Source organism: Schistocerca gregaria, chromosome X (genome assembly GCF_023897955.1).
Source record: "Schistocerca gregaria isolate iqSchGreg1 chromosome X, iqSchGreg1.2, whole genome shotgun sequence".
Taxonomy (NCBI): Eukaryota; Metazoa; Arthropoda; class Insecta; order Orthoptera; family Acrididae; genus Schistocerca; species Schistocerca gregaria.
Genome location: NC_064931.1, coordinates 692,934,617 through 694,088,049, shown reverse-complemented (window position 1 = coordinate 694,088,049; position 1,153,433 = coordinate 692,934,617). Strand labels below are relative to the sequence as shown.

The 1,153,433-nt window shown below is 42.6% G+C and overlaps 2 protein-coding genes across 8 annotated transcripts; one reads left to right on the top strand and one right to left on the bottom strand.

Moving 5' to 3' along the window:
* Window positions 1-21,117: 21,117 nt before the first annotated feature.
* On the bottom strand, window positions 21,118-217,296 carry LOC126297694 (DNA mismatch repair protein Msh2). Its single transcript, XM_049988816.1, has 18 exons — window positions 217,114-217,296; window positions 198,187-198,236; window positions 163,710-163,827; window positions 152,659-152,801; window positions 122,957-123,064; window positions 92,308-92,469; window positions 88,627-88,815; window positions 85,215-85,387; window positions 66,810-67,007; window positions 54,144-54,355; window positions 45,257-45,402; window positions 42,962-43,133; window positions 35,651-35,872; window positions 28,456-28,688; window positions 28,201-28,292; window positions 22,957-23,179; window positions 22,608-22,703; window positions 21,118-22,225 (listed from the first exon to the last, which is right to left on the bottom strand). The coding sequence occupies exons 1-18, from the start codon at window positions 217,145-217,147 to the stop codon at window positions 22,088-22,090; spliced, it is 2,709 nt and encodes a 902-aa protein (XP_049844773.1). The 5' UTR covers window positions 217,148-217,296; the 3' UTR covers window positions 21,118-22,087.
* Window positions 217,297-369,422: 152,126 nt separating this feature from the next.
* On the top strand, window positions 369,423-1,126,473 carry LOC126297692 (ras-related protein Rab-3). Of its 7 annotated transcripts, none has more exons than XM_049988810.1 (6): window positions 369,429-369,500; window positions 569,655-569,699; window positions 921,898-922,122; window positions 1,084,049-1,084,167; window positions 1,086,944-1,087,115; window positions 1,124,716-1,126,473. In XM_049988810.1, exons 1-6 carry the CDS (start codon window positions 369,468-369,470, stop codon window positions 1,124,860-1,124,862), a joined length of 741 nt encoding a protein of 246 aa, XP_049844767.1. In that variant the 5' UTR covers window positions 369,429-369,467; the 3' UTR covers window positions 1,124,863-1,126,473. The 7 variants fall into 7 exon arrangements, with proteins under 7 accessions (XP_049844769.1, XP_049844767.1, XP_049844771.1 ...); XM_049988814.1 differs by lacking the exon at window positions 569,655-569,699 and adding an exon at window positions 717,238-717,264 and having other exon boundaries at window positions 369,451-369,500; XM_049988809.1 differs by lacking the exon at window positions 369,429-369,500 and adding an exon at window positions 429,531-429,575.
* Window positions 1,126,474-1,153,433: the final 26,960 nt, after the last annotated feature.

Below are 1,153,433 nucleotides of genomic sequence, written 5' to 3'. Positions count from 1 at the left end.
TAAATTTTCTAACCTACCTACCTGATTAAGGGATCTGACATACCACGCTCTGATCTGGAGAACGTGTTTTCTTTCTCCTGATAACGACGTCTTCCTGAGTAGTCCCCACCCGGAGATCTAAATGGGAGACTTTTTTACCTCCCGAACATTTTACCCAAGAGGTTGCCATCATCATCTTACCATACAGTAAAGCTGCATGCCCTCAGGAAAAATTATGGCTGTAGTTTCTCCTTGCTTTCAGCCGTTCGCAGTACTAGCACAGGAAGGTCATTTTGGTTAGTGTTCCATGGCCAGATCAGTCAATCATCCAGGCTGTTGCCCCTACAACTACTGAAAAGGCTGCTGCCCCTCTTCAGGAACCACACTTTTGTCTGGCCTCTCAACAGATACCCCTCCATTGTCATTGCACCTATGGTACGGCTATCTGTATCACTGAGGCACGCAAGCCTCCCCACCAATGGCAAGGTCCATGGTTCACGGAAGGGGGGGAGGGGGTCTCAGAGCAGGCAAAGCAATCTAAGTACTGTTCATACCATGTAAGAGTTCTGCCAATAACAACTAGAGTCTAAAATACAAACACTGCAATCCATTTCAATATGTCAATCGGCACATACTTCACTGATTGCATAACAGTAGAGAAACGGGAAGCTGCTGACCGGGATTTTGATCTGGTGTCACAGAAATCCATGGGTAGAGACCATGGTATATTTCAGGGACCCATGGTGGTTGGAGACAGTCGCACGAATCCAGGTCGGTAGTGTCCAAAGTCATTGGCATCCACCCAGAAATGAGAGGCCTCAGCACCAACATGTGCTGGTGGTGGGTACGACATGTCTGAGTGGGAGGGGTGAGGGCAGTGGAGAAGCCACTCTGGGAGGCTTCGGGCTTTGACTGGGCTGGCCTGTAACAGAGAGTGTTACGTACTGCACTGGATATCATTTCCTTGCAGGTGTTGGTAACAACAAAATCTTCTGTTTGTTCAAGTCCATGAGCTGTGAGGTTGAACTCTAAATATGTCAAGGATGATTGCAGAATAGGACTCTGGTGCAGGCTGCATTTTAGTTCTTTTGATGCCAGCCTCTATGACAAGAGCTATAGGTTATGGAGATGGTCTTCTGGAGGCAATGCAGTTGGCAACACTTTTTGGTAATTGATCCATAAAATGTTGGAATAAGACAGGGGCTGATGTACTAGCTATGTTAACTAACACTATCACTGCCTGATATATTCATGTCATTAGTTAATGATAAATCTGCATGGTTTGCATTAGTAGCTACTGTTGTTTCTCCATGGTTGAAAAAATATGCTTTCACTTAATTACAAACATGTTCCAAGTGTGATCTGCACACATCACAGGTACTGAGTCATCACCACTTTTTTTAAGGCATATGATACTAACTGGGACTAACATTGTTTATTATGCAATTTGAGATCCATTACAAAACACTTCCAGAGTAGCAAAAGCTGTCTTAGAGTAAGCAATTCAATCCGAGCTGAGTTCAAGCAGTATCACTTCCAACAATAACAACCAGACTTTGAAATGCAAACACCATACAACAAATCAATATTCCAATTGGTGTGAACTGTACTGATCATGTTACAACTGACTCAGACTGGCCCTGGGATGACTTATATGCAGGAGTCTCATCAGAAGGTACTCCTGGTGACAAGTGCCAGCTGGGTAGTGGCACCATGATGGTTGACTTTAATGTTGTGCCAGCTACTCAGTTTCCATAATGACTTGGATGGCGTTACTATACACAGATTTATCAACCAAAAACTTAAAAACACTATTTTCTGCCAATTCCTCCAGTCCCTTGATTTTTAGTTACCATGATCATATGGTTATAGGAACCTGAAGAAAGAGCAACAAATTGGAAAAGTAATTAAAAACAGTACCACACTTAGTATGTTGCCTTGAGAGATACTTACATATCTACCTTGATGTCATCCAAATCACTGTGAAGTGTGTTGCAGAGGGTACTACTCATTGCACCATGAAGTGTCTCTCTTCTCATTCCAGTCACATATGGAACATAGGAATTGAATGCCTCTATGGACGTTATAATTAGTCTAATCTTGTCTTCACAGTCCCTACAGGAGTGATAAGTAGAGGGTTTCAGTATGGTCCTACATTACTTACTTGGTACACATTCTTGGAACTTTATAAGGCTTTCACAGGATAGCTGTTATCCACTTTTAAGTGGCTGACAGTTCAGATTTTTGCAGTGAACACACAGTGCATATTGGGGCAATCACACTGTTGTGAAAATAATCAAAAAGCCAAGTTTGCTTAAATACTGTTCACTGGATAATCGGTTTCAACACACTAAAGGTGCCATCATTGGACCTACATTCAGATCCGATGATGGCACCTTCAGTGTGTTGAAACTGGTTATCCAGTACACAGTATTTAAGCGATCTTGGCTTTTGGATTATTTCTAGTTCAGATTTTTCGGAATTTCCATGATGCTTTCCCATGAATAACCATTCATGCTGCTCTTGTTGTATACATTCAGTATCCTCTATTAGTCCTATAGACAATATTCCGAAATGTGTCACATGACTGTTTTAAGAACAATCTCCTTTGTAGACAGACTGCATTTTCCCAGTATCCTACAAAAGAATGTCACATGCTTTACACACAATTCAGCTTATATGATCATTCCATTTCATTTATCTTCAATTTCTTATGACCAGATATTTTTATGAGTTGTGTTATTCCAACTAAAACTCAGTGGTATTGTAGCCATAGGATACTACATTTTCTTCATTTTGTGGAGGGCACAGTTTTACATGTCTGAACATTTAAAGGAAGTTCTCAGTATTTTCACGACTTTGAAACCTTATCAAGATCTGACTGAATATTTGTGCAGCTTTTGCCACATAATGTTACACTATAGATAACTGCATCAACTGCAGAACGTCTGAGCTTATTATTAATATTGTCTGACAGGTTATTAATGTACAGGGTAGGTAAAAGAAAACTGACCAGAAAATAATTACAACAAAACTGATGTGAAATTGACCCTCTTTAACAAGCATCACAGAAGATGCTGGAAATTATCACCACTGACACCGATGCAGCACTGTGCTCAACTTATCAAACTGTGAGACATCAGTAGCAGCTCTGCTTGAGGGATAGCAGCAACAGTGTTTTCAACATTCTTCTGTAGCTGTTCCAGTATGTGAGGGTTTTGTGAGGACACCTGACCCTTCAGTTTGCCCCCCCCCCCCCCCCCCCCCCCTTAGGTGAAACTCGCACGGAGAGAAATCAGTAATCAAAGTGGCCAGGAGACTGCATTGCCTCTGCTGATTGACCTCTTCTGACCTACCACTTCATGCACTCGTGACAAGGTTGTCGAGGTGGTGTGTGCTGTTGCTCTGCCTTGCTGAAAATATCCATACAGTCGTTCATCTTCTGTGACATGATACACCTGTGGATTAATCAGTTTCTGAAATTACCAGACAACATTAACAATTTGATGAAAAAATTGATGTGGACACCAGACATTGCGCACAAAATTGCAATCTTGGGATTATGTGAGAGCTCTTCAAAGTAGTAATTCATAATGGAATGTTTTCTTCTAAGTTCACATACCCTAACAGGCTGAACCAGCCTTCATCTGAAGAAATGAAAAACTGATGATCCAGAAGTCCTAATTCCACTTCACCCAGAAACCAATGACAGAACTCAATGTGGGAATGTTCGTCTAGGTACTTCAGCTCATGCACAATAGTAAATTTGTAAGGATACAAATGTAGGTCCTTTTTGATAACATTTGGCATGATAATCTCTTAATTCCTATTGCACAGATAAACAGTGTTGAGATTTTATTGGACTTTGTTCCAGGATTTCTTTCACTTGCGCAATGTTTCTGGTGTTCGAACTCTTTTTTTGGATAATTACAGTTTTTATTAACTACAGAGCCTGTTTTGTGCCAGTTTGCCACTAAATTTTATTTATTTATTTATTTATGCATTTATTTTACCTGGCACGATTAGGGCCTTCAGGCCCTCTGTTACACCTAACCAGGCATACTCATCAATCAAATCAAATCAAATCAAATTTTATTATCACGTAACATGCCTTATAGAATCAAGGATTGCGACATAGGTGACTTGTCAGTTTTTATACTACATACAGACTAATAAACTTAATTTTAGGTTATAATACATGTGTTGCTATACAGGTATTTTACACATTTATCATAATAAAGTATTTTACACATTTGTCATAATACATATTGTGGTGATCTATACAATTATTTTTACATGGTTATCATTCAAGAATTCTTCTACCGTATAGTAGCATTTATTTTTTAGATATGTTTCCAAGTCTCCTTCAGTATATTTTAGAGGTGGGTCACATTTCCCCTTCCAGATAGTATTTGTAAATTTCATGCCCATATAATGTGGAGTTTTTTCATATAGTGTTAGTCTATGGGTAGGTAACATGTAACTTGCTCTATGCCTGGTCTCATACTGATGCAAGAAGCAGTTGCCTTCAAAAAGTTGTGGGTTTCTTTTTGTGAATATGAGAAGCTCATATATATATAAGCTAGGTATGGACATTAGATCTAGTTTCTCAAATATAGGTTTGCAGTGTTGTCTCCTTTTTGCTCCTACCATGGCTCGGATTATCTTTTTTTGTAGCCTAAAGGCTTTGAGCAGATTTGTTTTCTCAGACCCCCAAAAAATTATACTATACCTTATGACTGATACAAAATATGCATAATATACAGTTTTCTTTACAGCTAAATCAGTAATGCTATATAGGACATTCATGGCATATACGAGACTGTTCAGTCGACTTAGTATGCTGTCTACATGGTAACCCCACAACATATTCTTATTCACTAGTACCCCAAGGAATTTGACACAGTTTGCAGTGTCCAATTTTTTGTCTTTGTATGTTATTTCATTTATACATTGAGCCGATTGTTTTGTGGTGAAATGAACAATTTCTGTTTTTGTAAGATTTAATTTCAAGCTGTTATTTTTGACCCATTTCTCCACTTCCCCAAGTGTTTGCTCAATACGATGGATTAAGTCTTTATCAGTTTTGCAGCATACTATTGCTGTTGAGTCATCTGCGTAGAGGATGGTATCGGACTGAACCTGGCATGGCATATCATTAATATAATACAAAAATAGTAGAGGCCCTAATATAGAACCTTGCGGTACGCCTAACTGAGTGTGTTTCCAGCCAGAGACTAATTTTTTGTTACTGTTGTTTACAAGTACTCTTTGTTTCCTGTTTGCCAAGTATGACGACATCCAATTAAGAGATTTTCCTTGAAAACCATAGTTTGTCAGTTTTTGGAGAAGCAGGTCATGATTTACCGTATCAAAAGCTTTGGTAAGATCACAGAAGATGCCCGATACACACAGTCTATCGTCAAGACATCTGCTAACTTTTGTGACCAGTTCGTTTATTGCCCGAGTTGTGCTGCAGCCTTTCCTGAAACCATACTGATTGCGTAAAATAATGCTGTGGGATGAATTGTAATTTTGCATCTGATCACATGCTGCTCTTTCAAATATTTTTGAAAAAATTGGTAATAGTGAGATAGGCCTATAGTTTCCCATTTCATCTTGTTTGCCTTTTTTATGAATTGGCCTTACTTCTGCATATTTTAATCGGTCTGGGAAACATCCTTCATCAAAAGACTGGTTGATTAAGAGGGAGAGTGGATGCGCAATACTATGACAGGCTATTTTTATTATTTTAGTGGGGACCTCATCCCAACCCACAGAGTTTAAATTTTTTAGGGACATTATGATTTTTATAACATCAGAGCTGGAAACATGGGAAAATTTAAAACCCGTGCAATTTTGTTCTGCAGCACTACCCTTTGTACTTGGTGGTGGATAATCACTAGTTTTATTACAATTTATGAAGAAGTCATTGAAGGATTCACAAATGGTACTGGGATCTGTAACAGCTCTACCATTTATCATTAGTTTTGAGGGGCATTTTTTCTCCATTTCATTGCCGACCTCACTTCTTATAACAGACCAAACAGCTTTTGATTTGTTTTTAGCATTTGAGATATAGCTATTATTTGCAATACGCTTTGCTAATTTAACTACTTTGTCAAATATTTTTTTGTATGTGCTTACGTATTTAAGAAATTCAGGACTTCGATTTACTTTTGCCTCCATATGCAGTTTCCTCTTTGTAGCACTAGACACTTTTATTCCTTTTGTTATCCATGATCTATTTTTAAGAGTCCTAGTCTGTACTGTTATAACAGGGAAACATTCATTGAATACACTCATGAATTCAGTTAAAAAGTTATTGTAGTTTTCATTTGTGGAAGTGTCTTTGCTGACTGACCACACAGTGGAGTTTAGTTTTTTAATAAATTCCTCTACATTTCCTTCACTAAAGCTCCTACATCTTTTTGTTGGGCAGGCTGGGTTTAGTTTTGATAGTGATACAAATAGTGCTGAATGGTCTGAGACTCCTAGATCTAGAATAAATTTTTCTTTTACACTGTAATTATAACTGCTAACAACATTATCTATACAAGTTGAAGAGGTTGCTGTAATTCTTGTGCATTGATCAAAATTTAGATTTAGCCCATATGTAGCTACCAGGTTCTTTAAATGTAAAGAAAATTTGTCATCAGTTCTTACATCAATGTTGAAATCAGCACATATAACTATTTTCTTATGCATTTTTCCTGCTTTTAATTTATATAACAATGTCTCAAATTTTTCTAGGAATACAGAACTTATGTGGTACCCAGGGGTGCGATATATACTGATGATTAGCATGTTATACTCTCTAAGTTCAATGCAACAACTCTCAAATGTATGTTCTTCATTTAAATAGCTAAAATTCTGTCTTATTTCATAGCCTATTGTGGAATGCACTAGTATGCAAGAGCCACCATACCCATCAGTCCTACAGAAGTAGGTAGCTAGTTTGTAACCTGTAAGTATATTGAGGAGTTTGATATTTTCAGGTTCAAGCCAATGCTCATTTAGACATATTACCTTTACAGATTGTTTCATACTTTCTAACAAAATTTCTATATCATAAAGCTTGCTGATCATTCCTTCAGATAGACCTCTAATGTTCAAATGCATAATGAAATTACTACTGCAAACATTACCAGCTAAAGCATCTTTAAAACTAACTTTTTTACTACGTAATGGCACTTCCACATGCGTTTTCAGTACATGCACTGAGTTTTTAATGTTGGGCCAAAGTCGGTTGGAATTGGCCCAGATTGAACGAATTTCAGTTTCTATAGAACATTAAGGACATATAACGTGTTATACAGTATTAATGTTAAAGAAAAAAATAGAGATTATAACAGTAGTACAATGATAATTATAACAATCAAAAATAATTATAACAATCAATAATAATAATAATAATAGTAATGACTTTGTATATGAAAGTAAACATATTTTTCTTTTATGAATGTCAGTCCTATTGCTAGTTGGGAATTTTCTCGTTATATTCTTGCAACTTGTGAGTTATTCTCATCAAGCAGAGACATAAGATGACAGAATGGGGTGAAAGAGATTTAGAAGAGGTAGATAGGTTAGAGGAAGAGAAATAGAATGGTAAAATTCGAAGCTATGATGGAGAGGAGAAAGAAAGAGATGAGAGGGGCACAAAAATGGTGGCTATACCGTCCCTAATATGTAAGTTTTGAGTTCCCTCTTGAATGTTGAGTGGTTCTGGATAAGACGCAGATCACAGGGGAGCACGTTCCATAGTCGTATGGTTGAGATGGAGAATGACACAGAGAAAGATTTTGTGTTATGTAAAGGTACAGCCAAGATGCTAGACATATCTGATCTGGTATTGCGGATGTGGAATGATGATAGGTGTTTAATGTGAGAAGATAAGTACTGGGGGCACCAGTGGCTAAGAAATTGGTGAAGTAAGCACATTGTGTGGAGATCGTGTGCCTTGTGTGGGCATATCCAACCTAGCTGGGAGTATGGACTGATATGATCATACAACCGTATATTGCACACGTATCTAACGCAAGCGTTCATTACTAGCTCGAGGCATCTCAAATTTTCAATATTTGTGCCGTGTTGAACTACATCACAGTAGTAAAGATTAGGCAAGACTAGTGTTTGGACTAATTTTTGTTTAACATGGGTTGGAAATATTTTTCTAAATTTTTGAATTGCATGTAGGGAGGAGAGCGATTTCCGGCAAGCTGTGACTGTTTGTTCTTCCCAGTTTAGGTGTTCATCCAAGATTATTCCAAGGTCTTTTACTGTTTTTGGTATGGTAGTTGGGTACCATTGAGGAGTATTTGAGGGACTGTTTCGCAAAAGTACCAGCAGATTAACTTTGGATGAGATATAAGTATGACCTGGGATTTCTTGGGCTTTAGTTTCAGACCTAGGTTCTGTGGCCATCGAGAAACAGAGCAAAGATCTGCGTTCATACTCGCTACTGCGTCAGCAATGTTCTTGGGGCTTACACTTATGTACAGTTGGATGTCGTCGGCATATAGATGGCAGTTGCAGGAGTGAATCACTGAAGAAATATTATTAATGTACAGTGAGAAGAGTAATGGACCAAGGACGGAGCCTTGGGGAACTCCAGAGTGCACGTTTTTCCATGATGACTTTTCTGACCCTCAAATGACTTGTTTACTTCTATTTTTGAGGTAGCTGTCGAACCAGTGTATTGCGCTGTTTGAGAAATTCAGCTGTTTCATTTTAATTGGTAATATATCAAAGTCAACTGTATCAAAAGCCTTGCTAAAGTCAAGCAGTGTTATTAGGATGGTAGCTTCACGTCTGTCCATAGCATGTTTAATGTCATCAGTTACATTGATTAATGCAGTTGCTGTACTATGGTGCTTTCGAAAGCCTGGCTGATATTTGTAATGGATGTTATGAGTTTTGAGGTAATCCGTCAGCTCGGAAGAGATTCTCATAATTAACTTGTGTACTGTGCTGGTAGTGACATGTTTTAGGAAAAATTTGTCTCTCGAGAGATTGATATCTTGGAGCTGGTAATTTGTTGCTGCGTGGCAGTTTACAGCTGTTGTGAAGAAATTGTTTAATTCTTCTACAGATGCTTGATAAACAGCATCAGATCTTCGCTTCCCTATACCGAAACTGTGCAGCTTTTTCCATAGCGCAGCAGGTTTTGATATGCCGCATACGACAGAGCGGTCATGTCTGATTTTGGCATTCCTCACGCTTTGCTTGGTTCTGTTTTGGAGTTTCCTATAAGCTTTGTGCGCCTCGCGAGTTGGGTTACGCTTGAAGGCCTTATGTGCAGCATCACGTTTATTCATTAACTGGCGTAATGCAGTGGTGAGCCACGGAGCAGGAGCTCTCTTTACCTTGACAGTGCGTTGAGGAGAATGTTTATCATACAGCGCAATAATTTTGCGACGTAATTCCCGAATTTTTCTGTCTAAAGTAGGTTCATTGTTTATATCAAGCCAAGGGATGTCTGAGCAATCCTTTTGAAGAGCGTCATGGTTAACATTTTTTACGTTTCTATAGGTTACCAGGTGAGATTTTTCTTTGGTAGTATGAATTGAGTAATTTAAGAATATCACGTCATGAGCAGAGAGTCCCGGAGCGGATGTCTGATTGGCGCGATTTATTTTATCTGGCCGCTTTGTTGCTATTATATCTATGAGTGTATGGCTGTATGGCATGTGATGAGTTGGGTCCAGTGGTGTTAAACTCATGTCACTGGAGTGGAAGAGTCTCCTTAGTTTTTTTGCAGAGGGAGATTTTAACTGTAAGTCAGTTGCATCGCAGAGATTGGTGGAGGTTTTGCAAAACACTTGCAAGCTTTATCTCTTCCATAAACAGTTCCACAGATGTTTTACACAATCTGTGTTTCACAAAGTAATTGGCAAAGAACTCACACTGTTTTATCGTCAGTACCAATGAATTCAACTCTTCACTAAACACAGCTCCGCATTTCACCCACTAACATGTAATGACATGCCATAGTACTCAGGACAGAACATGTGGGAGGTGTGCATGTGCAGATAGGTGAAAGCAACCAGCTGGTCCACCAAAATCATGGATTCAAGCATTAAAGAGGCTCAGTTCCACATCTGTCTGATAAATATTTTCTAGGCTGGTTTTATTTTGCTCACCATGCAGAACCTTAATAGAAATGTTCCATCATATTTCCCTATGGCACACTTGAAATTAATTCTACATCTGTTTTTGAGTCACCATTTTGAGATAATATACTGCAACCTCCCAATCAAGAAATCATCAGTTCAGACACAAATTTCTTTGGCATTTCATGAGACTGTACTTTAATAATAAGCACTTATGTGATACAGTGTCAAATGCTTTTCAGATGTCAAGAAGAACTGCAACTACCTCATTTTATTTGTCCGTGGTTTTCACAATCTCATGTTAGAAAAGCGAGAGTAGTGTTCCACATACATGAATTTTTGGAGTCCATATTGGCTGCTTTTGAGCAGCTCATTCTGTTCAATATATTTCATTAAATCTGAATTCAGAATATGTTCTAAGATTCCACAACAAATGGACGACAGTGGTTTATCAATTTGTGACCCAAAAGGTTGCAAGGTTCTGAACAGCAAACTGTGTCCGTATTCAAACACAGCCAGTAGTTAATACGATGTACAGTTTGTCTTGCTGACCACCCATCTGAGTAGCGTTCTTCCAGGCAGTACTCTGTCTTGCAGTCGTATCCAGATTAGAAGTGATCATTCTATCAACAAGAGGCACTCAACAACTTGGTACCAAAGGTAGGTGGTAGTAGAGTGACATAGTACAGTCAGCATTAAGGTATCCATATACAGGGTATGAGTAAGAGCACTGTAATGTCAGAGCCTGTTAGTCAATTTACTCAGGAAGGGGCAAATAGAGGAAATATATAGTTGTCTTCTAATGCACTCGTACTGTTAAAGTGACTGCTTGTAGCATTTTGGCCCTAGAGACTACCTGACCCTCGCAACTCTAAAATAGCATCTTTGCATGTAGAGTTCATGTGAAGGTTGGCCATATTTTCTGAATGTTGCACATCCGCTTCATGCCATATGGGTGTGTCCATAATGCTGGACTGCTAAAGCAGGATTACAGCAATTGAGAACAAGTTGTGATAACAAGTCCTTCAGGTCAGAAAACGCAGATGCACAACTGGTCAAGTTCCCTGAGGTGCTTATCGAACTGCAACTACCTCATTTTATTTGTCCGTGGTTTTCACAATCTCATGTTAGAAAAGCGAGAGTAGTGTTCCACATACATGAATTTTTGGAGTCCATATTGGCTGCTTTTGAGCAGCTCATTCTGTTCAATATATTTCATTAAATCTGAATTCAGAATATGTTCTAAGATTCCACAACAAATGGACGACAGTGGTTTATCAATTTGTGACCCAAAAGGTTGCAAGGTTCTGAACAGCAAACTGTGTCCGTATTCAAACACAGCCAGTAGTTAATACGATGTACAGTTTGTCTTGCTGACCACCCATCTGAGTAGTGTTCTTCCAGGCAGTACACTGTCTTGCAGTCATATCCAGATTAGAAGTGATCATTCTATCAACAAGAGGCACTCAACAACTTGGTACCAAAGGTAGGTGGTAGTAGAGTGACATAGTACAGTCAGCATTAAGGTATCCATATACAGGGTATGAGTAAGAGCACTGTGATGTGAGAGCCTGTTAGTCAATTTACTCAGGAAGGGGCAAATAGAGGAAATATATAGTTGTCTTCTAATGCACTCGTACTGTTAAAGTGACTGCTTGTAGCATTTTGGCCCTAGAGACTACCTGACCCTCGCAACTCTAAAATAGCATCTTTGCATGTAGAGTTCATGTGAAGGTTGGCCATATTTTCTGAATGTTGCACATCCGCTTCATGCCATATGGGTGTGTCCATAATGCTGGACTGCTAAAGCAGGATTACAGCAATTGAGAACAAGTTGTGATAACAAGTCCTTCAGGTCAGAAAACGCAGATGCACAACTGGTCAAGTTCCCTGAGGTGCTTATCGAACTGCAACTACCTCATTTTATTTGTCTGTGGTTTTCACAATCTCATGTTAGAAAAGCGAGAGTAGTGTTCCACATACATGAATTTTTGGAGTCCATATTGGCTGCTTTTGAGCAGCTCATTCTGTTCAATATATTTCATTAAATCTGAATTCAGAATATGTTCTAAGATTCCACAACAAATGGACGACAGTGGTTTATCAATTTGTGACCCAAAAGGTTGCAAGGTTCTGAACAGCAAACTGTGTCCGTATTCAAACACAGCCAGTAGTTAATACGATGTACAGTTTGTCTTGCTGACCACCCATCTGAGTAGCGTTCTTCCAGGCAGTACACTGTCTTGCAGTCATATCCAGATTAGAAGTGATCATTCTATCAACAAGAGGCACTCAACAACTTGGTACCAAAGGTAGGTGGTAGTAGAGTGACATAGTACAGTCAGCATTAAGGTATCCATATACAGGGTATGAGTAAGAGCACTGTAATGTGAGAGCCTGTTAGTCAATTTACTCAGGAAGGGGCAAATAGAGGAAATATATAGTTGTCTTCTAATGCACTCGTATTGTTAAAGTGACTGCTTGTAGCATTTTGGCCCTAGAGACTACCTGACCCTCGCAACTCTAAAATAGCATGTTTGCATGTAGAGTTCATGTGAAGGTTGGCCATATTTTCTGAATGTTGCACATCCGCTTCATGCCATATGGGTGTGTCCATAATGCTGGACTGCTAAAGCAGGATTACAGCAATTGAGAACAAGTTGTGATAACAAGTCCTTCAGGTCAGAAAACGCAGATGCACAACTGGTCAAGTTCCCTGAGGTGCTTATCGAACTGCAACTACCTCATTTTATTTGTCCGTGGTTTTCACAATCTCATGTTAGAAAAGCGAGAGTAGTGTTCCACATACATGAATTTTTGGAGTACATATTGGCTGCTTTTGAGCAGCTCATTCTGTTCAATATATTTCATTAAATCTGAATTCAGAATATGTTCTAAGATTCCACAACAAATGGACGACAGTGGTTTATCAATTTGTGAGCCAAAAGGTTGCAAGGTTCTGAACAGCAAACTGTGTCCGTATTCAAACACAGCCAGTAGTTAATACGATGTACAGTTTGTCTTGCTGACCACCCATCTGAGTAGCGTTCTTCCAGGCAGTACACTGTCTTGCAGTCATATCCAGATTAGAAGTGATCATTCTATCAACAAGAGGCACTCAACAACTTGGTACCAAAGGTAGGTGGTAGTAGAGTGACATAGTACAGTCAGCATTAAGGTATCCATATACAGGGTATGAGTAAGAGCACTGTGATGTGAGAGCCTGTTAGTCAATTTACTCAGGAAGGGGCAAATAGAGGAAATATATAGTTGTCTTCTAATGCACTCGTACTGTTAAAGTGACTGCTTGTAGCATTTTGGCCCTAGAGACTACCTGACCCTCGCAACTCTAAAATAGCATGTTTGCATGTAGAGTTCATGTGAAGGTTGGCCATATTTTCTGAATGTTGCACATCCACTTCATGCCATATGGGTGTGTCCATAATGCTGGACTGCTAAAGCAGGATTACAGCAATTGAGAACAAGTTGTGATAACAAGTCCCTCAGGTCAGAAAACGCAGATGCACAACTGGTCAAGTTCCCTGAGGTGCTTATCATTTGGTATAACCCAGGAGGCACACAAAGTTATACAATATGGTACTACAAACATGTCAGGATTGGCCCCTGAGACTGAATGAGTTACCAGATTTGGAGCAATTTTTGTAGTTTTTTTGTCTGTCTGTTTGCTCTGGTCTTCACTTAACCTGCAGAGATAACAATGGAGATTTAAAAATCACAGAAATACTAGAAGATCTACCCTTAATTCCATGTAGAGTGAGTATTGTTTGCTGTGTACTACCAAAAATGAGTAGTTTCATTGTCTGCTTGGAGATGAACAACTTTGCAGCAGATGGGCTATTATAACAGCATTTGTAGGTGTGTTGCTGACCTGGCTAGGGCAGCATGTTAACTTTTTGTGAAGGTTTCTTCATAGTATTCATAAATGATGGGCAGTCATTGTGCACTGTGGAACTATTTCACTATATCCATACTGTTGGCTCCTGGTCACTTGTGTTTCCTGGGTCTTTTCCTACAAGCACACAGGAAAATCCGACTAAGTGTGGCTGTGACCAAAGACAACACACAACTATAGGAAGACACATGTGAAGAGGCAAGGGCTGATTGGCTGTTGTTTTTGCATATGACATCACCATTATGTGTCAATGTACTGTGTCTAAAATGGCAGTGCTTAATATAACTCACAGCACAGTTTCCCAAACTGTGTTCTGCAGGAGGTGAATAAGCGCTCCATGAAAAAACTATTAATAAACATGGCATTTACTTTTAATACCTTTTTTTTTACTTTTTAAATATTTATTACGATTTTTGTGTAATTAGTTATGACTTAAAATTGAAGCAAACACTGAATGACACAAGTTTTTATCATTTTTTAAATATTTTATTACCTTTATTAACCTTCAAAATAAACAAGGTGTTCTACCAAAGTGCCAGGATTCTCAAAGTGTTCCATCAGAGGAAAACTTTGGGAACCCCTGTCTTACTGGACCTGGTGCAGGACAAAACTTTCAAGTAATTTATTTGGGAAAAAAATGTTGAGGAAAGTCAACATGAAAGCCACCAGTTTCTGCAGTTCAGTATCATCATTTACCATATTATCTTGGATGTTTGTCATCCTTTCTTATTCCCTAGTGCCTAAGTTCACTAAATCTCTGTTTGTCATAATTCTTACACTAATATTAGGTATATTATGCAACTCTACAAAAACACAGCCACATCTGATATTTCACATAGTGAAAGAATGTAGCCTGATTTAATGTTGATGTTTCTACCAACAAAGTCACATCTTGTCAATTATTTCATAGACTTCACACTTCCTACAGTCACATATAATGTTTTCTTTGTATGGAGAAGGAACACTTTATCCCATATTTTTTCCTACAGCGCAAACCTCTTACCAAACAGAAGCTCAAATGGCTCTGAGCACTATGGGACTTAACATCTATGGTCATCAGTCCCCTAACAGAAGCTCAGTTTGCCAACTGATAAGTATTCTATCACTCAAGATTTGCAATATTTTTGGTACTGGGTGTTCACGGAGACTCAACTTACGAATGTCCTCATTGGCTTCAATGTTAGGACTATTCTGTGGCTCGCCCGAAATATCAGATCGGTGTTTGCAAGAAACAATAGTTTCCACTGAGGCCTTGCAAGGAGTTAGGAAATAAAAGGCCACTAAGACTGAACCTCACTGACCTGAATAAACTAAATACAACCCTCTATTTCATGTTATTACGATCCACACTGGAATGGGAAGCACACCTTGATGTTCTCATCTTCCTTCGTAATTCGATTGGTTTTGTCAGGATCCCCATTTGCTACAATACACAATATTCTATTGCCCCAGAAAAGGGTGGTGGGTGAAGCATGACCAAAGGTTAATATAAAGGAAGACTGTTACAGAGCAAGGGGAAACATCCTATTTCCTCTTGAATCACTACTGACATCAATATATTTTTTACCTTTATTTGATCCCATTTTGTGAATAGCACATAAAAGACACATACACAAAAAATAGCTGTTTTGTTATTCGAGCAGAAATCCATAAAATGTTGTTATTAAAAGAGTAATTTCCTGAGCACTGATGACAATAGTACAGTTGATTTAACTGGAAATAATTTTCATAGTGAAATACTCATAATTTAAAATAAAGAGCTGAATCCGTGTTGGCTGTCTGTCAATACACTGTTTTCTTTAAAATAATTCATAATGTTCGAACACAGTATGTTGGAAAATCTTATTGCAAGTCAACAGTACCTGTATTGGTCTGTAATTCAGTGGACTACTCCTATTTCCTTTCTTGGATATTGGTGTAACTTGTGCAAATTTCCAGTCTTTAGGTACAGATCTTTCAAAATGTGAGTTGTTATATATGAATGTATCAACATACTCTGAAAGGAACCTGACTGTTATACTATTTGGACCACAGGCCTTGTCCAAGTGATTTTTAAGCTGTTTCCTACAATGAGGATGTCTACTTCTGAGTTACTAATGTTGGAAATTGTTCTTGATTCATATTCTGGAATATTTATTCGATGTTTTTCGGTGAAGGAATTTAGGAAAGTTGTGTTTTGTAACTCTGCTTTAGTGGCACTGTCATCAGTAACATCAGCATTGTTATTGCACAATGATGGTATTGATCGCATCTTGGTGCTGGTGTACTATATATACAACCAAAATCTCTTTGCATTTTCCGCCAGATACCAATACAGTGTTTCGTTGAGTTCCAGTTACAATTTCGAGTTTCTGTAAAACATCGCCCATTTTGGGGGCTCTGTGTTCTTTTACCTTTGGCAGGCTTATTTCGTTGCTTCTGCAAGTGTTCGCACTTGTTTTGTGTACCATGGAGGATCAGTACCACCTCTTATTAATTTATTTGATATACGTCTCTCAATTGCAGTTAATTCTATTTCTTTGAACTTAAACCACATCTGGTCTACACTTACATAGTTTCAAAGGAGTTGAGACTGCATCTTCAGAGGGCATGAAGTGAATTTTATCTGCTTTTTAAATAGGTGTATTTTGTGTTTATTTTTCATGGGGTTGGACATTGTGGTATCCAGTCTTGCTACAACAACCTTGTGGTCTCTAAACCCTGTATCCCTCATGATGCTCTCTATTCCCTCAGCATTATTTGTTGCTAAGAGATCAAGTATGTTTTTGCAACCATTTACACTTTGAGTGGCCTCATGAACACTTGTTCAAAATAATTTTCTGACAATGCTTGCAGTACAATTTTGGCAGACATTTTATGCCTACCACTGACTTTAAAAATATACTTTTCGTCAACATATTGAGGATAGATTGAAGCCACCACCAAATGTATGAATGAGATACCTATTTGATATGAGACTCAAGTTGTCTTTGAAATGTTCAGCAACTGTATCATCAGAGAACTTTTCCAAACCAGAACTTCTCCAATCAATCTCACAACTGGAACTGTCGTTGTACGTGCCAAACAATAACCTACATTGTGGCTCACAAGTGACACCACAGAAAGTTTGTAACAACTCATCACATAACCTTGTTAGTCTACTAGCAATGTCTGTAGGCATTCACTCACCTGCAGTATTCTAAAGCTGTTATCCTTCCTGAACTGGGTTGGTCACCAACTTAACAACATTGGTGTTTTGGATGGAGTACTGGGATGGTATTGTCAAAATAATTACTGTTGTTAGTGTGCCAGGTATTTCTTAGTATGCCAAATTAAGAAGAAGAAAAAAAGGAAGTTAAACATGATATTACTGTAAACATTGTTCTGAACAAGAAAATATCGTATAGAAGACTTTGTCTAAAATATTTAATATAATTAGTGACAATATAAGTGAAGTAGCCTATAGCTCTGAGCACTGATTGTAGACTGATCGAAAGGTACTTTTTAAGTGCACCAAGGTAGGGTTGATTGTAATTTTTCAGTCAATGTTGGGGAATTTTTGTACAAACGTTTTTCCTCGGTGATTTCATATAACAAGCACTAATTGCCGAAAAATGATATACACTGAGGTGACAAAATTCATGGGTACCTCCTAATGTCCTGTCAGACAGTCTGTTGCCTGGCATAGTGCAGCAAATCCATGTGGCATGGAAGGTCCCTGTAGAAATACTGAGCCTCACTGTCGCTATAACCATCCGTAATTGTGGAAGTGTTGCCAGTTCAGGATTTTGTCCATGAAGTGACCTCTCAGTTATGTCCCATAAATGTTTGATGGGCAATCTGGGTGGTCAAATCATTCAGTTGAATTGTCCAGAATGTTCTTCAAACCAATCGCTAACAACAGTGGCTCGGTGACATGGAGCACTGTCAACCATAAAATTTCCACTGTTTTGGAATACAAAGACCATGAATGGCTGCAAATGGTCTCCAAGGAGCCAAACATAACCATTTACAATCAATACTTGGTTCAGTTGAACCAGAGGACCCAGTCCACAACATGTAAACACAGCCCACATCAGCTTGCACAGTGCCTTGTTGACAACTTTGGGTCCACAGATTCTTGGCATCTGGACCATACATGAATGCTACTATCAGCTGTTACCAGCTGAAATTGTGACTCACCTGACCAGGCCATGGATTTCCAGTCGTGTAGTGTCCAACCAATGTGTTCACGAGCCCAGGAGATGTGCTGGAGACGATGTTGTGCTGTTAACAAAGTCACTCGCATCTGTCCTTTGCTGCCATACCTTGCTGATGTCAAATTTTGCCATTGTCCTAATGGATACATTCATTGTATGTCTCACATTGATTCCTGCAGTTCCTTTATCCAGTGTTGCTTGTCTGTCTGCACTGACCGCTCTATGTAAACACTGCTGTTCTTGGTCATTAAGTGAAGGCCGTTGGCCACTGCACTGACCGTGGTGAGAGGTAATACCTGAAATTTGGTATTCTTGGCATACTCTTCACTATGGATTCCAGAATAATGAATTCCCTAACGATTTCCAGAAAGGGATGTCCCATGTGTCTAGCTCCACCTACCATCCTGCATTCAAAGTCAGTTGATTCCTGTTGTATCACATGATTCACCTGAGCACAAATGACAGCTCCACCAATGCACTGTCCTTTTATACCTTGTGTATGTGATACTACTGCTCTCTGCGTGAGTATCACTATACAATGACTTTTGTCACCTTAGTGTAAAATGACAGTTATACTTTATTGGAAGCTGTCTATTTAGCTTTCCTGCTAGTGACTGCTTACATAACAAGATAAATAACTTAAGTTATAAATATGCTTGGCCTATGAGTATGCAGCACTTCCAAACTATCCAGCTCAGCATAATTCTCAAGCTAACTGGACACCCGCCTGAATCATACCATATGGTGTCTATCTTCCACTTACATGGTTGGCTAGTTACATGTCCCATGGATCATCTTGCACAATACATCGCAATGATGTGGAAAAAGTTATTTTAGATTTACATTGAAAATTAATTTGTACATATGGCTACATTATGAACATTTGTATGTTGTTTTTTCTGTAAAAAGAAAAAAAAAACAAGATATACAGATGTGTGTTAGTAATTCCTACCCACCACCTTTTTACACATTACAGTAATAGAAACTCTACTATGGAATAGAAGGTGAGTTACCCTAGAACATTATTGACTGAAAATATGTCAACTTATTGATTTGTCTCTCCAGAAGATTTGCAATAATTCTAAGTGCAAATGTGGCTGAACTAAGTTGTTTTAGGAGTTCAAAATGTGCCTCCCCCCCCCCTCCTCCCCCCAATGTAAATTCTCATCAATATGGACTCCTCAGAATTATAAAGTTTCCACCCTATTTATTATTTACTCACTATGCTTTACACTTATTTGTATAGTACCTCTCGATATGCAGAACTGAGTATGTTGTGTCTTTTTAAAACTGAGGGCGAGACCATTTGCAGAAAACCAGTCAATGATACTTTTAAGAATTTTGTTTGCCATTTCAACTGTTTCTGCAGTATGCTTGGACTGATTTCAATACTAGTGCCTCCTGCAAAAAGAACTAATTCTGCTTGTTGTATACAAGATGGAACATCATTTACATATATGATGAACAGTAGTGTATCTAATATTGGACATAGTGGGACCCCACACATGATTTCTCCCCAGTCAGAATTATGTTCCTGCATTCTTTTGATAAGATATAATGTTACCCATTGGTTGGGTATATTATCAATCCCATACAATGCCAGTTTATGTAGGAGAATACTGGGATTCACACAGTGAAACACCTTAGAGAGGTCACAGAGAATACAAACTGGCACTATTTTATTATTTAATGCTTGTAAAACCTGGTGAGTGAAAGTGTAAATGGCATTCTCAGTAGAGCAACCCTTCTGAAACCCAACTGTGATCTGCTAAGAATAACACTGTTGCTAAGGTGAGATACTATTCTACAATACATCATATTCTTAAAAATTATGGAAATGATGTCAGCACTGCCAGCTGCATATTTCATCTAACACTAAATATGGTGTTTAAGTAAAAAAAAAACCGAAAAATTTGGAAACATACCTAATTAACCTCTCATGTTAGATGGAGAACTATGTGAGGTCACAAAGCAAGCATAACACATTTAGTAGCCCCACCAGATATTGATACAGAAAAAAACATCATCGATCTGTGAAACTGCTAATATGTCTGCTGCGAGCCGTTAGTATGTCTGTGGTAGCATGTAAGATCAGCCAGCCTCCTGGGCTGATAGAAGGCCCACCTCAGCCTGGTATATGTCACTTCAATGTTTACCTAGGCCCACATTCTACAGTGACCTCCATGTGCCTTGTATCACAAAATGTGTAAAACATTTGCTTTTCTTCAGTATATCTTCCAAGTTGTAGGATCAGTATTGCCTCTCATATTCTTAAATTTCTCTAGAACCTAAGCTGATCTTCCCCAAGGTTGGCTTCTCTCAGTCTTTCCATTCTTCAGTAGATAATGCCTGTCAGTACTATGTGCGAATTCTTAGCACTGCTTTTTGTCTGTAGTTCCGTTATCAGTCTTCTGTCCTTCAAGAACTACAGTAACACTTTTCAATGTCTTCAGTATAACACTCTAGTCCTCTCTGTCAAATACGGTATCCCAGTCAACAAAATAGATTTTCACATCATTTTAAACTTTTAGTATTCTTTGTCCTATCATCATAAAACATCCAATAGATTCCTTTTCCTTTCCTGAATCAAAACTGATCCTCCCCACATTTTCCTCAGTTATTTTTCTATTTTTCTTAGAACAAAGCTACACACAACATTTATAATGTTGCACATGGAAAGGGGGGGAGGGGGGGGAGAATCGATCGTCATGTAATCTTTGCATTCCTTGGTATTGTATTTCTTTACGTGATGTGATTAGAACACTTTTCACCAAATCTTCAGGTCAAATGCTCTTATTATAATTATATCCTTCTGATAGGTTTATTAAAGAAAGAGGTGTAAGTATAGGACAAAACTTCATCCTATGTTTGATCTGGGAATGCAACACCACAAATAAATGAGGTGTCAGGGGTTTGAGAAATTTATGTAGCGAAAAAAGTATGAAAAGAGTTTATTTTTAGTAATTAAATACAAAAATTAATGTACATGTTTAAGTGCACTATGTTACACAATTAAATCAAATTATAAAATGACACTCTAGCAAATAAAAGCAGAACATAAAACAATACTGTCAACATCATTAGAAACTGCCTTCACAAAGAGCTTGAATGTAATGTGTGGTTGAATGGCTGATGTAAAAGACACAATTAACAGCAATGAGTAACGGAGAGGTAGGTTGGCTGAAAATTACAAACACAGGCCTAAACAACATGTGATTTACTTACAAAATACACATTTCAACGGTTAATACTGAACTATAGAGTGACTATAAAACGGTACGGCCTCATTTTATTTCAGTCTTAAAGTCAATATTTAAAAAAAGAAAGGGACAAAAATGGGATAATGAAACATAAATAAGGGCAAAGAGTCTCTCTCTCTCTCTCTCTCTCTCTCTCTCTCTCCTGCCTTGCATGACCTCACATAATTATGCAAGTGACACTTGTGATTCAGCACAATTCAATTCTTGTGGTTTTTCAGTATTGAGCATCTTATGGTCTGATGCATAACACAATAATTATTTTGTAACCTTTTCTTTTATACCTGAACCTAATACTAATAATCTCATCACATATCATGCAATAAAAATTATCACAACACGCCAGAAGATTTCCATCTCTGATCAAAATTTTGTCAAAGCAGTTAAATGAAAAACTTTAAATTAAATTGTGTTAAAAAACTGCATGTCTTGATGAAATGCAATCACAGCTGTCTAAGAATGGAGCACAGTGATGCCTTGTTGAATGAAGTGCCATAACTGCTTGTAAGCATTTAAACTGTGTTGCAGCTTCAGTTTGTTAGAGCAGGCTGGTGCCTTTCCAGTTATATTACAGCTTTGTAACACATTTTATAGAAGTCAGGTACTTATCTACAGGAACTTTCAAAGAAAAAAAAAAAAGTGTTAAATTCATTCAAAATCATATAATAAAGACACAGCCCTTTCCCTTTCTTCTATGACCTTCCGAAATTTTGCATTTGGTGACAGATCTTCTTTTGCAATAGTTTTCAATTTGTTCAGAAGTTTCTCCAACACATCTGGGTGTTCCTGTGAACATAACAAGGCTTTTTACAGAATACTCAAACATGTGGAGGCAAATATCACCTGACATAACACTATTGACATTTTAAAAAGACCTCTGTTTCATGGGCACAAATGAAATTTATTAGACAAAAAGGGAGAGAAAATACTGCTCAGATTGCATGTATCTCTTTAGAACAGAAAACACATGCAGTCATAGAAAGAGCAGCAATTGGATCACAGGTTGGTCTCAATGCACAACTTACTCTTGTGTAAATTACCAAGTCATTTTAGTAGAATAATATACATAGATACTTCTTATTAATAAAACTGTTTCCTGGAGCAAAGAAAACGATACGTGGAAAGACCAGGTCACTTTCAGATACGAATACACTGAACACAATCTTACCATTAGCTTTTCAAAAGAAACAATGCTCTCCTTTTCATTAATATCACCTCTGTCTAGATATTCATTCTCATAACTCTTGAGTCTAGCAGTGGCATCCTGAAACATGAATTAAATGTAACAACTTGTCAAAACACTAAACACGTTATATGAAATATTTACATGATCTCAATGATGGCAGGAGACACAGGTGTTAAACTGCATCACACAATGACTTGTCAAGATGAGCTGTCAAATTCACTAGTAATACTGCAAGTGCAGTAAGTCACATACCACTTTCAGCATTACAATATTTTCTAATTTTATGAAATATTTACGAACTATCAATCACTGCCAACAATACTGCACTTACCTCTATCACATCATCTGGTAATTTGGCAACCTTAGCAACTTCAACTCCAAAGCTCCTGTTGCAAAATCCTGGCTCAATTTTGTAAAGCATTGTAAGTTTACCATCCACAATCATTGCAGTTGCATGTAGATTGTGAACATTTGGTAGCTCATTTGCCAGCTCAGTTATTTCATCAAAATGAGTAGCAAATAATGTGAAACACTTTGTTTTCTCTGCTAAGTACCTAGAAAATATTGCTTTATTATTCTCAGCAGTATTTACTGTGTTGTATACATAATTGTGGTACTACAACAGAGTAATTGCAACAGAAAATACAAAAAAAAGCAGTCAAAAGTGGAATGAGTACTGATGACCACTCAGTGCATAGTGCATGTGCTGAGCAGTAGATTTGCAAATAAACAAGCTCTGGAACATGGCAACTAAAGTAAAAAACTTGCATTCTGCTTCGGACAACATGCATACACACATGGCTACCTCTGGCTAAGCTAGGCTGAGGGACTGTATTGGGCAGAGCAGGTGAAATGGCCACAGTAGTAAGGAAAAGGATGGAAAGATAAGCAGAAAGATGAAGAGAAGAGAGAAGAGGAGCAAGTGTTTTGATGTGAAGGGTAGCAGGGTTAACAACAGGAATATGACACCAAAGAAAGCTCACTCTGATTTATGCTGAGATAAAACATTATGATGTAGGGTGTATGGAGGGGGAGATGGAGGAATAGAAGGGAAGGCAGAAAGGAATGAGGAAGAAAGAGTGATCACATTTTAACAATGTGTAAATGATGAGGTAATTAGGGACAGTGCACAAGTTTGGATGGGGGGAGAATGGGGTAGGTAATCGATAGGGTCATTTTCAAATGAACTATCTAAGCATTGGCCTTAAGCAATTTCGGAGAACCACAGAAAATGAAAATCCTGACGACCAGATGGGGATCACAGCTGACCAGATGGGGATCAGAGCCACTGTCGTGCTGAATGTGAGCCAAATGTCTTGCAAATGGGAAACCTTGCTGTCCTAGAATGTAAAGGGGAAACTAGTTAGAGAACAAAGCGAATAATGATTTATAGAACAAAAACTATAAATAAAACTAAAGTGACAAAGCCAGAGGGAGTAATGGGAAGCAGCTGTAGTACTGAGGGAGTGAAGGGACAAGAACATAGTGGAAATTGAGACTAGACAGATTGGGGGGCCAAAGGGTCTGATAGAGAAAAGGTTCTCAGTTACCAATTTGGAGAAGACAGCGTTCAGGGTGGGGCACAGGATGTAAATTCGATCACCATGAGTGTGCTGCAGAGGTGCTTGGTGAAGAAAGATGATGTTAACAATTATAGAAAAACAATATCTGAGGCAGACTGTAAGATGGTTCTATTACCTCTATCATATATCTTCATCAAAAAAACACAAGTAAAAGATAGGGGAGGTAATTATGTGTTTGGAGGCATACTGCCAGTCATTTTCAATGGTTTGTGTGTAGTCATCTTCAGAAACCCATACATTAAGCTCCACACGGGGGCAGGGACTAAGTATGTGTTGATGTGCAACTTTCTAAGCATGTTATGCATGCAAACAATTTTGTTAGTAATTTTCACTTATCTGGAACAGTCTCATCACTTTAAAGACACACAAAATTCAGTACAGAAGTTACAAATTTTAGTTTCCCTGAAACTAATTTTCACTTGAAGCACTCTCTAAATTTTTCATTTATAATATGGTTTTCTGCAGACTATCACATACATAAATGGATCTGGTTGATCACCATATGGTTCCATACAGCAGCTTAGGATTTCTACATCTACATCTACATTTATACTCCGCAAGCCACACAACTGTGTGTGGCGGAGGGCACTTTACGTGCCACTGTCATTACCTCCCTTTCCTGTTCCAGTCGCGTATGGTTCGCGGGAAGAACGACTGTCTGAAAGCCTCCGTGCGCGCTCTAATCTCTCTAATTTTACATTCGTGATTTCCTCAGGAGGTATAAGTAGGGGGAAGCAATATATTCTATACCTCATCCAGAAACACACCCTCTCGAAACCTAGCGAGCAAGCTACACTGTGATGCAGAGCGCCTCTCTTGCAGAGTCTGCCACTTGAGTTTGTTAAACATCTCCGTAACGCTATCATGGTTACCAAATAACCCTGGGACGAAACGTGCCGCTCTTCTTTGGATCCTCTCTACCTCCTCTGTCAACCCGATCTGGTACGGATCCCACACTGATGAGCAATACTCAAGTATAGGTCGAACTTTAGGAAACACTTCAAATTTTCATATTACGAAAGTATAAATTTGCATTACACAAAACACCGCATGCTACTCTCCGAAGCATTGAAATCGAGTTCGCGAAGCACTTTTGTAAGCCAGTCATAGCTCATGTCATGTGATCTCGCGAGTGGATATTCAGAGCATAGGACACGTGATGTAGTCAGCCAATAGCAACATCATTGTTAAGTAGCACGAACACACAAATAGGAAAAGTTTGTATACATAGTGCTGTTACAAGAAAAAACCTTTTAGATATAGTATTGGTCTCCATGATTTGCAAGCCGCAAGAGGTTGATCTTTTTTGTGCATTTTACACTTTAAGATACATCACACAAATGTGCCAGTAAAATGTTTAATACCGTCATTAATCTCCGATCTTCTGGGCTGGAAATTCTTGCAAATGGATTGTCATCAAACAGTTTATTTTCAAATGAGAGTCAAACACTCTGTGACTTAAGAAATTCATCGTACATTCTCGCACATAGTTCATCTTGCATAAAAGGAAATTTACTCTGAAAATAACGCTTTTCAAACCACAATTTGCAATATTTTTCCCATGGTCTGTTAGAAACATATTTGTTCCAGCAGTTGCTAGAGAGTGGCAGATAAGAGGCATCAACGCGATTGCGCAGTTGCGATGACGAGATCTTATATGATGTCATAAAAGAAACAAGACATCAGAGGATACTCCAAGAGTGTCGGAATTTCGTGAACCATACTTCAATAAATGATTCATCTTTAAGTGCACATTCGTATGTCCAGATTGCCAACGAAGTAGGCCTTGACCTGATATTAAGCTCTTCAGTGTGGTGTTTGGGATGTCAGTTTTCTTGGAGCACCAGTACTGTATTATCTAATGTTGAGTTCTTTATTATGGGATAATGCCATATGTGCCAGAAGATGAAAACATGCATTTGAAATGCAGCGAACAGTTGAAACTAGCCAATAGTGTGGTAAGACTTCGTTTCAAATTAATTGGCTGTCTCAGCGGAAAAGATAGATCAAAAGCCGGATTTCTGTAGCAAAGTGACAAAAGTAACTTCATTATTCTGCAAGGCAATTAATGCTTGACTGTCAGGAAGGTGGAAATAAAATCTGAAACAAACAACACATTTTAGCCTTCCGTAATTACGTGAATGTATTTTAATTCACTTCATAGCTCCCAGCCACAGAAATCAGTTTGTTTTCATTTGACATGAGAGCAGTAAATGAAGAGCAAACAGCAGAATCACTAAATGTAAACAAGGATCAAATGTGATCCAAAGGATGAGCAGTCTTGTGTGCTACACTACGAGAACAACCGACAGTAACTGTATATGGAGGGCTGCTCAAATTTGCATGCACAGTGGCCTGATGGCTAACCGCTATGCTTGGCTCAATGTATCGAATTTGTTTCTTAACAATTATTTTTCAGCGCAATCTATCTTGCAACAACCTTGCAAGCTTTTCACACTGTTTCTGACCACCCTATAATATACCAAGAGCAATGTAATACTTCCTGGTAGTGTGACCAAAAGTACTTTAACTTTTGATTATTTCTTTCCATACATACCTACCTAGGCCTTTAAGAAAACTAATAATGTCAGAGAGCAAAGCTGAGTTTCCTTTGTATAAATGGCAGCTATTGAAAATGAAAAGTAATTGAAGTAAACAACATTTCCAACTACAAACGTTCGAAGGATAACAGTTAATACCCTACATTAAGATTAAAATTAATGTGATATTCATATTCACAGTACAATTTTAAAATGCAAAACAAACTGTAGCGTTATGTGTATTTTCAAAGTGCAAATTTCGTAAGGTAGCACAGACTCTTCATAAAATTCACAAGTGTGAAAAATGTTTTTGAATAACCTGTTGATATGTCATTTGGTCAGCACACAAATACCTTTACTGTGAAAGGATCTTGTATATTCCCACCTCCTGTATGTGTAAGATATCTGTAATTTTCTTCAACAATGCTAAGAGATAGATGATTACTCACCACATAGAGGTGGTGTTGAGTCGCAGACACAATGAAAAGACAGCTAAGCTTTTAGCTTCAGAAACGTGTGCACCCCGCCCCCTTCCCCCATCACTCACTCACACACACACACACACACACACACACACACACACACACGGCGTGCGCGTTTACCATTTGTGGCTGCTCGGTAACGACCCATCTGTGAATCATACTTCTGTGAGTATGTGTGTTTTCTGCTCTGTTGAAGGGGACCATTTTTGTCAGGAAGCTAAACGCTAGCAGTCTTTTCAGTGTGTGTGTGTGTGTGTGTGTGTGTGTGTGTGTGTGTGTGTGTGTGTGTGTGTGTGTGTGCGTGTGCGTGTGTGCGTGTGTGTGTGTGTGTGTGTGTGTGTGTGTGGGGGGGGGGGGGGGGGGGGGGCGCTGTCGCGCCTCTCAACACGTCTATGTGGTGAGAAGCAGTCTATCCTTTTCATATTGTTGTTATTCTAGCCTGGACTTCCCATGGTTTAATTTTTCTTCACTTTTTTCTAGGCAGATGGAACCTGTATCTATTACACTATTGTGTCAAACCCTCCGATAAAAGATAAGACATGGCCCTTCTGCAACTCCATTTTAAACTGAATTGTTTTATTGCTATTTTGCTTCAAAAGTGTCTTATATCATACGATTTAAATGCAAGAAGTCTACAAAATTAAATAAGTATTCTTTGCATAACAGCAGGAATAATAACTGTAATTCCATATACTAACTATGCATGTTATCAAAATTTTAGTACAACTACTATTTTGAACGATATAGCGGGGCACAAATTTTTTTATTGGTCTGTGGCATCACTTATGTTTAACACCCCCAAATTCAAAATGGGGGCCAAACAGTTCTAAAAATGATCTGTTACTCTCTGACACTATTTTATCAGTAATGGTAAAATTACATCAAGAATTAGTTTACACACTTAAATATTGAGCTGAGCAACAATAAAAACTTATATTTTTCCTGATGAAAGTTTTTCTGAGACACTCACTTTGAAATTGCCCACGCGATGCCACAACCTTCGTAAGTAGATGTACCCCTTCCAAGTTCATCAATGAGAACAAGAGATTTTCTTGTGGCACTCTGCAATGAAAACAATTTCAAAAATTTAATTATACTTACTTTCCTGAATTAGCAGCTTAGGACCAAATAATTATAAATTTAAGTGTCATTTATTTGTCTCTGAAACATAAATCTTGCAGTGGTGGGAGTGGAGAGGTCATTAAAAGCTCAGAGAAGATCTTACTCTAATGATGCTCGATGTTTCCATCATCTCCTTCATAAATGTTGACATTCCTTTACTCAGATCGTCGCTTGCACCTACTCTTGCAAATATTTCATCCACAACTGATATTTCAGCCTTGCTGCATGGTACAAAGCATCCAATCTGAGCCATGAAAACACAGATACCAACAGAGCGTGCGTATGTGCTTTTTCCACCCATATTAGGTCCAGTAATGACGTAAAAGGTCTTCTCATCTATTAGAAATAAATCACCATAAAATATTATTAAGCTAAAAGATAATTATTATTTATTTATATAGTGTATGTTTTTTAAAACACAATATTAAATAAAATACATACAGTAAGCACATGCAGTTTACAGACACTTAAATTTTTAACGTGAACAACTGGATTGTTCGGTGCCTGCAGGAAATCATTGGAAGTTCCATGATATGCCTTGCATTCTGTAACAATGTGGCAAACTGTTTGTCTGGCTGCTTCACAGTCATATTTTGGCGATGGAGCTTTACCTCATCTATAAAAAAAAGAGTCTGTGCTACTGCCATGATTGGTGAGTATTCTATTAATGGTTGCCATATTCTATGCAATTGCTCCCGAAGGTAGAGGGTTTCTTTCTTATGCAAGGCAAGTTCTAGCAATGTGGAGAGCAAGCCTCAGTCCAGTGTCACTCCCATGGCTGCTTTCGTGGATGGTTTCCTTGATCGAAGCTTGTAGTTTTCTAGGATAGCTGCATCTTGATAGATAGGAAGTTGCATGTGGGCTTGTATGTGTTTAAACTCACTGAGCGGGGCTGCTTTTCATCGAAGGCCATGGTGTGGAAGTGTATGTGTGACTGATATGTACAAGAGCACCATATTCCACAGCAGAGTAGGCTAGTCGAAGTGCTGAAGTACAGTACACAGCGTTTCAGTAACAAAGCCCCAGGTTGTGCTGTACAGCTTATGGAGGATGATGTTCCTAGTTCGTATCTTTGCTGCTGTGTTTACCAGGTGTTTCTTGTATGACAGTGCCTGGTCCACTGTAACCATTGATTATCTTGGGTGTTAGTGGTAGTGACATATTCTGTCACCAAAATGGACTTGGACCTGTCTAGTCACTGCTCTATTATACAAATGACAGCAAGCTACCTCTGAAAGTATTTTCCCATTATCGTCAGGTCAGATGTTGAGATGTCTTCTGTTTCTTCAACATTTCGGCATTCCACTGCCAGCACTCAGTCATAAGCATATCAGAACTTAGGGGATACTGTTTGGAGCACATCAGAGATGTACAGATCAAGCAGCACTGGGGTGAGGACAGATTTGAGGCAGTCGATCATTTAGCATCTTTGAAGAGCTTACCCTATTGTCTGGTGTCTACATCTACATACATACTTCGCAAGCCACCGTATCGTGCATGGTGATAGGTAACTTGTACCAAAACTAGTCAATTACCTGTCTAGATATTTAATTGACAAGACTGTGTCAAGGCGGGCACTAATAATGTTGTATTTGAACATAATGGTATTGTTTTTTCTACTTATCTGAATTAACTTACACTTTTCTACATTTAGAGCAAGCTGCAAATTCATCACACCAACTACGAATTTTGTCTGTCACCTTGTATCCTCCTACAGTCACTCAATTATGACATCTTCCCATACACCACAGCATCATAAGCAAACCACTGCAGACTGCTGCTCACCCTGCCTGTCAGACTGTTTACTATATAGAGAACAAGAGCAGTACTGTCACACTTCCCTTGGGCACTATAGATGATATCCTTGTCTCTGATGAACACTCACTCACCATTAAGGACAACGCATTGGGTTCTCTTACTCAAAAGTTTTCGAGCCACTCCCATAGCTGGGAACCTATTCCATATGATTATACCTTTATCAACAGTTCGCAGAGAGGCACCATGTAGAAAAGTTTCCTGAAATCTAGGTATACGGAATCTCCAAGTTGCCCTTCATCCATGGTTTGCAGAATAACATATGAGAAAAGAGCAAGCTGACTTTTGCACGAGCAATGTTTTCTAAAACTGTGTTGATTCATGGACATCAGCTTTTCTTTCTCACAAAAACTTATTATGAAGGATGATCAAAAAAATTTCCATTTAAAGGCTGCATAGTCCAGAATTGGCATGCAAATCAGGCAAAATTGCCACGAGTATTGAGGCGATTGTGTTTTACTGTACAGTGCATCAGTGAGACAGTGTCCTGCTGTATGAAGAAGTCCGTATCTCCCTGCTGTACACTCCTACATGAATCTTTGACTCTTCAAGGCCTTTTCTAAGGGATCAAAGGCATTAAAATCACATGGGGAGAGAACAGGACTTCAGGGCGGTTGCTCAAATATATCTCAATTGTCTGCAATAGCTGAGGCTGGCCTCCCAGGTCGACTGGCATCTTGCTCTCTTCCACTGCCACACCAGACTGGTAAATGAGTTACTTGATAGAGGTCTTCAACCCACTTCGCAATTTTGTGTAGGGTCAGAATTTCCTTGGGTTCTCCGCAAGATCTTTTGCTAAGGTATGATATTGGTAGTAGTTGCATGCTTTACACATTGATCTTTTTATAGGTGCATGAATCTTTTGCCAATCATTTGCAATTTCTTTTTCTAAGCAACAGTAGCCTCTGATTCCTCTAAAGTTTCTGAATCTTGTTCTTCATCCATTTGCTTGGCACATAAAAACTCCAGAGCATGATTTACAATCCGTTTATATTCTGTCCATAATTCCCCTATGTTCATCATAATAGAATGAAATTATGTCCATTCATTGCCTAAGAGCATAGCTAACAACTGCTTATCTGCTCTTTCTAGCAAAAGTACTCTTCTAGCTGTCTTGATGGATTTATTATCTTTAGTAACCATCCTTACTATGATGACATCATGATCACAAATCCCTGTCTCTATACTGACAGGCCTGTTTGTAACTACATGATCTAAAATATTTCTATTATTTGTGCGCTACTGAACTAGCTGCTTAAGATAGTTTTTGAAAATGCGTTCCAAAGTACTCCCCGAGACTGACCATCACTGCCAACTGCAAAGAATCCATACATGTCCCAGTCGGTGCGTTAAAGTCGCCCCCAATAACATTGCATCATTTGGCTATTTCTGCACTACTGAGCTTAGACTTACTTTGAATGATTTCAGAATTGTCATTTGGGTGGCCAGTAAATACATCCAACAATTAACATGATTTCACCTAGACCTGTTATATGTGTACAGGTAACTCCACAGTCAGACTCGTTTTCAACCTCGATCAAGACAATATTTTTGTTAACTGCAATGGACACTCTCCCACCTATGGTGCCTAATCTGTATTTTCGGTACACATTCCATGCCATGATAAATATTTAGAGCTTTCTACTTCAGGTTTTAGCCAGCTTTCGGTTCCAAGAATAATTTGATTGAGACAGCTTACCTGGAAGGTACTAAATTCAGAAACTTTACTACAAATACTTCAACAATTTACTGATAATATTTTGACAGCTGAAGTGTCCTTACTCTGAGCATAGTATGATTTCACCACCTGCAGTACTCAAAGTACTGCCTAGTCCACAGTCACAAACAATCTGTTACCTGAGTAGACACTTTGTGTATGGTGCCACTCACCTATCAACAGAAGTACTACAATTTTCCACCCATAATGCAGGTCCAGAAATCTACAGCCAAAACCATCACAGAGTCAGTAAAGCATTTGGTTGAGTCCCTCCACTCAGCTCCAAACCAAGCATGCTGTTCAATAAGTTGGGCTGTTTTTCTACATGTGATTTTTTGAACAAGTTTGTGTAGAAGCCCTTGTCTCCAGGCTGCATTGTAAGCTGCTGACAGATCTATAATGCAGCTGATGTTTTTAAATTCTTATGAAAGCCTTCTTCTATGGAGGTCTTTAGTGATGTTATCTGGTTGGTACGGCTCCTTTCTGAGTGGAAGCCAGCTTGTTCAATTGAGTTTTCTCAAGTATTCCATCCGAGATTCTTTTGTAGATGGCTCTGTGAAGAAGATTGTCCATTATGTTTAGAAGGGTTGCAGGATGATATTTTTTCACTTGTTGCTTGGTTTTCCTAGCATAAGGATGGCGATGGTCTTTTCCATTCCATTCAGGATCAGGGTTCCACAAGTTTCCCTAAGTGAACTTTCCTGGTAATTCTCTGATTTCCAGACAAGTTTTAGCATTTTTCCCTGATCTCAAGGGTAAGTAAAGACATAAGTAGACAAAAAATGTAAATATTTCTGTATTTATCCTCCATCTGAGCAAAAATGTTAAGTACTAACTTCAACATCTTTAGTAATTAACTGTTTTTAGATGGAATAAGCAAGCCAAATGGTATGTGGGTTTCATTAAGACCACTGTTGTTATTTTATTTCAATAAAATGAAACATTTGGTGACAAAAGTACACATTTCCTTGGAGTTGCAAAACATATTTAAAATACCTTCACTGATTTCAGAAATAATCTTAGAAAAAAGTACGCCTCTTGAAAGAAGAGGATAAGGCAGGGAAGAGCTGTGTAAATCAACACTACAGGGGACGGCCGATAAAATGTTGGTTCTACTATGCTCGTTATTGTCGGTTATTATTTACTGTGTTATGTCTATTATTTTACAGGTACTGTGTGATTGTTCTTTTGAGAATTGTATGAGTACATTGCGTACAAACCACCAGAGACTGCAACAATTTTCTTCTTGTTATCATCTATACTTTCTGATACATAAATTACTTTCGAAATGCCTAAACGGACTACAGTAAATAAAATGTTTACAAAATGCCGCACTGTACAATGTACTTGCAGCGAGACAGTCGCAATTACTGAAATCTGCCACCCGAGCCGTTGATTGCAGAGGAGCACCGCAGTCCTGTGTACTTGGATAAACCATGAAAATTCGCTGCATTATGCCGCACACAAACAGACCCAGTCTGTGGTAGATTGGTGAGATTAGATCTGACAGGCAGGGCTTGCACATTATTGGGAAATGATGGGCTTCAGATCAGAAGGCCATATCTGTTAGAGATACCAACAGAAATGGCCTGTAGTGGAAGTCCACTTGTATGCCAGCTACTCACATGTCAGACAGCCTCTTGATGAAATGAGACTGCAGTGATCAATCCATGCAACAGATACATTGAAGAGCGAAAGAAAATGGTACAAATGCCTAATATCATGTAGGGCTCCTGTGAGCACGCAGAAGTGCCGCAGCATGATGTGGCAGGGATTTGACTAATGTCTGAAGTAGTGCTGGAGGGAACTAGCACCACGAATCCTGCACGGCTGTCCATAAATCCATAAGAGTACGAGGGGGTGGAGTTCTCTTCTGAACAGCACGTTGCAAGGCATCTCAGATGTGCTAAATAATGTTCATGGCTGGTGAGTTTGGTGGCCAGCAACTAGGAAGTGTGTTCCTGGAACCATCGTGTAGCAATTCTGGACATGTGGGGAGTCGCATTGTCCTGCTGGAATTGCTCAAGTCCGTCAGAATGCACAATGGACTTTAAAGGATGCAGGTTATCAGACAGGAAGCTTACAAATGTGTCACCTGTCAGAGGCATATCTAGACATATCAGGGGTCCCATATCACTCCAACTGCACACGCCCCACACCACTAAAGAAGCTCCACCAGCTTGAACAGCCCCCACTGACATGCAGGGTACATGGGTTCATGAGGTTGTCTCCATACCCAAATATGTCCATCCACTCAATACAATTTGAAACAAGACTCGTCCGACCATGCAACATGTTTCCAGTCAACAGTCCAATGTCAGTGGTGATAGGCCCAGGTGAGATGTAAAGCTTTGTGTTATGCAGCAATCCAGGATAAATGAGTGGGCCTTCAGCTCTGAAAGCCTGTATCAATGTTGTTTCACCAAATGGTTTGCACGCTGCCATTTATTGATGGCCCAGCATTGAAAATCTGCAGCAATTTGTGGAAGGGTTGCACTTCTCTCATGTTGAAGGATTCTCCTGTTCTTGCAGGATCTCTCTCTGGCTGCAACGATATCAGAGATTTCATGTTTTACCAGATTCCTGATATTCACAGTACACTCGTGAAATGGTTCTATGGGAAAACTCCACTTATCGCTACCTCAGACATGTTCTGCCCCTTCACTAGCACGCCGACTATAACACCATGTTCAAACTTACTTAAATCTCGATAACCTGCCATTGTAACAACTGTTCCGGACACTTGTTATCTTATATACGCCTGTTTGCATATCTCTGTATTTGAATACGCATGCCTATACCAGTTTCTTTGGTGCTTCAGTGTTCTTGCGCAAATACTCTTAGAGTCAATACTAATGAGGATAGGTAGACTCACTGTAGAGATAACCACTGAGCCACAGAAAGGCACATAGGAAAGACAATCACACTCTATCAACTAAATGTTCAGCCATAGGTTTTGTCAGAAAATGATTTCCAGAACTTGTGACAACCCCGACAACTCGCCCTCTCATTATGATACCAGCAAGGAACTTCGTTAGCCATTTTTTGGTATGTTTACCGTAGTTCAGGAGGAATTCGGGATTAATTCCATTAGGCCCTGGTGTCTTTCTCACTTTAACATCTTCATGAGTCACTGTCATTCCCTTGACACTAAAGGGCCATGAAAATAGAATATGGTTGGGGCTACATATCTTCAAAGCTGTGAGTTCATGTTTGATATAGGTGGTGAATGCTTAGTACCGTGGGGTCCTTGAAGTAGTCACAAAGTCACTCACAATCCCATGTGATTGCAGGGCCATTTCGCCTCTTGTATCCTTAGGCTTTCCACCTAATTTCTTTAGAAGTGACCAGACATCTTTGCTAGAATTTTTGAAGTCCAGGTTGATGACTGTTTCTGTCCATTTCTTGCATCAATGCACTTCCAATTTGCACAGCAGATCATCAGCTATCTCTCTGTCTCCTCCTTGGAGGAGCTTCTTGTATAGTTTTACACACTAAGCGTTCCATCTGGGTATGTACTACTTATACTCTGAGTAATGCTAAAGAGCTGATAAAGATTGCCACACAATTTTCATAACTCCTGACTAAAGCACATGAAAGTACAAAATAATTACCGTTTTTGTGTTGATGCACAATATAGCTATTGGAAAATTTTGAATTTAAGGGTTGGATTGATGCTTACCATTCACTCATCCTAAAACTAAAATCTCTCAAATGAAACAACAACAAAATTTTAAACGATCTACTATTCTTACATGTTACTAACCTTTGATAAACTCAACATCATTTGGAACATATGAAAGTCCATCACAAATTTCCACGCATGGGTGTCTAACTTCCTCCAACTTCAGTATGCCAACATTTGACTCATGAAGAATGGGGCGGACATACTGCCTTGAAGCAGTAGCAGATACTTCTGCAAAACTGGCTAGAACATCTAGCCGAGCAAGCACAGCATTCAACCCATAAACCACATCATAGTAAGCACCTGCAAATGAGGAACATCAAACCATAATAATTGGTAACAAAGAGAATGGCTGAAGGATAAATCAATTTAGTGTAAAATTCATATTTTGCAAACCTGGAAACTCTACAAAATGAGCCTTTTTTTTGGTTAGAGCTGATCACTTGAATTATATTTAAAAACATAGTTCACAAACAATAATGGAATCACGAAACAACAAAATTTTGCTGCAGAGAGTCTATGTACAATAAACAACCTAAAATATAAGGGCTATTCCACTCTTAATAGCGATTCAACTCATACCACAAATAACAGATACAGTAAACCCCTTTTTACTCTTTTCAACTGATTTATTCACAAGAGTGTAAAATACAGGAAAGCATAGGAGAAACAACCAGTGAAAATGAATTAAGTACTCTTACTGCCATTCTCTTTATATTGTTCAAAATATGAAATTAAAATAATTTAAATTTTGCCTATTTAAAAAATCTGAAATAATTCATTGTTTCTGTTTCTTTTTAACAGTAGTTGGCTCTACTTATCTCTACACAGTATACACAGCATCAATTACAGAGGCAGTGGCTGGGAGCTGACATACAAATGTGTGCGTGGGTTTCCTTCTTTGTTCTGATCATGTCCAATGGTGTGCAAATAAAACATGGAAGCATGTCTTTCATGAAACCACATTAGAAAGATATTCATGTTCTAGTGTGAGACTTCTTATTGATAATCATTATAAAATTATGGCAAATAAAACAAAAACAATATAAATAAAACAATATTTGTTAAAACATTGAACTTGGCAGTCTTCGTAAAAAGACAATATAGGTATAATGTATGCATATTGTGCCAATTAAGGGAATACAAATTTTAAGCTTAAAAAAAAAAAACCTTGATTCATGTGTGCATTTATTATGCACTTGACACGTTCCACATCAACAGTTTGCATGAGATTGATCAATGGAAGGCCTAACTAATTAACTGCTGCTATTGGTTGTGAAGATATACCATGAATACCTATTTGTCCCAAATCAGGGTGCACAGTGTGGAGCAGACGGGAGGGGCAGGGGGGGGGGGGGGGGATAATTCAGGGCCATAGGGATGACCAAGAACACTGCCTTGTGTACAGATGTGGAACACATTGGGTCTGTCCGCAGAGGGCTGCCAGAATCTCCCCCTTTTTGGAAGACTATTTCTTGTTCTTACACAATTTAGACTTCTGGGAGGGCTTGTCAGACCCAGATACAGGGACAGAGAATGAATGCGAAACCTACGAGCTGCACCCGTGGCTCCTTCTGCCAGCTCCAGGTCATCAGAATCTTGGGAAGGAAGCATTCCAAGGGACCCCTTGCTGGTAAGCGGTGCCAAAGGAGGGCCTCACTTCTCTGGCTAGAGACTGGGGACTGGCATCCTCGATGGATGGGGACTCGATGCTCACAAAGGGGGTGTGGGGGAAGCAGTAGGAAGAGGGGCCAAGAGAGTGGTTCTAGTAGAGTGGCCCTGAGGGTGAGAGGTAGAAGAAACTGAGGGCAATGGCACACTCACTAAAATGGACGAAGTTACAGTAGCAGTAGATACGTTGTCATAATACATGTAGGATGTAGGCGATTTTATTTCTCCTCGGCCTCTTGATAAGTGAGGTGCTCAAGGTTCTTTTATTTCTGGATTTTCCTTTCTAGTTTGAAAATGATGCAGTTTGGTGAATGGGGGGAATGGTGGTTCCTGCAGTTGACACAGATTGGGGAAGGGATACAACCCTCACAGACAGAGCTGGTCTTGCAACATGAAGACATGTCCAAACCCCATGTATTTTTATCATTGCACAGGAGGAATATACAGCTTGACATCACAGTGATACACCATCACCTTGACCTCAGTCAATGAGTCAATTTCAAAGGCCAAGATGAAGGCTCCAGTATCCACTCTGCAGCCTTTCTGTCCCCATGAGACATTATGGACAAAATGCACACCTCATTGCGCCAAATTAGCGTGCAACTCATCATCAATCTGTAAAAGGAGATCACAGTGGAAAATTATAAGCTGTACCATATGCAGACTTTTATGGGGGTTATAGTGACAGGAATGTAATCAGCTCGTCACAGGTGAGCAGAGCTGGTGGCCAAGAAAGGGAGGCCATTTTGAGCAGAATGGAGCCACTTTTCCAAACCTGTCCTCGAGGGGTTCAAAGAAGAACTATTGGCTTTGTAGTAAAAACAGAATCCCTGTCCATCCTTGAACAAACCAAGTATTGAGGGGAATATTTCTCACCTTGTCTCTGAGCCCTACGTTCCTCCCATGGTGTAGCCATGCACGGAAACATTTTGCAGTCATACTTCTCCACATTTTAATATATGTTAGCTTTAGGAGACACTGCAGGACTGTGTGGCCAACAGCAGGAGGAAGTGCGAATCTTCTGCCATGGTACCACCTACTCCAAACAGGGTCTCTGCCCACAAGCACCACCTACCGACGACGATGGTTACCTGGCCAGTAAACCATTGCCCCAAGTCCCACGCACCAGCAACGATGGACACATACTGCTCGGCTCATGTGAGGAATTTCCAACTCGGGCACTGACAGTGCAATCCCTGTGAGATCAGGGGGCTACCACAATGTAGGTACTTGACGACCCCCTTCCACAACGGAATGGCTACCATGCTGGGTTTGGGTGTAGTACTGTCTCAAGAAAGAAGGGTGCAAAGGGAGTAAGGCACAAAAGGTCGAACACACACTATGCTGGGTGGCCTCACCTGCACAATTTGCACTTCTGTGAAGTTTAGAAAAGAAGCAGCAAGTCAAACCCAACAAAGGGGCCATGTAATTAATAATGCAAAGTGGTAGAAGACCAGAAAGTAAGAAAATGAGTGTCCCAAAACACAAACCAGATCAAAGCAAAATCGGTACGAAGAAGACCATCCAATGGAAAAGTGAAAGGGGGGAAAAAAGAATACGAGAATGAGAGACTTGCAGCAAAGAAAGGGAAGAAGCAAGCAAGGGCTAGGGCCCGATAGTGGCCAAGCATGTACTAACAAAAGGGATGTCTGGAAGAACCAGCATTTTGGCTCACATTACAAGTGAAACAGTGACAAATCAAACACTGAAAATCCGGGACAGAATAATGACAATATTATGAAAAGGACTGACTACTACTCACAGTATCACATAGATGCTGAACCGCAGATAGGCGAACTGGGAAGACGGTCAAACAAGCAAGCTTTTGGCCTTCATATGAATTAGACAAAACACACACACACACACACACACACACACACACACACACACACACACACACACACACACACGGCACACAAACTTAGTTCATACCTGCGTGACCATTGTCTCTGTCTGCAGAGTGTGGCCAAAAGCGCTCTCTCTCTCTCTCTCTCTCTCTCTCTCTCTCTCTCTCTCTCTCTCTGTGTGTGTGTGTGTGTGTGTGTGTGTGTGTGTGTGTGTGTGTGTGTGTGTGTGTCGGTATCTATTTTGGATGAAGTCCTTTCCGGCTTAAAGCTTACTTGTTTGACTAGCAGTGCCTATCTGTGGGCTAACATCTCTACTATATGGTGAGTAACAATCCATCCTTTTCATATTATCAAGTGAAATAGCAAGCTATTTTCAGCAGTTCATAAAAAGTCTGAAGATACATGTCACAATTACATATTTATATTCTATTTGCATTTGTTAGGATGAAGACACTAAAATTTATGGTCTCTAGTGCTGAAATTACAGGAATTAGACATGGCAAGAGAAAGGAAAGTCTGAATTTCAGCAGAACATATTATAAAAAAAGCTATAAAAAGAATAAGACAGCTGTTACCTGGTAACAGAGGTAAAGAAGATGACTCACAATATGAAGCAGGATATTTTTAATTAATAGCATGCAACAACAAAGGTAAGATGTTTCATTTGATAATTTGAACGCTCTTTTCTCATTCTGAAAATGGAGTCCTTGGTGGAGTACAGATGATAATAATAATAATAATAATAATAATAATAATAATAATAATAAAAAACACCTAAGGGTGGTAAGTAACAACATAAACAAGGCTGATTTTACAGCAAGCTGCCATTCTCATCACACTGACTAGCAGTTTTGCCGAAGTCATCTCGTATCTTTCTTCTGTCACTCAGTGAAGAGACCACAGCATCATCAGCACACAGCCGCAGATGATTGCCATCCCGTTTGTCAGATTATTTATGCATAAAGAGATAAGAGTGGTCATATCGTACATACTTCCCTGAACACTCCTGACGATACCTTTTTTCCTCGATCGGAGGACTGGAAAAGGGCGCATTCAGCTTTGTGATGCCAATTGATGATATACACAAGTGAATAGTAGTGGCTCCAAGTGCTAAGAAATTGACAATGGCCAGTAGAGTGGGCTGCAGACTTTAAGGTCCTCTATTTTGCATCCAAACGATGCCAGTGGCTGAGGATGACACCAGAGGCCAAGTCGGTGTTGAATGACCTGTCACAGCCAGTACACAGATACTACTTCATCCCCATTTTTAGCCAAAATACCTTCGGATCGAAAGAACTTCAGTCTTTGACTACTTATTGTACCCAAAAATGCAGCACACCTTACTCAGAATCCTTCCCATTCCATCACACATCATCTACAAAATACCCTGATCCATTGTTATATACAAACTCTTCCCACACAGGTCATATCCATGTGAAAGGGCCAGGCACAAGAGCTGCCCTTTGCAGTCATCCAGTACATTCTACTCCAGACCCATCACATGAATATCCTATTCTATCAGAGCTAGGGCCACCTGTCGAACCAGTCATATTATGTACGAGCTTGTTGCCTGCACAGCCTCGTATATGTGGGCATGACCACCATCTTTCCACTCTAATGAATAGCCATCACAAAACTATGGCCAAGATTAAAGTTGATCATCCAGTGGCAGAAAACACTGATGAGTACATGCTCAAAATCAATTCCTGCTTCACAACCCGGGCCATCTGGAGCTTGTGGTGTTTCAAATGTCTAATCAGGAAACATAGCGTTTCTTTACCACTTGAGCGATGCCAGGTAAGAAACGTTTGTAGTATGTTAAGTGGAGACTTGTTATTTAAAAACATTTTATTTCTTTTCTTTCACGTCGAGCGTGGCAGCAATATGTTCCAGTGGGGACTCCAGACGTGGCGGACAACGACAGCTAACCACTATTGCATCGTGGTCAACGGCCGGCGGCTGAGAGTTCGGTGTTGAACGTGGAAGAATAAAGTTTGTAATTGGATGTCAATTAGTTATCGACTGTTAAATAAACTTCGAGCTGGAAGTTGGAACAATCAGTTGACTCTGTTGTTACGACATGCATCGTAAATATTACTTATGTGTGAGATTTGCAGGTTTTATTAAAATTCAGACTTCTTGAAGAGGTTCTGGCAGAGTTTTGTCGAGAGTGTGGACAATCTTTATTGGTTGACTCGTTTGAAGTTTTATTGGTGAGAGGTCGACACGTATTGATATTTTGAAAATAATCGATGCAGTGAAGTGTGTTAGGATACTGTTTTGAAACTTTATCGGCGATTGTGGTCGGGAGGATCAGTTTTAAAGTGGAATATTTAGTTGAATGAGAACAGGATTGATTCTTTAGTGACATTAATTAATTATTTAAGGAAAAATCTGGAGAATTTCAATTTATTCTGGCAAAGATATCAAGGACTGTCAGACCGCACAACAAATATATAGAAACTCTGTGACTTTGTTGAACTGTCAAAATTATTTTGTTTACGATACAACTTGTCTACAACAGGGACTAGTGAATTTTGCTGTGTCTACCCTTATCTTCTAGGTTGAATCTGCTACAGCTTAAAGTTTTTCTGTATGGATTTTTCAAGTAACTGGGAAAAGAACTTATAATTTGATCTGCGGCGGACTGTCAATATTGGATACATGGTTAGGCTGTTGTGAAGCCTGTTGGTTTGCAGATTGTCTTTCTTTCCCCTGCTGCAGACATCATTGCAGAGTTGCTGCGACAGGATCGGCGGTTCAGCGCAAGCTCTCCCTCCCCAACAGCAACACACCTGTGTGCTTGTTGCCTCTCCCCTGCAGCCATCAGCCACCCTTCCTCAACCTCGACAAATCCTTTCTCAACCCTGAGCTGCAGCACTGGTACAATGAAGTCGAGCAGTTGTACGTATGTGAACTTGTATTCTGTACTTGTTAGCTTCCTCAGTTTGTTTATATGAATGCCTCATATTCTTAGAAGTTACTCAACCTGTTGCTCTGCAGTTTTCACAAGTTTATCCATAAACATATGCCAAGTCATGCAACACACATTCATGACTATTTATTCAGCTGGGTTTATTTTATTTTATGTTGTCAAAATTATAATTAAAATATAACAATTGAGTAAAAAAATAGTACATTCCACATTACAGAATACCCTTTGTTGTGGAGCAATAGATTGACCCTGCAATTAATATACAGCAGAAATTTCAATCCCTTATCTCTTATTGGAAATTAACATGGGCAAGATAGGACCACAGGCCTCAATGTAGTCCAATAAAAGAATATTTTGGATGAAATATATGACATGAGATAAGGTAAGCTACTTCACTTCATATAATACTTATTGGCAGAGGATAGATTTATTAACAAGACATTGAAATGAAAGAAAGAGAAGAGAAGAGTAAATAAACATAAGTTAGAAATGATTTTCTCCTCAGCATGGCACTATGCAGCACTGTGTTTAGGATCAGGACTATCTTAGCCCAATCTACGCATCAAGATATGCAAGAAAAATTGGATTTTTTTAAAAAAAACAATGTAATACAATCAAATGATGATAGGAAAAAAGTTTTTTGCTTCCCCAGGACCACAGATATGCACACAAGACATAGAAAAATGGTCACTTTCAAAATTAGAAAATAGTCATCTGGTAAAAGAAATGAGAGAACTGGAACTGGAGGAAATGAGACTATTCCAGAATCAAGCAGAAAGTCATCAAAGGCTCCAAGTTAAGGAAGAGACAGCATGCTACAACTTGCGAGAATTGTACAATGAACTGTCAGTCTCAGGTAAATTTAGAAAGAATTTTGTGCTTCAAATAATGTAACATCCACTGATGTTACTATTGCTGTGCCTGCTGTTGCGTTTTTACCTGCTACATTTATAATTGCTTTCACACTTTCCTCTTGTTTCTCTTCATACTGTCGTCGGAGTTCTAAGAAGTCTTGATTTATTGACACCATTGGATTAGTGATAAAAAGCACTCCACTTTTTGAAGTAGATATCGTAACATATCTAGACTTGTTTCTAAGACATTTCTCCTCCTGTAATGAATGGAAAATGGTAATAACTTCTTGTGTCTAACCTATCATTATTACAATACTTTATGCAACATTTCTACAGAGCAGCCTTTAGGCATATAATGATGCACTTATACTCATTTCTATAGTCTCTTATGTGGGAAGTTAAAATTTTATTGGTATTTGCAGAACTTTTACAAGCAAGAAAAAGATGGAACTAATTTTTAAATTAAAAAAAGAGTAAAGATACATGTAGGCATGTGGTCAACCATCTATTAACATCACTGCTATACTCAATAACCTGTGCAAACAAGTCTTTCCCCAATAGAACATGTGTGGGACCAGCTCGAATGCCAGTATACTGAGGCCTAGTTACAAACAAACAGTTGTGAGCTGGCTTGTCTCAGGAGAGGATACAACGGCTTTTTGACATCCTTTCCACCTGAATCAGTGCATGCACATGGGCCACAGGGAGTACAGAATCATACTAACAAATTGGTTCATACTGTGAAATTCTTGATTTAGTAATATCAAAAATAACAGCAAACATACTCTCAATCCATGAAGTTTAATTTCAGTTCCTTCTCCCCCTCTGTGTGCTTCACTTTTTTTTGTCCAGTGTATATCACTTCTGTCGAGGATGGAATTTTGTATTCCTCGGGTGGGTCCCTGTCAGCCTGGGGTCTGTACGACTTTTCCTCTTTTTTAACCTTTCCCCACTTATCACGTTTTCCACTCTGAGGGAATTACCGACAGTTTAGTAAATTAGGATTTTTCTCCTTCTTATGTATGTCCATCAACAATAACTATATTTTCATCTCATTTCCTTTAATGTTATAAATACAAAACCTCATCTGCTTTGCTTCTTTTCACTTCATTACAATGTCATCATACTTTGAGGCACTTTTGTGCATTCACAAAGACCATTCCTTGACCACAACAGTCCGTGATAGCTACTGTCTAACTGTCATCTCTGTACATGTATTACCTCATGATATTAGTGGTTAGTAATATGGACGCGTTTTAAAGTAAATTTAGCTTCTAGGAGGTAGAGGTAAAATTTGAATACTATAGTCTATAGTAAGCAAATTGAAAACTATGTCTGCTGCAGTAGTTATGCAGAATGGAATGGTTTGTACAGGTTAGACTAGCATGGAACACTGTATCAAAGCAGTCTTCAGGCTGGAGACAAGTAGTCTTCAGTCTCAAGATAACATTCACCTTTAAGATGAAACGAAATAACAAATAGACTGGGGTGAAGGGTTGCATCAAGTATGGTGGGAGAGGGGGAAAAATGAGGACAAGGGTGGGGAGGGAGGGTTGGAGAAGAATGGCTGATGGCACAGAGGGAGACAGCACATGTACGCACAGGAATGTGTCAAACTGGCACTGGAGAGACTGTGCAAAGCACAATGACAAAGTCGAGGAGTCAACTGGCAAACCCCTATGCCACATCCACCCCCAATCCCTTGCCACATGGGTCATAGCCCTGAGGAAGACCTGGTACAGAGACCAGTCCTATTCAGCCACACAGCATATCCTATTCTGGCCCATCCTATGCCATCAAAGGCAGGGACACCTGTGATAGTAGCCATGCCCACTGACCAGCTGCCCACCTGAATGAATGGCCACTGTCAAACTGTGGCCGAGGACAGTGTTGACCACCCATTTGTTGAACACGTGGCTCAGAACAACATTATCGATTTCAATGGCTGCTTGATGATCTGTGCCATCTGGATCCCCCCCAACCAGCTTTTCTGAATTATGTAGAAAATGTGCTGACAACTCATCCTTTGTTCCCGTTATTCTCCCTGCCCCAATCTTTGCTAGCCATCTGACCCATACTCACTTCCAACTTGGCCCAGAACATTAATGCATTCACAACTTTTTCTCCACAAATGTCACCTTCCAATGTTCTATCACCCACCTCCACCTCCACATCATCATCATGACCCACCAATGATACACAGATAACCTGCTTTTGCACATAATGAGTTTTTTTAATTACATACATTTACCACATATGAACAACAAATTAGCACATGCGCCAATTATTAAGACCTAAAAGATACATGTTCTAGAATGTCTAGAAATACACGATTAGGCTGATAACACTGTAAATAGTTGTGCACGGCAAATGCTATTACCTTCAGTGTCACTCTAAAACTGTATCCAGAATTAGCATTGAAATCTAGTTTGATGCTCTTCTGTACTACTAGATTGAGATCAGCAGCAACCTTTTTCATTTCTCTGTTTATCATTTCTTCCTTCTCATCCATATCTTGTCTTAATTCTGTAAATCAAAAAATACAAGGTTGTTAAGAAGTTGCAGTGAGTGGTAACGCTGTGCCGTCTGAAATGAACAATTCCAGTTAGAAAGCAATAGTTACAGAAATTACTACACTCACAGAAGTGAGATGAAAATATAAAAAATATCAGATAATGTACAAGACTATAGTTAAACAACACATATGGTACATTTATTCAACGATGAATTAACACTCAACACTTGATCCAATCCTCTTCAGCTGGAACAAAACAGATTACTGTGTAGCTGTGTCTACTCTAAGCTCATTTCTTTGGTAATAATGAATACAAAAGAAGGCATACATAGTAGACACAAAAGTTCACTTTGTTCCCAGCAAGTATGAAGGGTGTGACTCTCAAAAAACTGAACATTAATTCACAGTGGATAGAGTCTTAAAACAGATATTATTTAATCCATAAGGATACTGTTACATAAGACTATGTGCCTACAAAGTTAGATTCAGGCACCTGAACTTCCCAAATAAAAGTATATTTTCAGGATATTCATAAAAGAATTGCTTAAAGTAACTGCCAGGTTTTCAAAGACTAGCTCCTTCCAAATTTTTCTTAGTTAACAGACTACAAGTGACAGATAAAATATGCATTCACACAAGACAGCTAAGTAAGTGATCTGCTTCTAAGGATACAAAATTAGTAAAATATCAAACTTTGCCCATACTGGTTGTGAAATGGCAACTGCTTATTTGATGACAACAAGAGATTTTTAAATGTATTTCCCTCATACAGTATAGCAGGCATGAAGTCAGGCACTGGCAATCTATCATGCTTATAGCCGGATCTATTGTTATCTTGGAGTAATGTTATGACAAATCTCATGCTCCAAGTCTCAAGTGACAAGAAAAAAGATGCAGGTGAGCCCCATATAACGAGGTCACAAGAATGAATTACAAATTACACACAAATATTTCTAACATCAGTCTGCTGCAAAATTCTAGAGCATATTCTAAGTTTGAATATAATAAATTTCCTTGATAGAGAAAAGCTTATACCCACAAATCACCACGGATTTAGAAAGCACTGTTCACGTGTAACTTAGTTTTCCCCTTTCCCACATGATATATAGTGAACCATGATTGAAAGGCAAAAAGGCAGATTTCATATTCCTAGATTTCTGGAAAGCATTTTACACAATGCCGCAAAGAACATTGTTAATAAAGGTTCAAGTATATGGGCACGCTTTCAGATGCGTGAGTGGTTCGAAGACTTTTTAAGTAATTGAATCCAATACATTTTCCTGATCGCTTGTGTTCATCAAAAGACACGGTATTGCTAGCAGCACCCCAGGACTGCTCTTGTTCTCTATATAAAGAAACTATCTGATGGACAGGATGAGAAGCAATCTGCGACCATTTGCTGTTGAAGTTGTAGCGTATGGAAATGTGACTATTGGATGATACAGGATGACTTGGCTAGAATTTCTATTTGGTGTGATGAATGGCAGCGTGTTCTGACACAGTGACATCTATTAAGTACCTGGTTGCAACATTGCAAAACAATATGGAACATGATCACACCAGACTGAGCTGACAGTCATTTCATGGGTGCTGCTCTGGCATAATTGCTGGACCCACATTAACAACGGTTATTCGTTGATGGAAAAACAATGGAGGTATTGTTTTACATTCTTTGTTACAAATTACTAGGGGCCATAGTGCACGATGATGTTAGGACTGGCTGTCTGATAGTTTCTGCCCACTGGTTCTGCCAAGAATTTGAATGGTGGCAAGTGATTGGCATGGTGAGTCACTGGTGGTTTTCTTGGGAGTGAAGATTTCATTCAAATTGTTGTATGCTATGGTTTTAACACTTTTGCTTCACACTGCTGCAAAAATATTAATAAAATTTAGCAAGGACTAGCTGTGTTACCACTGGTGACATCTTCCTCTATAGGTACGTTAATATAATAAGCTGCCAGGTTCCACGGACCGATGTAAAACTAATAGTTATAATGATTCTCAAATAAAATATATCATTGTGTTGCACCCATGGCACCAAGTTTTGCTAAATGATTAGCTTATTTATTAAGTCTGATCAGCGGCCAGGCATAAAAGCAGTGATGTGTAAAACGAGGTCCTGGAATCGACTCATCTTGCAGCAGGCATTTTTCTGTTTATACTCATTTGTATAAGGAGTAAAAAAACTTGCAATTCGCATATTTGATATTCAAAATACACAAGTTAAGTGCCCAATAATGACTCTGTAATAGAATATAGTATCTGAAATTTTGAACTGTCATCCATCGCTGACCAGGGTGGCCAAGCGGTTCTAGGCACTACAGTCTGTGACCGCGCGACTGCTACGGTCGCAGGTTCAAATCCTGCGTTGGGCATGTGTATGTGTGTCTTCCTTAGGTTAGTTAGGTTTAAGTAGTTCTAAGTTCTAGGGGACTGATGACCTCAGCAATTAAGTCCCATAGTGCTCAGAACCATTTGAACCATTTGTCATCCATCCTGTTTATTATACAGTACCACTTCTTACACACAAAAATGTGAACTGGGTAAAATACTTGATTCAGCTCAACATTTCAAATTCTCTGTCCATGTTCCCACAAGAAAACACATCTGTCATGCTACGAAATTTATTCTACACCACAAATTAACTAACATTTTATCATTTTTCTATAATTTTACCACATCTAATTAGAAACTTGAAAACTAATACTATCCTGTGCAGAAATCATCTATTCAACCTCCATTTTCAGTTCTGACGATAACTGCAATCTGCATTCATCAGTATCCTATTTGCATGAATAAAACACTTATCCCTAGAATTAGCCTCTTAAACATATTATAAAGTTGTCCCCAAAATTTCACATATGTAAATCTATTCAAAAACTATTCCAAAGTAATGTGTGTTACAGAGTTACTCAACACAACATACCCCCAAAAACTTAGCTCATACTTTGCATGTAAATACATTTTTACTCCCACAAGCAAGATTTTAATGAGGTCTGACGACCTCCAAGCACCAAATTTTGTGCGAACAATAATTCAAATAAACTACACATATTACAAGAGAAACCCATGCAAAATATTACAAGTAACACATATAAATAACCCCTTGAAATTGCTCCCAAATCTTACATGCAGTACAATAGTATTCTTCTCCTTTGCACATAATGAAATTAATTATGTACTGCCAACTGCCACGCACCATGAGTCATGCAATCAATGTCAACACTCTCCTTGCACTAAGTTGTGACTCCATACATCTTACATACATATTAAATTCATTTTTACTCTTTATACAAGAAATACAACCCTCCAAATTTTTTACATGCTACATATGAAATTACACTTAAATAAACACATTAAGACACGCCGCAGTTTTTATTCGCAAGGTGCAACTCTGCAGCTGTTGCCTCTTATACCATATATCTTGCCAGTATGAATATGTTCTGAATCTCACTTCCCCCCCTCCCCCACTTGCTCAAATCCATGCCCTCTTTCACCAATGGACTCTTACATTTACAGACAAAATGTATGACTACAGCTGGAACACCATTTTTAGATTCAAGAAACACACACTTACTTTGTTCATCAACATCTTTTATTTCACTTACGGGTTGCACATTTTTAATTTCACCCCTCTCTAAACAGTGCACCCTCAAATGATCAGTTTCAACGTCCCTTCTTTTTTCCTCCACATTGATGGTGCACATTATAATATAACAACAGCCCTCAATTTCTATATACATTCCTAAAATTCTCCTGATCAATTTCTAACTCATCTGTAGGATTTCACCCAAACTAAAAACCTGTCATTTCATCATCACTGTAAGCATCAAATTTACTTTTCCTTTCCTCCGAAGTAATGATATTAGTAGTTGTAACGTTTTCACAATTAACCACACAATTTAAAACTTTGACTCTTTTAAACAAATTCTCACTGATCTCCATCAAAACACTACAAATTCTATCACAATTGACTAACATCCAACGATAGTCTACTACTTAACACATTACTTTCACATTCATCCTTCGACATCCACTCGCGGTTCATGGTTTCATCAAGAACAAGTAAGCTTTCGGCCAAAAGACCTCCTCCTGAATTAGATCACACTCACTCACAAACACAAAACAGTGTCTTTGTCAGCTGAGGTCAGACTCTGGCACCAAGAGACAGTGGTCATGTGTTAGAGCTGTGTTTGTGTGAATGTGTATGTGTACATGATTTAGTTCAGAAGAAGGCCTTTCAGCCAAGAGCTTACTCTTTTAGTAGTTTTACTGTTGTGCCTGTCTGGGAATCAGCATCTCCACTACTTAGTGGGTAGCAATCTATCCTTCTCTAATACTGGCATTATTTCATCCTGGATTTTCCTTTGGCTGAAAATTACATATGCATTTGTTTTTGTGATGAGAGAAACATTACAAGTACACAGAAATGAAAGAAAAATGTGAAAAATGCAGTGATTGTGTCATCATTTGTTGACTGATGGAAGTCAGGTGGTCAGACTTAATAAATAATTAACCATTTATCAAAATTTGGAGCTCTACCTTCTCACTTCATATAATAATAGGTGTTAGTATTAGACCTCAATATCCTTTTCACTGAGTTTTTAAAATAAGATACCAACTTCAGATATCTCAATTATAAACAAGAAGTGGGCTTAAGTTGGATATTGTTTGGAAAGTTACATAATTCATTTTTTTATTATGTGCACTATTAATAAAAATAATAACCACTGTACCCTGAAATGCAAAGATTCATTTTTTGTTTTGACATTGATTCCTGACATCCGGCAGCTTACTACGAGGCGTGTTTTTTAAGTAATTACCATTTTGAAATTAAAAAAAAGAGATGCTAAGACACCTCAATTTTATTTTTGTATGAAAGACTGTACCTTAATCTACTTTTCTACTAATTTCCGTCAATATTGAGGCACTTGTCATAACATTGTATCAGTTTTTGAATACCCTCCTCACGGAAGTCTGCCGCCTGACCTGTTGATCATTGCATCCCCACTGTTTTGACTTTGTCATCGTCGTGAAGATGCTGACCGCCCAAGCATTTCTTCAAGTGCAGGAGCAGATGGTAGTCACTGGGCGCAAGATCGGGGCTGTATGGAGGATGATCTAGAGTTTCCTATCGAAAAGATGTGATGAGATCTTTGGTCTGATTCGCCACATGTGGACGGGTATTGTCTTGCAGCAAAACGATGTCCTTGCTCAACTTCCATGGACTGTTGCTATGATTCTGGTGTGACGTAGGCCAACCATGTTTCATCCCCCCTAACAATTTGGATTAAGAAATCGTCACCGTCGTCGTGGTACCACTCAAGGAAAGTCAATGTACTGTCTAAACGTTTGGTTTTGTGCACATCCGTCAACATTTTCGGTACCCAACGTATGCACAATTTTTGGTAATTCTAGTGCTCGGTCACAATGCCATACAAAACACTACGAGAAACGTTAGGAAAGTCATCTCGCAAGGAGGAAATCGTAAAGCTTCTGTTTTTTCTCACCTTATTGTCCACTTCCTGCACCAAACTTTCATTGACGACCGAAGAACACCCACTCCATTGTTCATCATGTACATTTGTACGGCCATCTTTAAATGCTCTCACCCACTTTCTTACCATTCCATCACTCATAATGTTTTCTCCATAAACTGCACAGATATCACGATAAATATCAACTGCTTTTAGGCCTTTAGCACTGAGGAATCTTTTAACAGCTTCACAGTCTGTGGGACTCTCAATTATCGGAGGCATCTTAAACACTCAGTACACAACGTAAGCAAGGAAGAATGAGACTGTGATGGTGTCAGTGCGTAGATCAAGGTACAAGCTTTCATGTAAAAATAAAATTATTGAGATATCTTAGCATGTCTTTTTTTTTTTTTTTTAACACATCTATAGATGGAAGTGTCACCAGTGGTAACACATCTAGTTTATATTTGTCAGATTTTATTAATATTTTAGTTGTAATGTCAACCAATTGTGTTAAAACCAGTGGATACAAAAATTATTAGGTTATTTTGTCTAAAACTGACATGGTGAGACCGTGGCTGTATACAATTAATGTAAGTTGATTCTAACAAAGAAAAAGACAGCAAACAGCCACTATTAATAATGCTATTTTATTTAAGTAAATAGCGCAGTAACCGGTTTTGAACTGACAAGTTCATCATCAGACAGCTGTTCACAGGATTCACAAGACGCACTTTACATAATCGTCAGTTTACAATTTTTATCCTACCACTGTAGTGAAATATTCTTGGTGTGTTTGTGCCTTTGAAAATTCTGCAAAATTTTGTTGCGAAGTTGCTATGCATATAACACATTGTGCAAAGCAACACACACACACACACACACACACACACACACACACACACACACACACACACACACTCACACACACACACAAGAAAAAGTATTTGCCACATGTGAAATTGATACAAAGATGGCACTCTTTATCAAACAACCTTCAAGGAATTTCCTTTCCGGATGAAAATGCACTCTGAACATGGGTCAACAAGTTCTTCACTTCGAAACTGCAAAAAACTGCGGAATCAAAAAGTTACCCCAGCATTGGCAAGCTGTTGTAAATAGTGAAAGAGACTATATTACTGACAACTTAAGTCTCTGTCATTGGTATCTGTTGTGTTTATTAAACTTGGGGAAAACACTACACACCAACCCAATAGAATTAAATCTTCACTATTGAGAAAACTGTCAGCAATCCACTATGTCAAGCAGTTGTTGCCCTTCAAGTACCTAATAGAGACTGGCAGGCAGAAACCGCCTCATTGCCAGTCCGAACTCTGTGGTGCACTATGACCCCTAGCAATTTGTAACAAAGAGTGTAAAAAAGGATCTCTGTTGTTTGTCCCATCAACGAGTAAGTGTTGTTAGCATCGGTCAAGCGATTATGTCAGCGTAGCATCCATCAAATGACTGTTGACTTGATCTGGTATAATAAGTACTAGCTACTGTTGATTATGAGCTTCCCTTCAATTAATTCACAGAATCCCGTGTGATGTAAGCACTTCTACCATTCTATTGTGTGAGAAATGTCTGAGTAATTTGCTTATACTGAAGATTCTCAATTCTTATCAGTGTCTTTATACAATGAATATATGATAAAGCAGATGATGAAAAAGAGGGTCAATTGTGAAGCGCTTAGAACACCATTGGAAAAATAAATTGCAAAGCAGTCTGAAAAAAGATTTCTGAAATCCACTTCATGCCATAGAAAAAAGCGAGCTGCGGATAGATAGCTGTTACTACTGGCTGTAATGCTAGTAGGTAACTATTTTCCTCTATGACAACAACACAGCAGCCACCAACAATTAATGCATATTAAATGAATATTTCCACATCAGTTATGGAAAGAACAATGCACTGTAAAAACATATTTCCAAAAACACCACCACAATAAAATTAATCATTTCCAATTGGCAATTACAGAAAGAAAGTGTATACTAAAATAATAATAAATACTAGCAATAAATAGTAGCTAAACTTTATTGCAAATTCTTAAAACACACACACAAAAAAGAGGTACTAACAACAGGTAATATAAGAACATCAACATATACACCTCTTTGGTAATGTTAAAAAAAAAAGTGCACTTGACTGTAAATGTGGTGTTGTTATACTCTGGAACAATAGAATGAACAGTTCCTGCAATAGACAAACATATATGAATTTGCCAAGCATATGTGGGAGTTCGTGGAAAAATGACAAACAACAAAAAGTTTCACATTAGTTAACAAGATAGGTAAATGGTTTTAATTCTAAATGTCTTAGCAATTGTATGCTATATATTACAAAAAATAATTATATAAAATTATTTACTAATATATCACACAATTGACAAAGCTTTCAGAAATAAGAAGCAAAACATGTAGGGTACAACTATAATTGCAGATTCAATTGCATAGGAAATGATATGACAAACTTGATGCACTATTAAACACACAATTGAGGACCAAACACATCATTAGATATGGAAAAAGTTGTCAGCGAATAACTGCTTGGGTCTATGAGTATATACTATAAAGCAATCCTGTATTAGATTATAAAAGTCCATTTTAAAAACATACAATGCAGTAGAAGTGTGTCTATATTCTCTGCTTGTGAAATTTTACAGAACACTTTAAAAAGTTCAGACAGAAGTGGGGGGGATTTGTACCAATGACATCTGAGGACCTTCATTTGTGTCACTTGATTAGTGGGGTTGAACTTCACAGGAATCTAAACTGGTCTCTAGGCATTCCAAAACAAAACATTCCAGCAATGATGGGTCATGACACAGAATGCTACTGACTGAGGGAAAGAGACATAATTAAAATATGTTGCACCAAGAGTGGCCTTCCAATCTCTGCACACAATCCCAAAAAGGGGACTGCATTACTGACTACCTTTTAGGATTCAAAAGGAGCCACCTCAGTCAAAGCCAGTGGTTCGATATTATAGTTACAATGAAAGAATTGCTCCAAACATACTGATAGACATGATATGTCTGCTGTTTTTATTTCTCCTATAAAACAAAATGCAACAGCAGATTAAGAATCAGCCACACTGTGAAGAAAGTAGCTGTCAACAAACATGCAGAAATGCATCACGACTTATTTAAAAAAAAACAACAACACAGAGATCAAACTGAGGAGAGTAAATGAAAGGAACAGTACCAGTAATTTGAACAGCTTTCATACTTCTGAAAACATGTTTCAGATTTACAAATTCATTTTGTAACTTACCTTGCAACACTTTATCTGTGGATGGCTTCACATAAAATTCTCCCTTATCTGCAGATTCTAAGTCTACCGTGTATTCAATCAAACCTTTAAATTTTTCCATGTCAAAAATATATCTCTTCAGTGGCTGTACCAGCATTGTTCTGACAACAGGGTGGTTAACTGACTGCAGTCGATGTAACAAGCCCGGCAATTTTATTAACGCCTGATAAATCCTGAGGGAGAGAAAACAATATTAATTCAATTAACTAAGAAAAATAAAATTTTTGAACAGCATTTTCTGAGGATCATTTAGTAGAAAATAACACTGCATAAGTAACAACATATTTTATAAGAAACAAAATGTAGAAAACTGAAGTCATCAGAAATCTTTATTTAATACAATATGTATTAACATACATAAACATTTACTTACATATGTCCAAGTCACAGTTCCAAATTCTGAAATCTTTAGGATGCAACATTTGTCAAACTAAGGATGATAGTTTTATTATTCCAATTTTCCCCCCGATCTCTGTAGTGTAATTGATGTAGATGAAAATTATGTTTACAGAAATAACGAAACTTAATCTTCAACACATGACAGAAAGGAGGTTTGAGATTGAGAGCCCAGTGACAATTACAATTAAAAAAGTGATTCATTTTGATTTCACTGAAAGTATACAGTCCATACTCTGTTTGCCAATTTTGTAAAGCATCTTCCACTAACAAAGTCGGACATTCTCCACTTATGTGCAACTCACAGTTCTGAATATTATTTAACATTTTCTAAATTATTTTATTTATAATGAGACAACAGAAGGTCCAGGATGGAAAACTATAATATTATGAAAAGGAAAGATTGATATTCAGCATACACAGGAGATGTTGGGCTGCAGAAAGGCACAACATAAAGACTGCTACATATTTAAGTTTTACACACACACACACACACACACACACACACACACACACACACACACACACACACACACGGCAACTGTGTCTCTCCGCTGTGGCCAGATTGTTGGTTGCCATCTGCAGTCCAACCCCAGCAGCCAGGCACAGTGGTCATGTGTGTATGAGTTGTGCTTTTGTGAATATGTGTGTGCGGGTTTCTACTTCAGAAGAAGGTATTCGGCTGACAGCTCAACTGTATAGCAACCTTTATATTCATAATGAAGTATTTTAAAGCATTCTGGAGATTAAAGCAAGCTGAAAATTTCCTGGAATTGCACTGCGGTAGGGCTAGTAGCGTAGGGCAACACCTACATCATAATTAGCATCAACATTGATCTAAGAAAGATTTATGTAAAAAAAAAAGAGGAGTGTGTTCCAATGGGAAGGTATTCTGTGTTCTTCTCACTGTCAATGTTTTGCTTAGCGTGGGATGAATATGCCGATACAAATAGTTTGTGTAGTACCAAAATGTGGAATTGTGCTATTTCAGAATTAATGGCTTCAATTAGTAAGCCAAAGTGGTCCTTTATCACCTACAAAGTTTATGATAGTTGCTTAGATGTATATTTCTTTCGTGAGCGTGAGTAGCTTTTTGCAACAGACATATGCTTCATAGTTTAACTGAGCATTTAGATTAATGACTGGCTCTCTTCTTGATGATGACAATGGGATAATGTCTCCCCAAGAGACAAGTGCTGGTTCCTGATGAATGGTACGACGCAGACATAAACATATGACACACATCTTCACGGTGGAAAACTGGAAGCCATGGACTAGAGCCCATGATTGCGCATTGTGGATGGCTCCTTGTAGGCAATGCTCAGCAACATCAGTACTGGAGCTCAAGTAAGAAATGCAGAAGTCGTCTGCATACTGAGAAGGTGAGATGGAGGGCCCGACAGATGCTGCTAGACCGTTAATGGATAGAGAGACACTTATACAGAGCCCTACGGGACTCCATTCTCCTGGATATGGGTGGAATTATGGGAGGCACCAACTTGGAAACTGAAAGTAGGGAGTGACAGGAAGTTTTGGACAAAAATTGGGAGCGAGCCCTGGAGACACCACTCATACAATGTTGCAAGGATATGATGTTGCCAGGTCATGTCTTATGCTTTATGTAAGTCAAAAAAGACGCCAACTAGGTGTCGGCATCTGGAAAAGGCTGTTCGGATGGCAGACTTGAGGGACACAAGATTATCAGTGGTAGAGCGACACTGGCAGAAGCCGCCCTGATATGAAGCCAGTAGGTAACATAACTCCAGGACAGGATCCCCAACTGCCGACACACCATACGTTCCAGCAGCTTACAAAGTACGTTAGTGAGGTTGATGGGCTGATAGCTATCCACATCAAGCAGGTTTTTACCGGGTTCGAGCACTGGAATGAATGTGCTCTCCCGCCACTGTGATGGAAACATGCCATCGCACCTAAACCAGTTGAAGATGACAAGGATATGTTGCTTGTAGTCAGATGAAAGATGTTTAATCATCTGACTGTAGATCCGATCAGGCCCAGGAGCTGTGTTGAAGCAATATGCAAGTGTACTGAGGAGCTCCCACTCTGTAAATGGGGCATTATAGGATTCACTGTGGCATGTAGTGAATGAGAGGACTTTCTCTTCCAGCAGCCATTTGAGAGTGCGAAAGGCTGGGGGATAATTCTCCAGCGCAGATGCTCGAGCAAAGCACTCAGCAATTACATTTGCGTCAGTAGATAACACACCGTTTATGGTAACACTGGGAACACCTGTTAGGGTGTGGTACCCGAAAAGACATTTGATCTTTGCCCAGACTTGGGAAGGCGACGTATGGTACCCAATGGTCGAGACGTATCTCTCCCAACACTCCTGCTTCAGTTGTTTGATAAGTTGGCGAACGTGGGCACGGATCCGTTTAAAGGCTGAGGTGCTCCAGGGGAGGGTGCCGCTTATGCTGCTGTAGAGCTCACTGACGCTCCCTAATTGCTTCAGTGACTTCCGGCGACCACTGAAGGGCTGCCTTATGCCGAGGGCACCCTAAAGAGTAAGGGATCGCGTTTTCTGCCACAGAAACAAGTGTTGTAGTCACCTGCTCAACCATAACATCGATGTTACCATGTGGGGGAAATTCAACTGTGACAGCGGAGGTGAAAGGTTCCCAGTCCGCCTTGTTTAAACCCCATATGGACAGGCGTCCATGGGCCTGACGCCAGGGGAGTGACAGCAAGATGGGGACTTGGTCACTACCACATAGGTCGTTATGTGCTCTCCAGTGGATAGATGGGAGAAGTCCTGGGCTGCAAATGGATGAATCAATGGCTGAGTACATACCATGAGCCAGACTGAAATATGTGGTGGCCCAGTATTTAAGAGGCAGAGGTCAAGTTGTGACAGTAAATTTTCAACATCTCTGCCTCAGCCAGTAAGCACGGTGCCACCCCACAAGGGGTTATGGGTGTTAAATCTTCTCAAAGCAGGAAAGATTTAGAGAGTTGATCACTGACTGCAGCTATTACATTCAGGGATACTGCATCTGGAGGAAGATAGACATTGCAGACAGTTATTTCCTGTGCCATCCTTATTCTGACAGCCACAGCCTCAAGAGAGGTTTGAAGGGGCACAGGTTCACTGCATACAAACTACACCTGACACACTATTATAGTGGCTTCGGCACCTATAATATCACTTACAGCCACAGAGGGCAGGGGTTCACATTGCTGGGAACCAGGTTTCCTGTAGGGCAATGCAGATAGCAGGTATAAAGCTTACCAGGTGCCGTAGCTCAGCCAGGCGGTGGAAAAAACCGCCACAATTCCACTCGAGGATGACATTGTGAGACTGGAAAGGCATAGAACATTCAAAGAGGCTGTTTACGCCTCTGAGTTACCTGCTGCCACTGACTTTTTGCCTGAGCAGTCTATATCCATTGTGTCTGAGGGTTGGTTGGTTGGTTGGTTTGTGGGATTGAAGGGCCCAGGCTGCTACGGTCATCGGTCCCTTTTTCCAAAATTTCAAACATCCACACAGAATAAAAACTAACAATGGAAAAGACGGCAGACGACACAGGACAAGACAGACTCAGACAGAGACCAGACAAAAGGAATTAAAATCTCTCAGAGTGTGACAGTGGTTGGCTGACCATAGATACAAAAAAGGAAAAGCCAACCACCGAGAAACACATTAAAAACTCAGTCTAAAATCGTAGGCCAAAGGCCAGACTCAACACAAAAAAGACAAACACTTAGATTAAGTGATACAAGCCCCCTGCCTGGAAAAAAATGCAAAACTAAACCTGCCATGGCAGTGTCACCTGTTATAAGGGCAGGGAGCTTATCAGGCAGTGCAAATGTCTGCCTGAGCACAGCTAAAAGGGGACAGGCCAACAAAATGTGGACCACCATCAAAGCTGCCCCGCAGCGACATAGAGGCGGGTCCTCACGGCGCAGTAAATATCTGTGGGTCAGCCGGGTGTGGCCAATGCAGAGCTGACAAAGGACAGCTGAGTCCCTGTGAGTGGCTCACATGGATGACCGCCACACAGTCGTCCTTTCCTTGATAGCACGGAGTTTATTGGGTGTGGTCAGATCGTGCCATTCAGCACCCCAAAGCGTGAATACTTTGCGGCATAAGACTGCTCGCAAATCAGTCTCCGGGAAGCCAATGTCCAGAGTTGGTTCACTGGTGGCCTGTTTGGCCAGGCAGTCAACATGTTCATTGGCCGGGGTGCCGACATGACCAGAGGTCCACACAAAGACCACAGAGGGGATGCAAGAGGCAAGAGTATGGAGGGACTCCTGGACAGCCACCACCAGACGAGAGTGAGTGAAGCATTGGTCAATAGCTCATAAACTGCTCAGGGAGTCACTACAGATAACGAAGGACTCACCTGAGCAGGAGCAGATATACTCTAGGGCATGAAAGATGGTAACAAGCTCAGCAGTGAAAACGCTGCAGCCAACCAACAATGAACGTTGTTCGTAATGGTTCCCTAGAGTGAGAGCATAACCAATAATCAGTGTAAACAACGCCAGAGCCCTGATATATGGCAAGGATGGAAAGAAAACGGTGGTGGAAGGCCTCCGGTGGGACTGAGTCCTTCGGGCCCTGTGCCAATTCGAGCCGGAGGCAAGGGTGGGGCACACATCACAGGGCTGTACGCAGGGGGGCCCAGGAAGGAGGCGGAAGAGGGAAAACCCCAAGCCTGGAGATAAGCTCTCTGACACGGACCGTGATCGTACAACCCGACCGGGGCTGACATTCTGGGAGATGGATGACTGACTGAGGGAACAGGGGACGATAATTAGGATGCCCGGGCAAGCTACAAACATGTGCAGCATAAGCAGCCAGTAAACATTGGCGCCGTAACTGCAATGGAGGGACACCTGCCTCCACAAGTATTCTGATCACAGGGTTGGTCCAGAAAGAACCAGTAGCAAGTCATATCCCGCTGTGAAGGATTGGATCCAGCACCCGCAACACAGAAGGGGATGCTGAACCATAAGCCAGGCTACCGTAATCCAGACGGGAATGGATTAACGCCTGGTAGAGCATTAAGAGGATAGATCGGTCGGCGCCCCAGCTGGTGTGGCTCAAGCATCGCAGAGAATTACGATGGCACCAACACATCTGTTTAAGCTGCCGAATATGTGGGAGGCAAGTCAACCGGGCATCAAAAACCACACCCAGAAACTGATGTGTCTCCACCACAGCAAGAAGTTCACCGGCAAGATAAAGCTGCGGGTCAGGGTGAACAGTGCGTCACCAGCAGAAATGCATAACGCAGGTCTTGGCAGCCAAAAACTGGAAGCCATGCGCTACAGCCCAAGACTGCGCCTTGCATATAGCGCCCTGCAGCTGACGTTTAGCAGTGGCAATGCCAATGGAGCTATAGTAGAGGCAGAAGTCGTCAACCTACAAGGAAGCTGAGACAGACATTCCCACCGTCACAGCGAGCCCGTTAATTGCAATTACGAACAGGCAGACACTTAAGACAGATCCCTGTGGTACCCCGTTCTCCTGAACTACATAGCGGCTCCACCACAACGGACTAGATACCGTGCTGGATATTAGGTGCAATAAAGTCCATGGTCGTCGCCTAAGCAACACTGCATAGTGCATAGTGGAAATTGCACCCAGGAACGCATCCTCACCCAAGAGATGGAGAACGAGCGGGACGGCAATGCGACGATGGTAAAGCTGGATAGATGTCTCAATGCACGATGGATAAAATGCACCATGTAAGGGGCCCTTCCCCAACTGACTCGCTTTAGTCGCCTCTTACGACAGGAAGGAATACCGCGGGCCTAATCTAACCCCCGAACCCGTAGAGGGAAACTTTCTGAGGGTCTGGTGAGATCTAGGTCCTCAGCGGACGCCAGAATCTCCACCCCATCCTCTCCCAGAGCTTGTAGGTAGCAATGATGTGGGTACCACCGCAATTTCCTTGGTCTTAGGGGTCTTCTTTCAGGACTTCTCTCGCTGCTCCTTTGGTTTCCCTAGCTTTTAGGACATCACTGGCTCACTCTCCGGGACTGTGGATGAGCGTGAAACACTACGACCAGCTACTTTTGAGATCTTCAGCCACTGGTAGGTGTCATCTTTTTCCACTAGCAGAAACCTGGGAAGGGAGTGACCCAAGGGGCCCCTTCTTAGCGAGAGAAACCAAAGACGACTTATGCTTCTCTGAATTAGAAGTGGGGACAGACGTCCCCAATGGTTGGGAGGGTGTTGCTCCTGAAGTAGGTGGTGCGGGAGCAACAGGGAGGGAAATGCCCCTTCCATCAAGGGGGCAGGTGTAGTCTTCTGGCTCGGAGAGGTGACTGGGTTGGTGGAGCTGATGGTGCCAGAACTGTTGTAGCAACTGCGTAAGACGATATCATACGTACAGGATGCAGGCATTCAAATTTGCTCTTAGCCTCGGTGTAGGTCAGTTGGTCCAGGGTCTTGTACTCCACGATTTTAATTTCTTTCTGGAGACCCCTGCAGTCTGGTGAGCAAGGCAAATGGTGTTCTCCGCAGATGACACAGATGGGAGGCGAGGCACATGGAGTATTGGGATGTGATGGGAGTCCGCAATCTCAACATGTGCCGCTGAAAGTACAGTGGGAAAGCATATTGCTGAACTTGCAGCACTTCTAGTACCACATCGGGGGAGGGATATAGGGTTTTACATCACAGTATTAGGCCATCACCTTGACCTTCTCGGGCAATATATCATCCTCAAATGCCAAGATAAATGCACCGGTGGCAACCTTATTATCCCTCGGACCCCGGTGGACACGCTGCACGAAATGTACACCTTGCCACTCTCAGCGCTCTCAGTTGGCGTGCAGCTCATCGTCAGACTGCAAAAGATGGAACCAGTGAAATATGATACCCTGGACCATATTTAAGCTCTTATGAGGCACGTTGGTTACAGAAACATCTCCCATCTTGTCACAACTGAGTAACGCTTGTGACTAGGCAGCGGATGCTGTTTTGATCAAGACTGACCCAGATCTCATTCTGGACAAGCCCTCCATCTCCCCAAAATTGTCCTCTAAATGCTCAACAAAAACTGTAGCTTCAATGTCATGAAAGATTCCCCATCAGCTCTCTAACGTATAAGGTACTGGGGCGAATAAGATCTGCTGCTATTCTCAGCCTGACATTCCTCCCATGGTGTGGCCAGGGATGGGAATGATTTGGTGTCATACTCCTGTGCATTGAATTGAGCTTGTGAATGCTTGAGATTGCTGGCGTTTCACCATCAGCAAGAGATGACAGACTACAATTCAGTGTGTGTCATCCGCCCTGATGCCACCCACTCCGACCAGGTGCCACCCAGCCGCAGCATAGGCCACTTGGCAGGATGGCCATTGCCGGAAGTCCCAATGCCCCAGGAGGATGGGCATCTACCCCTTGGCATACATGGGGAGTTAACAGCGCAGGCATCAGCAGAGCAATCCCTGTGTGGTCAGAAGGCTACAACCAACAGGGTAAATGGTGGCCCCACCACAACGGACTGGCTACTGTCATGGATATTAGGGGCAAAGAAGTCCATGGTCATCTTCGACGCAGAAAGCTACACTGCATAGTGCATGGTGGAAAATGCACCCAGGAAGGTGTCCTCACACAAAAGATGGAGAATAAGCGGGACTGAAATGCGACGACGAGAAAGTGGGCTAAACATCTCAATGCACGATGGACACAATGCACCATGTAAGGCACTCTTCCACAACTGGCTCACTCTTCGCGAAAATTTTGAAGAATGGAGGTCAAACCCTACAGGGGACCATAACAAAGGCGGAAACGTGTGGAACTCCTTTTAGTCGCCACTGACAACAGGCATGAATACCTCGGGCCTATTCTTGCCCCTGGACCCACAGGAGGGGTACTCTTTAACAATAAAATGAGCTTATAACCCGAACCTAGGTTGTGCAGTAACATTAATAATAACATTAGTGAAACAAAGAAAGGAAGTGTTTGTTTAGCTAATTTACAATGTTTCACTAAGAACCCACAGTTGATTCAATTAATTTAACTTACTTTTTGATTTGCTCTACTATGTCCTCCAAATGTTTGTTGTTCTGTGGGGCATTATACTTGGCAGAGGAGCTGGTTGCACTTGTATCAATTGGATGCAGATATATCATTTGACAGCTGCTGTGTAAGTTCGAGTTCATTCTTCGTGGCACTGTTAACTGGGTACGGAGACTGGTGCTAAATATCAATACACCTCTTCTTCAACATTCTATTACCACCAGACATATGAGGTTGGCACACTTTTGTATGCTCGGTCAAGATTTCTGGCTTCCATTAACTGCTGTACCTCCCCTCTTACTACCTGGCATATTGGAGAGGTGAGGTCATGGAGGTCTTCCACAACTGCCTTAGTGACCCATGCAGGAGGTGACTATAATTCTTTCATCTAACACTTTTTCTGATGAATTCCTCTGGTGTTGTGACATCCTTTACCATAAGAGCTCAGTACATGTCTTCTGTGACACCTTTCATCAAATGTGATACCATTTTTCGACTTCTGCTATATTCGGATTCACGATGAAGCAAAGGCCTAAAATATTCTGTACATCAGACTGTTGGCTTCTCTTCATTGTTTTCAAACCACTGCTAGCTTGTTTGGTCCATGTAAAAGTACACATTTATCAAATACAAGTATATCATGTCACCCCATTTGTTGCATTATGCAACTCAGTTTGAATCCTTTCCGGCTTTTGTCACACCCTGACTAGTGTCTCTGGAAAATGCTGATGGATACCTGATGTATAGCTGAGTTTATTCCCACTCCTGAATCTATGGATATCGCTAGAAATTATAACAACGCTCATCATTCGCAAACCCAATCAACCACACAATCAGACAGCGATTGGCATTCATCCGTCGGCCTTACTCCGCTCAGCTTGTTTAGTCCCTTTTGTCTGTAGGAAAGTTTGTTTCTACAAGTGATGAAGAATCCCCTGACCGAGACATCATGTACACTATGCACACATTCACAAATCAACTTACGATTCATTCAGAAATCATTTTATAATGTGTCAAAAATGTTCAAACACCAACAGGGATGCGTTTCAAAGTCATATAAATAATCGGTAGACTAATGTGCCCTGGATGCTAGTCACTTTGTGAAACAAGGTCCCTCCTCCCCCTACATCTGGGTCTGCTGCGCATGCATGAATCTGGCAATTTGGGCACTCCAGTAAAATATTTCCCGGAAGCATCTAGCTGCTTGCTGCGACTGCTTACACAGCCAACAACCACATTTCTGTAGCCAAAAGCTGGAGAAGGTACTACTCAACTGCGTATGCGCATGATCCTGCTCGTAATTGCTAAAATGAATCTAATGCAAACAGTTGTGACGTCACGCTCAATGGAGACAATTTGTTGTTACGGAGCATTGCATAGTCTTCCTAAAGCCTTTGACACATTTTTGCTGTTGGCAGACGCCTGTATGAGCACTGTGTTTTGTTGCTGTATATGGCGAATATCCTTTGCAATTTTAAGTTTTATTTTCATTTTTTTTCTCGTTCATGTTTTATTGCTGTAGTATTATTCTGCAGTAGCGGGATACAGTAATATCCTTTGTTAGAGTATTGGTTCTTACCAGTCAAAATTACAAAAATTTAACTGAAAACATAAACAATGAAAAATTCCCACAATTCTAAAAAATTTCTGGGTTTTTCCCAGTTTTCTCCCAGATGAAAATATTCTTGGGGTTTTCCCAGATCTCCCGGGTCATATACACCCTGACCTTGCGCAGAATAAGAAAGCAATTGACACAAGAACAGTGAGGGGCACAATGTCACAGGTTTCTCATACGTTGTGGTTGTAACAAGAAAATAGCTGTTCAGTTCCTTACTGAATGCATTCAGATGCTCCTTGTTAACATGTGCTATTGAGTTTGCTTATGATTGAAATAGCCATATCAATTTAAGGAACACCTTCATTTAGATACCACAAAATCACTTTACAGCTATCCACAATCGCAACAAAATGAACATGGCGTTCACTGTTTGTTACAGCAATCCGTGTGCTCCACTGAAAATTGCATAGTCCACACAGAAGACGCACCAAATAAATTTGAATCATTCATGTGAATGCAACAACTAAACACATTTATATAAAAAGTAAGGTGCTTCAAGTACTTGCCACTCTCAGTAGCGAACACAGTAAATTGTACTTTTATAGACAACAAAATTAAGAGTTAACTGTGGAAATAGAGTCAGTCACTCAAACCGTTTAGTGCAGCTTGTCACAAAAAATGCATGAATTTATGGCAGAGGGTAACCACCACTCAGGTCAGACTCACTCACAACACTGATGATGCCATTATCTGTGCTGTATGGAAGAATAACTGGAATTGCCTATGGATGAATTAACTTCTTCCATATTACTTTCTATACTCGCTTCAATTTACCAAGCACTTTTAACAACTTTTCTGTGTGATTTACATTACTCCACTTTTCTCAGATTATTTGTGTCACTGCTCCCACAAACAACTTCAGAATTTCTGTTGCAGTAAAATTTGGAAGTGACTTGGTGGAAGCTGGACAACATTATGACTGTATTCTTTTTCCAAATCAACAACATACTATGGAAATGTGGCTTTTAATGTCTCAAAAGTTAAGAGTTCTGCCTTCCACATATCACCCTGAACATGCATATGGTAGCATTAATCACTCAATGATTCAACCTTTTTTCACTGTCATTGTTGGACCTTTTATAACAGAGTGATATGGAGTATTACAATTGTAGTCAGCCTATTTGAGTTTTCCATTGCCTGTCAAACCACTTAAGGAAGCTCTTGTGATTCACCTCTTTGTAGTGGCCACCTCATTTTTGTTGACACAAAAATGTAGAACGAGTGCAGTACAAAACTGGAAGATGTCCTAACAATGTATGACAATTTTCACAGCCTTTCCAACAGAAACAGTAATATTTCCACACATACTGTCTAGAATTCTATTCTGGCAGGATGATCTGCATTAATCCGTATTTCGACCAAGTACACAATGACCTCACATGGTTCCTTCGTAATTCTCAAAAGCACCAGTAATTCATTCCGTAACAGGTCTGTGCTTACACTTTTCTTGAAATTGAAACCAACAGACTTCATTACTGTACATAAAGGTCTTTCTCCCCCTGTCAAATCTACAGCAATGAACTGCATATGGCTGCAGTGTGCATTAAGTTCTTTACACTTTCTGTCTTCTTCTTTTTACCAAGTGCATTAAGTTATACAAGCCAGCCTCTTTTGGTTTACAGGGTATTTTTCTTTGCAAACCATCATTACTGCAATTTTTTGTATCTTCAGGGCATCTACAGTTATTTCCATCTCCCCCCCCCCCCCCCCCACCTCTCAAAATATTCCAGTAAGGAGCTCACAAACTCTCACGTTGCACAATTTGAAATCACTGAATGCTCCAAAGCAAGCACATTTTTCTGCATATGTTAACTACTAGCTTAATACATCCTGTCATATAAAATTAACAGACACCACTATAAGATGAGTTGTTACCTTAGCTACCAATTCCATAATTTACGTGTCATTCAGGACTCTCCATTATTATATATAGGGGCAAGAACACATTATCTCATCCAGATTAGAGAAGGTTTTGGGAGAGAAAAAAAAAAAAAAAAAAAAAAAAACAGGTTGAGGTGATTGGTATGCAAACACCCACCGACATAGGGGTCAGTAATAGTGAGTATTGTACGAGCAAAATACTCAGCTGCAACATTTTTACATGAACTACCCCAGCATTCAGCCTAACTGATTTTGAGAGCTGCGGAAAACCCAAACCTGAATGGCACGACTGTTCCACCATTGTGTGAGTGCAGTGTCTGAAGCAGTGCACCAGCTTGCCCATTGATTTCAAGTTGTTGGTATCACTAGTCGAACCTGAATTATTGGAGTTGCTTAATACTTCCCTCTCTTTTTTAAAATTTTAGATTCATCAACAGTATGTGTGAAACACTGTACTTTTTTAATTATATTTGGTCTATATTTTAACCAATTATACAGACAATTTAGTTTATTTTTCAGAAGCTGTATTCTTTCATTATATCAGTATTCAAATTAGGATTGATGGTTACTCTTGTATATTTCATTTCAGTTTCCTGAAAACTGACAGACTTTGGAGCATTGAAAGATTTTTGAATACAATATTTTAAAAAGACACTGGCCAACAGAAGCACAAAAGTTTGTCTCAAAGAAAGAACACAAAAGAAAAAAAAACCAGAAAAAATTTGCTTACTTGTAACAGTCTTGCAAGGTTGCTTTCTGCTGATGAAGGCGTTTTGCTAGGACCTGGAAATCTGGGATTCTGCGCAGATTTTCATCCAACAAGGACCTCCTTATTTCAGGTGAGTTGACAAGCACCTCTACAACATCAAGTCTCTCATTTATTAGGTTAATATCACGCAAAGGTTGCTTCAACCATTGTGACAGTAATCTGTAATTGAAAATATAAAAAATACCTCTTTCAGAGAATGCTACTACAGCTACATTCATTCAAAAGTACACTGTGTATTAAAAATGTAAGTATGATTGAAAGTTACAGCATTACTTTAAAATAAATAAATAAATAAATAAATTTTAGCTGCAGGAGAAGGTCACATTGCTCACTCCACAGCCATGTCTCAAAGTTACCCATTTCTTGATACTTCTTCTCATAATGGCTCATTATCCTCTCCATTTAAATGAGGCAACAGCTCTGTGGTGAAAATACCACAGTGTTGACCTGCAGGCTTCTTTCACTATTCTGTCAAGTAGCTCATTTACATTGATAAAAATTATGCCCCGGCATCCTGCTGCAATGAGAGCCGTAAAATGATCTGGCTAGTCTTCAATAATTTATTTGCAGGACATATGCGCTACTAGGCTTGTAAATGCCACAGGAAATTAAGACGACTAAAACATTTACCATCATTATGACATATCTTCTAGCTGCTTCTGGACTGTTCACAGTTCTGTACAATACGCAAACATGACAATACAAAAGCAAGGATGACAGAAGAAAATAAGGCAATAAATGTCACTTGTTAGTACCCAGTGGTAAACGTATAGTAATACCCTTTAAGATGGTGACCAGTGATAAAGTGTGTAAAAGATCTCCCAAAAAAATGTAAACAGAACAGGTAAATACAAAATATGTAAAAAACCTAAGAGCAAAATTTTGAAATTGAGTAAACACATATCTAGTCTGCAGTTTTTAATAAGTGTGCTAAAAGCAGATATAAATACGCTTACCGCAATGAAAAGTGAGTTGATCTTATCACAAAACACGTAGAATCTCTCTGAAGACATTTTGGCCTCTTCAGATTTAAAGTGGTCAAAAGTGCCGTACAAAAGCATTGCTGGTACTCAGAATATGAATGTAAAAAATCTGTGATGACAATTTAAACTTAGTAGACAAAAACTGCATCTGACAGTGTTTGCGAAACACGCAAAGAATAAAGGTGTGTGTGAACAGAGTGCAACTAAAAAGTTCATCACTACAAGAAAATAAATCAAAGACAGCAACTGAGAGCACAGCTGATCTACTGACCCCAAAATATACTGTAAAGCCAATATTGGCTGCAGAAGACGTAAAAAATTTCCATTAATAATAGAAAAAGAAATCAGTAAAGCCTTAAACCTTCTTTTCAAAATATGAAAAAGTGTATCGTTTCTATGCTGACCCTAAAATCAGAAATGAAAGTATTACAGTTTTGTGAAATCAGGTGTCAGTTTGTCTGAACTAAGAAATATGGTTGGGTCAAATGAAGTGAAATGATTAAACAGTCATGACATTTTGTTCTGATTGGTGGTTCAAAAGACATCAACAAAAAGTAAGACAAACAAGGCATTCTATGAACTAAAATTATGTCTAAGTCACACACACGAATATCAACAATGTAGGAAAAGATAGGGTGCTACCTACTGTAAAGGTGACATGTTAAGATGCAGACTGGCACATTTAAAGGACAATTACACACAAGATTTCAGATACTGCCTTCATCAAAAAAAGAAAACAAAAACATAAAATAAAGAGAAAAAAGGTTCGCAGGAGACCTTCTGTGAAGTTTGGAAGGTAGGAGACGAGGTAGTGGCGGAATTAAAGCTGTGAGGACGGGGCGTGAGTCGTGCTTGGGTAGCTCAGTCGGTAGAGAGCTTGCCCGCGAAAGGCAAAGGTCCCGAGTTCGAGTCTCAGTCCGGCACACAGTTTTAATCTGCCAGGAAGTTTCAAGAAAAATCTACATAATGACCTAAAATCAATCACCTTGGTCCAAAAAGAGGTCCAATACTCAGAAACACCACAGTTTCAATATATTGCCAGCAACCATTAAAAACTTGGTTTCAGATAAAGCACAGTTTAAACAGAGTGTGAAAGTTTTTATAGGTAACTCCTCCTACTCTAGAGATGAATATCTTTACAGGGTCTATTAGACCAAATTAAGTAAACATTTCTATTAGATTTCAGTTTTGACAGCACATGGTCACAACAGTCAAGATTAGATATTTTGTATGTGATGAAGTTATTAAAACTGCATAACTATGTTTCATTCTGACAGCGTATTAATTCTGAAAACATTAGCAGTTCCATCGTATTTTAATGTATTTACCTATTTTGACAATCTTCAGACAAATGATCAGTGAGTATTATATTCAAATGTTTTTATCTTATGTTGTACTTTCTGACTTATTCCACACACCCACGAGAAACATCTCATTTTTGGGTCCACGGAACAAAAACTGAATCTAACCTACAAAGTGCAAATACTTATCTCTCTAAAATCTGCAAATGATTAAAAATGTTAAGTGTTGTAGAATCAAATGGGAATGGAAGAAGATTTCACACACACTACGGACTTCATCTCAATGGCCTTGGAAAGACTGATTTACACGACACAATTACAGCTGCAATGCAGGGAAAATTAAGCAATCCAAGATCAGGTGTGGTAATGCTAAGTTGAGCTTCAGATTGAGCAGCTTGAGATTTGTATGTAATGCAGAAAAACATACAAAAAAGCAGAGTACAAATGATCAAAACTGCACTGTGACTGTCCCCAGTATGCTATTAAACAAACAGGTAGCATCTGTAGTCATTTATTCACAAAACAGTAATAGCAACAAAAATATAATTGAAACAGTAAACACTCCAGAGCCCACAGGCACTGAAGTGAATACGAACACAGTGCTCTGTATTTTGTATCAGAACATTCACTCAATAAGAAATAAGCTCTTGGAAATCCAGATTTAGTGTCTTCGTGAGCTCAAAAATGAACCGTATTTACCGGAGTATAAGGCACACTGGCATTAAAGATGCACCCCTTTTTTAATACTTTTCTAAGTGCAAAATTTATCACTTGATGGATCTACTGCAAAACAATTGTGACACACTTGTGCATGTGCATCTAATCTCTAGGAGTTGAAAGAAGAAATACTTGAAGCTGCCATGAATCTGAATTCTCATACAATAAATTACCCTCTGTACCATTCAGTGCATTTCTTAAATAATTTAATCACTGATTCAACTTTTATAGAATTCTGGGAAGCATTGACCCACTCACAAAACTTGAGAAATGCTAGGTCTCTTCCTTCTTCCAAGTGTTGAATTTTCAAAATCTGTAGATTGTATCCATCTGTTTCACTCCTACTAAAGAACTTGCTGAAATGGTCTGTTGATACACATGGTTGATGATTGAAGTAGACAATTTAACCCTCCTGAAATACAAATAGGGCAGACGTTTTTAGTAGTGGCCTCCAGGTCACCTAGAACAAATTTTATCTACACACACCCTCCTTTCTCCTACATCAATCCAGCCTTTATTATGTACATGGACAAATACATCAAAAGTGACAGTAATTTTGTCCCATCATCACAGCATGACAAAATAAATGTGTAATGACTTTTTTCGTGCCATTAAGTTTTAACAATACCACTTTCTTTTTGTGCCTTTTAAAATCAAACTTCTGTTAAAAGGCACATCAAAGGTTACCAGAGTCTCGTCCCTGTTTCCCATTTGCAAAAGCTAGAACTTTCCTCTTTTTGTTTGTGATGACTAAATTCAACAATTAGTTCTTCATACTTGTCTGGCATCACCTGTGATATTTTTACCTTGGTCCACATACCTTTTCATAAACCTTGAACATCATGATGTTGATCTAGTAAATTCAGCAATCCCTTTGTTAGTGGATATTGCTTTCACTTGATGAATGACCATTTCTGTAGATATTAAAATTCCCACAGTTCTGCTTCAAGTTTCGGCCATTTAACAGTTAAACTTCTCAGATTATGTTTAATGCGAGGAGCTTTTTTGAAAACATTTTCCTAAATCCGGAAAGTTATCATTTTTTCAGTTGGAGGTGGCCCTAATTGCCTTTCTGCACCCATGTTTCCATGTTCTTTACTAAATGCAATTTTTCAGCCATAGTTTGCAAATGAAACCACAATACAGATACAACAAGTGGATCATGAACACTAAACACAACAATAACTGACACTTGAACGAACAATACAAAAACTGCTTCATTGGTTCATGGGTGTCGCTTCATATAATGTTGTAGAAGCTGTACAATATTTTGACGAGACAGTTGCTCATCATTTTCAGGTGCTTACTGATGTGTTGCTACAATGGCTCGCCAATATATACACTGACTTGCTAAAAAAGTGCGAAACCCTTGGCACTTGTGCTTTTCTAGCGAGTCAGTGTATATATTGGCAAGCCATTGCAGTAACACGTCAGTAAGCACCTGAAAATGATGAGCAGCTGTCTTGTCAAAATATCGTGCAGCTTCCACGATATTACCTGACGTGATGCCCATGAACCAATGAAGCAAGAAATTGGACAAGTCATGAATGTCTAACGTGACAAAAAGCAAAAAAAGTATATCATTTGGAGATTAAATAAACTTTGCCATTGAGTCACATGAATAAACTGACAAATGACCAACTGCATACATTTTCTATGTCTAAAATAGTAAAGTTACCTACAAGAATAACACCCACATCCTGCACCTCAATAGATACCATATTCATGAACACTAATTCTACACCTGTACTCAGTTTGCAAAATTTACCCGATGGCCTCTCTGAACATGAAGGCTTCTTATTTAAGGTAAAGAAAAGGATGCAAGCAAACCCTCATTACTAATGATCATATACATAAGAGATATTAATGATGCCAACAGCTAAATGCTAAGGAGCACCTGCTAAAGCAAAAGACGTGAGAAAAGTGTTTACAGGGTTGCCACAAGTTTTTCCAAGTGAAATTCGCTGGTATTTCCCTGATTTCCAGTTTTGCGATCTCAAGGATAAGTAAGGACATAAGTTGAAGAAGAAGAAAAAAAGGAGGAAGACAACAAAGGCGAAGAAATAGCAAGGACTTCCGTAACTCTTCCCACTCTGTTTTGTTTTAGGGCACAAAAACAATTAGGGTCATACGCGCCCATTTCGAAACTGTGAAACACGAAGACAAAGAGAGGAGTTAAGAATGACTTCATGTCAATCCCAACGATGGAAGAGAAGACACGTAAAAACACAGATGTGGAGAAAGGTCTATAAAATACGCAATAGAGAAATGGAGGTCCAGTACTAAATATTAAATCGTGTTCTCCATATTGCTGCAATGGATAAAAAGTAAAATGCGGTCAACAGCGTGAGCACCATTCTCTACAACAGCCGATAACTTAGATGGCAAACTTAAACGGGAATGTAAATGGTCAAAAAAAGAGCATTCCATCCGTAAATGGTGGACAGTTAAAATTGGGCGCAATGTGCATGAAATGGTGGGCGAGCGCCACTTTACAAATGGAAATGGCTAAAAAGGCAGAGCCCAATATGCAACCTAGTTAAAATGACCACCTCATGGCTGGAGGGCCGACAGGAGGTCGTCCAAGCCACTGGAAGAGGCTTAATAACCAAGAGCTTATTCCCATGAAAGGAGCGACGCCAAAGTGATACCACCTACTGACAGGCGGCAACACAGAGATGATCAGAGAGACTGTAAGAACCAGTGGGGCTTGGCAGCAGCATCAACAGCCTCTTTTTCCTGTCAAATCAACATGACCAGGAACCCACATAAACATCACAGTGGCTCTGTCAAGAGTGAGCAATTTAAAGCTTTCTTGGACCGATTGCACTAAGGGATGGACCATGTACAGTGCATAGATGCTCTGAAGGGGACAGAGAATCTGAGCAGATGACAATTGAAAATATTGTGTTGCTGGATGTACTTCGTGAGTGACTTGATAAGGGCGAAGAACTCTTGCTGTAAATACAGAGCACTGTGCCGGAAGCCGATACCGAAAAACGTTGGCACAGACAACGAAGGCGCACCCAACACCACAAAGGTACTATCGTGCAATTCCATGTGAAGGTCATGAAACTGAAGGTAGTAAAGCAAGGCTGGTGTTGCATCAAAGCGAATAAAGGCAAAGGTGAAAATGGGCTGCCCCACAAAGCCAAGGAGATGAGGAGTTTGTACCCATCGGAAAAGCTGCCAGGAGCATGAAGTGAATCTGTCAGAACAAAAGCCAAAATCGAACTCCAAGAGGTAACAGAGAAGAGGAATGTGCCCCATACTGGCAATCAATGGAGTCATCAATGAAGGAGCCATAGGATTGGTGGCCACGCATGGCAAACAAATGGCATGCATATCTGCTGAAAAGAAAGTCACAGCGGTAGTTGGGCAGCTTCTGCATACTGACTCTCCATTGGGCTTGTGTAAAGGTGCCAGTGGCCAAACAGATGCCATAATGGTGGATAGTATTGAGACGGCGTAAGAGGGACGGACATGCACATACATAAACAAAGCACCCATAGTCTAGTTTCAAGCGGACAAAGGACCAGTACAAACGAAGGAAAGCAGTTCGATCTGCACCCCAGGAAGTACCACTGAGGACACACCGGACATTGAGGGACGGTGTACAGCAGGCTGCCAGATAAGATATGTGGGAGGACCAAGAAAATTTCCTATCAAGCAAGAGCCCCAGGAATTTCATAGTTTCAATGAATGGAAGAGCAACAGGCCCAAGATGTAAAGAAGGTGGGAGAAACCAACTGCACCACCAAAAATTCATACAAACAGTTTCGCCAATGGAAAAACTAAAGCCACTATTGATGCTCCATGAGTAAAGACAATCGAAACATTGCTGCTGAAGACACCACTCAATGAGACAAGTCCATGAAGAACTGCAATAGTTAGCAAAAATCAGCAACAAAAAGGGAGTAGAAGATGCCATGTGGGAGACAGGCCATTATCGGGTTATTAGTGGCTATAGCAAAAAGGATGACGCTCAGGATAGAACACTGAGGTACACCGTTTTCCAGGATAAAAGTGTCCAACAAGACAGAACACACAAGTACCTTTTTAAAATTCCTCAAGGAAACAGAGCAGGCAGCCATGGAAGCCACACATGAAGAGAGTGTGGAGGATATCAGTCTTCCAGCAGATATTGTTGGCTTTCTCCAAATCGAAAAACAAGGTCACAGTCTGGGATTTCTGCAGAAAACCATTCGTGACATGGGTGGACAAAGTGACAAGATGTGAATTGCACAACGGTGCACTCGAAATAAACTCTGTGCAGTGATTAGTAAATTGTGATACTAGATCCACCAGACCAGCCAGGCATGAATTATATGTTTCACCACCTTGCAAACACAGCTGGTGAGAGACATGGGGCGGTAGCCAGAAGGAAGGTTTTTGTCCTTACCGGACTTAGGTTTCTGAAAGTATTTGTATGGAGTGTAGCCATGTATGGAAGTGAAACGTGGACGATAAATAGTTTGGACAAGAAGAGAATAGAAGCTTTCGAAATGGGGTGCTACAGAAGAATGCTGAAGATTAGATGGGTAGATCACATAACTAATGAGGAGGTATTGAATAGAATTGGGGAGAAGAGAAGCTTGTGGCACAACTTGACTAGAAGAAGGGATCGGTTGGTAGGACATGTTCTGAGACATCAAGGGATCACCATTTTAGTATTGGAGGGCAGTGTAGAGGGTAAAAATCGAGGGAGACCAAGAGATGAATACACTAAGCAGATTCAGAAGAATGTAGGCTGCAGTAGGTACTGGGAGATGAAGAACCTTGCACAGGATAGAGTAGCATGGAGAGCTGCATCAAACCAGTCTCAGGACTGAAGACCACCACCACCACCACCACCACCACCACCACAACAACAACAACAACAACAACAAGACAGTAGCTTCACGCCAGCATCTGGGAAACATGCCCTCTGCCCAGATGCAGTTGAACATATGAAGGGGAAAGTGCTTGTCCACAAGAGGAAGGTGCTGCAACATCTGAATGTGAACATCGTCTGGCCCTGGGTCAGAGGATCGGGATGAAGTGAGTGCACGATCTAGTTCCCTTGTAGTAAAGGCGGCATTATAACATTCAAGATTCCGAGAAGGGAAGTGTAGCGCCCGAGCCTCCTCCATTTGTTTCCAGGGGAGGAAGGCAGGGTGGTATTGGGAGGAGCTCAACATTTCCGCAAAATGGTGGCCGAAGGTGTTGGAGATAGCAACAGGGTCCACGGTAACATTTTCTGCTACTGTCAGGTCGGAAATTGGGTAATGGATCTTGGTCTCAGAGAGCCTTAGGAGGTTGGCCCACACAATGGAAGAGAGGGTGGAACTGTTACAAGAACAACTGAATGAACTTCAGCTGGCTTTTTTGTTGTTCCGAAGAATGTGATGACAGTGTGCAAGCATTTTTTTTAATAATTAATGCAGTTTACAATTGTAGGATTATTGTTAAAAATGCAGAGAGCACATTTCTGTGCGCAAATTGCGTCGCTGCACATCTCAGTCCAACATGGGACCAGGACACGACATTGTGAAGTGGAAGTACGAGGAATGGAACGTTCTGTAGCAGTAAGGTAATGTTTGTAAGATACTGCACCTGGTCATTACAACTGGGAAAATCGTGTTTGTCAAAGGTCGTCAGGGAAGAGTAAAGCCTTCAGTCGGGCTTAGTAAGCTGCCATTTGGGTGCACACCTAGGTGAGGTAGGATTCAGCAAACGGATAGCACATGGGAAATGGTCACTCGAGTAGGTGTCAGAAAGAACAAACCACTCAAGACAATGGGCAAGATGGGCGGAACGATAGGTCCACACGGGAATAGGTGTGTGAGCAGTCTGAAAGGAACACGAGTGCTCCTGTGTTAAGGTAGAAAAGGTTAAGTTGATTAAGGTGGTCAGCCAAGAGGGCATCTCTTGGACTGGTTCTGGGAGAACCACAAATGGGATGGTGCGCATTAAAGTCACCAAGCAGCAGAAATTGGTGAGGTATCTGCCCAATAAGCTGGAGGAAGTCAGCTATGGTGAGGTAGAATGATGGAGGGAAATAAATGGTACAAAGGGAAAAGGTCAAGTGAGGAAGGAAAAGGCAAATTGCAACAGCTTGAAGATGGGAAGTCAGGGAGATGGGTTGACTATGAACGTCATCCCATACGAGCAGCATGACTCATCCACGAGACGGAATGCCAACCTCTGCGAAAGCTCAAAGTGGTCATGAGAATGCAATTTTGTTTCCAGAAAGCAGAGTCCAAGTGGACACACAGACTCCATAAGCAGCTGTAAATCCTCTTTGTTGGATCCAAGGCCACAACCATCCCATTGGAGTCGAGTCATGAGGAGGAAAAAATGAAGGGGGTGTCACCTCTACAGAGCACAGAGGCAGGAAGAGCCTGCTTCATGAGGTCCACAGAAGCACTGCCTTTCTTCTGCTGTCTGCCTGCAGAGTCCAACGCAGAAAAACGTTTGGGGTGCACACCAGCAACATGGAGGCTGGTCGGGCAAAGGTATCACACGGTGACACCGTCGAAGAGGATCATCGAGTCGGCAAAGACTCAAGTGTTGGTTGGCTCGAGGAACATAGGAAGTCTTAATGGGAGTATTCCTTCTGTCTCTTCCGGCCTACCGGTTGTGAAGCTGTTGACTTCACCCCATGAAGCAAGAGTTTGATATCTTGTTGCACAGCTGAACAAGGGGACTGCAATGCTACCATGACACTTGGCTCTTTCACAACCTCAGAGGTGAATTTGAGGTCATATGTCTGCAGGCCATGTCCTTCATGGAGCAAGATTAGTAAGGACACTACTATAAGTGACAGACGGTAGAATGCAGGGTTTGTGCCTAGCTAATAACTTGAGAGTGACCAGATAAGGAACCTTTTCCTTCACCTGCATCTCCTGGACAGCCCACTCATCGAGATACATGGGACAATCTTGAGAGGAAGCAGCATGGTCACCATTGCAGTTGATACTACAGGTAGGAGGAAGCAGACAAACGCCCTTGTGCGCATCCCTACCACAGGTTACACATTTGGCCAGGTGCCGACAACACATTCTAGTGCGGTTGAAACAATGACACTGCTAGCAGTGCATTGGGTTCGGAATGTACGGTCAGACTGTGAGACCCTCATAGCCTGCTTTGATGTGGGCTGAAAGCACCACTCTATCAAAGGTGAGAAAAAGAGTGCGTGAAGGCACTAACAAGGCATATATCTTTTTCATCACCCAATGGATGGCAATGACACCGTGATCAGAGACGTATGCTTGGATTTTGGCCTTGGTCAGACAGTCATGAAGCATAATGTAAATAACATTACAGGAAGAATTCAGAGTTCTATGGGCTCCAACACAAGCAGGATAGCCACGGAGAAGCAAAGCAGCGAGCAGTTCTTGTCCTTGAAAATTGGAAGTAGTCTGAAAAAGCAAAGTGCCATTATGTAAAAGAGAGCAGGAGTTCACAGGGCCTGTAATTTCAACAACAACTTTCTGAATAATAAACAGATTTACTGTTGCCAAGGACTGATTGTCTTCAGTTTGTGAAACTATGAGGAACAGTGGTGCATTCTTTGAATAATGAGCCTCATTTTGTTAATGTTCCGTAAACGTTGATTGTGAAGATGATTGGCTCATTGTGAGAAAATCCCCCCCATGATTCTCAGTGTCATTGATGGCATGCTCCTTCCAACTGGGGTGCCACTTCACAAGAGTGCACACCCACCTTAGGTGTTTGTTCACACCTCAGGTCATGCGTCCACAGGTCCCAAACACTTGACAAAGGGACCAATTGGCAATTTGGGAAGGTAGCAGCTCAGTAAATCACCCCACCCTGGGCCTGGCTTGCACCAGGGGGTACATGCAAATCTTACCTGTAGACCCAGGGCTGGGAATTATGTGTTACCCAGTCACCTGTTTTGCATTGGCCAGCCTCATACAGGGAGGAAGAAGGAAAAAAGAGGAGCCCCAAACACCGAAGTGGAGGGAGGATAGAAGAAGGTGAGCGAAGAAAGGAACGAAAAACAGTGGTGACACTGTTCTTATGTCAGCTTTAGACAGTGCGGAACATTCACAAAAACACCCCAGCCATTTTCCCCAAAGGAGGGCAAAAAGAATAGCAAGAGGATAGACATGCAGCACAGAAGGGAAAAGATGCTGTGAAGGCTGAGGCCCCATGGTAGATTTCTCCCCCATGTGATCAAAAATCTTAATTACTAACATCAACAAGTTTTGGAATGAAGTGCTTACAGATGGAGAAAGCAAGGCAGATGGTATGTGTGTTTCATCAAGACCACTGTTGGTTTTTTATTTCAATAAAGCGAAACACATTTGTGACAAATCTACATTTACTTTGAGTTGCAAGACAGATTTAAAACACCTCCATCGATTTAAAAAAAGAGGGTAGGCCTCTTGGGAAGAAGAGTATAAGGCAGGGAAGAGTTGTGTAAACCAAGACTATAGGTGACCACTAATGAAATGTTGGTTCCACTATTTTCTTATTTTCGGTTATTAGTCACTGTGTTATGTCTTATTTTACAGGTACTGTGTGGTTTTTATTTTGAGAAATATATGATTACATAGCATAGAAACCACCTGTGACTGCCACAATGTTCTTCTTATCATCTATACTTTCCAATATGAAAATTATTTTTAAGTGCCAAAATGTGTTAGAATAAATAAAATGTCTATAAAATGCTGCACTGCACAATGTACTTGCAGTGAGACAGTCACAATTCATGAAATCCATCGCCCATGGCCTCTGGTCTGCCGAGGAGCACTGCAGTCCTTGGCCCTTGGATAACTATGAAAATCTGCTGCATTATGCCACACACAAAGAGATCCGGACTGCAGGCAGATTGGTGAGACTAGATCTGATGGACAGGGCTTGCACAATTGTGGGAAATGATGGGCTTCAGATCAGCAGGCCTGACCTGTTAGAGATGCTGAAATGGTCTGCAGTTTTGGCCTGTCATGGAAGTCCACTTGTGTGGCCAGCTATTTACATATGAAAAATGTTCAAATGTATGTGAAATCTTATGGGACTTAACTGCTAAGGTTATCAGTCCCTAAAAACACACACACACACACACACACACACACACACACACACACACACACACACACACACACACACACAGTCCCTGAGGCTCAACTCATGCATACATGACCGCCATCTCTGAGAATCAAATCCAAACAAACCACTACTCCTGTCACCTCCCTGCCTCTCATCGGCAGCTGCTACACTAGTGGCAAGAAGTGGTGGCAGCACTGATGAGAGTGCTAGGGAGTGAAGAAGCAGTAAGATTGAGGGAATAGAGAAGTGGCGCAAGTACTCAGCTACGCCCAGCCAGTGATGGCAAGACTATTTCACCTACTGAGACAAAAATGAGATTTTTCTAGTGTTTTTCTTTTCTTTCAAATTTCCCCGATTTCCCTGACATATTTGAAATTCCCTGATTTCACTGATTCACAAAACTTGTGGCAACCCTGGTTTATCTTGAGGATGACAGAAAATAAACCAAATATTTGTTCATAATCTGAGCCATTATTTTAACAGTGCCTTTCCCTCAATAACGCATACAGAAAAAACAATGAGGAGCGACGGATACAAAAGGATGGATCACCACGGGTGTAATTACCTCTTGTGCAATCTATAAAAAAATTAACTTTACACAGGGAAAAAAGACAAACAATGACCTAAATTTCCAACGATGCTTTAAAAAGTATAAAAAATCTCCAGAAAGTAACAACTAATGTGAAACAGATCTCCAACCACTAACTTATCATAAACTCAGGTAACATGAGTAAAGTACTTTTGGAAGTAGTTGATGGTAGTGCAAGAACCAAAGCCAACTGCGTATCACATGAATACCTCCAGCTAAATGAAACAAAAATCTCTAATGCAAAACAGGTTAGTCAACATTTTAACTTTAATTTTTCAGAGATTGCCAATAATCTACAGCTAGTGACAGGAATCACTACGCACGCAGTATCGCACAAACCTATACTCCCACGTCAGACAGGTCAATTTTTCTGAGCCCAGTAACTGAACAAACGGCATTAAAAATTATGAGCCACAAAAATCACCATTTTCACGAGGAGTTGATGATATCCGAGATTACCTATTAAATAACATACCTGTTGAAATTTTCATACCTCTATGTAATTTTGATCAATAGCATAGAATGTTTCCCAGAAGCACTGAAGACCTCGAAGGTAATTTCAATCTTTGAAAAGGAAGACTGATGATATAAACGATTATCATCCCGTTTCCATACTCCAAACTATATCCAATATATACTTAAGAAAGCCATAAACAGGGTGCTCCATTTATCTTGACCACACTAAATAACTGTTTGTCCAGATGCAAATTACAAAATGTTTCAAACAAATGTTCTTTAGCCATCAGGGGGGACATCAGCGAGCATGATTGCCTTCGTTGTAGCTTTTATTTTTAACAAAGATATGAGCAGCAGTATGACTTTTTTAAATGGCACCCTGTAATTTTTATTTGGTAATTCATTCCCTCTCATTAAGACCTATTCAAAAATGTATCACAGTGTACCATTCACTGAAACACAATGTTATTAATTACATAACACAACATTAACTTTGAGCCCGGGATCACGAACTCTTCCACTTGCTTGAGTTGCCAGAAAACAAATGAAACGAAAGTAAAAATGTAACACAAAACTAACTGACTCTCCTGTACCATTTTCCACGAGTAGAACATTCAAAGGTGTTCAAAGTGGTGACCCTGGACACCGATACACTGGTGCACTTGTTGAATGAAAGACTTACTTATTGCTTCCAGTGTTGCCCGCTGAAGAGAATTACAAGCAAGCACAATACGATCTTGCATGTCTTCTGTAGTTGTTGGAATATCACGATAGACAACATCTTTAACACATCCCCAAAGAAAAAAGTCTAGAGGATTAAAATCAGGAGACCTAGCAGGCCAAGTAACTGTTCCTCCTCGACCAATCCATCTGGCAGGATACCTTTGGTTCAGAACACGATGTGCAGACAAGGCATTATATGCTGCACATCCATCATGTGGATACCAACAAGCATTCAGGTTCTTAGCGGCACTTCATCCAGAAGAGGAGGAAGAATTCATCTGAGGAAGTTGGCATACGCTATGCCTTTAGACTACCATTGATGGAATAAGGGCCAATAATTGTAGTACCAAGCAACCCACACCAGATGTTTACCCTCCATTAACGCTGATGTTCCACCTATCTAAGCCATCGTGGGTTGTCGCTGGACCAATAATGCCTGTTCCTTGTATTTACCTGTCCTTTGTTTGAGAAAGAACATTCATCAGTAAATAGAACATTGGAGAAGTAGTTCAAGTTGGCGAAGATTTGCTGCTGTGACCACTGACAGAACTACACACGATTCTGGAAATCATTCCAATGCAATTCTTGGTGTAAGTGTACGTGGTAAGGATAGAATCGGTGATGTGTAAGAATACAATGTACACTGGTTTTAGGAACGCAAATCTCATGTTTAAGCTGTTGTGCTCACACATGTGGATTCATAGCAACGGAAATGAGAACAGTAACTTCGGCAGCTCCGTCTGTGCGAGTTCTACAATCACTGCGTTGTCATGGGTTGAAACTTCTCGTTTCCTAAAGAATCGCAACAAGATGGCAAAACATCCATTGTGAAAGTGGGTTCTTGTCAGGATATCACTCTCTATATAGTTAAACTGCCTGTGTAGCATTTCGCCTACATTCAACAACAATAAAAGAAATGTTAAGTCGAAGCAGTTTTTAATAAGGACAGCCTTTACTGTTGTATTCCTACTCTACACAACAGTATTTAAAAGGAGCAAACTACTGTACTAAATGTACCCGTACGTAAGAAAACAGTATTGCAATTACTGTTCTGCTAACTTATGTTCCCCATAGATGAATAGTATTTCTACCTTCTCTTCGTTGGTGTACATTCTACTCACACAACTCTTCAACTGACGATGGTTGATGTAATGACTAGTGTGCATTCTACTTATGTTTACATTTTTCCTCTGTCAATGTCAGCACATAGATGTGTTCCATTATCCCAAGTACCTACACTAAGCACTGGGAGCATCAACGTCAATGTTGTGTAATGTAATTAATAACATTGTGTTTCAGTGAATGGTACACTGTGATACATTTTTGAATAGGTCTTTAGGAGAGGAAATGAATTACCAAATAAAAATTACAGGGTGCCATTTAAAAGAGTCATATCGCTGTTCATATCTTTGTAAAAGATGGCAGTCATGCTGATTGATGTGCCCCCGACGAGTAATAAACATTTACTTGAAAACTGGGAAACAGTTATTTAGGATGGTCAAGATAAATCGGACGGGGGGAGGGGGGATGAGGGGGGGGGGGCGGGGGGAGGGGGGACGGGGGAGTCATAGAGAAAGCATCGGCAGATGACTCTAAATTGTGAGACGAGCAAAAGTTTGAGAATACGACTGAATCATTATTACAATCTTTTATTTATGTATTAGTAACAGTTGTTACTTATGACCTGCACCCTAGAAGATATTGCAGTCTGTGTTTCACAGTTGCTCAAGCACAGCACTACGGAAGCAAACAGATATCAGCCTGGTTGAGAACAAGAATATGCGTGGGGTGGGGAGTGGTGAGCGGACAGCAAATTTCGCTGTACTGGAAACAAAGGGAATCTATACCACATGCTTTGGCGTTTCATGACCATATACCATGTTTAAACTGCAGTTTGGGTGAAACAATGTGAACTGGCTTTAGAATCACACACATACACAATAGTAGTATACATTTCTGCAGGAGACAGTAGAAGTCTAGATATGGAGGAGTGGCATACTTAATGTGCTGCTTCCTACAGGCAATGTTGTTAATGCTCACTGTGAAGCGTGATGTGAACGAAAGGGAGTGTGTCTATGCAGCCAATGATAAAGTGGTGGGCAGACAATATGTTTGGAAAGAAGAAATCTCTTAATATTCTCATGTCAGTATATAAGCAAAATCCGATATGTATTTGTCAAAAGCAACCACATTCTCAGGTCACTCCATAACCACAAAACTCGCAACATATTCCAAAGGAACAGGCAAATATCTGTGACAATGAAGATACAAATTTCACGACTGTGCTATTACAATGATGGTGATTAAAAATAGTGATACTGCAAGACGACAGACGTAGTAAGCAAAAAGATAGCAATCTAATTGCAGTTTTCGATTTAGAAAGTAATAACGACAAACTTGACAAACACCATCACCAATTTTTTCTGTAATTCCTTTCACTCAGAATGTTTTCCAAAATATGGCACAGAAACTGATAACCATTTATTTGGCATAGTATGTAGCTTCCAAATATAATTTTTTGGCATAAGCACAAGAACTGTGTCTCACTACAGTTTGAAAACAATTTAATTATTCCCTCCTGGACATTCACTCAAATACTTTTTCTTAAAATTACGTGTTTTAATAATGAGGACTTCAAGCAACAGATGTAGGTATTACTTGTTAATGAAGAACAAAAATTTAAATTTACAAGGAAAGGTCACATTTTAATGTCGGATGGTTGTGAGAAAACTGTGTTACGCCCCATTTCACAAAAAGAAACGTCTACTCACTAGTGTCGGATTTTGACAGTGGCAGGAATGTGGACTATAGAGAATGCGGTTTATGGTTTTAGAAATATTGCTACTAACATTGGCTGGGATCCCAAAAAGACACGTGAATACGCAATTATCAATGAGGGCCACATTCAAGACCTTGTGAAATCTCGACAGCCTCACTCTGATTCTACAGAAGCGTACACATGGTCATTTTTCCACTGTGCCATTCATAAATGGAGCAGAAAGTGAATAATTAGCAGTGGTATGATGTAACCTCTATTGTGCACCATACAGTGGCTAGTGGAGTATCTACACAGATGCCAATGTAATGCCTGAGAGGGCAGTCCATCGGTGTCCATAGCACGACAGACTGCCAGCAAGGTGACCATTGTCATGTCATCCCTCAATACGGCAGCAGAGACTGGTGCACCTGATAACAATACTGGAAACGAGTGGCACGTGTTTTTCTGATGAACCACAGTTTCACGTACAGTAATATGATGGACTTATCCACATATGGCTATTCTGAGGAGAACAAATGTTGCCAGACTGCATTTGTCAGCACTGTACACGCTCAGTACTAAGTGTGATTGTACAGAATGCCATCGAGCACACTATATTATGACCTTCACTTCATATAGCTGGTAATTTGGACAGCACTTATTATATTTCTGACCCATTAAGGACAGTGCCAATGACACCTACCATGATACAGAAGGCTTGACTATTGCCCCAGCCAGCACATTTTGCATATCTCTCACCCAACGAAAACATCTGGGCACTGGACGCCAAGGGTCTGCCACACTGATGGTCATCTGTTACTACAATTTATTAATTCTGGCATAAAATTGAAGCAGTACAGAACAATGTAGTCAGATATGCGATCTGAGTTCAGTTCGGCTTCATACCCAGTTGAATTAGAGTGACTATTACTGCCAAAGGTTGCAGCCCTATCTACTTGATTTCACACTTTGTATACCCTCAAATCAAAAACCATCAGCAAATTAAATCATTTATTCTGTATATTCACAATATGTAGAACTTTCAAAATTACTGTCCTCCTTGCTGTAGCAATTTTAATTGCCAACAGTGTATGTTCCTACCTCAAAGTGGAATTTAACAATTCTTATTCTTTAACAGTGCAGATATTACTGCAAGTTTTATAAAACTCTACAATTTTAGCATAAAGTCACCTGTTAGTTTTCACACAAAACCTTGGGACATGAACTGCACTAAAAATATTGTAAGTGTGACAAGAATGGTTAATATAAATTTATATCAAAGATACCAAGACCTTAATATTGTACCACATTAGAATTTTAACTTCAATTCTCGTCTTATCCTGGAAACACCTTTACTGAATGAAGTGTCCAAGAACCCTTCCACACTCGTCTCAAAGTTCAAAACTGTCAATGACACACTCCTATTTTTTTAAAATTTCCTAGGTATCTCACTCTGCTAGCAACCCTGTCACAGACACAAAGACAGTCTTTCTTTTATTTAGTTTCTGTGGTTATCTTACCTCACTGAAATGACTGCATTAAATCAATTAAACATATTTTCTTAACAAATAAATAAAAGTTGTAAACAAAAAAAAGTTTTCTGGAGGGAAATCTTCATTATTTCAGTTGTGAGTGAAAAATTAATCAAAAAGCTGGAGCTCAGATTGTCTTTTAAGTGAATAACATTGTTCATTAGTGTTCAAGATTAGCATATTTTAAGTGAAATAGACAACTCCATGACAGGGGAAGGAAAAAAAGGAAGAAGAAGAAATTCAACCAAACCTTTGACCCTGGGGTGTACGGCAGCGGTTTAGTAATGAGAACAGACACATTCCATTAGAGTCTGGTGTGGCTAGGATGCTTAACGCCTGCACAGCTGCTGCATCAAGTTTCATGTAACGTTTCAGATCAAGAGTATCCAGTAAAAACTGTCCAGCACCAGGTGTTGACATCAGCTGAGGGAAAGGAAAAATTTCGTTACCATGTGGTAATAATGTTAATTATAGTATGGAATGAACATACAGAACAAAATGACTTTATCCAAAGTCTACCAACATTTATTTAGGCTTGAAAGGAAAGTAGTTATTATTACATTTCACTTACACTGCATACATCAGTAACATGAAATTAGCACCAACATGTTAAATTATCAACACTTTGATCAAAATTTTGCTTTGCTAACAATAATTCTAAAAATAACATGATATCTATAAGGTAGTAAACTAAGAATGCAATACAGGTTAGAGTTTTCCCTTTCTGCTTATACCAAAATCCTTACAAAAAACTCAGTTGGATAAGGATTAATTCTTTAGTGATCAGTGGGAACTATTGTTCCACTTTCTTGTTTTCGCTGTAAGTTCAGTGGTAATCAGTGTTCCCACTTCCAGCTACCATCATTGTTAACTGTGTGTACTTTGTCAACTGGCGTGTAGAAGCTGTTTTATGTCTACATCTTTAGTCAATCTATGCAGAAGTGATGCTTCTGCGTGAACTGGAGCCATTATTTTGACCGCGACAGCTGTCTGTGCTTTTCTTTTGTGTGTGAAGTGACTAGTATTATACTCTCCTACTTTTGTATTTACCAAGGAGATAGTATACGCCTGTATTTGGCAGCTGTAACTGAAAATCACAGAAATATTGCAAGATAAGGTACTGGGAACTATTTATCCCACTGAACTGCGTGTGGTGCGCAAGTCGTGTGGCTGTGAAATTCGCATAATGTTTATTGTATGTTTTTCATTATTTAGAATTCCTGGACTAACATCAAAAGAGATTCTAAGAATTCTGCACTCATTACCAGAGGATGTACAAGATCCAAAGTTCAATGCTGACTCCGATTCTGATGAAGACAACCATTCACCCGATGCTGACTCAGATTCTGATGAAGAAATCCATTCACTGAATACTTTATAGATTTTGAACGAAATTAGTGATAACATTATTGTACCAAGTGGTGATGATTTCGATTTGACAACAGAAGCAGGTGAAATTGGAAAAACCTTTCCTTGTGATGCCAGTGTATTTAACTCAACTCCAGTAAGAGCTGCTTCAACATTTTTGCCCAATGCTAATATGTGCAGTGAGGATGTTTCCTATTTTGAAAATCTTCCACTGAAATTAGAATAAAACCCAGACATTCAGGCTAATTTCTCAAAGTCTTATAATGAAATAATATATTTCTGGTCTTTATTTACAGAAGACCTGCTGTTACACATTTGCAATCAAACTTATATGCGAAACAGGAAATAAAATAAGTGAAGTGATTTCCAACTGGCAGAACATAAACATTCCTGAGTTAAAATCTTTTATGGGAATGCTTATTTCGATGTGTATACATCAACTTTCACACCTCGGGAAAATATTGGAGTAGTGATCCTATTCTTGGTAAGCCTGCTATCTCATCAATGAGGAAAAGCATCAGTACAAAAATGTTGTTGAGGATCTGCACTGCAATGACAACAGCACATGTGTAAAAAAGGGACAAGCTGCACAAAATCTGACATGTCATCAGTGCTGTAACAAAGAAGCTGTGTGAAGTATAAAAACCACCACCTGTTTTGGCAGTTGATGAATGTATGGTGTCATTCAAAGGATGTTTGACACAAACAATATAATATGTCAATGTAACCAGTCAAGCATGGTGCTTAGTTGATGCAAGGACAGGGTCCATTAGAAACTTTGACATCAATACTGGAAAAAAGACAAAGATGATAGGTCTGACTTTTCATTGGGTGAAGATGATGTGCGTACCCTAACAAATTCAATGGTTGAAAGTAAAAGGCTGGTGGCATTTGATAATTGCAGAGGAGAATTTGCATTTGCTGTCAGGTTAAGTGTTGCAGCAGTCAAGTGGCAGGATAGTACATCTGTGTGTATACAATCAAATTATCACAATCCCTAAAACAACTGTTTTGAGAGCAAATAATAATGGTAGCAGAAGTGAAGTATTCTGCCCTTTGGCTTTAGCAGAGTACAATAAAATAACAGGAGTAGTTGACAGATTTGATCAACTGCAAGAATGGTATGCTGTAGTCTTCATTCATTGCAGTGGCAGTACAAACTTACTTTCTAGTAGATTTGGCAGTTGTCAATTCCTAAATTTTATAGAAGGTTCAAAAGACAGAAACAGACCAACTAACTTTTCAGTTGCACTGGCAAGGCAGCTCATCTGTGGCTTCTTAAGTCACAAGTGAAGAGGAAGGCCTGTGCATCCAAACACTGAAAAGAGGTGTGCCTGGAGTTCCAGATGAAGTTCATCTGCAGAAAGTTTGGTCTCATTTGCCCACAAAATGTGAAACAAAAGACAGCACAAATGTAGTGCAAAGAAAAGAGAACGAAAGTAATGTGGAGCAGCTGTTGTGTGCCTTTGTGTATAGCACCCTACTTTTGTAAGTTCCATGGCACATAACCTTAATGAACTCGAAGGACATCAGAACGTAATACATGAAAATGTGTCTAGTATTTAAGATGTTTTTTGTACTTATAAACAAACATTTTTTTTTTCAAATTCTCAGGGGTAGTCATTCCAGAGGTCAGTGGGAACAATAATCCCCAGCCCCCCCCCTCTTTTAATAATAATAATTATACACTAATCTCCGACTTTCAAGACTCCAGCTATGATTTTGAGTGTGGTTTCTTTGCCCTATAAAGTGCTGATATAAAGTCCACAACTTCGGTAAATAATTTAGTCACAAAAGAGGTAAGCAGGAATTTCACCACTATTTTTTTGAAGGAGCTGTTACAGTATTTGCTGGAAATGATTCTACATCTACATCTAAATCATACTCGGCAAGCGATCTAAGGTGTGTGGTAGAGGATACTTTCGGGACCACGAACTAATCCCCCCTTCCCTGTTCCATTCACAAATGACATGTGGGACAAATGATTGTCAGAAAGTCTCAGTATTAGCTCTAATTTCTTGAATTTTCATCGTGGTCATTTCATGGGAGATATGTGGAAGGAAGTAATATGTTTCCTGTCACTTTCGCTTACAGTATATAACAGCAGTACTGAACATTTCATCTCCTGAAAGTAAGTAATGGAGAGTAGCTGTCTCACGATTTATTAGTATTCTTGACTGAATTTTCCTGTGATGCAATTAATTGTGGGTTTTTACTTTTGTATCGTGATTAGAAGACTAACTTTTAAAAGTAAATTTATTCTCTCAAATGTTGAACAACTGGTTTAGTCTTACCTCAAGATATTTGACAAGTGCACCTAGACATGTTATAGCAACAGACAGTTCCATTTCTCGCAGCTGAATAGCATCTTTGATGTGGGTTCCCTCGAAATTAAGCAGCGAGTTCAGCTCATGGACCAGGCCATCTGATGTGAATTCTGTTTTTTTACGATTTGTAACCAATATACCCATTCTTTCAAATATCTAGAAATGGATAAAACTGAATTAAACAAATTTTACAAAGCAAAAACATTTTTTTTTACAGAGTGCACAGAGCCAAAAAATTTACTTATTTTATGGGCCAAGCTTTCAGTCAATACCAAAGTCCTTCAGTTTCAATATAAAGTGGATGCAGAAAGCAACAATCCATAGCTCTCCTAAAACTTAACTCTCATGTACCTAAACTGATACAGATAAACTGACCCACTACAAAAAGTTAAAAACCATGGAAAAAACACTGACATGGTAAAATTACAACAGAATTGCAACAGACAGAATGTGGAAGTCTCAGAATAGGACCAACATGTCGGAATTCTAGCAAATGAGACTTAAGACTAACATGAAGGATTACTTTGCAAGCATGATTCTGCATGTGTTCCAAGCACTAATACCAATGGAATGGCTATATTCGGAAACACATGAATTCCTTATTTGTTTAATCTGAATTATTTAAAAAATCAAAAGTTTATCATCAGATTACATGACTCATCCTATCATCAGGGCCGTGAAAGAGAGAACTTATCAGTTGTAATACTGTATACTTACTAACAAAATTAAAGTTATTACAATAATTGAAATTCCTGGCTGGAACAGTACACAAAATAAAGGAAAGGAAACCACTCATCTTTAGCACATTGCAGGCAGGTCACAGAGACTGCTGCAATCCCTTATAAGTCTTACACTTTTGCACCTTCTTGGCATGGCTCTTGACCAAAAGCTAATGAAGAAAAGCAAAACCTTTTAACTGATGTTTGTTATCATCCTATATCTCAACATCTGTTTAAAGTTTTTTGAAAGGTATCACATATTTACTGAATCATTACATTTTGAAAATTAGAAGATTCAGAGGTAGAAAAAAAGTTTTTAATTGTAATAAATCAGAATTTACTATAAAAAATGTACAAAACGATTTCATTGAATTTATACAACTCTTTTTCATTGAACAAAATTTGTCTTTGTGTGATATTGCTTGAAACAGTCAGGTAGACACAATCCTACATTACATTCTTCAAACCACCATCTGGTCTCCCTTCTCACTCATTTGCCAGTACTGTGAGTGTCATTTTCAGAGCAAACAATGCAGTATCTTGATGCACACTTTTTGCTTGTTGTCAATGGGACATGAGTGGGGAAATTCCTTGCTGTCAGCCTGTTTGCTGCTGAACCCCGCTTTTCATCTTCGTTGAAAGCTTCACCTGATTTCTCGAGTATTTGTTTTCCCACGTTCACCATACATGTAAACAAGCTGGTTCGTTTTTTTTTTTTTTTTTAAAAAAAAAGATACACTTGAGGTCTATTTTAGTATTTTTTATATGGGAGGTGCTCGCACTTTTAGGTTTTTCCACAAATTTCATAAACTTCTAATGTAACATGTAACCTGATCTGTGTCTTGTCTCATACTGATGAGGAGAAAAGTGATTCTCTCCAAACGTTGCAGGTTTCTATTTGTGAAAATGCATGCTTTGAATGACCACTAGTTTCAGCTTTTTAAATCAAGATTTGCAACATTGTTTTTAGTTCTCACAATGGCACGGATTAAGTCAAAATTCAGGATGCAGAGGGTGCATAGACATGCAACTTTTCTGCACTGATCACTAATTCTTAAACTGAGTGAAAAACTGTCATACCAAATTTAAATTGCTCATAAGATACAACCAATTGCACATAGGGTAAATATTTGACAATATGAGATTTGACATATCAAAATTACACATTTCAATCACTCTAGAGATATGAGGTGTGTGTCAAACAAATTTTTTCTTCCTATTTACTCAACTTTCATATCAAGTAATTTTTACTTTCTTTAGTTTCTTTCAGCCATCTCTGGTAAATAATACAGAAGAAGTATTTATTCTTAGTACCTCAATTTTCAAGCATACTTTTAGCAAAAGTATGAGGCAATTCCTGTACAATGCATTATATGGTTAAAATATGTTTATGTGAAGAGTGGGAGATTGTTGTTACTTACAATGAAATTTCTTATAACTATTCATGTTAGGGCAAAGTTCTCATTTTCATCAAATCTTTGAATTCTCTCATTACTCTACGGTAGCCAGTAGTCAACTTCTTCCAGGCATGTACAAGTCTGTGGCATGCATTGTTTGGAGACTGTTCCTTGATTTCAAACTCATCTTCCATAAGATACAAACAATTCCACACAGGGTAAACATTTGGCTACTACATCATCTTCAGGCCCATGACCGACATGCGAGAAGATTCTACCTCAGTTGTGATCAAAACGGGGGCCAGCAATACTGACACTATTTCATTTTTGCAATAGCGATCACTTCAACCATCATCTGCCAGCAACAGCCGGGTCCCACAATCATCTCTAAAAAGATGAACATACAGAGACAAAAATTGGGGTGTTCGAACAGAGATCTGCATCACTGTACTCCAAACTAGAGACATGATTCTTACCACTGTACAATCTCGCTCGCCAACACTTACTCAGATAAATGATGACTGACTGAGACCCTCTGCTGCCGACAGGTGTTGTTGATATATCTTGATGTGGACAGCTGAAAATGTGTGCCCCGGCCACATCGAGGTATATCAACACCACCTGTCGGCAGCTGATGGTTTCAGTTAGTCATCATTTATTCCAGGGAAAAGCTGCACTGTCGTCAACAGTATTCTGTTGTTTCGAGAACAGTTACTGTCTTCATATATGTAGTTAAAGGCTACCCAGCCATTGACCTTCGCCTGTGCGAATGCACACAGGTTGCCCGAACTCTTACGGGAATTGCCAAAGCGTGCACGAGTAATGAGTGGATGGGCAAATGTCTATAAGGTACATTACATATGTAGAATTGTGGACAGTTGGGAATGTCAGTCTCACAGGAAGCGTGGAAGGGATAAGTCCCTGCAGTCGCGCTATTCATCTGTGTCCTCGGTGGCTCAGATGGATAGAGCGTCTTCCATGTAAGCAGGAGATCCCGGGTTTGAGTCCTGGTCGGGGCACACATTTTCAGCTGTCCACATCGAGGTATATCAACAACACCTGTCGGCAGCTGAGGGTTTCAGTTAGTCATCATTTATTCCAAGGAAAAGCTGCACGGTCATCAACAGTATTCTGTTCTTTCGAGAACAGTTACTGTCTTCATATATGTACTTACTCAGATACCTGCATATGCACAAATGGTTGCTATAGGCACACACGAGTAAGAAAATTAACGAATTTGTAACACAAAAACTGTGAGTCTTTGACTTTTTTTTTCTTTTCTTTCTTTAACAAAAGTTAGTGGAGGGAGGACTAGTTTGAACTTCACAGATGCTCTGCCAAGCAGTCATAATTGAAATTATCATACAGTGGATAAAAGTTAGAAACAATGTGCTACTTTTGACATTAAAATCTATTTAAATGTACTTTAAATATAGAAATTATAATTCATAGTTACCCACACTGACAACTACTAGTTAATCTTACACCAAAGCCACAAAATAACTATTATTTACAACTATCACAACATTTACCTGCAGTGCTCCTTTCAACTCTGTATCTGATGGTGGTACAATACACTCCTTGGGACCTAACTGGACTATTAATGTCTCCAAATTAGAAAAGTATTCATCATCTGGAAATTCGGTGACAGACATTCTGCGTTCCCCAACATCTACATATGCAAGACCAATAACCTGCAACACAAACATACAGCAATGATGGCATAAACATTTTGACACTGCTAATGTGAGTAATTTTTTTTACACTGTCAAACACTGGCATTATAGATGTAGCAGGACACAGATTCGAAAGCTACTTCTGGATTAATAGCTGAACATATGACAATATCAGTATGTGCAACATACATGTTTTGCTATTGTTACTGGAAACCTACATCAATTTTGTGAGTCAATGATGTACATAATTACAATACCAGAAGAAAAAATGACATTCATTACACCACATTAAAGTTACCTTCAGCACAGAAAGGAGTGTACAATGCTGCAACTAAAACTTCTGATTACTTTCCCAGCCATATAAAATGTCTGACAGACAATGAAGTAAAAGTTCAAAACAAACTGAGAAAGTCTCTCCTTGAAAACTACCCCTGTTCCACTGAAGAATCTCTATTATTGTAATGAGTAAAAGATGGTGGGTAATATTTATTAACTCACAGCTGCATATTTGCTGAAAAGAAGTTCAGCATTTAATCATATTTACAAAGTAATTTGCAATGTGAATATAAAATGACACATTCCACATCATTATGATTTAGCGTGCAACTTGATGAAGGCTGCCCAGAACAGTAACAACAACAATAGTGAGACCATTATTTTCCATTATGCATTTGATGCAGTAAAATGTTCAGAATAAATTTACTGCACTTCCAATGCATTTAAAAAGAATTACACATAAGAGCTGCGAAAGAACAACAGAATAAATTCCATACAGTTTTGTCATCATTTTCATCTCTCCTTTATCTCTAGTTGGGACATTCATGGTACTTCTTGACCTTCCCTCAATCTTTCCAATATTCTACTTTTATAACTATTTTGTTTCAGCCCATATTCCTCCACCTTACACTAGTCTTTATCGAGTCAATCCGTCTTGCTCTAGGCCTCCATCTTGTCCTCAAACTTGGCTTTCATTATTTGTTTTGGTATTTTTCCACATTATATTCTCTTTACATGTCCAAACTATTTTCTTCTCAATTCTATCAATCAACTTTTTTACTCCCATTCCCTTCCTAATATCTTCATTCCTTAATCTCTCTCTCCCTGTCTTCACTAACATGCTTCTTAGAAATTTTATTTCACTGACTTGGACTCTAGTCTACTTTCTTCTTGTCATTGTCCATGTCTCTGATGCAAATGCCAGTATGGGTGAAAAGTACTTTTTGTACAGCACTTCCTAAAATTTCATTGGCACCTTCCTTCCCAGACTAAACCCCTAACGCACTGGTAAAAGCATTGTTCTTTTGTACCCTTTGCTGATTTCTGTCTCCATCCACGCATTCTGCATTGACACACTTCCTATACATGTAAAGTTTTCTTTTGTCCTTTCCTTTCACTGTCTCATCTGGTCACCACCATAGCCTCAGTTCTCTCCACACCGTATTTCATGCCATACTTCTCTGAAATTTTTCCATTCAAAACGTCTAATGGTTCTTGTACATCCTTACTGTTAGTTCTCCACAACAAAATAGCATCAGTAAATACCAATAATTTCAATCTGCTTCCTCCGTGAGCTACTTACAGGGTGTTTAAACAATGACCGGTATATTTGAAACGGCAATAAAAACTAAATGAGCAGCGATAGAAATACACCGTTTGTTGCAATATGCTTGGGACAACAGTACATTTTCAGGCGGACAAACTTTCGAAATTAAAGTAGTTACAATTTTCAACAACAGATGGCGCTGCAAGTGATGTGAAAGATATAGAAGACAACACAGTCTGTTTGTGCGCCATTCTGTACGTCGTCTTTCTGCTGTAAGCATGTGCTGTCCACAAGGTGCAAGTGTGCTGTGGACAACATGGTTTATTCCTTAGAACAGAGGATTTTTCTGGTGTTGGAATTCCACCGCCTAGAACACAGTGTTGTTGCAACAAGACGAAGTTTTCAACGGAGGTTTAATGTAAACAAAGGACCGAAAAGTGATACAATAAAGGATCTGTTTGAAAAATTTCAACGGACTGGGAACGTGACGGATGAACGTGCTGGAAAGGTAGGGCGACCGTGTACGGCAACCACAGAGGGCAACGCGCAGCTAGTGCAGCAGGTGATCCAACAGTGGCCTCGGGTTTCCGTTCGCCGTGTTGCAGCTGCGGTCCAAATGACGCCAATGTCCACGTATCGTCTCATGCGCCAGAGTTTACACCTCTATCCATACAAAATTCAAATGCGGCAACCCCTCAGCGCCACTACCATTGCTACACGAGAGACATTCGCTAACAATATAGTGCACAGGATTGATGACGGCGATATGCATGTGTGCAGCATTTGGTTTACTGACGAAGCTTATTTTTACCTGGACGGCTTCGTCAATAAACAGAACTGGCGCATATGGGGAACCGAAAAGCCCCATGTTACAGTCCCATCATCCCTGCATCCTCAAAAAGTACTGGTCTGGGCCGCCATTTCTTCCAAAGGAATCATTGGCCCATTTTTCAGATCCGAAACGATTACTGCATCACGCTATCTGGACATTCTTCGTGAATTTGTGGCGGTACAAACTGCCTTACACGACACTGCGAACACCTCGTAGTTTATGCAAGATGGTGCCCGGCCACATCGCACGGCCAACGTCTTTAATTTCCTGAATGAATATTTCAATGATCGTGTGATTGCTTTGGGCTATCCGAAACATACAGGAGGCGGCGTGGATTGGCCTCCCTATTCGTCAGACGTGAACCCCTGTGACTTCTTTCTGTGGGGACACTAAAGACCAGGTGTACCGCCAGAATCCAGAAACAATTGAACAGCTGAAGCAGTACATCTCATCTGCATGTGAAGCCATTCCGCCAGAGACGTTGTCAAAGGTTTCGGGTAATTTCATTCAGAGACTACGCCATATTATTGCTACGCATGGTGGATATGTGGAAAATATCGTACTATAGAGTTTCCCAGACCGCAGCGCCATCTGTTGTTGACAATTGTAACTACTGTAATTTCGAAAGTTTGTCTGCCTGAAAATGTACTGTTGTCCCAAGCATATTGCTCGTTTAGTTTTTATTGCCGTTTCAAATATACTGGTCATTTTTGAAACACCCTGTATGTCTCATACACAATTTTAAATAATAATTGTGACATCACATTTTCCTGTTTGAACCTCATAATATTCCTAAACCAATCAGTTCTTTCAACATAGGAAGCTTTTGTCATACAGTGTTTGAAGAACTTAAATTGTTTCTTTTCCAACTCCCTTTCTCTCCAAGGTTTCCCATATCTTTTCTCTGGGGACACTACCACTAAGTCAAGAATTGTCATTATCAGATCTTTTTCATACTCCCAGTTTTTTATCTGCATCAACATACACTGATAAGCAGAAAGATTTTGATCACTGCCCTCAGCAAATTGGAATGCTACCTGGTGGCATTGAGAAATCCACTGACATAAGTGACTTTCGAAAAGGACAGATTGTTATAGTCTGGCACCCACTGAAAGTGGCTGAAGGGTAGTGAAACCACAGGTGACATGACTAACATCCACACCTCATCACACAACATGGAGGTAAAAGGCTTGTACGCTCTGTAAAGCAAGATAGGCGGTGATCTGTGACAGATCTGATGGTTGTTTTGGAGCACACTAGTCATGGCACATTGTTAAACATCATACTCTGCAGCTGATGACCACATGTGTTCCCATGTTGAATCAACACCATCATTGGTTGGAATTGCAATGGGCAAGGGATCAAAGAGACTGGATAAAAATGTGACACCTGGCCAGATTAAACATGTTTCTTGTTGCACTGGTTCAATGGTTGTGTCCACATAGGTCATCAACGAGGCACGTGGCTACCTGAAAAATCACTGCACCATGGACACATGCTGATGGGGACAGTAATATTCTATGGGGAGCATTCAATGATGTAACACTTCTGGGATGCAATTGGCAACATGCTCCGCAACCACAAACCACTGACCCATAACTTATGGGACTTACAGGACCTGTGAGTAGATAGCTGGTGTCACATACTTCAGGAAACCTGCCAAGGGCTTATCAAATCCATGGCATGCAGAATTATTGCTGCATTGAATTATAAATGGTGACCACCACACTACTAAGAAAGTGGTTATAATGTTTTGGCTCACCAGTCTACATTGTTAAACATTGGTAAACTAATGCCCTTATTTGGTAGAATACTATCTTTCCATTTTCTATCAGAGCAAAAACATTGCAACTATATTCCAAAATTTATGAAAAATAATGGTGGATAGCATGCCAATCAAATACTCGCTTGAACTGTAAGAGAAAGAACAGAGTCCTAAACAACTACACAACATACAGTTAGCTGTCAACAGAAATTAATTAGAATCATTTGTAAACTGTATTTCCAAACAGGTTTCCATGTCTTTTTATTTCAAGTACAGTACATAGTAGTATAGTGACATACATATTTGGAAGAAAGATCTAAGGGTACTACATCAGAACTACATATTACCACATATTTTATGCAATTTTTCACACACTGAATCTTAATGTCTATCACTAAATATTTTAGGATAAATCTCCACATAAGCCCTTTGAGGTGTGTTGAACAAATAATTTTTAATACAATACATACACTGTTTAAATATCTGTTGAGTGCCAGTAACCAAAATAATGCTCAAAACTATAAAAAAATCATATTTTATCCCCAGACATGCTGGTCTGGTTCAAGCAAACATGTATTGGCTGTGGCTTCCTTATTAGATACGTTCCATAGGTAAATTCAGGCTCATTTAGTTTTTGCGTAACGAAGACTGATCAATCTATTCACAATGACAAGTTGGCTTCTGTCTGGCCATTCACTAGTTGTTAGCATTTGTGAACTTTCTCTTGTAGTAGATGTTACAAGGTAGTAGCCATAATCTAGAACACAGCTTTACAGAAAATACTGAAAAGTTCTGACTATAAAATTGCATACAGATTAACCAGTGTCACATACAAATTACGTGTAGAAAATGAAATGATGCTATCTTGTGTAGTAATCGTAATAAATGAGACTGAAATTTTGTATAAAAGTTTATATTTCATTCCAGGCATTAAGTAAGGAAAATCGCAATACAACAGCAGACGAAAAATTGTCAGCAATATGCTTACCAGCATAAACTTAAGAGTTTACAGCATAGCCACTACTGGCTTCAGCAACAGCATAAACCTTCAGTCCATACTTATGAGGCTTATTTTGCATGTAAACACAGAAGCTCACACGACCTCAAAATGGGCATATGCCTTCATCAATTGTCAGTTTCTCTGAGGGATGATATGCCTGGATATATCGCTCCTTCAAATTCTAATAATAAGGTAAAACTTTATTAAGTGGGTGAAATCATTCTTCACCTGGTTTTTTCTGTTTGGAATTGTCAACAAGATGCAAGCACGACAGTATCTGAGTAAAACCCAAAACAATTCATAACAACTAAGAACAGGATTAGTGCTCCAGTGGTCCACAATGTTTGGCTTTCTTGAAATACACATGTGGCAGAGCATACTCAAGTAACGCCTCATCTCACTTATAGTCACTGGCTTCCAGGAACTCAAAACTGAATTAGGCTTCATGTTATTTCCTCCTCTTTTCTTCTGGATTGTCTGTGATGCATACAAATTTGTCTGTATATTGAGTTCTTTCATGTCACTGTCAGTAAGAAACACTTTACTGCAATCCAGTACAGAAATTGAGTCATCAATATTCACTAGAATCTGCCCGGGTGTAGTGCTGACAGACAGAGGTCGGTAGGTGTCAAATTCAGTCCAGGCAACATCTTTTGGATGTGGCGCAGCCACTGGGTTTGAAGTGACACCTTCAACATCATTCTCGTCTGCCTCTGAAGAAAAGCTGTTGTCGATCTCACTCTCTAAAAGGAATATCACATTATATGTAACTACCTATATCTCTTACAGAAGACATGTTCAGTAGAAATGTGTGTACTGCACAATTACGAGCAGTGATATGCCATTGAAAATTCGGGAACACGTACCGTCAAACACACCATTGTATTAACAATCATCAGAATCACTCTCTACATTATCCAGATTGCTGCTATCATTAATCAAATCCGCAATTTCTGCGTCTGATAAACCCCGCCAAGACACGATTGCAAACATGCAATAACAATGACAAAAGGAAGACTGAGAACACAAAGATAAGTTTTAACATGAATTACGGTGCTGTAGACAACACTGCCGTGATATCTATGGACGCATTTTGTTACTAAACATCTTTAAAACGTATAACGCTGGCCAAACCTGTAGAAACATTGCAGTGTTTTGCATTAAATTGAATGTAGCAGCCCGTAAATTTTACGGGTTTGGCGCTTAGAGTGTTAAAGATGAGGTACCCCAGAACATCATTCCACATGATGAAATTGAATGAAAATTCGCAAAATATGTTAATTCACTGATTTCTCTTTCACCAAGATCTGCAATGATTTATATTGGTTAAATTACTAAGTACCACTTGCTGGATTCTTTTGGTTATACATTATATTACCCATTGAGTAGCTATACTATCAATTCCACAAAACTTCAATTTATCTAGGAGAACACTATGAGTGGCACAGTCAAATGCCTTAGATAGGTTGGAGAAAACGCCAGTCGGTACTATTTTATTACATGACGTTTGCAAAATTTGTTGACTGAACACGTAAATGGCATTCTCAGTAGAGTGACTTTTCTGACACGCAAACTGCTATTTGCTGAGGATATTATAATTGGCTAAGATGAAGTGCTATTCTAGAATACATCACCTTCTCAAAAGTGTTGGAAAATAATCTCAGCAGGGCGAAACAGGTCAGCAGTTATTAACATCTTTTCTATCACCTTCCTTATATAGAGGTCTGACAATTGCATATTTCAGTCTCTCTGAAAAACTGCCTCGAGTTTGTGATGCATTACATATTTCAGATAAGACCTCACTTATTTTATGGAAACAAATCTATCAGAAACACCATCACAACCAGTTGAGCTTTGATCTATGAAAGAACGTATAATTTTTTTAATTTCAGTAGGAGAAGTTGGTGATGAAAAAGTAACTCAATCTAAATGCAGTCATTTGCAACATATTGCTGTGATTATTCTCTCGTACTGTTTGCCCCTATACTTTCTACTGTAAGTAAGACATCATTATTAAATGCATTTGCTATCTGTGATTCATCATTTATAGCCCTTCCATTCGGTTCAATAGTGATGTTATCCCATTCTGTGACTGGTTGTCCTGTCTCTTATTCTACTACATTTCTTATAGCCTTAGGTCTATTGACAGTATTACTGATTTCTGACATTATGTGCATGTACCTCAATTTTTTAATAACCTTTCTTAGTAATTTTGAGTAGTTTTTGTAGTGTGCAATTACTGCTGGATCTCTTCTTGTTCTTGCTGACACATACATTTCCTTTTTCCTTGCACAAGACATTTTACTCCTCTTAGTGATCAACGGTTTTTTACGTTGCTGTTTAACGTCTCTTCTGATTAGCTTATATGGAAAGCTGTTTTTCAAATAATGATATAAATTAATCATGCGATAGATTAAACCTTACGTTAGCATTTAATTAATTATAAGTTTTATCCCAGGTTTTCTCTTGTTAACTATTCTTGAAAACATTTGTCCTTGAGTCATTAATTATTCTAACTGTTTTCCGCTGAGGAGTATCCATACTGGGATGTTCCAAGTTTATTGGGTAAATAGCTATTTTCTTGCTTTGAGCTTCATCAAAGGAAACATTATCAATTAAATTCATCTCTCTTACTCCAAATTGAGCCAGGTATTCACCGCAGTCAGATGGTGACAGATTACAAGATGCAAACTGTTCAACTCAGTGACGCAACCCAATCCACTTTACCAGACGGCATTCTTGACCAATTGCAAATCTGTGTTAACAAAAGCGTAAGTAAACCAGAAGTTTTAGGAAAGATGTTTAGAGTACCAGCTTGTGTTGACAATTTCAGTCAACAAGATATCAAGATTCCATATGGAAAGATATTGGTAGGGGAAGAAAAGGTTATAGAAACCAAAGTTCTACGTGAAGAACAATTTAAGCCAAGTAAGATTGGTTGGTTGGTTTAAAAGAGGGGGAAAGGGACCAAACTACGAGGTAATCGGTCCCTTGTTCCTAATAAAACAATGCCACAAATGTGAGAATAAAATAGACAAGACATATAACACAAAATGGAAAGACAGGAAAGACTACAAGAACAAAGGAGAGGCAATGAACACTAAAAGGAATGAAAGAGGAGAAGAGAACAACAGAGAGCTACAAGAAACAGTTAGAAGAGAGTAAAACAAGGAAGCAGATTACAGTGGCTGGCCGACCACGAAAATAAAAAGGAAAAGCCAGCCATCCTGCAACACATTAAAACCTTCACCCTAAAAGCACTAAGGTGGAGGACACAGAGGGACAGAGGACACACGCTAAAATTCAGATCGAATGATAAAACCCACCCTTATGGACGAAATGTAAAACCAAATCAGTCGATGAGGCGTTGTCTGCTAAAATCAATGATAACGAGTCCGGCAACCAAAGATGAAGTTGCAGGGCAGCCAAAGGAGGACGTAAGAGAAGAATATGGGCCACTGTCAACTGGGCACAGCACCGAGAATGAGGCGGGTCTTCACGGTGCAGGAGGTAGCCACGGGTCGCCCACGCACGGCCAATGCGGAGCCTGCAGAGCACCACAGAGTCCCTGCGAGACGCCCTCATCGAGGACTTCCACATATTCGTGGTCCCCTTAATGGCTCGTAGATTGTTGTGCGTACTGAGATTTTGCCATTCCATCTCTCAAAGCTGAAAAACCTTGAGGTGTAATAACGAACGCAGGCCACTTGCGGGGATGCCCATCTCCAGAAGTGGTTTCCGTGTAGCCTGTTTGGCCAGCCTATCGGCAAGTTCATTTCCTGGGATTCCGACGTGACCAGGAGTCCAGACAAACACCACTGAACGACTGGACCGTTCCAGGGCACAGATGGACTCCTGGATGGAAACTACCAAAGGATGACAAGTGTAGCGCTGGTCGATAGTTTTCAGGCTGCTCAAGGAGTCAGTGCATAAAAGAAAAGACTTCCCAGGGCATGAACTGAGGTACTGAAGTGTACAAGAAATGGCCACCAGCCCTGCAGTGAATACACTGCAGCCATCGGGTAACGGGTAACGAATGCTGTTCAATATGGCTACCGTGCACATAGGTGAAGCCAAAACGACCATCAGTCATCGAGCTGTCGTGTAAACCACTTCAGAGCCCCAGAACACATCAAGCCGCAGGGTTAACAGAGTCTTTAGGGCCACGTGAAAGGTCCAGACAAAGCTGTGGCCGAGGCGTACACCATGGAGGCACACGTAAATGGACCGCAAGTAGAGGTGGTCAAGGGAAAGACTCCAGTTTGGGAGAAGGGACAGCACGAGAACCGCAATCGTTAGCCCCAAGCTGGGCCGCTGATGCAGGAGATGGATTGCCGCAGGCGGGGAAAAGGAGACAGTAATTCGGATGCTCAGGGGAACTACAAATGTGTGCTGCATAACTGGCGAGCAGTTGCACATGTCAGATCTGCAATTGTGGGACACCAGACTCCACCTGTACACTGGTCACCAGACTCGTCCTAAAAGCTCCTGTCGCTAGTTGAACCCCACAGCGGTGCATAGGGTCTAGTAAATGCAATGCTGAAGGCACTGCCGAACCATAAACCACACTCCCGTAGTCAATACGGGATTGGACAAGGGCTCTGTAGAGCTATAGCAGTGTAGAGCAAGCTGCACCTCAACTGGTGTCACTCAGGCAACACAGGGCATTGACGTGCTGCCAGCACTTCTGCTTAAGCTGTCGAAGATGAGGGAGCCAAGTTAATCGAGTGTCGAAAACCAGTCCTAGGAATCGATATGTCTCCACTACAGTGAGTGGATCATAATTAAGGTAAAGTGCTGGTTCCGGATGAACAGTACAACACTGACAGAAGTGCATGACACATGACTTTGCAGCTGAAAACTCAAAGACATGGGCTACAGCCCATGACTGCACCTTGTGGGTGCTGCTCAGCAACACCAGTACAGGAGCAGCAGTAGGAAATGCAGAAGTTGTCTGTGTACAGAGAAGGTGAGGCGGAGTGCCCGACAGCTGCTGCTAGACCGTTAATGGCACTAAAAATAGACACACTTAATACAGAGCTCGGCAGGACTCCATTCTCCTGGATATGGATGGAACTATGGGAGGCACTAACGTAAACACAGAAAGTACGGAGCAACAGAAAGTTTTGGACAAAAATCTGCAGCGGGCTCCGGAGACCCCACTCATACAATGTGGCAAGGATGTGATGTCACCAGACCGTCTCGTATGCTTTACGTAAGTCAAAAAATACGGCAACCAGGTGTTGGCATCTGGAAAAACGTTGTTCGGATGGCAGACTCGATGGACACAAGATTATCAGTGGTAGAGCGACCCTGGCGGAAGCCGTCCTGACATGGAGCCAGCAGGCCACATGACTCCAGGACCCAACTCAACTGCTGACATATCATAAGTTCCAGCAGGTTACAAAGAACGTTGGTGAGGCTAATGGGCCACTAGCTATCCACACCAAGGTTTTTTTTTACCAGGTTTGAGCACCAGAATGACAGTGCTCTCCCGCCATTGTGATGGAAAGACACCATCGCACCAGATCCGGTTGAAGAAGAAGAAGAAGAAGATGATGATGTGTCATTTGTAGACAGATGAGAGATGTTTCATCATCCGGCTGTATATCCTATCAGACCCAGAAGCTATGAGGCGCTCAAGGTAAGGGTTCCGCTTATGCCACTGTAGAGCTCGCCAAAACTCCTTAATTGCTTCAGTGACTTCCAGCGACCACCATGGGACTGCCTTATGCCGAGGACACTCTAAAGAGCGAAGGATTATGTTTTCTGCCACAGAAACAATTGTTGTAGTCACCTTCTCAACCATCAGAGATTCAACGGTGACAGCAGAGGTGAAAGTGTCCAAGTCCACCTTGTTTAAAGCCCAGCTGGGGACGCATCCGAGGGCTCACACTGGACCAGTTACAGGAGGATGGGGAACTGGTCACTACCACACAGGTCTTCATATGCCCTCCAGTGGATAAGTGGGAGACGTCCTGGGCTGCGAATGGATAAATCAATGGCCGAGTAACTACAATGAGCCACACTGAAATGTGTGGTGACCCAGTATTTAAGAAACAGAGGCCAAACTAAGACAGTAAGGTTTCGACATCTCTGCCTCAGCCAGTAAGCATGGTACCACCTCACAAGGGGTTATGGGCATTTAAATCTCCCAAAACTAGGAAAGGGTTCTGGAGTTGATCAATCAGTGCAGCTAATACATTCAGGGGTACTGCACCATCTGGAGGAAGATACACATTGCAGACAGTTATTTCCTGCAACATCCTTATTCTGACAGCCACAGTCTTAAGAGGCGTTTGAAGGAGAATATGTCCACTACAAACTGAGTTTAGGACACGAACACAAACTGCACCTGACACACTATTATAGTCACTACAGTTCCTGTAATATCCCTTATAGCCGCTAAGGGGAGGGGTCCACATTACTCGGAACCAGGGTTCCTGGAGGGCAATGCAGATAGCAGGTATAAAGCTTAACAGTTGTCGTAGCTCAGCCATGTGGTGGAAAAAACCGCCGCAATTCCACTGGAGGATGACTTCCTGAGACTGGGAAGGCATGGAACATTCAAAGAGGCAGTTTACACCTCTGAGTTACCTGCTGCCACTGACTTTTTGCCAGAGTCGTCTATATCAATTGTGTCTGAGGGTCTGGTGAGATCTAGGTCCTCAGAGGACGTCGAAATCTCCACTCCATCCTCAGACGCAAAGGTTGTAGGTAGCGGTGGTGTGAGTGCCACCACAATTTCATTGGACTTAGGGGTTTTCTTTTTTGATTTCTCTCGCTGCTCCTTGGGGTTCCCTGGCTGGAAGGACTTCACTGGCTCAGCCTCAGGGACTGAGGATGACCATGAAGTTCTACGACCAGCAGCTTCGGGCTCTTCAGCCACTGGCGGGTGTCGTCTTTCCCACTAGCAGAAACCTGGGAACGGAGTGACCCAAGGGACCTCTCTGTTGTGAGAGAAGCCGACGAAGGCTTACATTTCTCTCATAGTGTGGCCAGGGAGGGTAATGATTTGGGGTCTTACTTCTGTGCATTGAATCGAGCTTGCGATCGCTTTGAGACTGCTGGCGTTTTACCACTAGCAAGAGATGATGGACTATGCTTCATCGCGTGTCATCCGCCCTGATGCTACCCACTCCGACCAGGGGCCCTCCCCATGGGTGCCACAGCAAAGGCCCCCTGGTAGGATGACCATTGCTGGGAGTCCCGATGCCCCAGGGAGATGGACATCTACCCCTTGGCATACGTGGGGAGTTAACGGCACAGGTATCAGCAGAGTGATCCCTGTGTAGTCAGGGAGCTACAACCAACAGTGTATATGGCAGCCTCACCACAACGAACTGGCTACCATGCTGGATATCAGGTGCAAAGAGGTCCATTGTCATCGTCAACGCAGAAAGCTACACTGCATAGTGCATGGTGGAAAATGCACCCAGGAAGGTGTCCTTGCCCAAGAGATGGAGAATGGGTGGGACTGCAATGCGACGACAAGAAAGTGGCCTAAAGATCTCAGTGCATGATGGTCATGATGCACCATGTGAAGCGCCCTTTCCCAATTGGTTCGCTGTTCGGGAAAATGTTGAAGAATGGAGGTCAAACCCTACAGGGGTCCATCACATAAAGGCCAAAACGTGTTGAACTCCTTTTAGTCGCCTCTTACGACAGGCAGGAATACCTCAGGCCTATTCTAACGCCGGACCTGAAGGGGGAGCCAAGTAAGACGAAGAATTTGCCAATGAGAAAGGTTTGTGCAATTATGTCTGTGGAAGGAACCAGGTGCGAGAGAAGTTCGCACATGTGCCCGATTCAAATCAGAATGTTTTGTATCCAATTCTGGAGAAATACACATGACTATTCAAGGAACGGCAGCATCTGCCAGAAATTAACCTCTTACAGCATGAAATTCTGAAGGGGGATGCTAGACAGATCGCTCAGAAACCATATGGTGAGCCAAAACATTATGACCACATGCTTAATTAATAGCTTGTTTGTCTGTCTTTGGAATGAAACACACAATTGATTCTGTCTCTCAGGGATCCAACAGTTTGTTGGTAGGTTTGTGACATTAGATGTCTACACACAGGTAATGTAATTCACATAAATAACAGGCCGCTGATTTGCCTACATGGTGATAGCACCCGATATTGACCCAAATGAGTTCCACAGGCTTTACATCAGGTGAATTTGGTTGCTGAGAAATCAACGTGAGTTCACTATAATGCTCCTCAAACCACTGTAGCACAGTTCTGGCTGCAAGACACAGACAATTATAAAAAGATGGTAGTGCTGATCGGACAGACATCAAGCATGAAGGGAAGCAGGTGGTTCGCAGCTGTCAAAGTGTCTTTGATTACTACCACAGGCGTTGTGCTAGCACAGGAGAATGTCGCACACAGCATAATACTGCTCCAACCAGCCTGTGTCCATGGCGCACTGCATGTTTTGAGCACTGTTCACCTAGATGATGGTGCTTGTTGAGATGACTATTGACCTAGTCTAGTAAAAATGTGATTCACCTGAAGAGGCAACATGTTTCCATTGATTGACAGTCAAATCCCATAATCCAATGCCCACTGCAATCTTAACTGGTGATAGGTCAACATGCGAACACATAGGGGTGGTCTGCGGTGGAGCTCTATGTGCAACAACGTACAATGAACAATGTGCCCCGAAACACTTGTGTGCGCCCCGGCATTGTGTTCTTTTGGCAGAGATACCACAGGTCACCATCTATTCTACTTCACAGAGCAGACAGTCTTCCGAACACCACGTTCTGTGAAGAGTTGTGGATGTCCAACCATTTATTGCCTAGTGGTAGTTTCATTGTCCTTCTACCTCCATCCTTAGATGCTCACAACAGCAGCACATTAACACTTGACCAGCTTCACCATTTTCGAGATACTCATTCACAGGCTCTTCATGGTAATAACCTGCCCTTCGACAAAGATGAATGTATCAATGGATTCCCCATTTGCAGCCCATATCTTCGCTACGGTGATCTACCGTCCATGTCCATTCCGTTAACATACTTTTGTTACCGCATCACGTGCCCACAACACCACCAGTCAGCATTCAACATCGCAGTGAGGAGTGGCCGTAATGTTTTGGCTCATCAGTGTAGATAACCATACCATTTACAATCTATTGTTGAAGAAACTATTCAGTAGAAGCTGGCTGCAGGGATAATGCAACACTCTGCAAAGCGCATGGTCTTCACCTTTAGTCGTGGTCCCAAAAAACAAAAGCAGTAAACAAAGTCACTACCCGAGACACTTGCCCTCTATCCCATATCAAAGAAACACTGGACTGATTGGGGGATTACCACCCCTGACCTGTGTTCTGGGTACCACCAAATTCTGAATGCACCACAAGTTTGTCCCAAAACTGCTTTTGTGGTTCCTATTGGATTATATCAGTTTCTCCATATGCAGTTTGGTCTAAGGAATGGGTCTGCCACTTTTCAAGGATTTGCTGACTTACTATTGAGAGGTTTGAAGGCTATTATGTGTCTTGTGTATCTGAACGACACAATTTTTTCAAGAGCAGTTGATGAACATGCAGAGAGATTAAGGAGCGTGTTGTCTAGGTTGCAAATTGCACACCTTAGTTTGAAAATAAAGAAGTGCTCATCTCCTAAGTCACTGTCCAGTACCTGGGACATATTATTAGTGCAGATGGAGTTAAGCCAGACCCCACATTGACAGAAGCTGTAGAAAATTTACAGTGTCTACAAATGTTGAAGAGCTGTAATCATTTCTGGGACTAGCAAATTATCATCACTGTTTTGTGGGGGATTATACTGTGATAGCCAAGTCATTGATGAAGTTGTCAAAGAAGGCTGCTGAATTTGAATGGACAGATGAATGTGACATAGCTTTGTTAATATACCCACATTTTGAAAAACGATTTATTCTTTCCACAGATGCATTTGATTACACTGTGGGCACAATTCTTTCTCAGGAGTACAATGGTTAGGAGAAGCCTATAGGTTATGCCCCTATTCAGGTGAATTCAACTGAGATTTATTATTGCACTACCAAGGAACAGCGTTTAGCACTTATGCCTTGAGTCAATTATTTTAAATGCTACTGATATGGGCACAAGTTCGTTGTTTTCACCCTTGTATGGATGTTAAGTTCAAAGGGCCCCAGTAGGTTAAGTCTATCTGCACTGAAAATAACATAGTATGATTACACAGTACGTTACAAACCTGGCCATCCCCATCAAAATGTAGGCTCATTAAGCTACAAAGTCAGAATTGTTCACAAGAATGATGCTTCAATAGAGGAGTTAAAGGAAGCACAAGATTGAGAAGTAGAATGTCACTAGTACACATCTCACCTAGAGTTTGTCACTGAAGATGGCATTCTATTTCACAAGGCCTCCTTGGGTAATAGAGTGGTAATACCTAAATAATTATGGCAGTGTGTTATGGCACAATGCCATGACAGTTTGCAGGCCTGCCATAATGGGCGATGTGCCACAAATGCTAGGATAGCCTCTCACTTTTGGTGGGAAGGCAGACAAGCAAAGTACAGAAATACCGGGTGATCAAAAAGTCAGTATAAATTTGAAAACTTAATAAATCACGGAATAATGTAGATAGAGGGGTAAAAATTGACACACATGCTTGGAATGACATGGGGTTTTATTAGAACAAAAAAAAAGTGTTACTAGAAGTGTGAAAGATCTGTAGTGCACGTCGTTTGGTGATGATCGTGTGCTCAGCCGCCACTTTCGTCATGCTTGGCCTCCCAGGTCCCCAGACCTCAGCCCGTGCCATTATTGGCTTTGGGGTTACCTGAAGTCGCAAGTGTATCGTGATCGACCGATATCTCTAGGGATGTTTGAAGGCAACATCCGATGCCAATGCCTCACCATAACTCCGGACATGCTTTACAGTGCTGTTCACAACATGATTCCTCGACTACAGCTATTGTTGAGGAGTGATGGTGGACATATTGAGCATTTCCTGTAAAGCGCATCATCTTTGCTTTGTCTTACTTTATTATGCTAATTATTGCTATTCTGATCAGATGAAGCACCATCTGTCGGCCATGTTCTGAACTTTTTTTGTTCTAATAAAACCCCATGTCATTCCAAGCATGTGTGTCAATTTGTACCTCTCTATCTACATTATTCCACGATTTATTCAGTTTTCAAATTTATACTGACTTTTTGATCACCCTGTATATTCAAAATCTAAGGAACAAAATCCCTTTACATACCCTCACAGAAGCTACGAGACCATTTCAAACCGCCATGTTCGACAATGTTGGCCCCTTTCCATGAAATACCCAATACAATAAGTACATCTCTTCTATTCTTGATCACTTTTCCCAGTACTTAATTCTAGTACCACTCACATTTATGGGCACTGGAACAGTCGCTTGCGCCTGTGTGAATTACTTGCTTCGGAAGCCCCAATGCTATATTAACTGACTAAGATTCCAACTTTATGTCTGCCCTACTTGTACAAGTATGTAAACTGTTAAGAATCAAGAGATGGTGCACAACACCTTTTCATCCACAGGCAAACAGCCGCCTCAAACGTGTCCATATGACAATTCTTCAAATTGTGTCTTATTACGTGGAGAAGACTCGTGTAGATTGGGATAAATATGTCACTTATGTTGCTTTGGCATATAACAGCTGTGTGATGAATCAACTGCATGTATGCCCTACAAAGCAGTCTATGGAAGGCCAACGAACTCCCCGTTTGCATTTGGTAACTTCCCAACTGGAGTAATTATGAGCAAAGTGAAAGTATTGGCCCGCCATCTTAAGTCAATTTGAAAATAGCTTAAGCAGAACAGCACCAAAACCACTCAACGTCAGTTGTAATGTAGTAACAAATGCACTATGCTACCATAATATAAACCAAGTGATCTTTTACTACTCCGAAATCCAGTAGATCGATAGGGAAGAACTAAAAAGTTCACTCTTTAGTATGAGGGACCTTACTCTGTTTTACAGGTGATATTCCCGGTAAACGCAATGATTCAGTTGTCTGATCATACTGTGGTAGTGCATTATGATCAGCTTAAGCTGTACCATGGCCCAGCTGTGCTGTTGCCAGATGTACCAACTAGCCCTGTTCCAAGCAAAGGTAAAAGAAAAGAAGGGCAAGCCACAGCCCACATGCTGTCACTACACCTCAAGAAATGGGAACCCCTACGCCCTAAGCTACAGATACTAAGTGTGTTTTGTAAACAGAAAAGAAAATACATTGTCAGACTTGTAGTAGTGTATAAAATCTGAGGAAAAAATTATGTAAAGGTATGAGGAGCTCTAGAGCACCAGTATGCTTTGGTATTTGAATATAAACATGTATCAGATGGACATATTTAATTGCGATAGACAAACTAGTAGAAGCCGACCTCGGGGAAGATCAGTTTGGATTTCGTAGAAATATTGGAACACGTGAGACAATACTGACCCTTCGACTTATCTTAGAAGCTCGATTACGGAAAGGCAAACCTACATTTCTAGCATTTATAGACTTAGAGAAAGCTTTTGACAATGTTGACTGGAACACTCTCTTTCAAATTCTAAAAGGGGCAGGGGTAAAATACAGGGAGTGAAAGGCTATTTACAATTTGTACAGAAACCAGATGGCAATTATAAGAATCGAGGGAGACGAAAGGGAAGCAGTGGTTGGGAAGGGAGTGAGACAGGGTTGTAGCCTTTCCCCAATGTTATTCAATCTGTATATTGAGCAAGCAGTGAAGGAAACAAAAGAAAAATTCGGAGTAGGAATTAAAATCCATGGAGAAGAAATAAAAACTTTGAGGTTTGCGGATGACATTGTCATTCCGTCAGAGACAGCAAAGGACTTGGAAGAGCAGTTGAACGGAATGGATAGTGTCTTTGAAAGGAGGATATAAGATGAACATCAACAAAAGCAAAATGAGGATAATGGAATGTAGTCAAATTAAGTCGGGTGATGCTGAAGGAATTAGATTAGGAAATGAGAGACTTAAAGTAATTAAGGAGTTTTGCTATTTGGGGAGCAAAATAACTGATGATGGTCGAAGTAAAGAGGATATAAAATGTGGACGGGCAGTGGCAAGAAAAGCATTTCTGAAGAAGAGAAATTAGTTAACATCGAGTATAGATATAAGTGTCAGGAAGTAATTTCTGAAAGTATTTGTATGGACTGTAGCCATGTATGACAGTGAAACATGGATGATAAATAGTTTGGACAAGAAGAGAACAGAAGCTTTCGAAATGTGGTGCTACAGAAGAATGCTGAAGATTAGATGGGTATATCACATAACTAATGAGGAGGTATTGAACAGAATTGGGGAGAAGAGGAGTTTGTGGCACAACTTGACTAGAAGAAGGGATCAGTTGGTAGGACATGTTATGAGGCATCAAGGGATCACCGATTTAGTATAAGAGGGCAGTGTGGAGGGTAAAAATCGTAGAGGGAGACCAAGAGATGAATACACTAAGCAGATTCAGAAGGATGTAGGCTGCAGTAGGTACTGGGAGATGATGAAGCTTGTACAGGATAGAGTAGCATGGAGAGCTGTATCAAACCAGTCTCAGGACTGAAGACCACAACAACAACAGAGATGCATGCCCCCCCCCCCCCCCCCTCAAAATGATAGAAGAAGATGCCTGAGCCACTTTATTACATTTAAGTGTCTTAAGGCATAGGATAAGTTTTAGTGTTAAGGATTAGTGACTAGAGCAGTGGAAAATGAACTATGTTGTTTTAAAGGAGAAAATGAGTAAAGTTATGATCTACTGAACATTAGAATCGGATAAAATCATGGCAATCTGTGCAAAGTAGATGAGGAAAAACTATCAAGGTACTATTGGGCCTATGAGAACAAAAGCTATCAGACGAAGAGATGACAACTTCTAAAATTATAAACGATCTATATTGTATGGAGCAGAGCTCAGAACTAAGGAAGATAGGTTTTTACAAGTTTTACATTGGAGCTAAATGACTGAATTGGACATGACAATTTTGTGACAAATATTAGGTAAATTTTATCAGTACAAGTGAACTAGATTAGCTGCTCAAATATTATGGAGTGCCTCTTATATGCTTACCAGTAACTAATTTCACAAGAATACTTAAGTTCTATAGGAGCCTAACTTAAGTGTCTATGTACAGGCAAAGGATATTAATTATTTTCTGGTACTAAAGCTACCAATTGCTTTTCATGCAATTCTCAGTGACACTCATTGGCTATTGCAACAATTCTAATTGAACAGAAGTTAGTGTACATTATTTCCATAAGAACTGGCAGTAGTTAGCAGTGAAAGGAAAGTTTATGGTGGAGGATTCCATTAATAACACTGCTGTGCTACAGGTGTCATTTGGGACGTATGAACTAACAGTAACATCACTGAGTCACAATAACGCATGATATGGAGGGAACAATCAACTTTGGTGGACATGCAAGGGAACGTTTGTTTCTGTGGTGAACTGGAATAAACTTTTCATAACATGGTTCCTTACACTACTGAAGGGGCATGGTGTGCTTGTATTGACTCTGCTGCCGAAAACCTGGTGGGTACAAATAACCGCATGCTGCCACACAGATTTCTTACGCTACTGCCACATTACCAACGTTATTCCGTACTTACTTCCAAGGAGCGGCCAGCTCAGGATAATCTGGACTGAGACACACTGACAGCACAGAATCTATATCATTTTTTTTTCCTTCCAAAAACAATGAGGTATTTCACCCTCCCTTGATGCAGTATTCCATACTTAGTTTTAACCTATTTTACCCTGAGGCATGGGTGACACCTTGTTCTGTCAAACAAGCAGGCAATCAAAACTTTGAAGGGTGAAACAACATATTGATAATCAATCAGTAAGCAGTTGGGCAGTTCTAAGGCGAAAACCCTTTAATTGTGGTCTCCGACACACATGTTGTGTCCCATATCTATGCGTGGAATATGCTAGGTGCTGCAGCATTTGATGTATCTGCACATGCTCAAAGTCTTGCCCCTCGGACTTCTCTATTGTTTTACTGGTATACATTTCCATTTTTATGCTTTCCGTATGTCCGGACACTTATTTGATAATATAATTTGAGGCATTTTCCCCCTTGAGTAACTTCGATGCTGTGAATGGTAAAAGGCACATTACTGCCATACAATAAAGCACACACATGCGAGATCCTCTGCAAAACCAACTGCAGTCTTGAGCAGAAGTGCCATTTGGATCTGCTCTAATATGCTGTGTAGTGCCATTCAGTCACACTCGACAATTATCTGCTGTCTTATTACTGCACACTTCATTAGTACACTGCCAAATACACTTCGGACACACCACGACACTCTGCACTAACAAGTCATTTCACCTTGCTAAGAGAAAATAATTACGCTTTATTGCTATAATTCTACCACCAAGGGTACAGAAAACAATTTCTGGCTCCTCAGGGTTAGAACACGGCTACTAATGGGTTTCCATGTTACATCTGGTAACCATTTTGCTAAATTACTTTATCAGCATCCAGCTTCCTTCTAGCCGCTGTCAGGAAATATACAATGTTGTCTAACCATACACCCATTCTTGCAGATGAGCCTGCTTGGATTTTTTTTTTTTTTTTTTTTTTTTTTTTTTTTTTTTTTTTTTTTACCTGCAACTCCGTATTACTGTAAGCATTTGGACTGGTATAAGACGGCTGCCACAAAAGCCTCATAAGCAAATGAAAACCACATTCACCCAGACATTTCAGTACCATCACACTCTCCTCAGCTAATGCTTATCCTTACCATGATGTGCTGTACTATGTTTGCTCTACTTACTAGCGTTGTGAGTTCCCCATCTTTCCAAAATCATTCATTGGCATAGGCTTTAATATTTGAGCAGTTGGATAATGTGCTGTACACCCCTCACGAAGCCAGTATAGTGGCTGACTTGAACTTGACTGTTTTAAAAGAAGAAGTAGCACCACAACAAATTACCAGTCAATCAATGGCATGTGAAACATTGTTGCAAAGGTCAGGCCAAAGCTGAATGCTTCGTACCTTATGGGACATTAAGCAATTGCCTATTACCACCCAGGAACAACTGTGAAGCATTTCAGAGGCCATGCCACTGAAACACAGTGAGCGAGCTGTGGTCAACGCGGGCGGCACTGTGCCGAAAACAATATCTGGAAATCCTTATAGAGCTGATGCTGGTCGTTGGGATAAACCACTTAGACAAGTCACTTTTTTTTACTGCCCAAAACCACGAAACCCTCGTATACCAGCATGTGCGACTCACACATATAGAGGGCAATCTTCTGCTACTACCAGACAAATTTGTATTGTACCTATGAACTAATACAACAATATGAGAAGGTGAGGAATTCAATCCAGCATGAACTGGTTACTACGCACCAGGGGCTGTCAAACGTAACTGCTACCCTGGGAGTAGCTAAGGGTGACACCCACGCAATCCAATTCATGTTACTACATTGCATGCTATTACTCAGCTCAGTTTACAACAAAAACTTAAGTCCTATCTTATTACTCGCTGGACTGTTCTAGTAATCACTTACAAATATCCCTTTTTCAGTTATCATCACCAATGCGTATGTTTTAGCCTATAAGGGGAATCAACTCTGTCAAATTATTATTCTGTTGCCAAGGTGTACTTATTGTGATTGGTAGACATTTTATAGGCACTAGTACCTGTCACTTGGGCCACTTGTGAAATCTAGTGTTACCATCTACACTCTTTTCTGGTTGCCTGACCAGTCACCCAAAAACAAATCCTCTGGAAAACCTAGTATGTCCTAATCACTAGTAAAGATCGAATGTGAAACATGTGTGGTGATATCTCTCAATGCCTTTCAGTCTTTTTATGCACACAATTATTACATGTGTTCTCGCTATCACTTAATACTGGGGTAAAGAACTGTGAAATTATACCATTCCTAGACAAGACTAAAACACCTCCTTACCCTCGTACTGTCCTTCACATATTAAAACCTTGGTTTGTCTCTGTTAAATACAGCTTCTTGTACTCTGTGCCACATCATACCTCACATTAGTTTTGATCTGTTACCAGTCTACACTCCTGTCTCAAATCTACCGAGTCATCACATCAAACGGTGGATTATTGTTTAACATTTCTTCTTATGACACAATTATGCCCACTGTTACGCCTCCTGCTTATTTAACCTACTCCCTTGACACTAGTCTTAAGCCTTTTATGTCATACCTGCCTGAAGACAGTAGTGTCTTACCACACCCAGACAGCTTGCCAGTGTTCTCCAAAAACTGTAAGTCTCGATGCTTAGATTCAGTTAACAAATTATTTAAAGCTTAAGAATATGGACAAACCGCTCGATCATGCAATTGTGCATATCATTCAATGGAATGGCAAAGATTATGTGCACCGAGAGATTATTCCCAGTGCTCACGATTATCCCTGTAACTCTAATCTCTGTTTGACCTGTTGTATGGGCGCTATGTATCGTGGCCATTGTGAATGTTTGAAGCCATGACCTCAACAAATACCCAAGCAGCAGCCCTCCGATGAATATCGTGGTTAATACTTACGCACACTTCAAGTATGGCCCTACCTTATGTTACTATGTAAAGGTTATGTTCCTTTTAAATGGTCAAATTTTGTGTCTTGGCAAGGGGATCACACACTGTCACTATAGTGGATAACTGTGTATCAAAGAATTTCGTTTTTGAACATTAAATGTCCTGTATATCGGGCAAAAGGATTATTGTGCAATTTTTATTAAGAAACATAGGTGATTATGCAGGTTTTGTAAACCACAGTCACACAAATTGCCTTACTCTTTATTTGTTGAACAAAGCCCCTTCTGTAACATTTATGTTAATAATAACTGTGCTACTGTTACTTTTTAAATGGCTCCACACCCTCAATTCTTGTGTGGGCCTGATGTGAGCCCTGTCCTCTAGTGTTCCAGTCACTAGTAATCCCCGAGGCCTACTTACTGAGCCTGCTAACACCCCTACAGCAGCACCAATCCTGTTGGCTTTCACTGCAGCCCTACACTGTGCTGCCCAAGCCTACCGCGTACTGCTCAACTGCTGTCTAGCTGACCGCTTTGACCGTGCCCTCGTGCTGTCCACAGGCTTTGACAGCAGTTGTTCTCCTCACATGGCCCTTACACCTATTGCATTACATATCAAGACAACTCACAGAGCCACTTCTCTGTAATTTTGCTCAATTTTGAAACAAAGCATACTTGGACATTCCACACATGACTTTCAGGAATGTCATAACCAAATCAGTTTAAAAAAAAAAAAGTATGATGTATACAATGCCCCTTTTAAGTGATTCTATATTCAATCACCCCACCCCCAAATATTTCTAAGGTCCCAATTACCACAAATGTCAGGAGAACTTTCAGCCGGAGCCATTTAAATTAGCATTCAATTTAACAATTTGTAACTCATTTTTAGGATCCATTTAACAGCTCTCGTGGAAGAGGGAGGAAATTTCATTGGTGGGCAGTTTTATTGAGAGAAAAATGGGTTTCCACATTTTTTTCCAATTTGCAATTTGAAGTGTCTTTCATATGACACATGGTACTGTCACTTTGGCAAGACAGTGACTGAGTCTGGGTTGGCATAGTACCGGATGTTTCACGTAACATTCGTGCTCAGTCCACACAAACATTGTCCCACAGTAGCACCGCTAACTGGGGATGCTATATTGAGTATTCCTGACAAAGGGATGCCCACTGCAGCACCCTCTGCCTGCCAAAAGGACTGGAGGGCAGTTACATGGGGCATGCAGGACAGTTTGGTGAGAATGCGTTGATATTGGGAACGCAATATGGCCTGCCAGCCTGGTCTGCAACTGGATGTGTCCACTAGTTCCTAAGTTTGAGTCTAGTGTACCCCTTAGGAGTAGGTTTTTGAAGAAACAAAACCTCCACTGGTGACTGGAAACAGTCTTTTCTTTGAAAGTTTTCTCTCACCACCACTTGATGCCCTGCTTCCTGTTCATTTTCTCATCCTGACCAAGTTCAACAAGTATAGTACACATGTACTGAAAGATACTACAGCTTTTATTCACACTTCGAGAACAGAAAGGCAATGCTTCTGCACCTATGCAAATTTCTGAACCTTGTAGCATGTGTCTGGGGAAAAAATGTCACAAGAATGGAACACGATATAATGGGGTCCAAATGTTTAGTTTTTAGGTGTTCAGAAATGTAAGATCCGAGGAAAAAGAGAAGTCTGGGATACATCCTATTGCAGTACCACAATTGAAAAGTGGATGCATCATTATGAAGACTTGCTGGTCAGCCATGAAGACCCCAACACAATAGATACAGTTAACACAAATCACTGGAAGGAAACTTCTAAGGCTGTGTTAGAACTAGTATTACAAAATAAATAAATAAATAAATAAATAAAAATAAGAAAAAAAGGAGGGCCTCAGGACGAAAAGTTTTTTACCAATGTTGAGTGAGGTATGACACACATGGAAGACTCCAGAGGAATGGGAAGTGTGCGATATAATTAGATTCCGTAAGACGAGTGAGCCCCCAATGAACCGTGGATCTTACTGTTGATTGTAAGACATTTCCAGTTGCAGATGTGGGCTCTGACCAAGATCTATTGGCTACTAACTGTAGATTAAAATTCAAAAAATTGTAGAAAGGTAGGAAATTATGGAGTTGAAAGAATCAGATGTTATAGAGTGTTTCAGAGGGAGCATTAGCCAACAATTGACAAGAACAGGGGAAAGGAATACCGTAGAAGATGAATGGGTAGTTTTTAGAGATTAAATAGTGAAAGTAGCACAGGATCAAATAGGTGAAAAGACAAGGCCTAGTAAAAATCCTTGGACAACAAAGGAGGTACTAAATTTAATTGATGAAAGAAGGAAATATAAAAATGCAGTAAAAGAAGCAGTTGAAAGGGAATAGAAACATTTAAAAAGTTAGACTGATAGGAAGTTCAAAATGTCTAAGCACGAAGGGATAGAGGACAAAGGTATGGATTTAGAAACATATTTCACTAGAGGAAAGATAGATACTGCCTACAGGAAAATTAAAGGCCTCTGAAGAATAGAGAAGCAGCTGTATGGATATCATGAGCTTAGATGGAAAACCAGTTCCAAGCAATAAAGGAGGAGTTTAAAAGTGGAAAGTCTATACATGGGAGCTACTCTTGAGAGCAGTATTATAGAAATGGAAGAGGACATAGAAGAAAATGAGATGGGAGATATGATACTGTGAGAAGAATTTGACATAGCAGTGAAAGACCTACGGTGAAACTAGGCCCCAGGTAGAGGACATTCCACCTGAACTACTTATATCCTCGGGAGAGACAGCCACGATAAAACTCTTCCATCCTGTGTGCAAAATGCAAGAGACAGGAGAAATACCCCCAGACTTCAAGGAGAATATAATAATTCCAATTCCAAAGAAAGCTAGGGAAAATAGGTGTGAATATTAGTGAACTATTAGCTTGATAAGTCATGCTTTCAAAACGCTAACATGATTTCTTTACAGAAGAAGAATGGAGAAACTGGTAGAAGCCAACTTTGGAAAAGGTTGGTTTGATTCTGAAGAAATGTAGGAACACATAAGACACTACTGGCCCTACAACTTCTCTTAGAAGATGGATTAAGGAAAGGCAAGCTTATATTTACAGCATTTGTAGACTTACAGGAAGCTTCTGACAAAGCTGGCTGGAAAATTATTTGAAATTCTGAAGGTAGCAGGGACAAAATACAGAGACCAAAAGGCTGTTTAAAACTTGTTCAGAAACCAGACAGCAGTTGTAAGGGTCAATGGGCATTAAAGGGAAGCAGTGGTTGAGAAAGGAGTGCGACAGAGTTGTAACCTATCTCTGATATTATTCAATCAGTACACTGAGCAAGCATTAAAGGAAACCAAAGAAAAAACTGGAGTAGGAATTGAATTCAAGAGAGAAGAAATAAAAGCTGGAGGTTTGCTGATGACACTGTAATGCAGCCAGAGACAGCAATGGACCTCTAAGAGCAGTTAACAGAATGGACAGTGTCTCTAAAGGAGGATATAAGATGAACATCAACAAAAGGAAAATCAGGATAATAGAATGTAGTAGATTAACTCAGGAGATGCTGTGGGAATTAGATTAGGGAAAGAGACATTTGAAGTAGCACATGAATTTTGCTGTTTGAGCAGCAACATAACTGATGGTAGCCAAAGTAGAGAGCATATGAAATGTAGACTGGCAAGGCTACAAAAGTATTTCTGGAGGAGAGAAATTTGTTAGCACTGAATATAGATTTAAGTGCTAGGAAGTCTTTTTTAAAAAGTATTTGTGTTGAGTGTAGCCATGTATGGAAGTGAAACATTTATGATAAGCAGCTTAGACAGGAAGAGAATAGAGGCTTTTAAAATGTTGTGCTACACAAGAATGCTGAAGATTAGATGAGCAAATCATGTAACTAATGAGGTGTCACTGAACAGAACTGGAGAGAAAATAAATTTGTGGCACAACCAGACTAGAAGAAGGGATCAGTCAACAGGACATTCTGAGGCATCAAGAGATCAGCAATTCAGTACTGGAGCAAAGTATTAGGGGTAAAATAATTAGATGGAGATGAAAAACAAATACAGTAAGGAGATTCACAAGGATGTAGATTGCAGTACTTATTTGGAGATGAAGAGGCTTGCACAAAATACGAGTAGCATGGAGTGTGGTATCAAACAAGTTTCCAGACTGAAGACCACCACCATCACCACCACCACCACCACCACCACCACAGCAACAACAACAACAAGAAGATGGGTGAGGAAACCACCTATGATAATTACAGAGGAGTCACATAAATGAATGTCACGCAAAATTTAAACATCAACAGTTACGAATAAATTGCAGCATTAAGCTGAACAGGTACTGTTGAAATGCCAGCGTCCTTACAATTTTACAGATATGAGATATATAAGAGAAAAACAGAATAACACCCACCAGGCCAACAGCCTATCCAGAATCTAAGCTGGGGAAGGGAAATCCCATTAGTTTTGTGGTGTACCGCAAAATGGATTTCTCAAGAAATGGTTCTGGGACTAGTCAATATCCATTGCATGTTCTAGTTTTCTCAAAGTAATACTGAACTGATACATCAGTCTGTTTGATGGGGCATGATGAGAGTTGGGTTTGTGGTGATTGATATATTTTTTTGGCGGTTGGCGGAGGGTTGGGGATTAATGACAGCTGCCTTCTCTGCCCTTTGCAGGGTTAGCACTTGTTGCACGCACCAGATTATATGCTAGTTTTTGATTATGCTTCCTAGATTGTGGAATATACTAGAACATTATAGAATATAACCCTTGAACTCAATATTTTCTGTGTTCACACCTAGCCTAGCAGCATTGTTTATGTGGCTAATTACTACAAGAATGCGAAACTTTATTAAAATTAGTCTAAAGCAGAATTATGTGTCTAAAATTAATTAACCCTGAGGTGCTGTTGTCCACTGCAGTGGACAGCTGTTAATGTCACTTCTTTGACATATTTAATCAGACTGATTAAAAACATCAAAGAAGTCACATTAACAGTGTACAATTGCACCATAGGATTAAATTCCCAGAATTTGTTAACTATGAACCTTTATTATATTTAAAATACCAGGATCAACTAAAAGCAACTTTCAGTGTGGCACAATGAAAGCAATCTTAAAAACAAAGTCTCTTTCCAAGAATTTCCAGGAATTCTGCCAATAGACAGAACCTAAAATTTATATGTGCATCTGTCTTTGTCTCTGTGATGACCTGATAAAATAAATATAATGCACACTGAAATATTTAGTATCCTTCTAAATATTTTCATGCACCACTTTAAAGTTTTTCCTTTCCACAAAAACAATTTGTAGAACCTGATTTCTTCAGACTTTTTCACCTCCCAACTAATATCTAAATGGTGTGTTACAGCAGACATGTGCACACTAAGCTGACAAAGTACTATTGCCCATCTCCTATGGACGGTAGAGCAATACAGTTCTACTTGCAAAATTGCAACTGGTGAGTAGACAGATTGTTGGCAGTGCAGACACTCTCGGCACAGAAGTGCATACTTGAGTCTACAGTTTAGATGACTAATTTAACCAATGTTATTGACTCCTTTATGATCAGGCATAATATTAAAAGGCACAATAGGAAAGCCATTAATAGTAAATCAAAGATAAAAGCAAGGCCGAGGCCTTTCACCTATGTTGTTTGACATGTACATAAACAAGACTCACCAAGAGCAGCAGTAGAGGAACTGAAAAGGAATACACATGGGGGAATAAGGGAAATAATGATGGTGTTATGACAATCTTGCAAAGAAATTCAAGAAAACTAATAACATACTATGTCGAGGCGGAAAGATCCACGACAGCTCCCAGTGCTGTTGCCAGCTTTCAACTGCAAACCACTAACAGCTGTAGGCACGAATTGTAGCCATCTACGGGAGCTGTCACAACACGGAAGTGTCACAACGAAGACATTTACGTTATCGGTTGAGGTAGGCCCGTGAATCTGGTGTGCCCAACCCACTGCAACTTACAGGGATCAACTTACAACGATTCAACTACACAATTGTATAACATGAAAATATTGACCAGGAAACTGAAAACAAAGGTTATGTAAGGAAAACATGTACAGAGGGCTAAGAAGCTGATTAATGAGAAATAACACAACTGATGCTTTCACTTAAATCTATTAATAGCAATATATCTTAACAATGTGGTAAGAACTGTCAGCCTCCATAGCTAAGTGGTCAGCGTGGCTGACTTTCCAGAACAGCCAGAGATTTTCCTCAGTGGAGGACTGGAACAATGTCCACTCATACTTGTTTTGCCAACTGAGGAGCATATCAATTGAGAAGCAGTGGCTCTAATGTTTGGGAAGTTGACAAGAGTCGGGAGGGCACTGTGCTTGACCCAGTGGCCCTCATACTGCATCCACATGAAGGAATTACAATAGAGGACAATACAGTGGCTGATCGCCATCCCGTGGTCCTCTGAGCCTGAATGTGGAGCTACTTTTTACTTAATGTGGTAAGAACTAGTGAGACTATGAAAAAATAGAAAAGTACCACAACAACTGGAATGAACACAAAGGATGGACAGCTCTAAACTTGCTACATTAGCTCTAGATCATAAAACATATGGGAGGAGAAACAATAGAAGACCTAAGAAGAGAAACTGAATCGATGCAGAATTAAATGGCACTTTGGGAAACATGTGAGGGAATGTATAAAATAACCTCAAAACATTCTTTGTTCTATGAGAAGTGAGACATGGGGATTAAGGTAACAATTAAGAGAAGGATAAAAACATTAGAAATTGTGTTTTTATTACAGACCAAGGGGATTACTTTATGAGATAAAACTGGAAGTTGTGCTACCTATAGGATAACATTAATATTAATAAAATGACCAATGAAGTACCCATGGCAATGACTAACATTTCCAACAAATGACTCAGTCGCATACATACGTCTATTCGAAACCTAAAAGAAGAAAGGATACCAGTCAACTGTAAGGAAAACGGAATCAGCTCTTACATAAGTTTTCGAATGGGATTTTTACAAATACTTGTTTACAAGATGAAGAGGATACCTACAGTGCATGGCTAGCAGATGTACTTGTAAGAGACAGCTGCATTTGTACCCAACAATGAAAATATAGTCTTGGTTGAAAAAGTTGCTCAATGTTTTTGCTATCCAAGAAGGAATTGGCGAGGGACCCACTTCATTGTCAGTTACCGATTTACCTGTTGTCATGATCTGAGGCAGCTGACAAGAACGCCTGTCATGCACACTCTTTCTTATTACTGTCACACTCAGTACCCAAAGGTTACTTGAATTGGGGTAATAGCAAAAGATAATTTACATGATGACCTCTGGAAACCAGCGTATGCTTGATATTAGGGATATAGAAAAGCTCTACTCTGGCAGCAATAAAACACAAGAAATCCTGCCTCCACAGTACTTTGTCCATGGAGTAACTGTTACACAGACAGCCAGTATATCACGTGAAAATATCTGTCATAATCAACACTAAATTATTCCCTTCATCAAGAACACACAAATGCTTACTCTCCAATATATCACTTATAGCAAAGTCAATTTCTCACCAGTGTCTGTCCAGGAAAAATAATACTAGTTGTGACTGAAGTTAGTAATAGGAAAAGAAATGTTGCATTACCCCTGTTACAATAAACACTGTTCTGATACAAATTATTTAGTTTCTCAGAAATAAATGAATGATCTTCATAGAAAACAGGAAAGCACAACAAAATTGTCCCCAGTAATCTATCCATTTGCAACAGCAACAGGTGGACTTCACATCTGTTTATAACATCCTGAGGAGCAAAAAGTTTATTTTATTAACAATACTAGAACTAAGATACATGGCATTTCTTACCTTGGACTTTGTACCACTGGCTGCTCGTATTGCTACCACAGAAGAGCTGAGCATAATGTCTGTATTGAACAAAATCTTCTCAAACTGATACAGATTCCCAGGAGAACCCTACAGCAAAGAAAAATAAATGTTAGTCATCTGCTATTATTTATAAACACAAACTCAAAATCAGTGAAATCACAGATCATATTACTATCAAAGGTAAGGAAGACTGTTACAGGCAAGTCATATCTTGTGCAATATCGAATACAGGAGAAGATAAACTGAATTTGCATTATATTTATACATACAAATATAATGAACACTACACTTTTGAATCTTTAAATTTGCAGTAAGTTAACAATTTGGTTCCACAAAAAGCAAACAATAGTGTACTTCACTTGCCAACAAACATTATGAAGAACAGTTAGTTAGTTAGTTTCATGTTCCATGGATCATTTGTATGGTTGATTGTGATTATGCAGAACTAGTCATTTTACAATCAAATTACACATTCATATATAAATATGACAAAACTGATCACCTACAATTTTTTTGCATTGTTGTAGGTTGATTCCTACACATCACTTTTTACACAATGCAAAATTAGATATTCTAATTCATCTTCAAGGTTTTATAGGACTACAGAGGAAACTACATTGTTATTTTTATGAGATGGAACTATATTACTCTGCTTTGTATACACCGTTTACAAGGATGACAATATAAATAAGAAGAAACTGCACGGTGCATTCACTTCATCACAGATCAGATTACAAGACAAAATACAACTTTTCTGGAATAACTTTTATGAACGGTATACGACAAATGACTTATTACATTTATACATTTAAACAAAATTTTTGCACACATCTCTGTTTAAATTTGTTCTAACTTAAGACAAGAACCAAATATTGCAACTGAAGACACTCTACTGTCATTTGAACATGAAGCTTGTGCTTTAAAAGATAAATTTGGACTTCAAAAGGGTCTCTCCACAGAACATGATTTAGATTATACAAAATTTAAATGACAAAATATTGCCAACTGGTATTTTCTATGAATTGTCAAAAGCATTGTACAGGAGGTCAAATATTATGGAATCGCAGGCCTTGATGATAAATGGTTTTCATCCTACTTAGCTGTAAGGATGCTGATAGTTCCACCAAGAAACTTCGGGGGGGGAGTGTACACAAAGAAACGGGTCCTTCAGAATGGGGAATAATCAATTGGGGTGTATCATAACGACTGATACTGGATCTGCTCTAGTTCTTATCAAATATTTATAATCTTTGATCATATAATGAAGATGCAGACATATTTCTCTTCACTGACGATGCAAGTATTACACTCAATCCTAATGGAGTACCTTCAACACTTGAAAATGTAAATGACACATTTCTTCAGTTAATCAATGTATGGGTACAATTAGGATACCACATTAGCGAGTTAAAATTTCTTAGCTTTTTGCAGTAAATCTGTCTGACATCTGCCCAAATGATTGGTGCTCATAGAAACCATGCAGGACTTTCTCTGCCTAGAAAAAGTGAACAAACATGACGACAAAACATGTTTCCTAATTTGACAACAAACTGATGACAGCTCTATAGACCTACAGTTTAGACATCTGTACTCTTAACCCTTCTTAAAATTGGAACAATCTGTGCCATTTTCCACTCTGCTCTGCTCTGTTGTTGCAATAACCTACAATAAACTGTTTTTGGTAGAGGGGCCAGTTTTCACTTATCCAGTATATGTATGAGTACCTTGGCAGATACAGTACCCTTCACTTTAAGGACTGACTTCTGCAATTTTTCATTTCACACTCATTTATTTCCAATGGGTAGTTTGTGATCATTTTCTTATTGTAATTGTTAACCAGAAACAGCATCCTACTTTTCTTTTAACACTAGTGATCAGTGAAGTGACAATACCCTTGTGTGTTCATACATAATGACTCTGAGAAGCTAATCTGCAGAAACCAGCACAGTTTTAGGAAACAGCGGTCATGCGAGAGACAGCTGGCCCTCTTTGTGCATGATATACAACAGGCTCTAGATACCGGCTCCCAGGTTGATGTCGTATTTCTCAACTATCGAAAGACTTTAGACTCAGTTCCGCACTGTCACTTGCTCCAAGAAGTGCGCGCTTACGGTTTATCTGATGTATCTGATGACATATGCAGTTCGATAGAAAGTTTTCAAACAGACAGAGAGCAGTATGTCATCTTGAATGGGATGACTTCAACAGAAACAAGCATAACATGAGGTGTGCCCCAGAGCAGCATGATAGGTCCACTGCTTTTTATGATTTACATAAGCGATCTGGTTGATGGTATTGATAGCGGCATTAGACAGTTTGCCAATGATGCTGTAGTCTACAGGAAAGTAGTATCACATGAAAGTTGTGAACAAGTCTATGAGGATTTGCAGAAAATAAATGCGTGTTGTAATGACTGGCACTTATCTATCAATATTAGTAAGTGTAACCTACTGCGTATAAGAAGGTGAAAATCCCCATTAATGTATGAGTACAAAATAAATGCCCAGTCTTTGGAAGTGGTAACATCTGTCAAGCATCTGAGTGTGACTGTTCGAAATAATCTCAAATGGAATGATCAGATTACACAAGTAACAGGCAAGGCAAATTATAGATTGCAGTTTTCTGGTAGAATCCTGAAGTGATGCACTAGTTCAACAAAGGACATTGCTTACAATCTACCTACATCTACATCTATAGTCCGCAAGCCACCAAACGGTGAATGGCGGAGGGCAATTTACATGCCACTCTGATTACCTCCCTTTCCTGTTCCAGTCGCATACGGTTCGCAGGAAGAACGACTGCCAGATAGCCTCCGTGCACACTCGAACCTCTCTAATTTTACATTCGTGATCTCCTTGGGAAGTATAAGCAGGGGGAAGCAATATATTCGATACCTCATCCAGAAACGCACCCTCTCAAAGCCTTGACAGCAAGCTACACCGTGATGCAGAGTGCCTCTCTTGCAGAGTCTGCCACTTGAGTTTGCTAAACATCTCTAATGCTATCACACTTACCAAATAACCCTGTGACGAAATGCACTGCTCTTCTTTGGATCTTCTCTATCTCCTCTGTCAACCCGACCTGGTACGGATCCCACACTGATGAGCAATACTCAAGAATAGGTCGAAAGAGTTTTGTAGATGTACTCCCAGATATTTTACAGAAGTAACTGCTACCAGTGTTTGTTCCGCTATCACATAATCATACAATAAAGGATCCTTCTTTCTATGTATTTGCAATACATTACGTTAGTCTATGTTAATGGTCAGTTGCCACTCCATGCACCAAGTGCCTATCCGCTGCAGATCTTCCTGCCTTTCGCTGCAATTTTCTAATGCTGCAACTTCTCTGTATACTACAGCATCATCCGTGAAAAGCCGCATGGAACTTCTGACACAATATGTTAGTTCGTCCAGTGTTTGAGTATTGTGCATCTGTATGGTACCATTACTAGTTGGGTCTGATTCAAGAGATTGAGAAGCTTCAAAGAAGAGCGGCAAGATTTGTGACTGGTACATTTAGCCATCGCAAGAGCGTTACAAATCTCATAGAAAGTTTGAAGTGGGACACACTTGCAGATAGATGTCGTGCTAAACAGAAGGGGCTGCTCACTAAATTCTGAAATCAGATCTTCGCCGAAGATGTAGAGCATATATTATTACCACGAACTTTCAAATCGCGCAGTGATCACCATTCAAAGATAAGGGAAATTAGAGCTCGTACAGAGGCGTTCAGACAGTCATTTTTCCCTCGCACGATGGGGGGAATATGACTTTGGCGCGAATTGTGCCCTCCACCACACACCGCTTGGTGGCTAGCGGAGTATAAATGTAGATGTAGATTCCTTACTTCAATATATTGTCAAATTATGGTCAGTTTGTTGCCAGCAAATCTACCAATTTTGTCTCAGGACAGTTCAAAATAATTTTCAGTAAAGTTTTTGGTACAATGTTACAAGAATCTTTGTCACCCAATCTAAATCTGTGAGTCTCCCAGACTACAAATGGTCAATTGAAACCTCCATCTATTATTATAAAATTATCAATGAGGAAATTTCTGATATATTGCAGGCTTTCTCTGAAGCATTCCATCACTTTAATACACAATGTGAATGGGGACAGAAATAGCAGATGATTGTTTTTTATCTTCTTTCGATGATTATATTTGCTCAGATAATTTTGTATTCTGGCTTTGCATATACATCTTTATACATTAATGACTGCTTTGGCAACAAATTGTCATCAGCAGTACATACAACAGCATAAACCCAAATTAGGTTTTTTTTATATGAGATCTTATGGGCATTAAGGATAGAGATGGAAAATGTGTAACACAGAAAAAAGAAAAAAAAATCATTGGCATGTAGCCAAGAAGTCTGCAGAGATGTCCACACAACAAAAATTGATCACTGGATCCAAAATAGTCTACATGTTGAACCATAAAAAAAGTTACTTTATGTGATTTTTCATGATGACTGCTCAGTTAATTTAAATGTGTGTCTTAATGTCTGATATGCCTTTTTTCAAAATAATGGAACAAAATAATCCGTTCCTTTGTGAAGCACCCATACAAAGCCAAATATTTATTTATTTATTCCCATCCTTGGAAATGGGCGGAGCCCTCCACTTATATTTGTGCCAGTGCTTACAGAAGAACTTCAGACCATGGTAAGTAATTGACATACAGAGCCTGTAATTCTGATCATCATTCATATATTTTGGGCCTTATTCAAACTAGTGGTGCACTTCAGCAGTGGTTGGATGTGACACTGTATCTGCTCCTTATAACCTATAATTTTATGACTCATCAAAATGTGAGACTTAACATCACAATACCAATGTTTTTAACACAGTTGTATGACACACTGACACACAATGGAATGATCAAAGGTAACTACCAATCACATAGTGGAAAAGTTAAGCGCTTGCTATGAACATAAACATGAAGCTAAATATTACAGCTCACAAATCTCCCCCCCCCCCCATCTCTCTCTCTCTCTCTCTCTCTCTCTCTCTCTCTCTCTCTCTCTCTCTCTCTCTCCCCCCCCCCCCCCCACCTCCCAAAAAAAAGAAAGGGTGCACTCAGAAGCAAAGAGGCGAACGCAAGCGCATGCGCATGCACATGCACATGCACAGGTGGCCAAACAATGGTGTGCAGTCTTGCAGTCAGGCTCTAGCATACATAATTGTGCTCCACTGGTTAAGTGGCGACAGCCAAGGGTGGGCAACCAGGTCACTTGGTTGGCCTTACTCATACCATTTTATGAATTCTACATCTACATCAACATGGCTACTCTACAAATCACACTTAAGTGGCTGGCAGAGGGTTCATCAAACCACCTTCACAACTGTTTTCTGTTCCAGACACTAACAGTGCACGGAAAAAACGAACACTTCTATCTTTCTGTGCAAGCTCTGATTTCTCCTATTTTATTATGATGATCATTTCTGCTATGTACATCACCATCAACTAAATATTTTCATATTTCCAGGAGAAAGTTGGTGATTGAAATTTCTTGAGAAGATCCCACAGCCCACCCCAAATCCTGCATCACGTCCATAACACTTTCTTACCCATTTCTTGATGATGCAAAATGAGATGCCCTCCTTTGAACTTTCTCGATGTACTCCATTAATCTTATCTGGTAAGGATCACACACCGCACAGCAGTGCTACAAAAGAGGATGGACTAGTGTAGTGTAGGGAGTCTCTGTAGCAGATCTGTTGCAGCTTCTAGATGTTCTGCCAACAAAACACAGTCTTCGGTTCAGCTGAATTTACAGCCATTAGATTTGATTGATTTATCATGTAACAGAAGTTAAACAGATTCATTTTAGCACTCATGTGGATGACTTCACACTTTTCATTATTTAGGGTTAACTGCTAATTTTTGCACCATACAGAGATTTTTTCTAAATTGTTTTGCAATCTATTTTGATAGTCTGATGACTACTAAGTGATAAACGACAGCATCATCTGCAAACAATTTAAAGACAGCTGCTTAGATTGTCTCCTAAATCTTTATCTGTGTAAGGAACAGCAGATGACCTGTAACACTACCTTGGGGAATGCCAGAAATCACCTCTGTTTTACTCGGTAACTTTCCATCAGTTACTACAAACTGTGACCTCTTTGACAGAAAATCACGAATACAGTTGCATAACTAAGATGATTTTCCATACGCAGACAATTTGATTACAAGCTGCTTGTGAGGCACAGTGTCAAACAAAGCCTTCTGGAACTTGACATATGGAATCAATTTTAATCCCTTGTCAATATTACTCAACACCTTGTGCAAGTAAAGGGCTAATTGTGTTTCATAAGAACAATGTTTTCTAAATCAGTGTTGACGGTGTGTCAACAGACCATTTTCTTCGAGGTAATTCGTAATGTTCAAACACAACATATGTTACAGGTGTGGCGAATGTGTAGCCAGCAGAGAACAACTGAGTCCTTGCTAGAGGCTTGCATGGAGGAGCGCCACACACCAGTAGTCTCCTTGATGACCCAAAGTTTGTTGGGGGAAGGCTGGGAGCCTCATTCATCACCCCCAATTACCAAGGACTTTTTGTCGCAATAATGACTGGAGATCACATTCTGGAAGGCCAATCTCCAGGGTTAACTGGCAACTGCACAATACGGCCCAAGACTGCACCTTGCAGCTGCCGTTCAGCAACTGCAATTCCAGTGGAGCTGTAGTACAGGCAAAAGTCATCAGCATACAAAGAAACTGATACGGATGTTCCCACAGCTGCATCTAGCCCATTGATAGCAACTAAAAAGAGGCAGACACTCAAGACAGAGCCTTGTGAGATCCCATTCTCCTGGACTCAGGAGGAACTACGGGAGGGGCCAACTTGCATGCGGAAGGAACGAAGCGACAGAAAATTTGGAAAAAATCTAGAGTGGACCCCTAAGACCCCACCCATGAAGCGTAGTGAGGATGTGATGTCGCCATGTTGTATTATATGGCTTCCACATTTCATAAAAGATGGCAACCACATGCTGATGGCAGGCAAAGGCAGTAGGAATGGCAGACTCCAGGCAGACCAGATTATCACTGGCACAGCAGGCCTTACAGAACTCACCCTGAGACAGAGCCAGAATACCCCAAGACTCAAGTAGACAACTCAACCTCCGGCTCACCATGCGTTCGAGCAACTTGCACTGAATGTTGGTAAGACTAATGGGGAGGTAGCTGTCCACCTCCAGTGGGTTCTTGCCAGGTTTCAACACTGGTATGATAATGCTTTCCCACCATTGTGATGGGAACTCAGATACGGTTTAAATGGTCTAGGAGGTGTTGCTGGCAGTCCACAGAGAGGTGTTTGAGCATCTGACAGTGGATGCGATCCGGTCCAGGAGCCTTATCAGGGCAAGTGGCTAGGGCACTTTGGAATTCCCACATTCTGAATGGAGCATTGTATGATTCAGAGTGGCGTGTATGGAATGAAAGGCTCTGATGTTCCAACTGCTCTTTCAGAGAGCGGAAAGCCAGCGCGTAATTTGTAGAAGCGGAAGTCTGAGCTTAATGCTGTGCTAAGAGTTCTGCAATTTTGTCTGATTCAGTACAGACTGCTCCATTCAGGGAAAGCCCTGGTATGCTGACAGGGGTCTGATATCCATGGAGTCACCTAATCTTGGTCCAAACCTGCGAAGGAGAGGTACGGATGCCAATGGTGGAGACATACCTTTCCCAGCACTCCTGCTTCCGTCGGCGAATAAGGCATTGGGCTCGGGCGCCGAGTCACTTAAAGGTAAGTAGGTGTTCCAGTGGTGGGTGCCGCTTATAACATTGGGAGGCCCACCTATGATCACTAATCACCTCAGCGATCTCCAGTGACCACCAAGGCACAGTCCTCTGAACAGGGAGAACAGGGAATTACAGATTCCACTGCAGAAACGGTGTCTGTGGTTATTGTGTGAACGACTACATCAATGGTGTCATGAGAAAGGGGCTCAATAGTGGCAATGGAGGTGAATGAGTCCTAGTCAGCCTTATTCAAAGCCCATCTGGGAAGGCACCCAGAAGGGTGACCCTGTGGCAGTGACAGACAGATCGGAAAGTGGTCACAACCGCACAAGTCGTCATGCACATTCCATTGGGAGTACGTGCTATGTGCCACTCAAATGTGTGGAGGCACCATTATTTACGAGAGAAAGGGCGAGCTGTGCCAACACTTGCTCAACGACAGTGCCTCGGCCTGTTGCCACCAATCTGCCCCCACAAAGGGTTATGGGCATTCAAGTCGCCCAATAACAGAAAAGATGGCGATAGTTAGGCAATCAGCGTAGCCAATACATGCTGTGGAACATCACCATCCAGTGGAAGATAGACACTGCAGACAGTAACAGCCTGTGGCGTCCACACCCTAACAGCGGCAGCCTCTAAAGGTGTTTGAAGAGGTACACACTCGCTGTAAAGAGAGCGAAGGATGTAGATGCAGACTCCACCAGATATCCTTGAATAAGCTGCCCGATTCTTATAATAACCCTGATACATCTGAGGGCAGGTGTTCACATCACTGGAGACCAAGTTTCCTGGAGAGCAATGCAGAAGTAGGGTGAAGGGTGAGAAGTTGTCGGAGCTCATCAAGGCGGTGGAAAAAACCGCCGCAATTCCACTGGAGGATGACATCATGAGACTGGGAAGTCATGGAACACTCAATGAGGCAGTTTAAGCCTCAGAGTCAACTGCTGCCACTGACTTATTGACTGAGGAGTCTATATCCATTGTGTCTGAGGGTCCAGCGAGATCCAGGTCATCAGCAGACACCAGAATCTCCACCTCATCCTCAAACGTGGAGCTTGTAGGTAGGGGTGAGGTGGGTGCCACCACAAGTTCCTTGGGCTTAGGGGTCTTCTTCTTGGACTTTTCTCGTGGCTCCTTGGGTTCCCTGGCTGGGAGGGTTTCACTGAGTCAGTCTCCAGAACTGAGGAGGATCAGGAATCCCTACGACCAGCTGCTTGTGGGCACTTCAGCCATGAGCAGGCATCATCTTTCCCACTGGTGGAAACCTGGGAAGGGAAGGACCCAAGGGACCCCTTCCAAGTGAGAGGAGCTGAAGAAGTTGGACACTTCTTCATCTTAGAAGTGGGGACGGATGTCCCCGATGGTTGGTTGGGGGGGGGGGGGGGGGGGGTTGCTCCCAAAGTAGGTGGTGCAGGAGCAACAGGGAGGGAATTGCCCCCACCATCAAGGGGGCAGGTGTATTCTCCCAGCTCTGACATGTGACTGAGGTAGGTGGAGCTGATGGGGCTAGAACAGTTGCAGCCGCGGCGTAAGAGGAGGTCATACGAACAGGGTGGAGGTGTTCAAACTTCCGTTTGGCCTCAGTGTAGGTCAGTCGGTCCAGGGTCTTATATTCCATGATTTTCCTCTCTTTCTGTAAAATCCTGCAGTCTGGCAAGCAAGGTGAATGATGCTCTCCACAGTTGACACAGATGGGAAGCGGAGCACACGGAGTATTGGGATGTGATGGGTGTCCGCAATCTCGCCATGTGAGGGTGGAAGTACAACGAGGAGACAGTTGGCTGAACTTCCAGCACCTAAAGCATCACATCAGGGGAGGGATACAGGGCTTGATGTCACAGTGGTAGACAATCACCTCGACCTTCTCAGGCAATGTGTCACCCTTGAAGGCCAAGATGAAGGCACCAGTGGCAACCTGATTATCCGTTGGACCCCAATGAACACGCTGAACGAACTGAACACCTCGCTGCTCTAAATTGGTGCACAGTTCATCAGACTGCAAAAGAAGGTCCCTGTGGAATATAATACCCTGGACCATATTTAAACACTTATGGGGTGTGATGGTAACAGAAACATCCCCTAAATTGTCACATGCGAGTAATGCCCATAAATGGGCAGAGGATGGTGTTTTCATCAAAACCGACCCAGAGTGCATTTTGGACAAGACCTCTACCTCCCCAAACTTGTCCTCTAAATGCTCTACAAAGAACTGAGGCTTCATTGTCACGAAAGACTCCCCATCAGCTCTCATACATACTAGGTACTGGGGTGAATAAGCTTCACTGCCAACCTTAGCCTTTCGTTCCTCCAGGGTGTGGCCAGGAAGGGGAATGATTTGGAGTCATACTTGTGTGCATTGAAATGAGCCCTTGAATGCTTAGAGACTGCTAGTGGTTGGCCAATGGCAAGAGAAGATATGTCACTCTTCACTGTGTGTCATCCGCCCTGATGCCACCCACTACAACCAAGGGCCCTCCCCAAGAGTGCCACCCAGCCACAGCAAGGGCCACCTGGCAAGATGGTCATTGCCAGGAGTCCCGATGTCCCAGGGAGATAGCCATCTACTCCTTGGCATACATGGGGAGTTAATGGCACAGGCATCAGCAGAGCGATCCCTGTGTTGTCAGGGGGCTACAACCAACTGGGTACCTGGTGGCCCCACCACAACGGACTGGCTACTGTGCTGGATATAAGGCGCAACGAAGTCCATGGTCATCATCGGCGAAGAAAGCAACACCGCATAGTGCATGGCAGAAACCACAACCAGGACTGTGTCCTTGCCCAAGAGATGGAGAATGAGCAGGACTGCAATGCGACGATGATAAAGGGGGCTAAAGACCTCAACGCACTACGGACACAATGCACCATGTAAGGTGCCCTTCCCCAATTGGCCCTCTCTTCAGGAAAATTTGGAAATATGGAGGTCAAACCCTACAGCGGATCATCACATAAAGGGCGAAATGTGCACGACTTCTTTTAGTCGCCTCTTACGACAGGCAGGAATGCCACGGGCCTATTCTAACCCTAGGACCCACACGGTGGGAAAATGCAGGACAGTAATGTCCGTTGGCTTAAATTTTGAGGTGGGCAGTAGCAAACAGTTGTATATGGAGTCTGAAATTGAGACAAGGGGTACAGCAGCATCTTCACAGTCTAGGAGTCATTTGTGGGTGTTTTAGATTGTGCGGCAGTGAAGAGCACTTAACACTTATGTTCAATATCGACTGCACTGTTTCATGTACTTTCTGTGTCTTCTTATGCTTCATATGACATTTGTGTTACTACAGTATAACCCACATTTTGTGCGACCCCAATTTAGCGTAAACCCGCATTTAACGGAAGAAATTTCAAGTCCCAAAAATTATTCCATAACTGCAATGCAATTTTATATTCAATTTAATGTAATTCGCATTACGGCAAAACCCACATTTAGCGTTACGAATATTAAACATTGAAAACAATACATTAGTGGCTTTTACGGCCCAGATGCAAGCTGCACTTTTTATCTGGTTTTATGAATCCAAAAAACCGTCTGCAGTTTACATTCAGGTGCAAAGCCTAAGAAGTTCTGAAAAATGCTGCTAGTTACCGCCATAAGTGCTTACGACCTTTATTGCTGCTTTTTGCCACTAGAAGCCGCCCCAGAAGCCGTTGTGTTAGCCTCGAGAAATGAATGTTAAGGTATTTTTTATCATGAGCGAATTTAGCAATTTTTCAAATATTCATAGCAATTAAAAAAACTCTTTACATATACACCATCAAAACAGACGTTTTGAAGAAACTTGACAAGTGTGGCTTTACATTTGGACAACTCCAGTTAATGAGAGCAGTCCTCGCAAAAACGTTTCTTTCAGTCTGATTTTTAACTTCAGTACGACATGGAGACAGCAGAATTAACAACTTTCAGCTTGTCCCAGCAACAGAAAAGTATTTTCTGGACCAAAACGTGGCCGCCACTGTGAGTTGGAAGTCTTAGTGAATGATTTTGTGAGGAAGCAGCCACAGTGCTTACCTGTAACTGCAGAAATATTTCAAGCAAAAGCAAGTTAGAAAATCCAGGATTTTCAAGGGAGCCGCAATTGGGCCTGAAAAATACAGGGAAAAACTTGTCACATTTCAGTGCTACATCATCAAACTGCGCACCAGAAATTCATGCTGGCTTGTACAGCCGATGGCCATAAACTGCCACCATTCATTTCATACGGAAGACTTTACCAAAGTCCGAAGTGTTTCCTAAAGATGTTATTGTATGTGTTAACAAAATTGGCTGGGCCACGGAGGACATGGTTTTAGAGTGGATCAGACCTGTCTGGCAACGTCATCCTGGTACCTTGCTAGGATTGCTGCGTATGCTTGTGTTACATTTGTACACAGATCACTATACACCAGCCGTTGGGGTGTGGGGTGGGGTAAAACTGACTTAGTTGTAAATCCAGAATGGATGACGTCCATTCTGCATCTGTTAGATGTTTGTTTAAACAAACCTTTTATGGACAAGTAGAAAAATATGTATACACAGTGTGTAACAAAAGACATGTTAACAGTGCAAGCTTGTATCAAGTGTGCATGTGCATTAGTCAATCTTGGAAATGTCTCCCAAGTGAAACTGATTGTTGCACATTCAAAAAGTACTGTATTTCTAAAGCGCTTGATGGCACAGAGGATGATGCTTTGTATAAAAGTAGTGACAAGGAGTCGCTAGTGTTAATAATAAAACATGAAATATCATGACTGTGTTCCGGTACGCAGTGCAGCGAGCTCACCTGCGACATCACTGCTCACAGCTCATGTACGTGTAGATCCGGAATACTGTATTTCGATAGATATTGTGAATTTTCACTGTTGTCAGTGTTTTGCAATATAACTGTAATTTTAAGTGTCCCAAACCCCTGAGAGCTAGGGCCAGTTAATACTCTATCCATCATATGATGAGCCATATCTTTCACTTTTAAGTGCGGCTTGAAATCGAGGTAAAATTTATTTATTTTTCCGAGTCTCATTTCTGAGGCGTGGCTTGCATTCGAGGGTGGCTTGCAATCAGGTAAATACTGTAGTTATACAGAACTTGCGGCAGTTTCTAGCGGGATTTTTTGAAACTTCTGTAGGCTTTGCTTCCAAATGCAAGCATTGTGTACTATGGGCTTTAAGAGCCTATGAACTCCAGCATTTATATTGGATACGATCGAAATCTTCCATATCGATTCCTCGATACATGCACGAGCAAATTCGAACTTAGCCGACTGCGGCCGAAGACTAACAATGTACAGCATGCTAACACTCATGCCACTTTGCATGCTTGCATGCAGCCAAGCTCTATCCGAGTCTGTATGTTCGTAGCAGCATTACAGTATGGTGTCAGTTTACATACGTTTGCATCAGTTCGTGTATTATTGTGTATTGCGTGGTGAATCCAGCTGTATATCAGTTTGCTCACTCACATTCATTGCTGTAGTTAAGTTGACTATGGTAGCAAAAAGAAAAACTATTTGCCTAGGAGAAAGTGAACTTTATTCGGGAAGTGGACAGAAACACAAATGTACCCGTAAGTGAAATGGCTTGACACCTGGGATTTGCACAGTCTTCATAGTCAGAAATATTGAAGAACAAGGAGAAGATTCTGTATAAAGAAACACAGTGAGGTTCAAAAGCAAAGCAGAGGAAAAAATGTTAAATAGTCGCTGTACGAAGAAACAGAATCTAAGCTAACGGAGTGGTTCAATGGAGCACATGCTGAAAATTTACCAATCAATGGGGCATTGATAAAAATTAAAGCATCTACAATATTAGGGAAACTTGGGCTAACAAAATTCAAAGCTTCGAATGGTTGGCTGGATAGGTTCAAAAAACACTATGGGATAACTTGCAGGGCAGTATATGGGGAGGGTGCTGCAGTTAGTGATGAAAGTATTGAACACTGGAAAGAAGAGGTACCCCTCTTGGAAGGTTTTGAATCTTTGGATACGTACAATGTGGATGAAGCAGGCCTGTTTTACCAACTCATGCCCTGTAAAACCTTAAGTGTTAAAGGAGAAGCATGCCATGGAGGAAGAATGAGCAAGCTGAGGATTACTGTTCCCTTGTGCAGCAAAGCAGATGGCAGAGGCCAGCTGGATCCCATAGTAATTGGAAAGTTCCACACACCACGTTGCTTTACAAACATTGCTACGCTGCCATGTAAGTATTATAGCAACAAAAGTGCTTGGATGACTGTGGACTTGTTCAAAAAGTTCTTGCAAGCTTTTGATGCAGGAATGGGTGCTAGAAACAGGAAGGTTGTTCTCTTTATGGACAAGTGTCCTGCTCATCCAGCAGACTGAGGATTTCTGCAGAATGTGAAAGTGCATTTCTTTCCTGCACACTCCAGCCCTTGGATCTAGGGATTATTCACAGCCTGAAAAGCGAGTATCAGAAAGTTCTTATCCTTAAGGCACTTGCCTTTATTGATAGGAATGAAGTTCTTAAATTGAACCTCCTGCAAGCAATGCACACGCTCACAGAAGCTTGGAAAATGGTAACTAAGGAAACCATTTCTAATTGCATTCATAAGGCTGGATTTAATTAAATGAGCACTCGCAACAAAGACAGTGATGAAGCAGTAGTGGACATGCATGATTGGGTGCAGGTATCTAACAATTTACTCATCATTTTTGATGAATTTGTGGCTTGTGACGACGATTTCATCACTACATGCATCAGAGATGTTGAGGAAATCTGCGAAGATGAAGTAAAGTAGCATGATGAAGATATCGAAGAAGACGATGATGTTAAGGATGAACAACTGCAAATACAGTCAGTCAGTGAAGCTATTGCCAGCATAGACATTGTCCGGAGATTTGTCGCAGCATTTTAAGTGGACAACCCTGTTATAGACAGAGTAAGTTAATTGGAGATGGACATTTTGAACCTAAAATCCAACAGTGTTAAAAAGCAGACTACCATTTTTGATTACAAGTATTTCAAAAAATGAGGCACTGTGAAAGTTGTGTAAATGTGTGTTGTATATAGGAAAAGTAACACTATTTATTATATTACTGTAATTGTGAAAGTATTTTGTGGACGTTTTAATTTTGTAGTGTGCTGGGAAACTATGATCTTTGATTACTGTATTAGTGATACAAAAGTTATAATTACAGTATGGTGTGTAGGGTAGGTATTACCTTGTTTTATTATTGTTATTCTGTAAATTGTGTGTGTGTGTGTGTGTGTGTGTGTGTGTGGGCGCGCGCGCGCAATTCATGTCAATACAGGCAAAGAGTTCTGGAAAAGCTCTGATTTCTATCGAAACCTTGATTTAAGGTAAACCCCCATTTAAAGTTAAAAAATTCTGGTCCCTAGAAAAATGTTAAATAAGGGTTCTACTGTATGTTGGTTGGTTTGTTTGTTTGTTTAAAAGATGTGGGAAGGGACCAAACTGCTAGGTCATTAGTCCCTTGTTCCGAATAAAACAATGCCACAAGAGTGAGAATAAAACAAGCGAGACTGACAACAAACACTTAAATGGAGAAAAGAGGAGAAGAAAACCACAGAAATGCAAGAAACAGGTAGAAGAGATTAAGACAACAAAACGGATTACTATGATTGGCTGACCATGAGAATAAAAAGGAGAAGCCAGCCACTCTGCAACACATTATAACCTCCACCCTAAAAGCACTAGGGTGGAGGACACAGAGACAAAGAACATGCGTTAAATTTAGAACAAATGATAAAACCCAACCTCACGAATAAAACATAAAACTAAATAAGCCGATGAGGCATTGTCAGATAAAATTAGCGGCAACATGTCCAGTAACCAAAGATTTCATTGCACGGCAGTCAAAGTGGGACAGTGCACCAGAATATGGACCACTGTCCACCAGGCGCCACATCAACACTGAGGCGGGTCTTCACGGCGCAGGAGGTAGGCATGGGTCGCCCAAGCGTGGCCAATGTGGAGGCGACCGAGAACCACAGAGTCCCTGTGAGAGGCACACATGGAGGACTGCCACACATTCGTAGTCTCCTTAATGGCACGCAGTATGTTGTGCGTACTGAGACTATGCCATTCCGTCTCCCAAAGCCGAAAAAGCATATAAATGAATGCAAGTCATTTATTGGAATGTCGATCTCCATAAGCGGTTTCCATGCAGCCTGTTTGGCTAGCCTGTCAGCTAGTTTGTTGCCTGGGATTCCGATGTGTCCTGGGGTGCACACAAACACCACTGAACGACCGGAAAGTTTCAGGGCACAGACGGACTCCTGGATGGTCGCTACCGAAGAATGAAGAGGGTGGCACTGGTTGATAACTTGTAGGCTGCTCAAGGAGTCAGCACACAGAAGAAACGACTCCCCATGGCATGAATGGATGTGTTCAAGAGCATAAGATATAGCTACCAGCTCTGCAGTGAAAACATTGCAGCCATTGGGCAAAGAATGCCGTTCAATATGTCCTCCACGGACATACGCGAAGCCAATGTGACCATCAGCCATCGAGGCGTCAGTGTAAAGCAGGGGGGGGGGGGGGGGGGCGGGCAGGAATCCTGCACGTGTGCAGTGCACTTGCACGTGTGCCGTTAACAGGTTTTCTGCGTGCACACAGAGCAAGCTGGCCGCCCGCTTCTCTCCCCTCCCCACCATACCGTCTCTCCACTCCTTTCTCTGTAATGTGTTTTGTTTCCTAACTAGCTTTACTGAATGAAGGAATAAGGTTAGTAGGAGTGCTTGAAAGAAATTATGGTTTGAAAGATGACCTATTACCTACGATACATTTTATGTAACTATCACTGGTGGGGTTTACAATACGTTTCATGTCTGAAACAAAATTTATACATACAGACAAACGCAAACAGTTGCATAAATTTTCATCACTGATGTTTGCTCTTAACCGAGACTTATTAATTTTCATAACAGAAAAAAATCTGTCACAAACATATGTCGAGCCAAACATTGACATTATCTTCGCGGCTTCACGATGGAGACGAGGAAATGCTTGCTGCGGAAAGTCGGGGTAAAAGTCTGTTACATGTCTTGCCAAAAGGAACTTGTCTCTCACATGAGAATTACACTGTAGATACTATTAATTCCATTTGGAAATTGGGATGAATACCATCTGCAGAAACAGCAAATGGTCTCGAGAACCATTCAAAAGCTTCAGATAAATATGATATATCCCCAAATTGGTTGAGAAATTCCTCTTTTATTGCACTAAGTACGGAAACATATTCTTTGCAATTCTGTTCTCCCACAATAGACAGAGTAGGGAAATGCACTGCGTTCCCTGACGAGAGTTGTCGTTCCCACAGCTCAAGCTTGCTAGTGAAAGCTTGCACCTTTTCAGCCATTTCACAAATTAGCTGATTTTCTCCTTGCAAACGTGTGTTCAATGCATTCATGTGTCCGGTTAACGTCCACTAAAACTGCAAGGTCGGCTACCCACTCTGGATCTTCTGACTTGGGGTCGTACCTTCCTTTGTCCTTTAAAAACTGTGTTATTGGTATTCTCAGCTCAAAAACTCTTTTGAGTACATTACCGCAGCTAAGCCAGCGGACTTCACTATTGTACGGTATGTCACTGTATAATTTCAGCTAAATACGTGTGAAACTGTCTATTATGTGCAAGCCCGTGGGATCTCAAATAATTAACTGCACAAATAACCACTTGCGTGACGTCCTCCAGATTTGCTGCTTTTGCACAGAGTGCTTCTTGGTGCAAAATGCAGTGGATGCTGTACGATTCTTCCGTACGCTGTAGCTTTTTTCTTAGTAATCCAACAAATGACATTTGTTCCCATTTCAATGCAGGTGCTCCATCTGTTGTCACTGACACCAAACGTTCCCAGTTTAAGCCAGCTGAATCGACAGCTTCTTCAACAGCTTTTAGGATGCCCGCGTCAGTGGTCGTACTTTTTAAAGATATCATATCTAAAAAACCCTCTTATGTGCACAGCAGTGTCCATGCCGCAGACATAAATCACTAATTGCGCAGTGTCTGAAATATCTGCGGACTGATCAAGTGCGATGGAAAATGCAATAAATTCCTGCACTGCATTCCTTAATTAATGGTAAACATCCCTGCCATGGCACTTGTACGACGACTTACAGTCCGCCAAGAAAGAGTGATAGCTCGAAACTAATATGCTTCCAGTGGGCAAAGTAATTCAGCAGCGTCACTGATGCACTCCTTCATAAACCCACCTTCAGCAAATGGTTTTCCAGCTCTTGCTATATTAAGCGCAATCTCATAACATGCACGTACAGCTTGGTTATAGTAGTTGTCGCCCTGAAAAATGGAAAACAGTGCTCCATAAAATGTTAAATCAGTTAGATGAGAGACATGACAGAAGAAAGTCACAGATCTCTCGTGACAACAGCAACTTACGTCAGATTTATCTAGTATTGTCAGATCGCTCTTCTTAAGCTCAGTCAATTTTGCCATCTACTCAGAGACCGACAATAAATTGTACTCATTCTTGTAAAAATTTATAATAATGGCGTTCAATACTAAACTTCCGCTGACCAGTGAGAATACTGCCACATATTAAACATTTCGAATTTTCACATTTTTGTACAAAGAAAAAGCAATTCTCCCATTTCTTTTTAAAATATAGCAAATCTACACTTCTCCGTTTCCTTGATTCACTCTGCATTTTCCGGTTCTTGAAATACAACTTTCACTACGTAGTGGTGGCTTCACATCAACGTCCGCAGCTTAGCCCAATACTACGCTGCCACAATTTGCCGGCTGTCGCCACTGCCCCTGTCGACGATTGCACGCGAGGAGCACACGTGCAGCGTTGCACACTCACGAGCCGCGTGCAACGTTTGCCTGCCCCTGGTGTAAACCATTTCATGACCCAGGTACATGTCAAGAATCGGGAGGAAGTGACAGCAGAGAACCGCGGGTTGAACAGAGTCCTTTGGGCCATTTGAAAGGTCCAGGCAAGGCCTCGGACCAGGTGTACACCATGCATGTGTACGCGAATGGACCTTGACTACAGGTGGTAAAGGCAAGGACTCCAGTTCAGATAGAAGGGATTGGCTATGAACTGCAATTTTAAGCCCTGACTTGGGCAGTCGATGAGGGAGATGAACTGCCGTGGCTGGGAAAAGGAGACGGTAATTTGGATGCGCAGGAGAACTATGAATGTGTGCAATGTAACTGGCGAGCAGTTTCACGCGCCTGACCTGCAATGGAGAGACTCCAGACTCTGCCAGGACTCCTGGTCACATGACTCATCCTAAAAGCTCCCATAGCTAGTCTAATGCCATAGTGGTGCACTGGGACGAGTAAACGCAACGCTGATGGTGACACCGAACCATAAATCAGACTCTCATAGACAAGGCGGGATTGAACAAGGGCTCTGTAGAGGTGCAGCAGCGTAGAGCGATCTGCACCCCAGTTGGTGTTGTTGAGGCAGCGGAGGGCATTGAGGTGCTGCCAGCACTTCCCCTTAAGCTGACAAAGGTGAGTAAGTCAAGTCAGTCAGGAAGTGAAAACGAGTCCTAAAAATCAATGTTTCTACTACAGTGAGGGGATTGTCAGTAAGGTAAAGGTCTGGTTCCGGATGAACGATATGACGCTGCCAGAACTGCGTAACACACGATTTTGCTGCCAAAATTGGGAAGCCATGAGATAGAGCCCTTGACTGCGCCTTGCAGATGGCTCCCTGTAGGCGCCGCTCAGCAACTCCAGTACTGGTGGAGCAGTACAAAATGCAGACGTCATCTGCATACAGAGAGGGTGAGACAGACGGTCCTACACCTGCTACTAGACCATTAATGGCCACTAAAAACAAAGATACACTTAATACAGAGCCCTGCGGGACCCAATTCTACTGGGTTGGGAGGCACCAACTTGAACATGGAAAGTACGAAGTGACAGGAAATTCTGGATAAAAGTTGGGAGCGGGCCTCAGAGATCCCACTCGTATAATATGGCAAGGATATGATGTCCCCAGGTGGTGTCATATGTTTTCCGTAAATCAAAAAAGACGGCAAGATGTTGGCGTCTGGAAAATGCTGTTCGGATGGCAGACTCGAGGGACACAAGATTATCAGTGGTAGAGAGACCCAGGCGGAAACCAGTGGCACGGAGCCAGTATGCCACATGACTCGAGGACCCAACCCAACCACTGACACACCATACGTTCCAACAGCTTACAAGGAATGTTGGTGAGGCTGCTGGGTCGATAGCTATCCACATCAAGAGGGTTTTTGCCGGGTTTGAACACTGGTATGACGGTGCTCTCCTGCCAGTGCAATGGAAAGATGCTATTGCAACAGATCTGGTTGAAGTTCACGCTTGTAGTCAGGAGATGTTTAAACATCTGTCTGTGGATCCGATCTGGCCCAGGAGCTGTGTCGGGGCAGTGTGCAAGGGCACTGAGGAGCTCTCACTCTGTAAATGGGGCATTATAGGGTTCACTCTGGCATGTAGTGAACGGGAGGACTTTCCCTTCCAGCAGCAGTTTGAGAATGCAAAAGGCTGGAGGGGGGGGGCATAATTCTCCGACACTGAGGTGCCAGCAAAGTGTTTGACAATCATGTTTGCATTGGCAGAGAACACGCCATTTATGCTAACACCAGGAATACCTGTTGGGGTCTGGTACCCAAAAAGACATCTGATCTTTGCCCAGACTTGGGAAGGTGACGTATGGCATCCAATGGTCAAGACGTGTCCCTCCCAACACTCCTGCTTCCGTTGTTAGATAAATTGGTGACCACGAGCATGGAGTCGTTTAAAGACTATGAGGTGCTCTATGAGGTGCTCCAGGGAAGGGTACCGTTTATGCTGCTATAGAGCTCGCTGATGGTCCGTAATTGCTTCAACGACTTCTGGCAACCACCAAGGGACTGTCTTTCATCGGGGGCACCGTAAAGAGCGAGAGATCATGTTTTCTCCTGCAGAAACGATTGTTGTAGTCATCTGCTCAACCATCACATTGATGTTACCATGTGAGGGAGATTAATCAGTGACAGCAGAGGTTAAAGTTCCCCAGTCTGCCTTGTTTAATGCCCATCTGGGCAGGCGTCTGTGGACCTGATGCCAGGGCAGTGACAAGATGGGGAACTGGTCACTACCTCACAGGTTGTCGTGTGCTCTTCAGTGGATAGATGGGAGAAGTACTGGACTGCAAACTAAGAGATCAATGGCTGAATATGTGCGATGTGCCACACTGAAACGTGTGGGGGCACCTATATTTAAGAGGCAGATGTCGAGTTGTGACAGTAAATTTCCGACATCTCTGCCTCGGCCAGTAAGCATGGTGCCACCCCACAAGGGGTTACGAGCATTAAAATCTCCCAAAAATAGGAAAGGTTTAGGGAGTTGATCAATCAGTGCAGCCAATGTGTTCAAGGGTACTGCATCATCTGGAAGAAGATTGTACACAGTTATCTCCTGCTTCGTCCTTATCCTGACAGCCTCAGCTTCAAGAGAGGTTTGATGGAGCACAGGTTCACTGCATACCGAGTTCAGGACATACACACAAACTCCACCTGACACTCGATTATAGTCACTATGGTTCTTGTAATATCCCTTATAGCCGCGGGGTCTCCATTTCTGGGAAACCAGGTTTCCTGAAGGGCAAGGCAGAAGGCAAGTGTAAAGCTTAAGAGTTGCCATAGCTCAGCCAGGTGGTGGAAAAAACCACTGCAATTCCACTGGAAGAGGACATTATCATGAGGCTGGGAAGGCATGAAGCACGCAAGGAGGCAGGTCATGCCTCAGGGTCACCTGCTGCCACCAACTGAGTATTTGTAGCCGTTTCTATGGTGGATGAGGCATCAGTGAGATCCAGGTCCGCAGGGAACACTAAGATCACAACTCCCTATCAATTCTGCATATGAGGATGTGGTGGTGTTGGGGACACCAGAGGGTCCTTATCCTTAGTAGACTGCTTTGTTTGCTTACCCTCTCGCTTCTCTTTAGGAGGTTGCTGGGAAGTTTTCTCCGAAGCAGCTTTAGGCACGGAGGAAGGCCTTGAAGCTCCTCGTCCAGCAGCTTTCGGCTCCTTCAGCCACTGGCAAGTGTCTGCCATGGCATTAGTAGAGACCTTGGGAGAGAGGGCCCCAAGGGACCCATTCCACATGAGAGGAGCCAGAGGAGGCTGTTGCTTCTACAGCAAGGGGGACACGATCGATGTGCCCTGCATTTGGGGCAGGGGGGAGGGGGCAAGGGCGGCCTTGCTCTCGAAGTTAGTGCTTTGGGAGCAATGGACAAAGATTTACACCCCCCCCCCCCCTCCTATCACGGGGGGCAGATGTGTTATGGTGGCCTGGAGGGCCCACTGTTTGCTGCACAGAGTGAGGAATCACTGGCACATGGGACAGCGATGGTGGCGTAGCCGTAGCATATGTCAACGTCAACCGAATGGGGTGTAATCTTTCAAATTTACATGTAGCCTCTGTGTCAACCAGTCTAGGGTCCTGTACTCCATGATGTTCCGCTCCTTTTGGAGTACTGGACAGTCTGGCGAGCAGGGGGAAGGGTGCTCTCCACAGCTGATGCAAGTGGGAGCAGGCGCACATGGAGTACCTGGGTGGAGTGGGCATCCGCAGTCTCGACATGTAGAGCTGACAGTGCAACGGGAAGACATGTACCCAAACTTCCAGCACTTAAAGCACTGCATAGGGGGAGGGACGTATGGTCACAGTGGTAAACCATCACCATTACCTTTTCAAGCAATGAATCACCCACAAAGGCGAAGATGAAGGCACCGATAGCTACCCATTTGTCTTTGGGTCCCCTGTATACGTGCCGGATGAAAAGAACACCACACAGTTCTAAATTGGCGTGGAGCCCTTAATCAGATTGCAAGAGGAGATTGCGATGCTAAATTATCCCCTGGACCATGTTGAGGCTTTTATGGGAAGTGACAGAAGCAGGAATACCACCCCGCTTGTCACAGGCCAGTAACCCACAGGATGAGGCTGGAGGTGATTTAGTCTGCTTCATTATGGGATATCTGCTCTGATATCACCCACTCCGATCACAGGCTCTCCCCACAGGCGTCACCCAGCCACAGCAAAGGCCAACTGGCAAGATGGCCGTTGCCAGGAGTCCTGATGCCCCAAGAAGACAAGCGTCTACTCTTTGGCGTACGAGGGAGTTTACAGCTCAGGCATCAGCAGTGCGATCCCATGTTGTCAGGGGGCTACCACCAAATGGGTACATGACGGCCCCTCCAAAACGGACTGGCTACCATGCTGGATTTTGGGTGCAGAGAAATCCAATATTGTCATAGGGGGGAATAAGGACAGGAGACAATGGAAGAAGATGACATACCCCGGATAATTTCCTCGCCTAAATAGTTGAATCACAGATGGAGATGAAAAGCCATGATAAGAGATTCAGGAGATTGAATCTAAGGGCACTATAGATAAATTGTGCACCACGTTAGGTGTCCTTCCCCATATGGCCCACACTTCTGTAGAATTTTGGGGGAGAGAGTGGGACAGGGGAGAGAGTAGGGGGGAGAGAGGGGTGGAGAGAGAGTAGGGGGAGAGAGGGGAGGGGAGGGGTGCGAGAGAGGGAGAGGAAAAGAGGGGAGGGGGGTAACGGGGGAGGGGGAAGTGGGGGAAACAAACAGGCGAGGGGGGAGGGTTAAAGAGGGGAGGGGGAAACAAACAGGCGATGGGGGGAGGGGGAAAGAAACAGGGGAGGGGGAAGGAAACGGGGGAGGGGGAAGGAAACGGGGGAGGGGGAAGGAAACGGGGGAGGGGGAACGAAATGGGGGAGGGGGAACGAAACGGGGGAGGGGGAACGAAACGGGGGAGGGGGAACGAAACGGGGGAGGGGGAACGAAACGGGGGAGGGGGAACGAAACGGGGGAGGGGGAACGAAACGGGGGAGGGGGAACGAAACGGGGGAGGGGGAACGAAACGGGGGAGGGGGAACGAAACAGGGGAGGGGGAACGAAACAGGGGAGGGGGAACGAAACAGGGGAGGGGGAACGAAACAGGGGAGGGGGAACGAAACAGGGGAGGGGGAACGAAACAGGGGAGGGGGAACGAAACAGGGGAGGGGGAACGAAACAGGGGAGGGGGAACGAAACAGGGGAGGGGGAACGAAACAGGGGAGGGGGAACGAAACAGGGGAGGGGGAAGGAAACAGGGGAGGGGGAAGGAAACAGGGGAGGGGGAAGGAAACAGGGGAGGGGGAAGGAAACAGGGGAGGGGGAAGGAAACAGGGGAGGGGGAAGGAAACAGGGGAGGGGGAGACTTGTAGGCTTTGAATTTAAGCCACTTCTGGTCTGCACTTACATTATTAATTTGGAATGAGTGGATATTGTCTCCCAGGAAGGCGTCAAGTGACTGATAGTGACAATAGTTTAACTTTCAGTTACTACCCATGGACTGGAGTTGTGGCCTTTGCATGGTAGGTATTTAGTTGGATTTTCATCAACGCTGCTTTTGTCAGCTAAACCAGTATCTACTATCACAGAGTGAAGGGGCAGATAACCTGAAGCCTATCCGGGTAGGTGGACAGATCATTTGAAGGACAGTGAGAGAGCAACCCACCATACCCCTGGCAGTTCGAGGTACTCTGACGAACACATGACAGTTGATATGCAGCAAAGGAAGTGAGATCGCATTCAGAGTAAAGTCACTTTGACTGTCAAAATTTTATCAGTAAATAGTTGTAGCAAAGTTCCCTAATTTACTGCCCTCCAGGAAAGTTCTCACGCTCAAATTATTCTGAGGACCTAGAGCTGGCTAAAACCTGAAGTAGAAAAGCTCTGAGATATTTAGCGAGTCATGAAACATATATTGGAAAGACAGATCAGAGGCTATAGAAGGGGAAGTTCTCATTGCAGTTGGCAAAAATATTGTCTCTACTGAGGTCAAAGTGACAGTGAACTCATCCAGTTGTGTATAATAGTCTAGGTGAAATCAAGTTAATTGTTGGATGTTTTTAGTGGCCACTCAGTTGCACTGTAACAGTTCTAGAATCATTCAAAGGAAGTCTCTAATCAGTAATGCGTAAATGCCGGGAACATGCAATACTACTTCGAGGCGAACTTAACCTACTGAGTGTAGAATGGGATATCTATGGATTCGCTGCAGAGGGTACTGACGGATAGTTGGATGAAATACTTCTCAACACACTTCCCGAAAACTTTCTTTAGCAGCTACTTTGGCAGCTCACATGCAATGGAAATGTTTTAGACTTTGTAGCTAGAAACAGGTTGGACCTTATTAACAACGTCATTACAGACTCGGGGATTAGCGATTATGATGTCATTAAAGCAACTATGGTTAAAAAGTCAATAACCAGTCAAGAAGGCTAGGAGAATGTTTCTGCTAGGAAGAGCAGATCAGAAGTTGTTAGCATCTCACTTTAACAGTGAACTGGCATCACTTAATTCCAGTAGGATGGATGTAGAGGGGCAAAGTTTAAGCAGATTGTAAATTGTTGCCTGAATAGTTGTGTGCCTCATAAGTGGATTAAGGACGGGAAAGACCCACCACAGCAATGGTTAGCAGAGATTCGTGGTCTGTGAAAAGATGTATGCACAAAGCATACAACTATCCCCACCATACCATAGCAAAAGATCTGGCACAGAAATGAGAAAAATCAGGTCCTATGTAAAATCTCTAAGTGGGTCTAATGCTTCCATCCAGCCACTTGTTGACCGGTCCAGTGTGGCACTTGAAAATAACAAAACAAAAGGCACAGTATTAAATTTCATGGTTAACCCATTAGTGCCAATTGTCATTGATTGAGGAGTCAATTTTTCTGTCACTATTGCAATGTATGCTACTCCAAACCAACAATGGGCTCTTTTTGTTGTGTAGTAAGTCTTCCGTCAACAATAGGTATCATTAATATCCCTCTGCTACAGTTATTTAGTTGAAGACTTAACAGAAGTGGACCGTTTTGGCAGAGCCTGAGGGTTAATTCTACCTAAGGTCAGCATCACTGTCATTTTCTGGCTGCTGTGTAATTTTATACTGTGATACTGTTTAGTACTTACGAAAGTGAAAATAGTTTATTCCATTTTGTGTCCCTGTGCATCAAAGCTTGCTATCCTTGTTTGAGGACATTGGGCGTTTCTGTGGCAAATGTTGTGTGTTTCAGTCTTTTCAGATTTCTTTGCCATGGCTCACCATGTTTTTAAAAGTGTTGAAGAGGCAGTAGAATACTTATTTTCTGAAGAAATAGACACATAGTAGATCTACCTCCAGATGTAGATGGGCAGACTGATGAGGAAAATACTGAAGATGACTTGTTAGGAAATATATACATGAGCAATATTGCAGGTACTACTGAAATTTTACACGAGAGTGACAACGAAGACACTCCTCATGCTTCTTATAAAAGCCCATAAAGAGGAAGATAAATGGTGTGATCAGGTTCTGAAATATTCATTTCCTGACTTAGGGTAGAAAGCTTCTAGTCTGTTGGATGAACTGAAAGAAAAGTTGTATGGTCTAGCTTGCACGCAGGTTTTTGAAGAACTCTTTTCAAAAGAGATTCTAAGCATGATTGTAGAGGAAACTGAAAAATATGCTAAGGAGTGTAAAAATAAAATAAATTTTTCAATTTTACCTGAACAAATTATTGTATTTGTTGCATTCTCAATCTCTACCAGCTATCACAAATTGTCCAATGAAAGACATTATTTGTCTGAGGAGGATGATTTCTTGAGTCCAAACAGAGAAAGATGTGATGAGTCATAACAGGCATCTTGAACAGAAATCTCTAATACATTTCAATGATAACAGAAAAGCCAATGAAACAAGAGTGAGAAATCTTTCAAAATAAAACCATTTGCAGAGGCTCTGGTAAAAAGTTATCGGAAATGGAGAGGCTTTCAGGAAACTCTGGCAGCTGATGAAATGATTGAGGGATACTATGGACATCACCATATAAAGTAGTTTATCAGACTGAAGCATACACTTTGCATACAAAGTTTGGGCCTTATTGGCTACTGTTACAATTTGTTACTGTATTGTGGGAAAGACCAGAATAATGATAAAACAAATCTACCACTGGTTTCCAAAGTAGCTTGGAGAATGTTGTCCATTATTGATGGGTCGAATAGTTATGAATTATTTTATGATTATTACTTTACTAGACATGACCTGCCTGTCCAACTGAAGGAACTGGGATTCTGTGCAAGTGGAACTATAAGAGAAAGCAGAACAAGGAAGTGTCCTGTATCAGCAGATAATGTTATGAAAAAGAAAGAAAGGGGATATTTTCAGTTCAGATGAGACAGAGAGAAATAAGATTTGACCATAAAATGGCATGACAACAAGTGTTTCACACTAGCAACTAATTTTAACACCGTCGAAATCCAAGGTTAGAATTCATTCCAAAAATAAAAGGTCAGTGTTCCATTACCACATGCATTGAATATATAAAAGAAGATCCTCACAAATGGCTAATACAGATACTTACCATTGCAGTAGGTGGTAAAGCCTGGTACTGGTACCTTTTTACACAGAGGGTGAACATGACTGTTGTGAACGTGTACTTGGCTTTCGGGAGGTGCACTGAAGGAACTTCTCTTTCAGTGAAAAAATTCAGAACACAGATTGCAAGAGCATACATGAAGAAACGTCTTTAAATGAAGTCAGCTAAGGGAAGACCAACAAAACTTATCTCACCTTCCAGCGGTAATTTATCAGTACATGGTATGACCAAAAGCTGCACATCATCCGGAAGTGTGAAAAGCAAAGACAGTGCCCATTGAGAACTTCAAAGTAAAGCTGAGAATATATTGTGGGAAGTGTAATGTTATGCTCTATATAGAACGCTTTCCCAAATATCATATCATGCCGCAACGAAATGTCAGGTTTCAAGAATTTTTGGGTTAAAACTCTTGTAAATATTACTTACTGTAAAATAAATAATAGTTTTGAAATGTTATTTTGAGTTTATTATTGCCAGTTTCTTTATCCCTTGTCATTTTTCCTAGTCAGTAGTGTAATGACAAAATGACTACGAAGCATCCAGTGTCCTCAAATGACGATGGACAAAAAATTTAGATTTAGGCAACAAGTGAACAAAATTTCTTCACATTTCCATAAATTGGGTTGCCAGGACACAGTTTTCAAAAACAATACAGAATATGTTAACCAAAAATGAATTGGATGTTAATGGTTTAAGAATTGTTCACAGAGGGCAACTGTACAAACATACCATCATTTGACCATCGAAAAAATTCCCGTATGGACGGCATAGTAATAAGCATCCCTGGCACAGAGAAACACCTCAAAAACTCAAAAGAGTTCGGACCAAGTAAGTCACCAGGTGTGGATGGAATCCAAGTTTGGTTTTTCAAAGAGTACTCTACAGCATTGGCCCCTGACCTAGTCTGCATGTATCGTGGATCTCTCACCCAGCGCAACATCCCAAGCAACTGGAAGAAAGCAAGGTGACTCCACCACATAAGAAGGGCAGAATGATGTACTCATAAAATCACAAATCAATATCCCCAACAGAGGTTTTCTGCAGAATCCTTGAACACATTCTCAGCTCTAATACAATAAATTTTCTTAGACCGAGAATGTCGACAAATCAGCATGGTTTTAGAAAACATCACTTATGTGAAACTCAGCCTGCTCTTTTCTCGCACGATACACTGCAAACTATGGATGAAGGGCAACAGGCAGATTCCATATGTCTAGATTTCCAGAAAGCATTTGACACAGTGCCCCTCGGCAAACTCTTAACAAAGGTACGAGCGTATGCAATAGGGTGACAGATATGCGAGTGGCTCTAAGACTTCTTAAGCTAATGAACCCTACGTGTTGTCCTCGACAGCGGGTGTTCATCAGAGACAAGGTTACTGTCAGCAGCAGCCCAGGGGATTGATAGGACTGCTGCTGTTATCTATATACATAAATGATTTGCCTGACTGGGTGTGCAGCAATTTGGTGTTTGGTTATGATGCTGTGGTGTACGGTAAGGTGTCAAAACTGAGTGAAAGTAGAGGGGTACAAGGTGACGTAGACAAAATTTCTAGTTGGTGGGATGAATAGCAGCTAGCTCTAAATGTAGAAAACTGCAAGTTAATGCTGATGAGTAGGAAAACAAACTTGTAAAGTTTGGATACAGCATTAAAGTGTCCTGTTTGACACAGTCCCGTCATTTAAATATCTGGGGATAGTGTTGGAAAGTGATATGAAATTTATTGGGAGAATTCTAGGAAGGTGTGGTTCATCTGTAAAGGAGACTACATATAGGGTGCTTGTGCAACCTATTCTCGAACACTGCTCGAGAGTCTGGGGTCTGTACCAGGTCGGATTAAATGAAGACATCAAAGCAATTCAGATGCAGGCTGCTAAATTTGCTACTGGTAGGTTCAAACAACACCAAAGAGTTACACATATGCTTCAGGAACTCAAATAGGAGTCCCTGGAGGGGGGGGGGGGGGGGGCGACATTCTTTTCGAGGAACACTTGAGAACCAGCATTTGGAGTTTACTACAGTAGGATTCTACTGCCTACAGCATACATGTAAGGACCACAAAGATAAAATATGAGAAATATGTACAGAGGTATATAACAATCATTTTTCGCTCACTCTGCTTGTGAGTGGAACAGAAAAAGAAATGACTGGTAGTGGAACAGGGCACCGTCTGTCACATGGCGTATGGTAAATTGCGGAGTATTTATGTAGGATGTTGTTGTAGGGGAGGGGGATGGTAGAGAAATAGCTTGAAGGTGGTTCAATTAACCCTCCGCCAGGAACTTAATTGTCAACTGCAGAGTAATTAAGGCTAATCACATAAATTTCACTTTAAACAGTGTTAGCAAAGCAGATGCTGGGTTTGCTCTTGGCACCCCAAAACCCAATCTCTTTTATTACAGACAGAATTAAATAAACATCTTGGTAGGATTAACAAGCAAATTGTACAACCACATAGGCAGAAATCTGATATTTACACTCAAATTCCATAATGAAACCAAATTAAATAAAGAGAAGCTAATACACTAACCTTGTATGTTGCTGTCCACGTAGAGTCGTCATCGGCAGAACAAGTAAAAACTTCTACACGATACTGTCTTTCGATCAACAAATGTTTCACAAAGCGATCAAATGCTGCCTTCTTCAAACAGGTATACTCGAGTTTACCTCCACCTGTAAATGAAAAAAAAGGGGTCAAAACAGAAAGAAACACACTGTTAACACAACAAGAATGTCAAATTACAAAACACCTGCTCTCCTCTCATCCTACCACCACTGGATTGTACTGCTTTTCATACATATAATTCCCACCCATCATTTGTATCATTCAGTCTAGTAGTCAAAATCGAAGACCTAATTTTAACACCAGTCTTTATGAAACATAGTTTGTTTCCGTGTATATGCACATCTACGTAAATACTCCACAAATGAATGTGAAATGGAGGCTATTTCATGTTGTATGAGTGTCTCATCCTGGGATCTGAGTTACCTGCTTTTTCTTTTAACCTGCCATGAACTCTCTCTCTCATTACTCTCCAAGAAACGAATTATTAGTTTCAAAAGCTAGGATAAAGTTGTCAATTTTATGTGTGTGCATCGGCAGATTTGTGTGTAAGAAATAACCTCTCTACAAAGAACACTTTTTTCATCATAGCCAGTCCTCTGCAATAACTGTCAGTAACTAAGATTGTTCAGTTTCGGGTGCAGCAGTTGCACCACCTCACAGAAATGATGGCAGACTGCTCGATCATCAACCAGCAATGCAGTCTCTAGCATTGCCACAGCAAGGGGCATCTGTTGCCACACTGCCATTCTACGCATTCGATTCCAAACAAGAAGACTGGTTCGAATACTACGTGCAATTGGCTCACACGCTTCGCAGTGCATCACAATGAAGGTAGTTAGAGCCGACCACATTTTCTCGCAACAGTTGGAGTGTCCCTCTTCCAGTTCACCTGCCAACTTTTTCCCACTGCTTGCCCTGAAAGTGTTCCTTATGAAGGACTAATTGGTGCTGCAGTGAACGAGTATGGCGACCACCAGGTTAATGCGGCAACTGTGCATTACAAATTCTTTTTCTCACAGAGGCAACCCAGTCAGACAAATATGCAGCAGGTGGCCAACTTAAGATGACTTACATGGCATAGCAAGTTCTAGTGTGAGTGCAGACATTATTATAGTGATGCCACGATTAGGGATGCCATTACTCAAAATCTTTCAAGGGCCTCAAGTTTCCTGAACCTAGCTTGCTCCTGGTTTTGGAATTAGTGAACAATCAGGACTCGTGTGATAGTACAGTGATAGACTGATTCCACAGTTCAGAGTAACGGTAAGCAGGTCATGGACGTACTTTGTGCATCGAAGAAGGCAAAGTCTCGGCCAGGGTGGCGACGTAAAGAAAACCGGTGTAATCGGCAACAGACTAGTGGAGTTAAAACTTGCCCTCAGTTTTTTGTGATGCACAAGTGCAAGCACGCCCTGTCATGATGACAAGTGTTATCACTGTGATAAGCATGGTTGGATTCAATCTGACTGCCTGCAGAAATGCTCGATAAGCTCTTTGCACATTCTCCAATGCAATTGGAGACTGGTATGTCTGTGACACTTTTGAATAGAAGCACATGCGAACTTTTGAGGAAGACCAAGTTATAAAAATCTCGGGCAACTCTTTCTGGGTATGGTGGACATGACATTCCTGTACTAGGTATTCAGTCTCCCTGGTACATTTCCTAACATTACTAAAACAATTTCATTCACAGTTTAGTGCTCATGTGACAGTGGAAATATTTTTGGTACGTACTCTTGATGTGTTTGGTTTGCACATTGAAGACGATGTACACTCTACGAACTTCTTTGTGCCTACAGACAGGGTAACTGAATTTTGTTATGAATTTAGTGTCTTATCGAGATGGCCTAAGCAAAGCTAATAATTCCGAGTCTCATATTAACATGAAAGACAATGTGCAATCACTCTTTTGCTGAGTACAGTCCATCCCTCACATAATCAGAGATTAAATGGCCTAGGAACACTTACCTTAGTATGATAATGGTGTGATTTCCCTTTTAGCAGCCGGTCAGTTGGCATCACTTTTAATTATTGTAAAGAAACCTTCAGTCAAAATATGGTAAATCCACAGACAGTGATTGACTATCTTCCTTTGCCACAGCCTGAGAAACCCATAGGCAAACTTGGTGCAGGTTGCTTCTTTTCTAAGACTGATCACTGCAATGCTCATTTGCAGCTACCCATGGATGACCAGGCTTGGTAAGTTTTTGTGATCAAAACCCACATTGGGTTATCTAAGTTTTTGCAATTGCCCTTTGGCATTGTGTTCGCACATGCAAATTTTCAAAACTACTTGTCACAGTTGACTGCTACAGTTCCTTCTTGTTTGAATTATTTGGATGACAGTCGGTTTGGGTTGTATTCCTGCTGAACTTTTGTCAATCTCAGGATATTGTTTCAAGTGCTCTAAGATGCTGGGCTGAAGCATAATGAAGACAATTGCTCCTCCTGAATATTTGGGACATGTTATCAACAGCCAAGGTATCCACCCTCTCCAGTCACACTTAACTGCCATATAGGACTTACAAATTCCTGGTAATGTCAGTGAACTCCATGTTGTGCAGGGTACACTAACTCATTACATCTGGTTCATTCCAAATAATGCACAGACTGCAACTCCATTGCATAATCTTTGATGAAAGAATGTTCAGTTTGAGTGGACTAAGGAGAGTCAAGTTGCATTTCAGAAACTGAAAGAAGCTTTACTGAGCAATCATTGTTTGGTACATTTTGATCCTGCTAAACCAGTCATGCCTGACACATGCTCTTATGGGATTGGACCTTTGGACAGGCCAACTGCCTTCACATCCTAACTCCTCAACAAAGCACAGAGCAATTATTCGCAGCTGAGAAGGAAGCTCTTCCTGTCCTATGCGGGGTGGCCAAATTCCATCAATGCCTGTATAGCACAGAATTCTACTTAGTTACAGATCATAAGCCTTTCACCTTATTCTTCAGCCCTTGAAAGCCAATCCCTCTGCACAGCACAAAAGTTGCAGTATTGGTCTCTGCTCCTCTGGAATTATTGGTATGAAACTGGCACCAGCTAAGCATTTGAATGCAGACACACCTTCTCACCTACCAGCTGCCACTGATTCAACATTTGACACCTCAGAAGATTCTTGCTTCCACACTGAAACACTTGATAGTTTTCCCATCAACCACAGACGAATTGCTCAAGCAGCTTGCCCGACGCCATTGCACATGGGTCACCGAGGGTGCTTGAACAGCACAACTTACTTCACAATGTCCAGCATGTGCTGAACACAAGGCTGCTCGGCCACAAAAATTTTTCGATTTGCCCAAGCCCAGTGCCCCTTGGTAACATCTGCGTATTGACTGCCAGTCCCTACTGGAATTACCGTTGGCCTATTGTTATTGACACCTTTAGCAAGTGTTTAAGGAAAATGACTAAGATTAAAGAATGGAGACTAAAGAAAGTGGAAAAGAACAACACCAATAAAGTCTGATAACTTCAAAGTTACCAACAAATGAAACAGGTACTGCAAATGAAGAGTGGGAAAAATGTAAGACAACATCAGTTAACTGCAATGTACACATATGTGGTAAAACAAGTGAGTGGTACAGTAAAACAAAAGGAAACCAACTGGTGGAACGGCAGGAAGCTACCACAGAAAAAATTGGTGAAACGAAGATGTGCACAAACAAGAGAAACCCAAGGGATCAAACCAGCAGATGCTCAAAAACTGAAAACATTGGAACAGGCACATAGAGACAAGAAACTTAAGGTTAAAAATGTTGTGAAAGAGAAATGGAGAGTAGACGGAAAATATTCACTGAAAGACTAGAGGAGGACAGTAATGGTAGCAAGAAAATGCTACACAGTTAGGTATGAAGCAAAAGATCATACAGTGAAGGCATGATAGTGACGGAAAGAGAAAATGCGAGTATACGACATGACGCAGAAGGGATCAGAGAAGAGCAGAAAACATACAACACACTACTGAATGAAGAACATACAATAGAGGAGGAATATTTTTATTTACTCTTACAAACAATGAAAAACCCAGGTTGGGATATCAATAATTATGGAAAAAATAGATTGCTCCTCACTGTAAAGACGATGCACTGACTTGCAAATACGCACACTAAGGTTTTGGCCACAGCCTTCAACAGAAAAGAAAAAACACATGCATTAACATAAGCAAGTACAGCTCACACACAAGTGGTTGCTAACTCTGGCTGCTCAGACCCTGATCTGATTATGGCCATTGGGTCCTCTCTCAACCTTAGTATGCATATCCTGAGTACAACAAACCCAGAGAGAATTAACTTTTCATTGCGGTGCCAAAGTCTTGAAATTAAGCCCTCACTCATCATGTATGATCACTTGCAATATTCAGTAACATGAGAGATTCTATAAGAAATCTGTGTCATTAAAAAGTGTCACTTATATTATCTTCTTTATACTACACATTTACATAACCTAGATCCAATGGACACAGCAGTTTATACTGTAGTGCCATTATATTATATTAGATTGAGTTGGAATTCTGTCAATGCATCATTAGCACACGTATGTATTGTTCTGATTGTGGGAAATGCATTGTTACAACTTGCAACCTTGTTCATCTGTCAGATAGCATACACTTGCGTAGTGTAAGAGGTCGAAATATTGCAATAGATGGTTATGAGTGTATGAAGCAGTATAGAAATGTTGTTGGGGTTTGCTACACAGTGAATAAAATTTGGGCCTTACCACAGTGAAGACCCTTGTAGGCAAATGCTGCTGGTACACCTAGAAATGTTACAGTATATGATTATTTTACAAGTATGCCACTGGCACTCAATCTCTTGAGTAAAAACCTAACTCTTGTGGGAACAATGAGGATGAATAGAAGAGAAATTCCAGAAGAGATGAAGACAATGGTAGAAGACATGTCAATTAACCCTTTCAGGGGCAAAATAATAAAAAATAATAATAATTTTTAATTTTATTAATTTTCATACAGTGAGACAGAAAAATGTAAAAATTAAGTGAAATATACATCAACTGAACACATACAGGGAGGTTTCAAATGGAGCCACTGCCCATAAATGTCATCACCTTTGATGATACAGTAAAAAGCAATTCCTTTCTGCAGATAAGCATAAGGCTACCTGGCAGTGACTACATGTCCATCTGCTTCTGTGGGGTTCTTTCTTTGTGCTGCAGTTCACACAGTGCCTTGAGTTCCCATATTTTGGAAGATGTTTTGCTTCCAATATACGTTTCTCATGGGGAACAACAGTTTTGAATTTTTTGGAAATGGTTCTGACGGTGTACTGGGATGGCCAGGACTATCTTTGAATATATTACTGCCTACCAGGCCTGTGGCAAAACGTCTTCAAAAATCCTGTAGCACTTGCTTCGCTGTTGGATTACATAAACGAAACAGAATAAATGCATTTCCAATAGAAATATCAACTATATACCGAAATAATCTTAGACACCACCTTCGTGATTTCCAGTCTATTACATAAAAACTGTTCATCATATCTGCCTTATCGACACATCCCATATTTGCATTATATGATTTCACTATTTTTGGGCAAGGTACCTTTGTGATTTTTCTATCCTTTTCTTTACAGCTGACTTCTTCAACACATACAAGCGAATCAATTGTAGACAGCAACATGACTACACGTTTGTCTTTCCATTTGATGCAGGCAATGTCATCAGAACAAACTGACCAGTCAAACTCTTCTCTTTGCAACTCTTTGTCTGTTTTTAGTGTAGAAAGTCCTTTTCTGTGTGATCTAATTGTTCCACAGGCAAAAAGTCAGTCATCTTTGAGCTTCTGTAAAAGTGAGACACTGGCAAAAAAAATTGTCAAAGTATATGTGGTATCCCTTTCCTTCCAAGCCTTTATATATATCTCTCACAATTCTCTCTCCTAAGGAATTTTCCACTATACCTTCAACTTTTCCAGTATATATCTGGAAATCACAAATATATCCAAGCTTATCAGCTCTGACCCAGATTTTGTATCCCCTCTTGATTGGCTTTTGGGGCATATATTCTTTGAATGCAATTTGTCCTTTGAACTTCACCATGCATTCATCTATAGCTTGCTCCTTAGTAGGTGGATAGAATTCTTTGAAGTTTATCAGTATCCAATTGATTAGTGGATGGATTTTACATAATTTGTCATAATTTCTGCTCTCCTTTGAAGGCATAACAGTGTTGTCATTGATGTGAATATGTGTTAAAATCCAGCTGAACCTTTTTACCGACATTAGTGAGGAAATGTACCCATCTCAAAGTTCTTTATGGGATGATCAGTGATCACGATAATAACAAGGTTTCTTGACTCCCATCAGAATGTTTATAGCCAAAAATACTTTTAGTTCTGCTTTAGAAAGAGGTCTGTAATTGCCACCTTTCTGTGTTGCGTACACGTTAGACTGGAAAACTGTGTGTTCTAACATAGTGTCACAAAACACACACAAAAAAATCTACTGGTTGCATACCTTCACTGTCATTTTTAAGTTTTCCTCGTACACCAGCTTCCTCTGAAAAATTGGCGGCAAACTTCATTGTACTGATGTCCTTTCTCCATGAAAAAATTCGCAATGGAAGACAGTGGCAAATCATCATTAGTGTTGAAACTATCATCACTTTCATTGTCAAAATGGTCCTCACACTCGCTTTCCGAAATAATTTGAGATAAAACAGGTGTTTTCATTCGCAAATCTGGATCACTAGCACATCATTTTCACTGTCACTGCTGGTGCCAATCTGTGAGTCGGGATCTAAAGGAATATTTGCGAAAAGGCACTCCTGAATTTCCTCATCCTTTAGTCTGTGAGAATACATCATGTGAAACTGGAAAAAAGAAAACTGTCACACCTACTAATGCTGCCGTTACAGGAGTAGTGGTTTGAAATGGAACTACAACAACATTCACGGAAATAAATGCATTATTTTTGTTATTATTGCAGTACATTAGTATTAATGTAAACAGAACAGTATTCTGCATTTAATACATGCATAAAAATTACCTAATACAGAAGAATACAGTCACAATTTGAGAACAAAGACGTTCGCACACAGTGTACAAAAATGGAAATCCAACTCTCCTCATTACTTGCTAATAATTACAGATTTTGAAGCGGTTCTAGTGACAGCCGCTAGAGGGCAGCAGCAACTAGCCTGCTGAATGGTGTCCCCAAATGTAGCCACTGCCCTTTTGCCACAAAATGAGGAAATTGTAGGTGGTTTCAAATGGAACCACTTCCCTTGAAAGGGATAAAGTCTATTTTCATTTATGAAAGAAGCAACAGTAATTAGTTTGTATTTCACAAAAGAAAAGCAAGTTTGCTATGTTCCTATATTACGAAATTTTATAACCAAACGAAGGATGGTGTGGATCAGCTAGCATGCAATTATGCAAGCAAAGCAAAAACTAAACGCTGATCCATGTCTCTCTGGTGGAACGTAATGGATGCATACAGTATTTTTTTTTCTCCCCGTTGTTCTTTACTCAACACAACATCCCACATATCACCAAGGGCTTTGGCAGAAGAGGAGACTTTTCAACATGGAAATGTCAATCAAGTTGATCCAGCCATTAACCAGAGGCTCTTTTAATTCCTTTCAACAGAAATCCATACACCCCGATGTTGAATAGTTCATTACTAACCCTCAAACACAAAACAGCAGTAGTAACAGCAACAGCACAGTGGGTCATTGAAAGGGGAGATGTTCATTGTGCCTTGCTTCAAAGAATAGAAAAACAAAGTGCACTGTTAGTACACAAAACACGCATGCCAGGACCATAGCAGTGCGGTGTGCAATAATTGTAATAATTTGTGTGATGCTTTTTGTTCAATGATTTGTTCTTTGTCAATAACATACTCAGCAATTTGTAAACAGCTTGTGATAAATAATATTGATAGCTTATGTTTCAATTTTCATGACTTGATTTATTCAAGATAATTATTCAGGATTGAAAAATACTCTTTTTATGTTAACAACACTGCTAAAATGACCTCAGCTGTCTTATTTATACTGATAAATCTTAAAAACAAAATATTCATGCATAACATCCACAAAGTACTTTTTTTAATTCAAAATATCTTATTAGACAATTGATCCATTGGAACCGTGGTATGTAATTAGACAACAGATAAAAGTCATGCATAGAACAGCTAATCAAACCAGGGTTTCACACAAACAGTACCTGTATTACATCATAGTTATGCAAAAATTAAGACTTTTACCATGAGAAAGTGTTTAAATGATAGTTCTTTAAGAAATGACTATTTTAATATGACAAGGGTTTGAGAGTATATAGTGGCAATGTGAGTAAATACTGACTATGAACTAATGAAGTTAATAATTGCAGTACTTCTACTACGACAGCAGCAACCATATATAAACTTTCAATAAATGATGTATACAGCCAACCAGCTACAGAAAGTTTATTGTAGTAAGCATTGACCAAGTTTCAGTACCACTAAGTATCTTCTTCAGAAGGCATAAAAAGTCCCTTATAATGTTTTAAGCATATTACACAATAAATATCTAAAAGAACCAAAACATTACAACATTACGCCACGAACAACAGCAAGAGTTACTCCACAGATACAGCTTCTTATAAGAACAGACATTGAACCAAATGTGTGGCAAATGGTTACACTGCCACATGAACATAGCTCAGCACATGCCGAGTGCTAGTGGTATGATAAATGCTCAGTTGTATGAAATACATACTTGAAGCAGTAATACATCAGTATAGTATACATTTAAGTGTTTCAAATAAAAGAAATTGTTCACAGTGTACGGGCAATGACATTGTAAAAGAAAATATAGAACAAATAAAATAACATTTCTTTAAACAAAATGAATAAAATGACTGATTACAAGAATATATGCTCAAGTGTGACAAAGAACACATTATAGCAGGACTCCCATAAGATATTACAAATGCCAAAAAACAAAAATATAAGATAGTGTACAAAAAAGAAAGTTTTTATACAATACTTGCACAACCAGAATACAGTGCCACCTGGCATGTTATCAGTAATGAAATATGGAGTCCTCTAAGTAAAGTGAGGCCAACATTTCCTAAATGGAAGTGAAAAGAACGTGAGCCAAAACATCATACAGTTGTGAGCAGTGGCTTAAAAGAATTATAGAAACTTTTGTTTCTCAACTGTAGTTGTTCATTTAATATGAGGCCATTATTGTTGATCATATGTCTCAAGAACTCAAGTTCTTCAAAGACATCAAGCTCCCACCCTTTCTTCTCTTCATATAGAAACATCATTTCATCTACTTCTCTTGGATTGTGTCCTAATATTAATAAATGCTCTGCTAAAGTGGAATTAATAACATTACTACACTTCTTCCCTAACAGGTGTGCTTTGTATCTTACGTTAAAGACCCTACTGGCCTGTCAGACATAAAACACAGGACACATACCGTAAACAAGCTTTCGAACACCTGAGCTACTTGATGGTTCATTTGAAATTTTTAAATTATAGGTTACATGTTTTTGTTGCCTGTTATTTGTGGAGCTTAGCATCCATATTTCTTAACCAACAGATGCTGAATGCTATGCGATATGTTACCTAAGTAAGGTATTGAAATAAGTTTTCTTTTATTGTCACCAGTATTTTGACAGTTACCTGGAGTACTGAACTATTAGCTTTTGCTTCAAAAATTTCTTCTGCTATTCAGGATTCATAACCATTATTACAAGCTACTGTTTTAATTAAATTAATTTATTTTTCTTAAGGTTAGCTGGTGATAAAGCCATCACTACAGTGCGATAAATACCTGAATCGAAGAAAGCTGTCTTGTGGGACTGAGAATGTGCTGAATCAGCAGGTACAATTTGGTTGGTGCTTGTTGCTTTATAAAAAATATTGGAAATTATTCTGTCATCTATTGTGGTTGAAATGAAATTCAAAATATCTAGCTCACAAATTTTCATTTTGCAACTGAGAAATGAAAATAAATTTTCTGATTATGATCATTAAAAATTTTCAAGAGTTGGTATATTCCATCATAAGTTCTATATAATCAAAATATCACTCACATACCTTAAAAGTAGGACTGAATGCCTAATTCTGTAGAAGCACAATTTCTAAAAAAAAATTCTCTTAGTGGATTTATAAAACATCTGTTAGAATGCGCATTGACGAATAACCCATTGTGAGGCCATCTGGCTGTTGAAACAGTTTTCCATTAAATTCAAAATAATTGAACTGTGTAATATATTTAATTTGTTTATCTATTACATGTTTTTCCGTAAGCGAGCAGGTATTTCTCTACAATTTCTACAGTTATTTGTAAAAATTAGTAACGTCAAAAGCTATTAATTTTGTTTCTTGGTTACATTCCAGATTTTTAATTTAATTTACCAAGATTTTACTACTACCCACTGAATATTTTTTGAAAAGTATCATTTTTTACTCTTTTCATCAAGAAATCTGGCTGTTAACAGTACCCACAGCTAATAATGTTCACAACTGGATGAATTAGATTATGTATTTTATGGAACTTTAACTGAGAATGCAGCTTAGGAGCCAATGGAGTCATATTATGTTTCCTTTGAAAAGGCTTCAACAGGTGGTGGAACATCTCTTAATTAACTGTTTAAGACATTCTCCTGAATGTTTTGAAGATGATGTAACTGTGTACAAAGTTTGTCCTGTATACCTTGACTCTTAAACGACACGTGGACATCTGGTGCGACTTGACTGAAATACAAAATGCAGACGATTCTGTTCTGGAAAAACTCATCATGGGGGATGAGACTGACTTAATTCATTATTGTCACACAATATGATTTTCGTCACACAATGATTTTCACTCAACTTTCTGCGAACTCACAAACCTGCCTTTTGTACCATCTTACAAAGTTATGATAACATAGCATGCAACAATATATATATATATCTCCTGAAGTATTAAATGATCCACGTACATTGACTTGGGCACAAATTGTATTGTACTTTTTTTTTTTAATTTTCATCATTATAAACTTAGCCTCAACACATACCTGATTGTAGGTATCTCACATCTGACTTGTAGATCTCTTTTGCAGCAAATACAGCATCCTTTCCATGTAGCACATACAATCCATTTCTATCAAAAAATTGTATTGTACTTGATGGTTTCTGAAAAATACATCACAAAAATAACATGTTAAATAACCATACTAAAACATTAGTAATGACAGATGCTAGAGGAACCACCATGTAAATGTCATGTGATACATCACACTAACAAAACAACAAAAATAATTTTTGACAATATAATGTCATTGGATAGGTAAAAAAATCTATTCTCCAAGTGGCAGCAGGAGAAGCAGAAAAACGGATATAGTTTGGAAAAGTCTCCCAGGACTCTGGGTCAGAAGAGATTTACTATACAGGATGTGGCAGAAAGACTGATTGTTGAGGACTGCACTGGACAAGATTTGAAAACCTGAGAGCTTAAAAGTAGAAGACAGGGTAATATGCAAGACAGATATTACGTCTAAAACATTGTGCATAAGTTAATAAGAGTAAAAAACCTGTGTATGTAATGAAGGTGGAAGGGGGACAGCAAAAAATAGATACATCTGAAAATAAAAGATGTAGATAACTAAAATGGAGTGAAGAAAGGAGAAATGCTAAGTTAGAAGAAATTAACGTAAATTAAGTCTGGGTGGGTGGCAATAACCAAGAACATGTTGTAGTGCTAGTTCTGCTAGTTCCCACATGTGGAGTTCTGAGAAACTAGTGTCTGAGGGAAGAATCTATATGGCGAGTGTAGTGAAACAGGCACCGAGGTCACGTTGCTGAGCATTCTCTGCAACAGAATATTGTGTGCTGCCGGTACATACTCCCTGCCTATGCCCAGTCATCCTAATTACTTGGTGCTAGTCACACAGATTTAAAAGGCCGGACAGTGTTTACTTACCAGTTGGCATATGACATCTGTCGTTTCACAAATGGCTCTCCCTTTTGCTAGTTACAGGGCTGATATAGGTGGTGGTAGGAGGGGGAACAGGGCAAGTCTTGCAGCAGGGATGGTCACAGGGGTTGGACGAGTAGGGTAGGGAGATGGGAGCAAAAGGAGCATAGGGTCTAACATGGGTATTGCCAAGATTGGGAGAGCGACAAAAAGCCTTTCCAGGTGAGGTGGACAAAATCTCAGACAGAATGTACATTATTTCACGGCATGATTTTAGAAAGTCATAGCTTTGTTGAAATAGCTGATTAACACAGTCAGTACCAGAATAATACTCAGGGAGAAATGGTGTGCTCCCCGGATATCTGCTTTTGCACTAGGCTGGTGGGATAATTACACCCAGTGAAGGTGAGGTGAGAATGGTGGCGTATTGCTGTAAAGGGTCTGCATGGAAAGGATCATCTGAAATGGACAATATGGCAACTGTCAAAATCTAAGTACTGTTGTTTGCTAGTAGGTTTAATGTGGACAGAAGTGTGTAGCTGGCCTTTGAAGAGGATGAGATCAAAATCAAGGAAAACGACAGAAAATTTGGAATAGGGCCATGTGAAATTTAATTGTATTTAGGAATGCCAGTAATTTTAACAGGCCAGCTTCACCATGAGTCCATATGGCAAAGACGTCATCAATGTATCTAAACCAAACCAGGGGCTGAAGGCTTATGGATCCCAGGAAAGCCCCTTCCAAGTGACCCATGAAAAGGATGGCTTGGAAAGGAGTCGTCCTCAGTCCCATGGATGCAGCCCTGATCTGTTTGTATGTCTCCTCCTCAAAGGTGAAACAGTTGTTGCAAAGTATAAAGTTGATTAAGGTGAGCACGAAGGATGTCATATGTTCAGAATCAGGTGGGCACTGACTGAGGAAATGTTCAGCAGCAAACAGACCACCTACGTGAGAGACATTGGTAGAGTGGTAAGTGACATCAATGGCGGCAAGCAAAATGTTTGGTGGGAGTGGAATGGGCACAGATTTCAGACAATCCACGAAATTGTTGGTGTCTTTAATAAAGGAGCAAAATCTTTGTACTATGGGTTGCAGGTGTTTATCAGCTAAGGCAGTAAGGCAGGTATACATTTGGTGGGTGCTTTGAAGCCAGCAACTATAGTATGGACAGGGTGATAGAATTTGTGAATCTGAGGAAGAAGGTAAAAGGTGAAGCTGTGTAGTATGAGTCGGTTAAGAATTTCTATGGATTGAGGTGTTAGTCCATGTTCGGAGCCTGAGGTTTTAATGAGGGACTGGAGGCCAGTTTGTTTTGTTTTGTTTTAGGACGCAAAAACAACTAAAGTCATATGCACCCATATCAGAACCTTAGAACACTAAAACGAAAAAGGAGTTAAGAGCGACTACATGTTAAGCCCAATCAACACAAGGAAAGGCAGTGAAAAACAAGGGCTTCCTCTTGGATAAAGGTCCTGAAAATACTTTGTAGAGACAGCGGAGGTCCTGAACTAGAGATTAAATGTTCTTTGCTATATTGCTATGATGGATAAAACATAAAATGTGGTCAACAGCCCCCCACGTCATTCGCTGTAAGGGTAGATAACTCAAATGGTAAACATAAATTAGAATGTAAGTGGTTAAAAAAAGGGCATTCAGTCATGAAATGGTAAACTGCCATAGGTTCATGACAATGAGCACAATGTGGTGGGGGATGGGGTATCACCACTTAGCAAATGGCAATGGCTAAAATGACAGTTCCCAATATGCAACCTAGTTAAAACAATCTCCTTGGGCCGAGAGGAGGTCAGCCAAACAGCTGGGAGAGGTTTAGTTCCTCAGAGCTTGTTCCCATGAAGGGAAAACCAGTGGTTACGCCAAAGTGACATCACTGGCTGACAGATGGCAACACAGAGATAATCAGAAGGAATGGAAGTAGTAGCTGGCCCAGAAAGGAGAACTGCAGCCTTGGCAACAGCGTCAGCATCCTCGTTTCCTGTCAGTGTGACGTGGCCAGAGAGCCACATAAACATCACAGTGGCTCTCTCAAGAGTGAGCAAGTGGAAGCTTTCTTGTACCCATTGCACTAAGGGATGGACTGTGTACGGCACACACAGGCTCTGAAGGCACCAAGAGGATCGAAGCAGATGGCAATTGAAAAGCCTGTGTCGTCAGATGTACTGCGTGGCCTGATACAGGGCGAAGAGCTCTGCTGCAAATACTGAGCAGTGTTCTGGAAGCAGATACTGAAAATGGTTGGTGCCAATGATGAAGGCACACCTGAGACCAGTCAGTCAGTCCAAGACACACAGGTAATATCACTAAGTTCTATGTGAAGGTCAAGAAACTTACAGCAATAGACTGAATTTGGAGTAATGTCCGTAGGAAGCAAATTAAGTCCAAGGGAACACAGGCCACTGCACGAAACCAAGGTGGTGAAGGATTCACACCCATTGGGAAAGTAGCAGGTACCATGAAGCCGGAGCAATAGCTGAACACTAACTCCAAGAGGCAACACAGAAGAGGAATGTGCCCCATACTGGCACTCAAAGGAGCCATCGAAGGAGGCATAGGATGGGTGGCCAGGCATGGCAGACAAACGGTACGTGTATCCGCTGAGGAGGCCATCACATCGGTATGACAGCGGTAGTTCAGCAGTTTCTGCACAGAGACTCTCATCCAGGTTATTGTAAAAGGTGCCAGTGGCCAAACGGATGGCACAATGGTGGACAGATATGCAGATGCATAAACAAAACACACAGTCTAGTTTCAAACAGACAAGGGATTGGTATGAAGGGAGGAAGGTGGTCCGATCCGCTCCCCGGGAAGTACCGCTGAGGACATGTAGAACACTGGGGACTGGGTACAGCTAGCGACCAGGGAAGATATGTGGGAGGACCAAGAAAGTTGCCTATCAAGCATAATCCCCAGGACATTTGTAGTTTCAGCAAACTGAAGAGCAACAGGCCCGAGACAGTGGTAGAAACCCATTGCACTACTAGAAATTCATACGAACAGTTTAGTCAGTGGAAGAACAAAAGCCATTGTCGATGCTCCACGAGTGACGATGATCGATAAATCGCTGAAGATGCCGCTCAATGAGACAAGTCCATGGAGAACTGCAATAAATGGCAAAATTGTTAACCAAAAGGAAGCTGGAGATGCCCAGCCTTTATGGGGTTAATGGCGATATCAAAGAGGATGATGCTGAGGACAATGGCCTGAGGCACACTGTTTCCCTGGATAAACTTTTCCGACAAGGTGGAACCCACATGTACCTTAGAAACTACCTTTTAAAAATTCCTGAAGGAAACAGAGCAGACAGCATCGGAAGCTCCATGTGCAGAGTATAGAGGATACCAGCCCTCCAGCAGGTGTCACAGGCGTCCCCCAAACCAGAAAACATGGCCACAGTCTGGTAGTTCCACAGAAAACTGTTCATGACATGGGTTGACAAAGTGACGAGATGGTCAATTGCAAACAGCACACATTGAGCAGTAGTTAGTTGATTGTGACACTTGAGCCACCATTCCAGCCAAGCATGAATCATATGTTCCATTAACTTACAAACACAGCAGAGAGAAATGGTGTGGTATTTAGAAGGAAGGTGTTTGTCTTGACCAAGATTAGGTATTGGTATGACAGTGGCTTCATGCCAGCATCTGGGTAATGCGCCATCCTCCAAGATGCAATTGTACATACGAATAAGAACATGCTTACCTGCAAGAGAACTGTGCTGCAACATCTAAATGTGAACATTGCCTAGCCCTGGGGGGGGGGGGGAAGATCAGGACGACATGACAGCACGATCTAACTATGGCATAGCAGAGGCGGTATTGTAGCTTCCACAATTCTGAGAGGAGAAGGGTATCATCCGAGCCGCCTCCACTCATTTCCAATGGAGAAAAGCAGGATGATAGTGGGTGGATCTTGAAATCTCCACAAAATAGCAGGCCAAGGTGTTGAAGATAGCAGTAGGGTCCACAACAATATCATCTGCTATGGTCAGGCTGGAAAGTGGGGATGGGACCTTGGTCCCAGAGAGCCGTCAGAGGTTGGCCAACATGACAGAAGATGGAGTGCAACTGTTGAAAGAACTAGTAAATGAAATCCAGCTGGTTTTTCTGCTATCCCAAAGAATGTGAGGACATGGCGCACACAACTGTTTATAACAATTGCAGTTCACAACCACAGGAAGACAGTGAAAATGTGAAGAGCACATCTGTGCATGCGAATTGCATCACAGCATGCCTCACTGCACCAAGGGACCAGGGCACAGCATGGTAAAGGTGAAGTGCAAGGAATGGAACGTTCAGCGTTGGAAAAGATAACGCTTGTGAGGTACTCTGGCCATCACAACTGGGGAAATGTTCATGGAACGTCGCCAAGCAGTAGTAAAGCCTCCAGTTGACTTTAGAAAGCTGCCAACTGGGTTTACACATAGGTGGGGTAGGAGTCAGCTAATGGATAGCACATGGGAAATTGTCGCTGAAGTACATGTCAGAGAGAACAGGCCACTCAAGATGATGGGCAAGATGGGAAGTAGACAACGAAAGGTCTAAATGGTAATAGGTGTGTGTGAAGTCTGAAAGTGACATGGGTGCTCCAGTGTTAAGGCAGATGAGGTTGAGTTGATTGAGATGGTCAGCAAAGAAGGCTCCTGTTTGACAGGTTCTAGGAAAGCCCCAAAGGGGATAGTGCACATTTAAGTCACTGAGCAGCAAAAAGGGATAAGGGAGTTGCATACCAAGCTGGAGAAAGTCTGCTTTGGTAATACCAAGTGACGGAGGGATGTAGATGGTACAAAGAGAAAGGGTGAAGCGAGGAAGAAAAATGCGGACCGCAACAGCTTGCAGCCGTGTGTTCAGCAAGATGGTTTGAGTATGAATCTCATTCTGGATGAGCAACATGACTCCCCTGTGAGATGGAATGCTGTCCTCAGGGAAAGGTCAAAGTAGACTGGAAAGAAATGCAAGAGATTGAAGTGGTCATGAGGAGACAATTTGTTTCCTGGAGGCAGAAAAGTTGACACTGCGATTCCAAGATCAGCCGTAATTCCTCCTTGTGGACTCTAATGCCCTGAACGTTCCACAGGATGGGAATCATGACGGGGAAAGGAGAGGAGGGGAAAAAAATAAGGGCTTTCATCTCAACAGCTGCCAAGTGCCAACTTTCCAAGACTCACTGCTACAGGGTGCGCAGACTAGGGATTCTGCTCCATAATATCTACAAAGGTGTTGGCATTCTCCCTCGATAGGTCTGTGGATTCCAGAACAGAAAAATGATTAGCGGTGCGCACTGGCAAAAATTGAGCTTAGTCAGGTGACAGTATCACATGCACACACCATTGAAGAGGATCTCAGAATCAGCGAAGGTGAAGACCTTTATCCTTTGTTTGATTTCTTGGAGCCTTTGCGGTTGGCAGATGAAGACTCAGATGTTTGTTGGCTGGAGGTGCATAAAAAGTCTTCGGGGGAGTATTCCTTCTGTCTTTTCCTGCTTGCAGGTGTGTAACAGGTGATTTCACTGCCATAGGCAAAAATTTGATGGCTTGTTGTTCAGCTGGAGGTGAAGGAGATGAGGATACTACCTTAACACGGGTGATTTTACAAGAGTGGTGCTGAATTTGAGGTCACAAGTCTGCATGGCCGTGTCCTTTGTGGAGCAAAGTGTGGCAAGAACAGTACTATGAGTGTCAGATGATAAAATGCAGGGCTTTTGACCAACCAACAACTTGCGAGTGACAGGGTAAGGCACTTTTTCCTTCACTCAGCTCTCCTGACCAGACCACTTGTCGAGATACAAGGGACATTCTCGGGATGAGGCTGCATGGTTACCCATGAAACTGATACAGCAAAAAGGAGGAGGCAAACAATCGCCCTTGAGAGCATCCCTACCACAAGTAACACATTTGGCCAAGTTTCGACACAACATTCAAGTGTGAGTGTAACTCTGACACTGGCAGCAGCCCATCAGGTTCAGAATGTACGGTCAGACCGTGATGACTTTTTGGCGTGCTTTGATCTTTGCTGGAAGCACTACTTCATCAAACGTGAGAAAAAGAGTGTGTGTAGGCACTGATGCACTGCAGTGATGCCCTGATCAGAGAAGTAAGTTTTGATTTCTCCTTCAGTTAGACCATCTAGCAGCCAAGTGTAAATAACACCACACAAAGAATTTAGCATTCGATGGGTCCTGACAAACAGGACAACTGTGGAGGAATGAAGTTGCTAGCAATTGTTGGTTTTTAAAATCACAAGCAAAGCAACTCCTGACAGAGGGACCAACTGGCAATTTGCTAGTAGTTGCTATTACTGAGGTCCCTGGCTTGCATGCAAGAACTGTACAGACTTGTCACAGGGCCAATGTCCATTATAACATAATACAAGTGCCTGAGGAGAAATTCTCTGCACTTAATATCTCCATGGTTGTGAGCATTCCTCAAGGTTGTGAATATTCGTAAGACATATGACTTGATCCCATAGTCCTGTGTAAATGAAGCCATCTCAACAATGACCAAAAATTAGCAAAGACTTGTAAACTCTTACTATACTTTTACATATAAGTAGTTTTATTAGGGATTTGTTTACAAATGAGAGCAAGCTCGTCAACGCACCGGAGGGGGGGGGGGGGAAGATGGCACCATTTTAAGTGCAGTAATAGTGAAAGAACTCAACTCTATGAAAAAAAGTTCATTTGTTGTCCCCGGTGTCAACGTACTGCATCAATACACTGGCTGAAAAATGGGGTTAGTAATTTGGACACTGAATACGGTAAATAATGTAGCCGACAGGTGCACAGTCGCTTTTTCACAGATGTTTACTTTCACTTTTCACAACTCCCCGTATACACATTTAATATGGCCAGTCCAGTATTTTTTAACTTTCCACAAGCCTGATTAATAGTTTGTAGGCAAACATCCACATACTGCTACAATACTCTACTGTTGTACATCTACGAGCAGTAAAAATCTCACCACAAAGTTCACAGTCTTTCAAATAAATTGAACAGTCACTGTCATTGCTTTGACACATGGCCTATTGGTGTAACACTTATTTCACTGATTAGTTGATGCATTATTGTCGTTCTAACCAACACAGGTTCCCCGTTTGAAAGGAGGCCATGGACTGACTGTTTCGTGACCAAAAATCAGGCCCTTATATATCATCACAATAATAGGTGCTGAAACTACACATTGTTCGAAGTTTTATTTACAGAAATCACAATTAAAACTTCACTCATTAAATTAAATGAGTACATCAAAAAATTGATTCTTTTTAATAGTTACTTCTACTACAAGAGTTAAACCAAATTATTTGTTTAAATCATGAAATTAATAAATATAGTTATGTAAACAATACTTTTGACAAAACTGTTAATTACTTTGGAATTAATTAATGGTTGGCTTTACTAACATGTTTTCGAATAGAGCCAAATAGATACTTTAAGATTACTAGCATTTTGTCTTCCAAAGGTTTACAATTACTACAAAATTTATATTTGCTTATACATCAACAACAGAATTCCAGTTACGAAACAATCACTGATCTCACCCTTTAATGAAACACACTAACTAGGAATAGTTGAAATAAATTATAAAATCAATTACATACATCAAACTAAGCATAAAATTAGATCTGGTGTTACATTCTTTAAAACTGAGGGCCAATCTTTCTCTTTTATGGAAATTAAGATTATATTCATGTATGTTAATGGTAATTAGTTTTTTTAAAAAAAGAAGAATTTAAAGAGGCAGATATCAAAACAAGGGCAGAAATAAAAATATCTCGGCTTGCTTCCTCACAGACGGAGCATCACATCTGCTCAGGGGTGGAAAGACTTAATGCCTGACTGCAATCTGAAGACTTCATCTTGCAGGAAACAAAGATAAAGATGAGGGGTTGTTATTTTTGTTCTGAACTGTCAAGTGCAGGTCAACTTAAATACCTGATTCTTGTTTGAAGCAACGTTACGAAATGTTTGCCATTGAACTTTATGTAATTAATTCTACTCTTTCAATTGTAGCAATATATAGGGCACCTTTAGGGAATGTTGGCCCCTCTAAGAAGCAGTTCAGTTCACTTTTACTGCACCTATTTAGCTGTGAAAGAGAAGCTGTAGTTTTTCCCAGAGTAACTTCAAATTCAAGTGCCCTAACTGAAAAAAATTTTATAGACCAAGGGAAATTGAGCAGTAACATCATTAGTTATATTACTGAATGGTCTCTCTGTTCATGATGGTCAATTAATAATAGGAAAATTTACCAGAATAAACCTGAGCCCCCCAGGAAAGATAATAGCACCTATAAGTGATTAAACAATTAAGATCTTTAAATCATGTATCCAAAATGTAAATAAATAATAATGAGCAAATAGGGAGAATCATGATGGATACAGGGATTAGTGACCATAAGGTGGTTGTAGCAAGGGTTAATTCCGCAACATCCAAACCTACTAAAAATAATTGCAAAATGCATCTAAAAAAAAGGAGAGTAGGTAAAAATTCACTTGATGCCTTCCTAAGAGGCAGCCTAAAGTTCTTCCAATTTGACAATGTAAGTGTAGACCAGATGTGGTTTAAATTCAAAGGAATAGTATTAATGGCAATTGAGAAATACATATCAAATAAGAAACTTCCTGGCAGATTAAAACTGTGTGCCCGACCGAGACTCGAACTTGGGACCTTTGCCTTTCGCGGGCAAGTGCTCTACCAGTTTTAATCTGCCAGGAAGTTTCATATCAGCGCACACTCCGCTGCAGAGTGAAAATCTCATTCTGGAAACATCCCCCAGGCTGTGGCTAAGCCATGTCTCCACAGTATCCTTTCTTTCAGGAGTGCTAGTTCTGCATGTTTCGCAGAAGAGCTTCTGTAAAGTTTGGAAGGTAGGAGACGGATACTGGCAGAAGTAAAGCTGTGAGTACCGGGCGTGAGTCGTGCTTGGGTAGCTCAGTTGGTAGAGCACTTGCCCGCGAAAGGCAAAGGTCCCGAGTTCGAGTCTCGGTCGGGCACACAGTTTTAATCTGCCAGGAAGTTTCATATCAGCGCACACTCCGCTGCAGAGTGAAAATCTCATTCTGGAAACATATCAAATAAATTGCCAAGAGGTGGTACTGATCTGCCACGGTACACAAAACAGGTCAGAACACTGTTGCAGAAGCAACAAAACAACATGTCAAATTTAAAAGAACACAAAACCTCCAAGACTTGCAAAGTTTTACAGAAGCTCGAAATTTAGTGCAAACTTCGATGCAACCTGCTTCAACTACTTTCCACAATGAAACCTTGCTTCAAAATCTGGCAGAAAATCCAAAGAGAGCCTGGTCACATGTAAAGTACACCAGTGGAAAGACACAATCAATACTTTCGCTGCATGATAACAATTATGATGTTATAGGTGACAGTGCCACTAAAACAGTTACTAAACACATTTTTCTGTAATTCCTTCACAAAAAAACACAAAGTAAATATTTCAAAATTTGAATCGAGAATAACTGCTACCGTGAATAACATAGAAGTAGGTATCCTCATTGCAGTGAAGCAGATTAAATAACTTGGGCAAGGTCTCCAGTACAGATTGTATACCAGTCAGGTTCCTTTCAGAATATGTTGATACAATAGCTCCATATTTAGCAATCATATACAACAGCTAGCTGGTCAAAAGATCCATACCCAAAAATTGGAAAGTCAAACCAATACCCAAGAAAGGAAATAGGAGTAATCTGCTGAATTACAGACCAATATCGCTACTCACAATTTGTGGTGAGATTTTGGAACATATAATGTTTTCGAACTGTGTGAGTTCCCTCAAAGAAAACAATTTATTGACAAACCAGCGACACGGATTCAGAAAATATCATTCTTGTGTAACATGGCTAGCTCTTCTTTCTCTCAAAGTAATGAATGCTACCAATAGGTGATGTCAAACTACTTAAATATTTATAGATTTCCAGAGTGCTTTTGATACCATTCCTCACAAGCAACTTCTGATCAGATTGTCTGCCTATGGATTATCACCTGAGTTGTGTGACTGGATTCATGATTTCCTTTCAGAAAGGTCACAGTTCAAATTTCCGACCAAAAGTCATTGAGAAAAACAGAAGTAATATCCGACGTTCCCAAGCGAGTGCTATAGGTCCTCTGTATTCCTGATCTACATAAAGAAATTAGGAGAAACTGAGCAGCCTTCTTAGATTGCTTGCAGATGATGCTGTCATCTACTATCTTAATGTCATCAGATGACCAAAACAAATTGCAGAACTATTTAGACACGATATCTGTATGGTTCAAAAAGTGGTAGTTGACTCTAAATCATGAAAATGGGAAGTCATCTACATGAGCATTAAAAATCATCCACTAAATTTGAGTTACATGATAAATCACACAAATTTAAAGGCTATAAACTCAACTAAATACTTAGGGATTACAACTACGAATCATTCAAACTTGAATGATCACACAGATAATGTTGTGGGGACAGCAAATCAAAGACTAATTTATTGACATAACACTTAGAAAATTTAGTGTTGAACAACTTCACTCTTCATGGTCTGTAGTTCATAACTTAAGTCCCACAGTTACACGAAGTATATTAATTTAACCCACAGAATAGTTCTTACATCCAGCCACCCCACAATAAATACACCTTCCAAAATATACGTCACCACAGCATAATTCCCCTCCAAATATCTTAAACTAAACATAATATATAAAAGTGACCCCAAAAGCCTTAACCTAAAATACACCCATGACAATATTACCCCCAAAATTTTAAACATAAGCAAATTTTTCACTTCACATATATCACTTTAGTTCACCACCAAACTCACTAACAGCAGTTGCTGTTTGCATGCTCCACACCTTCACTATGCCAGCAAAACCTTTAAATATACTTATCACTTCCATTCAACAACTCATTAAGTTACTGCTACCCACAAGCATCTGTTGCCACCATTAATTAATCATAAAAACATCTATCTCATTATTCTCATTACCATCTGCAATATTATTAGTATCGTCAACCTCACTTACATTACTCTCTTCACTATCCAAGTAAAAAGTTCTCTTAGCATACACATCTGTTTTTTGCCCTGCAAATATTTCATTATTGTAACTCAATTACTGATCACCATCAATAAATAAATTTGCCTGCACAGCTTCTTCACTCATAACTAGCAATATAATTTCTCTTCATTGACATTCAATGTGTCATTCCCAGCTTCCACCCATAAAGCAGTATCTGCACAGCAGAAACACCTTCACTTAAAATACCGAACACAGGAACCATTGCTTGCTCACAATACCTTTCAACCATATTAACCATAGGCCACATTGCTTGCTTTCAAGTAACTTCAATAATTGCAGCATATACCTCCATGTATATCTCTGCCCATGAACATCTACCACAGGCCGGATTGCCGACACACAAATAATCGCATCCTTGTAACTATAGTAAATACCCACATCTACAAAATAACTTCAGACATATTTCACCTAAATCTGTTTACTAATGTTGCATTCACACAACTTTTATATCATAGCCCACATTCTTCTCTCAAGTACCACAGATGAAGTCTGATTCTGACCTACCACTGCAATCTAATGATACCAAATCCACATTTTCTCTTCAACAATTACACTTAGAATTTAAATATTATCTTCATCAAATAACCCCCAACACAAAATTCTTATCCATCGTTATCTCCCTGCAAAATATTCCATAACCATCTTCTAACCAAACTGCATGCCTATGGAATATCGCCTCAGTTGTGCGACTGGATTCCTGATTTCTTGTCGGAAAGGTCATAGTTCATATTAATAAACGGAAAGCCATCAAGTAAAACAGAAGTAAAATCTAGAGTTCCCCAACAAAGTGTTATGGGCCCTCTATTGTTCCTTATCTATATTAATGACATAGGAGGCAATCTGAGTAGCTCTATTAGATTGTTTGCAGATGATGCTGTCATTTACCATCTTGTAGTAAAGTTGTCTGATGACCAAAACTAATTGAAAAATGATTTAGATAAAATATCTGTATGGTGTGCAAAGTGGAAATTGACCCTGAATAAAGAAAAGTGTGAAATTATTCACACGAGTACTAAAAGAAATACGCTAAATTTTGATTACGCGATAAGTCACACAAATCTTAAGGCTATAAATTCAACTAAATACTTAAGGATTACAATGACAAAGAACACATAGATAATGTTGTGGGTAGAGCAAACCAAGACTGTGATTGATTGGCAGAACACTTGGGGAAGGTGGAAAAGGTCTACTAAAGAGACTGCGTACACCATGCTTGTCTGCCCTGTTCTGGAGTACTGCTGTGCAGTGTGGAATCCACATCAGGTGGGACTGACAGATGACACCGAAAAAGTTCAAAGAAGGTCGGCTCACTTTGTACTATTGTGAAACAGGGGAGATAGTGCCACACACATAATTGCATTGGAGTGGCAATCATTAAAACAAAGGCGTTTTTGTTGCGACCGGATCTTCTCATGAAATTTCAATCACCAGTTTTCTCCTTCGATTGCGAAAACATTCTGTTGGCACCCACCTGCAGAGGGAGGAATGATTCTCATGATAAAATAAGAGAAATCAGGGCTCTCTCGGAAAAATTTAAGTGCTTTTTTTTTTCCACGCACTATTCGAGAGTGGAATGGTAGAGAGACAGCTTGAAGGTGGTTCACTGAACCCTCTGCCAAGCACTTTATTGAGAATAGCAGAGGAATCATCTAGGCATAAATGTACGTGTGTACTTCTTCCTATCATCAGGCTGCCTATAACTATTCCATCTCTTGGTCCTATTTCTTTCCTTACTCAGTGTCCAATTCCAGTTGCAACAAAGTTCAGTTTTCCAAATTCTGTCCCAGCTGTTCCCCTTTACTCATTTCAAACTTACATGACCTTTTCATTTGTGTAAACTTTCTCAATTATTCCTTCCAAAGGCCCCTTATTGTGAATCTTTCTGCCCCATCAACAGGTAATTTTTAAATCAGATTTCTTTAGGTTGCCTCCACATCCTGTTCACAAAAATTTGCCTAAACATTATGTAAGACAAAAATTTGTGTGAATTTTTATTGTTCCAGGTATGATCATAACCAGTGTTAGGATTTTTAGATGCAAATTTCAGATGAAACAAGGATGGGAAAGGTGCTTGTTTATTCAACTAATTAAACAATTTCTCTTTCTTCTCTTCTAGTTAACTGAATTACAAACAAGTACATCAAATTATCACTCATCAAAAGAAGGAAAAAAAGCATTGTACTTAAGACATTAAGCATCTCTACATTTTTAAAGGTAAGTCTGTTTCTATTATTAGATTGAATGTCTTTGTAGATATTAAAGATTCTTTCAACATCCATGAAAACGAATGAGGCAAACCTTGCATTCAGTAGGAATAGCAACTCCTCAGATGTAGTGAATTCCTAAATGTCTAGATTTTTCTGAAGGCTAGGCTCAAGTTTGTCTTTGGCAAAGGCATCTAAATGCTCCCTCATGGAATTAAAAAAATCCCTTGTTTTTCCTTTTCCAGACATTGTTCTTGTAATAGTTTAATAACTGCAGTCATGTACTTCTAACTATGGAAACAATGTACTTCTCTCTGCAAATTATGTATTTTCTCCAGTAAAAGAAGTTGCTGTGCCTTCGAAATTGCACCTGCATAGGCTGGATCCAAAGAAAACAAACATTAATTTTGTCAAAATTCTCACACAACATAGCAGCACTCATCCAATATCCCTTGTGAGTAATGACCAGGAAATTTGGAAGGGGCAGGCCAGTGGTTTCCCTGTAGGCAACAACACAACTCAGTTTTCAGTAGAATCTTGTTCAGGGCAGAGATGAACTGCTTCGCAATGTCATAGTCATTATGGATTCACAAATCCTGTGAAGGGCATGAACCAAGCATGTCACATGCTTCAACTTAGGAATTAAAGGTTTCAATTGGTTACCAGCTGAAACCATGTGGGGAGCCTGGTCTATAAACACAAGAAGTAGTTTTTCGAACTCGATACCAGAAGGCCAGCGTTTCTGGCAGAAGTCCATAACTGATTGCATTACTGTACTGGAATTGGCTTTCTGCAGCTAAATTTTTTACAATATGGGCTTAACCTTCTCCCCTGCTAAAGGAAAAACTAAAATGTTAAAACATATTGTCCCACTGTATTATGGTTTCACCCAAAATAATTCCCACATTGCAATCAGACATTTTCTCCTTGATTTTTTGTATGTTTCTTCATAAACAGGCTCCATGTAGTTTTTCTCAAAGTACTCTCATGGGGCACTGACATCTTTGTGTATTTTTCAAGAAAGCCCTTAAAGGCTGGATGGTTCACTTTATTGAGTGGAATTCCTGCTTGTGTATGAGCTACACACAAATCAATGTTCAATTCCTTCAAATTTTGACTTTTAGAGGAACTCTGTTGAAACAGATTTTGTAATAGAAGTTGCCTCAATTTGTTTGCTTTAAGTATTATTCATTTGATGCTTATAGCTGGAAATATATTGTTTGATGCGATCTCACTAGTGTTTTTCACCTAACAAAATTCCTGAATCCAAATAGTACATTGCATATCAGTTCCATCACGATTTAAGATATCTTGTTTGAATTCCTCAGCCAGAACAATAAATCGGGCACTGGACATCTCTCTGGAAAAATGCCTTGAGTTAGAGATGCATTTCATATTGCAGGTAAGATTGGCTTACAACGTAGGAACAAATTTATAGCACTATATTGGAAACACCATCAAAACCAGATAAGCTTTTCTTTTTGAGAGAATGTAAAATTTTCTTAATTTCAGGAGGAGAGCTTTGTGACACATTCAACTGACTGAATTTTATGAAAGTGACGTTTTCAACATATTGCTGTTATTTTGCTCTTGGACTGTTTGCTCCTATACTTTCCACTGTATTTAAGAAATGATTCTTAAATGCATTTGCTACCTGTGACTCACCATTTATAGCCTTTCCAGTCAGTTCAAGTGATGATGTCTTCGTCTGTCGCTGGTTATCCCGGTTCTCTCTTCACTACATTCCATATAGCCTAAGTCTGTTGCTGGATTCAATGATTTTTGAGAAGTTTTTTTTTTTTTTAGTAACCTTCCTAGTAATTTTCAATAGATTTTGTAGTGTGCAACTAATGCAGGATCTCTGCTTGTTCTTGCCTACAGATACATTTCCCCTTTACGTTTCACAAGAGTCTTTAATCCCCTAGTGGTCCATGGTTTTTTTACATGGCTATTTAGTGTCCTTTCTGATTAGCTTATGGAGAAAGCTATTTTCAATTAATGATAAATTCACTTCATGGACTAGATTACATTTTATGTTAGAATTTGTTTCACTATAAATTTCATCTCAAGTTATCTCTTGTAAATACTTTCTTGCTTCAAGCTTCACCAAGGAAAATATTATCAATTTTGAGTCCTTTCGTAACTGGAAAGTTAATTACTGAGACCAAATTGTAGCATGCAAATAAGGTTCCCAGATAATTTTTCCTATCAGAGTCATTTAAAAAAGCTACAATGTAGTCACCACATTATTAACAGCTTGCTGCTAACAGATAGCACTGTAAGAAATCCATATTCCTCACAAACCTTCCAAAATTTCCCAGTGGGGATCTACATACTGCCACAATTAAAAGTGCACTATTTTTCAGTATTAATTCAAAAGCACACACTTCTATGTGCTGATCTCTACAAAATCTACTTGTATGAATATTCTGGAACATGTGTTCTGGGTTAATGAATGTAGTAGCTCCTCCTTTTCCATATTAGTTCTGCATCAGTAAGCTGCTTTTCTATGTAAGTTATGGAAAAGGGGCAGTTGTACTCTTTATCAGTGGTGGATCATAAGTTCCAATTGCCCTTCCCAGCAGCGACTCTGTGGTGCTGGAAAGCTGGATCCTGACTGGCGGGGGCAGTAACAGTTGCAAAATAAGCTGCCACATCCTAGGAAAAGTCTCATGGGCTGGTTTGGAGAGTGCCATTCCTCAGTACAGTGGCCACTGGACACCTCCATCCTGTCCCAGAAATCATCCTGATACCTCCCACACAATGGTACTCTTTGTGGAATGGTTAAGAGTGGTAGAGAACTGTTGCCAAGATCTCTTCTTGCTCTCACAAATAATATGGTGACATTAAGCCCTCAGCACTGGAAAGGTGGGGAGGCTCTCTGCAGTTGTCTGGCACTGGAACCTTCGCAGAGCCGTCCATGCAGTCCCAATTACAGAATGGCAGTCATCCTCCATTGGGGGACAGGAGACCTTTTCAGTTGTCTGCAAAACTGTGGAACGGATGTAGTGGATCATTTGGGTAATTTTGATCAACCCATTCCTGGACACTGACACAGAGTTCAAACTCGGCAAGGCAGCTGTTAAGTTTCCAGTCCGCTCTACTGAGTGCCCAACATGGCAGTTTTATATTGGGCAATAATATGCATGGCAGGTTAATCCAGACAGGTAAGGATTACTGCTGTGCAAGTCACTGACCACTCCCCACTGAGCAGTGTCGGAAAGAGCTGAAGAGCATGAAGAAAATGGCTACTCCTCCATTAGCTCTCTCTTCACTAAGGTTGTCCTTTTTGTGGAGAACATATCCACATAGCACAAGGGTGTCAGAAGATTTGAAGAGACTCTCCTGAAGACATATACACAGTGGCTGAACCTGAGTCGGTACACAACCATACAAGTCCTGAACCCCAGTAAGTTCCACTTAAGCGGAGCCGGAACGATGCATCTCCTCCATGTTGAAATGAAATGATCGTATGGCACCGTTAGCCGGGAGGCCCCATGTGGAGCAGTTCGGCCGCCGTATCACAAATTCTTTTTAGTTGATGCCACTTTGGTGACTTGCTTTTGTCAATAATGATGAAATGGTGATGAAGGACACACAACACCTAGTCATCACGAGGCAGAGAAAATCCCTGACCCCACCGAGAATGGAACCCGGGACCACGCGCGCAAGGAAGCGTGAACGCTACTGCAAGACCACGAGCGGCAGACTCCTCCATGTTAATTTTAGCAAATAGAAGGAACATTTTTTCTAAAACCATTAAACATATTACTCTGAAATTTGGACTACATTTCCAGTGAATATTTCTTTACAAATTTATAATGCCATGTTATGAAATATTTATTGGTTTTTGTTTTACAATTTTTTTTAAACAGATGCTTTTTTCTCTAAAATTCTGCACTTTTCTTCTATAACTCTTGAATTATATAATATTTTTTTATGATTTGTAATAAAAACAAAGGAAAACAAGTACACAATATTGTGTATAAATTTCATTGTTATACTGTTAGTAGTTTTTGAGAAAATGTTCCTCAAAGATGAAATTTTTAAAGTTAAGGGAAATGGCTTCCAAAGTTTTTTAATACATTCCTGCCCCATATGATGGATTATCAGCATCCTCTTCTTTTTCCAGTGTTAGTTTCCTTCTAACGGGTCTTTTCTTCCCTTTTGCTGCATGTTGTAGGCTTTTGTCTCTTCTTCTTGCGCCTCTTAGTCTTTCTTCATCAATTAGGCGCACTGTGGAAATGGTGTTGTGTCCTAGTTGGCAACCTAAACGTTTCAGCACATCACATTTGATAATGTTTCCTTCACTGTATGTTGCCATTGCATCATACACTCCAAAATGCAATGTTTTTATCTGTACAAACACTCTTTTGGGAATCCTAATCCAAATTAAATAATTTACACTTTAATTTGGATTTTGTATTTTGTCATGTAAACACTTTTCCAATAAACTTGGCTGTGATAAATCTCTGAATATGGGCTTGATTACATCAATTACAGCATTTGACAAACTGCTTTTATGGGCATATTCCTTTCCTGATTGGTACTTACACCATGAGTCAACACCTGTAAGGCACAGTGGATGTTGTGGGTGCTCATTTGTTGATGCAGTATGAAAAAATAAAGCCCATACTGCTCTCCTCATATGCTCAATGCTTCTTATATTTTCCCTAACTGCACACCCATAATACCTCTGCAATCTATCAATTGCTTCACCTGTCAATCTTCCTCTACCTCCAAGGGTCTTACCATAACTAAGCTTCTGGGATCCTAATGTCTGCTTTAGTTTGCGCAAGCGTGCCCCCATGCGCTTCTGCGTATGTCCAATGCGCTCCTGTTTTTTAATGTGAATTTCATTGCCATAAGGTTTGAGTTCCTCTACAACTTTATATCCCTTAGAATCAGCATCTCCTAGATAGATAGTGTATCTGGAAAAAAAATTAGAGACTTATGACCTCTACATTGCCATGATCCATCTAAAGCAACAGTCGAATCTCTACAATTCCCATTATCTGTCACAGCTTCTTCAGCTGCTCTCTTCATTGTTGCTTGAACAATGTCTTCAGCAGAAGATCCCACCAATTCATTATAAAATCCAAACTTGGTTGCCAATGCAACACAAGCCATACACTAGTCTAACATTTATATCATACACCTTCTTTCCACTATTACCACTATGAGGAATACTGCCAGAATTAGAAAACTAAACTCCTGCAGCACATTTGTTACACTTCAATAACATTTTACATGCCAAACCAATGTGTGAAGTTATTTTCAATTCCAGTCCTCTTTCTTTGCAAACCAGGCACAATACATTATGTTTCAAAAGGTCAGAGAGCCAGGATATGTTAATTATTTCAGTCACATAATTACTGTCACTCTCATAGTTTTCAAATTTTTCTTTGCTCTCACTAAGTTTCTTGCTGCAAGAAGTTCTATCACAATCATTTGGAGTAGTCGGTGAAGCAGTCTGAGAAGCATCTCCCTTCGAAACAACAAAAGATTTCTTCCATTCATTGTTCCTTTTCTTAAACATTCAATTGTTGAAACGGGGCACACTGATATTCACAAACCAAATACGTAAAACAGGTATGAGCAAAATTTATCAAATATGAAAAATTGAACAGCTAAACAACACAGAGAAAATTCCACAAGTCAACACACACGGCATAGCGTTTATGTTTACTGTTATGAACAGTCACTTGGCACAGATACAAAGCCATACAATGCTGTAAAACAAAACACTGTCTAATTCTGCAAAGATACCCTGCTTGCAGCCAGCGAGCGGCACCGTCAGAGGTGACACACCAATTCGCTGCAACCGTGCGGCGCGTTAATTTTGCAGTGATAAAAAACACACTCAAAATTCACTTGTTTATTGTTGTGGTCTTCAGTCCTGAGACTGGTTTGATGCAGCTCTCCATGCTACTCTATCCTGTGCAAGCTTCTTCATCTCCCAGTACTTAATGCAACCTACATCCTTCTGAATCTGCTTAGTGTATTCATCTCTTGGTCTCCCTCTACGATTTTTAAACTCCAATGCTAAATTTGTCATCCCTTGATGCCTCAGAACACGCCCTACCAACTGGTTTCTTCTTCTCGTCAAGTTGTGCCACAAACTCCTCTTCTCCCCAATTCTGTACAATACCTCCTCATTAGTTATGTGATCTACCCATCTAATCTTCAGCATTCTTCTGTAGCACTACATTTTGAAAGCTTCTATTCTCTTCTTGTCCAAACTATTTATCGTCCATGTTTCACTTCCATACATGGCTACACTCCACACAAATACTTTCAGAAACGACTTCCTGACATTTAAACCTATACTCAATGTTAACAAATGTCTCATCTTAAGAAACACTTTCCTTGCCATTGCCAGTCTACATTTTATATCTTCTCTACTTCAACCATCATCAGTTATTTTGCTCCCCAAATAGCAAAATTCATTTACTACTTTAAGTGCCTCATTTCCTAATCTAATTCCCTCAGCATCACCCGACTTAATTTGACTACATTCGATTATCCTTGTTGATGTTCATCTTATATCCTCCTTTCAAGACACTGTCCATTCCGTTCAACTGCTCTTCCAAGTCCTTTGCTGTCTCTGACAGAATTACAATGTCATCCGCAAACCTCAAAGTTTTTATTTCTTCTCCATGGATTTTAATACCTACTCCGAATTTTTCTTTTGTTTCCTTTACTGGTTGCTCAATATACAGATTGAATAACATCGGAAGAGCCTACAACCCTGTCTCACTCCCTTCCCAACCACTGCTTCCCTTTCATGTCTATCGACTCTTTATAACTGTCATCTGGTTTCTGTACAAATTGTAAATAGCCTTTTGCTCCCTGTATTTTACCCCTGCCACCTTTAGAATTTGAAAGAGAGTATTACAGTCAACATTGTCAAAAGTTTTCTCTAAGTCTACAAATGCTAGAAATGTAGGTTTGTCTTTCCTTAATCTTTCCTCTAAGATAAGTCGTAAGGTCAGTATTGCCTCACGTGTTCCAATATTTCTACAGAATCCAAACTGATCTTCCCTGAGGTAGGCTTCTACCACTTTTTCCATTCGTCTGTAAAGAATTTGTGTTAGTATTTTGCAGCTGTGACTTATGAAACCGATAGTTCGATAATATTCACATCTGTCGACACCTGCTTTCTTTGGGATTGGAATAATTATATTCTTCTTGAAGTTTGAGGGTATTTCGCCTGTCTCATACATCTTGCTCACCAGATGGCAGAGTTTTGTCAGGACTGGCTCTCCCAAGGCCGTCAGTAGTTCTAATGGAATGTTGTCTACTCTGGGGGCCATTTTTCGGCTCAGGGTTTTCAGTGCTCTGTCAAACTTTTCACGCAGTGTCGTATCTCCCATTTCATCATCATCTACATTCTCTTCCATTTCTATAATATTGTACTCAAGTACATCGCCCTTGTATAGGGCCTCTATATACTCCTTCCATCTTTCTGCTTTCCCTTCTTTGCTTAGAACTGGGTTTCCATTTGAGCTCTTGATATTCATACAAGTGGTTCTCTTTTCTCCAAAAGGTCTATTTAATTTTTCTGTAGGCAGTATCTATCTTACCCCTAGTGAGATATGCCTCTACATCCTTACATTTGTCCTCTAGCCATCCCTGCTTAGTCATTTTGCACTTCCTGTCGGTCTCATTTTTGAGACGTTTGTATTCCTTTTTGCCTGCTTCATTTACTGCATTTTTATATTTTCTCCTTTCATCAATTAAATTCAATATTTCTTCTGTTACCCAAGGATTTCTACTAGCCCTCGTCTTTTTACCTACTTGATCCTCTGCTGCCTTCACTACTTCATCCCTCAAAGCTACCTATTCTTCTTCTACTGTACGTCCTTCTCCCACTGCTGTCAATTGTTCCCTTATGCTCTCCCTGAAACTCTGTACAACCTCTGGTTCTTTCAGTTTATCCAGGTCCCATCTCCTTAAATTCCCACCTTTTTGCAGTTTCTTCAGTTTTAATCTACAGTTCATAACCAATAGATTGTGGTCAGAGGCCACATCTGCCCCTGGAAATGTCTTACAGTTTAAAACTTGGTTCCTAAATCTCTGTCTGACCATTATATAATGTATCTGATACCTTTTAGTATCTCCAGGATTCTTCCATGTATTCAACCTTCATTTATGATTCTTGAACTAAGTGTTAGCTATGATTAAGTTATGCTCTGTGCAAAATTCTACCAGACGGCTTCCTCTTTCATTTCTTACCCCCAATCCATATTCACCTACTGTGTTTCCTTTTCTCCCTTTTCCTACACTCGAATTCCAGTCACCCATGACTATTAAATTTTCGTCTCCCTTCACTATCTGAATAATTTCTTTTATCTCATCATACATTTCATCAATTTCTTCATCATCTGCAGAGCTAGTTGGCATATAAACTTGTACTACTGTAGTAGGTGTGGGCTTCGTATCTATCTTGGCCACAATAATGCGTTCACTATGCTGTTTGTAGTAGCTTACCCGCATTCCTATTTTCTTATTCATTATTAAACCTACTCCTGCATTACCCCTATTTGATTTTGTATTTATAACCCTGTATTCGCCTGATCAAAAGTCTTGTTCCTCCTGCCACCAAACTTCACTAATTCCTACTATGTCTAACTTTAACCTATCCATTTTCCTTTTCTAATTTTCTAACCTACCAGCCCGATTAAGGGATCTGACATTCCTCGCTCCGATCCATAGAACGCCAGTTTTCTTTCTCCTGATAACAACATCCTCTTGAGTAGTCCCCGCCCGGAAATCCGAATGGGGGACTATTTTACCTCCGGAATATTTTGCCCAAGAGGATGCCATCATCATTTAACCATACAGTAAAGCTGCATGCCCTCGGGAAAAATTACGGCTGTAGTTTCCCCTTGCTTTCAGCTGTTCGCAATACCAGCACAGGAAGGCAGTTTTGGTTAGTGTTAGAAGGCCAGATCAGTCAACCATCCAGACTGTTGCTCCTGCAACTACTGCAAAGGCCAAGGTCCCCAGTCCCTATGACGCACTATGTTCCACTGTTACCCAGATGTTGGGGTCACAGAGGACCAATGGCACTTACCAGTCCCCACTCAGGAAACCTACAGTGACCAAGCCCATACTCAGCAAACTTACGCTGAGCCCCTGATGCCACAATGCTGTAGCTGTGCCATTGGGTATACAACACAACCGCCTCTGGTTCACATAGCTGGTTATTTGGGCAGTAGTCATGACATTTGTAACATATTAAGGTTGGTGACCAACGCATGTCTTCAAGGTTTGCATGAAATTATCTTTCAACATGATAACACAAGACTGCGCATTGTTCATGTTGTCTGGCCACACCTCAATACAGAGGGTGTTTGACAGTAGGCCTAATGAGCCATGTTGTTCATATCCCTCACCTACTGAACACATTCAGTCATTGCCTGCCCAGAGACCAGTGTGTTGCAACTTACTAACCTCTATAATTAATAGTAATAGTAACAGTAGTAGTAGTAGTAGTAGTAGTAATAACAATTTCATGTGACTCAATGGTATGGTGCCCACTTTTCAATTGACACAATTTTGGCAACTTGCATGTTTCTAACTTACCACAGTAAACTTCCTGGGGAAAGGGGACCTAAACATGGAATCTGAACTATTTGACTTTCCTAGTAAATCTTCATATCACTGAGATGAAGGCTAGGTAAAGGCCAGACAAATATTCCATGACCCAATTGAGATACGATCCTGTGAACTTTCACTTTCCAGGCAGTACTTTACCATTAGACCACAATGGCCCAGCAATATTACTGATGAAGTTAGGCACAGAGCTGAAGCAGCATGGAATGACAGTCATGTCTGACTTCCAAGATTCGTTCAATATGAAGCCCAACTGGGTTAGAGCAGCAGCAGCAGCAGCAGCAGCAGCCAGCCGCCGCTGCCAGAGATGACAGCTCTCTACGCTACATTTCACACTCTGCATACCCTTGTATCACTATAAATTTAACCACATATTATTCCTACCACACTGTATACACCAAATAAATGAAATTTGGTCATTTCCTGTAGGTGTTGCAATTTAAATGGCTAACAGTCTGATTCAACATTGACCATGTTGAACCTAACGTGTTTCCTGTAATAAGTACACTCAAACTTTTAAGTACAATCTATGACTACTTTTCTGATACAATAAGACTCATTCAAAGACATTAAAATGTTTTACCTTGTGTCTCATCCATATCTTAGCTGACAGTGTATAGCACTTAACTAATAAGCCAGGTCACATACCAAACGAGGTACGAGTGTTGGAACTTTAATAGTTGCAACTATTTATTTACAACTCGTACAAAATAGATACATATTTCAAAGTTTTACTGACCTTCAAAGTAGTCACCAGCATTGTTTATAACCCGTTGCCAGTGATGTGGAAGTGGTAGGATACTCTTAGCAGTGCCAGTTGTGGTGACAGTTTGAGTGGCGTGGCCTACTGCCTGACGAATTTGTAGCAGTTCTGAAGCAAATGCCATGAAGAGTTTCCTTCAGTTTAGAAATAGAGTTGAAATTACAGTGGCTCAATTAGGGGAGTGCAGTAGGTGGTATAGCACTTAGCTGCCCCATCAGTCAAACAAATCAGTAACAGCTTGCACTGTACTGGCTTGAGCATTGTCCTGCAAAATGATGGTCAGGTCATCTAGAAAGTGTCATCACTTCTGTATCTAAGCTGGTCGTAGGTTGTGTTCCACAAATGAACAGCATAGATACAGAAGTAATGACACTTTCTACAGGACCTGACCATCATTTTGCAGGACAATGCTCAAGCCAGTACAGTGCAAGCTGTTACTGATTTGTTTGACTGATGGGGCAGCTAAGTGCTATACCACCTACTGCACTCCCCTAATTGAGCCACTGTAATTTCAACTCTATTTCTAAACTGAAGGAAACACTTCATGGCATTCTCTTCAGAACTACTGCAAATTCGTCGGGCAATAGACCGCGCCGCTCGAACTGTCAACACAATTGGCACTGCTAAGAGTATCATATGACTTCCACATTGCTGGCAACGGGTTATACACAATGCTGGTGACTACTTTGAAACACATATCTATTTTGTATGAGCTGTAAATAAATAGTCGCCACTATTAAATTTACAACCCTCGTACATACATTTTATGCTTTTTTTCCTTAGGGTGCTGCAAATTTTCATAAGCTGGATACTATAAACACAACCCTACTTCAACAAACACACAAAATGCCATCCTGTGCCTCATTAATAATGTTATCCTGTAATATTCTTAGTTGTAGGAGGGAGCAACAGCTAGTTAAAAGCAATTTGCACCAGTTGTGGCATTACATAAAGCAATGTTAACAAATGTGTGTAACAAAGTTCCAGCTTGGTCACAAGCAAGAACACCTCTGATAAAACTCTTAGATCATTATATATTATACACTACACAGCATACTTCAAATTATTATTTTTAAGACATGAAAGAAAACCTCAAAACATTTTTGTGTCAATACATCAAACTTTTGTCCACCATACGATGCATACAAATTAGTCAAGTTTATAAGAATGATTAGCATTGTTAAATTGTGGTCAAGTAACGATAAGAGGGCACAGATAAAGTTAAAACAAGAAAACACGGATTGAAAACTGAAGCACAGGTGAGACAAAATATAGTGATCAGCAACAAACGAAAGGGTATTATGATATAACTGAAGAGAAAGTTCCAGACAATGAACAGAAAAACAGAAAGAGAAAACGCAACACACAACATGATAAAAATGGAAAATACATAAATAAACGTGAAGGGTCGAAATGCAATGGCAGAAGTGAAGTAAAGAGCAAAGAGGGAAAGGTGTAAGGTGGGGCCACTTGGGAGAGAGGAAACAAGCACATTTGGTGGAGTAACTTCTCAAGTGCAAACTTCAGAAGTACTCATACTTTAAGTAGATTGTGACTCTTCAAGGCACCAAAGTCATGACTGTCCTGTTGCACAAAGTGCTTTAGTGTGCTTCTGGTTTCAGTCCCCTCTGCCTTTCCTAATTTCTCAAGTTTTCAAATCCCATTCATTAGCAAAATTATAGTCATCAGTTTCCATTATGCTCTGCTGAGTCACCTTCCCTGATCTGGACTCCTGGAATACTCCCTCACTTAACTTGACTTATCTTTGTTTCAATTTACACTAGAGAGCACAGACTTCACATTAAAACTCCGAGTCCATTGTCGTCTACCTATTAAATATGGTTCTGTTAAACATATTATTTTTATGTTGACTCCCACTTTTTGTAAGTAACAGTGAAACTTAATGGCATACTCCAGCAATAACTTCGGATAGATCTAAGAATACTCTTGTTTCTTTATGCTTGTCATATCTTCACAAATGCATGTGGACAGAACTGCACTACTACTAGCACAGAACTCCAAGCATTTCTGAAACCAAACTTGGAATTAGCTCACATGTAAAACTGTTATAGTACCCCAAAAGACTTCCCAGCACCATTTTCTTAACTAATTTACTAAAAGTTGAAAGTTATGCTGCACAGAGGGTTGATTACAGGCAGGTTTATCTTATAGTTAGTTTTACCTAACAGGGAATTATTCAACTTATTAGTTGAATAAGTGGTTTAGGTTCCTACTTAACTACTATCAATATTGCACATTACAGAAATCAGTTTCAACAGCATCCACAACATAATCATTAAAAAGATTGTCAACAAGAGAGCAATCAGAAATGCCGTAATTATTGAGAGCATATCTGTATTATTACTTTTAGTTACAGTTGTACTTTCTCTGATAATTGTTTACAGACTGCAAGATTATGATACATTGCCTGAGCTTTTGCACAAGAGGTAAAAAGACACATTTGCATACCGTTTTGTAATGAGTAACAAGACACAATGGTAAAATGACATGACAGAGATCCTATTTTTCTCACATAATGATAAAGACAGATAACTACTCGATCATATCTGACTGATGTGCAATGCATAAATGCACATAATAGCACGAAGATTTAACTAACTTTCAAACTACTGCACTCTTTCTAATACGAGTACATGCTATCTCGCATATGACTGAGCAGACTCAAAAACACAACCACCCACAACTACACTGGTTGGTTTCTCAGATGACAAGAGTTGGATGAGGGAGATGCGGGCTACGGTGAGAAGAAACAGGAGCAGAAACAGGGAAAAGGTAAGATGAACTGGGTAAGGAGGAGATGGTGAAGTCTGTAGCTGTAGTTGAACACAGTTGATGAATATGCTGCACACTACAACACCAATGACGTCAATAGCTGCCCATGGCATTTTGATTTCACCCTCTAAAGAACCAGTTCCTCTTAACTACACAGACAGTAACAGTGAGATCTTTCGTAACTCTCTTTAAAATAATGAAATGGATCACGGCAAGTTGTAAGGTTTATCTATTATTGTACTATTAGAATCTCTTCAGTAATTTTAAAATTCAGGCATGTTTCTCTAATAAGAGTAAGTAGTTCTACAGTATCTACATCTGTAACTGTACTTCGCTAGCGAACATATAATGTTTGGCAATGGATACGTAGTACAACACCATCAATTTCCTCCAATTTGTTCCATTTGTGGATGGGACAGGGGAAAAGAAGTTTTCACTTATCTCTTTTTACAAGCTCAATTTTCTCCTATTTAAACATAATGGTTAATGCATGTAAGTTACCTGCCCAGATAGCCACATGGGTTAGCACTCCACTTTTGGGATTTGGGAAGACATGCTGGCCCCAGATCAAATCTGTTTAGTGGATTAATAATTAACGTCAGTGTGTCGGCCAGGCTGTATGTGGGTTTTGGGCAGTTTCCCCACATCCGACTATGTGAATACTGGGTTGATACCAATATCTGTATCAGTTACACAATTGAAAAACCATTTAGAAATAATGTTCACACAGCTTCACAAGGACTAACACTAGATGCAGACAGTTGGAGTAAACAAATTCTATCACTGGGGAAAAGGGGGAAGGTGGGGGAGGGAAGAGGGACATGTAGCAGTGGCAGCAACAGGATGGACATATAAACAGGCTACCACTAATATTGCCAAATCCAATAATTATCATGTCAAACTCTTGAAGATACAGTACGAAGGCCAGGAAAAAGAAGAAGAAATGAGATTTACGTAAGCAGAAATTCAATCTTGACTTTAACTGGAATATGATCTCTTGAAATTTTGAGTGTAACGCTCTCTGCAATACTCATTGTCTCTAACAGTAGTTTGTTAAGCATTCTGTTTGTTTACCTCTCCAGCAGACTAAACAATCATGCAGAGTCTCTTTAAACTTGTCAAATGACCCTTTTGTAAGTGATTTCCTTTGTGGGACAATTAACACTTCCTTAAGATTCTCCAATAAAATCTCAGTCTTGCCTCTACCATCCTGCACAGCCAGATTCGTGCTCCACCTTAAATCATTCTGGACATATGCTCCACTACAGAGTGTAAGACTCATCCAGAAAACAATTGCCTGATAGCAGCTACGCCATCTCTCAAATTATTTAACCTACAAGTGTTATTCCAGCAATGTGTGCAGGAGATAATTACCCAGCCAAAGAACTTTCATTCTACCCACAAACCTTTCTACTTCTCTCCAAGCAGTTTTCCGGCACTGACGTAGATGGCAGTTATGGCACTGTGCATCTTTCCAGTCCAGTTTTCTATTAATAACTACTTCTCACAATACTTGTGCCCCGAATCATATACAGACGTGTCCTTTGAAAACAACGTCGCAGTTGAGCTAGGCTCAAGCACATGTGCCACAGTGTCATTTAAATAATGTAAGAATTCCTGAATAAAGCTCTCACTTTGTAGCAGAGTGGGGGCAAAGTATAGGCTGAGCTGAAGCTGTTAAGATAGCTTGTGTGTCACGCTCCGTTATCTCGGTCAGCAAGAGGAACTGTCTGGCATGCACCCGAACCCACATCAGAGTCACTGCCTGACAGAGTTTAAATCGTTCAGAAGGCTTTCGAGGAATGTAAAAATTGTTTCCGGCACACAATCTTGATATAGTAACAAAAAGTCACTGAATGAACTGCACATACAAGAAAACAACGTCATTTTATAACTAGTATATAAGCGAACTACTGCTAGTTGCTTAATTAAAAACTTTCTGCAACTGTTGATCAGAACTCTCATCTGGGGGGTATTCTTCAATTTATTACACAATATACAATTATTCACTCCACAAATTGTAGACATCAATTACATGGTTAGTAGCGCAAAATCAAATCATTAACATTCACACAACGTCCTTTAAGCCAGCTACATTTTGTGTGTGTTTCTCAGTAAGTTTTCTTTCCACATGCATCTGCTGACAACTTGACACTTCTATTTTGCAGTGAGTGGTCTCCTTTAATCTGAAGGTTTTTACATTTCATAAAATGAAATGTTCGTATGGTCAGTTTAACTATAATATACTGTATACGAAACCTACAAAACAAGAGATGATCTTTAATGGCCTCGAGGTCACAGTGGTTTATATCCTCGAGTTCATTTCAGAGCTGGACAATGCAAAATTTCTGCTCCATATATGTATCTACAGTAAATGCAGAAGATGCTATGGTCCCAGTATTGAATATCCATATAAAATGTGTACCATAATCAGGAAGTGATAAAACAAACATATATAAAGATAACATTTTTCTTAATTACTAGACCACTGTTACAATGTCTCTACCATACAAAAATAACTTCCACCAAAAAAACTTGAATCAAAGTTTTAACCATTTCATGTGGTTTTCCTTGATCTTACACATTCTGAATAAATAGTGAAAAGACTGTGCACAGTTCACAGCGGCACATAATGTAAAACAACTTCTAATTCATATAATGATCGCAGATGTGTTTTAAAGCTGATGAAATGCTTCTTTTGAAATGAATAATTTTTATAAACTGCAAAGCCCGAACAGTGTATTAAAACTGCACCTTTATAGTTTTATCAATCTTTTGAAAATATTCTAATTAATGCTACAGGACTGTATATCAAAGAGAGAAATGGTAGAATTGACATTTTATTAACAGAATTTCTTGGAACATTTCAAAAAGGATAAAAATTCAAGCAGTTTGATACATGCCAGATCCACGAAGTAAAATTACTTTGTGATTGACAGACGGCAGTGGTGGGGAGCAGAGTTTCTGGCTCATATGAAGCACACCATATGCTCATGCGATCGACAGTTGCACGTGCACCAAAAAAGAAACAAGTCGTCTACTTACCGACTGTTGCCAAAATCTTTATAGGTAATGGGGAGGGCAGTGTTGGGGGCTGCTGCTGCTGAAGTGCAGCGAAGTGAAAGATACCGTAATCACACGTTATAGATGAATAACAGCTATGAGATGAATGTTCTGTCATACATATATCACAAGGTAATGAATTATCTAAATAGGTAGATAAAGTTTTAATAGGTAGGCACAATCATATTTTTGATAATACAGTACACCACTAACAGATGCATACCACTTACATCTGAATCACTTTCACTATCATCCTTGTGGTCACTACAACTGTTGTCAGTTTTCAATGAAATAACAACCTCTTCTGTGTCATTTTACATTACGCATGCATTCTCCCATGCTTTCCTTATTCCTGATTGTGTGTCATACAGCATTATACCATGATAATTAAGTTTGGCTTACAGCATCATCTGTCAACCTTTTCACTTCTGCAAAGTGTATACTTTTTGTTGTTCTTTGCCACATAACCTTTAACTTGACTCTGTACAAGTACAATGGAATTGAAATGGCAGTGATATGTTGGCAGTCTGAGGACAGTTGGGCTATATTTTTGGCCAATTCATCAAAAACATACACGTAAAGCTAGTTTATTGTGGGCCACAAGATCCAGTAATTCACCCTTGGCACAATCATTTGGTATGTGAATGCTTTTGTTCTTGTTCTAACCAATTGATGATGTCTTTTTTCCTGGAAGTTACAGTAGGTGCCTTATCGAGATTAGTCAAATGGTATGAGGCATTGCCCGTAACTATTACTGAGGGTGAAGATGGTTCTTTGATATAGACAACAGCTGCAGGACAATTCACTGATTCCAACTATGTGTTCCTTTGGCCGATATAAATCTCAATTACATTTTAATACATCAATCAACAACAATAGGGAATAACAATTGTAATGAGCTACAGCTCACCTTCCACCCTTAAAAACAATTTCAGTACAATGGCCAAATTTTGTACAAAGTAGCCAGTCGAGCCCAAGAGACAGCAGCGATTAGCTGACACCCGGACCCTAATGCTTGGCTCACTGACACACAATAACTGGTAAATTACAACGGACTTCAAAGCCTTAACTCTTGTCTGCATCCTTCCCTCAAGCTATCCACTCTTTCAACAATTTTCCTCTCTTTTTGTCATTCACACATGCATCAGTACACCCTTTTCCTTCGTGAGATGAAAGTTAATGACAATCCCTGTTGTATCCGTACAGTGGTGTAGAAAAATCACCTAAACAAACTTACATCATATACACATCCAGCAAACAACAAATTTTACAGCTCAGTTGGCTGAGCTTCTTGCAGATAATAAGGGAGGGTGGGGTGGGTGGTGGTGGTGGGGGGTGATACCATCACACATAGCAAGATCCCTGCAGTTACTGGTGTCATAGGGGCACCTTTTTATGTTAGAATCAGGATTCTGGCACCTGTTTTGGAAGAAGTGAAAATAACAGAAGAGCCCCACAAAATGTTTAATAATGCACAGAAAAGTAAGGTTAACTTATTTCATCAAAATACAAAAGGACTGAGTAGTAAAATAGAAGAGCTTCTTATCTGTTTGTTAAATTTAGAGAGCTCTGAAAAGACAGACATCCTGTGCCTGTCTGAGCACCACATAACCACGGGGTTAGATAAGTTACATATAACAGATTACACTACTGCAGTTTACTCATGCAGAAATAACATAGAAAAGGGGGGAGTTATTACATATATTAAGACCGAACACACGATAAAAAATATTGAGAGAAGTAGATTTTGTAGCGATCAGCACATAGAAGTGTGTGCATGTTAATTAAAGCAGAAAAATAGTTCACTTTGAATTGTAATTATATATACATCGCCACTGGGAAATTTTGAACAGATTCCTAACTCTGCTGTCAGACAGTAGCAAGCAGTTAGTAGTCTTTTGTAACTTCAATGTACATTTTGTAAAGGATTCGGACATGAAAAATGATCTGCAAACCTTATTTACATCCTACAATTTGGTCTCAGTAATTAACTTTCCAACATGGGTGGATAAAGACAGTAGGACCCTATTTAATTATGTTTTCTTTGATGAAGCTCAAAGTAAGAAAATAACTGTTTACCCAGTAACAAATGTTCCCTCTGATCATGATGCATAGTTAGGATAAATAACATAGGACCTTACAGTGTAGACACTCCTCAGTGGAAATCAGATAGATTAATTAATGACTCGAGGACAAACGTTTTTAAGAATAGTTTACAGGAGATTACATGGGATGCAATTTATAATCAACCAAATGCTACCACAAAACTTAACCTCTTCTATGATAAATTTATTGATAGATTTCTGCATAAGATAATCATAGGACACTGAACAGCCATGTACAAAACCATGGACCACTAGAGGGATTAAAGTGTCTTTTAAAAAGGAAAAGGGAAATGTATCTGTTGGCAAGAACAAGTAGGGAACCTGAAGTAGTTGCACATTACAAAGACTACTCAAAATTGCTAAAAGAGATTATTAAAAATGAAAGAACTTGCACATAATGTCAGAAATCAGTACTTCCGACAACAGACTTAAGGCTATATGGAATTTTGTGAAACAAGAGACAGGATAACCAGCCACAGAACAAGACAACATTACTACTGAACTTAATGGAAGGGCTGTAAATGATAAGTCACAGGTAGCAAATACATTTCATAATTATTTCTTAAACATGTAAAAAGCTTAGGGACAAACAGTCCAAGAGCAAAATCACAGCAGTATGTTAAAAATATAACTTCCATACAATTCAAGCATTTGAATGAATCACAAAGTTCTCCTTCATAATTAAGAAAATTATACATTTTCTCAAAATTAAAAGCTCATCTGGTTTTGATGGTGTTTCCAATATTTGTTCCCATGTAATAAGCCCAGTCTTGTCTAATGCATCACTAACTCAAGGCATTTTTTATGAGATACTGAAATATGTTGTCATTAAACCCCTCTTCAAGAAAGGTGATAAGAGAGTTGTCAATAAGTACTGATCTGTTTAACTGTTGACATCATTTTCCAAAATTTCTGAGAATGTAATGTATTCTAGAGTAGTATCTCACCTTAGGAACAATATCATCATTAACAAATCACGGTTCAAGTTTCAGAAGGATCGCTCTACAGAGGATGCCATTCACATATTTACTCACCAGATTTTTCAAGAATTAAATAATAAAATAGTGCCAGTTGGTATTTTCTGCAATCTCTAAGTCATTGACTGTATGAATCAACAGTATTATTATAGATAAATTGACGTTTTAGGGGATTGATGGTATAGGCAACCTATGGTTAATGTCATATCTAACAAAAAGAATGCAGGAAGTTGTACTTAGTAATTCTTAGTATCCAGGATCATAATTATGACTGGGGAGAAATCACGTATATGGTTCCCCATGGTTCAATGTTAGGTCCACTACTGTTCCTCATATGTGTAAATGATGTTCCGTCTAGTATAAAACAAGCAGAATTAGTTCTTTATGCAAATGACACTAGTATTGTAATCAAGCCAAGTATACATACAGAAGCAGAAGAAATGGCAAACAATATTCTTAAAAGTATCATTGACAGGTTTTCTGCAAATGGTTTCACCCTCAATTTTTAAAAGACACAGGGATACTACATCAATGATAAGTGTACCACATGGAGAGGAAATAATAAGTATGGTGGAAACTTCAAAATTCTTAGATGTCCATATTGACGAGAATTGGGGGAGGGGGGGGGGGGGGGGGGGAGGAACTCTCTAAAGCATCTTAGTTCAGGAACATTTGCTCTTAGAATCACTGCAAATCTTAGGAATAGAGAAATCAATAAGTTGATATTCTGCATATTGTCACTCAATAACGCCATATAATTACTGAGTTGTTTCTGAACTTAGAATATGTATGACAAATGAAGTGACACAAGCTAGAAAGTTTCTTATATGGTCACAATTACAATAACAGTACGAAAAACACTTATTAAATTCCAGTAGACAAATTTCAAGTAGTTATCAAATTTTTAGAAGTATTTGATCAGCAAAAAAGTGTGTCATTATTGGATGACAAGTACATACATAAACTTGCTTACCTCAGGTAAAGAAGTATAAAATTGAATGAACTTCTCCGTTTCATTGTCACCTGAAACCAAACAGCAATGAAAAATTTTAAAAGAAATAAAACACACACACACACACACACACAGAACAGTGCAGGCCAATAAATTAAAAGAAAAGAATATGTATACCAAGAAAGCCTTACATAATATTCTAACATAATAGGGTTAGAGTAGATTTAACACAACAGAAAACAATTGCTTATCTCACAATCAAAGTGTGATCCGAACATTCTCACAAAATTAAAGCATTAAAATGCAGAATAGTGTAAACAATGTACCACACACACAACCTGGCAAGTCCTAGGATACGAAGGAAGGAAGGAAGAAAGGAAGGAAGGAAGGAAGGAAGAAAGGAAGGAAGGAAGGAAGGAAGGAAGGAATGAACGCCACACATCACAAAGCATTGCCCTACCATGAAGAGATGTGTAACACAGTCTCAGCTTACATGATATTTAAAAATTCTTCTGGTTTATTGTGTTACCAATGTAAGTATGTGTTCATTTGCACGACAGTGATCGAGTGTGAGTGGGGGAAGGGGGGGGAGACGATGAAAACGTGAAGTTTTCATCTCATGTGGAATCATTAACAGACTGAAATAAACTAACCACTCGTTCTTTGAACCTACACGTAATAAAATGTGATGTTGTGGTCTACACAATCTAAAGACTGCTCTCTGTGCTGCACTAGCCACTTCATATCTGCAGCCTACAGCCATCTGAAGCTCCTTACTGTAGTGATCCTAGTAATCCCTTGGTCTCCCTCTACTACTTCTACACCCTAACATCCCTCCATTAGCAAAATGGTAATTTGTTCATGCCTCAGGATGTGTCCCACTAACCAGACATTTAGTCACATTGTCCCATAAATTTATTATTCCATCAATGAGATTCAATAGCTCCTCAATTATTACCTCTAGCTAACAAATCTACAATACTTTTCTGCAGCACCGCAGCAGCATCTATCCTCATCTTGTCATCCATGTTTCCCTTCCATCATATAGGACAACATTCCATACAAATACCACAACAAAATCCTTCTGAGTACTTAAATTTATATTAGATGTTAGCAAATTTCTCTTTCTCAGAAATATTTTTGTGCTACAGACAGTCTGCATTTTATATTCTCCATACTTCAACCAGCACCAGTTACTTTTGCTATGTAAGCAACAAAACTTTTCTATTATCTTCAGTGTCTCATTTCTTAATATAATTTTTTCAGCATCACCCAATTTAATACGACTAAGTTCCATTATGATTGTTTACTTTTGCAATGTCAATCTTATGACCTCTTTCAAGACACTTGCAGGAGGGCTAGTATGTAAAGTTTGGAAGGTAGGAGATGAGGTACTGGCAGAAGTGAAGCTGTAAGAACAGGCCACGCGTCATACATGGGTAGCTCTGTCTGTAAAGCATTTGCCCACAAAAGATAAATGTCCTAGGTTCAAGTCCTGGTCTGGCACACAGTTTTAAATGGCAAGGAAGTTTCATATTGGCACAAAATCTGTTACAGAGTGAAAGTTCATTCTGGAAACTACTCACTCCATTCAGCTGTTATTCCAAGTCCTTCGCTGTCTCTGACAGAACTATGTCACTGGCAAACTTCAAAGTTTTCATTTCTTCTCCCTCTCCAAATTCTCCTTGCTCAGTGTACAGATTGAACAACATTTGGGATAAGCTACAACCCTGTCTCACTCTCTTCTTGATAACTGCTTCCCTTTCATGTCCTTTGAATCATTGTAACTGTAGTCTGGTTTTGCAGAACTGGAAAAAAAACTGCTGCTCCTTGTATTTTATAATGCTGCCTTTAAAATTTCAAAGAGAGTACTACAGTGAATATTGGCAAAAGCTATCTCTAAATCTACAAATGCTATAGATGGAGGTCTGCCTCTCTTTAACCTATATGCTAGGGTAAAATGTTAAGGTCAGTACTGTCAGGCATGTTCCTTGCTTCTCTGGAACCCAAACTTATCTTCCCCGAGGTTGGTTTCCACCAGTTTTTCCATTCTTCTGTAAATAACCCATATCAATATTTTGCAACCATATCTTACTAGGCCGATACCGTGGTAATGTTCACACTTTTCAACACCCGTCTTCCTTCAAATTACAGCATTATTCTTGAAGAAGTTTGATGGTATTTTGCCTGTATCATGAATACAAAGTGGAATAGTTTTGTCATGGTATGTTCTTTCAAGGATTTCAATAGTTTTGCTGGAATATTGTCTACTCCAGTTTTTGTTTTGAACTAGGTCTTTCAGTGTTCTATCAGTTCTTCTCATTTGTTTTGAACTAGGTCTTTCAGTGTTCTATCAGTTCTTCTCACAATATCAATCTCCCAAATCATCTTCATCTACTTCCTCTTCCCTTTCTGCAATATTACCTTCAAATTCTTTTCCCTTGTACAGTCCTATGTATTTCCTTCCACCTTTCAACTTGATGTTCTTTGTTCAGTACTGGTTTGCCATCTGAACTCTTGATATTCATACAGTTGCTTCTCTTTTCTCCAAAGGTCTCTGTAATTTTCCTATAGACGGCATCTAGTTACAAATGTTTCTAGATCCTTGCATTTCTCATCTAGCCATTCCTGCTTTGTCATACTTCACTGTGTCAATCTCATCTCTGTATTCCGTTTTGCCTGCTTAATTTTTATATGTTCTCCTTTCATCAATCAAATTCAACATCTTAAGCAGTTATTGCTAGCTATTGGTTACCCTACCGACAGAAAAACTGCCTATAGCAAGACATGTACATGTAAAATTTCAGAGAAGATAATGACAGTAGAATACAGCAAGACCTCTGGGCTCAATGATTGTTACAGCCTGGGAATTATCTTAATATTATTCCAGAAATTTGAATGTTAGCTGTAAATTGGGGCACTATTGACTCAGGAATCACAGGCAAAAAATCTGCTGTTTGTCAGCTATCACTGACAATCTAGATCTCAACCTGTGTGTCAGCTATCATGGACAATCTAGCTCTCAAATTTGGTGCACGATTCTGACCACAATGAGACACAGCCTGGTGGTGAAACAAGGTACACTCCAGAAAATTGCCATGCCCACAGCTCCAACTATGGTATAAAAAAATAGTGATGCAGAACAAATAATAAAAACTATCCATTGCTATTAAAGATCACATACTGAGGTGACTGTTGGATACAAAGTGCGTGTAAACCAGTTTTACGTCAAACAACCATCAGCATTTTCAGAAGACACTGATCGAGTTACAGTTCCATCCATCCATCCATCCATCCATCCATCCATCCAGGTGCCCTGTATTCAGCCAATGCCCAGTCGGGACTGGTCTCCAACTACGTGAAGAACCAGCCATACCTTTACATGGACTAATACACAGTTTCGATGTCAACATGCAATAACCTCTCAAATGGCAGGTGGCAGCACAAGCAGTGGAGAGTATGTAAAGTGTCAGGGGTGCAGAAAACAGTGCAGTCATTGTCAGATTGTGAAAACTAAATGATTTATCTGATGTCCAAAATGACATCAGTGGCTTTCGAGCCAAGGGTGGAAGCATTTACGAAACAACTAAGTTTGAGCAATCTTTTTACGCCCCCATGGTTAAAATACACCATGGATGGAAAAATGGTGCTATCTAAAACCGGCACCAAGGCTATTGTGGGCCATATGACACGAATGAACAATGGCTGCAGAGATGTTTACAGGCAAATAGATAAGCAACTGTTGAACAACTTACCACCCACATGAACCAAGGGGTTACCAACAGTCTCTCCTCAACAACCAATCAGTGAACCTTTTTATGTGTGTGCCTCCACAGCAGACACCTGATTCATGTACCCATGCTAATTGCTGTTCATTGGCGATGAAGGATGGATTTTTCAAGCCAGTCTTACAACAGTGTGTCTACCAAGTAATGACATGTGGCCTTTGAGATGAATCACATTTTATGCTGCATCGGACAGATGATCTTAGGTGGGTGTAGAATGAAATGGCTGAAAGCAAACATCCTGCAACAACTGTTGAAAAGGTCCAAGCTAGAGGAGGAAGCGTTATGGTCTGGGGAATGTTGTGCCATTTCGTGGGTGATCTCGTCATTCTGGAGGACACAAAGGATCAACAAAAGTACACATCTATCCATGGAGGCCATGTCCACCCCTACGTGCAGTTTGTTTTTCCTCAGCATGATGGCATTTACCAGCAGGACAATGCAACATGTTACACATCTCACAATGTGTGTGTGTGTGAGGTTCGAAGAACACCAGTATGAGTTTACCATACTTCTCTGGCCACCAAACTCACTGGATTTAAACCCAATCAAGAATCTATGGGATCACCTTGATTAGGCTGTTCATGCCATGGACCCTTACGCAGCTGGCCACAGCACTAGATTTGGCATGGCTGTCGGGTTGCCACTCACAAGGTCTTGCCCAGGATACCATTAAATATTTGAATGATCTAACCCAGTCATCAAATGCAAAAAAATGAGATGATATGGAGATTCTTATTGATGTCCGCTTTTATCTCAATGAAAAAGTCCAGCAGAGAACCACAACAAAGACAAGCTCAACAACAGTGAGAAATTTTGGGTAAACATAAACATTAAGAAAACATGTAGCTTGGAGGAAGACCAAGTGAAGCACAGATCCAAGCAATGTAGAGAAGACACTCATATAGAAAGAACATTTTTTTGCTGTGCCACACAATTACTGTGTTGAGAGGATCATGTGTGGCAGTTTGTAGGTGCACAGGGAATGGTTTGGGTTGCACCAGATTGCGTTCAGAAAGGGTACATCTACTGATAATACAATACATAGGGTTACAAGTGTCGAGGACAGTACCCTGAAGAAATATGGAGTAGTTACAATAGTGGACATCAAAGGTGCCTCTGATAATCTCGTATGCTCTGTGATGTTCACATGATTAATATCTCTAAACCCCATAATTCCTCTACAATAGTCTGGAGGACTACTGTTACGAAAGAGCGGCAGGCTGCACAGCTAAAGCTAATCAATGACATTACCAAGAGCTGATCTCAAGGCTCCATCTGTGGCTCATTTTTTTGGGATCCAACCATTAAGCCTTTGCTAGCTGTGCTGGCTGAGGAGTACAACGTAGACTGTGTCATCACTTAAGAGGATAACATTCTGATAATTGTCTCAGAAGACTTGAGGACAAAGCTGTTTTATCACTGAAGCAGCAATGGTGCAATAAAAACAAATTCACAGCAGTTGCCCACAAAAATAACCTTTCTAGTGCTAAAATATACATTTCCTCTACCAAGAAATCCTACTCTCAAATTTTGAGAAAGTTCAATTCATAAAAGTCAGGTGTGTAGATACTGAGGATTGTACATCGATGAAAAAAGAAATTTCTCAATCGTGCTCATTAAAGTCACTGAGAAAGCTTGCAAAACCATGGACAAGCTGGCCTGCTTTGTCAGTAGTGGAGACTGCACCATAGTGTCTTCATTATTGCTATTATTGCATTTGCAGCAAGGATGTGGGTCTGGTAGTTGTGCTGGCAATGTGCAAGATCACACCCAGATGTATGGAATGACGTGCTTCTAAGATTAATGGGTGTTTCTGGTACACTCAAATAGAAGCATTTTTAGCAATTCTGAGAATATATCCTAACAATAGTCACGTACAGAATTGTGTGGTACTGGTTGCGACAAGAGACCATTGAGATAGTGAGGCATATCACTGAAGAACAAACACAAAGTGTAACTTTAGTTCTGGAGAACCAGTATGTTACAGAGGATACTTCACAAAAATTATAGTGATGGCTGTCCTGTTTACCAATTGTTTCCTGACATTCAAGAATGGCATGGTGCAATATCATAATGGAACATGAGATGTACACTGTATATCTACATAAAATCAGCAAAAGTCAGTCAGACAGATGTGAATGTGGAGAGAGAGAGAGAGAGAGAGAGAGAGAGAGAGAGAGAGAGAGAGAGAGAGAGAGAGAGAGAGAGATAGAGATAGAGATAGAGATAGAGATAGAGATAGAGATAGAGATAGAGATAGAGAGAGAGAGAGAGAGAGAGAGAGAGACTGGTACACCTGACCATACATTACCGTGTCCTCCAAACCAAGATATTAAGGGGGGAAAAAAGCTCGATTCCTGGGTAACTACAGATAACATTTGCAACCAAATACTCAACAGGGGGTTTCTAAGGTTCAGGGCATCAAGGATTGCAAACAACTGAAGTGTGAAGCACATCAACGGCTATTGTAGTTACATTTTCAGATATCAGTTAAGAATAATTATTAGTGCCTAATATATTAAACATACTTTATGAACAGGGTTCTTAATATTATGTACTGCAGTTTGTAATTGTAACAAATATGTTACTTGTTGTTGCTGTAGACAGACTCAATTGGTATGCAGTAAGTCATTTGTAAAAATGCAGTAACAGTGTTCATGGCTTTTATGTTGCATGCTGCTGTTGGTAAGAGTTCGCGTGGCAAATCACGGGAGGTCAACACGACAATTCACAAGTCAGAAGTATGTAGTCAATGAGATTATTATTCTTAATTTTCTATGGTTCTTACATAAAGTTAGATGGAATTTTCTTCTATTAGGTTAGAATTTATCCATGTCATCGAAATTTTTGGAAAAATTGGAAACAAAAGATAAAAGTAGGTTATTGCAATTATTAATGTATATCTGTGACTAAGCAACACACCAATCTATTATGACAATTGTATTTTTGTGTCAAGATTCACAGGCTTCACCAACTCACAAGCAAATCATCGCATTCCCACCTGACCTAGGGCTTTGGCTTCACTACAGGTCAGTCTGTCAGCACATCTAGTTTTTTCAAGTCGTCAAAGAAATACAAAACTCAGTAAGTGACCTTAAAATTCATAATAACCAGATCAGTAAAAGTTATTCTAGTGCTGTTGATAAAAAAAAAATTAATGTAATCAAATTGTATCTTCTGTCAAAAGATATCATTAGGTATAGAGATCCCCATTGGCTACCACGTACTATCACCTTATTGGCTACAACCAACGTCAATAATTGGCATCAGCACACAACACAAAAACTGCCAGCAATGCAAGTGCACTTTAACCCAAGTCATGTGTAATTCATAATTTTTGTTCATGCTGTGGACCATGTAACTAAATCTCTGGCAACACTACATGCAGCAACTCAAGTTCTACAGAGTCCTACAAAAGCAAAGGGCTTTATCTACACAATTGAAATTGTGAACAGGCAGAACAGAAGGTGCTGTGACTTTAGTTTCACAAACACTGGCAAGGATGCAGTGTACAACAGGGTTTAAGCTCAGCTGGTGATGGTTTATACACACTATATCTGGGGTGTAATTGTAGGATTATATCTTATCTTTTTTTCCAATCACTAATGTTTTTTATTAGATTTCACAAAGATGATAATATAATGAATTTATAAATAAAATACCATATATCTATAATACTATATAAAGGCAAGTCTTACTTTAACACTGTTTTTTTTTTCAAATTTTTTACACATTACTATAAAAAATGTTTGGACAGAATGGACTACATATTTTTTAACTACGTGCCCCCCCCCCCCCCCCCCCCCCCCCCTCCCCCACCCTCACACACACACAGGGTGTCTCTTCTACGAGTCATTAGGTGCATTTTCTCTGGCAATTCAGCAGATATTTGCAACGGTTGTCTGCAAGTTGTGGCTCATGTTGGCACCAATTATATCTGTTTCTTGTGTTCCGAGGTCATCTTCAGGTCATACAGGCGGCTGGCGGAGCTCGTGAAGACTGCTAGACTCATACATGGGGTGCAAGCAGAGCTTGCAATTTGCCAGTTGTTCCCGCAGTTAATAAGGGTCCTTTGGTTTGGAGCCAAGTGGAGAGTCTCAACCAAAGGTTCTGTTAACTCTGTGATGGTCTTGGCTGCAGATTTCTGGATTTGCATTATGGAATGGAGAATTGCAGGACTTTGATAGGTCAGGGTACACAATACAAAGGAAACAGCTCCTCAGGTAGCAGAGTTCATGTGGCGTGCACAAGGGAGGGGTGGGGGTGGTTTAGGCTAGACTCAGACAGTTGCCAATCGATACGCAGATAGTAAATTCAGACCACAATTAGAGTAAAGCCATTCTGACTATAAAAATTTTATCAGTAAATTGTCAAAGTGTTTGTAACAAAGTTCCTGAATTTACTGCCCTCCAGAAAGGTTCTCACACTCAAATTATTCTTGGGGCCAAGAGTTTTAGATATTATAGGACCAGGGTGGTGGTGGGGGGGGGGGGGGGGGGGTGTTCATTGCAGTTGACTAAAATATTGCCTCCATTGAGGTCGAAATTGAGTGTGACTGAAGTTATCTGGTTGCATATAAAAAGTCTAAGTGAAACCAAGTATGGTTTCACCAGCCACCCAATTCTGCTGTGACAGTTCTCAAGTCATTTAAAGAAAGTCTGCGATCAGTAGTGTATAAATACCCAGCTCATGGAGTACCAGTTAAAGGTGACTTCAACTTACTGATTATGGACTGTGACATATGCTGATTCATTGCGGAGGGTTACAGACTGTCAGCCCTGTGAAGTACATTTCATCACGTTTCTGAAAATGTGTCTTGAGCAGCCCCTTCACCAGCAAACATGCAATGGAAATTCCTTAGACCCTGAAGCTACATACAGGCCGGACCTAACTAACAGTGTTGGCACAGAGAGCAACTATGTTTACAAAAGTTAATAAGTAAGTCAAGAAGGCTAGGAGAGTGGGCAAAGTTTAAGCATACCATGGTTCTTGGTCTGAAGAACTGTGCACCTAGTAAGTGGATTAATGACTGAAAAGACCCACCAACGTCTAATAATGAAATACAGAATGTGGTGATGAAGCAAATGCGGTTGCACTCCTAGTTCAAAAGAGAATGCACCAATGACGACAGGCAAAGGTTTGTAGAGATTTGTGCATCTGGAAAGAACTATGCGCAATGCATAGAACTACCATGTCATACCTTAGCAAAAGATCTGACAGAAAACCAGAGAAAATTCTGGTCCTATGTAAACTCATTAAGCGGGTCCAAGGCTTCCATCCACTCACTCACTGACGAGTCTGATGAAAGCAAAACAAAAGCCGAAGTATTAAATTTCGGCAGTTTGGTAATCGTTAAAGCAGCAGAACCGGATAAATATACTGTCATTTGACCATTGAACAGACTTCCATATGGATGACTTGTAATAAGTATTCCTGGCATAGCAAAACAACTGAAAGGGTTGAAAACAAGTCAGTCACCAGGTCCAGAAGGTATCCGAATTCAGTTATACAAAGAGTACCCTATGGCATTGGCCCCTTACATGGGTTGCATTCATCACAAATCTGTTGCCCAGAGCAAAGTCCGGAGTGCAGTGACATGGGCTGGGCAAACGCCCACTGGGTAGAGCATTTGGCCGGAAATTGGTTCTTAGCAGTTTTAAATGCCCAAAATCTGGGCATTTATAAAGTAGTATTTTTTAATTTTTTGTTGCTAGAATGTATAATTTACCAATTAAAATATAGAATGGGATGATATTCCTAATATCAAAAGTTGGTTTCTTACTAACAAGGGAAACTCTCCATCACATCCACCCCCCCCCCCCCCACCCCACCCGACCAATATTTAGTGGTAAGATGGCCCTGATCATAGATCAAGCATGAAAACTGGAAGGAGGTGTACTGAATTGTGGTAAAAGAAGCAAAATACAAACACTAAATGGTCCAAGCTGAAGGTGTGCAACATCGAGCAAATTTGAAGAGCTAAGGCATCCTAGTTATGCGGCCATGGTGTTGGACAGTGAAGATCCATGTTCAAATCTCTCTCATGCACGAATAATTTTTTTTCCACAAAATTATAAACTGTCCATCCAGTCACTGATGTGTCTAATCCCCTTCTGTGGGCTTGGCATTTATACTATGCACTGGTTATAGAATATGGATCATGTGGTAAGAATATGTTAACATCACAAGTAAATGTGATGAATAGTGAGAACAGGCGAGAAGCCACATAGACCTCTCACAGAAATGAAAACAACAAAGAAATGGATGTGAACTATGTTACAACAAAGGATTTCAAGAGCCAAAACTTCCAAAACAGAACTAAAGAGTCACAACATGTGGTACTTGTGTAGAACAAATAGGAGATACATAAGTCTTGATGTCTCTTCCTTACACTTTGCTGCTGCGAACGGACATTACATCACAACACGACACAGAGACATCTATTCCCAGATGCACAGTTCACGAGTTTGTGAGGAAAAAGAAAGTGGGACACAAGAGAGATTTGAACACTGATATCCCCTGTTGCAGTCCAACACTGTGACCACTTAACGACAACACCGTGGCTTTTTAAATATGCTCGATGTTTGACTGATCACTGTTTCTATTTTTCTTTTTTTCTTCACAGTTCAATACACCTCCTTCCTGTTTTCATGCTTGGTCTGTGTTCAGTTTTCGAGAGGCTATCCACTGGGCCATCTTACGACTAGATCTGAGAGGCTGGAGTGCGATGAGGAGTTGTCCTTCCTTGTAAGAACGAAAGGAAAGACTCACTCACTCACTCACTCACTCACTCACTCACTCACTCACTCACTCTCTCTCATCTGTGCCAAATCTCTGAATATTATTGAAGAACAATTATTGATAAAAAAATTATTACTGAATGTATTAAACAGCTGGCATGTGTTTCTTGATGACAAATTTATTCTTAAATGTTAAACTGTTTTCAGTGGAAAAAAAAAGAGATTTATTGTCTGATGTAGGGCCTGTTTGGACCTTTTTCAATTTAAAAGGGAAAGGAGTAGCCTGTAAATATTGCTTTAAGGAATACAAAGAGTCACCTTCCAACAAAATGGAACAGCGTATCAAAAAGTGTTGCAAGTGCTCTCAGAATCTCAAAAACGTGTGAGTTAGGAACAGTGACAGAACAACTTTCCAATTTTTTGCAGTAGTACAGAAAAGTCAAAATACTACCTACAGGCTAGCTACTTTACATAAACCATACTTTACTTCAAAAATACTTTTAAACTTGTGTCATTTTCATTTTTTATTATGTCTAGTACAAGAATTGACTACATTAAAGTTGTAAAAAGTTCCGTTTACAGTCTTATTTATTTCCCCTAATAACTCTCCACTACCTCTTGAGCAGCTTTTTCAACTTGGTTACCCAATCAGTGAAGAAGCAGTGTCGTAAAACACCTTTTCCAATACCAAATATCAGCTTAAAATTTTTTTATTAGTGCCGCTTATCAATTAATTTTTAAAACGCACAAATACCTGGGCATTTATGAATTTTGTACACTTGCCCAGGCATTTATCCGGAAAGCATTTGACACAGTTCCCCTCTGCAAACTGTCACCAAAGGTACGAGAATATGTAATAGGTTCCTAGATATGTTAGTGGCTTGATGACTTCTTAAGCAACAGGACACGAATTGTGAAAGGACCCCTATTGTTCTCTATACAAAGTTGAGTCACTGTAGGACAATAGAAGATGACTTACACAAAATTTCTAGTTGGTGGAATGAATGGCAAATAACTCTAAATGTAGAAAATCTAAATTAGTGCATATGAGTAAGGAAAAAAATCCATACTATTTGGATACAGTGTGTAAGTAGTGTCTTGCTTGACACAGCCACATCAAAAAATATTGAGGCATAATATTGTAAAGCTATATGAAATTGATCAAGCATGAGAGGATTGCGGTAGGGAAGGTGAATGGTCAAATTTTGGTTCACTGGGGGAGCTTTGGGAAAGGGTAGTTCATCTGGAAAGTAGACAGCATGTAGGACACTAGTGTAACAGCAGAATGTAGTTTGCATCCAGTGACTTCTTGGGTTAGTGTTACATATGTGTGGTGTAGAAAGAAACTGATTATAGATAGACTGAGACTGCACATGTTGGGTACGGATATGAGGGGAATTGACCACTGTCCATAAACAGCTAGAAGGTGTGTTGCCAGGGCTGATCGGCTTCAGGCTGCTGCCCTGGGCTGTGAAGGTGCTGGGGCACCTGAAGCAAATGCTTTGGCATCTCTGGAGCCTATAGTGCTGGCTAAGATCCGTGAGAACGCTGTGCCTTCCAATTCGCACATCCCAGGTGACTGACAATTACCCGATGGTAACTGGTGAACAATGGCGGAGTTGTGAACCTCTGAGCAGAAGGTGAAAGTGGGTGCAAGCAACACGGCTCTACCATTATGCCTCAAAAACTGGTTTGTGGTATTGCTCACTGATGGAAGTATGTCTGAGCCAGCCCCAAATGCCCTTTCTGTTGGGACTGAGTCCAATCTTCCTTAGGGGTCCGGACAAGTGCAGAGGATGGGACTGCTTGTCACTGGGAGCTCTAGGTTAGGCAGGTAATGGAGCCCCTCAGGAAAATAGCAGGCAGATTGTGAAAGAAGGCCAATGTCCACTGTGCTTGCTAGAAGGTCTTGTCCCATACATGGAAAAGGCTCTGCCTGCAGTGATTGAGCACACTAGGTGCGACGTGCTGTGAATTGTGGCTCATGTTAGCATGAATGATGCTTGTTGCTCCGGTTCAGAGGCCATCTTTGGCTCCTATAGGTGCCGATTGATTTGGTAAACACAGCTAGCCTCACTCATGGGCTGGAACAGCTATAATTTTGTAGTATCATTCTCAGAACTCATCATGGTCCTCTAGTTTGGAACTAAGTGGAAGACTTAACAACTGTCTCAGATGATTCTGTGACGATGTTGGATGCAGATTTCTTGACATCTGCTATTTGGGGGAGAAATGTAAGAAAACCCCCTTAACAGGTCAGGTATGCATTACACGCACAAAGTGTCTGAAACAGTAGCAGAGTATGTGTGGCGTACACATGTGGGATTTTTAGGACAGAGAAATCCCTCCACAGATCCAATTTGGTGCGTTCAGAGTCCAGACAGGGTAGCATTTGTCATATCAGATTGGAGAAAGAAAACATGAACATAATATCAGTCAGCAACAGGAACGTCTACAGAAGTGCTCCGGAACCAGTCTTGCTTATAAATTTTAACTCTACCCACATATTACTAGGGGTAGAAACTAACGGAAATCAAATGTCACTAGGAACAAAATTCTTAACTCCAACTCGAATGTATATTGCAAAAATAGCTGAATGCTGGTAGTGCACAATGTTTAAAGCAATAAAGGATAAAAGCACAAATGTGATGTCAGCAGCTTTTCTGTTGCATGCTGCAGTTGGTGACTGTATGTGTGGCGAATTATGAATAGTGAACACAACGGGTGATGAGTCAGATCATTAGACAATATGGCAGGACTAATGAGACAATTGTGTTCAAAATAACACAGTGACATAAAAGAATATGCTGTGCAGAATGATGTCGCATAAAGCAGAATATGTCGTAAAATTTAAACTGTACTCTCAGGTTTTTGCGTAACCATAGAAATGATGTTTCAAAAATATCTCACAAAGTTTTCAAAATGATCACCGGGCTATGCTACAGACCAATCTATTGCAACAGCAAGTTTTACTCTGGTCTCATTCATTAGCTTCATTAAGTCTCAACCAAACTAAGATTCCAGCCTAAGCTCTACGTTGGACTACACTGCAGATCACTGGCACCACAACCTGTTTTGGTTTTAAGTTTAAAAAATGTGGTATTGTGGGTTGTGGAAGTGTTTTCAGTGAGTTATTAAGGGATTTTTTGTTTATGTATTTGATGGTTTTGTTATGTCTTATTAGTTTGGTGTTTGTTGTGTGGAAAGAAGTCTAATTTTTTAATTGCTTTTTTGTTATGTAAGGATATAACTGTGAAGTTCACGAGTGTATCATTACATTCTGAGGTGGCGATATGTTGTCTGTCATACAGTTTCTGCGTATGTTTGGCCTTATTTGCTGAATGTGTTAGGTGTCATGTTTCTGGCAACAACATGATGATGAGAGTTCTGACCGCTTGGACCAGTGATGCATATATTGTCGGTATGACAATATCTGGTACCTGGTTTGAGAAATCTAGATTGCCAACGACAGAGATTGTCTTGCTTACTTATTATTTTTGTTATCGGGTCTGTATAATTTTTTATGCGCACAAGGCTGGTGTGAGTGAAACAGTTTTGGACTGGTTTTCTTTCTGTCGAGAGGTTTCTCCGCAGTACATGGAGTATATAGGGCAGTTGGATGTGCTGGGGATTGATGAAGAAATTGATGAATCACAGTTTGGTAAGAGGAAGCATGGGAGGGTCAGTTCTCGGGTTGGTTTGTTGGTGTGGGGGTTGTTACTTTGGGAGGGGGGAGGTTGAGGTTATGCTACTCATGTTTTTAGTGTTCTGCACTTTCATAGTAAGAGGGAACTAGTGGGTCCAATTGAGGAATATATTGAAGAGGGTATTACTATAATTTCTTATGCACTTTTGTCTTATACGGGGATGGGGAAGAGGGGGTATAATCATTCAGCAGTTAACCACACTTGAGTTTAAGGATTATGAAACTGGGGCTTGTACTAACATGACAGAGTGATTTTGTGGGGCAATTAAATCAGTCATAGGGAAGAGAGAGGAGCTCTTCCAACATACAATCTCATTTAGATGAGTACTGCTGGCGGAAGTGTGCCTTGCTAAGTTTAGTATTTTTTGTTTTATTTTGAGGGCTGTGGGGAGGATGTACAGGGCGGGGTAGGTTGGTTGTGTTTTAACTGTTGTAGGGAATACAGGGTTTAGTGTGCGAGTTGTTGGGGTTTTGGTTCCACTTTTTGGAATTATAGGTGTTGGCTTTTTTGTATTGATAGCTGTGGTTGAGCTACGTAGGTAAAGGGAAATGTCAGATTCCTGTGGTTTTGTTGGTATAGCGGAATGCTGTAAGTCAATTTTTTTAATATTTTTTGGGGTGGAGCAGTGATTTATTTTTATTATTGTATATTTAGCTTGTCCCTGCCCTGAACCCCCAATTTCCTGCATTTGTACCATTAGTTTCATTTTAATTTTGGAATGAGGCATTATCATGTCATTTTTATTTTCATTTACTGGTGTACATACGTAGTGACGTCACTGGTCACTGTCGACATTTTGTATACACTGGAAACTGTGGTTTTCGCCATACTGATGACATTATAGGTCAAAGCAGAAGGGTGAAATCAGACACTTCTGTAATGTCCTATCACTCAATTGGCTATGGCCAATGGAAACAAATTCCCAACGCCAACATGCAGAGGAAGAGCCACTGCCACCGGAACTGCACTTTAACCCAATTAAGAACACAATAATATCTAGTGAGAATAGTACATAATCAGAAACCAAAATAAATTGGGCAAAGGTAAGTGCCAAAGGTGGAATAAACATGGTCACTGGATGCTTTTATAAATTCCCTGCCTCAGCAACAGTGGTGGTGGAACACTGGAGGGGAAAACTGCTGAATATTTCGCAAAAAAATCATTGTCATGCTATAGTTTTAGGTAGAGACTTCAACTTATCATATATAGACTCAGAGATTCAAGTGATTAGGTTGAGTACTAGGACAGGGAATATTGCGGAACTGTTCTAAGTGCCTTATCTGAAAATAACCTTGAACAGTTAATCAGAGAACTGACTCATGTAGGTAACATCTTTGGCCTGCTGGTGACAAACAGAGTAATTTTTCGAATTGCCACAGAACAAGAAATCAGTGATCATAAGGCCATTATAGCATCACTGAATACAGCAGTAAATAAAGAATACATAGAAAGGTAGAAAGATCTTTCTTCTTAGCGAGAGTGACAAGAAACAAATTTAGGATTAGTGGACAGGTAAACATGAAAATTTCAGCTCCAGCATTGACAATATTAAGTATCAATGGACAAATTTCAAGAGCACTGGAAATTTGTTTTAGCCAGGTATGTGCCGTGCAAAATATGAGGGAGAAAAAAGACCTGCCATGGTACAACAACCGCATTAGAAAGTGCTATAAAAGAAGAGAGAGCTTCATTGCACATTAAACATAGCCAAAGCCTCGCAGAAAAACAAAGCCAAAATTAGCATTATGGAGGACAAAGGCTAATGTGTTCAGCATATTTGAAGGTAAAATTCTATCTACCAACTGGACAGAATATCTGAAGAAGTTTTGATCTTATGTTAAATCAGTAAACAAATCAAAGCCATCTACCCAGACACTATGTGGTCATTAGGCATTGAAACAGAGGAAGACCGCACTGAAGTTCTGCCATTAAATCATTGCATGAATGACAACTAGTGAAATGTGACTATGAGATAGAAAAGCAACTAAAAATACTAAACAGAGGAAAGACTGTTAGACTTGAATAGGTACCAATTTAATTAGGTGAAAGATCTTTGCTCTCTTCTTCAGGTAGGTCCCTCTAAGAGCGAAGTGTTCCAAATGAGTGGAAAACAGCATAGCCCATTTCCATTCTGAAGAAGAATTGTCGAACATATGCACAAAACTATATCTCTAATGTCAGTCTGTTACACATTTTGGAACATGTTTTATGCTCAGTTGTTATGACATTTCTGGTGACAAAAAAATCTTCTCAATAGGAATCAACACAGGTTCTGAAAATAATGACCGTGTGAAACCCAGCTCACTATGTGCATCCATGGGACGCAGAAAGCAGTAGACACAGATGTCTAGATAGATGCAGTGTTCCTTGATTTATGGAAGGAGTTCAATACAGTTCTGCACTGCTGCTTAATGACCAAAATATCCGATCAACTGTGCAAATGTACTGACGTTTTTCTTGCAAACAGAACACAGCATGTCATTATCAACAGAGCGAAGTCTTCAGATGCAAAAGTAACTTTAGGGGTGCCCAAAGTAGGTATTACAGGACCATTACTTTTCATGACACTCATATACATGATCTAGTAGACAACATCAGATGTCCCACATTTTTCACAGAGGGTGCTGTTCTATACTGAAAAGTTTAAACACTAGAAAACTGTAGCGAACTGCAGGAAGACCTGCAATGGATTGACATATGGTGCAGGAAGTTGCAACTGACCCATCAACATAAACAAATGTAATGTATTGCAAATACATGTACAGAAACAACCTTTGTTGTACGATTACACAACTGCAGAACAATCAATGGAAGCAGGTAAAATAATTAGGAGTAAGCGAACAGAGCAATTTTAAATGGAACAATTACACAATATTGATCATGGGTGTGGCAGGTGCTAGACAGATTCACTGGACGAATCCTCAGGAAATGTAGTCTGTCGACAGGAGCAGTAGCTAACAAACACTACTTTGATGAATACTTGTGTATTGCTCGTCAGTCTTGGATCCATACCAGATAGAACTGACAGAAGAGATTAGACAGATTTGAAGAAGAGCAACACGTTTTGTTTAGGAAGAGGAAAAGCATCATGGAGGTGTTCAGTCAACTTCAGTGACAAAAGCTGTAAGAGAGGCAGTCTGCATCACAGTATGGTCTACTGTTAAAGTTCCAAGAGCATATGTCTTTAGAGGAGTCAACCAATATATTGCTCCCTCCTACATATATCTCGCATAAAGACCGTGAAGATAAAAGTACATTCAAGCCGACATAAAGGCTTACCAGCAATCATTCTTCCCGTGAACCATTCCCGACTGGAGCAGGAAAAAAATGAAAATACAGCGGTACACAAAGTACCGTCCACCACACACCGTACGGTAAATATGATGCAAATGTAGACATGAGGCTGTGTTACGGACAAATGTGTTACCAAAATCTTTAATCCGCATTTCCATTCATTGGCTTCACCAACTTATATTTAAGTCATTACTTTACAACCTAATTTAAACCTTGGGGTATACTATGATCCTTCAGTCGCCAAAGGCAAAATTTCAAGGTAGGAAGAGGAGGAGGACACTACCCATCTCTGGCAACAACTGCTGTTTCTCAGAAAGTGCAACTGTTCACCAATTTTAGTTATTCTTTTTTCCTACTTCTCCTAAATATAAGTTGTCACATGGCCACTGCTTCCGAAAAATCTTCCTTTTAGTATCATCCTTTCTATAAATCAATCTAAAACTGTCCACAACCTAAGGACTAACAAATGCCAGTGGTGCAAGCAATATTTGGATTTCATTCTAGCACGTAAACATTGAGCCACACAGCATTTTTATTAGTGCTCAGTAACTAATCTCTAACCAGAATACGATCTGAAATACCTTCTTCAGTTAATTGCTGGCAGGATGTGTGACAGACCTAATGATACACAAAAGTGGGAGTGCCAGTTAGCAGCCATGACTAGTGTAACGATGCGGTAATTTGACAATAAATATGGTTTTGTGAAAAACTAAAGAAAAGTGTTACGAAAGTGTGCTAAAAAACAGAGGTACAAGGATTCTTTCATTCAACACATTTCATAACAAAAATATTTACAGCACACTACTACATTGTGTTTGCACGCATACTTCTATTTTTGTTAGCAAGATTTAAAACAAAAAGTGCGACGAAGTGTAGTAAGTACATAAGCAAAGAACTGAATTCCACACATGATCATTTATTATATTTCTCATTCACTTCTATCCATTACAAAACCAATATCAGTGAATCTTCATTGCATACAGTGATTAAAAACAGATCTGGGATATGACAATACTGGTATGTAGCTATCCACCAGTAAAACAAAAGCACTGGCGTTTTAGGTTGAATGCACTTTTGTTTCGTACACTCAACGCGAGGAGATTCTCAAGGATGTGGAACATGTCACATAAGCACCTCACACAAAGCGAAAATGAAATGGTCACTAAGTAAAAGTAAGAAACTTAATGTAGACATCACAAAGTCAAACGCAAGGTAACAGCTATTCTGAAACGGGTACTAACAATGAATTTGCTCAGTAACAATAATACGGCATTATGGTTTGATGTCTTTCTCATGTTCTGAATGGAAAGAAGTATCAGCGTGAACAGAGATGAAACACGACTTATCCACAAGCACCTTATTCGGGACGACTCATACTTTTAAAACATAAATCTGTTCACAAGTACTTCAGATACATACTTAAATTCAAATATGGGCCTTTCGCATCTCCCATGTCGACACAACACTTAAACTGCTCAACTGCAACTTAACAACACGAACATACACACAACAGAATCAAGTTCCCTCCTATTCCAAAGCCTCTTCCGGAAGATATGCTATATACTACGCGCCTTTACTTGCATATACGTTACAAGAGGTACTGTGGATGGGCTCCTTTGAATTTCTCGAAGGAATCAATAGATGTCTCAGTTGTAAAGGTGTCGTCACAGTCAAAAGCCAGATCCATACACACGCATTTTTTTGGCTTGCTGTAGTGGTATCGAGAGCTACCGTTCACACAGAACGACATAAATTCTACATAGTTGCACAGCTGTCAATGTGGCGTAAATGGAAATCATATGGGCGAGTATGAATGTTATAGCGCAGTTTATGGTATTAGAGCTATGACAAGAGTTAAATACAAGGAAGATGAAACCCAAATTTTGAATCCGAAAATAGATTTCATCCAATACAAAAAGGCGTCATGTGTAGACATAGTAGTAAATCGTTCTGTTAAATTTCCGAATTTAATTAACTTAAACTGTAAAGCGTGTGAAAGAACACTGATAAAGGGTGTTCGAATGTGCCCAGTGATACATCTGTGAGCTCATCTATGTTGTTTGTCGAATTTAAATACAAGTAATCTTTAGTGTGAACGTACTTTAACAGACTGTAACTGTCAAAAAATTGTGAGCACGGACTTAATGTTGGTTTGGAAGAAGCTATGGTAGAAGTACTCAGAAACGAAGTTTCAGTAACAGAAAATTATTTGCGGAATATGAAATCAGTATTAATGCAAGTCAACACTGAAGAATATGTGCAGGACGAAAACCAACGGAAAGACATATTAGACCTAAGATCTCAACTTGTTTAGTGCGAATAACAGAGAAATTTGTGCTACAAATGGAGAACAAATTTGATATTCTTGAACATGAAGACTATAAATCCGAAGGAAAAGGGACGACAAGGAAAACTGATGATTGGGAAGAGAGTAAGAAATTTCTAACAAAAGTGATCGAAAAAGTCAATCATACATAAACCATGCACCGAAGCAAAACGGCCATTTCTTTGCTTTTACAGACTGCCGTGGTAAAGGAAACACCGAAATTTTGCGCAGTGCTCAACAAAGACTTGACATAATTGGGACTGTAAAACCAAGAGCACCTATATCTGAAATTCTAAAAAAAAAAGTGAAAGATCGTTACAATCTGGAAGCAAGTGTATTGTAACAGGAGGTGCAAACGACGTTTACTGTAATGAAAGTAAGCAAGCAATGAGGCTTTTGAAAAATAAACTTCGAAATAACACACATATTATCTTCTGTGTGGTGGCTATTCCAGAGAGGCATGATTTAATACACATATCAAAGAAAGTTTTGCATCACCCAAAGTCCCAGAACTCCTGAAGATAACTGTCCACTGTGGATATTGTCCGCCCCCGGTAGCTGAGTGGTCAGTGTGACAGACTGTCAATCCTAAGCGCCCGGGTTCGATTCCCGGCTGGGTCGGAGATTTTCTCCGCTCAGGGACTGGGTGTTGTGTTGTCCTAATCATCATCATTTCATCCCCACCGACGCGCAGGTCGCCGAAGTGGCGTCAAATCGAAAGACCTGCACCAGGCGAACGGTCTACCCGACGGGAGGCCCTAGCCACACGACATTTCATTTTTTACTGTGGATATTGTATCACAGACACAGTCCCTTTGACTGTTCAGAGATGTCACTGAACCTGCGCAAAGATGTAAACAACCATGCATGAGTAGTGTCTATTGGACAGAGGGGGGTTCGACAACCGATCAGTGCCAGTCATTCCACCAGGAAGGTAGTACACGGCTCATGCTGACTGTAGTTCAACCATGCCTAGACGGTCAATACCGCTGTTTGATCGCGTCCGAATTGTTACATTGTCCCAGGAGGGGCTCTCATCAAGGGAAGTATCCAGGCGTGTTGGAGTGAACCAAAGTGATGTTGTTTGGACATCGAAGAGATGCAGAGAGTCAGGAACTGTCGATGACATGCCTTGCTCAGGCCGCCTAAGGGATACTACTGCAGTGTAAGCCCGCTACCTACGGATTATGGAACCCTGACAGTAACGCCACTATGTTGAATAATGCTTTTCATGCAACCATAGGACATCTCACGATTGGCATCACGTTCTCTTAACCCGTGAGTGTCACATATGCCTTCAACCAGACAATCGATGGAGACGTGTTTAGGGGCAACCTGGTCAGGTTGAACGCCTTAGACACACTGTCCAGCAAGTGTAGCAAGGTGGAGGTTCCCTGCTGTTTTGGGGTGGCCGACGTACACCAGTGGTTGTCATGGAAGGTGCTGTATCGGCTGTACGTTATGTGAATGCCACCTTCCAACAGATAGTGCAACCATATTGGCAGCATATTGATGAGGCATTCATCGAACATGCCTGGGATAGATTTGAAAAGGGCTGTTGATGGACAACGTGACCCACCAACCACTCTGGGGGGTCTAAACTGAATGGCTGTTGAGGAGTGGGACAATCTGGACCAACAGTGCCTTGATGAACTTGTGGATAGTATGCTATGACGAATACAGGCATGCACCAAAGCAAGAGGACATGCTACTGGGTATTAGAGGTACCGGTGTGTACAGCAATTTGGACCACCACCTCTGTAGGTCTCGTTGTATGGTGGTACAACATGCAATGTGTGGTTTTCATGAGCAATAAAAAGGGTGGAAAAGATATTTATGTTGATCTCTATTCCAATTTTCTGCACTGGTTCCAGAACTCTCAGAACCGAGCTGATGCAGAACTTGTTTCGATGTATGTAGAATAATTGTGTTAATATTTAAATAATGAGCACTGACAGGAAACTACACCATATTGTCATTTCCCAGTGCCATTTTCATACCAATTGATGGCTCTGTAATAGATCATTTTACAACTCATGGTCTGCACAAAATTAACAAGTAAATAAGTCATAGCTGCTAAAATAATAAAAGCTGTTCTGTCAACAAGTAAAGTAAACAACATCCCATTTTCGCTGCCAGCAGTGGTAAATTTAGAAGGCCCAATAATACCTGCGTAAACAATGGAAAATCAACAGGATCACTACCACAAACTTCATGTGCAGCAACAGTGATTGTGGAGTCTCAAAATGTAGCAATCAAACCTACAACTGCTGACCCCTGCACTCATCAGCAGCAGTGTCAGAAGCTTCAACTGCCGTTGACCTCCCATCAGTGGCTCAAGACCTTTTACTAGTATTAGTGCCTTCATAGTCTTCAGCAGTGCAAGACCCTTCACCATCTGATGTGTTGCACCATCATCAGCAGTGACAGAGGCAAGCAGAAGAAGCACAAGAACCAGGAAACACACAACTCTACATGGTTTTGGTACCCGGCCTCACTTCCAGGACTAACTTAACTCAGAAACATGCAGGTACACTTCCTACAATCTCTATCTACAATTTAGAACAAAACAGTGACGTCAGAACAAAGAGTTTGGGGAATGACAAACTTCATGTTTTTTCACCAGAATATAATGAATCTAAGAAACAAACTGAAGCAGTTGCCTGTTTACATTAATGACAGCAATGCCATAAACAATGTGAATATATTATGTTTTACTGAAAATCATTTGAAGGAAAGGATTGAGATGATACTATGATGTATATATATATATATTTGTTCTGATGTCATATATACACAACACAGCATTGTAATTCAATGGATTAAGGTAAGGTTGTAATGTATATTAAAAATAATAAAGCATACAGGTCTGTTGCTGTAAGAAATTACTGTGTTGATCAACATTTTGAGGCTTGTTGCATGGAACTCCATGTCAATACTCTGCCTGTTTCTGTGGTTTCTACTTACGGAGCTCCCTTAGAAAAGCTTAGTGTGTTCCTCAAAAATATTTTAACTCGTCTGTTCTCAAAAATCAGAGAAATTATCATGCTTGGTGACTTTACTGTAAATTTCCTTACTTATAATAATGATGGAACAGATTTTGAGAATGTAATGACCTCTTTTAATCTGAGGGCAGCTGTTGACTTTCCCACAAGAGTGACAAAGGACTGCATAAGTCTGATTGACAATATCTTTGTAGACAGCAACAGAACTGATAACATATGTGTAACACAAATTTTAAATGGCCTTTCTCACAATGATGGGCAGCTGTTAAACATGCATTATGTAAGCCCTTCTAAAAAGAGTAGTTTTATCAACAGATCGTTTATACTAATCAGTAGGAAGATCTAGAAACCTTCAGCAGACATTTGCAGCAGATAGAATGGGACACAGTGTATAAGACCAAGAATGACAATGATAAATTTAATCTATTCCTAAATGAATTTATTACCCTTCTTGAAGATGTATTTCATAAGAGAATTGCAATTAGTACCAACCTGAGTGATTACAGGAAGCAATGACTCACTAAGGGAATCAAAACAGAGTGTAAAGCAAAGAGAATGCTACATGTTTCACTAACAAATTCTAACTAACCTTAAGGTAGGAGCACCACAGATTATACTGTAGCATTCTAAAGAATGTAATTAAAAAATCCAAGAGTGTGTTTATCAAATCTTATACTGACAACTCAGATAATAAAATATAAGCTATATGGAAAGAGATCAAAAGGGAGAGAGGAAAAATTTCAGAAGATAGAGACAGTATCGAAGTGTGTAGTAATGGAAGCATTGTAAATGTAGCAGATCAAACTGGTTGTAAAGGATCTATAACTGAAGCCATGAACATTTTTCAAAAAGCAATGCAGAGCAAAATAAGTCAGATGCATATACCTTATATCACAACTGATGAGAAGGAGAAGGCAATAAGCCAAATTAAAAATAAAAATTTCACTGGAGTGGGTAACATATCTATGAGAGTACTGTAGCACTGCTGCAAAATTTATTCTTGAAATTCTCTGTCACGTATTTAATGAGTCTATAATGCAAGGTACTCTCATCAGTAGACTCAAATATGCAACTTCTACGCCACTGTTCAATAAAAGGTGATAAAGCTAAGGTTCCCAACTACTGGCCAGTTTCATTGCTAATAACTCACTCTAAAATCCTAGAGAAACTTAAGTTCCATAGAATCATGGATTATCTTAATAAACATAACATCGAGTGTGTAGATCACAGAATTCTACTTACAAAGGCTGAGCACTATGGCTTATCTGGTAAAGTAGGGATTTGGCTTGAATAATATCTAGATGCTGCAATGGCACCTGCTTGCTGTGATGGGGGGCACAGTAAAATGGGGAGTACCGCAGGGCTCAGTGCTTGGTTCGTTTTGTTCCTTATCTTTATCAATCATCCGCCATGGTGTATGACACAAAAAGCAAACTTCACCCTGTTTGCAGATGACACAATCATTATGATAGAGAAAGTACCAAACCACAGTCTAGAGAGCTCTGTGGCCATTATATTCAAAGAATCTCTAGATTGGTTCACTTCTAATGGTCAGTTTCTCGATGTTAACAAGCCTCAGTTCATGCAGTTTCAAACAGCAAACAAAAAACTTGAAAATATTGAAATAAAATGTGGTGACAAAGAAATATGGAGAGTTGAGTGTTCCAAATTCCCGGGATTACACATTAACAACACTCTAAAATAGTCAGTTCACATCATTGACGTATGTTAAAGACTGAACTCGGCAGCATTTGCCATTCACTCAATTTTATCTGTCCGTGACTTGGAAATAATCAAATTCGTGTGCTATGGATATTTCCAATCACTTATGATGTATGACATCAAGTCCTGGGGAAACCAGTCACGAGCAAATAAAGTCTTTATTGAGCAGAAGAGAGTGATCTGAATTATGGGTAGAGTGTACCTTAGATACTCTTGCAGAACTTATTCAAACAACTGGGGATCCTCACCATGCCATGTCAATACATTTTATCACCAATGTGCTTTGTAAGCAATAATCGTACAATATACTGACAAAGAGTGAATACCATGATAATGATACAAGAAGTAAACATGATCTTCACAAAGATATAAAAAATCTCTGCATGGTACAGAAAGGAGTACATAATGTGAAGGACAGTCAAAGAATTTAAAATCAGAGATGTTAAAATAATTTATGTTAAACTGAGTGAAAGTCCAAATCCGCAATAGCTGTTTATTGTTTTTTTCCCTCTATGAAGACTAGTTTAATACCCTGGACATATATCTTCAGGTCATATAAAACCAATACTTCTAGTGCCATGACTTCCGAGGTGCAAGTGCGCATAAGAACATGTCACTCCATAGTAAAACCATCAATGAGTTGGCAGACGGGCATCCAGTCTGAACCATGCATGATTAGTAAAACCTCTCTAAAACTTTGTGAAAAGATGAGCCCAGATAGAACATAACAATGTACATCTGATAAGATAAGACCATCGTCAAACTACATGGGGGAAACGAAGAATTAAAAGACACGCAATCCTAGGGAGTTATGAACATAATACAATCAATATATTGGCAGGTGTCAAATAGAGCTGTATGTTAGTGCGCTAGCCACATACTGCTATCACTGTAACATGCAGTTCTATTTGATGCCTGCCAATATATTTTAGTATGTTGACAACTCCTAAGGACTGTGTGTCTTTTAGTTCTTTTTTTCCCCCCATGGAGTTTGACAATGTTTTTATCCTATCAGATGTGGATTGTCATGTTCTGTCTGGGCTCATATTTTGATAGAGTCTTAGAGAGATTTTACTGGTCAAGTACCTTTTGGATTGCATGCCTATCTGCCGATTCATCCATGGTTTTACTGTGAAGTGACATGTTCCCATGCGCACTTGCACCTTCGAAGTCATTGCACTAGAAGTATTTGTTTTATGTGACCTGAAGATATTCCTCCAGAGCAAGGAACCAGTCGTCATACAGGGGAAAAAAGCAATAAACAGCTACAGCGGATTCAGACTTTCACTATTAAATAAAGATTATTTTACCATCTCTGATTTTAATTTATTTGATTGTCCTCCATATTATGGGCGAATTCTTTAGCTGTGGTTGGCTGACCAATAAGGTTATTTGTTGTACAGAAAGGAGTACATTATTCAAGCATAAGAGTATACTATAAACTCTCAGTTCATGTTAAATCAGTCATTGCAGATGAGACTAAATTCAAAAAACAACTAAAACTTTGTCTTTTGAATTGTTCTTTCTATTCTCCACTTGAATTTGTTGACAATGTGTAATAATTAGTGAAATGTGTTTAATTTTAGGCATTCTTACAAGAAATGACTATGTAGCACTGTACATCAGTTGTTGACAATGCTTTTTATATGAATTAAAATGAAAGCCTTATAATTTGTTTGTGTAATCATCATTACTACTATAATCTAAGTTGGTATCTGAACATGTGAACCTCATGTATCTGTTTACATATGATTTAGATTGTAAGACTCATGACCATTTGCACATAGTTATTATTGTAATAATCTGACATATTCTACATCCTACTGACACACAAGCATCCATGATCCATGGAACTGGAAAACAGATAAATACGTAAATAAATAAGAACAGGGATAAATCAGTGGCCACAAGCACATTTATAAAACAAATAACACTTGGAGACAAAAATGCTGTCTGCAATTACAAACTAACCAACAACTGACGTGTAAATGTCGTCTGCAAACACACCACTCTTCGAATATTTTTGAATCTTATTGTATTCGTTGATTTAAGGTATTCCGAATAAATAGTTTCTAGTTTAACATTCAGGAGCTATTTCCCGAATATTGTCCACAGTTTATACCATGCTATGGCTAAAAATCACGAAGTTTATAAGGCTCACTTTTTGGGTACATATATTAAGTTTATTTATTCATCCAAAAATCTTTTAAGATTGTGAGATATGTCATTGGTTTGCAAATATTTCGCGTGTGTGCACACACCCACACACACGCAAACACACATGTTCACTGGTGCAAAAAACCAAACACACTTGTAGTTCCAGAAGCTGTGAAGGTGTACCTGCCGACCACTGGTTTCATTTTTTTCAGTAATAAAATGGAAACACACTGCAATCAAATGGAGTACAGCAGCAATTACTCCACAATAACTGTGACAGAGTCTTTGTGTTTCGAATTACTGCCACCAGGGAGCTGTCTCCATCTACATCGTACTTCGGAAGCAACCGAATGGTGTGTGGTGGAGCGTACTTTTTGTACCACTAACTGAGTCCACCAACCCTGCTTTACTCACGAACAGTGCATGGGAACTATGATTACCGGTAAGCCTCTGTATTGGCTGTAATATCTCGAATTTTCTTCTCATGTTCATGATCCAAAACGCATGTGGGGGACAGTGATATGTTGTCCAACTCTTTTCAGGATGTACTCTCTCGAAATTTCAATAATAAATCTCACCATCATGTATAAATCCTCTCTTGTGACGTCCACCAATGGAGTTTGTTCAGCGTTTCTGTAACGCTCTCGCGCCATCTAAACTATCCTGTGATGGAACGCGCCACTCTTCATTGGATCTTCTCTATCTCTTCTATCAGTCATATCTGGTAGGGATCCTACATTGATGAACAATACTCAAGAATTGGTCGAACAAGCTCCTTATAAGCCACTTTCTTCGTGGATGAGTTACATGTCCTTAAAATCCTTCCTATAAAACCGAGTCTGACATCTGCTTTTTCCAGTATTTGTTTTACATGGTCATTCCATTTAAGGTCGCTCTGGATAGTTACTCCTTGACATTTTACGGTGGATAGTGTTTATAGCGGTATTTATCAGTAGTGTAGCTGTACAGTAGTGGATTTCTTGTACTATGAATGTGAAATATTTTACATTTATTTACGTTCAGGGTCAACTGCCAGAGCCTGTAAAATTAATCTATTCTCTGGAGATCATTCTACAAATCGTTACTATATTCTGGCGTTGCTAGTTTGTCATAGACAACTACGTCATCTGCAAACATCTTAAAAGAGCATCTGACGCTTTCTACTGGATCATTGATATATACTATAAACAGTAATGGTTCGTAATAAAGTTCCCAAATTGACAGCCCTCCAGGAAAGTTCTTGCACTCAGATTATTCTCGTGCTACTCTAGCTGATAAAGAAACCCACATCCAAATAGTCACCAGGAACCTATATATGTTTAATGTAAAATTGTCTGCCCATTCTCCCAGTTCTTCTTCCTAACAAATGAAAATATGACATGCTTTAAGATCTTAGACTATCAAGAGTAAGACTGTGTGAGAATCCAAATGTTTACAGTAACCAAACGAAGCCATAGGGCATTTTTTTGTGGAGAAAAAGACGTTCTGATGTATGCTGAGTATCAAACCATTTTTTTTGTTTTTATTCACAACGGCTATCCTGTCATGTGGACAGTTAGGGTGATCAAAGAATATGCCAAATAACTACAAACTAAAAATTTTATTTGTGCTTAAAATGTGAAAGAATGTTTGTTGTAATATAATTGATCACTTATCATAGAATATGCAATCTGTTTCTTATCTGAAATATATTTTATATATACTTTGTTATTTTCGTAGTATGAAAAAGGAAGACGTTAGTTGATGTAAGCTTTGTTAATAAGTAATTAAATTTTTTTATTAATCTTAAATATTAAAGATTTTGATTGCAGGTTTTATAATTTTTACAGCTGATGCTGCCATAGCCAAAGGAGCTCCTATATTTAAAAAATCAGCTAAATATGTACAAATGGCTAAATTTTGAAGGAGTGACTAATTTTATGTATATTCCTTAAAGTCACACACTCTTGCACAATTTCTATGTCTAACGTTGTATAAGAGTGTTGTTTTAATAAGCCAAGATCTTACAAAAGTTCTCTTAATTAAAGAAATTCGTGATATAACCTGTTTTTTAACCACGTTTACTCTGTTTTGTGGTAGTGAAGAACCTGATTAATGTTCTTGGATATTTATGAAGTTTATTAGCTCTTGAGCTAAGCTATGATTATATATACTGATTATTGATTGATATGCTGCCAGGTTATCTCACAACTACTAATTTCGAATTATGTTAAATCATAAGAAATGGAAGTTTAGAAATTATTAACTGAGCCATGGACAGCTCTAGAAGCTGCTGGAATAAATTAAGTTTGCAAAAGGAACAGATGGAGTTATCCTTAGTCCAACGCTTTTGCGTTTCTCTTGCAAGAACTAAGCTATTAGGATTGTTGTTGTTGTTGTTGTTGTTGTGCTCTTCAGTCCAGAGACTGGTTTATGCAGCTCTCCGTGCTACTCTGTCCTGTGCAAGGATCTTCATCTCCCAGTATCTACTGCATCCTACATCCTCCTGAATCTGTTTAGTGTATTCATCTCTTGGCCTTCCTCTACGATTTTTACCCTCCACACTGCCCTCCCCCTTGATGACTCAGAATGTGCCCTACCAACCGATTCCTTCTTCTAGTCAAGTTGTGCCACAAATTTCTCTTCTCTCCAATTCTATTCAGTACCTCGTCATTAGTTATGTGATCTAACCATCTAATCTTCGGCATTCTTCTGTAGCACCACATTTCGAAATCTTTTATTCTCTTCTTGTCTAAACTATTTATCGTCCACGTGTCACTTCCATACATGGCTACACTCCACACAAATACTTTCAGAAACGACTTCCAGACGCTTAAATCAATACTCTATATTAACAAATTTTTCTTCTTCAGAAACGCTTTCCTTGCCATTGCCAGTCTACATTTTATATCCTCTCTACTTCGACCATCATCAGTTATTTTCCTCCCCAAATAGCAAAACTCCTTAACTACTGTAAGCGTTTCATTTCCTAATCTGATTCCCGCAGCATCACCCGATTTAATTCGACTACATTCCATTATCCTCGTTTTGCTTTTCTTGATGTTCATCTTATATCCTCCTTTCAATACACTGTCCATTCTGTTCAGCTGCACTTCCAGGTCCTTTGCTGTCTCTGACAGAAATACAATGTCATCGGCAAACTCAAAGTTTTTATTTCTTCTCTATGGATTTTAATTTCTACTCCGAATTTTTCTTTTGTTTCCTTTACTACTTGCTCAATATACAGATTGAATAACATCGGGGACAGGCTATAACTCTGTCTCACTGCCTTCCCAAACACTGCTTCCCTTTCATGGCCCTAGACAAATATAACTGCCATCTGGTTTCTGTACAAATTGTAAATAGCCTTTCGCTCCCAGTATTTTACCCCTGCCACCTTCAGAATTTGAAAGAGAGTATTCCAGTCTATATTGTTAAAAGCTTCCTCTAAGTCTACAAATGCTAGAAACGTAGTTTTGCCTTTCCTTAATCTATTTTCTAAGATAAGTCGTAGGGGCAGTATTGCCTCACGTGTTCCTACATTTCTACGGAATCCAAACTGATCTTTCCAAGGTGGCTTCTACCAGTTTTTCCATTCGTCTGTAAAGAAATCGTGTAAATTTGTTGCAGCCGTGGCTTTTTAAACTGATATTTCGGTAATTTTCACATCTGTCAACAGCTACTTTCTTTGGGATTAGAATTATTATATTCTTCTTGAAGTCTGAGGATATTTCGCCTGTCTCATACATCTTGCTCACCAGATGGTAGAGTTTTGTTAGGCCTGGTTCTCCCACGGCTACCAGTAGTTCTAATGAAATGTTGTCTTCCCCCCCGGGGCCTTGATTCGACTTATGTCTTTCAGAGTTCTGTCAAACTCTTCACGCAGTATCATATCTCCTATTTCATCTTCATCTACATTCTCTTCCATTTCCATAACATTGCCCTCAAGAACATCGCCCTTGTATAGAACCTCTATGTACTCCTTCCATCTTTCTGCTTTCCCTTCTTTGCTTAGAACTGGGTTTAGACCCTGGCTATGATATTCATGCAAGTAGTTCTCTTTTCTCCAAAGGTCTCTTTAATTTTCCTTTAGGCAGTATCTATCTTACCCCTAGTGAGATAGGCCTCTACATCGTTACATTTGTCCTGTAGCCATCCCTGCTTAGCCATTTTGCACTTCCTGTCGATCTCATTTTTCAGAAGTTTGTATTCCTTTTTGCCTGCTTCATTTACTGCATATTTATATTTTCTCCTATCATCAATTAAATTCAATATCTCTTCTGTTACCCAAGGATTTCTGTTATCCTTCATCGTTTTACCTACTTGATGAATTCCTACCTTCACTATTTCGACTCTCAAAGCTACCCATTCTTCTTCTACTGTATTTCTTTCCCCCATTCTTGTCAATCGTAACCTAATGCTCTCCTTCAAACTCTCTAAAACCTCTGGTTCTTTCAGTTTACCCAGGTCCCATCTCCTCAAATTCCCACCTTTTCGCAGTTTCTTCAGTTTTAATCTACAATTCATGACCAATAGATTGCGGTCAGAGTCCACATCTGCCCCTAGAAAGGCCTTACAGTTTAAAACTTGGTTCCTGAATCTCTGTCTTACCATTATATAATGTATCTGAGACCTTCCAGTATCTCCAGGCTTCTTCCATGTATACAACCTTCTTTTATTATTCTTGAACCACGTGTTAGCTATGATTAAGTTATGCTCTGTGCAAAATTGTACCAGGCGGCTTCCTCCTTCATTCCCTCCTTCCATTCCATATTCACCTGCTACCTTTTCTTCTCTTCCTTTTCCTACTATCGTGTTCCAATCACCCATGACTATTAAATTTTCGTCTCCCTTCACTATCTGAATAATTTCTTTTATCTCATCGTACGTTTCATCAATCTCTTCGTCATCTGCAGAGCTAGTTAACATATAAACTTGCACTACTGTGGTAGGCGTGGGCTTCGTATCTATCTTGGTGAAAATGATGTCTTCACTATACTGTTTGTAGTAGCTTACCTGCATTCCTATTTTCCTATTCATTATTAAACCTACTCCTACTTTACCCCTATTTGATTTTGAATTTATAACCCTGTATTCACCTGACCAGAAGTCTTGTTCCTCCTACCAGCGAACTTCACTAATTCTCACTACATCTAACATTAACCTCTCCATTTCCCTTTTTAAGCTTTCTAACCTACCTGCCCGATTAAGGGATCTGACATTCCACACTCTGATCCATAGAACGCCAGTTTTCTTTCTTCTGATAACAACGTACGCCTGAGTAGTCCCCATCTGGTGATCCGAATGGGGGACTATTTTACCTCCGGAATATTTTACCCAAGACGACGCCATCATGATTTAGCCATACAGTACTGCTGCATGCCCTCGGGAAAAATTACGGCTGTAGTTTCCCTTGCTTTCAGCCGTTCGCAGTACCAGCACAGCAAGGCTGTTTTGGTTAGTTTTACAAGGCCAGATCAGCCAATCATCCAGACTGTTGCCCTGGCAAATACTGAAAAGGCTGCTGCCCATCTTCAGGAACCCACATTTGTCTAGCCTCTCAACAGATACCCCTCCCCCCCCCATTGTGGTGGCACCTACAGTACAGTTATCTGTATCGCTGAGGCGCGCATGCCTCCCCACCAATGGCAAGGTCCATGGTTCATTGGGGGGGGGGGCTATTAGGATTAATAGAACAAAAATTATTTTGGAAATTTGTGGTAAGGTCTTATGGGCCTAAACTGCTGAGGTCATCGGTCCCTAACCTTACACAGTACTTAATCTAACTTAAACTGACTTACACTAAGGACAACACACACACACACCCATGCCCAAGGGAGGACTTGAACCTCCGATGGGGGGACCAGAAATGTGTGCATTACAAGCACATGTTTTCCCTGTAGTGATTCTGAAAGATGACTTATGAAGATCTGGGTTGATGGATGGAAGAAATTCGATACTCAGTGAAGGATACTTTAATGTTTCCATTCCCCTGAAACTGCTTTCAGGATGTTTCGAGAACATACTACTACAAACCAAAAAAGAACTTACATTAGTACATGCCACATCTGCTCATAATTCGAATATTCATATGAAGGAGAGTAATCAGCATCTACATGTACATGATTATGTTCAGTTCACATTTAAGTCCATGGCAGAGATTAGTTCTCTGCTGCTTACCTCTCACATATCTGGTGGAAAAAATGAACAGTTAAATTCTTCTGTAGTAGTTCTGATTTTTCTTATTTTATTACAATTATGGTTTCCCCTGTGTAGGCGCATACGAACAAAATATTTTCGTATTTGGAGGAGAAAGTTGGTGGTTGACATTTCGTAAAAAGATTTCGTCGCAACGAAAAATGCCTTTGTTATAATGTTTATTACACCAACTAGCATATAATATCCGTTATACACACTTCCATGTTTTCTGATAGTACAAAACGAGCTGCCCTTCTTCGAACTTTTTGATGTCCTCCATAAATCCTATCTGATTTGGATTACGCACTGCGTAGCAGTGCCCCAGAAGATTACAGACAAGCATAATGTAGGCTGTCTGTTTAGTAGATCTGTTACCTCTTCAAATGATCTGTCAATAAAATGCAGACTTCGTTTCGCCTTGCCCACAACATTATCTATGAGATCGCAATAAAATTTTACCATGCTTTTCCAATGAGTAAAGCGGTAATCCGTGAGGTGTGTTGGAAGGGGCCTGACATTTCATTTCCGTAGCTAGGAACTGCATGAGCCTCCACTACTGCCAGCAGCATCTAAACAGAATAGAGAATCTGGAAGCACAAAGTCATACGATTCTAGTTGGCCAGACAGATAGAAAGAATAACATTACAACTGACACTAGTAAGTTTGGGCGCTGCAACCCAACCAATGTAAAAGTCTATCTTTATTCAGAATTTTACCTGTACGATAATCTACATCTAAATTTCTCAAAAGAAATACCTGCATTGCTATGCGATTATACGCTCGGTTTTCAACTTCATATTATTAAATAAAAGTTATGTCACCTCTCTTGGGACTAGCTCGATTGAAAGATCGTGCACCGACCACTGTTATAGAGCATTCACGACAGAATGAAAGAATTTAAAGGTAGCATATCATCGTACAAATTGAGTATGATGGCTGTACTAATGCCCCTGAAAAGACAATGGCTTATCGTCTAATTTTACGTGATCGCATTGTAGTGTATACACCTGTGACTGGCGTTGTAAGCCAACCTTTCAGTTGCTACAGTATCACTCTACAATGACAACATATAAAGTGATGATTCTTGACGCTGAAGCCTTAACGAATGATGCAATGACGTTCGAACAAATATCGGGATTGCAGCCGGTTTTCGATTCACTCGTTTCACGATATTTAGACAGGGCACCTGCCAGTCATCTTCAGGTGAGCCATCGAAGACTGACGAACATTTGCTCCGTTCTACCCTATATAGCGCGCAGCGAGTATTCTGCGCATGCGTCATTGTTCAAGCTGACACATGAACCACACCTCATGGTGGCACCTCCCTCGCTGGTGGAACCGCGCAACTCAGATGTCCTCTGTATTACCGCTCGCCGTGGCTGTTGGCGCACTCTGCCATCTTCAATTAGAACAAATTGTGGAGATGATGGGGTTCCACGCACTGTCTAACTGGCAGTCACTATATACACTGAAGCGCCAAAGTAACTGGTACAGGCATGCATATTCAAATACAGAGATATGTAAACAGGCAGAATATGGCACTGCAGTCGGCAAAACCTATATAAGACAAGTTTCTGGCGCAGTTCTTAGATAAGGTACTACTGCTAAAACAGCAGGTTATCAAGATTTAAGTGATTGTGAACACGGTGTTATGCCACCCGCTCTGTTTTCCACTTAAATTCCTACGCCACCTACTCCCACAATCAGGCCCACTTTACCTTCATCCGCCTCGACAGCATTGTTTAAGCCCCTCACCCCCGGTACCGATTCCTTCCCGTCTCCCACCTCCTGGCGTGTCACCAGTATCGTCTCCTCTACCTCAACATTCTTCCCTCTCTGTCAACAAATACCTATTTATGCATACCCTACCCCAGGACCAGGTTGACTCTTTCATCCTTAGTGAAGCCTTCCTCCAACCTGACCATGTTGTCCGCACCTCTCCCTATCTCCTCCACTGCGCCAACAATCCCCTTCCCCTCGCGCGAGGTGGGGTCGCTATTGGCCACCTCAAGTATCTCCCTGTCTGGTCACAGCCCCTCCTCAATGACCCAACTGAACGTTTTCTCCTCAGCATGTTTTTTCCCTCCCTCACCATTACCTGTGCCACTATCTATATCCATCCCATAGCTCCTCTACCCTACGACTTCATTTTGCATGTTGACTGTACCTTCTCTACGAATGTGATTGTCCCTGCCCTCAACATCCACAGCCATGACCCTGCCACCCTTTGGCAGTGGCATCAGTTCCTTGCCACCCTCCATGGTGACCTTGTTCTTGTCCCACAACACACCTCTCCTGAAAGTAACTCCAACCCCGATGTTATTCTCACTTCCCCTAACCTCCTTGACCGAATTCCCATGGACATCCTAGATCCTATTGGTAGTGACCACCTCCCCATCCTTCTCAATGACTCCTCTGCCCGTGACCCCCCTGCAGCCCCCTGCCCAGCTGCCCCTCCAAAGTCCGTCCATAACTACCACCGTGCCGAACGGAATGCCTAGCAGGTTGAAAGCCACCCCCTCACCTTTCACCATCCAACTGATATCACCCCTGCCTCTTCCTTCCTCCAGAAGACCATAACAGACGCTGTGGAGGCCCATGTCCCTACCAAACTCATCCACCCTCACCAACCTATGCTTCCTCCACAGGCCATCCTCCCTCTTCACAAATCCCGCAGGCACTACCGCTCCTTCCTCCACACCTGTGACTGGGATACACTCATCTACCACTGGCAATTACAGCGACACATCTGGAACCTCCTTACAGCAAAGAAACGCTGGGACTGGCGAAGACATGCACGTGCCTCAACTCCATCCTCCCTGTCAACTCCTCCAAGTACTGGTCAGCCTTCCACCACCTTTCAGGTAGCCATCCCACCCCACATTACCCTATCCTCCACGATGATTGCACCTTTACTAACAACATCATTAAGGCTAACCAATTTGCTTCCCACCTCTCTGAGGTCTTCTCCATTCCTGATGATCCCCATTTTGATTACTCCCTCTTCCCCACCGTCCTTGACAGCAGTGATACCTCTGTTCCACCACTCACTCCTAGCTTCCAGTACTTGGATCAGTTACCCCCCCCCCCCCCCTCAGACCAACAGTCCCAATACTGCACACAGCATCACACTCGTCCTAGGCTCCAAACGCAACACCGCCCATGGTCATGATGGCGTCATCTACCGCCACCCCAAGGAATCCCCCCCATCCTTCGTAGCTGTCCTTGCTTCCCTGTACAATGTCCTCCTCTCCACTGGATTTTACCATGACCTATGGGAGACTTCCCGTGTCCTGCTGTTCCCTAAACCCACCAAACCCCCCTCTGATACCTCTTCCTATCATCCCATGTGCCTCACCTCCATGTTCAGTACAGTCTTTGAGACCATCCTCTCCCATCATATTCATCGTCACCTTAACCAGCACCACCTACTTCTTCTTACCCAGTGTGGCTTCCGGCCTTCCTTCTCAGCTGATGAGAAACTCCTTAACCTTACCAATGTTCTTTACCTACAACTTAACTCCCACCACTCCGCTATCTTTATTTCCCTTGACCTCCAGAACGCCTATGACCGTATCTAGCATCCTGGGCTCCTCTTCAAACACCAGACCTATGCCATCCCTATCAATTTCGTCCATCTCTTTGCTTCCTTTCTCTCCCTTCGTCACTCCTACGTCACTGCCCTCAATTTCAATTCCCATTCCTTCTGTTCCTCCGCTGGCGTGCCCAAGGCTCCGTCCTTTCCCCTCTCCTCTATCTCCTGTACACTGCTGATACGCCCAAATCTTCCCCGCCTGTTCATCTCCTCAGATTTGCTGATGACACAGACTTCTGAGCCCTTTATCCTTCCCTTCAACAGTCTCAACGTACCCTCCAAACTCACATTGACCGGTTCACTGCTTGGTGCAACCAGTGGTTCCTCCGTATCAACCCCTCCAATACCCAGGCGGTCATCATAGGCTGCACCATCTGCTCCTTCCGTCTCCATGATTTCTACCTCACGATTTATGGCCATCCTATCCACCTCACTTCTACCCTCAAATACCTGGCCCTCACCTCACCTGGACTCTCCATCTCCTTACCATCCAACACAAAGCTCACAACAGTATCTGCCTCCTGAAACTCCTGTCTGACTGGACATGGGGACTGCATCCTTCCACCATCCTTCACACCTACAAATCCTTGGACCGCCCCATAGTTTGTTATGCCAGCATTGCTTAGATTTCCTCCCCTTCCAGGTTCTATAAAGCCCTCTAAATCCTCGAACGCCATGCACTCCACCTCCTCTTCTGCATCTGCCTTCCATCCCCCATGTGCATCCTCTATGACCTCATCCTCTTTCCCCACCTTCTCCTTTTGCTTGAACACAACTGCACCCTGCATATTGTATGCTGACTCGATCCCCCTCACTCCATTGTGTCTCCCTTCCTCTCCACCCCGAGCCTGTTGCTGTTCCTTTACCATTATGTCCCACCCTCTCTCCATCACCAAACCTTCCACCTCCTTTCCTAATACAATTTCCAGCATCTACTCTTCCCGGATGATGAGGTTCACCGTGACGTCTACTCTTCCTACCAATTCTAACCCCACCTTCCTCCTGCCTCCTTCTCCTCTCCTCCCCCTCCCTTCTCCTGAGTGGCTTTCCCCCTCCTATACTCCCTTCCTCTACTGTGCTCCCCTTCAGTGTCTCTACATTCCCTTCTGCCTTATCTTCCCTCTTCATTTCCCACCCTGCCCGTCTCCTGCATCTTGGTGCGCCCCCTGTCCACTCCTTCTCCTCTTCCTCCCGCCCCCTTCCCCCCTCTTTTTTACTCCTCTATGACCTCCAGTCCTTCATCAGGTCCCTATCAGCAGTTTTTATTCTTTATGAGTGTTCTGTCGTTTCCAGTGGTTTTGTTTTTTTAAGTGCCCCGCTCTGTGTAATTTTTATACTGTGATCAACTTTTAACTTGTGTCTGACTCCAGTGATTTAAAGTACACAACGAATTGCCAGCTGTTTTCTTTTAACTCTATGCCGACTTTTTAATTGTCCCCCAATGTCCCCGTATTAGTGTATATTTTAAGTCCCATATACTGTGTTTTATGTCCCCCTTTTTACCCCCGTTTCTTATGTAAGAGTTCCCCTTGTATATTTTTGTTAAAGCCGTTTGGCTGAAGAACGGTGGACTATGTCACTGCCAGCCATCCCCTGCCTGATAGGGGCAGGGCAATGAAATTAAAATAAAGGAAAAATGGAGTCCCATCAATAAGTGTCAGCGTGTGAACCATTCAACGAAATATCATTGATGTGGGAATTTGGACTCAAAGACCCACTTGTGTACCCTTGGTGAATGTACGACACAAAGCTCTATGCCTTGCCTGGGCCCATCAACACCGACTTTGAACTGTTGATGACTGGAACCATGTTGCCTGTTCGAACGAGTCTTGTTTCAGATTAACCAAGCAGATGGACATGTATCGGTATGGAGACAACCTCATGAATCCAACGACCCTGCATGTCAGCAGGGTACTTGGTCAATTCCAGCACGACAGTGCGACACCCTACACTTGCAGAATTGCTACAGAATGGCTCCAGAAACACTCTTCTGAGTTTAAACACTTCCGCTGGCCACCAAACTCTCCGTACATGAACATTATTGAGCATATTTGGGGTGTCTAGCAACGCACTATTCAGAAGAGATCTCCACCCCCTGGTACTCTTACGGATTTATGGACAGCTGTGCAGGATTCATGGTGTCAAGTTCCTCCAGCACTACTTCAGGCATTAGCTGAGTCCATGTCATGTCGTACTGCGGTACTTCTGCGAGCTCGCAGGAGCCTTACACGATAGTTGGCATGTGTACCAGTTTCTATGGCTCTTCAGTGTATTTAGATAAAATGATTGAAGAAGACAAAGTACAAGTGGAATGTGAGTTGATCTAGCTACAATGACTGTCTCACTGGCTGTAAGCTGAATCGAAAGCACAAGTGAATAGTGGGCAGAACAGTGAGTAGTAGGGAACTGTGGGTTCTGGTCAGAAAAGTCCTGACATTAGTATCAGCAGTTCTCATCAGTGTCGTCATATGATGGCTAGGACAGTTGTGTGTGTTTTATGTAATTGAAGTCAGGAGCTGCACAGTCTTACCTCCAAGGTAATTTCAGGAAACACAGCATGTTGCCATCTGCTAGGGCCAAGGGCAGAAGGGCTTCCACACCCATCCTACACTCCTGCATAAAGCATCCCACAGCCCATGATCCCATGCTCCCATGAGCCTCATACCCACACTCAGCAGCTATGTTTGCATTATTGACTTCCAAAAATATGTTTAAGGACCGATTTTAGAGTCCTCACATCGATTACTTTGATTTGAAGCTATATATCATTCGGTTTGAAATATTGGAACAAGTAGATATCATATTTCTATATAACTCATTAAAAATCAAAACTCATGTATAAAATATAAATAATTAAATAGGAATTCTCATTTTTGTTGAAAAATTAGATTGTTGTACCTAAAACACTTTCCCATAAACTCTCAAAATGAAAAAAAATTCAAGAACACTGTCACATCCTACTTGCTCCTGTCACCAGCAGATAGCTCCACTGAAAAATCGATTTTTCCCTATAAATAATTATAAACGAACATCTGCTTGGAAAAAATAAATAACGAATTAGGAATTTGTTGAACACGAGTTTCACCTTAAATACCATTCCAAAAACCCAGAAAATGTGAAATAATAGCAAATCCCAGTTCCTCCAGTCACCAGAAAATAACTACATTGTAAAATCGCGACCATAGTCTGATCTTTGTACCACACCAATAGATGGCTTCATTAACAATTAAAAGCTCAAAGATTGTAAATTAATTATTTTCTTCAGCTAAGATGTTGGAAATATTCTCAAATGTCCTCAAAATACTACAGCATTGCGATGTTTCCATTGCTTGTTGAGGTTATTACATGAAAACGCTCTTTCATGTCACAGTTTAGCAAGAAAGTCTGCAGTGTAAAAGAAAATGCGATTTAATTTCCACATATACACGCATTTGCCAAATTAGTGCCCAAAATTCAGAAGTATATATCCCAACAGTAGATTTCAACATTTGACATTTGGGAATGTAGGCCTAAAAATTCGGTGTCATATAACTACCCCAACCAGTCTTATAGCAGCAGAAAAATAAGTGGTAGCTAAGTGGAAAATAGACAGACTGAAGGTAACTAATTAGTCACACCCTCAAATAAAATATTTCACCCTCATAGTATATATTTCCGCATTTTTAAATAGTTCTCAAGCACCAGTTCAGGAGGTAAAAGTATAATGCATCATGTTGTTCACTAGGAACATCATAAACGAAAGTATATATTGCCTGTTATTGCTCTTATTATTAATGACACAGGCCTACTAAAGTGTACGTAAACAACAATGATTTGCGGTCAGGAGGCACCCTACGAGCTTTTTATACTGTATGTGTCCCACTTTATTGTCCACAACATACTAAAAAAATATGTCAGCTGTGCTGTTTACGTTGTTAAGTACGTAAAATGAATATTCGATATGAGCAGTTGCATTTCTGCAAACTATGAGTTGCCAAAATAAAAACCAGCAACCAACTACACCACCACAAACGCCCACATAACACAATTGTTTTATAAGAAAGAAGGGAAAGACTGTGGGGTTTTTTATTACAAAAAATGTTACTTATACAACAGCCTTGCCTGCACATCTGCTGTATATTTTTATATTTCCAATTACAGTTTATATTCTTCCGTCATGACAAAATTTACTCTTTTTCTTACGACATGTAGGATAAAATTATTTGTGAGCACCAGTCCGAATTCAGTGATATCTATACTGACCGTATTGTGGAGGATAATACCCTGAACTGAGATAAATATGTTTTCTTCGCCTTAATACAGCACTTCTGTGTAATACTTCCGTTGCCTTTGTTGGAGTAAGCGTTGTGAATTTCCACGTAGTTTAAAGGTAGATAATTAAAACTGTATGCAGACAGAACATAATTGATAAGCTTTTCTCTGTTTTGGGTGTCACGAAGGGTTATTTGTACGCCAGTGGATTTTCGTGTTTTCTTATTACCCATGTAGACAAACTGCAGAACGTTTTTATACACCACACAGAAGTTATTATGTAACTTATTCGTAACTGACACCACGTGGACATGATTGACACAGGGTAGAGTGTAGCACATTGTAAACACTGTTCGTTGAAGTCTTATACACATTAACAGTATTGTACAGGGTCAAACACAAGAAGATATACTCTGCAGCCTCCAGCCTGGTAAAACCATGGTCCTTAGCCAAGGAAGATCTAAAAGTTTGTCATAGTGGTGTACAGGCACATTATAAAATCTATAAGGTGGTTGTCAATGACTTCGATAGATTTGTTCACTCCTGGACTTGCGGTTTGACATATAAAATTATTATATATCTTTATTCCACAAATTGGAGTTCAGCCACATTAAGCAGTCTGTTACAACTGTCATATAGCCGTCGATAAACACAGTGCTCTTTCCCTGACAGTCTACTTCCATGCAGAAGTTGTAGTTTGATATTAGGTAGCTACACATATCCACTTTGTTAAAAATACAGGCAAGATCGTGCGTTATGTCCAAATCCTAAAGGTAAAACAAGTTTGGACAAGTAGATAATAAGTTAAGAATTTTACGAAAATACATCTTTGCTTCTCTGTATGTTCTGGAAAACTACTGCAGAAACACGACTGGGACATATTTTATTAGATTCACCAGATCAATAACAACAAAATGAATGGAAATCGTGCTTTACTTTAACCTCGTACAGTTTTGCGATGGCTAACCTGTATTAGTGAAATTGCTAAGTTTCAGGCAAAATATTTTATTAGCCGTAACCAAACATTTGTGAACCTATGTTTATATGAACTTTTTTCTTTAGTTTTACTTGTAGAATAACATATTAAAATTTTTGCATATCTTCGTGAATCACTGTATATTGGACATGGTTTGTGATATTTATAAATGTATTTTACTGTGTATTTTTGGGCTATTGTGATGTGTCTTTTTTCAGTTATTGGTTTGCATCAGTCCTCACAGTATCACAGTTATTTCAGACTACCTCATATCTTTCCCTCTTTTCTTAATAAAACAATTGTGTTATGTGGGCGTTTGTGGTGGTGTAGTTGGTTGCTGGTTTTTATTTTTGGAAGTCACAGTTTGCAGAAATGCAAATGCACATATCGAATACTCATTTTACGTACTTAACAATGTAAACAGCACAGCTGACATATTTTTTAGAACGGTGTGGACAATAAAGTGGGACAAATACAGTATATAAAGCTCATAGGGTGCCTCCTGACCGCAAACCATTGTTATTTACATACACTTTAGTAGGCCTGTGTCATTATAATAAGATGTGAGAAATTGTTTTTTTGTCATAATATCGATTACCTTTCTGTACATTTTCACTTCCATGGAACGTCCAGCGTGATATTCTTTCAACTCCAGTGTGTTACGATGCTTTAACCTGAAACTTTACCTGGACCCTTATATACATGGTGAAATTTCTGTATTACATGGTCGTCTTCCTTAGATTGGTGGGTTCATATTAATACAAGGTCCCCACCTCGATACATGATCTCATGCACCATTTTATTGTTCTGTTTCTCCATTTCTTGAGCTTTCTTGAGGACGTTCTGTTCTACTCTTTCCAAACTTTCTTGCAATGTTACATTTTCAGCTGTGACGTTGTTCATACTTTTATTATATGACTGTCTGGCGCCACGTCTATTAAAATTTTCACCAGAGCATATTCAGTAGAGTTGTGGGGCACATGCTTTATTATATCTTCAAAAGTGCTTGTCCACTGTCACCATTTACTTTGTTGGTTATGACAGTAGGCCCAATATAGCCTATCAATCTTTTTAATATTTACCGGTCGGTCTCTTTCAGGTTCAAATACTTTTTTCGCCTGTCTTGCATCTAAAACCAAACGAACCTGCCTATTCGTCTTAACGATGTGAGGGTACAAGCTGTGGGGGGAGATTTGAGTGGCAGTTCCCCGTCGCAGAGCACGTGGCTGGCGGTTGCTATGGAGCCGTGGCGAGTGGCTACTGTTTACGTGGCCTTGGAAAAGCCTGAGCGCGTGCTAGGCGGGGGAGCGCATGTTTGCATGCTTGGAGGAATTTATATTCCAGAGAAAAAATGATAAAAACAAAACTAAGAGTGGCACAGAGATGCGAGTTGATACTCATGGAGAAAAAATATGTAAAGCTAAATTATGTAGACGCGCCGCAAAAATATATAATAGTTTAAACGTTATTGCTGTCTTAAAATTTGTAAATTTAAGAAAGTTCAAAAGCTATTATTTCGGCAATGCTTTGGCCAATTAATATAAACAAAGTGCTGATAGTAGAGGTGCATGGAGCAATCATAGCCTGTTGCTGCTATGGTGTTTTTTATTGCAAAAAATGTTACTTATATAACAGAAGTACATGTAGCCTACAGCTTGTAAACACACGAACAAAGATGCTAACTGTGGGAAATGTGACATTTCCAAAGACGATATCAGAGTCGATTTCTCAGAAAAAAAAAAACTATCATAATACACTGCAAGACGCTTCGAATTTTACAAGTGCAAATTTAATATTATCACAACTAAATTATTTGTTTAAGTGAGTAAAGTACATTATATTGTAATATAAACAAAATTTCAATGGAAAGTCGCTTCTGTATATCTTGCATACACAAAGCTCCATCACAATACACCTAACATAAGGTTTTGTATGATCATCCTCTGTGACAAAGAAATAGTTAATGGAGATAAAGATGTTAAATCATTGGATGAAGCTGTGGCGGGAGATTTGAGTGGCAGTTTCCCGCCGCAGAGCACGTGGCTGGCGGTTGCTATGGGGCCGTGGCGAGTGGTTGGCGTTTACGTGGCCTTGGATAAACACGAGCGCGAGCTTGACAGGGGCACGTATGGCGGTGTTTGCGTACTTGGAGGAATTTATATTCCAAATAAAAACTGATAAAAACAAAACTGAGAGTGACACAGATATGCAAGTTGGCACTCATGGACAGAAATTTATGGAAAGCTAAATTATGTAGACGCGCCACAAAAATATATAACGGTTTAAAAGTTATTGTTGTCTTAAAAATTGTAAATTAATGAAAGATCAAAAGCTAATATTTCGGCAATGCTTTGGCCGATTAATATAAACAAACTGTCTATGGATGGAGCTAGTACAGCTGCATGAAGCAGTCATAGCCGATTTAGCAGAATCTGTACCATTTTTGAATGAGATGTCGGAACATGGGATTCGATTGAGAGAAACTGTGGTTTTGGTAATAAATAAATGTAAAGAGATGGAACTAGCGGCAGCATTCTAAAGTTTAGAGAAGTGGGTGAGTAATTAAGTATGTATTTTTATTTGTTTATTTACGTTTAGTATCAAAAACCTGGGAAAAGCTAAATCACGCCGCAAGAACATCATCTGTGAAAAACCGGCGCAGATACCAAAAATTGGACTTAAGATTATTATTGTCCAGAAAATTTCCATATTTTTCCAAACGTCATATGTGTTTTTGTGTTTAGTTTAGGTTTTGAATGACGCTTAGAGCCGGACGTGCCGCGCATCTGGGGGTACTGAAGAGCTGGTAGCCACGTTCGGGGACAACTATGTATGTAGCGACGTTCGAAAAAAATCAAGTTGAGCGCGATATAGTGGTTTAGGACAGCAAACAACAGTGTATTTTGTGAACTGTGAACAGACTGTCGAGTACCGTGATCGCGACAAATGAATTTTATAGTGAAGTGGTATAGCATCAGTTATTAGTGGCCGCCTTTAGGTAAAAGCCCCTGAGAGTGCAATTTAAGATTTTAGTCAATATATTGAAGATTTTCGTGGAAAAATAGAAAAAACTACTTGTTCAATATATAAATCAACGTGAGCGACTCAATATTTTTTTGATTTCACCGCAATAATGGACTGCATTGCTACTTTTATATTTTTATTTAATCTTGAAAATTGAGTTTACGCTGGGTGTGAACTGGCATCCTATGAATGAAAACGTAGTCAAACATTGATACCAGCCACATCTCTGGGCCGCTCAGTTAGCTGCATGTTGAGTGTAACACACACACACACACACACACACACACACACACACACATATATATATATATATATATATATATATATATATAATCCTCAAAGATGGCCGCCCTATCCATCCTCGAAACGACAACCTAACTCAAAACAATGCTAGACAAAAATGCTAGACAAAAAAATGCTGGACAAAAAAATTACGAATATTCTAAAACCAAACACAAAAACTCATATGACGTACTGAAAAATATGGAAATTTTCTGGACAATAATAATCTTATATATATATATATATATATATATATATATATATATGACGTGGGGGCTCCAGCTAAACTATTCAATCTACAGTGCGTAGTGCCCCTACTGTCGTAAGGACAACCATCAGAAAGTTGTTAAATTGACTCCTGAATTGTTTTTTTACTCTGCATGACATCGTTTGGAGTTCATTTTCGACGGCTTCCTTCTGTGCTTGAGATAGAATGTATGGAGGCAAAAAATATGGTTTGTGTGGTCTCATTTTGGTTTGATAATGTGGTCCGTTTATGATCCTTGGTTTTCGACTGCATACCTCTTTATGTTTTCCAATCAACTTGAACAATTCTTCAGTTTCCCTTGGTACCGAAGTCGCAGTGCCATTAATTTTCGAACGCATTTCAACTGGAGTGAGTTCATCTTCTTCTTCTGATTCCTCTAAATTTTTAGTTGTTGTGATCTCCTGTGCCTCCAACACATCGTTTATACGTCCTTCCGTTTGAACTACTTAGTAGATGCGCGAAAATTTCTTATCTATTTTTATCCTTTTCGTAAACTGAATTTTCTTGACTCCTCCATCTCCTCTTACTCTCATCTCATTCCTTCCATAACCTATTTTTTCTCTTTGCTCGGTGAACTAATATGATCGAATAATAAACTCCTCCTGTAAGCCAGGTACCAACATGGCATCCACTCGATAAGTTTCGCCATCTGTTGTAACTTATGACACTGATGCGCAGCTAATTGGTTTTCTAGCTTGTCCCACAGGTCTTTTAATCTTAAAACCTGTCACAGGCAAGCTTGGTATCTCTGCATTCTCTGCTAATAATGTTTTGTAGCCGTTGTTGGCAACTGCACACAGCTGTCTCCCAGAGACAACACCAATTACTTCTTCTTCTCATTGCCTCTATACCCATAGCCGCCTCATCCTCTGACGCGCGACCACCGAACTCCTTTATCCGTTCAGTTTAGAGCCAGCCTTGCAGCTGTCGTCCGTCATTCACGAAATTTTCTGTAAACGCTTCCCTTTGTCTTGTTTTTCTCCGAAATAGGGCGAATAACGTCCTTGCTTGATCGACGGACTCAGTGATGGTTCCTACTCAGTGGCTGGTACAAATGGTTCTGAGCACTATTCCACTTAACTTCTGAGGTGATCAGTCGCCTAGAACTTAGAACTAATTAAACCTAACTAACCTAAGGAAATCACACACATCCACGCTCGAGGCAGGATTCGAACTTGCGACGTAGCGGTCGCCCGGTTCCAGACTGCAGCGCCTAGAACTGCACGGCCACTTCGGCCAGCTTGAGTGGCTAGCTATGTTTCTAGGTAATCTTTTCACCATCCACCTTACAGCTGCTCTTTCGTCGTATGGAGTATTTAAGTGCTAGATCCTTTCATGTTTCGTTTCCAAAAATTCGACATATGTCCCGTCCGATCTTTTGTTATACAGCCGTTTGTAAATGATATTAGTATACCATGCCTATTGTTCTGCAACCAGTATTTATGCAGACACATGTTCTCAAATTTTTGGTATGACATTCATTCCTTTTCTAGCCTCGTACCCCAGTTATAGGCTTCGTCTTCCATCTGATTTACCAAGTACGCGATTTTCGTTTTATCGTCCTAGCGTGTAGGTGACAGACCGCAAAAATTTCCAATGAAAGCTATGGTGTGCGTTTCCTCGTTGGATGAAATTTCCTGAATTTACAACTGTTAATGAACGCAACCTGTGAGTTATTTTTGCTAATTATAGTTTTTTCTCCACTAAAAGATCCCAATTCCTGCTTCAGTTTACTTTTCAGTTCCTGATCGACCCGCTGCTCTACTGTTTATTTAACCTATACACAGCTTGCATCTTTTCTACCTTTTTCTCAACTTCGTGAACCCTATTGCCGTCTTCTCTTGACATTGTGAAGTGTCATGTGCGAGAATGGAAACCACTACCACATTACCCTGTAATACAGTTTGGTTTTCACGAATTTCACCTATTTCAACCTTTTGCAAATTCACTTGCCGCCTTAATTCCTTATTGACCACTAACTTTTCCCATACCTTTTCTATCTGTTTGTTTATGTCCTTTTCCCATTTCATCACTAAGTTCTTAATTGTTTGTTCATGCATTTCCAGTTTTTCGTCAAATTTTTAAAATCTTCCCTCGATGCCATCGACGCTACAGATGACTGGAGTTCTTTACAATTTTCCTTCATGAAATGCGTTATTTGTGTGCTAAAACCTTCCTGATTACTCTTCTTATTGATGTTTTTATCACTGTACTGCAGCCTTCTAACATTTCCTTCTCTACAGTGTATTCCGGTAATGTGAACTGACATTTTGCGCTTTTTATCTCCAGTGTTCCCATGTTTAACGGGCTGTCCATTTCCGCTCTGTTTCACACCATTGCTTCAGTAGAATTTCCTAACGAAATTTCCACTATTCCCACAGACGATTTATTTTCCTGAATTTGACTTTCAGTTAACAATTGTTTTGAAATACTTTCCCATTCACAAAATCCTCTCTCGTCATCTATTTTTCCATTTTTAGCTTTATCTACAAGAGTTTCTTTCGTAAACGTCAAACAACGTAAGACCAGTTTTCTGATAATATTGAAACTACTATGTTCGTCAAGCGCACTTTGCTTTGCACGCTTTCAAACTTCAGTCCTGTGCGTGCTCTCGCCTATGTCCCACTAATTTTACGCCTTCGAGTAAATCAAGTGGGGCAGAGCAGGAGTTCCGATAACAAACTTTGAAAGCAAGAATCTGTGTTCGCTAAAACAGGGAACCTTGAACTGAATGGTGAACTGGGGGATTTCTGTAATCCGTTTAGAGAGTCCACAGCGGACGCCAACCTCTGAGGGATGCGCGGCAGCAGGTGTACAAGTGTTTACCAAAACAGAGCAGTGGGTAGCTGGACAGGCTTTCCTGTGCGTTCTCTCGCCTGTGTCCCACTAATTTTCACCTTTCGAGTAACTCAAGTGGGGCAGACCAGGAGTTCCGAATAACTAACTTTCAATGCAAGACTCTGTGTTCGCTAAATAGGGAACCTTGAACTGAATGGTGAACTGGGGGATTTCTGTAATCCGTTTAGAGAGTCCACAGCGGACGCCAACCTCTGAAGGATGCGCGGCAGCAGGTGTACAAGTGTTTACCAAAACAGAGCAGTGGATAGCTGGACAGGCTTTCCTGTGCGTTCTCTCGCCTGTGTCTCACTAATTTTACGCCTTCGAGTAACTCAAGTGGGGCAGACCAGGAGTTCCGAATAACAAACTTTGAATGCAAGAATCTGTGTTCGCTAAAACAGGGAACCTTGAACTGAATGGTGAACTGGGGGATTTCTGTAATCCGTTTAGAGAGTCCACAGCGGACGCCAACATCTGAAGGATGCGCGGCAGCAGGTGTACAAGTGTTTACCAAAACAGAGCAGTGGATAGCTGGACAGGCTTTCCTGTGCGTTCTCTCGCCTGTGTCCCACTAATTTTACGCCTTCGAGTAACTCAAGTGGGGCAGACCAGGAGTTCCGAATAACAAACTTTGAATGCAAGAATCTGTGTTCGCTAAAACAGGGAACTTCGAACTGAATGGTGAACTGGGGGATTTCTGTAATCCGTTTAGAGAGTCCACAGCGGACGCCAACTTCTGAGGGATACGCGGCAGCAGGTGTACAAGTGTTTACCAAAACAGAGCAGTGGATAGCTGGACAGGCTTTCCTGTGCGTTCTCTCGCCTGTGTCCCACTAGTTTTACGCCTTCGAGTAACTCAAGTGGGGCAGACCAGGAGTTCCGAATAACAAACTTTGAATGCAAGAATCTGTGTTCGCTAAAACAGGGAACCTCGAACTGAATGGTGAACTGGGGGATTTCTGTAATCCGTTTAGAGAGTCCACAGCGGACGCCAACATCTGAAGGATGCGCGGCAGCAGGTGTACAAGTGTTTACCAAAACAGAGCAGTGGATAGCTGGACAGGCTTTCCTGTGCGTTCTCTCGCCTGTGTCCCACTAATTTTACGCCTTCGAGTAACTCAAGTGGGGCAGACCAGGAGTTCCGAATAACAAACTTTGAATGCAAGAATCTGTGTTCGCTAAAACAGGGAACCTCGAACTGAATGGTGAACTGGGGGATTTCTGTAATCCGTTTAGAGAGTCCACAGCGGACGCCAACATCTGAAGGATGCGCGGCAGCAGGTGTACAAGTGTTTACCAAAACAGAGCAGTGGATAGCTGGACAGGCTTTCCTGTGCGTTCTCTCGCCTGTGTCCCACTAATCTTACGCCTTCGAGTAACTCAAGTGGGGCAGACCAGGCGTTCCGAATAACAAACTTTCAATGCAAGAATCTGTGTTCGCTAAAACAGGGAACCTCGAACTGAATGGTGAACTGGGGGATTTCTGTAATCCGTTTAGAGAGTCCACAGCGGACGCCAACTTCTGAGGGATGCGCGGCAGCAGGTGTACAAGTGTTTACCAAAACAGAGCAGTGGATAGCTGGATGGGCTTTCCTGTGCGTCCTCTCGCCTATGTCCCACTAATTTTACGCCTTCGAGTAACTCAAGTGTGGAAGACCAGGAGTTCCGAATAACTAACTTTCAATGCAAGAATCTGTGTTCGCTAAATAGGAAACCTTGAACTGAATGGTGAACTGGGGGATTTCTGTAATCCGTTTAGAGAGTCCACAGCGGACGCCAACATCTGAAGGATGCGCGGCAGCAGGTGTACAAGTGTTTACCAAAACAGAGCAGTGGATAGCTGGACAGGCTTTCCTGTGCGTTCTCTCGCCTGTGTCCCACTAATTTTACGCCTTCGAGTAACTCAAGTGGGGCAGACCAGGAGTTCCGAATAACAAACTTTGAATGCAAGATCTGTGTTCGCTAAAACAGGGAACCTTGAACTGAATGGTGAACTGGGGGATTTCTGTAATCCGTTTAGAGAGTCCACAGCGGACGCCAACCTCTGAGGGATGCGCGGCTGCAGGTGTACAAGTGTTTACCAAAACAGAGCAGTGGATAGCTGGACAGGCTTTCCTGTGCGTTCTCTCGCCTGTGTCCCACTAATTTTACGCCTTCGAGTAACTCAAGTGGGGCAGACCAGGAGTTCCGAATAACAAACTTTGAATGCAAGAATCTGTGTTCGCTAAAACAGGGAACCTCGAACTGAATGGTGAACTGGGGGATTTCTGTAATCCGTTTAGAGAGTCCACAGCGGACGCCAACATCTGAAGGATGCGCGGCAGCAGGTGTACAAGTGTTTACCAAAACAGAGCAGTGGATAGCTGGACAGGCTTTCCTGTGCGTTCTCTCGCCTGTGTCCCACTAATCTTACGCCTTCGAGTAACTCAAGTGGGGCAGACCAGGCGTTCCGAATAACAAACTTTCAATGCAAGAATCTGTGTTCGCTAAAACAGGGAACCTCGAACTGAATGGTGAACTGGGGGATTTCTGTAATCCGTTTAGAGAGTCCACAGCGGACGCCAACTTCTGAGGGATGCGCGGCAGCAGGTGTACAAGTGTTTACCAAAACAGAGCAGTGGATAGCTGGATGGGCTTTCCTGTGCGTCCTCTCGCCTATGTCCCACTAATTTTACGCCTTCGAGTAACTCAAGTGTGGAAGACCAGGAGTTCCGAATAACTAACTTTCAATGCAAGAATCTGTGTTCGCTAAATAGGAAACCTTGAACTGAATGGTGAACTGGGGGATTTCTGTAATCCGTTTAGAGAGTCCACAGCGGACGCCAACATCTGAAGGATGCGCGGCTGCAGGTGTACAAGTGTTTACCAAAACAGAGCAGTGGATAGCTGGACATGCTTTCCTGTGCGTTCTCTCGCCTGTGTCCCACTAATTTTACGCCTTCGAGTAACTCAAGTGGGGCAGACCAGGAGTTCCGAATAACAAACTTTGAATGCAAGATCTGTGTTCGCTAAAACAGGGAACCTTGAACTGAATGGTGAACTGGGGGATTTCTGTAATCCGTTTAGAGAGTCCACAGCGGACGCCAACCTCTGAGGGATGCGCGGCTGCAGGTGTACAAGTGTTTACCAAAACAGAGCAGTGGATAGCTGGACAGGCTTTCCTGTGCGTTCTCTCGCCTGTGTCCCACTAATCTTACGCCTTCGAGTAACTCAAGTGGGGCAGACCAGGCGTTCCGAATAACAAACTTTCAATGCAAGAATCTGTGTTCGCTAAAACAGGGAACCTCGAACTGAATGGTGAACTGGGGGATTTCTGTAATCCGTTTAGAGAGTCCACAGCGGACGCCAACTTCTGAGGGATGCGCGGCAGCAGGTGTACAAGTGTTTACCAAAACAGAGCAGTGGATAGCTGGACAGGCTTTCCTGTGCGTTCTCTCGCCTGTGTCCCACTAGTTTTACGCCTTCGAGTAACTCAAGTGGGGCAGACCAGGCGTTCCGAATAACAAACTTTCAATGCAAGAATCTGTGTTCGCTAAAACAGGGAACCTCGAACTGAATGGTGAACTGGGGGATTTCTGTAATCCGTTTAGAGAGTCCACAGCGGACGCCAACTTCTGAGGGATGCGCGGCAGCAGGTGTACAAGTGTTTACCAAAACAGAGCAGTGGGTAGCTGGACAGGCTTTCCTGTGCGTTCTCTCGCCTGTGTCCCACTAATTTTCACCTTTCGAGTAACTCAAGTGGGGCAGACCAGGAGTTCCGAATAACTAACTTTCAATGCAAGACTCTGTGTTCGCTAAATAGGGAACCTTGAACTGAATGGTGAACTGGGGGATTTCTGTAATCCGTTTAGAGAGTCCACAGCGGACGCCAACCTCTGAAGGATGCGCGGCAGCAGGTGTACAAGTGTTTACCAAAACAGAGCAGTGGATAGCTGGACAGGCTTTCCTGTGCGTTCTCTCGCCTGTGTCTCACTAATTTTACGCCTTCGAGTAACTCAAGTGGGGCAGACCAGGAGTTCCGAATAACAAACTTTGAATGCAAGAATCTGTGTTCGCTAAAACAGGGAACCTTGAACTGAATGGTGAACTGGGGGATTTCTGTAATCCGTTTAGAGAGTCCACAGCGGACGCCAACATCTGAAGGATGCGCGGCAGCAGGTGTACAAGTGTTTACCAAAACAGAGCAGTGGATAGCTGGACAGGCTTTCCTGTGCGTTCTCTCGCCTGTGTCCCACTAATTTTACGCCTTCGAGTAACTCAAGTGGGGCAGACCAGGAGTTCCGAATAACAAACTTTGAATGCAAGAATCTGTGTTCGCTAAAACAGGGAACTTCGAACTGAATGGTGAACTGGGGGATTTCTGTAATCCGTTTAGAGAGTCCACAGCGGACGCCAACTTCTGAGGGATACGCGGCAGCAGGTGTACAAGTGTTTACCAAAACAGAGCAGTGGATAGCTGGACAGGCTTTCCTGTGCGTTCTCTCGCCTGTGTCCCACTAGTTTTACGCCTTCGAGTAACTCAAGTGGGGCAGACCAGGAGTTCCGAATAACAAACTTTGAATGCAAGAATCTGTGTTCGCTAAAACAGGGAACCTCGAACTGAATGGTGAACTGGGGGATTTCTGTAATCCGTTTAGAGAGTCCACAGCGGACGCCAACATCTGAAGGATGCGCGGCAGCAGGTGTACAAGTGTTTACCAAAACAGAGCAGTGGATAGCTGGACAGGCTTTCCTGTGCGTTCTCTCGCCTGTGTCCCACTAATTTTACGCCTTCGAGTAACTCAAGTGGGGCAGACCAGGAGTTCCGAATAACAAACTTTGAATGCAAGAATCTGTGTTCGCTAAAACAGGGAACCTCGAACTGAATGGTGAACTGGGGGATTTCTGTAATCCGTTTAGAGAGTCCACAGCGGACGCCAACATCTGAAGGATGCGCGGCAGCAGGTGTACAAGTGTTTACCAAAACAGAGCAGTGGATAGCTGGACAGGCTTTCCTGTGCGTTCTCTCGCCTGTGTCCCACTAATCTTACGCCTTCGAGTAACTCAAGTGGGGCAGACCAGGCGTTCCGAATAACAAACTTTCAATGCAAGAATCTGTGTTCGCTAAAACAGGGAACCTCGAACTGAATGGTGAACTGGGGGATTTCTGTAATCCGTTTAGAGAGTCCACAGCGGACGCCAACTTCTGAGGGATGCGCGGCAGCAGGTGTACAAGTGTTTACCAAAACAGAGCAGTGGATAGCTGGATGGGCTTTCCTGTGCGTCCTCTCGCCTATGTCCCACTAATTTTACGCCTTCGAGTAACTCAAGTGTGGAAGACCAGGAGTTCCGAATAACTAACTTTCAATGCAAGAATCTGTGTTCGCTAAATAGGAAACCTTGAACTGAATGGTGAACTGGGGGATTTCTGTAATCCGTTTAGAGAGTCCACAGCGGACGCCAACATCTGAAGGATGCGCGGCAGCAGGTGTACAAGTGTTTACCAAAACAGAGCAGTGGATAGCTGGACAGGCTTTCCTGTGCGTTCTCTCGCCTGTGTCCCACTAATTTTACGCCTTCGAGTAACTCAAGTGGGGCAGACCAGGAGTTCCGAATAACAAACTTTGAATGCAAGATCTGTGTTCGCTAAAACAGGGAACCTTGAACTGAATGGTGAACTGGGGGATTTCTGTAATCCGTTTAGAGAGTCCACAGCGGACGCCAACCTCTGAGGGATGCGCGGCTGCAGGTGTACAAGTGTTTACCAAAACAGAGCAGTGGATAGCTGGACAGGCTTTCCTGTGCGTTCTCTCGCCTGTGTCCCACTAATTTTACGCCTTCGAGTAACTCAAGTGGGGCAGACCAGGAGTTCCGAATAACAAACTTTGAATGCAAGAATCTGTGTTCGCTAAAACAGGGAACCTCGAACTGAATGGTGAACTGGGGGATTTCTGTAATCCGTTTAGAGAGTCCACAGCGGACGCCAACATCTGAAGGATGCGCGGCAGCAGGTGTACAAGTGTTTACCAAAACAGAGCAGTGGATAGCTGGACAGGCTTTCCTGTGCGTTCTCTCGCCTGTGTCCCACTAATCTTACGCCTTCGAGTAACTCAAGTGGGGCAGACCAGGCGTTCCGAATAACAAACTTTCAATGCAAGAATCTGTGTTCGCTAAAACAGGGAACCTCGAACTGAATGGTGAACTGGGGGATTTCTGTAATCCGTTTAGAGAGTCCACAGCGGACGCCAACATCTGAAGGATGCGCGGCAGCAGGTGTACAAGTGTTTACCAAAACAGAGCAGTGGATAGCTGGACAGGCTTTCCTGTGCGTTCTCTCGCCTGTGTCCCACTAATCTTACGCCTTCGAGTAACTCAAGTGGGGCAGACCAGGCGTTCCGAATAACAAACTTTCAATGCAAGAATCTGTGTTCGCTAAAACAGGGAACCTCGAACTGAATGGTGAACTGGGGGATTTCTGTAATCCGTTTAGAGAGTCCACAGCGGACGCCAACTTCTGAGGGATGCGCGGCAGCAGGTGTACAAGTGTTTACCAAAACAGAGCAGTGGATAGCTGGATGGGCTTTCCTGTGCGTCCTCTCGCCTATGTCCCACTAATTTTACGCCTTCGAGTAACTCAAGTGTGGAAGACCAGGAGTTCCGAATAACTAACTTTCAATGCAAGAATCTGTGTTCGCTAAATAGGAAACCTTGAACTGAATGGTGAACTGGGGGATTTCTGTAATCCGTTTAGAGAGTCCACAGCGGACGCCAACCTCTGAGGGATGCGCGGCTGCAGGTGTACAAGTGTTTACCAAAACAGAGCAGTGGATAGCTGGACGGGCTTTCCTGTGCGTTCTCTCGCCTGTGTCCCACTAATTTTACGCCTTCGAGTAACTCAAGTGGGGCAGACCAGGAGTTCCGAATAACAAACTTTGAATGCAAGAATCTGTGTTCGCTAAAACAGGGAACTTCGAACTGAATGGTGAACTGGGGGATTTCTGTAATCCGTTTAGAGAGTCCACAGCGGACGCCAACTTCTGAGGGATACGCGGCAGCAGGTGTACAAGTGTTTACCAAAACAGAGCAGTGGATAGCTGGACAGGCTTTCCTGTGCGTTCTCTCGCCTGTGTCCCACTAGTTTTACGCCTTCGAGTAACTCAAGTGGGGCAGACCAGGAGTTCCGAATAACAAACTTTGAATGCAAGAATCTGTGTTCGCTAAAACAGGGAACCTCGAACTGAATGGTGAACTGGGGGATTTCTGTAATCCGTTTAGAGAGTCCACAGCGGACGCCAACTTCTGAGGGATGCGCGGCAGCAGGTGTACAAGTGTTTACCAAAACAGAGCAGTGGATAGCTGGACAGGCTTTCCTGTGCGTTCTCTCGCCTGTGTCCCACTAATTTTACGCCTTCGAGTAACTCAAGTGGGGCAGACCAGGAGTTCCGAATAACAAACTTTGAATGCAAGATCTGTGTTCGCTAAAACAGGGAACCTCGAACTGAATGGTGAACTGGGGGATTTCTGTAATCCGTTTAGAGAGTCCACAGCGGACGCCAACCTCTGAGGGATGCGCGGCTGCAGGTGTACAAGTGTTTACCAAAACAGAGCAGTGGATAGCTGGACAGGCTTTCCTGTGCGTTCTCTCGCCTGTGTCCCACTAATCTTACGCCTTCGAGTAACTCAAGTGGGGCAGACCAGGCGTTCCGAATAACAAACTTTCAATGCAAGAATCTGTGTTCGCTAAAACAGGGAACCTCGAACTGAATGGTGAACTGGGGGATTTCTGTAATCCGTTTAGAGAGTCCACAGCGGACGCCAACTTCTGAGGGATGCGCGGCAGCAGGTGTACAAGTGTTTACCAAAACAGAGCAGTGGATAGCTGGACAGGCTTTCCTGTGCGTTCTCTCGCCTGTGTCCCACTAATTTTACGCCTTCGAGTAACTCAAGTGGGGCAGACCAGGAGTTCCGAATAACAAACTTTGAATGCAAGATCTGTGTTCGCTAAAACAGGGAACCTCGAACTGAATGGTGAACTGGGGGATTTCTGTAATCCGTTTAGAGAGTCCACAGCGGACGCCAACCTCTGAGGGATGCGCGGCTGCAGGTGTACAAGTGTTTACCAAAACAGAGCAGTGGATAGCTGGACAGGCTTTCCTGTGCGTTCTCTCGCCTGTGTCCCACTAATCTTACGCCTTCGAGTAACTCAAGTGGGGCAGACCAGGCGTTCCGAATAACAAACTTTCAATGCAAGAATCTGTGTTCGCTAAAACAGGGAACCTCGAACTGAATGGTGAACTGGGGGATTTCTGTAATCCGTTTAGAGAGTCCACAGCGGACGCCAACTTCTGAGGGATGCGCGGCAGCAGGTGTACAAGTGTTTACCAAAACAGAGCAGTGGATAGCTGGATGGGCTTTCCTGTGCGTCCTCTCGCCTATGTCCCACTAATTTTACGCCTTCGAGTAACTCAAGTGTGGAAGACCAGGAGTTCCGAATAACTAACTTTCAATGCAAGAATCTGTGTTCGCTAAATAGGAAACCTTGAACTGAATGGTGAACTGGGGGATTTCTGTAATCCGTTTAGAGAGTCCACAGCGGACGCCAACCTCTGAGGGATGCGCGGCTGCAGGTGTACAAGTGTTTACCAAAACAGAGCAGTGGATAGCTGGACGGGCTTTCCTGTGCGTTCTCTCGCCTGTGTCCCACTAATCTTACGCCTTCGAGTAACTCAAGTGGGGCAGACCAGGCGTTCCGAATAACAAACTTTCAATGCAAGAATCTGTGTTCGCTAAAACAGGGAACCTCGAACTGAATGGTGAACTGGGGGATTTCTGTAATCCGTTTAGAGAGTCCACAGCGGACGCCAACTTCTGAGGGATGCGCGGCAGCAGGTGTACAAGTGTTTACCAAAACAGAGCAGTGGATAGCTGGATGGGCTTTCCTGTGCGTCCTCTCGCCTATGTCCCACTAATTTTACGCCTTCGAGTAACTCAAGTGTGGAAGACCAGGAGTTCCGAATAACTAACTTTCAATGCAAGAATCTGTGTTCGCTAAATAGGAAACCTTGAACTGAATGGTGAACTGGGGGATTTCTGTAATCCGTTTAGAGAGTCCACAGCGGACGCCAACCTCTGAGGGATGCGCGGCTGCAGGTGTACAAGTGTTTACCAAAACAGAGCAGTGGATAGCTGGACGGGCTTTCCTGTGCGTTCTCTCGCCTGTGTCCCACTAATTTTACGCCTTCGAGTAACTCAAGTGGGGCAGACCAGGAGTTCCGAATAACTAACTTTCAATGCAAGAATCTGTGTTCGCTAAAACAGGGAACTTCGAACTGAATGGTGAACTGGGGGATTTCTGTAATCCGTTTAGAGAGTCCACAGCGGACGCCAACTTCTGAGGGATACGCGGCAGCAGGTGTACAAGTGTTTACCAAAACAGAGCAGTGGATAGCTGGACAGGCTTTCCTGTGCGTTCTCTCGCCTGTGTCCCACTAGTTTTACGCCTTCGAGTAACTCAAGTGGGGCAGACCAGGAGTTCCGAATAACAAACTTTGAATGCAAGAATCTGTGTTCGCTAAAACAGGGAACCTCGAACTGAATGGTGAACTGGGGGATTTCTGTAATCCGTTTAGAGAGTCCACAGCGGACGCCAACTTCTGAGGGATGCGCGGCAGCAGGTGTACAAGTGTTTACCAAAACAGAGCAGTGGATAGCTGGACAGGCTTTCCTGTGCGTTCTCTCGCCTGTGTCCCACTAATTTTACGCCTTCGAGTAACTCAAGTGGGGCAGACCAGGAGTTCCGAATAACAAACTTTGAATGCAAGATCTGTGTTCGCTAAAACAGGGAACCTCGAACTGAATGGTGAACTGGGGGATTTCTGTAATCCGTTTAGAGAGTCCACAGCGGACGCCAACCTCTGAGGGATGCGCGGCTGCAGGTGTACAAGTGTTTACCAAAACAGAGCAGTGGATAGCTGGACAGGCTTTCCTGTGCGTTCTCTCGCCTGTGTCCCACTAATCTTACGCCTTCGAGTAACTCAAGTGGGGCAGACCAGGCGTTCCGAATAACAAACTTTCAATGCAAGAATCTGTGTTCGCTAAAACAGGGAACCTCGAACTGAATGGTGAACTGGGGGATTTCTGTAATCCGTTTAGAGAGTCCACAGCGGACGCCAACTTCTGAGGGATGCGCGGCAGCAGGTGTACAAGTGTTTACCAAAACAGAGCAGTGGATAGCTGGACAGGCTTTCCTGTGCGTTCTCTCGCCTGTGTCCCACTAATTTTACGCCTTCGAGTAACTCAAGTGGGGCAGACCAGGAGTTCCGAATAACAAACTTTGAATGCAAGATCTGTGTTCGCTAAAACAGGGAACCTCGAACTGAATGGTGAACTGGGGGATTTCTGTAATCCGTTTAGAGAGTCCACAGCGGACGCCAACCTCTGAGGGATGCGCGGCTGCAGGTGTACAAGTGTTTACCAAAACAGAGCAGTGGATAGCTGGACAGGCTTTCCTGTGCGTTCTCTCGCCTGTGTCCCACTAATTTTACGCCTTCGAGTAACTCAAGTGGGGCAGACCAGGAGTTCCGAATAACAAACTTTGAATGCAAGAATCTGTGTTCGCTAAAACAGGGAACCTCGAACTGAATGGTGAACTGGGGGATTTCTGTAATCCGTTTAGAGAGTCCACAGCGGACGCCAACTTCTGAGGGATGCGCGGCAGCAGGTGTACAAGTGTTTACCAAAACAGAGCAGTGGATAGCTGGACAGGCTTTCCTGTGCGTTCTCTCGCCTGTGTCCCACTAATTTTACGCCTTCGAGTAACTCAAGTGGGGCAGACCAGGAGTTCCGAATAACAAACTTTGAATGCAAGAATCTGTGTTCGCTAAAACAGGGAACCTCGAACTGAATGGTGAACTGGGGGATTTCTGTAATCCGTTTAGAGAGTCCACAGCGGACGACAACATCTGAAGGATGCGCGGCAGCAGGTGTACAAGTGTTTACCAAAACAGAGCAGTGGATAGCTGGACAGGCTTTCCTGTGCGTCCTCTCGCCTATGTCCCACTAATTTTACGCCTTCGAGTAACTCAAGTGTGGAAGACCAGGAGTTCCGAATAACTAACTTTCAATGCAAGAATCTGTGTTCGCTAAATAGGAAACCTTGAACTGAATGGTGAACTGGGGGATTTCTGTAATCCGTTTAGAGAGTCCACAGCGGACGCCAACCTCTGAGGGATGCGCGGCAGCAGGTGTACAAGTGTTTACCAAAACAGAGCAGTGGATAGCTGGACAGGCTTTCCTGTGCGTTCTCTCGCCTGTGTCCCACTAGTTTTACGCCTTCGAGTAACTCAAGTGGGGCAGACCAGGAGTTCCGAATAACAAACTTTCAATGCAAGAATCTGTGTTCGCTAAAACAGGGAACCTCGAACTGAATGGTGAACTGGGGGATTTCTGTAATCCGTTTAGAGAGTCCACAGCGGACGCCAACATCTGAAGGATGCGCGGCAGCAGGTGTACAAGTGTTTACCAAAACAGAGCAGTGGATAGCTGGACAGGCTTTCCTGTGCGTTCTCTCGCCTGTGTCCCACTAATTTTACGCCTTCGAGTAACTCAAGTGGGGCAGACCAGGAGTTCCGAATAACAAACTTTGAATGCAAGAATCTGTGTTCGCTAAAACAGGGAACCTCGAACTGAATGGTGAACTGGGGGATTTCTGTAATCCGTTTAGAGAGTCCACAGCGGACGCCAACATCTGAAGGATGCGCGGCAGCAGGTGTACAAGTGTTTACCAAAACAGAGCAATGGATAGCTGGATGGGCTTTCCTGTGCGTCCTCTCGCCTATGTCCCACTAATTTTACGCCTTCGAGTAACTCAAGTGTGGAAGACCAGGAGTTCCGAATAACTAACTTTCAATGCAAGAATCTGTGTTCGCTAAATAGGAAACCTTGAACTGAATGGTGAACTGGGGGATTTCTGTAATCCGTTTAGAGAGTCCACAGCGGACGCCAACCTCTGAGGGATGCGCGGCTGCAGGTGTACAAGTGTTTACCAAAACAGAGCAGTGGATAGCTGGACAGGCTTTCCTGTGCGTTCTCTCGCCTGTGTCCCACTAATTTTACGCCTTCGAGTAACTCAAGTGGGGCAGACCAGGAGTTCCGAATAACAAACTTTGAATGCAAGAATCTGTGTTCGCTAAAACAGGGAACCTCGAACTGAATGGTGAACTGGGGGATTTCTGTAATCCGTTTAGAGAGTCCACAGCGGACGCCAACATCTGAAGGATGCGCGGCAGCAGGTGTACAAGTGTTTACCAAAACAGAGCAGTGGATAGCTGGACAGGCTTTCCTGTGCGTTCTCTCGCCTGTGTCCCACTAATTTTACGCCTTCGAGTAACTCAAGTGGGGCAGACCAGGAGTTCCGAATAACAAACTTTGAATGCAAGATCTGTGTTCGCTAAAACAGGGAACCTTGAACTGAATGGTGAACTGGGGGATTTCTGTAATCCGTTTAGAGAGTCCACAGCGGACGCCAACTTCTGAGGGATGCGCGGCAGCAGGTGTACAAGTGTTTACCAAAACAGAGCAGTGGATAGCTGGACAGGCTTTCCTGTGCGTTCTCTCGCCTGTGTCCCACTAATTTTACGCCTTCGAGTAACTCAAGTGGGGCAGACCAGGAGTTCCGAATAACAAACTTTGAATGCAAGATCTGTGTTCGCTAAAACAGGGAACCTCGAACTGAATGTGAACTGGGGGATTTCTGTAATCCGTTTAGAGAGTCCACAGCGGACGCCAACTTCTGAGGGATGCGCGGCAGCAGGTGTACAAGTGTTTACCAAAACAGAGCAGTGGATAGCTGGATGGGCTTTCCTGTGCGTCCTCTCGCCTATGTCCCACTAATTTTACGCCTTCGAGTAACTCAAGTGTGGAAGACCAGGAGTTCCGAATAACTAACTTTCAATGCAAGAATCTGTGTTCGCTAAATAGGAAACCTTGAACTGAATGGTGAACTGGGGGATTTCTGTAATCCGTTTAGAGAGTCCACAGCGGACGCCAACCTCTGAGGGATGCGCGGCAGCAGGTGTACAAGTGTTTACCAAAACAGAGCAGTGGATAGCTGGACAGGCTTTCCTGTGCGTTCTCTCGCCTGTGTCCCACTAATCTTACGCCTTCGAGTAACTCAAGTGGGGCAGACCAGGAGTTCCGAATAACAAACTTTCAATGCAAGAATCTGTGTTCGCTAAAACAGGGAACCTTGAACTGAATGGTGAACTGGGGGATTTCTGTAATCCGTTTAGAGAGTCCACAGCGGACGCCAACCTCTGAAGGATGCGCGGCAGCAGGTGTACAAGTGTTTACCAAAACAGAGCAGTGGGTAGCTGGACAGGCTTTCCTGTGCGTTCTCTCGCCTGTGTCTCACTAATTTTACGCCTTCGAGTAACTCAAGTGGGGCAGACCAGGAGTTCCGAATAACTAACTTTCAATGCAAGAATCTGTGTTCGCTAAATAGGAAACCTTGAACTGAATGGTGAACTGGGGGATTTCTGTAATCCGTTTAGAGAGTCCACAGCGGACGCCAACCTCTGAGGGATGCGCGGCTGCAGGTGTACAAGTGTTTACCAAAACAGAGCAGTTGATAGCTTGACGGGCTAATTTCTGTTTTTACAACAGATTTTTAACTCGTTTAGATTTTTTCGTTTCTTTATCTCCAACTTTATAAGCAAAACTTTAATCTTTAATTTTTTCTAAACTTTCTTATTTGCTAGGAGTATTCCATAAATATTATGTGTCAAATTCGTTTATCATCGATTTCATATCTTTATAAAAACCTTCAGTTGTTTTTTCATAAATAAAAAATCAATATCCAAAAAACATAAATCAATATTTTCAAGGTATTTTTGTTTCATGACATTAATGTGAAAGTCATACATTTTTATTTTTGATATATCTAAAATACTCACTCCAGTATAAATTGGCTTATTGAATATTACTTTATTTTTTCCATGTGTAGTGCTACTAGATTTTTTGCAAATGCAGTGGTATGTCCATATTGTGTTTGGAAATACAATTCGTTTATTTTCTTCGATCTGTTATTATGTTTTCTCTTTGTAATATTTTTTAATGTTTTTCCAAATACTGAATTATTCATTAACTTGTAGAAATGTTTTTCAAAATTTTTAGCTGTATTTTTTCTCATTTCTGTATTGAAATGAATGTATTTCTTCAACCAGTCTGACTGTTACAATGATAAGATTCTATGAATTTCCGTTAATTTTAATCCAAGATTTAAACATTGCTCAAAGTTTCTAAATGTAAAACATATTTTTCTTTATTATTTAATAGTATTAACACCTGATTTCCTGCAACAGGTGCAAATTGTAAATCTTTATCTAAGTATTTTCTAAATTGACTTTCAAAATATAACCATATTTTGTATCATATGACATTTTAAGTATTATTTCATAATCAAACATTTTGGTTCTAGTCAACTGAAATCTTTCAATGGTAAAAACCATTTTATGTAATTGTATCTAAATAGCCAATATATTTTTATTGTCTTTTTGGCTCAAAATTATTTCATTTAGCATATTTTTTATACTTTGAGAAAATATTAATCCAATATCTTTTTCGAGAAGTAAGTATAATTCATTTTTGTAATTTTTAACATAGAATTCCAAGATAATTCTGGTGCAGTAAAATACCAACATGAATCAGGTTAATATGAATTAATACAAATATCTCTAAAATTTGCGAAAATGTCCAGGGAAATTAAAACACATTTATTATATAAGCTTGTATATTGTTCTAAATTTCTAATATTTAATGTTTTCCAAATTGTTTTTGCTTGATTATAATCTTCATCAGAAGTACTATCTTTATTAAGTCACAAATAAAAACATTTTTTTACATATGACTTAGTCTCTTGTAATTTTTCGTCGTGATCTATATATTCACAAGAATAAACTCCTTTTTTAGTAATTGTATCTAATTGCCCACCTGCAAAATGTTTGGTGTTTCTCTAAATTGTTCTTTTGTAGGATAAGAAGATAATTTATCAATACTTAAGGCCATAAATTTAAATGTAGCTAAAAGTCTTAATGTTTATCCATCTTCATCACATTTTCTAAAAGAAATATAATTTTGTTCATTATTTGGAATAGCATAAATATCTTTATTATCTATTGGTAATTCTTTGATCATCAAATGAACATTGTAATTTGTTAAATTATGAACATAAACTTGTATAAATTAAAGATTTTTGAAAATTAAGATTATAATTTTCATGTGCAGGTCCTCAATACTTTTCTGTTAACTGACAGTAATCTTTTACTTTTGTTTCTCCTTTAGTATATTTCTTTTCACAAATACGAGAAGTTTCCGAATTTTGAAGGATTACTTTATATACAGTTGTCATTATCATTGGAATATTTCGTCCCTATATTTTAGCAATTTCTGTAGATCCTTATTTTAACATTTCAACGAATTTTTAGCTGCATGTATACCAGTGTACATAACAGGATTTTTGTAATCTTCATTAGAATATTTAACATAGTAACTGAATGAAATTGGTATATGTTTTATATATTTATTAATACAAGATTTTTCAGGATAGGGTTAACCAGGGTTAATATCTTTTAATAAACTTGCATAAATCTGCATAAAGGACAAGAGGTACCCTTAATGAATGATTATAATTTACAAATTCAATTTTTATCCCTTAAAAGGTATATCTATTGTCACCTCTTTACTGTCAATTACGTGATTTAATTTCTTAGACTTTCCTGGCGATTTCGTGACATCTTATTGAATTGGGTGTACTACCGATGGTCTGCGTTTATCTAACACAATATTTCGACGTCGTACCTGTGTGTCTTCATGAGGTGCTTCCTGTGACTGAAAGACAGGTTAACCATGTCCTATATTTATGTCTGGACCGTGTCTGGCTTTCCCTATGCCGTCCGCTCCCACTGCGACTGTGTCGCTTGGTCGCCAGATGTTCTGCCTTCCGTCAGCGCCCGCTTCCGCTGTTTTCTCCAGTGGCAGACGTTTCATGGCGTACCCTACTAGGTCCACATCTGCCAGACGCGTTCCTTCCACTGTCGACAGGCTGCGTTTGCTGTTGGTAACCTGTCCGACTTTCACCAGCGCCCCTGTCATTCTCCTTGTCTTGTGTTTTCTTCTGTTGTTTTTGTAATAGGTCTAAAGCCAGGTTCCACGCTGTACTGAGTTGGTATCCACCTTCCCAGTTTATCAAGTCCTCTGTCATCTAGATTTCAATCGAATCAATGATGACGCTGTCCCAAAATTTAGGGCTCTGAGATAAGATCCAGATTTTGTCATAATTCATTGCGTGCTCAAGTTCCAAGCAATGTTCTGCTATTGCCGATTTTGTGGCTTGTATGACTTTGGTGCTCTTTACATCTTATATCAACGGTCCTGATGGTTTGGCCACTGTAAGACATACTACATTCACATGGTATATGGTAGATACCAGGTTTTCGCAATGCCAGATCATCCTTAAGTGTTCCAAGAAGCACCCTGATCTTGTTTGGTGGGCAGAACATATTCTTGATACTGTGATTTTTCAGTATTCTGCTGATATTAGCACATATAGATCCTGCATATGGTAGAAAGGCTACCCTCCTGATCTCTTCTTCTTGTTTTTCTCTATCAGTATCAGGTCATGTGGAGGGATGTAGCGCATTGCAAATGTCCCTTGTTCAGTATCCATTGTCTGTGAACACTTGCTGTAGGTATTCGAAGACTGTTTACAGATTTTTTACTCAAATCTTTATTCTTTTTGTTAATTTTACTTTCAGATCTTTTGATAAGAGCGAGTTATTGTCTTCTATTAAGTTTAGAATCATTTTTCAATTTTCTTATTTTACAGGTTTTATGAAAATCTTTTTATTGAGTTCACTACCATTATCATTGTTATTAATATAGTCAATAGGATTTGTAAAGATTGATTCATTTTTCTCTATTATGTTTCCAATAATTCCTTAAATTTTTTATTTTACAAATTGATCAAAGTTCTTTTATATTTGTATAACTTAGCTCTCCCATCTTCATTTCTTTTTTCATTTCTTTCTTATTATAGTAATCAATAAATTCCAACAGATCTTGTCTAGTTAGATTTAAATAACCACTTTCTTTAGAATAATTTTTTAATTAATTGTAACTTAATTCATATTTTCCTATACTGTAATTTTCTGAGTTTTGAAATAGCTTAGCTTTGGCGTATATTTTTGTTATGCTTTTATTTATATAGAAAAAATTTAGCTATTCAGAATTAAAACACTTATGTTTTAAATATACCTTTGAGTTTTTAATGCAAATTTCAATAGGTGTCATAGATAGATAAGGTTTGACAGATCTCTTTTATCAAGAGAAAATTTATTAGCTGGTTGTTTTTTAAATAAATTGGTAGTTCGTTTTTTGGGTGTAGACACATGATGTTTGATAGCTCTTATTTATAAAGAATGAAATTTGTTAGATTTTTAAATTTTGAATGAAAATTGAATTTTATAGATATAGTCACATGAGGTTTAGTGGCTCTTATTTATAAAGAATAAAATTTATTGTATTTTTAAATTTTTAATGAGGATTTAGTTTTATGAGTATGGATAAATTTTTGGTGGGAGGATATGGCAAAACTAGAATCTTAATTTATATCCTGGAATTCTTTGTGTCTGAACTCCATTTTATATACTACTATGATGAACTGCGTGGCTCAATTCCTGTTTCAATACCACTTTCTCTTTTTATGCGCATATCATCATCACTATTCACACAGTCGAGCATATAGGACACCACTCATTCAACTGATGCTCTTGTAGAGAAGCTAATATTTCATCTGCCACTTCTTTCTCACTCTGCAAAATTCTTCGTATTCCTTTCTGAGGAAATCTCAACTTCTGCAACTGTTGTTGTAGATATAATGTAGTGTTTACTTTCTTTGTAGCTGCCATTGCTCTGCTTTTTATCAACACCACTAGCATTGTAGGACTGTTGTGAATCACTTGTCAACTAAGCAGTTCAACTATGCTTCTCACCCACACGCTGTGCTCACCATTGGATACATCCAGCCCCGCTCCTTGTAGTCATTAGCAACAAATATTTTGGTTGCATGGTAGGCAACATGTGGGTTGTTGAATGGCATAAACATCTTTGGCCTTTTGTGACTTCGCACTCAGTGGAGTTCCTTGTTAGCAAAGTGATCATTCGACACCGCTTCCCTCCCCATCTTTTTTCTTTCTTGCCACTGTAATAGATATAGAATCATCTTAATACCGACAAAGAAAAATATTTATGAGATTCGAGTCATTCGCCTCAGAAAATATCGTTATTGGAAGCTTAGCAACCCATTGAAAGCCTGTCTCTTCTATCTGTTGTTATCAAGGTGACAGAAACTTTAAGCCCTTGTTATTGTCCATAGTTTGCTTCCCATCATATAATTCACATAATTGTTTGTGATGTAAGAACAGTTTCATTCTATCAAGCATGTCTGGCTAATATCTTCGAACTGTGGCATCTCACAGGCTTACTGAGTATTTCTCACTGAAACTAAGTTAACGAGAATGCAGAAAAGAATATTTCAGTCGTGAAGAACTTAAAACTGTGGGAGAAAAATAAAATTCTTAAGTAGTTGGAAAATCCATTAACGACATCTGGATCATGTTACAAGAAATGGCGTACATCACAAAGAAAGTTGTTTTTACTGGCTGTGATGTTCATAGGTAACTGTTTTATTTCCACATGTTGCAACACAAGAAAACTGACATCTTTATTGAATTGTTTCTGGTCAAAATTCCTTCCAAAAATGGTTCAAATGGCTCTGAGCACTATGGGACTTAACTGCTGTGGTCATCAGTCCTCTAGAACTTGGAACTACTTAAACGTAACTAACCTAAGGACCCCAGAATGCGATTTTCACTCTGCAGCGGAGTGTGCGCTGATATGAAACTTCCTGGCAGATTAAAACTGTGTGCCCGACCGAGACTCGAACTCGGGACCTTTGCCTTTCGCGGGCAAGTGCTCTACCAACTGAGCTACCGAAGCACGACTCACGCCCGGTACTCACAGCTTTACTTCTGCCAGTATCCGTCTCCTACCTTCCAAACTTTACAGAAGCTCTTCTGCGAACCTTGCAGAACTAGCACTCCTGAAAGAAAGGATATTGCGGAGACATGGCTTAGCCACAGCCTGGGGGATGTTTCCAGAATGAGATTTTCACTCTGCAGCGGAGTGTGCGCTGATATGAAACTTCCTGGCAGATTAAAACTGTGTGCCCGACCGAGACTCGAACTCGGGACCTTTGCCTTTCGCGGGCAAGTGCTCTACCAACTGAGCTACCGAAGCACAACTCACGCCCGGTACTCACAGCTTTACTTCTGCCAGTATCCGTCTCCTACCTTCCAAACTTTACAGAAGCTCTTCTGCGAACCTTGCAGAACTAGCACTCCTGAAAGAAAGGATATTGCGGAGACATGGCTTAGCCACAGCCTGGGGGATGTTTCCAGAATGAGATTTTCACTCTGCAGCGGAGTGTGCGCTGATATGAAACTTCCTGGCAGATTAAAACTGTGTGCCCGACCGAGACTCGAACTCGGGACCTTTGCCTTTCGCGGGCAAGTGCTCTACCAACTGAGCTACCGAAGCACGACTCACGCCCGGTACTCACAGCTTTACTTCTGCCAGTATCCGTCTCCTACCTTCCAAACTTTACAGAAGCTCTTCTGCGAACCTTGCAGAACTAGCACTCCTGAAAGAAAGGATATTGCGGAGACATGGCTTAGCCACAGCCTGGGGGATGTTTCCAGAATGAGATTTTCACTCTGCAGCGGAGTGTGCGCTGATATGAAACTTCCTGGCAGATTAAAACTGTGTGCCCGACCGAGACTCGAACTCGGGACCTTTGCCTTTCGCGGGCAAGTGCTCTACCAACTGAGCTACCGAAGCACGACTCACGCCCGGTACTCACAGCTTTACTTCTGCCAGTATCCGTCTCCTACCTTCCAAACTTTACAGAAGCTCTTCTGCGAACCTTGCAGAACTAGCACTCCTGAAAGAAAGGATATTGCGGAGACATGGCTTAGCCACAGCCTGGGGGATGTTTCCGGAATGAGATTTTCACTCTGCAGCGGAGTGTGCGGCTTCTGTAAAGTTTGGAAGGTAGGAGACGGATACTGGCAGAAGTAAAGCTGTGAGTACCGGGCGTGAGTCGTGCTTCGGTAGCTCAGTTGGTAGAGCACTTGCCCGCGAAAGGCAAAGGTCCCGAGTTCGAGTCTCGGTCGGGCACACAGTTTTAATCTGCCAGGAAGTTTCATATCAGCGCACACTCTGCTGCAGAGTGAAAATCTCATTCTGGAAACATCCCCCAGGCTGTGGCTAAGCCATGTCTCCGCAATATCCTTTCTTTCAGGAGTGCTAGTTCTGCAAGGTTCGCAGAAGAGCTTCTGTAAAGTTTGGAAGGTAGGAGACGGATACTGGCAGAAGTAAAGCTGTGAGTACCGGGCGTGAGTCGTGCTTCGGTAGCTCAGTTGGTAGAGCACTTGCCCGCGAAAGGCAAAGGTCCCGAGTTCGAGTCTCGGTCGGGCACACAGTTTTAATCTGCCAGGAAGTTTCATAACCTAAGGACGTCACACACATCCATGCCCGAGGCACGATTCGAACCTGCGACTGTAGCGGTCATAATTCCTTTAACTTATGACATTGGTCCATTCACTCATTGTTTCCTAAGGGATAAACTTAGCACATAACTGAGTTGACAATATGTGGATAACAATGTGTCACCTTCCCTATGAGGCATAGTAATAGATGGTGAAGGCTATCAGTTCTGCATAACTGTAAGACGAAGAATCTCGCGAACTATGCCTCCAACCTTACGTATACTACCTAATGGTAAAAATAGAAAATTCCCCGATAGTTGACTGGCCGTCTCGTCATGCTCAGTCATTCATCATTGTGTGCAGTATTATATAATTTCAAATCATTGAAACATGTATGCCACACTCACTCAATGAACTCTCAACAGGAAAACGGTTTCCACTTGGATAACTCTTGTTTAACCATAGTCGTGCACTGTCCTGCTGGTTTCGTTTTGAATTAACTTCCAGCAGAACTGGAAAAAACTGAATGACACCTAAAAGTTTTCCAAATTTTAGTTGAAACCCTTTATTGCGGCTAACCTCTTTTATTTTGTGCAGGAGTTCTTCACATTACTTTACAGTCTTGCCCTATTATTTATAAATTATTGTATATACTGTAATATTTTTTAAACTTTTCGTAGTATTTTTTAGTCTTTAATTTTATTATGAGCTTTCTGTGAATTATGTTGTGATTTGTTTGATGACCAAGTAGATTTGACTGAGATGGTCTCTCATAAGCTTGTCAATTTATCTTCACAGCTGTCGGAAATTACTGTCTATAATGAGAAAACTTCAAATGACGTCTTCCTGAAATGAATACCTGACAGTGTGTGTAGACAAAATATTTGTTTCTGCAGTTAGAATTTGGACTTTCTCCATCCCTGCCATTGATCACAATGCCTGGCGACACCCCCAGCATGTGAAGCCAACCTCTGCCAATCACTGAGTCCGCTTGGGGGCAAGCTCAGGATGATATTCTAGGGCCCATTAAGTGTAGCAGTAATTCTGATCAGTAGGAAAGCTCAGTCTTTGGCAAACGAAACTAGATCAGGGTTACTCCAGGCTATGAAGTTTCTCCAAAGTACAAATATCTAAACATATCAACATTTATGTACAAGCACAAGATCATTTAGAGACCAGGCTCGTGGATCGATGTCAACGACAGTGCAGACCAAATATCTACAACGTTACATACAGCCTACTTTCAGTGACGATATCGCAGGCGGAAATGAGCACAGGCGTCGAATGATTTCATAGACAATGTTAACGAGACTTACAAAAATAGTAATGGTAGCAGAGCAGACGACAGTAGCACAGACGAATATGGAGTGACGTGAAAAAACAAGTAAATGTAAACTTCTATTTCACAAATATGACTATTATAAGGTTTACATATCCTTGAATACGTCAGATGTCACCACACATTTTATCTGTACACATATGATTAGTAAATAAATACCCGAATTGGTCACTATAGTCAGCGTCTCTTAGACGTAGTTGTTCGATTATAAAAGTTTCTGTAAAGAAAACGAATTGTTCAGACGAGTACTGTGTGCCGTTGACAAACGTACGAAAGAGGCATGTCATGTTGCTGTTGTAGTGAGGACAGAGTTGGGTGTAGATGTCGTGGGAACGTGTGGAAAGAACTGATAATATTAGCACTTGGGATAGGATATGGACGGTGCAAGAAAGACTATTATAAGCCAAATAACAAAACAAGTATAGAAGTTATTTTAATGTCCTTTGCAGTGTCTTAAGATGATTGATGGAGGATCTGCAAATCGATACTAGTTTTGTATGTCAACAGTCGGTACGGAGAAGTAAAGTTAACGATAATAATTTATTACTGATGAAAATGACTAATTGTGACTTTCTTCTCTAATTTAATTATCTTTCCACAAAATTATACTGCAATGAAAATTTACAATGATTTCACCACGAAAGGAGTGACGCACTCAACCAGGATCCACCTCCATGAGACAGGTAAAACAGAGAAAATTACTGGTATACTTCAGAAATCATCACTTCAACCGTAAGAGACAGATTAAGGCACACTTTAATATAAAGACTAATGGATTTAGTGCTCAAGAATAGGTATTGCATGTCGCACAGATTTTTTTCATTAATATTGCATTTTCTGCCAGACCAGATCATATAAAACTAAAGCCATTGCAGAAATAAAAATAAAAATGACATTTACAGAGTCATAAACGGTAATAGAGAGTTCTTTTACTGTAAAATAAACATTCACAAGTAAATTACACATGAATTGCAGCCCCATTTCACATCTCAGAACAGGAGTTCAAGTATTCCATGTCAATACTGCATTTCCTAACAAATATTGTTTCAGTAGATACATAGCCTATTGCCAAGTAATGTACAATTTAAGCCCAGTTGTAAAACATGTTTATTCCATAATTTTACAATCCAGACGGCGTTGTACGTTCTTCGCTGGGTATGCTCAGCGCACCTCACGTCTGTCTGCTGTTATGTAGGAATGCTTGGTCTGTATTTTTAATTGCATGTGTTAAACGACTCTACAGCAATTTCATGTATAGATTTTTCATTTGCAACCCTGATTCTTTTTTTAAGAAGATAGTACACTGCACAAATAACCGCTAGCAACACTGTAACACTAGTGGTTGATACACTAATCGTTATAAAGTTCCATATACATCGTGTATAATTATCCTCTACATGCAACTCAGAGACACTTGTCCTGTTTCGCAGTCGTCAGCTGACTGTAACATTTTGAAATCTAAAGTACTATTCAGATAGATTAAACTTCGTGTGGACACTATAGCGAAGGGTGTTTCTGGCCAAAGTAAAACTAGTAGAGTGAGTATCTATAATGATAATGGTAATTGTAACAGGAAAGCGAAGATGTGTTCCAGCGATCTCACATCTCATATCATAAATCAATAGCCCACTCCCCTGTGACTCAAAGTTTGCTAGACTCATAGAGGTCTCATTCTCATAACAATTTATTGCCACTGTTTCTGGTAAAAACACAGAATGGATACAATCATTCACCAATCTCTGGAAATGCAACACAGGCACTGATACCACTCTTTCTCGCTGTGGTGGCTCCATCTGCCCCAAGAACAACTGAATGCCACATGATCGTCTGTCAGTATGTAGCACTTGCACTGGACTAATGGCGAGCAATTCCCTGATACATTTACTGAAATATGCTGCTGCCATGACTACCTGCGTATTTTTCTTCTCCGAAACCAACAATATTTCATGAATTCGAACCTTCACCAATTTATTGACACATTCCAACTTGACACGATATGTATGTGTAGTACAACAGTGGTACTGCGTATTTAATCCAGTAATGGGAAACTGTATTTCTGTGTTCACTCTGGCTTGATCTGTATAAATCTTAAGCCTAGAAACAGGATAAGAGAATGTTATGTTGCTACTTGCTGATGCTACTGTGTGTTGCAGCCCTGCTGGAAAATCCTTCTCTGCCTGCTGCAGGTCCTTTAAAAACTGTTGTGGTGTGAATAATGTAATAGTTAATTGCCAATGGGTAGCATGGTGAATCGCTTCCTGCAACTCACAAATCTCTAAACTGGCATCTCCTATACTGGTAATTAATCCATACAATAATTTGGCCATTACTAATTCCTCATGAGGGCTAAAAGTAACTCGTTAAACTTCTTTCGGACATGTCCGAAAGAACAGACACCATATCCATATAAGTATATAGTTCTGGCTACACCGGCCATGACCTTCTTCTTCTGTGCGGATGCCCACATATTCCTCGAACTCTTACGGGACTTGGTAAGAACGTTTTCCACGAGTAATGAGTGTGTTTGGGTGGGACATTACGAAGGTAGTGTGTAGACATACAAGGTGAGAATGTAGGTCTCGTGCGAGATAGTCCCTGCAGTGGTGCTATCATCCGTGCCCTCAGTGGCTCAGATGGATAGAGCGTCTGCCATTATGCAGGAGATCCCGGGTTCGAGTTCCGGTCGGGGCACACATTTTCTAATTTCGTTAAACTTCGGTTAGACGATAAATCACTCTAATCTAAAAACCATAAATTCAACTAAATACCTAGGTATTACAATTACGAACAACTTACGTTGGAAGGATCACATAGAAAATGTTACGGGGAAGGCTAACCCAAGACTGCGTTTTATTGGCAGGACACTTAGAAAATGTAACAGACCTACTAAGGAGACTGCCTATACTACGCTTGTCCGTCCTGTTTTAGAAAACTGCTGCGCGGTGCGGATAGGACTGACGGAGTACATCGAAAAAATTCGAAGAAAGGCAGCACATTTCGTATTATCTGGAAATATGTGAGAGACTGTCACAGAAATGATACAGGATTTGGGCTGTACATCATTAAAAGAAATGAGTTTTTCGTTGTGACGGAATCTTCTCACGAAATTCCAATCACCAACTATCTCCTCCAAATGCGAAAATATTTTGTTGAAACCGACCTATATAGGGAGGAACGAACACCACGATAAAATAACGAAAATCAGAGCCCGTACAGAAAGATATAAAGGTTCATTCTTTCCGCGCGCTATACGAGATTGGAATAATAGAGAATTGTGAAGGTGGTTCAATGAACCCTCTGCCAGGCACTTAAATGTGATTTGCAGAGCATCCATGTACATGTAAATGTCGATGAATGTGCTTAAGTGAGGCTGTATCTGATTGAGCTTCTTGTGTAGTGTATCATTCGTTTGATTCACTTACACCTGCAAATCTGTTGCTACACTCCTGGAAATGGAAAAAAGAACACATTGACACCGGTGTGTCAGACCCACCATACTTGCTCCCGACACTGCGAGAGGGCTGTATAAGCAATGATCACACGCACGGCACAGCGGACACACCAGGAACCGCGGTGTTGGCCGTCGAATGGCGCTAGCTGCGCAGCATTTGTGCACCGCCGCCGTCAGTGTCAGCCAGTTTGCCGTGGCATACGGAGCTCCATCGCAGTCTTTAACACTGGTAACATGCCGCGACAGCGTGGACGTGAACCGTATGTGCAGTTGACGGACTTTGAGCGAGGGCGTATAGTGGGCATGCGGGAGGCCGGGTGGACGTACCGCCGAATTGCTCAACACATGGGGCGTGAGGTCTCCACAGTACATCGATGTTGTCGCCTGTGGTCGGCGGAAGGTGCACGTGGTCGTCGACCTGGGACCGGACCGCAGCGACGCACGGATGCACGCCAAGACCGTAGGATCCTACGCAGTGCCGTAGGGGACCGCACCGCCACACCCCAGCAAATTAGGGACACTGTTGCTCCTGGGGTATCGGCGAGGACCATTCGCAACCGTCTCCATGAAGCTGGGCTACGGTCCCGCACACCGTTACGCCGTCTTCCACTCACGCCCCAACATCGTGCAGCCCGCTTCCAGTGGTGTCGCGACAGGCGTGAATGGAGGGACGAATGGAGACGTGTCGTCTTCAGCGATGAGAGTCGCTTCTGCCTTGGTGCCAATGATGGTCGTATGCGTGTTTGGCGCCGTGCAGGTGAGCGACACAATCAGGACTGCATACGACCGAGGCACACAGGGCCAACACCCGGCATCATGGTGTGGGGAGCGATCTCCTACACTGGCCGTACACCTCTGGTGATCGTCGAGGGGACACTGAATAGTGCACGGTACATCCAAACCGTCATCGAACCCATCGTTGTACCATTCCTAGACCGGCAAGGGAATTTGCTGTTCCAACAGGACAATGCACGTCCGAATGTATCTCGTGCCACCCAACGTGTTCTAGAAGGTGTAAGTCAATTACCCTGGCCAGCAAGATCTCCGGATCTGTCCCCCATTGAGCATGTTTGGGACTGTATGAAGCGTCGTCTCACGCGGTCTGCACGTCCAGCACGAACGCTGGTCCAACTGAGGCGCCAGGTGGAAATGGCATAGCAAGCCGTTCCATAGGACTACATCCAGCATCTCTACGATCGTCTCCATGGGAGAATAGCAGCCTGCATTGCTGCGAAAGGTGGATATACACTGTACTAGTGCCGACATTGTGCATGCTCTGTTGCCTGTGTCTATGTGCCTGTGGTTCTGTCAGTGTGATCATGTGATGTATCTGACCCCAGGAGTGTGTCAATAAAGTTTCCCCTTCCTGGGACAATGAATTCACGGTGTTCTTATTTCAATTTCCAGGAGTGTATAATGTGCAATACCTTTATGAGGTCCAGTAGCTCTTGACCCATACCTCTGATCTTTGTCATACGTAAATCCACTATTTTTCCGGTTTACTCTCCATTTTCTGTACTTCCCCTGTACTGCTGGCACCACCTAAGAAAGAAGAATTGTCTGTGAATTCTTTCCCCTCTCTGAACAACAAAGAAAATTAATACAAAACAAATCAAGGGAATCTATATCTTACATGTCGTTTACACCTTTCTCTGGCTTTATGAGACAGCTATTTCTCTTGTTGCATATAAGAATGTGCGTAGATTAACACATTTACATCCTGAAAAGATTTTATGTGACTGACATGGGCTACGGAAGTAGGCAACTGCAATTACACATGCACTGGAGATGTCATTTCTACCTGAAACTTAGGAATTTCTTAGTCTCATCCTTTGGACTATACAGATTCGCTAACAAAACCAATTGTCCTTCCCTGTACTGCCATCACTTGCTCACTGGTAAACCCGTACACTCCTGATGTTGTAATGCTTTCGTGTATGCCCGTTTCACCTTCCACCAAACTTCCTTTTATGTTCTCACAAACTGCTTCACATGATCACCTTCAGCACTTCACTCTGGCTGTAGAACATCAGAAGGGGATGGCATTTTCTGCCCATACGCCACCTTGTATAGTGATAGTCCTATCCATGTGGGGGACATTAGAATTATAGGCTCATGTGACGAGACTTATATACATGTCCTAGTCCCAGTGTTAGCTGTTAACATAGTAATTCAACATCTTCATTATTTTGCGGTGTAGTTGCTCCATACATACATTTGATAGTAGATCAAATGGATTGGTACGCAATTCCTTGACTCTTAACAACTGGTACAATTGCTTCATCAGATCAGCCATAAAACTAGTTTCTTGGTCTGTGATTATGGTCTCTGGCACTCCAAATTCGAGAACCAGTTGTTGACCATAGCCTAAGCTATGCCACTGTACTTGCTTTTTGATCCAATGTTGCCAAAATCATCAGATATCTCGAAAAATGATCGATCATCATCAACAAATATTTGTTCTCCGTTAAACTCCTGTTAAAGTATCCAAAGACATCAACCCCTATCTTTTGAACTGATTCAGGCAATCTATGATGCCGAATTTTTTGATAACTCAATTTGGCAAGTTGTATACACGGAATACCGTTCTGGACACACTGCTCCACATCTTGTCATTGCGTTCTACAACAAAACTTTTCTGCGCTCCTTCTGTCTACTGCTCTCCTGCCTTCTTAACGCAAAAGTATGTGATCATGTGCTTGATGCAAAACTTCCGTTTGAAGCGCAGTGTTTTAGACTGTGACTGTTTGCTGTAGACCGGCATTCCTCATTAGCTGTTTGTGCTTTCTTCCAGTCAGCTAGACTTAGTCCCAACACCTGTAATACCGCAACTTCTCTACTCAACCTATCCGCATTTGCATGGTTCACTCCAAGTTTATGGATTACGTCATACTTGAATTCGCTCAGTTTCAAAGGCCATCTCATGAGCCAACATAAGGGTCATTTAACCCCAGTAACCATTTCTAGGATGCATGATCCATCAGTACCTTTAACTTACGTTCACATTAGCAGCAACGAAAATACGAAATGTTGTATATCACAGTTAGTAATTCCGTCTCAGTTGTTTAATAATTTGTCTCGGCTTTATAGATCTGACGAAATGCAAATTTATTACATGCTCCTTCCCACTTATCTTCTAACTCAAGCAGCTCCCTAAGTACAGTTGATTATGTCACATGACAATATGAACTCCTTTGTAAAATCCACAACATTTAACACAGACTCGGATGTCAATTATTCCCTCAAATTCTAAAATGCTTCTTGCACTCTGGTGTTCAATTCAGAGTTACACTTTTCTTTAGTAGTATGGTCAGTGGTTTTGCAACCTCTGCAAACCCCCTGACGAATTTTCGATGGTAATTAGCCAACCTAATAAATGCTTTTCTTTAACTGTCTGTGGGGCTGCAAAGTCACATACAGAAAAGTGAGACGACTAATTGTCCTTACTGTCCTTACTCTGTCCTGGCAGATAATGTGCCCCAGGTAAGTCACCTGTATGTGAGCAAAATGACACTTGTTGATGCTAAGTGTGAGACATTCAGATCTTAACCTGACGAACACTTCTTCCAATAGAGCTGTATTCTCGTCCAAACGTTTAGAAAACACCATAATTTTGTCGAGGCAACCCATACAGTTTTTGGGTTTTAGACTGCAGAGAACTCAATCCAATAACTGTTGGAACATAATAGGCGCATTTTCAATTCAAAAAGCGTTCTAGGATACTCGCAGGGACCAGACTGGCTCATAAATGCTGTCTTCAGTCTATCTTCTGGATCTACCTTGATCTGGTGATACCCACTCTTCAAATCCATTACCTACATTGCCGCTGGTTATCCAACGCTTCTGTAATATTCGGAATTGGGTATGCATCCGTCACTGTTTGTTTATTCAAGTACCTGTAATCACAACGAAAATGGTACTTCCTCAATCCCTCTAGTGAGTTTTTCAGAATAAACAATATACTTGCTGACCATGGACTATTACTGTGCTGAACTATTTCATTTCCCTGACTATTGATCTATTAGTTGCTCCACTACCAGTTGGAGATGCTTCACCAATCTGTACAGCTTGCGGTACACTAACGCACAGTTCCCTGTCAGAATCTGATGCTGTGTTATCTGTATAGTTGGCGAAGGTCCTTCCATGTCAAACAAATCTTTGTACTTCAATAATAATGCTTCAATTTTTGTGTTCATCCTGTTTCAAGTGACCAACCTTATTCCACAAATGCAGATGCGCTGACGGTTTGTTTGAATCGTAATCTAATTTCGAATTATCGATGCACTTCTCTTCTATAACTTCTATCATAGCAACTACCAATCTCTTTGGGAGATCTACTTCCTCTTGCCGAAAGCTGTCAAAGCTTATCGGTATCACAGCTTGCCGATTTACATCCCTCACATTTACTCCTCTGAATATAGAAATGCTTCTTGTCTAACACATCGTTGCTTGGCAGCAGTTTTACCACGCATAAACCCTGTTGTGGTACATCAATGCCCCCCGGTACCCAGATCACCTTTCCTGACCCGCCAGCATTATTTCATGCAGAATCACTTTTAATGTACTTGTACGCAGTTTTAGTTGTTGGTAACTTAGCAACTTGCTGCCGTACTTAACGTGAATACGTTCTCACCCCCATTGAGTTCAAGTGTGTGTTGCAAAAGGTTAATCGTAACATGATACCTAACCTGAAAGTCTTACATAAGTATTGCAGAAAATCCTTGCGTCACAGGTGGTAACGCTTCCATCTGCTCATGGAACCACACATTCCCTACCTCAAGCTGCATTGGCCGTACCAAATTTAACTTGTTATCCTCTGTTGTGCACAGTCGGAGTTTCCAGTCCCCTCTTGTTCACAAGACTCAGACTGACAATCGGTACATGTGCCCCAGTGTCTGCTGAACCTCTGCACTTCTTATTTTTCATCCAAGCCATCAAGAAACAATCCGCTCATGCCTGTACTATGTCAGCACCATTATTTACTGGGAATGCCTCCCGGGGGCAGGAACATCCCCTTAACTATTTAACGGTTTCTTCCCGTCTACCCCTTTCTCATATCTTTCAGCCCTACTCTCCCAAGCCTTATGCCGAAAACACTGACAATAACGACTTTGTGACTGGCGATACTGTGCCTCCAGATGGCCCTATTTCCCACATTGGTAACACCCTTGATCTGGCGCGAATATTTGCCGATCCCCATGTATTCTACTCACACTATCTCTTGCACGTGCGTCGCAACCCGAAGTACTATCCCTAGATCCTCAGGGTTCTTCGTTCACACTCGTCGTGAAAAATCAGGTGTAATGCCTTTCAGGAAAACACATCCAAAGTCCTACTCTCTGCCTCCTTAAGTAGCACTCTATATTCCTCCAGATTTCGAGATAACTCGTACGTCTGTACGCTTATCCTCCAAATTCTGTCGGAAACTCCTCTATTATTTCTTTCTCTTTCTGTGTCATTGTGTTCAACTTCACCTTACACAATCGGACATTATTCTGCCTCCTGAAACTCTAATGTAACATCTCATCTATTTCTGAAAATGTGGAGATTTTGCATAAGCCCTCAGGATACAAAACACAAGTTTTTGCACACCCATGAAACGATGCTTAGCCGTATGCAAACACACCTTCTCCAACCATCCAGCCAATTAAGAAAACTTGGTCGTGGCCTAGACATCACTTATGAACAGATTCACATCCTCTGACGTTTTGCTGGAGAAAGGAGATACAAAGTTTGCAGCAGAAGGACTCAATTGACCTGTCAAGAAGCTTATTGCATCACTAGTCCAGGTGGATTGTGTTCAGGCAGTTTTAGCATGCAGTTACCTGTTAACAGTCAGTCAAAACTGGGATATAATTCAATTACAGCGCCTATTCATAGCCCAGTGACAACCTGAACAGTATTCTGCAGCATGGTCATATCTCATACAGGTGGTACAAATAGCAGGTACAACCTTATCACATGGAGCAGTGTGACCAGTCAAATTACAAACGACACATCTAATTGATAAAAATAACCGTGAGAAATATGCCCCTAAATTGAGATAGGTCTGCTGTCTCAGTTGGTTTCTCAAATGAAACTGTCCAGCCCCTACGCATTATTCTGAACGTGGTATACGAACACGATAGGCACGATGTCACGGTGACAGTCTTCTGAGTGGCTCATCAGCTGCCATTGTCGTTCTGGTCTCGAATATGGCTCCTGGAAGCTCATAAAGATGCAGTCATCTTCGCCCAACAGTATAGCGGAGATGTACTGGAGAACTGGAACAATCTTGAGCACTCTGTTATCTAGCATCAACTAGAGAAATGAGTGCACACGAGGTGAACACGTTTTCTCGTTCCGATGGAGTAATTACTGTCCTATCGGCTGGCGTACTTATTATAATTAAGAGTTAGTTTCAGGCAACTGTCAGCAGCATCGATAAACTTGGAGAAATGCATGATACACTCTGTGTTGCCTTATAGTGCATTTATTCTGTACTGGTTTCGATCGTGAACCATCTTCACAGCGGAAAGATTTATTGTAACAACTTCACATGGCATGCATGCTGTTTAACTAGGAAAGTATACGCCATTGCTGACTTGAGAACATAAAAAATTGCATTGGCATATGCTTCCCTCGTTAAATAGCATGTGTGCCATGTGAAGTTGCGATAGATATTATTCCACTGTGAAGATGCGAGGTGCTATGGTTGAGAGATGGATATGTCACCCAAGTTCATTAAAGAAATCTGTATTAGTTAGGCTAATACGCTCAAATCTCCTTTAACTACCACAGTTTCTATCACGCAACAGACAATTTATGGAGTAAATTGTAATATGGCCATATCTGCGCTTAGCTTAAGAGCTGCGCCTTCGACACAAGTCTATTTATGATAATTTAATACCACACTCGTATCTGGCAAATGGCGCTGATAAAAAGGTGAAATTCAACTATTAAATAATACAAATATTTTGTATCACAAAGTGATTTATTGAGAGAATTGCTAAAGTATTACAAGACACAAATACTGTATCTAATACACATGAGAACAGTGTAACTTGGATGATGAGGCTGTGGCTGAATTCGTGTACGTCATTGAGCCCTACAAACTTTGTGTGCCGTAACACATTACCCCTGACTGTTACGAACAATATTGATCGGGAATGAGAGCCCTTGATTCAGATCACAAATGCAAGCCGTGGCTGTATAGGGGAACAAGGTGACAGCATAAGCTATGAGGGATAAATGCATTAGACAATTCCCCACTGCGCTGGTGGTGCAGAGACATTACCACCTGCAAGACTGGCCGCACTCCGAGAGCTCAGAGCACATGGATGTTGTTGCGTCTGCTCTCAGTGTCTGCACCTTGCATAAAGACCAGACCGCAAAAGCGCAAGCGTGAAACGACAAACAATAACCGATTTTTGTCTCCAACTGGTAACAGACAGTCTCTGTCCATATTACCATGACAGTAATATTCCTAACTATTGTGATGAGTCGCGGTGAGTGGCCGTGCGGTTGGAAGCGCCATAACACGGACTGCGCGGCCCCTCCCACCGGAGGTTCGAGTCCTCCCTCGGGCATGCGTGTGTGTGTTGTTGTTAGCATAAGTTAGTTTAAGTAGCGTGTAAGTCTAGGGACCGATGACCTCAGCAGTTTGGTCCCTTAGGAATTCACACACATTTTGAAATTTTTTTTCTTGTGATCACCTTCAGTCTGGCTGATCAAAAGTGAAGATTACGACCTATCTCTCTAGTCGTCCAGAAGCGAATCAATTGAGCACCTCAGATTACTTCACAACGAAAGGTTAGCGCCTTGTTCCCAATGTACAGGTACTTCTTCAGTCATGGGAGTTGCCAAGCATACTCTTAGATTCTGCAACTCCTTTCCCCTCCAAACCACTACAACAAATTTTCCTCCCATCACGGGTCGTCCCAGCAAATTCAGTTTGTGCTCTTTCGCATCAGCACACGTTCACACCAATCCACCACTCAGATGCCATTTTTCGGTCTATGAACAGGAAAGCTTAGGCCTGCAAGTGCCTCTAGTCGCTGGATGGCAGCGCTCTTTGTGGGCGCCATACTGTCGATCCCTCGTGGACACAGACATCAAAATTCTTCAAACCAATATAGAAAATGCAGTCGTCCGGCATCGTCTGGTAGGCGAGCTGCGGGCCCTAATGCACTAAAACGATTTGTGAGGCGCTGGCCCCAGCGCTGGTCACGTCCCAGACAACTCGCTATAAAAGGCGAAAACGCAGGGCACCCTCTATGGTGCGACGAGTGGACCGTACTCTGCTCTTGTCGCTCAGATAGCAGTGCCGCCACACATCTTCCCACACCTAACAAAGGGTGCCAGCCTCATCACCCAGTTTCTGTCTGAAGAAAATCATATCTCTCATTACAGATTCATCACTCCAGTAACCTTAATTGCCCGTCAACTGAAGTGATATCAGGTGTTCCCCAGGGAAGCGTCCTGGGACCTCTACTGTTCCTGATCTATATAAATGACCTGGGTGACAATCTGAGCAGTTCTCTTAGACTGTTCGCAGATGATGCTGTAATTTACCGACTAGTAAGGTCATCCGAAGACCAGTATCAGCTGCAAAGCGATTTAGAAAAGATTGCTGTATGGTGTGTCAGGTGGCAGTTGACGCTAAATAACGAAAAGTGTGAGATGATCCACATGAGTTCCAAAAGAAATCCGTTGGAATTCGATTACTCGATAAATAGTACAATTCTCAAGGCTGTCAATTCAACTAAGTACCTGGGTGTTAAAATTACGAACAACTTCAGTTGGAAGGACCACATAGATAATATTGTCGGGAAGGCGAGCCAAAGGTTGCGTTTCATTGGCAGGACACTTAGCAGATGCAACAAGTCCACTAAAGAGACAGCTTACACTACACTCGTTCGTCCTCTGTTAGAATATTGCTGCGCGGTGTGGGATCCTTACCAGGTGGGATTGACGGAGGACATCGAAAGGGTGCAAAAAAGGGCAGCTCGTTTTGTATTATCGCGTTATAGGGGAGAGAGTGTGGCAGATATGGTAAGCGAGTTGGGATGGAAGTCATTACAGCATAGACGTTTTTCGTCGCGGCGAGACCTTCTTACGAAATTTCAGTCACCAACTTTCTCTTCAGAATGCGAAAATATTTTGTTGAGCCCAACCTACATAGGTAGGAATGATCATCAAAATAAAATAAGAGAAATCAGAGCTCGAACAGAAAGGTTTAGGTGTTCGTTTTTCCCGCTCGCTGTTTGGGAGTGGAATAGTAGAGTGATAGTATGATTGTGGTTCGATGAACCCTCTGCCAAGCACTTAAATGTGAATTGCAGAGTAGTCATGTAGATGTAGATGTAGATGTAGATGTAGGAACTTAACGAGAAAAAGTTGAATCAAGGCAAAACATGGAAGGGAACAAGGTGCGAGAATTTGGCGTCTCTCGTAGCCCCTCACTCACAAAAAAATTTTGTTTTGTAGTGAGTGGCTCACTTAGCGTTACCATAGTGTGTGGTTCACATAAAATATCTGAGAAGTTGGAACTGACATTTCGTCTTAATCAAGTCAAAGAATGTCAGCAGGAGCATGAAGGTAGGTAGAAGAGTTAACAGTTCAGCCGAACTTACTCTCCCACTAACTACAACACCTCACCCAACACAGACTTATTCTCAGGGGTACCACATATACTCAATGGGCAAGTCATCCACACAAATGACAGTTGGGCTCTTGGAAGAAGGCCATGCTGGAAGTTGCTGTTAGTATAGCACCACCTGGTCTCTTCAACTTCACAGACACTCTTAAACAATTAAAAATCCATTTTTTGTATACCCAACACATCCTCCAAGAAGTAAATTCTTCTTGTTACAGTAGTTTAACCTTCAGTGTTGTTCTGTTGACTCACACATGTACAGTATCGCTTACCAAATGAGGACTGTATATTAAGGGGGAGATGTAACGGAAAATGTAACCAGTTATTTAAAAATTCGTTACAGCTATATTTATTAATGTACAAATCTAAAATTTTGAGTGTGTAAAGCAAAAGAGCTGTATTTTAACAGAAAAATATAATAATATATGCAGGATTAATATTTTGCCAGAAATTTGAATTTTTAATTTTTTTACTGTCTTTTTTTATAAAAAGCCGCAACTCAAAGTCTAATCATTCAATTAATCTGAAAATTTTATTGTAGTGTTCTGAGAAGGTTATAAGGCCACTGAACTAGAGTTATTAATTTATGATACAAATTGTATCATTAACAGAGTTTTTAATTTTGCACATCCAAAATTGACTTTTTTTCTACATACAATCATCTAAAAATCAGAATACAAATTGCATGATCTCGTATTTTTAGTTCCAGGCAGACAGAAACACACTGAGAACAGTTCCTGAAAATGTCATAGCATTAGAGCAAATACTTTTAGAGAAAAGGCCTCTAACAACGTAAAAAGTGTAAAACAGAAAATGAGTTTCAAAGATTTTCTTTTCGTACTTCCACAGGTAATAGGCTTACCTCAATTTTAAAATCCTATGTACTGATACTCCTCATCCTCCAGGTTTCTCTTCTCTCCTCTTCGAATCTGCCTGGCTTGTATTTGCAGGTAAGATACTGATCTGTTAGCTTTCTTGACCCTGCTTTCGTCGATGGAACTTTTATTGTAAACACACCAAGATCTACGCGAACTCTCTTCAGCACTTCAATTCTGTCATTATTTCCGTTATTATAACATAAAACTGCATCATAGACTCCTATTTTGAGTGCTTGAAGTCTACAGAATATATTTTTGAGCATCTAATCCAAATTAAATTATTGAAGCTTTCATTTGCATTTCGTGTCTTTCCGTGAAGTCACTTCCTCAATAAATCAGGGTTTGCAAGAAACCTGAATGTGGACTTAATTGAATTCATAACAGGTACTGGTAATGGGTGTTTATGTGAATAAGTCTCACTTCTGTTGTTGAACTTATACCAATCATCTTTAGGACACAGATCGTGCATTAGTATGTGGTCAGTAGTTTGTGAAAAAAAAGTTGCCCACACAGCATGCCTCATTGCCTCTTAATAATGTGTGTTTTTCTTGATATATCTTCCATAAAATAACTGAAAAGAATCAGTTTCTTTCAGAGTAAGCTTACCTTTTCCTCCTAGTGGTTTTCCATCCTCAGGTACTTCGCCTTTCACCTCTTTCAGCAAGCGACAAAGCCTACCACCAAGCCTCTTTTGGATGTGGCCAACACATCCCAACTTTCAAATTGTTGTATTGTACGGATTTTTACATGTTACAGCATTGAACGAAGAAGAGTTCCCATAACCAGGGTATTTAGTATATCTAACACCATTCTGGTCATCAGATCTGTAGAACATCCTCAAAACTGCAGCCGCCTCCATGCCTCCACTTGAGCCACTATAATTTTTAGAGCTTGCTGGCGCATCATTTTCTTGCCACAGTTTCTCACTGTCTTCATTGTTGGACATTTCCTTATTGCGCACTGCTGGCAGTATTTAGACATAATTTCTACATCTAAACTTTACTTGGGTAAATACCAATAACAGATGCAACTTCATACAGAGATGTGTGACCCCTTTTCATCCAGGACCATCTACAGACACACACAGGTCAGTAACATTTGTAGGAGATTCACTGTCATGAACATCTACCCCAAGATCTATTTCTTTTTGTTTTATTTCCACCAATTCCTCCACTGATTTCTTCATAGAACATTTGGTAATATAGCGTACAGCATCAGACATTTCTTTATTAATTTTTTCGAACCTTGTAGAAGGTGGAGGCATGTTCAGAAAACCACACAATAAATTACCTCCTTCCCTACCATGTCCAAGGCATCTCAGAGCATATGCTAACCTAAAATTGCTTTCACAAGTACCAGTCTCAGTTTCTTTGGAGGAAAATGAAAATTTACCGCCACACGAATTACAAATTAATTTAATATCACAAGTTATTCCCACTCTTCTTTCTTCAACAATAATCATGCATTCCGTATCTCTACAGCTAACACTTAAACATGGAAACTTTATAGCCTGGTAGAGAAGCTCTAAATCAAAAAGTCTGAATCCAGTGGAATGCATATCAACATCATTCACGCACCTGTACAATTTTCCTGTCCCAAGTTTAGATGCTGAAGCTGAGAGCTTACGCTCTTCATTTCGAGCTGCTTCCTGTTTTTTGTTGGTAAAACGATTTTCATGAAACCGCCGTTTCCTAGACACAGTTTTTCCACCACCCATTATACACAAATCTTGACTTACACCTAAAGGTTTGCGAATTCAATCTTCCACCTACTAATATGTGTTAGTATTGTCAAAACGTAAATAAACCACATGCAAGAAAGTTTTCAGGCAAAGACAGAGATGTAAGCCAGAGATATAGATGTCAGTCAAAGATACTCGTATCGAAAGAAAACAGCCTTCACATTGACAAAAATTAATCAGTTTAACAATTAGAGGCATTTCTAAAGCTGCTGTCACGATAAAATTCACCCACAACATAGATTAACCAGTGTAGATCAAGAAAATAAAATTTCTGAAAAATCGATTTTTTGGACAAAAATCCAATTCATTCCTTCTTAAACGCAGGTGACTGATGCGATTTTCTGCTGACATTCAACACTTGACACAGGGAATTTGCAACAAATATTCAACACTCATACACCTGACAGCACAATGAAACATTATCACTGTTTGTGTGGCATCTATATACTGTCACATATTATAGGTGGTGATAAGCAATCATAATTATATGTCACATTATATGAGACAATTCGAAAGATCAAAACAATAACATCGCAACGAAATAAAAAACAGAATTAAATACGTTGCCACAGTGGCATCATCTACATCTACATCCATTCTCCGCAAGCCACCTGACCGTGTGTGGCGGAGGGTACCTTGAGTACCTCTATCGGTTCTCCCTTCCATTTGAGTCTCGTATTATTCGTGGAAAGAAGGATTGTCGGTATGCCTCTGTGTGGGCTCTAATCTCTCTGATTTTATCCTCATGGTCTCTTCGTGAGATATACGTAGGTGGGTGCAATATCCTGCTTGACTCCTCGGTGAAGGTATGTTCTCGAAACTTCAACAAAAGCCCGTGCCGAGCTACTGAGCGTCTCTCCTGCAGAGTCTTCCAATGGAGTTTGTCTATCATCTCCGTAACGCTTTCGCGGTTACTAAGAACACATAAGAAATTTACTCCCAGAATGAAACACAGACAAGGATTTTATTTTTCTGTAGTAAAAATTCATTGACAGCGAGTGTTGTATGAAATCCTCCGGGGGAGGTTACTCATTGAAGTAATCCATCTTAATCGATTTACCAAAAACTGAAGATAAAAATTAAAATTGTTTTAGGAAACCTGTCAAATAAAAAAAAGTAAAAACTAGTGATTAGTACCTTAAGGGGCGAGGAAAGATATCATATGTCCAATGCCCCCTATTGTATGGAAACTAAACGTGGTGAAATAGGTAAGGGAATGATAAGCTTGTCAACACCAAGACTGTAAAATATTACAAGACACAGTTCATTAAGGACTCAATATTGGGGAACGATCAACTTGTCTTAACATAGTGGGTGGGGGACTATGTTTTGCAGGACTGTGGTTTGCCACTGGTAGTACCAAAATAAAGAACACATCACACACTTACACTTCACCCTTCCACTCACTTCACACGGATCATCTTCCTCCGTGACAGTGGTCCAGGGATGCGAGCTAGCATCGGCGTGGTCACGCTGTCAGAAGATGCGGCTAGTGGCAAGGGCCATCAGGCTAATGTCCTTCAGAAGATGCATCGAGGATAGGTACCAGTGGGCGGCACGAGACGTCCTTCTGCATCGACAGAAGTACCGGCAGTCGGAGCATCGTGGCGAGGCAGCTCATCACAGGTAGACTGTTCTACAGGAGATTGCATCATCCGTCACAGGAAGTCTCCGCAGGTGTATCAGCCGTGATCGAAACACATGTGCCTAGTCCCTCTGTGGACCTCACCTCATATCTGCTGAAGACAGGATTATCAGATAGCTGTCTGACGAAAGGAAAGAAAATTGTTAGCTCAGGGCTGAGCAAGGAATGGGATGGCCAGGATGGGGTGGTACCACTGATTTGTTAGTGAGCGACAACGATTTGAAAGGTGGTTCGCAGACTGAGTCAGGTCTCTCTACCAGAAGAGAAGTCGAATTAGGATACAGGTGTGCACTCTCCTTTAGCACGAACTGCATTGTGCTTGCGTTCCGGCCAAGTGCATGGGAGATTGAAGCACGAAAACAGTGTAAGTCATCGGCGTGCAAACGAGATATTGATTCCAAATGTCGATGCCGCTGTCACCGTACATGTACGTCTGATACTAATCGTTTTCCCTTCTTTGGAAGGTGAGTCTCGGGGAAGCCCTCTTCTGGTCAGGAAAGGTGCAGGCTGTCGCCGCTGACTGCCCGGTCCGTCCTCTCGCTTTCCTCCGCCACGCACTGTTACTCCGCTCCGGAATTTGGAAAGTCCCCGATGTTCATTCGGCGGGATGCCTGACAGCACAGTGGCTCGGCCCCACGCTTTTTCGTCAGGCCTGGTGACTGAAGAGTTGGGTTCAGCTTACATATTGCAGCCTGCCTCACTTCACCTGCACGATTAAATGAATTCCCTGTGAGTCATTGTCCCCGACACTTTCACAATACAATTTTACAAATGCACTACTGACCATTAAAATTGCTACACCAAGAAGAAATGCAGATGATAAACGGGTATTCATTGGACAGATATATTATACTAGAACTGACATGTAATTATATTTTCACGCAATTTGGGTGCATAGATCCTGAGAAATCAGTACCCAGAACAACCACCTCTGGCCGTAATAACGTCCTTGATACGCCTGGGCACTGAGTCAAACACAGTTTGGATGCCGTATACAGGTACAGCTGCCCATGCAGCTTCAACACGATACCACAGTTCTTCAAGAGCAGTGACTGGCGTATTGTGACTAGCTAGTTGCTCGGCCACCATTGACCTGACGTTTTCAGTTGGAGACAGATCAGAAGAATGTGCTGGCCAGGGCAGCAGTCGAATATTTTCTGTATCCAGAAAGGCCCGTACAGGACCTGCAACATGCGGTCGTGCATTATGCTGCGGAAATGTAGGGTTTCGCAGGATCGAATGAAGGGGAGAGCCACGGGTCGTAACACATCTGAAATGTAATGTCCACAGTTCAGAGAGCCGTCAACGCGAACAAGAGGTGACCGAGACATGTAACCAATGGCACCCAATACCATCACGCTTGGAGATACGCCAGTATGGTGATGACGAATACACGCTTCGAATGTGCGCTCACCGCGATGCCGCCAAACACGAATGCGACCATCATGATGCTGTAAGAAGAACCTGGATTCATCCGAAAAAATGACGATTTGCCATTCGTGCACCCAGGTTCGTCGCTGAGTACACCATCGCTGTCGCTCCTGTCTGTGATGCAGCGCCAAGGGTAACCACAGCCGTGGTCTCCGAGCAGATAATCCATGCTGCTGCTAACGTCGTGGAACTGTTCGTGCAGATGGTTGTAGTCTTGCAAACGTCCCATCTGTTGATTCAGGGATCGAGACGTGGCTGCACGATCCGTTACAGTCATTCGGATAAGATGCCTGTCATCTCGACTGCTAGTGATACGAGGCCGTTGGGATTCAGCACGGCGTTCCGTATTACGCTCCTGAACCCACCGATTCCATATTCTGCTAACAGTCATTGGACCTCGACCAGCGCGAGCAGAAATGTCGCGATACGATAAACCGCAATTGCGACAGGCTACAATCCGACCTTTATCAAAGTCGGAAACGTGATGGTACGCATTTCTCCTCCTTACAGAGGCATCACAACAATGTTTCACCAGGCAACGCTGGTCAACTGCTGTTTGTGTATCAGAAATCGGTTGGAAACTTTCCTCATGTCAGCACGTTGTAGGTGTCGGCACCGGCGCCAACCTTGTGTGAATGCTCTGGAAAGCTAATCATTTGCATATCACAGCATCTTCTTCCTGTCGGTTAAATTTCGCGTCTGTAGCACGTCATCTTCGTGGTGTAGCAATTTTAATGAGCAGCAGTGTACATTGCACAGACAGAAATTAAAATATAGTCTTTACCCTGATAACATTAATCGCTAGTGTTCAGTTGAGTTTGCAATGTTGCCATTATCAAGTCTGAATCGCTTACAGGAAAGTTTGCTTATTTAAAAGACTTTGTCCATCTTACTAAAATTAAAGTTGTGCTGCATAATCCTGTAGGGCCCAACTAACCTAATGGTACAAAAATCGAGCTCTCTTATGGCCTAGAAAACCTTCACCCAAAACAATAAATAGATGCAAAATCAAGAGACAGAAAAAAGTGTCATAATTATCCCAATTCCCAGTATACATTATTGTAATAACACAATGAAATCCAGTTACTGTCTACCGTCACCATGTGACTAGTTGTCCATTATACTAAGTACTGCATGCTATGCCTTTCTGGCGCCACCGTCATCGACGACGACGACGACTCCAGTCACGTCAGAAAATAACATTTGAGGACAGAGTACAGTGTAATGGTTCAAATGTCTCTGAGTACTATGGGACTTAACATCTGAGGTTATCAGTCCCCTAGAACTTAGAACTACTCAAACCTAACTAACCTAAGGACATCACACACATCCATGCCCGAGGCAGGATTCGAACCTGCGACTGTAGCGGTCGCGCTGTTCTAGACTGAAGCGCCTAGAACCGCTCGGTCACAGCGACCAGCTAGAGTACAGTATATACCACAAAAAAGAACACTAGTAATCATCCCTGTATTATTAGGATCCTAGTGATCATAATGTAGAACTATGAAGTAGCAATAATAAAAACATTTTGAAACATTCCTACATGCTAGGCAGACCATTACATTTCACGGTTTGCGATTGCAGCTGTAGCGTTTCTAAAGCTAAGCGCTGATAAACATCTTTGTGCACTGTGATTCGATTATTAAATTTAATGGTTTTCAACGGTGTCTCTTACTGTTTCTGGTGAAATAATGGTTTAATAATTTTTTGGAAACTTTCGCCCATTGTGTTTTATGGAGTTGTTGTCATTTATTAAATTTAGTACGATAGTTTCCAGCCGATGTTTCTTATTGCTTGTAGTGAAATATTTCAGTAAAACTTCCGTTCACTGTGTTTAATTTCGTTGAGTGTTCCAGTGGTCGCTTTAATTTTTTGTTGTAGATAGTAAATTGTGTGAAATTTTTATGGTATTGATAGTAGTTGTGGTTTAGTAGTATTAATAAAAGTAGTTGCTTTCTTAGTAGAGAGAGAAATTCGAGATCGCAATTGTTAGTTCTTTAAATAGTCTTACTGTAGGAAAAGGGTGAATGGCCTTTTAGACCGTGTAATTTGTCCTTTGAGAATGGTCAGTTTCCTGAACGATTTAAGTACTTAGTAGTAAAGGCACTTCACGAAAAGTGATGAAGGGATAATGTAGACAATTTTAGACCTATTTTTGTGCTATCAGTGTTTGCTAAAGTTATTGAAAAGGCTGCGCCTGTACTTATAATTAATCATTTTATTCCACGAAAAATTCCACTGAAAAATGGTGCAACGCAGCCAGTGGTGTGCCCATACTCCAACGAAAAATAAGGCGAGCAGCTACCCAACCCCATCCATGTCACAAGATCGGCCAACTTTCGACACACACAAGAAACGTCTCCAATAACTCGAGTCTCGGATGGATGGTATTGCTATTCCCGCAACAGCAAAGAGTTGTTTCCTTGAATGAAAAGAAACTCAGTTACATTTCATTCGTTCTCAAAAAGGACGCACAAGATAACATCGTCGTCTAGTTTACTTTACCGGTCTAATCAACAACAAATAACTTTGTCAAAAATTATTCTACACACTTCTACATCTACTTTATGCACATTTATATCTTAAACACTTTAGCCTAAACGTACAGCACAGAAGTTCGCTACCTTAACCTACACTACAAATGGTTTAATATGGGAGGCTTGGTGGAGCCGAACGGATTTCTTGCTCTTCCTCAATTCCAGTTCTATGGAGTGCTGGTGGCAGACTCTCCTGATCCGGTGTCGTCCATTGTACACCGAAAAGAATTTTTGACAACTCTGCTTCAATTTGTTTGATAGCTGAAACGATTTCAGGGGGAGCTTTTGGTCCACTTGAAATACTCTTTCACATGCTTTCAGGACAGCACGTTCCTTCTTGCTCCGAACTGCAGACGGAATTGTGAGGAGAGCTATGTCTACAATTTTCTGATGCTGTAGTCTAGTTCACTGTGGGAAGTCTATCACCTTTCTTATTAAGTTCTGAGGCTGTCAATTCTTTAAGACTATTACCGGCGCTAGCTTCGTAATCCCATGAGGTGCCTCACTGATAATGAAATCTTGGGAATCCTTGAGGAAAACGTCCCAGGAGGTGAGTCGCTTGTGGCAATATAGCCGACACAGGTTGCCTGACTCTTTTGAAACACGCTCGGCCAAATTCTAGCTCGGGTAGCGTCAGGAGATAAACATTGGTTCAGTCCTGTTTCTTCGTAGTGTCTCTTTCCTCCGCCCTGACTTGTGCACCCTTCGAAAAAACTATTGAGCACACTAGAAATTTAGCACGTGTGAGATATACATGACAGTTAATAAACCTTTTGGTTTAAAAGGTAGCCTGTCAGCATCGGAAAAGGCAAAAACAATAATCCACCTCAAAGGCACCACTAAAAAATCAGTCGTAAGTGTACTAATCAGTCCGCTACATTCGATCGTTTTGGACACGTATCAATAATATTGTGCTCTTTTTCTGTTTAGAGCTGTGACATCGGTGATACTGCTGCATTATGATTAAAAGAAACGAACTTAGTTTAGAAAATAGAGCGCAGATAAAGCTTTCGCATGTGTTGTTGTTCTTGTTGTGGTCTTATGTCCAAAGACTAGTTTGATGCAGCTCTCCATGCTACTCTATCTTGTGCAAGCCTTTCCATTTCCGTGTAACTACTGCAACAGACATCCCTCTGAGTCTGCTTGCTATATTCATCTCGTGGTCTCCCTCTAACATTTTTACACCCACGCTTCCCTCTAGTAATAAACTGATGATCCCTTGATGCCTCAGAATGTGTCCTACCAACGAATCTCATCTTTTAGTCTGGTCGTACCACAAATTTCTTTTCTCTCGAATTATATTCAGTACCTCCTCATTAGTTATACGATCTATACCTCTAATCTTCAGCATTCTCCTGTAGCACTACGTTTCAAATGCTTCTATTCTCTTCTTGTCTAAACTGTTTATCGTCCATGTTTCACTTCCATACATGCCTTTTGCATGAGCAAAGGAAATCGCAGACGGAGATTTCGAAAACTGTGATATGTTCACACCAATCTGTGCATTCTGCTACTAAGCGATTTGCCACGACCGCGTCGCATGTTAACAAGCCCAGACTGGGCACAAGCAAATCACAGCAGACCATGAGGACCGAATGATAGGAAGTGAGTCGTCAAAAAATAGGAAGAAAACTCCTTTAGACCTCGCTGCTGAGTTGTCTGGAAGTTTTAACAAAACAATATCTGCTCGCACAAGTCGTAGACGACTTCAAGAAGCTGGACTGAAACGCTGTAAAGCCAGGAAAATGCCATGGCTCTCTGACAAGAACAGAAAGGCACGATATGAGTGGGCTCTAAAACACCAAACGTTCACCGAACGAGATTGGTCAAATATCGTGTGGCCTGACAAAGCAAACATTCAGGTAAATTTGTCAAATGGTTCAAATGGCTCTGAGCACTATGGGACTTAACTGCTGAGGTCATCAGTCTCCTAGAACTTAGAACTACTTAAACCTAACTAACCTAAGGACATCACACACACCTATGCCCGAGGCAGGATTAGAGCCTGCGACCGTATCGGTCGCGCGGTTCCAGACTGAAGCGTCTAGAACCGCTCGGTCACTCCGGCCGGCTAAATTTGTCAACTTGATCCTCAAAGAAGAAATATCAATTTGGATAGAAAACAACATGTATTAATTTAAAAACACATGAAAGACTACTCAACAATATCTATTCAAATTTCAGAGTTTTGGTACACAGTGTGCAACCTATGTTCGTCGCCTGATGGGCGAGAAATGTAATTCAGAGTGTGTGGTACCTACCGTAATACACGATGGAGGGAGCGTTATGTTATGGGGATGGATGAGCGCTGCAGGAGTGCGACAAATGGTCGTGTTTGAAGGCCGCATGGATTCCACAAAATAAACAGACGTCCTAAAATCGCCTTCACTGCCCTCTTTTAAATCGTTTTTTGACAATAGATACGTGGACGGCGTTAAATTCCAGCAAGATAACGCAAGCTGCCATAAGTCTGTCGGCACAATGGCTTGGCTTACGGAAAATAAAATCGAGCGTCTGGACTCGCCCCGCCAGTCACCGGACCTGAATCTCATAGAGCACTATCGCGTAATGTCAGGCGGCACACAGTTAAGTCAAAAGAGGAATTGAAAGACCACCTGAGCCTTGAGTGGAACGCCATACGTGTCGACGATTGTAAAAAGCTAGTGTACTCTCTACCAAAATGAATTTCTGCTATAATAAGTGAAAAATGTGAGCCCACGAAACAAAGATTTTGTGTTACTAATAAACATTATAAACTCGAACAAATTATTTCTATTTATTTAATTTTCTTATTTTTCACAACGCTCAGAGTTATCTAGGGTGTTCAATACCTTTGGCCAAGGGTGTATTGCGGCCCATTTTCAGAAACAACTCTCTCTACGCGATCCACCTGTGGCAGAAAGTCTTTACACAGACGTAGTGACACTGTCAACCGCGTAGCCTTTTTCAGCGGTGTGAAAATCACAAATTTTGATGTCAGTTCGACAAAAACCAGCATTTAACTCTATCCCCTCCGCGTTTTCGATAACGGTCTCATTAAATATGTGGCCGCTAAGTGTTTTAAACTATTGTAAACGATTGGGAACAGAAGGATTTGCATACTTATAGTCGTATGCATTGCCTTCTGGCAATCCTTGCACACTAAGAGCACACACCGGATTTTCCGTTCCACGTTCCTGAGGTGACAGCGTGTCCTTAGCTTCACGAAGCATTTTTCGGACCGAAATGCCTGTAACTTAAATGGATGTGCCACGTCACTTTGTTGATCAAATGTTCTGGTAGGCACAGACACCATTGCGATTCCCCCACATTGTTTCTCTGAAAGAGTATACCTTTCCGTAGCAGGTAGAATTGTCCAATGGCCGGATGATTCCGATCTTTCCACTAATCTTTGACCCTCAGAAGCTCTGGCTCCTTGTTCTCTTCTCTCCTAATGTATTTCATAATGCAGATCAGAAAGTCTTCGAATGCGACTTTTCTCAGTGGAGACTGTAATGGTTCCCCTCAAGATCCTCTTTGACGCTGGACCCTACCTCTATTGGGGACTATGGTAATGCGTCAGCTATTACATTTTGACTGTACTCTATGTATTTAATGATGAAATTGTGTTGCTGAAAATGTGTTTCCCATCTTGTTAACCTTTTGTTGGTTAATTTAGCAGTGAGAAAGAATTCCAGTGCCTTGCGATCTGTATAGACTCTTGTCCTCCTCCTGTATAAGAAATATTTAAACTTTTCGTACCCACAGAAATTCCCAATGCATCGAGCTCTCTGATAAAGTAGTTCTTTTCGCGTTTTGAGAGGACTCTGCTTTCAAATGCAGTAGTTTTCCAGAATCGATTTCCATCCACATTACAATCCGGGAAGACTGTCACGCCCACGCCTGTATAGGAACTGTCAGGGCCCATGCAGAATTCCTCTGCCAAGTTGAGGTGTGAGAGCATTGGCGCTTTCAGAAGTGCCAACTTCCAGGCTTGAAATTCGCACTGTGTGGTTTCGTCCCATTCCTATGCTTTTTTCTTTCCTGTAATCTGATTCAGACATAGGATGTTCTGAGTGTTCACATGAATGAATCGATTACAAAAATTTATGATATCAAGGAACCCTCTTAGTTGTTCAAAATGGTTCAAATGGATCTGAGCACTATGGTACTCAACTTCTGAGGTCATCGGTCCCCTAGAACTTAGAACTACTTATACCTAACTTACCTAAGGACATTACACACATCCATGCCCGAGGCAGAATTCGAACCTGCGACTGTAGCAGTCACCTCTTAGTTGTCGGTCTTTCAAACTTCTCAGTCGCTTCAATTTTTTTGGGATGATGTGGCCAAGAAATTTCTCAGATGAAATTCCAAATATTGGTTTTTCCATGTTCACAGTGATTCCAAACTCCTCTAAGGTGTCAAGTTCTGTAGTACTGTATGATGTCCTTGACATGTCTTTTCGGCTATTAGTAGGTCGTCAACGTAACTGGTTATGTGTCTTATGAGGTAATCACTTGGAATGTCACGAAGACCACGGATAAACGCAGCTGACGAAATATTAAGCCCAAGAGGCAGTCACCGGAATTGATAGAATTTTCCAAGTGCCAGGAATGATGTGTGCTGCCAGCAATTGGGTTGTAGCTCAATTTGCCAGAAGCTAGAACTGAGATCGACTGAGGAGAAAATGGACACTCCGTGAAAGTTCTGGAGACGTTCTTTGAGCCTCTCTGGTCTCACTGTCTCCGTATCAATAATGGTATTGATCTGACGTGAGACAAGAACGAGATGGATAGCTCCATCTGCCTTCTTGACTACTTTGAGTGGGTTATTGTAGGTGCATCTCGCAAGCTCTATCACCCCATCTGCAAACATTTTCGTGATTTACCTCGTCACTTTGTCTCTGAATAAAAATTTGGAAATTTGTGGTAAGATCTTATGGGACCAAACTGCTGAGGTCATCGGCCCCCTAAGCTTACACATTACTTAATGTAACTTAAACTGACTTACACTAAGGACAACACACACACCCATGCCCGAGGGAGGACTCAACCTCCACGGGGCACTCTGAATAACAGAGGAATGGCATAGGGTAACGGAAATATCTTAAACTCGTACTGGAAATTTTAATGTAGCACTGTTTTGGCAGAAAGACTTCTGTGTTCTTTAGTAGCATGTCACGTAACTCCTCAGGTGCAATGCACAAAACAGATTCGACATTTTTCCCCATGAACTCTTTGATATCTTGATTATTATTTCCTCTTCCTTTTCGTCTGCTTGCTGAGAGGACTCTTCCGAGGCGTGATCTTTCCTGTAATCACTAGTTGTACAATTGACACGGACGCAATTGACTGGAAGCTGCACTTATATCGCCTGCTCCTCCAAATTTGATGCAGATGTAATTGCCCTAGCACAGTATAATTTTTCCTCTTAAGAGGTCCAGAATGGTCTGATATTCACTTAGGAAATTCATCCTACAGTTATATCGATTGCCAAATTTTACACGACTAAGAAGTTGGTCTCTAGTTCGTATCCTTGACACATGAATTCCAATCGCGCTGCAAGCTAACTTCCGTACGTTTTCCTACAAGTGCGCCTTCTATCTTCATCTTTCTCATTGATGGAGTAGGCCAGCTCCTCTTCTCTGAACAACATTGGTATGCTGCCTCCGAAATGGCCGTAATACGGCTCCCACTGTCGATTATGCCGTGCAAATGCACGTCACCTGTGGTTGCAGTAATGCAGTAATCACGGGATGAAGGTCCTGTCGCGCTGTCACTTCATGCTCCTCCAACAGTATCTTCGATAGGTGCTCATACTTAAACATGCATACCCAGCTTGGTCCGAGAGTGTTTGAGGAATCGTTTTGAGCCGTCTCTGCACGAACCTGGCGTTAGTTTCACGTCGTACTAGTACTTCATTGTTGGCTATTGGGGTTAGGTACCCGAATTTCGACTACCTGGGCCCCCTGAGAACAATGGCTAGCCTCTCTCCAGTTTTGATCAAAATGCCGCTCGTCATTACCTCTTTGGAACTAGTAAAAGATTTCCCTTCTTCCCGAATTCTGTACTCGGTGCTCTTGTCCTGATGACGGTCCATCCCTATTGTTTCTTCCATCATTCTTCCAGTATTGTCCGTGGAGTTATTCTGTCCTGCATTTCGCTCCCCAGCAGTTTGTCTGTCGAATATCAACTGAAATTCGTGAAGTAGACTCTTAAAGTTCTCGATATTTGTTCCACAATTACCAACTAGAGCATTCCGGTAATTACTCGGTAGTTTACAGAAGGTGAATCCACTGATTTCTCTGTCATTACGAGGCTCGTCTAAGAACTGGTTCTTTTTTGTCAGTCCATCGAGTAGTTTTGTAGGGCTCCTATACTCTGATGATTCGAGGTCTGGGCATAGGATAATTTCTCGTTTTATCCGGTGCTGTATTTCCCGTGACCTGTATATTCCCAGAAACGCGTCTCTGATTTCTCGGAATGATAGACAGTTCGTCGCCACCCCGCGTATTTTCTCGGCTGCTGTCCCTTCAATGTGTCTGCAGATAAATTACAGCTTTGCCTCTAGAGGTCATGACCCCGGTAATGGGAGGCTGAATTGAGACACCCAAGCTTTCCCGTGGAGCGGACTTCCGTTTCCCTAAAAATTCTAGAATTTTAGCATCGACAGGAACTGCTTACAATCGAAGTCCTCTCCTGGCCTTGCGCTCTCACTAAGCCCCGAGTCACACATCCTATTTTTCCCTTCGTGTCCAGATACCTATGGTCGGTTGTAGTGAGGGACCAACTGTGCGTTACTCTGGTATTTAAGCTCGGCATTGTACAAGAGGTCACTGTGATGCGTTTTCTCTTTCTGACTTCACACACAGTGAGCATCCTATTATCTCTGCCGCTCCCGTGAGGTCGGAGCGCAAAGCACCCATGTGTCCTGCTCGTTCTATTTGAAAAAGACGTTTCTGTTCTCAGTATTTTCTGTGAGGTGCCCGCCACATTTTCTTCTACATTCGTTAGTCGTTGTGAGGTATCCATCACATGGTATTGTCCCTGCATTTTGAGGGATTCAGCTGCAAACGCATTAATGTTTGCAGTTCGCCTCAGTTTTGTGGTACGGTTATTTGCCTTTGCTGCGGTTCTTTTGCCGAATACCGCTTCGAAGTCTGCTTAGCCTCGCTACTGATCATGCCCACTACTGTTAGGTGGTCATAGATTTTCTCTAGTTGACTTCACATCTTTTTTCTGCCTCCTGACGTCTCTTCTCTGTCTCCTCACCTTTCGTCTCTAATTCTTGCAGTTTCTTTTTTCTGTTTCTTTTATTTTTCACAAAATCTGAAATAGTAAATTTTACTCCTGCTAGCGCTCAGAATCACCTATTGGTGCATGACACGTGATTCCTGTGCGCTGCTACATCGCCTTGGTAAGACTGGCGTTCTGATGCTTCGATCTCTTTCTTCTCCCATATTATCAAATTCACCGCTCTGCTCGCGACCAGTCATTGAATCTTACCTCACATTACTGTGTCTATCACCCTGTTCCGTAGGAGCGTGAACCGTCTCATCCGCTGACCCGTTTTCGTTCGTAACTGCTGCTCTGTCCTCCACGCTACACCTTTTGGACTGACTCCCGTTACGTCTTAACCTAGCCTTACTGCGTGTCAACATTCACGCGGATAGACAGCAAACAAAATTTGCAGTGCACGACAAGTGGTAAAAATTTTAAAATATGTACTACGCTTTCTAGTTTCCGTATAAAACTTGTCACATCAGTTTGCATAATCACTTAACATCCCCTCCAAAATTTATCCACAGCTCTGTTAGAAACGTCGGATATCGACACAGAGAAAACATGGAATGTGCTGCAGACATCCACACGAACAACAAAAAAACCACGGCTAAATAAAAAGAACAAGTCAGTGATTAGTAAATTCACGCTAGCGTCTTTTACCATCACGGAGTTAAAATAAATGAAGGGAGAGAAAAAAACTGAACTTTATTAAATGCTGACTACCTCTCATAGCCAACCTGGAAAGATCCTAGACACGGGTCACCATATAATGCGAGGCGCTGGGGTTGATAGGTGGACATGTCACCCAGATTCGTCAAAAAAATCCGTATTAGTTAGGTTAATACACAGAACCCACGTACCCTTTAACTACCGCAGTTCCTATCACGCAACAGACAATTTATGGAAGAAATTATGATATGGCCCTGTTTGTCGACAGTTTAAGGGTTGCCCTTCGAGATAATTTTATTTATGATAATTTAATAGCTGACTACTAGTTTAACTGATAATAAAGGTGGAATTCAACTAATGAATACTGAGCGAGTTGGCGCAGTCAATGTACTCGCATTCGGGAGGATGACGGTTCAGACCTGTGTCCGGCCATCATGATTTAGCTTTTGCATGATTTTCCTAAAATCGCTTCAGATTGTTCCTTTGAAAGGGCATGGCCGACTTCCTTCCCCGTCCTTCCCTAATACGATGGGACCGATGACTTCGCTGTTTGGTTCTCTCTCACAAATCACCAACCGACCAACTATTAAATAATACAAAGCTTTTGGTATCACAAAGCGAATTAGCGAGAGAATTCATAAAGTGTTACAAGACAAAAATATTGAATGTAATATAAATAATAACATTGTAACTTGGGTAATGAGATTTTGGCGGAATCAAGTTATGGAGTGTGTGTGAGAGTATGCCTTATCACGTTACCACTGACTATTCAGAACAATACTGATCGGGAATGACAGACTTTGATACAGATCGTACATGCAAGCCGTGGCTGTGTATGGCGACAAGGCGGCAGCATAAGCTGGAGGGGGTCAAGTTTGCATTAGACAAGTCCCTACTGCGCCGGTGCAGCAAATACATTACCACTTGCATGACTGGCCGCACGACAACTCGGACCACAGGGCTAACGTTGCAGCTGCTCTTAGTGACGGTCCGCACGTAACAGACAGGCTCCGCCCGGACTACCGTGACCGTAATACTTCTGACTCTTCCATCATCTACACTTTGGTTGCCGGTCGGTGTGGCCGTGCTGTTCTAGGCGCTTCAGTCTGGAACCGCGTGACCGGTATGGTCGCAGGTTCGAATCCTGCCTCGGGCATGGATGTGTATGATGTCTTTAGGTTAGTTAGGTTTGAGTAGTTCTAAGTTCTAGGGGACTCATGACCACAAATGTTAAGTCCCATAGTGCTCAGAGCCAGCCACACACTTTGGTTGACCAGAAGTGAAGAACTCTAGCGTTCGCTCTGGCAGTTCAGATGCAAAATACGACCTATCTCTCCCGTCGTCTAGAAGTGAATCCATTGAACTCCTCACTTAGACTTCACATCGAAACTTTGGCACCTTCTCCACTCCGCACAGAAGAATCTCCAATCGTGGGAGTTTACAGAAACAGCTGCCAAGCCTACTCTTAGATTCTGCCACTCCTTTCTCCGCCATACCATTACGACAAATTTTCCACCTATCACGGATCGTCTCACCAAATTCAGAGTGCACTCTTTTGCGTGAGCACACGTCATACCGGTCCACCAATCAGACGGCGTTTTTTGGTCTACGTGTGGGAAACTACCTTTGGCCATTGGAATGTAGTGGTCTATGTGGGCGCTATGCTGTCGACCCCCCGTGGACGTAGACATTAAAACTCTCCAAACCGACGCAGACAATGCAGCCCCAGAGCCTCGTCTGGTGGGCGAGCGGTGAGCCCCAGTGCACAAATCGATTTGCAAGGCGCTGGCCGCGTCCCAGACTCCCTGCTCGCTTCGCTACAAAAGGCGAAAACGCCGGGCATCCCCTGTGGTGCGACGAGCCGACAGTACTCCGCTCTTGTCCTTCAGGTAACTCTGCGCCACACATCGCCCACGCCTAGTAAAGAGTACCAGCCCTGTCACCCTATTTCTCTCTAAAGAAAATCAGAGCTCTCATTTCAGATTTCAATACTCCAATGACCTTAATTGTCCCTCACCACTTGGGAACTTAACGAGAAACAGGCGAAACAAGGCAAAAAATGGAAGGGGGCAATGCACAAGAGCTTGGAGTTTTTCAGAGATAGTCCACGATTGAAACCAGTAGTGAATAAATGTATTGTAAGACAGCACAGTGGGTACCATTCATTTCTCCAAGTACTTATTATGGTTGGCGAAGGGATATTGCTAACAGGCGTCATTCGCAATGACCGAACCGCCCTCCTTTATTCCTAATTGTCAGCAGTCCCTCCCGTCTTAATAATTCCTTTTGGAACATTGTCCCTCTTGACAAACCCACAGTGAGTGAAGTTGCAAAGCGAATTGTACTTTTCGGATGACGTTACAGAGGCTCACCGTGGCTCGTCTAGCTTTGTGTGTTGCACAATTCCTGCTGAATCGCTGGCAGTCACTCAGTGCCTTGCTGAGCTATCTGTCTCTGCCGGTCTGCTCGCCAAGAGTACTCGCTTACGACACACGTCGCGGCTATTGATACACTGGTCCCACTGCATAAGGTGAATTTAGGAATTATCTGTCTTCCCAAAATGAACTGTTCCACTGTGTAAACAGTATGCTGGTTATAAGTGTCTCTTATACTGTAGTTTTCCTTCAGCTTCCTGTGCACGTGTAGTTTTAATAATAATTAATCTTGAAACGTCAATTGTTAATGTGTCCTGAGATCTATAGATAAAAGAGACTGATGTTGGGTAGAAAAGGTATATCACTGAAGTGAAAATAAATAAATAAGTATTCAACTTTAGCCATTCGCTTTGTGGTACTTCCCTTGTAAGTGAAACACACGTAACTGCACTTGGGTCTGCATTAACTCCATGGGGACACACTGAACACTAACGACGTTGCCTCTGCTGGAAAGGAACTATACCATACAATTAGTCATAAGAGTACACTTCTCAGTGCACGTCGGAGTGTCATGATAGAGCTACCATGTCCCATTTTAGAAACCTACGCAACTACTGCGAAATTTAGGACAGAGGTAAATATTGTAAGATCATAATCTTTCATATGGGCGTCTTAAGGCTTGTAGTGGCAAGTATTACAAATTTTTTCATAATTTTGGAGACTTTCTCATTTATCTTGACAATATGAATGATGATTTCACCTCCCATTGAGTAATATGCTTTCATAACGCATACTGGATGTACACTATGTGATCAAAAGTATCCGAACACCTGCCTGAAAATGACTTACAAGTTCGTGGCGTACTCCATCGGTAATGCTGGAATTCAGTGTGGTGTAGGCCCACCCTTAGCCTTGATGAAAGCTTACACTCTCGCAGGCATACGTTCAATTATGTGCTGGAAGGTTTCTCGGGGAATGGCAGCCCATTCTTCACGGAGTGTTCTATAGGATTCAGGTCAGGACTCTATGTAGGCCAGTCCATTACAGGGATGTTATTGTCGTGTAACCACTCCGCCACAGGCCGTGAATTATGAACAGGTGCTCGATCGTGTTGAAAGATGCAGTCGCCATCCCCCGAATTACTCTTCAACTGTGGAAAGCAAGAAGGTGCTTAAAACATCAGTGGAAGCCTGTGCTGTGATAGTGCTACGCAAAACAACTGGTGCAAGCCCTCTCCATAAAAAAAAAAAACACGACCACACCATAACACCACCGCCTCCGAATTTTACTGTTGGCACTACACACGCTGACAGATGACATTCACCGGGCATTCGCCATACCCACATCCTGCCATCGGTTCGCCACATTGTGTACCGTGATTCGTCTCTCCGCACAACGTTTTTCCACTGTTCAATCGTCCAATGTTTACGCTTCGTACATGAAATGAGGCGTCGTTTGGCGTTTATTGGCGTGATGTGTGGCTTATGAGCAGCCGCTCGACCATGAAATCCACGTTTTCTCACCTTCTGCATAACTTTCATTGTACTTGCAGTGGATCCTGATGCAATTTGGAATTTCTGTGTGATAGTCTGGATAGATGTCTGCCTATTACCCATTTCGACCCTCTTCAACTGTCGGCGGTCTCTGTCAGCTTTTGTGCTGTACATGTCCCTTCAAGTTTCCACTTCACTATCACAACGGAAACAGTGGACCTAGGGATGTTTAGGAGTGTGGAAATGTCTCGTACAGACGTATGACACAAGTGACACCCAATCAAGTGACAACTTTCGAAGTGCATGAGTTCCGCGGAGCGCCTCATTCTGCTCTCTCATGATGTCTAATGACTACTGATGTCACTGATATGGAGTACCTGGCAGTAGGTGGCAGCACACTGCACCTAGTATGAAAAAAGTATGTTCTTGGGGGTGTGCGGATACTTTTGATCACATAGTGTATGTGGTAGGGAGATGAAGGCAGGCACATGGATCTGAAGAAGTTCTTCGATAGGTACTTAGAGATAAGAAAAAAATAATATTAAGACTAAACGCACTGGCACCGACTGTTTGGATTAGATTGATGAAAAAGGAAATTGATTATGTTGTTGTCAAAGGATCCATCCCGAAACGACAGAAAACTTTAATCTGGGTTTTCATATGGGGATGTGAACCACTGTCCTTCTGAATGCAAGAGATAAGAAAAGACTAAGATGATGACTTAATACAAGGTACAGAAGATTTTAGAAAACGTGCAGAAGCAACATATAAAGAGGTACGATGAATAGACGACATAACACATGCAGGAACAACAGTGAAGGTAAACTGAAGACCCAAGCCCATGGAGAAAGCTTGAGAAGAACCTTATTTAGTAATGTATGCCAAATGACTGATGATGGCAGAATATGACGTCATAACTGAAGATGGTGTTATGATTGTGATCATCTGGCAATACAGTGATCAGCCAAAACGTTACTACCACGGCCCACTACGCGATTGTTTTGCTGTTTTGTGACATTGAGGGAATGTGACGCGATAAGGAAACTGCATAACCGGAACAGATTCCAGTGAGAAAACATAGCGATGATACGGGCTGTAAACAGAGAAATCCACTGACTTTAACCGACGGGTGATGGATATCACAATTACAATCGCAGTGGACACGCTATCGTCGTGATAAGACGTTGGATCAATGGCAACGCGTAGTCTGTACATAGAAATCACGTTTCTTGTAACACTAGGTTAATGATCGTGTCCAGACACATCTCGTCCAGGCGAATGGCTGCTGAAAACATGCATCGCGCCGTGGAAGCAGGCTGGTGGGGGGGGGGGGGGGGGGGCAGTATTGCGGTAGCGAAGACATTCGCCTGGGCTTCCACGGGTCCTGTGATAGAGATGGAAAGCACAATTGCATTCGTAGATTACGTGAACATTATTGCAGACCAGCTGCATCCCTCCACGCTGGATGTCTTCCCTGATAGCGATGGCATCTTCCATTAGAGAAACTATGCACGTCATAACGCTAGAATCATGCAGCATGGGTTTGAGGAGCACGATACTGGACTTCCGTTGTGGTCTTGGCCAACAAATGCGGATGAGCTGATCGCGATAGAACGAACAGAGCAGGGACAGCAGTTCCGTGCCCGCAAACCACCGACCTGTGTTCACCTAGAATTTTTAGCGACCTGTCCACAGAAATTTAGAGCTACATACCTACGGAAACCCACCTGGGACTTTCCAAATCAACTGTGAGACAATTGTCTGTAGAGAACAGCCAATATCATAATGTATGAAGTCCAGATCGAAGTCCAACAGTAGGAGCATACAAGAAAGACTTTTAAGCGTATGCGAAATGACAGTGCTCATTTTTTTGTTGTTCTTTTTAATTTTTAGTCTCTGCAGCTAAACGTACAGTGGCCTGTTTGGTTTCTGTCCCATTGTAAATTAAAGGTATTTTGAGCCAAATTCCAGTCGAATGGTAATTCCCAATTGGGAATCTTTGGGGTGAGACTTACAATTCCGATTTTTGCTTTACATGTAAGGGAGACCTCCTGAAAACCTTGGTCAGAATTGGGGAATGGGAACTATTTTTAATTTATTACTGAAACAATATGTAGCGGATAGAAATACAAAACCCTATCATACGTGTAAGTGAATTTTTCTCATTTGTATATAAAGTAAAGTCGGTGAGTTGCACGATATTTGAAAGTGTATGCATGTCGCTACCGACCGCAGGTGATGTAAATGACGGCATGCGTTCGGCTAGCTGAATGATGTCCACAGGGCTCGCGACGTAGCTTGGAATAGTCAAGCAAGGAATCTTTTCAGCGCAGCCTTTTCTGCTGGCGACCGTTGTCGGATCTGAGCTTAGATGAAGAGCACTGGACCAAATTAACAAAACGTCTAACGGTCTTGTTTCCTGTTATTAGCAACCTGCAGTGCGAAAACAACACGAAATTGCTTCTTCTGTTATTTCTGTGTTACGGACTGAGTTAATGACTTTGCATGTTTACACAGTCATTTAATGAAGCTACACTCCTGGAAATGGAAAAAAGAACACATTGACACCGGTGTGTCAGACCCACCACACTTGCTCCGGACACTGCGAGAGGGCTGTACAAGCAATGGTCACACGCACGGCACAGCGGACACTCCAGGAACCGCGGTGTTGGCCGTCGAATGGCGCTAGCTGCGCAGCATTTGTGCACCGCCGCCGTCAGTGTCAGCCAGTTTGCCGTGGCATACGGAGCTCCATCGCAGTCTTTAACACTGGTAACATGCCGCAACAGCGTGGACGTGAACCGTATGTGCAGTTGACGGACTTTGAGCGAGGGCGTATAGTGGGCATGCGGGAGGCCGGGTGGACGTACCGCCGAATTGCTCAACACGTGGGGCGTGAAGTCTCCACAGTACATCGATGTTGTCGCCTGTGGTCGGCGGAAGGTGCACGTGGTCGTCGACCTGGGACCGGACCGCAGCGACGCACGGATGCACGCCAAGACCGTAGGATCATACGCAGTGCCGTAGGGGACCGCACCGCCACACCCCAGCAAATGAGGGACACTGTTGCTCCTGGAGTATCGGCGAGGACCATTCGCAACCGTCTCCATGAAGCTGGGCTACGGTCCCGCACACCGTTAGACCGTCTTCCGCCCACGCCCCAAACATCGTGCAGCCCGCCTCCAGTGGTGTCGCGACAGGCGTGAATGGAGGGACGAATGGAGACGTGTCGTCTTCAGCGATGAGAGTCGCTTCTGCCTTGGTGCCAATGATGGTCGTATGCGTGTTTGGCGCCGTGCAGGTGAGCGCCACAATCAGGGCTGCATACGACCGAGGCACACAGGGCCAACACCCGGCATCATGGTGTGGGGAGCGATCTCCTACACTGGCCGTACACCTCTGGTGATCGTCGAGGGGACACTGAATAGTGCACGGTACATCCAAACCGTCATCGAACCCATCGTTCTACCATTTATTTATTTATTTATTTATGCATTTATTTTACCTGGCAAGTTAGGGCCTTCAGGCCCTCTCTTACACCTAACCAGGCATACTCAGATTGAACGAGTTACAGTTTCTACTTAACATTAAGGACATATAGCCTATTATGCAGTATTGATGTTAAAGAAAAAAATAGATGTTATAACAGTAGTACAATGATAATTATAACAATAAAAAATAATTATAACAATCAATAATAACAATAATAATAGTAATAATAATAATAATAATAATAGTAATAATAATAATAATAATAATGACTATGTATATGAAAGTAAACATACTTTTCTTTTCTGAATGTCAGTCCCATTGTTAGTTGGGAATTTTCTCGTTATGTTCTTGCAGCTTGTGAGTTATTCTCATCGAGCAGAGACATAAGACGATAGAATGGGGTGAAAGAGATATGTAAGAGGTAGATAGGTTAGAGGAAGAGAAATAGAACGGTAAAATTCGAAGCTGTGATGGAGAGGAGAAAGAAAGAGATGGGAGGGGCACAAGAATGGTGGCTATACCGTCCCTAATATGTAAGTTTTGAGTTCCCTCTTGAATGTTGAGTAGTTCTGGATAAGACACAGATCACAGGGGAGCGTGTTCCATAGTCGTATGACTGAGATGGAGAATGACACGGAGAAAGATTTTGGGTTATGTAAAGGTACAGCCAAGATGATAGACGTATCCGATCTGGTGTTGCGATTATGGATGATGATAGGTGTTTAATGTGAGAAGATAAGTATTGGGGGCACCAGTGGCTAAGAAATCGATGAAGTAAGCACATCGTGTGGAGATCGCGTGCCGTATGTGGGCGTATCCAACCTAGCTGGGAGTATGAAGGACTGATATGATCATACAACCGAATATTGCACACGTATCTAACGCAAGCATTCATCACTAGCTCGAGGCATCTAGAATTTTCACTATTTGTGCCGTGTTGAACTACATCACAGTAGTAAAGATTAGGCAAGACTAGTGTTTGGACTAATTTTTGTTTAACATTACTAGACCGGCAAGGGAACTTGCTGTTCCAACAGGACAATGCACGTCCGCATGTATCCCGTGCCACCCAACGTGCTCTGGAAGGTGTAATTCAACTACCCTGGCCAACAAGATCTCCGGATCTGTCCCCCATTGAGAATGTTTGGGACTGGATGAAGCGTCGTCTCACGCGGTCTGCACGTCCAGCACGAACGCTGGTCCAACTGAGGCGCCAGGTGGAAATGGCATGGCAAGACATTCCCCAGGACTACATCCAGCATCTCTACGATCGTATCAATGGGAGAATAGCAGCCTGCATTGCTGCGAAAGGTTGATATACACTGTACTAGTGCCGACATTGTGCATGCTCTGTTGCCTGTGTCTATGTGCCTGTGGTTCTGTCAGTGTGATCTTGTGATGTATCTGGCCCCAGGAATGTGTCAATAAAGTTTCCCCTTCCTGGGACAATGAATTCACGGTGTTCTTATTTCAATTTCCAGGAGTGTATTATAATGAAATTAGCTTTAATTAACAGTAAGTACCCGCTATTTACCTCAATATCAACACAGTATCTAACCTAATATCTACTCAAAGAATTACAATGTCATTGGACAGTGACCTAAGTTGACATCAAAGGCAATCGGTATCCGAAGAGGCACTAACACACTGAACTATGACCGTTAATAAATTTCCTCACTTTGTATCTGTGCAGTCTTCTCCAAAATCAGCATGTGGCATTGTGGTACACACAGGTAAGACAGATGCTGGTACCCACCATTAAACCATCCACGCGAAAATCTTACAATTTGAAAATGCTGTAGAAATTTTGCTAATACTGTCAAACCTATCTGGTATGGGTCCTTCGCACTTGAGTAATATTGTAGGATGTGTCGCACGAGTGTTTTGTAAAACACCTCTTGTAGACTACAGTATCCCAAAATCCTAAAAATGAACTAAAGATAACTGCATGCAACAAAAACTTGTGTCGGCTGCTACGTAAAAGGCCATTACTAACAGCAGCATGGGAAGAAGTTCGCACCCCACAGGTTAAATAACACAGAAACTAGGAGCCGACTAGAGGCGCGTACTTTGGTCCGGAGAGTAGCAATTTTTCCTCTTTTCAAATGATATGATGCGTCTATTACACCGACGGCCCAGTGTGTCGACAGTGTAGTTCAGATTGGAGGCGGTTCTGTCACATTTTGAAAGTGGTTTTCTTTCCATCACTTGACACAGTTTATTCGTATTACCGTGAATATGAATCAGAATGTTCAACGTTCACGACGACCACCTTTTGCGGTTTCTTCTACACCTTCACGGTGAGTACTCTTCCGTACTACAGGATGAAAATCGGGCTGTGTACATACATTCCTGGTTTGATGAGCGCTCAGCTGGCCGCGGTGGTCTCGCGGTTCTAGGCGCTCAGTCAGGAACCACGCGACTGCTACGGTCGCAGGTTCGAATCCTGCCTCGGGCATGGATGTGTGTGATGTCCTTAGGTTAGTTAGGTTTTAGTAGTTCTAAGTTCTAGGGGACTAATGACCACAGATGTTAAGTCCCATAGTGCTCAGAGCTATTTGAACCATTTGAGGAGTGCTCAGTGACTGTGTCGTTCCTCGACTAGTCCGCTCAGCCATGTAGAAACCGTCTGAGGCTATTTCGATCAGCAGCTGCAACGTAGCAACGAATTTCCTTACAGTTATTCAGTTCGGCGGGCTCTAATCGTCAATGAATGACATCAGCTGTATAGGGCAAACATGAGGAAAGTTCTGGACTGCCTTCCGCGCCGCATTGAGGCCATCACCACGGTGTTAGCGTAACCTCTTTCTTGTCCGGAGTGCTTACAAATATTTGCACAGTTTAATCCACTAGTCTTGTGAGAGGTTTCCGAGAGCGGACGCGGAACGAAGGAGGGTAGGATGTCATAAACACCCCCAACCCCATTAGCCGTTTTTAGTAGTGCGTCTCCACAAATGGCTTGCAGAGAATTAAGTAATATAAAAACTTGGAGTATGGGAAATGACAAGGAATTCTAGAGATTACAAGCTGCAGGTAGCTCAGGACGCTTTTCAGATGACTGCCTATGTGAATGGACCTTGCGGTCTGACCGGTAAAACTACTGTGAAGTAAATAGGCTGACCGTACCTGCTGTCAGGAACAAACCTCACAAGCTTCGTTAGTCCACAAGTGAACTAACAAAGCACACGAAAGAGAAAGTGGGAAACGCTTCCAGCAAGAAAATGGAAAGACTGAATTCCGCAAGGTAGACGGTAACAGCAATGCCGTCATTTACACGCTCCGCATTCGGATAGCCAGACGTGTGTTCATTGCCGTAGTGCTTGGTGAAATACTGACAATGTTGAGTGTGCAATTCGATATTATACTGTTGATTTATGACGCTATCAAAGTTGTGAGGCAGTTTTCCTATTATAGTTCTTAAACTGAGTGCATGACGTATGTAGTTCTCAAATTTTCGGACGGTTCCTGTCAAATGTTATAATTGTTGGATGCTAAGCTAAAACAATGTACTAAGCACTGCTGTAAACAAATTATTACTATATTATTTTTTTAAATTTTTACTATGCACGATGTGTTTGTGTACGCCTTCGCCAGCACACAGGTAGAAAACATCGTATAGCAGACGCTGAACTAAGCGGGCCTATCACAAGAGAAGACCAAGACACGCCCCCAGGATACACGCCGGTAACGACACCTGGGGAGAGTGCATATAGGCCGCTGTCTCTCAATCTCAGTACGTCCTCGCCTATCGCATCCGTCTCCCCTCCCCCACGCGGATCCTGTATGCTCTCATTCCTTTCCCCCACCTCCTCCTTTTCCTTGAAAGGATACGGATCCTGTACACCTCCCGCAAACTCGACCCTCCTCACCTGCTTGTCTCGCCCATCCTCTCCCAACCCTGCCCGCTGCCGGGCCTGTATTCCCACGTCCCACCCGGTCGCCATCTCTTCACCCTCCTTACCCTTTCCCAAGGTGGCTTCCGGCAGCTCCCCCTCCCTGATGATGTCCTCCTCCCCTCCATCTACCCCTCCTATCAACTTTGGTCCTCCCTCCATCTTCCTCTGTCTGTTCCTTTGGGCACCCTCCCTCCCTCCTCCCTTTCTCCCCACCCCTCCCCCGGGCTTCCCCTCCCATGTCCCTCTCCCCCTCCTCCCATCTCCTCAGCCATTGGCATCTTTGTTCCCCCCTCCCCACCCTCTCCCCCCCTCACCTTTCTTCCCCTCTTGGCAGGTCCCCGGACTCGCACAAGCTACGTGGACTTTCGGGCGCCGGAGATTATCGCCATCTGTGTCTCGTGTGTGTGTGACGTCGTTTTGTGTTTTTAGTGTCCGCCGTCACGCTTCTACATAAACTTGTGCCATCGGATTCGTCAGTGTTCTGTGTGCCGTGTCAACGTGTTTTCGGTGTCGTTATCATCGAGTGTGAACGGCTCTGTGTTTTTTGTGTATCTGTGACCACTATTTTTTAGCCCGTCACTACATTCATTCTGTTTCTCCAACCTGTGTTCTGTCATTGTCAACACTATGGCTGAAGAGCGGCGTAACATGCCGCTGACAGCCTACCTGTTTGTATAGGTATTAAAATAACAATAAAGGAAAAAAAAATCTCAGTACGTCGCATCGGGACTCAGTTCGCATTGCACCTCAATACGTCGTACTGTGCTCTAGTCTTCTAGCCATAGTCGTCACCTCACACCTTAGTTTGCTGTGAGGGAACGTTAGTGATTGAATGTAGTTGTGATATGGACACGGACAAGATTCAAGAATTAGTACTTATTATCTGATTGCTGTTAATCACAGAACTTTAGATTGGACATCACTGGAGTTAACTACTAAATTGGTTCCTGTAATAAAGTGTATTTTAACCGCGTGTGCATTTTGTCGCCGGTCGGAGTGGCCGTGCGGTTCTCGGCGCTACAGTCTGGAGCCGAGCAGCCGCTACGGTCGCAGGTTCGAATCCTGTCTCTGGCATGGATGTGTCTGATGTCCTTAGGTTAGTTAGGTTTAATTAGTTCTAAGTTCTAGGCGACTGATGACCGCAGAAGTTAAGTCGCATAGTGCTCAGAGCCATTTGAACAATTTTTTTGCATTTTGTCTTGTAATGAGAGGAAACCGGCGACCCACTATCGTACCACCTTCTCCTCATCCAGCCAGGAACCACAAAACATTACAAGAGGGCACAGCCTCAACAAGTGGCGACGAGTCTGATCAATAAACTTTGAAGCTTTTCATGTGTTCCAGGTAGCTGCAGGGCAGCTGTCACTACAGTGATTATGTTTGCTAATTTTTGTTGCTGCATGTATTACAGGAGGGGAGATTCAGGTCGCGGCAGCTAGATTTCAGTTCTTTCGCATTAAGAAAAAGCCGGAAAAGACATACCGTCCGTGGTATAGCGACTTATAGGGTCTCACTAAGTAGTGTAGTTGTGGCAACTTTTATAGTGAGATGATGATCCCTGATGTGATCACATACTACGTGCCCGATAGCAGAATTAGAGAACACATTCTCAAGTACACAGAGCTTTCGCTGCATCAAGTGTTGCAAATATTAGAACAATTCGATTTCGGCGCCATAGCCGCCGATAAATTTGATCAGGTTCCGATTTGTCGGAATGAGATTTTCACTCTGCAGCGGAGTGTGCGCTGAAAAAAATGGCGTTGAGCACTATGGGACTTAACATCTGTGGTCATCAGTCTCCTAGAACTTAGAACTACTTAAACCTAACTAACTTAAGGACATCACACACATCCATGCCCGAGACAGGATTCGAACCTGCGACCGGAGTGGCCACACGGTTCCAGACTGAAGCGCCTAGACCGCACGGCCACACCGGCCGGCAAGACAGTGTACTTTCAGTGACTGCTTTTAATCCAAACGACAGTGTAGCTAGTTTGCGTAAGGAATTTCCTGAACTCTCTTCCTGATGGACTCGGAAAAGCTTATAACTTTGTAGCGACATTACCCTGAAAGACAATGCACAGCCTAAGTATTTCCGAGCTCAGCCCGTTCCCATTGCTTTACGAGACAGACAGTGAATCAAACTGCAAGACAATAGTGAGTGCTCCAATACAAGCTAGTCAGTGGGAAAGTCCATTGGTTTTGATGCCCAAGCCACCTGGTCGCATTCGCATTTGTGTTGACTACAAAACTACAATCAATCCACAGACAATAATTGGCACTTATCCATTGCCTCGCCTTGAGGAACTTAAGGATGGGCGTGGTGCTGGCCGTTATTTTTCTAAGATTTGCCTAATGCTTATTTGCAAATACCACTAGATGAAGAATCACAAAGTGTTTGTTGTTAATACACATCTAGGCCTCTTCAAGTATTTGAGTTTGTCCTTCGGCAGTGGCTCTGTAACTGCCATTTTTCAACATTACTTGGAACATCGGACCGCTCAAGTGCCGTTACGTTCGAAACACCTTGACGATATTATTGTCCCAGGTAGTACGCCAATTGCGTAATCTTTTTCGAGTGTTGATAGATGCAGTACTTAAGTGACTTTTTTCGGACATAACTACAGTACTTACGTCATGTGACAGTCAGGGTGTACATTCCCTCAAATCTTATTTGTTTGCAATGCGTGACCTGCCTTTTCCTCACAGTTCATCTGAACTGCAGTCAGTGCTTGGCAGGCTGACATACTACATTCATTTCATTTCGAACGCTTCACAGATCGCGGCTCCGGTGCATGGCTTGCATCGGAAAAATGTGCCTTTCGTGTGGCCTAAAGAGTGTCACGACGCATTTCGGAAACTCAAAAATGTCTTGCTCAGTGGCAGATGTTCAGTACATTTTGATCCTACCAAACCAGTGATTTTTGCAAGTAGACGCTTCCTCTCACGGAATCTGCGCTGTGCTTTCGAACAGAATTGGTGCACAAGACGGACCTATTGCTTTTGCCTCAAAGTTGTTAACTCAAACTCGGTGCAATTACACTACTGGCCATTAAAATTGCTACACCAAGAAAAAATGCAGATGATAAACGGGTATTCATTGGACAAATATATTATACTAGAACTGACATGTGATTACATTTTCACGCAATTTAGGTGCATAGATACTGAGAAATCAGTACCCAGAACAACCACCTCTGGCCGTAATAACGACCTGGATACGCCTGGGCATTGAGTCAAACAGAGCTTGGATGGCGTGTTCAGGTACAGCTGCCCATGCAGCTTCAACACGATACCACAGTTCATCAAGAGTAGTGACTGGTGTATTGTGACCTGCCAGTTGCTCGGCCACCATTCACCAGACGTTTTCAATTGGTGAGAGATCTGGAGAATGTGCAGGTCAGGGAAGCAGTCGAAGATCTTCTGTATCCAGAAAGGCCCGTACAGGACCTACAACATGCGGTCGTGCATTATCCTGCTGAAATGAAGGGTTTCGCAGGAATCAAAAGAATAGTAGAGCCACGGGTCGTAACACATCTGAAATGTAACATACACTGTTCAAAGTGCTGTCAATGCGAACAAAAGGTGACCGAGACGTGTAACCAATGGCACCCCATACCATCACGCTGGGTGATACGCCAGTATGGCGATGACAAATACACGCTTCCAACGTGCGTTCACCGCGATGTCGCCAAACACGGATGCGACCATCATGATGCTGTGATCAGAACCTGGATTCATCAGAAAAAATGACGTTTTGCCATTCGTGCACCCAGGTTCGTCGTTGAGTGCGCCATCGTAGGCGCTCCTGTCTGTGATGCAGCGACAAGGGTAACCGCAGCCATGATGTCCGAGCTGATAGTCCATGCTGCTGCAAACGTCGTGGAACTGTTCGTGCAGATGGTTTTTGTCTTCAAACGTTCCCATCTGTTGACTCAGGGATCGAGGCGTGGCTGCACGATCCGTTACAGCCATGCGGATAAGTTGCCTGTCATGTGATTCTTGAAGTTTTCCCGGCGGACATAATGTTCCATCACCTTTCGGGCGTGCACTCGGGACAGCGACAATTCTTCTTGCGATGCCTGTCATCTCGACTGCTAGTGATACGAGGCCGTTGGGATCCTACACGGCGTTCCGTATTACCCTCCTTAACCCACCGATTCCATATTCTGCTAACAGTCATTGGATCTCGACCAACGCGAGCAGCAATGTCGCGATATGATAAACCGCACTCTCGATAGGCTATAATCCGACCATTATCAAAGTCGGAAACGTGACGGTACGCATTTCTCCTCCTTGCAGAAGGCATCACAAGAACGTTTCACCAGGCAACGCTGGTCAACTGCTGTTTGTGTATTTGAAATCGGCTGAAAACTTCCCTCATGTCAGCACGTTTTAGGTGTCGCCATCGGCGCCAACCTTGTGTGAATGCCCTGAGAAGCTAATCATTTGCATATCACAGCATCTTCTTCCTGTCGGTTAAATTTCGAGTCTATAGCACGTCATCTTCGTGGTGTAGCAATTTTAATGGCCAGTAGTGTATTTACAAATTGAAAAAGCTCTCGCTATTTGCACGGTGTGACAACATTGCATCACTGTTTGGTCGCAAGTTCTATTAAGAGACAGATCACAAACCCTGCAGTCCTCGTTTCATCCGTCAAAACCGGTTCCTACACGTACTGCTCACAAATTGCGACATTGGGCATTTCTTCTAACGCAGCATCAGTACGAAATTGTGTACAGACTTAGGGTAAAGCGTGGCAATACTGACGTCCCTTCTCGCCTTCCAATCCGCTCCGACTCTTAATTTTGATTTCTCTGACGTATCTTGTTGCCAGATCGATGCGCAGGACTCTGAATTTCTGTAATATTTTCCACTGAACTACAGAAAAATTGTACAGGCCTTGGAAGTGGACCCTGACCTGAAGATTTTGTTGCATTGCATTCGCGCGTCTCGGCTTCGCTCATTGAAAAGTATTCTCGGTAGTGCGCGGATACTTTGGTCGTCGGCATAACCTTTCAGTACGAGTTGCTGAAGGATTTGTTACAACTGCTTCATCAAGGACATTGGGGAATTGTTCGCACGATACAGTTAGAGCGCTGGCACTGTACTTGGCAGGGCATGGACGCCACATTGAACAGACGACGTCACAGTGTTGCGCATGCGCGGACAACCAGTCACCTCCGTCACAGATATTCTCAGCTTGGGCTAAGACTCAATCGCCATGGCGGCGAGCTCACATTGACTTCGGGGGACCACTCTGGAACACTCGTTGGCTTATTCTGGTAGACTCTTTTAGTAAGTTTCCATTTGCGGTGTATATGAACTCTGCCACTCCACGTAGCACCATTCAAGTGTTGTCCCAAATTTTTTGCATTGAAGAATTGCCTGTAGTGATTGTTACGGGCAGCGGAACTCAGTTCACGTCGCGTGACTTCGAACAAATTAATTAAATTGATCAATTAATCACTCAAAACCCCGCCCCCGGATGATGTGAGGTGTTCTTAGCCTGGGCCCCAGCACCCCCCTCGCCCCTCCGCACTCAAACAACCTACCCTACTGTCGGAAATTTCGAATTTTGGCAGAAATTTCTTTGGCTCAGAGCAGTGCTGACGTCCCACCCCCGACCCAGGAAATGGGGAAATTAAAATTGGTGGTACCCTTTCCGGGAATCGAAACCTCGAAACCTGGTCCTCCTGGATGGACAGCCTGAGTGGAACGCCCCCTCCCCTCCCGACACCTGCAAACTATCAAACTATCCGGATGCGGGAGAGGGAGGTTAGTTCAGTGTACTTTATTTATTTTGGTCGGTTAACTGACGCAAAGATAGTAGTGTACCAAAGGCTACCCAGACATTGACCTTCGTTTGTGCGAATGCTCACAGGTTGCCCGAAATCTTACGGGAATCGTCACCTTAGTGTGCGCGAGTAACGAGTGGATGGGCAAATATCTATTAAGTACATTAAGTATGTAGATTGTGGACAGTTGGGAATCTGGGCCTCAAGGGAAGCGTGCACGCTATAAGTCCCTGCAGTCGCGCTATTCATTTGTGTCCTCGGTGGCTCAGACGGATAGAGCGTCTGAACATGTAAACAGGAGATCCCGGGTTCGAGTCCTGGCCGGGCCACACATTTTCAGCTGTCCACTTCGAGGTATATCAACAACTGTCGGCTGCTGAGAGTTCAATTAATTATCATTTATTCTAGAGAATCTGCACGGTCATCAATGGTATCTGTTCTTTCGAGAACAGTTATTATCTTCATATATGAAGATAAGTGTTCTACTTCATTGTTTGTGTGTGTGTCAAAAACACTTTGCATCATGGCAGAAAGTAATCAGAAACTAGTAGGTGAAAAACTAAAGGTAGATTCAGGCGATGTAGACTATCTAGATAATTCCATGATGGGTGATTTCAGTTCGATGTATAACAAGCAAATGACAGTGGTTTGCCTGAGTCATTACCTTCTAATTATGGTCAAGAAAATGATTTGAGCATGGTGAAGCCGGTGTTAAATATCTACTGATAGCTATTCCTAAAACAAAACAGGAACCAGTGTCAATTGCTGACGTGTTTCAGATATGTTTGCGAATATTCTATAGCATACGACAGAAATGGGATCAAATATTGACGGAAAAGGGAAGTCAAATGGGTTCAGAAACTAAATCTTCAATACGTTCTGACACTGATACTAAAATGAATAAACTAGGTTTGGATATATGGCTCAAATGGCTCTGAGCACTATGCGACTTAACTTCTGAGGTCATCAGTCGCCTAGAACTTAGAACTAATTAAACCTAACTAACCTTAGGACATCACACACATCCATGCCCGAGGTAGGATTCGAACCTGCGACCGTAGCAGTCGTTCGGCTCCAGACTGTAGCGCCTAGAACCGCACGGCCACTCCGGCCAGCGGTTTGGATATAGATGAGTTACACAGTGGGGTTGTAGAAATGGGATCCAAAATGGAAAATAAAATTTCGAGTTTGAGGGAATCGTGGAAAAATGACCTGACTCTGAGTGGCAATAATATTAAGAGTGATATTAATCAGGTCAGGCAAGAATGTAATGCTGAAATTGTAACAGTGGAAAGTGAACTAACTTCCCAGATTAAGCAGGTTGCTGCGAATAGCGAACAGTTCAAAGGATATGTAAATTTAGAAGTGTATAAAATTCATGAACATGTACAAAGTGTAGAAAATTGCTGTGAGGTTAACCACGCTGTCTTAGAAAGTAAAATGAACAAGGGAAAGATATGTGTATAAAGTTTGGAGCACAAATGGCTAGTAAACTTACTAACCTAGAAACTAACATTAGTCAGTTTAGTACTAGTGTGAATGAACAATTAGGTAACCATGAGAGTAGACTAACAAAAGTTGATCAGAACGGTAACAGACGTAATGTTTGTGTAATGTCTAATGGTGTTGTGGAATCTACGGAAATTGCCTATGTAACGCATCACCAATTTCTGAAAATTTATCTAAATAAGAATATGCATCCGAAAGAATTCTGGTGTGACCTTGAAGATGTGTCACCTAAAGTGTGTAACGATAAACAGAAAATCGGTTTCTTTACTTCTAATCTAGTAGGGGAAAAGGTGAGATAGAACAGATAATCATTGGCATTGAAAATAAGTTGCCTTTGTACTGGCGGAATAAAATCATTTCTGCTCCCAGGGATGACATTGACCGATTTGTTCATTATATGGAAAGAGCTGAGAACCTTTTAAAAGAAGAAGAAAGTGCTAGGAGGGAATATAGGTCTCCCACTAGATCCAGAGAAAACCGAGCGGACGTCAATATAAACATGGTTTCACTGCCGCGGGCGAACAGTTGTAGAGGAAGGGGAAGAAGGGGAAGTGACGGTAGAGGCAGGTTCATTAAGCTAGACCGAGATGCCAATTGCAGTCAGCTGAGAGACAATGACGTAATGGACACGCGACATCTGTCAGGTGGTAGCTACGTCAGAGGCAGCAATATCACACGTCAGGGAAATCCTTAGCGGTGTGTGAGGAGGTTGGCGTTTACAGACTGCAACCGTATAGAGTAAACCCGCTAGCAACGCCCTGTGTAAAGAAGGCACCTATTAAACAGTATTTTGAAAATAATATTAACAAAAATAGGAGGGCTAAGGAGAGTGACAACGCTAAACAATTTGTTTCTTTAAAAAAGGAAGTAGCATTTACTGAGAGTGAAAATTCAGAGAGATATCAGCAGAACCATTTTAAAGAGGAACTTATTTCAGAAAGTAAATATGTAGATCAGGAGGTGTGGGAGGATCAGCACCGCAGAACAGATTAGAGGCTACCTGTAGACTGTGGAATTAATATTATGAAAATGCAGGAGAAATAGGATGACAGTGTTGAGGAGTTTTTGAATGAAGCAAGTGGAGTTATTTCAGAAAGTGAAGACGAGGAATCAGGAGAAGAAGAAGAAGGGGGTATTACAGATAATTCCGTCAACACCTTGGACAGGGTTCCAGAAACAGAATATATTTCAGATGGAGAGCAGGTAAAAGACAGAGATGCTTTTTCCATTACGAGCAATTTAGTGAAAGAGGCTAGTAGTAGTTGAAATAAGGTGAAAGACGATCCTCTAAGTGTACAGTTTATTTCCACAGGAGGGGTAGGTTTCGATAGACGAGAGGTGGTGCATGATGTACTAGACAAACCTGAAACTCTATTTCTAAAAATAAATCCTAGACAACCTATTACTGAAATCATTATATTTAATAAGTTACTTGTTTAATTGACAGTGGTTCTGAAATTTATGCAGTGTCACAGGAATTTGTGAATGCTCCCCGGGAAAGTAAAGCAGCTGTGATAATGCCAGTAAATGGGTTAAACATTGTTCTGGCCACTGGTAGAAGCAATAAGGTATTGAAGCAAGAGTTAATGATACTCATTACCGTAGTAGGGGTTCAGTTGGAACACAACTTTTCGGTTATTAAAGGACTTAGTGTTGAGGTGCTGGTAGGTGCCGACTTTCTACAGAAATACAAAGGAAGATTAGATTTTGGAAACATTGGGGTGGTAATGAATGTACGAGGGGAAACTATATCCATTCCTTTTGTTGGAGAAAAAGGGTCCATTGCCAGAGACTTGCAAATACGCTTTTTCAGAACCACAGGAAACATTGAAGAGATTGATGAAGACGGAGAAGGGAAAGAAGTTGGTCCAGTTGAAATAAAATCATTTAAGTGATTGGGAATCAAAAACATACATGATTTAAAAAGATATTTAATGGAGCAGTAAATAAATAGCAGTAACTAAGAAGCTTCAAGGGACACACAGTCTTGGTTGACGATCACCAGGCACCCGAGTTGTTGACAATACTACTTCCCTCTCATTTCGTGTTATCGACCTTACTCTTCAACATTCAGAACTTTGGCTATCATCTTTCCTTCTTCCCTATCAATAAATGGTGTACTAGTGTAGTACAAGGATAGAAATGGATTTGTAGAGTTAGTACAGTAAAGACAAAAGAAAGACAGTTTTTGAGAGTAGTTGGAGTAAATAACATGACTAAGAAGTAATTAACCAGGATGAAAGAGGAATGGAAATGAGAAGAAAAGAATACTTTAACGTGACTGTACAGTAATGGCAAAAGAGAATTGCCTACTAAGTAAAGTTTAGCATTTGAAGTTTAAGATGTGATCTTAATGTGTCTAATTTTCCGAAGTTTGTGACATGTAGAAATGTTGATGTAAGTAATGTGTTCAGAGGCAAGAGAGGATTGCAAAACGAATCAAAGGAAGTTCTGTAATTGCTGTCTTTTGAAAACCACAGATATGTACTTACAGGGTGTTTGAAAAATGACCGGTATATTTGAAATGGCAATAAAAACTAAACGAGCAGCGATAGAAATACACCGTTTCTTGCAATATGCTTGGGACAACAGTACATTTTCAGGCGGACAAACTTTCGAAATTACAGTAGTTACAATTTTCAACAACAGATGGCTCTGCAAGTGATGTGAAAGATATAGAAGACAACGCAGTCTGTGGGTGCGCCATTCTGTACGTCGTCTTTCTGCTGTAAGCGTGTGCTGTTCACAAGGTGCAAGTGTGCTGTGGACAACATGGTTTATTCCTTAGAACAGAGGATTTTTCTGGTGTTGGAATTCCACCGCCTAGAAGACAGTGTTGTTGCAACAAGATGAAGTTTTCAACGGAGGTTTAATGTAACCAAAGGACCGAAAAGCGATACAATAAAGGATCTGTTTGAAAAATTTCAACGGACTGGGAACGTGACGGATGAACGTGCTGGAAAGGTAGGGCGACCGCGTACGGCAACCACAGAGGGCAACGCGCAGCTAGTGCAGCAGGTGATCCAACAGCGGCCTCGGGTTTCCGTTCACCGTGTTGCAGCTGCGGTCCAAATGACGCCAACGTCCACGTATCGTCTCATGCGCCAGAGTTTACACCTCTATCCATACAAAATTCAAACGCGGCAACCCCTCAGCGCCGCTACCATTGCTGCATGAGAGACATTCGCTAACGATATAGTGCACAGGATTGATGACAGCGATATGCATGTGTGCAGCATTTGGTTTACTGACGAAGCTTATTTTTACCTGGACGGCTTCGTCAATAAACAGAACTGGCGCATGTGGGGAACCGAAAAGCCCCATGTTGCAGTCCCATCGTTCATGCATCCTCAAAAAGTACTGGTCTGGGCCGCCATTTCTTCCAAAGGAATCATTGGCCCATTTTTTAGATCCGAAACGATTACTGCATCACGCTATCTGGACATTCTTCGTGAATTTGCGGCGGCACAAACTGCCTTAGAAGACATTGTGAACACCTCGTGGTTTATGCAAGATGGTGCCCGGCCACATCACACGGCCGACGTCTTTAATTTCCTGAATGAATATTTCGATGATCGTGTGATTGCTTTGGGCTATCCGAAACATACAGGAGGCGGCGTGGATTGGCTTCCCTATTCGCCAGACATGAACCCCTGTGACTTCTTTCTGTGGGGACACTTGAAAGACCAGGTGTACCGCCAGAATCCAGAAACAATTGAACAGCTGAAGCTGTACATCTCATCTGCATGTGAAGCCATTCCGCCAGACACGTTGTCAAAGGTTTCGGGTAATTTCATTCAGAGACTACGCCATATTAGTGCTACGCATGGTGGATATGTGGAAAATATCGTACTATAGAGTTTCCCAGACCGCAGCGCCATCTGTTGTTGATAATTGTAACTGCTGTAATTTCGAAAGGTTGTCTGCCTGAAAATGTACTGTTGTCCCAAGCATATTGCAACAAACGGTGTATTTCTATCGCTGCTCATTTAGTTTCTATTGCCGTTTCAAATATACCGGTCATTTTTGAAACACCCTGTAAGTGTATTTAATAATTTTAGTGAGGTATATTATTCTTGAATATAGTGTACGAGATGTGTTGGAGAGCCGCAGAGAGTTGGCATGTTATGCTTAGTGTTTTTCTATAAGGACATTTTGTATTTTTCTTGAACATTGTGTACGAGAGGTGAAGAGTCACAGAAGTTGGCTGCAGTTAGTTTCAGTATTCTCCAAAAGAACTTTTGGTATTCTTTGCCAATAAGAATGTATGCTCTTTATAAATGATGTACCTATTTTGTATTGCTAAAGCCACAGAAGCTGGCAAAGATAATTTTCAGTACTTGTAAAAGGACTTTTCTGTAGAATATGTATTCTCTGTAAATAGTAGTAGGTAAGATGTGCTCTGAGCTATTGAAGTGGGCATGAGTAATTCCAGTGATTTTATAAAATTGTTTTTCTCTTTGTATATAGTGTATATATGAGGTGTTGCAGAACTGCAGGAGGGGGCCTGGATGTTTTCCAGTGCTGAATAATTTTGTATTTCTTTACCTAATGTGTAATGATGTTTTTCAGAGCCGCAGAGGGTGGCAGAAATAATTTTGCAATATATTTAATGATTTATTTTTTTGGTGTATAATAGATTCTTTGTGTAAATTCCAGCAGTAATATTTTTCTCAAAGAGGGTTAAGAAAGAGCAAATTTGGAATCGGCCAATTTTGTAACAGTAACTTGCTTAATCACTAACATATTTTGAAAAAATGTTTCAGTAGTAGTGACAATTTTGGGTACTGCTGAAGTTTTGAGAAACAGTTAATTCACTTTTCACTGAATTCATTAATGCTAAATGTAAAGAAATGTTGGATAAATAATGAATGTGAGTTGCCTGAAAAAAAAAAGTTTGAGTAAAATCTAGATAAAAATTTTGAAAAAAAAATTATTTAAAAAGTTTTGCATTTAACTTTTGAATTTGAGAGGCAAGCTTTAAGAAATATTATCTGTTAGGATAAATGTGTATGTTAGGATTACGATGTAGAGATTGAGAATAGACGTTGTGACATACTGTATGTTACTGGTGCTGAGAGAGAACCCGAGGTTGAGACAGAGCTGGACGCTAAACATCAACGATGAGCCATTTTGTGATTCAAGTGTGCTTATGACCCATACTCATTTTACTTCGTTAGTGAAAACATTTTAACACTCCTCCAAAGTGTCAAAAATCTAGTGTCATAATTACAGACGACATAATGCTTCAACTAGATTTTCAGTAAAGTTTTTAGACGCCATTAAGAGACGAAATATTTAGTTTTTTTTACTTGAATTGGATTTAAAAAAAGAATTTGTTGCCTCAAAAACTTTTGTAAAAAAATCTTCTTCATGAAAGTTTTGAAAATATAAAGAATTTTGAAAAAAATATTGTAATATGTAAATTTTGAAAGTGAAATTTTGTTAAAGTTATTCTTTGAACAATAAAGTATTAAACTGAAAAGAATCTTGTAAGAAAATTAGATGTGTTACTCCTTTTCAGCTGATGAAAAATATATTTTTTTTTGTAAAATGAATTTCCTGTACGTCATCAAGCTCTAGCCATTAACAATTGACGTAAACAGCTATATCATGTTGAGATGTTATGTAATTTAAATAATTTGATCAAATGAAAAAAAAATTCTGGTAAAAACAGTTTGAAAAGTGTAGGTGTAGTTAAGGAAAGACATTACACCAAAAATTGTAAGAAAAATAAAAAGCATGATCAGGAAAATTTTTAGTTTCTTAGGGGATGTGTAGGGCCGCAGCTATTACGCGACTGCAGATTTTTGCAGTAAGTTTTGTTACCTTACGGCAAGCTGTTTGGAAGCCTGCAGTATAGCAGCATTCGGCGGCGGCCGACTTGTGGCCTGCCGTATGCATCATGGCCATACCTGTCGCTAAAGACGACCGTGAGAATGCTCGCTGTGACGCATACTAAATTCACTTATTCACCTCACCTAAGAAACTAAATAACTGTGTTAAATATTATCTGTTTTATTCCAAATTTGGTACATGACTTTTTCCCATTCAGACGAACTTTGTGTCAAAATTTGATACTGGTGATATAAAAAAAACCATTAAAAAAGTACTTAACCGACACCTAAGAAAGTAATTCAGTAAGGAACTATAATCTTTTCGTTTTACTTGAAATCATTAACAGAACTTTCAGTGTGCAGAATTAATTAAATGAGATTTTCATATTAAAACTTTAATTTTCATTTTCATAATATAAAATTCAGACAAAATTATTATTTGTGTCTTATGTCGTTGTGGGAGTAAATGAGAGTGAGTGAGAGAGTGTATGTGGGACATACGTTAAATTTCTAGATTAATTTTATCTAATGCTTTACGCAATCATAGCATGGGAAAGATATTAGTACCCACATTGCTGATGACGTATGTCAAAGCGTACTTGTATTTGTAAGAAGGCAGCCAGAATAGTTATTTGTAGAGTAATGTTTTCTAAAGTTATCTCAAAATTAATTTTCGTTTAGTTTCAATTAATAAACATTATTTTAATAATCTGCTTGTCGAAGTGACACCAATGAATCTGATGTAGTGATTGGTTCAGAACAGTTTAGGCGTGAATATGGTTCAAATGGCTCTGAGCACTATGGGACTTAACATCTTAGGTCATCAGTCCCCTAGAACTTAAAACTACTTAAACCTAACTAACCTAAGGACATCACACACATCCATGCCCAAGGCAGGATTCGAACCTGCGACCGTAGCAGTCCCGCGGTTCCGGACTGCAGCTCCTAGAACCGCACGACCACCGCGGCCGGCCGGTGTGAATATGATCTTGAAAGATTGATCTGATTGGCTGTTCATTTGATCAACTAATCAGAGTGAAGTCTTTCCCGTGCTATATCAAGTAGTATATGCGCTGTGAGCCACGGCACTGAGAGAGTCGAGGACTAGCCTTTGAGACGCGGAGGTCATGTTAAATGTGCCTGCCCGTAAAATGTGTAAGATGAAGAAACGTTTAGTCCTTTGCGTTCAGATGGATTTTTAATGGTAGCTACGAAGATTCTGTATAAGACTGAGAATCGTGGGATAGTTTTGTTCGGGAGATATACGCGTGTGACTTGTCGGACTTGTGCCTTTGTTCTGTGTTCTACTACATAATATATTTGGCGAGCAAATCTTTGAGAAAGAAATCCACTGAATGAATTATGTAAGAAATCAACGTTATGTGTAGAAAGTGACTATATATTAGCGTGATTATTCTCGGAATGGACTGGCTGCTTTATGTGTGACATAAACTGGGAACTTATAATAGCAATTTTGCTTAATAAATGTGGGCTGATGACACATGTCTAAGCAAAGGAAATGAAACCTACTTTTGCCAGATTTCTGAACGTTCAATGAAGATCAGGACTCCGTGTTATATCCGAAAATTTATTATGAATATTTACAGGAACAATCATAACGAAATTTACGCGGCCTCAGTAATTGTAGATATAAGGTGCTGTTTTCATCAATGCTGCTTTTTCATCACCTTGTAAATATTTACGTAGCAGAGTGAAGGGACACTGAGCATACGCCGATCTGAGGTAGGTGAATAGCTGTGGCTGTCAGGATGAGGGCGAAGCAGAAAATAACTGTCTACAACGTAAATCTTCCTCCAGATGGCACAGTACCCCTGGACACATTGGCTGTACTGATTGATCAACTCCCTAAAGCTTTCCTACTTTTGGGAGATTTTAATGCTCGTAACCCCTTGTGGGGTGGCACTGTGCCTACTGGTCGAGGCAGAAATGTCGTAAATTTACTGTCACAACTCGACCTCTGCCTCTAAACACAGGTGCCCCCACACATTTCAGTGTGGCACATGACACATATTCGGCCACTGATCTCTCGGTTTGTCATCCTGGCCTTCTCCCATCTATCCACTGGAGAGCACATGACGACCTGTGTGGTAGTGACCACTTCCCCATCTTCCTGTCACTGCTCCAGCGTCTGGCCCAAGGACGCTGCCCAGATGGGCTTTATATAAGGCAAACTGGGACGCTTCCACCTCTGCTCTCACCATTGAATCTCCCCCACATGGTAACATGGATGTGGTAAGAACGATAGTTTCTGTGACGGAAAACGCGTTCTTTAGGGTGCCCCAGCGAAAGACAGTCGCTTCGTGGTCGCCGGAGGTCGCTGAGGCAAGTAAGGAGGGTTTGCAAGCTCTACAGTGGCATAAGCGGCACTCTTCCGTGGAGCACCTCACAGCCTTTAAACAGCTTCCTACCTGCGTTCGCCAGCTTATCAAAAGACGGAAACAGGAGTGTTGGGAGAAATATGTCTTGACCATTGGGTGCCATACGTCAGCTTCCCAAGTCTCGACAAAGATCAAACCAGTTTTATGGTGCCAGACCCCAACAGTGTTAACGTAAATGGCGTGTTATATACCGACGCAAACGCGATTGCCGAGCACTTTGCTGAGCACTACGCTCGCACCTCTGCGTCGGAGAATTACCGCCAAGCCTTCGCACCCTCAGACGGCGGATGGAAAGGAAAGTCCTCTCTTTCAGTACACGCAACAGTGAACCCTATAATGACCCATTTATAGAGTGGGAGTTCCTCAGTGCCGTTGCACATCCCCCTGACAAAGCTCCCGGGCGAGACCGGATCCACAGTCAGATGATTAAACATCTTCCGTCGGACTACAAGCGACATCTTCTCGTGATTTTCAACCGGATCTGGCGCGATGGCGTCTTCCCATCGCACTGGCGGGAGAGCACCATCATTTCGGTGCTCAAACCTGGCAAAAACCCGCTTGATGTGGACAGCTATCGGTCCATCAGCCTCAACAACTTTCTTTGTAAGCTGCTGGAACGTATGGTGTGTCGGCGGTTGGGTTGGGTCATGTAGTCACGTGGCCTACTGGCTTTGTGCCAGGGCGTTTTCTGCCTAGGTCACTCTACCACTGATAATCTTGTGTCTCTCGAGTCTGTCATCCGAACAGACTTTTCCAGACTCCAACACCTTGTTGCCACTTTTCTTGATTTACAAAAAGGGTGTGACACCACCCGTCGACACCACATCCTTGCACATTATACGGGTGGAGTCTCCCTGGCCTGCTCCCTATATTTATCCAGAATTACCTGTCGCTTCGTACTTTCCGTGTCCACGTTGGTGCCTCCCATAGCCCCCCCCCCCCCCCCCCCCAATATCCAGGAGAATAGGGTCCCGCAGGATTCAGCAAATGTAGTGCCATCGGCCTCACCCTTTCTGTATGTAGACGACTTCTGTATTTTGCACTGCTCCACTAGTACTGGTGTTGCTGAGTGGCACCTACAAGAATCCATCCACAATTTGCAGTCATGGGCTGTAGCCCACGGTTTCCAGTTTTCGGCCGTAAAGTCGTGTGTTAAGCTTTTTTCGGCTTCGTACCATTCATCCAGAACCAACTTTACTTTACTGACGATCTCCTCACTGTAGTGGAGACATATCGACTCATAGGACTGGTTTTCGACGCCCACTTCCTTACCTTCGTCAGCTTCAGCAGAAGTGCTAGGAACACCTCTATGTCCTCCGCTGCCTGAGCAACACTAGCTGGGGTGCAGATCGCTCTACGTTGCTGCAACTCTACAGAACCCTTGTTCAATTCCGCCTAGACTGTGGGAGTCTAGGTTTATAGTTCGGTCCTCAGTGTTGCGTTTACTCGACGCAATGCACCACTATGGTATTCGACTAGCTACTGGAGCTTTTAGGACGAATCCGGTGACCAGCGTCATGGCGGAGACTGGAGTCCCTCCAATGCAGGTCAGGTGTGTGCAACTGCTTGCTAGTTACGTTGAACATGTTCGTAGTTCTCCTGCGCATCCAAATTACCGTCTCCTTTTCCCATCTACGGCGGTTTATCTTTCTCATCGACAGCGTAGGTCAGGGCTTAAAATTGCAGTTCATGTCCGATCCCTTCCTTCCGAACTCGAGTCCTTGCCTTTACCACCTATACTTGAGGTCCATTCGCCACTCAACAACACAACAACTCCTCCGCGTCGTTGAATACATAACACACGGATACTCGTACAATACAAACAAGGCAACTGGGGCGGTGTTCCTGGACATCGAAAAGGCTTTCGATCGTCTATGGCACAACGGCCTAATACGCAAACTTAGTACGATGGGCTCGTACGTCTCATACACTCATATCTCACGGACAGGAGTTTCAACACCGACGTGCAGGGCAAACAATCGACACGACATGGTATACAGGCAGGAGTACCCCAAGGAAGTATCCTAGGGCCCTTACTGTTTAACCTCTACATTAACGACCTCCCAGCTACACATAACACGACGGTAGCAATCTACGCGGATGACACTGCCATCCTCGCGCAAGATTGGAAGCCGTCTAACATTAACTCACGACTACAGATTGCACTCAGAACGGCGGAGCCTTGGCTGGTGAAATGGCGTGTTAGAGTAAACGTCGACAAGTGCGAGGCCGTTCTCTTCACTAGAAGACCGAAGCAACTGCGCAAACATCAGCACTGCAACCCAATAACACTACACACACGCCCAATACGTTTCCGCGAGAAGGTCAAATACCTCGGTGTCTGGCTGGACAGGAAACTACTCTGGGGGGACCACATCCAACACGTGACCAACAAAGCTAACGCGAGGATCAAACAACTCTACCCTATGCTTAACAGGAGTAGCACACTGAAAAGGAGGGTGTCTAGGTCCATGTACATGACACTTATTAGACCCCTGATGACTTACGCAGCCCCTGTCTGGGGATACGCTGCGCCAACTCGCCTGCGCAGTCTGCAGATCATACAGAACAAAGTACTCAAAATCATAAGCAACGCTCCACGCTACACACGCATCGCGGACCTTCACCGGGAATACCGGCTAGATACCATCTTGCAGGTATTCCAAAAACTCTCCACACGATAGTACAATAACACGAGACACTCGCGCAACCCGTTTATTCTTTCTCTGGGTAACTACGACCACAACCATAGATGGAGGCATAACAGACCAAAGACATTACTGGCTAGGAACTAAACATCTATGGTCCATAGAACGCTAAAACGACAGTACTGGCGAGCCCCTGCAACACAGTTATTACTGGGAACCCAGATGTGCGACCAGCTGAAAATCAGGCAACCTTGCATGCACTGTCGCAGATAGCAAGCCGCTACTGCCCTTACTACCCGTCCTACTGTCACAGAGGTTTTTTTCCCATGGCACTTGCCTTGGCTCTTTTTTTTACCCTCTGCCCTTACAACCGCTACCCTTCAATTGTTTTCGACCACTTCTATCTCCTGATAGACCATGTTAATGAGTAATCTTACCCAGACGCATGGACAACATCACAGCCCGCACCCTGTGACGCCTGATTCAAAAAACTAACATGTTTACGGACGTGACAGTAGAACTTTTGGTTTGGTCACCACGTTGGTGTGGGCGTGGAGGGGCCCCGTCCTTTATTATGAGGTCCATTCACCCACACCTGCCGGCTAGAGGCCCACATGGAGGCCGCAGCTTTGCTGGACATATCACATGGCTCTAACGACTCAGTTAACCTCGCAGCCCTCCACTGCCACTTCCTCTTGATACATGACATGTACCGAGGACACGAAGTTGTTTACCCCGACGGCTCGATGGCTGATGGACACATCGGTTTCGTGTATGTCCATGGAGGACATATTCAGCAGCATTCCTTGACCGACGGCTGCACTGTTTTCACTGCTGAGCTGTTGGCTATACCTTGTGCCCTTGAGCACATCTGTTCATGCCCTGGGGAGTCGTTTCTTCTGTATACTGAGTCCTTGAGGAGCATACAAGCTATCAATCAGTGCTAGCCTCTTCATCCTTCGGTAGCGACCATCCAGGAGTTCACCTACGCCCTGGAACGGTCCAGTCGTTCAGTGGTGTTTGTCTGGACCCCAGGTCATGTCGGAATCCCAGGCAACGAACTTGCTGACAGGCTGGAAAAACAGGCTACTCGGAAACCGCTTATGGAGATAGGTTTCTCTGCAATTGACCTACGTTCAGTACTACGCCGCAAGGTTTTGCAGCTTTGGGAGACGAAATGGCATAGCCTCAACACGCAGAACAAACTGCGTGTCATTAAGGAGACTACGAATGTGTGGCAGTCCTCCATGTGGTCCTCTCGCAGGGACTCTGTGTTTCTCTGCCAGCTGCACAATGGCCACGCTTGGGTGACACACGGCTACCTATTGCGCCATGATGACCAACCTCAGCCCGGTGCGGCCCCGGCTGCCTGTGGCCCATATCTTGGTGAGCTGTCCCTCTTTGGCTGCCCTGCGACGGACTCTTCAGTTACTGGACTGATTGCCATTAATTTTAGCTGACAACTCCTCATCGGCTAATTTAGTTTTACATTTTATTCGTGAGGGTGGGTTCTATCATTTGTTCAAAGTTGTAGCGCATGTCCTTTGTCCTTCTGTGTCCTCCACTCCATTGCTTTTAGGGTGGGGGTTTTAACGTGTTGCAGAGTGGATGGCTCCTCCTTTTTATTCTCATGGTCAGCAAGCCACGGTCATCTGCTCTCTTGTTTTTATCCCTTCTACCTGTTTCTTGCTTCTTTCTGTGGTTTCTGTGGTTTTATTTTCCTGTTTTGTACATAGCCGTGCTGGTTGTTCTTCATGTTCTTCCTTTCTCCTGTTATTTTGCTGTACGTCTCCTTGCGTTTATTCTTTCCCTTGTGTAATTATTTTACTGGGAACAGGAGACCGATGACCTTGCAGTTTGGTCCCTTCCCCCTCCCCCGCCGGCCGCGGTGGTCTAGCGGTTCTAGGCGCTCAGTCCGGAACTGCGCGACTGCTACGGTCGCAGGTTCGAATCCTGTCTCGGGCATGGATGTGTGTGATGTCCTTAGGTTAGTTAGGTTTAAGTAGTTCTAAGTTCTAGGGGACTGATGACTACAGATGTTAAGTCCCATAGTGCTCAGAGTAATTTGAACCATCCCCCCCCCCCCTTTTAAACCAACCAACCAACCAACCGACGAATCACCACAGAATGTCCCCGTTATCTCAAAACCGTCATCTGTGTAAAGAAGAAGAGAATTTAAACTCCAAAGAAAAAAACCAATAATAAGCTAATTCTATCATCTTGTTGAACAAATTACACGACCTGAGAGCGTCTCTCGCGTTCATTGTCTGTAAATGAACTGTCATATTCAGACAATCTTTCACGCCATTGGCACTCTTCGAAAAAAAAACATTCATTTTACCTTTGATGACAACAAGCTATAATTCAAGAGAACGTAGCTGTTTTGTACAGACAGGTCCCCTTTTACCAATGCGATGCTATATCATACTAGCACTTACGAAACAAATCGTGAAAGCCTGTTTCGCCCTGTGCACGTGGGAGATTTAACAAAATTTCAAAGATATCGCCGCTACGGAAAAAAAGAAACACCTGCCAAGAATCATTCCGTTATGCCCTAGCCATCTGTTCTACCCGCCAGGAGGCAAGTCATTGGTATCAATTTGATAGGCTAAGTAATTAAATTGATCACGAGAGTCAGTTTGCATGGCGAGTAATTTTTTGTCATTATTCGGGTTACACTCACCAGGTAGGTCAAACGGGAATCCGTGGAGGGAAGACGATGTTCTTTTCGAGGAACACTATTCGGAAATGACATCTAAAGCGGACCACAGACGGATTCTACAGCCCACAACATACATTTAGCGTAAGCAGCGCACTATTAAAAACACGATCATAATGCGTATGTTACCATCACCCTGCATAAAAATCGGTCTTGTGTCTACAGGCACACACGGGTCACTGAGAGTGTTATGCTTTCTGGTAGAAATGCTGTCCACTATTTGGAATCAAGTTTATCCATTTAACCACATATTTGCGTTGGATCCTGTAGAGACATCTCTTTAATGATTGCAGCCACTGGTGAATCATATTCGCATCACTCTCGTATCTTGAAAAGAGTCACCTTTTTTCTCACGTATGTGCTAAGAATCCCATACACCAACGGCTCCCACGCTGTTTTTTTAGACAGTTCTTCTGGATCTTGTAGCTGCTCCTAAGTCTCTGCCCCACCCTCGATTTAGCTTCGTCCATGTGATGATCCCAGTTTAAGTCGGACCTGAACGGAAGTCTGATACCACTATACCTAACGTCTTCTGCACCTTGTGGGAAACAGGATGAGCTGAGCTAATGTGGCATGACCGCGTTTCGACCACTCGGTGGAAATAGACCTGTGTAAAGTTTCATCACCTGTACTGTAGGGTGACCATATCCAACAGACTATCAATCACACGGGACGGTTCCTGTATTCTTCCTTCATAAGCAGTTTAATATTTTTATTTTTGGTTGTAACACACCCAATTAGTGTAGACCGCCATACACTTTTTTTTTCTACCATGACTCAGAGATCCGTGTCAGCTGCTGCTAAACCGACATTAACATGTCTCGATCCTCTGGCTCTCACAGAAAGCTGAATATCACATGGCATAAACAGTACAGCTACCACAACACAGGCTGGTACAGATAAAAGACAGAGGCGATCTTTCTTATTGACAAAAATGTGGAAGACATCGCAACATATGGAAACTGGAAGAGTTAGCGATATTGCAGAGCGCTTCCAACAGCTATTCTAAGGTGATGACCTGTACAGTTAATCTGATCTTCCCCATCGACAGCCTTCTGCAACACATTCACAATTACACAAATACAGAAAATAGAGCAAACGTGCTGGAACTATAGAATACGCAGTTGGAGGTGACTGGTTGCATTCGAGTACAGTGCTATACCAATGCCGTCCGACCAGAAAAGTAGTGCATTTGCGCTAGGTGTTGGGTAGCTGTACTACATTTACAAGCAATTTTAGAACACAGACCGAAAAGTGATGTCGTGATCGTATGGACAGAAGTGACATAAAATCGATAAAATGACGGAAAATACGTGTAAATTGAGGGAAAATACGATGACATGCGGGGAAATAGAGGGAGTACTTGCATGTCTTCTGATGGGTGCAGAACAATTCTTGTATATGGGAACGAGTATACCACAGTCAGAGGAATACAGGAAAATGTTGAGCTGGAAGCACCGTGAACCGGGGAAACAATCTTATTTTTCATCGAGGCAATATTCTAGTGTCTATTGAGGTAATACTGACACGCTCGAGTTGACTGCTGTCTTTGATGCTTTCCTGGAAAAAGAAAACCATCTGCCCCTAAACTTACTTGCATGGAAAGGATGATAAAGTGGATGGGCAGTTATAACATGACAGGATTTAATGGTAGACTAATGATGCAGTCTAGAGAGAGAGAGAGGAGCATGTTGCTGCAGGTCTTTTGACCATTTTCCCCATCGTTCTGTTTCGATGTATCAGTTGTGTGACATAAACAGCGTTCAACTCTCATACAACGCGTGTTCTGTGTGCGACTTTGAGCACTGCCTACTTAACGATCGTTAACAGCAAACCTCTAGGTCATCAGAGGACTTCCAGCCTGTTGCGACACATTCCTCTAGATGAACGAAGGTTTATGCGACGTATTCCATTCCCCTAGCACATCTTGGAGTCTTCAGTTTCATAGCTACGGTGATTCTAAGTTAGCAATAGGTGTTTGTGAAGTACTACAATCCCCGTGTATACATCTTCTTGACAGATATCCTGTTTACGGAGTTAGTGACGGCATGGCATGTAATTTCACATGTCAAACACTGCTGCTATGCGTTTGTCTCTTCATTTGTATGAGGCATTCTCCGCTACTAACGATCATTTTATGTAGGACTGGTGTATGCATAGTATAATTTCTGATCGGATGTGATCAGTGGGGGCTATACACCTCTGGAAAGCTATATTGTACATGTCTCACAAGGAATCGATGTTTTAAGGAAGTACTTTTTCATTTTACGGTTTATCACCATAGTTTATCGTAGAGAAAGCTGCAAGGAAAATGTGTGTCATGCGCTGGAAATATATTTCTTACATTGGGGTAGTAACTGCTTTGCACTCCATACGACTAATAATTCGGAAACCGCAAGGACTTAACATTATAGCGTGTTGTAGCCTTAGGAGTGGATGTATTTATGTTCTATTTTAGCAGCATCCTCTTGGCAATGACCCCAGACACTAGAAGGATACTTTAGAATTTACGCACAATGCAGCTAACTCCGTCTGTCTGGAGCTCCATCGTGCATAAAAACAACCCATTTCTTGTTCTTAACCGTCTGTTATATCATCACAGCAGATCACATCTGCTTTACACTGATAAGGGGTGCTAACCTCCTCGACATCAGGAGAAATCTTGTGCTCTTTGATGGGTGCACGACAGCAATTACATCCTCGGATCACACTGTTCCTACACTAAACGTGGAATGTAGCTGTCTGCTTGTGGTCAGCTGCAGATTAAATCGATGCCAGTGCTGCAGGGAGCATGGGTCAAAGACAATGCGAAGAGATCTTTCGGTTTCTAACTTTATTCTAAGAATGCGAGAATGCCCAGTGACTCCCATCCACATAGAGAAAGACAGTAAATTATGCGCTATGATGGAAGCGCTAGAGGTATTTAGGTCGCTGTCTGGTATACTTTCGTGTGTATGTTCGAGAATTAACAATGAATGCCATTGTCAAAGACAATGCGAAGAGATCTTTCGGTTTCTAACTTTATTCTAAGAATGCGAGAATGCCCTGTGACTCCCATCCACATAGAGAAAGACTGTAAATTATGCGCTATGATGGAAGCGTTAGAGGTATGCAGGTCGCTGTCTGATATGCTTTCGTGTGTATGTTCGAGAATTAACAATGAATGGCGGCCGGGGTGGCTGAGCGGTTCTAGGCGCTATAGTCTGGAACCACGCGGCCGCTGTGGTCGCAGGTGCGAATACTGCCTCGGGCATGGATGTGTTAGTTGGGTTAGTTAGGTTTAAGTAGTTATAAGTTCTAGGGGACTGATGACCACAGCAGTTAAGTCCCATAGTGCTCAGAGCCATTTGAACCATTTTAACAATGAATGAACGTACCTGACAGCCATCTACTTACATTCGGAATGGTACTCGCAAAGTAGTGGAGGGGGTGTTTAGCGATGATACAGAAAATGATTCGCATGCTGTGGTTTCATTGGTCGGTGTTGAAATTACGATAAAATTGCTAAAATTGATCACACTTGCAACTATGATGCTTATTATTACAGTACATGACGGTGTCTTTTCCATCCCAACCGTCCACTGGTACGCTGTTGATTACCACAAAATTATTGACTGTCATCACTTGTTTCAGATGGAGAAAGAATCTTCGTGGTGAAGGCAACACCTTCCGGGGATGGCTAACACCGAAGCAGTGATCGTGTGCATGGCAGCAATTTGAGGAATCAATCTAATAGAACACAGCACCATCAGCTATTCTGTCACTGTTAATGATGAGTTTAAATGTAGAGGTCATCAATCACCTTCAGACAGCTGTTTGGAAACTGCTCCACAATGCCCAAAAACTGTTCCACGTTCCTTATGTTGAGACTGTCTCTTATTTCAATCACCCAGTGTGTGTATGTTTTGTGGGATCAGCAGAAGCAGCATGATTTTACCCTGGGCAATGTCTAGTTTTCTAGGGGAGCCAATGGACCAAAATGTGTTAGTTTAAAATCTGACAGACGTCGAAGTTGTGGCGAAAAAAAAAAAATGTATCGCAGTGCACAAAGCGTGTTGCAATAGTAAAAGTGGTGTATCAAACAACAAAACAGTGGCCCTCTCCTGCGACAGATAGTCTGTGTGAGATGGTTCTCGCACAGTACAGACGATGAAACTTTACACCGGTCTGTGCAAGTGACGTCGATCAAGGGCCACATGCTCCAATGGATAAGTACCTTTGTATTTAATATAAGAGCTGCATATGATCGATGCCAGCACGCAGACGGTATTTGTTTTTAATATATCGGAAAAGGGAGATACAATAAAAATCTATTGGACGAAGTTAACGAAGCTGTTATAGTTCGTAATTTTTCTCTGTTGGATGCTACAGAATAACGAGGATAGAGTGTTTGGATTACAGACGTGAATGAGGGATGCGGATCTGCTTTTGGACTGCAGTACCTTTACGATGTTGAGTCTTCTTAATTTTGCCAATAAGGAACACCACTGTAACTGTTGGTGCTGTTTTTCATACTATGTCGTGTTGCAGGAGCAGACTTCGTTTGGTACTGACCTTACACATCGTACATGGGTGGTGGAGCTGTTACAACATGTCCCCATTTCCACTGAGTGGTCAAAACACGGTCCTATAGCATTAACTCAGCTCACTCTGTTGCTACATGGATTGCAGAATGTGGTAGATATAGCTTTCTCCGACTTCTGGGTAAAACTGATCTCGCTAGCAACTGCGATGTGTATTACAGTACATCATTCCATATCAACAGTGTCTTTCCCCATACGACCGTCCGCTGGGTACGCTGATGATTACATCATAATGATTGACACCATTCGGTTGGGTTGGAGGGAGCCTTGGCAGAACAATGGATATCTGCTACTTGCCGCTGTGGAACACGGCATTAAATGTAGAGGTCATCACCCCCATACAGTTGTTTGCTAGCGTTCTTCCATGCTACAGACTGGTCCTATTTCCATATGCTGCAAGGCCCTTCACATGTTTTATTTTTTCACCAATACGGTAGCAGTACCCACGTGTGGTGTGAACTGCACCTTCCAGTGATGCTCGACACCAGAACAGTAATCATGTACATGAGTGCAAAATGAGGTAACAATGCTTTTCGAAATGGAACACAGAGACATCCGCTGCCCTGTCGATGGGGAGGATGAGATTAACTTCACATAGCTGTTGTAAGGGCTCTACAATATGGCAGACTCTTCCAGTTTATATATGTTTCGATGTCTTTCACATTTCTGTTTTATTTTTGGAAATTTGAGGCAAGGTCTTATGGGATCAAGTTGCTGAGATCATCGGTCCCAAAGCCTACACACTACTTAATCTAACTTAAACTAACTTATGCTAAGGACAACACACACACCCATGCCCGAGAGAGGACTCGAACCTCCGATGGGGGAACCCCGAGCACCATGACAAGACTCCTCAGACCACGCGGCGGTGTTTCATTTCTGCCAGCCTGTGTTGTGGCAGCTGCATAGTTTATTCCATGCGATATTCAGCTTTCTGTGAGAGCCAGAGGAAAAAAATTTGTTAATGTCGGTTTAGCAACAGCTGACACGGATTTTAAAAAATGGTTCAAATGGCTCTGAGCACTATGGGACTTAGCTTCTGATTAGATTAGATTACATTAATACTTGTTCCATAGACCATGAATACGACACTTCGTATTGATGTGGAACGTGTCAGGTTAATAAAAGATGTCTGTACAAGATATTACATTACACAAAATATTGCATGACACTAATGTTTAAGTTAGTTTTTTTCCCCTCCCTTAATTTGTATCTAAAAATTCCGCCAATGGGTAGAAGGAGCTGTCATCTAGAAATTCTTTTAATTTATTTTTAAATGTTGGTTGGCTATCCGTCAGGCTTTTTATGCTGTTTGGTAGGTGACCAAAGACTTTTGTGGCAGCATAATTAACCCCTTTCTGTGCCAAAGTCAGATTTAACCCTGCATAGTGAAGATCATCCTTTCTCCTGGTGTTATAGCTATGCACACTGCTATTACTTTTGAACTGGGTTGGATTATTAAAAACAAATTTCATAGGTGAATATATATACTGTGAGGTTACTGTGAGGATCCCTAGATCCTTAAATAGATGTCTGCAGGATGACCATGAGTGGGCTCCAGCAATTATTCTGATTACACGTTTTTGAGCAATGAATACTTTTCTACTCAACGATGAATTACCCCAGAATATGATGCCATACGAAAGCAGTGAACGAAAGTAGGCATAGTGAGCTAATTTACTGAGATTCTTATCACCAAAATTTGCAATACCCTAATAGCATACGTAGCTGAACTCAGACATTTCAGCAGACCATCAATGTGTTGCTTCCAGTTTAACCTCTCATCAATGGACACACCTAAAAATTTTGAAAACTCTACCTTAGCTACAGACTTCTGTTCAAATTCTATATTTATTACTGGAGTTGTGCCATTTACTGTACGGAACAGTATATACTGTGCTTTATCAAAATTTAAATAGAGTCCGTTTGCTGAGAAGCACTTGCCAGCAAGATCTCCGGATCTGTCCCCCAATTGAGCACGTTTGGGACTGGATGAAGCGTCGTCTCACGAACGCTGGTCCAACTGAGGCGCCAGGTGGAAATGGCATGGCAAGCCGTTCCACAGGACTACATCCAGCATCTCTACGATCGTCTCCATGGGAGAAGAGCAGCCTGCATTGCTGCGAAAGGTGGATATACACTGTACTAGTGCCGACATTGTGCATGCTCTGTTGCCTGTGTCTATGTGCCTGTGGTTCTGTCAGTGTGATCATGTGATGTATCTGACCACAGGAATGTGTCAATAAAGTTTCCCCTTCCTGGGACAATGAATTCACGGTGTTCTTATTTCAATTTCCAGGAGTGTAATCAAGAACAGTAAAGGATCTAAGACGGAACCCTGTGGGACTCCATACTTGATAGCCCCACCGTTTGAGGAATCAGCTGTTGTTTTAACATTACACTTATTTCAACTTTCTGCATTCTTCAAGTTAAGTATGAATTAAACGATTTGTGCGCTGGCCCCCTCAAACCATAATGATTTAGCTTATCTAAAAGAATTTCATGATTTACACAATCAAAGGCCTTTGAGAGATCACAAAAAATACCAATGGGTGATGTTCGGTTATTCAGAGCATTTAATATTTGATCAGACATAGTACATCTATTACATTCTCAGTTTCTATATCTTCTAAACAAAGCAGAAGCTCATCAGTTTTATTCTTCGGTCCCCCAATATTTTGATGATATATACTAACATTATTTTTCACTTTATTTTTGTGAGTATCTTGAAATTCTTTTAAACATCTTTAGTACTTGCCTGGCTGAGTTTCCCACTGGACACTTATCTTACACTAAAAAAGAGTTTCCACCATGAGACGTAGTTCCTCCCCCTTTAAATTTCCTGCTATCAGCCCATTCAGTTTATCCTTCCCCTTCTTGTTGAGGTGTAGGCCATGTATAGTATAGTCCCACCTGCAGAGTGAATCAACAGGAACCACACCAATGTGTGACCCTGCACCAGATCCAAGTAGCCGTTCCAACTCCAAGTTAACTCGCCTGACAGAATAGCTCAAATGAGGCTGGTCGTGGCGCTCCAGAACCGACACAAACCCAACACTGGTATGACTCGATGCTGATGCAATATTTGCCAGGTCACACTCTATGCTGTACCCCAGATCTCTGTCAATACTGTTGCCCGGCCCACCCACAATAATCACGGTATCTTCCTTAGTAAAGCCTCTACATAGTGAACCTAAATCCTCTGTAACCTGCCCCAGTCCAGCACTAGGTTTGGAAAAACTTGTGACCTTGTGTTCTGACCCTAATTCATCCTGCAGAAGTTGGACCACACCCCTAGCATGCGAACTACCTAGCAACAAGACTTTCTTTCTCTTTGCAGTCTTCCCTACCTTCTTATTCAATTTGCTGCTGAAAGCTTGTTGAGCCCCGTCTACATCTACTTCTGTGAGAGGCTCATCAGTTTCTGATTGAGGCAACAGGTCAAACCTATTTCGTACATTAATAACAAAGCTGTCAGATGAATTTCTTGGCCTGTTCCTTATGCCTGTTGCCACTTCCCACCCCTGTTTACCCTTTTCCCCCCTTAACCTGTCCAGTTCTCGCCTAGCCTCATCTAACTCAACCTGAAGGGTAGCAATTTTCCCCTCCTGTTCCACAATCTTTCTATCTCTACTGCATAGTCTACAGAACCACTGATGAAGCTTTACACCGGTCTATGGAAGCGACTTCGATCACGAACCACCTGCTCCAGTGAACCTGTATATTTAGTAGGATCGCCACATATGTTTAAGTGATAGACATGAATGTACTCTGAACGACACAGATCTCCTTCAGATTGCAGTACCTGTATGTAGTTTGGAGATGTGTCACAATGCAGTAGCCAAAGCTTCGTCATTCCTCCATACCATGTGTGATGTGGAGTCTACCTAAATTTTTCCCACAGGAAACACAACCATAAACTGCTTGTACTCTCTTCCACTACTTCGTGTTGCAGGGAATAGCTTCATTTGCGCTGGCCATACAGAGTGTAAACGGTAGGCAGATCTACGACAAAATGTTCCCATTTCCACCGAGTGGTCGAAATGCCCTCATGTCGCATTAACTGAGATCGTCCTGTTTCCCCACAGGGTGCAGAAGGCGTTAGATATAGTGGTCTCACAAGGGGAAGGCCTCAGACACAGCCAGCCGATCCGGCTCAGATTTGCCAGGTCGCTTATGTAAAACCTAAAACGAAGGAATCTAAGATATTTTCGGTCAACACCCCCGAGTTTTTGAGAATATCACCCCTAAAGGTTATGAGGAGCAATGAACTCAAAATAGGCGGGATCAATAGATAATTGTAAATAGAGCATTTTTGATCATCATGTATGGGGTCCGAAAACTCATACTTTTCCAGAAATCGAGGAAAGAAACTTTTACAACTGCCGCTTCTGTAACCACATGGTAAACGCTTTTCACCGACAGCAACGATAGCTGCCAGCACGGTAGCTCAGCGTTTTCGCTCAGAGGGTTAGCTGCTCTCTGTAATAATAATAAAAAACTGAGTCAATGGATCTACGATGAACTTGAACATCGTCATGGGACGTGCGCCCCGGGAAAAAAAGGGAGCGCAACGGCCAAGGTAACTGGCTGGGAATCGGAGAACCCGGGTTTGAATCTCGAAGAAAGCTAGCGGATGTTCTTCTTTTCGTTTGTATTTTTCCATACCTCAACTGATAGGGGTAGAAGGGTTAATAAGGTAAGTAAAGCAATAAGGAATGATAATAATCAGGTGGGCAAATAAATTTCTCAAACCTCTTGGGATAGTGAACAGCCGGCCGCCGGTGGCCGAACGGTTCTAGGCGCTTCAGTCTGGAGCCGCGCGACAGCTACGGTCGCACGTTCGAATCCTGCCTCGGGCATGGATGTGTGTGATGTCCTTATGTTAGTTAGGTTTAAGTAGTTCTAAGTTCTAGGGGACTGATGACCTCAGATGTTAAGTCCCATAGTGCTCAGAGCCATTTGAACCATTATTGATAGTGAACAACTAAAATGTTACTCCAGGTCACTTTACAATGGCTATTCCAGTTACTGTTACGTGCCATCCCTTTTCTTCGAACAACTAGATGGATGGTACTTGTCATATAAACATTCGAAACAAATGTACTCATGACACCAAGTACATCTAATGAATGCAATCTTTTGACAGCTACACTGTTCCTTCCGAAGAGTCGGCGGAAAAAAAACTTGGTTTACATTTAAAAATATGTCTTTTTCGGGAATTAATTTTGATGTGTACCACGCATACGATGTTATTGCCTGAATAATTGGTGCTTAAAGTTGGTTATGAATTATGCTGTGAATAGTTACTGCATCCGTGCAGTTGTGCAATTCCCGCTGGGTTTCCAGAAGCACACTGCAATTCTGAAGCCTGGAAATAAAGTTTTTAACCTGGCGATAGAAATAAACATCACGCGGCTGGCACACAGGTGTGCAGTTTGGCGGTATTACTTTTACTGTGCAAGTCGGCTGACCCTCGCCATCTATAAACATTGTGTCATATATTGTAGTATTAATTTGTCCACTCCAGGAATCCAATATTAGACAAAACTTGTTATCAGAAACGTATGGTTTTTAGACATTCTCAAGAAATGTTCTGTAAATCACATTCGTCAGTTTCCCGGATTTTGAGCTGTTAATGTAAACATTTTTCAACAAGTCGGTTAAACGATTGACCTCTTCTATAACCCGAGGACAAAATGTAACATTCGTTTCCTGTAAACACAGGAAAACCTTAGGCAACTCTTTTCCAGAGGCTGTGATGGCATATTGCGCAGTGTACGAATGTGTTAATTTGTTTTTACTACCAACTGCGACAAGGGTTCGTTTTTCTCCCTTACGTGATAACGTGCGTCGAATGTTCACCTGATACTTGCATCCTGTTTGACCGGTGTTGATCATGTAATCACGATTAACACCGGTCATAAGTGACGCCGTTTGCGTGATGAAAAGAGCTGCCACTTTCTGTATTTCTTCTATATTTTGTACCTCGTTATGAGAGACGTATTTAGTGACGTGTCGTTGACGAATTTTATACTCCGATTTGAAATTGCTTGCCCAAGATAATGATGCAGCAAACTTAAAATCCTTGTTGGACGTATATTGAAGCGCTGCACCTGCAGCCCACTCCTGAAGCATTCTCGTTGTTACATTCTCGTTACGACAACGAGATTCGACAAATCTGTCGTTATATATCGCCTGGTATTTGTCGTATCTTGTCCCTCCTTTAACGATATCACTTTCCCACAATTTCAAGTCCTTCTTCCTTTTCAGGGCTGTTGATGCTCCATTCTTTTACAGTGTTTGTAAGTTCCAATTTGGATGATTCCTGGCTAGCACTACCGCCTTTGCTTTTACTTCAAGGGGTATAGCGCTGTAGTTCAATCGTTTAGTAACCGGTTCGTAGTACTCATCGGGAACAGATGAAGCACATATTGTCAGTGATGTGGAGATTTCCAAAGCGTTATGACCATTCTGCGATTCACTTGTCGGGATATCTTCCACTGAATTACCTTCTGCGTCGTCTTCATGGTACAGTACTTCAGTATCAACAAAAGTCATTTCGTTCGTCAGCTCCAAAAATCGCTCGAAGACAGCCGCTCCTATCAATCTGGAACGCCGAGAAACAGAACTGCCTGCTTCCGGTAGTGCATTGATAGTGCATCTGTCTTGCAACACTTTTACGAACCAAAACACAGCGTCAGTAACTTCCCGCTTGCCATCATCTGTGACAGGCTCCCAACTATATATTACAGCGCTAGTCGAAGGGTGTACATCCTCCATTATTCAGATTATGCACCTGAAAGATATGGCACAACAAACAATAACTATTTACTACGGCATAAACAGACGAGCTAATTACTACAAACTACACACAGTACTCGTCATATGTTACTTACGGAACGATACTATTCATTCACAAAACGTATTTCATTCGGCGCTTTAACGATGGCAAAATCACTACATGTATCCGCGAGGTTCGCGGCAGCCACATGACGGAAAACTCTTTCAGATTGACTTCTATAAGGCTCGTGCTGGACACCTTCGCTCTTCCAGGTTCACAACTATGATATGACGAAGAGGCCGGCGGAGGTTCGAGTCCTCCCTCGGGCATGGGTGTGTGTGTTTGTCCTTAGGATAATTTAGGTTAAGTAGTGTGTAAGCTTAGGGACTGATGACCTTAGCGGTTAAGTCCCATAAGATTTCACACACATTTGAACATTTTTGAATGAAGAGGCAACCGGGACAACATAACTCCCCCCGCGTGCATTATGTCCCGTGTCTCGCTGTAAACAAGCGTCGCGCCGTTGGCTATCTGTGATCCCTCGTGAGGAATTCACAGCACTCTTACTCGGAGTTGTTTTCATGTGACAAGGCTTAAAAGTTTAATACTTTACCAACACAAGGCCTACCTTATTATTATCTTTCCTTATTGATTTACTTACCTTATTAACCCTCCTACCCCTATCAATTGAGATACAGAAAGTTTCATATCAGCGCACACTCCGCTGCAGAGTGAAAATCAGATTCTGGAAACATCCCCCAGGCTGTGGCTGAGCCATGTCTCCGCAATATCCTTTCTTTCAGGAATGCTAGTCCTGCAAGGTTCGAAGGAGAGCTTCTGCAAAGTTTGGAAGGTAGGAGACGAGGTACTAGCAGAAGTAAAGCTGTGAGGACGGGGCGTGAGTCGTGCTTGGGTAACTTAGTTGGTAGAGCACTTGCCCGCGAAAGGCAAAGGTCCCGAGTTCGAGTCCGGCACACAGTTTTAATCGTCCAGAAAGTTTCATATCAGCGCACACTCCACTGCAGAGTGAAAATCTCATTCTCGAAACGTGAAAGACTGTCTGAAATAGTTGTAATATACACGTGCATGACAGTTCATTTACATACAATCAACGCGAGAGATGCTCTCAGGTCGTGAAATTTGTTCAACAAGCTGATAGAATTAGCTTAATATTGATCTTTTTATTTGGAATTTAAATTATCGCTTCTTCTTTAGACAGATGACGGTTTCGAGATAACGAAAAAATTCTGTGGTGATCAGTAATTTTTGCAGCAAAATAGTCGAATATTTTTCCTGATTTTACACATGGTGGACATGTCTCTGCTGATAATTTTTGATCGGTGGTGGTGTACTTTGTTGGACGTCACAAAAAAATGAGATTCGAATTGTAATCTACAGTCGAACGAAAAAACTACACCGATTCTGCTCATAAAACTAAAAGAAATTGGACTTTGCCTATTTTCGTGGAAAGAGGACATTTATTATGGTAGCGGTTGTGTTTTTCTTTAATAGTTGCTGTATTATAGGAGTCACGTTGACGTTAAATAGTCCAGCGCAGAATGGCGGGCTGCTCCGGGCAGTTCCCTAAATGCCACGGCTTTCCCTCACTCGGAATAGTACTCATTTATCGCGGTTCTGAAGGATGCTAGCGTGAGGCTGCACTCACTTTAGGCGCCGGTCGTTGTGTCCGAACGGTTCTAGGCGCTTCAGTCAGGTCGCAGGTTCGAATCCTGCCTCGGGCATGGACGTGTGTGATGTCCTTAGGTTAGTTAGGTTCTAGTAGTTCTAAGCCTAGGGGACTGATGACCTCAGATGTTAAGTCCCATAGTGCTCAAAGCCATTTTTTTTCTCTTTAGGCGTCAAGGGATTTGTGTTTTGCAAGCAGGTGACTTTTGACTTTTCTCCAGATGGACAAGGTAGTGCTACTAATTATCCAGTTTGTGTTGTCTAGGACCGCGGCCTCAAGGCATGCTCCAGATTGCGAGTGACCCTGTAAGTAGGCTGTTTAGGTTTTTATGTTGGTAACGCCACGTACTGCTCTGTATGATAATCGCTGACTGCGCTGTGTGCAGTCTGTGGCTGGTTGGACTCAATGTTGCAATATTCTCTTGAGTAATATTGGCCAGTTGGATGTGAACAGCGCATAGCGTTGGGCAGTTGGAGGTGATCCGCCAGGAGTGGTGGATATGGGGAGAGAGATGCCAGAGTTTTGAGAGCGGACGATCTGGACGTGTGTCCGTCAGAACAAGAAAATTTTTAAGACTGGATGTCATGAACTGATATATCATGACTTTTGAACACTATTAAGGTAAATACATTGTTTGTTCTCTATCAAAATCTTTTATTTGCTAACTATGCCTATCAGTAGTTAGCGCCTTCAGTAGTTAGAATCTTTTATTTAGCTGGCAGTATTGGCAATCGCTGTATTGCAGTAGTTTGAGTAACGAAGATTTTTGTGAGGTAAGTGATTTGTGAAAGGTGTAGGTTATTGGTAGTCAGGGCCATTCTTTTGTAGGGATTATTGAAAGTGAGATTGGGTTGGGCTAAAAAATATTGGTTGTCAGTTTAGTGATGATCAAGATAAGTAAAGAGAGAACTTTCTGAGTTCGTTCAGTTTTGCTCAGCTGTTTGAAAATCAAATAACATAGAAGTTTACCAACGATTTTCATACAGAGCACTACGTGGCGTTACCACCGTAAAAACCTAAACAACTTACAGCCGCAAAAAGGGAGGCAGCGGCGGCACATCTGCTGTGAGCGGTCGCCGGACACAGCCGCTTTCTGCCCAGGGGGCGGCGCTTGGAGGCTGTCTCGCTGTATTTTAGATGAACGAGCTGCACTTGGGGCGGTCGTCCTTTTACCTCCTATTGTTTAGCTGACTACACACGCTATTGTGTTGGCGTAGGAGCGTCGCCTTAAGGCGGCGGCCAAATGGTGAGTGACCACAGTGGGTAACTGAATTCCTGATGCGGCCAGCAGCATAGACAAGTGGCAGCAAAGGGCGGACAGCGGACTGCTTGCACCACGAGGTGTCGGCGGAGCACCTGGCTGTTTGAAGAAGCATGTATCCTCCCCTTAGGTTGATGGATGCATGGAGAAAGGAAGGGGTGGGGGAGGGGAGGTGAGAGGGCCTCGGTGTTCGGCAGCTTGTGATTGTACATCGAGGAGAACGCACGTTCAACTACCACCGCCTTTGAAGTCTTCTAGGACGATGACTTTTCATAAGACATGTGCTGTATTATGACCCGATTATTACGAGTGCTGGTTTTTTCACGACAATTTCGAAGTATAATTAGAACTGTGACCTTTTTTTCCCATCAGTTATGGTAGTAGCGTGTATTGGCTTCGATTACCTGGGCTGCAGGATGGTTATGAAGCATGTATCTGTAGCTAATTCTGACGTCAAATAGCGACAGGTACTGTAAGCCTACAAGTAATACACTTTTTAAATTCCTCTCTGTCCAACATCAGCATCTAGTCACTTGAATGTATTTCCCACCAAAAAGAATAAAGATAGTACCTTACACCCCTACCTTTTTCGTGCCAGCTTTTAGGTATAGGGTAAAGTATGAGTGTGTCGTTATGTTTCGACTGGTACTGCGAATTTTTTTCCCAGTACGATAACAGCAGTTGTATGGCATCATCAGTTTGAGTTGTAGTACGATTTTATGCTATCATTCTATATATACATGTACATTTATACTCCGCAAGCCACCAAACGGTGTGTGGCGGAGGGCATTTTACGTGCCACAGTCATTAACTCCCTTTCCTGTTCCAGTCTCGTATGGTTCGCGGGAAGAAGGACTGCCGGAAAGCCTCCGTGCGCGCTCGAATCTCTCTAATTTTGCATTCGTGATCTCCTCGGAAGGTATAAGTAGGGGGAAGCAATGTATTCGATACCTCATCCAGAAACGCACCCCCTTGAAACCTGGACAGCAAGCTACACCGCGATGCAGAGCGCCTCTCTTGCAGAGTCTACCACTTGAGTTTGCTAAACGTCTCCGTAACGCTATCACGCTTACCAAATAACCCTGTGACGAAACCCGCCGCTCTTCTTTGGATCTTCTCTATCTCCTCTGTCAACCCGACCTGGTACGGATCCAACACTGATGAGCAATACTCAATTATAGGTCGAACGAGTGTTTTGTAAGCCACCTCCTTTGTTGATGGACTACATTTTCTAAGGACTCTCCCAATGAATCTCAACCTGGCACCCGCCTTACCAACATTTAATTTTATATGATCATTCCACTTCAAAACGTTCCGAAAGCATACTCCCAGATATTTTACAGAAGTAACTGCTACCAGTGTTTGTTCTGCTATCATATAATCATACAATAAAGGATCCTTCTTTCTATGTATTCGCAATAAATTACATTTGTCTATGTTAAGGGTCAGTTTCCACTCCCTGCACCAAGTGCCTATCCGCTGCAGATCTTCCTGCATTTCGCAGCAATTTTCTAATGCTGCAACTTCTCTGTATACTACAGCATCATCTGCGAAAAGCCGCATGTCTACTAGGTCATTTACATATATTGTGAAAAGCAATGGTCCCATAACACTCCCCTGCGGTACGCCAGAGGTTACTTTAACGTCTGTAGACGTCTCTCCATTGAGAACAATATGCTATGTTCTGTTTGCTAAAAACTCTTCAACCCAGCCATACAGCTGGTCTGATATTCCGTAGGCTCTTACTTTATCAGGCGACAGTGCGGAACTGTATCGGACACCTTCCGGAAGTCAAGGAAAATGGCATCTACCTGGGAGCCTGTATCTGTTATTTTCTGCATCTCATGAACAAATAAAGCGAGTTGGGTCTCACACGATCGCTGAAAGCGGAATCGATGTTGATTCCTACACAGTAGATTCTGGGTTTCCAGAAATGACATGATACGGGAGCAAAAAACATGTTCTAAAATTCGACAACAGATCGATGTCAGAGATGTAGGCCTATAGTTTTGCGCATCTGCTAGACGACCCTTCTTGAAAACTGGGACTACCTGTGCTCTTTTCCAATCATTTGAAACCTTCCGTTCCTTTAGAGACATGCGGTACACGGCTGTTAGAAGGGGGGGGGGGGGCAAGTTCTTTTGCGTACTTTGTGTAGAATCGAATTGGTATCCCGTTAGGTCCAGTGGACTTTCCTCTGTTGAGTGATTTCAGTTGCTTTTCTATTCCTTGGACACTTATTTCGATGTCAGCCATTTTTTCGTTCGTGCGGTGATTTAGAGAAGGAACTGCAGTGCGGCCTTCCCCTGTGGAACAGCTTTGGAAAAACGTGTTTACTATTTCAGCTTTACGCGTGTCATCCTCTGTGTAGTGCTGTGAGAATGGTTGTGTAATTAGACCCGATCTTTGTGATTAATTACGTAATTAGGATCAATCTTCGCGTCAGTTTCCCGACCAAACTAAATAAAGTACACCAATCTAACCTTCCTCTCCCGCATCTGGACAGTTTCCTCGTGTTTGGGTGGTGAGGGGGGGGGGGGGTGCACTTGGGATTTCTATCCAGGAAGACCAGGGTTAGAATCCCAGAAAGGGTACCACCAATTTTAACTTCCCGCCACTTCCTGGATGGGGGAGGGCATGAGGTGGGACGCCAGCACAGCCCTGAGCCAAAAGAGGCTCCAGCCAAAATTCGAAATTTCCACTAATAGGGTAGGTTTGATAAGGGGGAAGGGGAGTGCTAGGGCCCACATGAAGGCTGAGAAAAACACGTTACGTCATCCAGTGGGGGGGGGGGGGGGATGCGTGTTTGATCTGATATCAAAAGTGTAGTCGTAACCCCACTACCCTACTGCTGAGGTTCATCCTGAGCAGTGGTTCTGTGAGGACATTCCTCAGCTCTCGCAAGCCAGATGGCGGGGTACAGCCAAGAGCGTACCATCCTCCACAGCTACAGCTCCAGGCTGATCTCTACGTCCAGCTTCTGCCCCGCCCCCCCCCCCCCCCCCCAATTGTCATTCACGTCTCCACTAGACGACGACGGTGCGGCGTTTCCGGGGGAGGAATGTGCTGGCGTACACCTTCGCCAGCGCACCGGTCGGCGCTAGAAAACATTGTATAGTACACGCTGAAGTAAGCGCTGCTATGACAAGAGAAGACCAAGACATGCCCCCAGGCTACAAGCCGATGAAGCCCCCTGGGCAGGATTCATATAGGCCACCGCCGCCAACCGAACTGTCTCAATCTCAGTACCTCAGTACGTCGCAACGGGACTTAGTTCGCATTGCATCTCAATACGTCGCACTGTGCTCTAGTCTTCCACAGTGATAGTAGTCGCCTTGCACCTTAGCTAGCTGTGAGGGAACATTAGTCATCGTATTAAGTTGTGATGTGCTCACAGACAGGATTCAAGAATTAGTACATGTTACCTAATTGCTGTTAACCACAGAACTTCAGACTGTGCATCATTGAAGTTAAGTACTCAATTGATTCCTGTAATAAAGTGTATTTTAACCGAATGTGCATTTTAGTGTTTTAGAAAGAGGAAACCGACCACCCACCTATCATACCACCCTCATCTCATCCAGCCAGGAACCACAAAACATTACAAGAGGGCACAGACACAACACACAGTTTATATTTACATGAACATTTTATATATAGCTTACTGTTATTATTATTAGGTGCGATTGGATCTTATCAGATCAAGCAAACGTATTATGTTGCAATCTTCGGAGTTTCCAAGCAGCTGTCATTTTTTTCCGTGGATACTTTTTCTTTCGTCAGTCCATTTGTTTCACGGTCTGGTTTTTTTATAGGCGGCTGTTGAAGCTTACTGGTGGAAATACTTGAGCCTTTTCTAAGTGCCTTTTGATTTGCTGGATCTAGAGTACCGTTTTGTGTTCTTCTATGTGTGTTGCAATTTATTGAATGAATCTTGTTGTTGTAAGTCTGTGGATATGCCCGTAAAATTTCTTGTTCCTTTTCTGATTTGTTTCGAAAGGTTCGATTGTTTTTCGGGATTGTAGTCTGCATCCTTCTTCTGTCCTTCTGGGGTTGAATATGTTTCTTATGTTCTTCTTTTAGCATGTCATCCAGGTCACCTTTTACGGGATGTAAGCGTTTCGCTAGTGCACAATCCTTCAGACTTGACAACTGTGTTACAGTGTCTGACTTTCGCGTTTATAGAAATACTTTGTACATTCTTTTTTGTAGATTTTACCGTAAGCTCTCCAAAGTTTCTGCATCCGACTTCTCTGCGCCGTTTTCTCTCCCCCTGTAGGTTCAAGGATTTTGCCTAAATACCTGAAGTATGGAACTCTCCGATTTGTTAATATTTTGTGATCAGTTATTGAGTAGGATGTTTAAGCAAATGTACTTGGTTTTTGAAGGGATATTTGGAAGGCAGCTCTTTCAGCACATTACTTAAGAGTCTACCTGTTTAATTGCAGTCATCTAGATGTCTGCTAGTATTGTACTATTGCCAAATCATCTGCGAAAATTAGGTAAGAAATTTGGGTGTCGTTTCTCAGTCCTTTAAATCGTAGGGGCTTAAATTAGTTTTGGTTCCTAGGTTAGAGGCCAGGAGACAGAGCGTCGGGGTAGCTGACAGCCAGGACTGTGTCCGGGGCTAGATGTGTGATTGTGCCCCATGTCCAAACATTGGTACCAAAATTTATTTTTATTCTACAGAAAGTTTGATATGATATAAACATAATGCAATTCGGGGAATATCGAAGATACACTAACATTCTCGTTGGGATGAAATGTACAATAAATATAATTTTATTTATTATTAAACAGTAAATAAATCCTCACAAATACCAATATGTTTCAAAAAGCTGCTCGCGAAAATGCGGTATCTCAGGGGTTCATATCTCGGTGTCTAGTCATCACAGAGACAAGGGTTCAAGCTTCCGACCATTTGTATACCTAATGGGAGAACGCGCATACTGTATCAATCCCTCAGTAGAGGGTCAAAATTTAAACGCTACACATTTTCTCCAGGCCAGGCAAATTGTGGATATCGGTTGGTTTTTTGCATTGCTTGTGGTCTAGGATGGACGAAGGCGGCTTACAGAAGCACCGTTTGTTCATCGGTGATTCCTGAGAAAACTCCTAAAAACCACGATCTTTGGGTACGAAAAATACCAGTTGTGGGTATGACAGATTCTATAATTTCTATTGATAGCAGATCATCGAAAATTTTACCGTTTGTTCTTAAGATGACGTTCCAGGGGAACTTCGGAACTTTTTTCTTTATAATTATCTGTTACCGAACTCCATAGGCTCAAAGTCGTCGTACTGGTGCTGTAAATTGTGCTCCAAATATCCATTCTGAAGCGTAAATGTTATTTTAAATGACATAGTAAACACACGGAATTGGTTCTAAGGTCACTGCTAGGATTCTGAGGTACAAAACTGTTTTTAGCCACAATTTTTTTTCACCAATAATATTTTATGATGCATCGTCTCTGTGTTACGTACACTTCACGCCTATACAAGTATGCCCAAGGTGATACTGCAATAACAATAAGGAGGCTAGAAAGGATCTTAACAAGTCTGAAAATAACTTAAATTGACTGCCAAAGATTGTTTGAAACTGGATAGACTGGAAACTCAGTAACATATTACTAATAATATTTTTAATCTTTTATGATAAGAGGCATAAGTGAGCGTTTTCAGTGAATTTCAATCATTGAGTAAAGCGTTGAGAAAAATTGTAAAACAAACGATTTTGTATTAACATATTATGGGCAGTTATTTGTTGTTTATATGTGTCAAGATATATAAATGTGTCGAAGTATACCTGCAAACTTTACCGACCTATAGCATTCGTTTCATATAAGGTACCCACGCCGCTGTAGCAGGGAAAATAAGGGAACCAGTGAAAAACTGCTCCTGTCGGAGCACAAAAAGGCGAATATGTTCCTCTTCAAAAGATTCTGACGGAAAAGTAGGGAATGAGGTGACTCATTCCTTATCCCTCCAACCTCACCAAAAATGTTGACATGCGAACGTATTCGCGGTTTTTATGCTGAAAGAGAGTAGCAGAGAGACAGTGACTGTGGAAGAGAGAGGAGATAGTAATGGTGCGAGAGAGAGAGTGTGAGTGAAGTAGAAAGAGAGATGGATGATGACAATATTAGTGGGATGCAAAGAGAATGGAGATGTTAATGGTCAGTGAAAGAGAGTGGTAGTAAAAGAGAGAGACAGAGGTGCATGGAGATAGTGGCAGTGGGAGGAAATGGGAGAGGAAACAGTGGAAATGAATAAGATGATTAGATATCTTTCAAAGGCTTGGGGGGGGGGGGGGGGCGGACCCACACAGTCAGGCGAACTTTAACACATAAGTGTGGAGGAGGGTACGTTGTTTTGGACTGAAATTGTAGACACGTGACTATGGGGGAAAACTAGATTGGACCCACCCTTCCAGGATTTGTGAACTGCTGAGAAATGGTGGAGGCAGTGGCAGTTTGCAAAGAGAGACAAGAGAAGACAGGTTAAGTGAGAGGGGCAGTAATAGTGGAATGTATCAATGGAAGAAAACAGACTCTGGTAGAGAGACACAGGCAGTGGTAGTGAGAGGGAGATGCTGCGTATGGAGGCTTCATTACAAAGAGAGACCGGATAAAAGGACGTTCTGGGGCGGAATGAGAACTGAGCCAGCTGGTTTCTGACTATACTGTCAGTCTTTTCAAGAGGAACATATCCGCCATTTTGTGCTCCGTTCCATTGGTCTGCACAATGGTAATATACGTTGAATGAGATTTTGCTGGCTGAATTCGACCGAATTAACAGTCGCTCCTGGTGGAATGGCCTGGATAAGTGTGTGCGGTAGTATACAAACACGCATCACGGAGCCACTTCTAACAGTACTAACTTCAGGTGCATGTTCTATGCAGTGTTATCCTGTACTATGGAACATGTGAACCTTCGGGAAAGGTTATACGGACCGTGACTTGTCATTGCATTCTATTTAGAAGGCGTATGCAACAGAAGAAACAGCGCAAAGTGGTCCGTCTCAGAGCAGAACGTTTATGTACAAGTGTATCACAGTAAGTGTTCCTAATTTTCTGATGTCGTGGAGGACAAGAATGTAACCATTACTGGTACTTATAAATAATACAGAGTCTGTATGTGCTTAGTTTTCTATACAAAAGCTATAAGTGCGTAGGTGTTATGTTGACGAGTTGCGCAACGGATTGATCTGATAAGTACCCTTTGGCTCCTGCAAGAAGCAATTTCCACCCTACACTACTACAGAAGTCAAACAGACGCTCCTAACGTACCAAAAAGAAAAGCCTGAAAAACTTTCAGCAATAAATATCTTCTGGAGTTGTCCGCTGTAAGGAAAAGACACAAAAATATTCTATTTTCTGACGTAACTAGTGGGATACTTGGGTACTGGAGTCTTGCTAGTTAGTGCAAGAACAACATTAAATGAACGGAAAATATTATTTATTGCAAAATCTGAGAAAATCAAGTGAAACTTTTATTTACAAACTGATATACAAATTTCTGGGTTCTTTTCGGAATAGAATGTTACCTCTTCTGGATAGGAATCCTGATAATGAAATTTATTTACAATGTGTTGGAAAGCTCTTTTATCCCTTTTCTTTAAGAATGTTATTTACTCGGCAGAACCGATAGAGGTACTCAAGGTACCCTCCGCCACACACTGTCAGGTAGCTTGCGGAGTATGGATGTAGATGTAGATGTAGAATGGCTGAGAACCGCGCTTACTCAACTTGAAAAATTATCTGATTGAATTTTTCCAAGTACAGTCGAGGCTGTCGCGTGAGAAATGTAATGGAGTGATGTGAATGAAGTATGTTATTTCTAATGGAGGGAAGATTGGGCTCTCCTACTCTGTAGCGCACAATAGTGTGAGCTGCGACGACTGCTGCCTGCGTCGTTCGCCGCTGAAAAATAACAAAACTATCTCTATCTGTCTGGATTGACCTTTCCAAATCGAACTCCCACTACGCCTTGATGAAGTCGAGGACTGCTATCTGCCCCTAGTCTAACTATTGGCGTGGTACACCGGTCAGATAACAAGTCCACCACGATGCCACTCCATGTTCGCTCCCAGGCGCTAACAAATACTCTGTGTTCACACTGCATGTTGTCGTGGCCAACACAGTGAACAAACGCTTAATCGCGAGCGACTCAATATAGAGTATCACTCTGATTCGCTAGCGACAGAGGTGCTCTCTCAGTGCAGTACTGAGTAGAGACTTTGTTCCTCGCTCTCTGTGTGCACGCACGAGCGCACTCGCTCCTGCTACGTGTTCCCACTTCAAGAGCGTCACCGGAACGACCTCTCTCCACGCAAAAAGCGAAAAAGTATATCATCCGCTGTTTTTCCCTCACTTCTGTGGCTCATTGTGTCCGAAATAGTCCGCCAATCAGCTTTACTCTTACAAACAAGAAAATGGCGCTCTGTTTAAGCCGACCAGTCCGGAAATATATAGCATCTGTGTTAGGCGTTTACTGTCCACCTGTGAGAACTCTGAAACTGTGCACTAGGTCCATCAAAAAACGCGTATGCTGGGGCTCTCCCAAACAATGCAGCACGTTTTGCTTGTAAGGTGAACATGTAAGCCATTATCCATTTTTTCTGGCAAAAAAAAACTGTTTTGGTCCCTGGGCAGTCGGCCGGCCGGCACAGCTGAATGCTAACTGACCCTCCTACAGACTTTCCAGCGGCTGGTTGCCTCAGCCGAACAAAAGCTCCTGTGACTGTCGTGTCTGAATGTTTGTGTATGCCAGCCTCGACTTTTTAATCTTGGTGTGCACTTACGATTTATTTATTAGATTTGCATATCGATTAAATGGAAATACATAAAATTCACTCTACCCTATCGAGTTTGGGCTCAAATGAAACGTCTTGATACACAGAATATGATGGCAAGGTTGGAATATGGAAGAAATGAAGACCAGGAGACGATGCCACCTTACAAAGCCAGAGGTCATCACTCAGGTTTTAGATTCCTTTGGTTCAGTTGTCATGAACTACTGAAGTTAGTTTGTTATGCCACAGTATATCTTCTATGAAATTTGTTTACTCAGTTGCGGGTATTATAATATTTAACATTGTTTTTGTATGAAAGTATGCAGACAGGCTTCCTAGTTACAAAAAATGATACTGAAAGTAAAATTTTCTACCTACAGTATGTAATTTGTATCAAATGGTTCAAATGGCTCTGAGCACTATGTGACTTAAGCTTCTGAGGTCATCAGTCCCCTAGATCTTAGAACTACATAAAGACATCACACACATCCATGCCCGAGGCAGGATTCGAACCTGTGACCGTAGCGGTCGCTCGGCTCCAGACTGTAGTGCCTAGAACCGCACCGCCACTCCGGTTGGCCAATTTGCTTCAGAGCACTTTTCTTTATTCACATTTCTGCTTTCCACTCATTTTCGATCATATTTAGAGTAGATCGTGATATCTACAAATTTAAATAGCATTTACAAATATATTTGTAGTTGTCTTTGTATTTAATTGTAATAATTTCATATACACTCCTGGAAATTGAAATAAGAACACCGTGAATTCATTGTCCCAGGAAGGGGAAACTTTATTGACACATTCCTGTGGTCAGATACATCACATGATCACACTGACAGAACCACAGGCACATAGACACAGGCAACAGAGCATGCACATTGTCGGCACTAGTACAGTGTATATCCACCTTTCGCAGCAATGCAGGCTGCTATTCTCCCATGGAGACGATCGTAGAGGTGCTGGATGTAGTCCTGTGGAACGGCTTGCCATGCCATTTCCACCTGGCGCCTCAGTTGGACCAGCGTTCGTGCTGGACGTGCAGACCGCGTGAGACGACGCTTCATCCAGTCCCAAACATGCTCAGTGGGGGACAGATCCGGAGATCTTGCTGGCCAGGGTAGTTGACTTACACCTTCTAGAGCACGTTGGGTGGCACGGGATACATGCGGACGTGCATTGTCCTGTTGGAACAGCAAGTTCCCTTGCCGGTCTAGGAATGATAGAACGATGGGTTCGATGACGGTTTCGATGTACCGTGCACTATTCAGTGTCCCCTCGACGATCACCAGAGGTGTACGGCCAGTGTAGGAGATGGCTCCCCACACCATGATGCCGGGTGTTGGCCCTGTGTGCCTCGGTCGTATGCAGTCCTGATTGTGGCGCTCACCTGCACGGCGCCAACACGCATACGACCATCATTGGCACCAAGGCAGAAGCGACTCTCATCGCTGAAGACGACATGTCTCCATTCGTCCCTCCATTCACGCCTGTCGCGACACCACTGGAGGCGGGCTGCACGATGTTGGGGCGTGAGCGGAAGACGGCCTAACGGTATGCGGGACCGTAGCCCAGCTTCATGGAGACGGTTGCGAATGGTCCTCGCCGATACCCCAGGAGCAACAGTGTCCCTAATTTGCTGGGAAGTGGCGGTGCGGTCCCCTACGGCACTGCATAGGATCCTACGGTCTTGGCGTGCATCCGTGCGTCGCTGCGGTCCGGTCCCAGGTCGAGGGGCACGTGCACCTTCCGCCGACCACTGGCGACAATATCGATGTACTGTGGAGACCTCACGCCCCACGTGTTGAGCAATTCGGCGGTACGTCCACCCGGCCTCCCGCATGCCCACTATACGCCCTCGCTCAAAGTCCGTCAACTGCACATACGGTTCACGTCCACGCTGTCGCGGCATGTTACCAGTGTTAAAGACTGCGATGGAGCTCCGTATGCCACGGCAAACTGGCTGACACTGACGGCGGCGGTGCACAAATGCTGCCAGCTAGCGCCATTCGACGGCGAACACCGCGGTTCCTGGTGTGTCCGCTGTGCCGTGCGTGTGATCATTGCTTGTACAGCCCTCTCGCAGTGCCCGGAGCAAGTATGGTGGGTCTGACACACCGGTGTCAGTGTGTTCTTTTTTCCATTTCCAGGAGTGTAAATGTGCCCTTGTAAAGATCATGCTCCAAATTTGAAAGCTGTTTTGCAATGGAGTCTTTCCAGCACTTTTATTACAATATATGGCATCCTTCATCGCCGTGAAAGTTCAAAACAACGCATATTTGATATTGCTTTATTGGTTCAAATGGCTCTGAGCACTATGGGTCTTAACAGCTGTGGTCATCAGTCCCCTAGAACTTAGAACTACTTAAACCTAACTAACCTAAGGACATCACACACATGCATGCCTGAGGCAGGACTCGAACCTGCGACCGTAGCAGTCGCGCGGTTCCGGACTGAGCGCCTAGAACCGCTAGACCACCGCGGCCGGCTATTGCTTTATTGAGAAAATTTCATGCCCTCTATTATTTCACAAAACTAGTAATAACTGTTATGATACACCTTGTAGAATGTTCTGTTACAGTCAAAATTATTTGGAATAGACGTCAATCATGTCTCCAGTTTCCCAATACACGTTTGAGAGAACTAACACACCAGTCACGTGAATCATGAATGAGCGTGCAAACATTAAATATATCGAGAAAGAGTACTAGCGCCATGACTTTTTCATGGAGTAGGAGACTGAAAGAACTGAAATAAATTTGTTTCAAAAGTAGTGACGAAAACTATTATCAGAAGCCCAAAACCACCAGATGTAGGGAAGTGGGAGACAGCTCAACCATGATGTACAAAGCAAACGAGAAAACTGATCCGACTGACAAACGTTCAAGTTCAGCTTCAGAAATTACGCAATAATGAATTACAGTAAAAACACTGAAGTGCCAAAGAAACTGCTATAGGCATACAGAGATATGTAAACAGGCAGAATACGGCACAGCGGTTGGCAACGCCTATATAAGACAACAAGTGTCTGGCGCAGTTTTCAGATCGGTTACTGTTGCTACAATGGCAGGTTATCAAGATTTAAGTGAGTCTGAAGATGGTCTTATAGTCGGCGCACGAGCGATGGAACATAGCATCTCTGAGGTAGCGATTTTCCCGTACTATCATTTAAAGAGTGTACCGTGAATATCAAGAATCCATTAAAACATCAGATCTAACATCGCTGCGGCCGGAAAACACCCTGCAAGAACGGGACCAACGACGACTGAAGAGAATCGATCAACGTGACAGAAGTGCAACCCTTCCGCAAATTCCTGCAGATTTCAATGCTGGGCCATCAACAAGTGTCAACGTGTGAACCATTCAACGAAACATCATCAATATGGGCTTTCGAAGCCGAAGGCCCACTCGTTTACCCTTGACTGCATGACACAAAGCTTTACATCTCGCCTGGGTCCGTCAACACCGACATTGGACTGTTGATGACTGGGAACAGTTGCCTCATCGGACGAGTCTGGTGTCAAATTGTGTCGAGCAGATGGACGTGTACGGATATGGAAGCAACCTCATGAATCCATGGATCCTGCACGTGAGCAGGGTACTGTTCAAGCTGTTGGAGGCTCTATTGTGTGAAATTGGAGTGATTAGGGACCCTGGATACGTCTAGATACGACTCAGACGGGAGGCACGCATGTAAACATCCTGTCTAATCATCCATTCATATCCATTGTGCATTCCGACGGACTTGAGCTATTCCGGCAGGACAATGTGACACCCCAGACGTCTAGAATTGCTATATAGTGACTCCAGGAACACTCTTCTGAGTTGAAACACTTCCGCTGGCCTCGAAACTCCCCAGACATGAACATTATTGAGCACATCTGGGATGCCTTGCAAAGTGCTGTTCGGAAGAGATCTCCACCCCTTGTACTCTTATACAGATTTATGGAAAGCTCTGCAGGATTTATGGTGTTAATTCCCTCCAGCACTACTTCAAACATTAGTCAAGTCCATGTCACATAGTGTTGCGGCACTTTGCGTGATCTTAGGGGACGTACACGATATTAGGCAGGTGTACCAGTTTCTTTGGATCTTCAGTGTATATGTTTGCTCCATTTCATTTTTTTTTAATTGCTTTACTTTCACTCGACTGTAAAACAAAAGACCGATCTGTTCATTGAGGAATTGTGTGGCGCCAACAAACAGTGCGATAGGAGTGTTCTGACTCCACTCATGCCCACACATGTCACTAAACAGACATCAGTGTATTCGTATGTAAGCCCCAGTCATTCGTGCTACGACTAGCGTATTACAACTTACTTGACTATAATAGTGTAAATGGCAGTTTGGAAGTTTTTCGTTGAGGAAATATTTTAATCACAGCAGAATACTCTACTTTCCTTGTGAAATTATAATCAGTTGCCAAGGTTCCCAAATCTGTGGGACTTTGTTGATGCGCAGTTGATGGTTCAAATGGCTCTGAGCACTATGGGACGTAACATCTGAGGTCATCAGTCCCCTAGAAATTAGGACTACTTAAACCTAACTAACCTAAGGACATCACACACATCCATATCCGAGGTAGGGTTCGAACCTGCGACCATAACGGTCTCGCACGGTTCCAGACTGTAGCGCCTAGAACCGCTCGGCCACCCCAGCCGGCGCACAGTTGATCTTAGACAACTTTACAGTCACTGAAAGAGTGAGAAATGTGCGCAAAGTTGCGGAAACAAGCTTAAAATTTTAAAGCATTGCATCTTATTAAAGAGTTCCAATGGTTCCAAAGTAATGTATTTTAAGTATGAATTGTTTTCAATTATTTAACTTCATTCTCTAAATCTGTAATGACATTATGATATTCATTGATAAATAACTTGCATAACTCAGCGAATAGATGGTTCCTTTGAAAGGGCACGGCAGGTTTCCTTCCCTAATCCGATGGGACCGATGACATCGCTGTTTGGTCCCCTCCCCTGATACAAATCAACTAACCAACTCAGCGAAGTGATCGTCAGCCATCTTTGAGTATTTCCATAAAACCCAAATGTTTCATCTAAAATCTTAAATGCTTTATATTTTAAGTTAGATACTAGATTGCAAATAATGACATAAAATACGAATAAAGCCTTTGGATCCCCATCTGTCACTTCATTCCTGGTTTCATAATGAAATTATTTCATCTTCTTAGAGCTCACTTCTGAAAATTCAGAACTGAAATACGAGTAATTGCACTGGCAAAAACTTCAGATCAAGGAGAATTGTCTCAATATTCGACGAGATATGTCAATTTATTCAATAAGCACTCAGTGTCCTACCTCAACATCAGTGGTGGTATTTCGAACTTGTAATAATTGCTTCTGTAGTCAATTGGTTCTAACAGCTTAAGCTAAATCGATGCCATGATTAAACACTTGACTGATCTCACGTAAACCAAAATAAACCGTACCACAGAACGTGTTTCAGTTGAAAAATTTAACTTACTGAGAGTCTCAATAGCAATCTTATCTAAGTAAGCTGCAACTGGTATTGCAGCATCATCCTGAGCACTCCAAAGGTAATCAGACATAATGAATAAAGAACTTTCAACACACTCTTTCAGAAGTGTTACCATCGTTCGTTGTGGACTGCTACTGAAAAAGTTGTAAAGAATATAAAGGTAGGCTTCCGCGGCCATTGTCACTCTCAATAAACTTTTTCTGGTGTTTGTGACCGCATTACCAATATGTAAAACTACTGACGTTTCGGTCAGTTGCGAGTGACCTTCTTCAGGGTGTTTTTGTTTACTGCCGAATGAGAAAACTTTGTTTGTTATATACCTGCAGACGTGGCTGTTATCTAATTCTGATAGGCTGTTAAGGATGAAGGGAGGGGGGGGGATATTAGAAGTTCATTATTGGTGTTTTTATTATTTCTTTTTAATTGGTGGAAAAGCGACGTTCTGATTGGTGTTTGCTTTGCTGCTTGTGATTGGTGGAGATCGGCGAATGGAAAACCAGGTGGCAGTTGTGACGTGACGTTGTTTTCCTGCTATCTAGCGCCGGCTGAGGCGCGCCAGTACTGATGTACAGTCTTGGACAAAACGGGCGAGACCCCTCGCCTTTTCGTTATGCTGATCCGCGCAGCATAACAGGCAAGGCGACGAAGTGCTACCAACATGCTACGCACAAGTGTGAAATTGAAAAACTATTCGAACTTTGTCAGACTGATTCCAATCATGTGTAAGACTATATTAATGCTGATTTGTGTGTTAAACACAACACGTAAATATAAGATATAAATGAAACAAGAAACACTAATTAGTATGAACTGTACTAATAAAAATGAATTTCAGCTTATCGAGATAACACAACTGTTTCAGTAAGACAAAGTACCCCAAATCGTTACGACTTAGCAAAATATTATGCGCACTCGGCCGCGAAACTGTCTGTGTCAAGGTTCAGACCATACTGGATTGCCATTGCTAACCTACCATGAAAGTGTGTAAATTCAGCAATGCGTGAAGATTCATAACGAAATGCAGTAAACTTAAGTCAATTCAATTATTGACAGAAGCAGAAGAAGTAGGCAGTAACGAGTGTGAAATTCTACATGAGTATCATATCGACATCCACAGGACGTCAGTACAGGATAAAGGTACTGGGGGCACTAGAATTTCTTAAAATTACTTTACTGATAGTCTATCTGCCTAAATCGAGATTAGAACGGAAAACAAACCAGACCTCCCTTCCAGTAGCAAACACCTTTCACTATGCTAGCAGACATCCCAGGTAAACAGCACTCTATTATTACCCCAGACATGATTAAGCCAACAACATACTTTTGTGGGGAAGGCAAACGAAACATTGCGTTTTATTGGCCGCTCTCTAAGAATACGCAACAGGTATACTGAAAACACTGCCTACACTACGTTTGTCCATCCACTGCTATAGTATTCCTGCGCGGTATGGGATCCTTGACAGACGTGATTGACGGTGCACGCAAAAAACGTCGAAGGAATGGTAGCACGATTTGTAATGTCAAGAAATAGGGAAGAGAGAGTCCCAGATTTGATAAGCGAATTGGGGTGACATTCATGAAACCACAAGAGTTTTTCTTTGCCGCGAGATATTTTCATGAAATTTAGATCACCAACATCTGTTCTGAATGCCAAAACGTTATTTCCTCGTGAACTTACACAGGAAGAAATTACCATAATAATAATGTAATTCAGGGCTGTTAAACAGTGAGACGGTAGAGAAATAGACCGAAGATCGTTCGATGAATCCCCTGCCAGGCACGTAAGTCTGGATTGCAAAGAAATCCTGTAGATTTAGTCATGTAGATGTAACAACGAAATTATGTTGTAATTGCGACATGTGAGTTACATTTGATTTGAACATCGAAGTTCTTTGCTTTTTATTGATTTTTTGTTCATTATTTTCAGCCATAGACAAACACTTAGGTGCGTTAAATTGATACTGAAATAAAGGACCAATAACAATAAATTCTTAACTACTTGTTATGGTAGTACAGTATCTGCCAGCGTCTTCAGAAGTGGATACCGAATACGACGTTCCTAGGTTGTTTATAAGTGGATATTGCAGACGACTTCAAACAAAATTTGAATGTAGCTTCGTAAAAGTTCCCTGATAAAACGATATGAGTTGCTGGCGAATACAGTTTATCCTCACTAGGCAGTATATATTATAATTATACACGAGGTAAAAGAAGTTTCGCTGGGTGCGGTGGCCGAGCGGTTCTAGGCGCTTCAGTCACAGGTTGGAATCCTACCTCGGGCATGGACGTGTGACGTGTGTGACGTCCTTAGGTTAGGTAGATGTAAGTAGTTCTAGGTATAGGGGACTGATGAACTAAGCAGTTTGGTCACATAGTTCTTAGAGCCATTTTTCGACTTTTCGCGTAAATTTTCTCTACATTAAGGGCCATATCATCAGGTTGCGTTGACATAGAAGCTCACATTTGTACACCACCAAGGGACCGTATACCGCAGGAAGTGCGATATATTTCCGCTTATTATGCCAACCCGTACTCCAGGTAACCGGGTGTTAAGGGTTTGGTAGACAGATAGCCGGTCAAGAAAGTGAGACTAGTAGGGTTCCATTTTTACCGATTTAGGTGACGAAATCCTAACTATGAAAATAGCTACGACAGTTACTGAAGATCAGTGCCGCGTAAGTAATTCCCTCTACACTTTATTCGAAATGTTCTAGTTGCAGTCGATACATCAGCATCTTAATCGTAACTACGCTTTGGATCCAAATCACGTTTACAGAAATGCAAATAAAATCCATTTGCCTATACACGTGGTAATCCAGATCCCAGTATTAATGCCACCGCGTTTTAGAAGTGCGATCGTTCCCACTGGTAGCTCGCTTAAGAAACAGTTCGGCTGGTTGGTTGGTTGTTTTGGGGAAGGAGACCAAACAGCGTGGTCATCGGTCTCATCGGATTAGGGAAGGATGGGGAAAGAAGTCGGCCGTGCCCTTTCAGAGGAACCATCCCAGCATTTGCCTGGAGTGATTTATTGAAATCACAGAAAACCTAAATCAGGATGGCCGGACGTGGGATTGAACCGTCGTCCTCCCGAATGCGACCCCATTTCTGGCTGTGGCGAGTCTAATGGAGAATTCAAAACATTGTAGAATACGTTTGGCAGCTATGTCGCCGTTTATTTCCTGGGGTGGTGCAGAATTATCCTACTAAATTTACCCCAGTGATTGTCATATGAGCGGTGACATAAAGGTAGAAAATTCATCTCTTTGAGTCCACAAAGCTCTATGCAACAGAAACTGCAGATCATTTTGCCATTTTCATTGCGAAATTGCCGGCTTTATCATGTATGGGGTAATAATAGAGGGCTGTTTGCCTGGGTTGTCTGCTAGCTTAGTTAAAGGTGTTTAGACTGGAAGGGAGGTCTGGTTTGTTTTCGGTTTTAATCTCGATGGAGGCAGATAGACTTTCAGTAAAGTAATTTTAAGAAATTCTCGCTCTCCAATACGTTTTATTGCTAACTTTATTCTGTACTGGCGCCCTGTGGCTGTTAATATGAAACTCTATAGAAGTTCATACTCGTTACTGCCTACTTTTTCCGCTTCTGTCAATAATTGAACTGACTTCAGTGTTGCACTGAATGATTTTTACTGCATTTCGTTATGAATCTTCACGCATTGCTGAATTTACACACTTTCATGGTAGGTCAATAACGGTAATCCAGTATGACTGGTCTGAACCTTGACACACACCGTTTCGCAGCCGAAAGCGTATAATATTTTGCTAATTCGTAACGATTTGGGGTACTTTGTCTTACTAAAACAGCTACGTTTTCTCGATAAGCTGAAATTCATTTTTATTAGTACAGTTCATACTAATTAGTGTTTCTTGTTTCATTTATATCTTACATTTACGTGTTGTGTTTAACTCACAAATCAGCATTAATATAATCTTACACTTGATTGGAAACAGTATGACAAAGTTCGGATAGTTTTTCAGTTTCAAGCTTGTGCATAGTATGTTGGTAGCACTTCGTCGCCTTGCCTGTTATGCTGTGTAGCAGACTTTAAAGCTGTGCGGATCAGCATAACGAAAAGGCGAGGGGTCTCGCTCGTTTTGTCCACGAGTGTACCTACGGCCGCTGCGGTACCCCGCGCCCCTGTGTGTATAGCTTCCCGTGAGCTGTCGTCCTGCAGCGCTGTAATTGCTGGCAGCCAAGACGTCGGAAGTCAATATCTGTCTTCTCTCTTCACATTGGTGGGTCGCTTGGCTATTTCTATTGCCTCTCTAGTCTTCCTCCTGAAAGTAAGAAGATGTTTCGCTAGTACGCGAACTTAACCAAATTCAATCTGTTTGCCGCACTCATCCTGATGTTCTGCCACCGCTGACTTGGTGTGTTGTTTTAGTCGGATACGTCTTTCGTGTTCAGATATCCTTCTGCTGATGGGCCACTCCATCTCGCCTACATACACTGCTCCACATTCGCACCTGATTTCGTAAACTCCTGTAGCATGTAGTTTGTCAACTGCATCTTTCGTTGGGCGAATAACATCTTTTATTCTGAAACTTTCTGGCAGATTAAAACTGTGTGCCGGACCGAGACAGGAACTCGGGACCTTTGCCTTTTGCGGGCAAGTGCTCTACCAACTGAGCTACCCAAGCACGACTCACGCCCCCTCCTCACAGCCTTACTTCTGCCAGTACCTCGTCTCCTACCTTCCAACTTTACAACTGCCAGAAAGTTTCATATCAGCGCACACTCCGCTGCAGAGTGAAAATCTCATTCTGGACCTTATATTCTGTTGCTACTTTGAAAGATCGGCTTGATGCATGCTCGGCGGAGAATTATGACCATCCGTTGAACATCTGGTAATAGAGCGATGTATTGTGCTTCCTCCTGCTCTCCTCTATTGCCTTAATTCTTTGTCGCCATAGTTTTATCCCATAACCACTGGCAAAAAAAAAATAGTCGAAACGTCGGTAGTTTTACATATTGACAATCCTGTCACAAACCCAGAAAAATGTTATGGAACGATGTAAAGAAGTTACATCACTCTGAAAAAGTATCTGCTTTATGACAACTCTCGTGCATAAACTCAATATAATGCTATCACAAGTAACGGAAAATTTTGCAGAAAGATTGCACTGAAGAAAATGTGTCTGAACTGCTTTGTAAGATTCTCTAATATTCCTTCGGTTATCATAACCTTGTCCGCAGTATGCACAAATAGGAACTGAGTGTTTCACAAGTGCTGGGGCAATTAAATGTGCAATAGCAACTCTCGCTTTCTGATTACAATATATGAATTCCAAAACCCGTTCATTTATTTCATATTCATCAGTTTCCTTATTGAAGTAAATATAACGCAAAATGAATGTTGTTTGTTTAGTATGATTTGAATCAGGAGTTGCATCAATAATAATTGGAATAATACTTCTCATTTTCTCTCTCTTCCAAGATGGCACCCACGACATGATGGGCACAACTACAAATAAATTTGACAGATAATGCTCTTGTAACTACTTTCCATGTTTTTGTCGGGCTATGACATTGCTAATGTGTTTTACAGGAAATGGATCATAGTGACTTGGGAGCTGTAATATTCCGAGGAAAATTCAGTTATTTGCATCTTCAATTTTCTGAGCTGAGTCTGTGAAGCCCGAGCGTCGTAGACCAAGAAATACGAGTTGTTCAAATGGATGTGAAATCTTGTGGGACTTAACTGCTAAGGTCATCAGTCCCTAAGCTTACACACTACTTAACCTAAATTATCCTAAGAACAAACACACACACCCTTGCCCGAGGGAGGACTCGAACCTCCGCCGGGCTCAGCCGCACAGTCCATGACTGCAGCCCCTTAGACCGCTTGGCAAAACCTGCGTGGTAAAATACGACTAATGTCACAACAAGTAACGTGAGAGTTCCCATGTGAGTTGGCTATTCTACAGACGAACAAATGAAGAACATTACCTCTTTACTTCGGAGTATCAGCATGTCCAATGAACCTATTCCACGTCAATCCATTTCTTCACTTTTACTTTAGGACGGCTACCTACAAACAGAAATATTTTATTTTGTGTTTCAAAAAAAGTTTCAAGTGGGTCTGAGCACTATGGGACTTAACATCTGAGGTCTTCGGTCCCCTAGAACTTAGAAATACTTAAACCTAACTAACTGAAGGACAGCACACACATCCATGCCCGAGGCAGGATTCGAACCTGCGACCATAGCGGTCGCGCGGTTCCAGACTGAAGCGCCCAGAACCGCTCGGTCAGGTCGACCGGCAGTTTTGTGTTTACTGTAGAATACAAAATATTTTCTGTATACTTGTCTTTCCAGTAAAACCACCTTATGATGCAATCATAAGTGCCTAATCTTTGAATGCTGTTGGCAAACCTATTAAATTATAACTACATTACACAGCTGTTACCGTGTATGTTTGTTAGGGAAACTTTTTGTTAGGATTTTTAAGAATAAAGCACATTTTCGACCCCATACAAGGTGGTTTCAGTGAACGATATCTAAAGGTAATATAGTGCATTCAAGATTAAACACGAAACAGAATTGTACAAGGTGGTGTTAATGCATGATTTCTAAAGAAAATGTAGTACATTCAAGATTAAACGCAAAATAGCATTGTATACAGATGGACTGTTCGGCACACAAAACTAAAGAACTGAAGTGGAAAGGAAGAGCTAGATTGGTCATGCTAGTGCTGGAGTAATATTCTTTTATTTATTATACACTACTGGCCATTAAAATTGCTACACCAAGAAGAAATGCGGATGATAAACGGGTATTCATTGGACAAATATATTATACTAGAACTGACATGTGATTGCATTTCAATGCAATTTGGGTGCATAGACATCAGTACCCAGAACAACCACCTCTGGCCGTAATAACGGCCTTAATACGCCTGGGCATTGAGTCAAACAGAGCTTGGATGGAGTGTACATGTACAGCTGCCCATGCTGCTTCAACACGATACCGCAGTTCATCAAGAGAAGTGACTGGCGTATTGTGACGAGGCAGTTGCTCGGCCACCATTGACCAGGCGTTATCAATTGGTGAGACATCTGGAGAATGTGCTGGCCAGGGCATCAGTCAAACATTTTTGTATTCAGAAATGCCCGTACAGGACCTGCAACATGCGGTCGTGCATTATCCTGCTGAAATGTAGGGTTTCGCAGGGATCGATGAAGAGTTGGACCACGGGTCGTAACACCGAGATGTGTAACCAATGGCACCCCATACCATCACGCCGGGCGATACGCCAGTATGGCGATGACGAATACACGCTTCCAATGTGCGTTCACCGTGATGTCGCCAAACACGGATGCGACCATCATGATGCTGTAAACAGAACCTGGATTCATCCGAAAAAATGACGTTTTGCCATTCGTGCACCCAGGTTCGTCGTTGAGTACACCATCGCAGGCGCTCCTGTTGTAAGTAGGCTGTTTAGGTTTTTTTATTGGTAACGCCGCCGCCACGTAGCGCTCTGTATGAAAATCACTAGCTGTGCCGTGTGCAGTCTGTGGCTGCTTTGCATTGTTGTCTGCCATTGTAGTGTTGGGCAGCGGCAGCTGGATGCTAACAGCGCATAGCGTTGCGCAGTTGGAGGTAAGCCGCCAGCAGTGGTGGATGTGGGGAGAGAGATGGCGGAGTTTTGAAATTTGTAAGACTGGATGTCATGAACTGCTATATATATTATGAATATTAAGGTAAATACATTGTTTGTTCTCTATTAAAATCTTTCATTTGCTAACTGTGCCTATCAGTAGTTAGTGAAGGCTATAGGTTTTGTGTCATTCAGATCATCATCTACCTTTGTAGGTAAGTTAGTGAACTGATTTGAAAGTTCGGCTACTTTATCAGATAGTGAACTAATTTCCTCCATGTGTCTTTCTGAACCAATTTTCAGAGTATCTACTGTGTCCTTTAAGTTCTCTTGAGTTTTTGCAAGTTGCGTAAACGAATCGGTAGATGCAACTGAGTCAATTTTAGCTTGCAAGGTCTCATGATTTTCATGAACAATAGTTTGCAGTTCTTTTATGGCTGCTTCGTGATTCTGTAATGCATTTTCATGCCGCGAAAAAATAGGTTGGAAATGCTCACAAATTTGTGTTTTTACGTCATTACAGACTTTTTGACATTTCGATTCGATTTTATGCAATTCAGTAGTTAAATCCTCATGTGTTTGTTCAAGCGTTTGTTCCACTGAGTCTAAGTTTTGAAGCTTTTGTTCCATTGCGTCTAACTTTTGAAGATTTTGTTCCATTGTGTCTAACTTTTGAAGCTTTTGCTGTGTTTGTCTCTGATTTTGTTCCATTGTGTCTAACTTTTGAAGCTTTTGTCCTATTTGTTGCATTAATTGTAATAACAATGCAATGGTGTCTGAAACATGTTCCTAAGTGCTATTCGGCAATGCATTTGAACCGGCAATATTCGCAGTTTGAAAAACAGAAAATGTGTCTTGACTTATTTGAGAAAACGGTGAGGACGCAAAACCTGAATCTACAGTATTTGCAAGATTGTGTCCTGTCATTTCGAAATCCTGAGGCAAGCTGTTGCCGACCGATCGATCGATAATGCTTCCCTGTTTCACTGCCTACACCATTATTTGCAACCCGCTCCAATTCCCTATGCACAATTACCAAATTACTACTTTGAACATTATTTAATTCATTACATGGTGGCGCTAACACACTGCTTTCGTCTTCACTGTCATTTCTCAGTTTACTTTGGAGCCTAGTATTACGTTTTTCACCCGCCATTATTGTCACAATATTTCACACGATAACACAAAAAAGCACAATTTGAAGACCAAAAATAAGAGAACACATTAACATAGCACTGAAAATAATATCTAGTTAATTGCAAGGGCAGCTACGAAATACTTCGTGCAAAACTACAGGCATGCCACAACTATTTTACTGTACAACAATGAAAGACTGCAACTACAAAGGAAATTCTCTCTATGATTACTCGCTAGCAATAAACAAAATTTACACTAATTACACAAACTACAAGAAAAAAATCAGAAGATTCCAGTGAGGTGTCCTCGGCTAAGGGTCGACATATGAAACGTCCCCTTAGAACAATTATACAAGACTGTGTTTAAACTGACACACAATATTTTTTTTAGCGCAACGCAATCTGACTTTTAAAAATCCCTACAAAAGAATGGCCCTGACTAACATTAACCTATACCTTTCACAAATTACTTACCTCACCAAAAATCTTCGTTACTCGAACTATTGCAATACAGCGAGCGCCACAACTGCAAGCTAAATAAAAGATTCAAACTACGGAAGTCACTAACTACTGATAGGCACAGTTAGCAAATGAAAGATTTTAATAGAGAACAAACAATGTATTTACCTTAATAGTCATAATATATACAGCAATTCATGACATCCAGTCTTACAAATTTCAAAACTCCGCCATCTCTCTCCCCACATCCACCACTGCTGGCGGCTCCCCTCCAACTGCGCAACGCTACGCGCTGTTAGCACCCAGCTGCCGCTGCCCAACACTACAATGGCAGACAACAATGCAAACCAGCCACAGACTGCACACGGCACAGGTAGTGATTTTCATGCAGAGCGCTACGTGGCGGCGGCGTTACCAATAAAAAAACCTAAACAGCCTACTTACACTGTCTGTGATGCACGTCAAGGGTAACCACAGCCATGGTCTCCGAGCCGATAGTCCATGCTGCTGCAAACGTCGTCGAACTGTCCGTGCACATGGTTGTTGTCTTGCAAGCGTCGCCATCTGTTGACGCAGGGATCGAGACGTAGCTGCACGATCCGTTAGAGCGATGCGGATAAGATGCCGTTCATCACGACTGCTAGTGATACGAGGCCGTTGGGATCCAGCACGGCGTTCCGTATTACCCTCCTGAACCCACCGATTCCATATTCTGCTAACAGTCATTGGATCTCGACCATCGCGAGCAGCTATGTCGCGATATGATGAACCGCAATCGCGATACGCTACAATCCGACCTTAATCAAAGTCGGAAACGTGATGGTACGCATTTCTCCTCCTAACACGAGGCATCACAACAACGTTTCACCAGGCAACGCCGGTCAACTGCTGTTTGTGTATGAGATATTGGTTGGAAACGTTCCTCATGTCAGCCGGCCATTGTGGCCGAGCGGTTCTAGGCGCTTCAGTCTGGAACCGCGTGATCGCTACGGTCGCAGGTTCGAATCCTGCCTCGGGCATGGATGTGTGTGATGTCCTTAGGTTGGTTAGGTTTAAGTAGTTCTAAGTTCTAGGGGACTGATGACCTCAGATGTTAAGTCCTATTGTGCTGAGAGCCATTTACTCATGTCAGTACGTTGTAGGTGTCGCCACGGGCGGCAACCTTGTGTGAATGCTCTGAAAAGCTAATCATTTGCATATAACATCACCTTCTTCCTGTCGGTTAAAATTCGCGTCTGTAGCACGTCAACTTCGTGGTGTAGCAATTTTAATGGCCCGTAGTGTAGCATTGTATGCAGCTGGCCTGTATGACTTATAAAACTAAAGAACGGAAGTGGAAGGAAGAGCTAGATTGCTCATGCTGGTGCTGGAGTAATATTCTTTTATTATATAATAGAAATTTTATTTTACAATAGCAGGCTACTATTTACCAAATGTGATCCAAGCCGTTGAGACTTGGGTGCCCCACGAGGATTGGGCCCCGGGGGTTATGCCCCTCCCCCACCCCCACCCTATCATCGGGCCGGCCGACTGTCGACCTGCCGAGCACTGGTTTTGATCAGAAATGTTTCTGACATGTCACCTACAAGGTAACAAAAAATGGTTTAAATGGCTCTGAGCACTATGGGACTTAACTGCCGAGGTCATCAGTCCTCTAGAACTTAGAACTACTTAAACCTAACTAACCTAAGGACGTCACACACATCCATGCCCGAGGCAGGATTCGAACCTGCGACCGACAAGGTAACAAACTGTGAGCGAGTCCTGGCTCCTTGACTGCTTCACAGTAGCTACAAATCCTGTGGAAGGTACGCGTCCAACGCAGTGTGTCGTCGGGAATTGTTGGCGGGCGCGCTGACTCAGCAGGTGTGGTTCTAGGCGGTCGTAATAACGTGAGGAACAGCTGGCAGCGAGCGGCTGGCAGCGTGCGGCGGGCGATAAGCGCGCCACAGGAAGGCGGAAGGGAAACAACGGCGCAGTCACAGCACAGCCCATGGCGCGACGCGTCGTCCTGCTGCCGCACCAGGTAAGTACTGTATTATACTACCTCACTAGTCGCGCTTTATCATGCCTAGCGCGACACGTTTCAGGAATTTATTCCTATTTTCAAGTGTGGTTATCTATCACACTGAGTGCTTTATGTAAGATCGTAGTGGCTGAACCGTGATGGTTTGTGCATGTGAAAGTGAGTAATGAGTCCGCCTCCGTAGCGTAGCGGTAGCGTTTCCGCTTGTCACGCAGGGGGCCCGGGTTCGACTCCCGTCAGAGGACTGGGTGTTGTGTGTCTTTCATCATAATTAGCCCGCAAGTCTCCGAAGTGGCATCAACTAAAAAGGACTTGCAATACGGCGTCCGAACTTCCCCGCACGGTGCCTCCCGGCCAGCAATACCACACGCTCATTTCAATTTCTGGGTAATGAAGGAGGCACTATAGTTTAAGGCCATAAAATGACTACGCGACAACAGAAGCGGAACAAGGCATACACTGACATCACTTACAATAACAATGTAAACTGCTACAGTACCTGAAAATTGGAATAAACTCCTGAAACGCGTCTAGTTTCCTATGAAAAAACGTATTAGTGCAGTACTTTTTTTATGTAAAACGTTATTGAGATAGTTGCTGGCCGTAGAGAAAATTCGTTGATGGTGGCTGAAAGTTGTTAACACTTTTTGCTTATCTGCAAGTCATATGTTTTGATTCGTTGTGAACGACTGCGTGAAGTGCTCCGACAGATTTAGCACTTACGGTCAACGTAATGAACAGATCGATTTCGGTTCATCTCGATGTCAGTCCTTCGTATCAGCGACATGTACATATATCGTACATCAACTATGAAAAATACGAGAGAGAACGACTATGTAACTCTTATCAAAACCTCGTAGAGGTTTTTCTTTTCACAGTTAGTGTTAAATAACGAGGCTATGTTTCATTTAGGTTGAAACATGAACCACAACAACTGAAGAATATGGGAAACACAGCAGCCACGTATCACAGTCGAGGACGGCGTAGACTTTCCAAAGCTTCATGTGTATTGAACTCTTTTTTCCGGATAAGAACTACGGCCATTTCTTCTTCGCGGGAAAACGTTTACAGGAATCGGTTTCCTGGATATTTTGCTGATCTGACTTTTTCTACGACAGCGAGAGCATGCCGAAAATTTGATTTTTCAACGGGACTATACACAGCTGCAGTGGAACCTACATTAAGAGAATTTCTAACCGATGAGCTACCTCAGCGATGGATTGGCGTACGAATCTCGCATTACAGCATGAGATTCCAGTGTCACCTAATTATACGGGATGTGCCCCCTCTTCTAACAACGTCGGTTGAAATCCGACGCGATATAGCAAAGGCAGTGGATGCAGTAATTCCAGACAAGCTCGCAAAAGTGAGGGAAGAGTTTGACTCTCGTCTGGATGTTTTGTGCCTATCGTGTGTCCAGTGGAGAGCACACCAGAGGTTTGTGAAAGGTAAAGGAAAGCTTTGACCCTAAACGTAAATGTAAAAGGTACCTCAAGGGTGGGTGTGCATCCATGTAAAAGATAAGCCCTTGTACAATCGGATGGTGTTTTCCCCAAGTTTACGACTTCATTCGGGTAGAAGATACAGTCCTGCGAAACCGGATGAATCTGTGGAACATTCTGTGCTATCAAAGGTAGAAATACTGTACTGCAGTAAAATAGTAGCACCTCAGTGTGGGTCTAGTAAGATTTACGTAGTTTTTTTCCCAAGGAGGTGGAGCCCCTCCACGCCAACACCGGCATGATGGCCAACTCAAAAGGTCAACTGCCACCTCTGCATAAGGGCTAGTTTTCACTAAAGTGAGATGTCGCAGGATGTGGGTACTGCGATGTTTGCGTACGCCTGGTTAAGGTTAACCATTAATACGCGCTCGTCTGGAGATAGATTGGGTCGAAAATCGAACGAAGGGTAGCGGTTGGAAGGGCAGAGGAAAAGAAGTGACGAGGCAAGGGCCAAGCGAAAAAAACCTCTGCGATAGGTCGGGTAGTAAGAGCAGTAGCGGATGTCTTGCTGCCTGCGACAGGTCATGCAAGGGTAGGCTTTGTTCGTAATGGGTATCATGCATGTCGATACCTTTGACGTTGTGTGGTGCTGTTACTAGGAGGCTGCCACTCGGTGCCGGTGTTGATCTCTCGGTCAGCATCAGCATACCTGTAACATTTAGAGTCATCACTGTTTGGTGTCCTGTAGGCTGTATATCAGATGCACAGTGTAGGGTGATGTTGGCAATTTGTTTGTGCGTTAGTGCGCGAGCTCGTCGGTTTCCTTGCTGTAGCCTGTTGGTCGGCTTTAATAGCAGCTGGTATATCCTGTCAACGTTGCTGGTACGCAGGGGCTTGCCGACGTTTGTCTCTCATTGGTGTATGTTAGCTTGCCATAGGTGGTTATGCCCTAGCTAGTAGTGTCTTTGGTTGCTTATGCTTCCACCTATGGTTGTAATCATAGTTTCCCAGAGTGAGGATGAAAGGATTGTTAGTGTGTCTCCAGTTCCTGTATAGTCATGTGGCGTGTTTTTTTGAATACTTCCTTGAGGGTTTCAATGAGATTTTCATTGTGAAGATCCACGGTGCGCGTGTGGCGTGGAGCGTTGCTGATGATGCGTAGCACTTTGTTCTATATGAACTGTAGGCGGCGCAGGCATGTAGGAGCTGCATATCCCCAGACGGCAGCTGCGTACGTCATCAGAGGTCTAATCAGTGTCATGTATATGGACCTCTACACCCTCCTATTCAGTGTTCTCTCCCTGTCGAGCATTGGGTAGAGTTGTTTGAGCCTCTCGTGCGCTCTGTTAGCAACGTATTCGTTGTGCCCCCTCCCGCCCCCCGCCCAACCACTCCCATGTACGTTTCCGGTCCAGCCAGACACCGAGATATCTGACTTTCTCTCGGAAACGTATTGGGCATGTATGTAGTGTTTTCTGTCTACTGTGTTGATGTTTCTGCAGTAGTTTCGGTCTGCGTGTGAACAGAACTGCTTCGCACTTGTCGACGTTTACTTTAATACGCCATCGTTCCAACCAAGGCTCGGCATGTCTGAGGACCGTCTATATGCGTCAATTAATTTTCGACGGTTTCCAATCTTGCGCAAGGATGGCTGTGTAATCCACGCAGATGGCTAACGTCGTGTTTTGTGTTGCTGAGAAGTCGTTAATGTACAGGTTGAACAAGATTGGCCCTAGGATGCTTCCCTGGGGTACTCCAGCTTAAATATCGTGTTGTGTCGATTGTTTGCCCTGCACGTCAGTGTTGAAACATCTGTTGGTGAGATATGAGTGTATGAGACGTAAGAGTCTGTCCGGGAAACAAGCTTCGCTTAGTTTGCTTATAAGGCCGTTGTGCCAAAGACGGTTGATAGCTTCTTTGATGCATAGGAATACGGCCCCTGTGGCTTTGTTCATGTTCTAGCCGTGTGTAATACGTTCGACTACGCGGAGGAGTTAATGTATTGTTGAGTGGTGATTCATAAAGACGAATTGCTCCGGTCTAAGGGTGTCATTGGCGATGCAGTGCCTAGTGATGCGTTTGAATATTATCTTCTCAACAATCTTGCTGAGCGAGCACAGCAGACTGATGGGTCGGTAATTTTGTGGGAGGGAGTGATCTTTCCCTGGCTTCCTGAACGTCAGGACCTTGGCCGCTTTCCAGAAGTCAGGGAAGTGTTGGTATTTTAGAATGGCTTTCGTTGTGTGTGCAAGGTATTCTACGGGTCTATCCGTGAACTCCTGGAGGACACAGTTTTGAATGCCATCAGTCCCAGGGGATTTCCTAGCGTTGGTATGCTTGATAGCCCATGTAATTTAATTTGTGCTAGTGCGTCTAATTTCGTCGCGCGTGGGCAGGGCTACAAGTCGTGTAACCTCCTGGCCGGTTAAAGCGTGAATACCGGATCTGAAGGAGCCAGATTCAGCATGCAAGACGCTGCAAGTGTTGTGGCCACAATCTCTGCCTTCTCCGTCGCGGAGTAAGCTGGACCGTCTGGTCCTTGTGGAGTGAAAATGTAATGTTTCTCCATTGTGAAGTGTTTGGATAACACGTTAGGAGGTGTGGTATCTAACCCTGCGAGCTTGTGTCCCCATTATTCGTTTAGAAATGTTTGTATTTTGTCCCGTATTACACCCTGGGGTCTGTTGACGTGCAGTTTACAGAATGGGCGACTTGTACGTTACCAGTTCTTCTGAGACGGTTCCTCATTGAGGTAAGGCCCAGGATTTCCTGGGGCAGGGCCGTTGAGTTTTTTTATTGTGATGTCCATAGAATGGCGTCAGTCATTGCGTATTGGACGGCAGTAGTAAGAGCCTCCACAGCTTCATCAGTTTGTTGCGTGTTATTAATTTTGTGGGTGTCCACGTAGTACCCCCCTTTTCAACTATTCGTAATTGACGTACTGCATACGTACATAATATGCATGAAAGAACTCGTTGGAGATTTTTCTAATAATGTAATATAGCTTTACTTAATCTCCATTTTAGTTTTGCTAACGTACAATGAAAAGTGCGTTAGATGTAGAACAAACGTGAACTTCGTGCTATGCTTCAGATGCTTATTTTGAAATTGCATTTGTTGCCTTCATTAACTCACAACCAAATTTTCACCTTCAACCTAGTCTACACCTAGGAACTACGCTACACATCAGTCTGTCACCACAAACAGGATTTCGAGGGGAACACTATCATTCCTGAACTGTGAGTCCTACGTAGGTTACAAGAACAGTACAAAATTTCATATTTCTCAATTATTTTGCATCAGTTTACAATTTTACGGTCATAGTTTTTACAACTCATACAAAAATTGTGTTGTTGATAGTAACAGCAGGCGTGGTGTAGCAAAATAGTGGTGCTTTGGATGTTCGTCCTTAATCAAAACAACAAGGTAAACTGAATTTTTCAGTTAACTAGCATCGTCATTTAATTTTGTTGTTATACTCCGTATAACACATTCGAAAAAAAATATTATTAATCGTAACTGTGGTCGTGGAACATGGTTATGGGTTTAGAGCCAGAAAAATATAACAAATTTTCAGTTTTTCATTTTTTTAGCGCGGTTGTGAATTGCGTAACTGGTGTAATAAATTTGAAATAGCGGTCAAAGGTCAGTGAAGTACTGACACCTAGCAGAAAGAGGTACCCATACTGCTCCATAAATATTACCACTATTCTAGTCCCGAGTTATTTATGTGGTTATGACTGATTCAAGTTAAAAAGAAACGTTTTTATGGTGCCTTAGTCGAGACACGAAATGCTTTCTATAATTAAATAAATTAAGAATGGAGTACAAATTAAAATTCACTCTGCGGTTATGTGTAATTTGCTGGTTTAGTTGTTCGATAAAAGAACTGCTATGACATTAGCAGATAACATTGTGAAAAATTATCAACATCTTCTTAGTCTCCCTGGTTCGTCTATACGGCTAAATACGAGTAGAATGACCTTTACAGTCCACTATACGCGTTTCGAATATTACTTTCTTGAAGTTTCATCCGTGGATTCTTCTTTACACTTGTGCCATGGGTCAGCTATACTTTGTTCTCCTATGCAGTATATTTGCGTGCGTATTTCATAAGTTTCATCTGGTGCTCATAATTAAATTTTTAAATGCATGTTTTGTATATTTAGTGCCCACAAAACAAACGCGTTTACGAACATAAGATGGAAAAATTTGAATAGTGTACGAAAATATTCACAATAACGCAAACTGGATTATATAATACAGAAAAATAAAGTGTACCGTGCCACAGACGTGAGAAACAGGCCTGAAACTCTAAAACAGTTGATGAATTGTGTATTACTTCAGAATAAACTAGCTGAGTCACTTTTATAGTTCTTTATTTCCAGACCTCTTATTTAGGGTCGACACTCTGCTATCATACATGTGTCAGAGCGCGGTGTTGCGGTGTGCAAATTTCCCGATTTTGATTGTTCCACTTACTGCAATCAAAGGCAATGATACGGAAGTGTATTGTTTCAAGAAGTTTCACGCATACAAGTGTCTGTCATTTAATACCTTTACGTAAGTTTTTCGCGAATTTAGTTTCAAAATACTTACAATAAACACACACACACACACACACACACACACACACACACACACACAAATTTTATTCATTGTTTCTTTGCAAGAGTCTCACATTCTTTTTGTGAAATACTTAAGTTAAAACTAGAATAATGACGGATAACAGTGAGAAGGAGAAAGTATCTAATTATTATTTAACACATAATCACGTTTTATCGAATTCATTGCACTTACAACTCATAGTTTTGCTGGAAACAAGTTGCACAAGCAACTACGCGACAGTTAACAGTCTCACGAAAGCCACAGTTGGGGAATTCGCTACGCTGGACCGAATATATGAACCATGGTCGTGTCCTGAGTGTACATCCTGTGCTGCATTTATTCTAAGAGTACAGTTCAGTGTGCCAAAAGTTTTTGCTCTTAAAGGCGTTTTCCACAGTTTGTTTTACAAAGACTGTTGGTAATTCTTCAGACCTTCAGAATCACAGCATATTATTTTCTAATGTTTCTGTGATTATAGAATAATCTTTGGGTTATCACAACTGTTAAAGTAATGTGTAAGTTTTAAGGGAAAAAAACAAGATAACGTGTTCGAATTCCGATGCTCTTTGTGAAAACCACGCTATCAATGTTCTTATAGAAGGAAAATAGTAACTATCATACTGTGATGTAATGTAATCAGTCACGTATTTACACAGGTAAAACGATTATTGGCTTTGAAGTGCCCCGGTTTGAATGAGGATTTCTTTGATCCTCTTGGATATCTGTTGAACTGACCGTTCATCCGAACTCTTCATATTCTCCACTTACTACACCGTGAATGGCCCCAAATCGCAAATAAACGCAGAAATTCAGAGTTAAACAGCATTCGGAGAGGACGACTTGTGATACACTGTGCAACACGGATCTGTTACGTCGGATTCATAAAGGACCGAAATGCTCGTTCGGGTCATATGATTACGTCAGTGTTCTGCCGAAGCAAGTGGGGACTCAGTGAAAAAGATGCGAGGCAGTGGACGACTTAGCTATCCGCCTCTGCCACTCACTAATGGCAAACGTATGCCATTAATTCTCCTCGATGATGATGTTTGCAGTAACAACAAAATGATTACAGTGAATAATTACATTCACTACTATGTTATAAGAAAAACGACATTACATTGTATCAGACGAAGGTGTAGCTATACGTTTATGTATTGACTTACTAATGCTGCCATGATGAGGACCATCAGGCCCACTCCCACGCATCAACAGACATTCAACATACACTACTGGCCATTAAAATTGCTACACCACGAAGATGACGTGCTACAGACGCCAAATTTAACCGACAGGAAGAAGATGCTGTGATATGCAAATGATTAGCTTTTCAGAGCATTCACACTAGGTTGGCGCCGGTGCCGACACCTACAACGTGCTGAAATGAGGAACGTTTCCAACCGATTTCTCATACACAAACAGCAGTTGACCGACGTTGCCTGGTGAAACGTTGTTGTGATGCCTCGTGTAAGGATGAGAAATGCGTACCATCACGTTTTCGACTTTGATAAACGTCGGGTTGTAGCCTATCGCGATTGCGATCGCGGCATTGCTGCTCGCGTTGGTCGAGATCTAATGACTGTTAGCAGAATATGGAATCGGTGGGTACAGGAGGGTAATACGGAACGCCGTGCTGGATCCCAACTGCCTCGTATCACTAGCAGTCGAGATGACAGGCATCTTATCTGCATGGCTGTAACGGATCGTGCAGCCACGTCTCGATCCCTGAGTCAACAGATGGGGATGTTTGCAAGACAACAACCATCTGCACGAACAGTTCGACGACGTTTGCAGCAGCATGGACTATCATCTCGGAGACCATGGCTGTGGTTACCCTTGACGCTGCATCACAGACAGGAGCGCGTGCGATGGTGTACTCAACGACGAACCTGGGTACATTTCGGATGAATCCAGGTTCTGTTTACAGCATCATGATGGTCGCATCCGTGTTTGGCGACATCGCGGTGAACGCACATTGGAAGCGTGTATTCGTCATCGCCATACTGGCGTATCACCCGGCGTGATGGTATGAGGTGCCATTGGTTACACGTCTCGGTCACCTCTTGTTCGCACTGACGGCACTTTGAACAGTGGACGTTACATTTCAGATGTGTTACGACCAGTGGCTCTACCCTTCATTCGATCGCTGCAGGATAATGCACGACCGCATGTTGCAGGTCCTGTACGGGCCTTTCTGGATACAGAAAATGTTCGACTGCTGCCCTGGCCAGCATATTCTCCAGATCTCTCACCATTTGAAAACGTCTGGTCAATGGTGGCTGAGCAACTGGCTCGTCACAATACGCCAGTCAATACTCTTGATGAACTGTAGTATCGTGTAGAAGCTGCATGGGCAGCTGTACCTGTACATGCCATCCAAGCACTGTTTGACTCAATGCCAATGCGTATCAAGGCCGTTATTACGGCCAGAGGTGGTTGTTCTGGGTACTGATATCTCAGGATCTATGCACCCAAATTGCGTGAAAATATAATCACATGTCAGTTCTAGTATAATATATTTGTCCAATTAATAGCCGTTTATGATCTGCATTTCTTCTTGGTGTAGCAATTTTAATGGGCAGTAGTGTAGAATCACGGGAAGGGCAAGCTTTACGCTACGAAACATCTGTCGATAAGTATCTAACGTTTTGAACACACTAATCACATAACATTGTAACCTCCCCACAAAATACCAAGTGTAACCTCCCAACAAAATAAAGTAATATGAATAATACTCTCATTTAGCGTAACTACCCAACAGTGAAAATATAATACAATGTGACAAACCTATAACCTTTCAATAATTGACAGTCAATTTAACGTAGTAAATTTTGGACGTCAGCAATGCTGCGTCATGGCCCTGATACATCATTCTGAATAAACTGAAAATCTTACGTTAATTAGATGGCCGGATAACGCGTATATATCTGCTCCTATAAGAAATTTTCCTGGCGCAGCTAAGTGCAATGCTGGCCGATAGATTTGTCTTATAAAAAAGGAAAGAACTGACTTTTCTTTTCAATAATCGGGATGGCCAAAGATTGGAGAAATTAGTGAATTCTTTAAATTGAGATGAATGTCAAAAGTTACTTTTTATGAGAAAGATTATTATTAACAGATTTTTTTTAAACATTTACATGGGACTTGATGTAACAATACTACATATGTGCGAGGCTGCTTTCACCTTATCCTACAACGCTCAGGCTCCGCCATCGCTGCACACGACCGGCCCAGCCAACACGGTACACCAGACACGACTGCTCGCTAGCAACAACTTACTCCTACTGCTACACAGTTCCTACTGCAGTTAATACTGCTCTTTGGTCTCATATTCTCTTCTAGCTTACATATCGCAGGCAGCGCGTGAGCAATACATCGAAATTACATCAGCTCGAGTGCGCTAGCAACAAATTCTTTAATTATGGACCTCTTACAACATAATAATTAAACCTTCCTTATATTCGGAATGAATTCCGTGGTAAAAATCTGTGCTAGATGTGACCCGCAAGGGCCCTTGTATTCGTAATGGCGTGGAAGCCAACAGCTTTCGAATGTCATCTTGAGGAATTTCTTATAAACACTCGCTGTGTCGCTTCGTGAAGACTTGTGGCCGGAGTTAGGTAACAAAGTACTCGTCTTACCATCGCATCCCACACATGCTCTATCAGTCAAGCCAAGGACCCGCACATTGCCTGAAGGCGTTTGTGGTGGTCTTGGATCATCCTGTTGGAATTTGCCATTTTGTACACTGCTCGTGAAGGGCATTGAGCCCCCTTTGAACAACTGCCAATCCAGTCCTGCTGCCATATGCTATTGCTCCACCACACGGTGACTGCACAAGTTGGGAGAGGCGTGGATCTCGAGAATAGCTGCTTCGTATGAACTTCGTTAGGTCGTGTATAGACACGTTGACATGAAACAGAAGCTACCTTCAGCACACTGTGAAACACCTGTCGGTATGTATCAAACGTTGTGGACACGCTAATCACCACGTAATGCCATTCAATGCCGCAGGTGGCTCTGTACAGTGTAAGTCTGTCCTCCGTAGCAAACGACGCATTACAACTAGAGATCTCAAACCATATATCAGTAATCTGTTCTGGCCGGTTCGTGGTGCCACTCTGATTGTAACCTCTTCAAGTATTTCAGTTTCCGTCATCCGTCTGTGTGTCAGTCGAATAATCCTACGCATTTCTCGTGTTAGTCTTTCTGAAAAACTCCGCGCTTCTCTTTTTGCCACACTGGTATCCTGAATCTGTGTCATCACCACTAGTTTTAGAGACATTGGACTTTGTGATCTGTCGGTAAGGTGCATCCTAATGTCTACTCTCAAAGCCCTAAGGTAACGATAAGGTGCACGCGCCAGTCCTCAAGTTGTTATGTGATACAATCTCCACCTGGAAAGTTTCAGTTACGTTAGACATACCAAACAGCCTCATGTGCTCACACCATTCTTAATTTACGGGAATGGCTATTTTTCTCTACTGAAAATAAGCTGGCGTAAGGATGAAATTATCATAACACATACCACAGCCATGGGAACACTGGAGTATCATCTTCTTAGCTTTCGGTCAAGGTGTTCATATTTCGCACTTTCTGTTTACGTCGGTTTCTTTTGCATTATGTTCATTACAATACATATAAGAATTCTTTAATTTAATATGGACTCAAATATATAGAAATCGTAAATAGAGGGGACAGTAGTAGGTACATCAGGAAAAAACAAAGCTTATATTCGTTCATGAAAATGAAAAGCATAGAAAAATTGCAGGTAGGTAGACTGAAGTGAAGGGCACAGGAAGCAGTGTACGTAATAGAAGTGGTGGGAGAGGAGAAGAAAGACGACCATAATAGAACAAGTAATGAAGACATGGGAATGGAAAGTGGATCGTAGAGAAACGAAAACAGAAAGAACCGTAACTGGAGAATATGAGAACACTTGTTTTTACTTTTGACAGAGAGAACTGCATCTAAATCTACATCATTCTCCGTTTGCCAACTAACTATGTGTGGTGAAGGGTGCTTTTGGTACCTCTGATATTCCTACGCTGTTCTACTCTGCGAAAGTCGCGTGGGAAGAATGATTGCCGGTAATTCTACGCATTAGCTCCAATTTTCTTGTCGTGGTCATTTAGCGAGAGGTTTGTGGGAGGAAGTAATATATCCGACTCTTCCCAAGAAAGTGAGCACTCGAAATTTCAGTAGTAAACCTCCCCGTGATGCAAGACGGCACTCTTGTAACGTCAGATACTGGAGTTTGTTGAGCATCTCCGTGACGATCTCGCGACAACTAAACCATCCCGTTTGATCTTCTCTATCTCTTCTGTCAGTGCCGCGGGTGGTAGCCGCGCGGTCTGGGCGCCTTGTCATGGTCCGCGCGGCTCACTCCCCTCCCCCCCCCCCCCGCCCCCCCATCCCCCATCCGAGGTTCGAGTCCTCCCTCGGGCATGTGTGTCGTCCTTAGCGTAAGTTAGTTCAACTTGGATTAAACAGTGTGTAAGCTCAGGGATCGATGACCTCAGCAGTTTGGTCCTATAAGACCTTACCACAAATTTCCAATTTTCTGTCAGTTGTACCTGGTAAGGATCCCATACTGATGAACAATACTCAAGAATCGGTGGAACAAGCGCCTTATAACCCACTTCCTTCGTGGCTGACCTACATTTCCTTAAGATTCTAACTATGAATCTTAGTCTGGCATCTGCTTTTCCTAATATTTGTTTTATGGGGTCATTCCACTTCAGGTCGTTCGGATGGTTACTGCCAGGTATTTTATGGAAGATTCTATTTCCAGCAGTTTGTCATCAATGGTATACTTGTACAGTAGTGGATTTCTTTTTCTACTAATGCATAACATGTCATGTTTATTGACGTTTAGGATGAACTGCCAGAGCCTGCACCATTCATTAATCTTCTGCAGGTCTTTCTGCAAATCAGTATTGCCTTCTGTCGTTGCTGCTTTCTTATACACAACCGCACCATATCCGAACAATCTTAAACAGCTTCCGACGCTTTCTTCACGATAGTTTACATACATTGTAAAAAAGTAACGTAGCTTTCACACTTCGTTGTGGAACCCAGGAAATTATCTTTAAACCTCTCGATTTCGTTCCTTTAAGGGCGACGTGTTGAGTTCTGTCTGTAAGTAGGTCTTGAACCCAGTAGCAGTTATGGTCCGAGAGCCGACAAGTTCGTATATTTTTTCACTAACCGGCAGTGCGGGACGGAATAAAATGCCTTCCTGACGTCAAGGAGCACGGAATCACCCTGTTCGCCGTTGTCTACAGAGCTGTGGATCTCACAGAGGTACAGAGTGAGCTGAGTTTCGCAAGATCTCTGTTAGCGGAATCCATGTTGATTTTTATAGCAGAGATTCTCTATCTCCTGAAGTGTCGTAATTGTTTAGCGTAAGCTATGCAACAAATCGACTTCAACGATGTGGGTCTACAATTATGTGTATCTGTTCTACGGCCCTTCTTAAAAACGGGAATGACGTACATTTTTTTCCAGTCGCTAAGAACCATTCGTTGCTCCAGGGATCCTGTGGTAAACTGGTGTTAGCAGGGTCGCAAATTCTTTCGCTTAATCTTCGTACAATCCTATGATATCTCATCTGGCTCTGATTCCTCTCCGCCACTAAACGAGTGTTTTTCCCCGATCGGTTATATCAGTATTTTCCATTTCGACGGTCGTAGGATGGTCCAATAATTCGGTCTTCTATTATCTTCCGTTTCGATGCCATATGGGCACTGAGTGAAAGAAAAGAGGATTTCGAATCGCTTACTGACTTTAGATAAGACCTAAATGTCTTACGCTTTTTACTTAGATAGTTTGACAAAAATTTTACTTTCAAAGTCATTGAACGCATCTTTCACTCCTCTCCTTACGATCGTTTTCGCTTCGTTCAGCTTTTGTTTGTTAGCAAGGTTTTGATCTCTTGAATCTGTGGCGAAGGTTTCTTTGTTTACCTGAGAGCTTTCTAAGATGGTTATTAAATAATGGTTGGTCGTTTCCATCTCTTAAAACTTTACTTGAAAGATATTTGTCTAAGGCATATTGAACCTTACTTTTGAATTTTTTCCACTTGTGATCTTCATGATCGTCCTATTCATTGAATATTTGATGCTGATTGCTCAGATACTCTGCAACTTGCATCCTGTCACTGCTGCTAAGCAAAAAATATTAATACATTTCGTAACATGTTGCTATCACAGCCTTACCCTCAGTGATAACTTCTATTACGTTAACTGATTCGATAAGTTCAGGGCCGCCCGAAGTGGCCGAGGGGTTCTAGGCGCTTCAGTCTGGAACCGCGCGACCGCTACGGTCGCAGGTTCGAATCCTGCCCCGGGCATGGATGTGTGTGATGTCCTTAGGTTAGTTAGGTTTCAGTAGTTCTAAGTTCTAGGCGACTGATGACCACAGATGTTAAGTCCCATAGTGCTCAGAGCCATTTGAACCATTTTTTGATAAGTTCAGGACTTTGTTGCTAGGAGGTCTAAGATGCTACCTTCACAAGTTGGTTCTCTATCTGCTCGAAGTAACTTTAGAACAAGACATTCGGAATGGCACACGAATCCCTATCTATGGCTCCAGTCTTGACAGCATGACTCTGTCAATCTATACGTGGCAAGTTCAAGTCACCTCCCATTACCAGAGCATGGCCAGGAAAATTAAGGATTTTCTGCACGTTCTCTTCGAGGCGCTCCATCTATTTAGCTCCTGCCACAGGCGGTCTATAAAAGCATCCGATAACCGTTTTTATCAGATCATTTATGCTTAATTTCACCCAGATCAATTTACATTCGGAAGATTAGATTAGATTAATACTAGTTCCATGGGTCATCAATATGATATTTCGTAATGATGTGGAACGAGTCAAATTTTCCAATACATGACATAATTAAGTTAATTTAACAACATAATTAAGTTAATATAACAACTTTTTCATTTTTTGTTTTTTTAAATTTTTTTTAATTTTTAGTTTTTTTTCTTAATTTATATCTAAAAATTCTCTATCGAGTAGAAGGAGTTGTCATTCAGAAATTCTTTTAATTTCTTCTTAAGCACTTGTTGGTTATCTGTCAGACTTTTTATATTATTTGGTAAGTGACCAAAGACTTAAGTGGCAGTATAATTCACCCCTTTCTGTGACAAAGTTAGATTTAATCTTGAATAGTGAAGATAATCCTTTTTCCTAGTATTGTAGTTATGCACACTGCTATTACTTTTGAATTGGGTTTGGTTGTTAATAACAAATTTCATAAGAGAGTACATATACTGAGAAGCTACTGTGAATATCCTTAGATCCTTAAATAAATGTCTGCAGGATGATCTTGGGTGGATTCCAGCTATTATTCTCATTACACCCTTTTGTGCAATCAATACACTCCTGGAAATGGAAAAAAGAACACATTGACACCGGTGTGTCAGACCCACCATACTTGCTCCGGACACTGCGAGAGGGCTGTACAAGCAATGATCACACGCATGGCACAGCGGACACACCAGGAACCGCGGTGTTGGCCGTCGAATGGCGCTAGCTGCGCAGCATTTGTGCACCGCCGCCGTCAGTGGCAGCCAGTTTGCCGTGGCATACGGAGCTCCATCGCAGTCTTTAACACTGGTAGCATGCCGCGACAGCGTGGACATGAACCGTATGTGCAATTGACGGACTTTGAGCGAGGGCGTATAGTGGGCATGCGGGAGGCCGGGTGGACGTACCGCCGAATAGCTCAAAACGTGGGGCGTGGGGTCTCCACAGTACATCGATGTTGTCGCCAGTGGTCGGCGGAAGGTGCACGTGCCCGTCGATCTGGGACCGGACCGCAGCGACGCACGGATGCACGCCAAGACCGTAGGATCCTACACAGTGCCGTAGGGGACCGCACCGCCACTTCCCAGCAAATTATGGGCACTGTTGCTCCTGGGGTATCGGCGAGGACCATTCGCAACCGTCTCCATGAAGCTGGGCTATGGTCCTGCACACCGTTAGGCCGTCTTCCGCTCACGCCCCAACATCGGGCAGCCCGCCTCCAGTGGTGTCGCGACAGGCGTGAATGGAGGGACGAATGGAGACGTGTCGTCTTCAGCGATGAGAGTCGCTTCTGCGTTGGTGCCAATGATGGTCGTATGCGTGTTTGGCGCCGTGCAGGTGAGCGCCACAATCAGGACTGCATACCACCGAGGCACACAGGGCCAACACCCGGCATCATGGTGTGGGGAGCGATCTCCTACACTAGCCGTACACCTCTGGTGATCGTCGAGGGGACACTGAATAGTGCACGGTACATCCAAACCGTCATCGAACCCATCGTTCTACCATTCCTAGACCGGCAAGGGAACTTGCTGTTCCAACAGCACAATGCACATCTGCATGTATCCTGTGCCACCCAACGTGCTCTAGAAGGTGTAAGTCAACTACCCTGGCCAGCAAGATCTCCGGATCTGTCCCCCATTGAGCATGTTTGGGACTGGATGAGTCGTCGTCTCACGCGGTCTGCACGTCCAGCACGAACGCTGGTCCAACTGAGGCGCCAGGTGGAAATGGCATGGCAAGCCGTTCCATAGGACTACATCCAGCATCTCTACGATCGTCTCCATGGGAGAATAGCAGCCTGCATTGCTGCGAAAGGTGGATATACACTGTACTAGTGCCGACATTGTGCATGCTCGGTTGCCTGTGTCTATGTGCCTGTGGTTCTGTCAGTGTGATCATGTGATGTATCTGACCCCAGGAATGTGTCAATAAAGTTTCCCCTTCCTGGGACAATGAATTCACGGTGTTCTTATTTCAATTTCCAGGAGTGTACTTTGTTCCTCAGTGATGAAATACCCCAAAATATGATGCCATATGCAAGCAATGAGTGAAAATAAGCGTAGTAAGCTAATTTACTAAGATGTTTATCACCAAAATTTGTAATGACCCTTATTGCATAAGTAGCTGAACTCAAACGTTTCAGCAGATCATCAATGTGTTTCTTCCAATTTAATCTCTCATCAATGGACACACCTAAAAATTTTGAATATTCTACCTTAGCTATATGCTTCTGATTAAGGTCTATATTTATTAATGGCGTCATACCATTTACTGTACAGAACTGTATGTACTGTGTCTTATCAAAATTCAGTGAGAGTCCGTTTACAAGGAACCACTTAGTAATTTTCTGAAAGACATTATTGACAATTTCATCAGTTAATTCTTGATTGTCAGGTGTGATTACTACACTTGTATCATCAGCAAAGAGAACTAACTTTGCCTCTTGATGAATATAAAATAGCAAGTCATTAATATATATTAAGAACAACGAAGGACCCAAGACCGACCCTTGTGGAACCCCATTGTTGATAGTTCCCCAGTTTGAGGAATGTGCTGATCTTTGCATATTATGAGAACTGCTTATTTCAACTTTCTGCACTCTTCCAGTTAGGTAAAAATTAAACCATTTGTGCACTGTCCCACTCATGTAACAATACTTGAGCTTGTCTAGCAGAATTTCATGATTTACACATTCAAAAGCCTTTGAGAGATCACAAAAAATCCCAATGGGTGGTGTTCAGTTCTTCAGATCATTAAAAATTTGATTGGTGAAAGCATATATGGCATTTTCTGTTGAAAAACCTTTCTGGAAACCAAACTGACATTTTGTTAGTACTTCATTTTTACAGATATGTGAAGCTACTATTGAATACATTACTTTCTCAAAAATTTTGGATAAAGCTGTTAGAAGGGAGATTGGACGGTCATTGTTGACATCAGACCTATCCCCTTTTTTATGCAAAGGTATAACAATAGCATATTTCAGTCTATCAGGGAAAATGCACTGTTCCAGAGAGCTATTACACAGGTGGCTGAGAATCTTACTTATCTGTTGAGAACAAGCTTTTAGTATTTTGCTGGAAATGCCATCAATTCCATGTAAGTTTTTGCTTTTGAGCAAGTTTATTATTTTCCTAATTTCAGAGGGAGAAGTGGTTGAGATTTCAATTGTATCAAATTGCATAGGTATGGCCTCTTCCATTAACAGCCTAGCATCTTCTAATGAATAGCTGGATCCTACTACACTCCTGGAAATGGAAAAAAGAACACATTGACACCGGTGTGTCAGACCCACCATACTTGCTCCGGACACTGCGAGAGGGCTGTAAAAGCAATGATCACACGCACGGCACAGCGGACACACCAGGAACCGCGGTGTTGGCCGTCGAATGGCGCTAGCTGCACAGCATTTGTGCACCGCCGCCGCCAGTGTCAGCCAGTTTGCCGTGGCATACGGAGCTCCATCGCAGTCTTTAACACTGGTAGCATGCCGCGACAGCGTGGACGTGAACCGTATGTGCAGTTGACGGACTTTGAGCGAGGGCGTATAGTGGGCATGCGGGAGGCCGGGTGGACGTACCGCCGAATTGCTCAACACGTGGGGCGTGAGGTCTCCACAGTACATCGATGTTGTCGCCAGTGGTCAGCGGAAGGTACACGTGCCCGTCGACCTGGGACCGGATCGCAGCGACGCACGGATGCACTCCAAGACCGTAGAATCCTACGCAGTGCCGTAGGCGACCGCACCGCCACTTCCCAGCAAATTAGGGACACTGTTGCTCCTGGGGTATCGGCGAGGACCATTCGCAACCGTCTCCATGAAGCTGGGCTACGGTCCCGCACACCGTTAGGCCGTCTTCCGCTCACGCCCCAACATCGTGCAGCCCGCCTCCAGTGGCGTGAATGGAGGGACGAATGAGACGTGTCGTCTTCAGCGATGAGAGTCGCTTCTGCCTTGGTGCCAACGATGGTCGTATGCGTGTTTGGCGCCGTGCAGGTGAGAGCCACAATCAGGATTGCATACGACCGAGGCACACAGGGCCAACACCCGGCATCATGGTGTGGGGAGCCATCTCCTACACTGGCCGTACACCTCTGGTGATCGTCGAGGTGACACTGAATAGTGCACGGTACATCCAAACCGTCATCGAACCCATCGTTCTACAATTCCTAGACCGGCAAGGGAACTTGCTGTTCCAACAGGACAATGCACGTCCGCATGTATCCCGTGCCACCCAACGTGCTCTAGAAGGTGTAAGTCAACTACCCTGGCCAGCAAGATCTCCGGATCTGTCCCCCATTGAGCATGTTTGGGACTGGATGAAGCGTCGTCTCACGCGGTCTGCACGTCCAGCACGAACGCTGGTCCAACTGAGGCGCCAGGTGGAAATGGCATGGCAAGCCGTACCACAGGACTACATCCAGCATCTCTACGATCGTCTCCATGGGAGAATAGCAGCCTGCATTGCTGCGAAAGGTGGATTTACACTGTACTAGTGCCGACATTGTGCATGCTCTGTTGCCTGTGTCTATGTGCCTGTGGTTCTGTCAGTGTGATCATGTGATGTATCTGACCCCAGGAATGTGTCAATAAAGTTTCCCCTTCCTGGGACAATGAATTCACGGTGTTCTTATTTCAATTTCCAGGAGTGTATATCCACGACGTTTAGAAAATGATTATTAAAAATATTGTCAACTTCTGACTTTTGTTCGTAAAGTTTTCATTCAATTTGATGGTAATACTGTCTTCCTGTGCTCTTGGTTGACCTGTTTCTCTTTTAATATTATTCCAAATTGTTTTAATTTTATTATCAGAGTTGCTGATTTCAGACATGATACACATACTTCTGGATTTTTTAATAACTTTTTTTTTAATATAGCACAGTAATTTTTATAATGTTTGATAGTTTCTGGGTCACTACTCTTTCTTGCTGTCAGATACATTTCCCTTTTCCGGTTACAAGATATTTTTATACCCTTAGTCAGCCATGGTTTGTTACATGGTTTCTTACGAGTAAATTTAACTACTTTCTTGGGGAAGCAGCTTTCAAATGCATTTTCAAAAGTGTCATGAAATAAATTATATTTTAAATTGGCATCAGGTTCATGGTACACCTCATCCCAGTCTAACTGCTGTAGGCTTTCTCTGAAATTTGTAATTGTTAAATTGTTGACTGAACGTACTACTTTGGAGGACTGTTTAGTAGTGCTGAATGGAGCTATGTCATATTTTGTAACTAGCTGTGCACCATGACCAGAAAGACCATCTCAACAGGCTGAGCATTTATCTGGTAAAACTTATCTTGGTCTATAAAGAAGTTATCTATCAGTGAGCTGCTATCCTTTACCAGCCGAGTAGGAAAATCAATAACGGGTGTCAAATTGAAAGAATCGAGTAATGCTTCAAGGTCATTTTTCCTATTACCCTATTTCAGAGAATCTACATTGAAGTCCCCACAAATAATAATCAGTGCTGCGCGGGGTATCCGCCGGTCTAGCGTCTTGCCATGGTTTGCGCGGTTCCCCTCCCACCCCCCCCCCCCTCCCCCACCCACCCGTCGGATGTTCGAGTCCTCCCTCGGGCTTTGGTGAGGGTGTTGTCCTTAACGTAAGTTAGCTTAAGGTATATTAGTAGTGTGTAAGCCTAGGGGCGATGACCTCAGCAGTTTTGTCCCATAGGAACTTTCCACAAATTTCCAAATTTCGGAATCTGTGATAACCTCGCTAGATATTATTGAATTCTTTACTGCTATAAATTTGCTGCCACCATTAGCGACCAATGTATCCTTAGAATAAATATTCCAATCTGAACTTAGGATTTCGTTGCTATTCACTTCAAGTTTCAACCAATTTTCTGTTCCTAATGCTACAAGGGCGCTGTAACAAACCTTCAATAAGCATTTCTAATTCTGGGATCTTTTCTTGAATGCTCCTGGCGTTTACTAATATCTTATTGACCTTTTCTGTGTCCGATCTGCAAGGACGTGAATTCCATGATATCATTGTGGCTCTTGTAATTCGTCTTTGATACCAAGGGAAGGTTTCTCTAAAAAATAAATAAATATCCACATGCACGTCACACGTACACTGCTACCCTATTAGCCGCTTCGTGCGTGAAGTCGCGCCTGACCTATTAAGGGAATCCCACAGTTCTGCACGCGATAGTCGAGAAATTCGCATCCGATAATGTCGCACAGTCGTCTGAGCTGCTAGTTAGATCTTCCACTCTGCTGCAAACCCGAGGACCACGATCGACACTGGTGCGATGCTATAAATAATCAGCTTAGCTGCACCCTGCATGCAATGCTAGTTGCCTTCTCCAAATTAGGCATCCTCCGAAGGGAGTCTCGGATGGCATCAGAACGCGAGCGGCAGGCGTCATTCGTGACGACTCGTGCCACTATCTGCGGTCAGTTAACAGCCAGTGTGCTCGATAGCCGCCGGCAGGGACTCCTGCACGTCACGGACGATATCACCTGCGAACATACCGAGTGCACACTGGTATTCTTTCCCGCCATGTATGCTACATCCCTGACGGCCGCGATTACCCACCTAACAATGGAGCTCCCAATGACCAACATACCCACCCTCTGCACTTGTCCGGACGGGACGGGAAGAGCAGCCGCTAGCCCAACAAGAGAGGAATCCGGTGCTGGCTCGGAAGTAGCACCTCGTACCTGTAGCTAAGGCGTTAGGTGCGAACTGTGCTGCCTGTTGCGTATTGGAAGACGAAGCGACAGCGAGGTCACCAGGGGATTACAACACCAAAAGTGTTGCAGGTCTCCCGTGTCGCCATAGCTTTCAGTATTAGCCAGAAGCCTGTCGAGTGGGACCGATGCAGGTTCCAACTGTTTACGGCCAGCGGCCAATTCTCCTTGTGCCCGCTCCTAGGAAGCACAGTCCCTAGCCGTATCGTACTGAGTAAAATGTCGATATATACACTACTAGTACAGTGTATATCCACCTTTCGCAGCAATGCAGGCTGCTATTCTCCCATGGAGACGATCGTAGAGATGCTGGATGTAGTCCTGTGGTACGGCTTGCCATGCCATTTCCACCTGGCGCCTCAGTTGGACCAGCGTTCGTGCTGGACGTGCAGACCGCGTGAGACGACGCTTCATCCAGTCCCAAACATGCTCAATGGGGGACAGATCCGGAGATCTTGCTGGCCAGGGTAGTTGAGTTACAGCTTCTAGAGCACGTTGGGTGGCACGGGATACATGCGGACGTGCATTGTCCTGTTGGAACAGCAAGTGCCCTTGCCGGTCTAGGAATGGTAGAACTATGGGTTCGATGACGGTTTGGATGTACCGTGCACTATTCAGTGTCCCCTCGACGATCACCAGAGGTGTACGGCCAGTGTAGGAGATCGCTCCCCACACCATGATGCCGGTTGTTGGCCCTGTGTGCCTCGGTCGTATGCAGTCCTGATTGTGGCGCTCACCTGCACGGCGCCAAACACGCATACGACCATCATTGGCACCAAGGCAGAAGCGACTCTCATCGCTGAAGACGACACGTCTGCATTCGTCCCTCCATTCACGCCTGTCGCGACACCACTGGAGGCGGGCAGCACGATGTTGGGGCGTGAGCGGAAGACGGCCTAACGGTGTGCGGGACCGTAGCCCAGCTTCATGGAGACGGTTGCGAATGGTCCTCGCCGATACCCCAGGAGCAACAGTGTCCCTAATTTGCTGGGAAGTGGCGGTGCGGTCCCCTACGGCACTGCGTAGGATCCTACGGTCTTGGAGTGCATCCGTGCGTCGCTGCGATCCGGTCCCAGGTCGACGGGCACGTGTACCTTCCGCTGACCACTGGCGACAACATCGATGTACTGTGGAGACCTCACGCCCCACGTGTTGAGCAATTCGGCGGTACGTCCACCCGGCCTCCCGCATGCCCACTATACGCCCTCGCTCAAAGTCCGTCAACTGCACATACGGTTCACGTCCACGCTGTCGCGGCATGCTACCAGTGTTAAAGACTGCGATGGAGCTCCGTATGCCACGGCAAACTGGCTGACACTGACGGCGGCGGTGCACAAATGCTGCGCAGCTAGCACCATTCGACGGCCAACACCGCGGTTCCTGGAGTGTCCGCTGTGCCGTGCGTGTGATCATTGCTTGTACAGCCCTCTCGCAGTGTCCGGAGCAAGTATGGTGGGTCTGACACACCGGTGTCAATGTGTTCTTTTTTCCATTTCCAGGAGTGTAGTTTCAAAAAATACAAACAAAATAGTCAGGCATAATTTTGTGTTAAGGTGCTAGTCGGCATCCGGTATGTTCCGATTAGCCAAATGTTATGTTATCGTTGCTAATGATAAATCGGTGGAAGGTGGCTAGCGGATCTGACGCCGTAGGAATCTGGACAGACAAGCAAAAGATGGTTGACATGAGTACACTTTATGTAAATACAGTATACTGTACTAAGCTTGTGGGTGAAGAAATGCTACATTGTTGATAGCTTGTGGCAGAAACGGCTAACTATACTGAAGCGCCAAAGAAACTGGTACAGGCTTGCGTATTCAAATACAGAGATATGTAAACAGGTAGAATACGGCGCTGAAATCGGCAACGCCCATGTAAGACAATAGGTGTCTGGCGCAATTGTTGAATCAATTACTGCCGCTACAATGGCAGTTTATCAAGATTCAAGTGAGCTTGAATGTGGTGTCAGAGATGGGACACAGCATCTCAGAGACAGCGATAAAATGGAGATTTTCCCGTACGGCCACTTCACGCGTGTGCCGTAAATGTCATGAATACGGTAAAACATCAGGTCTCCGACATCGCTGCGGCCGGAGAAAGATCCTGCAAGAACCGGAACAACGAGGACTGAAGAGAATCGTTCAACATGACAGAAGTGGCACCCCTTCCGAAAATTGCTGCAGATTTCAATGCTGGGCAATTAACAAGTGTCAGCCTGCGAACCATTCAACGAAACATCATTGATATGGGCTTTCGGAGCCGAAAGCCCACTTGTGTACCCTCGATGACTGCATGACACAAAGCTTTACACCTCACCTGGGCCTGTCAACACCGACACTGGACTGTTGATAACTGCACACATGTTGTCTCGTCGGACGAGTCTCGTTTCAGATTGTATCGAGCAGAGTGGATGGACGTGTACGGGTATAGAGACAACGTCATGAATCCATGGGCCATGCATGTCGGCAGGGGACTGTTGAAGTGTTAGAGGTTCTGTAATGGTGTGGGGCGTGTGCAGTTATCACGATATAGGACTCCTGATACGTCTAGATGCGACTATGACAGGTGACACGTACGTAAACAAAAAATGGTTCAAATGGCTCTAAGCACTAACATCTGAGGTCATCAGTCCCCTAGACTTAGAACTACTTAAACCTAACTAACCTAAGGACATCACACACATACATGCGCGAGGCAGGATTCCAGGATTCGAGCCTGCGGCGTAGCAGCCGCGTGGTTCCGGACTGAAGCGCCTAGAACCGCTCGGCCACCACGGCCAGCTCGTACGTAAACATCTTGTCTGATCACCTGCATCCATTCATGTACATTGTGTATTACAGTAATACAATGCGACTCCCCACACGTCCAGAATTGCTACAGAGTGGCTTCAGGAACATTCTTCTGAGTGTAAACACTTCCGTTGGCCACGAAACTCCCCTGACATGAACATTATTGAGGATATCTGGGATGCGTTGCAACGTGCTGTTCAGAAGTGTTTTCCCCCCATCGTACTCTTAACGGATTTATGGACAGCACTACAGGATTCATGGTGTCAATTCCCTCCAGCACTGCTTCAGAAATTAGTCGAGTCCATGCAACGTCGTGTTGAGGCACTGTGTGTTAGCGGGGGCCCTACAAGATATTAGGGAAGTGTACCAGTTTCTTTGGCTCTTCTGTGTATAAGCAGAGGCACGACACGGGAATATGCTTCAGTACACTGAATGTTTGTCAGTAGAGGTACCAACAACTCGGTATAACTTCGACAACAGGTAGGTACACGGAAGTAATCTCGTATTGGGAGCCAGATGGTCAGGTGACAGCCGCTTATAAAACTGTCTGGGCAGTCTTCATTGTTTGACGGCCTGGAGGTTCACCCCCTGCGGGCCCAGGGGTTAGAATAGGCCCGAGGTATTCCTGTCTGTCGTAAGAGGCGACTGAACGGTGCCTCACACCTTTTGGCCTTTATGTGATGGTGCCCTGTAGGGTTTGACCTCAATTTTTCAAACTTTTCTCGAAGAGCAAGCCAATTGGGGAAGGGCGCCTTACATGTTGCATCGTGTCGATCATGCATTGAGATCTTTAGCCCACTTACTCGTCGTGGCATTGCATTCCCGCTAATCCTCCATCTCTTGAGCGAGGACACCTTCCTGGGTGCGTTTTCCTCCACCCACTATGCAGTGTCGTTTTGTGCGCTGACGATAACCATGGAATTACTTGCACCTAATATCCAGCACGGTAGCCAGTCTATTGTGGTGAGGCCGCCACGTACCCTGTTGGTTGTAGCCCCCTGACTGCGGATCGCTCTGTTGATGCCTGCACTTAACTCCCCACGTATGACAAGGAGTAGATGCCCTTCACCCTGGGGCATCGGGACTCCCGACAGTGGCCCTCCTGCTATATGGCCTTTGCTGTGGCTGGGTGGCGCCTGTGGGGAGGCCCCCCTGGTCGGAGTGGGTGGAATCAGGGCAGATGACGTGCAAAGAAGTGTACCACGTCATCACTTGCTGGTGATCAAACGCCAACAGTCTCTAAGTGTTCCAAGTCTCAGACAATACAAGGAAGTATGATCTAAAATCGTTCCCCTCCCTGGCCACACCATGGGAGGAACGCCAGGCTAATGACGGCAGTGGACCTTATTCCCCCCAGTACCTCGTATGTAAGAGAGCTGATGAGGACTCCTTTGTCTCGATGAAGCCTCAGTTTTTTGTAGAGCATTTAGAGGACAAGTTTGGGGAGGTGGAGGGCTTGTCCAAAATGCAGTCAGGGTCAGTCTCGATAAAAATGGCATCATCTGCCCAGTCACGGGCATTACTCGCTTGTGACAACCTGGGGGATGTTTCCATTACCATCATGCCTCATAAGAGCTTAGTGTTGTTCAGGGTATTATATTCCACACATTATATCTTTTGCAGTCTGATGATGAGCTGCACGTCAACTTAGAGCGACGAGGAGTTCATTTCATCCAATGTGTCCATCGGGGTCGAAGGGATAATTAGGTTGCCCCCAGTGCCTTGATCTTGGCCTTTGAGGGAGGCACATTAACCGAGAAGGTCAAGGTGATGGTCTACCACTGTGATGTCAAGCCATATATCCCTCCCCCAATGTGCTGCTTAAAGTGCTGGAAGTTCAGGCATATGTCTTCCCACTGTACTTTCAGCATCACATGTGGAGATTTAGGATGTCCATCCAATCCCAATACTCCACGTGCTCTGCCTCGCATCTGTGTCAGCTGCAGAGAGCATAATTCCCCTTGCTCACCAGACTATAGGATTTTACAGCGAGAAAGGAAAATCATGGAATACAAGACCCTGGACAGACTGACCTACACCGAAGCCAAGAGGAAATTTGAATACCCACCACATCCTGTGGCTATAACCTCTTATGTTGCCCTTACGAGAACAGTTTGGTGCCCCATCAGTTCTGCTGGTTCCAGTCAGCTCTAAGAGCAAGAAGACTTCACCTGCGCCCTTGATGGTGGGTGGAACTCTCTCCTTGGTTGCTCCCACACCACCTACCCACGTATCAGCCAGAGAAGCGTCAGTCTGCTTCGGCTCCTCTCGCTAGGAAGGGGTCCCTTGTTTCACTCCCTTCCCAGGTTTCTGCTGGAGAGAAAGATGACACCCACCACTGGCTGAAGTGCCCAAGAGCAGCTGGTCATAGGGCTTCACGATCATCCTCAGTCCTGGAGACTGAATCAGTGAAGCTCTCCCAGCCAGAGAAACAAAAGGATGAGCGAGAGAAATCCAGAAAGAAGGCCCCAAGACCAAGGGAATAGCGGTGGCACCCACACCACTGCTGCCTACAAGCTCTGCATCTGAGGATGAGATGAAGAATCTGGTGTCCGCTGAGGACCTAGATCTCGCCAGACCCTCAGACACAATAGATATAGCCTTTTCAGGAACTAAATTGGTGGCAGCAGGTGACCCAGAGGCGTAGACTGCCTCATTGAGTGTTTCATGCCTTCCCATCTCACGATCACGTCATCCTCCAGTGGAATTGCAGCGGTTTTTTCCACCGCCTGGCTGAGCTATGGCAACTGTTAAGCTTTACACGTGCTTTCTGCATTGCCCTCCAGGAAACCTGGTTTGCAGAAGTGCTAACCCCTGCCCTTCACGGCTACAGGGGTTATTACAAGAACGGTAGCGAGTTTGCGTTTATGTCCTGAACTCTGTATGTAATGAACCTGTGCCCCTTCAAACTCTTCTTGAAGCTGTGCCTGTCAGGATACAGACGACACAGGAAATAACTGTCTGCAACGTATATTTCTCTCCAGATGGTGTGGTACCCTTGAACGTATTGGCTGCACTGATTAATCAACTCGCTAAACCTTTCCTAATTTGGGGAGATTTTATCGCCCATAACCCCTTTTGGGGTAACACCATGCTTGCTGGCCGTGGCAGAGATGTCGAAAATTTACTGTCCCAACTCGACCTCTGCCTCTTAAATACTGGGGCCATCATACTTTTCAGTGTGGCTCATGGTAGTCACTTGGCCATTGATTTATCAATCTGCAGCCGAGGACTTCCCCATCTATCCACTGGAGAGCGCATGAAGACCTGTGTGGTAGTGGCCACTTCCCCATCTTCCTGTCACCCCCCTGGCGTCATGCCCACGGACGCCTACCCAGATGAGCCTTAAACAAGGCACACTAAGTAGCCTTCACCTTTGCTGTCACCGATGAATCTCCCCTACGTGGTGCCATCGATGTCGAGATTGAGCAGGCCACTACAACGATAATTTCTGCTACGGAAAACGCGGTCTCTCGTTCTCTAGGATGCCCCCAGCGAAAGACAGTCCCTTCGTGGTCGCTGGAAGTCGCTGAGGCAATTAAAGAGCGTCGGCGAGCTCTACAGCGACATAAGCGGCACCCTTCCCTAGAGCACCTAATAGCCTTTAAACGTCTCCGTGACCTCATTCGCCTGTTTATCAAACGACGGAAGCAAGTCTGGACGAAGATCAGAAGTCTTCTTGGATACCAGACCCCAACAGGTATCCCTGGCGTTAACATCAATGGTGTACTCTCTACCGACGCAAACGCTATTGCCGAGCACTTTGCTGAGCACTATGCTCGAGCCTCTGCGTCGGAGAACTACCCCCCCGGCCTTTCGCACCCTCAAGCGAAGGATGGAAAGGAAAGTCCTCTCGTTCACTACACGCCACAGTGAACCCTATAACGCCCCATTTACAGAGTGGGAGTTCCTCAGTACCCTTACACATTGCCCTGACACTGCTCCTGGTCCAGATCGGATCCAGTCATATGATTAAACATCTCTCATCTGACTACAAGCGATATCTCTTCATCTTCAACTGGATCTGGTGCGATGGCGTCTTTCCATTGCAACGGCGGTAGAGCACCATCATTCCTCTGCTAAAACCCGGTAAAAATCTGCCTGATGTGGATAGCTATCGCCCATCAGTCTCACCAACGTTCTCTGTAAGCAGCTGGAACGTATGGTGTGTCAGCGGTTGGACTGGGTCCTGGAGTCACGTGGCCTACTGACTCCGTGCCAAGGCGTTTACCGCCAGGGTCGCTCTAACACTGATACTCTTGTGTCCCTCTAGTATGCCATTCGAACAGCCTTTCCCAGACGCCAACACCTGGTTGCCATCTTTTTTGACTTACGTAAAGCATACGACACGACTTAGCAACGTCATATCCTTGCCACATTGTATGAATGGGATCTCCAGGGCCCACTGCCGATTCCCGATTTTTATCCAAGACTTCCTGTCGCTCCATACTTTCTGTGTCCAAATTGGTGCCTCCAGTAGTTGTTGCCCCCCCCCCCCTCCCCCGTATTCAGGAGAATGGCGTTCTGCTGTCTTCTGCATTTCGTATTGCTCCTCCAGTACTGGAGTTGCCGAGCGGCGCCTACAGGGAGCCATTCACAAGATGCAGTCGTGGCCTCTAGCCCACGGCTTCCAGTTTTCGGCCGCAAAGTGGTGTGTTACGCACTTCAGTCGGCGTTGTACAGTTCTTCCGGAAACTTAACTTTATCTTAATGACGATCCACGCACTGTAGTGGAGACGTATCGATTCTTAGGTCTGGTTTTCGACGCCCGATTGTCTTGGCTACCTCACCTTCGTCAGCTTAAGCGGGAGTCTTGGGAGCACCTCCTTGCTCTCCGCTGCCTGAGCAACACCAACTGGGATGCAGATCGCTATACGCTGCTGCAGCTTTACAGAGCCCTTGCTCAACTCCGCCTTGACTATGGGAGTCTGGTTTACGGCGCCCTCAGCGTTTCATTTACATGACTCAGTGCACTACTGTGGCGTTCGCCTAGCGACGGAAGCTGTTGAACGAGTCCGGTGACCAGCGTCCTACTGGAGGCCGGAGCGGAGTCCCTCCATTGCGTGTCCGACGTGCGCAACTACTCGCCAGGTATGTTGCACACATTCTTAGCTCTCCTGTGCATCCAAATTACCGTCTCCTTCTCCCAACCGCGGCAGTTCATCTCGCGCATAGGCGGCCCACGATTACTGTTCGCGTGCGATCCCTTCTCTCCGAACTGGAGTCTTTCCCTTTACCTCCTCTACTTGAGGCCCATTCTCGAACACCTCCATGGTACACACCTCGGCCCCTCTGCCGAAGCTTCGTCTTGACCTTTTGCATGACCCTGTTGTTGTTGTTGTCTTCAGTCCCGAGACTGGCTTGATGCAGCTCTCCATGCTACTCTATCCTGTGCAAGCTGCTTCATCTCCCAGTACCTACTGCAACCTACATCCTTCTGAATCTGCTTAGTGTACTCATCTCTCGGTCTCCCTCTACGATTTTTACCCTCCACGCTGCCCTCCAATGCTAAATTTGTGATCCCTTGATGGCTCAAAACATGTCCTACCAACCGATCCCTTCTTCTAGTCAAGTTGTGCCACAAACTTCTCTTCTCCCCAATCCTATTCAATACCTCCTCATTAGTTACGTGATCTATCCACTTTATCTTCAGTATTCTTCTGTAGCACCACATTTCGAAAGCTTCTATTCTCTTCTTGTCTAAACTAGTTATCGTCCATGTTTCACTTCTATACATGGCTACACTGCAAACAAGTACTTTCAGAAACGACTTCCTGACACATAAATCTATATTCGATGTTAACAAATTTCTCTTCTTCAGAAACGCTTTCCTTGCCATTGCCAGTCTACATTTTATATCCTCTCTACTTCGACCATCATCAGTTATTTTACTTCCTAAATAGCAAAACTCCTTTACTACTTTAAGTGTCTCATTTCCTAATCTAATTCCCTCAGCATCACCCGACTTAATTTGACTACATTCCATTATCCTTGTTTTGCTTTTGTTGATGTTCATCTTATATCCTCCTTTCAAGACACTGTCCATTCCGTTCAACTGCTCTTCCAAGTCCTTTGCCGTCTCTGACAGAATTACAATGTCATCGGCGAACCTCAAAGTTTTTACTTCGTCTCCATGAATTTTAATACCTACTCCAAATTTTTCTTTTGTTTCCTTTACTGCTTGCTCAATATACAGATTGAATAACATCGGGGAGAGGCTACAACACTGTCTCACTCCTTTCCCAACCACTGCTTCCCTTTCATGCCCCTCGACTCTTATGACTGCCATCTGGTTTCTGTACAAATTGTAAATAGCCTTTCGCTCCCTGTATTTTACCCCTGCCGCCTTTAGAATTTGAAAAAGAGTATTCCAGTCAACATTGTCAAAAGCTTTCTCTAAGTCTACACATTCTAGAAACGTAGGTTTGCCTTTTCTTAATCTTTCTTCTAAGATAAGTCGTAAGGTCAGTATTGCCTCACGTGTTCCAACATTTCTACGGAATCCAAACTGATCCTCCCCGAGGTCCGCATCTACCAGTTTTTCCATTCGTCTGTAAAGAATTCGCGTTAGTATTTTGCAGCTGTGACTTATTAAACTGATAGTTCGGTAATTTTCACATCTGTCAGCACCTGCTTTCTTTGGGATTGGAATTATTATATTCTTATTGAAGTCTGAGGGTATTTCGCCTGTCTCATACATCTTGCTCACCAGCTGGTAGAGTTTTGTCATGACTGGCTCTCCCAAGGCCGTCAGTAGTTCTAATGGAATGTTGTCTACTCCGAGGGCCTTGTTTCGACTCAGGTCTTTCAGTGCTTTGTCAGACTCTTCACGCAGTATCGTATCTCCCATTTCGTCTTCATCTACATCCCCTTCCATTTCCATAATACTGTCCTCACGTACATCGCCCCTGTATAAACCTTCTATATACTCCTTCCACCTTTCTGCCTTCCCTTCTTTGCTTAGAACTGGGTTGCCATCTGAGCTCTTGATATTCATACAAGTGGTTCTCTTCTCTCCAAAGGTCTCTTTAATTTTCCTGTAGGCAGTATCTATCTTACCCCTAGTGAGATAAGCTTCTACATCCTTACATTTGTCCTCTAGCCATCCCTGTTTAGCCATTTTGCACTTCCTGTCTCATTTTTGAGACGTTTGTATTCCTTTTTGCCTGCGTCATTTACTGCATTTTTATAATTTCTCCTTTCATCAATTAAATTCAATATTTCTTCTGTTACCCAAGGATTTCTAGCAGCCTTCGTCTTTTTACCTACTTTATCCTCTGCTGCCTTCACTACTTCATCCCTCAGAGCTACCCATTCTTCTTCTACTGTATTTCTTTCCCCTATTCCTGTCAATTGTTCCCTTATGCTCTCCCTGAAACTCTGTACAACCTCTGGTTCTTTCAGTTTATCCAGGTCCCATCTCCTTAATTTCCCACATTTTTGCAGTTTCTTCAGTTTTAATCTACAGGTCATAACCAATAGATTGTGGTCAGAGTCCACATCTGCCCCTGGAAATGTCTTACAACTTAAAACCTGGTTCCTAAATCTCTGTCTTACCATTATATAATCTATCTGATACCTCTTAGTATCTCCAGGGTTCTTCCACGTATACAACCTTCTTTCATGATTGTTAAACCAAGTGTTAGCTATGATTAAGTTGTGCTGCATGACCCTAAGAACTCCATTAACCCCGCCGCTCTCCGCTGTCACTTCTCGATTCTTGAGGTGTTCCGGGGTTGTGAAGTCGTTTACACCGACGGCTCGATGGCTGATGGTAATGTTGGCTTCGCCTATGTCCACAGATGCCATGCTGACCAGCATTCCTTGCCCACTGGCTACAGTGTATTCACTGCAAAGCTTGTGGCCATATCTAGTGCACTTCAGTACGTCCGCTCCTGGGATTGTGAGTCGTTTCTTCTCTGTGCTGACTCGTGAGCAGCTTACAATCTGCGAACGTCCAGGAGTCCATCTCTGCCCTGGAACAGTCCAGTCTTTCAGTGGTGTTTGTGTGGACCCCACGACACGTCGGAATCCCATGCAACGAACTTGCTGACAAACTGGTCAAACAGGCTATGCGGAAACCGCTCCTGGAGATGGGCATCTGTGAAACGGACCTCCGTTCTGTCTTACGCCGCAAGGTTTTTTGGCTTTGGAAGACGGAGTGGCATAACAGTATGCACAACAAACTGGGTGTCGTTAAGGAGACTGCGAATGTATGGAAGACTTCCCTGCGGGATTCTCTCAGGGAATCAGTTGTCCTTTGTCTGCTTCGCATTGGTCATATGTGGCTCACACATGGTTACCTCCTCCATCGCAAGGACCCACCTCAGTGTCACTGTGGCTCACAAATGACAGTCGTCCACCTCTTGCTGAACTGTCCACTTTCAGCCAATCTGCAGCGGACTTTTAACTTTCCCAGGACCCTACCTTCCGTGTTGGACGACAATGCCTCAACAGTAGCTTTAGTTTTACGTTTAATTCGTGAGGGTAGATTTTATCATTTGATCTGCGTTTTAGCGCATACCCTTCGTCCCTCTGTGTCCTCCACCCTATGGCTTTTACGGTGGAGGTAATAATGTGTTGCAGGGTGGCTGGCTTCTCCATTTTTATTCTCGTGGTCAGCCAGCCATGATAATCTGCTTTCGTGTATTTAATCTCTTCTCCCTATTTCTTGCGTATCTCTGTGGTTTTCTTGTCCTGTTTTGTCGATTGTAGCGTTTGTTGTCCTTCTGTCGTTCTTCTGGTTCTTCATTTCTCCTGTCAGTGTGCCGTACGTCTTCCACACTAGCATCTCTTCCACCACTCTTACCCTACTGAGTAATGTTCTGATATGTGGTCATTCATCCTGCTCGTCCGCAGCTCGTGGTCTAGTGGCTAGCGTTGCTACCTCTAGATCATAGTGTCCCGGGTTCGATTCCGACGCGGGTTGGGATTTTCTTTCCCCGGGGACTGGGTGTTTGTGTTGTCCTCATCATTTCATCATCATCATAACTATTCGTGACAGTGGATAGATTGGACTGTGAAAAAAAATTGGGCTGTGAAAAAACTACAACTTTGTACGGGTGCTGATGACCGCGTAGTTCAGCGCCCCACAAACCAAACATCATCATTCATTCTGCTCTGTTAAGGAAGTACTTTCAAAACCTGTACGGTTCAGATTATTACAAAAATTGATAGATACTATCCTCACCTAAAAGAATTAATTATAGTATTACTAGTTTTAATCACGGGTAGTACAAATGTTTACTGTAATGGAAAAGGTCTCCCATATGCAGTCTGCCTCTCAAGGTTCCCACTAATGCCAAGTTTCTTGCTAGATTTTGTGTGACTCTCGCCAACATTAATTCTTTGTGTGCAGCTTGAAAGGCTCTAAAGCACCCATATTTGCATCTTCAACAGTATTACGCAACATTTAACAATGAAAACTTTCGTAAAAGATGTCCAGTTGTAGCAGAATCATTTTAGAAGCACATTTGAAAGGATTCTGTTTTCCTCTTATCTGAACGGCTTAACGTCCACGATTCACTTGTGTACAAAGCTGCTCTCCTACAAATACCTTAAGTAAAGACATCTTAAGATTCAAATTTATATTCGATTTTAAAAAATTCTTCTTTTCAGAAAGCCTTTTCTTGCTGTTGACAATCCTCGAATTATGTTATCACTACTTCAGCTATCGTCAGTTATTATGTCTCTCAAATAGTAATAGGTAGTAAAACTGATCCTCCAAGTACTGAGCCATCAATGACAGAACTGCAGTATCACTGGCGAATCTCGTAGGCCTTGTTTCTTCTCCTTAAACTTTCACTCCTTTTCGACATTTCTGCAATTCTTCGGTCATGCAGCTTGAGGCATCGTGTCCATCACTGTGGGGGGGGGGGGGCCAAGGGACATCCAGCACATCCCATGTCCGCTACTGTGGCTACCTGGGCTTGCTGCGTACACTGAGTTTGACCACTCATCCGTGGTCGAGTGTGTGGTTGTCCCAATGTGTAGCAGGCAGCAAAAGGTTTTCCAGGAATGGAGCGAGGGAGGAAGCGGGGGGGGGGGGGGGGGGGCTGAAGCTGATGGAAAAGTATCCCAATTCGTCTGACGAACGAGTTTAATGCTCTGTTTGTGGCTGATAAAGATCTGAATCAGATGTTGTCACCTGTTCTGTTTTAGAGGAAGCCTCTCAACTTGCAAGGTCTGGGCAATGACAGAGCGCGGGATTATTGACCTTAAAATATTCCTTAACGGACGCTTCACGATAGTGGACTCTTCTCAATAGCGGAAAATTTAAAATTCCCCTTCAAAATAACTTTAGCCCTAATGGCAAATTTTTTCCGAATAGCGGAAATTCTCAGTACCGGACGCGGAGACTGAAATGTAAACGCCAACAAAAATTACAGCTTCCAAACCACGGGTGTCACAATAAAACAGGCAGTTGTAAATTAAACGGCAACAATCATTGTCATACCGCTGAACCTTTTGTAATTTCAGTTGCATACTATTTGTCTTCTAGCGAGAGACCTTATGTACATAGTGCAAAGACGTCAGAAAAACGAAACGGTTAGCGCTGAATGAAAAGCTCGAGATAATTAACGTGTGCGAAATGGAAGAGCTTAGTGTTAGAGATACGGCCACGAGTTTTGCTGTTGGAAAAACACGTATTAATGACATTTTAAGAAACAAAAAGCACATTCTTGGACAGTAAACTGATCCAACAGACCTGGCTTAAAAGTTGACAATTTGACTTTTTATTGGTTCTGCCGTGCTCTCAGCAATAACATGCCAGTTAGTGGATCTCTGATCCGAGGGAAAGAAATCGCAGTCGGCAAGAAGTTAAGACTTCACGATTTTAAAGCGTCTGTAGGTTGGCTTGACAAATTTAGGAATGGACACATCTCTTTTGTAAACTCTAGTTCAGTGCACGAAAACATCGTGACAGATTGACAAAAACGGGCAACACGAACTTGTGAGGGTTAGGAAGAGAGAAACATTTTTAGCTGTGGCTAGACTAATACGTTTTCAGAGCTCTTCCAACTAAAACAATGGCCTTGAAAGATGGAAAAATATTCAGGAGACAAAATTTCGAAAGAACGACTCAGTGTTCTACTGTGTGTTAATATGATAGAGTAATTGAAAAACCTTTAATTATTGGCAAGGTTACGAAACTTCGTTGTTTTTTGGGTATAGACTTGATAAAACTGAACGTAGAGTGGTATGCTAATAAACGATCTAGGAATACGACGGCAGTCATAGCAATTCCATTTCGATTGCGATGCTGCTCTAAAATATGTGGAAATAGTCTCTTTTCCGTCAAATTCAACTTCACGTTGCCAACGACTGGCCATGAGATTATTCGAAATTTCATAAGGTTGTACTGGCAAAATTGTTGAGACATATTTTGTCTCGAATGGACAAACCTAAATCTGGATATGAAATCGGAAAATCTGTCAGTGTATTGGATGAAATTCTTCAACCTTAAAACAAGTAACTTCCACTAAAGTCAGCAACTATTTCAATAAGGCAGGATTCATTTTTAATGATCGTGCTTCAGCGATTGATGACGGTGTCGAAGGAAACAACTTCAAGGAGGGTAAGGATGAACTTAATACTTCAGTGGAGGAATTAGGTAGATCTGAGGGATAAGCCAATATCAATGATGCACTATTCACAGAAATTGCATAAACTAGCGTAAGTGCACTCGTACAAGAAAGGTGTGGTGACAGCGTCGAGAATACATAACAGGCTGAAGAAGCCACAACTGAACTGGACTTTCAAGGAAGGGGGAAGTTGAAGAGATAAGAAAATTGAAACACTAATTTTTTAGTGGAAGGAGATGAAGAGGCACTCACTTTAACGTTAGTAGTTGAAACACACATTGAGAAGACAATTATAAATGGCTCTCTGGTAAAAAAAAATACATGATTATCTCAAAACAATCTTCTAGAACGCATAAAAGAAATTTTAATTCTGTATTTTACCAGTATAGGGAGATTTGTCAATGGGATATTGTATTAAAATGAAGAGAAATTCTCATTAAATTACTTATACAGTACACAGTAGTACAGCACTTTTCTATATACTGTACATTGTATGTAACGTGTTGTATGATGTATTTTTATCCATTTCTGAATAGCGGACAATTAAAAAAACCGGACATTTTTATTTTCTCCATAGATTTCCGATATTCAGATGTTTTACTGTAGGTGAGAGTTCCAGATGGGGCCCCTCAAGGACATGCAGGTAAAGGAGAGGAAGAAGTCCAGTGTGCATTCTGTGTGGATACCGCGGGAGTAATCTCACATGTGGAACATGTCCTTCTGGATACCATGGAAAGCACAGGCTCCCAGCACACTGTCACTTGGATCGCAAGAGATTCTGTCTTGTTTCCGGCAGGTATCTGAAGTAGTAAGGGCCGCCGGGCTTGCATGCGAGATGAAGGCATATATCACCGTATATAGCACCGTCGCCAGGACCGATTGTGGACGTTCAGTACAGAGCTGAGTCAGAGACGCAGACGGTTCTGCTACCGTGCAGGCTGCAGATTCCTCGACTTGTAGCATGGTTGGTGGGATATTGAGTCCCGCTTGTTAGGTCAGCTGTCCACTACACACAAGTTGCGTGTACATGGGTAGTGGGGCTGTGTGGGTGGAGTGGACTGCGGTTTTTTAGATAAGAGAATCTCGGTAAAGAACAGAAAGTGTTTGTTACAAAGGGTGCACGACAAACACAGGATAAGGGTTGACCTAGGAACCATAGGAATTATAGTAATAAATTATCGTCGTGTTGGGAAAGAACCAGAGCTCCATGAGCTAATAGAAAGCACTGAAGCACACATCGTTATAGGTACTGAAAGCTGGCTAAAGCCGAGATGAGTTGAGCCGAAATCTTTACAAAGGACTTGACGGTGTTCAGAAAGGATAGATTTAATACAATTGGTGGTGGCACGTTTGTTACTGTGTAAAGTGGTCTGTGTAGTAGCGAAATTGAAGTAGATAGCTCCTGTGAGTTAGTGAGGGCAGACGTTAAACTTGACGACCAGAATAAATTAATAACAGGTTCCTTTTTACCGACCTCCCGAATTAGATGATTTTTCTGAACAGTACAAAAAAAAGTTGAATTTCATTTCAAATAAGTACCTCACTTATACAATAAATACTTAGTGGTGACTTCAATCTACCCTTGATTGTTGGCGAAAATACACATTCAGAGCCGGTGATACACATAAAATATCGTCCGAAATCGTACTAAACGCTTTCTGCGAAAATTATTCTGAATAGCTAACTCAGAAACCCACTCGAAGTGTAAAAAGCTACGAATACGTACTCGATCTCTTAGGAACAAGTATGGAGGATTATGACGGATACAGAGATTAGTGACTACAGAGTAGTTGTAGCGAGACTGAATACCGTAAATCGAAAAAACACTAAAAATAACCGCAAAATATATATGCTTTTAAAAAGCAGATAAAAATTCACTTTTCACCTTCCTAAAGGACAGCGTTCATTCCTTCCGAACTAAGTAACCATAGGCTAGATGTGACTTACATTCAAAGAAATGGTTTCGACAGGAATGGAACCAAATAAATTAGTAAGATACACTTTGCGGGTCATTCAGAACGGTTGCTAAAATTTTTGATGATGAATAAATTCGGTCGAGTTGTACTTTACAAATCTTTTATTTGGATAAACACGTGCACACGATGTGCGTTTCAAGTTCTAAATCCAATCTTCTCCCTTACTGGAGATTTTATGAGCCATAATTGTGCAGGTTACCCAATACGTTGTTACACTACCTTCATCCATAGCTATTCATTCTTAATATGACATACTCTGAATATTGACAAATCGTCCATTATGTTTAACTGTAGTTGGTTCATACGTTACGGAGTAGCAATGCGTGCTTATTTGGTATTAAATTAAAGTTTTTTTTTCAGTTAGACTCTGTTTGTCGATTGTGGCACTGGCTGACTTAAAGAACCTCTTCATGCCTCAACCACACAGGATCTCACATGCTACGAGATAAATTTGCTGGATTTTTTGCGTCACTGCCACAAATTTCTCGTGTACAAGCAAGGTGTAACCTGATGTTCACATTTGTAAGGAACCTTTTAATTTTAATTAATTTTATAAAGACTCCCTCTTTGCTTTTTGTAGAACCTGAAGATAAGATTTACATCCTGAAACTTAAGTCGTATGTACGATTTTATCCAAATAAATTATTTTTCAAGTACAACTGGGGCGGATTTATTGACATCGAAAAATTAGTAAGAGACGAAACGGTACATAAAACAGGCCAGAACACTGTTGCAGAAACGACGACAAAAGCATACAAGACACTCAATAAAACAAAGGCGATTTTGGATGCAGTGATCTTTTCACGAAATTTCGATCTCCAACATTCTCATCCGAATGAGAAAATTCGTTGACACCGATGTACCTAAAGGTAAATAACCATTGTAATAAACTACGAGAAATCAGAGTTCGCTTTCTCCTCGAACTGTTACAGTGTAGAGAAACAGAATGAAAGAGGTTAGATAAAACCTCAGCCATGCACTTTAGTGTACATTGCAAAGTAGTCGTGTAAATGTAGATGTGTGCCCAGTGGTGTGAAGTGACAATGTTCATTTTTCTCACAGCCTTCGCACAGGGATATGTAGATCGCGACGCTGTACTCAGTCAGGATTCGTCTGGGAAGACAAAGTTGTGCCACTGCTGTGTCGGCTCGCCTCTCTCTGCTCCGACGGAAAGGGAAGCCACAACAACGGTCGCTGTGTGCATGGTTGTCTTGCTGTCCAATGATAAGTGACGTGCTGTTCGATCCAACATGACCGAATGCTGACCTTATCTGTGATCTCTAGTTCTCGTCGCTCGGGCCTTTCAGATCCTGCATGATGTTGAGTATGGCACTCCTGAACCCATAGATTCCATTCTGAAATGATAGTTGTGAGATCTAGCGTATGGTACTCGCAAAGTAATGGAGGGGTGGTTTAGCGATGATACAGAAATTGGGAAGCATGCGGCCATGTCATTACTCGATGTGGAAATTACGTAAAAACTAGGAGATCTGCTAAAATTGATCATTTTATTTACTGTGATTCTTATTACAGTACACTGACGGTGTCTTTTCAGTCCACAGCTCGTGGTCTAGTGGCTAGCGTTGTTGCCTCTGGATAACAGGGTCCCAGGTTTGATTCCATTCCAGGTTGGGGATTTTTCTGCCCAGAGACTGAGTTTTTGTGTTGTCCTCATCATTTCATCACCACCATCCTCATTCTATACAGTGACCATATTGGATTGTGTAAACATTGGAGTGTATAAAAATTGGGACTTTGTATGGGAGCTGATGACCACGCAGTTGAGTGCCCCACAAATCAAACATCATCTCAAACCAAACATCAAGACTGAGATTCATTGGAAGAATCCTAAGGAAATGCAATCCGACAACAAAGGAAGTAGGTTACAGTACGCTTGTTCGCCCAATGCTTGAATACTGCTCAGCAGTGTGGGATCCGCACCAGGTGGGGTTGATAGAGGAGATAGAGAAGATCCAACGGAGAGCAGCGCGCTTCGTTACGGGATCGTTTGGTGATTGCGAAAGCGTTACGGAGATGATAGATAAACTCCAGTGGAAGACTCTGCAGGAGAGACGCTCAGTAGCTCGGTACGGGCTTTTGTTTAAGTTTCGAGAACATGCCTTCACCGAGGAGTCGAGCAGTATATTGCTCCCTCCTACGTATATCTCGCGAAGAGACCATGAGGATAAAATCAGAGAGATTAGAGCCCACACAGAAGCATACCGACAGTCCTTCTTTCCACGTACAATACGAGACTGGAATAGAAGGGAGAACCGATAGAGGTACTCAGGGTACCCTCCGCCACACACCGTCAGGTGGCTTGCGGAGTACGGATGTAGATGTAGATGTAGATCATGGTGTCTTTTCCATCCCATCTGTCCACTGGTATACTGTTGCTTACCACATAATGATTGACTGACATCACTTGTTTGAGATGCAGAAAGAGTCTTAGCACCGAAACAGTGATCACGTACATGACTGAAATATGAGGAATCAACCCATCTGCTATCCCGCCATTGTGAAAGATGAGTTTAAATGTAGAGGCCATTAATCACCTTCTGCCAACTGTTTGGAACTGCTTCACAATGCTTTCAAAACTCTTCCAGTTTCCATATGTTGTGACTGTCTTTTATTTCAGTCATCTTGTGTGTGTGTGTGTGTGTGTGTGTGTGTGTGTGTGTGTGTGTGTACGTGTGTGTTGTGGGGGCAGCAGCATAATTTACACTGTAAAGTGTCCAGTTTTATGTGAGAGCCAATGGATCGAAACATGTTAATGTTAGTGTAGAACCTGACACAGACCTCAAAGTTATGGTGGAAGAAACAAAATTTATGTCGTTGTACAAAACTCTAGTCATACACTGCTTGGACGTGTTACAGCAGAAAAAAACAGTGTATCAAACAACAAAACAGGGACCCTCTCTTGCAACTGATAGTCTGTAGGATATGGTCCTCAGATAGTACAGGCAGTGAATCTTTGCCCTGCTTTGTGTAGGTGACTTCCATCACTGGTCACTTGCTCTAGTGGATCAATACCTGTGTATATTTAATAGGATCACCACATGCTCGATTCCAGCACACAGACGGTATTTGTTTCGCAATACATCAGAAGAGAGAGAGATGTGGTAAAAAAAATCTTCTCGAGTTCTCTATTGGATGATGTGAGAGGAGTTTTTATAGTTCGTAGTTTATCTCTGTTGGATGGTGAAATCTAACGATGATAGAGAGAACGTTTGGGTGACAGACGTGGATCTCCTTTGGACTGAAATTTGGAGACAGATCACAATGCAGTAGCAAAATCCTCATCCTTCCAGTTCCTGTAACGGCTTGTACTGCCTTTTCTACTACCTCATGTTGCGGGAAGTTTCGTTTGACGTTGGTCTTACACATCGAACACAGCTGGCAGAGCTACGACAACATGTTCCCATTTCCACTGAGTGGCAAAAAAGATGGTCCTGCCGCATTAACTCAGCTCACCCTGTTTCTCCACAGGTTGCGGAAGGTCTTAGATATAGCGCTCTCCAACGTCTGCCTGAGGAGCAGTTACTTGATGCATTGGGGCTATCTACAACCACGCTGAAGTTTTACTGCAGCAGATAGGTTCGACAAAAGTGGCTCATTTCGAGATATGATAGCGTTAAGAATATGATTCACTAGTGGCTGTAATCATTAAGACATTTCCAAAGGATCAAACGCAGGAATGTGTCTCAATGGAAAGACTTGACCCCAAATAGCAAACAGGATCTCTACCAGAAAGGCTAACACTATACATCTGAAAAGCCAGTGCATTGGTCATAGGACTTCGTACATTTATTACCTCAAGCTAGCTTTGCATTTTTAAAGTGATTCGTCACATAGCATATCATCTACTACATGTGTTCATTCTAAATCAACCATCATCCTTCCACATCTATAACCCAGTGGATATATCTCAGAACCTTTGACGTCGCATCTGGATTGAATGCGTAAAAAATACTGTTTTTTAGAGTGAGAAATATCTAGTAGCGGCATGAGGGCGTTTTATACGGGCTTAATACCATGTTCCTTAGCCGAAACACTTTCTAAGTTTGTCGTTTATGAGCTTACACTGCCGGCGACGTGCACCTGGGCTTTAGGTCTGTTAATTAACACCCCAGCGATCACTATCTATATTTGATATTGCTCTAATTGTGTGGAAAACCAATACCATATCTCGATTTATAAAGATTGTACAGTTTTTAACTTGGATGTCTTTAGCAGTACTTGTGTGCACCGGTCGAACCAAGACCGCTTTTATGAACGCGACAGTAACATACACGTTGTGATTGTGTTTCTTTAATAGCTGGTTGCTTATAAGACGATTACTTATCTGTTCCTAAGACAAGACACACTGGTACCACTCACAATAAAAAGTAATGAGGCACGTCCATCCATTCTGGATTTTCACTCAGTACTGTTTGGTGTACCAGCACTCAGTTATTGCCGATGTACTCGTATTATACTTAGTCTGGGGTGTGTCATCAGTGGGCTTATAAAATATGTGTGCTGTGGTCGGTGTTCCAACATGTGCAAAGAAAATGACTGTCCTGTCGTAATATGAGGTGTGGATTTTACATGTAAAATCTTTGAGCCCCGTTACAGCTATCTCAGTCTTCCGTGTACAATTATGTCCAGTCGTAAGAAAGATATACACACATCAAACAAGTTTTTAATCACCCCAGTTCCCAGAGCTCCTGGAGATAGACGTTGACTGTGGATATTGTATCACAGACAGTCACTTTGACTGCTCAGAGATGTCGCTGAAACCGCCCAAGGATGTAAACAACCATGCATGAGCAGTGCATATTAGATGGAGGGGGTCCGACAGCCGATCAGTTCCAGTCATTCCACCAGGAAGGACGTACATGGCTCGTGTTGTCTGTAGTTCAACCATGCCTAGACGGTCAATACCGCGGTTCGATCGCGTCCACATTGTTACTTTGTGCCAGGAAGGGCCCTCAACATGAGAAGTGTCCAGACGTCTCGGAGTGAACCAAAGCAATGTTGTTCAGACATGGAGGAGATACAGAGAAACAGGCACTGTCGATGAAATGCCTCGCTCAGGCCGCCGAAGGGCTACTACTGCACTGGATGACCGCTACCTACAGATTATGGCTCGGAGGAGCCCTGACAGCAACGCCATCGTGTTGAATAATGCTTTTCGTGCAGCCACAGGACGTCGTGTTTCGACTAAAACTGTGCACAGTAGGCTGCATGATGCGCAACTTCACTTCCGACGTCCATGGCGAGGTCCATCTTTGCAACCACGACACCTTGCAGCTCGGTACAGATGCTGAATGGACCACTCAGGATTAGCATCACGTTCTTTTCACCGATGAGTGTCTCATATGCCTTCAACCAGACAATCGTCGGAGACGTGTTTGGAGGCAACCCAGTCAGGCTGAACGACTTAGACACACTGTACAGAGAGTGCAGCAAGATTGAGGTTCACTGCGGTTTTGGTGTGGCATTGTGTGGGGCCGACGTACGCTGCTGGTGGTCATGGAAGGCGCCGTAAAGGGTGTACGATGCGTAAATGCCATTCTCCGACCGATAGTGCAACCATATCGGCAGCATATTGGCGAGGTATTTGTCTTCATGGAAGACAATTCGCGCCCCCATCGTGCACATCTTGTGAATGACTTCCTTCACGATAACGACATCGCTCAACTAGAGTGGCTAGCATGTTCTCCAGACATGAACCCTACCGAACATGCATGGGATGGATTGAAAAGGGCTGTTTATGGACGATTTGATCCACCAACCTCTCTGAGGGATCTACACCGAATCGCCGTTGAGGACTGGGGGACAATTTGGACTAACAGTGCCTTGATGAACTTGTGGATAGTGTGCCATTACGAATACGGGCATGCATCAGTGTAAGAGGACGTGCTACTGGGTATCAGAAGTACCGGTGTGTACAGCAATCTGGACCACTACTACTGAAGGTCTCGCTGTGTGGTGGAACAACATGCAATGTGCGGTTTTCGTGAGCAATAAAAAGGACGGGAATGATGTTTATGTTGATATCTATTCCAATTTTCTGTACAGGTTCCGGAACCCTCGGAACTGGGATGATGCAAAACTTTTTTGATGTGTGGAGGTATTTATATTTCCAGAGCCACAACCAGGGAGGGGGGGGGGGGGAGGGTGGGAGGGGGGGGTGTATTTCAGATACTTTGCTAATTGTTGAATGTTATCAGATTCAGGTTGAATCCGTAATATTTAATTGTAAGTACGGTGACAAATATGTGGCTGGTTTCCTAGGATGATTCTGTGTGGCACGCGGGAGGTGCGTGGCGGCGGTAGCCTGTGGTGGGAACGATTGACATTTCCAGCTTATGGCAGGAGCTGTCCGAACTAGGCAGGCTGGGGTACAACATGCAGCTGACCTAACCACTGCGCCCTCTAGGTGCCTGAAAAGCAAACTAATACTCAGAATGTGCTGGGCGGCCTTCGTAATGTGTGTGTTGGAGGTGTTACCCGAGGAAATTTCAGGAGATTCAATATGGGCGTGAGTTTGCACTGGAAAATTATTCTACATCTACATCTACATCCGTACTCCGCAAGCCACCTGACGGTGTGTGGCGGAGGGTACCCTGAGTACCTCTATCGGTTCTCCCTTCTATTCCAGTCTCGTATTGTACGTGGAAAGAAGGACTGTCGGTATGCTTCTGTGTGGGCTCTAATCTCTCTGATTTTATCCTCATGGTCTCTTCGCGAGATATACGTAGGAGGGAGCAATATACTGCTTGACTCTTCGGTGAAGGTATGTTCTCGAAACTTCAACAAAAGCCCGTACCGAGCTACTGAGCGTCTCTCCTGCAGAGTCTTCCACTGGAGTTTATCTATCATCTCCGTAACGCTTTCGCAATTACTAAATGATCCTGTAACGAAGCGCGCTGCTCTCCGTTGGATCTTCTCTATCTCTTCTATCAACCCCACCTGGTGCGGATCCCACACTGCTGAGCAGTATTCAAGCATTGGGCGAACAAGCGTACTGTAACCTACTTCCTTTGTTGTCGGATTGCATTTCCTTAGGATTCTTCCAATGAATCTCAGTCTGGCATCTGCTTTACCGACGATCAACTTTATATGATCATTCCATTTTAAATCACTCCTAATGCGTACTCCCAGATAATTTATGGAATTAACTGATTCCAGTTGCTGACCTGCTATTTTGTAGCTAAATGATAAGGGACCTATCTTTCTATGTATTCGCATCACATTACACTTGTCTACATTGAGATTCAATTGCCATTCCGTGCACCATGCGTCAATTCGCTGCAGATCCTCCTGCATTTCAGTACAATTTTCCATTGTTGCAACCTCTCGATACACCACAGCATCATCTGCAAAAAGCCTCAGTGAACTTCCGATGTCATCCACCAGGTCATTTATGTATATTGTGAATAGCAACGGTCCTATGACACTCCCCTGCGGCACACCTGAAATCACTCTTACTTCGGAAGACTTCTCTCCATTGAGAATGACGTGCTGCGTTCTGTTATCTAGGAACTCCTCAATCCAATCACACAATTGATCTGATAGTCCGTATGCTCTTACTTTGTTCATTAAACGACTATGGGGAACTGTGTCAAACGCCTTGCGGAAGTCAAGAAACACGGCATCTACCTGTGAACCCGTGTCTAAGGCCCTCTGAGTCTCGTGGACGAATAGCGCGAGCTGGGTTTCACACGATCGTCTTTTTCGAAACCCATGCTGATTCCTACAGAGTAGATTTCTAGTCTCCAGAAAAGACATTATACTCGAACATAATACGTGTTCCAAAATTCTACAACTGATCGACGTTAGAGATATAGGTCTATAGTTCTGCACATCTGTTCGACGTCCCTTCTTGAGAACGGGGATGACCTGTGCCCTTTTCCAATCCTTTGGAACGCTTCGCTCTTCTAGAGACCTACGGTACACCGCTGCAAGAAGGGGGGCAAGTTCCTTCGCGTACTCTGTGTAAAAATCGAACTGGTATCCCATCAGGACCAGCGGCCTTTCCTCTTTTGAGCGATTTTAATTGTTTCTCTATCCCTCTGTCGTCTACTTCGATATCTACCATTTTGTCAACTGTGCGACAATCTAGAGAAGGAAGCACAGTGCAGTCTTCCTCTGTGAAACAGCTTTGGAAGAAGACATTTAGTAATTCGGCCTTTAGTCTGTCATCCTCTGTTTCAGTACCATTTTGGTCACAGAGTGTCTGGACATTTTGTTTTGATCCACCTACCGCTTTGACATAGGACCAAAATTTCTTAGGATTTTCTGCCAAGTCAGTACATAGAACGTTACTTTCGAATTCATTGAAAGCCTCTCGCATAGCCCTCCTCACACTACATTTCGCTTCGCGTAATTTTTGTTTGTCTGCAAGGCTTTGGCTATGTTTATGTTTGCTGTGAAGTTCCCTTTGCTTCCGCAGCAGTTTTCTAACTCGGTTGTTGTACCACGGTGGCTCTTTTCCATCTCTTACGATCTTGCTTGGCACATACTCATCTAACGCATATTGTACCATGGTTTTGAACTTTGTCCACTGATCCTCAACACTATCTGCACTTGAGACAAAACTTTTGTGTTGAGCCGTCAGGTACTCTGTAATCTGCTTTTTGTCACTTTTGCTAAACAGAAAAATCTTCCTACCTTTTTTAATATTTCTATTTACGGCTGAAATCATCGACGCAGTAACCGCTTTATGATCGCTGATTCCCTGTTCTGCATTAACTGATTCAAATAGTTCGGGTCTGTTTGTCACCAGAAGGTCTAATATATTATCGCCACGAGTCGGTTTTCTGTTTAACTGCTCAAGGTAGTTTTCAGATAAAGCACTTAAAAATATTTCACTGGATTCTTTGTCCCTGCCACCCGTTATGAACGTTTGAGTCTCCCAGTCTATATCCGGCAAATTAAAATCTCCACCCAGAACTATAACATGGTGGGGAAATCTACTCGAAATATTTTCCAAATTATTCTTCAGGTGCTGAGCCACAACAGCTGCTGAGCCTGGGGGCCTATAGAGACATCCAATTACCATGTCTGAGCCTGCTTTAACCGTGACCTTCACCCAAATCATTTCACAATTCGAATCTCCGTCAATTTCCTTCGATACTATTGCACTTCTTATCGCTATAAACACGCCTCCCCCTTCACTGTCCAGCCTATCTCTGCGGTATACATTCCAATCAGAGTTTAGGATTTCATTAATGTTTACGTCTGGTTTCAGCCAACTTTCTGTTCCTAGTACTATATGGGCGTTGTGACCGTTTATTAATGAGAGCAGTTCTGGGACCTTTCTATAGACGCTTCTGCAGTTTACTATTAGCACATTAATATTGTTATTCCTTGTTGCATTTTGCCTACTCCTGCCTTGCCGCGTCTCAGGAGGCGTCTTGTCGGGCCTAGGGAGGGAATTCTCTAACCTAAAAAAACCCCATGTGCACTCCACACGTACTCCGCTACCCTCGTAGCCGCTTCCGGCGTGTAGTGCACGCCTGACCTATTCAGGGGGACCCTACATTTCTCCACCCGATAGCGGAGGTCGAGAAATTTGCACCCCAGCTCTCCGCAGAATCGTCTGAGCCTCTGGTTTAAGCCTTCCACTCGGCTCCAAACCAGAGGACCGCGATCGGTTCTCGGAACGATACTACAAATAGTTAGCTCTGATTCCACCCCGCGAGCGAGGCTTTCCACCTTCACCAACTCCGCCAACCGCCTGTACGAACTGAGGATGACCTCTGAACCCAGACGGCAAGAGTCATTGGTGCCGACATGAGCAACAATTTGCAGTCGGGTGCACCCAGTGCTCTCTATCGCCGCCGGTAGGGCCTCCTCCACATCTCGGATGAGACCCCCCGGCAAGCAGACAGAGTGAACACTGGCCTTCTTCCCAGACCTTTCCGCTATTTTCCTAAGGGGCTCCATCACCCGCCTAACGTTGGAGCTCCCAATAACTAATAAACCCCTCCCCCCGTGTGCCTGCTCGGACCTTGCTGAAGGAGCAGCCACATGTCCACTCACAGGCAGAGCGGGCGATGCCACACGGCCAGCCTCCACATTGACCCTCCGCCTCGTGCGCCGCGAACGCCGCTGAACCCGCCACTCCCCTTGGGGAGAGGGTGGCCCAACCGCGCCCGGTACCCGCGAAGATGTCTCGACAGCAGGGACAGTGGGTGAAGCATCTAACACCTGGGGTGCACCATGCGACGCACCAGACTCCCCACTGCCGCTACACTCCGAGGCAGCAGCCTGAAGACGGCTGACCGCAGCCATCAACACGCTCAGCTGTTCGCGAAGAGTGGCCAGCTCCTCCTGCGTCCGTACACAGCAGCCACACATCCTAGCCATCCTAAGAAATCAATTTACTATAAAGTGTTAATCAGCTTTTAACTAGACTGCTAATTCACTAAAGGCGGTTGATTATTGACTAAACTGTGATTGCTAACCACTTCTTGTAGAAACAAGGAAAATAGCACTACCTGTCTCTGGACGGTATTTAAAACAAACACTAGCACTACGAGCACTATGGCTGACTAAAGGGACTCTCTGACTGTATTCGAAACACACACGAGATCTATGGAACACTTAATAGCACTCTACTATTAAAGCTTCCTAAAAGCAAAAACACGCAGAAGAAGAAGTGACAAGTAAGAAAAATACAGATAATACTTAAATTAAGGTAGCTCGCTGCACAGCAGACGTGAAGCAGACGGCGGTTAGGGCGACACTGACACTACTGGCACTATGGCTGACTAAAGGGACTCTGACTGTATTCAAAACAAACACGAGATCTATGGAACACTTAATAACACTCTACTATTAAAGCTTCCTAAAAGCAAAAACACGCAGAAGAAGAAGTGACAAGTAAGAAAAATACAGATAATACTTAAATTAAGGTAGCTCGCTGCACAGCAGACGTGAAGCAGACGGCGGTTAGGGCGACTCCCATGTAAATCATCTGGTTGACTGCTTTTACTGCCATCCTGCACATTTCCCGTCTTTATGTGGTTGAGAGGACGTCGATTGTGATGTATGTTGTGTGGATCGAGATGGTGAAATTTAGGTGAAAGAGACGTTTGCTGGTTCCCTAACATGAGAAACACGTTAGTTTACTTTGTAAAGTATTAGGATCATTTGGAATGTGTTAGACCACTGACGTAAGTATTCGTCAAAAAATACGAGTGGAACTACCTGATTCCTCTATTTTCACCGAGTTTTCACTAAAAGATCTTCGCAGACAAGATAAGTTTGTAGTTACTCAGTGATTTGTAGCATGTCCCGTGTAATGACCTCGCTGGGTTTCTAGACATATAATCCCCTTACCTTTGGCATTATACTGTGCAAGCGATCGGTAGTATACTGCTATGTGGCTGACATTGGGAACCACCGCGTAAATGGTATGATATTCTAGCGAACCATGTGAAAATACATATGTTCTTGTAATCCTAGTGTCTGGAGATGGGTGCAGAAAGCATGGCAGCAAGCAGGAAAGCAGGAAGGCAGGTCAGGGCCGGAAACAGTAACAACTTTGTGCCGGGAGAACGAGCCCAGGATTTGTACTCCAGTTCAGAGAGTGACCACAGTCCGTGCAGGGCGCTGTGATCGAGCATCGCGCATCGGTCTAGTGTGTGTGGTGAGCAGTTGACTCATGACTGTTGACCAACCGGTCTTGCAGGAAATATCTAGTACTACGGCTGTATATACAGTGCATGTGCTTATGTTTTGGGAATCGGTCTGTCTTCGTGGTATACAGGGTGGTCCATTGATAGTGACCGGGCCAAATATCTCACGGAATAAGCGTCAAACGAAAAAATTACGAAGAGCGAAACTTGTCTAGCTTGATGGGGGAAACCAGATGGGGCTATGGTTGGCCCGCTAGACGGCGCTAGGTCAAACGGATATCAACTGCGTTTTTAAAAATAGGAACCCCCATTTTTATTACATATTCGTGTAGTACGTAAAGAAATATGAATGTTTTAGTTGGACCACCTTTTTCGCTTTGTGATAGATGGCGCTGTAATAGTCACGAACGTATAAGTACGTGGTATCACGTAACATTCCGTGTTAAAACGGACCGTTTACCAAATGCGGAAAAGGTCGATATCGTGTTGATGTATGGCTGTTGTGATCAAAATGCCCAACGGGCGTGTGCTATGTATGCTGCTCGGTATCGTGGACGACATCATCCAAGTGTCCGTACCGTTCGCCGGATAGGTACGTTATTAAACGAAACAGGAAGTGTTCAGCCACATGTGAAACGTCAACCACGACCTGCAATAAATGATAATGATGATGCCCAAGTAGGTGTTTAAGCTGCTGTCGCGGCTAATCCTCACATCAGTAGCAGACAAATTGCGAGAGAATCGGGAATCTCAAAAATGTCGGTGTTGAGAATGCTACATCAACATCGATTGCACCCGTACCATATTTCTATGCACCAGGAATTGCATGGCGACGACTTTGAACGTTGTGTACAGTTCTGCCACTTGGCACAAGAGAAATTACGGGACGATGGCAGATTTTTTGCACGCTTTCTACTTGACGAAGCGTCATTCACCAACAGCGCTAACGTAAACCGGCATAATATGCACTATTGGGCAACGGAAAATCCACGATGGCTGCGACAAGTGGAACATCAGCGACCTTGGCGGGTTAATGTATGATGCGGCATTATGGGAGAGAGGATAATTGGTCCCCATTTTATCGATGGAAATCTAAATGGTGCAATGTATGCTGATTTCCTACGTAATGTTCTAACGATGTTACTACAAGATGTTTCACTGCATGACAGAATGGCGATGTACTTCCAACACGATGGATGTCCGGCACATAGCTCGCGTGAGGTTGAAGCGCTATTGAATAGCATATTTCATGACAGGTGGATTGGTCGTCGAAGCATGGCCCGCACGTTCGCCGAATCTGACGTCCCCGGATTTCTTTCTGTGGGAAAAGCTGAAGGTTATTTGCTATCGTGATCCACCGGCAACGCCTGACAACATGGGTCTGGGCATTGTCAATGCATCTACGAACATTACGGAAGGCGAACTACTCGCTGTTGAGAGGAATGTCATTACACGTATTGCCAAATGCATTGAGGTTGACAGACATCATTTTGAGCATTTATTGCATTAATGTGGTATTTACAGGTAATCACGCTGTAACAGCATGCGTTCTCAGAAATGAAAAGTTCACAAAGGTACATGTATCACAGTGGAACAATGAAAATAAAATGTTCAAACGTAGCTACGTTCTGTATATTAATTTAAAAAACCTACCTATCACCAACTGTTCGTCTAAAATTGTGAGCCATATGTTTGTGACTATTACAGAGCTATCTATCACAAAGCGAAAAACGTGGTCCAACTAAAATATTCATATTTCTTTACGTACTACCACGAATATGTAATAAAAAGTGGAGGTTCCTAACTAAAAAAAAAAAAAAAAACAGTTGATATCCGTTTGAGCTGTGGCAGCGTCATCTAGTGGGCCAACCATAGCGCCATCTGGTTTCCCCCTTCAAGGTAGACAAGTTTCGGTCCTTGTGGTTTTTTCGTTTGACGCTTATTTCGTAGGATATTTGGCCCTGTGACGATCAGTGGACCACCTTGTATAAATGAGTGTCTGGTTGTTGATAGCTATATGCTGGATGCAGAGGTGATTTTGTATGGTCAGGTTACGAATTGTTTGCTACGTCGATATGGTACTCGTCTGTGGTTATATAGCCCGGCTGGAGATCGGTTTCCCGCTGACAAATTCAAGCTTATCTTGACAGTAGCAGAACAGTGGAACTGAGGAAGTGTCTTTGGCGACAGTTTCCATATTTCATGATCTGTAGACCACTTTTGCAAGGTTTAACTCTCAGTGCAGTATGACTGCTGTTTTTTTCTATCTGTACGATATAGTTTTGCCTCTGAAAGTGTCATGTTTGATCCATCTGCAGAAAATGGTGGACACTGCTCCCGCAATGGCGGCAGCAGCAGTTTGACGGGTGAGGTTCAGAATGTTCCATTCACAGGAAGTTCCATGACGTCAGAGAGCCACAAGACATCCTCTGTGTATGGCATTGGAGCGTCTACAGACTGGTTCAAACAAGACAGGGTCAACGTATTTAAGGAACGTTCTGTGACATCTGAGAGTCATGTGATGTCTTCTTTGTTCGAGTGTTCAGAGACAAGTTCAAGCAGAACATCCTCCTCTGGTTCTGTCGGATGGGATGCTGTCCTCAAACGCCATTGTGCTTTAGACCATCTTCAGACAAGCAGTTGTAGGACATCGAAAATTCCAGCCATTTTTCTCGTCTGTAGGACAGTGCTTTGAATTGTTTGTGTATCTCTTCTGATTTTCTCATCTGTGCTTAGACACCAGTGTGCTTCTAGGAGTGAGGAAAATAACATCCCTGGCTCCAACAGCAAATATTACATTATGACCACGCAGCGTTTCAGAAAAGTGATGAACACCACCGCCAGCTATAGGCCTCAAAAAAATTTTCTCCCTCTGGCAGTGCCTTCAAACAAGCAGCTAAAACTCGAAAAGTGGTGAGCGTCCTGTTTAGAGCTGTAGACAGAGGTATTTATTTCAACTTCCAAATCATCGTTTTGGCGTGTAAAATCAGATATTGCAGCTGATACCGTTTTCGCGATCTATTTCCCACCAAAGTGTGTGAGGTGTCTCAGGGACTTTTCAGATGTGTACCGCTGTCGTTTTGGAGTCTGTATTCAAGTGTGGCGGTATACATCGTAAAATTGAAGCAAACTACTGTGCAGAGATCTTTTTGAAAGTGTATTTAGAGACATATTCAGTTTGATTTAGAAACTGATGAAGCAGCCCATGTTAGCGACGAGGGAAGGCTGTGGTATAGCCCACAAAAGCGCGCGAAGTGTGTCAGGAATGATCACAAGCGTGCCGCGACCATTTTTTTAGAGCCCGTGTTCAAGTGTGGTGGTGGTATTCCTCAGAATAAAACGTGTAAAATCACTTCGCAAATTGTATAAATATTCATGCGTCACCTAAAAAGCTCTATCTTCGTGCTGTGGTACATTTAGTTCCTGTGACATCCTCAAATATGTACGTGATAGTATTCCGCATATTGCTTAAACACCAGATGTAGTAACTCCTGAAGCAGTGACAATGGGTGTCCATGCGCCAGGGGTCAGGTGGGAGGCTGCGGGCATTTCCGTAGCGACGGGAAGTACTTATGGCATGACTGTCCTGCAGCTACTGCATGCTGGAGCTGTGAGTCTGGTGTGGTCCCTGCCCCAGGGTCCCCGTGCCTGCTGGAAGAGGCCACGTGCCGGGGTGGGTAAAGCCCTCTTGCACTTCAGAAGACTGGCTGGGGTTTTACTGAATAATACAGGGTGTTACAAAAAGGTACGGCCAAACTTTCAGGAAACATTCCTCACACACAAAGAAAGAAAAGATGTTATGTGGACATGTGTCCGGAAACGCTTAATTTCCATGTTAGAGCTCATTTTAGTTTCGTCAGTATGTACTGTACTTCCTCGATTCACCGCCAGTTGGCACATTTGAAGGAAGGTAATGTTGACTTTGGTGCTTGTGTTGACATGCGACTCATTGCTCTACAGTACTAGCATCAAGCACATCAGTACCTAGCATCAACAGGTTAGTGTTCATCACGAACGTGGTTTTGCAGTCAGTGCAATGTTTACAAATGCGGAGTTGACAGATGCCCATTTGATGTATGGATTAGCACGGGGCAATACCCGTGGCGCGGTACGTTTGTATCCAGACAGATTTCCAGAACGAAGGTGTCCCGACAGGAAGACGTTCGAGCAATTGATCGGCGTCTTAGTGAGCACGGAACATTCCAGCCCATGACTCGCGACTGGGGAAGACCTAGAACGACGAGGACATCTGCAATGGACGAGGCAATTCTTCGTGCAGTTGACGATAACCCTAATGTCAGCGTCAGAGAAGTTGCTGCTGTACAAGGTAATGTTGACCACGTCACTGTATGGAGAGTGCTACGGGAGAACCAGTTGTTTCCGTACCATGTACAGCGTGTGCAGGCACTATCAGCAGCTGATTGGCCTCCACGGGTACACTTCTGCGAATGGTTCATCCGACAATGTGTCAATCCTCATTTCAGTGCAAATGTTCTCTTTACGGATGAGGCTTCATTCCAACGTGATCAAATTGTAAATTTTCACAGTCAACATGTGTGGGATGACGAGAATCCGCAAGCAATTGTGCAATCACGTCAGCAACACAGATTTTCTGTGAACGTTTGGGCAGGCATTGTTGGTGATGTCTTGATTGGGCCCCATGTTCTTCCACCTACGTTCAGTGGAGCACGTTAACATGATTTCATACGGGATACTATGCCTGTGCTACTAGAACATGTGCCTTTACAAGTACGACACAACATGTGGTTCATGCACGATGGAGCTCCTGCACATTTCAGTCGAAGTGTTCGTACGCTTCTCAACAACAGATTCGGTGACCGATGGATTGGTAGAGGCGGACCAATTCCATGGCCTCAACGCTCTCCTGGCCTCAACCCTCTTGACTTTCATTTATGGGGGCATTTGAAAACTCTTGTCTACGCAGCCCCGGTACCAAATGTAGAGACTCTTCGTGCTCGTATTGTGAACGGCTGTGATACAATACGCCATTCTCCAGGGCTGCATCAGCGCATCAGGGATTCCATGCGACGGAGGGTGGATGCATGTATCCTCGCTAACGGAGGACATTTTGAACATTTTCTGTAACAAAGTGTTTGGAGTCACGCTGGTACGTTCTGTTGCTGTGTGTTCCCATTCCATGATTAATGTGATTTGAAGAGAAGTAATAAAATGAGCTCTAACATGGAAAGTAAGCGTTTTCGGACACATGTCCACATAACATATTTTCTTTCTTTGTGTGTGAGGAATGTTTCCTGAAAGTTTCGCCGTACCTTTTTGTAACACCCTGTATACAGTTACAATACACACATTTATCGCCATGAGTTGTGAAGTGTAACTCAGCCCCATCCTGCTTTATCATTTGATAAAGTGTACTCATCTTCTTCATACGTTCACCAAATATCGTTGCTTTCCATGGCTATGGACACAGTCCTCAGTTGCATGATTACATCTAATATACCCGTTAAACTCCTTTTCCACCACACACATCTCATCCATTGAACACACAGTACACAGTAAACATATGTCTGTCCTCTTGGGAAGCTCAGGACAGACTGAGCGAATTTCCCGACGTTTTTCCCCAGACTGTCATCTTGGATTACGTGATGGGAGGGAGGGGGTACAGCTGAAAGCGCCCTCTGGTGGTGATGGTGTTGTGAAGTTGGTCATCTGGCCTCTAGGCCTCAAGGGGAACACACTGCATAGAGGTACTATCTATGACAATTCAAATTGTATGAATAAACAGTATACCATAATGCATATAAAATAGACTTAAGTCCACCCTATCCAGCAGCCAAGTACTCCCTTAGTCCTTTTACCACACATTTTCAGATGCGAGATGGGAGGGGTTAGGGGGAAGGGGGTGGGTTGGTGTAGTTGGGTTAGTGGAGATAGCCCAATTGACCTATTTTCTCGCCAAAATTTTGACTTTCCACCATGACGACACTGCGATGTTACCACATCTCTGGCCGCCATCTTGGATCTGTCATCTCGTATAAATCTGGCAACAATTCAGAGTGGGGTGATGCTGTCTTTATCTTACTAGTTACAGGACAGAATGTCCAGACTATGATACGTGTTCTATGGGAGAGATAGGTAGAAGACTTGAAATCAGGTTAGGGAAGTATTTAGCTCTGAATAGGCGGGATAGATCTGAGAGATCCAGCTTCGCTGTCCACCTGGTTGAGAGTGGACACACACACTTCCCTCACCGAGGTCGGGTGTCAGATTGTTAAACATACTATTAGCTGAAAAGGGCACGTTTGATGGAACTGCTGGAGGACATTAAGATATACTGCAATCCGAGGTCATCCGGCATTTACTTGCTCAATAGGCAGGTGATGCTGAGGAGCAGCTGCTTTTGGGAGCCCTTTGAAGGTTTTCTGCTTCAGGGTAGGAGATGTCATGACCCAGGAGGGAACTAATATCGAATTTTGGTCTGCCTTTAATATAACAACACTGGGCATGGTAGTTTGTGAGAACATATTATTATTATTGTCAGTGGATCCGTTTGTCAACCATTTTGTTGGTTCCATCAAGTGCCGTATCTGTTATACTATAAACAGGTACAAGATTATTGAACAGCTAGTCGTTCTTTGGAAGTGGTGCATCACAATTAGAGCTACATCATACATTACATGAGAAATTTATGCCAATAGAGAGCGTTAGAATGTTTTTATTAATTGCACGTCGTTAAAGTAGCCTTGTTATGTTGATTTCAGTATTTTACTATGATATTAACACATGTTGAAAAAAGATTTGTATGACCTTTTACATTTATTTTAAATTAATTAATTAGTGGATCACTTAACCACTATCATACTATCGACTGAACTAGATTTCAGCTTTTGACTAACTCCATTTGCTGTATAACTATATTTTATCAAAACCATCTTCGGAATTTTTTTTAATTTTTTAATTTTTTTTATTAGAAGTGTGATGTAATAGTTCTGCAGGGGACAGTTCTACATCTACGTGATTACTCTGCCATTCACAGTAAAGTGCCTGGCAGAGGGTTTAATGAACCACCTTCCCGCTGTCTCTCTAACGTTCCACTCTCGAACGGCACGCGGGAAAAACGAGCACTTAAATTTTTCCGTGCGAGCCCTGATTTCTCTTATTTTATCGTGATGATTATTTCTCCCTATGTAGGTGGGTGCCAGCGGAATGTTTTCGCAATCTGAGGAGAAAACTGGTGATCGAAATTTCATGAGAAGATCCCGTCGTAACGAAAAACGCCTTTGTTTTAACGATTGCCACTCCATTTCACGTATCATGTCTCTGACAGTATCTGCCCTATTTCGCGATAATGCAAAACGAGCTGCCCTTCTTGGAACTTTTTCGACGTCATCCGTCAGTCCCACCTGATGCGGATCCCACACCGCACAGCAATACTCCAGAATAGGGCGCACAAGCGTGGTGTAAGCAGTCTCTTTAGTAGACCTGTTGCACCTTCTAAGTGTTCTGCCAATGAATCGCAGTCTTTGGTTTGCTCTACTCACAATATTATCTGTGTAATCGTTGCAATTTAGGTTATTTGTAATTGTAACCCCTAAGTATTTAGTTGAATTTACAGCCCTCAGATTTGCGTGACTTATCGCGTAATCGAAATTTAGCTGATTTCTTGTAGTACTCATGTGAATAACTTCGCACTTTTCTTTATTCAGGATCAATTGCCACTTTTAGCACCATACAGATATCTTATCTAAATCATTTTGCAAGTTGTTTTGATCATCTGATGACTTTACGAGACGGTAAATGACAGCATCATCTGCAAACAATCAAAGATCGCTACTCAAATTGTCTCCTATGTCGTTAATATAGATCAGGAACAATAGAGGGCCTATAACACTTCCATGGGGAACGCCGGATATTACTTCTGTTTTACTCGGAGACTTTCCGTCTATTACTACGAACTGTGATCTTTCTGACAGGACATCACGAATCCAGTCGCACAACTGAGGCGATACTCCGTAGGCAAGCAGTTTGATTAGAAGACGCTTGTGAGGAACGGTATCGAAAGCCTTCTGGAAATCTAAAAATATGGAGTCAATTTGACATCCCCTGTCGAGATCACTTATTACTTCATGAGAATAAAGAGCTAGCTGCGTTCCGCAATAACGATATTTTCTGAATAAGTGCTGATTATGTGTCAGTAAATCGTTTTCTTTCGAGGTACTTCATAATGTTCAAATACAGTATATGTTCTAAAACCCTACTGCAAATTGATGTTAGTGATATAGGCCTGTCATTCAGCGGATTACTGCTACTTCCCTTTTTGGGAATTGGTGTTACTTGAGCAATTATCCAGTCTTTAGGTACGTATCTTTCTGTGAGCGAGTGGTTGTATATAATTGTTAAATATGGAGCTATTTTATCAGCATACTCTGAGAGGAACCTGACTGGTATACAATATGGACCGGAAGCCTTGTCTTTATTAAATGATTTAAGCTGCTTTGTTACACCGAGGATGTCTACTTCTATGTTTCTCATCTTGGTAGTTGTTCTTGATTGGAATTCAGGAGTATTTACTTCGTCTTCTATGGTGAAGGAGTTTCGGAAAACCGTGTTTAATAACTCTGCTTTAGTGGCACTGTCATCAGTGACTTCACCGTTGTTATCGCGCAGTGAAGATATTCATTGTGTCTTGCCGCTGGTGTACTTTATGTATGACCATAATCTCTTTAGGTTTTCTGCCAGATTTCTAGACAGAATTTCGATGTGGAAATTATTAAAAGCATCTCGCATTAAAGTACGCTCCATATTTCTAACTCCTGTAAAACTTTGCCAATCTTGGGGATTTTTCTTTCTTTTAAATTTGGCATGCTTTTTTCGTTGCTTCTGCAACAATGATCTGACCCGTTTTGTGTACCATGGAGTATCAGTATCATCACTTATTAATTTTGTGGTATATATCTCTCAATTGCTGCTGATACTATCGCTTTCAAAACATTCCAAAACTTTCCTACACTTACATGATCAGCTCGGAAGGGGTGAAGACTGTCTCTTAAAAAGGCGTTAAGAGCATTTTTATCAGCTTTTTTGAATATATATACCTTGCGTTTCTTTTTGATGGTTGTAGGTGTTACGGTATTGAGCCTAGCAGCAACCGCCTTGTGGTCACTAATCCCTTATTCGTCACAACACTCACTCTTTGTCCAGGATTATTTGTTGCTAAAAGGTCAACAAGTATGCTCATAAACTAGTTGTTCAAAATAATTTATCTGGGAAGGCATTCAGTACAATTTCGGATGATGTTTTATGCCTGTCGCCGGCTTTAAACGTATAATATTTCCAGCATATCGAGGGTAGATTGAAGTCACCACCGACTGTGACTGTATGAGCAGGGTACTTATCTGAAATGACTCAAGTCTTCTTTGAACTGTTCAATAACTATATCTTCTGCGTGGGGGGGGGGGGGGGGGGGGGGGAGGGTGGCGGGAGGTAAAACGATCCAATTAATAGTTTAGTCCGATTGTCAGGTATAACCTCTACCCATACTATTTCACATGAACTATCTACTTCAATTTCGCTATAAGGCAAACTATCTCCGACAGCAATAAATACTCCACCACCAACTGTATTTAATCTATCCTTTCTGAACACTGTTAGATCGTTTGAAAATATTTCAGCTGAACTTATTTCCGGCTTTACCCAGCTCTCTGTACCTACAACTGTTTGAGCTTCAGTGCTTTCTATTAGGGCTTGGAGCTCTGATTCTTTCCCAACACAGCTACGACAATTTACAATTACAATACCAAATGCTTCTACAACTACCTTACTGTGTTTTACCTGTCCACTTTCTGACGGACGCCCCTTCTGTGGTTCACGAGACCCTATAACCTAAAAAACCGCCCAGTTCCTTCCACACAGTCCCCACTACCCGTGTAGCCGCCTCCTGTGTGTAGTGGACTCCTGACCTATTAAGCGGAAGCCGAAAACCCAATACCCGATGGCGCAAGTCAAGAAAACCCTCCACTCGGCTCTGCACCACAGGACCACAGTCGGTTCTATCGACAAAGCTGCAGATGGTGAGCTCCGCCTTAATCTCGGAAGCAAGGCTGGCAGTCTTTACCATTTCCGCTAGCCGCGGTTCTGTGAACCAATTAATGATCTTTTACATTCGGTTTTGGATCGCTTAATAACGACTGTGTGATTAAACACGTTGTAAATTGACGTTTCTTGATGTACTTTAAGGGTGATATGCAAATATAGTTGAGGATTTTATTTCAGAAAGAAGAGTTTTAAACTATTGCATCGTAAAGAAACGAGTTTGCTTGGTTTTTGAAATATAGAGGGCATTATTTACACTATGGACGTTGCCATACCTTTTTGTAAACAACCACCTCAGTTTCCTTCTGCCTGTACACCTGTATAGTTGTATGGTGACATACACTGCTGCAAGTCTGTTGCAATATAATTCACTCAAATTGTGAGTGGAGAGGCTCAGTGCTATTGGATAACGCCGTGTTTTAGTTACTGTTTTATGTAAATCAGTTCTGGTTCTGTAATTTCCTTGTATTTTAGCACCGAGGATGAATATTTTTAGTTGAAATCTAGATATCCAAGAATATTAAAAAACCAATGAGTCAGCGACTGATTATTTCTTCCTTATCAAACTCATCTGGCAGATCCCGCTTTTCCGTTTGCGTTCAATATGCAATGCTTGAAGACCGTTACCGATCTCTCTGAGGTGATGATTCGCTAAATGGATTTAAATAGCTACAGCTGAATGTTTATATTCCTTAAGACTGATAGCATCTTTATGGTCATTATATATATTTATAAACGCTCATCGCATTTGTCCTGTAACTTGCAGAACATTGAGTTTTGCACAGACCGCAATTTTCAAACTTATTCTTCTTTTTTTCTCGTTCATGACGTCTTTATGTCCCGAACGTATAATAAGTATGATGAATGTCGCTGAACATTGTAGTTGACAGAATGAGATTTTCACTCTGCAGCGGAGTGTGCGCTGATATGAAACTTCCTGGCATATTAAAACTGTGTGCCGGACCGAGACTCGAACACGGGACCTTTGCCTTTCGCGGACAAGTGCTCTACCAACTGAGTGAGTCGTGCTTGGGTAGCTCAGTTCGTAGAGCACTTGCCCGCGAAAGGCAAAGGTCCCGAGTTCGAGTCTCGGTCCGGCACACAGCTTTAATCTGCCAGGAAGTTTCATTGTGGTAGACGCTGAAAATCTACAAAATCTTGATACTACAGCGACAACGCATGCAGTAAAACTTAACGAAGTACTTTTTCAGTACTGTAGGAATGTTGAGGGGAACGTGAGACCAACTCCGGGTCATTATACCGGTTTTGGAGAAATACGAAGAGATAGAACGCTGGCGTGTCGATGAGAGCACGGAAGCCAGGAATCGAGGCCTGTGGTCAGCGTGCGTCCGCTTCCGCCAGGGCTGCGTCGGGGAGAGCCAAGAGGCAGCGGCCAGTACGGGCGTAACATGCAGTACAGTCACAGGCAGAACCAGCTGCGCTCCGTAAGTCCCACAAACCTTCTCTCATGGCTGGCCACTCGCAAGGGCCAATACGCTAATTCGCTTTAATTTTCTTAAACGATTCAGTCTGCCGTCAGAGTTGTTCTCGAGAATGGTCATCGTCGTTTGCTCTCATGGAAGGTGTGTACAGTCAGAAGATATGAAGCCCGATGCCCTCTCCAAATACTCTGCTGGCTATTAAAGTTGCAGTACCAGGAAGTATAGAAAACAGCGCAGTTGTGTGAAGTGTGCATAAACAAGATTGTAGGAAGAATACACTACTAAGTTTGTAGTTTGTTTGGGGGAATTCGGGGAGGGAAATATGGCACACACAGGTGCCATCTTAAGGATCAAAAACGGCACTAAACTGTCTGGGCATAGAGTTGAACTGTGAGTGGAGCACAAAGACTAGTACATCATCGAATGTTGCTTTGCCGTAGCGTCTGAAAAGTGATGCGCGCCATTCACGCGGAAACTCGGAACGAGATTTTTCGTTGGGTGAAATATCGAGAAAACGTGCTGGCCAGGCAAACAGCCGAAAACCATATGTATCGATTGTGGTTAGGACATTACTATCGACATGCGGTGTTGCGTTATCTTGTTGAAATATAACGTCGTCACACCTCGAAAATACAGCACATCCAGCGGTCTTAACATGTCAGAAATGTAGCGGCAGCTGTCTGAATTACCGGCTATGCGAACCACAGCTGAACACATTGACTACCCAATGATATTCCATTCCCTCACGCTATACGCTGCTACGCTGCGTCTTTATAACGAAATCAACCAATCTGGCAACGTACGTTCTCCTCGGAGCCTCCACACACAGGTACACTCATCGTGATGCTGTATGCAGAGCCGGGACTCTTTTGAAGGTGACGCTCCTGTGTCCAGTGTTGGCGTAGGACGCATCATCGTCGCTTCAAGTGAAGCCGCAATAGTATCCGTGCTTCTCCAGACGTGTGTCGCACTTGTACAGCAAACAAGAGCATTTGCTAAATCACGGTAGGTGACGTTGCTGTACGAAACTGCATAGCCGAGTGTCTCATTTCCGTCCAACACTAGTGTCGTGGGGCTACTGGGATTCCGAATGGCAGTGAGTATGGCCCTTCTGAACCCATAATTTCGATGTTCGCATGATAGCCTGAGATCCAGACCAACAGCAGTAGCAATATCATTGAACGAGAAACCGCAGTCTTCGTAGGCCACGATCCTACCGCTGTACAATTGTATAGACGTTTCTCCATCTCGTACGTGGCGTAATACTCTCTTATTACAAATACGATACGTACAAACGCAGTTTATGAATAACACTCTGTGTAGTCCTTCCTTATATACAGAATATAGACGGCGTTACTGTTAAGTACTTTGTGCGGTTGCGCTGAAATGGTAATAGTTTGGATATCCAAACATATAGTATGCATTGTGCCAGTTTGACGTTCGAGTAGTGTCTTCATGGTGCAGAAATTTTAATCTCTAGCTGCATACTTGGACGCCATGTCCTCCACCTGGTTCTTCTTTTCTCAAATTCCGTATCTAATCTTTAAATACCCCTCCATTTCTCCCTCAAAGACGCGCATCCGTGTTAGGTTTGGGTGGGAGGTTCCACAGTTAGTTACTGTCCTCTCCTCTGCTTGATGTCAACCCCACTTATAACGTGCCACAGATGCCTTGACTTAAATAATATTAACAATATAATACCGAAAATGTCTTAATATAGTACCAGTAATTTGTTTACACCGGTGGTTAGTGCATCGCCTTAACACAGCCTCTAAGAAAATGCAGTTTAGATTAATACAGGGTGTAGCAGGTGGAGTTGTAGATATTTCTATTGGTAACTCAGGTGGTGTACTAAAGATTAAATCAATATTTACTTCATTTGCAGAGTAGTAATTATAGCTATTAGGAGTAGTATGTTTTTAGGTTCGTCAGTACTTCCTACTACATGTGGTAAGAGAGAGCTATTAATGCTTATTTTCCATTGGGCTGTAGGTCAGATGTTGAAGTGTGGATATGGGGAGGCAAAGTGGTTAGTCTCTATTGACAGGTGTTTTCCACTAAGTGCTACAGTTATGGCCATGCAAAAAACGTCAAATTTGTGACATGTTTGTGGGAAAACTGTTCAACACACACACACAAAAACGTTCACACTTATATATGAAGGTACCACATATAAAAATATCTGCACTTATATCCACTACGCCCTGTATATCATGGAAAAACATTTGTCCAAAAACCTAGAAATAAATGTATCGTGCCCATGACTTAGGAACAAACTCTATTCATGTTGACAACTTTATATTTAACAGAACATGACATCACAGAGTGTCAGTACCACAGACCAGTGTACTATGGCTATGCGCGCTTTTAAGTCTTATGAATGTTGTTTCTTTCATTCGTTTCCGCCTACGTTTAGCACATCTTGTTATTCTTTCTTAGCGGTGCGTCATTGCCTTCCTTTCTTGACTTATTAACTTTGCTGGTGTTTCTCGATTCTGCCAGTAGATTCTGCTGCTCAGGCAACGTACTTATACACGTGGGCTGCCACTGGAAAGTATGGTGTATTAAAAAGAGTTTATCATTTTCTGGAATTCCTATACATATTCGAGACTTTTAGTCTTCATGCTACTTTATTGTGCCAAAATTAGCTGAGAAATTTTGGATTCTATATATTTAAAAATTCTGTAGGGGCTCTTATTGTCAAATGTTCTTTGGTTACATCCAGTAATCCTGCCTTCAGCAATTTTTATCTTTCCCCCTAGTTAACAATCGTAATATGCTACAGACACTACAACTACATATCTTTCATATCCTTTCTTAACAGGCACAGATTACACTTTCTCATAGCATTACTTAACCTTCTCATTCCCAACTTATTTTTTTGTGGTGCAGGTTGTGCACATTAAGACAGTGCATTGTAATGAGGTGGTTTCACCCTCCTTGTAAAAACCACCGTAAATATTTGCATTGTAAACACGTTTTAACACCTGCGAACGCCACCAATGAAATAATAAAAATCATATAGATATTTTATCATTTTAATATTTTAAAATTGTGCTTATATGTTATATAAATGCTCTTGGATGGAGAGTACTATTGACTCACAAACTCTAATCGTTAACCTCCCGCTAATTTTAGTTGCATTAAACAAACAGTAATGAGACCTGGTTTTACCGAGTTTGTCATTGTTTCTTTGCACATTTGTACTGCTCTTAAAGGTCAGCCCCAAATAATCGGATTACTATAACACACAATAAAAGAAATAGGTTTATATATCCATCCATGAATGGCATTCAGTCATCTTGGATTTTATTTCTGTAGTTAGCTTTCTTGTCCACCGACTAAACCTGAGGTGGAGAATACTTCTCATACTATTTTCATGTTCCATCTTTCCTGTTCTGTTTGCAGATAGTACATAGGAAAAACTGTTTTCGATACTCCTACCTATAAGCTCGTATTCTTCGATATTTCTCTGTAGACATCTGGGAGGAATTAATGCGTTCGCTGATTCTTTGGAACGTCTGCTCTTGGAATTTTAACAGTAAACCAATTCGTGATGCACGTCGCCTCTCTTGCAATATCTGTCAATGAAGTTTAATCAGCATCTCCACGACGCTCTAGAGCTATTACAAAAACTGTGACAAAACGCGCAGCTCTTCTTTCAATGTTCTCTATCTCTTCTACTAATCCTAAATAATGTGGGACTGCGTGCAAAAACCAACATTGACCTCGACTTAGAGGCTACTATCGCAAACATCACGAATTTGCGCTTGTTATAGACTGCTGACATCTTCATCAGCATTTCCGTATATCCAAAGCCATACCGGGAACCATGACATCAGGATCACTGCACCCAGTAATGTGTCAAGGCCATATAGTGGGAGAGGGGGAGAAGGGAGAAGGGGGCATGGAAAGGGAGGTGGGGGAGGGGGTGGAGCCCTTTTCCGTTCACCTGCCCCTGCACCCGTCAGGCAGTTGCCTGCAGCGCAATGGTCAAGTTGAGATCTGGTGACATCATGAGAATAAGTTAATATATAATGCCTAATGTGTTAAAGTATCTTAATTATCTAAACTGCAGAAAATTTTGTCAATTACGTTTACATAACTGACTTCCGAAAATTTGTTTAAGGACTGGTCAACAGGTCATATAGATAAAATTCGTATGAAGCTATATATCATTCGCCATGGAATATTGTAATGAGTAGGTTGCATATTTCTCTGTATAAAATTAAAAATCGACAGTCATAAAATATAAATGCTTAATTAAGAACACATAGTACTGAACATGATTTTTACCTTAAATAGTATCTTCAAAACCTACTAAATGCGAAATAAAATAAAAAGTTATTTTCCAGTACACATATAGCCGCCAAATTAGCGTCCAAAATTGTAAAGTATGTTCTCCAGTCCTAGTTTTCCATGGGTAATAACAGTTGACATTGTAGACGATAGACCGATGGAATCGGTCTCATAAAACTTTCCTGACCACGCTGATAACTGCCTAAAATTGTGTGTTAGCTTAAATACTATGCTAAGCAGGAAGACAAACAAGCAAATTAAGTCTGAATGTAACTAATTAGGTCTATTCTTGATATAAGTCACAATACACACGCAAATAAATCTTCACGCATTTATATTGTTCTCATGCACTATTTTGGGTGGGACACAGATAATGCACCATGTTATTCACTAGAAAAAATATAATGTATGATACTGATTGCTAATTATCGCTATTATTATAAATGATGCAGGGTGGGGTTCGTTGCGTGTGTTGCAGCAAGGGGGAGAGGTGAGAAAAGTTTGGAAATTTGGGACCAAATGGGGAGAGACAAGGATAGGACACTGTTTACAGAAGTGGGAGGCTTTACAATGGGAGCATGTGCAGGTTCTTGCAGTTTTGGGTGACGTGGTCTTTTTGTCCATGAGACAGCGCTGGCAGCAGTAGGATTGAGGAGGGGAATGGGATGGGCCAATGGGGTGGCTGAAGTTCAAAATCAGGACTCCCTGTGTGAGGAGGTGATCGATGGAGGAGGAGGACTCAGTAAAGATACGCATGAGGAAGGTAGAGCCAGAGGAGTCGTAAATACTGTGGGCTGAACAGATTTCCAGGAAGGGTGGGCATTCAGTTCCGCTAACACCTCCACTCCCGTGATCACAAAACTCAGCAGTGAGGGTTGGTGGGTGACGAGGGGGGTTGGGGGCTGACAAGGAAAGGAGGATGAAACGATATGGGTGAGGGACTCATGGGGGCCAAAGGTGATATGGGGAAGGCGCCAGAGGAGATCAGTATGGAAAGAGGGAGAGGAGGACTTGATAAGAACAGAGTCTCTGGGAGGCATAAGTTGGGTAAGAGGATCACTGGGGATGTATTTTCGGATTTCAAGGTTGAGGATGTGGGCATCTAGGTATTTCGGATCAGGTTTGGCAAGAGCGAAGGTATATAGGCTGGGGGCTGGGGAGGTGGAACGAGGGGTGGTATCGACAGCAGGATCAGAGGGAAGTGGGGTAGGCAGTGGTTTTTTTGAGGAAGGGGTGGAGGTCGCCACTTGGGCGCCTGGGAGGAAGGATGTGGGACTGGATGGATCGGGAGGTGGTGGCAGGCACCCCCCTCTTTTGAGGCGGCGGCACTGTGTATTGGGGTGGGGCGATCTGTGGTGGCGACTGTGGCGCGGCAGGCAGTTAGTCGGGTGGGGGAAGCAGGAATAGTTGTAGCAGGGTCGGTGGAGAGGGGGGAAGACGTCTCGGCGGGCGACGGCAGTGGCAGGGATGGGGCAGAAGCACGAGCAGGAGCAGGAGAAAGAGCAGGGACAGGAGCAACATGCAGGTGGGGATAAAGGGATGAGGAGGTGATAGTAGGGGAGGAGACTGCGAGTATGGGAGTAGGGTTAGACAGGTTAAGCCCAGAGGAAGCACTTCACGAGGGTTACAGTGGGGGCAGGGGAAGGGGAGGTGTAGACGGTGGTGGTAGTGGGGGTGTCCATGATTGAAGGCGGTGTCCACTGGCGACAAGAGTCGCTGAAGTGCGAAAGGAACTAAAACGGGTGGTGGCGAGCATCAGGTGGCGGCGAGCGGTGGGGACGAGCGGAAATGGCAAGCACCAGGTGATGGCGGGTAGACAGACGAAAGGATGGCAGGGGGTCTTCCAAAGCGACGATTACAGCCTAAGTGTGGCCCAGGCAGCGTAACTCCTCGACTTGGAACTGAGGGGATCCAACCCTCGAATCGATGGCGTCGGATACTAGTTGTCTTATATAGGTGTTTCTCGTGGTAGTGCGGTAGCAGTCTCACTTCCCGCACCCGGGTTCCCGGGTTCGATTCCCGGCGGGGTCAGGGATTTTCTCTGCCTCGTGATGACTGGGTGCTGTATGATGTCTTTAGGTTAGTTAGGTTTAAGTAGTTTTAAGTTATAGGGGACTTATGACCATAGCTGTTAAGTCCCATAGTGCTCAGAGTCCTTTGAACCACTTTTTGCTGACTGCTGCGACATATTCTGCTTGTTTACATAGCTAAGTATTTGAATAGGCATGTCTATATCAATTTCTTTGGTGCTACAATGTACTAATTTTATTTTGTTTTGTTTATTAATACAAACTGTTTTGTAGGTCTGATTTTCCAGTTTTGTGTTAGTTTTTCCTGTTTTCTACTTTTATATTCATTTGTTGTCAAACTTTTTACTTTCTACAGTGCATTACCACCTCACTGTCAAAGATGCCATTTTCTGTGTGTTAGTGCTTCACTCTATGTGTGTAACCTCTTTTCCAGTGTCATTTACCAACATGTAGCTTGTTTGGCGACAATAGTCTGTAAATGTCTGATGATGGCCTTGTAAGCTGAAAATCGGTTAATACAAGAAATTAATACTGAAGAACAAAAGCAAACTATCGCTTTTAATTTATTGTATGGAGATATGGTGGACTGCCTCGTGCTAGCTGTTGCATTTGCATGAACCATGACAGGCAGCTGAAACACAAAGACTTGCTCAGTAGTAATACCAAGTAATACCAACCAGCCTCATGGCAAGGCCAAATCGTGTCGCTTTAAGTGCAGTTGTGTGTAGCTTTGTCTCATAGGACTGGACTATTTAGTTATTATTGGGGCATACTGGAGTAATTCTCTCTCGTCAGGGACTGTAACCGCTAGAAGCTCCAGTAGGAAAGTCAGCAGTCAACCTCCATTGACAGATCAGTAATATACAGGGTGACCCACTTCAGACTTGCGCCAGAAATATTGCGGAAATGGAAAGTGCTATTGACGGCTGGTTTTCACATAATGGATTGGTAGTAACGGCCTCGTATTGTTAGCCAATCAACAGATTGTAATAATACTTAGAAAGTGTATTTTTGTGCAAACATATACTTTTTTAAATGTATATTGACATCAACAAACTAAAATTAGCGTAAATTAGAATGTCAGTGGTGTTTGCTGCAGGATTCTTACACGGTTAGTTTACGAGATATCGTATTTTGAAAAGCTCCCCAACCGAAACTTGTTCGGTACCTGTGGTAGCACACACTACAGACCGACATAAGTCCATACGCTAGTTATACGGATTCTGACCAGTAACAAGAAAATTGACCACCACTGCTTGTGTTCAAAATGGCTACTGGCAGTGGCAGTACACGCTTCCTTGTAGACAGCGCCTTTCATCAGAAAGACAGAAAAAGTCTAGAGGCGTCAAATCCAAAGGACAGGCTGGTCAAGGTAAAAGTTCACTTCGTCCAATTGAATGATTTGGGAGCAATTCCTGAAGACATGCTGTAGTACTTCATGTACTATGGGCTGGACAGTCATCGTGTTGATTCCCAGGTTCCTCCTAGTCTGCAGAGGAACGTCGTCTAGCATCTGTGGAAAGTGGTGTGTTAGGAGGATATGCCACTTGTGCACGTTCAGTGTTCCATCTATGGAGAACGGTCCAATGAGCTGCTGGTTCACTGCTCCACACCACACTTCCATGGACACTGACGTTCCACCTGATGAAGCCAACAGGGATTGTCAGCAGACCAATAGTGCATCTTTCGGCAGTTCATCTGGCCATGATTGGTACTGTGGCCTCATCACTAAACAATATAAATGATTCATCTGGAGATCCCTGTATTAATGCCAATGTACAGAAGTTAACACGATTCTCATAAACGTTTCCATGCAGCTCCTGATTTAGAGAGGTGTGACAGGGATGGAATGTGTGTCGATGGAGAATGCGTAGAACACTTGCCTGACGTGCCACTTCCTCGTGTGATTGTGCGGGAGCTGAGATGTGGATCGCCGGCCTGTGTGACCGAGCGGTTCTAGGCGCTTCAGTCTGGAACCACGAGACCGCTACGGTCGCAGGTTCGAATCCTGCCTCGGGCATCGATGTATGTGATGTCCTTAGGTTAGTTAGGTTTAAGTAGTTCTACGTTTTAGGGGACTGATGACCTCAGATGTTCAGTCTCATAGTCCTCAGAGCCATTTGAACCATTTTTTTTTTTTGAGATGTGTATCAACTGCAACAGTACCAAGAACATTAATTTCCTGCTCATTTGTTGTCAGTTGTTTCCTTCTGTTATGAGTTCTATGAGTTACACCATCAGTTTCACATAATTGGTTGAAGAGGTTGATAAATAATTGCCAAGATGCTTGACATCTCTTGCGATGTCTTGCTGCATACACCATACATGAATGAACTCCATTCTTCGTACGCTCTCCATACTCCATGAGCTTGTCGGCTTTTTCTACGTTGGTAAATACCATTGTCCACTCATGATCTACTGCTTGGAATGTCAGACAGTAACTGACTAACAAGTCGCACTGCACTCAAGAAACATGAAATCATACTATAAGCAAACATAATAACATCGTACCTAGCAACTACGCAGGTTGAGTGCCGTGAACAAGTACCGATGTGGAAACTTTACAAAAAACGATATCTCATAAACAATTCACATTAGACCTCTGCAGCAAACACGATTTAAATTCTAATTTATGCTACTTTCAGTCTCTTAATGTCAGTAGGCATTCTTCCACTTAAAACTGTATGTTTGCACAGAAAATACAATTTCTAGGTATTATTACAATCTGTGTATTGGCGAACAATATGATAACCTGAGTACCAATTCATTCTGTGAAAACCGCACAGAAACAGCACTTTCCGTTTCCCCAGTATTTTAGGTTCGTGTTTCGTAAAATAAGTGCTCATCGTAATATAAGCAAGACCTCTATGAAAATTCGAGCAAAAATAAAGTTTTATTATATCAAATTGCGTACATTTTGCAAGCATAGTGAGGCATCAAATAAATGAAACAGCTAAAGCTAAACGCCTAATGGCTAACGCCTAAGGCCTGACACAAGACATTCATTTAAGCACACCATTGCATGGCCACCTTCCATTGCTATAAATACTGATCAAAAGTCGCAACACATATTAAAGTGATAAATAACATAAAGACGTCATTATTTTTTTTATATAAGCAGACCTACATCCCATCGCTTTTTGCTATAACTTTTGTTGATCGTTTTTCTTTTCAAATACCCCTACGTTTCCATTCTAAGGTATATGTACACACATGATTTTAAACGACTAACGAGTCGCATGGTGCGATATTTTAACAAAATACACCAATAACATGCCCTAAAACAAATAGCACAGCGCCATAATTTAGTTAAACACTAAAACTGTAAGACGCAGACAGACACTCGATGGCTATTAGACTATGTGACCAGAAGTATCCGGACACCTGGCTGAAAATGACTTAAAAGTTCTTGGCGTCCTCCATCGGTAATGCTGGAATTAATTATGGTATTGGTCCACCCTTAGCCTTGATGACAGCTTCCACTCTCGCAACCATACGTTCAATCAGGTGCTGGAAGGTTTCTTGGGGAATGGCAGCCCATTTTTCACGGAGTGCTCCACTGAGTAGAGGTATCGATGTCGGTCGGTGAGGCCTGGAGCGACGTCGGCGTACCAAAACATCCCAAAGGTATCCTATAGGTTTCAGGTCAGGACTCTGCAGGCCAGCCAATTACAGGGATGTTATTGACGTGTAACCACTCCACCACAGGCCGTGCATTATGGAGAGATGCTCGATCATGTTGGAAGATACAGTCGCCATCCCCAAATTGCTGTCCACCAGTGGGAAATAAGAAGGTGCTTAAAACATCAATGGAGGCCTGTGCTGTGATAGTGCCACGCAAAACACAAGGGGTGCAAGCCCCCTCCATGAAAAACACGACCACACCATAACACCACCGCCTCTGAATTTTACTGTTGGGACTATACATGCTGCCAGATGACTTTCACCGGGCATATGTGTAAAGCAGGCAGGGAAACAAGGGCTCCGATGTCACTCATAGGCAGGCAGAATCACCAGTGGAACTTCACGTTAAGGATCACATGATCAATGTAGTATTAGATACATTTCAGTTTGTAAGATTCGAGATATAGACGCAGGCGCCTATTTGCAATATATTTTTATACCGGAGTAGGCTACCCAAACAGTCTGTAGTTTTCTCGACGAGAATGAAGGTGAAGGTGTTTTGACACCCATATATACGAATGACTAATGTACAGCTGATCTGTGCAGTCTTAGATTTCCTGTCATGGAGACAATTGCTTTCTTATAAGTAAGAAAAGCTGTTCGCTGTGCTGTCAGGTAATCTTTTTCAACCTCTTTTTTTGGGTCACACAACTACCCACTGCTTTGCAAGATATTATGTCGACTCGGGGAAATATAACATGCATGGAGATCGCATTAATGCCATGTGTAAATTTGAGCAACTCTAATCATGATGCGACATGTTGTTATGCCTCCAAAATTTAGAACAAGTTTCCACTTATCTGAAAACTTGCTGACTAATCATATGTGCACATCATGGCACAGACACCCTGACATCACTGACATGGGGCCAATCCCATCCCTCCCCCTCCCATCTAGCTTTCTTTTGTTTTTTGTGAGGGGATACTGAAAAGCTTTGGTTTATTCCAATGCTGTTGATATTGTCGATGAACCCCGGGAACGTATTGTGGATGGCTGTCTGTGCCTTCGGAGAACGTGTGGAATTTTTGAACGTGTATGGGCATCGCTGAAGAGATGCGCTGAAGTCTGCCTCCTCACGAACGGTGGCCATGTGAACACATGTTGCAATGTTTTGGTCCTCAGGTGCATACCTGCTATTTGGATCCTACTAGATTTTGTTATAAAATTTTCTTGTACTCAGTCCTAATACTTCATGTCAGAGAACTATTGGTTTACGGACCTTTGTTTATTAGTATTATTTGCTTGTTTTCTTGTCATCTACCCCTCCCCCCTATTTCGTTTCTACCTGTATACACTCTGACAGTAACGTTCATATGATAGTGTATACCCCCTTGGTGTGTAGCCAAAGTTACTTTTACATCCGACGATTTCACTCCGCTAAGTCCTGTTTGCTAGGAAGTCCTGTACCTATTCACATAGATAATTTTATAAGAGAGTAAACTATTTTTTTTTCGCCAAGCGACAAAACGGTACTGTACTGAATGCCTTTTGGAAGTCAGGGCGTACGGCATCAATCTGGACGCCGTTATCAACGTCCGTTTACGTCTAGGTTAAACGTTTCAGGTAGAGATACTGCTCCAACTATTGGTCTTCGGTTTAGTACTGTTCTCTGTTTACAGGAAAGATCCTTGAATGACATCGAACGCCCCTTCAATCTCCTTAACCTAAGTAGGGAGACTCTGGATTTGTTTATAAATAACATTTCTGCTACCAGCGACGATTTTCTTTTATTTATATTTTACAAGACACGTTTTGGGAAATGATTCCCATTTTGAAGTGTGTTCTCTTTGTACTATGCCATTTTTACGTAATGTTTACCATGTGAGAGGTTCTACTTTGTTTTGTTCAATTTACTGTAACACATAAGAAACGCACAGTTTTTAGTTAGCTGTCGATTTTTATACGTAGTTCGTGCCGAAATTTGTAAGAACTTGTGCTTACATTTTTTCTTATCATTCATATGCACAGTCTCTCAAACATGTTAAACATCACACACAACTTATATCAGTGCACAGTATACATCGAGAATAATTTGTATAAACAAATAGTTGCAAAGACGTTTAAAAGGGTAACTGACAGAGATAATGTTCCAAATTTACCACAGAATATGATACTCTTTTGTACAGAAAGTATTTATCTTAACTGTATGAATTATAATTTGCTTAATCTAAACAGACTAGCATACAAACTGTCAGAGAAACTGAATAACATGCTGATGGAAAAATTATACATATGAAACAACATATTCTATAAAAATAGTATGATACTAGCTGAAGAACTGAAAGGCAAAAAACTCTCCCAAGATGCTCAATTCTTATTATTTGATATTACCAACATTTACTCATACACAGAGATCATTGAATTTATGGAACTTTTCCAGCTAACGCTAAGTTGTAACCTAATTTACCTTTACTGGCAACATTTACATGCAACCAGATGGCGTAGCAAATGGGATCATCTATTTCAGGTACCATACCAGACATATACATGAATCAGTTGGAACAAAAGTTATTTAGCAGCCAAGAGCCCTGCCTCAAGAAAATTGAATTTTATAGGAGATGTGTAGATGACACACTAATGTTCTTGGAAGGGGCTGCTAAAGACGTAGCATTCTAAATTTCTTCAGTAATCTGCACGAGCAAATTACATTTACAGTGGAACATCAACAAAACAAAGCATCAATTGCCTGGACATAAATATTACAAGAAACAGCACATGCATATCCAAAATTTAAAGGGAAAGTACAATGATTGACACCACAACCCCTGCAACCACATGTCACCTGGACATCCATAAGCAGGCAACATCCACAGCAGTGCTACCTACGGCAACTAAAATACCTTTGAACTAAAACCACATGAAACAAGTAATAAATATGGTGAAATAGACTGCAGTTGCTAATGATTATATTGTTTTGTGGTAGGCACAGCCGTAGACAAAATGAAGAAATATCCAAACACAAAGTGCACTACAGAAGAGAAAGACAAAAACAAATGTATATCTACCATCCCATACATTGGCAATATATCACAGAAGTTTGCAAAGATTTTTAAAAATCAGACAGTGACAGTTGTTTTTGTGCATCTATCAACTACATCTAAACATATCTTCATAACTGTTTGTTTATGTAAGTTATTCTCCTTGTATACTGTGCACTGAAAGTTGTGTTTGATGTTTAACATGTGTGAGAATGTACACAAATGGACCATAAGAAAACTGTAACTACAAGCTCTTCCAAATTTCGCCACTACATACAAAAATCCATAACTAACAAAAAATTTCGCGTTTTTTATGTGTTGCAGTATAGACAGCAAAACAAAGCAGATCCTCACAGATATGAAACATTACGTAAAAATGGCGTAGTACAATGAGAAAACACAGTTGAAAATGGTAACAGAAAAGCTATTTATGAAGAAATTCATTGTTTCCACAGTCATAGGCTTTCGAAAGTAAAGATTATAATGGACAAAATTAGATAGGGAGACTCTTCCGTCAGTTCTGTCTGCTGAAATTCGGTTGAATTTCGTTGAGTCTTAGTATGTTTAAATATTTTATGTTTCTGAGACGCAGACGGATAACCATAGAGGCCTTAGCCTAGATGGCAGATGAAAACTGCCCTAGCCAGCCAGCCCGGGCAGTGAGAGGAATGAAGGTTAAGTTTTAACGGCCCCTGCGTTACGACGTCATGAAAGACGGAGCGCTAGTTCAAATTGGAGAACGGTAGCCACGTCCACTGAAAACAATTATTCAAACATTGTATTGTTACACTTTTAATAATTTCATGTTAACATGTGAAATGTGTGTACGACACGTAATGAATCGAAAGTAAGCTCACCGGACCAATTATTAGTCATCCCCATAAAAAAGAGGATACCGTTCGATTTAAAGGGCTGCAGAATGTGCAGAACTGTTCCGTTGCTGACGTACGTCATGGCAGTGAAGTGGTGGATGTGTGCAGTCGCAACCCAGTAAGGTAGGTCGACGTGGATACGTAACACAATGGCAGAGAGCAGTTGTCATCTTTGGATGTGACCATGACCATACCGTGAATGAAGTTGGGCGATCTCTCGATATATCAATGCGGACTGTCCAAAGGGTTTACAAAATATGGTGTTGACCCTCCAGCCCACGAAACACGGCCTGGGAATAGTGGTCGTAAGAAAAAGTCGTAACCGACAGGGAACAGAGCTGAATGTGACTCCTCGTCAACGACAATCGGTATCAAGCCCGGTCAGGAATTGGCTGTTTATATAGGTGTAATTATCTCCAGTCGTTCTTTGAACTACACTCCGTCGCGTTTAGAACTACTCCCCGGGCAACTTCAGGTTAAGAATCATACGGAGGTCTTACAGGAACATTATATCTTTTAACCAAGTGCAGCTGACTGCTATACGCTACGGGTGTGGTGCTGGCAGAAATAACGGATATTTAATTAACAAAAATGTTTCCAAAACGAAAAGCACGTTATGTTTTAGGATACTTACATTGCGCCACCTGTGTCAAATTCAATAGAATAATGTACACTTTGTCAGATTACATATACGCCCATTGATCGAAATGACAAAAGTCATGGGATAGCTACATACACTTATACAGATGACGGTAGTATCGCGCACGCAAGATATAAAAGAACAGTGCACTGGTGGAGCTGTCATTTGTACTCAGGTGATTCATGTGGAAAGGTTTCCGACATGAATATGGCCGCACGACGGGAATTAACAGGATTCGAACGCGGAATAGTAGTAGACATATGGCACATTCCTTTTCGGAAAATGTTAGGGAATTCAGTTTTCCAAGGTCCACAGCGTCAAGAGCGTGCCAGGACTACCAAATTTCTGAGATTGTCTCTCACCAAGACGACGAACTGCCGAAGGCCTTCACTTAACGACCGAGAGCAGCGGCATTTGTGTACAGTTGTCAGTGCTAACAGACAAGCAACAGTGCGTAAAATAATGGCCGAATTCAATGTGGGACGTACGACGGACGTGTTCATTAGGACAGTGCGGCTAAATCTGGAATTAATGACCTGTGGCAGTAGACGACCGACGCGAGTGCTTTTGCTGACGGCACGACAGCGCCTGCAGCGCACTCTCCTGGGCTCGTGACCATATCGGTTGGACCCTAGACCACTGGAAAACCGTTGTTGGTCAGATGAGTCCCGATTTCAGTTGATGGTAGGGCTCGACTGTGGCGCAGGCCCCACGAAGCCAAGGACCCAGGTTATTAACAAGGCTCTGTGGAAGCTGCTGGTGGCTCCATAATGGTGTGGGCTGTGTTTGCATGGAATGTACTGGGTCTCCTTGTCCAACTGATCCGATCATTGACTGCAAATGGTTCTGTTCGGCTACTTGGAGAACACTGGCAGCCATTCGTGGACCTCACGATCCCAAACAACAATAGAATTTTTATTGATATTTTTACGTTTGCGGTTGGTTTGAAGAACATTCTGGACAGTTTGAGCGAATGATTTGGCCACCTAGATCGCCCAACATGAATTTCATCAAATATTTATGGGACATAATCGAGAGGTCAGTTCGTGCACAAAATCCTGCAACGCCAACACTTTCGCAATTATGGGCGGCTACAGAGACAGCATGGCACAATATTTCTGCAGGGGACTTCCAAAGACTTGTTGAGTCCATGCTACATTGCGTTGTTGCACTGCGTCGGGCAAAAGGAAGTCCGACACGATATGAGGAAACATCCCATGGCTTTTGACACCTCAGTGTACAGTAGTTAGGTGTACCAATTTAAACCACAAGTACAGTCCGTCATCAACAATGGAATTAATGCATGAGCCGACAGGACTTTCTGCTTTAACTGAATAAACCTCAACCAGTGTCCGAATGACCATTGGGAAGAAAAGTGCGTGCAATAGACACATTTCTAAATGTGGTACATAAACTTGCATGATTTTTAAAGGGCCGAATAACACAGCAACTGAACAGAATCTGTCTGGAGATATGTGGCAAGTAACTTTGTAAGGTTTTGAGGACAGGACAACAACTACTGTATAAGCCGTAAACATTTTTCGTTTAATGTTGCAATCTTATCACAGAAATACACGCATTTACACAGTTTACCATGTGACAATGTTACGACAGTTGTCAAGCGAACGCATCTCGTCCTCAGAAAGTGAAATAATCCTAAACACAACAATGGTAAATTTTTACTAGAAGTTTCTTTACAAAATTATTCTTACGACTACGTCATGACATTGGCCAGTAATACGATAAATCATCCGATTCCGGCTCAAAGTTCTGTACTATTTAGGGTGACAATCAAGTCTACGGAGGATAGTTAGTTTTGTGACAAGTTGAGCAAAAGATTACCCAAGGTCGCTCGAGTTTGTAGTGGACGCAAGCTGGTGAGCGAACAAGTTTACGCTTCTGCTCGCGGTATTTACCTTAGCTGCGATAAGCTGTCGACTGCATAGCTGCTCTCGTCCTCTGAAATTCCTATAAAAACAAATTAAGCCTTTGCTGATTTTTCCAGCAGAAACCCTCGTGTCGGCGGTCTCTGTCAGTCAACAGACGAGGTCGGCCTGTGCGCTTTTGTGCTGCACGTGTCCAATCACGTTTCCACTTCACTATCACGTCGGAAACAGTGGACCCAGGGATGTTTAGGAGTGAGGAAATCTCGCATACAGACGGATGACACAAGTCACAACCAATCACCTGACCACGTTCGAAGTCCGTGAGTTCCGCGGAGTGTCCCATTCTGCTCTCTCCTGATGTCTAATGACTACTGAGGTCAATGATATGGAGTACCTGGCAGTAGGGGGCAGCACAATGCACCTAATATGAAAAACGTATGTTTTTGGGGGTGTTCGGATACTTTCGATCGCAGTGTATTCCTATCCATAAAAAGTAACTTGGGTTCGGCACATTTGGGTTCGCAAACTCTTCGTGGAATCGGTGCAAGTAGAGTTTGGAAAGGTCGAAAACACTGTTACCGATATAGTGAGGCTTGTGAACTGCACAGAAACCTTGGCCATCTCCATAGCGACTAGTCTTTCCTTGAAGATGATGACCCATATGCAGTTGGGTGGCTACGTAAATTCTTGCGCAATAACGTCTCCCCAGCGGCAACTTAAGTGAATTGCGCGATAATTTTCCATTGTTTATCCGAAAAATAAATTATTCGTTAACACGTAAAAATCTGTTTTAAAATCGTACGTCACAAGAGCCCTCTGTTCGGTGTAGGCGTTGCCGGTACTTGGTCTGGGACTGTCTAGGTACGTCGTGCACTGTACCAAATTTTCCCTTTGCCTTAACGGCAGAAGTAACATGAGTGGTGGTGGTATAGAGTCCCTGATAGCCAGTATTTCCTCCTATTATAACCCTACCACTACTATTGTAATTTAGTATGCTTTTACCTAAATAACAGAAAACTCTGTCTCTGTGTTGCCACGTATAACCTTCTTACGAAATTTAGTTCAGTTTCCTGTTAATAGGGAAAGCTAATCAATAGAGTTACCCTTTTTACAGGATTTGACCGTGTCTTTTGTCTAATGGATAAGTAAATCAGACTATTCAAATCTTTTCCTAAGATCTTACCCAGCGGATAGAAAGAAACGCAGTATGAATTGTGTTATATTGAAGCTCGGACAACGCAGTTCCAAAATCATTTAATGATTTGAAATATGTAGTAACGGTCGACAGCCTATCCAGGCAATGAAACGGTGAAGTATTGGGAAAGCAGAAGTATGGATTTTTCCCACTTTCTTGCAACTGTTTAAGTTGCTTCTTCAATTAAATATTACTACACGCAAACAATGTTGGTGCAAACACTGGAATTTCTTTTTGATTACCATAACCTTATACATCACCATTTTAAAAGAGAGAAAGCCCAGTAGATAACTCTAACGAAGCTAAAAAACGTTGCCCAGGAGGACCTTTAGAAAAGCACTTTCAAAACCCAACAAACTTAAATACGAAAATACTTAGATACTAAGGCACACTCTTTTTGTACTGAACATTTCACTTCAAGAAAACCTCTTTCTTACTGGAATTTACTTTCAGAAGCTATTATTCTTTAACCTAACTTTGTATAGTCATTTAATAGATTCCAGTAACTTTGCTTCACTCTGACTGAATTTTGCGTAAGCAATCTTTTATTATAACACTTTGCGATAGTTAAGAAAACTTTCTCATTATGTATACAAAAACGATTTAAATGGTTCCTCTTTATGTTAACTTGGCACTTCGTAAGTCTGTAAAACAGGATACTAGGATTAATCAAGCACCAGCAATGACCCCCCCCCCCCTCCATATATGCGTATGATTAGGATGAAAGAACAGGGTGAACCAGTTTCTTTAGAGCTCAAGAATGACTATTAAAACACAGTTTAAATTAATGGTTCACGCTGTACAAAAGTGAAAATACAAAAAAATCTTATCTGGTGGCCGTAGGCTTGTGTGTGGCGAACAGTTATGACGGCTACACTACCTAGAGTACGGCCTGCAAGTAACTTGCTGTATAGCTCAATATCTCTTCTTGGCGTCTTTCAGTTTTACATACAGTAGCTCAACAACTCGCAGGTGTGCCTTAAGCCGTTTGCAGTTTTCATCCGAGGCAATTTTGTGCACATTTGCAGGCAGACCTTCTCCTGCTCCACAAAGGTGTTGCCTTAATCAGTGCTGCCTACGAACTGTGTGACTTACTTTCCGCACTTGGTCTAGGTAGCGCGCCAATTCGCCCTTGCCACCTTTTCCACTCCCCAGAGCCACTTTCGTTTCAAACAAAAGCACACTGTCTTTTACATAAAACCTATTTCTTACATTGTTCCTAAGCGTGACCATTTCGTAAATTGTCAAATTTCCATCAACATGACAAATTTATACATTCAAATATTTTTAAATAGAAAATGTCATCAGTAAAATATTTAACGTAATAAACAATTTAGATAGAATTTTACATACATTACTCACATACAATGCACGGATTTCGTACTCCAGTGTAGCACACTTGACTTTACTTCTATAGAAAATATAGTACCAATATGAGAAAATTTTAAAGTAAAAAAATAAAATAAAATAAAAATACAAATAAATAAATAAATAAATAATTATGAAAATTTAAATAAACCATAAACAAGTAATGTTATACCCAGTTTCATGCGTGTGTCCCTACAGGTAAGCATGATTGAAATACCCAAAGATAATAGGTGTCTTTGGTTCATTTACCTTAAAGCATTGTCCTCCCGAGCAAACACATACACTTAAGTCTGTTACAAGTTACATCATAAAAACACACTTTATACATAAACATTTTAACATTAATAACACAAAATTACTACACTTAAATAGAACAATTTCCTGCTGCCAGTAAGGGTATTATGGCAGTCCTTCTTGGCTCCTGTGAACCAATATCATACACTTTCCTTTTGACTGCCTCTTTATGAGATCAAAAGCAGTCAATTTTACATTTGCTTTCAGAACATTTTGTGCATTCTTCCTTTTAGACTGCCCCTTTTATTTTGACACAATTTTTGGCAGTCCTTTTTCATCAAAAACCATAGGTTTGTTATGCCCCTTTGGCTACCGTATTTCTCTTAACAGTCCTCTAAGTGACAGATTTGTTTCAATTTTCCATTATTGTACATTTATACAAAAGTAGCTCAGAACCTGAAACTTGACAGATATTAATATGGTTGCAATAAAATTTATACATAATACAGACATTGGATAGTAATAATAATAATAATAATAATAATAATAATAATAATAGTTACAAATTGTTACACATTTCTAGCTATAAACTTCTTTAGGTCAAGAATGTTTCAAGTTCCTAGCGGTTTTATAAACCAGAAAGTATGCATTACGGTGTGGTATTCCTTGAATTTCAAAAGGACCACAGTAAACGTACTTAAATTTTGAAATCTCCTGATTCACCAAACTATATTTTTTTGTGAGTTTTAACAGGTATCAGTTTACCAGTGTTAAATTTTGAAAATTTTACCTTTTCATCGTGCCTTTTGGGTCTTGTTTCTGCTTTTCGTTTACTTAGTTCTCTCACAATTTCCATTTTCCTTACCAAATCTATTTTTATACTGGATGGGTATTCTAACACTTCTTCTATCAAACTTTTTGTTTTATAGCCTAACATAATTTCTTCAGGTGTGAAACTAGTATAGTTATGTTGTAATGAGTTCATGGTTACTTCAAATTTTGGAATAAATTTTCCCTTAATTCTATGGTTTTGGTGACAGTATGTCCTGCATAGTCTTCCTAATTCTCACACATAGTGTGCTATTGGATTACTAGATGGATGGTAGGCTGAAATGTGTGTTACTTCTATTTCTTTTTGCTCCATTCCTTCTCACCATAATTTTGCAATAAATTGAGGATCATTGTCAGATAGAACTCTCTTTTGTATTCCTATCTCATTAAAGTTTTCAAACATTTTATGGAAAACTGTTTTAGCTATGGGTTTCCTGATTGGATACAGTTTAATAAATTTTGAAAATACATCTAAAATAACTAGTATGTAAGTGAAATTTCCAGTGGTTTTAGGTAGGGCCCAAATAGGTACACAGACAGTAGCTCTATGTTATCTAATGGTTTGAGACTCTGCATTGCAGCTCTGTTGATATTGTTGGCCACTTTAGCCCTTGGACAGAATCATAGCATAACTTTAAACGTTCTGTAACGTTTTTCAAAGCAGTACTCCCAATTTTGACAACACTTGCAATTATCTCATGGCACTTCTTTGCCCCACAATGTCCATATGCCGTATGAAAGTAATCAATAATTCTGTTTCAAACTGTGAAGGCCAACAGACTTGCCTTTTCTAATATACAATACCCCTTTAAATATTTTGTAAAATTTTGGTATCTGTGGACAATCATTACTGCCAACTTTTACCACTGATTTCCACACTTCATCTTTGGTTTGTAATCTTCTAATATTTTTACGTATATTGGCTATTCTTTTACTACTAGGTACTTTGTTTAAGTATAACATTTTAAAACTTCCATCCTCATTGGTTTATAAATTGATCTGTTCATTGTCTTCAGGTAGCCTTGACAGTGCATCAGGAATTTTGTTTTCTGTTCCTTTCATATACAATATTTCATAATCGTATTGCTGTAAATATAAAGCCCAACGAGATAGTCTCTGCTTCAACAGTCTGCAATTTTTCAAAAATGTGAGTTTTGTGGTCAGTATGCACAATAATTTTGTGCTCCCATAAATAATTACGAAATTTCTTCAATCGCCAAATTATACATAACGCCTCCTTTTCTGAAATAGTATAATTTCGTTCATATTTTGCTAATGTCCTGCTTGCAAAGGCAATGATTTTGGGAACAATTTCCCCTTCAGATTCCACTTCCTGATAGATTTCTACTCCAGTCCCATACCTGCTGCTATCTGTGCTCATTGTGGAACAGCAATGACAAGTCAGAATGATGTAATATGTTATCTGCAAGTAATTACCATTTTATTTCTTCGGAATCCCTTTGGCATTGAGCTGTCCAAACGAGTGCACTATTCTTTCGTAACAAATTGTTTAAAGCTTGACTATTAAAAGCTTGCCCTTTTACAAATTTTCTATAAAACCCACATAATCCTAAATAAGCTTTTAACTGTTTCCTGTTCTTTGGAAGGGGACATCTTTAGATACCTTTCAGCTTCTCAGGGTCCTTCTGTATCCCTTCTGTGGTAATAATATGTTCCAAAAATTCGATTTTTTTTCTCACTAGTGTCCACAGCTCGTGGTCTTGCGGAAGCGTTCTCGCTTGCCGCGCACAGGGTCCCGGGTTCGATTCCCGGCGGGGTCAGGAATTTTCCCTGCCTCGAGATGACTGGTTGTTGTGCCGTCCTCATAATCATCATTCATCCACATTACGGTCGGTGGAAGGCAATGGCAAACCACCTCCGCTAGGACCTTGCCTAGTCGACGGTGGGGGTCTCCTGCATCGTCCCCTACACTCATCGAAGTACGGGTCCACGACTTCTTCTTCTTCTAACTAGTTTCCTAAACTTCAGTGTTATTCCCCCTTTCTGTAAAGCAACAAATACCTGTTCCAATAAATCGCAATGTTCCCTCCATTCTTAAGTAGCTATCAACAAATCATCCACATAAATTTTGAGTCTACAGCTTAGTTCTCTTCCTAACACCCAATTCAATGCATGTAGGAACACGGAAACTGATGTATTTAAACGAAATGGTACCACCTTGTAATGATAAAACTTGTCAGTAAAAAGAAAAGGTGTATATTTTCTGTCGGCTGGAGTGGCCGTGCGGTTCTAGGCGCTACAGTCTGGAGCCGGGCTACCGCGACGTTCGCAGGTTCGAATCCTGCCTCGGGCATGGATGTGTGTGATGTCCTTAGGTTAGTTAGGTTTAATTAGTTCTTACGCGACTGATGACCTCAGAAGTTAAGTCGCACAGTAGTGCTCAGAGCCATTTCAACCATTTTTATGTATATTTTCTTGAATCGGCATCCGCCAGGTCTAGGCTGGATAAATATTTGATGTAATAGAACCTTTGCAACATTTCATCTAATGACTCAGGACGATCTATTTCCCTTTTCACTGTCTTTTTTAAAATCCTGGCATCAGTTAACACTCTTACACCACCGTCCTTCTTACTTACAATAATCAGTGGATTATTGTATTCACTGTTGCTACGCTCTATAACTCCCCATTCAAGCATCTTGTCAATTTCGGCTGAAACGGCCTGTTTTTTCGCTGTTGGTACCGGATATGGGTAAAAGTAAAACGGTTTATGTGGCAGAATTTCCATGTGATACTCAAAATCTTTCACTCTACCATTAGTATCTGAAAACGCGCTGTAATTTTGATCCAGTATTTTCAGTAATTCGTTTTTCTGCACTGGATTCAAATATGATACGTCAATGAAAATTTTATGAATTTCTTCTAACATCTGGTATGAACTTTTGATGCTTCTTACGTGATAAGCTTCAAATAATTCTGAGAACCCTTCATTATTAGTATCTATCTCCATCATCATAGATTGAAATTCTGGGTCAAGGTCTTCGTCGGTTTCTTCGAACTTTATGATCACAGTCCCTTCCTCACTAATCACACTAACAATTTCATTTGCGCAGTTGATGACTACCTGTTGTTTCTGTAGCCAATCTATGCCCACAATTATTTCGGTGCTAAGTTCCGAAATCACCAGAAAATACCGTGTAAAAGGACGACCCTTTATTACAAATTCTATCAAAATTTGCGTCTTAATTGGTATGCTTTTTCTTCCAATCGCGCCCACTATTCTGATTCCCTGTACTGACATTACGACTAATCGTGGCTTGTTTTCAAAGTATTCGTAGAAAGATTGAGACATCGCGCTAACCTGGGAACCAGTGTCCAATAATGCTCTAATTTTGTAACCATAAACCTCGATGGGGATTATGGATTGTTTCATCACTTTCACTTCCTTGTCCTCTTGTTCCTCCCGCAATAAGTCTTGGTCTACCATTACATCTTCCCATAAAATGGTATTCACTTCTTTACATTCTAAGTAGGGTGATTCTTTCTCCTTTCCAATCGCAGAATCCTTTACGATCTATACCTTTTGCTGTTTACTAATCATTTCGTCCAGTGGTTCCTTTTCCTTAGGATCCGTTATGTCTTCCGGATCCTGTCTTGACATTACTGCTTCTTCACAGGTCTCGTCATTTACACCTCTTGACGAACTTATTTTCCCTGTTTACTGTCCAATTTCGGCAACTTTTCACACGAAATATCCTCATTCTCCGGTATTCTCATTTCTATCACACAGAGTTTTTCAGTAAGTTTCGTATCCACCGATTCTGAATCACTTGGTTGATTGGTTTCTTCATTTTTATTTAAGCATCTTCGCTATCACTATTAGCTTCTAACATGAAAGGCCTTAATTTCTTTGAGAACTTTAGATCATCACTAGTCTCGTAATTCATGTATTTCTGGATTCGTTCTGTAGTAATGAGATCCTCTTGTTTGTCTTTTGTAGCAGGCAGATGGTTTTCCTCTGGTAGTTCGTCTTCATCAGAACTGTCTTCCTTATCTTCCCTGACGTCATCAGCTTGCGTTTCATAAACATTGTAATCTTTGTGGATTTCTATGAATCGCACAAATTCGTATTCCTTCAGATCAGGCTTATAAATGACAGAAACTTTATCCGTAGATTCGTTATCACGGAAAGATTCTTCATCAAAGTGTAAATCTGCATCTCCTACTTCGTGTATACTTACTACCTCTTCGTTTTCCCTAACATTATCGACATTCATCCTCTGCGCGATGCTTTTTGGTTCAATTGTATTGGCAGCTCGCATACTCTGCTTGGCTTCAGATAATGAACTTTTCTCCTTTACTTCCTTTCCGGTCGTAGTAACGCTATCTTCCTTTTCGTTACACTTCTTTATACCATCACACAGATTACTCGTCTGTATACGCCAATTATCAATTCCGTACAAACTCTCCTCCATCTCAGTTACTGCGTGTTGTCCGTCCGTAGCCTCTGAATTGGTTACAGGGGGCGATGCCCCGTCTAGTGGCTTACTCACAGCCTCAGCTGATTGCCCTGTGACGTCACTCTGTCTGAACTGCTATAAAATTACTCTGTAGCACTCTGCTACAGCGGCTTGCTAGTGCACGAAATACATCCGTTGCTAGGCGTCTGTGATTCACCTGCAGAACCATCTGTCACGGCAGGTCTAGTGCCCGACCTCTCATCTGCGCCGTACTGCAGGGTATCGAAGCTACTCTGGCTATGTCGAGAATATTTCTTGCGTTTGGGCCTCCTGTATCTTGTTCCTGCGTCCGTCCGACCCTCAAAGTTCGCGTTATTTAGTTTAACTCCTCTCTATGGGAGCTATTTCGCGGCCTATGTTATCTTCCGCGATGGTTAGAGGAAAATCTTCCTCCTACTTTTCTCCTCCTTGAACAATAGTAATCTGATATTGGTTATCAGTCTCCTCATCATTGCTGTTATTCCAATCGTTCCTTTCATTCCGGCAGTTATTATTCTGACAGAAATTGTTTTCTCGCCAGTGGTCTTCGTTAATCACTTTTCCTAAAAATGCAGAAAAAGTAAGGTAGTTAGTGCCTACAATAGCTCTTGGAATCTTCTGGTAATTTCTTCTAGAGTTCCCATATGATTTCGGAATCGCTCCTCCGATTCCTTAAGTGAGCCGATCTCCTGTACCATGATTCACAAAATTCTTTCATGTTCATTAGGCCTTTACCTTTGAACATTCTCACCATTATAAACTCACTCGAGAGGCTATTTTGTATCTACTGTGACCAATACTCATCCAAGAACTTCTGTCTAAATTGACTGAAGGTCATTGCTTCAGTGCTTAAGTTAATTCTCCATCGTTTAGCACCTCCAGATAAACCACTAATTACGATACTTACTTTTTCCTGAGCTGTGATTTTTCAGGACACAGCCTTTTGCAGTTCTTAATAAAATCCACAGGGGATAATCGACTGTGTTTTCGGTAAGGGCCGAATTTTTCGTCGCCCTCCAGTATCTTGTAAATTGGTGTTCTGTCTACCACATAAGGGCCATTACACGTAATCTTTCTTTCTTTCTAGGTCACTAATTTTCTCTTGTATACTGAACGTATTATTGCAACAGTTTTCTTCGCAATGCTCTACTTTCCTTTCTAAGTTTTTCTCTGTCTCTTGAACAGTCATTCTCAACTGAGAAATTTGTTCTTTGTTTGCTTTCATTGTTGCTTTCTTAACGTGGGAAAACTTTTCCTCGACCTTTGAGCCTGCCACAGATTCGACCTATTCCCGTATTTTCTCTACTACGGTTTCAAACCTGTCGTTAATGTCCACAATTTCTGCCTGTTTATTACTAACAGTCCATCTAAACCTTTCATATCTTTCTTCATGATAATACGTTCCTCAGTCAGAAAACCTATTTCATTATTAACTTTTTCTAACTTTTGGTCATTGCTTCCGATTTGTTCACTCTGTTTCTTAAGCTTTTCGTTTATACTGGCATTGTTTTCGTTTAAAATTGAAGTGTTCTTGTTTTGTGCTATCAGCTGTGCATGCATACTGTGTAGTAATGCATACAAATCAGTCGGTTGTTATTGATTTTGCTGATTATCGTCTACTCTCTTGTCTTCCTCCTCTGAATCTACCTCTTTCTTAATCTGAGATGGGCTGAACAGCATAGAAGTCTCATCCCCCAAATCAATATTTTCTACCTGCTTTTTCATCAGTAAAATCGATTCCTCTTTGTCCTGTTCCTGATCACTGTTTACAGAAGTGTCATCACACTTATCCTCCTGCTTTACTTCTCTATACTGAATATACTTATCTTTATCTATTTTTAATAATTGCTTAAACCACATATATAATAATTAATACTGCTGTACCTTTCTCCTAACTGCGTTAACAAATTCGTGCCCCTGAGACCTTTATACTTGTTTCGGAAGATTCCTACCTATCTATAAAATGTATAACTGTGTTTAACTACTTATGGACTCTTAACTGCTGTAAAAGGTCCTGTCACCAGGCGCCACGTATACTATACCCCAACAGAACAAATAGTGCTGTCACAGGAAAAGCCACATATGACCCTACCACTAATATTGTAATTTAGTATGCTTTTACGTAAATAACAGAAATCCCGGTCTCCATGTTGGCACACATAACCCTCTTACTAAATTTAGTTTAGTTTCTAGATAAAGCACACTATGGGAGGATAGTCCTGTTAATAGGAAAAGCTAAACAATAGAGATACCCTTTTTACAGGATTTGATCGTTTGTTGTGTTTAATGGATAAGTAAACCAGACTATTCAATTCTTTTCCTAAGGTCTTACCGAGCGGTTAGAAAGAAACGCAGCATAAATAATATTATCTTGAAGCTAGGACAACTCAGTTCCAAGTTCATTTAGTAGTTTAAAATATGTACTAACTGTCGCCAGCCTATCCAAACAATGAAAAGGTGAAGTATTGGATAAGCAGAAGCATGAATTTTGCCTACTTTCTTGCAACTGTTTAAGTTGCTTCTTCAGATAAATATGACTACACGTAAGCAATGTTGGTGCAACACTGGAATTTCGTTTTGACTACTACACCCTTATACATTACGTTTTTAAAAGAGAAAAAGCCCAGTAGATAACTCCAAGGAAGCTCAAAAAATTTGGCCAGGGGTTATCTATAGAAAAGCACTTCCCATAGTCAGCAATCTGAGATACTAAAATACTTAGATACTAAGGCACACAGTTTTTATACTGAACATTTCACTTCAAGAAAAACTCTTTCTTACTGGAATTTATTTTCAAAAGCTATTATTCTTTGAACTAACTCTGTATATTCATTTAATAGATTCTAATAACTTTGCTTCACTCAGACTGAATTTTACGTAAGCAAACTTTTATTATAACACTTTGCAATAGGTAAGAAATTTTGTCGTGATTTATACAAAAACAATTTAAATGGTTCCTTTTAAATTAAGTTGGCACTTCATAAGCCTGTAAAACAGGATACTCGGATTAATCAAGCAAGCACCAGCAATGTAACAGGGTGAACAAGTTAGTTTAAAGCTCAAGAATGATTATTGAAACACAGTTTAAATTAATGGTTCACGCTGTACAAAAGTGAAAATACAAAAAAATCTTATCTGGTGACCGTAGGCTTGGGTGTGGCGAAAAATTATGACGGCTACACTTCCCAGACTACGGCCTGCAGGTTACTTGCTGTAGGCTCAGTTTCTCTTCTTGACGTCTTTCAATTTTACATACTGTAGCTCAACTACTCGCAGGTATGCCGTAAACCGTTTGCAGTTTTCATCCGAGGCAATTTTGTGCACATTTGCAGGCAGACCTTCTCCTGCTCCACAATGGTGTTGCCTTAATCAGTGCTGCCTACGAACTGTGTGACTTACTTTCCGCACTTGGTCTAGGTAGCGCGCCAATTCGCCCTTGCCACCTTTTCCGCTCCCCAGAGCCACTTTCGTTTCAAACAAAAGCACACTGTCTTTTACATAACACCTATTTCTTACATTGTTCCGAAGCGTGACCTTTTCTTAAATTGTCAAATTAACATCAACATGAACCATTTATACACACAAATATTTTTAAATTCAAAATGTCACCAGAAAATTATTTAACGTAATAAACAATTTACGAACCATTTTACATTCATTACTCACACACAATACAAAGAACTTCAACCTCCAGTATAGTACACTTTACGTTACATATACGGAAAATATGATACCAATATGCGAAAATTCTAAAGCAAAAAATTATATTAATTTAAATGAACCATAAACAATAAATGTTATGCTATGCCTTGGGTTCAATTCCAAACCTCTCCGCAGTATCTCATGAACTGGGGGCATGTGACATCGTTGATGGGGACGTTGAGCTCCTGGTGCTTTGCTACAGGCCGCAGCGGATTCCACCCTCTCCCATCCTTCATCATGTCCAACATGAACACGATACAACACTACACTTATAACGATTACAGTCACCTGCAATTAACAGATATATTCACATATTATACCTCGCGAAGGAAATGTGCCTGTAGGCGCGGAGGACAGGAAAAACCTGGCCAATTAGGTGGCTCAACATGCTCTTCAGAGTCTTCCAACCATTCATGCCATATGACTATACTTTACTTTTTTTTTATCAATGTACTCCTTCAACCAGCAATGCCCCTTGAAGAATATGCCAAAGGTATACTAACAAGATCCAACCCCAATCTGAGATATAGCTGGAGGTTTCTGTAGTACAGACTACATCGCTGCTTATCCCCTTTCATTGTCAGCAGCTTCGGGATGGAACCAGTTTGTGGGACTTGGCGCTCCGGACACAGTGGCAAGTTACCATGCACATCGTGCAAATGGGTGGAATATGCCAGTTCTACGTACAGGAGATAGCCCTCACTCGCATACCTAGCTACGTCATGGATCTTTTCCTTCAGTCAGGCGATTTCCGCCGGCCGGGGTGGCCGAGCGGTTCTAGGCGCTACAGTCTGGATCCGCGCGACCGCTACCGTCGCAGGTGGGAATCCTGCCTCGGGCGTGGATTTGTGTGATGTCATTAGGTCAGTTAGGTTTAAGTAGTTCTAAGTTCTAGGGGACTGAAGACCTCAGAAGTTAAGTCCCATAGTGCTCAGAGCCATTTTTTTAGGCGAGTTCCCGTTTGGACATCCGTTGGAAGCCTCCAAATGGATTACTTTGTTTGAATAAAATCTTCTTGGTTTTCAGGCTGTGCCAATATGTATAAAATTCTCGATCTTTCGATAGCTGACTTCGTTGCATGACATATCAGAGAGGTTGTTTACATCGAAGTAAAATATGGGACTTAAATCGTCAGATGACCTGTACTCCTGCTCACTCATTCGTGGGTTATTAACCTTTGCGTACCTCTGCAAGCACTGTCCAAGTCCACCGCAAACCCCGCATTAGAGGAAGATCAGCATGTCAGCAGCAGTCGACAGTTCGATGCTGACGCGTGTTGTTCTTAATAGTGCATCTCACGGTGGCAGGATCCATAGATTATGTTGCTAGACACACACTCTGGAATTTTTCGAAAATGTCAGCGAGCAGTTGTAAAGTGATGTTTGTGTACCATCTTGCATACTTTCCTAAGTCAGTGATGCCAAATTGCACTTACTCCACATCTGTTATGGCAGTTCCTCTTCGTTTACTGGAGTATGGGGCTATTTCTGGTAATGTGTTTTCGTGGGGTCTTTCTATCGCATCCGGTTATTCGTATGGAAAGACCCCCTTCTTCGACACAAGCTGAAAATTTGCATCATCAGGATCTGAAGCTCTGGTGACATGCATGTCCTCCTGTTGCATTGTCTCAGCAAGTTTCTTAATGGACGCGTGCATGAAGCGAAGCAAATCCAGGGAGCAGGGCAATATTTTTGGAGTGATTCTCTTGGAAAAATAAATACACTTTTCAACAGTATCAGGAATGACACTGACCGTATCACCCTTCAAACCAGAATCACCGAAGTGCTGAACAAGAAAGTGGGCATCATTCCTGATCACATTGTGAAAGAAGATGGGTATGTGTCATGACAGCTGCTACTTCAAGTTGCACGAGTTGTGAGCTGCGCCGCAGAACTATCCCGTTAGGCGACAATGGTCTCCGTTTCTCCAGGCAACGGCTGCCCATAGATAAAGAAACGCGTACACCCGCCTAATATCGTGTAGGGTGTAGGGCCCCCGTAAGTAAGTAGAAATGCCACACCATGACGTGACATGGACTCTACTAATGTCTGAAATAGTGCTTGAGGGAATTGACACCATGAATCTTCCAGGACTGTCCGTAAATCCGTAAGAGTACGAGGGGGTTGAGACCTCTTCTGAACAGCACGTTGCAGGGCATCCCAAATAAGCTCAATAATGATCATGTCTGGGGAGTTTGGTGGCCAGCGGAAGTACTTAAACTCAGAAGAGTGTTCCTGGAGCTACTCTGCAACAATTTTGGACGTGTGGGGGTGTCGCATTGTCCTGATGCAATTGCCCAAGTCAGTCGGAATGCGCAATGGACAAGAATGGATGTAGGTTATCACACAGGATGCTTAAATACGTCTCACCTGTCAGTGGTATCTAGACGTATCAGGGGTCCCATGGCACTCCAGCTTCACACACCCCACACCATAACAGAGTCTTCACCAGCTTGAACAGTCCCCTACTGACATGCAGGGCCCATGGATTCATGAGATTGTCTCCATACCCGTACACGTCCATCCGCTCGATAGGAGTTGAAAGTCCAATGTCATGGTTAACAGACTCAGGTGAGTCGTAAAGCTTCGTATCGTGCAGTCATCAAGGGTACACGAGAGGGCCTTTGGCTTCAAAAGCGCATATCGATGGTGTTTCGTTGAATGGTTTTCACGCTGACACTTGTGATGGCCCAGAACAGAAATCTGCATCAATTTGCGAAAGGGTTGCGTTTCTGTCACTTTGAACGATTCTCTTCAGTCGTCGTTGTACCGTTCTTGCAGTATACTTTTTCTATCGCAGCGATGTCGGAGATTTGATGTTTTACCAGATTCCTGATGGTCACGGTACAATCTTGGAATGGTCGTTCGGGAACATTTCACTTCATCGGCACCTGGGAGACCCTGCGTCCCATGGCTCGTTGCGCCGACTGTAACATCACGTTTAAACTCACTTAAATCTAGATAACCTGCCATTGTAGCACCAGTAACCGATCTAACACCTGCGCCAGACACCTGTAGTCTTATATAGGCGTTGCCAATCGCAGTGGCGTATTCTTCCTGTTAACATATACCTGTATTTGAATACGTATGCCTATACCAGTTTTTTTGGGCGTTTATCTCAGTGAGCACTCATCTCGCAGGATTTTCGTATGACGAGCTCGCTGGAGTGGCCGAACGGTTCTAGGCGCTACAGTCTGGAGCCGCGCGACCGCTACGGTCGCAGGTTCGAATCCTGCCTCGGGAATGGATGTGTGTGATGTCCTTAGGTTACTTAGGTTTAAGTGGTTCTAAGTTCTAGGGGACTGATGACCTCAGAAGTTGAGTGCCAGAGTGCTCAGAGCCATTTCGTATGACGTATGGCTCTAATTTGCCGCAGCTGGAGTCATATGAGCATAGAAGGTCATATGTTGTCATATATGGCCCATGTCGTTCTCTCAAGATTGCATGGGAGACATTGGGGTTACCCTCACAGCTCACCATAGGAGCTAGGAGGCACTTGAAATCGGGGCATACAATGAAGGCACATCGCTCCTGGTGATGGGTGTTTTTTAACTATAAGAAATTTTTATCCTCAGTGGGTATTTCCACACGTATCAGTTCCTGGCTAGAATAATCAATGAGGTGTCTGTCAAGACACTAACTCGTGACAAACGAGTTGAGGCATCTAGGGTAAAAATGCCGTGTACTGTGCTTTGCGTACACATGAATTGAATAATCAGGTTTCTGCCTCTTGAACTGTGGTAGCTACTCGAGTATTTTGGGGAATGACACGCCTTTGAAGTTATAATGCTCTCAAACATCAGATATTCATTTGCCGGGCGCTTATACTTGGATTGTTGTGTACTGCCGCTAGTACAGCTATTTCGTTAGCTTCTCCTGTAACACATTTGCTTCGTTTCCTTTTGCTAGTCTGTACACTACTATCAGGCATAACGGCTTCACAACCTCCTAAAGAAATGAACGAGAGCAAGCCTTCTCTGGAAAACGCTCGTCATACAAGGCAACAGCAGCCTCAACATTTCTTTTACATTCTCTGTAAATCAGGATCCTTTCAGTTTTTTCTCCTGCGGTTGCAACATTCGTCATCCACTTACACGTCTGTTCTCCAAATAATAGGTAGGTGTGCAGGCAATAAACACTGCGCAAGTATTTTAATGTTTAGAGCTGCTATTTGTTCTGTGTCTGCAAGATACGTGAGCTGCGATCGGCGTGTACTGGCTGTTGTGATACGTCGTAGTTCGCTACACGGCCACGGTGGCGCTCGAGTAGTCCCCTGTTCGATATGTCGAAGGAATACATTTCGAATGGAGTTTCCAATTAGAAGTTCTGAAATACTGCCCTGTCCTACCCTCGCAACATGGAGATGGGGTCCCACGTGCCATTAGATATCCAAGAGCCATTGAGTAGCTTGTCGTAAATTACAATTGTGTACCCATTTCTATTCTTCCGATTGCAACACCATCTGTGTGGCTAAACGACTAAAATGCTTCAGTCAAAACGTATCTACATTTCGCCGTAGAATCATAATCCGCTATAAAAAACAAAGGTTCCCACTGAAGATTTCAAAGTTGCCCACATTACCCATACACGGGATGGGTGGCGGGTCGATGGCATTGTTGGATGTACCCCGCTGAGACAAAAAATTGGAATTATAAACTTTTTGATTTGATGTCTTTAGTTAAAAGGTACACACTGTATACAGCGTGCGGCGTTTAAATCTGGACCAATGAAACTTTTTTTTAACAGCAAATTTATTGAAACGAAATACAAATGAAAATGAAAATCCTTTTACACGCAAGTAGTGCTATGTTTCAAGATTAACATTACTCGATATAACCTCCTTCAGCCTCAATGACCGCCTCCAATCTTGTGCTGAAGCGATCGCACGCACTCTTTAAAACAGCGCTGTCCATATTCGCGAATGCTGCTTCCATAGCGGCTCGTAGAGATGCGACATCAGGGTTCCTCGTCTTATTGGTAACTACGCTCCAAATGTAGCAGTCGATGGGCTTTAAGTGCGAGCTACTCGGGGGACAGAAATCCTTTGACCAGAACATGGCAACATTATCCAAAAGCCAGTTTTGGACTAAATGGTTTGTATGAGCCGGTGCACCGTCCTATTGAAAAACCCCGAGGCCATATGTGCCATCCATAGTTCCACGGTTTCGTTAAAACTTGCAGATAAACTTCCTTTGTGACAGCCTGTCACTTTTCAAAGAAATGTGGCGGTATGGCCACATGGCCACCCCAGACTTCTCCGAAGTTATACTTGGCCACCATATCGTAAATAGTTGATATCGGGTACCTGGAGAATCAAACTATACTCGTGCTCATAACTTAAGGATAATTGCAGAATATGGAGCCACACAGCGTGGCACTACACAAAACAGGCGCTAATAGCATAGGCAAGTAGGGAACACACACTACACAGATCTGTAAGTCCACGGTATTGGTGATAAGTTGAGAAAACCGTCCCGAAACACATGTGCTGCAAAACGCCACTGTTTCCTGCGCATGTACCCCGACATCAATATGGAATGTGAGCACCATGCACACGTACACAGGCCGCACAACGGGTTGGCATACTCTGGATCAAATGGTCGAGCAGCTGCTGGGGTATAGCTTCCCGTTCTTGCACCAGTGCCTGTCGGAGCTCCTGAAGTGTCCTAGGGGTTTGAAGACGTGCAGCGATACTTCGACCGAGAGCATCCCAGACGTACTCGATGGGGTTTAGGTCTGGAGAACAGGTAAGATACTCCATTCTCCTGATATCTTCTGTTTCAAGGTACTCCTCCACGATGGCAGCTCGGTGGGGCCGTGTTTTATCATCCATCAGAAGGAATGTGGGACCCACTGCACCCCTGAAAAGGTGAATACACTGGTGCAAAATGTCGTCCCGATACACCTGACCTGCTACAGTTCCTCTGTCAAAGACATGCAGGGGTGTACGTGCACCTATAATAATCCCACCCCACACTATCAAACCATGACGTCCACACAAGGACACTAAAAGGTTAGTATCTGGTTCCTGGTTCACGCCAGATAAAAACCCGGCGATAATCACTCTTCAGACTATACCTGGACTCGTCCGTCAACATCACCTGGGACCACTGTTCCAATGACCATGTACTATGTTCTTGACACCAGGGTTTACGGGCTCTCCTGTGACCAGGGGGCAGTGGAATGCACTTTGCAGGTCTACGGGCGAATAGACCATCTCTGTTCAGTCGTCTGTAGGCTGTGTGTCTGGAGACAACTGTTCCAGTGACTGCAGTAAGGTCCTGAGCAAGGTACCTGCAGTACTCCGTGGCTGTGTGCGGGCACTGATGATGAGATATCGCTCTTCTTGTGGTGTTGTACACTGTGGACTTCCCGTACTATAGCTCCTGGACACGTTTACTGTCTGCTGGAATCTTTGCCATAATTTTGTGATCACACTTTGTGGCACACGGAAGGCCCGTGCTACGACCTGCTTTGTTTGACCAACCCCCAGGCGCCCTAGTATTCTACCCCTAATACAGTAATCAATATGTGTGTTCCTTGAACCATTTTCAACACACAGTCACCATTAGCACGTCTGAAAACGTCTGCACACTTACTCGCTACACCGTACTCTGACATGCACCAACACACCTCTGTGTATGTGGACTGCTGCCAGCGCCACCGTGCGACGACCGCAGGTCAAATGCACCGCATGGTCATACCCCGAGGTGATTTAAAACCGCAAACCGCCCACCAGAGCGTTGTTTCACCATGTATCAGCATTATACTTAATTTATGAGCATGAGTGTATTTCAGTGGGCGAACGTTCAGCAGAAAGACTTCCATAATCGCAGCTCTTCGGTTGTACTCCGCTCTTGCCCGTGACATCTCGGCCTTTTTGAGGTTCTGACTGTGTACTAGATGCCTATGGCTTTCAAGAATGCCAATTGCGACTTCCGGCGGAACTACGATTCAAAGGGGAAATTCAAAATAAAATTATTCCGGATTTAAGTGCCGCAATCCGTATATATTTGCAGCCGTTCATGGACTTCATGTTCCCAAAGAACGATGCCATGTCACTAGGCCACAATTGCTCGCGACTGGTTTGAGGAGCATTCTGGACAATTGTAGCAATGGTTTGGCCACCCAGATGGCCTAATATGAGTTCTATCGAACATTTATGGGACATGATCGATAGTCATTTCGTGCACAACATCCCGCCCCTGCAGCACGTAAGCAATTATGGACGATTATAGAGGCACATGGCTCAATATTTCTGCAGGGGACAGCTAACGACTTGTTGAGTCCACGCCACATCGAGTTGCTGCACTACGCCAGGCAAACTGATCTCCGACACTGTATCAGGAGATATCCCACTACGTTTGTCACCTCACTGTGTTTCAAAATTCATGTTACACACTTCTAGAGGTTGTAGAGGAGACTTAATAGATGAAGTTTTACACAGGAATCCATGTCCGGAAGCGTCATCCAACGACGCTACAGAGTGTCAAATTTTAGGTGTTGGCGCCAGTAGATGTAAGTACATATAGGGTGATTCCGTGACATCCTACAAAGTTTCTAGGATGATGGAGAAGGATAAATGTATCAATTTGAGGAAAGGGTCCCTGTACCGGAAACGAATGGGTCGAAAGCTGTAACTGAAAACCCCTGGCAGTATAATACATGTGCTGGTAATGTTGTTGCTATGACTGTAGGATAGCCAACTTTCAGAGGTGGTAACATGGACCAAAACAAGAAAAAATGTCCAGTAAATATGGGCTCTAATCTGCATGCCTGAGGAGTTACGAGCATTTAATCATCTTCGCTACTGTGTAACATATCTCCTCTACTGAACAGGAGCTTATAGCTCTGAAGTTATTCATTTTAGAGCCCACATTTAGTACACATTTTTCCTTGTTTACATCCATACTACCACCTCTGAAACTTGCCTACTCTACAGTACCAGTACATGTATTCCACTGTCATAGGTATGAGAACGGTTTTCACTTGTAACTTTCGACTCATTCGTTTCCGGTACAGAGACCCTTAACCCAGATTGATACATTTATCATTCTCCACCATCCTAGAAAGTAACATCATCACGGAATCACCCTGTATATAAAGACATTTCCAGGCGCCGGCATCTATAACTTTGACGCCGTATAGCGTCGTTGGTTGACATTTTCGGGCATGAATTCCTATGTAAGGTTAGGTAAGGTTAGGTTAGGTTAGGTTAGGGTCTTGATCTACTAAGTCCACTCTACAATCTCTAGGAGCAAGTAACATGAATTGTTAAACACGGGAAAAAAATGTAATACGAAGAAGGGGGTTGTGTGACGTAAACGAAAGTCGATAGGCGTGTTTCTATATCTGAAAGATGTCTATTTAAATTTCGGATCAATCACGTAAGAACTTTGCTAGCAGCTCTACTATGAGGATGCGAATCATATTTAGTTTAAATACACGCTGTAACAGCCGTGAGCGTTATTTACCTTTGAGATTGGATGCGGTGAGTTGATGTTAATCGACAATGCCTTTAAAGCAAAAAATATGCCATTATCAAAATCTCACAGAGTTTGAGCGAGGTCGTGCAATACGGCTGCGAGAAGCTGGGTGGTCCTTCTGTGATGGTCACTGGAATCTGCTGTCCCAAGAAGACCGGGCTCCGGATGGCCTCATGGCAATACCGAGAGGGAAAACCATCGTGTTTAGCATATGGCTTTGGCGCACCGTCCTGCGTCTGTAGTAGCAATCGCAGCTGCAGTCGGCACCACAGTGACACAACAAACTGTCACAAATTGTTTACTTAAAGGACAGCTCCGAACCGGACATCCTGTAGCGTGCACTCCACTGATCCCAAACCACCGAAGCACCGCCATATGTGACTTTAGTGGTGTCAAGCGTGAGCTCATTGGAGCGCAGGGTGGAGCTCTGTTGTGTTTTGTGATGAAAGCTGGTTCTGCTTTGGTGCCAGTGATGGCCGTTGTTGGTTAGAAATTGTAAAAATTGTAAACATGTCATGGGATAATGATATGCGCATATAAAGAAGGCGTAAGGTATACTAGGGCAGCGCACTGGCGAAGCTGTCATTTGTACTCCATTGATTCATGTGAAAAGGTTTCCGACGTGATTATATCCGCACGACGGAAATTAAGAGGCTTTAAATGCGGAATGGTAGTTGGAGCTAGGGACGGGAATTCAGTATGCCGAGATCCATGGTGTCAATAGCGTGCTTAGAATACTGAATTTCAGACATTACCTCTCACCGTGCACAACGCAGTTGCCGACGGCCTTCACTTAAAGACCAAGAGCAGCGATGTTTGCGCGGAGTTGTCAGTACTAACAGACAAGCAACACTGCGTGAAATTACCGCATAAAAGCAATGTGAGGTGTACGACGAACGTATCTGTTAGGACAATACGGCGAAATGTGGCATTAATGGGCTATGGCAGCAGACGGCTGGCACGAGTGTCTTTGCTAACAGCTCGACATCGCCTGCAGCGCCTCTCATGGGTTAGTGACCATCAAATATTGCATGCTGACGTTATTGTAGATAAAATCATGAAAAATGTGTAGCATCCATATTATATAAGTGACTTAGATTAGCACCTAATCCTATTTCTCAACGTTCGTCTAATTTTTAAAATCATTTATTCTACATTTAATCAGTTTTTTTCGACTGTTTTCTCCAGCATTATTAGTTGTTGTAAATATCCTTCTTTCGCCACATATACAGTCGAGTGTTTTTTAGAGGAGTGAACACATGTAGGAAGGGGACGGTTGAAGGTTCAGTCAGCGCAGATACTGCCCTATCTCGTCATCGCTATGTGGAAATTTTTGCCCGGCACTGTTGATTATTTAGGATCATTCGATAGCTCCACCTGCCAGCCTGCGAGCTGCTGTGGTGATCCTATGGTTTTAACATTTAACATTTTACCGCCATACATTATTATTATTATTATTACTTAAATAAGCAGCTAAACACTTGATATAAAGTTGATCTGGGCGCCTTTAATTCGAATTTCTACCGTCAGATTTAGGTTTGGTTCTTTGAATAGCATTATGTATACAGAACAAAATCACATCCATACTCCCCTGGCCTTGGGGCATCGACGTAGCAGTATGCACACATAAAATAGAGTGTAGTTACTTCTACACTTAAACGGTAGACCTAAAGTGCTACAATCTTGAGTGTTTACCCGGTTGTGCTTTTGCTACCGATACGAATTATCGACTAAACTCTGCTTGCAGTGTGGAGATCTATGGCAAAATATGATCTATCTGTCTATAATTTTAATAATTCATCGTGTAAATTGATTACACAAATTCGTGCTAGTGGTGTGCTTATATAAAATACCACAGAACGATTTATAAACAATCCTTGCACCATGCTTTTTTTTAATAAAGAAAAACACACACACGCGCAAGGGATTAGGAACGCCTTGATACAACCGTTACGGCTGTCATAACAGATATCGTGGGCATGCTTTGTGAGACAGCAGCTGCTCGATGATGCAGGACGTTCTGTGACGCTCCCGTAATCCCTCGTTGGCATAGAACAATTTATTCTCATTACCTTTCATTACTACAGTAGATGCCCATTAATTCGGTATCCGAGTGTCCGGCACGTTAAGTAGTCCGGTATATCTTAATACACAGTGAATATTTCGGTGGTGTTGTGCGGAATTCTGTCACGCTCGGCAGTGGTCAACAATTTCAAGTCATAAAGTGCCAACAACTGTTTCAGTCACCTCTCAGACAGCTTCTTTCGTATACCAGTTGTCAACAGCAATTAAAAAGTTATGCTTTAAAGTGTAATCACGATTTGTGCTATGCTGTATCGCAATTAGAAGAGCGTTACATAGTGTTGTAGGAATGTTTGCCCAACCGAGCACCTCTCAAAACAAAGTGTACGTGAAACGTAAACATGTTACACTTATGGTACAACAAAAGCTTGACATCCTTAATCGGACTGAGAAAGGTGAGAATAGAAATAATAGTATGGAAGAATATAATGATGATTCTTCAACAAATTATGACATTAAAAAAATAAAGGCCAATTTCAAAAGTTTGCCTTACAGACAGTTGCATTAAAAGACTCTGAATCATGAACCTAGGTCAGTTGGGTGGAATTTGGTATCAGTGGTTTTGTGCCAAAAGGTCTGGAGAAAAACCTGTAACTGAACCTACGTTATGGAAAGAGGTAGAGTCCGTGGTGGTTTGCAATTATCATAAGTCGAATGTATATTTTCTTACCGTTGGCTATTCCGATTCAGAACTCGTCGTCAAATTCGGAAGCTTGACATAGATGGGGAGCTACGATCGGCAGATCTAACTGCAGCTGAAGAATACAAAGAAACTTTTTGCAATTTGGTCAAACTCCGTAACTTAACTGCTAGTCAGCTCTACAGTGACAATGAAACGGGTCCACCTTGGCATTGTTTGTCAAGTTCAACGTTGACGGGTGAACATGAAAAGTGCGCCAATGCTTTTAAAGAAAACAATAACTGGTTGTCAGTTTTACTGTGTTCAAATGCTTCAGGTGACCACGTGTTGACTCCTTATGTTATTGGTAAGTACATTAAGCCAAGGGCTTGTACAGGCGTTTTAAATTTTACTGTAATTTATAGAGCTCATTTCAATGCATGGATGACTTAAGAACAGTTCAAAATTGTGATGCGCGGCATTTTTGCTCTAGATGCATCAACTCATTTGTCACGAGTGATTGCTCGAGCCAGGAACTGGTACGTGAGGAAATGCTTACCCAGGATAAAAGTTTCTTGTACACTACTGGCAATTAAAATTGCTACACCAAGAAGAAATGCAGATGATAAACGGGTATTCATTGGACGAATATATTATACTAGAACTGACATGTGATTACATTTTCACGCAATTTGGGTGCATAGATCCTGAGAAATCAGTTCAAAAAATGGTTCAAATGGCTCTGAGCACTATGGGACTCAACTGCTGTGGTCATTAGTCCCCTAGAACTTAGAACTACTTAAACCTAACTCACCTAAGGACATCACACACATCCATGCCCGAGGCAGGATTCGAACCTGCGACCGTAGCAGTCGCACGGTTCCGGACTGCGCGCCTAGAACCGCGAGACCACCGCGGCCGGCCTGAGAAATCAGTACCCAGAACAACCACCTCTGGCCGTAATAACGGCCTTGATACACCTGAGCATTGAGTCAAATAGAACTTCGATGGCGTGTACAGGTACAGCTGCCCATGCAGCTTCAACACGATACCACAATTCATCAAGAGTAGTGATTGGCGTATTGTGACGAGCCAGTTGCTCGGCCACCATTGACCAGACGTTTTCAATTGGTGAGAGATTTGGAGAATGTGCTGGCCAGGGCAGCAGTCGAACATTTTCTGTATCCATAAAGGCCCGTACAGGACCAGAAACATGCGGTCGCACACTATCCTGCTGAAATATAGGGTTTCGCTGGGATCGAATGAAGGGTAGAACCACGGGTCGTAACACATCTGAAATGTAACGTCCACTGTGCAAAGTGCCGTCAATGCGAAGAAGAGGTGACCGAGACGTGTAACCAATGGCATCCCATACCATCACGCCAGGCGATACGCCAATATGGCGATGACGAATACACGCTTCCAATGTGCGTTCTCCGGAACCGTGCGACTGCTACGGTCGCAGGTTCGAATCCTGCCTCGGGCATGGATGTGTGTGATGTCCTTAGGTTAGTTAGGTTTAAGTAGTTCTACGTTCTAGGGGACTGATGACCACAGCACTTGAGTCCCATAGTGCTCAGAGCCATTTGAACCAATGTGCGTTCACACCGATGTCGCCAAACAAGGATGAGACCACCATGATGCTGTAAACAGAAACTGGATTCATCCGAAAAAACGACGTTTTGCCATTCGTGCACCCAGGTTCGTCGTTGAGTACACCATCGCAGGCGTCACTATCTGTGATGCAGCATCAAGGGTAACCGCAGCCACGGTCTCCGAGCTGATAGTCCATGCTGCTGCAAACGTCGTCGAACTGTTCTTGCCGATGGTTGTTGTCTTGCAAACGTGCCCATCTGTTGACTCAGGGATCGAGACGTAGCTGCACGATTCGTTAGAGCGATGCGGATAAGATGCCTGTCATCTCGACTGCTAGTGATACGAGGCCGTTGGGGTGCAGCACGGCGTTCCGTATTACCCTCCTGAACCCTCCGATTCCATATTCTGCTAACAGTCATTGGATCTCGACCATCGCGAGCAGCTATGTCACGATATGTTGAACCGCAATCGCGATAGGCTACAATCCGACCTTAATCAAAGTCGGAAACGTGATGGTACGCATTTCTCCTCCTTACACGAGGCATCCCAACAACGTTTCACCAGGCAACGCCGGTCAGCTGCTGTTTGTGTATGAGAAATCGGTTGGAAACTACCCTCATGTAAGCACGTTGTAGGTGTCGCCATCGCCGCCAAACTTGTGTGAATGTTCTGAAAAGCTAATCATTTGCATATAACAGCATCTTCTTCCTGTCTGTTAAATGTCGCGTCTGTAGCACGTCATCTTGGTGGTGTAGCAATTTTAATGGCCAGTAGTGTAGTTAAAGAGCGCCCATTACCAGGAGCGACGTTCCTTTATCGTATACGACGACTTCGAGTGCCATCTACCTCTTGGGGTGCATTGTGAAGGTGAACCCACTGACTCACATACAATCTTCAGAGAACGGCATGTGCCATATGGAAAAGCGTATCAGCTTGTATGATCATATGATCCGAATCGTATATCGGAGATAAGCCTGTGAGATGTTTGCTCACTGAAATCGAAAATCTTGTGTGGGAAGATGATGGGATCTATCCCGACAATATCCCATGAGCGACTAGCAGCAGAGTAATGCCTTGTACGAGCAGGCAGTTGATGCCCGTATTTTTTGGCCATTCGCTGGATGCACACGTGGAAATTCGACGTAGAGACCACTGTCATTTAACGGGGATGTTTGTGGCCCACCTCACAGCCCACGCAACTTGAAGTACCAGCTGCTGCGTGACATACCCGTCTTCTTTTAAAATGTGTGTAGGTATAATGCCCACTTTCTTGCTCGGCACTTGGGTGATTGCGGTTTGAATGATGACAGGGTTAGTGTCAGTCCTGATACTGTTGAAAAGTGTATTTCTTTTTCCAAGAAAATCACGCCAAAAATATTGCCAATATGTAATAATATATATACTGTGAATTAAAAAGTTGATGTGAGATTTTCAATGACCCCCCCCCCCCCCCCCCCACGCGCCCCTTACTTTAAACGAGATTTGGTGAGATTTTGCGGGAACCCTCGCTCCACATACTGCGCTCGCGTAATTAATGGACGTCACCTAAGGCGCTAGGTTGTTATGGTTATGATGGAACAGTGAAATTAATGCTCCAATTGTTCGTTTCTTATAGTTTTAAAGTAATTTGTTAAAGTGTTCATATGTGTAAAATCTTCTTTTTGTGTTTAACACTTAACACATTTTTCTGTGCTTTTTCGCATGCTAAATAAATTAATAAGTTGCGAAATAGCTAGCAGCCACTAAGTGGTTGATATGTCCTCCCCCGGTAGCTGAGTGCGTCTGCTTTAGGCGGTGGCGCGGCACGGACCTGCTGTCCTGGCCGCGGGCGCGCGTGGATGAGGAAGTGTTTACACCGCCGGTACTCGCGCGTGTTGCTGTCTGACTCGATCGCCATGACGCACAATTTTCGAAAGACCACGCTTCAATTTACGTTCGACACCGAATTTGCCAGACCCAAAACTTTCGAAATATAGCGTTTTTTGAGGGAAGAAGTTCGTTTACCTGCTGCAGACATAATTGGAATACACCTGTCCATTGTAAGCAGTAGAATGTACGTAAAAGCCCGCATCTCGTGGTCGTGCGGTAGCGTTCTTGCTTCCCACACCCGGGTTCCCGGGTTCGATTCCCGGCGGGGTCAGAGATTTTCTCTGCCTCGTGATGGCTGGGTGTTGTGTGATGTCCTTAGGTTAGTTAGGTTTAAGTAGTTCTAAGTTCTAGGGGACTGGTGACCATAGATGTTAAGTCCCATAGTGCTCAGAGCCATTTGAATGTACGTAAAGATGACCGATGAAGCTGCGTGTGAAAGAACTCTCTCCGCTGCTCAAAGAGGATTTAAATTTCGACATTCTGATGGCCATATCAGCGATGTAACAGTAGCTCCTACAGGATTAGGTGTGAGGGTCATTAGGATCTTTGAATTGCCGTTTGAGGTGCCAGAATCGATGGTTACTGAATCGTTGCGACCATATGGAACGGTACTTAGTCATACGCCTGAACGCTGGGCAAGTTTTAGTACCTATCCTGTGTCTGACGGCGTCCGACAGGTGCGGATCGTCCTTACTAAACATATCCCTTCTTATTTATACATCGGAGGATGTCGAGCTATTGTGATTTACGATGGCCAGCCACGCACCTGTTCAGACTGTGGTGGAGAAGGACATATCCGCTCGGAGTGCATACAACGTCGCGTCGTGCAACTGCCACATGGAGAAGCGTTACAGCGAGAAGTTCCCACGCAACTGCCGATGACGTACGTGTCGATGGCCAGCCGGGAGGTGTTGTCAAGTTCGGAGCGTGACAAGGACATATTTGTGCAAGAGCAGACCGAGTTACGGGAGCATGGAGGTGACCCGGAGAATGTCCCTACACTCACGTCACGCCAGTTGAGGGAGGAACCTTCCGAAAACTCACATGTAGCACGCGGCGTGGAAGTAGAGGTTGAGACAGTGGCGTCGACAACAGACCAACAAACGATCGACGAACACAGTGAGGCAGCAGAGGGCAGGGCACGCAAACATCGATCGCCGAAGCGTCGCAAAAAGCGTCGCCATAGTTTGGGTGACCGCCCCCCCCCCCCCCCTCCCCCCTAGCCTAGGGTACACGGACGGTATCCTAGCCAAAGAAGTCTGACACAGAACACGTGCCTTTAGAGGACGCTGACAGGATTCCGTCAGATGGTGACCGGATGTCCTGCCTTTCAGACGGTCCCTCTTCATTGACACCGACTGACCCAGCGCTGCCGACGACGGAGTCCGGGACACCAGTGTTCCGGCAGCCACGTCGAAATACATCAGAGGACGTTCCTCGGATGGATGACCACTGCGACTGGGCGGAATCAGTCGAAGACATACAGGAACTGCCACCCCCAAATGATGACAACTCACCTACAGGATGCACACCACGGAACGACAACACAGAAGGGCATCCCGTTGGCGGGCACCCCGCTGATAACGAATAGTGGACTAACGCCCTTTGAGTTCTCAATGACATGACACGACCATGACAACGACGACGAACCAAGCATATAAGGTGGGCACAGTGAACATTAACGCCGCACGTTCGCTTGCAAAGATGCAACTTCTCCGGGACATGATTTACGCCACAGACGTTTATATTCTGCTAATGCAGGAAACCTGCAATGCTGCTTTTCCCGACGTTCATGGATACAACACTTATCTAGCGCCGACTCCAGATGGAGGACGTGGCACAGCGATACTAGTCCGGGAAGGGATTCCGATGTGTGACCTCGATTACCTTCCTTCGGCTCGGGGTTTGGCTATGACCGTGAACGGCATTCGTATCGTCAACATCTATGCACCCTCCGGATCTGACAATCGACAGGCGCGTGCACGATTCTACTCGGAGGAGATTGCCCCCCTATTCCATGGGAGGTATGACCACATCTTGGTAGGGGGAGATTTTACCTGTGTACTCACACCGAAGGATCAAACTCCTAATTTCAGCTCCTGCCACCCATTGAACACGACCTGCCGGGACATGGCCCCAATTGACACGTGGGAAAGATTCATGGGCAGCGAGAGGGCTACACGTATTTTACTAGCCACTCGGCGAGCAGGCTGGATCGGATTTATGTTTCTGACGGATTAAGAGATCACGTGTTGGCTGCTTAACGTTGGCCCACAGCTTTTACGGATCACCTAGCATATTTATGCACGTTAACCCTCCCACGGCAGCGAGTCTGGCGGACTCGTAGTTCCTGGAACTTAATTCATCCTTATTGGTGGATGTCGAATGTCGCCAGCGGATCGAAGAAACATGGCAGAGGTTAGGTTAGTGTTGTTTAACGTCCCGTCGACAACGAGGTCATTAGAGACGGAGCGCAAGCTCGGGTTAGGGAAGGAGGGGATAGGAAATCCGCCGTGCCCTTTCAAAGGAACCATCCCGGCATTTGCCTGAAACGATTTAGGGAAATCACGGAAAACCTAAATCAGGATGGCTGTAGACGGGATTGAACCGTCGTCCTCCCGAATGCGAGTCCAGTGTGCTAACCACTGCGCCACCACGTTCGGTAAACATGGCAGACTTGCACTCGCCGTCTGCCGCTGCACCGCACGGTTCGTCCATGGTGGCTGCAGTGTGCAAAACCGGGGATACGAAGAGCTCTCATGACGTATGGCAAGAAAAAAGCGAAATGGCTCCGAGACACACTTGATTATTACTACATGGTGCTCCGCGACCTGTCCTCCAGGGCCCCATCACCCGAGCGTGAAGCGGAAGTCCATCGCATTCACGCCTGCATTTTATCGATCACGAGACGTCGGCTGGAGGGACTTTCGATCCGTGCTCGGTGCTTGGACAACGTCGATGGAGAACGTATTGGCATGCATCATGTGTCCAAGGGACATGCGCGTAATCGCCGATCCCTAATCACAGTCCTCCATGATGACGATGGTCGGCCCTTGACGTCACAGCAGGACATTGCTGCTGAGTTTCTGGAGCATTATCGCCTCCTTTTCACTGGGACGCCGACGGACAATCGGACAGGAGAAGAAATTTTGCGACAGATGCAAACAGAGGTGGATGGTCCGGATGCAGAGGCGCTATTGGAACCCCTATCGGAAGGTGACATCCGGGGCGCACTCGAGAAGGGTGCGGTGCATAAATCCCCTGGGCCAGATGGGTTGACACTCGAATTTAAACGCGCATTTGCGGATTTAATGATGTCCCAGTTGGTATTGATGTATAATAAGTTATTGAGCCGTGACACGGACGTTCCGTCGCAGTTCATGGCGGGACTGCTTATACCAATACCGAAATCGAGAGCGAGTGTCAGCGCCCATCAATTTAGACCGCTCACGATGTTCAATATTGGCTGTAAGATCATTGCGCGAATGTTGGCGACAAGGCTCAAGATTGTAATATCCAAGACAATACCACCAGACCAGGCTTGTCTAGGGGTTCGGAGCAACATACATTCAATCCTCGGCGAATACCGTGACGTAATTTCCCTGACGGAAACTTGTCGCATGCGAGCGGCGTTCGTGTCGGTGGATTTTGATCGTGCCTTTGACAGGATCAACCATGATTTCCTTGACTCGACCATGCGACGCATGGCGATACCACAGGATTTTATTACCGTCCTCATGCGCCTCCTTCGCGGCGCTTCTTCGACGGTGGGAGTCAATGGCAGGGAGGTAGGACCGATTCCTGTTTGCAGCTCAGTTAGGCAAGGATGTCCCTTGTGATGATACTGTTTACAATAGCGCTAGAACCATTGATGCAGACTCTTAGACGGACTCTAACAGGCGTCCGACTCCGTGCGAGCTCCTTCACGTGTCGTGCATATGCCGACGACTTGATGATACTCGTCCGGTCGGAGAACGAAGTAAGTATGGTGGTTATCCTTCTTACTACGTACGGAGTAGCTGCGGGAAGCAGGGTCAACATGAATAAAACCAAGATCATGCACGTCGGTCGAGGGCTGGACGCTCTGCACAGTCCGTTTACGACGGTGGACGTCTTGCGATGCTTAGGTGTATTGTTCACCCGATCGCTACGGCAATCAGCGGCGGATAGCTATCGACGTCTCCTCCAGCACGTCCGACTGCACATACGCAACAATTCACTCCGAACGCACGACCTGCTCCAAAGGGTGGACTACACTAATGTTCACCTGGCCTCGCGACTGCCGCACCCGGCACAGGTACTGCCAATGTCACATGGTATTGCTGACAGATTAATGGCGGCCTTTGGATACTATGTCACCCAAGGAATGTTGTTTAAGATCAGATACAAGACTTTAACTCTCCCACACCTTTATGGAGGACTTAACCTCACGGATGTGCGGAACAAGGCTCTAGCTCTATACCTGCGAGCGACGCTACGAACTTGGAATCAACGGCAACACGCCATCACGTCGGCCATCCCACGTCCTTTGTGAACCACCGGTGGCGGTAGGCACAATCTCGCACTCTTTTTCTCACGTCGCACGATTTTTTGTTGATTTTAGTTATGTTCAGTTACAGATACCTTGTACAAGAATCCCCACTACCCGTGAGATATATCGATACTTGCGGCGTCATCATGGCGGCAATGTTGTCGAACTTAAGTACCCAACACGAAACTGGCGACAGATTTGGCGAGCTGTCCATACACCTCTCCTCACCACAGCAGCGCGATCGTCATGGTATACATTAATCAACCGCAAGACAGTCAACCGCCAACGACATTCGCATGGTAGATTCCCCGCTGTGCCTTATATGTGGCAGGCAGTATACCGACGAACATTCTCTGCAGTGCGGTGAGGCAAAGGATGTTTGGCGGCTGACGCAACGCATCATAGCCCTCCTCCGACGCACCGACGAATCCACGATCACGACGGACGCTTTATTTTTCCCTGACGCTGTCTTTTTCCCCTCACAGAAAACATCGGCAATCCGATGGATTGGAGGACACGCATCGCACTACGTGCTCTCGCGGACCTTGACATCGGGCATGGACTATTGGCATTATCTACTAGAACAACACAAATCATCCGACGCCACTCTAAATATAAAACGCATTTTGCGAACTTTCTAGGCAGCATGTTTCATAACCCCCCGAAGCGGTGGGGAGTCCCAGGTTTACGTTGTTTCAAGGGATAGGATTTACTCCCAGTGAAGTGACGAGGATGTCACTTCGGCCCTATATTTCTTTCCTTTTTTATATATGATTTTTATTTTGGGAAATTAAAATTAAATGAATAAATAAAATATTATTGCTACTAAAAAAAGTGGTAGTCGTAAAAAAAGTGGTCAGCGCGACAAAAATGTCAATCCTAAGGACCCGAGTTCGATTCCCGCTTGGGTCGCAGATTTTCTCCGCTCAGGGACTGGGTGTTGTGTTCTCCTAATCATCATCATTTCATTCCCATCGACGCGCAAGTCATCGGAGTGGCGTAAAATCGAAAGACTTGCACCCGGCGAACGGTCTATCCGACTTGAGGCCCAAGTCACAGGACATTTACGCTTTAGTGGTTGACATATTGAAATAATTGTAGTATACCTTGCAATTACTAGTTTCGAACAAAACTTCGGCCACGTAATTGATGCAGCAAGTTACTAATGGTAGCTACGGTGTGTGGCGTATCATTTCCTGGCCACCCTTATTTGCTAGCTCTGTCACCTCAGACAGTTTCCAGGGAGTTTCTGTTGGGTCTGTCCTAAATAGGTCGTGCCCAAAGCCGGCACGGCCGTCTCACAGGTAGTCGTTTCCCCATAGCGGCCGATGTTCCCGACATTTATAGTAGAAAAAATTCTTATTGTCCTGTCAATAGGCAGCAGGCTATAAGCAGGAGAAGGAAATTCTTCGTGACAGGGCCTACGGTCTGCTCCTCATTCTGACTGCCTGAATGGCGTATAGTACAATAATTTGGTGGACCGGATGGGAGCTCTCGAAACTGGCGAGTCGGTCAGCAGCGCTCGTTGGTAAGTCTTGTGCCCTGTTTAAAGTGCTTCTCATTTCGGAAGCCTGGCGTTACTGATCCTTCGTGATAAACGAGGCTACTTTTGTGATACGAAAAGCCTACAATGCGCAAGTGCGCTCCCGTGCGGATCTGCTTAGACACTGCCAGTGCTACACATTAGTCAGCGGCCACTTATTCGTAAAAGGTAGAGTAACAGCAGAGCGCAGGTGCTGTCGGACAAAAGTGGCGCATTTGGCTAGGGTTAATTCGGGTCAGTAAATTTCCTTCAGTGCCGCGCAAATTTGAGTGTGCGACTTTTTCCTATATTGACATTGAATTGTATTTCCGTTTTGTTACTTGCAGATTATCGTCGGGAGTTGTTGGTAGCGGTGTATCATATTCTAGTTCAGTGGTCGCACCTCGGAATCTTTATCGTAGGGCTTTTAAATATTAACTTTCGACTGGTGAAAGGTTAACGGTACCTTGCGGGTCAAAACGAGACTGACGACCGTTATTTATTTTGATTTTACATGTGTAGCAGAGGAAAGAACTAATCTGGGTCTGCCAATAAATGTTTGCAATGAACTGCGTGGAGCAGTACGCCATGTACGTAACTTGTTTATCTACATCTACATCTACAGCCATACTCCGCAAGCCACCTGTCGGTGTGTGGCGGAGGGTACCCTGAGTACCTCTATCGGTTCTCCCTTCTATTCCAGTCTCGTATTGTACGTGGAAAGAAGGATTGTCGGTATGCTTCTGTGTGGGCTCTAATCTCTCTGATTTTATCCTCATGGTCTCTTCGCGAGATATACACTCCTGGAAATGGAAAAAAGAACACATTGACACCGGTGTGTCAGACCCACCATACTTGCTCCGGACACTGCGAGAGGGCTGTACAAGCAATGATCACACGCACGGCACATCGGACACACCAGGAACCGCGGTGTTGGCCGTCGAATGGCGCTAGCTGCGCAGCATTTGTGCACCGCCGCCGTCAGTGTCAGCCAGTTTGCCGTGGCATACGGAGCTCCATCGCAGTCTTTAACACTGGTAGCATGCCGCGACAGCATGGACGTGAACCGTATGTGCAGTTGACGGACTTTGAGCGTGGGCGTATAGTGGGCATGCGGGAGGCCGGGTGGACGTACCGCCGAATTGCTCAACACGTGGGGCGTGAGGTCTCCACAGTACATCGATGTTGTCGCCAGTGGTCGGCGGAAGGTGCACGTGCCCGTCGACCTGGGACCGGACCGCAGCGACGCACGGATGCACACCAAGACCGTAGGATCCTATGCAGTGCCGTAGGGGACCGCACCGCCACTTCCCAGCAAATTAGGGACACTGTTGCTCCTGGGGTATCGGCGAGGACCATTCGCAACCGTCTCCATGAAGCTGGGCTACGGTCCCGCACACCGTTAGGCCGTCTTCCGCTCACGCCCCAACATCGTGCAGCCCGCCTCCAGTGGTGTCGCGACAGGCGTGAATGGAGGGACGAATGGAGACGTGTCGTCTTCAGCGATGAGAGTCGCTTATGCCTTGGTGCCAATGATGGTCGTATGCGTGTTTGGCGCCGTGCAGGTGAGCACCACAATCAGGACTGCATACGACCGAGGCACACAGGGCCAACACCCGGCATCATGGTGTAGGGAGCGATCTCCTGCACTGGCCGTACACCTCTGGTGATCGTCGAGGGGACACTGAATAGTGCACGGTACATCCAAACTGTCATCGAACCCATCGTTCTACCATTCCTAGACCGGCAAGGGAACTTGCTGTTCCAACAGGACAATGCACGTCCGCATGTATCCCGTGCCACTCAACGTGCTCTAGAAGGTGTAAGTCAACTACCCTGGCCAGCAAGATCTCCGGATCTGTCCCCCATTGAGCATGTTTGGGACTGGATGAAGCGTCGTCTCACGCGGTCTGCACGTCCAGCACGAACGCTGGTCCAACTGAGGCGCCAGGTGGAAATGGCATGGCAAGCCGTTCCACAGGACTACATCCAGCACCTCTACGATCGTCTCCGTGGGAGAATAGCAGCCTGCATTGTTGCGAAAGGTGGATATACATTGTACTAGTGCCGATATTGTGCATGCTCTGTTGCCTGTGTCTATGTGCCTGTGGTTCTGTCAGTGTGATCATGTGATGTATCTGACCCCAGGAATGTGTCAATAAAGTTTCCCCTTCCTGGGACAATGAATTCACGGTATTCTTATTTCAATTTCCAGGAGTGTACGTAGGAGGGAGCAATATACTGCTTGACTCTTCGTTGAAGATATGTTCTCGAAACTTTAACAAAAGCCCGTACCGAGCTACTGAGCGTCTCTCCTGCAGAGTCTTCCCCTGGAGTTTATCTATCATCTCCGTAACGCTTTCGCGATTACTAAATGATCCTGTAATGAAGCGCGCTGCTCTCCGTTGGATCTTCTCTGTCTCTTCTATCTACCCTATCTGCTATGGATCCCACACTGCTGAGCAGTATTCAAGCAGCGGGCGAACAAGCGTATTGTAACCTACTTCCTTTGTTGTCGGATTGCATTTCCTTAGGATTCTTCCAATGAATCTCAGTCTGGTATCTGCTTTACCGACGATCAAATTTATATGATCATTCCATTTTAAATCACTCCTAATGCGTACTCCCAGATAATTTATGGAATTAACTGATTCCAGTTGCTGACCTGCTATTTTGTAGCTAAATGATAAGGGACCTATCTTTCTATGTATTCGCATCACATTACACTTGTCTACATTGAGATTCTATTGCCATTCCGTGCACCATGCGTCAATTCGCTGCAGATCCTCCTGCATTTCAGTACAATTTTCCATTGTTGCAACCTCTCGATACACCACAGCATCATCTGCAAAAAGCCTCAGTGAACTTTCGATGTCATCCACCAGGTCATTTATGTGTATTGTTAATAGCAACGGTCCTATGACACTCCCCTGCGGCACACCTGAAATCACTCTTACTTCGGTAGACTTCTCTCCATTGAGAATGACATGCTGCGTTCTGTTATCTAGGAACTCCTCAATCCAATCACACAATTGATCTGATAGTCCGTATTCTCTTACTTTGTTCATTAAACGACTGTGGGGAACTGTGTCAAACGCCTTGCGGAAGTCAAGAAACACGGCATCTACCTGTGTACCCGTGTGTAAGGCCCTCTGAGTCTCGTGGACGAATAGCGCGAGCTGGGTTTCACATGACCGTCTTTTTCGAAACCCATGCTGCTTCCTACAGAGTAGATTTCTAGTCTCCAGAAAAGACATTATACTCGAACATAATACGTGTTCCAAAATTCTACAACTGATCGACGTTAGAGATATAGGTCTATAGTTCTGCACATCTGTTCGACGCCCCTTCTTGAAAACGGGGATGACCTGTGCCCTTTTCCAATCCTTTGGAACTCTTCGCTCTTCTAGAGACCTACGGTACACCGCTGCAAGAAGGGGGTAAGTTCCTTCGAGTACTCTGTGTAAAATCGAACTGGTATCCCATCAGGACCAGCGGTCTTTCCTCTTTTGAGCGATTTTAATTGTTTCTCAATCCCTCTGTCGTCTATTTCGACATCAACCATTTTGTCAACTGTGCGACAATCTAGAGAAGGAACTACAGTGCAGTCTTCCTCTGTGAAACAGCTTTGGAAGAAGACATTTAGTATATCGGCCTTTAGTCTGTCATCCTTTGTTTCAGTACCATTTTGGTCACAGAGTGTCTGGACATTTTGTTTTGATCCACCTACCGCTTTGACATAGGACCAAAATTTCTTAGGATTTTCTGCCAAGTCAGTACATAGAACTTTACTTTCGAATTCATTGAAAGCCTCTCGCATAGCCCTCCTCACACTACATTTCGCTTCGCGTAATTTTTGTTTGTCTGCAAGGCTTTGGCTATGTTTATGTTTGCTGTGAAGTTCCCCTTGCTTCCGCAGCAGTTTTCTAACTCGGTTGTTGTACCACGGTGGCTCTTTCCCATCTCTTACGATCTTGCTTGGCACATACTCATCTAACGCATATTGTACGATGGTTCTGAACTTTGTCCACTGATCCTCAACACTATCTGTACTTGAGACAAAACTTTTGTGTTGAGCCGTCAGGTACTCTGTAATCTGCTTTTTGTCACTTTTGCTAAACAGAAAAATCTTCCTACCGTTTTTAATATTTCTATTTACGGCTGAAATCATCGATGCAGTAACCGCTTTATGATAGCTGATTCCCTGTTCTGTATTAACTGATTCAAATAGTTCGGGTCTGTTTGTCACCAGAAGGTCTAATATGTTATCGCCACGAGTCGGTTCTCTGTTTAACTGCTCAAGGTATTTTTCAGATAAAGCACTTAAAAATATTTCACTGGATTCTTTGTCCCTGCCACCCGTTATGAACATTTGAGTCTCCCAGTCTATATCCGGCAAATTAAAATCTCCACCCAGAACTATAACATGGTGGGGAAATCTACTCGAAATATTTTCCAAATTATTCTTCAGGTGCTGAGCCACAACAGCTGCTGAGCCCGGGGGCCTATAGAGACATCCAATTACCATGTCTGAGCCTGCTTTAACCGTGACCTTCACCCAAATCATTTCACAATTCCAATCTCGGTCACTTTCCTTCGATACTATTGCACTTCTTATCGCTATAAACACGCCTCCCCCTTCACTGTCCAGCCTGTCTCTGCGGTATACATTCCAGTCGGAGTTTAGGACTTCATTATTGTTCACATGTGGTTTCAGCCAACTTTCTGTCCCTACTATATGGGTGTTGTGACCGTTTATTAATGAGAGCAGTTCTGGGACCTTTCTATAGACGCTCCTGTAGTTTACTATTAGCACATTAATATTGTTATTCCTTGTTGCATTTTGCCTACTCCTGCCTTGCCGCGTCTCAGGAGGCGTCTTGTCGGGCCTAGGGAGGGAATTCTCTAACCTAAAAAAACCCCATGTGCACTCCACACGTACTCCGCTACCATCGTAGCCGCTTCCAGCGTGTAGTGCACGCCTGACCTATTCAGGGGGACCCTACATTTCTCCACCCGATAGCAGAGGTCGATAAATTTGCACCCCAGCTCTCCGCAGAATCGTCTGAGCCTCTGGTTTAAGCCTTCCACTCGGCTCCAAACCAGAGGACCGCGAACGGTTCTGGGAACGATACTACAAATAGTTAGCTCTGATTCCACCCCACGAGCGAGGCTTTCCGTCTTCACCAACTCCGCCAACCGCCTGTACGAACTGAGGATGACCTCTTTCATCGCGCAGCACGTCGCCGACAGTCCGTCGATTCCGTCCGCGGCAGCCTGTCGAACGTGCTGCGACATTACCGAAGCTCCGAGGCACGTTTAAGATTTCCTGCAGTAAAAAAAGAAACATTGTACATGATAACGACCCAAAATTATAATTGGAATCGTTATTCTTTTTCTTATAGAGTACCATTTCTTTAAAGAAAAAGAAGGTTCAAATGGCTCTGAGCACTATGGGATTTAACTTCTACGGTCATCAGTCTCCTAGAACTTAGAACTACTTAAACCTAACTAACCTAAGGACATCACACACATCCATGCCCGAGGCAGGATTCGAACCTGCGGCCGTAGCGGTCACGCGGTTACAGACTGTAGCGCCTAGAACCACTCGGCCACTCTGGCCGGCCATTTAAAGAAAAGTAAAGCGACAAATGATGAACATCGGGACATAAACTGGTAATAGCGAGTTACAATAAAATGATTTTAATGTGATATCGGTATGTGTTTAGTAGCTCTGTAACAACGTATGTTAATCATTGTATCTATTATTTATAGAACATCCGCGTTGTGAGTCGGCGAAACGTAACTTAGATGTGTTTCGATTTATCGTTTCGCCGACTTCGGTGACATAATTGGCATAAAAACGTTCTCCGTGTGACGTAGAGGTCTCTCTCTCTCTCTCTCTCTCTCTCTCTCTCTCTCTCTCTCTCTCTCATACATACATACATACATGCACACGCACGCACACACACACACACACACACACACACACACACACACACATATATATATACACTCACGCACGCACACAAATTATCACCAGCCTATCGTTTAAACTGTCATTATACCCAAAACCCCAAACCCTTACGGTCATAATTGCACACACTGCAGAGGATCTTAAACGGAATATTTAGAGATCAGGAAACAATGGTAGGAAATGGATTTTTCAGGCGGTACGAGGTCTTGAATGAACAACGCGTGTGAGTCACTTGTTTATAAAAGGCCTCTGTTTCATAATAAACAATTGCCAGCCTTATCGACGTCGGTGGCGCTTCGTTTAAAATCAAAACACAGTCGTACGTGGTGTGTCCACGGACCTTATTACTGTTAGAAGTAAAACACTGGTTGTCCAAGATGGAGCATTATCCCTTACAGGAACTCTGAGACTTACATTTAAATATAATGTAGCAGGGTGTAGAGCCTAGGAAATTGAAAAACTATACAGAAATAATTTTCATATCATTTGTCATCCTAATTGTTAGGAATTTAATGCCGTGGTTCAAAAGCTACAAAAAATGGCTCTTTGGAGCCACAGATAGTTGAATAAGGTTTTCAACAAATAACTGTCTGCACGCTTGAATTCGAGGGTAATTTAGGAATAGTGCTGGATCATATGCGAGAATTTTCATCAATGAGCATCTAGAAACTTGCCCGTGAAATGAAAATTTCGATGAATAATTTGTGGGGCGCTGTAGTTTTCCTAATGATTCTTCCCTCTAATACCTCTAATTTGTCAGATTTATAACGATTTTGGCTCCGAGACACGGTAGCTGAGTGGTCAGCGTGACGGAGTGTCAATCCTAAGCTCCCGGGTTCGATTCCCGGCTGGGTCGGAGATTTTCTCCGCTCAGGGACTGGGTGTTGTGTTGTCCTACTCATCGCCATTTCATTTCCACCGACGCGCAGGTCGCCGAAGTGGCGTCAACTCGAAAGACCTGCACCAGGCGAACGGTCTACCCGACGGGAGGCCCTAGCCACACGACATTTTTCATCTATAAAGACTATCTATTGGAGGACTTTAATGTTTCTCTGCTGAGTGGTAGAAATCATTTCGTCTATATGTCAATTCCTAGAGAATGCAGTCGCAGATGTGGAAATGAAATGAGCGTTCGGCGTCATTGGCCGGGAGGCTCCTTATGGGGCAGGTCTGGCTGTCTTGGTGGAGGTCTTATTACATTCGACGCCACTTTGGGCGACATGCGCGCCGGATGGGTATGAAATGATGATGAAGACAACACAACACCCAGTCCCTGAGCGGAGAAAATCCCCGACCCAGGGAATCGAACCCAGTCCCGTAGGACGCTAATCCGTCACGATGACCACTCAGCTATCGGGACAGACAGTCGCAGCTGTGATCGTTGTTAACACAGCCTTTCCAAAAGTGTTAAGTTTTCACGGTGTAGCGCTGGTCTCACTATGGTGTTGTAAACAAATACCTAGAGTTATCCATCGAGCTGTAATTATCACATGAATACCATTTCTAGGCTTTTCTTGGTGTGTTAGGATAAAAAGGTAATTGCTCGTCAGTCTGAGGCACATGTACTATGTGATCAAAAGTATTCTGACGCCCCCAAAACCATACTTTTTCATATTAGATGCGTTGTCCTGCCATCTAATGCCAGGTATTCCATATCAGCGACCTTTTTAGACACTGTCAGAGAGCAGAATGGGGCGTTCCGCGGCAATCACGGACTTCGAATGTGATCACGTGATTGATTGGGTGTCACTTGTGTCATACGTCTGCACGCGAGATATCCACACTCCTAAACGTCCCTAGGTCCGTTGTTAGCGATGTGATAGTGAAGTGGAAACGTGAAGGGACACGTACAGCACAAAAGAGTAAAGGCCCGCCTCGTCTGTTGACTCACAGAGACCGCCGACAGTTGAAGAGGGTCGTAATGTGTAACAGCCAGACATCTATCCAGACCATCACACAGAGATTCCAAACTGCAACAGGATCCACTGCACGTACTATGACAGCTAGGCGGGAGATGAGAAAAATTGGATTTCATGGTCGAGAGGCTGCTCGTAAGCCACACATCACGCTGGTAAATCCCAAACGACGACTGAACAGTGGAAAACCGTTGTGTGGAGTGACGAATCACGGCACACAATGTGGCGATCCGATGGCAGCGTGTGAGTATGGCGAATACCCGTTGAACTTCATCTGCCAGCGTGTGTAGTGCCATCAGTAAAATTCAGAGGCGGTGGTGTTATGGTGTGGTCGTGTTTTTCATGGAGGGGGCTTGCACCCCTTGTGTTTTGCGTGGCACTATCACAGCACAGGCCTCCATTGATGTTTTAAGCACCTTCTTATTTCCCACTGGTGGACAGCAATTTGGGGATGGCGACTGTATCTTCCAACATGATCGAGCATCTCTCCATAATGCACGGCCTGTGGTGGAATGGTTACACGTCAATAACATCCCTGTAATTGGCTGGCCTGCAGAGTCCTGACCTGAAACCTATAGGATACCTTTGGGATGTTTTGGTACGCCGACGTCGCTCCAGGCCTCACCGACCGACATCGATACCTCTCCTCAGTGCAGCACTCCGTGAAGAATGGGCTGCCATTTCCCAAGAAACCTCCCAGCATCTGATTGAACGTATGCTTGCGAGAGTGGAAGCTATCATCAAGGCTAAGAGTGAGCCAACACCATATTGAACTCCAGCATTATCGATGGAGGGCCTCAAGAACTTGTACGTCATTTTCAGCCAGGTCTCCGGATACTTTAAATCACATAGTGTACAATGTTGGATTAGTACATGTGGGCTATAATTATCGTGAAAAGTATATTGTAGCCTGTTTTACTGTCAATTGAGTGTTTCATACGTATATTTCCGAACAAATATTAGATTGTCCTTGAACATTGGACAAGCGTTATAAAGCGCTACGAATCAATCTATGTTTCGCTTGTTGCTTATAAGAGGATCACGCGATAGTGACGTCTGTTTCTAGAGTTATTTAAAACAAACACAGCTATATACCCTGTGTCACGAAAACAGATCTGGAGAGGAAACGTCTACCTGTAAAACTCCCAATCTTTCTCTAATCCTACGCAGGTTGCGCTTGTCGGTTCAGAGTAGCATTTCCGAAAGTTATGAATGCATCCATTAGTAACAAGTCCACCATTACTTTATTGGTTTTGGGAGAAGTCTTCTACTTAGTAATGGGTATGTTACAGCATGTCTACAGGCATCAAAAGACTGGTTCAAATGGCTCTGAGCACTATTCGATTTAACTTCTGAGTTCATCAGTCACCTATAACTTAGAACTAACTAAACTAAGGACATCACACATTTCCATGCCCGAGACAGCGGTCGCTCGGTTCCAGACTGTAGCGCCTAGAACCGCACGGCCACTCCGGCCGGCATCAAAAGATTCATTGTTAGAAAAAGTTGGCAGTAACCTTATAAAACATATGAGTTGACCGTAGTTCTTCTTCTTTCCTTCTTTGTAGGAAATAGTGTGTGAGCTGTCTTGTGATAGACTGGCCGTTATTTACCAATAACGTAGACAAAACGCTTATTTAATGGTCCCATTATGATGGTAAACATGACACAAGGTACTGCATATTTGTCGCAGAACGTTATTGCTTAGTGCAACCGATTTTATAAATTATTGCTGTGCAGGTAAACTCTACTACCGCTAGTAATATCTCGTTAATGGTATAATTCTCATTATTTAGAGAGATACATAATAAGAAAAAAAATTAGAGAGATTTTATTCATACGGAGTTCTCTGACTGTAGAGCACTTTCGACACGTGGACCACTGCAAATACTACCAAGCACCGTCTTCTTGCAGTTAGAGACGTCACTCGCAGTGCATGGGCTCTCCTGGGGGGAGGGGAGGAGGGGAGGGAATAACTTGTTAGCTAGACAGACGCACTGGTCGATGAGCCCCCCCCCCCCTCCCCCTTTCATCAGGTAGCGTTGGACGTTTCCCCACAATTGCTGTCCCCCAGTGCCCACACTTTGAGGCTGTTGTAGTTCTTCACTGGGCTGGGAGTTTGATTTATGCAGGGAGTGTCGTCGCGCTAGTGCCTCTGCACTACATGGACCCGTGATGTGATCACGGGAATTGAGAACAGAAGTGGTGATTTTACTGTTTTCAGATATGTACAACCCGTTTCTCCAGCGGTCACATGAGTGTTTGTTGTTCACAATTTGAAACCCGTTGCTGATACGGTAATAGTAATTGAGTCTTTGGGACAATATGCTTATAGACAGGCCGTGCGTTAAATCTACAGATTTCTAAGGTTGCCTTTTATTATACAGGGTGTAAATTTTAAGTTGACAAATCAGAATAACTCGAAAAATAAGCTCCACACGGAAAAAATGTGTAGAATCCAAAGTTGATTATTTTCGAGGGGGACATCTGATGGTGCTAAAATTAGCCCACCACCCAAGCCCCTGGGGGTGGGGCGGGAGTCAACTTTAAAATTTCAAATGGGAACCCCCATTATTTATTGCAGAATTGGATTCTACATAAAAAAAACTACGTGTATTTTGTGACCTCTGTTAGCCTATGGTTTTGTATGGAAGAATAGTTTAATTTTTGCTGCACTGTGGCTGTTACTCAGTCTCATTTGTATGTGTGTAAATGTGTGAATATTACGTTAGTTTCGTGTCTTTTTATTATTCTACCTGGGAGACCTGGTAGGTCGGTCACTCGGCGTTAGTATGTTTCCGAGATTGTATTTTTGTTTCTAAGTTTCTGCCGATGCTCCATCCTGCCCATGTTCGAAGGAAATTCCAAACTAATTTTGCCAGTGCGATAGTCACAGAGTTTGATAGCTCTACTACTTGAATCTTTTATTTGTCTTCTAGCAATGTCACACTCCCTCTAATAATTATGGAGTAGCTTATATCGTGTTATCTGTCTTCATTCCACCTATGAGCTCTGGCTTACTGAGACTGACACCACCGACGCATAAATGCTAGTTTGGGAAGGTTTATTCTCATTGGTCCAGAGAGAAAGGCGGAGAGGAGGGGAGTGCTTGGCGCTTAAGCTGTTTGCAATACTGATCTCGTAATGCAGGTGTATATTTGTAGCAGTCTTTGATATTTCCACCGACATGTTGGGATCTGTTTCCATTATTACTATGGTAGGGAGGTCTCTCCGACAAGCTAATTATACAAGCAGTGCTTTTGTGCCAGCAACCAATTTGGAGAGGATTACATCTATAATAATGCGACTTTCTTGGCCATTTCTGGGTTGGAGAAGTGTTTGTGGCTATACACCATGTAGACATTAGAGGGGTGGGTCTACACGAATGGGCGACACCTTCTTACTGGGGTGGTTGCACATTCTGGTCAGCTACATCTCTAAATATATATTTTGTAGCACTGTGCTACATGCACCGTATCTTCAGGTGAAATCATCAGAATTTTCCCATGCTGTCACAGAGTCAAGTAATGCGGTGGTGGCTTAGCAGGGGTTTATCTGTTGTGGTTTGGTATTTCTTATACATACAGTATCTTTGGTTTGGTGCTTATAGAATCTGCTATGGCATCGATAATACGATGTGACATTTTTTCTACCATCATGTCCGTTTCTACCATATACACACAGAGTAGTAATATAGTGATGCCTAAGCAATGATAAATAATTCAGGAACATACTGCATTGTGATTGGCTGAGACGATCATGATGTCTATGTGGCATCAGTAACAGCTGGAAGGAGCTCTTATAATAGGATGAAATATGAAGAAATGTGGAAAAATATGTAAAATTGTGTCACATACGGAAAATTTCAAAATGTGTGAAAGATACGAAATAATGTAGAAAACGTGAATAAATACATAAAACTGTGGAATAATGAGAGTACTTACATGGCTGAATATGGTGACGCTAATTTGTCATTACAAATACACAGAGCCTACAACTCTCCCTATGCTTCCCAGGTTTAGAGTGAACACCACTGACTGAAGTGCCCCAGTTATAAAATATGAATATAGGGAGGCGCTGCTTCACTCTCATTGGTCCAGTAAGGAGGTGTTGGGGGAGGGAGTGAAGGTGAGGGAGTTGCGGTTCCCCGAGGTGACCTTAATTCCTGGTGGCTCCCAAGAAGGAATGCAGTTGGGGTGTCCTTGAATATAAAGAACCAAAGTGTGTAACTTGACATAGGATGTGTAATCTGACACTGGATAAGTGTCCCTATAAAGCCAGAACCAGCATTAACAATCTACTACCAATAAGTAAGCGTGAGAGCGTTATGGAGATGCTTAGCAAACTCCACTGATAAATCCTATAAGAAAAGAGCTGTGTATCGAAATTCAAAGTAGAGTGAGCCAACATATTACCTCTGACGAGAAGAAAATCAGAGGAATTAGAGCTCATCTAGACGCTTTACTGGCGGTCGCTCTCACAATTACGAACTAAAGGGGCAGGGGCAAACGATAGTGGTGTTAGAAGTATCCTCCAAAATACACTGTAAGGTGGCTTGTGGATTATATACATAAATGTAGGTGTAGATGCGGATGCACAGTTGCCCATGCACTGAGGCCTTCGGCGGTAGACAGCCATGCCTTTTTTAAATGCTCGCTAATGACATCAAACTCCTCACCGTATCTTCCATAAAACTGTCAGCTTTTCTTCTCTCTTTGAATCTAGTAAAGAATTCGCTTGGTCTTTCCACCAACAGTTCGTGTGATTACACGACCTACACATTTCAACTGCATTTTTACTACAACCATAACTGGACTTTCGCTCGAGTTTATCCTCTGATTCATTTGTTTACGTTTCTGTGGGTCTTAGTAAATCCAAGCTTTCATCTGTTCATTAAGTTCTGAGCAAACCTCTGTTTCTGAATAGCATTCACATTAAAAGATCGTGTGGTACAAATTGTTGATAGTGCACAACAACAACCAGCCATAAATTGGTTGTAGGTTACTTTACTGAAAAAGTACCGTCAACGGTTTAAAAATGATACAGTTCATCATCAGACGGCTTTCATGCTTCTGTCAAAACATCTCAATGTAGGTTTACAAGTGAATTGTCCTAAGATAAACAATGATTTTGTTGTTATTGTTATGGTCTTCAGTCCTGAGACTGGTTTGATGCAGCTCTCCATGCTACTCTATCCTGTGCAAGCTTCTTCACCTCCCAGTACGTACTGCAACCTACATCCTTCTGAATCTGCTTAGTGTATTCATCTCTTGCTCTCCCTCTACGATTTTTACCCTCCACACTGCCCTCCAATGCTAAATTTGTGATCAACTGATGCCTCAGAACATGCCCTAACGATCGGTCCCTTCTTCTTGTCAAGTTGTGCCACAAACTTCTCTTCTCCCCTATTCTACTCAATACCTCCTCATTAGTTATGTGATCTACCCATCTAATCTTCAGCATTCTTCTGTGGCACCACATTTCGAAAGCTTCTATTCTCTTCCTGTCCTAACTATTTATCGTCCATGTTTCACTTCCATACACTCCATACTTCCTGACACTCAAATCTATACTCCATGTTAACAAATTTCTCTTCTTCAGAAACGCTGTCCTTGCCATTGCCAGTCTACATTTTATATCCTCTCTACTTCGACCATCATCAGTTATTTTGCTCCCAAATAGCAAAACTCCTTTACTACTTTAAATGTCTCCTCTCCTAATCTAATTCCTGCAGATCACCCGACTTAATTCGACTACATTCCATTATCCTCATTTTGCTTTTGTTGATCTACATCTTATATGGGCGCTTATGACCACGCTGTTTAGCGCCCGTAAACCTCAAACACACACATACACACACACACATACACACACACACACACACACATCTTATATCCTCCTTTCAAGACACTGTCCATTCCGTTCAACTGCTCTCCCAAGTCCTTTGCTGTCTCTGACAGAATTACAATGTCATCGGCGAACCTCAAAGTTTTTATTTCTTCTCCACGGATTTCAATACCTACTCCGAACTTTTCTTTTGTTTCCTTTATTGCTTGCTCAATACACATATTGAATAACATCTGGTATAGGCTACATCCCTGTCTCACTCCCTTCCCAACCACTGCTTCCCTTTCATACCCCTCGACTCTTATAACTGCCATCTGGTTTCTGTACATATTGTAAATAGCCTTTCGCTCCCTGTATTTTACCCCTGCCACCTTCAGAATTTGTAAGAGAGTATTCCAATCAACATTATCAAAAGCTTTCTCTAAGTCTACAAATGCTAGAAATGTAAGTTTGCCTTTCCTTAATCTTTCTTCTAAGATAAGTCGTAGGGTCAGTATTGCCTCACGTGTTCCAACATTTCTACGGAATCCAAACTGATCTTCCCCGAGGTCAGCTTCTATCAGTTTTTCCATTCGTCTGTAAATAATTCGCGTTAGTATTTTGCTGCTGTGACTTATTAAACTGATAGTTTCACATCTGTCAACACCTGCTTTCTTTGGGATTGGAATTATTATATTCTTCTTGAAGTCTGAGGGTATTTCGCCTGTCTCATACATCTTGCTGACCAGCTGGTAGAGTTTTGTCATGACTGGCTCTCCCAAGGCCGTCAGTAGTTCTAATAGAATGTTGTCTACTCCGGGGGCCTTGTTTCGACTCAGGTCTTTCAGTGCTCTGTCAAACTCTTCACGCAGTATCGTATCTCCCATTTCATCTTCATCTACATCCTCTTCCATTTCCATAATATTGTCGTCAAGTACATCGCCCTTGTATAGACCCTCTATATACTCCTTCCACCTTTCTGCTTTCCATTCTTCGCTTAGAACTGGGTTTCCATCAAAGCTCTTGATATTCATGCAAGTGGTTCTCCTTTCTCTAAAGGTCTCTCTAATTTTCCTGTAGGCAGTATCTATCTTACTCCTAGTGAGATAAGCCTCTACATCGTTACATTTGTCCTGTGGCCATCCCTGATTAGCCATTTTGCACTTCCTGTCGATATCATTTTTGAGACGTTTGTATTCCTTTTTGCCTGCTTCATTTACTGCATTTTTATATTTTATCCTTTCATCAATTAAAGTCAATATTTCTTCTGGTACCCATGTGATAAACAATAATTCACAGCTAAAAAGTGCAACAATGTTGTTTGTGCTACAGAATTGTGTTAGAATTCAACTTGCGTGGGATGTTTTCACAGGTTTTCTCTTCGTACCTCAGACCAAAATTTCTTTTTTTCCCAACTTTACAGTCACATACTTTGTAACCACATTGTATTCGGCTCGGTATGTTATAAGTAAGTCGAGGCACATGGTGCGAATTGATAATTTGACCAGTGGCCCAACGAAAGTGTATAAAAATGAAAACCAATGTGTGTGTGTGTGTGTGGGGGGGGGGGGGGGGGGTTCAAAAATGGTTCAAATGGCTCTGAGCACTATGGGACTGGGACTCAACTGCTGACGTCATCAGTCCCCTAGAACTTAGAACTACTTAAACCTAACTAACCTAAGGACATCATACACATCCATGCCTGAGGCAGGATTCGAACCTGCGACCGTAGCGGTCTCGCGGTTCCAGACTGTAGCGCCTAGAACCGCACGGCCATTCCGGCCGGCAGTGTGTGTATGTATGTGTGTGTGTGTGTGTGTGTGTGTGTGTGTGTGTGTGTGTGTGTGTGTGTGTTGAGGGAGAGGCGGAGAATGCGACTAACAACATGAATATGATTTCCTGTAAAAACAAGTGTTCCCGGCGGACATTCACCCAAGTTGGATTGTAACAGGCGTATGTAGCGCATGTAACACAACACATGTTTTGGCGACCTTTCAGCCACCTTAAGTTATTGCTATCGTTGTAGTTTTAAGTATTGGCGAAGCGCGGGAGCTAGCTAGCAGCCACCGCAAGGCCGGAGCGGCTGTCCTGAAAAGCAAGTTACGGGAACGGAAACTGGGTTTTACTAGGGTCTGACGGAGGGAGGAGAAGACGGTTGGCTTCGGTACCAGTACGTAGATGTAGAAGCTGGCTCCTAAGATGGCGACGTTAGCAATGAGACTGAATATGGCTACTTAGAAATTCAACAGTAATTCGATGTTGCATCGTAGCACACGTCCAGTCATATCAGCGTGTTCATGGCACTGAGGTGCATCTATTGAGACATTAACATTACAAATATAAATAAGTTACACAAGCTACGAAGTCACATAAAATGAATGTTCTTACAAAAACTCTCAAAAAATTAATATTTGCTGAACTCTTCATGTGATATTAAAAACCAAGATATTTGATGATCGCTTAAGAATATAGCTATCATCTCTGAAAGGCACACATTTTCACATATTTAACTTATCGAGTCAATTATGTAAATGATTCAGTTAATTGTATTCTCCATTGTAGTTCCGCGTTTTTGCCCAACACGGGCCGATCTGGCCCGACCGATTACCATGTTATCCTCTGCCAGTGCAGTCATTGCATGCGGTATGGTAGGTCACGTGGTCAACACACGGCTGTCCCAGTCGTTGCAGGGTTTTTTGTCCTTGGGACAGCTACTACTTGGTGACGCATCTCCTTAGATGGCCTCACGACACTGAGTGCGCTCTGTTCCAGTCCGCCCGCCAATGAAAAATCCCAGACAGTGCACTCAATGGAAACCGTCCTCCCCAGGCACTCCAGCCACGCTGACCACTTATCTGTCGAGGCAAACAATAGTGACGAAACATACTGATTTTGATCGTTTCTTTTCAGGTACATTGGAAGCTTAAGTTTTGTTAACTGTTCGTTTCACCAAAAGCACTCCCAGAAACTTTAGTTCAATTGGCTCTGAGCACTATGGGACTTAACTGCTGTGGTCATCAGTCCCCTAGAACTTAGAACTACTTAAACCTAACTAACCTAAGGACATCACACACACCCATGCCCCAGGCAGGATTCGAACCTGCGACCGTAGCGGTCACGCGGTTCCAGACTGTACAGCCTAGAACCGCTCGGCCACTCCGGCCGGCAGAAACTTAAGTCTCCTGTTTATTGGTCCCACAGTCCATCCAGCCGTTTTCGGCAGTAATATAAAAATAATCATTGACTCATGCTATAAATTCGTTGCTAATTTGTAATTTTTTTGTTATGATGAGTACATATCATTTCTACATCTACATCTACATGATTACTCTGCAATTCACATTTAAGTGCTTGGCAGAGGGTTCATCGAACCACAATCATACTATCTCTCTACCATTCCACTCCCGAACAGCGCGTGGGAAAAACGAACACCTAAACCTTTCTGTTCGAGCTCTGATTTCTCTTATTTTATTTTGATGATCATTCCTACCTATGTAGGTTGGGCTCAACAAAATATTTTCGCATTCGGAAGAGAAAGTTGGTGACTGAAATTTCGTAAATAGATCTCGGCGCGACGAAAAACGTCTTTGCTTTAATGACTTCCATCCCAACTCGCGTACCATATCTGCCACACTCTCTCCCCTATTACGCGATAATACAAAACGAGCTGCCCTTTTTTGCACCCTTGCGATGTCCTCCGTCAGTCCCACCTGGTAAGGACCCCACACAGCAATATTCTAACAAAGGACGAACGAGTGTAGTGTAAGCTGTCTCTTTAGTGGGCTTGTCGCATCTTCTAAGTGTCCTGCCAATGAAACTCAACCTTTGGCTCGCCTTCCCCATAATATTATCGATGTAGTCTTTCCAGTTTTAACGCCCAGGTACTTAGTTGAATTGACAGCCTTGAGAATTGTACTACATATCGAGTAATCGAATTCCAACGGATTTCTTTTGGGACTCATGTGGATCACTTCACACTTTTCGTTATTTAGCGTCAACTGCCACCTGCCACACCATACAGCAATCTTTTCTAAATCGCTTTGCAACTGATAATGGTCTTCGGATGACCTTACTAGATGGTAAATTACAGCATCATCTGCGAACAACCTACGAGAACTGCTGAGATTGTCACCCAGGTCATTTATATAGATCAGGAACAGCTGAGGTCCCAGGACGCTTCTCTGGGGAACAGCTGATATCATTTCAGTTTTACTCGATGCGTCTATTACTGCGAACTGCAACCTTCCTGACAGGAAATCACAAATCCAGTCGCACAACTGAGACAGTCTTCTGGCCCACTGTGAAATGTGCTGTACGAGTTCTTCCATTATTCGTTCACGTTTGTCAATACTGAAGTCAAACAGGGTACTGTCGTCAGCAAACTGAAGGTGGTTCACATATTTTCCATTAACCTATTTCCTTCTTCGTTGTCCCATTTTACGGATCTGAGAACCTATTGACTGCATTTGAGATTTTCTTTTCTCTCGCTATTTTTCTAGATTAAAGTGGCCACGCTGTAGGAAACTGAATTTTCACAAAATCGTGCTTATTAATAGGAGATTGCCGATTACATATTTTGATCAGCGTATTATAAGGTATCACACTAAATATTCCTAAGCCGAAAAGAAAGTAATAAATCAGATGTGAATGAATCTTTCCAACGACTTACGAAGTGGTCACTTTTATTACCTGGGAGATAATGTCACCAGTGCCATCGCAAAAGCATCCCATTCTTGTTGTTCTGATTTTCGCATCTGAAACAATACCAACCTCCTGTAGCAGAACGTTTCCAAGCGAATATTTGTATCAGATTAAAAAAAAAAAGCAGAATAGCGATGGTTTAGAATAATATAAATAGATCAAAATCGTCACAAAGAGATAGAATTACCGATGATACATTTGCATATAAAAATGATTAGAAGTCGGTATGACCTGTAGTATCATATATGGAAGTAAGTAACTCTTTTTGGGTAAACACTTTGTGCACTTTTCCCAACGAGTGGTATGGCCATTTTTCCCGATCTGATACCAAGTCGACGTTAATGGTTCACAGAGGGAACGTTGCCTTACATCGGACAAATCGTAAAAGTTTTTACTCAACAATAAGGGAACATGCTTTCTCTGCCAAACTTGCTGATAACAATGACTTTGTACATTAGATCTAGCGTGAGCACTTCTCGGTGGGCAGCAGACGGCAAATTTTATGCAATTGACGATTCATCCACCCCAGTCACTTGAACCTACCTTCCCTTACTATTTCCCCTAGTATTTTCTATGATACCAGAATTCTTGCTTATTTTCGTCTGGTATACCTCCAAATTCGTAAATAAATTCTCAAATCTACAGGGCCGGGTGGAGTGGACGTGCGGTTCTAGGCGCTACAGTCTGGAGCCGAGCGACCGCTACGCCGTAGGTTCGAATCCTGCCTCGGGCATGGATGTGTGTGATGTCCTTAGGTTAGTTAGGTTTAATTAGTTCTAAGTTCTAGGCTACTAATGACCTCAGAAGTTAAGTCGCATAGTGCTCAGAGCCATTTCAAATCTACAGTTCTGATTTTTCCGTCTGTTGGTTTTTTATGCAAAATCTTGGATTTTTCAAACGGTTTTTGACGTTCAACTCATGTACAACTTCTTTGTTGTTTGTTAAAATATAATATTTCGATTTTAGTTGACTTTGATCCTTGCCAAGTGCATTTTGTACTCGTTTCTCTTCTGGATGAACGTGCCGAGGATAAACGTATCGTTTTCCGGATATTCTACAAATATACACCACCTCCTTAATAGCGTGTTAGTAGATATTCGGAACGCAATCCAGCAACGATTCTGGATGGCACGGATTCTGGAAGTATACGGTGCGACGTGCTACGCAAAGGTGACGCAAAAGAAAGAAAAAAAATCGTGTCGCGTTGTTGGCCGAGAGGCCGCGTCCGGGAAGTTCGGTCGCCGGGTTGCAAGTCTTATTTCAGGTGACGCAACATTGGGTGACTTGCGTGTCGGTGATGGTGAAATGATGAGGGAAACACAACACGCAGCCAACGAGTGAATGAACTCTCCAACACAGCCTGGAATCGAACCCGGGACCGTTGCATGGTGGGCAAACACGTTACCACTTTTTTTTAAATCTCATTTTGTTCGTTTTACCTGCTCGTGGCGGACGTCGCAAGACACCCGTTTCAGTTCATCGTTGATCCATCAATTCAGTTTTATTTATTACAGAGGGCAGCTAACCCTCTGACCGAATACGCTGAGTTACCGTGCCGGCAAACCGCTCAGCTAGGCAGGCCCGTAATTCCCGTAAATTACGGGACGTGGTTAATCGGCACGGAGGTGGCACCTAATAGCATCCCAGATGTGTACATAGGGTCCAGATCAGACGAATTTTGGGGACAAGGCATTAACAAGAGTTGACTGTAATGATCCTCAAACAACTATAGCATGATTTTGGCCTTGTTATCCTGCTGGAGGATGCCATCACCATCAGGGAAGGTACGAAGCATGAAACGATGCAGGTGGTACACTATACTGTTGTTGCAGTATATTGCTGTCACGCCACCGCAGGTATCAGCATAATACTGCCGCTAAGGACCTGCGATGAATGCTCGAGCAGCCGTTTGCCTCGATACCAGCAGCGACGGCGCTACCATTTTCAGGGCAAAATCTGTGAAAAGGTGCGGTGGAATATTGCGTTACCCATCGATATCTCGTGAGCACGGCTAAGGCAACAACGATGTTCAATTAATGTGACGTGTCCTAGGCTCGCTAATTGTAACGTGGCAACACAGGCAATGGAATTGTTTCCGATTACGTGACCAGAAGCTTCGCATTGGAGAACAGGTGCACTGCTGTCTGGAATAAATAGCTGTCGATTTTGAAGCAGAATCACTCGCAGCCCAGCATTCTACCAGCATGAAGGGCTTACGCCGGATGAAGAGACAACATGCAACCGCCAGCCGCAGCGACGGGTTGAATCCCTTTCGCCGCCCGTGTGCAGGCATTCAGTACAGGTTTGGCTGTCTCTGCAGTTCCTGTCCGTCTCCACGCGCCACTGACATCGGTGCTGTAACTCGCGCAACAGGAGTGCGTGCCAGGCACTGAGTTCCGGCATCAGCAAAGCAGGGCGCGACCACCTGTTGCAGTCAGCTGCAGCTGCCTGCACAGCTACCACCTCTCTGTCCACGGATGGGCGAGGGGGTGGTCGCCTCCATACATCGACGAAGTGCTGATGTACAAGTAGAAAAATATATAGATTTTGACAGTATTTATATTGTGTGTGAATGAGGGTACAAGGTGTAATCCACGGAAAATCGTCGAGTAAAACCAAATTGATATCTGGCGTTCCCCAAGAAAGTGTTATAGGCTCTCTGCTGTTCATGATCTACTTAAACGACTTAGGAGACAATCTAAACAGCCCCCTTAAATTGTTTGCAGATGATGCGGTGATTTACCGTCAAGTAACGTCATCGTAAGATCGAAACCAGTGATGCGAAAAGTGGCAGTTTGCTTTGAATAAAGAAAATTGTTAGGTCATCCACGTGAGTAGAAGAAGAAATCCATTAAACTTCGGTTACACGATTAACCACACAATATTTAAGATCTGTCAATTGTGCTAAATACCGAGGAATCACAATTACAAACAACTCAAGTTCGAACGATCAAATAGATAATGTTGTGGGGACGGCTAAGTTAAGGAAAAAAATGGTTCAAATGGCTCTGAGCACTATGGGCTTAACATCTTAGGTCATCAGTCCCCTAGAACTTACAACTACTTAAACCTAACTAGCCTAAGGACATCACACACATCCATGCCCGAGGCAGGATTCGGACCTGCGACCGTAGCAGTCCCGCGCTTCCGGACTTCAGTGCCTAGAACCGCGCTAAGTTAAGACTACTCTTTATTGGCAGAACACTTAGAATATGCAACAGGCCTTATAAAGAGACTATCTACATTACGCTTGTTCGTCCTCTGCTAGAATATTTCCGTGCTGTACGGAATCCGGACGGAGGACGTGGAAAAAGTTGGAAGGAGGGCAGCTCGTTTTGTATTATCGCGAAATAGGGGAGAGACTGTCACGGATATGACAAGTAAGTTGGGATGGGAACCATTAAAACAATACCTTTTTTTATTGCAGCAGGGTCTTTTCACAAAGTTTGTCACCATCTTTCTCCTCAGAATGGGAGAACATTTTATTGTCGCCAGCCTACATAAGGAAAATGATCAGAGTAATAAAATAAATCAGAGCTTATACAGAAAGATTTCAGTGTCAATTTTCCCTCATGCTGTTAGAGAGTGGAACAGGAGAGATATAATCTGAAGGTGAACTGCAAAGTAGTCATGTAGATCTAAATGTAGATGACCGAGCGAGGTGGAGCAGTGGTTAGCACACTGGACTCGTATTCGGAAGGACGACGGTTCAGTCCCGCGTCCGGCCATCCTGATTTAGGTTTTTCGTGATTTCCCTAAATCGCTCCAGGCAAATGCCGGGATGGTGCCTTTGAAAGGGCACGGCCGACTCCCTTCCCCATCCTTCCCTAATCCTAGGAGATCGATCACCTCGCTGTTTGGTCTCTTCCCCCAAAAACCTCCTTTCGGACCAAACCAAAGAACCCAGAGTTGTGCCGGCGAGTGTATTTTCGTCAGTCCCTTTTCTGGAAGGTCAACAGAGGATATGATATCTTTCGTGGAGGACCTGAAGACGTCGGTGGATATGGGTGGTTGGTCCGATAGTCAGCTGTTTCAGGTAGCAAACTTACGTTCAGCAGGAGAGGCAAAATTTTTTCTGAGAGGAAGGTCGAGACGTTTGAGCGTTTAAAGCAGGTTTGGGGGTTGGGTGGTTTCTGGTAAGAGACCAAACAACGAGGTCATCGGTCTCATCGGATTAGGGAAGGACGGGGAAAGACGTCGGCCGTTCCCTTTCAAAGGAACCGTCCCGGCAGTTGCCTGGAGCGATTAGGGGAAATCACGGAAAACCTAAATCAGGACGGCCGGACGCGGGATTGAATCATCGTCCTCCCGAATGCCGGGGTGGACGAGCTGTTCTAGGTGCTACGGCCTGGAACCGAGCGACCGCTACGGTCGCAGGTTCGAATCCTGCCTCGGGCATGGATGTGTGTGATGTCCTTAGGTTAGTTAGGTTTAAGTAGTTCTAAGTTCTAGGGGCCGGCGATATATTGTGTGGATCTGTATTATGGCCTTTGTTAAAAACGGGAATGATCTGCGCTTTTTTCCACTCGTTACGTACCTTTTGTTGCTCAAGCGACCTACGATAATTACTGCTAGAAGGGGAACAATTTCTTTCGCATAATCTTTATAGAATTGGGTTGTTTTTGGGGAAGGAAGCCAGACAGCGAGGTCATCGGTCTCATCGGATTAGGGAAGTACGGGGAAGGAAGTCGGCCGTGCCCTTTGAAGGGAACCATCCCGGCATTTGCCTGGAGCGATTTAGGGAAATCACGGAAAACTTAGATCAGGATGGACGGACACGGGATTCAACCGTCGCCCTCCCGAATGCGAGTCTAGTGTTTAACCACTGCGCCACCTCGCTCGGTAATCTTTATAGAATCTTATAGGTATCTCATCTGATCCTGAAGCCTTTCCACTACTAAGCGTTTGTAGCTGCTTTTCAATTCAGCTATCGGTTACCTCAATATCTGCCATTTCGACGTTCGCATGAAGATTGAAAGGAGGAACAGTGTTACGATATTCTGCGGTGAATCAACCTCGGAAGACCGAATTCAGTATTTCGGCGTTCTCTCTGTTATCTTCTGTTTCGGTGCCAGTGTGGTCGCTGAGAGAATGAATAGATGATTTTGACCCACTTACTGATTTTACATACGACCAAAATCTCTTAGGGTTTTTACTCCGGTCTGTTGACAACGTCTTACTTTCGAAATCATTAAACGCTTCTCGCATTGCTCTCCTTACTCTTATTTTCGCATCGTTCAGCTTTTGTTTGTCAGCTAGGTTTTTACTTCACTTGAATCTCAGATGAAGTGCTCTTTGTTTACGTAGTGCTTTTCAAACACGGCTATTAAACCACGGTGGATCTTTCCCATGCCTTAAAATCTTACTCAGAACGTACTTGTCTAGGGCATATTGGACGATGTATTTGAATTTTTTCCATTTGTTCTCCACATCTTCGTCCTCATCGCCGAATATTTGATGCTGACAGCTGAGGTATTCCGAAATTTGTATCCTGTCACCCTTGCTGAGCAAATATATCTTCCTACCGTTCTTAACATTCCTTGTAGGTCCCGTCGTCATAGATGCTGTCACAGGCTTATGATCGCTGATACCTTCCTCTACGTTAATTGATTCGGTAAGTTTAGATCTGTTTGTTACCAGGAGGTCCAAGACGTTACCTTCACGAGTTAGTTCTCTATCTGCTCAAGGTAATTTTCAGACAAGAGATCCAGAAGAGTGTCACACGATTTCCTGTCTCTTGCACCAGTTTTGGTGGAATAACACTCTCAATCACCTGGCAGTTGAGGTCACCCCCTATTACAACGGAGCGATCAGGAAAACTACTAATGATATTCTGCAAGCTCTGTCTGAAGCGCTCTACAACTACAGATCCTAATCCAGGTGATGGATAAAAGCATCCGATCACCATTTTTTACCGTTATTTGATACTGAGATTAATTCACATGGGAAATCCATGATAAGGTAGCTAGATTTTATCGAATTTTTACTGCAATAAACATGTCGCCACCATTGGCGACTAAACTATCAAAAAAAAAAAATGGCTCTGAGCACTATGAGACTTAACATATATGGTCATCAGTCCCCTAGAACTTAGAACTACTTAAACCTAACCAACCTAAGGACATCACACACATCCATGCCCGAGGCAGGATTCGAACCTGCGACCATAGCGGTCACGCGGTGCCAGACTGAAGCGCTTAGAACCGCAAGGCCACACTGGCCGGCCACTAAACTATCCTTACGATAAATATTCCAGTCTTGACTTAGGATTTCGTTGTTATTGACGTCTGGCTTCAATCAGCTTTCTGTTCCCAATACTATCTGTGCATTATAGCCTTCTGCGGGACTGCTACGGTCATTAAACGCTTCTCTCATTGCTCTCCTTACTCTTATTTTCGCTTCGTTCAGCTTTTGTTTGTCAGCTAGCTTTTTACTTCTCTTGAATCTCAGATGAGGTGCTCTTTGTTTACGTAGCGCTTTTCTAACACGGCTATTAAACCACAGTGGATCTTTCCCGTGCCTTAAAATCTTACTCAGGCATGGATGTGTGTGATGTCCTTAGGTTAGTTAGGTTTAAGTAGTTCTAAGTTCTAGGGGGCTGATGACCATAGATGTTAAGTCCCATAGTGCTCAGAGGCATTTGAACCATTATAGCCTTCAATAAGCGATACTAATTCTGGGACCTTTTCTTGGGTGCTCCTGCAGTTTACTGAGAGCATATTAATCTTTTCTATCTCTGATCTGCGAGGACCAAGATTCTCTGTGGTCACTGTGGCTGATTTAACAGGCAAATCGTGTTTGTTCTCCATGTGCACGCCACACATACTTCGCTACCCTAGTAGCCGCTTTCTGCGTGTAGTGCAGGGCTTACATATTAAGGGGAACCCTTAATTCTGCAACCGATAGCGTCGCAGATCCTTCTCAACCTCTGGTTTAGACCTTCCACTCTGTTCCAACCAGAGGACCGCGATTAAACCTGGGTACGATGGTACAAATAGACAGCTTAGCCTGCACCCCGCGTGCGTTGCTAGTTGACTTCACCGAATCAGCCAGCCGCTGAAAGAAGCCGAAGATGGCCTCAGAACCGAAGCGGCAGCCGTCATTCGTGCCGACATGTGCCACTACATGGAGCCGGTTGCACCCTGTGCGCTCGATAGCTGCCTGCAGGGCCTCCTCCATATCACTGATGAGACCTCCATGTAAACATACCGAATGCACACTGGAATTCTTTCCCGCCTTGCCTGCTATCTCGATGGGGGACTCCTTCACCCTCCTAACATTGGAGCTCCCAATGACAAACATACAAACATATCCACCCTCTGTACTTGTCCGGACTGGGCAGGAAAATCGACCGCTGGCCCAACAGGAGAGGTATCCCGTGCTGGCCCAGAGTTATCATCAACACTGGGGAGCACCTCGTACCTGTTGCTAAGACGTAGGGAGACAGCGCACAGTCTGTTCCCTCTTTCGCCTTCCGCCCAGTGACACGCGAACCCACCACTGTCTAAAATGGTTCAAATGGTTCTGAGCACTATGGGACTTAACTTATTCGGTCATCAGGCCCCTAGAACTTAGAACTACTTAAACCTAACTAACCTAAGAACATCACACACATCCATGCCCGAGGCAGGATTCGAACCTGCGACCGTAGAGATCGCGCGGTTCCAGACTGTAGCGCCTAGAACCGCTCGGCCACTCCGGCCGGCACACCACTGTCTGCCACCCACTGTGTAGTGAGGGCATATCGGTCGGAGTTGAGTATCGGAAGCCGCAGTGACGTCCGGACCACCAGGGGATTACAGTGACACCAAAGGTGTCGCAGATCTCGACACTGGCGCTGCGACGTCACCGCAACTTCGAGCATCAGCTAGAAGCTTGTCGACGGTAGCCAACGCAGCTTCCAGCTGTTTACGGACAGCATCCAACTCTCCTTGTGTCCACTCACACCAAGCACAGTCCCTAGCCATATCCTACTGTGTGTAAACTAGATATGAGGTCTGAAATGGCGATACTGAGTTTCAAAATATACCAAAGGAGAATAAAGTAACACTAAGTTGGTGTGCATATTCCTCACTTAAATCTGAGACCGTAAACTATTAAACAGAAATAAATTTCTCTACAAGGAAAATTTACACTAGGAAGCCGCCCTACACAAGGTTATTCACGAGACTAATGCAAAAACAAAAACTACGATTAATTTTCTAACCACTTGTGTACACAGTAAAATACAAATGTACAGTTCACTTCTTTCCAGAAGCACGTGAACAAAAAAACAAAGACTAAATGAATTTACAGTTTATTACAGGAGTGCTGCTGTTGCTGCTCTGCTGCGCGTCCTATCTGCTCGGCGGCTGCCGCTACACATGGTAATCTATCGCTTCCATTAGTATGTAAAGTTGATGGCCTCACCTATTCATCCTGTGAGTGGACAGGTGGCGGCTCCTTCAGCAGGGTCCGAGCAGGCACACGGGGAGAGGGGTTTACTGGTTACTGGGAGCTCCACTGTTAAAATGGTTTAAATGGCTCTGAACACTATGGGACTTAACTTCTGAGGTCATCAGTCCCATAGAACTCAGAACTACTTAAACCTAACTAATCCAAGGACATCACACTCAGCCATGCCCGAGGCAGGATTCGAACCTGCGACCGTAGCGGTCGTGCGGTTCCACGCTGTAGCGCCTAGAACCGCTCGGCTCCAATGTTAGGCGCGTTATGGAGCCCATTAGCAGATAGCGTCCAGGGCTGGAAAGAAAGCCAATGTTCACTCGGTGTCTGCCGGGGTGCCTCATCGGAGATGTGGAGGAGGCCTCGCCGGTGGCTATGGAGCATGCAGGGTGCAGTCGTCTGCACGTTGTGGCTCACGTGGGCACCACCAACGCCTGTCGCGTGGGTTCTGAGATGATCTCAGTTCGTACAGGCAGATGGCGGAGGTGGTGAAGACTGCTGGCCTTGCCCGCGGGGTGCAAGCAGAGATCACAATTAGCGGCATCGTTCCCAGAGTTAATCTGGGTCATTCGATTTGGAGCCTAGGGAGGGTCTCAACCAAATCATGTGGGGATTTGTAGGACTCCCCTGTGATAAGTCAGGGGTGCACTACACAGAGGACGCAGCTACTCGGGTGGCAGAGTACTTGTGGAGTGCACGTGAGGTTTTTTTTAGTCTAGGCGGTAGTTTGATGCGCTCTAATGAACACTCACCAGTCAATTCCTAGCACCGGAAAGTCAAACGGCGTTCAGAATAACGACGTTTCGGCTATCACCGTTTTATCAGTTGTTGTTGTTGTGGTCTTCAGTCCTGAGACTGGTCTGATGCAGCTCTCCATGATACTCTATCCTGTGCAAGCTCCTTCATCTCCCAGTACCTACTGCAGCCTACGTCCTTCTCAATCTGCTTAGTGTATTTATCTCTTGGTCTCCCTCTACGATTTTTACCCTCCACGCTGCCCTCCAGTACCGAATTGGTGATCCGTTGATGCCTCAGAACATGTCCTACCAACCGATCCCTTCTTCTAGTCAAGTTGTGCCGCAAATTCCTCCCCAATTCTATTCAATACCTCTTCATTAGTTATGTGATCTACCCATCTAATCTTCAGCATTCTTCTGTAGCACCACATTTTGAAAGATTCTCTTTTCTTCTTGTCTAAACTATTTATCGTCCATGTTTCACTTCCATACATGGCTAAACTCCATACAAATACTTTCAGAAACGACTTTCTGACACTTAAATCTATACTCGATGTTAACAAATTTCTCTTCTTCAGAAACGCTTTCCTTGCCATTGCCAGTCTACATTTTATATCCTCTCTACTTCGACAGTCATCAGTTATTTTGCTCCCCAAATAGTAAAACTCCTTTAGTACTTTAAGTGTCTCATTTCGTAAGCAAATTCCCTCAGCATCACCCGATTTAAATCGACTACATTCAATTATCCTCGTTTTGCTTTTGTTGATGTTCATCTCATACCCTCTTTTCAAGACATTGTCCATTCCGTTCAACTGCTCTCCCAAGTCCTTTGCTCTCTCTGACGGAATTAGAATGTCATCGGCGAACCTCAAAGTTTTTATTTCTTCTCCATGGATTTCAATACCTACTCCGAACTTTTCTTTTGTTTCCTTTATTGCTTGCTCAATATACATATTGAATAACATCTGGTATAGGCTACATCCCTGTCTCACTCCCTTCCCAACCACTGCTTCCCTTTCATACCCCTCGACTCTTATAACTGCAATCTGGTTTCTGTACATATTGTAAATAGCCTTTCGCTCCCTGTATTTTACCCCTGCCACCTTCAGAATTTGAAAGAGAATATTCCAATCAACATTATCAAAAGCTTTCTCTAAGTCTACAAATGCTAGAAACGTAGGTTTGCCTTTCCTTAATCTTTCTTCTAAGATAAGTCGTAGGGTCAGTATTGCCTCATGTGTTCCAACATTTCTACGGAATCCAAACTGATCTTCCCCGAGGTCAGCTTCTATCAGTTATTCCATTCGTCTGTAAATAATTCGCGTTAGTATTTTGCAGCTGTGACTTATTAAACTGATAGTTTCACATCTGTCAACACCTGCTTTCTTTGGGATTGGAATTATTATATTCTTCTTGAAGTCTGATGGTATTTCGCCTGTCTCATACATCTTGTTCACCAGATGGTAGAGTTTTGTCATGATTGGCTCTCCCAAGGCTGTCAGTAGTTCTAATGGAATGTTGTCTACTCCGGGGGCCTTGTTTCGACTCAGGTCTTTCAGTGCTCTGTCAAACTCTTCACGCAGTATCGTATCTCCCATTTCATGTTCATCTACCCCCTCTTCCATTTCCATAATATTGTCGTCAAGAACATCGCCCCTGTACAGACCCTCTATATACTCCTTTCACCTTTTTGCTTTCCCTTTCTGGGTTTCCATCTGAGCTCTTGATATTCATGCAAGTGATTCTCTTTTCTCCAAAGGTCTCTTTAATTTTCCTGTAAGCAATATCCATCTTACCCCTCGGGAGATAAGCCTCTACATCGTTACATTTGTCCTGTAGCTATCCCTGATTAGCCATTTTGCACTTCCTGTCGATATCATTTTTGAGACGTTTGTATTCCTTTTTGCCTGCTTCACTTACTGCATTTTTGTATTTTCTCCTTTCATCAATTAAATTCAGTATCTCTTCTGTTACCCAAGGATTGCTACTAGCCCTCGTCTTTTTATCTACTTGATCCTCTGCTGCCTTCACTATTTCATCCCTCAGAGCTACCCATACTTCTTCTGCTGTATTTCTTTCCCCCATTCCTGTCAATTGTTCCCTTACGCTCTCCCTGAAAACCTGTACAACCTCTGGTTCTTTCAGTTTATCCAGTCCCATCTCCTTAAATTCCCACCTTTTTGCAGTTTCTTCAGTTTTAATCTACAGTTAATAACCAATAGATTATGGTCAGAGTCCACATATGCCCCTGGAAATGGCTTACAATTTAAAATCTGGTTCCCAAATATCTGTCTTACCATTATATAATCTATCTGAAACCTTTTAGTATCTCCAGGGTTCTTTCATGTATACAACCTTCTTTCATGATTCTTGAACCAAGTGTTAGCTATGATTAAGTTATGCTCTGTGCAAAATTCTACCAGGCGGCTTCCTCTTGCATTTCTTAGCCCCAATCCATATTCACCTACTACGTTTCCTTCTCTTCCTTTTCCTACTGTTGAATTCCAGTCACCCATGACTATTAAATTTTCGTCTCCCATCACTACATGAATAATTTCTTTTATATCATCATACATTTCATCAATTTCTTCATCATCTGCAGAGCTAGTTGGCATATGAACTTGTACTACTGTAGTAGGCTTGGGCTTCGTGTCTATCTTGGCCACAATAATGCGTTCACTATGCTGTTTGTAGTAGCTTACCTGTACTCCTATTTTTTTATTCATTATTAAACCTACACCTGCATTACCCCTATTTGATTTTGTATTTATAACCCTGTATTCACCTGACCAAAAGTCTTGTTCGTCCTGCCACCGAACTTCACTAATTCCCACTATATCTAACTTTAACCTATCCATTTCCCTTTTTAAATTTTCTAACCTACCTGCCCGATTAAGGGATCTGACATTCGACGCTCCGATCCGTAGAACGACAGTTTTCTTTCTCTTGATAACGAAGTCCTCTTGAGTAGTCCTCTGGCCTCTGAACAGATACCCCTCCGTTGTGGTTGCACCTACGGTAAGGCTATCTGTATCGTTGAGGCACGCAAGCCTCCCCACCAACGGCAATGTCCATGGTTCTTCGGGGGGGGGGGGGGGGGGGGGGTTATCAGTAAACTGTCAAATTATTCATTCGTAATGAAGTTCCCGGATTTACTGCCACTCAGGAATGTTCTCGCGCTCTGATTATTCTTGGGGCTGAGAGCTGGCTGAAACCCGAAGTGGAAAGCTCTGAGATATTTAGCGGAAAGACAGATTAGAGGCCATAAGAGGGGGAGTTTTCATTGCAGTTGACAAAAATATTTTCTGTATTGAGCTCAAAGTTGAGTGTGACACTGAAGTCGTCTGGTCTCTTATAACAGGTGTAGGTGAAACTAAGTTAATTGTTGGTTGTTTTTACCGACCACCGGATTCCGCTGTGGCAGTTCTACAATCATTCAATGAAAGTATACGGTCATTAGCACGTAAATACTCAGATCAAGCAACACTAGTTGGTGGCGACTTTAACCTGCCGAGTATAGGCTGCGATGTCTGTGTATTCATTGCGGGGGGTACAGACAGCCAGTCATGCGATATATTTTTGAAAACATTTTCTAAAAATTCTCTTGAGGAGCTAGCTCGGCAGCCTACACGCAATGGAAATATCTTAGACCTTGTAGCTATAAATAGGTCGGATCTTATCGATAATGGCGGTATAGAAACGGTGATTAGTGGTCATGATGTCATTATAGCAACCATGATCACGAAAGTTAATAAATCAGACAGGAAGGTTAGGAGAGTGTTGTTTCTGTTAGACAGAGCAGATAAGCAGTTATTTACATCTTACTTAGGCGGTAAATTGGCATCACTTAGATCCTGTAAGATGGACGTAGAGGAATTATGGGCAAGGTTTAAGCAGATTGTAAATCATGGTATGGAGAAATTTTGGAAATTTGTGGTAAATTCTTCTGGGGCCAAGCTGCTGAGGTACTCGGTTGCTAAGCTTACGCACTACTTAAGCTAACTTAAACTAACTTACGGTAAGGACAAAACACACACACACACACACACACACACACACACACACACACACACACACACACACACACACCATGCCCGAAGGAGAGTACTCGAACCTCCGACGGGAGAAGCCGCGCTGACCGCGGCTAGGCGCCCAAGACAGCGCTGCTACCCCGCTCGGCGGTATGGGTAAAGGATGGAAAAGACCCACCATGTTTTAATAACGAAATTCGTAAGATGCTGAAGAAGCAGAGGCTGTTGCATTCTAGGTTCAAAAGGGGACGCAAAAACGTCTTCAAGTGAAGGTTAGCAGAGATTCGTGCGTCTGTCAAAAGATCTATGCGCGAAGCATGCAACTACCACCACTGTCACACCTTAGCAATAGATGGGGCAGAGAACCCGACAAAATTGTTGTCGTATGTAAAATCGCTAAGCGGGTCTAAGGCTTCCATTTAGCCCCTTGATGACCAGTCTGATATGGAAGTTGAAAATAGCAAAACGAAAGCCGAAGTTTTAAATTTCACGTTCAAGAAATTGTTCATGTAAGAGAACCGTACAAATATACCGTCATTTGACCATGGGACAGACTCTCGTATGGACGACATAGGAATAAGCATACCTGGCGTAGTGAAACAACTTAAAGATTTGAAAACAAATAAATCACCAGGTTCTGATGAAATCCCAGCTCGATTTTACAAAGAGTACTGTACAGCATTGGCCCCTTACCTAACTTGTATTTATAGTGTATCTCTCGACTCAAACAGAGCCAGGTGACTCCAGTATGTAAGAAAGGTAGAAGAACAGAAATGCAAAATTACAGACCAATATCCCTAATTTCTGTTTGCTGCAGAAGCCTCAGTTCGAATACAATAAGCTTTATTGTGGCTACGCAGCTTATGTCTACAAATCAGCATGGTTTTAGAAAGCATCGCTCGTGAGTAACTCAGCTTGCCCTTTTCTCACATGTTATACCGAGAACTGTGGATGAAGGGCAACAGGCAGATTTATTTCCTGAAAGCATTTGGCACGATGGCCCATTGCGGGCTGTTGACGAAAGTGCGAGCATATGGAATAACTGCACACATATGTGAGTTGCCCAAAGACTTCTTAAATAATAGAACCAGTTTGTTGTCCTCGACAGCGACTCTTCGTCAGAGAAAAAGGTGTCGTTAGGATTGCCCCCGGGAAATGTGATGGGACCGGGGTTGTTGCCTATAAACTTGATACAAGACGACTTAGACAAAATTTCCGGTTGGTGTGATGAATGGCAGCTAGCCCTAAATGTGGAAATACGTAAGTTAATGCGGATGAGTAGGAAGAACAAACCTGTAATGTTCGGTTACAGTACTACTAGTGTTCAGCTTGTCACAGCCAAGACGTTTAAATATCAGGGCGTAACCTTGCAAAGCTATATGAGGTGGAAAGAGTATGTGAAAACTGTGTTACGGAAGGCAAATGGTCGACTTCGGTTTAATGGGAGAATTTTAGGTTCAAATGGCTCTTAGCACTATGGAACTTAACTCCAAAGGTCATCAGTCCCCTAGAACGTAGAACTAGTTAAACCTAACTAACCTAAGGACATCACACACATCCATGCCCGAGGCAGGATTCGAACTTGCGACCGTAGCGGGCGCGCGGTTCCAGACTGTAGCGCCTAGAACCGCTCGGCCACCTCGGCCGGCATAATTTTGGGAAAGAGTGGCTCACGTATTAAGGAGACGTACATATAGAGCGCTGGCACAACCTATTCTCGAGTGTTTGGAATGCATACCAGGTCGGATTAAAGGAAGCAATTCAGAGTAGGGCTGCAAGATTTGTTACAGATAGTTTCGCACAAAACTTAAGTGTTACGGAGATGCTTCAGGAACTCAAATGGGAATTCCTGGAGGGAAGGCGGCTTTCTTTCCGGGAAGCACTATTGAGAAACTTTTGAGAACCGGCATTTGAAACTCACTGCCGAATGATTCTGCTACCGCCAACATACATTGCGCGTAAGGACCACGGAGATAAAATACAGGAAATTAGGGCTCATGCAGAGGCGTACAGACAGTCGTTTTCCCTCGTTCTATACTCATGCTCATAAATTAAGGATAGTTGCAGAATGTGGTGCCACAAAATGTGGCACTTCACAAAACTGGTGCTAATAGAATAGGCACATAAGGAACACACACGACGCAGATCTGTAAGTCCACGGTATTGGTGATGAGTTGAGAAAACCGTCCCGAAAGACATGTGCTACAAAACGCCACTGTTTTCTGCGCATGGACCCCGACATCAGTATGGGATGTGATCTACATGCACACGTACTCAGGCCGCACAACGGGTTGGCATGCTCTGGATCATGTGGTCGAGCAGCTGCTGGGGTATAGCCTCCCATTCTTGCACCAGTGCCTGTCAGAGCTCCTGAAGTGTCGTAAGGGTTTGAAGACGTGCAGCGATACATCAACCGAGAGCATCACAGAGGTGCGCGATGGAGTTTAGGTCTGGAGAACAGGCAGGCCACTCCATTCGCCTGTTTTAAGGTACTCCTTCAAGATGGCAACTCGGTGGGGCCGTGCGCTATCACCAATCAGGAGGAAGGTGGGACCCACTGCACCCCTGAAAAGGCGTACATACTGGTGCAAAATGACGACCCGATACACCTGATCTGTAGCATCTACTCTGTCAAAGACATGCAGGGGTGTACGGGCACCAATCACAATCCCACCCCACACCATCAAACCACGACCTCCATACAGGTCCGTGAATATAACCTGGGACCACTGTTCCAATGACCATTTACTGTGTACTTGACACCAGGCTTTACGGGCTCTCCTGTGACCACGGGGCAGTGGAATGCACCTTGCAGGTCTCCGGGCGAATAAAACGTGTCTGTTCAGTCGTCTGTAGGCTGTGTGTCTGGAGACAACTGTTCCAGTGGCTGCGATAAGGTCCCGAGCAAGGCTACCTGCTGTACTTTGTGACGGTCTACGGGCACTGATGGTGAGATATCGGCCTTCTTGTGGTGTTATACACTGTGGACGTCCCGCACTGTAGCTCCTGGACACCTTACCGGTCTGCGGGAAACGTTGCCATAATCTTGAGATCACACATTGTGGCACACGGAGGGCCTGTGCTACGGCCTGCTGTGTTTGACCAGCCTCCAGTCGCCCTAGTATTCCACCAATCATAACGTCATCAAAATGTGTTCTTTGAGCCATTTTCAACACACAGTCACCATTAGCACGTATGAAAGCGTCTGTACACTTATTCTCGGCACCGTACTCTGGCATGCACCAACACACCTCTGCGTATGTGGACTGCTGCCAGCGCCACCGTGCGACGACCGCAGGTCAAATGCACCGCATGGTTTTACCACGAGGTGATTTAAACCCGCTACCCACCCACCAGAGCGTTGTTTCATCATGCATCAGCATTATCCTAATTTATGAGCATGAGTGTATTTGCGATGGGAACAGGAGGAGAAATGACAAGTAGTGGGATCAGGGTACCCTGCGCCACGCACCTTATGGTGGCTTGCTGAGTATATATGTAGATGTTGATGTAGATGATTACTATGCCAAACGAAAATGCAGTTACAGTTCAACAGGTATATACTTTAAGTGGGTCAAGAGATAAGTTTTATGTCAGACGTGATGGAGGTATTATGTTACTTCTTACGTGTGAAGAAATTCAGAACTAATCTGCTTCATCCACGGTCGAATGGTAGGATGGAACGGGTGTATTGGATAATCAGAAGTATGTTAAGTTTCTATGTGAACTTACACCGTAACTACTGGGATACATAGCTTTCGTTTGTTCAAATGTCCACATCATTACAGGGTTCTGTCTACACTATGTGGTGTACGTAAGGAAATTTCCATTACCATTTGATATGAGTAAGGTCAAAAGGACAAGAGTGTCAGTCCACGAGTTTGTAAAAACAGATATACTGAAACGGGTGTAGAAGCAAAAACAATGACACTAGAGAAACCGGAGGAAGCTGTAAAATGCAAAGGGAGTTTACCGCATTATAGAGTAGGGCAGTGGGTGATGTTATCAGCCCTTACATACGGAAGAGTAAATCATAGATGTTTGTCACAAGATACCAAGGAGCCTATCGCGTGACAGAGACTACGTCACCAATCAACGGTAGGCTACAGTTGCAGGAAAGGTCGGCAACAGTGCATACTGGACGCCTGCAACCATTCAGAGGTGCTCCGGTTTCGACCCCAGGAGTAGACTGAGTGGAACCAGAGACAGAGGTAAAATAGAACGATGTATGCGAAAGTATAGGTGAACCTATTCAAGAAGTACTATATGTACTGAGATCTAGGAAGTAACAGGGGTACTTTTGTATTGTGTTCTTTTGGGGATTATTTAGGGTATTATGTGTGAGATATGAGTTGCAACATGTTAAGGGTGCACGAATAAGTTTGGTATCTGTTAGAGTAAGTGTTTGTGTAGTGCTGACCACTGATAGCAGCAACACTGAGAGCGAGGATGAGAAGGATGCCAGGAGTGGAGATGCTGTAACTCTTCACCTGGGGTCGAGTGGGAACCCTGTTGTGCCGCTAAAGGAAGGAGTTCGGTTTGCGAGATCAGAAGATGTAGCCATTCCTAGCCATCAAAGGACGCTGAGTGTAATATTTAAAGCATGATACTTCGGGAATGAAGTGGGGAGGCTGGAGGAGGTATTTTCTGGTTGTCGACGAGTAACCAAGAGCAGAGGAGTACTTGGGAAAGTTTTGTGCGAGTGTGAGAAGTTACCTAAGTCATATGTGCAATTACGAGAGCATATTTAGCAAGCAGTGTATATTGGGCTGCATTCTTTGCGGTGACAGAAGGAAGTTTGGATTGAGCTGAAGCAGACAATGGAGGGAGTGAAGCAGCAGGCAGAGGACAACAACTCGTCGTGAAGTGGCATACCACGTAGATAGATAGCTTGGAGTGCAGAGTTTTGGACAATACGTGTACGCTTCGGAAACTTACAAGTAAAGTGATGGAGTATGCAAAGGCACCAGACGATACTGTGAACCGAGACCTGGTGATCATACAGGTACGTGTAGATCTGCTGGATGCAAGCGCCACAATGACAAGACTGCTGCCATCGCTAGCGGACAGTCACGACGAAGTTTTTCGCGGGGGCATTGTTGTATAAAACATTCTCGGACTGGTTTTCGCGTCAGTTCAGCGTAAAATATCGAACTTTCAATGGTAACCTCCATCCATTAAATTTGACTTCCCTTCGTCCATCTTCATTTTATTATTATGTTGACGATACGTTTATAGCCTGGCCGTAGGGCGTAGAAGCACTTGAGCACTGTCTTGAACATAGGCGAATAGTATGCACCCAGACATCTAGTTCACTGTCGAGACAGAAAAAGAGCAAGGCTACAATTTTTAGATCTTTTTGGTTCAATAAAAGTCGTATGGGCGCCTCCGCCACTCAGTGTACCACAGGCCGACGCACGCTGACTTGTATCTTAGCACCCAGAATTTTTGTCACCCAGTTCAGAAGAGAGCAGTTTTACGTACAACAGAAAAACAGCGCAAAAACTGCTTCTGACGAGGAACACTTGGATTCCGAAATTAATCATCTGAAGAACGTATTCCGAAAGAACGGCTATGTTTCACGGGACATGAAGCCAACCTTCTCCAAGAAAAAAGAAACGTGAAAATGTTGAACGTTCACGTGGTGAGCAACTGATTGTTTCATTACTTTCTGTGCCGGCCGGAGTGGCCGAGCGGTTCTAGGCGCTTCAGTCTGGAACCGTGCGACCGCTACGGTCGCAGGTTCGAATCCTGCCTCGGGCATGGGTGTATGTGATGTCCTTAGGTTAGTTAGGTTTAAGTAGTTCTAATTTCTATGGGACTGATGACCTCAGATTTTAACTCCCATAGTGCTCATAGCCATTTAAGCCTTCCTTTCTGTGGCGCTACATCCGGAAAAGTAGTCAGAATCCTGGGAATACGATGTACAAAACCTATTTCCAGACCTTTTAAGAAGATAAAGGTGATGCTACCACCTGTTACGGACAGTCTCGGCCTCAGGATCCGTTGGCGTTATAACATCCCTTGCGAATGCGGAAGCATTTACATCGGTCAGTCCACCCGTACCGTTCCTGACCGCTGTGTAGAACGTCAGTGGCATATTAAAAGTCGAGAACTTGAGAAAACTGCACTTGCTGAGCACAGTCCCACAAACAAACAAAAAATAATGTTTGACAAAACTAAAGTTTTGTTCCAGGCTCCTACATACGGATATTCAGTAATTGAAGAGGTTGTGGAAATAAGAAGGTGTGAGAATAACTTCAACCGTGACAGCGGACATAATCTTGTCGTACATGGAAGTGAGCTCTCAAAGCAGAGAAGAGGCAGATATATTCGTCGCAATGTTTACGCTACTGCAGGAGCGGTGGCGCTACCTTCGCAGACGTTGACGCTATCTGGACAGCATTACGTAATCACCGACCAATCGGAAGTCGTCTATGGAATATATAAGGCCACCACAGCAGCAGTTTTGACAGTTAGTTGTTCCTGACAGATACGATGGAGGTAATAGTCGAAAGTTCGAAGTTTCATCCTGAACTGACGCGGCAAAAAGTCCGGAAATGTTCTATACACTAGCGGACAGTGTTTGGGACGTCAGAATGGAAATTACGAGCTTGGAAGAGGCTGTTCACCACAATTTGCACAGGAAGTTGAGTCTCATCTGGTTTTCACCAGAACGGTATCTGTTGGCGTTGAGGGAAGTTCAGGAGGAACAACTGTCAGAGTTGAGACTGCTAATGGAGTCCAGTCGGCATAGTTTGCCTTTTTATTATGAGATGGCATTGCTAGACGTGAGGATTGACCAGACATGGCTGTACATACTGGTTAGAGTCCCAGTAACAAGCAGGCATGCACAATTTTTGTGTTGAACCATTCACCCCTGTCTAGTGAAATGCGGACCCCGTAGGGAAGTTTGTGCAGGTGATGACAGGAGGTGTACTAGTGATTTATGAAGAGGAGGACAGGCATGTGGTAATGGCAGAGGAGGAGCTGTGACAGGGAGAAGATTACAATGCTTCTAGCCCAAGTGAACCAAGAACATGTGCAGTGTAGCTATTCGTGGGCAAAACAGGGAGACAGGATTATTGAGGGATGTTGTGGAATCTAGACCTGCTTCCAGTAACCAGGACTGCCCTGGGAGTGGTACAGAGTTGCAACGATCAAGGGAGGTCACGGGGAAAGGAGACGGGTAGAACTGAGAGATGTGGGTTGTTACTTAACGGGACAGCATGCGACATAACAAGGCCTACCTTTCACCTACTAGCATGGCGACAGGAGGTACTTAATCTTGTGCACTACCATATGGACATTGATTCGATTTTCACTGATAGATAGGTTGAGTCACAAGGAAGATTTGTGTATAATTTATTATTACTACAGCAGATGAGTTGTCCTGCCATCTATACTTAGTGCCACCTGAGTGAATCCGGAATGGATCACTATTTACTAACAACGATTGGTCAGCAGTGAATGTACCTCAGTTTATATATCCAATATTTCTGTCCATCTCCTTCACTCCCCTCTCTCTGTCCATATCAACCTCCTGCGCCATCCGTGACTCTTACATCTCCTCCTTCCTACCCATCCTCTCTAGCCCCACTCTCTTCCTACCCATCCTCCCTTGCCCTACTCTCTTCCTATCCATCTCCTCCGGCCCCCTTTCTCTCCTCATTTCCTCCTCCATCCATCCGAACCTCCCATCAAGCCTGCCCACCCACGTGTTTAGCCCATGCAAAAGGAGTTGATAAACCAGGCTGGCACTACTCCCGCAACATGCCTCTCGTGCAGTACAAGCTATATGCCAAGGGCTTGGAAACCCTTTTCTTCCCCATTACATATAGGCTGCCATGAAGAGCAGTCTGCGTATAGGCTGCTCTGCAAAACAGGCCGGTAAGGCTGGCCAATACTATTCCCAAACACGTCACCTGTTGTTCAGGGCAGCCTGTATGGCTGGGCTTAAAAAACACACGTCTGTTTTAACTCCACAGCCTATTGTGTAGGGGAGAGATACTTCATTCAACCACAATAATGTGAACACAGACGCACAGGTGGCGGCCAAGATCGGGCCATATTCGTGTTGACAGCTGAAATCAGTTTGACAGGAGCACATGTAGGGCCAGTTTCACACTAAGCTCCACAGATGGAGTTGACTTTGGGATTAATTTAATCCTCATCTGAGGAGAAAAAGATGGACAATTACGCGTGTGAAGACGCGACTTAGATATCTGCATTAGTTTATAAGTTACTGTAAGTTAAATATTATAAATAATTCCTGAATTGTAAAAATGAATATCTCGGCAATGCATTACCGATTGCAACAAACAAAGTGCCTACGGGTACATCTTTTAGAACTGTATGGGACGGTGATAGTAAATTTACTGAAATTATCCACATATTTAAATGAGGGGCCTAAAAGTACGTTTCACGCAATTAAAAACAGCTGTTCTTACTAAATAAATAGAGAAACATTAAAAGTAGTGCAATTACTGTAAACTTCAGATAAATAGCAAATTATTTAATGCGTAATTTAAATTATTTGTTAATATTTACACTTATAAATCCGAAAACGGAGGAAAACCATAGAAATAATTGTTTACAAATAAACTATGGTAGATAAAAGAAAATTGGTAACAGCATAATATTTCTCGAAAAATGTCTGTGTGATTTGACGTATCATATGTGAATAATAGGTTAAAATTAAGAATTTCAGCCATTGTCGTGTTCAGTGTTTTAACTGACTTAATTGATGCAGGACCGAAGTTCCCTGGGTGAACAGCTGCAATTTGGAGGGGTGTCTAGGTTCGCACGCCGTAGGAGGCGGTCAAATTGTGTTAGTCTATGTTAGGAGAACATTTTATAAGAAGAGCGGTGAAATAGCCAGTACCCATTTCTTCAGAGTTCCTACTTTCGGACATAGATACTTTCCGGCATCTGATGAACTTGTTACTTTTCGGGTTGTGTGTGGTACAAGCCGCACCTATACGGTTTCAGTGTGTAGCCATTGTGGAATTTATAGTCTGATATACTGTGTAACTTTAACGGTAACTTACGAAATTAATCGTAGTTCATTCAACCACCACAAGGATTTTAAGAAACTCGGTCATCGCCTGGAATTTATTTATTGTGAACTGTGGCTTTCAATTTTTCTGTGGATTTATTAGAAATAAACTCGAATTTGTGAAACTTAAAAAAATACGTGGGTGCGTACATATCCTTCCTGGATTCACATCAAGTACTTTTGTGGGACACAAGGTACAATGCAACGAGTGTGAGTTGGCGGCCCATAGCTGAAACGTAAGCGAACTTGTAAGCCCAACCACATTTATGTGGGCCCATTGAAGTGTTTGAACTGTGTAATACGTAGGTAAAAATTTTAATGCAGTAGGATATGGGGGTTGCAAGCTGATATAAAACTTATGGACAGTTTAGAACTTTGATTTTCAGCGAGTTGACGAGGGAGATCCTATTTTATTTCATCATTCACATCACATGCACATTCCCATACAAGACGTATGGTCGCACTGTACCTCTCTAAATACTGGAGCTAGACTGTTGTAAACTCCCTCTGTGTTTCTATTCTTGGAGCAAGGAGTTTGTGTGTCACACTTGGTCCACTTCTTCCAAGAGTCTGAGCGCATGGAATGAGTTCTTACACATTAATACATATGCTCAGCTTTATATAGATACAGGAGCTGGGAACCCCAGCATTGCCAAGATTTTCATCTTGCCAATTTTGTATTAGAAAAAAAACCTTATATGTATTCCTTCAGTAGACTCAGTATGAGATGATCCCAGACAGTTTATCTACACTGAGCGCAGCTGGTTCATGTGTCTACAAAGTGATTTTGTAAACGTCTCTATGCAACACCACTTCATAGCTATTGTTTTCACCTACAGCCATTTGTGCTTTGCAGTTGAAACCTGTCGAAAGCATTTCCAGGTGTCAGGGATTTCGTTAAGTTGATTCGACTGTGGTCGTGTCTTAGTAGTATGGAACAAATTTATTAAAGCTCCATGCACGATGTGGTGTATGTATTGTACAATGATATATCTGTATAGGTACAATCAGCAGCATGTGTGGAAACTGTCTGCAAAATATATTTCGAATGAAGTTAGTAGCAAAGTAGTCATAAATTTAAGTGTCATACATGGTGCAGTTTTTCACATATCTCAGTGATTATAACATTGAATCTTCTGAACTATGTGAGATACCATAATATAATTAGGTGCATTTATCGGCATATGTGAATAGAGTTAGTAGCACAGAACTAATAAATTTAAACGTCATGCAAGAAGACATCTCATCGTTTATGACATCATATCTCTCTGCAGAAATGCTAGCATGTTTGCAGCTGTTGTTCCATACCGGTCTGGAAGCACGTGTTCCCACTGCCGGTGGTACTTTAAACACAACCTGTGATGGTCAGTTGTCTTGTTACTGGTCAGAATCCACATAACTATTGTATGCACTGGTGTTAGCCTTTGCTGTGTGCTAGCACAGGTATTGTACAAGTGTCGGTGAGGGAACTTTTCAAAATATGATATAAAATAAAAGACTCGCACTAGAAACCAGCAACAAACACTACTGTCATTCTAATTCACTCTACTGTTAGTTTGTTAATGTCAATAGACATTACTCCATTTAAAATGGCACATTTGCACAAAAATTGCACTTTGTAAGTATTATTGCAATCTGTGGATTGGATAACAATACAAGCTTCTGACTACCAACCATTCTGTGAAAACTGCGCATCAATAGTACTTTCCATTTCAGCAATATTTGCAGTGCAAGTTTTAGGTGAACTTTCACTGCCAACCAGTCGGTGTTAGTAAATAACTATCGACCCGCTCCAGATTGGCACGGGTAGCATTAAATACTTACTGCTCGACAACCTTTCTGGCGTAGTGGTAGTCTCTGTATGTAAAGGAAATGTCCCAACTGATTCACCGACCCCTCATCGCCGAGTCCAAACCATTAAGGACAGCAACCTCGAAATTACATCTGCGAGGGGGTGAAATAAGGAATGAAATTTTTTTGGGGGTATTTGCCACTATTAAGGCAATTTTGAAGTTAGAACTACAAAAATTGGTATCCGTCCTGTGGGTTGAAAATAAAAAAAATACTTGTTTCATTATTTTTGGAAATGCAACACCTAAGGAGGCGAAAAAGGGGATGAATTTTTTATAGGAATATTTCAGTTTGAAAGCATTTTTGAGCGAAATCTATGAAACGAGTATGAAATTTTCACCGTGCAGTGTGTGTGCACTGATATGAAACTTTCTGGCAGATTAAAATTGTGTACCGGACCGAGACTCAATCTTGGGACCTTTGCCTTTCGGGGGACGGTGCTCTTCAAACTGAACTACCTAAGCATGACACACGACGGCCCTCACATATTTGCTTGCGCCAGTACGTTGTTTCCTTCCATCCGAACTTCACAAAAGCTCCCTTCCGAATCATGCAAGACCAGCCTTCCTGGAAGAAAGGATATTGAGGAAACATGGTTAGCCATAGCCTGGGTGATGTTTCCAGAATGAAATTTTCACTCTGCAGCAGAGTGTACACTGATATGAAACTTTCTAGCAGATTAAAACTGTGTGCCGGATCCAAAATTAAAGCCGTGAGAACATGTCCTCCGTTGTGACTGTGTAACTCAGTCGGTAGAACACTTGCCTCTTGAAGATAAAGGTACAGACTTCGCGTCCTGATATGGCATAGTTTCAATCTGCTAGAAAGCATTAAATCTACAAAAAATTGTATTTTACTTTTCACCGGAGAATAAAAATATACCTTGGTTTTGGAAATAAACCGCTAAGGGTGTGAAATAGGGGATACGTCTACACATCTACGTGATTATTCTGCTATTCACAATAAAGTGCCTGGCAGAGGGTTCAATGAACCACCTTTATGCTGTCTCTCTACCATTCCACTTTCGAACGGCACGCGGCAAAAACGGGCACTTAAACTTTTCCGTACGAGCCCTGATTTCTCTTATTTTATCGTGATGATCATTTCTCCTTATGTAGGTGGGTGCCAACAGAATGTTTTCGCAATCGGAGGAGAAAACTTGTGATTGAAATTTCATGAGAAGATCCCGTCGCAACGAAAAACGCCTTTGTTTTAATGATAGCCACTCCAATTCACGTATCATGTCTGTGAAACTATCTCCCCTATTTCGCGATAATACAAACCGATCTGCTCTTCTTTGTACTTTTTCGATGTCATCCTTCAGTCCCACCTGATGAGGATCCCACACCGCACAGCAGTACTCCAGAAAATGACGGACAAGCGTAGTGTACGCAGTGTCTTTGGTAGACCTGTTGCACCTTCTAAGTGTTCTGCCAGTGAATCGCAGTCTTTGGTTTGCTCTACCCACAATATTAACTATGTGATCGTTCCAATTTAGGTTATTTGTAATTGTAGTCCCTAATTATTTAGTTAAATTTACAGCCCTCAGATTTGTGTGACTTATCGCGTAATCGAAATTTAGTTGATTTCTTTTAGTACTCATGCGAATAACTTCATACTTTTCTTTATTCAGGGTCTTTCCGTCTATTACTACAAACTGTGATCTTTCTGACAGGAAATCACGAATCCAGTCGCACAACTCAGGCGATACTCCGTAGGCACGCAGTTTGAGTAGAAAACGCTTGCGAGGAACTGTGTTTAAAGCCTTCTGGAAATCCAAAAATATGGAATCAATTTGACATTTGTCGATAGCACTTATTACTTCATGAGTATAAATAACTAGTTGTGTTTCACAAGAACGATATTTTCTGAATCCGTACTGACTATATGTCTATAAATCGTTTCCTTCGAGGTACTTCATAATGTTCGAATACAGTATATGTTCTAAAACCCTACTGCAAATCGACGTTAGTGATATAGGCCTGTAATTCAGCTGATTACTCCTACTTCCCTTTTTGGGTATTGGTGTGAATTGAGCAATCTTCCAGTCTTTAGTTACGTATCCTTCTCTGAGCGAGTGGTTGTATATAATTGCTAAATATGGAGCTATTTTATCAGCATACTCTGAGAGGAACCTGACTGGTATACAATCTGGACCGGAGGCCTTGCCTTTATTAAGTGATTTGAGCTGCTTTGTTACACCGAGGATATCTACTTCTATGTTTCTCATATTGGCAGTTGCTCTTGATTGGAATTCAGGGATATTTACTTCGTCTTCTTTGGTGAAGGAGTTTCGGAAAACCGTGTTTAATTACTCTGCTTTAGTGCCACTGTCATCAGTGACTTCACAGTTGTTATCGCGCAGTGAAGGTATTGATTGTGTCTTGCCGCTGGTGTGCTTTATGTATGACCAGAAACTCTTTGGGTTTTCTGCAGATTTCGAGACAAAATTTCGTTGTCGAAATTATTAAAAGCATCTCACATTGAAGTACGCAGCATATTTCGAACTTCTGTAAAACTTTGCCAATCTTGGGGATTTTGCGTTCTTTTAAATTTGGTATGCTTTTTTTGTTGATTCTGAAACAACGATCTGACCCGTTTTGTGTACCTTGGGGGACCAGTACCATCACTTATTAATTTATATGGTATATATCTGTCAATTGCTGCTGATACTATCGCTTTGAAAACATTCCAAAACTTTTCTACACTTACATGATCATACCGGCTTTTTAAATAGATATACTTTGCGTTTCTTTTTGATGGTTGTACGTGTTACGGTATTCAGCCTAGAAGCAACTGCCTTGAGCTCGCTAATCCCTGTATTCGTCACAACACTCACTATTTGTCCCGGTTTATTTATTGCTAAAAGCTCAAGTATGCTTTCGCAACCATTTACGCCTCGCGTGGGATCATGAACTAATTCTTCAAAATAATTTTCTGAGAAAGCATTCAGTACAATTTCAAATCATGTTTTATGTCTGCCGCCGGCTTGAAACGTATAATTTTTCCAGCATATCAAGGGTAGATTGAAGTCACCACCGACTATAATTGTTTGAGCGGGGTACTTATTTGAAATGAGACTCAAGTTTTCTTTGAACTGTTCAACAAGTAAGTCTTCTGAGTCGGGGGTTCGGTGAAATGATCCAATTAATACACTCCTGGAAATTGAAATAAGAACACCGGGCATTCTTTGTCCCAGTAAGGGGAAACTTTATTGACACATTCCTGTGGTCAGATACATCACATGATCACACTGACAGCACCACAGGCACATAGACACAGGCAACAGAGCATGCACAATGTCGGCACTAGTACAGTGTATATCCACCTTTCGTAGCCATGCAGGCTGCTATTCTCCCATGGAGACGATCGTAGAGATGCTGGATGTAGTCCTGTGGAACGGCTTGCCATGCCATTTCCACCTGGCGCCTCAGTTGGACCAGCGTTCGTGCTGGACGTGCAGACCGCGTGAAACGACGCTTCATCCAGTCCAAAACATGCTCAATGGGGGACAGATCCGGAGATCTTGCTGGCCAGGGTAGTTGACTTACACCTTCTAGAGCACGTTGGATGGCACGGGATACATGCGGACGTGCAATGTCCTGTTGGAACAGCAAGTTCCCTTGCCGGTCTAGGAATGGTGGAACGATGGGTTCCATGACGGTTTGGATGTACCGTGCACTATTCAGTGTCCCCTCGACGATCACCAGAGGTGTACGGCCAGTGTAGGAGATCGCTCCACACACCATGATGCCGGGTGTTGGCCCTGTGTGCCTCGGTCGTATGCAGTCCTGATTGTGGCGCTCACCTGCACGGCGCCAAACACGCATACGACCATCATTGGCACCAAGGCAGAAGCGACTCTCATCGCTGAAGACGACACGTCTCCATTCGTCCCTCCATTCACGCCTGTCGCGACACCACTGGAGGCGGGATGCACGACGTTGGGGCGTGAGCGGAAGACGGCCTAACGGTGTGCGGGACCGTAGCCCAGCTTCATGGAGACGGTTGCGAATGGTCCTCGCCGATACCCCAGGAGCAACAGTGTCCCTAATTTGCTGGGAAGTGGCGGTGCGGTCCCCTACGGCACTGCGTAGGATCCTACGGTCTTGGCGTGCATCCGTGCGTCGCTGCGGTCCGGTCCCAGGTCGACGGGTACGTGCACCTTTCGCCGACCACTGGCGACAACATCGATGTACTGTGGAGACCTCATGCCCCACGTGTTGAGCAATTCGACGGTACGTCCACCCGGCCTCCCGCATGCCCACTATACGCCCTCGCTCAAAGTCCGCCAACTGCACGTACGGTTCACGTCCACGCTGTCGCGGCATGCTACCAGTATTAAAGACTGCGATGGAGCTCCGTATGCCACGGCAAACTGGCTGACACTGACGGCGGCGGTGCACAAATGCTGCGCAGCTAGCGCCATTCGACGGCCAACACCGCGGTTCCTGGTGTGTCCGCTGTGCCGTGCGTGTGATCATTGCTTGTACAGCCCTCTCGCAGTGTCCGGAGCAAGTATGGTGGGTCTGACACACCGGTGTCAATGTGTTCTTTTTTCCATTTCCAGGAGTGTAGTTTAGTCCGATTGTCAGGTATAACCTCTACCCATACTATTTCACATGAACTATCTACTTCAATTTCGCTACAAGGCAAACTACCTCTGACAGCAATAAATACTCCACCACCAACTGTATTTAATCTACCCTTTGTGATCACTGTTTGATCGTTTGAGAACATTTCGGCTGAACATATTTCCAGCTTTAGCTCTCTGCACCTACAACTATTTGAGCTTCAGCGCTTTCTTTTAGGGCTTGGAGCTCTGGTTCTTTCCCAACACAGATACGACAATTTACAACTACAATACCAATCGTTTCTACAACTACCTTACTGTGTTTTACCTGCTCACTTTTAGACGGATGGCCCATCTGTGGTTCCCTGAGACCCTCCTGACCTATTAAGCGGAACCCGGAAACCCACCACCGCATGGCGCAAGTCAAGAAATCTCCATCCTACACGGGCACAGAACTGCCTGAGCCTCTGATTTAGACCCTCCACTCGGCTCTGCACCACAGGACCACAGTCGGTTCTATCGACGATTCTGCAGATGGTGAGATCCGCCTTAATCTCGGAAGCAAGACTGGCAGTCTTTACCATTACCGCTAGCCGCCCCAAACCAGACAGAATCTGCTCCGATCCAAAGCGACACACGTCATGGGTACCGACATGAGCCACCACCTGCAGTTGGCTGCACCCTGTACTCTTCATAACATCCGGAAGCACCCTTTCCACATCCGGAATGATTCCCCCCGTAATGAACGAGCGAGGTGGCGCAGTGGTTAGACACTGGACTCGTATTCGGGAGGACGACAGTTCAATCCCGCGTCCGGCCATCCTGATTTAGGTTTTCCGTGATTTCCCTAAATCGCTCCAGGCACATGCCGGGATGGTTCCTTTGAAAGGGCACAGCCGACTTCCTTCCCCATCCTTCCCTAATCCCATGAGACAGATGACCTCGCTGTCTGGTCTCCTTCCCCAAACAATCCCCAACTCCCCGCGTAATGCACACAGAGTGCACACTGGCTTCCTTCCCCGCCTTGGCAGCCATGTTCCTAAGAGGCCTCATTACGCGCCTAACGTTGGAGCTCCCAACTACCAGCAAACTCACCCTCTGTGAATGCCCAGATCTTGCTGGCCGAGAAGCTTCCTCTGGAACGGGATGGACGACTGCATCCGGCTCAGAGACATCGTCAGCCACAGATAACGCCCGAAACCTGTACGTCAAACGAACCGGGGAGTGGTCTAGCGGTTAAGGCTCTCAGTCCGGAACCGCGCGACTGCTGCGGTCGCAGGTTCGAATCCTGTCTCGGGCATGGATGTGTGTGATGTCCTTAGGTTAGTTAGGTTTAAGTAGTTCTAAGTTCTAGGGGACTGATGACCACAGCAGTTAAGTCCCATAGTGCTCAGAGCTATTTGAACCATTTTTGAACCGGGGAGGCCCTACGATCGGCCCCACGGAAAGTTTTTCGCTGCCTGCCAGACTTTGGAATGGTCTACCACTCGACCACGGGTGAGGGGTCAGCCTCAGTGCAGGCAGTACCCCGGGAGGTCACAGCAGTGAACCGATCGGAGGACACGTGGGACATGCTCGACGTCCCTCGCATCCCCCAGCCTCGACCTGTGTGACGGAAGCCAACGCAGGCTGAAGCTGTGAGCGAAGGGTCGCCAGCTCAGCTCGCATCTGTACAACAATCACAGTTCCTATCCATTACTGACTCCTCCTGTTTGAAGCTCGTAAAAATATGTCACAAGCGAACGGTGCATTCGCCTTAGTAGGCGCAGGAACTAGCGGCGAACTCTCGCTGACGGTCTAACTGACACTGAGCTGTTCTAACCAAACAAACAAAAGCCTGCACGATACTATAGTCGATACAACGGTCGATAGCAAAGGCGGTACTGTATACTGCACTGTTATTGAAATAAAAGGTTGTGCCTAGTAAGCACTCGAACACGAAAGAAATTACAAAAATAAACTCGTAACTGCACAGATAACTGAAAATAAGTCGCTCCTGTTTAAAGCTCGTAAAAAAATATGTAAAAATCGAATGGTGTATTCGCCTTAGTAGCAGCAGGAACTAGCGATCCGCTCTCTCTGACGGTCTATCTGACGAAAATTATTATGTAAGTATTTCGTTACATGAAAACATTTTAAGTTATACTATGAAAATTAGTGTATGACTTACCTGTCACAGATAAAGAAAAATGTCTTTCGGAATGAGAATCTTTATGGAAATATTATCACACGAATTCAGAAGGCAGGAGTAACAAAAAACTCCGACTCCACTACCAAAATAGCTTTTTGATCAGATGTACATTCAGAGAAGACCATGTTTCTATAGCCTTAATTAGCCTGAAAAGTTTAGAAGGTGATGCAGTGTGTGAAATTTTAGGGAATTTAACATCCACATGCAATAAACATGACTATGATAGTAGTCAACACTTTACTGTATTTACTCACTATAGATAGAACACTTTTCAGTGTGCACAATCGAAATCTCAACAACATAGTAATTACCAAAGAACAAAAAAAAACTTATGTCATATTGTCCAGTACAAAGATAAATGTAGTTTTTATATCAAAGCTATTCAGTGAATCAATGGTTGCACTTGCTCCATATCGATAGTCCGTTTTCTTTCGCCACAGCGTGCCTCCATTTTTGGGAGCTGTAGCTCGCCAATTCGTGTGCATAGTACGTTTAGTCACTTGGTCCATCGGTACCCCAACTGGACTGAACTTGAAAATCTGCCCCCTCCCCCCCGGACCGTGGGGTGTCGACAGAGTACTTGCCTGTCAGTCTGTCTTTTTAGTTTGTTCACGGGCATGAATGTGTCTATGCTTCTCTCACATATGTTGAAGGAAATATAATATTTGGGCTCTTTCATTGCATGGTTCGTATAGACATCTTTCGCAGTATGCTGGTTTAAGGTAGTCAATCAACACTGTGTCTCGTTTGCCATTTTTTTAACTACCAATTTTTTGACTCACCTCTCAGTGACCTTTAAGGGTCCTATACATGGATGGGAAAGAGGAGGTCTAGCAGGGTCATCTCTCATCCATAAAACTCACATTTGAGAAAGTCTTTCTGGAAGTCGTGACGGACTGACGGGTTTAAGGAGTTGCATATGAGTTTGTAGGATGTGCAAAAATGTGGCATATTCCCTAACCTATAGATTGGAAGGTATGGGAGGGGGGGGGGAGGAGAGGGTAAGAAAAATTTACCTTTCAGTTGCTCTCTATAGACCAACTGCACAGAGGAATATCCTACGTCTTCTTTGATTACTGTGCGTAAGCCTAGAAGCACTAATGGTTGTGCTGTCGTCTAGGGTTCCTCACGGGAGACCAAGGCAGCTTTCAGGATGTGGTGCATACGCTCTACCATCCCATGCAGGCGCGATGGTAGCTCATACACTCCTGGAAATGCAAAAAAGAACACTTTGACACCGGTGTGTCAGACCCACCATACTTGCTCCGGACACTGCGAGAGGACTGTACAAGCAATGATCACACGCACGGCACAGCGGACACACCAGGAACCGCGGTGTTGGCCGTCGAATGACGCTAGCTGCGCAGCATTTGTGCACCGCCGCCGTCAGTGTCAGCCAGTTTGCCGTGACATACGGAGCTCCATCGCAGTCTTTAACACTGGTAGCATGCCGCGACAGCGTGGACGTGAACCGTATGTGCAGTTGACGGACTTTGAGCGAGGGCGTATAGTGGGCATGCGGGAGGCCGGGTGGACGTACCGTCGAATTGCTCAACACGTGGGGCGTGAGGTCTCCACAGTACATCGATGTTGTCGCCAGTGGTCGGCGGAAGGTGCACGTGCCCGTCGACCTAGGACCGGACCGCAGCGACGCACGGATGCACGCCAAGACCGTAGGATCCTACGCAGTGCCGTAGGGGACCGCACCGCCAATTCCCAGCAAATTAGGGACACTGTTGCTCCTGGGGTATCGGCGAGGACCATTCGCAACCGTCTCCATGAAGCTGGGCTACGGTCCCGCACACCGTTAGGCCGTCTTCCGCTCACGCCCCAACATCGTGCAGCCCGTCTCCAGTGGTGTCGCGACAGGCGTGAATGGAGGGACGAATGGAGACGTGTCGTCTTCAGCGATGAGAGTCGCTTCTGCCTTGGTGCCAATGATGGTCGTATGCGTGTTTGGCGCCGTGCAGGTGAGCGCCACAATCAGGACTGCATACGACCGAGGCACACAGGGCCAACACCCGGCATCATGGTGTGGGGAGCGATCTCCTACACTGGCCGTACACCTCTGGTGATCGTCGAGGGGACACTGAATAGTGCACGGTACATCCAAACCGTCATCGAACCCATCGTTCTACCATTCCTAGACCGGCAAGGGAACTTGCTGTTCCAACAGGACATTGCACGTCCGCATGTATCCCGTGCCATCCAACGTGCTCTAGAAGGTGTAAGTCAACTACCCTGGCCAGCAAGATCTCCGGATCTGTCCCCCATTGAGCATGTTTTGGACTGGATGAAGCGTCGTTTCACGCGGTCTGCACGTCCAGCACGAACGCTGGTCCAACTGAGGCGCCAGGTGGAAATGGCATGGCAAGCCGTTCCACAGGACTACATCCAGCATCTCTACGATCGTCTCCATGGGAGAATAGCGGCCTGCATGGCTACGAAAGGTGGATATACACTGTACTAGTGCCGACATTGTGCATGCTCTGTTGCCTGTGTCTATGTGCCTGTGGTTCTGTCAGTGTGATCATGTGATGTATCTGACCCCAGGAATGTGTCAATAAAGTTTCCCCTTCCTGGGACAATGAATTCACGGTGTTCTTATTTCAATTTCCAGGAGTGTAGTTCGTGTGTGTTTGCATCTGCATAATTTCATGGGCTCCTCAAAGGGTTGGCATTCAAACTGCTTACCCATGTCGGTAGTGATAATTTGAGGAATGCCAAACGTGGAGAACCAAGTAGAGATCCATGTGCCGGTGAGAGACACTGATGAAATATCTGGTGTGGGGACAGCCTCAGGCCACCTATTAAATCTGTCTACTATGATAACGAGAAAACAACAGCATTCTGAAGAGGGAAGAGGACCTACAACATCAAAATGCAAGTGTGAGAATCTTCTTGAAGGGGAGTTGAAGTCATCCACCAGAGCAAAGCTCTGCCAGGAAACATTACAACTTTGACATCGCGTGCAACATTGAGCCACTTTGGTGGGATAAACGGGCGCAACTTGTTTTCTAAAGTGTCGCGCCAAATCCATTTCTTTGTGTGCTGCTGTGGCAGGCGGTCAGACACTGCTAAAGGAAGCCGTCCATATCTCGTGATCTGTGAAAATCGTAAATACTTGTAGCTTTAGGAAATTGCCGGAAATGTTTGACAGCTAGATATATAACCAGGAGTTCCCTGTCACATACACTCCATTGTGTGTGCTGTACGGACAGGCTTTTTGTAAAAGAAAGGCCAGAGGTTGCCATTTCGCTGTGACGTATTGTAACACGGCGCCCAGCGCCGCCTGAATTGGGTCAAGCCCCGAGGTCACTGCCGCGTTCTGAACGGAATGTTACAGCAATATAGCATTCACGAATGCATTTTTTAGGTCGCTACATGCAGATCTAGCTTCGGGAGTCTATGGAACCATCATGCTACCTGATGTGTTTTTACCCGTGAGGAATTCCTTAACGGTTCCTGCAGCTCTGTGAAATGCAGCAAGTGACTTCTGTAATAATTTAACATCCCCGGCAAACGTGTAAGGCCTTTTAACGTAAAAGGAGGCGGCATATTTACAATATATATCATGTTTTCGGGAAATGGAGAGATACCATGGCGCGATACGGTATAGTCGAGAAACTTTACACCTTTTTTTTGCAAAAACATATTTTCCCTTATGTATCGTAACGCAATAGTAATCTAGTCTTTTGAACAAAGTATACAGATGCTTAACATTCTCCTCCTTGGTTGTCGACAATAATAACACGTCGTCCATGCAGCAGAACACGAATGGAAGGCAGTGCAGGAACGTATGCGTGAAACGTTGTCAAGTTTGTGGAGCATTTTCCAGGCCCAAAGGTATAGTATTATGATAAAAAAGGCCAAAGAGTGTAGTCACAACTGTTTTGTTCTTCTGGAATCATAGGTATTTGTGAGAATGCCTTAGCACAGTGAGAAACACTAAAATGACAAGCACGTTCTAGGTCACGATTAAAGTCAGCTGTATGAGGCACCGGATATCGATCTGGAATATGGCGAGCTTTTAAACCCCTGTAGTCTCTTCAGATTTGCCATGATCCGCATTTCTTCTTTATCACTTGCAGTGCGGCTGCCCTAGCACTATGTGATCTCTTTCGCCGGACATTGTGGCCGTGCGGTTCTATGCGCTTCAGTCTGGAACCGCGTGACCGCTACGGTCGCAGGTTCGAATCCTGCCTCGGGCATGGATGTGTGTGATGTCCTTAGCTTAGTTAGGTTTAAATAGTTCTTAGTTCTAGGGGACTGATGACCACAGATGTTAAGTCCCATAGTGCTCCGAGCCATTTGAACCATTTTGTTATCCCGATGCGGCCCCATTACCTATCATGTTATCGAATTCCTGTTTTGCTGCGGATAATTTATCGGGCCTCCCGCCCATGAACCATGGACCTTGCCGTTGGTGGGCAGGCTTGCGTGCCTCAGCGATACAGATACCTGTATCGTCGGTGCAACCACAACGGAGGTGTATCTGTTGGGAGGCCAGACAAACGTGTGATTCCTGAAGAGGGACAGCAGCCTTCTCAATCAGGGGGAACGGTCTGGATAATCGACTGATTTGACCTTGTAACATTAACTAAAAAGGGCATTGCAATGCTGGTACTGCGAACGGCTGAAAGCAAGTGGAAACTTTAAAAATGGTTCAAATGGCTCTGAGCACTATGGGACGTAACTTCTGAGGACATCAGTCCCCTAGAACTTAGAACTACTTAAACCTAACTAACCTAAGGACATCACACGCATCCATTCCCGAGGCAGGATTCGAAACTGCTAGCGTAGTGGTCGCGCGGTTTCAGACTGTAGCGCCTAGAACCGTTCGGCCACCCTGGCCGGCTGGAAACTACAGCCGTAATTTGTTCCAAGGGCATGCAGCTTTACTGTATGGTTAAAGGACAATGGCGTCCTCTTGAGTAAAATATTCCGGAGGTAAAATAGTCACCCATTCGGATCTCCGGGCGGGAACTACTCAGGTGGACGTCGTTATCAGGAGAATGAAAACTGTATTCTACTGATCGGAGCGTGGAGTGTCAGATTCCTTAATCGGGCAGGTAGGTTAGAAAATTTAAAAAGGGAAATGAGTAGGTTAAAGTTAGATATAACGGGAATTAGTGAAGTTCGGTGGCAGGAGGAAAAAGACTTCTGGTCAGGTGAATACAGAATTATAAATTCAAAATCAAATAGGGGTAATGCAGGAGTAGCTTCAATAATGAATAAAAAATAGGAGCGCGGGTCAGCTATTACGAACAGCATAGTGGACGCATTATTGTAGACAAGACAGGCACGAAGCCCACGCCTATCACAGTAGTACAAATTTATATGCCAACTAGCTCCGCAGATGAGATTGAAAAAATGTATGATGGCATAAAAGAAATTATTAAGATAGTTAAGGGAGATGAAAATTTAATAGTCATGGGAACTGGAATTCTACAGCAGGAAAAGAAAGAGAAGGAAAAGTTGTGGGTGAATATTGAATGGGGGTAAGGAATGGAAGAGGAAGCCGCCTGGTAGAATTTCGTACAGAGCGTAACTTAATCATAGCTAACACTAGGTTTAAGAATCATGAAAGAAGGCTGTATACGCGGAAGAGGCCTGGAGACACTTGAAGGTTTAAGATAGATTATATAATGGTAAGGCAGAGATTTAGGGACCAGGTTTTAAATTGTAAGTGATTTCCAGGGGCAGATATGGACTCTGACCGTAATCAACAGCAGATTAAAATTGAAGAAACCGCAAAAACGTGGGAATTTAAGGAGATGGGACGTGGATAAACTGAAGGAACCAGAAGTTGTAGAGAGTTTCATGGAGAGCATTAGGGAACGATTGACAGGAACATGGGAAAGAAATACAGTAGAAGAAAAATGGGTGACTTTGAGAGATGAAATAGTGAAGGCAGCAGAGGATCAAGCAAGTAAAAAACCGAGGGATAGTAGAAATCCTTGGGCAACAGAAGAGATATTGAATTTAATTGATGAAAGGAGAACAGGTAAAAATGAAGTAAATGAAGAAGGCAAAAGGAAATACAACGTCTCAAAAATGAGATCGACAGGAAGTACAAAATGGCTAAGCAGGGATGGCTAGAGGACAAATGTAAGGATGTAGATGGTTATCTCACTAGAGGTAAGATAGATACTACCTACAGGAAATTTAAAGGGACCTTTGGAGAATGAGAAAGACTTGTATGAATATCAAGAGCATGGAAAACCAGTTCTAAGCAAAGAAGGGAATGCAGAAAGGTGGAAGGAGTATATAGAAGGTCTGTACAAGGGCGCTGTACTTGCGGGCAATATTATGAAAATGGAAGACGAGGTTTAATAAGTCACGGCTGCAAAATACTGACACGAGTTCTTTACAGACGAATGGAAAAACTGGTAGAAAGCGACCCCGGGGAAGATCAGTTCGAATTCCGTAGAAATATTGGAGCACTTGAGACATTACTGACCCTACGACTTAGCTTAGAAGATTGATTAAGGAAAGGCAAACCTACGTTCAAAATGGTTCAAATGGCTCTGAGCACTATGGGACTTAACATCTATGGTCATCAGTCCCCTAGAACTTAGAACTACGTAAACGTAACTAACCTAAGGACAGCACACAACACCAGTCATCACGAGGCAGAGAAAATCCCTGACCCCGCTGGGAATCAAACCTACGTTTCTAGCATTTGTAGACTTAGAGAAAGCTCTTGACAGTGTTGACTGAAATACTCTGTATCAAATTCTGAAGGTGGCAGGGGTCAAACACAGAGACGAAGGCTATTTAAAAATGTACAGAAACCAGATGGCAGTTACAAGAGTCGAAGGGCATGAAAGGGAGTGTTTGGGAAGGGAGTGAGACAGTGTTGTTGCCTATCCCCGATGTTATTCAATCTGTGTGTTGAGCAAGCAGTAACGGAAACAAAAGAAAAATTCGGAGTAGGAATTAAAATCCATGGAGAAGAAATAAAAACTTTGAGGTTTGCCGATGACATTGTAATTCTGTCAGAGAAAGCAACGGGCCTGGAAGAGCAGTTGAACAGAATGGACAGCGTCTCGAAAGGAGGATATGCGATGAACATCAACAAAAGCAAAACGAGAATAATGGAATGTAGTCTAATTAAATCAGGTGATGCTGAGGAATTAGTTTAGGAAATGAGACACGTAAGGTAGTAGATTCGTTTTGCTATTTGGGGAGCAAAATAACTGATGATGGTCGAAGTAGAGAGAGTATAAAATGGAGACTGCCAATGGCAAGAAAAGCGTTCCTGAAGAAGAGAAATTTGCTAACAGCGAGTATAGATTTAAGTGTTAGGAAATCTTTTGTAAAAGTATTTGTATGGAGTGTAGCCATGTTTGGATGTGAAACATGGACAAGAAGAGTATAGAAGCTTTCGAAATGTAGTGCTATAGATGAATGCTGAAGATTAGATGGGTCGATCATATAACTAAAGACGAGGTACTGAATAGAATTGAGGAGAAGAGGAATTTGTGGCACAACTTGACTAGAAGAAGCGATCGGTTGGTAGGATACCTTCTGAGACATCAAGGGATCGCCAATTTAGTATTGGAGGGCAACGAGGAGGGTAAAAATCGTAGAGGGAGACCAAGAGATGAATACACTAAGCAGATTCAGAAGGGTGTAGGTTGCAGTAGTTAGTCGCAGTAGATAGTTGCAATAGTTACTCGGAAATGAAGAGGCTTGCCCAGCATAGAGTAGCATGGAGAGCTGCATCAAACCCAACAATTTATCGGGAGACAGGCGTCGCAGGCCTGAAAGCCATCTCCTGACCCGGTGTTGCCCTAATAAAGTGTTGAGAGGAATGACTTCTGTTGATATTGGCCAACGCCGGCTCCGTTAGAAAAGGAAACTCATACAGCAACTGTTGGCCAAGCTCGTTGCTCGAAACATAGGCGGTCTTGGAGAGGGAAGCGAGAAAAGAAGCTGCGCCACCGTCTGGCGCCGTAACAGCGCAGCCCAAGTGCCGTAGTCGTTCATGTATGCAGTCGAACTCCTTTGCGGTATGGAAATTTTCCTTCGCAGTTTAGCATTTTCGTCTTATAATTGACGAGAAGTCGACCGTTCCCCAGAACACAGTCCTTGGATCTCAGAAATTTGTGATTCAGTTACCTTGCGGGTCTCTTCAACTCCGAATGTTCGATTGTTTAATGAGAATAAGTGTCGTCTTCTCGCGTAACGCACACGTGTGCGCTACACATTGAGACGGTAGCGATCTGTTCTACTGTATAACCGACGCGGCTAGCCCGGAAATCTTCGTGCGACCGAAAGCGGCGGATTCGCACAGTACCGTTCCGATGCGGTAGTGAGCTTCGGATGGAGTGGTATTTGAACTAAACATCGATGCACTAAATCTGAGACAACTGCAAAATGTCGGAGAAAATTAGAACCTAAAATTGGCCCAGTCACTTCAGCAATGACAAATGTCCATGTAGGGCGAATGTTGTCATCTAATTCTAGAGTTAGTGTTTTCTTCTGATTGCGGAACTGTTGGCAGCTGTGAGAAAAGGAAGATCGTCATGTTTGCCAGAATCATTAAGAATTTTTGGATAAACGCTGATTCTTGAGCCAGTGTTTTTTAGGAAAAGTGCACCAGACTTACTGTCTTTGATAAATAATCGAGTGGAATGGGTAACGGCTGAAATCGTTGTATTCTTTCTGCTGTGAAAAATCCTGACGAGTAGACGCGCCTGCTGACAGCCGTCTTTCCCGATTGGCTACGTGGGGATCCCTGTGGTATCTGTGGTCACAATGCGCGGTCTACGGCCTCACGCCATATCCACATTCACAGCAGCACAGTTGGCATTATCTGTGCATGCAGTCGCAACCGCATCTGCTTTGTGTGTCAATTAGTGCAGGGAGAGCTCTGTAGTAGCTCCAAGAACGGCCGTCTCGTTTTGTGGCAGTATTGGAAGCCAGAAAAGTTTTAATGGCTATTCTGATAGCAGTCAGTGGCCCACAGTTGCACATAACGAGCGAAGCACTTGGGACGGAGCATCACCGGCATACGCTTCACTCTCAGTAATTGTTGTCTACTCTTGATTCAGACAGTAGCACTAAACGCTGGAGAACAAACACAGCATAAAATCATAAATGTAAAATATCGTCTAACTACTCGATTACATTTAACTCCAACTGTGATATAATCAATGTAAACTGACTGTTGGCGGGGGGGGGGGGGGGGGGGAGGGGATCCGGGGTATCTGCCCGGGGTGGCAATTTCAGGGGGCGCCAGATTCATGGATTCATATTCCTGAAGGAAAAATCTTGTTTCACAAAATGCCTAGCGTCCGGCTCACGTTTGTCTATCGATTATTCTGTGATTCTGAAACGCATTCCTGTTGGTTTTTCTCAACATTTTTGAACACATTCTTCGTTGATGTTTGAACGAACCATAAGTTGATTTTTGAATGCGTGCGTAGTGTACATGATATTTCTGCAAGGCGAATACCCGTCGCATCTAGAAATAAAAAACTTTCACGCAGACAAAAGGCGACAAGAAATTACGAGGAGAGCCGAATAAATGCGAATGGGTGAATGCCAATCTGTTGGTTTATGTGGTTGATTGGGTGTGCGAATGATAAGCGTTGTTATAATTATTAGCCGAGTCCATAGATTCATACTACCAGAGTGGAAATAAACGATGCACATGAACAACAGGTAATAAAGGTTACATATTATCTTCTCGGTGTATCCAAGAAAATGAAATGTTGACAGAACATTTGTGCCAGATCGCTACACTTCTAAGAGCTAGTTGTACAGTCTCCGTTTAGCAGTCGCTTACGATCTGTTCTCGGAATAGCGCGGAGAACGCGTAACAGGAGAATAAACGCGGGACAACTGAATTGGTGATTCTGGGAGGGTTAGTGAAGTTAACCGGAGAATACGTTTTGACGATGGCAGGAATATTTACAAAATTAGCGATGACAATATTATTTGTTAGAACGAGGATGGAGAAGAATCGAGGAGATCACACAAATTATATGGAAGAATATGACGACTCCAAATTTATATAAACATTTCGTACTACTACTTTTAGATCTTATTCTTGAGAAACTGGAGCATACGAATGAAGAGTGAAACTATATCCTAACATAAAACTTTTTGCTTGTAGTAGGCGTAGCAGGTATTGGATATTGGTACTTCGTGAATCCTAATTTGTCGTGTTATTTATGTAAATGAGGTAGATAAAAAGACCATTTGTGCCAAAAACGTTTCGATTATTTGGCGTGAGCTACAACTGATGCAATATTAGAAAGGCCTGTTTCGTTTTATCTAGCAGACAGTGAGAAAACAGACGTAATCAAAACGAGAAACAACACCAGTCTTGGGTACTATTCGTATTACAGCTTTACAGTATTAGACATCTGCATTTTTATTTTTTATTTAGCAAAACGTCTGAAGGACGTAGATACAGTAACAGATTCTGTCGCAGAAGGGAAGGCACGCCGTGTATAACTGTAACAAGATTAGAGAGAAAAAACTGGTGGGACCTAAGAATTGGAAGAAATGCGTGCTGTCTTGCTTGTCTCTTGTTTTTACTGGTTTTATATTTCCTATACACAAAAGAGAAAGTAATTAGCTAATAGGCAACAAAGAGTGCAAAGTTTCTGAAGAGTTTTTTTTCTCCCGGTCACAAATAATCCCACTCAGTATTAATTGTGGGTTTTCTTTTTTTAAAAAGAGGGGTAGAATGTCAAACTGGCCAACTGGGAGCAGGAGAGGCACAACAGGACGTTTTAATTTCCACTGTCCTGAATATAAGTTTGATGGTTACCAGTACAAAAAATACACATTTGCGTTCCACAGAGCGAAATAAAGTGAATTGCGATAGGAGAATGCTATGTGAAGAGGCGTGGCACTGCGCTTGGCACGCTTAAGACCAAACAACATTTCTTACATTTCCTCTAACATATATGCTTTATATATCAAACTCTTCAGAAAGATGTGCGCTACAAAATGAACATTTTTTGAAAGTCTATTTCTTATAAATTTTTGACTTCCTAAGACGCCCTGGTTTGGATATATCGTAGATCCGGGGCTGCTCCATAGTAGGCGAAGAAGGCGGAATTTTTGTGTTATAGTTGTTATTGTCGTTTCTTGAGCCTGTGCTGGTACTTGGAGCAGCTGTCTGCGGCATAGTGTTTGCTGGTAGACTGGGGGTCGTGGCAATCCATCTTCACGGCCATTGTGTTGGGATCCATTGTCTTGCTCTCCCGGTCGAAGAGAATGTTTCGTATTGTTCAGTACGAGATCCCCTGATTTCGGTATCCACTTGTAGTACACACGACAATAATAGTAATCAACACTTTACTGTATTTACTCACTATACATACTGTAGAATAATCTTCTACGAACACAGTAGAAATATCAACAACATATTAATTACCAAAGACCATGAGAACTTTAGTCATATTGTCCAATACAAAGACAAATCTAGTTTTATATCACAGCTATTCATGAATCAATGATTGCACTCACTCCATATCGATTGTCCATTTTAGTCCACTACAAACTAAATAAAAGAAAGCTGTTTAACAGTCAGATGACAAATTCGCTCTATCAGAACTGCATAGAAAAAAACGGATCTTTAATACATTTACTATATTAGTTTCAGACCACCAGGAACGCTGTTTCTAGATTTTTGATTTGTGCACGATCGATGTAAAAATATATAAATCAAATTAAATTAAAAAGTGCAAATCTTTTATGAAGAATGGCTTTATTAAATTGTAGTACCCAGTCTGCAGCTTAGCTTGTGCGGACTACATACACTGTTTGCACAGTATGTAAATTTACACATGAGCAATGGGCGTAACAACATACAAATTCGATTAAAGGAAGAAAAAAAAAACATTGTGTTCGGACCATACAGTCGACGCGAGCGACGCAGCAGGCGCAAAGCTAGTAAAGTTGATAGACACAAACTTTCGACAGATTGCAGAACCTGTGACGGCAATAAAAGAAAACAGCTGTGTACGAGGATGAGATGGTTTCCCTGAATAGTGGTTAAATATTAAAATTACAGAAATGAATGATACCCTACACAACACTTCATTAGCGTACAAGCTCAGGTTACCTTTTTTTTTTTTTTTTTAAAAAAAGGAAAACTTACTAGTCTGCATTAGTAGTCTTGTTCCGTTAATGTAATACATAGTATCCTACCTTGCGCATCCAGAGGGGTAGCTTTAAATTCCTGTTTCCAGCTGCGTGGTTTAACAACCATCCTGGCACCATTTAACTACCGTCAAGAGTAACGCGACAAATTGTGTCGTTGGTTGTTAGAACTTAAAGAAACTGCTGAGAGAGATGGTCCGCAAATTACGCGTTTTTATGAGGCTATTGGAAAGTATCGTTAAATTTAAATAACATTGTCATAATATTATTTTAATATCTGAATAGTATCTACAACAGTTAATCTTCGTCACTAGTGTGTAACAGATCACTGTTGCTGTGAACCAATAAAACGCCATCCACACCATTAAAGTCGAGACGACAGCGACGCTCGGTAACCACCATACTTGCGACAGTGAAGTTCCTTTCACAAGATCCACTTGACGCTGGAATACATAGGGTACTCTTAGCTACACGTGCCACGGAAAGTACTGCCTTTTTAAGTACTTTTCATCATCCGAGAACATCAGCTTCCTCCTCTTACATCTTTCTCTTTCGCAGTGTTAGTCCGCATGGTCCAGACGTCTCACAGACCTCTGGAATTTCAACGATGCACCAGGATCTGACGTACTTTCATGTGAATCTATATGTAATCTATATTCTGCAGTTTACGTAACAATTTTTGTGGGAGCAGCTCCTTGACCTCGATCAGAGTATCATGTACTAAATCCAGCATACCTAAAAAAAGTATTCCATCGGACGTCGACCTCTTGCTTGCATTATTTTGTGAGTTTATTTGCGGTTTTTTCTTCAGAGAAAAATGAGAGTGCAAAGAGTACTTTGTACTTTATATGTTGTATTGCACTAATATAGGATACAGTCACTGTAGCGTAGTTTATTTTATGTGCATCATCCATCCACATTTCAGTTTGGAAAGAACCTCTTTTATCGCTAATAGCAGCAGTATTTCGCGAAACGAAGACCTTTTTCATAGCGTCTGCAATGGGAATTACTTGATTCTTAACCATTGTCGGATGAGGTAGTATAGCCCTCACAACTACTTCACAACCAACTACAGCCTCTACAGAAATGAGTGGTTGGGGCTAGATGTTTCAAGCCGCAGCCATGAACCATACTCAATGGCGAAAGATCTTCGCAGTACATATGTTGTTGTTGTTGTGGTCTTCAGTCCTGAGACTGGTTTGATGCAGCTCTCCATGCTACTCTATGCTGTGCAAGCTTCTTCATCTCCCAGTACCTACTGGAGCCTACATACTTCTGAATCTGCTTAGTGTATTCATCTCTTGGTCTACCTCTACGATTTTTACCCTCCACGCTGCCCTCCAATACTAAATTGGTGATCCCTCGATGTCTCAGAACCGATCCCGTCTTCCAGTCAGTACATAAGTGTCAGTACAGAATCATAAATAGCACTCTTTATGTTTGCAGCTAGATAAGAGTCGTTGCTCTGTGCCCTGTTTTCGTTTGATGGAAAACATACGTTCTCTCATGGTGGATATTGAATAAACAAAAGTACAACCATTTCGTTTGCACAGAACAAATTTGGTATGTTTTCTATCTGCAGCGTGGACTGTCCTTTCGAAATTTTTCCGGATATCACTCTTTTTTTCTGGAGATCATTTGTAATTATGTACACTCTGTCACTTAACTTTCGTTTTAAATCTTCAACAGTCTAACAAAATAAAGCTTCGTTAGAGGCCATCTGATATCGAGAGTTGGTCACTTTCGCTCAGTTAGTGCTACACAAGTACAGCAAGAACATGATCTCAACTTTTGTATTACGTCATAGCTTGTCGTACACTAACACACGTTTTAGTAAGAGGTAACGAGTCGACGAGTAGAAAGTGATTGCAGCGTCAACTTTCTCAGACTCGTCATATTCGCGGAACTATAGCGAGAAGGAGAGAAGTCAGTATAAGTTGAGGATCAAGGAGAGAACGAACCAATCTTCAAATGACCTTTGGTGTCATAGTATAGGTAATGCAGTTGTGTTCAAGGCCACTAGCGACACATGTCAAGGTCACTCTCACCACTTCCACAACTCCCCTCCCCTAGCCTAGCCTAGCCTACCTCACTTTGCTCTCACACAGTAGGGACTGTTTGATGTTTGTACTTGGTAGTGGAAGGACCATCATAAAATACAATCACACTGATCGATCAGAAAGCAGAAGCAGTTTGAAAGTCAATACTTTTCCATCAGTTAATAATACTATTATTAGTCATTTATAAATATATTCTTCTATACTTACTTCACGTTATTAGTCAGTTCCACAAGAAAGCGTATGTCATAATTTTAAATGTAACGTCCGCAGCGACATCTCTGGTAGTGGTTTCGACTCTGTAATGAACTCGCTATTGCACAGTGTATAGATAAACAGTGTGAAAATTGAATGTTTTGTTTTGTCAGTTGCAGTTTAAAGTGAGTGCAAAGCGTCTGAAGTGTCACAAAGTAGAGTTCCTTGCAAATAATCCAAAGGAACCAAAGCTTTCATAAGGAGCTGCTGCTAAGGTTCTGAGAAAGTCAGACATTCATTGCAGAGTGGGTCAGACACTATTTAGAGGTTGTAAATGTGGATGATTTACTGGAGAGAGGGCTAAGGTGCCAAGCTATAATCGATAATGACGGCGATTGGATTAACACTTAGGTAATTTTGCAATTATTAATAACATGTATTTTCATACAAACATATATTTATAATAGTGTCTTTTATTTCATACAGATAACGTTGTATACTTTCTTGTGGAACTGACTGTATACAGAGAAGAAACTGATGACCGATTATTATCCATCAGATATACAAATTTAAATTCCTGTGTTCGAACGAAAGATTTCAAAGTTGATATGTCCAATAAAGCTGTACTGTGCTAACCTAGGGAACACAAACATATCCCTAACACATTTACTGAAGGAATGTCTATCTAATTAATTTCACCTCTAGACTTGAGTATGATTCAGGCTGAGTTCAAAACATATAGAAATAATTACATGATGCTGTGTTCGGATGAGGGCTGAGTTGGCATCCCTTCGCTCACAGCTGCAGGCGGCGCTGACTTCGGTCGCGTAGCTTGAGGCTGTTGCCAATGGGTACCACTGTGGGGAGCCGGACTTGGGCATCACTGGGATGTCAACCTCGTCCCGTCTGTCGCCAGATCGGTCTGCCGCTGTGGTTGCCCCAGTTGCTCCCCGCAGTGGGGCTGAGCCCTCGCTTGTGGTTGATTGGGAGGTCGTTCCAAGGCGTGGCAGGCAGCAAAAGACGTCCCCAGAGGCTGGTCAGAAAGCCTCCCCGGTGCGTCTAACAAACATGTTTCAGGAACTGTCTCTGACTGAGCCAGCTGCCTGCCCTGTTTCAGAGGATGATTCTCAGCCTTCAAGGTCTGGGCAATCGCAGAGGGTGGGCTTATTGGTAGCTGGGAGCTCCAATGTTAGCTGCGTAATGGGGCCCCTTAGGGAGGGGAAGAAATCCAGTGTGCACTCTGTGTGCATTCTGGGTGGAGTCATTCCTGATGTGGAAAGGGTCCTTCTGGATGTCATGAACAGCACAGGGTGCAGCCAGCTGCAGGTGGTGGCACATGTCGGCACTAATGACGTGTGTCGCTTTGGATCTGAGGAAATTCTCTCTGGATTCCAGCGGCTATCTGATTTGGTGAAGGCTGCCGGTCTTGCTTAAGAGATGAAGGCAGAGTTCACCATCTGCAGCATCATTGACAGAACCAGCTGCGGACCTTTGGTGCAAAGCCGGGTGGAGGGTCTGAATCAGAGGCTCAGACAGTTTTGCGACCGTGTTGGCTGCAGATTCCTTGACTTGCGCCATAGGGTGGTGGGGTTTCGGGTTCCGCTGAATAGGTCAGGAGTTCACTACACTCAGCTTGCGGCTACATGGGTAGCGGAGGCTGTGTGGCGTGGACTGGGCGGTTTTTTAGGTTAGAAGGCCTCGGGAAAGTACGGGGTGGGCTGCAATCTCAAAGGGTGCATGGCAAATACAGGACGTGCTTGGATTAAGGAACAGTCGGAATTGTAGGTGTAAATTGTTGTAGTTGTGCTGGGAAAGTCCCTGAGCTTCAAGCGCTAATAGAAAGCACAGAAGCTGAAATCGTTATAGGTACAGAAAGCTGGCAAAATCCTGAAATAAGTTCTGCAGAAATTTTTACGAAGTCTCAGACGGTGTTCAGGAAAGATAGATTAATCAGAATTGGTGGTGGAGTGTTCGCGTCTGTCAGTAGTGGTTTATCTTGTAGTGAAGTCGAAGTAGATACTCCGTGCGAATTGGTATGGGTGGAGGTTATACTTAACAGCCGAACTAAGTTAATAATTGGCTCCTTCTACCGACCCCCAGACTATGATGATATAGTTGCTGAACAGTTCAGAGAAAATTTGAGTCTCGTAACAAATAAATACCCCACTCATACGGTTATAGTTGTTGGGGACTTCCCTCGATATGTTGGCAAAAATACATGTTCAAAACCGGTGGCAGGCAGAAAACATCTTCCGAGATTGTCCTAAATGCTTTCTCCGAAAATTATTTCGAGCAGTTACTCCACGAACCCACGCGAATTGTAAGTGGTTGCTAAAACACACTTGACCTCTTAGCCACGAACAATCCAGAGCTAATAGAGAGCATCATGACTGATACAGGGATTAGTGACCACAAGGTCGTTGTAGCTAGGCTCAATACCGTTTCTTCCAAATCCACCAGAAATAAACGCAAAATAATTTTATATAAAAAAGCGGATTAAGTGTCACTAGAAGCCTTCCTAAGAGACAATCTCTATTCCCTCCGAACTGACTATGCAAATGTAGTCGAGATGTGGCTCAAATTCAAAGATATAGTAACAACAGCAATTGAGAGATTCATACCTCATAAATTGGTAAGAGATGGAACTGACCCCCATGGTACACAAAAACAAGTCCGAATGCTGTTGCAGAGGCAACGGAAAAAACATGCGAAGTTGAGAAGAACGCGAAATCCCGAAGATTGGCTAAAATTTACAGACGCGCGAAATTTGGCACGGACTTCAATGCCAGATGCCTTTAATAGGTTCCACAACGAAACATTGACTCGAAATTTGGTAGAAAATCCGAAGAAATTCCGGACGTATGTAGAGTACACAAACAGCAAGACGCAGTCAATACCTTCGCTGCGCAGTGCCGATGGTACTGTTACCGACGGCTGTGCCGCTAAAGCCGAGTTATTGAACGCAGTTTTCCGAAATTCCTTCACTTGGGAAGACGAATGGAATATTCCACAATTTGAAACACGAACAGCTGCTAGCAAGAGTTTCTTAGAAGTAGATTCCTTAGGGGTTGCGAAGCAACTCAAATCGCTTGATACGGGCAAGTCTTCAGGTCCAGATTGTATACCGTTAAGGTTCCTTTCAGATTACGCAGATACAATAGCTCCCTACTTAGCAATCATATACAACCGCTCGCTCACCGACAGATCTGTATTTACAGATTGGAAAATTGCGCAGGTCGCATCAGTGTTTAAGATGGGTAGTAGGAATAATTCATCGAACTACCGACCTATATCATTGACGTCGGTTTGCAGTAGGTTTTTTGAGCATATATTGTATTCAAACATTATGAATCACCTCGAAGGGAACGATCTATTGATACGTAATCAGCATGGTTTCAGAAAACATCATTCTTCTGCAACGCAGCTAGCTCTTTATTCGCACGAAGTAATGGCCGCTATCGACAGGGGATCCCAAGTTGATTCTGTATTTCTAGATTTCCGGAAAGCTTTTCACACCGTTCCTCACAAGCGACTTCTCATCAAGCTGCGGGCCTATGGGGTATCGTCTTAGTTGTGCGACTGGATTCGTGATTTCCTGTCAGGAAGGTCGCAGTTCGTAGTAATAGACGGCAAATCATCGATAAAACTGAAGTGATATCAGGTGTTCCCCAGGGAAGCGTCCTGGGATCTCTGCTGTTCCTGATCTATATAAATGACCTGGGTGACAATCTGAGTAGTTCTCTTAGGTTGTTCGCAGATGATGCTGTAATTTACCGTCTGGTAAGGTCATCCGAAGACCAGTATCAGTTGCAAAGCGATTTAGAAAAGATTGCTGTATAGTGTGGCACGTGGAAGTTGGCGCTAAATAACGAAGAGTGTCAGGTGATTTCCGAAAGAAATCCGTTGGAATTCGATTACTCAATAAATAGCAGAATTCTCAAGGCTGTCAATTCAACTAAGTACCTGGGTGTTAAAATTACGAACAACTTCAGTTGGAAAGACCATATAGATAATATTGTGGGGAAGGCGAGCCAAAGGTTGCGTTTCATTGGCAGGACACTTAGAAGATGCAACAAGTCCACTAAAGAGACAGCTTACACTACACTCGTTCGTCCTCTGTTAGAATATTGCTGCGCGGTGTGGGATCCTTACCAGGTGGGATTGACGGAAGACAGCGAAAGGATGCAAAAAAGGGCAGCTCGTTTTGTATTATCACGTATTAGGGGAGAGAGTGTGGCAGATATGATACGCGAGTTGGGATTGAAGTCATTAAAGCAAAGACGTTTTTCGTCGCGGCGAGATCTATTTACGAAATTTCAGTCACCAACTTTCTCTTCCGAATGCGAAAATATTTTGTTGAGTCCAACCTACATAGGTAGGAATGATCATCAAAATAAAATAAGAGAAATCAGAGCTCGAACAGAAAGGTTTAGGTGTTTGTTTTACCAGCACGCTGTTCGGGAGTGGAATGGTAGAGAGATAGTATGATTGTGGTTCGATGAACCCTCTGCCAAGCACTTAAATGTGAATTGCAGAGTAATCATGTAGATGTAGATTTAGATCTAATGCTGGTGACAAGGATGCGAACTCAGCACCTAATCGGATTGTTGAATAAGTACGTAAAATCAGAAAGTAGATATCACAGTTTGTCACCAGTAGTGAGGATGGAACCTTAAATGACGACTGAAGTTGTATTTCCTGTCCGGGATTCGAACCCGGCGCCTACCGCCGTCGTTGTCTAACCATGAACAGACGAAAAATGTCCAATGTTGGTCCACCATTAGCGAGATGTGCGCACGTTTAACTAGAAATACGGCGTCGAAAACGTTTATGCTGACTGAGAGTCGAACGCCGCACACATGGTCATGAAGACACGTTAATAATAAAATTCTTATTCAGTAGTAGCTAGGAGTAGCATGTTTAGTTGCAAACCTTAAGGCCTTTCTCATCCCTAGTAACGCGTTACCTAATATCTGCGATATCATGGTGTTAATTTACAAGTGGATTGACTGCCGTAAAGAGCAATGTTCTCTAGTGGTCGTGTATCATTGAGATGTAAATGAAGTGCCTCAGCACAAAGTAATTTCTGTCGTGCAGCACGTATTGTTTCAGAGACACAGAGTACATGTTATAAGTGCACAAAACGTGTATTATATACTACGCATATGCTATTATTTGGAGAAGCTGCCGCCAAACCTGTTTACTTTTACATTCCGCTTAGTTGTCGTGGTTGAATACACGCTTTCTTAAGGCTACATCTAATGCAGAGCGCTTACAAGAAAGAATAGTTTCCTGCGTCATGCTACTGCTAGCTATGTGAAATATTTTGTGGTAGTTATGTTTAAAATGAATGTATTTTTGAAAGTATTGTTCGTCAAATATTTGAATGAATCGTCAACTGTAGGAGTGCCTGCACATGTTATAGCATAATAGCTATAGCTGCGTTAGTTTATACTACAGGCTTGGGTAGGTTAGGTGTAACTTTTGATCCCCCAAGGGGTGATCGGGGCCTTGCGGCCCGGGTCTGAGCGGCAAGCAGAAATACACATCGGGCTGTCTGCCGTAATGGTTCACTGGGAGAGGTCTATTAGAGATAGAGTCGTCGCTCTCATTGAAGGAGGATGTTCCATCAGAGAAGCTGGCAGACGGTATGGCATACCACATACCACTGCAACGAGATGGTGGAGGATCTGCCTTGAAAGAGGCACCACCAACAGGGATCCTGGCTCAGGAAGGAAGAGAGTGAGCTCACGGCAGGAAGACAGGGACCTAGTGTCTAGGAGTAGAGAAAATCCCTTTCTGAACGCGAAGCATTTGCGGCGGGAGACCAACTTCCCCGGCTCCAGTGATACGATTCGCCGAAGGCTGAGGGACGCTGGACTGCATGCACGACGATCCGCCGTGAAACAAGAGTTCAGTGAAGACAAAGTTTTATACCGGCTAGCATTTGCTTAGCTCCAACTGAGGGCGTCGTGGGACAACGTCATTTTCACTGATGAGAAGGTGTTTTCCACCAGTAACGACGGCCCACGAATCGTTTACAGGCCGCAAGGGACTCGCCATCTACGCGAATATGTAACAATGACGAGAAGAAGAGGCCGGCTATCTGTTACCTGCTGGGGTTGGATTTCTGCGAGAGGGGCAGGAATTCTTCACAGGACAGAAGGAACTCTGGACAGCGTGCAATACGCCCACATATTTGAAAATGTGGTGCTTCCGTCAGTGCGAATGCCGTACGCAGAAGGGGACGTCACATTGCAAGAGGACAATTCTCCCATTCACAAGTCTGCATTTGTTCAGCAGCGGCTCTCCACGATTGGCGTCAACGTCATGGACTTGCCGCCACGGGCGACTGATATGAACTCCATGGAAAACATGTGGGCTGAGGTCGCCAGAACACTAACAGAGAACTGGCCACGAAACCTACCAACTACTGCGGACGCTCTTTGGGACTGCGTCCTGGAAGCCTGGGAGGAAGTTGCTTCTTCAGGCTGTTACGTCCGACGGCTTATACATTCTATGCCAAGACGCATGATATAAGTACAAAATAATGAAGGATTCTGGATAAAATATTAGAGTTGTTAAAATTTTTTGTTATGTCCTCTTTTTCGTCATTTTTCGTCATTGGGAGCTAGTGGAAGATCGCGTGACAACAGAAAACATACAATATGGGTTAGTTTTCCTTTGAGTTGCCGTTTTAATTCAAGTGGGTTGCTTTTGAATATACAGTTTGTTAAATATTCTATTTTGATTTCATTTATACCCTGTCTAGATACTTACAAACTAATCACCGTAGATGGACTCTGTCACAGTAGTTTTTGTTATTTCAAATACATCTCTCTCTTCCCCTCCATTCATGAATACACCCACCGTCCCCCACACAATAAGCAAACGATTTCATATTACGTTCACTCGTTGTTAATAACTCCTCTATTCTCTCTCACACACACTCTCTCTCTGATACTATCGCCGCAAGTGCCCTTCTATTCCATTCCCCGAAAACTTTATAAACAAATCTAGTGGCTTCCATTGACGCTACATTTTCTCTTTTAATTGCTGCTGTCTTTACTCTCTATCATTCCTCTCAACACCTATGAAACCGTATTCTTTGATCTCCCCTTCTCTATAACCCATTCTTCGTTCTGAAAACAGTCCTTCCTTATCTCTCGGTCTTAAGATAAAACGAACTGTGGCACATATCTAAGTACGCAATACTTTGCAAACATTTCACGCTTATATTTTGCACATCTGCACTTCTATCCACTCTTCTGGAATGCCACTCGTTGTAATTAAGGTTAGTTTATGAGTGTTGTGGGGTGTCTCTTCGCTAAGAACGTGTTTTCTAATATGTTTTGTATGACGATATTAGTTGACGCTTAGACGGATTGCCTTAAAGACCTTTGGTCTCTAGTAGTCTCTTGCGGTACCCATAGTGTGTAGTCAAACGACTGTACCCCACAGGGTTTTGGTGTTTAGAGGACCTCCAACACAGCCACGTTATATTGGTTGTATTCGGCTGTTACCCACTTTTTTTTGCTGTAAAGTGCACATTTATTACTTCTTTGCTACAAACTCTTTTCGCAATGCATTTCACAAACATTATCTACATATGCCACTAAATATATCTATACAAATATGTCACTGTATGAGACATACTTCAAGAAATATGATGCCATAAACACTGAGATATGTGAAAAATGCTGCATCAGACATGAAGATTTAATGCATTTATTGTGTACTACTAAGCCACTCCTACAGTTGAGTCAACTTAAGGAAATCCCTGACACATGGCAGGGCTTTTAACTGCTACAACTGTGAAGTGCAGACAGCTGTAGGTGAAAATAACAGCAATCTGTAGAGCTGTGAGGAAGAATTGCCATAGAGACATTTATAAAATTGAGTTGTAGACACGTGAATCAGTTGTGCCTATCATACAGAAACTGTCTGGCACCATTTCACACAGTGTCTACGGCAGGAGTACATACAAGGTTCCGTTTCTAATAGAAAATTGGCAAAATGAATAGTCCAGCAATGCCAGGTTTGTCATCTAGGATATCAATAAAGAAAGGGTAATACAGAAATAAATTGGTCTTGTTCGATCCTATGATTTAGTTTCATATAAAACACAGCATGCATTACCACCAGCGGGCTGCACTGAGTGGTGACTGAGTAATAAGGTTCTCAACCATGCAGCACTGCTGTCAACGCCTGCACAGAGGGGAGGGTAGGTCCACTTGACAGCCTAACCGATGACACACGCCCATGGATGCAAGTGTAGAAAACATTGTCTGTAGAAGAAGAAGAAGAAGAAGAAGAAGAAGAGAAGAAGAAGTAGAAGTAATACTACTTATTTATCTGATCCTGCTCAATTGGGGAAAAACACCTCAGAACTTTGAGCTGGGAATTGCGAATCTCAATCAGATGTTATTAAATCTAGATCACAATCACCTTGCTGTAAATCGGATGTTAAGAAAGCTTTGGTCTGATCTTTGAAGAGCAGTGATGTTCTGCTTGAAACGAAGTGGTCAACGTCCAACAAACGCGTACATTACCTACGCCATCGCCACTGCCAAAATCGAACCGTTGTTTCATAGTGAAGCACTGAACTGGGATAGGAGCTAATCAATGAGCTTTATTTACAGACAGCACCAGCATGTATGTCTCGATTTGATGTACATCATTGGTGGCATGTGATTGCTATTGGATCATTTCGCCAGCCCTGGGGCACTGCACTGACCTTGGTGCACATGTGGTTCGATTTTTTCATGGACATTGAGTTCCTACATGCATTGTGTGGCTGCCCTTTTAACTCGAGATGCGATGCACAGCTGACGCTTGAGCAGTGTGCATCTGCTGCTTTGCATTATCTGGCATACCTATTGTGTATGTAGAATATTTTAGAACAAAAGCAAACTGGTGCTTTTCATTTATTATTATTGTGTAGGCGTCGATTGAATAAATAAACAATATCTTTTGTTGATAACCCACAGCAGTCGGGCGCCGGGAGAAGAAATTTCATTTTCCATGTGAGGAGTGTACATCACTTCACCCCACCTTCAACGTGTGAGTTATTTTCCATAACACATACAACTAGATTCACTTCTTGATTAAAATCTTCTCGGTTTTTGAGCTGCATAAATTCGAACAAGATTCTCAAGCTTTTGATGGCTATCTCCGCCGTCATCGTCAGAATTAAAATCCACTGACTACTTGGCTGGCACGATTTTCTGCTTGTGTAGGCGCGATTGCAGCATCTGGTACCAATCAGAGACAGCTGATATGTACACGGAAGGTGAGTTTGGCTGATCATAGCAGCTCGAAGATGGGACTGAGTGATGTCAGGCGGTGCGAGGGGCCAGTCACAAATTTGAAACTGCTGCTCTCACCTCCCTACAACCATCAAGCATCTGTCTTTGCTCTTGCTCTTGTTTCAGCCTTCTCTGATTGATGCCGGATGCTGCAATAGTGCCTATATAAGTGGAAAACCATGCCAGCCCAGCATTCAGTGGTTTTTACGCCTGACAACGGTGGCAGTCTTTGAAAGCTCCAGAATTTTATTCGAATTGACACAGTCTGAAGCCTGAGAAGATATTATTCAGACATGCCATTACAAAACGCTCCGAGGACAGATTCCGTTCCTGTTTGACGCTCATAACGACACATTTATTATCTTCAAAGAAGCCGATTAATATTTTGAATGGGATGCAGTCACTAAAGTGAGCATCTATCGATCCATCTATGAACCATCCCACATTTTATAATACTTTCAAGTTCAAAGTTGATATGGAGACGTATGTTTTGAGAGTCGATGTGAATGCAACATTTCACGTGTGATCATGCTCGATAACAGTAAATTTGTTTCTTAGTTCTTGAAATACTGAGGCGAATGCACTACCTATCAGCCGCGATGTTGCTGATGGCATACCACTTTCACCCTTCTTCATGGTCACAAGTCTTCCTTCCAAATATAGGAAACTGTTACTTAGAAGTGTTAATTCATTATGATGCTGAATAAATATTCTTATACAGTCATTATTATTTAAGGTCGTCGAAGGAAAAGGTCTGTTTGAGAAATATTTCTGGCGATTGATTCAGTCATCTGTTTGAACTGGAGTTGCTATATCGAACGAAGTTATCACAAGGTTTCAGCCCAATCAATTAAAAAAATTCGTAATTCTCGCTTCTTATTGAGTTATTATTCCGCTGCAGAGTGATGTTGTAATGACTGCGTGTGCTTTATTTATACTTTGTACCCATGATACTGCTCCAGATGAGGACATGCTATAATTTCCTTGCCACGACACTTGAGTATATTACTGTTCTGATGTATGATATTCAACTCTAGATTGTCTAATATCTTAACAGTGATTGGAACGTACAATGGATTCCTGGGAAATTCTACACTATTATACTCATTATCCACTCTAGGAAAAATCGGTAGATATGAGTTCGTTGTGATATTTTACTCAACACAGAAACCTAGTAGCGATCTTACTTCTAAAATATCAACTGTTATTAGGTGTTGAAATATGCCATTGGAGCTCATACTTTAGTACCTTGGGTGGAGGAGGGGCACAAATGTGATGAATAAGTATATGTGAGGAAATTAGCTCTCACGTTCTTTTACGTTGCTGACATATGTGACATCACTTTAGTTCATTTAAGTGTTATAGTATTTTTTGATGTGTTAACCTGAACCAGCAATGTAAACATAATACTTCTGCACTAGTGTAGAAATATTTTGTTTGAGGGTGTGCCATGAGTAGGCCTGGCACGAAGTCGGCGTTCCAAAACATCCCAAAGGTTTTCTATACGATTCAGGTCAGGACTCTGTGCAGGTAAGTACGTTAATGGGATGCTATTGTCGTGTAACCACTCCGCCACAGGCCGTGCGTTGTGAACAGGTGCTCGATCGTGTTGAAAGATGCAATCGCCATCCCCGAATTGCTCTTCAACAGTGGGGAGCAAGAAGGTTCTTAAAACTTCAATGTAGGCCTGTGCTATGATAGTACCCCGCGAAACAACAAGGGGTGAAAGCCCTCTCCATGAAGAACACGACCACTCCATAACACCACCGCCTCCAAATTCTACTGTTGGCACTACACCCGCTGACAATGGCGTCCACCCGGCATTCGACAACCCACACCCTGCCATCGGATCGCCACATTGTGTACCATGATTCGTCACTCTACACAACGCTTTTCCACTGTTGAATCATCCAGTGTTTAGGCTCCTTACAACAAGCGAGGCTTCATTTGGCATTTACCGGCGTGATGTGTGGCTTATGTGTAGGTGCTCGACCATGAAGTCTGAGTTTTCTCACCTCCCAACTAACTGTGATAGTACATTAGTGGATCCTGATGCAATTTGGAATTCCTGTGTGATGGTATGGATAGAAGTCTGCCTATTACACATTACGACCCTCTTCAACTGTCGTCAGTTTCTGTCAGTCAACAGACGAGCTCGGCCTGTACGCTTTTGTGCTGTACGTGTCCCTTCACGTTTCCGCTTCACTATCACATCGGAAACAGTGGAGCTAGGGATGTTTCGGAGTGTGGAAATCTTGCGGACAGACCTATGACACAAGTGACACCCAATCACGTGACCACATCCGAAGTCCGTGTGAGTTCCGCGGAGCGCCCCATTCTACTTTCTCACGATGTCTAATGACTACTGATGTCACTGGTATGGAGAAATTGGCAGTAGGTGGCAGCACAATGCGCCTAATATGAAAAACGTATGTTTTTGGGGCTGTCCGGATACTTTTGATCATATAATCTACTTAATTATTTATATTTTACTAGCAAATGATGGTTTTTAATTATTTATCGAGAAATATGCTATCTATTAGTTCCATTATTCGATGGCGAATAATATGTTGCTTGAAATCTGAGTTACGAGTGCTAGGACTTCGTGAAATGAATAGTGCGCCATTGATGCGACAGATAATGTCATGTTCCCTAGGTAATTTGCATGTCATCTATTGAAATGATGGGGGAGCGGTCAGTTAATAGTGGTGCATCTTCGTTTGTCGCCCGTGTCACAACCGCAGACTTCACAGCCAGATAGCTTCGGAATCTCCTCCGTGACTGGCGTTATACGATCCGGCCACCACTCTCACAGCAGAGAGCCACTGACTGCCACCCTGTGAAGGCACCTGCAGCTCATCTGGGAGCACCACAGCACTGCTGTCGCTGACACTAGAGGGCCACATGATACAAGCACGACTTCCCAGTATTCTTCGGCGGGGCGGCTTTATAAAATGCCCCCAACAGCTCGCCAATCAGTCTGCGAGCGTGCCAGTTCCAGCTCCAGCTCGTGAGCTCGACATTGACGTTAAGACTGTCATTCGTCAGAGTGCAGCCCGCGCCAGTCATAACCGAGACATCTGTAGTGTAACACATACAGACTTTTATTACTGTGGCAGACTGTGTACTAAACTGTACCTTCAAGAACTGTTATTGGATAGTGCAGTTTCTCATCAAATCAGGACGATAATTTAGTTAAATTCATTCAGAAACTGTTCAGTTGCTGTTCAGAATGTAACTGTGGGGAGTATTTACTGTGTCAGTAATAAATTTCTATTGTTCGTGGTATTTCTATTGTTCGTGGTTACGTGGGCACATCTTCTTGTAGCATGCATCACCCACGTCACGAGATATTAAAAAGAGGTTAAATAACATAATTTATTAGCTTGTGTGGGTATATACTGCCTATTTACAGCTCGCAGTAGCACAGCAGCCCAAGTTTAGTAAAGATGAGCGAATTTCATCCGTCGCACTATTCATGTTACATAATTAAACGTAAAAGAGAAATAAACGTCTTTCTCTTAATTTACTAACGACACTAGATAGTAATTGCAATATGTCAACAGAAAAAGGAGTAGTCGAGAATCATTGACTGATATGGTAATTCTTAATGAAGATCGTTTATTTCCTTATAGTGTTGCAGCTGTGGACATTACTATTTTGATGGATTATGTACAATGAGTTTCAGTAGGGACCATAATGTGCAGATAGAATGCCTAACCCATTGAAAAGATGCCCAAAACACAACTCAGGATAAAAATACGTGTTATTCTCACTGTGGAATCAGAACTTTTGGTCAAAGTGATGCGTTGCCTCAGAAATTACGGGCTTAAGACATTAACCTATACAATCACAAGAACTGGAAAGGTGTTGGGGATACTTTAAGCCCACCTTTAAAAATACTGTAGTCGAGTCAGCTGCTTTATATTTTAAAATATAAATTTAAATAAACAATTTAAATGTAGATGCTACTTTCCCTAGTGAATGGCATACTCAGTGTTCTCAGGTTCAGCATCTTACTTACACATCAGTATCTTTTTAGAAAGTGTGTTGTGAGTGAAAGTCAATTCATGAGATTTTTTAATCTTTTTAGTATGGACGTAAAGTACTCCCTTTCCCCTAAGTAATACGCGTTACAGACAGTACGTTAGTTTTGCTAGGGTTAATAACGGAAATATGTAATATATGTTAAGATGTTGATCGCAGTCGTGCAAACAGCAATTGTTTCTAAACTTAGATATTGGAGAAGCTCAATAAAACGTCTCTTTCCATTAAAATTTTCATCTGTATGTTCAGCTGAAATATAGGAACATTCTACCTTCTCAGTCTACATGTCACTCTAAGTTTTCGTGTCCACGTTTCTGCAAGATGTTCTGGTCTGTTTACTTTCAACGTGCAATTATCTGTCATCGACACATTTCGTACATTTCTTCGTTCTTTCCTGAACTATCTGGATGTCAAATGAAAACAGTTGTCAGTCTATGATCAGCATAGTACCGAAGCCTCACACATGCGGCCACGTCTATGTAATTGTTACCTTAACGGTCTCTTTACTCACTGGTAGCACAAACTGGGGTCCTATTCTTCGATGTGCATTTCTCTTCTGTGTACTGGAATGAAGTGATCGTATGGCATTATTGGCCGGGAGGCCCCATTCGGGGGAGTTCAGCCGCCGGATTGCAAGTCCTCTGTAGTTGACGCCACTTGCGGGTCAATGATGTTGATGGACACACAACATCCAGTCCCCTGCCGGGAATCGAACCCGGGCCTCCTGCGTGATTGGCGGTAACGCTACCGCTACGCTACGGAGACGGATTGTGTACTGATGACGTAAGCGGGTTTCACAAACGCAGTTTCCATCTGGTTGTTTTATGTGACATAGATTTTGGAAAGGAGGTAAGGAAATTTAGGGTTGATCACCATCGGTGCACAGGCTCGCACTAGACGAAATTGGGCAGGAAATAGGCCGTGGCCTTTTGAGAGGAACCACACCAACATTCATTTGTAGTGTTTGTGTTTGTTAGTAAGGCAAGTTTCAGTAGTAGCAGTAGCTGCATGAAAAGCATGGTAGTGGTAGCAGTAACAGTACCTTTTTATACCTGTAATAGTAGTTTTCTATTGTCGCAATAGTGTGTGCTCTTATAATAGTAGTAATAGCAATAAATGATAAATATAACTGTAAGGTTAGTGAAAATAGTTTGAAATAACGAATATCTATGGTTCTTTTTTCACTCACAGTAACGAAATATCCGACTGAGAGTGTTAAGCGATGTAGTGCAGTAGCTAGCACACTTAAATCTCATTCGTCAGGACGACGGTTTAAATCCTCATCCGACCACCCAGATTTAGGTTTTCCGTGAATTCCATTAACCGCCCCAGACAAATGCCAGGATGGTTCCTTTGAAATTGCACGGCCGAATTCCTTTCCCATTCTTAAGACAATTCGAGCTTGATCTCCGGCTCTAATGACCCCGTTATCGACGGGATGTTAAACCATAATCCTCCTTTCTCGCTTTCTCCGAATGAGAATTTAAAAAATGCCATAGGTATCTCCTACATGTAGAATAGCAGGCAGGTAGATATCTAAATGTTATAGTGATAGTAAGAGAAACATTGCATGATACTCACTGTAAAGTTAATTCAGTATTCATAACAGAGAATAATGAGAAAAGCTTACATAAAGAGTCACATGAATTTTATATGTAACAGTAACTTCTCACAGGCTGCGACATTGTCGCGAATAAAACAGTGATCCAAATATAGAATAAATTTCCTTTACTTTACCTTTATGGTTACAAATTTTTTGTCATCAGACTACCGGTTTCGGTCTATAATGCCCATCTTCAGATCTGCAACAAAATATGGGAAAACATAAATACACTAGCAGATTGTCTACAGATTAAAACAATAAAATAAACCATAATGAGAAGTGATACTGACGTACATTTACATCTACGTGCTTTAAGTATGAAGAGGCGTACCTGTTTTATAAAAATGGCTCTGAGCGCTATGGGACTTAACATCTTTGGTCATCAGTCCCCTATAGCTTACAACTACTTAAACCTAACTAACCTAAGGACATCACACACATCCATGCCTGAAGCAGGATTCGAACCTGCGACCGTAGGGGTCACGTGGTTCCAGACTGAAGCGCCTAGAACCGCACGGCCCTGTTTTATAAAAAAAAAAAAAATGTCCTAATGTACTGCAGCCATAGTGGCATTGTGAAATGTTAAACACAAAATTGACACCAGCATCGTCAAATATATATAAATAACATCATATGCAAGAGTCATCTTGTGAGCAGCAGTACTGTTCAAAACAAACTGCAGCACAGTAGCCACAATGTGTTTGTGTTGCAAGTTCACAAGATGTCGCTACTTGAGGCATACACATATTCTTCAGTGATTAATTGAACAGCTTAAAATAAAAGGGGATACAATCGGTATAGTTTGTAATGGGCTTATAGGGTATAACACGCATTACAGTAATAAAAAACGATGAAATAAAACATGACAAAAGTTACATTGTTAAAAAGAGGAGCGTCTTCAATCTGTAGCATAGTGTACCTAGGAACAGATGATTCGTTTTGGTCGGTGCTGCAGTCTAGTGACTGGTTCTAGAATTGCATAAAGGGATGCGCCCAAGAGACCGCCATAAGCACTTCGCTCTATTTTCTATAGGTTTGTTGTTGTTATACATGAGGTTGTGTTTTGTGCAGCATTTGTAAATATTTAGAGTTCTAATCATTGAAGTGCTGTATAATATATTAAAGCTATTTGGAATACATTGTTAATTACAGAATTACTGTATGGTAAGTAAAATGCTATACATTTATATGGCATGTGCTCACTTAAGCCATACTTCGTCGATCGTGCACAATCTTCTGTCTTCTACCGTGGAATATGTGATGCTTGCAAATTAACTGCGTTTTTCTAATATCTTAACAACTTTACATGTCTTGAAAATGGAAACTTTGTTAGTTTCTAAAAGCTTCTATTCCAAAATTTCTTTAACTCGTAAGTGGTTTTTGATGGTACTTTTGCTTATTTTCGCTTACTGATTATCGGTGTGTATTAGAGAAATAATTTAACAGATAGTGTATTAAGTGCAGTACTGACAGGATTTTCTCGATGGTAAGGCTTTTAAATTTCAGTGTAATATTTGTTTCTGGGCACGTGGGCATGTTGTACCTAGGAAAATGTTTCTCACTAAAAAACCTCAACAGTCTGGAGAAATTTGTGTAATTTCGGAGAAAGACTGCTGTAGATATAAAGTGAAAGCCATCATTTAAAAATGGGATCAGAAAATATATTTAACAGGGTTGGCTACAGGCGAAAGTCTAAAAAGTATACAAAGGTAGCTACTACATGTTTGGATTAAGCCGACGGTGAGAGACCGTCCCTAGGGAATTTAGAAATTAAAAGACTGGGCTATTGTCGGGACGCGCATCAGGTGAGAGCGGTACCTGGCAAGTTTGGAATACGGAGGCTGCACATCTGTGATTTGGAGAGCTCCTTCACTCGGCCAGCGGCAGCTAATCGATTAGGCGCCAAAGGAAGCGCTGACACTGCGGGGGTGGGGGCCGCGGAGGCGGGGGAAATCGAAGCCGGCGCCTTGTTTTGCCGCCAAACAGGCTCCTATGCTGCCGCCGGAGCTCTTCTGCCGTGGCAGACACAGCGTTGTTTCTTGTCGGTTCATCGATCAACCCTACTATTCTCACACTCGGCAAGCTGACAGATGGGAGAAGTTAATCGATAGAAATCGAATGCAAATGAAGTACGGACCACTTCCCGGTCGCTGCTAACTTCAGCAGGCAATGCTGAATTTAATGGGTCTATGTCAACAAATGTGATTATTTCAAACTCATTTACATATAACTTCAGGCGTTACCCAGGATCCAGTTCTGGAACCACTCCCGGTCATGGTATACCGGGTGATCAAAAAGTCAGTATAAATTTGAAAACTTAATAAACCACAGAATAATGTAGATAGAGAGGTAAAAATTGACACACAGGCTTGGAATGACATAGGGTTTTACTTGAACCACAAAAAAACAAAGTTCACAAAATGTCCGACAGATGGCGCTGGACAGCAAAACGTCAGGGACTGCGCATGACAATCGTATATAACGGGACGTTACCTGAAAAGGCGCTTTTAGTGAAGCTGTATTATCAGAATGGGGTATGTGCTAGTTCAGCGTTACGATCCTATCGCCATAGGAAGGGGATTCGAACGGGTAAAGGTCCGTTGACAAATGCAGCTGTGGCGAGAATTATTTCGAAGTTCGAAGCCACGGCTTGTTTAGACGATAGACCCCGTAGTGGTCGACCGAGCACAAGGCGTAATACTGCTGAGACAGTTCAGGAAGAAATGGAGACTGTAGCGGGTTCGTCTATGCACGGGGAAGTCAGCGCTCCTGCAGTCGCACGTCGCACCGGCATTTCATACACTAATGTTTGGTTGGCACTTAGACGTACCCTCCGATGCTATCCGTACAAAATCCATCGTCATCATGAACTGTTACCTGGCTGTTTAATGAAGCGAAGGGCATTTGCTATGTGGGCGTTTGAAAAGATGGCGGAAGATGACGATTGGTTGAGTAACGTGTTGTGGACCGACGAAGCTCATTTCACGCTCCGAGGGTCTGTAAACGCCCACAACTGCAGAATTTGGGTTACCGATAATCCTAGAACTGTCGTGGAAACTCCATTGCACGACGAGAAAGTCACGGTATGGGTTGGATTTACCACATCTACCGTTATCGGGCCTTTTTTCTTCGAGGAAATGCGTGGTTCTGGTTTTGTAACTGCTACCGTGACGGGTGAGAGAATCGCATCATTCTTAGCCTGGCTGATAAACACCTGCTGGAACGTACGATGTTTATGCAGGATGACGCTCCACCCCATATTGCTAGACGCGTGAAAGATCTCTTGCGCGCGTCGTTTGGTGATGATCGTGTGGTCAGCCGCCACTTTCGTCATGCTTGGCCTCCCAGGTCCCCAGACCTCAGTCCGTGCGATTATTCGCTTTGAGGTTACCTGAAGTCGCAAGTGTATCGTGATCGACCGACATCTCTATGGATGCTGAAAGCCAACATCCGAGCCCAATGTCTCACCATAACCATAACTCCGGACATGCTTTACAGTGCTGTTCACAACATTATCCCTCGACTACAGCTATTGTTGAGGAATGATGGTGGACATATTGAGCATTTTCTGTAAAGAACATGATCTTTGCTTTGTCTCACTTTGATATGCAAATTATTGCTATTCTGATCAGATTAAGCGCCATCTGCCGGACATTTTTTGAACTTTTGTATTTTTTTTGTTCTAATGAAACCCCATGTCATTCCAAGCATGTGTGTCAATTTGTACCTCTCTATCTACATTATTCCGCGATTTATTCGGTTTTCAAATTTATACCGACTTTTTGATACCCGGTATGTAAATGACTTTTCATCTTACGCTGATAAAGCAGAAACAGAGTGCTCTTTGCGAACGATGCGAGCATCATAATCGTGTCCAACGGACCTGCAATAACAGAACGAGTAATAAATGAAATATTTAACTGTGTTATAGACTGGTCCATCACTTAACTTAGGAAAAGCACACTGTTCAATCAATTCTACATAAGGCAATATACATAACCATCAATGACCATACTGCACGAGAGCAAGGAAATATGTACAAATGAACGTCCAAATTTCCTGAGTGTGCATATTCAACGGGAATTGAATTGAAAATCACGTATTAAAGACTCTTCACAAGTTTATGAACATTTTCTCTGCCTGTAACTGCTGATCTTCGTGATGAAAGCTTACGAAAATTAGCTTACTTTGATATAGTTTGATGTTCTGATGTCATATGGAGTAATTCTCGGCGTGATTATACACACAGAAATTTGCTGTAAGAGTAATTGATGGTGTCTATGGTCCAATTTCATGTGGACAACTGCCCAATATATTTGATACGTTACAACACACGTGCCATTCTCTTTCTTATGAATTTCGTTTCAGCTGAGTCTAGATACGATTGTTGTCAATGATCTTGTTTCCTGCATAATTATCTGGTCAACAGCATATAATAGACTGTTTTATGGTATATTTACTACGCTTTAACTATACCTGCAAATAAGTCAACGATAAAATTACTTTCGAAGGAAAGAACCACATCAGATCGAAGATAATAATAAGTGAGTACATTTTAGAACAAATATCCTACTTCAGGTACCTAGAATGTGATATTAGTTTTAACTATCACAAATATATTGAGAAGAAGGTTAATAAATATCAAGCTCTCTACAGAACTATTGGAAGGACCTTGGTAAGAAAAACAAGAAAGGAAACACGAATAAAATGCTATAAGGTATAGCGGTAGCTGCACTAGTACATGGTTCCGAACATGGAAAGTAGTGAAAAGAAAAAAAAAAACAGACATCAGAGATAAACTTCATGAGATGTGTAAGGGGCCATAATAAAATGCATAAAAATAAGAAATGAAACAATAAGATCAAATTTAAAAATCTTTTCAGTTATGACAATACAGAAGAGAAGAGACTGTAATGGAAACTTAATGTTGATGTTATGATAGAAAAAAGGTTGTCAAAAACGATAGTGAATTAACGGCGAAATGGAAAGAGAGAACTCGGTTGACCTCATAAGAGATGGATCGATGGTAGAGACTGGAGCAGCTGACTATAGCGCCCAGCCCTTGGAGGACGTTGAGGAGGAGGAAGAAGAAGAAGAAGAAGAAGAAGAAGATGATGATGATGAAGTTCTTTATGAAGAACTAGGCATAAATTAAAAATAATAGCAACATTCATGAATATATAGCACTATTAACAGAAACATGTTTCACCGTACCCAACATAACCTTACACTGAAAGGAGCAAAGTATACAGCCATGAAAATATTTGAATACCTTCGTAGTGAATTAAAGACGCTGGCAGATGACGAAAGTTTTAAAAACGAATTGAAATCATTTATGCTTGACCACTACTTCTATTCCATCGATTAACTTCTGAATATATCAAATTTTATTGTAGCTTAGGATTAAAACAAAAAATACTTTATGCAGATCGCCAGCATGTAGCCGTATTTCCATAGAGAAAAGTTACCTTATTTGTAAACCTTTGGACACGTTCAAGATCATTCAGATTGTCACGATTATGACCCACGGAACACGCAGTAAACTAAACGTAACTGACATTTCAGCCATCGTTGCTTGATCGCCTGTAGGGTAATTTTGCGCAAGCGTTCGGAATTCGTGCACACAGAGATAGTACAGAAACGGAAGATTAAAAAGTCCCTACCGCTGAGCATTGCTTCAGCTTAAGGATGTGTCAACACAAGCCAACAGCAAGGCGTAAACATTTCGATACGGTAAGTCGGTCACCAAGAGTGCGCCATCGACACTTTCGTGGTTGATTGCGAGCAAATAAGTGGAAAAGTCTAAGACAAGCCCACACCATACTGCCTTTGTTGGCCTTGGAATATTAAGTAAGATGCACTAGATAGGACGCAACCAACGCCTGTCAGGGACCTGACAGAACAGTTACGATAATGAGTCGAACCTGTTAAGCAAATGTAGCAGAGCCAGAGACCGCCGACCACTCGTAATAAACAGGACCAATTTGGCCATCACGAATCATGTCTCAGGACAAAGCGACCCCCCCCCCCTTTTCCCCGTTTAACATAAACACCCCAAATACCCCAACCAGCTAGCTTAGAGGCAGTCGATCAGCAGAAGTCGTGGTGTCCATGTCGTTCGCACTCGACTCTCTGTAGCATTTTCAGTAGGATTGTTCGCGGCTGCTACGGTCGCACGTTCGAATCCTGCCTTGGCATGGATGTGTGTGATGTCCTTAGGTTAGTTAGGTTTAAGGTGTTCTAAGTCTAGGGAACTGATGACCTCAGATGTTAAGTCCCATTTGAACCATTTGATTGTTCCAGTATTGTCACACTATGCCAGTAATACTCTCTCTCAGCCTGACACTATGAAACCAGTTCCGTAAACACGGATTCTTCCTCTTTCTTTTTTCTTCTTCACAAAGTGAGTGACCGTTACAAAACATTTTCGTGCAAACATCAGTCCAACTTCCAAAGTGACATCGCCTCTTACTAAGTTTTCTCTTTTTCCACAGGATGACCACAGCATTTACGAAAAGACTATGTAATATCAGTATGATCGTATTGTAAAGTTGTTTTTGTAATGCCATTTAGCCTGAAGATAAGATTTAACCCTCGAAACATGTCGCTAAATAAATAAGTAATACAATAGTTGATAAAGTTTGTGACTGGTAGCGGTAATTAAAAATAAAACCTTTACATATATCCTGAGACCGTCACGGTCGAAAATTATTCAAAATGGCTTCAAATTCTATTATATTCTTCTTGAAGTCTGAGGGCATTTCGCCGGTCTCACACATCTTGCTCAACAAGAGTTGTCATGGCTGGCTCTCCCAAGGCTATCAGTAGTTCTAACGGAATGTCGTCTACTCCTGGGGCGTTGTCTCGACTTAGGTCTTTCTGTGCTCTGTCAAATTCTTCTCGCAGTATCAGATCTCCCATCTCATCTTTATCTACGTCCTCTTTCATTCCTATAATATTGCCTTCAATTTCATCTCCCTTGTATAGAACCTTTATATACTCCTCCTAGCTTTCAGCTTTCCCTTCTTTTCTTAGGTGTGATTTTCCATCTGAGTTATTGATATTCATACAGGTGATTCTCTTTCCTCCAAAGGCCTCTTTAATTTTTCTGTAGACAGTGTCTGTCTTTCACATAATGATATATGCTTCTGAATCCTTATATTAGTCCTCTAGCCATTCTGTTTAGCCATTTTGCACTTCTTGTCAGTGTCATTTTTAGACTTTTATATTCCATTTCACCTGGTTCATTTACTGCAGTTTTATGTTTTCTCCTCTCATCAGTCAGATTCAACGTCCCTTGTGTTATCCAAGGATTTCTACCAGGCCTCGTCTTGTTACCTATTTGATCCTCTGCTGCCTTCACTATTTCATCTCTCAGCGGTACCCATTCTCCTTCTACTGTAATGCCTTTCCCTGTTCTTGTCAATCGTTCACTAATGCTCCCTCTGAAACCCTCAACAGCCTCTGGTTCTTTCAGTTTATCCGGGTCACATATCCTTAAATTCCTACGTTTCTGCAATTTTTTCAGTTTTAATCTACATTTCACAACCAATAAATTGAGGTCAGAGTCAACATATTCTCCTGGAAATGTCTTACAATTAAAAATCTGGTTCCGAAATCTCTGTCTTACCATTATGTAATCAGTCTGAAACCTTACTGTGTCTCCAGGTCTCTTCCAAATATACAACCTTCTTTCGTGGTTCTTAAACCAAGTGTTACCGATGGTTACATTACGCTCTGTGCAAAATTCTACTAGGCAGCTTCCTTTTTCATTTCTTTCCCCAGTGCATATTCACCGTCTGTTTTTCCTTCACTTCTTTTCCCTCATATTGAATTTCAGTCCCCCATCACTATTAAATTTTCGTCTCCTTTCACGGTCTCCCTTAATTACTTTTATCAAGTCAAATATTTCTTTAATCTCTTCATCATCTGCAGAGCTAGTTGGCATATAAACTCTGATGGATGTGGGATTTGTAGCTATCTCGGCTAAGATGCATTTATTATGGTGTTCATAATAGCTTACCCGCATTCCTATTTTCTCATTCATTGTTAAACCTATCCCTGCATTACCCATACTTCATTTTGTATTTATAACCTTCTGTTCACCTGCCCAGAAGTCCTATTCCTCCTGTACCGAACATTAGTAATTCCCACTATATCTAACTTTGAACTATCCATTTCTCTTTTTAAATTTTCTAGCTTACCTGTCCAGCTAGGGGATCCAACATTCCACACTCCAATCCGTAGAACGCCAGTTTTGTTTCTCCTGATGATAACACACTCTTGAGTAGTCCCCACCCATAGATCCGAATGGGAGGACTATTTTACCTCCATAATATTTTACCCAAGATGATGCTATCATCATTTAACCATACAGTAGAGCTGCATGCCTTTGGGAAAAATTATGGTTGTAGTTTCCCCTTATTTTGAGACGTTCGCAGTACCAGTACAGCAAGGACGTTTTGGTTCATGTTGCAAGTACAGATTGGTCAATCATCCAGACTGTTGCCTCTGCAATTACTGAAAAGGCTGCTGTCCCTCTTCAGGAACCACACATTTGTCTAGGCTCTCAACAGTTAACCCTCCGTTGTGGTTGTACCTACAGTATGGCTGTCTCTATCGCTGAGTCACGCAAGCCTCCCCACCATTGGCAAGGTCCATGGTTCATTGGGGGGAGGGGAGCTGTATTAATAGTGTTAATAGCAACCTTAGACTTTTCTCAGATGATGCATTTATCTAGAAAGAATTGGAATCTGAATGAAGCTGTACAAACGTTCAATGAGACATTGATAAATTTCAAAGTGGTGCAATGAATGGCAGCTTGCTTAAATGTCAAAAATGTAAAACTGCCCACTTCATAAAACAAAAACTGCAACAGCGCCTACAAAAATACATCAACGGAAATTGTGATTAAGTCGAAAAATAGCCAAATGTTCAAGCTGTAAACTAATGTAAACCATTGTAGAAATAAATAGGTCTATGTACTTATAAAAAAATACCTAATGAAAAATATTTAATGATGGGAAATTGCAAAAGGTATTTAAGAAAATGAAAACTGTTTTTTTCGGAATTTCTAATGAAAGGAACTTTGAACATTGACAGTGTTAAACGAAACCAAGTCTGCAGCTCGTGGTCGTGAGGTAGCGTTCTCGCTTCCCGCGCCCGGGTTCGATTCCCGGCGGGGTCAGGGATTTTCTCTGCCTTGTGATGACTGGGTATTGTGATGTTCTTAGGTTAGTTAGGTTTAAGTAGTTCTAAGTTCTAGGGGACTGATGACCATAGATGTTAAGTCCTATAGTGCTCAGAGCCATTTGACCATTTTTGAAATGAAACCAAACTTGTCGCAAAAATGCTCACTCACAGTGGCTATACATTACGTGTCGGGAAAGTGCTCACGTCTAATTTATTTCAGTGCCCCCAATGAGGAAATTTTCTTCCAAATGAGTTCTATAATTTAGGACCTGGTAATGTCTCACCTGCAACCGACGCTCGGTTCTGTTCTCTGTCGGCATAGCTGCCAATGACAATGCTGTTGCGACATGCGCTACTGTTTGACACAAAGGAAACATCGAGACCGGGAAATGTGATCACAGTGAAACTTATTCCGCCGGTTAGGAACACGGCACTACACAAATGATTTGCACTATAGAACTGTACATGCACTGTGACTGTATGGAGTAGTGCTACCACGTGCTGCAATATTTTTGGAATAGATGAACTACATACAAATGGTTTTAAACTAAATTAAAAACGATTTTCATTGATGATATATAAAATAAGAGATAGGAAACCGTCGTCTGATATTTAGGATCAGTGATCGTTAGTTGTGAGAAATTTAACACAAACACTTCAGTGCGTCATACTTCACTACTGTTTAATGGGAGTGAGTAAAGAGAATAGGTAGTTAAATTTTTGTTGAGATATGTGGTTCAGGCAGGTTGGGTGGAGTTGACAGGTAGAATGTGGGAAGACGGTTTGTTGGGAAACGCCGGATTCAAGGTACAGGTGGGGGGCAGGGCAAGGTAAAGAGGAGGAAAGAAAAGGGAGGAAAGGGAGCCCTGAAATTAGGGAAGGAATAGAGATAGCGGCTTAAATCTGATACGAGGGATGGATGTCAGGAAGTGGGAGTCTGTTAACATTGCGGTGGGAGAGGGTGTAGACAATGTGTAAGTGTAGAGTTAGTGGGATGTGTTGATAAAGGAGTGGCAGCACACCATGTTTCGTAATTACGGGGAAAACAATGGGGTTGTTGACGTAGAGTTTACGGGAAGTAAAGGATATACGGAGGTGCTCAATGTGTGTGACAAAGGGGGAAAAGAGACGTCTGCTAACGGATTCTTTTGTTGTTGTGGTCTTCATTCCGACGACTGTCTTGATGCAGCTCTCTCCAACCTACTCACTATCCTCTACCAGCCTCTTCATCTCTGAGTAAGTACTATAGGCCACTTCCATTTACACCTGCTTACTGTACTCGTCTCTCGGTCTACCTCCCCATATTTCCCTGCAGTACTAAAGTGACGATTCCTCGATGTCTCAGAATGTGTCCTGTCAACTGATCCCTTCTTCTGGTCGTGTTGTGTCAAAAATTTCTTTTCTCCCCAATTTTATTCAAACCTCGTCATTTGTTGTGCATTCCCCCTAACACTTAGCATTCTTCTGTAACACACATTCAAAAGCTTCTATTCTCTTCTTGTCTAAACTGTTTATTGTCCACGGTTTAAGTTCCATAAAAGGCTATGGTCTACACAGATACCCTCAGAAAAGATAGTCTACGGGTTATATCCTCTCTACTTCGGTTATCATCCCTTATTTTGCTGCCCAGGAGAACTCATCTATTACTTTAAGTGTCTCATTTCCTAATCTAAATCCCTCAGCATCGCTGGACTGAATTTCGCTACATTCCAACATCCTCGTTTCGCTTTTCTTAATGTTCATCATATATTTCACTTTCAAGACACTGTCCACTTTATTTAGCTGCACTTCCAGGTCCTTTTCTGTTTCTGACAGAATAACAAAGTCATCGACAGAACAAAGTGTTTGTTTATTCCCTCTGAACATTAATTCCCTTTCCAGAATTATCCTTGCTTTCCTTCACAGCTTGCTCAATGTATAGACAGAATAAGATCGGGGATAGGTTACAATCCTGTCTCACACCCGTCTCAACCACTGCTTATACCTGCCATCTGGCTTCTGTACAAGTTGGAAATTACCTTTCGCTACATGAATTCTACCCAACACCATCAGAAATTTAAAGAATGTATTCTAGTCAAAAACTTTCCCCAAGTCTACAAACGGTGTCAACATAGGTTTGTCTTTTCTTAAGGTCAGTGTTGTCTCGTGTGTTCCAACGTTCCTCCAGAATTCAAGCTGATATTCCCCAAGGTCGTCTTCTACCAATTTTTCCGTTCTTGAAAAGGGGGGGGGGGGGAGGTACACACCATTTGACTGCTATGTGACCAGTTCTACAGTGTTCTAAAGCGGCCAGTCTCCTCTTTTAAAAGGTTGTATAGTATAATGTCCGGCGGGCTTATGCAGGTTTGCGTGTTGATGAGAAAATGAATTTTTCGTCGCATATGTCTACAATTACGCCAGTTCAGTCAAAATTGTGCTCATGATAGTCAATGCCTACACTGTAGAATACCGATGCCAGCAGTACGTGTGTGTCATGACGCCATCTTCAATGCAGTAGTCATTTTTGGAGCCACTGTATGGCTGCATCTGTTGCGATACTGTTTGGTAAGTGCAACCAAGTTCGCTCCTAATGTTTTCAGGACTACACCGGCTGAAGCGCTGTTTGTTGTTTCTGGAGTACGCCCACTCCATGTAATTGGAAGATAATAGCTGCTTCGTAGGGGCTGCGCGGTGGAGACGTAAACAGCGACTTCGAAACGATAGTTTCTAGAATGGTAGTCTAAGACTCGGGAAGGCAAATAAATGGCAGCGTGAGTGTGGCGAACTTAAAAATTTATTTATTTATTTATTTCATTAACAGTATAGAGTAACTCACCGCCAGGAAATGTAAGATGGAACGGATGCTTTGGAAACCAAAAGGAAACACTTCTCATTTTATAATATAAAGGTGGCCGAGCAGTTCTAGGCGCTACAGTCTGGAACCGCGCGACCGCTACGGTCGCAGGTTCGAATCCTGCCTCGGGCATTGATGTGAATGATGTCCTTACGTTAGTTAAGTTTAAGTAGTTCTAAGTTCTAGGGGACTGATGACCTTAGAAGTTAAGTCCCATAGTGCTCAGAGCCATTTGAACCATTTTTATAATATAAAGAACATAATATATATAAATTTCTCTAAGGTTAAAGCGAATTGAGTGGTTAACAGTTGTTAAAATGGTTCCATATAACTTGTTTCTGCCTAGTTGATGGGAATATAATTTATACAAAACAAATGTCAAAGAAAAATAAAAAGAGAAATGTAATGCAATGAGTGTGGTGAAAATATTTTGCAGTATGTAGAGGGAAGGGATATACAGTATCTGCATTTGTAATACAGCCTTGTAGCGTGTTGGTTGGTAATGGCCTATTTCTATCTATTTCAGGTGAGAAGGTCTGGGTACAACCTCGAGCTATTCTCATCTGAAATGGTTTGTGCGAATGTATGTTTACTGTGTTTGTGTGTATTTCCATATTACTGGGAGTGTTGCAAGTCAGGGCATTACATTCTATTCAGCAGCTGTGTGTTTGTCCTGTTGTTGGTAGTTGCGGTATATTCTATGTGATACTTTAGATACATACGCCTGCTATTATACAGATTAAATACTGACTGAACATTTAATGCATGGAAAACATGAATTTTAGCTTTACATAAGAAATACGCTTATGTTTATAAATCTTTTAATAGAAATAGAATGTAGTTCGTTGCTACCTGAATGCATTATTCATTAAATAAATTAATACATTACATTTTTAGTCTTATACGTGCTTTATAAGAAAATCCATTTGATGTAGACAATTAATTCACTGTAGCTTTAAATAGAGAAGAGAATGTACTTATATCTACACATAATAGACAAACAATACATTACTGCTTGTGTGCAGTAGACTTTGAACGCTATGCAATATGTCATTGGGGAGTGGGAGCCTCAGAATAGAATTCTTCGAGACTTCTCCTCCCATGCGACGTTACGTTATTACTAGAGTCTTAGCATGTAGTGTCGGTGTTTGTTTGTTTTATGATTTTTACTGCCTGTTGTGTTGTTTGTGACTGTGTTGTGGCGTGCAGTGTCATGCGTTGTTGGCTTGGGTCCCTTACGTGTTGGTCCCTTCTGAGTCATGTTCACTTAGTGTGTTGGTTTCTTCCTCGGATTCGGAATGTTGTGTCCTCCCTTGTGGTCTGTGTCCTCCCATGTGCTTTATTGTGTTGTTTGTGGTTGTCTACGCCTTCTTCCATAAGGATTTTGGTGCTTGTATTCTTCATGCAGTGTGTTCGATAAATATCGGCTACGCTATCTATTGTGTTCCAGTCATCGGGATTACCTATTATTCTGGTGATGTCACTGTCGTTCAGTAAAGCTCTCGCCGGCCGGGGTGGCCGAGCGGTTCTAGGCGCTACAGTCTGGAACCGCGCGACCGCTACGGTCTCAGGTTCGAAACCTGCCTCGGGCATGGATGTGTGTGACGTCCTTAGGTTAGTTAGGTTTAAGTAGTTCTAAGCTCTAGGGGACTGATGACCTCAGAAGTCAAGTCCCATAGTGCTCGGAGCCATTTGAACCATTTTTTTTTTTTTGTAAAGGTCTCACTTGTGCAAGCGTGTTGCATAGCAGTGTGAAATGATCTGGTGTCCCAGTTTCTCCGCAAACGCATATTTCATCGTTAGTCCCATGCGGTTTAAATGTATCGGATATGGCCCGTGGCCTGTCAGGAAATGGACCATCCCCCGGCTTGGGTCGACATGTTTCAGCTGTAATCTTTCGCGCACGTCAGGAAAGAAAGAGTATACTCGACGACCCTTGTCGGTTGCGTCGCACTCTCCCTGCCATGTTTGAATTTGCTATTGTTTCATTTGTGTTTTGTTCATAATGTTGGTTCCTCTAATTTCGGTGACGTTATCAAGCCTGTCCCTCTTAAGCCAGTAAAGGGCAGCTCTATACCATATTGTTATGTCTATGTTCAAATGTGTGGGAATTCTTAAGGGACCAAACTGCTTAGGTTATCGGTCCCTAGACTTACACATTGCTTAATCTAATTTAAACTAGCTTATGATAAGAACAACACAAACAACCATGTCCGAGGGAGGACTCTAACCTCTGGCGGCAGGGTTATATCTATAGGACAGGTCCCCATCACAACGCAAAATGCCTCTAGTGATGTGATGTTGAAGGCTTCGCTCATTCTCAGGAGTACACTACATTGACCTCGTCTTGCAATTGTCTTGTTAGTCTGTATGTTCAGTCTGTGAGCCCACGCACTTGCGGCGAAGAATGCGATGGCATCAAATATCGCAATGTGGTAGGTGCTTATGGTCTTAATAGGTAATTTGTACTGAGTTGTGTTGAGTCTCGCTAGTTTGTGCATAATTTTTGAGGCTTTGTCAATTGTCAGTTTGATGAGATAGTTGGAAATCTGTTTTTCGTCAAGATGCAGTCGTAGATAACGTGTGGCTTGCTTCCTATGTATGTTTGTATTAACTAATTTTAGAATTAGATTCCTCTGTGGTACCCCTATGAGTAGTAAATAGTTTTATTGACAGTGATTTTTAATTTATTTTCTTTGCACTAAATATTAATTTTCTGAAGCAGTTGCGTGCATTTTGTCTCTGGTGCTGTTCTCGAGTTGGCTGACACCACTACGAGCAGGCCATCTGCGTACACCACCACACCTCTTACCCTATCGTCACCGCGCAGCGTGTTCAGCAATGGCTCGATAGCGATATCCCAGAATATTGGTCCGTAGATCGAGCTCTGTGGACATCCTTTCGTTATTCTCTTGACTACCTTGCGTGTTCCAGCCCTCCACTCTGCGACTCTGCCTCTGCAGTAGTCGAGGAGGCTATTGTAGAGGGAAGCTGATAGCCTCATTTCCCTTAACCTGGTGAAGAGGGATGGCCACCACAAGTTGTCAAAAACCCCAGCTATGTCGATTAGTATGGCGGCCACTTATTTGTCACTGATGGTATTTTTAACTGCCAGTGCTTGGTTGACGGCGTCTTCTATTCATCTATCTTCCCTGAAGCCGAGTTGATGTGGAGCCCGAGGAGGCTTCTGTGCAATTGTAAGCGGTACACAGGGGCCTTTCCTGTACCTTGGTGATAGTGTCTAATAGAAAGATCGGCCGGTACGTCTTGGAGTCTGTAGGCTCTTTGGCTTGTGGTTTCCTGATTATTACTACATTAGTAGTTTTCCAGAGGTTTGGAATCCTGCCAGTTACTAGTGCCTCGTTGAACATGTTAGTAAGAAAAGGTGTGATTTGTGTTACTGTTTGTTTTAATGTTTCTGAAAGTATTTTTTCTGGGTCGGGTGCTTTTCGGTTTTTAATCCTGCTGATTCTCGTCGCTACTTCTTCTTGTGAGAATGGTATGGTTACACTGTCATTGATGTATGGTTGCCTCAAGCTTTCTCTTAGTTCAGCGTGGTGTCGTCATCTGGGAAGACCCTGTTTATAAGATATTCTGTTGTGCTTCTCCATCCTCTGGTCATTGTCCTGTCAGCTTGTTGTTTTAGTGTTGACAGAACTATCGGTGTCTTAACTCGTTCTGTTTCTATTTTGAAAGGTTGTCAAATGGCTCTGAGCAATATGCAACTTAACTTCTGAGGTCGTCAGTCGCCTAGAACTTAGAACTAATTAAACCTAACTATCCTAAGGACATCACACATATCCATACCCGAGGCAGGATTCGAACCTGCGACCGCAGCGGTCGCTCGGCTCCAGACTGTAGCGCCTAGAACAGCACGGCCACTCTGGCCGGCGAAAGGTTGTTCCCAGATGTTGTTCTGTAGCTGGGTTTGGATGAAATTGCTCCAGTAGTCTTGCCTTCTTGTCTTTAGTTGTTTTTGGTGTTTCTGTTTAGCGTCACGATACAGGTCAAGTCTTATGTGTCTTTGTTTGTTAGTAGTACTTTCTTTTGTCCCATAAATCCTTCCTTAATCTTGCCAGTTCTGTCGACCACGGTTGTTTCTGTCCCCACCCACCTTCTGCCCGTAATATAGCTAATTCCTGTGCTCTTTGTAGGACCTCTGTCAGTACATGCGTTTTGTAATCTATATTGCCTTGAATCGTGTTTAGTGACGACACCTCAACAATATCTCGAACGTTTTGCCACTCGGCTCTTCCTATGAGTAAATGCTGCTGTTCATGGTCCGAGTTATGTGTACTGACATATCTGTATCTGTCTGTGGTTATGACGATTACCTTGTTGTCGCTGTACCCAATAGCCAATACCCAATACCCAATACCCTCCATTTGTTGACTAGTGAAAGAGATTTTGCGTTCCCTAGTGAAAGGTCTATGCTACTTACATCACCGGCGTCTCCGCGATAGGTCGGTGGCTGACCCTCCCTATTCAGAATGAAGAGGTTGCATTCATTTACAACGTCCACCACTAGTTGTCCTCTGTCATCAGTTCTATCTGAGTTCCACAAGGAAGAATGAGCAGCCTTTTTCTTTCTGAGTGTCGTGCAACGTCTTTTATTTTGTCTAAGAAAGGTTCTATATCATACGAATACTGACGGTAAATAGACGACATGAGCCATACATCCTGTTCGTCTTTTATTTCTGCTGTGGCTATGTGTTCAGAGCAAAACTGGGTGATCTGTGTTACTATGAGGTTTTTAGTAACTGCTATTAACGCGGTTGTCAGGTTTGGTGTTCCTGCTATTGTGATGCAATGTAAGGCGAGCCCTGACATCTTCCCGCTTCGCAGAAAAGGTTCCTGAACGCAGACGATGTCTGCTTTTGTTTCTTCTAAGAGCCTACCTCGTTCGACGTTTACTAGGGTACTGTCCTGGCAGTTTAGTTGTATTACCTTCATAAGAGTTATATAGTGAAGGGAAAACACTAGGGTGTGGTTTCTTTAAAATCCAGAAACACACGTCCATGTGCTCTCAGGAAGTCGTCGTATACTTTCCCTAGGTTAAGCCCTCCCCCCTTCGCGTATATGCCTCCCCTAAAAGCTTACGTAGTTCTATGGGGTTCGTTGGCAACTCTTGGATCATTCTGCCAGTTTGTCCTGTAGTTGGGATGCAGATTTTATCTCCGTGGTTCAAATGGCTCTGAGCACTATGGGACTTAACATCTATGATCATCAGTCCCCTAGAACTTAGAACTACTTCAACCTAACTAACCTAAGGACATCACACACATCCATGCCCGAGGCAGGATTCGAACCTGCTACCGTAGCGGTCACGCGGTTCCAGACTGAAGCGCCTAGAGCCGCACGGCCACACCGGCCGGCTTTTTATCTCCGTTTTCATTGTTAGTTCGTATTATATATCGAAGAGATGCTTGAAATATATCCTTATTTCTAGTCTGCTAACCCGTAGGTTAGCTTCTAAGTTTTCGTAATTTACGTGATTAACGGTATTCAGCTGGGGGTCCTCGGTTGTGTCTGGTTGGTGTTCTTGACTGTTTGTTTGTTGCTCCGATTTCGAGTAATTTTGCAGTGCAGCATATTTCTCCTGCTTTATGGTTTCTGGTAGTGTGGAGTTTGATGTGTTTTTGCTGAGCGTTTCCCCTGATAGTGATTTGTTTTTGATCTCTTCCGGGGTCTTGTTCGTGAAATGTGACTGTTGTATGTCCGTTTTTGTGTCTGATGTTGTGCCGGTGCAGGATGTGTCTTTCTGTTCAGCTACCTTACTGTTTTGTTTTTCATAGTGACTGTATGTGCTACCCTTATAGACAAAACGATCTGGTGTAATATGGGGTCTACAGTTGGTTGTATCATATTGTACTTGTTGCGCCGGTAGTGTGCAATTGTCTTTGTTTCTGTTTGCCTCTGGTGTTGATTTCTTGTGAACTCCGTGACATCTTCATTCTCATGATGTTCAAGGACGTCGTTACATTTCTCTGAATTATCTCGTAGTATTTCGTCCTCCAGTTCGTCAACTCGCAAAAGGAGACCAGCCTGGAAGATGGCCCAATCAAACAGGAGATGTTTCAGGTGCCTGCCCACTTCATATTTAATTGCTCCCTGCATGCACATATCTTCTATATAGTGCTGTAATGCTAAAGCACCTAAATTGTATTGTCTTCTGTAAATGAGGCCCTACATTAGTATTAGTATCTGCATTTGGGGGTTGTAATAACCCCATGCGTTGCCGCTAGGCAACGGCTCGCCGCCAGCGTCTCATCCTAGTCGACGGCGATTTGTGCCTTCGCCTGTCTGTGTTATTAGTTACGTCTGTCCCTGCGTGTGCTAGGGAGTGGGCTTCTGACAGTTATGGTAGCACTCCTTATTAATGGACGTTTTCCAGAACATCGTACCTGGTGCGGTCTATTTGTCTCTCGTAGAGCTGTTTATATGTAGGACAGTCTGCCCCCTCCCCCCTGCCTAATCGCCTATTCTAGTTCTATGTTTGCGTGGTATACAGCCTACAAGATTCTCCTGCCTGCATTCTGACATTTTGTGTCCCAGTTTTGCACATCGCCCGCATACTGGGTCCTTGTCGAACGCTTCGATGGGTGACCGAAGCCCCAACAGTTAAAACCTTTTTGTACAGCAGCAAAGTCATTGATATACAAAGATTGAAATTGAATAAAAACCCTTTCATTTTAAAGCAGCAGCAACCGTACTCTTCGCGATACTTCTAAAATATTGTTTATTGTCCTTTTGCCCTTTTGTCCTGTTTTAAATTTTATTTTAACCTCGCTATCGAACTCGTCTTTAGAAAGCGGTCACTCAGGTTTATTTCGCAGAGAACTTAAAAAAGCTGGAACAGTTCACGGCATATTACCTGACGTCAGGAAGACATTACACTTAATCCAAGTCAGCACAAGGTACATCTTATTAGTGGCCATAGTTAGTACCCGCAGTATTTGTTTAAAATTAGGAAGCGACAGTCAGAAACGGTTAACTGTGGACAGGCTGACTCAAGAGCAGATAGCATTACTTTTTTCACCGTAAGCAGGCGCTAGGGAGAGTGATTTCTCTCAGAAGAGTTGTATAAACTTCTAAGAGGCTCGGAACTGTGCTCATCATTGGCTACAACTGCACACAGAGTTCCAAAAAATTAAGCCCCGTAGCTTCCTTACTTGACCTCTGCCCACCGATACATGTTCCTTTGTATTTAAATGTTACCAGTACACATTTTGGTGTTTTGTTCAGTGATATGTATGTAGTGTGTAGAATTTAGAATAAAAATTACAACAGCGGCAACCCATACGGACTTACGAAGACTGGAGAAGTGCTGAGATGCATAGCAGCAGAAGACTGCAGACCAGATTAGATATACTTTATCTTCTTATATTACGATCCACGACAAGGGACTGGCAAGACTAATAGCCCTTCCGGGACACCCACGAAACCTTGAAAGTGTGTAGAACAGAAACAAAACAAGATAGTATATACGTGGTGTTTAGATTTTTTGTGATGTGTTTACTAAAATTTTGTTTTGCTGCAAATACCTTTGACTGTAATCCGAACACTAACTCGGTAATGTAATGTGATTTGCCTGTTGAACGACCTGCAGTAGAGATTCACGAGGGCAAGTGTTAGTGAAATAGTAGAAAATATAGAATGCCTAAGAAAACAATGAAACACCGGGAAGACAATGTTGGATGTTACACGTACACGTACACACCATTGTGCATGTCCCAGGACCAATGGTCAATATTCATGGAATGACAGGAACGACCATTTGAAGCAAAAAATCCTTGTAAACATAGCTTTTAGGGCATACGCCTTAGAGTTCCTGTGTACTGGATACTTTTTTCTTGTTTTGCTCCATACTACCACTCCCAAAATACGGAAAGCAAAGAGCTTACAGTAGAAGAGATTGGCGTAACGGTACCGAAGATGAAGAAGTGCTCATAACTCTTAGGGTATGCAATTTAAAACTCATGTTCACTGTACGTTTTTGCTTCGAAAGAGCTTTCCAGTCAGATCTCTGAATGTGGACCACTCTTCTTGGGATACCTTGTCAAAACCTCAGTCCAGTGAACGAAGGAAAACTTGGGGAAAAATTCGTGTAGTCAAAAATTTTTGTACAGTGGCAGGGAGGAGTGTAATGCATAACATGCTAAAAATTATGGGCGATGGGATGTGAGCGTGGAGGAGGGGCGGAGAGTTTAAGGGTCACTTTTTAGGTCTTTTCCTTGAATATCTCAAAAACTGCTGCTGCTAGCGAAAATGTTTTCCAATACAAAACTAAAGCACTCCGTCTTCAGGCCACGAGTGGCCTACCGGGACCATCCGACCTCCGTGTCATCCTCAGCTGAGGTTGCGGATAAGAGGGGTGTGTGGTCAGCACACCGTTCTCCCGACCGTTTGTTCTTAACCCGCTACTATTCGGTCGAGTAGCTCCTCAGTTGGCATCACGAGGCTCAGTGCACCCCGAAAAACGGCAACAGCGCATGGATGGTCACTCATCCAAGTGCTGGCCACGCCCACCAATGCACTGCCCTTTTATACTTCGTGATTGTCCTGTACATATCGCTTTCCCACGAATTTTGTCATCTTAGTGTATTTGTGCCTTAGCAAGTGACAAATGAAACCTTATTAAGATGCTGGAAATTTACTCTTTAGTTAAATAATGTTTTCTCAATAGGCACCGAGCGAGGTGGCAGCAGTGGTTACCACACTGGACTCGTATTCGGGAGGACGACGGTTCAATCCCGTGTCCGACCATCCTGATTTAGGTTTTCCGTGATTTCCCTAAATCGGTCCAGGAAAATGCCGGGATGGTTCCTTTGAAAGGGCACGGCCGGCTTCCTTCCCCGTCGTTTCCTAATCCGATGAAACCGATGATCTCGCTGTTTGGTCTCTTCCTCCAAACAACCCCACCCTGGGGTTCTCCAGAATTTTTCAAGTTAGAAAAGTGAGTAGCCACCAACACCATATTTTGCTGTGTCTACTCTCTGAATGTCTCTCATGGTGTGCAGACAATGCGTTCGGTCGATGAGGCACGAAAACGGCCTACCTTGACCTATCTGTTAGGCGCTCTTGCCACAGCAAAGGCCAGAGCGTGGGAGAAATCTAGATTGCCCAGCCGATGTGTTACGGCAGCATTGAGAATGGGGATGGCGGCCACAAAAATTCGCGAGTTTCCATGTTCACCGTACACAGGATGCTATCAAGGGAGTCGTCAGGTAGTGTCGTCCCTCGGCCTGCAGAATTTTTTGGAAAGCCTGAGGCCTTCACAACAATTTTAGGAGGAATGCAACATTTATGCCGGCTCTGAAATGCTCTACGTTGGAGCACACAAGCACTTGTCTTGGTTTAGCCGAGGCCCCTGGTTGGACACGCGTTAACGTTCAAGCCGTCCAGATAATGGTGTCCATGATGAATGTGTTGTTCCCTATGGAGCTGCATATAGCGACCATAGGAAAAGACAAGTTGTGAGCACGACGTCTCCTCCGTGGGAATATGCGACTCAGGGCCACTTCTCCTGGAAAGAGAAAAATATTGTTTACTTTGATTAGGATTGGCCGATGAGCAGAGTAGGTGAGTTAGAGGGGAGACATGGAGCTCGTGGAGGCTTATGATTGGCACGAAACCCTTATGAGGGCAGTTGAGTGAGTGCTTTTGCGAACTTTACGGAGGTTTGACGGAAAATGAGGAGAGGAAATACTGGTCATCTGATTCAGACTCCGTACTGGAGTGAATCTTCTGATTCAGACTCCGGTCTCAAGAGGATACTGGTCTTGACGTTTGTTATGAGTGGGGTGGAATTGGGACACTTACCCTGAGGGTGACTCCACACTAGGACTGGTCCTGACTGGGGAGCTTGTGGTGAGGGGCAGTTCAGACCTAAGTCATCTCAGACAGTTTGCTGTGCTGAGAATAATCTTATTTGTGAAACGTATACTACCTTGACGTTTGATATCCTTGTGCATACTATCATGTAAGTGAGTCAAATTAGTACATGGCATGACCAGCTAGTGGGAATCTGCCGAGATTTCAAGACTCTGTTGGAGAGTAATTGAGATCTATCTAACAAACTGCTTGCTACGACTACGCATATTTCATGCCCATGATAGGGAATTACAGGCGTCACACATTGCTGCTCTGCAGACACTTGCACCATGACCATCGCCAGAGACAGCGCCACACATCAAGAAAAGGGGAATTGTATTGCTGATCCAGCTTGTTAGGGCAAACAAGTTCACAATATCACCACATGTTCTCAGCTACACCAACGTAGTATAACTTCTGTGTAGAATAAATTCATCAAAGTCTATTCATTGTTAGATAATCTCAGACTGCGTTATCCATGATTCAGTCAGGTAAACCTTAGTCTTTGACAGCCAATTGCCACACGGGGTTGTCAGTTGTTCATTGCATATATGTGTCACCATCAGATCATGTTTATTTTAGTTAGGACGCTTAACATGAATTTTGTGCAGTTTTACTTTAATTAATGAACTTTTTTTAGTGGTTCATGGTTTGTGTACCTCTAGTCATGTCCTAGTTCATGAACCACGGGCAATGTATGAGTGGCCAAGTAAGTGGTCCCGACAGTTGGGATACCAGTTGCTTTGGAATAAGGCTGGGCATCTCGGACATATTCTGAGTCGTGGTCACCTTTGTGCTCATACGGCAAAGACTACCAAATCCACCGGTTAGTCCCTCAACCGCTAGGGGTAAAACTCAATGGGACTCGGGGCAACTAAGACTAGTAACCTGCTTCCCTGGTACTTTAAATATGATGCTGGCAACAATCAGAGCAAAATGCCTCGGACCTTTGAAGGTGACGGAGTCCCACCTCTAACTGACAAACCAGGGACTCCTAAGATACAACTTGGCAAACAAATGGTAATGCGATGGGGAGCTATTAATATCAATGGGGGCTACTCTGGGAAGAAGGCAGAGCTGGCAGAGGCTGCAAAGAAGATGGCGTTGGACGTTTTAGCTGTTAGTGACATTCGGGTAAGGGGTGATACAGAAGTGGAAGTGGGAGAATACAAGGTCTACCTGTCAGGTGTCAAAGCAGGAATAGCACAATGGGGTGTAGGGCTTTACATCAGGAAAGAAATGGAACCCAGCGTAGTTGCAATAAGGTATGTAAACGAACGACTGATGTGGATAGATTTGACAGTGTCTAGCAAGAAAATTAGGATTGTGTCAGTGTATTCGCATTGTGAAGGGACAGATCAAGATAAGATGGATAGGTTTTATGAGGCACTCAGTGATGTAGTTGTTAATGTAAAGGACAAGGACAGTGTTCTGCTCATGGGTGATTTTAATGCCAGGATTGGAAATCGAACAGAAGGGTATGAAAAGGTTATGGGTAAATTTGGAGAGGATATGGAACACAACAGGAACGGGAAACAACTCTTGGATTTCTGTGCCAGTATTGGCTTAGTAATCACAAACTCATTTTTAAAACATAAGAACATTCACCGGTATACTTGGGAAGGCAGGGGAACTAGATCTGTCATTGACTATATAATAACAGATCAGGAATTCAGGAAGGTGGTGAGGGACACATGTGTATTCAGGGGATTCTTTGATGACACTGATCATTATTTAATCTGCAGTGAAATTGGGATTGTGAGGCCAAAAGTGCAGGAGGTCAGGTCCATATGTAGGAGGATAAGAGTGGAGAAACTTCAGGATAAGGAAATCAGGTACAAATACATGACAGCGATCTCAGAAAGGTACCAGTTAGTTGAATGTAGTCAATTACAGTCATTGGAAAAGGAATGGACAAGGTACAGGGACGCAGTACTAGAAGTGGCTAAATAATGTCTTGGAACAGTAGTGTGTAAAGGTAGGATGAAGCAAACAGCTTGGTGGAATGACACAGCCAAGGCAGACTGTAAAAGGAAAAAGAAGGCGTATCAAAAATGGCTATATACTAGAACTCAGGGAGACAGAGAAAGTTATGTTGAAGAAAGAAACGAAGCCAAACAGATAATTGCAGCATCCAAGAAGAAATCTTGGGAAGACTTTAGAAACAGGTTGGAGACTTTGGGTCTAGCTGCTGGAAAACCATTCTGGAGAGTAATTAGCAGTCTTCGAAAGGGAGGTAAGAAGGAAATGACAAGTATTTTGGACAGGTCAGGAAAACTGCTGGTGAATCCTGTGGATTCCTTGGGCACATGGAGGGAATATTTTGAAGAGTTGCTCAATGTAGATGAAAATACGACCAGTAATGTTCCAGATTTCGAGGTTCAATGGGATAGGAATGATGATGGAAATAGGATCACATTTGAGGAAGTGGAGAAAATGGTCAATAGATTGCAGTGCAATAAAGTAGCTGGTGTGGATGAAATTAAGTCGGAACTCATCAAATACAGTGGAATGTCAGGTCTTAAATGGCTACACAGGATAATTGAAATGGCGTGGGAGTCGGGACAGGTTCCATCAGACTGGGCAAAAGAAGTAATCACACCACTCTTTAAACATGGAAACAGAAAAGATTGTAACAACTACAGAGATATCTCTTTAATCAGGGTTGAGGGTAAAATCTTCTCAGGTATTGTTGGAAGGAAAGTGCGAGTATTAGTTGAGGACCAATTGGATGAAAATCAGTGTGGGTTTAGGCCTCTTAGAGGTTGTCAGGACCAGACCTTTAGCTTACGGCAAATAATGGAGAAGTGTTATGAGTGGAACAAGGAATTGTATCTATGCTTTATAGATCTAGAAAAGGCATATTACCGGGTTCCTAGGAGGAACTTATTGTCTGTTCTACGAGATTATGGAATAGGAGGCAAACCTTTGCAAGCAATTAAAGGTCTTTACATGGATAGTCAGGTAGCAGTTAGAGTTGATGGTAAATTGAGTTCATGGTTCAGAGTAGTTTCAGGGGTAAGACAAGGCTGCAACCTGTCTCCACTGTTGTTCATATTATTTATGGATCATATGTTGAAAACAATAGACTGGCTGGGTGAGATTAAGATATGTGAACACAAAATAAGCAGTCTTGCATATGCGGATGACTTAATTGTGATGGCAGACTCGATTGAAAGTTTGCAAAGTAATATTTCAGAGCTAGATCAGAAATGTAAGGACTATGGTATGAAGATTAGCATCTCCAAAACGAAAGTAATGTCAGTGGGAAAGAGATATAAACGGATTGAGTGCCAAATAGGAGGAACAAAGTTAGAACAGGTGGACGGTTTCAAGTACTTAGGATGCATATTCTCACAGGATGGCAATATAGTGAAAGAACTGGATGCGAGGTGTAGCAAAGCTAATGCAGTGAGCGCTCAGCTACGATCTACTCTCTTCTGCAAGAAGGAAGTCAGTACCAAGACTAAGTTATCCGTGCACCGTTCAATTTTTCGGCCAACTTTGTTGTATGGGAGCGAAAGCTGGGTGGATTCAGGTTACCTTATCAACAAGGTTGAGGTTACGGATATGAAAGTAGCTAGGATGATTGCAGGTTCTAGTAGATGGGAACAATGGCAGGAGGGTGTCGACAATGAGGAAATCAAAGAAAAACTGGGAATGAACTCTATAGATGTAGCAGTCAGGGTGAACAGGCTTAGATGGTGGGGTCATGTTACACGCATGAGAGAAGCAAGGTTACCCAAGAGACTCATGGGCTCAGCAGTAGAGGGTAAGAGGAGTCGGGGGAGACCAAGGAGAAGGTATCTGGATTCGGTTAAGAATGATTTTGAAGTAATAGGCTTAACATCAGAAGAGGCACCAATGTTAGCACTGAATGGGGGATCATGGAGGAATTTTATAAGGGGGACTATGCTCCAGACTGAACGCTGAAAGGCATAATCAGTCTTAAATGATGATGATGATGATGATAAACTTTTGCCATAACTATATATATATATATATATATATATATATATATATATATATATATATATATAAGTTATGATACATATTGATTGTGTATAAAAGTAATGCCACAAGTTGATTAATAATTATATATATAAAATCACCTATCAAAAGTTGACAAAAATAATGACAGGGCCACCATTTCAGTAACACTGTTTCAGCATTCACGTTCATTTAGAGTATGATAACTGATAACCCCTAATGCAGGCTATCAACAACGAATATAGTTGATGGGCAAAATCAATTTAGCGGACACATGGAACAGGTAGTCAAGTGGGGGGTTTACTAGCTAAAGTCATTGCTGTCGGGGCAATTCAGATTCACCGAAACATACTGCATGTCCAGTGTAACGTTTCAGATCTAGATGCATGGGATATTCCATTTCGGAAATCCTTAGGGAATCCTGTATTCTGAGATCCACAGTGACAAGAGTGTGCTGAGAATACCAAATTTCAAACACAGTGTGCACTAGCCTTCACTTTACGACCGAGAGCAGCGGCCTTTGCAGGAGTTGTTAGTGCTGACAGACAAGCAACACTGCGTGAAATAACAGCCGAAATTAATGTGGGATGCACAACTGACGTATCCAGTAGGTCAATGTGGCTAAATTTGGCGTTAATGGCTGTGGCAGCCGACGGCTGACGCGAGTACCTTTGCTAACAGTACGACATGGCCTGCAGCACATCTTCTGGACTCGTGACCATATCGGTTGGACTCTAGACGACTGGAAAACCGTGTCCTGATCAGATGTTACCTGGTTTCAATTGGAAACAGCTGATGATAGGAATCGAGTGTGGCGCAGACCCCATGAAACTGTGGATCCAAGTTGTCAACAAGGCACTGTTGGAGGGTCCATAATGGTGAGTGCTCTGTTTACCAGTCATTGACTAGAAATGGTTATTGATCTGATGGAACTACATTTTGCTGGAGACATATGAATCTCAACTTTATCTTCAGTAAGAAGAGAAGCTAAAACAATGAATTACAATTTGTACCAAGGCCTTGGCAGAAATTGTAATTCATTACTTCAGCTTTTTGTGTCCTTAACGAAGGAAATGATTATGTTCGGTAACTTGGAGTCAATTTGTAGCCATTCATGGATTTCATGTTTCCAAACACGTCACCACGCCACAGTTGCTCGCGATTGGTTTGAAGAACAATCTGAACAATTCGAGCGAATGATTTGGCTACCCACTTCGCCCGACATGAATCCAGTCGAACATTTCTGGAACATAATCGAGGGATCAGTTCGTGCACAAAATCCTGCAACTGCAACACTTCCGCAATCATGGACGGCTATGGAGGCACAAGGCTCAATATTCGGAGAAGGTATCGCATGACTTTTGTCAATTCAGTGTATATGCGATGCACTGAAATCCTTTTAACATTACACAACCTCTGAACACAGTGGTTTGTTCCTCGATCTATGCTGCCAAAGATACTATTTGGTTCGTGAAGAAAACTGACGTCATGAATTCAGTAAAGACAAGCTTGAAGCGAGAAACGGATACTAAGTGAATTGCCTGTTTAGACTACTACAGTTTTCAGTTACACAATACGATAAAATCATGGAACTGACTGCAGAGAAGGGTGTCTCTGAAAAACCTAGTGGTTAAATCAACAATACAACAAAAGAACTCGAGACTTTTTAAAGCCAATGAAAAATGCAACAGAAATGTTGGAAAGCGAGAAGTATGCTACGCTTCATTTGTTTTGTTGCGTATGTGCAAACTGGAAAGTTGTTGTAACGTAAGTCTTGTAGGTAAAGAGGTACAGTTGCTTGTTTAATGTACACTGAGGTGACAAAAGCCATGCGATACCTCCTAATATCGCGTCGGATCTCCTTTTCCCGGCGTAGTGCAGCAACTCGACGTGGCATGGACTCAACAAGTCGTTGGAGGTCCCTTGTACAAATATTGAGCCTTGCTGCCTCTATAGACGTACACGATTGCGAAAGTGTTGACGTTGCAGGATGTTGTGCACGAATTGACCTCTCGATTACGTCCCATAAGTGTTCGGTGGTTATCATGTCAGGCGATCTGAGTGGCCAAAACGTTCGCTCTAACTGCAGAATATTCTTCAAACCAGTCGTGAACAATTGTGGCCCACTTAAATTGCACAGTGGTATCTATAAAAAAATCCATCATTGTTTGGGTATATGATGTCCATGAATGGCTGCACATGGTCTCAAAGTAGTCGAACATAACCATTTCTATATACTTATATGGATATGGTGTCTGTTCTTTCAGACATGTACAAAAGAGCACACACCCTTGGTGACCTGCAGCCGTCTAGAGCGAAATTAGAATTATAAATTAATACATTCAGCTGATGACGGGCGTTGATATATATCAACGGGGACAGGTGAAAATGTATGCCCCTACCGGAACTCGAACCCGTGATCTCCTGCTTACATGGCAGATGCTGTATCCATTTTTTTTTAAATCTCATTTTGTTCGCTTTCGTTCGTTGTATCTGCTCGGGGCGGACGTCGTAAGACATCCGTTTAAGTTCGTTGTTGATCGATTAACTCAGTTTTTTTATTACAGAGGGCTGTTAACCCTCTGACCGAACACGCTGAGCTACCGCACCGGCATCCATCTGAGCCACCGAGGGCACAGAAGGTGGTGTGACTGCAGGGACTATCTAGTGCACGCCTCCCACGAGACCCACATTCTCACCTTATATGTCCACACACTACATTCGTAGTGTCCCTACCCAACACACTCATTACTGGTGGAAGACATTCTTACCAAGTGCTGTACGAGATGGTGTAATATGTGTACATCCGCACAGAAGGAGTAGGTCCTGGCTGGTATTGCCAGAACTATATACTTATATGGATATGGTGTCTGTTCTGAACAGACACCATATCCATATAAGTGTCTGTTCTGAATAGACACCATAGCCATTAAGTGTCTGTTCTGAACAGACACCATATCCATATAAGTATTTAGTTCTGGCAATACCAGCCAGGACCTACTCCTTCTGTGCGGATGTACACATATTACACCATCTCGTACAGCACTTGGTAAGAATGTCTTCCACCAGTAATGAGTGTGTTGGGTAGGTATTGCCAGAACTATATACTTATATGGATATGGTGTCTGTTCTGAACAGACACCATATCCATATAAGTGTCTGTTCTGAATAGACACCATAGCCATTAAGTGTCTGTTCTGAACAGACACCATATCCATATAAGTATTTAGTTCTGGCAATACCGGCCATGACCTTCTTCTTCTGTGCGGATGCACACATATTACCCGAACTCTTTCGGGACCTGGTAAGAATGTCTTCCACGAGTAATGAGTGTGTTGGGTAGGGACACTAAGAATGTAGTATATGGACATATAAGGTGAGAATGTGGGTCTCGCGGGAGGCGTGAACGAGATAGTCCCTGCAGTCGCACTATCCTATGTGCCCTCGGTGGTTCAGATGGATAGAGCGTCTGCCATGTAAGCAGGAGATCCCGGGTTCGAGTGCCGGTCGGGACACACATTTTCACCTGTCCCCCTTGATATATATCAACGCCCGTCAGCAGCTGAAGGTATTAATATATAATTCTAACAACCATTCCTAGTTAGTGATCGATCCAGTTGGAACAGAGGACTCAGTCCATTCCGTGTAACACAGCCCACGCCATTATGGTGCCTCCACTGTCTTGCACAGTACCTCGTTGACAAGTTAGATCCATGGCTTCGTGGTGTCGAACGTTACCATCAGATCTTACCAACTGAAACCGAGACTCATCTGACAAGGTCACGGTTTTACAGTCGCCTAACGCTCAACCGGTATGGTCACGAGTCTAAGAGGGGATGCTGCAGGTGTTGTTGTGCTCTTAGCAAAGGCACTTGCATCTGTCTCTGCTGCTATACCCCATTAACGCCAAATTTCTCTGCACTATCCTAACGCATACATTCGTCGTACGTCCAGTGTTGCTTGTCTGCTAGCACTGACAATTCTACGCAAACGCCGCTTCCCTCTGTCGTTAAGTGGAAGGCCTTCGAACACTGCGTGTCCATGGTGACAGGCAATACCTGAAATATGGGATTCTCGGCACAGTTTGACACCGTGGATCTCGGAATATTGAAATCCCTGACGATTTCCGAAATGGAATGTCCCATGCGTCTAGCTCCAACTACCATTCCGCATTCGCAGTCTGTTAATTCACGTTGTGCAGCCACAATCACGTCGGAAATCTTTTCACATGATTCACTCGAGTAGAAATGACAGCTCCGCCAATGCACTCTCCTTTTTACCTCGTGTACGCAATACTACCGCCATATGCACATGTGCAAATCGGTATCCCATGGACTTCGTCATATCAGTCCACACGTTGCGAGTCCAGCAAATGAAAATCGTATTTTGGCGGTGCGGTACAACTGTCGTATTATGATCTACGAACTGCAGGTAATACGAGCGCTGTCTCTGCCTGACAGAGGTGAGTCCTCCAGAATAATAACATTTCTATGGACACCCATTCAATTAATAAAAATAATATCCCTTTCTGATATAGATGAGGCCGTAAAATTCTGTCCGTCAAATTTCTGATGAAATATCGATTTCAGGTAAGCTAGGACAAAACTACAACGTTACAGTAATGTCTTATGCTATTTTCGGGGAGCTACGTCGTACACAATATACCGTTGAGGTTGACTTGTGCTTATATTTAATCCGAATCGGTGGTGGTGACGCCTACTATGCGCTTGAGAGGTGGAAGTTTAACAGTAACTGATTTAGCGAGAGGAATTATTTGCGTTCCAGCCTCAAATGTGGCTAACGAAAGATATTTCAGTCGACGGGGAACCTTATTTCGGACAGTCGAAACAGAATTGACCCTAAACGATTAGATTTTGTGTTGATAGTTCATTGAAATTACGGCACTAAAACAGAATAATTCGATACAATTTTGTTCGTAGGCCTATTAGATTCCTATTTCCTGAGATGGTATAATTAATATATGTAAAGTTGAGCCGGCTGCTGTGGCCGAGCGGTTCTAGGCGCTTCAGTCCGGAACCGCGCTGCTGCTACGGTTGCAGGTTCGAATCCTGCCTCGGGGATGGATGTGTGTGATGTCCTTAGGTTAGTTAGGTTTAAGTAGTTCTAAGTCAAGGGGACTGATGACCTCAGATGTTCAATCTCATAGTGCTTGGAGCCATTTGAACCGTTTTTCTAAATTTGAATCAATAAAGTAAACGATGTTACAAAAAAAACCGGCATTGTAATTTTTCAGTCCTAGACTGACCACCATTCCAAAATTCTGTAGTTACTTAGTTATCCTGTGAACCTTTAAATTGTTTTTAAATTTTCGTTATTGTATAAAGCAAGCTATTTTCTGTTATGGATCAGAATGATGTTGCGATTAGACACCACTATCCAGGAATATTCGTCTACAGCGTAGCTAAATTGATCTTGGTGTAGTCCCATCAGATGTGGGAGTATTTCAGAAGCAACGCCATCCTGAAGACACACAGGGCTACTTCAGCTCGTATAATGTCCAGAATAGCTTCACGATGCATCCTTCCCGTTCTCACGGCGCACAGTGGGCTAAATTCGCTTCAGGACCTTGACATTATAGAAAAACTGATATAAAATCCTACGATATGGTTCTTTAGACTCTTTGGACCGCTTTTTAGGAATCCGATGTCGGAATTACACAATTCAAAATGGCGGATCCAATTTGGCGGATTAAAAATAATAATTTCAGCGGATACCAGTAAAACATCGGGTATAAAGTATTGTGAGCTCGCTGATAACGAATTAGAAGTCGAAATTGCCGTATTGAAATGTTTTATTCGACATTTTACATTTTTCATTCGAAATCGTAGTCACATTCATCACTTGTATCATTGCTTTCAGAACGGGCGCCGTCGGGTTATTCAGTGGTAGATGGTTCGAAAAGCATATCTTTTACCTCAGGTGGCATCTGTTTACCTTCTACAATTTTCATTTTCTGGACTCTCGAGATGAGTGGGTCTGAAGGTGCCCGAAATCGGTGGAATACGACATGCATCGTTTTGTCACGGAAATAGTAGCTTGTAAAATCTTCTCGGTAACGCCGAGTATCCTTATTCAGCAACTTCTAACGCGGGAACAATTATCCATAGATAAAAATGGTTAGATCCTTTTCTTTCAGGGAATTTAATGTAGTTTCATTTTGAACCAGGAAACATTTTCGATAGATGCCACTGTTTTCAAGCTATTAGATAAAAACTACGCGAAGCTTTTCCACCATTCGACATTTTTTGGCCTTCGTTTATTGGGTTAATGATTAGAGTATGAAGGGGTTAGTATGTGCTCAGTGCGCAATACGACTCTGTGACAGGTAGCACGAGCACCAGAGCTCATTACTGTTGTTCGGGTTTAGTGCTGTTATCAGGACTTGTACAGGCGCGAACAGTATCAGATACTGAGTTGTCATTGTGATGTATACGTAGATGCCATACACTCGTGTGAGACAGCATTATCGGCACCACATAGAGCTTGTAACGGACCTTGTTGTGGGTCTTACTTTAGCTGGCTCGCCGAATTATGCAGTATCAAGATTTGCGGGGCATAAACATCTGATAGTTGCCCGATGTTGGACAGCACAGAAACGTGATGGCAGGGTTACTTGACATCGAGGTTACGATCGACCACTTCCGACAGCCACAAGGGAGAATGCCGAAGTGTGCACTGAGCACATCGTAACCCATCCACATCTATATCTGCCATCCGAGAAGAAGTGGTGGACTCCCTGCAACATTTTCTCTCATTCCGCAACTTTGGTCCGAAACTTGCTGCAGCCAGACTAGTGAATTACCGTCCTATGCGTAGGCTGTCGTTAACAGCACATTACAGACAGCTACATCTGGAGTACTGCTGTGACCGAGAAGTATAGACTGCTAATTAATGGCATCGCATTATATTCAGCGAATTACCGTCCTATGCGTAGGCTGTCCTTAACAGCACATTACAGACAGCTACATTTGGTGTAGTGACCGAGAAGTATAGATTGCTAATTAATGGCATCGCATTATATTCAGCGAATTACCGTCCTATGAGTAGGCTGTCGTTAACAGCACGTTACAGACAGCTACATTTGGAGTAGTGACCTAGAAGTATACTGCTAATTAATGGCATCGCATTATATTCAGCGATGAATCGCCCCCCTGCACTACATTATACGACCATCATCTCCGAGTACTGCGGCGACTTGGGGAGAGGTCCCATTCTTCCAATATTTTGGAGAAGCACGGCGTTGTTACCCGTGATACTACAGTATAGAAAACTATCGGGTATGACTAGAGGTTCTGTCTGGTCATGGTTGGGGGAAATCTGACAGGAGATCCCCTCGTCATGTGTTTTCCTTAGCCAACACATGAGACTCACGCCTCCCTCCCCACCCATCCCCCCTCCCCCACCTACCATACTGGCGGTAATTTTGAATATTGACGGTCATTTCGAAATTTGACGGGCATTTCCAATTTTTGCGAGAATTTCGAATCTTGGTGGGAATTTGAAATTTTGGTGAGAATTTCTTTGTTCCAGGACTGTGCTGACGTCCCATTCCACCCCCACCCCCCTCCACCCTGGAATTGGCGGGAGATTAAAAATAGTGGTGCCCTTTCTGGGACTCGAAATCTGGTCCTTCTGGATGGAAAGCCCAAGTGCACCCCTAACATATGGAAACTGTACAGATTCATAAGAGGAAGGTTAGGTTAGTGTATTTTATTTATTTTGAATGGGTAACTGAAGTAGCCGGCCGGGGTGGCCGAGCGGTTCTTGGCGCTACAGTCGGGAACAGCGCGACCGCTGCAGTCGCAGGTTCGGATCCTGCCTCGGGTATGGATGTGTGTGATGTCCTTAGGTTAGTTCCGTTTAAGTAGTTCTATGTTCTAAGGTAGTGATGACCTCAGAAGATAAGGTCCATAGTGCTCAGAGCCATTTTAACCATTTGAAACTGAAGTAAAGATCGATCCTAATTACGTAATTAATCATAAGGACTGGTCCTAATTACACAACTATATGCATAGCGCTACACAAGGAGTGCCTAAAACCGCAATACAGCTCAGACATTGCCAATACCGTACAACTGGTGTTATCCTGCTGGGAAAAAATTTTTGACAATACCACTCGCAACTAGTGGCAGATTAATTCCAATTCTAACCGTCACCTACATGGTTGTGGGAAAAAGGTGGAGTGGGAGGTAATATCTTTATTTTTTGGTGGCAAATATGTTCAACTGACGAGATGGTGGTGTTGGACAGAGAGGAGTTTAATAAGTGTATTACCTGTAACCTTACAGCTGAGGACGCTGTCTATCACTGTTTGACATCAAGAGTCCACTTCAGACGCATGCTCGACAATCACCCTGCAGCCCAGACAAATGGTTCAAATGGCTCTGAGCACTATGGGACTTAACATCTGAGGTCATCAGTCCCCTAGAACTTAGAACTACTTAAACCTAACTAACCTAAGGACATCACACCCGTCTATGCCCAAGGCAGGTTTCGAACCTGCGAGCGTAGCGCTCGCGCGGGCAGCCCAGACAATCGAAGAAAATACACAGTACCGAAACTGATCAAAAATGCTTCACTGCTCTAATTACACATCGAAATTGCTGTAAAAAAAAAGGCAGCACTCATAATCAATGGGTCATAATGCAACACAGCTACTGGGGAAAATCTTTGTGCCAAAAGATTGCAGATGGGGCCGCAGTTGAAAGTGCGTTCTCTGCAATATGCTGCCAAGAGCTAGTAAAGTTATAGGCACTTCTACTTCCCCTCATCGCGCCCCCTCCCTCTCTTCCTCCACCTAGGGAGACACGGGCCTTTTCGAATGGCCAGCTGCTACCGCAACCGTGTGCTGTGCCCTGCTCTTTTCGAACATCCCCCGGCGGACGAGCGGCACCCATTCTGCTTTGATGCAACGGTCCAACCATCAGCATTTCGGCAAAAGGATGAAATGCCAACTAGACAATGAGAGTAAACGAGGTTGCTCCACCCCACCCGCATAGCTGACTATGGCGACCACACACATGCTGGACCATCCCCACACTGCCGCTGGAAGTGACAGCGTTTCTGAATGTGAAAACACTGCACTGTACCAGTTGTACTTAACGCCAATGCATCTATTATAATCAGGCATCTATTAAAAAGGAAAATGGGCACAGTGCATTTTATTTTAGTTTTATGAGCAACGTTGGTATAGTTTCTCATTTGACTGCCGGATACAATTAGAATCTCATTATTTTGCGATATCCAACTACATGCACCACCGCCGATTACAGATGACCGAAATTCAGAGGTTGGGCTGTAAATCCCCTATACATGTCCAATCTGCGTAAAATCGAGAAGGAAAACTTGCACTATTTTGCTACAAAAATTACCAATCACCACATTCTATTTTACTGTGTCTCTTTCTTCCGATATGTCAGAAAACAAATACCATCTGCATGTTGACTTTGAGTATGTTTCATATACACATATCGCTCCATTGGACCTCATAGCCAGTGGTCAAAGTCACTTGCGCACATCTGCACAAAGTTTTGATGAGTGTGCTGGAGGAAGACGAAACTCAACAGGCTATCAATCACAATAGAAGGTTCCTATATTGTTCCTTTATAAGCAGTTTAATACATTGTTTTTTTTTTTTTTTTTTTGGCTGCAACACATCCAGACATTTTACGGCTACAGCTGTGTACACCATCATACACTTTGTTTTTCCACCATCACTTAGAGGTGTGTGTCAGCTGCGAAACCGGCATTAACACGCTCGATCCACTGGCTCTCACAGAAAGCTGAACATCGCATGGCGTAAACTATGCAGGTGCCCCAACACGCAGGTTGGTAGAAATAAAACACAGGTGGTGTGTCTGATTGATAAAAATATGGAAGACAAAGCAATAAATGGAAAATGGAAGAGTTTCTGCCATCGTAGAGCGTTTCAAACAGCTACCCAAAGTTGATGACCTATACAGTTAATCTCATCTTCAACAGCGGTGTATTTACCGATGTCTCAGTGTTCCGGTTCGAAGAGAATTGTTTCCTCATTTTGCAGTCATGTACATGATTGCTGTTCCCGTGTTGACCGTCGCTGGACGGTGCTGTTCACAACAGGTGTGAGGTAGTAGAAATAAAAAGAGGTACTGTTATCTAGCTGATGAAAAAAGTACATTTCGAGACCATCACAGCATCTGGAAATGAGATGAGTCTGCAGCATTGAGGAAGGCTTCCAAACAACTGTCTGAAGGTGATGACCTCTACATTTAATTCCATGCGCCACAGTGACAAGTAACAGGTATCCGATGTTCCACCAAAGCTCTCTCCATCTCAACCTAGTGGTGTCCGAACTTACTTTACTTTTTCGTGTCCGGAAACTACAATTTGTTTGCCCAGTATTGGGCAATGAGCAATGCTTCTTCTTTAGACAGCCATACATCGTCGAGGGTGCATCTGTGGGGCAGGCAGGGCATTGTAGGAGTTGTTCCATGTAGTGTCGAGTGCCGCAGTCGCATTTGTCGTCATTTTTTTCCAACAAACCCCATTTGATAAGATTAGATTTCACAGGAGCCACCCCAGTTCTGATGCGGTTAAGCATTCTCCAGGTTTTCCAATCACCAGAAACGCCCCTTGGTGGCTCCTCTCTTAGTGGATAGTAGATGGGGGACTCATCTAAGGCGCAACTTAGGAAACGGCGTCTGGATTTGAGTCTGCTGGGGCCACACTCTAGGCCAAATATTGATTGACGGGCATCAAAGGTTTGTTTTAGCTTCTCGGTATGTTCATTGGCTTTCCTACGTGAATCAGGGTTTGTGAAACCTGCGGCCCTGTTAATATTTTCTATGGGGGTTGGTTTCATGCAGCCTGTCACTATCCTGCATGTTTCATTCAAGCTAATATCTACCTTTTTTGCGTGAGCGGATCTGCACCATACCGGGCAGGAATATTCGGCAGTTGAGAAGCACAAGGCTTGGACTGAAGTTCTGACCACGGTGGGTTTGGCACCCCATTTGCTATTGGACAGCTTTCTTATTAGGGAATTTCGTGCTTCTACTTGTTTGCGTGTTTTTTGGCAATGATATTTGTATGTCAATGTTCTGTCCAGCACGACGCCAAGGTAGGTGGGAGCATCTGTGTGCTCTAGTAATGTCCCATCCCAGGTAACATTGAGAATGTACTTTGCCTGCCTCGAGTTCAGATGGAATGCACTCACTTGAGTTTTGGAGGGATTGGGTTTTAGAGAATTCTTTTTGTAGTAGGCTGACATTGTAGAAAGGGCGGTTTCTAGTTTCTCCTCGATGGCTTCAAACCTGTTGCCTTGAACTGTTATTGCCAGGTAGTCTGTATATACAAAAGTTTTGGTTTTGTCTGGAGTTAGTTGGTCGTTTGTATATATGTTGAATAGGATTGGCGCCAACACGCTCCCTTGGGTGGGCCCATTTTTAGGATTCCGCCATCGACTCTTTTTCCCCTGAAGCATTACGAAGAACTGTCTATTTTGGAGCAGGGATTCGATTACCTTGACTAGGTGGTAGTCTTTCAGAGTCTCTTAGGTTTTATACAGTAGTGTCCGGTGATCTACTGCATCATAAGCTGAACTTAGGTCGACTAGTGCCAGCCTAGTGATTAGTTTATTCTCAAACCCATCCTCGATATGTTCCGTCAATGTCAGAATTTGACTGGTACAGGACTTTCCAGGTCTAAAACCTGCTTGGTGTGGAATTAGCTTCGAGTCAACGATCTTCTCTATTCTGTTGAGGATCAATCTTTCACAGAACTTAAACAGGTGGCAGAGAAGGGTTATGGGTCGATAGCTCTTCGGAGACTCTGGGTCCTTCCCAGGTTTAAGGAGAGCCACTGCTTTTGACTTCCTCCAAAGTTTCGGTATTTGAAAGGTTTCACGGCACACGTTAAAAAGTCCAAGTATGCAGTTCCTGGCGCCATGCCGAAGTTTTTAATCTGTTCCACGAAAATATCATCAATCCCAGCGGGTTTCCCATTCTTCATGGTATTTATGCCATTGTTCAACTCTCTCATGATAAATGGTTTCTGGAAGTTGGTGTTTTCCGTTGGCAGTAAGCGTGTGATTTTAGTTTTCTGACGTTTGGAGTTGAACTTACCGTTTAAAAAAAATGGCTCTGAGCGCTATGGGACTTAGCTTCTGAGGTCATCAGTCCCCTAGAACTTAGAACTACTTAAACCTAACTAATCTAAGGACATCACACATATCCATGCCCGAGGCAGGATTCGAACCTGCGACCGTAGCGGTCGCGCTGTTCCAGACTGTAGCGCCTAGAACCGCTCAGTCAATCCGGCCGGCGAACTTACCGTTTAGAAGGAGGTGGTTAACCACCTGGTTTGGAGTTACGTTGGCTGGGGCCTTGCTTAGCCTTGGGTCACCATCCAGTTTTTTAATCAGGTTCCAGGCTATTTTGCTACTGTGGGACATATCCATTCTTTCTAGGGTTGCTATCCACTTCTTCTCGCGTGCCTCGCTGAAGGCTGACGTGAAAGTTGTGCCGCAGGTGATAGTTTCGTCACTGAATGGGTCTTCCGCGAACAATACTTGATACTTCTCCAGGATGTCCTTTGAGGCATTTGAGAGCCCTGGGATATAGTATTGTCTGCAGTCCCTAGGAATATAGCGTCTAGATACCTTTCGCAAAGTCTCAACAAAGATAAGATAATTATTTGGTGTTGGGGTCAGACTGATGTCAGAAAATCGTTATATGGTAATGAACAACGTACCAGTGGACAGATGGGATGGGAAAGATACTGTTCATGTGGGACGATGTACTGTAACATGCACCGCAGTTGATAGCACGATCAATTTCAGCAATTTTTCATTTGTTCTGTAATTTCGACACCAGCCAGTAACAAAGCAGATTGCGTATCAATTTCTGTATCATCGCTAACTCATCTCATCCACTTCTTTGCAAGTACCATATACTAGATTGGGAATGCACATAGATGACTGTGTAGTATGTCCATTTGGCCATATACACCAAAGTATACCAGCCCGGGTCCTATACCGATACAGGTTGGTAGAAATAAAACATAGGCGATGTTTCTCATTGATTAAAATGTGGAAGACATAGCAACTAATGAAAAATGGAGGAGTTTGTGGCATCATAGAGCGTTTCCAACAGCTACCCAAAGGTGATGACCTATACAGTTAATCTCATCTTCCACAGTGGTGTCTTTGCGAATGTCTCAGTGTTCCGTTTCGAAGAGTATTGTTTCCTCATTTTGCCGTCCTACACATGATTACTGTTCCGATGTTCACTGTCGCTGGACGGTGCTGTTCACAACAGGTGTGAGGTAGTAGAAATAAAAAGAGGTACTGTTATCTTTCTGATGAAAAAAGTACATTTGGAGACCATCACAGCATCTGGAAATGGGATGAGTCTGCAGCATTGAGGAAGGCTTCCAAACAACTGTCTGAAGGTGATGACCTCTACATTTAAATCCATGCGCCACAGTGACAAGTAACAGGTATCCGATGTTCCGCCAATTCTCTCTCCATATCAACCTAGTGGTGTCAGAAAATCGTTATATGGTAATGAACAACGTACCAGTGGACAGATGGGATGGGAAAGACACTGTTCATATGGGACGATGTACTGTAACATGCACCGCAGTTGATAGCACGATCAATTTTAGCAATTTTGCCAATTGTTCTGTAATTTCGACACCAGCCAATGACACAGCAGATTGTGTCCCAATTTCTGTATCATCGCCAAATCATCCCTTCCACTTCTTTGCAAGTACCATATACTAGATCGCCGCTCGGGATTAGCCGAGTGGTCTAGGGCGGTGCAGTCATGGACTGTGCGGCTGGTCCCAGTGGGCATTCGAGTCCTCCCCCGGACATGGGTGTGTTTATTTGTCCTTGGGATAATTTAGGTTAAGTAGTGTGTAAGCTTATGGACTGATGACCTTAGCAGTTAAGTCCCATAATATTTCACACACATTTGAACATTTTTTTGAACTAGATTGCGAATGCAGTAGATGACTGTGTAGTATGTCCATTTGGCCGTATACACCAAAGTATACCATCCCGGCTCCGATACCGATACAGTTAGGTTATCTGCAGATTTCCAGCACATCGATCATAGTGCAGAATTTACGATTACGGCAGGCCATCTTTCCATCTGTGGATGGGTGTCACAGAGTATTCTCTCACTCGTAGGATAAAGTCGGAGATAGACAGATCCCTCCCACATTGTCCTTGACCAATCCTCCCTGAAACATGGTTGCCAATTTAATGTGCAAGTGACCAGAAGTGTGAGGGTTCTACATCCACTAAATTCCACGTTTCGTGAAGGAACAATGCGAGCTGTGACTGTAACTGCTGTTCAGTGAAGACTGTTACACACCAGTCTTACACATGGCACCTATTCAAATGTACAGGATTTCTCCGGATCCGTGCATCTCGTGGAGGGTAGCACCTCTTATCGGTATATAGTAGATATGTTAGCGTTGCGGTGATATAACAGACGGTTAAGAAGAAACGTGTCGATTATGTACGACAGAGCTCCAGATGGAAGGAGTTCGAAACATTTCACGTAAATAAACTTTGCTACCAATTCTGAAGTATTATTTCACTGTCTGGAGGCAGTACCAGGAAGATACCAGCATGACAGGGATGATCATAGAGCATAAACCCACAGTTATAGAGGTACGTGGTTCGGCACCTACAAATGATATTTTGTTAAAACCATACATACATACATACATCCTGCAACGTTCCTTCCCCAATCCCTACAGGGACAAACTTTATAATAATAAAACAATTATCTTCTGCACTTTTCTGGTGTCTTAGGAAGGCATTGTCAGTATATATTCGCTGATCGAGCTGCTTATGAACCAACTAGAAGAAAGTCAGGAAACTGCTGTTCTGTCTCTCAGTAAAATAATGGTTTTTATACGTCTAAGTCGGAAACGTATGTACCCTTAATCACAATTCCCACATCAGTTGTGCTTATCGTTAGTAGTAGCATCAGTTTTGACGAATGCGGCTATTTGTCACTAGGAAATAGAGTGAGGAGAAACTGACATTAATATTTTCGATAGTTGACACATTGAGGTACCACCCACGAAACGGTGCTCGAAAATGCACATGAAGAAGCAGCAACTTCTTCCGAGGGAGTAAGCCCATGATCAGTATCCAAACGAGATGTAACAGTCTTACAGTAACACCACTACTACTCTGGTAGGATTCATCTTGCACGAATAAGTCCTGGTTGATGTTCCATAGTTTTGATCATGTGTAGGATAATGTAGCAATTTCGTCCTAACACCATGTCTCTCGAGTACACCCCTCTCGCACTGTTAAAGGTGATAGATGTGGCATCTGTCCACTCTCGTACATAACCCTCCAGGGGATGGCTTAAGTCTGACTAATGCATTGAATCTTCTCCTTAATACTTGAGAAATAACACTGCTCGCAAGAACCATCCATAATTAGGTAATATCTCTATCTGACTGCAGGTGTCAGAACACAGTTCTGGATTCTTATATACAGGGTGGTCCTTTGATAGTTACCGGGCCAAATATGTCGCGAAATAAGCGTCAAACGAAAAAACTACAAAGAACTAAACTTGTCTAGCTTGAAGGGGGAAACCACATGGCGCTATGGTTGGTTCGCTAGATGGCGCTGCCATAGGTGAAACGGACATCAACTGGTTTTTTTAAAATAGGAACCCCCATTTTTTATTACATATTCATGTAGTAAGTAAAGAAATATGAATGTTTTAACATGTGGGATAATCGGGTCTACTGCCGCATGTTTGTGTCCCCCGGCACAATATTTCGGCCACGTAACTCGTTGCCTTCTTCAGGTGCTACCTGAGACTGCCGTGTTGGAGGATCTTGTCCAGTATTTATGCCCAGATGGCGCTGGGTGCTCCCATTGCACCCGCCTGGCGCTGCTTGTAATGTGTTGTGTCTTCCCCAGTGTTCCCTCGGACGTCCGCGCCCGTCTTGGGCGCCATCTGTGGCAGCTCTCTGAGGCCTGTCCTGTGTCGGGCGTTCCGTTCGCGGTCCGCGCCCGCCAGGTGCTGCTCCTGAGGTTTTTACCCCTCCCTGGTGCTCCCACGGACGTCCGCGCCCGGCTCGTCCACCATCTGCGGTCGTGGCAGTTGTCTGGGGCCGGACCCGCATGTGGCGTTCCGTTCATGGTCCACGCCCGCTTGGCGCTGCTCCCGAGGTGTTGGCACTTCCCTGGTGCTCCGACGGACGTCCGCGCCAACCTAGTCCACCATCTGCAGTTGTGGCAGCTGTGTGAGGCCCGTCTCGCGTCGGCCACTCAATGGACTATAACAACACCAAAAGTGTGACACAGACGCCAAGATTTTGGGACAGTGTCATAAAGGAGGCCATCGAGATCAAGGTCATAGACAACTTAATAAACCGAGACAGCGGTTACCAGCTCAGCTCGGCGTGGAGTTCGGCTCTGGAGCTTATCAGGGGTCAACGAAATGAACCAACAAACTCCTCAGGAAGTAGTAACACTGCAGGAGTAGCGCCAGGCGGGTGCGGACCGCGAACGCAACTCCAGACGCAGGACGGGCGTCTGTGTCACAATTTTGGTGTTGTTATAGTCCATTGAGTGGCCAACGCGAGACGGGCCTCAGACAGCTGCCACAACTGCAGATGGTGGACTAGGCGGGCGCGGACGTCCGTCGGAGCACCAGGGAAGTGCCAACATTTTGGGAGCAACGCCAAGCGGGCGCGGACCACGAACGGAACGCCACATGCGGGTCCGGCCACAGACAACTGCCACGACCACAGATGGTGGACGAGCCGAGCGCGGACGTCCGTGGGAGCACCAGGGAGGGGTAAAAACCTCAGGAGCAGCACCTGGCGGGCGCGGACCGCGAACGGAACGCCCGACACAGGACAGGCCTCAGAGAGCTGCCACAGATGGCGCCCAAGACGGGCGCGGACGTCCGAGGGAACACCGGGGAAGAGACAACACATTACAAGCAGCGCCATGCGGGCGCAAAGGGAGCACCCAGCGCCATCTGGGCATAAATACTGGATAAGATCCTCCAACACGGCAGTCTCAGGTAGCACCTGAAGAAGGCAACGAGTTACGTGGCCGAAATATTGTGCCATAACGACACAAACATGCGGCCGTAGACCCGATTATTCCACATGTCAAGATCTCGCTGGGAAAGCCTGGAGAGTCACATGAATGTTTTCGTTGGACCACTTTCTTCGCTTTGTGATTGATGTCGCTGTAATAGTCACAAAGTATAAGTACGTGGTATCACGTGACATTCCGCCAGTGCAGACGGAATTTCCTTCATGATACATTACCCGTGTTAAAATGGACCATTTACCAACTGCAGAAAAGATCGATATCGTGTTGATGTATGGCTATTGTGATCAAAATACCCAACAGGAGTGTGCTATGTATGATTCTCGGTATCCTGGACGACATCATCCAAGTGTCCGGACCGTTCGCTGGATAGTTACGTTATTTAAGGGAACAGGAAGTGCTCAGTCACATGTGAAACGTCAAACACGACCTGCAACAAATGACGATGCCCAAGTAGGTGCTTTAGCTGCTGTCGCAGCTAATCCGCACATCAGTAGCATACAAATTGCGCATGAATCGGGAATCTCAAAAACGTCAGTGTTGAGAATGCTACATCGATTGCACCCATAGCATATTTCTATGCACCAGGAATTGCATGAAGACGACTTTGAACGTCGTGTACAGTTGTGCCACTGGGCTCAAGAGAAATTACTGGACGATGACAGATTTTTTGCATGCGTTCTATTTAGCGACGAAGCCTCATTCACCAACATCGGTAACGTAAACCGGCATAATATGCAATATTGGGCAACGGAAAATCCACGATGGCTGTGAAAAGTGGAACATCAGCGACATTGGCGGGCTAATGTATGATGCTGCATTATGGGAGGAAGGATAATTGGCCCCAACTGTATCAATGGCAATCTAAATGGTGCAATGTAAGCTGATTTCCTACGTAATGTTCTACCGATGTTACTACAAGATGTTTCACTGCATGACAGAATGGCGATGTACTTCCAACATGATGGATGTCCGGCACATAGCTCACGCACGGTTGAAGCGGTATTGAATAGTATATTTCATGACAGGTGAATTGATTGTCGAAGCACCATACCATGGCCCGCACGTTCAGCGGATCTGACGTCCCCGAATTTCTTTCTGTGGAAAAATTTGAATGATATTTGCTATTGTGATCCACCGACAACGCCTGACAACATGCATCAGCGCATTGTCAATGCATTTGAGTAGATTATGGAAGGCGAAATACTCGCTGTTAAGAGGAATGTCGTCAAACGTATTGCCAAATGCATTGAGGTTGACGGACATCATTTTGAGCATTTATTGCATTAATGCGGTATTTACAGGTAATCACGTTGTAACAGCGTGCGTTCTCAGAAATGGTAAGTTCACAGAGGTACATGTATCACATTGGAACAACCAAAATAAAATGTTCATACATACCTACGTTCTGTATTTTAATTTAAAAAACCTATCTGTTACTAACTGTTCGTCTAAAACTGTGAGCCATATGTTTGTGACTATTACACGGATATGTAATCTACCACAAAGCGAAAAAAGTGGTCCAACTAAAACATTCATATTTCGTTACGTACTACCCAAAAGTGTGATAAAAAATGTGGGTTCCTATTTAAAAAAACGCAGTTGATATCCGTTTCACCTATGGCAGCACCATCTAGCGGGCCAAACTTAGCGCCATCTGGTTTCCCCATTCAAGCTAGACAAGTTTCGTTCTTTGTAGTTTTTTCGTTTGATGCTTATTTCGTGAGATATTTGGCCTGGTCACGATCATTGGACCACCCTGTATATGTGGAAGACAGATGAACATGTAGAACTGTGCCAGACTTTGCATCAAGTACATCGCTACAGACAAGCTCACTGTGTCGTAGCAGTACACGGATTTGTTTCCAGACTAAGAGTATCCAATCTGCAACACTCGTTGAGTCTCGTCTAGGTATGTGGCGACTGTTAATATACTTCTCATAATCTTCCTATCCAAAATGCATGCATGTAGATAATATAGAAAAGGAATTCGTGGGTTTTTTAGTAGGCTGGTGTGTAGCACACTCAAAAATCCTCATATAAAATCAAACAACGCATGGGTAGCCAGCAATATGTCAATATACATATGGAAAACTATCGAAGATATATGAAAGAATAACATAAAATCGGTATAAATCTACGAAAACCTGGTATAATTATGAAAAATTGATGGGAAACACGTGAAATTGAGGGAAATACGACGAAATGTGTAAAATAGCCAAAAAGCTTGCAACATTACGTAAGTTGAGTAAGAATGCATAAAATTAGAGAAAATGGATCATGATATGTAGGGGACTGAGGTATTTTTGGGGTACCCAAACACTCAAGACTGAGAAAAGCTTAAAAATTATGCTCTGGCTGCATTTATTTTTAACACTTCTCTTCCTCCTGTAAACTACTTGGGTTGTTGTAACATATACTTGTGTTTTTCCGACATGTGAGCAAATGGCATGAAAGATTGTATTCTCTAATGTTATTTCACGTGTCTGGATGTTTTTAATACATATGTGTTTTACAGTGTATTTACCAGACACTGATTTGAATGCGAGAGATGCTGTCAGGTTGTGACGTGATCAATAGATTTCACAGCAAAGTAGTGCAACTTTTCCTTCCCGATTTTGTGCAAGGTGGACATGTATGGGGGATTTATAGCCCAACTTCCAAATTTCAGTCATCTGTAGTAGGTGGCAGTGGACTTCATGGATATCGCAAAATAATGAGATGGGAATTGTATCCTGCAGTCAAACGCAAAAACTACACTGACTTTGCTCATGAAACTAAAAGGAAATGAACTGCACCAGTTTTCGTTGAAAGAGGACATTAACTATCATTGGGATTGTGTATTCCTTTTTAGTAGATGCTTGGTTATAAGACATGTATTGAGGTTAAATACAATTTTTGCAGAGCAGTGTTTTCACATTCAGAACGGTTGGAAATTGTGGGTACGGTGGAGGGACAGTTCAGTGTGTGTGTGTTTGTGGGGGGATGATCTCGGTGGCCGAGCGGTTCTAGGCGCTTCAGTTCGGAACCGCGTGACTGCTACAGTCGCAGGTTCGAATCCTGCCTTGGGTATGGAAGTGTGTGATGTCCTTAGGTTACTTAGGTTTAAGTAGTTCTAAGTTCTAGGGGCTGATGACCTCAGAAGTTAAGTCCCATAGTGCTCAGAGCCATTTGAACCATTTTTTTGTGGGTGTGGGTGTGTGTGGCCGCCCTAGGCAGCTGTGCCCCGACCAGGGGGCGGCGTGTAGGGGGGCGACTCTCATTTGCCTCTAATTGTTTAGTTGGCTTTACATCCTTTAGCGTTGGCTAAAAGCCAAAGGAGAATGCAATTCATCTGCCACCCTCTCTGCAATCTTTTGGGGTAACGATCATCCCCAATACATGTGTTGCATTATGTCCTATTGATTACGAGTGCTAATCTTTATCACAATTACGGTTTGTAATTAGAGCAGTGAAGCATCTTACATCAGTAGCGGTAGCATGTATTGGCTACCATTACCTGGGCTGCAGCATGATTGCCTAGCAGGCATCTGTAGTATGCTTACAGGTAATACACATATTAAACTCCTCTCTGTCTGACACCAGCATCTCGTCACTTGAATATATTTCCCACAAAAAAAATAAAGACAGTATCTCCCACTCCAGCTTTTTCCCCACCAACCTGTAGGTGAAGAGTATTATTTGAGTATGTCTGCCACAAGTTTCGAGTGGTATTGTGAAATTGTTTCCCAGCAGGGTAACACCAGTGGTATGGTATCGTCAATTTTTGAGCTGTATCCTTGGGTAGTGCTTTGCATATAGTCGGGTAATTAGGACCGACCTTTATGATTAATTACGTAATTAGGACCGATCTTTACATCAGTTTCCCATCCAGAATAAATACAGCACACTAATCTAACATTTCCCTCCTGCATCTATACAGTTTCCATGTATTGGGAGTAGCACTGGTGCTTTCCATGCAGCAGGAGCAGGGTTCGAGGTCCAGAAAAGGCACCATCCTTTTTAATTTTCCGCTATTTCTCTGGTGGGGTGGGGGGGGGGGGGGGGTCGCCAAAGAAATTCCCACCAAAATTCGAAATTCCGAGCAAAATTCGTAATTATCCCCAAAATTCGTTATTCTCGCCAAAATTCGAAACTGTCATCATAACTCAAAATTCCTGCCAGTAGGGTAGGTGGGCGAGGTTCAGGGGAAGGGGGTTGCGATGGGGCCCTATATGCCAGCTGAGAAAACTCAAAACTCATGATGTCATTTAGGCTGAGGGATGGGGGGGAGGAGGCAGAAGGTTGGGTGTGGGGGTAGTTAATTGATCAATTTAATTAATTTGCGTAACTGTTTGATATGAAAATTGCGCTTGGAGCCCCATCACTCTACTACTTATGATATCCTTCCCAACCAAATCAGAGCTTACACCCAGACCCGAGGGAGAGCAATGTCATACTGAAAATTTGGCATTTAGCGCCACGCTCTTGATAAATTAGTCTTGATTTTGTAACCACAGAAATAACACCACAAGTCCTCTCATCCCATCAAATTTAATTTCCTTTCCTATTGTCCTGGGTGCTTCACTTCCTTTCTCAGGCACTGGATGTTAAAAAAAATACCATTTCACTGACTTTGGTTTTTTGGAAACCAGAAATGATTCAGGCTGAACACCTCGTCTGCTGTGTCAAATGGTTCAAATGGCTCTGAGCACTATGGGACTTAACTGCTGAGGTCATCAGTCCCCTATAACTTAGAACTACTTAAACCTAACTAACCTAAGGACATCACACACGTCCATGCCCGAGGCAGGATTCGAACCTGCGACCGTAGCGGTCGCGCGGTTCCAGACTGAAGCGCCTAGAACCGCTCGGGCACACCGGCCGGCCTAGGAATCGATGACCTCAGGAGTTTGGTCCCTTGGGAATTCACACACATTTGAACTTTTTATTCTCATTTCATGAGTTCTCTCGCCGAACTTTCAAGCGCACCACAGTGTTCACATGAGGTTGTGGAGGGGTTAGGGGTGAGGGGGAGAGGCGCAGTGGGATTGTATTGTTCTTCTTAACTGGCTCCGAGAAGCTAAATCAGGGTTTCCCAAATTGTCCTCTGCGGGAACTGAATAACTGCTCCGCGAAAAACTGTAGGTGAAATGACGGTTTTTTCGACATTTTAACGTTACTAATTATTTAAAAAAGTCATTATGATTCCTGTGTTATCATTTATGATTTAGAAAAGAAGTAATCACTGCGTAAAATAATTCTTTTTTATAATTTTTTAAAAAAATTGATCACGTTAAAAATAAACAAGGTTTTTATCAAAGTATCAGAATTCTCAAAGTGTTCCGTAGGAGGGAAAGTTTGGGCACCTTTGGACTAGAGTGATCATGTTTGGACGGCCGCGTACTGTAGAACAGCAAGTTGTCCTCAAAAAGGCAGCACCAACTTGTGTTGCATTCTTCTCACGGTAACCACCAGCCGTAATGTGTGGACGGTAGCCATTAGCTGATGATGCCGATCTCGCGCAATCGCTATGAAGCAGTTATTTAATGTTTTGTGTATCACGATAGAGGTTGAGTGTTCCAAATGACTTGCTGTGATATCCGCCAATTCGACCGGCACCGTCCCCCGTTGATAATCTTTCATACCGTAAAGTCACAACATGTTGTCGATCTAAGCTTAAAAATGACCTTCTGAAGCATGCTGGGGTACATGTTTACACAAGCTTCACTTTCAGATTCATGGCTCACGCGAGACCTGCTCTGGAAATGCAGGTTGAAGTTCATTTCCATTACACGCGTGGTTGTACGGTGCGATTTCCTGTGATGAAAGGAGTAAAGACAGTGAGGTCTCCTATTAAAAACACAAGTATACTAGTTATGAGGGTGCAAATGATTTTTTTTGAGAGTTCTACTTCTTGTTGTCATACTTTTCACAAAGGTTTGTGTACTGACTACAGTTTAGAACGTTGTTAATATCGTCATGTTGACTACCTGACGGTCTTGATAATGATGAAAGAAGGGATAACGTGTGATGTCTTGGGGGCGCGTCAGTATACAAATGGACTGATAAGGTAAGAAATAAAGTGGTGTTCTGCAGAAAAGACTGTAGGAAACATGTAAAAAGCACTTACCAGACGAAGGGACAAGATGAAAGGACGTGTGCAAGACGTCAGGGGGAATAACTTACATGGTATTTGAGGCACCAATAGCCGGCTACAATTGTCGGTTCAAGACAGAGATTGGAATATATCCAACTGTTAATTGAGAACGGGTACGCGTGGTACTTAAAACGATTGATGACCCCGCTGTAAAGAAGAAAACAATGCTCAATGTAATTGGGCTCGTTCTATGGCGAAACTAAACTGCTGTAGTTCAATCCGAGATCCCACTGCCTGGTAGCTGCGTTCTTCTCCGCGACGATAAAAACATTTTTCTGTGCTGCTCGCATCGCATCGCATCGACCTCCACCCACGCTGCTTGGAATTCTGAGCGCTTGAAAGGGCTTTCGTGTTAAGAAGCGGCAGTGCGTCGTAAGCGGATTCCCTCGTAAGTAAGCACCGCTTTCGTAAGCCTTCAGTGTGTCCCAGTACAAGATTTACAGCCTAAATACGCATAAATATGAAACAAGCTGTTATTGAAATGCAAAGAATATTTATTAGAATTTGTAGCAATTACGTGCAAGCCATATGGCGGACATAAAATCAAATACGGGTATCTTAAAATACCTCTGAGCAGAGGAGAAGATACTGATGAGCCGTGGACTCTTTTCTGCGCCTCGTAGAAATGCGCGAGACGATGACGTGCGGAAGCTAAATAAATTTTAAAGCACTTAACATTTACCAGCTGGATAGAATGATCTACTTAGATTATTTGTTTCTCAGGTTTTTCGAATAAGGAGAATTATTTTTCAGTCACTGCAAATAGTGAGTGTAGCTTCTAGTAGACATGAAGTCTACACAGTAAATTGAAAGAAACAAGCTTTAATGTGCCTATTAGTCCCACTCACGACAGTAAATTATTAACAACGGGTTTAGGAAGACTACTCTTGTGAACTACACATCACGTATTATAAATTGCGTTGTTATCGAGACAAAATGACATAAAGATAAAAATGAATATTTTAGTTTCCCAATGTGATAAAAACTTATGCTCAGACGTAGGAAAGAGTTCTGAAGTCCTGTCGTTGTCATTTTTGAGATAAAAAGTATAATGAAAAGCTCAAAAAATTTCATTACGAGTTAGTAAAATTTCAAACCAGAAATATTTTATGAAGAGTCAAACTTACTGAAACAATTTTTTCTGAAATAAGAGAAAAGAACTGACATTCAGAACACTTCACATTTGAACACGAAATACCCTGCATCTCGATTTTTTCCAGTAGTCATTTCTGTCATGTGCATTTATATATTTTCACCAGAACTGGTTGTGATTGTATTGTTATGTTCTTCGTTTCGTTCACTCAAATTACCTTCCTCTTTCTCATTTTCTAAATTGCCAAGTATGGTGTTCAATCTGTCAGAAAAAAAAATCTTGGAACCATAATTGGAGAGAGTAAAATTGTATCCATTGCTTGTTTAATTATGAGATGCAATCACAGAGATTCAAAGTAACAACATGATACATCTAAGAAAAGATCATTTTGAGATGTAATATCGGATTTTACTTCATTTCGTTTGGGTTAATTTAAATCAAGGACTCGTTAACAACAACTTATACTGTTTTAGATGGCAATAATGCTAAATCAGTGTTCCTAACCTTTTCTTCGTTTAGCTAGTCTGGCCTGCTCGGAAACTGATTGTTGCTGGTTGTTACTGGTTGTTTTGGTTCTGTAAATCAGTCGGTACTTCAAGGAATGACAAACAGCTCTTGTTTATTCAATAAATTATAGTTACATGTGTACTAATAAAATGAGACTTCTGCTAAAATTACTAGCCTCTTCAAACTGTAATTCCTGCACCACTGAAGAGGACACTGTACATATATTAATAAAATGTAATGAGTATAATTATACGAGGAAAATTACACTGCATATTATCTCCAAAATGAAAGCTTATTTTTCTCTTCGAGCAGCTCTTAGCTCCATGAATAGGTCCGTTGCGAAATACGTTCCACATTTTATCCGTATTTGACAAGAAAATTGTAAAATTTGAGAGCTTTTCTCATGCTTCATTATGTATAATTCTTTATACTTATATAGTAACATTTTGTTCTAAAATTGTATATTTTATGGTAGTGGTGCAGTCAGACTAACATACTTCTCAGAATAATTATTTCTCACCTAATTATCAGTTTAACGTTGTATACTTTGGTTTTATTTAATACACTGTGTTTCATATTTTGTAATGAAGATAGATAAATGTTCTGTTCGTGTCATTATGTGGAATAATTTATCAAATGAACTGAACTTTTGCCTGAAAGCAATAAGAAAATAAAATAAAATGTTTCAGTCAACGTTCACACGAAATATAGTGCACTTTACGAAAGAATTTAATTTTAACTGGCGTACTGTGTGCGACGCAGAGGGTAGCTGGAGATTAAACAACTTCAGTGATGTATAACTTCAGTAGAGAGTTGTCGGATAGGGATGAATATCATTACTTTGCTGCATTATACATTAAATATGCTACCAATCACGATTGGTTTTTATCATTTTACGTTCACCACCTTCACCGATTTACTTCAAATTTGTAGACTGTACTCTGATAAACATTCAGACAGACATAGGCTATATTTAAAGGGGCAACGTTGTTAGCAAAAATCTCTAAAATGTTTAGATATTTTACTGCACATTTTTAAACGATACTGTAATAAATGTTTAGACGAACGTAGGCTGCGTATTTATCTAAACATGTGGTTTGTAAGTATATAATTATATATAAAGAGGAAACACTGTTAGCAAAAATCTTGAAAAGTTCTTGATTAGTTTAGTTCCAATTTGTACACAATAATCTAATAAACATGTTGACAACCATATGCTACATATTTTTCAATACATATAATTTATGAGCTTATATATAATAGGAAAAAGTTGTTGACAAATATTTGAAAAATTTCTGGAGCTACTTACTTGAAATTTTGACCCAATACTCTAATAAACATTCAGACGGGCATGTAATATATTTGTTTTAAAGGTTTTCTGTTAAAGCCTACTGCGAGAAAGAAAATACTGTGCTGTGAAAATGTGCAGTTTCGTTGCTTCCTTGTAGTCTGTTTTAGCTGCGTTTCCAGGGCATTTAAACCATTTGACAAATTCAAATAACTTACGAGAATGCAACCGGGTGACACTGTCGACAACCACCGATATTTCGACAGGATCACACCCTACCATTTTGAAGGTAAAACTGCAGCACCTAAGCGCTGTGCAAGTGAATTTAAAACCTTGGTTCCCGCAGAAACGTCGTAAAGATAACACACACGCACTGTAAACATTAGCACCATCACAAACCAAAGGCGGCCGACGTCATAAATTATCGATAGTGAAATTAATAACCAACGGGTGTGATAGCATAAACTCTATCCGACCGTTTTTTTGGGAAGCGAGAGAGCAAGGTTTCACGCAGAATTCATCTCTCGATCCGACGCACCAGGCTGAAGATACCCGTTTGGCAAAACACCGTCTATAGCTGCGTGAAAAGTTCGTAACTCTTACTGTACATCCTCGTGCCATAGGAAGCGTTGACATTTCGAGGCTTTTTTTAAGTGGCTGAAGGCGTGATAATAATCAATTTTTCGAACCATTGAAAACAATCAACTACTGCTTGCAGACTACAGAGAAATGAAATGCAACATTTAAGAAATATGCACTATCTGATCAAAAGTATACGGACACATCTATGTGATTTGGAACTGACCTGTAAACGTCACGATAGGCAAGTACGCCAGTATAAATGGAGGAGGAGGCTACTGTGTTGTCAATGAAGGAGCAGTAATAGCAGAATGAGTCAGTCAGGACACCTCAGTGACTTCGAACGTGGACTATTCATTGGATGTCACCTGAGTAACATATCCACACGGGGACATCTGAACCCCTCTATGGCTGATGATTTACCAACAACTCTTTTAACAACAGAAGACATGCAGTAACTGAAAAAAATCGAAACACGAAAAAAATAATTAATGTAGAATAATGAAATTTCGGCAATACATTTGTGTACGTACACATTTAAATGATTAATATTGCAAGACCACAGGTTAACAAAAGCGTGAGATATGCCATTGAAAATGTGAAATGCTGGTACATTAACAACCAGTGTAACTACCAGAATGTTGAATGCAAGGATGCAGATGTGCACACATTGTGTTGTACAGGTGCATGATGTCAGAGTGTGGGATGGAGTTCCATGCCTATTGCACTTGGTCGGTCAATACAGGGACGGTAATTCTGCTTGTGGATGACGCTGTGGTTGTCGTACGATGATGTCCCACGTGTATTCGATTGGAGACAGCTGGTGATTGAGCGGGGTTAGGCAACATGTCGACAATCTGTAGAGCATGTTTGGTTGCAACGGCGATAAGTGGGCATGCATTATCCTGTTGGAAAACACCTGCTGAAATGCTGTTCATTAATGGCAGTACAACAGTTCGAACCTGCAGATTAACGTACAGATTTGCAGTCAGGGTGCGTGGAATAACCACGTGAGTATTCCTGCTGTCATACGAAACTGCAGCCAAGACTTTGACTCGAGGTTTTGGTCCAGTATGTCTAGCTGCAAACAGGTTGTCTGCAAGCCCTCAACTGGCGCTCTTCTAACCAACATACGGCCATTACTGGCACCGAGGCAGAACCTGTGTTCATCAGAAACGACAACGGAACTCTACCCTGCCCACCAATGAGCTCTTTCTTGACACCATTGAAGTAGCAAATGGCGTCGATTTAGGGTAAGTGGAACGCATACCACAGGGCGTTTGTTTCGGAGCTGTCGATAAAGAAATCGATTTGAAACAGTTCTTTGTGTCACTGTGGTACGAACTACTGCTCAAATTAGTGCTCTAGGTGCAGTCCGATGCGCCAGAGTCATACGTCTTCCCTCAGTGCCAGTGACCGCCCGCAGCACGGTCTTCTTGCGACCGTACATTCTTGTGACCACTGCTGCTGGCAATCGTGTTCAGTGGCTACGTTCCTGCTAAGTCTTTCCGCAGTATCGCAGAAGGAGCATCGAGCTTCCCATAGCCCTGTCACACGACCTCGTTGAAGCTCAGTAAGGGGTTGATAATGGCGTCTTTGTCATCTCAAAGGAATTCTTGACTGACATCTACTCACCACGTACAGTCTGAGAGGTAATTAACGTTCACGACCGTTACAGGGTGTATTCGAAGCAAACCCAATTAGCATCCTCATAGTGGTGCTACGAGCGCCACTCTTACGGGCTGGTGCGAAATCTGAATAAACATCAACTTTCAGATGCAGAATCACGCCTAGCAGCTTATGTTTATGTCACACAACTCCTCCTTGGTGTTGCGGTTTTTTCGGTCCGTGTATATTCCATCGTATGGACTGCATTAGGAATGGAAAAACCTTTAATATTTATACATATACTGACAAAGAAGAAACGAGACTGCTAGTATTGCTAAGAAACTATTTGTCGTGTCACGTTGGCGTGCGACTGTCTTTCATCCTCGAACTATGTCATTACGCTGTAACGAGCTCAGTGGGACTAACACTGTGTGAACGGTGCGTGCGTCCACTGACGTGACTTAAGACGGGTATGCTCTCTCGTGGCTACTGATTTCTATTGATGTGTTATATTTATTGAACGAAGTGTACTCCTAGCAGTAGAAAATTGGATGTACTGTGCTTTTTCAAAGTCCAGAGCAGAAAACCAATCAATAACTTTTCCAAATACATTATTTGTATTATTTTCTATTGGAGTTTCTTTTATCAGATTAATAATGGTGCTTGTATCATCATAAAACTGTGTCTGTTTAGCTTCTTGCTTTAGAAAAAAGGGAGATCATTCGCATATATCAAGAACAGAAGGGGACCCATGATCGAAACCTGTGGAATACAAACGTAATTTCACCCCCTTTAGATGAAGTGGGGAACTTCATTAAACCACTTAAACAACATAAAGCAACTTTTTGCTTTCTGTTCTGTAGGTATGACTTAAACTGTTCATATGCTGTTCTATTTATACCATAGACGTGTAATTTCTGAAACATAATGTCATGGTTCGCACAATCTAATGCTTTGGAGAAGTCACAGAAAATTCCTATTGGTGACATCTGACTATTTAAAGACTCTATTATGTGGGCAGTGAAATTGTACTTGCTGTTTCAGTAGAATAGCATTTTTGAAATCCAAACTGTGATTTACTGAGTGTCCCATTACTGCTGAGATGGCTAACCACTCTTGAGTACGTTACATTCTCTACGATTTTTAAAAATTCTGTAAGCAAGAACACTGGCCAATAATTATTGACATCTGTGGTGTTCCCCCTTTTCTATTTTTTTTAGAGAGGCTTGTTAATGGCATATTTTAACCCGTCTGGGGAAATACCTTGAGCCAGTGATGCATTACAGTTGTGCCCTTGTCCTACTCCAGGCAAAATTTGCCATGGTCTCATTATTGACCAGTCTTATGATGGCCAAGCCTCATTGATATGAAGGACAGGTGGGGAGAGCATTACTCTACTTAAATAACAGACGACTACAGTCTCAATTAAACAGTTGCACACCGTTTCACGAAGGCCAAGAAACATGTTTACGAGTAGGTTCACATTTAATAAATTAGAAAGCTCTGGCATAAATGAAAAACATGCTGTGACTATAGTTAATCATCTGTTAAGGGACTGGCAGACCGCGCTCGGCCAATAAGGAAAAGAACTACACACAAGGAAACAGGGAACATACGAATATAGAAATCAAACATGAAAACTGAGTGCGAGCATAAGAAATTTTGTCTAGTGATCGTACGTGGCAGTGGGATGTTAGAGAGGCTACTGTGGTCTGGATTTGGTCGTAATTACGAGTTATTATCGTAATTTCGATGTGTCTGATTGTCGCGATTACATCTACATCTACATTTATACTCCGCAAGCCACCCAACGGTGTGTGGCGGAGGGCACTTCAAGTGCCACTATCCTTTACATTCGTGATCTCCTCGGGAGGTATAAGTAGAGGGAAGCAATATATTCGATACCTCTTCCAGAAACGCACCGTCTCGAAACCTGGACAGCAAGCTACACCGCGTTGCAGAGCTCCTTTCTTGCAGAGTTTGCCACTTGAGTTTGCTAAACATCTCCGTAATGCTATCACGCTTACCAAATAACCCTGTTGCGAAGCGCGCCGCTCTTCTTTGGATCTTCTCTACCACCTCTGTCAACCCGACCTGGTACGGATCCCACGCTGATGAGCAATTCTCAAGCATAGGCCGAACGAGTGTTTTGTAAGTCACCTCCTTTGTTGATATTCTACATTTTCTAAGAACTCTCCCAATGAATCTCAACCTGGCACCCGCCTTACCAACAATTAATTTTATATGATCATTCGACTTCAAATCGTTCCGTACGCATACTTCCAGATATTTTACAGAAGTAACTGATAGCAGTGTTTGTTCCGCTATCATATAATCATACTTCTTTCTATGTATTCGCAATACATTACATTTGTCTATGTTAAGGGTCAGTTGCCACTCCCTGCACCAAGTGACTATCCGCTGCAGATCTTCCTGCATTTCGCTGCAATTTTCTAATGCTGCAACTTCTCTATATACTACAGTATCATCCACGAAAAGCCGCATGGAACTTCCGACACTATCTACTGGGTCATTATTATATATATTGTGAAAAGCAATGGTCCCATAACACTCCCCTGTGGCACGCCAGAGGTTACTTTAAAGTCTGTACACGTCTCTCCATTGAGAACAACATGCTTTGTTCTGTTTACTAAAAACACTTCAATTCAGCCACACAGCTGGTCTGATATTCCGTATGCTCTTACTTTGTTTATCAGGCAACAGTGCGGAACTGTATCGAACGCCTTCCGGAATTCAAGAAAATAGTATCTACCTGGGAGCCTGTATCTAATATTTTCTGGGTCTCATAAACAAATAAAGCGAGTTGGGTCTCACACGTTCGCTGTTTCAGGAATCCATGTTGATTCCTACAGAGTAGATTCTGGGTTTCTAAAAAGGACATGATACTCGAGAAAAAAACATGTTCTGAAATTCTACAACAGATCGACGTCAGAGATATAGGTTTTGCGCATCTACTCGACGACCCTTCTTGAAGACTGGGACTACCTGTGCTCTTTTCCAATCATTTGGAACCTTCCGTTCCTCTAGAGACTTGCGGTACACGGCTGTTAGGAGGGGGGCAAGTTCTTTCGCGTACTCTGTGTAGAATCGAATTGGTATCCCGTCAGGTCCAGTGGACTTTCCTCGGTTGAGTGATTTCAGTTGCTTTTCTATTCCTTGGACACTTATTTCGATGTCAGCGATTTTTTCGTTCGTGCGAGGATTTAGAGAAGAAACTGCAGTGACCTCAGTGAAACAGCTTTGGAAAAAGCTGATTTAACGTAAGACCAGAACTTCCTAGGATTTTCTGTCAAGTCGGTACATAGAATTTTACTTTCGAATTCACTGAACGCTTCACGCATAGACCTCCTTACGCTGACTTTGACATCGTTTAGCTTCTGTTTGTCTGAGAGGTTTCGGCTGGGTTTAAATTTGCAATGAAGCTCTCTTTGCTATCGCAGTAGTCTCCTAACTTTGTTGTTGAACCACGGTGGGTTTCTCCCGTCCCTCACAGTTTTACTCGGCACGTACCTGTCTAAAACGCATTTTACGATTGCCTTGAAGTTTTTCCATCAACACTCAACATTGTTAGTGTCGGAAGAGAGACCGAGCGAGGTGGCGCAGTGGCTAGCACACTGGACTCTCATTCGGGAGGACGACGGCTGAATTCCGCGTCCGGCCATCCTCGTGATTTCCCTAAATCGCTCCAGGCAGATGCCGGGATGGTTCCTTTGAAAGGGCACGGCCGACTTCCTTCCCCGTCCCTCCCTAATCCGATGAGACTGATGACCTCGCTGTCTGGTCTCCTCCCCCAAACAATCCAATCCAATCCAATTCAATCGGAACAGAAATTTTCGTTTTGATCTGTTAGGTAGTCTGAAATCTGCTTCCTGTTACTCTTGCTAAACAGATAAACCTTCATCCTTTTTTTAATATTCCAATTTATTTCCATATTCAGGGATGCTGCAACGGCCTTATGATCACTGATTCCCTGTTCTGCGCTTAAAGAATCGAAAAGTTTGGGCCTGTTTGTTATCAGTAGGTCCAAGATGTTATCTCCACGAGTCGGTTCTCTGTTTAATTGCTCGAGGTAATTTTCCGATAGTGCACTCAGTATAATTTCACTCGATGCTCTGTCCCTTCCACCCATCCTAAACATCTGAGTGTCCCAGTCTATATCTGGTAATTGAAATCTCCACCTAAGACTATAACATGCTCAGGAAATTTATGTGAAATGTATTCCAGATTTTCTCTCAGTTGTTCTGCCACTAATGTTGCTGAGTCGGGAGGTCTGTAAAAGGAGCCAATTATTAACCTAGCTCGGTTGTTGAGTATAACCTTCACCCATAATAATTCACAGGAAGTATCCACTTCTATTTCACTACAGGATAAACTACTGCTAACAGAGACAAACACGCCACCACCGGTTGCATGCAATCTATCCTTTCTAAACATCGTCTGTGCCTTTGTAAAAATTTCGGCAGAATTTATCTCTGGCTTCAGCCAGCTTTCCGTAGCGAATAACAAGATCATAATCTGTTTTGGTTGATAAAACCAGCAGTTTTTCCTAAGTTCTTAAGACTGTAAGAACGTAGTTGAACTTTTGCAACATGGCGGTTAAACTGTAGGTGTATGCGACATGGAGGTTGATTGTAGTAACAACGGGAAAAGTGTGTTGCTTCTAAAATATCAACCAGTAACATTAGCCTGGCCGGTAGTTCTAGGTATTATTTAAAAACCTTCACAGTTAAGAAAGCAGCTGACTGTACAGGAAGATGCTTCTATTTGCGGTCTTCATTTTCTCAGGTTTTGTAAGGCTGCTGAGGTTAGTTAAGTTGTCAGTTAGTGGCTTCACCTAACAGCTGACACTGCCTTTCTTTTTTATCCATGTGCGAGGCATTGTCCAAGTTGTCACAGTGGCTTACTTTAGCCGTAAAATGCCAAATTGGTGAAAATTAATAACCTCGTAATGATATAGAATGAAGATCGGTAAAAGATATGGAAAATACCTTTACACGTGTGAGGCATCATGAAATATTTTGTATCTTTCCTCTACCCAGCATTATACATCAAATTAATAATAAAAATTGAGCACTCATTGATAAAGTCTAATTTCTATGTTTTTCTGTCCTAGAAATTTCGTATATAATAAACCTAATCCGTCTTTTATTGTTAAATTCTGCCGCGTCTATGACATCTCAGTACATAAAAACAAATAGTTTGTAGTATTGCGGCTCCCCCGTTGGAGGTTCGCGTCCTCCCTCGGGCATGGGTGTGTTTGGTGTCCTTAGCGTAAGTTAGTTTAAGTTAGATTAAGTAGTATGTAAGCCTAGGGACCCAAGACCTCAGCATGTTAGTCCCATAGGAACTTACCACAAATTTCCCAAAACATTTTTTTTAGTAGTGCAGGCAGTCTTTTTCGCTGACATGCTTTGTGTGTTTGTGTCTCTTATAAGTTTTGGGAATCATTCTACTATGTACTTGTTAAGATTTGTATAAAACGGAACTTGGAATGAGCTCTGGTTTCTCTCTATGAACTCGTGAAACAGACTGATTGTCATAATCCTGCAAACACGACTCATCCCCAACCTCACGAAGGCATTGTAGAACGGGAAGCCAACCAGCACAGGCGTAGAACCACCATTGTGCTTGGTTGTGGCTGGGAACGAATTCAGCTGTGAAGGAGTTAGAATACCGCTCCTCTGCATTGTACCTTCCTTTGTGCGCATTTTTGCCTCACGGCTCAACGTTGATGGTACAGGCTCGCTCGCCCCGCCACAGGAAAAGTGCCGCATAAAGAGGCGGACAGCGGTGCGCCTATCAAGACATGTTCGCCACTTCAGCAAATTATCAGCAACTGACTCTTGATGATAAATTCTTCAGTAGATACATACTAAAGACAAACAATACTGCGTACTGGATTTCATCACGACTTGTTTCCGAGAGTTGTCGATGTTTCCTCCTAGACCTTTAGTGAATACTTTTCCTGCAGTTAAAAGCCCAGAGCTGTTAAATATGGAAAGTGTGTACGCCATTTTGTGTTTCCTGATCCACCAATGATCTCCAAATGTTCCGTTAAGAAAGACTTATTATGTTCAGAATGGACTACATATTCGTCATGTTATGTCCAATGAGATATCTTCCAACAACTAAGGCAGTATATTTGTTAGGGATCGTACATACTTGTGGTTACACACTGTCCAGCCATATTAATGTGGCCACCTCTCAAAAGGCTGAATAAACACTTATTGCAGCATTTGTAGCGTCATTGAGGGTCTGGACCATACCGACAGGGACGTGGAGCCATGCCGACTTCAGTGCTGTGTCCAGCTGCGCTAGGTCTCTCAGATGAGAATCCGTAGCGGGAACAATCCGATCGAGGTGGTCCCACAGATACTCGATTTGGTTTAAATACGGGGAGTTTGATGGCCAGAGGAATACGGTAAACTCATCCTGGAGCTCATCGAACTACGCACGTACACTGAGAGCTGTGTGACCCATTACCTTTCGCTGCTGGTAGACGCCATATTGCCGAGGAAAAACAAAGTGCATATAATGACGTACATGATCCCCATGGATAACTGTGTGCTTGTGTTGATCCATTGCGCCTTCCAGAGTGACAAGACCACGAAAACATTCACAAGGCCATAACGCTCTCTCCTTCGGCCTCGACCCTACCGACGACTGTCAAGGTATTTGCAGCTTTTTTTTTTTTTTTTTTTTTTTTGTCCTTCAAACGTTTCACGCCCTACGCGCCAACGGCCATCTGTCTGATGGGGCATAAAACATGATCTATCCAGAAAGGCCACCTGTCGCCACTCAGTTCCCGTCCGCTAATCCCAGCCTTAGTCGCCGACCAACAGCAGCAGTCAGCGTGGTTGCACGAACGAGGCGCCTTCGGCGGAGGCCCAAATGCAGCAACGTTCGCTGAACGGTCATTGAGGAGGCACTGTTGGTAAATCCCTTGATCCATATGAGCGGTCAGTTGCTCAACATTTGCACATCTGTTCGCCTTTACACATCATCGCTGCCATCGTTCAGTCTGTGGACTGTGGTGCACCACTGTTGCCGTGGCGTCGGTTTTGGATAGCGCCATTTTGCCATGCGCGGTATAGTTTAATCACGGTGGTACGCGAGCAGATTACAGACTTATCCATATCGGAAATTCTTCCACCCTTGGCCCGAAAGTCAATGACTATGCCTGAACCGTGAATTTACTTTCATAACTTTTTCTTAAGAATTTTCTTTACTTACGAGCGATTCATCAAGAACATTAACGCATTTAATCACACTATGTGAGCGTGGAAGTAGTCGCCAGTGGGTAACTGATGAAAACAAATCAAATTTATTTCAACAAATGGAAATTTTATTCCTAAAAGCCTTTTATTTTTATTTGAAACAGATTTAAAATTATAATCGTGAGACCTCTTCTCTTGACACCTAGACAGTGGTTTAGTTTCAGTTTGATCAAATTCCACAAATGTTATCTCGTCGAACCTTTCTTCCGAGACCCCGTATAAATACAGAAAAGAGTATGTAGTACCATTCAAAAAAAAAAGTTGGTGTCATGTTTCGGCAGCTATAAAAGTTAGAAACTGCGTGTGTCAGAAAAGATGCCTCACTGTCCACTGTGACTCGCAGTAAATCATACCTCAATACATTTACTCATAATGAATAAATCTGAACCGAGCTCACTTGTTCTTTCAGAGGTATTTTCCATTCTAGAACACTAGCAAACAAAGAATCTACATCCATCACGAAATTAAGACTGAATGCTGAATACCAGATTTGTCTTCCGTTACATATTTGATCCTCTTTCATCAAGTATGGCCTTCTTGAGTCTAGTAGAGGTAGTAGTAGAGGGAGAGGTGTTAGTATTTGTTAGGCATAGCTTGGGTGTAAGTATTTCTAGAAAGGAAAAAAACAAGGAAAAAACATAAAGTGAAGGTGTTATGTGGAATGTTGGATGTTTTATAATCATTATTATTATTAGTATTATTATTTATTTGCATAACATTTTTTTTTTCAAACTCCTACCCTGTTTTATCTAAGTAATCCTTCAATGTATAAAATGTATTGCATAACAGGTACTTTTTAGCTGCCTTTTTAAATAAGTATATTTTTTCAATTTCTTTAATCTCTTTTAGTAATTTATTGTTCAGTTTTATTCGTTGGTAGAAAATATTGTTTTGAGTTTTAGGTTTATTTTTTCTTGGGGAATGTAAGTTGAGTCTATCTCTTGTTGCATGGTCATGGACAGAGCTGTTTGTGCAGTAATTACCAATGTTATTTTTGATGTATGCAACTGACTAGTAAATATATTCACATGGAGCAGTAAAAATCCCCAGTGTGTTTGACAGATCTTTACAATGAGCTCGACTAGTATTTTTGGTTATTATTCTTATGGATCTTTTCTGGAGTTTGGAAATTGTGTTCATATTTTGTGCCTTTGTTCCTCAAAAAAGAATGCCATAGCTAAGAAATGGGTGTACATATGAATAATATGTAACTATAAGACACTGCATGTTACACACTGGTGATAGGATTCTAAAGGCATAACATGCTGATGACATTCTGTTTGCAAGTGTCTTTGTGTGTTCACACCTCTTCAACTGAGAATCAATATTCTTTCCTAGAAATTCTGCATTTGTTACACTGTCTATAGAGGTACCATCTACATTTAATTTAACATTGTCATTTTTCCTCTTCAAACTGAAATTCATGGCATTAGTTTTATTTATATTCAATGTCACTTTATTGCTTATTGACCAATCATAAACTTCCTTGAGAGTTACATTTGCTTAGTCGGCAAGGAGTTCTCTTGTTTTCTCAGTGACTATAGTATTGCTGTCATCAGCGAAGAGAATTTTTTCACCATGAGTAACACTACTCGGAAATTCATTGATGTATATCAGGAACAGTATTGGTCCTAATATGCTACCTCGCGGAACCCCTATATTCATGTATTTTGATCCTGATAAATGTTTTACTAAATGTTTAGATCTATTTGAAGTATGTGTTATTTCTACTCTTTGTACCCTGTCTGTTAGGTATGATCGAAACCAGTTATTAGCTACTCCTCTTATTCCTAATGCTTCTAATTTATTTAATAGAATCTTGTGGTCTACTGTTTCAAACCCCTTTGGAAAGACCCAAAAATATGCCTGTGTCACACTCATCTTTATCAAGAGCATCAAGTATAGCTTTGGTGAATTCTACTCTGGCTGACCCCGTATATTCCCCACTTGGGAAACCAAACTGTGATTCGCTTAAAAATTGTATTTCTTAAGGTAATTCATTAATCTGTCTTTCATGATTGTTTCTATTATTTTTGAGAATGCTGACATCAGGGAAATGGGCCAGTAATTTTCTATATCTTCTGCATTACCTTTCGTAAGCAAAGGTACAACTCTTGTCTGTTTTAACTGCTCTGGAAACGTCCCTGATGTGAAGGATTCATTTATTATATCTGTTAAGGGGCCTTGTATAATCCCTATGCATTGTTTCAGTACACACATTGGTACTTCATCTAAGCCTACTGACTTTTTATTTTTTAGTTTTTGAACAATTTTATTGACTTCATTCTCTGTGGTTGGATGTAACATCATTGTATTTAGTGCAACACTATTTACAGGTGTTATATTTGTTTTGGGGAATTTTTGCTGTAAATTATCTGCAGTACTTTAAAAATGCTTGTTTACATAGTTTGCTAAGTGTTGCGGATCATTTATTACCTTATCCCCCTCCCTTAGCAATATGTTATTCTGTGTTTGTTTGCTTCTCACCGTTTTCTTTTTTATAACAACCTAGACTGCTTTGCTTTTATTCTCTGCACTAAATATTATTTTGTCATTAAATGACTTTTTGCAGAAATCGGCACCTTCCTATAGATCTTTTTATATCTATGATAGAACTTTAAGAATTCTGGATCATTGCGAATCTTTTTCATGGAACTGAGGTGTTTAAGTGTTTGGGAGGACTTCTTAGTACCTGCTGTTATCCATCTGTTTTTGTGAGATGTTGATACAGACATGCATACTTTTTGATAAGCCTTTTCAAAGTTCAATTTAAACAATGTGGAAACTTTAGAGAATTTCATATTCACATTGGTTTCCTTATACACTTCATTCCAGCTTTGTTTTTCTAGCTCTTTCGAAAAATCTTTTGTTTTGATTTCTGATAGATATCAAATGGTTCAAATGGCTCTGAGCACTATGGGACTTAACATCTTAGGTCATCAGTCCCCTAGAACTTAGAACGACTTAAACCTAGCTAACATAAGAACATCACACACATCTATGCCCTAGGCAGGATGATAGATATCGTTTGTAGGCTTGTAGTTTAGGGAATAATTCGATGCCTGATTTTACCATTATTTGACAGAGATGGTCTGATGGTCCGACTTGTTTTACAGCTACATCACATTTTTCCCTGTCCATATCTGTGGCCACATGGTCAATTACTGATGCAGTCGTAGTAGATCACTTAATACGTAAAGTGGTAACATGTCATAGTCTTCTGTAGCACAAATTAGGATTTTAGTATAAAAGATTATTTAAAGGTATGTGTACGATAAAATTAAGTATAACGAAATTTTTGTACATCCATCACCGACTGATGAAAGAATACTAAAACGTATCTACAGGGTGACAGTTATTGAACTGTATGAAAAAAAAACGCTAATTACTTACAAACTACGGCGTGCACACACTTTATTCAACATGTAAACGTCACTGCAAATATTCGGGTTAGCTTATGGCATGTTCGATATGCCTGCCATCCTTGGCGATGATGTGGCGCAGACGAATAGCGAAATTCTGCATGAGCCGCTGAAGTGTCGGAATATCGATGCTGTCGGTGACCTTCACGAGTGACTGTTTTCAGCTGAGCCATGGTTTTGGCGTTATTGCTGTACACCATGTCTTTAATATGCCGGCCGAGAGGTTCTAGGCGCTTCAGTCCGGAACCGCGCTGCTGCTACGGTCGCAGATTCGAATCCTGCCTCGGGCATAGATGTGTGTGATGTCCTTAGGTTAGTTAGGTTTAAGTAGTTCTAAGTCTAGGGGACTGATGATCTCAGATGTTAAGTGCCATAGTGCTTAGAGCCATCTGAACCATTTTCAGTATAGCCTCAGTCGCATGTGTTCAGATCCGGAGAATATGGCGACCAATGGATGCCCACGCCAATGGCCTCCGTGTACGCGAGACACAGAATGCGATCCCCGAAGTGCTCCTCCAGAACGTCAAACACTCTCCTGCTTCGATGGGACCGAACTCCATAATGCACGAACCACATATTATCTAAATTAGGGTCACTTTAGATAATGGGGATGAAATCATCTTCCAAAACCTTCAGGCACCATTCGGTAGTCACCGTGGCATCAAGGAATATCGCAGCTATTGTTCCGTGACCGGAAATTGTAATGCACACTGTCACCCGTTGAGAGTGAGGACTCTTTTCGACCACGAAATACGGGTTCTAAGTCCCTCAAATGCGCCAGTTTTGCATATTGGCGAACCCATCCAAATGAAAGTTGGCCTCGTCGAAAATCCAACTCGTACATGCACACACTAATTCCGATCGTGCCGCGCGGCCAACCGTGCAGTTTGAACGTCCTAACGCAAACCGTTTATAAGTTATGACGTTATTATTTCATATACACTCCTGGAAATTGAAATAAGAACACCGTGAATTCATTGTCCCAGGAAGGGGAAACTTTATTGACACATTCCTGGGGTCAGATACATCACATGATCACACTGACAGAACCACAGGCACATAGACACAGGCAACAGAGCATTCACGATGTCGGCACTAGTACAGTGTATATCCACCTTTCGCAGCAATGCAGGCTGCTATTCTCCCATGGAGACGATCGTAGAGATGCTGGATGTAGTCCTGTGGAACGGCTTGCCATGCCATTTCCACCTGGCGCCTCAGTTGGACCAGCGTTCGTGCTGGACGTGCAGACCGCGTGAAACGACGCTTCATCCAGTCCCAAACATGCTCAATGGGGGACAGATCCGGAGATCTTGCTGGCTAGGGTAGTTGACTTACACCTTCTAGAGCACGTTGGGTGGCACGGGATACATGCGGACGTGCATTGTCCTGTTGGAACAGCAAGTTCCCTTGCCGGTCTAGGAATGGTAGAACGATGGGTTCGATGACGGTTTGGATGTACCGTGCACTATTCAGTGTCCCCTCGACGATCACCAGAGGTGTACGGCCAGTGTAGGAGATCGCTCCCCACACCATGATGACGGGTGTTGGCCCTGTGTGCCTCGGTCGTATGTAGTCCTGATTGTGGCGCTCACCTGCACGGCGCCAAACACGCATACGACCATCATTGGCACCAAGCCAGAAGCGACTCTCATCGCTGAAGACGACACGTCTCCATTCGTCCCTCCATTCACGCCTGTCGCGACACCACTGGAGGCGGGCTGCACGATGTTGGGGCGTGAGCGGAAGACGGCCTAACGGTGTGCGGGACCGTAGCCCAGCTTCATGGAGACGGTTGCGAATGGTCCTCGCCGATACCCCAGGAGCAACAGTGTCCCTAATTTGCTGGGAAGTGGCGGTGCGGTCCCCTACAGCACTGCGTAGGATCCTACGGTCTTGGCGTGCATCCGTGCGTCGCTGCGGTCCGGTCCCAGGTCGACGGGCACGTGCACCTTCCGCCGACCACTGGCGACAACATCGATGTACTGTGGAGACCTCACGCCCCACGTGTTGAGCAATTCGGTGGTACGTCCACCCGGCCTCCCGCATGCCCACTATACGCCCTCGCTCAAAGTCCGTCAACTGCACATACGGTTCACGTCCACGCTGTCGCGGCATGCTACCAGTGTTAAAGACTGCGATGGAGCTCCGTATGCCACGGCAAACTGGCTGACACTGACGGCGGCGGTGCACAAATGCTGCGCAGCTAGCGCCATTCGACGGCCAACACCGCGGTTCCTGGTGTGTCCGCTGTGCCGTGCGTGTGATCATTGCTTGCACAGCCCTCTCGCAGTGTCCGGAGCAAGTATGGTGGGTCTGACACACCGGTGTCAATGTGTTCTTTTTTCCATTTCCAGGAGTGTAGTTCAAAAATTGTCGCCCTGTATGTACTACAAATTGATATTTATTCAAGACACATTTAAAACTTCCTGACTGTCTAGGGAAGACTTCTAGACTTGTCGGTTCGTATTCGTGCATTCTAATCTAAGTGAGTCCATCTAATCTGCTTGATACTCTCCGGCTGCTATGTTTCTTGACACTACTGTAGTCCTCGAATGTGCGGCTCTTCTAAATCTAATACTAAATTCTACACTCTGCTTATAAGGATAATGTGCTGACAAATTACCACGTATCGGGGAAATCTGAATCTTAGTTATTAATACATACGTCAGTGTTTCGGAATTACATCTAGAGGCTATTTAATTAGGAGTTATTGCCGACTTTTCCGTTCATGTCAAATGCCTCGTCAGAATTCACCTCGTGGATTGATGTGTGCTGGTTTAGTGTTGTCTTCATCCTTTTTCTTTCTGTCATTCTCTTTACGATCACTTCCGTCTTTCACATTTTGAAAACACTTTCGTTGGCTACAGAAAGGGCAGGGTCATTGCCAAGTAGTCACAGAAAGGTACTATGAAGCTATATATTTGAGACTTAGGCGCTGTTGTCCCTACCGAGGATCATATTTCAGTGATTATTAAAAAGTTATACAAATCTCTGTCACCATCGAACACAGTAATTCTCGTACTACCTGCTTAGCACTTTCGATCCTCCCGCAGTTACAAAATTCTGATTGTCTTTCCCTAAATTCTGACAAATATTAAAATTACGGACCATTCCCACTGATTACATGATCCATACTCTGACTTGAAATAACGAAATTCAGTAGAAGCCTTTCCCTGATATCCGGAAATGTAGCATATGGGATGTAACAAAATTAATATCGAAAACTGATATGTGTGGAAGTATTATTCGACAGTGTAATTACACAAATATCCACAAAAGAGCCGTTTGGAGATAACTGCGAATTTGTGGGCACGAGTCGCCACTACAAATACAATCTCAGTTAACACAAATTTATTTGAAATGCAAAATTTTCGCTAAGGTACCCATATAACTGAACTCGAGTTTCACTCATGGCCTACCTTACCAAAAAATGAAATAGTACTTCAGCAAGTTACATGTTATAGTATACTGTACAGTCGCACTAGTGAAAGGAGGTGTTTTATTTTATTTTACACGTCTAGTTCCACAGGGCCAAATTGTGGAGCAAATCTCCACCATTATGGAACGAGTCAGTACATGAAATTTACATAGAAAAAATAAAATGCAGGCAAATTCTATGCAGATGACAGGCTGCGAGTATATACCGGTATTACCATAATCAACAATATAACGCTGGAATTAGCTTAATTTTTTCCCAGGAACTTCCCGACAGAATATAAGGGGTGATCCTGAACAGGGTTCGACAAGAGGTTCGCGAACGTACACCATATACTGCTCGAACTGCCCATTTCTGAGCCATGTGTCGTCTTCGCATTTGCATTGGATGCTGCATTCGTCTCTGCCCTCTGCTGTGCTTTCACCCCTTCCCTCCTCCCCCCCCCCCCCCCCGAATGTACAATTTGCTGCTCCAGTCCTGTAACCGTGTCTACGGGAGTGCTGTATTCTTCACTTCTGAGATGACCTCAGACAGAAAAAATCAAGGGAGTTGATGCCAAGTGATCTTGGAGGCCAAGGTATAGGCCCTGTCCACTAGGACAATATTGTTTTATATGGAGCAGATGTGCCAGGTGCTCGCATTTATGCACCACATGTCCTGGGTGTGTACAGTGGTTCTGGTCAGCATGCAACCAGACAGTTCTAGGGATGAAATTTTACTCAGTGAGATGACCAGAAAGATCGTTTGCCTTTCTGTTGTTTGTTCATCCTAGATAAGACTTCTGATTTCGCCTCCGGGCTTCTCCCACATTAACAATGGCGGCTGTCGTCGCAGAACACGACAACATTTCAAATGCATTTGCAGTAAATGATTTTTCATAGCTTGTTCGGAAAACATGATGTAAATTCAATTTTAATAAAGTAATCAGTTTTTATCGCAAAGTATTTTGTTCATGGTAACAGGTTTCAATCTGAAAATTATTATCAGACCACTGAGTGGTAGACCATGAAGTATCTCTGAAAATTTAACATTATTTTTCTCAAAAGGAGATCATGAACTTTAAACGATAAAAAGTACGCAAAATAGATAGCAAAAGCTATGATAAAATACGAAACATTGAAACTACTGCTCGGTACTACGAGCAATACTTCAGTGGAGGGCTGCAGTTTATCCCTTTCGCGATACTTGAACGACCTGTAATTACAACATGGAAGTCAGGGACCGCAACCAACAACCGCGAAGGGTAATCAAACCACACACTAATTACCGCTCTTCGAGATGTAAGATTATATGTGTTTCACAACGTACTTAGAAATGAGACCCTGATCACTTCATATACGCTGAAGTATAACCTGATACGGAGATAATAACTAAGTACAACAAGTAAGACGCTTTAACAAACGAAAGAAATGTCGGGTATTAGTTCCGGTACACTTTGCACTTGTCTTAGACCCGTAAATATGAATCGTAAATAACAACCACTGACAGGCTGAAACAGAAAAATGAATCACAACAGCACTAAAACTACAACATACTTCATGTCCAGATGACACGCTAGTAACTGCCCTACGTAACAATTACATTAACCAGTCACCTCCAGATAAATCTAATCCGGACACCCACACAAGCAAAAACATTTATTCAAACCTAGTGGGGAAAAAAATTAATATGAACACCAGTGCTTGACGACTTATCAGAAAAATACTGATGAACTAAGCCCATCTAATTCCGGATGCGCTGCCACGTAGCAAGTGCAGCGTCACCCTATTACTGTTTACTAACACGCAATGTAAGGAAATACTTGCAACCAAAGACAAGCCCCTTCCATGGATATGCTTGTACTGGAATCCATCTAGCTCCTCATGAATGTTACTAACACCGACTGACTTGTATACGATAAAATAACAAGGACGTATCATCGGCACACCAGATTTAATACACTAATTGGCACAGCAGTTAAAACCATATAAATATTTAACATATATTTCAAGAGCAACTAGAGCAACGCTAAAACAGCTTAACAACATCAGATGAAGTCCTTTAAAAAAAAAAAAAGTACGCATATGCCACAACATATAAGCAAGGGTGATAAATTCTTTGCGCCTGCTCGTATTCCCTTAACAACAATTAACACCAACAGAAAAACATATCACTGAGCTGGCAAACATTGACCCCTTGAAGTTAAGCGCCGCAATAAATATTCTCTAAGTATGCAATTCTTCAAAGGATATCGAAAAAAAACTTCAAAAAAATAGTCACTCGTAGTAACAACCCTACAAGGCGACAGAAAGACTCGCTGAAGTGCCATATAACCCAAACTCGCCCGCACTATTTGTGTGGATCTCCTCTGACGTATCTCTGTGCTCGCCGTTGTTGGAGCCGTAGTGCACGCTTCCTTTTATCTTTGTGTACAAGTCCTGTTTGTCGCCAGTATTTTGACTAGCTAAGCTGCTTGTTCAAACGATCTCGCAACGCCCCACCTGGCTTTGCCTCCCACTCCCAACTGCATTCTCGGAATAATTCCTGAATTAGTTAGCTCTTACGGGATCGGGGTTCATGACACCTCCCATGCTCAATGAAAAAATTTGCAGACTCTGTCCTCAGAGGCTATAAAATTTTACTTATAGAGATGGGGCCCCTCCACGCCCGCACCAACGTGGTGACCAAACCAAAAGCTTTACTGTCACCTCCGTCAACATGTTAGTTACCTAGTAAGTGGATCACAGGATGCCGGGATGTGATGTTCTCCGTGCGTCTGGGGAAGACTACGCATTAACACGGTCCATCAGCTGATAGATAGTGGGCGAAACGCGAGTGAGGGTAGCGATTTGAAGAGCAGAGGGAAAAAGGTGCCAAGGCTCGTGCCGTGGGAAAAAAGTCCTCTGCGACAGTGGGATGGGTAGTAAGAGCAGTAGTGGCTTACTAGCTGGGATAGTTCATGCAAGGTTAGATTTGTTAGTATGGGTATCATGCATCATTACCGTGGCAAGCGATGGCGATGTATCCCAGTTTCTGCAGCAGCTACATTCCTGGAACAATCAAGATCGTTATATAGTAGTGGGAGATCGGCCATAGATCATCTCACTGTGTGGGCGATGTGTGGAGCTTGTCCGAATGCAGTGTACGGTACGGCTTCCCTGCGTGGTGCCAGTTATTCGGCAGTGTATTCCAGCTGGATATCCAGTAATGGCGTCTGATTAACAGGGGCTCATTTTACTTGTCCTGTCATCCTGTCATTCGGGCTTTCGGAATATACATTTGTTTATTTCAGTTCCTTTGCATACTTATATCCTACCATGATTACCAACTCTACAGTTTACATGATTATCAATTTTATGGTAAGCTTACGTAACACTTCATAGGTAATAAGGTTACAGGACAATAAACCCGGCCTTTAGTGCAACATTATTATGAGTTTAATGAATACCTTTGACATTTATTCAGTTCGTTCTGCTTACAATTCACACACATACGCCCGCACGTATGTCTAGTTCTCGTTAGCTCAGTCTACAAAATGGTCAATCAGTTACGTACAACATTGTCTCGATGTATATCTAAACAGTTATAGGTTTCTTCTATATTAGTGTAGCATATATATATATATATATATATATATATATATATATATATATATATATATATATATATATATATATATATAGTTATAGCTTAGCAGAGTAGCCCTTTCTTTTAATCTTTGGCAGTTTATGCTTCAGTCTTTTATCTGTGAGTAACTTTAGTCGGTCTAGTACTGGCGTAAGCGGATCCATTTCCATATTTCTCGGTGGAGTTGGACTGTCGTCTCTCCACAGAACCTTCTCTGGAAGCGGTGAATGGTTGCCTGATCTTATGTCACACTCGAATAATTCACTGTCACCACTATGACACACAATCAACATAGATTTAGAAAACATCGTTCTTGGGAAACACAACTAACTCTTGATACACACGAACTGTTGAGCGCTCTTGACGAATGATTTCAAAATGATTCCGTATTTCTAGATTTGCAAAATATACCGCACAAGCAGCTTGTAGTGAAATTGCGTGCTTATGGAATGTCGTCTCAGTTATATGACTGGATTCATGATTTTCTGTCAGAGATGGCTCAAATGGTTCTGAGCACTAAGGGACTTCACTGCTGAGGTCATCAGTCCCCTAGAACTTAGAACTACTTAAACCTAACTAACCTAAGGACAGCACACACATCCATGCCCGAGGCAGGATTCGAACCTGTGACCGTAGTGGTAGCGCGGTTGCAGACTGTAGCGCCTAGAACCGCTCGGCCACTCCGGCCGGCTCTGTCAGAGAGGTCACAGTTCGTTGTAATTGACGGAAAGTGATTGAGTAAAACGGAAGTGATTTTTGGCGTTCCCCAAGGTAGTGTTATAGGCCATCTGCTGTTCCTTATCCATATAAATGATTTAGGAGACAATCTGAACAGCCGTCTTAGGTTGTTTGCAGATGATGTTGACGTTTATCGTCTAGTAATTTCATCAGAAGATCAAAACAAATTGCAAGAAGATTTAGAAAATGTATCTGAGTGGCAATTGATCGTAAATAATGAGAAGTGTTAGCTCATCCTCATGGGTGCTGAAAGGGAATCCGTTAACTTCGGTTATACAATAAATCAGTCAAATCTGAAGACCGTAAACTGAACTAAATACCTAGGAATAACAACAACGAACAACTTAAATTGGAAAGAACACATATAAAATGTTGTGGGGAAGGCAAACCAAAGACTGCGTTTTATTGGCAGAACATTTAGAAAATGTAAGAAAATGTAACAGATCTATTAAAGAGACTACCTACGTTACGCTTGTCCGTCCTCTTTTGGAGTACTGCTGCACAGTCTGGCATGCTTACCAGATGGGATTAACAGAGTATATCGAGAAAGTCCAGAGAAATAGTGGAGAGAGTGTCACGGACGTGATACAGGATTTATGATGTGCGTCATTAAAACAAAGGCGTTTTTCGTTGCGGAGGAATCTTCTCACAAAATTTAAATCACCCACGTTCTCCTCCCTACATAGGGAGAAACGATCATCATAACAGAATAAGGGGAATCAGAGCTCACACAAAAATATATAGGTGTTCGTTTTTTCCGCGCGCCGTTCGAGATTGGAATAATAGAGAATCATTGTGAAGGTGGTTCGATGACCCCTCTGCCAGGCACGTAAGTGTGACTTTCAGAGTATCCATGTAGCTGTAGACATAGTATAGATGTATTTCTTTGACTCATAATTTTGCACATACTTATAATTTTGTTGATGAATCCTGGAAGGTCAAGATATATCGGTTACCTGTATTTGATTGGGGAACGAGGCCAACCATATCCACAACATATCTCTCAAACATGAACTGTCGAGTAGAAGTTAATTCTAGCAGTTGCTTGGTGTTAGCTTTCATAATTTTGTTTTTCTGACAACAGTTGCACTCCCAAATGAGTTTCTCAATGTCTGTCTTCATCACAGGCCAGTTAGAGTACTGCTTTACATGCCAGTATGTCCTACCTTTCCCTTAATGTCCTGTAATTGGAATAATGTGCATTTGTATATGAATGGGTAATTTTTCTTCGAAATTCAATACAGGCTACCATTCCACAGTTTCCAGTTTCTCCTGTGGAACTTCTGACTGCACTTCTCGTGTCTGATGATACTTGTCATCCAATATCGCTGTTATTTCAGTTGTAGCCAGCTCCACCCATGTGCAATGGCTGCAGCCTCAGCTGTGCTGCCCGTGTCAACAGCGCGATCTTCGGTACATTCCACTCTTTCTCTTGCACTTGGTGTAGATTCATGAGTTATTTCACATAAATTTATAATGCACCATAAGGCATCTGCCACCTGATTGTGTTTTGCCTTCTTTACATACGATCTGAATATCAGACTTCTTAAATTGTTACGTAAACTTCATTAAACAGTAGAGTATATAGGAAATACTGCCCAGCCATATAAGTCGCTTGTGATCGGTCGATATTTTAAAGCGTCTGCTGAGCATGTAGGGTCTAAAATATTTTACTGCCCACACAATAGCGAGTACATTCCGCTTCACTGTACTATAGTTTTGTTCTGCCCTGTTGAGAGTTTGTGAGATGAATGTTACTGGCAGATCCTTGCTCATTTCGCCCTCACTTCGTACTGCACCAGTTGCATACTGACTCGCATGAGTTTCACCATGAAGCCTTGGTCAAAGCCAGGAAACTGAGGTACTGATGGACTTATATGTTTTTATTTTAACTCTTCTTGTGTGTCTTCCCAGTTATACAGGGCTCCTTTCTTCAACAACTCATACAATGGCTTAGCAACTTTACTAAAGCTACTTAGGACGTTTCTGTAATATCTGATGATACATGGGTACGCCTTTCACTGTCTCATATTTTTATGTTGTGGATGTCGTCTGACTGATTCGACTTTAGCAGGGTCTGGGTGATGTTCCTTGGCTGTGAACATATCTTCCAAAAAGATCACCTCTTTCCTAAACAATTCATACTTATCTAATTGAAATTTCAGATTTTCCGATCTTAAGTATTTGAATTTCACTTCAAGGCAGGCAGTATGTTCCTTGTGTGATGATCCTACAACAACCACATCATCTGGATATATAAAAAACTGATTAGCCTGTAATCCTGCTAGCACCATATTCGTTAAACTTTGAAACGTTGTGGGATTGACCTTTAGCTTCACTGACATTTTGTTGTATTCGAAATGCCCATTGAGCGTGCTAAATGATGTTTCCTCTTGATCCTTTTTCACTATCGGCACTTGCAAACACCCTTTGGCTAGGTCTAGCGTTTAAAAGTACGTGACATTGCAGGGCTATCTAGGATTTCATGTATTCATGGAAGAGGGTTATACCATTTTGAGAGATATCTCACTTAATTTTCTGTAACTGGCTATCACTCTGCACTTTCGCTCTTGACTAGAATTTAGTTCCTTGTGTTTTATTATTAATAAAAAATTCCATAGGGACATGCTAGGTGGTATTATCTGTCAGCTAACATATTGACAACTTCCTTTTGTAGTGCTTACTTCTGGGAGAAGAATCCAGTGAGGTCTTTGATTCCACCTTGGCTATTAGAGGTATTTTATGCTTCACCAAGTGATGTATGTTAGCACATCTCCAGGTACGTGGAATACGTTGTTGTAGGCGACGCACAACTCTTCAATAGATTGCCTCTCTTCTTGGTTTAAATGATCTACTGACATGTTTTCCCTTAAGAGACTCCGTCTCAATTTAACTGTGACGTTTGGGTCAGGTTTCACGTGCCAGATTTTACAGCTGCTTCGGGAACGTACTGGCTCTACGGGTACCTCAGGGGTTGATATTCACACTCCTTCTTCGTGAGTGATCAGCACGCTAGTAATGCAGCTTCCATTTTTCACGGTCACTAAAGCTTCAGGGACGTAGATACCAAGTCGGATTTCTTGCTTCAGTGTTATAGGTTCCGTTCCTTGGATGCAAGCTAGCGTAACTTTAAAAACATTCTTTGCAGAATCCTGCCAGGATTTCATTTTTGCTGTTGTCGCTGATAACTATCACTTCCTGCAAGTTTCCTACTTGTTACCTTGTCTCCTCTGTCACTCCTCTGCGCAGGTGCAGTTCTCTCTCACAACCATTTCCTCTGTTGTCTGCTGGCGGCTGCTGTCAGTTTAAGTGTCTATTGTGACAGCATTCGTGGTGGCTGTCTTAGTAATGGTCCATTATCCGTGCCCTTACATGAGTCAACTTTCGTTAGTAAACTTAGACTCCTTGTGTGTGTGGTAGTCCATAGCTGGTTCAGTGACATCGTACTCTCCTCGCTTGTGCACTCAGTGTTTCCTAATCCCCATTTCTTGCCACAAATACATAGTTTGCTCCTCTTACATGGCCGTCCATACCTGCAGTTATTAGTAACTTTGCTACAGTTGTATCCTCCTTGGCTTCTCATAGCTCTATCCACTTATCCTGTACCACGAGTCTTCAAAGTGCGTAGTCAGTTAGTGTGTCGTGCTGGTCCAGGTAGTCGTGTACTAATAAACCCTTGAAGAGCGGTGGTATGGAATTTGAGGATACACGGTGGGAAAACCTTTCACCAGGTTGGACTTGGCCCTTGTGTGGTAAAACACGGTGGGAAAACCTTTCACCAGGTTGGACTTTATTAAAAAATCTATCAAACAACAACAAAGACAGTTTCAACTTTCGTATTATAAAATATTTTTAAAAAAGCTCACACATGACATACTACAAGATACAAATAGATAAACCACAGACAAACAAATAATTGTTTGTTTTGGACAAGCTCTCCCTAAACACAGTATTATTCTCACGTAGTACCCACTGACAAGCACCATCAATCTTACCACAACTTTTGTAAATATCCTTTATTTATCAATAAATAATGGTGTTCACACGAGCAATTAAATTAAATAAAAATTTTAAAAAAATATTGATCTTTAATAGCAAGAAATAGGCAGAGAATTACACTAAAAATTAGTGCTTTAAAATATTTCAAATAAAGGAAAATATTGTTGCACTTAAACAGCAGATATATTAAAAGAAAAATCCACATTTCAATTGTCCGTTCACTTAGCTATTAATGGGAAAAAATATAGTTTACATAAATATCAGCTGCCAACACACAGACACTTCTTTGATGTCTGTTAACAGCACTTGACTAAAGAACCAAAAAGATTTAACGTTAAGCCTTCGAGACAGAACAGAGACGGCTGTCTATACTCAGATCCAATTCAAATTAAAGAGAAGTGCATAAGATTTTAAACTTTAAATGTTAGATAAACAATAAGCAGGCAAGAAAGGAAAAACAGTTAATCTGAATTAATCACAACACGGTATAACTGATTGATAAAAGCATTCTAACCAACCAGAATCTTACGACTTACATTGCTCAGAACTAGGCTAAGTGATTTAAACGGGAAAATACCAGTTTACATTTTAGACCCGAGCGCTTGTTTTCTTCCATATGAGCTGACAGTATTCACTGGCATGTTGTGAAAAATGGTGACTCTTTAGGCATACCCAGACACACCAGACTTAAATGACAGATGACAAGCCGGCCGCGGTCGTCTCGCGGTTCTAGGCGCGCAGTCCGGAACCATGCGACTGCTACGGTCGCAGGTTCGAACCCTGCCTCGGGCATGGATGTGTGTGATATCCTTAGGTTAGTTAGGTTTAAGTAGTTCTAAGTTCTATGGGACTGATGACCACAGCTGTTAAGTCTCATAGTGCTCAGAGCCATTTGAACCATTTGAACAGATGACAAATGTTCTACAACAGGGAAAAAACCATGTGGTATCAACAAATGCAGTAGTAATTAAAAAATCGCCTTGCAGCACGCACCCTGGCACAGAGATCTCTTAATCACGTCAAATCAACAAGATTTACAAAGCTTCAAATAGAACTGCCAGACATGCCTCTACAGTTCTTTAATTCACAAGCGTATGTAAATAAAAATACCTCTACTATTAGTGCCGAACTCGCCACTTCAACAGCTAGCAGGAGTAAACTTAAGAGCTCCTCATATCAACATTAAACTGGATAGAGCGAGTTCACCAACAATCTGTTGGCAGGGAAGTCCGACCAAATGTAGCATGCGATGTGGCTATACAATTCCAATGCAGCAGATGGGCAAAATACTCATTCAAACACTGCAGGACCCATACTCGTCACACCTCTGAGCTTTTCACAGCACAAGACTAAAATACCGGCGCACAATCATCTCACACTATTGACCCTTCCCTACTGTAGGTCAGACATGGCTGTCTCATCCCCACCTCACGCACCAATATTTGAAAATTACTCAAGTCAGAGATCGCGTGTACCCAGGTCACCATGCAGAACCTCTATGAGGCAGTGATGGTAACTAGAGCAGAATCAATATGGACGTATTAGGTAGGTCTACGTTTATTCCTACGACCTGGAATTCTTGTACACGTTCTGTCCCTTTTTCGAATATAGAGTTATCTTACCTCTCCCTCTTATTTGAGTTTCTTCGTTGACTATTGTACGAATGGAAATAGCTCTCCAAGGTTGCCAGTGTTTTCCCTTTTTTAATATGTTGCCTTCATTAAGCTAACATGGACACCACTTTCCATCACTGGGTTTATCTACGGTTTACAGAAGTCTGTATATCATAATTTGGTGTAAACATTGTTAATTGTGCAGTACCCGGTACGTACGAGTATAATTCCAGATTCAGCGTTATGTGACTGTCAGATTACTTCTGGTGTCAGTTTTCCTGCAAGCTCTTTGCACAGTTATTGGACGTCTTTTCCCGTGCAGTCTCAGGCCTATTGCCCAGCGCAATGACATGTTAAACAAGTCCCCGACTTTGCTTATTACAAGGGGGAATCTCCCTGTGCTCAAATTACTGTCTTCATCCTGTCATGATATAGTCCCTGGATGAATACAGCTCTACCGAGTTTGCCTGTCAAAGAATAAATTGCATTGTGACTGCTTGTGCAGCTAATTGAACCACAGTCTCAGCCCATCTTTGTCTACTACAAAAAAATGTACAGGAGTAATAATCTAATGTTTGTTATTTTCTTAACTGTCTAATAAGATCGCACGCACTGCAGACCAGGGGTCGATGTGATTATGTCCTTATAGCTTACTATGGGTTGACCAAATGATTTGTCCTATGATATACTTTGAGAACACCTTCTTAGTTCTAGCACTATCACAGAGCCGGCCGCTGCGGCCGAGCGGTTCTAGGCGCTTCAGTCCGGAACCGCGCTGCTGCTACGGTCGTAGGTTCGAATCCTGCCTCATGCATAGATGTGTGTGATGTCCTTAGGTTAGTTAGGTTTAAGTATTTCTAAGTCTAGGGGACTGATGACCACAGATGTTAAATCCCATAGTGCTTAGAGCCATTTGAACCATTTTTGGTCACTATCACAGATGTCTAAAAATTCCAATAATTGTTCTCTGTTGTCATCGAATTTCCTAGGCACTAATGTAATGGTTTGAATGTAGCTCAGAATTGTGGATCTACATCGTCAAGAGCAGTAATGTTGGAATTGTGCTGGCTTCCGTGTTTACTAACATTACATCGCTACTGGTCATGTGACAGTTGCGGCATCTTCTTTCCTGCTTGCTGGTCGCTGGTATGGTGAGCCTCTAGTTCGCCACAGTATCACTCTGCAAGTTGATGCTGTGCTTAGTCTTGCGTGCCTCTGGCTCGCAATGACACTTCCACAGTGATAGCTGCGGTCCATGGTCTGGCAAACCTCTAGCTCGCGATCGTAGCTAGGTTACAAACTACTTTATTTTAAAGCTGTTCACCTAACTTCATTTTGGGGTGACTTCTACGAAACTACTATTCTTACCTACACCTATCGCTGTACTCTGTGGCACTTTGTCATCCTTTCAGTTTATCTGGTCACCCAACTCAATCAATGGCCAACTATTAAAGCCCACACCTGGCACCTAAATTTTCGTCCCTGTCGTGTCGCAAGAGGGAGATAGAAGGATAACTTACAGGGGGCAGCGGTTATTACCTCAGCCGACATAGTCTGTTGAGAGAAAGTAGGTTTGGAATGCTTGTAGTACTCCGACAGTGGCTCGGTTACAAGCTGAATGTTTTTCAAAGTACAGAGCTCAGTGTACATCTCAAGAAAGCAGAAGGAAAATAGAAGTCAGACTGGATCCGTGATATGGAATTATATTCCAGGTGCTGCTGTATGGTTAACACGTTCTTAGCTAATTACATGACTTGCTCTGAATTCATTTCGATGTAAGTCTGCTAAGTATTCCTCAGAATCTCTTGCCAAAATTAACAAATTGTCCTAAGTCTGAGACTGAGTGACGAGTGACACAGGGGTAATGTTTCACTACTATGGACCTGCTCGCTCCGAAGTTGTAGATGGACCCGTAATTATATTGTTCGTATAGGTCACTTTCTTGGACCATACCACATTAGGGAGGTTCTAGAACATCTCTGCTGATATTTCTCTATACTTGATATGGCTGGAGTCACGTACGCAGAGCGTGCCTCCCTACATCTGTGTATACAAGCACTGTCGCTGGGCGCCAGTATGTCAGCTGGCTGGAATGCTTGTTCAAACAATGTCGCAACGCTCTGGCGGGCTCTGGGTGCCAGCTCCTAGTTGCATTCACGGAACAATTTCTAAGTTGGATACTTTTTACCTCTTATGGGATCAGGGCTCATCACAAAGCGTTGTGTCCCCAAACAGACTATCAACGCACCTCTAACCTCCATTTGGATGTTGTTAACTGATACTACTTAAATTGATTCACGTTCAGTTTTCTTTCCATTTGAAACAATTACTATTTTTACTAACCCAGCTGGCCGCTGTGGTCGAGCGGTTCTAGGCGCTTCAGTCCGGAACCACGCGGCAGCTACTGTCGCAGGTTCGAATCCTGCCTTGGGCATGGAGGTGTGTAATGTCCTAAGGTTAGTTAGGTTTAAGTAGTTCTAAATTCTGGAGGACTGATAACCTCCGATAGTGCTTAGGGCCATTTGAACCATTTTTAATAACCCACTACAGATCCAGTGTCGTTACAATGCTGCCGGAATTCACTAACTCACAAACTGGCTCATTAAGGTCACAGTATATACATGGAAGATAATCGTCTTGCGATTGACGCTCTTTCCTTGTCCATGTTTGCTACTTAATATGAAATATGGACACGTAGTTGTGCCTTGAGCAAACATAATTATTCTGTTTTAGTAGCTGAACACATTTCAGAGACGTTTCTCGATCTTCAGTGGATTAATTTATTCTCTGTAAAATAACAAAGAACTTATGTACTACAATACATAACCGTTTTTGAGTTTATAGTAGATATATTAATCAAAGTACTGACAGAAATATTAACAGGAAAAATAAATATATACCTTAGTATTACATATTGCTGTTCACGTGGCTGACATTTGCTACACATTTGTAATTATTGTCTTCAAGTATGTCATTCAGAGTTAATAAGGGTTTATCAACGTTTGGTTACATATTCTGCCAAAGTTTAGACCTAACAAGAAATTATGGATTTCTTTACGTTTTTTAATTTTTATTACAGTACTACTCTCATTACATTGTATTGGAAACAATGATTCGCAATTTTACTCTTTGACTAGCTTTTTTATGTTAACTGCGAATCTTTGTTTATAACACAACATAATATACTGACAGTAGTGCAACAATAAAAAAATGCTAGTTTAATATTAGACGTAAAATTTGCAAATCACATAACAAAACATTGATAACAATTTATTAATTACAGATGACATACTGGAAGTCAATAAACATACCTGTATTGCAAATATCAGACACTCACTTGAACACCAACATGTAATACTAAGGTATATTCTTATTTTCTCTGTCAATATTTCTGCAGGTACTTTTATTAACGTAAGTACTGTAACCTCAAAAACCGTTATGCATTATATTGCATTAATTCTTTATGTGTTATTTAGCAGAGCGTAAATGAAATCACTGACGATGGAGATATATCTCCAAAACACGTTTGGGTACTGAACCAAGGAAAACTACGTTTGCTTTAGGTAGGACGACATTTCCCTATTATATATATGGAAGACTGTCCCTACTTCATGGCTGTAACTGACCCAATCCACAGTTCTACAAAAGTCGTCACGCGGGGTAAGTTTTTCACCTCTCATAATTGTGGTCCCGTCCCTCGACCTACACAGCAGCTCCGGGTTAGGGGGACAGGACTGCCACAAGCTAAACACATTATGTCATCTTTGGCTGTATACATGCTATTCTCACATGGTATGGTTTCCGTTGTTTCTTGCTCTTTCATTCGCTTGTTGACATAAGTAACCCGCCGCCTCCCCCCCCCCCCCCCCCCCCCCCGTGACTAACCATATCACTCGAGGGAACAAAATCGTTGGGGTTTTCGCAAAACACAACAGTGAAAGTACGACAGTCTTCCTCTCTAGCTGGAAACCCTAGTGACTGACCTACTTAATAACTTCAAAGAAACAATAACCCTCGCAGATAAACCTAATACGGAAACCTGCTGAAGCACGAACAATTACTCAAACTTGGTGGTTAAAAAAAATAAATATGAGTACTAACGCTTAGTGGTTTATTAGAAATACACTCCTGGAAATTGAAATAAGAACACTGTGAATTCATTGTCCCAGGAAGGGGAAACTTTATTGACACATTCCTGGGGTCAGATACATCACATGATCACACTGACAGAACCACAGGCACATAGACACAGGCAACAGAGCATGCACAATGTCGGCACTAGTACAGTCTATATCCACCTTTCGCAGCAATGCAGGCTGCTAGTCTCCCATGGAGACGATCGTAGAGATGCTGGATGTAGTCCTGTGGAACGGCTTGCCATGCCATTTCCACCTGGCGCCTCAGTTGGACCAGCGTTCGTGCTGGACGTGCAGACCGCGTGAGACGACGCTTCATCCAGTTCCAAAAATGCTCAATGGGGGACAGATCCGGAGATCTTGCTGGCCAGGGTAGTTGACTTACATCTTCTAGAGCACGTTGGGTGGCACGGGATACATGCGGACGTGCATTGTCCTGTTGGAACAGCAAGTTCCCTTGCCGGTCAAGGAATGGTAGAACGATGCCTTCGATGACGGTTTGGATGTACCGTGCACTATTCAGTGTCCCCTCGACGATCACCAGAGGTGTCCGGCCAGTGTAGGATATCGCTCCCCACACCATGATGCCGGGTGTTGGCCCTGTGTGCCTCGGTCGTATGCAGTCCTGATTGTGGCGCTCACCTGCACGGCGCCAAACACGCATACGACCATCATTGACACCAAGGCAGAAGCGACTCTCATCGCTGAAGACTACACGTCTCCATTCGTCCCTCCATTCACGCCTGTCGCGACACCACTGGAGGCGAGCTGCACGATGTTGGGGCGTGAGCGGAAGACGGCCTAACGGTGTGCGGGACCGTAGCCCAGCTTCATGGAGACGGTTGCGAATGGTCCTCGCCGATACCCCAGGAGCAACAGTGTCCCTAATTTGCTGGGAAGTGGCGGTGCGGTCCCCTACAGCACTGCGTAGGATCCTACGGTCTTGGCGTGCATCCGCGCGTCGCTGCGGTCCGGTCCCAGGTCGACGGGCACGTGCACCTTCCGCCGACCACTGGCGACAACATCGATGTACTGTGGAGACCTCACGCCCCACGTGTTGAGCAATTCGGCGGTACGTCCACCCGGCCTCCCGCATGCCCACTATACGCCCTCGCTCAAAGTCCGTCAACTGCACATACGGTTCACGTCCACGCTGTCGCGGCATGCTACCAGTGTTAAAGACTGCGATGGAGCTCCGTATACCACGGCAAACTGGCTGACACTGACGGCGGCGGTGCACAAATGCTGCGCAGCTAGCGCCATTCGACGGCCAACACCGCGGTTCCTGGTGTGTCCGCTGTGCCGTGCGTGTGATCATTGCTTGTACAGCCCTCTCGCAGTGTCCGGAGCAAGTATGGTGGGTCTAACACACCGGTGTCAATGTGTTCTTTTTTCCATTTCCAGGAGTGTGTTTGGAAGACTAAGCCCTCTCAAACCTAGATGCACTGTCACATAACAACATGCAACATCACCCTATTACTAACACGCAATTAAAGAAAATACTTGGAACCAAAAGCAAGCCCCTACGTGGGATATGCTTATACGAGAATCGAACCCGCTCCTTATGAATATTACGAACACCGACGTACTTGTACACGGTAGAATGGCAACGACGTTTCATCGGTACACCAGACTTAGTAGATGCCAAGCTAATTGGCACAGCAGTTAAAACCACATTAATATTTTATAAATGTTTAAAGAACAATTAGAGCAACAATAACCATAGGGTAACAATAGTCAAATAAATTCCTCTCAAGGAAAAGTACGAAGGCACAGCAACAAATTCTTAATTCCTCCTCTTATTCCCTTAACAATAGCTAACACCAGCTGAAAAGCACATCATCATTATCACTGAACGTGCTGTAAGGTTATCGAGTTAATCACCGATCTCTAAGTACGCAGTCTTTCAAAGGACATCGACGAAAATAAAAACTTCAAAAAACAAAACTTCTCGCACTAACTTTCAAGGACAACGACGTTTGGGTAGCCCAGTGCAAACCAACCTCGGAGACTCTGTCCGACTAACGGCCTTTTCGTCGGGCCGCCGCTGGCTAACGCTAAAGGCATTGCCCGCTTACCCAGAACGCAACAGTTTGAGGCGGTGGGTCCTTCAAATCAAAACTGTAGCCCACCACGACCAAAGTCGTAAGAAAAGCTCGCCGGAACTCCCATACGGCACAAGATTCATTCCCTTAAGCGAGCTACAGAGACGGCGAGCGGAACCAAACGAATGGCAGAAGGCACATTTGGCTATTGCTGACTAGCGGTTTTTTTTAAATTTTATTTTGTGATACGGTACACTACAGATTCACCAAGCTTCCGCGGTCTAACTGTCTTGGTAAGCCAATGTACCGGGTGATCAAAAAGTCAGTATAAATTTGAAAACTTAATAAAATGCTCCAAATGGCTCTGAGCACTATGGGACTCAACTGCTGTGGTCATCAGTCCCCTAGAACTTAGAACTACTTAAACCTAACTAACCTAAGGACATCACACACATCCATGCCCGGGGCAGGATACGAACCTGCTACCGTAGCAGTCGACTGGTTCCGGACTGCGCGCCTAGAACCGCGAGACCACCGCGGCCGGCTGAAAACTTAATAAACTACGGAATAATGTAGATAGAGAGGTACAAATTGACACACAAGCTTGGAATAACATGGGGTTTTATTAGAACCAAAAAAATACAAAAGTTCAAAAAATGTCTGACAGATGGCGCTTCATCTGATCAGAATAGCAATAATTAGCATAACAAAGTAAGACTAAGCAAAGATGATGTTCTTTACAGGAAATGTTCAATATGTCCACCATCGTTCCTCAACAATAGCTATAGTCGAGGAATAATGTTGTGAACAGCACTGTAAAGCATGTCCGGAGTCATGGTGAGGCATTGGCGTCGGATGTTGTCTTTCAGCATCCCTAGAGATGTCGGTCGATCACGATACACTTGCGACTTCAGGTAACCCCAAAGCCAATAATCGCGCAGACTGATGTCTGGGGGCCTGGGAGGCCAAGCATGACGAAAGTGGCGGCTGAGCACACGATCATCACCAAACGACGCGCGCAAGAGATCTTTCACGCGTCTAGCAATATGGGGTGGAGCGCCTGGTTCTAATAAAACCCCATGTCATTCCAAGCATGTGTGTCAGTTTGTACCTCTCTATCTACATTATTCCGTGGTTTATTAAGTTTTCAAATTTATACTGACTTTTTGATCACCCGGTATATAAATCATAGGACAGTGACACTGCGTTACTGCAGTACACTTTGGAGGTGTGGCGGTGGGATTGAGACCCATACCACCCTGCAACGGTGACAGTACTCTTCTGTCCGGTGTAAAAACGTAGTGCGACACGGGCAGGTAAGATTGTAAAGTCGTGGACGTGGAATGGAGGGCTAGTCCTGGCAAAGGAGGCAGCCGTGGTGGGCGTGCCAGGCCCAGCGCTAGTCCTGTTCGCAACTGACTAGAGTACAAGCGCTGTGCATTAGAAAGAGCGAAGCTCCATCTAGCGTCTCCACATGATCACAGAGGGCGCCACTGACAACCATACGTTGTTAGCGTATGTAAATACATCCAGAAAAGTGGTTCAGTAAAATGAAAAATTAGACAGTATAAATAAGTAAGTCAAGCTAAGTCTGCATTAGTCGTCACACATATTAAACATATTTGTAATAGAACGACAAAATGATAACAAGAACAACCAATAGTAATCAGCTACAGTAATCGAACTGCCATCAATTTTTCTACCGGTTATTTCCATGGCAGCAGGCGCTAAGTCGGCACGATTCGTTGCTGTCGTCTCCATGGTGACTGACAGCATTCCTTGTTGGTAAATCAAAGGATGGACGTCTGCCGTGCCAGTGACACGATTCGTCGATGGACTCGAGGCCACTCGCCTCCAAGGCGACTGATGGCTCGTTTGGATACATCTCTGCTTTGATTAGTATTTTAAAATCTTTTACAAAGACTCTACGATCTATAAATTTGATTCACTGTCGATTGGTGGCGGTTCGAGTAACTGTACCTGATTTTTATTGGTTTCTGCCTTATCCTTTTTTCATTGTACTAAAAATGTGTTTAATGTGTTTGACGAGTAATACTAAGAAGTTTATCTTATTGATTTATATTTCTTAATTTTTCATTTTACTCAATTACTTTTCTTCGTGTTGATAATTACGTTAATAATGTATAATTCTCATTGGCACACTACGCGATCATGACGATGGTTGGACCATAGTGTCTTGCGTTACTCACCAGTCGCCAAATGTGCCTCTTGGAATATGCAATTTTGTCATATGATGACATGATGGAGACCGTGGCCGTTATTTGAAGACAAATATTGATGGTGTTAGGAGAGCAACCAGCCACAAATTTACTTTCAGTTCCTTTATTCAAAGGGTACCGTTACCGGTTTCGAATCGTTGTGATTCATCTTCAGAAGGTTTACACGCTTTCCTTATGACATGTTTTTTTTATAATAAAGGAACTGAAAGTAAAATTGTGGCTGGTTGCTGTCCTAACACCATCAACGACTTTTGGAATATGTCTGGCTCGTCTCGCTGTCTCTGCAGAACGCTAAAGGGTATAAATTTTTGGACTTTATAGTAACTTTTATTATCTATTTTGCATTCCCTTTAAGGGGGGTTATATTACATTTTCAGAGACACCTAATGGTCTGCTGATAATCCCCAAAGACTGAAACCGGTTACAACGAATAAAATGTTTTGCGATCACGACTCATTGCTTTACTAACATTTGCAGTAACATGGACAGTATCTCCCACTGAAGTCAGTGGGGACTCATAACCTCACGTTCACAATTATCTCACATACAGCTCGTTTGTGAACTCATGTTTACTGAATGTTTTTGCTTTTATTATCATTTACTTTCACCTGTGTCAGTTTTTGCCGTTAATTATGATACGTCCTGTATATGTTTCCCTCTTTCGGCCCACTCACATTGCTGCTCTTCAATTTCTAGAGTTTTAAGCTGTCCTTATATGCGATTCCGGAACCTGTGAGACATAGTGTCGGCGTAACAGGTATGACGTAGCTACATTGCCAGGCAAAAAGGAGAAACATTTAGAAAGGGACAAGAATATAAAAACTTCACGGGTTGAAAGGGTATGTCATGTTATTTCAGTGATTACAAAAGCGAGTCAGATTTACGAGGAAGTTGGTAGTGAAAACAGACTTATCAGTATGACGTTGCACCCTCTCCGTTCTGGATACATGCGCTGATTAGGTTGCGAATGGTGTCATAAAAAATGGTTCAAATGGCTCTGAGCACTATGGGACTTAACATCTATGGTCATCAGTCCCCTATAACTTAGAACTACTTAAACCTAACTAACCTAAGGACAGCACACAACACCCAGTCATCATGAGGCAGAGAGAATCCCTGACCCCGCCGGTAATCGAACCCGGGACCCCGGGCATGGGAAGCGAGAATGCTACCGCACGACCACGAGCTGCGGACAAAGGTGTCATAAACCGTTGTATCCTCACCTGAGAAAAGCTGTCTAAGAACTGTAATAACTTGTGCTTAATGTGCTGCATACTGGCACTGGGGCGGAGTTGGCTTACAAACTGGACCCATGTTCTATCAGTGACAAATCTAAGAATATCGCTGGCCATGGAAGTTCCACACAATTTCGCAGACAGTTCGTAGAGACACCTGCAAATTGGAAGAATGGTTCTTCTTCCCAGTTCGCCATCATACTGACCAAAGATTGTCATCTGTGATAGTGCAGAACCGCGACTGATCGCTGAACACAATGCAGTTTCATTCATCACCAGTCCATGCTTCCCAGTCACGGCACCCCTCCAAACGCAGCCATTTCTGTTACTGTATGTTAATGGCGGCGTATGCACACGATGGTAATTCACTACTTTGGATGCTTCTAGTGGTCTACCAATGGTGCTGGAAGACAGGAAATGTGGAAGGGATCCATTACTTGCTCTATATGTCAGGCATAGGTGTGAAGGGATTGGTGCACCATTCGGTGATCCGCCCTTGTGGTGGCAAACTTAACAATGAGAATGCCGCCTTCACATTTTCATGCAGTTCAACTCTGTGCTGCTGTCATATCTGGATGGCTCACAAATCTAGATACAACATGATTCGACCAGCAGGCCAAACTGTAACCCACATCCCTTTCAAACTATGTTAAGAGCTGTTAATGCTGTCTCACACAAGTGTGTGGAATCTATATGTTCTTGCACTGATCACTCAACATCGGATGCCGATCACGCTCATTATTTACCATACCAGGCATGGAAATGACAGTAAACATGACAAAACTAGTAGAGAGGCAATGAGAGTTCTGGCCAAAAATGCTGAGACAGCGTAAGTCAACACTTTCAACTACTGTGAAATTATCCAATTGTGCATGTCATATTTCACTGACAGCAGCACCAGTACTCCATTATGTCCAAGACCATACCAGGAAATATGACATCTGACCACCTGCTAAGGTTAAGGAGGGGAGGGGAACCAGATATCGTGTCACATCAGCATGAGCACTTTATCTCCGAGGCCATTCCAGGGTTCGTGACACTGGCACCATTGCATCTGGCGACATGTCAAGGTTATGGAAGGGAGGACAGGGGAGTGAGAGGCCCCTCATGCACCTCCTCCCACTCACACCGAGCACGAAATTTGCTGCAAAAATTGTCAGAAATATTTGCATTACTGATTCCCAAAAATTCGTTTAAAGTCTGACTCACCAGTCATGAATGACATTGGTAAGTTTCATTTGAAGCTATAAATCGTTTGGCATAGAATATTGGAACGAGTAGATAGCATATTTCTCTACAATCAAAAACTAACATTTGTTTATGAAATATAAATAAAAAATTTCGAATTTGTATTAGTTGAAAATGAGTTTTATCTTACATACTACCCCACAAACCCTAAAAATGTGAAATAAAAGCAAGTCCTGTTTCCTTCCTGATTGCTCCTGTCACCATCATGTGACAGCACTGTGCAAAAACGAGTGATTGCTACCACCACCAGCTGGCTGCATTGTGAAATAGAAGGATATTCAACCTTTCAACCACAATTTCTTACTGGCACCAGTAGACTGCTGCACAGTTAAATAATGAAATTGGGGTCATAAAGTAATTACCGTACATAACCAATAAGTTAAAAAATTTCTAAAATGGCCCCATAACATGTCGACAGCGCGAAAATTGATGTTTGTATTTATGGTTAAGTTTAACACATGAAAAATCGCTGTAAGATTAAAATCAATTGATGTGATGTCGCAATACTACAAAAATGCATCTGCAATGTAAAAGAAAGCGTGAGTTAATTTCCACATATGCACATATCTGACAAACTGCTATCTAAAATTATAAAACATGTACTCCAGGGCCAGATTTCCACACATAATAACTGACATTTCAGAGTGTACACTTAATAATACTATTTTGTGAAACCAAATCAAAAAATGATTCAAATGGCTCTGAGCACTATGGGACTTAACTGCTGTGGTCATCAGTCCCCTAGAACTTAGAACTACTTACCTAACTAACCTAACGACATCACACACATCCATGTCCGAGGCAGGATTCGAACTTGCGACCGTAGCGGTCACGGGGTTCCAGACTGTAGCGCCTAGAACAACTCGGCCACCCCGGCCGGCTGTGAAACCAACCTGAGCAGTCTTGTAACTGCAGAAAAATGCTTGTTAGCTAAAAGTACTACGCTAAACAGGTAAATGGAAATGCCGTCTGACTAGAGCCTCCTGTCGGGTAGACCATTCGCCTGGTGCAAGTCTTTCTAGTTGACGCCATTTCGGCAACTGTCATGTCGATGGGGATGAAATGATGATGATAAGGACAACACAGAATCCAGTCCCTGAGCAGAGAAAATATCCATCCCAGCTGGTAATCGACCCCGGGCTGTTAGGTATGACATTCCATCACACTGATCACTCAGCTACCTGGGGGCGGACAACAGGTAAATATGCAGACTGAATGTAATTAATTAGGCCTCCTCCTGATGAAGGTCACAATACTCCCTCAAATTAAATAAAATATTTCTACATTTGAACTGTTCTCGGGCATCTCATAAGCGGGGACAAAGGTAATGCATCATATTACTCACTACTAAAGATATAAACAAGCTATGATTGTCAATTATTACTATCATTAAAATAATACAGGCCTACTGAAAGTATGAAAAATAACGACAGTTTGCAGTCAGACCTATGGTGGTAAAGCACAACAGAGTCGTAAATTAATTATTTCCCGCGTCTAAGACGTTAAAAAATTCTAAATTTTTCTGTAAAATACATAGACTGTGCAAAAAGTACTATGTTTATATTGGGGGGGGGGGGGCTAATTGACATTAATACACATAAAAAACTGTATAAGACTCAATGTGACGCCACATACATCTCCAATGTAAAAGAAAGTGCAAGTTGATTTCTATGTATATACACATGTATATGAAGTAAATGTCCAGATGTACCATAATACCAGATTTCCATGTCTAATGACATTTGACATTTTAGTTAGGTCAAATAATACTATGTAAAACTAACGTAAATCCGATTTTTTTGAGGCATCAGTCTTCAAACTGGTTTCATGCAGCCCGCCACGAACTCCTGTGCTAACCTCTTCATCTCAGAGTAACACTTGCAATCTACGTCCTCAACTATTTGTTGGATTTATTCCAATCTCTGTCTTCCCCTACAGTTTTTGCCCTCTACAGCTCTCTCTAACACCATGGCAGTCATTCCCTGATACCTTAACAGATATCCTGTCATCCTGTCCCTTCCCTTTGTCAGTGTTTTCCACATATTCCTTTCCTATCTATGTTTGATACTAGTAGACTTCTCTTGGCCAGAAATGCTCTCCCTGCCAGTACTAATCTGCTTTTGATGTCCTCCTTGCTCTCTCCATCATTGGTTATTTTGCTACCTAGGTAGCAGAATTACTTAACTTCGTCTACTCGATTCATATTCTACACTCATTAGGCTGTTCATTCCATTCAACAGATCATGTTATTCTTCTTCACTTTCACTTAGGATATAACTGTAAAAAATACATGTTAGCTCAATATACAGTAAGTAGGCAAATAGACAGACGGAAAGTAACTAATGAGGTGCTTGAAGTGGGAGGTGGGGGGGGGGGGGGGGGAGGGCGGTAGGAGCAAGTGGGGCCTTGGAGCGTGGGGGGCCTCTGTCCCCTACCCTCCCTTTCATGGCCTTGGCACATGGATGGATGGGATGATACTCATGATTCCAGGAATGGCCATGGCGATAAAGTTCTTGTACTGATGTAACTTGATACGTAGTCTCTCTCCCCTTCCCTTCCCTGTTTGTCTATGCCACAAGACGTGATGTCATAGTTCAAAATGGTTCAAATGGCTCTGAGAACTATGGGACTTAACTTCTGAGGTCATCAGTCCCCTAGAACTTAGAACTACTTAAACCTAAGGACATCACACACACCCATGCCCGAGGCAGGATTCGAACCTGCGACCGTAGAGCGCCTAGAACCGATGCCATAGTTTCTGGTATTGCCTTGCAGATAAGGAAGTGCTGATGTGGTGTCAGCAAAATATGACTTGTGCAGTTGTATCATTTTGCAGGAGTTGAAAGTACTTCTGACACTCACTCCTTTTCACGTTTGTTAGACATGAGCAAAACTACCCTGTGAGTGCGTTAGCGTCAGTGGAATAAATGATTGAGGTTAGGAATGTATCCTTATTCTATGAAAGAGCACATTGGAGGTTAGCTGTAAAATTGGTTTAATTTCTCTATTATTGTCAAAGAAGCACACGAGTTCACATAGACTGTAACATAATTTCAGGACAGTTGTCAATACAGCGCGTTATGTCCTGTTTCGCAGAAATAACGCTGAACACAACAATATAAAATTTAAATAGAAGGTGCTCTACATGATTTTTCTTACATCTAGACAGTGAAGTTGGCCAGTATTACGACAAATCCTCCGATTCCGGTTGTGCATTCAGTACTATTTGGGATGACAATCAAGTCTACAGAGGATGGTTAGTTTTTATGAGAAGATGAGCAAAAGATGTTCACAGTGGACGCAATCTAGTGATCCAACAATTTTACGCCTCTGCGAGCGGCATTTACCTTTAGCTGCAACATGCTCTCATCTTCATGGCTGCTCTCACCCTCTGAAAATCCCATAAAAAGCTAATCAAAATATTTACTGATTTTCTCAACTGAAACTGTCCAATGTTTCTCGTTAGGCGAAAAAACATGCACTCATCCCTAGTCTGGAAACTATGGCGATATACACGTGCATAGATGGAGCAGCATGTATACTTCAATGCCCTCTCAGTTCTCGCAAGAACAATTAACTACGTGGATGTTTCGTTTCTTCCTGTCAGAGCTCAACGACTCTTCAGCTGATTTCTAGCTGACTGTCAGCGAAAGTGAACGCAGTGTTCACACAAAAATTCCTCTTTTGGCGTTGTACAGAGAGTGATGCACCCTGTTCTACACTTGACGCTGATTCAGAGGAAGTTTTCAGTATTGTGTTCTCCGTAGCAAACTGTCCCCCACCTGTGACTTCCTGTGCTTCATGTCACAGCTTTTTCAGACCAATGGGAGCGTTCCTTTGATCTTGTGGAAACTACCCCGCCAATCGCAAAGGGCCTACCTTTAAACCGCTTCGTAACATCGCCCCTTTTTCGCCTTCCAAGTTTATTTCAGCCAATCGGACAGTTTGTTCCCACTACTGACGCCTAGAAGTTACACACGTACATCATGAGTCCACCACGGGCCTTTCACGCGATCAGCTGCATCAGTGGTCTGTTTGTATCCATCTGGAAATCCCCAATGCAGTTTTATAATGAATTTCTCCGTCGCAAGCAGTTCTGGGCCGCTAACCACTTCCCTCTCTGTATTGCCTGGCTCGTTCGTTATCTCTCTCACTACGGGTCACCAACCCCTCTTAGAATGCCTCCATCCTATGCAGGCCATGTGGCGCAACTCCTGTCTACCCCCAAACTAAAAACGTTTCTTCTAGCAGCTTTTTGCACCTTTTGCTCATTGACATGCAGAATGTGGTTTTCATGTGTTAATACCGTCGAATCGACTGTCATCCCTTTGCATTACTCACTGTACATTTTCATAGGCAGATCTGCTCACTATCACCGAAGTATATCAGATGACACATCCTTCTGCTTGTTATGCCGTATAAAATCTCATGTAAGGTGTGAAATTAACATTCATTCAAGTTGCTACCTTACATGCTGACTTACGCTACATTGGCGCTTTTGGCCAGAACTCTGCTTGCCATCCTACCTGTGCAAGAGAACTGAAACACAAATGATCTACATACCATCTGATGATGTGTCTTTGTTTGAAGTTACATGAAATCCGAACAGGTCTTCTGGTTTCTTCATTTTCTTTGTGAGACAGTGTATATACTTTGTAGTTTCCTTGATTGGGTGTACCCCAAGAATGAAACAGCATATCAGTCGATGTTGTGCGTGTAAACTCCCTTGAGTCTCAGGAGAACACTATGCTTCTGTCTACACTGTGTTCCTGTACCTGTTCAGTCGAAGTGGATGTGTCCTCGCCATAAAGCTTACTATGGGAACAAACATGACATTATTGTACATACAGAGGGTGCAGTGGAATCTTGCGATCTGCAATGCTGACACTAGCTATTATATGCGTATTTTTAACTGCTGTCAGTGAAACTTTAGGTAAGCGAATAGGAAAATTTACTCCTTCATCACAAGCATTTTTCGACATTTTCTGGAAATATTTTTACTTATAGGAATGTCTCTTAACAGTAGGATTTCTGGTTACAGAGAGTCTGTCCATAAGCAGCAATAAACAGGTTTTTTGCACAGATATTTCTCATTTACCGTACCTGCTGGATTGCCTCACCCATTCTCTCTTCCATCATATCTCTGCAATCGGTGGTGAATATAATCTGTGTAAAAAATTGTCCCATACATTTTAATGGCACCATTTACATTGTTATCCCAATATACAAGTCCCTATCTTGTGCCATAAGGATAGCCAGCACTGATTTTTGTTTTTAATCACCTTTGCAGTTCAATTAGACATTGAAATGAATCTTACAGCATTTGAGTTCAATATAATGATTACCAGTACACCAAGTTTAAAGTAGTGTACTCTTTCTTAAAGGAAACAGGGTGGAATGTATTCAAATTTTTTTCCTACTGGTAGATACCGATTAAGTTTCAGATATTTTGGAAGATACACTGATGGAAAGAAATCACTGCACCAAAAAATAAATAATATAGAGTAGTGAAATATCGAGAATACATTTGTATAGGTGACATTTTAAGCAAGTAACATTGCAGATCACAGGTTAATGTAAGTGTCAGATAAGCCATGCCGCCGGCCGCGGTGGTCTAGCGGTTCTAGGCGCTCAGTCCGGAACCGCGCGACTGCTACGGTCGCAGGTTCGAATCCTGCATCGGGCATGGATGTGTGTGATGTCCTTAGGTTAGTTAGGTTTAAGTAGTTCTAAGTTCTAGGGGACTGATGACCATAGATGTTAAGTCCCATAGTGCTCAGAGCCATTTAAGCCATGCCAAATATGAGATGCTGGTATACTAATAAGGAGTGTAACCACCAGACGTTTGAATGCAGGCATGCAAACTTGCATGCATTGTGTTGTACATGCCTGTTGCATGTGGTCAGTCAATACAGGGATGGTTAATGCTGTTTATGGATGATGCTGGAGGTGTCGTCCGATGACGTCCCATATGTGCTCAATTGCATAACCATATTTCACCAGAAATCACAAGAGATCTTCATCCTGCTCTCCAGTGAGCTCACACTTGACGCCACTGAAGTCGCGAAAGGTGGTGGTTTGGGGTCAGTGGAATACACGCTGCAGGGCATCTGGCTCGGAGCTGTCCTTGAAGTAACCGATTTTTAACAGTTCATTCTGTCACTGTGGTGACAACAGCTGCTCATATTGCTGCTGTAGATGAAGTACGATGTGCCACTGCCATACACCAAGTATGATCATCTTCTCTCTGAGTAGTGCCAGGAACCCAATCTTCTTGCGACCATACATTCCCATGCCCACCGCTACCAGCAGTCATGTAACTGACAAGTCCTTCTGCAATATCACAGAAGGGACATCCAGCTTCTCGTAGCCCTATTACACGACCTCATTCGAACTCACTTCTGTGTGCATACCAGTTTAGGGGGTTGTTTCTGTTATAGTTTTAGATTAAGTCTTCTTCCTGCCAATTCACAAGTGGGGCAGATAGACTTATTTCGACTTGTAGGCGAAGTGAGCGTCCAATGTAGAGTTACTATTTATTTTGAGTCTGTCTGCTACTATTTTCAGATGGTATTGCAACTTTTCCCAGCAGGATAGCACCAATTGTGTGACATCGTCCATCTTGAGCTGTACTGCGATTTTAGGCAGTCGTTGTGTAGCACTAAGCATATAGATGTCTCATTAGTAGCGACCTTTACTTCAGTATCCTACCAAAAACAAATAAAGTACACTAATCTAACCACCTTCTCTGGCAGCTGAATAGAGGCTAAATGTTTACCGCAGTTTCCAGGGTGGGTGATAACTAGGAGTGGGGAGAGAGGTGGAGGTGCCAAATGTGGCCTCTGGTAGATGTAGTGCAAACTAGCTCAGTCGGTTCCTTCACATCGATGCGAACACAAATGTCTCCAAGCGAGGTTACTGGAGGCTGCCCACGTGAGCTATGAATAAACAAATTAATTAAATATGCTACTTGCCTCTCCAGCGCAAATTACCATTTGCCACCAAAAATAAATAAAGTGAACTATTTGAATGTTCCACTCGGGCAGCTGTAGAGAGACTGACCATTTCCTGCTATTTCCAGGGGTGATGTCATAGGACTGGTGGGGGTGGGTGATGTCATTGGAGGGGGCAGTGAGAACTTAGATTAGTGGAGGTAGCCCAATTCCCTATTTCCTGTCAAAATTGCCCGCCATTTCCAGGAGGTGGGGAAAACCCAGCTGCCGTTTTGAATAAATTATCCGTCCCAGAATACACTTAGCTCCCCTAGTCACATAGAATCAAGTATGGACAAGAAAATAAAAGTTTAACGATTTTTCAGCACAACATGTCTACATTTGACATCGTAATGGCTGATGTGTCACCAGGGGCATTCTCCAGATACAAATGTCAGTATATAGGTATATGTGTGCTGGTCAACGCTTCTGCTCGTAGCCTCTCCGATTACGTCACTGTTTTCTTCTTCTCGAAATTGTAAGTCGTGATTTCACACTATGAGTCCGAAAAAATGCCCCCTCAAATTTTATTGTGTCAAAACGGCCACTTCAGGTTTTATCGGTGCACTTTCACCATCACAAACCCGTTGTTTCTGCATAAATTCTATTTTGGGACGTTATTGTAGACTGTAACGATTGCAGTTGTCTTTCAGATTGTGCTTCGGTTTTTCGAAACAAAATTTTGAATGTTCTTCCTCGAGCGTTTTGGTACGGAGTTCTTACTACGGAGGTCTTCTGTCGTATCATGAATTTTAGTGACTGCTTTTCGAGAGAGAACGTGAAGTTGGCATCTAGTTCTGCCAGGTCTGATGGGCACATTTAAAATTCAAGTGTCCGATAACAACCTGTCTTGAGTGCTAGTCATCGATTTTGCCGATGGCATCAGCTCTGCTACACTGTCGCAAGCTTACAGCTGAGAACACATTCAGAATCAATACATTTGATTTCCATTTCGTGAGAGAAACTGAATTAAAGTGGCCTCCGAAATGATATAACAGTAACCAGTGAAGATTTGTATTTACAAGGCTTATAGTTACTTTAAAATAATAGGCCATCCAGATAAAAATTTCCACTCATTTTCCCTCAACTATTTCAGGCGAACATTGGAGCAACTCGAAACACAAGGTCGTGGAGGAATACTTCCTTTAACCCAGTAAGTCTCCCGACATATAATTATGGGGGTCACAATTAAGGAAGTAGCGTTTTTTCTCTTGTTAGCGATGACGCAGTTTTTGTATGTTAATCACATTCGATGTTACTATGAAACCACGTTATGCTCGCTGAAAATAGCGTTTCCTAACCCGTGATCACATAACTGATATCTATTCTGGCGTATCGTTTTGTTACGAATGTATTTCCCTGCTTGTCGATACCAGCGTGTCCAGATATTCTATTAGGATGATGAACAGTAACGACGTCATAGAGAGTGCTGTATAAGAACGTGACTTCATCTGTAACGTCATGTGATATTACGATGTAAGATATTGTGATCGTAACCGATACTGGAATAAAATACTTAAGCAGTGGCTGTGGTGGACAATAATGAGTTTATAAATAAATTCCTGAGCAACTACGCAGCACAATTTGCATAAACCTCTTGCGTTAATTACTATCTTCTTCACCAGACATATCAACTATCCCTCGTAACAGTGTTAGGTAAGTAGACGAATGCATGAAGTTGTTTTAATTTACATAGCAATGTTGTATTTCACGGCACCAGCAACAGAAATGTGCAGTTTCGTAAAACGCGTGGAGTTGTGACATGCTTCACGTTCCGTTAAGATTCCTTCGCAAGTCTGAATGCGTGCAAACGAGCTTTTTCTGCTACTGGCCTGCCGTCTCTCCGAGGACTGGAAGACTTCCAGGAGCTGTACACGTCGCGCCTACTCCAATCGATATGCTTCAAGGGAACGTGTCAGAATTCGCCTTCTTACTTGAAGAAATATGGTTTCTCAGCTAACTGAGACACTCGGTTCCTCCGAGCTCTCGTAGGCTCTGCAGCGCATTATAAATGAAGATCAGCATTAGAAAGAGTCATCACTGCATCGTCAAATGCAGGGGTTTTCGAAACGTTTTAAATAAGCCACATATTTGGCTGGTGGATGAGCCACTAGAACCGCTCTCGGAAGGAACTGGATTCACTGACGACAACAGTATTCATTTCGGGTTAGAAATCAATTGTTATTGACAAGGTGCGATATTCGTGTCGGGTCCCTGTCGCCTAGGATCTTTGTTTTATACTGCGTCGCGTGGTTGCGAGTGGTACACCATTCCTGGACAGCTAGCATTGCTACACACGGCACTTTGCTGCCATACAGTTCTGTACCATCTGCGACGCTCCGAAGTCACCATCCTGCGTTTTTATAGCCTAACTAATTTTTGTCAGGTGTGCATATAACTCCACAAGCTACTTTTTAATTAATTAGTTCGTTAGTTAAGTAGTTGTTTATTAATCGGTTATGTTAGTTACTGTCTCGAATGAAAAACAGCCCACAGTTGCACTAATTATGTTTAATCTAAACCTTGACCATGGTTTCTGCTATAATAATGTAGCCTTCTTCAGAAGTCATGAGCTTTTAAAAATGAAAAACGTCTTAACCCAGTGGCTGCGTCAAGATCAATAAAATAAAATAACTTTTGAAGATGGCTATATTATTATAGCAGAAAACATGGTCAAGGTTTAGAATAAACGTAATTAGTGCAACTGTGGGCTGTTTTTCATTCGAGACAGTGTCGTAACGGTTGCTGGTGCTGCTGCCATGATAAAAATAATCATCTTAGTTAAAAAGGGAAACAGTTTCTGAAAGATTAGCAGCGTAATCCACACAGTAATATTAACAATGACACAGTGCTCATTTATATCACATGACTGGTCACTGCGCCACAAAATACACACACAACACTACACTACACTACATTCTCTCTCTCTCTCTCGGCTGACGTCAGGACTTTGACTATAGATACCTTATTCTGTTGAAGTCTTCGTGTTGTCCCTATTGTCCGTCCGAAAAAAGCTGAGTCAGCACCTCCCACCACAGTGAACGAGATGTTGAGGCAAGAAAATGGAAAGAGGTTAGAATAACGCATCACAGACCCTGGGCATAGAATTATTCTGTAGGATTCATTCAACTACGACAGTTGATTGTAGAGTGAAAATTGTTTATCGTTAAATAATGTTAATTTTTATACCATTCTCTGTTTCTTTTTAACTAAGGAATCCTTGAGTTTTAATATGAATTATTTAAGAAGTATGCTTTTACTGACTTGTTAAGCATTTGGATACTACTTGTCTCCTTAGTCTCCTTAGGCAGTTTATGTACAGCTTCATTTCCTTGTGGAAAAGCTGTTTTGTATTTTTTATTTTTGATAAATGTAAGTTCAGTCTAGCTCCTGCTACAAAGAAGATGGAAGGAAGCTTAAGGATTAACGTCCAGTCGAAAACGATGTCATAAGACACAGAGCACAAGGTCGAATTAGGGCAATACGAGGAAGGAAATTGAGCGTGCTCTTTCAGAGGAACCATCCCGGAATTTACCTTAAGCGATTTAGGGAAATAGAGAAAAACATAAAACTGGATGGGCGGGCTGGAATATAAACCGTCGTTCTCCCGAATGCGAGTCCAGTGTGCTAACCACTGCGCCACCTCGCTCGGTAGATCTTGTTACATGGTAATGAATTCTGTTATTTCAGAGACAATCGCTGATGTTCTTCTTTGAATGAGTAACATATTGGTAGGTGTACTCACATGTTGCAGTTACAATCCCCAGCTGTTTGGAAAGATCATGACACGGAACTCGGTTACTATTTTTGATAATTATTCAAATGGCCCTACGCTGGAGTTTGAAGACTGTTCCCATGTTTTAGGTGCAGTATAACACCCCCCCCCCCCTCCGAAAATGATTACATAGCTAATGTTACGCATTGTTTAGGGTATTTCCTGCCAGTTTAGGTGATTATTGTTCTGTGCCATTTGCTTATTGTATGAGGGGAAAATGACTCTGTATACGCACGATATTCAGTATTTGCCTCATCTCTACACCAAATAGACGATGGAGGAAGCATAGTCTTCCACTAAAACAGACTTTCCAAATTTACCTAACATGGTCTTGAGGGAAAAACATCTCATTTCTTCTGGGAACTCCGGAGAACCTCTGACACACTCTAGATGCTGAATAAATGGTCTACAGTTGATTGCACTAGCGTAATTATTAATTCAATCACTTATCCATCGTAGACTGTGGATTCCATCGAGAAAGGGAAACCTTCAGCGACGTGGAACGAGTCAAGGTATAAAATAACATAAGACAAGGAAATCATAGAAATTATAGCTGTATACTGTGTTATTCCTGTACTGCTTAATGCGACTCATTCTTACAACAGTTAAATGTAATCGAGAAAATTAGAAAGCTGCTTTTCTGAGTAAGCTTGTGCCTCCTCAGTTACCTGTATGTATGCTATTGGTAGCTTAACACTACTTAATTACAATGGCATATAAATGCTGTTTATAATACCTAAATATTTTCATGCTGCTTTTTAACGAACACTGTTACTTTCTATGTAGTTAAAATAACTTTTCAGTTCCTGTATCTACAGGGTGATAACTATTGAACTATATGAAAAAATGTTAATTAGTTACAAGCTACGGCGTGCACACACTTTATCCAACTTAGAAACGCCACTACAGATATTCAGATTTAGGTTATGATATGTTCGATATGCCTGCCATCATTGGAGATGATTTGGCGCAGATGGATAGCGAAATTCTCCATGACCCTCTGAAGTGTCGGAATATGCTATCGATGCAGCAGGATAGCTGTCTTTGACACAAGGCCAGAATCGCGCTAGAGTCTGCCTCATCTCAACCCAATGGAACACAACTGGGACGCCAACTAGCTCACAAACGGCCGACCCATAATTTAGTGGAGTTGCGTGGCATGGTTCCTAAAATCTAGTGCTATATATCTCCGGAAATCTATCGAGGAATTCTCGAACCCATGCCTTGCGGAATTACTGCCTTATTCCGTCCCAATGGTGGACCAGCAAGCTATTAAACAAGTCCTCATAATTTTTAGGCTCAGAAAACAATGTTTGCACTTGATGCTGATCATACGAAAGTCTCTCGGGATTTTGTAACTATTTTATATCGCTGTTACAGCACTGTACACAACTGTGTTGTGACTAATGATTTGGGACCGATGGTCTTCAGTCGTTCGTTACCCAGTTATCGTACTTTGTTTAATGTCTTACCCATAATTATCTTTTTAGTATCAGACAGTGTTTAGGATTCCTCGCCAACCTAAGTATAACTGATGAGAGAAACATACTGAAGTCGCAGCTTGTTCCTGTGCGAGGCTGACGTAAGATTGCTGTAAATACTCCGGCCCAGCACTTGCCACTCAGTCTAGTATTTGAAACCTTTAGTTACGCGTCATCCAACAGTAGAGTTGGCATTATGTGTTATAGATTTGTGATTTGTATTGCTCCGTGGACTTTTGTATATGCTCAAGACGACTTTGCTACGATCTGGTTAGCCATTCAGCTCGTGACTCCGCCCTCATCGACTCAGGAATCGCCTCTTGGTTCCACCGGTCTCTGCCGTACCGCAGGTGCGAGTGATCACGAATTGTATGCTACCGTCGCAGAGTAGGATAGAGAAATCTAAGATCTTTGCCTCTATATTACACTCAAAATTCAGCAAAACAGCGGGAATTTCGACAGCACGTGTTGTGTTTTTTATTTTGAAGAAAAGTAAAGAAGATTTGAAGGAACGAACGAAGATTAGGGTTCTTGGCCCCTTCCATGACAAGGCAATTAGAATTGGAACACAAGCTCAGATTGGGGAAGGATTGACAGTTAAATTTGTCCTTTCGAAATACACCATCGCGGCATTTACCTTAAGCGATTTAGGGAAACCGAAGAAAACCCCTGTCTGCGTATCCTGACAAGGATCTGAAGCTCCTTCATTACAAATGGAAGTCCAGTGTCGTGTCCACTGCTTCACCATGCGGAACCAAAGGTTGTTAACCGAAGAATTATAACACAAAGTGTAGTCGAATGAGGCAAAGTCATGTTGCCAAATAAGTCACCAGCAGGACAGTGAAAGAGTACTTGAAAACCTAAGTGAATGGTGTCACAGCCCCATAAAACAATAGACAATTATCAAAGAATTCCGAACTGTTCTTTTCAATTAGCTAAAATATATAATTTATTGAGGTCCACGTCAGATATACGGTAGGCAAAATGAAAGTTGTCTGGAAAGTATTTATCACTGACATGTAATTGACACTTATTAATGAACAGACCTTGTCCATAACAGAAAATGCTGCAAACCGGTATTGCCGGCCGGTGTGGCCGAGCGGTTATAAGCGCTTCAGTCTGGAACAGCGCGACCGATACGGTCGCAGGTTCGAATCCTACCTCGGACATGGATGTGTTTGATGTCCTTAGGTTAGTTAGGTTTAACTAGTTCTAAGTTCTAGAGGACTGATGACCTCAGATGTTAAGTCCCATAGTGCTCAGAGCTATTTTTGATCAAACCAGTATTACGAAGCACCAATCGGGTGCTGCCACATACACATTTCCCGCATGCTCTGCCCCGAGTACTTGGCTGTGCCTTTTTGTCTGAGCCAATAAGACGAGCTTAGTGCTTAGTGACCAGTTGAATGGAACACGTAATGGTACTCGAGACGAAACAGCATATGTTCATTGTCATGTACGTAAAGCATAATACATGGAAAACGCGTGCGGAACTGTTTCTATAAGAGTTTAAGACTGGAATTTTTTTGGCTAAACTTGTAGCAAAAACCTGCAATGTAAAACTTTTTGGCAAATAGGTGCAAAACGAACACCGTAACGAATAAAAACTGTACCTATCCGAAAATAGTTCAAATACCAGAAAACATTGCCCGAGTGAAGAAAAGCGTGGAACAAGTACAACGAAATCTCAACGCAGTTTATCTGTGCAACTGAAAATTAAGAGATGATCGTGTCGAAACATTATTAGACAGTATCTGCATGTATATTCTCGTAAATTTACAACTGTGAATGAGCTAAAGCGTACAGACGAACTGATGAATTCTGCCAGTGGTTTCTGAGTAAAATGGAACCGGGACTTCTGGATCCTCAGTTTTTCATTTCTTTAGATGAAGCATAGTTTAGCTGTCAGGGTATGCGAACTCACAGATCATTTGCCACTATGCACCAGAAAATTTCCATCAGCACTTTTGAAGTGCCGTTGCATAATCTCAATATTGGTGTTTGCTACATAATGTCCTGCACCCGCATCTGACACGATTATTTCATCAAAATGTTAAAGTTAATGAGTATGTCCAGAAACTGAATAAGCGATTTGTGAATCAACTCACAGATGATGGGCCATATGGATATTTTCAGCAAGACGGAGCAACATCACATACCGCCTTGACAATCCTGTCATAAGTAAGTGAGGTGTTCGGTGAGGAAAGGACAATCAGCAGAGGCATTGTGAACTCGTGGCAACTTCAATAGCCTGATCTCTCCCCCTGTGAATTTCCCCGTGGGTAAATTGGTCAGGTGTACTCAGATAATCGTCATACACTGGAGAAGCTACACACAACACTGAAAACTCTATTGTTGTTATCCCTCAGGCAAAGCTGCTATGCGTGTCTACAGTTTGATAAATCGAGCACTTGGCTGCACTGACGTCAACGGAGGCCATTTCCAGCGTCTTCTGTGATTTTCGTTGGGAACGGTCAATCTCGAGTAAATCTTAATGCAAATATTTTGAGGGTCAATTTTATTTTGCTCACATCGTATAACAGATTTAGTACAGGGAACAGAGCCATAAATCTGATATTTCTACTTCAATAGGGTCTGTAAAAATATAGAAAGCGCCTAAAGCAGTCAATACTAGCGATTGTGAATTTAGCAAACGTTTCTAATAGTGTAATTCGCCAATTTAGAAAGTAATATAACACACACACACAAACACGTTTTTCGATGTTTTGTCTTAATGTTGCCTAGTTAGTTCACTCAACATATATTTATTTTTTATCTTTGACATTTTACATTGCGTTTCTGGTACACTATCGAAGATGACGTTCAATCTGCCTCTTAACCTAGCTCTCCATGTGTAATACCTTTCCAATGTTCATCATCAGTACTTGCTCTTCTCGAATAACGACAGTCGGTTGCAGCATGATGACGGTCTTGCACGCTGAAACCAGTTAACTAAATAAATTAATACTGTATGACAGCCAAAATTCTCAGATTTTTGTTTTGCATAAAGCTGAGAACGTCATTACTAAAATACACTACACAACAGTCTGAAACAAAGAAAGGTGTCTAATAAAGTATAGTAATTGTCCATAAATACTTTTATCAAGCTCCACGATAGTGCAGGAAAAAAGATTTCTTAATGCCAGGCGACCCAGCCGGAACGGAAATATGTTGGATCTGATGGAAACAAGCTGATAAGAGCTTTTTTATTCAGTGAATATATATATATATATATATATATATATATATATATATATATATATATATATATATATAGTGACTACAATGTAATTGCAGCATCGTTGATCACTTTTGCTAAAGGAAAAATTAAGAATGGTAGACCGATTTTTTGTTTGTCAGTTACAATAAGAAAGTATAAACTGCCTGACCTGACAGTAGTAAATATTGTTGTAGAAAGGAGAATGTGATGGATTACTGTCACAAATTTAGATGAATTGCAAAGCAGGTGCTAGTTGCGTTTGTATCGTGGAATAGGGCGAGTGACAGATGGGACGGACTCACCACAGATAAATAATTATATCAAAAACTTACTGCTGAAACATAGAGCTGCATATCAGATTCGTACGAGACGAAATTCTTGCTGATCGGCAAAATCTGAAAGCAATGAAACAAAGCGCACTGAGAGACAAGCGAAAAGTGGTCAATAAATGAGATAGCAAGATATTTCCCGGTGAGGTCTCAAAAACCTATAATAATTCTGGAACTACGAAAATCAGCCTATAGAACAAATACGCCTGTGCTGACTTTCATTTGTTTAGACCACAGCACAAACCCCAAAAATCAGAAGAACGCAGTTCAAGAGGGTTTTGTATTATTGGCGTATGAAATAGATAACCTCACCTTCCGAGAAGAATCTTTAGTCCCCAAGCGTGGAAGAAACCACGGTTACTAGAATACACGGTAGCTATAAAGCGCTGACGCATAAGCCTCACCGCACTACATAGAAGCTTATACACACACGGAGCACACATGTTTATCTCGTACACAATTTTGAATACGATCATGATTTTTGTGGCATAGTGCGTTGATATGTATGGAAGTGAAACGTGGACGATAAATAGTTTAGGCAAGAAGAGAATAGAAGCTTTCGAAATTTGGTGCTACAGAAGAATGCTGAAGATTAGATGGGTAGAACACATAACTAATGAGGAGGTATTGAATAGAATTGGGGAGAAGAGGAGCTTGTGGCACAACTCGACTAGAAGAAGGGATGGGATGGTAGGACATGTTCTGAGACATCGAGGGATCACCAATTTAGTATTGGAGGGCAGCGTGAAGGGTAAAAATCAATGAGGGAGACCAAGAAATGAGTACACTAAGCAGATTTAGAAGGATGTAGGCTGCAGTAGGTATTGGGAGATGAAGAAGCTTGCACAGGATAGAGTAGCATGGAGAGCTGCATCAAACCAGTCTCAGGACTGAAGACCACAACAACAACAACAGTGCGTTGCTACGATTAACTGGTTTGTTTTTTAAATAAACAAATTTTCTTTTATTTAAACACATAACTCTTTATAAGATATACGAAAAGATGACGTGTTAGTTGTCCGTCCTTACATAACCACATTTTGTTGACATTCAAACAAGGAACACTCGACCAGTTTTAGAAAATGTTGTATTTCAAATACCTTCACTCAGCATTACATTGGGAGAGACGATCCTTTTAATCTGCATTATAAATTGATGGAAAAAAATCGCAAAAAAGTAGAATAATGAAATTTCGGGAATACATTCGTCTAGGTAACATATTTAAGTGGTGTAACATTGAAAGATCACAGGTTAATGTAAGTGTGAGATAAGTAGTTGCAAATGTGAAATGCCGGTACATTAATAAGCGGTATAACGGTCAGGATGTTGAATGCAAGTATGCAAACGTGCATGCATTGTGTTGTACAGGTGCCGGACGTTAGTTTGTGGGATGGATTTCCATGCCTGGTGCACTTGGTCTGGCACTACAGGGACGGCTAATGATAGTTACGGGTGAAGCTGAAGTTGTCTTCCGAAGATGTCCCATAGTGCTCGACTGGAAACAGAACTGTTGACCGAGCATGTCGACACTCTACAGAGAGTGTTCGATTACCCTGGAGTGCTGTTCATGAATGGCAGCACAACAGGTTGACTCACCAAATTGCCGTACAGAGTTGCAGTCATGATGCGTGAGATCAGAACGAGAGTGCTGCTCTGTCAAACGGAATCGTAGTTCCAGTGTGTCCAAACTGGTTAGTGGCAAGCCCTCAAGTGGCCTCCATCTATTCGACACATAGCTATCACTGGCACCGTGGCAGAACCAGCTTTCATCAGAAAACACATCAGGCCTCCACTGTGCCCTCCAGTGAGCTCTTGCTTCACACTACTGAAGTCGCCAATGGCAGTGGTTTGGTGTCAGTGAAACGCACGTTACAGGGATTCTGTCTCGGAGCTCTCCTTGAAGTAATCGATTTGCAACAGTTCGTTGTGTCACTATGGTGCCAACTGCTGCTTATATTGCTGTTGAAGATGCAATAGGATGCGCCAGAGCCATATGCCGTACACGATGGTCTTCCCTCTCGGTAGTGCCACGTGGCTGTCCGGAGTCCGGTCTTCTTGCGACTGTAAATTCTCGTGACCACCGCTGACAGCAGTCATGTACCGTGGCTACATTCCTTTCAAGTCATTCTGCAATGTCGTGGAAGGAACATACACTTTCTCATAGCTCTATTACGTGATCCTTTAAATGGCATCATGTTTAAGTTGTAGAAACACGACTGCTAACTTTCATTTATGTCGCACAGCTTCTTCTCGGTGTTGAGATTTTCTCCATCAGTGTATATTTATTCACCCATAATTTCAAATTGTTGGCACAAACGCACATTGTCACGTTTACAGAATTCTGTGTTTTTATAGTTTTCTCAACTAGCAGTTTTTTCGTGATTTCGTAATTTATTTACCTTAAAAATCTCTTCTACTTCTTTACGGTGACTTTTGTTATTCTGCCCGAATTTTTGTCTCATTTTTAGCGTCATAACTACCCCGTAAATCAACTTTGGTGGATTAAAGATATAGAGCTAGAACAGCATCAAGCTTCAGCTTAAGTTCCGGAGGAAAGTTCTACAGTTCACTTTTCCAATTCCTTTCATAATCGGAATCAGCTGAGCACACACGAGTATTAGTAACTGCAAATGTATTGGCACATTTACAAGTACAGGGTGGCGCACGAAATGTGTTACCATTTTCTTTTTGAATATAAACTTTATTGTCAATACAATCTGAAAGGAACATATACTACAGTCAAGAGCCGTCCATGGAGATTTGTTCTAACTCAGCACATGCTCAATATGTCCACCATTTCGTTTCCTAACTTCCTTCAAACGAACACTGAAGTTATTGATTACCCTACGGCGCATGTCTTCCGTAATTTCACTGCAAGCTTGAAGAATAAGTCTTCTGAGCTCCATTAAATCACGTGGACGTTTCGGGAAAATTTTTTCCTTTAGGTACCCCCAAAGAAAAAAGTCACATGGATTGAGGTCTAGACTATTGGGGTACCATGGGGGGCCAATTTTGTCTGTCATTGAAGCGACCTGGAAACCTGAGTGAAATGATGCGCAAGTGGAAAAGCTTGTGTAAAAGCTCCAACACAGTGTTTGCAGTATGTGGCCTTGCTCCATCTTGCATGAACCACTGCGTGTTGAGGGGCAAGCCAGTAGCAAGAAGCTGTGGAATGAAGCTATTGCGAAGCATGCTCAAATAACGCTCGCTGTTCACAGTTTCTTCAAAAAAAAAAAGGTCCAATAAGTCCTTGACTGGAAATTGCTGCCCACGCCGTAATCCTCGGAGAATAATGTTGTCGTTCATGAAGCACTTGTGAGTTTTCAGTGGCCCAAAAGCGTACATTTTGTTTGTTAACGACACCGTCTAAATGAAAATGCACCTCGTCTGAAAACCAAAAGTTGTAGAGAGTTTCTTCCCTGTCCTCCGCCCACTGAGCTAACAGTAGTTTCTGCTGCTTGTGTTCTTCAGTGAGCTTCTGTGCACAGGTCATCTTGTATGGGTACATATGGTGGTCACTTTTAAGAATGCGTTGAACCGAGGGTCTGCTGTCTTTCTACACGATTTCCCGGTTCTTCTCTGTACAGCAACTCGTACCGCTTCAACATTCTCCAGCGAACAAACCGGCTTAGGTCGCTTCGCTTCCAATACTGTTCCTTCCTGTACTAATTTATCGTACAACCTGTGGATGGTCTTCTTGCAAGGGACCCATCGTGTGTTAAACTGTTGTCGAAAACGCCTCTGAGTCACAACAATGCTTTTCGTTTCATGAAAAAGTAACACAATTGCCGATCGTTGCTGTGTCGTCAGTCTTCAAAAGTCAGCCATTGCTGCTTACTAGTCTCCTAGCGGCAATATCGTGAATTACACGTCATTTCGTAACTCATTTGTTTTTCCAAGCTCTGCTGGTACTGCTGTAGAGATCCCAGCGGGATATCTAATGTGCGTCGTAAATTGTGACAGAAACAATTGGTAACACACTTTGTGCGCCACACTGTATTTATCCATTTTTGTTTCAAATTATTGTTCCCAGGATATACGAGGGCTATTCGGAAAGTAAAGAACGATAGGTCGTGAAATGGAAACCACAGTGACAATCACAACTGTTTTATGTGCAACAGTTAGCTACAACTTCCAGCTACTTATCTCCATAGTCGCCGATCATACTTAGACGGTTGTCGTAGCGTTGTACCAACTTTCCAACACCCTCGTTATAGAAGGCAGCCGCCGGTGCTTTCCGCCAGTTCTCTACGCTGGTCTACAGCTCGTTGTCTGTGGCAAACTGTTGTCTTCATAGCCAGCGGTTCATGTGAGCAGAGATGAAACTCAGAGGGTGGCAATTACGGGCTGTATTCTGGATAATCAAACATTTCCAATTGAAAACGATGCAGGAGCATCTTTACTGCTCCTGAAGAATGCGGCAGAGAATTGTCTTGAAGAAGAAAACGCACAACAGTTATGTAATGTTGGCTGCATAGCTTCAGGCGAAATTTCTCACCAGGGCCTCGTACCTGGCGGGAGACGCTATTGTTCCAGGTATCTTTATGTGCTCCCTGTGTGCTCAGAACTAAAAAGAACGACGTAACGCGATCGACAGGCATACTAGAGACACTGCCCAACACACCTGTGCAAAACTTCATCGGAGTTTCACTGTAGTTATATTTCACTGAAAAATACGGCAACCAGCCACTTTTTAATGCGTTTTTTTATTTACGCCAATATGCATTTCGGGTTTGCACCCATCTTCAGCTGGCAAATTACATGGATCTTCAGTTACTACAGTAGTACAATCTCGACAGCAGTTTGGATGCTGCAGCAGGCCTAAGCAAAAGCAACGACTCCAATCATTTACTTCAATTTTGCGAGTTTAAAGTCACACACTATCAGTTGTTTCCATTTCGCGACCGATCGTTCATTACTTTCCGAATAACCCTCGTATATGAAACTTAATTCCTAACTTTTTACGTTGTCTGTAGTGATTAGTACAACTCGCTGCCGCACAGCAGGCCACTGTTTTTTGTTGAAAACAATGTTTGAAACATACTCCTAGAATCACCCAACACACTGATAACTGTAGCGAAACTCCACACTTAATCGTATGTCACAGGTGATGCTGTTATATGTAGACAAGTCGCAATGCTGTAAATTTGCAACGAACTACAGAACGCCTGTGGAGTATCGACACTTGATGTAGGAATATCTCAGTCGGCCCTCAGCATAAACAATTTTAATGTGTTGCGCATAACTAGGCAGAAACATATGTTATTGTATGATTATACGATTACAGAGCAAGCACTGCAAGCAGTCACATACGTTATACAACTTTTTATTTGCTCAAAAGCACAGTCACAGTACAATAGTTCTGGCTACTGAGCTGTGACAGCCCAAGAGAAATTTGGGCCCCGCACCGTTGTGATGTCATACTAGTTACATTACCAAATGTACATTGCAAACACTCAACTACTTCCAGGTGCAGACGGAGAACGTGTAGCACAACTTGTACCTTGGTTTCCAACTGCTCTGCTACGGAATATACACTCCTGGAAATTGAAATAAGAACACCGTGAATTCATTGTCCCAGGAAGGGGAAACTTTATTGACACATTCCTGGGGTCAGATACATCACATGATCACACTGACAGAACCACAGGCACATAGACACAGGCAACAGAGCATGCACAATGTCGGCACTAGTACAGTCTATATCCACATTTCGCAGCAATGCAGGCTGCTATTCTCCCATGGAGACGATCGTAGAGATGCTGGATGTAGTCCTGTGGAACGGCTTGCCATGCCATTTCCACCTGGCGCCTCAGTTGGACCAGCGTTCGTGCTGGACGTGCAGACCGCGTGAGACGACGCTTCATCCAGTCCCAAACATGCTCAATGGGGGACAGATCCGGAGATCTTGCTGGCCAGGGTAGTTGACTTACACCTTCTAGAGCACGTTGGGTGGCACGGGATACATGCGGACGTGCATTGTCCTGTTGGAACAGCAAGTTCCCTTGCCGGTCTAGGAATGGTAGAACGATCGGTTCGATGACGGTTTTGATGTACCGTGAACTATTCAGTGTCCCCTCGACGATCACCAGAGGTGTATGGCCAGTGTAGGAGATCGCTCCCCACACCATGATGCCGGGTGTTGGCCCTGTGTGCCTCGGTCGTATGCAGTCCTGATTGTGGCGCTCACCTGCACGGCGCCAAACACGCATACGACCATCACTGGCACCAAGGCAGAAGCGACTCTCATCGCTGAAGACGACACGTCTCCATTCGTCCCTCCATTCACGCCTGTCGCGACACCACTGGAGGCGGGCTGCACGATGTTGGGGCGTGAGCGGAAGACGGCCTAACGGTGTGCGGGACCGTAGCCCAGCTTCATGGAGACGGTTGCGAATGGTCCTCGCCGATACCCCAGGAGCAACAGTGTCCCTAATTTGCTGGGAAGTGGCGGTGCGGTCCCCTACGGCACTGCGTAGGATCCTACGGTCTTGGCGTGCATCCGTGCGTCGCTGCGGTCCGGTCCCAGGTCGACGGGCACGTGCACCTTCCGCCGACCACTGGCGACACCATCGATGTACTGTGGAGACCTCACGCCCCACATGTTGAGCAATTCGGCGGTACGTCCACCCGGGCTCCCGCATGCCCACTATACGCCCTCGCTCCAAGTCCGTCAACTGCACATACGGTTCACGTCCACGCTGTCGCGGCATGCTACCAGTGTTAAAGACTGCGATGGAGCTCCGTATGCCACGGCAAACTGGCTGACACTGACGGCGGCGGTGCACAAATGCTGCGCAGCTAGCGCCATTCGACGGCCAACACCGCGGTTCCTGGTGTGTCCGCTGTGCCATGCGTGTGATCATTGCTTGTACAGCCCTCTCGCAGTGTCCGGAGCAAGTATGGTGGGTCTGACACACCGGTGTCAATGTGTTCTTTTTTCCATTTCCAGGAGTGTAATTACCTATCTTCGTCATTGTTGGTAATTCCTCACCACTATTGCTGCTGTAATCACATTATTTTGTCTCTGTTTTCTGTGTATTACAACGTTCGATATCTTCTCCTCTGCAAATCGGCGCCATCATTGTGTCACACTGCAATGTTGAGGTACCATACCTCGTTACATTTACAGTCGTTTTGTATAAGTTTTACTTGTTGGAAGTCTGAACACGAATGATATGGTTGAGGATTTGATATTAAGCGGTTATTTCAGCTGAGGCAGCATCATTGGTTGATAGCGTCTCTAACTTCGTTTCCGGTTGTGACCCACTAAATTTTAGATCACAAAAACTTCTACATATGCACGTCCATATCTGTGAGTTATAGAGAATAACATCACTTTAATACATATTGCGTCATTTATTTAGCAGTTATGGCAGTGGATGCTGCTCGTACAATGTCTTGCGTTAGGCACTCGGCGTATTGTGACGAAGAATTGTGCTTGCGAGGCCTACGAATTCGAATGTTCGTAGCGGTTTTGCTCATATTACTATAAACACATATTTTAATGTTTATACATCCATCTCAGATGTGGCACTGTTTAATTTGAGTTTGTAAAGCATCTCAGAATATATGGAAGTAGTCTTATTTATTTTCCTAGACATTGATTCCAAAATTGTCATTGGAAATGTCATATCTCTCACTGTTGCCGTCTTGGCTTGTGTGTTTATAAGCAGTCTATGTCCTCCTGCAATAGTAATATTTGGTAACATCAGCATCAAATTCCTGTCTTGTCTAATAAGACAACTGTGCGTATGCTTTTGTTGATGTAGTTGGTTGCAGGTGTCTGCAAGCCGTAGTTTCCAGAAACGCATTTGAACAGATTGAATACACACTTTATGTCTTCAGATAACGCTGCAAGATGAAGTTTTTAGAGAGCCTCTTGATTGGAAATGCAGTTATTTGCAGTCTTCACTAGCCCTGTGTCATTCGCAATAACATCAGTAATTTTCAATTACTATAATCGATTATATCTCTTTCAGTGAGTAACGTCATGCATCATCTCCGACCCTTCTAAAATGGTGCTTGAGAAGAATTTAAATGCAGAAATATTTACTTTGAGATTGTGTTGCTACTTACATCAAGAGTAGGCCTAATTAGTTACATTCGGTCTGTCTGTCTCGTTAGAGTACTGTTTTAGCTAACACGTACTTTTCTGCAGTTATAAGCCAGGTCAGGTTAGTATGATGACAACAGATTATTAGGCCTAACTTCTAACATGTCAAATGGAAATTAACTCGCACTTTATATTACATTTCAGACGTATTTTTGCAACATTTTGACACCACATGAATTAAATTGACCATTACTATGTTTTTTCGCGTGTTAATTCAACTAGGTCCTGGATACTGGGAGTAAGCATTGTATGTTTTGTGCTGTCTATGTAATTTGCAGACTTTAAGAATTTTTCAACATCTTAGGTGTGGGAAATAATTAATTTCCTACTCTGTTGTGTTTTACAACCGTAGCTCTGACTGCAAACTGTTGTTATTGTACATAGCCTTCAGTAGGCCTGTGTCACACCTAATAATAGCAACAGTTGGCAGTGTTTGGGTTTTTTATAGTGAGTAACACAGTGCATTGTCTTTGTCGCTCCTAAAATGGTTCTTGATAACAATTTAAATACCGAAGTATTTAATCTGAGGGTGTTTTGTGACTTACATCAAGGGTAACCCTAATTAGTTACTTCCAGTCTGTCTATTTGCCTATTTAGCTTAGTATATTAGCTAACACATGTTTGTCTACAGTTATAAGACTGGTTTTACGACATAATATTATTATACCTACATTCTCATTTGCCAACTGCTATTAGCAGTGGAGATCTAGCACTGGGGTACATACCTTCGAATTTTCGACACTATTTTGACGAATATGTGTATATGTGAATTAACTCGTGATTCCTTTTACATTGCAGACTTATGTTTACGGTATTGTGACATCACATTCATTGATTTGAGTCTTATAGCGTTTTTTTCTTGTAATAGCCTCAAGCAGGTCCTGGCTACTCGGAGCAAACATAGCACATTTTACACTGCCTCCGTATTTTGGAAACATTTTCGAACTTTTCAACATGTTAGATGTGGAAAATAATTAATTTACGAATCTGTTGCGTTTTCTAACCGCGCAGCAGTCGATTGGTAGCAGTACGAAATCGTGGTACAATGACTGAGCTTTTACAGTGTAGCCATCTGCTGTTGACAGGAGCAAGCAGGATGTGAAACAGTGCTTCCTGTAATTCAGATATTCATGGTGTCTGGGATAGTACTTAACCCCCAATCGCTCGCGCTTGAGAAAAAACCTAACATTCATGATTTTACTGAAATATTTCAGAATATTGTAAAAATATTGAATTGTTGATCTACTAATGGTTTCTTTGATACCTGTACCTGCAGTTTAGCTGTCTTCCTTCGGTCAAATTACGAGTAAAGCTTTCTGGTAGTGACATTGTTTGAAGCAGTGCGTGTTGTTAGATTTTGTCTCACGTGGGAGTTATTACGTAACAATGTGTTCAACACTCATACTTATAAATTAAGGATAATGATGATACATGGTGAAACAACGCCCTGGTGGGTGCGACAGACAGATTATATCGCTGGCGCCCATGTGTCAGATCTGCATAAATGACTTTATAGATTATTTACGTTATCATAGAATAAAGACAAAGCGTCTACAACAGTTGACCCCGTAAGTAGAGAATCTGTACAAGCAGAATATACAGAGAGAATACCCATATATGTCGTCGCTTTTCTACGTTTGAACACGATTCAGGATGAATTTAAGGCATATAGAAATCAATTACTTGCAACATAATGTAGAAAATATATATATATATATATATATATATATATATATATATATATATATATATATATATACAGGGTGTTTCAAAAATGACCGGTATATTTGAAACGGCAATAAAAACTAAACGAGCAACGATAGAAATACACGGTTTGTTGCAATATGCTTGGGACAACAGTACATTTTCAGGCGGACAAACTTTCGAAATTACAGTAGTTACAATTTTCAACAACAGATGGCGCTGCAAGTGATGTGAAAGATATAGAAGACAACGCAGTCTGTGGGTGCGCCATTCTGTACGTCGTCTTTCTACTGTAAGCGTGTGCTGTTCATAACGTGCAATTGTGCTGTGGACAACATGGTTTATTTCTTAGAACAGAGGATTTTTCTGGTGTTGGAATTCCACCGCCTAGAACACAGTGTTGTTGCAACAAGACGAAGTTTTCAACGGAGGTTTAATGTAAACAAAGGACCGAAAAGCGATACAATAAAGGATCTGTTTGAAAAATTTCAACGGACTGGGAACGTGACGGATGAACGTGCTGGAAAGGTAGGGCGACCGCGTACGGCAACCACAGAGGGCAACGCGCAGCTAGTGCAGCAGGTGATCCAACAGTGGCCTCGGGTTTCCGTTCGCTGTGTTGCAGCTGCGGTCCAAATGACGCCAACGTCCACGTATCGTCTCATGTGCCAGAGTTTACACCTCTATCCATACAAAATTCAAATGCGGCAACCCCTCAGTGCCGCTACCATTGCTGCATGAGAGACATTCGCTAACGATATAGTGCTCAGGATTGATGATGGCGATATGCATGTGGGCAGCATTTGGTTTACTGACGAAGCTTATTTTTACCTGGACGGCTTCGTCCATAAAGAACTGGCGCATATGGGGAACAGAAAAGCCCCATGTTGCAGTCCCATCGTCCCTGCATCCTCAAAAGTACTGGTCTGGGCCGCCATTTCTTCCAAAGGAATCATTGGCCCATTTTTCAGATCCGAAACGATTACTGCATCACGCTATCTGGACATTCTTCGTGAATTTGTGGCGGTACAAACTGCCTTAGCCGACACTGCGAACACCTCGTGGTTTATGCAAGATGATGCCCGGCCACATCGCACGGCCGACGTCTTTAATTTCCTGAATGAATATTTCGATGATCGTGTGATTGCTTTGGGCTATCTGAAACATACAGGAGGCGGCGTGGATTGGCCTCCCTATTCGCCAGACATGAACCCCTGTGACTTCTTTCTGTGGGGACACTTGAAAGACCAGGTGTACCGCCAGAATCCAGAAACAATTCAACAGCTGAAGCAGTACATCTCATCTGCATGTGAAGCCATTCCGCCAGACACGTTGTCAAAGGTTTCGGGTAATTTCATTCAGAGACTATGCCATATTATTGCTACGCATGGTGGATATGTGGAGAATATCGTACTATAGAGTTTCCCAGACTGCAGCGCCATCTGTTGTTGACAATTGTAACTACTGCAATTTCGAAAGTTTGTCTGCCTGAAAATGTACTGTTGTCCCAAGCATATTGCAACAAACGGTGTATTTCTATCGCTGCTCATTTAGTTTGTATTGCCGTTTCAAATATACCAGTCATTTTTGAAACACCCTGCATATATAAAGTGATATTATTTCCCCAGGTCTTTCAATCAAATGTTTTATAGCTGCAGAGTTTGTCCAAAGAAGAACTACAAAAACAGTTATCACATAAGTACTGCTGCATATCGAGTGCCAGGTGCCATCATCACAGCTTCTGCTGGGCCACACTGAGCGGTGAAGTGTGCATGCTGAGCAATGATATGACTCACGCCACAACTGCTGCTGCTACTATGAACACCCAGGTGGGTGGAGTGGGCTGGCAGGGACATACCACCCCCCTCACCCCTCCATCTCACCAGCCACTAGTGTTGTCTCTCTGCTGCCCACTTCCTCCCAGCCCTACACACAAAGCTTACTGAAACAATGGACAACGCTCCCCACCACAACTCCACCTCTCGAGCAGAGCCGGCTGGTGTGGCCGTGCGGTTCTGCGCGCTTCAGTCTGGAACCCCTCGACCGCTACGGTCGCAGGTTCGAATCCTGCCTCGGGCATGGTTGTGTGTGATGTCCTTAGGTTAGTTAGGTTTAAGTAGTTCGAAGTTCTAGGGGACTGATGACCTCAGATGTTATGTCCCATAGTGCTAAGAGCCATTTTCTGAAGCAGAGCTGGCAGCGTGCCTTTGCTGTATCCCTCATTCCTTCTGTAATAACAGTCAGTATTCAGTATACGATACCTATAGTCACTGTAGCATTTTGGATAAACGGCTTCAGCCATATACAAAAAACAATAACCCTGAGCTGTAATGATAAAACACACAATTTTTTAAATATATCTGCAGTGGTCGATAATTGACTCATTCAGTCATATAAGAACACTGGAAAGGTAAGGATGTCGAAACACATAGCAGGACACCATTCGCATGAGGAGAATCTGTCCAACGTGGAATTAAACCGTTATTTAGACTGAGCTACAGCCTTAACATCAGCAGCAACATATACTTCATTATGGGAATGATTGTGGATAGTGAGCTCCATCTGGTGGGGGTTTTCGAAAATCTCTGATGTGGTGTTACCAAAGTCATGTTGTCCAAGGATGAGTGGCTGTGTCTGTGAAAGACACCAATGCAAATTGCCACCTTGTTCCATGGAAGTGCGTGCTCTCTGTCAGTGATACTTGGTGATCATAAAATTTCTGCAAGGGACTTCCCACAAATAATTAAGCTGCACAGCGAGAGAAAGTACATCCATCTATAAAACGACACTTTTAAAACTCTAATGTACACTACTTACACGTTTTAGTTTGCTCTATACTGGCAATACAGCTGGCAGATGTATGTCCATAGATTCTATGAGAAAATATGCAGCAAGCTGTTGCAGTCAGCAAGCAAAATTTCTCATCCACCAGAAGAAACCATCACTCAGTTCATGTTGTGCATCAATACAGCTTAAAATGTACGAAGCAACCATGCCACGTGTAGGCACAGAACTATGCTCATATTTCAGTATGTTGATATATCCTGCTCTATTGAAACGACAACAGATAAAAAACCTATAAAATCCCCTGTATGTTAATGTGATTATATGGTCATCACCACTGCTGAGTAGATCAAACTCCTTAGCCAAAAGAGCCTTAAAGTAATTGACTGATCCTGCAGTGACACTGAAAAGAAGACGAATGGATCCCTAAAACTGGTTCAAATGGCTCTGATCACTACGGGGCTTAACTTCTGAGGTCATCAGTCCCCTAGAACTTAGAGCTACTTAAACCGAACTAACCTAAGGACATCGAGCCCGAGGCAGGATCATGCCCGAGGCAGGATTCGAAACTGCGACCGTAGCGGTCGCGCGGTTCCAGACTGTAGCGTCTAGAACTGCTCGACCACTGCGGCTGGCAGAATGGATCTCTACTTTCCAATAACACACATTCTATAATTATTGAGACATCTGACTGCAGGCACATTAGTGTTGTTCTACCACTGTTAACACAACCTGAGGGGGTTTATTTCGAACATGTTTATACACTCCTGGAAATGGAAAAAAGAACACATTGACACCGGTGTGTCAGACCCACCATACTTGCTCCGGACACTGCGAGAGGGCTGTACAAGCAATGATCACACGCATGGCACAGCGGACACACCAGGAACCGCGGTGTTGGCCGTCGAATGGCGCTAGCTGCGCAGCATTTGTGCACCGCCGCCGTCAGTGTCAGCCAGTTTGCCGTGGCATACGGAGCTCCATCGCAGTCTTTAACACTGGTAGCATGCCGCGACAGCGTGGACGTGAACCGTATGTGCAGTTGACGGACTTGGAGCGAGGGCGTATAGTGGGCATGTGGGAGTCCAGGTGGACGTACCGCCGATTTGCTCAACACATGGGGCGTGAGCTCTCCACAGTACATCGATGTTGTCGCCAGTGGTCGGCGGAAGGTGCACGTGCCCGTCGACCTGGGACCGGACCGCAGCGACGCACGGATGCACGCCAAGACCGTAGGATCCTACGCAGTGCCGTAGGGGACCGCACCGCCACTTCCCAGCAAATTAGGGACACTGTTGCTCCTGGGGTATCGGCGAGGACCATTCGCAACCGTCTCCATGAAGCTGGGCTACGGTCCCGCACACCGTTAGGCCGTCTTCCACTCACGCCCCAACATCGTGCAGCCCGCCTCCAGTGGTGTCGCGACAGGCGTAAATGGAGGGACGAATGGAGACGTGTCGTCTTCAGCAATGAGAGTCGCTTCTGCCTTGGTGCCAATGATGGTCGTATGCGTGTTTGGCGCCGTGCAGGTGAGTGCCACAATCAGGACTGCATACGACCGAGGCACACAGGGCCAACACCCGGCATCATGGTGTGGGGAGCGATCTCCTACACTGGCCATACACCTCTGGTGATCGTCGAGGGGACACTGAATAGTGCACGGTACATCCAAACCGTCATCGAACCGATCGTTCTACCATTCCTAGACCGGCAAGGGAACTTGCTGTTCCAACAGGACAACGCACGTCCGCATGTATCCCGTGCCACCCAACGTGCTCTAGAAGGTTTAAGTCAACTACCCTGGCCAGCAAGATCTGCGGATCTGTCCCCCATTGAGCATGTTTGGGACTGGATGAAGCGTCGTCTCACGCGGTCTGCACGTCCAGCACGAACGCTGGTCCAACTGAGGCGCCAGGTGGAAATGGCATGGCAAGCCGTTCCACAGGACTACATCCAGCATCTCTACGATCGTCTCCATGGGAGAATAGCAGCCTGCATTGCTGCGAAAGGTGGATATACACTGTACTAGTGCCGACATTGTGCATGCTCTGTTGCCTGTGTCTATGTGCCTGTGGTTCTGTCAGTGTGATCATTTGATGTATCTGACCCTAGGAATGTGTCAATAAAGTTTCCCCTTCCTGGGACAATGAATTCACGGTGTTCTTATTTCAATTTCCAGGAGTGTATATTTTCAGGAATATTGTTACAGCTATTAGAGGAGATGTTGCATGGCGTCGACAGAGTACATACCAGACATTTAGAGAAAATATTCCACGTCCTGGGAAAGTAAATCCCAAGAGTGTCATCGTATTTGATGATATTGTGAAACTCAATACCTTCTGTTTGATCCAGATATATTCCACGATTCCAAAGATTACCTGCAAAACACACAGTATCGCTTTCTTGTTATTAGAGGAACAAGAAAACTGAATGATGGCTGATATAGACGAAACTTCGAGAAGATTCTGCTTAAAAGATAGTGTACCAGCCGTAACTGTGTCAGTGTACTATAGGCCATGAACATGCTGGGCGATTTGGGTGACCAAATTATTTCGCTAAAACTGTACAAAATATTCTTCAAACCAATCATGAACAATCTGCACCCTGATGACATGGCACATTGTCATCCGTAAAAACCTCATCGTTGTTTTGGAACATGAAGCCCATGAATGGCTGCTAATGGTCTCCATGTATAGCCGAACGTAATCAGGACAGTGTCCATTCCATCCCACACGATAATGGAGCCACTACCAGCTTGCACAGTGTCTTGTTGACAACTTGGGTCCATGGCTTCGTGGGGTCTGTGACACACTCGAATCCTACCATCAGCTCTCTTCAATTGAAATCGGGACCCATCTGACCACGCCACGGTTTTCCCTTCGTTTAGCCCAGGAGAGGCGATGTCATGCTGTTAGCAAGAGCACTCGCGCCGGTCGTCTGCTAGCATTGCCCATTAACACCAAATTTCGCTGCAGTGTCCTAAAAGATACGTATGTAGTACGTCCCATATTGATTTCTGCAGTTATTTCACGGAGTGTTGTTTGTTTGTTAGCGTTGACAACTTTACGCTAACGTCGCTGTTCTCAATTGGATTGGATTGTTTGGGGGAAAAGACCAAACAGCGAGGTCATCGGTCTCATCGGATTAGGGAAGGACGTCGGCCGTGCCCTTTCAAAGAAACCATCCCGGCATTTGCCTGGAGTGATTTAGGGAAATCACGGGAAACCTAAATCAGGATGGCCGCACGCGGGATTGAACCGTCGTCCTCCCGAATGCGAGTCTAGTGTGCTAACCACTGCGCCACCTCGCTCGGTGCTGTTCTCGATCGTTAAGTGAAGGCCGTCAGCCACTATGTTTATGGTGAGAGGTAATATCTGAAATGTGTTATTCTCGACACACTCTTGACGCTGTGGATCTCCGAATACTGAATTCTGCAATGATTTCCACAATGGAAGTCCCATGCGTGCAGCTCCAACTACCCTTCCGCATTCAAAGTCTACTAATTCCCTTCGCGCTGCCATAGTCTCATCGAAAACGTCGTCACGCGAATCACCTGAGCGCAAATGACAGCTTCGCCGTTATTCTGTCCTTTTATAATTTGTGTACGCGATAGTACCGCCATCTGTATTTGTGCATATCCCTATTCCATGAATTTTGTCACCTCAATGTGTGCCTTTACGTTGACAGAAAAATTGAAGAAAACAGCATAAGATAAACGGAATAGGACGGCATTATCTAGGAATCAACTACAAAAGATAAGTATTCGAATGACACAATCCAGTGACATCAGTCATATTTCGAGGGAAAAATGATGCAATCAACAGAAGTCTCAATGCGCGATTAACAAAACTGGACGGTTTTATGAAAGGAACAGTAATGAAAGTCGAGTTGCACAAATCCCTGATGAGGGACACGAATGAACAAGTCCATCGACAAGAATCTGATATGGAAGAGTTAAAGAGGAGAACACCACAGCTAGTCCCAGAGTATATCAATTGTACGCTATCTCAAAACCTATTTAGTACGCATTAATGTGTCCATGAAACGTAAACTCAGCGATGATGTTCACTGGAGCTTACAACTGCTAAAATTAGGACAGTAGGACAGACATCATTCTCTTTCCAGAACGTAGCAAAATGTATTAAATAGCTCTCACACGTGATAGACAGAGAGACAGAGGTAGAAGAGGAAAAGAAGAAGTAGAAAAAGAAGAGGAAGAAGGATATGCTGATGCTGATTATATTAACCATCACAGTACTAGTGAAATAGATGCGACTTGCAGGATGAGATCGGATCAGCCATATATGCTTGGACAGAAGCCTAAAAGCTAAACCACGCACATAACACATGTGGAGGATAGGGAATTTGAGAGAACACCCGGTTCATTGGAACTAATATTCTTAAAAACATCAATACCCGGCAAGTGCAGTGTTTCCTAAACGATTTACTAGTGAATTCTGAAATACTGCATTTGACTAACACACACTGGCGAAAACAACACCCTCAATGGATGAATAAAACGCCCAAACAGTAGTTGTACGATTCTTCAGAGGTGAGTAGTTTATGAGGCGATCATGGGGTAGTAGCACATACGCTGCAGCGTCTGGAGGGAAGTTTTGCGATGATTCAGTGTCTACAGTGATGATACGTATGTCTATTGTTTCAGATTTCACCAACTGATTTTGCTTAGAGCAATCGTCAACATTATACATGGTAATTCTTTAAACTTTTAGAACTTAGTATACAACAAAATTCATCGCATTCATAGTAAGAAGAGCAAGAGTTATTGTCTGTAGCACTTCAAATTAGAATCATTTCTTGTTCAGCATTTATGAAGGCTCATATAATAGCATCAAAGAAGCACATTACCGTTTTGAGCGGGATACATGCGCTAAAAGGGGCATCTGTAGGTACATCTACGAGCCGTCCTTCATTTTTGCTGGTACAGAGTTGGTGCGGAGACGTATATTTTGAGGGTTGAAATTATTCCAACATTTCTTGTGTTGTCGAGCTCAATACTATTAATTTCGTATCTTATTTATTGAACCATGTGTAAGCTGCAGTGCTGTTGATGGCAAAACGATTGCATCCTCCTTTGTTATCATAAGTCTTCCTTCAAAATTTAGCTTACTGTTGCTTGGAAGTGTTAACTCGCCTTGATATTGAATAAGAACTCTTATCTCAGCGTTTCTGTTAATCGTCAACGCAAAACGTTTGTGTGAGAAATACTCGGAAGAATGATCCGATAATCATATTGAAATGTAATTGTTATACTGAGCGACGTCGTTCCGTGATTCCACTCATTTAGAGATAATATTACCTCAGTGTCACTATATCACAGTTTTTTGAATACCACCATTGAATACAGCACACGAACCAGTGTGTGCCATCCCTGTGCTAACAGCACTCTTGTTTATGTGGTAAATAACAGTGAACAACATTATTTGTGATGATGGAGCTAAGTTTTGAAAGTTCCCGTGCGAGTGTGTGAGTAATCAGTCAGTCGCTGTTGAATACGTATTTTATCGGAAAAGTGTTGATCTTTATCATTAATGTAGAGTAATTTGGTTCCTTCTCACTGACGCGCTGCACAGCGACCTTTTCTCTGCCTCATGTCTCGCGCTGGCTGGTATTGTAGAGGATACAGACATGCATGTAATTATATATCAGAGGTGTGTATGAATACGAGATGCCATCTGTGGGTGTGTGTACACATGTCATACACATTCTTATAGTACAAAGCATCTCTGGACTAGGATGAAACATGCTTAGGTTCTAATATTAATACTTACTTTACTGGAACGGTAACAAACTTCATAGGAATGATGTTCAGACTGCCATTAGGCGACAATGGGTAGAAACAACAGCTGCTCCTCTTTCCACATCAGGGTTTGAGCAACATGACTTGGCACTGCAGATTGTTGAGACTGTGTGATCTTCAAGCAGTGAATATTCCACGTATTCCAGGCAACATAATTAAAATATCTGAAAGTTTAAATATAATTAGTCTGTATTTATGCATTTTTAGTACAATACATCCAGATTATACGAATATCAGGAGTAATAGAATAAAATTTTTATGGTAAATAATGATTTCACGTATGATGTCAAGTGGCTGCTCACATGATATGGGGTACACACCCAAGGCGTCACTGGCACTCGAAGCCACTTTAGGAAATATTAAGGACAGGGCGGTCACGTGCACAGCATATCGTCTTGTCTCTGTGGATTCGCAAAATCGCGCAGGGCTATGTTTGCAGAACAATCGCAACATCTGTGAACACCAAGGCCAGAGAAACGTCGCAGTTGTGATACAGAGCATCATGGCATTGACGTCAGTGCAGCACGGGCGTCGCATTGGTGTGATGCTGGCGTTATGTCGGCGAGCCGCTGTGATGCAGGTGTCACGTCATTATGAAACTGGCATCGCATAATAGAAAAGTTTTGTTACGGCAATAAAATATTGATGAAAGTGTCTTCTCACTGCATAGCATAGACCTCGAATGATTGCTACTTGACGGGAGCAAACCGAGAGGCAGGAGGGAACTCGATTCCTGGAGGGAACTCGTTTCACGTTAGACGACCTCTCCCTCCCTCCCCCACATCCCCTGAGTTGCGCTGCCATGTGTCTGCAATGACCTTCATTATCACATGCACAACAATCAGCTGTAAGACGAAAGACTGAGGGAGTGTACACTTTAACTCATCAGCCAACAATTCTACAGAAGCTGAAGACAAAGAAGGTCAGTGGGTGGTAAATGTAGCTCATATGCCAAAAGAAAGATAGGGGAAAAGAGCACTTGAGGGGAAACCAGGCACCAGACACCTGAAGGACGACCAAGGGAGCGCTGGATGGACCACCTGACCAAGGTCCTGGGAACCCTGGGGGATGAAGACACTTGGAGGAACAGAACACAAAATAGAGTGAAATGGAGGCAGTTTGTGGAGGCGGTGCGTCTTTTGCAGGGTTTGTGAATGCTGGATATGTGCGTACGTATGTAGCATAACACTAAGGTCATTTGAAGGTTGGCTCTTTCTCTCCTTGACCCTCAACTCGTTACATCTTCCTTAGCTAAAGATTGTGGTATTATAATACTTAAAGATATAATTTCTAGCTATCGAATAGATCATGTGTTTTGCCACATGCAAGCCTTTCTATACGTATTAAAAATCAACAGACAGTATTTACTTTAAATATGCTTGCTGTACTCTGTACCAATCACCTCTCATGTGGTGGTGTAAGTCATAATACAGACTACAACAAAGATGACACGTGTATTATTGATAAATGTCATATTAAAGTTGGAGAAATATATTTTTTCCCAAGCCACGACGTTGTTCTCCACAATGCTGTAAAATATAGATGCTACAAATTTAGAATTGGTTCCTACAAACAATGTTATTCTATGGGTGTGAAGAAAAATAGGTAGCTTAAGGAGAGCCAGAACGTTCTATCTCCTCCATGTTAATTTCAGCAAATACAAGATACAGTTTTTCTTAAACCATTAAACATATGGCTCCAAAATTTGGACAATATTTTCAATTAGTATTTCTCTACAAAGTTATAATGCTGTGTTATGAAATAATTATTTATTTTCGTTTTACAATTTTTTTTAAAGTTGCCAATTTTTTCTCTAAAATTTTGTATCTTCTGTAACTCCTTAAATATACAATATTGTTTTACAATTTGTCATAACAATGAAGGAAATGAAATAAACACTGTTTTTGGTGAAACTTCCTGGCAGATTAAAACTGTCTGCCGGACCGAGACTCGAACTCGGGACCTTTGCCTTTCGCGTGCAAGTGCTCTACCATCTGAGCTACCCAAGCACGACTCACGCCCCGTCCTCACAGCTGTACTTCTGCCAGTACCTTGTCTCCTACCTTCCAAACTTTACAGAAGCTCTCCTGCGAAACTTGCAGAACTAGCACTCTTGAAAGGAAGGATATTGCGGAGACATGGCTTACCCGCAGCCTGGGGGATGTTTCCAGAATGAGATTTTCACTCTGCAGCGGAGTGTGCGCTGATATGAAACTTCATGGCAAATTAATTTCAGAATACTGCACTTCTTTCTGCACAAGAGTCAAGGAAGTGCATTCCACATGCAGATTTGATTTCTGCCTAGTATTAACTGAGTGAAAGGTGCTAACTCTTGGGAATAAGCGAATATTACTAACAACAAACGACATTAAAGAAAACATATACTGTGAGGGCAATGTCAGAATTCCCAGACTATTGAACAGGGGTCGACAAGAGGTTCTCGAAGTTACACCACGTACAGCTCGAACAGCCCATTTTTAAGCCAAAAATACCCTTTTTGAATCAGAAGAATTACTGCAAAATATAATACCATACGACATAAGCGTATGAAAATATGCGAAGTAGACTACTTTTCATGTTGAACTGTCATTTATTTCAGATACTGTTCTAATGGTAAATAAAGCAGCATTTAGTTTCTGAACAAGATCCTGAACATGGGCTTTCCACAACAGCTTACTATTTATCCGAATGCCTAGGAACTTGAACTATTCCGTCTCGCTTATAAGATGCCCATTCTGTCTGATCAAAATATCGGTTCGTGTTGAATTGTTAGAAAGTGTAAAAACTGAGTCTTACTGTGATTTAGCATCAAATTAGTTTCCACAAGCCACAAACGTATTTCATGAACTACATTGTTTGATACTGTTTCAATATTACACACAAGATCCTTCATTACCAAGCTGGTGTCATCAGCAAACAGAAATATTTTTGAATCATCTGTAATACTAGAAGGCATATCATTTATATAAATAAGAAACAGCAGTGGCCCCAGCACCGACCCTTGGGGAATGCCCCACTTAAGAGTGCCCCATTGGGACTGAACATCACTACCCCTCTCAATATTGCGGAGAATTACCTTCTGCTTTCTGTTCTTAAAGTAAGAGGCGAACCAATTGTAAGCTACTACCCTTACTCCATAATGGTCCAACTTCTGCAGTAATATTTTGTGGTCAACACAGTCAAAAGCCTTCGTTAAATCAAAGAAAACACCTAGCGTTCGCAAACGTTTATTTAATCCGTCCAAAACCTCACAGAGAAAAGAGAATATTGCATTTTCAGTTGTTGAACCATTTCTAAAACCAATGTGTACATTTGACAGCAAATTATGCGAATTTAAATGCTCCAGTAACCTTGTATATACAACCTTCTCGATAACTTTAGCAAACACCGATGGAATAGAAATAGGTCTACAATTGTCAACATTTTCCCTGTCTCCCTTTTTATAAAGTGGCTTCACTACCGAGTACTTTAATCGACCACTCGTAAAGGAAAAGTTACAGATATGGCTGACTACTGGGCTAACATACATAGAACTATACTTCAGTATTCTGCTAGATACCCCGTCATATCCATGAGAGTTCTTGGTCTTTATTGATTTAATTATTAACTCAATCTCCCACTTCTCAGTATCATGGAGGAGCATTTCAGTTAACAGTCTCGGAACACTTTTTTCTAAGAGTGCTATATGATTCCCTGTTGGGACTAGGTTTCTATTTAATTCACCTGCTATATTCAGAAAGTGATTATTAAATACTGTACATATATGCGACTTATCAGTAACACGGACATTCCCACTACGCACTGATTCTATATCCTCGACCTATCTCTGAAGAGCAGCCACTTCCTTTACGACTGACCATATGTTTTTAATTTTATCCAGAGACTTAGCTATTCTGTCTGCATACCACATACTCTTTGCCTTCCTAATAAAATTTTAAGCACCGTAAAGTACTGTTTGTAATGGGCTGCTGCATTTAGATTTTCACTGTTTCTAACGTTTTGATATGATTGCCACTTTGTTCTACAAGATATTGGTATCCGTCTAGTCAGCCACCCAGGCTGCCTGTTTGTGCTAGTACCCTGTTTTGAACGTTCTATCGGAAAGCAACTTTCAAAGAGCACGAGGAAAGTCTTGAGGAAAGCATTGTATTTATCGTCTACTGTATCAGCACTATAAACATCTTGCCACTCTTGTTCCTTGATAAAGTTTACAAAGGTCTCATGCACCAACTGGATCAGCTTTCCTAAACAGTTGATAACTATACTTAACATGTGTTGCAGCACAAAAATCTTTTAGAGTTAAAATTTGTGCCTCATGATCTGAAAGGACATTTATCTTTTTGCTAACAGAATGCTCTTCTAGTAATGAGGAATGAACAAAAATGCTGTATATGGTTGTTCTACTGTTCCCTTGCACTCTCGTTGGAAAGAATACGGTTTGCATAAGATTATATGAATTTAGGAGTTCTACCAGCATCCTTTTCCTTGCACAATCACTTATACAATTAATACTGGAGTCACAACATATAACTAACTTTTTGTATTTCCTATAAAGTGAACCGAGAACCTCCTCTAGCTTTAGCAAAAATGTTGTGAAATCGGAGTCTGGGGATCTATAAATAACAACAGTTAGAAGTTTAGCTCCACTAAATTTAACCACACCTGCACAACATTCAAACACCTTTTCAGTGCAGTACTTTGAAATATCAATTGACAAATGGGATGCCGTTTTTCACATACATGGCTACTCCCCCACACCGCAAAGAGCTCCTACAAAAGCTGCCAGCCTACCTGTATGCTGGTAAAGGAAGCCTCTGAATTATCTCCTTACTTAAGAAGTGTTCAGATATTTCAGAGTCAACATCTATAAGCAGTTCACTGACTTTATCTCTAATATCTTATATAGTTTGATGAAATATACTAATTCCTTCTCTACTCGGATACCTAAGCTTTGTCGACTGACTTCAATCTAAAAAAGGTGCAGCTCAAACACCAACTACTGCAGGAATTTTCCCATGAGTGATCCCACCACCCCCACATATGCTGTCACCTATAAGCTTTGCCAACCTCCCCTTCCCATACCTGTTGAGACGCAGGCCATGTCTAGTGAAACCCGTCCTGCTGATAGACTCCACCGACACCACTGAAATGTGACCCATGCCTTCCGTCATCAGCGCACCCCCAAGTCTCATGTTATTACTCCTGACGGCTGTATTAAGATGAGGCCGATCGTGACGCTGAAACAGTTCCACGAAATGCACATTCGTGTTGCCAGTCTGAGTGGTAATCTTTTCCAGGTCACCATCTATGTCATACTCCCCATCCCTATCAATACTATTACCAGCCCCACCCACAATCACTACATGATCCTCTTTAGTAAAATCCCCTTCTGTTTTACTCGAAGACTTTCCGTCAATTCCTAAGAACTGAGATCACTCTGACAGGAAATCGGGAATCCAGTGGCATAAGTAAGACAATATTCCATAAACACGCAATTTGATTATAAGCCGCTTGTGAGGTACAGCGTCAAAAGCTTTTTGAAAATCTAGATATACGGATTCAATTTGAAATTTCTTGTCGATAGTACTCAACACTTCGTGTGAGTAAAAATCTAGTTGTGTTTCGCAAGGGCGATGCTTTCTAAATATGTGTTGACTATGTGTCAATAGACCGTTCTCCTCGAGATAATTCATAATTCTCTAACGCAGTATATGTTCCAAAACACTGCTGCATATCGACTTTAATGATACCGCATGTATTTTAGTGGACAACTCCTACTGTTTTTTTTAATACTGGTTTGACCTGTGTAACTTTCCAGTTTTTGGATACGGATCTTTACTCAAGCGAGCCTTTGTGTATGATTGTTAGGTAAGAAAATAATGCATAAACATACTCTGGAAAGAACCTAATAGTTATACAGTCTGGACCGGTAGACTTGCTTTTATTAAGTGATTTAAGCTCCTTCACTACTCTGAGGATATCTGGTTCTAAGTTACTCATCTCGACAGCTGTTCTTCAATCGAATTCTGGGATATTTACTTCGCCTTCTTTGGTGACTCTGCTTTAACAGCACTGTCATCGATAATACTTCCATTGCTATTGCGCAGGGAAGGCATTTATTGTGTCATGCCGCTAGCACACTTTACGTACGAACAGACTCTCTATAGATTTTCTGCCAGGTTTCTAGACAAAGTTTCTTTGTGGAAACCATTGTGAGCATTTCGCATTGAAGTCCGTGCTATATTTTGAGCTTCTGTAAAAGATCGTCAATCTTAGGCATTCTGCGTTCGTTTAAATTTGGCATGTTTCTATAGCTATTTCTGCAACAGCGTTCTGACCTTTTTTGTGTACCGAGGGGCATCATCTCGGTCGTTGGTTAGTTTATTTGCTATAAATGGCTCAACTCCTGTCCTTACTATTCCTATGAATTCAAACTACATCTGGTCTACACCTATATTGTTAGTTTGCTGAAGATAGTCTCTCAGGTAGGTCTCAAACGAATTTTTATCTGCTCTTATGAATAGACATATTTTTCGTTTAATTTTGGAGGATTTACAAGTTACGGTATTCAGTCTCGTTACGACAACTCTGTGTTCAGTAATCCCTGTATTTGTTCTTATGCTCGCTATTAGCTCAGGATTATTTGTTGCTAAGAGGTTAAGGGTAGATTCACTACTGTTTACTATTCGAGTGGGCTCATGAACTAATTACTCGGAATAATTTTTCAGACAGGATTCGAACCTGCGACCGCAGCGGTCGCGCAGTTCCAGACTGTAGCGCCTAGAACCGCTCGGCCACTCTGGCCGGCCTTAAAAATTCCATTGTTGTTTGGGAACATGAAGTCCATGACGAAGGCCAATAGGCCAGTCCTTGTGAAACAAAATATACAACGCACTTAACACTTCAAGCTTTATTAATCTGTCCCTGTAAGAAAAATTACACACTGATTCGATATTTGTCGATGTGTTCGTGACGCAACGTAGTTTCTATCAGCAATCCAGCACGAGAGAAGGAACTAAGCTTTCTAATCACGGTTCAGTGTAGAGTTGGTTTCGCGTAATTGTCTGTCGAATTTGCAAGATTCACCTCAGCACAAACTTTCTCCTTCCATCTTCTCGTCATGCATCAGCATACATTCACTCAATCAAATATTTGTATCGATTATGGCCACATCCCAGTTACATTAAAACTGTTCAAGACTAAGACTAGGTCACCATTGTTCTTGATTATTTCAGCTGTATACAAGCTTATTTTATTTGCAAATGTTCAGTCTTCACGACAGTAACTAACGGGTACTGCTGAGTGTAGCTGCTTTTCCCAAGAGTATCCCATACGAGCAAGCAGTTGCGCTTTTACCTGCAGTTACACGTACATTAGGTACGGGGCTATGCACGGCTGCGTTAAAAGGAATAGCTCGATGTAGTCACAGGGTTGAGCCGCGCACGTCTGCTTTCATGTCCCGCGGCTTATTCGCTACAAATAATAACCTGTAGCTGTGATCCTCCATCAGATAGTCTATGCATTGGCTAGAATTGCGAGTTAATAAAATACACAGAAATACATAATAAAAGTTAAATAAATAATTTAGTAACGAGGATTCTACTCTCAACATCTGTAATTGATATAGGAGAAAGAGAATTATGTTGAACAATGTTTATTTAAGAAAGGATATCTCAAATAAATGGGAAGTGGTCCTAGCGTATTCTGTTAAATACAGACAGAAAATACCCTTATCAAATGCAGTAACGCTACGTTCAAAGCGTTGCGAGAATGGTAGCTAAATCGCCAAACTAAATAGTCATTAAAGACTGGCGAAAACGAAGTCCATTTCGTGATCACAATACACGAAAGATTGACGGGTCGTACGGGAAAATCACCACTTCATCGCTACCTCGGAGATGCTGTGCGCCATCGCTCATGCGCCGTATAACACCATGTTAAAACTCACTTAAATCTTGATAAATAGCCATTGTAGGAACAGTAACCGATCTAACATCTGCCTCAGACAACTTGTTCCTTATATAGGCGATGCTGACCGCATCTCCGTGTTCTGCCTGTTTACATATCTCTGTATTTGCATACGCATGCTTATACCAGTTTATTTTGCACTTCAGTGTAATTATTTATGCCTTCTTAATAAAAGCGTCTTTTGGTTCTCTTTTGAATTGTGGTGTCCGCTAACACATGGGATTGAGCACTTTAAAATTAGCACAGTTTTTTTAATAGCTCTTGGATTGGGTTGGATTGGGTTGTTTGGGGAAGGAGACCAGACAGCGAGGTTATCGGTCTCATCGGATTAGGAAAGGACGGGGAAGGATGTCAGCCGTGCCCTTTCAAAGGAACCATCCTGGCATTTGCCTGAAGTGTTTTAGGGAAATTACAGAAAACCTAAATGAGGATGACTGGACGCGTGATTGAACCGTCGTCCTCTCGAATGCGAGTCCAGTGTGCTAGCCACTGCGCCACCTCGCTCGGTAATAGCACTTGGAATCAACATTTAAATAAAGTCACTGGACAATTAGTAAGTTTTTCATTAAATAAAAAATACAAGCATGACAAGATATGAAGTATTGATACCTTATTTATTTTCTGCTTAAACGTGGAGAATACGATGTTCTGACAATGAAAATGCTTCAAATAGCTCTAAGCAGTATGGGACTTAACACCTGAGGTCATCAGTACTCTAGATTTAGAACTACTTAAACCTAACTAACCTAAGGACATCACACACATCCATGCCCGAGGCAGGATTCGAACCTGCGACCGTAGTAGCAGCGTGGTTCCGGACTGAAGCACCTAGAACCGCTCGGCCATAGCGGCCGGACTTCTGCCAATCATTTGCATAATGAAAAAGATATAAAAGATATCGTAAATCAATAAATGAAATAGATACAGACTTATAGCTTTCAGATATGATAGCTAAAAGCTATTCTATCATTTGAGATATCGCATGTTCAAATCGCATGAATTGATTAAAAGATGTTAATTCAGAGGTTTGTTGTGTAAATGTTTATCCAGTGTGAAATGTTAACTTCTGTTGTGTTAAAGAATTCGGTGTTACTGATGTGTCATTGGATGCGTCTCATTTTTATGAAATCACCGATGTACTCAGACTTGCATTTGAAACTTGACTGTAAATTATTACAGTCTCTCAAAGAGCTGTAGCTGTAAGACGTTAACTTTCAGCTTGCCTCAGAGTCCGTGACTGCTGGTCATTCCGCATTCTGTTAAGCGAGCGACCATTGTCCAGTTCCTTTTTTCTTTTTTTTTTTTTTGGGATTTAAACACATCTGGTCTTCGTCCCGGAGTGGCCTGGAGCGGCCTCTCCGGCCCGCCCTCAGCTCCTGGCCTGTTAGCGTTCAGTCGTAACTTCCTCGTAGCAATTTTGGGCGGCCGATTAGCTCACATAAATGCGCATAACGTTACATCTTTCACTAATGTTGTGCATGTTGTCGTTATTATAGTGTCTTCTCACTTGTTTGGCATTTTGAGCATTACTTACTACTTGACAGTGAGACGCATTACACTGTTCCTTCTCACCTAGTCTACGTTGGCGCTAGACAAAAAATTGTGTTCGTATCTGTATACAGTTTGTCGGTGCTGCACATAAATTGTTCCTTATGCTCGGTACCTCGTTTGCAGTTCATAGTTGTCGTAATTTAATGTATGATACAAGTGAAGATGAGTTACTTGAATTGCGTGAGTAATACGAAATGAATATTTCACGTAAATGTGATTATCAACCTGATGTACTGCAGCATGTCTGGCTCTTTTGTTGCTATGCATCAGGCAGTCAGCTGCAAGAGTGCCGCCGGCAGCTGTGGCCGAGCATTTCTAGGCGCTTCAGTCCGGAAGTGCGCTGCTTTCGCAGGTTCGAATCCTGCCTCGGGCATGGATGTGTGTGATGTCCTTAGGTTAGTTAGGTTTATGTATTTCTAAGTCTAGGGGACTGATGACCTCAGATGTTAGTGCTTAGAGCCATTTGAACCATTTTCTGAAAGAGTGTCCGTGGCGTACTGGAAGCAGCACGCTGGGGTGGTCCCTGTACAGTGTGTGGCGACAACCAAGTGGCCCAGTGACTCGTAGCCTCAGGTAAGCGACCGTTCTGCTATGCTGCTCCCCGGAGTGCTAGATTTGTGTGAGCTCATAGCGGTACATTGCGGAATTGCGTGTCACGCGATGACCTTGTCCCACCAGCTTGCTTCCGGCACTGTGAGCAACAGAGTCGTGTAAAGCGGCCCGCCTCACGAGCGGGGCCCGCACTGTTTCGCACTGGGAGTCAGGAGTCGCAGACGAAACGTCACCTCATGGGCCGGGCTGGACTACCTGTTTCTGACTGGAGAACTCCGCTCCGAGCAGTGAACTGTAGGACGAACTGAGACCGTGACGTCAGTACGCTCCGCACAGTATTTAGAATCTGCTCACAATAATTTTACCTTTGAAACTTCCTGGCAGATTAAAACTGTGTGCCGGACAGAGATTCGAACTCGGGACCCTTGCCTTTCGCGGGCAAGTGCTCTACCATCTGAGCTACCCAAGCACGACTCACGCCCCGTCCTCACAGCTTTATTTCTGCCAGTGCCTCGTCTCCTGCCTTCCAAACTTTACAGAAGCTCTCCTGTGAACCTTGCAGAACTAGGACCCCTGAAAGAAAGGATGTTGCGGAGACATGGCTTAGCCGAAGCCTAGGGGATGTTTCCAGAATGAGATTTGCCCGCGAAAAGCAAACGTCCCGAGTTCGAGTCTCGGTCCGGCACACAGTTTTAATCTTCCAGAAAGTTTCATATCAGCGTACACTCCGCTGCAGAGTGAAAATCTCATTCTGCAACTTTACCTTTTATTCTCACAACTGGGAACACACTCTTAATTTTCGCGTTAATCTGTGTACTTCTATTTCAAAAATGATTTTTTACTCTAACAATTTATTCAGAATTATACATCATGGGCGTGGCCTCACGTAGTATAATCAGAGCTACGTTGGGAAGAACGTTTCAGTCAATATATGCAACTCCATGTCGTAACTACAGCATCTACGCTCTGCTACCACATCGTAAAGTCCAGTTTAATTTTTATCATACACTGAAGAGCTAAAGAAACTGGTACACCTGCCTAATATCGTGTAGGGACCCCGCGAGCACGCAGAAGTGCCGCAAAAAAAATCGTGGTGTGGACACGACTAATGTGTGAAGTAGTGCTGGAGGGAACTGATATCATAAATCAGTAAGAGTACGAAGGGCTGGAGATCTCTTCTGAACAACACGTCGCAAGACATCCCAGATATGTTCAATAATGTTCATGTCTCGGGAGTCTGGTGACCAGCGGAAGTGTTTAAGCTCAGAAACGTATTACTGGAACCACTCTGTAGCAATTCTGGACGTGTGGGGTGTCGCAGTCTCCTAGAATTTCCCAAGTGCGTCGGAGTGCACAGTGGTCATGAATGGATGCAGGTGATCAGACAGGATACGTGTCACTTGTCAGAGTTGTATCTAGACGTATCAGGGGTCCCATATTACTCCAACTGCAGACGCCCCACACCATTACAGAGACTCGAACAGCGTCAACAGTCCCCTGCTGACATCCAGGGTCCATGGGTTCATGAGGATGTCTCCATACATGTACACGATCACCCCCTCGATACAGTTTGAGACGAGACTCGTCCGACCAGGCAACATGTTTCCAGTCAGCACTCTAACGTCGATGTTGATGGGCCCAGGCGAGGCGTAAAGCTTTGTGTCGTGCGCTGATCAAGTGTACACGAGTGGGCCTTCGCCTCCGAAAACCCATATCGATTATGTTCCGTTGAATGGATAGCACGCTGACACATGTTAATGGCCCAGCATTGAAATCTACAGCAATTTGAGGGAGGGCTGCACTTCTGTCAACTTGAAAGATTCTCTTCAGTCGTCGTTGGTCCCGTTCTTATAGGACTTTTTACGGATTCCTGAATTCACGGTACACTCGTGAAATAGTCGTACAGGAAAATTCCACTTCATCGCTAAGTCGGAGATGCTGTGTCCTGTAGCTCGTGCGCCCACCACGTTCAAATACACTTAAATCTTGATAACCTGCGACTGTAGCAGCAGTAACCGATCTAACAACTGCGTCAGGCACTTGTCTTATATAGGGGTTGCCGACCGCTGTGCCGTATTCTGCTTGTTTACATATCCCTGTATTTGAATACGCATGCCTATACCAGCTTCTCTGGCCCTTCAGTGTAGTTATCTACAAGATTTTTTATTAATTTTATGTTTTATTAATTTTAGCATACCAAGGTTTCTGAAACTAGGTACGGTTTTTGTAGTATCAGAAGCTGGATAAGACAAAATCGATTGTAAGAAATCCTAATGGGACGTCTTATGTGTATATGTATTAACCACTGCTGGTGTCTGTCCTTGTACATTCGCAAATATTTTCTTCTGTTGGCGAAAGTTGTAGGTTTGGCATCATGAATACGTAAGACTTTATATAACGAAATTTAGGAACCAGGTTTTAAACTGTAAGATATTTCCAGGGGCAGATGTGGACTCTGACCACAATTTGTTGGTTATGAACTGTAGATTAAAACTGAAGAAACTGTAAAAAGGTAGCAATTTAAGAAATGCGACCTAGATAAACTGGAAGAACCAGAGGTTGTAGAGAGTTTCAGGGAGAGCATTAGGGAACGATTGTCAAATACAGGGGAAAGAAATACTGTAGAAGAAGAATGGGTAGCTTTGAGAGATGAAATAGTGAAGGTGGCAGAGAATCAAGTAGGTAAAAAGACGAGGTCTAGAAGAAATCCTTGGGTAACAGAAGAGATATTGAATTTAATAGATGAAAGGAGAAAACGTAAAAATTCAGTAAATGAAGCAGGCGAAAAGGAATACAAATGTTTTAAAAATGAGAGTGACACTAAGTGCAAAATGGCTGAACAAGGATGCCTAGAGGACAAATGTAAGGAGGTGGAGACACATGTCACTAGGGGTAAGATAGGTAGATACTGCCTACAGGAAAATTAAAGAGACCATTGGCGTAAAGAGAAGCACCTGTATGAGTGTCGCCCTAGCCGCCGTCTGCTTCACGTCTGCTGTGCAGCGAGCTACGTTAATTTAAGTATTAACTGTATTTTTCTTACTTGTCACTTCTTCTTCCGTGTGTTTTTGCTTTTAGGAAGCTTTAATTGTCGAGTGCTATTAATAGTGTTCCATAGATCTCGTGTTTGTTTTGAATACAGTCGGAGAGAGTTCGTGTCTGTAGAGCCTTACAACCGCTTGTAGGACCCCTTCAAGGTCCTGAGAACCAGTCAAATTGCCGTAGATGGATATCTACGGCAATACTAAACACCATCGAGTATATGTATACAATGCCTAGATTAATGAGACATGTTGTGTCGTAGACTACAATTTGCTATAGCATTACAAACTTTTCTTGTACAGTTTATTAAATGGTATACATTAGCATGTAAATTATTTCAGGAACTGTAAAGCAGGGATTTTTGTTACATCTCTTCAAGGAAACATCAGAAGAACAGGTAACGGGAAACTCTTCACTTCCTGTCGCCATGGAAAATGACACGTACCTGAAACACTTAAGTAAAGAATCTAAAGACGGAGAAGCGTCTGAAATAAATCTTGCCAACCCGTCTGAAGATTGATGCAGAGAAAAAAGCACAACGAGCTAGCTACTTTCGTATGGGCACCATTTCCCCATCTGAAAATAATGTCTGAATCTCAGAGGCGGAAAGTTATGGAAGACGTAAAGCATACTATTCGCTAACTACTATATCAATAATTTTAAGTGACCAGTCACAAAAGAATGCCCACTCGTGAAGCACCGTCTACCAAACAAAACTACGTAAATTCTGCCGCAGAGAAGGTGGTCATCTCAGGTCTATTCTCACCTAAAGATTAGCCAAATATACGTGAACTGTTTGTCGTACTGTCCGGGTAGAATCTAAGATAAGCTTCGGTGAAGACCTGCAGTGCTGGAAAATAATTCAAATATTTTTAAGAACGGAACATTTGGTTTCGTTTGCAGTAATACTTTTACGTTCTTCTGATTTGCCAAACGACATGTTTTGTTATCACGAATAAAAGTGCGGAAGTTTGCTTTGTATGCAGATACTGACAACGGCAGACTCGTACTTAAACCGGAATTGTAAATTGGTCGAAAATGTGGCTCTTACTGGAATGAAAATGGACAAATATTTCGTCTCTCCAGAAGATTGCCAGAAAAATTTTGTGTGTACAGTCAGCCAACCTTGCACCAGAGCGAAATTTTACGTAACAAATTCAATATCAGAGACTGTGTTATAAATAATTTTTTCACACCGCGTTTTGTTTTATGTTCGCCTTAAATCGGTTGTCGATTATTGTTAGTGTTGATTTATGGCAGCCAAATAAACAAACCTGTTTCTTTGTGAATTATTACTGCACTGTAGACATTATGTTGGCAGTTTTATCGCACCCCAAGTCGTCATGTTTCGAAGTTAGTGCAGTGACAATCGTTTAACATGAAAACGTTTAATCTGAATAATCCGTTGAAATGAAATTGTACTGTGGAATCGACGTGGTGCCATATTCCGTTTTTCTTTGGATGCAATAAAATGGTTTGACACGATAGTAATCCGCTTCTCGGGAAAATTAATGTTCAGTACCTGCTTTCTGCACTCTCGTCACACTCATAAGGTGTACATTTTAACAGCAAACAGCATTTGAAAAAATTACTTGGAGCAGGAGAGGCACCACAGGACAATTTAATTTCCACTGTGTAAACTTTTTTTCAAATAAATTCATAAAACTTTCTCAGCATGTCCAGGAAGGATTCAGAATTCACACTCATAGCAGTGGAAGTTCAAAAACATAACAAAATAAATATTTTTACATGTGAAGTTTCATCATTTTTTCACTTACTATTTGACTGCATTTGTTGTTATAGGTACATTTTTCTTCATAAGTAGATGAGAATGTTGGATGAATTTTTCACAGCGTACAAACCATACTTATAGGTGTATGAAACATCTTGAAAAGTTAAACTAGGATTTTCAGCTGGACAACGACCGACTAATACAAACCACCTCTTCTTGCTGAAAGAAATTACATCGTTTAGTTATGCAACAGCAACTCACTGATCATTTAATTTCATTAGTTCAATGATTATTAAGGTTGCAGTGGGGATTATTTATGCATTGCGCTTACTGTCAAGGAAAAGACGAAGAAATTTAACTGAAAATAAAAGTTCAGATCGCTGAATTAGGAGATCGCAAGTAACCGAAATCATGGCAGGCTTCGCCAGTTTTCTGCATGAGTTTGAGAAAGGGTTGCCCGTCTTGTCACATGGGAGCATGCGAGGGTAGTAGATAGAATTATTCTTGTCGATGCCAGGGACAATGGCTCGAGAGAGCGAATGAATATTTTGGAAACTGCTTACGATCACGCTATCTTTTCTGAGTCAATGATTGTTAGGAAACAATAAGGGTTGGTCCGAATAGTTACTACAGAGTCAAGTACTATGACCATGAAATAAAATAACTAGCACAACGGATAACGCTAAAGGGAAACAGCAACCAAAGAAAATAATGTATTGCGAGTGACTACACGTCTGTCTGACATGCATATTATCAGCATATTACTGTAAAGTAATTATTTATTAACTCAAGCATGATTCCCTTATGGGGGTAAACTTGATAATCGAAAACACATCATGATATAAAGTCAGTGTTCACTAAATGCACTGAAGGCGCCATTAAATTAGGCACATACGCTTGGTTTGAAATGAGCACGAAGATACTATTAAGAAACTCGAGTCCATATCATTGAATTTATGTGAAAAATCACTAAAAAGACAGTCTCAACATTACCATGACTAAAACAGATCTGAGAAAAACGGTTTGAACTGCACCATTCAAACCGTCTTAGACGATCACAGAGTCCGTCTATTCCCTTACCAAGTCGGAATCCGAATACCAAAAATAGCGGAGACTGCCTAACCTTCTCTTTGAGTCACCCAGGGGGAATGAGAAGGACGTCCTACTAACCCTATAGATTAATCCAGCCTCAGCACTCTCTACTACAGATTTATGCCTGATCTGAACTTCCTCATTGCCAAACATTCACCCAAGGTATCAAGCTGACATAAAAACTCAAGTATCACGTGTTTGAACTACTCCGGCGGGGCGGGCTAGAAATATATCGTCTGTGTTTGTTCAGTCTCTCGTCGTACTGTTCACTACAAAAGTTCCACCTGCCTCACTACGGCGTCAGATCACCAGCCCGTTTCTCTGCATGCGTAGATACTGTTCAGGCGATGTTAAAAGCAGCATTGAAGAAAAACACAGTCAATACTTAAGTTTGCAAAGTCCGCGTAAACTCTAGCGGCGAGCTATCATGTAATGTCTTATAACACAATTTTCGGGTGGAGGACGATTGCTTCATCTCTTTAGAAAAATGAACAATTCTGCAGCGAGTTCTTTTATTTCTTTAGGTTCAAAATTGAACACTTGCCATCAGCCGGAATTTAATTAACGAACAATATCCCTGTCCTCAGCTCACAGCTCATGCAACGCAGTACACATGCTAGGCGGCCAGAAATGTGCTTAAGTCCAGAAATGTGCTTAAGTCCAAGCAGAATTGTTAAGCGATATACAGTCAATACTCTGCTACAATATATGAGTTTCACTTTTGGTTCTTTTCAGTGCATTTCTATCAACAGAAATTGCTCGCCAAATATTCCATAGACGAATATGAAACATGCCAAGCGGAATTTTACAAAGGCCGAAAGTTCACACGCGTTTATCTTTCCAAAGATCATTTCACAAAGCTCAGATTTTCACAATCTGTCCGTAAATACAACTGCTTTCACGGCAATACAATCCGGACTCAAGAAACCAGTAACTTCTTCATTTTATTCATAATCTAGAAGAACACGTCCAACATGACCTGCACGTCCGATAGCTAGGCAGCGGCTTTCTAACTGCCGTTCCTTCCAGGGCCTATAACTACTTGCAATGCGTGGGAAATGCTTAACGCTGATTGGTTTTTCAAAATGTCACCCAATCAAAACATTCCTCCGAGTTCTTTCTCGCGCAAAAACTGTCTTACGCCAATCAACATTCACAGATGCATTTACGTCACTTCATCATGCAAATTTATAAAATGTTTAACAAATCCAAATGAAAAGAAAACTAATCTTAAGATAACTTTAGAAAACTATTACTCTGTAAACGGCTATCCTGGCTGCCTTCTTACAAAAGCAAGTACCCTTAGGCATACGTCATTAGCAAGGTGGGGAAATTACATTTTTCATTGCAACTTGCTTGCTTAACACTTTCCCATGATACAGTTACGTAATGTTTAACCTGAGATGATATTGAATTTTTTCGTATCTTCCACATACACACACTTACTCATTCTCATTTACTTACACAACAACACATTAAATAAATACTGATCATTTCTGAATTTTATATTACGAAAATGAAAAATAGTTGACGTTTTTAATTATGACAATTCAAACAAATTGACCTAATATTTTGTGAACTTCAGTAATGATTCCAAATGATGCTAAAAGACTAACTGTTATGTATCCTAACTGACTTTAATCTTACAAGTGTCGGTTTGGGGTCTTTTAGGTAATGTTCTCTAACTCTGAAAGTATGCTAGCTAGAAAGCTGATATTTTTACACAGTCTGTTTTTAATAACAAAGGGCAGTAGATTGACTTTTAACGAAATTAGATACAAGTGGCTGTTTCTATCACCGCCAACGGCTTCAAAGCTACGAGCCGTTCTGCAAAGTAGTGCAATAAATGCTATTGTATATTGACTCCCGACGTTACACTACCACTGAATAAACCACACAAACAAATCATTCAAACATTAATAAACTAATAGCAACATTTTATGAAAGAGGAAAAAATGGATGTTTACCAGAAAATAAAGTAACTCAGTTGTATCTATTCCAAACATCTTCGACACTTTTACGGATTGTAAACATAACCAATGCGTCATTGATACTAAAAACACAATGTACTATGAGTGACAGTAATGGGACAGTACCAATGCTGAGCCATCGACTTACCCCTGTGGATGTCAGAATGAGCTGTACCAGGTGATCTTACCGATAATAAGCTTGCTGCCCCATGAAAGACATGAATTTAATTACATGCACCTCCCAATGCATATATTAATAAATTTAGTTTATTAATGCGGTTGACATACATGAAATATGGGTTCAGTAGTAATTCACAAGATGATAAGATAGGGAGTTTTATCGAACTGTTGAATGAAGCAATGGTCACAATAAAACCCTATTCACCATAATTTGCTGCGGAATTCACGTTATACACAACTACACATGGACATGAAATCATTACTTCGTCGGGTATTAATACAAGTTTAGAACGGAATTAAAGCAACAACGCCATGGGAAATAGCCGGGAAAAGAGATGGAGGTGAACACAATAACCTCACACAACACAGTGGTGGGGGGCTGGAGGTGGGGGACATGAGTTCACGGGAGGCACACTGTGACTGCCAACGTTAATAAGTGAGGAAAGAAAGAACTACAGGGAGAACCATGCATACACCTACCATGTTGATTGTGCACATGTTGAGTTCGAGATTGCTAATAGATGTACACCTAAGTGTCCTAACATCAGTCTCAAAACTCCATGTACTTACTGCCACCTGATTTGTGACTGCTGCACTGGCTCACCAAACTTAACGCTACTGGTGCCTTCGTGTGGCAACTGTGGATTTTGAAAATTCGTAATCATTTGGTCTGCCATAGAACATGGAATCGAAGACCCTGTCTTGGACGAAGCGCCCTCTGACGAGTCTCATGAAAACATTGTGCCACAATGTAGAACGCCGTTTTAATGATGTCCACCCCAAATCCCGTGTTATTTCAGTGACACTCTCCCCCCTATTTCAAGATAATACAAAACGTGCTGCCCTTCTTCGAACTTTCTCGATGTACTCCGTCAATCCTATGTGGAACGTATCCCACACTGCGCAGCAGTATTTTAAAAGACGACAGACAAGCAGTATCTTTAGTTGGGCTGTTACATTTTCTAAGTGTCCTCCCAATAAAACGCAGTATTTGGTTAGCCTTCCCCACAACATTTTCCATGTGTTCCTTTCATTTGTAATTCCTAGGTATTTAGTTGAATTTACTAACTTTAGATTTGACTGATTTATCGTGTAACCGAAGTTTAACGGATTCCTTTTAGCACTCGTGTGGATGACCTCAAATTTTTCGTTATTAGGGTTAATTGCCAGTTTTTGCACCATACAGATAGCTTTTCTAAATCGGTTTGCAATTTGTTTTGATGTTCTGGTAACGTTACTAGTCGATAAACGACGTCATCATCTGCAAACAACCTAAGACGGCTGCCCAGATTGTCTCCTAGATCGTTTATACAGATAAGGAACAGCAAACGACCTATGACATTACCTTGGGGAACATCAGAAATCAGATTTCCACACCAAATTCTCTTCCTAAAAATTTGTTTAATTGCAGCTGGGAGTACAGGTTGGGCAGAGGTTACGCAAGCAGGGGAAAATAGTCAGTGTTCGGCCATTAGATGGGCCGCAAGACTTTTCAAGTAACTAACGCCGCCAAGGGGATAAGAAGCGCAGGTAGAAAGTCGAAACAGTGTCTTGTGTGTGAGCTAAACTCCATCATCGAGGCGCGGAATATGTGTCGAAAACGATGAGAAGCCTATGAATCGTGTTTTAATGCGAGCGGTCCGCTGGCGGTTGAGAGGGACATCACGAGCAAACAGTGAGACAGCGACGCTCTAGGAAGTCACTGTTCTGGGAAATGCTAGACCCGAAGCAATACAAATAGAGAAATTTGTGAAGCGGAATGAGACAGGCGGCCATTTAGAGCTTTTGTGTTTAAGTACACAGTACGCACCGTCGCTAGATTGGTACCAAGTTATTTGCCTCGTTATTGACTCTGCTACGAAATAATCATAGCTAATACCATTGGACAAGAGAAACCATTGAGTGTACATGCAGGAGACCAGGATGGCTAATAACGCGAGATAGGTCAGATGGTGAGAGTCAGTAGCTGCTTTTTTCTAAACTCCAACACTAAAAACTCATACTACTAGTTAATTGTGTATAAAATGAGTGTGGACAGGAAATTTTTGCAATTTAGAATGGACTGGATTGGTTGGCATCCGGAAGGGTAACAGTCATTGGTGCTCAAAATCACCTACAAGTATAAATTCTACTTATTTCTGGGTCAGCTCTGTGGAACTTACATCCATCCGCTATTAACTGCTCCGAATGCGAAAATAATTTTGTTGGTTCCGACCTTCATAGGGAGAAACGATCATCACAATAAAATAAAGGAAATCAAAACTCGCGCAGAAAGATATAGGTGTTCGTTTTTTCCGCTCGCTTTGCGAGATTGGTATAATAAAGAATTATTGTGAAGCTGGTTCGATGAACCCTCTGCCAGGCGTTTAAATGCGGTTTGAAGAGTATCCATGTTGATGTAGATATAGAAATGTAGTAACTGCACGTGGCTATCACTGACATTAACTTTAATCAGACTTGTATTCTCAGGTCTAGATAGGGGTTAATTTAGATTGGCTGGAAGTGTTAATTTATCGGAATATAATTAAGGAACATGACAATTTTACCCAAAACTGCAAAAACAGGCTAAAAATGCAAAGGTCCATGGCTCAGTTCTCAGTCAGTTCTAAGAGTTTTTCTTACACTTATCCTTCCTCTCACGATTGAAATGATTTGTATATGTTAAAAACGCAAAGTTGCACAATTACTAGGAGTTCGCGCTAAACTGAAGGTCTCACTGTGGAACATAATGGGTAAGTCAGCGCCAAGATCGGAGAAAAGGCAGTATAAGAATGGCGAGTAAATAAGTGCACTGTTCAGAAGAAGCTTCAAGTTTAGTTTTATATTATTTGTGACTTCTAAAATTTGACATTTCTTTAAAAAAGATAAATCTGGTTATAAGTTTTGGCTTTAGACTGTTTGTTAGGTCTGGCCTGTGCTTGTTTGTAAACTATTGCTCATCTAGTGCTTCTGTTTGCCGAGTGTGGCGCTGTGTGTGTTCCCTTATCTACAAATTGACTTCCTGTTTCGATTTAAGAAACTCTATAAAGAAACGATAATTCCTTAGGTGTGTGACTTACACACTTCTGCAGCCATTATTTTGTTGTACTGTTGAAGATTATGGTATGCATTAAAGACTTCTCTAAACATCCGACAGCGGAGCCACTAGCAGGAACATTTCCTCAGGCTCACTAAGGTTAGGCTGTCAGTTTCTGTTTGTATCTACACTCCTGGAAATGGAAAAAAGAACACATTGACACCGGTGTGTCACACCCACCACACTTGCTCCAGACATTGCGAGAGGGCTGTACAAGCAATGATACACACGTACGGCACAGCGGACACACCAGGAACCGCGGTGTTGGCCGTCGAATGGCGCTAGCTGCGCAGCATTTGTGCACCGCCGCCGTCAGTGTCGGCCAGTTTGCCGTGGCATACGGAGCTCCATCGCAGTCTTTAACACTGGTAGCATGCCACGACAGCGTGGACGTGAACCGTATGTGCAGTTGACGGACTTTGAGCGAGGGCGTATAGTGGGCATGCGGGAGCCCGGGTGACGTACCGCCGAATTGCTCAACATGTGGGGCGTGAGGTCTCCACAGTACATCGATGTGGTCGCCAGTGGTCGGCTGAAGGTGCAAGTGCCCGTCGACCTGGGACCGGACCGCAGCGACGCACGGATGCACGCCTAGACCGTAGGATCCTACGCAATGCCGTAGGGGACCGCACCGCCACTTCCCAGCAAATTAGGGACACTGTTGCTCCTGGGGTATCGGCGAGGACCATTCGCAACCGTCTCCATGAAGCTGGACTACGGTCCCGCACACCGTTAGGCCGTCTTCCGCTCACGCCCCAACATCGTGCAGCCCACCTCCAGTGGTGTCGCGACAGGCGTGAATGGAGGGACGAATGGAGACGTGTCGTCTTCAGCGATGAGTGTCGCTTCTGCCTTGGTGCCAATGATGGTCGTACGCGTGTTTGGCGCCGTACAGGTGAGCGCCACAATCAGGACTGCATACGACCGAGGCACACAGGGTCAACACCCGGCATCATGGTGTGGGGAGCGATCTCCTACACTGGCCGTACACCTCTGGTGATCGTCGAGGGGACAGTGAATAGTGCACGGTACATCCAAACCGTCATCGAACCCATCGTTCTACCATTCCTAGACCGGCAAGGGAACCTGCTGTTCCAACAGGACAATGCACGTCCGCATGTATCCCGTGCCACCCAACGTGCTCTAGAAGGTGTAAGTCAACTACCCTGGCCAGCAAGATCTCCGGATCTGTCCCCCATTGAGCATGTTTGGGACTGGATGAAGCGACGTCTCACGCGGTCTGCACGTCCAGCACGAACGCTGGTCCAACTGAGGCGCCAGATGGAAATGTCATGGCAAGCCGTTCCGCAGGATTACATCCAGCATCTCTATGATCGTCTCCATGGGAGAATAGCAGTCTGCATTGCTGCGAAAGGTGGATATACACTGTACTAGTGCCGACATTGTGCATGCTCTGTTGCCTGTGTCTATGTGCCTGTGGTTCTGTCAGTGTGATCATGTGATGTATCTGACCCCAGGAATGTGTCAATAAAGTTTCCCCTTCCTGGGACAATGAATTCACGGTGTTCTTATTTCAATTTCCAGGAGTGTAGTTTCACGATCACTTACACAGTACTTCTTTGGATAAGCCGAGGATGTAGAGCATATACACTCCTGGAAATTGAAATAAGAACACCGTGAATTCATTGTCCCAGGAAGGGGAAACTTTATTGACACATTCCTGGGGTCAGATACATCACATGATCACACTGACAGAACCACAGGCACATAGACACAGGCAACAGAGCATGCACAACGTCGGCACTAGTACAGTGTATATCCACCTTTCGCAGCAATGCAGGCTGCTATTCTCCCATGGAGACGATCATAGAGATGCTGGATGTAGTCCTATGGAACGGCTTGCCATGCCATTTCCACCTGGCGCCTCAGTTGGACCAGAGTTCGTGCTGGACGTGCAGATAGCGTAAGACGACGCTTCATCCAGTCCCAAATATGCTCAATGGGGGACAGATCCGGAGATCTTGCTGGCCAGGGTAGCTGACTTACACCTTCTAGAGCACGTTGGGTGGCACGGGATACATGCGGATGTGCATTGTCCTGTTGGAACAGCAAGTTCCCTTGCCGGTCTAGGAATGGTAGAACGATGGGTTCGATGACGGTTTGGATGTACCATGCACTATTCAGTGTCCCCTCGACGATCACCAGAGGTGTACGGCTAGTGTAGGAGATCGCTCCCCACACCATGATGCCGGGTGTTGGCCCTGTGTGCCTCGGTCGTATGCAGTCCTGATTGTGGCGCTCACCTGCACGGCGCCAAACACGCATGCGACCATCATTGTTACCAAGGCAGAAGCGACTCTCATCGCTGAAGACGACACGTCTCCATTCGTCCCTCCATTCACGCCTGTCGTGACACCACTGGAGGCGGGCTGCACGATGTTGGGGCGTGAGCGGAAGACGGCCTAACGGTATGCGGGACCGTAGCCCAGCTTCATGGAGACGGTTGCGAATGGTCCTCGCCGATACCCCAGGAGCAACAATGTCCCTAATTTGCTGGGAAGTAGCGGTGCGGTCCCCTACGGCACTGCGTAGGATCCTATTGTCTTGGCGTGCATCCGTGCGTCGCTGCGGTCCGGTCCCAGGTCGACGGGCACGTGCACCTTCCGCCGACCACTGGCGACAACATCGATGTACTGTGGAGACCTCACGCCCCACGTGTTGAGCAATTCGGCGGTACGTCCACCCGGCCTCCCGCATGCCCACTATACGCCCTCGCTCAAAGTCCGTCAACTGCACATACAGTTCACGTCCACGCTGTCGCGGCATGCTACCAGTGTTAAAGACTGCGATGGAGCTCCGTATGCCACGGCAAAGTGGCTGACACTGACGGCGGCGGTGCACAAATGCTGCGCAGCTAGCGCCATTCGACGGCCAACACCGCGGTTCCTGGTGTGTCCGGTGTGCCATGCGTGTGATCATTGCTTGTACAGCCCTCTCGCAGTGTCCGGAGCAAGTATGGTGGGTCTGACATCGGTGTCAATGTGTTCTTTTTTCCATTTCCAGGAGTGTATTATTACCACCAACTTTCAAATCGCGCAATGATCACCATTCATAGATAAGGAAATTAGAGCTCGTACTGAGGCGTTCAGACAGTCGTTTTTCCCCTGCGTGATTCGCGAGTGGAACAGAGGTGGGAAATATGACTTTGACGGAAATTGTGCCTTCCGCCACACACCGCTTGGTGGCTAGCGGAGTATATATGTAGGTGTAGATTGTCGTGATTTTGCTATGTCGAGTAATATTTTTTCTGAATGGATGGTGCATATTTTGATACGTTAGAAAGGGGTATTTTGCAACTCTGTCTGTTTGTTGTATTGAAATTTAATTTTTTGTATTTAACAGTAATTTTACATTTCATCTTTTCTGTAATTTTAGTTGTGATGATGACCCATAAGAGTCAAAACAGAAAAACTGTTGTCCATTCAGTGAAATGAAGAGAATTATTAATAAAATAAAAAGTATTTTTGAAAATAGATTCCATGCAACTGTTTGCCAACGTAGAATTTCATTTCTATTCTCCTACTTTAGCAGGTACTTGTCTGTCTCAGCATCAGTTTAGTATTTTGTCTAGATGTATCGATACTGCTGCAGTTGTTGTGAAATGACAGTGTTTCAGACAGAACCATGCAATCTTGGAAATGTCTAGAATTGCTATATTTTATTCACAAAATCTTTGAGGTGTAAGATTATCAGTAGTTACCCTATTAACATTCTCAGTGGAACTTTTTTCAAATCGTTTTTATCGTTAACAATAGCATTGTTGACAATGGCAGTGGGCAGCGTGCTAAGGGTCTACTAAGTACCCTCATTGTGCAGTTCCTTCTCAGATGAACAGTCAAAGAAACGAGAAGGACTGATGATTGAAGTTTAATGCTCCGTCAACGACGAATCTATTAAACATGTAACACAAACTAAGTTGGACAAGAAACGGTAAGAAAAATCGGCGGTGATCCTTCTGAAGCAACCACTTCCAATATTCGGCTTCAGTGAAATGAAAAGAAAAACATTCTCGACGGATAAAACGAACGGGCGAGAATGTGGTGTACTAGTGAAAGTGCACAGTTTGGACACACGTCCGTATTACTGGTCTGTCTCAACATTATCTTTGGGCCTGGAGGGCGCTGGTGTCTGTTATCATAGAAATTGCGCCGCAGCTGAGGGTGGTACGTCACAGCTGCACTCCGTTTCGTCATGTTCTTGGCGCTGTGAAAATACAGGCTGCTTCAGAGAAAGATATATCTCACATATGAATCAAGATAGAATGTTTAGGTAAGTTTTAAGTTACATGTAGAACTACGAAGTTTCCATTTTCAGAAGAACCATCCGAGTTTACATGGCTATCTCTTCTACATTCGTATACATTGTAGCCGACCGCGGTGGTCTAGCGGTTCTAGGCGCTCAGTCCGGAGCCGCGCGACCGCTACGGTCGCAGGTTCGAATCCTGCCTCGGACGTGGATGTGTGTGATGTCCTTAGGTTAGTTAGGTTTAAGTAGTTCTAAGTTCTAGGGGACTGATGACCATGGATGTTAATCCCATAGTGCTCAGAGCCATTTGAACCATTTTTTGTATACATTGTAATATATTTTGAAATAAAGTTTAGGATCAGAGTTCTGGTTTATCATTCACAAATATTCAATGTGCCCTCTACTAGGTGCACCACAGACATTTAAACAGCAGGGTCGTCCCATACTGCGACACGATTAGACTTACTGCATTCATTGCGGTTGCTGTGCGGTGAAGCTATTAACCCAAATTTGCTTCAAGGGGAACCACATAGATGCACCCTTTCACAAATCCCCACAAAAAGGAAAAGATAAATACTATGATCTCCAGCGACCTTGGAGGCCAATGGAGCAACGTGATATCCAGACTCAATCTTTTTGTCAAGATACGCTCTTGCATTCAGGTGAGAGCAAGTTAGTGCTTCGTCCGATCGTAAAATGAAAGTTTTGGCATGTTCTCGGTATTGCGAGAAAAGCTAGATCGCCAGAATATCCAGCTACATGATTCTGTAAACGTATTTTCCGAAAAAAAGCAGAATATCCTTTCTTGTGGAAAGTCGCAAAACACATCAAGCGTTGTAGAGTATTTTTTGTGCTCTACTATGGTACCTAGGGGTTATTTTACGCTTGTCAACCCAAGATGAAACTATTGAGCAAAAAGAATGACGCATTCTCAGAAGAGGGTACATGTTGTGGATCGTGCAGACACAGTTATTGTGCGGTGCGGATGACATAGACACCACAGTGTGCGATCGAAATGGCGCGGCAGCTGTAAACGTTCTGCGAAGTTGAGGAACTCTGGACAATACGAGTCTTGTGGGCAAAATGTTTAAATTGCACATAGATTCACACTAAAATTCTGACGCTGTATGAAACAAACAGAGTATCGCTTCCAGATTTATAAAATAATGTCAACAACTTGATAGACGTGGGCGATACTGATCCGCCATGCAGTCCAGATCTTGCACCTTTCTGGCACGCCGAAAGAATATTTCGAGGAAAGAGATTTTCCCACAGTGAGGACGTTCACACACTGGTTCCCGAATAGCTCTGAGATCGAGGAGTGGATTTCAGTTATCGAGGAACTAAACGATTAGTAGAACGTTCCAACCGTTGCTTACACCTTGTCACTACGTTGAAAAATAGTGCCATGTTGTTGTAAGAAACTATAATGCCTTGTGCTGGTAATAAAAAGAACCAATGCACGTTTTCTGAACGAGGGGATTTAATTTTTCGTGTAGAAATTTCGAGAAGGTACGCTTCAGGATAAGTGGCATTCACTAATTAGCATAACTGTTTGAATAAATTATGAAGGGCACAACGGCTATGACGCAGTGACTGAAGCGAACTAAAATTTGACACAACAGATAACGCGAAATTTGACGAGCGTATCAGAGAATGTGACGTATCATAGTAGCGCTAGATTCTGTCGTACTGCACTTTTCTCTTCATTCTTTACTTTCTGTAAGTTTTTCGATATTACATGCACGCTGATCTCTCTGAGTTAAATACAGAGGGGTGGAATAAGTAAAGTAACGTTGACAACTAGATCGTTTATGTAACATTTAGGGTTCCTTTTATCACGAGTGACGAACACTCGTTCATCTAACGCCAAATGATTGTTAACAATATCTTTTTGGAATACACTCAGTACATTATGTCCGGGGCGCAAACAGGCGTATTTAGTCACAATTGATTACTGAATGAGAGATCCCTTAACATATTAATGTGGTGAAATCACTTGGATACAAGCTTCATTTGTAACGGACACAGTCTTGGGTTGGAGACATCATAAGCGCTTTTGATGGGGAAAATAACGTAAATAACACTCCCATTCACACAATTAAAAATAGTGGACAATGGTTTATTCCACTCTCTACTGTTAATGAGATAAATAAAGAATGAATGGAGTAAATAATGGATAAAACCACAGCATAAAAAGACAATCGCAAACATTTCTTAAATAATCGAAAAATAGTCACCAGAGAATAACTGGAATTCATATGTAGGGTGATTCAGCTGCCACTACCGATAGATTTTATGCAGCCCACAATGCCGTCAGTTTCCGTGCACAAGATTTTCTTATCCTCTCGCTTGATACTTGGAAACTATTAGCCCTGCACCAAAATTAACGGGCCCTTTTGGTAGAAAATTTAACATAGTTAAATTTAGCAATGGTATATGTTTTCAATGGCAGCTACGGTTTTCGAGTTTTTCAAGAAAAAGGTGTATGAAGGTTTTTTGCACTATTTTCTTGAGTAATTCGAAAACTGCAGCCAATAGTCAAAATGTGTCCTAGTACAAAATTTAACTACATTAAATTTTCTACAGAAAGGTCCCATTCTTTTTTTCTGTTGGACTAACAGTTTGTGCACAGCGAGCGAGAGAATATGAATATCTTCCACAACGTTGAATGAGTTTCCGGTTGCATGAAATTTAGCGACAGGAGCAGCTGAATCATCCTGTGTAAGGGGCAGCCAAGTGAAAACGAGACGGACTGAAATATTTAAGTAGACTGCTTAGTATTTACATATCAATTAATATATTTATCCCACTGTTAGACAAGGCAGTCAGTGCCTTCATGGAAAGATGAAGTTGTCTATGAGTCCATGATTGTACCCAGGCATGCACCTCTTTGTTCAAAAATCAATGGCCTCTATACAGCCCCTATGTCTCACGATTTGACTTACATAGACTTGGAGCCCAGAAGAAATTCATTCCTGGCAACTGACTACTTCGGATGAATAGGTGCACACCTCGGTAAAATCGTGACTGTGTAGGGAAACATCAAAAATTCTTCCACAAAGTTACTGACCCTCTTTTCGGATGATGGTATAAATGTATTGATAGCAATGTGGATTATTTTTCAGATACTGAACGGGTTACTACTTATTTCCATATGTCCCGTTTTTATTTGACTGCCCCATATAGGTAGTCTTACTACACAATACAAGATACAGTTTGTTGTTGTTGTCTTCAGTCCTGAGACTGGTTTGATGCAGCTCTCCATGCTACTCTATCCTGTGCAAGCTGCTTCATCTCCCAGTACCTACTGCAACCTACATCCTTCTGAATCTGCTTAGTGTACTCATCTCTCGGTCTCCCTCTACGATTTTTACCCTCCACGCTGCCCTCCAATGCTAAATTTGTGATCCCTTGATGCCTCAAAACATGTCCTACCAACCGATCCATTCTTCTAGTCAAGTTGTGCCACAAACTTCTCTTCTCCCCAATCCTATTCAATACCTCCTCATTAGTTACGTGATCTATCCACCTTATCTTCAGTATTCTTCTGTAGCACCACATTTCGAAAGCTTCTATTCTCTTCTTGTCCAAACTAGTTATCGTCCATGTTTCACTTCCATACATGGCTACACTCCAAACAAATACTTTCAGAAACGACTTCCTGATACATAGATCTATATTCGATGTTAACAAATTTCTCTTCTTCAGAAACGCTTTCCTTGCCATTGCCAGTCTACATTTTATATCTTCTCTACTTCGACCATCATCAGTTATTTTACTTCCTAAATAGCAAAACTCCTTTACTACTTTAAGTGTCTCATTTCCTAATCTAATTCCCTCAGCATCACCCGATTTAATTTGACTACATTCCATTATCCTCGTTTTGCTTTTGTTAATGTTCATCTTATATCCTCCTTTCAAGACACTGTCCATTCCGTTCAACTGCTCTTCCAAGTCCTTTGCCGTCTCTAACAGAATTACAGTGTCATCGGCGAACCTCAAAGTTTTTACTTCGTCTCCATGAATTTTAATACCTACTCCAAATTTTTCTTTTGTTTCCTTTACTGCTTGCTCAATATACAGATTGAATAACATCGGGGAGAGGCTACAACCCTGTCTCACTCCTTTCCCAACCACTGCTTCCCTTTCATGCCCCTCGACTCTTATTACTGCCATCTGGTTTCTGTACAAATTATAAATAGCCTTTCGCTCCCTGTATTTTACCCCTGCCACCTTTAGAATTTGAAAAAGAGTATTCCAGTCAACATTGTCAAAAGCTTTCTCTAAGTCTACAAATGCTAGAAACGTAGGTTTGCCTTTTCTTAATCTTTCTTCTAAAATAAGTCGTAAGGTCAGTATTGCCTCACGTGTTCCAACATTTCGACGGAATCCAAACTGATCCTCCCCGAGGTCTGCATCTACCAGTTTTTCCATTCGTCTGTAAAGAATTCGCGTTAGTATTTTGCAGCCGTGGCTTATTAAACTGATAGTTCGGTAATTTCCACATCTGTCAGCACCTGCTTTCTTTGGGATTGGAATTATTATATTCTTCTTGAAGTCTGAGGGTATTTCGCCTGTCTCATACATCTTGCTCACCAGCTGGTAGAGTTTTGTCATGACTGGCTCTCCCAAGGCCGTCAGTAGTTCTAATGCAATGTTGTCTACTCCGGGGGCCTTGTTTCGACTCAGGTCTTTCAGTGCTCTGTCAAACTCTTCACGCAGTATCGTATCTCCCATTTCGTCTTCATCTACATCCTCTTCTATTTCCATAATATTGTCCTCAAGTACATCGCCCTTGTATAAACCTTCTATATACTCCTTCCACCTTTCTACCTTCCCTTCTTTGCTTAGTACTGGGCTGCCATCTGAGCTCTTGATATTCATACACGTGGTTCTCTTCTCTCCAAAGGTCTCTTTAATTTTCCTGTAGGCAGTATCTATCTTACCCCTAGTGAGATAAGCTTCTACATCCTTACATTTGTCCTCTAGCCATCCCTGTTTAGCCATTTTGCACTTCCTGTCGATCTCATTTTTGAGACGTTTGTATTCCTTTTTGCCTGCTTCATTTACTGCATTTTTATATTTTCTCCTTTCATCAATTAAATTCAATATTTCTTCTGTTACCCAAGGATTTCTAGCAGCCCTCGTCTTTGTACCTACTTTATCCTCTGCTGCCTTCACTACTACATCCCTCAGAGCTACCCATTCTTCTTCTACTGTATTTCTTTCCCCTATTCCTGTCAATTGTTCCCTTATGCTCTCTCTGAAACTCTGTACAACCTCTGGTTCTTTCAGTTTATCCAGGTCCCATCTCCTTAATTTCCCACATTTTTGCAGTTTCTTCAGTTTTAATCTACAGGTCATAACCAATAGATTGTGGTCAGAGTCCACATCTGCCCCTGGAAATGTCTTACAGCTTAAAACCTGGTTCCTAAATCTCTGTCTTACCATTATATAATCTATCTGATACCTTTTAGTATCTCCAGGGTTCTTCCACGTATACAACCTTCTTGCATGATTCTTAAACCAAGTGTTAGCTATGATTAAGTTGTGCTCTGTGCAAAATTCTACTAGGCGGCTTCCTCTTTCATTTCTTAGCCCCAATCCATATTCACCTACTATGTTTCCTTCTCTCCCTTTTCCTACACTCGAATTCCAGTCACCCATTACTATTAAATTTTTGTCTCCCTTCACTATCTGAATAATTTCTTTTATTTCATCGTACATTTCTTCAATTTCTTCATCATCTGCAGAGCTAGTTGGCATATAAACTTGTACTACTGTAGTAGGTGTGGGCTTCGTATCTATCTTGGCCACAATAATGCGTTCACTATGCTGTTTGTAGTAGCTTACCCGCATTCCTATTTTCCTATTCATTATTAAACCTACTCCTGCATTACCCCTATTTGATTTTGTGTTTATAACCCTGTAGTCACCTGACCAGAAGTCTTGTTCCTCCTGCCACCGAACTTCACTAATTCCCACTATATCTAACTTTAACCTATCCATATCCCTTTTAAATTTTCTAACCTACCTGCCCGATTAAGGGATCTGACATTCCACGCTCCGATCCGTAGAACGCCAGTTTTCTTTCTCCTGATAACGACATCCTCCTGAGTAGTCCCGGCCCGGAGATCCGAATGGGGGACTATTTTACCTCCGGAATATTTTACCCAAGAGGATGCCATCATCATTTAATCATACAGTAAAGCTGCATGTCCTTGGGAAAAATTACGGCTGTAGTTTCCCCTTGCTTTCAGCCGTTCGCAGTACCAGCACAGCAAGGCCGTTTTGGTTAATGTTGCAAGGCCAGATCAGTCAATCATCCAGACTGTTGCCCCTGCAACTACTGAAAAGGCTGCTGCCCCTCTTCAGGAACCACACGTTTGTCTGGCCTCTCAACAGATACCCCTCCGTTGTGGTTTCACCTTCGGTACGGCCATCTGTATCGCTGAGGCACGCAAGCCTCCCCACCAACGGCAAGGTCCATGGTTCATGGGGGGAGGAGATACAGTTTACTAGTAGTGAAATCATGAACACATTAGGTAGTGCCAAACAAGGCCATTTTACTAGACATAAAGAGAAAACCATTGAAAAGATATAAAATCCCATAGGAATTTCTCCACTCAAATCACAAGTTAATGCTAATGAGAATTCGACAAACTATAGATCCATAATGCTTAAGGCAGTAAAGTAAGTTAACATACAATGATGGTTCAAGTTCAGGAAAGGCAGTCACCGTCAGATTGCTCTTTCCCACAAAATCTAACAAAATACGCAAAATGGGGCACATCAACACTTACCTGAACACAAATGAATACAAAAGAAAGCAATAAAAAGAATTAAGTGATTCTCCAATACAAGTAACAAATCCAAGTACATGTATCATCTAGTAGAATATAAATACACTCCTGGAAATGGAAAAAAGAACACATTGACACCGGTGTGTCAGACCCACCATACTTGCTCCGGACACTGCGAGAGGGCTGTACAAGCAATGATCACACGCACGCCACAGCGGACACACCAGGAACCGCGGTGTTGGCCGTCGAATGGCGCTAGCTGCCTAGCATTTGTGCACCGCCGCCGTCAGTGTCAGCCAGTTTGCCGTGGCATACGGAGCTCCATCGCAGTCTTTAACACTGGTAGCATGCCGCGACAGCGTGGACGTGAACCGTATGTGCAATTGACGGACTTTGAGCGAGGGCGTATAGTGGGCATGCGGGAGGCCGGGTGGACGTACCGCCGAATTGCTCAACACGTGGGGCGTGAGGTCTCCACAGTACATCGATGTTGTCGCCAGTGGTCGGCGGAAGGTGCACGTGCCCGTCGACCTGGGACCGGACCGCAGTGAGGCACGGATGCACGCCAAGACCGTAGGATCTTACGCAGTGCCGTAGGGGACCGCACCGCCACATCCCAGCAAATTAGGGACATTGTTGCTCCTGGGGTATCGGCGAGGACCATTCGCAACCGTCTCCATGAAGCTGGGCTACGGTCCCGCACACCCTTAGGCCGTCTTCCGCTCACGCCCCAACATCGTGCAGCCCGCCTCCAGTGGTGTCGCGACAGGCGTGAATGGAGAGACGAATGGAGACGTGTCGTCTTCAGCGATGAGAGTCGCTTCTGCCTTGGTGCCAATGATGGTCGTATGCGTGTTTGGCGCCGTGCAGGTGAGCGCCACATTCAGGACTGCATACGACCGAGGCACACACGGCCAACACCCGGAATCATGGTGTGGCGAGCCATCTCCTACACTGGCCGTACACCTCTGGTGATCGTCGAGGGGACACTGAATAGTGCACGGTACATCCAAACCGTCATCGAACCCATCGTTCTACCATTCCTACACCGGCAAGGGAACTTGCTGTTCAACAGGACAATGCACGTCCGCATGTATCCCGTGCCACCCAACGTGCTCTAGAAGGTGTAAGTCAACTACCCTGGCCAGCAAGATCTCCGGATCTGTCCCCCATTGAGCACGTTTGGGACTGGATGAAGCGTCGTCTCACGTGGTCTGCACGTCCAGCACGAACGCTGGTCCAACTGAGGCGCCAGGTGGAAATGGCATGGCAAGCCGTTCCACAGGACTACATCCAGCATCTCTACGATCGTCTCCATGGGAGAATAGCAGCCTGCATTGCTGCGAAAGGTGGATATACACTGTACTAGTGCCGACATTGTGCATGCTCTGTTGTCTGTGTCTGTGTGCCTGTGGTTCTGTCAGTGTGATCATGTGATGTATCTGACCCCAGGAATGTGTCAATAAAGTTTCCCCTTCCTGGGACAATGAATTCACGGTGTTCTTATTTCAATTTCCAGGAGTGTATATGATCTATCTCACTTTTCCAAAATCGTCTGAATTCATAAAATACCTTGGAATTTCCTCAAACCTATGATCTTTTTTTCCAGTTTCGGAAAAATTATCCACAACATGCATTTATATACTTTTATAGTCTAATATATGATGATGAATATATTACCCCTTTTACAAGTATTTTCAAAGTTTGAAGGGCTTTTCATCATTTTTTCAAATATTTTCACCATAATTTCCAATGTTTCCATTATTTGTCCAAAGATTTTTCACATATGTACAAAATATTTCAAAGAGGAAGCATGAAATTTCAAGCATGAACTCTAGATGTTAAAGTTTCAAATTGTTTCCTCACTTTCAGTTCTATTTTTCTTTAAAATATGGATAAGCAAATGGAAAACTCAGTAAAACAACAACAAATTTTTTCACTTCTCCCATGTTTTATTTAAATAAAAAATTTTATATTAAAAAATGGTTTTTTTCAATATAAATGGGTCTTTACAACATACTGGAAGAGTAAGAAAATTTTTACACAGAATATATTTTAAAAGAAACGTCAAAGGTGTTAGCTGATAAATCTATGAAAATGATAAACATCACATATGCATTTTGTATTGAGAATTATGATAAGAGAATTTCTTCAAATTTAGTGATGTAAAGAGCTTAAATGATGATCATAATAGCTGGATGTAGAGCGTAAGACCCAAACAACATGAAATTAATTAGTTTTTCAATTGAAAACATAAATATATTAAATGTGAATTTTATAAAAATTTGAAACATGTTAAGTACAAATTTTATGTAATTAAACAATTTTATGGCATCCATATGGTAATGTATTATTTTCTAAAACATATGTTTTATCATCATGTAGACTTCAAAGTTATTTTATTAATCTCAACAGAATAATTCATATCTTTATTAGTTTCGATTAAATTCATAGTTCTATATTGTTCAGTATTATTAAATTAAAGTTTATTGTTTTCTAAGTTTATTTTTTTTTGCAACATATTTCTTAGCTTCTTTAGAGTTTTGTTCCTGAGTACCACCAGTAAACAAAAGCATACATTTTTGAGTTGAAACTACAAAATTCTTCCATCATTATTCCATTACCTTCATCTTGCATTTTACCGGGTACTTTTCTATCACTTGTATGAGATCTGTTAAGAATTTTCTACATATCCTAATAAAATCTACTCTTTCTGTATTATAAATGTTATTGTCACTGTCTTGATATCAGAGTTAAATTTTATATCCGTATTTTGGTTTCATAAAATTACACTGAAAGTTATATGTTAATTCTTAATTAAATCGACTATGCTCATTTCAATATAAATTCCTTTTGTGAACATAATTTTTATCTTTTTCATGTGAATCACAGCATGATTTTCATTATATGTGGTTCTTCTATTGAAATTTTGTTTTGCTATACCATTTTCACACGTTTCTTCAACTCAAACTAATTGTATATCCACTGTGTTGCTTATATTTTCAAATGTTTTTCCCAAATCAGAGTTATTCATTAACTTGCAGATATCTTACACAAAATCATTTTACACTTTTGTCCTCATTTCTCTATTCAAATATATATTTTTTTGAACCAGTCAGATTGCTCTTAAATTATAAAACCATATATCTTTTTGGTGTTTTAATTCGATGAGACAAATATTGTTAAATATTTCTATAGGGAACAAAATAATATTTTTGTCATTTGGTGTTGTTAATAACTTTTTTCTTCAGCCCCAGGCACAATTTTATTTTCAGAGCTAAATCTTTATGTGCATCATGTAAATTTTTAGATATTCTAAATCTACTTCAAAAATATACCCATCTTCTAAGTTATCAGCAGCTTCACGTATTTGTTTAGAATGAAGATTATTTGAATTATTCCATTCAAATCCATCATATGTCAAATGTTGACTAATAGCCCAACCATATTAGTTATTGCCACACAGGGTAGCCACATGATCTAAGGCATCTTCTGATGGTTCATGTGTCTTCCCCCCTCAGAGGTTTGAGTACTCCCTCAGTCATGGGTATGTTTATTGTCCTTAGCATAAGTTACTTTCAGTTAGGTTAAGTAGTGTGTAAGCGTAGGAACTGATGACCTCAGCAATTTGGTCACATAGGAACTCACCACAAATTTCGAAAATATCATATGTTAAATAATTTGACCTCATACGTGAATGGCAATGTTTCCAACATTTATTGTTTGCTTTAACATATCTTTTACAACAATGAGATATACTGCCTTTAATTCTTTTCAGTCTTTATGATCACACCATAACCACCAAATAATTATAATTTAACTTTCATCATTTTTAAAATCGAAACCCAACATAAGCCTGGTGTGATAAAAGCCATGATTGATGTAAATCATAAGACTGTGTACAAGATTTTCTAAAATTTTCGGAAATATCAGATAACAACAAAACATCAGTTTTAATATATAAAACATGATATTTAGCATGATTTTTGTATTACATTTTTCTAAATTGATTTGTGTTTATAATTTTACCCACTAATATCACATTCATTTAATTTATCATAGAATTTTTCTTCTGATGGAAGTTCTGTTCCTTAAAAATTTTTCCAACTGTCCATATATCCATAAGGACAAACACCACTTTTGGTCATTATATTTACGAAATATTCTGAAAGGTTTCCAATACTTTTCATTTGATATTTTCTCAAAGTTGATGGAAGTTTTCGAAGGCATGAATTTAAATGTATCAATAAATTTAATTAACAGTTTTTTTGCCAAAACAAATACATACATCTTCCTTATTTGGCTTTAATGTATTTGTTTTTATCATAACATAGTTCTTTTATGAAAAAAGGAGAACCATATCTTAAAAAATTATGTAATTAAATTGGTACAAAACTTGGATGATTGAGTTGTAACTTACATTATTTTCTTATATCTTTTCCAGAAATGATGATGAAGCCTTTTGTTTATTGTGAGTAATTACATCTACACATTGAAAGAGTTTTTGATTTATTACGCCTAATTTATTCTTCAGACGTTAGTGGTTTCAATTCTCAGTTCAAGAATATAAATCACCAATTTCTTAAGCTTCTTTATTCACACATTCGATAAATATTTTGTGACAATTTGGGCCATGACATAGAACTGGATTTTTATAATGTCCTCCCATGTGTTTAATGTAATAACAAAAACCACTTGGTTCATGTTTTTGATATTTTATATCATATGTTTTCATCTTTAAAATGTAATGGATTAATAAGCTAATTGTGTTTAGATTTAATTATTTTCAATGGATATACTCGATATTTTTCATCAGATGAGTGAACATAAATAGATACATTTTAGTTTTTATTTTAGAAATATCTTTAAGTGTAAAGGGGAATTGCAATTTGTCACACTTATGCTCGATATCCAGTATATTGTCCATATATTCTGTAATTCTCTCTGCAGTTTTGTCTATAAGATGATATGTGGATTTTGTAGACCACAGGAAATAGCTTTGATCATTTTTTTCATTAACACAAATTTCTTTATTTCTCCTTTTTATGGCTGTTCATTGTATGATGAACGTCTTAATGGGACATATTTATCAAATACTAAGAGATTGAATAATTCGATGTGAGCTCCATCCAGATTCTCGAGTTCTAAATTCGGACATTCATGAGAGAATTTCTTTTTTCTCATTTTTATCGCATTTAATCAAAGCTCTTCCATTCATTCCACTGCAGATGAGTTCCCTGTTGTTTTTTTGGGATCTGATAACATTTTATGATCACAAAAAATAAAATTAAAATTCAATCTACTATGTAATTTTAAATTTTCTTTCACTATTTCAATAACTTTTGGTTTTGTTGCATTCAAAAACAAATTTGGGTTAAATAAATTAAGATTGTTTACTATGTTAACAGTTCGTCATCTACTGCCAAATGCTTTGTTAACTAGATACTGCTTAACTATTTTTCTTTTTCTTTGTTTCTCAAATATGTCAGTTGAAAATAGAAATATTTCTTGTAATTCCTGAGGGTATTTTCATTCTGTCGATTAAACTACAAGAAAACATGTGTTTTTTTTCCCACCGGATGCATCTTGCTTTGTCGAGGTAAAGCATCATCAGTGGTCTGTAATAAAGATATTTACTGTTTGATCTGTTTTTAACATCAAAAACAGTTCGTTAGCAATATGTTGCTTTTTACTTATGGTGATTTCTCCCTGGTTTCTCGCCTCCATTGGGAAATGAAATTCTTTAACTTCACCATTCTTCAAATTTCGTCGTTACTTTCAGCCTCAAAATATGGTAATTGTTGGAACTTCATCGTAGATTAAAACTGTGTCGAAACTGAGATTGATATTGGGGGCTTTCACAGGCATGTGCTGTGCCAACGAAGCTACCTAAGCACAACTCATAATCCATTCTCACAGCTTTATTTCCACCGGACCTCATCTCCTATGTTCCAAACTGGACGGAATCTGTTCTGCGAAACTTGCAGGACTTGCACTCCTGGAAGAAAGGATATTGTGGAGACAAGGCTTAGCCACAGCCTCGGTGTCTTTCCGGAATGAAATTTTTGCTCTGCATAAGAGTGGGCACTGATGTGATGTCACTAAACCCGCCCAAATATGTGAACAACCATGCATGAGCAGCGCCTATTAGACCAGAGGGGGTCTGACAGCCAATCAGGTCCAGTCATTGCATCAGGATGGAGGAACATGGCTCGTGTTGTTGCCGGCCGCGGTGGCCGTGCGGTTCTGGCGCTGAAGTCCGGAACTGCGGGGCTGCTACGGTCGCAGGTTCGAATCCTGCCTCGGGCATGGGTGTGTGTGATGTCCTTAGGTTAGTTAGGTTTCAGTAGTTCTAAGTTCTAGGGGACTTATGACCTAAGATGTTGAGTCCCATAGGGCTCAGAGCCATTTGAACCATTTTTCTGGCTCGTGTTGTCTGTAGTTCAACCACGCCTAGAAGGTCAATACCGCAGTTCGATTGCGTCCGCATTGTTACTTTGTGCCAGGAAAGGCTGTCAACAGGGAAGTGTCCAGACGTCTCGGAGTGAATCAAAGCGATGTTGTTCGGACATGGGGGAGACACAGGGAGACAGGAACAATCGATGAAATGCCTCGCTCAGGCCGCCCAAGAGCTTTACTGCAGTAGATGACCGCTACCTACGGATTATGGCTCGGAGGAACCCTGACAGCAACACCACCATGTTGAATAATGCTCTTCGTGCAGCCACAGGACGTCGTGTTACGACTCAAACTTTGTACAATAGGCTGCATGACGCCCAACTTTACTCCCGACATGGCGAGATCCATCTTCCCAACTACGACAACATGCAGCGTGGTACAGATGGGCCAAACAAGATGCCGAACGGACCGCTCAGGATTGGCATCACGTTCTCTTCACCGATGAGTGTCGCATATGCCTTCAACCATACAATCGTTGGAGACGTGTTTGGAGGCAACCTGGTCAGGTTGAACGCCTTAGACACACTGTCCAGCGAGTGCAGTAAGGTGGGGGTTCCCTGGTGGTTTGAGGTGCTATTACGTGGGGCCGACGTACACCGTTGCAGGTCATGGAAGACGCCGTAGCGGCTGTACGATACGTGAATGCGGTTCTCCTGCCGATAGTGTAACCATATCGGCAGCAAATTTGACAGGCATTCGTCTTCATGGACGACAATTCGCGCCTCCGTCGTGCACATCTTGTGAATGACTTCCTTCAGAGTAACGACATCGCTCGACTAGAGTGGCCAGCATGTTCTCCAGACATGAACCCTATCAAACAAGCCTGTGATAGATTGAAAAGGGCTGTTCATGGACAACGTGACCCACTAATCACTCTGAGGTATCTACGCCGAATCGCCGTTGAGGAGTGGGACAATCTGTACCAACAGTGCCTTGACGAACTTGTGGATAGTATGCCACGAAGAATACAGACAAGCATCAATGCAAGAGGACGTGCTACTGGGTATTAGAAGTACTGACGTGTACAGCAATCTGGAGCACCACCTCTGAAGGTATCAATGTATGCTGGTAATAGATGCAATGTTTGGTTTTCATGAACAATAAAAAGGGAAGAAATGATGTTTATGTTGATCTCTATTCCAGTGTTCTATACAGGTTCCGGAACTCTCGGAACCGAGCTGATGCAAAACTTTTTTTTGATGTGGTGATAGGCTAGTGATATCGAATAATCATGATATCACATAAGCACAGGATCATCACCAGTTCTGGGCAGAAACTGATTGACACCAGCATCGGTATTTCTGGAATTCACATCAGCGTCAGCATTCACAGGATCGTTGATATCAGCATCCGGCACTCAGGCAATGGCGCTATGCCGAGAGGCCCCAGGGCATCAATTGCATGCAAGCTCAGGCAGGTTCTCCCTCCCGCTTTTGAGCAATTTTAATTCTTATAGTTGGATTATCAACACATCCGTGCAATGTGAAGCGATAACACCAGCAGCAGCGATGAAATGAGCAAATGAAGTCTAACAGTAAGTATTTGTCATTTCTTTTCTACTTTAACAATATTGTTATTTCTAACAAAAGCACACCAATTTCCATGCACACATCACAGAATCCCGACGCGGCAGCTGAAGTGCTACAGCGTCCATGTGTGTGTATTTTACAGATACATTGGCCTATTGTGGTAAGTAAATAACGCTTGTAATCAGGTTTTTTGTTTTTGATACAGAAAAGGGCACATAAGTGTTCTGCAACATCCTAGATCCTCAGGATGTCTGTCTGACTTTTCGGAACTGGTCTCGTTCATCTGTATCATCGCAGAGCCACAGCAGCTACTGTCTGCAGCCCAAAGAGCTCTAATCAGGTGCCAGACCAGGACATGGAGGTGTTCCACAAGGAACAGTAGCAGTCTTCTACATTGCGTATACTAGGACTCAAAGCAAGCAGAAAGGAATGTAGATGACAACGAGCGCTATTAGTTTATTGTTACTGTACATTGACAATATACATTTGTAAATAAAACATGTACTATATTTCTTGTTATCATTCAACCCTGTCAACCAATAACAGCATGCACGCGGGCGCACACACACACACACACACACACACACACACACACACACACACACACATATATATATATATATATATATATATATATATATATATATATATATAATTTGCATAAATGTGATGCATGCACCAGTGTTCCACTGGCATAATATTTTATGCCTGCCAGCATCATGTTTTACTCTAGCGTATTCGCCACAGTTACAACATGGGAAAATACACTGACAATATAAAAAATAATGACGTAATAGCATAGTCAGCAAAATGCTGGTGAAGTGGTACCATATCTTTAAATTAGTAAAAAAACCTGGTAGTATACATCGAAATGCAAACGTACCAACGCAAAAATTGAGCACTTCATGCAGATGTGTGTGTGTGTGTCCGCCTAAAATGTAAATGCAGGAAAAGACATGGGCAGTATAAATAATTAGTTGCCTGATATTGAGCGTAGGTCTTCGCCCAAACAGCACTCGAACAACAGCTAATCACAATGTCACAATGACTGTACTCAAAATTATCTGAATTATTTATCACTCATGCTCTGTTGCCTAACTTCTTTTAGGCATTTGCTCGTCTTTACTCTGCTTTGAGAGGATTAGAATGTAGGTATCAAGATCGAAACCATTACCACTATGAAATATGTCGTTCACTGCTCTCTGTGTGCATTTATATTAAAATATGTCACTGAACTTGAATTTCCATAAGTCTCAGCGTGTCCCTACACACTCATTCATTTTTATCAAGTCAATATTTGCTAAATGTAAGGACTATTATGGGACTTGTCAAGATGATGAAATACGGAATTTACGTACGTAGGAGATGCAGTGTTTGTAGTTATTGCAGTAAAAAAAAAAATATTTCTCCTGGTTCCGTGTGGCACTTCTGTGACATACTTGGTGGAGACTGAAGTTTATTAAAGCTGTAAGCAGGCAGAACTTAGTAATAATAATCATGTTCGGCTGGACGGTTTTTCTGTACAGTGGTAGATGAACTGCTGAGTGTTTTTAAACTCCATATAGCAGATATTCTGTAAGTTATTCATTAACTGGCCTGACATGGAAGCACATTGTAACATTGTAAATACCGTTTGTTAGCACAAAAAAATAAAAAAACCTTATTCATTCTATCTCAGGGTCAAACACGTGTCTACCGATAACTTTGTTCACTCGTGGGCCAAATTTTAAGCGAAACTCTCTTAAAAATTGAGTCATAGACTATATGTTTTGTAAATAACGATGTACAGGTTTTCTGTTAAACCTAGGCGTGAGAAAGAAAATGTTCTACTGTGCTCTGCGGTATAAATGTGCGGTTTTATTTCCTTTGTTGCAGGCAGTTTCAACTACAATAATAGAGAACTGAAAACATTAGGCAAATTGTTTCTTTTGTATATATTCTTTCTCATTATATATGTTTTAAACATAAATTCGATACACAATAATGTGCTGTTTGGTTTTCTTTCTCACAGACGGTTTTCACAGAAAACAGGAAATTTGTATTCCTGGCTAGTCAGCTTATAATTAGAATACTACTGACAGTAAACAAGTCTCGAGGTCTGAGGGGCGGAGAAGAGGAGATGAGCAGAGGGGTGAGGGGAAATAGACATAGAAAGCAGATAGGAGAAGATGGACAGAGAGAGGGGGTAAAAAATTGAAATGATCGTGTGACATTGTTAGCTGGGAGGCTCCATCCAGGGAAGTTCGGCCGCTGGGCTGCAAGTGTTATTTCAGGTGCACCACAGAGAGAAGGATGGTAGAACATACATCCAGTCTCCAAAAATATTAGGAATGTGTGCTTTCTCTTTTCTTTTACTTCTGTTTAAAAAGACTGAGACACAGCAATGCATGGTCAGCTTCAGCAATTTTATTATGTGGTTTTTACTCTACAATTGGAAATCATCCACATCTTATCATTATTTAAAAAAATGTTTGAAATAGCTCTAAGAACTATGGGACTTAACATCTAAGGTCATCAGTCCCCTTAGGTTAGTTAGGTTTAAGTAGTTTTATACTTAAACCTAACTAACCTAAGGACATCACACACATCCATGCCCGAGGCAGGATTCAAACCTGCGACCGTAGGAGCCGCACGGTTCCGGACTGAAGCGCCTAGAACTGCTCGGCCACAGCGGCCGGCTATCATTATTCGTAATCACTTTAATGTTGTGGGACAGTGAGATCTTTGTGTACATCAGTGAGTAAAACTGATTAAATTGGAAAGCTTTCCAAGTTCGAATTATGTCATCCTTTTTAAATGTAACCAGTCATAATGGCGGCAGAGACCAAAATGCAAGGGCAAAAAACGGTATATTTTGTTGCCTGATATTAAGATAATACAATTAGGACCCTTGCCTCCACCATAAAGAAAGATGAACTTTTACCACACACCATGTCTGTAAACATAACCACTGCCGCCCTTTTATTTCTTTATGCAGTAATTCGATACCTACATCAAAGAAAAAAGTTCCATCTATCAACAACATAATTTGCCCTGTCACGTGGCATTCACGCCAAACACGTGGGACTTTCCCATCAAAACTGCTAGTTGAACTAATAGGATGAATAAGAGAAAAGTCGTTTGAATACTGGAATAATATGTGTCCTAAATCCATTTATGTGACAGCACAAATCTTAATGCATACCCGTAAATTAACATAGAGAGACTTTACAGCACCAGAATGTAATGTGGCCAGCCAGCTATGCACTAAGTGCATCTTCGTGAAGCACTGTTTCTCCCCACACAAAAAAAAACCACACAAACACACACAGCTGCATTGTTCAGCCAATTTTTAAAAGCCGATTCGGAGCGGTATTTTATGTTACCTAGCTACCACCAGAATGGACATGACCACACTGCTGAGTAGGGAGGCATATTAACGGTAGTATTTTCCTCCGCTGCTATAGATCGATTGCATGTGCGCTGTCATTTAGCATGTGTATTTCCATCAAGATCTCATGGGTTCAGTTGACAAGATTCTTATGCTAGCAGAAATACTGGAGCAGGCTATGTAGGTATTCTGTGATCCATTACTGTTTGAGCTATCAGATCAGCAGCAAATGCCTACAGCCTAACAGACCTCTGATCCAATGCTAGCAGAACTGTTGTATTGGGACATTAATGTGTTCTGCAAACTAGTACTGCCAGAACCCTCATATCAGTAACAGATATCTGCAGTCCAGAGCCTCTGATCCAGTGCCAGCAGAACTGAAAGACAGGGACGCACAGGCACCACATAATGCACTATTTCTGGACTCATAGCAGCAGCAGGGGCAGCAACATACAAGTGTGGGACACACATTAGCAGATTCGGTACTCAAATACAATGAGTAGTGCCTACTGTACTTGAGTGATAATAAATTGTAAATTTCTGTGTGGTAAATAAATATATATGTATGATACAAATGAGAGTATCATTATTTATTATGTGCTCCATGTGCTATTGAGGATCAGGTTGTAGGTATTTTAAAGAAAAATTAATTTTTTGTGTCAGTTACGTGAGCCAGTATTCGCTTATTTAATGGTATTTGTATCCAGTGGCAAAGTATTGGAGATTTGTGTAGCTGTGTCGCAATTGCAACTAGGAAATACAGTTTGCATATTTACACTGAATACTTGAGTGCCGCTTATGACCATGTAGAGTATTTTTTGGTGTAGTATTTATTTTATTTTTTGTTTGTTTATTTAATTAACCTGATCTGATTAGGGCAATTAGGTCTCCTCTTACATTGAACCAGGGTTTAACACATGCAGTTCATATTTTACATCACAGTATCCTCAGACATAACAGTTATAATATGACATACAGCGTTAAAATGATCTGAGTGTCTGAAGTGGCAGTGTGAGTAAATACCACTGGCTATGAATTCATAAACTTAATGCTAGCAGTACTTGTACTATTGCAGCTGCTATCACTAAAAGTTATAATAGTAATATTAATAATAATGATAACGATAGTGGCAGATATAAAAAGGAATTGGTTGGTGTACAAGATAGATTTTTTCTGATCGAGTTCTGGGGCAAGCAAATTTAAGAAGACTGCACCAGCTAAGTATACTGGGAAAAGATGAAGATCGTTGGAAACAAGGATGTACGAGGTTAATGAGTGCTACAATGGCAATGGTACTCCTTATTGTTGCTTTTGTAGATACATTATTAACTGTCCTCTGAGGCTGGAGATGTTATTCAGTTCCCTAACATAATGTGAAAGATTATTAAGGTTCTTCCAGAGTCGACTTCCTGCTACTGGAAAGCACTTTGAGAATGTGAATGAACGATGGAATAGGACAGAAAGAATTTGGCTCTGATGGGTATAGGTGCTTCTGCCATGTTGTTAGATAAGAGCGTTAAGCTCGAGGAGAGATGCGAGGGCCAGTGTTCTTTGAGAAGACAGTAGAGAAGACCGAGGGTGTGGTAATCTTTGTCCTTGTGTGCATGAAGTGCGGGTAGCTGTGTATACGACAGTGAAATATGACCAAAAGTCGAACATCACAGATATAACGAATACTGACTTTCTTAACCAATTCCAGCCGCTGTGAGGTTTCCTGAGAAACGCTTTGCAGGATAACATCTCTGAAATCAACAATTGGAAGTATAACTGTCTGTAGTAGTTTCTTTTTCAGATCAAGAGGGGACAGCTTTTTATAATTTTGAAGGATATGGAGATGCTGACGCCTTCTTGCATATTGCTGTTACAAACTGAGTACAAGAGTCCTAGACTCTTTGCTGAGGGAGAGAAGTTGATATTTGTCCCTTTCAGGATTAAAGATGGTAGGTATTCCCACTAAATTGGGCTAATGAGCCCAGAATGGCCAATGGATTGGTTGAGGTTTTATCCTATATCCTGCAGCCATTGTAATACTGCAAACAGGTCGGTGTTGACAATCCGATACCTGTCTTTAGGTTTATAGGTTTTTCATTTAGATACAATGGGAGGTCATCAGCGTACATGTAGTATTTGCAGTAGGGCGAAACTGATGACACATCCTCTACATAGAAAGAAAAGAGTAAAGTACCTAATAACGAATCCTAGGGGACGAATTATACTACCTGTCTCCATTGTGACTTTATGATGCTGGATATGACGCATTGCTGGTGAGACGTCCGGTTTGAGGGACACTGCTCTTTGCGAGAAATTTAGGCTGCTAAGTTTGGCAAGTAAATTGTCCAAGTCGAGAATGACAAAGGCTTTGCTGAAGTCTAAGAAGCACTTGATAGTAGCCTCTTGTGCATCCATGGCAAGCTTCAGTTCATCTCTTATCTTTCTTAAGGCAGATGTTATGGTGCGTTGTTTATGGAAACCTGACTGGTATTCATCATGTAGGTCGTTTGTAGTTAAGTAGTTTGTTAGCTCGATGTGGACTATATAATCTAAGGCCTTGGACAGTGCAGGAAAAATGCAAATAGGTTGGTAATGGGAGGATGCAGTGGCAATATCCATGTTTCTTAATAGCTTAACTAGACACTGTTTCAAGGCCTTGAGGAAAAAACTTGTGATTAAGGAGTATTTGAAGATATCTGTTGTAGTGTGTAGTGGTAGGTCAGTAATAAGCTTCATAGTCTGGACTGTAACGCCATCATGCCCAGTAAATGCTGATCTGACATGCATTCTTTTTGAATGTTTTTGCAAGTAATATGCTTTAGACAGAATTTTTTGGGGCTGCAGTAGTTTACCTCCCTGAAGTAATCAATGAGTCTCTGTTCCATATGGGGCTACAATAGTTTACCTCTCTAAAGTAATCAATGAGTCTGTGTTTCATTTGTTGTTCAGTTCTCGTTCATAATACGAAGTGGTAGGTCAGTTATTCGGCTGGGACAATGGGACGGTTGCAGCTTTTACTTTACTTGTAACAACACCACCTATCTTTTTCCATAGGACAAATGGCCTGTTTTTGTTGTCGGTTAATGTATGGATATGCCTGAGTTTTTCATTTCTCGCAGACAGACTGACTTTCTTCTGCTTTTGCTCTGCAAGCAATATGATTTTCAGACATGGGGAGTAGTTTTTACGCTCGATGTGCAGCGTCTCTGAGATTCATCAGCTGTTTTAGTTCATTTAGCCAAGGTGAAGGTTTCCTTCTTACCTTCCGGTTTTTAAGGGAGCATATTTGTCGTACAGTTGAGTAATATGTCGATTAGTTGGCAGAAAGTCGAAACTGCAAGTCACGGCCAGTTCGGACTTCTTGGTATGAAATTGCAATATGTCCAACCAGTGTCAACGCTGAAAACCTACAACAGAATACTAGAGAACGATCAGTCAAAGGTATTTGTTTAAGTGTATGCAGACAGCAGTATTTGACTCTACACGTCAGACATGTACTATGTTGCACATTCAGTAAACTGGTTTCATGTTGCTCTATCCAGTGTCTACATCCGTAACATAGCCCCGTCATCGACATCTCATCAAGATGTTAGATGAGGCATCAGTGCAACGGCATACATTCATTTGAGGCATAAACTGATTTGCTGACTACTCATCGCCACCTCTGTATAGTCTTAACTAAAATAATTGTTATAAAAACAGACTACATTGTCGTATAAAGTCGTTATTAACACCATATGCTTGTCTGCACAGCGGAATTAGTAAGAGCAGCATCACCTACAGACTTTCCATTTTCTACATGGATTATTGTTATTGAATCACTAGTATGGGCAGACAGTAACGAAATGCGTTACTTTGCTACAGCTATGTATTTCAGTTAAATTTGAGATTCACTAAGGCTTAAATTATGTTCAAATTTTAAGGTCAGAAAATGTCTGAAACGTTCTTCGTGATGTTGGAGGGCAGATTGTACTGAGACATAAATGTTAAGAAAAATTCGATACGTTGCACCGTTTCCGAGTTATTAAGCACTGAATGTAGCCAATCGGGGCGTTGCGCGCTCACATGCAAGCGGCCTACCAGGGGCGGTGTTACCTAACGAGTGCTTTGTTTGGTTGGCAGAAACTTGAATTCGCGCGCGCGGCGACCCTATTGGCTAACTTCAATGATAAATAACTCGGAAACGGCGGAACGCATCGCATTTTTTTCTTAACTTTTATGTCTCAGTACAATCTGTCCTACAACATCACGACAAGCGTTTCGGACATTTTCTGACCACCCCATATGTGTCTGTGTGTGTGTTTTCTGATTATTGCTCTGCTGTGAAGACAGATGTAGCTATACCACCTACTCTGCAGCTAAAAGAACAGTCTCATACGACTGCTGTTTAAGAACTGCAGATCCACAACATTCATGTCTGAAAATTCCGGTGTTAGAAAGAGCTTGGCAGCATGTAGCTCAGCCAGTACTGCCTTCCCAAAAGTTTTGTTAGTTTTGTAACTTTCAGTATAAGTAACTCCTTTATAAGTAGTTATGAAAGCCTTGATAGAGGTTCCACATAGATGTCCCCACTACAAATGCTGTTTGGGTTCTGCAAAGAAGGAATCCTATCTTAAAATATACCACCATATTCTTGCATTGTAATGTTAGTATATAACAGTGCTTAAAAACAGTTGTGTAACCTCACATTTCTATTTCTTCTTCTTCTTCTTCTACTTAACAATGGTTGATGAGTATCAGTAATCCCTGTGTGGTGTCAGCAGGTGATGGATGGATGCGAATAATGTTTACAATGTGGAGACACTGTCCAGTATACATAATGAGAATGAAATGATGATAATGTGGACACCTCACACATTCAACATTTTTAGGGTACTGTGATGTTCAGGCTCGCTACCCACTCCCACGCAGTGGTGAGGATGCAGTCAGTGTATATAAGAATAATTTGCATAATTTGGGGACGCAGATCAGACCACAAAGCTTTTCTTCCATTGGCTTGTGAAACCGCCTTATTTCATCACCTCGACGCATCCTGTAAAGAAAAAAAGGCACGAGATGTCATGGACGCAGCCCACAACCACATAATTTCAGGAACTCATATCACACCATGTCATTCCTCTCCCGCACTACACACGGAACTTCTGGAACTAGATCACGCCACAGCACTCGCAAATGCATTTTCGCTACATGAGTGTTATGGCACACGGCCCCTAGGCTGACTGTACACAGTTGGCCAACAACGATCACACTGAGCTCATATCAAGTATGTGGTCTTGTCTGAGAGCACTGAGCTTGGAGAAAACAGTTCACTTCCCATATGAGGTGTGTACATCAATTCCTGCATTGGGCGATTAGCATTTTGCTTTATACAGAGAGGCTCGCATTGGAATATGGCAGTAGACTGCTGTGGACTGCCTCCAATTTCGGCGTCATAAAGACAAAGTTTCTAAACCTATTCATGAACAGTAAAGCTGGCATATGTAAAATACTTGCCTGAAGACTGAGTGTGAGATGGTGAGAAAAATATGAAGTGAAGAAGTAAATACAAAGCTCATGTTTTTAAAAATATGTGTACGTTCTCTGAAACACACATATAACTGTTGCTTGATTGTTTATTTTTCGTTTGTTTCACACAATCGTCATACATAATATGGCTGACACTGTGCACAATGTAAAACCATTAACGCAGGATGGCGTATTTAACAGCCAATATATTCCTGTGACCTGAATTCGTCACTTCTCTGCATCAGCTGACATATGTCATAACTGTTGAAGAAATTGTAACAAAGCGGCACCACTGCATAAGGCGCATGATCTCTGCACTACCAGAGGTATTACTAGGAAAGAGCAGGTGGATGTTCATTTAGCTAAATGCTTAACATGTACTTTTAATACACGTTCTTACAATGTGTCATCATGGAACAAATATGTGAGCTTCAGATCTCCTCTTTATGGAAGTATTAAGACATGAAGTAAATTGCCAGGTGTATAACATAGTTCACGGATATATCATAGTCTGCTTACTCCTCTACATGCCTACATACCACCACCAAATCTGTTCCATTTGTCTGCCACCCCAACACCTCCCACTCACCCTCACCTGTTCTCTTCTCCCCCTTTGTCACAATCCTCACACTCTGGCAAAAGCCCCTCACCTTAAAACCCACTCCTCCTCTCCCCCCCCCCCCTTTATCCCTATATTTATAGTACAGTTGTGTACTATTATTGTACCTGTCGTATTTTAGGAATGTGTAGAGAATGCCATTGAGCAGTTCTGTCTCGGAATCTTTCATTTTCTGAGTTTTGTGACAGTCACCTAATTTCACATGGATCATGCAAGTCGTTGCCCAGGTGTGGCATCTTTCACGTAAGTCTCCATGAATCACTGAATAATGATTTTATAATATTGAAGCAATGCGATCGTTCTGAGATCAAAATTTTATTGTGCATCTAAAATCTTTGTATTTACGCTCGAAGTATGGAATATTACAGTGGATACCTGGAAGAGGCTGTGATGAACATGTATTACAAGGACAAGAAAAATGGCTCTGAGCACTATGGGACTTAACGGCTGAGGTCATCAGTCCCCTAGAACTTAGAACTACTTAAACCTAACTAACCTAAGGACATCACACACATCCATGCCCGAAGCAGGATTTGAACCTGCGACCGTAGCGGTCGCGCGGTTCCAGAGTGTAGCGCCTAGAACCGCTCGACCACTCAGACCGGATTACAAGTACATGTTAAGCATTTAGCTAAATATATATCCACTAGCCCTTTCCTGCTAGTACTTCTAGTAACGCAGAGATCAAGTGGCCCACACAGTGGTGCCGCTTTGTTACGATCTTTGGCACTGTTATGACGTACGTTTGCGCCAGCTGATGGAGAGAAGTGAAGAATGCAGATTACAAGAATACATTTTCTGTTAAATATGCCATAATGTAAGTTAACGGCTTTTCAATGTGCAGAGTGTCAGCCATATTATGTATCTTCGATATATACTCGTATACTGTAATACGACAACTGGTCTATAAGGCCACACGTATGTTTTTTCGACGATGATATGTCACAGACAGGTCAGACGTATTTTAACTTGTGAGTAATGTTTTCAAATGCATAGAAACGTCTTTTTCCTATGCCCGACACTGTGTGACATGCACGCCCCATTAGTTTTCACTTCGGCAAGCACTTGAGAATGGCTGTAAAGCCGAAATCATGATTGTGTAAAATAAATCAACAATTAACAGCCAAATGGCGGAAATTTGTTTCAAAAAATTCTACATGACTGTGATCCACTACGATAGAGAGATATGTTTCGGACGCCATACATTTGCTTTAGTCTTCGAATTGATGGGCAGTTGAAATCCTAGTTGAAATCCTGTAGAACGTGCACTCCTAAGATATCGCGCAGCCACGAGACTTTTTCACTGCCCTTGACGTAAAGTATGCTTTCTCTATGGTCGTAGATTCGACGCAATATCACCATATTTTCGTTCAACTCTCCCTCCTCGTCCCACTGTTATCTGTCAGGATTGCGGTTAAGCCATGCAATTGTTCGACGAGCCATAGCACGGTGTATTGTACTAAATGGTTTAGACGAAGCAGCGGTTGTGTAATTCTTCGTTAATACTTGTCCAGTCTTGGAGAATGCCGTGAAGGGATCATCTTTAAACACAAACTGTCCACACTTATCGTGAATCCACTGTATATACACAACGACATTTACACTCAGGCGTCAGTGTAAGACATGATGCATGTAGTGGAATACATCTACATTTATACCACATGTTTTAAGATTTCTGTTAGAGGTGTGTAAATTACCATTCCCTTTTGTCTGGAGCAATCAGTCACTGCTAAGGGCGCTAATTCTTTAAATTTCTTAGGACTGACTATGCATCCAAATTCTTTGCTCTCATAGTAACAAGGGCAAAACCTTGCATAAATATCATACAGTAGACTAACATTGTCACTCTTCCGGTCAAGCTGTAAGTTATAGTATGGAAAATACTCTGAATTAGGTACACTCTTGCATTGGTTAGTTTTCAGTTGTAAAATACGCTTGAATCCTTTTTCCGATTCCACTTCTGTCTGTTTGCAGCACTGCAATAATAAATTGGGGCTGTTCTAGTTGAACAGATGCCATAATTGTCCATGATTGTTTGGAAGTCTCTATGAGGACTGAATACTCGTCAAGTTCCCATGAATAGAAAGTTAATGGCAACTGGGCACCTGCATGCAACTCACGCAAAGGTTTCAGGCACTCTTCATCGGATACTGACTGATAAATGGGATACTTCCCACACCAATTTTTCCAAGACAGTTTTATTTTTCTCTTTTGATGCTTCTTGAATGTATGAGTTATGAGCCATAGCACTTCGAATTGGAATCATTTCCTGTTTAGCGTTCAGAAAAACTCATACATTATCCTAAGAGAAATCCCACTATCCTTTTGAGTGGGATACAGGCGCTAAATGGAGCACCTATAGATCCATCTATAAACCGTCCTGCATTTTAGAATGTATTTAGGTCCTAAGTTGATGTGGAGTTGTATGGTTTGAAAATCGATGTCATTCCATCATTTGTTGTGCAGTCGAGCTTGATACCATTACGTTCATGTCTTATATCCTGAAACAGAAAGGAGAATGCAATACGTGTAAGTAGCAGAGTGCTTCCATCCTTCTTCGTGATTACAAATATTTCTTCCAAATACAGAAAACTGTAGACTGGAAGTGTTAACTCATCTAGATAATAAATAAGAAAAGAAGTTTGTGGGAGAAATATTCCTGATGAATAATCCAATCATCATATTTAACTGGAGCTGTTATATCGAGTGATGTCATCGCGAGGCTCCAGACCTGTCCATATAAAGAACTCATAATTCTCACATTTATCACGTTGTGTTCCACTGCGAAGTGGTCTTTTGATAGCTATGTGATGTTTATTTATACTTTAAACCCATGATTCTACACTCCTGGAAATGGAAAAAAGAACACATTGACACCGGTGTGTCAGACCCACCATACTTGCTCCGGACACTGCGAGAGGGCTGTACAAGCAATGATCACACGCACGGCACAGCGGACACACCAGGAACCGCGGTGTTGACCGTCGAATGGCGCTAGCTGCGCAGCATTTGTGCACCGCCGCCGTCAGTGTCAGCCACTTTGCCGTGGCATACAGAGCTCCATCGCAGTCTTTAACACTGGTAGCATGCCGCGACAGCGTGGACGTGAACCGTATGTGCAGTTGACGGACTTTGAGCGAGGGCGTATAGTGGGCATGCGGGAGGCCGGGTGGACGTACCGCCGAATTGCTCAACACGTGGGGCGTGAGGTCTCCACAGTACATCGATATTGTCGCCAGTGGTTGGCAGAAGTTGCACGTGCCCGTCGACCTGGGACCGGACCGCAGCGACGCATGGATGCACGCCAAGACCGTAGGATCCTACGCAGTGCCGTAGGGGACAGCACCGCCACTTCCCAGCAAATTAGGGACACTGTTGCTCCTCGGGTATCGGCGAGGACCATTCGCAACCGTCTCCATGAAGCTGGGCTACGGTCCCGCACACCGTTAGGCCGTCTTCCGCTCACGCCCCAACATCGTGCAGCCCGCCTCCAGTGGTGTCGCGACAGCCGTGAATGGAGGGACAAATGGAGACGTGTCGTCTTCAGCGATGAGAGTCGCTTCTGCCTTGGTGCCAATGATGGTCGTATGCGTGTTTGGCGCCGTGCAGGTGAGCGCCACAATCAGGACTGCATACGTCCGAGCCACACAGGGCCAACACCCGGCATCATGGTGTGGGGAGCGATCTCCTACACTGGCCGTACACCTCTGGTGATCGTCGAGGGGACACTGAATAGTGCACGGTACATCCAAACCGTCATCGAACCCATCGTTCTACCACTCCTAGACCGGCAAGGTAACTTGCTGTTCCAACAGGACAATGCACGTCCGCATGTATCCCGTGCCATCCAACGTGCTCTAGAAGGTGTAAGTCAACTACCCTGGCCAGCAAGATCTCCGGATCTGTCCCCCATTGAACATGTTTGGGACTGGATGAAGCGTCGTCTCACGCGGTCTGCACGTCCAGCACGAACGCTGGTCCAACTGAGGCGCCAGGTGGAAATGGCATGGCAAGCCGTTCCACAGGACTACATCCAGCATCTGTACGATCGTCTCCATGGGAGAATAGCAGCCTGCATTGCTGCGAAAGGTGGATATACACTGTACAAGTGCCGACATTGTACATGCTCTGTTGCCTGTGTCTATGTGCCTGTGGTTCTGTCAGTGTGATCACGTGATGTATCTGACCCAAGGAATGTGTCAATAAAGTTTCCCCTTGCTGGGACAATGAATTCACGGTGTTCGTATTTCAATTTCCAGGAGTGTATTTCAGATGAAGACATACTATAATTTCCTGACTACAAATGTCTACTAGATTTCCACTTTGATGTCTGATATTCAACTCAAGATAGTCTAATTTCTGAACAGTGACTGGGACATGTACTGGACTGCCAGGCACCTCCACAATTTTGGAACCTAGTCACACTGTGGAAACACGTCTGCAGACGGTGTGCAATAATCTACACTATGTGATCAAATGTATTCGGACACATTTCTGAAAATGACTTACAAGTTCATGGCGCCCTCCGTCGGTAATGTTGGAATTCAGTATGGTATTGGCCCACCCTTAGCCTAGATGACAGCTTCCACTCTCGCAGGCATACGTTCAAGCAGATGCTGGAAGGTTTCTTGGGGAGTGGCGGCCCATTCTTCACGGAGTGCTGCACTGAGGAGAAGTATAGATGTTAGCCGGTGAGACCTGGTACGAAGTCGGCGTTCCAAAACATCCCAAAGGTGTTCTGTAGGATTCAGGTCAGGACTGTGCGCAGGCCAGTTCATTACAGGGATGTTATTGTCGTGTAACCACTCCGCCACAGTCCGTGTATTACGAACAGGTGCTCGATCGTGTGGGAAGATGCTGACACCATCCCCGAGTTGCTCTTCAACAGTGGGAAGCAAGAAAATGCTTAAAACACAATGTAGACCTGTAATGTGATATTGCCACGCATAATAAGTGGTGCAGGCTCCATCCATGAAAAACATGGCCCCACCATAACACCACCTCCTCCGACTGTTACTGTTGGCATTACACACGCAGGCAGATGACGTTCACCGGGCATTCAACATACCCACACCCTGCCATCGGATCTCCACACTGTGTACCGTGATTCGTCACTGCACACAACGTTTTTCCACTGTTAAATCGTCCAATGTTTACGCTCCTTACACGAAGCGAGGCGTCGTTTAGCATTTACCGGCATGATGTGTGGCCTGTGAGCAGCCACTCGATCACGAAATGCAAGTTTTCTCATAGTACTTGCAGTGGAATTCCTGTGTGATGATCTGCATATACACTCCTGGAAATTGAAATAAGAACACCGTGAATTCATTGTCCCAGGAAGGGGAAACTTTATTGACACATTCCTGGGGTCAGATACATCACATGATCACACTGACAGAACCACAGGCACATAGACACAGGCAACAGAGCATGCACAATGTCGGCACTAGTACAGTGTATATCCACCTTTCGCAGCAATGCAGGCTGCTATTCTCCCATGGAGACGACCCTACAGATGCTGGATGTAGTCCTGTGGAACGGCTTGCCATGCCATTTCCACCTGGCGCCTCAGTTGGACCAGTGTTCGTGATGGACGTGCAGACCGCGTGAGACGACGCTTCATCCAGTCCCAAACATGCTCAATGGGGGACAAATCAGGAGATCTTGCTGGCCAGGGTAGTTGACTTACACCTTCTAGAGCACGTTGGGTGGCACGGGATACATGCGGACGTGCATTGTCCTGTTGGAACAGCAGTTCCCTTGCCGGTCTAGGAATGGTAGAACGATGGGTTCGATGACGGTTTGGATGTACCGTGCATATTCAGTGTCCCCTCGACGATCACCAGAGGTGTACGGCCAGTGTAGGAGATCGCTCCCCACACCATGATGCCGGGTGTTGGCCCTGTGTGGCTCGGTCGTATGCAGTCCTGATTGTGGCGCTCACCTGCACGGCGCCAAACACGCATACGACCATCATTGGCACCAAGGCAGAAGCGAATCTCATCGCTGAAGACGACTTGTCTCCATTCGTCCCTCCATTCACGCCTGTCGCGACACCACTGGAGGCGGGCTGCACGATGTTGGGGCATGAGCGGAAGACGGCCTAACGGTGTGCGGGACCTTAGCCCAGCTTCATGGAGACGGTTGCGAATGGTCCTCGCCGATACCCCAGGAGCAACAGTGTCCCTAATTTGCTGGGAAGTGGCGGTGTGGTCCTCTCCGGCACTGCGTAGGATCCTACGGTCTTGGCGTGCATCCGTGTGTCGCTGCGGTCCGGTCCCAGGTCGACGGGCACGTGCACCTTCCGCCGACCACTGGCGACAACATCGATGTACTGTGGAGACCTTACGCCCCACGTGTTGAGCAATTCGGCGGTACGTCCACCCATTCTCCCGCATGCCCACTATAAGCCCTCGCTCAAAGTCCGTCAACTGCACATACGGTTCACGTCCACGCTGTCGCGGCATGCTACCAGTGTTAAAGACTGCGATGGAGCTCCGTATGCCACGGCAAACTGGCTGACACTGACGGCGGCGGTGCACAAATGCTGCGCAGCTAGCGCCATTCGACGGCCAACACCGCGGTTCCTGGTGTGTCCGCTGTGCCGTGTGTGTGATCATTGCTTGTACAGCCCTCTCGCAGTGTCCGGAGCAAGTATGGTGGGTCTGACACATCGGTGTCAATGTGTTCTTTTTTCCATTTCCAGGAGTGTATGTCTGCCTATTACACATTACGACCCTCTTCAATTGTCGGCGGTCTCTGTCAGTCAACAGGCGAGGTCGGCCTGTATGATTTTGTGCTGTATGTGTCCCTTCACGTTTCCACTTCACTATCACATCGGAAACAGTGGACCTAGGTATGTTTAGGAGTGTGAAAATCTCGCGTACAGACGTATGACATAAGTGACACCTATTCACCTGACCACGTTCGAAGTCCGTGAGTTCCGTGGAGCGCCCCATTCTGTTCTCTCACGATGTCTAATGATTATTGAGGTCGCTGATATGGAGTACCTGGCAGTAGGTGGCAGCAAAATGCACTTAATATGAAAAACTTATGTTTTGGGGGTGTACAGATACTTTTGATCACAAAGTGTGTCGTTAAGTTATGAACTTGTTGCGACATTACAACAAGGATCGAGCTGACAGGCTGGACATTCGCTTGGTGACTCGACTCATAAATTTTGTCAGCATATTAACGGCAGTATCTGACTGCTTCAGAAACCTGGCAGCGATCCTGTAGTTCCTTCTTGGCTAAAGTCTATTACATCTACATACATACTCCACAAGCCACCGTACGGTGCGTGGCGGAAGGTACCCTACACCACAACTAGTCGATTCCTTTCCTGTTCCATTCGCAGATACAGCGAGGGGAAACCGACTGTCTACATATCTCTATATGAGCCCTTATTTCTCGTACCTTATATTTGTGGTCCCTACCTGAAATGTTTGTTCACGGCAGTAGGATCGCTATGCAGTTAGCTTCAAATGTCGGTTCTGTAAACTTTCTCAGTAGTTTTCTTAGTAATGAAAGTCCTCTTTCCTCCAGGGATTTCCACTTGAGCTCCCGAAGCATATCCGCAACACTTGAATGCTGATCGAACCTAACGCTAACAAATCTAGCAGCTGGCCTCTAAATTGATTCACTGTCTTTTTTCAATGCGACCTGGTGCGAATCGGAAACACTCGAGCAATACTCAAGGATAGGTCGCTATAGGGTCCTATATGCGGTAACCTTTACTGATGAACTACACTTTCATAAAATTCTCCCAATAAACCGAAACTGACCATTCGCTTTCCCTACCACGATCCTCACATGTTCGTTCCGTTTCATATCACTTTGTAAGGTGTCGCATAGATGTTTAAATGACGTGACCGTGTCAAGCAGGACACTACTATTGCCATATGCGAACATTACGGGTTTGTTGTTCCTACTCATCCGCATTAACTTACATTTTTCTACATTAAGAGCCAGACGTTTTCACTTGGTGAGAGATCTGGAGAATGTGCTGGCCAGGGCAGCAGTCGAACATATTCTGTACTCAGAAAGGCCCGTACAGCACCTGCAACATGCGGCCGTGCATTATCCTGTTGAAGTGTAGGGTTTCGCAGGGATCGAATGAAGAGTAGAGCCACGGGTCGTAACACATCTGTTCAAAGTGCCGTCAATGCGAACAAGAGGTGACCGAGACATGTAACCCATGGCACCCCATACCATCACACCGGGTGATACGCCAGTATGGCTATGATGAATACACGCTTCTAATGGGCGTTCACCGCGATGTAGCCAAACACGGATGCCACCATCATGATGCTGTAAACAGAACCTGGATTCATCCGAAAAAATGGCGTTTTGCCATTCGTGCACCCAGCTTCGTCGTTGAGTACACCATCGCAGGCGCTCCTGTCTGTGATGCAGCGTCAAGGGTAACCGCAGCCGTGCTCTCCGAGCTGATAGTCCATGCTGCTGCAAACGTCGTCGAACTGTTCGTGTAGATGGTTGTTGTCTTGCAAACGTCCCCATCTGTTGACTCAGGGATTGAGACGTGGCTGCACGATCCGTTACAGCCATGTGGATACCGTGCCTGTCATCTCGACTGCTAGTGATACGAGGCCGTTGGGATCCCGCACGGCGTTCCGTATTACCCTCCTGAACCGACCGATTCCATATTCTATTAACAGTCATTGGATCTCGACCAACGCGAGCAGCAATGTCGCGATACGATAAACGCAATAGCGATAGGCTACAATCCGACCTTAATCAACGTCGGAAACGTGATGGTACTCATTTCTCCTCCTTACACAAGGCATCACAACAACGTTTCACCAGCCAACGCCGGTCAATTATGTTTGTGTGAGAGAAATCGGTTGGAAACTTTCCTCATGTCAGCACGTTGTTGGTGTTGCCACCGGCGCCAACCTCGTGTGAAAGCTCTGAAAAGCTAATCATTTGCATATCACAGCATCTACTTCCTGTCGGTTAAATTTCGCGTCTGTAGCTCGTCACCTTCGTGGTGTAGCAATTTTAATGGCCAGTAGTGTATATAATCTGACTGTTGCCCTTCATCCATAGTTCGCAGTATATCATGTGAGGAAAGAACAAGCTGGGCTTTGCACGAGCGATGCTTCCTTAAGCCATGATGATTTGTGTATATGAGCTTTTCAGTCTCTAGGGAAATTTTTATATTCGAACTCAGAATATGCTCAAGAATTCTACAGCAAACCATTGTTAACGACATTGGTCCTGTTTTGTTGCCTATATCTCTGTTTTAACTGTATTAATGTTTGCACGTAACTCAAAACTTCGTGCAAATCACTTTATATGCTCATTAAAATTCCAGATTTCCAGAAGACTTTCGACACCGTTCCTCAAAAGCGTCTTCTAACCGAACTGCGTGCCTACGGAATATCGCCTCAGTTGTGCGACTGGATTCGTGATTTCCTGTCATAAAGGTCACAGTTCGTAGTAATAGACGGAAAGACATCGAGTAAAACAGAAGTAATATCCGGCGTTCCCCAAGGAAGTGTTATAGGCCCTCTATTGTTCCTGACCTATGTTAACGACATAGGAGACAATCTGAGCAGCCGTCTTAAATTGTTTGCAGATGATGCTGTTATTTACCGTCTTGTAAAGCCATCAGATGATCAAAACGACTTGCAAAATGATTTAGGTAAGATATCTGTACGGTGCGAAAAGTGGCAATTGACCCTGAATAAAGCAAAGTGTGAAGTTATTCACATGAGTACTAAAAGAAATCAGCTAAATTTCGACTACGCAATAAGTCAAACAAATATGAGGGCTCTAAATTCAACTAAATGCTTACGGATTGCAATTACAAATAACCGAAATTGGAACGATCACATAGATAATATTGTGGGTTGAGCAAACCAAAGACTGCGATTCATTGGCAGAACACTTAGAAGGTGCAACAGGTCTACCAAAGAGATTGCTTACACCACGCTTGTCCGCCTTATTCTGGAGTATTGCTGTCCGATGTGGGATCCGCATCAGGTGGGACTGACGGATGACATCGAAAAAGTACAAAGAAGGGCAGCTCGTTTTGTATTATCACGAAATAGGGGATATAGTGTCACAGACATAATACGTGAATTGGAGTGGCAATCATTAAAACAAAGGCGTTTTTCCTTGCGACGGGATCTTCTCATGAAATTTCAATGACCAGTTTTCTCCTCCGATTGCGAAAACATTCTGTTGGCATCCATCTACATAGGGAGAAATGATCATCACGATAAAATAAGAGAAATCAGGGCTCGTACAGAAAAATATAAGTGATCATTTTTCCCTCGTGCCGTTCGAGAGTGGAACGGTACAGAGACAGCATGAAGATGGTTCATTGAACCCTCTGCCAGGCACTTTATTGTGAATAGCAGAGTAATCACGTAGATGTAGAAGTAGAAAATCGTGAGTATCATATGAGTTAGATAGTATTACCACCAGATTACAACTTCGTAGATGTAGTTTCGTATTAGCCTTGGTGATCTTAGGTACGCTGTTACATGGTGGCAGACCGAACAATGTGATGCTCCACCCGGCCTTGCTTAGATATAATCGGGGAAAATAGTTCACTTTTAATATCCACAAGCATTGTTTTAAAGTGAGTGAATATGACATCATAGCTAAATCTCAACTAATGTAGTTATATATATATATATATATATATATATATATATATATATATATATATATATATATATATATAGTGCTTGTTTTTTAAGTATTTGTCAGGAGACACATTAAACAGAAATGGTCAGAGAGTTATGAATTGATTCTTGGTGGCGTCAAGAACTGTAGAACACCTGATTCTTGTCCGTAATGTATCGGCACAATTCCTCACATGGTCTCAGATCACCATATGAGTCAAAGTAGTAGATGGAATTTTGGTTGTTTGTAACACGTGGAACCCAGTGAGTGCCATATACCTCTGCAACATTAAATTGATAGTCCGACTTTCCTTTAGTTCCACATCTTTGTTGGCAACAATCCCACATAAACACTACACGAAACATTGGGTTTTTGAGTTTCTTGACGAATTTAAGCGGGTCTGTATCGGTAAGCGGTCTGTCCTCTAGTACAGGTAGAAGGATTCTTTATTATATACAAACAGTCGAATTCCTTTGTTGTATGGTTTTAAATAGAATCCTTTACCAATAGTGATGATCTCCATTGCTCTAATATGCCTTATAGCTTCCTGAAGTTGCTTCTCTGAGTTTTGTGCATTCTTAACAGTTCGAGAACCTTCTGCTAATAGCCCTATGAGCTTTGCAATTAGAAACACAATTAATCCACCTGATGTCTTAGGTATTAATAGAACCCTAGCCATTTTAAAATGGCTCCTTTTTCTTCCTCCTTTCCATTTCACACCACTTTTATCCACTGCCACGGCTGACTTGATGTAACTTGTTTTAGAACTCCCTCCAGCCTGTTTTTCTTTTTCAGTGTGCAACGAGCTGCGTTCATAGGTTGTTAACACTTAATCGAACACCCGGTTTAAGTTTTGCGTGCATTGCTTTACCAACTGTGAATGCTGCAATACGTTGGCCTATGCCTACGTCCTTTCTTCCACGTATTTGCCTGGCTTTATCAGCTGATATGCAACCTGGAGCACGACGATTTTTATTTGTGGCATAAGCAGTATTGTTGTCCTTGGAGGCGTCGTCTAGTGCATTAATTTCCTTATTGCCATGACCTAGACGCTTTTTGTTCCAGGTCCACAGTAATTGTATCCCGGTAAATGTAATTCAACTGCTATTTTATCGAGACTACTCCCACCTCCCGCCTCCACCTCGTATACTTCCTAGCACTGATGTCACACTACGATATGGTTTGCTGTATGCGTGTCCTGTTCACATACTAAATCGTGAACGTGTACTGAGCTTACCTAAAGCTACTTAACAAAAGCCTTGTTCTCTCGACGTCTTACGACATGCTCCACAAGAAACAAATATTTTTCAGAGGTTTTTCTCGTGATTTCTCGCTGTAAAAATTTTTGACAATGCCTTTTACTTTTCTGTCCTTTAAGTTTTAAGTTCTCAGGTTTGTGCATTGCAGTTTGGGAACAGTTTCTCCTTTGACCATTTTGGCAGGTAAGACTCATCAAATGCAGTTTTGTATTTCAAAATATGTTCCAAGTCACCTACATTAACTTTCTGCTTGCACAAATACACCGTAATAATACGGCTGTATACAGTATTTAGAAGTCCATTATCATTTACATCAATAAGCTTCGTCTTTATCGTACTGTCTAGTTCTACTATACTACTCAGTTATTGGTGGTAGACAGTCTAGCTCTATGTGTGACCTTAGAAGATTAATTTCATCCACATGCAGTTTTTCATCGTCCTCACTTCCATGATCGGCTTGAAGATTGTCCGGTCATCTATTTGTTTCCATCTACAGCAACTGCTCAGACGCCTGCACTATATCTTTCACTGTCTTTGCCTTCACATGCACGACTCAGGCGAATTTGAAATACACATTTATGATCAATAAAATATATTTGAAGCCTTTATTCCAACTTGAATATTGAGTCATATTTGCGGGTTTGCCATAACTCACCTGAACGTCACATTAAGACTCGTCTACATGGGAAAGTTGTGCATGAAAGTTTGTGAAGCTTATGAAAGACTGTCTCCACAATTACCAGATGACATGTCTTTCTTGAAACTCTGAAATAATTGGTATGATTTCATTCGTGTGAGTTATATTCCCTGCTCTGTCTGATGCTGTGAGTATTTGTAACTGTTCTGTGACCTCGGTTTTGGTAATTGTAGTATGTATATCCCAGAAGTAGAGTGCTCAGTCTTTTATGCTGAATGTCAATGCATTTATCTGTGCAACATATGTCGTTTAAAGCAGGTTTAATAATGTTATTGGATTTTTCTCTTTTACAGCCTTTCATTATTCTCCATTTTGGGCTGTTTCCTTGCCTTTGTGCTTTAATCATACGTAATAGTTCGGCATGTGCTTGCTTTTTTTCGGGATATATGTGTCAGAACTTGAGGTATTGAAGAATATTAGGTCTAATAAACCAGGTAATGTTCGTCAACGTATTCGGTAATAGTGTTTCCTCTCGCTCCTCCGTCTTCTGCTCTTCTACCATCATTTGTAGTTTGCAATAGCCTTTTTGGACTTTCCGTTACGGGTTTATACTTTTCTGAGAGAGAATGTTCTCGCTGCAGCTATCCTAATTTCAGCAATCGCAATCCCCGACGAATAGCTTTCCATGCTTCAACAACTTTACACTTTGACGCCGATATGCTGTTGTTTACTCAGCCGGTTTTTGTAATGGCGTACAACTTATATATACTCTGAAATTACTGATAGTGATGGGATGCATCATCCCTACCTGTTGCATGGATAAAGCTGAGTATATCCGTTAGTCTTCCGTTGATCTCTTCAATTCTGTCGTTCAGCATTTCACCTTTTCTAGCTGCTGACTGCACAATATTTCACACTTACATTATTTTTGTGTCCATTATCTGAATTTTCGTGTCAAAGAATAGATGCACGTGCTCCACATCCATACTTCGTGTGATTACAGTAATCAGTATCATGGGGGAGGGGGAGGGGGGGGGGGGGGGGAGAAGGGGAGTGCATTTCCGTAGAACATAGCAGAACTGCGTTCAAGCACCATTCTACACACCTGGAGATAATGTTACGTTGATGTCACTAAACTGTGGGTTTTCAAGTACCACCCCTTGCTAGAATTCACTACCCAGCGTCTTTCCCACACTAACTACTTTAGTATCATATTTGTTGAAAATGCAGGTACGGTTATGCAATATTATTTCTGCATCAGGCATCTGCTGCAATGGCAGTGCCTTATCTGTAAGGAAAAAAATTATTTAGCATATTCTATATTAACGACGGAATTTTTCTAATGCATCATTGACGACTGCTTTGCCGCTATACCCCTTGACATGTTCACTATTTCAGAGTTCATACACGACTGACTGAACAGTCGAAAGCTGTAAATATATACATTGCAGTATAATAAATAATGTTATTAGCTATGACACTAAATTAGTGTTCGTTATCTAAGCAGCGAGTGTACGGTCGGTTGGTTAAGCCTTCTTATAAGAAATTATGCAATTCCATTGGTGCTCTAAGCAGCTTGTGCTCGCTTAGAAACGCGCAGGCTACATATTGATTCATGCATACCTGTGGAATAGTTCGTCACTTAGCAGGAAGCAGTGCATGGCTGTCGTATGCCTGGCAACAGAAAATACAGCGCGTTGTGTTGGTGCAGTGAAACAGATAATGTATCTTCTTGCCGTTCTGTTACATTGACGTTATTTGTTGAACAATACTTCTCGTGTCTGCAGTCATACTCTCCTCTGTTACCATACCTATCCATTCTTGATGCAGAAAGCTATGAGCACATTTTCATTATTGGATTCAAGGAAAGGCTAAACGCGAAAGAATATCGATAGACAGTAACGTGTACAGTGTCTAGCAGAGGAACAGTTAGGGCACGATGATTGCACCCTGTCATAAAGGAGCACTTCTGAAGCAATGGTTTGCGGACAGCAGCATTCCTGAAATGGATTGTACCAGCCAGAGTCCCGACCCGGACCCAATGGAACACTTCTGGGATGGGTTAGAACGTAGTCTTGCTGAATATCGGTAATATTTTTCCTAATTATGTCGATGTAATATGGAGTGACTTCAACTTGCCAGGTAGTGATTGGGAGAGTGATGCCTTCAGAACTAAAGCCAGAGGGAGGGATTCCTGTGACATTACTCTCAATGCGTTGTCCGAAGATTACTTCGAGCAGTTAATTAGAGAACCAACCTGCAAAGGTAACGCCTTAGACCTCCTAGCAACAAACAGCCAGAATTTCAAATGGTTCAAATCGCTCCGAGCACTATGGGACTTAACATCTGAGGTCATCAGTCCCCTAGAACTTAGAACTACTTAACCCTAACTAACCTAAGGACATCACACACATCCATGCTCGAAGCAGGATTCGAACCTGCGACTGTAGCGGTCGCGAGGTTCTAGACTGAAGCGCCTAGAATCGCTCGGCCACAGTGGGCGGCAGCCTGAATTTATCGTATCAGTTAACGTGAAGGAAGGTAGCACTGATCCATGCTAACGGTCTTTACAAGGCATGTTAAGAAAGATATGAAAATGTTTTAGCTTCAAGAGACTGACATGATACAAATTGCAGAGTATCTGAGCAATCAGCATCAAATATTCAGGGCTGAGGATGAACTCGCGGGGCACAAATGGAACAAATTCAAAAGCATCGTTCACTGGGCCTTAGACAGGTATGTTCCGAACAAGTTCTCAAAGGATAGGATAGATCCTCCGTGGTTTAACAGCCTTGTCAGAAAACTCCAACTTAAAGAAATAGAGCTTTATCACAGATTAAAGAGATTTCTGTCTCACGTAAAATCAGTAAGCAGCTGAAATTCGCCACTCATTCACTCAGTGACAACTGTGACACCGAAATGCAAGATAACAGAAAGAAGTCCGAAATCCTGAATTCGGTCTTCCGAAATTGTTTACCGCGAAAGATTATAACATTTCAATCATTATACGAACGCCGGAATGGCAGATATTGAGATAACCGATCGCGGAACAGAAAAACAACTGCAATCGCTTAGTAGTGGGAAGGCATCAGGACCAGGTGAGACATCTATAATATTCTACAAAGATTAAGCGAAAGAATTTGCTCCCGTTCTATCGGCAGTTTATCGTAAATCGATGGAGCAGCGAAAGGTACCAAGCGACTGGAAGAAACTGCAGCCAATTCCAGTTTTCAAGAATGGGTGTAGGACAGATGTACATGATTATATGCCTGTATTGTTGACGTCAGTGTATTTTATGATTTTGGAACATTACTTATGTTCAACGATTATGACGCTTTTTGAAGACCGAAAATTTGCTCTATTAAAATCAACGTGCATTCCGCAGAACAAAGATGTTGCGAAACTCAGCTCACTCTCTTCTTCATGAGATCCATAACGCTGTAGACAACACTGCTCATGTTGAAGCCATGATCCTCGACTTCAGGATAACATTTGATACCGTCCCACACTGCCGTTTAGTAGGAAAAAAACGCACTTACCGAATATCGGACCAGATTTGCGACTGGTTTCAAGAATTCCTATTAGATGGAACTCAACACGTCGCCCTTAACGGAACAAAATCGACAGATGGAAATATAATTTCTGGAGTTTCCCTAGGAAGTATGATGGGATCATTACTGGTTACTCTGAATGTAAATGACTTAGTAGAAATCGTCGGGTGCATTTCAAAACTGTTCGCAGATGATAAAGTTGTCTATAAGAAAGTAGCAACGCCAGAAGACTGTGTCGATTTGCAGAATGACCTACAGAGGCTTGATGACCTGAGCAGGCCCTGGCACAACTGATACTGAAAAAGAAGTGTGAAGTCCTCCACATGAGTGCTAACAAACTTTCGTTAAATTTTGTTACGTGATAAATGACATAAATGTAGAACGTAGTCGATCGAACTAAATTGCTAGAGGTTATAATTACCAACAACTTAAGATGGAACCATCGCCCAGAAAATATCGTGGGAAAGCGAACCAAAGATTGCGTTTTATAGGCAGAACACATCCAAGGTGCAGCAGATCAGCTGAAGAACCTTGTCCGTCCTCTTCTGTAGTATAGCTGGACGCTATGGGATCCTTACGAAACAGATTTAATGGAGGATTTCGAAAAAGTTCAAGGAATAGCAGCTCGTTCTGTTTTATTGTGAAACAGGGGAGAGAGTGTAACCGATAAGATACGCGAGTTGAGGAGTAAATCATTAAAACAGTCATTTTCGTTGCGGCGAGAGATGCATACACATAACACTAACAGACGCTAGAAGTAGACTCAAGAGAAAGTTCATCTGCTAAACCATCTTATATAATGTTGGTCGGTGGATAAGTGGTGGGGGTGTTGGAGAGGTGGTGGAGATAAAATAATGTCACTGTGACTGCAGATTTCGCCAGGAGTGGATACATGTAACCATTGCTACATACGTGGAGGGTGACTAGGAACTAAGACGATAAGAAGACATGAGAGCTAATTTTAAAATAATTTATTTATAATCCAATTAAATAGCACCTTTACATTATCCATTGCACATATATTCGTCTACTTCAGCCTAAGACGATGCTATGGAAGACATCCATATTTTTGTAGATCTTTAACGGAGGCGTTCCTTAAATATCATGTATCGATGAAGATTTCCCATAAACAATTGAGTCAGTATGATCGAAATTTCGAAGTAATGTCAGAAGATCTTCAAACATCATTCTGTCCTCCTCCCAGTTGATGCTATGATAATATCAACTAAACCATGACACATTTTTTATGCGTTTTGACGCCGTCGATGTCTTTGAAAGGTTGTTTTGGAGCCACGATCGTTGCAAATGTTATGATAACTCATTTCTCATTCGTGAAGGAAAATACGACATCGCTGAATACGAAACGCTCATATTCGTCAAGAAATCCTTGGTTAGCAGTTTGATTCCACTGTGGAATGGTTCAGTTGTTATGCTACATCTAGAAATTTGTACAGGTATCTGTACAATTCCAGTAAGGGGAATGTAGTTGGTGATCCAACTATGTAGCATAAATGCCAATACTTCCACGTTTTATGGAAAGTTTTAGGAGCTTAAAACTCGATAGTAACGTCAATAGGACCTTCGTTCACTCTTTCATTCAATTTGGAGCAGTCTGTAATGTGAATTGGAGCTAGATTCTTCGATTTCTTAGGACTGAGCAGGCACCCATTACCCTCTTCACTGTCATAGTATGCAGGACAAAACGTGGCATATATATCAAAAAGCAGGCGTTATACATTATTAGACCAACCTTGCTGTTAGTTGTCCTATGGGTAAAATTCGGCATTTAAGTGTACTCGAGTGTTTGTTAAATTACAGTTGTGTAATTCAGTCGAATCACATTTGAGGTTCACATTCCTAACGGTCTGAAATGAGAGAATGATAGATTGAAGTCCTAATAGGACTGATGGATAAATGGTACATGATCGACAGGAAGAACTTGGAAGTAGAGGATATTCAAACAGCTTCGATGGTCTGAAACTGAAAGGCAGTTGAGTTCCAGATCCAAGTTTTTTATGTTTCAAGCGTTCTTCATTGGTTGCAGAGACATGGAGCATCTTCCGAATTAATTTCTTGAGCACTGTCTTGCTTTGTTCTCCATTGACACATTGGATATACGCATTGTCGTCTGTTTCATTTCTTAGTAATATAAGTTCCTGCTTCACATTAATTAGAATCAGAATCATCATATCACTTTCATATCCTCAAAGTATTTCATAGGCATTTTGAGAGGTATGCAGCCACTAAATCGCTTGTACTCATCTGCTGATAGCAGTTTATCGGTAAACCAGTCTGTATTTTCTAACTCATTCAAGTCTGATTTTGACACTGAAACGTTTGTTTTTAAGATTGATTTGATGCCTACATTCCCAGTGTGGTCAATTTCTACACCATTCAGTTCATATCTTGTTTCCTGAAACAGGAATGCCAATGTGTTACGAATTATATCTAGTGTCAGTCCTAGATGATCATGCAGATATATCTTTAAGAAACTTGGCATTCTAACTACCACTTCTCTGTACATATACTCACTGATGTCCTTTGTCATTTTCATCATGTCTCTTTTTACACAAAATAGTGCAAAACATGATTATAATACCAGAACCAAAAACAATCTGCATAAGGACTATAAAAGCTTAACATTAGTACAAAAAAGAATCAAATACATGGGTAGTCATATATTCAGTAACTTACCAGAGCATATCAAAGGTCTTGTAAGTGATAAATATCGGTTTCAGAGTGAAATAAAGAATTTCCTGTTGACCAACTCCTTCTGCTCCATCGATGAATATCTTCACAAGGATTATAGCTCATAACTTTGTCTGCATTAGAATGGTACAATATCCATGTATTTGATAATAATAAAAATAAAAATTTGAAAAATTAAAAAAGCCTTTGACTCTTTCTACATCCCAGAGACTCCTCTCCAATGGATCCATGGTAAACGATAAATATAATATGAAGTAAGATATTGCCATGGGAGTCCCATCCGTTTTTAGGAATTTACCTCCCAAATATAACGAAACTCATGCCGGAAATGGTCAAAGCATCCTGGTGTTGACTCAAAATGCGGATTTCATCATTGTTCTCGAATGTTGCTGATACAAAACGTTTGTGTTAGAAGTAGTCTTGATGAATTTCTCATTCATCATATTCGACTAGAGCAATTACGTTGACTAATGACATTGTTCTTGCATGGCTGAAGCCTTGCGATTTAAGGAATTGACAGTTCTTTGGTGTTAACACGCTTCGTTTAAGTTGTAAAGTGAAATGTTGCTGTCTGTGCGCTGTTTTATTTTATTTTTATATCGCGTGCCCATCATGCTTCAAATGACAGCATCTTACAATCTCTTCATCCCAAAAATTGACGAGACCGCCGGTCTAGTCCACAATCCTCAACTCGGGATGGTCTTATGTCTGAACAGTCACTGGCAGGTAAATGGCATTGCTTAGTTCCTCCTACTATAGGTAAGCACCCGTAGATGCTGTGAATCAGTTTATCATTGAGAAATGAATTCGTTGCAGTGTTGCACTCGACACGAAGTGCGTTAACCCGTAGTGTATCCACTGAATGAACTGACTCGTAAAACTTTTTCGGATCTTTTATGCAGAATTTGATCCTTTGAGAAACCTACATAGTAACGATCTGATTGAATTTTCCTTTGTAAAGTTATTTTTGTTTCACTTTTAAGTATGTTGAAGTTCAAGCATGTCTTGAAAACCGGTGCTGCCTGTTTTAAATATTCGTTTGCGTCATCAGTTTCATAATCTCTGTGACATACTTGTACAATTTTACCACTTCCCGGGTGTATATTGCTGTTTGATACACAAAAATTTGGAATTGTGTCGTACATTTTTAAGCCTATCAGCGCAATACTCCGACCTCATTTGTGTATTCGACTGATGTGAAATAATTCACATCTAGTACTGACAATCGACAATTTGACCATTTAAAGTTAAATGAATGACATGGCTCCTCAAACTCAACTGACGAACTGGTGTGCGGGATTACCGTTCTCAGATCATCCTTGTAGCTATCAGGATGAACATGAGACGTACAGGGTGACAATTTATGAACTATACGAAAAATAACCTAAATTAGTTACAAACTACGGGGTGCACACACTTTTTTCAACATTTAAACGTCACTATAGATATTGAGATTTAGGTTATGCTATGTTCGATATGCCTGCCATACTTGGCGATGATGTAGCGCAGACGAATAGAGAAATTCTGCATGACCCGCTGAAATGTCGGAATATTGATGCTGTCGATGACCTCCTGAATGGCTGTTTACAGCTCATCAATGCTTTTGAGTTTATTGCTCCACTCATTGTCTTTAATATAGACCCACAAAAAGAATTCACATGAGTTCAGATCCGGAGGATATGGCGGCCAATGGAGGCCCATGCCAGTAGCCTCTGAGTACCCGAAGAGCCAGAATGCCGTCTCTAAAGTGCTCCTCCAGGACATGAAACACTCTCCTGCTTCGATGGGCTGGAGCTCCGTCTTGCATGAACCACATTTTGTCGAAATTAGAGTCACATTGGATAATGGGAATGAAATCCTCTTCCAAAACTTTCAGGTACCGTTCGATAGTCACCGTGCCATCAAGGAATATCACACCGTTTATTCTGTGATTGGACGTTACATACCACACAGTCACCCGCTGAGGGTGAACAGACTTCTCAATCGCGAAGTGCGGATCCTGAGTCCCTTAAATGCGTCAGTTTTGTTTATTGACGAACCCTTCCGAAGTGTGCTTCGTTGCTGAACCAAACCATGCATGTGCATACTAATTCCTATCATGCCCCACCCAACCGTGCAGTTTGAACGTGCTAACGCAAACCGTCCAGAAGTTATATCACTTTATTTCATATAATTCAATAATGGTTACCCTGTAAGTTTCTAGAGAGGTATTTATGGAAGTTTTGGTAAAAATGTAAAATACATGGTTACCAGCAAAGTAGCTGCGTAATTATACTGGAGGCCTCAAATAGCCAAATGAGTCGAAATAGTAAACACTGTTTTGAGATAGTCTTCTAACATCAGTCATCCAGTGAGCTCCAGGGCCACCCGCAACATCAAAACGTAAAACTGCGCGTTCATTAGGTTCTCATCTATTGTGTCGCGGGCTTTTTTATTGTACAATCCAACCCTCTCCTGTGAAGTTGTAAATATAGTCCTTTCCAATAGCCACAGATTTCACGAAAGTATTATGCCTTTGGCTTCGTCAAGTTGCTTCTGTGTGTTTTCCGCCTTTTTCACAATTCTGGCGATAGCCGCCACACCCCCAGCCAAGGCTGGAATTAAGGAGGGAAGGAATACACGTTCAAATGGTTCAAATGGCTCTGAACACTATGGGACTTAACATCTATGGTCATCAGTCCCCTAGAACTTAGAACTACGTAAACCTAATTAACCTAAGGACATCACACACATCCATGCCCGAGGCAGGATTCGAACCTGCGGCCGTAGCAGCCGCGCTGCACCGGACTGAGCGCCTAGAACCGCTAGACCACCGCAGCCGGCGGAATACACGTGATGTGATTTGCTGTGATGGGATTCTAGGCATTTTAATAAGTTTTCCTTTTGACGCTCTTACAGCTAACCACGAAGGTTTTTTCTTGCTTGATTGTAATTTCTTTCTATTTGACTACTGCTTGCCATGTTACTGTCTGGTACAAATGCTCCACAATACATGTTTCATCTGAGAGAAGGTTGAATAGTGATGTATTGCATACTGCACCATTACCACCTTGAAATACGTATTCTAGAACTCACCGCCATGATCTGTTCGTAGATTGTGTGGTGTGTAGTTTGTTCTCGTCTGTAGTACACATATCAAAAAAAGTTTTGCGTCATCCCGGTTCCCAGAACTCCTGAAGACAGACGTTGACTGTGGATATTATATTACAGACACAGTCCCTTTGACCGTTCAGTGATGTCACTAAACCCGCCCAAAGATGTAAGCAACCATGCATGAGCAGCGCCTATTAGACGGAGGGGGACCGACAGCCGATCAGTTCCAGATATTCCACCAGGAAGGAGGTACACTGCTCGTGTTGTCTGTAGTTCAACTATGCCTAGACAATCAATACCGATGTTCGATCGCGTACGCATTGTTACTTTGTGCCAGAAAGGGCTCTCAACAAGGAAAGTGTCCAGGCTTTTCGGAGTGAACCTAAGCGATGTTGTTCGAGCATGTAGCAGATGCAGATACAGAGAGACAGGAGCTGTCGATGACACACCTCGCTTAGGCCGCCCAAGGGCTACTACTGCAGTGGATGACCGCTACCTACGGATTATGGTTCGGAGGAACCCGGACAGTAACGCCACCATGTTGAATATGCTTTTCGTGCAGCCAAGGACGTCGTGTTACGATTCAAACTGCGCGCAATAGGCTTAATGATGCGTAACCTCACTCCCGACGTCCATGGCGAGGTCCATCTTTGCAACCACGACACCATGCAGCGCGGTAAGATGGGCCCAACAATATGCCGAGTGGAGCACACAGGACTGGCATCACATTCTCTTCACCGATAATTGTCGAATATGCCTTCAACCAGCCAATCGTCGAAGACATGTTTGGAGGCAACCTGGTCAGGCTGAACGCCTTACACACTGTCGAGCGAGTGCTGTTTTGGGGTGGCATTATGTGGGGCCGACGTACGCCACTGGTGGTCATGGTAGGCTCCGTAATGGCTGTACGATATGTCAATGACATCCTCCGAGCGACAGTGCAACCGTATTGCCAGCATACTGGCGAGGCATTAGTCTTCATGAACGACAATTCGCGCCTCCATCGTGCACATCTTGTGACTGACTTCCTTCAGGATAACGACATTGCTCGACTAGAGTGGCCAGCATGTTCTCCAGACATGAACCCTATCGAACATGCCTGGGATAGACTGAAAAGGGCTGTTGATGGACGATGTGACCCACCAACCACTCTGAGGGATCTACGCCATATCGCCGTTGAGGAGTGGGACAATCTGGGCCAACAGTGCCTTGATGAACTTGTGAATACTGTGCCACAACGAATACAGGCATGCATCAATGCAAGAGGACATGCTACTGGGTATTAGAGGTACCGGTGTGTACAGCAGTGTGGACCACCACCTCTGAAGGTCTAGCTTTATCGTGGTACAACATGCAATGTGTGGTTTTCATGAGCACTAAAAAGGGCGGAAATGATGTTCATGTGACCTCTATTCCAATTTTCTGTACAGGTTCCGGAACTGGAAGAACTGAGGTGATGCAAAACATTTTTTGATGTATGTAGTTGTCCAGACACCAGTGCAACACTCTTTCTCGTCTTTGTTTCCACAAGCAGAGCCCAAGCAAGTTTCGAGTACATATCAATTACCAGTAAAATGTATTTGAAACATTTCTTCTCCCATGAATATTGTCACATATCGACAAGGTCTACCTGCCATAAGTCATACAAACCTTGCATTACTGCCTACTTATGAGGGAAAATGTCGTGCACGCTGGTTTATGGAGTTCTTTTTGAACAACTTTCTCCTTGATTATTCCATAGTATGTCTTTCTCTAATTTCAGAAATTATAAAAATAATTTCATTTGTATGTGGTGTACTCTCAGCTGCAGACACTGTTTCATAGAGATCGTAGTAATAAGTATACTGAGGTGATCTGTTGTTGATTTTCTTATTCTGAATGTCGATAATGCCACTGAGAGGTATGTCTGCTAACGCATGTTTCATAATCTTTTTGTATTTGAGCTGTTGACACAGTTACCCCCTTCTCTGTTGTCTTTCTTACATACCTTTGCCTTTCGTAATATCTGGTCTTAAATTTTTAAATCTGTCGGTTGACAGCTGTCTTGTTCTGTAGTTTTTAAGAACGTAAGATTTAGTAAACGAATTTTTTTTTCGAATCTCTGTCTCTGATCTGTATTGCATTCTTGGTTAATCATATAGGTTGAGTACCTAACATACACTACTGGCCATTAAAATTACTACACCAAGAAGAAATGCAGATGATAAACGGGTATTCATTGGACAAATATATTATACTAGAATTGACATGTGATTACATTTTCACGCAATTTGGGGGCATTTGGATGGCGTTCCAGGGCAGCAGCGAACGTTTCCCCGTTCTCACAGCTTTACTTCAACCAGGACCACGTCTCCTACCTTCCAAACTTTACAGAAGCTCTCCTGCTGTGGCTAAGCCATGTCTCCGCAATATCATTTCTTTCAGGAGTGCTATTCCTGCAAGGTTCGCAGGAGAGCTTCTGTTAAGCTTGGAAGGTGGGAGACGAGGAGCTGGCGGCAGTAAAGCTGTGAGAACGGGGCCTGAGTCGTACTTGGGTAGCTCAGTTGATAGACCACTTGCCCGCGAAAGGCAAAGGCCCGAGTTCGAGTCTCGGTCCGGCACACAGTTTTAATCTGCCTGGAAAGTTTCAACCCCAGAGTGGTTTGAGAATAAGTACTTAACTCCTTGATACTTTTGTTGAGTACTTCAAATCTAGTAGTATGACGTTTAATACTGTCAATGAGTGATTCAGTTTTCACGTCAACTTAGAAGAGGAATGATCTGCCTTCCTCTCTTTACTGCTTGTGGTTAGATGATGTTACGAGCTTGTCTATACCATAAACTATGATCTCATAATCATTCCAGTGTATTACTACACACACACACACACACACACACACACACACACACACACACACACACACACACACACATTCAAATGTCTTTTAAAAACATCCTGACAGTTCCAGCCCTATTCAGCTATTTAGCTTTATTGATAACAAATCTGTACGGTGAACGATCCCCGCAATCTCTACATAAATTTATAAAATCATCGAATGTCACTTCAGTTCCTACATGTGCCTGCTAAATGTATTTTAAATTCATATTACACTGTTTGATGGCAATAATAATGTTTGCGTTATCTCTTATCAGTTGCTTTAGGGTCCATGAATATGTCTGTTTTAGGTAAAAGATATCAAGACCTCTGTGCCCGGGCTCAAGGGTATCAAACATCCCGTTGGGAATAGAAAACTATTACATCCACATCGTTGTACCTGGATCATGCTAAATGTAGTTTCTAAACAGACACTGAAAGGGCTAAGCAAATTGTACCGTACAAGCAAATTTGCAACGCTGAAGTAAATTTTGAACATAAATAACAACCGTTAGAACACAAAGGTCTACATTTACATTGTAAATGAAATGTAGAATCAAATGCGTCGGTTCGTAATTGCAATAACGGGCACAGTTGACATTTGTCGATTGCAGCAACACTTACCACCAATGGAAAACAATGATTTGAGTAAACCGTACGTACATTTTGGTGTAGACTCGGAATATGCAATAAAAACAGGTATTTCTCATTTGAAAATACAAAACTGACCCCACCCATATAGGAGGGGTAATTAGGAGGTGGCCAGCTGTAGCACAGATATATGTCACCTTCACTAACATTAACACTTTTTTTGCACGATGCGTCGTTTTCGAGATATTTAGTTGTCTCAAGTTAAAACAAACACCCTCTGTACGCTAAAAAAGCACACATGAATTGTTGACTATACCCAATATCTTAAATGCAGCTTGATGCCTACTGATACTCTATGATTACATAAGAACGTGGGTAATAGTTTGTACTGCATTCTCATTACTGTTTACTATACTGACAGATAATGCTCACACTACTTCTACATTGGGTGTAGTTTTTTAGAGTAGTGTGTTCTTTCAGAGACCATGCTAGGGAAATAAGAAGCAGTGATTTTCACCTTAGCATCGACGTCTACATTCACTGAGTGTTTACAGGTATTTCATGCATCATAAAACGTAGGTTACAGGCAGATGACCGCAACTATTTGTCAGCTTATCAACACTTACCTCAATAACAATAAAATGATGGAATTTTCCAGCTTTCCATACTGAGAAAGTAAGTTGTTTGGACATATGTATGTGTCAACACTGGACTGATTTACTACCCTTACAGAAAAAAATTGGCTTCCATCATATTGCGCTCTACATCTGTTGATCCAACCTGGTAAATGTCCCAGGCTAACGAACATATCCCATATTTTTTTGCACGTAACACACAACGAAAATCCAAATCGGTTATGCATGTGATAAATAATTATAGATTTGATTGAATAAACGGGTAACCATAAGTATCTTTTACGAATGCATATTGGTCATGAGTGTAGCGTAGTGGAGCTGTAGTACATTTACACATACAATGTTACCTGCTGTAGCGTTAGAGCACTAAGCTAGCACATCGACAAGTGACACCTTAGTCATGCGTCAAGCATATAGGCTCTCAAGACGTGATACATTAAGTCTGCTAGACACATTGACTCCTTTAAGTATCTGCATCTTTGCCAGCAAGACAGTCAGGCCTCCAGAGGTGTATAGACATTCTCTGCATTCCTCTTCCTAGATTTTGTCCTTACTCTTTAAACAACAGGAAAGAAAACCGGTGGTGCTTTTGCCAGCCATAGTAACCACAAATAATGTACACGCTTCATGGTATCATCATCTTAATCGATCTTAACTCCATGGCACCTTTGCGACCCAAGTAACTTAGCTGGCGAATCGATTTCCCCCGTAGACGAACTTAAAGTTCTACATGATAATTCCGCAACAAATATCCGGTCATGAACTCATACCAACCGTTAACAAATACTCCGTTAAAAAACAGGCAGTCTTGTACAGCCTACACATCTCATACTGAATTAAAATTGGTATTTGTTTACAACGAATGTACAGTCATTTAGCTGAACAACGTAGAATTCCATAAAGAGACTGTCCACAATACAAATGTCTGTATCGATGCTTTGGTAGTTTTTGTAATCTATTGCCGTATTAATATAATTGAAACTGTAGCCATACAGAGCCGACTTTTATAACCATTATCGGTCGTTATTACCGGTAATGTATTTAATTCCCCGGAAGATGTCGCTTTACATCACTTGTTGGTCTGTCATAGCATTTTCAGATGTGTAGGGCAAAACACAAGAAGGCGTTTTAATATATCTCGCAAATGCGAAGGTAAGCTTTAAATATCGCTTTAAACACAGGGAGATATTATCATTCTACCATAAATAGCAATGTTGAGTAACCATACGTTGGAGTACTGGTGGGAAATGTAATCGAGACCGTTTACTGCATTCTGGGTCGAACGAAAAAAAAAAGAAGAAGAAATTATTTATACAGGGTGTTACAAAAAGGTACGGCCAAACTTTCAGGAAACATTCCTCACACACAAATAAAGAAAATATGTTATGTGGACATGTGTCCGGAAACGCTTAATTTCCATGTTAGAGCTCATTTTACTTTCGGCAGTATGTACTGCACTTTCTCGATTCACCGCCAGTTGACCCAATTGAAGGAAGATAGAACATGTGCCTTTACAAGTACGACACAACATGTGGTTCATGCACGATGGAGCTCCTGCACATTTCAGTCGAAGTGTTCGTACGCTTTTGAACAACAGATTCGGTGACCGATGGATTGGTAGAGGCAGACCAATTCCATGGCCTCCACGCTCTCCTGACCTCAACCTTCTTTACTTTCATTTATGGGGGCATTTGAAAGCTCTTGTCTACGCAACCCCGGTACCAAATGTAGAGACTCTTCGTGCTCGCCTTGTGCACTGCTGTGATACAATACGCCATTCTCCAGGGCTGCATCAGCGCATCAGGGATTCCATGCGACGGAGGGTGGATGCATGTATCCTCGCTAACGGAGGACATTTTGAACATTTCCTGTAACAAAGTGTTTGAAGTCACGATGGTACGTTCTGTTGCCGTGTGTTTCCATTCCATGATTAATGTGATTTGAAGAGACGTAATAAAATGAGCTCTAACATGGAAAGTAAGCGTTTCCGGACACATATCCACAAAACATATTTTCTTTATTTGTGTGTGAGGAATGTTTCCTGAAAGTTTGGCCGTACCTTTTTGTAACATCCTGTATAGCTCCACTTACATTTGGACTTGCTTAGATGTTGTACACTTAACATAACAATCGTCTGCAGAGTTTAAAACCGATGGAATAACAGTTTTTAATTGCAGTTCGTTTGCAAAATAATTGTCAACTTGAGGTTTCAAATGGCTATACGACGTTGGAATCGGAAGCGCTCACCAGCAGCCTGTTCTCATATTCCAGTTGGGAGTCATTCCGCATACAGTAAAATGTCAGTGTGTGTGTGTGTGTGTGTGTGTGTGTGTGTGTGTGGTGTTTAACAGGGTTCTGCTGTTTTCCTATTGGGGTAATATGCTCCTAAGCACGTTTAATGTGTGATTTATACAAAGAAAAAGAAAGAAAACTGGAAATGGAGAACATCGAAGTCAAGAAACGGAAAACTAGAGTATATGGCATAGACAACTGCCATAAATGAACAATGTTTAAATTAAAATTGAGAAAACAGAAGAAGCTGTTACAAAATATGTGGAGCAAGTTTTACTTATTGATTTAAACACAGGAATATATTAGCATTTACTGTAGAATAGCAATATTAGGTAGCCATTTGGCCAATTCCCTTGCCGCAGTGGTAACATCGTTTCCCATACGATCATCGAAGTTAAGCGCTGTCGAGTTTGGCTAGCACTTGGATGGATGACCGTCCGGGACTGCCGAGTGTTGATGGGGGGGGGGGGGGGGGAGGATGACCTCAGCCCTTATGTGGCCAATTGAGGAGAAGTAGGGCTCCACCCACGAAAACTGACAACGACCAGGAGAGCGGTATGCTCCCGATGTAGCCCTCTACATCTGCTTCCAGTTAGGACCATGTGCTGAGGGTGACACGGTGGTCGGTCGATACTTACGACAGATAGCGTAGCTGCAGGACGGTGTCAAAATGGCGCCTGTGGGTGCTGTACCGTACAAGCAACGTGGTGTGATCGAAATTCTCACGGTAGAGAAACAAACTATGGGGAATATCTGCTGTCGACAGAAGTGCAGTTAGTCGCTGGACACGGTCTTCAGAATGCGGTTCGGCGGAGCTCTATGATTTGCAGCGATCGAGGAGACCATCCACGGCTGTCGCACCTGACACGTTGCAGCGAGCTGATGTTGTCATTCGTGATGACAGACACATTGGCATCTGACAATCAGCAAAGGACGGGGGATGCAAATATCTACACTCTTGGATATTCAAAAGTTTGTGAAAGATGGGCCACGCGGTTACTAACGATGGATCACAAATGGAGCAGAACCTTTTTACAGTTTCTTCAGTTTTAATATCCTGTTCATAACCAATAAATTGTGGCCAGAGTCCACATCTGCCCCTGGAAATGTCTTACAATTTAAAACCTGGTTCCTAAATCTCTGTCGTTCCATTATACAATCAACCTGAAACTTTCCGGTGTCTTCAGGTCGCTTCCTCATATACAAACTTCTTCCATGATTCTTAAACAAAGTGTTCGCGATGAGTAAGTTGTGCTCTGTGTGAAATTCTACCAGTCGGCTTCCTCTTTCATTCTTTACCCCAGTCCATATTCACCTACTGCTTTTCCTGCTCTTTCCTTACCTATTACCGAATCTCAGTCTCCCTTAACTATCTGAATAATTTCTTTTTTCTCATCACACATTTCTTCAAGTTCTTCATCATCTGCAGAGCTAGAGCTAGTTATAGAAGATATAGATAGATAATAGTTTGCGTTTTATACACTGGTTCTTTTTTTCTTAAGATCTACGATCTGATTCGACTTGTAGATGGAATGTCCTGACAAGACGGGGCGTGCAAAAGTATTTCGTCACTACTTCTACTAATCACTGACTTCGTAGTGTGCGTGTGCCTAGTGACAGGCTGAGAAGTGCAGAAATGAGAGTTTAGTCGAATATTTAATTCTGATGCACACGGAAGGCACTGCAAGACCTGTTTCCTGGTAACAATGGTTTCCATCTCGATACCCACACCCTAATCCTCTCACTGCAGAGAACGGATCTATAATGGAGAGCGAATTGCCTAAGAACAGTGGTGCCCTACAGCTGCTGGCTGAGAGCAACAGCGCGTGGTTGTAGACAGGTATATCATAGTTTACGTTTGATGCACTGGTTCTTTTTTGTTAAGAGCTACAAAATAACGTTTCTTGACGATATTGTAGTGGTGCCTCGTCAATACTTAGGACATATATGTAGGTATCGTCAATTTACAAGCGACAATTACAGTAATAGCCACTCATTGTCATGGCATATTCCTCCTGATTGCTTGGCAGTGAAAAAACAATAAATTCTAAGTAGATGGCTGCTGTTGTGGCTCAGTCAATAATGAATCTTTTTTTCTTAAGAGCTACGATCTGATTCGACCAGTAGAAACACCTCCATGTCCTGGTACAGCAGTTTTGTCATCTTTGGAGTAGAGGCTCTTTGGGTTGAGGACGGTTGCTGCTGTGGCTGTGCTATGACATATTCAAATGACAACAGGTCCGATAGGGCACGCAGGCAACCTATGGAGAGGGACTGCTGCTGTTGCAAAGGTATCAGTGCATTGCGGCACACGTCTGCGTCCTCATCTGCAAGAATAACAACAAAAACATAGGCATAAACGCATGAAAGAGATAATGTCAAATTGATTTATCACAATAGGCCAATTTGTCTGTAGTCTGTAAAATACACATGTCATAATTCTCTAAGTGTTGCACAGAAGCAGTATAAGCTACCTGCTGCACTCGTGTGCTGTGTTGGAGTGCTGTAACATACACATGGAAATTGGTGGGTTTTGCTAATAATAATCATATTTATGAAACAAAAAGAACTGAGAGATACTTATTGATAGTATTATTCTTCCCATCTGATCGATGCTGTTGCAGCTGGTGGCACTTCATAGTGGATGCAAGTACGGACTTCATTCTATGAAAAGACAGCTCAGGAGAAATCGAGTTATAAAAATTAAATTTGCTCGAAGATTGCACGGGAGGGGGGGGGAGGGGGGGGGGGCAGGGCGAGCTTCAGCGTCTCGGTTTCCCGGGAGGTCCTTCCTTCGTGTAACGTCATAGGCTACAGTGAGTAGGGGACGGATCAGTGATGTCATGAATTCTGATGCTGATGTCAGCAAAAATCCCGCCAATTTATGGCCCTTCTCCTTGCTAGTTTAAGGTTCGGAAAGTCCATCTATGGTTGTTAAGAATAGTTTTAATGTTATGGAAATTCCTTGTCTGACTATTCCCACTAACCTTATAAACTTTGATATGCTAATATACGTTAAATGACTGCCCCGATTCTCAGTGGCTGCCACTGCAGATTTTGTTGAAACTGAGTCAAAATCGTTATCAAAATCTATGAATGGAATTCAGGGTGGTAATTCAAACAAACTGCTTCATTGTAGTATGTAGTTCATGACTTACAGTTAGTCCATTGTTTTATATACACTCCAGATGATAGTTTATTACATAGCTTGATTAAAACCAAATATTTACATGTGTATGGTTGGTGATAATTTTAGTTACTATGTTATATATTACTGACGAGGGGAAAACCTCAGAAATGGCCAACCCATTCGGCTCATTTTTCTAAGGTCGCTTGTGTACAACCTAAAATTAAATACTCTAACATATTTTCTCCCAAAACCCACCATTTTGAGAGAACTATTCCTCAAGTTCAAACCACACAGTTGACTTGTAATTGATGGGATCGATAGATAACTGAAAACTAAGCATGTTTTATAAACATATATGGAACATCTAATGACAGCAATCTTCAAACAACTACATTGTTTACTTCAAAGATGCATAGGAAAACAGAAGTCGTTTAAATTTTAAAATATTTCTTCTTCACAAATTAATTTTAATGCATACTACGCATACAATAACATTGGATGACAAATCGGCTGAAAGCTAATCACGAATTATGCGGTAAATATTTATTGTGTCCGCTTGGTTGCACGATTCCCACTGGGTTACCAGAAGCAGACGCAAATTTTTAAGCATCGGAGTAATGTTTTTAAAGATAAAAATACACCACATGGCTGGCACAGGCATGTACAGTTTGGCAGTATTACTTCTACCGTGCAACTCGGTTGACCCATGTCATCCATAAACATGCTATCATACATTATGTATTAGTATTTCCACACCAGGAACCCATTTTCAGACAAAACTTGTCATTACCAACATATGTTTTTAAATGTGTTCAAGATATGTTTTGTAAATTGAATTCTTCAATTTACCTGGTTTGATGCGAGTGACAAACATTTTTAACGCATTGGATAATGATTGACATCTTCTATGTCCTGAGGATCAAATTAATTGACAGGAGGCACGGCACTCTCTCACTTTAACAACATTGTCAGTCAGATTAACATTCATATTTTAGAACATGTTCTCTGTGTCCCCTGGTGCCACATTTGCTATGTGTGCTTAATGACTTTTCTAGATGCGGAAATTATGGGCAGAATTTTCTCGTAACTGTACATGTAACCTGTATAGAATCTGTACCCAGGAGTCATAGCAGAGGCGACCAAAGACAGGGAGAGAGATGAATTGGGGGCCATAAATACCGAGTGCAGAGACCTGGCTGTGCGTGTGAGGCTGCGAAACAGTGTTCTGTGGTTCTTACCTGCAGAGGGACATCTGGCCAAAGCAGTCTCCTCCTTCCACATTCGAGTCAGAATTTACAGGGTTGATAGATAACTAAAAACTGAGTATTTTTCACCTACTTATATTGGGTCCGCAGACATATATTTTCCTAGAAATCGAAGACAGATACTTTTCTGACTGGCTCTTATGTACCCACAGTGTAAGTGCTGCTAAATTAGAGGGCCATGGAATCTGTCTATGAAGCATAGAACATGCCTTCCATTTCGAGATACATTTTGCAGTTGGATAGAAGGGCACTGGTTCGCAAAACATTTTACCTAGGCCAGGCGCCAGTCCATCACGGAAAACAGTCGAATGGCTGAAAGTGGTAGGTGGATGCTATGCTAGAGAGCCTGCTGTAAACTGAGCTTGTGCAATTAGTGGGAAGGTCATAAAACAGCATGCATTCTCATGTTAGAAGCTGGGACATCATGGAAAGATCGACTGGCATACATGTCTAGTGGAGGTGGGACTGTGACAGCCCCCTGACGTCAGGATGTCGCCAGATTCTTTTAGTGAGCGCAAAAGGATGTATTTTATGGGCATGACTGTCTGAGGAGCTTAACAGCCTTCTTTCAGAAACTGTAAATGGTCCGCCTGAAAAGATTACATCACTCTGTAAATGAGGGACTCTGATCCCCTCTGGGTACATGTTTTTTGCCAAAGTGTGGCCATGCTTTCCGTGAGAAAGACGCCTCCTTAGTCTACAATCTTCTTTTTTCAGACAACAGAAGTTCCGAGCCGCTGATGTGCTTCTCCCAGGATATGCAAAGTAGGGGCTGGCTCCGCCAGCGTGCGAATTCTTGTGCCATGTCTGGATTGGCAACCAGGCCAACAGAACAGTCAAGAGTGGTGATTCAATGAATAGAGGGTTGTTTGATCGGTTTGTGCAATGTGGGGGCAGTTTCGTTTTGCTAATTCTCTCCGTACTCCCTGTCCTCAGGTGAACCATAGTTTGTAGCACAGTTGATCGTAGTTAATTCCATTTGGGTAGAGCTGGGCCTCTAAGTGGATCCATGTAAACAAAGTCAGATTGCCTTATAAAAGGGATTAACTCAGGGGAGAATTTGTATAGCTTCCATTCCAATGTATGCTTTGCCTCTTAGCCACCACTCCTTATCTGACTTACGTTTCTCATTTATGTGTAAGATTTATCAGCCAGTTGTAGTTAATAAAGGTTTAATAAAACTTGTTATTGTTTTGTAAACTTAAATACGCCACTGTACTCACTCATACTCCCTCTGCTATTCACTACTTTTATTTTATTGTGGTGGTGCATGATTACCTTCACTCAGACATACATTTATGATTTAAGCGAGCAACGGCTTACATAATCATTAGTTTCTTATAACGGAAATCTTCGGGCGACAAGTTTCCAGACTCTGCGATTGAATATTGGGCCGATTACGAATGCGTAATTTTATATGCACTATCAACTGCGACAACGGTTAGCTTTTCTCCTTTATATGATAAAGAGTGTCGAATGCTCGTCTTCGAAGAATTCTTACTTGGAATTGTTTTCATACAACGAGGTTTAACAGTTTAATTCTTTACTAACGCAAGGCGTTTGAGAAATTTATTTGTCTACCTCGTTATTACTAATTGTTTGTTTAGTTAAGTTATCACCACTACTATTCCTAAAATATCGATTCAGAAAAAAATACAAATGAAAAAAATACTGCAGAATGTATCTGGAAATGGAAGCTATGTTCTATGCTTCATAGACAGATTCTAATTTAGCAGCACTTACACTATGACTACATGAGAGCCAGTCAGAAAAGTATATTTATTCAATTTGTATGTATCAACCCCGTCAATTCTGACTCGATTACACGTCATGAATTTTAGGGGTGGTTTTCTTAGAAACGAAGAGTTGTTGAGCTAAAGTAACTTACTGTCTTTCATTTTATGTTGCACACAAGCAACCTGTCAAATATAAGCCGAATCGTATGGCCTTAACCTAGGTCTACCCCTCGAGAGAGGTGCCTGACAGGCCTATAGTTTTTATATATTGTGCCTACTTTCTTGTGATGTTAAAAAAATTTACATTGTTTCATTTTTTGGGAAGTACCTTCACAACAAGACAGTATTAATTTAATCGTGCAAGAATCTTTTTTATTATTTTATTTCCAATTATAATCATTGGAACTGAATGGTTCCCTATGCCTTGTCTAGAATACTATCATTTTTATTATTGTCAATCTCTCTACCTATTTTCTGTCTTGAACTATACACTCATTAAAAATGTTTAATTGTCTTCACAATTTACTTTCTTTTACTTTTTATCTACAGTTACTTTAAAGTTGTTTTAGCAGTGGACGACGTTTTGAGTGTTTCATATTATAGTCTCTTGGTATTACCGCTTTCAAAAAATTCTTCATCATCGCCTGACTGCATTACATTTAATGATCAGGTATTTAATGCTTACAGTGCCATGGTGTAATAGGGTGAAAAACAATTTTGAATTGAGATACACACGAAATAGAAACGAAAATCGAGTGTAAACTACAGTTAAAATCATTATGAGTATTACACGCTCCATGTACATTTTATTTTTTGAAATAACTGAGACAGTAATTTATCCATTTTACTGGCTGTTGAGCTCAGTAGCTGTGGATTCTATTATTTAAATAAAGGCGGCAACCAGAAACATTCTTAGATATTTTCATTGAATCCAATATGTGTTCAGGCTTTCGCCTATCTTCAGTTAGCATGATACGCATTTGAGTCTTCAGTCAGTGGATAGTCACAACATCGACAGAAAATTCGATGCCGCAGCTGCCTTTCGACACTGCTAACAGTTATTCCGATTTACGCCATTATGGATGCCGTACATAAACTTTTTTACTTTTGTTTTGCACAAAAACAACCAAGTATCTACCATGTTGCCGACGATGCAAAATAGAAGTAAAAAAGTGCTTATGTCATATCGATAAGGGCGAAAGTAGGGGTAACAACAAGCAGAGTAAAAAGGCAGCTGCAGCATCCAGTTTGCCGTCGATATTGTAAACTGTGCACTGACGAAAGACTCATGTATGTTTTACGCTAATTGAAGATGAGTGAAAAGCCAAAACGCGTATCAGGTTAAAGAAAAAAGTGTCTGACTGCTGTGTTTATGAAAAATTTTATTGTGAGCACGTGAGTCACGCGTTTATCTTATTGCTTTTAATTTGAGTTTACCCTGAGTTTTCGTACCCATTTCGAACGTATTTGGATTAAACATCGCTTTTCACAGAATTATAGCATGGAACGGTAGACAACCTACAGCTGATCATTGAATATAACGCACCCATCTAAATGAAATGTTCGTAATAACAAAGAACAATCAAAAGCTTTTAAATTATATCATGAATTGAGTGGTTGTTTAAAGCGTAATTTTACTCAGCACCTTACTTGTCTACGAGTTAGATTTGACAGACGGCTAAAAACTAAAATGAACGAAAAACTTGAAACTTCTTGGCAGATTAAAACTGTGTGCCCGACCGAGACTCGAACTCGGGACCTTTGCCTTTCGCGGGCAAGTGCTCTACCAACTGAGCTACCGAAGCACGACTCACGTCCGGTACTCACAGCTTTACTTCTGCCAGTAAAGCTGTGAGTACCGGACGTGAGTCGTGCTTCGATAGCTCAGTTGGTAGAGCACTTGCCCGCGAAAGGCAAAGGTCCCGAGTTCGAGTTTCGGTCGGGCACACAGTTTTAATCTGCCAGGAAGTTTCATATCAGCGCACACTCCGCTGCAGAGTGAAAATCTCATTCTGGGAACGAAAAACTTATTTTAGCGCTCCTCGAGAAGAAATTAATAGCAGCTCTGTTTGGCTCCAGCGAGCACCTGCATCAAAGCCTGTGGCACTACCGGAAGACGTTGGCAGAAACACGTGGCAGTGGCAGATGTTGAGGAAGGCGCATCTCGCTCGATGACTACTCTGCCGACGTGTCGGGGATAAACGGCGAGTTGTAACATGCTCCAGTGGCTGTCCCAGGGCCAGGTTGCGGAAGAGGCGGAAACAGCTGCCAACTTACTCGAGTTCCGCGGACGTATTATGCAGAAGCTAAACCACTTTTCTGCTTTCTGTTCCTACGCTTCTCCTGTTTTCTCGAGCTTATAATTTCCAGATATTTTCTTTATTTAACTGTCATACTGAAAGCTCCTTTCATCTGTGAAACACTATAATGTATCCCTAGTTCTGGCGCAGACTAGGGTGCAACAAGGCATAGGCAGGCAGGCTGTCAAAGGGGCAGCGTACGCGTTATCGCAGGACTGTCTGTAACCGGACGGTGTTCGGGCCTCTGAAAGTTAACTGCCTCCGGAGAGGTGCTTTCCAACCTTAGCCTAATTTAAATTATCATCTGATGTTCAAGGTGCAAAGTAGCGTTGCAAGGTAGCGACGTTGTACCGGACACGCACTGTTTCCAGACAGCCGTCTCATCGCTTTGTTCTCCGCGACAATAGAAATTGACATTGCAGCCTTTATATTCCACAAAAGTCACGTAAAAGTATGAAATTCACTTACCGTATAGCCCTCTAATGTACATCTAAGCCTATCGAAAATCATCACTAGCTTTTAATGAGGATCAACGCTATGTTAATTTTTCTAAAATGGTCGAAATTGTCTCGTCCGGGAAGAATTGAAACTTATCTCGTCATGTCTCGAAACAATTTTATTGAAATACTTACTGATTACATACACTACTGGCCATTAAAATTGCTACACCACGAAAATGACGTGCTATAGACGCGAAATTTAACCGACAGGAAGAAGATGCTGTGATATGCAAATGATTAGCTTTTCAGAGCATTCTCACAAGGTTGACGCCAGTGGCGACACCTACAATGTGCTGACATGAGGAAAGTTCCCAACCGATTTCTCATACACAAACAGCAGTTGACCGGCGTTGCTTGGTGAAACGTTGTTGTGATGCCTCGTGTAAGGAGTAGAAATGCGTACCATCACGTTTCCGACTTTGAAAAAGGTCGGATTGCAGCCTATCGCGATTGCGATTTATCGTATCGCGATATTGCTGCTCCCGTTGCTCGAGATCCAATGACTATTAGCAGAATATGGAACCGGCCTCGTATCACTAGCAGTCGAGATGACAGGCATCTTATCCGCATGGCTGTAACGGATCGTGTAGCTACGTCTCGATCCCTGAGTCAACAGATAGGGACGTTTGCAAGACAACAACCATCTGCACGAACAGTTCGACGTTTGCAGCAGCATGGACTATCAGCTCGGACACCATGGCTGCGGTTACCCTTGACGCTGCATCACAGACAGGAGCGCCTGCGATGGTGTACTCAACGACGAACCTGGGTGCACGAATGGCAAAACGTCATTTTTTCGGATGAATTCAGGTTTTGTTTACAGCATAATGATGGTCGCATCCGTGTTTGGCTACATCGCGGTGAACGCCCATTAGAAGCGTGTATTCGTCATCGCCATACTGGCGTATCACCCGGCGTGATGGTATGGGGTGCCATTGGTTACACGTCTCTTCACCTCTTGTTCGCATTGACGGCACTTTGAACAGTGGACGTTACATTTCAGATGTGTTACGACCCGTCGCTCTACCCTTCATTCGATCCCTGCGAAAGCCTACATTTCAGCAGGATAATGCACGACCGCACGTTACAGGTCCTGTACGGGCCTTTCTGGATACAGAAAATGTTCGACTTCTTCCCTGGCCAACACATTCTCCAGATCTCTCACCAATTGAAACGTCTGGTCAATGGTGGCCGAGCAACTGGCTCGTGACAATACGCCAGTCACTACTCTTGATGAACTGTGGTATCGTGTTGAAGCTGGATGGGAGCTGTACCTGTACATGCCATCCAAGCTCTGTTTGACTCAATGTCCAGGCGTATCAAGGCCGTTATTGTAATTATACCACATAAAGGAATCCTTGTTGCCATTGGAACTTACACCTCATTCATCATCCGTCAAAAGCATAATAGAAAAATGGTGCTGCATGTAAACATAAAATGTCAAGATTTAGTCACGTTTTAGTAAGTAAGTAAAATGTGTTTTAATAACTGGACTCGTAGGTGTGTGTAGTGGTTGCCTATTTGCAAGCACTTCGGACTACGCCATAAGTTCTCTCTGTGCACGTTCATTTATAAAATTCTCAGGAAAGGTGGGCGGGCGTCACCGAGGGGTTTGCTGTGTCAATGATGTGTCAATGTGTCATCCCTCCGTGATCACGCCGCAGAAGGAGGGGAAACAGGAGGCCTGGGAAAGCATAAGCACCCATTGCTGCTTCGGATTAGTTCAGATTTTGTCGAATGGTCCCTAGTGGTGTCAAACTGTACAAGAGAGCAAAAACTGCAGTCACGATGCATTCCAAAGGGGTGCGATCATTTTTAATGAGGATGCAGCCCCACAATGTCCGTACAGTATGAAACTTACTGGCAGATTAAAACTATGTGCTTGACCGAGACTCGAACTCGGCACCTTTGCCTTTCGCGGGCAAGTGCTCTACCATCTGAGCTACCTAGCAGAACTGCTACGTTCGCAGGAGAGCTTCTATAAAGTTTGGAAGGTAGGAGACGAGATACTGGCAGAAGTAAAGCTGTGAGGACGGGGCGTGAGTCGTGCTTGGGTAGTTCAGATAGTAGAGCATTTTCCCGCCAAAGGCAAAGGTCCCGAGTTCGAGTCTCGGTCCGGCACACAGTTTTAATCTGCCAGGAAGTTTCATATCAGCGCACACTCCACTGAAGAGTGAAAATATCATTCCTTAATGAATGATTGCGTCGAGAGGTATCAACAGTGGCAGAGGTTTTCAAGAGCTGTAATACTTGCTCGTGGCACTGAAAACTGTTGTTTTCTGCCGCGAAGTGTGTAGGAATCAATGGCCAAGGTAAATCGATTGTTTCACTGACGCCCCTGAGGCATTTTCGTGATTCTGAGCAGCAGCGTGTCTGCAGTGTTTTCCTCGGTGACTTCAACATTTGGCGTCACGTTATGACCTACATCGCAGAGGCGCCAACAAAAAACAAAAGGGATAACGTGTGGGTAAGAGGGGCTGTGACAACCTTCCCACTGTGTAACATACCCACACTGACGTTGGGCAGAATTTTGGTGGAATTTAGTGCCAATTTGACATCATTAACCCGCCTTACACGTCACATGAACTTCCGATCTGTGGCCTCTTTTTTTTCAGATTTAAAAGATATTCCTCGAAATGGCAGGCAAAGCGATTTTTTCAGTGTGCTGCGCAGTGTATATAAATAAGGCCATAGCAACTGGAGTACCAACAAGCGAAATGAAAGCTTCTCTCTGTAACCATGTGTATCACTGCAATGAATAACATTTAGACATATACCATACAAAATGTTTTATTCGAATTAGTCTAGACTAACTTCTCCTAAAATACTTAATATTCATCCTGAAGCACTTATATTTTTACAGCGAAAATTCAGTTCTGACTATATAATGTTAATGCCTATCATTCTCATTTAGTTATCTTAGAATTCGAACAGTAAATTGTACCTGTGTCATATTAATGTGTAAAGGTTTACATATTTGTACTCTAAGTGGTATTTAGCTCATCTGTATCTTATGATTTATGTCCGTTGTTCATGGGTTACTGTTTGATGACCAAGGAATAATAATAATAAATCCGATATGTGGCCCCAGAATGCTCGCAAAATGCTCGTCTTCCCAGCTACTGATTTTACATGCTCTTTCCACTTTACGTACTTTCACCGTTTTATGTCTAGGTATTTTAATCGAGTGGCAGCTTACAGAAGTTTACAACCAATGCGGCAATCTAATATCAGGTCTGTTTTCTCGTAATGAGTGTTATTTTGCATTTAGTCACTTTTAATCAGGACTCTCATTATAACAGTTGTGGATTTGTGTGAGGACAACACTTTGTAACTTGATTTTCTCACATTTTATGTTGGGCCTGATATTCAGTAGGTAGCTGATGCGCAGTTTGATTAGGTGTCACTCTAGCCATTTCTCTGCTCTCTTTTTGGTCACCATTGAGTTTTGTGATCAGATTCGATGCAGTTTTTGTGCTACGTGATATGTCCATTTTCTCAAAGGTTTCGACCCATTTCTTTTTCCTTTATCACCTAGTGCTCTCATAGGAGTTGTGCCACAAGCTGCTGTCTTGTCACTGAAAGGGTCTTTTGAGTACAATTCTCCATATTTCGTTAAGATATTTTGGTCCGCCCAGAGAGTGCTGGTACGAAGTTCTGTAGCAATTTTAATGGTCAGTAGTGTATTACGATGGCAACTCCCTCAAACCAAAACCCATTAAAACTAAAGTTTGCACCTTTTACCTGCTCGCACACCTAGCAAATAGGAAGCTGTACTTTAAATCGAATGGGTCTACCCTTGAGCATACAGACCATCCGACATACCTCGGGGCAACGCTTGACAGGTCGCTCACATACAAACATCACTACGAAAAAAACCGAACTAAGCTGCAAGGATAGCTAACTGGTAGGCTAGTAAGTGCGGTGGCAAACGTTCTGTGCTTAGAACCGCCGCCTTAGCACTTTGCTTTCCTGCACCTGAGTACACGTGCCCTGTCTAGTCTACATCGGCGCATGCAAAGGAGATCGACATAAGTCTTAACGAATCCTGTAGACTAGTCACAGGAGGCATGAAGCCCACACCACTGTAAAACTCTACCAAGCTTCAGGTTTCAGCAATTCGAAATCTCGTAGAGTATCTCATGAACATAGCGAGCAGTTCAAAAAGGCATTTGAGTGCCATCCAATGTACGGAAGCCTTTATGGGTGTAAAAGACTACAATCAAGATGTCGGTTTCTCAGTTACACACTGGATTAACCCCCTTTCGGCTACCCTATTTCAGTACATCCTCCAAGTGGTCCTGAATTAAACTACAGATCATGGAAAATGCTAAACCGTATCACAACTGGTGTAGCCCCTATCCAAACCAATCTCATGAAATACAGGCTATTAGAATCTAATGGCAATAAGTGCGACTGTGGAGAAATGCAAAACATGGAACGCCTTCTAACATACCGTTATCGTCCTGAACGTTGCTCCCTAGACAACCTCTGGTTAAGCAGGCCTGAAGCTTCTGACTTAGGCCAGTATTGGGCCGAATAATTGACAGCTTCGGACACGAAAAAGTAAAAATAAGTAAACGGGGCTGCGGTTCAGTGGTCAAAATGGACGCACTACACAAATCACTTTCCATTCATTTCGCTATACTCTTCCAGAGATGATTATTCCATCACCGCCAGCAGAAAATACGACCTATCATACTATGTATAAATGCTCGCCCAAATCCATTTTCCCAATAACCCATTTCACATTCCATTCCAGTATCAGCTCTGCTTATGTAAAGATTCATCTCCATCTAACTTTACATGTATACTATGAAAATCACACTTAGATGCCTGGCAGTGCGTTCATCGAACGTCCTTCACAATAATTTTCTATTATTCCACTCTCGAACAGCGAGAGGAAAACGAAAACCTACGTCTTTCAGTGCGAGCTCTGATTTCCTTTGTTTTATTATGATGATCGTTTCTTCCTATGTAGGTCGGCGTCAACAAAATATGTACGCATTGGGAGGAGAAAGTAGGTAACTGAAATTTCGTAAGAAGATTCCACAGCAATGAAAAACGCCTTTGTTTTAATCATGTCAATACAAAATCCTGTATGATGTCCGTGATACTCTTTCCTCTATTTCACGATAATACGAAACGTGCTGTTTTTAATTGAACTTTTTCTATGTACTCCTTTAGCCGGCCGGGGTGACCGAGCGGTTCTAGGGGCTTCAGTCTGGAACCGCGCGACCTCTACGTCGCAGGTTCGAATACTGCCTCGGGTATGGATGTGTGTGATGTCCTTAGGTTAGTTAGGTTTAAGTATTTCTAAGTTCTAGGGGACTGATGACCTCAGATGCTAAGTCCCATAGTGCTCAGAGCCATTTTGAACTCCGTTAATTCTATGTTGTAAGGATCCCACAACACCCACCAACACTTCAAAAGAGGACGGACAAGCGTAGTATAGATTTATTAAATTTTTTAAGTGTTTTACAAATAAAACGAAGTCTACGGTTTGCCTTCCCCACAACATTTTCTTTGTGTTCTTTCCAATTTAAGCTGTTCGTTATTGTAATTTCTAGGTATGTAGTTGGATTTACAGCCTTTAGATCTGACTGAAGTTTAACTGATTCATTTTAGCACTCATGTGAGTGACCTCACAGTTTTCATTATTTAATGTCAATTGCCAATTTTCGCACCATTCATGTATCTTTTTTAAATCGTTTTGCAATTTGGTTTGATCTTCTGATGACTTTATTAGACGATAAAAGACGACATCATCTGCAAAGAACTTAAGACAGCTGCTCAGATTGTCTCTTAAATTGTTTACGTAGATAAGGAACAGCAGAAGGCCTATAACACTACCTTGGGTAACACCAAAAATCACTTCTGTTTTACTCGATAACTTTCCGTCAATCACTACGAACTGTTACCTCTCTGACAGGAAATCACTAATCCGGTCACATAACTCAGACGATATTCCAACCACGCAAATTCAGTACTAGGTGTTTGTGTGGAACGGTGTCAAACGCTTTCTGGAAATCTAGAAATACGGAATCTCTTATCAATAGGACTCAGCACTTGGTGTTTGTAAAGAACTTGTTGTGTTTCATAAGAAACTGTTTTCCAAATCCGTGTTGACTGTGTGTCAATAGATCGTTCTCCTCGAGTAATTCATAATGTTAGAGCAAAATTTGTGCTCCAAAATCATGCTTCATATCGACGTTAATGATATGGGCCAGTAATTTGGTGGACTAATTATTCCTGCTGCCTTTCTTGAATATTGTTGTGACTTGTGGAGCTTTCCAGTCTTTGAGTACGGATCTTTAGTCGAGGTATCGGTTTTGCATGGAGTTATTGCATCAGAATACTCTGAAAGGAACCTAAATGGTATACTGTCTCGACTGGAGGACTTGCTTTTATTAAGTAATTTAAGTTGCTCCATAACTCCGAGGATATCTAAAAATGGTTCAAATGGCTCTGAGCACTATGCGACTTAACTTCTGAGGTCATCAGTCGCCTAGAACTTAGAACTAATTAAACCTAACCAACCTAAGGACATCACACACATCCATGCCCGAGGCAGGATTCCAACCTGCGACCGTAGCGGTCGCTCGGATCCAGACTGTAGCGCCTAGAACCGCACGGCCACTCACGCCGGCTCCGAGGATAACTATTTCTAAATGTTTTATGTTGGCAGCTTTTCTTGATTCGAATTCTGAAACATTCTAATATCAATTTTTGTCATATAAATACCTGATACCGAATATGACGACGTAAACATTCCAATATTGGTTCTGTAAGTGCTGTACTGACTACCAGATTGCAGGTTCTACAACCGGATTTCGAACACTGTCGCATTTGAATCGTGAATAAGTAGGTTCATTCTTGCCTTAGAAATTGCTGGTCAGCGCCGTTGATGTGATTTTGCGTGGAATAAACAAAAAGAGCAAGAAGTTAACTTGCCAGTGGTCCCTCCATGAACCATGGACCTTGCCGTTGGCGGGGAGGCTTGCGTGTCTCAGCGATACAGATAGCCGTACCGTAGGTGAAACCACAACGGAGGGATATCTGTTGAGACGCCAGACAAACGTGTGGTTCCTGAAGAGGGGCAGCAGCCTTCTCAGTTCAAAAATGGTTCAAGTGGCTCTGAGCACTATGGGACTTAACGTCTGAGGTCATCAGTCCCCTAGAACGTAGAACTACTTAAACCTAACTAACCTAAGGACATCATACACATCCATGCCCGAAGAAGCATTCGAACCTGCGACCTTAGCGGTCTCGCGGTTTCAGAATGTAGCGCCTAGAGCCGCTCGGCCACTCCGGCCGGCACCTTCTCAATAGTTGAAGGGACAACAGTCTGGATGATTGACTGATCTGGCCTTGTAAGATTAACCAAAACGTCCTTGCTGTACTGGTACTGTGAACGGCTGAAAGCAAGGGGGAACTACGGCCTTAATTTTTCCCAGGGCATGCGGCTTTACTGTATGGTTAAATGATAATGGCGTCCTCTTGGGTAAAATATTCCGGAGATAAAAAAGTCCCCCATTCGGATCTCCAGGCGGGGACTACTCAGGAGGAGGTCGTTAACATGAGAAAAAAACTGGCGTTCTACGTATCGGAGCGTGGAATGTCAGATCCCGTAATAGGGTTATAAATACAAAATCAGATAGGGGTAATACATGAGTAGGTTTAATAACGAATAAAAAAATAGGAGTGCGGTTAAGCTACTACGAACAGCATAGTGAACGCATTATTGTGGCCAAGATAGACACGAAGCCCACGTCTACCACAGTAGTACAAGTTTATATGCCAACTAGCTCCGCAGATGACAAAGAGATTGATGAAATGTATGATGAGATAAAAGAAATCATTTGAATAGTGAAGGGAGACGAAAGTTTAATAGTCATGGGTGACTGGAATTCGACAGTAGGAAAAGGAAGAGACGGGAAACTAATAGGGGAATATGGAATGGGGGTAAGGAATGAAAGAGGAAGCCACCTGGTAGAATTTTGCAGAGAGCATAACTTAATCATAGCTAACACTTGGTTCAAGAATCATGACAGAAGGTTGGATGAATGGAAAAGGCCTGGAGACACTGGAAGGTTTCAGATAGATTGTATAATGTAAGACAGAGGTTTAGGAACCAGGCTTTAAATTGTAAGACATTTTCAGGGGCAGATGTGGACTCTGACAACAATCTGTTGGTTATGAACTGTAGACTAAAAGTGAAGAAACAGAAAAAACGTGGGAATTTTAGGAAATGGGACCTGGATAAACTGAAAGAACCAGAGGTTGTAGAGAGTTTCAGGGAGAGCATTAGGGAACGATTGACAAGAATGGAGGAACGAAATATAGTAGAAGAAGAGTTGGTAGATTTGAGAGATGAAATAGTGAAGGCAGCAAACGATCAAGTAGATAAAAGACGAGGGCTAGTAGAAATCCTTGGATAACAGGAGAAATATTGAATTTAATTGAAGAAAGGAGAAAATATAAAAATGCAGTAAATGAAGCAGGCAAAACGGAATACAAGCGTCTCAAAAATGAGATTAACAGGAAGTGTAAAATGGCTGAGCAGGGATGGCTAGAGGACAAATGTAAGGATGTAGAGGCATATATTACTAGAGGTAAGATAGATACTGCCTACATGAAAATTAAAGAGACCTTTGGAGGAAAGAGAGCCACTTGTATGAATATCAAGAGCTCAGATGGAAACCCATTTCTAAGTAAAGAAGGGAAAGCAGAAAGGTGGAAGGAGTACATAGAGGGTCTATACAAGGGCGATGTACTGGAGGACAATATTATGGAAATGGAAGAGGACGTAGATGAAGATGAAATCCGAGATATGATACTGCGTCAAGAGTTTGACAGAGCAATTGAAGACCAAAGTCGAAACAAGACCGTTAGAGCTATTGATAGCCATGGGAGAGCCCAGCCATGACAGAACTCTTCCATCCGGTGAGCAAGATGTATGAGGTAGGCGAAATACCCTCAGACTTCACGAAGAATATAATAACTCCAAAGATGGCCTGAGAAGCCGAAAGCTGGTTCGTGAGCAAATAAATATAATTTTGTAGAACATTAGGATGTGTTTTTCCTTTTTAATATTAGATACTGACAAGTTCGTTAAGCGTGCCAAAATGCAGATATAGCTCCCTGCGCTGCTAATTTAATGCTCTTGGTAATCCGACTGCCGGGAGAAGAATGCAGCACAATTCACTGACTATATTGTGAGGATGTGAGACGCTCAGCGCGTAAAACGTTTCCTCTTGTATGTATTGTATATGTCTGAATATTGGTGTATCCATATGTACGGCCGTAACAAACAAATATGCTTAACGTATACTGTTCTCGTGTTGTGTATAGATGGTACGTATTGACCTGCACAGATATTCAATTATCTATCCACAGCTTTTGAAACAGTTCTTACAGGATATACAAAAGAACATTTCCTTGTTAATTTAGATGCATAGTCATTAATATGGATTGAATTCGGAATATTCCGAATGAGTACCAACGGCTTTTTAACATTTTGTATTGTGTTACCAGTGGGATTTTTGTAACTTACTACCTCTGTGAATCCCATATTACATTTTCATTATGTTTACTCGTCTTAGTATGCTGTGGATGTAAATTTGTTTTACATCTAAATCTATCCTTTCTCAAGCCTATGTAGCTTCATTCCAGTATACGACTTACACTAATACATATTCTCTATTGTCAGAACGAACTGTAGAAGCCTATTTTCAGTGTTTAGATGGCTGTATGGGCACATACTGAAAGACATTAAATTAAAAAAATTGCATCATATGCATTCTCCGTATTCGTATGAACCACTATTAGGAACCTGTTATGGCTCAGACGAATCTGGATATTTGTAATAAGTTATACTAAAGTTTCATAGGTACCTCCGTTTCCGCGGAAGCCCACTTGTTCAATCTGTAACAGGCCGTTATGTTCGCACCAGCATTCTATCCTATGTTTTATTACACTTTCTGATACCTTCAATGAACATGACTGTAATGCGATACGTCTTTATGACGACATTTCATCCGGAGGGTTCCAGGTTTCAAAACTGGAGCAGCTCGCACTGTCTTCAGTTGAAGAGCGTAACTCCTACTGCCGCAGGAATTGCTTGAACTATTGATTAGGTCAGTTTTTCTGATACCGTCAAATTATACAGCATAGAAAAGACGATGTTGCCAGGACCTGGGACCCTGCTTGTGCGAACCGACAACACTCGATTTCGTTCGCTTGTTGTTATCGATTCGTCCAAGATACGAGGGTTGTCCAGAAAGTAAGTTACGATCGGTCGCGAAATGGAAACCACAGTGAAAACCAGAATCGTTTTATTTGCAACAGTTAGGTACACCTTACACCTACTTCTCTACATAGTCGCCTCTCCAACTTCGAGTTTTGTCGTAGTACTGTATCAATTTTCCAATATCCTCGTCATAGAAAGCAGCCACCTGTGCTTTCGGGCAGTCATCTGCACTGGTCTGTAGCTCGTTGCATGTGGAAAATTTTTGTCTTCATAGCCAGCGGTTCTTGTGAGCAGAGATGAGACTCAGGGGGAGCCAATTACGGACTGTATTGCGGGTGATCAAACACTGCAGGAGCGCCTTCATTGCCCCTGCAGTGTGCGGCCGACAATTGGCATGAAGAAGGAACTGCTCGACAATTGTGTTATGTGGGCTGCATGACACAGGCGAAATCTCTAATCAGGCCGTCATACTAGGCGGGAGACGCTATTCCCTACGCATCTTTACGTACTCACTGTTCACTCAAAACTGAAAAGAGCGACGCGACACGATCGACGGGCATACTAGAGACACTGCTCAATACATCTGTGCAAAGCTTTACCGGATTTTCCCAGTGGTTTCCATTTCGCGACCCATCGGAACTTAGTTTCTGGACAAACCTTGTATGATGAACACCAGAAGCATCTAAATTAACAGCAAGGTCCACAGAGTCAGCTGTAAAATGTTGAATAAACAAATTCATCTGACTGATTGGGAACGTCATGCGGCTGAACGTCTAGATTTGAACCCTTCCGATCAGTTCAGTTTTTTCCGACATCGATGAAATGGATGTCCTTGCATTTAATCTCCCGTAAAATTCTATCCAGTTATTTGGTTTCATATCCTTTAGGAGACTTTTCAGTTTTTTATGCACTCTATTGAAAGCAGCGTAGTTTTCTACTGTCACTTGATGTTTTTATAATTTGAGTGCGTTCTTACGTTCTTTCACCGCGTTTTGAAACTCTTTGTCCCACCGAACTGGTACTTTGTTTTTTTTTTTCTGTCGGAAGAAATGGTTTATTCTGTATAATGTACATCTTCGTTGCTTCGTCAATATTTTTTCGTGAAATTCTAAAATTGGTATAATCCACTGCTAGGTTGCCTCGAATCTCGAAGTGCCGGCCGCGGTGGTCTCGCGGTTCTAGGCGCTCAGTCCGGAACCGCGCGACTGCTACGGCCGCAGGTTCGAATCCTGCCTCGGGCATGGATGTGTGTGATGTCCTTAGGTTAGTTAGGTTTAATTAGTTCTAAGTTCTAGGCGACTGATGACCACAGATGTTAAGTCGCAGAGCCATTTGAACCATTTTTGAATCTCGAAGCTGGTCATTACGGGTGCTACTACCATTTGATATTGCCAAAAATGTCGATCGATATTGAAAAAGAGACCGATAATTTCGAGAAAATTTAAATAGTAGCCGAAAGCGTTTGTTGCGTTACACGAGAAACAACTTCGGTGACGGGAAAATTTCGTTTATGCTGAACAATGGATGTTCCTTGTTTAGCAATTGCTTCAGTAAGATTCAAGAGCTGGCAGTCGATCTTTGATTTACAAAAAGAGCGGAGAATTCTCTTTATCAAAAATATCACGAAAATACTGATAAACTCACTTTCGAAAGTGGCGAAACTAACGACACTGAAAAGTCTTATTTACAGACACGACCCGTGTAAAACAATCGAATCTCGGAAAACCAAAAATCGACAGGGATAACAAAATCGATTCAGACCTTACAAGTAAACACAAGTGAGATTCTTTAATTTTGTTTTGACTTCCACACGTCGCGTTGGAAGTAAGCCTAGTGTCTGATAAAATGATTCTGCAGCAAAGCAGTAGGTAGCCTACTGCGGTTTTGAGACACACGCAATGTTACTTCGTTAATCGTACACATAAGATCCCTGGTTTATCGCTATTGTCGATTTTGGGCTTCAGGAAATGCTCATAGTTTATGGCTTCACAAGTGAATTGTTGTAACTACGTGACGCTATTTTCGTTCTGTTTAGCTAACCGTGCGGCTAACTAGCGACTGAATCTGCATTTATAATGAGCAAATAGCCGTGAAGTGCATGGCAGAGGGTACTTTGCAGTTCCGTTCACGTGCGGAGTACGGGAAGAATCACTGGCTAAATACCTCTCTATGCAATGTACTTTGTGTTATTTAACTCTCGCAATCCCTAATATTTAGGAGACTTTGGTGTATTCCTAGATTCGTAACTCAGTACTAGTACTTGAATCTTTGTCAACAGGCTTTCGTTGAATGCTCTCAGCTAAAGTTTTTCGGCATTTCCGTTATGCTCTCTAGTGTGTCAGAACGGCTCTTCATTGTATACGTTCAACATTTCCGGTTAGTCCTATCTGGAACAGATCCAATACACTTCAGCAAATTGTTGGATGGGTAGCACGAGTCTTTTCTGAAGAATATCCGTTGTAGACTAACTGCATTTTCCCCACAGCCTACCTGTGGCCTAAATTCCGCCAACTGCTTTACCTAAAATTGATGCTGTGTGATCATACTACTTCATTACCCCACAAAGTATTGCATTCAGGTTTATGTGTCCTTTCAGCGATTCCAATTGTGACTCGTTTTTATTGTAGTCATAGGATACTAATCTCAGCGGGGAAAATATTAAATACGAGGGGCGTTTGAGAAGTCCGTGCAAAAATAAAAACTACTTACGTTCTTGGTGTAAACCTTTTTTATTTTTCGACATAGTCTCCTTTTAGATTTGTACACTTCGTCCAACACTATTCTAATTTGTTGATCCCTTCCGAATAATAGGAATTGTCCAAGTCTGCAAAATAGCTATTAGTTGCTGCAACCACCTCCTCGTTTGAATAAAATCTTTGTCCCGCCAGCCATTTCTTCAAATTGGGAAACAAATAGTAGTCCGAGGGAGGCAAGAATGGAGAATAGGGGGCGGGGATGTGAAACTAGTTGGAATTCTATTTCCATTAATTTTAAGGCCACAACTGCTAAGGTGTGTGCTGGTGCATCGTCGTGTGACTAACTTTTTACCCCTTTACTGTGTTTAGCCAAGACCATAATATTACATTTCGCAACATTAAAAGCAAGAAGTCAATCTTTGTACCAGTTTGAAATATTATCAAGTTATGAGCGACTATTTGTGCAGTGTTTTTCATGCGGTATTTCATTATATACCTGCAATAGGTCTGATGTTACTATTAAAATTGACTGCCAGGTCATCAATATACGAAGTAAACAGCAAGGCTGCCAACGCACTTCACTGGGACGCGCCCCAAGTTACTTTTACATCTGTCGCTGACTCTCCATCCTAGACAACATTCTGCGCACTCCATACCAATAAATCTTCATTTCAGTCAGAAAGTTCGTTACTGCCCCATATAACTGTACTTTCGTTAATAAACGTTGATACGATGTCGATTCTAATGCTTTTCGAAAGTCAAGAAATATTGCATCCACCTCTCTACCTCGATCCTCGGCTTTCAGGACGTCACGTGAGAACAAAGCGAGTTGCGTTTCGCAAGACCGACGTTTACGGAACCAAGCTGATTGTCTCAGTCGAGATAACTCTGTTCGAGGTACCTCATTAAGTCTGAGAAGTTGTTATAAGATACTACAACAGATGATCGGAAGTTCCAGGTAATCACTGGAAGCAACATAAGTAAGGAGAGGAAGCTGAACAATGGATTGCCTCAAGGATCAGTTCTCTCATCCTTACTGTTCAACCTATATCTATCTGATCTACCTGACACTTTGTCCAGAAAATACTGCTATGCTGATGACCTGGCTCTAGCCGTAAAGCACCAAGAAATGAAGACAACAGATCAGATTCTAGCCAATGACCTGTCTGCATTAGATAATTATTTCCAAACCTGGAGACTCCAACCCAGTGTGAGTAAAACAGAAGTGTGTTGCTTCCATCTAAATAACCGGTTGTCGAACGTAAAACTGGAAGTAAGTTTCAGAGGCAGAATTCTTCGTCATAATTCGAACCCATAATATCTTGGTGTCATCCTGGAACGTACACTATGCTTCAAACAACACCTTCTTAACTTAGCTCAAAAGTTGAGGACTCGAAACAACATCCTCCATAAGCTATGCGGAACTACCTGGGGATCTTCAGCAACCACCCTGCGACCTTCAGCTCTGGCCTTGGTGTACTCAAGTGCTGAGTATTGTGTACCTGTTAGGACGAACAGTCATCATACAAGGCTTGTTGATACCCAGCTGAATACGACAATGCGCATAAGATCTGGAGCAATCAGATCTACTCCAGTTTATTGGCTTCCACTGTTAATCTTATCTATGCAGATGTACTGCCCTTATGAGAGAATTCCACAAGATCTCCAGGAATTATAACCTTCCCGTGCACAGCGACCTGCCGAATTGAAATCGTAAGAGACTGAAGTCACGCCATCCAACTCTGTGCGATGCTGCTGACATGGTTGCTAAGGATTTCAAACCTCTTGAAGAATGGAAAGGTCGGTGGGCAGCAGTGACAGATGTGCACCTGCATAACATCTCCTCAGGTGCTAAACTTCCAAGTGGATTCGATCTACCACGCAATACCTGGACTACTCTGAACAGAATCCGTACCGGCCATGGCCGATACAGGGATGCTCTCTTTAAGTGGAAGAAGCTGCCTGATACAGCCTGTGAATGCAGGGCTCCATACCAGACTGTTCACCACATTGTCAGTGAATGCAGGATTCGAGCCTATCACGGCGCCAAAGAGGACTTCCTACTTGCGTGCGCTTGATTGCAGGACTGGATATTCAGTTGTAAAGACAAACTTAAGTTTCTTGCGTGTTAATATGTATATATGTATACTTAATTTAATTTCATGATATGTCTATATTAGCCATACGCTAAATAATAATAACAGATGGATATCGAGACACGATCGTACAGATACAATTGTCTGGCTCGTCTCTACCGTCGTTTTTGTAACGTTAAAGTATATTCGGCTCCAGTCGTCTCAGATTGCTGGTTGTACTACTTAGCTATCCGAGTTTACTAGGGCCGTGAGCGGATTTTCCAAAAAAACTGGTTTATATCGCGAGTAACCCGACGAGCGTAACTAGGGCAGAGGTGCAAAGCGAGGGAGGAACGTGGCACTTGTCGCATTTGGGCTGCGGTGCTAACTCGATCGGATTGTGGCCGCATACATTGACGAGCGGCTGAATGAAGCGCCGTGTAGCGGGCGGGCACCCGCCTGCGAAATCAATACCAGGGGGGAGCAGCTGGCTACACTCGCCACTAGAGCGCAGCAGCAGCGCGCGCCATCTTGTAACGTTACTATGATAGCGTATTAACCCGCAGTGCTCGGCCGTGCTTTGCTGACAGTCACTAACACCTGGGTGCGCGACGCACTCTCGCGATATTCGGCTGGTGCGTGGCGTGTCTGTCAGTCGGTGAACACCACAGCGCACTCATCACCAGGTCTGTTCTCCTTCGGCGCGCTTTCCGCGTAGCTCTAGCCCCGCGCAATGCAACATTTTTCTCAGATCCTTGCGTAGCCTTGCTCAGAAATATGCGGCGACTGTATAATTGTTAATGCAATACATTATTTGCAACTGCGCGACCTGTTGCGAATAGCATCTCGAGAATGTGCCATAGACTCCGATGTACTCGATTTTGGCGGTAAACTAGTTTCGGGAAAAGTTTCTCGCACGTCAGACAGCGCAAAAAAAAAAAAAAACTGCAACTCATTGCAGATCTTTCCTGACGGTCGCCTATAACCGCCAATCCCCTGTGTTCGTTGACCCGTACACCGAGCAGTTTTCGTCAATAACGCCTCCTCCTTGCGTCAGTAGAGATTGTCGAACACGGATGTCATTTGAACACGAGAGTACTGTGTTTGCAACATTTAGCTAGGAATACGCATACGTCTGTTGCAATTCTGTGGGAATGATAATGATTAAATGTCCACGTAACACGCTGTTACATGTGTTACCAGTTGCGATTACATATTTTTGCACCATTTCTGTCGTAATGAGCCTCACGGAACACGGGAATTCTCTGTTGTGCCCGAATCAAATAATTTTTTCTGACTGGATCTACGTATTATTTGAGAATACAGATCATTTATTTAAGAGAGTTAACGTATGTTTTACTTCCTTTGTGGCCAATGCCTCCTGCTTTGGCGAATATAAGCAAAAGTATTGCGTGGTTTTTCAAAATAGACTTTAGGTTTAAAAATTACTCTTATCTAGTACTGTATCAATGGCAGTTCGTATAAAACTGACTTAGCGTGAAGTACTTACGTATTCAGCAGGGAAATTATTTTGTGTGTCGTGTATACAATTGAAATACACGAAATGTATCCATCCCTTTCAAATCCGTGACAGGCTCTCTGAAACCATTATATAACTTTCGCGTATTATAACTCTGTCCTCCACACAAAAATTTCGACATTTTTCAAGTCGACAGAAGTTGTAAGTCTGGCGGGAAGCGTAACACTAAGGCGGCAACGGAAAAAGTCTGTAGTTTTCGTGGAATCTGATTGCAGACAGCATTTTATCGATGAGATAAATCATTTATATGTCTAGCACTTGTTTCAAAAATTGTAGCTAGCACCATATGTGTAATATTTTGGGTTGCCATGCCGATTTCGATTCATACCTTATTCGATATGTCGTACTGGTTCGCGATTATCTCATTCAAAGGATACATGCATAAAGAAAAACTGAACTACAAAGCAACTGAAAATTGTTAGAGACAGGTATTAAATCACGATCTCTTGCACAAGACTATGTTGAACTCCACGTTTTTATAGTTTTAATGAAAGATTATTCAGACACTTTGACATACGTAGAACTCTTGAAACATTTAAAATGTATGATTTGGTGAATTATTGGTGACACCCCTGTGAGCAGAAACAATTCTGTTCCTTTCGGCAACAGCTGAATATTGATTACTATGCTCCAACTGGCGGGTCACAACGCTGAATCGACATCAGGCAGACACAAGCTTACAGTTTCTAACATCCTGAAACAGGCATACGTAAATTTGCTTTTATTGCACATCTCACGGTGTGTTTTTTCGTTAAGTGTTCTCGCCTGTTTCAACAGCAAAGAAATTGGTGCCCATATGGGTCTTAGATATTGGTTACAAGTTCTACGTAGCATATTTCCCCATTACAGACTTTAGAAGAAGCGTTTCATGACTGACAGATCTCACTATCTGAGGCCTTCCGTGCGAATACGAACAGATCAATATAACACCATTTCCGTTCTTTCCTTTTTCCCAGAGTATCTTTTTCGTGAGTTGTACTGTCTCGTTAAGTGTGCTTTCACTGCGGAAAACGTGTCCGTATAGATTACGTTTACTCTAAGAATTAAGTTGTTATTGCTTTGCGTAAATTGTATGCATCCTTGTATTACAGCAGCACAACAATATTGTGTAGGCGCGTTAGGTAATCTGTTTCCCATACTTTCACACTTTACACTTTCAGATTTAACACAATAATTCATTTGAAATGTGGGATTTTCGTTTCGGTTGTCTTATGTAATAAAATAATTGTCGATGGAAACGCCTTCAGTAGGCGCGTTGCTATTGCCTTCCATTGTTCACAAATGTCAGTTAGTCTTGCAGTTTTTTGTTTAATGTTTTTCCTACTGCACAGCGCAGCTGTCGTGTCTACCTTGTAATTGCCTGTTCGGTCAAATATTGCAAACGAATGCCGCTCCAGTAAGTATATAAGAGTGCTCTAGCAGCACGCCTCCTGCATCGCCAATGAGACTTCGGCCGTTTCTTCCGAAGTCGTTGCTTCTGCTCGTAGCAGTTCCTGTAGTTTGTAGGATAAAATTGTAAGCTGTAAGCTTGATTGTTAATATCGTCGTCTCTGCTGAACTGCTAGCATTCTCACATAAGTTGTGCTCGGAGTGTTGAGAATACAGCAGTGTAACTCAGCAGTTGACAATGAAAGAGGTTTTGGCATTTTCTACACGGCAACAAACTGCAGTCATATGTTAGTGTAAGTGGATAAGTGCCATATGGACACATATAAAAAGGAGCTGTATCGATATATATATGTCTCTAGCGTTGGACCCATCGCGCCATCCGACAATAATCCAAAGATACTTCAGTACGAAGGGTAATCTTTCCACAGATTTCGTCACCAGAGGCTGCTCCCGTTACTGAATATCTCAGTGACGCCATTTATAGGTGTAGCTGGTGCTGTGCAAGCGGACTTGGAACAACTTTCAGGTATACATCACGAAAAAAAGTAAAATATATGATACATTGCGTATCCAAAATGTGAAGGACATTCCAGCCCTAGATAGTCGACTGAGCGAACGCGCTGGATCGACAGTTTACCGTGCTCTCTCCGTCGGTCATTTAAGTTTACCAAACTCCAAGCTCGTAAAGCCTATCTTGACTATATGTGATAACTTCTACAGACAGTATTAATCTTTGCATGTGTAGTCCGTGCGATACCTTTCGGTGTGTGGCGGAGGTTACATTATCAACCCTCCCCCCACCAGCACACCACTCCCATTCCTTAAGTGGGTGGTGCGCGGGAAGAACAATTACGACAAATCTCGATATAGCTTTAATTTATGTAGTTATACTGCTCTCTCATTCTGCGAGTGGTACGCGAAAGAAAGAAATATCTACTGACGCTCTTGGAAGTTTCAGTCGGAGACGCGTTCAGCGACGACGTCGTTTACATACGACGCAAGAGTTTCGAGTATTCGTTCACTATGAGTACCACGTAAACAACGAATAAACCCCATTAATTTTCGCTATAACATTGTCTGGAACGTTGCTTTCATTTCAGAGCTTTTTGGGGATTCTCTAGCATCAGCAACAGCCTGCCCACGGAGACAGGTTCACTGGATTGAGTTGCAGTGTTGTGGCACAGCGGAAATTATCTCAGCCGTTACCACAGTGCCCGATGCTGCAGTCATTGCATCACAGCGAGCATGATCCTGGAGCGGCCCTATCAACCAAATGATACGAGACGTCTCGAATAATTTATGTACGCAAATCTCGCTCGTTGTCAATACTGTACTGCTGCTAAAATTTGGTTTATTGAGTAGCAGCGAAAAAATACGTCGTAATGCAATTATTACTCAATACGTAGCTTTCATATTTCAAATAGGACGTCCTGTGTATTCAAGTTCTTCTTTATTACGTGAATATAAGTTTGGAGTTATTTCACTACACTCCAACTCAAATCATTGCAACAGACCTTTTATGGCGTTCCGTTTGTTGCGATTCACAATTCATATACAAGTTATGTTCTTGTCGCGTCACATATTTTATTGTCTGCTTCATAGAGGGAAAGAACGCCCGATTTAGGCTCATTATACGACCAAATATTTCGACAACTAGAGTTATATGATGAAAGATGTATCGCATGTAGAAAGTTGATAGCTGCCCGGTTCCTGCGGGTTGAAATGTCTTTGACCTACGCAGCATTTCAAGTAAATTTCGATTGTACGTAACACATAGTGGTGATAGACATTACTTTGGTTACTATTTTGTCATTTGTCTGATGTAAGATACACAGAATAAATTTTATACGTCGACACCTGTCAGGGAATGCAGTATACATTTCCAGCTATCTGTTTTGCGTAAACGACAAACTACACTAACGCTTACTGAAAGATAAATTTACACATTGTTCGTGGTGACTAATGAGCTCGGTGAGTGGTCAGAGGGGGGTACTTCATTAAGCTGCATCATCTCAGCTGATATTCACTTGTTGAATTACATCATATATTCCACCGATTGGCGCAGGTTGCCAAACTTGTAAGTGAATACAAGTCGTCTTCTTTTTCTTGGCCGTATCAGCATGTTAATCTGGATTTGGCAATGTCTGTGGCCGGATGCCGTCTGTTTGGAGTTTGCCCTCCAGTGCATGCAAACAACAAATTCTTACTATATTACTTTTTTGCACTAACGTATTTTGGCACAGTATTGCCGTGGTCACGATATTTTATTTTATTGGTTTCTGAAAATGCATCACGTATACGAGAAAATTCTTGAGTGAAAAATTAGGTCTTAAACTCTTTTTTATGTACTGCACTATTTCTCTAAACATAAAGATTTGTATCTTCAGTAACGGGAAAGGTAGCTTGACACCTGAACAGGTAACAAAGCATAAACAACAGGAAAACAAGGTAGATGACTGCAACGGATAAAAAAGTTTTAAGCGTAATTTCTCATTCACCGAAGCCTTATTTTGTATACACTAATTATTTCCTAAAACATATTCTTCCAGACCTCAAAAGAAAAACGTGCCGAAACGTATTTGGCTAAGGAAATTCATGTAGGAAAAGATTGTTTTCTGCATAATCACGCTGACACCCATCCCCATAATTTGATGCACAAACATGGTTGCCGTTAGCAAATTAAAATCTTTACGCATGTTATTCTTTTAGCAGTTTCTGTAAACAGATGTGTAACAGATATTACCACCTGAGACTGAAAATGTTTAACAATGTTAGTCAGCAGTTAGTTATACATCTTGATTCGGTACATTCTCTGAAAACCACCATACGGCGCATGGCAGAGGATACCTTTTACTAGTACTAGTCACTCCTCTCCTCATTCCACTCGCAGATGAAGAAAGGGAAAAACGACTATTATATGCTTCCGTTCCAGCCCTGATTTCTCTTATGTTCATGGTCTTTACGCTAGATGAACATAAATTCACATGGCAGTATAATCGTTCCGCAGTCTGTCCTAACTTCCGGTTCTCTAAACTGTCTCTATGGTATTTCGCAAAAAAAAAAAAACATTCCCCACCGGATATTTTCATTTGAATTCACGGAGCATTTCCATAATATTCGTGTGTTGATCGAACCTACCGGTAAGGAATGTAGAAATACTCCTCTGTAGTGCCTCAATTCCTGCCTTTAATCTGGCGTGTTTGTAATCCAAGGCACTCAAGCAGTACTGAAGAGTGGGTCACACAAGTGTATCTTATACATTTGGTGCTCTGCAGCTTGCAAACATTGGAAATATATCACATATATTGAGCAACATGAACAAATATTTCATTCGCTGTCTGTTTTGTATGAAGGAGTGTCAAAATTTGGGAACGTGTTGCTGTATGGTATATGCAGCCCAGCGCGAATCCGTTGCAGGTATACAAGCACTGACCCGTAGGCAAGGGCTTGGTGTAGCCTGCGTAAGGAAATTTTTTGATCGCCCCTTATAGATAAGCGCTAATATCCTAAATTTCTCCCAATAAACTGGTGTCCGTTTTGTACCTTCCCTACAAGCGACCTTACGTGCTGATACCATTTCACGTCGCTTTGCAACGTCCCGTGTAGATATTTAATCGACGTGACTGTCTCAAGCAACAAACCACTCATACTGGTTTTGAAGATCACCGGATTGTTTTTCCTCTTCATTTACATTATCTCAGATTGTTACAGTGAGCTACTACTGATCAAACTAAATAGAAATTCTGTCCAAGTCATCTTATAGCTGTAGTGCAAGCATTTTTGGTTGCAAAATTAAAACATACATTCTGGAAAGTACGACAGAGTGTTGTAAAGTAACGACTCCGAATTTTTTATGTAAAAACTATTAAGGCTTTTGAAATAAAATAAACTTTAACATTCTACATTTTATTCCTCATGTCTACATACATTGCTGAAAAAATTGTACACCTGGAAAATGGATGTGGATTTCAATCCAATGGCAGCATGTTACCTGTGCAGATACTAGATGTATTGATAATGGTTTCAGCGTCATGTGCCAACAAATAACGTAGCTGCATATCTACCAGAGCACACTCTGTGTCTAAACTTTAATAGGGAGTACTCACAACCAGAAGGCTCAGTGTGGTGCAAACATCTGAAACAAGCCGCCATTCCACGGAAGACGACTCGTGCAAGAAAAAAAGAAAAAAATGGTTCAAATGTCTCCAAGCACTATGGGACTTAACATCTGAGATCATCAGTCCCCTAGAATTAGAACTACTTAAACCTAACTAACCTAAGGACATCACACACATCCAGGCCCGAGGCAGGATTCGAACCTGCCACCATAGCAGCAGCATTGTTCTGGACTGAAGCGCCTAGAACCGTTAGGCCACAGTGGCCGGCTGCACGGAAGAGATGGTCGTTTGCCCGTACGACATACGAGGTGCGACAATAAAGTAATGAGACTGATTTTCTTTGTCGGCCGCGGTGGTCTCGCGGTTCTAGGCTCGCAGTCCGGAACCGCGCGACTGCTACGGTCGCAGGTTCGAATCCTGCCTCGGGCATGGATGTGTGTGATGTCCTTAGGTTAGTTAGGTTTAAGTAGTTCTAAGTTCTAGGGGATTTATGACCACAGCAGTTGAGTCCCATAGTGCTCAGAGCCATTTGAACCATTTTCTTTCAAGATGTGGCAACCCTGCAGGCTTGCGTTGGCACAATATCTTTGACCTTGGTCTGTAACCTGCTTCTTGTCCAAGCGGCACATCGATGCAACTGCTCAGTCGTGAGTTGTGCTGTAATAAATTAAAACGTGTTTGTGTCTCTCGGCACAGAAATGGAACCGCATAATATTGTGCAAGGGTATGCCATTTCTTTTTGCGTTGTACTGTGTGAAAACGCGACAACTTACGGTAAGCTTCAGAAGGCTTTTTGAGAGGAGGTTATGTCAAGAGCTCAAGTTTTTAGTTGGCGTAAAATGTTTAGTGAAGGCAGTATAAATGTTGAAGATGAAGACCGCAGTGGACGACCATCAACGTCATGTATGTATGTCAACTTGGCCAGGGTGCATGAACTCATACAATCTGATCGAAGGTTATCTGTGAAAATGATTGCAGAAGAACTGAACATCAATCGAAAAACGGTTCGTCTGATAATAACTGAAGATCTTGGTATGAGAAAGATTTGTGCAAAAATAGTCCCCAAAAATCTCAAACCACAACAGCGAGAAACACAGAAAAATGTGGCAGGCGATCTGTTAGAGCAAACGGAAATCAATCCAGAATTGTTGAGCCGTATTTCACTGGTGATGAAAGTTGGTTCTTTCAGTGCGATCCAGAGACAAAACGCCAAAGTTCGCAATAGTGCTCAAAGGGATCACCCAGACGAAAAAAAGCTCGCATGTCAAAGTCAAAAGTGAAATGCATGCTTATGTAATGCTTTGATTCCAAGGAAATTGTTCATAAAGAGTGGGTGCCTCCTGGACAAACAGTTAACCAATATTACTACAAAGAAATTTTAGAAAGACTTCGTAAAAGAGTTCTTCGTGTTCGTGCCAGAATTGCTGATAATTGGATTCTGCATCACGATAATGCGCCATCCCATACTGCTCTGTCAGTACAGCAATTTGTAACTTCAAAACAAATTTCAGTACTGCCACAGCCACCTTATTCACCAGATATCGCTCTGTGCGACTTTTTTCTATTTCCAAGAGTCAAAACGGCTGTCAAGTGGCACCATTTTCTAACAACACAAGATGTCCAAAAAGCTTGGAGTCTTGGAGGATATTACAGAAGATGAGTTCAAGAAATGTTACCATCAATGGCAGAAACGCTAGAAAAAGTGTGTGCAATAAGAAGGGAACTACTTTGAAGGGGACAATACTAAACTTGACTAAAACCGTAAGCAACATATTTTCACATAAGTTTCATTACTTTATTGTCGCACCTCGTATACATGGTGAGCGCTGTCTCGTAGAGTGTATTCGTACCAGTCACACTGGCCCCACCCCAGACGGCCGTGGTGGCCGTGCGGTTCTAGGCGCTTCAGTCCGGAACCGCGCGACTGCTACGGTCGCAGGTTAGAATCCTGCCTCGGGCACGGATGTGTGTGATGTCCCTAGGTTAGTTAGGTTCAAGCAGTTCTAAGTTCTAGGGGACTGATGACCTCAGAAAGTCTCAAGTGCCATTTGAACCAGCCCCACCCCAGACCTTATGGTCTGGGGTACGATAAGCTACAGCTCTCGTTCACCTTTGGTCTTTCTGGAGGGGACGCCAACGAGCGCTCGGTACATTCAGAAAGTTGTTACAACCGTTCTTACTACGTTCTTGCAACAGGAATGTGATGTACTATTCCGAAAGGATAACGCTCACCCACACACTGCCCGTGAAACTCAGCGTGCTCTGCAAGAAATGCAGCAACTTCATAGACCAGCACGATCCTCGGACTTGGATCCGAACGAGCACGTGGGAAATGTTGGGACGAGAAATGACTAATGCACATTGTCATCCAAAAACTCTTAAAGAATTACGTGAAAACGTCGAGCAAGCATGGTATAATATACCCTAGGACAGTATTCGCCATCTGTACGATCGACTGGATGCCAGAATCAGCGCCTGCATTACTGCCCGTAGTGGCTACATCACGCATGGGTTGATACCTGATATCTAGAACCGCTTGTACTATTAATTTGTAAATGAAATCATTCCATGTACTCCATATGCACTGTTGCAACAGTAAATATTGAGTGAATTGGAAACCCCTAAAACTGTGTACATTTGCAACCTTCTGCCACTGGAGGGCTCTGAATTGTAGCACGTAACATTGCGATGTGTAACGTCACTATGTTGCTGCGTGGGAAACAGCGTGCTGCAATCCAGTTTCGAATTCGAAGGGTTCGTCCACCTACGGAGCATGACAATGTCAGATCACAAACGAGCGCTGCAACATCAACAATCCTATGCGTTGCGTTCACTGTCATCCATCATACTCCATACAGTACAGACTTGGATCCATTCGATTTTCATTTGTATCCAACACTTAAAGAACACTTTCGATGACCTCACTTTGATAGTGATGAAGAGGTGCAAGCAGAAGTAACGTTGAAGCTCCGTCAACAAAGTCAAACGTTCAACAATGGTAGTACCAACTACGTGGTCTCTCGTTTGGAGAAATTTGTTCGTCGCCAGGGTGACTATATTGAGTTGAGGAATGAATAATGGTTCAAATGGCTCTAAGGACTATGAGACTTAACATCTGAGGTTCAAAATGGTTCAAATGGCTCTGAGCACCATGGGACTTAACTTCTGAGGTCATCAGTCCCCAAGAACTTAGAACTACATAAACCTAACTAGCCTAAGGACATCACACACATCCATGCCCGAGGCAGGATTCGAACCTGCGACCGTAGCGGTCGCGCGGTTCCAGACTGTAGCGCCTAGAACCGCTCGGCCACACTGGCTGGCTAACATCTGAGGTCATCAGTCACCTAGACTTAGAACTACTTAAACCGAACTAACCTAAGGACATCACACACATCCATGCCCGAGGGAGGATTCGAACCTGGGACCGTAGCAGAAGCGCGGTTCCGGAATGAAGCGCCTAGAACCGCTCGGCCACAGCAGCAATGAATATGTGGACATGAATAACAAAGGTGTATAAAGTTAATAACACCTACTTTACTTAGAAAGCTGTAAGAGTTTTTACATGAAAAATTCAGAGGCATTACTTTTCAGCACTCTCACACATTTCTTTTAAACCACAATCGCCACACTCCATTTAGGACATTTAGAACCAGGAACTACGTTTAGACACACGGGGTGCAACAAAACAATACTTAGGACCTTGGAATATTTGCAAGGAATGTCACGAGAGTCATATTGAAGAGAGGAGCCCATATACAGGAACGACATCCCTCGTCGCTACAGAGCGCCGAAACTAGTGAGCGAAACTTGCCGCTAACCCAGCAAACGTCACTTGTGAGACTGATAATTCTGCCGTCCCTGGGCTGAAAACCATCAAAAGTCTTATTATGACAGGTGTACACGCAATAGACTCCATCTAACGTCCTCCATTTACAGGAGATAGGATTGCGGTTAGTCAGCGTTCGAAGGGGTGTGTCCGCTGTATCGTAGCTGAATGGCGTTGCTGGACACGGTATGTTACATCTACACTACTGGCCATTAAAATTGCTACACCAGGACGATGACGTGCTACAGACGCCAAATTTAATCGACGGGAAGAAGATGCTGTGGTATGCAAATGATTAGCTTTCCAGAGCATTCACACAAGGTTGGCGCCGGTGACGACACCTACAACATGCTGACATGAGGAAAGTTTCCAACCGATTTCTCATACGCAAACAGCAGTTGACCGGCGTTGCCTGGTGAAGCGTTGATGTGATGCCTCGTGTAAGGAGGAGAAATTGGTACCATCACGTTTCCGACTTTGATAAAGGTCTGATTGTAGCCTATCGCGACTGCGGTTTATCGTATCGCGACATTGCTGCACGCGTTGGTCGAGATCCAATGACAGTTAGCAGAATATGGAATCGGTGAGTTCAGGAGGGTATTGCGCAACGCCGTGCTGGATCCCAACGGCCTCGTATCACTAGCAGTCGAGATGACAGGCATCTTATCCGCATGGCTGTGACGGGTCGTGCAGCCACGTCTTGATCCCTGAGTTAACAGATGGGGACGTTTGCAAGACAACAACCATCTGCACGAACAGTTCGACGACGTTTGCAGCAGCAGGGACTATCAGCTCGGAGACCATGGCTGCGGTTACCTTTAACGCTGCTTCACAGACTGCCTGCAATGGTGTACTCAACGACGAACCTGGGTGCATGAATAGCAAAACGTCATTTTTTCAGATGAATCCAGGTTCTGTTTACAGCATCATGATGGTCACATCCGTGTTTGGCGACATCGGTGTGAATGCACATTGGAAGCGTGTATTCGTCATCACCATACTGGCGTATCACCCGGCTTGATGGTATGGGGTGTCATTGGTTACGCGTCTTGGTCACCTCTTGTTCGCATTGACGGCACTTTGAACAGTGGACGTTACATTTCAGATGTGTTACGACCCGTGGCTCTACCCTTCATTCGATCCTTGCGAAACCCTACATTTCAGCAGGATAATGCACGACCGCATGTTGCAGGTCTTGTACGGGCCTTTCTGGACATAGAAAATGTTCGACTGCTGCCCTGGCCAGCACATTCTCCAGATCTCTCACCAATTGAAAACGTTTGGTCAATGGCGGCAGAGCAACTGGCTCGTCACAATACGCCAGTCACAACTCTTGATGAACTATGGTATCGTGTTGAAGCTGCATGGGTAACTGTACGTGTACACTCTATCCAAGATCTGTTTGACTCAATGCCCAGGCGTATGAAGGCCGTTATTACGGCCAGGGGTGGTTGTTCTGGGTACTGATTTCTCAGGATCTATGCACCCAAATTGCGTGAAAATGTAATCACATGTCAGTTCTAGCTAGTATGATATATTTGTCCAATGAATACCCGTTTATCATCTGTATTTCTTCTTGGTGTAGCAGTTTCAATGGCCAGTAGTGTACATACATGGAGGCGACAAAAGACATGGGATACCTCCTAACATCTTGTCGGCCATCCTTCTGCCCGGTGAAGTGCATGGAAGACCTCTTCAAAACTTTGAGCCATGATGTCTCTATAGCCGTTTCTAATTGCTGAAGTGTTGCCGGTGCAAGATTTTGTGCAAGAACTGACCTCTCCATTATGTCCCATAAATGTTCGATGGGATTCATCTCGGGCGATCTGGGTGGTCAAAACTTAGTCAAATTGTCCTAACTGTTCTTCAAAACAGTCCCAAACAGCTGTGGTCTGGTGATATGGCATATTGCCATCCGTAAAAATTCCATCGTTGTTTGGCTGAAAATGGACTCCAGGCACGCGAACATAACCATTTCCAGTCAATGATTGGTTCAGTTGAACCAGAAGACCCAATTCATTCCACGTAAATACAGCCCACACCCTTATGTTGCTGACAGTAGCTTGCACAGTGCCTTCTTGACAGCTCGGATCCAGGACTTCGTGCGGTCTGCCTCACACGATCAGCTCCTAACAGTAAGTGCATAGGTTGGCAGTCATCGGGAAACGGTGTGTAAATTCGCTGTTTCTTCATGCGGGGCTTGGGTCACGTGACGGCAGTTTCAATGTTTGCTGGCCACATTCACAAACAAGTGGAGATATTGTAATAAGTGTGCGGAAACAAATAAGACTGCTCAAAGCGAACAAGTCGCCAGTCCCTGAAAAATTAGGAGTGCCTAATAGACATTGCATTGAGTTTGCAGTGGAATTAGTCACTTTCTCAGACTATTCGATTCCGCGACTGTAGATGTTTCTGGCTACCTCTGCTGCTGTCACCCCACTACAGAACTAAAACAGAATAATATTTCGGAAAGGTTCCGATTTCTCCACTTGGCCCTCCATGTTCTAGCGTTCACAGTTCCTCTTACTATGTCCAACTGACAAAATGACAGTATGAAACGCTCAAATAGTAACGGTGACAATAAATAGAATTGAAATCGACAAACCCATAGTTACGGAAATACCAACCCGCGAAACAAAAACGTTACTAACTTTTTCACAAACCTAATAGTTTAAGGTTCATTTCTATATAGACTCTCCATGCATTGTAATATGCTTATGTTTTTCTTATTGATATATATAGTCGTAAAGTGTCACATTTCTTTCCTAAAAGAATCTTTGTGTAATTATAAACTCTCGCTGATGTGTGAACTATCTGTCTGGTCTTATGTCATCTGATGGTGATCTAGAAATCTAAAAGCCAATACACAGCGAACAATAAAAAATATTATTGTGGACACCAATACCGTGTACTTCAAATTTTTAATATGCTTATGCTGCTGCAAGTACCGGTGGAGATTTCATAAAAAATAATATACATTCGTCCAATTATATTACAGGCAATGCACCTCGTAGTATTAAACTTTCTAACAATCTTTAAAAATATTAATCAAAACTGCAATAGTCCCAGCCTGGAGCGTCTGCTGTATAAACCTATCAGTGCAGAACAAATGCCTCTGTCGCAAGCACCTCAGTTTCCCGGGCACTGCATTCCCGGAATCTAAGACTCGATGGTGACTCGGACGTTCGTAGACGTGAAAATGAAACAAGATTTTCCTAAATTAATATTAAATGGATTTATCCTACTTGCGCCCTTCTTCCATCACTGAATATTTAATACTCGTTTTTACACTTGAAGCTGAACTTTAGTATGGAATAGAGAAAAACTTATGTAACTGGGCCGTTATACAAGCCAAGATATGACTATGCGGAACATATATGGATGACTCGATGTATTTTTGAGTAATAGGACACAGTACGTTTATACTGGATGGAAAATTTCTGAATTTAACGAAATTGTCAGGTGTGCCTTAAAAAAGGCATAATAGGAACTTTAATATTGTCAGTATATCATGCACACAATCTCAAATGGCTCTGAGCACTATAGGACTAAACATCTGAGGTCATCAGTCCCCTAGAACTTAGAACTACTTAAACCTAACTAACCTAAGGACATCACACACATCCATGCCCGAGGCAGGATTCGAACCTGCGACCGTAGCGATCGCGCGGTTCCAGACTGAAGTGCCTAGAACCGCTCGGCCACTTCGGCCGGCACACAATCTCAGATAGGGTCGTCAGCACAAAATGTTCGATGGCGATGCGACAGAGGAAGACTTGAGTAAAATTTCCACTTAGTGTAAACAGTAACAGTTTTCTTTAAATATGGATAGATGCAAGATAAGAACCGTAAGGAGGAGAAAAAACCCAAGAGTATCTGATGACAAGATTATTGGTCTAGATCTGGTGCACGAAGCAACATTCAGATATTTATGACATACTAAGAAGCCATATGAAGTGGGACGAACACGTAAAATCTGTATTAGCAATTGGGAATTTAAGAGTAAGGTTTGTTAGAAAGGGTCTGGAAAGTGCAGTGCGTTTGCAAAGGAAATAGTATATAAGATGGCAGTGCCAACATTTCTAAGGGTACAGCTGTAGCATTTGGAGTACGTATGACGGCAGACATTGAACTTGCAACAGGTCTGCTCTTACTATCGTATATCTCGCGCAGGGGTAAGAGAAATTATGGTGCGTACAGTGTACTATATACTCAGTACTTTTTCTCTTGGGTAGTACGCAAAAGGAGGACAGAAGGTCGATAATATCGGCATGAAGTACAGAATCCTGCCACACACTTTTCACTGGCTTGCGAAGTGTGTACGTAGGTGTAGTCGATAAATATTTATCTTCAGTGCGCACGGTAGCTGAGGTATTAGTTCCAAGACCTAGGAATAATGTCTGTCATTCGACACACGCTCCACACTCGGACGGAGCAGTGAGTTGACTGTTTGGTAGAACGAAAGGTAATCTCTGCCGCGCGCTTTTCGAGCGATTCGCGGGAGTGTAACTGTGGGCGACGACTGATGCAGAAGATACCGATGTCTCGTCGTACACGCAGGATCATTGATTTCTACTGGTGCAAGCCCTCAGACGTCGCGTGCGACCTTTACTTTCCAGCCTTGCCTTTGCTCGCGAAGGGACAGAAATAAACAAAGTGGCACAAATACGTGGTATTTCGTATCGTGCGCTCAAACACATTCACAAAGCTCCGCACGCAACTTTTGTTGGTGAGTATTTTCTGTCGCTTATTCTGTCTCCGAACCAGGGATATCATTACAAACGTAATGATGTTGCTCTCTATTTTAGTAGTAAACGGTGATTCGCTCTCGTCATACTCACTACTGAAAAGTTAGACTTGTACAGTGGGAACGACACTACTGCTCTTACACCTCGTTCTCTTTCATTCTCTCTTTCGTTGTTCCATTATTAAATCTAAATGTACGCCTATAAATCAGTTTTTAGAAGGCATTCAGCCGGACGCGGTGGCCGAGCGGTTCTAGACGCTTCAGTCCGGAACCGAGCGACTGCTACGGTCGCAAGTTCGAATCCTGCCTCGGGCAGTTAGTTAGGTTTACGTAGTTCTAAGTTCTAGGGGACTGATGACCTCAGATGGCAAGTCCCATAGTGCTCAGAGCCATTTGAACCATTTCGACGGCATCCGCTTTGAGCAAAACACCATTTTTCGTTAAGCCAGGCATTTGTTTTTTTTCATTCTACCACAAAAACCACAGCACATGGTAATAGGAAAGAACATAAAAACCAATTGATAATGCTGTAACTTTAACTGTGTTTTGCTCAAGGCGAATCACACTTAAAAACAAATTTATTGGTATGCAAACACCAACACATGAGCTTTGGCCTCAAGGCAAGCCACATTATGATGTGTGGCGGAGGGGATTTCTGGTGCCTATAAATTTTCTACCCCTTTCTGGTCCATTCGCGAATGGCGCGTGGGAAGAATGTTTGTTTGTAAACCTCCGGAATTTTTTGTTTCGGTCATTGCGGGAGAGATATGTGGGAGGAAGTAATATATTTCCCAATCCCGTGCTCCCCGAATTTCAATAGTTGACCTGTGTCTGGTGTATGACGTCTCTCTTGCAGTGTCCAGCACAGGATTTTTATGGCTAGCTGCGTGACGAAGTGCGCCACTCTTTCTCGGATCTTCTCTATCTCTGCGTCTTCTATTAATGGTGAGGGTCCAACACTGACGAACAGTTCTCAAGAATAGGTCGAATAAGTGTTTTATAAGCCACTTCTTCCCTGGATGAATTCTATTTCCTTAACGGGAGGTTTACTATCTTTGCACGAAAAAAGCATGTTCTTTGAGAATTCTTTTCTCGGGAAATGTTTATTAATGTTTATCAATATTTCCTCTACAAACTGGAATTTTTTCGACCTGAAATTTCGATGTAGACCTCCACGTGTGGTATGTCACAGGTCAGCAGGATTATCTGAAATCAAAATTGAGTTGACTTTAGCGAAGTATATAAGATTCACTAGGAGTTATACCTTGCTTAAGTTATTTGGACCACAGGAAACAATATTGCGGCCTTTTGAAAAAAAAATGTTTTTTTCATAGATTTTGCGACTTCGTCGGCCAAGTAAAAATATTTATAGCTAATGGATCGGAATAAAAGTGGTACAACTCCTAGACAATTTAGTTAGCTTCGTCGCAAACAACGAATCATGCCAATCGGTTCGGTAGATTTGAAATTACTATACCGCGCGAGAAAAAAACTTCATTTCGAGAAAAACGCGTTTGAAGTTTTGAGTACATATAAATGCAATATTATGGAACTTACGTTCAATCTGCTATTCCGGGTCCATAAACTAGTCCCTTCTCTTCCTAATAGAGGGCGTTCTGCTCAATCTGGGCCATCCTGCACTGCTCCAGGGCCGGTGACAAGCTGTTTTCGGTCGCGTGAATCCGGTGGTCGTCCGAATGCTTGGCGAACTGCGTCGAATAGACTTACAGGGTGACGTCCATCGTTGTCATGGTCTTCAGAATGGCTGAATACCCTTCGCTGAAGCTGCTCACTGCCAGGAAAATCGCAATGTCCACAGTCTTCGCACCAGAACGCAAATGCTTGGGGGCTACCTTCCAAACACACGCATTCAAACTTTCATTTGAATTTTGTGTGTTTCTCCCCAACCACCAGTACAATAACTCTTCCTCCGAAAGAAAAAAAAAACTGGTGCGTGAAAAAGTCCGATTTCAGGCGAGTGCATTTTTTTGTCCAGCCGCGAATAACAAACATTTCCGTTCCATATTCGGAAAAACCGTTTCATGGGTGGATTCTAAACACTTTTTTGGATCCAAAAATGCAATTTTAAAAAAATCGATTTTTTGAACCAAAAGATAGTAAACTTCCCCTTAATATTCCTCCAATGGATCAACGTGGCATATGCTTTCCCTACAATTTATTTCATATAGGCATCCCACTTTAGATCGCTCGAATATTGGACGGTAGCTGCTTCTCCAGCGATTTGTCGCCAATAGTGTAATTGTACAGTAGTCGATTTCTTCGCCTTCTTATGCGCACTATAGTGTATTTATTTATATTCAGTGTCAACTGACAGTCGAAGCACCAATCCTCGACCTCCTGTAGATCTCCCTGCAATACGTCAGTCCTCTGGCGTTGCAACAGCTGAATAGCCTCACGGAGTATAGGGCGTCATTCATTAGGTTACAGGGTGGTCCATTGATCGTGATCGGGCCAAATATCTCACGAAATAAGCGTCAAACGAAAAAACTACAAAGAACGAAACTTGTCTAGCTTGAAGGGGGAAACCAGATGGTGCTATGATTGGCCCGCTAGATGGCGTTGCCATAGGTCAAACGGATATCAACTGCGTTTTTTTAAAAAATAGGAGTCCCCATTTTTTATTACATATTCGTGTAGTACGTAAAGAAATATGAATGTTTTAGTTGGACCAGTTCTTTCGCTTTGTGATAGATGGCGCTGTAATAGTCACAAACATATGGCTCACAATTTTAGACGAACAGCTGGTAACATAGGTTTTCTAAATTAAAATACAGAACGTAGGTACGTTTGAACATTTTATTTCGATTGTTCCAATGTAATACATGTATCTTTGTGAATATGTAATAAAAATGGGGGTTCCTATTTAAAAAGACGCAGTTGATATCCGTTTGACCTGTGGCAGCGCTATCTAGCGGGCCAACCATAGCGCCATCTTGTTTCCCCATTCAAGCTAGACGAGTTTCGTTCTTTGTAGTTTTTCGTTTGATGCTTATTTCGTGAGATATTTGGTCCGGTCACTGTCAATGGACCACCCTGTATAATGTAACGAGAATATATTTATTAATACTTTGTTCGCCACCATACATGTGTTGACTGATGAGCCAAAACACTATGTTCAGCTCACTAACAGGCTGTCGGTTCACCTTTTTGAGGCTACACTGCAGCGATTCTGAGTAGCACGGATTCGTCAGGTGGTTGGTGGCATCTTGGAGATATGTCGAACTATGAATCACACAGGGGTTGTGGTTTGTGTACGTGGAGTCGGCACCCGATAATGTGTCAGATGTATTCCGTAGACTTGTGATCAGGTGAATTCAGTGGCCGAGACATCGATGTGAGTTCACTATCGTGCAATGCAAATCACTGTGCACGATTCTGGCCCTGTGTCACCGACAGTTATCCTGCTGGCAGATGCCATCAGCATCGGGGAAGATATCGAGCGTGAAGGGATGAGCGTTCACGAAGTCCACAGCCCTGGACTGCATCCACAGAAGGCCAGGTGAACGTCCCACACTTCACAGTACTATCCTCGCTGACCTGCGTCCGTGGTGCGGTGCATTTTTTGAGCAGCGATTCGCTCGGATGACGGCGTACACTTAAACGATTGTCGAGTTGTTGTAATAGTAAATGTGATTCCTCTGACCCGGACAAACGTTTATATCGATTCACGATTTAATCTCGATTATTCCGTGGCCACTTCAGTTGTAATTGACGACGTGTGCAAGTCAACAGTGGATCAGTTAGAGGTATCTGCTGCAGTGGATCAATGTTTAAGAATATGTGCTCCGAAATACTTGTACCACATACAGCTGCGTTGTGCTCTGTCGTCATATCTACCACAGGTCGCCCCTAGAGATGGGCAAATTCGTCATCCTTGGGAACTATTTCACTGGTGATCGCTCTTTTTTGAGAACAGTTCATTTTTACTCGTTCATTTGTGCTTGGTATGTGGTTCTCATCAAAAATTGAAAGTTAGTAGCGTAGGTGACCGAAGATGGAAGGCACCAAAAGGGGCACTTTCTTCCCCCCTTGGAGTACAGAGTTTTTATTCACAACAGAATTCTTACACAGTTGTAATTTTCGTGATTCTTCCAAACCTCTCGGTTAGCCTACTGTGGCGTTATGTGGCTGATTGCAGTGAAATAATATAAGGTGGCGCACGAATAACCGGCCCCGAGTACAGACTGCTCGCCAATTGCGCACGATTTGTTGACCGCTACGAGGAGAACAGATAAATATGTAATAATTAGGCAGTGAAGAAATAACAAATGCTAATGAAAACAAGAACTTCGAAACAGTAGAGTACGATTGGTGGGCGACAATGAGCAGTCTAGTACTCGGGGCCGATTTTCCGTGCGCCACCCTGTACCACTGAAATAATATTGTAGAAGCTATCGTATTCTCTTTACAAAATGAGACACCAGATTTTCCGTGCGCCACCCTGTACCACTGAAATAATAGTGTAGAAATTATCGTATTCTCTTTACAAAATGAGACACCAGATTTTCCGTGCGCCACCCAGTACCACTGAAATAATAGTGTAGAAATTATCGTGGTCTCTTTACAAAATGAGACACCAGACACCCGATTATGGAGCGTGGGCTTCATTCGGTTCTAAGTCGGTCTGCCTTCCATAACAATGAACATGCTCTTTTACCTTGTATCGAAAAAAAGACGGAAAATGACCACTCGTGTGTGCCGTGGTGACTTCATTTGCGTGTGTAATAACAAAAATCTTGCCTTTTTACAAGTATTTCTTCTGCTGTTTATCGAAATAGTGAAGTAAGCTGATATGCCGTTTTGTTATCTGAAAAGATGTATGTATTACATACCACGTAATTTTTATGTAATTTACGTAATTATAAAATGCATTTTAATTACCGGTCGTGGACGCTGAATAGAATACGAAAAGAACCAGAAGTTCAGAGTTCAAGACAGGTTTGAAACAGATCTAGAATTGGCGTGTGCAGCGAACGAAACGAACAACAACTCGATACTGAATTAACTATGAGCAGTAGGCAGTGGAACTGCGACGAGTGGCCACGGAAGAAGGATGAGTCCGGCCGAGCGCGACCGAGACAGAGACAGACGGGAATGGGACCGAGGCTGGAACGAGACCGGCCGACGTGCCGTTGCGGGAACGAGACCGACCGTTTTCCCGTTCCCGGGACGTATAAGTTGAAAGTCGCGACAGAAGTGAACTATGAAAGACCGTTCCTTAGAATTCGTTTATCGCTCGTTCTGTTCATTTTGATGAACGGTTCCTTTGGACCCTTTAGTCCGCGAACGACCCATCTATAGTCGCCTCCTATCCTGCTTTACAGCGCGGGCAAGCCTCCGACATCGACATTCTGTGATGAGGTGTGGACGTCCAACATGTCGCCTTCTCGTGGTTTCGCCGTCACTCGTCCACTTTCCACAGATGCTCACGAGAGTACTATGGGCACAGCCGACCGTCTTTGCCCTTTGCGAGAAGCTCGTACCTAGGCACCAGGCCATAACAACCTTCCCTTTGTCAAACCTGCTTATGTCAGTAGATTTCCCCATTTATAACCAGTTTTGTAATGAGAGTGATTCGTAATTGTCTCTGCTCCACTTTTACGTTTGGCCACGGTCGCAATGCCAGCAGACGGCACTGAATCTCACTGTGACCAGTAATCGTAACGATTTTGGTTCATTAGCGTACATATTGTGTGCTTCATTTTCTGTCTTTCTACCAACATTATACTTTTAGTTTGGTCAGTCCAGGAACTGAATCAACTGACATGGCAGTAATTGCTTGTTGTGTGACTAGCGGGCGAATTTGGAGTGATCTTTTATGTTCTTAATCGAATTTTTAATTAAACAAATGGCTGTAGACGGTATGCGTAACACGAGGTTTCTCTCGCTCTATCTCTCTTCTTTTTTTCCCGTCGTACGTTCCACAGATTCCAGATCACGGACGAACGAGCATTTAGTCACCCTCAGCATGTTTTCGCCCTTCTTCCAAACTTTCAGCTACACGCCTCTAAAATGTGTTTTTCTGTACATCCACACATATGGAAATACGAGATGAGTGCTGGTTCGTGGGATATTGAAGAAATGTTGTTTTTGTTGTTTCTGTTCTTCAATCCGAAGACTGGTTTGACGCAGCCCTCCACGTTATTCCATCATGCGGAAGCTTCTTCATCTCCGCATTTAACATTCCGCTCTCCGCGTTGTGAAAACATTAAAAAGAGTAAATGCACAGGAAGACTGTCCACAAGAAATAACAGTCTTAGGATAGCCACATTTGTATTGTATGCAGAAAAAGAAAAGATTCAAATGGCTCTGAGCACTATGGGACTTGACAGCTGAGGTCATCAGTCCCCTAGAACTTAGAACTACTTAAACCTAACTAACCTAAGGACATCACACACAGCCATGCCCGAGGCAGGATTCGAACCTGCGACCGTAGCGGTCGCGCGGTTCCAGACTGAAGCGCCTAGAACCGCTCCACCGCTCGGCCACATCGGCCGGCGATGAAGCAGCAAATGAAGTGCGAATACATTTTGTCACCACAAGGAGTAGGGAAAAGAAACACACTACAGTTTTAATTGAAGTTGGGCAGCTCTTCAATCGATTCTACGACTTAGTGACATCGTCACCATCACACAGAAGTATGAAACAATCGTTAGATTTCATTAGGCGAAAATATATGGGACCTACACAAAATTCAACTGATTCTGGAAGAAAATTCTTCCAAGAAAATAATTTACTAATGAATGGTGGTAGCAATCGAATCATTCTTTCTGGACGGATCGTTGTTTATACTCCTTGCCGACGTTAATAGTGCTTGGAAGGAAACGCATCATACCAGTTGTTTAAGCTTTGCTTCCAAATAAAAAGCGAGAAACATACGAACATTTTTTAAACTTATTAAAACTAACGTTCATGGATGGAACGCTGCATCTCTGATCATGGACTTCGAAATTGTTATCGTACAAGCAGCTAACAGTTTGTTACCTAGAAAAGAAATTATTGGTTGCAATTATTATTTTAATCAATGTACGTGGAAACGAGTTCAGTGTTGCAGCCTCGTTCCAACACGTAAGGAAAATGAGGAAATACGCTGTCACATAAGAACGGGGTCTGCTGTAGTACATATTCACTGTAAATGTTGGACGATGGTTGGCTCTGTATTCAGGAAAACTCGCCTGGAAACCAAAAGCTTCAGACTTTTATGACTATGTTTTGAAGCAGTGGCTCGATAACGAACATGCGCCAAGAGAGATGTGAAATTACAATGAAAGGCGCATCGCACTAATAACGTCTGAGGAGGATGGCACCGAAGAATTAATACTTTAGTATCCAAAGTTCATCCGAATGTTCACTCATTAGTGAAAAATCTTGGAGGAGATGCAGAGTACCACGGCCACCAGTGTGATTGACTAATCTTAAACTTTGATGGGAAGAGAAAAAAATAGAGTCAGCAATGAAGGCTGACGAAGCGGTAGCAAAGGCTTTAAAGAACCTCCAAACTGATGGAAACTTAAAATCATTTCTGACTTGTGTGCCCTACGCACAGAAGTTATAGTGACGAAGAGAACGTTTGGTTCACCCAAAAATTTGTAACTTTTGACAAGTAGTTGAATGTAACCATTGTGAATCTTGTGAATATTATAAATAAATTTAATGGGAAACTAAAAGAGACTAACTTTTCGTGCTATTCCCTGGAAACTACACAAAGTCGACTAAATGTCTCTTGAAATTTGTAAAATTTTCCCTAATGAAGACTAACATGACTATCTCAAAGCCCAACCTTTTCTACTGAATATTCATACCATTCGCTTTGAGAAGTTCTTAGAGTCAAAATCTGTATGGGCGGACACAGAATACAAAATATTTGTAGCGATAACGCCGGCAAATGACATGCAATTAAATCCACACTTCTTCCCTCCGTTAGAAGAAATTGGTAAAGACAAGATAAATTATCATAAAAAGTGACTGGTCTCAGTTCCGCAACATTTCAGTATATCTTAAAACTAATTGCTAGAAACACATCTCGTAGACTACAGCAGGCCTGTTTAGGATGCGGCTACGCGAGCAAGAGTGCTCACGCTCGCTAGCTGCCTGGGTTGTGAGCGCTCGCGGTGAAATGCTTTATGTAGTTCAGCACGGCCGACTGGTGAGCGCAAACAATATGCTGCCTTCAGAGGAATGAGCAAAAATACACACATAAAAAAGTTTAGCATCACATCAGTTCCGAGAGTTCTGGAACCTGTACAGAAAATTGGAACAGAGATCAACATAAACATCATTTCCGCCCTTTTTATTGCTCATGAAAACCACACATTGCATGTTGTACCACCATACAGCGAGACTTTCAGAGGTGGTGGTCCAGATTGCTGTACACACCGGTACCTCTAATGCCCAGTAACACGTCCTCTTGCATTGATGCATGCCGGTAGTCGTCGGGGCATATTATCCACAAGTTCATCAATGCACTGTTGGTCCAGATTGTCCCACTCCTCAACGGTGATTCGGCGTAGATCCCCCCAGAGTGATTGGTGAGTCACGTCGTATATAAACAGCCCGTTTCAATCTGTCCCAGGCATGTTCGATAGGGTTCCATAGGGTCCATGAAGACGAATGCCTCGCCAATATGCTGCCGATATGGTTGCACTATCGGTCAGAGAATGGCATTCACCTATCGTGCAGCCGTCACGGCGCCTTCCATGACCACCAGCGGCGTAGGTCGGCCACTCCAAAACAACAGGGAACCTCCCACCTTGCTGCACTCGCTGGATAGTGTGACAAAGGCGTTCAGCCTGACCAGGTTGCCTCCAAACACGTCTCCGACGATTGTATGGTTGAAGGCATATACGTTACTCATCGGTGAATGCCAATCCTGCCTCTTGCCCAGCCCTCGTGTGAGGCGTTACGTGGCACTTTTTCCTATTAAATCCGAGGCGAGCCAATATAAATACTGGCCATTCAGATCTCAAGAGTATCTCGTCTCGGCCGGTGCGTACACTGAGAAGTATTCTATGCCGGCCATCAACTGTTCGCTGCCTCTGCTAACTGCTGGTGTACGGGCCATACCCAACCGTGATGCTGCCAGCAACTGAACTGGTGTCTCTCTGGCGGGAGAATTGTGTTGTCAGACGTCAACTGACCCCAGGGTGCCTTCTGGGGTCCTCAGTTCACGGTTCGTGACTGTGAGCCTTCTGCAATGGGTCCAATATGAGCTGCTGGGTGGTCGCCACATTTGCACTTAACAACACCGAAGACTGGTGCCACAGCATGCCAACTAGGAAGTCCTGTAACATCATCTGGAACGACTATGAAGTCGTTAATGCTCGAACCATTCTGACCCGTAATAATACCAACAATAGTTATCGAGTGCGGATACGAGCACACGTAAACATTGGGTGACGTCACTTTTGGTGATATGATAACGCCACAGTGGATAAACAGTACTATAGCAGGAGAAAACTGGGTGAGGTAACGTCTTACCTTAGGGTCACTGACAAAACCTTCCGATACAAGGCTTACTTGTGTGACTTATAATCTATTTCACCCGCCCCCCCCCCCCCCTCCTCCCCCACTAGCCTGCCCCTGGGGAACTAATGGAAACTGTCCGACGTCATCCGGAGGAGCCCCTCGTAGACATTAGGCAAGTGGCCTAGTTACATTCACATTCGTCACAGAGCTCGATAATAGTGACGTGATACAAAATTGGGACGTAACTCGTGAGTCAATGGGAGGACTCCCCCTGCACCAACAACATTCAAGCTCCCACTCCCACATAAAACCCTTTATAACTGAGTTAACTATGTAGCCCTCTTTATTCAAGGTCTGTGCATCATGGGTGGTTCCAACATTTTGAAATAATTCCCTCTTTGTTCTACATGATATCCCATCAGTCACGCACCTGGGCTGCCTATTACTGCTAGTAGCCCGTTTAGAACGTTCTAATGGAAAGCAGCTCTCAAAGAGCATGAGAAATGTCTAAGAAAAGCATTATATTTATCATCTATGTTATCGGCACTATATGCATCCTGCCACCCTTCTTCCTTGACTAGGTTTAACAACCTCTCTATTGCTGTTGGATTAACTTTCCTTCATAGTTTGTAATTATATGTAACATTTGTTTGAGAACAAAAGCCTTTTAGTGTTAAAATTTGTGCATCATGGTCTGAAAGGCCATTCACACTTTTACTAACAGAATAACCATCTAGTAATGAATAATGAATAAAAATATTGTGTTATAAATTATAGCGTGTAGCGGTCAGTCATTCTTTTTCAGATTTTATTACGCAAATCCAGATTTCGGCTGGTGGCTAGCCATTCTCAATGCACTATTTTCTATTCTCGATGCATGTAAGTCACATTTCTTTGAATACTGTATCAAGAATTCAAAGAAATGTGATTGACGCCCGAACAACAGGGACTTACATCCAGAAAATAGGTGGCCGAGCGGTTGTAGGCGCTTCAGTCTGGAACTGCGCGACAGCTACGGTCGCAGGTTCGAATTCTGCCTCGGGCATGGATGTGTGTGATGTCCTTAGGTTAGTTAGGTTTCAGTAGTTTTAAGTTCTAGGGTACTGATGACCTCAGATGTTAAGTCCCTTAGTGCTCAGAAGCAGTTGAACCAGAAAATAGTGCATTGATAATGGCTAGCCACTAGCCGAAATCTGGATTTGCGTAATAAAATCTAAGAAAGGACGACTGACTGCTGCACTCTATAATTCATAAGCCACATAACAGTCGCTGAGTGCACCTACTTTCTGAATGGATGGCATCCTGATTAAAATATTGTCTATGGCTGTGCTACTGCTCCCCTGCACCCTAGTTGAAAAAAGCACAGTTTTCTTCAGATCATACGAATTTAGGAGCTCTATCAACATCCTTTTTCTTGCTCTACCATATACAAAATTTATATTGAAGTCACCACATGTAACTAACTTGTAGTACTTCCTATAAAGTGAATCAAGGACAAACACTATCTTGAGCAGAAATGCTCTGAAGTCAGAATTAGAAGATCTATAAATAACAACAATTAGAAGTTTAGTTTCATTAAATTCAACTGCCCCTATAGAACATTCAAATCTGGACCACCACCACCTCTGAATGTCTCCCTGTATGGTGGTACAACATGCACTGTGTGGTTTTTATGAGCTATAAAAAGTGCGGAAATGATGTTTAAGTTGATCTCTGTTTCAATTTTCTATACAGTTTCTGGAACTCTGGGAACCGAGGTGGTGCAAAACTGTTTTTGGTGTGTGTGTGTGTACATTGATTCACATTTTTCTACATTTAGAGCTATGTGCCATTCATCACACCAGCTAGAAATTCTTCTAAGTTACCCTGTACTAGCTGCAGTGCCCGGCATTGCCTGGGATGTTTAATATCTGCCATACAAAGTGACTGGCCCTATTCCTTGTTAATACTCAGCGAATGCATGCCGCGTGGGAAACTAATCGCTTTAAGGCGAAGTGCCCATTTAAATCACTGGATATCAACGGAATGCAACGAACGTCTTCACCTGTTTCAAAAGATGCTAGATGTTTAGCTGCGCCATCTATTGTTTCAGCTCGGCTTTCACTGTTTCAAGCAGCGCTCTGTTAGAGCACGACTAACTCTTAGACCAGATTGTCACAGTTAGGAAAATGCCAAGTTCTGTTCAATCTTCCGATCGGCCCGCGATCTAATGACTTTTGTTGACACTATATCCACGAGCTGCCTTAGCGTTTGTACGGCACTGTGGATTTTAATAATAAAAATAGCTGTGTATATGTCTTATGTAATAACGGCAACTAATCAATACATAGCTGTTGAATTCTCGAGTTATCGCTCGTCCCGCAATCTAGTGACGTCTGATGGTACTATCTCCAAGGCGGTTATTGCAGCTGTAATTTATTCTCGTAGTTGGAATTACAGTCAGTTTACCACGATATATTTCATTTGTTAGGCATTTAATATTTCATTAATTTCCTCCATTCTCTCATCTGAATGTAGAAATTTTAAGTAAATAGGCCACGAACTTTGAAGCAAATAGATAAAGTACATTTCGAGATGTCCGGTAAAAATGTCTCTCCTTTATATAGGGTGAGTCACCAACTATTGCCACCAAGAATAACTCCGGAAGTATGACAGGAGCTGAAAAGTTTGTGAGACAAAAGTTGCATGGGCAATAGGGGCCATAATACGAAGGTTGGTTTTTTGTTGTTAGGTGGGGTCGCTTCAGAGATATGGTCAACTTTGTTTCTTTAAATGAGATCATATAGTTTGGTACTTATTTTCTGATAGCGGCTGTCTAGACGAATCCAATGATGTGTAACAGTAAGGTCTTTGAAGGTCAACGAAGCTCACAAAGGTAGCATTAACGTCCGTTTACAGAAGGTTCTCGTAAATTCAATGCAGTGCTGCAATCTTCATATCATGGACTGAGTAGTATTCCTCATCACATCGGCACCTGTCGAAGCACATGCTCTGACAATTCTCTTTCGCATATCTTCAGGTGTCGTTGGAACATCTTTATAAACAATGTGTTTTACGAATCTCCACAATCAAAAATTCAGAGGCGTCAACTCTGGCGAACGAGCCGGCCACGACACATCTCCTCCGCGTCCAAACCAACTATTTGGGAATTGTCTCTGCAACTCATCTCTAGCCATCAGCGAAAAATGTGCAGAACACCCATCGTTTTGATACCACATTCTGTTCCTTATTCCTAAAGGTATTTCTTCCAGTAACAGACCTAAGGTTTCTTGCAGGAATGTGGTGTACTTCCGACCATTAAGATTCCCTTCGATGAAATGATTATGATGAAGTCCCATACTCCTTAACTCCTCCAAAATCCCACACCATACATTCACCAGGTTTTTGGTGCGCAACATGCCGCAGCCAACATAGATTTTCAGTTGCCCAGTAATACATGTTATACAAATTGACATTTCCGTGGTTCGTGAGTGTAGCCTCGTCAGTAAATAAAATCAGATTAATAAATGTGACATCCCTCTGAATCTGAAGTCGAGCCTATCGGCAGAATTCAATGCGACGCACTCAATCCATGCCAGTTAATTCTTGGTAGAGACTAATATGGTAAGGATGATATTTACGGCGATGCAGAATACGAACACTACTACTCTGGTTCATGCCAGATTCCCTTGCGATATGACGCGATCTAACACAAGGATCTCTAACCACAGTGGCAAGAGTACGGATTTCCGTTTCCTCGTTACTAACTTTACTTTGCCGGATATGTTTCCGATACATTAAAGATCCAGTTGTTCTCAATTTATCATACACATATTTAAATTTACGACGTGTAGGGTGAGTACGTTGAGGGTATCTTGCAGATCTCAATGAATTTCGTTGGAATTCTCCTTAAATGAAAAGCATATCGACTTGTTCTTCGAAGGAATATATCATTCACATTCACTTGGTTCGACGATACTAGTCTTACCGTTCCTATTAGTGTTGTATTCTGAACCGTCGAATGGTGTTTGCGTATCAATGGCACGTTAGATGGATACGCCGTATTCGGCTAATATTTACTATTTGCAAGGTATACGAGAGAGAGTTGTCAGAGCATGTGCTTCGATAAGTGCCGAAGTGATAAGGAATACCACTCAATCCATGATAAGAAGATTTCAGCAATGCATTGATACCATTGGTTATCACTTCGAAGACCTTCTGTAAATAGAAGTTCATGTCACCTTTTTGATCTTCGTTGACCTTCAAAGACCTTACTGTTACACATCACTGGATTCGTCTCGATAGCTGCTATCAGAAGATAAGTACCGAACTATAGCATCCCATTCGAAAAAAAGTTGACCATCATATCTCCCCACCTAGCAACGAAATACCAACATCTATTATGGTCCCCGTTGTCTCATGGGACATTTGTCCCACAAACTTTTTAGCTACTCTCGCACTTTCGGAGTTATTCTAGGTGGCAATAGTTAGTGACTCACCCTGTATACATGGTGATAGAGAACAACGTTTACAAACTGACATTGTACATCGAGCATATAACATCGTTCACATAGCAACAGGGTTTGAAAACGCCACGAGAGAGCGCTACGATCAGGCGAGGGCGTTGCTACACAAACATTGGCGGAGCGCACGGAGACCGTCGCCATTGATGCTGTGGAAGCGTTGAGAGTTACACGGTTAGCTACAGATACTGCGAACCGGATGAGATGCATTGGATTTATGGCGCGGCAGGGCGCTGCAGTCATGGATTGTGCGGCTGGTCCCGGCGGAGGTTCGAGTCCTCCCTCGGGCATGAGTGTGTGTGTTTGTTCTTAGGTTAATTTAGGTTAAGTAGTGTGTAAGCTTAGGGACTGATGCCCTCAGCAGTCAAGTCCCATAAGATTTCGCACACTTGAAACCGGCTTGTTCCGTGTGCACAACCCCGATGCTAGTCACCAACGAACAACACTGACAGTTGTAGCGCAAGAAAGTGTTCTCGAATGATTGCAGCTTACGCCATAAACAACTGCACGAGGTGTATCACGCGCCACAGATAGCCCCCAACACTCCGCCTGGCACATCCTACAAGACGAAGGATTGCATCCCTTTCGTTTCCAGTGCGTCCAGGCTTTCCAACCGGGGGATTTGCGCGGTAGTTTGTGTAGGAATCCACTGCAGGCCGAAGCATCACACTGAGTGTCCTCTTCACCGAAGACGCTGCGTTTCCACTCGAGAGTGTGATGAACGTTCACTACCTGCATACGTGGACGGATGTGTATTGACACGCTACAGCCGGCCGCTGTGGTCGAGCGGTTCTAGGCGTTTCAGTCCGGAACCGCGCGACTGCTACGGTCGCAGGCTCGAATCCTGCCTCGGGCATGGATGTGTGTGATGTCCTTAGGTTAGTTAGGTTTAAGTAGTTCTAAGTTCTAGGGGACTGATGACCTCAGCTGTTAAGTCCCGTAGTGCTCAGAGCCATTTGAACCATTTCATATTCTAGGTCCCCGAAACAGACGAACATTAGGAGTCTGACCTGTAATTGTGTGCATCCGTCCTTTATTCCTTACTTAAGCAGAGGGTGCTCTGCTCATTTGTGATAATTTGGAAGCATTCACTGCGAACAGAGAGATAAACAGATAGACCAATGACCTCAGTAGTTTGGTCCCATAATTTCCAAAAAAGAAAAAAAGAAAAAATTGAATGTACGCCATACATTACAACGTGGCTTCTTTGAACTGCTAATGGCGAGGACTAATTAAAGAGCAAAATACGCCTGACAAATAATTCATCATGTTGATGGATACAAAAACCATATTTAAAGTGGGTCTGCCGCATATTATTTGACGTAATTGCAATTTTCATCTGCGTGTAGCTGGGTAAGAGCAGCCGCGCTCTGTACCATGGCGACCCAATTCCTACGTAGCTGACTGTGTATCCTGTTGCTATAATTTCGAATCTTACACATGCAGTAGCGTTTGGGCGATTTCAGTCTGCGGAAGTGTGAAGAAATTGAAGAAAAACCTTCACAACATCCACATCTAAACTCGACAAGCTATCTTACGGTGTGTGGTGGAAGTCTCTTCCCACCCCCCGCCCTCCTTCACTGATCCAGTCACGAATTGCACGAATTGTAAAGGGTAAGACAGACTTTCGATAAACCTCCATATTAGTTCTATATTATCTTAATTTCTCGTAGTGGACATTTTTTGAAACGTGTGACGTGGGAAGCAATACATTGTACAACTTTTCTTCGAACGTACGCTCCAGGAATTTCATCTGTAAACCTGCCCATAATGCATAACGCCCCTCTTTTGTTGCCAGCCAGAGGAGTTTGTTGAGCATTTCCGTAACGCTGCCACCGCTTACTAAACGGTGCTGTGCAGAAAGTGTCACACTTCTCTGTCTCCAGCCTAGCTAATCTTCCAGACACCTGTATCTTTTCTAATGTTAATTACTCGCCATCCATCAGAAGGTCGTCTCACTCCTACCATATAATGGACTATAAAAACATTTCGTTTCCGTAATTTGTAACGTATTATTTCCAATATTCCGAGATAGAATACGCAGACATTGGACTCGCATTCGGGATGAAGGTGGTTCAAATCCTCGTCCGGCAATTTTATTTACTGTGGTTTCCCGAAATTAATCGAAGTGAAGGCCTAGACCACCTTATGACGATATGGCCGATTTCCTTTCCCGTCCTCCCAGATTCCTAGCTAGTAATATTTCAAATTGCAGTCTTCAACGAGTTGTTAAACGCTAGTCTTCTTTCCTTCTCCCCTTTCGATAATTTGATTAAACTCACATCAAAAAAGGTTTTGCGTCACCCAGGTTCCCAGAACTCTTGAACATAGACGTTGACTGTGGATGTTGTATCACAGACACAGTCCCTTTAACTATTGAGAGATGGGACTACACCTGCCCAAAGATGTAAAAATCATGCATGAGCAGCGCCGGGGGTCCGACAGCCGATCAGTCCCAGTCATTCCACCAGGAACGAGGTACACGGCTCGTGTTGTCTGTAGTTCAACCATACCTAGACGGTCAATACCGTTACTTTGTGCCAGGAAGGGCGCTCAACAAGGAAAGTGTACAGGCGTCTGGGAGTGAACCAAAGCGATGTTGTTCGGACATGGAGGAGATACAGAGAGACAGAAACTGTCGATGACATGCCTCGCTCAGGCCGCCCAAGGGCTACTACTGCAGTTGATAGCCGCTACCTACGGATTGTGACTCGGAGAACCATGACAGCAACGCCACCATGTTGAATAATGCTTTTCGTGCAGCCACAGGGCGTCGTGTTACGACTCAAACTATGCGCAGTAGGCTGAATGACGCGCAACTTCACTCCCGACGTCCATGGCGAGGTCCATCTTTGCAACCACGACACCATGCAGCACGGTACAGATGAGCCCATCAACATGCCTAATAGACAGGCATCTTATCCGCATGGCTGTAACGGATCGTGCAGCCACGTCTCGATCCCTGAGTCAAAAGATGGAGACGTTTGCAAGACAACAGCCATCTGCACGAACAGTTCGACGGCGATTGCAAAATGGTTCAAATGGCTCTGAGCACTATGGGCCTTAAATGCTGAGGTCATCAGTCCCCTAGAACGTACAACTACTTAAACCTAACTAACCTAAGGACATCACACACATCCATGCCCTATGCAGGATTCGAACCTGGGACCGTAGCGTCCGCGCGGTTCCAGACTGTAGCGCCTAGAACCGCTCGGCCACTCTGGCCGGCGACGTTTGCAGCAGCATGGACTATCAGCTCGGAGACCATGGCTGCGGTTACCCTTGACGCTTCATCACAGACAGGAGCGCCTGCGATGGCGTACTCAACGACGAAACTGGGTGCACGAATGGCAAAACGTCATTTTTTTCGGATGAATCCAGGTTCTGTTTACAGCATCATGATGGTCGCATCCGTGTTTGGCGACATCGCGGTGAACGCACATTTGAAGCGTGTATTCGTCATCGCCATACTGGCGTATCAGCCGCCGTGATGGTTTGGGGTGCCATTGGTTACACGTCTCGGTCACCTCTTGTTCGCATTGACGGCACTTTGAACAGTGGACGTTATATTTCAGATGTGTTTCGACCCGTGGCTCTACCCTTCATTGCAGCTCTTGCACGGGCCTTTCTAGATACAGAAAATGTTCGACTGCTGCCCTGGCCAGCACATTCTCTAGATCTCTCACCAATTGAAAACGTCTGGTCAATCGTGGCCGAGCAACTGGCTCGTGACAATACGCCAGTCACTACTCTTAATGAACTGTGGTATCGTGTTGAAGCTGCATGGGCAGCTGTACCTGTACACGCCATCCAAGCTCTGTTTGACTCACTACCCAGGTGAATCGAGGCCGTTATTACGGCCAGAGGTGGTTGTTCTGGGTACTGATTTCTCAGGATCTATGCACCTAAACTGCGTGAAAATGTAATCACATGTCAGTTCTAGTATAATATATTTGTCCAATGAATACCCGTTTATCATCTGCATTTCTTCGTGGTTTAGCAATTTTAGTGGTCAGTAGTGTATATCAGATTTTTTTGAAAATCACCATCAACTTTACAAACATAAATTTACTTCATTTTGAAACAGACAATTGTCGATCACTTGTTTCATGCAAAGTAGAGCACATAGAAGAAACATTGGAGACTGAAACAATGTTTGAAACAGAAAATATGGAAATATTCAGCAGTCGCCTGAAAATAATTGCAAAGTAGTGCACAATACAATAGTTTCATGTTTAATGTTCCCATATCCATTCATATGTTGACTACATTTACTTACGTATTCACACACAGAACAATTCATTGTTGTCTTCAGATTCGGCGTCATTTTCAGCAAACAGCAAACCCTCTTTGATGAGCATTTGAAATGCAAGAATTATATTTGAAGAAACGGTGCTATATGGGAGGAATAACAGGCAGCAAATCAAGCATATCCTTCATTTTCTTTTCATCCATAACTCCACGTCACTACTTGTAGAGACGGTCTTATTCTGGTAGCTGATGTGCTGGCCTTCCTTTACTTTTCTCTATCAAATGAATTTCAGAGAACTTTGTGTAAGAACCGAGGCAGTTTTTAAATTTTAGTGAATCTGCACATCCCTTTTCGTTCCTCAACTACTGAACGTCTGGTAAATTCACTTTGCGACCATCTACGGTTTTCTTACTGTTTACAATGGCTGCTTCCAAATTATTTGTGGATGAAAAGCCTGTATGCACCATGTGAGCTATTTTAAACAGATTTTTCTTCTTGGATTCTTTCTCAACGGTCACCCAATCATCTGACGAATAAATATGGGTTGTTTTCTTACTCTTTGCTTCTATCAAGCCAAAGTCGGCATCATTTGATAGGTACGAATGTATATGTTTAATGATTTTTTTTCCATAACACATTTGTGCAATAGTTCCTTCAAACCAAGTGCCATTTTCATGTACTAATTTTGTCCTGTACGACTTTGGGACTATACATCCTTACAATGTTTCGAAACAGGTTATGTTGTCAAACCATGTACACAAATGATATAAGTGATAATAACGTGACCTACGTTTCGCAATACGTTTTGAATTACATTAGTTTACCTACATTTTCTTATGAACAGTCGTCTCTGCCCATAGTAAAGATTATTTGGTGTAACGGAACTACAAAATTACGAAACACAGTTTGTAGTGTGGACCTGTTTCACTTGTCGTCTGAAATAATAAACAGCTGTTTCCGTTGCCAAGTGAAGTGCTGTCATCTGACACCACACAGCTCAACTAGGTCTTCATACAATAGTTTACAGAAAAGGTCCCATTACACAGAGTATACAACGCCTCTGTCCTCAAAACACAATTTTTGTGGACTTAAACCACTTTTACTCTAATCGCCTCACATAATGAAAGAGTAGGCAACGTTTTTTTCATTTATAAATCACATCTCAACATTGATTTATGTGAAGGGTTCGTGTTATGCATCGTGTGAGGAGGAGATACACTTTCTAGCACGTGTCAGAGTTCGACAGCAGCACGATCGTCGTGTATCGAGACGGCGGTTTACCGTCTCGCGATACTGCTGCTTACGTCGATGTAGATCCCAGGAATAGGTGGGTTCAGCAAGGACGCTCTAGATCCTATTAAGGCTGTCAACAACCTCACGCGACTAGCGCCGAAGAGGAATGACGGACTGTTCACTCGTCTTTTCAGACGGGTGGTACCACTACCGTACCTAACGAGGGGACCTTCTGGGAGGTGCATCGCGTTATGAGCTCCCACTTCGGCTGCTTATAGTGTGGGTAGACACCTACCACACCCTAAAAAAGCAGGTGCCAATGCGGCCTCGTTTTTGAAATATTGCCTGTTAAAGTTTCACTATTGTGGCAAGTGAGCGAGTAGCCGAGTGACAAGGGAGCGAGACTCCTGTCCTGGCGACCCTGGTTCGAGATCCGTCTATGCTACTTTTGTTTCCTTTTTTTCAAATCCTTTTTTTTAATTTATAATTAATCATCAAAATTCCGCAAGGAATTGATTAAAAAGAATTACAAGCTTATGCAAATCAAAATTACACATTGAATTTCAAATTCTGACAAAATTTGTTAACTCCTGTCGTTCTTCATTGCTAGGTGGAGCCCACAAAAGACCTCCTTGGTCTTCCACCAAATGTTCAATATTGTCAAAATTTCACTGACTAACAACTCGTGAACAACTTGCACTTTTGCTCCATTTCAAAGGATAAACGTCTGCACACTTCAGAGCCAAACTTTCAACTGAAGAGGAACGTTTATTCGGCAGTTATAACCGTCGCTACTCACGTACACAGACGGTAGAGTCCCTTTACTCGTGGAACGGCAGGCACATATAGGGGAACGCCAACGGTCACAGAGTATGAACAGGATCAGGCGCGACAACGCGTCAACGATCTGACAGGTATAAAATTTTCTATAACCCTGTCCCAACATTTTTATGACAGGTTTATGACTATTTCCGAAGAAATATTTTAACAACTTCTCTCAATTTTCAGGTAACAACGTTTTAATTAAGGTTAATTTCCTGTTAAAATAAAAATAAACGCAAAAGATTGAAACAAAATGTGACATTCAATTTTTAATTTTGATTTATAGAGGCTTGTAATTCTTTTTAATCATTTCCTTACAAAAATTTTCATGTGTAGTTATAAATTAAAAACAGCATTTGAAAAAACAAAAAGAAAAAAGTAGGATAGACGGGTCTCGAATCAGGGTCGCCTGGACGGGGAGCTCGCTCGCTTGCCCCCCCCCCCCTTTTTTTTAAAAAAAATCTTATTTTGTTCGCTTTCGTTTGTTGCATCTGCTCGGGGCGGACGCCGTAAGACATCCGTTTAAGTTCGTTGTTGATCGATTAACTCGGTTATTTTATTACAGACGGCTGTTAACCCTCTGACCGAACACGCTGAGCTACCGTGCCGACGACCTACAATTTTAGGGTGTGATAGGTCCCCACCCACGCTATAAGCAGGTGATGTGGGAGCCCATAACTCGATGCACCTCCCAGAAGGTCCCCTCATAAGACCGAGTGGGCCCACCGCTGTCAGCGCGCCTCTCTCTGCTTCCACGTCGAGGGAATCCACAAGAATAGTCCCTATGCTCACAGTTAGTGATGCTCCATACGTCGTCGCACTGTGTTTGTCTAACTACAAACAAGCCCATCTCCTGAGTCAAGTTTGTGGCGTGACTGTACGATCCTGCACAGCAAACCAAATAATATGTGTGGCCCCTGTGGCGCAACTCTCGTGGGGCCGTTGACATCTACATGTACACCACTACTCTGCAGTTCACACTTACGTGCCTGGCCACCCTGCACAGCCTAGTACGACCGCCATGGGCCCATCGATTCCATATTCGCATTACAGTCGTGGGATCCTAACCAACAAGCAACAATATGGCAGTCTAGATAGGTCACGATTCTACCGCTGTTGAATTACGACATGTTATAACCAGGAATAACACAATAAATATTTCACCGTTCTACGGTTTATTGACACAACACTGATGCGAATAAGTCTCTTACCAAGCGCCATGTTGCAGATGAACACTTTATGGAAAATTATATAAATTGATGGTGGTTATACCAATGCCCAGGAAGTGCAAGTTCTAACAACCCTAACACAACAAAGGTAAAAAATTAATTATGATTGTAGTGTTGCTCACGCTGCTAAATATTGAATTTTCGGGCAACAACAAAGTTATATTATGTGGCAGGTGTCGTTAGAGCACAGTTAATAAAGTCATTTCTTGAAATAATGGATAAACTAGGCACTAATCTTTTCGTGTTTCCCACGCTGGTCTCGTTGTGAACTCATGGCTCAATCGTCGAAAATCTAAGTAGTGACGATTCCAAGCTCAAATGCAAAGAGGCCTAGGTGCTACTCTGCGATATTCAGAAGTTTTATAGATGTGTTTCATAAACCATTCTTGAAGATTAAACTTTTGCAAGTTAGGACAATGGTGATGTAAAAAAGTAATCAGCACTCCGAATTTAACACTTCTTTTTTTATTACTTTTGTTGCAATATCACGTAACTCGTTCCAAAACATCACTTCACAATACAAAACATACTTGAAAATATCTTCCTCACTATTAAATTTCACATTTCATAAACTGACTACAATTCTTTTTAACATGAGGATCAAAGCTTGATTCTCCAATAACCGCTTACGCGCCCAAAAATCAGAGTTACAAGTACGTCAAAGAATATAGTGACAAAAGAAAGAATTCACATAAGAATAATATCATTGCAATATATACGTATCGATGTATCGAAGTACCTCTACATTAATGAAATCAAATCTGAATGTTGACACAGAAATATGTTAACTATTTTACAGAAATACAGTAGAATATTACTGGTATCGAGAGGTTGAGGTAAGGTAATGGTTACGTAATTCAAGTACCATTACAAATTGAAATAGAGAATTCCGGCGTAATCAGAAGTCCGTTGACATACTACACGTAGACTATGTTCCAGTATAGAATTCGGATTCTAAGTCCAGAGCGCAGTCAAATCGACGTCGAACAGGAGGTCCACCGCAGTGTAGCACTTGCGAGTTGTGGAGTAGAACACAGCAAGATGAGAACTGGTGTGCAGACGTCAGTAGCGGCGTGAAATGAGGCTCTGCAGTGTATGGAGCCGGCGTCAGAGCTTGCTGTATACAGTACTCTGGGTGGCCAGTCGCTGAGTAGTACGGGTGGCCAGCCAATCGCTGTGGTTTGCAGCGCGCGCGAAGGCGGCCGGCGATGATAGCAGCGGTCTGCGCACGAAAAACTGCGGTCGACGATGCGGTTATCGTCCGCACGTAATGGAGCTCGCCGCTCTTCGGTGGGGAGCTTTAATAGTGATAGATACCATACGACACAACCTGGTAAACTTTTCCCCTTCTCACACGAGGCATAACACGACCTTCTCACAAACATCCGACATTAAAATGCGATTTCTGACTGATAAATGCGCGGTGTTATATTTTCTTATGTATGAATGTAGATGGCGTTACTCTGATCTACGTTAAGCTGTTACGGAAAAATGCTAATCGTTTGCGTTCCCAAGCATGTAGGACACTTCATGCGAATTTGAGGTTTGTTGCGTCCATCTTAAGGGCGTTGTTACTTTAATGGCCAACAGTGTATTGACAATATATCATACTTTTATTATAGAGTGCGGATGCTGCGTAGTTTTCCTTTGTGCATGCGTTCTCTGTTTATTGTAAGAGGGAAACCAAATGAAAACGAGACACACAGAGTAAAGTAAAGAAACTGTTTATTATTCCAAAAGCAGTCGCGATAACATTTAATACACTACTGGCCATTAAAATTGCTACACCAAGAAGGTGTGCTACAGACGCGAAATTTAACCGATAGGTAGAAGATGCTGTGATATGCAAATGATTAGCTTTTCAGACCATTCACACAAGGTTGGCGCCGGTGGCGACTCCTGCAACGTGCTGACATGAGGAAAGTTTCCAACTGATTTCTCATACACAAACGGCAGTTGACCGACGTTGCCTAGTGAAACGTTGTTGTGATACCTCGTGTAAGGAGGAGAAATGTGTACCATCACGTTTCCGACCTTGATAAGGGTCGGATTGCAGCTTATCGCGATTGCTGTTTATCGTATCGCGACATTGCTGCTCGCGTTGGTCGAGATCCAATGACTGTTAATAGAATATGGAATCGGTGGGTTCAGGAGGGTAATACGGAACGCTGTGCTGGATCCCAACGGCCTCGTTACACTAGCAGACGAGATTACAAGCATCTTATCCGCATGGCTGTAACGGATCGTGCAGCCACGTCTCGATCCCTGAGTCAACAGATGGGGACTTTTCCAAGACAACAACCATCTGCACGAATAGTTCGACAACGTTTGCAGCAGCATGGACTATCAGCTCGGAGACCATGGCTGCGATAACCCTTGACGCTGCATCACAGACAGGAACGCCTGCGATGGTGTACTCAACGACGAACCTGGGTGCACGAATGGCAAAACATCATTTTTTCGGACGAATCCAGGTTCTGTTTACAACATCATGATGGCCGCATCCGTGTTTGGCGACATCGCGGTGCACGCACATTGGAAGCGTGTAATCGTCATCGCCATACTGGCGTATCACCCGGCGTGATAGTATAGGGTGCCACTGGTTACACGTCTCGGTCACCTCTTGTTCGCATTGAAAGCACTTTGAACAGTGGATGTTACATTTCAGATGTGTTACGACCCATGGCTGTAGCCTTCATTCGATCCCTGCGAAACCCTACATTTCAGGAGGATAATGCACGACCGCATATTGCAGGTCCTGTACGGGCCTTTCTGGATACATAAAATGTTCGACTGCTGCCATGGCCAGCAGTCACCAATTGAAAACGTCTGGTCAATGGTGGCCGAGCAACTGGCTCGTCACAATATGCCAGTCACTACTCTTGATGAACTGTGTTATCCTGTTGAAGCTGCATGTGCAGCTGTACCTGTACACGCCATCCAAGCTCTGCTTGACTCAATGCCCAGGCGTATCAAGGCCGTTACTACGGCCAGAGGTGGTTGTTGTGGGTACTGATTTCTCAGGATCTATGCAGCCAAATTGCGTGAAAATCTAATCACACGTCAGTTCTAGTATAATATATTTGTCCAATATATACCCGTTTATCATCTGCATTTCTTCTCGGTGTAGCAATTTTAATGGCCAGTAGAGTACATTTATCCCACTGTGAGAGAAGACGGTCAATGCCTTGCAATGTGCAGCAGATGGCTGAAATTTGTACGGTATTATTCTAAGATCCAGATCTCGAACAACAGTGAAACTTTTCTTGATATCTTTATCCGTTTCCGAGATACAGAGGTTAAAGCTACCTTACATGTACACGTGCAATACGTACGTACAACCTGAGATGAGACGGAAGGTAAATAATTAATAACCGCAACAAATTCCTCAAATTTTAAAAGTACATTCTCTAGCCATCTGTTTAAAAGTGCCATCAGTCTTTATTAGTTCATCGGCATTTCCGCAGAAAATCCCGAAAGACCTTTTCTTACCATTTTTTACTTACTGAAACGAAACCACGGATTCCAAGACGCCTACGCATAGAAAATGGCAGAAATGTTTGATATAACCGTAAGACCCCTATCTGAATCTACATCCTTACTCTGCAATTCACACTTAAGTGTCTGGCAGAGGGTTCATCGAACCAATTTCAAACTACTTCTCTACCATTCCACTCTCGGATGGCGCGTGGGAAAAAGGAACACCTAAATCTTTCCGTTCGGGCTCTGACTGTTCTTATTTTATTATGATGATCATTTCTCCCTACGTAGGTGGGTGTCAACAAAATATTTTCGCATTCGGAAGAGAAAGTTGGTGATTGACATTTAGTAAATAGGTCTCACCGCAAAGAAAACCGCCTTTGTTTCAGTGACTGCAACCCCAACGCGCGCATCATATTGGTGACACTCTCACCCCTACTGCGCGATAACACGAAACGGGCTGCCCTTCTTTGCACTTTTTCGATGTCCTCCGTCAATCCTACCTGGTAATGATCCAATACCGCGCAGCAACATTCCAGCAGACGACGGACAAGTGTAATGTAGGCTGTCTCTTTAGTGGGCTTGTCGCATCTTCTAAGGGTTCTGCTAACAAAGCGCAGTCTTTGTTTCGCCTTCCCCACAATATTATCTATGTGGTCTTTCCAATTTAAGTTGCTCGTAATTGTAATTTCTAGGTATTTAGTCGAAATGACAGCCCTTAGATTTGTGCGATTTACCGTATACCCAAATTTATTGGATTTCTTTTAGTACCCATGTGGATGACCTCGCACTTTTATTTGTTTAGTGCTAATTGCCACTTTTCACACCATACATAAAAGGGGTGCGGATTGGAGAAATAAGTTGTAAAGTGTCTGCTTTATCATCAGAAGGGTTCTGCAAATCCCACGTGGTAGTACTGGATCACATGCAAAGTACAAGCTTGAAAAATTTCTGTATATCTTTACCCGTTTCCGATGTACAGAGATTTAAATTTAACTAATTTTGTCCCTTATAAATGGTTTTCTTCAAATCCTGCGACTGCGCATTGTGCACTGAAAGTTGTGAGTGATGCTTAACACGTGTGAGACTCTGCACAATGGACCATAAGAAAACTCTATGTAAAAGTTATTCCAAATTTTGCCACTAACTATATATAAGAAACAACTAACTAATAATATTCTTCTCGGGTATGCAGCCGGATCATAACCCGTTATGATTCGGCTGCATACCCGAGAAGAATATTATCAATTATTACGCTGGGAAAGCCTTCGTAGTCACAACAAGTAACTAAAATTAGCGCGTTTTTTATATGTTGCAGTAAAGTCAACAAAACAAAGCAGGACCTCACACATCGAAAATATTACGAAAAAATGGCATAGTACAAAGAAATACACACTTGAAAATGGGAAAAATTTCGCGAAATGCGTCCTGTGAAAAATACACTCCTGGAAATGGAAAAAAGAACACATTGACACCGGTGTGTCAGACCCACCATACTTGCTCCGGACACTGCGAGAGGGCTGTACAAGCAATGATCACACGCACGGCACAGCGGACACACCAGGAACCGCGGTGTTGGCCGTAGAATGGCGCTAGCTGCGCAGCATTTGTGCACCGCCGCCGTCAGTGTCAGCCAGTTTGCCGTGGCATACGGAGCTCCATCGCAGTCTTTAACACTGGTAGCATGCCGCGACAGCGTGGACGTGAACCGTATGTGCAGCTGACGGACTTTGAGCGAGGGCGTATAGTGGGCATGCGGGAGGCCGGGTGGACGTACCGCCGAATTGCTCAACACGTGGGGCGTGAGGTCTCCACAGTACATCGATGTTGTCGCCAGTGGTCGGCGGAAGGTGCACGTGCCCGTCGACCTGGGACCGGACCGCAGCGACGCACGGATGCACGCCAAGACCGTAGGATCCTACGCAGTGCCGTAGGGGACCGCACCGCCACTTCCCAGCAAATTAGGGACACTGTTGCTCCTGGGGTATCGGCGAGGACCATTCGCAACCGTCTCCATGAAGCTGGGCTACGGTCCCGCACACCGTTAGGCCGTCTTCCGCTCACGCCCCAACATCGTGCAGCCCGCCTCCAGTGGTGTCGCGACAGGCGTGAATGGAGGGACGAATGGAGACGTGTCGTCTTCAGCGATGAGAGTCGCTTCTGCCTTGGTGCCAATGATGGTCGTATGCGTGTTTGGCGCCGTGCAGGTGAGCGCCACAATCAGGACTACATACGACCGAGGCACACAGGGCCAACACCCGGCATCATGGTGTGGGGAGCGATCTCCTACACTGGCCGTACACCTCTGGTGATCGTCGAGGGGACACTGAATAGTGCACGGTACATCCAAACCGTCATCGAACCCATCGTTCTACCATTCCTAGACCGGCAAGGGAACTTGCTGTTCCAACAGGACAATGCACGTCCGCATGTATCCCGTGCCACCCAACGTGCTCTAGAAGGTGTAAGTCAACTACCCTGGCCAGCAATATCTCCGGATCTGTCCCCCCATTGAGCATGTTTGGGACTGGATGAAGCGTCGTCTCACGCGGTCTGCACGTCCAGCACGAACGCTGGTCCAACTGAGGCGCCAGGTGGAAATGGCATGGCAAGCCGTTCCACAGGACTACATCCAGCATCTCTACGATCGTCTCCATGGGAGAATAGCAGCCTGCATTGCTGCGAAAGGTGGATATACACTGTACTAGTGCCGACATTGTGCATGCTCTGTTGCCTGTGTCTATGTGCCTGTGGTTCTGCCAGTGTGATCATGTGATGTATCTGACCCCAGGAATGTGTCAATAAAGTTTCCCCTTCCTGGGACAATGAATTCACGGTGTTCTTATTTCAATTTCCAGGAGTGTATATAAAAGAAAATCGAGGTTTCTAGCATAGAGTAATTTATAAACAAACCCACTGGCTTAAAGTTACCTTACATGTACGCGTAAAAGTAATGCAGATTGGAGAAATATGTCGTAAAGTGCCTGCATTAACATAAGAAGGGTTCTGGAAATCCCATGTTGTAGTACTGAATAGCCGCGCGTAGTGGCCGCACCGTTTGAGGCATCATGTCACGGATTTCGTTGCCCCTCCCGCCGGAGGTTCGAGTCCTCCCTTTGACATTGCTGTGTGTGTTGTTCGTAACATAAGTTAGTTTAAGTTCGTTTAAGTAGTGTGTAAGTCTAGGGACCGATGACCTAAGCAGTTTGGTCCCTTAGGAATTCACACACATAGTACTGAATCACATGCAAAGGTTTTGTGCACGTAAAATTCGGTCTGAATTGTAAAATTAGTTTCGCGTTATTTCAATTTCACATAAGTAAACTGTAAAAATTTTACTTGCCCATGAAGTTCGTTTCCTCTGAGTGACATGCCCTCCTGTGGCAGGGAAAAGAAAGGAACCAGTGGAAAAATGCCGGAGCACAAAAAAGGCGAATATGCTCCTGTTTAAAAGACTGACTGAAAAGTGGGAGACCAGCTGCCTCATTCTACCTTCCTCAACACCTTCGAAAATTTACTAAAAAATTTTGGCCTGTGAACATATTCGTACTTTTTATGCTAAGAGAAGAGGCTGTGGAAGCGTGAAAGAGGCGGGAAAGTAATAAATACTGGAAGATAGTAGACGGTAGTTGTGGTATAGAAAGAGCGAAGGAGACACTGCCAGACTGTGATAGAACAGCGCTACGTAAAAAAGAAAATGTTCAAATGTACGTGAATGCCTAGGGGACCAGACTGCTGAGGCCACCGATCCCTAGATTTACACACTACTTAAAATAAATTAAAGTAACTTAACGCTAAGGACAACACACACACACACACACACACACACACACACACATCCCCGAGGGAGGGCTCGAACCTCCGGCTGGAGGGACCGCACGATTAGTGACATGGCGCCTCTAACCGCGCGGCAGTGTTAGGTCTTAGTGAAGGAGACTGTGCCAGTGGGAGACGAATAAAGAGGAGGAAGAAGTGAAAGTGGGTAAGAGCTAGTGATAATGCGTCTGTCTGACAGCGACAACGATGAAGAGAAAGATGGTGACAGTGAGAAGGGAAGCAGCAGTGGGAAGGAAGGAATAAGATAACAGCAGTAAGAGAGGGAAACAGTGATAATGAGATTAGACAGTAGTAGTACTAGGACAGAACAAAGATGGCAGTGGCCGAGAGGCAGGAGACAGTCACAGTTAGATAGACACAAAGAGATAATGACAATGAAGTGGTCTCAATGAATGAGTCAGAATGCGCAAGTACTGGACGGGTATGAGCGATTTACAACGAGGGACCAGTGGGTGTGAGCGAGTTAGTTACGGGAGCTCGTGGCAGTGAGATCTGAGTTGTATGTTAAAAAGAGCACGAATATGTTCGTAAGCCAAAACAGTCTGGAAAGGTCTGGAAGGTGCTCAGAAAAATAGAACGAGGCAACTGGTACCCCACATTTCAGTCAGTCTTCTAAACGGAGTGTATTCACCTTTGTGTGCCGATAGGAGCATTTTTGCACTAGTCGATGTTTTATCCTATTCGTTATATGGGAGAGTACGATGTCGTAACCAGTACGCCATTTGCTCTGCTAGTTGAAGACAAGAACGTCGCCCCCACTGCTTAAATGCTGTGACCATCAAAACAACCTCCCATAACTACTTGTTGAATTACACCGTCACATTCCGAAGGCACTTGGGCAAATAAAGATTCCTACAGAAAATCGCCTCTCCTCGGTATGTCCTCGTAGTCACACTTGCAGCCGTGTCAAAGGAACCTCATTAGCGTGCGCTGAGCGCTCTGTTCTTTCAATGGCGGGGTGTGAGCCGGCCGGCGCAGCAGATGTCATCCGCAGAGCTGACAGATCACAGATTACGGCTGCGTTTGATCACCACTAGCCTAGAGACGGAGAGGTGTTCGCTGTGGCCGCACGAATCTCTGCAACGCGCCGTGCTCTTCCACTTCCCAGCACCCCACACAAAGGGGATGTCATACGTTTTCCAGTAAATATGCACCACGGCTCTTCCAGTGCCTGTTTTTATTTCATTCATTGCAAAACGGTCCGATTTTTCCTCATTGCTTAGAGACCGCTGGATCCATAGTCCGGTGAAATGGAAAATGGCCTGCTCAGACTTAAAATGTGTGAATGCTTGACTGTGAGTAAAATTAAGTCTACAGGGAAACGTCGGCGACATCCAAAGACATGACATGCGATATGAAACAGCCCATTCTGCAGGAGTTCCAAATCTGGCGCAACTCATTGTGTCTCTGAGGTGGGGTTGCCCCATAAGGTAGACTGAAATTTATTTTCCAATAGTGTGCTTGTATTAAACAACTTAAATTCTCAAGCAGTATTCGAATATTTTCAATACGGGGTTAGAACTGTCGATACCGAGTAATGTTTCTGAAACTGGTATTATTTTGCATTTTAGGCCTGAAATTTCGGTTACCTCGATGCGGCAGAGGTCTGGGACGTATGTTCTATGGAGCACAACGCTTATGCCCTTCCGGAGGGCTCAGCGAGCTGAATCTGAAGCCGTCCTCACAGGGGACGAGTTATCTAACGTTGACGTGGAATATTATGAGGTCATTTCCTGTATTCCACGCTGAGGAGTCATTACATCAAAATAGGTTCTGCAATATTTTGCCAATTTGCTACTTAAAGTTGAACAAATAGGAAACAAGAACGCTCTCTACAAGCAGGACTTGCGAAACGCCCTATGGTCTTTGTCTTTCTCAGTTAAAGCTAATATTTCATAGGTTTTATATTATAACTTAATCCTACGAATATATGCTGTTTCTAAGCACCAGCACATCGAGAATCTCTCTAAAACGCGTCAGTACTGGTATGATTTCTTGTAATAAAACGTCATATTGCTTGTTAAAGAATTTTCATATGCAGTTATATTCGTATTATAATTTCGCACGTTATGAAGGTGCGCTGTTTTATTATAACAGCACACTGAAGATTCATCAAGAACGTGTCAGTCTTGGTAGGATTCGTTGTAATTAAATTTCAGTTAATAACGCATTTTCAGAAGATCGTAACGTAAAGTACGTCATTCATTGTAGAAGTGCAGCGTAGCATAGTCGCTAGAGGCCCCGAGTTACGAAACAATTTGTAGTGGGTCCACGTCTTGCCATATCCAATATTTTTTTCATCTTCGCATTTTCTATAGCATTATGGGACTTTCTTATTAAATTAATAAATAATATATTTTGTAATATTCGGTGGTAAATAAATGTAAGTGGGTGCTCTCGCAGGAGTGACTTTTTCCGATTTTGTGAAGTTTTATAAGCAGATGTCCTCACTGACTGGCCATGGAACTTTCCTTTTCGTCTTACGAGATGTTCATGGGTACTGATTTTTTTTTAATTTCTTTATATTATGGACATAACAACGTGGCTAGCATGTTGACATGGAAGAAGTGTGCGTTTTTTAATAGAAGTAACATGGGAATTTTATCTGCGTCCAGTTTCACTACACTGTTCTGAAAGGGCTCTGATTCAGAAGATTAATTTACTGTCTTACGTTCATTTTCATTTAGCAGTTTACTATTATGCCTATGTTGTTACTCATTATTAAAACCATTAGTAGTGAAGCTTTGTATTTATTTCGTTCATGTTATTTTCAGTAGTGACATGCACAGATTATTCTAGTTTCGCTTAGCGAGCTTCTGTTCCTGACACCAGTCGGCTATTTAACGACCGCTGTGAAAGCTTGCTACCCTCAGCCACAAAGCCTCCTTTCTACGTGAAGGCAGCCAGCTGCCGCTCTCACTTCCAGAAACCTGTGCTCTCCCAACACAGAGCGCCCCGTTAGGCATTTTTCCCCCACCCTGGTTGGACCAGGGTCGATAATGTACATCAACGGTATCCTCGCCAATCTTGCACCCAAACGCACTAAGCATCAAATTGCATATAAAAATGTCCAATCTGTAACAGCTTGAAGAGTTACATCATATATTTCAAGACAAAGACATCCATACAATACTTCTGTCGGACACCTGGCTCAAACCAAGTAATCCTTGAAGTTCGGTAAGTGTAATCGGCAACATCTTTCTAAAGCATGACAGATGCAACTGGCGAGGGGGTGAAGTAGCGACGTACATATGCTCTGATTTGTCATCTACTGTGCTTCACACATCCAAACAAGTGGAATATACGTTCACTGAGATCAAATCCCTTAGCAGGAAATACCTGATAAGTGTGTTCTACAAACCTTCTTAAGTAGGAGGGTCTGCCTGTTTCGAAAATACTCTTTCAAGAATAGACACATGACCATACAACTATAGCTAGTGAAACTAAGAAACAAATTCTACACAGTAGTCCTCCCAGTGTGAAACTAAAGCGCATGGTTTCTACTTCAAACGTGTCATTACTTCAGTCTGCTCTTGCCCGTCACACGAATAGTAGTCACACTCTCATATACACTCCTGGAAATTACAATAAGAACACCGTGAATTCATTGTCCCAGGAAGGGGAAACTTTATTGACACATTCCTGGGGTCAGATACATCACATGATCACACAGACAGAACCACAGGCACATAGACACAGGCAACAGAGCATGCACAATGTCGGCACTAGTACAGTGTATATCCACCTTTCGCAGCAATGCAGGCTGCTGTTCTCCCATGGAGACGATCGTAGAGATGCTGGATGTAGTCCTGTGGAACGGCTTGCCATGCCATTTCCACCTGGCGCCTCAGTTGGACCAGCGTTCATGCTGGACGTGCAGACCGCGTGAGACGACGCTTCATCCAGTCCCAAACATGCCCAATGGGGGACAGATCAGGAGATCTTGCTGGCCAGGGTAGTTGACTTACACCTTCTAGAGCACGTTGGGTGGCACGGGATACATGCGGACTTGCATTGTCCTGTTGGAACAGCAAGTTCCCTTGCCGGTCTAGGAATGGTAGAACGATGGGTTCGATGACGGTTTGGATGTACCGTGCACTATTCAGTGTCCCCTCGACGATCACCAGAGGTGTACGGCCAGTGTAGGAGATCGCTCCCCACACCATGATGCCGGGTGTTGGCCCTGTGTGCCTCGGTCGTATGCACTCCTGATTGTGGCGCTCACCTGCACGGCGCCAAATACGCATACGACCATCATTGGCAACAAGGCAGAAGCGACTCTCATCGCTGAAGACGACACGTCTCCATTCGTCCCTCCATTCACGCCTGTCGCGACACCACTGGAGGCGGGCTGCACGATGTTGGGGCGTGAGCGGAAGACGGCCTAACGGTGTGCGGGACCGTAGTCCAGCTTCATGGAGACGGTTGCGAATGGTCCTCGCAGATACCCCAGGAGCAACAGTGTCCCTAATTTGCTGGGAAGTAGCGGTGCGGTCCCCTACGGCACTGCGTAGGATCCTACGGTCTTGGCGTGCATCCGTACGTCGCTGCAGTCCGGTCCCAGGTCGACGGGCACGTGCACCTTCCGCCGACCACTGGCGACAACATCGATGTACTGTGGAGACCTCACGCCCCACGTGTTGAGCAATTCGGCGGTACGTCCACCCGGCCTCCTGCATGCCCACTATACGCCCTCGCTCAAAGTCCGTCAACTGCACATACGATTCACGTCCACGCTGTCGCGGCATGCTACCAGTGTTAAAGACTGCGATGGAGCTCCGTATGCCACGGCAAACTGGCTGACACTGACGGCGGCGGTGCACAAATGCTGCGCAGCTAGCGCCATTCTACGGCCAACACCGCGGTTCCTGGTGTGTCCGCTGTGCCGTGCGTGTGATCATTGCTTGTACAGCCCTCTCGCAGTGTCCGGAGCAAGTATGGTGGGTCTGACACACCGGTGTCAATGTGTTCTTTTTTTCCATTTCCAGGAGTGTATATGTTTGCAACGAAAGCCCAGTCCGCCCCCGGTAGCTGAGTGGTCAGCGCCACAGACTGTTAATCCTAAAGGCTCGGGTTCGATTCCTGGCTGGGTCGGAGATTTTCTCCGCTCAGGGACTGAGTGTTGTGTTGTCCTCATCATTTCATCCCTATCGACTGCGCAAGTCGCCGAAGTGGCGTCAAATCGAAAGATTTGCATCAGGCGGGCGGTCTACCCGCCGGGAGGCCCTCGTCACACGCCATTATTATTATTAACGAAACCCCATACGCCATAATTTGTATCTCTCAAATATCTGCACCTCGCATTTCCACCCGTGACATAATTTTCATAACATATTCGCTAGAATGCTCCAGAAGGAAACTGCAGCTGACTACATACCGAGACTTCAAACGCATAAATTTATCTGAACTTGGAACTGAGGCACAAGAAATAGTTTGGATGACGTCTTCTGTTCCTTTCTCAGATAAAACGAAAAACTTCACGGCTTTACTAGCAAACGTACTCAACTATATAACAAATATCCTTCCCTAAAAACTGGAAAAGTGCAACTTGGCTAACTGAAGGAGTAAAAAAGCTCATGAATCTCAGACATGCTGCACATCGGGCATACGAACTACACACCAGGCATGAAAATCGTACTCCTTATAATCAGAAGCAGAAGAGTCAGTAAAGCTGTGATAAATGCGGAACTCATGCATGCCCATGCGTTAAGCGACAACGGAAATTGACCAGCTGTCCTATGGAAAAACCTGCATGGTATCGGTATAGGCAAAGTAAAATTTGCAGCTGATATGGTCCCAGGTGAAGAATTGAACATTACTTACAACCAAAACTGAACCACAAACGAAACAGCGACTCATTGATTAGTTCATAGGGTTAGCAGCCGTAGTCACGAAGTTTGCTGTTTAAAGCGTGTTATTTGCAATACTGTCAAAAATGTCATCATGCATATCAGGTCAGCATCTACTGGAGACGATGGCATCACAAATGATGGAGCTTATTATTGACCCACTACTGCCCACTCCTTAACCACATGTGTTTTCCCAAGGCCTGGAAACAGGGACTAGTTAAGCCATTACCAAAAAAGGACGTTGTCGCAGCACCCTCTCATTACTCACCTGTTTGCATTCTTCCCACACTGTCGAAGGTCTTTCAATATATAATCCACAACCAGCTAACAAACTACGTAACTGCAAACAACCTACAAGAAGAATACCAGTCAGGTTTCTATAACCATCACAGCACAACATCTGCCTTAATAAAGGTAACAGATGACATGAAGGTTGCCATGAATGTACAAGAGGAAACTATCCTGTGCGTCCTTAGACTTCACCAAAGCATGTGCCACTGTAAACTTCGACGTCTTACTTGCCAAATTTACCAACCTAAATGTCTCGTGATGTGCAGTCCAATGGTTTCGCTCATACCTGACATCTCGCCAGCAATGCGTCATGTCTGGCACTGTAAAGTCACCACAATGGACGCAGATAGTATCAGGCACCCCCAGGCTTCAGTATTAGGTCCTATACTCTTTTCATTGTGTATAAAAGATGTCCACAATTTTTTCCTACTGCAGACACTACATTAGGCTGATGACCTCCAGTTGTATGTAAGTGCATAACCAGCTAACCTGAAGACAGCTACTGAGAATCTCAATACCGATCGGTGTGCACTATCAAAATGTGCATAGGGTATAGGGTAAAAGCTCAGTCCATCAAAAACCAAAGCGGTATTGGTTAGTCATTCTAGGCTGATTAGCCCGACACACCGGGAATCCTTACCATCTTTAATCTTAAATCTGACAAATGCCAACTTCTCTCTCTTAGCAAAGAGTCTAGGAATAATAATAGATAAAAATCTAAATTCGACTCAGTACGTAGCTGCAATGTGAAAGAAGGCATCAGAATCTCTCCATGCACTACAAAAAACATAAAAAGCTCTTCCCTCCTGAAAAAAGAAACTTGTACAAACACTTATACTTCCAGTTACTGAGTACAGCCATGTTATCCTGCAAGGTCTTTGTCGGAAAAGCCCACGGCGCCTGGAAATGGTTATGAATGCGAGTGTTCGTTATATCTGTGATGTTCACTGTGATACGCACAGCTGTCCCTGACAGATTAAAACTCTTTGCCGGCTCGAGACTCGAACTCTGCGCTTTGCCTGTCGCGTACAACTACGCTACCCACTGAGTTACCGAAGCACGACTCACGACCGTCTCTCTGGTCAATCTAACTTTCGCACTTAAAGAGCGGTAACATAAAACTAGAAACGTTTTTGATAAATTGTACATGGAAAGCCTCTGAGGGCAACAGATGTTTTACGATTACAGTACTAGAAGAAAATGTGAGCTGCACTTTTCTCTAGCCGGCCACTGTGGCCGAACAGTTCTGTCCGAAACCCCGCGGCTGCTACGATCGCAGGTTCGGATCCTGCCTCGGGCACGGACGTGTGTGATGTCCTTAGGTTAGTTAGGTTTGAGTAGTTACAAGTCTAGGGGACTGATGACCTCAGATATTAAGTCTCATAGTGCTTAGAGCCATTTTAACGTCTCTCTAGTGGATCTACCCTTTTCACAGAAAGGAGGGTAGTACACAACTATAAAACTCTTTGATAATTTGTACATTGAAAAAAAATCCGTCACGTATGTGTGTGTGTGTGTGGGGAGGGGGGAGGGTGGTTGAGGGGGGGACGGCGGCGGAGGAAGGGGAGGGGGGAAGCACAGAAACAATTAATATTGAATATTTGCTGTCTGATCAAAAGTATCCGGACATCCTATGTAATCCGCTGCTGGCCGCTGGCTGTCACATAACGGGGAAACGCTAGTATACAAGTAGGCGGGGAGGATTGTGTTGTAAATAGAGAAGCTGGGACAGCAGAATGGGTCGGTTAGGACAGCTCAGTGACTTTTCTTTCAATTTATTTATTTATGAAACATAACATCGATACAGCAATAAATGAAGAGAAAAAAAAAAGACTTCGTATTCGGTCTACCTACTAGATGTCATCTGACTAGCATATCTGTCAGAGACATTTCAACCCTTTCAAATGTGCCAAGTCGGCTGTAGTGATGCGGTTGTGAAGTGGAAAACCCAAACAACAATCACAGCTAAACCAGGACCACGCAGACATTATGTCCTGACGGACAGGGACAGTCCAGCGTTGTAGAGGGTGGTTTAAAAAAATCGCAAAAATCAACGGAAGGAATTACCCGTCAGCTTCAAAGAGGTATTAGCAGTTCAGTTAGCACAATGACTGGCGTAGGGAGTTAAAAAGAATGGGGAACAAGGGTCGAGCGGCCCATCATAAACCACACATTTCTGTAGTTAATGCTAAACTACAATTGAGATAGTATAAAGAGTGTCGCCACTGGAAAGTGTATGACTGAAAACGAGTTAGTTGGAGTGTCAATCCGATTGAGGGTCTTGGATTTGGCGATTTCCTGAAAGAGAAGGTTGTGTTACGGTATGGGGTGTTTTTCTTGGGCAGAATAGGGTTTTTTTATTGATTTATTTAACCTGGCAAGATTAGGGCCATCAGGCCCTCTCTTACATCTAACCAGGCATTCTACTTATTTTACATTCAGATGTTTTATCAGGCATGTTAACCTACATCTAGTACAAAAAGTGAAATAAACAATTACATAGCCACACATGGAAAAATAGATACATATAGAGTTTACATTCGTAAATGGTAAGTACTCTTATAATTACACATTATGAAAGAGACAGATTTTAGATAGGAGTGCTAGTAGCAAGAAATATGAGGGAGGCTGATGGTTAAGGGAGGAGAAGAATAGAGACATGGCGAAACATAATTAAGGAAATATAAAGGAAAAGAAGATTGTGTGGCTAATAGAGATAGATGACGAGGAAGAAGAGAAAGGAGCAAGATAGTAGACACTAGCTTTGACAGAGGAGAGGACTGTACACTAATTTTGTGGAAAACGTTATGAGGATGATAGTAGGAAATGCTTCAACTTCTTCTTAAAAGCATCAGGGGATTGAATTTTTCGCGAGGTAAGGAGCAGTTTCTTCCAGAGGCGGACAGCGGCAACTGAGAAGGAGTTTGCAAAAGTTTTTGTTTTGTGAGTGGGCACAGTTAGGATACCAAATAGGAGTGACCTCGTGTTTCGATTATGATGGTATAAAAGGTGTTTAATCTCTGAAGCAAGGTACTGGGGTGCTTGCGCGACGAGTAGTCGGTGAAGTAGACAGAGTGTGGAAGTCACGCAATTTGTCTGGCCGCAGCCACCCTAGCTGGGAGTATGAAGCACTAACATGATCATATCGGTGAATGTTGCAGGTGTAACGCATACAGGCATTCATGGTTAGTTGTAGCCGTCTTTTGTTTCGACTACTCATGCCTTGTTGAATTACATCACAATAGTGGAGGTTCGGTAGAACGAGTGGCATTTCAAGTCCTGTGGAAATACGTTCCGAAACTTTTTGAGAGCATAGAGACAAGCGGACGTCTTCCGGCACACTGCGACTGTATTCTCAGCCCAGTCTAGATGCGCTTATGAAAATGGTAAATGCAGAATGATATGAACACGTTTTGCAGAATTGTGTTCTGTGTACAGTAGAGGAACGGTTTGGAGGCAGTGATTGTTTACGTTAGTATGACGGTGTACCCTGTCATAAAGCAGCATCTGTGTGAGGCAATGGTCTGTTGGCAATAACATTCCTGAAATGGGCTCTCTTGCGCTGAGTCACGATCTGAACGAAATGTAATAATTTGGGGTGAGTTAGAACGTAGACTTCGCTTCATACCCAGACTCCAGCGCCGCTACCTTCTCTGGTTTCGATTCCTTGAGGATGAATTGACAGCCATTCCTTCAAAGGCATTCAAGACACCTGTCCGCAGATCGTGGTCTTGCGGTACCGCTCTCGCTTCCCGCGCACGGGGTCCAGGGTTCGGTTCCCGGCGGGGTCAGGGATTTTCTCTGCCTCGAGATGACTGGGTGTTGTGTGTCTTTCATTATCATTACATCCTCATTCACTTGCAAGTCGCCGTAGTGTCGTTAAAGAACTTGGGGAGCGACGGCCAAACCAATGCCGTACGCTCATTACTATTCAAGACACCTAATCGAAAGTGTCACCAGCAGAGTTCAAGACGTCATAAATGCGAATGGTGGCCACAGCCCATATTAATGTCTACTAGTAAGTGTCCAGATACCTATTATCGAATAGTGTGTAGATTCGAATAGTCTCTGCCATCCTTTTTTTAACTGACACGTCACACACCGTATCTTTTATTGTCAAGAGAATTCACACCTTGATTCAGACCAGATTAATCAGAGTCCAACGGCACCGAAGTGGCGTGCGGTAACGATCTGTGCTGCGGGGATAGCTGTTCATCGTTTAAAACTCCTATAGCAACCGCAGTCTGCTAGTGCGGTGCTCTGGACAATGCACAGTTTGGATTTTTGCTGTTTCAGACAACCACGGAGAAACAACCTGGGCTGGTTCCAACATCCGTCTCGCAGATACAACATGCTAATAGTATACACACGAAAACAAGCTAAACACGCCAAGTGCGTGCAGATATGCAGTATAGCTCGCGTTTCGGAAGGCTTCGTGAAGTTCCTGGGATTGCACTACTTTGTACTGTCTCGATGTTACAGTGTATTGATTTCGGAAAAGTTTAAAAAATTGCCGCCGACAGTGACTGTAGTGTGGCCATTTGATTGGAAGTAAGGGTTGCTTAGCTACGTTCGGGCGGACAACTACGTCACACCGAGAATATACATTACCCGTATCTGAAGCACCATCTGTCGCTACGGCCCATTTTCAGCACATCGCACCTTGAAATGAGTTCGTAATTTAACCTTCTGTGACTTGTTTCACTTACCCTACCACCTTTTTTTTACGTACATGGGACTTGTAGAGATGTGAAGAAAATTCAATCGTCACGTACCGTCTTATGACCACAATTTACATGTTCGTAATACGGTATCAGGTATCAAATTTGTATACGTCTTCCTTTTTATCGTTTGCTTTGGTATTGCTTTCGTGTGCAAAGTAAATCTCATTATAATACTCGAGAAAGCGAATCGTAAATCCGGCTGTAGCGGGAACTACTTGGTGACATGACTAGGTGCAGTCATCTTCCAGTACAAAGTGGTGCGTATTGTTGCCTCCCAGTGTAAGCACGGAAAATGATCGGGCAGCCGCGGCAGCTGGCTGTTAACGTCATTAAATTTACTGCGATAAAAAGAGGAAGGAGCGTGCAAGCAAAATCTTAATACGAAGAAAGTCGATAGTTTGAAAATTACGCTAATCGGTTGGGTTTCAAGTACCAGTCACGAAGAAGAAGAAGAAGAAGCGAAGTGCACACCGTACAGAGCACACTGATGATATTGTTAAATGTATGACTAAGCAGCAAGTTGTGCTATGTTAACAACAATACAAGGAAAATCCCTGCTTTGCAGGAACTTCCCAGCTTTTGTCCCTCAGAACTGGATTTCAACGCCAGCGATGAATCCAAAGAAAAAAATGTTTTGTGTATGATATTTGGTTTCAAAAGGTGCCTGTATAAACGAGTGATACTGTGCGAACGAGACGCCGTCGATTAAAAAAAGTCACGTTTCATTACACTTTTGTGAAAAAATGAAAAACCAAGATCAAAGCAGCGAGCAAAAGTGTCCGTCAAAATTCAGATGTGCTTTGCAGGGCACTGGGATGAACACTATTCGGACACCCTCACACAGGGTGGTCCACTGATAGCGACCGCGTCAAATATCTCACGAAATAAGTGTCAAACGAAAAAACTACAAAGAACGAAACTTGTCTCGCTTGAAGGGGGAAAGCAGATGGCGCTATGAATGTTTTAGTTGGACCACTTTTTTCGCTTTGTGATAGACGGCGCTGTAATAGTCACAAATATATTGCTCAAAATTTTAGACGAACAGTTCGTAACCGGTAGATTTATTAAATTCAAATACAGAACGTAGGTACGTTTGAACATTGTATTTCGGTTGTTCCAGTGTGATACATGTACCTTTGTGGTCTTATCATTTCTGATAACGCATGCTGTTACAACGTGATAACCTATAAACACCACATTAACGCAATAAATGCTCAAAATGATGTTCGTCAACCTCAATGCATTTGGCAATACGTGTAACGACATTCCTCTCAACAGCGAGTAGTTCGCCTTCCGTAATGTTCTCACAGGCATTGACAATGCGCTCAAGCACGTTGTCAGGCGTTGTCGGTGGATCACGATAGCAAATATCCTTCAACTTTCCCCACATAAAGAAATCCGGAGACGCCAGATCCGGTGAACGTGAGTGCCATGGTTTGGTGCTTCGACGAGCAATCCACCTGTCATAAAATATACTACTATTCAATACCGCTTCAACCGCACGCGGGCTATGTGCCGGACATCCATCACGTTGGAAGTACATCGCCATTCTGTCATGCACTGAAACATCTTGTAGTAACATCGGTAGAACATTACGTAGGAAATCAGCATACATTGCACCATTTAGATTGCCATCGATAAAATGGGGGCCAATTATCCTTCCTTCCATGATACCGCACCATACATTAACCAACCAAGGTCGCTGATGTTCCACTTGTCGCAGCCATCGTGGATTTTCCGTTGCCCAATAGTGTATATTATGCCGGTTCGCTAAATAGAACGCGTGCAAAAAATCTGCCATCGTCCCGTAATTTCTCTTGTGCCAAGTGGCAGAACTGTACACGACTTCAAGTCGTCGCCATGCAATTCCTGGCGCATAGAAATATGGTACGGGTGCAATCGATGTTGATGAAACATTCTCAACACCGACGTTTTTGAGATTCCCGATTCTCGCGCAATTTGTCTGCTACTGATGTGCGGATTAGCCGCGACACCAGCTAACACACCTACTTGGGCATCATCATTTGTTGCAGGTCGTGGTTGATGTTTTACATGTGGCTGAACACTTTCTGTTTCCTTGAATAACGTAACTATCCGGCGACGGTCCGGACACTTGGATGATGTCGTCCACGATACCTAGCACCATACATAGCACACGCCCATCGGTCATTTTTATCACAACAGCCATACATCAACACGATATCGACCTTTTACGCAATTGGTAAGCGGTCCATTTTAACACGGACAATGTATCACGAAGCAAATACCGTCCGCACTGGTGGAATATTACGTGATGCCACGTACTTATACGTTTGTGACTATTACAGCGCCATCTATCACAATGCGAAAAAAGTGATCCAACAAAAATATTCATATTTCTTTACGTACTACACGAATATGTAACAAAAATGGGGGTTCTTATTTTTTTAAAAAAAACGTAGTTGATATCCGTTTGACCTATGGCAGCGCCATCTAGCGGGCCAACCGTAGTGCCATCTGCTTTCCCCCTTCAAGCTATACGAGTTTCGTTCTTTGTAGTTTTTTTCGTTTGATGCTTATTTCGTGAGATATTTGGCCCGATCACGATCAATGGACCAGCCGGCGGGGGTGGCCGAGCGGTTCTAGGCGCTTCAGCTGTAACCTCGCGACTGCTACGGTCGCAGCTTCGAATCCTGCCTTGGGCATGGATGTGTGTGATGTCCTTAGGTTAGTTAGGTTTAAGTAGTTCTAAGTTCTAGGGGACTGATGACCTCAGAAGTTAAGTCCCATAGTGCTCAGAGCCATTTTTGAACTATGAATGGACCACCCTGTATAATACGGAAGTGACCTCAGAAATGACGAGAGACGGACCCGCCAGCATAAAAGAGGGCGAGGACCATCGTGCCGTCAGTAGAGAAGCAGGAACAGCTTTCTGACTTCGAATGTTTACTAGTCATTGGATGCCACTTGAGTAATAATCGATCAGAGAAATTTCAATCGTATTAAAGCTACTCAATTCGACTGTTGGGAATGTGATTGTGAAGTGAAAACTCCAAGGAAAAACCACAGTTCAACGAAGAGCAGGCAGACTTCACGTACTGATGACGCATAGCGAAGGATGGTTCTACAAACTGGATGGTATCACCCGTGAATTCCTAAGTGCTACAAGCCGTGAAGCTAGCACACTGACCGTGCGTAGGGAGTTAAAAAGAACAGAAGGGTACAATACATAACAGGTCCTTACGAGACACACATTTCCGTAGTCGAAACTAAGCGAAGCTTGAGGTGGTGTAAATAGGGACGTCAGTGGGCAGTGGATCAATGTGATCGAGTTGGAGTGAAGAATCAAGCTATACCTTGTGGAACTCTGATGGAAGAGTTCTGGTTTGACGAATCCCTGGAGAACGTTACCTGCCGCCATACGTATTGCCAAACAGTGAAGTAATGGGGAGATGCTGTTTTTAGTACGTTCCTTTTTTTTTTGTTAGTAGGTCTATTCCCTTATTTCGATGAAGAAAACACTAAATGCAAAAGGATATCTTACAGCATTACGTACTGTGTACAGTAGAGGAATCGTTCGGAGACGATGGTTGTATCAGCATGACAAAGCAGCATCTCCGAGGCAATGGTTTGTGGCCAACCATATTTCTGAAACGGGCTGGCCTGTCCAGAGTCACGACCTGACCATCTGTGTGATCAGTCAGATCATCGATTTCGATCCAAACCAAAGCGTCTGACACCACTACCTTCTCTGATTTCAAACCCTTGAGGAAGAATGGGCTGCCATTCCGCCACAGACAGACAACTTACTGAAAGTGTCCCCAGCAGTGTTGAGCCGTCATAAGGGCGAAAGGTGAATACACCCCACATTAATGTACACTAATAGGTGTCCGGATACTTTTGATCAGTGACTGCATACCTGTAGCGTGTCAGTTCTTCACCTGTCAAAATTACTGGACTGTATTCTATTACTGCCTCCACTCCCTGTTTCTCGGGTGTAAATGTGATGATGCCGCTAACCGTGCCACGTCTAAGGTTTGCTTTACCAGGTAATAGTTAAGAAACTAAATTCATACATTCTATATACATGTTCTTTCAGGAGGAGTAGTAAATATTTTAGGAATCTATATCGAATAAAAGTTCCATGTAACATAAAATTGTCTAATAGTTAATTTGTTAGAGAGTGTTCCTCGTGAAACACCCTACTCAGTTTTTGGCGTCATTATTTACGGCCTGCTGCACAAGATGTTTCTTTTTTTCAAAACTGTTCCATATTCTTCTCGGAAATTGTATTTGCATACACTAGAAACAAAATTCCTAAGAACATATGTCAGAAACAAATAGGTTTTGAATTATGAGCTATCTCAATACCCATTGGTGTAGGTCGTTGTATTCTTATTCTACTAACTTAGCTGCACCTATCATACGTGGGAATAACAATCGCTTCGTATATATCTACCTATCCATACGTGCCACGGACTACGCAAAGAAAGGCTTAACTAACTTGCAGAACATTTTCATGTTAATCGTAGCAACAGAGTTACCGGTACGTTTGTTATAACTGGCGGGTGATTGCACAGCATATGAAACTGATTCTTTTACTTTACAACAATGACTGATCTGTGATGTTCAGTAAAGAACGAAGCCACTGATTACTGTGCAACGATAGACTGCGGTAAAAGGTACGGTTGTGTGGCGTTATAATCTTCATAACGGTTGATAAAATCTCTGACTAAAGGTGCCGTGTATCCTTCACTAATGTACTATCGTGCTCGAAAGTATCCGACCAACCTGAATTGCGTTTCGCCTGATTTGTATGCAACCACCATAACGTAGATGTTTTGTGAGTCCTCACCTCTCTTTTCAGTTCTGTCGTTGGGCTATACAAACTGGTTACTGCAAGAGACCACAGGCGATAACTGCAATGCATGACTAGCAACACAGATGCAAATTAATATCACGACAATAGAAATATCAGAAACGTGTTACTAGAGATTACACTGGCATTATGACAGTAAACAGAAATTTATTAGAGTAAGTGACATTTCAAGAAGCATATTTCGACTTGAGATTACATTACGAACTGCGAGGTGCCGGGGCTAGCAGTGTATTTAACATTAAATTCTTCTAGAATCTTCATATGTAAATGATGCTCTAAGCCCCCCCCCCCCCCCCTATTCTAACTCCGACTTTTGCTGTTCCACATGGATTAAAATGAAACGCGAACTGACTGTAATCGACCCTGCAAGTGGAGTAGAAAAGAGTTTGGTACGTGCAATCATTTAATTTGATAAATAAGTTAAATAAAGTAAAGTTTCATTAACATAGTGAGAAATTATATGGTTGCTCTACCGATTAACAGAATGAAAGTTCTGTCCAAAATAACAATATGATTTATTATGACTAAACTCAAAATAATAAACAAAACACATGAAACATTTACCATACATCAAATTGGCTCAAATTGGATACTCAAATAAATGCTGTGAAGGAGAATTTGTCCCTAAACTAGATTGTGACATTTACGACGAAGTGGTATGTGGAGCCAATTCCTTGCAACTCAGATCTTAAGAGAAACACACAGCCAACCCAACATTAATTGCTGCTACAGTAGTGAGAACTCAGACAATGAACACCCAAGACAGAACAAAGTTAGAAAAGACGAACAGGCGCGCTCTGCTGAGCTCTGATTATCACCTAGCAAAATTGCCTGCTTTGCCGGTGCTGCAGACGTACATTACCAAGCTGTCTTCTTAACTGCAAGGACACGATCTGGCGTACCGTAGGCGATGACTCGTTGCTTCGACATCCCGTCATGGTGATGATAATGTCGCGAGTATAGCCCGAAAAAAATTATCCTGGTCTGGTTGTTCCAGAATAAAGACTTCCTATCAATACAAATGCGCCTCTGAGGGAGACGAATAAGACTCGCCACACAGTCACTGACGGTACAGTGATTGATTTTAACAAGTGAAGTCACATAGTAACTCTGATAGAGTCAACTTTAGCCAAAACTGCTCAAGACAGACAAAATAGGCCGCTTGTATGCAGAACGCTCAATTGTCAACTGTACTCGGAAAGTTACGTTGAAGTCGAAACATCAGCAACTTCGTCAAACAGTTACAATTAAATAAAAGTATATTAGACAGCCAACAGAAGGCAGGCTGTCCAGAGCAGTGAGAGATCAGTCTTGTAACTTACTCTGACCGAAAGGCGAGAGCCGACTCTCACAAGAGCACCCATACAAACCGAACACAGAACATTCCCGCCCCCACGACAGTGGCCGTGGTTAAACGTACCAATCAGCAACTCGAAAACCGGGGGAAAATTCCACTCTGTTACCGAAGCACTACCATTCCACCAATGGAGATTCTTGGCGCCAATTAATGCGCCGATTTTGCTACGTCATGGAGCTATGCCCTGAGCAAGCCAATTACAGTTACGATTTTGTAGAAAACGCGGGAATTTGCCCGCCAAGACTGCCTGGGAGCACAAGTCATTCCCACGCTTCGCTGGTACCCCGCAAGAAAGTGTCTTCGCTAAGTTTCTGCGAAGTAACGGAATCTCTGGCCCAGCCGCTCCTTCAGCCCCTGCGGGCGTGTCTCTGCCGCTCTTATGACAATATCGGCGTCTGGAAAGCATTCACTCGACTCCCTCACACCCGTAGGCTTAACCCTTTGAAGATCAGCAGAGACCGCCTGTCACTGGACCACCCGGGTGACGAGAGACGCTGCGTGGGAAGTCCACATGTGAAGGAATAGCGACTTTTCACCGTATGCAATTAGAGAGGAAGATCGAATTACTCAGACTAAGATAGAAATATGAGAGGGTGCTCATGAAATCTGTCAGAACGTCTGTGCTGGACTGGGACCCAAGATTCCAATCCACCAACTATTGTTCCTGTAGACTAACTACGTAAGACATCTAATACGGTTTCAGTCACAAGTAACAAAGGTTTAAACTTGAAATGACGTGGCATAAAGTTTTGCGTTGGATGGGAATGCGAATGCAGCACCACATAATTGATGTGAAAAGCTATAATTATTTGTTACTAGCAGTTTGGGGTGTGCGTGCTACAGCTTGAAATGACATGATGTGAAACTTTTGTACCAGACCAGGTTTTGGTTTAAATGGCTCTACGCACCATGGGACTTAACATCTGAGGTCATCAGTCCCTTAGGCTTAGAATTACTTAATCCTAACTAAACTAAGGACATCACACATATTCACACCCAAGGCAGGATTCGAACCTGCAACCGTAGCAGCAGCGCGGTTCCGGACTGAAGCGCCTAGAACCTCTCCATAGCGAAACGACATAAAGTTTAATGTGGATATCGAACCACCATGCAACCCTACATTGTTCAACCGGCGTTAACAGAGATGAAAAGAGTCTGTTTATGTTGGCTAAAAATGGTTTCCTGATGCGTGAATCGAACCCATACCTTCGGCATAAGTTTCTAGTTTCTATGATTCCAAATTATATTGCTACTCAAAAAAGAATAAAACAAAACTCGGAGTTAATTCTACATGGAACAGCCACTTTTACACTTAAAAAATTTCATTTCTAGCCGTAGTCTGCATTTAATTCATTTTTATTTATTATTTATTATTTTTTAATGACAAAACCAACAGTACCACAAAAATGAAATAAACTGTGAAACAATATATCTGAGAAGGGGTTATACCTAGAATACCCCAACAACCGGCTAACTCAACCGATACCTCGACGACGAAATACAAGGTTCAACATATTAGCGAATTAGTCGCGATACCGTGGCAGACGCAAACACTTCCTATGTGCAGTGGCCATATGGAGGTGAAAGGAGAGTGGGTTCGTATCGCCTCCTCCATCTACAATGTAATGAACACAGTGGCCGAACAGCTATGAAACTGTATTGGACTTTGCCTTTGGCAAATAGCAATAGTCTGGACGCAACACGACATAAGCCAAAAAGGTAGCCTCGGCGGATCGAGTTAGAAACTCTAATCACTTTTTAAGCCAATGTCACTTCGATTCAAGACCGTGACAGGTAAATCTGTCGCAGCTTGTCAGTGGCAGGACAGCGCGTGTAATGATCTCTAGCACTAAGTCCAATATGATATAGGCGCTCATTAGTGGCCAACAGGTTGTGTACCACTTGATACCACGAGGACGCCACCACCACTGATACAATAGGAAGGCTAAGATGAAACCACACCGACTTCCCAGAAGTTTGGCAGCGCTGCTCGTTTAACAGGCGCCATACAGTCAATCCTTCTCCCGTGTAGTATCAAAAATGAAGTTGCGAGAGGCTGCATCTCTAGAATACCAGCCCCAAAATAACTGCTAGCTGTATAAAATTCGCGGATATGCGAAGTTCAATCGACTATCATCGTCAGGCTGGCAGGCCGCAGACAGTAAAATAACTGAGACGTGAATGTGTGGATTGCACGAGTGACAGTCAACACAGGGCTCCGAACAAATAATACAGACTCTCTACTTTTAATATCTGAAAGTCTCAAAACCCCGAGGAAACACGCACACCCACCTACCTCGTATCGTAATCGAAATATGTGATTATTCCCTAAAAAATGACTAGACAGCTGTTTGTTTCCTAGCTATCATCGCAGGAATGCTCAAGATATGAGCGACTTAATATGTTTTGCACAAGTCATAGATATTTAGGATCCGAACTACCGGAAGCAGGTTAAGGAACCGCCGTTTATGTTCCAGGATTGCACCTTGTATTTTCTCCATGAAAGAATTACAATTATGTGTTGACATTTGGAGTGGAACGCGATGAATTACGTCTCCCAAAGATTTATGTCTGTCGACCACCACCGCCCAAGAAATGACAGCATTATCAAAACCGCGTAATTTCAGAAGCCAGCATTTACCTTCGTTGGTGCAAGCACCAGATACAAGGCAAAAGGCATCAAACGAACGCCTGAGCAACAGAATCTCAGCAGAAGAATGGAGCAACACCATCACATTGTTCGTATATGCGTCTCGCCCAGTAGTGACCATCCTTGTAACAGAGCGACGATCCTTCGAAGAAGAACGTCGACACTGTAAGCGGAATTCTCTGACAACAACCACTGCAGATGTTAATCGTGGGTGTCAGCTGGCCATTGACAGCCACCGAAGTTCGGATATCTGTAAACAAATCAGACAAGACACTGCCCGCATCAGCTGTGAACACGACAGCTTCCGATATCTGCAGTAGGAAGCCATGGCTGAACCTGTCAAAAGCGTTGTAAAAATTCAAAAGTAGCAGAGCAACGGAAACAGAAGTAACAGCTGCCGCCTATACGATATCACTACATGCAGATATCGGAGTCAGAATAGTATGACCGGGAATGCAACTTCGATGGTCAGCAACAACTTTCAGCAGCAACACGGACTGCCAGCTATTCACTGCCCTCGCCACAATCTTCTAATCAGAACTTCAAAAGGTAATTGGGCGAAATTTATCAATTGCTGCCTAGCCAGAACTTTTAGGGGTTAAAACAGTTACGCCAACTTTAAACGTGTCGGGCACAAACCCCCTTTTCAATACTTCGTTCAAAAGCAATGTAAAAGTAGGACCCATGAACGAGCAAAAACGCACGTACAGGGGTTGCCCAGAAAGTAATGCACAGCATTTTTTCCTTCAACAATTCTTTATTGAACATAATAAGAATGACACACACGAAAGAATTATCTACACACCTTAGTTTTCCACCTAATCTCCATCCCGTTCTACGGCCTTTCTCCAGCGCGAAACATGGACGGTACGACCTGCCGGTACAAATCCTTGTCCTGGTAGGAGAGCCAGCTTCACTGTGTGAATCATCTCCTCATCGTCCTCAAAATGTCCTCCACCAATGACATCCTTGAATGGCCTAAACAAGTGGAAGTCCGAGGGGGCTGTGACAGGTGTGACAGCCGTGGATGGTCTCCCAGACCGCTGCAAATCGTAGAGATCCGCAGAACCGTCTTCTGATGATCTCACCCTTCATGCACAGTGACTAACTGTACCTCTGTCGACAGTTGATGCTCCATAGACTTTGAACAAGCGTTTGTGAATATTCCCAGCAGTTTCTTTCTCTGGAGTGAGAAATTCAATGACGGCACGTTGCTTGTAACGTACATCACCTACAAATGCCATTTTGAAACGTTCCTACATCTACGCTATCTATCGGAAGTGACGGAAACTTGGCGCGTTCTCCAAGAGTTTTTTTCGGCTGAGAAAAAATAAATATGTGCATTACTTTCTAGGCAACCCTCGTAAGCCTCATAAGAAGGCGACCTGACAATGAGGTCTTAAGGCACAGTCACATTGAAAAGCATGTAAAAACGCAGCATTATGAGCAGGTGCAAGTCTAATATCCAGAGTCCGAGAAAAAAAAAAAAACGGATGACATATCGACAGGAACCTCATACAGCCTGACATGGAATTGATGTAGAGCATTCAACATATCCTTCTGTGCCGTCAGAACATTGTATGTCTTGAGAGACGTAATACACGCACGTCAACGACGAGTCTGATGTCGAATCGGATGATAGAGAGAAGTCAGTTCATCTGCTACCAAGGAACGTGGTTTGAATCGCATCTTTAACCCTTCCGTTTGACGCCGCTTCAACCGTAACAAATACGCCTTTACACGCCTGACGTCTGCAATCCGCAGGGGAGGCTTGTGAGCACTTTCACGTCAAAAAGAGTAGTAAAATTTCTCCCTCCTCCGAAGTTCCTACGCTCTATCAGCGCAGAATCGTATCAACTTTTGACGGAGCCTCGGCTTTGCCAGTGCAATCACCCATTCAAAAAATGGAGGCGTATCGCGCATCTGAACGGAGACTGAGGTCTGACAATTCCCGGGTCACCCACTTAGAGGGAGGCGTCATTCAGTACCCAAGGCGATCGAAACAATTTCATCGACTGTCGCCTGTAATTGAAACTAACAGTCAATGCACAGCAATCCGTGAAGATGCCGAGGATGACATGGACAGTCAAAATCGTAGCACACACCCAATGAAGAAATGAAATCTGTCAAGCCTACCGCTAGAAATGGCAGTAAAATACATAAATTTGAGAAGTGTCAGATGTTTCCAGGTCCAAAAATCTTGCAGTTTCAAGAAACAAACTAAGTTTTGCAATTCCCTGCAGAAATTAAAATTGGGAGACTCATTTACAGGACGCAACACTCAGCTAAACACCACTTATTAAAATACTCTGCAGACATTTCAGTAACAAATAAATCACAGCTTCCTTATAAAATCGGGAACCGTCCAAAATGCATACGGTACCGGACGGTGTATAAGGAAGAATCAAGGTGACGTTAATAAAAAACATCCTTTTCCTCTATCATTATCAAGTACTTCAATGAGAATGCTCTCCCCTAAAAGCAAGGCAGTTCCTGTGGAACATTCGGGAGCCACATTAAACACACAGGAAAAACCAGGGAGAGAAAAAGGAGTAAATTGATCTTGTAAGAATACCACATTCATACAGCAACCATAGATAAACTGACGCAATGAAGCAAGCTGCAGTCCCGATTCCAAGCGATTAACAGCGAAAGAAAGAAATTTATAAGCCTGCATACTTTAACAAGAAACAAAATTCGATTTGCTGACCAACTTCATTACATCATCAATGTGTCTGTAAGCCCATAGCCGAGTCCACTGATGAATCCGAGGGGAGGGTGTGTATCTGGGGTGTGGCGGTATGTGGTCTTGCACACCCGCCTCTCGAATCTCATTGTTTCTTCGTTTTAGGAGCCACCGCAAACTCAGGTTGGACGCGTTGTTTACAACGGCTACAGGCAATACAGGATCTGCAGTTGGTGACGTAGGCAATTCTTGAACATTAACCAAAAGAGGTGACAACCAAGGAGCCTCAGAGGCCCACTGCGCAAGATGGGATCCTTGAAATTCAGATTGAAGCACGATGGAGAGGTCAGGCATCACAACATCTGGGTCGACAGGTTGGACTTCAGGGCCACCAACTGCCGCTATGGGAGTAACAACTGTAGATCGTTCTGACGTCACCTGAAAGGGTGACAGCAAGGGAACAGGTACATTTATGGGCGCCTCAATTTGCTGCTGTTGAATAGTTGGAACGCCCGAAGGCTCAACGGCTTCCCCACACTTGGGTGATTCCGCAGGAGTTACTCTAATCACGGAAGGAACATTAGGAGACACGCTAGAGGTCTCAGTTGCTGTTTTCGCACCACCGACAGCGTCAGAAAAGCAGGACTGAGCACTATAAGATACCAAACGACAAAAATACTTCAGGGAGGGGTGACTGAGTTGTCGACGAATCCGACTCCTCACTACCCTACGTACCGCGTCTCTTATGTTGCAATACGGATACTGACGACTTGGCAACAACTATTTCAGGATCGTACCACGAAATTCAGGAGCAGTAAGCTGCGCGTCCCTCTGTTGTTCCATTTCACCCGGGAACGACGTGGCACGAATCTCCTGAGTTGGGAAAACGAGATCAGCTAACGTCAATTTTCTGCACTGTTCAAATGAGGACACCAATACTGTTAGATCTAAGGTGGCCACTTGCTGAGAAAATACGTCCCAATTTGTCCACTATATGTCACATGAATGTGGCAACCACAGTCCTGTAGATGGGATGGAGTGTTACGTTTGACTACCATCTCCATAGAATGGATGCGGCTACAACATTCAAAGTGGTATTGAGTGGACCAGTTTTCGCGTTGTATACGCTTCACATCACCATAAGAGAGAGCAAAGCCTCCTCACGTAAGCTGTCGTCAACCTCTTGCGGGAGACCTGAACAGTTGGAATTTTATATAACACAGTTCCCCGTCAACAACAAGCACCATACATATGGAACCATCACAATGCTTAAAGGGAACTTGAGTACCATTTCGCAAAAGTAAACTATTTGCTAGCAGCGGATCCAAAACCATAACGAAGATGACACGGTTACCATAATCAAAATTGGTGGCATGAACTTCATCCGATGTTTTGAAAGTCTCTTCGGGTTTGCTGCCGGATCCTAAAATCAACTTGACTCGATATTTCGGCGACCCAGCTGGTCGCCATCTTCAGGAGAATGCTGCTTCTGCTGATGAGTCCCGCTGAGAACTGACGCCAGGCTGCAAATCGACGTCCTATATAGGCCACCGTTCAGTACACGGCAAATGCGCCGCCCATCACAGTTACTGACCTCCCAGACAGGGAGGTGGCGCCGCCCTTAGTAGAACACTGCTGGCAACGATATATCGCCCTCAGGGCTGCACCGAAGAACGTTCAATTTTGATGCGAGATAATACAGGGTACCACGACTTGCTAAGAGGAAACCCATTGTCTCTGTTGATTAAATTATTCGGCAACCTAATTTCAATCACCTCTTTATAGACACTGTTCCAAAAACCAGAAATGTTGGCAACTACCACAGTTTCATCAAATTTCACACCGTGTCTCTCATTTAAGCAGTGTTCTGCTACTGCCGATTTTTCCAGCTGTTGTAGCCTCGTATGACGGCGATGTTCCACACACCTGTCATGAGCTGTGCGAATCGAACGGCCAATGTAAGCCTTCCCACATTGACACGGAGTTTTGTATACACTGGGTTTCCTAAGCCCCAAATCATCTTTCACAGAGCCGAGTAGTGCCTTAACCTTAGAAGGTGGACAGAACACACTCTTAATGTTAAAATGCCTTAAAATTAGACCGGTCTTAAACGATATGCCTCCAGCACAAGGAAGGAAGGCCACCGACATATGTTCCTCTTCATGCACCTCCAGAGATGGTCCAAACTCCATAGCCCGACGAATCTGCTTCTCGGAGTATCCATTTTCCTTAAAAACAGCCATCAAATGCGCAAGTTCTTGGGTTAAGCTGTCCGCGTCGGAAATGACATATGCTCTGTGTACCAAAGTCCTAAGGACGCCATTGTGTTGGTGTGATGGATGACAACTCTTGGAATGCAAATACTGATGTGTGTGCGTCGCTTTTCGGTGAACACTGTGTCCCAAAGTACCATTTGGTTTTTTATAAAACATAACGTCTAAAAATGGAAGCATCCCATCACTTTCAACTTCCATTGTAAATCTGATGTGAGAATGAAGACAGTTGAAGTGGTTCAAAAATCTATTAAGAGCATCATGTCCATGCGGCCAGACGAAAAAGATATCATCCACATATCTCCAGAAGCACTATGTTAATTCTCACAAAGTTTCTGACATCCAAGATAAATAAGAAGCGAATTGTAAAGCAAATCTCGCCAATTGCGAAGCGCTGCGTAGAATCTTCACCCTCCACTATGCCTGTTGGATCTCCTACTGATATTTTGCTTTCCCTCCGTCTGAAGTGTACTCCATGTTGACACGACCATTCATCAGACGCATTTCGCTTTCGCTAAGGCAGCAATATCAGCGATTATATTGTTGTCACTACAAGTACATGATAATATTTGCTATTCTGAATAGTGCAGACTGAATGGCAGTTTCTCTTAATAAAGACACCTTCCAGACAATACTGTCACCGTTTTATGTTCTTTTTACATGTGCTGACGACAGCTGCATGTCCCCTCGCGTTAGTAGAACACGAATCGGAATTTCTCTGCACACCTGACGAAAAATGCTTCTCCTTTCGCGTTATGAGAAACACAAATCGGGCTTGTTCTGGATACACTCGCTGGATCCATTTCTTTGCAAGTTTTGGAGCCGACTTCACTTCCTCGATTTGAAACTTTGTCATACCAATGAAAGCATTCATAAGAAAAACTGTTCATAAGCTCCTAACGATCAAAAGAATAAAAAGTTCCCCCTCCTCATAATATTTACGGGGTAGCCACACGTTATTCTGGAAAATAAAAAGAAGCGAATCGCGTCTAGCTAATGAGTTTGTCAGTTTGACGGAGAAAAATAATTGACAGCTACTGAAATCTAGCACCGTCTAAATGATTCCCCCTGCTCTTTAAATATGACGCTCTAGTTATGGTCTGTGGATATTAGATCAAAATAATTGTGTTATGCTTTAGTTATTTCGGCTGCCAGTTAACTCAGAGCAACGGCGTAGCGTCGTCTTCGAAAGGCGAGCTTCCTAACTGCTATCCAGCTTAGCAAACGTATTCCTACTGTCGCTAGACTAATACAGTATTGACAACAGTATAGAATACGTCTGGGAACTACGTGGCCGTTATTTTACCTCCTGGTGTGGTGGAGAACTATTCTGCCAACTTCATTAGATTGTTCTTTGTCATTTCCGTTAAATAATCTGAATTATTCTCACTTAAGATGTAACACTGGGGTGACAAATCTATTATTTGGCTCCAGGAAGATCATTCCACACAGAATCTATAACAAATCTAACATTTAAAATTACTGATTGTATCTGTTAATCAACAATACTGCATGAAATCTTGCGCAATGTAGTGCCAACTCGGTAGCTACGTGGTAGTGCACCAGGGAACGCTGCATTAACTCTACGTTCTGGGATATTCTAAGGACTTTGTCTCATTTTTACATCTTCTCTTACCGAACTGCCCGCAGCTCGTGGTCTAGTGGCTAGCGTTGCTGCTTATGGATCACAGTATCCCGGGTTCGTTTCCCGACCGGGTTGGATTTTCTCTGCCCGGGGTCTGGGTGTTTGTGGTGTCCTCATGATTTCATTATCATCATCATACGTGACAGTGACTCAATTTGACTATGGAAAAAAATTGGACTGTGTAAAAATTGGGACTTTGTACAGGCGCTGATGACCGCGCAGTTGAGCGCCCCACGAACCAGTAATCATCATCTTACTGAGCTATAAGCTCCCAGATCGAAAACAATTAAGGAAATTTTAACTTCCCCACCTTAAGTCTTATTGGAGTTTCGATCTAGTACCCCCTAGATTTAAAGGAGAAATATGTAAGAAATAGTGATCTTGTATCCTTGTTAAAACTTGTATTTCTTTGCATCGTTTTTTGTGAATACACAAGTCACTTGATTATGTGTGGCGATGAATAATTTTTAAACTGGATTTCTTTTTGGATCTACTCTCACTGCTAAGCTTATATGTTTTCGTGGTAATCCCAAAATGGTTCTTGGGTAGGACAATGGACTTCACGAAGACACAGACAATATTGGACTCAAAAGTGCGTAATATCTTGCTAATGTGTGATGTTTTGTGACTTTAGTGTTACACATAGTATCTCTTTTCTTAAAGTAGGCTTTTGTCGTAAGGATAACCTGCTAAATTGTAATTCATTTGTATTAGAAGAGAGCATATTTTTGTACCATTTCTCGTTGATTTATTGAATACAACAGAAAAACATAAGAGAAATTAATCATCAAAAATGTGTCTTCCTCTTTCCCGATTAACTAAAGGTGTTTGACGGGTGTCAGGCAGTTTTTTGTATTCCACACCTGTAGAAAATTAGTGTTTTGGAGATAAAGATGTCATCAGTACAGGTTTTAAGAGCATTTCCTTCCTCAGAAGAGTTTTCTTGATAGCTGCTCAAGTAGCGATAAAGATAAACGTTTGAGTGCCCTAGATGAGAAGTGCGATAGGGCTTGCTTTCCTAAACAAGCTCAAGAATAGGTTCTTTGTGACATCATCAGGGTGTAGACGGGCGGCGTTTTCGTACAGTAGCAACACTAGTTGCAGTTTGCTTGGTCACCTTTCGTATGTTGCGACCGCAAGGCGCCTCAGTTATTGATACAGATGCCAACTGCGAAGGTCACATACTAATGCCTATGGCCCCTTGGCGGTGTAAAAATTATAAGGTTCTAAGTCAGTGCAGCCAGAGGTACGGCCATAGATGTCACAGATTTTGATATTCGCTAACTGACACATCAAATTTTGTAGATGAACAATCTGGTATAGCGGCCTGTTCCATTCGCGACGCCGTACGGTTGACACGTTGTTTACTTCCGCTCCAAAAACGGCTCTGAGCCCTATGGAACTTAACATCTGAGTCATCAGTCCCCTAGAACGTAGAACTACTTAAACCAAACTAACCTAAGGACATCACACACATCCATTCCCGAGGCAGGATTCGAACCTGCGACCATAGCAGTAGCGCGGTTCCGGTCTGTAGCGCCTAGAACCACTCGGCCACAACAGCCGGCTTACTTCCGCTCCGTTACAGTGGTGTGAATATTGGAAGTTTGATACTGACGTGACGTATTGTGCTTAGCGAGTATATGGCCTACGTTGAATTCGCCTTTGTCTTCGTTTACATATCCTCTTGGTAGCGGCGTTATCTGATTCTGTTTTGCGATCTTCTTTTGAACAGTGGTATAAGTTAACTGTGGCGGACCTTGTCTCCAATGACAGTGAATAAGAGGCCGAGAAATCTTCTGCAAGTGACGCCCACCGGACAGATATGAAGTTCGGTGTGGGTGATTTTCCGCCGCTACGACCGAAGATGGCTCCCTATGTGCCTGTTCCTCGCACGGACGCTCAAGTCATCCAAAATAAGAGGCGCCGTACGGGGATACCGCCCCCCCCCCCCCATATTTGGACAGTTTCCAAATGCCGGGGGTCCACCTGGGCTCTCTGTCCAGAAGGACCGGGGTTCGAGTCCCAGAAAGGGCAATGCAATTTTTAATTTCCCACATATTTTCAGGTGGAGGGTGGAGTAGGACGTCATCACAGCCTTGTGACAAAGATATTCCTGGACAAATGTGCAGTTCATACAAAAATTCGGAATTCCCACCAAAATTCGAAATCGCCTCCAATACACTATGTGGAGAAGGGGGTGGAGATGGGGTGGCGAGGCGCGGAGACCCACGTGCCAGTTGAAAAAACTACATGACGTCATCCGGACTGGGGATTGGCATTGGGGGAATGTACCTGCAAAATTATATCACTGTACGACACATACTTCAGTGGATACGATTTCATAAACTTTTTCATTATTCTATGGGTGAATAGTACGAAACTAATAAAACCGACATAATTGCGGTTCTGAATCTTCATACATAAAAGCTTTACATGCTTACCATCAAACATTTAACATATTAACTCATTTTTAAAGTTATCAGACCTTTGAAGGTTTTTTATACACGGTAGTTGAATTCTTTAAAGAATTGTGGCGGAAGGGGATTCACATCTAAATTAGTGTAACATACGTGCACAATCTTCAGATATCCACTGACACGCACTCTGAGGTTGTGAATGCGGTGACCGTGTGGTCCGTGGGGAGGACATGTTGGAGGTCAGTGAGTGGGTGTTACAAAGATTCGGAGGTCGATATGTTCGGCCACAGCGCGAAGCGGCCAGGAATCAATAGGTATGTGCACAGCACAGTGTGACGTCACGCAGCTGGGCGCAGGTCGTATCTGAAACTGCGGTCGATGTCCGTGACGTAAGCGGCTGCAACACTCGTACGCCATACACAAACCGTCGTCTGCCGCGTAACACCGCGGAACGCATTGCTGGCGTGTCGCAAAATCCTGGCTGGAAGCGGAATGGGGAAGTGACGCGTGTCAGTGCCGAGATACACTAGCCGAACAGAAGTATCCGGAGACCCTTCTGTAATGTGGAATCAACCACGAGAAGCAGGCCAGTCAGTATAAAAGAAGGCGGGGAATGTTGTTGTGTCAGCGGGAGGGGGGGGGCATTGGAGCCCACTTAAGTAACGAATCCGTTAGGCGTAGTTCAACCGTTCTAGACATGTCCAGGTCGACTGTTTCTTATGTGACTGTGAAATGTAAACTCCAAGGAACAATCACAGCCAAAGCAAAACGCTGCAGGCCTTTTATACTGACGGAAAACGACCGTCCAGCTTGCCGAGGGTGGCTGCGAATAATCCCATCAAATCAGTTGTGAGTTCAAAAGTGCTGCGACGAGTCCATCTGTCGCAGTGACTGCGTATGCAGTTCAAAAACAGTGGGATACAATGGTCGAGCAGCTGATAATAAGCTAGACACTTTTGCAGTACAAAAATTACATTCACATTTGTGAATATGGTGAATCTCGAGCAGCTCTGTTTATTGGTATCAATAAGAATTTGTACCAGATTGACAGTCGAACCATAATCTCGCGCTTTAAGCGAGCGATCGCCTTAATCGCTGAAGGCTTGCATGTCTGAAGACATTGCAGAGTATATCGAACCCACACGGGCACTGGAATCTAGTACTTCACGAATAAAAACAAGGCCGCGACTTTAGCCAATGTCTCACCCTTTACAGGATACATAGTACCTGTGAGAGTACAGGATGAAGACAAAACGGTGACGTGTGGAAGTTTGGAACTGTGGAGGGAGCGTTCCCAGATAGTTAACTGCTCGCGTAAAGCGGCAAATCCTGGTTAAGAGTCCCAGACTGGCACAAATTTTTACTGCTGCCAACAAACTGTGTAACTGTAGTTTCACCATATCCGCAAATGAGAATAGAATTATTGTATTTTCTACATCGAGCGATCGCAGCAGTACCATACATGCATGACTCGAGGATACATAGAACCAACACAGGCAATGTAGTATTTCTCAGTCAGCTAGTTAGTTAGTTGCACATTCCATAGATCATTCGAACGATTCTTTTATCTAAATGATGTGGCACACGTCACTTTACGGGATATGTATACGTGATTAGTGCTAACATTGTCACATTATTATTTTTCAATCCTACTCGTGCAGCTACATTTCATTTATTTACTTTTTTACTTGCTGAATGTTCTTAAGCAGGAATTTGTCATTGGAATAGGTGGAGATGTGCAAAAGCCACGATTTTAAGCAAGATTTAAAACTTGCTTCGCTACCTTTTGTCTTATAGTGCAAATGAGCGGATATTTCTATGCTTCATATTGAACCCTCTCCTGAGCCAATGACAGCTTTAACAATGAGTAATAAAGGCCATTTTTCCCTCTAATGTTATTTTCAAACTTGGATGGATTATTTACGACGAATTTCATTTGCGAATATATGTTTATGACGGCGCGGTTAAAATGCCTAGCTCCTTGATGAGATACATTAAAATTTCGTGCCGGTCGCATAAGAGTCGCGCTCGTAATGCCGCTATGAGGATGCAAATCAGGTTGATGCGAGCACCAAGCAAGAGTAATTGAAACTAAAGCAGTAAGTTAGAGAGAAGTTAGAGAGTAAGAGAGAAGGAAACTGGTGACTTCCAGTCGAGAGTACTGAACTAAAGGAGTAGATTGCTACAGGACTAATTTTTAATTTTCTCCCAAATAAGTATGTTTATTTGCTCCTCAACTGCTAGAGAGCACCATCAAAGAGAACGCTACTACATTAGTACGTCGTGTTGTTTTCCGTGAAAAAACTTCGGCATTTCATGTTATCCGCGAAAGGACAGGAGAACAGAAAAATAATCACGAAAATTAAAAGAACCGATGGAACTGTTCTTAATACGCAGAGCTAAATTAAAAACAAATTGTACGACAACCTTGCAGCCCTTCTTTCCAGCAGTGCTACTAATGCAAGACAATCTGTTACAAAATATTCGAGGAACACTTAACACCCAGGCATCTTGGAGTCATGCACTGACGAGAAAAAAATCACATCACCAAAAAATGATTAATGTAGAATAATGTAATTTCACGAATACATTTGTGTAGGAAACACATTTAAGTTCAAAGGTTCAAATGGCTCTGAGCACTATGGGACTTAACATCTGAGGTCATCAGTCCCCTAGAACTATTTAAACCTAACTAACCAGAGGACATCACACACACCCATGCCCGAGGCAGGATTCGAACCTGCGACCGTAGCAGTCGCGCGGTTTAGGACTGAAGCGCCTAGAACCGCTCGGCCACAGCGGTCGGCCATATTTTAGTAATTAACACTGTAAGACCACAGGTTAGTGTAAGCAAATGTGAAATGTTGGTACATTAATGAACGGTGTTACCGCCAGACGCCGGCACGGTAACTCAGCGTGTACGGTCAGGGGGTTAGCTGCCCTCTGTAATACAAAATTAAAAAAAAACTGAGTTAATGGATCAACGACCAACTGAAACGGGTGTCTTGCGACGTCCGCCCCAATCAGATACAATGAACGAAAACGAACAAAATGAGATTAAAATAAAAGAAAAAAAAGCTTGTTGGACATAACCATGCAACGTGCATGCATTGTGTTGTACAGGTGCCGGATGTCTGGTTGTGGGACGGGGTTCCATATGTGTTGCACTTGGTCGTCAATACAGGGACAGTTAATGCTGTTTGTGGATGACGTTGGATTTATCGTCCGATGATGTCCAATATGTGCTCGAATGGAGAGAGATCTGGTGATCGAGTAGGCCAAGGCAACAAGTCGACGTTCAGTCACAACAGCGGTTTATGGATGAGCTGTATCCTGTTCGAAAACACGTCCTGGAATGCTGCTCATGAATGGCAACACAACAGGTCGAATCACCAGACTGACGTATTCAATTGTACTCAGGGGGCGTGGGATTACCACGAGAGTGCTCCTGCTGTCATATGAAATCGTACCCCACACCTGGTGTAGGTCTCCCGGTGTAGATCCAGTGTATCCATCACACAGACAGGTTGGTTTCAGACCCTCAAATGGCCTGCTTCTAACCAACACACAGCCATAACTGGCGACGAGGCAGAACTAGCTTTCATCAGAACACAACGGATCTCCGTTCTGCCCTCCAATGAGCTCTCCCTTGACACCACTGAAATTGGGGTCAGCTCGGAGCTGCATTGAAGTCATCAAATTATAACAGTTTGTTGTGTCACTACGGTGCCAGCCACTGCTCAAATTGCTGCTGCAGATGCAGTATGATGCTCCAGAACCATACTCCGAACACGACGATCTTCCTTTCCGGTAATGCCATGTGGGCATCCAGAGCCCGGTCTTTTTGCGACTGTCCATTCTCGTTACCACCGATGCAAGCAATCATGTACAATGGCTACATTTCTGGCAAGTCGTTCTCCAGTACCGCAGAAGGAACATATAGCTTCTCGTAGGCCTGTTACACGACCTCGATCAAACTCAGTGAGGTGTTGTGAATGGCGTCTTCGGCGCCTTAAAGGCAGTTTTGACAGACATCAACTCACCACGTCCAATCTCAAAGCTAATTAACGCTCACGACCGCCACAGCGTGTATTTGCAGATAACCTGATTTACATCCTCATAGTGGCATTACAAGCGCCATTCTTATGCGGCCGGCACGAAATTTTAATGGACATAATCTTTCAGATGTAGAAAAATGCTCAGCAACTTGCATTTATGTCGCACAACTCCTCCTTGGCGTTGCGATTTCTTTTTCCCCACTGCGCGGCTGGTCCCGGCGGAGGTTCGAGTCCTCCCTCGGGCATGGGTGTGTGTGTGTGTTTGTCCATAGGATAATTTAGGTTAAGTAGTGTGTAAGCTTAGGGACTGATGACCTTAGCAGTTAAGTCCCATAAGATTTCACACACATCATCATCTTTTTCCAACACTGTAAGTAGAGATGGACGATGACGATCTGGTGACTTCCATCTCGGTGTCCTAAAGACAAGTTGCTAGGTCCAGATGACTTTCCGGCAGGGTTTTACCAGGCTTTCCAGGCGCACAATGAAGTCTCAATTGCTCCTCATATGTAACGAATTAATGAACCATAGCACCGAAACACCCACGCTGTGCTTCAGTAAACAATTTACGACTTACAGTGACTACAAAATTATGGTGCGCATACTTGCACGCAGAATAAAAATGATTATGCATGAAATAACCGGCCCATATCAAACTAGTGTGGGTAGGGACAGATCAATTATTAGAACTGTGTGCGAATATGAAGACACCATAGTGACAGCAGATGTTCTGGCACTTCAGTGTGCTATAATGACGCTTGAGCCGACCGTTGTGACCAAGCGGTTCTAGGCGCTTCAGTCCGGAACCGCGCTGCTGCTACGGTCGCAGGCTCGAATCCTGCCTCGGGCATGGATGTGTGTGATGTCCTTATGTTAGTTAGGTTTAAGTAGTTCTAAGTCTAGGGGACTGATGACCTCAGATGTTAAGTGCTTAGAACCGTTTGAACCATTTGGATGACGCTTGACTTCGAAAAGGCCTTCAATATTGAGAGCCATCAGTGCCTTCTCAAAACAATGTCTGCAATGGGTTTTTCCCAGTGCTTTGTCAGCGTCATTGGTCGTATTCTACAGAACAGCTCAACCAAAATCATGACCGTTGGGCCAGCTAACCAGGTACCTTGATTTCACGAGTTTCGTGCGTCAGTGTTGTCCAAAGTCGATGGCCTTGTTCGCCATAGTCATTGAACCCCTGCTGGCCAATCTGGAAAAGCAACTGCATACACGGCTAGAATATCAGTTTTAAAGTATGCCCAGATGATGCAAACCTCGTGATTAAAGCGAAAGCGATGTTGAGAAGGCATTTCAGGTTATCAGCAAACACGATCTCGCATTTGGCGCAAAATTAATGAAATCTCAACCAAGCACCATGACTAGATGGCGTGGAATATACCAAGTGAAACAGCGGCAGGGGTCTGTCGACTTTGGGCTATTTCGTAAGCAGTGGTAACATTTTCAATGTCAACTCTGACATGTTGATCCTCTCCGCAGAAAACGGGCGGCATTGATATGTAAGAACAAGCTTTATTCGTGTACACAACACATACATTGTGGAAGAAGACAAAACGCAGTTTAACGTCCCAATTGCTATAATCCGTTCATCATAAGAATAAACATAATGTAAACATTGCACTATGTATTCTCCCGCGTTTTCTGCAATCTCATTGGATTTCCGTTTCACGTGGGACTGCAGCCAAGCTATCTCGACTAGATTAGATCAGATTAGATTAGATTAGTACTTGTTCCATAGATCACGAATACGACACTTCTTAATGATGTGGAACGTGTCAGGTTAATAAAAGGTGTCTATACAAGATATTACATTACACAAAATATTACATGACACTTAATATTTTCAATTTTTTTGTTTTGGGGGTTGAGGAAATTACCCACTTGCTATATCCAAAAATTCATCTAATTAGCAGAAGGAGTTTCCATTAAGAAATTCTTTTAATTTCCTTTTAAATGCTATATGGCTATCTGTCAGACTTTTGATGCTTTTAGGTAAGTGACCAAAGACTTTCGTGGCAGCATAATTTACCCCATTCTGAGACAAAGCTAGATTTAACCTTGAGTACTGAAGATCATCCTTTCTCCTAGTGTTGTAGCCATGTACACTGCTATTACTTTTGAATTCATTCGGATTGTCAATAACAAATTTCATAAGTGTGTATATATATATATATATATATATATATATATATATATATATATATATATATATATATTGTGAGGCTACAGTGAAAATCTCTAGCTCTTTAAATAAGTGTCTGCTAGATGATCTTGGATGAGCTCCAGCAATTATTCTGATTACACGCTTTTGTGCAACAAACACTCTTTTACTCAATGATGGGTTACCCCAGAATATGATGCCATACGAAAGCAGAGAATTAAAATAGGCATGATAAGCTAATTTACTCAGATGTATATCGCCAAAATTTCCAAAGACCCTAATAGCATAAGTAGCTGAACTCAAACGTTTCCGCAGATCCTCAGTGCGTTTTTTCCAGTTCAACCCCTCGTCAATGCATACACCTAGAAATTCAGAATATTCTACCTTAGCTACCGATTTCTGATCGAAGTCTATATTTATTAATGGTGTCATTCCATTTACTGTGTGGAACTGTATATACTGTGTTTTGTCAAAGTTTAATGAGAGCCCATTTGCAGAGAACCTCTTAATGATTTTCTGAAAAACATCGTTTGCAATTTCACCAGTTAATTCTTGTCTGTTGAGTGTGATGGCTATACTTGTATCATCGGCAGAAAGTACCAGCGTTGCATCTTCACGAATATAGAATGGCAAGTCATTAATATATATATTAAGAACAGCAGAGGACCCAAGACCGAACCTTGCGACACCCCATTCTTGATTGTTCCCCAGTTTGAGAAATCACCAGTTTTTTGCATATTATGTGAATGGCTTATTTCAACTTTCTGCACCCTTCCAATTAGGTATGATTTAAACCATTGGAGCACTGTCCCATTCATACCACAGTACTTGAGCTTATCTAGAAGTATTTCATGATTTACACAATCAAAAACCTTTGATAGATCACAAAAAATCCCAAAGGGTGACTTCCGGTTACTCAGAGCATTTAATATTTCATTAGTGAAAGTATATATAGCATTTTCCGTTGAAAAACCCTTCTGGAAACCAAACTGACATTTTGTTAAAACTTTATTTTCACAAAGGTGTGAAGCTACTCTGCAATACAGTACTTTTTCAAAAATTTTGGATAAGGCAGTACTGTCAAGTACGATAATAAAGGTACGTTTTGTGCTTTGCGTGAATTGCAAATTGCTTTGGCGATAATACGGCATAACAGCTTTACCGGCACATTTAACTTGGACAGCACTGGCCGGCCAGCTGGTACAGCTAGCCTGCAGTTACGTTGCCAGCTGCAGCTCACACGTAAAAAGAGACGAGCAGAGGAGCAACACGGCTTCGAATGTCATTTAATTTTTAAGCAGAATGAAATACACTGCAGATCTCCCACAATGCGCTCCTTAGACGAATAGCCGAAAACCGCAACACGTTATCGTTTTTAGCTAACGTACTATTTTAATTATAAACAAGAATGATGAAAATTCCTGACTTAACCACAGGGTAATTTTTCTGCACAATCTGTGTGTAACGTAAAAGAGTATTGAAGGATTTCACTGTATAGTTAAATATTGAAGCCACTGAAGGTATTACTTACAGTCAGTCGTTTGGTAATCTCTTATCGTCTTTATCCGAATCCGAGAAATACATTTCAGTTCTGAAGTGTCACCTGCTACGTTGATAATGAGCGTATCAACAACAGAATCCATGAAGGCGATAACAGGCGCAGCAATTTTTTTTTCTTCTTTTATGACGACCCGTTCTATATCCCCCTCCCCCCACGTTCGGCGGTGACGTGAGGAAAAGCTGCGAGCGTTAGTTCCAGTACGTCTGGCAGCTTAACAATCTTGTTACTTCACGGGTCAAATTCCATAGCTTGGCTCCAGACCAGTTCTGTTGCGTTCACATCGTAATGGTACAGAAGCACATGTAAAAATGCAGCATTTGTATGATGTGCTCGATGCTGTAAAAATGATTGTTTTTCATGTTTCTACGATATTTATCGACTTCTGTGGTAAAAAACGATAGACATAGTCCAAATAAAGGATTTAGTTTCTCATTTTTGCCTTACAAATTAAATTGTTATGTTTTCTTAATTTAAACAACTTTTATGAAAAGTCTTTCATAAAACATCGATAAAAAAGAATTTGTACTTGAAATGGAAGCAGGAACTTCGTAATATATAATTAGAAACAAGAAGACGTGCACTATTCATAAAAAAATGATGAGTTTATAATTATGAGATGTAGGTATTTAAAATGAAACGAGAAAAAATGATACTGGGGAGATTTGAACCAACGCACGAATAATCGCACAAGATTCACATTCCCTTACACAACCGTTTGCGCTACACGTTCAGCGATTATCTGCAGATTAACTGCAGTATATACAGCGCTGGGAAAACTTCAGTGCCGATCATCTCCGTAAATTTATGAAAAACATTAAGAACAGCCTGTTTCTCGGCCCTTTTTAACCGTGTTCCACGCGCATGGTTCTCTGTGGAACAGAAAGCAGCCTCAGCCATTTTCGTACTGCCCATTAACAACGCGATGCCCAGAACACGACGCTGCAGAGGCTGTGACTGTACACGATTTTTGAAATAAAAACTCCGTAGCTAAAGCGTAATTAAGAAAAACGTCGATGCCTGTTAATACATTTGAATATCTGAAAGCTTCATTTAATGTAACTTAGTCATAAAGTATCTAATACATAAGTAGGACCTACTTCCAAGAGTGTAATAACACCAGTGTACGTGTGCTGCGGCTTCTGACCAATTATTGCGTTTGTGTTTGTTTACATCGTGTTTATTCTTATGATGAAAGGATTATAGAAGAAATTACCCTGGTTGCTTTGTACTCACCTATAGATTTGCAGCACGTTCGTAATGGCTTTTATCATTTTAAACTGTTTTTAATAGAATTTAGCTGTATTCAAACCAGTGTCCGTGCAGGACTATGACAAAAGTTAGGCATGTACAAGAAACTAATGCAAGCTAAAAGCAGAAATGTGATTGAAGAAAATTACTCTCATTATCATTGTAATCTGGAAAAACATCAGTGCCCGTAACTTACCAACAAACGTGTAAGCTTAACGTAACACGGCAGTAAACCTGGAAGTCGCAACCAAACAAACTTCATGCCATCTAACTAATGGTTTCGTCAACGTGTGATTCTTACGGCTTAATAAATACTGAAGAACATGATATGTGTGCACTACAGTGACGGAAATCTGGCAACTCATCAGACAAATCTTAGCCAGGGTAACCCGGACAGCAACCAACAATATCACGATTGGAGAGTTTTAAAATCCCAGTAATGTACAAAAATGAATGCTGTAAACTGGCTAAAAGTCCAATCGGTACATTTCTCATGACCGAAGAAGAGAAAGCAAAGATGATGTCCTTCATCACCACAACCTAATGAAGAAAAAATACTGTAAGAAACGCTTTGCCAACTTTTTAAAAGTGCTATTATGTGAAACTTAGTGACCATTTTGAAACGAAACAAATCCAAACACAAGACCTAAATATCAAACATATGTTGGTTTGTTTCTTCTCATACGTCTTTTTTATGGTGTCAGGAAAGTGAACAACCATTACCTATGAAATGCTCAGATAAGAAGCTCTTTTGTTTCGTTTTGAAACTTCCTTGGAGGGAAGCCTTGTCCTCACAACAGAAGAAGTCGTCTATATATTTTTTAATCTCCTTATTTTTAATTCGATAAACTAGTTTATTAACCGGAAGAAGCTATTAACTTAATTTCTACTGTTTTACAATACATTCATCGTCATCTGGAGCAGCCCAGATGGTGGTACGAAGGTGTCTGCGAGTGGGGAGCTCAGAGATCAGAGAAGCTAATTCAGCAAAGAAACCTCCTGAAACCGACGCACCCGATGAAATGTTGAGAATTTTCCCGTGTGGCGATGGCCATCTGAAAAAGGCTGAAAAACGATGAAAGATATTTTTATTTACCATTCTACCAATAAAGGAAACCAAAGAAAATTTGGAGTAGGAATGAAAGTTCAGGGGGTAGAAATAAAAACTTAAGGTTAGCCGATGACATTATAATTCTGTTAGAGACAGCAAAGGACTTGGAAAAGCAGTTGAACGGAATGGACAGTGTCTTGAAAGGAAGATATAAGATGAACATCAGAAAAAGGAAAACGAGGATAATGGAATGTAGTCGAATTACCAGGTGATGCTAAGGGAATTAGATTAGGAAACGACACTTGAAGTAGTAGATGAGTTTTGCTGCATGGGCAATGTAAAATGTAGATTAGCAATGACAAGAAAAGCATTTCTGACTAAGATAAATTTCTTAACATCGAATATAGACTGACGTGTTAGGATGACTTTTCTGAAGGTATTTCTCTCGAGTGTAGCAATGTATGCAAGTGAAAGATGGACGATAAATAGTTTGGACAAAAGAAAATAGAAGCTTTCGAAGTGTGCTGGTACAGAAGAATGTTTGAAGTTTAGATGGCTCGACTACGTAACTAATGAGGTGCTACTGGCTGGTTTAAATGACTCTGAGCGCTATGGGGCTTAGCTTCTGAGGTCATTAGTCCACCAGAACTTAGAACTACTTAAACTTAACTAACCTAAGGACATCACACACATCCATGCCCGAGGCAGGATTCGAACCTGCGACCGTAGCGGTCGCGAGGTTCCAGACTGTAGCGCCTAGAACCGCTCGGCCACTCCGGCTGGCTGAGGTGGTACTAAATAGAATTGAGAAGACAAGAAACTTGTTGTACAATCTCACCAAAAGAGGGAAACGATTGACAGGTCACATCCTGTGACATCAAGGGATCACCAATTAAGTATTGGAGGCAGGCCAAGAGATACATACAGTGAGCAGATTCAGGAGGATGTACGTTGCAGTAGTTATTCGGGGATGAAGAGGCTAGCACAGGATACAGCAGCATGGAGAGCTGCATAAAACCAGTCTTTGGACTGAAGACCACAACCTAAAGAAGGAAAAAGACTATAAGTAACACTTTCGGAACTGGTTAAAAGTATTATTATGTTATATAATATGATATATAAATTCTTGAGTATCTACTCAACTCTATTCCATGTGTTTTTAAATCTCATTTCGGTTTCAGTCTGATGGTGCCTCAAAGATAATTGGCTTCACTTTCTAACCTACCGCAACAGTAAAAACGTCCAGAAATTGTTTGGCCAAGTTCACTAACAGTATACGATCGAGTGTTTCCTCGCTCTACAGCGGCTACCGACCATAAGCCAGCCGCCACCTAACGCCAGGCACCGTCTCCCAGGTGAACTCGGCGTGGAGCTATGAGTGTGCCGTTTTCTTATTTGAAGTTCATGTATTTATCTTGCGTTCTTGAAACGTATGCACATTGCTCAAGTGTTGTAAAATAGACTCGGAAGTGGTAAAAGGCCTAACATTTGCAACGTATTATTTACTTTGGATTTAATAGAGGGCTGAAGGCAGCAGAGGCAGCTCGGAACCTTTGGATTGTGTATGAGGCAAGTGTCTTTGGGCAGAACACGTCAGAAAAGGAATTTCTTGTTTCGAGAGAGATCGTTCTGTCATGAATGATTTTCCACATTCCAGAAGTCTCGATGGCGGACGCACGTGAGTAACGAACTGCGACCACTGATGCGACGTACGACACCTGCATTCAGTAGTAAAGGTTCAGAAGTCTGTTGTAAGAGTAATCATTGCTCTAGTTCAAAGCAACAAGCATCAAAGCAGTGATCCTTACAGCATTCTTGCTTGAACGACATCAGTTCATACACTGAGCATTCCTATGCAGTATTATTATTGGTGGCAAGTTACGATGCCTTTATGTTCATTCTGAAGAACAAATTGACGGATGAGTCATAGCAAGAGATATATACTCGATAAAAGGTCAGTGTGGACATACATTGCATCTTGTGGCTGAAAAAGGGTGTTGTACTGTAGGAACTCCTCATCAGGGGTGTGTCCATCGTAGCTGGTAGTTGTTGCCAAAAACGGAGACACCTTTTGGTCGCAGTATACGAAAAACGACAAAAAATGTTCAAACGTGTGTTAATTCCTAAGGGACCAAACTGCCGAGGTCATCGGTCCCTAGTCCACCCCCGGTAGCTGAGTGGTCAGCGCGACAGAATGTCAATCCTATGGGCCCGCGTTCGATTCCCGGCTGCGTCGGAGATTTTCTCCGCTCAGGGATTCGATCGTCGCCCTCCTGTAGAAAAGAGCAGTCTCGATCTTTATATCAATACACCGCTTTGTAACCCATTATTGATGCAAACAAAGCTCGCGCTAACGAAGCGCCGCTGGAGCGCTTGGCTCGTCCAAGCTGCTACGTCGCCGAAGGCTGACTGGGACAACTAGATCACGAGCAGATACAACACGGATTATGGAAGGATGGGGAAGGAAATAAGCCGTGCCCTTTCAAAGGAGCCATCCCGGCATTTGCCTGGACTGATTTAGGGAAAACACAGAAAACCTAAATCAGGATGGCCGGACGCGCGTTTGAAGAGTCGTCCTCCCGAATGCGAGTCCATTGTGCTAACCACTGCGCCACTTCGCTCGGTAAGATTTAGGGTGAGTCCATTTCTGTAACAGATGCCAAGTGACGCTTGAGGTTGTGTAAAGAGCGGCACCGAGCGGCAACACTGGCCAGTCGATGGCTGGAAGGAAGTGATTCGGAGAGACGAATTCGTTATATCTTGTGACAATACGATGGAACGATTTGGGTTTGGCGGATGCCTGGAGAATGTTACCTACATAGAGCGTAGTGCCAACAGTGAAGTCGAGAGGAGGTGATGTTACGGTATGAGGATGTTTTTATTGTCCCTTATTGGACTTATGGAAACGCTAAATGCGAAATGATGTGAACACATATTACAGTATTCTATACTATGTACAGTAGGGCAATAGTACGGAGACGATGACTGTATCAATGACAATGTAAGGCAGCCTTTAAAATGCAGTGGTTTGCGGACAATAACATGCTGAAATGGATTGGCCTGCCCGTAGCCCAAACCTGAACGCAGTGGAACATCTTTGGGCAGAGTTAGAACGTCGTCTTCGCTCCAGAGCAGAGCGTCCAACACCGTACCTCCTGTGGTTTGGGCTCCTTGAGGAAGGATGCCCTGTCAATCCTCCACAGACATTCAGAAACCTCATTGAAAGTGCCCCAGGAGAAATCAATCCGCCATAAAGGTGAAGGATGGACACACCCCATGATTAATGTCCATTAACACCTGTTCGAATAGTTTTCATCAGATAATGCACCTCATCTGTACGCACATGAGGGGTAAAGGATAAACGACAACTTTCAACCAGATGAGTATAGTCATTTCATTTATATTATTTTATGCATACTTATGACAAGTATAGTATGTAACCTGTGGAGCACTGCACGAATCAGGATGAGAATGTTTTCCATGTTTATAGGCTCAATCATTACTCTGACATACAGCACGCGACCGCAAACTTTATGCATATGCATGACTTTTCAGTGTGTCTGCTGCAAAACAAACTGGGTTTGCATTCATAAAAGGTTCTCGACCGTCATAAAATTTAGCTGCGTGCCACGTACACTGAAGCAAAGCGCCGAATATTCGTACATACGACTGATGGTGTACAAAAATGGTTCAAATGGCTCTGAGCACTATGGGACTTAACATCGATGGTCATCAGTCCCCAAGAACTTATAACTACTTAAACCTAACAAACCTAAGGAAATCACACAACACCCAGTCATCACGAGGCAGAGATAATCCCTGACCCCGCCGGGAATCGAACTCGGGAACCCGGGCGTGGGAAGCGAGAACGCTACCGCACGACCACGAGATGCGGGCAGATGGTGTACGATTGATAGAATTTTTATGTTGTCTTGTCTAGAAGCTATTGTCTACACCATTCGATGATGTATGCGTAATTTTGTAATCGTTTTGTAAGGTTCTTCACCTATATGTAAAAATAAGCATTGGAAGGCTACACCAGCAAAGTACATTCGGGGGGGGGGGGGGGGATTACTTTAATACCGCACGTTGCCAGAATAGTAAAAAAACAGCATTGGAAACCAGACACGATCCACTGATCTCGCGCTTATAAAACAAACCGCCTACTTGCTCAGCAACGGATTCCTTGAATGCTGCCAACCAGACAATGTGTATAAGCGCCCCTAAAAGTTTCAAAGTAGATCTTCTCGAAAACAGTTGAGAGTTGCGTCTCCCTGTTTACATATATTGTCGTGCCCTGGTCTCCACTTGTGGTAGAAGTTGATGCGGTATCCTTGTGTGTGTTTCTGACGGCCACGGCCGGAATTCGCGCATTCTTACAAAGGAAGCAGACACCCAACGTGTTACCGACTTCGCTCATAAACACTGCTGCTCTAGTACCGGGTGCAGAAAACAGTTCAACCAGGTAAAGGCGTCCAGTCGTAGGCAGAAATGACCAGGTTTCCCAAATGCAGTATGCTTCGGAACGATTTGAAGTGGAATGATCATATAAAATTAATTGTTGGTAAGGCTGGTGCCACGTTGAGATTCATTGGGAGAGTCCTTAGAAAATGTAGTCCATCAACAAAAGAGGTGGCTTATAAAACACTCGTTCGACCTATACTTGAATATTGCTCATCAGTGTGGGATCCGTACCAGGTCGGGTTGACAAAGAAGATAGATAAGATCCAAAGAAGAGCGGCGCGTTTCTTCACAGGGCTATTAGGTAAGAGTGATAGCGTTACGGAGATGTTTAGCAAACTCAAGTGGCAGACTCTGCAAGAGAGGCGCTCTGCATCGCGGTGTAGCTTGCTGTCCACGTTTCTAGAGGGTGCGTTTCTGGATGAAGTATCGAATATATTGCTTCCCCCTACTTATACCTCCCGAGGAGATCACGAATGTAAAATTAGAGAGATTCGAGCGCGCACGGAGGCTTTCCGGCAGTCGTTATTCCCGCGAACCATACGCGACTGGAACAGGGAAGGGCGGTAATGACATTGCACGTAAAGTGCCCTCCGCCACACACCGTTGGGTGGCTTGCGGACTATAAATGTTGATGGAAATAGAGACGACAGAAAGGAACAGCATTTACATGCCAACACAGTAGACCTTTGTTCTCAGTCGTAGTCCTAAGATAATACTGATAATTCAGAGTCCACACTTCGATGTTACATCAAGTAAATTATGAAGTTGTCAAAATTATGGCAGTTTGTCGCTATCGCGGTTTTTATATGAAGTTCATGTCACATTAATTTACTTTTAAACATTATCAGATCTGCAATTTATGTCACAGTGATGCTACACGTTTATGACAGGCTAAGTATCTTTTATTGAATGCTGCACTACGCTTCAAAGTGACGCACATGCGTGGCACTGTTTTCCAACATTCTCCCCTAGTGTCTGTAGATGACAGTCGGAGCGTTCTACAGATCATTTAATTTCTCGAAGACAGAAATCCGCTCCTCGGTCACGGAGCCATTCGAGACTCGCTGTGTGAACGTCCTCATCGTCAAAAATATGTGACTGCCGCGAATAAGTTCCTCGACTGCGTGTACATTGTTGTCTGTCGATGTCGATCACCTTCCTTCCCGATCAGGATCAGCCACGTCTGCGTGGCCCCGCTCAAACTGTTGCCACCAATTCCTTATGGCTGGACGCGACTTTTCATTAGGTCTACATAATCGCCAAACTTTCATTGTGAACCCATGCACAGTTAAAGCGTTCCGCCCATATGAATGGAACTGTCCTGTGCACTTCAGCTTCGGACTACGTTTCCAGTTGCCGCACCATTTCCCTCCCACACTGTGATGCTCCTGTTAACCGTACATCAGCAGAACGGTGTCTGCAGGAAACGCAGAACGTGAAACTTTCTGGCATGTCAAAACTGTGTGCCGATTAGGACTCGAACCTTGACCTTTGGAAGGTAGAAGGTGAGGTATTGGTGGAAGGAAAGCTGTGAGGGCATATTATGAGTCCTGGCTGGGTACCTCAGTCGGTAGAGCAAACGTCCCAGCTTCAAGATCCCTGTCTGGTACACAGTTTTAATCTGCCAGGAAGTTTCAAATCAGCGCACACTTCACTGCGGAGTGAACATTCGTTCTGGGAACTCGGAGCATGTACTCTCCATTGACAACGGTCCACTCTTGTTGTGCAAAAGTCTTAGCGTGGGGCGATTGGTGTAACTTACTTTTCAAAGTCCCCTCGTTCTAAGCACTAGCGTAAACAAAATGTTATTACATATATTTTTGGATAAGGTCCGCCTTTAGCAAAACACAATATCGTTTTTTCACAGCAGTTGCAGCATCTTCAGTGGCCTTTTATTTTATGACTGTTAAAGATAAATAATTTTCTTTACTGTTTGCATACATGTAACAATTAGTTTTTAAATTTTAATTACAGATATTTGAAAACAAACACATAAAAGGATGAATTCATACCTTTTTACCACATGGTGTGGTTTTTCTGGTGTATTCTGTTTCTACAGTGACTGATTTGTTCCCCAGTTTGTCATCTGCTTTGTCATCACTTTAAAAAAGATATTGTTTAAGCCAAAATTACGATTTAAAAATTGTTATTTCTCTGGTGAAATCAATTAATTCTGTGTGTGTGTGGGAGGGGGGGGGGGGCGGTGAGAGCTCTATAGGTTGGTCTTTTCTAATACTTCTTTGAAGGCAGAGAACAGAGTTCCATTGCAGAGAGCTGTGTATTCATTTGTTGCACCAGATACAAAAAGCAATAGTGGCAGGAAAATAAATGATAATTGAATACACAGCTCTGTGCAGTGGAACTCTGTTCTCTGCCCTCAAAGAATTATTAGACAGGGCCAATCTATAGCGCTTTCCCCTCCCCCCCACCACACATACATGGAATTAATTAATTTCAGGCATAGAAATAACAATTTTCCAATTGTAATTTTGGCTTAAACTATTTATCTACTTTAAGGTGTAAGCGGTTCCATATGACAAACTGGGAAACAAAACAGTCACTGTAGAAACACAATACATCAGAAAAACCACACCATGTGGTAAAAAGGTATGAATTCATAATTTTATGTGTTTTTTCAAATATCTGTAATTACGATTTAAAAAATAATAGTTAAATGTATACAAACAGTGAAGAACATTCTTCATCTTTAACAACCATAAAATAAAAGCCCACTGAAGATGGTGCAACTGCAGTGAAACATATTTGGGTTAAAAAACAAAATTGTGTTTTGTTAAAGGCGGACCCTATCCAAATACATACGTATTGTTAAAGCAAACACGAAAAAAAGAGCTTCAACCCCAAAAAATATTATTATACTAATATATTTTATATATTTCTTTGTTACCACTATTAAAATCCTAGTCATGTGTCGTAAGTTAGTAGTAGGGGTGTCAACAAATTTTATTGGGGGGGGGGGGGGGGAGAGGGGGAGGGGGAGGGAGAGGAGGGCGCGTTACAAATTGTGATCCTCCAGAATCCAACCTCATATCCTCACCTGGTAAAATACCACGTGAGAGCACTAGCCGTAGAGCAGCGGCTGAGGCCGCAGACTGACACATCTCCCTAAGGTTGCTTCAAAGGTTGTTTCAATGTTTGGTGCCATACATACAGCAATTCTTTGATACACGGCCTTATTTGCGTTTATTTCGGCAATTATTGAGCAGTTCTGGCTGTATAGGTAATTTCAAGTCGGCAAGTCATTAAATGTCACATGAAATCCCAACAAGAACCGGGAAATCTAAACATGCTACGTATCTGTACAAAAAGAACGCAACAAAAGCGTTACAAATGCAAATAATTAGATATGATAACTAGACAATACACGCCAATTAATAATACACTACCGGCCATTAAAATTGCTACACCAAGAAGAAATGCAGATGATAAGCGGGTTTTCATTGGACAAATGTATTATACTAGAACTGACGTGTGATTACATTTTCACGAAATTTGGCTGCATTGATCCTGAGAAATCAGTACCCACAACAACCACCTCTGGCCGTAGTAACGGCCTTGATACGCCTGGGCATTGAGTCAAACAGAGCTTGGATGGCGTGTACATGCAGCTTCAACACGATAACACAGTTCATCAAGAGTAGTGACTGGCGTATTGTGACGAGCCAGTTGCTCGGCCACCATTGACCAGACGTTTTCAGTTGGTGAGAGATCTGGAGAATGTGCTGGCCAGGGCAGCAGTTGAACATTTTCTGTATACAGAAAGGCCCGTACAGGACCTGCAAGATGCGGTAGTGCATCATCCTGCTGAAATGTAGGGTTTTGCGGGGATCGAATGAAGCGTAGGGCCATGGGTCGTAACACATCTGAAATGTAACGTCCACTGTTCAAAGTGCGGTCAATGGGAACAAGAGGTGACCGAGACATGTAACCAATGGCATCCCATACCATCACGCCGGGTGATACGCCAGTATGGCGATGACGAATACACGCTTCCAATGTGTGTTCGCGGCGACGTCGCCACACACGGATGCGACCATCATGATGCTGTAAACATAACCTGGATTCATCCGAAAAAATGACGTTTTGCCATTCGTGCACCGAGGTTCGTCGTTGAGTACACGATCTCGGGCGCTCCTGTCTGTGGTGCAGCGTCAAAGGTAACCGCAGCCATGGTCTCCGAGCTGATAGTCCATGCTGCTGCAAACGTCTTCGAACTGTTAGTGTAGATGGTTGTTGTCTTGCAAACGTTCCAATCTGTTGACTCAGGAATCGAGACGTGGCTGCACGATCCGTTACAGCCATGCGGATAAGATGCCTGTCATATCGACTGCTAGTGATACGAGGCCGTTGCGATCCCGCACGGCGTTCCGTATTATCCTCCTGAACCCAACCATTCCATATTCTTCCAACAGTTATTGGATCTCGACCAACGCGAGCACCAATGTCGCGATACGATAAACCGCAATCGCGATAGGCTACAATCCGACCTTTATCAAAGTCGGAAACGTGATGGTACGCATTTCTCCTCCGTACACGAGGCATCACAACAACGTTTCACCAGGCAACGCCGGTCAACTGCTGTTTGTGTATGAGAAATCGGTTGGAAACTTTTCTCATGTTAGCACGTTGTAGGTGTCGCCACCGGCGCCAACCTTGTGTGAAAGCTCTGAAAAGCTAATCATTTACATCTAACAGCATCTTCTTCCTGTCGGTTAAATTTCGCGTCTGTAGCACATCTTCGTGGTGTAGCAATTTTAATGACCAGTAGTGTATAAATGTGACCAGACAGTGGGTGAATACCAAGCACGATATATGTTCTCACTCGAGAGGATAACCGCTTCTGTACATTTTCCCCCCTCTTTCACACAGAAATTCACTTCGAAACGTTGCTGACATATCTAATAGCACGCCAGTCAAGCGTTGTGAAAGCTGGCTCAGAGAGTAGCGTGTATTTTATCTGGATAGAGGTTATTTCCGCGTGCAGTGGCCGTCACATGTAAGGCAGTACACTGACAAAGTGTGGCCAGATTGCAGGCGGTAGCTATCCTGCTCCTGTGATATACTGATCGCTATTATCCAGAATGTCCCAGAAATGTTGCGACAAACTTCGAGAGGTTGTAGAGGGTATATTGAGAAACCGACCTGGGATAGCAACCAGTGTCTGGAAACGTTATCCGACGATGCTGCAGGGCCCCGGCGCCTCCTACTACGCCACCCCTTCAGCAGCAAACGAGACTTTATACGCTGACGAACTGTAGTCAGAACGTTTCGCAATGATTTTTGTTAATCAGTTATGCCACGATAGCAGGTGTAGAAAAAGGAGCTAGCTGCTGCCTCGATAGGCCTCGTCTCCTAAGAATGTGATCCTCTGTTGCCTCGACGGATGACAGGATTCCATCTGCAGTTTAGTTTTCTCCTGAATACCGAAAAACAATAGAGATTTTACGGGGTTCCAGGAGACAAATAAACTGCAGAAGGAAACCCATATTTGAAACCATCATCCATCGAGGCAACAGACTATCGTATTCATAGGAGATAAAAATGGTTTAAATGGCTCTGAGCACTATGGGACTTAACATCTGAGGTCATCAGTCCCCTAGAACTTAGAACTACTTAAACCTAACTAACCTAAGGACATCACACATATCCATGCCCGAGGCAGGATCAGAACCTGCGACCGTAGCAGTCGCGCGGTTCCGGATTGAAGCGCCTAGAACCGCTCGGCCGGCTTCATAGGGGACAAGGCGTGACTACACACAAGTCGCGATCACTGATTAACAAACAAAATAGTGAGACGTTGAGTCTACGGTCCGTCTGCGAACAAAGTCGCTTTGCTGCCTAAGGGATGACCTAGTTGCAGACGCCGAAGCCTGTAAGTCGGACGCTCTGTAGCAGTGTTGGATGACGTTTCCGGACACGGGTTCCCACTCTAGATTTGTTTGGTATGTCTAACCGTTTCTGATGAGGAAGTGAGCTCAACTACTTTATACACACATTAAAAAAGTTTTGCGTCACCCCGGTTCCCAGAACTCCTGAAGGTAGAGGTTAACTGTGGATATTATATCACAAACACAGCCCCTTTGGCTGTTCTGAGATGTCACTAAACCCACCCAAAGATGTAAGCAACCATGCATGAGCAGCGCCTATAAGACGGAGGGTGTCCGACAGCCGATCAGTTCCAGGCATTCCACCAGGAAGGAGGTACACGGCTCGTGTTGTTTGTAGTTCAACCATGCCTAGACGGTCAATACCGTACAGATGGGCCCAACAACATGCCGAATGGATATCTCAGGATTGGCATCACGTTCTCTTCACCGATGAGTGTCGCATGTGTTTTCAACCAGACAATCGTCGGAGTCGTGTTTGGAGGCAGCCCGGTCAGACTGAAAGCCTTAGACACACTGTCCAGGGAGAGCAGTAAGGTGGAGGTTCCCTGCTGTTTTGGGGTGGCTTTATGTGGGGCCGACGTACTCCGCTGGTGGTCATGGAAGGCGCCGTAACGGCTGTACGATACGTGAATGCCATCTTCCGACCGATAGTGCAGCCATATCGGCAGCATATTGGCGAGGCATTCGTCTTCATGGACGACAATTCGCGCCATCATCGTGCACATCTTGTGACTGACTTCCTTCATGATAACGACAACGCTCGACTAGAATGGCCAGCATGTTATCCAGACATGAACCCGATCGAACATGCCTGGGATAAATTAAAACGGGCTGTTTATGGACCACGTTACCCACTGACCACTCTGAGTGATCTACGCAAACTGCCGTTGAGGGGTGGGACAATGTGGACCAATAGTGGCTTGATGAACTTGTGGATAGTATGCAATGACGAATACAGGCACGCATCAATGCAAGAGGACGTGCTACTGGGTATTAGAGGTAGGTACCTGTATGTACAGTAATCTGGACCACCACCTCCGAAGGTCTCGCTGTATGGTGGTACAACTTGCAATGTGTGCTTCTCATGAAAAGTGCGCAAATCATGTTTATGTTGGTCTCTATTCCAATTTTCTGTACAGGTTCCGGAACTCTCGGAACCGAGGTGATGCAAAACTTTTTTTCGATGTTTGTAAATTGCTAAGTTAGAGCAGAGACTTCAAAGTGCGTCTCAAATCTCAGCATCAACAAATGTATGAGAAACGTGACGGAAAAGCGTTTTTGTGGTAAGAGTAAACACTAGATTTCGTAATGCTGTCATTTAGCTTCAGCGACAGATTTCACAGTTTCAGTTACGGCAGCGAGCCCAAATACCTAGTGATGTCTTAAGTAGCTTAAAAACTGATTATTTAAAATTCTCAGAAACAGCATTACAAAAAGATGAAAAGTATTATGCTGGAACACAGCGTATATACCAAAAAAAAAAACTTAACACTGCAAGACATATAAATGAATCTGACGCTGTTTTTAGTATTGAAATTTAAAATAAATTGGCTAAAAATGCTTTAAGCACAGAAACCGTGCTCCTCGGGCACCAAGTTTTATATAACAGATAAAATTATAAGTTTTTCTTCTGCTATGTTGCTTATTGTGATGCTTTCGTAAGCTGTTATTACCAGGCCAGAATTACAGTATATTTAACTCTATATGTGCAGTAATATTGCATTTTTGTCAAGGAATTTTTACTGAAGCAAAATACTGTGCAAATTAAAAGTGCCTTGAATAATGTACATGCAATCACCAGTTTCCTCTGTACAGATGTATCATCCAAGCACGAATTATTCAAAATGTCCTTGTTTGATTGTTATCAGCCTACTCTTACATCTCTTTGTTCCAAAGAACCGATAAATAAGTCATATAAAGATCGCTGTTTTCAGCTTATGAACTAGCTGCAAAAGTACACAGCAAAATATAACGTAGTGTATGACAGTATAGTTTGCCTCGCCGAACGTATGAGTACAGATTGACTCGCAGACGACCAAACCGGGCAATATGGGCGGAGAAGGAGGGAACGACACTGAACACGTCAGCTCGATGTCCCCGGAAATCTCTTCTCAAGACTACTTTGAGGCAGTGTATTGGACTCAACGTGGAAACCGATCGATCCCTAAGCCCTGCAGAGTAGCGTCGGGGTCAGGCGTCGTGTCCTTTACGAGGTGCGCTAGCAGCGATTGTGGGCAGCCGAGGCTACAGATTCTCAGCTCACCCAGAATACTGTCTTCACTACAGACGCAATACCAAACGCGAAGACAGTTTGATATTTGTGTATCACAAGCTGTGCCGCACCTATACTCGTCTTGATGATAGATATCCCGAAAATTTAGCTCACAATTCCACTTGCCGATGAATGAGGAAGAAAGTCCAACACTGGAATTGTTTGTGCATCTAGGTAACGCTTTCGTGCTGGTTAAACGATCCCGGAACGAAACGCGCCGCTCTTCGTTGTATATTCTCTGTCTCATACCATTCCTACCTGATAAGGTTCAAATGGCTCTGAGGACTATGGGACTTAACATCAGAGGTCATCAGTCCCCTAGATCTTTGAACTATTTAAACCTAACTAACCTAAGGACATCACACACATCCATGCCCGAGGCACGATTCGAACCTGCGACCCTAGCAGTCGCACTTTTCCGGACTGAAGCGCCTAGAACCGCTCGGCCACCGCGGCCGGCACCTGATAAGAAACCCATATTGACGAAAAATGCTCAAGAATCGGTGGAATAGCAGTAGACTCCCCAGAAATCAATAAATCATCACTAGTTAACAGAAATAACAATGTCTCATGCTTTGAACGAGGCAAAAACAATTCCATAACAGCAAGCAAATCGTGTCAAAGTGCCTTGGAGCACATGTTATGATGGTCTCTCACAGTTAAAATTTATATTAACTCCCCAAGTCAAAGTCCCACTTGCCTCAGAATTGCACTAAGTGTGAGCAAATTTTGAAGTCTTCTCGAGCGCTAGCCGCCCGAACTATCACTTTACCACACGCCATACCAAATATTTCAACTCTCTACAACTTCCAGAAATCCCACCTTGCTGCCAACAGCCACTCCATGAATCCGAATATCAGAGAGCCTCACTTCTTACTCCAAAGTGGAACACTTACTGCCCAGCCAAATATCATCGTTGACTAAAATCTATAAAATGAACCTCCATTTTCTTAATTGTAAAGTTACAAATTAGGTATATGACTTAAATTAAGGAACATTTTCTACCACTTCTATAGGGACCAACACAATACTGTACACATAAAAGCATTGACATAATGTATTAAACATGATCTAGCACATACGTGCTTATAACAAAGAATAAAGAATACATGTTAAAACGTATGGAATGTAAGTTTTACCTGCACAATTGATGCGTTCTCTCACACTCAATCTGTTTATTGTATTAAATCTTACAGATCATATACCTTTTTTAAGTTACAAAGTTTTTATGGCTGGCCAACATAACTTCTTGTGATCATTCAGAAACAGTTAATAATTGATATAAACATAATATGGTCACATATAGATAGACCTGAGAATTGCCACACTGCTTTCATTTGCTATGAATCTGTGGAGGATACAATGATATGACACATTTACACAATAGAAAGATATAAAACGCTATAATTCAACAAAATAAATACTCATCAATGTGTGACTTTCAGCGTTGGTAGCTGGAGTCCTGAGCTATGATGCAATACTTCATTTATAAAGACCGCATGAAGTGTTGTACAGTTATTAATTTGCAGTGACTGTTATATTTTTTAAGCAAGTTCAACTAATTTACACAGTTTTTTGATATTTATAATATGGAAGTCTTAATAAATGTGTCTCAGTACGCTGATATGATCGGATTTTTCGTATTGTGAAACACCAGATTATTATAGAATAATGAAGTACTTAATATGGCCATTTTTCATACTGTGGCAAAAGACGCCATTGTACCGGACCGCACTGCAGAGTAGTCCCCTTGCTACCTACTAACGGGAAAGAGCCGTACTAGTGTCTGCTGCTGGTCGCTAATTGTCGACGCATGTGGCCCACCCGGAAAGGCTATCCAGCAGGATCCCACTGCCATGATACGTTTTAAAACTTTCCTCTGGATGATTACTGGAGTATGTGCGTTATATCACAATCCCCTGCAGGCTGGAGTCTACATCTGGAGGGGAGGGGGGGGAGGGGTGCTATACATATATCACTTAGAGAATCACTGCTCTGTTATCCTAGTCTCAAGATCCCCACGCGAGGTTACACCAAGCAGAAATACTGTTCAAGCCGTTCTGAATTCTTACATCTATCGAGCGACTATGCCTCCCTGTATTCAACTTCATTAGCGTATAATATGAGAATGCTACTGAGTCTGATTGAACGTTATGTATGATGGGAACTAAGCCATCCTTTTGTACTTCCTTGGTGCACACCCGATGTTACATTATTTTCTGTTGAGTATTAGCCCTGGGTTCAATTAGTCAAACATTCTTCACGCCAGTCACATCTTTGTGAAGTTATTCCGTTTAATCTTGTCTCGGTTATTAGTCGACGATGTTGTGCAGTCTCGAACGTATTTTGAATATTTATCAGGACTGAGCCCACCTGCTCCTCTTTGTCCAATATTTGCAAGCAGTTCCTCGTGTGCCCTCTCATTGTGTTACATATTGCGAGGAACTACGACAACGAAGAGTATACCAATTTCTGCAACAAGGTGTATAAAGCGACAGACTTGTTACTAAGTTCACTATTAATGTTACGTAATCGCGTACGTTGTTTAAGATTGCCTGCTTTACGGATTACCGTTTACGCTCCGTAGATATGCAACAATTGTGTTCACAAGAATACCTAATGTGGCATGAAGCAAAAAATGGTTCAAATGGCTCTGAGCACTATGGGACTTAACTTCTGAGGTTCAGTCCCCTACAACTTAGAACTACTTAAACCTAACTAACTTAAGGACATCACAAATATTCCAGAAATTTAACTGCTGTATGTAAGCTCCGTAAACGTTACTGACGTGGAATTTGACTCTGCTTCACGTCGCCGGCCGGTGTGGCCGAGAGGTTCTTGGCACTTCAGTCTGGAACCGCGCGACCGCTACGGTCGCAGGTTCGAATACTGCCTCGGGCATGGATGTGTGTGATGTCCTTAGGTTAGTTAGGTTTAAGTAGTTCTGTGTTCTAGGGGATTGATGACCTCAGAAATTAAGTCCCATAGTGCTCAGAGCCATCTGAACCATTTTTGATTACCAGAGTACAAAGTCCAGCTGAAACAAGCAGGACGGTTTACCGCGTTCTTGCACATCAGAGAAAGAGGTAGTAGTGTCATATCTTAATGAACCTTAATTTAGCTCTGGAGAAGTACGCGTAGAAGAACTTCGGCTCAAGTTTAAAAGAATACTGATAATGCACTTTATAATTTGAGTGCTAAGGGACAAGCTAGTTGTTTTGAGAAACTGCGTTGGAAAGTTTCAATAAATTGTCGTAGGTAATATGTTTGTTTCACTCTAAGGAAGGAAAGACGCACCACGAAGTAATTCTCTGAATGGGACGGCAATCGGTAGATGTGATGTACGTGTACAGACAAACAAACGGCTACATTCTCAGCAAAATTAGATGATTTATTCGAGACAATGAGCTTCACAAATGGAGCAAGCCAGTAACGCGTTGGTTCACCTCTGTCCCATATGCAACCAATTATTCAGCTTGGGACGGATTGATAGAGTTGTTGTATGTCCTCCTGAGGGATACCGTGCCAGATTCTGTCCAACTGGTTCGCTAGATCGTCAAAATCCCGAGACGGTTGGAGGGCCCTGCCCATGATGCTGCAAACGTCCTCAACTGAGGAAAGATCCGACTACCTTGCTGGCCGAGGTCGGGTTTGGTAAGCACAAAGACAAGCATTAGAAACTCTCGCCGTGTGCGGGCGGCCACTATCTTGCTGAAATGGAAGCCCGGGATCGCTTGCACGAATGGCAACAAAACGGAGCGCACAATATCTTAGACGTACTGCTGTGCTGTAAGGGTGTCGCAGATGGCAATCGAAAGGTCGTGCTATGAAATAACACTGCTTCCCAGACCATCACTCCTTGTTGTAGCGCCATGTGTCGCGTGACGGTTAGGTTGGCATCCGAACGCTGTTCGGCTATTGTTCTCAGAGCATTGTAAGGCCAAGTAGTTTCGTTGTCACTTTATGTGAATTATGAATGAACAGAAAGTTACTGCACTTTTCTCGCCATTAATTGTATTACTGACAGATCCTGTAAATCTCTTCCATTCAGGAATTTCTTAGAATGTCCTGCACTGAGCGGAGCCACTTAAGATTACACACAATATCTTCGATGGTGGGTGTGAATATGTCTGATTAAGTGGGACTGATCATGTTGAAGTCAAGAACAGTAATATGCTGCAGTGCGTTGCTTGACATATATTGAAATATCTTAAGTTTCATAATACCTAGCTGACCTACTTCTGTTGCAGAGGGGGCAAATTTATGGCTGTGGAACTCTTCGGGTGTTTGGGGAGCTGAGACAAGGGTGGTGCATTGGATAAACCTCATTCTGTAAAAAGTATTCCAACCAGCGGTAGTCCAGACAATGAAATCGACGTTGTTGACTAAACATTGACAGCGTATTACACTTGGGACAGACACATCAGTGCAGTAGACAGTTGATAACTCCAGCTGTTGAAAGTTTTTACATGAGAGCTAGTTATCAACTGAAACAATGTACTCATTTAATAAACTGAGAACAATTTCACTTTATGAACACGAGCCCAGTCAGGTTACTTTGTCTACCCACATAAGAAAACTGGGCAGGAAATTTCTGGGAGATATAATCTGTCTCTAAACTGAAAAGCGAGCAGCGCTGGTGGTGGGGGTAGTTGCCTTTCCCGAAAGAACGCTACAGCTTCCGTACAGGATGACTAAGAAGCAATTTTCGTACTAGCTGTGTAGAACAGTGTTTAGAGATTTACGGAGATTCTGTCGATATGAGTTCTTGTGTTAGTATTTTTAGCAATTAATATCTGTGTCCCATCTAATGTTAATACACTTTGTGGAAAATAAGCGTTCCTGGGCATGTCTGAACATTGTGCCACTAGTGATCCCCGAGGAGGTTTCATATCACTTTGTGAAACTCCCTGTAGTCGCTTCTTGTGACGTAGCGAGATATGTAGAGTGGGGAATCACCTGCTCGCTCTTCCGTCTGCGGATCTCATGCTTCTGCGCTCCGCCCTGCTCTCTCCACCCCAGAACACAATTTCTCTCTTAATACGGCACTGCTGCACTTGGACGTAGTGCACGCATTTTATACTTATTCTCAACCCGCTTCTTATAATACTTAACTATAATTTTATACCATTAAAATATTATTTTTAATAATCGTCGATGTTTCCATCCACTGAAACACGGAAACTATTTTTCCTAAAGAGAAAATGAATAGGACCTATTTTGCAGAAATTTTAACGTTCTTTAATTTTGTATGTCGAAATATTTGTCGTAGAAGCCGCGGTTTTCCAGTTATTCAAGAAAAATATGGAAAAGTGACTTTTAAATGCCCCCGCCTTCCTCGCTAATACCATAACTGTGTGGATTTTTACCACTGTAGAAACATTTGCGAATTCACGATTTTTCCCCTTATTCGAACTTTTTTGGTCTTCGTTGAAAGGGCTAAATAGTTTTTGCAGAATTGCGCCACACAGCCGTATTGGGCTGCGTATTTTTTTCCCCTTCTTTTTCCCGCGGACGAGGAGTGCTTAAGCTGTGACGGTGTGTCAGCTCACGCAGTTGTCACATTTGGGCTGAAAAGAATCCCTTGCCACCCACGTACGAGGTCATCGAGAAGAGATTTCCCCAAATTTATGGGCTGGCATGGTATACGATTAATTTGCTTACAGTACTTAGTTAACACAAATGGCTCTGAGCACTATGGGACTTAACATCTGAGGTCATCAGTCCCCTAGAACTTAGAACTACTTACACCTAACGAACCTAAGGACATCACACACATCCATGCCCGAGGTAGGATTCGAACCTGCGACCGTAGCGGTCGCACGGTTCCAGACTGTAGTGCCTGGAACCGTAGATCACGGGACGAACAAAAGCTCGGAAACTGGATTGAATCTTGGACGCTATCTCTTCTTTATTTATTAGTTGCTAATGTTACATAATTAGAATCTGCACCGTAGAAGATATAGCGGTCCGTGTTTCCGAGTTATTATTATTATTATTATTATTAAAATTAATAGTACGTGAATTAATAATACATAATACATTAATACTTTAATAGTACTTACATTAATAACTCAAAGAGTCATCATGAGATAGAAGGTACGGCAATCTAATGGTGGAGTTTAATCTGTGATTTCTCGAGCCATTCTGTTCGTGCTCAAGCATAGCAGTATTTGATATTGAAGTACTGCGACGTTGTGTTTGATGATAAATTAAAGCATAAAGAAAAAGTAAAATCCTGCCATAATAATAACTAATGTGGATCGGGCAGTAAACGTTGTTTCGGTTGTTCGTAGGTCGTTCAAACTAGAATTGGGAAGAAGTGTTTACCTAGCGGCTCGTTACTACAGCGAATTGTTATCTTTGGAGCTCCGCTGCAGTAGGCATGTTTATTCGCGTCCGATGGCGTGGTTTAGTGCAGCAATGCGGGTTACTGCCGTATTTGTGGTCCTCAGGTTCCTTTCCGTTGGACAAACCCAACGCGGGTATTTCCCGTTTGGCTTCTGTCCGCTTGGCGGAAACGATCAACAAACAAACGGCCTCCTACGTCTGCGTACTAGACTCCGCTTTCACTGCATCACAAACAGTGCGGTATCCAACGGATGCACGGTGCTTCCTAATTGACACGAAATATTTCGGTTTAACCGTCTTTTGCAATTTCTGTGGTTTCTGTTTAACAATATCTTTCAAGCAGCTTGAACATTATTAAGTTACGCTCAATTTAGTAGGTTCTGTTGCCTGCTTAACGTCATAATTCGTACCTGTAACAGCGGCACATAATTGGTTCTTGCCCTTCTTTGGGGGAAGGTCAATGAAGGAGGCTGTTCATTTTGTCTGCGATCGTCTTGTGAACACATGTGAATTTTTGTATTAGTATCTAAATGAGACATACGCATACGACCTGTGGGCGTAAAACTCATAAACATACTGGTCGGTGAAACCGAAACCCCTACTAACAATATGGTATGTGTGTAAAGTAGCTATGTCGGCCTGTGAGAAACATCTTGCTGTAATCGACTTTCGAATTTGGGGAGTTCGTCCACCCGTGGAGCACACTCTTCTTCAGCATGACAATGCCGGACCACACACGAGCGCCGCGACATGTGCAACAATTTGACGCCCTTGGTTGGCAATCATCGATCGTCCTCCATGCACCTAGGGTCTATCGGTCGTGTCGCGTCGCTCTTTTCAGTTTTGAGTGAACAGTGAGCTGCGTAGAGAATAGCGTCTCCCGCCGAGTATGAGGGCCTGGTTACAGATTTCGCCTGTGTCATGCAGCCCACATAGCACAACTGTCGAGCAGTTCCTTCTTCATGCCAATTCTCGGCCCCACACTGCAGGGGTAATGAAGACACTCCTGCAGCGTTTCCTATGAGAAGCGTTTGATGACCCACAATACAGTCCGTAATTGGCTCCCCCTGAGTCTCATCTCTGCTCACAAGAACCGCTGGCTATGAAGACAAATTTTTTCCACAGGCAACGAGCTGCAGATCAGTGCAGATCACTAACCGAAAGCGTAGGTAGGCGACTGCTTTCTATGACGAGGATATTGGAAAGCTGACACAACTCTATGACAACACTCGAAGTTGGAGTGGCGACTGTTGCAAATAAAACGTTTCTGGTTTTCCGGTGGTTTCTATTTCGCGACCGATCGGAACTCACTTTCTGGACAACCCTCACGAAATGAGCGTCAACCGAAAAAACTACAAAGAATGAAACTTGTCTAGCTCGAAGGGGGAAACCAGATGGCGCTATGCCATAGGTCAAACGGGTTTCAAATGCGTTTATTAAAAATAGGAAACCTCATTTTTTATTACATATTCGTTAAGTACGTAAAGAAATATGAATATTTCAGTTAGACCACTTTTTTCGCTTTGTGATAGATGGCGCTGTAATAGTCACAAACGCATAAGTACGTGGTATCACGTTACATTCCGCCAGTGCGGACGGTATTTGCTTCGTGATACATTACCCTTGTTCAAATGGTTCAAATGGCTCTGAGCACTATGGGAGTTAACTTCTAAGGTCATCAGCCCCCTACAACTTAGAACTACTTAAACCTAACTAACCTAAGGACATCACACACATCCATGCACGAGGCAGGATTCGAACCTGCGACCGTAGCGGTCGCGCGGTTCCAGACTGTAGCGCCTAGAACGGCCTGGCCACTCCGGCCGGCATTATCCGTGTTAAGATGGACGGTTTACCAATTGCGGAAAACGTTGGTATCTTGTTGACGTTTGGCTATTGTGATCAAAATGCCCAACGGCCGTGTGCTATGTATGCTGATCTGTGTCCTGGACGACATCATCCAAGTGTCCGGACCGTTCGCCGGATAGTTACGTTATTTAAGGAAAGAGGAAGTGTTCAGCCACATGTGAAACGTCAGCCACGATCTGCAACAAATGATGATGCCTAAGTAGGTGTTATAGCTGCTGTCGTGGCCAATCAGACAAATTGCGCGAGAATCGGGAATCTCAAAAACGTCTGTGTTGAGAAAGCTACATCAACACCGATTGCACCCGTACCATGTTTCTATGTACCAGTAATTGCATGGCGACGACTTTGAACGTCGTGTACAGTTCTGCCACTTGGCACAAGAGAAATTACGGACGATTACAGATTTTTTGCACGCGTTCTACTTAGCGACGAAGCGTGATTCACCAATAGCGGTAACGTAAACCAGGATAATATGCACTATTGAGCAACGGAAAATCCACGACGGCTGCAACAAGTGGAACATCAGCGACCTTGGCGGGTTAATGAATGGCGCGGCATTATGGGAGAAAGGATAATTGGCCCCCATTTTATCGATGGCAATCTAAATGGTGCAATGTATGCTGATTTCCTACGTAATGTTCTACCGATGTTACTACAAGATGTTTCACTGCATGACAGAATGGCGATGTACTTCCAACATGATGGATGTCCGGCACATAGCTCGCGTGCGGTTGAAGCGGTACTGAATAGCATATTTCATGACAGATGGATTGGTCGTCGAAGCACCATACCGTGGCTCGCACGTTCACCGGATCTGTCGGCCCCGGATTTGTTTCTGTGGGAAAAGTTGCTTTCGTGATCCACAGACAACATGCGTCAGCGCATTGTCAATGCATGTGCGATCATTACGGAATGCGAGCTACTCACTGTTGAGAGGAATGTCGTTACACGTATTTCCAAATGCATTGAGGTTGTCGGACATCATTTTGAGCATTTATCGCATTAATGTGGTATTTACAGGTAATCACGCTGTAACAGCATGCATTCTCAGAAATGATAAGTTCACACAGGTACATGTATCACACTGGAAGAACCGAAATAAAATGTTCAAATGTATCTACGTTCTGAATTTTAATTTAAAAAACCTACCTGTTACCAACTGTTCGTCTAAAATTGTGAGCCAATGTTTGTGACTATTACAGCGCCAACTATCACAAAGCGAAAAAAGGGGTCCAACTAAATCATTCATATTTCTTTAAGTACTACACGAATATGTAATGAACATGGGGGTTCCTATTTAAAAAAAAAACGCTGTCCATATCCGTTTGACCTATGGCAACGCAATCTAGCGGGACAACCATAGCGCCATCTGGTTTCCCCCTTCAAGCTAGACAAGTTTCGTTCTTTGCAGTTTTTTCGTTTGACGCTTATTTCGTGATATATTTGGCCCGATCCCGATCAATGGACCACCCCGTATAGTTCTACAAAGCATCCGGATATTTATTTGATATTCTGATAGATATTATGATAGATGGAAGCAAGTGTAGCCTAGATTCGATAATGAGGTAGGATGAAATGTAGTGTGCGTTAGCAGGGACGCGAGGTGGTATCGGAGTCCCGGCACAGCTTGTTTCTGTGGGTCGTGTTTCGTCGATGCAACAAGACGTTATAGCGGGAGGAGGGGACTCTAGTGCGGAATGCTAGGACGTAAGCTGCGGCGATACTGCCGAAGATGACAGCCAATAAATTAGCGGAACAGCAGCCCGCTCTTTGGGGAACGGAAATAAATTGGCTGCGGCTGGAATGGCTACTGCCAAGTCAGCTAGATGATGGTTAGGCACTGTTTAGCGGAGAAGATGCCAGCAGCGGCACTAGTCGTTACGTTATTTGGAGCTTTCCGAGTATCTGACCAGACTTGTCACTGGATTAAGAACTTCGTACCAGATATAATGTAACACGTTATTCTTGTTGTCGTCGTTGTGGCCTTCAGTGCGAAGACAAGTTTGATGCAACTGTCCACTCTAGTCTATCCTGTACACACTAGAGTTGGGCAACACGATTCTTTTTCCCTATTCGATTCCTACGATTCAATCTCTCATTGCGAATCGATTCCTACGATTCGTTCACGATTCTTTCACGATTCATTCTAGTCTGTGATGGCATGATTCTTACGGAATGCAAAAAGTTCTACATCCTACTCACAGATGGCAGGACATGTCTGAAATTGTCAATGGGGTTAGAATTGAACTGTGTTCATGATAAGATATGCCAGAAATACTTTATTTATGAGTAAACATGCATATGACGTTACAAGTGTGACTCACGATTTATACGTGTAATGCCTTAATTGATGAAAGGTCACGGTTGATTTGATTGCATCTGTTGTTTTACTTCAGTATGCCAGGAAAGAGGAGTCGATTTGTGCGAAAGGTGGTGCAAAATTACGTGGTATGCCAGTTTGGTTGTGTGGCTTGAACGTATCTAACTACAGACGTCTGTTTTATAGTAACAAAAGCTAGCAGTGAGGCAGACGTGGTTTGGCTCATATCATCCTATGTTTTTCTGTGCTAAGATGTCTTTCCAAGTCCACATCACCCTTGTAATTCATAACGCAGATGACAGCCCTCCCACACAGCAAATTTAGGTTAACTTTCACTTCTTCCAAGTACAAAGCATAGGTATTTTGCTTTTAATTTGTCTGAGAACTTGCCGTTGTCACTACTATTTACGCGAGAAGACGACATTTCTTCTAAACAGAAGGATTCAATCGTATACAGCGACATTACTTCACTAAAATTTAATATGAATCTGAACACGATAAAATTCGAAAACTCGAACTTGAAATTATTAATTAAAAAGGTTTTGTTTAAAGACGGTATCACACGGCGATCCGCCAAGAAAGGTATTGGTTAGAGAGCCTATATTCTCTCTGTATAGGCTCTGTAATATTGGTCTAGTGCGACAGCCATTTAGTGGCAGCACTGGTGGAACTAAGAGAATTAGCAAATTAGAAGTGAAGTAATGTCGCTGTATACGATTGTGGCTGATGGTAGCGATAGTAAATGGGAAATGCCTTTACGCTCGTTCCCGTCAGCCACCGCCAAGTGTCAGCTTGGTTTTTACGAGTAATTTTACGGCCCACGAACTTCGTTTGTTCGTTCCGAGCTTCCTTTGTTCACACGCATCCTCCACTTGACTTCCATGTGGCGGTCGTAATCATTCGGCGCGACTCGGTATGATTCGCAAGTTGCCTTCGAAGCATAGCGTACTAAGAATCGATGAATCGGTGGAACTTGGAATCGTCGCGACTCGGAAACACGCAGTCGTTCTTACGATTCTTTTGAACGACGATTCGTCCGTATCACGATTCGATTCTTACGATTCTTTATTTTGAGTATTTCAAATGAACGACTCATTCGCGAATCGCTAAAACTCTAGTACAAACCTCTTCGACTCCGAGTAACTATTGCAACTCACATTCTTCTGAATCTGCTTACTGTGTTCATCTCTTGCTCTCCTTATACGATTTTTACCCCCGACACTTCCCTCTAATACTAAATTGATGATCCCTCGATATCTCATAACTTGTCATATGAACCTATCCCTTCTAGTCAGGTTGTGTCACAAATTTCTTTTGTTCCAAGTTCTGTTCGGTACCTCCTCATTATTTACGTGATCTACCCACCTAATCTTCAGCATTCTTCTCTGGTAGCGCATTTCAAAAGTTTCTATTCCCTTCATGTCCAAACTGGTAACCGTTCATGTTTCCCTTCCGCGCAAATACTTTCGAATATAGACTTAAGTGTCAGGAAGAAAAAGAACTTTGTCTTCTTCATAAAAACTTTTCTGTCCATTTCCAGTCTCTCAGCCTGCAAAAGTCGAGGAACACACGGCAAGTGACCCAGCGAGGTGGCGCAGTGGTTAGCACACTGGACTCGTGTTCGGGAGGACGACGGTTTAAACCCGCATCCGGCCATCCTGATTTAAGTTTTCCATGATTTCCCTAAATCGCTACAGCAAATGCCGGGATGGTTCCTCTGGAAGGGCACGGCCGAATTCCTTTACTAATCCGATGGGACCGATAACCTCTCTGTCTGGTCCCTTTCCCCAAAACTACAGGACGTGGTCAGAGAAACTTTGGATCGTCAGCGCCATCTACTGTGGCAACGATGCATTTACAGACACATGTTCATAGAAAATGTTTTCCTCCATTTCCATTCAGAAATCCGTCCCTGCAATTTGTCGGTTTTATTAATGATCACCCTGTATAGCCCTTCCACTTTTCAGCTTTCCCTGCTTTACTTAGGGCTGGTTTTCCATCTGGGCTCTTAATATTAATGCAGCGGCTTTTCTTTTCTCCAAAGATCTCTTTAATTGTCCTGTAGGCGATTTCAGTCTCTCCCCTTGTGATTTAGGCTTCTAAATCTTTACATTTGTCCTCTAGCCATTCCTGCTTAGACATTTTGCACTTCCTACCAATCTCATTTTTTAGATCTTTGTATTCCCTTTTACCTGCATCATTTACTGCATTTCTGTATTTTCTACTTTCGTTAATTAAATTATCCAGGGATTGCTACTAGGCCTTTTTGTTTTACCTGTTTCATCACTATTTCATTTCTCAAAGCTGCAAATTCGTTTCCTACTGTATTCCTTTCTCCTGTTCTTGTCAGTCATTGCCTGATGCTCCTACTGAAGCTCTAAACAACCTCCGCTTATTTCAACTTACCCAGGTCTCACCTCCTTTATTTTCTACCTTTTTATGATTTCTTCAGTTTTAATCTACAGTTCATAACCAATAAACTGTGGTCAGCGTCCACATCCGCCCCTGGAAAGGTCTTATAATTTAAAATCTAGTTCCTAAATCTCTGTCGTACCTTTACATAATCAATTTTAAACATTCCGGTGTTCCCATGTCTCTTTCAAGTGCACAACTTTCTTTCATGATTATTAAACTAAGTGTTAGCCATGCTCTGTGCAAAACTCTACCAGGTGGGTTTATGTTTCATTCGTTTGCTCCAGTCCATATTCACCTACTATTTTTCCTCGTCTTCAATTTCTTCTATCAAAATGGTTCAAATGGCTCTGAGCACTATGGGACTTAACATCTTAGGTCATCAGTCCCCTAGAACTTAGAACTGCTTAAACCTAACTAACCTAAGGGCATCACACACGTCCATGCTCGAGGCAGAATTCGAACCTGCGACCGTAGCAGTCGCCCGGTTCCGGACTGCAGCGCCTAGAACCGCGGCCGGCTCTTCTATCGGATTCCAGTCCCCTATCACTATTAAAATTTGGTCTCCTTTAATTACATCAATACTTTCTTTTATCTCGTCATAAATTTCTTAAATCTCTTCTTCATCTGCGTAGTTGGTTGGCATATAATCTTGTACTACTGGGGCGTGTGTGGGATTCCCGTTCATCTTGTCAACAATAATGCGTTCACTGTGCTGTTCATAATAGTGTACCGCATTCCAATTTTCTTATTCATTATTACCCCTATTTCACTTTTTATTTATAACTCTGTATTCAAATAGCCAGTGTTTCGTCTCTCACAAAACTTCACCAGGCTTTAAACGATCAATCTACAATTTTAAATTTGCTGACTGACTTGCCCGATTAAAGGCTCTAACATTGCACCCTCAAATCCGTGGAATGCCCGTTTTGTTTCTCCTGATGTCACTCTCCTGAGTAGTCACTTCCCAGACTTCCGAATGGGAGACTATTTTACCTCTGGAATATGTTACCCAAGAATATGCCATCACCATTTAACTATACAGCAGAGCTGGGAGCCCTAGAGAAAAATTACAGCTGTAGTTTCCCCTTGCTTTCAGCTGTTTGCAGTACCAACACAGCAAGGCCGTTTTGGTTGATGTTGCGAGGCCAGATCAGTCAACCATGCTGACTGTTGCTCTTACAAGTACCAAAAAGGCTGCTGACCCCCTTCAGGAACGACAGATTTGTCTGACCTCTCAACAGATGCGCCTCTGTTGTGATTGCATCTGCAGTGCCCATGGGTCATTTGGGGAGGGAGGGGGGGGGGGGGGGAGAGGAAATCGTCCTGTCGACTACATACAGGCTGTTACAAAAAGGTACGGCCAAACTTTCACGAAACATTCCTCACACACAAATAAAGAAAAGGTGTTATGTGGACATGTGTCCGGAAACGCTTAATTTCCATGGTGGAGCTCATTTTAGTTTCATCAGTATGTACTGTACTTACTCGATTCACCGCCATGATTTCATACGGGATACTCTACCTGTGCTGCTCGAACATGTGCCTTTACAAGTACGACACAACATGTGGTTCATGCACGATGGAGCCTCTGCACATTTAAGTGCACAAGTGTTCGTACGCTTCTCAATAAAAGATTCGGTGACCGATGGATTGTTAGAGGAGGACCAATTCCATGGCCTCCACGCTCTCCTGACCTCAACCCTCTTGACTTTCGTTTATGGGGGCATTTGAAAGCTGTTGTCTACGCAACCCCGGTACCAAATGTAGAGGCTCTTCATGCCCGTATTGTGGACGGCTGTGATACAATACGCCGTTCTCCAGGGCTGCATCAGCGTATCAGGGATTCAATGCGACGGAGGGTGGATGCATGTATCCTCGCTAACGGAGGACATTTTGAACATTTCCTGTAACAAAGTGTTTGAAGTCACGATGGTACGTTCTGTTGCCGTGTGTTTCCATTCCATGATTAATGTGATTTGAAGAGAAGTAATAAAATGAGCTGTAACATGGAAAGTAAGCGTTTCCGGACACATGTCCACATAACATATTTTCTTTCTTTGTGTGTGAGGAATGTTTCCTGAAAGTTTGGCCCTACCTTTTTGTAACACCCTGTATATGCATTTGAAAGGTACACATTACTACTGAGTCCCCATTCCATTGTGAGACGTCGGTCTGTGCCGGGCAGCCCCACATTTTTATTTCTGTTTGTATAGTGATTTGTATATGCCTTGCGTAGCCCTATCATTCTCTCTTTCGATTCTGACAATATTTTGCTTTTCTCGATCACATTGTTTCCACGCTTAGCTACATGGACAGGAACTGCAATGCAATTTTCACCTATACTCTGATACTAGGAAAACCTGTCATTATTTCACTTTACAAGACCTGTATATTGTGGCTTTCGGCTCACGGGAACTCCCAACTGCGAGGAAGAATCAGCCTTTCCCACTGACCAGGCACGCTAACGGCAGCCCGGGAACATAGTTCACCGCACTGCAGGAGTGAACCCGAGTCGCCTGTGCCAGCCTTATCTGGGGCTCGGGAAGAGAAAAAGCTTTCCGCAGAACAGGTGGGCTTAGCGTCCAGTACAGACAATATGGGTCAGAAGGCTTAGGTACTTGGAGAGGCGGAAGCCTCTCAAGTTCCTAAACAGCCGCAGAGGGTCTGGGCGACCACTTACTAAAACGGCCGTTTCGTTCTTTTCGCAGACCAGCATTCGAAATTCTGATATATTGCTACAGTTGCGCCAGAGAAAATTTCCACCACAGTTTTCCGTGGGAAGGACAGTCCGAAAAATATCTAACCTCACATGATATCCCTGAATACTTGTCTTGCCATGAGAATGTGGTTTTGGGTGTTTCCCGGGTGCGGAAACACGTTTCTGATTTGAATTCTGTCTAAATTGTTGGTGGACGTCATATACGAGTAATCGTACGTATTCGAAAATACAGCTAGCAGCTAGCTACGAACCTCCGTGGATAGGCAAATAAATTTGGTTTCCAGTACTACCATCAGAGATCCGGAATCGGTAGCATATCCACATGAAACACTAAGAATGGTTATCAGTATACCCGTGGCGCTTGCAGAAAGCGTTAATTTAAATCTTGGATTCATCAGGAGGCCTCACTTAAGTGTTTGTTTGAAGGACTTACGCAATTTCATTACAACAGTGTTGTAAATGCCTGAATCATAGAACTTCATCTGCTAATAACATCCTCTTATTAATCCGTGATTAACATATAACGATTATATTTTTTGACATTGGCATAATAAAACAAATCGACTAACAAATTATTTAGAAAAACAGACTAGGGTCGCCATCAGCTTACTGCTGGACAACGCTAGCCTGTTCAGCTACTGTCCTACCTACCAATTTAATTCAACAGTGGTGTCATAGAAACATTCAAGAGAAACAGAGGGTGAACTGAGTACACAGCATCACACAGAAGAAGTAAATAATCATATCAGAATGTTCTCAAAGAAATTATTAATCATTTAAAAGGCAATACTCAAGTGGCGGTTAGTTAATGTTTACCCCGAATTTAACATAACAGGAAAAGACACCACAATAATAATTGAACTGACAAAGCTTATAAACTTCTTACTTTTTCATTTTCCATAAACATTGTTTTATTCACTGAGGCACTAGATGTTTAGGCATTACTAAGACTGTTGACTATAGTGATATTTTCTGAGTCTGACTCATTTATGTAAAAAATTTAAATTTCCTTTTTTTAATGCATATAAGCTCATTTTAAATTACTGTCATGTTGGGGAACGTGTCTTCAGATAATTCCATTATACTGAGACAGTAGAAAACAAATAATAATATAATGGAATTATAAACAGATGAATAGGTAAGTAAATTCAAATTGATGGAACAATATTCAGAAGCAAAAACAATAAATCAGATAGTCAATTATTGACGGACATGTCCGAAAGAAGAGACACCATAACCATATAAGTATACAGTTCTGACAACACCGGCTATGACCTCCATCTGAGCGGATGCACACATTTTCCCCGAACTCTTACGGGACTTGGTAAGAATGTCTTCCACGAGTAATGAGTGTGTTGGGGTGGTACACTACGAATGTAGTGTGTGGACATACAAGGTGAGAATGTGGGTCTCGCGGGAGGCGTGCGCGAGATAGTCCCTGCAGTCGCGCTATCCTCTGTGCCCTCGGTGGTTCAGATGGATAGAGCGTCTCCCATGTAAGCAGGAGATCCCGGGTTCGAGTCCCGGTCGGGGCACACATTTTCACCTGCCCCCGTTGATATATATGAACGCCCTTTCGCAGCTGAAGGTATTAATATAATTCTAATGACGAATAATGGTCTGGGGTGGCATTTCATTTCATAGCAGGGCCCCTTTGTTTGTCATCCGCAGCACAGCGGTAAGTCGACGATATTTTACACCGTGTTTTGTTGCTCTTCATGGCAAGCCATCCTGGACTTACATTATAGAAACATAATGGCTGTCCACACATGGAAAAACTTTCTACTGATTTTCTTAGCACTTGCCAAACCCTACCTTGACTAGCAAAGTTGCCTAATCTCTCTGTAGCTCAGGACGTTTCGAACATCATGAGCAGGGCGCTTCAATAAGCTCGGGATTTTGACGATCTAACGCACCAGTTAGACAACATTTCGTACGAGGCTATCCAACAACTCTATCAATCAATGCCATGTAGAATAACTGCTTGCATAAGAGCCAGAGGTGGGCATTACTTGGCTTCCTCAGTTTGCCAAGCACTTTCTCATCAACAAATTATCCAATTTTTCTGAAATTACAATAATTTGTTTGCCTGTATATGTACACCACATCTACCTCTATTCGTCCCATTCCGATAATTGCTTCGTGGTTCATCTCCTTTTTTTTCTTAGAGTGTATTTTTGGCGCGCTGAAGACATGTCACAGTCTACCTATGGAGAGACGCTGACAATTGAACGTATTTTCGCACTTAGGTTCATACGTAATCGTGACTTACTTAGTTTCATATTCGAAAAAGTCTTTCACATAAAGATGCCGATCGAAATATTATAGCACTTTTGAGACCTCGTTTTGGAGATGTGGAAACTCTACGCGATAACGTTACACATATGTAGGCGAATTTATATGTCGCCTAGAGTTGCTATTAGAGGAGATGAATTGTTTTGTGCGTCTGAAATGTAACCGCGGGCCGGGGACCCGCTGCGGCCACTCCAGGTGACCCAGGCGCAGAAGGGTTAGCGGAAAGCCAGATGCGGCTAAATCCCAGTACAGGAAATTTGAACAGTGGTCACATGCTTAGAAGTATACGATGTAACAGCAATGGCGAACTTTCAGTCAGTCTGAAATACGACTACTTACAGCTCTTAGAAATTCAACAAGAAATCACAGTCTAGTAATAAAGGAAATCAGAATACATCTGCAACACCAGAAAAGTGAGGCACATCCAGAGACACAGCAATATTTTCAATATGTTTAAAACTGTAGAAGTTAATATGTTGCAATTACTAAACATGTTCACACTACAACTCTGAATTAGAACTTCTATACACTTCGTGCAATTTCAGCAAACGATATCTCAGATGGTAGCATTGCACTATAGCTATCATCTCTGATAGCTACCATATATGTACCACTTTAATTAATAATTTATAAGGTATTTCACGTTCTTTTTATAATACAAATATCTGTCAGAACACTGTATTCTCCACAATAGCACAGCAAATGAATGCAGCATGAATATATCATGTCTTGTACTTGTGTATTTATTTATTGAATATGTTACAATTTTTACCAGATATTTATTTAACTATTTATTATAATTGTTAATTCAAAAGCATGGTAATTTAATAAGTGGTCAGTCACATGTTACCTGACACCACTATTGAAAAGAGAACCCAAAAGGCGCTTCTGTCAAGTAGATGTAAATAATTTTTTATACGATATTGAATGACAGTTAATGTGAGCGCTCTTGCGCAAGAATACAAGCTTATTTATTTATGAACAAATCTATAACTGTAATTATCGTGAACGGTCCGAGTGTGACCTATGCTTATAACATTTCTCTGTTCAAATATGTTGTAATATATTAGTTTAGCGTGGGAAGTGGTGAAGCTGAGTCAAATAGGGTCTGTAGAACTGCGATGTATTTTTCGTGGGATGGTCTTCAGTCGGTGGAGAAACAGCCAACAGAAGTCAAGTGGAGATAGACACTTTTCGAGTGGTGCGCTTAAGGGAGCCATTCTATAGTTTTACGATTGTTCTTGAAGAACACAAACTTTCCCGTGATAAAGAGTGGTATTTGATTGTGTAGGTTATAGATTCTGGGCTGTGAATGACCGCTGCAAGGCTTTGGGAAACAGTCTTACATTCGTTCTTGAAGAAGACAGATCTTCTTTTGGTGTACAAGTGAAATGGTGCGTGCAACTACAGGAATTTTAGTATTCGTACCACAGATTTGTTCGCGTGGTCGATGCCTGCAAATTTAGCATAAATTTCTTCTTGACATGCCGAACAATGAAGCCCGTCTGTCTATCGATCTTAGTAATTTTCTACTCTTCCATTGTCAACAAAATCTTTGGATTCCTTTTGCATGGTATTGCAATATAGTTTCGTAGCGAACTTTCAGTACCCATCGCTCATGTGACTGCAAAACAGACAGGGTGATTCATCTGTCCTTAGTGTCGTTTTATGCAGGCCGCAATGATATATCTGGCCTACAAAAAACACGTACGAATTTTTCATATTCTATCGCTCGCTACGTGCAAACTATTAGCTCTAAAGAAAAGTAACAGGATCTTTCTGTATGAAATTCAATGTAGTTAAATTTTGTATTGGGGAACGTTTTCGCTAGAGGGCGTAGGTTTCCAGCCATTCAACAAAAATGTACAAAAGTGAGCTTCAAACACGCCACCATGGTCAGCATTTTTAATGTGTTGTTCATGGCACTCTCTCCTACGACAGTATAAAAATTTGCGACTGCACGAATTATACCCCCTACTGGACCTACTTTGGTCTTCATTAACTGGCCTCTTAGTCGAAAGACTACAAATTATAAATTTACATAATAGTTTTGTGAATTTTAACAGCATACATCGTTCTGTTCATCAAGCCTTAAGACTAAGAAACTACTGTGCTTGTAAGGGTTATAGTTTGGATCGAATTGTCAACGTTATTAGATTTCGCTTAAAGTTTACAGAAGTCCTTTTTTCCTATTTCATTCATTACACTCACAGGCACATTTAAATTAATATTGTTAACGAAATAGCCGGCTATGCTTGTGGCGTAATAGCCCAATCAATAGAGACAAAAAAAGATCGAAAATCGCGAACAGCACGTGTAAGCAAGAAATTTTGCTCGGGGGGGGGGGGGGGGGGGGGTTTGGAGTGCCTCGAAAAACATACTACAGAACCTGACTGGTGAAATCACGCAAAAACTGTGGCCTCCAGCGAAAACGTATCCTAGAACAAAATTTAACTACATTGAATTTTATACGGAAACGTACTGTTCATTTTTTTGTAGGACTAGTAATACGAGCGTAGAGAGCAAGAGAATATGAAAATCCCGTACTTGATTTCTGAAGGCCAGATATAACATTGTATGCTGCATAAAACGACACTGGTAGGGGCAACTGGGTCAACCTGTATACTGAGAATTCTCATCCCTTTCTTCTGTCATCCCCGTTCATTTTTGAAGGTTTGTGACAATAGATCACTAGACTGTCTTCTTTTGTGTAAACAGTCACTGGACCTGTGAACGGCCTGTCGACGCCACGATTTAACCAGAACAAATAGCGAAGAGTAAACAGCGCTGGCACTACGATTCTGCCGAACTGAAGAGAGCTGTGCCAGCTGCCACTCTTCAGTAATAAATGAATACTTCCAGGAAGGAACGAGCAAAGCCGAGACTCTGCACGCCCTGCCGTGGCCGCCACACGACAGTGACTGATTTCAGACTCAGGTGAAGGAAGGCGCACTAGAGAGTGCCATAAGTAGTTGCCGCCATTTTCGACAGTTTTTGTTGTTGTTAGACATGAAGTTCTCAACCGAACACACAAAATCTGTAAATGAGTCCGTGATCGTGTTACGGGACTTTATTTGTGAAAGTTCATCTTGATCACATAAATTGTACAGTGCACAATTACCCGCTTCGGCCACTGCCATTTTCACTTTTGTTACAAATAGAAAAACAGTGGTTCGATAACCTAAGTTCAGGTAGCTGAAGAAAAAACTACAACAGGCCTTGTGATACATAAGAAAAGCAAAATATATTCGATTAACAGCCATGGCTACCAGCCACACATATCATAAAACTATTCTGATGTAAATATCACCGTCAGTATCTATATAAACAGGTACACATTAAGTGCTGGTAATGGCCTGCGTGCGGCCTGTATACATACAAATAACTGAGGTCAGCAGAGGGCGCTAATGCTTGTGTACGTGAGCAACCAGTATCGTAAATTCAGTAATTGAAATACAGTATGCATAGTCGTAAATTAAAATTACTTCTTATGGAAAAATGAGATTCTGACACTAAAACATGAACGGACGTACAATATACAGAAATAAAATCCGTACTTAAAATCCAAACAAAACTCGTAAAGAGTAGTAATAGAAAGGTCGTAACCTGACAAAGTAAATAAAATATACCGCAATTGCGTAAACATCAGAATAAAATGTTTAAAAGTTAATCACAGCTAAAAATCTAAACCTTACAGCAATAAAAAAAACAATTAAACATAACCGCAAATGCAGAATAATGAACCAGCCAAGCTTGCGGAACAAAGCCCATTCTCCTGGTGGGAGGCTCACAGGACCGCACGCCAAGCTGTTGCGCCGCGCGACACTGCTTAAAATAATACTTTTCTGAATACATCGAAATAAGTATTCAAATTAAACTCGTTCTGTTCATTCAACAGTAATTCTGGATGCCATTTTCTATGTACGAGCAAAAATAAGAGCCCATTCGGTAAACATTTGAATAAAGAACAAATGAGGTGAGAAGTATAGGGGATAATATGGAAGTGTCGTAAAAGGCACCAAAAGACAATTATTGAACGTGCTGGGAGAAATGGAAATTTATGTACATTGAAAACGGAAGCAGGGATTACTGCTGAATGACCAGAATGAGTTTAACTCGAGTGCTTATTTTGATGTTTTCAGAAAGCTATTAGAGCAGCGTCGCGCCGCAACGGCTTGTCGTGCGGTCGTGTGAATCGCCCACCAGCGGTCTTCTTCTGCAGGCTTGTTTTCTTAATTATTTTACACTTACACTTATGTTTAATTGTTTGGTCTTGCTGAAAGTTTTCCGTTTATAGAAGTGATGTTATTTTTAAACTTGTTAATCTGACTTTTACACAAATATGTGTGATTTACTTTTCCAGGGTTGGTGTTTTCTGTTATTACTCTTTACATGTTTTCGTGGGTTTTAAGTATGGATTTTATTTCTACATATTGTACGTCAGTTCATGTTCTGTTGTCAGACGCCCATACTCGTTACTTATCTGCCAAAGCAATAGTGCTCTCTACTGGCCTCAGTTACTCGTACAAGTACCGGACGCAACCAGGCCATCACCAGCACTTACTGCAAACCTATATGTATAGATATTGTCTTTGAGACTAACATCAGAGTATTTTCATGGACTGTATGACAGGTATGTAGGCCTGTTATTAATGTTATTTTTTTAAAATTTTTCTTATGTATCACTATGCTTGTTCTAGATTTTGCTACAGCTAATGGAACTTAAGTTATTGCACCACTGTTTTTCTATTTGTAACAGATGTGAGAATGAAAATGACCGGGATCAGTAAGTGTCAATTGTACAATTTATGTAATGCAGACGGACCTTTAAAAATAATTCGGGGTCCAGTTTTACACAGCATTTGTAAATACTTCGCAATTTATACATTTAAATGCTCCTCCCTACGCAAAGCCATTATGTTAGCTGGACCGCTGGTCTCACGAGTGATTCCTTCCGCTAATTTCATGCAATTTCTTAGAACTACCCGCCAAGTTGCTCGGCGGTATCATTCCGTCAGTACGTGAGGTCTGTGTGGTCTCGGTTTAGCCACGGTTGTTCCTTCGCATTTTCACTTCACGACATCATCACCAACAGTCGACTTGACCAGCTGTAGAAGGATTGACGAATTTGTTAATTAGGTGACAACATCAAATGACTAGTCTACCTGCGAAGTCGCTGAGCTCTCCTGACCGTATTATTACTGCTTCTCTACAGAAAACGCCTCTAATACTGGCAGGTCCTCCCGTCGTCACGTCCAGCGCTAGATACGAGTGTTTAGATACATTTCTTCAGAAAGTACTGTAACTGCTGCTGCCTATATCGTCGGCGATTTGTCTTATGTACTCGTACCTAGAGCTGACCTAGTGAGTCTTTCCCTTTCAACTACTGCTTTCTGTAATGACTCGTATGTGACCGAGCATTTTGTGTATCCGTGTCATTATGGCCGGCCGCGTTGGCCGTGAGGTTCTAGGCGCTGCAGTCCGGAAGCGCGGGACTGCGGTCGCAGGTTCGAATCCTGCCTCGGGCATGGGTGTGTGTGATGTCCTTAGGTTAGTTAGGTTTAAGTAGTTCTACGTTCGAGGGGACTGATGACCTAAGATGTTAAGTCCCATAGTGCTTAGAGCCACTCGTGTCATTATGTTCCTTATTAGACTTAAGTCTATTTGACTTGTCGAAGGGCACATTCTGCACTTACCTCTATACTCTGCAAACTACTGCCAAGTACATGACAGAGGGTACTTCCCCGTATACCACCTATCAGGATTTCTTCTTGTTTCCGTCGCGTACAGATCGCGGTTAAAAAAAAAATGGTTCAAATAGCTCTGAGCACTATCGGACTTAACATCTGACGTCATCAATCCCCTAGACTTAGAACTACTTAAGCCTAACCAACCTAAGGACATCACACACATCCGTGTCCGAGGCAGGATTCGAACCTGCGACCGTAGCAGCAGTGCGTAGCGCCTAGAACCGCTCGGCCACAACAGCCGGCAGCGCGGTGTAAATGAGTGCTTAAACGCCTCTGTGTGCTCTATAATTAGTCAGCTATTGTCTTGGCGATCCCTATGGCAGCGGTGTGTAGAGGGTTTTGGTGTATTCCTAGACTGGCCACTTATTATTGGTTTTTGAAAGTTTGCAAGTAGGCTTTCGAGATCGCTACTACTCTACCAGCGAACCGTCCGCTTCGGTAGCTGAGTGGCAAGCGCGGCTGACTGCTGTCCGGAGAACCCAGCTTCAATTCTCGGGATCTTTCCTTGGTGGGTGGACTGACACGGGATCCACTCAGTCTCGTGATGCCAACTGAGCAGCTATGTGACTCAGTAGTAGCGATTCCAAGTGACGTAGACTGAGAACGGCCGGAAAGTGGAGTGCTGACCCCATGTCCGTACGTACCGCGTAAAATGACACCAATGGCAGTGGCTGGCACCACGGTCGGTGCTGTCGGTGTGCCAGTCTTGTGGACGTAGTTCGCGTTTACTACCAATGAACCACGTTTTTTACCTACGATTGCCAATTCTTCTTGATAGATAAATGCATCGTGTGCAAAAAGTTTGAGGTTACTATTGATTCCGCCAGGTTGTGTTCGTGCCGTACTCAACCAATCCACTTGATTTTCAGCGGTCCTCTGCAATATAAGATTTAAAACACTTCTAATCATTTAATTTCTACGTTTCTTTTCTTTTTTTTTTTTTACAATTTCCATTTCTCATACTCACCCTGTGCATCAAGTAACCTTTCCACGAAAATTTTTCTGTTCTTAAGGTTAGTATTTTTTTATGTTAACAGCTGTTTCATTTTATAGAGAACCCTTTTGCCTTCTGCAGTTCCTACTCTACTTTGTCTTTCTCGTAGCTTCCTTCTTTAAATTGTCTATGAACTTGCTAGAAAACCATTCCAACACTGACCCGAAATGACTCAGGAAACCCTACAAAGCTCTAAATCGTGTAAGCTGCACTGGGATACATCGGCTCATATTGTTTCTTTCCTGAGGCTCCTAACTCATTACGTGACGGAAAGCTTCGCATGGAGCTCCGAATAGCGGCCGTAGTTTGTAACGAGCAGTGGCGACGTGACCTCTGACCTATGGCGCGTGCGTCGCCCGGTACTCTCCACCACGCGGAATCCCATCGATTCAGCCTCCTCAGAGGATCGTGTGCAAGCGAGCCGCGGCCCGGACGTTTGGGCTAGGTAGCCCCTAGAACAACTACCACGTACTTTATCCTCCTATAACGAGAACTCGTCCAATTGTGCAGTGCTGTTACGACGAACGTTTTCCTGGGTCAGAGGGTGCCAAACTGTGATTTATTGTTTTGATGACCATATTACTTTACTCCTGCAGTTCTCTCGGAGACTCGCTGCCAAAGTGCTAGACTAGGAATCCAAAGGCCATGGGTTCCATATCTGGTTCGTCTCAGACTTTTCTCTGCCACTTTTCGCTTCTTTCACCTCTGGCATTATTTGTTAATGCAAGAAATGCCAAGCTGCACAGTGTTTCCTACTCCACGTCCAACTATAGCTAGTTGGTTAAGCTAGTTCCAAAGTGGGAGGAAGCCAATGGCATACCATCTCCCACAGAGACATGCCTACTAAAACACTTTGGTGTAAGAATCAGTATTCAGGTTGATGACAGCTTTACTTCTTTTTAGAAGGGGCAACATCTATTACACATATGTTTGCCTCACACTGAGGTGACAGAAGTCATGGGACAGCGATATGCACGTATGCAGATGGCGGTAGTATCGCGTACAGAAAGTGTAATAAAGCAGTGCACTCACAAAGCTGTCATTTGTACTCAGGTGATTCAAGCGAAACGGTTTCCAACGCGACTATGGGCGCATGACTTCGAGCACGGAATGGTAGCTGGAGCTAGGGGACATTCCATTTTGGAAATCGATTGGCAGTTCAATATTCCGAGATCTACAGCGTCAAAAGTGTCCCGAGAATACTAAATTTCAGGCATCACCTCTCACCACGGACAACAAAGTGACCAACGGCCTTCACTTAACGACCGAGAGCAGCGGCATTTGCCTAGAATTGTCAGTGTTAACAGACAAGCAACACTGCGTGAAATGACCACAGAAATTAATATGAGAGCTACGTATCCGTTAGGAAAACGCGGCAAAATATGGCGTTAATGACGATCGACGCGAGTGCCTTTTCTAACAGCACGACGTTGCCTGCAACGCCTCTTCTGGGCTCGTCACCACATCGGTTGGACCCTAGACGGCTGGAAAATCCTAGGTCCCTATATCAATTGGTAATATTTGATGGCAGGGTTCGAGTGTGGTGCAGACCCCACGAAGCCATGAACCCGAGTTGTCAACAAGGCACTGTCCAAATTGATGGTGACTCCATAATGGTGTGGGTTTTGCTTACATGGCATGGACTCGGCCCTCTGGTCCAGCTGAACTGATCATTGAGTGGAAATAGTTATATTCGGCTACTTGGAGATGATTTACAGCTATTCGTGGACTACATGTTGCCAAACAACCTTGGAATTTTTATGGATAATAATGCGCCATGTTACCAGGCGACATTTCTTCTCGATTGGTTTGAAGAACGTGCTGGTTGTTTTGAGCGAATTATTTGGCCACCCAGATCGTCCAACGTGAATCCCGTCGATCATCTATCGGATATAATTGAGAGGTCAGTTTGTGCACTAGATCCTGCCCCGGCAACACTTTCACCATTACGGAAGGCTGTAGAGGCAACATGGCTCAATATTTCTGTAGCGGACTTCCATCGACTTGATGAGAGCGTGCCAAATCGAGTTGCTAGTCTACGCCAGGCAAAAGGAGGTATTCCATGATTTCTGTCACCTCACCGTGCAGTACTAGATGATATGGGGAAGAGTCAAATTAAAAGCATAGCTGTCTACTTAACAGAAAAAAGAAAAAAATGGAGAGAGCCAGTAGCTCGTAAGGATGCCTTAACCCTTTCACCACCACTGTTTTCGGTGTGAAATACATAAATATATGATTATTTTAACTAATGTCATAGAAGTAGCAACACGAAAAAAATATTTATCACGGTTTTGTTTTCTAAGATGTAGAGGGGCAGACCTACAGATATCTTCGGGGTTTCAGAAAACGACTGCTCAAAAACTACAACATATACACAAAATAGACATGATCAGTGTATTTATTGTTTCTCCAACTCACTTTACAGGTGCTCGATATGGGCACCGCTTGTGACGCAGTAAACGTCAATACCTGCGCGCGGTCCATTTACACGAATGCGCGACAGCAGCCCGCTTTGCAAACCTGTGCATTGCGTTGCCTATCTGCGACTACCAACTAATTCGGTGCGACAACACGGAGCAGAGGATTACCACTGAACTGGAAGACGGTACAACCTACAGGTGCAATTTAATTTCTAGTTATAAGAATACTGCAAACTATTATCACGCTTCTCTTCATCTGTGGGACATTGATTCACAGCAATAATATCAGAAGATTCGCATCGGTTCTCTGATAACCTGTTGTGGAAGACACACGTCCCAGTGGTAGCAAAAGGGTTAAGCAGTGCCCCCAGACCCGCGTGCTATTCGAGAATGGAACGGTAGAGAAATCACTTGAAGGTGATTCGATGAACCCAATGCCTCGCAGTTAACTGTGAATTACAGAGTAATTATGTAGATGTACTACTTTCCGCGGGCTACCCTGTAGCTTATAATATGATCCTACAGCAGAAACCAGGACTACAGTTTTCGTCTGATTTAGCACCAAACTCAATCACGAGTGAGTGTACAAAAGATTCCAATCTGCTAAGCCGTTCAATTCAGGCCACAGTTACTGATTTTCTCGTAAAGATATTTTCCTTATCGTTGCAAAGTTTAAGGAAATTTCGTGTGTTTTTAAAGATTCAATACCAGTTTTCTCAATACATAAAATTATTGCAAAGTATTTAGTCTATACTGACGCATGCGTACACCATAATCCAGAATTTAGATAAACGTTGTACAGCAAAAATAGAGACATTTGTTGTGCAAGATAAATGAATGACTACGGAGTCCTTGCATAAAAAGTTCTCGATTTACTGGCCGCGCCAAATTTGGATAAAATCGCAAGCTTTCGATGACTACCTTCATCATCTTCGTCAGGGGTAAAACTGACTGTCGTGTACCGGTGAGGCTTCCGCTTTTATAAGCAGTGGACGGCTTCTCATTGGCTGGATGACGTCACGGAGAAAAGGACGCGTACGGAGGTGGCGGCCTCTATGTCCATGAATTTTGTTTGCGCGCTTTATCCAGCGTTGCTTGCAGGTCAGGAGGTCAATGTCCGAAAGAACAGATACCATCTTCATATATAGTTAAGGCTAACCAGCCATTGACCTTCTTCTGTGCTGGATGCACACACATTGCCGAACTCTTACGGGACTCGATAAGATTGTCTGCCGCGAGTAATGAGTGTAATGGGGCATTACGAACGTAGTGTGTGGGCATTAAGTTGGGAATGTTGGTCCCACGGTGAGCATGAAAGGGGTAATACCCTGCAGTCGCAATATCGTCTGTGCCCTCGGTGGCTCAGATGGGTAGAGCGTCTGCCATGTAAGCAGGAGATCCCGGCTTCGAGTCTCGGTCGGGGCACACATTTTCAACTGTCCCCGTTGATGTATATCAACGCCTGTCGACAACTTAGGGCCTTGATTTAATTATCATTTCAGGGTGTAACTTTTCGGGAAGCTTCTTCAGACATACAAAGCGTAAAGCAGTCTGTCAAAAAGTCTTTGCATACAAATGAACGTAATTCCCGTAGCAGTTCTGATGCCTTCAGATGCACATGGTTTTGGGATGAGAGCAAGTTTTTGAGATGTTCATGGAGCGGTAGAGAATAATTTTCAATTAGAGCCTGTTTCAGGTCTGCATAGATTGTTCATTTAGCACATGCTCAGCATGTTTGATGTGATAAGAGTGTAGTTGCGCTAACGCATTTTTGTCAAAGTCGCGGTGCACTCTGTGTTTGTAAAATATTACTTGCAGTTGAATAAACAACAATTCACTGTTTGACGACCAAAATGGTGGCAGTTTCACATAATCAATGTTTGGCGGAAGCGAGGCGTGATGAAGGTCCCGATTGGTGTGACGGCTTATTTGCGCAGCTGCGGTCGAAGTAACAGCCGTTAGCATAGAAACTGATGTATGTTCCTATTTGACTGTTGTCGGGAACGACCCCGAAGTAGGACACAACAGTGATGGCTCTGACTCTGTTGTCACTGGTTCATCCACGTTCTAGAGGATCACCAATGTAGCAGATAATGAAAGGAATTTCCGAGTTATCTCAACTACGAACGAACAACTGTGTCATGGAGCACAGCAAATAATTTATTAAGTATCAAAACACTTACGAGGAGCACAGATACATATACACTCAATACACGTTGTAGAAAGCATCCATATATGTCAAAGAAGTTCGTACACACTCATTTCACTGGAGTGAATCGATTAGTTGGTGCTGTGGCCAGCACAAGGCAACTAATATAAAATTATCCTGTAGTGAAACAGAGATGTGTGAGTCAGTACTAATCAAAATTAACGTTCATTGCTTGTCATCACACAGTGAAGAACAATAAAAATAAATTGACTTTTCATCCGACATTATAGCTTCGCAAAGAACATAGGCTACTTGAAGGAAAATGCACGGGTTAAAATGAAGAGGCAGAATATCCACACTGCAAAATGAGATTAGTGACATTGACTGTATTAGTTACAGGTGGTGATACAGATGACACGACTGTGACAGGTGGGGCATCGGCTAACACAATGGACTCGCGTTCGTAAAACAATTACGGCGACTTGTAAGAGCTGAATCTCTGCTCCCTCTTTATAAAACTCGACGAACTCGTCGTCGATGGGACGTTACATCGTACTCACTCTTTTTTGATTCCTTACGGGTGGCCAGAGGCAGACAAGGATGTTGGTTCAACAGTGTGACACGGATGTTGTTTCAACAGTGTCTGAACGATGATGATGATGATGATGATGGTAATGGTGATGCAGTGGCAGGAGAGAGTCAAAGATAGATCCCAAAATGTCATCAACAAGCGGTGAAAACCTTCGGCAACTCCAGTGTCATTGATGAGACGAAGAGGTGTCCAGATAGCACAGCAACAGGTGGATATCAGCGTCTTTGACTAGCTGCTCGCCGGCCGCTCAGTTAGACAAGTACCAAAACATGGACGACTCGTTACCTGCTATTATACAGCGTTTTGCAAGAATCCGACTTAACAAGACTATATCTTCTACATAACTGAAAATAGACAATTGGTCTTCATTTTAATCCACGCATCGAAATTGTCGATTGACCTTCGCGCCAGTTATAAGATGACGGTTGTGCAGCTAACTCGTTCGTTCACTACGTCTCGAGATGGCGATACACGGCCTCTGTTGAAGCAGCTGCCATTAACTTACAACTGTGCAGCGTCATTTTCATCTCGAGTGCAGCAATGTACCTCCGGCATTTCTTATCATTCCCCGATGGCGCGAGAAGTTTCACGACCGTGGTTGTTTATGTGAGGAGAAATTCACAAGTCGTTCCTGTGTGCTCATTCAAGCCTCAGAGCGCAATCAAAGAGTTTTGCACGTAGACGTGCCATCCTAGAGTCAGCCATTCGTATCTGGCTGTTTTCTGGCAACGTTTATGTTACATACCATATACACTGAAGCGCCAAAGAAACTGGTATAGGCATGCATATTCAAATACAGAGATATGTAAACAGGCAAAAGAAGGCGCTGCGGTCGGCAGCACCTATATGAGACAACAAGTATCTGGCGCAGTTGTTAGATCGGTTGTTGCTGTTAAACTGGCAGGTTATTAAGATTTACGTGACTCTGAACGGGGTGTTATAGTCGGCTCAAGGGCGATGGGACACAGCATCTCCTAGGTAGCGATGAAGTGGGGATTTTCCCGTATGACCATTTCGCGAGTGTACCGTGAATATCAGGAATCCGGTAAAACATCAAATCTTCGACATTGCTGCGAACGTAAAAAGATCCTGCAAGAACGGGGCCAATGTCGACTGATGATAATCGTTCAACGTCACAGAAGAGCAATCTTTTCGAAAATTGCTGCAGATTTCAGTGCTGGGCCATCAGCAAGTATCAGCGTGCGAACCATTCAACGAAACATAATTTATATGGGCTTTCAGAGCCGAAGACCCACTCGTGTACCCTTGATGAATGCACGACACAAAGCTTTACGCCTCTCTGGGCCCGTCGACACCGAGATTGGACTGTTGATGACTGGAAAGAAATTGCCTGGTCGGACGAGTATCGTTCAAATTGTATCGAGTGGATGGACGCGTATGGGTATGGAGACAACCTCATGAATCCATGTACCCTGCATGTCAGCAGGGGACTGTTCGTGCTGGTGGAGACTCTGTAATGTTGTGGGACGTGTGCAGTTGGAGTGATATGGAATCCCTGATATGTCTAGATACGACTCTGACATGTGAGGCGCACGTAAGCATCCAGGCTGATCACCTGCATCTATGCCAGCTCCAGTAGGGGACGATATGTCCAATAAAACTCTAGTGGGCGGCCACCAGGGCTGAGCGACTTGTTCGTAGAAACCGCCTTGATAGCATCATTGATATCGTCTCTGTGGTCTGTGGCATCAGCAAACAGGTCCATCAGTGCATACTGAGGAACCAAGCCAAAGGAAAGTCAGGAGACCACCGCAATGTTGGCAGGGTGGTGACACTGTGCAGAGTGCAGCACAACGTAATGTGTATGGAGGGCAGACCCTATATGACACTGGGCATGTAAATGTGTTCCATCATCAGTCGTAAGAACATTAATCAATGTCCTCTGGCGGTGGTGATGTACTCTATTACATGGTACATAGACAGAGACTACTGCACTAGCCCATAATGTTTGCGTGCCCTGACCATAGCACCTTCAACGTGACACAGAGAGGGCAGTAAGCCATGCCTTGGCATGATTACCATTGCCTGACAGTCTGACGAATACAGCATCTAGTACATTCCCAGACTATGGTTAAGGAGAAATACAGGGTTCATCACTGCCATGCCACGAACTCCCTTTCATAACCAATCAAGGCCTTGCAGATAGCACGCTTTGTGTAGAATACCCACCATGACAGCTATAGATATCATGGTCAGAGAGTGCAATGGGCCAGATTTCAGTAGCCTGAGCCCTACCGACAATATCGCGAGAGATATAAAGGCGACTGAGGCGACTGGAAGGACATCTCGTGAAATGCGTAAACCCCAGACGATTGGCATGAACATGCTCCCACAACGTCCACAAGGTTCAGGAGTTGGACATTGGCCGCTATCACCACACATGGAAAGTGGCACGAGAGTGTGCCTGGGTGGAGTTATGTCAAACATGAGAGCTATACGCCTGGCATCAGCTAGAGAGGCAGCTGCATCAGTGAGGATACCATCACATAAGAGGATACCTACCCCTCTACCAGCATGTCATCGACCTTGGTTATGCAGTAAGTTTGAAAAGATGCCACCACCAGGGTTGGGCAATAAAAACACAGAGGATGTGCAAGGGACTCCCCGCTATGCCCCCGTGGAATGGGGAGTCAACCCTACCGAGGAGGTCCATCGCCCTTTACACATCCAGAATGTCCATCCTCAGCATCAACATCATCCAACCAGGAGACAGACGTTCCATTTCAGTGGAACACTTTAAGAGGTGTGTCGACAGGTAGCGTCAGGCACAGAAATGGGAGGCAACTGCACCAGACACAGGCAGCGTAAGAGATTTCCTTCCAGCGTGTGTAAATCTTCTGAAGACATGCAGACAGAAAAGCTTAACAGTGTTAAATTTCTGGGAATACAAGTCGACAATAAATTCAGTTGAGAAGGGCATATCACACAGCTGATGAAGTGCTTAAACGTGTCTGTAAATGCAATGCGAATGATGTCAGTTACAGGAGATACAAATATAAAATAATGTGCATACTTTACTTACTTTCATTCTACTGTATCATATGGGATCGTATTCTGTGGTAACTCGTCAAACCGCGCAAACGTTTCAGCATGCAAAACCGTGTAATAAGACTCATTTGTGGTATAAATGCTAGACCACCATGAAGAAACCTGTTTAAGGAACTGGGTATTCTAGTCACTGCTTCTTAGTATACTTATGCCTTAATGAAATTTGTTGCAAATAATATGTCTATTTCCAACAAACAGCTCAACACATAGTATCAAAACTAGGAATAAGAACAGTCTACATAAACACGTAAAATCCCTTATCTTTGCCTTGGTTCAAATGGCTCTGAGCACTATGGGACTCAATTGCTGTGGTCATTAGTCCCCTAGAACTTAGAACTACTTAAACCTAACTAACCTAAGGACATCACACACATCCATGCCCGAGGCAGGATTCGAACCTGCGACCGTAGCAGTCGCACGGTTCCGGACTGCGCGCTTAGAACCGCGAGACCACCGCTGCCGGCTTACCTTTGCCTAAAATGGAGTCTAACATTCCTCATTCAGACACTGTATTAATTCTATAAATATTAGCAGTTCCAGTTTACTCTATTGTATTCACATATCTTGACAATCTCAGGACAAATGATCAGGGGAGTGAGCATTATACTAAATTGTTCCATACTTTTGTGTTATACTTTCTGACATGTTCCACACCCACTAGATCATCTCAATGTTGGGTCTATGGAAAGAAAACCGAAGCTAATCTATTCCAATCTAGTTGCACAGGTAAATTATCTGTATGCCTGTCTGGCAAGGAAGTCGAGGTGTGTGAGACTGAGAGCTGTCAGATGGATGATATTTTTTTCGGTTTATCAGCACACAAGTCTGACTGCAGATAGGCTAATAACGCGTAAGGCATAACCTGCAATCTCAAATCTGCACACAGTTATCTTACGGATTGTAGTGTGGATTAGGAAGCTGGGACATTTGCCCTGCTATTTCAATGTTTTCTGTTAATTATACAAATATCAGATTAGACTAATATGGGATGTAGCGATGTACCTAACAGACAGATCCTAAGTAGCACGTTGTTCTACGTGTGTAATAATGTTGAACGATGCATAACTCGGCGATTTTTCGGCCCAAAAGCCGTGCTACCCGTCACGTTACACACAAGATGAAAACGTGTCTCTTTTATTATTTTTTATTATATATAATTTATTTGATGGCCTTCATTGGACCACTCTAGTCAAAAATACAAAGTTGTAAACAAGCTGTTACACAGGGATACAATATGGCTCAACAATAACTTAATATGATATTTAGGTAATATAATTTTTAGAGTCTATTCTTATATGAAAGGTGTTTTGATCTTCTTTCTGCCCAATATTTTTTCATTCTTTCAGATATTTTCTTTCTTTCTTCATCTGAGACCACTCTTCCTGTACTCCTTTTATTGATTTTCATTTGTTGTCTGGTTTGCGGGTCTTGCAGTATTCTGGTTTTCTCCGTCTTGTTTTTTAGGTCATCTACTGTTATTTGGAGTTCTTTTATATCTTTCTTTTTTCTCGATCCATTTAATGTCGCTCTTGCTATTCCACAATTTTTGTATTATTCTTTTACTAATTCTGTTTACTGGATTTCTCATCGGATGTCCAAAGAATGAGATGCGTTTCTTCCTGATCGTGCTCATGACTGGTTCTATTTTCTTATATACTGTTTCATTTTATGCTGTTCTCCAATGTCCATTTATTTTATACTGTTTATTTATACATGTCCTAATTATTCTTCTTTCTACTTTTAGTATTCTGTCAATTTCTGCTGTGTTAGTTGTTTTGAAGATAGTTTCAACTGCATACGTTATTTCTGGTTGCGTAACTGTTTTATAGTGTTTTAATTTTGCATCTATAGATATGCTTTTTTTGTTGTATGTAGTTTTGGTAATGTAGTTCAGTTTTTTATTCTATTCTGCCATGATGGCTTCTCATTTAACGTGTCTCTATTAGTATCTGGATACTTTTTGATTATATATAGTTTATGTGAATAATTTTTGCAACCTGTTCGCTGCAGCCACCAAGAGACGCTCTGTGACGTGTTCTTTACCACCCTCCAGCGCGTGTCCCAGATAACGCTGAGTGCCAGCTGCAGCCATATGCTCATGAGGTTGGCGTGTGTGTGTGTGTGTGTGTGTGTGTGTGTGTGTGTGTGTGTGAGTGAGTGTGTGTGAGTGTGGGTGGGTGGGTGGGTCGGTGGGTGTACGCTTGTGCGTGATGCGGCCTAGAAATTAGTATACTGCTGGCACATTCGTGTGGATTAATGAACGAATTATATCTCCCAACAATGCATTGTTTAAACAATTAATTAACTCGTTCAGGTACTTTTGCGGAGCATATACCGAGTTAGGTTATGAGGTTTTGCGTGGAATGATTTCTCGCTTGGGATCGGCGCACAGCACCGAAGATGCAGGAAGAGACAGTTGGTAGTTGTGTTCTCGATCGGGTGTCACCAGCACAAGCCGAGGTAGCAGTCGCGGGACCGGCTCGCACTCGCAATGCGGCTCCGTGCCAGAGCAGCGGCCGAGACGAGTACATCATGCCGCGTTCACATCACGTCACTGTGAGGCATCGTGCAAAGTCGGCCATCCGGGTGTGGTTATGGTGCAGACTCTTTCCATTTGAATAAGAAGTATACACTTTGTACATAGTCCGGTTCGATGAGCGCTCACATCCCATAACGTCTATCAAAGAAACTAGACTAGGCAGGGTACTCCCTTGCGCTAGTTTTTGATAACAACCAATCTTACACTGGCAGCCGTTGTCTAAACTGGACAGACTGGCCGGGGTGCTCTTCAGTGCTTGATCAGTCTCGATTACCCTCCAACGCTTAACAGCCAGAAGGCAGGCTTCTCTCTCAATCCCACAGGGATCAGCCAGTGTTGAGGGCTCACATTAGCAAGGTATGCTCACAATTTGGCTAAATAAAACTTACCGCCCCTTTGGTAAGTAGCTCTTAATGTCATCTTTTTCACGCAATTGAGACTTTTATTTCGAACACTTTGTACAGACACAGATTTTTATAAAACAACTCCTTTCCACCTATCAGGGGCTTGTAAAATCTACTGAAAACAGAAATGGAAATGAGCGTACGGCATCGTTGGCCGGGAGGCCCAATTCGGGGAAGTTCGGCTGCCAAGTGCAAGGCTTGCGTATCGAAGATGAGAATGAAATAATGATGAGGACAACACAACACCCAGTCCACGGCCGGGAATCGACCCAAGACCCGCTTGCATGGGAAGCGAGCACGTTACCACCCAGCTAAGCAAGTGAACGCTGAACACAGCATTTATTCTCGAGAATTCCAGAGAACTAAAAATTACGTCGTCAGCTAAATATGCGAACACAATGTACTTGAGAGACGAATTGCAGCTAAGTTATCTTTATCCTACGTTTTCGGAGAGGTCATGCATATTACACTGAAGCTCCAAAGAAACTGATACACTTGCCTTATATCGTGTACGGGCCCCGCAAGCACACAGAAGTGCCGCAACACAACGAGCCATGGACTCGACTAATGTCTGAAGTAGTGCTTTAGGGAATTGACACAATGAATCCTGCAGGGCTGTCCATAAATCCGCAAGAGTACGAGGGGGTGGAGATATCTTCTGAGCAGCACGCTGTAAGGCATCCCAGATATGCTGAATAATGTTCAGTTTGGTGGCCAGCGGAAGTGTTTAAACTCAGAAGAGTGTTCCTGCAACCACTCTGTAGCAGTTCTGGACGTGTGGGGTTTCGCATTGTCCTGCGGGGATTAACTATGTCCGCCACACCGAGTGTGGTGAATTGACGCTCCCTCCACTTCGCGTTGTCAGTTTCCTGCTACCCTTGATGTAGGAAAAAAAGACACCTTGTCTAACTGACGTCCTTTGTGACTCTACTCCCCATTCCCTCCGGATAGAGAGGTCATCACAGCTGTACGGATTGCCTAAGCACGTCTCTCGTCAGACCGAAATTCTCATCTTATCCACACACTACTAATGTAGCGCCCCTTGCTCATTATCCGCAGTAGTTTCGGTATTTCGCCGCCCATAAGAACTCGAGCCTGGTGTTGATATGTAGTGAAGAGATCATTGGCCGTCTTCGCTTTAGTTATATGTATGTGGTGTCCGTTCTTTGGGACATGTCGGAATGAACACACATCACATACAGTATATACCCACGAACATGTTACAAGGTAAAAAGGAAATCTCTCTGCTCGTTCAGTAAGGATATGAGCTTACAAAAGTTCTGCTACAAACAGTGCGATACAAATTTACATCAGTCTCGCATACAACATAAAAAACATTTCAAGTCAAGTAAAGCTTTGCACTGATGTGTTGGGCAGTGTCTCTAGTACGCCCGTCGATTGTGTCGCCTCGCTTTTTTTCAGTTTCGAGTGAACAGTGAGCACGTAAAGGTGCGTAGGGAATAGCGTCTCCCGCCAAGTAGGAGGGCCTGGTTAGAGATTTCGCCTGCGTCATGCGGCCCACATAACACAATTGTCGAGCAATTCCTTCTTCATGCCAATTCTCGGCCGCACACTGCAGGGGCAATGAAGACGCTCCTGCAGCGTTTCCGATGAGAAGTGTTTGATCACCCACAATACAGTCAGCAATTGACTCCCCCTGAGTCTCTTCTATGCTCACAAGAACCACTGGCTATGAAGACAAAATTGCTCCACAGACAACGAGCTGCAGATCAGTGCAGATAACTGGCCGAAAGCACAGGCGGCTGCTTTCTATGACGAAGATATTGGAAACTTGATACAACACTAAGACAAAGCTCGAAGCTTAAGCGGCGACTATGCAGGGAAGTAGGTGGAAGGTGAACCTAACTGTTGCAAATAAAACTTTTCTGGGTTTGACTGTAGTTTCCATTTCGCGACCGATCGGAACCTACTTTCTGGACAACCCTCCTATCTTAAAAATACGCTACTAAGAGAGCGCGCTATTATACTTAGATAATATCGAATATTATAGACTACGGGTCACTTAAATTTATAAGAAAGCTTCAAAACATATTACAAAACGCGAAGGTGTGCGTAATTGATATTCCTGTATACACTCCTGGAAATTGAAATAAGAACACCGTGAATTCATTGTCCCAGGAAGGGGAAACTTTATTGACACATTCCTGGGGTCAGATACATCACATGATCACACTGACAGAACCACAGGCACATAGACACAGGCAACAAAGCATGCACAATGTCGGCACTAGTACAGTGTATATCAACCTTTCGCAGCAATGCAGGCTGCTATTCTCCCATGGAGACGATCGTAGAGATGCTGGATGTAGTCCTGTGGAACGGCTTGCCATGCCATTTCCACCTGGCGCCTCAGTTGGACCAGCGTTCGTGCTGGACGTGCAGACCGCGTGAGACGACGCTTCATCCAGACCCAAATATGCTCAATGGGGGACAGATCCGGAGATCTTGCTGGCCAGGGTAGTTGACTTACACCTTCCAGAGCACGTTGGGTGGCACGGGATACATGCGGACGTGCATTGTCCTGTTGGAACAGCAAGTTCCCTTGCCGGTCTAGGAATGGTATAGCGATGGGTTCGATGACGGTTTGGATGTACCGTGCACTATTCAGTGTCCCCTCGACGATCATCAGAGGTGTATGGCCAGTGTAGGAGATCGCTCCCCACACTATGATGCCGGGTGTTGGCCCTGTGTGCCTCGGTCGTATGCAGTCCTGATTGTGGCGCTCACCTGCACGGCGCCAAACACGCATACGACCATCATTGGCACCAAGGCAGAAGTGACTCTCATCGCTGAAGACGACACGTCTCCATTCGTCCCTCCATTCACGCCTGTCGCGACACCACTGGAGGCGGGCTGCACGATGTTGGGGCGTGAGCGGAAGACGGCCTAACGGTGTGCGGGATCGTAGCCCAGCTTCATGGAGACGGTTGCGAATGGTCCTCGCCGATACCCCAGGAGCAACAGTGTCCCTAATTTGCTGGGAAGTGGCGGTGCGGTCCCCTACGGCACTGCGTAGGATCCTACGGTCTTGGCGTGCATCCGTGCGTCACTGCGGTCCGGTTCCAGGTCGACGGGCACGTGCACCTTCCGCCGACCACTGGCGACAACATCGATGTACTGTGGAGACCTCACGCCCCACGTGTTGAGCAATTCGGCGGTACGTCCACCCGGCCTCCCGCATGCCCACTATACGCCCTCGCTTAAAGTCCGTCAACTGCACATACGGTTCACGTCCATGCTGTCGTGGCATGCTACCAGTGTTAAAGACTGCGATGGAGCTCCGTATGCAACGGCAAACTGGCTGACACTGACGGCGGCGGTGCACAAATGCTGCGCAGCTAGCACCATTCGACGGCCAACACCGCGGTTCCTGGTGTGTCCGCTGTGCCGTGCGTGTGATCATTGCTTGTACAGCCCTCTCGCAGTGTCCGGAGCAAGTATGGTGGGTCTGACACACCGGTGTCAATGTGTTCTTTTTTCCATTTCCAGGAGTGTATGTATCCAATAGTAATGCCTATACAACATCCAATTGTAAGACCAGAAATGACAGCTCCATCCAACTGCCTATAGTCTACTGCAGGGAGCTGTCGTTTGTGGTCTTAGTGAAGTTATTGGACCTTGTATATGCATAGTTATAAGATTCCCATTTATGGCTATTGTACATGTGTGCACTTGTGGAAATGTATGTCAACGTTTACAGCGAAGGTTACGGTTTGAGAATGGTCAATGTAGTCCAAAACTAGTCACCACAAACAAAATTTTTTGGAATTCAACTGTGAGAAAAATTGGAGGAAACGAATCTTATTTACATTGCTTACATTACTGCACTAAAGACATGCGGAAGTCGGTTTTTACATAACACTCACGTTATTTGATGTGATTGACAATATATAAATGAATCGATTCTCCTAAGGAATTCGTGAATGGAGTAAGAGTTGGCCACTCCACTACTTCAGGCTCCACTTAAACTTAACTTTTAGTAAAACCTTTTATGGTTGCTGGCAAGTTATTGAAAATATGTGTTCCTGAATAATGTAAACCTTTTTGGACCAAAGCTCGTGACCTAAAATTTTTATTTTGTTGCATGACTGCAACTGCCTAAGAATTATCGTACACAGCTCATGACACAGTGAACAGCCAGAACGTTATGACCACCTACCAAATAGCCAGTGTGTCATCTTTGGTACGGGTAACAGCGGTTACACATAGTGCCTTGGAAGCGGTGGGGCCTCGGTAGGATTCGGCACCACATCTGCACAAACAAGTCACTTAATTCCCGTAAAATACGGGGAGGGGGAGGGGGGCGATGAACTCTGACGCCACGTTCTAACACATCCCAGATGTGTTCGATAGGGTTCAGATCTGGAGAGCTGGGGGACCATCACGCAAATTGGATCTCAACACTGTGTTACTCGAACCACTCCATCACACTCCTGGACTTGTGACATGACGCATTATCTTGTTGGAAAAATGCTACTGCTATCGGGAAACATGGTCGTCATGAAGGGGTGTACGTGGTCTGCAACCAGTGTTCGATACTCTTTGGCCGTCATGGTGCCTTGCACAAGCTCCACTGGACCCACGGATGACCACGCGAATGTTCTCCAGGACATAATGGAGCCGTAGCCAGCTTGTCTCCGTCCCGGAGTACAGGTGTCAAGGAGCTGGAAGATGACGGACTGGGGCCCTTCTATTTGCGTGGTGAAGAAGGTAACCGGATTCATCAGAACTACGCCAACGTGCAGTGCCGATGGTCATGTGTCCATTTCAGTCATAGTTGCCGATTTTGTGGTGTTAACATTGGCACATCCACGAGTCGTCGGCTGCGGATGCCATCGTTAGGAGTGTGCACTCGGTGCACTGTCTTCAGTCACACTTGTGCTCTGGCCAGCGCTCAAGTTTGATATTAGTTCCGCCACATTTCGCCGCCTGTCCTGTTTTTCCAGTCTGCCCAGCCTACGACTTCCGACATTTGTAATGAGGGGTGGCCGCCCAACCCTACGACGTCCTCGAACATCCGACAAGTCGTGCAGTTTCCGGCCTTTCCCGTTCTAGACACGGACAGCAAGCTTACTGATACTACATGCGTCGTGCTTGCGTCTGACTGGCAGTCATTCCTCGCCAAGTGACACTGCTATCGCCTGGACGGGTTTAATACCATAGTGGTTCGGTGGTCATAATGTTCTGCCCGATCAGTGTATATATATATATATATATATATATGCAAGTTTTAATATTACCACGTAAACGGAAATATGTTTCAGATTTTATGACTCATTCCACATCCATAAGAACAAATTCACTTAGGATGTGTGTAAGGAACATTAGGATACCTCTTTCTAGGGCTCCGTACCTCTGTCTCTAACAACGGAACCCTGACAGCATCGCCTTGTTGTCCGTCTGTCTGCCTGCCCGTGCGTCCGACTTGCTAAGACCCCTGTTTCTCAGGAACGGCTAGACATACCGAGATCACATACTAAGGCCTACGGTACCTTGGCGATGTAAAAAATACGAACATCGAAGTCAGTGCAATAAAAAGATACGGCCACTTAAGTCACATATTTAAATACTCGCAAAAGTATTCATCATAAATTATAGGTATAATTGAAAGAATATCAGCCCTCGATCACTATTTTTAACAAATTAGCCTGGTTTGAACGCTGCTAGGAGTGTCTTCCTCAGAATTTAAATCAAAGAATGGTCTATATTCTATGACATGGTCACAGAATTATGACCAAAAACGTACGGAATCGTCGTGAAAAACTGGCAATACTTATATGTCACTTATAAAATAATAAATATGCCAAAAGGGCATTAGTCACGAATATATTTAAGATAAAGAAAACTGTGATGGCGAGCCACTAAGGGGTGCTCGTTACTTGCGTGGTGCAGGTTTGTAAAACGTACTGAAGTGCACAGTTTTCTTTATTTTAAATATCTTTGTGACTAATGCCCTTTTGGCATATTTATTATTTTATAAATAACATATAAGTACTGCTAGTCTTTCACGACGATTCCGTACTTACACTCTATCATACGTTTTTAGTCATAATTCTGTGACCATGTTATAGAATATAGACCATTCTTTGATTTAAATTCTGAGGAAGACACCCCTAGCACTGTTGAAACCAGGTTAATTTGTTAAAAATAGTGACCGAGGGCTGATTTTCTTTCAACTGTAACTTTTCACGGTCTCTGAACGTGCAGCCATGTACAGAATTTTGCGATAATGATAGGGTACTTCCCCTGGACATAGAATCATGAAATTCGGCAAGAAGCAATGTTTCATATTACAAGTAAAGGAAAAATTCCTAACATTGTTGATTTGTAATTATATTGCACGAAAAAACATATTTTTTGTCATATTATCCGACGGTCAATTTGTCCACGTTTTAAGACCTATTTTCTCTGGTATTGCAATAACAAACGCGAAATTACCCAAAAAATTTAAACTTAAAACTTAAAATGGAGACATTCTCGAAAATTTTGAAATTCACGGGACCGATATCTTGCTGTCGTCTGTTCAAATGGTTCAAATGGCTCTGAGCACTATGGGACTCAACTGCTGTGGTCATCAGTCCCCTAGAACTTAGAACTACTTAAACCTAACTAACCTAAGGACATCACACACATCCATGCCCGAGGCAGGATTCGAACCTGCGACCGTAGCAATCGCACGGTTCCGGACTGCGCGCCTAGAACCGCGAGACCACCGCGGCCGGCTGTCGTCTGTCAAAGAACTGCCGGAACTCATTTTATCCGGGGCGTATATGTGATATCAGCGCAGTAACAACGATGGCAGTTTGAACTGTCAACTGTAAACAACAGATTTGCATTCGGCCTGTGACTTGTGAGCAAGCAGTGTTAACTAGTGGACGTGCGGCCGTAGTGTCTCAACGTTGATGTGTCACACGTCGCTGTAAATCAAGTGTTGAAAACGTTCTCCACAATGTCTTGAAGAAGAGAAAAGTGTGTGCAAAGTTAGTCCTGCACACCTTCACTCCCGAACAAAATGACACCTAGAGGTCTGCCGCACTTTTATTCACATGCAAAACGTGGACAGTTCCTTTCAGGAGAAAATCATTACGGGTGACGTGACTAACTTACCACAAAGTAACAAAGTACAGAAATTCACGTGAAGGATCAACGCTCTTACGACATAACTGACAGTCGGACCACGGCGAAGCGCGAGTTGAACAACATTCCGAGGAATAACTTTTCTGATAGTTCCACACGGTTATACGAACGTTTTACGGATTGTACTCAACTGAGGGAAGATTATGTAGAGCACCTAAAGCATCATGTTAACGCTTCTTTATTTTTTATTAATCCATTCTCGAATCTTTTAGGACTCCATGATATGTACTCTTGTTTCATAATACGTTATACACATCCTCGCTATGGATTTATCTAACTTAATAATTTTGTACAGACTTTGTACCACAGTTGTAAGAAATTATTTTAAAAATTACCATTAGCGCGAGAAAGGCGCATCAGCTGTATGAGCTAAGTCTAAAGACGTGGTGTCGGTTTGTGTGTGCAGATGGCTGGCGGGCAAGACCCTAAGTGGCAGAAAGATGCCGCCGACCAGAACTTCGACTACATGTTCAAGCTGCTCATCATCGGCAACAGTAGCGTGGGCAAGACGTCCTTCCTGTTTCGGTATGCCGATGACTCGTTCACATCGGCCTTCGTCTCGACGGTCGGCATCGACTTCAAAGTGAAGACGGTGTTCCGCCACGACAAGCGCGTCAAGCTGCAGATATGGGTGAGTACACGACGTAACATTTCTTCCAGTGCTTTTTCTCTGCTTTACGTACACTACTAGCCATTAAAATTGCTACACCAAGAAGAAAAGCAGATTATAAACGGCTATTCATTGGACAGATATATTATACTAGAACTCACATTTTCACGCATTTTGGGTGCATAGATCCTGAGAAATCAGTACCCACAACAACCACCTCTGGCCGTAATAACGGCCTTGATACGCCTGGGAATTGAGTCAAACAGAGCGTGGATGGCATGTACAGGTACAGCTGCCCATGCAGCTTCAACACTATATCATAGTTCAGCAAGAGTAGTGACTGACATATTGTGACGAACCAGTTGCTCGGCCACCATTGACAAGACGTTTCCAATTGGTGAGAGATCTAGAGAATGTGCTGGCCAGGGCAGCAGTCGAACATTTTATGTATCCCGAAATGCCCGTACGGGACCTGTAACATGCGGTCGTGCATTATCCTGCTGAAATGTAGGGTTTTGCAGGGCTCGAATGAAGGGTAGAGCCACGGGTAGCATCACATCTGAAATGTAACGTCCACTGTTCAAAGTGCCGTCAATGCTGACAAGAGGTGACCGAGACGTGTCACCAATGGCACCCCATACCATCACGCCCTGTGATACGCCGGTATGGCGAAGACAAATACACGCTTCCAATGTGCGTTCACCGCCATGTCGCCAAACACGGATGCGACCATCATGATGTTGTAAACAGAATCTAGATTCATCCGAAAAAATGACGTTTTGCCATTCGTGCACCCAGGTTCGTCGCTGAGTACATCATCGCAAGCGCTCTTGTCTGTGATGCAGCGTCAAGGGTAACCGCAGCCATGGTCTCCGATCTGATAGTGCATGCTGCTGCAAACGTCGTCGAACTGTTCGTGCAGATGGTTGTTGTCTTGCAAACGTCCCCATCTGTTGACTCTGGGATCGAGACGTGGCTGCACTATCCGTTACAGCCATGTGGATAAGATGCCTGTCATCTCGACTGCTAGTGATACGAGACCGTTGGGATCCAGTACGGCGTTCCGTATTACCCTCCTGAACCCACCGATTTCATATTCTGCTAACAGTCATTGGATCTCGACCAACGCGAGCAGCAATGTCGCGATACGATAAACCTCAATCACGATACTCTAATATCTGACCTTTATCAAAGTCGGAAACGTGATGGTACGCATTTCTCCTCCTTACACGAGGCATCACAACAACGTTTAGCAAGGCAACGCCGGTCAAGTGCTGTTTGTGTATGAGAAATCAGTTGGAAACTTCCCTCATGTCAGCAGGTTGTAGGTGTCGGCACTGGCGCCAACCTTGTGTGAATGCTCTGGAAAGCTAATCATTTGCATATCACAGTATCTTCTTGCTGTCGGTTAAATTTCGCGTCTGTAGCACGTCATCTTCGTGGTGTAGCAATTTTAATGGCCAGTAGCGTAGATTTGCAACGCTCAGTATCGCTTAGCCAATGCGTAAACAGTTATAAGCAACAAATGAGAGAACAGAGAAGAGACGATGTATTTTGAGAGCAGAAATTTAAACCATTTCATATTACTGCTAGATTATTCGATGTTTCATTGGGTCATTTGCGGTTACTGTATCGTTTTCACTACCATTCTTTTTCTCTGAGTGAAAGACATTGATGTGTGGATATTTTAATTAATTTATCGTCAGAAGTAACAATATGAAAAAATATTTCACTCTGTTTTCCAACGCAGGGACGGGTGAGACAAATGTGTCCCATTGGTATTTTGACGTGGAAACAGTATGACCCAGTGACAGCGAAATGAATGATCATGAAGTATTTCCACTTATGATACACATCATGATTCCCTGACGCAGTTACAAACTTTCAGATATGATGGAGAAGTGTAAATTTATCAATTTGAAGTAAGTGATTCTAGTTCGGAAACGACTTAATCGAAAGGTATAAACGAAAATCTATTCATGTTCGGCCATAGCCTCACGCAGCACTGGAACTATGGGCCCCAACTTCAGAACTCTGACCGTGACGCACAGAATTCCCGCTGAGTACTCCCCAATACTCTCAGATAATTTCCTTTGTTGAAGAACTAGTAACAGCGCACGTAATTTGATGTCATAGAGACCGAAAATTCTAAGTTTACGGTACAGTAGTAGTGAATTCTATTTAAGCACTCAGGTTTCTCAAGCTGCTACAGTTGAGACAGTTGTTCAGACGTCCAGAGCTTCACCGCAGCCATCGCATCAACGCACAAAGTTCTGTCGTACCCGCTCTAAAATCCACAGTGTCTTTTGAACAGAATCGCAGTGAGCGAGAATTCTTGCCAGGAGATACTTTTTAGTCTCGACAGGGGTCTTGCGCACAATTATAACTTTTCATGCGGTCGTTTTCGGACCAGGGTCTCTTGCCTCAAATTGATACATTTACTTTTATCTATCCACGAAAATTTGTAACATCATTACGGAATCACGCTGCATATTCTCAGAAAAGCACTTGGAGCGTATCAATGATCATTTATGAAATTTCGGCCCATTACTTGAAGTAGAAAGGTCATTATTACATACAAATTCGAGTGTCTCATGTGATGACCACATCCATCTTCCTGTGTGTGATGTGATGCGAAACGGTTTTTGCGCAAATCAGTTTGACAGATGGTACATGGCAACAACATGCAGCAGATTCTCATTGGTTTGCTGATAATCTGTCATGGAGCACATACGTCCCAATGACAGCGAAAGTATTAAATACCACCACCGCCGCTTCGATAACTTTTTACTTCTTTCTTGAAACGAGATTTAAGATGTTTGTTTTGTTGCATAGCCGAAGGTAAATCTTAGCGTGGAAGGTAATGAAACTTCCTGACAGATTAACACTTGTGTGCCTGGCGAGGACTCAAATCAAGAAGTTTGCATTTCGCAAGTCCTTTTCTTACCGATTGAGCTACCCAAGTGCGACGTCTTCCACCTTCGCGGATTTACGTCTGCCAGTACCTATCTGAACCTTGAAACGATCCCATAGGCTAGGGCTACACTATTTCCTCGTGAGATCCTTTCTTGAAACAATGATAGTCTCACTAGACAAACAAAGTCGCGAAACGCCCTGCTAGCCGAGCGCGTTAACGCACTGCATCTACGATACTGAGAGGCGAGTCTCACGTGATGGGCAGGTGATCCAGCCAGCCTGAATCTAATTTTTAGGTGGTTTCTCAACTTCCACTAAGTAAATAGCGGGTTAGTGTCGAAGTTCCGCCTCTGGTAGACGCCACGCAAACAAAGGAAACATTCTCTCACTTGCACATGTCATTTATTCTAGGCGCAGACAGATGAGGTACAGAATTCCGTCCTGGAGAGTGAATAATACACTAATGGCCACAAAACCCATAATCATTGTCATCGTTATCATGGAAAGTCGGAGACACTTTCTGGAAGAAGGAAAGCTATGAGGGCGAGTCGTGAGTCCTGCCTGGATGTCAGAGTAGGCTGGGTTCCGGGTTCAAGTTCCTGTCAGACACAGTTTTAACCTAGCAACAATTTTAAAAGCAGCGTACATATCTACATCTACATCCATACTCCACAAGCCATCTGACGGTGTGTGACAGAGGGTACCTTGAGTATCTCTATCGTTTCTCCCTTCTATTCTAGTCTCGTATTGTTCGTGGAAAGAAAGAGTGTCGGTATACCTCTGTGTGGGCTCTAATCTCTCTGATTTTATCCTCATGGTCTCTTCGCGAGATATACGTAGGAGGGAGGAATATACTGCTTGACTCCTCGGTGAAGGTATGTTCTCGAAACTTCAACAAAAGCCCGTACCGAGCTACTGAGCCTGTCTCTTGCAGAGTCTTCCATTGGAGTTTATCTATCATCTCCGTAACGCTTTCGCGATTACTGAATGATTCTGTAACGATTCGCGCTGCTCTCAGTTGGAGAGTAAATGATTTGTTCCGGAAGACAATAGGATGAATGCGAATTGGCGAATCCAGCGAATCTGATGCCATGACGATAATCTCAGATATGGCTATGAACAGTAGAAAGTAACGGGATCATACACATACTGAATACAGGCTGTTTAAAAAAACTGTCACATATTGTTCAAAACTGGAAGAAAAGTGTCAGTAATTATGTTTCTGCAAAGCAATACCTGTTCAGTTATGGACCGCTGAAAATCTACATTTTACAGCCTGTATTTTATTTACAGATGCGGCAGGATACACAACAGAATGCATAGTAAATTACCACAATACGCACATGTCGACAGACACAAATTCTCTAGTAATCGAGAAGCTTAGGCATCAGAACCGATTCAGTATCAGTGTAAGATCGCGAATTGTCGGCGACAGAAACATGGAGCCGTACACTTTATCGGAAAAATTAACAGGGGCTGTGTGTCACTGATTTCTGCGCGGTGGATCATCAGTGGTGATGGAGAAAGTTACCCCTCCAGAAAGACAACGGCTGTGGTTTTCAGACCATACAGCGCCAGATACTTTTCTGCGGATCGTTTGACATTACCTCAGTGCAACGTTTCGTAGGCGTTTGGGTGACATTTCTAGCTGTAGGGACATTTATTTATAGGACCTGGTGTATGCCCAACCCATTGACAACGTATATAAGTTACAGGAGTGTGTATCAGTGCATGTGACGCAGTCCGAGTGGACCCGGTGTATTTGAAAGAGTGCGTGACTCAGCGCGAAGGAATGGCTGAAGGATGTGTCAGGATGCATGGTAACCACATGCAGCACTGTCAGTAGTGTCTACTTCCACGTAACAGGCAGATGGTACACATAATAATGATATATATAATTTGTAGGCACAAACACATACATACATACACACACACACACACACACACACACACACACACACACACACACACACAGACTCACACTCACATGTTCATAGGTACGCTCATTCATTCTCGAGCGAATAGTGAGAGAACGGGAGATAGTATTGGTTAAAAACAGTCTTGGTTGCAATTTTAGTTTTTTATTTTTCAATTACGCGTATCGCTTTATTTGGGCATCTTCAGGTTGATCAACTTAGAAAACAGAGAACAAATACAGCTATTTAAGAATCGCGATTGCATTGTGCAGACTTGGATAACTTAAAAGCATGTATAAACAGACCAAATACTGAAAGAGCAAATACCTTAATTTGGTATTTCTTAGAACGATCCTTCAGACAGTGTAGCCAAAGGGCATCGTCGAATACATCAGGCCAACATCGCCTTCGTTAAACTCAGAAAAACTAGAAATATAAAATAGTAAAAACAGATAAGAAAATTCACTAGTGATCGTACACACAGAAATGTAATCATATTGGCGATGCCTTATGATATGGCCTTACCTTTTCTAGATGGACGCGAGTGACTCCAAGATCTGCATAACGCGTTCGCGTTCACAGGAGCGAGTAACAGAATAAGATGGGGCCCAGGTAGTAAGCATAATGCACCACAGCGTCATGTGCTAGTACTGACGCCTAATACAGAATCACCTCAATAGGTGGCGCTGCCATGGAGCTGCTGGTAAGAATGAGAGATCGTAAACTGGATATACATACCCACTAAAACTTTATACATGTAATGCACATAAAACATTAATAAGATGGAACTACTAGGAGCAACACCTATGCAATAACTTATCCTAAAATGTTGAGGAAGTAAAATACAAATGAAGGAGGTAAATTTAAAATGAGAAAACGGGGTGTATAATACAACACACAAGTTCAGTGCATAAATAGATTTTACGTTGAAAAATAAAAAAAACTAAAATTGGAACCAAGACTGTTTTTAACCAATACTGTTAAGCACTGGTTTACTGTATGCCACATACGGATTGAGAGAACGGGAGAGTCCAGATCTCATTTGCACAAGTGAAGCTTTTGTCATCATTTCGCGACAGACAGACTTCCAGTTGCACTGCAATGTACACCGCATGGCCGAATGATCGAAAGACTACTTCCTGCACAATATGAGGAGATAAATCACCAACAAGCAGACACCCCTTGTAGTTTTCGATTAGTAGAGCCTGTGAGGCGGCATGGTGCACTCCCTTAGCCTGTTTTTTGGTGGCGCCTCCATCTATATGGTATGCATACATTTTGTATCTGAGCGTTACAAGCTCCATAATCTGCAAGCCATTAGCCTCGTCTTTCATCGGGAGAATAACCTTTGTGTTCTGTGGTGTTATACCGTAAGGATTATCGGCCACATATCCAGGACGTGTTAAATTCCTTGTTATTGTATTTAATTGCTTCATATGGATCACAGCTTTTCGCCTAGTTTATGAAACGATCTGTATCGCTATAAAGTAACTTAACATCAGCGAAGTTGGGTTTAGCAAATCCGTAGTGGAACGGACGCACGTGGAGTTCGAATACCGTACGTCAAGGACACACATGCCGATATAAACAGGCTTCGTGAACTCCTTTGAAGCCTTGGCCATCTGCTCAGTGACTTGATCTTCAATGAAGATCGTGACCCGCTTAAAATGTGGCTTGACGAAGTAATCTCGTGCACTATAACGCCCATCCCCGCAGTAAACTAAATGAATTTCGCGGTGGGTTCTAACAGTCTCCATGATTTTCTCGAAAATTAAATTATTCATTAATTTATAAAAATCTATTTCAAAATCACACGTCACGAGAGACCTCTTCTAGGTATTGAGATCAACATACTCCTTTAACCATGGTCGCTGGTCGAAGAAGATGCTCCGGGTGATTCTAACAAGTTTCATCCCAAACTTGAGACATTCCTGGAGGTTCCTAGAGAGTAGAATTATTTTAAGGCGACAAACATTTGATCTTGGTTTGAAAGGAGATGACCAACGTCTGACCGTGATTTTAAGGGAGGTTTAAGGGAGATTTAGTCACAATGCATTTTAACTGCACAACTATAGCGAATTGACGACAATGGATATATAAATATAAAAAGCAGGCGTACTTTACTTACGAGGCGAGGCGTGTTGCCAGTACTGACCGAGAAAGAAGTATATGTTTCCACTCTCCCGACCAATCTGGACGTATAGGCTACGCCATTGTTTATTTACTTTCCACATTCCCTTGAGCCAAACCGTCTTCCTTCCGTAGAAGCACGAGCGAAAATATTTCAAGATCTGTCAATCAGGTAATTTGAACTATTTGTAAACTTCGTGAGATTAACATAGGTAACAGCCATCACTGATTAAATATACTAGAGCTGTAAGTATTTTAAAAATTCTACAATACGGGAGATCGCAAGAAATAAGGGAGAGTTGGTCTCCCTAGCTTATTCCCCACTGTTGGCATCAGCTTGCGGATGGAACCATTTTGCAGGAATAGGCGCTCCAGACACAGTGACAAGTCCTTGAGTAGGTCACGCAAATCCGTGAGACAATCCAGGACTACGTCCAGAACATATCCCTACCGACGTCAGCAGTCACACGATGGATACGATGGATCATACCAAAGATATTATCTTTAGATAGCCGCCGGCTGGTGTGGCCGAACGGTTCTAGGCGCTACTGTCTGGAACCGGGCGACCGCTACGGTCGCAGGTTCGAATCCTGCCTCGGGCATGGATGTGTGTGATGTCCTTAGGTTAGTTAGATTTAAGTAGTTCTAAGTTCTAGGGGATTGATGACTTCAGCAGTTAAGTCTCATAGTGCTCAGAGCCATTTTTTTAGATAGCCATCAGAACGCACCAAACAGTAGAGTTTGTTGCACGATATGGCAGTAACGGCAGTAGAGACTGTTTTCATGCAAATAAACGTTGCAACTCCAATCGATAGATGCCTGTATTTCCCCTCATTCATTCGCAGGTTATTGATATTGGCGTACCTTTGGATGCACTGGCAAAGTCCCCTGGGAATTCCGAGTTCGCAAAATAAGCAACATATCAACACTGGTCAACAGTTTGATGTTGATACGAGTCTTTTTTAACGTTACGTCTCACAAAAGCCTGGTACGGCGTAATAGAAGGAAAGTTCCAGAGTTTATTTGCCCAGGTATACACTCTGGAATTTCTCATAAACATCTGCAGGCAAGCGCGCATCTCTCTCCACATACAACTCTCTCCCTTAATTAGAGATATTGAATTCGTGCCTAACATTCACCTCTTGCCTGTACACCACATTCGTTATGGCAGTGCCTGTGTGTTTGCTGGTGGCTGTGGTTATATCAGGAAATGAGGTTTCGTGGAGACTCTCCTTCAAATTCAAGTATTCAGACGGAAAGATCCCTTTCTTCGTCACAAGCTGAAACATTGTATCGTCGGGATACGCAGTTCTGGTGATACGCATATCCTCCCAATGCATTGTCTCATCAAGTTTCTGAAGAGTTATGTGCATGAATCGTAGCAAATCCTTGGAACAGAATACGAGGGCTATCCACAAAGTACATCATGTTTTGGAATTAAAAATAAATAAAGTATTGGAATTTTTTAAATTATGTACAGATGAAAGCCACACTTAAATACTACTTTCCTACATAGTTGCCATTTAAATTAAGGCACTTATCGTAACGATGGACGAACTTGGAAATTCCTTCGTCGTAAAATTCGGCCGCCTGCGCCTTCAACCACGTGGCGACTGTCTTTTGGAACAGAAAAGGTGTGATATTTGTGGATTTTCTGGAAAGAGGCACTACAATAAACTCTCAAAGGTATTGCCAGACTCTGCACAACCTCAGAAGAGCAATACAAAACAAGCGCAGGGGAAAGTTGGGCTCAAAGATCTTGCTGATTCACGACAACGCCCGGGCCCATACGGCAAATGCCACTCGGGAAGTTCTCGAATCTTTTAAGTTGGAGTTGTTTCCTCATCCGCCGTACAGTCCCGACCTGGCACCGAGCGACTTCCAGTTGTTCCCAGCAATGAAGAAGTGGTTGGCTATGCAGCGTTTTGATGACGACGCACAGCTTCAAGAAGAGGTAACCACGTGGTTGAAGGCGCAGGCGGCCGAATTTTACGACGAAGGAATTTCCAAGCTCGTCCATCGCTACGATAAATGCCTTAATTTAAATGGCAACTATGTAGAAAAGTAGTATTTAAGTGTGGCTTTCATCTGTATATAATTAAAAAATTCCAATACTTTATTTATTTTTAATTCCAAAACGTAATGTACTTTGTGGTTAGCCCTCGTAATATTCCCGACGTCATTTTCTCGGAAAATGAAATGTATTTTTCTACTTCGGCAGGTATGACACCGACCTTGTGACGTTACCTAATAGTTACTCGTAGTGTAGTTGCTCTTTCACACAGCATCCCTTACGAGCAAACCAGTTACGTCGTTACCAGTGGTTGCTCGTACTTTAGGTACTTGGACTGTGCACGGCTCTGTTTAAAAAGAATAGTTCGATGTAGCCAAGGTCGAACGCGTATGTCTGCTTCCATGCCCCACAGCTAATTTGATGTGATCCTGTAGCCAGATAGTCTATGGACAGGCGAGAATTGCTGGTTAATAAAATACACAAAAGCATAAAATAAGAGTTAAATGAAGAATTTAATAACAATTCATGTAGGAGACAGTGAATTACGTTGAATAATGTTTATTCAAGAAAGGACATCTCAAATAAAGGGGAAGCGGTCTTAAGATATTCAGTTAACATACAGCTAGAAAATGCCATTATCAAATACAATAAAGTTACGTTGAGAGCTTTACGAGAATGGTAGCAAACTCCCCAAACTAAGTCCATTTCCTAGTCACAATACAGGAAATGTTCACAATTTCAAAACAGTTCATAGTTCAAATGTGTGTCAAATCGCATTGGCTTAACTGCTAAGGTCATCAGTCCCTAAGCTTACACACTACTTAACCTAAATTATCCTAAGGACAAACACACACACCCATGCCCGAGGGATGGATCGAACCTCCGCCGGTACCAGCCGCAGAGTCCATGACTGCAGCGTTCAGAGTTCAACATAATGATTTACAGATTAATACATGTGAGACGACGAGTAGAAACTCATACACTGTCTGTTCTCAGTCCCGTTATACAAATGGAAAAAGTTAGAGCCCTAATGTGGAGAATATTCAGGCCTCTCGTAATATAAATTCTCTTCGAAAGTTAGAGTGCTGTAGCGGCCGTTCACCGCCCAGAGTCTATCACTGACATGACTCAATATCACACGTTATCACTCGCAAGTCTGCCTTCTTCCAGAACGAACATCCAAGTCTCCAGAATTGCTCCCTTGAGCTCTTCATTTAAAAAGTCCCAGTTTCCACTTGACCCCCATAATGTCCTGTTACTGTTTGCTTTCGATTGACTGTAGGCCGACCGCACCAAAAATACATCGTTATTAAGCTCTGCAGACGTGATTTGACTCAGCATGATCGCTTTGACTAAACTAATACATTACAACAATATTTAACTGAAGAAATGTTATAAACATTCAGTCACACTCAGACCACTCATAATTGATATAAAAAAAGTTTTCTCTATAAATAAAAAGGACAGTATTCCTGCGCAAGTGCGCTCACGATAAATGGCAACAGATTGTCTTTAAATATCGTTTAGCGGAACGGGATTAGCCGAGCGGTGTCGTCGTGTTTATCATGGAGGGGGCTTTCACCCATTGTTGTTTCGTGTCGCACTATCACAGCACAGGCCTACATTGATGTTTTAAGCACCTTCTTGCTTCCCACTGTTGAAGAGCAATTCGGGGATGGCGATTGCATCTTTCAACACGATCGAGCACCTGTTCATAATGCACGGGCCGTGGCGGAGTGGTTACATGACAATAACATCCATGTAATGGCCTGGCCTGCACACGATCCTGACCTGAATCTTTTGGAACGCCTACTCCGTGCCAGGGCTCACTGACCGACATCGATACCCCTCCTCAGTGCAGCAATCCGTGAAGAATGGCTTGCCATTCCACGAGAAACCTTCCAGCACCTGATTGAACTCATGCCTTCGAGAGTGGAAGTTGTCATCAAGGCTAAGGGTGGGCCAACACCGTATTGAACTTCAGCATTAGCGATGGAGGGCAGCCAGGTGTCCGGGTACGTTTGATTACACACTGTGTGTGTTCATTCGGTCCCCATACTCCAGCTGCCCCATTGCAGGCGCTTTTATCCACATTTATTATAGAACATCATTTGCACTTACAGTTATGTGTACCAGTACATATGTAATCTCTGTGTGTGTGTGACACAGAGACGGAGAGAGAGAGAGAGAGAGAGAGAGAGAGAAAGGGGGGGGGATCAGGGAGGAAGATCCATTGATTATTTATTCTGGTTAGGTTTCACTTTCCTGTTTGTTTTTGTTTTAATGGCTAATATAATCAGTAGCTCACAGATCATGTTAGCCACAAAAACTATAACAAACGGAAATGTGAAGCATAACAAGAATAAATAATCAATGAATCTTTCTCCCACCCCCACTCTCTCTCTCTCTCTCTCTCTCTCTCTCTCTCTCTCACACACACACACACACACACACACACACACACACACACACACACACACGCACAGAGATATATATACAGTCATGTAAAGAATAACACATCCACACATTTTATTTTAAAAATTGATAATTAAAGCCGTGTCACAACAAATGACACATTCACACACATACACACACAACAAATGAATAATATCAAACCACACATGCTGTACAAACAAAAGACGAAAGATAAACACGCAGTTGGCAACACTACACACTGTAAACACCGCTCGGCTAATCCCGTTCGGCTAAACGATATTTAAAGACAATCTGTTGCCATTTATCGTGAGCGCACTTGCGCAGGAATACTGTCCTTATGAGTGGTCTGAGTGTGACTGAATGTTTATAACATAACTCATATGTTGATCACACAGTGAAAAGTGTGAATGATTTCTTATAATGAACGTGAGTGTAAAACACCAGAAATAGGGGCACACTGGAAATGGTAAGTAACACCAGACTATAATTTAACCTCACGAAACTAGTGCTACAAAAGTTGTCTCTACTCTGAAAAACGTGAGAAAACGTAACATTGTAACATACTAGTAACCACTACATAACGCCTTTATTAGATATATAAAAACAAATCTTGTAGATTCATAAATACAAGAAGCGAAACTCATATGGCAAAAAAACAAACTGCCTTTCATTTAGTTGCAAAGACGGAACAGACCTCCATGAAGATGTGAGTTATTCATGCTGCGCTCATTTTCTGTATAATGGTGAAGAATACGATGCTCTGACAACATTTGCGCAACGAAAAGAGATAAAAAAACGGAATAAATCAAGGAATCAAATCCACAAATAAGTAGCTTTCAAAGATAGTAGATATAGTGGAATGTTATCATCTGCGATATTGAATGTTGAAATCGCATGAAGCTTTTAAAATTTGTTAATTCCGAGGTTCACTGCAAAATGTTTATTCGCTGGGAAAAATTGACTTCTGTAGTTTTAAAGATATTGTTGTGTAATTGGATGCACTTCATTTTTTGGGATCGCCGGTGTATTCAAATTTGCATTAATATTTGACTGTAAATTGTCTCAAAAAGTTTAAGAAGCCATCTTTCAGTTTCTCTGACGCTCTACCATCTGGTGCCTTATTTGCATAACAGCCATGCGAGTAACAGCAGTCCAAATTCGCAGCTTTGGGACTTGCAAATTTCTGGTGACGCTGCTCCTCTGTGCACTCTCTGGCCGCTACTGGACGCGACACACTTTTGGCCCTGCTGCTGCACGGCACACAAGCAAATTCATTTTCCCTCACACCTACTCCAGGCACTTAAATCATTCTCCTACGTATGTGTAATGCTACAACCTTATCGTTCTTCAAGTTAAAATTATCGAAGTGCTCAACAAGAAAGTGGGGTTCATATCAACTCTAATTATCGTAGAAGATGGGTAACTGTCATGGCATTTACCACTTCAAGTTGCATGCATTGTGAGCTGCATCGCAGAACTTGCACCATTCTCTTGCGAGTTGCTCATTGGGATGTTTTTCTGTAAAGAGCATTAACATTCAATGTACGTTTTTCAATCTCACAAAGCAATCACCTCAGAGGATTATCGCCGACATCAAATTTATCACGAAGAAAGTAATTCACACGAGATGTGCACGGTGGGGGTGCGAATTGTCGTCCATGAAGACGAATGCCTCGCCAATATTCTGCCGATATGGTTGAACTATCGGTCGGAGGATGGCATTCACATATCGTACAGTATTGTGGTTGCAAGGATGGACCTCGCCATGGACGTCGGGAGTGAAGTTGCTCATCATGCAGTCTACTGCACACAGTTTGAGTCGTAACACGACGTACTGTGGCTGCACGAAAAGCATTATTCAACATGGTGGCGTTGGTGGCAGGGTTCCTCCGAGCCATAATCCGTAGGTAGCGGTCATCCACTGCAGTAGTGACCCTTGGACAGCCCCAGCGAGGCATTTCATCGGCAGTTCCTGTCTCTCTTTATCTCCTCCATGTCCGAACAACATCGCTTTGGTTCACTCCGAGACGCCTCGACACTTCCCTCGTTGAGAGCCCCTCCTGGCAGAAAGAAACAATGCGGACGCAATCGAACAGCGTTATTGACCGTCTATGCATGGTTGAACTACAGACAACACGAGCCGTGTACCTCCTTCCTGGTGGCTGTGTCTGTGATACAATATACACAGTCAATATACACTCCTGGAAATTGAAATAAGAACACCGTGAATTCATTGTCCCAGGAAGGGGAAACTTTATTGACACATTCCTGGGGTCAGATACATCACATGATCACACTGACAGAACCACAGGCACATAGACACAGGCAACAGAGCATGCACAATGTCGGCACTAGTACAGTGTATATCCACCTTTCGCAGCAATGCAGGCTGCTATTCTCCCATGGAGACGATCGTAGAGATGCTGGATGTAGTCCTGTGGAACGGCTTGCCATGCGATTTCCACCTGGCGAATCAGTTGGACCAGCGTTCGTGCTGGACGTGCAGACCGCGTGAGACGACGCTGCACCCAGTCCCAAACATGCTCAATGGGGGACAGATCCGGAGATCTTGCTGGCCAGGGTAGTTGACTTACACCTTCTAGAGCACCTTGGGTGGCACGGGATACATGCGGACGTGCATTGTCCTGTTGGAACAGCAAGTTCCCTTGCCGGTCTAGGAATGGTAGAACGATGGCTTCGATGACGGTTTGGATGTACCGAGCACTATTCAGTGTCCCCTCGACGATCACCAGAGGTGTACGGCCAGTGTAGGAGATCGCTCCCCACACCATGATGCCTGGTGTTGGCCCTGTGTGACTCGGTCGTATGCAGTCCTGATTGTGGCGCTCACCTGCACGGCGCCAAACACGCATACGACCATCATTGGCACCAAGGCAGAAGCGACTCTCATCGCTGAAGACAACACGTCTCCATTCGTCCCTCCATTCACGCCTGTCGCGACACCACTGGAGGCGGGGTGCACGATGTTGGGGCGTGAACGGAAGAAGGCCTAACGGTGATCGGGACCGTAGCCCAGCTTCATGGAGACGGTTGCGAATGGTCCTCGCTGATACTCCAGGAGCAACAGTGTCACTAATTTGCTGGGAAGTGACGGTGCGGTCCCCTACGGCACTGCGTAGGATCCTACGGTCTTGGCGTGCATCCGTGCGTCGCTGCGGTCCGGTCCCAGGTCGACGGACACGTGCACCTTGCGCTGACCACTGGCGACAACATCGATGTACTGTGGAGACCTCACGCCCCACGTGTTGAGCAATTCGGCGGTACGTCCACCCGGCCTCCCGCGTGCCCACTATACGCCCTCGCTCAAAGTCCGTCAACTGCACATACGGTTCACGTCCACGCTGTCGCGGCATGCTACTAGTGTTAAAGACTGCGATGGAGCTCCGTATGCCACGGCAAACTGGCTGACACTGACGGCGGCGGTGCACAAATGCTGCGCAGCTAGCGCCATTCGACGGCCAACACCGCGGTTCCTGGTGTGTCCGCTGTGCCGTGCGTGTGATCATTGCTTGTACAGCCCTCTCGCAGTGTCCGGAGTAAGGATGGTGGGTCTGACACACCGGTGTCAATGTGTTCTTTTTTCCATTTCCAGGAGTGTATATCTTCAGGAGTTCTGGGAACCGAGGTGATGTAAAAGTTTTTTTGATGTGTATATATTAAGAACAATAATGGACCCAAGACTGAACCCTACGGAATGCCATTCTTGATAACTCCCTAGTCGGGGGAATCCTCTGATTTTTGTGCATTATATGAACCCTTTAATTTAACCTTCTGCTCTCTTCCAGTCAAATATGAATTAAAGCATTTGTGTACCCTGTCACAATAGGCACTCCTCATCGATGATGTATGCTTGCGTCTTTTTATAGATGCACGAATATCTGTTAACTTTCGCCTATTGTTGTTTGCGTGTTCCCTTCTGAATCGAGAGTTCTACATCCTCTGCTTCCTCAGCATTGTGAGAATTTCGTTTTTGATCAACGGTGGGTCTTTGTTGTCTTTAATCCACTTACTCGCCACGCATTTCTGCAGATTATGATTTATAATCCGTTTAATTTTTGCCCATAATTTCCCTACTTCCGTCATACTGGAACTAAATGATGTCAATTCATCGCCTAAGTGAAATGCTACTAACTGTCTATCTGCAGCTTCCGGAAGAAATACTCTCCTAGCCTTCTTGATTGATTTATTAACTATACTAACCAAAGTCGCTATTGCTGTCGAACTAGCTGCTAAAGACAGCTTTTGGATAACGTCTTCAAAAGAACCTCGCAACATAGAACGTCTGTACCCGCTGCACTGAATCCATAGACGTGGAGATGGAGGAGGAGACTAGTGTTTAACGTTTTATCGACAACGAGGTCACTAGAGACAGAGCAAAAGTTCGGAGTACGTAAGGATTAAGAAGGAAATCGTCCGTTCCCTTTCTAAGGACCCATCCCGTCACTAGCCTTATGCGATTTAGGGAAATCACGAAAACCTAAATCTGGATGGGCGGACGCGAGGTTGGTTGTCGTCCTCTAGAATGCGAGACCAGTGTGCTAACCACTGCGCTACCTCGGTCGGTCTCAGAGATGTCGCAGTCCATACTCGGTATGTTAAAGTCGCCTCCGACTTATATTGTATGATCTGGGTATCTCAGCACTAATAATCGTAGACTTTCTGTCAGTCACTAAAACTGTCATAGCGGAGTCGGGTAGTCGATAAAAACATCCAGCAAGTAGTTTCGATTCACTTAGACATGTTATACACTACTAGATAACTTCACTGTCACACTCAAATTCTACTTCAGCAGAGGGAATATTTTTGTTAATTGCAATATACACACCCCCTCCAATGGCGTCTAATCTGTCTTTTCAAAATACGTTCAATGACTAGCTAAATATATCAGAGCTTTCCATCTCGGGTTTCACCCAGCATTCTGCCCGAGCGAAACACGAAGGCAATTCAAAAAGTATGTTACTCATTATTATGGCACGACAAGTAATTTTTATTCAATGCTGCATTACACTTCAAAGTGACACAGATACATGACACTACTTTTTAAAGGTAGTCATCAAGGCTGTGTAAGCAACGGTTGGACCGTTTTGTTCAGTTCCTCCACTACTGAAATCCACTCCATGGTCTCGGAACTGCTGTGTGCAACGACTGTGTCGAAGTCAGGGAAAGCAACAGGTGAGGTAGAGCCTGTGTCATCCATGTTTCCTGCCTCAATCGTCTGAGGACGTACGGCATCGCTTTTTATGTTTCCTTGGAGACGTCTGTTTCCGGACGTGGGTTTCTCTCCCTCCCTCAGTCTCTCTCTCTCTCTCTCTCTCTCTCTGTCTCTCTCTGCACCGCATCCCCCTCAGGGAAAAATGCAGAGGCCGCGTTGAGTGGCCGCGTGTTTAGAGGCGCCATGTCACAGACTGCGTGGTCCCTCCCGCCGGAGGTTCGAGTCCTCCCTCGGGCATGGGTGTGTGTGTTGTTCTTAGCATAAGTTAGTTTAAGTAGTGTGTAAGTCTAGGGACCGATGGCCTCTGTAGTTTGGTCCGTTAAGAACTCACACACACACACACACACACACACACAGAAATGCAGAGGCCGGTTCAACCCTAGTCTCGACTTCCATTCATATTCAATTTTAACTCGTCGCATGTCGCAGGGAACCGGGGACGTCTCGAAGGTGTCCCATTTTTCTGCCACATGACTAATTACCGTCTCACAGCCGGCCGGAGTGGCCGTGCGGTTCTAGGCGCTACAGTCTGGAGCCGAGCGACCGCTACGGTCGCAGGCTCGAATCCTGCCTTGGGCATGGATGTGTGTGATGTCCTTAGGTTAGTTAGGTTTAATTAGTTCTAAGTTCTAGGCGACTGATGACCTCAGAAGTTAAGTCGCATAGTGCTCAGAGCCATTTGAACCATGTTTGAACCGTCCCACACAATCGGGAAGCCATGGTCGCTCCGTCCGGCGGCACTTTGTAGCGTGCGTAATCCTACTCCTGCATGGTCAACGGTAACCGCTCCCATGTGGCCATCGCAGTTACTGAACTTGAGTGTTCGCGTGTCTGCTCACAACAGCGTTACATATCGCGTCTTCGATCGTCTTGACGTAGACGACGCTACTTGTGTTGGAGAGGATGATACCGACAATGTGCTATTTGAACTTCGTCACGAATGAAGGATTCGATTTCAAAGGCTCGTGATCTTGCCTGTTCGAGTTCGTATCTGATCTTGATGGTAGCTTTTCTGTAGAACTGAGCCATAGCGACTCAATAACAACGGACTCGAGCGCTAGCTGTGGCGAGGAGGTAAACAAACTACGCGAGCTCGCGCACGAAACGCAAACAAGACGTCCTCGCCGCTCACGTGATGAAGGCAGACTGCCTGCCCTTGAAGGGCCAACATATCACCGCTAAGCTGCCATACAACTGTTGGTTGAGTTGAGGAAGGGGACCAAGCAGTGAGGTCATCGGTCCCATCGGATTAAGGAAGGGTGAGGGAGAAAGTCGCCCGTGCCCTTTCAGAAGAACCATCGTCCTTGAACCGCCGTCCTTCATAATGTCAGTCCAGTGTGCTAACCACTGCGTCACCTCGCTCGGTGTGAAACAATGCTCCTTTGTTGTACCAATGATTGCCAAGACAGGGAATTCGCTACACAAATGGCGAAGTAAGCTGAAGTTTCTGTTGTCAACCGACGGTTACATGGTTACCAAACTTATTCTACAGTACTGCCAATTCTTCACTAGACTAGCGACAGGCAGACTACAGCTGCTCAGCCGATGTGAATCTTGAGCTGGCTTCAATCGCGGCAGCTTGTGCTACGAAAACGCGCTATTGACAGGAACCTAGTGTAGGCCAATGAAGCGTAAATACCTTGTATAGGCCAATGAGTTTTATTCGTATTTCTTTAACTGTGATTTAGCAGCAATGCATATTTACGAACAATATCCATATGCACCGACTGCTACTCGAACATCATAAACAAAGAGAACCGAAAATTATCTCGGCTTCACTCCTCTCCTGTAGTTGTCATAAGTAGTTTCGTTTTTCTGCTTTAAACGAACTAACTAAAAAACTCATTCACTCGAAGCGGTTCGCTTTTTTAGCATCACTACACGCTGTTAACATTCAGTATATAACGTTCATATTAAAATTATATACTTACGCAAAAAACAATTAATTCTATAAAAAACCAACAAGTATCATCTAACTGAAACAATACAACTGCTGATGATGCTAACAGCGAAAAACGCCTGATGAATGAGCTTTCAATTTTCAGCGAGCTTAAGACAGACAGGAACCAAAGTAACAAGAAGAGGTTATCCTAGGTGAGCGTGGTACAGAATTTTTTATGCCTTATGTCGCAGCTGGCGCATTTTGCTCGTTGTTTATGTATCGGTTGTTTCACACTAACGACCGCTCTAGGCTAACGCAACATTCAGATTTGAAATATCGAAGCATAACTTTTAAAACATAGTGCTACTTTAAATATTACGGCACTTGTGGTCGGATCTGATCCAGTGTACCACGCTATTGTAATTTCATTTCATCTTGAAGACTACTGGAAAGTCTTAATAACGCTTTCAACACGCACGTAATGTGTCTCCGGGGACAATTGCTCATCAGCTCTTCTTTAACCAACAAGTCGAGTGCCACATAAACAGTATAAAACCCGAAGGACAAATAGGGATAGACACTAGACACCTCACTCTTTGCATCACTGTGGAATAACTTGAAAAACTTAATCATTGGTAAGTCGACGAATTGAGATGAAATGTGGCTGATGAACTAAACTAAACATTTCGAGATGGAACGTAAATCATTTCTCCTGGAAGCACGTGCGCTTTGAAATCGTTCCTCTGTGGCTCATAAACGCTAAATACGTCTAATTGAAGATCTCTTTCAGTCGTTTAAACACTTTAGTAACTTGAGGTCACGGCATAGATTGTCCTCCACCTGATGCTGTCATCGCCGCGCAAGTGGCCGAGCGGTTCTAGACGCTACAGTCTGTAACCGCGCGACGCTGCGGTCGCAGGTTCGAATCCTACCTGGGGCATGGATGTGTGTGATGTCCTTAGGTTAGTTAGGTTTAAGTAGTTCTAAGTTCTAGGGGACTGATGACCTCAGATGGCAAGTCCCATAGTGCTCTGAGCTATTTTGATGCCGTCATTTTGCCAGTCCCAGTGCGATGCATTCCTTAATTAGTAGCCTATACTCCTTCGCCAAGGAAGACGAAGTAAATATTCCTGAATACCAATCAAGAACAGCTGCCCCAAAGACTTCTTGAAGCCAAACAAAAGCTGTTAGTAATAGTTTTTCGGGAAGTGTTAATACGTAATGGGCTGTGTACGAGTGCTCGAGGTCACGGGTACAAAGCACTGGTAACCATCGCGATGGAGGAACCAAGTGACAACAGGAGGACGGACTCACATAAACATGAAATGATCAATTCGTATTTTTTCTATCGTTTTACAGAGGCTAGAAACAAGGGACATGTGGTTATTATACGAGCGTCGTGGCAGTGGGCAATGGCTGCAGCAACCTCTTTGCTGTAAGAAAGTTTTCGATTCAGAGCCTCAAATGCTTCGTGCGATTCATTCATTCATTGTGAAACACATACATTGGCAGCGTCGTGTCACCAAATACATCAGCACCAATAATAAGCTTACGTTCGATGAATTATTGGAAACAGAAACGTTCTTTCAACAATTCTTCAAACTTCTACTATAATTCCTGAATTCAGCCCTGATTTACTGTAGCTACGAGTACGTATCAAACAAAATGTATCACATCTCTAGTAAGAGAACGTAATGATTTTGAAGTGAGAAAGTTACAGAAGTAGCTGTCGGCCAATTGAAACAAAGAAATCTATCGTCAGCTTTTGGACAGTTTTGTGATCTTACATAAAACGCAAGACAAGTGCGAAGAGTAACGGCGCTCTGAGGGTTCCGTACTAGCTTGATTATGTATATACGGCGTGAGTCACCAAAAACTTGTGCCATAAATATTGCCTAAATGGATTGTATTATTAGCGTGCGGTATTCACAGAATAGATTGGTAGTCAGGGGCTCGTATTGTTAGCCAATAAACAGATTGTAATAATACGAAGAAAGTATGTTTTCATAGGAACATACACTTTTTTAAATGCAACAATGACTATTGCCATTAACAAACTGAAAGTAGCGTAAATTAAAATGTTAGTGGTACTTGTTGCTGGATTCTAGAGTGAGTCGTTTACGAGATATCGCATTCCGAAAAGTTCCCACATCGACACTTGTACAATGCCTGTGGCAGCATACACTAAATAACAACACAAGTGCACAGACTAGCTATGTGGATTTTGAGCAGTAACGAGACAATTCACCGTCAGAGGTTGTGTTCAAAATCACCACCGTCAATACACGCTTCCAGTAATATGTCATAGTTGGTTCTTCCTAGTAGACAGCATCTTTCAGCTTTCCCCACAGAAAAAGGCGTCAAATCCGGGGAACGAGCAGGCCAAGGTAAAGATCCTTTGTGTCTAGTCCAACGATTTGGGAACAATTCATGGAGACATGCAATAGTACTTCATGCACTATGGGCTGGACAGCAAACATGTTGGTACCACAAGTTTTTTCTAGTCTGCAGAGGAACGTCTTCTAGGATCCGTGAAAGATGGTCTCTTAGGAGGCTGCAATACTCGTGCGCGTTCAGTGGTCCGTAGTGGTCCGTCTTCGAAAAACCAGCCCGTGAGCTGATGGTTCACTAACCACACCACACTCCATGGTCGCTGACGTTCCACTTGGCCAAGCCAATGGGGGTTGTCAACAGACCAATAGTGCATGTTTTGGTGGTTTACCAGTCTATGATTGGTAAATGTGGCTCTCTCACGAAGCAGGATATGTGATACATCTGGAGTATCCTGTCTTAATGCCCATTAACACGATCCTCATTATCTTTTCCATGAAGCTCTTGATGGAGAGATGTGTGATAGGGGTGGAACCCATGTCGATGGAGAATGCGTGGGACTCTTGACTGACTCATGTCACTTTCTCGTGTAATTGCGGGGGAACCAACGTGTGAATCAACTGAAACAGCAGCAAGAAGTTTAATTTCGCCTCCTCCCCCTTCTGTCGTCACTTTTTCCTTCTGTTATGTTGTCTAGATGTCACACTACGATTTTCACGTAAGTGGTTGAAGAGGTTGATAAATAATTGCAGAGATGGTTGAACTCTATTGGGATATCTCGCCGCCCACACCGTACAAGAACGAACTTCATTATTTCTACACTCTCCATACACCATGAGCATGTCGACTTTTTCTGTATTGGTAAATCCCATAATACACTCATGACCTACTGCTTGGACTGTCCGACACCGACTAGCAAGTCGAATGCACTCAAAGAACACACAAGCACACAGTAAGTAAACATAACAGCACTGTACCTAACAACTGCGCCGGTTGAATGGCACAAACAAGTGCCGGTGCGGAAACTTTCCAAAATACGATATCTCGTAAACGACTCGCAACAAACACCACTGACATTCTGATTTACGCTACTTTTAGTTTGTTAATTAAAACAAGTATTTTTCCTTTTAAAAAATTGTATGTTTGCACAAAACTGCACTTTCTAACTAGTATTACAATTTGTTTATTGGCTAACATTAAGAGACCCTCATTACATATCCACTCAATAGCACTTTCCATTTCCGCAGTGTTTGAGGTGGTTCACCCCGTATATAATAATAATAGCAATAATAATAATAATTGCTTCGCATGGCTCAATGGCTTGGTGCAAGTCTTTGTATTGGACGCCACTTTGGTGACTTGCGTGTCCCTAACTTGCCCCATTTATCCAACTGGAGAAAGGGTACCTACAGTTCCACGTGGAATGCGAGCCACGTACTGGTGACTTGGTACATCGCAGAGAGAGGAAAACTATGTCAAAGCGAAGACTGAAAAATCCTGGTTTCACGGAGATTCAATTTAGCGAATCCCCGCTTCACAGGCTCGCACTTTGCTGGACTTATTTTCCTTTACCGTTCCAATACACGTGCAGAATCACTTCTTTTAATCTTTTATTTGTTTTCAGTATATAAAATAGCCACGAGGAAGGATCAAGCGCGAATCAGCGATTTTTTTCTTACCCAGAATCTTTAACAAAACAAAAGGTGAAAAAATTTGAGAAAGTTAGATACGAACCTGACACCTATCTCTTCACAGCTTACGATGCCATAAATTAAGCCACTGCTTCAACATTTTTCTAAACATGACCTACAGGGCCACAAAAATGAAATAAACTGTGAAAAAATATACTTGAAAATGGGCCATGACTCGAAAGCCAAAAGGACTGGCTAACACAACCGATATCTTGACGATGAAATACAGGAGTAAACGTAATGGCGGATAACTCGTGATGACCTCTGATATTAAGTCCCACATTGCTTACAGCCATTTGAACCATTTGGATAGCTCGCCATACCGTGGAAGGCGCAAACACTTCCAAATGCAATGGCCATCTATTGCCGCAAGGTGGGTGGGTCCGTATCTCGCCTTCCATCTACAATGCAATGAACATTGTGGCCCAACAGCCATGTAATTGAATTTCATTTTTCCCGGCGAACGTATGAGAAGTCTAGACGCAACAGGATGTCAGCCGAAGAGACAGTCCCAGCCGATCGAGTTAGAAACACTAATTGTGTTTTAAACCAGCTCGCTTTGTGACACTGACAGGTATATCCACGTTGCATCGTGTCTATGGCGGGACACCGACTCCAGTGATCCGTGAAACTTACTCCAATACAAAATAGGTAAGAGGTTGTGGGCCACTTGATACAGTACCAAGAGGGTGCCACCGCCATTGGTAGAACAGGAAGACTAAGATGAAACCACACCACGTTCCAAGAAGTTGGCAGCGAAGCTCGTTCAACAGGCACCGTATATTCCATCCCTAGGCCGCACATTAACAAAAATTTGGCAGTAAGATACGGCCTCTGTGTAATATCAGCCCCCAAGTAAGTGTCAGCAATTTAAAATTCACAAATATGGTTTAACTGAATTCAATTTACCAACAGCGACAGACGGGTAGAGACTGTCAGGCCGCAGGCAGTAAAACAACCGAGACGTGAATCCGTGGTTTTCGTGAGATATAGTCAACACAATGCACGAACAAATAACACAGACGCTTTCCTTTGAATATTGGATTGTGCCAAACCACAGAGAGGATGCGCTCACGCAACCACCTCGTATAGTAATCGAAAAAATTTTCTATCCATCGTCACATGAAGTGGAAAGACCTGAGCGATGTAGTAAGCTTTGCACAAAACGTAAGTAATCCGAATCCAGAGTTTCTGAAACAGATTAAAGGAACGCCGTTTATGTTCCAGGATTGCACCATGTACCTTCCTAACCGACTTGCAATAAAGTGCAGTCGTTTAAATTAGAGACCGATCGATTATGACCCCGAAATATTTATGTCGATCGACCACCATTTCCCGCGAAATGACAGCATGATCGAAATCCCGTAAATTCATCAACCGATATTAGTCTTCGTTGATTCAGGCACCAGATACAAGGCAAAAGGCATCTACAGGAGCCCTGAGCAACAGAAGCTGAGCAGGAGAAAGGAGTAACACCATCACATCATCTGTGGAAGCGGGCACCGACAACTTCTCGGCCAAGAGAGTCCATCCTTGTAAATAAGCAGCGATTCTTCAAAGAAAGGGCTCAAGTGACAGAACAAACGACGACACTGAAAGTCAACGTCCCATGAAGAAAACGCTATACATGTCAGTTGGGGGTATCAGTCAGCCAATGACAGCCCTCGAAGCTTGAATATCCATAAAGAAATTAGACAAGACACTTCGCGCATCAGTAGTGCTGTAAAGTCGTGTCTTGTAAGGAAACATGGGTGGGGATGTTGCTATGGGTGGCTGTTATCCTCTTTCTACGACACAAATATACCCGTGGATTAATACGGTTCTTTAGTTACGTTAACTGGATGTCTAACTGGAATAGAGTCCATGTGTCGTGGTACAAGCTCCTCAGTAATAGTCCTCCTGCAGACCATTTCGGTACTTTTGCTATTACAAACATTGGTCTCACTGCTACACCCGCTATAGGCACTAATCTGGTTGCTTTGTACTATCATAACCTGCGATGAGCTACACCTGCTCCACAGTCGATACTGCCAGACGCCAAACGCCCTCCAGTCAGCGGCGGCGCTCCAAATACCTTCTGTCGAGATGGCGTTGGCGGTGTGTTGCTTGTCGATGTGTCTCTGGACTCTCACGTGATAGGTGCGCTTGATCCGGCGTCTAATATTCGATCTTTGCTTCATCTTTGTCGACCGGTGTGCTGACGACAGCTTACACCAACACAAACAGCTTCCAGTACCTGCAGCAGGAAGCCATGGATGACACTGTCGAATGTATTGTCAAACTGCAAAAAAGCCAGAGCTCAACGAACAGAAGTAACAGTAGCCACCGATGTGACATCACGACATTCAGCTACTAGGGTCAGAATAGTACGAACAGGAATATAGCTTTGAGAGTCTCCAATAATTCTCTCCAGCAACACCGACAGCCAGCTATTCACCACCCACACTACAGTCTTAAAGTCAAAATTTAATAAGGAAATTGGTCGAAATTTATCAGCTGCCATCTGACTAGAACTCTTAGGAATTAACTTTAAACTAGTTGGGCACAAACCCTCTTCTCAACACTTCGCTCAAAAGCAATGTAAAAGTAGTACCCAACAAAGCCCAAAAATGCACATAAAGCTCGCTAAGCAGACCATCCAACTACGGCGACTTGCGAAAAAGCAATCTGACAATAAGGTCATAGACATAATCACATTGAAAAGCTTCTAGAAACGTAACATATTGAGCAGGTGTAAGTCTACGATCCAGATCCTGAGCAAATAAATCACATGAAGTGTCGACAGGAATGGATACCTCATATCGGAATATCGAAGTGTTCAGCAAAGTAATTCCGTCAAAGTGCACGCCGTTGTATAAACCCTACGGGTATACTTTTATTGACACGTAAAGAATTTCACGCGCCCATTAAAAAGTACCCTATTTTCACATCATAACAAAAGGAAATCATAAGTAGAAGCGATGAAGTTAATAACATATATGTCTGTGTCCGTAATCAATTGCAGGCTCCAAATCGCCGGAGCACGAGGTACTTGGAACGTTAACGAAGCTGCGATTCTTAATTATATTCACATTAAAGAATTTGAATGTGGCATATGTTTCTTTGCACTTTGCTGGCGTACGCCGAATTTTCACGCTTTCAGCGTTTTTATGATAGGTACCGCTCTGGGAGGTGGACTGATACTCGAATAGTATAAAAGTAAAAATTTATGTACTAGTATTTATATGCATTTTATTTTTAATTACTGTCAGATACATCAGGTTATATAGGATTGGCGATGATCAGATCATATTTTCATAATACTTGAAATGTCTATTTTGTAAAAAAATAATTCCATTATAATCCTCTGTCACAAAAATAATGATCTCATTGACCTTTTATACTTTCGTGACAACCAAAGGAGAAAAGTAACGCCCTAAGACTGGATTTGGTCCTGGGGCGCAAAAATTCGAACCAGACCTGTTAGCCACTATGCCACGAACTCGCTTGCTGTAACAGCATGCAGTAGCATCAAAACTTTGAATGTCACTTGTCGAAAATTATTGAGTGTTTGCCTCTAAGACAAAATAAGTGTCCATTTATTTTCGCCCTTCTTTCAAATGGTTCTGAGCACTATGGGACTTAACTGCTGAGGTCATCAGTCCCGTATAACGTAGAACTACTTAAACCTAACTAACCTAAGGACATCACACACGCCCATGCCCGAAGTAGAATTCGAACCTGCGGCCGTATCGGTCGCGCGGTTCCATACTGTAGCGCCTAGAACCGATCGGCCACCCTGGCCGGCTCGCCCTTCTTTCACCAAGCTAAGTTTTGACTTTGTCGGAGTGTGATTTAATGTGGCCCCTCCTTGTAAGGTATAGCTTCAGGAAACCGTTGATGTAATAACACACCTGCACATGGAACATGGAGTCCTTGCTGTATTTCCGCACCAGAAACATATTCGGCCAATGACTATGGGTTCCAAGTGTTGATCTTGAGACAATAATATACCAGCGAAATTATGTATCATGTAATTATGCTTGTTAAACTAAAATTAAATACTAATGATTACGTGAAAAATGACTTGTGTCATTTGCTGTAACTTGTGGACTTTTTTTATTCTCTCTTTTCAACTCACTTCCTAAAACCACATCACTGCTGATCTTTTCGACGACAGTATCTACATATACATGATTACTCTGCTATTCACAATAAAGTGCCTGGCAGAGGGTTCAATGAACCACCTTCAAGCTGTCTCTCTACCGTTCCACCCCCTAACGGCGCGCGGGAAAAACATGCACTTAAATTTTTCTGTGCGAGTCCTGATTTCTCCTATTTTATCGTGACGATCATTTCTCCCTATGTAGGTGGGTGCCAACACAATGTGTTCGCAATCGGAGGAGAAAACTGGTGATTGAAATTTCATGAGAAGATCCCGTCACAATGAGAAACGCCTTTGTTTTAATTACTGCCACTCCCATTCACGTATCATGTCTGTGGCACCATCTCCCCTATTTCGCGACAGTACAGAACGAGCCGCCCTTCTCTGTACTGTTTCAATGTCATTCGTCAGCCCCACACGATGCGGATCCCACACCACACAGCAATACTCCAGAATAGGGCGGACAAGTATAGTGTAAGCAGTCTCCTTAGTAGATCTGTTGCACCTTCTAAGTGTTCTGCCAATAAATCGCAGTCTTTGGTTTACTCTATCCACAACATTATCTGTGTGATCGTTCCAATTTAGGTTATTTGTAATTGTGATCCGTAAGTATTTAGTTGAATTTACAGCCTTAAGATTCGTGTGACGTATTGCGTAATCAAAATTTAGCTGATTTCTTTTAGTACTCATGTGAATAACTTCACACTTTTCTTTATTCAGGGTCAATTGCCACTTTTCGCGCCATTCACATATCTTATCTAAATCATTTTGCAATTCGTTTTTGTCATCTGATAACTTTACAAGAAGGTAAATGACAGCATCCTCTGCAAACAATCTAATAGGAGTACTCAGATTGTCTCCTATGTCGGTAACATAGATCAGGAACAATAGATGGCCTATAACACTCCCTTGGGGAACGCCGGATATTACTTCTGTTTTACTCGATGACGTTCCGTCTATTACTACGAACTGTGACCTTTCCGACAGGAAATCACGAATTCAGTGGCACAGCTGAGTCGATATTCCACAGGCACGCAGTTCGGTTAGAAGACGCTTGTGAGGAACGGTGTCGAAAGCCTTCTGACAATCTAAAAACATGGAATCAATTTGACAGCCCCTGTCGATAGCACTCATTACTTCATGAGTATAAAGAGCTAGTTGTATTTGGCAACAACGATGTTTTCTGAATCCGTGCTGACTATCTGTCAATGAATGGTCTCTTCGAGGTACTTCATAATGTTCGAATACAGTAAATGTTGCAAAACCCAACTGCAAATCGATGTTAGTGATATGGGCCTGTAATTCAACGGATTACTCCTACTTCCCTTTTTTGGGTATTGGTGTGACTTGAGTAATTTTCCAGTCTCTAGGTACAGGTATTTCTGTGAGCGAGCGGTTGTAATTAATTGCTAAATATGGAGCTATTGTATCAGCATACACTGAGAGGAACCTGACTGGTATACAATCTGGACCAGAAGCCTTGCCTTTATTAAGTGATTTAAACTGATTTGCGACAACGAGGATATCTACTTCTGTGTTACTCATCTTGGCAGTTGTTCTTGATTGGAATTCAGGAATACTTACTTCGTCTTCTTTGGTGAAGGATTATAGGCTACTAATTGGGAAATGCATCGCACTGAGACTGGCATAATGACAGCATCAGGTGGCGGACAATCTATACCGCGAGCTCAAGTTACTGAAGTGTTTAAACGACTCAACGAGATCTTCAGTTACACATATTTGGCGTTTGTGAGCCATGGAGGGGCGATTTCAAAGCGGACGTGCTTACAGGAGAAATGATTTAGGTTTCATCTCGAAATGTTTAATTTAGTTCATCAGCCACATTTCATCTCAATTCGTCGAATTTTCAATGATTAAGTTTTTCAAGTGATTCCACAGTAATGTAAAGAGTGAGGTGTCGAGTGTCTATACCTATTTGTCCTTCAGGTTTTACACTGTTTATGCGGCACTCAACTTCTTAGTTAAACAAGAGCTGATGAACAATTGTCTCAGGAGATACGTTGACGTGCGTGTTGAAAGCGTTATAAAGCCTTTCCAGTAGTCTTCAAGATGTAATGAAATTACAGTTAGCGTGGTCCACTGGATCAGATCCGGCCACAAGTGCCGTAATATTTAAAATAGCACTCCGTTTTAAAAAATTATGCTTCGATAATTCAAATCTTAATGCTTCGTTAGCCTAGATGGATCGTTAGTGTAAAACAACCGAGCAAAATGCGCCAGCTACGAGATACTCATAGAAATTAGGTCCCACGCTCACAAAACATAACCTCTTCTTGTTACTTTGGTTCCTCTCTGTCTTAAGCTTTCTGAAAATTGAAAAGCTCATTCATCAGGCGTTTTCCGTTGTCGGTGACAAAGCATCACCAGCAGTTATATTGTAATTGTTACAATTAGATGATACCACTCATCTCGTTAGTTTTTATAGAATTAATGGAGTTTTGCGTAAGTATAAAATTTTAATATGAGTATTGTTTGCTCGTAACGTTAATAGCATATGGTGATGCTAAAAAAGCGAACCGCTGCAAGAGAATGAGTTTTTTAGTTTGCAGTTTGTTTAAGGCAGAAAAACAAAAATACCTATGACAGCTACAGAAGAGGAAAACCGCCCAAATAATTTTCGCTGCTCATTTTTTTATGATGTTAGAGTTGCAGTTGGTGCTCCTGGACATTATTTGTAATTGCTCTTTGGACCCATGTCACAGTTACAGAATTTCGTTTAAAACGCTTACTAGGTGTTTATTTAAAAAAAAAAATTCACGAGTCTCAGAAATACTCCATGTCTTCCAAGTCAGAATGTTGTCATCAGGAAAAGCTTCAAGACCACCATAATCTGCTTGATTGCCCCATACAACAGCAAGTGTGAGCCAAGTACTACCTCCAAACAGTGCTTGTACATCACAGGTAAAGTTAAGATGGAGTCCACGAAACACATTCGGACCTCCAATCAACTGCTGTTTATTAAATTGACCAGCAAGGTCAATATCAATAGCTTTCAAACTGCGATAGACAGGTACACTGCGCCGCCAGCGACGACGCCATGCACGTCGCACAGGCATTGCTGTGGTACGTTAACACAAGTGATTACAAGTCATTACAGTGGCAACCTCCGGCACCGCGTTTCTGTGGGCACCTTACCCCAATGATAGCCAGCTCAAGATCCATATGTATCAAATGTGACGATAAAACGTCAAATTATGAAAATTACGAGAAAGGAGCATTAACAACAGCAGTAAACTACAATAGAGCCAATAACATACCAGTCCTAAATGTACACCACATTGTAACAGAGTACAGAGTGACAGCGACCACTGATGACAGATGGACGTACGTACAAATCTTCTGCATCCGAAAATAAGATAGCCAACATTATAATAAATTAGAAGAAAATTTTATAAAACTTTCGCAGGTAGTCTGGAGATGGCATTGTAGACGAAATGTATCCATCACAATAAAAACACTAAACTGCTATAGCAGCAATCTGGATTTTATTACATAATTGTAGGATATGTTACGCAAGCATGTGATCGTCGATTTACTCCTGCATTCGTTGATAATTATTCTGGTAAATTCACTCCATATTGTCTTGTCATTTAGATGATATATTACGAATTATTCTCACTTAAGGGATGACACAGAGGTAGCAAATTTATTGTATTGAGTTACTTTGCCATTTACGTTGGAAGTTCTCTGTCTTGGCCATCACTGGAGCAACAAGAGTGTGCTAGGGTAGTAGCAGTCGAGGTGCTGCTGTCAGGTGCGGGCATCGTCGATTACTTGCACAGCCGAGGCTACTGATGAGTCAAACGTTGTCGCTGGGCGCATAACAACTCATTATCCCTATTGATAAGGATTAGATACTAACGTGGACCATCTAGAGAGGAAAGATACATTGAATTTTTGATATTAACTTCTCAAGACGAACATTTTTTTAAAATAGAGTGGTTTATATATGAAAACTGGAAATGAGAGTTTTGCGTCATTGGCCGGGAGGCCCCTTGCGGGGCAGGTCCGGCGGCCTTAGTGCAGCTCTTATTACATTCGATGCTACATTGGGCGACCTGCGCGCCGGATGGGGATGAAATGATGATGAAGACAGCACAACACCCAGTCCCTGAGCGGAGAAAATCCCCGACCTAGCCGGGAATCGAACCCGGGCCCGTAGGACGGCAATCCGTCACGCTGACCACTTAGCTTTCGGCGCGGACTTCTAGATGAAGTGGTTAAATTACATCCAGTCGATATCACTGGGATCCACTTGTCGATGGTCAGCAGAACGTACGTATCATGTTGCGAAGTCCGAAAATGTGTGATAAAATTATAGAATCATGTGGTGGCATATTAAAATATCGACAGTGACGGTAATGTAGGTGAGGTGTTCGTTGTTCGTGCTGGTCTGGGATGGGTGTTAGAACAGTCAGAATTTTCGAGTTGCCATTCGAAGTAACTGCGGAACAAGTTAACCCCTCTGCTAGGTACTACGGCAAAATTATCAGCAAAATTTAGGAAAAGTGGATGTCGTTTCGCAAATACACTGTTTTTAATGGTGCTCGGCAAATTAGAATCTAATTGCAAAGACATATGCCATCGTACCTGGTCATTTGTGGATACAGGGCGATAGTCATGTGTGAGAGGCAACCTCGAACATGCTGACGTTGTAATTGCACAGTACATTCAAAGACAAGTAACGCAAGTGCCTACAGCTGAACTAGAAAGCCCCCCCCCTTCCCCCACCCCCAAAAATGACAACGTTTCCGGCAACATGTATAGCGGCAGTCCTCGTCAATATTCCCACGGCGTCGACAGTGGGAGTAGAAAACAACACACGACCAAAAAAAAAAAAAAAATGTTTCAAATGGCTCTGAGCACTATGGGACGTAACAGCTGAGGTCAACAGTCCCCTAGAACTTAGAACTACTTAAACCTAACTAACCTAAGGACATCACACACATCCATGCCCGAGGCAGGATTGGAACCTGCGACCGTAGCGGTCGCGCGGTTCCAGACTGAAGCGCCTAGAATCGCTCGACCACCACCGCTCAGCACAGGAGACACATCAAAAGGTGTGCCAGCAGTCAACTAGGTGGACGATATTTACAATATATCTGGCAACCACGAGATGGGGGAGGAAATAGAGAGTACCGGGAGGTACGCCACTGGTATCTCGACAAGATGCGACATCCGAGGAAGGCGACGTATAGACATACCAAACATCTGGAAGGGAAGTCTAGGGATGGGATACGAACCGCAAATTCTTCAGTCCGAAGATGACAGACGGAATCACTTCCTTACGTCTGATGCAATTTTTTAAGATTTCCACTTTGAATATTAACAGAATCAATCGAACAGTCCACGGGTGTGCGACCGCTGACTTGTTTGAATACGTCAGTCGAGTGTGACTCTGCTATTCTCGGTAGCGATCTTCGACGGTGCGCACTATCTAATATATATCTGATTGCTTAAATATTTTTCCCGTTGGACACTATGAACCGGCAGTAAACCCATGGACTATTCGATCGACAAATACGCCGGGAGAAACTGAAGAATCACATTATCAGAATCGTCTGCCAAGTTATGATACACAGCCTTAGACAGTATTTAATGACAGCTGCCATAGTTACATTCTTACAGGATGCAATGTCACCACTAATAGCAAACGTACCCGGTTATGTAGCCGTTGTCAATATAGAAACTGAGTCTGGGACCGTGGTTCTGTACAAAGAAGGTATCGAATGTTCCTGGCCATTTTACTAACCGGAGGAGGCACTGCGGCCAGATTCCGTGATGTCCTCCTCATTAATGTATATGGACCTTCCGGTTCCAGCGCGAGAGCAACGAGGAGATTGTGTTACACCGGAGAGTTTAATCACCGACTTGTGCCTGCGCAGAGATATGGGAGGCGACTTCAGCTGCGTGTGGCGTCACACCGACCAAACGCCGAATTTTCACTTCAGTCAGGAACTACAAACGTTAGCAACAGAACTGCAGTTAGTCGACACGTAGCCCCCCCTCCGACCCCCCCTACCACTCAGGTGAGGTCGCTTATGCCCATTTTACACCGCATTCATCAAGTTGGATAGATCCAATATATGTGCAGCGGTATCTTTTAGCAGACGTGGGCCGGTGCGAATATTGGCCAGCAAACTTAACCGATCATATCGCTTACCGCACCGCTCTTAATCACACTCCTTAGATAATAGATAGTAAAAGTTTAGAAAGTGAGATCTTATCAGAACAGCAAAACATGGCTTCGCACAGACCCAGGTACGCCACGGGATTCGAATCGTGGACAGTTTATGCCAAGGGGAAACTTACTAATTGCGTCAAACATGACGCCAGAATCCGTGCACGTGGCGAGACGAAAATCAGGAATTATATTCCCTACCTTTACGAGAACTTTGCAAGGACTATGGCCAGCTCCTAATAACATTACGCAAATACGGTGCATATAAGGAAAAATTACAACGTTCGTGGGACAGTTCGCCGTCGGCCACCAGATTCGTGCACCTGACCTCACCAAGTTGCCACCACAGAAGGCGTCTGTATGTTAGATTGTGAAACAGTGGCACATGGCGCGCAGGAATCTTATAGACAAGTTACAGGACGACGACGGCACCTCTTATAGAGATATGAAAATCCACGTTGCGAAACACTTTGCTGCATTTTGGCACTGTGCAAGGATCTCGTCTCACTCACCTGGAAGACTCGCACTCCCGTAGCCGTAGCCTTTCTTGACTTTATAAGGCTAACGACAGAGCTGACTGCAGCTATCTTAGCAACGGGATGGAAGCAATGGGCTTCAGTCGCGACGTTCTGCATATTGTCAACAACTGTTTTAAGGGTACCCGCAAAATGTTAGTGATAAACAACACAGTGATGGGATTCGTGCCACGCTCCAGAGGAATAAAGTAAGGATGCCCTCTCTCAGCTGCGATCTATGCGATACTCACAGAAACAAAAACTACATCATAGCCTGCTGGGATTCCAGTTTTATGGTATAAAATCTATGGTCCAATTATTAGCCGATGATAACGTTCGAGATGTCGATGACGCGAAGCGTATTCTCAAATAATTTCAAAGAGACCGCAGCGCACTTTTAAACATCAATAAATCTGCTTTTTGAACACTTGGTCAAAATAAATCCAGGAGACACCTGGCTGCCCTGTGAGCTTACAGAAAAACAGCTTGGCAGGTACGTCACGGCACGGCCTCCGGACATGTACAATAAAAATTGGCTACCAAAATAAAAGCAATCTTGCACGAACAGAATATGAGACACCTAGATCGTCTACAGAGGGTTTTTTTCGTTAATTCTTCATCTCTCTTCAAACTACAATATGTGCCGCCGTCCTGTCAGTGCCAACCACAGTGACGATATAACTTCTAGCAGCGGCTGCCTGGTAAGTCTTGAACCTCAGTATTTTTAAGTTTCCCTTCAAAACAACAGTTTTGCCTTGCGACATGGAAGGCCTCGGATTGAACAACCCATGAATACGTGCCTTGGCTGTACCTGTATATGTGAAGCGATCGTGGAAAGTACTTACTACCAGCGAGGTCACCGTCACGAAGCGGCTCTATCAGCTATCACGCACACGCAAGATGTCTCCACCAGTAGATATCGCCCACATCGGACCACACCGCAAACATATAGCGCTATATAATCTCGAAAGCAGTTATACTGAAGACGAGATTTCCAAGAAGACGACTGCTCAGATGTACAGCCGCGTATTACAGGCGTCCTCAGTTGCCCTTTGAAGAAAAAATATCCGACTTGCGACTGGACTCTGATTTGAGCTAATATCCGTAACAATACGCTGATAACAGATGCCCGATAGAGATGGTACGACGTGGTAACTGAAACTGTTCTAACGCAAGAAAAGCGCCACAGAATTAATCTTGCACCGAGTCCATACTGTGAACTGTGACACGAGATAACGACAGTTCCTCATACACCTGTATGCAAAGACCAAGTGCACGTCTGGCATTGGACGCGCAAAAGAAACTGGCTGTGCTCAATGAGACTGCACCCACGTCACTCAGATCGCAGGTATTCTGCGACGAGTCTTCCGACTCTTCCCAGAAGCCAAGCACAAGAGCTACATATGGCCAGCGACTCCCTTTATGTGCTTTCCAACAGTATCCCTGATGTCCCAGATTTCCGCGTGTATCTACTGAATCAAGACCGAGGACTGAAAACCGGCACAAGACAAATTTTCAAAATTTTCTTCGAGTGATCCTACTGACGCCATAAGGAAGGGATCATAGAGTCAGCTATAAGAAGAATTTAGTTTTCGTCGTATTGGAGAAATAGTTTCGTAGTCTCTTCGAAGAGTTTATTTTGTCTCCGGAAATTTACGAATACAGAAGATTTTATGTTTCAAGATGACTTCCTTTCCCAGGAGACATTATTTCAGAGGGAATATTTAGTTTGGTATTTTTTGTTGCTTAACAGAACAAACAAACCCCCTTTTTCCAGAGTATGAAGCCACGCGGAAGAAACTGCTGTAAGTGGCATTAGAACTTTATTTTTCATTTTATCTTCAGGTACATTCTACTTCTCAAGCTTTAAGCCGCTTTTACCGTTTATTCCTTATTTTTGCATACATACTCATTGTTAAAACCGCGTATCTATATAATGTTCCTTATTTAAGAATTTTTCAAAAATGAAAGAATACTAGCCACCAAAGAAGGAAACTAAATGAACAATCTGCTACGGTCGCAGGTTCGAATCCTGCCTCGGGCATGGATGTATGTGATGTCCTTAGGTTAGTTAGGTTTAAGTAGTTCTAAGTTCTAGGGGACTAATGACCACAGCAGTTGAGTCCCGTAGTGCTCAGAGCCATTTTTAAAAGAACAATCAGTAAAGAAATCATAAGACAGTTATTCCTCCATGAGTTTTGTCGCTACCTTGATTCCGTACCCTTTGGATCTAAAGGTGAAAAACTTTCAGAATCTCAGACGTGTTAATGCGTGCTTTTTTTGCTTCTGTGGGTTGTATTGACTTAATTGTAATACTGGTTGGTTTGTTAACTGAATTTCCTTATATATCTATCCCTACTGATACATTTACATACAGGGCCACTCAAAAAGAAGGAACAGATTTCAAACATTTATTGCTTCCAAACTATATAGAAACAATTTCAACATTCTTGAAAAGATAAAAGTTCAAATTATTATACATTCAGTGCGAGCACCATGTGTTAGACGATAAATATCAAAACGGTGGCTCATTTTCTGTCACACACGAAGCAGCTGGACACTCGTTATCGAATTCACAGCTTTAACAAATGTTCAAATGTTCAAATATGTGTGAATTCCTAAGGGGCTAAACTGCTGAGGTCATCGGTCCCTGCCGGCAGCAGTGGCCAAGCGGTTCTAGACGTTTCAGTTTGGAACCGCGCGACCGCTACGGTCGTAGGTTCGAATCCTGCCTCGGGCATGGATGTGTGTGACGTCCTTAGGTTAGTTAGGTTTAAATAGTTCTAAGTTCTAGGGGACTGATGACCTCAGATGTTAAGTCCCATAGTGCTCAGAGCCATTTTTTTCATCAGTCCCTAGACTTGCACACTACTTGAACTAACCTACGCTATGAACAACACACACACCCATGCCCGAGGGAGGACCCGAACCCCCGGCGGGAGGGGCCGCGCAGTCCGTGATAGGGCGCCTCTAACCGCACGGCCGTTCCGCGTGGCTCTTTACCAATGCGATGTCACAGGCTTTAAAGAGTGTCAGTCATAGGGGGGGGGGGGGGATAAAAACGCAGCCTTTTACATAAACTCACTTAAAAGTCATAAGGTGTGCGGTCTGGGACGTTGGATTGGAGGAGGAGGAGCAGCAGAAGATGAACTCCATCGCCGGTGGCCTCCCAGGTATCCACATCTCACACCTTGTGGCTTTTATCTGTGGGGTTACATAAAAGAGCGCCTTTTTATCTCCCCTAGGACTGACTCTCTTGGAAGTCTGCGACATCGCATTGTTGAAGCTGTGATATCTATAAAGAAAGACCAGTTGCTTCGTGTATGGCTAGAAATGAGCCACCGTTCTGATATTTGTTGTGTAACACATGGTGCTCACAATGAATGCATAAAAATTTGAACTTTGCTCTTTCCAGGAACGTTAGAACTGTGTTTCTATCTTTTGTAGTTTGGAAGCAATAAATATTTGAAAACAGCACTGTTTTTTTCATTTATTTTTCGCGGTGATCTTTCCTGTAACTCCACTTCACTATGACCGTCTACTGAATGTAGACATGGATCGTTTCGAAAACAGATGTAAGATTGGCGGTCTCCTCAAAACTTTTAGAAAACTATCCTTCTAATTGTTTCAAGGACACAATGCACTCTTCACACCTCGTATTCTCTTTAACAGCAGTGAGCTTAAGGAACTACAGTGTGTTTGTCAGAATGTGTCCCTTCTATAACGTAATTTTGTTTTTGCTTACATCCTCATCAAATCATAAATTAGCTGTTTCTCATTTTGCATTGTCTTACTGCACGCAGCATGCAGTCAGGTCTACTTAAAATGTGAGGTCTGCAATCAATTCCAGATGTTCTAATTTTCATTCCCGCACAAATTTTTCGTTAATAAATTCTGCAATAACGAGTTTTAAATCTAAAACTCGTTTTAGGCCTACTGCTTGACTTAACCAACGTAGTTTGCACTAATATATAAAATCTCCATACTCTTCCCTCAGTTTCATCGAAAACTATTGCAACTGACAGTGGAATAATGGATGCGACTTCAGAAATTTTTCACACGTTCCACCGAGTTCTTCACGTGCTGCGTGCCTGCAAATTTAGCAAAAGTGCTAGTTGATATTCAGTACAACGAATCTACAACGATCACTAATTTTTTGCTCTTTCATTGTCAAGTAAATCTCTAAATTCTTTCTTCATTATACTGTAATGTCGTTTCATAGCAAATCTGCATTACCCGTCACTTACGCAACTGGTTAAAAGATATAGAGATTTCCTTCCGTCTATTGTGTCATTCTCTTTCATTTTTAAAGGCACTGGATCTGTGAACGTCCTTTTCCTCCGTTACTCGTACGCAAATTGCGCGATTTTAAAGCTGGACGTCACGTTTCTGACCTCCATCTCTGAGGCGTCAAGAGAAGGGGTGAGCTGTGGATAAGAGGGGATGTGACGACTTTCCTATCTTGCTAACTGTGCTGAAATTTGATGTCAATGTGATGTTAAATTACCTTAATCCTTTGGTGCATGAGTTTCACTGCAGTGGACAACTTTTAATGGTCAATTCTCTGGCGTTTTCAATCAGTCATGAGGCTGAAAATGCATGCAGGACACAACACCAGTAGGGAGGGCCCACTGCAGTGAACTGTATGCATTTGCAGCCTCAGAACTGATTGAAAATGCCAAAAAACGACCATTAACACCTGTCCACTGTAGTGGACGCATGCGCCACAGGGTTAAATGTCATGTGAATTTCTAAGCTCTAGCAATTTCTCGCATGTGTCGACACCTTGCTGTTTGAAGCGTTGTCCATCCCGAGGGTGACGCTGCGGGACGCCACGCTTTTGCACCATTCAGAGGGAATTTGAATTTTGTATACATCTATGAGCCAAATTTCAAACTTCTAAGTCGCAGTGGGAGACAATCACGGGGTTTCGAGAAAGTTATCCTTAACTGTGTTGCGCAGTTTATATGCGTCACTTCGGATACAGAAGATGTCAGCTTTCATTCCTTTGCTAATATTCGTAAGTACTCTTGCTGCAAAGTGTTCGTAGATCAGTTAAAATGTACTGTCTGTGAAGACTGCCAATAGTCAAACTCTCGGTTCATTTCCATTCTTTAGTAGACTCTATATTGTATAGACAATAGAAAAATGGACAGCATGTGTACTGTGTACAGCATTTTTACAAACCATAAATAACCAGCTCTTCGTTTCTTTACGCTGTTAATTTTCATGATTTCATTGGTTTCAGTGTCTGCTCTTTCACTTAAGAAACAAACGATACAAAATCTGACAATTGCAAAAAGCCTTTCAATGCGTATCCTACAGGAAAACATTCCAGAACATTCCTTGTAACGTTAAGAATACATTTTGCTGATGATAGCCCGACAGTCTGCTTCTAGGTTGCCTCCATAACCAAAAATTTTCGAAATCATTTTGCTAACCATCAATGGATGATTACAGCATCTACGAGCACAGCTCTCTGGTTACTCCGCAGTTCAGAATCAGGTGTATGGCAGAAGTTTGATGGAACCCCTCTTTTACAATATTTATCGACCATTCCACTCTCTAATTAAAATGAACACCTAAACCTATCCGCGTGTGCCCTGGTTTCTCTGACTTTACTGCGATGGTAATTTCTCCCTATGTAGGTAGGAATCAACAAAATAGTTTGGCATTCGGAGATGAAAGTTGGAGATAAAAATTTCACAAAAATACTTCGCCGCAGTGAAAAACGCCTTTTTATTGATAATTGCATCGTATTTCGTTCATCGTATCTGTTACATTCTTTGTGGTATTTTGCGATGGTAAAAAGAACTGCACTTCTTCGAACTATGTCAATGTTCTCTGCCAGTCGCCGGCCGGAGTGGTCGTGCGGTTCTAGGCGCTTCAGTCCGGAACCGCGTGACTGCTACGGTCGCGGGTTCGAATCCTGCCTCGGGCATGGATGTGTGTGATGTCCTTAGGTTAGTTAGGTTTAATTAGTTCTAAGATCTAGGCGACTGATGACCTCAGAAGTTAAGTCGCATAGTGCTCAGAGCCATTTTCCTCTGCCAGTCCTACCTGGTAAGGATCGCATACTGTTTAGCAATACTGCAGAAGAGTGTAAATGGTGATCAAGCAATGTATTTTCATTGCTGTGGAGATTTGAAGCAGTGGCATGAAGAGAATGATAGATGGGCTGCACACGCTCTGTCGTTCACCAGATGTACGTTTTTGATTCATATAAATGGCATTGATTTCGTAGATACTATTTGTCGAACGAGAAGTGCGATAATTTACAACAGACAATGTGTTAAATATTAAATTGAGCGAAACAGTCTGAACAACGCAGTGTCATCTAAAGAGCATGTCGCTGAGGGTACCTGTCTGTCTAAAATTTGCTTCGAGGATGAGGTTTTTTTTTTCTAATAGGTGGGTCACAGGATGCTGGGCTGTGATGTTATCCGTGCGTCTGGGGAAGACTACGCATTAACACGGTCCATCAGGCGATAGATAGTGGACGAAACGCGAATGAGGGCAGCAATTTGAAGAGCAGAGGGAAAAAAGTGCCAAGGCTCGTGCCGTGGGAAAAAAACCTGCGACAGTGGGATGGGTAGTAAGAGCAGAAGTGGCTTACTAGCTGCGATAGTTCATGCAGGGTTGGGTTTGTTAGTATGGGTATCATGCATCATTACCGTGGCAGGCGATGGCGATGTATATGAGTTTGCTGCAGCTGCTGCATTCCTGGAACAATCAGGATCGTTATATAGTAGTGGGGAGATCGGCCATAGATCATCTCACTGTGTGGGGTGTGTGTGGAGCTTGTCTGTATGCAGTGTTCGGTACAGCTTCCCTGTGTGGTGCCAGTTATTCGGCAAGTGTGTTCTAGCTGGATATCCAGTAATGGCGTCTGATTAACAGGGGCTCACCTGTACCGTTGTGTTTGCGTGTACGTAGCCATAGATGTTAGGTCCTTACAAGTATGTCTTTTGGTCTTTTATGTTTCCATCTACGGTTGTGGTCATAGTTCCCCAGATTCAGAATAAACGGGTTCTGCGAATGTCTGGAGCTTCTGTATAGTCTTGTGGTGAGTTTGTGGATTACCTCCGTAAGAGTCTCAAGTCGGTATTCCCAGTGAAGGTCCGCGATGGGTGTGTATCGTGGAGCATTGCTTATGATTTTGAGTACTTTGTTTTGTATGAGCTGCAGACGGCGCAGGCGTGTAGGCGCAGCGTATCCCCAGACAGGAGCTGCGTACATCAGGGGTCGAATAAGAGTCATGTACATGGACCGCGACACCCTTCTGTTCAGTGTGCTACGCCTGCTGAGCTTAGGGTAGAGCTGTTTGAGCCTCGCGCTTGCTCGGTTGGTCATGTGTTGTATGTGGGTCCCCCAGAGTACTTTCCGGTCCGGCCAGACACCGAGGTATTTTACTTTCTCACGGAAACGTATTGGGCGTGCATGTAGAGTTATTGGTCTGCAGTGTCGGTATTTGCGCAGTTGCTTCGGTCTTCTAGTGAACAGAACGGCTTCGCACTTGTCGACGTTTAGTCTAACACGACATTTCTCCAGCCAAGGCTCAGCCACTCTGAGTGCGATATTCAACCCAAGTGGACACATTGCTACATGTGTTAAATGTGCACTCTCCATTTCCTTGTGTTTAAGACAGTATCAGCAAATAGTGCACTTTTCCTTTGCAACATGTTAACTCCACGGTTCGCAGATCAATATGTATCTGTTGTAAAGTACAGTAAATGACTTTTTTGTAAAGAAATGTATGTAGCTGTATCCACTTCAAATCCACACAAGAAAAATTCGGGATGAGTTATAAATCCGATAAACAGTACGATTAGAGTATAAATTGCACACAACGACATTCAGACTGTGAGGTGCAGATCTTATTTAGAAATTCATATTAGTGAGTTGAGGTAAACTCGTAAGTTTGCTTGCGGAGTGTTTGAAAGGCGGCCTTGCACAGTGTGCTTAGTGTGAGAGCTGAGGGAGGTCTGGGGCCGCGATTGCACGGAAAAATGCGCTTAGCTTGAGCGTATGCACTGGGCTGGTCGCTTCCGCACGTAATCCACCAACAAATAAATCTTTTCCATTTTTTAAAAAATCTGTGATTCTTCAGTTTCTCCCGGCGTATTTCTTGCTCAAACAGTCCACAGTTGTACTGCCGGTCCATAGCGTCCAACGGGCACAATATTTCGGCGATGAGACACGTCACCATCGTCAGGTGCGGTGACGAACTGAGATCCTGAGGCTGACGCTGACCCTGAAAAAGACGAGCCTGTCCTTGGCTCGAGATGGTGCAGTTTGGACAAAAATTTTCATTCCTGCGGTTCCTGTGGGATAGAGAAAAATATCTTACCACTCTTGTTGATCTGTCCTTGCTGGTGTAGCCTGAAAAAGACACACTCTGGTGGGGCATTAGTAAAACTTAATCCCTCAGCAGGTCAGGCCAACGCGTGGTTGGTCTGTGATGAGGTTGTTGGGCCAGTCCACGGAAGATCAGGTTACGGGAGTGGCCTGCTTTCTCGTTAAACATCCTGGCGATGGCGCGAAACGTGCCTCGGAGAGGCAGGATCCCGGTGACCTCGTGGAGTTGGCACGTCGAGAAGTGCCTCGGAAGATGCATAGCAGTCTTTTGGGCGCGATTCTGTATCCGCTGCAGAGTCACAATGTGAACATCTACGGCTTTCCCCCAGACCACTGCCGCGTACTCTAACAGTGGGCGAACCAATGTTAGGTAAAGCGTGATGCCGTGTTGCAGTAGCAATGACGACTGCGGGTTTAGCAGCGGATACAGGGCGCGAAGGTGTCCTATTGCTCTCCCTTTCACATCACGGATGTGATGCTTCCAGGTGAGCCTGCGATCTAGGGTAACCCCTAGGAATTTCGCCGTCCCACTCCATGGGATAGGTTCTCCCAGGGTTTTGACTGGCGTAAGCCCTGGCGGCAGAAGTCTTCGGGTGAAGACTCTTCGTGGAGTTGAATTTCAGCCGCCACTTCGTTGCCCATGAGCCCAAGGCGTCGCACCCGCGTGGAGGCGGTTTCTCAGCACTTGGGCGTTCATGCTGCTAGTGAACAGGGCCGTATCATCCGCGTACAGCGCCAGTTCGACTCCTGCCACTTTCGGCGCGTCTGCAGTGTACAGGGAGTACAGCGAGGGGCCGAGCACCGACCCCTGCGGCACTCCTGCACGTGTCTGCCGGTCTGTGGACGTACCGTCGTCAGCGCTCACGCGGAAGGTTCGTTCAGACAGGTACGTCCGCAGTAGCGTCATGTGAGACGTCTACATCCCTTGTTCAAAAAGTGTGAACTCGAGACCGTCGTGCCACACCGAATGAAACGCTCGGGAGACGTCGAGGAACACTGCCCTAAAGTATTCTCTTGTTTCCAGTGCCCTCATCGCCGGTTCTACCACCCACAGGAGCTGGTGGGAAGTGGCATGTTCTTCTCGAAACCTGAACTGCACTTCCTGGATGATGCCCTCCTGGGTGAGGCGTCGCATCAATCTCCTCGCGTACAGCCTCTCGAAAACCTTCGAGAGGGACGGGAGCAGGCTGATGGGGCGGTAGCTCGATGCCTGGCGTGGGTTCTTGCCGGATTTCAGAATGGCCACGACCTCTGCGTGTTTCCACGCAGAGGGGTAGACACCTGATCGGAGGATCTCGTTGAAAACATCGGCAAGTTGCCGGTGTAATCCCGGCGAAAGGTTCTTCAGCAGGAGGTTTGTGACGTCATCGCTGCCTTCATCCTTCTTGGGGTTCAGCGAGTGAAGCTGCACAGCAACTTCCTCCTCCGTTATCGGCTCGATAACGTCGCCTTCCTCCCTTGTGACGCGGAAGGTTGGTAGTTGTTCGTGGACCCGCCGTACGTGGCCTTCGTCGATGACGTCGGCCACCGGTGTGAAGTTCGCTGCAAAGGCGTCAGCCAGGACGCTGGCTTTCGCGTCCGGATTTCTGGCGAAGTCGTTCCCGACTTGTAATGGCAGTATTCGCTGTCGCCGGCGTAGGAAGGATTTACCACCCTCCATGCACTGCCATCCTCAGGATGGAGGGTAGACACAAAGTCTTCCCATTCCTGGTTCCGGTGTTGCTCGACTGCTGCCTTAATTTCCCGTCTTATGCGGTTTAAGCGGCGCCTCGTGTCTGGTTGGCGAGTGAACTGCCATTCACGAAACAGTCGGTTCTTCTCGGTGATCGCGTCCAGGATAGGGCGCAGTAGTTGTAGCGAGAAATATAGTGGCCCGTGGCGATGTCTCGGCGTGGCTTGCTCTGCTCCTCGGAGTATTCTTCGGGTGAAGATGGTGAAACCCGAAAGGATCTCACGTAAGTTCGACTGGAGTTTTGAGTTCCAGGGGACTCAATCACAGCCGAGCTCACAGAGCCAACAGACGCTGACCAGAGTATCGGTGGCTGGATTACTAACTGGCACTATACTTAACTATTCTCTCGGCTCGCTCGCTGCGGTTCCTCGGACCGTATTGTCTGTGTGGCGTCGTCACTGTACTGCTACTTACGAGTCACACACATCGCTGATTAATAGTTCCGCACCTTCACCAATATAAGCGTATGACCTACTACTTGTAACGTCACATCATTTTTGTGTTGTTAGTATAGGGTGGCTGTAATGAGTGTGTGTATTGTGTGGCGTCATGTTCGTGTTAATGATCATGAGGAAAGAGAGAGGCTGAAACCCGGTGCCAACACGTAACCTACACTTCAGGGGGGCGCCATGCTTGGAGATTTAGTTTCACGGAATCGTTGATAGTGACAAATTTTGAGAATCTCATATTTTTCTCCTATAGTTAAAATGTTCCATCTCGCCTCTTCAGCGACACTCCACCAAAAAGACTAATTCGACTGTGATTATAATGATACCGAACAATCAATTATAAAAACAATGTAACTAGGGATATGACAATCAAATATTTACCAAAATTAGCGACGATGTTATTTATGAAGTATTCCTGTCACGAGTGATCGATAGTTGGATACCAGAAGACATGTCTAATAAGCTGATTGTTGGTACAAATGCTAAAATGTAACATGCTAATTGTTTTATAGCAAACATGTACAGCAAATGAAATGAATATCAATAACAATGAATAATAGTTGGTAGCATGGATTATACACTCCTGGAAATTGAAATAAGAACACCGTGAATTCATTGTCCCAGGAAGGGGAAACTTTATTGACACATTCCTGGGGTCAGATACATCACATGATCACACTGACAGAACCACAGGCACATAGACACAGGCAACAGAGCATGCACAATGTCGGCACTAGTACAGTGTATATCCACCTTTCGCAGCAATGCAGGCTGCTATTCTCCCATGGAGACGATCGTAGAGATGCTGGATGTAGTCCTGTGGAACGGCTTGCCATGCCATTTCCACCTGGCGCCTCAGTTGGACCAGCGTTCATGCTGGACGTGCAGACCGCGTGAGACGACGCTTCATCCAGTCCCAAACATGCTCAATGGGGGACAGATCCGGAGATCTTGCTGGCCAGGGTAGTTGACTTACACCTTCTAGAGCACGTTGGGTGGCACGGGATACATGCGGACGTGCATTGTCCTGTTGGAACAGCAAGTTCCCTTGCCGGTCTAGGAATGGTAGAACGATGGGTTCGATGACGGTTTGGATGTACCGTGCACTATTCAGTGTTCCCTCGACGATCACCAGAGGTGTACGGCCAGTGTAGGAGATCGCTCCCCACACCATAATGCCGGGTGTTGGCCCTGTGTGCCTTGGTCGTATGCAATCCTGATTGTGGCGCTCACCTGCACGGCGCCAAACACGCATACGACCATCTCTGGCACCAAGGCAGAAGCTACTCTCATCGATGAAGACGACACGTCTCCATTCGTCCCTCCATTCACGCCTGTCGCGACACCACTGGAGGCGGGCTGCACGATGTTGGGGCGTGAGCGGAAGACGGCCTAGCAGTGTGCGGGACCGTAGCCCAGCTTCATGGAGACGGTTGCGAATGGTCCTCGCCGATACCCCAGGAGCAACAGTGTCCCTAATTTGCTGGGAAGTGGCAGTGCGGTCCCCTACGGCACTGCGTAGGATCCTACGGTCTTGGCGTGCATCCGTGCGTCGCTGCGGTCCGGTCCCAGGTCGACGGGCACGTGCACCTTCCGCCGACCACTGGCGACAACATCGATGTACTGTGGAGACCTCACGCCCCACGTGTTGAGCAATTCGGCGGTACGTCCACCCGGCCTCCCGCATGCCCACTATACGCCCTCGCTCAAAGTCCGTCAACTGCACATACGGTTCACGTCCACGCTGTCGCGGCATGCTACCAGTGTTAAAGACTGCAATGGAGCTCCGTATGCCACGGCAAACTGGCCGACACTGACGGCGGCGGTGCACAAATGCTGCGCAGCTAGCGCCATTCGACGGCCAACACCGCGGTTCCTGGTGTGTCCGCTGTGCCGTGCTTGTGATCAATGCATGTTCAGCCCTCTCGCAGTGTCCGGAGCAAGTATGGTGGGTCTGACACACCGGTGTCAATGTGTTCTTTTTCCATTTCCAGTAGTGTAGTTTAATAAAATGTTTGATATGGTGCAAATGAGATAGTTAGCTACATACATACTCTGCAAGCCACCGTACTATACATGGCGGAGGGTACCAGGTACCACTACTAGTCTCTTCCTTTCCTATTATACTCGAAAATCGTACGTGAGAAAGAAGACTGTCTAAAAGTCTCCGTGCAAACACTAATTTCTCACAAATTTCTCTCTCGTGGTGCTTACGCGAAATGTACGTTGGTGGAAGTAGAACCGTTCTGCAGTCGGCCTTAAATACAGGTTCTCTAAATGTCCGCAGTAGTGCCTCGCGAAAAGAGCGCTGTCTGCCCACCAGGGATTCCCATTTCACTTCATGAAGCAGCTCCGTAATTCTTATGTGCTGATCGAACGCACTGGTATCAAATCTAGCAGCACGCCACTTAATTGCTTCGATGTCTTCTCTTAATCTGGCTTGGTGGGGATCTCAATCACATTAACAGTGCTCAAGAATGGGTCGCAATAGCGGTCTATACGCCGTCTCCTTGATGGATGAGCTATACTTTCCCGAAATTCTCCCAATAGAACGAAGTCCAGCATTCACCTTCTCTGCTAGCAACCTGACGTGCTCCTTCCATTTCCTACTGCTTTGCAACGTTTGCCCATATATTTAATCGATGTGACTGGGTCAAATAGGACCCTCCTAATGCTTCAGGGGAACGTTACAGGAATGTTTATCCTACTCATCAGCTTTAACTTACATTTGTCTACATTTAGAGCAAGCTGCTAGTCATCACACCAACTAGAAATTCTGTGTAAGTCATCTTTTATACTCTTACAGTCGTTCTACAACGCACCTCCCCAAACACCACAGCACCACAGACTCATCGATAAACAGCCGCAAATTACTGGTTACCGTGTCCGTCAGATAATTTATGTATATAGAGAATAATGTAGTATGATTTGAAAAAGTTGCATTAATATCCAACCAGATTTTGAAAAAAAAATTGATAACGGCAGAACCTGTTTTAAATCTTCATAAATGTAAAATTTTACACAACATAAAACGTGAACCTAATATGCTGAGATTACAAGATCAATCAAGCACATTTTATTTATTTATCGATTTATTTAACCTAAAAAATTTACCGGCCTGAGGCACCCTCTTACATTGAACCAGGCATTCTACATATTTTACATCAAATGTTTTGCAATAAGCATGTTATAAGTTAAATCTCATATAGAATATACCACTGAAACATCAAAATAATTTTAAAAAACAGTTTATATTCTTTCAAGGTCAGCAATAAATGTAAATTAGGGAAAGGTAGATTTAAACTATGTGTGATAGCAGGGACATGAGGGAAAGTTATGTAAAGGGAAGTAAATGAGAAACGAGATAACTCACAACGCATAAAGAGAAAAGAAGTGACGTGATTCACAGAAATGAAAAAAGGTAGAAGCATAGGTGGGAGCATATAGGTACAGTGGCTGTACTTTTTGTCAGATGAAGAAAAAAAAAGCCGACGTTAGGTAGCACACACAAATATACAGATGAAACAATGGCATGGGATGATCATATAAACTCATTCATAGGTTAAACGGAAACTTCAATTATTTTTAAGTACTGGGAAAATGCATACAGTTTACAATGGAGACTGTTTACAAAGGATTCGTGCGAGCTATAGTAGAATATTGCACAAATGTGTGATATCCATACCAGAAAGGTCTAGGAGGATACATTGAACCTAAAAAAAGGACAGCACGTATAGGCACAGATTTGTTTGACCGACGTCTATGCTGAATAACCTGAATTGTCAGATGCCTGAAGACAGACACTGTCCCGCCAAGGCCTACTTACAAATATCAAGTAAAGAGTATAGGAATATACTACAAGCCCATACATGTCGCTCTGTTAGGGAATGCACAAAACCTTAATACTGGGCGCAGTGGGAGAAATTCTCTCCCGAGCATTTCGTAGTGGCTTGCGGGGTGCACATTGCATAGATAGACATTCTACTGGACGTGGGGATCCGTGACTTCCATGTCCGATGTACTAGACGTATATCTATGTGGCGAATGTATTAAATGCCTATAGAGTGTAATATGGCGTTTTACGATATTAATGATGATAGTAATAAACAACGGGGAGTTTGAAACTCAGCACTGGCACATACCCTACTTCTCCCTAGAAGAACTAAAGGGCCACCGAACTTTGCAGAGGTATACAGAGATACGAGGTCTGTAGTGATACCTTGTACAGAAATACTCTATAGAGTGTGATAAAGTGTATCTCAACTCAAGTTAATGTCTACATCCCAAAGCTGGTGTAACTGCTCTGTACGTCTTAGCTGGGCCTGCATTTTTACCACGTTACCACGTCTGCGTTCAAACCCCTCCCCCTCCCCCCCCCCCCCCCCCCCCGCGCCAAGCGCCGTCCCCTCCCAGTCGTTACGAAACGATTCATTGCTAATCATTAAAAGCTTCGTATCTCCACTCTTCGTTTCAATGGCTCTCAGCATCACTGCAGGAAGAAACGAGTTTACCAAAAATGTAGCTACATTGCTGGATGGATTGTGAGATCTACATATGTTCATTTCCTGGCATTTTTCGAACCCCTCTTAGTACATACCAAAATCCGTTGCTGCAGTGGGTATGCTTATCTTAGTTGGTGTAGTTTCGTCCAAGACTGCATATCCACGGCATCATTTGATGTTTGAAGCGATATTGCTATTTTAATAAGAAACAAAAGGTTTTCGGAATTATTATCAACATAAGGGCTCAAGAACAAGCACATATCTTATGCACTGCATTATAGCCGCCATCAGTTTTGTGACCATACCATTACTCAGAAACGAACATACAGTGGCATACAGCCGTAGCTCTCAAACTAACCACCAGCTATAATGAATTTTACAAGGTGACCTCCAAGTGAGATATGCAGGTATGTTTCCGCCACAAAATTGCTCATTTAAGACTAAATCGAGTTAAATATCTTTTGTTCTATATACCGGGTGATCAAAAAGTCAGTATAAATTTGAAAACTGAATAAATTACGGAATAATGTAGATAGAGAGGTACAAACTGACACACGTACTTGGAATGACATGGGGTTTTATTAGAACCGAAAAATACAAAAGTTCAAAAAACGTCCGACAGATGGCGCTTCATCTGATCAGAATAGCAATAATTAGCATAACAAAGTAAGACGAAGCAAAGATGATGTTCTTTACAGGAAATGCTCAATATGTCCACCATCACTCCTCAACAATGGCTGTAGTCGAGGAATAATGTTGTGAACAGCACTGTAAAGCATGTCCGGAGTTATGGTGAGGCATTGGCGTCAGATGTTGTCTTTGAGCATACCTAGAGATGTCGGTCGATCACGATACACTTGCGACTTCAGGTAACCCCAAAGCCAATAATCGCACGCACTGAGGTCTGGGGACCTGGGAAGCATGACGAAAGTGGCGTCTGAGCACACGATCATCACCAAACGACGCGCGCAAGAGATCTTTCACGCGTCTAGCAATATGGGGTGGTTCTAATAAAACCCCTCTATCTACATTATTCCGTGGTTTATTAAGTTTTCAAATTTATACTGACTTTTCGATCACCCGGTACTTGCTCTAGTGCATGTTCTCGTTACACAATTGAATATTTAGCTTACCTACTGTTCATTTTTCTTAAAAACAACTGGTGTTATTTGAAATCCCGACAATCGCTGCTAAGTTGGCCGAAATTTTGCGTAATATAAAAAAAATGAAAATTCTGTTTTCTCAATAGGAGGCTATAAATTTCATTAAAAGAAGACAAGTATACTTTCAGTAGTATCTACTCTCGCAATGAAAGTGTAATGAAACTTTTCTAAACCGTATTTCTCAATATAATTCATATTGTTTATTGGTTAAATAGATGTGATTTTCGCCTAAATTTTCCGAGTTGTAAACGTTTGAAAACTTAGCAGCGGCAGCAGTAGTAGTAGTAGTAGTTGTTGTTGTTGCTATAGAAGGAACCATCCAGGACACAATAACAGTTGATGTCAAGACCACGTTGTGCACCGCCACTTCTATTTCCTAACGTGAGAAACTGAGTCATTAATCCTCTATGACGAGCGAAATGTTAAAGAGAATAAGTTGTTACTATTACACACTGCATAGCTTTGGGAGTAAGTCTTTTCATAAAATGAAAAAAGAAGGAAAAAATAGAGTGAAAATATGTGAAATGTTAGATGTTTCATTATCGTATTATTATTTGTGTTATGTATTTTATCCAATCCCTACTCTCTGTTATCTAAGTGATCTTTCATTGTATAGAATTTTTGGGTTAATAGGTACATTTTACGTCCCTTTTTTTAATAAGTTTGTTTTAGCAATGTCTTTAATCTCCTTTAGTAATGAGATTTTTCTACCGTTTTGACCATAAGGGCCTAGCGTTTTTTATATACAGGACTATGAACTTTGAGATAGAGTTCTGGTTTGTAATGTAATCCGCGCTGCTGGATTTGAAGTAAGACGATGCCGCCGTCTTAATCGATGGCTGCAGAGTCGGCTGCGCTCTTACAGGAGCGGCAGTGGCCGCTTGTGGGAAGTCTGAAGGGCGTGCCTGCGTCGACGTCTCTCATTCGTTGCTGGGACTCTCCTTACTTGCGGTTCTGTTGTGAGGTGCCACCTATGACATGGAATTTCGTTCTTCGGACGACACCACAATTTACAGGCCGTGAACGAAATTATAGAACAGAGCAATGAATATCAGCTATCATTTCTTTCAGATTCGCATGTTTTAAGATACCTTTTGAGTGAAGTGAATAAAATCTGTGCTAACAACCAGTCCGACATTTAGTATCGATTCAGTCTATGTTATTGAACCGATTAATATATACATCAATTCATCTTCCATCAGACTACTGAGTGTTATGGGAAACTGAGAGGTGAAAGAGGAGCGTCCCCACATCACCAAACCTACTCTCAACGAGCCCTACAGAAACAGAAATAAGTTGGAATACGTATTAATGAAACATATCGTGTCACCTTCGTACTGCTGACATTGTGTTATTTGCCTTTAGTGAAGATTGACTTCGACGTCTAATAGAGATACCTAATTGTTCAAGTGTGACAGTAGACCTCAAAATCCACTATAACAAGCTAAGATAATGTATAATCGACACGTGGAGAAAAAAAAAAAGTCTGGTAGACCGTTCGCCGGGAGCAAGTCTTTCGATTTGACGCCATTTCGGCGACTTGCGCGTCGATGGGGATGAAATTATGATGATTAGGACAACACAACATCCAGCCCGCAAGTGGATTCCCCAGGCGGAAATCGAACGCAGGACCCCGTGGTCGGAAAGCGAGAACGCTACCGCGAGACCACACGCGGCGGACTCATTATCGTTATAAACTATAAATTGCGCCAGTTCTTAGCAGAATAAGTTCCAGATGATTCATAACACGGATCGTGCTTTACGAAACACGAGTAAGACACCCGTGAAAGTTCGTCGTTGATCCATTAACTCATTTTTTTATTATTATAGAGGGCAGCTAACCCTCTGACTGAACACGCTGTGTTGCCGTGCCGGCGCTACCGGGGACGGACACTTCAAGAATGAAACAGTACAAATCAACTGCTAAATCGTAAGAAACAGCTGATGGCTTTTGGTATCTGTGGCAGCCGAAAACGGCTAGACGGACAGGCTAAAAACATTAAAGAGTTAAGTGTCGACGAGTGCTTCTGACTAACGAAAATATAAAATAAGAAAATGATTCACCTTGAACGTTGATCACGTCTGTCAGCTGTAGTTTACAATGAAACGAAAATGTAACACATACTTACTGACGAGCTAAGGGACACAAAAGACGGTTTTTCTTTCTGTGGTTTCGTCAACTTAGTCTTCATTATCGTTGATGATGATGAAGTCCCATACTCCTTCACAGAGCGTAGGGGAAAGATGCGGGAGACCCACACTGCCGTACTAGGCAAGGTCCTAGTGGAGGTGGTTTGCCATTGCCTTCCTCCGACCGTAATGGGGATGAATGATGATGATGAAGACGACACAACAACACCCAGTCATCTCGAGGCAGGTGAAAATCCCTGACCCCGCCGGTAATCGAACCGGGGATCCCGTGCTCGGGAAGCGAGAACGCTACCGCGAGACCACAAGTGGCGGACTCATTATCGTTATAAACTATAAATTGCGCCAGTTCTTAGCAGAAAAAGTTCCAGATGATTCATAACACGGATCGTACTGGACGAAACAGGAGTAAGATGTTTCGTTACAGAATAAATATTATCAAACACACACAACTTTACGTTTTCAGTTAAAATTGTTAGTTTTTATCGTTCTACAAAGAAGCATGGCACCAGTCCATATCTACTCGCGCGATTCTTGCAACTTCACTGCGCTGTGTTTTATCTCCCCTGCCGTTTGCTGTGACGCTGCTAACCAGGCAGTTCGCGGACGCTTAATCCGATATTAGTTTCAAGGGCTTCGCGTCGTATTGCTCGATTCAGGGGATCAAATTATCACGCTTGCGGTAAATTTGGCAACGCGAAGCTTATTAGTGGCCAGATGCGGAACATCACAAACAGTGTTACGAAAAGCGTGCGACTCGTAATAGCAAAGAGTATAGCTTAAAAATAGCGGGTGGGAATAACCCCATGAGCACTACTCATAAATTCTCATGCCTTGGAAATAGAATTCCAAGGTACGAAGTGACAGGTTCCAAACGATAATTTGCAAATGCGTTACCAAACCGGAGACAGTGTGTAGTTTCGTTGGCTGGTAATCTAGCCTCATAGCAATCCGGCCTCGGTTGAGTGTTATACGTTGTACTCATACTTCAGGATTGGGATTTACGTTCCAGTAGGCAATATGGCTATTAGAGACTTTAAAAAGCGAGTACACCAACTATAATAGTACATAGTCGATAGGATACCATACGAAAAGAGCAGTTCCGAAAAAGATATTTTTGTAGAGAATGCCCTTCGATGAAAGTGGAAATGTACTATTTCAGGATACACTCCAACCGTCAATCTTATAGCTGCGTATTCGCAAATAGGTTAAGTCTTCACCTACAGAGAGTATTACCTAGTACTTCATATTTATCGGTACACCATCTCTTTTATTTTGGTTGCAGTTACCGTAATCACAGCGACACACATGCACATGCTGGGTGTTACAGGTATGCAACTATGCATGCATGCGTGCTTGTCTGATTTCTTTACGACGCCAATAGAATAACAGATTAACGTTCTGCTTCATCTCTAAGCAATTTCTGATTATTTCTGTCGGACTACAGATACATTTCTCGTGCAGGTAATAGCAAATAGTGAAAAACAATGTGTTTTGGATGAGATATGCCGTATTTCAAGACTACATTTGTGAGAGGCACAAATAAATTTGTTAAATTTCAGATGCACTATTAATTCTAACCTACTGAAACCACACACACACACACACACACACACACACACACATATATATATATATATATATATATATATATATATATATATATATATATATTCGTCAGCGATGTTTACATTGCGAACTGAATTTGCTGTAATCATATGACATTATTCGCTGACGAAAATAGTCTGTTGCAACATCTCAAACACCAGATAATCTTGACTGATTATGAATGCGTAGGAATTAAATGACTTAATTAGTGAGTGATAGCTTGCTTACTCTGAACTAATACGTCATATATGTACATCGTAATCGCATCATCATTATCATCATCATCATCATCATCATCATTATTATTATTATTACGGTCTACTCTACTGTGGGGACAGATTTTTCATCGTAAGCTGAAAATTCTACTTTCTTTCGCTCCTTAAATTTTCTTCCAAACTCACATTTCCAAAATTTTCTGTCTTGGCAGTGTTTACGTTTCAGTGCAATACAGTGAGTGTAAAACGTGTTCGCAAACCGAGATATTTGCTGCATTTTTTGCATGCTACAGTAATGTTTTCCGTCTGAAAGACGAAAAAAATTAAAAATGAAACAAAAAAATGAAACTTTAAGTAGCTGCCCATTTCCGAGGCGCATCACAAAAGATTAAGACACCAACCTTTTTTTAACCTTTAATGGCACGTATGTACAAATTCTTGTCCTAATACTCGTCGAGTGTATGTGTTAAATTAAAAAACGTGTTATGACACAAAAGCGTCATGTTGAATTTGTTTCTGGGATGTATTACTGTAGCAGTGTGAACATATAGGGAAAGCTAAAAATTTGATATCAACTGACGTGTACACGCAGGTAAAACTAGAAACAAAGCAGACACTACGAAAAGTAAGTCGCAGAGAAGCATAACTATTCGTATCAAATGCGTAACAAAACTTTTATTCCATTGGCCATAAAATCAAAATAAGAATGAATTTAGCTACAAGTTCAGAGAGAAAATTGGCCAGACCTTAAGGCTACCACGGGCGACCAGCTAAGAAGAAAGCAATGACAGCGAAGCACATCGGAAGAATGGTTGACAGCCGGCACACGGTATGAATTTATACGCACAGCTTCTGTAATCGGATTATCTGAAGTGAGTGGAGTAAAGTCCATACCCTGCGCAAGAAGACCTCAGAGCTGCATTTCAGATAGCTAATTTCTGCCATATTTACGGATTCTTCAGTTTTCTCTTTGTGGATCAATTCCATATTTCAGGTTGAAAAACAAGTACGCTGTTTGTTTCACTGATCAACAGAACAAAAGCAGTGCACTTCTTATTCAGCCTTAAATTCCAATCATATAATACCAAACCAGTGGTGGAAGAAATTTTCATGGCTATTTGACCAGCAAGTGGAGATAGCGTAAGAAAAAAAAAAAATGGCTCTGAACACTATGGGACTTAACATCTGTCATCAGTCCCCTACAACTTAGAACTACTTAAGCCTAACTAACCTAAGGACATCACACGCATCCATGCCCGAGACAGGATTCGAACCTGCGACCGTAGCGGTCGCGCGGTTCCAGACAGTAGCGCCTAGAACCGCTCGAGCACACCGGCCGGAGATAGCGCACAGTCTTGGATAATCGACTCAGGTTTATGTTCTCGGTTAAACCCCAAATCTTTTCGCAGTGTGTCATGAATTGATGGACTGACTCACTAATGGTACTCCTTTCGACGAACGGGAAAGTTAAGCTCAACTGCTGCCTGCCTTTGGAGCGTTTCGAGGGGACTAGGCGACGTGTCTCGGCGTCTCGCCGCCCCCCCCCTCTCTCGCTAATAATAATAATAATAATAATAATAACAATAATAATAATCACCATCATCACAAAACACAACAGTGGCAGTCCACCCGCACCCACCTTCATTCAACATGTACACTTACGACACAATAGTCACACTTCGAAAAGGAAAGGTGCCCTTGTGCTCGAAGGAAGCGCCTTAAACATTGATAATGGGTGACGGTTCAGAAGTTAATTGCCATACTGTGGATCTCAAGTTCTCGATGGAGTCCCAATCCATCCAGGGATTCTTATGTATCACTTTCCACTTGTTTCCCCTCTAGAGATGTTTGTTAATGTTAAATATGTTGAGACCTACGGTGTTTCGGGCTCCACGTTAAGATGTAGGTCTCCACGTAACTGCCAGAGTCAGTTCGAAGGTCGGAAGAAGCGAGCGACATGCCAGCTGCAGCAGCACTGTACTTCGGGTTGATCACAGCTTTTCCTCTGACATAACCTGTTTCGCACGTCACCACAAACATCGCGACCACAGTCAGAATGTAGATCCAATGCTATAGTATTTTTTTTTTTTACAGAAAACAAAATGTTTGTTCTTCTCATGGAGTAGGTACGTCTCTTCTGTATGTGTCTGTCTCGTCATGACAGTATACGAGTTTGAATATTACAGTATTCTGTTTACGTCCAAGCCAATAAATGAGCTTCTATTTTTATTGAAGTAAGCGCAAAAGTAGCAGCTTCGGACTGCACACTTTCAAAAGCAATTACATATCCACGGAAGGTGACATACACATGGTGAAACATAAATGGACGACAAAATATAGACAAAAAAATTATTACGTGTTTTCCAAACGGGCACATTGTATAACGCACAATTTGTTGAAACTTTGACATTGTACAGAAAAGCACATAAGAGCAGTAAAATGTGACATTTCTCATTCAACGTTTTCCGAATATCTTCTGGGTATGGACCACAGGCAAACAAAACGTGTTACAGATCTAAATGTTTCAAATAGACTAACAACCCACATTCCCAGAACACAGAAACAGATGAGTTCATGCCAAACTTTGCAGTAATATATGTTTTGTATTCGGTGAACAGAGTTTCCATAACATGAAAACCACCACAATAAGCAACAAAAGTATGCCAACGAAATAATGCGAGGACCTTTTCGTCGCCATTTAGCAGAAAACTTTCATATTTAATGGTGCAAAAGCAAACAAATTGTGTTTTGTTTCATTTACATTTTTTGTCACTCCAATTATGGCCTCATAAGCGGGAAATATGTTAGTAAGGAACAATTATTAATGGAACAAAACGAATTTTGTTTATTTTGTAGACTTACATTAAAAATGTTTTTCTGGCATTTGCAAGTACGACAAATTTCAACACAATTCTTTTTATAGTTCGCAACAAGGCTCACATTCGTATAAACTGCAAACCAAGGCCGGCCGCTGTGGCAAAGCGTTTCTAGGCGCTTCAGTCCGGAACCGCGCTTCTGCTACAGTCACAGGTTCGAATCCTTCCACGAGCATGGATGTGTGTGATGTCCTTAGGTTAGTTAGTTTTAAGTAGTTCTACGTCTATGGGACTGATGACCTCAGATGTTAAGTCCCATTGTGCGTAGAGCCATTTAAACCCTTTTTTTGCAAACCAAGATCAAAAACAGTGACCTAAAAGCAAGAAAACAATTGAAATGGTAATTTAGCCCAAATAGTAAATAAAACACCACAATAGTTGAAAATAGGACAGTTAACGATACTGCCAAATTTACGTCTAAGTCTCCGTGTCACAGGAATTGCGCCAAAATAAAAAGCGTTGTTACCAGATTACAAACTCTCTTATAATTTCACGTACAGTAAAGGTGACAGAAACCAACACAAGCTGCCAAACGTCCTACTAAGGTATACGGTTTGTGAAAATGGTCAGTAAAACTGCTTGTCTAACATAATTTACCTTTTACAGTAAAATAAACGGAAACCCGCAGAGCATGTCGTAACAGAATCGAAACGCCTATGGAATATAGTAAACTAGAATAAATTTTGTTATGTTCACTACGGAATCCACAATTATAATTTATTATCTAAAAACATTTATTTCACATAGATAAAAATAAAATTTTCAACAATTGTCAAAACGATGAATTTATCAACACGGTGTTCCGTAAAATACTTATACAGCGTATTTCAAAGTCATTTAATCAGTCATCTATAGGTGACACGTCACGTCACGCCATGGGGAGCATCTGTGGCACTAGGCGTCATTTCAATGAATTCACAGACGCTGGAACCGAACTAGCAGGGTTTACTACACAGGTGTGCTGCATCCGCATACTAGCTACTCCAGTAAGTCCATAGAGTGATTGAGACTGAATGAGGAACTTGGCTATTTTGTAATCATCTTGTGGTTATGTCCGTGCTTGCTATGAAAATAGGACAAGGAATTCCGCCTTATGCAAGACACCTTTTCAGTTCCGTTTTAGCCAGACATGTGAGTTATTTTGTTTTCTTACTGTAAAATTGTTGTTACATATTAACATTTAGAGAAACTTTTGGTACAAATATTACAATTATAAATGAATAATTGTTGTAAAACAATTGTTGTAAAAGAACAATTTTTAATTCACAGTTGTAAATATTTGTACTAAAAGTTTCTCTAAATGTTAATATGGAACAACAATTTTACAGTAAGGAAATAAAATAACCTACTGAAGACAGCACAAAAAGTACTGAAACATGTCTGGGTAAAACGAAACTGAAAAGATGTCTTGGACAAGGCGGAATTCCTCGTCCTATTAAGTATTTTGCTCGGCCTACCAATGACGCCAAGAGTCAGCGACATTTTGCCTCTGACAAAAGTTGTTCCTACAACGTGTTCTATCACACCTACACGTTCGGTGCAAAGACTTTGAATCACCTTGTACTGGCAACTTATGACATCAGTACACTATTATGTTTTTATTTATTTATTTATTTGTTTACGTAGGCTTACTTATAAGAGCTCACTTTCTTGACTACAAAAATGGGCAGTTACATGTAGAATTATATGTGTGTGCTTTTTAATGACAGTCTACTTACTTTCCTATGCCTTTTCTTGTGTTCTGACGTCAACGCACTACCAATTTTACTTGTAATCAAAGAATCCAGTTAGTGTGATAAGTGTTATATATCTGTACCGAAAAATATCAATATTTGTCGTGGCGGAAGGAAGGAGTAGATAAAGTATGGAAAGCCAAAGCAGGTTGGCTGACTCAGAAATTTATTCTACCTCATATTGAATGCTAATCGATGACTTTTTGCCGCTGCGTATAAGGAGCACGATACTGCAGTACTTCTTTTTAAGACGCATATATAAACAGAATTGTTCTTTCTTTTACGTCAGCTATAAATTTTGTTATCCCCTCGTGATTTTTTTCCTCGTACCAGAAACTTCAGTGATACAATTATATTTTGTGTTGTTCGTATCTGGACTGTGTAAACCATGCGGCAAATGAATAGAATTTGCAACTCTATCTCCAAAATTTCTAGTCTGTCACCTTGCACATATATCTCTGTTTTCAAAACAGATCACGTGCAGTACCTACAAGTACAGATAATTTAACTGAAAATTAGATATTGATCTCGTGTTGAGAGAAATACATATCGCATTTGCCAGTACGTAACTCTGACATCAAATGCCAACATAAATGCTGACAGGTATTTCAGCACTTCAAATACCAAGTGTGTAAAAATTCATTTCGCTTTCTATTGAAAAGTAAGTGCCGTCGACATTTTCATATTTTTACAGTCAATGAGAGCTTACTTCGCTCATTACATTTCCTTAACATTACTGGCGTGTCTGAGTAATTCAACTTTGTTGAAGAAGCCTCAGCACTGTTTGGGGAACTTCATTTTAGAAATTACACCTATTCAAATATTTAGGTAATCGATTTCTGCCGCATATTACGGCATTGTTTCGCACGACAGTGGGATGAATGACTAAATTATAAGCGAAAATAGAGCAGAAGTAATTTCAAAATCATCTTCTGAACATCCAGATCAATCGAGTTTTGGAATGATACATCAGAACTCACCGGCCGGCCGCTGTGACCGAGCAGTTCTAGGCGCTTCAGTCCGGAACCGCATTGCTGCTCCGGTCGCAGGTTCGAATCCTGCCTCGGGCATGGATGTGTATGATGTCCTAAGGTTAGTTATGTTTAAGTAGTTCTAAGTGTAGGGGACTGAGGACCTCAGATGTTAAGTCCCATTGTGCTTAGAGCTATTTGAACCAGAACTGACACTGATTTGGAAACAGTTAGCTTCGGTCTTTCTCAGAAATCTGGAACGTCCTATGTAATAGATTCAGGTGGAATCAAAATCGGAAAGTATTTTATTTTTCGTTGTACTGACATATCGTGGCCACCATATTGCTGTTAGGCCAGTGAGGATTTTTGGCCGCCACGCTTAGACACCAGCAGAGGGCATTGTGGTAGTGTTTGCCGCTTGGGAAGTGTCAGAATACTAAGTAGCCAACTGTGCCTTTTCTTTCGCCTTTCTACATCTACATCTACATCCATACTCCGCAAGCCACCTGACGGTGTGTGGCGGAGGGTACCTTGAGTAACTCTATCGGTTCTCCCTTCTATTTCAGTCTCTTATTGCTCATGGAAAGAAGGATTGTCGGTATGTCTCTGTGTGGGCTCTAATCTCTCTGATTTTATCCTCATGGTCTCTTCGCGAGATATACGTAGGAGGGAGCAATATACTGCTTGCCTCCTCGGTGAAGGTATGTTCTCGAAACTTCAACAAAACCCCGTACCGAGCTACTGAGCGTCTCTCCTGCAGAGTCTTCCACTGGAGTTTATCTATCATCTCCGTAACGCTTTCGCGATTACTAAATGACCCTGTAACGAAGCGCGCTGCTCTCCGTTGGATCTTCTCTATCTCTTCTATCACCCCTATCTGGTACGGATCCCACACTGCTGAGCATTATTCAAGCAGTGGGCGAACAAGCGTACTGTAACCTACTTCCTTTGTTTTCGGATTGCATTTCCTTAGGATTCTTCCAATGAATCTCAGTCTGGCATCTGCTTTACCGACGATCAACTTTATATGATCATTCCATTTTAAATCACTCCTAATGCGTACTCCTAGATAATTTATGGAATTAACTGCTTCCAGTTGTTGACCTGCTATATTGTAGCTAAATGATAAGGGATCTTTCTTTCTGTGTATTCGTAGCACATTACACTGGTCTACATTGAGATTCTATTGGCATTCCCTGCACCATGCGTCAATTCGCTGCAGATCCTCCTGCATTTCAGTACAATTTTCCATTGTTACAACCTCACGATATACCACAGTATCATCCGCAAAAAGCCTCAGTGAACTTCCGATGTCATCCACAAGATCATTTATGTATATTGTGAATAGCAACGGTCCTACGACACTCCCCTGCGGCGCACCTGAAATCACTCTTACTTCGGAAGACTTTTGTCCATTGAGAATGACATGCTGCGTTCTGTTATCTAGGAACTCTTCAATCCAATCACACAATTGGTCTGATAGTCCATATGCTCTTACTTTGTTCATTAAACGACTGTGGGGAACTGTATCAAACGCCTTGCGGAAGTCAAGAAACACGGCATCTACCTGTGAACCCGTGTCTAAGGCCCTCTGACTCTCGTGAACGAATAGCACTAGCTGGGTTTCACACGATCGTCTTTTTCGAAACCCATGCTGAGTAGATTTCTAGTCTCCACAAGAGTCATTATACTCGAACATAATACGTGTTCCAAAATTCTGCAACTGATAGACGTTAGAGATATAGGTCTATAGTTCTGCACATCTGTTCGACGTCCCTTCTTGAAAACGGTGATGACCTGTGCCCTTTTCCAATCCTTTGGAACGCTACGCTCTTCTACGGTAACAACCTTGCCTGGCGCCTCTCGTGTGATGGAACGGTAGGATTCTGTTGCGACATATGAGGTCACAGCGCCCCATCTCGGTTGCTGGTATCGATCTGCAAGCGGCGCGTCACCTGTGGCCAGTAGCAGGAGCCGATGGGTCGATGGCCTTGTGCTCCTGCCAGCGTTCGTCGCACCGCGCTTCTACGTTCACTGCCAGTAACGAGCGTCTCCTTGCGTTTTTGGTTCTAAAAACGCTTGCAGCAGCGCCACAAGGAAGAGATAACAACATAGCTACTGAAGGCGTGCACAAATAACGAGCAAACAAGACATTATTACAATATGTTACCACCTTATTTCTTGGGTTTCGGAGACCTCGTTAAACTGAAGGTCCCTCCCATAACTGAAGAGCCAGACGTACTAAGTGCCGTTTCTTTCACGAAGCGTGTATTCAAAGCTGTTGCGCTCTCGGCACATTTTTACATGTCCCTAGATTTGTTACAAGTGCCAGATCGTGGAAAAATGTTTTAAAAATTCATTAACAGATGGCGCATGGTCTTAGTGCCAAGCATTTCTTCCCTCCGTAGTTCCGTCTGCCATACCTCAGTCTCCTCCATTTAGTTGTAGTGAGAAGAGGGCATGTAAGCTGTCGTTTGCGTCAGTAAAACGGCTGTGTAATGGAAAGAGATAATTTCAGTTTCAGAAATATAAAATAAGTTGGAGAAGAAAGGCAAGCGAAGCCTTTGTTTCGCAAGATTTGCACGAGACTGTGGAGTCAAGTAAGGCTATGAAATCATTCCATGAATTCCAATGCATAAAACTGACCTCTTCTATTTTCATGATACGTCTGAGACATTTTTGTCAATGCAGGCGTGTAAGATACCCAAATGACGCATGGTCAAAGTGTCTTATACTCATCAATCTCAAATAGGAATTAAAAATTCTTGCTCTGCAACAGAAGAGTGAAGAAATGTCAATGTATTCGTAAGAACAAAGACCATGGCTTATGAATGCTTTGCCGTACTTCACCTGATAGTTCATCTGTGTTTATCAGTCGCAAAATAGAAAGACTTGTTGAAAATGCTGCAATTTCTTCCTAAACAGTACAATGAATTCTGCAATGAATTTTGCAAAATCTAGTTCCAAGAATGGAGGTGTGTAAGTAACTAAGTCAGTACTGAAAGTATTTTATAGAATTTAATTTTGTTATTCTCTTGTACAACACTTCAAATATTAAAAAAATAGTTTTCGACTACAGTTCTACTAGTTAAAACATTACTGCTGTATTTCTTAGTAAGTGGGGTATGTGAGATTAGAGAGGTGGCGGTTATGCGAGAATTTCTCAAAGGCATATCTCTGTTTAACGATCAAACTGCATCTATAACTGGGTTGCTACTCAGTATGCGTTGGTGACTATCCAAAAATTATTAAATTTATCGATGATGAGGATAGTTTAGAGTGCACCCACTTACAGGAAGCGACATTCAGAAACTTTGTGTGCACAAGTTTAGCAATTCAGTGGGCTGTTAATAACCAAGTTGGATGGTGAGATTATGTTTACAGATTTTTTGCAATTTTTGACACACTCTTTCAAAGCTGACTAACTAGAACATTTTTGAGGATGTATTCACATAAAACTGTGTTCTGAAGTTGTACACAGCATGTATGATGCATCACCTCTACCTGCTGTAGGCAAATAAACGTGTGCATACTCACATATGTTTATCTTCCCCAAAATGTTACCTGAAATTAAAAGAGAAAATAAATTACCCATATAAATTATAGAACTTTTTTTTTTCAAGTAAAGATTCAGTGCCGTAATAGCTCAGTCAGTAGTGTGTGTACTTGCACTAAGAAAGACAGTGAGTGTGCCTCCATTACCAACTGACTCGAAACTATGTAACAACTACGAATTTTTACATGCAGTGGTGCTACCCAAAAGAATATGTGATAGGTTTCTTTTTGTAAATGAAATTATGTACTTGACATTTTTTTCTCTTTTTATTCACTAGATATATGTATACACTAATTCTCTATCTAGGAAGAGAGATATGAAGCAATGATCAGAAATTCTGTTTCTTAATGACTAGAAGTTACAGACATACATCACATTGACTAGAGACAATTTTTTTCTTAATGATTAGTTACATTTCCTATGAGAAACTGTATTTCGAATAGCAATCTTTTTTCAGTGACGCAGTTGTTATCTTTTACAGTGTTTTCTTTGCTACAGTGTGAAATATTCTCTGTACTGTATTTATCGTCTTTGATCACGTGACTAGAAATGACGTCTCCCCTGGCAGTACCTTTTAGTAACGCATTTGTCATCTTTCCCAGTACTCGAGAACATCTTTTCACTGATACAATAATAGAGATTCTTTGTAAGGTATTAATGTAGGAAAGAGAGTGGGAGATGAGTGAAAACAAAATATAGACACTAATAATACTCAAGCCATTAGTGTGAGTACTTGAAAGTCTCAATCCCTTTCTCACAGATGAACCATTTGTCGTCATAACGTGACAGGCCGATTTTATGTTGTGGGTGCTCCATTTGTGACCGGTCGGTGTGGCCGAGAGGCTCTAGGCGCTTCAGTCTGGAACCGCGCGACCGCTTCGGTCGCAGGTTCGAATCTTGCCTCGGGCATGGATGTGTGTGATGTCCATAGGTTAGATAGGTTTGAGTAGTTTTAAGTTCTAGGGGACTGATGACCTCAGATGTTAAGTCCCATAGTGCTCAGAGCCATTTGAACCATTTTTTTTGCTCCATATGTGGGAGTGAAGAAGAAGAAGAAGAAGAAGAAGAAGAAGAAGAAACCCAACCATATAGGATACACTCCAAGTAATCATCAATCATGAGAGCCAAGAAGGCTGCACAATGCACACCATTAGCTCACTTTTGGATGGCGCCCGTCTCTGTATGGTATGCGTACATTTTGGATCTCAGACTCACGAGCTCCGATACCTAAATACCAACAGTCTCATTCATCATCAGAGCGATAACCTTCTTGTTTTGAGGTATAATTGTATCATGATTATTGGCCGCATAGTCGGACGTGTCAAATTCTTCAGGGCAGTATCTGATTGCTTTACATGGATCGTAGCCTTTGACCCAGCAAGTGAAACTGTCTGTAACTTTGGATCAGCGAATTTCTTCTTCTTCTTAAAGTTCTAGTGAAATCTAAACATGTGGATTTTGGAAAAGTCTAATATAAACATACCAACATAAACAGATTTCGCGAACTTTATCGAAAGTTTACTCATATCCACAGTGAATGGCCCTTCATTAAAGACTGTGGCCCGCTTAAAAATCCTGTGTGTCACAACGCCGCTCCCAGTACCAAAATAATAAATTTTTCGGTGGTCTCTTAAATTATCCATGGTTTTCCGTAAAAAGCATTATTCATTAACTAAAAAAAACCTTTTTCAAAGTCACATGTCTCGACAGCCCTCTGCTCTGCATAAACGTAAATATAATCATTCAACCAGCGTGTCTGCTCGAAGGAGATGCCGCGGATGACTCTTAGCATTTCCAGCCCAGACTAATGTTCTATTGGAGGTTTCTGTAGTGCATGACATATCTGTTTTCCCCTAGTGTTTTCATCAGTTTGGGGAGAAGCCATTACCTGGGACACGGCGTTCTGGACATAGAGGCAAATCACTGTACACATCACGCAAATTAGAAGGATATGCCATGTCTACCTCCATGACGTATCCTTCACCAGAATCATCTGGCACACCTTTGAAATCACCTAATCTGATGATGTCGTCTTTGGATAGCCATCAAATTCTCCAACAGGTAGCTATTGTTGGATGGTGTGTCCATATACGCTGATGACATCAATGTACATGATGTAGCTCCCATCCTCAAATGCTTTGAAATGTCCTCCCACTCGCAGGGTTTCTGTTTTGGCATGCTATGGACATATTGGCAAAGTCCACCACGAATCAAGCGAGAAGCATGTCGACTTTGGCCAATAAAATTCAATCTCGACATGTGTCTTTTTCAACATAGCATCCCATAAAAGCCTGGTGTGGTGTAATTGAATGCAGAATCGAGTGTATGTGGTCATGCTTGCACTGTGAAATTTCTCGAAAATATCTGATAATTCAAAAAAATGGCTCAAATGGGTCTGAGAACTATGGGACTTAACTGCTGTGGTCATCATTCCCCTAGAACTTAGAAATACTTAAACCTAACTAACCTAAGGACATCACACACATCCATGCCCGTGGCAGGATTCGAACCTGCGACCGTAGCTGTCGCGTGGTTCCAAACTGTAGCGCCTAGAACCGCTCGGCCACTCCGGCCGGCTATCTGCTAGAACGTCTGTGTCCATACATAGCTTTGCATACTAATCTAAATCGGAGATGTTGAATTCCTGCAAAACATATGTCCATACTCTGCATCCATTATGGTATTTCCTGCAAGGTTACTGGTGAATTCAATTATGTTGGGCAACATGGTTTGATCGAGTCGCTCCATAGAATCTGGGTGTTCCTAAGGAAACCCCTCCCGCCCCACCTCCTTCTTTGTCACAAGGTGAAACTTTACATCAGTGGGAAATACAGGTCTAGTGAAATGCATGTCCTCCTGATGCATCATCTCAACAAGTTTCTGAAGCAGTTCATGAATAAATCGAAGTGAGTCCAACAACTGTAACATGATGTTCGGTGTCATATGCTTGGAGAACGAACTGTACCTCTCAACACTTTCAGGTAGGCCACTAACCTGATTGTTGTATCAATGGAAATCACATAAGTGGTCAATGATGACCGCTCACACTCAAACCGTGGAAAAAGATGGGTACGTGTCGTGGCACTTGGAAGTTTAGGTTGCAGGAATTGTGTGCTGCACTGCGGTACGTGCCCATCGGATGACAGTGGTCTCTACGTGAACTTTCCACGTTACTGTCCAAAGGAAGCCCACAAATATGTATTTGGCAGATTTGTCGTAGAAGGCATCATCCCCCTGCGATTTCGTCTCAGGATGTTTGTGTCATAAATGTGATCAGCTTCCCATGCAAGATTTTCAAGCTCAGTGAGCAACAATCATATGTGCGTACAACCTGATATGTAGCTGTATATGGTATATGCCGCTCTGTGAGGGCTATATGGGAGGCACTGGGGTCTCTCACAATGTGCCACATGAGCAGCTAGGCATTCGAAATCAGCATTTACTACGAATGGACTACGCTGCTGGCGGTGGAAATTCTTAAACTTGAGAAACGTCTCTTCCTCAGCTGGCATTTCCACATGTACTGCTTCTTAGGTGGAACACACAGTCAGCTGTTTCTCTAAGGCATCTAGAGCAATAAAGACGTGTACCACAACATTCACTCTTTTGGGCTGAAAGAAAGTCAGACATCTTCTCGACCCGTATGTACTGCTGTTTATTGTGCTTAGAAAAATAACAGAAACCTACCTTTTTAAAACACTGACCAGCTAATTTTGAAAGGCAGAGGATTTCAGCAACTTTTTATAACACTGACCAGCTAATTTTGAAAGACAGAGGGTTTCAGCAACTTTGTGCTTCGCTTCCTTTTTTGTTCCTGAATAGCGTGCTCTTTTTCTGTATTACTTTTATCTTTCTTCAGGGCTTAAACATGAGCTGAATAATGCAGGTTCTGCCTCTCGAATTTAGGTATATCCCACAGTGTCACACGAATGAGATGCAGTTATAGTTGAAAAGCCCACAAACATCATTCATTCCATATGTGTTTGGACGCTCATGTTTATCACTTAAAGCTCTTTCACAAATCAGTACTGACCGTGCAAAGCAGAATTCGTCATCGAGCTTCTTAACATCAGTACATGCCTTTTTATCTGCTATATCCCTTAGAAGTTCGATATAGCTGCCTCCCCCCCCTACCCCATTTAATGGGTCAAATTCATGGATGGGGACATCCAAGTACCATATATGGCTGAATGCCTTACAAGACAATCTTTCCTGCATTTTGCGGGTTACGGTAGTTTACAGCATAGTGCAGCGCCGCATTTTATGGCAGGATAACGTAGATCTCTTAAGGTTTTAGGGAGCTGCCTTTCCAGTATATACTATGTATGCATTAAGGAAAAGGTTAGTGTCTGTGTAGCCCACGGTAGAATTATCTATGCAGGCATACGAGATCCCTTCCCTGAATGTACCTGCACTTATTGAGTATTGTAATTCTGACGTGTGACTGACCTGCACCAGCGCCAGTCCAATAGGATGAGCGAAGGAGCTGTTACTAAGTGGCTGCAGACTACTGCTAGACGATGCTGCGGGTGAAGATTGACGTCACGAGGGAGCTGGGCGAGGTGATGGCATTACTCTCATGTCTCTTCATCTATGATGGGGCGGATCCAGCCCTGTGAGCTGATGGAAGAGTATGGAGTCGCCTCCAATGGCTTCACTTTTATCGAAAGCATCTCAAAACAAGAACAAAAAATGGTTAAAATGGCCCTGAGCACTTTGGGACTTAACATCTGAGGCCATCAGTCTAGAACTACTTAAACATAACTAACCTAAGGACATCACACACATCCATGCCCGAGGCGGTCGCGCGGTTCCAAGCTGAAGCGCCTAGAACAGCTCGGCCACAACGGCCGGCCAAGAACAACAGTCGATAGGCAGTTAATGCAAGCATGAGTAACTGTAGAATAGGAATGAATTATTACTATTATATACACATTAGTTGGTCAATTATTCGCGCCCATCCCTGTGAGGCAATAGAGGAAAATGGCGTCATGGTCTGAGATGGAACGTCATTCTGAGTATATATCTAAAACTCGTAAGAAATGCGAGCAGGTGATGTAGTAGTAGTAGCAGTAGTAGTAATAGTAGTAGTAGTAGAAGAAGAAGAAGAAATATGTATCACTACATACGTATTCCCTGTCACGAGCTATGTGAAGTACTGGGAAGTTAGAGCAGGAAACGGTGTCATGGACTACACATACGAGAGAAAACCTCAGAACAAAGCTTATACTCACCATGTTGTGGAACCACAGGACCGGCTGCAGCCCACAAGTCAGCTTGTGGGACAAGCAAGTGCACAGGAGGGATGGGCTCAACCTGGGATGCATTCGCTGCAGTAATATGATTGAACAAATCTACAAAGAACAAATTGAAATATGTAGAAGTATCCACACACCAGCAAAAAGCGGACGTTATCATAAAAGTAACCTGGGTAAGGGCCTTATTACACTAGGCCGCCAGTCACTCCACCGAAGGCGGTGTTCCTAGTACACAAGGCTGCAGCCGACTGTGCCACCGGCTGCGCAACAATCACTTGTTTTTCAGGCTACGGTAGTTCGACAGTTCTCGCTAGTCAAACAGGCTGTTTTCCTCGCACACTTTTCTGCGCACTCTTTAATTTCTTCAGTGTTGTTGTTGTTGTCTTCAGTCCTGAGACTGGTTTGATGCAGCTCTCCATGCTACTCTATCCTGTGCAAGCTGCTTCATCTCCCAGTACCTACTGCAACCTACATCCTTCTGAATCTGCTTAGTGTACTCATCTCTCGGTCTCAGTCTACGATTTTTACCCTACACGCTGCCCTCCAATGCTAAATTTGTGATCCCTTGATGCCTAAAAACATGTCCTACCAACCGATCCCTTCTTCTAGTCAAGTTGTGCCACAAACTTCTCTTCTCCCCAATCCTATTCAATACCTCCTCATTAGTTACGTGATCTTTCCACCTTATTTTCAGTATTCTTCTGTAGCACCACATTTCGAAAGCTTCTATTCTCTTCTTGTCCAGACTAGTTATCGTCCATGTTTCACTTCCATACATGGCTACACTCCAAACAAATACTTTCAGAAACGACTTCCTGATACATAAATCTATATTCGATGTTAACAAATTTCTCTTCTTCAGAAACGCTTTCCTTGCCATTGCCAGTCTACATTTTATATCCCCTCAACTTCGACCATCATCAGTTATTTTACTTCCTAAATAGCAAAACTCCTTTACTACTTTAAGTGTCTCATTTCCTAATCTAATTCCCTCAGCATCACCCGATTTAATTTGACTACATTCCATTATCCTCGTTTTGCTTTTGTTGATGTTCATCTTATATCCTCCTTTCAAGACACTGTCCATTCCGTTCAACTGCTCTTCCAAGTCCTTTGCCGTCTCTGACAGAATTACAATGTCATCGGCGAACCTAAATGTTTTTACTTCTTCTCCATGAATTTTAATACCTACTCCGAATTTTTCTTTTGTTTCTTTTACAGCTTGCTCAATATACAGATTGAATAACATCGGGGAGAGGCTACAACCCTGTCTCACTCCTTTCCCAACCACTGCTTCCCTTTCATGCCCCTCGATTCTTATGACTGCCATCTGGTTTCTGTACAAATTGTAAATAGTCTTTCTCTCCCTGTATTTTACCCCTGCCACCTTTAGAATCTGAAAAAGAGTATTCCAGTCAACATTGTCAAAAGCTTTCTCTAAGTCTACAAATGCTAGAAACGTAGGTTTGCCTTTTCTTAATCTTTCTTCTAAGATTAGTCGTAAGGTCAGTATTGCCTCACGTGTTCCAACATTTCTACGAAACCCAAACTGATCCTCCCCAAGGTCCGCATCTACCAGTTTTTCCATTCGTCTGTAAAGAATTCGCGTTAGTATTTTGCAGCTGTGACTTATTAAACTGATAGTTCGGTAATTTTCACATGTGTCAGCACTCTTTGGGATTGGAATTATTATATTCTTCTTGAAGTCTGAGGGTATTTCGCCTGTCTCATACATCTTGCTCACCAGCTGGTAGAGTTTTGTCATGACTGGCTCTCCCAAGGCCGTCAGTAGTTCTAATGCAATGTTCTCTACTCCGGGGGCCTTGTTTCGACTCAGCTCTTTCAGTGCTCTGTCAAACTCTTCACGCAGTATCGTATCTCCCATTTCGTCTTCATCTACATCCTCTTCCATTTCCATAATATTGTCCTCAAGTACATCGCCCTTGTATAAACCTTCTATATACTCCTTCCACCTTTCTGCCTTCTCTTCTTTGCTTAGAACTGGGTTGCCATCTGAGCTCTTGATATTCATACACGTGGTTCTCTTCTCTCCAAAGGTCTCTTTAATTTTCCTGTAGGCAGTATCTATGTTACCCCTAGTGAGATAAGCTTCTACATCCTTACATTTGTCCTCTATCCATCGCTGTTTAGCCATTTTGCACTTCCTGTCGATCTCATTTTTGAGACGTTTGTATTCCTTTTTGCCTGCTTCATTTACTGCATTTTTATATTTTCTCCTTTCATCAATTAAATTCAATATTTCTTCTGTTACCCAAGGATTTCTAGCAGCCCTCGTCTTTTTACCTACTTTATCCTCTGCTGCCTTCACTACTTCATCCCTCAGAGCTACCCATTCTTCTTCTACTGTATTTCTTTCCCCCATTCCTGTCAATTGTTCCCTTATGCTCTCCCTGAAACTTTGTACAACCTCTGGTTCTTTCAGTTTATCCAGGTCCCATCTCCTTAATTTCCCACATTTTTGCAGTTTCTTCAGTTTTGATCCACAGGTCATAACCAATAGAATGTGGTCAGAGTCCACATCTGCCCCTGGAAATGTCTTACAACTTAAAACCTGGTTCCTAAATCTCTGTCTTACCATTATATAATTTATCTGATACCTTTTAGTATCTCCAGGGTTCTTCCATGTATACAACCTTCTTTCATGATTCTTAAACCAAGTGTTAGCTATGATTAAGTTGTGCTCTGTGCAAAATTCTACTAGGCGTCTTCCTCTTTCATTTCTTAGCCCCAATCCATATTCACCTACTATGTTTCCATCTCTCCCTTTTCCTACACTCGAATTCCAGTCACCCATGACTATTAAATTTTCGTCTCCCTTCACTATCTGAATAATTTCTTTTATTTCATCGTACATTTCTTCAATTTCTTCGTCATCTGCAGAGCTAGTTGGCATATAAACTTGTACTACTGTAGTAGGTGTGGGCTTCGTATCTATCTTGGCCACAATAATGCGTTCACTATGCTGTTTGTAGTAGCTTACCCGCATTCCTATTTTCCTATTCATTATTAAACCTACTCCTGCATTACCCCTATTTGATTTTGTGTTTATAACCCTGTAGTCACCTGACCAGAATTCTTGTTCCTCCTGCCACCGAACTTCACTAATTCCCAGTATATCTAACTTTAACCTATCCATTTCCCTTTTTAAATTTTCTAACCTACCTGCCCTATTAAGGGATCTGACATTCCACGCTCCGATCCGTAGAACGCCAGTTTTTTTTCTCCTGATAATGACATCCTCTTGAGTAGTCCCCGCCCGGAGATCCGAATGGGGGACTATTTTACCTCCGGAATATTTTACCCAAGAGGACGCCATCATCATTTAATCATACAGTAAAGCTGCATGTCCTCGGGAAAAATTACGGCTGTAGTTCCCCCTTGCTTTCAGCCGTTCGCAGTACCAGCACAGCAAGGCCGTTTTGGTTAATGTTGCAAGGCCAGATCAGTCAATCATCCAGACTGTTGCCCCTGCAACTACTGAAAAGGCTGCTGCCCCTCTTCAGGAACCACATGTTTGTCTGGCCTCTCAACAGATACCCCTCCGTTGTGGTTGCACCTACGGTACGGCCATCTGTATCGCTGAGGCACGCAAGCCTCCCCACCAACGGCAAGGTCCATGGTTCATGGGGGGAATAGTGAAATACAGAGTGTGACTGTGGAAAGGAGTGAAAATGTACAAACGACAAAAGGGAAAAACATGAAGCTGGAAGAAGCACTGAAAGACTGCCAGAAGTTATTGGAGACACAGGTGAATACCCAAGATTTCATTTGTGCAGTTGAACATCATTTCGCAATTTGGAAAACCAGTTCTGAAGTTTACAGCAATAAGCAGTTAAAACTAAATTCTTGGAAGGAAATTATTTGTTCATTCCTATCAGATTTCGAGCAGCGGGCCTTCGTTGAGAGGAATAATCTTTGCATGTATTTAGGCATTATATTTATCCCTAAATCCTCGCAAGTATAACGTTGTCAATATGACTACAGAGAAAACTGAATGCTTGTGCTTCTACTTTCTAAAATCATAACCTTATCCTTCTACGTTGCGCTTGGGAGGATATCCTTCGGTTTTCTCTATAATAGTAAAAATTCGAAAGGTTATGTCTCTGAACTGTTTTTTTGTTTGTTTTGTTTTTTGGCAATTGACGGTCTTCACTCCATTCATATAAACCCTCAAAAATGGTTCAAACGGCTCTGAGCACTATGGGACTTAACTTCTGAGGTCATCAGTCCCGTAGAACTTAAAACTACGTAAACCTAACTAACCTAAGGACACCACACACATCCATACCCGAGGCAGGATTCGAACCTGCGACCGCAGCGGTCGTGCGGTTCCAGACTGTAGCGCCTAGAACCGCTCGGCCACTCTGGCCGCCTATAAACCTTCGACGGACAAGATATCTTATGCATAGACATAGACACCCTTTACTAACCAATCAAGTTATAGATTGATCGTTAGCAGACTCCCTGATTTAAATTTAGAATCATTTCAAGCTTTTCCCTGTTGAGTATTGCTACTAGTTTCATGTGCGTCGGTAATTGGTTTTATGAACTGTTACACCTAGTTCATTTAAGGTGCGTGTTGTTGAGAGGCTTATGTTACAGTTTACTATCTTATTCGCCATTTATTTGTTAGTAGCACATTTATCTGCAAGGTTTGGTTACTGTGTTGTAGCATGAACAGGAAAGAGTATAGTGTGTATCAAGGAAGGTTAGGTTAGACTTAGCATTAGCATTGCCTTCTGTTTTATTATTTTGCTTGACGCAAGAATGCCTAATTAGGTTGGCGACCGGTTTTAATATGTAATGTTACAACTTTTGTGCTGCGAGGACATCTGCTCCCCGACTCACTTGTTTTCTGTTAGCTATACCCTGCTGGAGTGTTTCGGAAACGAATCCCAGTTTGATTGTTCTGTTTCCATTAGGTTATCTCACGGTCAACTTTCTCAAAAATCCCTCGCAGAGGTATGAGGTTAGTATCGATTGCCCTTTAATGTGCACATATGCCGACAGAGGCAGGCTTTCATCACCTGCTCACTCGCCCGCCAACGCTCAAGCACTGTCAGAGTACAAAGAAAATACGGTGCTTTGCTAACCCACCCCAGTGTTATGTTGGAGTAGCAAGAGCGGTTTTCGTTTTTTCGTGCAACGTGATGTTATTTGGATGTTTTTTTACTCTCGACTGCAGGTTACGCATTGTGATGTTAGTAGAAGGAGCGTACTTTTCGGTGTACCGAGGTGTTACCTTCCATAACATTTTTCTTCCTTTATTTAAGAAACTTGGTAGATAGCATTGGAACACATTATCGTGCTGGAAATTGAATATGCTTTGTGATGATGGCATTATTGCTCCAACGAAATCCGTATTAAGAATGTCAATCTCAAGATGACCCTAAGGAGCACTGCAAGCGGTGATGGTGGGGGCTGGGGAGGGGGTGGGTGTGGGAAGGGAACGTCCAGTAGCACAATAGCAGCAGAGTGGGGCCGCCTTTTATTTTTCTGTCATAAATTGCCATCATTAAAAATGACAGTTATCACTTTAAGCTAAAAGACTAGGACACCTGGATAAACAAGCCGCCATAAATTATGGTGATTATCTTAACAGTTATTTCCCATTAATTATAACCTAAATAAACAATACATGCACCCAGGTGAACAGTGTGTTTGCAAAAGGAGCATTATGCAAGGCTAGTGCTATTGGCTGATTTCTTTACTTAAGGATAACAACGCCGTCCTTGTCCCAGACCTTAAATGCCCCCTTAATTTTCTATTTTCGAATTATCACCAAAAAATCTAGTGACTCTGTATTAACGCACTTGATACAAAATTTTCTTATTAGCAGTTAGCAATAGTCGGTTCCGTGGTATGACACCTAGAACGTTCTTAATACATTATTTATTTTTTAATTCTCCTTATAATTTTTTGCAGGGGTAAGGTTAGCGGCATAATTGTGTTGTATCATAACCCCTTCTCAGTTTTTTGGAAACAAGTAAGTTATTTACATAAAGAGATGCACTGTTTTTTGGTTCTGTTGACAAACGTGAGATTTATCACTTAGTTTGACATTTGCACTATTCAGTTGTCTGGTAATTCAGTTCAAAGGCCGGAGGATCGCCACCTCCAATTGGACATACTTTATGTGTAATTACGTGTGTACGACAAGACGCTGTGTGCCATTTCTCCGGTCCGTTTTCCATTCGCGAATGCACCGTGGGAAGAACGGCTGTCGGTAAATTCTATGATTTTTACCGTCGCGATAGCTACATGGGAGGAAATAATATGTTGCCGAACTGTTAGTGGAACGTAAGCCCTCGGAATTTCAACAGCAATCGTATCCATGTTACGCAACGACTTCATTGTAGTGTCTGCGACTAGAGTTTGACGAGTCTCCGTAACGCTCTCGTCCTTACAAATGGATCAAGTGACGAAACGCGGCCCTGGCTCTTGCATCTTCTCTTTCTCTTCTACACTCTGAGCCCTATGGGACTTAACTTCTGAGTTCATCAGTCCCCTAGAACTTAGGACTACTTAAATCTAACTAACCTAAGGACATCACACACATCCATGCCCGAGGCAGGATTCGAGCCTGCGACCGTAGCAGTCGCGCGGTTCCAGACTGTATCACCTAGAACCGCTCGGCCACTACGGTCGGCGCCCCTTCAGAATACGATTTCAGTGTCTAAACCTTTGTTAGAGCTCTGTTGACGTGTATCTCTCTAATTAGTGCAATTATTTCTGGTTAACATCATTTTCGCAGCTTGTACATTACCGTCAACTGTTTAACTATTTAGACTGTGTGCCGCTGCTGAGTGCGTAGATTCCACTGACTTGTTTGTGTTTTTGACGGTGATCACGATAATGAAAGAGAAGGGTAAGGCTAAAACCAGTGGCGACACGTAACCTGTTCCAGTCGATAACACCGAAGAAGCTGCCACCTTAACGACCCCAGCATTCGAAAAATCTTCGATACTGCATGGCACGTTAAAACAAAAATACACTACTGGCCATTCAAATTTCTACACCACGAAGATCACGTGCTTCAGACGCGAAATTTAACCGACAGGTAGAAGATGCTGTCATATGCAAATGATTAGCTTTTCAGAGCATTCACACAAGGTTGACGCCAGTGGCGACACCTACAACTTACTGACATGAGCAAAGTTTATAACCGATTTCTCATACACAAACAGTAGTTGACCGGCGTTGCCTGGTGAAACGTTGTTGTGATGCCTCGCGTAAGGAGGAGAAATGCGTACCATCGCGTTTCCGACTTCGTAGCCTATCGCGATTGCGGTTTATCGTATCGCGACATTGCTGCTCGCGTTGGTCGAGACACAATGACTGTTAGCAGAATATGGAATCGGTGAGTTGAGGTGGGTAATACGGAACGCCGTGCTGGATCCCAACGGCCTCTTATCACTAGAAGTCGAGATGACAGGCATCTTGCCCGCAGGGCTGTAACGGATCGTGCAGCCACGTCACGATCCCTGAGTCAAAAGATTGGAACGTTTGCAAGACAACAACCATCTGCACGAACAGTTCGATGACGTTTGCAGCAGCATGCACTATCAGCTCGGAGACCATGGCTGCGGGTACTCTTGACGCTGCATCACAGACAGGAGAGCCTGCGATGGTGTACTCAACGACGAACGTGGGCGCAAGAATGGCAAACCGTCATTTTTTCGGATGAATTCAGGGTCTTTTTACAGCATCATGATGGACGCATCCGTGTTTGGCGACATCGCGGTGAACGCACATTGGAAGCTTGTAATCGTCATCGCCATACTGGCGTATCACCCGGCGTGATGGTATGGGGTGCCGTTGGTTACACGTCTCGGTCACCTCTTGTTCGAATTGACGGCACTTTGATCAGTGGACGTTACATTTCAGATATCTTACGACCCGTGGCTCTACCCTTCATTCGATCCCTGCGAATATATTTCAGCAGGATAACGCACGACCGCATGTTGCAGGTCCTGTACAGTCCTTTCTGGATACAGAAAATGTTCGACTGCTGCCCTGGCCAGCATATTATCCAGATCTCTCACCAATTTAAAACGTCTGGGCAATGGTGGCCGATCAACTGGCTCGTCACAATATGCCAGTCACTAGTCTTGATGAATTGTGGAATCGTGTTGAAGCTGCATGGACAGCTGTACCTGTACACGCCATCCAAGCTCTGTTTGACTCAATGCCCAGGCGTATCAAGGCCGTTATTACGGCCAGAGGTGGTTGTTGTGGGTACTGATTTCTCACGATCTATGCACCCAAACTGCGTGAAAATGTAATCACATGTCAGTTCTAGTATAATATATTTGTCCAATGAATACCCGCTTATCATCTGCATTTATTCTTGGTGTAGCAATTTTAGTGGACAATGGTGTACATTTCCTAAAATGATTCTCGATGGTCAATTCAGTATTTAATTAGAACAAACCCCGTACGAGTAAAAAAAAAAAGGAAACACAATACTCATAATGAATCACGTTCCTTGTTACACAAGATCGATGGCCGTGTCCAGATACATAGTCGTAAACACGAACAACTCCTTGGAACGTGCAACGCGTCTCGAACATTGGGCTGTGGGGGCAGTATAATACTATGGTGAATATTCACCTGGGCGTCCAGTAAGTAATCTAATGCGAAATGCTAGCTATGGACTACGCGAACACTATTGCTAACTACCTGTATCCCTTGCTGTTTGATGTCTTTCCCGACGGCGACTGCATTTTCAAGAGGATGACTGTTCATGTTACTAGGCAAGAATCGTGCTACACTGGTTTCAGGAGCGTGACAGTGAACTCACGTTGATATCTTGGGCATCAAATCCGCATGATCTGAACCCGATTGAACGCATCTGGAACGCTGTCAGGTACCGTCTCTGCGTCCAAACCCACCGGCCGGTAATTTATGGCAATTGTGTATTCACCTAACGCCACGCACCCCCAGGAAGTTGGTAATGATTTCACGTGTAAATTCTTTGCTGTATTGCGATCAACACACTACTGAGCAGCTGGTCATAGCCGGCCGCGTGGTCTCGCGGTTCTAGGCGCGCAGTATGGAACCGTGTGACTGCAATGGTCGCAGGTTCGAATCCTGCCTCGGACATGGATGTGTGTGATGTCTTTAGGTTAGTTAGGTTTAAGTAGTTCTAAGTTCTTGGGGACTAATGACCACAGCAGTTGAGTCCCATAGTGCTCAGAGCCATTTGAACCATTTGAGCTGGTCATAATGTTTTGGTCATCGCTGAATACGTGCAAATTGTTTACGGCTACTCATGTTTCTCGCTTTTCAACCTCTATAATCTGTGGTCTTCCTTACCCCTCTCTTGGACATTTACGAGGCTTGCAACTTAAATAGTGGCAACTATTTATTGACAACGGATACAAAAGAGTTACATGTTTCCATCTGTTACTGTCCTTCAAAGTAGTCACCAGCGTTGTGTAGAACTCGTTGTCAGCGATGTGGAAAGCGTAATGTACCGTTAGCAGAGCCTGTTCTGTCGATGGTGCGAATGGAGCGGTCTAAAGTTATGGTGATTCTCGTGTACGACTGTGATGGTGTTATCCTAACGCATTAAGTTTTTCCACGGCAGACCGTCAATGCACAGTATTACTGTTAGTTTTTGGAGCATCACCTGCGACCAGCTTTGCGAAAGAAGCGGCGACACTTTCTGCGCATCCCATCCATAATTTTGCACGACTATGCGCGGGCGCATAACAGCGCAAGCTGTGGCTGCTCTGTTCGGTCGATGGGACACCCACCATACTTCCCGGAGGTAAGTCCTTGCGACTTTGATTTGACTCCGAAGATGAAGGAAGCACTTCGTGGTATTCGCTTCAGAACTGTTCCAGAGATTCGACAGGCTGTAGACCGCTCCATTTGCACCATCAACAGAACAGGCTCTGCTAACGGTGTACTACGCCTTCCATATCGCTGGCCATGGGTTCTACACAACGCTACTTTGAAGGACAGTAACAAGTGCAAACATATAACTCTTTTGTATCGGTTGTGAATAGATAGTTGCCACTATTTAAGTTCCAACCCTCGTATAGGTATCTTCGGGACGATATTTATGCTGTATAGATGAGAAACAAACACTTCGTGTCGTTTATTATTGTTCTGCAAATAAACAACGACAGATCGATGCACTGCCTCAATGAGTCTGTGTTGCGAGCATCACCATTCACAAATCAGTGCAGCGACATTTTGTAATCGTACGTACGTCCGTCGTGTGACGCAAGTGCTCCTGCTAAAAACGATTCATCTGCTGCTTTTCTTCTAGAAGCCCGTCACGCCGGCCGCGGTGGCCGTGCGGTTCTGGCGCTGCAGTCCGGAACCGCGGGGCTGCTACGGTCGCAGGTTCGAATCCTGCCTCGGGCATGGGTGTGTGTGATGTCCTTAGGTTAGTTAGGTTTAAGTAGTTCTAAGTTCTAGGGGACTTATAACCTAAGATGTTGAGTCCCATAGTGCTCAGAGCCATTTGAACCATTTTTGAAGCCCGTCACGTCATTCTTATGGCGTCACACAAGGCCTACGTCACAATTACGACTTGTCTAATGATTCAAATTACCTATAATGTAAATTTAAATTATTTTGGTGACTAATAATACTGACACTTCAGTGCATTCAAAAAACATCGATGACGCTTAACAATTGGTCGGTTCTGGTTGTAAGCAAATTGTATTCATAATCTTTCGACTGAATCTAGTTGAAAGGGGTGGAAAACGCTAGAAACATACAAAAAAGAATTTCTTGTTCACGTATTCTGCAAACCACTACTTTTTCCTACTTCGTTAGCGGAGATTGAGGTCAGAAGAAACCTCATTGTACGTAATTATACACTTCGCAGTTTTTACCTATTTGCGCTTTCTCTTACGCTGCGTTGTCGTTATTTGCAATTCAACGCACTTTAGGGAACACACTGACCAACACACACACAAACACACAAACACATACACACACACACACACACACTCTTCTTCCACCATCTCTTGCGCTTTCTCTTACGCTGTGTTGTCGTTATTTGCACTTAGCCCACTTTAGGAACTCACTAACACAATAAAACAGACACACACACATTCACACATTCTTCTTCCACCATATCTCTCTCTCTCTCTCTCTCTCTCTCTCTCTCTCTCTCTCTCTCTCTCTCTCCCCTCCTCCCACTCACGCATCCCCCACACCCATAGGAATTAAGTATTTAAACAAATATTTGACAGGATAGCAACGCTCAGAACCGAAACTAAAAACAAATGAAGAAAGATAAACACTGTATTACTGTGCTAAGGGCGAACACGTTTAACTGCAGTCCTACTTCTAAAGCGAGGTGAATTGCAAATAATGGCAATGCAACGTAAGAGAAAGTGCAGAAAGGCAAAAACTGCCAAGTGTATAATTACCTACACCGAAGTTTCCTTCCGTCTCAACCTCCACTAACAAAGAAGGAAAAAGCAGTCGTTTGCAGAATATGTGAACAAGAGGCAGAAGCACCGTATGTAAATTGCACGCCAACTTTATAAAGAAGTACTGTTTTCAACCTATGTCACTGTGTACAAATATATGCATCCATATTTCCAAAATGACCACAGACGAGGTTTTGTAAATAAAATCGAAACGCGTTTGGAGTAAATACTTTTTCATTAATTCCCCAGCAAAGTTAAGGCGAAGAAACCAACAATAATTGATTTCAACAGGTGCTGGTGGAAGATGGTCATGCAAATATACCTAAATCTATTTATTTATTTATTTATCTATGTAAATCTATGTAAAAGGATGGCTAATTTCAAGTAGTTTTGTGCAGTACAAATTTTGTTTCGTAGAATTTTTTAGTTTATGACGAAGAAAACAGCTTTTATTTGCAGCAGCCGATGTGGAATATGCCGATTTGTCGCAGTTGATTTGTGATTTATGATAAAACGGCGAGCTAAATAGGATTACACCACAAACTGTCGGCGCCACAACACATTATACTGCAGTGTTTTGAGAAGCACGTGGACAGGAGCTTTACAGACGCCACAACTGTAAGATTTCCATAACAATTAGTAACACGCCGAGCTGAGAGGGATGGCCAAGTGCGTGTTAGTAGCGAAAACTGTTGCGGGTGAAAGCGTGCGAGGGGATTGGTGGGAGGAATGAGGGAAAGAATAACAAGTCGCCTGTGCGAAGAAATGTTCTCGAACCGGCACTGCATGTGGAAGTGTTGGCCAACGAGTTCGCCTGATCTGAATGCGATAAGAAAAAAATGTCTGTGACGCTGTCGGGCGCCTGTGAAGGGGGCGCGGAGCTCAGCCGTAACCCGGGCACGGAATATTGGCTGCCAGGAAGACGGCCGGCTCCCACCTTCCTTCCATTCTGTTTAATATGAAACTTCTCTGATTTCATTGGCCCGATGCACACGTATGAGCTCGATGCACACGTATGAGCTTATAGAGGACACAGCTGCACGTGCATGCCACCTCTTATTCAATGGATACTCCGCAATGTGGAAGTTTGAAATTTCATATAATACCTATAACCCAAAAGAGAGGAAAGCAGAAAGGTGGAAGCAGTATATAGAGGGTCTATACGAGGGAGATGTACTTGAGGACAATATTATGAAAATGGAAGAGGATATAGATGAAGATGAAATGGGAGATACGATACTGCGTGAAGAGTTCGACAGAGCACTGAAAGACCTGCGTCGGAACAACGCCCGGGGAGTAGACAACATTCCATTATAACCACTGACGGCGTTGGGAGAGCCAGTCCTGACAAAACTCTACCATCTGGTGAGCAAGATGTACGAGACAAGCGAAATACCCTCAGACTTCAAGAAGAATATAATAATTCCAATCCCAAAGAAAGCAGGTGTTGACAGATGTGAAAATTACCGAACTATCAGTTTAATAAGTCACGGCTGCAAAATACTAACGCGAATTCTTTACAGACGAATGGAAAAACGCCGACCTCGGGGAAGATCAGTTTGGATTCCGTAGAAATGTTGGTACACGTGAGGCAATACTGACCTTACGACTTATCTTAGAAGAAAGATTAAGGAAAGGCAAACCTACGTTTCTAGCATTTGTAGACTTAGAGAAAGCTTTTGACAATGTTGACTGGAATACTCTCTTTCAAATTCTAAAGGTGGCAGGGGTAAAATCCAGGGAGCGAAAGGCTATTAACAATTTGTACAGAAACCAGATGGCAGTTATAAGAGTCGAGGGGCATGAGAGGGAAGCAGTGGTTGGGAAGGGAGTGAGACAGGGTTGTAGCCTGTCCCCGATGTTATTCAATCTGTATACTGAGCAAGCAGTAAAGGAAACAAAAGAAAATTCGGAGTAGGTATTAAAATCCAGGGAGAAGGAATAACAACTTTGAGGTTCGCCAATGACAGTGTAATTCTGTCAGAGACAGCAAAGGACTTGGAAGAGCAGTTGAACGGAATGGATAGTGTCTTTGAAAGGAGGATATAAGATGAACATCAACAAAAGCTAAACGAGGATAATGGAATGTAGTCGAATTAAGTCGGGTGATGCTGAGGGAACTAGATTAGGAAATGAGACACTTAAAGTAGTAAAGGAGTTTTGCTATTTGGGGAGCAAAATAACTGATGAGGGGCGAAGTAGAGAGGATATAAAATGTAGACTGGCAATGGCAAGGAAAGCTTTTTCTGAAGAAGAGAAATTTGTTAACATCGAGTATAGATTTAAGTGTCAGGAAGTCGTTTTTGAAAGTATTTGTATGGAGTGTAGCCATGTATGGAAGTGAAACATGGGCAATCAACAGTTTGGACAAAGAAGAGAATAGAAGCTTTCGAAATGTGGTGCTACAGAAGAATGTTGAAGATCAGATGGGTAGATCACATAACTAATGAGGAAGTGTTAAATAGGATTGGGGATACGAGAAGTTTGTGGCACAACTTGACTCGAAGAAGGGATCGGTTGGTAGGACATGTTCTGAGGCATCAAGGGATCACCAATTTAGTATTGGAGGGTAAAAATCGTAGAGGGAGACCAAGAGATGAATACACTATGCAGGTTCAGAAGGATGTAGGTTGCAGTAGGTACTGGGAGATGAAGAAGCTTGCACAGGATAGATTAGCATGGAGAGCTGCATCAAACCAGTCTCAGGACTGAAGACCACAACAACAAACAACCTATATCTGTACTCCGCAAACAACAATATGGTGTGTGGTGGATGGTGCGTGACGTAGCAAATTCAGTTTCCACTCTTCTTATTTTGTTCGTGGATGGTAATGTGGGAGAAAGGCTGTCTATATCCAATTGGAAAAACCAACTTTATCTTATTTTTCTACCGTAGTATTGTCGCCCCCAGTAGCTGAGTGGAAAGCCGGCACGGTAGCTTAGCGTGTTCGGTCAGAGGGTTACGTGCCCTCTGTAATTAAAAAAAACTGAGTCAATCGATTAACAACGAACATAGATGGATGTCTTACGACGTCCGCCCCGAGCAGATGCAACGAACAAAAGCGAATAAAATGAGGTTAAAAAAAAAGTGGGCAGTGCGACAGAACATCAGTCCTAAAGGCCCGGGTTCGATTCCCGACTGTGTCGGAGATTTTCTCCGCTCAGGGACTGGGTGTTGTGTTATCCTAATCATCATCATTTCATCCCCACCGACGCGCAAGTCACCGAAGTGGCGTCAAATCGGAAGACTTGCGAACGGTCTACCCGACGGGAGGCCCTAGTCACACGACATTTATATTTTATTTACCGTATTATTGCGTGAGGTGAAATTCGGAGAAAGGAATTTGTTTCTCGATTCGTTTTATAAGATCTTTTGAAACCTTGTTAGTAACGTTACGCGATGGACAGTGCCAATATTTCTTCCTTTTTGCGCTGTATTTTGTGGAATATTCCTGTAACGTTTACACGAAGGTTTTCTGGAAATGATGCCGCGTGATGTTGTAAAATGGTTGTCACTGCATAAAACCGGTTTTTTCGACCAGAGCTGCAGTGGCTTTCCTGTGGTCCACTGAACGGTGTGTTTCGTTTGTACCCTTCTTCTGGGCTTGACGTTACGTCACAATTAAAAAAAGACTGTCGACAGGTCTTGTCTCGTGCTGTGGAAGGAGAGGAAAACTTGATTAGAGTGATTTCCTGTACTGGAAGGAGTGGGGATCTACCATGTGTGGCAGTCATCGGCGAATGGAGTGTACATTCATTGCTTCTACCTCATACTGAAGGGGGTATTAGATAACGTAAGATCCCCACTCTTGCAGAGTATCATTTTCTGGCCTACTATGTGTAGTAGCTCTTCTCATTATTGTGAGCGCAAGAATTATTATTTGGGAGAAAGCAGTCGACATGATAAAATAAATAAATGTCGTGTGACTAGGGCCTCCCGTCGAGTAGACCGTTCGTCGGCTGCAAGTCTTTCGATTTGACGCCACTTCGGCGACTTGCGCGTCGATTGGGATGAAATGATGATGATTAGGACAACACAACACACAGTCCCTAAGCGGAGAAAATCTCCGACGCAGCGGGGAATCGAACCCGGGCCCTTAAGATTGACATTCTGTCCCGCTGACCACTTTTTTTTCCATTTTGTTCGATATAGTTCGTTGCGTTTGGTCTGGACGGACGTCACAGGACATCCGTTCAAGTTGATCGTTGATTACTTTACGCAGTTATTTAATTACTGCTCTCTGACCGAACACGTTGAGCTACCGTGCCAGCTTATCAGCTACCGGGGGAGGACAGTATACATGATAATAGATAACGATCCACCGGAATCTGCCAAACCCATACCCTTCCATGGGATTGTCACCGGGCAAAGCGTGATTCGTCACTCCAAATCAATCATTTCCAGAATGAGATTTTCACTCTGCAGCGGAGTGTGCGCTGATATGAAACTTCCTGGCAGATTAAAGCTGTGTGCCCGACCGAGACTCGAACTCGGGACCTTTGCCTTTCGCGGGCAAGTGCTCTACCATCTGAGCTACCGAAGCACGACTCACGCCCGGTCCTCATATCAGCGCACACTCCGCTGCAGAGTGAAAATCTCAGCACGACTCACGCCCGGTCCTCATATCAGCGCACACTCCGCTGCAGAGTGAAAATCTCATTCTGGAAACATCCCCCAGGCTGTGGCTAAGCCATGTCTCCGCAGTATCCTTTCCTACAGGAGTGCTAGTTCTGCAAGGTTCGCAGAAGAGCTTCTGTAAAGTTTGGAAGGTAGGAGACGGGATACTGGCAGAAGTAAATCTGTGAGGACCGGGCGTGAGTCGTGCTTCGGTAGCTCAGATGGTAGAGCACTTGCCCGCGAAAGGCAAAGGTCCCGAGTTCGAGTCTCGGTCGGGCACACAGTTTCAATCTGCCAGGAAGTTTCAATCATTTCCAGTCACCCACTGGTCAGTGGTGTCGCTGTTTACACCACGCCAGGTGTCACTTAGTACTGACTACAGAAATATTTGGCTTGTAAGGAGCTGAGGTCGTTCATTAGCGTTTCCACTTGGCAGACAGAAGAGTTAAAATGACGCTGATGGATTTGTTATTGAGGCGACATCCAATGACTACTCCTCGTTGTCCTGACCGACCCACTCTGCTGTTGCTGTTCTCAGCTACCTCGCCTCCTGCTGTACTGCCGGGCCCGCCTCTCCTCACATCTAGTTGTCAATTCCGCATTACAAACGAGTGCCCGAATACTTTTAATCAGATTGTGTAGTTGCCCACTTTATATCTCTCCGAAAGCACACTGTTAGATACAAGATGTACAACTTCGCTTCCGCCGTTTTTTCCCCAACATTTGAGGCTTTAATGAAACAAATTGGTTACACATGTATCATTGAAAGTATTTTCCATCGTTGGCCACTACTTTCTCCCATCTTTCGGGCACTGTACGAATCCCGCGTCGAAAAAATTGTTCATCTTTAGAAGCGATCCACGAACCGAGCCAATTTGAGACTTCTTCATGATATCGGAAGTGTTGGTCAGCCAGGCCATGCGCCATTGATCCAAACAGGTGATAGTCAGGGGTGGGGTAGGACTTCCCATTTTAACGTTTCCAAGTACGTTTTGAACTCTTTTTGCAACCGGGGGGGGGGGGGGGGGGGGGGAGGTCGAGAGTTGTCGTGCTGCAAAATCACTTTATCGTGCCTCTTGCTCTATAGCGTCCTTTCGTCTTTTAATTCTCTGCTCAGATGCATTAATTGCGTTCGATAACGATCACCTGTGATTGTTTCAGTTGGTTTTAACACCTCATAGTACACGGAGCCGAGCTGGTCCCACCAAATGCAGAGCGTGATCTTGGAGCCGTGAATATTCGTTTTGGCCGTCGACGTGGAAACATGACCCGGATATCGACATGATTTTTGCGTTTAGGGTTATCGTAATGTACCCACTTTTCGTCCCTGGTCACAACGCGATGCAGAAATCCCTTCCGTTTTTGCCTCTGAAGCAACTGTTCACAAACACTCAAAAGTCGTTCAACGTCCCTTGGTTTCAGCTCACACGGGACCCAAGTTCCTTCTTTCTCAATCATGCCCATAGTCTTGAGACGTTTTGAAATCACTTGCTGTGTCTCTCCCACTAATCGTACCAATTCTTCTTGAGTTTGACGCGAGTCTTCACTCAGAAATGTCTCCAGTTCTCCATCTTCGAAAACATTCTCTCTTCCACCACTATGCCGGTTCAAAAATGGTTCAGCTCTGAGTGCATTAGGACTTAACATCTGAGGTCATCAGTCCGCCGCGCGGGATTAGCCAAGCGGTCTTGGCGCTGCAGTCATGGACTGTGCGGCTGATCTGGGCGGAGGTCCGAGTCCTTCCTCGGACATGGGTGGGTGTGTGTGTTTGTCCTTAGGATAATTTAGGTTAAGCAGTGTGTAAGCTTAGGGACTGATGATCTTAGCAGTTAAGTCCCATAAGATTTCACACACATTTCAACTGTTTTTTTTTCGTCATCAGTCCCATAGAACTTAGAAATACTTAAAACTAACTAGCCTAAGGGCATCACACACATCCGTTCTCGAGGCAGGATTCGAACCTGCGACAGTAGCGGTCGCCCAGTTCCAGACTGAAGTGCCTAGAACCGCTCGGTCACAGCGGCTTGCCACTGTGCTGGTCTACGACGTTAAAATCACCGTTCTTGAAGCGTTGAAACCACTCACGACACGTTCTTTCACTAATAGCGTCCTTACCATACGTACTTGAGAGCATTCAATGAGACTCTGCCGCTGTTTTCTCTATATTGACACAAAACAGTAACACCTCCCGCAGATAACGAGAATTAGGCTCGTAAGCTGACATTTTCAAACATGAACAACTTTATGATGCAGACTCATATCGACTAATGTTTGAATGAGGTTATATTGACCGAGGTCCAGGCTAACTGCCTGACGTCTGCGATCTGTTTCTTTCGACCGCTACTTACCTTTGTCGCCACCTATCGGCAAACGGCGGAAGCAAAGTTGTACACCTTGTATTTGACTGTTGTGAGTGATTCCTGTGAGTGAAAGCCGTTTGCATAGTCAAACGAAACTGAATCTTTGTTTCTATTTACTAGTATTACATTAGTTTCCTTTTTTTTTTTTGTATCGAATGTCCGCTCTCGAAATCTTTGCTTAAGGCGGTTATTTGGAAGTCTCTCTGCATTTAATAATAATATCCTAACGAGACCATCCACTTGTACACGTTCTCCATCGTATTCGTATCGGGCGAATGTGGTGACCGAGACGTCCAAGTGAGTTTACTATCGCGCTCGTCAAACCACTGCAGCACGACTCTGGCCTTGCGACAAAGCAGTTACCGTGGTGGGGCATGCCATCGCCGTTAGGGAAGAAATCGAGCGTGAAGGAATGCAGGCGGTTTCCAACAACGTTCACCGACTCCACAGATACCAGTAGTCCCGTGAATGCCCTCCACAGCATAACACTGCCCCCACCTGTCTGCACCCGTGGTGTGGTACATGTTCACCTGGACGAAAATTTTGACACGATCATCGATCTGGTGCAAGAAGAAATGCTATTCGACCGACCTGGCGGCACGTTTACATTCATACACGGACTAGTCTCGATGATTCCTTACCCGCTGCCATCATAATTGATGATGCCATGGGGTCAAATCAGAGTACAGAAGGGTCGTCCGCTGTGGATCCACATTTTCACCAGTGTGCTCTTAACGGTGTACTCAGAGAATCATACCCCTGCACCAACATTGTACTCTCTTGTCAAACCTGCCACAGATCACCGCCTATCAGTCAGGCTCCAGCTCACGGCTGTGATAGGAGTGAGTCTACAGAGAGGCAAGTTAAGGGTTTATCCTTTTCTGTGTTTTCCACATAGTATATTTATTAAATTTCATGCTTGTTTCCCTAATTAAGAAGGTTAATCTCGCGTTTTTGTAAATGGACACTCATTCAGTCTTTTGCGCAATAATTGCTTGCTGAACAGCCAGCTAGGTAACTCTTTAAGGCATCAGCGTCCATTGGTCACGCATCACGAGGGTAGCAAGTAGCATACCTAGGATTGTCTGCTTGTATAGTTCAATTCTTCAGTTAGTCTTGCTAGAATGGGTAGGATGTGTGTATACTGTGTGCGGACGCAGGAGGAGCTGGCGCGGTTCGCGAACAGCTGAACGTGCTGCTGGCAACAGTCAGTCACCCCCAGGCTGCTGCCTCGGGCTGGAGCGTGGCGGAGAAACTGGCGCGTCGCATGGGACACATCAAGTGTCACTTGTGTTGCCCAAGGGCTCTGCTTCCGAGGAACCTCCTAGTGCACACGATGCGATGGATCCGCTCTCGCAGCAGGGTGAGTGGCGAGTGGCAACGCGTCGCTAGAGGCGGAGGGCCAGTGTGGAGACTGGCCGCCTGGCCTCTCACGTTCACCCTATGAGTGGACAGTTGGCCATTATTTCAGCAGGATCCGAGCAGGTACACGGGGGAGTGATATAATGGTTACTGTGAGCTCCAATATTAGACACGTTATGGAGCCTCTTAAGCAGATAGCGTTCAGGGCTGGAAAGAAATCAGTGTGCACTCGTATGTCTGCCGGGGGGCCTCATACGAGATGTGGAGTCGGCCTTGCCGGTGGTTATCGAGCGTGCAGGGTGCAGTCATCCGCAAGTTGTGACTCACGTCGGCACCACGACGCCGGTCGCATGGGTTCTGAGGCGGTCCTCAGTTCGCACAGGCGGATGGTGGAGGTGGTGAAGACTGCTGGCCGCGCCCACAGGATGCAAGCAGATTTCGCGATTTGCAGGATCTTTCCCAAAGTTGCTCGGGGTCCTTTGGTTTGAAGCCGAGTGGAGGATATCAACCAAACGATTCGTTGAGTGACGGTCTTGGCTGTAGATTTCTAAATTTGCATTATCGATTGGGGATATATTGGACTCCCCTTGACAGGGTAGGGATGCACTACACTAAAGGACCAGCTACTCGGATAGCAGAGTACCTGTGGAGTGCACAAGAGGCTGTTTTAGGATAGGCGGTAGTTTGAGGTGTTCTGATGAATACTCGCCACTCGATTCACAGCAGGGGAAGTAAAATGGCGTTCAGAATAAAGACACATAGACTGTCACTACTTTATCAGTAAACTGACGAATTATTTGTAATAAAGATCGCGAATTTACTGCTGTCCAGGAAAGTTCTCGCTCTCAAATTATTCTTGGGACTGACAGTTGACTGATTCCCGAAGTTGAAAGCTCTTAGATATTTAGCGAGTCCTGGAACCTGTATCGGAAAGACAGATAGAGGTCATGGGAGAGGGAATGTACATTGCAGTTGACAAAAATATTGTCTCTATTGGGGTCGAAAATGAGTGTGACAGTGAAGCCGTTTGGTCGGGTGTAACAGGTGTAGGTGAAACTAAGTTAATTGTTGGATGTTTCTACGGGCCACCCGATTCCGCTGTTTCAGTTCTAGAGTCATTCAAAGAACGTCTACCGTCAATAGCACGTAAGCACTCAGATCATGTAATACTGGTTGGAGGCGACTTTAGCATGCCGAGTGTAGACTACGATGCCTATGGATTCATTTGGGGTACAGACAGACAGCTATGCGAAATACTTTTGAACACGTTTTCTGAAAATTGTCTTGAGCAACTATCTAGGCAGCCCCCACGCAATGGAAATATCTTAGACCTTGTAGCTACAAGTAGGCTGGACCTTATCGACAATGTCAATATAGAAACTGGGACTAGAGAACATGATGTCATTATGGCAACTATGATTACGAAAGTAGTAAATCAGTCAAGAAGGCTAGGAGAGTATTTCTGCTAGACAGAGCTGATAAGCAGTTATTAACACCTCACTTAAGACAGTGAATTGGCATCATTTAGCACTAGTAAGATGAATGTAGACGAATTATGGGCAAAGTTTAAGCGGACCGTAAATCGTGGTCTGGAGAGTTACGTGCCAAGTATGTGGATAAAAGATGGAAAGGACCCGCCATGGTTTAATAACAAAATTCGGCGGCTGCTGAGAAAGCAGAGGCTGTTGCATTCTAGGTTCGAAATGGAACGCATAAACGACGACAAGCGTTAGTAGAGATTCGTGTGTCTGTGGAAATATCTATGAGCGAAGCATAGAAAAACTACCATCTTAGCAAAAGATCTGGTAAAGAACCCGAGAAAATTCATGCCATATGTAAAATCGCTAAGCGGGTCTAAGGCTTCCACTCAGTCCCTTCTTGACCGGTCTGGTGTGGCAGTTGAAGATAGCAAAACGAAAGCCGCAGTTTTCAATTTCACGTTCAAGAAATTGCTCATGCAAAAGAACTGTGCAAACATCCAGTCATTTGACCATCGGACAGACACCCGTATAGGCGACATAGGTATGAGGATACCTGCGCAGAGAAGAAACTTAAAGATTTGAAGACACATAAATCACCAGATCAGGATGGAATCCCAGTTCGATTTTAAAAAGAGTACTCTATGGCATTGGCCCCTTACCTAGCTTTCATTTATCGTAAATCCCTCGCGGAACAAAAAGTCGCAAGTGACTGGAAAAAGGCGCAGGTGGCTTTAGAAAGCATCGCTCGTGCGAAACTCAACTTGCCCTTTCCTCACACGATATGCTGATAATTATGGATGAAGGGCAACAGGCAGATTCCATATTTCTAGATTTCCAGAAAGCATTTGACACGATGCCCTATTGCAGGCTGTTAACGAAGGTAAGAGCATATGGAATAACTTCACAGATATGGTAGTGGCTCGAAGACTCCTTAAATAATACAGCAATATAGCCCAGTTCGTTGTCCTCGACGACGAGTGTTCAGGGACAAGGGTATCGTCAGGAGAGCTTCAGGGAAGTGTGATAAGAGCGCTGTTGTTCTTTGTATATGGGAACGGTTTGGCGGACAGGGTAGGCAGCTATCTGAGTTTGTTTGTTGATAATGTCGTACGACTTAGACAAAAGTTCCCGTTGGTGTGACGAATGGCAGATAGCCCTAAATGTGGAAAAATGTAAGTTAATGTGGATGTGTAGGAAGATTAAACCTGTATGTTTGAATACAGTATTACTAGTGCCCTGGGTGACACAGTTAAGTCGTTTCAATACCTGGGCGTAACGTTGTTAAGCGATATGAGGTGGAACGAGCATGTGAGAAGTGTGGTAGGGAAGGCAAACGGTCGACTTCGGTTTATTGGGAGAATGTTAGGAAAGAGTGGCTCAGCTGTGGCGGAGACCGCATATACGAAGCTGATGGGACCTATTCTTAAGTACTACTCGAGTGTTTGGAATTCGTACCAGGTCGGATTGAAGGAAGACGTCGAATCAATTCGGAGGACGGTTGCTAGATTTGTTACCGATAGGTTCGAATAAAACGTAATCACTACAGAGATGCTTCGGGAACTCAAATGGCCATCCCTGGATGGAAAGCGGTGTCCTTTTCGGGAGACACTATTGAGAAAATTTAGAGAACCGGCATTTGAAGCTGACTGCCGATTCATTCTGATACCGCCAACATACATCGCGTGTAAGGGCCACGAAGGTAAGATACGAGAAATTAGGGCTGATACGGAGGCGTACAGACTGTCGTTTTTCCGTCGCTCTATTTGCGAGTTGAGCATCTGGGGAAATGGCAAGTTGTTGTACGGAGTACCCTCCGCCACGCACCTTACGGTGGCTTGCGGAGTATTTATTGCTTCTGGCAACCCCTGTTCTGTGATTAGGCGTTGACGACCAGCACCTTGTCACCAACTCGTGGCTTCAGTGCTCTTCAACCACTTCAACAGAAGCCCACGACAGTTTCACGCAAACAGCCGACCAGGTTCGCCGTTTCCGAGATGCTCGCTCCCAGGCAGCTGTCTGTGACAATCTGCCCTTTGTGGAAGTCGGTAATGTCAACGGATTTCCCTTTTTGCAGCCCGTATCGTCGCCAGAGTGCTTCCCCATTCTTCTCTGCTCCACTTCTACACTCTCCTTCGCCACCACGAAGCGTTCAGTATCGCAATGGGCAGTGATCGTCATAATGTTTAACTCATTACTGTATTAACTCTGGTGAGAAACAGTGTGAAAAGTCTGTAAGGGTGATGCAGGGTAGAATGTGCTGAGAAGTAATTGTTAAGAAAAAAATCGATACGAAGTTGCGTTTCCGAGTCAAATGACATTGAAGTTAGTCCGAGCAAGCCATTGCGCGCAGAATGGAGCGGCCTGCCGTGTACAGTTAGTGTCAGTTCCTCTCACAGCGTAGCCGATAGCGCACGAGACTCTTCAGCCTTTGGCTCGGGTTCGATCCTTACTACCATCCCATGCCCCATCTTTGTATCGCTCTCTGGTTCGGTTTTAGGGAACCAAACGTTTGCCTACCCATCAGCCTGATTGGCTACCTTTGGTGCTAATTAGCTAACGGCGCAAAGTATCGAATTTCTTTCTTAACAATTACTTCTCTGCGCTACCTACCCTGCAACACCCTAGCAAGCTTTTCAGACCGAGAACAGTACCAGTGCTGACACACGAAGAACACACCTTCGCTTCTCACGATACCACTCATGTACGAACGAACTAGAGCATTGTGTAAGCCGTGTTGAGTCCAGTAGATGAGCTATTACTTTTGAATACATTACGGGAAAGGCAGTGATCAATGTCTTACAAATATTTACTATTAAAAACAGTATTAAAAACTATTAAAATCAGTAGTGATTCTCCAACAGAAAGAGGTTCCTACTCAATGGTCTGAAGATGACCACAGTAATGGTCGAAACCGGTCACCTTGATAAATAAATCGTGATCAAGACTGTTTTTAATAGTAAATAGATGAGCTGTTAGTTTTTTTAGAAAAATCATGATACGCGAACACAAAATACGTTCCATAATTCAACATACTAACGTCAGTGAAAGTGGTAGTAGATCGGTGTCTCTTTGTAGGAAAGTAAACGCTGTGTCGGGGCTTCTACGTCACTCGGCCCGGGGTCGAGCCGGCTGCGCCTTACGTGCGCAAACGCACTCAAAGAACTGATAAATAAACGAAAATAAAAATTAAATATTTAAATAATACAGCAAAACTTTGCCACATCATGTAAAAACGTACCAATATTTTGAGTTGCAGCATAATCCGCTAATTACTTTCCAAAAAAAATCAACATTTTACATAATTTCGGACGCCTGTAATATAACGATATAAAGTTGTAACTTCGGGATTAAGTTCCAGTTTTATATAAAAATGTACTGACGATATTTATGTGGAGTTACTTCTTGTGATTTTCAAGTTGTTAAGTAAAAACTGACTCTTGTACTACAATTGATAAAAATATGATACAGTAGATTATCTAGTCCTTAGAAATAAGTTACAATGATGTCCGGCCCCGGTAGTTGAGGGTTCGGGTTCGATTCCCGGCTGGGTCAGAGATTTTCTCCGCTCAGAGACTGGCTAGCCGGCACGGTAGCTCAGCGTGTTCGGTCAGAGAGCTGGTTGGCCTATGTAATAACAACTGAGTGAAAGGATCAACAACGAACTTGAACGGATGTCATGTGACGTCCGCAACGACCAACCACACTGATAAAAATAAAAAAAAGTGGTCAACGCGACAGAATGTCAATCCGTCAATCCTAAGGGCCCTGATTCGATTCCCGACTAGGTCGGAGATTTTCTCCGCTCAGGGCTCAGGGACTGGGTGTAGTGTTGTCCTAATCGTCATCATTTCATCCCTATCGACTCGCAAGTCGCCGAAGTGGCGTTAAATCGAAAGACTTCCACCCGTCGAACGGTCTACCCGACGGGAGGCCCTAGTCACACGACATTTAGTTACAGTGATGAAATAAGATCACTATGTTTGTATGAAGTAATGATGGAGCTATAACAGATTAGAAGACAATCAGGTAGCGTTACAGAATACAGGAGGTAGAATAGAAGCAGTTCAGAGGTCACAATGTACAGTCGGTTCCAATAGAAAAATTCTGGAAGTTGTTATTTAAGAGATAACTCACGGAAAATTTTATAGTACGTACATAGAGTACAGAATTGATTAGTCTTTAACTTACAACGATATGTGACAGTTTGTAGTCAAAAAGGGTGCCTTGTGACCACTGCTTTAGGCGCTTAAGACGTTCTAACTACTGGTGCTCTGTTAGCCGTCCGTCGGAAGCAGCACCGAGGGTATAGAAAGACCACTGTAGCTGCATAGGCGTGATCCGATCATCGTCAGTTGCCCGAGATGCATCTCAGAATGTGCCGTAATACTGTCCGTGTACAGGTCCGCTGAGCGTCGGTTGGCTTTGAATGCTTTTCAGTCGAATTAGATATTGTTCTTATTTTATGCGAATGTGTGAAAGTGTACCTCCTGGAAGGCTTGTTTTTCACTTTAGATGTTTTGATTCGTGTGCCGCCCGTAGTATTGTAGAAAGCCGCGTGGTAAGGAGCGTAGCCTATTCGCCACATTTAAGCGAGTAATCTACTGTACTTAATTAACAGATGGACTGATAATTAGTAATACTTGAAACATGGAATAGAAGGCATTTCTGAAATTTGTCGAGTGCTGATTACTATAGGAAAAACTTCAATGAACTGCAAAAATGTTAATTGTAGGTGTGAATTTCTCTTGAATATACTGATTTGTTAAACGACAGTAGACTTTTATTTATCGTCATAGTTTCTGACTCCTCTGGATTCTATATATATAGAGAGAGTTAGAACTTTTGTTCCACTGAGTTGTAGACTTATATACTGGAAATTATGGACAGCACATCCTCCATCGCTTTCTGGTTGTGGGCATAAATATTTTCAGGCTCTTGTAAAAGGCGGTGGTATTTAAGAACCGAACGAGCTTTCATTCAGATACAATTTATAACTAAAAAGACAACAAATAGAAACTTATTTAAAGCACGTCGCACCACACCTTTATATAGATAGGTATGATATGAGGCTTTATAGCGTGTATCATGAACTATAGCTACAAGAGAATCCAGTTCATCGGCATATTTGCTATTTAGCGGACACCATATCAGTTCCACTGTAGTTGTCTCTGACGACAGATATGAACTGAGTTTGTTATACACTCACACTTTTCTACACTTTAAAACGATACGATACTAACAAATGTCTAGGGACTATGGGGGCGTCTTGAGGAACAAATTGAGGATGAGAAACGATGTCCAGAAATGTCAGCAAATGACGCTCCAGACCGTGGATGGGTGACACCTGTCGCTAGGACACCCTCTGGACAGCTGACGTCAGTTTTTACGCTCTTCCTTTTGCGATCTGTTGGCGAACAAATGCACGTTGACTGTGCAGCGTGGCCTAGCGGCATCCTTGAAATAATTGTTAGACCACTTCCCAGAATGAGTTTGTATCCTAAGTAGTTTTCAAGATCCGCACTATAAACCCTGAAGTCAGTGAGTATCGTTTTGTTCCACGATCATATCTACGTTTTTCGCATCTTTGTGACGGTCGATGGCAGGAAATGCGTGGTAACCACTGGAAGACAGGTGTGCTACTGAGGCGTCGTCGGCCACATAACACCAAATGTGTTTTCCATTTCTGCAGTCTACAATCCGACCCATCACCGTCCCTAATCACATGTTGTAGGATGCTGCTGTCCGCCGTGTACCAGGTGGTTATAATTAAAGTGTAACTACTCACAGAGGTCCAGTGTGGGCTGTAATTAACGTATGGCAGCGGAACTTGGTAGATATTACAATGCGTTAACGAAAAACCGATTTACCCTGGAAAAAATTGTTCCACTTTTGGTCACCAGATGCAAATCTGGTGCTTTGAATGGAGAAAGGACGTATAGAAACGTTTCCATTTGCAATGGATTAGGAATGGGACGTGGGCAGAAAAGGTCAAATAAGTGAGAAAGATAGTAATGTTGAATTTATTATTAGCCACCGCTTTCACAAGTTGTCCAATATGAACACAGGAGACGTTGATGAGCTGCTGTACAGTGCCAGTTTTGCATTTGATGCCCAAAATTGGAGCTAACATTTTTGCAGTGTAAATCGGTTCCACCTTAATAAATTAACGTAATAAATTAACGTAATAAATTAACGTATTTCGCTGAAATACGATGATTACCGCCCAGACTGGACCACCGTGAGCAGCTGCGCTATCATAACCACCCTGTATATCCTCTAACTGACATTGTGATAGGGGAGGAGCTAATGCAACGAAACAAATTAGATGCGCAAAATATATATCAGCCAATTCAGTCACTTGGTGATGAGGTCTCACTGAGTCAGCGTGCAACATAGGATCCCAGCAGGTTCTTTCATTTCTGCCGGTCTTGAACTTCTCGTTGCCAACTGAATCCAGTTGCCTTTCATAGTTTTCTGTCACATCTGACAGGTTGTCGTCTTCTCTGTTATTTTTGGTGAATTGGGCTCCAACCCAGACTTTTTTTTCCATCTTCCAACATTTCCTCTAGCAATATTACTAAACCACTGCCATTTCCAGGAAATTAACTCTTTCCACTATGTCACTAACCTTCTTCGGACGTTTGATATCTACAGCTTTCTTTCTTTCCTCTTTACGAATCCCACACTGATCCTTCCATTCCCCTTTGATCTGTTACGAGTTTCCTATCAAAGAACTCAGTCAATGTCCATATCTCACAACTGTAAGTTATTACTGGTATTACGCATTGGTCTAAAGCTGTTTTCTTCAGCTCAGCTGATATCATAGACTTGACAACTGAAGAGCATTGCCGGCCGGGCGGTTCTAGGCGCTACAGTCTAGAACAGGGCGACCGCTACGTTCGCAGGTTCGAATCCTGCCTCGGGCATGCATGTGTGTGATGTCCTTAGGTTATTTAGGTTTTAATAACTCTAAGTTCTAGGGGACTGATGACCTTAGAAGTTAAGTCCCATAGTGCTCAGAGCCATTTTTTAAGAGTATGTTTAGTAATATTTCCAGCCTAATTTAATATGTCGAGATACTTCTGGTGTGAAATCTTCTTTCATATTGAAAAGTCACCCAGAGAGACATATTCTGTTACGCTTTTCAAATGTGTACTTTTAACTCACATTCTCGTGCTTCCACCTGGTGTCCATTCATTCATCGTGAACAGGGTATTTTTGGACCAACTTCAGAGCATACCAACGCAAGTTCGCTAAGTCCCTGTTTATGATTATTCCGTTAGATCCGTCCATTCACAACGGAATAAACCAAATTTTATTATTTTTAAGGTATCTTCAGTGACCTTAAATATACATATACTTGTGTTTAAATTATTATGCTTTACATTTTGGACATAACAATTGAGGCTATAAACAGTTCTGGCACTTTCTGTTCCTCTATGATGTTGTGATCGTATACATTTCTACATTTGTTCATTTTCCTGTTTTCCAGCTGATCTTTTTCTGCTTACTGCCAACGGAATTTCGTTTTCACAGCACTAGAAAATGAACCTTTGTTGTGTTTTGGATGGTGTTGTCAACTATTGAGCGCTATTATCAATGGTTCAAATGGCTCTGAGCACTATGGGACTTAACATCTATGGTCATTAGTCCCCTAGAACTTATAACTACTTAAACGTAACTAACTTAAGGACATCACACAACACCCAGTCATCACGAGGCAGAGAAAATCCCTGGCGCCGCCGGGAATCGAACCCGGAAACCCGGGCGCGGGAGGCGAGAACGCTACCGCACGACCACGAGCTGCGGATGCTATTATCTCTTGTTGAATGTGTGCTTGAGATATGTCATCTAACCACGCGTCCGTGCGTTTGCCTGTGTTGTTGTGTGTGTGTGTGTGTGTGTGAGAGAGAGAGAGAGGGGCGAGAGACAATATGCATTTGTTTCGTACGTACAAAAGGATTTTTTTAAACTTATATTTCCATTTCCGTTATTAAGTTCAGCGCACCTCGTGTGGATGGAGGGGTTTCGGCTCGTGCGAGAATACTACTAGAATTCTGAAACAAAAATAACCTTTAACTCGGGAAAATCTGCTTGTTCAGTCTTAGGAACTGATTTACATTGGATAATCCCGTAGCCCTGCCTTCGACGGATTGTGAACAGAAGGAGCTTATTGTTAGAGGAGGCAAGACTCTCTAGCCATCTCCCCGCTGCCTGGTAACTTGATACCCTGCAAGACACCGAAGCCCAGAGATGACTGCGCGGAATTTCAAACACAAAGAACCCGGTAGTATCTGATTACAAGATTAGTGGTCTACATCTTGAGCACGTCACATCGTATGACTAATACTACGGAGCGATACAAATGGGACGATCGCGTGAAATGATTACTGGGGGATGGAAGTGGAAGACTTAGAACACTTCTGGGAAATCAGGCATCGAAAGAATTGTGAGATGAGCTGCTAACTTGGTACAGCCCATATCAAAGTCCAACAGAAATGCTCGGGGACGCAAAAGCGAATCCCTGGAAGAAAGGCGGTGTAATTCTTACGGAACACTTTTAGATAAATTTAGAGATACTATATTCGAAGAATACTATGAGACCATCTTGGGTCTCGCGTATGGATCGTGAAAAGAGATATAAGGAAACTTAAAAGGACATATAAGTAGTCATTTCTCCCTCTCTCAGTACGCGAATGGAACAGGAAAGAAAAACAATAATATTAGTTCGATAAACCCTACTCCGTGCAATTTCTAGCTGAGTACAAAAATGGATGTAGACAAACCAGCAAACAACATCTCACAATGCTTGTGACCTGGATACTGAGTTGTCTTACTAACAAGGAGAATGCGTCAGACATGGCTGACCGATTCGGTTCGTTTTTGGTCGGCTGCTTGTGTACAACCTAAAATGATAGATTCTTAAGATATTTTGGCTCAGCGTACCTCCGCTTTTGAGAAGACCGCCGCAGCCGCCCGCAATACTAATGGCCTGTATCGGGATCCGTCCTTGTTGTTTACGGTCTGGTATGACGTGGTACACAGTGGTTCGTTCCATTGTTGTTCTGTCGTGTGTTCGCGCTCGGAAGATCATCCTTTCTAGGTGGCGATGCATATGGGGAATTGTCATCTGTCGGTCGGGCGTGGGTGGCAGGGAGGCACATTCGCAAAGACGGTGAAATAAAAATTTAGGGTACGCCGTCTTCCAGCCGCGGTCCCGACTGTACGAAATCAAGTTTCTTTGTGGGACCGGTTTGGTGCAATTCAACACTAGGAGGATCGGCGTTGGCCAACTACCTGGAAGGACCGCAAAAGACCTTTCTTTTTTTCAGTTTAACTTGTTAAATTAATTAAATACGCTGCCTTTAAATGTCGCTAGCATAGCATAACAACACACTGGCAGAGCATAGCAACTGCTCCACTAAACAAAGTAAAATGTAAAGTAAAAGAGGGAACGAGATCTCAACAATTAAATAAAATAAGCTAAGCGGATGTAAAAATCCATTATTACACTTTTAGAGACATGAAACCTAAAAAATATCGCATTGGTCAAAATGACCGACTGCCGTCCTGTAAAGTAAAAATTTTATAATTCGTTCGGCTTCTGTAACAGATGGTTGTCTTTTACAGAAATTATAAGCCACCAAAGTATGTTCATAGCCATTAAATACAAGCCCCCTAAGTTGAAACTTGGTATGTATTAATTATTAAACAACACTCAGCCACCAACACCTGATCGATGTAGGGTACGTTATAGGCTGCAGAGGCACAAATTCCGTGTGTCCTCGATGATGTATCGACAATCCGGAGAAGCGAGATAAGCGAGGATTAACTTCCAGGGATGTCGGCTGCGCCACAGTAGTGTATCACAGAAAGTAAGAGCGCACTTTTTCCAGAGACAGTACGAACACACTTTTTCCGGAAGGAAAGAAGCACACTTTTGAATCATCCTCCCTCCCATCCCTCTCCTCATTTCCTGTTGGTGTATACAAGTGATGGGAAACCCTAGTATACGGGCGCACTTTTGATATCTGCGATTTGATTCCGAACCTACTGATTTCTAAACTCTTCCTATCCCCCATCTGGAAAAACTGGCACATACTGATGCACTTGAAGGTGCGGGTGTAAACCTCCAAATATAGTGTGGAATGAAATAAAAGTGTGACTGTCGCAGATAATTGTTTTATTTCGAGTTTTATTGTAGCAGTTCCCCACAACAATCCAACATGGACGGCATAAGGTTAATACTGGCGCATTTTTGGTTCAATTTAAGTCATCTTACCTCTATATTTGATGGGAAACCTTACCGCCACATTGTCCTTCTATACTGTGCCTCTCTGACTGACTGCTCATTCTCAATTAGTTGATGAAACTGCCAACGCACCGAAAAACGCACTGAAAACCTTTTTGGTTAAAAAATTGAGGTCATTCAAATCAATTTATTAATTAAAATTTAACTGAATTAATATATCAATTAAAATTTTTGATTTTAACCGAATATAAAATAATTAAAAATCTTACACAACAAAAATTTTTTATTTGTAATTTTTAAAAATCTAATAAATTTTTTATGTTTAAGAAATCTAATAAAATTTTTAATTTTCATTTTAAAAATCTAACAATTCTTTTTATTTTCAATAATTTTAATGTTTTGTTTTTCATTTTTAAAAGATTCACATGCAACAAATTTGTGTTTTTTATTAAAAATAAATCAATTATACGTTCTTTGAGTCCCAAGAAATATTCCCAGACGTCATAATCACCATTTAAATTAATAACTTCAATAAAATATGAAAAAAATAATCCTAATTCTTAGTATATAAAGTGTGTGTGATAAATAACATGTTGGGAGATTTGTCAGATGACACTGTTGATGTTTCTTTTAAAATGCATTTTACTCTAAAGTTGTCTAACCTTCGAGAACTTTAAAAAGACCCATTTATATAGAATTAAATTGTTTACATTTGATATATTTTTATATACATTGTTTACATTTGTTTGAATAGTAGTTTGGCTAGGAAGGTATTACACATTCTCCACACAGTCCCGATATATTTCAATGAGGTTTCCATATTTTTGGTGCTCTGAAGGAAGAAATTCGTGGTCATCGATTTGCTTCGCATGAAGAGGTGCACGCAGGGTACGAGACACTGACTATCTTGTCTCATAGCGGGATAAAAGCATTAACAGTTATGGCAATTATTTTTGAACTAACAAACAATTGACTCACTTTATTTTCATCTGTCTTCTTTTCATTTGACTGCCCCTTATAATAATAATAACAATAATTATGAAATTAGTCTGTTCAGAACATTACATTTGTGAAATGAGTATCTGCTGCTGGGTAGTATTGAGTAGCGTAATGCTGGAGTCATCCGCTGTAACACGCGGCGCCTGACACTCTTGGAAACTGGCTCTCCAGTGTATGATACGATTCCTACAACGACGCATTGCAAGTTTCAACTAATCTCAAGCATTATCAGTTGGTGATTTCGTTCGCAGCTGTAGTTCAGTAGCTGTAGAATATTTTCGCAAAGATAAAACGTTAGTCGGCAGCTGCACAAAGAAACCTTTATTTAGTTCACTTTACCGATTTCGACAGTTTATAGTGCCATCTTCAGAAGTGAAATAGGCTCAAATCATTGATAAGACAACTTCAAAATAAGAAGCGGACGGTAGTGTCCTTTTCTAAAGAATCAATAAAAGAGAGTGGTTGCTCTAAAACTATATGATACCTGCAATGATTGCGAGAAAAGTCAATCACGAAACTGATCAGTCTTGTGGTTGACTTTTCTTGCACATTCCATGTACGATGTGAACTTTGACAGTTAATTGATTGCCACTCGTTGCGCGTATCATATATTTTTAGAGACGTCACTCCCCTTTATTGAGTCTGTAGCAAAGAACACTACTGTCTGATTCTTATTTTGACGTTGTCCTACCAATGATTTGAGCCTGTTTTACTATTAGAGATGACAGTATGAACTGTTGAAACTGGGAAGGTGAACCAAAAAAGGGTTTCTTGCGCAGCTGACGACTGACATTTTATCTTGTGGAAATTTTCAGTTGGATTCATGTTTGCTGATACCGCAGGCCATTCCACAAAGTTGATCCCTGCCTCATAGAAGAAGGTGCTCACGAAACTGTGTTGTCGTCATGAAAACTTATCGCATTGCCGAAATACTGACTTTAGGCTCAGACAATAGACCGGAGGATCCTGTCCCGATCGTCCAAGCCCTCATATTATCCTGTATGTGGATGAGGAGCGTACGACATCAGTATTCGATGCTGGCCGACCTTCCTGTTAAATGTGTTGTACAACTTAACTGACAAGGGAATTGGTACCTAGCTACCTTCACATTCTCATATGATTATCATCAGGGGGCAGAAAAATTATGCACACCTTTGTGAAAAGCGTCAGACGCCGTTGATCCAGTTTCCATTTCAGGTGTTTCCTTCTTCGCTCACCATAGTGCTAGTGGTATAAACTGTTGATTGGATTGGACACATAGAAGCTAGTGTGGAGATGGAAAAAAATGGTTCAAATGACTCTGAGCACTATGGGACTTAACATCTATGGTCGTCAGGACACATAGAAGCTAGTGTGGAGATGGAAAAAAGTGGTTCAAATGACTCTGAGCACTGTGGGACTTAACATCTATGGTCGTTAGTTCTCTAGAACTTAGAACTACTTAAACCTAACTAACCTAAGGACATCACACAACACCCAGTCATCACGAGGCAGAGAAAATCCCTTACCCCGCCGGGAAGCGAACCCGGAAACCCGGGCGCGGGAAGCGAGAACGCTACCGCACGACCACAAGCTGCGGACGTGTGGAGATGATTTCGTATAGTCTGTGTCTAGGCAGCCCTCCCAGTGGCACCATGCAGTTTATTTACGTGCTCTTTAGGGTACCTGATAGACGCAATTTTTACGTAATGGTCATCAGCTCGTTATGTTTGCCTCGGGCAACTACTATGATGCAGGTCTTCACTGTTTTGTGTCCCACGAGAACGACTGAATTTCGAATTCTGCGCATGGTTTCCCGCAGTAACAATCCTTGCCGTAAAGTGAGAATGCGCGCGCACTCCAGGCCTAGAGGTGTGATGACAGAAAGTAGAGCGGCAGCGCTTTCCATTAAACTGGACTAAGAATACAGCTTTACTTTAACATCCATTACATATGTGTCAGTACATAAATGAAAGATGATCAAGAAAGCAGATTCTAATAAAAAGCACAATCTATGCAAGTCACAAGTGTATTATTGAGCAGCTTCTTTACCGTCCACTGTTATACACTCCTGGAAATTGAAATAAGAACACCGTGAATTCATTGTCCCAGGAAGGGGAAACTTTATTGACACATTCCTGGGGTCAGATACATCACATGATCACACTGACAGAACCACAGGCACATAGACACAGGCAACAGAGCATGCACAATGTCGGCACTAGTACAGTGTATATCCACCTTTCGCAGCAATGCAGGCTGCTATTCTCCCATTGAGACGATCGTAGAGATGCTGGATGTAGTCCTGTGGAATGGCTTGCCATGCCATTTCCACCTGGCGCCTCAGTTGGACCAGCGTTCGTGCTGGACGTGCAGACCTCGTGAGACGACGCTTCATCCAGTCCCCAACATGCTCAATGGGGGACAGATCCGGAGATCTTGCTGGCCAGGGTAGTTGACTTACACCTTCTAGAGCACGTTTGGTGGCACGGGATACATGCGGACGTGCATTGTCCTGTTGGAACAGCAAGTTCCCTTGCCGGTCTAGGAATGGTAGAACGATGGGTTCGATGACGGTTTGGATGTACCGTGCACTATTCAGTGTCCCCTCGACGATCACCAGAGGTGTACGGCCAGTGTAGGAGATCGCTCCCCACACCATGATGCCGGGTGTTGGCCCTGTGTGCCTCGGTCGTATGCAGTCCTGATTGTGGCGCACACCTGCACGGCGCTAAACACGCATACGACCATCATTGGCACCAAGGCAGAAGCGACTCTCATCGCTGAAGACGACACGTCTCCATTCGTCCCTCCATTCACGCCTGTCGCGACACCACTGGAGGCGGGCTGCACGATGTTGGGGCGTGAGTGGAAGACGGCCTAACGGTGTGCGGGACCGTAGCCCAGCTTCATGGAGACGGATGCGAATGGTCCTCGCCGATACCCCAGGAGAAACAGTGTCCCTAATTTGCTGGGAAGTGGCGGTGCGGTCCCCTACGGCACTGCGTAGGATCCTACGGTCTTGGCGTGCATCCGTGCGTCGCTGCGGTCCGGTCCCAGGTCGACGGGCACGTGCACCTTCCGCCGACCACTGGCGACAACATCGATGTACTGTGGAGACCTCACGCCCCACGTGTTGAGCAATTCGGCGGTACGTCCACCCGGCCTCCCGCATGCCCTCTATACGCCCTCGCTCAAAGTCCGGCAACTGCACATACGGTTCACGTCCACGCTGTCGCGGCATGCTACCAGTGTTAAAGACTGCGATGGAGCTCCGTATGCCACGGCAAACTGGCTGACACTGACGGCGGCGGTGCACAAATGCTGCGCAGCTAGCGCCATTCGACGGCCAACACCGCGGTTCCTGGTGTGTCCGCTGTGCCGTGCGTGTGATTATTGCTTGTACAGCCCTCTCGCAGTGTCCGCAGCAAGTATGGTGGGTCTGACACACCGGTGTCAATGTGTTCTTTTTTCCATTTCCAGGAGTGTAATTTCGCGTATTTAGCCATTTTTAAATGACGAAGAATCTCAGTACTTGCCTAAGAGTAAAATGGGCTCTCGAAGGAATTAAACACTGTCAGAGACTATAAAAGCAGTGATCAACACAGTGTGACCAATACTTGAGAGATGGCAGGCCTAACCAAGACATCAGACGCTCGTAAAGATGAACTGCTTAATTTTGTAATAGCTCTTAATTAAGTTAATATTACTCCTGAAAGAAATTAATTAACGTCTATTCTAACTTACGTATTGAAGATCTCACTTTTCTAAAAGCGTGTTTCGAGAAAATAAAACATTTTTAAGGGCCAGATTTCTTACATTCCAGTTGTAGGTTTACTCAAATTTAAGACGTTTGTGTAAGTGTTAAGTGTAGAATTTAGGTAATTTTTGTTTCAGATATATGGGGTGTAAATTTTAAGTTGACAAACAAGAATTACTCGAAAAATAAGCTGCACACGAAATAAAGTGTAGAATCCAAAGTTTATATTCGAGGGGGACATCTGCTGGTTTTAAAATTAGCCCGCCACCCCAGCCCCCTAGGGGTGGGGTGGGAGCTAACTTTAAAATTTCAAATGGGAGCCCCCATTTTTATTGCAGAATCAGATTATACATCAAAAACTACGTAAATTTTGTCTTAAAACATTTGTTTTGATTCTTAGTAGTAGGCGCTGTAATTCAAAAAAATCCATGTTCTCATTTTTGTGTGGAAAATGGTTAAGGATAAATAAAAAAATACTCAGGTCAACATTTGTAAAACTCTAATTCCTCTCTCTCAAACCCCACCCTGCATTGGGATTTTCTGTGCTCTCTCAAAGACTTCTGACTGTGCAAACCATGTAACTCTTCCTGATAAGCGGAAGTATTGCTGTATGAATGACAGAGTACACAAGTGCTATAATTCATAATTGACTGGAAGAGAGCAGAAGGCTAAAATAAAGGGTTCACCTAATGCACAACAATCAGAAGATTCCCCAGACTAGGGAGCTATACCGACGGGTTCAGTCTTGGGTCCAGTATTGTTCTTAATATACACACACCAAAAAAAGTTTTCCATCACCCCGCCTAAGTTCCCAGAACTCCCGAAGATATACATTGACTGTGGGTATTGTATCACAGGCACAGTCTCTTTGACTGTTCAGAGATGTCACTAATACCGCCCAAAGATGTAAACAACCATGTATGAGCAGCGCCTATTAGACGGAGGGGGTCCGACAGCCGACCAGTTCCAGTCATTCCACCAGGAAGGAGGTACACCGCTCGTGTTTTCTGTAGTTCAACCATGCCTAGACGGTCAATACCGCGGTTCGATCGCGTCCGCATTTGTTACTTTGTGCCAGGAAGGGCTCTCAACAATGTCCAGGCGTCTCGGAGTGAACCAATGCGATGTTTTTCGGATCATGGATGAGATAGAGAGATACAGGAACTGTCGATGAATGCCTCGCTCAGGCCACTCAAGGGCTGCTACTGCAGTGAATGTCCGCTACCTACGGATTGGCTCCGAGGAACGCTGACAGCAACGCCACCATGTTGAATAATGCTTTTCGTGCAGCTACAGGACGTCGTTTTACGACTGTGCGCAATAAGCTGCATGATGCGCAACTCCACTCCCGACGTCCATGGCGAGGTCCATCTTTGTAACAACGACACCATGCAGCGCAGTACAGATGGGCCCAACAGCATCCCGAATGGACCGCTCAGGTTTGTCATCACGTTCTCTTCGCCGATGAGTGTCGCATATGCCTTCAAACAGATAATCGTCGGAGACGTGTTTGGAGGCAATCGGTCAGGTTGAACGCCTTTGGCACATTGTCCAGCGAGTACAGTTGGGTGGAGGTTCCCTACTGTTTTGGAGTGGCTCTATGTGGGCCGGCGTACGCATCTGATGGTAATGAATGGCTCCGTAACGGCTGCACGATACTTGAATGCCATCCTCCGACCGATAGTGCAACCATATCGACAGCATATTGGCGAGGCATTCGTCTTCATGGACGACAATTCGTGCTCCCATCATGCACATCTTGTGAATGACTTCCTTCAGGATAACGACATCGCTCGGCCAGAGTGGCCAGCATGTTCTCCAGACAGAAACACTATCAAACATGCCTAGGATAGATTGAAAAGGGCTGTTTAATGACGACATGACCCTTCAACTACTCTGAGGGATCTGGACCAACAGTGCCTGGATGAACTTGTGGATGGTATGCCATGACGAATACAGGTATGCATCAATGTAAGAGGACGTGTTACTGGGTATCAGATATACCTGTGTGCACAACAATGTGGACCACCACCTCTGAAAGTCTCCCTGTATGGCGGTACAACTTGCAGTGTGTGGTTTTCATGAGCAATTAAAAGGGCGGAAATGATGTTTATGTTGATCTATATTCCAGTTTTCTGTGCAGGTTCCGGAACTCTCGGAACCGAGGTGATGCAAAACTTTTTTTCATGTGTGTATATTAATGAGTTGTCAGTGAGCAATCACGAAGATGCAAAAGCTAGTTTTTTTTTAGAATACAAGTATAGTAAAAACAACAATTAGTTTAGGAAATTGTAAACAGTGTCTTTTGGAAAACTGTTAAGTGGCTCTCTGGAAATGTACTCATTAAATTTTGATAAAACACAATAATTCAGTTCTGAACAGCAAATTTCGTAACACCATTAATAAATAGAGACTTTCAACACAGGTCTGCAGGTAAGCCAGAATTGTCAAACTTTTGGATGTCTTCATTGACGAAAGACTGAACTGGAAGAAACACATAGATGAACTGCAGAAACGTATGAATTCAGCTACTTATACTATTAGTAGTGTTGCAAATTTTGGCGAAACACGTATCAGTAAATTAGCTTTCTATGCCTATTTTGATTCACTCCTTTCATATGACGTCATATTTTGGAATAATTCATTATTAAGGAAAAAGTTATTCATTGTACAAAAGCATGTAATCAGACAAATAGCTGGACCCCACCAAAAATCATCGTGTATACATTTATTTAAAGAACTAGGGATATTTACAATAGTTTCATACATTCACTTATGAAATTTGTTATTAATAATCCATGCCAATTCAAAAGCAACAGCAATGTGCATAGCTACAACACTTGTAGAAAGACTGATCTTTTCTATTCTGAGATAAATCTAACTTTGGCACGGAAATGGATGAATTATGCTGCCATAAAAGTCCTTGGCCACGTACCAAATAGCATCAAAAGTTTGAGAGATAGCCAACAAGCAGTGAAAAATAAATTAAAATGATTTCTTAATGACAACTCCTTCTACTTAATACACGGATTTTTAGGTATATGCTAGTAATTTTACAATTATTAAGAAAATTGAACTGCGACAGTTAAAGAAACCTTTCGTTAGATGATATGTTCCACATCATTACGAAGTGTCGAATTGATTATTATGGAAGAAGTATTAATGTAATCTAATCTATTCTAGGCTAACAAAACTCCAGAAAAAAACTGCTCGTTGCGCGATCTCACTCTAGTCGAAATATAGATTTATTTTCCATTAAATATGTTTATTTTTATATTTTGACAAGAGCAACGCCGCACAACGCACGGTTTTTTTCTGTGTTTTTCCTAGCACCTGGAGTACTGGTCACAAGGTGTTATTCACTGCATTTACGGTCTATGGACTAGCGTGTTGACTTTCTTGTGGGTGCCTTTTACCTTTTGACATAAGTCGATGCACTTCGTCATCCACTTCAAAATGGTTATATAGTAGAAACTGCAGTTGTGGGCAGTTAACATATTTACAGTTGCAGGCGAAAATGTTGCTTAGGAAGTACAGTCACGTTCTGAATCCACTGCAAAAGTTATTAACCATTCCCCGCATCTCGTGGTCGTGCGGTAGCGTTCTCCCTTCCCACGCCCGGGTTCCCGGGTTCGATTCCCGGCGGGGTCAGGCATTTTCTCTGCCTCCTGATGGCTGGGTGTTGTGTGGTGTCCTTAGGTTAGTTAGGTTTAAGTAGTTCTAAGTTCTAGGGGACTGATGACCTAAGACGTTAAGTCCCATAGTGCTCAGAGCCATTTGAACCATTTTAATTAATCTTTGTTTCGCTCTCTGTCGCGTTGCAAGAGCAAGGATATTTAGATTAATAATTGCAGCATCTGTCGACTTCGTCTAAAGTCTACACAACAGGAGAGCCTTACTGCTAAGACGTGCTGCGTCCAAAGCGACGCCGACCGTTGCTAGAAGGCTTTTAAGAGAAGTGCTCTTCTGTTTGAGCTTAAGTGACAATCCCTATATGGCTTACGGCGTTGACAGAGGATTACGCCCCCTCAGAGAGCGTGCGAAGTGTACCGTAACAAGCTGCTTCAGCGAGCAACGGCGTTTCAGACCTTCGTCTGCCTGCTGGAGAATTCTTTACTTAATGCAGAGTGTTTTATTGTACGCCAGCATTTTCCCTCTGCTGCAATTCCGTACTAAGGCACTTCCTTACACATACATAAAACTACCACCCGTAGATTGTGCGCTACGTCACCAGTCGTTTCTCCCAAGCTCCATTCATGAACACAACGAGAAAAACCCCCAACATCGCCACTTATGCGACACAACTTCCGCAAGACGAAATTCAAATTTCGGAACCGTTTCCGGCTCTCGGTTTTATGTCTGAATCGATGTTGCTAGCCTGATCAAATATAGATTTTCCGAGCGTTAGTTGTTTTACACGAATGTTGTCCGATTCGGTCTGCACGGTGAAATGAGGTAATCAGAAGCTTTGTAATATTTTTAATAAGTGTGAGAACTGTTTCCTTACGGCTATACGTGAACTCATAAGTGGGTGGAAGAGGAGGAGACTGTAGAATAATAGATGTTTAAAAATGTTGTCGACACTAATTAATGCGATCGAAACTTTTATTAACCTAACTAAAATTACGCGCGTTATGGCAAAAAGTGTAAAGTAATAACCAGTGGCAGATTAACGTAGTCCAACGATTTGGAGACTTGTAATGGCCAGAGAACTTCCAAGAGAGTAAGGACTATTTCATACTGCTGTTCACGGAACAACCTCGTTCCCGATGGGAAGTTAGGTCCTAGTCTTCCTTCATGTAACTAAATACTTGGCCTCTAGATAAGCTTGAAAACCTAAAAATAAACGTAGCGGACAAAATGTTTGTATCTCTAGGAGGAATACCGCCACCAGCCTTGATAAATGTCTCAGTTCGGCGAGGAAGAGACTCCACAAGTTCCTACACTTATGCCAGATCCAGTTGAAGCCGCTCATTGATGACTCGATCCCATAGAACTGCGAAATTTCGGGGATGTCGACTGTTAAGTTTCACCTGCTGTTCCAAATATTTCTACACATTGCCCATGGAATTAAGATCGGGGGAGTTAATGAGCCAGTCGAGATGAGATAACGTGCCTGAATGTTCTTCAAACAACAAGCGTACGCGTGCAGTTCTTTTAACAAGGCTTTTGTCATCCTCGAGGAGGGGTGTGTCTCCAAAACATCACAGAACCACATCCGCCCTGAACTGCAACCTCCACACACTATGCTAGATGCCACATTGGTTCGTCGGTGCCCTCAGCACTTTGTACAACTTGAAAAGAGGCAATATCGCCACTCATCGGAACACAATAGACGTTTCTACCGTGCTACTGCCCTCTTCCGCACTTTTTGGCTCATGCAGCTTTTTGTGCTGTTGTAAGGGATCGTCTGATGCGAGGTACTAGACTCCAAATGTCCATTGCACGCAATTCCCTTCGCGATGTTTGCTCACAAAGTAGTTAAGATGGACCTGCGTCCTCTGACATCACCATTTCCTGTCGAGTCAGAAGCCGGCTGCCACTGACAAGGCGTGATGCTCGCCCTCATTTCCTGTCGATTTGGATCTTATTACAACCACACACTGTGTCTTACAGCATTCCTTATAGATACTTGGACAGTCCACACTGATAAACCTGTAAACCGGACAACCTCATTTATGTTATGGTGATGGAAACTAGAATCCGCAGTCAGAGATTTTGCGAAGCGAAGCTCGGTTTATCCATCCATGAGATCCATGGCGCTGTAGACAACGGCGCTCAAGTTGATGCCGTGTTCCTTGACTTGACCATGAACGTAAATAAATGTAGCATATTGCGCCTATATAGGGATAGAAATTCTCTACTCTATAAGCACACTATTGATGACAAACTGCTGGAAACAGTAGCTGCCGCAAAGAGTAACTAACCAGAGTTACCGTCTCCATCTACATTATTACTCTGCAATTAACAAGTAAGCGCCTGGCTGAGGGTTCATCGAACCAACTTTGAGTTACTACCCTACCGTTCTACTCTCAAAAAAAAAAAAAAAAAAAAAAAAAAAAAAAAAAAAAAAAAAAAAAAGGTTCAAGTGGCTCTGAGCACTATGCGACTTATCATTTGTGGTCATCAGTCGCCTAGAACGTAGAACTAATTAAACCTAACTAACCTAAGGACATCACACTCATCCATGCCCGAGGCAGGATTCGAACCTGCGACCGTAGCAGTCGCGCGGTTCCGGACTGAGCGCCTAGAACCGCGAGACCACCGAGGCCGGCTCTCGAAGAACACGCAGGAAAAAGAAAACTTAACTATTTCCGTGTGAGCTCTGACTTTTTCTGTTTTACAGTGATGATCATTCCCCCAGTGTAGGTGGGTGTTAAGAAAAACAGTTTCACACTCTGAGGTTATAGTTGCTCATTGAAATTTCATGAGAAGGTCTTATCGCAGCGAAAAACGCCTTTGTTTTAAAAACTGTCACAGCAATTTGTTTATCATATCAGTAGCACTTTCTCTCTTCTTTTCACGCTAATATAAAGCGAGCTGTTCTCTTTTGAACTTGTCCTCCATCAATCTTGTCTGATGTGGATCCCGCACCACACAGCAATACTCCAGAAGAGAGCAAACAAGCGTAGTGAAGCAGTCTCTTTAGCAGAACTGTTACATTTTCTATGTATTCTGCCAATAAATCGCAGTCTTTGGTTTCCTTTCCCCACAACATTATCTAGGTGACCGTTCCAATGTCAGTTATCCGTAATTGTAATCCCTAAGTATTTAGTTGAGTTTATAGCTTTTAGATTTGTGTGATTTCTCGTGTAACTGAAATTTAGCAGATTCCTTCTGCTACTCATGTGGATGATTTGACACATTTCATTACTTAGAGTCAAATGTCACTTTTTACTTCACACAGATATCTTGTCTAAATCATTTTGCAGTTGGTTTGATCATATGTAGAATTTACAAGATGGTAAATGACAGCGGCACCTTCAAACATTCTAAGAGGGCTGCTCAGATTGTCTCCTAAATTGTTTATGTACATCAGGAACAGCAGAGGGCCTATAACACATCTCTGGCAAGCGCCAGATATTACTTCCGTTTCCGCTGCAGTCATGGACTGTGCGGCGGAGGTACGAGTCCTCTCTTGGCCATGGGTGTGTGTGTTTGTCCTTATCATAATTTAGGTTAAGTAGTGTGTAAGCTTAGGGACTGATGACCTTAGCAGCTAAGTCCCATAAGATTTCACACACATTTGAACATTTGAACTTCCGTTTTACTCTATGACCACCCTTCAATTATTACGAAATGTAACAATTATGACAGGAAATCACGAATCCAGACAACTTAAATGATACTCCGTAGACACTCAGTTCAATTATATGTCATATGTGGAATGACCACGTAAAACAAATAGTAGGAATAGCAGATGCCAAACTGAGATCCATAGGAAGAATCGTAAGGAAATGTAACTCATCCTCGAAGGAGATGGCTTATAAGGCGCTTGTTGGACCAGCTCATGAGTGTTGTTCATCAATATGGGAACCTTACCACGTAGGACTGATACGAGAGGTAGAGAAGATCGGAAGGAGAGTGGCACGTTTCGTCATGGGATCGTTTAGTCGGCGCGACAGTGTTACTGAGATACTCAACAAACTCCATTGACCGACGTTACAAGAGAGGCGTCGTGCCTCACGGAAAGGTTTGCTATTGAAATTTCAAGAGAACACTTTCCGGGATGAGTCTAACAACTTATTACTACTTACCACATACATTTCGCGGAATGATCACGACGAGAAAATTCGATAAATTAGAGCCAGTGCAGAGACTTACCTCATTCGCGAATGGAACTGGGTAGGGGGGAACTTCTAGTGGTAACAGAAGTATCCTCCACCACATACCGTGAGATGGCTTGCGTAGTATGATGTAGATGTAGACGTAATTTTATATAACACTGTTGGAGAACAACGATCTTTACTGTCATAAAATTATTTAAAAACAGTCTTGATCGCAGCCGATGTTAACTTCTGACCGTTTTCGGCCTTTTAATTACGGGCTATCATCAGAGTTTGAACTGCAATTACAGAAGTAAAAGTCATATATTACAGAAAAGTCAGCGATGTGAAAGTATACTCTAAATCGATCCATCATCACCCATGTTGATGACGGCGATGACGTGTGACCCGCTGTGGAGGCCTCAGTCATTGTTAACTGAAGCTGATGGCTAAGCAGCCACGAGTTACATAGGGTAGAGAGAGGCCGCTCCAGAGCCTAAGGCATCGCCGTCAGCCAATGGAGAACGACTTACATATCATTTTGAGTCTTCATTTTTAAATATTCATCTTTTAAATCTAATTAATCAAGAAACGAATTTCTATTAATTTGTGGTTCATAATATATGTTACAGACAACCTCATAAAATCCTTTAAAATTTAGTCTAATTCGTTAACTGAGGTCCAGAGCGTCGTGTAGGGGAAATAATTGGCACTATAAGATCTCTAATTCTATACCTTCTGCTATTTATTCGTAATAAAACCTAATGTATGGTCTGTTAATACGGAACTTATACATATTGACTCATTTGTATTAACAGCCACATATTTAAAGTCATAAAAAGCACTAGAAAAAACTAAATGCATCGTTGTATATGTATGACTTCGCTTGGTGCCTGTAATAACGTATTTGGGCGCCGTTTCCATGAAGATATCCAGGTTGATATATCTGTCAGTTGTCAAAGATGTACTTGACGCTTGTATAACACTGGAGGTCGATATCACTCACCAAAGATAAAAGGGGCGTTGTTCACAGAAGTTGCGCCAGTTTCGCTAAATTATGTTATTGTGGATAATATGCAATACATCATTGTTCACAAGAGGAAACGATTTGTTACAAATAATTTAAAAACATTTCGAGCTTAGAATAAAAATATATCTTAAGAAGAGCAGTAAAAATGTATAAATTCTGTTAAAATCGTATACATGTCGTTTGTAAAACCTTTGACGTTACTGTTACTATAAATTAATATTTCTGCTCTCTCTCTCTCTCCTGGGTTAAAATGTGGAACAGTCACCGAAATATTAATTCATAATACCAGTAATGTCAGTGATTTTGCAAATGACATGTATACGATTAAACACTGGGCCACCAACAAGTGTCGGCGTGCGAACCATTCAATGAATGATCATATACCTACGTAACACGATCTATAGCTGGTAGAGGGCGGTAGTGTTGATGTAACATAAATGTCTAGCTTCGCAAATTCTTTAAAACTCAGACTCGTCACCTGCAGAGCGACTGCCTGGGGTTGGTCTCTTTGCCCAGTGACCAGCACGTTGTGTTCCGTTGGCACTCGCACATCAGCGGCCCCGTTTGCGATGGTGCCAAAAGCATAGCGACTGCACCAATGGGGACAGGGGTTATGTGCTCTTCCCGGAAGAGAGCAGATTCAGTCTGACTAGTGGTTCTTCGTGTACCCTCACATGGTGAGGACCATTGACGGACATGATCGTTATGGTGTTACCGTGTGGGAAGGCATAATGTTGCATCGGGGTACAGATCTCCAAATCTTAGAATACGGCACACTCACTGGACACCGTTATTGTGACACTGTCCTCTTTCCGTATGTGCGCCTTTCCAGTGTACATTCCGCTCTGGTTTCGTTTTTATGAATCACATCGAACTGCGCAGGTGGGGAAGCTCTTGGAACGAGTGGATATTCGGCGATTGAGCTGTCCTACCCTTTCCCCCGACGTAAATCCCATCGATCACAAGTGGAATGCGTGGGGGAGACGTATTGCGGAACGTTCACACGGACCAGCGACCATCCAGTAGGTATCAACCGTGCTGGTCGAAGAATAGAACGCCCTACCACAAGTACACATTGCCAACGTATGGGAGCACGTCGGAGAGCATGCATTGTTGTCCGTGCTGATCACTCATCCTATTAAGAACCAGGTCACGTCTTTTGTAATGTCTAGGTCCAGAGAACAATCATAAATGGCAGTGACTTCGGTGTAATTATTGTCTTGGAACAAAAGTGCAATTTCTGTTCGTCTCATTTCGTATTTATATCAGTTACCTCCTGTACTATACCGTACCAGTTTTCCCTATATATGGTCCAAGTTGCAACGAGCTTTGCTACTTGGCAGTGACACGTCATGCGAAAGCTTTTTCGCCCTTATCTTTTGCAAACCAGTTTGCTTCTTGGAACTGAATATTTCTCGCTCGATTTCCTGATTGTCATTTCATGAAGTCTGTCTTCTACGCTTCCTTCGTGATATTTCCTTCCCATTCGTGTCTTGACTTTTCTATCTTTGCCCGTTAAATAACAAAAACCGTAAAAACATTTATGCCATTTGTTTTATGCGGTACAGCCCGAAATTTCTTTTTCCAATATAGTTTAACATTCCCATTTGCTACTGTACGGGACGGTTACTGCTAAGTAGTTGCTCTTATAAACAGCAAACGATACGAGAAAATTTGTTGCGACTTTGTCTCATTGCCCGTTCCTTAGACACCCTGGGCTATGCACGGCTCTGTTTAAAAAGAACAGCTCGATATAGTAGTAGCGTCGAGCCGCACACGTCTGCTTTCAAGCCCCGCAGGTAGTTCGCTGCAAATAATAACCTGTAGCTGTGATGCTGCAGTCAGATAGTCGATGCACTCGCTACAACTGCGATTTAATAAATTACGTAGAAATATAAAATAATAGATAAATTATTGATTTAATAAAAAACGGTTCTATTCTAACGTCTGTGATCAATTTAGACGGCAGAGAAAGGACATCTCAAATAAATAGAAAGTCGTTCTACGATATTCAGTTTAAATACAGACAGAAATTACCTTTATCAAGTACAACGAAGTTAACTTTGAGAGCATTACGAGATCTGTAGTGAAATCCCCAAACCAAACAGTCATCAAAGATACGCGAGAACTACGTCCATTTCCTGTCACGATACTCGAGAGAGTCGCCAGCCCAAAATAGTTCAGAGTTCAACATGATGATTCACAAATTAACACAAGTGATACAAGGAAAAGTAACTCGTATTCTGTCTTTTTTCAGTTCCGTAAATCGAGCAGAATAAATTTTTGTCCTCCTCTGACGTACATTCAGACCTCTCAAAATAAAGTCCTTTCAAAGGTGTTGTAGCGGCCGTTCATATCCCAGTAACAATCACCTATATGAAGAAATCGCGCACGTTACTCTAGAAGGTCTGACTTCTATAAGAACTCGACAGAAAGTGTCCACAATCGCTCCCTTGCGTTCTTCACTCGAAATGTCCAAGTCTGCACTTGACTCCAGCAGTGTTCCGCCACTGTCCAACTCTCACTGGCTTCAGGCCATCCCCACCAAAGATACATCTTACATAAGCTCTACAGACATGATTTTATTCAAGTTGACCACTTCCCGCACTAAACTAATATATTACGACAACTTTTATACAAAGAAATATCATAAACATTCGGTTATAGTCAGTTCATTTGCAATAAATACAAGTAATATTTGGTTCATAAACAAATAAACCATCATTCTTGCACAAATGTGCTTACGACAAATGACAACAGACTGTCCTTAAGCATTGTTTAAAATAATAATGTGTGCCTGTTTGACGGAAGCGTCTTGGCACTCTTTAGAATAGTGGTGTCTGCTAACACAGGACATTGACCACTTTTATTTTACCATGGTCTTTAATAGCACTTGTAATCAACATTTATGTGAAATCTTATGGGAATTAACTTCTAAGGTCATCAGTCCCTAAGCTTGCACACTACTTAACCTAAATTATCCTAAGGACACACACACACACACACACACACACACACATGCCCGAGGGAGGACTCAAACCTCCGCCGGGACCAGCCGCACAGTCCATGACTGCAGCGCCTGACACCGCACGGCTAATCCCGCGCATCAACATTTAAATAAAGTTGCTAGCAAAATGGTAAATCTTTATTAAACAAATACGAAAGGATGACAACATGAGATGTAGACGCTGTGTTCATATGCCGTGTACATAAAGATATAAGAGGTTCTGATAAACATATGCGCAATAAAAATTATAAAAGACCTAATAAATCTATAAATGAAATAAATACAGATACTTAGCTTTTATGGACGATAGCTATAGTGCAATGCTGTCACCAGAGACATCGCTTCTTGAAATCGCACGAAACAATTAAAGGTTATTTCAGAGGTTCATTGTGTAAATCTTTATTCACTGTGAAATATTAAGTTCGATAGTTAGAAAGATATTGAAATACTGTCGTGTCATTGGATTTGCCCCATTTTTTCTGAGATCGCAAATGTGTTGGTTCAAATGGCTCTGAGCACTATGCGACTTAACTTCTGAGGTCATCAGTCGCCTAGAACTTAGAACTAATTAAACATAACTAACCTAAGGACATCACACACATCCATGCTCGAGGCAGGATTCGAACCTGCGACCGTAGCGGTCGCTCGTCTCCAGACTGTAGCGCCTAGAACCGCACGGTCACTCCGGCCGGCTCGCAAATGTATTCAGATTTGCATTATTATGTGATGTGAGTTATTGTCGAATCTTAAAGAATTGTAACTTGGCCATCTTTAACATCGTCTAACACTCCACCGTTTCCTGGAGCATATTCTGCACAAAGGCAATGCGAGCATCAGCCGTCCAAATCGCCAGCTCTGGGATTTACCCCCTTACTCATTGTCTCTGCCTGGGTCAGCCGTGTGACGCAAGCCGGAACTACCGCAGCGCGCCCTCACACCTGGTTCCGCTATCACGCACCGTACAACAAATTCATTTTACGTCGTCCCGATTCCGACCTTTTTGAGACAGCTACCCACGAGTGCAATTTTGATATTAGATGGTACTCCCCTTCCCTTCATTTTTGAAATGACGAAAGATAAATTATATTTAACTTCTGTGGATGTTTTATTAAACCACAAACTAATGAGCAATGAGGCAGTTGCTACCGCTTATGTCTATCATCTGTGTATAGAACGATGAAGCAGTTCTCAGTGCACCGCGGCAGCTAACAACAAATCCTTCCCAGAAAAGGGAAAAGAAAGCTAACTCTCCACATTGAGGCTTGACACTTGGTACAAAACGTACTTTCTCTGCACCACGCCTCTCCCTGGCGTCCTTCCTTCACCCGTCCTTGCACCCTCATTTGAAATTAACCAAGCTAAAATGTATGTGCTGTTCTTATTGTGCGTAAATCATCTGATTGCTGGACTCCTTTCTTCTGAACTGGTGAAAATTGGAAGACTTCAGGGTTTCCGTTCTTTGTGTATGATAACTACCACTAATAATAATAATAATAATACCGTGAAAGCCCAACAGCAATATCGTAGCCATTCTTCTGGTTATAGTTGTGTTGTGCTTTCAGTTAGTTCGTTTATTCGTTGTGAACTGAATAATGAAGCAGTTTCTCCTCCATTTCAGGAACTATCTATAACTTGGAAGAGGCGTTTTCATGAGATATTTAAGCATACGTGATATACGTCTCTTAGTTTTACTCTGTATCACGCATCTATGACAAAAGTGTGTGGACCACGTTAGGAAGAAGGCGTTCACACATTCATTTCACAAGCTGTAACCTCCATCACGTTTTGCCACAAGTTAATGCCAGTAACTGAAAAAAATGTGATTATTGGTAACTTACGTAACCACTATTATGGTATTAAGAAATAGTAATAACGGCAATGATCTCAAAAAAATAATTTGGTTTTATAATAGAAACGATATATTTTTTTTTTTTTTTACCCCTCAGAAAATTTCACTGTACCCTCAGGGAGAATTACCTCCAGGTTTGGAACCACTGACAAAGAGTAGCAGTTCTATCTAAAGATACAACAAACAATTTAATAATACTTAGTGCATATAAAATACAATATTCCAAATTTAAAATCGTGCACCGAAAAACAAATTAGCAACCTATAACTTGACGCCACTCCGAAATCCAGTGTTATTTTGACCGAAAGTAACGTGAGGCGGCCTGTTCCACCATAGTCGCACAGTTGCTGTCAGTAGCAGCTCTTTCCTGCTACAATTCACTATCGGACATTCCTGAAGGAAAATTCATTTCACATATATTGAAGTTTGATTTTTCGTCTGGGGCATATTGCGCCAGAATTAGATTAAAAATGGTTTCTGCCAGTGACAACATATTCTTATTCCCACTTTTTATTCTGAAACTTTATCATCTCCCATACCTGGTGGATAAATGTCAATTAACGAGACACGGATTTATCGTATGTACGACTTTTACGTTACCTGTGGCACTGTTTGCAATGCTCACTTGCTTGCCAGTCGTGTTTGCCTCATGTCCAGTCGAATAAGCACGAAGTAGGGAGACAGGCGTGTGCATGTGTTTGTGTGTGTGTTTGTGTGCTTGTTTCTCCTATAGCCGGAGAAAGGAATTTCATTCCGAAAGCTAGCAAAGCGAAGCTGTGTACTTTTCTTTCCCTGTCGACGACGCAACACTGCTGCCTTTCGGTGAGTCGTCTCTTTATTCCTAAATAATTCATGTCCATTCTGTATATACAGAATTATATTGTGGCTGGTCACAGTAACTTTAGTTTCATACTAGTCACGGTAAAATATAACCTAAAATACTATGATTTCCAAAAATATACACTTCCCATCCCCCAGCTCTGACCAAGGTATATTCTACACCCTCTTCCGTTGCCCTTCAAGACAATCCATTCTGCGCTTACATTTCAGCAAGGTAATGCCCGCCCGCTCACGGCGAGTGTGTCTACTGTTTGTGTTCGTGCTTGCCACACCCTAGCTTGGCCGACAAGTTCGTCGAATCTCTCCCCAATTGAAAACATTCGGAGCATTATGGGCAGGGCACTCCATCCAGCTCTGGCTTTTGCCAATCTAACAGACTCTGGCACTATATCCCCCAGGAGGACATCCAACAATTGTATCAATCAATGCATGCATATGGGATAGAGGTAGACCAACTCTTTATTGACTTGCTCAATTCGAGAAGCTCTTTCTCTTGAATAAATCACATATATTTTTGAAATTGTAATCATCTATTTGTCTGTACATGTACATCACGTCTATCGATTTCCGTCCTATTCAAATAATTCCTTAGAGGTGCTTGTTTTTTTAGTGTTTTTATATTACTCATGTCCAAGGAAAACTATCACTGTCGCTTGTTAGCGTAAACACTTATTCATTGACTGATTCACTCGTTGCTGAGTGTCACGGCCTCATTTCTTCATTAATTTCCTAACTAACTGAATCTTTAATTGTAAGTCGACATCAACTGCTATCTTCAGCTCTCCTTAACATAATGTGAGAAGGTTGGCCCATAATCTTCCTCGCCTGATTCAACCATCTACTTCCACGTGGTCTTCTGCCTTCGATTTTACCATGAAAGATGGTTTTCTCTTAATTATCCCCTTCTCAAAGTATACCCAAAGAACTGTAAGTATCTTTGACTGAGATGGGAAGATAAACTTATTGTGATGTTAAGTTCTTCTATAAATAAAACACTGGTTCTTCTTTCTGCCTATGGCACATGTAACATCTTCCTCAAAATATAACATCTCGAAAGCATCAATTCGACTCTTGTCGCTAGTTTTCACGGTCTAGGTCTCGCAGACCACAGGAAACACTAATGACGCCTTCAAATGCATCTTCGTTGTTTTGGATATTTCTCGGTTCGCCCAGATCTTAGTAACCACTAAGGCTCGGCCGAAGACGACTCGTCATTTTATTTCTTTATCAAACTCTCGTGCATCATGGATCTCAGGTCCTAGATATACAGCACCATTCACTGCCCCGAGCTAACACTGTAGTGGCTAAATACCTTCACCATAGCTAAACTGACACTGAAATAATGCTAAATTTTCTACGCACACCCTGAAGGGGTGATTGTAGTGTTGCTCACGCTGCTAAATATGGCATTTTCGGGCAACAACAGTTATATTATGTGACAGGTGTCATTAGAGCACAGTTAATAAAGTCATTTCTTGAAATAATGGACAAACTAGGCACTCATCTTTTCGTGTTTCCCACGCTGGTCTCGTTGTGAACTCATGGCTCAATCGTCGAAAATCTAGATAGTGATGATTCCAAGCTCAGATGGAAAGAGGCCTAGGTGTTATTTTGCGATATTTAAAAGTTTTATAGATGTGTTTCATAAACCATTCTTGAAGATTAAACTTTTGCAAGTTAGGACAATGGTTAAAAAAATGCCTCTGAGCACTATGCGACTTAACTTCTGAGGTCATCAGTCGCCTAGAACTTAGAATTAATTAAACTTAACTAACCTAAGGACATCACACACATCCATGCCCGAGGCAGGATTCGAACCTGCGACCGTAGTGTCGCGTGGTTCCAGACTGAAGCTCCTAGAACCGCTCGGCCACACCGGCCGGCGTACTGGTTTGGGGTGCCATTTTAGTTTTTAGTACGACCCGTTTGGTTACCATCCGTGGCACGTTACAGCACAGCGGTACGTCGACGGTATTCTACGTCCCGTTTTATTGTCCTTCAAGTCAACCTAGGTTTGCATTTCGGCAACATAATGCCCGTGCGCACACGGCGAGAGCTTCTACTGCCTGTCTTCGAGCTTCCCAAATCCTACCCTGGCCAGAAAAGTCACCGGATATATCCCCAACTGAGATCGTTTGGAGCATTATGGACGGGGACCTCCAACCACCTCAGTGTTTTGATGATCTCACGAGCCAATTGGACAGAATTTGGCACGATACCCCACACGAGAACGCCCAAGAAGTCTTTCAGTCAATGCAAGCCGAGTAAGTGCTTTCATAAGAGGCGGAGATGAACCAACGCGCTATTGAATTGCTCAATTTCTAATGCTCTTTCCCCTGAATATATCACCAATTTTTTCTCAAATTGTACATGTACATCACAACTATTGCCTTCAGTGCTATTGGATAACTCCATCGTAGTGTGTGGTTTTTTTTTTTTCTCTCTCTCTCTTAGAGTGAACATTATGCGTAAGAAAACAAGGATTCACGCAATTTAAAATACAGTCGATGCCGTACATAAATGTTACGAGCTGCTGGTTAAATCCGTATAAAGTAACGGTAGACCGCCCGGTGGCCGTCTAACGCACGGCTTTCCGGGCGCGAGGGGGCGCCTGGTCCGCGGCACGAATCCGCCCGGCGGATTTGTGTCGAGGTCCGGTGAACCGGTCAGTCTGTGGATGGTTTTTAGGCGGTTTTCCATCTGCCTCGGCGAATGCGGGCTGGTTCCCCTTATTCCGCCTCAGTTACACTATGTCAGCGATTGCTGCGCAAACAAGTTCTCCACATACGCGTACACCACCATTACTCTACCGCGCAAACATAGGGGCTACCTTGTCTGGTGTGAGACGTTTCCTGGAGAGGGGGGGGGGGGGGGGGAGGGGTCCATTGGGGGCCGAACCGCGCAATAACCCTGGGATCGGTTTGGGGCGGCGGGGGGAGGTATTGGACTGCGGTAGTCGTCGTGGGGTTGTGGACCACTGCGGCTGCGGCGGGGACGGAGCCTCTCCGTCGTTTCTAGGTCCCCAGTTGACATACAATACTATAAGATACAAGTAACGGTTTGCCAATGGCCTTGCCGCAGTTGCCGTTAGATCCCTGTCTTCGAGCTTCCCAAATCCTACCTTGGCCAGAAATGTCACCGGATATATCCCCAACTGAGATCGTTTGGAGCATTATGGACGGAGACCTCCAACCACCTCCGTGTTTTGATGATCTCACGAGCCAATTGGACATTTGGCACGATACCCCACACGAGAACGTCCAAGAAGTCTTTCAGTCAATGCAAGCCTCTTTCATAAGAGGTGGAGGTGGACCAACACGCTCTTGAATTGCTCAATTTCTAATGCTCTTTCCCCTGAATATATCACCCATTTTTTCTCAAATTGTACATGTACATCGTAACTATTGCCTTCAGTGCTATTGGATAACTCCATCGTAGTGTGTGGTTTTTTTTCTCTCTCTCTATTAGAGTGAACATTATGCGCTGTCGGGCTGGGCTAGAACCTGGTCTGCCGAGCGCTGTTGGCAAGCGGGGTGCACTCAGACCTTGTGAGGAAAACTTAGGAGCTACTTGATTGAGAAGCAGCGGCTCCGGTCTCGGAAACTGACCTACGGCCAGGAGAGCGGTGTGCTGACCACTTGCCCCTCCATATCCGCATCCAATGACGCCTATGCGCTGGGGATGAAACGGCGGCCGGTCGGTACTGTTGGGCCTTCATGGCCTGTTCGGGAGGAGTTTCTTAAGTAATGGTTTCCATCATCTAATGATTATCAAGTACGATGCATTGCAACTGAGAGAACACATCAAGTACATTTAGCATTTAACTGTCAATGGGACGAAATGCTGTTAACATACTCACTAAAACTGTCGTAATACAATGCAAAAATTATTTACAGCAGCCTATACCGCAAAATCCTTGCTGTTGCGTCAAATAAAATAAAAAATCATCTTGTGTTACTTATCTGAAAATACAGAATATAAAGCTATGGAGTCGACAGTGTTCATACATATAAACGAAGTAGATATCTACCATCAATAGTAGAATGCAATAAACAATAGAATGCACTACTTTAGTTAAGTAATCGTCGTACACTCTCAAAATCAGGTTCCATCCTTCCGATTGCACAGCTGATATCTATTTATAGGTCGATGCATATTGACACGTTATAGTTAACAGAGCCTTCTGTGTTCGATATTTTAGCAGACATCCCAGAAAGCATTATGTTTACTATTTTCTTCACAGATAGACACTGTATAGCCATGTGTGAGGTACGCACATTTGTGTCAGTCGTATATAAAAACACGTTCTGTAAGTCATGAGCATCAACATTATCTATATTATAATGTTACAGTAATACGATACATATTGACACTGACATTAATGGTGTGCAAATAAATACTGGTTTTACATGTGTACATTTTCGCGTATGTGAAAAAACTTTTACCCTTCGTTTTTATAAATGCTTCACTGTGGCCTATGAGAGATAAAACAGAAGTTTTAGTATTAGTGAAACACAAGGAAGCATATAGTTAGATTAATGTTGGGAGTGTCCAGATTCCGAATACTTCATTTTACACTCTTTCATCACCAGAGATTCTTACTGGCTGCATCCGAATAGGGTAACAGCATGTAACCGACGACCGGATGCTTGTCAATCAAATAATGGTTGTTGTACTACCTCTCAAACACATCCTCAACATTTGACATAGGGGATACGACATTGCAGGCGGTAATTTATCATTAGAAGACGCTTTTACGCTGTTAACAGTACTTTAATAAAAACACCGACGGAAAAAATTGCAACACAAAGAAGAAGTTGTGCGACATAAACGAAAGCTCCTAGAGCGTGTTTCTATATCTGAAAGATTACGTCTTTTCACGTTTCAGGGCATTCTCATAGGAGTGAAGCTAGCAGCTCGGCTATGAGGATGCATATCGGCTATGTTTTAAATACACGCTGTAACGATCCTGAGTGTTAATGACCTTTGATACTGGATGTGGCCGTTCGTCGTGTGACTAGGGCCTCCCGTCGGGTAGACCGTTCGCCGGGTGCAAGTCTTTCGATTTGACGCCACTTCTTCGACTTGCGCATCGATGGGGATGAAATGATGATGATTAGGACAACACAATAGCCAATCCCTGAGCGGAGAAAATCTCCGACACAGCCGGATATCGAACCCAGGCCCTTAAGCCGTCGGCACACGGACCGTCCATCCGACCGTTGAGCGTTGAGCACGCCGAGTTTCTGACGTCGTAGCGTGGAATAGCACGTTCGGGAGTCTTTCTGAACATGCAGAGCAATAGCTAGCATGTTAGATATTCTGAGCGTGCGTCTGAGCGTTGACCGATGAGATGGCACAACGCCGCCTACGTCACATGCGTGCCATCTCCCTTCAGCACGGAGTTGTAAGGCGCCATATTGGCATTCATTTCAAGCCTATTCTGCTACCGGATAGGAACAGTGATCAAGTAAGAACGACCTTGGAGTTTTACTAAAATTATGAAACAATGTTTATCATATGTGGAGAACCATCGCAAATTTGTATCGCACTGTTTGTAATGGAACTTCTATAAGATTGTGTTCTTACTGATTGGACATGGTACTTTCCTTTTCATCTTAAAACATGGACATGGATATTGAAGTTTTTTATTTGTGTATATTATCTATACTACAACGTGGCTAGCATACGGACAATGGAGGAAATGTACGTTTTAATAGAGCTAACGTGGGAATTTTAAGGGCGCCCCTTAAGTAAACAGTGTGATTTACGAACTAGAAACATCCCACAACTGCCGCTGGAGTGCGCTGCGATCACGTATACCACGTTGGGGCCCACGTACCGTATGCACAAGTCGCACCGTTTCTGAGCGTTCAGCAGCACATTGAACTCGCCACGCTCAACGTTGACGTTCGACGGCACGGTCCGCCTGTGTGCCGACGGCTTTAGGATTTGACAGTCCGTCGCGCTGACCAATCAGATACCGTGGTCGGACACTGAATGTGGTGAGTTGACGTTAGTCAGGAAATCTTTAAGGCGACAGAGACACCATTATCAACACATCACTTAGGTTCAACGAGGTCATGTACTATGGCTACGAGAAGCTGAATGTTCCTTCTGCGATACTGCAGAAAGACTTGGCAGGAATGTAACCACTGTATATGAGAGTGATCACGAGAATGTACGGTCGCAAGAAGACCGGGCTGCGGACTGCCACGTGGCACTGCCGACAAGGAAGACCATCGTGTTCGGTGTATGGCTCTGTCGCATCGTACTGCATTTGCAGCTGTAATCTGAGCAGCAGTTGGCACTACAGCGACACATCGAACTGCTACAAATCGGTTACTTCAAGGAGAGCTCCGAGTCAGACGCCCTATAGCGTGCGCCGGAGACAGGCTGACAGCAATATAACACAATCACGCGTCTAAATTTGTTTCGCGTAGTCACCTTCTAAACAAAGTAACTCTTCTTCTCTCTTCTCTTCTCTTCTTCTCTTCTCTTCTTAGCGATCACAGGCCCTGTAGACCAAGCGTTGCATCAGCGATCTGCTTCCACCGCCTTCTATCTCTCGCAGCCTCTCTCCACCCTGTGTAAATTCCTAATGCTGCGATGTCCTTCTGTGTGTCATCTTTCCACCTTGTACGGGGTCGGCCCAATGGTCTTGTTGCCTGGAGAGTTCCTTCAAATGCATTCTTGGTGATTCTATTGTTTTTCATTCTAGGCACATGTCCAGCCAAACAAAGTAACAGCATACAAAATATTCTAGCTCTTATGCATCTATGTTAAAGGCTACCTAGCTGAAAAAAACTCAGGACGTTGTTCTTAATTAGGATGCACCGTCGCATAAATGAAGTTAACACGAGACGTGGTGTTTGCTTTAATGCGTGGTACGCAGCTATTTAATTATCTTTTGTTATAAATACCTGTTACCTGTTACATCATCGTCATTTGATGTGCATGCATACAAACAAAGCATAGAAAAAACTAGAAATGCATACAGTCCAATCAGTTAAACATAGGTTATGTAAATTAATACTTACAAAAGATCAAATTTTAATCACACATCATAGCATAGCATATCAATATAGCAGTCCATATAATTACTGACCCATCTGAACTGCTGAACATTAACAAAACCAGACAGATATCCTTGCAAAAGAGGTGGCGAGTCCAATTTGAAATCACATTTATAACTGACTATCATCTAAATGTACATCTACATCTACATGGATACTCTGCAAATCACATTTAAGTACCTGGCAGAGGGTTCATCGAACCATCTTCACAATTCTCTATTATTCCAATCTCGCACAGCGAGCGGGAATAGCGAACACCTATATCTTTCCGTACGAGTTCTTATTTCCTTTATTTTACAATGGTTATTTTCTTCCTGTGTAAGTCGGCGTCAACAAAACATTTTCCCTTTCGGACGAGAAAGTTGGTGATTGGAATTTGGTGAGAAGATTCCTCCGCAACGAAAAACGCCTTTGTTTTAATGATGTCCAGCCCAAATGCTGTATCATTTCAGTGACACTCTCTCCCCTACTTCGCGATAATACAAAACGTGCTCCCCTCCTTTGAACGTTTTTCGATGTAATCCGTCAGTCCTATCTGGTAAGGATCACACACCGCGCGGCAGTAGTCTAAAAAGAGGACGAACAAAGGTAGTGTAGACAATCTCCTTAGTAGATCTGTTACATTTTCTAAGTGTCCTGCCAATAAAACGCTGTCTTTGGTTAGCCTTCCCCACATCATTTTCTATGAGCTCCTTCCAATTTAAGTTGTTCGTAATTGTAATTCTTAGGTATTTAGATGAATTCACGGCCCTTACATTTGACTGATTTGTCGTGGAACCGATGTTTAACGGGTTCCTTTTGGCACTCATGTGGGTGACCACGCACGTTTCGTTATTTAGGGTCAATTGCCAATTTTCGCACAATATAGATATTTTTTCTAAGCCGTTTTGCAATTTGTTTTGATATTTTGATGACTTTACTAGTCGATAAACGACAGTGTCATCTGCAAACAACCTAAAATGGCTGCTCAGATTGTCTCCCAAATCGTTTATATGGATAAGGAACAGCAAATGACCTATAAAACTATCTTGGGGAACACCAGAAATCACTTCTGTTTTACTCGATGACTTTCCGTCAATTACTACGAATTGCGACCCCTCTGACAGGAAATCACGAATCCAATCACAGAACTGAGACGACATTCCATAAGTACGCAACTTCACTACAAGCCGCTTGTGTGTTACAGTGTCAAAAGCCTTCCGGAAATCCAGAAATACGGAATCAATTTGAAATCCCCTGTCAATAGCACTCAACACTTCGTGCGAATAAAGAGCTCGTTGTGCTCAACAAGAACGATGTTTCCTAAATCCGTGTTGATTGTGTGTCAGTAGACCGTTTTCTTAGAGGTAATTCAATATATGTTCCAAAAACATGCTGATATCGACGTTAATGATATGGGCCTGTAATTTAGTGGATTACTCCTACTACCCTTCTTGAATATTGGTGTGACGTGTGCAAAAATTACTAACGCGTACCCAACCATAGATTTTAGTTATGAAGAATATAACAAGGCAAAGATATAACTAATGCTGCTTCATGCATTTAGTGGTAACGGTTATTGCATCGCTTTACTTAAAATATTGACTCAAGGCGCAAGAACAGAACAAACTATTTTCCTATAAAATTACAAATCAGTTGTATAAGAAGGGAGGATCTTGTCGACATCGGGCTCATTAGAGACGGAATACAAGCTTCGCCTGTGTCAAGAATTTGAACTGTCGTCCTTTAGAATGCGAGTTCAGCGTGCTAACCACTGCGCCATCTCGTTCGGCAGCTGTATAAGAGTATAACAAAAAGAGGAAACAGTAACAAATCAGAACCAGTAGTGTAAACTTCTGATACATCAAATAATATGGAGTAGCATACAGGTGCAGATTATAAATAATGGAGGTGTGAGCAGTAGGATTACACGAAAGTAAGTTCGTGGGGGTTGGGGGCGGGGGGGATTAGGGCTTAACGTGCCGTCGACGACGAGGTCGCCGACCGATCACAAGATCGGAATGGTGTAGGATGGAGAAGGAAAATACCATGTCCTATTTCATTGGAACTAGAACGGAGAACGAAATATCTAAAGTTGGATTTGAATTCCGGCCCTCCTGCATGCGAATTCACTCTATGAAGATTACTTACAATAAAATTTGACGTGAAACATATATTAATGTGTGAGCACTATTGTTCTGCCGTTGTACGTTTTATGTCAGCCTCGGGTTGTATTACTGACGTGGTAACAGCACCGATTTTGGATGTTTACGTTTCTACTGGAAAAATTAGGAGACTTTTCATCCTCTTTACACATGATTTTATGTTTATTGAGAGGTATAAGGTAGATAACACACTCTGTTTTGTTTGCTACGAATGCCATATGGTCCTTGAAGGTTAGGCGTTTGTCCAAATGATCTCCCAGATATTTGACGGAATCAGTGTAGGGAATTCCTTCACTAGACAAGAGCAGAGGGGCTTTTAAATTCAGCCAAAGATTCGATTGATACAGCTCTTGATGATAGTCTATCCTGTGCAAGTCTCTTCATCTGCAAGCTAGATTCATTTGAACTTGCTTCCTGCATTCGAGTCTTCGTCTCGCTCTACAGTTTCTACACCCCCCCCCCCCCTCTTACCAAATACCAAACTGACAATTCCTTCATGCCTCAGGATGTGTCTTATCAAGCGAGCCTTTCTTTTAGTCAAGCCTTCCACAACTGTATGTTTTCCCCAATTCGATTCAGTACCCACGTATTAGTGATTCGATCTACCCATCCAATCTTAAGCATTCATTTATAGCACTACGTTTCAAAAGCTTGGACTGTCTTCTAGTCTGCGCTGCTTACCGTACACGTTTTACCTCCGTACAAGTCTACACTCCATACACATACCTTCAGAAAAGGCTTCTTAGCATTTGAATTTATATTCCAAGATAATAGCCGGCCGTTGTGGCCGAGCGGTTCTAGGAGCTTCAGTCCGGAACCGCGCTGCTGCTACGGTCGCAGGTTCGAATCCTGCCTCGGGCATGGATGTGTGTGATGTCCTGAGGTACGTTAGGTTTAAGTAGTTCTAAGTCTAGGGGACTGATGACCTCAGATATTAAGTCCCATAGTGCTTAGAGCCATTTGAACCATTTTATAGTGAACTCACGTTGATGTCTCGGTGACCAGATTCGCCTGATTTATATCCAATGGAACGAGTTTGAACAGCTATCGGGGTCCATCACCGCGTACGCAAATCATAGGCCCGATGTTTACACGAATTACATGCCCTGTGCGTAGTCATCTGATGCCACAGACCTCCACAAACCTACCTACAAACTGTCGAATTCCTGACACGCAGAATCAGTAATGTATTTCGTTCCAAACACGGACAAACACTCTATTAAGCAAGAGGTCATAATTTTTTGGCTCATCAGTGTATATTTCTACATTTAGATCTACTGTTAGCAACTGACCCTGCAACTACAGCAACAAAGTTATGTATTATTTTTACTATTTGAGATTAGACGGCAAATAATTAATATCGGAATCCTCTGTTCATGAAAGGCATCTGTTCTCCGCTCCTGTATGCACTAAAGAACCACACAGTGAGCAAAGGAAGTTACAACAGAAACTACAACCTCACGCTATAGCAAGGAGCGACGCTCACGTCTCGAAACTGCATAGTCAGCACAGATGACACCAGGAAGCGAATGATAAGAATATCAAGTTTTCCGTACTCAGCCCAAACTTCCTTTGGAGGTGCGATAGCAAGCTTCTAGCCAATGTGTAGAAGATGAATGGCCTCAAAGAATTAAAACAGATGGAGACGCCTTGAAGGTTTCTCTGATATGATGTACAGATACGCATAAACGATTTCTGAGGCTGGTACTAATTTTGAACACCCCTCTACTATTCAAGAGCGTAGCACACACAGTACGTAGTAGGGATGCCAATACACAGGATTGGAAAAACAGAAATAGTGATAAGATGCAGATAAATTTCTCATGTATCACGGGGATTGCGGCCACATGTCCGGGATTAACTGCAGGGAACCGCACCTTGAGAATACTCCTAGTAGGTTCTGGGAATCACCCTAGAATTGCCACACAAACTGAGCAAAGCCCTCTTGCTGCTACTCCACAGAAGAGACGGGATGTCCCAGAATCCGCAACTTCGCGTGAGAACTTTTCAGCCACCACCCAACAATGGTCCTGCCCTCTTCGTATATGAAATGAAATGTAGATGAACTAATAAAAGATCGAGAAGAGATCTGTACCAGTTATGTTACACTTGCCCGCCCAGTTAGCAGTGTGGTCTAACCCACGGCTTTCCGGATTGGGAAGGAGCGCCTGGTCCCCGGCAGGAACCCGCCCGGCGGACTTCTGTCGAGGTCCGGTGAGCCGGCCAGTCTGTGGATGGCTTTTAGGCGGTTTTCCATCTGCCTCAACGATGCGGGCTGGTCCCCCTTATTCCGCCTCAGCTACACTGTGTCGGCGATTGCTCCGCAAACAAGTTCTCCACGTACGTGTACACCACCATTACTCTACCATGCAAACATAGGGATTACACTCCTCTGGTCAGACGTTCACAGGGGGGGGGGGGGGGAGGGAGGGGGGGAAGGGGGGCTCCAACGGAGGCCGAGCCGCACAATAACCCTGAAAGAGTGGTTCGGTGTGGGGCGGCGGAGGGGTGAAGTGGACTGCGGTAGTCGTCGTGGGGTTGTGGACCACTGCGGCTGCGACGGGGACGGAGCCTCTCCGTCGTTTCTAGGCCCCCGGTTAACATACAGTACAATACAATACAGTATGTTACACCTTCTACTTCTGAATACACTCTCCTCAAGCAACTGTGAAGCGCATGGCACGTCCGCCTTGGCAACTGCGTCAACAACCCAACGTATTGCTTACCAAACGGGCCCGGCTTCGACTGCTGGCGGGGGAGGGGATTTTCTCCGCTCGGGGACTGGGTGTTGCGTTGTGCTCACGTTCGTATCCTCATAATTGACGTTACACTATTAAGATGGGTGTATGGGAACGTCCAAAAAGCCAATAAATTAAAAAAGGTGCATGACGGAGGGTAGTTAGCATGGTATTACATGTTAGTGTATTTTACCGTTCCAGTCGCATAAGCAGTGCGGAAAGAATGACTGCTTCAATGCCTTTCTGCATGATGTCTTCACGCTCTCTGTAGGAGTAGTACACAGCGGTCTCAATAATATCTCTAGATCCTCCACTGAGATATTCATCTCTGTGCCTGCGTCCACAGGAACCGCCACACATTCCCCAAAGGGCAAGTTGTACCTATGTGGGCGTGAGACCGGCAAGGGTGGGCTGTCCAGATCCGATGTATTAACTGATGGCTGTATAGTCGGTAGCCACAGGTGGAGTCGGTTCGTATGCCAGTAGTGCAAATCCCTCAGAGGTTCAACCATCATAAGATGCTGCCCTCAGGTGGTAAACACTACAGCCACCATCCACAAGAGTTTCGTCCCACAGGCACGTGCCCACACAGCGGGGCCTGGAGCAGAGTGTATCACAAGCTAGGTCCGGAGTTCTTGTGTCTTTGGGGACAGGATTTGGAGGAGAGGATGTCGTTGTCACCCACAGAAGTTCTTCGCCGGGCTACTGTTGTGACAGAAGTGGTACGGCATGTGCTCAAAAATATCGTGAGCGCAGCTGTGGTGGTGGAGGTGCCTAACACCTTTAACATTTGTCGTTTAAATTTTACACTTTGCTTCGCGATTGGTGTACAGGTGAAATGGCGGATTAAAGAGCTGCTTGATGCCACTGAAGATGCAGAACCGTTTTAAATAGTCACCATGAATATGGACTCGTTGTCTGACAAAGTGGTGCGAGGAAGCCCTTTGATAGCTAGAATCTGGATGAGTGCATTCAGTGTGGGATTGGTGGTGGTGGACCCCATGGTGACCACATACGGCTAGTTAGAAAAAGAATCCTTAACAATGAACTACACAGAGCCCAGAAACAGTACTGATTAATGTGGACCGAGAGGCGACTGGGGAAGAGTAACCTTGTGCTGGATACAAAATGAATGTCCGCTCACTGTGGCCTCTACATCTTTATTGAGTCCAAGCTACTGTACTGTACATATCACCTTTGTAGGGCTCTTATCCATGACATACCTCAATTCCAACAATGGAGGAGTTGCAGGACCTCAGGGTTTGCGGTGGACAGGATGACGACTCAGTCAGTGTCGACCTCTGCGTCAAGCAGCAGAACATTTGAGACGACTAACAAACGGCGGAGAGTCGAGCTCAAGCCCAGAGCTCTGGATTGGTGTTCTTTGAAACACAGATTGGCCATACCTGGAACACACAATACATGCTGCACCATGGAACAAGGCCGCGACGAGTGTCTACAGCTATTTTACTAAATTTAATGGGAAACCCATCCAAGGCATACCGCTGTTCCTCATCTATGTGAAAACCTTAGTTTTTCTCCGGTTGAAAAGCCGGGTGATATCCGATGTCTAGATAAGAGAGAGCATCCTCATTTACTTGTCGTGCTTCATGGTATTATTACAGGAGCCGTTGGAGAGTCTGCTCTGTAAGTTAGGAGAGCGGCATAAAATTCACAACCAGCAGTTTGTGATCCAAAAGAGTGTAAACTTGCTCCTGAATAGGCAAACACGGAACTCCTTAATAGAAAAGACAATCGCCAAAGCTTCTTTTTCGATGTGTGAGTAGTTATTCTGAGTGGATTTCAGCTTCTTTGATCCATAGGCAATCAGTTTTTCAGTTCTGTCATCATTCTTATGCATAATGTGGTTTGCTTTTAGGAGAAATTTAGGATAGTGATTTGCCATTTCCACTAAAACTTACAGCTCATGTACATTTTGAGGGGCAGGGTAGAGAGTCAATAGCGGTAACGTTGCGGTCAGTGTGCTGGGTCCTGTCTTTATTGTGCAACTCTCAGAGGTATTCCACTTGCTCTTCAAGAAACTGGCATTTTTGTAAACGGCACTTGAGCCCTGCACCACCCAACCTAATAACAAGGGTGCAAAGGTTACACCGATGGTCCTGATGCGTACTGCCTGTGACAGTTATCAAGACAGCATAAGCACGGATGAACATGGTTAGTTGTTCCAGGTGTCTCTGCACGATTGTTGGAGTGGAAGAGATCACAAAGGGCAGGAGCTGGCATTTGTATAAGCTGAAGACTATTGATGACCTTAATGTGTTGCGACTCCTCATCCGGTGGAATCTGCAAGTAGTCTGTTCCGACTGTTAATTGTAGATGGAACGAGCCTTTGGGTTTCCTGAACACAACAAGAGATGTGGTTTAACAAGTTCAATCTCCACAGTTCCATGAAGGAGATAGAGTTCCTCCTCAACCGCTGGCTGTAGTGAGACGGGAATGAGCCGTGCCCAACATAAACGGGACACTTCGTCTGCACGCGAAAAGAAATGAAACAGGCAATCAATGGTACATGCCAGGCCATGTTCGTATATAGGTGCAAAGGCAGGACAGTGGCCGTCGAGTTCCTGGAAGAGAATCATGTCAGAGACGACGTGAACCTTGTCGATGATGGAGAATCCAAACAGTGAGAAGGCTTTCAGATCTAATATGTAGCCAGCCGAGTGAGTGTCTGCATCTACAGCATATTCTGCAAGCCACCTATTGGTGTGTTGCAGAGGGTACTTTTCGTACCACTAACTGAGACCTCCAACCCTGTTCCACTCGCGAACAGCACGTGGGAAGAATGACTGTCGGTAAGCCACTGTATTAGCTCTAATTTCTCGACTTTTTTCCTCATGGTGATTACTCGAGACGTATGTAGGGGGAAGTAATATGTTATCCGTCTCTTCCCGGAAAGTTCTCACTCGAAATTTCAATAGTAAATTACTCCGTGGTGCAGAACGCCTCTCTTGTAACGTCTTCCAACGGAGTTTGTTGAGCATCTCCGTAACGCACTCGGGCCGACTAAACGATCCGTGACGGAACGTGCCGTTCTTCATTGGATCTTCTCTCTGTCTCTTCTATCAGTCCTATCAGCTAGGAATCCCAGATAGATGAACAAAACTCAAGAATGGGTCGATCAAGCGCCTTATAAACCGCTTCCTTCGTGGATCAGTTACATTTCCTTAAGATTCTTCGTATGAATCTGACTTTGGCATCTGCTTTTCCCACTGTTCATTTTACGTGGTCTTTCCGCATAAGGTCGCTCCGACTACTTACTTCTAGATATTTTGTAGCGTAAACTGTTTCCAGCTGTTTTCCATCAGTTGTGGAGCTGTACAGTTGTGGATTTCTTTTCCTATGTATGGGCAATATGTTACATTTATTTAGGTTCAGGGTCAACTGCCAGAGCCTGCATCATTCATCAATTCTCTGGAGGTCATTCTGCAAATCGTTACTATCTTCTGGCGTTGCTAGATTGTTATAGACAACCGCATAAACTGCCAACAGCCTTAGAGAGCAACCTAAGCGCCATTGTCTACGACACTGTGGATCTCATGGAGAAACAGAGCAAGCTGAGTTTCGCAGGATATCTGTTTGCGGAGTCCATGCTGATTTTTATAAAGGAGATTTTCCTTTTCCACGAACGTCATAATTCTTGAGCGTGAAACATATCCCATAATTCAGCAATAGATTGACGTGAACGATATAAGTCTATAATTGTGTGCATCTGTTCTACGGCCCTTCTTAAAAACGGGAAAGATCTCCGCTTTCTTCCAGTCGCTAGGTACCCTTAGTTGTTCAAGCGATCTACGATAAATTACTGCTAGAAGGGGAGCAATTCCGTTCGGATAATCTTTGTAGAATGTTATAGGTATGTCATTTGGCCTGATGCTTTACCGCTACTAAGCGATTGTAGTTGTTTTTATATTCCGCGATTATTATCTCAATATCTACCATTTTGACGTTCGTACGACCATTGAAGGGAGGGACGGCGTTACGATCTTCCGTTGTGACACAATTTCGTAAGATGAATTCAGTATTTCGGCCTTCGTACTGTCACCTTCCGTTACGGTGCCATTATTGTCACTGAGTGAATGAATAGATGATTTTTACTGACTTACTGATATTACGTACGACCAAAACCTCTCAGGGCTTTAACTCAGATCGGTTGACCAAGTTTTACTTTCAAAGTCACTGAACGCTTCTGTCATTTCTCTACTCACACTCATTTTCGCTTCGTTCAGCTTTTGTTTGTCTGCTAGGTTTTTACTTCCCTTGAATCTGAGGTGAAGTTCTCTCAATTCACGTAGCAGTTTTCTAACATGGTGAGTCTTTCTTATCCCTTAAGACTTTACTTGGAACATACTTGTCTAGGACAAATTGCACGATGCCTTTGTATTTTTTTTAATTTGTTCCCCAAATCTTCGTCCTCATCACCGAATATTTGATGCTCACTGCTCAGATACACTGAAATTTGTATCCTGTACTCTTGTTAAGTAAAATACCTTTTTACCTTTCTTGGCATTCTTTGTAAGACCCACTGTCATTGATGCTATCACAGCCTTATGATCACTTATACTTTCCACTAAGTTAGCTACTTCGATAAGCAACTGACTAGTTGGTTCGCTAACTATCTGCTCAAAGTAATTTTTGTGCTAGACATCCAGAACAATATCACATGAATATCTGTCTCTGGCACAAGTTTTGATAGCATGGCACTCCCAATCTATACCTGGCAACTTCAAGTTACTTCCTATTAGAACGGCATGATCAGGAAAATTACTAACGATATTCCGAAAGTTCTGTCTGAAACGCTCTATCATTAGAACTCCTGATCCAGGCGGTCTATAAAAGAACCCGAGAACCATTTTTGACCATCTTTAATATTTAACTTCACCCAGATTAATTCACTATACGAATCCGTGATAAACTCGCTAGATTTTATCGAATTCTTAACTGCAATAAACACGCCGCCATCATTGGCGTCTAACCTATCCTTACGATAAATACTCAAATCTTAACTTAGACTTTCGTTGACATTAACGTCCAGTTTCAACCCTCTTGCTGTTCCCAATACTGTCTGTGCTTTATAACCTTCAGTAGACGATACTAATTCTGGGACCTTTCCTTGAATGCTCCTGCACTTTACTAGAACCATGTTAACCTTTTCTATCTATGACCTGCGACGACGAACGCTCTCCGAGGAGCCGGCCGCGGTGGTCTCGCGGTTCTAGGCGCGCAGTCCGGAACCGTGCGACTGCTACGGTCGCAGGTTCGAATCCTGCCTCGGGCATGGACGTGTGTGATGTCCTTAGGTTAGTTTGGTTTAAGTAGTTCTAAGTTCTAGAGGACTGATGACCACAGCAGTTGAGTCCCATAGTGCTCAGAGCCATTTGAACCAGCTCTCCGAGGACATTCTGGCTAATTTATGAGGCAAATTGTCTTTGGTCCCAAGGGAAGGTTTCTCTAACCTAAAAAAGCCCGATGTGCGCACGTACTCCGCTACCCTAGTAGACGCTTCCGGCATGTTGTGAACTCCTCACCTATTAAGGGGAACCCTGCAGTTTCGTACCCGATAAAGGATATCGAGAAATTCGCGTCCTATACCGTCGCAGAGTCGTCTGAGCCTCTGGCTTAGACCTTCTACTCTACTCCAAACCAAAGGACCGTGATCACCCCCGGGTACCATGCTACAAATAGACAGCTTAGCCTGCACCACGCGTGCCATGCTAGTTACCTTCACCAGATCAGCCATCCGCCGAAAGGGGCCGAGAATGTCCTCAGAACCCATGCGGCAGGTGTCATTCGTGCCGACATGTGCAGCCAGTTGTACCCAGTGCACTAAGTAGCTGCCGGCAGGGCCTCCTCCACATCACGGACGAGGCCCTTCGGTAAACATACCGAGTGCCGGCTAGCATTCTTTCCCGCCTTGCCTGCTATTTAGCTGAGGGGCTCCACCACCCGCGTAAAGCTGGTACTCCCAATGACAAGCATACCCACCCTCTGCAATTCTTTGGACTGGGCAGGAAAATCGGCCGCTGGCCCAACAGGAGAGGCATCCCGTGCTGGCTCAGAGTTATCATCAACAGCAGGTAGCAACTCGTACCGGTTGCTAAAGCCTTTGGCACACGGACCGTGCGGTACAACCTCAACGTTGAGCGTGCTGAGTTCAACGTGCTGCTGAACGCTCAGGAACGATGCGACTTGTGCATACGGTACGTGGGCCCCAACGTGGTATACGCGATCACAAAGCTCTCCAGCGGCAGTTGCGTGATGTTTCTAGTTCCTACCTAAATCACAGTTTACTTAAACTGGCGCACGTAAAATTTCAACATTAGCTCTATTAAAACGCACATTTCCTCCATTGTCCATATGCTAGTCACGTTGTTCTATATGTAATATACACAAATAAAAACTTCAATATCTATGTATATGTTTTAAGACGAAAAGTAAACACCATGTCCAGTCAATAAGGAAACAGGCTTATAAAAGTTCCTTTACAAACAGTGCGGTACAAATTTGCAATGTCTTTCCTACTTGATCACTGTTCCTGCCCAGTAGCAGAATCTTTGCAACACGTGAATTACGAAACTTAAAAGAAAAAGGAGCAAACTCTCTTTATACAAGCAGCGCAAGCTGTCCTGTAGATTGAGCCAATCGAACTAACTCACTCCTCAAAAAAAGGTGAACTTATATTTACATAACATCAAATAGTATAGAATATACTTATATTAAACTAATAATAAAGCATCAGAACCTTTCAAAAACGCGAATGTTAGGGAAAAAGTTTGGATGTGGCGGTAGCGAACCAACGGCATAACACGCGTTTCGTTGACATCGGTAATGCTGCTCACTACACCGTTGATAAATGTAAGAGAACTAAATACTCACTACACTAAAGCGACGAAAAATTTTGGGTAACCTAAGTTAGTATGTTGCCACTTGCTAAATGTTTTAATCGTAGCTACACTCCTGGAAATGGAAAAAAGAACACATTGACACCGGTGTGTCAGACCCACCATACTTGCTCCGGACACTGCGAGAGGGCTGTACAAGCAATGATCACACGCACGGCACAGCGGACACACCAGGAACCGCGGTGTTGGCCGTCGAATGGCGCTAGCTGCGCAGCATTTGTGCACCGCCGCCGTCAGTGTCAGCCAGTTTGCCGTGGCATACGGAGCTCCATCGCAGTCTTTAACACTGGTAGCATGCCGCGACAGCGTGGACGTGAACAGTATGTGCAGTTGACGGACTTTGAGCGAGGGCGTATAGTGGGCATGCGGGAGGCCGGGTGGACGTACCGCCGAATTGCTCAACACGTGAGGCGTGAGGTCTCCACAGTACATCGATGTTGTCGCCAGTGGTCGGCAGAAGGTGCACGTGCCCGTCGACCTGGGACCGGACCGCAGCGACGCACGGATGCACGCCAAGACCGTAGGATCCTACGCAGTGCCGTAGGGGACCGCACCGCCACTTCCCAGCAAATTAGGGACACTGTTGCTCCTGGGGTATCGGCGAGGACCATTCGCAACCGTCTCCATGAAGCTGGGCTACGGTCCCGCACACCGTTAGGCCGTCTTCCGCTCACGCCCCAACATCGTGCAGCCCGCCTCCAGTGGTGTCGCGACAGGCGTGAATGGAGGGACGAATGGAGACGTGTCGTCTTCAGCGATGAGAGTCGCTTCTGCCTTGGTGCCAATGATGGTCGTATGCGTGTTTGGCGCCGTGCAGGTGAGCGCCACAATCAGGACTGCATACGACCGAGGCACACAGGGCCAACACCCGGCACCATGGTGTGGGGAGCGATCTCCTACACTGGCCGTACACCTCTGGTGATCGTCGAGGGGACACTGAATAGTTCACGGTACATCCAAACCGTCATCGAACCCATCGTTCTACCATTCCTAGACCGGCAAGGGAACTTGCTGTTCCAACAGGACAATGCACGTCCGCATGTATCCCGTGCCACCCAACGTGCTCTAGAAGGTGTAAGTCAACTACCCTGGCCAGCAAGATCTCCGGATCTGTCCCCCATTGAGCATGTCTGGGACTGGATGAAGCGTCGTCTCACGCGGTCTGCACGTCCAGCACGAACGCTGGTCCAACTGAGGCGCCAGGTGGAAATGGCATGGCAAGCCGTTCCACAGGACTACATCCAGCATCTCTACGATCGTCTCCATGGGAGAATAGCAGCCTGCATTGCTGCGAAAGGTGGATATACACTGTACTAGTGCCGACATTGTGCATGCTCTGTTGCCTGTGTCTATGTGCCTGTGGTTCTGTCAGTGTGATCATGTGATGTATCTGACCCCAGGAATGTGTCAATAAAGTTTCCCCTTCCTGGGACAATGAATTCAGGGTGTTCTTATTTCAATTTCCAGGAGTGTATGTTACTAATTGAAATTTAATTATAACAAATTGTACCAAGAACAATGGGTTTTTGGTGGATCCTCAGTGTGTCGATGCCTTCAAATGCCATACTTTCATAATACGCAAGTCGCAATAATTCCTTTGTTTCGAATACGATGTTTCTCATTATTTTATTTCAGCGTATCCTTCAGTTAACAACGAGTTTTCGAGTGATTCTCAATTTGCTGGTGCTCAGAAACGGCATATATATACGTATAGGCTTGAACCGAATGCCAATATGGCGCCTCACAGCTCTGTGCTGAAGGGAAATGGCGTGCCTGTAATGTACGTGGCGTTGTGCCCTCTCATTGGTCAACGCTCAGGCGCACACTCAGAATATCTGACATGCCAGATACTGCTCTGCACGTTCGGAAAGACTCCAGAACGTGCTATTCCACGATATGACGACAGAAACTCGGCAAGCTCATCGCTCATCGTTCGGATGCACGTTCCGTGTGCCAGCGGCTTAAGGCGTAGGGAGCCAACCGCGTGACCCCCTTGAGAACGGACTGGTCAGACGTAGTGAATCAGAAGATGCACCGACATCCTGGTCACCATGGGATTCCAAAGGCACCAAAGGTGGCACATGTCTTGTCCCCGGCGCCCCGATGGTGTAGCAATTTTGAACATTAGCAGGAAGCATGTCGACGGTAGCCAACGCTGCTTCCAGCTGCTTACGGACAGCAGACAATTCTCCTTCTGTCCGCTCACAACAACCATAGTTCCTAACCACATCTTAGTGTGTAAAAATAGATATAAGATCTCCAATGGCGCTACTGAGTTTCGAATGTAAGCAAAATATAACGAGGAGAATAAAGAAATACTAAAAACTGCTCTGCAAATTTCTCACTATACCCCGAGACGGAAAACTCTTAAACAGAAATAAATTTCTCTAATGAAGTGGATATATTTACAATTACCGTGCCGGAATACCCGAGCTACGGTTAATACTGTTTGCTAATTTATTAGTGTACAACACCAACAAGTGTCCCAGCATGCTTCCCCAAGACACACGTGAAATTACTTATGCTTCTGTCGACGACACACTACCCGGGATAACATGCTACATCCTTTCTACTAAGACACCCTTAATCCAATCACAAATTTTGAGTGATACCCAATATAACTGTACTTTTGCTAATAAATCTTTGGTGCTAATGTCAGCACTGGGTTTTGCTCTCTCCTTTCTCTATTATCGTCAAGCACAACACAGATTTGACACTAACTACACATGCTATTCTTCAGTCATCTAGAGCAGATATTATTTATACTTTGAACGCTAGCTGCCAAACAGGCTACCAGATAGTCTTTCACCAGACCGTCATCCATTTTAACTAATAACAACCATCTGTTATTACTAAACGGCTTTCATGGACAACAAAATTTTATCTCCAATACTTCCCGTAATTATTGACCGAATTAAAAACAAAACACCACTGAACAAATTTAGAGAACCGGCATTTGAAGCAGACTGATTAACGATTCTACTCCCGCCAACATACATTGCGTGTAAGGACCACAAATATAACATACGAGAAATTAGGGATCGTACAGTCGTTTTCCCCTCGCTCTATTTACAAGTGGAACAGGAAAGAAAATACTAGTGTTGGTACAGGGTACCCTCCGTCAAGCACCGCACGGTGGCTTCCGTAGTATCGATGTAGATGTACACGTTTTTTCTCCTTTTCTGAAGTTGATGATACTTATCGCGTTTGAATTTGGGTCCACTTGTTTACAGTTCGCCATCTGAACTCCAGAACACTGAAATTGGGCATTCATGCCCACGATTGGAAACTGAATAAAGACATGCAGTTTTGCTCTGCCTGATCGAAATTTAACGGCTGTGTGGTACAATAAGAGTAGGTTTTTCATGGTTAGTGTTACTACGTGTCGTAGTTCAGCGGCGAGTTCTTTTTCTGCTTGGCGTAAACCTGTTAGGAATTGTGGTGGAGACAACAATGTCGAACTGTGGCATCTGTGCATGGCATGGTTAACTGCATCTTGCAGTGTTGCTGCTTCTATTCTCGCATCATTCGAGCTATCTGCTAATCCACGCAACAGTCTATCCAAGGACGCCCATTCACCACCTCCCTCCCTCCCTCCCCCCAGCTCTTAGGAAAAGGAAAAAAATGTAGTGTTATGAGGTGCTTCCCTTTCAAGAACATGGGACAGCTCTAGTGTCAATTTTGATACTATTCTCGTGTTATTAAGCACAATCTGTTCCATGTTTGGCAACTACATAGTATCCATTATTCTGCAGTTCTAATGGTATCCGCTTTTTCCCGCGTTTGTTCCAGTGTATTATTTAAATTTCGTATATCTTCCTTGTTTGCCGTCATCCAACCGTCCTCTTTTCTTTCTGATTAACGTCTGTAGTACTATTTCCGTCATTCGGTTTAGCTGTGCTTTCAGTTTCGTATTAAAGTCGTAGGTCATGATACTCGTATTGTGTTTCCTGCAAAACATCCTCTTTCTGGGCTTCTTCGTGTAATTTCTTGGATACCTCTTGTAACATGCGTACCTAATTTCGTATTCCCCATATGCCGTCAACCGATGACAAGTTAAAACGACTTCCGGTTGCCTGGAGAACAATATCGCAGAATAGAGCGACTGGTTCCGAACTGTATTCGGTACTCATTCTTTGACGAAGTGAAGCTTTATAAGGACTGGGACAACCTTCCTGTACGTCCCTAGTGGTACGCTACCTGAGAGAAAGGAATGTCTCGCCAATTCCTTCCCTTGACGAAAAAGTGTATCAGTGAAGAAATGAAAATAAACTTCTACTCAGTATAAAATTCTGAAGTCTATCGTACATGATATATAAATGAATACACAGCAACACTCAAATAACGAATGTACAGTAACCTCTACAATAGTATAAAAAATCTGCCCGTAACCTTTCATTTCTCGAGCTGAGTGAATAAGACATGTCGTGTATCTCTTTCTTCTCAATATTATAGCCGTTTCCTACCGTTTTTGGGTGCAATTTTCGAGACTGGTACAACTGATGGAAATTGATGGTAAAGCATGAAAAGTTCCTTTTGAATGGTTTCACTCTGCTTATATGATCACCAAATGTTTTCGTGGGAAATTGCAACTTAACATATACCGATGACGTCATTTCAATGACGTGGTATGGTCTGTAGTACAAAATTTTTTTGGTTTTACCTTTTGGTGTATACAGGGCGGAGAAACATTGCGTCACGAAATTTTAACCGTGGATAGCTGATGCCAGTAGAAACCAAAATTACTAATGTTATATAGGTCCACAACGCACCATTTTTAATCTTCGGAAACTTGGCGCCACACACTCCGATTAGCCATGGGATTTCCCTATTACCTTTCATTGGTTGATGGAAAGCGCTATGGTTGTCGGTTCACACATACAAACGTCCGTCGCCCCGTCACTGCCCCAACGTGATACGTACACGTGCCGAATAGGTCTTGCAGTTTGTCTCTACCTCACGTCAGAGGCATTCACACGTAAGCTTCGCTCCGGAGCACACACACGTCACATGAGATTTAGTCATACATCAAGCATGGAGGCACAGTATTCGTTTGAAGAACAACGAGATATGGCTTTTGTTTATGGACTAGCCGTCAGTAATGCTCATGAAGCTCGACGGTTGTATGAGGAACGGTACCCAGCAAGACACCACCCACACCCGCAAACGTTTACAGCAATTCATCGGCGACTTGGCGAAACATGCTCGTTCGCGGGATATCATGGTGATGCTGGAAGACCCCTAACACGACAGGATGCTGCGTTTGAAGAGACTGTCCTGGAATGCTTCGAGGTAACACCTACAAGTACTCGAGCGGTTGAACACGACATGGGGGTCACTCATCGGTTAGTCTGGGAGGTTTTGAGGGATGGCGGTCAGCATCCATTTAGTTTCCACCCTGTCCAAGACCTAAATCCTGTGGCGGACTATGAACACAGGCTAGGGTTTTGCCGGTGGTTTCTGCGAGATGTTGCACGAGATCACGACTTCACCGCCATTGTGTTATTTATCAACGAGTGCATTTTTCGTCGGGATGGCCTTTACAACAGTCGAAACATTCATTACCGGGCAAGGGGAAATCCTCACATCACGTACGTCCATGGACACCAGGAACGATTTTCGCTCAACATTTGGGCAGACATTGTGGGTGACCATCTGTCGGTCCGTCTACGTCCTCGAATTACCGGGGCAAATTAACTTCATTTTTTGCAAGAAACTCTACCCAGTCTGCTGGTAGATGTTCCCATAGACATACGGCTATACATGTGGTTGCAGCATGATGGGGCGCCCACACAAAACCGTCGTGCTGTGTGCGGATTTTTAAATGAACTCTTCGACGGCCGGGTAATTGGTAGAGATGCTCGCAGGACATGGCCCCCACGATCACCACACCTCATGTCACCAGACTTTTTCCTGTTGGGATTCTTCAGAGTTCTAGTTCATCCACCCAGACGTGAACCACCTACAGACGAAGAGGAATTAATGGATCGCATCCAACATGCCGCCACTCACATTAGGGAAATGCCAGGAATGTTTGGAAGAGTTCGGCAAAACATTGTTCGACCTTACCGAGCTTGTGTCGCGTCAGAAGGTCGACAGTTCGAGCATCTTCTTTAAGTAAACAATGTCCTAGCTACAACAAATGGCCTTTTCAGGGCCGGCACAATTTGTAAAAGACTTTATGTACGCGAACTATCAGCTGTTGACGGTTTTTTCCGCGTATGTCTTATCATGAAGCTACTAAGCATGTGTCGGGACACCGGCGGATTCTCCCCAAGGCCCCCAGAGTGGAAGACGCCCGCCACCACCGAGTTAGCGGGCCGCCTTGGATACATCGCGATCTTCGGCAGGCAAAGCATTCGCGGACATGCGTTGTCCAGGGCATCCGGCAACAGAGTAATCCTGCGGTCAATAGGAGCGCGTTGCGCCAAGTTTCAGCAGTTTAAAAATGGTGCATTGTCGATTTACACAACATTATTAATTATGGTTCCCACTGGCATCAGCTATCCAGGGTTATAATTTCGTGCAACAATTTTTCTCCGTCCTATATGAGGGCGGTTAATAGCAACGACTGAGCAACGCTGTATTGTTGCAGTTTCGCTATCCGTTGCTCTGTCTCTTCCTAACATTGTAATACTTTCATGTGGCTCTTATTACCCTTTTTTCATGTCAAAATTGGATGTCATTTTCCTGCTGTATACCATCTCGTATGGTAAAATATTGGTACTGGTGTTAACTTTAAGGTTGTACGTCGAAATTATGAATGCTAGGTACATGTCCCAGTTATCATGTTGGCTGATAATTTAATGGCTCAACGTTTTCAAAATCTTCCTATGAAATCTTTCTGTTCTTCCATTTGCGTTGGTTGGTAAGGAATTGCTCTTAACTTGTGAATGTGAAGCAAACGACACAACCGTTTCATTAACTCTGATAAGAAATTTGTATCTTAGTCTGTTAGCATGCTACGGGGTACTCCGCACATAATTTAAGGCTTGTGCTATTGTGTTGCCTTGTTGTTCTGAGATTTCTACCATTTTGATGTATCAGGAAAAGTGATGTGTTTGTTACTGTTAACATGTCCTTATTTTCTGTAGACGTTTTATTAAAAGGTCCTAAAATGACCAGTCAAAGCGTTTCAGAAGGGTTTGTTCACTTCTGGCAATCGTTATAGTAGAGCTTTAATAACACCACCATATTTGCTAACATGTGGTCATGTCCTTGTCAAAAAACTTCGTCACTGAACGCTGCTTCAACTATTACACACAGTCCGCACTTTGTTAATCTGCAAAATAGGCCGTCGTACATCACGAGCTGTGGCTGCAGTTTAAATGCCTGACACTCTATTTCATTTTCTTTTGCCTTCTATCATTCAGCTATACTCTTGCCTATTGGTCGTATTCATGTCCGGTCTCCACCCGCAACATATCATCTGGACACAATATGTTGGCGATCCACCTTGCCGCCGTCTTCAGGTGAGTAGGCTGTCGCAATAATTCGCCGGAACTAAAATCAAACACGACGAGACGACTCCTTTATACATCGACCGGGGTCCACCGCGCGTGCGTGAACATAACTGCTCTCTAGCCCCAGGCTCAACAGCGCACCGGTGTTGAAAGCTCGCGCAAACGATAAATCGATATGAAACACTATTTATAGCTTTTGATGACCGAAACAAGGACCATTGTTTTTTAATGTCAAACAGAACAGTGTTCCAACTATTACTTACAGGATACCCATTATCTCTGTTTATTATATTGTCAGATAGCCGGATTTCAATGGCGTCTTTCACTACACAGTCCCAGCACCGCGACGCGTCTTGTCTGTCATCGTACAACATTTTATGTCCTTCAGTAAGACAATGTTCCACCACTGCAGATATTTCTGGCTGAAATAAAAGAGTGTGGCGATGGTGCTCCACGCAACGATCGTGGACCGTAGAATCGTTTGTTCAACATAGGCTTTCCCGCAATGGCAGAGAATCTTGTAGATCCCAGGCTTTCTCAAGCCCAAATCATCCTTCACTGAGCACAGCAAATCTCTGATTTTAACTGGCGGATAGAATACACTTTTCATATAAAATTTCTTAAAAATTCTTCCTATTTTTGAAGATATCCTCCCCACAAAAGGTAGGAATGCCAAGGATTTGCTTGTATCTTCAAAATAGTTTAGAGTTCAACATGATGATTTACAAATTAACACACAAGAGGCAACGAGTGGAAACTCGTACTCTGTCTAATCTCAGTTCCGTAATGCAATCGCAGAACGTCAGAGTATTGTAGCTGCCGCTCATCGCCCACACTCAATCACTTATTCGACCGAATCACGCATATTAGCTAAGGCAGGCGTGCTTTTTCCAGCGCAGACGTAAAAGTGTCTTCTTCAGTATATAAACGGAAAGGCCAAGCATCGCTCCCTTGAGAGTACGACTCGAAAAAAGTCTGTATCCACCTGACTCCAGCAGTATTCCGCCACTGCCTACTTTTTCATTGACTGAAGGTCATCTACACGAAAATTACATGGTTATTGAGTTTTACAGACATGATTTGACTCAACTTGACCACTTCCCGGACTAAACTAATATTATGTAGCTGAAGGAAGAGATGGGAGAAGGAAAGCAAAGGGAAGGAACTGTTGATATCAGCTGCATCGGGACTCTGCGAAAATCAGTGGCGCCGAGGGAAAATGTGTGAAAGACCAGGACTCGAAAGCAGAATCTCCTGCTTAGAAGACCGCTGCGTTGCACCCACTACCTTGGCATGTTTCCCTGACTAGCGCCGTCTATCTCTAGTCCCCGTTCATGTCCTCCATATTCACTAAGTTTAGAGTCCCACTGGTGGTCGAACGAAATGTTCATCTGCTGTGAAGGTTGTGGATTTATTGCCCTTCGAGGCGGATCAATTACATGAACATGTGGTGTCTGTTACAGCAATATTTAACTAAAAAGTGTTATAAACATTTGGTCACTATCAGGCTATGTCCAAGAAATATAAATAAAGTTCAGTTCGTAAATAAATAAACAAGTATTCTTGCACAAGTGAGCTCACGTTAAATGGCAACAGATAGTCGTTATATATTGTTAAAAAAAATTATTTAGGCAGAAGCGTCATTCGGCCCTGTTTTCAAAGGTGGTGTCAACTAACACATGGGATTCACCACTTCTTAAATTACCATGATTTTGTATTAGCCGTTGTAATCAATAGTAAAGTAAATATCTGATAAAAATAGTAGCATATTCATAAATAAATACACAAGTATGACAAGATATGAGATATTCATGCTGAATTCCTTTGCTCTGTTATTGTGGAGAATACGAATTTCTGACAAAAATGTTGCGGAACAAGAGAGATATAAAAGGCATCATGTTGTTGTTATTGTCTTCCGTCCAAAGACGTGCTATGCTTCTGCGTACGAAACAATATAATTTATCTAATTCTTCGCTGCTTTGCAGTGACTCTGCCACACACAAAACTTCTTCGGGTGCATTGGTGTCTACGCGCACCCAAACCTACTTTCGTTTACGTGGTGCTACGTTATCATGGGAACCAATATTTAGCGTATATGTTCGCAAATGCACCTTCGTGATTGGTGTACCGTGCGATACTGCCTGGCTTGCAGTGGTTGTTCCCAGTAGAAATAAAGTTCCACTGAGTTCAATTGTTGTACCACGAAAGATCGATTATGGCATGACGTGTATCCAGAACGTGTAGTCCGAGAATCGCAGAATAACCTTCCCCAACATTTGACAACAAATCCATATTCTAGAATGATATTTTCACTCTACAGCAGACTATACGCTGATACGTAACTTGCTGGCAGATTAAAACTGTGTGTTGGACCGAAACTCGAACTCGGTACCTTTGCCTTTCGCGGCTAAGTGCTCTACCGATTGAGCTACCCAAGCACGACTCACGACCGCTCCTCACAGCTTTACATCTGCCAGTGCCTCATCTCCAGTCTTACAAACTTCACGGAAGCTCTCCTGCGAAATGTGCGAGACTAGCTCTCGTAGAAGAAGAGATACTGCGGAGACGAGGCTTAGCCACAGCCTGGGGGATGTTACCGGAAGGAGATTTTTCACTCCGCAGCGGAATGGGCGCTGATATGAAACTTCCTGGCAGATTATAACTGTTTGTTTGACCGAGACTCAAACGCGGGACCTTTGCCTTTCGCGGGCAAGTGCTCTAATGCTCGAGTCTCGGTCCGGCACACAGTTTTAATCTGCCAGGAATTTTCAACACTTCTATACACTCACGAAAACTCTTAGCTTCGAAGTTAAAGTCGAGCAGTGTTGTCCCTAATGACTTCTAATCATTGTCACCTACTTCACATATCCTGTATCATAGAGACTTAAGTATCTTCCTACCCAAGAGGTCCTTGGTAACGACTGACACGTTCGCACCTGTGTCTACTAGCAATTGTGTTCCTTGCACTGTGTAATGCCTAGCAAGCAGCTTTTCGTCTCTCCATGTCTTTGCAGTGTTCCGTTATACTGGAAATACCTTCCGACGGGCGTTGTATTTAACAACCCATTTTTCTCGTGATGATTTCCTTGTTGCTTGTCATGGAATCCAGCATCTTATGACCTACTTGACCACGCTCATAACAATCGGGTTGGCGATATTGCTTCTGCAGATGACCCTTACGTCCACATCTGCAACAGTTAACGTCAGAAGCGAAGACCCGATGGCCATTATGCCATTTCGGCGCAATATCTATCTCCTCCAACCATTTGGTGATCCTAATAGCTTCGGACCGGCCAGATGGATTCCTATCCTGACTTTCCGTGTCATATCTGCGGAGATATACCGTAAGAAAACATCGAAAGCGCCATTTTTCAGTTTCACGCAAGGTAACTGCATCCGTTTCTGCTCTTTGCGTCAGCTAGTATGTTAATGTATTTAGCTTCGATATTCGGTCTGAAGAAGGTTCCACTGACACATTCGTTTTCTGCACTAAACTGCTTAGTGACTCCCACAAATATCTCGTGTTGTTTTGTTTAGGTAGCGCTGTCGCAAGCCATTAGCTAACTCCTGTAACTTTCCTGCCTCACTAAGTACCTCATGCTACATTACATATGCTTTAGCTTCACCCATTAATCGTAAGTTAGCCATGCGCAAACATGTTTCAGTAGTCAAATCGCACAACTCATCGGTAGCTAATACATATTTAATGAACACAAGAACATGCTCAGTTGCTTTTCCTGAAAAAGGCGTTATTAAATTTGCTACCTTCAGGCAAAGGGGAGAGGAGAGGAGGGTCCACTTAACGCGATCTTCGCTTCTCCTGACCCTGACTGCAATTCTTGTACCACAGCACGTAGCGTTTCAACTTGCTTACGTAGGTCTTCATTTTCTGCTCTTCCTTTTTACTCACTGTGTTAAGACTGTGACAGTTTCACCCTTAGTAGCAGCATGCATTTCCATCACTTTTTTGATTCCACTAGTGCTGTTATGAAAGAAAATGTGGGAAAAATACTCTTATACTACACACAACAACGAAAGAAAACAAATTACACCACTGGCCATTAAAATTGCTACAACAAGAAAAAATGCAGATGATAAACGGGTACTCATTCCACAAATATATTATACTAGAACTGACATGTGATTACATTTTCACGCAATTTGGGTGCATAGATCCTGAGAAATCCGTACCCAGAACAACCACCTCTGGCCGTAATAACGGCCTTGATACGCCTGGGCATTCAGTCAAACAGAGCTTGGATGGCGTGTACAGTTACAGCTGCCCATGCAGCTTCAACAAGATACCACAGTTCATCAAGAGTAGTGACTGGCGTATTGTGACGAGCCAGTTGGTCGGCCACCATTGACCAGATGTTTTCAATTGGTGAGAGATCTGCAGAATGAGCTGGTCTGAGCAGCAGTCGAACATTTTCTGTATCGAGAAAAGCCCGTACAGGACCTGCAACATGCGGTCGTGCATTATCCTGCTGAAATGTAGGGTTTCGCAGGGATCGAATGAAGGGTAGAGCCACGGTTCGTAACACATCTGAAATGTAACGTCCATTGTTCAAAGTGCCGACAATGCGAACAAGAGGTGGCCGAGACGTGTAGCCAATGGCACCCCATACCATCACGCCGGGTGATACGCCAGTATGGCGATGACGAATACACGCTTCCAATGTGCGTTCACCGCGATGTCGCCAAACACGGAGGTGACCATCATGATGCTGTAAACAGAACCTGGATTCATCCGAAAAAATGACTTTTTGCCATTCGTGCACCCAGGTTCGTCGTTGAGTACACCATTGCAGGCGCTCCTGTCTGTGATACAGCGTCAAGGGTAACCACAGCCATGGTCTCCGAGCTGATAGTCCATAATGCTTCAAATGTCGTCGAACTGCTCGTGCGGTTGGTTGTTGTCTTTCGAACGTCCCCATCTGTTGACTCAGGGATAGAGACGTGGCTGCACGATCCATTACAGCCATGTGGATAAGATGCCTGTCATCTCGACTGCTAGTGATTCGAGGCCGTTTGGATCCAGCACGGCGTTCCGTATTACCCTCCTGAACCCACCGATTCCATATTCTGCTAACAGTCATTGGATCTCGACCAACGCGAGCAGTAATGTCGCGGTACGATAAACCGCAAAATGCGTACCATCACGTTTCCGACTATCATAAAGGTCGAATTGTAGCCTATCGTTGAATACACCATTGCAGGCGCTCCTGTCTGCGATGCAACATCAAGGGTAACCGCAGCCATGGTCTCCGAGCTGATAGTCCATGCTGCTGCAAACGTCGTCGAACTGTTCGTGCAGATGATTGTTGTCTTACGAACGTCCCCATCTGTTGACTCAGGGATCGAGACGTGGCTGCACGATCCGTTATAGCCATGTCGATAAGATGCCTGTCATCTCGACTGCTAGTGATACGAGGCCGTTGGGATCCAGCACGGCGTTCCGTATTACCCTCCTGAACCCACAGATTCCATATTCTGCTAACAGTCATTGGATCTCGACCAATGCGAGCAGCAATGTCGCGATACGATAAAGCGTAATCGCGATGGGCATAAACCGCAATCGCGATGTTCTATAGTTCGACCTTTATCAAAGTCGGAAACGTGATGGTACGCATTTCTCCTCCTTACACGAGGCATCACAACAACGTTTCAGCAGGCAACGCCGGTCAACTGCTGTTTGTGTATGAGAAATCGGTTGGAAACTTTCCTCATATCAGCATGTTGTAGGTGTCGCCACTGGCGCCAACCCTGTGTGAATGCTCTGAAAACCTAATCATTTGCATATCACAGCATCTTCTTCGTGTCGGTTAAATTTCGCGTCTGTAGCACGTCATCTTCGTGGTGTAGCAATTGTAATGGCCAGTAGTGTACAATCGTATGGGGTATTAACCGAAGTTTGTGACTAGACTGAAGATCTCTTAGCACGAAGGGAGCATCATGTAAGAGGTTCGAAGAGTCATTGACAGACTTTTGCAAATGATACAGTTATGTATAATGAATAACTTTCCTAAAAAAAATTAAACATTGTCAGATATTGATAAGATTCCAAAGACTAGAAACTTGCTTCAAAGTTTCATAAATATAAAATTGTGCGTTTCACATAATGAAGAAACTTAGCACCTTATGACTACAATATCAGTAACTTACAACTGGACTCAGCCAGTTTATACAAATACCGAGTTGTACCAAGTAGTATTCATATGAAGCGGAACAATTACATAGGATGTACCATAGTTAAATAAGGTGGCACACTTCAGTTCATTCGTATGTTACTAATAAAATACGGTAAAGTCTATGGGACCTGTGCCAAACAGAACTAAAAGGGTATTGATGTTTAGAATCAATAGCAGCACAAATGGTCACAGGCTTCCCTAGATCCCTCGGAGAGCACCATGGCGATGCAGGGATATTTATCATGGCTAGAGGTAATATTAGGCAATTTTAGTGTTATGTCCCATGGGAGTTGCAAAATTTTATCTTGTGCACTTATTAGCACTCAGTTTCTAAAGACTGTGTTGGGTCTTGCCCACTCGTCTCGTATAGAGAGTGCCTAAGGTATGCTGCGTTCTCGGAATCCTATACAACACTTCAAGCAAATAACATTAGTAGTTTTATTTCTGTATAGCAAATTGACACTACTTTAGTTGTATTTACAAATGTGTCGCAAATGACATGCAAACAGTAAGAGTCTTCACTATAGACAAAGTCGAAGTAAGCGCTTGATGTGGATCACTACAATGTGTTCTGCGAGTGCCAGTCTACAACCGTCCAGTGATGTCCGTATACGGAGCCGATCTGAGCGCTAACGTCCGGCCGAAGCTGGTAGGAGTGGCGCTTATATTCACTTCTTGCAGAGGTCGCTCATGGCGGAGCACGGTTCCTGTCAGCGGGCTGTTTGCTGACGTTTCCTCACAGCCTTCTCTGGTATTCGTCCTCTTCGTTCCATCGCTTGTCGTTACGCTAGAACATTCCTCCGCGCCAAAGGGACAGGCCGTCGTCTTGTAGGGAGTGCGACCACGGCGAGGGATGCAGGAGTGTGGGAGCAACGTTGGGCAGGAAGCTGTGGCTGCAAGGGACGTCAAGCTTCTGGCTATACCCCCCATCTGGCCTGCGCTTTAGCGGAAACGTCCCCCGGAAAACGACCAGAAGGGTATGCATCCACTTCCTGCTTCCATGAACCAGATGAAGAAGGCGGCGACTGCTGCAGTGTGGGTGGGTCCAGCTCCATCGGTGGGACGAGAGGCGGTAGAGGAGGCGAAGGCTCCGTCTCCATAAGGTCATTATGCGGTGTCGCGAAAACAGCCTCTGGCGGCTGCTGTGGCCGCGCTGTCCTCTGGACCTGGGAATCTGAGGGGAGAGACACTGAAACATCATCGTGTACATGACAGAGTCAAAATTGATTTTGATGGCGGTGCTGCAAGGCATCTGGGCGTGAACCGAAATACATGCAAGCGCGATGTAGACGGACGATCTCGCCTCACGCCCATCGTCTGCTGCGGCTAAAATTCCTGTAAAAGACAATATCATGCGGCGCGAAGCGACACTTGCGGCTTTCCTTCGGCGCTGGATGCTGAGGAGGGTGGAGCAGGTGGAGCAGTGTCCGATGGCGGCGACCGTGAAGCAGTTCCTCCGGGGATGATCCATCTCGTGGGTGCAAACAATATGAGGCGAGAAACAGTTGCAGTGCTTGATCCCTGGTGTGTTCGGAGCGAAGTTTGCCCATCTGCTGCTCGAATGTGTTGACAAAACGTTCCGCTTCGCCGTTTGACTGTGGATGGAACGGTGCACTAGTTAGATGCTCCTTGCCATTGCGATGGCAAAATGTTTCAAATTTATTTGACGTGAACTGAGGGCCGTTGTCTGACACTATTTCTTCAGGTAAACCCTCGAGGCAAAAAATCGATGACAACACCTCAGTTGTGCTACGTGACGTTGTCGAGTTCATTGGCACATCAAAGGAAAACTTGCTATACGAGTCAACCACAATGAATCAACGAGTGTTCCAGAAAGGTCCTGCAAAGTCTATGTGCACACGTTGCCATGGCGATTGCGACTTAGGCCAAGAGAGAATTTTTGTGGTGGAGCGGACTGATTTTCCGCACATGCGTGACACTGTGACGTCATCTGTTTTATTTGGGCGTCAGTGCAGTGTCGACACCCTAATTGTTGAGTACAAACAATCCCCCTGTGTCCTTGGTGAAGTAACTGCAACACTTCTTTTTGCAAAGCTTTAGGGATCAACACACGTGACTGTCCATTGTCAGTTTGAACAAGAATTGCACCTTGCTGTACAGCTAGGCCATGCCGACGTGCAAAGTATCGGCGCACTATAGAGTTCTTTATGTTATTCAGTGAGTGAGGCCAAGATGTGCGAATGTAGGTTAGAAAATTGTTCAAATCTGGATCAGCTTCCGTGGCCTGTGCAATTTTCCTGTAGTTCAGAGGAAATGACTGAAGCAATTTAGAATCCTGAGCATCGATGTGAGAACAAGATGCAGCAGAAGCGTCAGTATCAGGGCCAATCGGAAGACGTGAAAGTGCGTCCGCATTACCATGTTGAGCTGTCGGACAGTACACTATCTCGTACTGGTATTGAGGCAAGAGCAAAGCCCATCGTTGCCATTTTTGGGCAGGTTGTACAGGAACCGGTTTAGTCGGATGAAACAAGGACTGCAAAGGCTTGTTATCCGTTACTAAGTAGAATTTTCTGCCATAAAAATAATGGTGGAATGTGGTCTTTAAGTTTTTGAAAAGCTACTTGACACTCATCTGTCCAAACAAAGGGGACATTCTTGCGACGCAAGCGAGGCAACGGAGCTGCGATTTGTGCAGCATTCGGTATGAATCGAATATAATAGTTCATTTTTCCTAAAACTGACTGCAATTCTGCGATATTGCGAGAAACTGCTTGGAAGTGAGATTAAACAGAGGTATTCACATGGGAAAAAGTGAAATAAGGATGTTTTGCGGCTATTTGACGGTAATGTACGGAAGTATGGAAAGGAGACTAGTGAAAAATATGGGATTATTCAAACGGTCAGACATTTTGGAGAACAGTCGTGAGGAGCAGATTGAATCTCCAGTAGTGGAGGCAAGAGGAATGGAGTAGTTTGAGCGGCTCATTATGCTGATGGGGCGGATGGTATCACTCATGTCAAGTTTCGTGAGAGGGAATTTTGCCTTAAAAGTGTCACCTAGAGGTCACTCTCTGTTTCACTGAAGAATAGCTACTGCGTACACGTGGCAGTACATGAATAATTAACCACTATATTTATTATGAAGCACTTAATTTTATTATTAGTGTGTTAATACGACTGTGAGGCGTATTTTCGATAAATTCCAGTCTTTATTATTCCGATATGATCATTGTTCATAAATCACTTCTATACTCTCACCTAGAAGAGGAATAAAACGACAACGAAAGTTTCTTGTTACCATTAATTTCTCTATGCGCTCCACAACTGTTTGTGTAATTAATGAAAGGGCCGCTCCAGCTGCTCTGTAGAACATTATTTAGTCCACTGCCGTTTTAGAGTTTTTTTGTTAAGCCATTCTCAAGAGAATTTGACACTGTCCTACATCAAATAGTTGTATATAGGTATATAATTGTACACACTAAGATAACAAAAAAGATCCGCCACTAAGGAGTTAGACAAATTGATTTCATATTCTTACTCATAGAGGTATCGATGGAAAATGGAAAACAGTAAAATTTGGTTTCCGATGGATGAATGTGTGACGCCGCTGTGCAATTTCACAGTGAGACTGGGAAGGATAGTAAACAGGGGACATGACGCTACGAGAGCATAACGTCTTTGGGAATTGCATTCCGTGAACTCAATTGGGCAATAACTTTGCCTCGCAGACAGACGTATGGACAATACAGACAGATATCAGCATTTGACAGAGGACGTGTAGTTGGGCTCAAAAAGCCAGTTGGAGTAACCGGCGAATCGCTTGACATTTGAATAGAAGCAATGCCCCTATTCATCGATGTTGGCAGGAATGGGTGAACCACGGCTGAACGCAGCGGCAAGAAGGAAGCGATCGATCTAGAGGGACGAGAGAACGAGAGGACCAAGCAACTGTCAGAGAAGCACTCAGACCCCCAGATTCAACATTATCATCAATTCGACGTGCAACTGGTGCTTCAGTGACTACGATAAACATTAATAGGTGGCTCATAGAAAGGGGGGAGGGGGGGAGCTCGCACCCCTTGCGCCGAATGCCATTGACCTGTGTACACCAGTCAAACCGTTTGCAGTGGTGTAGCGCACAATCGAACTGGATCTCATTGACTGGAGTGGAGTTGTCTTCAGTAGTGACTCCTGGTTCCAATTAAGCCCAGATTACCAGCGAAGATGGGTCAGGAGACGCCCCGCACAGCTGTGGGATACCAACCCGACTGTCGTCCGCCGTATAGAGGCGACAACCAGGAGTGATGGTCTGGTATGCCATTTCCTTTCATAGTAGGACACCGATTGTCGTCAGCGCCATCCTTACAATACAACAGTACGTCGACAATATTCTACGCCCCGTTTTGTTGCCCTTCGTGGTAAGCCACCATAGGCTTACATGTCAGCAAGATAATGCCAGCTTACGCAGGGCGAGAGTTTCTACTGCTTGTGTTCGTGCGTACCAAACCCTACTTTGGCCAGCAAGGCCGCTGGATCTCTCCCAACTGAGAATGTGCCACATAACGCGCTCTTTCGCACATAGACGGCGGTTCTGCAACACAAATTGTCCACCTACCTCGACACTGCTGCAGATCTGCACACGTAACTCCTGACTGCAGGTACTTAAGATATTTCAGAAAAGCAGTGTTGAAGAAACTGATATTTCATAACTACACGTCGGAGGCCGCTATAAGTACAAAAAGCTGAAAATAGTCTTGTGAACTCTACAGAATAAATCGGAAATGGTTACTGTTCAAATTTCTAAGTTCAAAGGTCCTTTTAAACTTTCATTCGGATTTTTTTTATTGCTATTGGCGATCGCGCCCTAGCTGCGACGCCACAAATGTTTGGAGCATTGCGGACTGAGCCCTCCAATCAGATCGGGATTTTCAGGATCTAACGCTCTAATTGGACAGAATTTGGCGCGATAACCCAATCAATGTCAAGCCGAATAACAGCTTGCATAAGAGGCAGATGTGGACCAACGCGTTATTAACTCGCTTAATTAGTGAAGCTCTTTCTCTTCAACAAATTAACCAATTTTCTGAAATAATAATAGGTGTAGATCACATCTACCGATTTTCGTTCCATTCTGATGATTCCTTCGTGGTGCTTCGTTTTTTATGTCTTAGAGCAAATAATACAGTCTCAGAAGACTAATTCTCACGATATCATCAGACAAACAAACTTTTAAATCACTCAGGTTTTTATAACCTTTGGACATTACTTATAACATTCACGTTTTATAGTCCATATGTTCATAAACATATGTAAGCCCTGTTTTCTCCATCTTCAATTATGTACTTACTAACATTTACCGTATGTATGGCAACTTCAGATCCAATTGCGAATGGCTTAACAAAAAAAGCCGAAGTCGGTAGTGGACTAAATAAAATTCTACACAGCAGATGGAGCGTCTTCTTCATTAGTTTATTGTTACTGTTCTATTTGCCATTTGCGTTCAGTGCCCAGCTAAATCCTTGATTAGAATAACAAAGTGATTGACAGTTCAGTACAGTTCAGAGTCCAAATGGGCGACACTGCCACAGCGCAGTAACTCACGCTCGCAATATGCCCACAGTAGGAACAGCTGTGCACTGCCATACAGGGTACATTTGCACACTGCCCTATTTACGCCTTTTATTCAGTTCTTTTCGCAGCGTCATAATGGGCTTGACATTTCCACTGCCGGCTTCAGGTATTCTTAAACGTTCCACACTCATAAACAACGAAACAGAACCGGAGCTATTAAGACACTGCCCTCAAGTATCCTTTGCTGCAGACTGGTAAGTGACGCCTGAGGTGGCAAGGTGAAACGGCAATGATGAACAGGACAGAAAGTGGGACACATGTTATTCCCCGAATGCTGTCACTGTGATAGCTGTTCTTTAAAAACTAGATTTAAATTACTTTGTTGTTCTGATCTAGGAAGCTCTCTCTCACACGCACACACATGATACGGTGCTCTCATCAGCAGTCACAACATTTCGCACCAGTATAGATGAATGGAAGAAATGAAGAATAAAATATAACGAACATCAAATTTACGATCGTTTTAAATATATTGACAGGCAGAAAAGAGGAAATGAATAACTTTTAGGTATTTCATAGAAGGAAACACAGACACTGGAAAATAATGCTGAAATAGAATCTTTTCCCAAACTATGACACTGGGACACTCAGATGTTTCGGACGGGTGGTAGGGACAGAGCATCGAGTGACATTGTACTGAGTGCACTATCCGAAAATTACCTCAAGCGATTAAACAGAGAACCGACTCGTGGAGATAACATCTTGGACCTACTGATAACAAACAGACCCAAACTTTTCGACTCTGTATGTGCAGAACAGGGAATCAGTGATCATAAGGCCGTTGCAGCATCCCTGAATATGGAAGTTAATAGGAATATAAAAGAAGGGAGGAAGGTTTATCTGTTTAGCAAGAGTAATAAAAGGCAGATTTCAGACTACCTAACAGATCAAAACGAAAATTTCTGTTCCGACACTGACAATGTTGAGTGTTTATGGAAAAAGTTCAAGGCAATCGTAAAATGCGTTTTAGACAGGTACGTGCCGAGTAAAACTGTGAGGGACGGGAAAAACCCACCGTGGTACAACATCGAAGTTAGGAAACTACTGCGAAAGCAAAGAGAGCTTCACTCCAAGTTTAAACGCAGCCAAAACCTCTCAGACAAACAGAACCTAAAAGATATCAAAGTTAGCGTAAGGAGGGCTATGCGTGAAGCGTTTAGTGAACTCGAAAGTAAAATTCTATATACCGACTTGACAGAAAATCCTAGGAAGTTCTGGTCTTACGTTAAATCAGTAAGTGGCTCGAAACAGCATATCCAGACACTCCGGGATGATGATGGCATTGAAACAGAGGATGACACGCGAAAGCTGAAATACTAAACACCTTTTCCAAAGTTGTTTCACAGAGGAAGACCGCACTGCAGTTCCTTCTCTAAATCCTCGCACAAACGAAAAAATGGAGGACATCGAAATAAGTGTCCAAGGAATAGAAAAGCAACTGGAATCACTCAGCAGAGGAAAGTCCACTGGACCTGACGGGATACCAATTAGATTCTACACAGAGTACGCGAAAGAACTTGCCCCCCTTCTAACAGCCGTGTACCGCAAGTCTCTAGAGGAACGGAAGGTTCCAAATGATTGGAAAAGAGCACAGGTAATCCCCGTCTTCAAGAAGGGTCGTCGAGCAGATGCGCAAAACTATAGACCTATATCTCTGACGTCGATCTGTTGTAGAATTTTAGAACATGTTTTTTGCTCTAGTATCATGTCGTTTTTGGAAACCCAGAATCTACTCTGTAGGAATCAACATGGATTCCGGAAACAGCGATCGTGTGAGACCCAACTCGCTTTATTTGTTCATGAGACCCAGAAAATATTAGATACATGTTCCCAGGTAGATGTTATTTTTCGCCGGCCGCGGTGGTCTCGCGGTTCTAGGCGCGCAGTCCGGAACCGTGAGACTGCTACGGTCGCAGGTTCGAATCCTGCCTCGGGCATGGCTGTGTGTGATGTCCTTAGGTTTAAGTAGTTCTAGGGGACTGATGACCACAGCAGTTGAGTCCCATAGTGCTCAGAGCCATTTTCTTTTTTTTTTTTTTTTTTGCTATTTTTCTTTCCTTCCGGAAGGCGTTCGATACAGTTCCGCACTGTCGCCTGATAAACAAAGTGAGAGCCTACGGAATATCAGACCAGCTGTGTGGCTGGATTGATGAGTTTTTAGCACACAGAACACAGCATGTTGTTATCAATGAAGAGACGTCTACAGACGTTAAAGTAACCTCTGGTGTGCCACAGGGGAGTGTTATGGGACCATTGCTTTTCACAATATATATAAGTGACCTAGTAGATAGTGTCGGAACTTCCATGCGGCTTTTCGCGGATGATGCTGTAGTATACAAAGAAGTTTCAGCATTAGAAAATTGTAGCGAAATGCAGGAAGATCTGCAGCGGATAGGCACTTGGTGCAGGGAGTGGCAACTGACCCTTAACATAGACAAATGTAATGTATTGCGAATACATAGAAAGAAGGATCCTTTATTGTATGATTATATGATAGCGGAACAAACACTGGTATCAGTTACTTCTGTAAAATATCTGGTAGTATGCGTGCGGAACGATTTGAAGTGGAATGATCATATAAAATTAATTGATGCTAAGGCGGGTACCAGGTTGAGATTCATTGGGAGAGTCCTTAGAAAATGTAGTCCATCAACAAAGGAGGTGGCTTACAAAACACTCGTTCGACCTATAATTGAGTATTGCTCATCAGTGTGGGATCCGTACCAGATCGGGTTGACGAAGGAGATACAGAAGATCCAAAGAAGAGCGGCGCGTTTCGTCACAGGGTTATTTGGTAACCGTGATAGCGTTACGGAGATGTTTAACAAACTCAAGTGGCAGACTCTGCAAGAGAGGGTGCGTTTCTGGACGAGGTATCGAATATATTGCTTCTCCCTACTTATACCTCCCGAGGAGATCACGAATGTAAAATTAGATAGATTAGAGCGCGCACGGAGGCTTTCAGACAGTCGTTCTTCCCGCGAACCATACAAGACTGGAACAGGAAAGAGAGGTAATGACAGTGGCACGTAAAGTGCCCTCCGCCACGCACCGTTGGGTGGCTTGCGGAGTATAAATATAGATGTAGATGTATGTAAGACTGTAGCCGTGCGACTGTTTCTGTTGTTGTCATAGCTCCTATGTCGAAATTAATTCTGGGAAATGAACGTCCTGCCAAACAAAACACCACAGGATACTCTTTCTTTTACATTGTAACCTATGTTGCTTTTCAACACACCCTCATATATACACTATATGATTAAAACTATATGGACACCTGGCTGAAAATGACTTAAAAGTTCGTGGCTCCCTCCATCAGTAATGCTGGAATTCAGTATGATGTTGGCCCACCTTTGGCCTTGATGACAGCTTCCACTCTCGCAGGCTTACGTTAAATTAGGTGCTGGAAGGTTTCTTGAGAAAAGGAAGCCCATTCTTCACGGAGTGCTGCACTGAGAAGAGGTATCGAAGTCCGTCGGTGAGGCCTGGCACGAAGTAGGGGTTCCAAAACATCCAAAGGTGTTCTATAGGATTCAGGTCAGGACTCTGTGCAGGCCAGCCCATTATAGGGATGTTGTTGTGTAACCACTCCGACGCAGGCCGTGCCATATGAACAGGTGCTCGATCGTGTTGAAAGATATAATCGCCATCCCCGAATTGCTCTTCAACAGTGGGAAGCAAGAACGTGCTTAAAACATAAATTTAGGTCTGTGTTGTGATAGTGCCACGCGAAAGTACAAGAGATGCAAGCCCCTTCCATGAAAAACACGACCACACAGTAACACCACCGCTTCCGATTTTTATTGTTGGCACTGCACACGCTGGCAGATGACGTTCACCCGGCATTCTCCATACTCAAACCCTGCCATCTGATCGCCACATTGTGTACCGTGATTCGTCACTCCACACAACGTTTGTCCACTGTTCAGTCGTCCAATGTTTACGCTGCGTACGCTAAGCGAGGCGTCGTTTGGCACTTACCGGTGTGATGTGTGGCGTGTGAGTAACCGCCCGACCATGAAATCCACGTTTTCTCACCTCCCACCTAACTGCCATAGCACTTGCAGTGGATTCTGTTTCAGTTTGGAATCCCTGTGTGATGATCTGGATAGATGTGTGCCTGTTACACATTACGACCCTCCTCAACTGTCAGCGGTCTCTGTCAGTCAAGAGACGAGGTCGGCCTGTACGCTTTTGTGCTGTACGTGTCCCTTCACGATTCCACTTCACTATCACGTCGGAAACAGTGGACCTAGGCATGTTTAGGAGCGTGGAAATCTCGCGTACAAATGTATGACACAAGTGACACCCAATCACCTGACCACGTTCGAAGTCTGTGAGTTTCTCGGAGCGCCACATTCTGCTCTATCACGATGTCTAATAACTACTGAGGTCGCTGATATGGAGTACCTGGCAGTAGGTGGCAGCACAATTTATCTAATACGAAAAACGTATGTTTTTGGGGGTGTCCGGATACTTTTGAGTCCATAGGGTACATACATTTGTATAATATATGTGGAATTTGTTTCTGTTTCACTTTTAACAGTATACCATGCAGATTTCATTTTATTAGAGACATATTTGTGCATTAAATAGTTAAAGTACTATCGCACACAGAACAAAGGTCACACAATTTACAGACACGACTTTTCTCCCTTAAGTACCCGTAACTGAAGACTGTGGCGACAGGAATGACATCCAGCCACAAGTAAGATAGATTTGCCAAATCTTGAGTGCAGCGAATCCCACACAAGATGGGGTTATAGTTAAGAAAAAGAAGAAGTAGAAGAGACATATTTGTGCATGATCATTTGTCGTTATATTTCTTCCTCTCACACCTCCATACAAGATGTCCCAACATGCTCTGGTAATAGGCTTAGCGTCGAATTTTAGTGATATGTTCTGATTATACATTAATTTTGTTAATTTTCCTCATTTTGGTAGGGGAGGCAGAGGCTAATTCAAATTCAATAAGAACAATTCAAACAAACTGTAGCTGAAAATCTATTTTACATTATGCTTTACTTCATTGCTGACTTAGTAGAATACAGGGCACTGCATTGGAAGAAATTGCCTACTTCCATAAAATCAAACATACGATTATTTTAATTTCAGGACACGGCAGGACAAGAGAGATATAGGACGATCACTACAGCATACTATCGAGGTGCCATGGGCTTCATACTGATGTATGACATCACCAACGAAGAATCTTTCAACAGTGTTCAGGACTGGTAAGTAAACAACACCAGCAAATATAACAGCCATGTTGTGTGATGGTAAGAATATAAATAGAACTGTCATATCTCTTTGTGCATCAGGCCACACAGTCCTTAAGAGACTTCACTAGCAGTAGGAAACAATACATATTTGTGACAGGGTTGTTAGCACAGAGCAGTTTTCATAATCATTAAATCAGTACAATGTGGTTTTTTACTATTGCATAATGATATGGTAGGTGCAGTTAAATGTGTCTGATTGCAAGTGACTTTTGACTTCTGCTCTTATGGACTACAACAGGAAACTCAAATACGTCAGTTAGTAGATACAGAAAACAACATTCCTTCTGTTCGGTAAAAAAAGTTTCATGAAAATTATTGTACACTTAAGTTTAACATGATATGAATCTAAAACATGTTTTTGTATGTTTCTTATAGTTAAAATTAAACACATTCTAAAATACCCTAAAAACTTTAAGATCAAAGCTGTTTCACAGAACTGCATTGCTGACTGTAAGAGCAAATGTTTTCTCGTTTAACTGAGTGAGTGGGTATGTCCTTCAGTTTATCTAGTTATATCTAAACTAGAAAGTAATTTCTTGCTCCTATTTAAACAATTTTCATAACAAGTTGATTCAGAAAACTCATAAAATCTTAAAGAAAATGCAACCATTATCTGTTCGTTCTGAAGTCAACCACATGAAGAATAAGGTCTTTTGAAAAGTTAAACAGATTAATGAAAGTTTTTAGGACTAAAATATAGTAAACTTCAAGACTATGCATGGGTACTACACCAATTTTCTAGTTTTTGCCATAATTTAAGATCAAGTTACAAGAATCTGATCAATCTGAATTATAGAAAAAGAAATCTAAGAACTAATGAAATACCCTCAATATCAGTGACATGTATCATGACCAAAAGATGATGCAGTTGTTGAAAGATCATTGTTTCCTTTCACTTTCGGAACTACAAGAACAAACAAATACAACATCATGTTCCATATTTGCTATATTTTTTAAAATGTAGCTTCATCACTATTCCTAGACAGAAAATTTTGTTAATAGTTATTTGGTTATCGAACCAGTGAGGCACATCACACATAAATTTGTACTCTTTCCTCTGAGGCTAATCCTGTGTATTTTGACGTTACTGAGCATGCAGGATTAGGAATAACTTTGACTTCCAAACAAAAACATGTGTAACATGATAGGTATCTCTCTTCCATTCTGAATCAGTGATTCAAAAAAAATAATAATAATAATAAGTAAACTGGAATGAGGATCGTTGTTTTCGTTTACATGTATCTTGTACATGATTTTCCACTGCTTATCACAACATAGGACTTCATGTTCAAATGCACAAATCCACAAATTTTGAATTTTTTACTTGTTTCCATAAAATAAAGATAAGGTAGACTAGAGGAAATCTGACTGCTGAGTATAAATGATGTGTACATAAAAGTACTACTGTTGATTTGGATTCTGTATGTTTCTGGGGTTTCCAGTAATAGTGAAAATAGTACTGCACAGTCAGAATTTTCCTTTAGTTGTAAATTAATACTCACAGTAATACAGACATAAACATTTTGTAGTGATTTAAACCCAATATAAAGAAAAATATCTTATGTATACAAATAAGGTACAATTTACTATGTGCAATAAGCAGAGACCACACTGCATCCTACACTGTAGGGACGTATTTTAAATGTGAGTGGCAAGAACTCATTAAAAAACTGGATGTTATATTTTTGATTTGCAGTAGAGTACACTTTAGAATATATAAACTATATTTGCTGCTATCTGCATAGGTTTGTCAATTACATTGTGAACTACACATTCAAAAATTACTTTCTTGGATCTCTGTCTCTGTCTCTCTCTCACTCTCTCTCTCTCTCACTCACTCACTCACACACACACACACACACACAGAGAGAGAGAGAGAGAGAGAGAGAGAGAGAGAGAGAGAGAGAGAGAGAGAGAAAGAGAGACCCACTATATTCTGTCCTATTAGAAAGAAATTAAGTTGAAGGGATATGTAAGTAATAGAATTGTGAAACGCACTGCTCTAGAACATTACACAGCAACAGGATACTAATAAACATTTGTGACTGTATAAATATTATAAAAAACTCTACTTCCTAATGATGTTTCTAAGAAATCAAATAATTTAAACGCAGCAGGAAATAATGATGCGCAGATTAGTCTCCCTGAGATGTTAATTGGTGATATTGAAATGTATATTACAGGCAATGTTTTAACATGTTCAGAATTAAAATCCTGAGTACAGCTCAATGATCCATAGGACATTAGTCAAACTACTAAATAATGTGCTTTATTTAGCCCAGTCAATGCAACACTATACTTTAAAATTGTGGAGCAAAGCAGATAACAGTTGCAAGGAAAAGATATGCATAGATCACAAGAGAGTAATATCTGAGTGATGTAAATACAGAAATCATTTGTATGCATGTCATAAAAGGAATCATAAAAAATCAGTTAAACCACATTCCTTTATACAGATGCTTGTCAGGTATGTAAACAAGAAAGTTGTGAATTAGTTAACCTGTTTACAATACAACTTCCACCCTGTGTACTTGCATCCAACAGTACACTTATCTTCCGCCCCCTCTCAATAATGTAAACAATTATCAAATATTTAAGTAAAACGTTTATTAAGTGTATATGATGATTACCCTACTTTCTTTATTATATGCTTGATTTCAATGACACTGGGAAATGCTTTTAGAGATCATTCTGCTTATTTTATTTAATGTCTCCATTTTTCCTGCAGGGTGACTCAAATAAAAACATATTCTTGGGACAACGCACAGGTAATCCTAGTTGGAAATAAGTGTGACATGGAAGATGAAAGAGTAATCAGTTTTGAAAGAGGAAAGCAACTTGCAGAACAACTGGGAATTGAATTTTTTGAAACATCAGCTAAGGAGAACATTAATGTGAAAGTAAGTTATTGTTACCTTTAATAATTTTATATATAAACGAAGGATGCAATTCATTAATATGTTATATAAGGTGGCGCAGTGCTGACTGACACAATTTGGCCTCGAATGTTGCGCATGTGCAGTAGCTCGTATTGAGTGGCAAAGAGATGAAGCGCAAGGAAAAGGAGGTTTATTGGTAAGTGCTGTGTCTTCCATAAAACACATAAACTCGACTGCAGTCGACTAGCTTCAAGTGACACCAGCAACTCCCACGAATACGACTAGATGCTGTTTCAAAATACAAGCACAAAACGTGCTGGTATTGGCACAATTAACTGTACTAAAATGACGAAAAACATCATATTGGTGGTTGAAGAATTTTGCTTTCATATTATAATATCGTAATATGCTAGTATGTAGTTTCAAGGTTATGGCTTATTCAAAATTTATCAGTAAATGACATATTGGCGGCAAAAGCCATCAGGATGTACTAAGATGAAAGACATTGTCAAAAGCTGTAGGAGAGTAGTAGTAGGGGCATGGAGCTACGAAATGGATAGGGGCACGTTGATGTACTGCTATATTTATTCATTTTTTTTACGCAGAAAAATCCTACTGTTGGGGCACAAAAAGGCGAATATGTGCCTCTTTAAAAACTCTTATAGAAAAGTGATGAATCACCTACCTCAGTCCTCGTACCACCTTTCTCAACAAAAATTTCTACTTGCGAATTTATTCGCGCTCTTTTAACACACAACATTCTAAGACCTTTCACCCAGTCTCTCTTTATATTTAAGTCTTCATACTCAACATCTCCCTCTCACTGCCACTGTCTATGTATGTCTCTCTCCCACTGTCTCCTTTTTTCTTCCGTTGATTACATTGTATAGCACTGCCACTGTCTTCCCTCTCACTTATCCTGTCTCCTTTTGTCTTTATTTTCCACTATTACTGTCTTCCCATATCACAGAAGCTCAAAAATTCTGGGGCTTTAACCTATTTCTTCTCCTTTACCTACGTGTTTAAAATTTTGGACCAAAATTCTGCCTCCCCTATACCTACATGTTAAAGTTCACTAGTCTGGGTTTGGGAGGATCTAGACCCTCCAAGCCTATGTATGGAGTCTATTCATCTGTGTTTTTTGACATGACCTTTCTCTTCGGCTCCCACTGCTATTGTCTTCATCCACTTCTGCCCCCCCCCCCCCCCTTCATTGCCACATTCTCTCTCCCACCATCACAATCTCCTCTCTCTCTCTCTCTCTCTCTCTCTCTCTCTCCTCCCCCTCCCTCCCACCATCACTATCTCCTCTCTCTTTGTCTCCCACTGGTATTGTCTCCTCTCTCTTCCACGGTGACTGTCTCTTTGCTACTCTTTCTCTCAGCATAAGAAACCGCGAATATGCTCGCATGTCAAAATTTCTGTAGAGCAAGGCAGAATGAGGACTAAGCCAGCTGGTTCGCCACTTCCCTGTCAGGCAGGACATGAACATATCCGATACTTTGTGCATTTTTCTGCTGGTTCCCTTCTTTTCCCTGGTACAGCAGGGAAACGCATTGTATAGGTCAATAATATTTCGACTGTTTACTTATATACTTCGACACATTTGTATACTTTAACACATATAAGAATCAGATTAGTACGCATAATATAAGGTTGAGATAAAATCGTTTGCTTCAGATTTTTTCTGGAGACTTTTCTCGTCGATTACAATTCATTAAAAACGTCCAGCTTATGATTTGTTTGTCAAAAGAGTTAAAAAATTTATCAGAAATTCTTTTCCGCCTTAGCAGTCTTTCCAGTCTTAAACAATTTTTGATAGTCGTTTTAAGTTCTTTTCCGGTATATTAATACCCTTTCTAGCCAATTTCATGCCACTGCAGTACCACCATGGGCATAGTTCAATAGGTAAGAAGTGTCCATTACACAGAGACAGCAAGACATACAGTTTTATCAGTGAACGAATTCTTACTAAAAACGTAGTTCGACGATCTCAGCCCCCGGTAGCTGCGTGGTCAGCGCGACAGACTGTCAATCCTAAGGGCCCGGGTTCGATTCCCGGCTGCGTCGGAGATTTTCTCTGCTCAGGGACTGGGTGTTGTGTTGTCCTAATCATCATCATTTCATCCCCATCGACGCGCAAGTCGCCGAAGTGCCGTCAAATCGACAGACTTGCACCAGGCGAGAGGTCTACCCGACGGGAGGCCCTCGTCAAACGCCATTACCATTACTTGCTATGTGTTCACTACTTCAGCTAAAACTACATTTACGACTCAGACCGGATATTACGTGCATATTTTAGGTGCATAAGCGCAGAAAATTTTAAGTTATGGTTGTCGGTAACAGATAATGCAATCGGAAAAAGTTTCAAGGTTTCCCAACATCATCTTAAGAACAAATGGTAAACATTTCAACGATTTGACATGAATAGAAATTATATAAGTGGCTATCCTTACAACTGATACTTTTGCTACCAAATAATTATGTTTTTTCGGATGTATCTTTGTAAGTAATCCATGGCAGGACTCGTGCAGAATGAAGCATTAACTGGGTGTACACTTGCTGTTTTATTACCATTAAATGAAACAACCCACACGTTATCATCTAACATCATGGCTGTCCAAAATAAGACTGCTTAAACACTAAATATATAACAAACATCACAACATCACTCTTCTTAGACGTGTTTATCACAGGAAGAACGCATTTCCTGACTCACGTATATTGGACTTTTCTTGTTTTGAAGAGTACTACCAGCTCTGAAAGTATTCGACACTTTTTTGAACATCATCATTATATATCTCATTCGCATCCTGCTAGTGAAGTCCCCACAGAGTCCGCCCTCCACCTCTCTTGTGCGGAGCAAATGTGTGAGTTCCTAATGGACCGAACTGTTGAGGTCATCGGTCCCTAGACTTACACACTACTTTAAACTAACTTACGCTAAGGACCACACACTCACACACACACACACACACACACACATCCATGCCTGAGGGAGGACTCGAACGTCCAGTGGGAGAAGCCGCGCAATTGGTGACGTGGAACCTCTAACCGAGCGGCCACTCCACGTGACTTGTGCGGAGCAATAGGGAAAGTGAAGGTGTAACAGTTGTTTCTACTTTGCGATGAAATATTCAGGGTGGAGAGGGGAGCGAAGACGGCGGCCGAAGTGTGAGTGCGGGGGGGGGGGGGGGTAGACTATGAGTCTGGTGAGAGCCCATGTAGTGTCATCACATAAGATCACATACTCGCACATCGCCAAGTCACCTTGGGAAATCTATGACACTCCAGAAGAGGATTTCTGATGTTAGGGATATGTTGTCTGAATCGTTGAACCATTGTTGGCAGTTCAGCTGTATCAGATAATGCCACAGAATCGGTGAACTCCGCTTCACCATATATGATCTTCGCCAACGAAGCTTGAAAGTCCTCTGAAAGCGCTGCAAACACCAAGAAGCACCCATGGAAGGGCCTCTGAGCATTGTCCATCATGACAGATCAGCAACGTCTTAAGTGCGTGGTATAACTACTCCACCAACCCTTTGCTCTTTGAAATTTAACTGGTGGTGAGATAACGTTTTATTCCACAGAGGCTATACAATTCTTTAAACATTGCCGACTAGAATTACCATCCTTGGTTCGTTGTTATGATGGCAGAACGAAGAAACCACGAGTTCTATACATGAGCAAAAGCCTTAACCATTGTCTCAACTGTAGTTTCCGGTACAGGGACGGGCTTCACCCAGTGCGTGGTGTGATCGACAGCCGACAAAATATACTTGAATCCATCAGAATCAGGCAGCCGAAGGAACAAATCCAGGTGTCCATACTATAAGCTGTCCTCTGGAATGTCATAGTGGTGGAGCTATCTGTTTTGCAGCATTGGCTCAGAATGTAGATGTGAGTCCACATCTTGGTCACGCTTCACATCCTGCCAAACAATCTGGCAGGTTGAGGAGATTATTAAACATGAATCATCTCATCTGTGACGCAACCAGCATTCGAACTTCCCTCGCGATACATCGCACCAGACTTGTCTGTCCGATCTGGAGATTTGACAGCACTCGAACCGAAGGCTGGTCAATGTGTTCTACAGAAATTCTTTGATTTGTGTATCTGTCTCCTGCCCTAATGCAACTTCATCGAAGGGAAGGGCATTGATTCTTGAGAGGAAGTCTCCCACTGAATTGGCGGCCCATTTAATGTGTTACATGTTGATTGTAAACTGACTTACATTGTCCAAACTGTGAGAACGTAGTGTGTGTGTGTGGGGGGGGGGGGGGGGGCAGTCATTTGTGACGTTCTGTGTAACCTCTGCTAGGGGTCTGTGAGTTATGAAAATAGTCAAGGGCCTACCTTTCACTTCTGATTTGAAATAACACACTCTCTTGTACACTGATAAAAGTTCTCAGTCAATGCAGTCACATATATATGACTTATTCCTGGCATAGCTGTCACTTGTCCATATTAATCTTAAGGCAATGACGATCAAGGTTGTAGAACAAAGGGCGAAGGTGTACCTAATACTGTACTAGAGACACCAAAAAAAAAAAAAAAAAAAAATATCATCGACATATGAACAACAAGAAGAAAGAGTCTTAAAATTTTATCGATAAAGTAGTGCCACGTCTGCTCGACGTTTTTTACACCATATGGCGTGAAAACCAACTTATACAACATAAGCAGTTTAATAACAGCTCTCTGAGCCATGGGTATCTGGAGATACGCTTTTTTGCAATCGATTACACAAAAGACAGGTGCCCCTGCCGAGGCATGAGAAAAATGCAGAATGTTGGTAGTGGGGCCCCTGTCTGGTGCTATTCATGCATTTCCAAGAGACCTGTACTTCTTGGAGACCAAATGTATGGGCGCCGCGTAGAAAATGCTGAATTTTTATTGGCTAGATGTTAAAAAGCCAATCAGATCATCTCGAGCACTTCTATACTCACGGTATTTCTAATGTAATCCAATCAGATTACCACATATAATTTCGACCAGAAATCTCGTAATTCCGGAACTAAATAGAATTTAATGAAAACAAAATACAATTTTTTCCACATAATAAATAACTAATGAATTTAATACTCAACGTCCCTTCTGGCTGCCTCCTACAAAATTAAGCTCACTCGGATATACGTCACAAATTTCCCTATTGCACAACAACTTTCTCACGTACACATTAACGTAGTTTTAATACAATATCACATTCTCACTTTACGTATGTCATCCCTTCGCTGTATGTCTCTTCAAAACACTCACTCAACTAAAGAACGATGAAATAATAATTTTCCAAACTACTTTTAATTATCAAATAACTTACTGGTTTGCTGCCGGGTGACGCGGATATTGCGACAGGAGCACACCCTGCCATTCTCAAGGCACAAATGCAAGGAGGATGCAATGTGCAAGAGAATTTAATACCTCGGTTCACAGAGGAGAAACAAGGAAGATACCACACACAGAACAAGTAACCGTAGAGTCAACACACAACCAAAGATAACCACATCATAAATATCGATGGAGACTATTAATCAACAGGCGAGGTAGCACTAATTCTGTCCCTCTGTTTTTTGATGAGAGACAGAGCCGGCTTCCAAGCAGCATTGAACAAAATCCACCATCTCTGTTTATAAGGTTGCTTGATAGTTTGATTTCAACAGTTCCCTTAATAACACTATCCCAAAAGCTGGACGTGCAAGCCAGAATCTCCGCGTTGTTGCATTCCATAGGATGATTGGTGTCAAGGCAATGTTCTGCAATAGCGGAGTTGCTCGGCTGTTGTAAGCGTGTGTGACGCTTATGTTCCACACACCGGTCTTCCACAGTCCTGATTCTCTTACCACTATATGGTACGCCACAACTGCAAGGAATACCCTAGACACCAGCTTTACGCAAACCAAGATCATCTTTTACGGACGCCAACAGGGCCTTAATCTTAGAAGGTGGTCGAAATACACATTTCACATCATATTTTCGCAAAATACGGCCAATCCTGTTGGAAATGCTCAATGCGTATGGCAAAAATGCCGTAGACTTAGGTGCCACTTCGTTGCTATCGTCACTCACCCGTTGCACAGAAGGCTGATAGCGCAACAGCCTCTCACTATAACCATTCCGACGAAAGGTGGCTTCGAGATATGATAGCTCAGCTGCCAAACTGAGCTGGATGGTGACAACTATCTGCGAGCTGATCGGTGGTGGTCGACGGCGTCACCCGGCAGCAAACCCGTAAGTTATTTGAACATTCAATTCGCCGGGAAAAGTTAAGGTCTCACATACTTTTAATTATGTCAGAAATATGTGGTAATGAAACTAAAGACAATTCCAGGAAATTTGGTTATATGAACCTATCATCGTGGTTGTAGTTTCATTTTATACTATAGATGAACACATTTCAGTCTCTGGCTCAGTTTCACAATGCCAGCACAGTTATTATGTGTTTTAGGTAAAAATTTATATCTCTAAAAGTATTAAAGTTATTGATTTGAAACTTTAGCAGTGTGGTTTTGTTACCCATAGAATTTTGTACACTAATTATGAAAAAGATCGATTAATATTTAATAGTACTACTTCACATTCATAAACGTACTGCTCTACACTGCTCGCTCGGCCCAGTAGCCAGCGTCACTTGTGCCAGCGTGAAAACCAAAATCCGCTCTCCTCCCTGCTTTCCGACTAGCTACGCATTCAATGCAAGACTACAACTCGTAATAATTTGCTACGTTGTAGCTGGACTAACCTTGCCCTCCCATTTTGAGCCGAATACTCTTGTAGACATCGGGATTTCGTGGTGGAGGCACGAAGTATACAGTTGCCGCAGTTGTTATTGTTGTTAGAGTTGTTACATATGTTGGTGTTGTCACTAACGTTGTTGTAACTTGTTGTAAGAGGGCAATGTGGTTATAAGCAGTCCTCTAGTCCTTTTGTAACGCCAGTAGTTCCTCTTACAATTCTGCCTTCACTGTGCTCCAATTCAGACGTTCCTGTCTCGTATCTTCAAATTTCTTCGTCATGCTGTGGACATCTAGTGCTTAACACTTTGCCGTCCGCACGTCTCGTACAAATTTAGTCGCTTGGCGCCGGCAGCGCTAAGTCGGATTACTTGGCTTGTCGCCGGCCGCTTGTCACCTTTCCATTGGTGGCAAGCTTCAAACACATTGACTTTCGGGCGCTTTATTTTTTCCGGAAATCCTCTATTTTGTCGTATCGTTACAGAAATTCGAATTTCCTTTTCAAGTAATTTCTCTGCAAGTTCTACACTGTTATAATAATTATCCATATAGAGGTGATGCCACTTTCCATAAGAAGGTTTCAATAGTTCCATTACTGTTTTTGCTAAAGGTTGTCCAGGGCCATAATATATCTGGAATGAGGAAATGTATCCCGTACTCGAATCACACAGCATCCGAATGAGCATGCCATATTTCGTAATTTGGGACGGATTGTAAACTTTAAATTTTAACTGTCCACGCCACGGTGTCACTCCTTCAACTGAGATGTTTTGACTTAGATTAAACATTTCTTTAAACTTCTTGGAGAAATAATCAATTACAAATTACACTTTGAAAAGCCGGTCGGCATTATCGGTTTATTGTTGTTGTCAGAAAAATATAAAAATTGTAATATTTGTCTGAATCGGTTGCGGGACATCGTTTTGCGAAATATCGGCGTGTCTGTCAACGGATTCGTTGACCAGTAATAATCGATCCTTGCTTTTTTTACAATTCGCATAAGGATAGAAGGCCCAAACCATTTTCTACGTTCGTGTCCCGTAACGTCGACAAATATGGCATTTTTATCTAGTTTCCTTCTACTGCAATTTTGACTGTAATACTTATTGGTTTCATTGCTAATATATACAAATAGATCGTTCCCAATACCTGTTTAGTCCCGTCAGTGTGTTCAAGAATCTTTCCTTGACATGAAACTGATGGGATTCGATTTTTATGCAACTTCACTGTACTTGCATTGGCAGCGTAGACTATAGGAGATTTCACTTGTTTGGAAGTTCCATTTTTCGACGTGAAGTATATAAATTGTTTGTTGCAACAATGTGATGTCTTTTTCTGACAATACAGAATTTTCTTCGCTACACCAACGCGACCAGTGTCATCTTCAAAACCTTCAGTTTGTTCCATGTATACATCATCTTTGATTACACAATTCAGAAACGCTATTTTGATGTCAAACTGGCCGAGCTTCAGTTCCACAGTAGCAGTCGACAGGTTTGCGATAGTATCACAATGTGCAAAAGGTCTGAATAATTCTCCGTAGTCAATTCCCTGCCTTTTTACATCTCCTTTGGCCACAAATTGGCCCCTGAAGCGAACTTACAGGGTGTTCAAAAATGACCGGTACATTTGAAACGGCAATAAAAACTAAACGAGCAGCGATAGAAATACACCGTTTGTTGCAATATGCGTGGGACAACAGTACATTTTCAGGCGGACAAACTTTCGAAATTACAGTAGTTACAATTTTCAACAACAGATAGCGCTGCAAGTGATGTGAAAGATATAGAAGACAACGCAGTCTGTGGGTGCGCCATTCTGTACGTCGTCTTTCTGCTGTAAGCGTGTGCTGTTCACAACGTGCAAGTGCGCTGTGGACAACATGGTTTATTGCTTAGAACAGAGGATTTTTCTGGTGTTGGAATTCCACCGCCTAGAACACAGTGTTGTTGCAACAAGACGAAGTTTTCAACGGAGGTTTAATGTAACCAAAGGAACGAAAAGCGATACAGTAAAGGATCTGTTTGAAAAATTTCAACGGACTGGGAACGTGACGGATGAACGTGCTGGAAAGGTAGGGCGACCGCGTACGGCAACACAGAGGGCAACGCGCAGCTAGTGCAGCAGGTGATTCAACAGCGGCCTCGGGTTTCCGTTCGCCGTGTTGCAGCTGCGGTCCAAATGACGCCAACGTCCATGTATCGTCTCATGCGCCAGAGTTTACACCTCTATCCATACAAAATTCAAACGCGGCAACCCCTCAGCGCCGCTACCATTGCTGCACGAGAGACATTCGCTAACGATATGGTGCACAGGATTGATGACGGCGATATGCATGTGGGCAGCATTTGGTTTACTGATGAAGCTTATTTTTACCTGGACGGCTTCGTCAATAAACAGAACTGGCGAATATGGGGAACCGAAAAGCCCCATGTTGCAGTCCCATCGTCCCTGCATCCTCAAAAAGTACTGGTCTGGGCCGCCATTTCTTCCAAAGGAATCATTGGCCCATTTTTCAGATCCGAAACGATTACTGCATCACGCTATCTGGTCATTCTACGTGAATTTGTGGCGGTACAAACTGCCTTAGACGACACTGCGAACACCTCGTGGTTTATGCAAGATGGTGCCCGGCCACATCGCACGGCCGACGTCGTTAATTTCCTGAATTAATATTTCGATGATCGTGTGATTGCTTTGGGCTATCTGAAACATACAGGAGGCGGCGTGGATTGGCCTCCCTATTCGCCAGACATGAACCCCTGTGACTTCTTTCTGTGGGGACACTTGAAAGACCAGGTGTACCGCCAGAATCCAGAAACAATTGAACAGCTGAAGCAGTACATCTCATCTGCATGTGAAGCCATTCCGCCAGACACGTTGTCAAAGGTTTCGGGTAATTTCATTCAGAGGTACGCCATATTATTGCTACGCATGGTGGATATGTGGAAAATATCGTACTATAGAGTTTCCCAGACCGCAACGCCATCTGTTGTTGACAATTTAACTACTGTAATTTCGAAAGTTTGTCTGCCTGAAAATGTACTGTTGTCCCAAGCATATTGCAACAAACGGTGTATTTTTATCGCTGCTCGTTTAGTTTGTATTGCCGTTTCAAATATACCGGTCATTTTTGAAACACCCTGTACCTTTTCCTGCAATTTTCTTGCATAAGACTCATCATTTTTGCTAAATCTGTGCCTCACTTGGACGCTCAACTAATAACTAAGTATTATTCTCTTTCAGGGAATTCAACTTTTCATATATGGTCTCCAATCAGTGACTTCAACTGCTAGATTGCAAAGCTTCAGTATACAAGCTTGGACCCTTGTGCCTGTACACATAATTCCGTTTCGGCACCAATTTTGGTTTCTTCTTTTCGCATCTATTTCTGTATTTCCCACTTAATACTTCACTTCCTCTGGAATCTACCCGTTTATCCCAATCTTCTTCCTCTTCACTTAAAACTTCTGTCCTCGTGTCATTGCTGAAATTTTCTGATACCTTTCTCTTATTGGTAGTCTGTTTAAACTGACTCTGTAAACAGATGCACCCTGAGCAACTTCAGATTCAGGAATAATTCTTCAGCCTTGAATTTTACATTTTAACGTAGTACCACCTTCCTCTGAGATAGAATCCAGGCTCTTAAACCATTTCTCTCATTCATATACTCAACCAGATGTCCGCGCACACCCTTGTTGTCAAACTTTGAACGAATGATTCTTTGCATTTTTTCCTTTTTCATTCAACTTTATATGAATTTTCCGGGTTCCCTATCCACGAGCCAACATGTTTACACCTCTTTTCTGAATTTAAGTTTTCCAGGAACAGCGAATATTGCGTATAATGCAAAATGTTATTTATTCATAGTGACGTGATTCTTGACTTCAACACGGTTATCAAGTGTGGCACTAAAAACATGTGACAAAATGCATTACCCTTTTCAGTCTGATTGATGTGACTATTATTGTCTGCCTGTTTCGTCGAACACTCTGCTGACCAATAGCTACGTGCCCGCTTTTCCTTTTGCATGTTGAAGATTTTTTTTTAAATTTCCGCTATTGTCACTTTAATTTCACTGAATTTGCGTCTTAATATATAGCTCTACTGACAACTACCAAACTAGCTGTACATCGATAATGTTACTCCTGTGAAAGGATTTTAACTTTTGATCTTGTAATAGAAAGATATCGGATGGTTTTTCAATTATCGAAAGATTCCTGTAAGAAAACAATAGCAACAAAAGGGAAATCAAATTAATGTTTGCTTAGTAATAAAGTAAATAGTAATTGTATTGAAGGAAACGGTCGCCAGCCTCATTAGGCAAAGTTGTACCAAGTACTAGCACGGTTCATAAAGAAGGTTACTATTGAGATTGACTTTACTTGATACAGAAGTTATGTTTTACAGATGAGACACCAAGCACTATCCCAATTTATCAAGCAAGGTAACAGTAGTTTGGCATGAACAACACAGAAGGAATATTAACCGTTTTTGCAACAACTGGGTCTCAGTAACACTATCCGTATACTCAAGCCGAATGCTACTGATTATTGTAAGTAAATAATTACTGATGGTTGAGCAATATTAACTTGGAACAGAGGTTCTTTTATCAGTTCAGTTATTGGAAAATACAGTCCTTGAAACATTTATCGTGTAATTTCATTTTCTATTCCTATTATTATTTGTATTTTGGAGGCGCATCTACATCCTTAAACTATTTAGCTGAAATGGATCTAGCATAGTTTCAATAAATGTAGCTAGGTGCTTATTATACCATACAAATGTTAGATAGCTGGCAAGTGCACTTCGTTAACACTTTCACGGGCCGTGGGGCATGTGCTTCCGCCGGCCAGGGTGGCCGAGCGGTTCTAGGCGCTACAGTCTGGAACCGCGCGACCGCTACGTTCGCAGGTTCGAATCCTGCCTCGGGCATGGATGTGTGTGATGTCCTTAGGTTAGTTATATTTAAGTAGTTCTAAGTTCTAGGGGACTGATGACCTCAGCAGTTAAGTCCCATAGTGCTCAGAGCCATTTGAACCATTTTTTGATATGCTTCCCACTGAATGTATTTCTGTAGAGTGGTTAAGGGAACACATGTTACCACTTTTGTACGCTCCTGGCATCTAGCGGCAGTCCGCTGCACCCAGCTTTAATTTCTGTTTGTTGTGAAATATAGTCTTCAGGGCTGTGGGTTGTATATGTCTCACAAAATAACAATGTTTTAATGGTTATTGAGAAGTATGGTTACCACTTAAGTAATTTCCCGAATGAGCTTGGGAAGTATACTTACCATAAAATTCATCTGTCATTTTTGGTCCGTGGGAAGCATACTTAACACCATCTTATAGGTGTCCTAAAGCTTTTGGGAATATGTCTTACCACCTCTGCCTATGCCTGACATCTTCCTGGTAGTACACTACACCAGGTGTATGAAAAATGCTACAACAATCAGTTTCTTTTTGTCGTGGGATCACTACTTTGTCGGAACATATTGCTTCGCTTCTGTAGTATATATTATTGTGACCTGTTACAGGTTATACCTTCATTGTGGGGTTAAGTTTCAAGGATTGTTTTCATATTTTGGTAAGTAAACTTAGGTATCGTTAACCAGTATTTTTTAAATAAAGTAAAAGAAAACATAAAATAAAAACAGAAAGCTCTGTGTTACGTTCAAATGGCTCTGAGCACTATGGGACTTAACATCTATGGTCATCAGTCCCCTAGAACTTAGAACTACTTAAACCTAACTAACATAAGGACATCACACAACACCCAGCCACCACGAGGCAGAGAAAATCCCTGACCCCGCCGGAAATCGAACCCGGGAACCCGGGCGTCGGAAGCGAGAACGCTACCGCACGACTACGAGATGCGGGCTGTGTTACGTGTAATGGAGACATGTAACAGCTCACTAAAGGGAAGTGGGAAATGCATTTACCACCACAGGTTTAACATGCCGTGGTGATAAATGTGCCACCATAATTTCTGGTCCTAAATCACGAAAATAAATATAGTCAGGTAATTACAATTCTAATAGGATAGCAAAAATAAAATATCTTTGCTGTGTTGCTACAAAAAATGCTGCTTAATTGTAATATGAAACATAAATATGGCTCCACAATTAGCAAGGGAAACCAGAAACTAATGTATCAGTAGACTCAGATCAAGGTTGAATATCCTAGTCACAACACAATGTGATAAAAACTGTTAATTATATACTGCATGTGATAGTTACTTCCAAAGCTGCACAATAACTAATACTTATGTTGGCCCATCGTAGTCTACCAGCCAGTAACCCTTCTGGATCATCACCGATTTTACGTGTAGGTGTTCAGAGATTTCAATAAACCACTATTTAAGCTGAATATTATAAATCTTTTCTAGTCAGCTGAACTTATGATGGAACTTTAAGTATCCTTTTATGAAAAATACGTGGAGTACTCATTGAATAACTGAGAAATTTACTATTCCACAAAGTATATAGCAAAAGTTTACTGAAATGACTTTTCAGTTCAATACAGTAGGATGTTGGGAAATATTGAAGCGCGTTGGATAAGAACCTGTCTAGGTGAATGACTGAATATATTCAACGCAAAGTTTACAGAATACAAACTTATTACTGAGAAAGAACTCAAGTAAGTGGTCCACGCACTTATACAGTACATAGCTGATAATTTGAGATGAAGGTGGTCGCAGTGTCGATCTACTGCGGCCGTTCTAGAAACGAGGCAACAGTATCCATGTGTCTTGCTATATAACTATCGCTGCAAATTATCTTCGTAATGTCGGATTTTCGTAGAACAGAGCTAACCAAATTAATCGATGAGTAATAAGCCAAATTACCTCCACATCCGAGGCTATGTTATATAACTTGTTGTTCTTCTTGCCTTGTTCGGTTGACAAAATGCAAAAACATCGACTGCTACCCACCGACTGACTCATGCCATAAAGACGCTTCGCATTTCGACCGCCAGATCGATGTTTCTATTCCGGCCAAGCCAATTTCGTTACAGAGGGGCTTCCCTCATTATTTTACACGATTACTAACCTACATACCCTATGCATGAACCAGTGTTGCAAGCAAAGTTTTAACATTTCCATTTTCTCACGGCATATTGCTTTTGAAATTACATCCACAAATTAATTACAGTTACATAAACTGGCATAAATAACGAAAAAAAACACTGAGATAAATGTTACATCAAAGAGGCGCTACAGTCTGGAACCGCGCGACCGCTACGGTCGCAGGTTCGAATCCTGCCTCGGGCATGGATGTGTGTGATGTCCTTAGGTTAGTTATATTTAAGTAGTTCTAAGTTCTAGGGGACTGATGACCTCAGCAGTTAAGTCCCATAGTGCTCAGAGCCATTTGAACCATTTTTTGATATGCTTCCCACTGAATGTATTTCTGTACAGTGGTTAAGGGAACACATGTTACCACTTTTGTACGCTCCTGGCATCTAGCGGCAGTCCGCTGCACCCAGCTTTAATTTCTGTTTGTTGTGAAATATAGTCTTCAGGGCTGTGGGTTGTATATGTCTCACAAAATAACAATGTTTTAATGGTTATTGAGAAGTATGGTTACCACTTAAGTAATTTCCCGAATGAGCTTGGGAAGTATACTTACCATAAAATTCATCTGTCATTTTTGGTCCGTGGGAAGCATACTTAACACCATCTTATAGGTGTCCTAAAGCTTTTGGGAATATGTCTTACCACCTCTGCCTATGCCTGACATCTTCCTGGTAGTACACTACACCAGGTGTATGAAAAATGCTACAACAATCAGTTTCTTTTTGTCGTGGGATCACTACTTTGTCGGAACATATTGCTTCGCTTCTGTAGTATATATTATTGTGACCTGTTACAGGTTATACCTTCATTGTGGGGTTAAGTTTCAAGGATTGTTTTCATATTTTGGTAAGTAAACTTAGGTATCGTTAACCAGTATTTTTTAAATAAAGTAAAAGAAAACATAAAATAAAAACAGAAAGCTCTGTGTTACGTTCAAATGGCTCTGAGCACTATGGGACTTAACATCTATGGTCATCAGTCCCCTAGAACTTAGAACTACTTAAACCTAACTAACATAAGGACATCACACAACACCCAGCCACCACGAGGCAGAGAAAATCCCTGACCCCGCCGGAAATCGAACCCGGGAACCCGGGCGTCGGAAGCGAGAACGCTACCGCACGACTACGAGATGCGGGCTGTGTTACGTGTAATGGAGACATGTAACAGCTCACTAAAGGGAAGTGGGAAATGCATTTACCACCACAGGTTTAACATGCCGTGGTGATAAATGTGCCACCATAATTTCTGGTCCTAAATCACGAAAATAAATATAGTCAGGTAATTACAATTCTAATAGGATAGCAAAAATAAAATATCTTTGCTGTGTTGCTACAAAAAATGCTGCTTAATTGTAATATGAAACATAAATATGGCTCCACAATTAGCAAGGGAAACCAGAAACTAATGTATCAGTAGACTCAGATCAAGGTTGAATATCCTAGTCACAACACAATGTGATAAAAACTGTTAATTATATACTGCATGTGATAGTTACTTCCAAAGCTGCACAATAACTAATACTTATGTTGGCCCATCGTAGTCTACCAGCCAGTAACCCTTCTGGATCATCACCGATTTTACGTGTAGGTGTTCAGAGATTTCAATAAACCACTATTTAAGCTGAATATTATAAATCTTTTCTAGTCAGCTGAACTTATGATGGAACTTTAAGTATCCTTTTATGAAAAATACGTGGAGTACTCATTGAATAACTGAGAAATTTACTATTCCACAAAGTATATAGCAAAAGTTTACTGAAATGACTTTTCAGTTCAATACAGTAGGATGTTGGGAAATATTGAAGCGCGTTGGATAAGAACCTGTCTAGGTGAATGACTGAATATATTCAACGCAAAGTTTACAGAATACAAACTTATTACTGAGAAAGAACTCAAGTAAGTGGTCCACGCACTTATACAGTACATAGCTGATAATTTGAGATGAAGGTGGTCGCAGTGTCGATCTACTGCGGCCGTTCTAGAAACGAGGCAACAGTATCCATGTGTCTTGCTATATAACTATCGCTGCAAATTATCTTCGTAATGTCGGATTTTCGTAGAACAGAGCTAACCAAATTAATCGATGAGTAATAAGCCAAATTACCTCCACATCCGAGGCTATGTTATATAACTTGTTGTTCTTCTTGCCTTGTTCGGTTGACAAAATGCAAAAACATCGACTGCTACCCACCGACTGACTCATGCCATAAAGACGCTTCGCATTTCGACCGCCAGATCGATGTTTCTATTCCGGCCAAGCCAATTTCGTTACAGAGGGGCTTCCCTCATTATTTTACACGATTACTAACCTACATACCCTATGCATGAACCAGTGTTGCAAGCAAAGTTTTAACATTTCCATTTTCTCACGGCATATTGCTTTTGAAATTACATCCACAAATTAATTACAGTTACATAAACTGGCATAAATAACGAAAAAAAAACACTGAGATAAATGTTACATCAAAGAGCTTTTTGATACAAAAGTCACGATGAATAAAGGCGGATAAAGAAATTAGATGAGACAAATGTAGGTTTTTTCGATAATAGTCGAACACATGCCCCATGTTTCAGTGGTGTTTCCTGATAGGGATACGCCAGGGAAACATTCGTGACACCTCCAACATCATTCACTATACATGAACACCAATACAAAGACCTAATCTCATTTCATCTCATTCACTTAAGGACAACATTAGGTACAATTTTATCAAAACATATATCAAAAATGGTTCAAATGGCTCTGAGCATTATGGGACTTAACATCTGAGGTCATCAGTCCCCTAGAACTTATAACTACTTAAACCTAACTAACCTAAGGACATCACACACATCCATGCCCGAGGCATGATTCGAACCTGCGACCGTAGCAGTCGGGCGGTTACAGACTGAAGCGCGTAGAGCCGCTCGGCCACACCAGGCGGCAAACATGCATCGTCGTAGAAAATAATCTGTGTTACATAGGTCATTGGATAACAATTTATATAGCCACACGAGAATAGAAGAGAACATATAATACACAACTACAATACAGGAAATATTTTACGAGCTTTCACATAAACATTATTTAAAATTTTTCCAGTGTTTACATTTGCTTACCAGAAACTTCAAGCAGTCCATTTACTTTGCTTTCGAGGCAGTAGATACTTTTGAAATAGTTATCATTTTCAAAATATTTCATATTGTGTACAGGGGAAACAATGAGGAGAAATTGTTATTTTCACCAGATAAGTTTCTTGGCTGTGTTATTTTCATGCAGTTCAACAAAATAACGCAAAACTATTTACGATAATCATAACATTTTTCACTGCCCTTCCATTACTTCAGACAGTTCACGCCAATACCTTTGTTTACAAACCTTCTTTTAACAAGGAAATACTTGGCTGCCCACTAAGATTTTTGGCAGTCAATTTCAAACAGCCTTTAAACACCCATTCCTAGTCTATCCATTTAGTAAGTAGGCTAATTGTGCAGCACTTTACACGTATTGGCAGTCCATTTTCTTAAGCTACAGCTCGTTATACTGTGTAGTCATTTAGTATGACATTTAACTTTTTTTGGAATGTCCATTTCATTCTGAAACTTATAGACATATATTAGAAAAACAACTACAGTAAGTCTTCACAACAATATAACATACGTTGCGAAACACAGTTTGTAGGAATAAACATATAATACAGAACATATTAGTCGTGACATGTTTCCAAACAGTGCACCTTTTAATTCTGTTCTGTGGACGTAAGGATTCAGGTCCACTCTCTTATGAACACCTATGGGCTTCTTTGATTTTTGGCACACCAAATAGTATGCGTTAGCGTGAGGCGTTCCTTTCACTTGAAACTGTCCATTGCAAACATATAGTTAAATTTGGAAATAAACCTCCCCCGCGCCCCCTAATTATTATAGCACTATGTACTGCTGTACGCCGTATAATTCCGTTTTCCAGGTCTTACCATAACAAGTCTTAAGAAGGTCTAATTTTGATCCCAAGGTATGTTGTCTATATATCCTTTAATTATATTTGAGAGATTTCTTGATTCTGGAATTGCAAATTCTTTCGTGACTTAAATCCGTTTTTCATAATATATTGCATCGTCAGGAGTTTCTTTCTTAGTTCTGTCTTTACCTCTGGTTCTTGTTTTGAAATTGCTTCATTTGAGCCGCGCGGGATTAGCCGAGCGGTCTAGGGCGTTGCAGTCAAGGACTGTGTGACTGGTCCCGGCGGAGGTTCGAGTCCTCCCTCGGGCATGGATATGTGTGTTTGTCCTTAGGATAATTTAGGTTAAGTAGGGTGTAAGCTTAGGGACCGAGAACCTTAGCAATTAAGTCCCATAATATTTCACACACATTTTAGCTTCATCTGATGGTTACAAAACAACATTTCGTCACGCATTCCTCGATTTCTGTTACTTCAATGTATTCTTCATCCGAACTATCTTCTACATCAGACGATTCTGGGACACTTTTGGATTCTAACAGAATCGCTTTTCTGAGACACTTGTTAATTTCCTCATCCCAACTTTTGTCTGGTTTTAAATACTCAGGATCATGGTTTTCTCCTAATGTTATTAGTTCTTTTTCTTCCACAGCAGGCTCTTCGTCTGAGCTGCCGTCTTCGTTGGCTCTAATGACGTCTGACTTTACATTGCATTTTGTGTAGTCATCGTGAACATCAATAATTCCTAAGCAATCGTCCAAATCTACCTCTTCATGTCTACTGACATCAGTTTGTTCTGCTGGTAGTTCATAAGTTAGGAATCCTTCGTCGGCAACGCTGAGGATTTTATCTTCTTCCATTCTCCTCACTGCGCTCGTATTGTGTACTTTGCGTGGTACCCCTTTCCTCGCTGTCGTCCTCTTTGTACTATACTCCGTTCATCGTAAAAATAAACCTCATCTAAACATTACACTATGAATTCTTCCGCGTTTGCTGGAACCTCATTGGATTTCGGTTGACGTGGAGCAGAAGCCAAGCTGTCTCGAGTACAGTCAAGTACGATAATGAGGATACGTTTTATGCTGTGCGTTGACTCAGCGATAATACGGGACAACAGCTTCATCAGGGCATTAAACTTGGAAAGCACTGACCATTGATGTGAACAGTCGTAGTAAAGACGTATAAAAAGGCGAAAAGTGAACAATATAGCCTTGAGTCATTTAATTTTTGAACAGAAGGAAATAATGGTAAAACTCAGGCGATAGGCTTATTAGGTGAGCTGATGGAATATATAACATGCTCTCGATCTTAGTTAATATAGTACTGTGCCGGCCGTTGTGGACGAGCGGTTCTAGGCGCTACGGTCTGGAACCACGGGACCGCTACGGTCACAGGTTCGAATCCTGCCTCGGGCATGGATGTGTGTGATGTCTTTAGGTTAGTCAGGTTTAAGTAGTTCTGAGATCTAGGGTTACTGATGACCTCAGAAATTAAGTCCCATAGTGCTCAGAGACCATAGTACTGTAATTAAAAACGAGAGTGACGAAAATCCCTTACTTTAACAACGGTAACTTGTCTGCATGCGTAGTGTGCTGGGATTTCACCATGTAGTTTTAATATTGAAGCCACTGAAGGTATTACAGTCGGTTGTCTGGTAATCGCTGAACTTCTGTCATTGGACTCTTGAGGAATGCGCTACATTCCGTACTGCTACGTTGATAACGAGGCGATCAGCAACAGAATCCCAAGCCGCCAAAAAGTCCTCATTTCCCCTCCTCTTTTATGACGTACTGTTCTGCATTTCGCCGTCGATCGGCAGTGACGTGTAACAAAGCTTCGTGCATTAGTTCCAGTAAGTATGGCAGCTTAAATGTCGTGTTATTTCTCGCGACAAATCTTAACTTGGCTCCAGATCAGTCCTATTGGGTTCAGATTGCAGTGTTAACGTGACAACTGTGAAAATGCATCATTTGTAGTGTGTGCTCAACGCCGTCAAAATTGTTTTCCGTGTTTCTACGACGCTTATCACTCTGGTTCGTGTGAGACCACATCTTTCCTATAAAATAATGGGCATATTCAAACAAAGAGGATTTGATTTTTCATTTTTGTTCAAAAAATTTAATTTTGTAATGTTGTCTTAACTCCAAAATCTTTAACCATTTTTGCAATATATCGATAATTAAGAATGTTTATATTTACAATGGAAACCAGAATTCTGTGTGTGGCATGTAAATAGAAACTAGAACACGTACATTATTCTTGAAGAAATTATGGTTAAGTATGAGTTAATTAACACATATCTAATAAATTTCATATTTAAATGATTTAGCTATTCAAACAGACCAAAGAAATTGTGGATCTTAACGGGTTTCGAACCTCCGCCCACCTGCCCGCCTGGTTATCAATCTACGACACCACCGGTCAAGCCACGAATATATCCGAAATATTTTTTACATATTGTTTCTTGAAAAACGTCAAAGCTGATTTTTCTCTGTAATGTTGTGAAAAACATTTAGAACAACTTGTTTCTAGCCTTTAGCGGTGTTCCGCGCGAGTGTTGCACTAGAAGGTAGAAACAGTGTCATCCATTTTCGCGGTGCATCTGAACAGCGAGACAATGAGAGCAAGAGTAGCTCTTACCGAGACTGTGACTGTACACGATTTTGAAATAAAAATTACGTAGCTACAATATCATTCCGAAAAACTTTGATGGCTGCTAATAAATCAGAATGCCTTGAAGTTTCATTTACAGTGACGTAGTAATAACATATCTAATGCATAAGTTGGACCTACTTCCAAGAGCGGAATAACACCAGTACGAGAGCTACGGCTGCTGACCAATCATCGCGTTTGTGTTTGTTTACATCAGGTTTACTCTTATGATACACGGTGTATATCTGCTGCTCGCGAACTTTAGGGGGCGAAAATATTTCCATTTCCTTCTTTGCTGTCGGGCAACATCCTGTTGTCGAGATCTCCTCCCTCCTTTCACTACCACCTAACCGTCTGGTCGTGTACACCCTTTTGAAATCCTCCCACTCGCACTGCTTTAGCCCTTGGTACAGATCATCCCTGACAACTCATTTTCAAATGTTATCATTATTGAAGCTGTTGTTTTCTCCCTTACGAATACATTCAGGTTTTCTGTTGCTACGGAGTCGTCTGGTGCGTGTTCAATGCATTTTATTCTGACGCCCTCAGTCTGTCCTGCTGCCGTAGCTGCAACTTCCACACGGACAACTGCTTGATTTGATACGATTTATTCGTTACTGGTGGGCATTCTGTCCGCCAGCAAGTGCACGTTTCATGACCTGTCTACCGTGACTCAGTCCTGAACACATGTCACTTCATTTGCAGGATCCTGCGGTGCTTCGGAGTCGCTCTCTCGTGCACTAAATTCTTAACGTCTGCGGCGGTACTTTTTTGCGTTTGGGCTTCGGAAATCTTCCTGCGTTAATTTGGCCCACAACATACCCGGTCTTCAGTTTTCCACGTTGTTGCTGTCGTGGTAATGTCTCTTTGCAAATGTACTACCGTGAACGGCTAAAGTACCTTGACCTCTGTCCCTACCTCTTGGAGCCGTATAAACGCGATATCTATCGCCATCATTTGTTTTGTTGTCATCGTGATTATCTCTGTTGTTATAACTCTCGGAGGCCTTTCCGCAGTGGCTACACCGGATCCCATCAGATCACCGAAGTTATGCGCTATCGGGCGTGGCCAGCGTTTGGATGGGTTACCATCCAGGCCACCGTGCGCTGTTGCCATTTTTCGGGGTGCACTCAGCCTCGTGATGCCAATTGAGGGGTCAAAGAAAGCCATCATAACGACCGGGAGAGCAGTGTGCTGACCACACGCCCCTCCTATGCGCATTACTTCGCGAATGATATTCATCCTGTACTCTTTCTAGAAACGTAGAAAAGCTTTTATGATTGCCTCCTACACATCTCTTTGAATCCTCTGGCAGCTTCTTCCATAGTTCCCAAGAAATCTCGGATTCGGATCATCAGCTTTCTAAGTATGTCAGTTTTCGTTACCAGGATTCCCAGAAAGGTTTCATGGAGTTTCTGCCTCTACTGCCAATATCTGGCCATTATGAATTCTCGCTATAAACAATGTTTTCGTTCTGACCATTATTCCTCGGTCAATTTTTGTTTGGATTCCTTAAATGTCACTTCATCTGTGTTCATATTTAATGCCCATCGTTTAACATCACCTAATCAACTGGTAACTGCGTTAATCTTTTCCTGGTCTGTCAAATATTCAAGAAAGACCCTTTCGCAATTTTTCAGAAAATCCAGTGCGTGCCAGGCAGTATGTCTTTTGTCAGGATCAAAATGTTCTTCTCCCTCTAAGGGTTTGTTATGAGGTATCCTATCATCGACACAACTGGACTTGCTTTTTATTTTATTTTCAAGGTCGCAGATTTGCCTGCAATTTGTGAAGTGTTTTCGTCACACTTCTGTTCGCAAATATATTCCTATTTGCTTATTTCTTTCTCATAATCAACCTCTGTCATTCTCAAATGTGAGTTTCATTTCCACATTCGTTAACGGTTTCGGTTTTGAGACCAAAGACCTTGTCGTTCACTTTAGTTACTACTAAACGCTTTACTGTTTCTTGGAACTTTATGATTTCTAAATCGTACCTTTCGTTGATATCACTGATCTGCCCCTGCATTATGACCACATTGTTATATATGGTATTTATTTCAAGTTTCATATCCTTGATTTCAGTACTCAAAACGCCTACTTTTTTGTCCACTTTTTCTATCTGTTCACTGGACAAAGGGTGCATTGTGAATGAATGTAGGATTATAATTGGCTCTTACTGAATTTACCCCCCAAATTACTGATGCTGCCAGTGTGGAAGCACTGACCACCTTTTCTTCTGCAGACGAGACTTTCAGTGGCAAAACTATTTTGTGCAGATATCCATATTGCACTGACAGTTAAACCTTGCAAAAGTGGTCTACAGATCGTCAAATACAGAGAGACACTTCCTCAATTACACTGCTCTTCCACTGATGATGGAAGCACTAATATTTAAGCGTGAAACCCATGTCCAACCCAGCTATATATCACAACATACTGTTTCCGTGTAGTAAACACACAATTCGTATCCTGCACCATACAAAATAACCACTTCTGCATCTTGCATATAGCTATCAACCATCAAACAGTCGTACATATACCACAAAGATAGACAGCATAAGCACTTGGACTGTATACAGGGTGAGTCACATAACATTACCACTGGATATATTTCGTAAACCACATCAAACACTGACGAATCGGTTCCACAGACTGAACGTGAGGAGAGGGGCTAGTGTAATTGGTTAATACTAACCATAAAAAAATGCACGGAAGTATTTTTTTAACAGAAACCTAGGTTTTTTTTAAATGGAACCCCGTTAGTTTTGTTAGCACATCTGAACATATAAACAAATACGTTATCAGTGCCGTTTGTTGCATTGTAAAATGTTAATTACGTTCGGAGATATTGTAACCTAAAGTTGACGCATGAGTACCACTCCTCCGCTGTTCTATCGTGTGTATCGGAGAGCACCGAATTACGTAGGGATCCAAAGGGAACGGTGATGGACCTTAGGTACAGAAGAGACTGGAACAGCACATTACGTCCACGTGCTAACACCTTTTTATTGGTCTTTTTCACTGACACAAATGTACATTACCATGAGGGGTGAGGTACACGTACACACGTGGTTTCTGTTTTCAATTACGGAGTGGAATAGAGTGTGTCCCGACATGTCAAGCCAATAGATGTTCAATGTGGGCCATCATTTGCTGCACACAATTGCAATCTCTGGCGTAATGAATGTCGTACACGCCGCAGTACATCTGGTGTAATGTCGCCGCAGGCTGCCACAATACGTTGTTTCATATCCTCTGGGGTTGTAGGCACATCACGGTGCACATTCTCCTTTAACGTACCCCACGGAAAGAAGTCCAGAGGTGTAAGATCAGGAGAACGGGCTGGCCAATTTATGCGTCCTCCACGTCCTATGAAACGCCCGTCGAACATCCTGTCAAGGGTCAGCCTAGTGTTAATTGCGGAATGTGCAGGTGCACCATCATGCTGATACCACATACGTCGACGCGTTTCCAGTGGGACATTTTCGAGCAACGTTGGCAGATCATTCTGTAGAAACGCGATGTATGTTGCAGCTGTTTGGGCCCCTGCAATGAAGTGAGGACCAATGAGGTGGACGCCCATGATTCCGCACGATACATTTATAGTCCACGGTCGCTGTCGCTCTACCTGTCTTAGCCAGCGAGGATTGTCCACGGACCAGTAATGCATGTTCCGTAGATTCACTGCCCCGTGGTTTGTGAAACCCGCTTCATCGTTAAACAGGTAGAACTGCAACGCATTCTCTGTTAATTCCCATTGACATAATTGCACTCGATGATTAAAGTCATCACCATGTAATTGCTGATGTAGCGACACATGAAACGGGTGAAAGCGGTGACGATGCTGCATGCGCATGACACTACTTTGACTCAGTCCACCGGCTCTCGCAATGTCCCGTGTACTCATGTGTGGGTTCATGGCAACAGCAGCTAACACACCAACTGCACCCGCTTCTCCTGTGACGGGCCTGTTACTGACCCGTTTGCGTGCTACGACCATACTTGTTGCATACAGTTGGCGGTAGATGTTTTGCAATGTGCGGCACGTTGGATGCTCTCTGTCCGGGTACCGTTCTGCATACACCCTGCAGGCTTCAGCTGCATTTCGTCGACACTCACCATAGATGAGTATCATCTCCGCCTTTTCAGAGTTCGAATACACCATGGTCACAGTTCCTACAACACTAAACTATCACAGACGTCTGGTAACACGGTGTACTACAGTTGGTCTGCGTGCGGAGACGAATGCAGAAAAACAATAGCAGCAAGCGCTACATGCGGACACTGCGACAGCTAGACCAAACCACAACAGTGCATTACAGCCACACTCGTAAACACGGTCGTCATCGTAAACATGTCCCTGCAGATGCTGCTCGCCGACGGTGGCCCGTGTTTGTTACAACACGCAACTGAACGTCGGAGGTTTCAACTTTTGGTTACAATATCTCCGGATGTAATTAACATTTTACAATGCAACAAACGGCACTGATTAAGTATTTGTTTATATGTTCAGATGTGCTAACAAAACTAACGTGCTTCCATTAAAAAAACGTAGGTTTGTGTTAAAAAACATACTTCCGTGCATTTTTGTATGGTTTGTATTAAACAATTACGCTAGCCCCTCTCCTCACGTTCGGTCTGCGGAATCGGTTCGACAGTATTTGATGTGGTTTACGAAATATATCGAGCGGTAACGTTAGGTGACTCACCCTGTATAGTCCTCGCAGCATTAGTTATTTCCCGCGAGCTCAGTAGGTCATCGACCACAGCCAACGGTCACAAGTCATCTGCCCTGAACAAAACTGGTCCGACGCATGACCAGAGCGCCCTCTGCGGAACAAGGTCACTCTCCGAACTGTAGTACAAAGTCTGGGTCGGTTGCTGTTTCTGGCCCCGACCTGCTTGCTTGCTTGCTTTCTGCACTCATTTCCAGACTCTGTGATTACAAGAACATACACTCCTGGAAATGGCAAAAAGAACACATTGACACCGGTGTGTCAGACCCACCATAATTGCTCCGGACACTGCGAGAGGGCTGAACATGCATTGATCACAAGCACGGCACAGCGGACACACCAGGAACCGCGGTGTTGGCCGTCGAATGGCGCTAGCTGCGCAGCATTTGTGCACCGCCGCCGTCAGTGTCAGCCAGTTTGCCGTGGCATACGGAGCTCCAACGCAGTCTTTAACACTGGTAGCATGCCACGACAGCGTGGACGTAAACCGTATGTGCAGTTGACGGACTTTGAGCGAGGGCGTATAGTGGGCATGCGGGAGGCCGGGTGGACGTACCGCCGAATTGCTCAACACGTGGGGCGTGAGGTCTCCACAGTATATCCATGTTGTCGCCAGTGGTCGGCGGAAGGTGCACGTGCCCGTCGACCTGGGACCGGACTGCAGCGACGCACGGATGCACGCCAAGACCGTAGGATCCTACGCAGTGCCGTAGGGGACCGCACCGCCACTTCCCAGCAAATTAGGGACACTGTTGCTCCTGTGGTATCGGCGAGGACCATTCGCAACCGTCTCCATGAAGCTGGGCTACGGTCCCGCACACCGTTAGGCCGTCTTCCGCTCACGCCCCAACATCGTGCAGCCCGCCTCCAGTGGTGTCGCGAAAGGCGTGAATGGAGGGACGAATGGAGACGTGTCGTCTTCAGCGATGAGAGTCGCTTTTGCCTTGGTGCCAATGATGGTCATATGCGTGTTTGGCGCCGTGCAGGTGAGCGCCACAATCAGGACTGCATACGACCGAGGCACACAGGGCCAACACCCGGCATCATGGTGTGGGGAGCGATCTCCTACACTGGCCGTACACCTCTGGTGATTGTCGAGGGGACACTGAATAGTGCACGGTACATCCAAACCGTCATCGAACCCATCGTTCTACCATTCCTAGACCGGCAAGGGAACTTGCTGTTCCAACAGGACAATGCACGTCCGCATGTATCCCGTGCCACTCAACGTGCTCTGGAAGGTGTAAGTCAACTACCCAGGCCATCAAGATCTCCGGATCTGTCCCCCATTGAGCATGTTTGCGGTCTGCACGTCCAGCACGAACGCTGGTCCAACTGAGGCGCCAGGTGGAAATGGCATGGCAAGCCGTTCCACAGGACTACATCCAGCATCTCTACGATCGTCTCCATGGGAGAATAGCAGCCTGCATTGCTGCGAAAGGTGGATATACACTGTACTAGTGCCGACATTGTGCATGCTCTGTTGCCTGTGTCTATGTGCCTGTGGTTCTGTCAGTGTGATCATGTGATGTATCTGACCCCAGGAATGTGTCAATAAAGTTTCCCCTTCCTGGGACAATGAATTCACGGTGTTCTTTTTTCAATTTCCAGGAGTGTATATGTTTTCACAAGGTTTACCAGAATGTCATAGCATTTCTGCGATACTTCTCGATATCAAGCGCATAACAATATTGTTTGGATAGCAATGTCGCTTGTGGAGTATAATTCCGATATAGACTGGAAATTATTTCTCTAGAAACTTGAAACTTTAGCGAGGTGGAGCGTGCTGTAAACCACAGAGTAACTAGTAACGTATCTTCTCTGCGAAGACCTTTACGCAAAAACTCGGAAAAAATAGATGAAACTGGTATTTTAACGAGTAACGATGTCGGTGATATAACAGATCCCAAATCATCCTTATAATTTACAAAGTCAACTAAGGTGTTTTTCATATCTAGTGAAGCGGAAAACGTGTCTTCCACCCATCTTTCATCTGCTAGATGCACACAACGCACACCCTAATCGATGTTCTCTCAACCAAATAAAGATGGGTTAATGTGCACCAGCAGTCAACTGGACAGTTTACATGGGAGGGAATAATGGTCCAATGCAAACACACGTCCCTATTGAATCTTCTCAAATTTTGCAGGGAACACATGCGATCACAATGGCTATACAATACATACTGAGTGTTAGGCCGCTATTCAGCCGTCTAGAATACGACACGGTTAGGTCAGCTACATTCCTGTACCCCAACAGGCCTTTCCATTTGGACAGCTCCTGTCGTCAGCTGGAAACGTGAATCATTCCCACCACAGGCCACCGCCCCCGTGCGCCATGCACTCCCATACAGAATCGTCCTAGGAAACAAGCTACATATTTATTTGATCGCTATACTTACAGATAAATATTACGATCGCGGTATCAACTGGACGACATTAGACAATGAGAAAAGTATCGGAAATACCCCTTGGTGATGGCTGTGGCTCTGGAACTAAAAATATCTTTACCATTCTTATGACTTGACATACCTTTCCAAGTAAAAAGAAAATCTTCCATTCCCTTTCCTATCGCAGTATTCCACGTCAAATCCATACCTTCCTTACTACTAGACATATTCATTTTCCTTCCACATGTCGGAATACACACGCACACACATACTTTATAAGCCTCATGCTCAAGGTGAACCTATCACGCATCCCCTATTACTAAGTATAATACGTCGCCAATAACTGATTGCTGGCGATACGAAACAATACTGAGCGAAAATCAGCGATGGGTGGACATGTTTCGTAAGTTTTTCCTGCAATTGGTACCACTGTGTCTTAGAAAGAGAGGCATAATCGTCATACAAATCGCCAGATCTTAAAAACATGATCGCGACGACCATGTCACTATCACAAATGGTCTTTGTACTACAGGTGCTCACAAGTATCGGTAACGATATCTGTTAAAAACTGTACAAGCCTTATAAATCGGGGTATGACATTACCTCTGAATGAAGTGGTTTTCCCAGACAAATACCGCGACACTGAAAATAGACGGTGATCGCCGGAGTGTATATTATCAGACCAACAGTACGATAACATGTCGCCAACACTCATAACAAAATCAAAGAATTTAGGAAGTAATTTGGCTAAGGAACGCGGTGTGAAGCTGGTGTTTGCAACTCCCTCATGCAGCCACTAGATATTGTAACGCATTGTGTCTCGATGCCACATCAGAGGTCCTGCGAGGCCGGCCGGAGTGGCCGTGCGGTTCTAGGCGCTACAGTCTGGAGCCGAGCGACCGCTACAGTCGCAGGTTCGAATCCTGCCTTTGGCATGGATGTGTGGGATGTCGTTAGGTTAGTTAGGTTTAATTAGTTCTAAGTTCTAGGCGACTGATGACCTCAGAAGTTAAGTCGCATAGTGCTCACAGCCATTTCAACCATTAGCTCCTGCAATGTATTCACTTGCTTATAGGCGACGAGTGGTTGAGAAGGATCCCAACAGTAGATGGTGTGCTTATTGAAGTTGTAAGAAGTTGTACACAGGCTTTTCAGATCTCTAGTGTTACGTTCGCTGGTAGAAATGCCGTCTGCGATTTGGAATCAAGTCTTCCCAGTCAATCACGTACCTGGGTTGCATCCTATGGAGAAATCCTTTAATGATTGCAGCCACTAGTGAAACATATTTCTGGTACTCTCATTTCTCGAAATGAGTCACTTTTTTCGAACCTGTCTGCTAAATTCAAATTTTAGATAATCCCTAGGCACCATGCAACTGCCTCTCAGACTCTGTGCTGCCATCCCTGCAGCTTTGCGCGTGTGATCATTCCAATTTAAGTCAGAACTGAGTAGAATTCGGAGAAAGCTATATCTACCACATTCTGTAGTCCATGTAGAAACAGGCTAAGCTGAGTTAGTGTGACAGGACCATGTTTTGACCATTCGATGGAAATGGGAACATGTTGTTGTAGCTCCACCAACCATTTACGATGTGTAAAGTCGGCGCCAAACGAAGTCTGCTTCTGCAACACAAGGTAGTATACAGATAGTACGAACAGTTATGGTGGTGTTTCTTATTGGGAAAATTAAGAGGCCTCAACATCATACAGGTACTGCAGTACAAAACAGATCTACATCCCTCGGGGTCCATTCACGTCTATCACCCCAACATTCTATTATCGTTATTCTCTACCATCCAACAGAGAAAAATTACGAACTATAAAAGCTTTCCTAACTTCATCTGATACAAAACTTGATAAGATTTTAATCACATCTCTCTTTCTCTTCGGATATCGAAAACAAATACCGTCTGTGTAGCAGCATCGAGCACATGTGGTGATCGTATTAAATATACAGGTATTGTTCCACTGGAGTAGGCGAGCAGTGATTGAAGCCGCTTGCACAGACCAGTGTAAAGTGTGTCAGCGCCCATACTGTTGGAGGAGGAGGAACACCGTATGCCACAGACTATACTGTCAGCCACAAGAGTGGCTACCTGTGTTGTTGTTTGAAACATTGTTTTTTTTCTGCTGTAACATGATTTGTACACTGCCATACATTTTGTTTTTATCCTCACGACTTTGAGGTCTGTGTCAGGTTCTAAACTGAGATTAACACGTTCTGATCCATTCCCTCTCACAGAAAACTAGACGTCGCATGGTGTAAACCATGTTGTTGCTTCTGCTACCACCCCATACTCCCCCCCCCCCCCCCCCACACACACACATAACACACAGCTGTGTGTTCTCAGTGGAAATTTCACAAGCCAGTGTGTTTGCAGGGGGCAAATGACTTTTGACCATTGGCTTATGTGAATGACCTACTGAGCTCATAGGTGCTGCGAGCACTATATATGGTTCATGTGCTTATGCTGTCTGTCTTTGCGGTAAACGTAAGAGTATATGATGGTCGATAGATATATGCAAGACACAGAAATTGTGACTTTGTTTGGCGAAGGATATGAATTGTTTATTTACTAAATCAAAACAGTATGTGGTGATATACAGCCACGTTGGAGATGGGTGTCACGCTGAAACATTCAAGCTTCCGTTGCCAGTGGCAGAGCAGTGTAACTGAGGAAGTATTTGGCGATCCGTAGACCACTTTTGCAACGTTTAACTGTCAGTGCAATATGGAGATCTATACAAAATAGTCTTGTCTGCAAGAAAAAGGTGGACAGTGCTTCCACACCGGCAGCGTCAATAATTTGGCGAGAAAATTCGGCAAGAGCCAATCAGAATTCTTCATTCATTCATTCATTCACAAGACAACCTTTGTGCTAGGACATAGGAGCCCTTTCATAGCAGTGAGAATGTTTACTGTTTCGGAGACGTTTGTTGAAAGCATGACATAGCGATTTCCAGGAAGGATACGTGATGGATGTGGTGCCTCGTTAGCACCACCAGGAAGAATGCATTCGGTGTTATTCAGGGCAATTTTCGTTAACAGCTCCTGTTAGGACAGAATTTCCTTGCAGACAAGCTCAGACATCTCGAAAGCTCCTACAACAACAAAAGTGACCATTAACTATTTCTGCAACACTTAATGATTTTGGTGAGGGAGAGATGGCTCTTATTTACATGTGATGTCAATATAACACTGACAAACTTTTAGCTGCGCCTGCGAGGATGAGCCGCTATGCAAACGTCTCGCTCACCACTGGACCTGCTGCTTTGAAAGATCTGCATCAGCAACAGTGATTAGGTAAACAAGTGCGCCGCCAGAGCCGCCTTGCATGTGGGATGCGCTGTCCTGTTAGGATCGCTAGGAAGAATGCATACTGTCATCATTCTGCCTTGGAACCCTGTACAGAACGGTTCTCTGATATGTCGCAGTCGAATTTCTTAAATGGTTCAAATGGATCTGAGCACTATGGGACTCAACTGCTGTGGTCATCAGTCCCCTAGAACTTAGAACTACTTAAACCTAACTAACCTAAGGACATCACACACATCCATGCCCGAGACAGGATTCGAACCTACGACCGTAGCACTCGCACGGTTCCGTATTGCGCGCCTAGAACCGCGAGACCACCGCGGCCGGCTCGAATTTCTTAACGATAGTCCAAAAGCGGTTTGAAATGCAATGAGTGTTTGTGCATTCCATTATTTCTGCTGTTTAAGCGTTTTGTGCGTGTTTGCAGATCATTATACATGCATTATTTCGCCAATTGTACACGTAGTGAATGTGTCTGTGCATCAGTGAACTAAATTATTTTGTGAACACGTCTGTAAGATGTGCAATGCATTATTTTGACAGCTTACAGTCAGTTAGCGTTTTTGCAGAGCACTGAACATGTATTATTTTGACAATTTACTAGTTGTTTGCCTGGCTGTACATCAGTGTACTGCATTATTTCGGTGATTTACGAGTAGTTTGCAGGTCTGTACGCTATTCACTGAGACCCCAAGCACGCCAGGGTGAGTGCTTTGTAGCAATGTAATAAATAAACGACCTGAAACCTATCCCTAAATAGATTGTTCCAACTTCCCAATAAAAATAAATGAAGTACACTCCTGTCTCTCTCCAGTAGCTGGACACAGACAGAGTCTGTTTCCCGCCATTTTGCCCCAGACCTCCATCTTAGATTACATCATGGGAGGAACGACAGCTCCCTCTGGTGATGGACATGAGCACTAGGTCAGTTGGACTCTAGACTCTCATGGTGAACACACTGAATTGAACAATTGCCTATGACAACTTAAACTGTTTAAATGAACACTGCATGCAAAATAAGGACTTACATCCATCCTATCCAGCAGCCCAGTACAGGCTGAGTCCTTTTCCCGCCAATTCTAAGGAAAAGGTGGTGGTTGGATGACTTATGTTAGTGGAGGTAGCTCAATCGACCTATTTTCCCGCATACATTTTCTCACCACTTTCTTAGTTTAGTGGAGGTAGCCCAATTGACCTATTTCCTGCCATTTTTCACACCATTTTCTTGGGATGAGAGGGTAGGGGAATGGGGAGGGGGTTAGGTTAGAGGAGATAGCACAGTTGCCCTATTTTCCCCCTAAAATTTGAACTTCCCTCCATGACATAATTGCGACATTGCCGCATATATCGCCGCCATCTTGAATAAATTTGGCACCAATGCAATGTGGGGTGGCGTCCTACTTGCCCTTCTACTGACCCATTCCTAACCTGCGCCAAAATTGCTTGGACCCCTGCTTCGCTTAATCCTGGAAATCCTGGAAAGATTGCCCTCTGCCTCGCTTTCTGTATCGGCCACCATCCTGGTCTTGAATCCTGTACCAACTCATCCACTTCCCACACCTACTCCTTTTCCTAGAGCACTTTCGGATCCAATACATTATTTGAAAAATCCAGTCCACACACCCAAATAACAATCCACTATCAACAAATCCAGGTGTCCTTTTACGAGACTATATAGAAATTCGACCCTTAAGGCATCTTCATGCCTTACCCATCCTCTTCTGTCGGCATTTTAACCAACTTCCATTCCTCGACAGTGATATGTACCTCATTAGGCAAAGTTGCTGCAAGTACTAGCACGGTTCATAAACAAAGTTAACTGTTGAGATTGACTTTACTCGATAAATAAATTATTTTTTGCAGATAAGACAGAAAGCACTAGCGCAGTTTATCAAACGAGGTAACAGTAATTTGGTAAGAACAACACAGAAAGAATATTAAATGTTTTTGCAAGAAGTGGCTCTCAATAACACTAACTATCTGTATACTGAAGCAGAAACCGGCTCATTATTATAAGTAAATTATTACTGATGGTAGATCAATATTAACTTGGACCACAAGATCTTTTATCAGCTTCATTATTGGAATATACCGTCCCCAAAATGTCTTTCAGGTTATTTCATTCTCTATTCCTATCATTATTTGTATTTTCGAGGAACATTCCCATCCTTAAACTATTTACCTCAAATGGAAAATGTCGTACTTAGATTCGGTATAGTTTTAATAGTTGTAGTTAGTTGCTTATTATAGCATACAGATGTTAGATAGCTAGCAAGTTCACTTCATTAATGCTGTAACTGTGATATGAACTTAAATCTGGCTCAACAATTAGCAAGGGAGCCAGATACTAATCTAACAGTACACTCAGATCAAGGTTAAATATGTTGGTCAAAACACAATATGAGAAAAATTGTTAATTATGTACAAATGAAATTGTAAACACGGTTACTTCCTAACTTGCACAATAATTACTTCTTGTACTAGCCCTTGAAAGTATAATAGTTAGTAACTTTCTGTATCATCGATTTTCCATGTAACTGTAACGCTGAACAGGGATTTCAATAAAAGAAATCTTTAAGCTGAATATCATAAATCTTTTCTTGGCAACTGATATTTGGTGAAACTTTAACTATCATTTCACGAAAATTACGTGGAGTGCTTCGAAACGTATGCTCACTGAATAACTATGAAATTTACTACTCCTCAAAGTCTATTAACTGTAGTTAAATTTTACTGAAACTGAAATAACATTTCAGTTCAATAAAGTAGGATACTCGGGATTACCGAAGCTTGGTGGATAGGAATCAGTCTAGGAGAATGAATAAGTATAAAATACGACTACTCAATGCAAATTCTACAGTACACAATCTTATTATTGAGGATGAAACCCCATAATTGGACCATGATGTTACACAGTACTCAGCTGATAATTTGAGATGAAGGTGGTAGCAGTGTCGATCTCCTGTGGCTATTCTACAAACGAAGCAACAATATTGATGGGTCTTGCTGTATAACTACTCCTTAGCGTCGGATTTTTGTAGAACACAGACAGCCAAAGTAATCGATGAATAATAAGTCAAATTTCTTCCACATCGGAGGCTATGTTATATAATCTTTCTGTTCTTCGTGCCTCGTTCCGTTCACAAGATGCAAAAACGTTGACTGCCAGCCACTGACTGATCCATGCCATAATGGAGCTTCGCAATTCGACTGCTAGATCGACCTTTTCTATTCCCGCCAAGCCAGTTTCGTTGCACAGGGTCTTCCCACTATGTTTTAAACGTACATGTCAAGTGCAGTAACCCGTACTACAAGTAAAGTTTAACATTTCCATTCTCTCACAGCATCTTACTTTTGAAATTAGATCCATAGGTAAATTACAATTACATAAATTGACTTAAGTAATGAATAAAACATTTACCTCGATAATACATCAAAGAGTTTGGTGTTACAGAAATGACATTGAGTAAAAACAGATAAAAAATTAGATGAGACAAATATACGTATTATCAATAATAGTGTTACAAAGACAACTGCATGCAACAAATGCAGCTGATTCAAACCTACTCTGATCACACAATTCAGTCACGCATAATTTTTCACTCAAAAGGTTTGCACTTTGGTTTGTGAATAGAATCACGTCCCTCATTTCTTTAGAATTATCATATTCTTTGCGTAGTGTGGATAAAATTCGACCACTTAAGAGTCTATCAGAAAAACAATTTCCTTGTGCTTACACAACTCACGAAAAGCCTTTGCAGCTTCGCAACGTGTGTGCTAATGGCATCTTTGTTGTCATGTTGAATACGAAAAACTGCCTAGATCACGTTCAGTCGTTGTGTACTGGTCGATTCAAATCGCGCGAATAATTTATCCAAATATCACTCGCATCTATGCACGTCAACACGTGATCACCAACGGATTTTCATTGTGCACTTGCTAATAAACTTACCAATTCCGCATCATCTTGCAGCCACTGCTGATGTGTCGGTGTTTCGTCTGTGGTCACAACTTCCACCGATTCAGGGCACTTGTATGTATGTACCAGTAACAACGTCTTCAAGAGCATGTGCTCGAAACAGCATCAACACATGCGATTTCCAAATAGCTCACTTTTCAAGTGCTAGAGTTTATTCTCTTTTATTTTGTAAAACCAAATACTTTGTAACTGTTCACACACAACCTGGGCCTATAAACTGTTAAGATTATTTATTTAAAATAGACTACAACAGATTTACAAAGCTAAGTTCATCATATATACACTCAAAAAACGTGGTATCAATACACTTAATGTTTTATCATTTCAGTGATTACACTGAACTTTCATAACATAGAAATGAAAACTCACGTTATACACATATGACAACACAGATCAGATTTTCCTTGGATCTTCAGCCAGGTTAAACTGTCACATGCATACAGTATTTGAATAGTCCATGTAGCCGTCATCAGGTAAGAAAAGCTAAGCTGCTCTCGCCGATAACTAATTCAACCATGAACGACGGACCCTTTATATGCAGCGAAAAATGTTTAAAATGGCTTTGAGCACTATGGGACTTAAAATCTGTGGTCATCAGTCCCCTAGAACTTAGAACTACTTAAACCTAACTAACCTAAGGACATCACACACATCCATGCTCGAGGCAGGATTCGAACCTGCGACCGTAGCAGTCGCGCAGTTCTGGACTGAGCGCCTAGAACCGCGAGACCACCGCGGCGACTATGCAGCGAAAATACGAAGGCGTTGGCGCTAAGGTGAAATGCGCAAGCGCTTAATCGTTGCTGCTGCCCCCTGGCGCAAGGAGAGTTGCAGAACCTCCACTGCTGAATACTGTCGGAAAATCATATATCGTTAAATATTATTACTCACAGACGGCCGATACAGATGCCGTTGTTTCTTCATATCTGATAAAAGAGGATTCCAAGTGTAAATTAGCGGTATCCATCGTCACGTTTGATGATATTATCTGTTAGTCTTATTTCGACAAATTCTTTTCAAACACATTCCCAGTATCGCGAGGAGTCTGCAGTCACTTCTGTCTCATTGTACAGCATCCTGTGTCTCTGCAAGACAGTGCTCAGCCACGGCAGATTTGTCAGGTTGTGATAACCACGTATGGCAATGATGTTCAACACTTCTGTCATTGATGGTACGAATAGTTTGGACAGTGTATATTTTACCGTACCCACGTGGTATTTTGTAAACGCCAGGCTTCCTCAAGCCTAAATCGTCCTTAACAGACCCAAGAAGTGCTCTAATCCTAGCTGACGGACGGAATACACATCTGATTTCATGTTTTTTCAAAACTCTAGCTTGGCAGACACTTTCCCGGCGTATTTAAGGAAAGCCACGGAACTAAAAGTGTCTTCAAGTGATTTAGGTAGACATAGGATGCTATACAATGAGACACAAGTGTTTGCAGACGCCTCGCGTTACTGGGATGGTGTTGTAAAAGAATCTGTTGAAATGAGGCAACAGATAAACCCGCTAAGTAAAACTTGGAATCTTATTTTATCAGATATGAAGAAACAACGGCATCTGAATCGGCCGTCTATGAGTAATAATTTTTGACGATGTGTGGTTTTTCGACAGTATTCACAAGTGGAGACGCTACAACTCTTCTTGCGCCAGGGGGCAGCAGCAGCAGTTAAGCACTTGCCCATTTCACCTTAGCGCATGCACCTTCGTATTTTCACTGCATATAAAGTTTCCGTCGTTCACAGTTTGAATCAGTTATCGGCGAGAGCGGCTTAGCTTTTCTCACGCGATGATGTCGGCCATTTGGACCGCTGAAATATTGTGTGCAGATGACAGTTTGATCTGGCTGGTGACCCGACAAGAATTTGATCTCTTGATACGCCACAAAGTCTAAATAGCCACATATGAAAATACATTTCGTATTTTTCTTCTCATTGTTAACAGTAAGCGTTCCCAGTTGATTAAAGTTTAAGACAGGAGGTTTCTTGCATTTTTCTGCACATTATCCCAATCACTCTTTTCTGAGCAATGATTAGCCTCCCAGACGAGAGATTACTTCTAGTTCGTAATATGAGTTGAGTGATGACAAGTAGTCACCTCCTACTATACGTCTCATTCTATTCTTCTTTACTGAGCACTGTGGCACAGCATCACATGTTAGCCATTACTTGCACTTTCTCGTTTTGTGTTTACATCAACTCGCTATAGGTAAACTGTATTGGTGTGATGTTTGTCCAAAGAATGTGTGAATGCTACTATCATAAGTTACTCTTAAGGATTTGTATAGTGACATTTCTACTTCTATACTTTGCAGATGTTCACACACTCCCCGAGCCCAAAAAGTGTTATGATTATTTATTTACCATACTTTTTCTATGCTGAATTTGAATGGCTACGAGGAAATGAATGTTTTTTAGGTCCTAGAATTTGTTAGGTACTGGCCTCATTTTGTACAACTTTTACCCCCCAAAGACTCGTGTATTTTTTCAGTTATTCTACTAATATTTCAACATTACTTCTTACATTAACTGTTCTACTATAATGTATACACTAAGAAGTCTATTCCATCTCTAATAATATAGAGTGAAACAAGTTTTTATTTCTTGATTCATACTCGACATCAGTGCCACCAGTTGTATTTCATCTTCAATTAAATTAAATTAACAGGTTTTCTTGCAATTTAAAAATTGTGACTTAAGTTTTTAAGTCTGTTTTTTAGAATAAAAATCATTACTATAATTTATTTATTATCAATGATCAAATTACATTTCCTTTGTAATTTGTTTTTCTGTACACAGGCTGTTTTCGAACGGTTAGTAGACATAATCTGTGACAAGATGTCAGAGAGCCTGGACTCGGATCCAAATCTCATGAATGCTGGCTCTAAAGGAACACGTCTGACAGAACAACCTGCTGGCCCACAAAATGGAAGCTGCAATTGCTAACTGCTTCTGGAACTGTAAATTAATCAAAATAAGCAGCCACAATGTAATGGGAAATAAATTTAATATGGAATTAAATATACCTGAATAAGGATGTTAACATTTAAAACAGAATTGTACAGTAAATATGTTATGTGATTAAAAATATTTCTTAATAGTGATAAGTGCCAGTGTGTATTTATCCAGGTGTCTAAATAATGAGAACTAACCAAACTTAGGAATTACACGAATACAATAACAGAAAGGTAATTAAGGTGACTGCATTCTATGATACTTAAATAAACAATAGCGTAAGAAAATGTTTGTGTGTAAGAATATATACATTCTGAATCATTGAAATCGAAATATGTGTTTTCTGTTTTTATTGCTTTGTAATAGTAGTTACTGTCCATTATCTCTGGCTTCTAGGTTTCTTGTTGTTCTGTATTTTCTAATGTCAAACATGTTACCTCAGCCAGTTGTAAGTATGATAGCTAACTCTGTTTCAAATGAGGAATAAACTGTGAATAATATTCATGGAGAGATGTCAATTTCTTGGGAAACATTTTGTGGGTATAAAATATAATTTTTATAATTAATGATCATTGTTCAAGAATGTTTATGACAGAAATAAGATAAAAGCTTCATAGATCAAATACACACTTCTTGAAGAACTGAAATTCTTTTCACTGAAAGTCCTTCTGTATTTCTACCTGTCTGTATCTAGTGATCAATGCAAATGTGTAGAGAAACAAATTAAATGTTCGTATTATGGCCTTAAGTAGAACTGTCAAACAGTTAGTAGCTTCACCTCCCAGTATAATAACAATGTATTCAAAGTATTATTACTGGATATTTCAGCAAAGAGCTTCATTTGTTTCCATGCAATTGTTTGAAGTAGTATATGGCATGTAAAGCATTTTGTGTGCTCACTGTGTGTGTATTTTTCTGATCTATGTGGCTTGGACTGTTGTGTTATATTAAGTATTCAGTTGTCACAAATGTGGTATATTTAGAGCTTCAATATGTTTAGCATTTTTGATGATATTTTCCAGTTACATAAATATTTGAAAAACATTCAAAGTACCATTACTTTTTAAATCACAACATTTGTGTTCATCAGATTTTTTTAGTACCAATGTTCTTTGGCTTTATACTTTTGTTTCAGAACCTTTCATTTTCTATTTTATCTCTGGTTTGTTGACGCATGTCTGTAAAAGATTTTATTTTTTATAATTGGTTCTCAAGACCATCAATTGAGTACTATTATTAATGCATATAGCTATTAACACCTGATGTCATTGTGTGGCACATCATTGACTATAAAACTGATTGTATGTTTAATACATGAGGGGTAGCAAATCTATATTTTTAGACTTTATTCATGTATGTCCTGAAATGTAGGCCTACAGACAAAAGACTTTCTTTGTGTTCAGTGTCAAGGAAAAAAGTGTTATTAGTTCTTCTGGACTATAACATGGGTAACAAGCCACTACAAAGAACTGCAGCCATTAAAAAACCAAGTACACAATTTTTATGTTATTTTCATTGCTGAATTGTGAAATAAAATATAACCTTCCACAAATGCAACCAGTGTACAGTTAGAAATTCATTATTAAATATTGTTATAAATGACATTTTCTGAAATTTATTTCATTATACATAGCTGTTAGCCAGTCTGAATTTGTGAAGATGAATGACACACACATAAAACCTATTATGTTGCATTATATAGGTAATTTATCAATGTATAATGTTTCTGCATCTGATTCAAAAAACAACAACAGCGTTAACAGACCATTTCACAGTTCATGTATAATTCTATCTTGAAAATCATATTATCATATACAGGTCACTTATCTGAGACAATTCGTTATATCTTGATAATCAAAATTAATCAGAGTTTTTATTCTGCAGCCAGCAAAATGTATGTAACATGTACTTCAGTATTCATTGTCTGCAGGAAATATAGCTCTGCCCTTTGTTAAATGCAAAATCATGATATTAGTTTGCTGAACCAGAAGCAAGAGTGTAAATATGCATAGTTTTGTTTGTACTGTTTAAAATATATTTATTAGTTGTATTGAGTGAGTTATTGTTCCAGTGTGATCTTATTGTTCCTTACAACAAGCATTTACTGTTTGAGTGACATAGAGTAGGTACCCCAACATATGTGCCTTAGCTTACTGCATGAGTTCACTACTTCAAAGGCTGCTCCAACTCTAATTGCTGTCTTCCTGTAGAGACTGGTGGGACATATAAAAAGAAATTGATGATGCTGACTATGAATCTAGATTCAGGTTATATGAAAGCTATTTTCAGAAATGTAGATAATATCCTAATAGTCTCATATATTTTCACAGTACTTAGAAGGGAAAAAGATGATTTTATGATTCTATGACTACATTTGCGTTATATAAATTCTTTCTAGCAGTTCACATATATGTATCACATGTACTATGATCTTTTACACATACACATACAGTATTTAAACCTTACACTTAAATTTGTTTGGCTTTGTTGCTGCATGTCACACTTCAGTGACCATCTAGTACAAATATTAGTGGATATCATACACAGTTATTACTATGACGGACCACCACTGTCGTTATAGATGGAAGCTCTTAATTAAAGACAGTCACACAAATAGAATGGACATGCCCGTCTCACTGTGAAATTAACATCCTTCATTCATCATTCATATATACATCTTTCTTAAACAAATACTGTGCAGCCTCAGCAGCATCTCTCTCTCTCTCTCTCTCTCTCTCTCTCTCTCTCTCTCTCTCTCTCTCTCTGTCGCTCTGTATATTTCTCTCTATCTCTTTCTCTTTCTCTCTCTCTCTCTCTCTCTTTGTGTGTGTGTGTGTGTGTGTGTGTGTGTGTGTGTGTGTGTGTGTGTGTGTGTGTGTGTGTTGCGAAGGGCGTTGTGTGTGGTATTTTGTAAATGAGCACTTTGCCTCCAAAACAGGTGGTACTGTGACCCCATAATATTACACATTTTCCATCCAGGACATTCCACTATCATTACTTTTACTTACTGCCACTTAGCTCATATACATTTCACATGAAGGAATTTTCAAGGACCATGAATATCACAGTGGAACATAATGTAAAGTAACTTTTTTACATCCAAATGCACTTATAATCTCTGGTAAAAATATAAAAACTCTATCTTAAAAATTAGGTTCTGCACTTCTCATCATTTCTGTAATGGTTATTCAGTTGTTATTATCTCAGCAACATTTATGAGGAGTTTGTTTTCTACATTTTTATTAATAATTCCAAAGCTGTAGTATTATGGTTTTGTTCTGACTTTTCTGCATCCACCACTACTAATGTACACAAATACATAGTCTAATTCTGAATAACTGAATAATAAAACATTCAATTTATTGCTTCCATTATTGTATTCTGTTGTGTCAAATGAATCATGTACGTTAATCATTTGACCCTTCTTAGTGTTCAATAATAATCGTTTTAGTCTAGCAATCATCACAATCAATATCACAAATATAATATCATAGTTGTGAGAGCAATTTGCTACACAAAGTAGCAGCCTCAATGTTGCTTATATTTAACATATTCCACAAATAGTACTACATGTGAAAATTTCCCAAATTGTGACAGGAAACTAAATCTAAAAATTATACATGCAAAACTTTGATGTCTATCAATTTCACTTTAATTTAGCCCATTTCTATAAGTTACTGGACAGTGTCCAGTCTTATGAATCAGAAAAACATACTTGTTTTCTTTACTTGTGATACTGAACAATTAGCCAGTCAGGTAACAGAACATAAAACTTTTTCTACCCCAGGAGCTAATTTTTATTAATTGTTTGAGGTGGCCATGGGTAATTGACATAGATTTTCGTTTTATAATTTTTCTACCCTATTGTCAGCACTTCGAGAAATTCTGGTGAATGTAGTGGATTGCTTAACTTTTTAACTACAAAATTTTGGAGGACTCATTAATTAAATATGTGTTTAAGTAATGCAAAGAACACTTTTCCTATAAGCTTGCAACTATGCTAAATAACCTGAGGTTGGTTGGCATAACTCCAGGAGCATAACGTGATATGTATAGGAATAATTAGAAAGATATACAGAAATTTTTGAACATTCTGTTTTATTTTATTGGAATATGTGGTAACTTCGTTTTCAAAGAATACAGTCAACAAAAAATAAATTTCTCATGAAGAAATAATACCTGATCAAAAATAAACTCTGCTTAAATATATTTATAGCAATATAAACTGACCATCTCTTATTTATCTCCTTTTTGACCATGTCTGGCAGTCGAATCTCACTGCCATCAATTTCGGCGATCTTCCCATGGCACACATTGTGCTTCACCAAGAAAAGTCATTTACAAGGTATTCAGGCCGCAGGGGACACTCAAAATTGTGAAGTGTTGCTTGATATGACTTATAGCCATGTCTTTGGGAACTGTTAAGTGAGAACCACCCTACTGCAGGAGACTGAGATGGAGATGTTCTTCAGCCTTTGAACTATTGTTAAGGAAGGTCAAGGTATCATGACTGTTGGCATAGCTAATGCTTGACATGTCATCATCATAAACTGTAGAAGCACATTCGTATCAGTATTTTCAGGGAAGTTTTTTTCTTTTTCGACTTGTCAATCTTAGCCATGTCACCTTCCTTCACTGTGGTTGGCGTTTTCTTCTCATTAGTCCTTCCAACCAAGATTTTATATTTTATGCAACTGCCTCCTAGAATAGCAGTACAACTTCTTCTTAGGCCATGGTTGGATTTGGGAAGAGTACAGATTTCTTCTGGGATGATCTATATTAGTCCATTTTCACAGAAATTCTCTTTTTTAAGGAACAATAATGGAGCGTTTGGTTGGCACAGGTGTGGGATGAGTTTTCATAGCTGTGCCACCTGACCTCACACCTATCTATGTCAACTAGCCCCATTAAGGTATCAAAAACAAAATGGTTACCACACAACCCCAAATATCAGAAACAAAAGATTTTGATACATGCAGGCAACCACTTTTTTCAAAACTGCTATCAGTAGCACCTCAATTTGATCTACAAGTTCACCAAAAATTATGTGTAAGAAATCTACTCACCAGTCACAAAAATAATGAAATATGGATCATGACACTTCCAAGCACACTGAAGATAACGTGAATAATGCGTCTTTACATTCACTTCCCACTAGGATGATTCTAGATTCTAGGTTCTAGCTCTACTGTGGCAGGAAATGGTAGCTGTGTGCCAAGTAGCTCATTATGCCAACTAACCCCAGTTTTCCCTAATATTTTTAATATTACTTTCGTTTTTTCAGTTACTGTCATTGTGCTTTGTTATAAAATTATGTAGATTATGTTTAACTGACACATTTACTCCTGTATGTCCTTTGTGATATTCACTAACACAACAGAAATATTCATATGTGATGTCATTAAAAATACTATACCATTCAAGACTGATATCTGTAATGTCTGTGGAAGTCAGTAAGCGAGAAGGCTCATTTCTTTGTCTGAATAGCATTATTTAATAGTTCAGTTGTAAAAATGCCTTCTCAGGCATGAAACTTTTATGCAACGTTCTTAGCATACTTCAGTGGAAATCTCTACATTTCATGTTTGCCTCTCTCAATTTAGAAAGAGTTTCCTGCTGCATATCACATGTATGTACTTCTACTCTTTGTTTCCAAAATTGTTTTTCCATATACGTTTTTCATGAATTTACTTAACTGCACTTCACCTTATTGAGTAATTATTTATAATTTTCATTATGCAGCATACATCAATAACACCATCAGTTTAATTAATCATCAGCAGTTTATTAGGCATCCATAGCCTGTGAGCCACATCTAGTATGTGCAGACTATTTATCTGCAGTGTAGTCCACTATAGTTGAACAGAAATCTGAAACCTAAGTTTAGAAATCTAAAACCACGTATACTGAGTAAAACTATTGTGTACAGTCTCATAATCAGTGCACCATGTTAACAGAAAACAGATAAATATGTAATGTAGAATTCTAGAATCATACAAATGTAAATTTACATTCATGGTTGATTGGTTTAGCTGACAGCAGGGAGAGTTATCCCAAAACATGTAATTTAAACTTGAAACAGGAAAACAAGTAAATCTTCTACATAAAAATTTTCTGGGAGACAAAAACAACAGAAGAAATCTACAGTGTAGTGACATGTCTTTCTTTTCTTCTCTTGTTCATTGTTTGGCAAGTTATTTACGTTTTCATGGGGTTATCATCACTTCTGTGTTTAGAGATTCATGCTTTAATGCATAGCTGTGTTTTCTGACTTTTAATGACAACAAATAAGTACATAATACCATGACCCACTCCGTTTCTCCATCAAACACACATCCTCTTCCACAGATGATTGAATGTTTGCTGGCAGTACCCTGTAAATAAAAATTAATAACAATTTCAAGTGCTGGGATATTTGTTGGCTATAATTTTACAGAAAAATTAAATTTAATGCATGAATCAGTTAACAAATGATACCATAGCTACTGTGGTGATATCTATGGGTATTTGTTTGTTTCTTCATATTAGATTTTCTGGATAATTAAAGAAGATTAAATGAAATATTTTTTTTGCACAAAATCATTTTCTTTGAATCTTTGAACTACGCCATAGGTGAAGCCTGGGACTCTGGCCCTTTCATGTATAATGTCAGGCATAAGTTGTTACTTACTACAGGTAACAGAGGATGTGAGAAAGAGTCTGGAGAAAATACTAAGATGCTACAATGGGTTACAAGGAGTCATGTTTCACAAAAATCTCTGTTAAGTAAGATACCTCCCAATGTTCATCATAAGGCTTGTCAAAAGTTTCCATGAAGTTCTTTCAGCTGTCATAAATTCAAATTTAGTATGAATACCAGTATTCAAGACCTATCAACAGAATGTAAATATTAAGCAATAGAGTCATTTCATCACTGTACATAAAACTTGTTACTTAAAAAGAGCCAAGTGAATTCAATTCTTACACTTTCATTTGTAAACTACAAGATATTGTAGACTGTGTCATTATGTCATGAGAAGTTCTGTTCTCCAGTAACAGAATTACAAAATAATAGAAAAATATGATGTAATATGACATAAAATCTTTGGTCACTGAGACTGGTACAGAGGCTGCAACTTCAAATTTCTAGATAGCCTTGAACACTCCTTAGAACGTGGCTGCATTGAGAGTTTTGGCGTTTTATATTGTTGGCTTACCATAACTTGTTATTCAAATTTGATGGAACATTCGTCACTGTAAAAAAATGTAGAAGATTATAGCTTTTCACACCATGACTTACTTCTCACTCACCTAAAGGGATCCACATTACTTCTTCAAGTTTAGTATAAGAAAAATCACTCTTTTTCATATTCACTGCTGTTTGATATTATCTGGAGCCTAAGAAACTAACGCACATCAGTTTAATTTGACAGTTCTTTGTAATAATCTATCCCATATAACACAAAACAAAACATCAAATATGCATTAAGCAACGTTTTCCAAAAGAACTGGATGCCCTCAACAGTAAAAGATCAAATCTGTTCCCAGCTTTTGTTGCTAAAGTTGCAGTACAAGCTACAAGACGAATAATGAAATATATATGTGAACTGGAAACCCTATGGAGAAACAAATCTTCTCATGACAACTGTACTGCTGTTCTATTGATTCTGGTGTCATTGTATATGAAGATTTTGTTAACACTTTCGCCCTATATATGACTATAGAAGATACTATTATTTTTGTCATTAAATAGTTTCAGAAGTATCTCCTTTTTTTCTCTCTCATTCAAACAATTCTTTAGAAGAGGCATTACAAATGTAGTAATTGGCAATAAAGTAATTATCTGTGATCTACATGTAAACTTCCTCCCTTGAAAATTTGTTGTAGGTAATATAGTGCTAAAAGACATTGTCTGTCACTTTTCTATTTTCTTCACATTTAGGGTTTAACATTGTTTCCCCAGTTTGCTTTACCAATGGATTCATCCTAGTTTCTTTGCAACTGTGTTTGATTAGCTGTTATCAATTACCAGAACTGTATAACATATGCACAAAAAATAGTTTCTTAATGTTATCAATTCACTATGTTTTATTTTGACTGTGATATAAGAACCTTCTCGTTGTGAAATCACTGGTAACAATTATTACAGGATCACTATGCAAAAATATAAATACTTGTTATTTAGCTACCTATGGAGCCAAAGCTGACACATTCAGTAGACATTTAGGTTTGTTGTACAGAAAGTCAATAAATACACCTATGTGTTCAATATCTATTTTTTGAAACCGGTTTTATGTATGACCCTCCATAACGCTAACACTTTTGTATCTCCTGAAGCTCCAAAGAAACTGGTATAGGTATGCATATTCAAGTGCAGGGATACGTAAAAGGGCAGAACACGACGCTGTGGTCTATATTAGAAAATAAGTGTCTGACACAGTTGTTGGAATGGTTACTGCTGACATAATCGCAAGTTATCAAGATTTAAGTGAGCCTGAACGTCGTGTTATAGTCAGCACATGAGCAGTGGGACACAGCATCTCTGAGACTGCGATGAAGGGGGGACTTCCCCGTATTACCATTTCACGAGTGTACCGTGAATATGAGGAATCCGCTAATACAGCAAATCTCCGACATCGCTGTGGCCGGAAAAAGATCCTACAAGAACTGGACCAACGACGACTGAAGAGAATCGTTTAGTGTGACAGAAGTGTAACCCTTCCGCAAATTGCTGCAGCTTTCAATGCTTGACCATCAACAAGTGTCAGCGTGCGAACCATCAACGAAACATCAGCGATATGGGCTTTCTGAACCAAAGGCCCAATAGTGTTCCCTTAATGACTGCATGACACAAAGCTTTACGCCTCGCCTAGGCCCATCAACACTGATATTGGACTGTTGATTACTGGAAACGTGTTGCCTGGTCGGATGAGTCTCATTTCAAATTTTATCAAGTGGATGGGCGTGTACGGGTATGGAGTCAGCTTCATGAATCCATAGTCTCTGCATGTCAGCAGGGGACTGAGCAAGCTGGTGGAGGTTCTGTAATGGTGGGGCATGTGCAGTTGGAGTGATATGGAGCCCTGATACATCTAGATATGACTCTGACAGGTGACATCTCACAAGCGTACTGTCTCAACACCTGCATCCATTTATGTCCATTGTGCATTCCGACGGACTTGGGCAGTTTCAGCAGAACAATGCGGCACTCCTACAGAGTGGCTCCAGGAACACTCTTCTGAGTTTAAACACTTCCGCTGGACACCAAACTCCCCAGACATGAACATTACTGAGTGTATCTGGGATGCCTTGCAACATGCTGTTAAGAAGAGATCTCCATCCCGTCTTACTCTTACGGAATTAAAGACAGCCCTACAGGATTCATGGGGTCACTTCCTTCCAGCACTACTTGAGACATCAGTCGAGTCCCTGCCATGTCGTGTTGCAGCAGTTCTGTGTGCTCGTGGGGGCCCTGTACGATATTAGGAAGGTGTACAAGTTTCTTTGGCTCTTCAGTATATCTGTAAACGTAGACACATTTATATGTGTGTGCATGTAAAACGTATGTGCTATGGAGGGAGGAATAGTTATCATGCAAAATCATAAGCAGGAAGTTCATAAATCCAGGTCCCCACTCCTCTATCCCTCATAAACAGCATTCATTCACACCTATTGAAAACCAAAGCTTTCATCTTGAACAGCTTCAGGATTACATAGCAAATCGAGGTATAAATTAACACAGAGAAGTATATGTCAGAAACCGTTTGTCAAATTGTGTTAACAATTAGCTAGAATTAGAAGAGAAATCACCAATTTTCTGTTTACACTAAGAAGCCGTTTTATGTACATCTGGCTGAAGAATATTTACGCAAATAGACATGCACTGTCTGTTCCAAAGTATCCGGACACCTCCAAAAACATACGTTTTTCATATTAGGTGCATTGTGCTGCCACTACTGCCAGGTACTCCATATCAGCGGCATCAGTAGTCACTAGACATCGTGAGAGAGCAGGATGGGGCCCCCTTCGCAACTCAAGGACTTGAAACGTGGTCAGGTGATTGGGTGTCACTTGCGTCATACTTCTGTACACGAAATTTCCACACTCATAAGTATCCGTAGGTCCACTGTTTCCGATGTGATAGTGAAGTGGAAACTTGAACTGATATGTACACCACAAAAGCGTACAGGCTGACCTCGTCTGTTGTCTGACAGAGACTGCGGACAGTTGAAGAGGTTCATAATGTGTAATAGACAGACACCTATCCAGAAAATCACATAGGAAATCCCAGCTGCATCAGGATTCACTGCAGGTACTGTGACAGTTAGGTGGGAGGTGGGAAAACTTGGATTTCACGGTGGAGCGGCTGCTCATAAGCCGCAAACCACGCCGGTAAATGCCAAACGACGCCTCGCTTGGTCTAAGGTGTGTAAACGATTGAACAGTGGGAAAACGTTGTGTGGAGTGACGAATCACGGTACACAATGTGGCGATCCAATGGCAGGGTGTGGCTATGACGAATACCCGGTGAGCATCATCTGCCAGCATGTGTAGCGCCAACAGTAAAAGTCGGAGGCGGTGGTGTCATGGTGTGGTCTCGTTTTTCATGGAAGGGGGCTTGTACTCTTGTTTTGCGTGTCTCTATCGTAGCACAGGCCTACGGTAACGTTTTAAGCACCTTCTTGCTTCCCACTGTTGAAGAGCAATTCGGAAATGGCGATTACATCTTTCAACACGATCGAGCACCTGTTTATAATGTACGGTCTGTGGCAGAGTGGTTACACGACGATAACATCCCTGTAATGGACTGGCCTGCACAGAGTCCTGACCTGATTCCTACAGAACATCTTTGGGATGTTTTGGAACGCCGATTCCGTGCCAGGCCTCACCGACCGACATCGATACCTCTCCTCAGTGCAGCACTTCGTGAAAAATGAGCTGCCATTCCCCAAGAAACCTTCCAGCACCTGATTGAACCTATGACTGCAACGGTGGAAGCTGTCATCAAGGCTAAAGGTGGGCCAACACCATATTGAATTCCAGCATTGCCGATGGAGGTCGCCAAGAACTTGTAAGTCATTTTCAGCTATGTGTCCGGATACTTTTGATCACATAGTGTAACTGTCCAAGGACAACATCTGTTTTTCTTTTGTGTTCATTGTTCTCCTTCATATTAATAGCACTCATTTCCAGTCCATTGATCTTGATAATCAAATAATTAATAGAAGTGTTAATGAGGCACATTTTGAATTACCTTCTGAATTTGCAAGCTATCCAAAATTTTTATCGTATGCCTGTTGCAAACGTCATCAGACTGTAGTATGAAACCCCGATCTGAATCTTTGACATGTTACGAAAATCAAAATGTAATTTCTTTTCATCTCTCTTTCTGTATTTGTGTAAATCACAATTTATTTTCATCATCAGACACGAATTAAGCAGGAACATTAAGTCTCTTTGAAGAGGTCTCTACATGATGTATGACTGCCTGCATTATTCGTTCTTCAGTTATGTATTTGCAGGTAATAGCTTTGTTCTCTTTTGGTGAACTGCCCCGAGCACAATTTCATAGCATGGTATGCATTAAAAATGTACAGAATCACCTTGCATTTATTTTGCAGATCACCGCACTAAGAGACAGCTGGAAGTCCAAAATATGTCAGCATGGTGACTCAACTGTAGCCTGTTACCCACATCAACATTGAGAACATGTACAGATTATTCTTTATTTTATGCATGTCCATATTCAGTATTACTGGCCTTTTAGTGGCTTGTGCAATGTACTCTTCATGATTCGGTTAACGAATAGAGATGTTGATAAAACTTTCAATAAAAAGATAACACCGCTTATTTTTAATTTACAGAGATGTATATTTATAGAATGAGATTTTCGCTCTGCAGCGGAGTGTGCGCTGATATGAAACATCTGGCAGATTAAAACTGTGTGCTGGACCGAGAATCGAACTTGGGATCTTTGCTTTTAGCGGTCACGCGCTCTACTAATTCAGCTACCCAAGTACGACTCACGACTCCTCCTCACAACCTCCGCTTGCCCCCAACAGGCAAAGGTCCTGAGTTCGAGTTTAGGTCTGGCAAACAGATTTAATCTGTCAGGAAGTTTCAGTGTACATTTATGTCGACATCTAAGTTTTCTGAGTATCGCACTGCGTCATAATGTAAAAAACGATACTGGACCACAGTTACAGTGGCCTTTCGCTTATATTTTGTTATTGCCAATCATTGAGCATGACGTTATCCCATAATTTTAAAGGGTCGTAACTACACTACTGACCATTAAAATTGCTACACCACGAAGATGACGTGCTACAGACGTGAAATTTAACCGACAGGAGGAAGATGCTGTGATATGAAAATGATTAGCTTTTCAGAGCATTCACACAAAGTTGGCGCCAGTGGCGACACCTAAAACGTGCTGACATGAGGAAAGTTTCCAACGGATTTCTCATACACAAACAGCAATTGACCGGCGTTGCCTGGTGAAACGTTGTTGTGGTGCCTCGTGTAAGGAAGAGAAATGTGTACCATCACGTTTCCGACTTTGATAAAGGTCGGATTGTAGCCTATCGCGGTGCGGTTTATCGTATCGCGACGTTGCTGCTTCCGTTGGTCGAGATCCAATGACTGTTAGCAAAATATGAAAACGGTGGGTGCAGGAGGGTAGTACGGAACGCCGTGCTGGATCCCAACGGCCTCGTATCACTAGCAGTCGAGATGACTGGCATTTTATCGGCATGGCTGTAACGGATCGTGCAGCCACGTCTCGATCCCTGAGTCAACAGATGGGGACGTTTGCAAGACAACAACCATCTGCACGAACAGTTCGACGACATTTGCAGCAGCATGTACTATCAGCTCCGAGACCATGGCTGCATCACAGACAGGAGCGCCTGCGATGGTGCACTCAACGACGAACCTGGGTGCACGAATGGCAAAAAGTCATTTTTTCGGATGAATCCAGGTTCTGTTTACAGCATCATGATGGTCGCATCCGTGTTTGGCGACATCGCGGTGAACGCACATTGAAAGCGTTTATTCGTTATCGCCATACTGACGTATCACCCGGCGTGATGGTGTGGGGTGCCATTGGTTACACGTCTCGGCCACCTCTTGTACACATTGACGACACTTTGAACAGTGGACGTTACATTTCAGATGTGTTACGACCCGTGGCACTACCCTTCATTCGATCCCTGTGAAACCCTACATTTCAACAGGATAATGTACAACCGCGTGTTGCAGGTTCTGTACGGCCTTTGTGGATACAGAAAACGTTCGACTGCTGTCCTGGCCATCACATTCTCCAGCTCTCTCACCAATTGAAAACATCTGGTCTATGGTGGCGTGCAACTGTCTCATCACAATACGCCAGTCACTACTCTTGATGAACTGTGGTATCGTGTTGAAGCTGCATGGACAGCTGTACCTGTACACGCCATCCAAGCTCTGTTTGACTCAATGCCGAGGCGTATCAAGGTCGCTATTACGGCCAGAGGTGGTTGTTCTGGGTACTGATTTCTCAGGATATATGCACTCAAATTGCGAGAAAATATAATCACATGTCAATTCTAGTATAATATATTTGTCCAATGAATACCCGTTTATCATCTACATTTCTTCTTGGTGTGGCAATTTTAATGGCCAATAGTGTATAATTGGCCACTTGAGAGAGAAAGAGCGGAAACTTTATTATAATAGGTTGTTACGTTACAAGGAGTGGAGACCAGCTGTTGTTTACAGCTTATTGCGCTCGTCACTTAAAACTTGCTGGTTCTTGCGCTGTTTGTTATCACTGGTGCTCTCCAGAAAATGAGACATTGGCTCCCGTTTTCCTCCTGCTGGACGCAGGCGCTGGCATGTATTCGCCGTCGGTGCTCACGCCCCTTGTTGCATGTGCAGCCTGTTTTCAGAATGGATACAAGTTTCCCCGTCCTGGCTGCCACCCTCAGAGTCGGGAGTATCTCGCCCCATTAATAGCCTGGTTGCGCTGACGTTTCAAACCGGAAACTAGCTGGTGAATACCTCTGCTTGAAACGGCAGATGAACAGCTGACACAGAATTCTATGCTCGGGTCAAATATGATCGTATATTTAAAGCTATACAATTCGTGTATTTCTCCTCATTTCCATATTTCAGTTATCTGCACGCTCTAAACAAATTTGCGAGTATACTAAAATGGCTCACTGATATTAAAGGGAAAATATGATGCTAATTGTGGACGAGCGGTTCTGGGCGCTTTAGTCTGGAACCGCGCGATCGCCGCGGTCGAAGTTTCGAATCCTGCCTCGGGCATGGATGTGTGTGATGTCCTTAGGGTAGTTAGGTTTAAGTAGTTATAAGTTCTAGGGGACTGATCACCTCATATTTTAAGTTCCTTAGTGCTCAGAGCCATTTATGATGTTAATTACATTTCAGTTGAGCTTAAGAACTTTCACATGACAGAAAGAAAGCGTATAATTGCTATTTTTGTAACACATCTTGTGATACCGTTGTAGAAGCAGACTCAAGATTAAACGATAGTCAACATATAACGTAACGTAAATGGCGACTTTCATTATTATTAGGCATGAAATATTCAGAAATGTATTACAGTATTGAAACTTATGGATTACGTTAAATAGATTTATCCAAGCATTTCAAATGTAATTATCACTATATGCTAATAAATTATTTTAATGCTACATAAATTTTTGTCTAAACCAAGTAAAAAGCCTTCAGATGTCATAAACATTTCTCTATTAGTACGTTGTGTATGACACGAAGCTCTCATATCTTTCTAGGTGTCTGTAAAACTGGCGTAGGTAGTTCATTGGCACATACAAACCACCGAAGTTAAAAATATTAAAACTTATTCAGTCTGAAAGCGACACCTATTTTACTACCATATGTAGGATCATGTCTACACACGCCACATTTTTTTGTTTGCCTTTGGAATATGGCATTTCTTAGCGTACAATGGTAATACAATTTATGTTGTAAACCACTGCGAAGGATGACCTACATGATTCATTCACGTATTCAGTATTTCTCTGATAGCTCTGGTCGCCTTGTTTTCTCGCAAGAATACTGATGGTGTACAGTATAGTTTCTATGGAGATTAGTACGAAGAAGAAAATTTTAACAGAAGGAAATGTAGCATGTAAGCGATAATTTTTCATTTATAGTGGTTTCTAATTTTTGGAGGATGAAATCACTTTTAACTGGTTGATTTATACCTACTGAGTGTGTCTCTAACATGCCAACTTCAGATCTAGGTGTATGAATAGCAGCCTGACTCAGCATACTTATCAACTTCGCCACTGTTTGTGATGGAAAATGTGACTAGCATTAACTTCAATGTTATTTAAAATATGGATGTCATGTGAAAAAACAATTAAGAGTATCTTTTATGACTACTTCCTTCCCAAACTTAAATATGAGATCATATTCTGGGGTAATCTGGCAGCAGCCAAACGAATTTTCACAACACAAGAAGGGCTATTTGAGTCATAGATGATGTGAATCTATAAACCTAAAAACTTTTAAAAAGTTTAGGTATTCCACCTTTACCGTGCATTTACATTATGGAGACACGTTTTTTAAAACTAATGAAATGGCCAAGGAATAACAGGTTATTTAAACAGTGACAATCGCTCTGCTTAACAACGTTGTTTTTGTTGTCTTCAGTCTGAAGACTTATTTGATGCAGCTCTCCGCACTACTTTATCAGTGCAAGCTTCTTCATCTCCGAATCACTGCCGCAGCCTGCATCATTTTCAACCTGCTTACTGTGTTCATCTCTTTAATACCATAAGCTATATAGAAATAAGTAAATTTCAGCAGCAAATATAAAACAACAGAAACAAAAAATAACGAAGAAAGTAAGCTAAATGAGCATAAGCAAGCGATATGAAAGTAGGCAAGTGTAGCACAAGTATTAGCAGCTACCTTCAGAATGGTAGACCACACGCAGCCATGTGTTTTCTGAAGCCGGGTGTGTGTGGTTAAGTGATGCCAGTTTTCAGTCCGAAACGTCAGCGCAGCCAGGCGATTTACTGACACGAAACACTCCCCCCTCGAGTACAACAGAGCGCATCAACAGGCGCTCCAGTCCGGAGCCGCGCTGCTGCTACGGTCGCAGGTTCGAATCCTGCCTCGGGCATGGGTGTGTGTGATGTCCTTAGGTTAGTTAGGTTTAAGTAGTTCTTAGTTCTAGGGGACTTATGACCACAGCAGTTGAGTCCCATAGCGCTCAGAGCCATTTGAACCTTCTGCCTCAAGGGGGCGGTCGTAACTATGACCTTTTAAAATAGTGGCATAACGTCATGCTCAGAGTTCGGCAATGACAACATACAAGCGACACGTCACAGCTAAGGCACATCAGTAGATCAAAAAGAAGGCCACTGTAACCGTGACCGAAACTGTGTTTCTCCAGTACACTTGTCTTACATTATGACGCGGTACGGTAGTCAGAAAATTTTTATGTCAATTGAATCTGGCCGCAGAGAGCCTACACAGCCATTAATGTACATTTATTTTCGCACCCTCGCATCCTCGTACATGATCAGCTTGCTGTTTATATTTTTCATTTATCTTCATTAAATTGAAGCAGTACCCTGTTTGGAAGTGACAATTAAATATCAGTTATTCCTAACTACCTCTCGTGAATAGTGGACACTAAATGAACTCAATTATAGCTTAATACTGAGGGACCATAAATATTCAAGATGAACGTTTAGTGAAGACTATTGCCTGTCACTAGTGAATCTCAGTAGTGGTTTAACATTGACTTGATATGATTACCTGGCACTATTATGCCTTGGCATTGGCTGACGGCTGTACTGTCTGTGTATGTTTTCATAAAATATTAAAATACTGATAAATAACATACTTAATAATGGCATAAAAGACAGGAAATGTACAGAGTATTCACGAATCTTCAGTAATGAATTTACTTTGATTCACTATATGGCTGTATGTTTCTTAAATGCCTCCACTTTTAGAAGTGAAGTTTTAGGTGGGCCGATCCCCCCCCCCCCCCCCCCCCCCCCCCTGTACTTTCTGTTACGTCATGCAAGATTATTCTAGAAACCAACACCACAACTAGAACTACAAAATGCCAGAAGTGGATTCTTGAAAGGTTCAGATCAATTATTTGGTTCTCATGGCAACAACCATTTAAATGGTTATACTTCCTAAATCACAAAATTATGAAAGAAGATAAAATATTCTTTACATAGAAAAAATAGGTATTTTAAAGAGTCATATCAAACCCGAAATAAACACTTATTAGCAGGATAAAATTTGTGAGTGCATGTACTTTTACTGAATCTTGAATACTGAATATTTCCTTGAAGTATTTTTTTTTTCTTCTTCCTGAAATGTTTGTGGTTATCCAGATCATCTTCAAAGACTCTTCCAGTGTATCGATACTGCTTTCAACAATCAAACGAGCCTTCAAGTAAACGAAGAAATAAAATGTTTCCATACAGAATATTGGTACTGGGATCATCAATAAAATGAAAATTACCCTCTGAACAAGAAGGATTTGAGAAATCCAGTTTGTAAAAGAATTTTGAGATTTCAGGTAAATTCTATAGACAGATTAGGTGAGAAAAAATTTAAAATCTAAGTTAGGCATGATAGCACAGCAGTTGAAGTTATTCCATCTTGCTAATATCAAATGATATGTATATATTTATTGTCTGTGAGAGTGCAACGAATAGTACATGTAAAAATAGTTGCTGACTGTAGAAAGGAAAGAAAGGAAGCATTCAGCAGTATATATATAGATGCACAAGCAGGACACACACACACACACACACACACACACACACACACACACACACACACACACACACACACGCCTGATCACATGCTGCATGGAGCTCCCATTTTTTTATGTGTAGTCAATCTGAAGTGTTTGTAGAATGTAGGTCTCTCTTTCTCTCTCTTTCTCTCTCTCTCTCTCTCTCTCTCTCTCTCTCTCTCTCTCTCTCTCTCTCCATCTACCTCTTCATATACAATATTCAACATCCAGTTTGCACACTTCCTAACTGTTCAAAAATTCCCCTCTATGGGAAATGGATATCTATTCATACCATTGTTCATCCAATATTTTTCGTTTTGGTACCTGTAGGTCATATTTATTTTGTTGAAATTGCACAATATGAGATTTTATAAGTTAAGAGATTGAGCCCATGACTATTACGTTTAGGTGATGAGGAAATGTGTCAGCATGATAACATTTCTTGCTAGGGCAAGAAGAACTTCATTTGTGGCCTTATATACACTGACTGACAAAAAAAGTGAAGCAAGGCCAGATAAACCACCTTGGGACCCAAACGCAATGTACGTCTCGGAGCCCCTTTACCCTTTACTAACTTCGTAAAATATATTTTTTCTATCACAACGCAGTTTTATTCGTAGTAACTCTATTTTTTCTACATTATGAAAGCATGCCATCACCCTAGTCAATAAAAAATGTAAACAAAGGAAAGAAAAATATACGATTTTGTAAAACCATTTTGTAAAGTACAATGCATTTAAATTTCTCACATACGAAATCTTTTAAATCATCCTTAAAACTAACTTTTTTCCAATATATAATTTTCAGTCACCATTATTGCCAACGAATTTTAACGTTTCTGAGACACTGATGAACTAATATGGTTCTCGATTAGTTCTAATTTCGAAAAGTTACGTTCGCCTGAGGCGTTTGTAGTGGTCAGACGTCTATATATTTGAAACGCTGTCATTACATTCGGGAAAGTTGATAGTGTCATATTAAAAGAAATCAGTTAATACGATTCCTTGGCAGGTACAAGAGGACGCTGTCGTCCCATGGCGGTCTGGGGGAAAAATGGCGGGAAAAGGACTCAACCTGTTCTGGGCTGCTGGATAGGAAGGGCTCTACTTTATTTATTTTGGAACAATTTATTTAGCGATGGATTTCATGTAGTTCATTTAATAAACTGATACAAAACACTCACTCTGACGTGCTTAGGGTCACACTACACAGCATACAGACCTGCAAACTACTCTAAATTACCGAAATATTGCAGTACACTGATGTACAGACATCTAAACAGCTCAAAAAGTAATGAAATAATGCATAGCACAGCCTACAGACCTATTCACAAAATAATGCAACAGACATGTTCACTACATGTAAAATTGTCAAAATAATGCATATGTAACGCTCACAACGCTTAAATAGCGGAAAATAATGTAGTGCACAAACGCTCATTGCATGTAAAATCACTTTTGAACTATCGTCAACCGCGACATATCAGCGAACTCTTCCCTACAGAGGTTCCAACTCGCTCACACGTTGACGCCGCCGACTCCAGACGCGAGCCACCACCAGAGATGAACCCAGAGACGCAAGCCATTGCTCTCAAGTCACTGCCGCCTACAGCCAGCAGGTGAATGTCGCTTTTATTTTCGGGTATGTAAATGAGAGCCAAGTCTCCCTCTGGATGCGCACGTGTTCACCTAGGCACCGTTGCTGGCGCAATGACACATAGCTATGAAAATAACAGCTAAGTCTCCCTCTGGACGGCCTATAGAAGTCTGTTGCAATGCTTCCCACAATACTACAGGGTGCATCTCACATGCGAGACGCCTCCAGCCGCGTAAGTGTTTACTCAGCCAGCATGCAGGCGCACTAAAAGGTTCTCACAGTTATGCTGATGTCTTATGTACATGTCAATAACATCCAAGTCTCCATGTGTACCTGCTACAGAAATCTTTTGCAGTGCTTCCCAGAATAAAACACAAGATGCATTCTTCCTCATGATCCCAACGGGACAGCCGGTCCGTTACTTATGAGCTCCTTCTTGGAATTCATTAACTGTCATAGAAATAGTTAACGGTCTCCTTTGTTGTTGTTGTGGTTGTTGTTGTAGGAGCTTTCGTGGTGTATCAGCTTGTGTGCATGGAAATTCTTGTCCTAACAGGACCTGTTTACAAAAATAGCCCTAAAGAACACCGAATGCATTCTTCCTGATGATCCTAATGGGACAGCCAACCCATCACTGAATTTACCCATCTAACTTCTGCTGCTGCCGGTGTGGGAGGATTGTCCACGGTTGTTTACTGGAGACGAGACTTTAAGAGGTAAAACTATTTCGTACAGATCGCCATATTGCACTGACAGATCATCAAATACATCACACATACTCACTATGCCACAGTGCAGCGCCGGCGGAGGAAATTGCTGCGGTGGCCCATGACCACAACTGCAGAAGCATGTGTCAGCCAGTGAGAGGCCAGCCAGCCATGGAACTCCCCCCCCCCCAGGAGGACCTGAGTGGTAGCAGATCGAACGCCATCAATACTTCCAGTGCAAAGACTTCTCTTATTGAATCTTTTCAAATTTCTGCAGAGTATATACATGACACATGGGGTCCTGAAGGCGACTACTTACCCATCCAGGGAGAGCCGTGAACCAAATCATCATAAGTCGGAACCTTTCTTGGACCCTCTGAACTGGTGCACAAAGGACGGGCAAGAATCAGCTTGGAACAGAAGCGTTCGATGAGATGCTGTTTCCAGCCAGACCTGCTTGCTTGCTACTGTGCTTTCCACAGTCATCTCCATACTCACAAGAATTCTGGGGACCAGGCACATATTTATCAGAGTAACTAAAATTAAATATTAGGTTTGCTGCTGCAGTCTGACACCGAGCAATGTACTGGAAATGTCTCCTATTGACAGCCATGGTTCCGGAACGAATCTCAATATCTAAACCACACATAATTTTCCACGTAAAAAAAAAATCTTTTATTCCCCTTGCAGCTATGGATGTGCTGAATCTATACCTCCCTGACGATAGGACACACATTAGCGACCATCAGACAGTCGTACATATACCGAGAAGACTGTTGTACAAAGGCTGGGTTGGTTCCCCTCGGTACAAAGGCGTCACTGTTTCTGGCCCCGACCTATTTGCTTGCTTGCTTGCTTTCTACACCTATCTACAGACTCTGAGATTACAGGCCCACATATTTTCACATGATTTGCCAGAATGTTATGCAATTTACACGATACTTCTCGATATCAAGCATATAGCAATATCGCTTAATCCATCTGCGAAGACCTTTACATGGAAAACCGAAAGAAACAGAGGAATCTAATATTTCTACCCGTGAATACCGACTTCGGCGATATAACAGATTCCAAAGCACCCCTATAATTTACAAAGTCATCTAAGGTGCTTCTCATGCCTAGAGAACTAGCAAACATGTCTTCAACCCGTCTTTCACCTGCTAGATGCACACTCCACAATCGATGTTCTCTCAACTAAATATAGGCGTGAAATGTGGGGAATCAGTCAACCAGACAATTTGCATGGGAGGGAATAATGGTCCAGCGCAAACACACTTCCATATTGAACTTTCTCAAATTTCCATGCGATTATGAAAGCTGTCCAACACATATTAAGTATTAGTTCGCTATTCGAACGTTTAGAGGACGACATGATTACGTCAGCTACATTCCTGCTTCCCAACAGGCTTTCAAATTGGACAGCTCCAGCCGTTAGCGGGAAACGTCAATCATTTCCGCCAAAGGCCACCGCCGCCGACTGCCGCGCATCCATAGACAGAATCATTATAGGAATCCAGGCACATACATATTTGAGCTCTATAATTGCAATTAAATATTACGCTCGCGGTCTCAGTTTGACGACATTCGACAATGTGCGAAGAATCGGAAATACACCCTGTTAGCGGCTGTGGCCCTGGAAATAGAAATATCTATACCATTCTTATGATGTGACATTGTATTGTATTGTGTTGTATGAAACTGGGGACGTAGAAACAACTGAGAGGCTTTCTCCCCGCCGTAGACCTCAGTGGTTCACAACCCCACAACAGCCGGCCGCGGTGGTCTCGCGGTTCTAGGCGCGCAGTCCGGAACCGTGCGACTGCTACGGTCGCAGGTTCGAATCCTGCCTCGGGCATGGATGTGTGTGACGTCCTTAGGTTAGTTAGGTTTAAGTAGTTGTAAGTTCTAGGGGACTGATGACCACAGCAGTTGAGTCCCACAGTGCTCAGAGCCATTTGAACCATTTGAACCCCACAACAGGCTACAGCAGTCCACTCACCCCACTGCCGGCCCACACCGAGCCCAGGGTTATTGTGTAGTTCGGCCCCCAGTGGAAACCCACCCCCCACTCCCCACGCAGGAATGCATCACACCAGACGAGTGTAACTGCAATGTTTGCGTGGTAAAGTAATTACTGTGAACACAAACTTGGAGCAAGCGTTTGTGCAGCAATTGCCGACATAGTGTCACTGAGGCGGAATAAGGGGAACCTGCCCGCATTCGCTGAGGCAGTTGGAAAACCGCCTTAAAAACCATCCACAGACTGGCTGGCACACCGCACCTCATCGCTAATCTGCCCAGCGGATTCATGCCGGGGGACCGTCATGCCTTCCCAGCCGGAAACAGTGGGTTAGACTGTATAGCTATGATGTGACATACTTTTCCCTTTGCTATCACCGTATTCCACGTCAAATCCAAACCTTCCTTACGACTGGACGTAGTCATTTTCTTTGCACATGTTCGAACACACACACAGAGTTTATAAGCCTTATGCTCCAGGCGAACCTATCATGAATCCCCTATTACTAACAGTAATACTTCGCCAATAACTGATTGCTGGCGATACGACATAATACTGAACGAAAATCAGCGATGGGTGGACATGTTTCCCAAGTTTTTCCTGCGAGTGGTATTACTGTGTCTTAGAAAGAGAGGAGTAATCTCCTTTAAAAAAGGCCAGATGTTTAAAAAAACACGATCGCAATGACCATATTACTTTCAAGATCAGTCTTGGTTCTACATGTGCACACAAGTATCCATGTTAAAAGCTATACTGGCTTTATAAATCGAGAAATGGCATTGCCTCAGAATGAAGTCGTTTTTCCAGACAAATACCACGACAGTGAATATACAGGGTGGTCCATTGTTAGTAACCGGGCCAAATATCTCACGAAATAAGCATCAAACGAAAAAACTACAAAGAACGAAACTTGTCCAGCTTGAAGGGGGAAACCAGGTGGCGCTATAGTTGGCCCGATAGATGGCGCTGCCATAGGTCAAACAGATATCAACTGCGTCTTTTTAAATAGGAACCCCCATTTTTTATTACATATTCGTGTAGTACGCAAAGAAATATGAAAGTTTTAGTTGGACCACTCTTTTCGCTTTGTGATAGATAGCGCTGTAATAGTCACAAACGTATAAGTACGTCGTATCGCGTAACATTCCGCCAGTGATGACGGTATTTGCTGAATGATACACTACCCGTCTTAAAATGGTCCGTTTACCAGTTGCGGAAAACGTCGATATCGTGTTGATGTATGGCTATTGTGATCAAAATGCCCAACGGACGTGTGCTATGTACGCTGCTCGGTATCCTGGACGACATCATCCAAGTATCCGGACCGTTCGTGGGATAGTTACGTTATTTAAGGAAACAGGAAATGTTCAGCCACATGTGAAACGTCAACGACGACTTGCAACAAATGATGCCCAAATAGGTGTTTTAGCTGCTATCGCGGCTAACCCGCACATCAGTAGCAGACAAATTGCGCGAGAATTGGGAATCTCAAAAACGTCGGAGTTGAGAATGCTACATCAACATCGATTGCACTCGTACCATATTTCTATGCACCAGTAATTGCATGGTGACGACTTTGAATGTCGAGGACAATTCTGCCACTGGGCACTAGAGAAATTACGGAACGATGACAGATTTTTTGCACGTATTCTATTTAGCGACGAAGCATCATTCACCAAGGGCGGTATCGTAAACCGGCATAATATGCACTATTGGGCAACGGAAGATCCACGATGGCTGCGACAATTGGAATATAAGCGACCTTGGCGGGTTAATGTATGGTGCGGCATTATGGGAGGAAGGATAATTGGCCCCCACTTCATCGATGGCAATTTAAATGGTACGATGTATGCTGATGTTACTACAAGATGTTTCACTGCATGACAGAATGGCGATGTACTTCCAGCATGATGGATGTCCGGCACGTAGCTCGCGTGCGGTTAAAAGGGTACTCAATAGCAAATTTCATGACAGGTGGATTGGTCGTCGAAGCACCATACCATGGCCCGCACGTTCACCGGATCTGACGTCCCCGAATTTCTTTCTGTGGGAAAAGTTGAATGATATATGCTATCGTGATCCACCGACAACGCTTGACAACATGTGTCAGCGCATTGTCAATGTATGTGCGAACATTACGGAAGGCGAACTACTCGGTGTTGAGAGGAATGTCGTTACACGTATTGCCAAATGCATTGAGGTTGATGGACATCATTTTGAGCATTTATTGCATTAATGTGGTATTTACAGGTAATCACGCTGTAACAGCATGCGTTCTCAGAAATGATTATTTCACAAAGTTACATGTATCACATTGGAACAACCGAAATAAAATGTTCAAACGTACGTACGTTCTGTATTTTAATTTAAAAAACATACCTGTTACCAATTGTTTGTCTAAAATTGTGAGCCATATGTTTGTGACTATTACAGCGCTATCTGTCACAAACCGAAAAAAGTGGTCCAACTAAAACATTCATATTTCTTTACGTACTACACGAATATGTAATAAAAAATGGGGGTTCGTATTTTTAAAAACGCTTTTGGTATCCGTTTGACCTATGGCAGCGCCATCTAGCGGGCCAACCATAGCACCATCTGGTTTCCCCTTTCAAGCTACACAAGTTTCGTTCTTTGCAGTTTTTTTGTTTGACTCTTATTTCGTGAGATATTTGGCCTGGTCACGATCAACGGACCACCCTGTAGACGATGATCGCTGGAGTGTATATTATCAGACCAACAGTGTGGTTACACGTCGCTAACGTTTCAATCTCGTGATAAAATCACCAAATTTAGAAAGTGATTCAGCTAAGGAACATGGTATGAAGCCAGTATTTGCAACAAATGCCGCCGAGAGATATATCTACAGTATTTGTAATTCATCCTGTCTCGATGCTATGTCAGAGTTTCTGCGGTATAGGCGAAGATTGAAACTTCCTGGCAGATTGAAACTGTGTGCCGGACTCGGAAGGTAGGAGACGAGGTACTGCCAGAAGTAAAGCTGTGATGACGCGGCGTGAGTCGTGCTTGGGTAGCTCAGTTGGTAGAGTACTTGCCCGCGAAAGCAAAGGTCTTCAGTTCGAGTCTCGGTCCGGCACACAGTTTTAATCTGCCAGGAAGTTTCATATCAGCGCACACTCCGCTGCAGAGTGAAAGTCTCATACTAGGCGAAGATTGATTGAGGAGGATCACGAACAGTAGATGGTGTGCTGATTGAGGTCATAAGCAATGTACACAGGCCTTTCAGATCTCTAGTGTTACGCTCTGCAGTGGAAGTGCCATCTCCGATTTCGAATCAAGTCTTTACATTCAACCACATACCTGCTTTGGATCCTATGGAGAAGTCTTTTAATGATTACAGCCACTAGTGAATCATATTTCTGGCACTCTCATATCACAAAAGGAGTCACATTTTTTTAACCTCTCTGTTACAGTTAAATTTTAGATAATCCCTATACCTCTCACAACTGCTGCCATTTCTGCATCTTTGCGCATGTGATCGTTCCAGTTTAAGTCGGGACAGAGCAAAGTCAGAGAAAGCTATATCTACCACCTTGTGCAAACCTGTGAAGAAACAGAGTGACCTGAGGTAGTGTGACAGGACCGTATTTTGACCATTCGGTGGAAATGGGAACATGTTGTAGCTCTGCTATCAGTGTACGATGTGTAAGGTCAGTACCAAACGAAGCCTGCTCCTGCAACACGAGATAGTATAAAAAACAGTACAGGAACTGGAAGAAGGACGAGGATTTTGCTACTGCATTGTGGTGCATCTCCAAACTAAATATGGGTACTGCAATCTGAAGCAAATGCGCGTCCCTCAGGGGCGTCTATCACTCCAACATGCTATCATCGTTATTCTGTAACATCGAACTGAGAAAAATTACAAACTATAAAAGCTCCACTAACTTCATCTGATAGAGAACTCCATAAGACCTTTATCACACGTCTCTCCTCCCATATATCTAAAACAAATACCGTCTGCATACCAGCATCAAACACATGTGGCGATCCTATTAAATATGTTGGTATTGATCCATTGCACAGACCAGTGTAAAGTTTTATCACATGTACTGTAGGAGGATGACCGTATCCCATAGATTATACTATAAGTCGCAAGAGACGCTCCCTGTGACCCTGTGTCTTTTTTTTAAACATTGTTCCTTTTCTGCTGTAACATGCTTTGTACACTGCCATACATTTTCTTTTTACCGATATGACTTTGAGGTCTATGTCAGGCTCTAAACTGACATTAACACGTTCTGATCCATTGCCTCTCACAGAAAACTAGATGCTGCACGGTGTAAATCATGTTGCTGCTGCTGCTATCATAACACACACACACACACACACACACACACACACGCGCGCGCGCGCGCGCGCGCGCATGCACGCACGCACACTGGATGATTTTAAATAAAAGACAGTTACAACATAAGGAAACTGGAAGAGATTTTCGGCGGCGTAGAGTGTTTCCAAATTGCTCTCCGAAGGTGATTGACGACCTTTACATTTAAACTCATCTGTCACAGTGACAGGATAGCTGATGACTCTGTGTTCCATTTCGATTGATTCCTCATATTACAGTCATGTTCGTGATCACTGTTTCGGTGCTAGCCGTCCCCCAGAAGGTGTTGCCCCTCCACCAAGACTCTTTCTCCATATCAAACAAGTAATGTCGGTGAATCATTATGTGTTAATCAACAGAGTACCAGTGGACAGATGGGACAGAAAAGAGACTGTCGATATACTGTAATAACAAGCATCACAGTTGATAGTGCAAACAATTTGAGCAAGTTTGTCAAAGTTAGCTTAAGTAGTGAGTAAGTCAAGGGACCAATGACCTCAGTAGTTTGGTCCCTTAGGAATTCACATACATTCGAACACACATTTGAATTCTAAACGAAAGATGATTTATGAGATGTACTCCATGAATGTAGGACTGATGCGTGCATACTGTGCGGCTGGTCCCGGTGGAGGTTCGACTCCTCCCTCGGGCATGGGTGTGTTTGTTTGTCCTTAGGGTAATTTAGGTTAAATAGTGTGTAAGCTGAGGGACTGATGACCTTTGACGTTAAATCCCATAAGATTTCACACACATTTGAATCTTTTTTTTATGCGTTCATAGTATAATATTTGAACCAGAACAGTGGACGCTACACATCTCTGGAAATCTATATTGTGCATGTATCACACAGAGCCAAGGAAGTAGTTTTTCATTTTATAGTTTGTTACCATAGTTAATCATAGAGAAACCTGCAAGAAGGATGTATGTCATGCGCTAGAAATATATTTCTTACACTGGAATATTAACAGCGCAACATTCCACATGACTTTTAGGTCGGAAACTAAAGCAATCTAGCCTGTTTTAAGTGCAGAACTGTGTAACCTTAGGAACGCATATGTTCATGCTCTCTCTTACCATTATTCTCTTGGTACTGATCCCAGACACTAGAACAATGCTTTAGAATTGATAGCGTAGTTCACTTACATAAAATGCTTTGAGCTCCATCCATGTGGAGTTCCATCATGCATAAAAATTCCCCGTTTCTTGTTCTTCTTAACAGTATGCTATCACATCACAACACTTTCATATCTACTACTATACACCGATAAAGGGTGCTAACCCCACCGACATGGGCGCATCTGGAGAAATATAGTGCACTTGGATGGGTGAGGACTCGGCAAGCGCTATTCATTTACAAGACGCTGAATGCAGCCATCTATTCCTGGTCAAAAAATGGTTCAAATGGCTCTGAGCACTATGGGACTTAACATCTATGGTCATCAGTCCCCTAGAACTTAGAACTACTTAAACCTAACTAACCTAAGGACAACACACAACACCCAGCCATCACGAGGTATCCCTGGTCAGCTGCAGATTAAATCAGTAACAGTGCTGCACGACTGGTTGGTCAAAGACTATGTAAGGGGGTCTTTCAGTCCTAACTTTATCCTAAGACTACTGGAATGGCATGTGACTCCCATTCATATAGAAACAGATCTTAATTTATGCACTATGCTCGAGGTGTTGGAAATATGTAGATCGCTGTCTGGTATACTTTGATGATGTATATGTTTGAGAATTAACAATGAATGAACGTACTGCACAGTCATCTACCTACATGTGCAATGGTAATCGCAAAGCAGAGGAGGGGCAGTTCAGTAATGAGACATTGGGAAACATGCTGACACATCATTGGTCGGAGTTGAAATTACAGTAAAATTGCTAAAATTGTTCGCACTATCAACTGTGATGCTTATTATTACAGTATATCGACAGTCTCTTTTCTGTCCCATCTATCCACTGGTATGATGTTGATTAACACACAATGACTGATTGACATCGCTTGTTTGAGATGGAGAAAGAGTCTTGGTGGAGGGGCAACACCTTCTGGGGGATGGCTAGCACCGAAACAGTGATCAGGTACATGACTGCAATATGAGGAATCAG

Coding starts and splice junctions, on each gene's coding strand:
- LOC126297692 (XM_049988809.1), top strand. CDS start 429,540: ATGCAGTACAGTCACAGGCAGAACCAGCTGCGCTCC. Junction 569,700..921,897: donor AGCTATTCTCATCTGAAATG/GTTTGTGCGAAT, acceptor TTGTGTGTGCAG/ATGGCTGGCGGGCAAGACCC. Junction 1,087,116..1,124,715: donor AGGAGAACATTAATGTGAAA/GTAAGTTATTGT, acceptor TTCTGTACACAG/GCTGTTTTCGAACGGTTAGT.
- LOC126297694 (XM_049988816.1), bottom strand. CDS start 217,147: ATGGGAGATGCGAAAGGCCCATATTTGAATTTAA. Junction 198,237..217,113: donor AGGCCCATATTTGAATTTAA/GTATGTATCTGA, acceptor GTTTGGTTTCAG/GTGACAATGAAACGGAGAAG. Junction 22,704..22,956: donor TACCAGATGATGTGATAGAG/GTAAGTGCAGTA, acceptor TTCATGTTTCAG/GATGCCACTGCTAGACTCAA.